This window comes from Sturnus vulgaris, chromosome 1 (assembly GCF_052056855.1).
Source record: "Sturnus vulgaris isolate bStuVul1 chromosome 1, bStuVul1.hap1, whole genome shotgun sequence".
Classification (NCBI taxonomy): domain Eukaryota; kingdom Metazoa; phylum Chordata; class Aves; order Passeriformes; family Sturnidae; genus Sturnus; species Sturnus vulgaris.
The window spans coordinates 134,716,661-135,854,394 of NC_142243.1; the positions used below are offsets into that span (position 1 = coordinate 134,716,661).

A 1,137,734-nucleotide genomic window follows, 5' to 3' on the forward strand; every position below is an offset into this window, starting at 1 on the left:
CTGTGCCATGCAAGCATTCTCTCCTACTCTTGGCTGAGGGCATTGGAGAGCATTAGACAGCATAAAGCTTTGCACCTGGTACACATGCTATTGAAACCCAGGAAAAACTTAATTTTTTTTTTTTTCAAATGGAGAGAAAACTTCTGATCTTGTGCTCATGCTGCTCTGGATTTATGCCCACAAGCTATCAAATGGAAGACAAATGACAGTGCTGTTACTTCAAGCAGTTTAATGATTCTGGCAAAAGACCTGGCAGCAGACTCTAAAGATTTCATCTAGGCAAGGCAATGCCTATTCCAAGAGTGGAAATCTTCAACTGGAGAGCTGGCAAGTCCATGTTTGTGCTGGAGGCTTAAATCAATCATTTCTATTTTTCCCAAAGTGATTTAGCAAAGTACAGAAATTGGCTCCTTCATCAATGGCCACAGGCCACTTTTCATGGTTAAGGTATTAGTGCCATGGACTAGAGTGATATATTGACTTCATGTAAAGCAGTCAGTGTTAGCACCACCTGTTTAATCATTCCTTTACAGTAGCTGTAGTTTGAAAACTGTCAACAAGTGCCTTGTTGACACTATCAAAAAGGAGCCCAGGAGACCACTGTACACTACTGGTCCCCTGGAGTCCTTTCTCTGGGTTCATGCAAAACTTTCCTGCCACCACAATACGTTTCTGAGACTGCTGCCCAACAATGTCCCTCTCATTGCTACCTTGTGAGCTGACACAGAGTCCCCTGGGACTGATGCCTGAGTCCATTAGCAACCAAAATACTGATGGAGATTTGTACTATGAAATGCTCTTTGAAAGTCTTGAACAAGCTTTAGGGGCCTAACTGCAAAACTGGGATTTAGATTAAATAAAAATCCTACTCAGCAGCCACCTAATCCTTTACTTAGGCCTGGAGATTCTTGTGCTAATAATTCTGCTTCTGTGGATACCAAAACTGTCCATGCTTACTCTAGTGGTAATCAGAAAGTAAAGGGAATGTAATCCAAGACTGCAGGTTTACACAACTTCCTTGCTGGGCACTCTATCTATAAACACTTCCCAGGTCATGGGAACATTCTGGTAGTACTGTATCTTCTTATCAGAGCAATTCTGTGCTGCATAGTTATCACACAATCTAATTCCCTATAGGGAAGACCCAGCAAGAGCTCTGCATGAAAGACAGTGCATGCCCAAGAGGCATTGATATGATGCTCAAGGCATCCCATTTAGCATGTCTCAAAAATGTATTTATGTGCAGCCTCAGGGCCCAGATCGGCTACATGTGCTCTGAACAGATTGAACACATGGCAAAAGAACAAGGATCCTTCCTACATGGCCAGGAGTGCTTAATATGTAGTGATGTATTTGCCAGTGCTGCCTCCTTTTATGCTATAACTAAAGGGTTACATCAGTCAGGTGCTTGGGAGGTGCCTCTACAAATTTCCCAGCTTCAAAAGGTTGAAACATCTCCCATCTGCCAAGGAAATGTCGTATTTCCTCTCTAGGCAGAGAATAGTCATCCTTAACTCCCAAACTGGTGGGAAATAAATAAAAAAACAGAACCCAAACTAAAACCACAAGAAAATTACATGAAATCACTATTTATTCACTGATGTCCCTGACTCTATCCCAGAACCCAAAAACATCACAAACTCAGGATTTATCCAACTCCTGAGAATCGAGAGCACTAAACATTTCTGTATCTTTTGCTCCTGAAGTGGCCTTGGTTTGTAAATCTTCCAGCTTGGCTCTCCAATAATAATTATGGTACTTAGCCTCTATCTCCTTTCAGCTATTTGCTAACACAGTCCAGCTGATTTCTGCAGAAGGAATGAACAAACAAATTTGAACAAGGAAAATGTCAAGCCTCGGAGGACAGTAACAAAAGGGCACGCTGACAGACAGCTCAGTCTAATCATCTGCATCCCAGTGTTATAAAAGGAAACATTTTTCTCTGCAAGCAACCATCAGTCCTGTATAAAGAGGGCTAGAAGGAGACCTTGCATGGGTGAGAACAGTTTGAGTATAGAAGACTTTTCAGTCCATTCTTCCAGCACTTTTTATGCACCTTACTGCAAACAGTCACTGAAAATAAAAAAATTAGCCCTTAAAATCATTTACAGTCAGACATGTGTCCAGGCTTTTAGCTGACCTTGGGACACTGCTGGTTGCCACAATCTGCCCATCCCAGTCCCACTTAGGGCCACTCATCACTCTGTATACACAAGCCAGTGAGTGTGGCACTTAAAAGAGCTTCAGGAAGCTCTCAGCTGCATTTGGGCCATGGTGATACAAGAAGAGTGATCTTAGCATAATGCTTGCTATATAGAAAATCTCCTCAGAAGGACAGAAATGTTATTACAGTTCCCTCGAAGCAAGAGAGGTCTCACTCCCTCTCCTCCTTTTCACATCTGTCCCATCATACGTTCCAGGCAGCCAGGCTTGGTCACTTCAGAGAGCTGCCCCAGCAAGGAGAAGGATGCAGATGCTTTTGCAGAAGGGGTGAGCTGAACTGGCCACAGGAAGCCACAGGACCTCACAGCCAGGAAGAAGAGGATGAGCCTTTTGGCAATGCTGATCCACTCAAGCAGCTTGCCAGGTGCATGAAACCACAGCTTCAGAGCACAGAAACTCAAACCCTAATAAAGTTCAGCCTCTTTCCTTTGGTTTTAGGTGACCAGTGCCCTTACACGCAGAATATGAGTCTGCCAAAAGCTGAGCTGGGGCGAGTGGCAGGCAATCATCCTGCCAGGTGAACACCAGGCCCCTCCCAGGGGCAAACAGACACGTCCAGTCCAAACTTTGTTTATTTTTTGCCAGCTGAAACTGTTGGTAAATGCATCCTGATATTTTACGGCAACAATGAAACAGTCTCGCTCCTCTGCAGAGCTCCCATTTCCAGGCCCATGGCCAGTGAACACTTCATCTCTTGCTGCAGCGTGACCAGCAATGGAACAAGCACTAAATGAGTCCTGCTGGTCCTGCTCTGTCAAAAATCCCAAGCTGGAGCCTGAGGAACCATGTGAGACACTGCCTGCCTACCACACTTCTCCTGGTTTGATTTCTGCAGATCCCATGGAGGATCTGTTCAGGAAAATTCAGTCTGAAGCACAAGTTTTGCAGTTTATTATCTGGCCCATATTTTTGATGTCAGGAAAACCACTACAAGAAAATAACTCATTATTAAGGAGAAGGGCTTTTTTTTTTTTTTTTAATTCCAGTGCAAAGGCTTTTCCTTTAGCAGGCGTTTGTCTGTGGTGTTTGCAACCTAAGTATGTCAAGCAGAATCTGAAAATAACATTGATTAGAAACTGATTCTTGAAACAAGTCATGTCGTTTCTTGGCAGAGCAGCAATGAATTTTCATAACTGAGTTTTTCCAATCCTGTAATACACTAATTAGTTGGAATATATTAACATCTCAAAGATCATGTCAAATCACAACTTTTAATTGCACATAATTTCTACTAGTGTTTTGGTCCACAAATTATTTTGAAAAACACTAGAGTTAAAATAAAATATTTTAACCTTATAATTTTTTTAATAAACCCATAGGAAGAAAAAAACAAAACTATTGTTCAAGAAGAAATACAGTAATTTAAAATAAATAACTTTGCCACAGATTTTTACATTTGATTTCTTGCTTTAAAGCGAAAATCCCACACCTGGTAACTTTATTACCTCCTGCAGCCCTCCTGAGCCATGGAAACAAATTTTGGAAAGATGCCCAAGGCCAATCATTTAAAAAAGCAACACCAAATCCTTTCACCCATTCGTTTCCCAGGTCACAGAATGAAAACCTGTAGACCTCTTATTTCCATCTTCAGCATATACTCTCACTTGAGACTTAGAAAGCAGCTTAAATTTGACTTACAAAAGAAAGACAGGCATGTCCTTACTCCCTGGAGAAAGCCTGTAAAAGTCACGTGCTTTTTAAAAAATTTTAATCTTTAAAAACTTGAACTCAAGATGTTAGGTGGGAAAGGAAGGCCAAGCCAAGCAGTTGGTGCAGACACAGAGTCTTGTCCTGTGTCAGCTGGAAAAGACCCATATTGATAAACAGCTACACGAGGCCCTAAATGCCATAGCTCCTGGGACATTGCTGCACACGAAATACTGCAGCTCTATGTGTGCTTTGCAGCATTTGAAATGAAACTGTCTTATGGCTCTTCAACTAAATTAACAATTTAAAATCTAAATAAACAATTATTTGAGAAAAAAAATAGACCTGAAAAGAAATGCACACAGTCTATGGCCCCTTCCCATTACTGCAGATTAATTCAATCCTAAAACAAGACATGAACATTTTTCAAGAGCACTTTCATTTGTTTATGCAGAAGATGTGACCAACCCCCACTGTGCTGCCTGAGGTAGATCAATACTGCCATGCAGGGATAAGTGCATCCATGATTAATGCCTAGAAGAAGCTTCTTTGATGGGGCACTGGGATGGAGAGACACCAAGACGTCCCAAATCTGAACACAAAGCCTGTACTGTCATTGATCCCATCACTGTTGGCTCTTCAAATCAGTGTGGAGACACAGCCATTTAATGAAGGGGAAATTGTACAGTTGCTGTGACTCTTTGTGGTCCTGTTTTTTACAGCCTTTGCTCATGCAGAATTATCAGTGGTAACAGGACTTGTCCTACTTTTTTAGGGGTATTTTTCCAAGACATATCAAGAGAGGGACTTTTGCTACCTCACTTTCTCTGTAGAACTATGCCTTTTCTTCACTAAAACCTTCTTCTGCTGAAAATAAAAGCTAAAACTCAGACCAGACTATGCTAAGAGACTGTAGAGTCCAGCCCAGTCCAGCCCAGTGCACAGGACTCCTCTGGAAGGATGTAAAATGTCAAGTACAGTACCCTAGTCCTGCCTTGCCTGGGCACCTCAAATATGTGCATGTGCCCACGTGCCTGTATTTATGGCAAACACTGTCTTCCCACTCCTCACACAAGCACTGATTTCCTTGGAAGATAAGAGAATTAATCTGATGGTAGGAGATAATCAGGATTGTTCTTCTACAAACAATACAAAAATCTTTTTTGTATTTGTGTCTACCGCATGTATTTGCATCTACTGCATATAAGCTCACAGTTTTGACTCCTGAACAGGAAGGAAAATGTTTAAAAGGATTATATATATATATAGCAGAAAACTTTGAAATCACTTACGAAAATTCTGATTTTTCACCTTTGTCTTTAAACATTTATATAGATCTGAGGGGTTCCAAAGGGGAATTTTTATAATCCTGTTCTGTGCTCATTGCATCTAAAAGCAATTAAAACTCCAAAAATGTCCTCAAGAGGCATTGATGCTAGGAGAATATTCAATTTCATTCATGGTTATTTGTTTTTTGTTAAGGCTTCCTTTATCTTTAGAACACATGCGGTACAATCATGGGATAAATTAATTAGGATTAAATAATTCCATGACTCATCTACATACAGGAGTTCAATGTATACTTGAATACGTTCAATAAAAAGGTGCTACTGATCCTTGTTCCACTGGTGTTCCTCCTGTTACTTGGCATGTAAAGTGCTTTCTTCTTTCAGCTTTGCCTTTTCACCGAGTCATCTTCCTTATTCAGTGTGCCATAGCATGAACTGTGAGAATCTGGTTGTACTTTGCCTGTCAGTTTTTGCCCTAAGAAAATGTGGTGAGAGAAGGAAAAAACAACAACTCCATGAAGAATTTTAATAAATTCCCCACCAATCCATCATTTAAACATTCTTTGCTCCAGTAATCATTGTTTTCATTTGACTGGTTGTAACAATAGCTTGGAAAAACCTTGAAAAATTCTTTGAAAAATCTGTTGGGAACAGGAATAGAAATTAAGGGAACAGTATATTTATTAAATGTGACTAGAGCACTTCTGTGACTCAATTCTCCTAAGTCATCCCATTATCTGATACCTCATTTAAAGAAAGACAGGAAAAAAGTCCTACTTACCAGGAATATGTCCACAGTCAATAAAATGAATTTGTAAATACTCCTCTTTTTTATTTCTTGCAATTATAATCACACCAAGGAAAGATAGGAGACACCTGCAAAATAACAGTGGCATAGTATCATTAGAAACAGTTCACTGCATCTGAGATGAGAATTTCTTTCCCTAATTCTTTTTCAAGACTTCCAAACCCAAGTTGCTGAGTTTATAAAGAAACACTTCTTCCTGGCAGCTCTATAAATTTATTTTGGGCTTCATTCAGTCTAGTTTTTGCCTCCTGAAGCTTTATTATTAGTTCCAAAGGCTCCACAGCCAAAATTACACTTCCAGCAATATATAGCTAATCAGGTGCCTGTGAGTGTGAGACCTCAACATTTGAACCCCTGAGCAAATCTTCACAGGGCAACCAAGCTAGCATTCTAGCATGTGCTATTTCATTAACAACTCAGTCTAGCTGTGGACAGTCGACACCTCTGTTGTTTTTCTCATTTGATTGTGTGTCTCAGGGGCAGGCTGTAAGCCAGGAGCAATGAAAAACTGCTATGGCTGGACACATCTTCTATCTGCTGTGTGTTGGACACACAACCCCCAGTTCCTATCTGCCAAATACATGGCTGCTCATCTCCATTCTTTTGTCTCTTTTCCAGCAGTCAGACAAGATAGTGGCTGTGTGCACCTACTCCAGCCCAGCTGCAGAAGATGAAGATGTCTGTAGCTATCAGCCCCATTTATTTGACAGCACTGTGGCAAGACACATACAGCAGTTCTAGGAGATCATTCAAACATTTCGTGCCCATTATTATAATTGTCACCTCTCCCAGAAGTTGTTGTGGTGCTGATAGCCAGCAGAAGGTTTCTGCTCTCACAACACCTAGGCCATTCTTCAAAAGGCTATTTAGCATGCTCTGAAGTTTTCCATGGCATGCTGTGCCTTTCTTGACACAGGAAGATGGGGGAGAGTTAATACAGTACTGCCTTGTAGGCAAGCAGCTCATATAATTGCCCATGCCTAGGGGCAGAAAAAAACAGCCAGACACACGAGAGGAAGGTATCATCGGAGGAGATGTCTCACAGCTGTAAAAGCACCCCTAGAATTTGCTATTTGGTGGAGAGCAGTGACTTCTCCTCCCTGCTGGAGGAACACATGATGCTGGTTTTTCATTCCATCACGAGATTAGTAGTTCACAAGTGTCTCACATTTTTACATATTTGGATTCAAAACCAGGCCTCCAAACTCCCAAAGCACAGACATCAATCTTTCCTTTAATGTTTTTTTTATCCTACTATAATGGCTATTCCATAATACTTTAATAACAAGGCGGGTTTCTTCTTACTGAGAAAAGAAGAGATTCCACAAGGCAATGCTGTTTCAATACAAACCTTAGTGCAGATTTTAGGCTGATACACTTACCCAAACAGAAACATGAACACGTTCAGTAAAGCTGCACTTTGGAATTCCCGATAAAATATGACCCCTGGAATGTGACAGAAACAAGAATTGCAGATCTTGACTGGCTTCCAAGTGATATGAATTACAGCTGGGAGGGTCAAGAGAAGTGTCATGCTTAAGTGGAACAAAAAAGTCCCAAATAAGGTATTAATACACATTGTGATGTGTTCACTTTATGTCCTATATTCCATAATCTAGGTTTTCTCAAGATACTGCATAGGACTGGAGAAGATTTAGTCAATCAGGGTGGAACATGTGCTGGGTTAGTAATTGCACAGATGCAGGTATCTTTTGCATTGTCAGCAACAATTTCTGTGCAGATCAAACTCAAGGTGTTATCCACAAGCAGAGACATACCAATACAGCTAGGAGGTTCTTCATGGGCTTCGTTAAGCTACTCCAGCAGATCATGTGGACATCTTAACTCCAATTGGGAACAGATTTTCAATAACTAACTGTGTCCCTGATGTTTACATCAAGTGAAAGGCTCCAGCGGCCAAGTTTGCCAAATCTTTCTGGCTGAAGGGATCACTAGCTCTTTCTGGTCACCCCTCTTCCAGGAATTAGCACCTCTGTAGTGGAGGTGACAGAACCAGATGTGTATCTGGATCTCAGCTGCCCCTATTAACAGCCAAGTATATTAGCTTTAAACCACTGATGAGCACAGCTCTGCTTAGAAACACCAGAGTGGGACCCAGTGCAGCTGAAGTGTGACTGTGTCTTCAAAGGCTGTAACTGGGGATGGGGGAATCATGAGAGCAGGTACCTTCTATGAGCACCCCAGCAAGATTCAGCAGAGGCTGTTCTTCTAAGCCCTACACTGGTTTAACTAACCTGGTGCAAATGCATGTGTATCCACTCTCAAAGCTATTAAGCCATTCCTGAATAGGTACTTGATCTTTTAAAGAGGCACCAAGCCAAATTCCCCATATGGTCACAGGAACACAACCCCCTTTTGGCACAAGTTTCCTCTTGGTCACAAAATGTAGGTCTCTTCTAACACAGGTGTTGAGGCAATCTGTGCGTGAAGCTAACTCCCCTTCTCATTAATGGCAGCTCTGCATGAGAAACTCCTGCACAGCAATGACAGGAAAGCCCCCAGTGTGTGTTAAAATGAGTCATAAATGTTCTAACAACATGATCATTTTGGCTCATTGCTGATACAGCATCTTAGTCGTCCTCCCAGCTCATGTTCTTACACTGCACACCATTTCCAAGATTTGCAGTCCCTCTTTAACAATGCTGAGTTCAAAGTTCTCACCCAGAATAAAATGTTAAATGCTTAAAAAGTTTTTGTAGTCATTTTATTTCCTTCACTTAACCCAGAATTCCACCTTCTGAAATGGAATATACGCTAACTACTATGAAGCACAGCTGGTTGTCATTTGAGTAGTTTGCCAGGCTGTTAAAATTACTCCACCAGTTTGCATAGGGAGAGACTGGTGTGCACATGGTAAATGCATTTATTGGATGTCAGTATGAGGGTAGGATAAATGCAGGTACTTCTAGTAAGCTAGGAAGGTACAGTAAATCACACATATCTATTTTGGAAAGGTTAGAATTTGATTATTTTTATAGAATTATAGAATGATTTGCATTGGGATGGACCTTAAAGTGATCCAGTTCTAACATCCTGCCATTTATTTTGTTTAAAAAGTTGTGAACTTATTTGTTTTTTACAACTTAAACACCTATGACTTAGGAAAAACTTCTTTCTGTGAAAACAAATATGACTGGTTTGGGTTCCTGTTCACAGGGTTACTGTTCTTGAAAATCTGATGTTTAAAAAATCTTTCTGTAGAGGAAGAAGGTCAGAAACAAACCTGAAATGATGGCACTGGTGGTGAAGAGCACAAAATTAATGGGGACAACAGCTGTTGCTTCATACAGATGCATTGCTTGATTCAAGAACCTGCAAGATAAGGATTATTGCATCTCATGCCTACAGGAGGTTCCTTGCACTTTAAGTCAGGTTAAGCCATTTCTTGTCAGTTTAACAAAAAGTGTGACCATTTCTTACCACAACAGCAAGTAGCCCCAGGACAGCATACACATATTGAATTTGCTTTCTGGTTTTGACTCTGCAGAGTACAAATGAATAAGTGAAAGCAAGAAGGTTGGCATGGATTCTTCTTGCCATAGGCTCTCAATGGACTTATTTTTGAAGCATTGCTGGAAAACTTTTGTCTGCCACAGATAAGGCAGGAATGCTAGGGTATTATTGCTTATGATCTGCATTGGTTCTTGGAAGCAGTGCTGCCTGCAAGCAGCCAGGGACAAGTTGCTCTAATTCAAACAGGTTGTGTAAGGGTATATTGGCATCAGGGACATGAACATTTGAGTTCTTGTAGGAACTGTTTCACCTTGCTGAAGTCCACAGTGCTGCTTCTGCTCAATCCAGCTTGCCTGAAACACCTATTTGTATGTTTATCTATGTAATCACGCCCCAGAAACACTCTGTCCAGGAAGGTGCTTCAAGCTTGTGCTCCTTGGGTTGGAAACTCTGCCCTGCTCTTCAGAAAGGCAACGTGAACTCTCACCAGAATCATGAGCAAGAGTGTGCAGGACCACAGGAGCATACATTGCACACAGACCTGCAGGAATGAGACACTGGCCATGGAGCAGCCTGCACAATCTGCAAAAAGGCAAAGCAATTAACCCACTTGTACAGAGACTACAGCTATCAACATTCACCCATAGAGTGATGAATCATGAGCTGACATTGTGGATGCACCTGTAGATACTCTGTTATGTGAATGGTCATTTCAGAGAGAAAAATCAGGAGTCTGCAAAGTATATTCAAGCCTGTAAAAAGAACCACACTTGAACATTTCACTGGCGCAATATATGTGCACAGTAAAAATCCAAGCTTGGATCTGTTTTAGCCATTAAAATAATTGCGTGGTTATTTTAGCAACTGTTGAACAGTCTCCATGGTGCTTTAAAAATAAAGAAATCCTACATATCCACAGGATAGTCAGGATTTTGAAGTCATTGAAAACACCTCATTATTTTCTCCCATTTGCAACAAACTTGGTCACAGGGACTAAAACAGTGATAGCAAGGCCCAGTGTTGGATCCAGGAGATTGTTGCAGCACAGGCTGTTCTCAGCTAATGAATGACAGTCAAATAAAGTAAGAGAGAAAACAAAATGAAAAATCTAGACTGACAGCTCTGTCCGTGTTAGAAAATGCATCCAAAAGAGTAGACAGAAAGGGACACTGAGCCCAGGGAATGAAATGGGCACGTTTCACTTCTGCTTTAATTTTGGCTGGCAAAAGAAAGAACGAAAACAATTACAAGTTGGAGAGGCTAATTCAGGAGCTTCTTATTTACCAAGCTCTTATTTCCTATTGCAAATGCCCAGAGCTGTTCTCCCAGCAAAGACAAGCTGGATGTAAATCACTTTATAATCTGTTACAGGGGAGTTCCTGATTCAGCCATGGAGAGTCAGTGCACAATAATGCATGGACTTTCTGATTCCACATGGGAATGGTGTGTTCTGCCATGAAAAAGCTGGGTTGGCTTTTCTACCGGAAAATAATCATGCAAGTAACTACTCAGGCTCACACTGGAGCAGTCTAGATGAGATTAGTGAAGGCTGCTATCAGCACCAGAAGCAGAGGGACAGGCAGAAAGGGAACAGACTCTGTTCAGCTGCAAGACATATTTTACCATGCTGCCACCCCCAGCAATCTGCAAAGGCAGCATAAACCAGTCACTTCACAGACCAGAGGCCTGCAGGGGAAACTTGAAAGGTACAGTCATACAGGACAGCAAAATGCAACACTGCAGATTTAATAGAGGAAGGGAGAAAGTTGGGATAAACTCTCTTCTTCAGTCTGACTGGGGCCATAAAGCAGGGGAACAGACATGAATAACGAGGGTAAACATGGCCATTAGATTATTCAGCAATAAAGACTTTAAAAGTAACACCAAAATGACTACATAAGCATAAATTTCACTTAGTGTGTTAAGACCTGTGCCAAAACTAGGCAACTAAATTTGGGAAGACCTTGCTGAAGGTGATAATGAGAGGAGGTGGTGTCCATAACAATCAATGATAAACTAAGAAATAAAGTTTAAATAAGTAATACAACCAGCTGGAGGCAATTTATGCATCTGTCAAGGCTCTGCCAGAATATGTTGCCTTAAAATGCAACTTGTATCAGAAATCACTATCAGTACCAAATAAAACTGTCAGATAAAACATGTATGAAGGTTAGTAGGTAAGTAGAATCTCACTTACTTGATTTGGAAAGCACAAGAAGTTGCCATTAAAACACTCATGATATAGAAAACAGAGTAAGTGAGCTGCATTTTCCCCTTCACAGAAAGTGCTATCATGCTGGACACAGCCTTAACAGCAATGACAGTCAGTGATGCTGAAAGGGAAAGGAAGAGATTAGCAGGGCAGGACTCAGATTAGCAGTGACCAGCATATCAGTGATGGAGGACAAGGATCCAGGTCAGAGCCACAGGTCTGATCACTTTAAATAAGACTGAGGAAGGACTGGGCACCTAAAACGAGTGTATGGTTTTATAAATGCTTGCTAAGCTGCTGTCTAAGTTCAGTGGCCTTCAATCCAAGTATGCTGTGTGTTTTGCCTTTAAGTCTTTTTAGCACACTGGACTCTCAGTTGAAGGTGGCACAACAGCCTCCACATCTTCCACATGTAACTTTATTCAGCTAATTTGGAGCCCATGTTTCAGTATTCAAGAGACATCTGAGAGGTCTGGTTATCTGTTCAAAGCAGTCAGGATGCCTCTTTATAGCAGCCTGCATGTGTCACTGGCAGCCTCAAATAACTCATCACCCTCAGGATTTCTCTTCTAAAACAGGAGCTGGACAAAGCTGACTTCTGGGATCACATCCCAAAGCACCAAACTCTCCCCATGTGTTATATATACATGAAGAGCAGACAAACAACACAGGAGTCTGCACTTCATTTCAAGGGCCAGGCTCTTGAGACCATTTACTGGATTTATCCCACAGAAAGAGTATTTCAGTAGTGAGTTGTCAATCCATTTAATCAGTATCATTGCATCACCACAAACAAATTTTAGACAGCAGGCAATGGTTTTAATACATGTCACCAGTTCAGAGAGGTTTTGCAAGACAAATCTTTTAGAAGAGGGGCTGAGAGTTTAGCTAAGAGTTACTTTAGATTTCCTTTTGGAGCTCTTGATTTGTGGAAGCTAACCCAAGAAGTCTGTGATTACTGCAAATAAAATGTAACAAATTCAAAAAACCCAAAAATTTCAAGAGTCAGGCTGCAGAGATGACCTTCGAAGAAAGGTAATTAATTGTCAGGAGAACCATCCCCCAGCTGAGATCCTGTTCTACCCTCGTGCAGAGCTGAGGAGTGTTGGATTTCAGTGGTCTGATTCATCCTCCTGTTACATTCAGATTGGCAAGGAGACCTGCACTGTGCAAAAGGTTGGGAGAAAAGGAGGGGGAAGAAGAATGAATGCAGGTCTGTGGGTTTGATTGCAACCATTTTTCTTATAGAAAGCCCAAAAGTTCAGGTGGAGTTTAAGAGTTGCATACATCCCATGATGATCCCGTTCATCACCATGAAATTCAGTTTTCATGACAACCTTTCCACCCAGCACTTCACTTCTTTCTCTGTAATGGAAACAGGTGAAGTGCTTTAACAAACACAGCTGTAAAACTGAACAGAGGTCAAACATTGGCCTGCAGTGCTGCAAAAGTTATGATACAAAGTCAAAAATACACTCAAGCCCCAACAAGACATCCACATAAAATTGAGATTTACACTCTAACATGGGGAAGTTATTATTTTAAAAGAACACTTACAGGTAAAAATTAGTATTTTGAATTGTCCCGCTAAGAGTAAAGGTTGCTAAATATTTTTTTCTGATGAAAGGGCATTTTCCACACCTTATAATTTTAACAAGACAGAAATGAAAGCACTGGGGGCTTTGGTTAGTTGGTTGGTTTATGCTCTTTGAGAAATGAAATTATCTCTTTCATTAAAGTAACTCCAAATCAAGTTTCAAACCTAGGAGTTGTTGTTTTCTCTGTCAGAATGACCTTCGCTCAAAGCCAGTGTGACAATTGATGTCACTTTCCAGCTGTTAGGATAGAAACCTCTAAAATTCCACTATAATCTGAAATATTTCCCCCAAACTTTTGATAACTGAGTATATACATGAGTTAAGATGATTCCCACCAAATGAATTTCCAGAGTTGTACTAACCAAAACTTTATCAGATTTTGTGATCACCACTGTATTTTCTTGATGGTGAAAGTAGCTTGTGTACCCAGTGAAACACAAGGCTGCCCTCTCTGTAAAGAAATCTTTTTACATTTAATTTACATCTGAATGAACACTCCACCAGGACTATATCACCTTCCATGAGCACCCACCCCTTCGACAGGCAGGGCCTTGAAAGGGCAGTGCCTGTGTCACACAGCTGGAAGCAAAGTAATGGAGAATTTTTCAGCCCCTCCATCACTTCACTCAGCAGATGTCAGAGACCAACCAGAGTGCTCTAAATGTAGGTTTGTGGGGACTGCCAGGCTCCAGGACAGCTGCAGGAACCAGAGTCAGATGCAGTTCTGAGTTTCATGCTCAAGGAAAATATCAGTATTTCAGAAGATCCCATGAACCAGGATTTGTTTGTTTGTGTCTTTTTTAACAGAGCAAAAAAACCCTGACACATTTTTCCTCAGGTTGCATAAGCTCACAAAAACCTCAGCAGCCACCAGCTGAAGATGTATTTTTGGTCGATTGCAGCCAGACCACCAGACTGCAATGAGTGCCTGCCAGGGCACAGGGTTGCAGCCCTGCTGCCATTCAGCAGCTTCACATTGTCCCTTTCATACCTGCAGCATCAGGGCTGGCAGGATGCAAGGCAGAGTCAGCAGGGCTGTACAGACCAATGCCCAGGTACAGACCAATGCCCAAGTACAGACTGAGTGCCCAGGTCTCCAAGGTCTTGCCCAGGGCAGCATCATGGTGGGCCTGCCCAGAACAGCAGCAGTGATGTGTAGAAGCACATCTGGAAATCTTCAGGCTCCCAGTTGTGCAGAAGGAGGCTGGACCTTTTCTCAGGAGTGCACAGTGCTTCACATTCCTCACGGCCGGGCTGGAAGCTGCAGAGTAGCTCAGGGGAGCTTGGCCAGAGCTCCAAGGCTCCGTGCTAGGAGCTGGGGGACACCACACTCACACTTCCCTTCTCCTAACCAGGAGCAGTTAGACCTAAGGCTCTGGGGGCTCTTCCATCTCTGCCTCGTGCAGGGAACGTGGAAATCCTTCAATGCTTCTGCAGAGCTACAGATACTAATGTTCCTAGCACCGGGAAACCTACCATCCCAAAAAAGTTGTTCTGAAAGTCTGAGCTTTTCAGCTGAGTAAGAAACCACTCAGGAATCTGAAGGAAGGGAGTTAATAAATCTGTGAGGGTTTTTCACATTCAAATTCAGTTAAATCCAAATTTTGTTCCTGGAAAACTTTAGTGAAATTCTAGTTTATCAAAACCCTCATGGTCATTTCCATTAGAAATTCAAATATTTGCAGACTGATACATGCACCCACTGAACTCAGAGAAAAAATAACCTATGACTTCAATGACACCTTTCAGCCAAAGGCTTGTGTCCTATGAGGGTTTCATGGAGAAATGACAAGACAAGGGCAGGAGAATTTGTCGCAGGGAGTGATGAAAAGTCTTGATGTAACCCTGCAAGCACAGGAGCTTTAGAGATTAACTCCTGACATTTCTCAAAACTGATCCAAATTTAACTTTATTGAAAGATACTGAAAAAATGATCTCTTGTATTTCCCTGGTTATTGATTGTGGTGACAGTGATAGAAAATGAACTTTAGTGGCCCATTGAGTTCTTGTTCTTCAAGAGAGGTGATAAAATATGAAATGTTGCACATGCAAATAGTCATAGATAATTAAAAGTAGCTGTACAGTCACAGCATATCACTGCATTTGTTTACAGAATCCTTACAAGGTCTTCAGCTGCTCTGGTTTAGAGAACTGATTTTCACAGCCTGCTCTCCAAAACGAAGTTTTGAATAGTCCACTTTCCCAGGATCTAAACTTAAAGTGTTATTTAAAAAAAGCTTCAGAATACCATTGCACATAGCATATTAATTTGAGGGTATCTGTCAAAAGAAACAGCCCCAGCAATAAGCATAGAAACTATGTTTAATAATCAGCCTTTCTCTTCAGAAAGACAACACAGTAAAAATCATGTGAAATGTTTCAACGATTCTCCTTCAGCACACTGCTTTATCTAATCTAATCTAATCTAATCTAATCTAAGACATCTGAAGAGATGGAGTGACAAAGAATTACCAAGTAACAGACAGGAACATTAAAGTCAATAATATGTTCTTACCCAGTAGAGCTACCATCATTAACAAAACCATGATGTGTTTCACAGCCTTTTTTTTGTAAAAATAGAGGAGAATGCAGAATATTATAATTTCTAAAATCTGAAAATAAAAGAAAAGAAAGTTAGAGCTGTGAAACTATGTAATAAATGCTTCATTCAAAGTCTTTGAGATGTCACATCCATTTTTGCTGCTCTATCTGTTCCAAGCAAAGAATGCTTTCTGCTAAAAAATAACTATTGACAGTTGACTGAGCTATCAAACAGCTGTTGTTATTTATCTTTCCTGTTATAGCAAAAGTTACACTTTAAGCATTTTTTACATCTTCAGTTTTTCATCTTGCACTTCTATCTAAATTTTGTCACTGGTAATGTTGAGAAGACTTTTTTTAATGTGGCAGCAAAGGTATGAATATTTATCAGTCTCTGATACCTGTCTATAATTCCTATGGAGTAAAGCACTTAGCAAAAGAAAGAGCAACCTCTCCTTTTAGCTATAGTATTCCTTAAGGTCACTCACTCTTTGTGGTGTGCAAGCTTATTTGTGCTACCCTCTTTGCCCTTCTCACCATTCCTACTAAAAATTCCCCTCAAAACTTTGTCCAAATTTTCTGCCATACATCGTAAGGAGGAAAGCACTTATTTCATATGGTAGTTCTCAAACCACAGGTACCTTCCAGGACATTACCTTGAAAAGTTCAATGACACACTAGCAGACCACACTACTGGGCATGTTGAGATGCTGAAGCAGCTCCACCTATGCCATGCATGGTTCAGTTTTGCTCCTTCAATAACATGTGACAGCCAAATGAGTTAAATTTGCTGACTTCCTGTTCATATGTCTCTGAGATTCCCTCAGTAACTCTTGCCATCTCAAAAGCATGGGTATTTTGCCTCCTGCCTGAAGAGATTCTCCAAATATCCCTTTATGCCTAAAGGGCCATAAAACTTCTGTGAAGTCCAGAAGACTTATGGAAGCAGGAGTGATGCACCTCTGCACTAAGGGGTGCTCAGATGCCTGTAACCTTAAAGACAACATGAAGATAGAGAAGTTCATTTGTGCATGTCACAAAGTAACCAAATGGGGCAAATAAGACAGAAAATGAGATTGTCATCATTACTGAATTTCATTATTGTTATTTTTTGCCAACAAAGCAAATCATAGAAACATCTGTTAATCTCCTTGATTTTGTCACCAGCCTACTATTTTATGTTTTATAATGCCACTTCACTCTTAAACCAACAGCCACCATAAGGCAACACTAGACTGAAAAGTACCTGGGTGTTGTGCTGATGAAATTTCCAAAGAGGTGACTGAACAGTTACTAATGATGATTATATAATATAATAGCCCATTTCTCATTTTAGAGAGTAACTGCAGCAGGAAAGCTGTCAGCTCTGCCCAGTGACTAAAATTCTCTGTCACATGTATACCCTCCCCAATTCAGTAGTGTTTAAAAATATTAACAGAACATAATTATACTTTAATTCAATTTTTATTTACCTTCACATGGATTCCTTGTTCCCAAAGGCAACCAAGAGACAATTACATTTCAAAACATGAAGAACACAAATTTGGATTTTATACCACCTTTCTTTTAAAAATGGCAAATATTTATCACAAGATTAGAAAAATCAAAACAACAAAGTTGAGAGGGAGGGGGTGTTTAGTTGGTGCTTGTTTGTTTGTTTCCAAAAGTGTTGAACAGAATAAAGTATTTGGTTGTGAGTTAATAAAAAAGAAACTAAACAAAACCAAAATAACAAAAAAACCTCATTCCTGGATTACCAGGCTAATACTAATTGAATAATCTTTACAGTCTCTTGTGAAGTGCTGGTCTCATCTTCCTCCAGATTGATGTCCCTCCCCACCAGGTTTGCACCCAGAGATGAAAACCTGGCCACCAGCTGGGGAAAAACAGGTTTTTGCCTCAGTCTCACAGTAAGCAACTTGGCCAGCCTCTCCAGCTTTATTCAACAGTGCAACACTGGCTAAGTGTAAATCAGGAACCAAGGCACAAGAAATGCCAAGATTTGTAGACAGGTGAGTTCATCTTGGCCTCCCTGTTGAAAACTAGGACAGGGTTGTGAGAGGACTTGAGAGGAGAAGTAAAAGTGGCAGCTTTGCTTTTTGTGCCACTGCCAAACACATCTTAGGGCCAGAAGGGAATATCATGTTATCAGGCTGCAGCTACAACAGCCACCAGGTTCTGACATGGAGCAACTGGTAACAGAACAGAAGAAATCTGTGCTAAGTAATATTCCCCGCTCAGAAAGGTACCCACATTAAGAAAGAAGTCCCAGAGATGTCCAAGGTATCCTCTTCCACGACACTCCAGTTCAGGACTGGCAGGCAGGGTGGTGTGACTGGGACTGGGTCATGGCACCAGGTAACAGCACAGTGAACTCTGCTTCCCTCACCAGTGCAAACCTGAGCACCAGTCACTCTTCCCAGACCCTTGGTGTGGTTACCACAGATTGTGCAGAAATCCACGAGACAACCCTACTGCAGGCAGCCACACCTACATTGATTCATTTTACATCCTCTAGGCAAACCTAGCAGGGAGAGCATCATCATCTGTCCCGTCACTGAGATTTCAAACTACGCAAGAACAATCATCCAAAAACAAGCCAAGGCAAGTCACTGGCTCAAACTGTTGCATCACAGAAGCTCTGTCATTCTACTCCCTCTTCTACCTCAGTCCAAGCCCCTGAGTGGCAGGTAGTGCCAAGCAGCACCAGCTTTGACTGAACCAGATCATCATAACTGGCTCTGTCCATCAGCCTTCTGTTGGTCCTCATCGTTTCAGCATGTCTTCTCTTGCTAAAGCTACAATAAATCTCTGTGGTGATCTCCTCCTACTTAAAAGCAAACCAACCCACCAAGAAGACACATCTGAAAGAAAACAGCCAAGCAGAATAATCAAAAGGACACTGGAGTCCCTGATGGCAGCTCTGGAAGGGGTGCACAGGTCTGTGTGTGTGGCTGCCTCTACCTCCTGGGGAAACCCCAAGAGCAGCTGTGTGTAGGGCCAGAGATGGCAATCCTGTGGCCACACCTAGGGGAATAAATGATGTTTGCTTTTCAGGGCTGCTGTTTAAGTTTACTCAGCTCTGTCAAGTCTCACATACTAAGCTGGAAATCCAAACAATTAGTTCTCAGTGCTGCCCAGCAGCCTAACTATTTTTCCATGGTTCTCTGTCACTTGGTGACCCACCTACGGGTCATTTTTAATCAGAAGACAAGGGACAGTCTGTGACAATTAAGTTACACTGCTAGCAGAGTCCATGGCTCCTAACAGGGCCTCACGTATCTGGGGTGCTCCAGCTGCTACCTAAAATTGTCTTCTGAGAACTACCCAAAACAGTCCTCAGTCCCATCCCTGACAGCTGTGGTAGTGATAAATATGAAGTCCTGGAATGGGAAGGGCACAGATTGTATCAGCATCACATACTCTGTTTAGGGGAAATGAAGGAATTTCACCTGCTTACAATCATCTTTGCTATTACAACTCATTTCTACTGAGGTCGCCTCAAGCTCACATCTCATCAACATTTTTTAATAATCATGTTTTCTGTGTTTCTAAGCATTACCAGAAGGCACCAAAACAAAATACCACATTGTCTGCCTCAAATGTTTTTCTGGCATATAGAGGATGGTCTTCTAGGCACTTTGAAAGAAAAGCAGAAATGTTTTGAACCTGATTTTGCAGAGATAAAATATTAACAACCCAATTTCTACTAAGCTTCTGTTTAGGGAAACCTAAGAGCTTCATCTATGATTTATGTCTTCTGTAGAGACTCAAAGTGCACATAAGCAAAACAGAAAAAAACAAGCTAGGATAGTCATTCTTGCTCAGACATAATTATGCTACTGCAGAGTCTCAGAAGGTGACTCAAAGTTGTCTTGTGGGAATTAGAGGCTATTTCTGCAGAATATACCAGTGGAGTGCCACATGGGGATGGTTTACCACCCACAGAGAACATTTCGTACCATTGGAGCTTTGTATTTCTCAGCAGACCACACTTTGGGGCTACTTTTAGAAAGATCCAACGTTGGAGTGCTTTATACTTCTGTAGTGTCTCCTCATTGTATATTTATACTGGAAATTCTGCAGCTTCTGCTGCACTTTTTATATCTCAACAGCCAGCCAGTGCTAGGCATTTTACAACCAGTTTTGAAGAGCTTGTTCCCTGCCCAAAGAGAATGTTTACAGCAGGGTTTGCTTCCAGCAGCATACCAGGGTAATCAAGCTGATATCTCAGTCTCTTGTGGAGCCTTTCACTCTTTCCCTTTCTTTGGTCAGAGGAAGCTCAACACAGATGAACCCATGGAACAGAAGGAACACATAAAGTTTGATATATTTTTGAGTCAAGATTTGCTGTGTATTTGCTCCATCCTTCCCTACAAACTATGCTACACATGTACAATTAGATGCCAGCTGAGGTAGGGAAAAGAGAAAAGAAGAGAAATAAAATTCAGAGGTTTCCTACTATCTCCTCACAATGTCTCCTAAGTAGAATACAGCACAGTCTTCCTATGCATTCAATTGTATTCTTGAATACTTTTCCTGAAACTAAGTCCAAAGAGTCCTCAGGTGGGGAAAAGCCCTTTTCCAGGAACCTGTTGTTTTCAATAAAATGTGAATGGTATATCATAGAAATTTCTGGTGTCACTGAGTGTGGATAGGGAGTTTTATCTCTTCTACACAAATGGGTGAATCAACAATTTAAAATCAGTGCATAAAATGTCATGCTGCTTTATCATCTGTAAGTGGAATTGCATGGTAGAGGGTGAAAAAAGAGCATTGGTATCCCTATTTTGAACTCCCTCCTCTTACTCTGCTGATTGCATGGACTTCTTGAAGCTGTTGTAGATGCTGAAGCTACCCTTACTGGCTACCCCAAAACTCTTGGGTATTGCCTTCAAAATCCTCTCTACTGCCTGATTGAAAGTACATGTTGTGAGTTATACAGTGCGAATATTAATTTTTTCTACTGAGCTGTATCACCATCTTTTGGGATCTTTGAAAGGGCACAAAAAATTGAAAGACAGTTTAAAATGCAAAACTAACTGAAAGAGAGGATCAACAGTTTTTATGGTAACACATAATTTCTGTTTAATTAGCAGTTTATGTGTAGTTAGATGCATGTAAAGTCTGCACATCGGCTAAAAGATTAAGGTCTTTAAACTGTCCACTCAGTGGCTTTCTAACTGAGATTCCTATTAAGAAAAGCCTGGGCACTAAGAATCTAACTTGAGTGAGTCCCTTTCCTGGGAAAAAGGAACTGCTTCTGAAGCTCCTACATTGCATCTTTTACATTCAGCTGGAGGAAAACATTTTCAGCTTTCCAGAGGAAAAGAGGGACAGAAATTCATCCTACTCACTCCATCAAAGAAGATGTATGGTGTTTGAAGTTTGTAAACAGATACTTTAATCAAAATGGTATTTTTGTATTGGAATTCTATCTCAGGTTCAGATTAAGCTAAGTGCAGTGAAGTAGGCCACCCCTTCACATCCCAGCTCCACACAAAGCTCCTTTCAGCCAGGCTTAACAACATGGGAATAAAACAGAGTGATATGAAAGACAAAAAGCTGGACAAAGAACATACATAGCCTGATTTCTCAAAGCACAATTCCATCACATTCCAGAAAAGCCCTGAAACTTAGATGTATAGGCAGATAGGTGGCATGAACACACATATAGGAAATTTAAACAGTACCAGTATTTAGGTTTTCCCTCAAAACCTTATAAAAATCTTTCTGCTCTTTTAAACCCTGCACAATTATGACTTTCCCCTGACACGTAGTTAAAAATATCTTTTATTGCTGCACATTTTCAGTTTGGATTCAGTAGGATGATGAGGGACTTTCTCTCCTATGAAAATCACACAATTTATCTTCAGCAGCAGTTTTTCTACCACTAATTCATAATGCTAAAAAAAGCCCAGTAACCCCAGTTTTTCTGCTTAAGGGAGTAGTGTGAATCAGATACTCACTGAATATACCAAAAAAGGCCAGCTCACTAAGTAATTCTGCACTTGTCTTGCTGTGAGCTCTTGAGGTACATTTGGAGTGAATGTCACCAACAAGTATATCCCTGTTATTGTCAGTGTTCCTCCTATAAAGAAAAGGACACGTTACTTTGCAATACAGTATTTGGTAATCATGGTCATAGTTGATCTCCATCTGATTCTGAAATAGTTTCTAGAAGAAAATTTAACTTTCTAGAAGTCCATTTAAACAGATCTATGATTAGGCAATTGGATTGCCTTGCACTTGTGGTCTTATCTAGTCTAATTTTTATTGAAGACTCAAAGAATTTTGGAAACATGAAAAAAGTTGTCAGTAAAGCCATGTGAATTAGGATTCCAACTCAACAATGCATTTTCAAATACTTCCAATTCTAAACTCAAGTGTATGACAAAGGAGAAAATGCTTTGTATTTCTCCCAGGCACAAAGTGCATCACACAAACTCAGCCTAAACTGAAAGGACACATTTCCTACTAGAGCAGTCAGTTAGATCATTAATCAGAGTAAATAAACATAAGTGTCCCAAAGTCAGTGTGGCCATAGAGATCTGTACCCAGAGATCTGCACCCAGAGATCTGTACCCAGAGATCTGCACCAGCGACCAACCTTCCCTGGAAGCATCAGATGCAACACACACGTGCCAGTCCAGTGCTCAAGCGAGGCTGTCATAGGGCCAGCATTCTGACCACTCCCTGTTGTATTGGCAGATCTATGAATTGTTTTATAAAAGGATGATTTGCAATCGTCTGTTCAGCCACTAGGTTGCCAGGGCCCCTTTTCAAGGTCGAACTTGCATTATTATGCTTTTAATAAAAATCTGAAAGTTCTGCCCTGTGGACATCTGCCTGTGACAAACACAGATGTTCACTGAAGTATCAAGATAGAAGTGATATGATCCTAAGATCATAAACTGTATTGGATTAAGGAAGATATTAGCTAATCAATTTTTCTTCAAGTAATCTTTAAAGTTCTTGGTGAACCTATAAATCGGTGTGGAATGCAAGGCTCAGGAATACAAAACAAAGCACATCCGGAGGGCTTTGCTGGCACTGCTATCTCAAACAGTTCCCTTGGAAAAGCAAAACTGTGTTATATTTATGTGCTTGCAAAACCATCACCATATTTCCTATCATACAGCTCATTCTTATGGAATGTAGCAACATTGTTAAATCCATCTTGCAAAGTCAAACTCACAGAAATAAAATAAATCAGCTGAACACTAGTTAAAGCAACACACAGTGTATAAGACCATAAGGGAAACATGATCAGTGAAGGGAGGGGGGTGAATTTAGCAGCTGAGCTGGCAAATTTGGATTCCAAGCCTAAATAAATCGTATATAGTATTCCTGGAACGATGCTGAACAGATCTCTCCAACACATTCATGAGAACAGCTGTCCCCACTACAGTTTGGACAATCAAACCTAGATGTTAGGAACCCACAGAAATATCAAGTGCCCTGCATCAGGTGCACTGTCCCAGTTGAGATGGCTTGGTGTAAAGCCCAAACCCTGAAATGTGCTTTTCTCTCCCTATTACTGCGTTCAAGGTGGGTAGTTTTGATATGCAAAAGAATCTTGGACACAGATAAAAAGTTGTCAGGCTCTTACAGTGAAGACCACATTTCCCAACTGAACACTTGACAATATGATTATTTGTTTTTTAAAGTGATAAAACTAAAACCAAAGGGAAGTTATCACTTTAAATTGAGCTTGAATTTTTTGTGCAATATCTATGCAGTACGAAAACAGAATCAATCCTGTATCTGAAAAAGTAACACTAAAACCTCCCTGTTTTTATTAATTCTGTTTTGTACTCACAAAGATAATACTAAAGACAACCTCAGAGGTAAAAATAGGAAATGAAAATAAATTTGAGCAATAAGGACACATAAGGAATGAGTTATGGTTGTAAGAGTGAGGATTTGGGAATACAGTCTTTTTCTCATGCACTGAAGATTCTCTCTCTTTTTATCACTTTTTTCCAATTTTGAAAGTATCTGCCTTGAAACACTTGCTTGGAAAAGTGGGAGTGTGAAGGTGGGGGGCTGCATGAGAGTTACAGCTTGCTAAGCATATGGCAGCACACATGTCTAAATTAGCAAATGCTTACTTACCCAATATATCAGCAGTCCTCATAGTCCTCTTTAGGAAAAAGACAGAAATAAATGCACTACCTAGAATAGAAATATAAAGACCTTTATATAAATATATATATTTGTTAGAATATCAAGTGCTATAGCAAAAATCTGCCCTGGGACAAATTTAAATATATCTCATGGGTGTTGCTGTTGCACCATACCATGATATAAACAGCCAGCAGTCCATTCCTGCAACTCACCAACACTTTGTTTCTGTAAGATTTCGGATGTATCCAGCAGGCTCTTACGTGGTTGAAAAGATGTGATACCCTTCTTATTTCCCACACAGGGACACTGCTTAAACTTCTCTGATTGTCAGAAATTCTCTGATTGTCCTGAAATGTCAGGAAAACTGGGCACGGATCAACCTTACTGTTTCACTCCCCACTTGGCTACCAAGTCTGTATAGACTTGCTCAAGGCAAATTGTATCACAGAACAATAAAATTCTGCTCCTTTAGTCTTCAATGTATTAGAGGCTTTTAAGCAACGTAACAGCAGTACAACTGAGAAGATGAAAGTCACTGCAAAAACACAGTATTTAGCATGAACTAAGTGGTCATGACATCTGCAGACAAACAGGAAGAAAACCCCACACATACCATACAGAAACACTGTCCATGGTCTTTCAGAGTGACTTGCTCTGAGGAAGGAGAAAACTGGAAGTGAGTCCTAGAAATTATTTCCTGTTTTCTGGGAAACACTTTCTCTTATTCAGCTCTTGCATCTGACCTCTGCCAGCTCCTAGTGCTGCCTCCTCAAGGTGAGCAGCAGCAGTGGCTGGGGTCGGTTTTGTTGCTAGCAGGTCAGTGTGGACATGTGCTAGAGAGGAAAGAAGGGCTTTGAACTCAGGATGGATGAGACTGGGAGACATGGCTCTATTCCAGCACACAACATCTACCTCTGAAAAGAAGGAAAAGAGGCTGGATAGCTCCTATGTAAAAGAGATGAGTGAAGTCCTCTGTGAGAAGTGCATTAATAATGTTAGATTCATTCAGAAACCTCAAAGAAAGACTGCTCAGGAGGGACAGTGAAGGGACACATTGAAATTGAGTCATGGGATGCTATTACAAGAGCTCTCTACTTGTCTACAGCATGATTTATTCTTGAAATAACAGTTCAACATTTTTACAACTATCTTTGCCTCTATTGTTCTCCTGGAAAATTTAATTCATGGTTAGCTAGTAGATGTATGCTAGAAAAATCTAGAGAGGTTCATACCAAGTGGTAAAGAGAGAACTGGAATTCAGCATCAGGCCTCTGTTTTCCAGTCAGTAGAAAATCAGATATAGCAGAAGTCATAAAATTAAACTGTAGCAAGAGTGCTGGGGATCTGTGCAAACGAGTAAGTGCAAAAAAAAGGATCTTCAGCTGAAAATGCCTCATTGAAATTAGGTTGCCTGGTATGGTTTTCTTTATTCAATTTTTCAGTGACGACTTTGCAGAGTGAAGACACTGATGGTATCCAGGCAACACTGGTAATAGCAGAACTACCTAGGTTTAGAAAAAAAAAAAAGGGACAAAAACCAGGAAAGAAGCAGCACCATCCAAGATAGTGCAGGAATTAATTACTGTTCTGTCTCCCTGCTCTCATAGCTTTCACAGATCCCATCTCAACCCACTCACCTAGACAGTCTCTGTCAGAGTAAAGAGCTGCTGCTCAAAGGACTGATATCTCAGTGATTTTTTTGCTGTCCTTTTTGTTTGTTTGAGTACTCCATGTCTGGGCTCTGCATTCAGCAGAGGTCTAGTAAATGCAATTCCACTGCTGGCATCCAATCTGAGGTAAGATGAGTTATGCCCAAGTGTCAGCTTAGGGGGATCACAACCTCTGAGGCTAGCAGTGGGCACAAGGAGGTGCTGGAATGCAGCCAGATAATGAAACTTGTCACTCTGCTTTAATAATGCATTCAGATGCACCAAGCTCTGTCTCCAGAGATAGCTGGTATTGCACCAGAGATCATGAGCTTAACAGAATCTATGTATAATTAATACTTTTTATGATGTAGAGTAATATGTAGAGGAATCTAAAAATAGGAGGAGTTTTAAGAACACACATTAGACCATCTGGGAGTAGAGAAAAAACTGAAGTAGGAGGGGAGGTACAACACCAAGCTGAGGAGAAAGAGACCCAGGAGATACTCTGAACACAAAAGACAGCTGTCTCTGTGGGTAAGCTGCCGATGCTCCAGTGGCATTCAAGTGGAGAAGAAAAGGAAATGGGGTAAATCTAAGAGAATAAGCAGAGAACATTTACACAGACCTGATGAGATGCTAGAAGACAAACATGACTGATCAGAAGCCTTGCAAACTCTGGCTGTTATCTCCAGGACTAAATTTTAAGCAAGTTATGGTAGCATGGCTAAGAGAACATGATATTTTAATTTTAATTTTGTTAGTTTTCTGGGGTTTAAGCTCCCAGGTTGGCTTTGGGATAGTCTTCCATATTCGTCAATTCTCGAGGTAGGCTTGAATCAGATTGAAGCAAAGAAACCAAGAGCTGATTGTCTTGTTGCAGGTGGGTCAGGGAGGAGGGGTATGAAAGGAGCCCTGGGAATGCAGGCTGGTGTTTGCTAGTTTTGCCTTCTGCTGGCTTTGCAGGGTTTTTGGCTGGGGAGACAAATGACAGACACCAAAGTGTTCCCCAGGAGCCCAGCGAGAAATCCAGAGTCCTCCCAGCTGCCCTGCTCCTCTTCCTTAGCTCCTTTGTGCTCCCACTTACAACCTCAGGTGCACTCAGTTGCTAAAGACATTAACTCCTCCCAAAAAGGCCATTTAAGACAATATAAAATAAAGACATTATATAATAAAAGGCCAACACATACTCTCAGCTCTCCTCTCTGCTGGATGGCCTTCAAGCTGATCCTGCTTTGAGCAGGAGGTTGGGTTAGGCACTTTCTGAGGTTCCTTTGAACCTGAGCTATCCCTAGCGCTCGTGAGCTCTTTGCAGGAGAGTAAGTGGGCATCCAGAGGCTAATAACTCAGCCACCAGATATATGAATATAAGCCCTTCCTGTATTCCAGATTAAGTTCTTAAATGCAGACCTGCTGAAACTCCCCAGACTCCCCTCTCCTTTCCCACTCTCCCTCAGATCACATGTGAGGTGTCTCACATCTTCCCACCTCTCCTCCTCTCTACCAGTGATGTTATACCCCCATATTCTACTCAAAGCCCACTTCCCTTGATTTCATCCCATCACCACAGAGGAAGTTAATTACCTACCACTCAGCCCCAATTCTTCCTTTCCCATGCCAGAGTTCTTTTGTTCTCCCTCCACAGAAACTGTGCTTCCTCCTCCTCCACCATTATACTGATGTGAGAAATAAATTATTGAACATGATGTTTGAGTCTGTAAATGAATAGACTGAGGAACTTGGGCAATTGCTATGCTGAAAATTATGAATGTATCTTTGTAATGGGTTTTTTGTTTGCTTTTTAAGAAAAAACATAGTTATAGAGATTGAGATCTGTGTCAGAGTGATAAATAGTTTTCTTCTTGTTTTGTTTTTTGGTTTTTTTCTTTTAATTGGTTAGCAATAGAATACAACAATAGAGAAATGCAGACAAAAATCATGTCAAAGAGTAAGCTGGCAGTAGCTCGGCAATAAAACAAGCAATTTATCATTGTTCTGAAGCCCTGCTGGTTTTGAACCACTGGCTTTGGGAACACAGCACATGGACAACCCTAGGCCTGGATTAACAGCCTTCAAGTGACCAAGGCAAAGACTGCATCCCTGGTCATCTGAGAAGATGCACTTTTGGGTGAATCAGAATAACTTTTAGCTTTTTCATTAATTATTAAGGTGAAACTGTCAAAAGTAGACAGAGATCCAGCTCCCATTCCCAGTGACAATGGCAGCCTGCTAGATGAAGAGAAGGGCAGAAAATCTGAGAGATGATCTGTTAAGGATTAAACATCACAGAACCAACACATCCTAATGTAGTCCTTGTTTGTTGCATGCCTTGATTGCATACTTGTATTAATATCTGTAATTTGAAAAGTAAATATGTAAAATGGCTGTATCAATACAACAGAGCCTTTCTTAATGCTCATGAAACTCAAATGGAAAATATGATTTGACACTACATAAAAATCATGATAAATAAAAAAATCATGATAAACTGTAGGGTGGGAAATGGGAGAAAAGTTTGTTCAGGAGCTTAATTGTTGTCTAAAAATCTTCATCTTTTCATACACCAGCATAAACCAGGCCGGTTTACATTCATTATTGAATGAATATATTCCTTATTTATTGAATGATCACATATTCACATTATTGAATTAATGTGCATTCATTGCAGCATGTGAATTTCAACGTAAATTGAAAAAATGATAAAAAATTTTGAGTTTTTTCATGATACGCAATTAAGTGACTTGATGAGGAGCTGTAATAGTGCTACACATAGCTCATTCTCTTAGGAGAGTGATCGTTTACAATTATCTCCATATGTAGGTTTTCTCCAGCACAAATAGAAATAAAAAGCAGTGTGATGTGTGGGTTCTGCCACTAGCAGACAATGAATGGTGAGAATCCAGCTCACAAAATAACTCCTCTGCTTCCTAGACATGAAGGCTGCAGTTAGGACTGGGTTTTGTTTGTTTCTTTAAGGAAGGGATAATACACAACAGAAGTAATAGATAGAAAATACATACTGATTCATAGCATGTATTCTCTGTATTTTGTCCAATCCAGCCATAAAAACTCGAGTGTGCATGATTTATTTTTCCAATGCAAAACTATTTTACTATATTTCACTATCAAGCTGTTTTTCTGATACTCAAGCCATTTATGAATATGGTTTTTACCTTTTTTTTTACTGTCAAATCTTACACTAAATAGTTTTTGTAACAACTGTTCATAACTTCAAATATTAGTCTATCCTTTCTTTTCCTCTTTTTGATTACTAGATGAGCTTTATGTACTATTTTAAAAGATTAGTGCTCTCCTCATAAATGCATAGACTGCTTGCACTACTTCCATCTTCTCTAACAGTTTAAAAAAAACAAAACAAAACCCACAGAATTTCATATTTTCTTTAAATGTTCATTTTCTTAAGCTTAACAGACTCAGGTAAAGGCATCTAAAATCACCCATCCAGAAGAACACTTCACCAGTGGTCTGGATGAAATACCAAGGCAGGAGAACTCTATAGATATTATTCAAAGACTATTGCACCTCTCTCAGTTTGTGCAACAATATTTCACTCTGAGACCAAGTTTACTGTGTTTTATGCAACTTAAGGGTGTGCTTCCATCTAATCAAGCAGCTTAGTGCACTCAGTTGGTTTTGCCCTGAATGAGTTGAGCAGTGCTCAAATTACAAGGATGCAGTTGCTGCCAGTCACATTCCAAGATGTGACCTCAAAGTCTGCTTTATATGAACAGACCCTCAGCCTATCTTCCAAGCCAAACTGATTCAGGATCCTCCCAGTACTGAAAAACTTGAAGATGCTTCAATCCATCCCCAAACACAAGCTATTGTAGTTGTCACAGAAAAATCAGGAAAATCTGGAAAGATTATGACATGCTGCAGCTCAAATGACACCTGGGAACAAATTCATTACATCTGAATTCTAAAACCTATTCCTAGTTTATACAGTGGATATTAATGCTCCACTGAATACAAAGAAAGACATTACAGATACCCCTTGACAGGTGTCCTGCACACTGAACCTGTAACATTTCTAACATTATCGAAGATTAGTACTGGAAAAGTGGAGAACAAAACATGAAACGTTTTTCTCCTTCTGAGAAATTGCTCAAAAGAGAGACCATTAAGATGACCTTAATTCTGGAACCTGGATTATAGGACATACACACTGCAGGGAGAAGGAAAAACCCTGAAAATCCTTTTGTTGCGTCTTCTAGACAAGTATAAATCAAGTATTTTAAAGAATAGTTTGGTGAATGTTTCCTAGATATCATTAGTAACAGAGTCCTCAGAATTCCAAGTTCTTGGGCCTCAAAGATGTTACATTACAGTGAGTGGGAGAAATCAATTTCTACAAGAGTATCTGAGAACCTTCCTAAAGTACATCAGGAATATATATTTTCAAAGCCTAAGGCCCCCCACTGCTGTTCACAAGGAGCATATAAAAATGCAAAGGGATCCTAACAATGTCAGGCTAAGTGAGGCAAGTGTAAAACAACTCCCCACAGAATGATGAACATTGCAGCAGAAATTTTCTCCAACGCCACTGGCCTGTCTTCACCTTTTCCATCCCCAAGTCATTTCTGCAGGCAAAAGCAAGATGATGAGCTAAAAACCACTGCAACCTAAAATTACCCAAGCTACGTGTAAAACATGAGTTTTATTTTTTAAGTATGGAAAGTTTCTTAATGATCACATCAAACATATATTACTCCTCCACTTTTAAATTAAAAATTTACTAATTTCTTCTCTTGAAGAAAACAACTGCTGTCTTCTCAAACTATTTAAAACCCTGAACAGATGTAGAGCTTGCATCATTGCAACCACACACAGAAATACTTCCACTGTGTAAGAAGCAAAAGATAGTTTTTCTAGCTTAATTCTAAAAATAAAAAAAATTTTACATCTCTTGGCATCATGCCAATTCATGATCTTTGGTGCTGTATTCTTTTTAAAACATGACACTGGAACAATCCAGCTCAGTAGAAAGAAGCCCAAATTTTTCACAACTTAATTGGTACCGGGTTAAGTGCAAAATTCAGTTGGATGTAGTTAAATGTGGTAGCAGAGCATAATAGATGTTGGCTCCATCTATTTTAAGATGCTCCCTGTCTCAGAAGTCTGGAGATATATGACGGGTAAAGCCCAAATCCATTCTGGGCAGAAACTCCAGTTTGCCTTATCCTCCTCCAAACCCTGATTTCCAAGCAAAGGAAACTTTCCCTGCAAACCCTGAGTCACAGAGACCTGCAGAGAATCCCCTCGATGACTGGACACACTGCAAAGCACATTTCTCCTCAGTACACCATATGTACTGCATTTCCAGTGTCAGTGGGAGCCAGCCCTTTCCATATGGGATATGTTGACACTGAATTTGGGAACAAAATGCTTCTCAGGATGTTGGACTTAGGGGTCAGGTATACATTTGGAGTTTGTTATCAAGTACTTAATTTGTTCATTTAAAAAAGTAATTTATGAAAGACACACATTCAACAATACCTCAAAAAAACCTGTCAGCCAGATTCTGCAAAGGCCACCCTCCATCAATTAAAAGAGGTCACAACTTAATGAGAAAAATATTTCTTGATCTTTTAAATTGGAAGACCTGTTGCCTAAACTATCCTTTGCCCAGTTGTTAGCAGATGATGGACATGTGACTTGGGCAGTTTGTCATTGCCCTAAATGATAAACTCTTTTAAAATTAAAAGAATGCTCTCTCTCTGGCTTTAATTTCAGAAGAGAGGAAAGTATCTTGTAGTAGGAAGTGTTACTGGGAAGTTATTGCTGTAATTGGCTGTCTACACAATTTTTACTTGCTCTTTCTTAAGGGAATGTTTGCTAGACTAAATAAAATTTCAGATATTTCTATTGTTTGGGCTATGAAATGGATACTGTCAGTTGATTTATGGGAATGGAATATAAAATATTAAAGTGCTTCCTGGGATCTTCCAGAATAAGAATTCTGGGCCAGTTTAAAAAAAATAAAAGTGGATGAGAATTTTGGTAAGACATAACCATAAGTTAGGAAAATGGTTTCTTGTTATTTGTTGTAAGTAAGGGAAGTAGAGAATGAAGGAATTATCAGATGCAGCATTTCTTCACATTTTGCAAAAGCAAAGAAAGAATCTGCTTGGATAAAAATCAACCCTAAGTGTGATCTCATCTTTTTCACTTTAATAAATATTGGGATTTTTCTTCCTACTCACTGCTTTTTTGCTTTTTCTCTCTAATTTTCTGTATTTGCATTTTATTCAGTTTGGACAACTGAAAAAATGAGATTGGCCAGTATTCTTTGATGTTCAAAGATGTTTAGACAATGCCTACAATTGTTACAGATATAACTACTACCACCAAAATCACACTGGGATATGTCGTATTAATTTACATTTTCATCTCAGGTAATATGCTACTCCTTTCTTTGAGAACTCTTTCCTACTATAATGAACTAACATGGCTTTATATTTGAAATTATGCACTAGTTTAACATTAAAGGTTAAAGTAAATTGCCTGCAGTTTCCTTCCCTCTCTCTCTCTGCTAAATTGCACCCACATATTGTTAGCTGCTTCCTTCCACTACAGCTAGGCAGTTCACCTAGATAGGGGAAGATATTTCATTTTTTCTACCTTCCCTCACTTCAATGTCACTTCCAAGCATGCAACTGGTCTCTGGAGACCATGAAATGTTCCACTTGCCAATCGCAAGTAAATGAGCTCCAACATACTCAGAACTGTTGAGATCTCTCAGTCCTGGGTGTTTCAGCTGTGGATGTGAAGTGACCAGGTTGAGGGATGCAGCTGCACCCTGTATTCCTGTTTTCATGGCTTCCATACAATATTGCCCTGTCTACCCTGCTTTACACTAGCACAACATGAAGACATATTTTTAAATATGTTACTTTGTCAAAGAAATGGATATCTCATACCTGAGCACCTTAATAACAAAAAAACCCATATGAAGTAAAGAGTGAGATCATAATCACTTCAGCTAAAGTCCAATTAATCTGTACATAAAGGAACAATGTTTAATGATGTCCATAAATGTACTAAACATTTCTGGAAATTTCTAGGCCCTTTTTGTCACACATCGTGGAGTGTCAAGCAAGTTTGCCCACATCAACATGAATCATGGTGACAGGCAGGGAACAGGCAGAAACCACTTGGCATGATGGTAACACAGAAATTGTATTGTAGGTACTCAGGATGAGAGCACAGCTCTGTGCATGCAGCAGGATGCCAGTCCCCTCTCTGGGGGCTTGCAGAACTGGCAACACTCTTAGAGCTCTGGGCAGGAGCTAGCAGAGCACAGAGTGACGCAAAACACAAAACCATGGAAAAAGAAATATATTAGAAGAGTCTTTAAGTAGACAGTTTTTGTCAAACAGTCAGCTCATGTAATTATACGAATAATTTCTTTTCAAATCACGACATTAACATTTTCCTCTTGTGCTCCTGCTGCAGTTTCTATGGTATTATTCCTCTAGCCAGAAGCAAGCATTTGATTAAAGCATATGCCCGAGCAAGAAATGGCAAATCGTCTCACCTATAACAGAAACACATCCCAGTGGAGCCACAAGAGTAATGGGGGCGAATCCATAGGCTGTGAAATTGCCCACCTCTCCAAGCCCCAGGAGGGTAATCCCACACCACCACAGCTTGCTCCTGTAGCAGGGCTTCTGCTCTGCTTGGCAAACCAGTCGGAGATGAGCGCATTTCTGGAAAATTAATTATTAAGAACAGGCATGAATAGAAAGACTTCCATCGTGTTCTTATGTCTAACAAAAGTGCAATAATTAAGGGGGCTGTCAATTTCAAGTTCCAGGTGCGTCGAGGTTTTCTTTTTAAACGTGACTTTGAGCTTGTTCTTTCAGAGCTTTGTGTTAACTCAGTGCTGCTTCAGAGGTGCCTTCTTAGCTGTGGTGGAAAGGGCTGAAAAATCAGGTCTCTGAATAGACCTGAAAAATGCTAAGTGAATACTAGCTAGTGCTTCCTAGCTATCACTGCACACATCTGTTCTTGTCTCAAAGCAAAGCTCAGCAGTTGTGCTCTGAATCTGGAAACACTCAAAGGCAGGAGACAGGGCAGAATCAGAACTGTGGCAACAAATTGGGACAGTGGGAGCAGACAACAGGGCGTTCCTGTCTATGAAACCTATCCTCACCAGAAATACACTTTCAAAATTAAAAAGGCAGCATTTAATCACGTCTTCTGTAGGGAGGACTCTAAATTAATGACACAGAATTTATGATTTGGCTACAATCTCCTGTTTGACCTTAGAAGGAGATCATAAGTAAAGCATTATTTTCTAAAGAAAACAGTTGGCACAGGTATAACATATACTCAAGTAATACTTCATCAACACTTCCTGTTACATGAAAAAGGTATCATTGGCAAAGTTGTAATTGTTTTCTCTCTGGCTGTACAGCAAGAACCTGTATATAGCAAGACAATTTGTCTTTGATCACACTGATCTTCTGAAACAGAGTCCAGGCAATTTCCATCAAGAAAGTGTCATAACTGGGAAGAATGCAATGTTTACCAAATTAATTCTGCAGATTATCATTTCCTTTCTCATATTACTCTCCAGCCTTTCTGCACATGGGACAAAAAAAAGGTGGAAATCAAATGATACAGTTATTACAGTACAAATGGTGGTAAAAGAAATTTTTTTCTCCATTACTTGATATTTTTTTTAGAAGTCTGCCTGCAGAGCCTGGGGAGGTTGTAAAGGATTTTCCTCATGCTCTCATCCTTCTCTGTAGGCTACCTGACATGGGACAAAACATGGGACAAAGAGCAATGTCTGCTGTACTTCACAGTCTTTGTCAGTGCCCTTGTTGAGAAGCTGCAGCACATTATTGCAGCTTCGTGCTGTGGCACTTGTTCAGGCGATGAAGTTCTAGGAAGAAGTTTAGCCCTCCAAGGAGAAAAAGAGCAAAAGCAAATCAAACTTGAGCCACAGACCTGGATGCTCATCACAGTAACATCCAGGATTTTCCATTTTTATAAAGAAAGAAACAAAAAAAGCACAATAAATATACAAATTAAATTAATATTTAATATTCAAATTATTATTCATGAATCCATTTTTTCTGCCAAAAAGTTAAATAGCAAAAATTCTTAACTGAATCCTGAGATGTATTTTCACCCGAGATTCTTGTAGGATTAATTTTGAGGGCACAGTGGGTTTGAAAAGATGTGCAGCAAACACAGGAAGGTGAGCTCACCAAGTCCCCTACAGCCTTCTTTCTCCAAGTGTCTGTCCTCTTAGCACAGTAATGTGGGCAAATGGTATTTAGGTGAAGGCTATTCATAATTCAGCCGAAATGCATTGCAAATAATTAGCTGTTCTTTAGTAGACAACCTGCTAAAGGGAAAAGAAGCAGGATAATGGACTGTATGGTCAGAAAGAGAGAGAACAAAAAAATTTGGCCTGTCCAGTTAATAGGAGTGTGAAAATAATTGTTGAGATCTAGGGAAAGTCATTATTCATATTTAGAAGATACTGTTACTAAATGGAGAAAAACCTAATTTAAAGGATAAAAAAAAACCAGTTTAAATTTTCTGTCAAATGGCAATGAGAGCTATTGGTTTTCTCTAATCAGCATTTAAAAAGCTGATAGTTCAAATCAAGTAAGGGCTGTTAGGATTACAAGTCAGTTAAGTTTGCTTGTATGCCTCAGTACATCCCCTTGCAAAGCATCTACTTTGGCACCCAGTACCCTCAAACAAAAGATATGAAATCTGAACAACCTCATTATTACGGCCAGACTGAATTTCCACTTCACATTCACTTTTCTTCACTTCACCTTTACCATTCCACTTCAGAGGTTTTCCTAGAGCCTGTCCTAGCACTGTCACCACCTGCAGGTTGGAACTCATGTTGGAAAGGCAGCAGTCATCTCAACTTGCCTACCACCTCTGGCTAAACAGGTTCCTTTCTTTGGGATTTCTATGGGATTCTCCAGGTAATGATGTTTAAATAGAAGGGAATCACTGAAGAACCTTCTAGCTTTAATAAATTGGGTTACTATGAATGGAAGCTTTCATATGCCACAACCTTCTATTTCATCCTTTACAGAAACCTGTACATTTATATGAAACCTGTACAACTTTTAAAATACTATATAGAAAAAAAGCTTCTGGACAGTTTACACAACAATGTCTTCTGTGCTTTAAGGACTTTTGTTGGAAGACTTAAAAATACAATGAGGTCTACAAGATACAGATTATAACGAAAAATTTAACTTTCTAGTGAGTATGCATTCTAATTACTGAAACAGAAATAATTTTATAATTGATATCCCATAATGCTTTACCACAGTTGTAAGGGCAACACCTCCCTTTAATTTTATTATTTAAAGAGCGTTTACTTGGATTCTTTTATCTTAATTGCAGAAGTAAAACTAGATTGGCCAAAGTTGTTTTGGGGCCCAACATTGTAAAAACCTTTATGTCTTCATGCATTCATGGAACAGGTCCTCAGGGAGCTGACTCAGAACCATGCCCTCCTTGATCTGCTGCTTGTCAGCCCTGGTGAGGGACGCAGTGACTGGCGCCGTCTTGGCCACAGAGACCACGAAATGTTCGAGTTTAAAATCTTTGTTGACAGGAGGAAAAGTGCAGCAAAACCTCAACTCTGGACATGAGGAGAGCAGACTTCAGACTGCTCAGGGAACTAGTAAGAAAAGTCCTCTGGGAAATGTTTCAGTAGTGCTGGGATCTGTCAGTGCTGGTCACATTTTAAACATCACTTCCTAGGGGCACAGGAGTAGCAATTCCCCAGTGTCAGAAGTCAAGAAAATAAGGCAGAAGGCTGTCTTGGAGAACAGGGATCTTCTTTTGGGTCTAAGGCAATAAAAGGAAGGTGTGTGGCCAGTGGAAGCAAGGTCAGGTGATCTGGAAGAATACAGAGATGCAGCTTGCCACTATAGGGAGAAATTTTGTAGGGCCAAAGCTCAACTGGAGTTGAAGATGGACAGAAATGTGGAGGACAATAAAAACAGATTTCTCAGATATATATAGCAAAGGCAGCATAGAGATAACAGCAGCCTGTTACAGGATGAGGATGGGCACCTCACAAACAGGGACATGCACAAGGCAGAGGTGTTAAATGCATTCTTTGCCTCTGTCCTCAACACAGAGGATGAACCAAGGGGGTCTCAGTGCCCTGAGCTGGAGGACCACAGCTGTGAGAATGATCAAATCCCACCCGACCCTCAACTTGTATGAGATCTACTCCTCCTGCTGGACCCCAACAAATTTATAGGGCCTGATGGGATTAATCTAAGAATCCTCAAAGTACTAGCTAATGTACTTGCAAAGCCTCTCTCGATTGCTTTTGAGCAGTCTTGGGAATCTGGAGAGGTCCCAGCTGACTGGAAATGAACATTGTCCTGATTTTCAAGAAGGGCAAGAAGGAGAACCCTCAAAAATACAGACCTATCAGTCCTACTTCTGTGCTGGTAAAATCCTAAGAAGTATTATTCTGGGAGGTATTGAAAAACACTTGGAGGACAACGCAGTCATCAGTTACAGCCAGCACAGCTTCATGAGGAGAAAGTTCTGCTCGTTAAAAGCAAGCAGAATTTCCTTCTGTAACAGGGTAACCCACCTAGCTGATCTAGGAAAGCCAGTTAATGTCATCTTTTTGGACTTCAGCAAAGCTTTTGATACTGTCTCTTATACTATCCTTTCTTACTCCCAGCTTCAGTGGGACCACAAGCGACTCACAGCTGGTATTTCTTTCTGGCACATTAAAAGGAAGAGGAGTTAAGAACATTTCTTCTATTCCTGTATGACAGTCACAGCACAAAACAGCTTGAGAGCTCCCAACAACTCAACTCCTAGCAACTACAGCAGGGCACTGCTAGATTACATTTAATGAAAGAGAAAAAGTTTATTAAATGCAACAAAAATTGCATTTTGAACTTCAGCAAAACCAAACTGCAATGTAACTATTTGCTGAATATAAACTCTGAATAAAGAGAAACCATATCATACCTGTATATTCAAAGAGACACTGATGAGAAAATTTGAAGCAGCAGCAAGTAAAACTCCCAAGAGCTGAGTCTGCAAATCACAAAACGAAGAAATACAAAAATACTTATTAATTCAAGAAGAACAGTATAATGGTGGCTTTCTGATAGCACATTATAACCCAATCAATAATTTGGTTTTGTACTTTTCAGTCAATGAGTTCATGCTGCAGTGAGTAAAGTGATAAGAAATACCTCTGCATAGTTGACTAGGGCTTATTTAGTAAACAAGTGGGAATGGAAAGGGTGTGACACTGGTTTTGCTGTCCTCCAGCAGAAGACCTTCTTAAATCTCATGAAAGACAAAACTGGGCAGGTTTCAGCTGGAAACCACAGACAGGGCTTTTCCCCCTGCAAAAGGACCTAGTTTTTACATCATCCAGAAGGAAAATCATCAGCAATCAAACTGTTCCTATTGAAACACAATCATCTTACACGTTAACATATCTACTATTTCACAGGGAAGCCAGGAACATAGGTCTCCTGACAGTTTCTCTAATGTATTGTGTTATTTCATTAAATAATTTCCTAATCAGACTGACTAACTTTCAATAAGATTTTCAAGCTTTCTATGAAGCCAAGAAATTAAAACATTCAAGCAGGATTCATTATTTTGGAAAAAAAGTCATTTAAAGAGGCTATTTCAGCAAGGTCAAACAACAGGTACTTGATAGAGCTCCCTGTCCACGTTCAGAAAGTTCTAACACATTGCAAGCCATCCTAGGTGTATTAAAAACCCATTCAAGGTCACTTCCATAGTGCTGTGAGGAGCCCCATTAGCTTGTAGAGAAGACAAACATATCATCAGTTTTTATAAACAAGGTCATGGTACTATAACCCAGCATAACAACTGTTTCCAGGCTGTAAAGCAGCATCCAATTGCCTCAGGTTTCATGATACTTATCCAGCAAGGTCCCCGGGCAACTCTGAACAGGCAGTGCCTACCAGTCACGGAGAATGTTACCCCTCAACATTTATAAAGAGCAACATGTTGTCCCAAAAACGCTTGGAGGGGGGATTGTTGTTGAAGTTAGATAGTTCCCAGACTAAGAAAAGTCATCCCCAAAAGTGTGAATAAACAACAGCGTTATTACAAATCAAATATAACATTTAAGGGAAGCAGCAGAATGCAACTGTTTCCAGCCCCTGTGTTTCTGTAGTGGCTTGGAGCCAGCAGAGAAGCAGACAACAGAGCTGCTCTGCCAGGTGTCACCAAGACATGACTGATGGGTCCAAAGGGATTCAGAGACAAGAATGCAGGAAGTGAGAGGGCTCCTTCTAACTCTTACAGCATAAGTGCCACAGCTTGAATGCAAGCAGCATTCAGAGAGAAGCATTACTCACGATCTTAGCCATAGCCTCTGGTGCATGGCCCATGGCCACTGGAGGTCCTTACCCTCTTGCATTCTCTCCCCAGCATCCTCCAGTGGGTGTTCCAGCAGCATGTCCTGGGCTCTCTCTCACACACACACACTGTGTTTTTCATGCTCTGGGAACACACCTCGCTGGAGCCAGTGGGAAGTGTGGGATGTGTCCCTGCTGAGATCAGCACTCACTGTCACAATGACACTGCAGCCTCCTTCCACTCTGGGGAAATGCTGGGACACCACCCACGCCTTGCAGAAGCAGAGGGGATGGGTTTTCCTTCCTTACACCTTAGCATCAAATCCTGAGCACTGATCTTGCCCCAGGTTTGACCACTTCATCCTGCACACACAGCAGTATCAAAAACCATCAACTAAATTAAAACTGTTTTCTTGATCCTGAAGAATTGTACTTTTTAAATGACAACATGCTCCCTTGTGAGGAGGTGGAGAAGTAGCCTTGTCAGCCTCATCATCAGGTGTTTAAGAAAAAGGAGACAGAAGGGAAAACAGAAACTGCCCCCTCATTTACCCCATCATTTTATTGCACTTATATTAATAATGGTAACAAGTCCCCACTACTCCCAGCAGAGAACTCAGTCTCTCTGTGGTTCTTTGTTCCAGAGACTGATCTTATTGTTATGGCTGCATTTCTGGATGCAACCCTTGCAGCTCCTTCCTCCCAGTTTTCAGTTGGAGGTCACAAACCTTGCACAGGACTCAGTAGGCAACCAGCACAGCAGGGAGGAAACACCACTGATCTTAAGCCAGACCACAGGAGGGTCTCCATCCAGCTCTTGAATGCAGCTGGTGAGCAGAGGATGAGGTCATGTGTTCCATTGGTCATCTAAAATAATGTGCTAAATCAGATCCATCTGTGGGTACTGCTGATGACCTGAGAGCATGCCTCTAGAGGCTGTGAATCAAATCTCTAGCAGTGGGTTTTCCAATGCCCTGCATCATGGGTGTCCTCCCCAGAACAGCAACCATTCTATACCACAGTGGTTGCTTCACCAGGTACCTGTGAGCTTGTCTCACGGTGATATCTGAGCCAAGTAAGATTTCTATCACGATGACCAGCCTGTGTCTGAATAGAAACAATCTTACAAAGGTCAGTTCTCCTCTTGGAGAATCACAGAATGGTTTGGGTTGGAAAGGACCTTAAATATAATTTAATTCCAACCTCCCTGCCATGGCAAGAGCACCTACCCAGTTGGTCAAAGCCCCATCCAACTTTGAACATTTCCAGGAATGGGCCATCCACAATTTCTGTGCAAACTGTTCCAGTGCCTCACCACCCTCATTGTGAAAAGCTTCTTCCTTGTATCTAGTCTAAATCTACCATCTTTCAGCTTAAAATCATTATGCTGTAATGCTCCTCTGTGCCTAACTTAAGCAAACTCCTTGTCTGCACACAAGAGAAAACAGTGCATGTGTATGATCAAGGCAAATGTGTCGTGGCAGGCTGGGCTCAAACCTTACCCTCATGGCTCAGGTCACTTTATTGCAATGACCATATGTTTCACCTGACCATTGCTGTTGGCATATATACTGCACTGCCTGCTCCAGGCTGACAGGTGTTCATGAGCTCTGCTGAGCATGGTGATAACACCATGCTTCCAAACCCAGGGCTGGACAGACCCCTAAAGATTAAGAGCAGAGTATGATGCCCTAAGGAGGTCAAATATCACATGGATCCATTCAGGGAGATGAAAGTAGAGTAACACCATGCACCTACAGCATGGCAAAACTGTCTCATGTGGGTTCAAACTCACACATGCTTATATTAAATAAAAAAATGGGGAAAATGCAGTAAAGAGGAAAATTACATTGCAAACAAATCAGAGTGAATCTTAAATCAGCAGGCAATTTCTAATGAATCAGGGTTATCACATACAGCAGCACTCAGAGGAGAAAAATCAGTATAGCATATCTCAGGCTAGGAAAACCATATATGAATGAAAAATGACCTGCAACTGAAGACAGATCACAAAATGGTTGCTGTACTGCCCTGAAGGCCACCAGAGCTCCTCTGTTCCCATCTTATCATGTGAAAGGCTTCACCATTTGTGCAGTGTCTGCCATTTAATATCCTTCAGAGGCTAAAGGACTGCTGGAACAGCCAGTTTAATAAGTAATAAACATGATATTCTCTGAGTTTCCAGTTGTGATATCCAGTTGTGACATCATCCACAGCACTGCAGAGCTTCCCACACATAAGTCTCAAGACAAACCTCAGTTGGGGAATTCAGTTGCAGACACAACTTCAGAGCCATGGTACTACTTCAGTCAACTAAGGACTTCTACAGGAAAGAGCTTTAAATATTCAAAACTGTTGGCATAAAATGCAAGTTTCTTCATCACTGAAACATCTGTCTGAGCATACAGGCCACTTTGTCAGACCCCAGATTTCAAACTGTTGACACATTCTTCCAGTGTTTCCAAATGCATGAGGCTTGTCACAGAAACATCTTGCCCTTAAGTTTTTCAGAAAATAAAAAACAATAAAGAAATTTAATTTACTTCACTTTAATATATTTTGGAACAAACCATGAAAGTCACTTTGAAGTCCTTCCTAGATAACCCCTGAGCACACAATCACAGATCATTGTGGATCTGCCAACATTTTACTTGGTGGCAAAACAGGTTTGAGGAATGCTTTCCTCTGGCCTGCCACTCCCTCAGTGCCTTGCTTAAGTGCCTGAAATAATCCATCCAAAACATATCCCATTACCATTATGTTCTTTATCAGCCACCTGCCAATGTTTAACACTAAGGGGGGCCAAATTCACAATCCACAGCAAGGGTTTTAAACTGGTGACTCTGTGCAGTTTGTCAGGGGTGACACTGAGCTGTACAGGGGGAAATGAGTTCAAGAATGGCAAATTCGCCTCAAGCAAGGCACCCTCAGCACTCCCCTGGCATTCCCATCCCAGCCACATCCACATCCCAGCCACAGTCCTGCACAAGCTGAGGTGTGGGGGAAGGAGGTTTGAACTATCAGTCAGGAGAAATCCATTTATCACATGGAGTGACAGCACACTGCTATTCAAAATAAGTGAGCAGCAGTGTGGCACGTGGCTGGGTACAGTCCTGCTCCCAGAACTCAGGCAAGACCTGGTGCTTGTTTACCAGAGCACCTTTTTACATCAGTCTGACAGTATTTTAAAATTACATTTTACATGCAAAGTCTCTATTTATTGTCAAAGTAAAATAAGGGTTTTTATGGCAAATGTAAGCCAGGCTGAAATCTGTATCTTTGGCAATAATTCTAGTAAGTTTATCACTTGCAGACTAAAATCTGCATTGCAGACTCAGTTATATGGTGAAATGCAATTTATCCATATTACATGTATGTTTTCCTAAAGCACATTAAACTGGTCAGGTCTGTGAAATGAAAACTTAGAAAAAGGAATCTAATTTGCATTGACTAAAAGGTATATACCATTATTTATGGAAACTTGCTATACCTATAAATTGAACTGATGAGCAGAAAAAAACCCCAAACACTTTAAATGTCTGTCGTCAGTTTACTCATCAAGGCTAGGTAAACTGTTGCTCTTATTTTTTCTTGATTTCTCTAATTATTTGTGACCTAAAGGTGTTCCCATCAAATTAATTGGCATGTATTGTTTCAACAGCTATGCACCATTTTCGATAATTAGGATTTTGTCAGACCTCAATGCATCGTATTTAAAAAAAGAGAAAGGGGTGGAACATGTTCTAAACTTCCAATTATGAGTTAACTCAGAAGCAAGATTCAGAGTCCTTAACAAAAAACATATTTTTCAAAGAGCTACCATGTGGAATCGGGAGAGGCTTATCATATAGCTATTATTATTCACAGAGCTCTGGCTGTACTCAGTACTTTACAGATGTATAAATAAAACAAGGCCCTTGTTCCAATGGTTTTCATAGTGCAATTCATATACTCAGAAATGAGTTAAGGTCCATATGAAGTACTGAAGGACAGGTGAAGTAAGAGTAAAAGGACAATTACCAGTGTGGGAACATGAAATTAAAATACATTTGATTTGTTCATTGTGACATAAAAGAAAAAGGACATTGTTCAACATGTGAGAAGGAGAGAATTAAAACATTTGGCCTCATCACTGTTAGGAATAGAGAGACGAGATTTGGTAACTACATTACCTCACAAATTTAAAATACATCTTTTTCTAGAAAAGTGACAAATTGCAAAGGCTGGAATGAGAACCTGGTAAGTTATGAAAAGGGGAGGGAACTTGAGAGGATACAACAACTACAGAAATGGGACTTTTATTTATTTCTGTGTTTTAACCACTTTCATGAGATCCTATTTATATTCATCATTCTGATTATTTTAATGAATAACAGATAACAAACCGAGCTGGAGAATATGAACTGTGAAATAAAATAATTAAACTAACTTTTTATGTGCTTACTATGGCTATATACAAACATATCCACCCACTATATTGTTAACAAGCCTAGAATCATAGAGTTATTTAAGTTGAAAAAGACCTCTCAGATAATTCAGTCCAACCATTAAGCCAGTACTGTCAAGTTCACCACTTAAACCCTCAGCACACATCCATACATCTTTTAAACACCGTCAGGGATGGTGACTCAACCTCCTTCCTGGGCAGCCTGTTCCAATGTTTAAGAACCTTTTCTAGGAAGAAATTTTTCTTACTGTACTATTTAAATCTTCCCTGACACAACCTGAGGCCATTTCTTCTTGTTCTATCACTTGTTACTAGGGAGACAGATTCACTCACCTCACTACAATCTACTTCAGGTAGTTTTAAGAGACCACTATGACTAACAATTTTTTTTTTCCTTTTTAAAGAGCTAAAACCAAACCTCTCAACTTCTACATTTTAATTTCTTATTCTCAGAAATGAAATCTTAAAACTATAAATAAATGGCAGAACAAAGAAGGGGCAGAATGCATTTTTACACTGTTTCCAAGAACAGCCTGTGAAACTTTGGGACACTTTAGTTCCTGGGATATTTTGCTGCATAATCAATGACAATTTCATGTTTTTAATAATGCCTGCTAGATTGCAAATAGAAACCTCTCCCATGACTATATAAAAACATCAATCATAGCTGAAAACATCTTAATAAAAGATTTTCTCAAGTACCATCACATATCGTCTCCATGGCAACTACTGAAATCGCATCCCAGGAAAAGCAAGACTAGGATTATAAACTTTTGCCAGTTTCCAGGTCCCACAGGAGAAACAGGGAAGCCAGCCATCACTGCCTGATCAGTTTGTGCCACAAAATGCCCAGTTGGCTTGAGGATACATTTCTATTGCTGCCCAGGAGCAGGCTTTCTGGATATTTCTGTTTGACCCAGGTTAATTCCTGGTGTACAAGGTAAGGTCCAAGCCAGACCACTCCAAGCCTCGGAATATTAATCCCCAGAAGCCACAGTCTGGCTCACACTGAGAGGCTGTGCTGTTCCTCTCCTTGCCTAATGTGGCTCCCTGGACCCCTAAATTGAGAGCCAAGGAGGTGACACAAGGCTTATGAAAGCTGGAGGCAAGCTCAAAAGGGAGCTATCTGAACAACTGAGTAAATTGTGCTGTTCAGTGTCACATCAGGCAGGGCAAGGCACAAGGAGTACTCCTGGAGAGATGTCTCGCTCTGCATGTATACACAGCCTCTGCATGTACACACAAATGTGCCTCCGAGCCAAGCACAGACAGCTCATTCCTTCTTGTTATTGTAGTACAAGTCTTGCTGAAGTACAAATGAGCTATTTCTGACTCCACCTCAATCAGAAACAGAAAACCCTGACAGAAATGTAACCAGCTTAATACATTATTTAGCAAATCCTCAAAAGAATTTTTATATAAAAATCTCCCTTTACCAGTTGAGAGGAATGGCATGCCTCTTCCGGCATGCACCTCTCCAGCATCACTTTCAAACAAAGGCAAGCTTGTCTAACTCAAATAATCTTCTGTTAGCTATAACTAACTGTTCCTTTGATCTTCACAGAAAATGCTTCTCCACATCACAACCTGAGTGAACATGCTCAGTTGTTGAAACACAGAGTCACCCATGTCAGATAGGGGTAAACACGGGCAGGAAATCACAATGATTCCAAGCCAGTGGCATTTCAGAAATATTCTAACAGGAGTAACAACAGGGCAGGGAAAAAAGAAAAGACCTGACTGCATTTATAATGAAGCTGGATCCATCTGTTAAAAGAATTACTTGATTTTATGGCAGGGGAAGGAGTAGCCCAAAGGCCCTTCCAGTCTGCTGTTCCTGCAGAGGAGGGGTACTCTGCAATAGTTCCTTGCTTTCCTTCCCGCTCCTCTCACACTTGGCTCTCCTAGTTTCATATCCAAAGGGAGTGTTAATAATTTACAGATAGTTCCTAAAGCAAAAAAAATGAGTGAGTGGACTCCAGAAGGCAGAACCTTCTGCTTAGCAGCATTATTAATTTAAATATAAACAACTCTTAGATTATCAGTGGTGATCTAAAACAAGAGGTCCTGCACTCTCTGAAATATTCACACGTATGTAGATGGGTGCATACACACAAACATACAGTTGGATGCTTTTAATTTGCAGATATTTATGTTCAAAACTGTAAGATGCAAATCTTGGAATAAAAAACCCCAAAACTCTAAAGGAATGGCCTTACATGCAAGTTTCTTGCAAGGGCCTGAGATACAGGTAGCTGTTTGTGTTTGCTCAGCTGTGACACATTGCAGTTGTATATTTTACTGCAAACTGTACTTTACCGGTTTAAAGTATGAAAGTATTACTAGCATTATGTAATTCATGGTGAATGCTGACATAAAGAGTAGGTGTTTAGTTCACCAAAATCCAAAGCATCTACTTCATAGCTGCCTTCTGCAAGAGAAAACTAAAATCAGTGTAGCTGAATGATGTACCTTTAACACCTTTCCATATGCTCTGTTGTACTTAGAGATAAAAAGGTGGTCACGTTTTTCCCCCTAGTTTTGAGTATTGTTTGTCTTTCAGCAACTGTATCTTATGTGGATTCTCCAATATAGAACTTGCTGTCTTTTTTTCCTGCTATTTTACATTAGTATATGATATAAGGGTTATAGAGATTTTTCTTGACAGGGATTACTATGGAAATGGGGTAAAGAAGATAAATTCCGTTTCAGGAATTAAAGAGATGAAGGAGAACTGAGTACCCTATTCATGAGCCAGATGCTATTATCTCTCACATGCATGCTTTTTAAACCATGCACTGCTCTTCAGTTTGTCCTGGCAGTCTCTGATGTGTGGTTATCACAGCAGCCAGCAGCTCAGCCTCACATAGCTGGAGCCACTCTTCCAGCAAGATGGGGGAGAAAATTGGAAGGGTAAAAGTGCAAAAACTTGTGGGTTGAGATAGAGACAGTTTAATAGATAAAGCAAATGCTGCATGAGAAGCAAAGCAATATCAGAAATTCATTCACTGCTTCCCATAGGTGTATAAGTGTTCAGCCATTTCTACAAAAGCAGGGATCCATCATGGATAAGGTTACCTAGGAGGTAACCAATGTCTCCTTTTTCCCTCCTTCTTCCTGCTTTATATGCTAGCCATGGCACCACAAGGTATGGAATATTCTTTGGTCAGTTGGGGTCAACTGTCTCAGCCGTGTCCTCTTCTGGCTTTTTGTGCATCCTACACATTGATGGGGCAGCCTGAGAAACAAAACACACCTCAGTGCTGTGCAAGCACTGCTCAGCAGTAACTAAACACCCTGATTGCTAGCAGTATCTTTTTCATCACAAATCCAAAACATAGACCACACAATGAAGAACATTAACTCTGGTGAAAACCAGTACAATAGTCAAGAGATGGAGCTAGAGTCTTGATCAGGTGAAAGCTGCTATTATCTGTTTCACTGAAGGTTCTGCAGACACTACAAGCTTTGCTCTTGGTCATCTTGACATGATGATTGAGTCATTGCTGCATGATAACACAGACATTGAATGAAAATCTTCATGGTGCTTTAGTCACTACTGGGAGAAAAAGACTGTTTCTTAAAGAGAGAGAAATGAAGGAAAGAAAATAATGTGATAAGAAGTCAATGAATACAAGAACCTTGTGACAATTTCAAAGCAGAAAAAATCCCCAAACCCACAACAATACTCCAAATAAAAATGGAAAAGAAACATTAAGAAATAGTTGGTTAGAGTCATAAAGCAAATTAAAAATGGAGTCATGATCTATTTACTCCAAAGCTGGAGGCAAAACATTAAAGTAGGTTTTAATTGGGGGTTAACTGTGTGGGTACAAGTCTGTTACACACACAACCCCCATATTTTTGTTATTTTTCACAGGAACATCTTTACAGTGGAGATATCCTTGGCTGTTGAAGAAAAGGGCTTCAAGTACAATCCCTATCAGCTGGCAAAATTACTTTGCTTCCAGCAGGATGACAGTCAAGCCATCCAACATGCTAGCTAGAACTCTGGTGGAGATTTTAGCTCCCATGAGGCTGATTTGGTTCTGGGAATTAAATGTCAGCAAGAGGTAGACTTGTACACAAAGGGATATGCACTTTTATGTTATCACCCCAGCCACCATGAAGAAGTGCTGTCCAAGGAGCCAGTATTTGTTTTGCTCTGAGTCATTGCTTTTGTGTGTGGCAGGACTTCCTCCAAACCTTGTACTTCACCATAGACCTCCACATTGCAGGGTTGTTTCTGCAAAACACATCAGGATACAAAGGGAAATACAGCCAGATAGTGGCTGTGGGCCTCACCCAAGAGTTAAACTCTAACTATTCTGTGATTTCTCACTGTCATAGTTCCATATCTCTCTTCATTTCCCCATTACAGGCAAAACAGTTAATATCACCAAATGAGGCCAAAGCTTCTAGCCTAGATAATACAAATCAACCATGAAGATCATTGAGGAGAGTGGAGTTATACCACTATAACCTCAGTTTAAGCAGCACACATCTGTTTAGTTTGATATTTACTATTTACTTTTGAGCACACTGCAAATATCCATTTCTGAAGAGCTCTGCTCCAGGCCTGGTGTTGATTCACACACCAACTGGCTGTTCTTTGAAGCTGCTGGCCACATGTTTCAAAGTCCATATTAGTCAAAGCATGGAAAGCATATCTCCCAACTGCTCACATTAGTGAATGCCATTCTTCTGGGACAATCCATGGTGACATTATAAATGCGAGCATAACAGTTTATACATGTCACCAAAACTCCAAATGAAATAATCAGAGTCATCAGTAACCACATTAGTCCACATTAGTCAAAGGTCCTCACCTCCCTTATGACTGAAATGCACAGTCTGCTGTTTGTTCATCTTTCTAAAGCCTTGGTTTTTGAGTTTGGTCTGATTTCTGCTTGAATAATTTGTTTTCTTTTGATTCCTTCAAAGAGGACTTAATCAGATGTGGCAGACTGTTGGAGACAAGCAAGGATAAGATTCAGACATCTTTTTTATCAGTGCCCAGAGCAGATTTCAAGACCATAGTAAAAGTAGGATCACACTTCAGCTCTGAAAAGCAATGCAATCTTTGGATCACAAAATCTTAAGGGGCTGGTGTTCCAGGTGAGATTTTACATGAAAGACAACTTTTATTTTAAAAATTACACCAATGAGTATTTTTCTGTCAATTTACCCAGACAAACTGCCTCATCAAGGAGTCAAATGAGCACTAGGGCAATAAAGCAGCAGAAGCCCAGATTCAAGGTGTGAGCACCATGACTCCTTTGTGTCACAGCAGTGTCCTAGATCCACACAGCAACCTCATGAAATCTCAGGAACAGACAGGTGTTGGTATGAGAGCCAGACTTTCACCCTACATCACTTTGCAACTCACAGACACACTGTGACACCCAAAAAGCAGCACAATGGCCACAGCCAACCTAATTTAAAGTCATTACTTGTAGACTAGCTACACTGAGCCAGGCACCTCAAAGCAGCCTAGGGATTCAGATTCACCCCATATCTGGTCTTTCCCACTCAATGCTGACTAAGGGAAGAGGAGGACTCACCCTGCTCTGCTGGCTCCATAATTTAAGCCCTCTAGTCAGTGGCTAAGCTGGATAATCAGACACAGCCTGCACTATGCACCCCATTTTTCTGTGACATACCATTTGGAAGCAGTCCAACGCAAAACTAAATTCTGCACTAGGTAGGATATATGTAATTAGTGACTCAAGTTTCTTTGCATCTGTCTTCTGCACCCCACTTTCTGAGAAATGACAAGTATTGTAATGTTCCTTACTGCCTAAAAAATTCCTAATTAACATTCTCACGCCTCTTAAAATGGATTAGTGTAATTACAAAGCTCTTGTTTAACTTGCAGTCACCTCAATTATCAGTAAAAAAAAAAAAAAAAATCAAAACGCAAATGTTCTTTAATATCCTCAGAAAAAAATTAAAACTCATTTTACCATAGCATCTGCCGGGAAGTGAAGCATTGAAAACAGTTTGAGATTTGTGAAAAATAGCCCAATGAGAATCAGACAAGAGACACTCAGACAAGCTATAGCTGGTGCTTAGCATGGCCCTAGCTCTGCCAAGAGCACTCATTTCCAATGTCCTGGATGAGGTGTCCAGGAAGGGCTACCAAGACTTCTTCAAAATGAATTGTGAGGTATCAGCCTAAATAAAAGGGGTTTGCTCACCAGCTTCTGTTGTCTGTCAGGCGAGGAAACACTCCTGCAAGCAGCTCTGCCAGAAATGCTGAAGAGACGAAAATGTCCAGAATAGATGGACTGTGAGCTCTCCCACCATCATCATTTGCTTTGAGTCCACGTGCCCCAAGCTCAGGATGCAGAGCTGGGCTGGTTTTCTGCTCTCTGCTGCCCAGCACCATGCTGGGCTTAGCAGGAAAATGCCACAGGCACATGACTCCTTCCAGGCTTTGCAGGGGGAGCCCAAGCAGGGTACTAGAGGCCTGCCAATTACACACACTATAAAATTCTGTTCTGGGACCCAGAAAAGTGCCTGGTGGAAAACAGATAAGCAGGTGACTCCTCAAGCAGGCTTATACAACTGCATATTGCCTCCAGTCCTTGGGCTACTTTCCCACTGTTCCAGACTTCCTGCCCCATGTCCAGCCTCCTCTATATTCAGAGGTATAAACAGCTCCATGGTATACTCTCAGTCTGCTTGCAGTGGTTGATGGAAAAAATCCAATATTTCCCTATGGTATCTGAGAGCTGGGGTGATACAGACATGCTTATAGTATTGTGCAAAGGGACAGGCAAGGGGTAATGCTTTTCTGTACTTATTTCCCTTACCTTTGAGTACTAAGTTCCTAAGCAGCAGCTGATCTCTCCTTAAGCTGGAGGCTGCAGTCTATAAGCTGTGTGCTCATTTCACATCAGAAATGTGATCTTTGCATCTGCAGGGACAGTTGATGTTCATCACAGCAGAATGGATGTATGAGGTTGGAAAAAGATTTGAGCAATATTTTCTAACCAGTGTTCAATTCTGTCTTCTCATATCAGCTTCTTGGTCACACTAAAGCTAATCAGAACAGAACCCTCAGCAGATCAGACCAACAGCTCTGGCACAGACTGAGAGTTTGTGTGCAAGCTGGTCCAGTTGACAGTCCTGCATTTATGAGCCAAAGCCACAAATTGTTTTCTAGAAGAAACTAGTTAAGTGGGCACTAAACCATGGAAAGTTGCTGGAGTCTTGACAGCAGAACAATACCAGAAAATCATGCAATGCTTCTTCTTGCTTCTAGCGGCAATGGGCAAGAAACTGAAATACAGGAGACTCCGTCTGAACACAAGGAAGAATTTTTTACTGTGAGATTGACAGAGCACTGAAACAGGCTGCCTGGAGAGGTTGCAGAGTCTCCTTCTCTGGAATAATTCAAAATAATTTTGGACATAATTCTGAGTAATGTGCTCTAGGGGGCCCTGCTTGAGCAGGGAGGTTGAACTAGATATCTCCAGTGATTCCTTCCAACCTTATCCACTCTGTGATCATGGGCTTCATTATAACATTTAAGTTCTGAATTCCCCTATGAGAGATTTAAAAATGTTGCATTTGAAAGGGTGAACAAAGATCTCTTCCTAAGTTTTGATTTATTAGGGCTGAAAATAATATATGTTTCTCTAATACCTAAGAAATGGTATCCATTTTCTCCCAAATACATTTCCCAAAAAGATAAAGGAAACTGAAACTGCATGAACTCTGAAATCTGACAGGTAAAGGACAACAGGATGAAATATAGTCAGTGTTTTGATACCCTTGTTTGTTTTCAGTGAACAGTTCTAGAATAAAGAGCTGGAGGGATGGTGTTGGACAGGAAAAACTTCACTGCAGTTTTCACAGATGAGTACACCAGCAGAAAGGTGGGTGAGGACGTTTGTCCCTACTTTCCCCATGCTCCGAGACTGGGTTACTGATTAACCTAAAAAAGCTAACATCTGCAGTGCATCAGGGAGCACACTGGAGACTGAGGTATCCTACAAAGACTGAGAAAATAGCATTAAAAACCCCACGAGAGTTTGCCTTCACCTTTAACAGCCTTTCTCTTCCTTCTTGCAGAGGAAAGATATCCTGATTGAAACCCACCTGTGCTGTGGCCATGCTGCACTCTGACTCCCCCCCACTTCCTATGGACACCTTGACTTGCTCTGGAGCTTTTCCTAAGTGAAAGCCAAGGGTGGAAACGTCATTGCTTAAGTGTTTAAAATGTCCTGGTGAAGGTTTGTAGGGATGTACCATGATATTTTTCTCTGGTGATGGTGCTAAAGGGACCCTCATTGTTTCTGGGGTGCTTCCTCAGCCAAGGCACATGGAGAGAAAATCTTTCTCTCCATGGGGACAGCTCCCTGCCTTCCTGCCTTGGATCCCTCACAGCACAGCTGAAGCAGCCCTCATGGCATCAGAAGTACCAGCAGGCACTGTGCTGCCACTGGAAAAAATGGGACCAAATGATGCTCTCACCTTGCTGAGGCTCAGTTGCACTAGACATCAAACCCCAAGTAAAGAGGGGAGTGTTGAAGCATTGAAGATGTTCTTAAAAGAATGAGCTAAAAACCTCAGTTGTGGCACTCCACACAAAATCTAGATTTCATCTATATGATAGAAGGCAGAGTAGAAAGACCTCTACAGGAATCTGCTGAACCTGTGGGATTTCTCATCACACCTGGTAGCAGCCACCACTGCTCGCTGCTGAGACCACACAAGGGGTCAGGCACACATTGACCACCTGACAGGCTGTGACAGACTCTGAGGGGACAAGAGACCACAGATCCATCTGAAGGAACTGCCAGTATTGTCGGCCCCTAAATACAGAGGAGAAATTATGTATTCCTACAACCCACAAAGTAAGACAATCTTTCCAGGTGTCTGTCTGGGCAGTCAGTAATAACTCAGAGTCTGTGAAGTGACAGGCAAAGAGGGAAAAAGAAGTAAAAGTGAAATAAATTTCTATCTCTAGCTCAGCTTCTGCACTTGAACAACTACACACAATAGACATGTGAAATGCTGAATTACACAAGAGTTGTTATGGGGCTCTGAGTAACATGGTCTGTGAGAGTTGTTCCTGCCCATGGCAGGGGGAACTAGCTGGCCTGTGAGGTCCCTTCCAACCCAAACTTTTCTATGATTCTATTACATCTGAGCTCTCAGTGACTGCTCTTACCCAGCTGTTTTCTCCTACTCTGATACAAAGTCAAACCAAGATCAGTACTGTAGATAAGAATCTAAACTAATCCTGTAAATAATTTTTGTCCATAAACAACAATATTGTAAATAAGTAAAAACCTCTGAGAAGTCTTGAGGGAAATAAAAGTGTATTACACTGAGGCAATTACATACACTTTATATTAAGCAGACAAAGCCCACATGTTGTGGCTTCCTACACTCATTATTCCAGCAGACACAAAAATATTACAATATTAGTTTGCAGAAAATACTTCAGGTCACTAAGTACATATTTCATCAGATTTTACTGCACCATTAAACACACATCCGATAACACACCATGCCTACACAGAGAGGGCTGTGGGAGCACAGCTTGGGTGTTGCTGGTTTCAGAGATGCAGCTCCTCAAGCAGTATCAACCAAGCTATATCCATGCTGATGCCAAGGAGAAATCCTACCTCCACCTTTTTTTCTCCATGCCCACGTGTGCCCTCTTCTACCCTTATGCCAACAGCTACCATCCAATCAGCCTGATCAGGGACCTCTCAGGAGAATAATCTCAACTAAATCAAAAGAAAAATAAATGTAATTCCAACACAAAGAGGCATTATACTACACAGCCACTTTAAGTCTTTCCAGGGAGCTGAGTGTTTACAGACATCACTGAAGGCCTACTCGAGTGCCATGGTTCTCCCTAAAGAATGTATCAGATGTGCTGCTCCTGTGTGGATGTGTCTGATGCCCGTGTGCAACTGCAATTGGCAGCTGTGCCAAACCCCTCATGTCCAGGAGCTCTTGAAAGGGGATCTCACTCTTTCAACTCCTGATGGGGTTGAAGGGGCTGAAAAATACTGCCCCAAAAGTAACTCACCTCAGCTGTATTGGGATGTTCCCAGGCAGATCAGAGACAGTGCAGCTATGGTCTCTTGTAGAGGGAGAAAACAAAGAGATCTTTTTCAAACCAAGAGGACAAAATTACCTTAAGAAAAGGAGAAGGGAAAGAGCCCCTGTGTGAAGATCTGAAAATGGGATGATCCACTGAATCACAGCCAGGATAGCCATGAATCGGGGGGGAAATTGTTCCTGAGGCTTCCAAAAATGTGAAAATGGGGGTGGACAGAAGAATTTAACTGTTGAAAAAATTAAGGTTAGCATCAACACACGACCCATAGCTACCCATTACTGCTCCAAAGCTACAACTAAAGTAAATAAAAGAACAGAATATCGGTCTCACCCACAGACACCCAAGCAGCTCTAAAATATCATTAAGGTCTATCCAGAAAATACCATGTTTAAAAACCAGCAATACTCATGCAACAACTCCAAGGAGCACAGGAGCAGGACTGAGGCAATTACATACACTTTCTATTAAGCACACAAAAGCCTCCCACCCTGACATGCAGGTGGGTTTCCCCATGCCAAGGGAATTCCCTGTTGCTGCCATCTTTTTTGGCAGCTGTACAAGCTCACAGCCTTGGGACCCTAATTCACAAAACCATTGGCTCCACATTCTTGTCTCCCAGTAAGAGACACCAGCTGTGGTCCTGGGAACCACTGCCACCAGCCATCAGCCCTGCTGCACCAGGGACCTGTGCACAGCAATTCTCAGTTTTCCTTTACTCTGAGAGCATGGGGCTGAAAAATGCACCCTGCCAAATGGATATCCACCCAGGAACAAATGCAGAATCCAGGGGGAAAGTTTTTGGGACCTTCTTCAGGCTACCACCTGCTACTGGGCTGTTCCTAGAAAAGGAGAGCAGATAGTTGCAAGCCATTTTATGCACAGTTTATACCAATACTTTACATCATGAAAAAGTGGTTTGCCTCTTATGCAGAGAAAATCAAGAATGTTGGGTATCCTTCCATGTCTTCTAGTTTGTGAAACAAAAAGCAGAGAAAAGGTAAAGGGTTTAATCAACCTCCAATTAATTTTTATTGTTAGCAGATGCTTCAAATTGCTAGCTCCCAGGGGCTGCTTCATTCTCTCTTTTGCAGTTGCCTAAATCCATTGTCAGCACTGACAGCAACACAGATGACAAAAACCAGTGATTCTCTAGCACAGAACAGCTCTGCCCAGTTCCTACTCAGAAAGGACTGCTCAGAGGGGGAGCCAGGGCAGTGCTGGCTGAACAATGGGGTAAAGAAGGAGCAGAGCCAGCAGCAAACAGGTGCTGGAATGGGGCTCTTCAGAGGACACAGGAGAGAGGCTGAAATCAGTACCCCCCTCTCTCCCTCTTGCCCCTGGGCCCCACCATGGTGCTGCAGGGTGGGCACTTACCTTGTGCGTGCTGTACCAGGGGCCAGACAGGGACCCACTCCCGGTGCCTGGACCCCCAAAGGATGCATTCCCGGTGCCTGGGATGGTGTCCATGTCCCTGCCCCCAGGCCTCAGCCACTGGCCATGCCATGCACTGTCACACCCGTGGGGAGGGGTGGCTGTGAGAGAGGCGAACAGGACGAGGACGTGGCACTCTCTTCCTGGTGTGGGGAAGGCTCCTCACATGGGTCACTCTGCACACAGGTGTGTGCAGCCTGGGCTGCATCTGCTACTGTGCACCAGCACACCCTTAGCTGGGGAGCAGTTGGAGCATAACAGGGGAAGGGGAGCTTGACAGAAGGTTTTGCTGCTCCTTCCCAGGGCATTCAGGTGCCTTTTTTTCCTGTCTCTGACTTCCCCAATGCCCCACCCTGCTCTGAAGAGGCAGCCTGGGAATTTAACTCCTTCAAAACAGCGCCTAAATCTAATAGTCAAGTATTAATTCCTCATTGCTAGATTGCAAAACTTAGAAGTTGTTGTTCCCAAAGACAGATAGTCACTTACATAAATTCTTACTTATATCCTGATTTTTCTCTTCCAGCTATTTCCTGAATAGTTTCTTTGGAGACACTTCAGGCAATGTGCTTGTTCCCAGTCTGTGGCTTTATTCATTCATTCTTTTAGTTTTGATTTGATCATTTATTTCTTCTGGGGAAAACAACAACTAAACAAGCTTATTAAAGGGAGTATAGAGCAGAATTACAATAGGAGACAGGAACAGGCTTCTAGGGAAGCACAGAAAGGAATATTAAGACACCACATCTTCAGGCTCTGGACAATAGAGCTGCGTGCAATCCAGAGGGCTCATACTGTACCTTGGAGGAACTGACTTGTCAATTCATTCCATTGCTTTAGCTGGGTTTGAATACACCTGAAGCCCTGACAATTATTGCAGCAGACAAGGGTCAGTGGGCAGTTATTCTGCTCCCTGCTACAATGGTTTTCTCCAGTTCATAAGAACTGGCACTGATTGCTAAGTCCCAGTAGGGCCCGTGGCCCTACCATCAGCAAGATGCATCCAGAGAGAGAACAAGTCAGCATGCAGGATAGCAGGCTGGGGATTGAGCTTCCAGCAGGCAAGGAGATACGATCCATAATAGAAATGAGCAGCAGCAAAGCTGACTGCCAGTATGATTTATTTGGTCAAAAATAGAAGAAATACACAATTACAGGAAAGAAACTGTAATTAAATTAATACCTTCCAACTTGGACGCATAATGTCTCAGCCACAAGGATGTTATTTGAATCCAGACAGAAGGTGATATAGAAAACACAGAAATGGCAAGGTAATGCTTCAGTTAGATGATGGTATAACACCCCAAAATACAAAATCTTATAACAATGAATGTTTTGTTCATGTGTGTGGCCTAACTTGAAATACTAGTTTCTGTGATCACAGCTCCAGTGTATCCTTCGTAAATATTGGAATTAGCTGCAGCCATGTCTATATAGGTATGCTGGAAAAAAATAGATCCAGTATTTTATGTCTGTGTAAATTGCTGCAGATATTTTTACAGTGTTGTGTAATTATTCTCTGCAGTCTAAGCTTACATTATAGAAAAAAAATTCTAGGCGATCTGGGTTATGGTTGCAAAAGAACCAGTGCAGTAAAACTGAAGTGTAAACTGCTGCAATGATATTTGCCCCGTCTAGAGAGAGTTGAAACAATAGCCCAGAGGGAAGTGTGAAAGGACCCATTCTTCTAACTGGAGCACTAAACTAGAAGTCTGCTGACAATTTAAGTGTCAACATCAGCTACTTCAAGGCGGATCATCTGAGCAGAAACACCAGGCTAATGTTCTTATTTGTCATCCTCAATTTGCACTTGTTGTATAGCAGATCCTGGGGAGGAGAGGAAAAGCAGCAATGATTGTCAAAGATTGCTTCGCTGAGGGAAGTTCTCCCATTCCTCACCCTTCTTCACACAGTCACCTCTGCCCCAGCTCAAAATAGGGATCAAAGAGGTTGATGCTCCCGCAGGCTGGATAAATTGTCCTTGGTAGCCAAAAGCCACAGTGGTCCCTATCAGCCTGACAACAACCTTTTCAGTATGGTTCTCTGTTGCCAAAAATGCCCAGATTGGTAGAAGATTGAAAAGGAGTGTAAGGGGAGTGGGAGGAGAGGAGAGGAGCAGCCCAAAATATCTCTTGGGGACAGTTGCTGTTGTTTTGCTTCATTCTTGTTGGTTCACTGCCTAAAATACAAATGTGACTGTGGTTTTCTCTTGCATAAGAAAGCTATTGGAACAGGTTTTCTGTAATGCTGTCTACATGGAGCCCTTGTTGAATTGCTTTTGAAGTTGATCTAACAGTGACAGATCGTTTTCCACAGTTGGGTCCAGACTACCAACTCAGTCTAAACATGCCAGGGACCCTTATGGCATCCTTTATTTATTAAAGATCTCTGATTGTCTTGCATTTAAAACTGTTATTCAGTTATTCAGATTAATTTAACTTTTCTTTACATTGTAAGTCAGCCGTATTAAAATATTAAAGAATATTTAAAAGACTATTTCTGCTCAGTTACTACCCCCCATTAGGAAAAACATTTAACTATGTGCCAAAGTCCCTATACTTGTGCTTTTCCATTTTCAGGCCAAAAAAGTCCTTGGAATTGGAACCTGAAGTATCCTGAGGAAATGTCCCTTGAAATGGAAGCAGAAGATGGGATCTGCAGGATGTTTTAACTGAGAACATTACTCTCATTTTACAGGGGTGCACAGCTATGCTGAAAGTTTGTTCCCAAAGTCCAGTTCTGTTTGAGGGTCCTTCAAACCACGGGTGTCCTCTGCCAGCTGGACCAGTAGAATAGACTACAGCCACTTCAAAAACATGGAAATATAAGGCGTTTTCAGTGGGTACTACAGTACATTAGTAAGGTCATATCACTGGGAATATGTGCAGAATGCATAATGAACAAATAAATCTCTGCCTGTGTAATTTTGGTTATTGTCTTTGTTGTACTGTGGGAAAACTGGGGTAGCTCAAAAAATACCACAAGTATCTTCAGAAAGGTGACCTGATTTGCTGTTGTTGGATCTGTTTTTACACCTGGGCAAAGGCAACAGAAGTGCAGATTTGTGTCTCTGTGGTGGCTGAACCACATCAGTATAAGGACAGGACTGTTTCTTCCTCACTCCCATGGAGTAGCACACAGCACAAGGTAGCACCTATGAAGATGGAGTGGATGCTGCTTGAGATGATTGGCTGAAAAATCTCAAGGCTGGTTGAATGGAGTAATCTGCAAGGCAGCAGTATTTGACTCCTCCCATTCTATTGCCTGTCATTTTTGGGAAGAAGAGAAGGGACTTCACAGCCCGGGAGGTTCCATTCACCTTCTCTTATGCATCCCATCAAGTTTTTAACATCTTGGGATACTTCTGAGCAATGGAGATGCAAGAGACTTTTGGGCGTCAATTGCATGGATTCCCTCACTTGGATGCTGCATTTCTATCTGATATTCTTGGTCCAAGCATAGGCTGCTGTTAGCAATAGATAATGTTCCTCTGTTTGGTCACAAGGATTTGGAGGCTGCAATATATGCTTTGTTAGCTTCAGGTTCAGGTGATGTGGGACAGTGCCTGATCTGTGTGTCTCCCTGAACTCTGGCTTGTATGACATTGGGACCTCTTAAACCAACAGAGTCGGCAGTTTCTTACCCCTGGTTGCTTTAGCCTCTGGAAGTCATCCATGAAGAGCTTGACCTGGTGCCCCCTCATTTGGGATACTCAATGCACTTGGGTGTCTGAAGAGGAAACAAGAGGACTTTTCATGTTTGCTTGCCCATGACCCATCACTTCTCTGAGCTTACACTGCCTCTGTAGATGAGCCACACTCTCAGCCGAGAAGAGTCCCTTGACTACTGAGCTCTGGTCACAGTTACTGAGACATCCTAAGACAGAAGTAGGAAAACAGCCCTTTGTCCAGGGTACTTAGGTGTTCCACTGTGAGGATACAGTCCAGGTGATGGGAAGTTCAGTGTTGGGATGGATGGTTCCAGCTGGGTGGTATAGGAGAGAGTTGAAGACCTTGCTTTTACCTGCTCTTCAGAGGACCCTGCTGCTAATGCCAGATGAGTGCCAAAAGATGAGTGCTGATCTTGAGCAGGATGATCAGACGTGTTTTGGAGTTAAATGTCTACAAGCAGACTTTTGCTGGGTCACTCACTATGTGAAAGGCTGCACCTGTGAGCTGAGGATCTACCTGGAGTGGGTTGCAGGCAGGGAATATGTGTAATGGATAGTGCAGGAAAATTTGTGGAAGATGTGTACCAAGAGTCAGTTGATTTTTACAAGCAGCTTTCATCTCCCTTCCCCCAGCAGCTTTACAAGACCATGGTGCAAGTATGTACTACTTCATATGCTAGCAATTACAGTCCTTTGGAAAGTTGCTTTCCATCTTAAAGTCTACAAATGTACAAAAAATAGAAGTTCTGGAATCAAGATGTACGTTACAGACCTTGGAGAAGGCCTTTGTCCTTCCTTTCTGCATAGTGGATCAGCGGGAGATTTGTAGACTTTGGACATTTTCATTTTTGCCTTTTATACCCTACCAATTTAGGCTTAATCCTGAGCCTTTTAAAATCAATGTCAGAGTTCCCACTAACTTCAAAAGAGACAGCCTCAGCTTTCAAATACTTTAAAGAATAATTTTAAGCAAACAAACCCAAAATGGATAAAAACTGCATTTTCTCTCTCTATTAGGCATGCAACTTATTTTCTCCAAATGTAAACTTACCTGGAGAACTAAGCAGTGATGTGGTTTTTATTATTTCTTTAGGAGGCTACAGTACCCAAAGTATATTCCATACATACTTCTTCATTTAGGAGCCAAACACAGCTATGTAAAGTGAGCGGCTTGTTTACAGTAGGCCCTTATGTCTTGCTATCAAATTAGTGGCAAATCAAGACTGCAGTAAACAGAGGTCAAAGATCAAACCCACAATTTCACATAAAATTCCAGACCATGTACACAAAATTTAAAATGCAAAATCTTCAAATCACAAGACCATCAACTGCTCTTAAAACTAATCAAAAGCAGGATAAGGACTGAAGGAAATGAAATTTAAACATGATTTTAATCCAACTTTTAATGGAACAGCTACATCATGGGTATCTTTTAACTATGACAGCTGATTCCATGCTACTTACTACATACCATGAAACAAAGATTTGGTGCATCTCTCTGGATATTCATACATGCTGTTTTGTTTCTTTTTCTCCAATTTGAAATAAAGATAAAATAAATTACAGAAGTGCTATCACCTAAGATTTTACATTGGTTCTGTTCCTGCTAAAACCCATGGTAGTTTTGCATTACTTTTTTTTAGTGCATTGTTTCTCTGTGTTCAGAAAAGGGAATGACAAGATGCCATGTGCTCCATTTTGTGGCTGTGTTTGAACACAGTCAGGTGCCTTGGCTGATGGTCCCTTGGCTGATGGTCCCTTCCTTATCTGGAGGTCAGTGCCCACATATATATCCTACAAGTGTTCCAGGACCATGCCAGTCCCATACTCATGTGTTAGAGTAATCCCCAGTCTGAAGTGATCTAGGAGGAAATATTTTCTGCACCCAGCTAAGGGAAAGTAAGGATGCTGACTCCTTAAAACTGAAACATATTTGTTTAATGAAGATTTTGTTGCTGAATGCCACCAGATGTCAGCATACACTATATGATTAAAAGCAAGTGTCTAAGACCTCTGAGAAGTGAGCAGTAAAAAAATGCCTTCTGTCTCATGGAAACGATGAATCAGATCAGCTTTGCTGGGGGAAGAATTATGGCAGGGATTAGCTGGAAGAAATTGCCTGTGAAGTTTTGCTCAAATATCTGCTTACTTCTTCCATCCTTGGGACATGCCCATCTGCTCTGCCTTCAACCCTTCTCCCCATTCAGAGGTCTGTGAGAGGCCTGGATTGGCCCTGCCCTCAACCTATGGCTCCATGGGGTTTCCGAGCATGGACCCAAAGACCTGCATCTCCCTCAAATCCAGGACAAGAGGGGAGAGGGGAACTTGCTGAGGAACCAGAGCCCTGCTTTTCATTTATGTAGTTAGGGAGGATACACCTCGACCCCAAATATTGCAGCAGCATCTGCTCTGGCTATGAATGAGCATGAGAACTCCCAAGCAGGTAGGCACAGAGAGTGTTTCTTGATGACTTAGGGAAAAAATATGAACAGTGATGCAATTTCTTTATTTCAACGTACTCTTTCCCACTTTGGAAAATGCCAGAAGGCCAAAGCTGTTCCTTGGATGACCCAGTTTAATATCTGCTCAAATGAAGTTTTCTACTTTAATATAGGTATCTGAGGGTTGTATTTTCTCCCACTGAAATCAATGACACAGCTCCTCAGAGTAAGGTAATCTACAGCAAGGCTTCTTCCCTGCTTCTTATTACCTGTCTTATGGTAGGACCTGTACTACAACCAAATATGCCCAATCCACATTCTGATGGCCTGATTATTTAAGTTCTGTACACACATACACACACTCCTGTGTGTATGTTTTCCTCTTCCTCCTGTCATATGCACCATTTAAAACAGCTAAATCAACAAGGCCCCTTCAAAACTGCTTTCTCTAATCAACATGTACAGAGCTGAAACCTTTATTTTGCCACTGTAAGTTCTGACCTAAGTCTGCCATTGTCCACACACATCTCAAGAAGTCACAAAACACTTATCTATCAGAAAGTCCAAATAAGAAAATCAGAACCCAAGGGACAACTGAGCAAAGTGACATTCCTTTGGTGCTGTAAATCAAAAAGCCATACATCTGAGCTTCCCAAAACATGTCCTCTTTTTCTGTCTTGGAGTTTTAATTTAGTTTTGAGGATTTTACTATGTTTGGCTGACTTTCTGGGTGTACAGCAGCCTTAGTTGAAGGTCCAGTACAACAGCCCCAAGTGTGCTGGCACCCCTCCAGATTTCACAGCCGTGACTACTGTGCTGCAGCAGATAAATTCTGCTGGAGGTACGTGCTGCTGTCACCACACACCAGCACAGCAGATCTGATGCTTTGAGGCAACTTCAGAGGTTGCATATTCATAGAGAAGACACAAAAAGCACAGTGCTTCTGGACATTATCAACACCATTGCCTGCATGCTATTCAGCTGCTTTGCTCCAGCTCAGCAAATCTGGTGTTTCCCAGAAGCACCAGATGTCCACACCAGAGGCACGTGTATGCAGATGGTCTGTGCAGCAAGCTCACTGCACGTGTGCATGCAGTAACATCACTGAAACTCATGCAATCCAAGGGCAAAAAATCCAGCAGTGCTTTCAGTTTCATCCATGGCATGAGCTGGATCAACCTGAGGATGGTCCTGCTTGAATAAATTGAGTCTCAAAAGAAGGGCATGTCCTGCCTGTGTCTTATGTAAGTGGCCTAGCAGTAAGGGTAGGGGATGAGTACTTGAGAGATTGTCTGGGCCCGAGTGCCTCCTTAACCTGGCTCTATCTATGGTTTAGGAAATCCACCCTCTTCAGAGGGGATAAGGCAGGCACCTTGTTTCAAATCAGTGGAATATCCTTAAACAGGATTTGGGTGCCTACATGCCTTTGAAGAGCTGACCTGTGCCTCAGAAACTTTATTCCACTGAATAGCCCACTGACTTCAGAGGAAGGAAACTGCATATTATAAAATCTGTATTCCAAAACCACACTGAAACCAGCCCTGGAGCCAGATACTTTATGTATTACAGCCTTGACAACACTTACATATGGTGGCAGTGAACTGAAACAGAGTATGATAAGGTCCGATCTGGATTGAATCTGTTTTAAAAAAATAGTGATTTAAAAATAAAAATTATGGTATTTTGGTAAATCCATAAAATCCCCACAATATTAAACATAAGAAGTAAAATAACCTGAGGCAACCTCCGGGATAACTGGACTGAGAACACACCAGTTTCTTCCCTCCAAGAAATAAATTGTTAACATGAATATCACATATGTCTGTGAGTGTGTGAGTGTGCTGGAAGCAGGGGAAGAGCTGAAATATGTTTAATAACCAGTCCATTGATATCACAAACCTTGTATGTACACTATATTCCTTGTTAAAATATTTGAAGAACTGGAAACAAGCTTTCTTCACATTACGAAGAACAAAACTTTTTTATGCCTTTGCATTTTAAATTAAGATCCAGAAGGAGTTCTGTTTTCATAAATGTACCATTTTGTGTTCTAAGAATGGGTAAGATACCCTGATTATAAACTAGCTTTTATAAATACCAAAGATCAAAGTCCCTTTTTTTTTTTTTTTTTTTTGCTATAACTACAGCAATACTCACTGTAGTGTTTTGGAAATGCTGCTTTCATCCTTGTAAAACCATCCAGGCAAGCAAAGGACATACAGATCTTTTGGGATGGAGATAAGATTTGGAATTATTTGGACAGAACAACAGTAAATAATAATAAATCAAGAACATGGTGATAGAATTCTTTCGCAGGGAACATCTTCAATGAGGTATATTGACACAGATGTTTCCTGAAAGAGCGAGTAGAGATCCCTGAAGCATTTGCTGCAGAACTGCAGATGTTTGCTTTGGTGAGGAATACTATCACCATTAAAGTAAACAGGATTTTGCAAGGGTATGTCCTGGGGGTGTATTACATTTTCTTCAGGCAAATGACGGATTTTAAGTACTTCATTAAAGACAAACTCTAAGTGGAGAAAAATACTTTTGACTGTGATGTGGGTTATTTTTTAGATATAGACCTTTTTGTTAGATATGTATTCAAGAAAATAGAATAGAAATAATGTATGTATAGAAAATACTGCCATTAGGGATGTTTCATGAGTTTTAAACTTTCTTTGAAGTATTTATTTTCTTGCCAGAAATTTGGTTCCTTGTATAGAATGTGCAGAATATTTTTTTCTGTAATTATTATATTTTTTACCATATTATAATAATTTTAAGATTAATATATTATTTTTTTTAACCTCTGGCTGAATGACACTGTCCCTTTTTCAACTTAGACATGAGGAACTGATCTTTCTTTGGAAAATACCTTTTTTATTATTAGAAAGCCACTTATGATGCAGAGTTTACAGACTGTTTATGATAGCTTTGAACATGATGGAAAGGGAAAAAAGAGCAGTTGAAATTGAAATCAAGCTATACCAGGCAAGGAAACATATTATATAAGGGAAAGATTTACAGGATTTCAATCTAGAGTGGCTTAAGAGTGTAGCACATGGAGAGGTTTTGGTGTTGCGGATCCTCCAATTCCTCGTCCAGTCTTTGCACATGTGGAATAAATGGATTCCACCCAAACCTTGAGCCTGCAAGGTTTTCCCTTGCCCTGTAATATAATCTGCTAAGTGGAATAGGTTTTGTGAGTTTCTTCTAAAGGTTGGTGATCAAATCCCAGATGCATGTGTGGGTGGGGAGAGACCATTTTCAGTCCATAGTAGAACAGGCTTTTTCAACTATTAGTAGAGTTCCATGCAGAAACCTACTCATCTCTTTATAAATCAAATGCAGCAATTCCTGTTATTTTAATAAGCACAACATGGAGTGTGCACAGATATCTTCACTTATTGCCATGGTTATATAGACCAGGTTTGTATCCACCAGTTTGCTAGCTCAGGACATGCGTAACAGCAATGCATGACAGAAACCGTGGAGATTGGCTTTATAAATAGCTCAAATCCGCACAGAAACTGTAAGCCAGGGGGAGTTTATGTCTTTGACATTTTGGGAAGGTTTTATTTTTTCCTTTTTTCCTAGAGGGTGATTCTAATTCTCTGAGAAATAGTATTTTGGAGTTTGCAGGGTATAACAGGTTTTCCATAACTTTTTACATTGGATGCAAGCTGTGTTTGTCCTTTCTGCAAAGTCTTGTCTCAGCCCTTTGTCTTTTCTATTTTTATGCTATCTGTCAGGATGAATCTTTTGTATGTATACATCCCCCTTCTCCCCTCTGTCCTGGGATATGGGAATGGCAAAGCAGAGATATGCCCTTAAGCCTGAACATGGCTTCTGAGCCATCCTTTATATATTACAGCATTATATGTAATCCCATCCTTCTGAGATTGCATTTTTTTAGCCTACATAGCTCTTGAGGTTGCTAATTTTGAAAATCTAAGTGTAGACAAAGACTACTGAAGAGAAGAAAAAACAATTCTAGCTGCTAGTGAAAAGTATTGCACGGTTAGACAAGAAAACCCAGTGGCCAGGCAGGCACCAAGTCAGTGTCACAAGCCCTTCCTAGTCAAAATATGGATTTACATCCCTGGTGGCAGGAGGGAAAGGGATTTGGGGGACACAGTCTTTCAGCTGGGATTGCTGCATGGCAGGTTCTGCTGCAGCCTGCTGGGGAGGCTGCCTGGTGTGCTGCAGAGCTGCAGGGTGCAAGAATGGGGGTGAGGGCACATTCTGCTGGGTGAGATCTGATTGGGTTTGTAGCACTGCACAAAACCTTCAAGTCTAAGGTGGTCTAAAATAACCTTGAGCTATTTTTGTCTTGCATGTCCCCAGATGTGGATTTCCTACTGTTAGCACTCATAGCAGTGGTAAAGCTGCTTGTAAAATGAATTTTTTTTTTTTTTGCAATCATGTTTTTTTGTTTGTTTTTAAAATTAAAACTAATAAAAAGCAGAACGCAGTCTCAGGTTTCCAAATGAACATTTAAAAACTGGCCAGGAAAGAACATCTTCCCACAAAAAAAAAAAGAGAAAGAATAATGAAGAAAAAGTAAATCTCTAATTTGAAAAATGCCAATGGAAAACATATTTGCCAGGCATTTTAGTTTCTATAGGTCACCCATCAGCCTCAGCTATGGGTTGCAAATGTTCCCTGTGTCAGTGGTTTTAAATAGCACGTTGCAAGTATCAAGCTTGCAACAAATTAGTTCAGTGCCAGTTGATCAATTATATGTTGTCTGAAGTTGTAATCCCCATATTTTCAAGAAAGAAAGAAAGGGGCACTTAGTGTTTGCTATTGTTAAAAATTTGCATTCTGGCAACACCAATTAAGACTCCACTGTACAAACATGGCAAAATGATAATTCTTTTTCCTAATAATGATTTTCACATGAAGCCCGAGAGCAACTTCTCTTTGCTTTGAGCAGTTTAATTCAATGCTCCAAGGAATTGAAAGCAGCTACTTCAGAATCATGTGAGCTCTCTGTCTGCAGTCTCATTATAAGCAGTTTTTTGTTTAGGATTCCCCATGTGTAGCACGCTGTCTTGTGATGCATGCTTATTTTCCAGCACATGCTGATGCTGCTGAACTGTCAGAGAGAAATTCCTTCCCCTGCAAATGCAATGTTGTCTTTGAAGTGGTTCACTGTGAGCTGCTTCTTAGTAAATTGTGTGATAATCACCACAAGAGAATTGAAAGGGAGGTGTTTTTAAATTAAATAGAGAAAGCTCCCAAAGGGATGGCTCAAGTACTGTAGCCATACAAGACCTAAACTCTTACTCTCGGTTTATGCTTCCTCTTTATCCAGTGGAGAATAATCATAAACAAAAACCTTTTAATTTACTAGAGGTTTCATAGACAAGGTTTTTAGAAGAGGGGTGATTTTGCTTGAGACTGTTAAAAAAGAAAGCATGAACTACTACTTTATAGGCTGTTAAAATCTAAAGCAAAACCACCAACTGAACAAGAATCTTGTTGGCACTTAGAGCCAGCAAGCAGAGCATGCCTGCACCATGTCATTGGAATGATGCTGAGGCTGGGGCTCAGCCCTGTCCTGGCTGCAGTGCCTGTGGCAGCTGAGTCACCCACTGCCCAAGGAGCTCCCAAAGAGAGCAGGACCAGCCCAGCCCATGATGCCTGGCCTCCCCACAGCTGTCTCACAGGCCTTGTTTATGGCAGGAAGTTACACTGTGGTAGTAGTCACCAGGAGTCTCTAGCAACATGTTCTAACATGATGTAATTTCCCAGTGAAAGCTATCCCACAAATGTCTCTTTCCAGTTTCAAGACCAACAAACAACATTTGTGTTGGGCTCAGTTGCAAGTATTGCAAGAGTGTCCAAAGATGCCAGTGCAAGGAAGGTGCAAGCTCTTTTCTCATGTGCTTCAAATTCAATTTGATGCAACTGTAAAATGCCAGGTGAGACATCACATCTGTTCTGCATCTGCATTAATTATGGCAGCTTTAAAGGGACTCCATAACACCAGTGCACTTGTCAGATTCAAGATTTTAGCCTGCCTTTCTGGGGGCAGCTGTGATTGCTGTTCTCCCCTCTGTCAGCACCCAAGGGGATGTAAGCATCCCTGTCCTTCCAAGCAGGCAAGCCTAAATCCTACTGTATGACTTAAGACAGTTAAAATTGCAGGCCTGAGCCAATCCCTGGGTCAGGCTCCAAAGCACATTCACCTGCATCCCCAGGAGCAAGCCACAGTGATGAAGAACAAGTGCTGCATCTTTTCCATCCATCAACACAGCTGATCCTAAATAGGATATCTGTCCCTGCAGAGGATGAGAAACTCACACCAAATACCTCCAAGGGTGAGCAAAGCAAGGGAGAGCAGGGATTTTATCAGTAACCTTCACTTAGGTAGTATAGGCACTTACACAGTCTTGCAGCTCTGAGCTATTTCCTGATTTATAAGGTGTACACCAATAAATACTGACATTCCCCCAGCTCTTTAGCTGACCAGCGTGCTTAGTGACTTCCCACAGCAGATACTTCCCAAAGCAGATACTTCAAAATCACAAGACCTCAGCTTTGCAAAAAAATTGCACATTTACATGTGACAAAGAATCATCTAAGGACAGTGTGGTGAGGGACAGAGAAGCAAAAAGAGAGGAGCATGGAAGGAACATTGAAAATCACTTAGAGATACTCAGCATTTTGCTGTGTGGGTGCATTCTGCAGGAGGAAAAATATATTATGGCAATAACAATAATAATACTTTGCAACCAGTATGGTGCAAGGTTGAAGCAAGAGGTGACCTCACCCTGTCCACAGGGAGACTAAGAGATTATCTGATCTACTTGGTCTCATTTGTGATTTTTTCCCTTACATAAAATTTAATTGACTACAACTGATTTAGACCTGAACAAATAAAAGCCAAAGCTGTTGCAATTACTTACTCCTCAAAAGAAAAAGGAGAATCTAGAGTTAAGATCCTGGTTTAGGATGTTTTTGTCTCTCCTAGGTAATTGATAGGAAGACCACATTTTGTTTCAGAACAATGTCACAGTAGTATAGCAATAAATATTTGTAGATCTGAGCCTTTTCATAAACCCCTTCCAAGCTAGGTGGCTCGCTGAACACATTCTCAACACATAAGAGATTAATTTATCCTTCCTTTTTCTTTTAGAGTTGGCAAGCAAAGGCACCACAGCCTGAAGTCCATACCTCTAGAGACAGCATGGTCTTGGAATACAACCACGATTTCAGCTGAAGAATTTAGGAAACATAAATTCCATAGCATTTGATACCATTTGACTCCTACATTTAGATTTCTCACATTTTGCAGCTAGGAGGGGCAATATATTTGTGTTTATGGTGGAAACACAGAAAACCTGGACCCGGAAAGGGTTGCTGCAAGAAAGGCTGGTGGTTGCATTTCAGCACTGTCCTACCCACTGCTGCAAGTAAAATGTATTCCTTTTATATCTTATATGAATCCAGTGTCTCTTTGCCAGGCTACAAGCATTGCTGCAGCCTTGTGAGCCTTGCTGGATGCCTTGAGCTCACTCCCTGCACTGTTCATTGGCAGTGAGGAAAGCCCAGGTGTCCCCATTACCTGTAATGCTGCTGAGCAGGGCTCTGGGTTTGACAGCCTCAAGTGATGTTTCCCTCTCCAATCCACTTTGATACTTCAGAGCTGACAGCAATGATCTCTCTTCAGCTGGTATCTGCAGGAGAGAAGGTAAACACACACGGAGTGAAAATCACCGGTCTGCAAAACCTTAAGTGCTTGAATTAGATTTAAACACCTCTGCACAGGAAAGAGTTTCCTCTGCAAAGTGTCTCTCTTCAGGCAGCAAATACTGGTTTAACATCACATTGAACAACACAGCCACAGTTCATTTATTTCAGCCTGTCATACTGCGAACCTGGGTCTCTCTAGGGGCAGCTGATAGTCTTTATGGGATTAATAATGTAATCAAACACACAGAAATTAATAGAAGGTAAGATAATGTCTCTAATTTGTCATTAGAGCATAATGACAAGGAAAAACGTGCTACTGCTTGCAATATAGTTGGATTGAATACTAAGATTCTTTGGGGGTTTGATGGAAGCTTTTATTTTAATCAAGTTCCATCCTTGGAAAAGTGGGTGTTATTTGCTGAGTGACTCTAAGTGGCATATTAATATTGAGATCTTTGGCTTGTTTGCAGAATTGCCACCAACTTCTAATAGGTTGCAAAGGAGACAGTATCAACCCATGTGTCCCACTGATCTCAAAATTCATCTGTGTGCCTGTGGAAACATCATCAAAACTGCATGGTGCTGGAGGCTGCAGGGCCCAGGAACAAGCATGCATACCAAAGACAGCAAAAGCTGCCTCTGAGTTAAAACAGTGAATTTGTATTTATTTTCCTTTATTGCTTACTCATTTACTAAGAGAGAGAACATTTGTCACTTGCTCAATTTTTCCAGCATTTCACCGTCTCTCCCGTTCTCTCTGCCGGTCTGTGTAGGACATACACGCTATCTCCTACACCCACTTCACTCCCAAGGTCTCTGAAATGCCTACGCCCTTCATATCCACTAGAATGTTTTGGGTTTTTTTTTTAAACTATAGCAGATGCAGAGCCCCAGCACACAAAGTGGGGGAGGCAGAGGACACCCAGTCCCCAGGGAGCGGAGGAAGCTGCAGGCAGCGCATCCTGCTCTGCAGAGAAAGCCTCCCGTGTCTCCCTCCTGCTGCTCTAAAAGCTGAGTTTGCCTTCATCTATGATATTTAAAATGCTGACACTATAAACAAGCCTGAGGGAGTCAAGGTCATTAACACCACTAAAACAAAGCTTCATCTCTTCACTCTCGCTGGGCTGCAGAGCAGTGAGGGTGAGAGCAGCAGCTCCTTCTCCTCCCTGCACATGCAGAGGGCAGGAGGTTTGTTGGCCTTGAAACCTTTCCCTCTCCGGGAAAAAGCAGCCCCTTCCAGGTTCCCTGCCCCGATTTCCTTCCACACCAGGGTCCCTCATGCCTGCTGCTCTCCTTTTGATCTTATGTTGGGATGAATGCAAAGCTGGTATCCAACAAAGATTTCTTGTGGCCGCCATCGTGCCTCCCCACCAGGAAACAAAATCTCTCTTCAGTGACAAATCTCATGCACACTCAGAGCCATGGAAATGGCTTTTTGTCATGGATCAATTCCCATTGCTTTCTCAGGGAGTCTCGGTGTTCTCCATGATGGGACCTTATATATTTATACTTACTTATGGCCCTACATTGTTTCATTTCCTGCAAGCGTCTCACTAACAGCCTGCTTTGATTTAACTCCATGCAAGCAGGATATTATCAGCCAGGAAAATAGAGAAGATCACTATATTGTTATACTGATATTTATGAAGCAAACAAAAGGCATATATTTTTCCTCATTCTTTCCTCCTAGGGGGTTTCCAAATGCACCTGAACTTATAGCAGTAGCGCAGTAAGGAAGATTCTCAGCATCAGGGAAGAACAAAGCCAGCCTACTGCCCCTTTCCAGTCTTTTAGGAAATGGAAATGTGAGAACTGTGATCTTTCCTGGAGGTGAAAAGTTAAGGCTTAAGTCTTAGACGAGTGCCCATTTATTACCTGATTGTCTCAATGCCCACAGGATTCACAAAAATTGGACTGCAATTTTGATTCCTTTCTGCTTCAAAAATTGCCTTATTTTTGGAAAGAGACATTCCTGCATTTATTTTGTCTTTATGTGATGGATTTTTCCCATCCTGAGTCTAGGACTTTGTGCTTGTCCTTATTGAATTTCACCTAATTGCTTTCAGACCATTCCTTAAATTTATCAAGATCATTTTAAATTCCTCTCTTGGCCCCCCCAAAAGCCTGCCAATGTGGTGGTCATGTGTGAATTTCACAAGTATGTTTGGTCTTCCATCATTCAAGTCATTTATGAAAATGCAGGATGGTACCAAGCTTAGGACAGATTTCTATGAAACCTCATTACTGCAACTATTCCTGTTTGTCCGGAAATTATTAAGAACTAATTTCTGAGTACCTTTTTAATGACATTTTCCAAGTATTTGTGCACCCTTCCCTTCCCTAGTTTCAGCTAGGCCAGACTGCTAAGTTTCTGCATGAGAACATCAGAAAATGTAAAAAATATTACTAAAGTTGAGACATATCACATCTACTTCCCCTTTTCCATGATGTAAATTTCTTTTTAAAGAGGAAAAGTACATTACTTTAACATGATCTGTTCTTGACAATTCCATGCTCCTGTTTCTTATAATATTCTTTCTCTAGGTGCTCCTCAATATGTGCATGTATTTGAATAACTTTAAATCATTGCAAAGCTCTCTAAGTTGTAAATTTCCAGACCCTCTCTCCACCTCTCATCCTTTTTAAGGGCAGGTATTTTTATCTCTCTTAGCTCTGTGATATTGTCATTTGGAGTCAATTGCTTCTGGTTATAGTTTCCTTCTGATAAATCTTTTTGTCTTCCAAGTTTTATTAGACTGTTCTACATTAAATATCTAACTTATCACAATAAAGCTCATAAACATCCACCCTGCCTTGTTCTAACACACTGTCCCCTTGTTACTACTAAAGAACTGTACATCTTCTTAAAATTTTGCATTTTCCAATCTTTTTGGTAGTATTTCTTCACCTTCTACATCAGCTTCATTCACTGAAACCTTTTTGGTTTGGTTGGATATTTTTGCAATGCTTGCAAAGCTGTTGGCAACAGCTTTGGGTCCTACAAGTTTTTCTCATAGTTACCTTATTCTTATGGGTGCAGTCTCTATTCAGCTTAAGAACATGCTCTTGTTTCTTCTTTTTGGATTTCCAGATGAAGAAGAGGTCTTAACACTCCTCCTGAAGGTAAGGTACAGCAGCCTCAATAAAACAATTCAGCTGAAGGGGAGGAGGATGGGGCTGAGCAGAATGGTCTGACACTGCCCAAGAGTGACTCTAGGTGTGTTTGAACAGGGATAGCAAAGGTGTTGGGAGAAAACCAGTTCGTGGGCCCAATAATGTGTTTTAAAAGTAAAGTTGCATTTCAGGGTTCCTCCAGTGACCAGGCAGATGTGCAGAGGTTCCACAGCAATTTCTTTCCCATTGCCCTCATCAGGACAATGTAAAGCTTTGGATGCATCAGGGAACTGATCCAGTAGAAAAAAAAAACGTATTTTAGGAGGGGCTTTGCTTTTTATTTCTTGCTGTTCTGGTCCAGAAGAAAACTACACGAAACACTGAGCCAGTGCCACAGAGGCAGCGGTAGCATAGCTGGAGGCAGAGAACAGCAGGAACCTCTTAAATCTCCTCCCTGGTGGGGCAGGCATTCCTCAGGCCAGCTCACAAGGAGAGACCAACTTGCAGATCCAGAGTAAGCACCACTGAAATGCCATGAAGAGCAGGACTGGACAGGAATTTTTACTTTAATTATTTTTCCCCACAGAAAATTTACATTGCAAACTTTTTGCACGAACAGGGCAATGGCCAGAAACTTTCTTTTTTAAATATTTTGTAACTAATTGAAATAGGATAGTTCAAGGGGTTTTGGTTCAAAGTCAGCTTTTTTCAATTGTAAGTTAATCTATAAATTTAAAAATATGATATCAACATCAGAGCTATTTCTAGATTATTATCCTGGCTGCGTAGATTAACAGGACTTTGTGAATTAATGGCTGCTCCCAGAAAAAGAGAAGTGTGGTGCCGTTAGGATGGAATTACTGTCTTCTTCCTTTCTCAAACACTAAATATTTATGCTTTTTTGAGGAGGAAATGTAGGACAGGCAAGAGTGATTTCTGTGAGCCACAAAATGAGCCAGAGTAAGCTGGATCAGAATTCAGGAGTTGAACTTGACTTTTCTGGGCAGCGCCCTGATGAAGTGGGAAACCTTCTGCTCTTCAGTGACTTTAAGATGAAGAGTAAAAAAAGCTTTAGCTTCAGGCAAGGCTGCCTAAACTTGCCACAGCAAAGAGGGGGACACAAACACAATTGACCAGCGGAGGGGAGTGACCAATCAGTCACTGATTCACCTTTATAAAAAGAGGAATACAGACACACAAGGTAAGTATTCTGCTTAACAGCATGCTAGATAGAGATAGGGAAGCTTTGCATGTGTCCTCAGTAGCATCAGATAGCTCAGTTAACTCCTGAGATATGTGACACAGAAGTAATGGCAGAGTTTGGCCCTGCTGGAATGAGATGACTTTTAAGAAATATACAAGTCAAACAAGTTTGCTGGTAGTTAAGATAACTTCCCAGGATGTAATCATGGAAAATTCCTTTCAAGAGCTGGTGTTTAGACCTCAGAAAATGCACAGCAAATTGCATTGTGATTTATTTGTCGGTGTCTTTATAGGTTGGGCGTTACTTTACCCCACAGCTGGAATCAATTTTTAATATTTAAAAGTGGAAAGAAAGCAAAACCTAAACACATACAGATCTGTCTGTTTTAGATTGTGCTTTTCCCAAACATTACTGTTTAGAATTGAACCCTGAATAGATTTCTGCAGAGGCCAGCTGGCAACACAGAATTAAAATAACTGGGGCTGGGTAGACCATATAGAAAGACCTCCTAAACTGCAGTTAGCTGATCTGGTATTCATAGTCACTGCAGAAATAAATCTAATCTTTCCCTTTTCCTGATAAAGGACATGAGGTTCTATCTTTTTTTTTTTTAACCTTCATCTCTTTCTCACTCTATTTGTCTTTCTCTTTTCCTGTCTCTTTCTTTCCCTCTTTCTTTCCTTCTTTCTCTCACTATTCCAATGCAAAGTGCTGTACCAAGTAGGTGTGGTACAGTGCATTCTTCAAATACAGTAGTTGTTGGTTACCATGAGAGCCTGTTGAAGAAACAGATAAATAGAGGGAGATGATGATTTACATCACTCTTGAACCACACACATGTGAAGGAATTAATGGAGAAATAGATGACAAAGAAATTTTCTGGTGCCCATCAGCTTTTACTCAGCCTGGAAAGGCTAATGAAGAAGCAGCTGGAGTCAGAAACAGATCCTATTTCAAAGCCCATACTGTACCTACACTAGAAAATTTAGTCTCCTGTGGTTCACGCTCAAGCTTTGTTACAAAGTTGTGCCTGGTTTGCTGCAGCATTAAATGAACTGACAGGCCAGTGCTTAAAGCACAGCTCCAAGGACCAGGATTTGGGAATTTTATTGCATGGTCTGCCAACAAAGTGCCAGGTGATTTCAAAGCTTAGCACAAAAGCAAGTTACCATCATATGCAGATAATCATGGAATGACTAAGCCCCAGTAACTGTCTTTACATGTGTTTATAACCTCTAAGGGTGCCACCAAAGGCCAGCTAACAACTCCACTTGGTCCATAGAGAAAGACAGTTAAGCTGGATCTGCTGTGGGCTGAGAGCAGAAGCACAGACACAGCTCAGCTGATGCACAGTGAGTTATTAACTCCTTGTTACCAGCTCCTGTATCTAAGTGCCGGGGAAAATCACTTTGCTTCTTCATCTGTCAACTGCAGACTGCCATGGCATTGCCTGACTCACAGATGTACTGCTGCCATAGGCCTGGGTAACAGCTCAGAGATCAGGGGCATTTGGAAATTTTTTAGTTGCTATATTATTACTGTGGATCTATCTCACAAAGAAACAAAAATCACTAAGACTATTCCCAACTCCCTCGTTTCTTTTAGGGAGAGTTACCTGTGCAAGAAGCATTGTGCCAGCTGCCACAGCTTGCAGCTCCTCAGAGGCTCTCAGTGTTACAGCAGAGTACACATGGAAACAAGACCATCTCTGCATGGCATTTCAGACGTCATGCACAATTTCAGTCTCCAACTTGCTGGTGAGTGGCCCTGGCACCCCTGCAGGGAGCCATGGATATGTTTACCAACAAAAGGGCTCTGTAATATGCAACATATGGAGATAGAAAAAACAAATCTAATTGGGAAAGGCACAATCTCATTTGGTAACATTGTTGTACCTCTTAATAGTATTTTATTTATTCTCTCTTCCCTACTGAGTCATGGTGGATGCCAAAAGCCAGGACCACCAAGCAAATCTGGCTCCTTCCCCAAAATATGCCTTGCCTGAGTGGATTCACTCTGTGAAGGATTGCAGGGAGATGTTCTCCTTCAAAGATTTTTATATGATTGGAAGGGATGTTGTGAGATAGGCAAAGAATGCTTCCAGCTGAGAAAGGTTTTAGTTTCCTGCCTGTCTAGTCCAGAGCAAGAAACTTTTTGGCTGTCTTTGTGAAGCTGATGTCTGCAGACCACAAGGCTTTTAGTTCAAACCTCAGCTGTGAAAATGTGCACAAAAGGAGCGTTTTATTCAGCAGATGGGGGACATCTCTGTTTGAGGACGGCAGCTAATTCAGGGTCTGGCCAGCAGCTGGCAGTCCTGGCAAATGATATATTTTTTAAAATATCAACTCTTGTGGCTTGACATCCCCATCATGAATTTTCACGTCCCTTCTTTGAAGATCACCACAATTACAAAAGGTTTGCATTACAAACCTTTGAGGATCAGAAAGAATCCTTAGAGCAACTCCTTGCTCTTAGAGGCATCTGGTCTGGACTGGTCAGGTTCTATCATGATGGGATTAGGTTATGTCTCAAAAATCTGCGGGAGGTGAGAAAGATAGTACAGATTGCTGTAGTGGCTAATAGGAAACACCAGTGAGGAGAGCTCATTCCTAGATTCTAGGAATATCCTAGATTCTCTGTGCATTCTTTGACAAGAAACACCTTGCTCGCTCTAGAGGCTATCCTAGTCGTAGAAAACATGGCAAGGAGTATTCCTGACAGAACTACTCTTCATGGGAAAATCTTTTGTTTCTACTCCTGCAAAGTTTTTGTTTGAAAAATCTCTTATTCGTTCAAGCTTTCACCAAATTAAATAAGCAAACCCCTGCTTAGATTCTGGGCAGTCTGTGCAAAAGCAGGGCCCTTCTCTCTGGGTCTGTGATGCTGGGCCAGCCCAGCCAGCCAGGTCTGCCACGGGCTCTTGGCAGCTGGGACTTCTGCTTGGAGGCAGGGTCGTAGAGCAGGGAGCTGTGCTGGCAGGCAGCCCCAGCCTGTGGCACTGAGAGGAGGGTGCCAGGCAGCACACCCTGAGCCTGGGCACCCAGAGACTCCAAAAAGTGAGAAGCTTGCAAGTTCTGGCTAGGAGCAGGTCTTGGCTCCCTGTGTCCAGGCAAGGATGCTGGCATCCCACAGAGCCTCAGGTGGAGCTGCCCAGTTCCCAGATGCACAGCCAAGACCTGGGAGGACTGAGACAAGCCCCAGTGATTGTGCCTACACAGGAAGATAGGAAGCTGGGACTATTGCAACTCCTGAATGTAAGTAGGAAAGGCAGGAAAAAGGTTTTCAGACCAATTTGTTCCAAGACAATATTTTACCATTTTTTCCTTGGGTCAGATTTTCTTGGTCTGGATCACCTCTAGTGACACAACAGCATTCACAAGTTAAAATGACTCATAGTACTAAAACAAGGGATCTATTCCAACCTAAAGAGGCCACCTCAGAGAGACCATCCCCTTCCCTGGCATACATACAGACTTCTTATGAATCTGAGTCTTATTTGGATGAATTACATGCTTGACTATGGAAATGAAAATTAATAGATTTGAACTGAAGCTACCTTTATTGTGAGAATGACACAAATATTACCAAATATTCCCAAAATTTTCATGTCTATGCAGTAGTTCTCAAAATTGAAGAAATGAAAGGAAAACAATTTATGGTGTGCAATGAGAGCACAGGAGATGAAAAAGTATATAACAAACAAGGAAAAATCTATTAAAAAATCAATTCAGACATAAATACAAAGGATTCTGTCTCTCTCAGGCCCTAACCCATTCAATTCACAGTGTGTGTGTGCCAGCTCTTTTCATGTTCAACCCTTTTTTCTCTCTGGGGCAAGGGTGACACAGATGTAGAGTCTAAGAATAGAAGGATACTTTTAAACCATGCAGCTGGGTCTTGTGTGACACACAAAATCTCAGGAGCTGATCTCTGCATCATGTCTCGAACTTTTTGTTGAACATGTCCCTGTAGAGACTTGAACAACATAAACACCTCCCTAAATAAATTGCTCCAAAGTTAAATGCTCCCCAGTATCACAAATGTGTCTGCATATGTTTTCCTTGTTAGATCTGTTTTTAAAATGGTGTGCCAAAGGAAAATATTTAAGGTAAGTTATCAAGTTTTGCTCAAGATTCAGATATAGCAATATTCTCACCTCTCTGATGTCTGTGAAGTTTTGACTTGGATATATTTCTGTAGAGAAAATATCAGAGAAATAAATATGGAACAGTTTTGTGCTCTTGATAAAGAGCACAAGCAAAGGAGCTAGAAATGGATTTTTTAAGAACCTAAATGGAGGCTTAGGGTCACTTTCCCTCCAGCTGTAAATACTTGTCATGTGGTATAGGTGAGCCTTCCCAAAAAAGACAAAGACACTTTTATACAAGAGGCAGAGTCCCTGAAAATATGTCCTCATCAACAGAATGATTCAACAATGTGCAGGGACAGGACTTCTAACAGCAGCAAAGAAATCAGCCTTCCCATTCCTGGCCAAATATGACTGAAGTACTTGATGGAGCAACTCCTCCAAGCAGCTTGGTGCTATTGCTGAGTATGAAGGAAAGAGCATGAACCTTTAGAAACAAATCCTTCTGCTTTTCTGCAAAGGTTTTATGGTACAAGTAATGAGATGCCTAAAGGGTCCTAGCAACACTTTTATATTCCCTTTCAACAGTATATTTTTAAATATGGCCAAACAATGGTTGTTGTCCATTGTGGACACACACATTTAGAGAGCTAGGGAATTACAGCTTGGAAATTTTTTTCAGGCCTGAATTTCTCTTGACTCTTAGGTTCATTCCCAGGCTGATAAGCTGACTATAGCTTCAGTTAGGGAGGAAGTCTCTCAAGGTGATAATATAGTGAAAAACAGAGCGAAATTCATAATGAAGATTAACACCGGGTGTCTTTCCTGTAGGACACATCCTGAGGTACTGTCCCAAGGATGTTTTTCCCAAGTGTCCAATGAGCTACTGTCCTGTCCTAGCTCCACATAACACACTTTAAATAAGGGCTGTCCATACAATAAATTTGGTCTTTCTTCCCTAAAGAAGTCCATGTGTGTTGCTGTCCTTTCTCTCTCTTTTTAGCACAGTGACCACAGTCCATGTTTCAGTTTGAGGATGGGAAGTTATAAAGCACTGCAGCACTTAAATTCCTGGATGAAATCTTGGCTGCACTTATTCATTGAGGCTTTTTCTATTTACTTCAACAGGGTGAGAATTGCACAGCTCTTACTTGCCTGAAACCACAGAGAGAGACTATCTGCACAGTTGGCTGCAGGAGCTTTCACTGAGCTGTTTCATGGGATTTGGGGATTGCAGCCTCATGAGAGGGATTCTTCATGGTTTCTCACTTGGTAGATCTGTACTACGTTTAAATTCTGCTATCAGATACACAGGAAAAAACTTCAAAGGATGAGGTGTGAGCATGTACCTCAGGGCAGAAATCGCTTCCTTTGATTAAAAAATTACACATGTTGTGTGGGAGCTCCTGGACTTACTGTCCAGGTACCTGGTGTGAATAACCAGGGGCTGTATCTGAGTCATATCACACAGCCTGGCCACTACTGCCTGTAGAGATGACTAGTGATGCTCCATTGCAGGGTTTTACGTTGTTATTCTTTATTTAATGCTAACACAATCTATGGGACACATATATTCTAGGGATACTGCCTGTGAATGTAAATGGGATCTCCAAAGCCTTCCAAAGGGAGAGATCCACTTTTCTGCATACTGCTACAATTTTTGAATTTATTGTCTTGCTGAATTAATAGTCATTGATAGTGATTAAAAGCACTCAGCTTGTATATCAGATGCTCCAACAATACATCTCAAAATGTTTCACAAAGCAACACAAATCTCTTTTATTTCCATAGCCCCTGGAATTTCCGTATTTCTAATTTTGCTCACTGCTTTACATAATCTGATACAATTCAAGAGGAAAAGACAAAGAGAGAGATCTTTGCTTGCTGCTGTAATCTAAGAGGACATCACTGCTATAACACACAGATGCAGAACCTGCAAGGAAGAGTGTGTGCAGCCAGGTCAGTGAAGAGGAGCCAGCAGCTGTGTGGGCCCAGCCCCACACTCATGCACAGCTGCACTGAAACCGGCCTTCTCTTTTGAGTAGGTGTAGAAAAATCTAAATTTCACCTACCTCCTTATGGCAGTGGGGGAGCCTCAGAGGGTGATTCATAGGACCTAAATAAGGCAGTAAGCAGGCAGCTGCCTGGAGCTAGTCAATAGGAACATCAAGCACAGAAACACAAATGGAATTTAGCCCCAGTTGTCTAATATAAAAGATCTGCCAGGGACCAACTCACTGCTTGGGTGGTTCTTCTGATGGTAGTTTGTGGTTTCAGTTATTACTTTCAACAAAGGAATGAGGATAATAAAGATTTCTGAGTCTAATTTAATCTTGGGAGGCTTGTAAAAGTTATATTCTGTACCAGCTTTGTGTTAGGCACAATCCAGTGGCTTTTATTTGCCTTTATAGCCTTGACTTCTGAAATATGCACAGTACATAGAGATAGCAGATTCTACAAAAATACAAGGATGAAAATCACATTTATTCATTTATTCTGTGCTAAAACACCATGTCCAAGGCCTGTCAGGACAAAGTTTCTTGAAAACAAATCACCTCAGACAGAGCAGGACTAAAATTTTACTTTGCATTTAGAATCAGACACTGAATTAAAAAAAAAAAAAAAGGAAGAAGAAGAAGAAAAAAAAATCTGTACTCACATGACTAGCAAATAGGCCAGAACATTTTTTAGATAAATTATGCTCTTCTGTCAGCTATTGTGAAACTATGAAAACCTACGCATGCTTGTAAATAGATCACACTTAGATGGAAGTAGATCTCTAAATGCACTGTGACTCATACAGCATAAAGATACAAGGATGGATTGTACACTGCACAGGGCTGGAGTTTCTTTCAGCATTATATATTCACAGACATGTAGTATGCAATGCTACAGGGGAGCACTGATAAGAGCCCTGAGGAAGGAGAGTGGCTGTTTACCTGCTGGATTTTGAGGAACAGAGACCAAATCATCATTTTACTTTCCTTCTCAGTAACTACTAATCAATCTAATAATTATTAATAGGATATTTTTAAAGATCAGGAAGGTCTAAATTTACAAAATAAGGAGGGAAAAGATATGGCCATCCTCAGAACACCATACTGCATATGAATCTGTTCACCAATATAATATAGGACAGCTTTTCTTCTTTTGAGTCCTTATAGTTATGAATACTCAAAAAGGAATTGCTTACAGGCTTAAGTACATGCTAAGAGCTTTGCCCAACTGCTGCTTTTCTTAAGTGCTTTCCTCCACCCTCAGTAGACTTTTGGCTCAATTACTCATGTGTCTTCCCCATGATATTGGCATTTAATCTCACAGTCTATGGCTCTGAAGGGTGATGGACTCAGCACCCCTGCATTGTGGATCACCTGGCTGCTATAGTGACCACTGACCAGTCACTTCTGTTGGCTGCTGACCATGTGGCTGTGTTTGGACTTGTATTTCAACATCCCCTGGAGTATATGGGTTGTACCTCTGATCATGTCAAAGGGAGTAGGGGTAAGGGTGGCTGGCACAGCCCTTCTGGATGGCAGTCCTGAGACTGCTGTTGCAAGACAGTGGAAATGTAGTCCAAGACATGCTGATCTTTATTCGAAGCTTGTTTAAGCTGGGACACAGGAATTATTCATGACCTTCTGAACATTTAGAGTATCAAATGAGCTCCACTTGTCAAAAACAAATACTTAAAGACAGCACTGATACGTTTTATACATTTTTCACATTATTCCACAGTAATGAGGACTATAAACATCCTTTTATTTAGAACTGAAATATGAGATTTTTTTGGAACATGAAATTCTGGCAAATTTGGTAAGGACATTGCCTGAAGCACTGAATTTGGCCAGTGAGTATATTTACAGGCTTTTGAACCAGAATGGGGCAGCATCAGCAAATGCTACAGGGAATAACAAAGAACTTTGCACACTTCTATCCTGGGAACCTGCTTTCAGCCCCATCCATCGATCAGCACATTCTTGAATGCTTCCTGTAACTGGGCTCCAAAGCAACACAAACCATTTGCTCCAAGGGAGGAGAGAAACTCCTGAGACCTCTGCAGATTGAATTTTGAGCATCAAATGCTAACATCATTAATTGCTTCCAACCGAGTTAGCAAAGCCAGAGCTATGCAAACCTTTGTGCATGAGCAGCTCACATTGAACTCATTTCAGAATGCTGGGGCAAGTCTACTTGGAAGGCCAGTAGTATTCACTAGGCAAGACAGTCACTGCCAATTATTCCCCATGCTGTGAATCAGAACATGGTCCTTATGTTACAGATTTCTTGATCACAGCCCATGCTCAAAAAGGCTTAGAAATGCAAGGCACTGCTTACAGGCTCTGGCTCTGCACAGGGTTTTGGTGTGTGAAGGACACCTATTTCCTTTGGAATAACTTGCCAGCAGCAACTGACAAATTTTGGCCCCATTAATTTTGTTTCTGTAAAGAAAATTTGAAATCTATTCCTTGACTTAGGAAATAACTGAACATGAGTTTTTAATTCTTCTTGCCCTTCAAGGAGACAAATTAATGAACCCTGGTAATACATTAGTCCAATTGCCTCTTTTCTCTTATTGAAAAAAATTTGCATAGAAAGAGGTTAAAAAATGTTTTCTGCCCACTCAGCTGGTGCTTGCATTTCTTAAGTTACGAGGTGCATACATTGTGAGCCTGGAGGGATGCAGAATTTTGAGTGCATTTCAGTGCCTTCCACTCACTTTGCCATTGAGATATTTGCTGACAACCTAAAAGGGTGGAGGCACCTCTGCAGTTCTCTCTGGGGGCTTTTATGGTTTATTTTCTGTTTGTGTTATATTCCAGGCTCACAGCTGTAATTTTTCTACTGTTCTTTTGATATTATTACTGGCAGTGAGTTCATTTCCTTACCCAAACTGGTTGTGGCCTGTTTGTAGCCATCCCCTATGCTCAACACATTTCAATGCCTGAAGAGGCATCCCACAGTCTGTCTCTGTGCCTCCTGAGTGGAAAAGGGGGAACACTCACCCAGCAGCCCTACTTGCCCCTGTCACAGGCAAGTGTCCTTCTGGCTCCTGCAGGACTGTGCAGCCCAGGGACCATGGAGGTGGGCTGTAGAGATCCCACAGTGTCCCTGCAGGGCAGGACCACCACCAGCTGTCACAGGGACATCCAGTACAGCCACTGGCTGAGGACAAGTGACTTGTGATTCCCACAGGGCAGACATGCCCCTCACAGCCACTGCTGCTGGAAAGGGCTGCTGTCCTCTGCCCAAGCCCATCCAGCAGGAGCAGCTCAGAGGCAGGGACGCTGGCAGGGAGTCTTTGCCCTTTTACACACAAGACTGTGCCACCCCAGCCTGTGTTCTCACACTCCTCTCTGTTTTCAAGCCCAAGGTCTTGCGTGAGCTCCCCGCACATCACTCGTGTGCTGGGGCCAGCCCAAGGAGCAGCTGGGGTTGGCTCCAGCCACGGCCACAGCTGAAGGAGCCGCACCCTGGCCTGCACCCAGCTGGCAAGGAGCTGCTCCCCGAGTGTCCATAAGCACAGATCTGCCTTAAAACAGCACACGGATCCAGCCAGATTGCTCTCTTACCTGGGCTGGTAGGAATGCCCATGACAAGGGAGTTCACTAACTCAGGTTCCACCGTTGCTTGCCATTTGGAGTCTTGCCACAGCATTTGAATCACCCAAAGCTGTAAAACACTCAGGAGATACACTGGAAAAATAGAAATAATTAAATTAGTTTAAGTAGGAGACTTTAAACAGGTCAATCAAGGCCTTCACTGTTGCTTTATTTGTTTTCTGAGGCATTAGGATGTGTGTGCTTCATATTCTGAGTCCTTTCTCTATTGCCCTTACTTTTAAAGAAAACCTAAGTTTCTCACTCTCATACTTTCCCCTGCGGCTTTAAAAAAAACCCAAAACAGTAAACAAACTTCATGAGATTTGTGTTACAATCAGTGTTGGCAGCACTGTCTCATTTGTTGAGTTTTTCCATGACACGAGTAACTTTGCAACTAATCCAGAATATGGAGAAATATGTCGTTTATTCACAGAATCACAGCCTGGTCAGCAACTGCCCTTTATTCCAGGCTTTTATTATATTGTTAGATAAATCCCCTTGGCTGTCATATGGATGAGAAAAATGAATCTTTGCTTCATGGGCACACAACTTTTTTGAGCAGATAAGCCACTAAGACCCATTGACATCATCCTGTCATGACCCCTCCAAACCTCTCCCACAGCCCTCACATCACATTCCCAGTTGAAGAAAAGGTCTCAGCACCAGAGCTCCTCTGCACAGAGCTGAGCTCTCAGAAGAGGTACCACACTGATTTATACATACACATGTACATATATTCTGTATTGTCAACACGAGGGTATCACATCCTCTGAGAAGACAGCATCCAATGCTGAATATTCACTGTCAGCAACAGTACTTTTGAACTTTCTGTGAGGGGGAAATTTTTTTTAATTCCCCAGACTTTTTCTAGAGAAAGATACATGAACATGGTGTAAAATTTCCATATTTTAATAGCATCCATTTTATGTTCAGGCTCAGGACTTAGAATAATCGAGTTAGTTTCATTTCTGTTTATTGCTCATTTCTGCTCAATTTCCTCTCACTGCTTTTCCCACAGTAACCCAGCATGGCAGGGCTCACTCTGGCTGCAGATTCTACAGGAAAATGGTTAAATTGAGTTAAAATTTGTTTCACTAAAAATACACTCACAGTTCATACAAACCTATTTATTGATCTCCTTTTCAAAAAGCTTTACCTGTGACCTAACTGAACTAGACTACAACCCTCTAAGCTTTAGATGATTTAGATTTTCCCAGATATTGCTTACTGTCTGTTTCTAATTCATATGCGTGTTTCTGATCTATGACAACTGGCTGTTTTATTTTTAATATCATGGCTGCACATGAGCAATAAAAGGTGGCACTTCTTCAGAAACCCACAAACTAGCAATAAACTTCAGTTACAAAGGAAAAGAGCAGAGCCTTACCATCAAGGAGAAATCACCAAATCTGGGGGACAAAATTCAAAGTGAAGAAGAGGGTCTTCACATGGTTTGCAACCCCCATGCAAATATTTTTTGGCCACTCAAAAGTTTTTTGCACTTGCCAGCCAAGTGCTACACAGCAAATTCCAGTTCCAGTGGTGCCATCAGAACAGGTCCAGCACTCTGAAGGTGACCTAAAGCTGAATTATGTAGGTGATTGCCTTCTGTGGTTGCATGACTGGCTGGGTAGGTGAGGGCAGAGCAGTGCATGTTGTCCAGCTCCACTTCATCCAGGCTTTTGGCACCGTCTCCCATAAGATCCTCACAGGGAAGCTCAGGAAGCCTCAGGTGTGCTGGGTGAGCAGAGAGGGAGGAGATTTGGCACTGGCTGCACAGCAGAGCTCAGAGGGCTGGGTCAGACACAGAGTCCAGCTGGAGGCTGCAGCTCAGGGTGTTCCAGGGCTCAGAACTGGGCCCAGTCTGTTCACCTGATCCACCAGTGACCTGGACAAAGGGGCAGAGTGTACCCCCAGGGAGTTTGCTGTGGGTCTGTCATGGGAGGAGTGGCTGATGCCCCAGAGCCTTGTGCTGCTGTTCAGTGACACCTGGACAGGCTGGAGACAAGTTCAGCAAAGGCAAGTGCAGAGTCCTGCACCTGGGGAGGGATAAATGGGAAGGGATAACTCCATGCACCAGCACAGACTGGGGATGACTGCTGGAAGCAGCTCTGTGGAGAAGGACCAGCTCCAGTGGAGGGCTGTGAAAATTATGAGAGAGCTTTTCTCTTATGAGGAAAGGCTGAGGGAGCTGGGCCTGTTTAGCCTGGAGAAGAGATGGCTGGGAGGGGATCTTATCAATGCATCCAAATATCTTAAGGGAAGGTATTAAGAGGATGAGAACAGACTCTTTTCAGTGGTGCCCAGTGACAGAATAAGGCAACAAGCACGACATGAAACACCAGTTATCTCATCTAAATATGAGGCAGAATATCATTACTGTGATAATCCACTGTTCTCTGTGAGGGAACACAGAGAATGGGCTGCCCAGAGAGGTTGTGGAGTCACCTTCTCTGGAGATATTCAAAACCTACCTGGAGGCAATCCAGTACAGCCTGCTTTGGGTAAACATGTTTTAGAAAGGAAGTTGGACTAGATGATCTCCAGAGATCTTTCCAACACCAACCATAGGTTCCTTCTGACCTAAACCATTTTGTGATTCTGTGATTGTAGAGGAACAGAGATAGTCACATGGAGGGCTACCACCATCTGGCTAAGTCTCTGGTTCTTAGGGAAGTAGAGGGCATTTCACAGGGGAGACTCATATGGACTTTCACAAAAGGCAACCACAGATGAGAAAATATCATCCTGGGGCTAAACAGGCACTCAGAGGACAATACAAGACTGGCCTAAACTCCTGTTGTGTGATCTTTTCCTAAGTGAAGACAATGTAAATAAAAGCATCCTGCACAGTGGCCCTGTGTCCTGCTGAAGTGGAGGAGACAAGCACAATGGTGGGTGCAGTTGCTCTGGGGTGGGCTCTGGAGGATGAAGCTGAGCCTCAGCAAGTTCTGGGAGCTGCTGGTGGCCATAAGCTCATGGCTAGGACCACACCACCAAGACACACACTGAGCTGTTATTCTCTCTACAGAGTGAGGGGACATTACATCTTAAATTTCTAGATCTGATCAAGGTTTATTCAGCAAGTTCACAACTATATGAGTAAATGAAGAGCAGTTCTTTTCCAACATAATAAACCAACAACCAATGCTTTATTTTTCATCACATCTTGTCTGTAAAGGCAATCGTTATAAATAATACACTTCAACTTCAGCAAGTTATTAGATCTAGTGTTGCACAATGCTCTGATGGTAGTGTTAGAAAATATCAATAAAGTGAACACTAAGCTGCTGAGGAACCAACATATCATAGTGACATCGATTAGCAAATCAGGCTGGCTTTATTAAGGTTCTGTCAGGCCGAGTGCTGAGTCTGGCACTGTTTGATATTTCCACTGGTGATCTGGAAGCATAAAATCATTGCTAATAAGATATTTGGTAACAGAAAAGTAAATAATTGTGTGGGCTGAAAGTTATGCAAGACTGAAACTGTGCTCATTCTGTCTAAACACCCTTTAATACATTGTACACTGCTAAACAAGGAATGGAGACCAAATCTTTGCAGAGAGGAGGTATCCTAGTCTGGGGTGGGTGACTCAGAATGGGTCCCAGTAACAAAACACCTTACCAGAAATTCCCTGTGCAATATTGAAGAGGAATTGATGGCGACCAAAACTAAACTGAAGTCTGACACTGAGTGTGGGCACAAAACCACAATACTGTGTATCATCAACATTCTTTACCTCAAGGTTTTTTTGAAGGCTTCAGGGAAAACTGAAGAGCATGCAAAGGAACATGAAAATATCGAAGGGCCACGGAAAATGCCTCAAGATGGGAGACTTAAAGAGATCAGCCTGATTTAAAAGAAAGAAAGAACTAATTTACAGGCATGTTAATTAAAGAAAATACACAGTCTGAAGGGGCACTCTTCATAGAAAAGAGCATAACGAGAACCATGAAGGGGAGATGGAGCCAAATGAATTCACATTGGAAATAAAGCACAGAGTCTTAGCAGTGAGAACAATTAACCACTGGAAGCAAAAACACTGGGAAGGAAGGATTTTTCATCATTTTCTCCTAATGTCCCCTGTTCAAGTCTGAATTTTCTTTTCTGAAAGCTGGATTTTAGTTTTTTTTAAAAAAGCAGTCAGATTCCAACTCAATGGGAAGCAATTGAAAATCTGGAGACAGACAAGCGGTCAGACTCAACTGGGAGCACCTTCCAGGCTTAGAAATCCCCTGCATCTATGAACTGAGGTGCTAAAAACTTTGTCTCATCTCCTAACAAGTGTAATAAGCAGAGAAGTGCTCTTGGAATGGATAACTTTAAGTTTTTTTGTCAGTGATACATATCACTTAATGAAATCCAAAATGAGGTGACAGATACCATCAAAAACATCACTGACTGAAATTGTTCAGATGTTTGTTATGAGCCTCTGCTGTTATATTTCTTTGTTTGTACATTTGCCAAAGGATTTCTTGGCCTGCAAGAAGAGATTTTGTGCCTTTTTGTAAGAATGGGAAAAAAGCAGTGATTTTATGTAGATGATGCAGACCATATTGATTGCAGTAGTCAATTTACTAGAGAAGCAAGTCCAAAATGCATGCCATGTAGTTGCTTAGGGATTATAGTCAGTTGTAATTTTTCTGCTAATTAAAGTTACTGTAACAATATTTCCATGTTGATTTTATTTCAAGAGCAATGAGATTGCATGTCTAGTGCACAGTTTATTTGACAGAGAAGCTTGCATCTGTATTATATCACTGACAGCCAGAGCATTTGCCTGCAGAATACGAGTGAAAGGTCATGATTATCAAGAGAAACATAAATGTGTATGCACTTACTAGCTTATTTGACTTGGAATCTTGTGCCTAGATACAGATGAGGAGTGTATTGCCATAGGTAGGAATACTTCTCAGAGAGGGGTGTAATCAGTTTGTAATTTTAAAAGAAAAGAATGAATGTATAGGCAATCTACAGTTCTTGCCTTCAACTGGCTTTCTGGTCTGTGCTGCATTATTTTAAGCAGCAGCTGCTTCACAAGATTTGTGAAGGTGCTGCTGATTCTGAAAGAGCAGGTTTCATGTCAACAGATTGAATAATAATATATCAGTGTTCAAGACTCTGCTTCCCACTCAGATCAGCCTAAATTCTTCAGGAAAAGAACATGTTCTTGTGTGTAGGTATCATCTGTGTGTCTCTTCCTTCAGTGGATAATAAAAAACATTTTCCCAAAGGTGGCTTCATCAGAAAATGTAGCAGCAATTGCACTGAAAGTCTCAAGCTCCAGAAAGGGGAAAAGTTCACCTCCCCTGGTAAAGCTCAGCACGCCTCTGAAATCATCCAGGCTCTCAGCTCTAACTGCCTTTCTCTCCCCCACATCACAAAAATAGCCTTTGAGTTCAAAATGATCACATACTCATCTTACATAAAATGTACAGGTTCCCAGAGAAACTTGTGTCCTATTTGCTGAGGTATTTACAGAATGATTTCAATGCCTGCACATGATGGAAAAAATTTAGGGCTCGTGTTAGAACTAATGCATAGGCTGGTAATGACGAGAAACATAATGTTAGAAATAATAATGGGAATTGCACCAATTGGACCATTGAAAATACAACTGAGCAAATGAAACCTAGTTGAAAAAGGAAGCTGGGATTCCAGGTATTATGCCTATATTGCCTGGCAAGCCTGGACTTTCTTTGCTAGCCTGCTTGAGTTTCTGGTGTTGGATGTCCTGCAGATCCTCCTGCTCCCACTTTGCCTTCTGGAGTTAACTGGGTAGTTACCATTACCAACACCAAGGTGCAACTGCTCAGCTGGGGCAGGCAGCCACATGAGCACAGGATTTGTCACTGAATTAGCCTTCCAGCCTAGTGCCTTGCTTTAGGCATGATGGTTTCTGTGGCAAAAAGGTTTCTGGAGAGCACATATGTCTATGGCACTGCTGTTCATTAGGCTGTGGGAGGGTGCAGGAATCCCTTCACTGGAGCAGTTTTCTTCTCTGCCTGGTCTGGGTGGACTGCCAAGCTTAACTCTCAGGAAAACGCTCTGAAGAACCCTCCCCCATCAGAGGATTCCCTGCCTTCTTTCAGACCTTGCTTTTATTCACAACATAGCTGTTCAAAACCAACTGTAAATCAGAAGTCATGTCAGCTTTCTGTCTCAGAAGAACTGGGATGTCCTGGGAGGTGACAGTGTTACTGCACTCACTGCACAGTAAATATCTCAGGGAGAGCCAGGAAATGTGAGCCAGGCTGCCTGGAAATCACATTTTGCCCTCTGACATAGCCAGGACCTGTGTACTCAAGTCTTCTGGAGAGCCCAGCCCCAGAATGAAGTCTCATTGTTGGCTTTTCTGGAGACCAGGTGATTTTCCAGCTTCAACCCAAACCTAATACCTTTGAGAGGCAGTTGATTAGTCACAGAGAGGGACTAAACACAGCTCGAATATATTGAAAAAACATCTTTTCCCCTCATTTCCAAAAGAAAGAGGTTCCCAAGAACCTAATAGGCACTGCAATTTGCATTAAATGCAACATATTAGTGCCCCTTAATTTAACTAGGAGAGACAGTATCCTGCTTTCAGTGTCCTACTGTGGTTCAGATATTTATCCCAGTAAATCATAGCAGGGGACTATTTAATCAGCAGAAACCAAGCTCAAAGTTTGCAAACAGACCTTAAAATAAAAAGCATAGAAGTGGGTTAGACTGAGCAGGCAGCTTGGCATTCCTTAACGCAGAGGCAATTTGTTTTCATAACTTCTGTAGCTACAGCCTCTCACCCCTCAGCAAATAAGCACCAATCAACCTGCAGGGAATCATTAGCTTAAAACAATTGCCAGCAGATTTCTTTCAGGTCTCGGAAGTGCTGAGGATTGCAAAGCTTATCATTTGGCATTCACTGCATCCTTAATCTTTCCAAAGGCAGCAGAAAGCAACAGAGAGCCTTTCAAAAATCTTTTAATAGCTGCTTTCTTTGTATGTGTTTATAGTGACCATAGCTGTTGCAAAAAGCTTTCTAAAGTACTCCAGCCCTCCCTGGAGCAAAGGCTGGCTGGTGCTGGGCATTGTAATAGCAGCACATTGTTTCACAGGTGCAAAGTTGCTCTAAAACCATTCCTTTTCCTCTCTCTGGAGACCAGAGCTGGCTATAATTCTCAGCATCTAGCAGTCCAAGTCTGGTGTCGTTCCTGCAGGTGTGGTTTCAGCACAGTGCGTGGGGCTAGGAATGTGGGGCTGGGAATTGCACTGGCAGCTCACTAATGCTGTGTTTCTGCACTGGGGATTCTTGTTAGAATCACCATGTTGGCTGAAGAGTAGCATTTTAATGACGTTTGCAGATGTCACTCAAACCATGGGTGGCTTTACTTATTTAAACAGGGCATTTTGGCTGCATGGCTTAATGCACTTGATGCTCTGTTCCTTCCAAAGTGTGCTCCTTGAGAACAGTTTTCCCTGTTGAATAGAAAAGTCCAGATCCTCCCTAGCAGCTGAGACTACTTAGTAAAACTGAGTAAGGACAGCAGGGACTAGTGAGTGGCTTCTAATCCTCCATTGTACTCTGGCTTCAAACTGAGTTGGAGAAGTTTAATACTATTTAATGCTTTAACTCCCAAAGGATTCACTAGAAGACAGAGCACTTCACCCACCCCCTTATCTTAATACGCTTATTCATGCTATGTGCTTATGTGGAGAATAAAGCTGAAAATCTGCTCCCAAAAAGTAATGGAAATATGATTTTTATGCACTGTTATTCCCATGTAATTCAAGAACCAGGATCTCTTTGCAACATTTATGTTATCTGTGCCAAAGAACAAAAGTTCCTGATCTCATCATTTGTCAGCTGATAGATCTGCAGATACAGCTTTTTTGGCACATGGTTTTGTTACACAGGACTAACAAAATCACCAGTAACCTTCATTCACAAAAGCAGTACCTTCAGACTGTAGCCCTTATAATTTGAAGCATTCTTACAGAAAGCCTGTGGTTCTACAAAGAGATTTATGTTAAGGCCAAGAGATCCAATTCTCATTTGTGATAATCAGTATCTCCACCATTACAGTTAATGCCTTGAGAAGCTACCTAGAGTAGCCTTGAGATGCCTTGAGAGGCTAGACAGTACTAAAGGAATAAAGTAGGTATTTACTGAAAAGGTTTTCAAAGGACACACCTTGGGCAGTAAAAGAGCCCAGATTTGGCTCCACCAAAGATGGATGACAGGTCACACGTTTTCATGCTTTCATAAGTTTTGGTCCATTTACATATTGGGGTTAATTGTCCAATTACAGCTCCAGGTTATGAAGTCCTATCCTCCCAGTTTACTCTCCTCAATCTGTTGTTTACACTTTTTGGGCCTGAAGCTGCAAGAGACACCGGCTGGAAAAGGATTGTTTTGTCTAACTACACTGTAAAGAGAACTTGCTAACACTTTATATGAAGTTCAGAGTTATGTACTAATGCAGCACAGAATCTGGATAATATGAAAGCTAAAACTTAAGGCATCACAGTGACACCTGTGAACAAAGCAACAGGAGGTCCATGATCTCTCTCCTCAGGCAACAGAAAACAACCCACTCATGCATTCTGTGGTGCAATTCAAGGTATGGAAATGCTCTTTTCATTAATTTCCATGCATATGCATCCCAGCAGCTTCCTTGCCCAGCATTCCCAAACAGTGTTTCACAAGGTGACCAGTCCACTGCCTGTCTTCCTCATGCAGTTGCAGGGAAAGAGACACAGGACTTGTTCACTGCTAACCTGACTTCTCAGCCATAGAACAATTACAGAGGGTGAAAGGGTTAATGTCTGCTTCTGTCTGAGTAACTTTTAAAATTATATCCTGGTCCCAACCATACAGACATGAGGAAACCATGCAATTGTTTGTGGGTTAAGTGGAACACACTGTGCTGGAATTTAGACAGGCCTTCTAGTTTCAGCCAGAAGCACCCAGTCAGTTCCTGTCTTTGTGAAAATACTGCAGAGCTGACTTCTACATCCCAGCCTGTCTTGTCAACATGACTAGTGGACATGGGGAGACCACCCCTTCTGTCTTGGTCACTACAGATCAATCAGTAATCAGATTTTGGCTTTTTTGCAAGTTTTTCATTCATACATTCCTTCACATTTTCCTGCTATTTTTTCTGTATTTTATTTCTAAAATATGACCTTTACCATGGAATTCTGCTTTAGGTTTGTTAAGGCTTTTTACTCAGAGAAACAGAGACATTGACCTACATCTTCTGGGGGACTAGCACTAGGGCACAAGCAGCCCTGTGAGTCAGGGGTATCACCCAGGAAGGTGAATCGATGGAAAGTATCTTCAGAGGACCTTCCAGCTGAGGCTGAGACTTATTATGGGAAGGGAAAGGGGTGGGAAAAGGGATGGACCACGGTTGTTTTGGAGAAATAAGAATGAATAAAGAGAGGTAATGAAATAAAAGGAGCTGTTTGCATGCAAACCTGTATCTGGTCAGCACATTTGTTGGGTCATGCCCTGCACCTGAGGAGCACAGTCTTTCTTGTCTTCCTATTAACCTCCATCTCTGTTTACCTGGGAGGGAGGGACGCTTTTCTGCATACGTGAGTGTGTATTGACATCTAAGTGCCCACAACTAGATTTGAACCACAAGTTACAAAGGGCCATGTGCTAACAACCCCAGCAAGTAAGAGTCCATACAACAATGTGCCACTGCTAGCTGTTGTCCAGCAGGACAAGGCAGCAGAAAGAAGTGGCCTGAGAACCAAGTACCAAAGTGGCCATAAGCCTGGGCTGGGTACATGCAAATCTGTGAGACCTGGAGGAACTGGCAACTGGAGGTACCAAGAGATCCAGGTCAACTCCAAGAGAGACCATGGGCTCTCAGAGTCATATGTGTGCACATATGTGTGTGTGTGCAAGTCTCTGAGCATGAGGCAGCTGGAGACAAGAGGGTGCAAGGGTGAGTTGCTGGGCAGGCTTGGTGTCTGACCTGACCTTACTGGGGACCCATGGTGTGCATAGGGGACTGGGGGGATGTCTGTGAGGGATGGACATGCTCCTGACCTTAGCCTACACTCTGTCTGTGTAAAATGTCTGAGTAAGTAAATTGAAAAGCACCAGAGACTGTTCCGAGGAGCTGAACTCAATCACAGTAACTGTAATGTAAGAACAACCCTCCTTGTGCCCGGAGTCTGTGCCAACAAACACTCCTAAACAGTTTGAAGGCATGCTTTGGGATGTAGCTCAAGTTGAAGTTTGCATGCAGTCATCCTTTTTTGGAAGCTAAGCAAACCTAAGGCCCCTCCTGTGCCAGCTAGTTTAAGTGCCCAAGATTTCGCCCGTGCACATTTAATTTACTGACCAAGCTGTAGGCACAGAACCCTTCCTTGGGTACTGCACCCTTCACCTGGCCACTGAGCATGGTGCCCCTGCACCAGAAACTTTTGGATATCATCCTGCCTGAACTCTGGTCACTGGCCCTTCTCCCTACCCAGCTCAATGCAGGATTATTCAGTTATACTACCCCACTCCAGTACGTGTTGGCTCATACTTCTGCTCCCACTGAATGCCTCCATTGATTCCTCTGGTCTGGAAGGTTACACTTTCTCCTATACTACCTATTAGTTTTTCTTACTCAAGAACCGTAAACATCCATGTACCCTGCTCACCTTGAAAGTCCTCTCTGCAAATCCTCTGTCTTTTCAAATCCTCTACCCAGCAAACACTTGCAGCGAGTAGCCTATTAATGGGCTGAGCTAACACTGATCAGGTTGACCATCACTGTTTTATTAGTTCTTTGAGCTGAAAGGTTTGAACTCTGCCTCAACATAAGGAGCCAGAAGAGAACTAGCAAGAGAGTTGTACTTCTTGTGGAAAGACAAGATATTGTTAACTTGCTTTTCTCAGGTCTGATATACTACATAAAAATGATCAGAAATGCCTAACAGTGGAGTGGAAATGCTAGACAGTGTTTCTCTTTATAATGCCACATCAAGTTTCATTGATGCTCATCCCCATGTGCCCGTTTCTCCTGAAAGATCTTGGTGATTCCCTTCAGTGTATTTTCTGCACCAATGTGTACAGCTGAGCCACAGCTGTGGGGTGCCAACCACAAATGATGGGGTGCAAGTGCTCCTCTTATCCAATCCTGCCTTCAGGTTGCTGCAGCCACATTACAGGTCCTGCAGTAATGAGGGAGGGAAGTAGGCTCTGCTGGAGAGGACATATTCACCACATCAATCTCCCTTCTGCCCCCACCCTTCTAGAACTGTCACAATTTGTTTCTCAGCATTTTTCAATGGCAGTCTCTTTACTCCTGCAATAAATTTGAGACCTTCCTAAGCAGATGGATAAAGTATTTGCTAGTAGGAGGCAGATAAGAGTCAGCATTGAACAACAACCAGCTGGCCATCATGACCCATATTTTACATTGTTAAGAGACTCGATTAATAAAAACAATGGGATTAATAAAATCAGCAAGTGGAGAGTACAGGGAAATTTCACTGCTTGTGCAAAAGGGATCATGTCTCCCATGTGATGGTGCTTTTTCTTAGGACTAGCAGGAATGTCATCCTAGAGAGTCAACAAAAGCTAAATCTTGCCATAAAAACGTGGTCACCCCTCTTTTACTGATTTACAGAACCAGCTGATGATGAGAATGAAGAAGCAGGCTACAGCCAGTCCTGAGAAATCCTCAGCTACAAAATTACTTGAAAAATGAATGCAAGTTGGCTGGGAAATGAGCAGTGTCACAGAGATTGAACACAGGCTGTAAGTCCATAAACAAAGAGGAACAAAAGATAAACATGAACATAAAGAGCTGATGGGAGAATATCTGGGGCATGGATTGGGTATGGGGAGGGGAGGAAAGGAGGGCTAGAAATCTGCCCTAAGTCTGTTTTTATTTAATGTCTATTATGATCTGGAAGGAAGCAATAAACACCACATTCATTCAATTTATATTTGATGTAACAACTCCTATGAGTTAGAGAGGTGTTGTGTAAACCAATAGCGACAGACACAAAACATAAAGAAACTAAGGCTGGAAATAACAAAACAACAGCCAAGTGGATGGGCACAAAGCAATAGTCTGCAGGAGGAGGCTCACCTCAAATGCAGACATGAACTGCAGAAATGTGCTTAAAGAAGGGAGGCAGAAGGTCCTAATAACAACAGAGACCAACAAACTGTGATCTTGTGGAACAGACTCATCCCAAAGGAAGCCACGGGGTAAGTATCTGGACCTATTGATTTATGAGGAATTAAGTCAATGAGACGATTTTGGCTGTACACAGCTGAGCAAAGAGAGCAGAGTGTGCTCAGGCGTTAATGTTGAGACAATCTGCTGGAGGTGAGGAAATACCCTGGGGATGTCTATATATTTTGACAGTGTAAACATCACAAAGGAGGAGAAGGACTGATTTATGGACTGAGGAGGAACAAGGGTCAAAAACAAGGTAAAAGAAATGTAGGCTGACTCACTGACAGGGTGAGCCATACTGCCCTGTGAAACAGCTACCTGAGGAGCAGTCTGACATTTCTTTCTCTGAATCCCTTAAAAGTAGATTGCACACAAACATATGAGAAAACAGTTTCTAGGAAACAGGTTTTTGTCTTTGAGAGGAGAGACTGAATGGATGTAGAGGGCAATGAAAGCCTGGGTTTGTCTGCTAATGGGTCTTGTCTGTTGTAAAATCCTAAGAAATGAGCCTCTCTCCCTCCTAAACTGCCCTCACAGTACAGCTGCCTGTGAAGAATAAAAGCAGCATAAAGCCAGGGGATAGCTGAAGCAAAAACAAGAGAGAGGCCAGAGAACTAAAGTGAATGACCTGTCAGCAGGGAAAAAGTCAGATTCAGATCAGGGTCCTGGATACTTCACATCTTACTGGCTGGATTATTCCACAGGTAAAAGAGAAACCTGAGCTCTCTGCTCCTTTCATCAGACTGAACTTGAGCCCACATCTTCCAGCTGCCCAAAGGCTGCCTTAACCACACGCCTGGGAGAGGGCGACCAAGGTTGCAATCCTCCCATCCATGCATTTACTCTCTTTCTCAGGAGAAGGGAGGATGCTCAGAGAATCCAAAATAACATTCAGCAGAAGAAAAGGGCAGGGTGAGTGTGTGGACTGTGAACTTGAAAGCTGACTGCTCAGCAAATATGGATTTGCATGGCTCTGGAGGCAGGACTAGAAATTGATGATTAAGAGGAACTTGGCTGCTAGACATGCAGATGGCTCAGGAATTGAAGCAACCTGAGGCTGAAGAGGAAAGAGCAAGGAATTTTGAGGTGTAGTTTTAGTTCCAGTGTAAATTAATCTAGCACTAATTTCTTACAGGATCATTGTTTTAAGATGTTACACCTCTCTCCTGTGCCAGATGAATGTCCAGAACATTCTGGAAACTCACTCTTAATTTAGATAATTCTGTTCCCCAGAGAAGTAGCTATAATGCATTATAAAATGATATCTCATGCTTTGGGCTAAAAGGGAGGAAAAAAGAAATCTATTGAAAAACATGTTTTCAAGCATAAGACACCAGGAATTGGCTTCCCAGCTGTCTGAAGAAGATAAGGACAAAAGTGAAAGCGAGGAGTATTTTAATAAATCACTGGTGAGGGAAACATTAGACTTGGCAGTAAGCTGTATTTCTTTACCTAGGTATTAGTCAGTGTTTTTGAAAAACCTCAGAAGGGTATAAATAATTTTTAAAACAAACAAACAAAACCAATTACTCCTTAGTACAGAAAGCTGTGAAGACACCCAACTCCAGATCCTTATGAGAAGGGAGAACTCCCACCATACAGAATCATAAAAGGTATTCAAATATCAGGTATTTCCACTTTGATTCTCCTTAATATAGAGGCAGTCCTTAAGTGAAACAGCCATTTCCAATTTTAATGCAAAGAATGGTTGGACAAGATCTTCAGTAGGCAGGAGGTAAGTGCCAGGGTCATGCTTTTAAAGATAGCTCCTGAAGGCATCGAATCACACAATAGCTGAGGCTGACAAGCACCCCTGGAGATCACCTAGTCAGTCCCCTGCCCAAATCAGGGTCATGTGATGATGATCCTCTACTGGAGACTGAGACCTCACAACCTCTCTGAGCAGCTTGTGCCAGAATTTGACTACCCGTGGAATGAAAAAAAAAGATTTATTATTGTGTTTTAGTGGCATTTCCTGTGTTTCAGTTTGTTCCCATTGCCTCTACTCCTGTCAGCGGGCACTGTAAAGGAAAGTCCAGCCCCATCTTCTTTATACCCCCTCCCTCAGGTATTTATACACATGGATAAGGCTGAGCCACAGCTCTCACAGGCTGGTCTTGTATGTCACATGCTTGAGTCCCTTAGACATCTTACTGGCCCTTCACTGGACCAGCTCCATAATGTCCAAATCTCTCTTGTACTGGGGACCAAGCAGTTCAGACAAGTCTCACCAGTGCTTAGCTGAAGGGAAGGATCACCTTCCTCATCCTCAGCCTGCTGGCAATGCTCTGCCTGGCACACCCTGGTGGCTGCTGGCCTCTCTCTTCTGCAAGGGCATACAGCTGGCCACGGGCACACAGCTGGCCACGGGCACACAGTGGCCACAGGCACTCAGCTGGCACAGCCACCCTTCCATCCACCAGCCCCTCCAGGCCTCCCTTGCCAGCTGCTCTCCAGGCAGTCAGCCCCCAGCCTGCACTGCTGCAGACCATTGGTCTGGCACGATGTTTTCATCTCTTTGGAAATAAAGGGATAATCTCAGTTCTGCACCCTTTATGTGTGCACCATGAGACAGTCCCACAGATGAACATTTCTCTCTCAGCCCTGAGGACTGGGCAAGCAAAGACAAGATTTCAGCTAGCTACTGGGAAAGACTTTTTAATGGTGAGGAAAGTAAAGTGATGGAAAATCATGCAATCATGAAAATTCTGTCACTGGCACTTAGACAAGTACCTATCTAACAGGAAAATATTAGGCCTAGTTGATCCTGCTTTCAGGCAGAGGAGTGAATTTAATGAACTGTCAAGGCCTTTGCCATGATTTTCTGCTGATTCACTACACAAAAATAATGGCATCAATATTTGAAAAATCTTACCCTGTTATTCTAGGAATGGCACCTATCGTCTCACACAGTGTGAAACACAGACACTTATTCCAAAAAAAGGCATTTTATGGTCTTCTCCTCTGCAGGATCATGGTGTTCTACAAACACTGACGAACTATCTTCCCAGTACTCCTGAAGTTGAGAAGAAAGTATTCTTCTATGTTTACTTATGGTCATTGAGTCAAAATTCCCAAAAGAAACCACAGACTTTGGCTTCTCATTTGAGATGCTCAAGAACAGATTTCTTTCAGCATCTAAAGTATATCTTAAAATCAAATTTCCCATAATCGTGAGTGTTCAGCATATCCCATATCAGATTCCAGTTGTCAGGGTTTCCAGAAAATCAGTTACCATCTGTGAAAAGTTGTGAGTTAAGTGACTAGCCCAGCATTACGTTTGGAATGAGGTGAAGTAGAATAACAACAAAATCCATAATAGCAACAAAATCCAATACCAGGACAACACTCAGTTTCCTAAACCACAGTACAATCCTTTCCTATTTTGAAGTCCTCAGCCTCTAAATTCCACAGCTTCTGCAATAAGGTAACCATGATTCATCCCACAGCAGGTCCGTCCTCTGCAGTGAGGGGAAATAAAAGGCAAAGAAACCACTAGTTTGTGGTCATGCGATTAGAAATTGGAAGATAATGTAAAAAATGGACCTGAATTATTGCAGTTTTAGTTCTGGCATTCCTTAGCCTTGCTTGGCAATTATTACAGTCTTTTCTGGGTTTGTTTTTGGGTTTTTTTTACTGTTTCAAGTAATTTCTTAGGCTTTTACAAAAGCAAACTGGAAAGACAAATTCTTCACATGGAACTAGCTGCTCCACAGCTGGGTAAACAGCAGAGCTGGAACTTTCGTATCCTCATCACAGTTCAGCGGGTGAGAGGAGAGGCAGAACTGCTAACACTGATATTTTGTTATCCTCAGATGGTGTTAGCAGATGCATATCTTCAGACATGACTCGTGCATTCCACAGGAAAAAAGTGCATCTCTTCTTGGAAAAGGTAGTCTTCAGACAAATCTGCTCTTACTCCAGCTTTCATCCCTCAGGTTTGGTTCATTTTACAGGTATACCAGCATATTGGCTTTCCTCCACATATAAAAAAACCCCAAAGCCATATTGTTAAAAGAGGATCTGTTGGCTACAGTCATCTCCATAGATGTTAGGGCCAAATCACCCATGGTGGAATTGTAACTGGATAGGAAAGTTAAGTACTTTCTTCCTAAAACTATGCATAGTTCCTGTGCTGCTTTTCTGAATCTAAAATAAGACTGAAAGCATAGGTCTCCATTCTGACCTTCCACAGGTTTTATATAATTCCAATTACCATAAAGAGTTAATTTCAAATAAGTAACACCAGCAAGCAACAGTACTGTTATACAAATATTTTTTGTCATTTAAAGATGGCTGTTTTCCCATGGTAAAAATTCACAAATGTTGTAATACACGTCTGTACATAAAGGCCCAATTAGTTTTTTCTTTTTGGCAGTGTAAATCTCTTACCACAATCAGAGTCAACACAGAAGCATCAATAAAGCAATTAGATCTGAGTACCTCTGGTTGTTTAATAACTTTAGGCCTGTACATTCATGGGTCTCAATCTTCTGTCTCTAAAAATCTAGAATAACCAAAAAAGTCTTATGCATTTCCCTGCAGAAGAAGCTAAGATTTGAAGTATTGCATTTGGAATGTGGAACCAAGAATCACAGGACCAATCATGCAAAATAAATGATATTATTATTAGCATCATTTAGAAGCTGTGTGAAAGATGACAAGCTGAAAGGATGTGTTTAAACATGCCAAATATGTTTGGGATATCTCAGAAGCATTTCACCATGCTCAGATACAAACTGATGGGTTTTTGTTATTTAGGGCTAGCTAACCTAAGGCCAAAAGAAAGTATCAGATGAAAAAAGAACAAGTTTTTGTCTGACTATCCCTACTTTCATCTCCAGTGACATATGTCATAAATCCATGTAACATCAAATTTTGACAATTTCTTTGTTTCTAATGATTAGGCAAAATTCCTAAGCAAGACACTTCTAAGGAAGGCTTTCAGCAAAGGCCAGATGTAAGACAAAAGACAAAAAGACAAAGATGTAGCCCATGAAACAGCAACAACAAGCAAAGGGATCAAAAATCTGATGCCAGCAGTCCAGCTCAGTGCTTTGGCAAAAACACCAGCCCTTGCATGGGAGCTAATAAAGCACATCTAATTGGTATTTGAATCACATCTCTACCTTTTTTACACCCTCAACTGATACTCATGTTACATACCTGTGCACACATTTAGTTCCACATGAGTTAATTTTTACACTAATGGTGCTTGATCTCTAATTTATACCCACCATTTGAGTGCTCACCGAAAGAACATTATGTGCCCAAGAGCCAAGGGGGTTAAAATCTACTTGAGAAACTGAAATGCTCTGCCTGCCACTATAAATCCTCAGGAAAATCTGCACTAATACTTAGGATTTTTTAATTTAATCTGATGGAATGGTTGAGGCTGGTGGGTACCTCTGGGGAGCCTCCAGTCAATCCCCTTCCCAAATCAGGGTCATGCTGCATGTGATCATGTTCAGTCAGGTTTCGAATATCTCCTCAACCTCTCTGGGCAGCCTGTGGCAACACTTGACCACTCTTGAATTGAATATTTTCTTTTCTTATGTTTTAGTAAACTTTCCTGTGTTTCAGTTCGTTCCTACTTTCTCTAGTCCTGTCACTGAGCACCACTGAGACGTGTCTGGCTCCATCTTTTATTCATCTCTTTACCCAATTGGCTGTTTATGCACAATACTGAGATCCCCTGGAGCCTTCTCTTTTCCAGGCTGAACAGCCCAAGTTCTCACAACTTCTCATGTGCCTGATGCTCCAGTCCCCTAAACATCTCAATGGCCCTTCACTGGACACACTTGAGTTACATCCATATCTGTTGCACTGGGAAGCCCAGACCTAGCAGACTGCACTTCTTTGGAAGTCAGAGGATTCTTATTCCGCATCTGCACGTACAGAAAATCAGAACTTCCCACTCTGAGAAATAATTTGCCACTTCCATGTGCTTATTCTTTAACTCTTTCACAGGTAGAGAGTTGGAAGTTTTTCTGAAAAATACCTTTTCCTTGGAAAAGAGAAGGCCAAAGCCACATACCTGCACTGAAGGTAGGCATGCCAGCTGCTCGTAGCTCTCCTGAAGTTAGCTTTAACAAGCAACCACAGCAGCAAGCACAGTTTTGGGAATGTCCATACATTCCCAATTTACGGTGAAGTCCAGCCAGGCCTGTCTCACACTATCATTATCCATGAGAACCAGGGAACTGCTAGTGTGGGACTGTCTCTCTGCACAGTACTTGCATGTTAATTGGGCTATACAAGAAACTTCCCTGTGTCTTCCTTCTCCTTGGGATGACCTATATTGTTGGGCCAGCCTCCAGGAAATCCCAGTGTCCTGCACAGAGAAATCTCACCACTGTCGTCCCTCCATCTTTGCGAGGTTGTGTCTCTGGTACAAATCCATCCAGACTAACAGATTACTTTATTTAGTGGTAATGGGTCTGTAGGTAAGAGCTTTCCTGGCTTAGTTGTTTGGCTATATTGCAACTAGACTACCTATCTTGAGAGAGTCTCTGTTAGTAAAGGCATCACTGAGCAATGTTTAATTCTTAGCAGAACTCCAGTTCTTGTTCTACACAATCCAGATGATATAAATAAATAAACCATGGAATGTTCAGGGAAGGCAAATCACCAGTCCATCAAAATACTTGATAAATTAGTTCAACAGACTGGACTACAGACATGTTCAGTGATTCATCATCACAAAGAGTAAATAAATTCCGATTAAGCAAAACTTGATTGAATCATGCTGAAGTTTGGCACTTAACAAAATAGATCAGTCTGAAGTCTTACTTTAGGAACACATAATCTCTTAAGATTTATGAGTGTTATTGCTGACCACATATGTTTCTATGTTCCTGTTTGCTATGTTGAGAAATGGATACTCTGAGTGTACAAAGGTTTGCCTGCTATTACACATTTTAATCTCCAAGAAACTCTTCTTATTCCCCTTTTTGGGGTATAGAACAAACTTTTGCAATAGTAAACTTCCCAATTTCCTCCTCTGCCCCAGTGGAATTTCTTCCAGGTTGTTTTCGGTTCCATCTGACCATTCAATTCGTTTTGCTAAAACAAATGTTGTGATATAGCCAAAATGCAAAAGCTGAACTAAGGTACTTTGTTTCAGCTATTAGAAAGAATTCTCAGCTTTCTTAATTCAGTGACACTATCTTCACACACTGATCATTGTATTCATCTGTTGGTAGCTGAGGATTAGGAACAACACATGCCTATGGATATCTTTTAAGCAACAAATCAAGGGAAGAAATAACCTACTCACTTTTTAGCAATAATTATGTTTGTTTAATGTTTATAGTATGGCAATATCAAGAGGTCATAGTCAGGGTGGAGATCCAGATGTGCTCACTGCGGAGAGGATGGGAAGGTAAAGTCCTTTACAAAGCAAATTGAAAAGTTATAACCACTTGAATGTCTGATGTCAAGTTCTCTTCTGGTGTAATACTGTAAAGCTCTCAAATATCTTTGCATCTGAGATTTTCTTTGTGCTATAAATATTGGCTGGGGATAGAGTTGGTACTATTAATGTTATTATACTAAGAGGTACAATATGCAGAACAAGTTTCAGACTAACTGTGGTGAGTACTCTGCGTTCAGCCTTGGATGGCAATCATACTTTCCAGAATACTTAAAATAACAAATGGTGATTTTCCAGCCAACACCATGGATTGTGGGTCAACAACTGTCAGAAGCTGATATGTACAATCTGAGTGTTATCATACAAGCAACGAAGTCTCATGTCCTTATCCAAGTAACTGTGTATATTTTCATCTGGAAATACTGATCTTCATCCATACCCTCCATCCAGGTTTTACTAAAGGAAGTAACACTGTTTTTGGAGGGCCCAAATACCAACATCCCAAGAGATCACAATTAGAACTAGAATTTGACTGGATTTTAAGTATGCATAGTGCAAGTCAAAGTATGCTCTATATAAATAGCCTCTACTGCTATAGGAAAAAAAAAAAGAAACAAAAAAGCCCCAAACCAACCAACAAACCACACAAAGATTAATTTGTAGAAAATGAATGTCCTGTCCTAAATTTTGAATATTGGTGGTTACCATATAAATAGTGCCTACACACACACATATATATGGATGCAAACACAAAAATATTATTTTTCATGTTATGACTGGACTCTGAAATAAGCCTGTTCATTGTTTCTTGTGAATTACGAAAGTAATATTCAGTAACTGAAGCAAACCTGTCTTTGGTGATGCCTATGCTCCAGCCCATCTGTAGGTCAGAGAGGAACGCTTTACAAGACAACTTCTCCCGTCTGCTGGGCCTTGTTCAGACAGATGTTCACTGACTACTGATGTGGTCTCTGTAGTGTTAAGTTTAAATTTTAAACCCCTTTAAATTAACCCCAACAATACTGCAAAGGGCGAGCCCTGTTGTATTTCCCCCACTACACCTGAGAAAAGACTGGCTGAAGTACATCTTATCATCATTTTGTCTCAGGAACTGCAGAAAAACAATCTGCAGAGCATGCATCTATGTCAGGCGCTCTCCAGAAAATATTTGCTCAAGATGACTTACAAAAGTGGTGTCACTTGATGGCGGGTACCAGGAAATGAGAATGGGAGAACAAGGGACAGTGAAGCAGACCAGAAGGAAAGAAAAACCTGTGTAACAGTGGCAAAAGTGCTGCTGCCTCTCAAGCAGCTCTTACATCCAGGCACAGCAGCAATACATCTGCTCTACTTGTGGCAGATTGTGTGAGTCACAAATAGGATTTCACAGCCAGCAGCAAACTTGTGAGCCATAAAACCCACTCCCTTCAATTACAGTGATCACCTCCCAGGGATATTGTAAGACTTGATCAACTGATATTTACAGAGTGCTTTGAGATCCTGAGATAAAAGTCACCATAAAAGGCTACAGATTTTTCATAACGTTCATAGACCACCTGCTCAGACCAGAATCATTCACTTCTAACATCTCTTGAGCCAGCTACCAATCTGATATCTCCACAGGAATTTCCTAAAACAGATGTGGCTGTCACATTTAATCTCTCTTTTACTAGGAACTCTAAAAAAAGATACTCCTGGAAAAGGAAATAAAACAAACTGCATTAAAACTGATGGTGAGAAGAAGGCCCATAATTCTGTTCCCACAGCTCATGGATTCTCCATCTGTACCTTTCAGAAAGCTGCCATAGTGACTAACTCTGTGAGCTTCGCAAATTAGACCTGACCTAGATTCAGTGAGGTCTTTGATCTGCAGCTGGTTAGTGTAATATTCCGACTGCAGTGAATTTCAGAATTGTTCCACAAAGCAGCAGCTTCAAAAGAAAAACAAATAAAACAAAATTCAGGTTTTCCTCACAACATGCTGGCCCTCACTTGACTGTATACCAAATGAATCAATCAGCAAACCAAATGGTGAAGTTTAAACTACTGCTGTTTTCTCATAATTCCATAGTATATGCTCTTGAAAAAAATTACTTCATTATTTCCTCTCACTCTTTATTATATGAATAACAAACTCCAGGAGAGCGAAGAAAATCATGATTCTGAAAACCAGAGGGGGTTATAATTAAGCATATTGTTAAGTGCTTTCTTGAATAGAGGTTTAAAATTTTGAAGTTTAAAATCATGTTAGCTAAGGATAAAACAGTTCAGAGGCTTTTTTTATAAACTGATCTGAACCATATGAAACTCTTCAGAGCATGGATCTGGACTGGCATCCCTTCAGAATAAGGTTTCCCATGATGTTTTGGACTTTCTGCATTGTGTATAGAAACTGAGCACAGATGTCCCAACATGTTTCAGAAATTTTAAAACCTTTTGTTCCACGATAGCAATGGGAACAGTGGGAAACATTAATTAGAGTCTTATTTAGTGATCTTTTTTTTTTAATTGGCTTGTTCTTGCTTTAAATATGATCCAAAAATATCATAGTGAATCAAATCCAAAGGAAATAGTTTCTTTATCCTTCATCCAATAGTGAGAGGCCTCTTTATAACCAGAATCTTTTTTGAAGCATATAAGAATGTACATAGTCTCGATCAGATACTTAGGTAGGCAAGTCTGACCTTTAGGATAAAATTACAGACCAAACTGCTTTTGAGGTACATTTCAAGCAAGGTACTGCCATGGCAAAGTTACAGTGAATGACTCAGAGATAGACTGTTACTGCAAATAATTTGAGTATTTCTCAAGGGGGGGAGGGAGCCCATTCTAAAAAATGAGACATAATCATTATGCAGAAAGTTTTTCAATTCCTTTTGCTGTGTAGGCAGTTATTAAAGAATATATGGTTAAGGCTGATTGTTTTTCACTGAACAAAATTTAAAAAACCCAAACCACTATCTCTATCACAGTAGGGCTTGGTGCAGCACAAATCTTTCTCTTTGTGCTGTTACAAAAAAAAAGGGAAAAAAAGAAAAATCAAAAGTTGCTGGAGGCGATAACAGTACAGAAATATGTTTTGTTGGCACTGTGTGATGGCCATGTATCTTCCAGACAGTGTGCTACGAACATCTCAAGAAGAGACTGATTGATCTTTATCTCAGCTGGTAAACTTTGCATGGTGGTTTATGAGGCAGTGGTGAATGGTTCACACAAACTTAGAGAAATTATTCATAGTACCTATTTTGGGAAGCTTCAGGAAGCTGTTTAAGTGTGATGTGCTTTCACTTGCTCCTTTTTGGTGATGCTAGGTTGCATATAAAAGTACAGTACCTGTACTGTCACTTTGGGATCACTCCTTTTCAGACCCATGATGCTATTTCTTTAGTCATCCAGGGCCCTTCAGTTTCTTTGCACTCAGGCTGACTTCAGAGGCAAAATTTGCTTCTCTTGATGAAGCAGCCAGCATGAATAAAGTGGAGGCTGAAGAACTGTGAACACCAGAGCCCTCAGGGCAACAACTCAATCCTTTACAAGTAACACAAAGATAAAACAAAGGATCTGATGTTGGGTGGCTTCATAAAAAACAGACAATGCTAATATTTCACATTTAAGAAGCTGAGACCTTTGTTTAGAAGCCAGGAAACAGTAGCTTCCGAATCTGTGCTGAGCTGCACAAATACTGGGATGCAGGAGGCTAGAGCCCCTGATGTCCTCTGTGGTCGGAGCTGGGTCTTAATAATGAAATCAACCCCCCAAATCTTTCCAGTTAAATCTCTATGGCCTCATCTGAAGATCCAGTAAAGCTTTCTCTCAAGCTAGAATATGGCTATAGAGGCCAGATATTGTATCACTATTGTGTCATTGTTGTGTCCTGCGTGGACAGCAAATAGTGCATCTTCTGCCTTCTCCCTCTAGAGACAATCTTTGGGAGGTGCAGGGAACCCTGCTTTCCATTTCCTTTGCTTCTTTGTTTTATCTCACTCATTGATCTAGCTGGGCATTAAGGTTTTCAGTTGCAAAATAAATGCATTGGACTGATGAAGAGTATGATTCTCTTATGCTCCTCTAAATTTTTTAAGGTTAGTAAAGATGCTTATGATTCCAAGCTCTACCTGGCATACTGCAGACTGGCATCCCACTATGTGGATGTGCTGGCCATGACATGATCAGTCCATCCTTGCCAATATCCCTAGTGATGAGGCTGGGCAACAAGAGGCAAGGGCAGTGTGGCAGGTGTATGGATGAGAAGATTTGGACAACCAGCAGAAACTCATCCAAGGAGTCAGGATGGAGAGTCAACCGATTAAGAATTTGTATTTGGCAGCAGAAGCAGTCTCTTCTGGCTGTTACCAACACAATTTCAATGTTGTTCCTATTTATTTGAAAAACATAGGATTAGCTAAGAATCTCCTAGCACCAAATTCCCCCAAAAACGTCAGGAAGAAGAAAGGAGATAATACTGATCCACATGTAAGGCAATGGTAACAACACTGGAGCTGGCCCAGCATTGCAACACCAAACAACCTGGCTTGGAGGTCACTAACCTGTGTAAAGGGTGGCATGGCCCTTTGCTGCTCCTGACAATAAGGACAGTATGTGAGGCTGGGTCACCCAGCTCAAGAGGCTACTCCTGCCTTTCTGCGTGCTGGCTGCATAACCAAAATAAGTCTTCCTCCCAGACTGAAATAGCTGTAAGCTAGGAGGGACTTTCTCATATTTATGCTTTCTTTGAATACTATGTTTCCAGGTAGGAACTTGGATAAGTTCCAAATAAGTAAATTCAAAATGCAAGTGAAATAACCTTCAAATGCTCCATGTCAGCTGACTGACATAACAGAACTAGGCTTTTTAGTCACATTTTAGAACTAATAGCCATAACCTGCACCCAAGCAAGATCCTCTTTCTCCCCACCTCCATTCAGACAAATAGCAAAGAGGCCATGTCCATTGCTGTCTGCAACACGTGCCACTGTGAAAGTGACCATTGCACTGCATTTGGTCATCTTTACATCCAAAAACGCAGCTCCAAATCCCCCTCCTTCCCGCTGCTCATTGCTACTGGCAAAGCTTACTGCTGCAGCTCAGCTGGAGTCTGGGGGTCTGTAGGTATGGCTCATTTCACACATCTCAGATGTCAATTTTCAGTAGGGAACAGAAGGCTGAAATTCTACAATCTAACTAAAAGAAAGTCACAATTGTCTAATAATCAGAGGGTTTTTGAGAGGTTTTTTGAGTTTTTTGCCTTGCATTCCATGATTCTGGGATGTAGTGATTTAATTAGGGAAGACAATGCTCCCCACTGGGCTTGCAAAGCAAATATTGCCACATGTCCCTCAGAGTCAAGAATCAGGTGGAGCAGGCACAGCAGTGACTAAGGAGGTCAACTCACAACAAAAGGCAGAATACCACAGTCATCACAGTAAAACTTCAATGCTCATGCAACCACTGCACCACAAAAGATCAGTATTTGTCACTCTGTTGAGGTGCTGTCAGACAAAAAGAAATGTTCCATTCGTGTTCAGTACATGGTTCAGTTTCTTTAGCTGCCAGATGGTCTTTCTGTGGTCCGCTGAGTTCCACCGTGTCACAGTGGAGGTCTGTTTTCAGACATGGCTATCACTGCCTTGTAAACTTATAGCTTAGTAAAGTGACTCTCCTCCCTCCCTCGTTTTATACTGCAAATGCCACAGAGCTTGTGCAAAGCCTTTCCCTCCTAAGAAAAGCAGGCATGTCAGTCAGGGCACTTACAGGGCGAGCAGACTCATAAACAAATGGCACTTCTTTTCTGCCTGTGGTTATGGGGGTTTGAGAACAAATGAAAGATGAAAAAAACAGGGACAATCTCAGCTTTCATTAGACATCCAGTTAGAAAATGCCAGCCACAGACTGACAGGAACCAAGCATCATGAGACTGGCTACCTTGCTGACATGGGGGAGGTAAGAGCAAAGTGTGTTTAGAAGGGTCCCTCTTCTGCAATGCTCTCTCTCAGTCAGTGTTTCTGTGAAATTGAGGCTGTACTCAGATCATTTGGATTAATATCCAGAAATGAATGCAGCCTTTATTAATTTGTTTAAATCCATTTTCCATTTAATTCTTAAAAACTCGGTGATGTTCTGCAATAGTCCTTTTCAAGTATTTAGTGAGCATGATGTGCAAAGCTATTTTTACTTACTTTAAAAATGTTTGCTATCTGGCCACAGTCAACAGAAGTGACAGTAGAAATGCCAACACAGAAGGGTCTCAGCCACCTTTGGAAAGAAAAACAGGTCTTATCTATTGACCTTAAACTAACACATTAAGATTCCAGGATTTTCCAATCTGTCTGGAACAAAAGGAAATAGTCAACAAGAATGTACGTTTGAATCTGGCCCCAGGGACAGAGGGAAACCTTTCAGTAAGTATTAAGTTCAGACTAAAGTTCCACCTTCAGTATCATAGATGGTTGTGTCCTCAAGTTCAAAGTGAATCCACCATATCCACCATGCCAATAAAACTACTGACTTTGGTCCCTTAACTTCCTTTAGACCCTATTCAGTATTTCATTAACACTTGTAGATTTAGTAGTTTTGGAGCAGTTCCACTTCTTCCATAGGTGACAATGCATCTCAGATGCAGTGTTGTGCCTGCAGGACAGAGTGCCACATGTCCCCAGCAGTGCTAGCTCACTGCAGTGGCGGTGGGGCAGCCAACAGGGACCAGGCAGGGGATGCTGGCTGAGAACATGGCTTCTTAGGCAGCAGCTTCCTACACTGAGTCAGTCAGGAGGATGGCAATAATTTCCCCATTCCGTCACAGTTCAGGTCACCACAAACCCCAAGCAGGGTGTGTTGTCAAACACTGCAGTTGCCATGCACCTGTACCCACGCTGTGTTTTTACACAGCACCTTCTCATATTCCTTAAATAACGTGGTACCACGTGTACCTATAAAACAAGTCCTGTCTCTCACACAGTCTCAGTCAGAAACTGTAACCACCAAACCCAAGGTTAAGTTTAGCTTTTGAAACATTGCCCTAGGGTAATATGAATCACTCATTCATCTCCCCACTCCAACAGGCAATTCTTTCACGTTTCCTTATGCTCCCAGCCCAGCCCCACCTCAGCACTGGTCTTGTGCTCTCTACAGTCCAAGAAATGTCCATAAGGCAGTGTAAACAAAGTGTTTTGTATTTGTTTGGTGTATTACCAGTGCATCCCAAAATGTGCTCTTATCTGACACATCACAAGCTCATTTTCTGCAAAAATGACATACCTGATTTCTTTTGACGTATCTTTTGCCTCAGATTACACCAGTGATAGTGTGTCCACAGCAATTTTTTCTGTATTTACTGCTGGGAAAGGCAAAAATATTAGGTCAGTAACAGCAACTGCTTATATGTCTGTGGAGCACAGTGTACCCTTAGGAAAAAAAAAAAAAACAGATGGAAGTATTTTAGCCATATTAGCAAAATGCTTGGGCTGAGCCTACTAGCCCTAATTAAAGGAGCAGTTATATGAGACCAGTGAGAGCTGTGTCCTTATGAAGTTATATTGCTTTGCTGTTTATCTCCAGTATCTCTTCATAAACCTTGCTGTGTTTTTTAATGAGAAAATGCAACTTAGAAAAGTGACTAGCAATTTTTCCAAGGTACAGATAAGATCAGAGATTGATAAATGAGTAATGAGACTGCCTATAACCCTTTTTTCTTAGCCAAGTGACTTAGAAGGTGAGAACAATCTATAAAAGCGTGGAAATCCTCTAAATATATCTCCACTTAATTTGTTCCAAAGCAGCATAAGGGAAAAATATTTAATTTAAGAACAAGAAACAAAAGTAATTAATATTTTTACGAATTTGCTGTAGATGTTTCCATATGTTTATAGCCCCCACTAGCTACCCAGGATAGAGCAGAGCTGGTGAAAACATACAGACATCACTTGAATGCACTTCCAGAGCAGCAGCTCAGTATTCCTTGTAATGTTACTGAGGAATATGAGTTACTTTTGTTCTCCTAAGAGTGAGTGGGAAATTAAAATAGAGAAGTTTTGTGGTTTATCCAAGTCCTGGGAAACGTGGTGGGGCATCCAACTCAAAAATTTTAACGTGGTGGTTTCCTAGTCCTGTGTCCTGCCAGCCCTTGCCCCAGACATTAAAAACCAGTCTAATTAGAGCTCCCCAGTGAGTGGTTCGCCAGCAGAGCCCTGAGAGGAGGCGGCTGTCACAAACTAACACAACAGCTACACTGCCACGGGGAAGCAGGAAAGCTGCCTCTCTGGACACGAAACACCGCAGCTACTGGGAAATGGACAGATCGCCACTGCCTTTGCAAAGCCTCCTCCCTGCTGTGTGCAGTCTCTCTCCTGCGTGAGCTGGGAAGAGGGAAGGGGAAGAGCTGGAGGGACCGGGTTGAGAGGAGCAGCATGTCCCCTGGCCAGGAGAGCAGCCTGTTGTCCGTAATTCCGTGTGGATTCAGCGTCCCCTGGGATGTCACCGGACACGCAGTGACGCCTGCTGGGACACAGAGCCCTGACCTAGGGCATCGCAGGAAAGAGGAGCGGGAGGCAGTCACCCAGGAGAGGAAAGCAAGAGCACACACCACCCAAGAAAAGGCGAGCCGGGAAACCATTTGTAGCATCAGTGAAACATGGATCGTCTGAAGCATCTCCGGGGGGCTGAGGGTGCTGTGGGTCCCCGCACACTGCTGTGGGAGTGTCCCCAGAGATGTGGAGTCTTTGGCCACACAATGCACCAGCCTTGGTGGGATATGGTGGGGTGATCACTACACCCCAGGCAGGAAAGCTGAGCTCTTGGAGACCTGGCCAGTGGCACACACAAGGACTTATTCGCCCCAGTCCATATCTGCACTCAGTTTCCGGGGGTCTTAAAGGGCTGATCTTTAATAGTGGGGGCTCCTTGTAAAGAGGGCTCACGTGTGACTGTACGTGGAAGTTATGACCTCTATCCCCTCCCAAGGCTTTGAGGAACAAGCTGGAGGTGATGCATAGTGCTGGAGTGCTCAGGGCTCTGACAGGGCTGAGGGAAGCAAGTGAGGAATCTTCATCTTCCTGCACACCCTAACCCTACAGAGCACTGACAGCAGTCCATTTCCAGGACCTGGGCTTCAGATGCGTGGGACCACGAGTGAGAGCTGGCAGGAGCCGATGTGGGTTATCCCGACATAAAGCACCTGTCTCGCAGCATCTGTGCTCTGCACAGCCGGCCCTGCTCGGGGCCGGGTCAGGTACGCAGGGATTGCCACCATCAGCCTTCTCCCCGAGAAACTCGGCATCGCCCTGGGCTCAGCAACAGAGGGGAGATTTCTCCCCAGCCGCATGCAGCGTGGGCAGAGACACTGCCATTGCTGACCGTGACTATTCCATGTGCTAGCACGGAAAGTCTACCCACCAAGAGCAGCAGCACGGGGAGGTCAGCCCTCCGCCCGCCCTGCTCGAGGTGCAGCCGTTCACAATTATCCCTCCCGAAATGGCTGGCAGGGCTGTGTGCGGGGGTCGGGGGTTCCCAGCCGGCGGCTGACGGGGCGGCGAGCAGCTTCAATACACAGCTCCGCTCCCCTCACGACAAAATGCTCTGACGAGTGTCCCCGTCTTTCCTACTGTCAGTCTCCGCAGGGACCCTGCCCAGGCGCCACAGCGAGGGCCCGCTGGCCATGGGCGGGCGGGGCAGCTCGCCCGGTGCCTTCCCGGCGGGGTGAGGGGAGAACGGCGGGCGGGCCCCTCGGCACCGGGTCCGCGGGTGCTCGGAGCCACTGCGCCCGTGGGTGGGCGTCCCCCGTCCCCCTCAGGAGCTTGTGCCGCTCGGAACCGGCGTGAAGCAGGATCGCGGTGGGGAGGAAACCCGAGTTTGCGGCGCCGCTGCTGCCGATGCGCGGGGGCAAGGGCGAGAGAGCGAGCGGAGGCACCTTCGGCACACCGGCTTCGCCGGGCCGCCCCTCCGCAGCCCCCGGCCGCCACCCACCCGCCCCGATCGCTGCCGGAGGTCGGCCGGGGGGAGGTGGGAGCGGCGGGGGCGGGCGGCAGCCGCGGGGGTCGTCGCCATGACGAGCGGGCGTGCCGCCGCCTCCCGCGGCTGAGCGGGGCGGCCGCTGTCCCTTCAGCACCGCGCGGCCGGCGGGGCCGTGCTACCCTGCCCTGCCCTGCCCTGCCCTGCCCTGCCCTGCCCTGCCCTGCCCTGCCCTGTCCGGCCCGGCATCGGCACCCCTCTGGCACCGGCATCCCCCGGCACCGGCATTCCTCGGCACCCCAGCATCCCCCGGCACCAGCACTGCTCCGGCACTGGTACCCTCCGGCACCGGTACCCTCCAGTACCGGCATCCCCTGGCACCAGCACTGCTCCGATACCCCTCCGACACCGGCATTGCCCGCACCAGCACCCCTCCGGCACCAGCACCCCTCTGGCACCAGCACCCCTCTGGCACCAGCATCACCCCGGCACCAGCAGCCCCCCAGCACCGGCAGCCCCGGGCAGCGAGGCGAGCCCTGGCGGCCCCCGCGGGCGGCGGCGATGGCGGGCGGGGGCCGGGGGCAGCAGCGGGGCCGCGGCCGCTGAGGCAGCAGGTAGGGCGGGCACGGAGAGCGCGGAGAGCCGCGGAGCCGGGCGGGAGGGGCGGGATCCCCGCGGGTCGGAGCGGGGCTCCGGCCCCCGAGGCGCGGAGAGGGACGAGAGCCCGGGCGGCAGCGGGGGCTCCTTGCGCAGCGGGGCCGGGAGGGAATGAAAGGTCCGCGCAAGCCCCGGTGGCACAAAGGCCGTGAGTAACGGGGGGGTGGTGGGAGCAACAGCTGCAGCGCAGGTGAAGGGCGAGGGGAGGGACAGGAGCCTGCAGAGGGAACAAAGGAGCCTCCCTCAAGGTCTTCAGTGGGAGAAAAAAAAAGGGGGGAAAGGAGAAAAACGGGGGCAGAGGAAAAAAAGGGAGGGAAAGTGAGTGAACAGGGGGGAAAGAGAGGAAAGGGGAAAAGGAGGGAGAGGGAATGGAGAGAAAGAAGGGAAGAAGGAGAAAAAGAAAGAGCAAGCACCAGTAGGTGAACATGCTGTAGATTTGTTCATTCTGCCAACTTTCTGTGTAATTTTATCCTAGGTTTTCATTCCCTACCCACATTTGGAAGGAGCTCACTATGACAGGGCAGAGTCTGAGGGCTTTATCTGAACCGAATTTTGAAGACAATGAGATCAGCATCAACGTTGGAGGCTTTAAGAAAAAGATGAGATCCAACACATTATTAAGGTTCCCCGAGACCAGGCTGGGCAAATTGCTGAGCTGCCACTCAAAGGAGTCGATACTGGAGCTTTGTGATGACTATGATGACACCAAGAATGAATTTTATTTTGACAGGAACCCCGAGCTCTTTCCTTACGTGCTACATTTTTATAACACTGGCAAGCTCCATGTGATGGGCGAACTCTGTGTGTTTTCTTTCAGTCAGGAGATTGAATACTGGGGAATCAATGAATTCTTTATAGACTCCTGCTGCAGTTATAGCTATCATGGGAGGAAAATGGAGCCAGACCAAGAGAAATGGGAGGAACAAAGTGACCAGGAAAGTACGACATCTTCTTTTGATGAGATTTTGGCATTCTACAATGATGCCTCTAAATTTGACAAACAGCCCTTTGGAAACATCAGGAGGCAGCTCTGGCTTGCTTTGGATAATCCTGGGTACTCAGTTTTAAGCCGCATCTTCAGTGTCCTTTCAATAGTGGTGGTGCTGGGCTCCATTGTGACCATGTGCCTGAACAGCCTCCCAGACTTCCAGATTGTTGACAGCAACGGGAACCCCGAGGAAGACCCTCGCTTTGAAATCGTGGAACATTTTGGTATTGCATGGTTCACTTTTGAACTGGTGGCAAGATTTGCAGTAGCTCCTGACTTTTTAAAATTTTTCAAGCATGCCCTGAATTTGATTGACCTAATGTCTATCCTTCCATTTTATATTACATTAATTGTCAACTTGGTGGTGGAAAGTAGTCCGACTTTAGCAAATTTAGGCAGAGTTGCACAGGTCCTGAGACTCATGAGGATCTTCCGCATATTAAAGCTTGCTAGACACTCCACAGGTCTCAGGTCTCTCGGAGCCACCCTGAAGTACAGCTACAGAGAGGTGGGGCTTCTTTTACTCTACCTCTCTGTTGGCATCTCCATTTTCTCAGTAGTGGCTTACACCATTGAGAAAGAAGATAATGAGGGGTTAGCCACCATCCCTGCTTGTTGGTGGTGGGCTACTGTTAGCATGACCACAGTTGGCTACGGGGATGTGGTGCCAGGGAGCACTGCTGGCAAGTTGACGGCATCTGCATGCATCCTAGCTGGTATCCTAGTGGTAGTGCTTCCCATTACACTGATCTTTAATAAATTCTCCCACTTCTATAGGCGTCAGAAGCAGTTAGAAAGTGCCATGAGAAGCTGCGATTTTGGTGATGGCATGAAAGAAGTTCCATCTGTCAATTTAAGGGACTACTATGCTTATAAAGTTAAATCCCTTATGGCTAGTCTGACCAATATGAGCAGGAGTACCCCCAGTGAGCTGAGCCTGAATGATTCACTGCATTAGTGTACAAGTCTGACAGCAGTTTGCATGAGAACTATCAAGAGCTATGTTTATAAATGTTTTCCTATTTGTTTTGGGTTTTTTTTCTCCCTAGAAGATAGTGTTGCTGACACTGCACTTTGCACTTGAGAAACTAAAGACATTTCTATTTCAAGTTAACAGTTTGCACATTTTCATCCTGTTGCATTTAGGGTACTAAGTGCTGACTTTTTCATACAAATGTTACCACTTCCATGACTTTAGTGCTAGCGGTATAGTGATGATCTGTTACTTTGTGCATTTTCTCATCTGGGCAGAGAAATGAATGTATCCAAGTGGAATAAAAATTCTCAGCTGTGAGAGGAGTAATGAAAAAATCACATATCACCTATACTGGTATACTAGTATAGGATTTCCCATGCATTTTACAATGGTTTGAAACAGCCACCTGTGAGTCACTGATACAGGAACACTTTTACCTATATTGCTGACCAGTAATTCTGATCATCACTTGCCTGAAAACACCTGTAAGTTTGCTTACTCTTATGTATGTGTGTTAAAATCTGGGTGTTCTTGTTTTGAAATGTTATGTATAGTAATATTTTTCAGAATCTCTTGGGCATAAACCTTCCTCTGTTTCCAATCTTAGACCAATACTGAGTCCTCTGAAGAAGGCCATCTCTCATTTTCAGGTAGCTGTATATTCAGACTACATTTCCACAAGTGACTCTAGGTATGGAGGCCTATATAGAGCTCTCAAGATCCCATTTCCAGAAGGAATCTGCTCACAGCTTGGTCCCAGTGCAGCTGCAAATGTATTGTATCAGTCCATCAAAATGGTTTTGAGATTAGCCACATGAAGATGTGGGCTTTAAACAATTAGAAGCGCCAATGAAAAACTTGGATTTGATTAATGAAGTGAAATATTCCCACATGATCCGTACAGGCAGCATTTTAGGAATTGACATTCATATACTGCAAAAAGACTAATTATAAAGATGCCATATGTGATGCTGAGATATAAAAACTAATTTTATCAGTAAAGCTTGAAAGCAGGTGTTGATGACAGACAATTCCATTAAAATTTCTGCCAAGGAATCTCTAAGCATAAAACCATTTTCACTCTGAAAGAAAATCTCAATTTACAGCTAAGGGAGAGTATAAAGGCCTAAGAAGGGAACAGATAAAGAGCTTAATACTGCACTATCTGTGGGTAGATCCTCCTACCTACTTCTGTGATGTAGTCAATTTAAATCCTTTCAAGGGCTGGCATGTACTTGTTTAAAAAAAACCATGAGAGAACAGATCATATGCGATTTCAGGAGTAATAATGAATCTGCATACAGTTGTTTTTTGAGTGCTCAGTCTCCTCCCTTACACAATTGTACAGAGATCAAACATTTGTAGTCAACAAGTAGAAGCCACTGCTTTGCCCTTTTTACTTCTGTGCTAGAAAACAAACTACTGGCACTCAGAGGGCAGAACAGTATTTCTCTTCAGATCCTACTGCTTTTCCATCCCATTCATTACATATAACGTTCCAATTAATTTTTTTATTAGTTTTACTTGTGAAGACTAGAGAGGTACAGAAATTAAACTCAAGCTAGTTAGAAGAGAAATTAAAATACTAAAGCTGAAATTGTCTTGTTTGGAAGACTATGTTTTTAAACCTTGACAAAGGGTGGCTCAACCAACAAATAAAGCAGATGCAGTACGAATAGGTAATTGCCTCATTTAGGCTACTAGAGGTTGCAGCTTGGTCTGGATCTTTTGATGCTGTATCAGGTCCACCTAAAAAACAGAAAGCTGAGCACCCAGGATCAGATTTCTGTTTGCCCAGTGATCTATGACAGAATACACATTGTGAAATAACTTACCCTCCACCCCACTTCTGTTGAACACTCTCCCCTCACATCAGTTAGCAGCTGATTTAGGCCTTGAAGTGTGAGGGGGAAAGGTCCTTTCCAACCTTTCCAATTTTTAACACAGCCTGCACAAGTTATAAGTCAATTGGCAAGCCATTGCTTGCTGCCCCTGAAATTGAAAGTGCCATATACATGGTCCTGAAGGTAGACCTAAATAACCTGAATTTGGTGTCCAAACTTGAAACATTTTGCTAAGGTTTACACTTCTGGATAGGGCTGGTTCAGTTCCCAGGCATAAATTCAATACTTGTGTCCCTGATTCATACTGCACACGTGTAAATTATGACACACCCACAAACGGCCACCTAACACAGGGAGCAGTGTGAGGTCACCTGTTGAACTGAAATGCCGAGAAAGAAACACAGGGAGGAAGAGGTGGGTGTGAGCACATACCCTCCATCCAGGTTACATGCTGCAAGGGTGGCAAATTCTCTCACTGATGCAAAGGACACTGCAAACTGTGTCTGTGGGTCGGGGCTTTTGAGGAACTCAGCTGCAAGCAGTGATTTTATCTCAGTTTCATAAACCATAGATTTACAGAGCTGAAAACCAGGGACTTTCAGAGCAGTTATTTGGTGAGACCTGTAGACTTGCCAAAGAGCCACAAATTCCCTCAGCTGTTGCTAGTTTAACATTGCAAAGGTTGGATTTAACTTTGCAACACATCATTTCAATAACCTATAGCTTCTCTTATGTTCTAGATTTATTATTATTTGTAGGGCTGATGCTCTGTCATTTCTGCAAATATTGACTGGAACATGTCCAAATTGCGTTTTACTAAAGAAAATGAAATACCCAAGGAATTCCAACTTTTATTGTACTGGTTGAAAGGAATTTTCATTATTGCATTTTTATATAAGTGCTTTTGATCAAAGACACTAAATAAATAAAGTACTGAAATTTAAGATGTTCTTATTATCATGGCAATTACTTCACACAGTGCACAGGAATTCCTTTCATAAACTTAACTAACTCCATGTTAAAAGTAGTCACATTTTTGCTCCCCCTCTCCTCCTGAAGACCATTCCAGAGCTGTGCTGCTCTTCAACTTTTTGCACAACTTTTAGTATAATTTTATTAATGGCTGCTTTATACCAGTATTTTTTTTTCTTTTGCCAACACTGTTCTTTAGCTTAAATATTTCATTTTCCTCTTAGTGTATTTATAGACAGCAACCATATGGCCTTGAATACGTATTTTCACAGGTTTATACCTCTCAACTTCCTTTTAGTTTTCTTTTTACAAGTCCTGTTCCCCTTACCATGCTAGGGGATATAGCCCTTTTTTTTGCATTACTTCTGCTTAGATTTATTACGTTGAGCAATGGACAGTATTGTACAGCAGTTTTAGTACTTGCTTATGACTAACAGAATTTTTCACTGAGCAGAGTAACAATTTAATGATTTAAGTAATGTTGCTGTCTTAGCTGCCCCAAAATATCTAGGTAAGGAAAAACAAGGCACACTTTTCCTGACATTTTATGAAGTAATGTCTATTCTAGGGCTCAGTGCAAGTAAGTGCTGAGAAAACTTATCTCTCATTAAATAAAAGCTACAGGAAAGTGTTTACATTACACTTTGAACAAAAAATGCAATCTCTCCGAAGCCTCACAGGGGAGAAGAGGTGGGGTATTTTTTGCATAGTCAGTATTTAAGCCAGAATTCCTCACTCCCTGTTGTGTGAGAGCAGGGAATCTGCCCTTTCATAACACACTGGGTCAGAACTGAAGGATGAGAGGACTAATTGACCACTTTCTTCAGAAATGGAAAATTTCCATGGTCAGAAATCTCCTTCATATGGATGTGCAGTTTTCTGAAGAACATTGCCTCGGCCTGTGCTCCTCCTGCCTGTCACAGTCACTTTTGTGAGACCAGTGAAAATGCTGTGCCCACTCTCTTCCGTCTGAGAGCTTTGTATTATTTAAATGAGAATTGTGGTAATATTTCAAATGAGGTAATTTGCTTTATTGCCAGGAATAAACTGTTAGAGAATCTGGATTTCTAGTACAAATCTAGGCTATTAGTAGAGTCAGAGATGCCCTTGAGAAGCAATATGTTACATTATGTTCCTGAGATGTAAAATCTATATATAGATTGTGATTAAGCTTTTTATGTATGTTCAGATTTTGTATTATTGCCTGGTTTATTACTCACTTACTTTCATCAGTTGCTAATTCTCTCTTTCCCTGCAGACTTTCCATTTTGAAAACAGACTGGTTTTTCCTCTTCTGTTATATAGAGCATGGGCTACTCCACATTGCAAACTTAAAAAAAAACAACTTTGCATTTAGTTTTCCAAATTTAAACCTCCAGTATTTGTACCTTTTTGTACAGAACTTTACAAGATTGCAGGGAACTACTGTATCTGGGGCTCTTTGTACTGTGTGTCTTGTCCTAGTAGTGTGTAACACACTCAAGAACTCAGTTTTGTGCCCCAAAATGGAAATTAAATGCATTAAAAATTGTCTTTCACCAGGGATGTAGAACTGATTTAAGTTTCAGGACATTCTGAGTATATATTATAATCAAAGAGAAACCTGGGCCTCATTGTGAAGATAAGATTTTTCTAAACATGCACATCAGGCTAGATTTCTATTCTTAGAAATGCTCTTAATTGGTGATTGTGGTGAGGAACCCACATTTTTCAGTTGAACAAACAGTACAAGCTTCTTGTTCTGTACCTGACAGATTAGGGACTAAACAACATACCACCAGCATTTGGAGGCACTAAATCAACTTGACATGACCTTTCATCTCTTCCAAAATAACCCCATCCCTTGAGGCCCCAGCTGTGCACATATAAGCAGCAGAAAGCCCTTGGAGTAACTGCTCCTGCTGTGCTGGTTATCTATTTCCTCCCACAATACTCCTGACTTTAATCTACCTTTGATGGTGCTTTCAAACAACATTCAACTCAAGGCACCACTCATATCCCTTCTTGGAGTGTTGTGCCAGAACTAGTCTTGTCTCATTATGTTATTCTTATTTTCTTTTCCAATTTATGCACCTGGCTTCCCATTAAGTTACACCAGAAATTAATTTGATCTCTTGATCTCCTGTAACTAACTTTCAACTTGCACACTATTCAGACAGGGTAAAAGAATGTTCCCATGTGAACATTCTGAAGCATCTTTTACGGATTCTGCCTTTCTCCTTAAAAAAAAAAAAAAAAAAAAAAAAAAGATTATACTTTTCATCTGAGAATGATTTACAGGGTTAAAAATAGAGCAATGGGTAATACATTATTCAAAGCAAGAGTTCTACAGAGCAATCATTGAAGCTGCTAAGAAACATAACTCTCATTAAAGATTGTGGATTTCTTCACCTCTCAGATATAAAATTATGGGTTGTCAAGTGGAGGAAGCAACCTCCAAACCGTCTAGAAAGTGTTTCCCAAGATCATATGACACTGCTGGCAAAGGTCTGGCTCTGGAATTTATTTGCCCTGCTAGAAATGAGGATGGAGAATCATCTCACAGGTGTTGGGACTCACACTGACCTCCCACTGCAGAAATTTGTTTGCCTGACATTGCCTCACCCTTTACACACAACCCTAAATCATGCAGGTCCTCACTTGGATAAACACATGAATTTGCCTTAAGAGGCAGTGGCACAAATCCAGCATTTCAGCTTCACAGAAGTGCAAAGAAACATCAGCACTTCCTACTCTTTGCTTTTTTTCTTTAAGTGTATTAATGGATTCTGGCTTCTCACAAATCCCTGTTCACATACAAACAGGGCTAGGTTTTTCAGGTATTGGATAAAGACTGCTATAAATCTGACAATTTCTTCTATAGATGTAAAGCATCCTAAGAGCTGCCCACTTTCAGATGCATGGTCCAACATCTGCTTGCTGTCACCCAGTGTGCAGGTGTTCTGTGTGGTGCAAAAGTCTGTGTAGCTTTGAGCAGACTATTCCACTGATGACAGTGTTGATTTTCAAAGAAAACTTTTAATCTTACTTGGAAGATGAGTGGTACTCACACAGCAGCACAGTTTGCTTGCCAGCAGCTGCTGTACTGCCCATGCCAAGTCCTGTACCTCCTGCTTCACCCTCTCTACCTGCCGTGGCCTGCCATGGCTATTCCTTGCAGTCTCCATGACTATGAGGAAAGGTGATGTGGTGGGGTTGTAACACAACAAAATGAGGATTCGGAGTTCTTGACTTAGGAACATCAATCCCACCAATTTCAGTGGAAATTATCCTTTCAAATTACTATGCTGTTTTTGAAATTCATGTTCTGTCTCATTCTGTGAAATGTTCTGAATACTGACACCCTACCACAGCTCCCTTAAGGACCATCCATTTGATTATCATTAGGTAAATTCTAATTTATTTCTATTGTATCAGTGCCTAGGCCTGTCAGACTATGGGCTACCAGCTCTCTATGTTAAGTTTTCCAAGTATGGCAAAAGATAACATGTCAAAATTGTGATTTACTTTTGGGAAAAATCTACTCTATGCTATTTCTTTCTTCTTTCCGTACCAAGGCACACCTTCCTACTGCCACCGTTAGCATGATCATTTTTTAACATTTTGATCCCTTCCTATAGAAGGAAGAAGCTCTGGATGTATTTTTCTTTGGTGAGCTGGTTCTCAGCATTCCCTGTGGGAGCATGCTCTAAAGAAGACAGCTGAAACCAGGGAAGAGGCTGATGTCACTTGCAAGCACTTTCCAGAGGAGTGGCTTATCCCCATCCTACTTTCTTTATGTGTCTCACCCTCTCTTGCACGGTCAGCAGAGAGGCAAGGCAGGCCCCACAACAGGGACATCACAACCGGCCAAAGTTGGGATGCAGCTCCTTCTCCAAACCTTCCTTACTCAGCCTGGCAAGTGAACTACCAGGTCTGGAAGTTGATTTTTGCAAGGGCCAGCTCAGCTGCAGTATTGGAAATGCTTTATAAATACAGGGAAATTTTGCTTAAGCTTTTGATGGCAAAAGTGCTTGGGCCTTTCTTACATGCTGGTGAGTGCAGACTCACTCCTGGCCCTACATTCCCCAAACTGGAACTGTACTGGTGCTCTCCCCAGTGCTACCAGGGCAGTGCTGGAGAGCACAAAGGACTCTGCTTCATGTGCATAGTAACACAGCACTGGCCCATCCACCAGCACACAAAAATACAAATATGCTTCCTCACACTCTGCAGGAGCCCCAGAGCACCAAACCAATTTTAACATGCTAGGAAAGGAACAGAGGTGGCAGGTGTTTCTAGGTGCATTTGATTTCCTTAGGAATCCCCTTAGACTCAAAGAAAGGTCAGTCTAGACGTACCAAGAATACAGAAGAAAAAGGCTTTGCTAGACAGTTAATGATACCTGAAACAAGACACCTGACAATTTTCCATCCTGAGAAAGCAGTATTATAAAAGCAAAGTGCATCTTTTCATCTTGCCAGAGAAGATGGGAAGAAAGCCACGGGGAATGAAAAGTCAGTCTATTTCAGTTCTGGGCTTTTAAAATAAAGTATTAATCCTATGCAGCCCAGAAAAGAAGAACAAACCTGAACAGAAAACAAAGCTGCAACTGAACAGTGTTTCAATCCTTTCCTTGCAAAGTGCACAGGACAGTCATGTCTTGCATGGTTTCATTTAGAGATCTGGACCAAAAATCAGAGACTACTTTCCAAAAGTTTCAAGTTCAAATTTCTAAGCCCAGCCAGGGGTGTTAGACATACCCTTCCCTCACCTGGGTCAGCTGCATGGTGCTCCATGAGACTGACAGCCTGACAATATTTTGGGAAGGTGAAGCCACGCAGGTTCTGTCACTTGCTGTGATGAAGGAACACAGCAGCTGTTTGGCTCTGCTGCACAGTGCCCGTCCAGCCCTAAGCAGCCTCGATCCACTGATCAGGACAGGAGATGGAAGACAGCTCAGAAATGGAGCACTAATCTCTTCTAAAAAAGCCTGAATGGTTGCTCCTTGTTCTAGAGCAAAGAGCTGAACTAAATACTTCAGTTCACATTAGTCAAACACTGTGCAAATAAAAAAAATCTTTCCAGCTGAAAGATAGGACCAAACTGTTGAGCTTTTTGTGGAGGCAGTAACTGAAGACAAGTGCTATGAGATGTATAAGCCGATGTCAGTTGATGGGCTGAATAAATCAACACTAACTACACTTAAAAAGCTTCAAAATTATATCTACTTTTGGAATAAATTTGCATTAATTTTTAGGACACAGGACTACTGTATTGCTGGTCCTGTAATCCTAGAAATTCTCAGTTCCTTACTTATTCTAATGATTACGTATTTGGTGGTTATTTAAACATCTGCTTGTCAACTGAAGTTGTAATTACACTAACTAGGAGAAATAAGTTTCTTGGGTTTGTTGAATCTAATACCACACTATTGCTATTGATTTTACCCACATTACATTGTGGAATGTAAACAGCCTCAAAAACGAATCTATTTTTATAAAAGATGAGCAATCAGTGGTCAATTCAGTGTTTCCTTAGCAGGAGAGATACCCACATACCTATAGTGGGTTACCAAATTGCTTTTGGTTGTTTTAGAGTTTCTAATAGGATGAGAGATCCTTGGAATGAGTCAGAGCAATATTTCAGTTGTATCTATTGAAATACTGAACCAGTACTCGCCACATCAAAGAATTCTGTTCACTTTCTGAGATAAACTGGATTTGGATTAAGCAATTGTATGTGTATATAAATCAGTGCAGTGCTGAACATTATACAGTCACCCCATTATTTTCTGAACAGCCTCAAGGCCATTTTCTGTAAAGATCAACTGTTTTGGTTTAATTTGATTTTCTTTGACTTCACTTTCACAAATAGCAGCCACCCGGGAATTTGCAATCGTGGCACTCTTTTTAATTTCACAGCCTTCTCTGAGCTGTGCTTATGGGCCATGTTAAACTCATGGGGTATTAATTTTGAGACTGAACTGTTCCAAAGCAAAAGTTCTCTTCATCTCTTTTCTTTGTTCATGCTTTATTCTTAGAAAACTGAGATTCCCTTCTTTTCTCAGGGCAAAGATTTTCAACAAAGGTGGTTTTGGTCAAATGATCTATCACATGGAACACTCCAACCCCCCATGTTTTTCTCTACAGTTTATAGCAATTTTCAGTTCATCCCTACGGCTTGTAAAAGGATTTTCAGCTACCTTCACAGCATCTCTTCATTCTTCTTCCATCTAAAAAACTTAGCTCTTGCTTCACTGACTTTGGAGTATTTCCTTTTTTCCCCCCTCATTCAAAGGAGGGTCGGAGGTCTGTAAGTCTTATCCGAGCACTAAAGAGTTAAAGTTTCACACTGAAGTTACAGCAGCTGGGCCAGGCCCAGGCCGTGCTGGATGAGGAATGGCTGAGATCTCCATCAGCCTTTCTGGGGCCTGGCTGCAGCCCCACAGGGCCCATGGCCACCCCTGCTCCCCACAGGGCCCGGCTGCCTCCCCCAGGTCACACTGGGTGAGGAATGGCTGAGATCTCCATCAGCCTTTCTGGGGCTCGGCTGCAGCTCCACACTGCCATGGCCACCCCTGCTCCCCACACAGGCCCGGCTGCCTCCCCCAGGCCGTGCGGGGCTGGGTGGGCTCGGCCCCTCCGAAGCTGCTCGGATCCAGCAGCAGGAGCCGGGCACCCTGAGTGGCGGGGGAGGAAGCCGGGCTGAGGTCTCATCAATGAGCCTTTCCTCCCTCCCGGCCATCGCGTCCCTTGGTTTGTGAACGGGGCCCAGCGGCCTCCTGAGCTGCCCCCGCATGGGAGGGAGCCTGGGCCGGGCCGGTGTTACCTGCTCAGCCACTAGAAATAAAAGAGAGCTTTTTTTCCCAGGTTACCTCCTTCAAAATGTGTTTTCATTGAGTGAACTAACTTTTTTCCAAACCAGCCTTCAATTGGTCCCATCAACTCACAGAGGAAGTTTTCAAAGAGAAAAACTTCTCTGAGTTCTATCCTCCCCCAGGTGAAACTAGCACATCAACTAACAGGAAAATCAACCCAAAATTTCTTCTGGATTTCAGGAGACTCAGAAAGTTGTTTTATTAATTTTATTAATACTTATAAGTGGAGCATTTGACTTGTTTCTGCATTTTTAATACAAAACACTTTGAAAAATTCTAGTCTTCTTTCAGCAGGAAAAACTTGTATATGACAAATAAATATGACTTATCTTGACTGAAATAACACCTGCACTTTTAAAAGAATCTCATGCTTTTGGATATGGTTGCTATGAAAAATGGTACTTCTACTTAATCCTTCCTCAAATAATCTTTGACCTCCATAATCTCTGGACTATGACACCTGTTTTCATGTGTGATGAGAGATCAAAAGGACACCTCTTGCTGTTAAGCCTATATACCCCACTGTACTGCAATAAAAATGAAATATCAATTGATGCATCACACAAAAGGCTTAGCGTCATATAAATCAACTCAAAAGCTTTTGGTGTCCCTCTTTGATGTATTTGCTGTGAGACTTTTTTTAACAGTGGCCATGCAATCCCTGGGAGCCCAAGAGGAGTGCAAAGCAGCAGAAAAATCTGAATAGGGAAAAAAAATAGTGTTAGAAACATTTGAGGGCTACAGCCATATTCTTATGCATCAACCCTTCCAGTGACATGGAGGGAATGAAAGGAGGAATGGGGGGCAGGGTGCTTGTTTCTGGGCACACCTGTATGCAGCAAAGGAACAGCTGAAGAATTACACTGGTCAGCTCCAAATACTGTCCAGAGGAGTGGAACAGGACTAGGAGGGCTGAGCTATTTTCTGGGAGAAGCTAGAGAGAGAAACTGCAATATATAATAACTGTCCTCAGAAGAAATATCCACAGGGAGAATAAACCAGGATTTTAGCAGACAACATGTGGCTTAATTAATTTGCCAATTAGAGGAAAATATATCCAGGTACATTAGCATGTGGCCATGTATATTTACAAATTTAACTTCTGAAACTGTGATACCTCATTTTAAGGTTGCTGGGGTTTGCAGTGCCATGGTAAATGGTGAATACCATTAATGTTCTCCCCCATCGTGACAGGAAACCTGTATTTGAGCCCAGAATCAGATTATAGTTTAATTCCTTCCAAGGTCTTCTTGCTGCCTGGGTCTGGGTAGCTCCCTACTTAGTGCCCAGTTTATCCCCTCTGAATTTTCTGAGGCCTTTAGAAAGGCCTGCTTGCACCAAACAAGTACCAGCACCTGGCAAGAACTCTGGCTGTTTGCCTACAGCACATGAAAACTTCGTGCTCCCAAATCACTTCTGGCAAAGATAAACCCAACACTCACAGTAGGAACTTGGGAGGCTGAGGAATATTGCTAATGCACAAAGAAAGGTCCTGGCACAGGGCATGGGAGATATTGTTAGCTGATGACATTACACAAACTCTTCCACTGCACTGAGGTAATTTCCTAAATATTTTTTTGTTCATCAATTAAAAAATAGACACCAGAAACTTTACTTTTCCAAGGGCTAAATGTGACTCTCAGATTCCTTGGTCTGAACAAGCCTTATTGGGAGGTATGGCCATGCTGCAGTCCAGCCAACAAAGTCAAGTGGCATCAAAAGCTGTTTGCCACCACAGCATGGCTTTCTCCCTGAGATAACAGCTGGCTCCTGCAAGGCTTCCCAGCCCATAGGCATTGACTTGAGCTTAGTGCTACCCTGCTGGGGATCAACAGCTTCCAGGTTCACACTGAGTCTCTTGGCAAAGCAGGACTCCCTGCTGTGTGTTTGTTCCTCACGCTCTGCAGGAGCCTCAGTGCCTGCACCTTGGCCCAGCAGGGAGAGGAGCAGGAGGACAGCAGCAGCTTCTTGCAGGGCACAACACTTACATGATATCCTGAGCCCTCTCAATCAAACCATCTCCATCCATGCTCCAGGGCTGGAGCATGAAAAGTCTCTCCATGGACAGACAAATGTTTGGCATCAGAAGCCTCTGTAACCCCAGAAAGGAGTGGGGAAAGAAAGGAGGAGAAAACACCTCCACGTTGGTGACTTTGGTTAGGTTCTTTTACCATTTTTATTTACTTGCATTGTTATGGTATAATTTCCATTTACAGTTTTAAAAAATTAAAACTTTTATCTTTAAAGTAAACATAGGATAAATAAAGCGTGAACATAGAAGACAATAAACAGGAACGGAAAAAATCAGATGTGAAACATCAACACAGAGCAGTAGGTTGTACCTGATTTGCTTTTGTCAGCCAACACATTTTTTCCTCACATCCACAGCTAGTCTCATAAGCAGCCAGGCCAGGTGCAGATGCCATATTCTTTTTCTTCTCTCCCCAAAGAAAATTTTTAAAAATTATTTCTTTCTTCCTGTTTCTGTGACAAATATCACTCTTCTCCAACCCAGACGACTCTCAGAAGGCCTTGTGAAATGAAGTGTGAATCTATCCTGAGGACTGTTTCCATTAGCATATAATGGAAAAAAGTATAAAGCATCTGTTAGTCTGGGACTATTCTGAAAGATTTGCTTAAAATTTGATCATCCCATCCTTTCAAAGGAAGGAAAACCAGGACACCTGAGACTTCACTTCAGTGATCTCTGAATAGAAGAGAATAAAAGCTGTTGCTGGCATTTTCATGTGCCCACTATGTCCAAAGGACACTTGGCTCAGGGGATGCTCTTAAAAGTAATGTCCACATTCATTTTCCTGAGCAGGAGGAAGAAAAGAAGGAAAATATGAGGAATTTTCACATATGCTTTAAAAATGCTAACAAATTAAACCAAATCAAAATGGATGAGAGCATACCATGTAAAAGATAGGCCCTTTCCAGAATGAATGTACTGAACAAAGAGGAGAGATATATTCTGTGGAAAAGTATTTCACAAATGCAACTTAATGACTTCACTCTAAGCTATCAATGTAATTTGCCTTTCTCCAAAAAGCTTAAGGTATTACTCCATCTGGCACAACACAATTGTGAGAAACAACATGGGCTACCCAGGATGTGTCCTCTCCAAGGCCTTCATTGTCAACAGTGGGCATAATGCTGCTGCCTCAGAGCCTGGCATAGAAATATCCCACAGCTAATTTCCCAGCCAGCTGCATGACACAGCCTCAAGTTGCACCAGGGCAGGTTTTAATTTGGTATTGCGGAAAAAATTATTCACTGAAAAGACTGTCAAGCCCTGGAACAGGCTGCCCAGGGAAGTGGTGGTGTCACTTATCCCTGGAGGTATTGAAGAGACACGTGGATGTGGCACTTGGTGGTTTGGTTTAGTTTAGTTTAACACTAGGCAGTGCTGGGTTATCAGCTGAACTTGATGATGTTAGGTATCTGTTCCATCCTAAACTATTTAACATCCATCATTGCCTTTGGAAACACAGAAAGAAATGCCACTGTAAGTTGGAGTCTTATTTAAGAATTTTCACATATTTAAGAATGTGAAGAAATGAAGAGTTTCTTACTTCATGAGGTCTTTTTGATTAGCTTTATAACCAGGTATACACTTAAGAAAAAATAACCCTCATTATACCACACTGACAGAGCCACATACACACCAAGCTTCACAGAAGTTGTACAGTGCACATTCTGCTCGGAAGGACCAGTGCCCTTCTGTGGTGAGTCAGGCTATGCCATGTATTTGGGCAGGGATTCACTCACCATGAGCCATATTTATATCTCAAAGTTCAACACACTGAATGGAGCCACTGTGCACGCTCATCAGAATACACTGTGCAATGCAGACAAGCTATTATTTACTGCAAATAAACAGTAAATAATTATAATATCCAATAAATGTCAGATTAATTCAGATTAGCAGTAGACTTTTGTGATTTCAAACATACTGTGACTCACTAAGGAGCAGTGGTCATGAGTTCCTTTTCCTAAAATGTATTTGTGGGCAAGTTATTAAGGAAATCATTTTTAAAAATCAGAAAAGAAATGGGCAATGGAATTATATTTGAGACATTAAATGTAGGCACATTTTCTACTTAAGTCTATCCATTGCCTATTGGTTTTCTAGTGTGATGAGAACAACAAAGGAACAACTCAAACCCCTTATGTCCACTAGTAGCTCCAAGTAAAGATGTCTAAAAGGACTGCCAAGATATTTGGGTGATGCTCAGCTGTCTCAGGATTAGGCCTTTAGCAACATCAGAGTACAGAGAGAGGGACTTAAACCCTCCACAGAATACTGAGTATTTCTGGCCTGATCCACTTTCATGAGATCCTCAGATCTTGCAGCACTGTTGTGATCTGGAAAAATCCTTTCCAGAGCTGACTTTAAGAGACGTGGGTTCTGTGCTCACAGTATAACAGAAAGGAAGCAAAACATAAGGGATGACTACAGAAATGAACATTAATGGTTACTATTAAGATAATTTTGCTTCAGTTAGAATGAACAAGTCAACAATTATACAGGAAAAATTAGCTTTTATTAAAAATGTTTAGTAATAAGCAATGATTTTTCAAAAATTTTTTAACTTACTAAACCTACACATACAAAGTTGGAAGCAAACAAGAAATTGCTTGGTTAAAATCTTATTGAAGGTTAACTTGTCAGTAGTTCTTTCAGATTTCCTGCAAGGCTTGCTTTTAAAATATCTTAATAATTGTACTATTAGCTTTCCGTTACAGAGATGCTCATCCTCCAGTAGAGATGTGTAGTCAACAACATGGATGATTTGATTCACTTATATAAACAGAAGAAAGAAAAAAATAAGTTGCATCCATCTCTGAGTACAAAACCTATTTCTCTATGTTAATGCTTGCACAGGATTCAGAGCTCCATATGCTGGCTGCTGAAGCCCAAGGCAGCTCTTACACTGACTGCAGTTTGCACCATACCAGAATGGCAACACACTAATTTCATATTAATTCATGAAAGTATTCTTTGGTCACAAACATCCTGTACCTACCCGGTTTACAGTACATCAGATGCTATTTTTCACCCTTTTAGGTAGCTTGTTTTATTTGTTTTATTCATGGCATTCAGATTTTTCTCATGCATGTATATTCCATTTCTGCGTGCATGCATTTGCACGAAGTCTGAGTGGTTTCTATGCAGATACATCAGGATAGAAAAAAAGGATGTCATTTACCTTCTGATAGCTTTCAGATGTCAGACTGCAACAGCTCTAGTCTAAAATAGCCTTTTACTGGAGTCTCTCAGGATACACAGTTCATCTTTAGGGTACCACATTACTGAAGTTTTCAGAATACACAAAATCAAAATTTGTGATCATTTTATATTATTGTTTATTACACTGTAAAGCCACATTACTCAAAGTATTATTTTTGATGTGAAAAGTTTAAGATTGAATAAGGGAAAATTTAGCTGCTGAGGATGCAGTAAGAGTGTCTAGACAATGACACTTTGTTTAAAAGGCACACCAAGAAAAGGCAAGCTAGGTTCCTCTCCTGATGGTTTAAACCTGTTTTATATTTTCTCTTATATATATATAGATACGAATATATATGTGTTTATATCTACACAAATCAATGTATGCACACATACCTTTGAGTTTTTGAGAACGGAAAGTTCAAGAAGTAGAAATGACTTTAAATAAGTAAGAACCATAGTAATAGGCGGAAGTTGGTACTGTTATTTTTTTCCTGCATACCAATTATAATCTAATGACACAGTGATATGTTTATATCATTTTTTACTTTACATCATTTCATTGTATAAATGTGAGGCATAGGACTACTAGGTGCATTTTATCTTGCCTAAAGTAATTTTTATGGATCTTCTGTGTCCTTGCATTTTCACAAGGAATGGTCATTGCTCTAAGAAGTATGAAGAGAGTTGAGAATAAGGATGTTCTAACAATCACAATTAAGATTTATTTGCCTCTAGGGTTTACATGTCAGAGCGTGGTGTGCATGCAAACACAGAGAGAATGACAAGGACAGCAATGGCTGTGTATGGCTCAAACCCAAGTACTGGTACCAGCATGGCTGTACCATGCTGATCCTGTAAGAAATCTTTGTTTCCACTGGCATAAGCTTTGCGACATAACGCATCATTTCCAAAATCAGCACTGCTCCATCTAAATGGTCCACGTATATTGACAATTAATGTTAAGAGGTATGAGATGATTACTAACTTCCAGAAAACGTTTACAGAAGATGCCCATACAGTAGTCACCATTGAAAGTTTAACAGCTAAAGGCTGAATGTAAAGATCTTTTCAGCTGTATTGTTTAGAGAAGTATGACTATCAGAGTGAAGTTAGTTATATACAAGGCAAAAATAGTAAAGATTTCAATAGAGAACACAGTAGATTGTTCAGAGAGTGGATCACATTTTCTGCTAAGCCTGAAATATTTCTCACAATGTTGTAAATTCTACCAATAGATACTCCACAACATAAACCAGACAAGAACTTGTAAAAAGCTATTAAGAGCTTGGTCCTGCATTTCTGAGTCCCCGAAATCTACCAACAGAAGAGTATAGGAATTTTGAATGTTTAGCAATTGCAGGACAAACCCTTCAGAACACTATTAAATGTTGCTTCTTTTCCATACTTATTAAATATAAGTATTCAATTTATTTTCTTTGGTTTTTAAATTACTATCCCTTTGTAGCTATAATGTGAAAACAAACAAACCCCAAAGTAGTAATAATTCCCCTCTCCCCTCAAAACAGCGATTTAAAAAACCCCAAATGAAACAAAAAATATATCCAGAAAGTGTAGCTGTTACTTCATTATAAAACTATGGTGCAAAACAGAGGTTTATACTGGTCAGAATTGCAATAGCAATTGGAAGTTTACACTTAAGGAGTGACTGTAAGTATTGCTTCTCTTGAATAACAAAAATTAAAACTGATTAGGCACTTGTTTTCTTGTTTAATGACAGCTGACTCAGTGTGCGTACAAATGACAGAAATACCCTCTCAAAGAATGCTCTGTAGTGTAACAACTGTACTACTCAACTACAACAGTCCCTGATTCAGGAGAGCAGAAAAACATGTGCCTATTACTCGCTTTATTCCTAAATTTTACTGCTACGAATGGGCTGGATACATATTCAAGTGCTGTCCCGAATCAGGGTATTTGTTGAAATTGGAGTTTTAAAAGATAATACAGTGGTAAGCAGCTTTTCATTATACTACAATAGCAATTTTATCTAATTTGACTCTGCTCTCCACAATATTATCCTAATACTTCCCAACAGAAAACGGGCATAAAATAAATATGATAACCAAAGATTACATAATAAATATGCTACTAAATGGGAGAAAAATACATTGCAATATAAGGCTCGGTAGTGTTGCACAATCAAGAAATCATTCCAGGTGCTCCAAAACCCAATTCCCAATGTACAACACCAAGTTACCACTACACACCTGAAAAAGACTGGGAAGTAACAGATTAAACTTCTATTACATTAAACATTTGAAAATGCAAACAAGTGGTAAAGTGTTTTGCTGCCTTTGCAGAACACCATATGAATGGTCTTGACTGCTGCAATTGTCACTGCTTGTGAAGGAAAGTTTAACAGACTGGATTTCTGAAAACTTTTATAATCTAATTCCTTCTGATTTACAAAGTTATCAGTGTCCACACTGACTCCTAGTATTATGTTTGAAGGCAAAACAAACTCAGAAATTTTGCTGTCTCCGTTTCTTTGCATCCATGGCATCTAGGATAGGTTGCCTCTTTGCAGTGTACCTCTGACGAAGCTCCTCAATTTCTCGTTCCATCATAGGGTCCAAAGCCTTTAATCTCATCTGTAATTCTTCTAAACTCAGATTCTTCAACTGCAAAACAACCAAACAAAAAACAATCCCACAAAAAATATTAGAAACTGTTTTCAACAAAAATGAAATTCACTGCTTTTCATAAGCCTTTAATTTACAGCTGTAGGGTTTTTACACATTTAGAGTGTATGCATACATATATATATATATAACTGTTGATATAGCCAAAAGCCTTAGTGTGCTCCACATTAAATAACAGCATATGAAAGCAAGCACACATAGTACATTTAGTAACAAAAAAACCAAAAAAACAACTTTGAAAATCTTGCAAATAAATTGCAAATAAATAAAGGACTGAAGTTTAACTCATTAGGCTGAAAAGAGCATGCCACAGAATACAAATATATATATACACACTCATGTTTATAAATTATATTGCATAATAACGTATTTCTTATTGAATTTCTTAGAGAAGCCTGAGAAATAGACTGCTGCTGTAAATGATGCCTTGGGTTTTAGTAATACCCTTGACAGATATTTAGAGGTTCTTTCTGATAAGAATGACAAGGCACCTGTCCTCCTCAACAGACTGCTATCAGGACTACCCAAAACAAATTGCTAACAATGTTTTAAGTAATACATGACATAATTTCCTGAATTCATGGGGAGTTACCTTTGACCAAGTTCTTTCCAAAAATATTTTCTCAGAATGTTTAACAGTTCATTACATTTCGCTCATTAAAAGTGACTGATCATATAACACGTAAATGATTTCACTGCCTTGCTGGCTGCTGCCAGCAAAGGTTGGAGTCTTGTCAGATCCTGGGGCATGTCAGGCATTACTGCTCCACCTGCTACTGCAGAGAATGATCTGCATTTGAAATGTGCTCTGCGTCTGGCCTATGTGATTTTCTCCTGATGTAGTTTAGTGCCTTTCTGCATTTCTCTCGTCAGAATTGCCAATGTGCCATTATTGTTCACCAGTGTGAAAAACAGTAAATTTCAAACAGCATATATAATTTCCTCTTAGGAAACGGATAATCTTTATTTTGTTTGCAAATACTCTGACACTGCAAACAAGCACACTACCTAACTCATGGGTAAAAAATAATGAGTCAATACTTCATTCATGAATCTAGGGCAGGCTTCCATCAACACAATCTGATCTGTTTTCCCTGAGGAATTAACTGCTACTTTTGATCTTTATTTTTGCCAGCAATTGAGGCATATAAATTAGCAACACATACTGCTACATACAGTCCAAACCTCAGCATTATGACTGCACAAGTAAACAAGTAATTTAAAGTCATAATAGAGAGGGCCTATCAGAAATGCACAGTAGAGCATATGGAAAAGATGCACATTTTCATGCAACATCATTTTAACCATAAGATTCCTAATGAAGAAGAGAATTAAACCTCAGATGTCAAAATATCTTTGAGGACCAAAGATCTCAAGACCTGTATGAGACTTCAGATGTGCTCAGCAACATCGGTCTTACAGAATCACAGAATATGTAAGTTGGAAGTGAGCCACAAGGATCATCAGTGTCCAGCTCCTGGCCTTGCACAGTATAGCCCCAAGAGTCACATCATATGCCTGGGAACATTGCTCAAATGGTTCTTGAACTCTTTCAGGCTTGGTGCTGTGATCACTTTCCTGGGGAGCCTGTTCCAGTGCCCAACCACTCTCTGGGTGAAAAACATCCAACATCCAACTTAAACCTCCCCTGACACAACTTCAGGCCATTCCCTCAGGTCCTGTCACTGGGCACAACAAAGAAGAGATCAGTGCTTGCTCCTCCTCTTCCCCTCACAAGGAAGTTGTAGATGGCAACGATATCTCCCCTCAGTGTTCCCCAGGCTGAAAAAACCAAGTGACTTCAAATGTTCTTCATATGGCTTCCCCTCCAGATCCTTCACCATCTTAGTTGCCCTCCTTATGACACTTTGCCCTCCTTTCCTCTCTCCTAAAGACTCTTCTTCTCCTTAGGAAGGAAATAGCTGCCTCCCAAGGCATCAATGATCATCCATTTTACTGTACTCCTCTTATTTGACATACAGAAAAAAGGATAGGGGACAGAAATTCCTCAGTCACCAAGACTTTTGCAGAAAAAGATCTTTTTATTTTCAGAAAAAGATTAAAAGCCTGCACTATTCTATTTAATTTTTAGCCCATTATTATATGTAACTGGCACATGACACACTTTGCAGTGAAGATATTCTCTTAGAGGAGTTAAGTGTCAGAGATTTTAAGTATAATGGGAAGAGATGACAGTGCTGACTCCACTGTTTAACTGATCCCAACACAGCACAGACGAGAGGAGCAATAAACCCACGTGTGACAGGAATAATGTGTTTAGCACGTGTGACAGGAATACTGCATTTAGGGCTCCACACACCAGCAAATGCCTAAGGTAGACACTGAATAATCTTGTGTGTGTGTGTGGTTTGTGAGAACTGCCCATCATGAAGTCCCTAACCACTCTTAGCCAGTCTGGACAGCCACTTATTCTCAATCAATCACCACTATAGACATCAGGGTTAAACTGCACATAATAGACTCCAACTGATGTAATCACATAATTATTCTGCCTTGAAAAACATTTTCTCATAAATTAGCAGAGAAGAACGTGGTGGGTGAGTTTTTATTTAAATTTCAATCAAGAAACAGAGCCAGCAAAGAGAATTAACTACTCTTTAAAAATTACAGAGAGCTGGGATGAATATTAAAATATAAAGAAAATGAATTTTTTAAGCCAGAGATCAAGAATCTTCCAGCATTATCTCAGGCATGTCACCCAGGAGATCCAGATAGCCACAGTACTCATCTAGATGAATGGCTGATGCTCAGGACATTTAAAGGAAGGAAGTGGCAGAAAACAGAACAGTTAGGAAGGTTTCACCTATCTGACATCAGATGAGAAAACTACTTAATCAGCCACAGCTGAATCTGGGAAATGTGTGTGTGTGCCTGTGCATGTATATGCCTTCTTGGCAAATTTAAAATCTACTTCTTTGACTGCTGGCTGTGCTATAGGTATTACCTCACAAACCCTAAAAGCCTTCAATAATCCAAACACTGAATGCAACAGAAAATGTATCAAATAAGACGTGTAGAAATAACTCAAACAAGATATTTCATTACTCCTATGTAATTTATTGCCCTGCATGAATAAATATTTTGGTTCAAATTATTAAAGCAATAGAGTTCAGCATTCATTTACTTCCACTTGCAAACAGTTTGCAATTTAAACTGCCATAAATAATTCACCAAGTAGCTTGTACAGTAATACTGGGAGCTACTGGGATTAATGGGAAGGGAGAGGGGAGCATTCAGTAGCGTAAGCTACAGGAATTCAGAAGGGCTTTCTTTATTTCAGTAGCTTTAAAAAAGCTGTTAACTGTAACAATTAAATTATTACAATTACAATTGTAATCAGGATAGCATTTGTGTGACAGTAATAGATAATTCCATTTCCGCCACTCCACATAATGGACTGAATCATGTCCTTTCAGAGATCAAACACCCACAGCCACACAAGAGACTGTAATTAGTGTCAGGATGGGCCACTTCCAAGACAGAGGTCTTAATGGAGTTTCTGGTTTGCCTTCACTGGGACCCTTTATTTCACCAGGTAATCACATGGATTTGGGAAAGCAATAGTCCAAACTCCAACTTATAATGCCACACACAGACACAGCCTTTTAGAGTGAGTATGCATACCCAGGTTTCCAGAAGAAAGATTAGGTGTACAGACAAAACTTTTCTTCTTAAAGATGTATTTGTAGACCTAATCATTAAAGAGAGCTACAGTGCATAAGGGAAGCAAATCAAACAAGGAAGTCAAACCACTGCCAGAGTCAGATGACATTAAATAATTTCTCCTTGAAGCTCATGTATTCTCAAGACAGTTGCACGCAAAGAAGCCTCATTGAAAATGCTCTGCTTTGCTAGAGCAAGGGAAATCAAGCCTATGAAGAGACCAGACAACAGTCATCCTTATGGAACAAGCTCCCAGTGCTGCAAGCTGAGTGCCAGCAGCTCCTGCCTCCACCTTCTCCTCTCCCTGATCCAAGGGGAAATCTTAGTGGAAGGCAACCTTTCAGAAAGGAGTTCCATCCACCCAAAGTTCCAGTGGCAGAAGTATCTTTCAGCAGCACCAACCTAAGATAGTACAAATAGAATAAAATCATAACTAACCTTCTAACTGAAGTACAATTTTCAGTTATAATCTTTGGAAAAGGCAACTCAGCCACACACTGGGGAGACCAGTAAGTCTGGAAACTTGGTACACTTTATCTCCAACTTTTAGTAAATGGGACACCAATCATTTAACTCCTCCTTGCTCATTTTTCAACTTATTTGTAATAGGTTAGAGGCTTTTCCAGGAAAGGCCACATGTAGATGTTAAAAAGGAGCAGAACAGATAAGGAACTGTTAGCAAGCTTTTTTTTTTAATGTGACTATCCTCATTACGCCGGGATACAATAAAAATCCAGAAGTTGAGGCAGCTCCAGGCATGAAGTGTTCCAGTTGCCATCAGAGCACAGGCCAGAGTTACAAGCGCTGCACAGACAGGCACGCACTGCCCTTGTGTGAAGGTGGTAGGAGCCACTGCTAATCAGCCTAGGGGTTTAAAATAATCCAGCATGATCATGCAAGATTTGTTGAATACAGTGTGAATTAGCATGCAATCAGAAGAGTATTTCCTATTGTAGTAGCCTGACCCTGTCTGGGTGCCAGGCACCCACCAAAGCTGCTCTATCACTCCTGCAACTGGACAGGAGAGAAAAAATATAACAAAGATTCACAAGCTGAGATCTCTGGAGAGATCACTCACCAAATTCTATCATGGGGCAAACAGAACTGAATTGGGGATACTAATTAAATTTACTTATAACAAAATGAGAGCAGATAACGAGAATGAATTTAAAACACCTTCCCTCCACCCCTCCCTCCTTCCCAGCTACACCTCCTTCCCCCACCAACAGAGGGAGACAGGGAATGGGGGTTTTGATCAGTTTATCACATGTTGTTTCTGCTGCTGCTCAGGGACAGTTGTCCTTTTGCTGCTCCAGTGTGGGGTCCCTCCCATGGGAGGCAGTCCCTCATAAACTTCCCCAGTGTGAGTCCATCCATGAGTCTGCACAAACTGCTGCAATGTGGGTCACTCTTCCACGAGGTGTAGGCCTTCCAGGACAGGCTGTCCAGCGTGGGTCACACACAGGATCACAAGTCCTACCTGGAAACCTGCTCCAGCATGGGCTCCTCTTTCCGGTCACCACCACCTGTTCCAGCATGGGCCTCCCACAGATTCACAGATCTCTTTCCAGCATTCACCTGCTCCAGTGTGGGTCTTCATGAGCTGCAGGTGGATCTCTGCATCCCCATTTACCTCCATGAACTGTAGGGGCACAATCGCCTTAACAGAGGACGCAGGGGAACCTCAGCTCCAGCACCTGGAGCTGGAACCTCCTCCCTCACTTCTTCTCCCATGACTTTGGTGTCTGCAGAGTTGTTGCTCCCACAAGGTCTCACTCTACTCTTCTATGGCCCCAGTTACCACAGGCAATACATTTTTTTCCTTTTTAAATACATTATCACCATTCCTGACTGGCTTGGCCTTGGCCAGAGGCAAGTCCAGAGCTGGCTGGCACTGGCTCTGCTGGACATGGAGGAAGCTTCTGGCAGCTTCTCACAGCAGCCACCCCACTACCAAAACCTGGCCACACAAAACCAATACACCTATGCCAAAAACATTCTTACTCTGGTCATTACTGGTTTCAGGTGATTGAGTTTTTTTACGTGTCTTCAAACAGTGATCCACAAGGAACTCTACCCTCACATACTGATGCACTCACCTCCCAGAACAAAACTTCTGCAAGGGAAGTGCAACAAGTTTTACTTTTTTTGCCTTAATGTTTAACTTGTTGCATCCCATATTGACTAGGTTCATTTGGATCACTATTTTCAGCAAACCAAAGAATAGCAGTGAATACTAATGCCTGCAGGAGGGTCCACACTTACATATCTTACATATCTTGTTTACAATCCTTGTCAAACCATACTGATGAAAATTCCAGCCAAAAGGGGCACTTGGAAAATAGGTGTGCATTCCTGTCTACAGACCTGAGTTCCAAGCAATCAGCTCAGAAGGAAGCAGATAAAGTACAATCAAAAATGGACTCTCAGAAGCCATGAAGTCAAGGAGTACAATGTCAGTCCTGACTACTGGATTCCACATGTGTCCAGCACAGGAGCCAGAAGGAGAGACATATATCTAAGATAGTTGGTGGTGCTTGCATGGATTTAGGTGAGGGGATCTGGAACTCAATAGCCACATTTGGCCAGCTCATATTTGTAGCCATCCAAACTTTTCAGGGGGCAGAAGCCAAAGGGATGGTGGATGTGAACTATAATCTTAATTCATTCTGTACAGCAAGAGAGGTAAAAAAACGTCTATGCCAACTATGTTTTCAAAATGATAAAATTAGATTTCATTATTAATTCCATAATGCTTGAGTTACCATTGCAAACCTCCATTCTATCAAAGTAAATTATGAAATACTGCTATTAAGCTGGTGCAACAAAAACAAGCAAATGTATTTTCAGGGTTTAAATTGTTAAGAAAATAGATATTCAATCAAAAAGTAATCTGTATCAAGTTTGTCATGTTTACTTGAAAAAACAAATTCTTCCTAGCAACTGCTTAAATGAATCTTACATGCAACATGTCTATTAGGGGCCTTTGATTAAAAAAATATGGATTGTTAATACTATATTCTGAGTCATTTATTTTCCCATCTGCTAGCAATTCCTACAGTATGAATTACCAACAGAATGGCTAACAACAATTACTGCATCAACGGCAATTGCAAAAGGAGGTTGCCCATAGCACCTTCTAAGACTTCATCAGTGCATATCTTGGATTGTCTTTTGTGTTAGTGGTCTCAGATAACACAAACTTTTCTCTCCAGATGTTCACTTCCCTCTGTTGAGTAGAGTTTTCTCTAGTGGAATGAGCTCCACTTATGGCTTCAGATGCCTTTTTTTTAATGGTATAAAAAGTAAGACTTGAGTCAGAATCCAAAAGGTACAAGGTGGGCCTTTCTGCCCAAATTTTCTCTACTATGAATTCACATCCAAAATCTGTGACTCTCACTAGTGAACAAGTTGTCACACGCTTGTGTGCAAGGAAATACTCCCCAGCTACTGTTGTCTGTTCAGCTGCTGCCATGCAGTAACAGGAGGAGAAGTGCTCCATGTTTGCTCACACAGCCCATCCTGCTGACCCTGCCTAAGCAGTGTCAGGTGAGGACGAGCAGTCTCAGGCACCCACTGGCCACACAGCAGAGCTCTGACTTGCTGCCCTCCCCACCCCACTGTCACTACAGTGAGCAAAGCAGTCACAAGAAAAACCTGGATGGGGAATGGAGTGAGGGCATTTATTTCAGGGTGTCCTAAGAGCAAGAATGCTTGTTACAATGCACAGTTACACAAATACAAAAAGGACCTCGTTTACTGTAACAATTTATAAGAGAGAAGGACTGACAGCTGTCAAAAGCCAAAGTTCATTCCATAGGACTGCAGTCATTTTAAGCATCTTGGGGTGTAAGATAAGCATATAAGAGAAAATTAAAGATGGACAAGTTAATATATTTTTAAAATGTTTTTCTAGGGATAAAATTGTATATAAATTCTCCATGATTAATCCCTATTTTCACTAGTGGAATTCTCTCTGCTCTAACATTAAAACTGAATGAAATTTTAGCAACACAAAGCTAAATCTTAGTCAGTACCATCAATATTTTTCAGCTCTAGGAGAATTTTCTCATCTTCATACAAAGTGACATTTCAATATAAATCACCTCTAAGAACAAAACATAAAATTTTCTGTAGCATTAATTCATACTATCATTTGCATATTTTTTAATAGTGCCCAGAGCTCCCCTTTGAGCACACTAAATACTGCAAGTACTAAAATTCAAAAATAATGAGCTTAGTCATTAACCTTAATTAAATTACCCTTAAAATTAGATTCCTAAAATAAGATGCTTTTAAGAGAAGGGAAGTGTCTTTTTATTTTCCTTTTCATTTCTAAGTCATCAGGAGGCAGCTAGAATCTAAATATTCCTGCAATTAAAAAGGCTAAAAAGCTCAAGGGAAAAAAATCTACTAGTCAAAAACTTTAACGAACAACCCTGGTTACTGGAACTGAAATCTAAGGAAAAGGACAGTTTACCACAAACAGCAGTATAAAATCAGCAAAAAAGTCAACTTTTACCTGTTGCAATTTTACCCAGTTCCTGACAAAACAGTAAGGCAGTGTGCATTGATGCTTTATCACATCCTATGCATTTCAAATATAGTTTACATTGGTTTTACCTACTATAACATCTGGTGTTCTTGTAGCTATTAGGCATATACTTTTCACTAAAATAAATAAAGCTCCATTGAAAGTGTCTAAACATGGGGAAATAAACTGAAGCAATGTATCTCAAAAACTCTGCAGCTCATGAACTTCCATTAATAAGTACCTTTGAGATCAAATCCTTAGTATCTCATAGAAAAGTGTAAAAAATTAAATTTAAGTGTACAGAAGGAAAAAAAACTACCATTCTCTCTTTCTTATGTCATTTACACAGGGTATATTGTTACACTACATGCAAAGGTCTACTGAAGCATGACACTTTAATTTGCTATCACCTTCTCTTTAGAATCTCATCATCCATCACAGACATTTAAAAATTACTTTTGGAGTATCACATGCAAAAATTCAGTTTGAAATTCCTTAGAGAAAATCTTGGTGGCCTTTTATATCCTTTGATTTTCTATATTAGGAATCTCAAGCTTAATTGTACAGTTTGTCTTGAAGAATACTATAAATGTTTACAGAAGTTCCCAACAGAGTAAATAAACTAAAGATTAGGAAAAACACTCCATCTGGATACTCACCATGCTGTTTAAACTTCATTGCAAATATATCCACACAGTGTTGATGGCAAAGTAGCTACTACACCTGATCTAAAAATATGCACGATTTTCCTCCCCAGCCCCTTCTGCATTTGGAGGAAAAAAAGCATGGGAAGAAAAAACAAACAAAATAACCTCCAAACATCCTACCAAGCAAAGATATAAAAGTTTAAAAGGAAAAGGAATTCTTTATCTAAAGCTCTTAGTTTAGCAAGTAAGTAGCATCAAAAAGTCAGCATTTTATCTTTATTATCATAGATCTCCAGGGCAAGTGCATCTGAATTATCCTTCATACAGCTATCAGCAGGTATCTTACAGTGTCCTTGAATTCACTGTATCACATTTCAGCTACTGCAGCTGTCATTCAGCTACATAAACCCAAATGTTACCCCATATCCAAAAGTTTTTGCAAGTGAAGTCACTGCCTCCCTGACATCTGATTCTTCCATGAAAAGAGCATTTAAAAAATATTAAGAAAATAATAGTATTTTATTTTTGCAGAATTCTACTAATCTGCACATAAATACCAGCTGTTTTAAGAAAAAAATATATAGGCTCTTAGGGATGAGAAAAACCCCATTTGGTTAAGACACCGAAAGACTGTAAAGATAAATTTAAAAATGAAAGATGCTCCTAGTTTTGCTGAAATATTTTGTAAATGCAAAAAGACATTGAAAAGTAAAGACATAACTTGAAGTAGAAGCCCTGAGGTTAAAAAAAAGCTGTATTAAAATCTAAAAATTAATTGAATACATAATTACATATTTAAAAGCTATTTTTCTTTAATAGTCCATTTAAGACTGTTCTTTAAATAGAAATAAAAATGGAAACTCAATTAATAGTGAGTTTTGACACACAAAGCACGCATAGCAATAGCCATCAGACTGAGAAAAGCATTTAACCTGAAGAGCAATGCAAGATGCTAAAAGAATTTTAAACATCAAAACTTAGTGTCCTACTGAGGGATAATACAAGTGAATCCCAATCTTCTGAGAAACATAAAAGGTTGATACTCAAAACTAAACCAACAAAACTGAATATTCCTAATGGGAAAAGTCTGTTGGAAGAGACACACAACCCTCAAACCCAAAATGCACACACAAATTTGTATCCTATTTGCTGGGAAACCTTGACTCTAGTTATATTCTCTGTAAGGAAGAAAACTCAGTTTAGTTTAAAACAGCCAATTCAGAAAGGACCTAGGAAAATAACATGTTATCTTTAATAAATGGAAAAATGATAGACATACTGTTTGCTGGGGTTTATTTCATGCAGAAAGCTGTCTGGAAGTCACGTACAAGAGAGGATGGGTTTCAATCACTACTGATATAAGACAGACAGAAAAAATCCTACAGTCCAAAAACTCAGGGCAATTTATGAGCAACAAATGCAAGGTTTATTAATCACTGAGAGAAGGAAGAAAATACAGCAAAGGCAGCAAAAAACTCCTAAGAAAACTGAGACATCAGTTGAACGAGGCCTGCAAAACATCGGAAATTGTGGAATCTGAACTTGCAGCAACTCAATAAAGACTGGGCTAAGCAGAAAGATTTAACTGAGCTGTTAATCGTAGCAGGGAGGAGAATCCTGCCTCAGGAAGGATTGGGGGAGGAGGACAGCCAAGCAAACCCGAGCTTGCTTAAGCACCAACACACAGCCCATGGATGCTACACATAGAGACTGACTGCAGGGAACTGCACGGGGAGAATCAATCCTCCAGCCTGTAGTATCTTTGCCAGACAGCACCAAGTTTTCTTTTTTGTACAACTTTAAAGATCAAGGAGAAGCACTGCTGGCTTTTAAAGAATGCATCTTGGTCCACAGTTCCTCAAAATTTCTTTATTCCTTCCTCAAACATCTTCTGGGAATTCCTTTCCCTCTGCCAGAACTGCTTGACTACTATTCAGTTTGATATGGTTCACAGTTTTCCTAAAAGATCTGGGTGCCCAATAGCAGCATCCTGGCCCATGGTATCCCTAGAAGGGGAAGGGTACTGTTCCAGTGTTGCATGGCATTCAGCAGCTCACTAGCCACAGGGGCTGGAGATTTCATTTGCTGATGAAAGTTCTAATATTATGGAAACTGATAAAAATTGTTTAGGAAACTCTTTTATTGTGCTCAAGAATTGAGCAGATTTTTAAAAATCTCTTGAACACCAAAATGACAGTTTATTAACTGTTCCAAATGCTGCCTTCTCTTGAAGTCCTATCTATAAATCCTATCAATCACTACAGATTTCAGCTGTGAATTTAGTTTTTCTTCTGTCAAAATGTACCAGCCCCACATTTGGAAAACACATCATAAATAAACACTATCAAATAGTATTTAATGAACCTGATGAAATCTACTTTTGATGGGCTAAATGTAGTGGACAAATACTGGTTTGCTTCTAATCCAGACTAAATTAAATCACCACTCAGCTAGCAGCCTTTAAATAATACACAGTTATCTCTTCTTTTACAAACAGGCAGTAGACCACTCTACTGCAAATAATATACTAAAAAATAGCCTGAAAATATAGAACAAGATAATCACTGATAATCTGTCATGTCAAAACACATTAATCAAGAGTTTCACAAACAGACAACTAAGAGCAACACTAAATTAAAAAGAATAGACCACTCATCTTAATAAACAAGAAATTCAGGTAATCTAGACACTGAACAGTACACTTAACCATAATCTAAATCTAGTCTCTAAAACACAATCTACGTTGTGAGACGTGTGATGCTCACTCTATATGGGTTTAGAAACTACACTTATTCATTAAGATACAATGATTCAGCGGCATATTCACTTACTGAGTCCAGAACTGCCAAAATCATGTGCCAAAGAAATATTTTATTATCAAACATTTTGTCTATGACTCAAACATTAGTGCAATCAAGTCAACTATTGGTACAGTTCTTTCTCACCTTCACAGAATTATCACCTAGGAACATCCCCAGTATTTATTTATTTGCTTTCTTACAGAGAACAGAGCAACACTAGTTTAAATAAACTATTATAAAGGTTAGGTTTTCCAGATGATAATCTGCAGATCTAGTTTTGACTCACGACTCAATGCTAATAGGTACTGCACGGTGCCAATGTTGTTCATGAATCCCCATTCAAATTTAGAGTGCTCACTGTTCTCCTTCTGTACCTCTGGAGTAAATGACGACAATGACAGCTCAAACTCAGGAATGGTACGAGCTCTGCAAACCCTCATTATGTGAACCAGTCTTTTTGGCCTCTCTGCTGGTTTTCCAATCCATCTCTGGAATGTTTATCTAGGGTTCAATTAAGGGCTCAGCCTTCTAGACTTAAAAATCCATAAAGAAAAAAACTATAAAATCTTATCCATTGCATAGTATATCAACAACAAAAACGTCACACACACTGCACTTGAACAGTGGTAATGTTCAAGTGCAGAACATTGGTAATCTTCTAGTGTCTGTAGCTTCTAGTCTAGATCCCTCTCAAGAAAAACTGTTGGGAATTCAATCCAGGTTTTAGAATTGATTTTGTGTTTACAGTTTGCAAACCGAAGTAGAACCAAAGGCATCACCTATATTATTTCCAAACTTAACTATCAGGGCAGGAAATAATGTGAACTCCCACCCAGCACATTTCTAGACCACATAAAAAGCATAAAAAAAAGTGAGCCAGACAAATGCATTCCTCCAGTGCAAGGTGTTAGTACTCAAACAAAATCTATGCTTAATGCAGACAGCTGTTATACAGTTCACAGGCTCAGCTTTAAATAAAATTATGATTAAAATCCCCCCAAAATGTATTTCGGATTGCAGTGCCTTGCAAAAGCAGTTCAGTAGCTTTGACCATCTTCATAGCAATGCCTTTCCAAAGTAAAGATGGAAATACAAACACTGAGGTTATTAAATGCACTCAATTTATTTAGAGTATATCACTGGGGTTTCTGCCTACAGAACATCAATTCCTCAGTTTGAATAGTATCCTGCATCCAAAGATACAACACTGAAGAGAGACAATATACAGATTTCTGGGGCTGGTCATTTATTAATTGTCATTGTTCAGTTTGTAAGAAGAAAAGGAGGGTGAGTAACTCCCTTATCACCAACAGATCTGATGGATATGCATGAGCTTAAACAGATGCAGGAAATAAAGGTTTAGTGTCAAAAGACTGCGTATCTGTCCTGGACTTTAAATATTAATTTAACAATGCACATGGGTTGTTTCTTGCTATTGCATATGTCTGGACATGAGCACTAGGATTTACTGTCAAAAAACCCCTACTCTCAGAAAGATATAAATATACAGCATACATTCTGGAATTGATGCAGAAGAAATTCACCTTATGTGACAGAAGAATGCAGGAATGGGAAGGGGAGGAATCATGAGTATCTTGATAACTTCTGCATCTCATCACATGCAGAAAACAACATGACCTCAGATAGTTAAAAAACTGGCATTAACATACAGCAGAAAATCCTAAGAACCTTGAAAATGTAATTATTTAAAGAATCGCCAGTACTAGTATCATCTCCCCTTGTCACCCAAAGAGAGTTTTTTTTATTTGGAACTCAAAGGATTTTCTGGGTAGATTCTATTGGTGACAGAGAAGTCGCTTTTGGCATGAAGCCACTATCTTCTGGAAAGCTGCCACAGTGTGAATACAAACTGCCTTGTTGAACTACGCCACATATTGAGTAGTGGACCCACTAACTAATTGTTTTTGCCTTGAAGAAACAAAATGCCAGCTCAGGTCTGATGGAAATCTATACTTTTTCTGCTTAATGTCTTTGAGACTTGCATTCTTAAAGTCTGAAATCAGAGTGCAATCCAAGTCTCAATGTCCCAACATGCTGTCACCACAGAAATTGCATTACTAATTTAAGAATGCTACAGAAATAAAGAAAGCAGTGTCTTATTGGGTTTTTTGACACCACTGAAAAGGTAAGGTTTTCTTTATAATAGGCCTAACTTCATCTCACACATACACCTTATGTGCACAAAGTTGAAAATACAAATACTGTAAAAACTATGAGAATTCACAATGCTGTAAAATCAAATATATTAGAGAAAATTTTTAAAAATTATTTTGTTACAGTGAATGTCAAATTCACCAAAGGCTCAATTTAAAGACACAAAATGTAAATAATGACTTCTCAGTATTTTAAAAGCCAAAACATAGATAGAGGTATTTTAAAGTAGCAACATTACCATGTTGCATATAAAAAAAATTTGTGGAACTGGTCCATCAGTTAATTTTGTAAAAGAAGTAACTTTGTTTGCATTTTCATTACTGATTCCGACTTGATACTCCATCTGAAGAAGTTTTAGATTCTTGCCCATTTCAGTCTCAAACCACATTCCTCTTTCTTCCATCAGTATTTCTTATTGATTTAAATACAGTCTAAGAGAAATATCTTATTCTGTTGATTTTTGACATTAACATCTCCAAATATCTTCCATTCCAGGAGTTCATATTCATGTCATTTGATGGTCTGTATTGCACAAGGAATCCTAGTAATTATGAACTAAATGCCTACTAATCTGGTTGCTGATGAGTTTGTTGGAATGCCAGTCACGACTATCAGATCCTAGCCATTAGAATAATAATAGCAACAGAGTATTTTCAGCAATTTAACAGTTTCTCCTACTTCAACAAATGTATTCTATTTATACTTCCCTAAGTAGAATCACAGTGCATAAGAAGTTGCCTAGAAGCAGGAATATTGCAAAACTACAAGGTAAATTAAATTAATCACATTAATTTCCTTAATAATGCTGAAAATATTTCACCTCTTTCTCAGCAATATAATATCATACAACATTTTGAAAGCATTATAATTTCAAAATTAATAGATTTGTTATTTAATGTTGCCATAACAACCATAGAAAATTGTGTAAGAAAATACCAAGCAATAAAGGATGAAATGCCATAGAAACAGATAAGAATAGAACAAGTTGTGTCAGTTCTAGCCTTAAGGAAAATTTTAGGCACAGAAAAGCTTATGGACAGAATTATGAAAAGGTGGAGAAACAGAAAAGGGCAGTTAATAATGGAAAATGAAAAATGTAGTTGCATGGCATAGTGCCAGCATCCTCCAACAGAGATTACATGCAGATTAGCTGAAACCTCTAAGAAAACTAAAGCACATTAGATAAAAATTCAGCACAGACTATGAAACTTGTTTTACTTTTTGGGCTTTTTTTTAAATCTTCTGCTTATAACAATACTGCTGTAGTGTTGCACGATATAAATAGTCAAAAGCCCTCAAAACCTGAATGCAGTAACAGCTAAATTGCTGCCAGTTTTACATGGTTTTCTGAAAGTCCCTCCAGCAGAAGGAACTAACAATTGACTTAGGGAGTTATGAAGGAATTCAAAGGTAGGATCTTTTTTCCTGTAGGTCAACCCACTATTGCACTGTATAATGAATGTAAACATGAGATATCATTTCATCTCTGCTCCTCACCTTTCCAACGACCTTTCAGAGAAAACATCCTGGAGCTTGAATTTTGTTTAACATGGAAGTCATACAGGCTGGATAATATGACGTTCCTACCTACGAGCAAAACATCTTTAATGCATTTATTTCTCCTAAAATAAAAATGGTACACAGATATCTCTGTATCACAGCTAGAGTCAACACACAGAGCAGTCAAATGCTAAGTTTTGTGTAGAGCAGAAGAAATAATATATTTACAGCTCTTTGTCTGAAGAATTAACAAAGTAAAAATCAAACCTCTCTCTAGTGAAACTCCATTTTGGATGTTATCTACTATCTTGTATTGAGACCACAGTCAAGGAAAATCACTTTATTATTACATCTCTCTTGTTTCAAAGGACAAAAAAGCAGATGGCACCAAAATGGAGCTCAAAGATGGTATATTTAGATTTGATAAAGCAAACATATCGCAACCGTTATATAAGGAAGAAAACTGCTGCATAAAACGTTCAGGTGAGATGCTTAATGAAAGACAACTTAATGTTTAATGAAAGAGAACTTAATGAAAGACAAGAATCTTGTAAGCAGCATAAAGAAAGATAAGAGACTAAAGAAGAAGCCTCATTGTACACCAAATCTGATCTAAGGACAGGAGGGAGAAAAGGGCGAGTCCTACTGTGTGAAACCCTCAGGCTTCCTTACATGACAATCTACCAATTCTGCAACTGTAGGGTGAGCTGGGAGAGAGAGGAGGACAAGGGGGTGTTGGGCATTTTTGGAGCATGACAAAATGACTCAGCGTGACTGATACATGGAAATAACAGAAATGAGCTGGTGTCCCCTTCTGCCATGCCTCACTCTTTTCATAGCTCTCATCTCCTGGGTACACCACCCATCTGTCCCTGGCTCCAAGCTACTGAGGCCAGGATCAACCTTTCAGCATGGCAAAGACAACAGCTGACTATAGGCTTCAAGCTACAACCCATCCTCCAGCATAGGTGTCGATCTGGATGCCTCTTCTCAAGAGGCAAATTAGTGGTAGTAGTAATATATTGAAACTTGAAGAAAATTAACTTCCTTTATGAAACCTCCACCTTTGCCAAATTTGGACAATATGACTCAAACGTTATCAGGATAAACAGCACACTAATATAAGTCTCATTTCCTAAAGAAACAGATAAAAATAATATACAGCTAGGTAGCACAAAAATAATCTTTGTATGATGATTTAAAATTTGAAACACCAGTATGATTAAATGTTAGCAGAAAGTACGTAGTAAGACTTAAGTATCACATTTTGGATAAGTATAGGTTGGGGGAGATCACAAAAATCTATGAAAGATGATTGTGCTTTTATGACAAAGTGAATAAAATTGATTTTATACAGTACAACTTTTAAATCATATAAAGTATTTCCCCCAGAGCTCTGGAACAGGATTAGTAGTTTCCTCAAATTCAGTCTGTGTGGAAAACTGTAAACAAGTAATTTAAATGCAAGAGTTGGGGATTCTGCAGGGCTGGGGTCAACCAACACAGCACCTTTTCTCTTTCTGGTATTCATAGCACCTTAGAAGAAACACAGAGATGGTGTACCCTCAGCACATTTTAGGATTCACAGTATAATTGACAGCAAAATAACAATACCAATACCTATACCAAAAAATGGCACCACATATGAAAACCCAACAAGTGAAAATGTAATACCAGAAAGCAAAGCTTTTTTACCAGTCATGTCTTGTAGACTTAGAAAATGAAACTGTAAACTTTTTTCTTACTTCACTGTATTTTTAAAATGCTAAATGCCTACAGTAAATGTTATGTTACAGTCATGAGTCATTATCAGCAGGCCACACAATAAATGCTTTTGAAAATATTTTTATAATGTCAAATTACAATGTAACCTCTTCCAATAGCTTCTTTTATTCTTATCTTTCTTCCCTGTTCCAACAGAACAAGAGTCTAGTATCATATTAATTTATTCTCTATATAAATTTGATCTTCTCACACTTATTAGATTAATTAGGCCCAATTGTGGATGTAGATGGGGACCTACTCAAGTGCTGAAGTTATACAACAATGAATTTTAAAACACAACCTAACTTATCCATTTTATTTCTAAAAAGCTCTCAGACCCTTGAAGAGGAAGAAATACCCTCTTTGGAAAAAAAGATTCAGATGTCACCTATTTGAATCTTTATGTTGCCTTATTGTTACTACAGAAGTTCTGACTTGTTCAACTAACTGCTCGGGCAGCCCTGGTTTAAATTTGGAAGCATTCAAAATCTTCAGAAAAGCCTCCAGCAATTTGCTATCACATCTTCTCACCACTGTGCAAAAGCACTGCTTTATCAAAACCAGGATAAATTTAAAAGCAGTGTAGAGTCCACAACTGCTGTGATAGCACTGATGAAAATGTGACAACAATCCTAATGCTTTAAAAAAATGTTTTAATTAAAATGTTTCTGCGAGGCAATCGTTATTTTTACTTTTCACGACAGATTTTCATTATCATTAAAACAACACAACTAATTAAGATAAAAGCTTAAGTAACATTCACAGTTTCATTAGGAGATATTTCACCAGAAAGTGAATGTTTATTAGAAAATTCTCTGTCCTGTGAATTGAAAGGCATCTTTGGGATGGACCTATGGAATACAAAAACACAGGAAAAGAAATCTGCAGGTACTGCAAAGTAAGTTACCATACAGCCTACTAAAACTCTCCAAATCTGAGATTCTACAGCACTGCAAGAAAAACCTACATTACCCCTGAAGTAACTGTCACTTTTTAGTGATGAGGACTACGCCACCTCATTCAGTTTTCACTTCATGTTATCCAACATGCAACACTGAGGCCAAAAGGTGCTACTAAAATGGCTGGCTATTGATTATTCCCAACCTGAACTGGGAACCAAAGGCAGCAGGGAAAGGGAGGTTTTCACTCATTGTCATCCAGCACAGTACATGGCCCAGGCCCACACAATGAGTTATCACAGTATTTATCCTGTAAGGCAGGTGGCTTTTCCAAAAGCAAAGTTTGAAGTGCAGCCCAAATGTATTTAGATTCCCTGTACCACATCCTCATGACATTTGTGCTAATTTAAAAGGATTCAACTAACTTCAGGTGGCTGCTTTGAAAATTTAGAAATTAGACCAAGCCTAATTGCTACTAATGGCTACTGCTAGTCACAAAGTGAACATGGCTCAGTTTAACCTTTAAATAGGTATACTATAAAAGTAAGATATCACTTCTTAACATAAGCCTCCCACATACTTAAGAGTAGAAGCCCTCCTGTATTTTAAATGTGAAGCTGCCTAGTAGAAGTACTCTAGAAGAAATAGAAAGGAAATTCTCCTTTAATGATTCCTATAGGTAACAATTTGTAAAGCACCAGTGTCAGCATCAGAGCCTGACATTTACTAAAATCAGTCTTAAGACATGTAACAAACTCTTGGCATGTCTCCTGCAGATTTCCTCAAATTGATACAAAGTCCTTCTGTCTTTACAGCAAAATTCTATCTCTTGCCTGCTTTACAGATAAACATGGCTGCTATTAACAAAAGTATAAAAATAATAATTTTTACTCTGTACTTTTGTCCTCAAAAATCAACATATGCTTTCTTATGTACAAATGTACCAAACAATCAATAGCAACCACCACAGCAAGGAGAAAAACTCAAAGAATATATCAAACATAAAACACATTACTCATACATGAAAAGAGATACTTCATGCACATGAATGCATAGAACACAACAATTCTACCTAAATTCCACAAAAGTTTAGTTGTGATTATGTATCTGGCAACAGGTACCATGTACTTGGGTGAGTATAAGGTGAAACAAAGCATGAAGTTTGATGCATAATCAGACAACAAAATAAAACTACTAAAAAAGCCCATACAGATAAGACAGGCAGCTTTCACTTAAATACCTGACACTTACTCAATTGTCAACCACCTGCATATAAAGTTCTTAAAAGCTTTTAAATACCTTTTTTCTTTTTTTTTTTTTAAGAATAAAATATAGTTCAGGTTATTTCCCATTATATCAAGCACAAATATGCTTTCGTTTAACTTCCAAAATGGAATGTGTCTTATTTTAATCTTCCACCTTTGCTCAGTTGAAGAAACTTGTACTGTTGATAATAGGAGACAAACCAGATCTTACTTAAATTATGATTTATGCTATATGTTTGTATCTTCTCAGGAACACTGCATTCCAGATTGACAGCTACTTGGGGGTTTTTTGGGGGTGGTGGTAGGGGTGTTTGTTTTCTTTTTGTTTGTTTGCTTTCTTTGGGGTGTTTTTTAATGTTTTCAAAGCAGTCAATCCTGCAAAGGCAGTTGGCAGGATCACCAGATTCCCAACAGTAGGTTTATTCATCAGGCTGATTTTTTTACTCATTTTGATTTTTAGCTGAAAAACTCTAGTCTTCGTTCCACAAATCATGACTTGGGAACAGGGGATTCCCATGGCTGTGACACCAACACCCACACTTACAAACGGGACTGCATATTCCCAGTTCCAGCCGCTGCCGCTGGATGCCAGCACAGCAGTGTGTGTAGGGGATGGACATGTGCAGGGTGGCTCTGAGTGTCACCTGCCCCTGCCCCGGGTGCAGGAGCCTGACAGCAGCTCCTGCATGTGCTGCATGTCACACCAGTACCACATGGCATCCCAACACCTTTGCTTGCTTTTTGGGAAGACTTGACAATTTACAGCTTAGACCATTTGCTTTATTTTCCAAATTAACTGAAGGATTATCACATAATAAGAACGCAGTGCAATTGTTTGGCAGCAGGCACCAAGAAATGAAAACTTTTGTGGATCCAAGGTTGTCAGGACAAACTGCAAAAATAATGATCTCATTTACAGTAGAAAATAAGATTAAGGAACAAAAATACAGACAATAGGAATCAGGATTACTTATGTAAGCACGGAGAATGCAAATCCATGAAAAGAAATAAGGGTATCTTTAGAAAAATAAGCAGCAATCTGACATTAAAGTAATGCCAAACATTATCACATTCCTATAGCTACAACTAAACCAGCCCAGCAACACCACGGTACTCCTTCCTCATCTAAGAACTTAACAAGCCTAGGTTCTAGAAGAGATAATGGAATATAAACAGAAGATTAAGAATTATCCCCTCATGCTAAGTCATTTGTCACAGTTTCCAGGCTTGCTGAAATTCAGGTCCCACCTTTAAAGAAAAACAAATGGCAAAAGGAATTGTCCAGCTATTCTGTGTAAGCATTTTGAATTTCCTCCCTCAGGAAACTAGGCATAAGCTCGAAGCTCAGGAACTTGCTTCTGGTGACTGCATTTATATAGCTGGCTTCTCTTCTAAGGCACTTCTCTTCAGTTCCTAGTCACTTTTAAACAGAGTGAAGATATTGATACTCCCACTGAAAAGCATTTCCAAGTATATTGTAGTCTGAAGAAAAGCTGGAGCAAACAATATAGTTCTTTTAATTTTAACTGCATAGTTATATTCATAGTAATATTCAAGATAGCAAAGTATAGATATTCCTTGTTTCACCTGAATTCAGCAAGGTAAATTTACAGTATTCCAAAGTATGGTATTTATAGCATGAACCTCATTTTCTTAAAAAAAAAAAAAAAAGAACCACCAAAACACAACTGAACAACACAAAACAACAACAGGAAAAAAATCAACCAACCCCCCTAATAACTAGACCAAAACAACAAAAAAAAACAATCCCCAAAAGAAAACAACCCCATAACTCCCCCACAAAATCCCCAAGAGCCAAACAGATATTACTTTTGTAAGAACTAGCCTACATATTATGTACCCTATAGCTTTGGACTATTTTAATTTTTGTATGACAATACTAAGGTATTTCATTTGCATACAGGAAACCAAAGTGACACACATTACATTATTTCTTTTCAACTCTTCCCAAAAATAAACATGGTATGGAAAAAAAGAAAGAATGCTAACCTTGGGAGATGGAAGACCACGGAAGTCTCCCAGTTAAACCAACTTCCATGGACTCTGCCCTGGACTGGTCAGATCCATAGTTCAAATCCACTCAGCCCCATACTAGGAGAATCACAGGGGCCTTAGGGGAGGTCAGAGGGGCAGAAGCAATGAATATCATCATTAATTTTGCCTCCATTGAGATTTGATTACTGTGTACAGTGGAGGAAATCTGCCATCACTGTACTAGACTAAGTATTCACAAAGTAAGAAATTCAACTCACTAGTACAAAAGTAGTCCATTGCCTTTCAGGTATTATTTGTGATGCTTTGAACCAGTTGCTCAGTACCATGGCTGTCAGTGGAAGTTCACCCTAACAACAGTCTGCCCCATAGGCTCTCCTACTATTCCTTTTCTCTTTTTTAAATCTATGCCATAAAATTATACAACATATATATTTTATTTCCATTCAAATTCAACACTAGGCATGGGAATATATTTCTACACTACAGGTACTTTAGTAAAAATCTGTGAGCAGTTTAATTTAAAAGCCATGGACAGCTACCTAAAGGAATTTTTGACCATGCAAAATGTTTTAAAATAGTTCCATGTGCGCTGTTCTTCTGGAGTCTCACTAGAGACGAATAATGACCTTGTATTTCATTCTCATTTACTCTGAATTAGCCAAACCTTCTGGCTTTAATTACATACTTAATACACCTGGCATGGTCTAATTACAGAAAACAAAACATCATTTAAACAAAGAGTGACCTTGAACTTAAGTCTATCAAAATAATGGTTAACTTTAAGTTTTCAGTTTTTAACGAACTGCCAAGACATGCAATAGCAATTTTCCAAATGTGATCATATGCCTTTAGAGCAACAGGCTTATTGCATTAGGAAACATCTGTACACACCCTTTATGGCTTTCCTCATTATTAATGCAAATCCCTCTTAGATTTCAATAGTGCTATAAACAGTTCTAAAGGTAAACACCAAGTCTGCACTACTGATATGTTTAATGTGTTAGGCTACACCAGATCTAGATTTGTCAAGCAGCAGCTTGTTGAGGCTGAAACAACTATTTTTAGTGATTTTGTATGAGTATTGCAACTACAAACAAAGGGAACACAAAGCTATAGCCATGATAACATCCCACAACAGAGGAAACAAAGGGTTCTAATACCAGAAACTTACTTAAATACACTGGGTATTCTACTGCTGCAATGTGGTAATTTATCTGCTTAAAACTGAATATTTGCTTCAATTCCTTCTTCAGTTGTGTTGAAGAATTTCAGTGACAGATTGGTTTTAGAAGAATGTTTCAATATAATAATGAATGGTCTTCACACATCTGATAATATTTTTTAAATCCCACTTGTGATAAGGTAATGCTAAGAAGCCTATTTATTAAAGCATCTGGTATTCAAAGTCAACAGAATGTAATGCCTACACAAAATTCAGTAAGGCCTAAAATTCCTGTAATATAACCAGATCATGTATCATTTTATATTGATTATTGTTACAGCCCTGGAGCTTCCCACCTAAGCATGTTGGAATAGCAAATATTAAGTGCATATAACAATATTAAGGAAGGACAGGAATTAGAAGCTGAGCATGCTTAACTACTGATTATTTCACAAAGAGCTGGCATTTAAAGATGTACTCACAGAATACTGGTCTATGTTCCATATTGCTGACCACAGCATATTTCCAAAACCAAACAGTCCAGCACACATGTGTAGAGAAGTTGGTTTTTAGAGATTTTGACAATGTTTCAGCATGGGAACAGATTACTGTCCCTGCTGACACTGCCAATGTTTTGAACATAGATGACAAGAAAGTTAGTGTTTTGCATGTATGTTAGGTCTGAATAGGTAGTATTTGTTGAAAACAATAATTCTTCACCATTTAATAGTTTCAACGAATTAATATAAAAGTATCCTATATAGATAAGCAAATGTATTCAGGGTTGTCGTGAATGTTGACAAACATCTATCACGTAATTTACTTGGCTGGCAAACCAATAATATTGATTGTCTAAAGGAGAACTCAACTTTTAATACCTCACTGACATAATTCAATAAATCTATTAAGATAAATGACAGAGGAAGAAAAGATTTCACAACATAAACCATATATGTAATAGACTGTGATTAAATAAATACATATATCACTAATTATTTAACTGAACTGCAACACCATCCAAGCCAAGATTCCATTGCCTGACACAGACACATTCCAAACTGCCCAGGAGGGGATATGATCTAAATGACATTTGTCACAAACTAATACATCTTAGAAAATGAAGACAAGATATACGGGAGTGAGCAGAATTTACACCTCACATGAGCCCAGCTAGCAGGACTCCAGTGACTTATTTCAGCTCTGCTATGAAGTCATTGTGAAATCACTCACTTTCTGTTTCTCTGTCATCATTCTCCTGATAACAGCATTTATTAATTTTTTCCATTACAAGACTATAATTAAGGAAGTCCTTGAATAAATATTCAGATCTGAATCCTTCTCACTGTGCTCTCTCAACCAAAAGGTCTCTGTCAGTGCAATTATGTTGGTTTAGTTCTACTAGAAAATCCTGTTTTCACAACATAGGCTATATGCCAAACACACAAACATGGCACCCACTAACATACCACAAAAATAACGTGTTATAGGTTCAGTTAGCATTTCATTCTCTTCAGATCTAGCATGGCTATGCTACTTTGAAATGAAAATAATCTTGTCCATCAAACAATGTTAGTGACACAAACAACCTGGAGCAAACAGGCATGTTACATTAGCACAGAGGAATAAAATCAACACCAGCAGTTAAAAAAGGTAATCTGGAAAAAAGCCTTGAGATTATGCAGGGCAAAATGCTCTACAGCTGAGTTCTCCCAAACTCTGGAATTAATGGGCACAAATAATTAAAATACCATTTAACTGTGAATTGCAAACCATGATCGTTTTTCCTGAAGATTATTTCCCTAAATAGCAAAATAAAGTAAAAATAAAAATCACCATTTCACAAGCATAATACAAGCAAATTAAAATATAATCTTTTTGTTCAATTAAATCTGATAAAATCCCTGACATTATTTTGTCTCTGAACTGTTTGAAGCACATAGTTAATTATATTATAGTTCGAATGACAGCACAATATAGTTGTCAAAAATATTGCAAGACAAATCTATAGTGAAAATAAGAGCACAATCCTAAATAAGAGTGCAAATTCACCCCATTATCTTTTCTTCCTCTGTACTGGAACCAAGAGATTAACTTAAAAGTTTCAAACTCCATTTCCTTAATTTGGCATTCATATTTATAGTAGTGAATTTAATTATCCTATCTCAAGATATGTATAGTAGCAGATACTCTCTCTCTAAAGCCCTTAATACCAGGAGGAAGATCTGACCAAGGCAAAAATCATCCACTATAAAAAAGCATTTCTACAAACTGAATTACATGAATGACACACTGAGACTGAAGATAATGGGTCCATCTCTGCATTCTACAATACAGAAGTATTTTAATAATCCTGGCAGCATCCCTAAGGATAAATTCCTTGCTGTCTGTCAGTGGCTGGCCTCTTCCTTCTGTGAGACCAATAATTTCTTTCCATGGTATCTTAAAACAGCTTACACATGAAACAGAGGGCTTTTGTTTGGTTGGTTTTTCATTTGACAGTATTTCGTCTTTGTGTCCAAAAAATAGACTCAGCTCAGAAACCTTTTTTCTGAGTCTTTTCAGCTGTAGGGAGAGAAAGTAGTTCCTTCAAGAAGATGACACACAGCATAACTAATCTCCCCTGGCTGTTGTCAAGGCATTTATAAGGGTTTTTACAAGGATTTCCAGTGCTACAGGTCCAGAGCCAGGAATGACTTGTCACAATTCAGAATTAGTGTTCTGATGACAGATGTCCTGCTCCTGGAGAACCAGCTATTCCCCCCTGTGAATGCTCAAGATGCAAGTACAGAATCGACACTTGGGGGAACCAATCATATTCTTTACTGCTACTGACAACTTGGTTATGCTTCAAGGATCTTCCAAATAGACATGAATGCCAAATCTTTATAATAATTCCTTGGATGGGTATTTAAACACTCATATATAAATATATATATTGTTCTAGTTGTGCAATATTCTCCCTAAGGCAGACATGTAAGGGAAGATTTAGTAACCTATATAAACTGAGTAAGTTATTCCTCCTTGGAGGAGTAAGAATTGTTGAAGGTTGTTCAAAGAGCTTTAACTATGCATAAGATCATAAAATTTTAAACTGAAGATAAAAAAATATTGTATAGCTGTCAGATCTATTAAACTTTGACACAGCCCCTCCAAGGAAAGTAACGGAAGTACTTTCAATTCAGACATGTTAAACTAACCTGGAAAAAGTATTTGGTAGGACATCTACTTTAGTAGGGATACAGAAAAGATCATTTAGTAAGGAATTTTAATCTCTCATTTTTAAGATTAATAATAGTTTGAACAGGTAACCTTTAATAAATATAATAGTTTTCGTTACCTTACTATATAAAAATAATAGAGTAAAACATAAAAAAAGAAACTACTGGAATCAATATTTAGTTGCTAATTTTCTTTAGGACAACCTCCCACATGTATTCAAATTTCAATCACCATGTGAACACATCTCAAGTACAAGAAGCTCAAAAACCACTGAAAGAATAAAGCATTTTTCTCATTTTGGATATTGTATTGGATATTACTAGTAGACTTGTGTGATTTTGTGCTTAATGTTTTCTTTATGTCTCATTTAAAACATGAAGGTAAAGTGAAACTCAAGTTTATCTGAAATAAAAATTTTGAAAGACCACAAAAAATCACGATAGTCTACATAGGTCATCTTTTATATCCCTTGCAAGAAAACCATCTATTTACGCTATTTTTGGACCTTTCTGCTTTTAATTTGAAGGAGGAAAATAACTTGTACAATTCTTCTCCAACAACTTAAAGAATCAATTTCTTTAGATTGTTTTGGAAAACTCCAAAGAGATAAGGATCCAATGATTGTCAAGCAGTAGTATATTTAGATATGTGTCTTTGAAAAAAATGTGCGTGCCCACAAATTCGCAGCCGGAGCAAGTTTCCCTCAAATGCAAGGTGTTTTCCAGGTAACCCTGTCTACTCACAATTTATTGGCAGGTGCAAACTACTCTTGAGACTGTAGATTTTTCCATATAACTGAAGATAGACTCTTGACTAAAGAAGTGTTATTATAAACACAATTTGTAAATTACTAAATAAGTAACACAGGCAAGCCAACTTAATGCTTTGCTGAATTAGAGGCAGAAACCTAGTACTCACAAAGAAGAGGGATGAGAGAGTCAAGGAGTGTCATTAGGTGTTCTCACAGAGGCAAACTAGAGATAAACCTTAGAAATATAAGAAAACTTAAGTAATTGATAGATGCAAATTACTGGCTAGAAGATCTTCAGAGTCCATACCAAAAAACACAGTTGAGACAGGGATTAATTTCATACAAATTATTTGAACTGTTCATTCTTTAACTGGTACTACACAGTGTTGTGCTTACCATTTCTAGTGAATGAAAAGGTGGAATGAAGAGACAAAGTGAATGTTTGTATACTAGCAAGAAGAAGCAAAAGGCAAGAAAAGACATTTAAAACAAGGGTTGCAAATGCTCTCATTAGTCTTACACAGCAAAGTGCAAAACAGGTTTTGACTCCGTATTTTACTTAGAGTTATCAGGTGACTGGGATTTTACACCAATTCCAACAGAAACATAGCAGCCTCTCAACAGAAACCTCCAACCACCTTCTACTCAAGGGCCATCTTCTTTCTAGTCTTTCTTTTTGCATACTGTATGGCAATCTAAAGAATTTAGTAGTAGCTGCTGAAATAAGGGAATGTGAATGTCTTCTACAGTCCTAACACGTAAATGTATAACTCCACATAGTACACCAACTATATACCTCCACAACTCTGCTTCTCTAATATGGTTACAATTAGCTCCTATTGCCATGGAGAATAACTGCAGACCAAGCTTTTGTCTAATTTTGATTGCTGCTGAAGTTTCTCCTTTCATCTTTGTCCCAGAATGCCTTACTACTGAACAGAAATCCTTGTTCTTCTAAATGCCCAAATAGAAAATCAAAACCATAAACCTAGCAGTAAGAGAATAATCATTACAGTTTCCAATGTTACCAGAAGACTTACAGCCTCATGGTGGTTTTATTATTTTCATTTTCTTGCAATAGTGTGTGAAATTAACAACCCCAAAATTTAACTGAGTGGTTGTTATGCGAAGAACCACATATTTAGATGTAAGATTCTTCAAATGGAAGTTTATTTTGAATTTACATTTTCTTCTCTCTTAATTCCTCTTATTTCATTAAACTAGTGGATGAATGCAGAATTATCCTTCCTGAAATTCACTGTTTAATTCCCAAAGGGCTTTTTCCTTTTTTATATAGAATAATATAAATCACCACCTAAAATAAGCTACTGAGCAGTAACCAGAATGTCCTTAAAATGTGATGCTCTATGCACAACCCTAGAAAGATTGGGGTTTTTGGTCTTTGAAATACTCACAGGTATAGGCATGCTACATCATGCTGTGGAGGTTGCATACGTGAGGTACCAACTGGTAAGTGTGCATCCTTGGTTCCTCACATCCAGAATCCCCAGTAACTTTTAATGGGACCTCATATGGAATTAGGAATATACACATGAATGCAATTTCTTGAAGAAGTTCCATTACAAGCTGAACCCACTGGTTTTGACTGATGAGGATATATAAAACCTTAAGGAAAGCAGTACTTAAAAATCACTTGAGCTGCATCATACACAGAAGCCCCCAGTGACAGTACCATGCTTACAAAAAAGCAAAAGCACATATGGAATTTATAGGGACAAATCTGCAACTCTCAGGGATAGACACATTTCTCACATCTCAAAGCACACTTGTGCTCATATGGATACACATGAATCACACTTCTGGCCCTCTTGCAGTAGCTCCTGACCCAGCATGCTACCAGACTATCTCCTTGTGGGGAAATCACCATGCACACAGGCATTTTTGCCATCTCTTTGAAAAGCTGAACAATGTTTCTAAACCTTCTTGTCTACATTTAAAAAATCTGATAGCTCAGATGTGTGTGACTTTGGAAAGAACACAGGCAGGGTGATTTCCTGGCTTGATTCACACGTTGCAGGAATCACATAAAATGCAAACTTACACAGTTTTTTCCAACATAAAGAAAGCCAAGATGACTCAAGATATATTTTCCTAAGTATATGGCAATCACTAGAAAATATTGTTTGAACTCAGAAAATTTACAAAAGGAGTCACGAGGTTAAAGATAATCTATAAGGGGATGTAAAGGTAACATTAAAGTCTCAATAAAACAATGGTTCATTAGATCAGCCAGAAAACTCGTATTATATATTTTTCTATGGGAAATTTTGCTGAAGATTACAATGAACTCGTTCCAGGAACAAGGTGTACTCCTAAAGACTGCCCAAAGAATAACTGCTTTTTTTGTTTTCAAAAACTTATTCTGACCAAGGGAAAGGAGACATCCCCCTCAAAACATAGAGGATGAGCACAAAGCTAGCCACCCTCCACAGAAACTGCCTCACCTGGCTGTGGGTATACATACAGTGAACTTGTGAGCACTTTTTGATATAGCCGCTCTCAGAGGATTAGTAGGATTAGGAGACTTTCCACAATCTGGAGTAACACTTAAGGCATCAGGCAAGGGAAGACCCATGATAGTAAGCCTGAAAACCCAAAATTAGCTGTAATCACGGAGAAGAGATTGCAGAATTAAAACTGCCTTCACGAAGCTAGGGATAACTTAGGTTTTTTGAATATTATCACTTTCTAAGGATCACTAATAATCAACCCCAAAATTAGCTCAGTTGATCAGAGCATGGTGCTAATAATAAAGGTTGCAACTTTGATCCCCATATGGTCATTAACTTAAGAGTTGGACTCGATGATCCCTGTGAGTTCCTTCCAGCTTAGAATATTTTGTAAATCTGTAAATAAAGTTGCAAAAAAGAGATGAGTAAAATGACTGTGACCAGTGGATTAAAGAAGTATCCAAACAGGACCCTGTGGATAAACCAGTCCATGATAAAAAATATTCTCCAGTCCTTACCACCCAATATTATGAAAGCTAGTCAATATGAGTCTTATACCAGATGCATCAATTCCACACATAATCACCTTTTCTGCAGAGCATAAAGATCTCATGCCTCCTTTTCTCTTCACAGAAATTATTGCCCTGGTATGTTCTTGGCATTCTTGACATACAGAGGCTTAGACTCTTCCTAAGACTCAATTACCACATTGGAGGACACAGTGAGATGGGCTAGGTGGGACCAATGGCTTCAACCACAACTGCCCTTGAAGTGCATCTGAACAAAGCATGTGCCTGCCTCATGAGCATCACCAGCTGTAAGACTGAGACATTCAGCAGTGTACCTACTTGCAGTGTACCTACTTGCCAATCACCTTGCTATTGCAAAATACCACAAAGGCTCTGAGCCAGCTCTGCCAATCACAATTCTGAGGATAGCGAGTCACTCCAGTGAACAGCCAAGAGATGCACTCAGGCCACTCTGTAGCCCTTGTACTGCAGACAAGCCTTCTTCTGAGAAGTTCCAGAGAAAGCTGACGATCTGAACAAGTAGGAATTTGGAAGTAGTACTTTTGTACATGTTTCATGGGGCAATTTGAGGATAGTTCCAAAAAAAGAAATGAAAAAGCAGCTAGACTGATTCTCTGTATCAGGCATGTGTGAGCAGTTATGTAGAAACTCACTGAAGTGATCTTAACTGTAGGACAGATGGTATTTGTGCTTTAGATCACTGAGGGGGAACCAGACCTGGCACTCTTTCCAATAAAGCGAGCATCTGCAGTGGCACTTCTTAGTTACTGAGCTGTGACTGCACAACAGAAGTGCTGTATCAGGAAAAGAGAGGGAAGAGCTGATACAGATCATGAAAACTTATTCTTATGTCAGAGATGAAGATGAGCTTCTAGCTATAGAAGATTGCTCCAATGAGTCTTAGCAGGTAAGGTGGGTTAAGTCTTGCTAACAGACAAATGCTGACCCAGCTGTTCCCTCTGTCCCCTTACTTATCAGCATAGGGGGAGAAAATAGGATGAGAAATCTCATGTCTCAAGACAGGGAAATTGTTTATCATTTACCACCACAGGCAAAACATACTTGACATGGGGCAAATTTAATTTATTGCCAATATAAATACTTGTGCAGTGAGAACCAAACAACAACAACAGAAAACCACTGAAGCAACACCTGGTCTCTTTCCCTTTCCAGGCTTAACTTCACTCCTTCAAAATAATGACTCTGCTACTCACAACCACTACTTCTCCAATAACACAGAGGGATGGAGGGTGAGCAGTTATGGTCAGTCAATAACAGTTGCTTGTTGTCACTCCTTCCTCCTCATAGTTCTCATAGAATCACAGAATGATTTGTGTTAGAAGAGACTTTTAAAGACCATCTGTAATACAACCCCCTTGCCATAGGAAAGGGCATCTTCCACTAGATCAGGCTGCTCAAAGTCCCATCCAATATTTGAACACTTCCATGGATGGAGCATCCACAAGTTGCAATCTGTTCTAGTGTCTCAGCAACCTTATAAAAAAATCCATTTGAAAATGCACTTGCAGCTCACTAAATCAGTTTAAAGTCATTACACCTTATCTTCCACTACAGGCCCTGGTAAAAAGTCTCTCTTCCATCTTTTTTAGAACTCCACCATAGATATTGAAAGGCCACAGTATGGCCTCCCCAGAACTATCTCTTCTCCAGATTGAACAACGCCAACTCTTTCAGCTTTTCCTCCCTCTGATCATCTTCGTATCCATCCTCTGGATCCAGTCCAACAAATCCACATCTTCCTTGCACTGAGGATTCCAAGGCTGGATGCAGTACTTCAGGTGAGGACTCATGTGAGCTGGGTAGAGGGAAAGAATCAGCTCCCTGGACCTGCTGCCTGTGCTTTTTTATGCAGCTGCAAATGCATATTCATAGAATCATTCAATGGTTTGAGTTCCAAGGCACATTTAAAGACCACATAGCCCAACTCCCTTTTAAAAAAGCATTTTAAGATTACTTCCACTTTCATGGAAGCAAAAAATAACTGACATATGATTTACCACATCTTATCTTATCAGTCCCTATTCTCATCTCAGTATGCATAATAACACATCAACTCTGTCACATGTGCACTATTACATGAAGGCCAGGTGGCCAAAGCCACCATTTGTGCCTTGTTCAGAGTAAAGCATCTGCTCATATTAGTTGTACCTCATGACCAGCAGAAAGACTAAGGTGATCTTCCTTGTTTTGTTGTATTCTCTGCTCTCTCCATCCAGGCTCCCAGTAGTCTATTCCTCCTTTTGATTTTCTCCCTCTGCCAGTCAGAATAGGTGATCTGGGTACCAGTAATTAATAATTCAGTGCTTGGACCTAAATGATGTTGTGTAATGAAAGGCTTTTGTGTGTGCATGGAATAAGCGTTGCTTTTCTCCCTCCTTTTCCTTTTTAAATTGATATGAAATCACATTCTGTGATTCTATATATGAAATTGTGAAAGAATGTTAAGTCAAATACTTGAAAGACATTAGGAAAGAATATCTTATGATTCCTTAGGCAACCTTAATTTGGGGTTTTTTTGCTAATTATAGTACTGTAACACATTCTTTAATTACATGACTATGGGTTAAAACTCAGTTAAAAAACGGGCCCATAAGGGGTCAAGTGACCACAAATGTATCACTCCTTAATTTCTGGTCATTTGATTTCAGCATCTGAATACAGTTTTTTACTCATTTTTGCATGTAATGAGATTAGTTGAGAATACTTCATAAATACTACTTCTTCCCACATAACCAACAAACTAAAGATCACAGATGAACTCTCTCCTTCATACTTGGGTCTTATAATCTGCTTGCAAGAGATGAAGGAAGACTTTCAATCCATGGCTCAATAAGAACAAGTCCAAAATAATGCCAATAGATTTGGGGAATAAAAAAAACACCAGATAGCTAGAGTATTCTATTCTGCCATAGCTCTCACTCAGTAAGGCAAAGGCTGCAGTATCACTCTTAACTAAGGTGCTTTGCTGGGGTCCCCAGCTACTCCTGTGAATTCGAGGAGCAGTAAAAACAGGTCTTCCTCTTGAAATCTGTGCTTGGCAAGAATGTACTTTGCTTTTAGATATGGGTCACATTACAACCACTCTTCTAATTTCATAACATGAAAAATGCCTTAAGTTGAAAATTATATGACACCTCTACTAATCAAAACTTTCTGTCATCATACAATACTGCTGTCCACCTTCTAAATGACAGTTGTCACAAGAAGCACAGTACACTCCAGATGCCAGGTGAAACTCACTGCACTACTTTTCAATTTAAAACTGTAAAATAGTGTCTTGAATTGGCCATCTGCAAAATCCTCTCACCACCACATGTTATAACAGCAACAGCCAGCAGTAGAGGAATTTCAGATAACAATTCACTGATTAAAATTGTCACGTAATTTTTAAATGAATGTGTCTCAGCTCTAGAATTAATATCTCCTTAACCTATGGTGTAACAGCTTATATTTGCTGACTCCTATAACACAGGAGATGGAACTGCAGAAGAAAATTACCATTGTATTTGTTGACAGAACAGTATGAGGACCACAGGGTAGTATCATTCTTTGGAAGTGTTCTATTTTGGGAAGCAGCAATGAGATGAGATGTACAAAGGAAGAAATTAACTGAAGTCAAGCTAAATTAATAAACTGCTCGGTAGGATTTGGAAAACATGTTTTCTAACGAATCTATGCTAATTCTAGGGTAGCATAGGAATCTTTTTTAAAAGTGGGTGCAGGGAGCACACTTTGATGCTGGAAGCAATCCAGCCACTCCACACACACAACTGCTGAACCTCTGAAACTTCACAGCACTCATCCTCAGTGAGCTGCTGTTGCTATAGCAACAGCTCTTTAAAATGTGGAAAACAGGTCAGGTAGTTTCAAACTAACCACTGTTTCACATGACACTATTTTCCCCTGCAGTTGAGAACTAGCCCACCTCTGAGAAAATCACTGGGCTGTTGCTGTAGAGTCATCAGCCCGCAGAGAGAAGACAAGGCTCTTCGGTTTCACAGGAATGTGTAAGTAACATTGAGTTTCGCCTCTCTCCATCTACCGCTCTTTCCCCTAAATCCTTTTGAAATGACCTTCAGAAGCATCAGCTCTCTTCCATCTCTTTTTCTCTGCAAATGTTCTTTACTCTGAAAACTGTTTGGGACTTAAGATTTTTTGTTTCATTTTTTTAAATAAAAAGGCACTGCAAGATTTTAGATTTAAATCCTGTTAACCGCTGAGTGTAAGCGAAAGGTGCGTTATTTGGCCATAACATCATTCCTTCAAAATTCCATAACAGCACCATTCAAAACTTCATGTAAGTAAGAACAACTGTTGTAAACTAGGCCTTTAAACACCAGGACAAGAAAGTTAACCAGGTCAAGAGACAACAAATGAAACAGCTGAGCCTGTACACATCAAGCTGCACTATAACCAACACACTCCTGTCAATTCCTTCTCTGTTTCTCCAAAGTAGAACTGAAGGTGGACTGCACACAGTTGTTCACATCTTGCCAAATTTTAAGCCACAGAAAAAAATATAAAAGGACAAGCCTTATTTTCGTTTTTTCATTTAAGGTCTTTGTTACTTGAACCTGCCTGAATGTAGGTGTATTTACACAGGTCTCTTCATCTTGCCTCATAGTTATATTCTAAGAGTTAATGGAAACTCTTTAGACAAAAATAGCGATGAAATGTACAACTCTGCAAAAGCAAAAAAAAAAAAAAAAAAAAAAAAAGCCCATTTCATCCTATTCACACGTATCACAAGCACCATGGAAATACCGTATTTCTACCTCTATGAACATTATCATCTTGAAGTGGTTATCCATCTTTGTAGAATACGTGTTTTTCTTGTGTGGGGATGGCATTTAAAACACGTGACTATAATTAATGGCAATATTAAAGGAACCTAAATGTTTGCACTTTAGAAATAAATTCTCCTCTTCCGTTCACAAACTTCCTCAAGTAAATCTCTGTGCCAAAAAGCACGATCTTTAAAGAGGACACAACAAATACAGGAGGCAGTCATTTCAGGACTGGTCATTTTTACTAATGGAACTTTTTGCATCTAGGTAACTCTTTAGGTAAGTTTGGTCTGTGTATTTGAGGAACAGTTTTCCCACAGTTCTTACTTGAAAGAAAAAATATTCAAATATAAAAACCAACTACATATACTGAACTGTATTGACATCATGAGGGAAAAAAAATTCAAATATGTTTTTAGAAGGTTCCACCTAATTCACATCTACAAGCATTACAGCATGGTCATACAGCATTCACGTGGTGAAGGCTGCACAGGTTGCAAAGTTCCTGCTTCTCAGCTGCAGACCTAACCTTGCCCATGACCCTACAGTCTGCTGCAATGCAAAGTGAGTTAAATTTTTCAAAATGGTTTAAAGTAACTTGTTTCAGTTCTCACTATGGCACACTAAAAATTGTCATGGAAATTAAGTCAGGGTTCTCAGCTGAACATCAAGCAGCTTCTTGAAATAGCTATAACCATGCTACAGTACCTTTAGAGCTGTCCTATTGAACAATTTTGTCCTGGAACATTTATGTCAACAAACTAGATTATCTGATTATTTTTCTATCTGTACAACTTCTAATGCCAAATGCAAATGTAAGTAATACCATGATCATTAGATGTCAGAGAAGTGCTAATTCTTCAAGTGTTTCTTTCTTAGGAATGGGCTGAACTTGCCCTAAACTAAGGAATGTGAAGAGGAACAGTTTAAGTTGTGAAATTTCTAACCCAAAAATCTAAATGCAGTTTCACATTCAGGCACATAAATGAAAGTAGTTCTCTAACAGTCTGAGCAGTGAAACTTAACATTGACATCAGTAGGAGTTTTGCCACTGACTTTAGCATGTGAGATTAAGTCTTTATGGAGAATTTGCCAATAACTGCAGCCTTGCATACTGGGCCTGCATAGCTTTATTTTTAAATTTTTACACTTATAAAAATATAAAGTAGGCATAAAAACTTGTCCGAATAATTTTTTTGCTTTGTTCAGTTTGCTCTGTGTGTGTGCGTACCCTCCAAACACCAAGGGATATCACATAGGGGTTTTTTTTTACCTTTTTTAGTACTGATGCTGTCCATGAGGTACATGTCTACCCAGGCACAAATAACAACATCAATGAATGATGAAAAGTCAAGTCTCCAAACAGTTAGATTACAAATTTACACTGCATACATCTCACCTTTTTCACCAAAAATAAAATGACTAGTTCATAGAAATGCTACAATTCCCAATAAACAAACGTAAATATGGATTATCATGTGTGTTTAGTCACAGATATAACGTAAAAGAATGACATTTGGGTAATTCTAACATATCCTTTTCATACATTACTAAAATACAAGTAAATTAGAATAATAAGTTATTCAGAAACTACAGAAATACAAATTTCACTCTCAAGTTTCACTGGAGTTCTTTTTTGTCTCTGAGTTATGCAAGTTATAAGAAAAGAAATAAAATTTACATGTAAGGCAATGTATTTTGAACAATCCCTGGACTTGGTATATGTGGATTAAGTCAAATCTAATTGAATATCTGAAGATATTAATTCAAAATAACAAATAACTCCAAGTATTTGAGCCCACTCCTTGAAGTCAATGCCTTATTGCAGAAGTGTCTTTCTTCAAATTCTACAAGATATTTGCAAACTAAAACCACACAGATTTTTTTCCATTCCTCATAAAGCTCAATAGTATTAAATGTCAGCCATTTAATTTCCAGCATTTTGTTTACGAAATATTGTTAACATCTATGCTTAATATAGAGTCTACACATGGTACTTATTGGCTGCTGATCAAAACACGAGGCACAGAAATCTAATACAAGCTTTGTGATTATTCAGTCAGCCACAGTCACTAAGCTCATCCAATATTTTTTTCTATTAAATTGCTAGAATCCCATCTGACAAGATCCCATTTGCATAAAAAAAAAAGGGGGGGGGGGTTTGCAAAAAACCCTAAACTGAAAAAACATCCATTCTTTCTTTACCAAACCTCATGATGAGTAAATCCTCCTTGAAACGAAGAAGCTATAAAAATTAACTTAAAACAATCTTCCAGTCACCCACTCTCCTGAGGCAGGTTTTATTTTTACTCCTTTTCATTAGCATTAATTATCATAGCAAAGAGCAGAAGAGTAGATTTTATTTCCTGGTGGTAAATTTGCATGACACTGACATAGAGACGATTTCAAAGAATTCTGCTAAAACCCTGAGCTGGAACAAGCAGCCCTTGGTGTGAACACTCAGTGTGGAGATCAGACATTACGCACAAAGATGTGGTGCACTGTCTTGACACTAACAGTGAATCACAGACCATGAAAACTCCTTGGATTAAATACTCTCCCTGTTTGTTTGGGGTTGTTATTAATTGTAAGGGAAAACAGAATTGAGACCTGAATCTGAATTGGTTTGATGGACAAAAAAAGAACATTTAAAACTTGTCCAGCCACAACTGCTGTTTTATAAGTTTTTCAAAGCTTCTTTTCAACTATGCACATTACTGAGCATGACACAATGATCCTAAAGAGGTACATTAGTACAGACAACTGGTTACTAAGGTAACAAGATATTACTTTAAACCAGCAGCACTGTCCCAGCTCATCAGCTTCACTCATGTCTTTCCTTTGTTCTTTTTAAACTGTGCACAAATTACAGACTTGCTGTATAACCAAATGTACATACTAGAGCTATGCTTCAGTTTCTCAACTCATTTTCTTCATTCAAGCTAATGAGGTAAAAAAAGGCATTAGGATGATGCAAGCATTTGAACTTTCAGTGTGAAGTAACATTCTTAACTCTATAGTAAGAATTCAAAAGCTGGCTGAAAAGTAAGTTTTAAAATGTTTTCTTACTAGAAACTATTTTATAATTAAAAAACACACTGCACATTGAAATTATTTGATGTGATAAAATACGATGGCAGGAATTCCTTAACGTTTTGGGAGGTAAAACCTGGTTAAGTCTTACTAACTGAATCTTTGCTGAAATTTTCCAGAGGCAGACTCGTGCTTGGAAATAACAGTTGATTGCTAATTGCAAAAAAGATTAAGGCTACTCAAGCTCTAGCTCCTCCAAAACACTGATACTCCTAATAAACAAATTATGCATGTCACTATTTTTGAGAGCTCAAGCTTGTAAAACATAAGTGTTCTCAACATCTTTTATGATTACAAACATCAGGCATCAGCAGTAGCTTAAAAAGCCATAGAAAATAAGGCCATTGGAAACATTTACAGGAGTAGGTCACCTATAACAATCCTCTACTCCAAGTGGGATTAACTCCACCAAAACAGTTCCTGATGTGTTTATCTAACCAGGTCTTCAACACTTACAACAATGGCAACTTCTGCAACCCCTCTGGGGCAATCTGCTGTTGTATGTACTTATCCATTTTTACTATCTAACTCCAAATAAAAATTGTTGCAATTCAAGCCTGACCTCTTGTCTTCAGAGCCTATGTCAAAGATAAATAAAATCCTTTTGTTCTGTTTAACAGGTAAAAATAAAAAAAGCTTTTTGTTCTAGAAGGGTGTTTCCTGTGCTCTTTTAAGATATAAAAATTCATATAGTCTTTGTCAGACAGCACTTTCCAAAGCTGATGAATTTTAGCACTGACACTGTTACGCTTGACTCAGTAGTCAGAGTAACAGCCTTATAATAGTCCTACAATTTAAGATAAACAGAAAGTAATGGTTCTGCTTATAGCCTAAAAATTACTAGGGTTGATTCTCAATTATTCACTTATATACTAATAGAAGAAGGAACATATTCAAAGAGAAAGGATGCTGTATTCAATGCCAGTTGGAGAAACACTCTGCTCAGGCACTGTATTTCCCCCTCTCTGCATGAAAAATACTTCTCCTTTTGTGATTAGAATATACAAACAGAATTAAGTTAAATCAGATACTATTTGACTGATAGAGATTTTTAAAAAGTGTAATAAGTTGTTCTCTTACCTTTGCCTATAAAATCTCAGCAACCTATACTACTCTCCTGGTTTACATGTCAGGCTGGCAAAAATTCCCCTCCTGAACGGCTGCATAAGTCAAACAAACCACGAGGTGCATACCATCCACTGTGGACTCCTAATACAAATACCCCTCCCAATGACTTACCCACACACAAACTTTTCATTTTTTGTAAATAATCACCCAAGACACAAGAAGTTTCTCTAACAGCCACCTACTTTAAAAGGTACAGAAAGTCTCCACTGCTGAGGTTCATACTGTCCTCACAAAATGATCTAGATAAAGCATATCATTTTCATTAAATCCATTTTACAGACTCTCCCCTTTTAGCCATGCCTGAACAGAACAGAATGAAATTCTGTGCAGAAACTATCAGCACCAAGAATACCTTTATCTCATATGTGTATGGGCCATGCAAAAGCAGAAACCGAAGTTTCGTATTTGCTTAGTTAAGAAAACATTTTTTCTGTCAGCATCTGGAAATGCTTCATGATATCCAACAACTAATTAAAAGCAAAGCAAAACGAATCTATATTAATACTTCATTTAAAATTTTCAAATCTTAGAAGACAATCAGAAATGACTGAAAAGAGATGAAATACATTAATTCCCATTAATTAAAAAGAGAAGTGTTCCAAACAAACTCATTCGCTGCTTAAATAAAGTCAGCATAAACCCAGCCAAAATTTTGGACGAAGACATATTTCCAATGAAGTTATCTCAGATTAGCTTTATTAGTGAAGTTTTAATTTCATTCTAGATGATCTTCAGTCATTTTATGCTATTTAATTTTTTACAGAATCAATTGCTACATTTTACATTTGTAAATGTTAACTGAAGTCTCAGTATCTGCAGTACTATTATTCCAAAATTATTATATTCTAATGTATTTGTTCCTTTTGAAACCCAGGGAAATATTCTGCCTACAGTAACAGATGGCTTTTTAATTTTTTTGTTGCTATTCCAGAATCTTTAAGTCACTCAAAATGCATCTACTTAAACATGATACTGCAGTTATTATGCAAAGCATGATCTACATATTCACTGTTTAATATTTAACAATCTGGATACCATTCCTGTTTGGAAATAATTCTACTAGAGACAGAAATCATTACCGTAGCATTGCTATAATAAACAGATTTGCCATTTTACATTTTATTGTCTCATAACAAAAGTATATGACTCATTTAAAATAAAATAACCTATTCAATTAGTGTAAATGAAGTTCAGCAACTCATTCTGACTAATGTTAATTCAGAGGTTATCGTCAATTAGATTCATGTAAATCCTCTGTTAATATCATGTCCCACTCTAACAAACATTACTAAGGGGCAGAAGGATTTACAGGGCAATTTTACATCTTAATGAGATCTAAAATGTCATGTCACAATAAAAATGTAAGCAGCAGGTTATCTCACAACATGTACACACTGTACATCAATCTAACAAACTAAGATTTATCTGGGTATCCCCACATAACAATAATGTTGAGCTCTTCTTGCTCAGAACTAAAAGTTCATCTTTTCTTGGTGAAAACTAATTTCTGTTATAAATGTTATACAACGTAAAATCTCTAACTGTGAAAGACAAAAAAATTTAAGCAAGATGCTTTAACAACACTCTGCAGCTATGCTACTCATTTAATACACAACTCTCTCCAGCATGTACCTATTTCATTGGAAACATTTCCCGTGGAAAGAACAAAGTTATCGTAACAGCAACATGGTCATAGGAATACATAATATCTACAAAACTGTTCTTAGAGGGACTGGCCAGTCAGATGGGTGAAACAAACACATCATTTGTTCTCATTCTGATCCAAACTGCTGACTTCTGAGCTAGAAGTAAAAGTCAGCCCATTACACAGTTAAGCTTCCTTATGAAAAGCTGCTTATACCGTGCATTGTTAATACTCCCAGGAATCTCATACCCATGCGTTACAGAGCTTTACTGCATTTTTACATATTCAATGCCATTATGCCACTATTCCTCACAATGAGTAGTATCTTGTTGATTACACTTACTGGCATCAAGGTTTGCCATGCATAAAGCATCACTTAACCCCAAGTAAAACTGACAGAAGTAAGATTAAAAATACTGCTTTAATTATGCCATCCCCCACATGCTTCTTAAAAAGAATTAAAATGTGTAAGAGACTAGCCTGTAGACTGATAGAATTTATTGAAAGCAAAATTCCACAATGATCCTTGAGTGTGAGATACACATTAACAATTTAATATAAAAGCTGAAGTTTGAATAAACATTAGTTTGAGTTTTTTGAAAGAGCTATATATCAAATCAGAGCTTCAACAGCTGTACTTCAAAGGCTGAAGTAGAAAAAACAAAACATTACAAGTACTTCCCCAGAAATAGATTTCTCTAGGATTCACTAATATCAGTGAGCCAGATAGTAGAATAACAGAAACAGACATAGAATAACAGACAGTAGAATAACGGAAAACAAAGATTAAAACCAGCAATTCTATACGAATTCCTAGTCACAGAAAAGAAAACATTCAGGAGTGATTGAGGTTGAATGTTTTTGTTTGGTCATTGTTTCTTTTTAAAAAGCAAGAAGAAATGTAGTATAAAAATTCCAAACACCTCTTTTCGCATAAAAAACAGCACTTCAAATCCAGAAGCAAATATAACAGGGTAATTTGGAATAATGTAATATTCAAGGTGAGTATACAGTAACAGAATTCAGTCCAGTTAAAGTTATTTGCAATATACCTGATTCAATGCAATGTAAAAGTTGAAGGTCTGTGGTGACAATTTTTTCTTATTGATTTCTGGAACATGACATCAATAACCAGCACAGACAAATCACAGAACTGAAGGCTGCAGGACCGAAAGTCAGACACAGACCTTAAATTCCCATATGGCATCAGTGAAAAAGAATTAAGATCAGATTTTGAATTTCAAAACACATGTACTTCAACAGAGAAAAAACCAAACCATAAATACATACTTACAGAACAAATAATGCTGCTAAAACTACTTTTTTAAAGCTCAGATTGATGACTAAAGCGTGTTACTTTCTTGGAAAAGTCTTCTAGTTATATTTGGGTTGGCAAGTGGTTTTTAAAACATTTACATCAGGGCAGAAGACTATGCTCACATCAAAATTTCAAACCAGCCCTAGCACTAAGTTCATTTGCCTTATTTTATATATTTGTTTATCCACATTATGAGAACAGTTTCCTATATCATTTATTTACATTATCTAACAACATCAGCAAGTATGTAAGACTAACTGCTCTATACACATTACATGTATTTGTACATTTCAACAAATAAAATAACTGTGTTTTATCAGACAGTATGATAGGATAAGATAGGATATAAGAACAGGATAAAAACATCACTGTGACCTAAAGCAAATATACTATTTGGCCACAGGATTTAGCTCCCAGTTCCACATGTTTCACCTTATAATATACAGAAATAAGCAAACTAATTAGTTGTAGGGATTTATAAGGTTTGTTTTCACTTTCTTTTTCCTTCTCTTTCCCACCTCAATGGCATTTCTGCTTCCTAGTTAAATTTGTAGGGCTTTCCATCCAATACACTCAAATATTTCTTCTTAGCATTATCCTGTCATTCACCCTGGTTCACAAGTGAAGTGTTCACTGGCTGCCAGAACTGCCACAGTGTGTCTGGCTTACAAGGGTAAGAAATAATGGTATCATTCAGCAAATTAGATTGGTGACTTCTCCAGAAAGCTGGAGTACTATTAGAATATACTACTATTAAGTTGAATTTTGATCATTTATATTTTAGTTCTAGTGTATCAATCCCTTCTTTAAATAAAATTATGACTGACATCATTTACAGTTTGGATACCTTTTTAGATCCCATTAAGGCTAATTCCAAACAAAACAGCATGGAATCATTTAGTTCAAAAAGTTTCCACCATTTATCCCTTTCATTAATCATTTAAAGACTTCATGTCAGCAACTGAAAACATTCATGCTGATCTCACAAAGAGCAGACAATATATTATGCATGCTGCCCACTGATTTATCCTTTGAGAAAGTCTCTTGCAGGCCACTTGCCAATACTGCCACTCACTGTCTAAAATATAAATAGAAGTGCTTCTAGAATATATAACTAAATAATAATTGCCAGTGGTTCAAACCAGCAGGCAGTTAAAATCCCTATCCTGTGCAACATCAGCCGGTACCAGATGCTTTAGAGAAATATATTTTTGAGTGGACTACTCTGAAGCAGTACATCCACTACTGAAGCATCTTCCTAAATTCCCTCTTAGGATGACTTATCTCTTCATGTTTAAAACAAAATACCATCACACACACAGAGTCTATACAGATAGTTGCTCACTTTTGAAAAAATCCTACTTGGTTTTCAATCAGAATAATTTTGTAATTATTATGATTATTATTCAACAAATCCCACAACACTGCCATTTCAGGAGGCCAAGGACAAACTGCACATCACATAAATTCCATGAGATTCAGAAACAAATTGCCCAGAAAAGTTGTGGATCCACACTATTGGAAGTTTTCACGGTTCCAGCTTTAAACAGCTACTGCAAGATGACCCTGTCCACAGCAGGAAAGCTGGACTAGATGACCTCTAAAGGTCCCTTCCTTTAGAGGGAACCATTCTAGGATTCTGAAGTCTGTACTTGCCAGTCTAACACCACTAGAAAGATTTGCCTACAAAACTGAGCAGTTCAGTTTCTGAAGATCAGAACTCCTCAGATTTTCTTCTAGGACAAATTCCTATTTCCAGAAGGCAACTTCATTGTACAAGCAATGTCAACAAATTCCACACGATTATCCATGTATGAATTATTCATGAGTAAGTACTTACAGAATTAGCATCTTAGCAATTACAAAAAGAATAATTTTTGCCTGTATTTCTTTACAAGTAATGGAAAAGATAGGATTAATTTAAAATTGTTCTAAAGGCAGTTTTATTGCCACTAAAATAACCCCATTGAAACAATGGTCAGTTATTTTCCAATGAATAGTGCAACTATTTTGTTAGTCAATCATCACGATGATGATTACTGCATTTGATAGGAAAAAAAAAACAAAACCAAAAGAAAACAAAAAATAAACCAAAACAACAACAACAACAAAAAAACCAAACAAACAAAAAAAACCCACCCTCCACACAAACCAAAATCCAACTAAATCAAAAATTTCCAGCAGCAACAGCTTGTACTATGCTATTTAACTGGCTTTACCTCAGCAGTTTAAATTTAAAGAGTCAGCTTTAAGTAGAAATGCAGTAAATGAAAACTGGAAAGAAAATTCCCCGCCTACAGCTGTTACCTAAAATTAAACACATTTCTCTTGAAATCTCAAGTGTACTTCAAAAAGGCACCATGTGATCATATTTAGTTACTGCACTGTAGTTAAGAACATTTTATCCACAACAGATAAACAAAGATTTCATTGAAACATGTTAAAAAATTAGCCAAGGTGAAAACCAGGTACAATTACTTAAGAGTCTCTAATCGGTAATTACATATTTCATTCTAAGAGCAACCTATAACTTAGGAACATTTTCTTTTTGAGCTTGTTATAACTTGCAACATAGGTAAAATGAAATAAACTACACATATTTCAGAGGGTAAAAACTCCACCCTCAAATAGAAGAACTTGTGTTAGGTAGAATAATTCTATGTAAAGAGATGTGTGCTATTGGAATAGAACTAAGTAGATGACTTGTGCAAAACAGTAGGTGGTCTTAAACATCTCCAAGGAGATTGATTAAATGGCTCCAATCCAGTTAAAAATCCTTATCATTTTACTGAGACAGCCAGCAAACATGACAAAATTCCATGTCTGTAGCAATTTTATTTTTTAACAGAATTGGGTCAAATTTTAAAGTTGTTATAGCACATACATTTTAAGGAACCCAAAAACATTTTTTAAAAACGTCATTACACGGTAGTAATATGTATAATATTATATTATAATATTATACATATATTTTATATATATATATATATATATATATATATATATATAATAAATATTATAATAGTATAATGTCACACACCACTCCTCATTCAAAAGGTCCTGTGTTAACCAGGTGTTCTTACTTCAACCACCAGGATGAAGCACAAAGATTTGATATTTGGACAGTATCCTTAAAAGTTTACTTATTTCATTTATATTAATACAGTTATAGAAAGGGACTTACTGGTTTTGGCACATACAAAATAAACTGCACGCAAGAGATTAAACAATAAAAAAGTACTTACGAAATCAAAGTCTCCATCCTGTGGGACTTTCCAGTTATCAGGGAAAACGTTTTTGGATATGTGGTAAGGTTCATGCATGTTCTGATTACAGTTTTCAGGGCTTTTATTCTTGGACTCTTGTTTATCAAAGTAGTCCATGAAAGAAGGTCTTTGAACTTGTGGTGAAGTAGCATTTCCTTAGTTGAAAGAAAACAGAAAAAAAGGTAAAAAACTATTCAAAGATTAAAGAATTAATGCACTATAAATTAAACTTCACAAATTCATTTTCCTGGAGTTTGCAGAAACTAATACAGTCATCTATGTGTGATGCAAGCCTCTGTTTGTCCCCTGAGCATCTTTGGCATAAAAGCTCATAGTCAAAGTATGATATTTTTGCAGCAAGATACAACGTGGAGAAATGTTCAAGACATTTCAGAGTTGCACACACAAATAATATTAGAAGTTACTTCATGCAGTATCAATTTGTTGTTATAGAGACTGAATAACATGAGATGCTAAGCATCCCTTTGGATGCTGAATGCCCCTAACTTCAAGGCTTGGTCCACAGGCACTTGTAAGGAAGGAACAGAGTTTCAGTAAAGGTGGAATTTAATAATTATTTAGAAAAAGAACTTGCAAAATATAGCTACACAAGTTGTGCCTAGATGCTGCTTAATTTAATTCATTACCAATGAAGATTCCCAGAAAACTACAGGATCACCCTCTACAGATGGTTGCAAAGCACCCTGTCTCCACACTGGGAGATTTTTGTCATCACCAAACAGCTGCAAAAGCTTTATGAAGCAGATTGAGATCAGCTTTAACTCCTGCTCTTTATCCTTTTCACATAACTAAAGGTAAAAAAAAAAATCTAAATTATTAAAATTTGTTTTCATTTGTGGGATTTCAAAGCAAATTCATTACTAAATAGAACAATAAATAAATATAACTAATCTCAGAGATCGTATTCTGCATAGCATTGACACATTAAATGTACTTGCTGGAAGTGCAACACATTTGACATGAAGATATATGAAATGTATTTCCACAAATAAAATACAGAACAGGATAAGAGATAAATAACTAAGATGAGGAGAAAAACCTAACACCAAAAATCAGACAAAACTACACATTTAAATTACAAGCATAACAAAGTAATAGGATTGTACTTGTTTTAAGTGAAAAGGTAAACTGAAAGTACATTTTGGGCTTGTGTTTAACATGATTACTAAGACTTGCTAATTTCCTTATCCGACTTTACAGTTGTTTTTATTCATTCACTAAGTGGGTTCCCCCCTCCTTTCACTTCTTATTTCATTATCTCTTCTCATCTCCTTTGTCTAAAGATTTTCTAATTTCTTCTAGCATTTTTTAATCTGTGCTTCTACTGTCATGCTCTAAGCTTTAGAGAATTTGACTTCAGCTGCTTTCCTTCAACTCTACAGTGATTGCTTCAATCTGCTATTTCCACATGCACCTTCTTTTCCTCACATTTTATAGCTGATTTTTCTCTCAGCTTTTGGCACATTTTTTCATATAGTTTTTCCTAATCCCAGATCTCTACTCACTGTATTTCAATTAATAACAACTGTGACCTAACAATTCAGTGAATTAAACTCCAGGTTGAATTTAACTGACCAGACACCAGACACCCCTTCTCCAGAATCTCTCAAGTTTGCCCCCACTAAACTCAAAATCACTTGAAGGGTGTTTCTTGATTTCTTGAATCTGGGACTGAGAAAGGGATGAGAACTAAACAGCAGGGATGCCAAATAACTACAGAACAGAGCACTAAAGAGCAAAAACCATAGTCATAGAATGGGTTGAGTCAGAAAGGACCTTTAAAAAACATCTAATTCCAGCTCCCCTTCCATAGGCAGGGCTGCCTTCCACCAGACCAAGGTTCTCAAAGTCCCATCCAAATTGACCTTGAACCCGTCCAGGGATGGGGCATCCACAGCTTCTCTGGGTAACTTGTTTCAATATTTTAAAACCCTCATCATAGATAATTGCTTCCCAGTATCTACTCTAAACCTCCTCTCTTTCAGTTTAAAGCCATTATGCCTTGTCCTGTCACTACAGGTCATTGTCAAAAGTCCCCTTCCAGCTCTCCTGCAGGCTCCCCATTAGGTACTGCAAGGTCCTACAAGGTCTCCCCACAACATTCTCTTCCCAACAGTTTCAGTCAGTTTTCATATCAGAGGTGCTCCATCCCTCTGGTCATTTTCAGGGTCCTCCCCTGGATTTTCTGCAACAGCTCCATGTCCTTGTTTTCAGGGTCCTAGGGCTGAACACAGCATTACAAGGTGGGATCTCATGAGAGCTGAGACGAGCAGAAGAAAAATGGAAGAATCTAAATTTTAGAAAAGCACACATTTAGAGAACTGATCCAAGAGAAGAAAGTAGTATGAAGGAGGTAGAATTAAAAACAGAAATACAATGCATTTTTTAAGTACTAACTGTTCATTACTTGGTGATTGCTGCCCAAAACCCCTGAAACTGTTTGTACCAAAAAGATACCACGTTGCTGGCCTTTCACAACCAATTTTTTCTTCTGCTGAGATGGCTGTACTCAAGTTTCATCCCTGAGACATAGCTATAAACAAAAAGATTGCCAGTGTCTCTGTTCAAAACTCTAAGTACCAAAATGTTGGCCAATTACAGGTAAGGCAGTCTCCAGCCTCTCACATATAAGGCAATACTAAAGACTTTCCAAGAATTGCTCGAAAGTTTTAAAACTATTTATAAATATTTTCCTTATACATGCCATAGAAGACTACCGACATACAGAAACCAACCCCTCTGAATTCCTTGCTACCAAATGCATATTATGGAAACTGGGTCAATAGGACAGAAATTACTCCAAGGTAAGCAAAGAACATTTATTTTTTACTTTGAGAATGTCCTTTATTTGTTTTGCTAAATAAGAATTTAGAACTCACTCCTGATTTCAATCGAGCATACAGTCAGTTAACCCAATTAAAAGAGCAAGACCTGCTTACCTTCACTGCAAATATAAAAATGCACACACAAAACCAGAAATGACTGCAAAATGATGGGACGAGAGGTATTTCAACTTTTTGTTATCTCTTCCTCCAATGTAAAAAATCCCAAAGAATTTATTTAGAAATTTATTTCTAAGGTTTTGATTTATTTTTATAAATAAGTAAATGAAAAAAGAGACACTATTTCAGTCTCTAGTTAGCCTAACAGGTTCAGTTAGTGTTTCATAGGAACAGGTTGACATCTACCAGTTTAAAGGGCATGTGAAATTTCCTATCTCTTTTGTATTTACTTTATAAAACACTCAGGACCTTTATGCCAGAGCAAACTGATATAGGTTGAATAGGCATCTTTTTTACTTTTTCTTTCTAAAATGAGATCACTTTGCTCTGAAAGTACTTTTTAAAATTTTCATAAATAACAGGTTGTTATCTTCTCAACCATCTTTCAAGAACCAAGAAAATTAGAAGTATAATACATAAAGATTTCATAAGGACAATTAATTCACTCATCTATTCAGTAAGTTACATTTGCCACAAAAAAATCTACAGCACAGTCTGTATCACTTCACACTTGCACTGAAAACCTATTGTGCAATAGCCTGTTCCATCCTAGAAGGATCTGGATTTTTCAGCTCTTCTAATTATTTGCTTTTCAATAAGCAATGATAATGTTTAAAAATGTTTTCCACAGTTTCAGTGTTTAAGAATATCTGTCTCCTATGATCCCTACAACTTGCCTAATGCAAAGGTAGCTTGGGGAAAAAGGCCATAATAAAATAGTCAGAAATTGCTGGCAAGCCATAAAACACAGAGAGCACCACTGATGCTGACTGAAAACACATTCTACCTCAGCAATACCCCTGACAGGAACACAGCCAATAGGGATGTCCCCAAATAGTTATGTAAACAAAAAGTATGCTGAATAAAATGAAGGAGGCAATGACATAACACCAACTCTGTGACACTGTTTCAAAATCATATCACAAATAAAATAAATAATTCTCACCACACATTTCAAAGTAAAGAGGAATGCACACTCCAGTCTAATGCATGTTTTGGTAAAATTCAACTGATCTCATCTATCATGAAAAATTATTTTGCAGTGAAGCATTTCCAAGAGAAAAGTATTATATTAATATCAAATTAATTTTAAGCCAGTTTAAAAGTTCTGCTATTAGTTAACAAGTAAGGTCAGCAGATGAGGGTAACCATCTCCTACAGAAGGAACAGTCCCACTACAATTTCCAGGGAGGGCATGGGTGCTGGTATTTTTTTTTTTGTATTTTGGAGTAGAGGGTTTACAATGTCCCGTGGAAAATCTATAAGTCTTTCTCTCACTCTGTGACTACCAGGACACTGGACCTCTTATGCAGCTGCATATCTACAGGGGAAAGCTTGCTTTCTTTTGCCAAGAGCTTCCACAGCCTTCCCCATTGTGTGGATCTCCATCTAACACTCAGCTGAGGAACATTTTCAGCTGCTTGGTGAAGTTATGGATCTGGCTCTCCTATCTGAAGTGCTTCTGTGAACATCCTGTCAGTATATTTTATTCCTTCAAAATGCACTGCTTTGTCACTATTAGGAGTCAGAAGCTATTAAGCCATCAGCTTTCAGCCTTCTTTAGACCTGTATCTACCTATGTGCTCTCACCCTTGCTGCAAGGGCTACCAGACATCATACAACATCATACACTACTTAGGCTTTGTATTCCATGCACTCCTACCACTACTCTCTTCCCTCACAAGGTGCCCTGCAACACAGTGACAGTAATTCTGGGAAATGGGAGACAGAAGCCTAGAGTTTTGACCTCAGTCTCCAGGCAAATCTAACAGTGAACTACCACATAAAAAGCTGCCACAGCCACCTCCTTTAGCCATATTTTAAGCAGGAATTATGACTGTATTTTATAAGTGAGAAAGTTCTGCTGCTAACACATGCCTATTAAGCAACCACCTCAGAGAATGAGAGGTCAGGCTACTGGGACCCACAAGGCAGCAGCAGTAGAAGTTAGTTAGTTAGTTAGTATGAGTTACTTAGGCCAGAGCAGACAGGAGTCTACCACAGGACAGATCTAAGAAATGTTTGACTATTGAAAGCTGTGTAACAAAGTGATTACTGAGTTCTTAGCTTTTGTATCACAGTCACTTATACACCCAAGCCTTCAGCTCCAGGCCTCATTCGGCCTTTTGTTTGTTGTATGACACACCTATTTATCAGAAATAATTGCAACTGGCATTTAAATGGAAAATCCACATAATTTTCATCTAGCTGAAGCTTTCAGAGACTTTTTGAAGGATTATGAACCTAAATGATAATTTTTAATGGGGAAAAGTTTCCAGCACAAAACATTCCTTTTCTTCTTGAGAATAAGACTTGTAAAACTGGTTTAATAATTTTTAGGGTTTTTTTCCCTCACTCCCTGGAAAAAAGAAAAAAATATTCAATGATACTACTATTATAATCATGGAATATGCAGAGTTTGACAGGACTCATTAGAATCATCGAGTCCAGCTCCTGGCCCTGTATAGAACACCCCAAAAATCATACCATGTGCCTGACAGCATTATTCAAACACTTCCCATTAGTCCATTCCAGTCAAGTTACACTTTATTTCTGTTTTTAGCCAAACAAAGAAAATCCACATTAAACTAGCATTCTACAACAGCTCTCAAAAGCAGAATTGTCAACAACATTAACACACCTCAATTTTTAAAATCTACTACCAGTGACATAAATGAACAACTTTTTTACCAGTCACAGAAAATGGCTTGAGAAGCAACAGAGACCTATAAACATCTATCACCTCTCTATCTATACATACACAGGAGTAAAGCACTAGTACACCTATATATGGCACCAAGCAAACCATCCTACTGGGGGCACAGTAAACACGCTTGAGCGAAGCTAAATCCGTCAAGTATCAATGCCCAGGCTACAGCACCACTGAAACCAGCCCATAATAAAGTTTCCTTACTAAATTCCTACCAGAATTAGGACGTAAATTGTTATAAAACATGTGTCACTAGCTTTTGCTTGTCAGCTGAAACACCAGCTGTAGGATTTAGGCCTTTCTAAGAGTTTTGAAGCACCACTCCAGAGCTCCCCAAGCATACACCATGTATCACAGAGGAGACTGACTTACAGTATCAAACAATCCCTTATCCTGGATGCTGAAATCCCCTCAAAAAAATCCCTAAAACTTAATAAACCAACTCATGAATTCTTCTATCAACATGTAGGTTCTACAGCATGGTGCATGTCCCACTGTAATCAAAAATACCATTATGTATAATAAGACAAGAAAGTTGAGCAAGTAAGTGCTGAAGCCAAACCTGTTGCCTGACAGCTGAATGATTAAACCATCACTTGCCTCAGGCCACCTCCAGTTTGCCAATTTCGCTGGAGTTACGCTGCTCAGTCATCTGGGGAAGGGGGGAGAACAGGGAAGGAAATCCCAAAGATCATATTCTTATACTCTTATGTTCGATTAGAAGGAAGAATGTGTTTAAGAATTATACTGACTAAACCTAAAACGTTCACGTCTTATAGGGCAAAAAGTAATAAAATAAAACCTGATTACTTTTCTACATTCTAGCTGTCAAATGCCACCTCATGAGTTCTCTTCTTTTAATATATTCATCACCAACCACAAACTATCTAGAAGCTTCACCGAAGACTGAAGCAACAGATAGAAACTCGGAATAAACCCAAACTGCACTAAGAGATAAGTTATTTTCCAGCTCAAAGCAGATGGCCAATATGAATTCAACAGGGCAAAAAAAGAGAAGGAGGGGAAATGTTACTGAAAAGGAGAAAAGAGAACAACCACAAGTACTCTTGGTGCACCAGAAAGCCCTAACACTAAGCCTTGCTGAAAAACCACAAGGGGAATCTGAGGAAGCTAGTCTGAACACTAGTCGCCTCACTGACATATGGAAAGGCTTCTACACAAAAATAAGTAAAACCCAGGCAACCGAACAAAAGAAGTGTTATTTCCATCATTCTCACTCTTTCTTCTACTCCACATTAAACCTCCTAAAGTTAAGTTCCTCCCAATTCTACCATGTTCTTAATTTTCTTTCCTCCTTCCAGGTACATACCACAGAGTCTATGTTCAGAGCATGCACAGGCATACCAAGCAAGACAGGATAAATGTTGTTTATTACTAGACTGTATAATGTATGTTGGGGCAGGAGGACAGGCCTCTTTTTGTTCCAAATCCCAATTTTATCTGGGCACAATTCCCTATTTGTGAAAAAAATATGGTTTTAGTTATTTTCTGTCATGGCTCCCAGAGGCCTCTAAGCATGGGTACTTATAAATAAAAACATATTATTGTTTCTTATTTTGTCCTTGAGCAGGGAAACAAAAGGGAGAAAGAAACAAAACATGAAACTAAACACAACAGCAATTAAATAAGAAGTTTGTAATAAATATTTTGTGTCTCTAGGAAGGAAATTAAATCTCTCTTCCCTAGTTTACGAAGTTTATTTCTCCAAGCTTCTTGCTTGCAATGTTCTATTATTCAGCAGTATCAAAAAGCATTTTTAAGATACTCATTCTGTTCTATTATAATCAAATCACACAAATATCCAGAAAATGCCTACTTTACCTATAAAGGTACTTTGGAAAAAGCAACCAATCTCCAAAATCTAGTGTCTTTGTCGAGTACAAAAAAGCACAAAATCTGTGGCTGTCTTTCAGAGACAGCAAAGATTTTTATGTTCCTTTCTGGTGACATTTATTTAGGAAACTTGCTATTGCTCCTATTTCAGCCAATAGTACAACAAATCACAGAACCAGAGGATCAGCTACAGTGGACACAATTTATATTTATTTTTAGCTACGGGATGGAGAGGTCCCATTCTTGAATTATTTCTAGTTTTTAACGTAAAAAATGCAACTAATGGGTGCCTAATGCAAAATACAAGAAATTTTAGCAAGGAAGTGCTAAACCAAACCTGTGGCCTGACAGCTGAATGATTAAGTCATTACTTGTCATGAGGCAAACTACCTCCAGTTTGCTGGCTTTGCTTTGCTGCAGTTACAGGGCTAAAGAAAGTCACCTACAGGAGAAGAGGGAGGGGAAGGAAACCTGTCACCTTTCCCAAGATTATTCTTGTTTGAGAAGAAAGAAGAATGGGATTAAGACACACACTGACCAAATGTCAAGGTGTAGAAAGTCAACTTCCTAACTACAGATTGTTGCTGGAATCAATTAAAAATTGAAAATAACAGTACATTTTAAAAGCAATGTTCCCAGCAGACAAATAAGACACAGATTAAGAGATTACAATGCAAACCCAATGCCACTCTTCTGATCTGTTTGGCATAGGAACAGGTATTTCCTCTCAGCAGATATAAAAACTACACGGATAGTGTGGTGCAATTTGGTAAACTACCTATACAGAAGTGACTTATGAAGACTGATTTGTCAAGCTGCATAGAAACTGCACTAAACCCTAATTCATAGTACTTCTACCCTAAAAATTTATTCCAAGTTTTTTCATACTATCTTTCCCCTTTCTTTTTTTTTAAAATCACATAACTGAGAATTCTAAAGGAAAAACAAAATAAAGCCCAAGACAAACCACAAAAAAGCCAAACACGCAAAATCTACAAAACCCCTTTTTCCTTCTAACTTCCTGTACACACAAAAAAGTTTCTGCTTTGCACTTCCAACTAATCTTGAGCAAATTACATCAGCTATCTATATGCAAACACAAATGCAGCTCTGTATTTGCTATGAAACACAAAACTACAAGTTATTTATTTGGCACTGATTTCCACCCTTGAGATATTAGCCCTCTATATTACACACACACACACACACACACACACAACTCCCCACACCCCCCGTCCCTGCAACTGCCCGGAGCTAAACGTTACATTGTGCCTCGTGAAACCAGGCAGCTCCAGCCTGAGTTACACTCATCTGTTGATGCTGCCTGTTCAAGTAAATAATTCTATTAAAATTCATGGACCTCAATCTGCAGCAGCCTTCAGTCAAACAACGAGCATATCAGGAAGTAACTATGTAAATTAACTATTTTTAAAATGTGTATTTATGGATATTTCAGTATAAGTTATATTTTTATACACAAAAACATTCACTTTTTTTTCTCTTTGTTATGTACTCCCTCACACGCTGCCAAAATAAATTAGAAGTTTTTAGTTAATTTCAACAATCTTCTGATCATTGCCTTAAATCAACCATTGTTAAATTACATTCCAAAAAATGCCCAAATAATTATTTGCTAAAAAATATAGATCTGCTAAGTGATCATGAATTACAAAACGGTTTTGCAGCAAAATATATTACTGACTGCTGACCCAAAGAGAGTAATTATATATTCCCAGGACCACTGACATTGAAACAGCAGCCTCTCACATAATCACACCAGTTTAGTTTCAAGGAACTGTTCCAAATCTATGTGGGACAGGAGACAAGCAGTACAAGGGACATTTCACAGAAGGACAATATGAGAGTCCTCCAGAGAAACTTAGCAAAGCACGAAAACCAGGCTTCTGTTCTGAATCTCCCACTATAGTCAACCTTTTCTCTACAAATTATAGAGTGCTTAGAGACACAAATACCCCTCTCTCCCTGTTTTAACCACAGAACTTGACACTTAAAAGTCTTTCATGATCCCACATTGTCATGCAGCATGAGAAAACACATTATTAGAAAAAAGCAAATTAACAGCATACGTTTCATGGTCCCATCTTCCTCTTCATCGTCATCACTGTTTATTACCATGGTCCCCAAGTCTGATTCTAACATGGTGCTGTTGTGCTCAATCATTGTCTGAGCACCTTCACTCATCGTGCTGGTGGCTCTCATGGTACCAGCGCTCTCTGAATTGGTCTTCACCATGGTGTGAGAGTCCAACTCATCTTCATCCTACAGGGAAACATTTGCCAGAACACAGAATATCATTAAAACAAAACAAAGGTAAGATGCAATCCCTTATTGATTAGTTTTTTATCTTTATGTGACCCAGTTGTACTGCTGGACTCCCAGGTTTGAAACTTTAAAAGAAATCACAAAATAACAAATCTTCCATATAAAGAAAAATAAAAATTCTTCTTTCTCTTGCAGATGCATAACAGGGTAAGTACAACATGGCCCACACATTCACTTTGCATTAGCATTCAGCTTTGAGTTCTCTGTGATTTTCATGACCCACTTTATCTCTCTGGGTTCCAAAAATCACTAATACAATTTATAGAAAGAGATTTTGCTGTTTTGCAAGGGACTGTCACCAAGGGTGCTGACCACCCTTAACTTAGGCTCATGCCCAGCATCTGACATTACATACAGAACCCAGATGTCAGGCCATGTTCAATTTAGCTAATAAACAATCTTCAACAGAATTTTTAAAGTCCCTCTCAGAAACAAAAAAAATCAACTTGACTTACTTCAAGTGTTTACTTCCATTTTAAAAGCTTCATTACAAACGTAAGTAAATAATTTGTTAATACTACACATAAAAATAGCCCTTGAGTACATACTTACCCACTAAGTGTGGAGGAGATAATATCAAGGAGATAGACAGTAGCATTTTGAATTGGTAACAGTAATGGGCCAGGAATTTGAAACAGAGCACTAATGACAATCCAGTTAATGAAACGTGAAATTCATATGTAATACCAATATTTGAAAACACTAATGGAAATCCCACTGGTTTCCAAAATCTGATTTAGATTGTACACACAACATCACAGCATTTCAGGAGTAATGTGATGAAATGTGACTATTCACATTTTCTATATTAATAAAATATATTACTCAAGGAAAAACAAATTTAGATGTTCTCATTTGTTGATTAAATGTAAGCAGTAATATCCATCATTGTGAAGTTCCTCTGTGTCAAATTGTTATATTTTAAATGTAAATGCTACTTTCACCTGTTTTACAACCTTATATGCATTCATTCCCTCTACTGTGTCAAAACCTCAGAATTCCTTGATAAACAAATTTTATCCCTGATTAGCAAAATATTTCAGCTACATCATTTGGAAGACTATTAGATAACCCCTTGTTTTTTTAAAATCTGCCCTTACAAATAACATATTTTTGCTACATAGAATCACAGAATTCTTTAGTTTGGAAAAGACCCCTAAAATCACCAATCCAACTGTTAATCTGGCACTGCCAAGTCCACCACTAAATCATGCCCCTAAATGCCACATCTAGAAGACTTTTAAGTACATGCAGGGTAATATGTAACATTAAAACAAGTCTTCATCCACTAACAAATTTCCCCTTTTTCCTAAATCTTTGCATTGCTTTATAGATTTTAAATGTTAAACTACGAAGAGACTTGTAAGTGCAGGGGCTTGGAGGGGACAGACACAGAATGGGACCAGAACAAGAAAAGCCCAGACTCAAACCCCTGCAAGGTCTGGCACTTTGTTTCTCACTGAACTCATTCTGTGGCATGGCAGACAATTCACCTCTCACACAGATACACGTCACAACCTTCATGGTCCGAGTGCCTGTATCACTAAGGGCTGGTCTAGGTAGGTACAGAAAATTGAATGTAGCAATACCAGCTCCTGAAAATTATTCTATTACATCTCAACTAAGAGATACAAAAACAGATTTAATTTTGATACAAAAAGTCTGGCTAACAGCGTACCATAATGAAGCCACGATACAGACCTAAACAGATTTAAATTAAAATTCAAGATGTCAAAAGAATCATTATTTTCCAGATTATAGCATGCAAAAAATACTTGAGTTCTTCATTTGCATTCTTTCAGGGGTTTTTTTTAGTCGCATTCTATTTAGCACCCTACCCTTAAAAAAAACTGTGATATTCCCAAAGATACAGACAGCTTACAGTTACAGCACTAGGCAGCTGTGCCAGTAAAAGAATGAGAATATTTTGGTACTGCTCCTCCTGGTGGCAACTTTAATTTTCTTTATGTTCTACTACCAAATGCTACTGTTAACCCCAGTGTTTTCTACAAATTGCATTTTTCCCCTTCTAAAAACAGTACTCAGAATAAAAAAAAGTCGTTTTTGCATCGCATTTTAAAAGTGCCAGAACAGTTAAACTACAGGTGTTTCTTCCAGTACTGCAATACAACATAAAATTGACTTAACATACTGACGATTCGCCTGTTAATCACTACAAATTTGGTATCTCTAAAATACAGACAGACAAATCTCTGAGTTTAAGGCATAGTTACATTTGATTTACCAACTAGGTTGACTAATATTAATATCCACTTGCAGTGCATGTGGCCCTAAATTTACCTAAGCTGAAATAAGAAATTAAACACTTTCCTAGAGCTCAAAACTTTTATTGTAGAAGTTAGTGGAAAAAAAGTGATGGCTAACAATATGAATAAGTATGAAATGGAACCTAAATTACCATTTTCATAACTTCTGCTTCATTGAAAAAATGATCTTTTATTTCTTCAGTCAAATCAACTATATGGACTTGGTTCAAAGAACAGCATTTCATTTTTCAGTCTGAGTGCCAAAAGCCTTTATCTTAGTATTGTCTCTCAACAAAGAGAACAGTTATCTCTTAGCACCTAGGAGACCAAGGATCACAAAATCCCACCTTAGTACTAGAAAAACAGTTGTCCCAAAAAGAGAAGTACACAACAATTTGGATGAATGGTGTTTTCCTTATATCAGGAATGGTGTACTGAGACAGAACAATATACAACTTCTTCATGGCCCATGCATGCCTCAGAATAATTAATTTTGTAGCTAACACAGATTGCTTCCAGAACTGTCATTCCAGTATTTCTCACAAGTATGAAATTTAGCAAATTAGACTACACTGGTTCTTAAAAGGTAACTTCATAAAAATGTGCAGCGGATCCAAGTTATGGAAGTGCACATTTACATGATAGAAGAAAGTCATTCCTTCATACAAATTCTCATTCATGCTTTACACTACATAAATATTGGTGTAGAACTTGTGATCTGTTGTTAGAAAAGGTAAACACACTGATTAAATAAAAACAAACACAATCTCAATTTTAACCTGGAAAAAAAAAGAAGTATTAAAGCTGAAGTGTCATGTTCTCATACTGTTTATGAAAACAGATCCAAGAATCAAACAATAAAAACAACTAACTCTGGAGTTAAACTGTCTGCTGCTCTCCTGTGTACATATAATAGCAACCAAACTTGTATTTGGAAGGGGTTTCAGTTACACCACTACACAGTGACAGAAGGTGTGCACAAGAGAGAACTCTAAAATCTCTTGAAATGCTACAGAAACGACAATAGAACTACAGAAACTCTGAATAACATCACAGTGTAAAGCACACAAAGTACCAGCAATAACCTGTAATCCTGTAAGACACTCTGGATCTCCTTATTTACCAAAATGTTATTATTAACAAAGTCAACCCTTAAAGCATAAAAATGCAATCATAGAGGTTTCATTATCAGGAAAGAAAATACAAAAATACTTCAGCAGAAACCACACACAAGACTTCATGATATACTTGTAAAATGAAAGATCTCATCACACAAGAAGTTTTCTCAGAGAAGTTGGCCTTGCAGACCATACCCGAGTCTATATCATTACAGAAGTGAATGAGCCAAGGTGATACTGATTAATGGATTTTACTGTTGCCTTTTAAACATCAATGGGTATGAAGACTGATTAAAAAAAAACTAAACAAGAGAAGCAAATACGGCAGTAGTTATCTTTAAAATCTCTCCGCCTGTGTTTTGGCATGTAAAAAGAACACTAGAGGGCAGCAAAGACAGCCAACTCGGCTGCAAGGTATTAAATGAAGATTTATTTACACGCTGGCAAAATTTAGTGTCCTGTAAAATAATTTCATTTACTATTAACACCTCATCATCACCTTTGAAACATGTAGCTGTAGTCACAGCTATCTTTTTTAAAGCACTGTAGTAGCTGCATAAACACATAATATAGTTTAGTCAAGCACAAGGATTTTGTAAAAGCTCCTAACATACAAAGCCAAACCTCAACCTGAGTATATGATTAATGCTGAGCACACAAAGCTTAGACCCATCAGTAAAACAGGTAAAAACTTAACTTTCAGCACACTGTCAAATCCCATCACATTCAAGAGACATCTGTCACAGAACAGCAGTTAACTTGTTTTCTACCTCCAGGTAACGACACCTTGCTGTGTGCTCGTACCTCCCCATGTTTATTCTTCCTATAATCAGTTTCTGGCTCCACAGTGCTGTGGATTTTAACAATACGCTATATTTCTAACTTCAGGACACTTTAAGGACTGCAATCGAATTTAATTAACACATATGTCAAGTGTTCTTTGGCATGAAGAAAAAATGGCAGGGAAAGAGAAAGTTTTAACACTTTCATGCAAAATTACATATATATATATAGACAGATACAGCTATAACATATACATGCAAACACATGAAAGAATCATGAAAGCAAATATAAAAACCTTCAGAAAAGTACAGGACAGTGTATCAGATATAAAATACAGAATACCTCATCTGATTCACTTGTTCCTTTACAACACTGTAAATACTGCAAAAATATACAGGAATAATTACAGCAATTATTTCTTAAAATACAGATGCCAACTTCTCATAATTAATATAGGATTAACCAAATAACCTTTTTTGTATGAATGAATAAATAATCCTACATATAGTAACAACTGATTACCAACAGTTGGCTTTGGTGTTGATAGTTGTCAACCACTAAGTGCCCAAGAAAAAAAAAGGATCACTGAAGTAGTAATTTCTTGATTTAATACCCTAAAAGACTTAAACATTTCTCACATCATAGCGATATTAAAATGTAAAAGAAAACATACAGAGAGCTGATCATTAGCTCATTCCTTTAAGGGTCCACAGAAACAAATATTTAGACATGTTTTCTGTAAGCTGCCAGGCAACGAGTTACTTTACATTCCCATAATACAGCTGCCCAGCCTCAGCATCCACTTCACATCACACTTCCAAAAATGCACGAGAAGAGATTGGTCATGTCTCATAATGCTTAAACTAACATTTAAACTTTGATATTGGGATTAACCTTCTGTAGAACACAACACTTGCGATTTTTGCTTAATTAAAAAAACCTGTACAACTACCTCAGCACCTATAAAAACATGTCAGTTTGTCAGAAGGCATTCTCATCACATGAGCAGCTCTCATAACAGGCATAAAATCAATTCTAGGCACATTATTTATAATGATAATTTTCAGGAAGTATACAGGAGAATACATGAAGATTGTATTCAACCTGGACATTTATTTGCAGCTCTACAAAGTTTTGAACAGCAAAAAATATTTACATTACAATTGACAACTTCTCATGCTATAAAATGTTCACAGACAATGGTGAAAAAGAAAAAAAATATTCAATTTTAGGGCTATGACTCTTCCTCACTTGAAGGACAACTACCTGAATTGACCCTGAAAATTAAGCACATAATTGTGATTATTTCTCCAAACACACACAGTCCACTCTACTTCCAGTTATGCAAGTCACTTTTAACCTGAGTGCCCATTACTACACAATATATGACTTTAAGAAGGCATTAAAGGACAAAAACTTACTCAAATATAACTGCTAGGGTTAAAACAGGTTTCCTAACATAAGAAACTTCTCAGTTAGAACATTTTACACCTTCCTTCTTGATGTGTCTCAAATCATGCACTAGTGAGTAATGAGCAGAACTGCTCACAATTTACATAGGAAATTCTTGGGGGGTTAGATCAATAAATTCAAGCCCCTGACAGGTTAACTGAAACCATTCTTTTTCAATAGTATATGGACTCAGTTCACTGCTCATGAGAGACCTTTAACATCAATAGACTATACTTAACATTAACACCAATATTTGCTCTGCCTTTAGATGTTAAATATGCATTTCTCAAAGTTCGAGTCTGTTTCTGCATTTCTATAGTGAGGTCCTTACAGTAGTAGGATTGGGAAAAAAATCTGGTTTTGAGGTGTTATTTTTCAGCACTGAAATGCCAGGTGGCTATTACTTTGCAACTGAACAATGACTCTAATTCTACACGCATCTAAAAACATTTCTAGATATTAAAATATGAAGAAATACATGCACTACTTGCTGTCACTACTACTACATAAGGTAACACAGGGACTGTCATTAGCTTTTTCTAGGACTGCTGCCATCACTGCAGACTTATCAAGACCTGTATTATCATTTGAACTATAAGATTATGTAGTCATGCAGACTATATACAAGCAGCCCTGTATTTCTTATGGGGCTCTGTGAAACTGATCTAGAAGGAAAAGGAATGTACAAGGGTTATTTATCTTTATCCCTGAATGCTGGGCTGCTGACTTCATCCACTACCAAACTGTACACCAACTACACCAAACTGGCACACATATTATCTGCTTTCCCTTTCCAAAAGGGAAACAATAAACACTCAGAAGTACAGAAAGAATCGGTTTACTGTTTTTCTGGCAGTTCCACAAACAAGTACAAATTAAATGAAAGACACAATCTTTGAGCTTATTCTCAAATTATACATTATTTTGAAGTGGAGTGTGGGCTTGAGGGATCGATTATTTCTTTTTCTAAAATGATAAACACAAATATTGTAATGCTTTCATTTTTTTCTTCCAGATTTTTATCCTGGTTTCCTTGAATAACTTGCAGATCCACTGATTAACTTCTGCCTATTATGCTTAAAAAACCAAAATCAGAATACCACTTAGTTCAGGCTTCACTTACACCTAACATGTTCAGCAGTTTTCTATTATGCAGTGTATGAGCAACATGCATTCAAGAAACAATTTACCAGATAATGTCTTTAATTGAAAAGAAAATGGTAACAGTTTGAAAGAACCACAGAATGTTTTGGATTGGAAGGGACCTTAAATACCATCTAGCTCTAACTCTTCTCCACGGATAGGGACATCTTCATCTGTATCAGATTGCTCAAAGTCCCATCCAACCTGACCTACAACACTTTAGGAATAGGGCATCCACAGCTTCACTGGGCAACCTGTTCTAGTGTTACACCTCTTCTCCATAAAGAAATCTTCCTAATATTTAATCTCAATCTACCACCTTCCAGTTAAAAGCCATCATCCCTACACTATATGCCCCTGGAAAAAGTCCTTCTCCAGATTTCTTGTAGCACCCCATAGACATTGTAACAAGTTTACTCTGCTGATTCCTGGTTTGGATGAGTTTGCACTTCTGGTTGATCAGAACCTTTGGTGACAGCAACTGGACAAGATTCTGGTGTTATCTTTCAAATGAATCTGGAATTTCTTACAGTGATGTACTGCACTGAAACTGTTGCAAGACACAGGAAGTCTGTATTATAATCAAAAAATTACTAAAACCAGTCCAGAACAAAATTTGTTCTGCACTGTGACACACAAAAGATATTCACAGGTTACTCCAAAAACTGGTTTTGTCAACAAGGAAATCTCTCCTCACCTCACCATCAATATTCTTCATTTCAATCACTTGTACCCTCGCTTTTTCTATTAAAGCTAAGTATTTCAAAACTATATTTAATGATAGCAAAAGTCACACTTACTACCAAATACCACCAGTTTTAACAACTGTTAAATATTTCATTCTAACTACAAATCTTATCACAGATTATTTTCTTGAATCATAAAACTGTGAAAACTTAAGGAACTAAAAAAATCTCAATAGCATTAAAAAAATACACAAAAGTATTTCTTATAGTAAATACAAAAATCTTCTTTTACTTGATCTTTTTATAATGGGAAACTTTTTAAAATATTTAATTCTTCAATATAAACTTTACAGCAAAAACAGCTGGACATCCTCTCATCCATTACAAGATTTTCTTACATGTCTCTTAACAGGCCCTGTAAAAATCATTTGGTACTATTTATTAATATTAGTTAACAATTACATCCTGGAAGTCAGCATCTGCAGTGAAAAATAAAAAGGACTCCACAACATCATATAACAAAGGATGATAAAAGTATTCTGAAAGAACACATTGCTGAAATTTTTGCCCAGACACTCTCATCCTTCTCTTTTTGTCATCTTAAAGTCTCATCTAGTAATCCCTTCACTCAAAGGAATACTACAAAGCTTCATTTTCCAATTTCTCCTCTTCTGTCTTTCACTGTGCTGAAGTCATGCTCTTCTATTTTTCTACTACCTTTCTTTTCTGAACTGACTAGTCTCATTCACAAGTCCACTTGCATGGTTTTCTCCTATTCTGTTACTCTGTTCAGTACTGAGAAGGCAGCTCTGCCTCAAATTTGCCTCTTCTCTTACTCACCTGTGAAGTTTTCAAACCTTTACTCTTTTCTCACATCCTGTGCAACTACAGGCAGGGCTTGCCCTCTGCAAGGCTGGCCTTTAGAACTCCACTACATTATGATCACAAAGAAAAACTGAGCAAGATATGCAAATGCTGAGCTGCCAACTGCTCTGACCTTCTCCCTTATATTGAAGAGCAATTTCTTCAAGCAGAGGTTGACTTCTGGTTCAGTGTTTGCTGATGGTCATGCACTGATATATGATTTACAGCCCCATAAATTCTATTAGTGTAAGTAAAAAAATGACAGACTTAGCATTTCCATACACTACAATGGCACTCATTTTTAAGAGCAAACCAACCTTTTAACAGAAGTGGCTAATTAGACAAACTAGGCACTGCATTTGACAAAGTTGCCAGGAGGTGCAGGGAGGTGAGCAATCCTTTCCTTCTACTGCTAAAGCCGCACCTGGAGTGCTGGATCCACTTCTGGGCTCTCTCCCGTGAGGAAAGGCTGAGAGCTGGAACTGCTCAACCTCGAGAACACAAAGCTCATAGGGGACCTCACCAGTATGTCTGAGTATCTGAAGGGCAGGTGCAGAGGATGAAGTCAAGCACCTTTCAGTGGTGCCCAGTGACAGGAACAGAGGCAATGGGCATATAATGAAATGAGGAGGTTTCCTGTGAACATCAGGAAATACTTTTTGCACCATCAGAGTCACCAAGCATTGGCACGAGCTACACAGGGAGGTTGTGAAGTTTCCTTCCTTGGAGATATTCAAAACTGTCTGGACATGGTCCCCGGCAGCAAAACCTCAGTGGCCCTGCTTAAGTAGGGGGGTTGGACAAGATGACCTCAGCAGGTACCTGCCAATCTCAACCACTCTGTGATTCTGTTTTTTCAGCCCTGTTAACTAAAGATACTCCTGTTACTTTCAGATTTGAGGCACTTATCTTCTATATGTAGTGACAAGCAGACTCCTGTAGTCTTTTTTACTCATAACTTGCCCCTTACCGCATCACAAGAGCTCATGGGAGAATTCCCAACTGCTACAATGGCAACACAAGTAACAGATTGCTGCCTCAATCCTGGATTTGAGGTTCTCTTATACTGAAATACTAAATGGGGGGAAGTATGGAGGGAAGGAGTGTGGGGGGTGGTGGAGCAGGGAGTGCAGTGCCCTGTTCTAACTTCTGTATCCATGCAAGAACCATGAAGAATTGCTAAATTCTGCCTCAGTTGAGGTGAGCCGAACTTGTGTTACACCCTTCCACACAGCAGTGGGAGAGGGAGGTGAACACCACAACCTTAGCTGGCATGGACTGTGCCTGGCAATGTGATCTGAACCTTAGGCTAAGTAATCAGATGTCATGCCTCATTTTGGGTTAATGCAAAAGACATAAACAGTGCACAAGAATTTAACATCTCCAGTTCAGAAAGCAATAGTATGGATGAAACCAAGCTAGTAAAGATATCCAATTTTTATGTCAGTAATAAATCAGTCTCTTCAAAAAGACTGTTCAGTAAGTCAAGTCACAAACATCAACTCTGCATGTCAAGTCACACAGAGGAAAATTTCCTAACATAAAAAAATAGTCTCAGCCTTCCCTGCCTGTTTATTACTGACTAAGCAAGTACAATTCAGAGTAAACCACCTTTATAAAAACAATCTATCAATATTCTTAGAACAGAAGAAAATGCAGCCAACCACACTGATTGTTGGAGATACAAAAGATTGCACAGAATCTGCTTGAAAAGTATCCCTATATATAGATCATCACATAGCACTCTGCAACAAGGATTCTACAATTTACTATAGGACAACTGCATTTACTGCACTGCTCTTTCCTGTTTGCTCAAAGCTGTAACATTTCAGTCTCCATCTTCTCTATGCTCTTTCTGAATGACCTTGAATGACCACACATTTTATGTGTGGCAACACACTTCTTTGAAGCACATTCTGCTGCATTGCACAAGACTAACCTGAAATAAATTATGTAGGGAAGAGTAATAATGCCAGGAACACAGACTTATTCTTAACACTGCCAAACAATTCTAAATGCAATCTACTTGTCACACAACCTGCTTCTCTTCTCAAACATGCTGACAAAGTCATCTGAAGATGAATGCCATCATCATTTGCATGTTACTTGGTTCAAACCACACTGCAATCACTGCTTACTGAGTGTCGTCATTAACTACTCTGTGTATTAGACTTCACCATAAAAATCCAAACAAACACCAAGCCAAGTGCCCTGAACTAAAAACTAAACCATTTGTCTAGAAGACCACCTGTGAAAGTAGAACCTTAAACATTTTTGGGGGTTTTAATGTTAGTCTGAATAGCTGAAGTTGACATGGCTTCTTTTCCCACTTCCTAGAAAAGCTTTTACTAAGACATTTCATGGAATAGTGCTGAAAGCTGGCTTATACAGCATTACTCACAATTAAAGTGTGAAATACTCAGAATTCGCAGGCTTAAAACCTCACAGAAAACTGGTAAAAAAAGTATTTAAACACAACTACAGGAAGCAGGGGAACATCAGCAACCTATCTGTTAAGTTTAGGTGGTTATAAGAAAAACGGATACACACCGAGTTTTCTTCCTCCTCTTCTAGTTCTCTCTGCTGCTCCTCATGTCGCTTTGCCTTTATCTCCATAGCTTCGGTGATCAGGTCCCTTAAAATTGAAACTGGCTTAGCATTCTTAATAAATGTATGCTAGGGGGAAAAAAAATCATTAAAATATGTAATATCATTACAGCAGTTGTGCTTCAGGTTTAATTACAAATCTTATTCAACACCACAGATTTCAGTGATAAACAGTATCATACATTACTCAATAACCAAAATCTACACCAACACAACATACAGTATCTTTCAGCTGCTTCGTAACTAAAATTTTACTTTAACTATTTTTATTCATTGCAAGCCTTGGGAAATGTAATCACTTAATAACTGTTTTATGATTGAGGATATAATTTTCCAAAGAAATCGTGCAGTAAGTTGTAAATACAGTGGTGATGATCTGACACAGAAAACCAATGTTTTTCAGGAATTAGTTTCATAATTTAACCTATCTTAACAAATTGAGAGTATAAATTAGTGGCTCTAACCAGACCATCTGTGGCAGCTTACTTCAACAAACATATACTTTAAATGTCATAAAACATTCCTTCATCTATGATGCTGAAATGTGGAACCAGTAAAAAAGCAGCCCTTCCTTTCAGCAGGAAGTTTAATTTTTAATTCAAAGTCATTTAAAATATTACTTCTTCATTTAGGACAAGATGCATGATTCTGTTTGCACATTTTGCTGCCTAATAAATACTTGTTAGAAAAAGAAATCTGATATTTGCATCATGATATGCAAGTACAATTCAGGCAAAATCTAACTAAGCACCTCAGAAAAATATTACTAAATATTTAAAAACTGTTCCATGAAGAACAGAACTGATGAAGCCTCATGCCCTACACGTATTATCTATCTTCTCTCTTGATATATTAATTCAATTATTCTCTTTTTCATTCCATGACCTCTCCTCACCAGCAGTACTTTCATTTCTACTCAAACATTTTCACAGCACCTCCAGCTCCATCACATATGCTCCAAATTCCAGCTGGGGAAAAAGACAACACAGATTCCTGATGAACAAACACAGTATTTGGTTTCCTGGTCAGTAAGCATAGGAAAGAAACTGCACACTGAAGCTTTTTGTTTCTTTGTTTCTCCTTACTTGCCCACATTAATGCCAGTCTCTTCTATGTAGCTGTCTGTATTCAGCTAACCATACAAACTTCAAATCTTGGAGGTCTCAAGTACTGGTGCATACATCACACAGACACCTATAACTTTCAATTTTTACTTACCTTGTGGTCTACATTTTGGTATTTTGCAACGTATAAAATTAAATATTCATTGCATGATCTACAAATTTGACGGCTCTATTACCAAAAACTACTTTGCAAAATTTTTGTTCTCCTTGTAGTGGTGTTCACTGGAACTTAGAATTTAACAGCTGCTATTGCTAGCTCAACACAGAATAAATCTAGCAGGAGAGTAATAAAGGAAGTGATAGCCCAGCATACCCTGCCTTGCTCCAAAGGTCCACACTGCCAACTGTGTCTCACTTAGGAAAGTGCCCATCTTGTTGGGCCAACTTGGTTGAACTCAGCCCAAGAACAAACTCATTATAGTGCCCATCTGCATCAGACCTTTCCAGGACACAGAGCCACCTGCCTGCTCAATCTGACCAGAAGGAAATACTGAATATACCCCATGTGTATCCACACAGAGGGGTAACCTGGGCTCAATTCTTTTACTAATCACTTGTCTAAATCCTGAGATCTACTGAAGGCCTCTAACCACAAAGCAAAGATCCAATTTTAATAGCAAGAACCAGCCTTAAAGTATTTAATAAGCAATGAATTTTTTGAAGCCGCAAGAAATAAAATGGGGGCAGAGATACAGGAGCTGACAGAGAACAGACTACGAAGTAAAAAGAAATAAGGCACAATAATAGTTAAAATAAGATTTTTCCCTTACAATTTTTACAACATTTTGGGTTTGAGAGGAAAAAGGAAAAAAGAAGCCCAAATATAAAATGTGCTTTTTCTCAGTAACTCAAATACTGACCTGCAGCAGCTGGGTTGCTGTAGCTCTTTGTTCAGGATTTTTCACTAAGCATTTCTTCACAAAATCTGTGAATTCATCAGACCAGAGCTCTGGCTTCCGGAAGGTTGGAGGGGGATTTGTAGGAATCATAAAAATAGCCTAGATAAAAATCAAACAATAGCAAGTTTAAGCAAAACACATCACCACAGCAGCTGAAGCCAAGGTAAAAAAAAAAAAAAAAAAAAAAAAAAAGAAAATAAATTGCTTTATCCACCTTTCTTATCAGGGTAAGAATCTGGAAGACAAATTTTAAGTATGCAAGGATTTCTACTCAGATCAAGATTCAGAAAGTAAATCCATCTGCTACTAATGTAACTACTTCCCATTAGATTTTCTCTATTTAAACTGTACCCCATTGAGCACAAGACTCCTTATTTTATCTACTGCTGTTCATCAATCTGAAGATATGATTATATTCTTTCAGAAATTCTTAGCAGAAATGACAGCACTGCTTGTTTAAATACACATATAAAGTTGCTGTGAAAAGCCAAGCTCACCTTCTCCTCTCTTAAGTGAATTTAGTTTTATTTGAGAATCGCTTAGGAAATTTGGGAGGATTGCTATTTCCTTTCACACTCATAATTCATCAGATGGAGCTTTAAAACCTGCTTTTCCAAGTAAGATACATATGCTAAAAGACATATGGTAACACTAAAAGATGACATAAATAAAATAATCAAGTAATTAGTCTTACAGTACTGAGAACTTACATGAAATTGAAAATGCACCTTTTACCTATATAACAGAAATTTCTAATTTCTTCTGTTGAGAACCATATGCAGACAGATTTTTCAGCTGGGAAAAAATATTCGTCCTATATGAAAAAAAGTTTGTCCTACTTAAGCTTATATACATTGTGCCATTTTTATATGGTTATTTCCATGTTTTCTTCTAAATAAAAATACACACTTGTACTGGAGGTAAAAAGCCATACAACTTTGATGGACTACCGCAAAATACTGAAAATTTTTGAACTTTTGTATCTAATAAATGCATTCAATATCAAAGCTTAAGATAGCAACACACGATTTAGAACTAGGTCTACTGATAACAACAGGCTATTATTTTCTTCTAAACCCAGGTTCAATTCAATCACATTTTCCAAACTCACAGGGAAGAAAAGTTCTTCATTTCTTTTTCTACAAGCATAGGCAGAAATATAAACTCAGAAAAGGGGAAAAAACTGACTCTGCACACTTTTAACATATTAGAAGCACTAAAAGTTTCAGCCTGTGTCTGAAACATAGGCAGAAGGCAGAGAAAACTTAATGAGATTTTATCCATAGCTTCTGAAGCAGTCTGACTGGCCTTGAAAGTTGGTTGAACTCATTCAAATCGTTATTAGAAAATTCTTCTCATATTCTGAAGGAATGTGCAGTCCACGTTAAATGATGTAAAAACTGTTTACTAACATTTTAATGAAAAACTAATTCAGCACTGAATAGTTGCTTGAATTCAAATACCTAAACATTTACAAAACTTGCCATTTTGTTTAATAAAAATGTATGCTACAACAGCAGCTTTATATTTGCAGTGGGCAGCCACGCCAAACAAGTATATGGACTCAGATAGGAAACATGGCACTCAGTAACTGGCCTTATCTACTTCACTTGTGATGCAAGATTAATTGTCAGTACAAGTGAAGTGCTTCTGGCAAAAAGCAGTGGCTAACAAATTCAGCTGTTTCTGTCCTTGAAATTAATGATCTCTTCTGAACTTTGAACTGATGACTTCTGATCTTATCTGCAGATACTCTTAACAGCCAACTCTGCAGTAGCTATTGAAAACACAGCTGTAACAGAAGACTACCAACTTCTGTTTATGTGGTGTCAAAACAGGTACCTCCTGTTTGATCATAAACATTGACCTCTCTCCCCACAGGTAAGCAAAGGTAAGTTACAGAGTCCTACTCAGCTCCACAGTTCTAGGAAGAATGTTTGCTTTGGCCAATTATTTTCATCAAATACACAGCAGTTAAGAACCACAGCAAAGAAGTGACTTCTTTGTCATTCACAAAGGACAATGAGAAGAAAGAGGGAATTCATGAATCATTCTTTTATGCCAGGCAACAAAAGTCACAAAAGGAGATATTCAAGTGTTAGAGCTCCAAATCCACACTTATGCTTCGTACATTTGTTGGAAATACCTACTTCAGAAATACGTGTATCTATGTAATGCTTAAACTGCAGCCTTTTTAAAATCCTACTACATCACATGAGCTCTATTAGCTGAAAAGAAAAATTAGATGTATTTTTGTAATATATTTTTGTAGTACAAGAAAATATACAGAAACTACTTATTCCAAATGTTTAGTCCAACTTGGTAATTATGCCATGCAATTGCTAGCATGTACCTCTCCCTCCAGTTCTCATCACTCCATTCTAATAACCAACCTAAAATTCTGGTTTTCAATTCCATCTTTCCTCTCTACTACCTAATTTTGGCTTGCATATCTCTCTGCAGAAAAATTAAGCTCCCTTCCTCTTTCAAAACTGTCTATGATTTAGCTTTCAACCACCTTGTTTCCTTCCAAGAGGCTTGCAAAGCAATCACTGGAGAATTATAAAGCTAGTCCCAAATCTCCAGAAATAAAAACAAAACACTTATCTGACAGGAACTTATTCCTCATTTTTGCTTCCACTTCTTGTCAAAAAGGTCATTTCTATCCTAAAATAACTATATATTATTTTAAAACAAAACTCAGCTATTTTAATCACTCTGGGTGCCAGTGGAACCAGGAAATACTTCTTTTTCATGCTTCTTTCATCTTACCTAAGATTTCTCCAGTCTGTATTTTCCCAAACTATTACTTGTAGTATTTTTTTACCTCTTGTAATTTTCTCAGAAATTTCCCACAGCTATTTGTTTTAGTGTAGCTCTCACAGTGGGGCTGAGGATAGTGCTCATACAACCAGTGTTGGGCAAATGCTGCTTAAAAGAAACACCAAATATAAGTTACTATCCACCCAACTGCATGGGCTGAACTGGCAGCTCCAACTGCAGGAAATGTTAGGAGGAAATTGTTCAACAGATGGGGCAGGCTCTGACATACTTATAAAAGAGTTGGGGCTAATTCTTTTCTCTCTCCCACCCTCAACATCACCTTCCACATTGCCTTACATTTCTGAGACAGACTGACAAATCTTACACGAGTAACTCATCAAATATACAACCAAAGAATTTGATTATATGACTCAGTCTTCAGTTTTAACTCTTCAACTATCTTTAAAAGGACAAAGAAATCTCTAAAGATGCAAGAAGGATCAGCTTAATCTGTCACCTGCCTACAATACAGAGGTCATTCCAAACTTGTCCTGAACTGGCCCTTTCCCCTCTAAACCTTGAGCCCAATTCTACTTCGAATCATCTTTCACACATTGGTCTGAGGCAAATCCTCCACTTTGCAGTGAAACCAGAATTCAAGGCAGATCATAATACATGTATGACAAAAGATGAGGGGAAGAGAAAATGATCCAGGGCAGTTTTTGGGACACTGGCAACACAGTTTGTACCATACCTGTTGCCTGGAAGCACTTCCCTGCTCAATCACCAGCAGTTGCAACTAAGTTGAACACCAGACTGAGAACTCGGTCTTAAATGAGAGCAGAACTGCACAAGTCAGCCCAGTATTTTCTTTTTATTATTCTTAAAGGGCACAGTATTTTAAATCAAGTCCAGGCCAAAAGCAGGAGGTTTTTTCCTAAGAAGGTTCTTTTATGGGCAATTTTATTGGCATGAAAATGTAATTATGGTGATGATGATGAATTAGGAAACGCCAAAAGAAAAATGAGATGCTCATATACCACACATGGAAATTCCTAATCAGAAAATCCTTGCAGCTCATTCTTCTTGTCAGTCAGGAAAATATATCTGTATTTCACACAGCCATGAACACATTAAGTGATCACTAGCAATTTCACAGAGGTACCATGTCTTCTGGCTTTTAGTTCCTCGAGTAACCTATCTCTATTACTTAGCTGAAATAAGTTACTTGTAATAAAAAGCAGAAAATCTACCCAGTATCATAAATACTACTGAAGAAGACAACAAAGAACTCTATATTGTGGTGATTTTATAATTTTTATGCTGTGAAGCTCCATTGCTAGAATCTATAGAGAAAAACTTTTTTACAAACAGGGTAAGGATACATGAGATCAGTTTGTGACTTCATAGTTTTTGGAACTACAATTATACTACTTAGTTTAGCAATCTACTGTAGGAAACAAACACCAAAACAAATTTAAACTCAGTAGCACATTTCAGAGCACAAAAACCTATTTAAGTCTGGTGGAGTTATATATTGAGTACTGCAAAATTTTCGTAACTTTAGAAACAAAGAATCACCTGAAAGACATTTTTCTCTTCTTTGTGATACACGCCATAGAACCTCCCTCCTTTCTTGAATACCCTTCAAAAAGACTACTAAGACACCATTGATTAATCAGTTACACAACTCATCAGCTGTCTAAAAAAGAAACATCAGCATGGAGAAGGGTAAAATACTAGCAGGTTCTACACTGGATTTGCTTTGTTAAGCATGTTTTCTTGGTGTGGCTTTTTGGGGGAGGGGTTCTGTTTGTTTTGGTTTTATTAATTCAGAACTACTATATTGCAACACAGTGAAAAATAAAGTTGCTGAACAATACCTCGTGTTTAAAGTCAAGAAAGTTGGTTCATAATCTGCTTCACAGTAGATAATAGATTTGTTAAAAGCACCCTAAAAATCACTGCTTCCTCCTTCCATCTGCAAACACAGACGTTGATGAAAATCTAATGTACTCACACCTTTTGTGCAGAACTACAAACAGGTCTGGGCTCCATCAGACATCTACCACATACCTGATCCAAGCTGATTCTTACTAGAATTATCAATAGAGGATTAAATGCAGGAAGGGATAAGTGAAGTTTTAGTCTAGAGAAGTTCTGGACAAACAACAATTGACATAAAATTGTTCATCCTAAGGAGGGGAAATATGTGCCACATTTAACAAACAATCTACTGTGCTTACTTTTATAGTTTTTAGTAATTGCCACAGATTAAACCATAAACAGTACTATGTAAGTTAAAAATTTAAATTACTTTACTGTAAAATTTCATATATTAACACTAGGAGCACTTGAAAAATTAAAAAAAAAAAACACCATAGGAGGAAAAAACCAAACTAAATAAAACAAACCACAACTCTTACCAGTGGCTTAACAGCCATTTACTGTCATAAGCTTCCCTCTGGAATAATGACCTTTGATGATCAAATCCAAGTATGATTCACTTAACATGTAAAGTAATAAAGTAATAAACACAGAGAAAAGATACATAAAGGAAAGATTAGTCTCATGATTAACAGCAAAGATGGGTTACTGAAAGATAAGCTGTATACATTGACCTGTATATTTATTATTTCTAGTAAGCTCATAACATTCTGACAGCATAACAGGTCAAGAATGTAAAGATACCAATCTCAAACATTTTGCAATAGTAAGTGCAATTGCAAATCTATCAAAAAGAATCAACCCTTGCCTTGTTAGCACTGTCACGTAACAGAACGGTGCCTTGAGATTCACCTCTGAATTTACTCTTCCTACTAAGGGGGAAATTGGACTAATGAACCCTATGGATCCCTTCAAAATTGACATATTCTTTGATTCTAAAAAATTGCTTTAAATTTCAAAGGAATATTACAGATCATTTGTTATGTGACAACAGCTTGAACAAGTTAGTGGTCTAAGGCCACAAGTTCATCCAGTTTGAGGTCTTTCATAACTGGTTTTAAACATGCTTACTTAGAAAACTGATTTTTAAATCTCATCCCACATTTCCTAACTTCTACCATATCTTCCACTGGCATATTTAAAGGACAGAATTTATTGTACTGGCTGCTATGCAATTATCAAGACAAAGAGTAAGTTCCCCCTGCTAACTCAGCTAAAAGGACCACGGTATCTGCATATACGCTTGTTCACTATCAAACCATTTTGTCAGATGAGTAATAAAAATATTTACCACCAATCTTCTCCCAGAACAATCACCTCAGCATGCTGTCTTACTGCCAGTTAATTAATTTACGAGTTTATCCATTTCTTTTTTTCATTTCTCAAAGCATACTGAACTCCTATAACCCATCACTTTTACTATCCAAATATACCTGAAAGCTATCCAACAAGTGACTTCAAGGAGTTGCATGCAAAGAAAGAACTTTATCTGCACTGACCTCCTTTTGTTTGCTTCTTCATTCTCCCTCTCCCTTCAAGTCCAGCAGACCTACCAATATTTCTTCAGGATTTCTCTAACACATTTAAATAACATTTAGGGAACTCTTCATTACTTTTGCCTGTAGTTTTTTACTATTATCTTGTCCCAACTTTCCATCTTCTATCTTGAAATGGAACAGTTTTAGTTTCTCTGTCCAATTCAGTAGGGCTATTTTGATTTCCTGAGCCCAGCTCTTCAACATAAAATGTTCCAGAATTCTGCCATTTGACTGAACATTGTACATTTAGTTTGGGGATGTAACCTTCAAGTTCCCATTTCATCTGCAAGGTGCAAGTCATTGATGTCAAAGACATTTCAACAGAAAGAAGACACAGCTCCTCAAAATTCTTCTCTCCTTCAATTTAGATTTTTGAAAGCAGAGCAAAAAATGCCTTTTCAAAGTCTGTAGAAATGAAAAATAAAGCATGGAAAAAATCTGCAATCTCGCGAAGGTTTTTGAACCCTTCTTTGGCTTCACTGGGGTTTTTTGTCATTTCCTTGGGATTTTTTTTTTTTGAGTGAGGGGGGCAAGTGTTTTAGTTAAGTGAAATTTTTCAAGTGAAAAATAAAAATAATTTCAGGCTACTCAAGAGTCTATGCTTAAACTACTCAGTCAGCTATCAGTTTTGAATTTTAACTGACATATACAGAAATTTTCAGAGGAAAATACCTAATTGCAAACAACCCCTTACAGACACTAAAAAGTGTAAATATTAAACATTTTATTGAAAGGTTATACTGAAAGGTCACATCTACAATAACTACAAGTCCACACATTTTTAGTGTTCTTGGACATAAAAATAATTTAAGATCCCGATGACTTAAAAAATCCAAGCACTAGTGGAAAACAAGACAGTGAAAGTCAACAAGTCTTACAAAATACCAAAAGTTACAAACAGCTGAAAGGAACTGCAGCATTCAGACACCATCTAAGATATTATTTCTAATAATTTCATTCACCAAAAGGAAAACCTAAATAAGCTGAAATTTACTTTATTATTCTTATTCTGAAAAGTATCCTCAATTTCAGCACTGGGTGAGCCAGATTCATTTTATTAGGAGGAGAAAGAAGGGTGCACTGCATGTATGTATATGTGGGGTTTTTAAGGGTTTTTTTTAGGGGAGGAAGTATTTGCAAATAAGGAGATAACACCTCCTCTTTGAGAGGAAATCAAAATCACCCTAACAGAGAGATGGGACCACTTCAGGCCACTGCCCAATTCTATTTAAACCCTCAGAGAACATCAACACTTAAGAGTCTCTCGGACTAAATGATGCATTATGACAGATCCCTGCTCAAGAGCTAGGTAACTCACTGCCTAAAGGATATCTCCAGGCCACACAGGTGGCCAGGAATCAAAAGAGAAGATGCCTCTGTAAACGTTGGTACCTCTCAGACAGAAGCATCCTTCACAGAATACATAAGATCAAGAATATGAACTTGAAACTGAACAACTTCTTTTTTCAGCACTGAACTACTTTCTTATCAGTTACAGAACAAATAAATGGTCCAGAAAGTGCACACTGTATGACAGAAGCCAGAGAATACTCTTGTGATTAATTTAGTCTTCTTTCACCATGGTTTATTTTATTCCTGATTCAGTACTATCTTGAAAATTCATATGCATAATGCCTAGAAGGTTCCAAGATTTTACCAGAATATGAAACTGACTTTCCCTCCAAGAAAACCCCAATAATAGAGCTTACTTTAATAAAAAATATTTTCTCTTCTTCCCACAGTATTTTCTGCCATTTCTGAGAAAATGAGGCAATGATTACATCCAGAGACATACTAACATTTAATGAGACATGAAGTGGAAAAACTGCATTTGCAATTTCATTTACTAGTAGAAGAATCAAGGAGTAACTTATATTTGTGAGAAAAAGCTGCAGTAAACTCACTGGACATTAAATGTGAAATCTCTGACATAACCACAGACAGTAGTAATGAAAGAAGGCATTCAAGAAATACGTGGTAGTTCTCCTTTATTTGGGATATGTTACACCTCCAGCAGAAGTTTTGCATTCAGTTTCAAGCTTCAAACTTTCAGACAGGTGAACTGACTAACGATGGTTTGAAACAGAGTAGCTACAATGCTTAGATATTTAAAAAACACACTGCAAGAAATTAGGACTGTTCAGTCTAAAGTAGGTGACCACAGCGAGAGATATGGTAACTGTCCCCAGCATGTTAAATGCCACTTCAAAGAGGGACAAAGTCTATAAAGAAGCAAAGAGGAGCTAATGAGTTTAAATTTTAACAAGGAGTATTCAGGTTACATTGTAGGAAAGTTGCCAATAAACTACCCAAGAAGTTCCAGAACTTGTTGTTTTATTCTACAAACAAACATAGTTTCAGAACTTCATGATCAAAATTTGGGCACGTGTTTTAAAGATCTTTTCTTCCACCACTACCTTCCCCTTTGCCCTGTGCTCATATAAAATTTATTTTTAAAATGAAGTTAAAAAAAAAAAAAAAAAAAGATTATCATGTTTGGTCAGCCTAAGTACAGAAACAGAATGACCATGTTTAACACAAGAAACATAAAACACAAAGGAACAATGTCTTTCAACAGTGTAACAGTGTTTGCTGCTTCCTACTTCACCTTTTACAATGGCAGCAGATGAACTGGTGACAGCAAAAGCTGACCACCAGCACAAAGCAAAACAATTCATTCACCTGCAGTGTGCAAACTAAGAACTAAAATTAAACTGACAGATCACAAAATTCCAGACATTAAATGCCAACATCCTATTGACATAATGCAAACAACTAATTAATTACAGATTTTGTAGTCTATGAAGGAGTAATTGAGTTCTCCCATCTTAAAGCACTGTCTACCTTCAAGTGAAGAATGAAAACCTCTCCTGTTTCTGCTCCACTGACTCTCAAGGTACTGAGAGAATACAAAACTCAACAGTTCTGCTTTCCCAGCTACTAGGCACACACAAAATGTAGTGCTACTGTCCTTGCCTTGCTAGTGTTTCCAGTATTCTCCCTACTAGTTTCAAATAAATGTCATTTATATTGTGGACTCTTAAATTTCATTATTAGATTAGTGTAATAGCCACATTCTTTCCTGTAAAGAAATATAGTTGCTACAGTAAAACTATTTTTTCTATTCCATAGGCCATGATGCAGCGAGACATTACAAAGCAAAATTTGGACATTTGAATGTCCAAATGAAAAGAGAAGTACAACCAAGGCATAGTATTAGTTATGCAATGACACTAATCTTAAATTTTAAAAAATCAACATTTCCTTTAAACCAAACCGAATAATATAACTACAACGTCATAGTAAAAGTCAAATAAACTGCCTGAACTGACAGTTCAGTTCTTCACTGAAGAAGGCACTGTTTAGCTTGGTAGGTGTAAGCACTACTCTCTGGAATAGGGTGTGAAAAATATTGACTACATCATGGAATTCAAAAGCAATTCTACCAAATGATAGAGTTAAAGCAATATAACAAATTGTGGACGAGCTAGGTAAATCAATTTTTTTAAAAAATCTCGGAAATGGCATCATTTCTGAGGAAACTGTAATTGGCAACAATTGCTCATGATTTAATAACTGATATGACATACATCCCCAGGAAGATTCTTTCAAAACCACAAAATGTTCCAAAGAGAAAATATACACACAAGATTCAGATGCCATGTATTTTTTTAAGAGACAGTAAAAGGTAAAATGAGCTGTGAGCCAAAGTTAACTCTGTATCTTCAGTTTTATTTATCAAACTGAAAAATCTCTCCAACTTTCTCTTTTCCTGTATAAGACCAAAACTATGAGATGTTCTGTTTGTATTACAATTATACTAATTCAATGCAGGTCACTTGCATTTTACTGAATCCAGATGACATTTAGTAAGCTAAACATAGGCAAATTGGCTTTTTTTTTTTTTTAAAGGGGGGGCTGATTGCCGCTGGGTAGGTCATACAGTGGCTACAGAACACAATTGCTTGAATTACATTTTGACTAACATCAAACACAAAACTGAAGCTAAAAACTACCAATCTTTTTCCTGCATGCCTTCTAGATTTCTCATATTGAAATGTACTAATTTAGAAGTCACCTCTTTCCACCCTGAGGTGATGAATGCAAACAGATTCAAAGTTTTTGTTGTTTCTTCTTTCTCTACTTAGTTTTAAAATATACATTTTTAATATTTTAAGTAGTACAAACAATTTCGTTTCCACTTTACTTTTAATATCCCCAGTGGCTAACTAACCTTTTCAAGCCTGCTCATTTGAACATACAACAGTAAAAAAGAAAAACATAGCACCCTAGATTTAGTGAGCACTAAAAATAAGCCTCTTCTATTTCTGCAACAACATTTGTATTCTCAAATCAGCCTGAACTGCCATGGAATTAGCCATACAATAACCTTTACTGATAATGCGGAGAAACTAGTTCCAGAGAAGCAGGAAAATCCTCAAGCTTATCTCCAAGAAATTAACAACATGTCATTCTTAGTGCCTTAGTTGGGATCAAGGGCTGATTCTCTTTTGACAAAAGCACTAGCTATAAAATAGTAGTTAAGACCTATGCTATTAAATAAAACATCAGTTTAGCCTTCGTGCACCTGACTGCAAGTAAGTCAGTGATATTCTTTTCTAATCATGTCTGTCTGGACTTGGCATCCTTTTTTCCCTCAGAAGTTATCCACCTCTCAAGCACTATTATCAATTGCTAAAATAAAAATGTAATGCATATTATAAAGTAGTAGCCTCATTATTTGTTTATTCAATTATACAAGTTAGTTATTATTTGTACCATCTCAGGGTTTTGTATCCACCTCCAATTCCTTCCAATATGATCTGCTATACTTTGAACAAATTTCACCCACCAGAGGAAACAGAAGCACAACACAAGAGATTAATTAAAATGCATTACGCTAATGGCATCCAATGCTAATTAAATGTCCACCAGACTTGGTAATCTTCAAAATATTGCACACCTCATAGGAATTGCACACCCTGCAGATAAACAGCTTAGATGTATGTACAGGATATCAAGGACATAGAAGAGAAAAATTCTTCATATTAAGAAAAAAAATTGTATCATAAGATATTTTAGAGGCCAGTAAGATACACAGACACTGAGAGAAAACATCCATAACAATGTGAACTGGCCTTGAATCTATTTTCCTTTGCTTAAACCAAATTATAAACAAACCTGAAGAGAGAAGATTAAAAAAAAGCAAGCATCTAGAGTCAAGACTCCCACATTTTTTAGCCTGGAATATTTTTTAAAATTCCGTAAGTGTTGGGGTTGGGTCTGTGGTCTGTGTTTTACTGCCCTGTCCAAACACTTACTAATCATATTTTCTACATTTTTCTTAGGATCTGGTTTAACCTACTACATTTTGTTCCATTTTAAGACATGTATCACAGTTTTTCTACAATGAATGAGACACTGCAGAGAAAAAAAAAAAAGTGAAAGCAAAGCCCTCTTACTATAGGTACACACAGAAAGAAAATTCCTTCACAAACTGTTTAGGGAACAAAAATTTATAGCCTATATTGCTGAAAAAATTACAGTTTAGCAATGTGGCTGTTGCAATCACTCAAGTATGCAAACAATACAGCAATAGTTGAAGCAGTGACTAGAAATGCTGATATCATATAAATGGGCCATATCATACCCTTAATTCCTAGCAGCTTGTCCCCAGTTTATACAAAATACCTCAGGGCAGACAGAGGAAAGGATTTCTGAATGCAAAGGATCTTCAAGACATGGCAGCCATATACAGTTACATGTAAATGGCCCTTCCTCTCTCCTCAAATGATATGTTAGCAATCATACTCCTGGCTCCTTCAGCAATATGATAACTATTCACTGAGTAAACTGCATAGTTCACATGAAGCATCCCAAAAAGCATCTTCAAGGCTCAGCTTGCTTGAACAGCCTTTGAATAACAGGATACTTTGCAACATATGTATGGAACTACCAAGTGAAGGTTTTGCAGATCTGAGAAAGGTACACTTTGAAAATGGTGAAGAATTGCATCTCTCTCTCTTGTTCTAATTTTATGTATTCATACCACTCAAGCAGCTTGACAGAAATCCCTCTATCCAGCCTAAGAGTATCTAGAAAGCTTCCTTCAGGCAGAGACAATAGAGGCAAGAAATATTCCTAAGCAAGTAGAAAAATAAAGCATGAATGACATCTATGTTAGCTGAGGGACACATGCAATTTGAAGATAATCAGCTGGCAGATTCCCAGCATAAGAAAATAAGAACCTAATCCCTATAAAACTCTGCACAGAGTCACAAAGTTAATAAAACTCCTCCATTCCTCCTCAGATCCAAGGTCAACGATATGGAAGACTATTAAAAGGCACAGGTTGAAGGAAATGACTACAGATTCAAGAATTTCTGAGGGACACCACAATCACAGAATGGCTGATACTGGAAGGGACTTCTGGAGGTCATCTTGTTCAATCCTCCTGACCAAGCAGGACCACTCAGAGGCAGACGCCAAGGACTATGTCCAGATGGCTTTTGAATACTTCAAGTATGCTCCAGAATACTTCCTAGCTGAACAGGACTCCTAGCACGCAAATAGAGCAGGACTGAGTTAAAAGTTCCTCATGGAAGCCAAAAAATGGAGAAGTAATGCAAGCGATAAAAATCCCAAAGAAAAAGCTTGACATGCAATAGGAAGAATCATTCTTTCCTGTGGATTTCCAAGGCAAAAAGACCTCCTTTGGAGGTCCCCTACCTCAAAGAGTAAGTTTTGAAGCATTGTTCCAGACTCATGTTTTCCTGAAAAGTGTCAGAAACTATTCCTGACAAATATTACACTACTGAACTTAGGGAACAAAGACCTTTACAGGGACTTGAACTTCATTTGACTTCTTTCTTTCTCAGGAGACTGAACCTCACCCGGGAAAAAGCAATCCCTCTCACAGTATCACTCCTCTTGGTCATCTGTACATACAGTGCCCTCAGGCCACAGAAGAGCTCTTATGTATGAAATTTCTGATGTGAATGATGAGAGGTAGATGTCCTCACTGTGTTAGAACAGGACACAGACTGAAGCTGTACCAGGCATCGGGAGTCTCAGACAGATTCGCAAAGCCAGCTATGAACTAGCACAGGGTGAAGGCAAATTCCAGACATACAGTCCACTCACCCAGGCCAAAGCAATATGTTAATATAAATATGCATACAACTTTGCACTGGGAGTGTCATGCATTTCAGGAACACTCTTTCCTCTCTCACTGCATTTAGAGCTTATGTCTTGTCTCTGCAACCCTACATATTTAGCCGAACACCAGACCACAAAGTGCATCCAAACCTATTTCAAATCAGAAATGAGAACCACTGATTTGGAAGACAGCAAGAGCTGGAAAGCTGCTGCAGACTCAAACTTAGAGAAAGGCTGGGCACGCTGCCTGAAGACACAGCACTCAACCTGAAAGCACCGATGCAAGTCAAAAGGCAAAGGTTTCCCTAGAACAAACAGCAACACAGAGGGTGGCACCTTAATGATTCCTCCTGCAGTTTCTCTTGGCTACTTACACGGAACTATGTGGGGTAGTGCACTGAAACAATGACTCGAAAGCAGCACAGCACACTCCAAAGGGCCTTTCCTGTAGCAGGGCCCCAGGCACTGCATAACCAAGACCCTAGTGAATTATCTTCTTTGTCCATAAATGGGTACGTCCAATGAAGAAGGAAATTAGCCTCCATAAGTTAAAGGGAACGTAAAAACATAACTAGGAATGGCATAAAGATGATTAAACAAGCTATCCAAACAGGATAAAGAGCACTCACTTGGAGAAATTATTCACTTATTTTAAACAAGCCCTTATTTTAAGCAGTAGCAAACTCCACAGTCAGGCCTAAATCAGCTGACATACAAAAGGAAAGGGAGATGCGAGGCTGTAATGCCTATGTTAGACTGACACAGGTAATGATTTAGAAGACAATCATGTAAAGAGAAAAGTCAATTGCTTGAGCTGAAATTCAAGCACACATAAAACTAAGAAGTTAACTGTAAAAACAGCAGCAGCTAGGATAAATTCAGGATAAATTCCTTCAGAGATTCGATGTCTGCAATTACATTTTTCATTAAAAAACAGCCAATGACTGAAAGTTTTCATGTGAATCTGCAGTACAGATTTACCAGATGCTCTGCTTAATTCCACTCCAAAGGAAATATATGACACCCAATTGATGAAATGCATAAGAAGACTCATTTTCTACACAGTAGTTAAGCATTACTTGGGCATCCTTTCTTGGCAGTAAAATTGAGTGTCTCAGTTTAGGATCAGATGCAGCTTTAAGTTCACTGGAGCTCTGAGGCATAAACATTTTGTGAAGGGTTATACAGAAACCAACAGTTTGCACTCATAAGGTCACCAAGAAGACATCATTCAAGTTACTGAATAAACTTCCATGTGTTATTAAAAATGGAGATTAAAAACAATTAAACAAACACTCATTTTTTGCCAGACTGAAAACAGCCACTTGTAACAGGGATATATTATTTGCACATATGAATGAGAGCATGAAAAACTCTGTGTGTGTGCCTGTGAATCTATACAGAGCTCTCAGAGATAAATTCATAAATACATATTCCTGCATATAAAAAACTAAGCTCTTTATTTATAGATACTGAAATATGTTTATGGATTTTATATATATGCATATATTCATCTCAAAGAACAAACTCTATAGATATAGGTATTAAAAAAAATTAATAATGAAAACTTGTTGTTTTTTTCACTTTGATTCAATGGATTCAGGTTTCCACATGTCTGGAAGTAGCTTGTAACCATGGGAAACGAATACAAAGAATACAATGCTCATTTTTGTCTCAAAATACTGAGGCTCTTTACCATCTAGATGCAAGTTTTTAAAACTTATTGCTCTGCCTCTGAACAAGATTTTCCTGTATTTCCCTAGCAAGGCTGCTTGTATTGGAGATGAAGCATAACTCTAGGTTACATAAGCACAAGGTACAGCATTTAAGGAATGGTGAATTCTTAAAATATATCTGTCACATCCATTAGCTACTCACATGCACACCCTGAACTCAAAGCCACTGTTTTTTCTCTTTAAGAAGTCGGTGTGCAGAGACAACAAAATACAAGTGAAACTACTACTACTGAAAAATCTGACAGTAGAGGCTCCCCCAATGAAGGGATCACCATGGCTCAGTTCTCATCCTTTGTGTGAAACAGAACTCCAATCTCTCAAGGAGATTTTGCCAAGCTTCACTCCTGTGATTTGACTCACCTTTTCTCTGCTTGTATACTGGAGAGCTCTCCTTTGCCGGACCAAAGCACCAGGGACAAGAAAGGAGGTGGAAGAGATGAAAACTCATGTAGAAGTTGAGAAGGAAAAAAAGCAGTATTCCTGAGCACATCTTGCCTGACCTAAAGAACTCGGACTGTTTCAAAATTTGGCTTCAACTTATGGTAGGAGACCAGTCAACCATTACCCTGGCTCTAAACAGGGCCATGTAAAACCTTCCACTTCTAGAACAGATCCCTTTACCTGATTTTATTTATTAAAAATTAAAAAGTCAAGCATACATATTTAAACTATCTGTAATGAGTAGTCATCTTCATTTTTTTAGAGAATATTCAATAATTTCCTTAGGTAAATTATAAATACACTTAATTATAAATTTAAGAAGAGAACAGATATAACTTAATTCCTAAATTTGCCAGAGAACAGCATCCAAAACCAACACCTTACCTTTGCATATCACCCCACCAGCATTAGCTTTCTCTGTCATTTGGATTTAACACCCCATACATACAAATGACCCTCTCAGTGAAAGCAAAGCAGTCTTTAGTTGACCATCACTGGAATGGTTATTTGAAACTAGCAATCACACAATTCTTTCAATTCTTATCATATTACCAGTATTTTACCAGAAACAGATGTTAGCAGAACAACTTAGTAGGAATTATTGAACAACTTTTCTTCCCATTTCATAACAAATTAGGCAATGCTTAGTTGATGCATCTGAAAAAAGTTACAGAATTGCAAGCCCTAAGGCACAGGGCTGGTGTCATAATTTAAACCATCACCAACTGAAATGCAAAGGCATTAGAAACATAATGTTTTACTCTGTTAAACAAATTTCCCTTACAGATGAATTTGTTAATAAATTCTGAAGCCTCAATAGCAACCAAAAGCTCCCATTTAAACGTCAAAAGCCTAGTAGAATTCTTACAAATATACTACTAACATTCCCCAGATGTTTATAAATAAGTAGTGAAATACAAATAAATAATTAAATAGATTTTTTTTAAATTAAAGCCCATCTTGGCCATAGCAATCATGAAATTATGATAGAGGTTTTGATACCTGTCATGAAAGCAAAACAAAGCTAGAGAAGGGAATAATGCGGAAGTTAAATCATCCTGTGTGTACACTACAGTAGCAGAGCCTAGGTAACAATTCTCAAATTTAAACCAAAAGCAAGGTATTTTCAGTGTCTGTTTTTAGCTCCAGATTTGATGTCTTGGATCCTAGTAATCCAGTCTACTGCTTTTAAAGTCACCGAGAGGCTATTCTTATAACTGTCAGAGGAAACCAATAAAGGTGGAGATTTTTGTCAATTGCTAAAATTCTAGAGTGTGAAAATTATTTATTTTAGCAACATGCATCAGGAGCATCTTTTGATCAAAGTTATGTTACAAAAGACAAAAAAAATTCCTGTATCAATGCCAGGTTTGGCAGTCTCCCTGTACTCACCACGTGTCTTCTGATAACTGTCATTAATTAAATGTGTGACAAACGTAATTATGATGTTAGGATAGACCTTCTTCTATTAACACATAAGGTTAATTTTGTGGGAAAAAAGTTCCCTTCAGGTGTGAAAGAAAGCTGAGCCAATCATGCTTTTATTTTCAGAATACAGGCAAGGAATCAAGGTAACATCCTAACTACACTATTAAAATGCAGTAGGAAAAGAACATGCTCAGTGCATGAAGCAATACCTGGAAGACATATGACTTAATGGCTTAAGAAAATGAACATTATACCCACTGACTTCATCTATATGTACTAAGAGGTCAAGAACAAACTCTTATTTTATGGGCATGTTGGTCCAGTTGATTTTTATCAAAGCTCTTTCCAGACAACACTAAAGCAGCATTAGGAATCATAATGCTAGATCAGAAACACCGCAAAAGAATATACTGTTCTCCTGCAGTAAGTTAATTTAAAAAAAATAAAAATTAATAGGCTAAATTTTGCATCAGCTAACTCAATGCTGAACTGAATCTTAATCTAATCTGAACATGTACAAAGTCAACAAGCCAGCAGCAGAAATCCTGTAGCATATGCTTTAGCCGCTTAGTGAAATGCACTTCTGTGTCCATGCTCAGTCCAGGCATTGTGAATTAATTCCTTATTAAAGGTTACAAATTACAGCCTGAAACAGAAGCTATCTTTCACACAGAGAGAGGTAAACATGGAAACAAGGTCAGAGGCCAGGTAGATTACTCTGGGTACAGAGGCACATCAGGGCAGTGCACTGCTCCTGAGCCGGAGCCACATCACGTCCTGCCCTCAGACAGTACGGCTGTCAGAGGGAGCACACACCAACTTTTCAACACCCATCCAGACAGACGTGTCCTCTGGCTTTTAGCCCGTCCTACTATTCACCCAGGCCTACAGCAGTAAGGCCTTTCTTTAGCCCCATCAGCTTACCATAATATTTCCAGCCTAGAAAGATCCTTCCAGCTACTGCACACTCTACATATTTTCACACCATGCAAGTGGCAATGCAACCAGTGCTCCTCAGTCACGATTTATACATGACAATTCACACAACTGCTAGAAGGATCAAGTTCTAAGAAATTTTGTGCCAATTTCTCTAAATAATTTAATTATTCTGACTGTTTAACAACAGCATGTTTTACAAATTAGGAACTTGCATATGTTTGTTTTCACCACCAAGAATCAAATGCTAGCTACTTCTAAATATCAAAAAATACAGCTTGGACAAATTAGTCATATTAGTCAGAGAAACAAACAAAAAGCAAGACATTTACAGTACACACACAGTTGCTCCAGAGAAACTCCTGGAAAAAACTGAAAGGAGGACAGTAGAAGCAAAGTTCACTTATATCTGGATATACCTGCCAAGTGTAGACAGTGTAATCTCTGTCCTAAGGTTAGGGTTCATGATTATTACATTTATTAAGGAAATACCACTTGAAACAGATGACTGTTTTAACACATGCATGTCCCTTTGCCAATAAATCTTGTGCTGGCTGATGCTACCTGGTTTACGTTTTCATAGCATGAAAGCTGTCAAAGCACCAGGACACTGGGAAGTACTGCACCACAGGTACCCATGAACTCCATCAGAGGTACACTCTTTTCTGGGAACAGATTCCTTCATTGTCTTCCAAAATGATTCTAAATTTCTGGGGGAAAATGGAAATCTTAAACTTCTCAGACTGCCCGCTATTCCTGCAACTAACAATATAAATCTGATTTGCTCCAAAGAACACCAACGTTTTCCTTTTCTTAATTATCAATGGTATAGCATGGAGCTCAGGAATATACATACCAGAGGAGGCTTCTGTCAGTAAAGCAGCAATTTTCAGGGAGGTAGGTAATGATAAGCAGTATTTGCAAGAATTATGTCCATGGTTGTGTTTATGAAACACAACCTGATTTGTGTTAGGAATTTGTGGTGTTTGGAACACCATATATGCAATTTTCATAATGTAAATTCTCAGACATGGTAAAGCATCACAGAAGAAAGTAGAATCTGGAGGTTACATTCACATTGCTTTTATTTCCCATGGGAATGCAAATAATGACAATTTACATTTGAAGGAAAACCCTGGATCCATACAGCTCTAAAAGTAGACAGATTGTATTATCTAAAAATTACTAATTTTTACTATACTTTTCTGCAGGTAGTTATTATAGCTTTCAAACACACTTTTTCAGACAGTGTATCAAAAATACTTCCTGTATCTCAATGCATTTTAAAAACAGCAGAACAATACAAACTGGCATTAATACAGAAAATTCTGATTTGAAAAAAAAAAATCACAAATTGTATACCCAAATCATTTGAGTTAGTTTGCAAAGTACTGAGTATGTGTAAAAGCTTTGTCTAAGTATTTAGTCAGTAAAATCAAAGGCTGAGCCAGGCTGATTTCATTCTTCTCTAAAACCAGGGTGGTCTACAGGCAACTTTTGATACCACTGGTGTTGCCAGGGAAACAAAATGAAAACAGGTGCCATCAAACACAAATTAAAGATTTAGTTCTATTTTAAACCACCTTAAAACTAAGTTTCCATAAACTTAACTGATACTACTACAAATTTGACAATACTTTATAACAAGAAAAGGATTATAAGTTGTCTTTAGACCATCAAGTTTTAACTGAAGCAAATTTAGACTGATTGGCAACCTTTCCTTTTAAATAAATAAATTTCTTCATTAAATATGCATCATCCTCTTTAAAAATTACCTAGTGTACATTTTAAGGCAATATAATACCATGTCAGAAACAGGGTACATGCAGTCTTAATAACCTCTTTCTACATTCCAAATTTTATCCTCCTTCCAATCTAAGCATTTTTTTTAGATTCTTTACAAAGTAAACAACCAGTATATGCTCAAAGCATGTATCTTCTGGTAAGCAGCAACAGAAGCTTAATACTTTTCTCCTGATTTCCTTGCGGTTTTCTCCGACATATTAAAAAAATCAAGTATCACCCAAGTAAATACACTTCTGCTTCTAAAACTTGTAATAATGTGTTAAGAATTTGGCAATACAGAAGTCAAGTCTCTAAAGCACTTCCTCCAGGTCAACTAGGTAAACTGACAGAAAACATACATAAGAAAAAAATGAACATACAATTCACTTCAATAAATAAACATTAATTCAAGTTTCCAAGAACGTCTTAAAACTGTTTACTGAGTTATTTTTTGGCTTAAAAAGACATTAGTTGCATATAAAAATTCAAACAGAGATTTCAATTAAAAGCAATATACAGATTCCCTCCTCTTTAATGAAGCTGCCAGACTCTGAATAAAAATTAACCTTGTATATTTACTTCTAATCCTAAAAGTTGAAAGATAATAAAAATAAGAAGAAATTGAAGTATATTTGTAGCTAATATGTATAGCTCTTCACTTAAAAGTGGTATACTTGACAATATCCTGCAAAGTATTATAGAATTGCTAATAAAATAAATTCTCCAAAATCTGTGCATAAACACCTTGCTGAACTATTTTCTACATCCATAGTGCAGGTTAAATAGAAACTGGATAAATTGAGCATATAATGACACGTACAAATGACAGAAAGTTGGGGGTTTTTAAAAATAACAATGGCTGTAAAGCTCATTAATAAAAAAGTCATGTCATGTTAAGATTGTCATTTTAGATTTAATGAATCTTGGTGATTTACTACAAATTGCCTATTTCAAATAAAATTTTCTTGAGATCTTCAAATTGCAAAATAACTTTGCTTTGCACTCTGATCTATGCTTACAATATTACTAACATCACAAATGAGCAAACCTGTAGCAATTTAAAACTTGTGAATAATCTTTCTGGTGGAAGGTTGTTAGCTTGTTTGCTTTTAACATGAGCCCAGGAGAAAGCAGCCAGCTCAGGCACGGTGGATACTGTTAAGCTGTGCCATGCTAGGTCTGCTGAACACATTCTGGGCTTTACCCTCATTAACAGGTCTATCAAATCATCTTTAACAATAGGCACAGGGCTTGAGCCAGTGCTCACTCAAGTCATCAAGAATATTTCCATTGATTCAATGGCTTCATTCAACCTCTGTTTACTGCTCCAACATATTTGAAAAATAATTTTCCCAGGTCCAACATCTACCACTGAAGCATCTCAGAAATAAATAGGTAGCATTGTGGTATGGGTCCTTTTTTCAGATTAGCACTTCTAAGAATCTGAAGCACTCAAAGAAGATGCACAACATTGCATGAAACTAACCAGGATCAAACTCTCTTTACAGTTATTTTAGTTAAAAGTTTCAATTTAATTCACTTTTGTGTAATTATGAAATTACTGTTCCAATCCTCCACTTACTTTGAAAGTGATTAATCAAAGTCAGAGAAAACCAACCATCAACTGAAGCATGTCTCAAATTTCCTATACAGGGCTATGTCTGAAAAGATGCACTAGTTCAATTTTAATTAAATCCTTATTTAGAAGCATGCAATAAATGTTTTCCATTTAATTCAAATTAAACTCCAGTTCCAGTACAAATTTCAAATATTCTCTGCTTCTGCTACTTTATTACACACAACAGATTAACATTTCCTTTTTGCACACATATGCACCAGCAAACCCAACATAATTTAAAAAGGCAAAGAATTTATACATTTAACAGTAATAAATATTTTTTGTACTTCCAAAACTTCTACTGACATAAAGAAAATTCTGGTGATGTAAAGGAGTGACAATGCATTCTCTTCAGCCAGTCAAGCATGTATGCTAGATTCTGTAACCTTTAATTACACTTTATTTATATTCCAACGGTTTTGTTACATGAACTTTCAAGCCAGCTTTTCACTGAAAAGAAATGATAGAGAGATGCAAGAAAAAAGGAGGGTAAATTTAAAAAGCAATACCTACAGGAAGACAACAATTACATTCATCAGATTGTAGACTTTTTCAAAAGCTTTAATGTGAACAGGAATAGGATGCTGTCATCCTCCAATTTAATCACTGAACACACCTCAAGTAACCTAGTGTTTTCACAGCAAATCAATGCTAATGTCATATCATTAAAGAGTTCAATAAACCAGAGAGGTCTGTCAATCCTTTGTTTGGGAAGCCATGTGGCAAAACCTCTTTGAAAAGCTCCTTGGGCTATTAGGGAGAAACTTTTTATTATCTTTGAAGTTTTGCCAGAGAACAAATGGTATTTTTCCTATCTTGCTTTCATAATGGTATTACAAATCTCTCCTTTCACATAAAATGGGCTGATATTAAACATACTATCCCTTCACATAGCAAGCTGTCCAGTCTTGGAAACTGGATGTTGCCATGCTGGCACATCATTCTCTAGGAGGCTCAATACATGTTACTAAATCTGGTAAAGTCAAGCAATGAACTATTGATTGCAATTTAAGAAAATAAATATCACATGCTATATTTCATATGTTTTGCAACCAGATACCTCTAAACTTGTCTTCAGTGTCTGAAGACAACTCACATATCATTTCTTTTTATTCCATTTATGTATTCTGACGAAGCCATGCCATAGGAATTTTCATGAAAATTCTATGCTAGGCACACTGAAAAACTGAAAGAAATTGTATTTCTATATCACAAGAAACTAGACTATACCCCTTGAGCACTTCCCTGGGTTGACGTCCTCACTCATGAGAATTGTTACCCTTCACGTCTACAGCAAGTCCATAGGTGGGCTGATCACAAACAAACAAGCAAATTAAATCCTTTTGAAATTCACTGCCTGTATTAATCCTGCAGGCATCATATATTAAAAAAGAAATTATGTTCAAAAGATACTATGTGTGTATTTATGACTAGCATTTCCACAAAGAATACGAACTTAGGGAAGAAAGCACTTGAAATCACCTTACATATATAAGTGAACACCAAATATATTTTAACTAAAATCATAGCTTTACATTTGGAGAACCATACACACTTTGAAATGAAAAAGAATTTTAAAAATCTACAGAGTAGGATCTCTGCACTTCTACAAGCAGCGTGCCCAAGAGCCACAAGTGAAACTTTGACAGAAAATAATTTTTCTGCAGGACCACAATTTGCCCTTTATTTAGTTCTCAATTCACTGCTAAAAATAACTCAACCACAATGAAAAGCAATGATTAGCTGACACAGTTAACAAGTACCTAAAAACTCTCTTTTTATCTAAAATGCCATTACTGTAATAGTTAACAGTTGCCTTAATTGTATTCCAGAAAATTTAGAAATTTATCTCCTCACATTAAGGTACATATAACAACCTATAGAAAAGATGCTTTCATATACCCATTAAAGAATAAAAGCTGAGGAAATAAGCTACCAAGTCAAATTGTTGTTACAATTACAGCAATTCTGCTGATCAGTAGATCTCTTACCTAGATATTAAAATTCTAGCAAACTCTATGCAAATATTTCATTTAGGTAGGACCTCAGTTATTTGCTCACCAAAAATGAAGCATGCACAGATATGCAAGTTCAAATGTACACGATCACCCATTTTAATTTGCCAAACATTTATCATCTTATTCCAGAAGCTTTGCTGAAAGGAGTCAAATCATTAACAGGGTGTTAGGACCTGGTCTGCACCTCAGCAATTACTTACCACACCATAAGCAGTTTAGGTAAAGAGGTCTGTTCACACACTACAAAAACTGATTATTCATTTAAAATAAAAAAGTAAATCTACTTATTTTGACAAGTAAAATAGATCTCAAATGAAAAAGCATCTAGCACCTTTTTTTTTTAATGTATTGCCTCATCTGTTTTTGTTTTCGATTCATAGAAAAATCCCCACATGGCAATTATTCACATTTTGATCAGAGCAGGTGGACAAGTTGTTTACTAATTCGAATTAGCAGCATATTCAATTAAAATATAGTTTTCTTTTGTTAAGAACCCATAAGTAAGTCATACTTCTTTAGAGATCAGTCCTGAGAAGTTGAACATAAAATGAAAACTACCAAAGATACAATACTCAGACGAGCACTGGTACTAGCAGAGCTGCAAGTGGTCTGAACCATATAGTACTAATATTGACTTACAGAAAAAACGTTGTATAACCCATTAGAATGTGGACTTGTATTTCTCATGGTGATTTATGTGGAAAGCAATTCCATTGAGACTGATTTTTTTTTTCTCAGTCTGTTAGACAAATACAGTCTGGTATTAACAGTGCATATTTATTTTTTATTATAATAAAGTTGTAACACCTATTTAAAACTTTGGCTATAAATAGTACCAAGAGGCAAATATATTATGAATCAAGACTTGCCTTCAGCTGCATGCAAATTGAAGACCATTGGAAGTTTCCCCCACGAAGTTCTGCTCTATCACAGCAAAAGCATTTAAAGATGGAAGAATAGGCTGAGGTGGAGAAGGAAGAAGGTTTTGTGGGGGAACACTCAGCCAAGAAAGGTCTAGAATCCTGCCTAATTTTATCAATATGCCCAACCAGAAAAAGCCTCAAAGGACAAGTAGGACAGCTACAAAAATGTCAGTTTGTCCTGTAGACAAACAGTAGTTTGTCCTGTAAAAAAAAACATTTTTAAGAGTCAACTTTAGAGAAGCTCCACAGTTTTCTTATATAATTACTAAGTTTTAATCATAACAAATTTACAGATGGCCTGCTGAGACTCTGGTTTTGCAACTACCTAACTCAACTTGGCTGATGCCCAAAAACAGATAATCCATTTCTTCTACCAGTCCCAGCCACACATTTTTGTTGCCACCTACTCAGAGCACCCTGTTAACGATATCATTGAAAGCTACTTCTTATTATTTGGTTATCATGTGACCACCTGAATACTCATTCCAGCAGAAATGGGTATTGAAAATGCATGGAAACAGGTAGGAGGAATACCTCCCTTCTGCACCCATCACCTGCATTTAGGTCTGTATAAAGCAAGTACAAAAATTCCATTTAAAGCCTAGAGAGGGCCAAAGGTCTCACAACAGTTCTTTGAAAATCCTGCAACAGAACACATGCTCCTCCAATTCCTCTGCTGTCACAGCTATATGACATCAATCTTAGGTCCCCACTACAAATACATGTTACTAGCACCTTAAAATATCACAGCTCACAATCATTCTTCCATAAGATTGTGAAGAGTAGTAAAATAATGAACAGTAATATACAATCAAATATCCGTATTTTAAACTCTTTAAATATTAGCTCACTCTATCTTCACACAGCAGGCAAGAAGACCTCAAGTTACAAATTAACAGTGTCTGCTAGAAAGTTCTTAAAAGGTAAAGGACTTTTAGAAGTTAATTCAAAGTCTTTTGTAAAGATAAGTAGAAGCACTAAAATAAGAAAACCATATACTTTTACAAACCTAGTCTAATTTAAAAGCAGTAATGCTGAGATAAGATAGGTGAACTCTTAAAGAAAATAACAGAAACCAGTGAGATAACACCATCTGTTGGAGAGAAGAAATACAAGACTGACTACACAGAAAGAAATGGTTTTTCTTTTTTCCTCTCCTCAATTTCTGGCACAAAAGGCATACAGAAAAGTGTCTTCTCAATGGCTGAAACACTGGTCCCAATCTGACTGCCATGCTCCACATGACATCTTTTTTCTTAGAGCCCTACAGAGCAATAATTCTCGCTTCAATCTCCAGTTTTAATGCAATATGTCAAGAATAAAAAACCGGGAAATTGTAGTTTGTTATAAGATACATCAGGAATAAAAGGTTATTACAAACAGATTAGTCCAGGGTGGAAATGACACAGGCTAAGCAGGAGGCATGGATAATCTGGGTAAGTGCCATGGAAAAATAAATATCATGATTGAACTTAAGGCAAATGGAAGCAGTTCAAATTGGCTTCCTCCAAATCACTGCAGAACATGTGATGCCCACATGTCCATTTCTAACAAACTTCACCATAAACAAAGACCAATACTGTGAAGTGCTGAAAAACACATCTAGCACCAGCTTCTTCCATGCCACAATGTGAATTATTGTAGCTGCCCAATAAGCAAGAAAGAAGAGTTTGGGCTTTTTTTGTCTTTTTTTTTTCCCCTTCTCTTTTGTAAAAGAGCTACCAGCATTTTTTTTTAAGCACACCAACCTGTCAGTAACTGTTGACCTTTCAAAGAAGAGGACATTTTATAAAGCACACGTTGCCTTTCTATAGTTGGTCTAAAAGGCTCAAGAGCAGTAACTCCCCTCAGCCCATTTCCTCCGTCCACTACATGCTCCTACAACTTCTCTGGCCCAGTTCTAGGAGGTTTCTATCACATTAACTTTTCAGAACATCAGTAGCTTTAATCCAGCTACATGTGAGGCCACAAAAATGTTAGTGTTTGCTTAACAGAAAAGTCAGGAACTCCTGGCTACGGACAGCATATCTCTAACAGCAGCAGCCCACACTTAAATTGATCATAAAAATTTCAGCCTTGCAGGAATAACTGATCTCATCATTGCATGAACATGAGGAAAAATTTTAGTAAGGGTAGCCTAAAGAAGGACCTCAAAAGAAGCCATGCATAAGTTTTAAGACTAGTTTTATGGCAAAGTGTTATTAATCTACCTGTTATTAAAGCCAAATACCAGCAGCAGAAGGATCATATGAAAACTATGCAGCTTAAAGAATGTTCAGCCAAAAACAATTCTTACATGACAATTTGAGATCATGGCTTAGTTAGCAAAGACAGAGGATATTTCACAAGCATGTTACCAGTTTTTAGCAATAAAGCAAAATCACAACTGTTACAGTAAAATAGTCCATTCTCCATGCTCTCATTAAAGATTAAAAATAGGGAATTTAGAAATAAGGACAGATATCACAGGCAGAGGAGTGACTGAACAAAATAGCTAATGGTTTGAATGAGGTTTTGTCTGGGGTAGGACCTAATGTTTTATCACTACAGGACAGCATGTATGTTGCAGTCAATGGGGACATGGGAATCCAGCTGTTAAAACATGGCTGCAGCTTCAGAGGAAGAGATTGAGTCTTGATCTAGAACCACAGTGAAGTCTCTTTTAATTAACTCCACTACAAATTGCTAACTGCTCATCACAGCAGAGCAATCAAAGGCAGATGCAGAAACTGCTAGCCACATTAACCCCAGGTGCTGCACAATGCACTGCAATCAACAAGCTTTTAGCCCTGATTTTAGCCCTCTAGGTTTGAATGATTTTTTTAAATCAGAAAATATCTTGTTATTTCTAGTGGCTGTATCACCATGTTTTAGGGCAACCTTGAGGACATCTGTATTTTTCCCTCCTTTAAAACTACCTGAAAATACTCCTCCTTAAAAAAAAAAAACACAGAAAATACAGAAGTTTCACTTTTCATCCTTAGCAAAAGCAGAAAAGGACTCTGACATTGAGTATGCAAGGCAGTCCATAATTCTTAGATGAATAAAGCATTAAAACTACTGAGCTGGCAAGTGTTCTTGACCTTTGAGCCTCAAACCAAGTGTGACAACTACAGCTCCTGTTGAACTCAGGTTTGCAGCAGGAGCAAGTGAAATAGCATGGATGACACTTATAGTCCAATACACTATGACAGGAATACTTAACCAGAAAAAAAAACTGTTTCCTCTTCCCACTCCCACCTGAAATTCCATTTTGCACCCCCCACTTCTTCTTTCCCAGCTGAAACTAGTACAATTCTTTGGAGTAGTCAGTGTGGTTAAGCAGAGGAAGCTATGCTTGTTTGCATGGAATCTGCTATTTCCTCTCTGCCAAAACACTTGTTTAAAGAAGTCATGTACTATTTCTATTAAGCTGTAAATGCAGTTGACAAGGAAATGGCCTACTGGCAGTGCATTACCTTTGTGGCAGTGCCAACCAGCCTACAGCAAAATAGTGTGCATGGTAATTTCACTGTGCATTCCCAGGCAACAAAATTGTGCCTTACATAAATACCACAGAACTCTAGCAACATCTAGAAAAAGCAATGAAAATTTGCCCAAGCTTTCATGCTTGCCTGTATCAATTCTGTGTCATAACTAAAACAAAGCATCTACATATGGCCAAAAGTCCTGTGAAGCTATATCATATGACACCAGAAAAACTATTGCAACTTAAATTTGTGTATTTCTTGTTAACCACTGTAACAACTCACTAATAAAAATTAAGAAAAACTGGAGGTATCAAATATACAAAAGAGTACTAACTACATACAAGCCCTTAAAAACCATAACATAATTTATTAACAAGAACACATGTTGTATGTAATCCAGAATTGTGTTAAATTACGTTGGCCTTTGATAGCATTCACTTGATTGCAAGAATTAAACAGATGCACAAGCATTCAAACTCAGTGACCTTTGATTTATAAGCAGCCATTGTCATGCACATAAAAATCCTCTCTGATAATGCAGTGCTCACCTTTCAACAGCTGGTGCAACCACATACAGTAATGTTATTCAGATGTAATTAAGGCATTTTTGTTAGAAGTATAACCAAAAATCCCAGCATGATCAAGTGTAGCTAATTTGTCATCAATTATGCTTCAAATTATTTTTAGAGGCTCTTCCACGTTAACTTAAATTCCCATCAAAATCCAGCTTCAGAGATACTTATTTTGTTCCCAGTTTTCACCTGAGCATTTTTATTTTGAATTGTAATTTTAAAATAGTTAATTGCAGGGAAAACAAATATGGTGTACAAATATGATTAAACTTTGCTTCTAAAATTATGTAATGTTTCTAAATGAAAATCACTCACTAGCTTTAACAGAAATTTCAGGAAACTTCTCTCCTCCAAAGAGCACACACAACCAAAAATCAAGAACCCCACAAACAAAAATACCACTAAATACACTTGAATTCAGATGTGCATCACCTTACAGTAATCGTATATGAACAGCACCTTCTCTTTCTACAGTGGTGGCTTCTTTATATTAAGATTCTGACACATGAGACACCAGTAAAAGAAAACTGAATAAAATAATTCAGTATATATAACAATTTTGCAGCAAATTGCAAAGATTCTTCTGGGAAAAGGTATGCTTTAAGCAATATAAAATGCCTTCTTAATTCAAAGTGGGTTTTAAACAACTTAAGAGTGGAGTGCTTATTGATGCTCACTGCAATCAACATAGCTGTTCTATAGCTCATTACAAAAATAATAACAGCATGACTAACGGTGTCAAGTTATCCCAAGATAAACATTCTTTCCCATTAACTTCTCCAAGTAATTCCTTTGTAATGGCTACTCTTCATAAAGCAACTAATTCTATCTACATTTTATTTTACAAAAAGTAAACTAATTTAGTAAGAGACCTTAGGAGTCACTAAAAAGATGTCAGGTGTTCCTAATGTTATTGTTATTATTTATGTATTATGTATTATTATTATTATTAGCACTGCTCCCATAGGACAGTTCTGAACTCTTCTTTAGGTCACCTTTATTTCAAAACTGCCTTTCAAAAGCAAACAGACTCTTGCTGATGGAAGTCTCCAAGTGCAGGAACAGTGTGAAACAGATTCTATATATTACCCCAAAGCCAATTAAAAGCTTCCTGCTGTAGCTCCCTCTCAAGTGGAGATAAAGGCATTCTGAAACCTTACAGAAACGTGTTAAAACACAGGCAAACTGGAGTCAAGAGGAAGCAATACAGAGTGTAAAAATTGTTAGTATTAAAGTCTCACAAACATACAGCTTTATGATTCCAGTATTAGGGGGTTTTGAATGTTTTGTGGGTTTGAGGGTTGTTTGTTTTTTTTAATATAACAAACAGAAAACGCCACCAACACACTTACCCTCATTGGGTGAATATCAGCATATGGAGGCTTTCCTTCAGCCATTTCTATTGAAGTTATACCAAGGGACCAGATGTCTGCCACACAGTTATAGCCAATCTCTTGTATGACTTCAGGAGCCATCCAAAACGGAGTTCCTATAACAGTATTACGTTTTGCCATTGTATCCTGCAATTATATTATTTATGCAATTAAACCAGAGATGCTTGTTTTCAGATTATTTTTATATCAATTCTGTATTTAAAGGTGAAATGGTAGTGACTTCCAATTAAAACCAAACAGATTCAGCCCATCAGACTGCAGAGGCCAAAGAGGTGGAAATAGTCATAAATCTCAAACTAACATTTAAAGGGATCATCAGGCATTTAATACACTGGGTTATAAAAACAAACAACTAAAAGCTAAATAGCCCTGCACTACATTAAATACTCACTGTGATAAAGAATCTTAGTTCTGCCACTACCACTAGTGGCAGAGACATTGCTGAGACATAAAATTCAAGGCAGAAGACAAAGGTGAAAGAACAAGGTTGGGAGCACTATACCATTTTTAAATCATCTTTCCACAGTTACTTACTGTTAACTGGCCAGCCACACCAAAATCAGCTAATTTTGCATGTCCCTCGGTGTTAAGAAGGATATTTCCAGCTTTTATATCTCTATGTATTTTTCTCATAAAGTGCAAGTATTCAAGTCCTTTAAGAGTAGATTTCAAAATAGTTGCAATTTCATCCTCTGTTAGCTGCAAGAAAACAAACCCATTTTCAGGTATACACATAAGGTCCATATATTAGATTTATTTAAATCATGATCATTTTATTTGTTATAAAGAGCATAAAATGCTTGACTTTCTTTTTTTTTTTTTTTTTTAGCAGACCATAAAAACTTCAGTTTTAAAGCTAAAAAAATTAATAAATATAAAGTATTAAATGCCAACTGTAGAGAAAAAATGTGTAGACTTGGCAGGCCAAAATGCTTCTGATAAATCTAGTATACTGCAGAGTCACATGTGATCACAAATGCTACAATAAACTGAAAGTCAACTGCCAACAAGCTGACAGACATCTCATTACTAAAGAAAATACAACATAGTGAAAAAAATTGAGACATATTTTCTTTTATTTGCTTCATAAACAACAGACTCTTGAGTAAGTCATCAGTTAGCACTGGTTTATCCTCATCACTTTAGATCAACTCAATAAGAACACATAAGTTCCTGAACAAGTGTTATCAGAGAAACAGCAGGAGTCTCTTCTTCAGGCACCAGACCCCATTGCAAACACTTCTCTGATTTTCATCAGCATTTGTTCTCAAATAAAAGCAAAAACATGCACATATAATTCATTCCATGTGATGCAATTGCTCAAGGAAATACAAAGAAACTATCCATACAACTGAAATGCCAGTTAATTACAGTACCTTGATGCTTCAATATAACAACTAAACACACATTCTCAGAAATGCAAGAAACTGCAAAACTGAAGATGAATACTCTGATTTGACTGCAATGCTGGGTTGCATTTTCCCCCTCTTTCCTCTACTTTTCCAATCCTACAAAGAAATTAAATTAAGCAATAGCAATTCCTTCCAGTTTCAGTTCTGAAAGCGTTGGGAGACATCCACACCTCTCTCCAACAACCACCAAAATCCCATAAGAAACAAAAACCCACTTGCAATCGCTCTAAGCCAAAAGAATGAATCAACAAAAAGGAAAAAAAAAATTATTAGTCAGCAAGATTATCTGCACTTGAGCTGCTCACAACAAGTTTTAATTATTCAACAAACAGAACCACTTCCTTGTTGCAGCTTCTATCTGGTCTCATAAAACCTAGGTGTGGAGCCCAAGGGCACAGTTGCACATGCATTTATTTAAACAGCAGTCCCAAGCTCCAGTCCCTACTTTCCCTGCAACCTACAGCAGTAATTCACACTGTGTTTCAGCCCTTCCACTGAACAACTGTAAGACAGATCTTAGTTGAAAACAAACCTGTCTCCCAAATTATTTTTCCAATGAAACAGTTCCTGAATTCAATTCATGGCATAGTAAAGAAGGACAAAGCAAAGTAGCTGCTGCTCAAACTGGCACTGCTTTCAAAAAAGTGCATGTGTTGATAAACCCCAAGAGTTCCAGAGACTTTTATAAACCTTCTCCAATGCAAGCAGAAAATGAAATTGATGGTTTTATATTAGCTCCAAGGCAAGCAGTTACCGCCTCTGCTGTGCATTATGCATTCCTTGCCCACTATGTATCTCCAAGCTCTTTCAGAGTTTCTATTCAGCAGCATACTGCTCAAAGCCTTTATTTGTGCAACTTTATGCTGACTGCTATGCTGCTTCAAAGGACCGTATGCCAGAAGAACTGAAAACCCTGTTGTACACAGTTCAAATAAGGCAACTTTCCTGGAATTGTGCCATGGGAGTAAAACACCTACATGATCTGGAGTCAAGTAAGAAGGGACTTTAAATCAACTGTAAGATAAACTTAAGTATGGTCAAAAGGGTATTTGGAGAAAGAGACAATCCTCATTATGTAATCTAAAAATTCTACGGTGAATCACTAAAACTGTGATTATTTGCAGACTCACATTTCAGGCAATTTAAACTCCGGCTACTAAACAGTGTATCTTGAAAGGTTTAAGGCATTCTGAGTGTAACACTTTCTGCCCAGGCTTTGCCAAATTCTCACAATTTTAGAAACAATACAATATCCTGAATCTCCAAAGACTTCCATGCAGATAAATCCTGAACATGCAACAGAAAATGATCCTGAGCACTTACAAATATGTAGCAAGATAAGCACACAACTTTCTTCCTACTTTCATCTAGAAAAGAAGTATTATAAACTATGGTGCTTAGCAGACACGGCAGAGATCTCTCTTCAATATGTTGTGCTCCTAAGGAGGTAAACCTCTAGCTTTAGTTCTTGAAAAATTAACCACATGGAGATCTTTGGATCAGCAGCTCTAGATGGAGAAGTGGTTTTGCAGCTGCATGGCAAAATCCAGCTCTCAAAAGGAGAAGCGAACAGAACACTGGAACCAAAAGCTGGCAAAGAAGCTATGGAGTGAGAATCCAGAAAACCAGAAGAGAATTCTGGAGTACTGCAGCCTGATGGACTGTCTGGGGACCCTCAGCAAAGTAAAGCTCCAGCATGGCTAAATATTACAGAAGAACAAAGCATTTACACATCCAAATACACTAAGTGATCAAAAAAGCCCAGAGAAGTGAATACCACCTCTAAGAAGTAGGCAGAGAGCACAAGTCATGTTTATCGTGAACAGCAATAACAGGGAAGCACAGGAAAAAAGGAAGAACAGATTTACGCTGTTCCAAGACATATCAATCCCAGCTCCAGACATCCTAGATTTATCCACTTGTGCTTCATATAATCATCATCTATTTAACATGATACAGTCACTAAAATCACTCCTGCTTATATTGCTGCTAAACATGGCCAACTGTGTGTACAATAATACTCAGACAAAACGTTTGGCTTTAATATCTAGTAATATTTAAAAGGATGTAATGAATTATATCCAGCCTTACTCAAGAAGCCAAGAAAGTCCACTCACCTTTCCTAGACAAAATTACCTTCTCAGAAAATAATGCACAGCAATATTGAACACTACCCTGCAATCACCACAAAAAAAGTATTTAAAAATATTTCAGAATCATTAATTTCATTATTTTTGTGCAATTTAAACTTTTAAAACACATACCATCTATGCATAACAGTGAAAGCACATAAATTACAAAGTTCTTCACATCACAGAATCACTAAGTTGGAAGAGACTGTCAAGATCTAGTCCAACCCATGCCTTAACTCCTGAACTAAACCATGGCACCGAGTGCCACATCCAGTCTGCCAAGAGACATGGCCATAGCAGAGAGAATTAACAAAGGGCCACAAAGATGATCGAGGGATTGGAACATCTCTCCCAGCACGAGAAACTGAGAGAGCTGGGACTGTTCAGACTGGAGAAGATAAAGCTCATGGGGAATTTTTTTAATGTATGCAAATAACTGAAGGGAAGGTGCAAAGGGGATGAAGTCAGGCTCTTTTCAGTGGTGCCCAGTGACAGGAACAGAGGCAATGAACACACTCTGAAACACAGGAGACTCCCTCTAAACAGCAGGAAACCTTTTACTGTGAGTATGACTAAGCACTGGAACAGCTTACCCAGGGAAGTTGTGGAGTCTCCCTCCTTGGAAACCATGCAGAAATGGCCCTGGGCAGCCAACTCTAGATGGTCTTTCTGTAGCAGGCTAGTTGGGCCAGATGACCTCCAGAGGTCCTTTCCAACATCAACCACTCAATGATTCTGTATTAGTATAATTTACAACTCCATACAATAAAATGTGGTGCATTTCACACCCATTTGAATAAATCATGGATGGTTTGTTTTAGCTATTTATTTTGTCTATATTTGAAGTTTGAATATCACCCCAAAATAAACAAATTCCAAAATATATCACTACTAATGAATAAGTAAGTTAGTTAACTGTCTGAACAAAAGGCAAGTATGTGTTCCTAAGGAGATAAAATCACTAGCTTTAGTTCTTGGAAAATAAGTGGCTGAGGTCCCTGCTGATTGAAAGCTAGGCACTGTTATTCCAATTTAAAAAAAGGGCATGAGAGAGGACCCAGGAATCTATGTAACTGTTAGTCTAATCTCAAAAACTACAAAACTAATGGAGAGCATCATACTAGTTACTACTGCAAGGCTTGGAAAGCACAATGAAATCATCAGGCGCTGTCAAGATGCATTCACAAAGGGAAAGTCCTCCTAATACGATCCCTTTCAATAAATAAGGTCAACCACCCACAGTGAATGAAGTGGTGGATACTGGTTTTTAGTTAAGTAAGGCTTATGACAGTGTTCCTCATGGCACCCTTCTGCAAGATGAGTGGATACACAGTGAGCTAGAGGTTGAAGGGTAGGCCTCAAAGGGTTGTAGTGGATGGGGCTACATCTGGCTGGTGACCTGTCACCAGTGATGTACCCTCAATTCTAGGGCCAGTTTTGTCCACTACTTTTATCAGTAATCTGAACGCAGGAATTGAATGCACCATTAGTAAAATTCACTGAAGATACCAAAGTGGGAGATGTTGTTTGAACAAAAAGCCCTGCAGAGGGATTTGGACAGAATGGAGCACTGGGCAATCATGAACAGGATGAAACACAACAGGCCTGAATGACATATTCTACATCTGGGATGGAGTAATGCAGGGAAAAGCATAAATTAGGAGCATAATGCCTCAAGAGCAGCCCTGCAGAAGGGATCTGTGTGTGCTGGTCAGCAGCAGGCTCAGTGGGAGTCAGCAATGCACCCTGGCAGCCCAGTGGACAAACCCCTTCCTGGGGTACATCAAACTCAGCATAAGTTGACCAGAAGGAAATCATGCTAAATTAACCTGGTCACTTTATTATGAGGATGAAGAGAAAGCTGATAATGTCATTTCATTTGACTTTACAAAGGCTGTTGGTAGTCTCCAATATAAGTTTTTAACTAAATCTGGGGAATCATAGAAAAGATGCAGAAGAACAACCAGCTGGACTGCCAGGCCTAGCAGTGGTTCAAAATGTAACCAAGAGCCAGCTATAAGCAATGTTCTGAGAGATTGAACATAGGGTGAATACTCCCAATATCTTGATCAACAGCCTGAACAACGAGCAAGAACACACCCCATCATGGTCTGTGGGTGAAACAGGGTGGAAACAGTCAGTACACTAAAAGACAGGACAGGGCTGCCATGTAGAGGGATCTCAACAAGCTGGAAGAATTAGCTTGACAACAAATACAGTAGTTCAACAACAGCAGAGTCCCACACTAGGAGAGAAGAATCCCATGCCATGACCAGTATGGACTGAGAATCAATGTGCAGGGAACATTCCTGCAGGAAAGGTTCTAGGTGGCTCCAGAAGACAAGCTGAACATCAGTCAGCAACATAAGCAACACACCCTAACCATAGACTGGCCTTCTTTAGAAAAGCACAGTCAGGTCAAGAAAATATTCCCCTCTATTTAGCACTTATGAAGCCAAATCTGGAACACAGTGCCCAGTTCCACACTGCCATAAAAGAAGGGCTGACAAATTGGAGAGTCCAGCTAGAACTGGACTAGAGGGGCTAGAACAAACCAAAAGAATCCTCACTGAGCATACAACAAGAAATAAAAGTTCATTGGGTTGAATAAAGGGACTGTTGAGTCTCCTGCTTTTCAGATTGTTAAAACTGATCTGAACAAGGTCCTCAACACTAACTGGACTTCCTTCCTTGGAAAAATATATTCACCTAGCTGACTTCCAGAGGTCCCTTTCAAACTAAAATTATCACCTCTTCCAAATCAGTGGCACACTGTTCACCTCTTTCTTCACCACCTCTAAAATAAACATCCAAATTCAAAACAGTAGACTTTATTTTACCTGCAGTTTTTCTACATTTCCTCCACTTCCTCATCACAATAATATATAGCAATAAACCCATCTAAACTTTAAAGATTCTCTAATTGAAAAATAAAATATACATGGAAGTCAGTAATGAAACTTGGGTTTAACTCCCTGAATGGAGATAAATTTTATTGCCCAGATTATAACTTTATAGGCAGAGAGGTTGACTCAAACTGGAAATACATTAAAAATTCAGCCAATATTTCTGTCTCTCCAAGGCAAACAATGATGGGGTTCTTTTGAGGGGAAAGAGCAGTGTGGGGAGGCAATAAGGTTGAACTTTCACCCCTTACAATAGGAATAAGATTTTATGTGTTTTGCAATGCAAGCTGCATATGGGGTACAAGCAGATGAGTGACCTGATCAAATATTCATTTAAACCATTAGCTTTTATTGCAAGATTTTATTGTAAATTTCTTTATATTCTACGTTTACATTGTCATTTTATTATTTGAGCAAATTAAAACTGGAATTAACTGAAAATTATTTACAAGAGGGGAAAAAAAGCTGCTGCTTGCATTGAGTAACTAACAATCTTTTATTTGAAAAATCATTAGCTGCTTGGTTTGAAAAATTAGTAACTGACTTCAAACCACAGATGTAACTTCTTCTATTCTCCCAAATGTTCCACAGATTTGTTTTCTGAAACATGGATGAGGAGGCAAAGGAGATTCACTGACTGTGCAACTAGCCAGTTTGTTCAGATCAGAAAAAAAATGTGAAAATTCTATCTCCTCCACAACATATTATAGTCTCTCTCATCTTTTAGCAGTGACCTGACTGCAAAGAGATCAGTAGCGAATATAAATATTGTGAAACTCAGAAGATACACCCATTAGAACTGAAGTAGTATTTTGTAAGCTTTCTTCCAAGAAGTACACTTTTTAAACAGAAAGTGAATTATTTGATGCTGAGTATTTTAATATTACATGGCTAGTTTTAAGACTGCCCACAAAATGAACTCCAACATTCTATGCACCTGTAGGAAACAACAGAAATCATCCAGGAATCAAATTCTTCTTAGAACTGACTTGTAGATGTTCATGGCACAACAACAGTATTTCTTTCAATGGAAACAGGAAGGTCAGATAAAGTCTGGGGAGAAATAATTCTGTATTCAGAGCAATTGTTATAGTATTTTACAAATAAACACTGAACTTCAGAGGATGTATAATTTAATAGCATATTATTCCTCACTGAGTGAGTGTGATCTGCTAACACTGTAGAAAAAGGGGGAAGAGAGGACAGTTAGTGTATCCCAAAGCACATTTACCAGAGGATGCTGCATGATCAATCTTTGTTTTGAAACTTTCTCATTTCTGAATGCTGTTGGTCAACTGTATTTGCATGTAATACATACATAATTATTTTGGAAATGGATGAATATCAATGTAGCTCGAGCTTCCTTTTCTTTCACGAAAATTAGTCAACACAACTTGCATCTTATTTCTGGCATACAAATATTTTTCAGCTCAGGCAAAACAAGTAATTTTCATGAGCAAATTTCCAAGCAGATGAATACAGTTTAATGCAAGGTTGAAAGAAAGGTCTATCATTTTGAGAGTCAGACAGTACAAACCATTTTTTAAGGAACTTACAATGCTAACCTAAAGAACAAAGGAAAAATAATTCCCAGAATTTATGTAACAGTCAATCATTCAGAGCCATAGTAAGGATTTTACTAGACGAGCACTGAAATCTCAGCATTGCATTACAGAAGCTAGTATAAGCTACCCTGCTTTGTAAGGCTAAACACAGAATAAAGCAACCAGGACATTTGTGATCAAGTTCTCTCCTCCTTTTCCTCAACTGGCTGCAGAGAAGAGTAATTTAAGAAAGCTGGACTAAAGATCAATCTCTGAATAGTAACACCGTTGATTAGCCCATTTGAGTCAAGGCCCACTGACAGAAAACACGGTCAGCAGCATAACCAGGATGGACTTGTCCATGGTCACCAGGATCAGATAAGCCAGTGAGTCAGTGCAGAAGGAATTTCAATCTTTGTGTATGGACCGTCTGGATATTAATTAATCCATGTGGGCTCAACTGAGGAAGTTATACTGCAATAGACACTATTTTAAAAATATAAGAGGTACTAGGCCCTAGATAGCTAATAATCACATGTACTTTAGTGAAGCAAAGGCCTACAAATTGGAACTATTTTAACTGTGAAATTACTGAGAAATATGACTGCTTAAAACTGCAAAACAACATCTTTATGAGCAAAATGCCTTTAGCCTGGATAACAAAAGATTTACCCTGGATACCCATGGTAACACAGAGAAAGCAAACCCAGTAAGACATTTAAATACAGCATCCAGAGATTTGGATACACGATTCACTTGAATTAGTGAAGCTTAAACACATGGAAAAACGTAATTAGCTAAGAAAACATGGCAGAAGCTAATCATTAAGAGTACGTGAGGCATTATATATGTAACTGATGAACTGTCATGTAAAGGAAGCAATTTCAGATACAAAATGCACAATGTGGGCCCAATTACACAGTATCTGTGCAGCTATCCATTCCTACACTTATTATTTACATTACTGACCCAAATAAGACAGGGTGGCCTGATAATCCTAAAACACAGCCACTACCTGATATGTTTCAGCCAATTGAATTTGATCCCCAAAGAGTCAGGATTAGAATGACTCAGTTAATCACGATCAGTGGATGAGCAAATGCATCCTTAATTATCATTAGAGAGACAAGGCTGGTTGTGTGTGAATATTCTCCCTTATGTTAAAAGCAGCCAGTAAGACTTAGAGTGTTGCTTCACACTCTAATTATCTAATTCTATTGACACTGAAAGTCAGTCTTGTACATTCTCTTCCTTCCCTTTCCACACGGCTCATTCCTTGCATCAGATCAAGCCAGTGTGCTGCCACAATGAGTCCAGAGTTAGCTCATGAGGGGGTGGGGAGGACAGAACAGAGAGGAAGTTCCCCCACCATATCATATCATTATCAAAGATCACGCTGCAGCCACAGACAATCACTGCATCTGAGGCATGGAAAAGGCAGGAGGAACACATCAGTCAGGTTGGAGGACAGCAGCAGAACTGCCCTTCCTGGCAGCAACCCACGGTTCAAATGTATAAGATACATGTACCTCCCAAACCAGTCTCTCAGAAAAGAAGACAAAACTAGATCTAAGCTTTGTTGCCCAGGACGGATGAACACCACACCCAAGATGAGCTAACAAGCACCACGAATTTGCTGAAGTGCTGCTGATCTGCCTGGCACACTGGAATACTCCAGGCAGAATCGTAGGGGTCCATTTAACTTCAAATTAGTGGCTTAGGCCTCTTAGAACCTACTCTTGCCAAGCTGCAAACTTCTCCATATGAATAGGCTCCGAATAGTCACTAAAAATTGCCCGAACTTTGGATTCTGTTTCCCTTGGTTTTGGTCCACTAGAACAGTGGAACAAAGCCCAGTGTTGTTCACTTTCTAGACAGACAATTTTTGAAGAAGTAGGGAAACCACAAAAACAGAAAAAGACGGTCCATAAATTCTTAGTTTTAGAGACAAGCAACAAGGGCAAAAACATATTAATGTTCCCTCCCCAAACAGGAGGAGAAATTCACCTTTTCCTATGACTTAATAATGATCATAGAATTATTTTGGTTGGAAGAGTCCTTTAAGATCATATCCAAATGATAATCCTAATGGCCACTGCACTAAAGGGTCCTTACTTCAACTTTCTTAATTTCTTTTCCTTAAATTGGAAGAAGCAGGAAATAAACTTTTCCTTGGTCCAACCACAGTCTTCATTTAACAATTTAGGAAAGTTACAGAATACACAACTCTATGTGTCCAACTATATTCAGTAAATATTATGACAAAATAAGAAACAATTCTCTCCTTGTCTGCAAGTGAAGATATTTCTTTTCTAATTACAAAATCATTTCTTATTTCTATTTAATGAATGAATCAATAAATAAATAAATAACATGTAAGGTCATAAACAGAATGCTCAAGTACTTTAAGCAGCCTCATTCCAGTAACAGTCACAAGATTCCCATCACACACAGTCTAAGTGATCAGGCCACTGTTCCCCAAAGAGCAAGAGAATTCAACAAGTCCAGAGCCTCTGCCTAAATCTCCCAAAACTTGCAAGACAGAGGCACAGCAAGGGAGAAATTTGCTTTGCTTATTTTTCTGTTATAGGCCCTAGAACACTCCCTATTCTACAACAGAATGAAAATTCTGTCCAGTCTGGTAGCCTGCCTGAACGTAAGTAAACTGTGATAGTTGTCTGCCTCACCCTCCCAGAGATCTGAAGCACATGGACTTCCTGCTCCAGTCATTATACATTTGAGTGCAGTTACAGTTGTTTTTCCCTGGTCTGATTTAGTTGCCTTTTGAAAATCAACTCTCAGCATCTACAAGAAATTCTAGAACCATACAGTGATCCTCATTATCATGACCAAAGAAAAAGTTTTTGCTTTGCATCTATTGTCACAAGTGATCTCTTGTTTTGTAATAAGCAGCAAGATACCCATATCTTACTTTCTTGGTGCTACACATCGTTTTCAAAACCTTTCACCGTGTCTCTCCCTCCAGGTACCTCTTCTCATCACAGAAATATCCAAATGCTTCTGGTATCTGCTTCTAGAGAAGCAGTCTTTACTTCTGGTCACCCTTGTTACCTTCTTTAACTTCCATAGTTCTGCTGTATTCTTGATACCACTAATCTCTGGCAATCATTTTAATTATTCAACTATTTCTAAAAGTTAAGCTGAAGTGCACATGAACCTTGAATATAAAGACTTTACCTTCGTCACCAAGCCAAATGTATTTCTTGACATTTAGTTGTGTTTATTTTCTCCGTACCACAAAACCTTTCAAGTCTTTGCCAGTTTCCACCACTAATAATAAAATCATTCTCTCACCAGTATTTCTACCCTCTTTCTGAAACAGGATAGCATAGACCCCATGTAGTAGACCAAAGGCCCCTCTTTTTTATATTTAAAACAATTACCCAGCTGCGACAGAATTTCCCATTTACTCCAGATTACAGCTGTATTTGCTTGAAGAGCCTCTGGTGTGGAAGTCTGCCCATAAACATTTCAGTACATCCAGCCAACTTTACATCAGCCAGCATTAATTGTGTCCTTACCAACTCCTTTACAGAACTCTACTAGCCATTCACTCCATGATTTACCTTTACAAAAGCTTTATCATCGGTATCAATGTATTTAGTGATGATGATTATTCTGTTTCTTAAAATAGAATTCATGCTATTTAATCATATCGACCTTAAACACAAACAGCAGTAGAAGAGGTATTTTGTCTGATCATCAGTATGCACTTGCTCCAAGACTCCAATATCCCTTCCTGTCAAATCTTTAATACATCTACTATGTCAATATCCTACAACAGATGTAAGAAAAACTAGATAGCCTGATTTTATGTAAGTACATACACATTCATATACACACTTCTTTTAAAATGAAAATTCAGACGTTTTCCATCAATGCACAAACAAGTTTGCTCCTTTTTTTTTCTAAATTCTGTTTCAAATGGGTTATGGTTTATTTTAGTTTTTTTAACTCTGGACTAGCTTGTGCCATTTCCTACTGGAACTACTGATCCTTCGATAACATATAACAGCAAGAATACCAATTTTGAAGATTGCTGGAGTTCTGCAATCTCACATTGGTTTTGGCTTTTCCCCAGACATCATCACTTCAACATTACAGCAGCCCTGATACAAGCCACCTTTTCCGAAGGGGCTCCCTTGAGTCTCAACATCACCTCTACTGCCTAATAAACCTGATTCCATTTTCCTTTATGTCTTGTTTTCTGGGCCTAAACATTGCTTTTCTCTCCTTTACTTTCCCTCTCTGCTCCTAAGTAAGGTGTAAGGAACATTTCAGGAAGTGTTTACAAAATGTGAAGCCCAGCAATTAGTACCTCGGAGTACTTGTTGATAACAAGAATATCTCATGTTACAGCCCATTACCAAAAACAATGGACTCAACGGAATTCAAGGCTGTTTGATGCCTACAATGAAACACTTTCTGAGAAGCTGTTTCTTAATTAGAACTAACAAAACCTGCTTCCTTCAGGCCTCCTCTATATTACTGCTGTTATAAGTCCATTAAGACACTTTCACACAACCCTCATTTTGGTTCCCTCTCACATTCCTTAGTTGGCATCTCTTTCCCCTCTCATTCCTTGAGTAACGCCAGTTACATCTCATGCTCCCTAATTACCGAGTGACAGCGAGACAATTTTACACCTGCTTCTAAACCGTGCAACTACTAAGTGGCTGTAAGGTAGAAGGGGTAGAGAAAAGAAGCCACAGTTTTGCCTTCTACAAAGCAGTAATTTTCAAGAAATTCCCAAGATTTTTGTATTTCAAAATGCATTTGCTTCTGCTGGTGATCACTCCACAGAGGAATGCACAAAGACATTCAGCAACTGCATGAGCTTGTTTCCTGGGAACTAAGACACAGATAGGCCCCTAGGTATCAGCCATGATCTTGTCTTGTAACTCCAGCTTTTATTCTGCTTTCGAATCTTAATTCACAAGTTGATTTTAAGAAGTGCTATACATACTAAAAAAAAAAAAAACAAACTCACCGTTTTATTACGCAGTCTAATTATGTCTGAAACAGAGCCAGCTCCACAATATTCCATAACAATCCACAGATCTGTATTCTTAAAGTAGCTGCCATAGTACTTGACAACATAAGGACTAGATGGAAAAAAAGTTAGATAAATAGATGAATTCTTAGTAGAAAGAAAAAAAAAAAATCACCAGCACACCTGTTGTTAAGAGCTACAGTTTGACACAGCTAAGAGCAAGTGCAACCAAATACACTTTAAACCTGTAATTAACTTAATCAATGCCTTCTTGGAACAAATTCTGATTACTAAATAAAATAATAAAGTCACTACTATGTATATAAGTTTTCAGCAACCCTCAAATAGACATGGTTTTAATCATCTGATAAAAAGCTTTGTTTTTCCCTCCTCTAAGCGCACTCTTGAAAGTTTCTCTTCTTAAAAAGACTGTCTTGTTTTCTTCTCTCCAGAACAAAATAATATAGAAACTCACCCATGTTTTCCCAGTTCTGCAAGAATGAACTTATTTCAAGCACAGAGCTAGACTTTCATATTAAAGAGAACCTAGTGCTGGTTTGAAGCCTTCTGGATTTGCAAATGCATTTTCATACTAAAGCATCTCATGTGCAGTGTCAGGTATAGTACTGTCACAAACAGAACACACTGCTTTGCTACTCAAGCTTGTCACTTGACATAATGCTTCCCTGGAGTCACTTGCAAAAGAAAGGCAGAAACAGATGTGGTAAACATAAAAAGGATCATTCTTCAGAAGTTATTAGAGGGTGTATTTATGGAAATAAAAGACTGAAGGTTTGGGGCGGGGTTTTTTGGAGGAACTTAAACTAGATTGATTGTCATCTATCTCCCATAAAGTCAGGAAGTGAGATTCTGAGATTTCAGACTGGTTTCTCATCAGAACACCTACATTATGGGGTAGAATCAAACACCATCTTGTTTTGGAGCAAGGAACTGCATTTTAGGATCAGCATTTCTGGCAGCAACATGCTTAATATAGACAACTGATATTAGAATAAGAGAGGGCCTGTGGTTGCCTCCTGCAACATGATACTATCTTTAAGCAAAACCAGGTCAATACTATCAAAAATCTATTTCATTTAAGAGCAACTGTTAGCACTAAGTGAATTTGCCTTTTCAGAAAGAAATGTCCTAACCAGTCCAAATGTCTACCATTTACAAGCACGACACACTGATCTTGCTCCTTATAAATTCATGAGGTTAGGAAGGCTGTATTATTCTAAAGAAAACCCACAGATTTTTGTGACCATCTCCTGCCAGATTTATATTATGCCAGTAATCCCATCAACAACTGGGTGTTATTATCAATCAGGACAGGATGATCTTTTCAAAACATCAACTGCTGTACATTCTCAAAGACTGTTCATATTTGCTTAAAAACTGACACTGACTAAAAGCTGATTTCCAAATTGCAGCCCAAAACTCCATAGACAACAGAAAATGCAAAGTAATTCTTGCATCCAGGCTTCCATTTCTAAGAGACCTGCAATTATAAGATTTGTGAACAAGTGTAAGGTAACAATCCACCAGTATTTTTACAAGATCGTTCACTTTTTAAAAAGTATGCTCCTGCACGAAAAAGGCAGCCAAGACAGAATACTGTTCTGTAAGTTAACTGCTAGCCATTCATCTTCTGCTAGAAACAATCAATCTTCTGAAACAGCTAACTCAGAATTTCACAAAGCCTAAGACATTTAAAGGAAACAGTAACCCTTGGCCTTAACAATGCAATTAAAGTGAAGCAAGCACGGAGAATTCTAAGCAGAGGCCAGTATTTATTTTTTCAACAGTTTTTGTTATGTAAACTATTTGTACTTCCTTCAATCCAAACCAAGGAGAGAAGGAGGTCCATGAAGTGGTTCCTTTAATTAAAAAGTCTATGTTGGACAATTTGCTTTTCATTAAAAAGTTTGCAGCTGCTTATATTTCAGCTATTTTCACAAGTACAAATACATGTTCATACAGACTCTTACAAAGGGAATAGAAATGTCATACCTACCTGTCACATTGTTGCATTATAGAGATTTCTTTAATTATTTCTTGAAGATCTGATTCCACAGGGACCTGTTTAATTGCTACAACTTGTCCAGATTCTTTGTGTATTGCTTTAAACACACTACCATAAGACCTAAAAAAAGAGACAATTTTTTTAAAAAACCGAGACAAACTGCTCCTGATTTCCATCATGCATAAAAAGTCACAGAAGCCATATGCTCATGCAGAAGTTTGAGCGTTTTTCAGGCTGCAAAAAGATCAGTTCTACCAGGACCTCAGGAAAGACTGAAGAATGCTTTGTCAAGACTAAAGAAATCTTTTTCAAGATTTAGAGTTTCTAATTCCACTACAGGTGCAAGTACATTTGCTGTGTTAACAAACAACAGGCATCAAAAATGCATAAACATAAAAGGGAAAGTGTGGAAATCTACTGATACATGCATTTGCTTTAGTAGTAAAACTTGTCTATAGAAACATTCCTTAGGACATTTACAGTCACTCTCTCTGTAACTTAATATTCCAACATATGCTTTATGTATGGTTTCCCTCTGATTCTATGCCTCTGTAAATAGCTGTACTTACCCTTCACCAAGCTTCTCCAGAACATCAAAGACTTCTTCAGGCTGCTTAGTTAAACTATCTTCACTTAGCTTTTTCAGTTTGCTAAAAGAAAGACGAAAGTTATTTATTTGTTTGGGGGACAAAGAACTCAAGCAAATTTTCACACAAGCAAGCAGACAGCAAAAATTATTACAAAGAAAAATACATTCCAATGAAAATACTTAAAGTGCAGCAACAAAATTTTAACCAACTATCATATAAGATGAATAAAGTTATGACAATTTTTGTCATTATCACTTTCTCATTAATGTTTGCTCAATTCAAAGCAGCATGGGACCAATTCACTCTTCAAACCACTTCCTTTGCTAAGTAGAAACAGACAAAGACTACAGGAAAGTTTACCTTCCTTTGAAAAACAGTCAGCATACCAACATATGTCCCTTACTAATTAGGAGTTGCCACGCTGCTCTCTATTTATAAACCAATCCTTCACCCACATGAAGTACTCAGTTTCTAAACTGTACCCCTCATCAGCCAGTGAATGACATCATTAAATGCAGAATTCTGAAGTCAAGATGAGTCTGGGAGCATATGGTAACACTTCCCAGGTAGCAGCAGACGACTGAAATTCCAAAAGCTGAATACTGAATACAAAAGCTGTTGGGGCAGCTTCTCTTGCATCTTCATAAATGCACACAGGGGCAGGATGCAACAAAATCTCTCCTCACATAACACCATATTTTGCCCATAGTTCTCTCTCACACAGTCTCAAATCACTCAGTAACACCCTATGATTTCTTCCAGCACTTTCAAGCTCCTTTTACCATCATTTGTTGTCCTTTACAGGCAGTCCTAGCCTTTCCCTGGTCTCTAGCATTCCCAGCCATCCAGGCCCCCAGACTTCTGGCAAATCTCAAAACACAACTTGGCTGCAAGCTTGCACTAGAGCTAACACAGAACACAGCACAGGAAAATATAACCACACACACATTGCAGCAGGGACAGGTGGCTGCAACATGTAAATCCTTCACCATAAAGTTATAGGGAATTTTGCTGCAAGACTGAAGTAACAAGCTGACTCTACATGACAGCCAAGGGTACTAATAAAGTAGAAGATGAGCTGAAGAATAGCTGGTGCTGTATGTTAAATATAGACAATGTATTCCATATGCAGGAGGAGGAAAAAGGGGGGGAAAAAAGGAAACTTTGAAAGGAAACTTTGAATAACGACAGATCATTGAGAACTTATGGAAAGTAAGTTATCTCACATCACTTTCTAGAAACAAATACAAAATAGAGGAAGGAAGGAAGGCATGGACAGAAAAGACTGACAAATCTTAGCAGTGGAAGAACAATGATCTGAAAAAGAAAACCCTTCATATTAGGAGATGTAATTCTGAGATATACAAAATTTTTAAAAATTAAAATGACTGACCAATGAAGGAAGTCATGAGTCAAAATAGATTTTAATTGCCAACCATCTAAGTAAAAGCAAAGAATTTAAAATAATCATAAAAGCACACAAGTCATATGGACTGGTGTTAAACAAGGGAAGCAAAGCAAGGAAAAAGCACAAGGGTGCACACATTTATACACCAAAGAATTATTTCATAGATGCACAAGAATACAAAAAGCATCTACAATCAGCAAGGAAAGGTGCATTAACTACAATAGAGACCATGCACCTTGCTACAGCAAACAAGAAGCTGGGAAGTCTGTGTGTTTAGGGAAAATAAAAATCTTCACAGCAAAGGAAGGGCACAATGTACAAACATGAAGATAAACAGCAAAAAAACTCAAATGAAAACAGCTAAATAACATCTGCAAAACTGGCCTACAAGAACAAAGCTGTTTTCTTTTTCACTCTCTCTGCTGGCTAGACATTACTTAGTAGAAAGAAAGAACTTATACCTTGCAGAGAAGCACATATTTCATTACTGAACAAGCATATGTTGACACAAATCAAAGAGGAAAAAATATTTTGCAGGTAGGTATTAAAGTAATAAATCATTCATTTTGCTTCTTGTTCCAAATTCTTTTCCTCTCTGAACAGATTATATGCAGCCTTAAAGGTAGCATTCAAGAACAAGTTGCTGCCATCATCCCCTTCTTGCCACTAAAAAACCCCAAGCACAGTATGTTTATAATACAAGCAGAGTCCTGAAAAATAAAAAGCATAACCTTTAGCTGAGTCCCTCAAAGAGCTGCATAACAAACGATGTACTAAATAGAAAAGCAGAGGGACTGAACTTTGTAATAACAGCCAGAAGACAGAAAGCATACAGTACCCCTGACTGCAGATCCCCACAAAGAGAACAGTTCCACCTGCTCATCCAAAGAGTAATGCCTGCTAAAATGAGAAAGGGAAAAAAAAATCCAAACCAAAAGTGTTCCAACAGCACCATTAATGCCAAGGCATAGTGAGTGCTTGAGAAGAGTTAGTGAAATAATCACAAACAGTCATAAACTGATCAAGACCAATGTCATTGTCAAATAACAGATTATCTGGAGTACTTGAGAAGCAACCAGGAGATCAAAGAAATAAGCATTCTGTAGTTTTAAAATTATTTTCATGTTATCCAATACCGATAAACATGTTATGAGACCAAATCACACTTAACACTAAGGTGGCTTAATTCAAAACCTATTTCCAGTAAGAAAGGTACATCAGCCTCAGGAACATCATCACCAAATGCCCTGCTCAAAGCACTCCTTCACAAACACTGTAATAGTACAGATGCTGGGTTTGGTGTTCAAGTGATAATATCACCACCACAGTTCTTTGAACCATAGAAAAATCCTCATGACTCAGACATTCTAATGATTTCTATTTCTAGATGTTTAAATAAAATATTCAGCTCTTGAACTACAGAACATCACGCGATATACCTTGAAGGACTGCAGTTAAGAAAGCATTTATGAAAACTCCATGAGAAACAAGGAAGAAGGTGGCAACTGGTGGAACTGGCTGCAAAGCACTAAGCAGAATACAAGAAGTGACTAGAAATAGGATCTTGTTGGTTAAAAGCAAGCAACAATCTTGGGACAGAGAAACACACCTAAAACTTCAGCATCAGCTTTTAATGGTGGGGGGGAAGGGTTAAGGTGAAAATGAAGAGACAAAGGGCACAAGAACAATAGGAGAGAAAGACAGAATGTGTCTCATTCCTCCCTCCCTCATTCATCTTCTACTTCCATAACAGGCATTTAAAACAGAAGAAATAAATCAGTAAATCCAGGCACTGCTTTACTCTGGCCAAAGGATACAAGTGCCATATGTGTATGTGTGTATACATATAGAAGTTCAGTATAAAACCTGGGTAGAAAGTCACTGTGGGTTATTTTTTTTCTCTAGAATCTAAACTATCAGGGAGTGATTATGAGCTATTTTAGAGGTCTTCCAGAAGGGAATATGTTCCTTAAATCAGAAGGACTAACTAAACCATACTTCTGGGAAAGACCTGTCAAAAGGATTTTCTTGTTCCAAGAAGGTTTGACTTTCCACAGAACATCTAGTCTCTTAAGAAAAATAATTCCTAGTTTGACCAGAATCTTCTTTGCCATTGAGTGTATCAACAAAATTCTAGAAAAGGAAAACCTAGAAAACCTAAGAGGCACCTAATCCCAGCATAAAGATCAGGAAAATTTGAACTGCAACATGAAAGAGCAAGAGACTTCCTCCCAAAAAACAGGGGAAAAAAAAAAAGTATGACTGTAGTATTCTACAGTCATTATATATAGATTTCACAAAATAAATTGATAAAGTGCTACAGAGGTAGGTATAAAATATCCCTGAAAGTTCAAAAATAAAAATAAAGCTGGAATGAATAATAGAAAGCCATCAATTACTGTCGTGAGTTACAAAAAACTGGACAGCCACTCCAAGAAACATGAAGATATGTGATTTATTGTGCAGAAGAACTAGCACACTGAAACATTTAACAAGAATGGCTGGGATGAATTATACTGATATATTAAAAGAGAAAGTAGTAGGAGAAATCACTGCAGTCATCTGAAGTAGAGATGGCAGGTGGAAGCCTCGAGACATTTACTCTGCTTCACAGCACTTGCACAAGTAGAAGCAAGATTAAGACACTTTACACCATTGTACTGTGTACTTACATTTAGCATTCTACCAATAAAGCCCAAACATTTTTGTCCTATCATTTACAGGAGGAACTCGACAAGTGCCAACATGTCCACTGACACAAGCATTAAGAAACACACTTCTTTCACAAACACTTCATATCCTAAGAACAAGTTCTTCATCTTCCCATAAAACCTGAAAAGTTGTGTTTCTCAGTGAATATTAAATTCAAGTTTAAATAAAGGACTGGAAAACCTTCATTACACTTCCCATGCTTGTTAAGCGGCCTTTCATTTGGCAGGAACATGCAGGAGATGGGCAAGATTAAAAACTAAGTTATTGACAGAATTTTCTCAAGTACGATTGTGTTTTTCCCTCGTATGCAACCTGTATCGTCACATGTGAGCTTGCCAAGGATACAGAAAAACACAGCAATAACAACAAAGGGAAATTACAACACTAAGAGGCAAATTTTGTAACTATTTTAAGAGTGAATCTCCTTTCTAGTGAGAGAAAAAAACATAAAGCACATCTAAAGTATAGTTAGAGATTCAGATGCAAGAAAACACTGTGGCAACTACTGCACAACTTGCTCAGCATAAAATCAGAACATCTACTCTAAATTATTTTTAAAGTAAAAAATATTCTGAAAAGGACTCTCCCTTAAAATTCTCGTGTTACTGTTGCAGTACATTAGCCAAAGAAAAAAACTAAATTATTTTGACAGCACCTCCATTGAAAAACCACAATGGCCTAGAAAGTCACTTGGGCATCATCACTGCTACTTTCTGAAGGGTTGTATAACAGATTTATACAATAGGCATTGTGTGCTTCTCTACAAGGAAGTGGAGCTAAAAGTGCCCTATACTTCTAAGGCAACACTGGGATTCTAGGACATCCATGCAGCTTTTTAGTGAACAGATTAAGTTCTTACTACACCCCAGATCTGATGCCAATAGATCCCTCTCAGTGCTCCTGTGGACAACAGGCACCAACAAGAATTCTGGTTTTCACATTTGTTTTGCCAAGTAAACATGGTCTATTTCAAACCACTACTGCATCCAAAGACAGCATCAAAAATTCAGCCCTCAAAAAATAACCTGCACTTCTTCTGGACTTGAAGAAAAAAGGGGTGGCCTAGAATAGTTGAGAATAGCAACAATCGGGAAACGGGACAAAACTATCAATAAAGGAGAAATTATGGACAGCCATGAAAATTTTGCTTCAAATCTTAAGAAATAACCTGAGTTAATATCTTAAGAAAAACTGAGTTCAAATTTTCCCTTCCACTAAAGAAACAAATCCGAGTTCTCATCACAAATTTCCAGAAGTAAGCTTCAAAAAACATGTGGAATATAAAAACAGCCAGAGTTTAGACATTCCCACATCTAGTTCTTTCTGACTTAATCCAAAGATTTAAACACCTCTTAGTTTCAGTTAGGCCAGACACACACCTCCAGATAGGCAATAAATTTACAGCAAATGTCACATCTTCCCTGAAACATCTGGCAGGTTATGCTAACGTCACTGCTTGATTTTCAGTCCTGTGATACCACCGTATCCCAAGGTCTCCACTGCTGGTGGTGACACTGATTACACCTCAGACATTTCTGCTCCTAAATTTTTGCTGATGCCTCTCCTACTTCCTTCATTTGAGATATGCAGCACTGTCAGCCTGAAAGTACAGGGTAGGCTTGCCCCTCCTTATTCCATTGCCTGCTAAAACCACCCTAGATAGCAACGACAAAACTAATTATTTTTCAAAGTTTTCCACAATAGGTACTGTCACTTAATGTGTTATTGGAGAAGAAGTCATCAGATGTTCAAGACTACATTCTTCTCAAGTCCCATCATCCTACAGGAAGCTGCTTTTAAAGAATTTTAAAGCTTCTAAATTGAGAATGTAGAGGTTTTAAAGATGAATGTAGAAACTGATCTAATATCCTTATCACAAATTTTTATATTGTGTAGTCCCTAGATTTTTCATTATCAGGAAGCAAAAGTAAAATCAGAGCTCAAAGACAGTAAATAAATATGCAAACCATGTAACTACATTTTGTACACTACACAACTACAGTCTGTGCATTGTACAGCTATATCCAAGAAAAGTTTGTTCAAATTGAAATACATGATTAAACTTGACACAAAGCAAAATTATTTTATGCACTAAGAAATCAAATGATAAATTATTTTTTAAAACGTGCACAGTAATTAATATGATCTGACAGCTTATATATTTGAGAAAATACACCTACTGTGGGAAAATTCATGGGGTTTGACTCTTCCCACTCTCTGATTTGCAATTGCAACTATGCAACGCCCACCCCCACAAGCATCCATCCCTCCAGCAGCAGAGCACAAGGACACTTTCCAATGTGAAAAGAGAACTGTTCGCGTGTACTCCTGCCACAGACCTGAACTATCGAGTGACAGACCCCACAGGCCAGAGAGGACTCTGCTCGGCGACCAAGTTTCCCTCACTTCATATTAAGAATGTTCTTAACTCAAGCAGTCCCCGAAGGTTCGTCTCCATCGGGGCATTCACTACAAAGTGTATTCCGCGGCATCCACCCTACAAGAGACCCTTCCCCACGTGACAGAGCCCTCCGGTCGCTAAGCAAGGCTCAGCACCGTCCCCATCCCACTGCCCCCGCAGAGACCCCGGGACCGAGGCCTCACCCGGGCCATGCCACCGCTCCCGGGCGGGGAAGGGGCCGCCGGGAAGGGTCATTACCTCTTAGGCGCTGCCTGCTCCATGCCGTCGCCGCCGCGGTCCCCGGGGCCGCTGACCGAGCCCCCGGGCCCCTCCGGACCCGCACAACTCCCGAGCAACCTCACCACCCCTCGACACGAAGCCCACACCCTCCCACGGCCGCGCTCCGGCTGCCGCCACTACCGCTACCTCCGGCCGCGGCGGGGCCCGCCCCCTCGCGCCGCTCATTGGTTACAGCCGCGCTAGAGCCGGCGCTGATAGGGTGCTGTGGACGTCAGTCAGAGCGGCGGCTGCGGGGAAAGCCCCGCCCACCGCGAGACGAGCGGGCGCTGCCGCGCCGGCGGGAGGGGAAGATCATGGAGGCCGCGGTGCTGCCGGGCCCCGGCATGCCTCGCGCGGAGACGGCCCGCGGGGCACGCCGGGAGGTGTAGTCTGCCCGCGGGGCGTCCCTGCGAGTCGGGCCGGGCGAACCGGCAGCCCCGCGGTGCCGTTCACTCCCCGCGCCTCGTCCCGCCGCTCCGGGCGCTGCGCCGCCAGGCAAGAGCGGCCTAGGGCAGCACCGCCGCCTCAGGGCGGCTCTTAACCCGCGGCCACCCCCTGGCTTTGGGGCAGCGCTGCCGGGCGGCCGAGCCTTTCACCCACCTGTTTGTGCCAGGCGAGGCAGCGGCACCCAGCCCCTCCTCAGAAAGTCGAGGTCTTCGTGGGCAAGCGGCTGCAGAGCATTGCTCAGAGCAGTGCTGAGGGGAAGCTTGAGGTCAGTCACGGCAGGACGGGGGAGCTGCTCCCCGCAGCCGCCTCGAGTGACACGGGAAAGCTTTTGAGGTGAATAGTGCCGGAGCTTGGCTCTTCCATGTGCGGTGCCAAAGCACACAAGTTACCCTGCAAGGCAGGGGAAGCTGTCACGTAATTACTCAAGCAGCAGGTTTCAGGCTCCAGAGCACCATGTGACAGATAGCTGCAATTTCAGCACCTTACAACTTCGACTTTCTGCTCTTTATGTACTTGAATCTGATGAATCCAAGTAGATCCAGCCAAGTCAATACAAGAAAAGCTTACATGCTCAAGCCAATTTCTATATTCTTTTCTGACGGTAGGTTTATTTGCCTATCTAATGGAAGTTCAAGGTAGTAAAACACCTAGGCAAGTTCCATAAAAACACTGAGATGCCCACGTTCCACTTCAAACTCATTTTAGATGTGCAAGTACTACAACACTCCCACTACATAAAAAAATCTGCGCTCTGTTCATAATTTCGTCTCTTTGATGTGCATAAGCAAGGGAATTTCAAATTCAAAAGTCCTACTGTTGTGCAAGTCCTCTACTTTGTTTGAGTCAATCCAACCCAGTTGACTCACTGTGGTCGGGCTAAATGTACAATGGCAATACTGAATGAACCCACAAAACAAATCATGCACCACCATATGACCTTTTAGGTTTCTTTGTTTTTCTGAGTCATGGAAAAACTGCAATAGAACATCTTCCTTTGGCACAACAGATTAATGCAGAGCTCTTCCAAGCGTCATCCCACAAGCCACAGTGGCTCACCAGCAGTACTGCCAGATGTGTCCATAGCATGAACAGCAGTTTGTAGGATATGCCAGAAAAACAATCCACCCAGGAAAATGAGCCAGCAGATGCCTGAGATGGAGTATGGTATGAGTGCCTCAGAAAGTGGTGAGGAGGAATCTCAAGATGTCCCATTTTCCCATTCAGGGGACAGGTGAGGTCAGGCAGATAGCAAATGCCATGTGGCTAGTGTCCAGCTTTGTTCTACAGGGGTTTTGGCTATACCTACTGACCAATTATTATTTACAGTTCACCAGTTTCACCTAATGAAGGGAAGTCTGGCATTCCTATTTGGCTTTAATACTCCTGGAATGCAGAGGTTGTCTCCACATCCTTTAACACAAATATTTAAGGCAGTATTTTGTCCGGGTTGTTCCAGAGGAGGCAGGTTTTGTTCCCACATCTCAAGCCAAAGCTGCATCAAGGAAAAGGATTCTTAGAAATAAAATACAAGTACTACATTATAGTTGTAACAGCAATACAAAGAAACAGAGCCAAGAAGTGCTCCCTCTCTGCATTCACACATATATTTCTTTCTCTGGAAAAACTTAGAGTAAACAGTCTAATCTGCTACTCTTACCTCTCCCTTAAACAACAGTTGACAAGAACGAAAGAAACTTTTTCCAAGCAAAAAATAGCATATTTAGATATTTTCTATGTTCATTTGAAATTATTTAATACCAGAATCCCCACTTCAAAAAATACCCTGACTCCTCCTGAGGAAGATGGAGCAAGACTGTCCTCCATCTATGCCACTGAAGAAATAAAAGGATGTAAAAAACTCAGATGTCTGAAACAGAAGTTAGGTAGCCTGGCTTTATTACATAGTGGGGCAGACAGTGCCAAAAAAAATTATGGACTAATTCCATGCCTCTCTCACAGAAATTTAAGTTGTATCTTGTGCAATTGCCAAAAAGCTTTCTAAGTACATTTAAACTGAAAATAAAACATCAGTAGGATAACATATATACCACGGGATTTTTCAAGATCACTTTATTCATCTCTTATAATTTCAAGTAGTATTTTTAGTCAATAACATTGGAATAAATAACACTATCTCACCTTTCCCCTGTGACATGAATTTGAGAACCGTGCTGTGAAATATGACACTGATTTGGTATTCATTACAATACTGTACCTAGCCACTGGCGAAGAAGGAACTTTGAAAGGGAAAACAGATTCCCTCTGTTCTCCTACCTCATTCAGAGTTTCCATTTAAGAGAAGTCTAGATGTTCTGGAGGCATGAATATACTATGAGATTGCTGGTGTCTAGACAAGATGGAGATGAGGAAGTTGCAGACACTCTACATGAGTATTCCCATGATTTCTTCCAACAGCAGGACTAACACTACTAAGAAGGCAGCTGAGTAAGAAAAGGCTTAATGTAGCCCAATCCTTAAAATGTAGGAGCAAATTAACTGAATTACTTTTTTTCTTCTGAAGAATTTTATCCATTTTACAAATTTATCTGCCTGAATTAGGACTCTCTTCTCTGCAGAACTGCCATCGACATCAAATACAACTCCTTAGACCAAAGAATGGAGAAAGACCATACTTAGTTTTTGAGTACTATAATTATTTTATATTATAATACAGTTTTGTAAACAGATAAAATAATTTAAATTATAATTACTTATACTGCAATGAAGTCAGGAGTCATGATGGCATGGGCAACTATTAGGTGCTGTGTAAACACACACAAAGGAAGTCCTCAAGCCCCTAAAAATATGAACAAAAAAAGTCCTAGGATACCAATCCTGTCTCAGTTGTATATAGTTAGGAATAAAACTAAGAAGAATAAAAAATACTTCAGAAGCTCATGTCTGCATTTCTAACAGGTATTACTAATGTTAGGATTTAAATTACAAATATATACTTCAAAGTCATCCATAAACATAATGCAAATAAATTACCTATGGTATAGCAGGGACCTTATCTCGTTCCTTTGATAGCAAATAAAAGCTGCACTTAATTCAGAAGGTATTCGATCAGGCTCATTTTAACAAAGTTCATTGTAATGAATATATGATGCTACTGTAAAACAGCAGAATTAATCAATAGTGCATGTTTTCCAAGAGATACTTGTCATGAACACTCCCCTAAGAAAATACCCCTAGTCCCATGTCTACGGTGCTTTTCACACACCAGCTCTTTTTCCCATGTGCTTTCTACCCTTTTACCATGGTACCCCTCATTTCTTTCACACAGAGAAGGTGCTCAGTGCTCTCTCCCTTGATATGGATTATCATCCCACAGTAGTTCCATTCACCTGCTTGGCACACCAAAACCAACAAAATTCATATAGACCCCCAAGCACACTCCCAGCTCTGTCATCCTTAAAACCCTCCACATCACTGATGTCTCACCATGCCTTGGCCCCCTCTCTGGCATTACCCCACAGAGTTCCAAGGATGCTGTGTCTCTATCACACCTGCAGATTAGCTCACAGGAGGTGTTTGGCTCACAGGAGAAGGCTGCAGGCCAGTCCACAGCGTGGTCCCAAACCCAGGTAAGAACAGAATTTCCCTTACTTTTTCCTTGCCCTGGGGTAGACAAACCCAAAAGCAGGGCATTCTCTCCTCTACCCTTGATTTCTGTAAAAATAGGAACTTATTATAATTACAGACCTCCAACTTTTCATGAAACATGTTTAAGTAAGATAAGTCACAAATGATTGTGAAGGGGAGAAAGGCAGAGGATGGCAGGCAAGCACGAAGATGGAATGAGTGCAGGAACCTGCTTTCCTTGGAATCCAATTCATAAATTCAGTAAATAAATAGTCAACAACAACATGTTTGCATGTCTCTCCCTGTGACTGCCTGATAGCGATCTGGTATGCTGAAAGTTAAGGAAAAGGCCTTGAATGAAATACCAGCTTGTTTATACAAAAGATAAGGAAAACTGACTTCTGCCTGTATTTTCTTCCTACCTATCATGTCTAATGTGAAGTAACCTTGAAGACTTATCTAAGAATTTGTTATATACTTTCCTAACCTTGTCAGTCAAAAAATAGTTATAAATAAAATATAAAGGAACAACGTATTTTCAAGTCTGGAATAAAATTTATAATTTTCTACAGTGAGTTTTTAAGTAAGTTTACGAATAAAGGACAAGGGGAGGGTCTCCTTTCCTGAACTATTCACAATTTAATGGTTAATTAATGTCACTAAAAGGAAAATTAATTTTTGCTGGTCCAACAAAAGAAAGAGACTGAAAAAAAAGTCAGGCAGTATAAACATAGATATAGCAGCAATATAGATTCTGTTATCCATATCCAGTCTATTAAAATCAGCATGATTCATGAAATTCCTACTTAACATTAAAAAGAGCCATAAAAAACACGTAGAATATTAGCTGCACTACTGCAATTCCTCTCACTGCCTAGTATACATTATTTTCATATCCAAAATATTATTACTGGACCTAAAGCCATTTGTTGATTAGGATGGGATTTTACTGTTGACTAACCATTTAGCTCACAGTCTTGGTAACAGGCTATATATAGACTTAACATTTGCTATTTTTCCTATTTTAGCACACTATGGTAAAAATAAACCATGGATACAGAGTTGCTATTTACAGTTGACCATAGCAGATATTCCGGTCTGTACTACAGCTGCATTGATTGTGCTCATGGGATCTACAGATTGGCGTTAATGTGAAAAAAAAGTCTCATTTTGGTTTGTGAAACAATTACTGTTGTTGTGGTAATATTGAGGGTTACTCTGGATTCTCTTCTGCACAAAAATACTCCTCCTCTTTCTGAGAGCAACCATCTGCTCTCCAGTGTGCTAAGAAGTTTGTTCATACCCTGGAGATTAAATAAATAACATTTAGCTAGCAAGCCTTGATGCCTGTACTAGGGGTGGAAACTAGTATCAATAACAAAAGAAAGACTGAATCATCATTACTTGATGAAGCAAGTACTTCATGAAACCAACTTCAAGTATGTGAGTACACACAGCCTTATGGCCAAGGCTTCCACCACCATCGTGGCTGGGTTTTCTCCTATCTTTCTTTAGCTCCTGAGCTCAGAATTTAAATAATATATGGCAGAAATATTTTTTACAATTTTTAGGAATAAACCTTTCAAGAGGCTAACAAGACCCATTCTTTCAGATTTAAAGGAGGGAAGTTTCCTTGCCGTGGTGGGCCTTTCACCTAAGTGCTGGAAGAGAAGTATAAATATGTGTGACGCCAAACAACAGAATAAAAAAAATAAGGAGAATTCAAGAAAACTGGAAAGCACATTGTGAATACTGAGCACTACAAAAGCAATGCCATGAAATGCTTACAGTTTATTCAGTTACAGAGTTTGGGGGTTTTTAATAAAACCCTTCCTATTTATTTCTGAAGTGCATCTCCAGCTTGCTTCATAAATATTAAAAAGCAAGTGTTTTTATGGGGAAGAATCACTCATCTAAATGCTTTACAATCCAGAAACCACATTTCAGTTTCTTACTTTTTTCCAACTTCCCCAACCAAAACATGCCAGAAGATCATAATTCAAGTCCAAATGAGCTACTTGTGTAACATGTACAGTCACACTTAAAAAAAAAAGAAAAAAAAGAAAAAACTAAATACGATTCCAGTCTTAAAACTTCACCCAAAAAAAAAAAAAAGTTGCGGGACATAACGGCCATTTCATGACTGACTGTGAAGTTATGTGTCTGATTACAGGATAAGGTCCCATGGAAAGTGGGACTAAAATCTAAACAAGAAAAATGTTAAGATTTGCATTTACAGATGAGAGAAGGAATAGCAAGAGGAAATGAGAAACCCATTTTGCACTTAAATGCAGTGGGAAGCCTTCCCCGTGGCAGCCTATGTGCTAAAGAAACAGCAAAGCAGCAAATAATGAATTTTAACAGAACTGGCTTTGTACAATGCACTCATTTGAATCTCCTCTAAGCAGGTTTGGTTTGGTTTAATAGGGGAGAGGTTATGGCATTCTCACCACTACCCAGGATGAGTCCTTAAAATGTTGTCACTACTGAGCAGAGGAACTTTCTGCTGAAAACAAGACTGCATAGTGACTAAAGTGTACATAGGTAATGCTATAAAACCACGGCAAAACATAGAGCAAGTTGCTATCTAGAGAGCTAATTAACCCCATTACATCTGAGAACTAAGATTTTTCCACTATTCCTTCCTTTAAAATAATTTTCTTAGTGGATGATTAATGGATTTCTTTAATACCACAAGATAATTTATCAACAGCCATCAAAACAGCCCGTTTTTACCCAGCCTGGAGTTACCAAAAAGAAAAAAAAGTTTTGGTGGCATAATTTTCTTTCAGAGCTGAGGAAAATAAAGCAATTCCATATACTAGGAGTTTCTTCATAGAAACAGTTAATTTACCACATAAGGAATATCACATGCATACCACTTCCACCTAACATGAATCACTCCTTCCAGTTGAGAAAACTAAAGTCTTTTATCTTCCTCAGGGTGGAGTACATCTCCTCCCATAGATTCCCTACAGAATAAAACTGCTAATCGTTTTAAGATTTAAAGGCATTACTTCTTTTACTTTCTTGTGTTCATATATCACATTTCAATGTCTTCTAAACAAGAGAGAGCTTAATGTTTTTGTGTAACCTTGAACAGGCCGGTAAAAAACTTTTGTTGTTTCATCCTTGAGCTCTTCTGTAGTTCCATGATCTAATTTGTTATACTGGTGGTATTAAGCTGCTCTTACCAGATTAACAATATGCAGTATAAATTCCTTAAAGCTAATTTTAAAATGAATGTGCTAATTTGAATGCTAGATTAAACAAGGAAAAGCTGAAACAGAATAAGAAAGCCAAGTTACATTTTTAATTTATGCTGTGTCTCTCCTTCAGTAAGGTTAATAGATAGCAAATCACTGCTCTATGCGGTTCAAACTAGGCAGAATGTCTCTAGGACTTCATCTAAAATCTGTTGACATCAGCAGATTCTTTCTTTCAAATGTACTACTTTGAGGATCAGTCCTTAAAGGAGAGTCTTGTCTAATTTTCTTATGGGAGTGTGAGTATAAAGGCAGATTTCTGCTTGACTAGTGTTTCCATACTTGGCCCATTTCATCTCCCAAGAGGATGGAGAAAAACTCAAGATTGGAGACAGATCATGTCAGACACTACCATTCATTTGAAATAACCTCTTAGTAATGTTTTGTTGGTTCATTAGATCAGAAATTATGCAGTCAGAGAAGATAAACAGTGTAGAAATGGTCCCCTTATTGTGGAATAGATACTAAGCATCTGAAATTTTAGACAGTGGGAAAATCTGCTGTTCCTAGTCACAGGAACATTTATGCCATGTTGTATAATATGCATTGCCTGCTAATGTATTATGCATTACAATATCTATGTATAATATGCATTGCAATGGTATAGTAATTTTAAGTGAGAAAATGTGTAGGAAGATTAAAACCACACAATTGTGTTAGTATACCCACAAATATATGCCTCACTAATTTTACCTAAAGTAACAGGAACAACACATGATAAACACTTGACTCAAATGTTATTGGCATTTTTCTTGACCTTTCACAATGGTCCGTCAAAAACAAGTACCTCATTTTGATGGGTGTGGGATACTCAAAAGATCTAAATGAAATGCCTTAAAAGCAGTCTTCAAAACTGTGTTCTAAAGGATATTGCATTAGGCTACACAAGACCAGTTTTTGGCACCTGTTCTTGAAATTAAGGGGGGGAAATCACAATGAAACAAGATTATTCATTATTTTTCAGGAATTCAGCAATTTCTTAGAGAGATTAGACATAGAACAGCTTTAAAATAACAGTGATAGTGCACATTTTGAATGGTTGCAGGACTGGATAACAGCTAGCACAGGAACCTCAGGAGATTTTATTGTAGTTAACCCATCCTTCTGTTCTGTTCCTACTTTTACATCCAAAAGAAAAAGGTTGTACTTAATACAATACTTATTGCTATAAGTAATAGTCAGTTCCTTTCTGGTTTTACTGTACCAGCATCTATAAGAAATACACAGAACTATATCTTTATTACTGCTACTACTTTGCAAAATGTTGTATATGTTGCAAAGCTGGCTCTCTAATAGAAGGCAGTTAAAGACCTCTGCACTGAAATCTGCCAAAGCTGATACTGCAATCACAAACATGTGTTGTTACACTTCTTGTGGCTCATCTCCACATGGTGCAGCTGTTGTGTTGGCTAAAGAAAATGCAGGCCCAAGGGAAACAAATTTAATTCAGCTGGGGCGACTTCCACTAAAAAAAGTGCTTTAAGGAGAACAGGTGTCTTACAGTAAGAGGGATTGTTTGAGAGGTTTTCCCCAAAGTTGCTTTGCTTCTAGGAAAGCTATTCTAAAGTGGTATGCCTGTGATAATAATCTTCTGCGGTCTAATTTTTAAATAATGCCCTTCAGAAATGCAATGGATTCCAGAAATTCTATTTTTTGTTTGTTTGGCTCAGTCCTAGGACAGGAAAACTAGTACAAGACCTTATGTTGCTCGTTAGGAGCTGGAGGAAACCTCATTGCTGTTACTTAGATTCCTTGGCCCCAAGAAGTTTTGTTTAATCAGCAAATGATTGTAACAGGCAAACCTGCAGCCCATGTAAGTCACCAGCTGACACCCCTAGAACTGTGCCTGTTTAAACCTGTGTAACTATTGTTTTAAGTTTAATTTTTTACTAAATTCACTTAAATGGAGCTCCTTCCTAAATATGTTCCCCTTTAGTCAAAATAAATAAGCTAAGATATACCATGTTCTCTAAGAAAACAGTACTAACTATAAGACCTTTTTTCTTTCCCAGGAAGACATTTACCATATGCACTATGATACCTATTCTAGGTCCGTCATGCATTCCCACCTCTCTCCTTTCTGTGTCTTCTGATTTCTCAGAATGGAAACTGTTTGACTGATGTTCAGCAGCCTTCACACTATGGGCAGTAGCACATCCCACAGCACTGAGGCACTGGGATCCCTGGAAGCTGGGAAAGACTTTTCCCAGCAGGCTCTCAGGATGTCTCTCTGTCAGTGCTGACTGAACCAGCCCTTCAGACAGTAGGTCTTCCTCTTGTCAGCTCTTTTTCCAAAATAAGGTTACTGCAGAGAGCAGTCTCTGCTTGTGTAGATGTCTTCATACTGCACTTTCCTCCTTTGGGCCTGTTTTTTCTATCTCCTACAAGTTCAGATTTCCTTCTCTTTGAGGCAACAGAAGTCCAAACGGGGGATAATTTTTCCACACATATCCCATTCCTATAGTGTTGGTTCTCCTATAGGACGTATAAGAGCTGTTTTTTTTCTCTTTCTCCCATCTTAACTAAATAAAACGTTGTGACAAAATTCTGTCTTTATTTTTGCAATGTTAAGCTTCTTAGCACCTTCTTCAATATTTATTGCCAGATATTGTGTCTTCAGAGTGTCTTATGCAGACCTTGGGCTCTTTTTTAGACTTCTTTTCAAATATCTGAAGACACAGTACTCCTCCTTTTGAATAGCATTCAGAACTCAACAAGGTCTATAGCAAAATTCAAGAGAATTTTGATCTCTATGTCTGCACATAAAGACCTACAACAAATCTTGGATTTTTGCCAACTTCCCTTCATCAAGGGAAAGAAATTTGTTCTGTCCTTGCTACTTTTCTCAACAGGACTTGTGGCAAAAGCCCAAAGTCACACTGATGGAAGGAACTGCCATGGCCATGCCTGAATTCAAAAGTCAGAAGTAGATGGACCATATTCTGCCAGTGAGGGGAAAAAAATATTCCAATTAACAAAATAAGGAGAAACAACAATGTAGTGAAAACTGCTTTTGCAGTGCAATAAACCCTAGAGAGACACTCTTTACTGTGTATATGTACAACCAGTATCCCAAACACTGGGGGAAAAAAAATTATTTGTAGAGTGAGATGAATTCAACAAAGTGTCTGAGTGTCACTAAGGGAAGCTGCTTAAAGTGATATCTGAATTTAAGATTAACCTCTTGCTTTTCATGGTGTTGGACTACATGCTTATCAGGGAAGTTTTATGTTTGAGGTTCAGGGAGAAGGTGATGGCCATGTCCTCTGAGTGCTTTTAGATGACTGATTTTCAGAATGTTGTTGGCATTCTTTCAGCTGGAGGCCTGGCCATTAGATAAGCTTAATGTGGTGGCCATTTGCAAAACAGATGAGAGCAGGAATAGCAAGAGGAAATGAGAAACCCAAGAAACCCGCTGAAATGCCCTGAAAATAAAATCTTAGCATTGGAAGGAAAAATCTTAGGTCCTTCCACTGAGAGAAAAACTATTAAGCATAAATTTTTAGCTGGTAAAAGTATACCCACTACCCCAAGGGAGAAAAAACATTGGCTGAAGCAATACTACCACAAGTGCTGGTTTAAAGAAATCTAGGACATGTTGCACTAGCTTCCTGTGTGAGAGTCTAGACAAAAGTTTTTAGATATTGCAAGGATAGGATAGGATAGGTTTACTTCTGCTTTCAGGTGGGGGGTTTTTGTTTGGTTTGGTTTTTATTTTTAATGGTGAAGCCCATAGCTCTGCTGGCTAAGAACCCTGTTTAACAATCTCTCCTCTGCCAGAATTTAAAGAGTGTTAAATAAAAGTGTGTGGCATCAGAGCATTACACTAGCAGAATATTTGACAGATATCTTTTGGCAGATCCTGTGGTGGCCATTCATATCCCCCTTACAACTGCCTCTTCCCTTTCTCTGCCAGGAATTACTGCTTCTGGAAGTGGCTTGGCAAAAGGATCATACCTATACTTCAGCAATTCTTGTTCAGCCAGATGCTGTAATTCAAACTTGCAAGCAGAGATAGCTGAGGGCCATTCGTTTTTGTTCTACATTTTGTAGCTGAAGTCTCCTTTGCACTGGCATTTGGAAACTTTGTGAGCAGTGATCCTTGGTTACCGCATTTTCACTATCAGGCTTTCACGTGGCAGTGGAACTTGATGTGGTGGAAACAGGAATGGGGCTCTCTCCACTGGTAATTTCCTGGCAGAGAGAAAATATTAAGTCATCTTTTTTTAATCAAAGAGCCTCACCTGAGTAAATATTCTAGAAATTCCAATTTTAAATTTTATTATCATAGTCTGTTGCTCAAGCTGTGTTTTCTGACTGTGCAGCAATAATAGTGCTATGAGCACATGAAGATTTTTCAAACTGGGATTGTATTCAGTTCCTCTTACATTTCCACGCATAATCTGCATAACATTATTAAATCTTTCCTGTACATTATTTAGCCTCTGGGATCAAATGAAATCATACATAACTGGAACTCTTTGGACTTTGACAGATGTCCTCTGGCAGATTTTTTGCAGCGGTTTTTAAGTTGTAACTGCTTTTAGCTTTTTTCTTGGCCTTTTCCTGAAATTGGACGCGTGTCAGCTGCTCTGGTGGAAAACACTAACCTCTTAGCTTTTAAAGATGATAAAAGTGGATGTGAGTTTCTGTACCAGACTTTGAACTGAAGCAACTTGAAGCAAAGGTATGGTCCTTTTCAGCAGCTCACCTGCGGGAAGAGTAGTGCTCCACAGAGGGCTGTCCAAAGGGAAGGTAATGTGGAAGACTTGCTTGGAAGCTCCTGGAGGAATATTTACAGCATCTTGCCTCTGGTCTTTTTTTCGTGGGAGAGCACTGGAAAGCTGGGTATTCTCCTAAAATAGTGAAGGTCATAGAAAAAATACTAAGCTTTTGCAGCCCTCTTTTGAAATAGTACAGATTCTCCTGAAACCGATCTGCTTTGTGGGCTGCCTCCTACTGTGGTGTCATGAAGTTACCCTAAGTAATACCGTACCTAGACAGTACATAGTTTGTTTCTTTTCATTTCTACACCTGCAATAGGCTTTTTATGTGTGAGAGAGCTTTTTCTACCTTGTTCATTTTGTAAGTAACCTCTTTGATAAAGAGAATCCTAGACTTATTATCTCTGCCAAGTTACTATACTTTCCATAGATTTGGAGCAAATAAGAATAGTCGTCCCAAATCTGTCCTTTGCTTTTTAAAACCCCTGTATCAGCCATATAATACAGAAAAAAATCTCACACCATCATGTTTTGACGAGTTCAGGCATTTTTGAACCACTGAGAACTAAATCTGTAAATAAACTGAAGAATGTGTCGCTGCATTCAAGAAGCATACTTTCACTTTAAGAAACCACAGCTGCAACAATAAGATGGAAATTCGACACACACTAGGTTGGAGGTGGCAAGGATTAAAGGTATGGAATTAGAAAAGAAACCCCTTATGCTGTTGAACAGAATATCGGACATAAATCAATGACTAACTTTGGCTAAGCTTTGCCTTATGGAGGTATGCAGCATTGCAGCTTCACAGTTATCAGTATTTGTCATCTTGAGTATCAGTACACATGCCAGATGCAAAAGAGGGGCCCAGAGAGAACCTGGGGGATGAGAAAAAGAAAATTAATAGTTTCAGTGACAATGTACAGTATTTTGATGTGAAACAGAACTTCTGTAATATTTCAAGGAGCTTACATGCATTTATATATATGTGTATATATATATATATATATATATGGACAAAAGCTGTTGGAAATAAGCCTTTGACTTCAAAATGTGCCTGATTAAAAATAATACAGATAAAAATTGAGACGAGAACAGCTGGAACTTTGATTGTAGTTATGCTTTCTTCTGGATGTTTATTTCTAGATCACTTTTGCAGCTGCTTTTATCTACTCCTTAGAAGTTATTTTAGATTTGAGGAACCATTAGCTGTAAAAGTAAACATCAGCTGAAGTCTGGTTTTATAGATCTTGAAACAATTGAGGGTGAGAAAGATAATGTGAGACTAATGCTGAACTAGATCAGACTTAAGTGATGTTTTGAACAGCTTTTTAGCATTTCAGGTTTCACCTGTAATTCTAACAGAACTTTGAGTATTTCCAATGTTGTTCTTTATTAAGCAGTTAGGAATTTCCAAGCTCTAGGAATTTAAATACTCTTTTTTGGAAAACTTAATTTGATGTCTCACTGTTGCTCAAAACACAGAATGCTTTCAAAGTATCCCTCCTCTATCTAGGTAGAAAGATGGTCCCTAAAACTAGTTCTGCTGCCTTTCAGTATCTGTCGTATATAAATATTATGCTTCAAATAAAACAGATCTGCAGTTTTGACTCCATTTCACTCTGTTTTGTTATTGTAGTTGTTTAAGAACTCTTTAATAACTGTGGTTTTTATTTGCTTAAGAGATGCCTCTTCGGAGACTGGAGAAAGGTCAGGGTTAACCCTGCTTAACCTTAGCTAATGACCTATATTGGTGGTCCCTTTTTTAGATCTCAAGAGTGTCAGCAATGATCCTGTAGCCACTGACTGATTTTCATACCAGGTCTCACTGAAGTAAACACACTGTTACACTTACTTTATGCTTCTTCCCAACAGAAATTTTTAGCACACTATATTGGTCAAAGCCCTCTGGTAAAAGTCACTGAGATGTCTCTATTTTCAGATTTAAGATTTTAAGAATGCAAGCACAAGATACATTTTGTTAAAAAATCCTTTCAGATGGCTTTGTAAGTCTTCTAGGACCATTCCTGGGTTTGAAAAATATTTTTTTCGGTTTCTATTCAACTTTCATTTCTCTGTCCCGAGCATTTCTGCTAATGATGGAGATTTTCTCACATTTCTCCATAGGCGTGGCATTCTCTTTAGGCTCCCTCAAAGCCCTGAGTCTTGCAGATGCCGTTGATCCTTGCTCCCATCACAGCCAGGAAGGCTGTCAATCCAAAGCATTCCTTGTCCCAGCATCTCTTCTGCTCCTTTCCACATACCCACAGCTTCCCAAAAGAGCAGGGTGCTGTAGCTTCACAGGCAGGCTCCACCCAGTAGTTCAGAAACACGCAGTCTCATGGCAAGAGTGAGATCCAAAAGCTCCTGGTTGCATTTGAGCAACCAGTAGTCATCAAGACAACTGAGTGGAAAAGGAGAATATATATTGCACTGGAAAGTTTGCAGTGTGGCTGACAGTATCTCTTTCCCCTCTCCTCTGGAGCTGAAAATAAGAGGCCTTGAGCCAGTTCTGTTTCTACTTCAATGTCATGTCCTTGGCTCTCAGCACTCCTCTGGTGCTAAAATGAGTTTTGGTGCTGAAATGAATGGGATTTATGTTTTTCTTGGAGACAATTCCCAAGGGGGAATTTCAAAGAATAGTATAACAACTAATAATTTTCACCAGCCTAGCATGGGTGAGCAAGCCAAATAAATGAAAGAGTTAATGCAAACATAAATCCTGCAATAATCGTTGATACTGCTTATGAGACAGACCATGCCATCTACTCTAGACTAAACAGGGAAAAAGGCCATTTGCAAGCTTCATCCTATCCTTCACTATCCCAGGTGTCTCAAATACTCCTTTGGGGTCTGTGAAAGGGAACCAAGGAGAGCAAGCGAAATGCCAGTACTCTAAGCAGGGACCTGTACCATCATGGGAGCAGAATTTGTCCTGGTTTCACAGTTTCAGTTTGTTGCTGGCTCATGATACCCAGACACCAGAGACTGTCTGCCATGGCACACTGGCTCAGCTCTACAGGAAGGGAAGGAAAATGAAGAGTATTCTTTAAGTATTCTTTGCCAGAAAGTCTTCTGACTGGTCCATGCCCATTTGAGTTCTATTCTTGGACTGATCTGTTCCTTTTCCCATCTGTTGCTTTGACTGCACTCCAGAGTAATCTTGCCCTAAGCTTTCCCCACAGTGGCTGTGGAGAGTTCATGGAGGGAAAGGACTCTTTTTCTCATGCCATAAGCTAAATTCAAACTGCTCTCCACTGCAAAATCTCTATGGTGTATCAATCAGCACTGCATCCACAGACTCTGTGTTGGTGCCACTGTCCTTTCACCCAACAGGATGATGCACACAGTGGTGCTATGAGGTGGCAGCAGAAGCTGAGAACACCAGCACTTAAGGCAAAAACAAGGTAGTCATACAGATATTAGTGCCAACAACTTAACTCATGGAAAAGGACATGAAAGCAGGCATGATGAAAATTCTTGCCTTGAACAGTAACTACTCTTGGGTTTTTTATAAACTTTTGTTCATTTGTTTATTTTCATGAGGGAGTCTGAAAATAATATCCCTGATTAAGTAAATATTTAAAATCAACAGTAAACCACACTTCAGCAGATGACTGGCATATAAAGACATTGAAACACCTGCTTAGATACTTCCCTGGGTAGCAATGATCTTAAGCATGCACTTAAGTACTTTTTGGATCATACCAAGTAGAGATACAGAGTTATGTTCACCTTGGCAGTGTCTTTAGGTGCTCTCTAATGCCTTACCCCAGTAAGCTTTCCCCGATTTCCTTGCATTTCAGCAATCTTCAATAACTTAACCTTCAAAAACCCTGATTTTATTAAGAAGTGCAGGATTTCATCAGTAAGGTTGTCTGGACATTGTAGAAGTGACTCTGCCGGGGAATAACTGTTAGTTTTTTTTAATATCCATTATTGTACTTTTCTTTGAATTAGATGCCACAAACAACTGAAAAAAACCACACAGAGATTACTACAGACATTGTGCACATCTGTAAGTGATGATTTGCATATGCTTGCACCGTGCTTGTAATGCTCTGAAAATATCTGAAATGCTCTGTAGTATCCTGGTTTATAACATATCCTTCACCACAGTTTACACATTGAGAATGCATGCTGAAAACAGGAAACCCGCATATGGAGAGTAGGTAAAAGAGGATTATAGTATACATGCATTCGACAGAATAGTCCCAGTTTAAGAGTATCATGAGCATCAGGCTTGCATAAACAAATCAGTGCTTAACCCACAGATGTATCTAATGACCAGATGGATTCTGCATGTTTACAACTGGAAAAAACTCTCTGAGCTTTTCTATTGTTTGTTGACTTACACTCTATAATATTAATTTTATTTGTGAAACCAAGTTGTTCCCTGGGATATTGCAAGTTCTTAAAAGGAAATGGAGTTACTTAATATATGCCACAGGAGAAGATGTATGGGTCTGATCTCTGCTGCCTTGGAGTTCTTATGTCCTAGGTGAGTTACGAGGCATGCGACCAAATGTACAACTGCATTTCTTAAACCAATTTATTGCTTTTATACAGCATTTCTTTTAGATTTCCCCCCTAGCAGTTGGCTCAGAGATTGCAAACTTCATGATCCCTTCAGCCTGAGGCAGCTTTAACTCAGGAGTGCACTCTGCAAACCCGTGGCCATACAGCAGGCAGTCGGCCCTGAAGCCCTGCCGACCTTCACCTTACAGGTGTCCTTCGACACGTCTGCCAAGAGAGGTAAAATGCCACCATCAGAGAGCAAGCACAGCCTGTCAGCCTGGGGACCCTCTGCAGTCCCGGGGCTCAGCTGTGGGGCGGGATCGGTGGTGAGGTATGGAGAAAGGGGCCCACTCGTGTGCAATGGGTGTCTATGCCTCCACAGCACAGCTCTGCTCGGTGTTTCTGTGCTGACGGCAGGAAAGACTTTTTGGTTGCTTAAATCAAACTATAGCAAGGTACAGCATGTTGTATTTCTTTACGTCTTGACATCTTCTCACTTCGGTCACTTCAGACATCTCATTGCTGATGGTGGGCTAGAAAACATTTTAGGCTAGAAAAGTCCTTTTATCGAGGGCTCGGGGCCCGCCGTCGGGGCAAGGTGGCAGCACCGCAGCTCGCGGCATCCCCTCCTCGGTCCCCGCGGCGCCGGCGGCCGCCTCCGCCCCATCCCTCTCTCCATCGCACCGCGCTATTGCACAGAGGCAATAGCTGCGGCACAGCGGGCAAGTTCCGCGGGATGATCGGCCCCCACCGCTGCACGCACAGCAAACGCGGGCTCTGCCAAAGGCGGATTGACCTTCCCCAGGTGCGCCCGTGAGAGCCGCCGTGTCCGACATGCAGCCAGGAGCTTCGGGGGCGGGGAGCCGGCACTCGGCAGTGGCCGGAGAACAAAAGGCCCCCGGGGCTCTGTGTTCCCTAGAGAGGGGAAGACGAGGAGGAGGCACCCGTCGGGCTGGCTGCGGTGGTGATGCCCGTCGGGGAGGCATCGGGCCGGGTGCGGCGGGTGAGGCGGCTGGGCCCGCTCCCTGCTGCCCAGGGGCAGCCCCGCGGCTGGGACCGCAGGCAGGGGCCGAGGGCCAGGGGCTGGCGGGGCTGGCGCGTCCGGGGGAGACGCGGGCGGTATCCAGCCCACTGAGGTCGTTGCCTGCTTAATTACTTTCTTCTTCCACGCAAATTCATCGCGGTGATAGTCTATGGGGATCTGAGTCTGAGAAGGCAGAAAGGGGGACCGCTGAGCGGGAGTTACAGCGGCGGTGTCGCCCGGAGCCTGCCAAGAGCCGCGTCCCCAGCCGCCTACGCCCGTTTGTCAAATCTTGGCATTTCCTTACTAGTTCATTAAAAACAAAACAGAATATCCCACCCAATAAATCGGAGCGAAGCCGGTGATTATTTAGTCACCAAGAAACACCAGCGGAATCAGATGCCAGATAGACGGGCGGTCACTGTTTTCCTTAAAATAATAATGAATAAAAAAGAGTCCTCGGTGTGTAGCCGAGTCGTTCGCCTCATCGACCTGTGTGTCGGCCGGCGTTAGCCCAGGGCTTTGCTCAGTCCGCAGTTGCCCTTCCTGCCCAGCGGCCTCTGCCCTACGCGCCCCGGCAGCGTTCCCTGAGCCAGCGGCCGTCGGGGGCCCTCGGGTCGCTTCCCAAAGCAAGGTACCCTGCACCGGGAACTGTGCTCCCGGCCCCTTCCCTTGGCGTAGCCCCTGTCATGAGCTGGAGCCGGCCCGAGTGCCTGATGGCCCCTCTCCCTCCGGGCTCGGCTGCAGACGTACCCCTGAGCCCCTCTGAAGACTCTGCCTCGTTCATTTTCGCAGGGGTGAGTTCCCAGCGACCGCGGCCCCCCATTGCCGATAACGCTCCGTGCACACATCAGGCACCGCAGCCGCGCACGGTGCCCCGCGGGACGGACCGGCCAGCGCCACTGCAGGGCCTCGCTGCCGTCTCCCGGGAGCATTTCTGTGCTCATAAAGGGGCGAATGGTCAAGGTTTATCCCAAGCTTCACAGCTCCGGAGGAACTGCTTTAATCTCTTCCTCGCAGCAAGAGCAAATACTCCCTGTCTCCTTGCTCCCCTGGACGGAATCCAGCGCTCTGGATGAATTTTTGGGGAGATGTGGGAAGAGAGAGCGGGGGGAGGCTGAGATAACCGCGGCGATGTCTGCACCTACGGGACGCGCGGATGGGAGGAGGAGGTGCGAGGTGAGCGCTCGGACGCCCGCCGGTAGCGGTGGTGCCTCCGCGCTCCTCGGGGCCGCCGTCTCTCGGGCAGTGGGGGGAGAGCTCGGCTCTGGGTCCGCCGGGACCCCTATCCCAATGTGCTGGGTCGGCCGGGACCCCCATCCCAATGTGCTGGGTCCGCCGGGACACCCGCGGCGGGGTCGGGCCCGCCCCGGGGCGGGAGGATTGCGCAGGGCGCCGTGCTGACCTGCAGGCGGCGCTGCAGCACCGCGGGCCGCCACCGCCGGGCACAGAGCGGCCCCGGGGCTCCCCCCGCGCCGCCCTCCGTGCCCGCGCCCGGCCCGGCACAACAGGGAGGCCACCGCGCCGAGGGAGGGCAGTGCCTTGGGTGCGGGAGGGGCTCGCCCCAGGTGGACGCGAAAAGGTGACCTAGGAGTGCTGGGCTTCTGCGGGACCTGGCGGCCCGCGCCCCGGCTAGTGTCGCCCCTGCTCGACGGGTACCAGTGCCGTGGAGCGTCCCCAGCATCAGAGCGACCCCGGGCTCCGGCTGGTGCGGAGCTGGCGCGGCGCTGGCGGGGCATTACCGGTGGGGCTCGCGGCCGGTTCTCGCCGCGCACCTGCCGGCCGGGCCAGGAGGAGTCGCGCCGGGGTCACCGGGTGGTCCCGGCCAGCGTTAACGTGCGTGGCGGCCGCCGCGCTGGTGGTGGTGGGAGAGCGCGGGGTAGCCGAAAGGTGCCACGAGCGGCCGGGGAGCGAACAGCCCGGGCAGTGACGTCGCATCGCACCGTCCCTCTCCCGAGTTCCCTCCGCTTTGAGACTTTTTCGTTGCCTGTTGGGCTTGTGATTTGAGGAGGTCGTTGTTGTTTGGGGATATTTTTAGATTCTGGTTTTGATTTTGGGTTGGTTGTTAAATCTTTTTTTTTTTTTCCTTCTCCACAAGTGCGACTTATTTCTACTTGCTGTAAAGGGCAAGAAATGGTGGTTCTCCCGAAATAATTTCCCCTTGATCCTTGAGTCTGGGGGTGTTTTTCTTGGTATCCAGAAGGCAGCAGTGCGGGGAAGAAATTGCGATGCTAAAGACCCTTTTCACTTCGTTCTTGAAGCAACTGGGCTCTTTCGAGAAAGCAAAACGAGAGGATGCGGGTGCTGCCCCCGCGTCCCGCCAGAGTCCCGCAGCGCAGCCGTGGCTGACGAGCTCTTGCCCTGTGCAGGCTCCCCGGGGCGGCCCGCACCCACCTCATACCCGGACCGAGGAAATCGCTCCTTCTCCCAGAATTATGAGCTTCCGTATCTTCACTGCCCAGTAGAAGAAATGCTATTTATCTAGGCTGTCTGATTTAAAACAGAACATTTTCGAAGTAGGGATTTGTGGAAAGAAAACGAAAAATAGCCCCGGCGGCCGGCTGCAGCCGAGGGCTGCAGCGTGCGCCATCCTCTGCTTTGCTGTCCTGTGAGGGGACACGGCCAAAACTTCCTCTGCCGACTCTTATTGCCCTCTTTGATTAATTTTTTCTTACTGTACACTAGAAGGAGAAAAAAAATCCCCACACAGCCGTAATTTATGTCCTCTTCTTTACCTCGGGTTTGAATTAACCAGCATAGACGTTACCTTTGAAAATTTTTCAAAGCAGTCCTTTAACTGCCATTTTCCCTGACATACTTTTATTCTTTTCCAATTCTAGTTCCAATTTCCAGTCCAGATTATACCATAAATTCTCCATACATGTGATTGAAATAACGCACATGACAAGATAATATTACAGATAAAAAACGTAACCCAAAGCCGACACACGCAACCAGCCGCATTGCAGCTATCGACGAACATGAATTGAGCTCCCTAATCGAGACATTTGAAGAGGGTCAGGGAGGCCCCTTTTAGCAGTAAATTCCCCGGTAATAAATCGAAACTGCTTTCGAAACTATGTGTCTGTTCCAGGTAGGGATTGTGTGCTTAGTCACCGAGCACGGGGATGCCTCCGCGGAGCCTCTCTTCCCGAATCTGCCCTTAGGCGACTCAGTCACTGTGAAAGGGCAGCGCCGAATCGCTGACGGTCCATCGGGCGACTCGACATGATGACCACAAGCCCATTTGGACATGAGCACTCATTCTTGGCGACATGATCATCCACAAAAACCCACTCTCTGGGTTTGGGGGTGTTATTTTAGATATTTAAGCCAGTCGGGCCGCTTATGTCACCCCAGGATGAGGCACGACGGGCAGCGGCGGGAAGCAAGGAGCTCGTAAATACCCGCGGCCGGCAGCGGGACGGGGGGCGTCGAGCTGTTCTCGGAGGGAAAAGTCACCTTAGGTGACGCGGGGGGAGCGGGGGGCGTCCTGCCACTTTAAAGCCCAGTTGCTACCCAAACACAAGTAAACAGTGGGGCCGGAGCAGCGGGGCGGGCCGGGGCCGAGGCCGCGGCCGGGGGCGGTCCCGTCCCGTCCCGTCGGGGCGGAGCGGAGCGGCCCCGAGCGCGGGGCTGTGCGCGCCGCGGGGTGGGCCGGCGGCGGCGGCGGGCGGGCGGGGACATGCTCCACGCCAGTCACCGCTGAAATGTGATGGACCGGGCAGGGGGCGGCTCAGACTCGCGCCGAGCCTCGCCGGGGTCGAAGGCGGGAGGCTGCGGGCGGGAGGCGGCGGTCTATGCCGGGGCCCCGGGACCGCCGCGGCCAGAGCTCCCAGCCGCCGCCCAGCACTCCGCAACATGCCGGTCGCCGCCGAGCCCCGGCCCCGCTGAGCGCCCCCGCTGTGGATCTAATGTCTCCGTGAAGGTGCCGCGGCCGCCGCCTCAGCTTTGCCCCGGGAGGAGCAGCAGGCTGCGGTAGGTGAGTGGTTCCGCTTGCCCGCCCTGCCCGCTGCCGTCGGCGGGAGCGGGGCGGCCGCCCCGAGACCGGAGCGAGCGCTCCGCCGGGGGCGCAGGGCCGCCGGGTTTACTTTCAGTTCGCAGCTCCGCGGCGGCTTGGGGTGCGGGTGTCCCCCGCTCCACACCGCGGGCGCGTTGGTGCGAGGCCAGGCACGGGCAGCCTCCCGGGATGCGCGAAACTCCTAGCAGGGAGAAGCCCGTTCGTGCATGGGCTGCGAGATAAGCCGCGGGTCGCACTGGAGAAATCTCGGTCGGGGAAAGCACCTGGCTGCGCGGGCAGCGGCGGCCGCGGCTTCGGGTGAAGGGTTCGGGAGCGGAGGCGACCCGGTGCCCACCCATTGCCTGGGTAGGACGGCAGCGCCTCTGGGGCACGGTCCCGGACCCGCCGCGGGAGAACGGGGAGCGCGGGCCGGACCAGCAGGTCGGCGGCAAGCAGGTAGAGAGGGCTGTCCTGGCACCGGGCTTATTTTAATTAAGCTCTCTGAATGGAAAGGGAAAAGGAAGTGCCAAGGTTTAAGTAACATCCGTTTTTGGTTGACTTTCACCCCTCCCGCCCCAACACACCTTTAAATGGCCTTAAAATCACGTACGAAGGCACTTTCTGGTCTTTTTTTTATACGCTTTTCTGAAGTTACCTCCAAATACTAGCAGATGTATCTCCATTCAGATAGAAGCGTAGTTTTAAAAGTTTCTACCTTAAAATTAGGTTTTCGTGTTCAAAATAGTTTTATCATAGCTGGTTCTTGTACACCAAAACGAGCGTGGTGCAATGACACCTCCACACACAGCCACCAAATGCGGCTGTAACAGAGGGAGCTCTGCCCTACAGAAACACTGCCCCTACCTCGGTCTTCTCTCGCAGCCGGTGGCTCCGAAATCCAGCCTCTGGGGTGGAGGCAGGAGGCAGCAGCCAGCGAAAGTGATTTAATTGCTCTGTTTCGGTTCGTAGCGAAAAGCGAATAGGAACTCTCACTAAAACATCTTTAAAAATAAGTCTCTATATATAACCACCCCCCACAATTAAACGAAAAGGTCGCCATAAATAACAGTGTCGATAGCTGTCCCCGGTGGCGATACAGACACAAACGAGGAAAACTGGGCAGCAGCGGAGGAAGCTCCGGAGAGCCAAGACTCGAGGCAAACGAAAACAGGAGTAGGCAGCACTGCACTTCACACCCGACCTTATTGCCACATTTTTTTTCCCCAGTCGGCCAACTGTGCTGTGCCACAAACGCGGAGGAAAGGTATTTTAGGGAAAAAAATTTGAAAAGTACGAAAAGTATCTTTCCAGCCGGTGTGCTCCCGGTGCCGGCGGAACAGCAGGAGCTGGGCGGCAGCGGCCCGGGAGGCAGGGACACCACTCACGGAGCGCGGGCTCTGCACTCGGAGAGTTTCCTTAATTTTTGTTGTTGTTAGGAGGGGGTGGTTTAAGATTTTTGTGGGGGAGGTTCTCTTGTTTATTTTGGAAACTGTGCGTTACCAGACCCTCCGCACAAATCCCTTGAGGTGCTGGGTCACCCTCGGCCCTACCTCTTGTTTACAGGCCCGGAGAGACCCCGGCGTTTGCTTTGGCCGCTTTCCTGGGTCGCGGCAGCCTCTTGGCTGCTGGAAGTGAACCCTCAACGAAAGCAAAAAAAAGGAAATGGCAGGGACTTGCCCCCTGGGCCGATGTCCCCCTACCCTGCGGGAGGGAAGCGTCGCCCAGGGCCCACCGAGGGGACCCCCATGCCACGGGAGCAGCGGGCCCGGCTGTCTCGGTTGAATGGGCTGAGTGAAACCCTCTGACAGTCACACACCGCTCATTAGCTCACGGCCCCGCCGCTCCGGCGGAGTTCCCGGCCGGGGGACGCCCGAGGGGGTGCGGGGGGCTCGGCACACCGCTCCGTCCCACCGGGGCTGCGCTCGCCCTTGTCGGCCCTGCGGCACGGAGGGAGCCGGCTGCGGGGCAGCGCCGGGCCGGGCCGGGCGGCCCTCGGCGGGCCGGGGAGGCCTCCGGGCCGGCCGCTCTTCTCGCCGCCGGTGGGATGGCTGCTGCGCGGGGGGCTGGGTAGGAGGTGTGCGTGCGGGGCAGGGGCTCCTTTTCTCTCCTTCGGTTATCTTGATAAATGAGTTGGTGTTGAAGGAAGAAAAATAAGCAACGGAGCTAGGACGAACGAGGGGTTTATTCCCCCCCGCTCTGCCCCCCGGGCCTGACTCGGCTCTCCGTGAACACCCTGCTCTATCCCGGGGAGGCCCCAGCCAGGAGGGGTCGGGGTCGGGGCCTCCGCGCCCGCAGGAGGCCGGGCGGAGGGTGGGAGCGACGCCGGGGGCCAGGTCGGCGCGGGGGGCCGGAGGGAGGTGGCTCCGGGGTCCCCGCGGTGGGCGCTACGGGGGAAGGTGGCAGGGCGACGGAAAGCGGAGAGTCTTCGTCCCCCACCGCGTCTCGTTTCCGCCTATATTTTTAGACGATTCGTTTAATTTGAATTTGCGGCGCCTTCGGTTGGCTCGGTGCTGGATTTTCTCTTTTTTTTTATTTTAATTTGGTGTGGGTGTTTCGGCAGCTCTATTTTTATTTATTTATTTCCTACGCTTTAGCTTCTGCGGTCGAAGCGATCGCGCCGTGGGTCGGTGTCGGCCGCCGGTCCCGGCGGAGGACGGGAGCCTGGGCTGCGGCTGCGGCAGGGCAGAGCACGGGAGCCGTTCCTGGCCCTCCCTGGCTCCGCTGCTGCGCCCGCCTCGGCTAACGAGTACCAGGAGTACCACGCTGCCCCCAGTAAAAGTCTCTCTCCCCTCCTTTCTCCCTCTTTCTTCCTAGGATTTTCTTCCCGTCTCGGAAGCCCATCAGAGGCACCAGCTGCTCCACCGGCTCGCGCTCACCTCGGGAAGATGGGAAGCAAGGCTCTGCCAGCCCCCATCCCGCTGCACCCGTCCCTGCAACTCACTAACTACTCCTTCCTCCAGGCTGTGAACACCTTCCCCGCAGCTGTGGACCAGTTGCAAGGTCTGTACGGACTCAGCGCCGTGCAAACCATGCACATGAACCACTGGACATTGGGCTACCCCAATGTACATGAAATCACCCGCTCTACCATCACGGAGATGGCGGCCGCGCAGGGCTTGGTGGACTCCCGCTTCCCTTTCCCCGCGCTCCCCTTTGCCACGCACCTCTTCCACCCCAAGCAAGGGGCCATCGCCCACGTCCTCCCAGCACTGCACAAGGACAGGCCCCGCTTTGACTTTGCCAACCTGGCCGTGGCCGCCACGCAGGAGGACCCCCCCAAGGTGGGGGAGCTCGCCAAGCTGAGCCCCGGACTGGCCTCGCCCCTGTCGGGCATCAGCAAGCTGTCCCCGGACAGGAAGCCTTCTCGCGGCCGCCTGCCCTCCAAGACGAAAAAGGAGTTCATCTGCAAGTTCTGCGGCAGGCACTTCACCAAGTCCTATAACCTCCTCATCCACGAGCGAACCCACACAGACGAGCGACCTTACACCTGCGACATCTGCCACAAGGCTTTCCGGAGGCAGGACCACCTGCGGGACCACCGGTGAGGGACCACCACGACCGCGGTCGGGCCGTAGGCAGCCGGGGTGGGGTGAGCCGCTCGAGGGGGATGAGACTCAGCGGCTCCAGGAGCCACCGAAACAGCTCAGGAAAAGCCCCCGGCTCAGATTCCGTGGCCACGGAGGGACCAGGGTAGCCGAAACCTGCGCTTTGTGGGAAGGGCACCCGCCTGAGGGAGAGCCAGAGGGGTTCACAGCCGGAGATGAAGATCCCCTGGCTTTTGTGCTTCTGAGTCATGACCCCGGGGGGGGTGCAGGGAGCAGGATGGGTCGCAGGTGGGCACTTCCCTGCTGACCCCCACCCATCTCCGCACACTGCGGCCGGTGCTGAGAGGAGCCCGCGGCCGCAGAGCTGAGAATCCTCTCCGCCTTGGGAGGAGAGCGGGCTCGGGTCCGGCCGGCAGCTGCAGATGCTGTCCCGATCTGGCACCAGAGAGTGCAGTCACGCTTCGATACGAATTATTGCAAATGTTTTGAACCGGCCGAGAAGTTTAACCATACACAGAATAATGGGGAAAGGAAGGAAGAGAAGGGTGAGGGCGTCTGGGGAGGGCCGAGTAGCGGGGTCTGGGGTCATGTGGCCCACGCGCCTCCGGCAATGCTGCTCACCCCATGGGTTGCCTTCCAGGTACATCCATTCCAAAGAGAAACCCTTCAAGTGCCAGGAGTGCGGGAAGGGCTTCTGCCAGTCCAGGACCCTGGCGGTCCACAAAACCTTACACATGCAGGTGAGCCCGCGCTTCCGCGGCCTCTCAGCGCGTGTGCCGCCGGCGCTGTCCCGGTTCGGCCCGGCTTGGCTGGGCTCGCCGCGGGGCAGGGGCAGTGGCTACCGGGGGAAACAGGGCTCTGGTGCGGAGGGGAGCGAGGGGGCTCCGGCACTGGACGGCCCCGTGGGTCCGCGGGTTAACAGCGGCCCGTGGTTACCTCCGAAATACGGCGCCCTTGGGAGACAGGCTTAAAGCCAGCGGGAGCGCGGTTGGCGGCGGGGAGTGAGCCCCGGGTTCGGATTTCTCCACGCCGCTGCTTCGAGGCGTTTTTCGTTGAGGGCTGCAGCCCTGCTGTGGCGGCGGCGGGCGTGGGGCAGCGGGGCGGCCCGGCCGGCCCGGCCCGGCCCGGCGGGATGCGGAGTGGCCCAGCCTGGCCTGGCTCGGCCCGGCGGGATGCAGAGCGGTACAGAGGGGCCGCCGTGGCGGCCGGGCGGGCAGCGGGGGTCCCGGAGCGGGAGGGCGGCGCGGAGGCTGTTTTCCGTGTGCCCTAGGGGCACGGAACATCACGACTCGAGAACTATAAAATAAGGCTTTTGGGGCAGGATAGGGAGAGGTGGGCGGCCGCCCGGCCGCACGGGGTTCCTCTCTTTCGTTTCCTCCCCCGATATCTCAAGTTGTGCGTTGCGATGGGAAAAAGTGCAGTAATACGTTAAACCAGGTGGTTTGTGAAGGATTAATCCTTTGCTTGCTTCAAATCTGAACAGGAATCTCCACACAAATGCCCCACATGTGGAAGAACATTTAATCAAAGAAGTAACCTGAAAACTCACCTTCTTACCCATACAGACATCAAGCCCTACAACTGTGAGCAGTGCGGCAAAGTGTTCAGGCGAAACTGTGATCTACGGCGGCACAGTCTAACTCACACCCCGCGGCAGGACTTCTAGAGCAGCCAGGGACCCGCGCCCGCTCCGGCAGCTCCAACTTGCCCACTTTACTCAAGGAGTGTATTGTAGGAACTCACAGACGCGCACACACACACACGGAGACACGCACGCAGACTCGGGGCCAAGCTTTCCTACCACATGTCTGCGAAACTCGTTTAGAGAGTGCGGACTGCAGGATCGGGCCCCTCTCCAACCCACACCCAAGCGTAAAGCTCATCTTGTAGATAATCGCGGCTCATTTTAGAGCTCTGTACAGAACGTGTTTTTTTCTTCGTTTGTTTGTTTTGTATCGTGTCAGATGCACATCGATAACAAATCATGGAGACAAAGTATCTCTTTAAAAATGTATTTCAAAATAAATCCTTTCTTTTTTTCCAAATACCTCCTGCCTTCTTGTATTATTCTCTGAGCATTTGGGCTTTTTTTTTCCTGCTGTGTCAATGCAATGGTAAAGCATATTGAATAAATTTCCTAGCCGGGTAATTGTACTGTCACAACAATTTTGGTGATCGCTTTTGTTTGGTCTGTTCCACTGTCGCTGTTGTGTTATCTATTGTTAAGTAAAATGAAAGTGCCTTATTTGAGAGTTTATAGCTCTATTACTTAATAATATGAATGTCTAAATATTAACTTCTGTACTTTTTTTTTTCTAATTTTCCCGAACGATTTTTTTTTAAAGAAGAAAAACAAAGAAATATTTGCAAATAAACAGATCTTAGGAAATAATGCATAGAGCCGTTCTTACGCCAAAGCGGCTTATTAGTAACTTATTTGCAATCAGGACGTATATTGTAAAAGTTATCCCTCTCGCGGGGATTGCAGCAGGCAGACTCCTGCCTGTAGACTTTGGACACGGGCAATTCACCCGCCTAGACAGGGACTTTATCCCGCAGAAGACGATTCTTTCCCGACAGCTCTGGAAGCAAACAGCGAGGCGCCAATTGCGCCCTCCGCCCCGAGCTCATCCGCGGGCCCTGGCAGAGCCGCGGCACCGGGAGCAGGGATCCCCTCGCCCCGTTCCCTCCTCCATCTGCCTGCCGAGCACAAGTCACGCCCAGGGAGTTGGACGGACAGGCGCTGAGGAGAGGGATTTATAGTTCCCCCCTCTCCGGAGACCCTCACCCCTCCGTGGGGACCCCCAAGCACTCCCAGCCGGGGTGGCTTTGGCGACCCAGCATGTGCACCCCACGGGCCACTCGCTCAGTGCAGCTGGCAGGATAGTGCCACTGAACAATGGGCTCTCCTCCCTTGCCATCTTTGCCAGCCCCTCACCGGTGCCTGTGGACTCTTCTGGAACGGTGTAGTGCCCATTGAGGCATTTTCCCTGATATATTGCTGGGTGACTTGGATGTGCACGCCCTCAATACCATTCCACTGATCTTGTCACTTCTGGCACCCTCTCCACAGTGTTTTGAGTAGTTTGGGGCCCCAAAAATTGTTCTTTCTCAGTCTGGGGGAAACTGTCCTGCCCTACTCCTCTGCCGAATTAAGGACCAGGTTAGAATGGCAGAGAGAAACCTTTTCCCCAGGCCCAGGAAGTCCTGTCCAAGGACAGAGCAATCCCCTTGCACCCAGTTCAGCAGGGAGGGCTTCACTCCTCTAGCAGGGTACCAGAACTCTAGGCTGGTCCATCCATGGGAAGGATCACTGATCTAGCATGCCCAAAAGCACAGGTGCTGACAGAGCTTGTGTGGCTACACTGTCCCCATCCCTGATCTTCTTTGGCTCTTCAGCAGGGAACCACACTGCCTGAACACTGTTAATGAGTAGCAAACCAAACCCAGCAGTGCCTGAGCTGCAGTCAGACCATCAGTGCAGAAAGCTCTGCATCACTGCCTGCACTGCCTCCACAGAAGGCTACCACGAGGCGGGCACTACGAGCCAGCCCTGCTCTGCCCCAGTCCAGGCAACAAGGTGAATTTCCACAGGTACAGCAGATTTTACAGTGCCAAACTCAAAATATCTTATGTGGTCAAGGCCTGTCTCTCATCTGCTCCTGTCCAGGAAGATGGGGAAAGAAAGAATGTTTCTGCAGCCAGAAATACTGGTCTGCTGGCTGAACAGCAGCGTCCCTAGTCAAAGTTTATGCAGTGCCATCTGGTCTCTTCCTCCTCACTGCCTGTGAACTTGCACCCCTTCTTTGCCGGGGTGCTGCACCCCTAGAAATATATTTTCTCACACCCTGCCCTGCTGTGTTGGCAGTCCTTGTCCTCCCTCTTCAAAATGTTTCTTTTTCCACAGTGCCCCTCTCCGACCTCTCTTCATGGGCATCTTTTGCTCCTTCTTCATGGACATTTTCCCAATATCTGATGTCTTCCTCTCTGACTGATTCTTCTGCTCCCACTGCATTCCTGTTCTCTCAGTAGGTTATTTCCTCTAAGTTTCTCTATCCTTATTGTTCTCTGAGTTCCTGTCCCCAGGCCGTTTTACGTCCCCAAGTACGCACAGCAAGGCTGGGATAACTCCGTTTGAGTAAACACTCCTGTCAGGATACATATGGGCTTAGTCCGCTCCTCATACGCCAAGTTCTGTGTGGAGTTTGTTTGGAAAGAACTTAATCAGATGAACAATATCAAAGGACGAAATTAAAGTGATTGTATATAGCTAAGGTTTTATTTAATTGTTTGAGGTTGCTTGTTTAATAATTTTCCCCCTGAGCAGACACAGACTGTAAATTTATCTTCTGAGGATTTCTAAAGTTCAGCAGCCAGAAAAAAACCCAAATTACTGAAGAGGGTCAGTGACGAGAATCTCTAACAGTTGGTCCATGGACTGTTATTTTATATTTAAACCAGTAGCTATCATCTTAAAATGTCAGAGAATGATCTAGTATTTCTCTTTACTATCGATACACTTGCCTATAACACTGCCACACCCCATTCACTTTTTAAAAATTCATCCCTCCCTGGAAAATTTCAGAGGCAGCTATAAAGAACATGTTAAAATACACATATGGTTTGTTGGTTTTAGACCTGTTGGGAACAGAAACAAGCTCTGTAAAGCTACTTTTCGGGCAGGGCTAGGGTTTTTATAGCCATAAAGTTCCATCCTGACTTTCACAATGCAAACACTAAATTCAGCAATCTCCCTGTGACTGCTGTTTGTGCCTTTGTGAAGTATCCTCCTTCCCTCTGGAAGTTCTCTGCTCAGTCACAGAACACAGCACACAGCTTCATGCTTCTGCAGTTTCCCAGAGCTTCCCAAACCACCTGCCTCCTGCTGCTCTGTGTTCCTCTCTCCCATTGCCGCTTCTTTTTCGACACTGCTTTTTTTTTTTTTTTTGCCTGCACTGGCATGGCTCATTCTGCACCTTTTGCTGTGTTAGAGGCAGCAGCTGCAGTGCTGGAGCAGGAAAAAGAACTAGCAGTGCTACATACCAGGGAAAAAAAGAACAGCAGATAAGAAGAATGTCACAACAATCTCCGTTTTTTAGGGGCAAATTATAGTCCTTTAAGTTGCATCTGAAAACTGAGCTCTTTGCACATCAGTTGCTGAAACAGATGCTGTCCACAGCTGATGGCAGAGCAGCTCAGCCCAGCTAACTGTGCATTTTCTATGCAGTAAATATTACTTAGCAATGGCATGTTATGCTATTCCAGGCCAGCACCGGCTGTATCCAATGCCAGTGCAAATTGGCTGGCAAAGCCCAGCTTTACACCAGTACCACCTTAGGAATATGCACGGCACAGATCTAAATGTCAAACACCCAGCAGCCCCCCAGGAATGCAGCATGGCCATATCTGCCTGGGTCTAGGGCTGGTGCACAGGGTCCCTTCGAGTAAAATGTGAAAAAACACGATTTATTGAACTCCTCTCTGCCTGCTCTCCCCTTCCTTTTTCCTCTTCCTTCTTCCTCCTCTCTGTTCTACTTTTGGATATTTGCTTCAGGAGTTGCTTCTCCTACCCCAGACATCCTGTACTGCACCCTGCCTCCTTCCTAGTCTCATATCCATCTCTTTCCCTACCTTTTCCCTCCTGTTTCTTTTTTGCTTTCCCATGTCTCATCCCACATTTCAATCTCTTTTCCTGAGCTACTTCCTTCACTTTGGCTTTTTGCTTCCCTCTTTTGAACCACTCCAACTTTCACTTGTTGCCTCATTCTGTCCCTCAGCCACCAGCCCATATGAGCTCCTCTCTCTTTCCTGACCCAGAGCTCGTGTCCCCTGTGTGGTACTTCCCACACAGTGCTGGTCCTTCCTTGATGATCCCGTTAATTGATGTAATGTCCACGTGGCACTCAGAACAGATGCCATAGATGTATTTGGACCATTTTAAGCCTGCTGGCTCTAACACAAAGCCAGCAGCATAGTCCCAGGAGAACCAGGGCTGGTGGCACCTGCAGCTGGTGGCAGCCTGTGCTGCTCAGGGTAGAAGCACTTTTGTCAGCAGAGCTGCAGCCCCAAAAATACTTGGCCCTCATGGAGATCAAGAGGAGCCAGTGATTTCAGGTGCAGTGTTCTGGCCCTAGAATGTCAAAGCTGAGTTTGCAGCCAGTCAGCTAAGCTGCACTGGTGGCTCAGAGCCTCTAATCACTGCATGCACGGAGTACTGTAACTGCAGATAGTCTTCTATACATTAAGTGTAGAAGAGTGACTGGATTTACCAATCTGTATTACACAAGGGTTTAGGCATATGTTCCTTTATTTTAAAATTGTACCGCGTTTCCAGCTTATATTTCCTCATGGCACATTTCTTCCTTCCTACTTATTTAAACTTGTATTAGTTCTTTTTCCAACTTAAAAGTGTAGTTATGACAAAAATAGTGTAACTACCAGCCAAAAAGTTATTTTTATTGAAATTATTAAAAATACTTATTTACATTCAAAATAAAGGCATAATGTCTGTATAAAACATTGATTTTAATATCTATTTTCAAAAATCCAGGTGCAAATGTTTATGAAACCTTTTACTAGAAGCTCCTAGTTTATCAAATGAAATGCAAAAATATCTACACTGGAAACAGTAAACATCTTTCCTAGATCTGCAGAATTAAGACAATGGAAATATAAGCTGCATCCCCTTCTCAGAGCCTTCTTTGCAAGCCTGAACATCCTGTCCCAGGTGCAGCATTCAAACACTGCTTGGGAATTCATGATGAGTGGAGCAGGACCCAAAAGCATTGGGTGAGACCCAAAAGCTGTGGCCTTGCACCTTCACCCCTACACAACCAAGCTGGAGTGATGCATGGTCACCTTTCCCTGGGAAGGTTTCTTCCTCCGTCAGCACTAGGGCAGAACTTTGAAGTACAGACTGACCAAAAAAGCTTGATCTAAAGTTTACAGATACCAGAAATACAACCAAGCTCCATCTGAAGTGAGTGGTATGCATCAGGGCATGGCTGTATCATTGGGGAGAGCACACTGGCTGTGTCCCCAGCTCACAGGCAGGGGGAGAGGCGGCAGGGGACAGCAGGCAGGGGACAGAGGCAGGGAACAGCAGGCAGGGGACAGCAGGCAGGAGGTCATGGCTCCAGCAGAGATCCTGCATGCTGTGATGGGAGATGCAGTGGCCCCAGGGGATGGGCAGATGTTCTCAGACATGGCAATGCTGGCTGAAGGTGGCATCTCTCCTGGCTTCAGGCTATCACCAGCCCCAGCAGCCAGATCTTGCAGCCATCGCAGGGCTGGCTTGGATTTGGGGACATGAGGGACACTCCTACAAGCTGTCCTCCATTGAGACCGTGATGAAAGGGGGTCGGAGAGGGTGCTGGGCAGTCTCTGGGACAATTAGGATTGGCCAAGTGAATCTCCAGGCCTTCAGACTCCATTTGAAATCAGCCTCCTCTCAGTAAGAGAAGGGGAGCAGCAGGACTTTTGCTTTCCTGAAATTCTTGTAGGATCCAGAGAGTGGCTCCATCGCCTCACACGGCTGAGGGCTGCAGCTTGGAGAAGATCGCAAACCCCAGGTCTTTTGACTTTTCCTCTCTGCAGAAATCCCCCAGATTTCTGGCTTTGAAACAAGCTAACTTGAGCTTGCCAGCAGCTCAGGGATGGGATAGGGAAGGAGACCTGCTGGCAGGGAGGGCGGTGCCGGCGGTGCCGCAGGCAGCGCTGCGAGGCTCCCACTGCCCCAGGCAGTGCCTTGACCTGAGTCTCCCTCGCCCTGCGCTTGTGAGGGCTCTCCTACATGCTGGGGCATTTTGGAGACCTATTTGTTCATCTGGGGGAACTAGATTGACTTATTGCTTGCTTTTCTTTTTTTTCAAGTGTAAAAGGAAGCAAAACCTTTATTTCTTTTTTCCCTCAGAGATTATTTATAAGGCATTATCTCTACTACTGCCAGCTGACATCCTTTGGCGTCACCACCACTCAGTGCACTGAAGATGCCTCAAGGTGTGTCAGTCGTGCTTCACGTCAATGCGCCTTGATGTATCTCTTTGGCTGGAATTGAAAGGTACAGTTTCTAAATCTCCCGGTGACCCAATTTGCATGGATCACTGGTGCGCTAGAATGTAGCTACTCCTTCCCATCGTGTTAATGCAAGTTTGCCTGCCTTCAAAGCAGCCTGGCCTCCATGTGCCACGCTGAGCACAAACGGAGAGCTCGCACTTGGGTCTCTGTGAGTTTGAAACGGGCACGGCTGCTTCAGACTCCGTATCTTCCACACAAGTGACATGCTTTAGGTGTTTTCATCGCTATATCACGGTCCCTTTATTTAAACATTGTAAATTCTTTTGCTTGATAAACATAGGCAGACAGCTGGATTATCTTAATCTTGGGGTTTGCAGTCAGCAAGAGCAGTGAGCGTTCCCGGGTTGCGGAGGCACCCTGTCCTGCCCGGCTCCCATGGGTGTCCCCGCAGCCCAGCTGGGCTTAGCGCTCCGTGTGTCACCAGCAAAGGGGCCAAACCACTGCGGGGGAGCAGCCCGACACCACCTCTGGTCACAGGCTGCAGTGTCCCTGGGGACAGCCCTGGGGACAGCCCTAATTAATAGCTCCAGCAGCCCTGTGGCTCGGCGCTGCGCTGGCTGCGCACTGCCCTGTCTGCCGGCACGCCGGCATGGGCAGGAGGGCGGCTGAAGGCGAACCCTCGGGGGCCCTGCTGGAAGGCCCCGAGGCCCAGCTGTGATGGCAGATGGGATCCACGGGCAGCCCCAGCCCCGGGCGTGCTCCGGCTGCCTGCGAGGGCGATGCAGATGCGCTGCACCTGCCCGCAGGGTGCCGTGACCTCCAGAGTCCTTCAAAGGACGCCTGGCTGGGGTGCAGTGTAAACCCAGCGCTGATTTAGTCCAGGAGCTGGTTCTGCTGGGATGAATCATTTAAGCACACAAGCAACCCGTGACTCTGCCTCTCATTTCCATGTTGTGGTCTTCTTTTCCCACTCCGCAGAGGAAATGATGGCCCTATCCTGGGCAGGAACCACAACGGAAAAACGCTAGGAAAACAAGGAAGCATTCGAAGGGATTTCAGTTATATATATAACTGAACATATCTGGGTGGTTGGGTCAGATCCTCACCAACTTCTTTTGTCATGCATCCATTATCCTCTAATTTTATTTCACAAAAACTGGCTCTTGAAATTAATGCTGCCTTAAGAGGTATGTAGCAGCTCACACTATCACATGTAGTGTTCCTGCCAAGCTACAACCATCGTTTTGTCGTGATTCATATTTTCAAACTCCCATAAAAAAGGTTAAAAACAGATTTTCAGTAGTTCAGCTGTGGGCACCTCACATTTTTCTTGGTCTCATTTGGCGAGTTAAAACAAAAACCAAATCTAGACGCACCAAGTTTTTAACGAAAAATCAGTCTGCAATGCAGTCATGTGGTCCTGTCCTTTTCTGGGTGCACAACAGGTTCAGTTCCCTAAAATCACCCAGTAAATTCAAATGAGTTGGGATTACGACACAGGAGTGAGGGCTATAGGTGGGGACCTTGCTGCCTTTGCCTAGGTCTATCCTTACATAGGCAGCACTTGTTTGTCTGCTTCAACAGGGTTTTCCAACTGGGACGTGAGGATGTGGGCAAATGAACAAGTTACTGCAGGCAAAACAGGGGATGTAGAAGTTCAGCCCCTCAGCTACTGCCCAGAAACTGCTCTAATGTACTCTTTAATCCCCTCACAAATGTAAACTCTCTTTTCCTCTCCCACAAGGAATGAGATACCTGGCTTTTGCTAGAAGGTTCTGTATGTAAGAGGCTGCAGGTAGACACTTGCCACCACAGAGCAACCAAACTGTAGATTGGTGACACCTTGTCCTGCAGTTGGTTGTCTCTCCAAACTCTGGGGCACAACAGATTAATTCCCCTAAAACCCCCATGTAAAATCCTGATTCAGGTGAGAGAATGGCATGGCAGCTTCTGTGATGAATTGACCTTTGCCTCAGAGCCACTTGCAGGCAGCAACCTAGTTTGAGTAAAATTCTTCAGGTTTCAGCAACAGGAAATGGTAGATGAGAGAACTCTCCATGAAGTGCATTTGCACAGTTTCAATCACAAGCTGTGAAAAGTAGCAGCTCCCCAAGCCCTCAACTTCAACACTGCTATTAATGCTGTTTGTCTAATAGCATTGAGATTAATGGAGCAGGAGGGTCTTGTTGTAGTACACATCCTCCCAATGATGCTCAAGAAACCTATGCTCTGTCTTCACACAGTTTGCTGTCTAAATGTCCCAACAACTTCCCAAGCACCTTACAGTGTCCCAGTCAAAATACAGATGATTAGCAAGTTGACTCTATTTTAAAACCTATTTTTGAGGTGTTTCCTCTGCCAGGCAGCAGAACAGGCACCCTGAAATTCTCCTCGAGGCAATGATGGGTGCAGTTCAGGGTCCATGAGGGGAGAAATTAGGGTTTTGCCCAGTGCCTTATCCCTTTTCCTTGGAGAGCCCAGGGACTGTTCTCTTACAGTGCTTGAAGTGCTGTGCAGGAGAAAATCCCTGCCTCCAAATTGGATTGCCCCTGAGAACTTAACACCACTCTGATTTCCACATTGCTCTCACTGGCAATGTAGACAGGCTGTGGTAGTATAAAAACTGGTCAAGACGGTCAAATAAACTACCAGGACTCCCTGCAGTGCTGAAACCTGAAAATATATTCCTCCCAAAGCAGGCAGGAGAGGGATGGGTGCATGGCTGATAGGAGCAAGGCTGGCTGCTGTCTGCCCCATCACTTGATAGTGACTCTTCCCACTCCCTGAGGACAAAACCCCCATCCTGGGAGTGGATTGGTTTCAATATGGGACCCTCCATCTTGATCCAGTTTGGATGGGTCAAGACATGTTGAGACATGCCCTTTCAATATGCTGCATTTTATTAAAAACAAAGTAGCTGTGGGCCAGATTGTAAAACTAGGTGGGCCTCATTTGTCTGTCCCTACTGTAAGCCAATGAAACCTTCAACATATTCAAACTCTCACCTTTTTACCCATTTGAATGAAAAAGCATCACTAATAAAAGAAAATGACTCACCTAATGCTAAACCTGAGCTCTGTAGATCAGCTTTGATCAAATTCACTGACATTTGGATAACTGCGTTATTATAACTAAAACATCTTTTAAAGTTTTTTTTTCCAGACGTTCATTCTTTAAAATTTGCTTTGATCACTGTGCATATCCTTTTCAGCAGAAATTTGTCCACAGAGGGTGAATTTTTTTCATTTGTTTTTCATATGGATTCTCTTTCCTTTGTTCATATTTTAAATCAGTGAAGCTACCCTTCAAGCTAGCCCTTACAATAAAAAATGCAGCTACTGTGTGGCTTTTAACAACTCATTTAACCCATCTGTGCTTCAATAGTCTTGTTAGAAATCCAAGGCAACTCACACTCATTTATGCAATGAGGCTGATCATGAGGCTTAATTAGATTTTTTTTTTAGGATAAAGTAAACATTTCAGACGGGCAGAGCAGGGAAGTGACGGTCACTGTTATGGTGGTCTGACAACACCAATTTGTAATATGTTACAACAGCAGTGTTACAAAATGCTGCACAGAAGGATATTTCTTTCAGAAAGTACTTTTGAATTAGTTCAAGTGCTCCAGTTTCCAAATAGGAGTCACAATCCGAGACAATTAAAATAAATGGAAGCAGGAATGTGTCAGGACAATTACAAATTAAAAGACTGAAATCGCTGGAGATGGAAGGGCAAAAATTTGCCTGTGTGTGAGTATGCATCTGTGCATGAAGCTCAACTTTAGATGTCGAGAAGGATAAACTTTGACTTTTCTTTTTCTATGAAAAAAAAATTCACACATCTATGATGCAATAAAATTAAGTTTAGCAATACATAAGTGCATTTGTAACCAATTTTTCCCTTTCAAGCAGGCAGGAAGACTGTTTAAGCTTTAATTTGCTAATTACCATTTATTGTAATTTGACCATACAGCTGGGGAAGGTGGTGCTGATTGTTCATCAAAAAGGCATCTGCTGGGCTCTAGAGTCAAGACAGCCTTATTAGTGGCTTTTTACAGCATGGGCAGAGTTCTTGTTAGAGCTTGTAACAGAGGTGGATTGGCTACAAATAATTTTTAAAACTTTGAAGTCTAAAGCTGTAGCACCTTTTGCCATATTCTAGGAAAAAGCCACGAGCGTGTTCAGGTAAGGTTTGCTGGTGAGTGAGGTTCTGCCCCCGGCTCGTACCAAGGTGCAGCCTTCGCCCTCGCAGCGCTGCCTGCGCAGCCATTTCACAAACACAGATTGCTGTCATCTGACAGAGCCAGCCCTGCGACTCCGCACGGCTTCTGCCTCCTCCTGATAAATCTGTTTATGAGTGCACACGTCTCCAAAGATCGGGCCCTGCGATCCCTAGCTACACACCAAGCTCCTTAGGGATTGCTTGTTTTCCCAAAACACTTTAGGCTGAGAATTCCTATTAAATAAATCTGCTTTAAACAGGAGATAGTAATTTTTTAATGCAGACATCCTCTAATATTTTCATGATGTGGCTCATACCTTAATAGATAGCAGTTGCGGTGCAGATCTGGCTACGCAGTTGCATAACATATTTGCGGTAATGAGAACCTTTGCCGACATGGAAAATTAATATTAAGAAAATTAATGTAAGGAAAATCTTTAATAGGTTTTTGTCTGTGTCTAATGCAATTTTGCAGTTAGCAGAAGGAAGGAATTTAGTACCAGGTGAGCAGCCAGCTCTCAGAAATCATGTTTTGTTGACCGCATTTTAAGACCTGCTGTTTTGATTTAGCGCATCAGGAGCAATATCTGCTTCATAAACAACAGCATGAAACCCCACACTCAGGATCCCGCCTGGCATACTCAGCTGTCAGAACCTTGCCCACAAGAAAGAGTTCCTTGGTACAAATGTTTTTCATGCTGGTGCCCTTTCTGTCTGGGGAAGTGCTTTGAAAACTCAGAAACTTCAGCGGGGCAGGAGAGCAGCTTAGTGCTCAAACCCACCTAGCAGTGACTGGGTGAAAAGACATTATCTTTTCATAAGCAGCATCTGTCAAAGTCCTTTGGCAGAACAGAAGTAGCTGATTTCCCAATGAGGAAGGCTGCCCTTGTTGCATGTCCAAGGACTGCAGTGTTACAGGGATAGGACAGCGGGCAGACACTGCTCTGCACAAAAGGGGAGGAAATCCTGGATGGGAACCAACCTTCTCTGCCTCCAACCCCAGCCTCACAGCTGCCATCCCATCAGAGAACATCAGTGGTGGCATCAGCTTTTGTTCAAGGTGATCCATGGTTTAGATGTTAGAGTATTTTCATCTGCTGCCTGGGTTTCTCTTGAATAAAAGAAGACTGGCATATTTTTCTCCTTTTTGCTGCAAGGAAGGTAGGTACTGACCCCCTTTATTTCCTGGTGATTGTAGATATTAGAGATGATGCAAGCACAAGATATCTGGCATGACATTACAGAAACCAAAGGGAAAAGAATTCTTGGAAGAAACCCCATTTTTTTTTCAATTTAGACAGCTTGAAATTGTTTTGTTTCATTACCTCCTACCTAAATTTCTTGAAAACAATACTTAGCAAGAGGGAGGGATTTCTTAGTAAACACTGTGTATTGTAAGCCATTTTTCAAGGAGTGGGCAGACTCCTAACAGCCTTCTGAGTCCTCCCTGAGAGACATCAATTGTGAGAGGAAGGGTTGTATTTGATCAATAAGAAACGTGTGTGTGTGTGTGTGTGTGTGTGTGTGTGTGTGTGTGCACAAATAAAAGGAGAAGCAAATCCAACCCTCTTATCTCCCTTCCTTCTTGCATGCCAGATCACCTTTAGCATCAGTTCCAGCCCTGCAGCTGCTGCTTTCAAGCAGGGCTCATGGACACCAGCCCTGGCTGCTGACCTGCTCTGGCTGCAGATTCAGGCCCTGTCCTTCCTCACCCATTCCCTTCACAATTTCATTCCCACAACCCATAGGAAATGGAAAATGAAAGTGAACTGTTAACTGCGTTCTTTGAGAATTAGACAGATATCAGAACTTCTCTGGAAGTGAAAGATGACAATTATTTTCTAAAAAACTGCCATTTTTTTTTTTTTAGACAGCCTCTGCTGCTCATTGTTTCATTACTGAGGCTCGTTTTATCACAGAACAGACTTTCCTGGAAACCCCAACAGACACACAGAGAAATGTTGTTAGGTTGAAGGATCTTTCAAGATTTGGATAGCTAGTTTTGCCCAGATAAGAAATAATTTATTCTTCATAACAAATTCAGAAAATCTTTAAACGAGATTGACTAGTGCTAATATTCATCATCTTCTTGAGTACTGACAGTGGCTTGATCACATTATTCAGAAATAACACACGAATAAAACATGCTTATGAAATATAAATATTGGTGTCCATTCTGTGCTGTGCATGCCCATCTAATTTCTTTTTATCCCCGAATATTTAATATAACTTATTAAATATAATACTTAATATAACTCATTTTGCAACATGTGGATGGTTAGTTCATAGTTAGTTCATACACAAAAAGTAACAGAGTATTGAAATAACGCCCTTTTTTCTCCCTGAAGAATGAGATAATTAAATCAATTTTTTTTAGTTGCTTATGGTATTTTTATAGAAGGTAGATAACACATATATATATTTGGAAACACACACCCTCAAAACATATATGATATTTTGTAGCTGAACCAGTTGCGTTTGTCATCACTAACAGCAAAACATGGACCTGATCCAATTGTTTTGCAGTTTCCTGTCGCATTAATGCAGTATAGAAATAGAAAAATAATACATAATTATACTCACCATTTTACAGTAGAAAGTTTTCTGTCTAGATTTTGAACTCTATTCTCATTTCTACTAGAAACAACTATTTTTTTCTTGCTTTACAACGATCCTTTTGCATCAGAAAAATTGCTGCTTATATTTGCATACACCATTCAGCAGACTGAAAAAGATAAAGCCGTGCACAAAGAATAGAAGACAAAAGTTTATATCAAACAATACACATCAAAGAGGAGAGACTTCACTTCCTTTTTGTTACCTCCACCCGTAGTTTTACATTAATCAAATCATTACTACATCATGGCTAGTGGCCCCAAATGGCTCATATTAATTCATTTCTTCTCATTCAAAATTATTTTTTTATAAAATCCTTAACTATCACTATATCAAAATAATATGCCAATAAACATTTAAAATAGTTGATAATGTAGAACATTTGCCCCTTTAATTCTTGTTAGGTGGACCCCAAAACAAAAACACATCAAAAGAGAAGAGAATCTAAAATTTCAATTAATCTTAACCAGAAGTTCAAGCAATGACAATATCGAAGAGACTTTGTAATACCTAATATCCCCTGACAATATTTCAAATCCACATGTGAATATAAGATAACTTCTCGCTTGACTTTGTTGACCCAGAATTGTCAGTGAAACAGAAACTTCAGTAATTCCTAAAGGTATCAAAGTGTGATTTGCTCTGATTTCAGCTTAAATTATCTATTTGTCTATATCTGCATTTTGTCTCTTTCAGAAAGCAGAGGGGATTTGTTCATTCATGGTCTTTAAAAACACTGTCTTATTTTCATTAAGCTAAGCCCACTGCTGATGTAATTCTTGCATTACAAAGGTCTTAATTTAAACCATGACATAAATGCTTTTCATCAGTTGATTTTTTTGTTCTTTGTGCCAAATTTCTTGCATTTTTAAAATAAAGAATATGGTGTATAATAACTGCTGCGGGACAGGCTGCTTTATTCTTCAATATGAAAGACAAATGGGGTGTGACATGCATACGTTTCAACATGCAGCACTTACTTCTTCAGGACCTTTACTTTTTCCACTGTTTTCTCAGTAGACTATTTCACTTCCTTTGAATCAGGCCTAACGATAACACCGGATTTGAAGCACGGTTCTCGGCGTTGAGCACACTGACGGGACCAAGAGGTGAAAAGTGCTTCTAATCTCTCTCCTCTCTCTCTCTCTCCCCCTCCTCTCCCTCTTCCACTCCCTGCCTTCCTCTCCTTCCTTCCCCCCTCCACTCAAGGATTTGGGGTCTGCAGATGATAATTTACAGAGCGTTTTGGATGAAGGGTGGGGATGCATTCCTAACACCCCAAATCCTGGTTTGCATTACACATCAGGGATTTCAAAGCACACCAAGATTTAATCATAATCAGAAAGTAGAGAAATCGTTTCTACAACGTTCTGCAGTACCGAGGTTTTTTTTTTCCCTTTGGTATCCCTGTAACTAATACAGCAAAATTGTATTGCCATCATGTCCTACTATTATTGCAATGATCAGTGAGCTGTGCAAATGCATCTGGGAAAACTGCATAACTTCTATTATTTTGAGTTTAGGAGCTTGGTTAATTTTCAGATGGAGTCAAAAGACACTAGCTGTTTCTCTACTTAAATGTGAAAGTACAGAAGAAATTTTTCTTTATTAGCATTACAGCAAATGAATCAAGATTACAATGGAAAGGATTGTAAATATTTTATTTAAGTGGAATTTTCATGATGATCTACGCTAACACCAAGCTGCAGCATTTGTTCATTGATCTCCACAGGACAATATTGTCAAGTATAGAATACAGATTCAGAAAATCTCAATTGAATTTGTGGAAGGAACAAAAATCTTTAAATTATCTTTCTTAATCCACTGCATTTTAAGGGATGTCGACCTGATACTTCTATGTTTGTCCTGGCTTTATACTTTGTCTTTAAAGCAATGCTCTTAAAATTGCCAAAAATAGGATACAGGGACAGATTAGGTTGACCTTTAGTCTGTCAAATTTCTTATATTATGCAAGACATTAAATGGAATGGAAAAGGTGCCTTTTTTACTCAGATTAAGTATTTGTAATTAATTAATTTTATATTAATAAATAATTAATAGATTAATTCTATTTCTTGAACACTGGGAACCTGAATAAAATTGAAGCTGGGGAAATAAATGCTTTTCCTATGAAATACTTAAGATAACAGTATGTTGAATATTTCTAAATTGCAGATTATATCCCTAAGGTTGGATATTATTTGGTCTGTTATTTTTTTTCCTTTATTCACTTTATTGTTCTATTGCATGAACCTGAGCTGAAGAGAGCGGGACTACTCTGTAAGGGCATGTTCATCTTTACATATTTTAAACCTATTTGATAGATTTATATCAAGGCTGAAGTAATTCACTCTGGGAAAATACTTGGCCTCAAAACTTTTAAATACAAGTAGATTTTTCTTTTAAATTTTTTTAAAGAAAATTTAAAAATAATTCGGCATGTTCTTAAAGGCAAAGGTTTAAGTCCTGATTCATTTAAGTCAATGGGAGTTTTGCCATGACTTCAGTGGAGCCAGGACTTCCTTCAAATGATGGGAAGCAATTATGCTTAGCATTTTCAGATGGAAATTTTGTACTTGTATGAATTAGAATGGTATATTTTTAAAATTTTTTTTCTTCTTTTTTTTCTTATTCTTTTTTTTTTTTTTTCTTTTCTTTATTTTTGAGGTGGGGCTGTGTGTATACATATTGTATAATCCATAGCGTGAACTCATCTCTGCATATCTGGATATCTTTCTGTTAAGTAACTGTCTTTTTTTCATTAAGATAAGTAACAGTTCAACATATGTGGTTACTTAAGAAATTCCTCAGGATCTTTAGTGGAGTCTTTCGGGATAAGATGTGAAATCAGCCGTTGTCATTCATGACAAAGATCCCACACAATTTTTCCAAAGAGTTTGGCATGCCATTGAGAGTGGATCAGCATAAGTGATTGTATTTTGTCCATGCACTTTCTATCTGAGGCTTGGATCTGAGATGGGACTTGTGCCTTTCCTACTCTAAGCTGCCTTCAAGTACCACTTTGCATTTAAGTACCTGATGTTTTTGGCCAGGCCAGGAGGGCTGTGAACTTCATTACCTTGCCTTGCTTCACAGAAAGGCGAGGTTATCATTGGTGAGCTCCTGCTCGCCTTAATCAAAGACAAATCCCCACGCCCGGAGAAGTAGTTCAGGACTGCTTGTGTGAGGTACCTGCAGGATGGGCCTGGCCTGGCCTGGCCTCTCTCTCTCAGGTAAAGCTGTTCCAAAGAGATTTATCATACCTGCCACCTCTGACTGTGTTCAAATAGCAGCAATACTAAAGCTATCCAAGGCAGATGCTACAAATTTTGTACAAAGGATGAGTAGTTCAACTAGACCTGCCCTGAAGTTTCTGCCTTCAACTGTCAGAACCTCAATGTTTCCCTGGGGATTTAACCCCACATGTGGGGTCCTGGGGCCAAGCCAGGCTGCTGTAGGATGGACAGTCCCTTCCTCATGCCAGCAGGGTGGGACAGTGTCCAGCTCTGTGTTTCAGGATGTTAGAAACTGGACAAGCTCCAGTGTCGTAGTCTTAGATGTGAGGCAGCATCTAAGACCTTTTTGAATGCCTCCCGTGGATGTGAGATTGATGGTAATTCTCTGCTGCAATCCTGCTTGTTTACGAAGAATAAACAACTTCCCTGAACCCTGTGAGGGGCCAGCAACACCGTGCAACAACTTTGCCTGGAACTACTGGCCAGCACTTTCAGAGAGCTTTCTGCTGAAAGGGAGCTCTGCTCCTTGCTTTCCTCCCTGGCTCTGCCATCAAGAGTGGCTCACTGCACCCTGGCTGTGGTTTCTCCACAAATTTTGTGGACCTTTCTCTCTGTTGCCTTTACAACTTCACATTGTCTGCAGCAGGGAAGGCTGGGCCCCCACACACTGCAGGTGCATGGGCTGTGCAGCCTGGGGAGATCAGAGCTTCCACGAGTGTCCCTCCTCCACAAAAATGCTGTGAACCTGAACAGATTGGGTCAGCACCACATTATGGCCATGCCCTCCCAACCCAGGCACAGCTATGACAGAGCTGCCCTTGCCGTGTGTACCCTGGCTGCTTGCCCTTCCCAAACTCTGCTCAGAAAGCTGAGTGACAAGTGTCAGCTCATTGTCCAAATAAAGAGTTCTTTCTGCTACATAAGCATGTACCACGGCCTTTTGAGCTCAAGTGTGCATCCTACCGTGCTCCTGATGAACAGGCATCATTGCAAAGTCTTGAAAATGCAAGAGCTGACAATAAGCTCTGAGGTGAGGCTGAACAGTGACTTGGATATGGCTAAAATCAATGATTGCTCTGTCAGCAAACACAGAGCCAAGAGAGTGAAACTCTGGGCCTTTATTCCTTCCTCCACAAATGGAGGAAGGAATAAAAATGGAGTCCCTGTATGTCTTGGCTGTATGGAAATGTACTATTGCAGTGTGTAGCTACCTCCACTCATAAACCTTCGTCATTATATTAATTTCATCCTTCTGTGGGGAATAACTACATTATGTGTTAATACTATCAGTAGTTTGCACTGTTAACATTCTATTATACTCCCATAAAATCCAATGACAATTTCATAGTTAGAATAAATAACTCTACACCCCCAATCTAAATCTATGCATATATGACCAAACAGCATTTTTTTGCTGCTAGGATGAAGCATTTTCTAAGATTTTAGAAGATTTTTTTTTGCAGCAGCATGCAGTCCAAAGCCCAACGTTGATCCCACAGAGCCTGGATGTTGCAGGGACTGCCAGGCAGCTCTATCAAAACTGGATGTTGCCTTGTGCTGGTGTCTTTTGTGATGCAGCTTTTCTTTCCACAGTTATGATCTGTTATGTTGTGTCTGTGACCAAATACACCTGGCTGATGAATGCTTGGTTTTGGTTAAACACGTGAGGGGCTTAACAGTGTGATGAGAACTTGTTATTTCAATTTACATAGCTTTTAGTATAAGCAGAAATAACATGCTTCTGTGCATCTCCGATCTTTTAAGCATTGTTGCCTTTTTATTTTGTTGGTCAGAGTAAACACTGGCCTCCCCTGCTCTCCATCTGGTATTCTGAGATTGCAAGCAGTAGTAAAGGTGGGGCTACAGACTTCAAAGATACTCATACGTCTTGAAACTAAGTATGTACTAAACTCCCTTTAATGCCTCTGTGGGAAAGTGTCTCCATATGTCATCCCATGTATTTTCTTTGCTATTTAAAGTATTGCTTAATAGTACACTAAGCTGGTGGAAAACTATTTGCTTTGTTGGGTTAGTTCTACTTGGGCTTAATGCAGGGCTGGGTAAGCACAGAGCCTGCACACAGGAGTGAGAGGGACCAGGTGGAGCTGGGGTGGGAGGAAGAGAACTGGGGCACGCAGCAGGCAGTGGGGTTTCCATTGCTGGGAAGTGGTTAACAGTCCAGCTGAGTGGAGAAATCCTTGGCTGACCGGGAGGTGTTGAGGCAGGGGTGTAACTGGACTTGCACTTCATCATTGCACAAATGCCCTGTGGGTAAGTGGGATCTGCATCTCTGAAGTATTTTCAGACCTTGTAAATCCCCATCCCCATCTCCTTTGCTTAAGTCCTACTCTTTTTGGACTGTTCTTCCCAACTTCATGTTTTTTCTCTCTTCTCAGCAATTGGAGCACCTTCCTGCAATCCTGTCATCTTATTTCTTGTCTCCTCTGTCTTCTGTGATTCTCTCAACTCTGTAATCACTCTTTGAACAAGTCCTCTGGAAACTCCTTCTTATGTTCCCCTCCTGATTTTTGAAGAGCTCTTTGAGGTTATGACTTCGATTTCTTTCTCTGGTTTCTCTACACTTCATCTCACTTCAGCCTCCTACCAGAAAGAGATATGTAGAACTTGCTGTTGTTCTGGCGAGTCATAAACCTACCATGCATCTCCTGCCATATCCTCTTGCTTTCACTTCAATTGTCTACTTTTAAAAGAAAGCTCATCCCTTCGCATTTCTTAAATTTGAGCCACCACACATTCAGGAATGCAGAAGTCATGAGACCAGAAGGACAATCCCTCCTTTATTCTGATTATTTATCTGGACTTTAAAGTTAACTTCCTTTAGAACTACGATTTTTTTTTAATTTGGGGTTGTTGCTCCCTCCTTGCTTATAACTACAGACCAAATGCCTGTTAAGAATTTGTCTTTCTTAGAGATGTTATTTCTTTTCCTCTCCAGTACATGGTGACATCTTTTGCGTCTTTCTAACTTCTGTAGTTTTGTGTAGGCGCCCACCAACAAATTTCCCTCTGGCCATTCTGTACCACCACTTGGACTACTGTGCTTTCTTGGTTGATGCCCTATTTCTGCAAGATACCCCAAGCAAGAAATCAGGTAAAGAGGTAGGTTCCTGAAAATGGAAATTATAATACTGACAAGGCTATCTTCTAGTCCACAGTCTAGTTATCACTAGCCTAACTGTTTTACTTGTGCCAGTGCAGTGATCAGGAGCCCTACTGTTGCAGCAGGACTTCTCTTGTACAAGAAAGGGTTAGTGAGAGTCTTTGTGGGCAATCTCTTTGATCCAGCCCTAAATGTCTCCTCTATGCTCTCTTCCCTGTCTTCCTGCAAGATGTGATCAGAGTGACCAAGGCTCTTGCATGAACACCCTTGGTACAACCCTGCCTGCTGTTACAGTTTAACCCCTTATATAAGTGACTGCACTCAACCCCATACGTACGTTTTTTGTTGCAGCATCCCAGGAGGAAAAGCTAGAAGACTTTAAATCCAATGTTTTCATTGGAATGAAGGTGATTTTTCACAGGTGACTTTTTAACAGATGGTAGAAAATGTCAAGGCTTCTGCTAGTGTTTAACTGTAATACGGCATTGATGTGGAGGATGAATTGTCAAAAGGTAATAAACTCCAATTCTAAAGAATATATGTGGCCAGCAGTTACACTTATTCCAAGGTCTTTTTTAAAATCTTACTGTTCATGAACCATGCATGACTCAAGCTTGCCATATAGGAGGACTGTTTTATCTCTCCCTCCAGTTGTAGTATTTATAATAAAAATAGACATTACAGTATATATTTAATATAAATATATAAATTGTGTTTTCCAAAACCCTGCACTTACGGAAAACTACTTTTGACCATCAGAAAGGGAGTGCCCACTACATGTTACCCAAAAGACTTCATATCATTTCAGCCTGGAAAAGTCAGGTCCTACACCTCCTCATGAGGCAGCCTGGTACGGTGACATGAGAACTGCTTTTCATTTGGGAAGGCTGAAGAAGAAGGGATTTGAGCAAACTAACTCCATACATTCAGGACTAGAAAAATGCTGGTCCATAAATTAAAACTTTTCAGAGAAATCAAATTCTGCTCACTTTGTTGGAAGCACAACTCTGTTTCCAGCCAAAGGAATGAGCATGGTTGATCCCCCCACATACAGTTTTTTGAGTTTGGAAATTCAAACACGAGAGAAAGTATCTCTCTGACTCTTCTGTAGAGGAACCATTTTCCCTGCACTGATGTGAGCTGGGCTGTACCAGTATAAGTGAGGACAACACTTGACTTGGCCCTGTGTTCATGCTTATAATATTGTCCCTATTCACAGAGTGGAAACTTGCTGGATTTTTTCCATTAGGAGGAGAAATTGATGATAGGAGTCAGGAATGTCTTTGGTTTATTTACAAAGCATGTACTCAGAATCTTGTTTCTCTGAATGCAGCAGAAACAAACAACAGGCACTTTTCTTACTCAGAGTTTCCAAGCCCCAGTCTGTAGCACAGTCTGTGTATTCCATGGGGCCGTGCTGCTCCAGCCTGGCAGGGTCTGCTTCCCTGGCTGCTGCTCCTGAAGGGCACTGAGGTGAGACAGGCACACACACACCTACCCCCTTCTCCCCACATCCATCCAGCTGGCTTCCTGACCCACACATGCCACAAGGATCCTGGTCATGCTCAGCTGCTGGCCCAGCTCTGTCACCATCCACGTCACATCTCCGGTTGTCTCCAGCCTTCTACTCCCAAACGGGCTGGAATGCTCTTTTCATTTAGCTTGAGGCACAGACATGTGCAATATTTTTTTTGAGGTATGAACAGCTTTATGATACCTTTTTTTGAGGTACCAGATCAGCTTCTTGGAGGTGTGTGACTGCAGATTAAAAAACTCCACTGCCAGGAGAAGCCCGTATAGATACCACCACATGTGCATGGCACACACATGCACACTCCTGCATGCACACATGCAGAACCTCCAAGCCTTTAGAAGAGGTGAGTAACGTGTAGTATAATAGAATTATAAAATTGTTTCATAGTTGTCTAAATAATTTACAATTTTCAATTCCTTTGTTGTAAGCTTGGTTTCACACTAGTTTTACAACCAAACAGCTTATCTCAGATCTGTGGCATGAATTTTGTCAAAGTGAAATAGGTAAATGACAGTGAAAAATCTTGACATTTTTGAATGCCTACAACAAGACAATGTTCTCACATTTCAAACAAGTGCTAATTTTTATGATATTGAGCCAGTCACTCTTGAGCTCTGCTGATCACATTTTGATAGGAGGGTGCAATGTATAATGTAAAAAATTTTTCACTCCATGAAAAACATTCCCCAACCATTTCGAAATAAAAAGTTTGAGACGATGGGCAGGCAGAGCTACACTGTGCAGTATTTCTCAGCTCACAGTATTAAGTTTTTTCTATCTTTAGTAATATTTACTTGTAGCAAAGAACATTAGAATGGTTTTAAGTGCAAGTGGATCTAAAAGCAGACTCTCACCAGAACCCACTGCACAAAAAGTGGAAAGCTGAGAGAAGAAAATGCTCTCATGGCACTGTAGCTTTGTAGTATTTCCACCATTTCTTCTCAGGAAAACCTGCTTATAACCTGAAATGCATGAAGGTTCCCTTTTTCTTAACAATTCCCTGATCTCTGTAATTTGTGAATTTTCATATGAAAAATTGATCTGATTAATTTTATTTTAAGTGCATGTTCATTTCTAAAACAACTTTAAAACTATTGCTAGGGTGAGATAAGCATTAAATTTATCACATTTACATCAAATAAGAGAACAGCTAGTAGCTTATGAAACAGATCCTTTGAACCTGATGTTGGACCATTGAGAAAGGGATGTTTTCAATGATTCTTTTCATATGTTTATTGGATGCACACATTGCTTATATCTGTCAATAACACTGAGAGCTACAACTAGATAGGGCAAAATAAACATTTTTAAACATGAACAGACTGCATTGGTAGCAGTGGAATGCATCTAGTTAGCTAAAGACCTTGTCCTCAGGCACTGGAGGGATCATAATTACAGTTGCAACTCCACCTTCTGGCTTATTTTGCTCTAAGGAGTCCAAGATTTTGGATCTTTTATTTGAATAAATGTGGATACTTCCTTCAGGGTTTGAAAAAGGGAAAAATTGACAGCTACATTCCAAAGAAAGCTTAGCTGGATGGAAAATGACTGCTTGCAATACTAACGTGCTCTTTGTTTAGCAGCACAAATCGTTATCATCACTTTTAAAATGTGTAACTAGAATAAATACTGAATATGAAAGCAAAAAACTCGTTTCATGAGTTAAAGGTTTCCATATGAAAATAAATGTATATGTGTGAAATCTTTTTTTGAACAACCTTCAACAAATGTATGGGAAAAATACGGTGGAAAACTATTCTTAACAAAGGCATTTGGGCTCCTTTAAAGGAACACACAAAGGGTAAATGAATCACATGGAGATGGAGATGGAGAGTGCAAAAGCAGCTACATCCTTGACTAACTTTGTTCTATGATAGCAAAGAGTCTGAAGTTTTCCATTGTTGTCTCCATATTTGTAAAGCTAGGGTACTGCCTCAGACACTCTTCTATGCTACAGACAGTATTTTTAACCTTTAGTATTCCTCTTCACCACACCTATCTATAGCAATCCACTTTGTGATTATACTCAGTGGCTTCAGAAAAACATTCAAACTCATATGTTCCTGGTCAGAAGGGTTTTAAACATACAGCTCTCTTTTTAAAAAGAATTATACACAGATTTGGTTATAAACATCTTCTTTCTGCATCCTTAGAAATAAATAGAGACTCGGAGTCATACATGGGATTTAATGGAAAAAGTTATAACCCTGTGTAAAGACAAGCACCAGCAGTGGAGCAGTGATAAATGAAGCTGTTCAGGCTCCCTGGCATGTTGATTCTGTGGAGTACATTTTACTGAAACAGTTTCCATATCATGTTTGGCCTCATGAATGTTCAGTGGTAGAGGCCAAATCCTGTCTTCAATCCAATCTCTGCAATTCCCTTCAACCACGTTGCAGCTTTCATCTGTTTTCTTGCATCAGATTCTTTCACGGGAGCTCAGCCGTGCCAAGCATCTTGAAGTTGTATTACCAGGAATGTTTCAAGCACAAATCTCTTAGCCTCATCACTGAACACAAGTGCCTTTGCCCAAGTGCAGAAAATGTTTCTTTGCCTTGAATTCAAGAAAAAAACCTGGCAGTTTTTGCACCACTTTGAGTCAAGACCTTGGCCTTTAAAGCTGTGGCATAAACATAGGTGTTGAACCAAAGCAGGATTTGGACTGTGGAAGAGGAATCAGTGTCTGTAGGAATCTGTGAAATGTTTCCGTGTGAAGAGAACATTCTCCAGTATGTCCCTAGACTGGCCTGTCTGCAGGGCTTGGGAAAAACAACATCTTGATTTTCTCCACTACAACCCACATTTACAGCTGTGCCTTGGTCTGAACAGTTTTCACCCCCTCTGTCCCTGGGGTGTCAACCCTTTCTCCCTTCTCATGAGCAGAAATTAAGGGGAGAGGAGGGAAACTTCTGTTAGTCTTGGCTCAGGGCTGGCTGGGGCACTAGTAGGCTGACCAAAGTGTCAACATCTCCCCAGAGGAGACTAACCAAAACAAAAACCCCACGATGAGCAAAATCAAAACCAGGCAGGAGTGTGAGATTTGAGGGCTCACATGTAGATCAGGAGGGTATTCGGTGACCACACTGAGCAGAGGACTCCAAAAATGCTCAGTAGGCTGCAAGTATCTGGTGTACCAGTCACTTCTTTACTTTTCCTTAGCTAGCCTTCTGCACCTTGAGAAAAAGCCTTTCCTGTCATCAAGCCCTGCCTCCCCTGCCTCCCTGTGCCAGGCAGCAAACACGTGCTGGAGGGACCTGCCATCTGCTCCTGTCCTGCTCCCTGGCAAAGGGCCTGGCCGGGCTCCAGGGAGAGCTCTCCTCGCCAGCCCCAGACCACTGGTGACATTGCTACCATGTCACCAACCCCAGTGTAGAGCACTGCTCTGCTGGTTCTGGGACATTTAGCAGGTCACAGATTGGTTTCTGGGGTGCTCAAGCACATTCTTAACTGGAGTCACTTTTTTAGGGAAGTTTCAGGCTAGGGATGGAAATGAGTGGAAGATGGAAGGAGAAAGACAACAAGAAAAAGCAGCTGAGGAACAAGGACATGAAGAAGATATTGAGTCTTTCCCAGCTGCAAATGGGACCACTTCACTCAGAGAAGAAACATATGAGAAGTAATTTAAAAATACTGTTTCAAAACAGTTAGGACTAGTAGACATCAGTCAGGGGAAATCTGTCTTTAAGTTTGAGACTCTGGAACTGGATTTCTATTGTGTTTGAACCAGTTCAGTCAACCCCACTTAATTTCTATTGTTGAGGGAGTCTAAAATAGGCAGGGAAATAAGAAAAAAACAAAGTCTACTGGAGAGATATGCTGAGAAAGAAAAGATCATTTCGAGAAGAGGGCAAAAAAGTGAAGAACTGACAGGAAGAGTACAAAATGTACCTAGTAAAGCAATTTTGGGGATTTTTTTTTCTTCTGTAGTGAATTTGTCTTCAGCCTATTGTAACAATCCACCTGTAAAGTAACTGTAAATACACTGGGCATAACAAGCTAATCTTCTGACTTTTCTTTGCGTCACCCTCATGGGGAAAATGCCACAAGAGAAATTTATCTGACATGTTGTCATTTCTCTTTGCATTTCAAACCTGTCCAAAAAGAAAAAGTGAAGCAGTTTGTTTGAGTTACAGAAGGGGTTTTGGCTTACTCCCCATGAAAATATGATTATAAATTCCTCCTGCATTTACTGTTGGCATATTATAAACAATTGAGTCCACTGATTACTGGGTTATATAAGAATTTTCATGTTATTTGAGACCTAATTCATCAGGTGCTCTATGAAAGTGACATAGATATTTTTTAACATCTAAAATTCAAACGAAAAGAAACTTTTTCTGTTCTGTGGGATTTTTATTACTAGCCTGGAGAGAAGGAAAGAAAACTGTGGGAGTCCTTGCCTCATAGGCTCAAGATGATTGCTTTCAGTGCAATTTTTACCCATTTACAGCTGGTCTGTGAGTATTCCTGCTCTGTGACAGTGCTGTCCTCATCCAGATATTCAAACATTTCAGTGTCCTTATTTAAACCTCTGGGGTTCAGCCTCTGCATTTGATTCAAGATTTTGAAAGTCTTGGCATCTATCCCAACGCTTCTTGGTGAATTGTAGGGCGTGAAAGAAGCCGCATTTTGACCACCATATTTTACCTTATTGTGGAACACTGAATTATCTGTCAGAGATGGGGAAAAACCATGGGAATTAATATAATCTATTTCTTAGTTTATAGTCACAAAGTCCTCAAGGGAGTGTTCCAAAACCAGAATGCTGGATTTGGTATTTCTGTGAGTAAGCAGAAAAATGACTTCCCATTAGGTATATGCCCAGCAGTGCTTACATTTTTGATAAAGTCATCAAAGATGCAGAGCAGTCACACGAGTATTCCTGTAAGACATACCACAAAATCTAGTTTTTTAGAAAAGCTTTCTGAGATCTTCAAAACACAATTGTAGAAGAGATTACCTGTATGAGGATGATCCAGCTGAAGAGCATCATTTCAGAAAACATAACTACCCACATTATGGAATACATAGTTCTATGCATTCTATTGTATTCTATGGTATTTGTCATAATCTGACATATTCTTACAAACTATATTTTTGCCTCTTACTACTATACTGAGGCAAACCTGAACCTCAGCTATTTGGATAGGTGAGAGTCAGGGTGTTGTAAATTTCCTTTTTCTACAAGTTTCTCATAGGTTTAAAGGTTTCTTTATAGAGAAAACAAAACGTACATGTTGTAGTTACAGCAAATTTGACTCACGTGGTCCCTTAAGTTCACTTCAGCTTGATGATGAAAGAAACCTTGCTATTAGTGAGAGACATTCTCTGAGTGAACTAGCAGTCTTCACTCTTTCAGTTTGACTTGCAGTTTTGGAACCAGTTTTCTGATATAAGGACATTTTCCTAGTCAGAAAGCTGTGAAGACTATCATGTTCTTTTTCTGGACTCATGGAACACCCAACAGTATTTGAACCTCTTTAGATGACACTGGATTTTCAACATACAGCAAGCACATACTCCAAGATATTTAGAATGGATCATAAATCCTATTTGATAAAAGTGCAAGTGAGAAATAACGTAAAACTTTTAAAATTGACAGTTTAGGAATTGACTAAACATTGATCAGGCTCATACAGCAAAATAAGAACACACTGAAGAAGAACTTTATTAGATCAGTTTCTACAGTGTGATTTGTGGCCCACAACATTTAAAAAAGCAGCAAATCTTGTGTCCCACCTTTGATTCCATTATCAGCCCTTTAATGGCATTGTTTATAAATACAATCGTTATTTGTACAACAGTGCCACTTAGAAGCTTTAAATACGAGACCACAGTTGAGTTGTTTCATCTCCAGGATTCAGTTTCCCAATACTTTAGAGGCATGTTCTTAGGAAGGCTTAGCAATGTTTGCTGAGCCCTTTGAAGAAATAAAACAATGTATTAAGGTATAAGGAGGGTTGTTATTTTTAAAAATCCTAATAATTTTTCCAAAGCAAACAATTTTGGCAACATGATAAAAGGCAGGAAAGAGAGGGAGTGTAGGACTGAAGACAGTATGTTCATTTTTTTCCTCACTAAACAGTAAACTCTTTAAGGAGCACTATATCCTTTTCATTCTTATTGTTCTATCACCCAGACACTTGCACTCAAGAGCAGTCATTTCATATCTGTATTTACACTTCTCAAGCCATAGTCTGTGCTCATGCTTTTCAGCACTTTATGCATTTATTTAAGGATCAACTTGGAGCACTTATTTCTCCTATTGAGAAAACACATCACATTCACATATCAGAGTCTGCAACTGCAGAACTACTATAAATCATAAAACACCACTGACATTCCCCTTTTATCTTCTGATAGATGCTCTTTTTAGGGGTTTTGCCTTTATTTAGGTTGCTTTACTACTTCTTCCTTGGGATTGAAATACATCGTCTTTAATTTCTTTTCTCAGCCAATAGATTTTTTTCCTCCTGATAGAGCACAACAGTTTGATTGTGAGTTATGGGTGTATGCAAGCCCACCCATGCATCTTTGGCAAAAAAAACCTGTACCACAAAGTGAACTCCTTTACCAAAAGGTAGTGCCCATATCAAAACCATTAATCTTACATTATGTCCATCAGTAATATATTTCCTGTAAATTTTGTCTGCCTAAGTACCAGTTTGGAGATCAAAAATATTAAGGAACAACTCAAACTATGACATTTGTGCACTATGAGGACTTTGCTTTCCATGGTTTTAAGCTGAATTCAAGTAGTAAAAATTAGTAAATGTCCAAGTGAGAGGAAAAAGTAATTCAGTCTAAAAGAAAAAGACATAACATGGAAAAGACAGTATCACGAATAGAAGGGAATGTCTAGAGGAGAGGCCAGTGGGAAATTTCACAGGCAGCCAGAAGTGGGATGAGATTTGGAGTGTGTTACTGTAGAGATGCAGTCAGGACCATTACAATTAAAAAAACCAAAGAGGATGTTATTTGTTTTGAGCTCTGCCGGTAATTCTTCAGCATACTTAAACTTCATCCACAAGTTGCTGCTTGTTGGCTCGTTAAGTCGAACCACTGCTTTTTTAATCACCTCTATTGCTGATGATAAGCATGTAAATATTTTGCGGCAATATTTTGTGACAACTACTTCCCATCATTGAAAATATGATCTAGCTCTGACGAAAAGGTGATTAATGAGGCTCCACAGCTCTTTTGAAAGTTCTTTTGTTATGACTATGAAAAATAGAAATATAATTTTTAAAAATATGCTAATTCCTGATGAACTTTAAAAAAAAAATAAGCAACAAATAGTCTGATTGTGACAGTTTGGGTAAATTTAGCTGGTCTGAATCAGTGGCTAACATGAAACAGCTGGATTTATGGTATTCCACCAAACTTCTTTCTGTTTTCTGTTTAAAGTCACCATTAAGTCCATTGCTTGTTTTTAACTACCTAGTTTCTAAAAGTTGTACATTACTTTAAATTATTTGTTCTGTGAATCTGGTCGCAAGATACTGCCTGGACTGTGCATGAAAAATATGCTGGAGATAAACTGTTTGTCAGTCTTTCTGCCTAATAACAAAAGCATCAGCTCTGTAAATAAAGTTAAGGCGGTTTATCTGGAATAGGAATTCAGCTCATTTTAAAGGCCACTTTTTGAAAAGATTCATTTCCTATCTCTAAAGTGAAATGAGCTCTTCTTGGATTAGAAAATACTGTGTTCTTCAGTGTTTGCAGGATTATGTCTCCACTGTGTGAACCCAATATTCACACAGGATTGTGTAATGGTAAAAGTATTTGCCTGGAACAGCCAGCTTTATGATTGACTGATGATGTTCTACTGAAGATTGAAGTGAAGATAACATTTTCAAAAGAAAAATATTGCTGGCACTTGACTACCTGTTCTGTACAGCATTTATTCGCACTTGTCAACTAACCAAAATAAAACCTTTAATACTGCCAATTTGTGACCTTCTTTGCTGTAAAATATTCTGTTACTAAATCAGCACTTCTCTGCTGCCTGTGTTTGTCTTAAACCTTTTTGTGAAACAGTATCTACCTCCTTAGAGCCATTTACTGCTCTTGCTGTGTATGCAATGAGAGTTCTGTGCAAAGATCAAGGGGACATTAGGTGTAGTTACATCCAGGTGATAGTGATGCAGGGTTTACTTTAGGGTTGCTCATTTATTAGGATACATTTTATGTGTTCTTACTGAAGGACAGCTCAGCGGTATTGGAGCCTGAACTCATTGTTCTCAACATTTAAACACTTTTTACACTGAATAGTTGGGATGAGCTGGGTAAATGTTTTGAGGTTTTTTAAGGTAATGAGTGAAAGACACATGAAACTAGAGTTATGTTTTACCAGCCGTAAACTGTACTGCCTGAGTTATAATGAGAAGATGCTACATTTCTTATAATAATCTGTGATGAATAGGATGAGTTTTTGCTATGGCTATGTTGTGTTAGGGTCTGATATCAAAGCTCATAAATGAAAAAGTCAGAAGGGGCCACTGTGATCATCTGGTTTGGCCTCTTTTATAATACAAGCCATGGGACTTCCCTGAATTAATTCCTGTTTGAACTGGAGCAAAAGTTTAGAGAAGCAACGAATCTCAATTAAAATATTTCCAGTTATGAAAAGCTCACAGCAACCCTTAGTGAATTGTTTCAAGGAAAAACTGTCTTTGCCCTTACATTTTTGAGCCTTATTTTTATTTTGAACTTCCCTTAATTCAGCTTCCAGCAATTAAATCTTATTATGCCTTTGTCTGCTGACTAACTCTTATTTATCGAAATCATATTCCTGCCATAGATACTTACAGTCTGTGATCATCTCAACTCTTCACCTCTTCTTTTCTAAAACAACATATGAAACTCTTAGTATGTGCTATAAACTTTTTCTAGTGGTTTAATCAGTCCCATGGCTCTTCTTCATAGTCTGTGTAATGCCTTAGCATCCTCCATGGATTGAAAACATGAAGAATGGACTGTAGGCCACCATGAGCCCTACCAATGCTTAGTGTCTCAGTGACATCATCTTCCTTGCTCTTCATGCATGCTCTTGAATCCCTGGGATCCCTTTTGGCTGCAGTGCTCATTGAGAATTTACATTGAGGAAGTTACTAACCATCAACATTCAGAGGTTAAGTTAAAGTTAGAAATGTACTGAGAAACTTAGAAATAAATAAAAAGAAGAAGTATTTCAGAAGATATTTTAGCATCCTTATGTAGGACCAAATTATACCCAAGCTGAACACAGCTGCACATGGGTGCAGGAAAAAATTCCAATCACTGCCTGCCTCTCTTATATGTCTATGTATGTAGTTGTGTACAATAGCTTTAGTGGATAGAGTAGCAACAGGATTGAGCTTCAGGTGCTCCACTCCAGAGCACAACAACTGGGAAATGAGGAGAGAAAGAGATGGGTGGCCCCACCCACAGCAGAACTTGCTCCCCATCTCTCCACAGTGCTGTGGAGGTGGGCCGGGGGGGAAGTCCTTTGGCATTCCCTTCCTTAACATCTCCAGTCCCAGAAGATTGTAAAGGAGGACATGGAGAGGCAAAGAGGTGCCTGGAGGTGGATTTCTCTAAATCTACTTGACTGCAAAAGCCCAGGTTCTTTCACTTTTTACAGCAAGTCAAGACCATTCAACAGCCTGGCAGTATTCTTTCAGCCTTGCATGCTGTTTTCTCTAACCAGCTTCCTCAAAGTAATTTTACACTTCATCTTGGAGAATGAGTAAGCATCCTCACACCACTTTAGACAATATCACCAGGAGTTTGTGTAACTTGCACAGCTACCTACGTAAAGCAGCCACTCACCCCCAGGAGATTAGTGAAGCTTATGCTAAACCTCCTGTGTATAGTCTCTGTTGTTGCATGAGATATGCAACATGCATGAAATACTTATATAAAATCTCATCTAGGTATTGTTGCTGATGCTTCCTTTGCCTTTATTGTGGCAGCATAGGTGGGCTTTCCTGATATCAACTAACAGTACTGGGTAAAAATGGATGTTTTATACAGTAAATTAACCTGTGACAATGTCCCCACAGGAACTATACTTATAGTAATGTTCCATTTACTGCATTTATTTAAGATACCAAAATTAATTGCAACTACCACAGCCAATTTATGTGCTTAGCATTCTGTTACACATCCTTGAAGTCTGAAATTCATTAACATCATACATATTTTAACGCACTCGTCTGTCTCTTTCTCTTTTCTTAACTGTGTGTAGGATCTAAGATATTTTCCTCAGGGCTTGGAGAGGTGTTGCTCCACACTGTGCTGTAGCACAGGGTCTTGGATATACCCTGTAGGAGTTTAATGAGTGTTTATCTTCTGGTAGTGCCAAGAGGCTGTCTTGCAGTCAATCCTTCCGGTGGCTGTAGTTTCTCAATGCAGTGCTGATCACATCTCTGTGAAGGTGGATCTTTCCTTCAGAGCAATGTCAATGATTCAGTGTTGTAATAATGTCTCAGCGAAACACATGCTTGCCCACTGCCATATTGTATCATCAAGAATTTCCTTTTTCAATGCCCTGAATTTTTTCAAGATCACAGTTTGTTCTGGGGATGTCCGCAGTTACAACAAAGTCTCCTGCTTAGAAAGCAATCAAGGTTTTGGTTGTAGTGAATTCTCATCTTTTCATGTGCACTGTTCCTCCTCGTCCTCTCACCACCACTAGTGACAGTGCTGGTGGGGCTGTGAATGTAGAAATGTGCACACAACATCGTGTGCAGCATCAGGACGTTCTTCAGGCTCTTGGTACATATATTTCCTTATTCAGGAAGAGCTGGCTGTATTTTTTCTTTGCCTTTTGCAGAGATAGGGTCTCACACTCTCTTGAGGTCATTGCATCCACCCAAGCTAGCACACCCCTGGGTTAAGTTATCAGCTCTCAGTTGGGAAACAGTTCAATTCACAACATACAGCTCAAAAATAAAGTAATAGTTGCTAAATTTACACTCACCTGTGACAGTGCTTTGACTTCACATTTACAAGAGACATACAAATACTATCTTCTAGTTCAAAATTGTAACTTCTTAGTGCATTTTCTCAGAACGTCCATTCCTACTATGCTCCAAGGCCTGCTAGGGATGCTGCAGTTTTTCATAGTGTCTTTTGCTGTTTGGACCACATTTCCCCACATGCCTCACATCTGCTTACCAGGTTCCTGGATATCCTTGATATAGTTTGGCCAGTCTGCTGTGCCTCTGGCTCTCCAGATACAGAATTCTCTTCCAAAATGGCTCCGTGTTATTCTTAGGAGTTTCTATTTTCAGTCATCCAACTACCCTTACATACACTATCTTCTGTGCCCAATTCATCTTGATAGCTCAAATATTTTTGAGAAGCAAGCAAAATTCTACCCTGATGTCTGGCTACCCTATCAGAAATCTAGATGCAAGCACTTGTAAATCTTTGCCTTGTGAAGTTTGTTTTCAGATATTTTCCAAACTCCTGCCTTGAAACCATCTGTATAAGAACTAAAAAAAAAAAAAAAAAAAAAAAAGGAAAACTCTCCATACATACATTGGGCAGAAGCTTACTTTTTTAAAATCCCTGGTTAAAAATGGTATATGACTGGATTTTCTATCTGTCAGAGTACTTCTTGCTCATTTTCACTGTTTTCATGCTGCAGGACTTCTATGGCTAAAAATTAATTCTTATTACACAAAAGTACAATTGCTTTGCAGAGTCAGAGGCTTTTGTTAAAAGCTGTCTGTGACTTTCTATACCTAAACTCACACACACAACTCTATGGCCAGACACTCTTCCCAGGGCATGTTTTCATTCTTTTGGAAGAGTGACCTTGACAAAAAAGTTATGGAATATTTCTGTGTTCAGTGCAATGCCCCAGTTGTGTTTCAATTGCATCATATTATTTAATTGCCTATTTATTTTAGTTATTGCATTTAAAGGTGTGAGATATGTGTCCTGATAGATATAACGGCAGAATTATGCTGAAGTTTTCTTTCTATAGTATCTTTCTTCAGTAGCTTTCAAGCGTTTCCCATGCATTCAAGATTATGGGAATAAATACCAATAGATATTTTTATAATCTAATAAGAGAAATGAAAAAAAAAAAAAGTAATGAAATGCATAAATATAAGTAATTAAAATGTATGTAAATAAGATGATAAGAGTATGAAATGAGAATGTAATGGAAAAAGGAGACAGCAGTCAGCCTTTTTCTCTCCTCTGCACGTCCTCCTCCTGGCTGCCACGGCTCCCTGGGAGTCAGATCTCGTTAGCATTGTCTCCACACTGAGCCCAGCAGTGATCCCTCAGCTCGCAGGGAGCCACGTCAGCATCTGGCATGGCACAGATCCCTGCTGTGCAAATGAGCTAGACAGGGGCTGGCAGAGGATGGCGTAAGGCAGAACTCGTTTGTTCAGGCACAGTTCTACCTCTTATCAGCCATGCTAGCTCAGGCACAAGTTTCTTCATCAGCACTGTAGACATGTCCTAGGCTCCTGGTCATTATTTAATGCATGAGACTAAATAATGATCTTGTGGAGCTTTCTGTGAGCTCAGACTTCAGTGACACTGTGCATGCCTGCTTTTTCACACACCTAATACAGGAGGAAGCCATTACTATGAAGATTTTAAACCAAAGCAGTATCCAGTCCAAAATAAAACCCACTGGACAGGCATCTATTCTGTGGCATGACTGGCATACAGGTGAATCAGCCTGGAAACTGCTTACCATAAGAGAAATTAGGTGACTGTAAAAAGAATGTGACATCACTTTATGCAAATAATAACTTGATGCTTAGAATGGGACTGGTATTTCATTAGGAAATGACACAAATACTTAATTGTTAGTTTGGTTCAATTGCTACAAAAGACTGGCCAAAGATGTCTGGAAGACAAGCTCATGCTCTCAGAGTTACTGTCCAAGACTATCTGACTTCTACTCCTGCTTTATTCGTAAGACTGAAATCATAGATTTTCCTGAGGCACAAATAAGGTGCAGGTCTTTCAGCATTGCTTGCTGATGGGCATTGAGAACTTACTTCCCTGGCTGGCATAATGACCTGGAAACATTATTGAGTTTCTGAAATTAAGAAAGCAGCAAATCTGCATAGGAACCTCATATTAAATTGGGTTCTCAGTACATACAACTTTCCTCCTCAGTTCCATTGTTTCCTCTATTGTCCATTATTAGGAATCCTGTCCAGAAGAAAACTGCCTTGAATTTTAACCAGGTGCCCATTTTTGACTTGAGGAATTGAAATCCCTGGGACATACCAAGCACACATGCACCCACTGGCATGCATTACTGCAGTCTGAAGGGTGAAATAGTTCCTTTTTCCTTGTAAAAATTTCCCAGTGAAGCTGAGGAGTAAGACTGATTGACATTAGGTGGAGTGGGGAGCCTGAGAAGAGCTTGAGGGCTGAAGGGACACGTAGGTTGGATCACAGGGTTTAGCTGTGTGCTGCTGGTCTTGAATAGAGAGGACAACGAACAGGTCTGATAAAGAGTAGCCAAGATTCAGGTTTTAAGCAGCTCAGTGATCAACAAATGGAAGTCTCATGGGAGCTGAAAGGGCCTTGGTGAGGGGAACATTGCAGAGGCCAAGAGCCACAATTCTGAAGGGCTGTTGGCAAAGTACACCTTGAAACACTTCTGCTCTGCCTTCACTGGGTAGCTGGTGTGTGCCTTGTGCTGGGGCTCACAAAGGTTCAGAGCCCAGCCAGGCTGAGCCATGACCTCTGTGAGTGCTTGCCTTCCCTCATGGAAGCTGCAACACTGGGAGAGCTGTGCTCACCCACAGCACATCAGGCAGGCTGCAGAAAATGGTTCCAGCACAAAGGCTGGAAGTCAGGTCTCCATGCTGTCGTTAGCTGAGTGGGCAACAGCAGGGCAAATTACGTGGAGAAAAGTTAAAATAATTTTCCCCAAGTCCCGATAAAATCAGATTCTCTATGCATGTCAGCCTTTCTGTGACACTTACCTATCCCAGAAGGAGAGTTGGCAGCATTGTCCTCTATTCACCTCGGTCATAAGTCACATAAGATTCAGTAGTTATGGTTGTCCTTTCCTGCACTGCTTTGAGGAATCTCACTTCTGTCATGAAATTGCTCTTACCTTAGTTGTAAATTTCTTCTCTTACATGCCTGAAGTCAAGGAAAAAAAGCGCCTAAAATGGAGTGTGATAAGGGCATGCTATAAGTATTGTCCTCTGAAAAGTCAAACAAGCTTCCTCCTAAGAGCAAGTAAGGATACTCTTCCAGCCCAGTTGTTCAGCAAGACGCTACCAAGACCTCACTTTTCAAAATAAAAATGCTCCTTTGTTTCTTTCAGGGATAAAAAGTCCTGAGAAAATCTAGAGCTTTTCCAAACTAGAGGAAAAAATCTGTCCCTCACAACATTCACTCAACTACTTTCCCTTTTCAGTCCAGCTGATTCCTTTATCATTTAAAACAGGAACATCTTTATTTAAAAATAGTCTGAGGATGGATTTATCGTGAAAGGAGAAAATACATGAGAAGGAGGTTGTCTGCACATGTTGAAAAATGATCTAGAAGAAAGTGGGGAAGAAAAATTAAACATATTTCAGTAGGAGGTTATATTACAACTCTCCCATAAATTGGGTCTTGCAAAAACCTGTAAAGCAGAGAGTTTGAGCCTACATGACAAGAACATACAGGGATAATCTTCATATATCCACATATTGGGTTTAGTTTTGAAGTGCTGGTGCAATGTGTGTGCATAGGAGAGAACAAGGGCACATGCAAGTGAAAGCAGGAGAGAGTTTCTGTGGCTATGCCAGCAGGGCATGACTATATAATTTGTAGTGTGGGAAGAAGCTAGCAGAGAAGATCTTTGTGATATTGAAAGTGTGATGAAATACGTGGGTGAAAAGATTAATACAAAGAGAACATGTGAAGAGTCAGAGTCATGAACACAGGAAGGTGGAGGATGGATAGGAGTGGTCCAGAAAGACATGATGGGGTGCACACAAAAGGCAGAGGAGAAAAGCAGGTCACCAGCTATTGCCCAGTGTAAGAGGAAACACCTCAAAATAGAGGAAGAGAGTAAACTTAAATGGGAAGAAATAATGTGAAGACATTGAAGAAATACAAGGAACATAAAGCAAATTTTACAAATTTTTGGTAAGTTGGGAGTTTTCTAGCATGAGGACTTTTTGTTTGGGGGTTATTGCTCTTTTGGTATAAAATGCACTGTAGAGACAGAAAAGTTTTACAGTCAATACTGGCTGCTTGTCACCTCTCTTATGTTTTTGGTTTAGGGTTTTTTGGTGTGTTATAGTTTTTTTGATTGGTTAAATGCTTGGTTGGTTGGTTGAGTTTTTTTTGTTTGGTTTGGGAGGGCGGGATTTGATAGGTAGGTTGGTTGGTTGGGTGGGTGGGGTTTTTTTAGTTTGGACAAATTTTTTTTCATCTCCTTGACAAGATCTCTAAAAAAGCAGCTCCTTCTAGCTGTACCTGTTACTGGCTAGTATTCAAACTGTCCCATTTGCTTTCCAAAAAATAATCCAAAAAAGTTTCACCGATTTTTTCACATTAAGGGAAATTCTCAGCTATTCCTTGAGGAGTTTATTCTCTTCACATCATTTGCAAGGAAAGATAAGAATAAGGTGTGAATATCTTTCCTCCTAGTCTTGACTGACCTATGTCCATACTATTCTGTCAGGATTTCCACGTACAGGTGGGATGTAAGCCTAAAGGGGCAGTGAAGGGGAGCATGAGCCAGAAAAGGAAAGAGCTAGGCAGAAAAAAAGATGTGCACATGAATGAAACAAAGCAAAGGCAGTCAGAAGAGAGTCTACAAAACATGGAGCAAAAGTAAAGCAGAATATAGAATAAAAACTTGATAGGTAGAGGAAATGAAGTGACACACAAACTGCAAATAGAGCAAAAATAGAATTGAAAATGAGAAAATTAGTAAGGAAATGAAAACGTAACAAAATTTGGGCAAGAAATCTAGAACAGTGGGAAGAAATTAAAGGAAACTCTAGGGCAAACGAGAGTAAAGTAGAAAGAAAATAAGTAGAATAAAAGCAGAAAAATAAGCCAGTGAATAATTTTTAAAAAATAGGAAATATTGACTGAGGTCAACGTCCTTTTATTTATAGGTGTTGTTATGGAAGAGATGCACTATATATCTGTGAAACACCTGGGAGGTTGGAAACAAATCTTGGAAACAGGCACTCCTGGCTGGAAGACATATTTTTGTTTTCCTTAGGCCTTTCATGACATAGTTAGATCTCTGTAGCTAATCAGGCTGCTGCATTACTGATAGGGTATATTGACATTGAAAAAGAGTGGACATGAGGCACAACAGGTTCAGTGATGTGTATATAAACATTTCTAGCTACATCCTCATGGGAAAAAGCTCCAACTCTCTCCATGCAGAAAACAAGTCATGACCTTTGAGAAAGTATGCAAGAGAGACAGGTCTAAGCTGCCAGATTTTTATTCCTGTCCAACAGAATGGAAAGGGATGCTATGGAATTAGAAATTTGGCTTAGTTTCTTGAACTCCACTTCTATATATACATACTTCTATTTATTTCACCACAATTGTTGAGTATTTGGGCTTTTAATGGATCAATTTCTAACCAGACCCATGTCCAGTTATTCTATACATCTTTTTTCCCCAGTTTTGAAGCATTATCTGCATTAATATACATAGAGCCATTGACTTTGCTCATGTGTGTAAGTGCTTACCTTTGTTACTAAGGCCTTCTAAATGCTTTAATTCACAGAACAGATTGTTCTTTTGGTGTGAAACCATACTCTTTGTTAGTTAAACACCAGCAGCTGGAGGGACTTTAAATGTGTTTTACTAGAGACCATGAAACTGCCCTTTTGCTTTACACTCTCTTGTACTTAAGATTGTGCCCTTATTCCTTATACTTACTATTCACAGTGTTTAATGTAGATAGTTAAAATGCTTATAAGAGAGAGGCAGGGAACAGTTTAACCTCTGACAAGGGCAGCACTTTTAAATTCAACCGTAAGCATTTAGTTTAGGAAAATCTGTTTCCACTTTCCCGATGAATTCTTTAAAAAAAATTCAGCTTAACTACATACAGCAAAGCCATGATATCAGCCCTGCCCCAAAAGGCCAAATCCTGCAGATCCCTATTTGCATGAGAAGTCCTTCAGACTTCGAGTCCTTTTCAAGTGAAAGGAATACACACGTGATTTTAGGATTTGCAGAATTTGGCCTCCAGCTAATCACTTGGCAAAATTGTGTCTCCACAAAATTTGTAGTCTCAAGTAAAACTTCCTAAGTGGTTTTTGATTCCTTTACAGTAGTATTAAGCTCCTTTAGGGAAAAAAAAACAAAAAAACAACAAACTGCCAGGTGATGAACTTTCCTGGGATTCAGAATGTTTGGTAAAATGATATCAAAACAATGCCCTAATAGCTGAGTAATGGAATTTAGAAAACCAAAATTTTACAACCTAGACATTAATGAATAAATCTAATTTCCTCCACGCATTTGAATAAATGTAAAAGACCAATTTGTCTTGGAAAAGCTGATTTCAAATTGAAGAATAATCTAATCATTTTAAATAGGCCAAATTCTGTAGGCTTACTGGAGGAAAATTCCTAGTGTTGTCATTTGACATCAAAGGAGTATTACCTGACTCAGGGCTGTAGCTCTGTAAAATATGATTTTACTAGAGCTGGCACTTTTATTTGCTTCCAGAAGCATTTTCAGAAGTGAAGCAAGGTTTCCCTTTCCTTTGTTGAAAGCACAGAGGAATTCCTCTTTTCCAGCTTCTTTGATAAGAAGTGCTGCACCACACCACTGTTTCTTCTTGCCTGTTACAACAAGAATGTCTCCTGCTGCTTCAGCAGATATTTGAGGGCAATACATGTGTCAGTCTCTCCAGGGATCCTCCTGCAGCCAGTAATGTCACTTCAGATGGCTCCATTGCACTGCAGACAACACGGTGTGGAATGGTATCCAGAATGCTGCCAGAAAGGAGAAGATAAAATCCACAGAGCAGGCATTCCTCAAAGAAGGTTCACACCAAACCAAAAAAACCCCAATAAAACAGAGCTACTGTAGGTCAACAGCAGAACTACAACTGTTCACAACTCCACAGCATCTCTATCCGATTATCCCAAGGGATTTGGCAAATGCCCAAAAGGAATGATATGGTTGTCTACTTTTGTAGGAAGAAACAAACTGGATAAAGTTAATTTCTTTCAATGACAGACATCTGTGATTTTTTTACTGGGTTTACAATTGAAATGTGTTCCAAAAGTCTGGGAGTAGCAATATAGTACTGAAGTCTTTTGTCTGAATGTTAAATATTATTTTATTCTGAGTGTATTTTCACTAAATCAGGCTTCTTATATTGCATGAGTTGAATTAGTCATCTTAATAGAAAACTCTTTGTGTTTAGAGGTACAAGAATACTCTAAAATAATTTGAATATAGATGCTCCATGTTTCGTAATGCCAGAATTTTGCAGGCTGCTATCTCTAATGCTCCCTCTCTTTCACTCTTCTCCCCATTGAATCTATCCCAGATGCAACACTAAATACCACTTTATCGACGACCTATGCTTCTTCCACTTCTGAAGAGGAAAGGAAACCTTTATCTGGAAATATACATTTTTGGTTGGTTCGCTCTTTATGTGTTCCAAGCTGTTTCATATTAGTCTCAGAGGCCTAGGTTGTATACAGAACAGAATGCAGGTGAGACAGTTCATGATAAATGAAAATTATCTCATGAACATCAGCACCTCATTTGTGTACCTGTGTGTTTTCCCCGTTGCCGAGTTAATTATTCTTGGTAATAATATTGAGTCAGACACATGACTATATCATTGCAGACAAACCCATGTTATTAATGCATTTTCACTAAAGTAATCCTTGCCACAGGCAAGATTTTAACCTTCTAAGGGGTTATAAGCTGCTCATGCACGTAGTTGCTCTTCCCAAGGAACAGACTGTGAACAAACTTAAACTTGTAGTCCTGATTTATGCCTTGTTCTCCTTCATCTCTGGGGAGGAATAAGAGACAGGGCAAAAACCATTTTAATATCTCTGAAGATTCTTTGATACAGATGAAATTCTATGTAAAGATCATATAAGAAAAAATCCTGGGTTAAAGAACTCTTTTTTCTTAAAATGTTTGCAATTTCTTTATTATGTACAGGAAGAAAGAAAAACACCAGCTCTTGTTCATGAAGAAGACAATCCCGGCTGTCACGCAGCCGCTCAGGAGAGCTGAGTCCTGTTTGCTGCAGTGACTGATTCCAGATGAACAGAGCCCATCTTGTCTCTGCTGGCATTTCAGTTTGAAGGACCTTACCACCTAAAACTTGGTATCTCTGGTTTTCCTTTCCCTGCCCTGGTGGCTGGCAGTGCAGCTGCCCCAGCACTGAGCACGGGCAGCTTCAGGCAGCAGTGTCATAGCACACGCTCTTACTCAACAGAGCAGTTCCCTGCATACCCTGGAATTAGAGCTGCTTACTTTTCTGACCAAAAGCCTGTTTTTACTATTGCTAGCACTGCAGAGCCAAGGAGCTCTGGGAGGCCGAGCTGGCTTCTATTCTGTTTTGTACATCATCAACCAAATTGTCAGCTAATTTCCTATTGTGGAATCTTTATTACCACCACTGACCTATGAGGCAGAATGAATATTTTAATATTTTTTACTTTCAAATCTCGTGTGCAAGTTGCAGGTTGGCAGCTGGAAAAAAAAATTCTGACCTGTAAATTTAGCAAATATGATAGGAAAGTAATTGAAAATTAAAAAAAAGGATCTTAATTTTGTCCCTATTAAAGAGTAACTGAACTACAAACACATTTTTTAAAAATGTCTTTTCCAGTTTTATGTGTGTGAGTGATGTTTCTTTTTTTTCCCCCTTTTGTGTCTTTTTTATTGCCTAATGTTCTTTAAGACTCTGTTAAGTCCCTTGGTTTCAAACCATGTTGAAGCATATAGTTTTGTTAAACCTAAAACTGGCATCCTAGAGGTGTCAAAAATGAGACTGGCTTAAAAATCTTAAATTCCAGAAAAAATAAGATGTAATTTTAAAACTTCCAATCTTTTATCAAATTTATATTTTCAGATGCTACTAATGTGAGGGGTAGAAATGCACACAAAGAAAAAGCAGCTTAAAACGGTCATGGGTTCATTCACGTCCAGGAATGGCAGTTATAAAGGAAGAAGCAAATATTGAAACTCAAGATAAAATCTTGAGACTTTTCAAAACTGAGCAGCACCATCCCCCCAGTCCAAAGCAGTTCTTGTTCTGGAATTTGGATTGTAAATCTCCACTAAGAAGTTAGATCAAAAATACAGCACAATGGTGTCATTTCTGTAAAGAAAAATTAACTTTAAAAAAACCCTGAAAACAAAGCCACTTAAAGCTCAGCAGCTGGTATGAAAAAAACCTGGAGCACTGGAAGACTTGCAAGTGCAGATTAAGGTATGCTTCTCCTAGCCAATTTTGTCTCCATGTCTCTTTGCTCAGTGCATGTCCTTTCTGAGGTGAAGACAGTTAAATCCAACTATCTCCTTATCCTTTGTTGAGGTCAACAGTAGTTTTAAATGTGAAAGGACTGAAGCACTTAGTCCTTCTCTAGGTAGCCATTATAGCAACACCTGTTGACCCTATAGTTCCTTACCCTATGCTGATATTTTAGGAAGTCCACAGAACAGCTTAAATTATTCTGAGATTACTAAAATCATAAAGAAGAAAAGCATGTAACTGGAAAGCATCAGTCCTAGTAGAGAGTGGATTAAATCAAACTTATGCAGGAAAATAATTCAACTATGCTGTAAAAAAAAAAAAAAAAGGAGACATTTTCACAGTTTGTAATCTACAGAACAAAACTCCATCCCAGGCAAGGATCCCGTGGCAGGAAATATAGTGTAGATAGAATTGGGCAGGAGGAGTAAACAGAGCTGAATTCAATTTGTATTAGAAAGCTCATAGTAGCTCTAATTATAGAGAAATGACAGCCATTCAACATGGTAAACAGCCTACAGGTAGAAATCTTAGTGCAACTTCAAAAACAACAAGAAAAGTCGAGATTATCTGAATGACCTTTCTACCCCTGAACAAAGAAGCACTGAAAATGTCACAGTTGTACTGAGGAGTAAGTGCTCACTCAAAGAAAGCATGAAAAATGCATAGATCTACAGGGTATAAGGTTTTCCTAACTAATGCTTCTCCAAGGTATAAAATACCATTTCAAGACTTACTTATCCTGTTGGTCAAAAATGAGCTACTTTTGCTGATACAGAAGCCCATTTTATCAAAGCTTTGGCTGAAATCCAAATAAATTGTTCTGTGTGAACTTTTGTATTTTTATCAGCTTTGCAAAACCCTAAAAAGATAAAGTCAAGATAGAAGACTAATCAAACAGAGGGATTTTTACCATCCCTAGATGCAGTGAACTAACCCAAAGTTAGTAAAACTAACATGTGTGGAAGCAGTTTGCATGAAATTATTGTCATCAACTTTGCTCAAAACACGGAGTAAAATTTTTCTGAGAGTTCAAATACCTATTACATTTCTGAGAATGATTTTATTCCTTTACTATCCCACTTGCTCCACTTACTTTTGGCTGGAATGTACAGAATGGCTAACTTGTATGCTGAGTGTAATCTTAAGCCAAACCAGTAATAACCTTTTTTGACAGCTGTCCGAGATTTTCCTCCCAGATCTTCATTCTCATAAGAACCAAATAAGTTGGAAAACTTAGATTGCTGGGTGTTCTTTCAGGTTGAATTCCTAAAAATTATTTCAGGGAAAACAAAATCAACATACTGTGTTAATTTCATTTCAGAATATACAGCTTTTCCGAAAAAGGTGAACAGAAAAAAAGTGACAGAACTATCCCACCTTTGAATTTGTGATGCCTTCATTGCATGCTCTACCTTGATGGGAAATTATCTATTTCCTGAGTTAATGGCCATTTTGTTTGCAGTTGCCATTAGGTGAGAAAGGTGCACGCTGTTTCCTCCAAGAACAGAATTACTTTCAGTTCTTGAGTTCTTTTCTTGAAATTAAAAGAAAAACAACTTAAAGAACAAGAGAAAAGTGGAAAGGTTTGTGTACATACATAGTACAAAAAACACAACCCAAAACTATATATATATAGTAAATAAACATAATCTATAACCATAGATGGTGTTATAATTTGGTACTTACCTGCATTTTCGTACATAGTTTTTTGGAGAGAAAATAAGAAGCTTCACTAAGAGATGTTACAGAGCTGCAGCACAGTGTCCACTTCCTTCTCCAGAAGCAGTTGAATACACAGCAATTCCAGGCTTGATCCCTCATTATCACATCAGGTGTTAACATTAGTTTGCACATCATCAACATAAAAAATTTAAGTTTCAATCAAACATCTATCTATTGATTTTATAACAAAATGACTCAGGTTTTGAGTAAAAAATCCAGAATTCAACAGTCAGTGCAAACCTACGTTTTGTGTGGCAGCTGCCAATCTCCACAAGGGCAATAAGGAGAACTCCAAAAGGCAGTGGAAGAGCCCCTTGCTCACTATGCCTATCAAGTAAGTCCATTTTGTCCTTTGGAATAATACATTGCATGGTATTTTCTACCTTGTTTGGTATTCAGAATTGGAATTTATTGCCAGGCTTCCTGGCAGCAAGCTGTGCAGGTTGCAGGCGGAGGCTGATGGAGGTGAGTGAATTAATGTGGTGGCTGTTTGGAATGTCGTCCAGCTGCCAGGGAGAATTATGTTTGTTTGCCTTTGGCACAAGTGTGAAAGGAACAGCCATAGATTTCAGAAGTGTGAGTCTACATTTTTATATCTCACACTAATGAATACATTTTTTTGTATCCTATACATTTGGGGAAATAGAATTTATTTGTAGATTTTATTTACCACTTGTGTGGTAGAGAAAGAATGTTTCCTCAGAGACTGAACTTGTAATTTAGAAAAGAAAAAGAAAAAAAAAAGACCTGACTAAGCCAAAACAATGTCAGTAAAAGTTATCCTAATTTCACTTGTTTTGCAACTATATCTAAAGTCAGATCATATAATGGGGAATTTCAGCAAGATTTGAAAATTTCTTCATGTAAGATTTTTTTTGTGGTGGAGAAATGTCACTGAAAGACTTAATTTTGTATTTGTTTAATGCTGGAAATTTATTTTTTCCAGTCAAAACTTTCCTTTACCTATAACCTGTCAGTTATCCCTACTCCAACCTCCTGTGCTATCGACAGAGGGATGATAATGCTATTTGTAATGTGCTCTGATGTGAAAAGAATCTTATGGAAGATTGAATTGTTGTTGCCGATAGGACCAGAAATTTCCCCAACTAGATCTGTCAATAGCTGACACTAAAACAACAAGGTACAAAGTGCATTTGAAGACTGTCAGACACCATTGCTTTTTGTTTTCTCTAGCAAACTATTCCTTAGATAACTGACTTGACCTAGCATTGCTTAAAAAGATCAAGCGCTCAGAAGATCAAGTGTCTCAGAAAGAAAGAAAAGGCTGGAAAGAATAATATTAGTTACTCCATACTATGTAAAGCCTAGTGATCTCTTGTCCCATTATAGTAAGTAAATAAAACTGTCACTTATACCTCTTCTGTTGGTCTTAATAACATAGGAAGGAAAACAGCTTTCTAGTTCTGGTACAGTAGTGAACCAAAAATAACAATTTGAAAAATTATCTATTTTTAAGAAGTTGCCAAAAGTCACACTACAGGACAGATTTTAAAGAAGACAATAATGAATGTCTATACCTATACACTATATCATAGTTTCTATGTACAGCCATGTAACTTACATATATGATCAGGAAAATTGTAATTTCAAATAAGCTTTGCAATTGAATTTCAATTATTCTAAATCTATTGTCTATTTATTAATTGACTATTGTTAAAACTTTATTATGCTATAACATACTTAAGTGATTATTTAAGGAGAAGCAAATATATTTAAGAGAAAATAATTTGTTGAGTCAATATTCCTCAAATCCTTGTTTAATTCTAACCATTTAAAGAAAAATATTTGCAATCTTAATCAGAGCCCTTCAAGGAAGCAAAGATGTTTTAAGTGGCATATCCAGCAGAAGAAAGAAAAATAGATGTAAGCTTGCAAACAAGACTATTTTCTGGTAGGATGAAGATGTGAGACGTCATTTTGGAGATGAGATTAGGAACGAAGAGGCAGAGACAAGAACAAGGAAGAAGGAAAAGCGGGGGGGACAACAAGAATAAAAAGAACAATAGAAAATAGGGAGTGGAGGGTAAAGAATGTGACAGAGAAGAATGAAAATAAGAGTCAGTGGGGACAGAGAAAAAGCATAAGAAGCCAACGGGTAGGGGGGAGAGAGAACTACCAAAAATTAGTGTAAGGTGAAAAATCTGTAAAGGGAGGAAAAGTATCTCACATGCGTGCTAAACTTAAGAATGGCAAATCCCTCTTGAATGAATCAGTGCTTCCCAATTACCCACACGCAACCCCTCTGAGTCACCCTAGATTCGTGGCTGTGCAGCCTTGATGCCAAGACAACTATTTCGAGCTGTGGTCCAGTGTCAGAGGGAGCAGAAAAGATGGCAGTAAAAGTTCTGTGGCAGGGAAGCCTTACTTCTCCCCAAGCCAAGGTTTCCTGCCGGCAGACCCGGCTGCAGCTGGCTATGGCTGGAGTCTCTTGGTACTCGCTCTGCTTGCAGGGTGAGCGACCCAAGAGCTGCAGGGGTGCCGCAGGCAGCCAGGCTCCACTGCTTCCCCTCTGCTTTGCAAGCCGGTGCCTAGGGAACTGAGGGTAGGATGCTATCTGAAGGACAGAGCAGCAGGAGAAATAAGGGAAAGGAAAAACTAAAAGAGGGCAAATGGAGGAAGAGAGTTAAAGAGGAAAGCAATTAGGTGGTCATGGCCTCTTTACAGCAAGAAATGACTCGTACTACATACATAAGCGATCCCTATATGAACTGTAAGTGGGAGAGGCACAGAAAGGAGCCTGCTGTTGATCTCATGAGCTGAGTAATGTCCATGAAAGCACAAGAGTGACACATTTCTGTCTCAAATCCAGCCATTCTTAAATGAGCTGCTAGGGCAGTTCAATGGCATATATACATATCAGCTCCTTTCTGATCAGTTTTGACCTTTTCCAGAAGTCAAGCACGGATTTATCTTCTTCATTTATTTTGCCAACATGGCTGTATTTGTCAGCATAGCAATTAGTTGGGTCGGTAGAGCTCTGGGAATAGACTTCCAGCTGACATGTGCTCCCTCTTCTGGTTGGCATTTGTCTCTACACACTGAGGTCAAAGAAAGACAAATGCGAGTCCTCTAGCTTCTTAAAAAGAAAGAGCCTTAAAACACTCTGTTTACTCTATTTTGATACTATGAGATACTTTATTTTGACTGTGAGATCTCTGCTGCTCCTCTGTCTCTGCTGCTCACTGTCCTCTTGGACCAAAAGGACATGAACATTGATGCATTTGTGCCTTTCAGACAAACGATTTTACTGCCCATGAAGACCATTCATAGATTTGTTCGCTAAAATAGTGTTTCTACTGTTTTACTGATATGAGCATGCATCAGTGCCCCAGTTTTCTCCCCCACAATGACAAGTCATTCATACTCCCTCACACAGCCACTCCCAGCTGAGCTCTTGAACATAAGGCAACCAAAGTTTCATTTGGGGGGGATCTGATACATGATTAGAGGGGCACCATTGCAGGAAGTCTTGCTGGTCCATTTCATTTGAATACACAGACAGTGGGAAAACACAATGCTAAAATTTCTCCTTGGTGAAAGAGCTCAATCTGAGAATTTCTGTGAAAAGCTTTGGCTCCTCACTTTGACTGTGGCCGGCTGTGGCATAACCCTGTGAGCAAGTACCTACAGCTGGTAATGGAGTGGCTCAGTTGAGAGGGCCAAAACCTGCTGCTGCAGGAATGGGCTTTGTCCGGCTGGCTCGGCACTGGCTACTGAACTAAACTTGACAGCAATCAGCTCTTGAATTCTAATCTCGTCTCTAACACCGACTCCTGGTCAAAATCAGTTATGATTTTTCTGATTTGCTTCCACATCTACAGAGAGGGAATAATCCTTGCTTATAATATTTACCAGGCACACTGAAGCAGATCTTCAGCATTTACACCTCATATCATCTGTTAAACTGCCTCTGCTTTACTGGGGACTAGGTCATGCCTCTTTGGTGCTACCACATAAATGTTAAAACTAAACCATCATCTGGTCTTCAAAAAGGGCAGCTCCAATTCTTTTTTTTTTTTCCTTTGTGGAAAATAACTATTTGAAATATTGTTTTAATAATAAAAAACAGAATAAATGTCTGCTTGGCCAGCTCTTATGTCAAGATCTAGGACAGATTGCTGGATAGTATTTAACATTCAAAGTGGAAGTATTACTTTGGCCCTTTGGCAAAATGTACCAGAAACTTGTCTAGGGTCATGCCAACAACAAATGATGAAGAAAGCAAACATTTAAAAAAAATTAAATATAGTCTTTGTGTTTTTTCAAATAGAGAGACTAAATTTGGCCAATTGTCTTAGAAATAAACTCAGAGAAAAATTAGATTTTTTTCTGCTCATCAACTTTCTAAATATTCAAATTTAAAACAATCTGTCAATTTATATTTCCTCTCCTAGAATTTTGTCTTTACTGTTTTTTAACTGTTTCCTACTGTTTTCACAGTTCAGTGCTTGCAAACACAAAGCAGCTGAACAAAACAGGGACCCATTAATATTTCCAGATCTTTTTCTTTTTCAATGGAATATAGGCAAAGCTATATTCCATTTGTCCATAAGAATTTCACTCAAGCTTTTGGGGATTACTTTTGGGCTTTCATTGTATAAAATAAATATTCAAATACATATTCAGTTGAATTAACTTATCAGCTAGTGCTTGCTAGAGCTTACATCAAATCTGGAAATTTTTTTAAGATTGTTAGTAAAAATTTAATAAATTAAAAAAATTTTTATAGTATAATCCGAATGGAAATGTAATTTGTGTGAGACTTGCTTTACAATCGTTGTCTACTACATTGTTGCAGAACAAAGCACATTGTTAAGACTATATTTTTGGGTCACAAAAGGCTCAAAGTACACAAAAACATTTGTTGATTATGTGATACAGATATACCTCAAATGCATATCTATCTCAAAGCCTTTTTAGCAACACTGCCTTTTTCTAAAGAAACAAATCAGATACTGCTTACCTTCATTTGAGACCAATGAAATAAAACAGAGCTGATGGGGTTCATTCTCATTCAGCATTTCTTTTCAGACCAAAAACCATTCATCTAACTGAATATTTACTCCATTGGATACCCAATTCCTTGTAAACACCAAGAAAAGCTGGTACTTCAGAAGCATACATCTTAGGCAAATTTTATAGCTGTACCACACAAACAACTGCAGTGACAGGAATTCTTGTGTCACATTATAAAAATCTGATATATAAAACCACTACAGCCTGCCCTTTTGCTTAAATCATTGGCCCCAGAACTCTGTGAGCTGAACAGATTGTGGCTCTCAGGGAACACCACTGGGCACAGGTCTGGAGAGTCCTGAGGGGCAGCAGAATAGAGCACCATGGCTGTCACCTGCCTTGTGACCAAACACACCTCATGGGTCCCCTGGCATGCAGTGCAGCTCACAGATGGCTCTGCAGGTGAAATGCTTGGCCAGCAGGGCTGCCTGTCCTGCTGAGAGAGGACCAGGACTGCTTACCTCAGCCTTAAAATGGAATTTCACTCAAAATGAGGAGGAAGGGCTTCGCTCGTTTATGGACAACAAATAATGTGGTAACAAGGAAATTCATCTTGCCCAGGCACATCCAAGTTTAAATCACTGCTCTCAGATTTGAAGCAGTGTCTGAAATGGGGATTCACCATGACAGGTATATACTTAGCCCCAGTTACATGTCTGTTGTCTGTCTCCTTTGTGGATTCTCATGCTTTCAAAACATGCTGCGAAGTCTTGATTTCACCCTGCATCAGAATGAAACCAAATGCCAAAACCTCAGAATCTTTCACGAAACAGAATCCTTGTTTCCTGGCCAGCCTTATTATTGAACCTTAATATGATACAACATGTGTCCATATTTGCACACATGGTCCACAGCCCTTACACATGTGTAAATCCTACTGAAGTCATGTATAAAGGATCAGGCTCTAAGGCTGTTATAGAAAAAGTTCATGTTTCACTGACTTTTTGGTATTCTTTGAAGATATTACATTTAGAGTAAATATAGAGAAGTACATGTTATATGCAAGATTTTCAGAGAACATTTAACTTCCACACCAGAAGGTCACATCTAAGGCAATATGGTCTTGGAACAAGTTCAAAGTTGTCACACTTGATAAAAATAGCTTAAAGGGCACATAACTGTGCTGGAATATGGGAAAACAGTGGAACATGAGAGGGGGGAATGATTGAAGGCCCCATTACTAATTATGTACATACTTTGTTGCTATTGAAAACTAAGTTTCCAAGCATGTACATGGTACTTAAGTTAAATAAAAATGCAAGCAATTAAAAAATAGAAACGCTTTTGCATTACTATATCTAAGGAAAGAACCTTTTACAAATATAGTTTTATAGAATAAAGGAAAATCCTTTAAAAATAAATGAACAGAATGTGTCTAGGTTTTTTTTCTGCTTGTTCTTAGTTTTAAAATTATATTAATATAATTTTATACAAACCTTTTTGCATCACTTATTAGTATTTTTGTAATACTTCACTGAAAACCAAAACATATGTTTATTTTTTAATATAAGAAGCTACATTCACTTTTTTCATATTTCACTTCAAACTGCTGCAATTTTGTTAGTTTCTTCTAACCTCCCAAAAGAGGGACAAATTTATACAACAAAATGAATCTTAGGAAAAGTGGAATCATACTGGAAGATATATATATGTGGTACGTTATAAAAACATGTTTACATTAAATTCCCTCTTGAGATACACCTAGTATTGGCAGTAATTAGCTGTTAAGACTGTGTTCTATGTATTGGATACCTGTCAAACCACAGTCAAATCTCATGATGATGTTTAAGCCACACATTTAAGTGAGCCTAAAATAAGGTCCTACACCCTTCTGCAAACTGATTCACTTGCACCAAAGTCTCACTAAACGGGCAGTTTTCTATTACTGGGACACTCGGTAAGTCATGGGTCATATGTGTCATCCCATGCATCTTCCAGTTCAATGTTTTGATTTATTGTGCTATCATGTTAATTTTTCCCTTGTAAAGAACATGTCATGCAAAGGAATATTTTACTTTGCTTTAAGCTGAGAAATTTGCTATATTTTGCACATATTTTTTCATGATTGATGGCATGGTGTAATCTTTGTGCCAAAACACGAAAAAAGCTGATGCTTAATGATTTTGTAATGCAAGACTCTTGACTTAGTTCTGCCTAGAATTACTACATGCAGGGCTCAGTCACATCCTAATCCTATTTATCTCAGTGAGGCTCTTGATGATGAGAAAATGAAATTGCTACCTTCCATGCTAGGAAGCAAATTTTTTATTCATCTGTATTCTTCCCTGTAGAGAAACAGACACAGGTACTTTTTGACCAGGTTTTATCTCATAGGAGACTTATATACATTACCATGGAATGTAACATATTTTATGGCAACAATCTGCAAAAGGTATGTTCTGGGAGAGCAACACTTTTTTTTTGCCATAGTAATGAAGTGCTTAAGAATTGAAGATATTCCTTCAACCAGAGAAAGACACCTGAAAGCAAGGGTGTCCCATGCCTCCCATGATACAAACAGCTGACAGAAGGATTTTATATCTTGAGGATTAGGAAGTAAATGATCAGAAAAACGGCCTGAAAGCTGAACTCCAGGAGGTGCACTGGATACACAGAACTTTCTATACCTCCCTTTCAAAATGTATAACCATGGGGAAAGGTTATATTATACTGCAGCAGAGAAGCAACAATGTAATTTATGCTGCTCAGCTTAAAAGCATCACATTTTTATACAATAACAAAAAAGTAGAGCGTCTGAGTCATTAGAAAAATACTTGCACAGCTGGTAAATTGTATTTTTAATGGACCTTATACATGTGATTGTAAGCACTAAGTATACACATTATTAGGGTCAATCTAAATCCAGGCTGATGAAAAATCCGAAGTGTTGGAGGATTTAGAATCTTCCTGTGGATTTTGTTGTAGCCTCCACATCTATGCTTTCATTAAAATAATATCTGTTCTAACTTCCCAGGTTTTAAAAGGAGCCTTTACAACATTAACCAGTGCACTGTCTCATAGACTGTACACCCAACAGATTGAAACGATACTACCAGGATATGTGGAATAACAACAATATTTATTCTGTATTTTTGTCTTCCTGGAATGGATTGACCACTGATTCAGAAGCAAAGAACTACTGTGATATGGCCCTAGCTTCTCACTCAATTGAAGATGGCAATGTTTTAGTGATTTTAGTGCTAACCGTCCATGAAAGAGCACAAAAGGTGGCATGGCCCTGGAGAGCAAGAAGATGAAGGTCTGTGTGGCTGTTACAACCCTGCTAAGAGGATTGTACTGCTCTGTTCTTTCATCTTTGTGAAGTGAGAGTGAAACAGTCTATCACAAAGCTGGGGAAAAAATGAATCATCTGCTGTCCATTTTTATTTTGTCTCGGTGTGTGGAAAGAAGTGCTTCATTTCTTACTGCATCTGCACAAAGGCAAACCTCCTGGAGGTGCTCCCAGCTCCCTGAAGATACTAGGATACTCATGCTCTATTCAGGCTTGGGTTCACCTACTTTCTCAGTCATATTTACCCACCACATTTCTTTTGGTTGTAGTTCTCTCTGGTCACTAAATCCCTCTCTTTATGTCGTGTACAATTCTGAGAACTGCAGTGAACAGGAAGGTTTTTAGTCATTTCGACAGTTCACATTATTTGCTGCTGGAAAGCCTTTGAGCTGGTAAAGATTGGAAGGCATGCAATTCTCCATGAGCTAATGCCCACTGCTTTTATCTCACACGGTTTTAAAGGCCATCCAAGTAATGCAAACTGGATTTACATTACTTCAGTCCAATGAATTGGATCTCATTGAAAGGATTTTGCTACCAACATTTTTTGCAGTGCAGCAAAACTAAAAGCTGCATTCAGGAATCGAAGTAATGTTTTACAAGACGCTATACAGACCCAGAACAGAAAGATGATCTTTGCCTGAAAAATATACAATACAAAGGTGTCACTTGGCTTTATGCTTTCCCCAGATGTTGCAGTTGGCATGAGTTCATGCCTCAGCTTTGCTACATGAAAAATGGTTGTACCTAATTTCATCCTCAGGTAACAACATGGAGATATGACTGATGGATGGGGAGCCCAAGGACATAATCATATGCCAGTGATCCATCAGACAGGGAGGGTATCAGTTCCCTTGCTCCTAGCTGTTGTCATATTGATAGACATCCTGGTGACAGTGAATTTTATAGAAAGGAGATGACAAAGTATGGGAGGGTTTTCAGAGGTGTTTAAAACATGTCATCTCCATATATATGAACAACTGCTTAGGTGATAAAATGCAAGGGTAAAAAACTTGGTGTTGGGGTGGTTATTTGCATCTCTGCCAGAGCAGAAGGGACTAAGTACAGAAGGAAGAGTAAGGGTAATGTGCTTGAAAGAAGTGCAAAGCATTGGAAATTAAATCCTTCACCTCTGTTGTGATAAACTCAACTTAATGGAGGGATGCAAAGGAGAGGTTGGTACTTTGCAGGGAAACGGTACGGATTTGCAATTGTGAAGTGTTTTAGAAAGGAGGCTGTTGTACCTCAAGACATGAGCTGATGAGAACATGAACTTTGTCTTGCTAATTAATAGCAGCTGTCCCACTTTCAGAAGTTTGCCATTTAGGAAAGTTTAGGTTACTATGAGAATTTTTTTCCAGCTTCCCTAAAAGACGTATTCATTTCATTTCAAATTTGTGTGTCTGAAAGAAGCAAATACACTTTCCTATGAAGCACCATTATTTCTTCCTTTTCACACAGATTTGTTTCTTGTTGAAAAAGAAACTGTGTGAAGCATGAGAGAAAGCAGAGGTAGGAAGAGAAAATATCCTAATATGACGCAATTTTTCCACGTAATTTGTGACCAGAATTAAAATCAGCAGCTGTGTTCTGTTGCTATGAAAATACCTTAGAACACTAAATCGTTAGGCCTAATTTGCATTTCTAGAAATGTCACGTGTTTGTTTGAAAACACAATAAAGGTTATGACAAACATCTGTATGAAAGAACAAGACCCATTTCTGAAAAGCAGGTGATTCATGTAGGGTCAGCTTTTCAAATAAAATCTAAAATTTAATTTTAATTAATTTTCTTTCCATCTTATAGACTTGCTTGTTCTTAGGCATGAGATATCTATGGAAATCTCAAATAAACTATCAGAAATGCAGTATCTGAATGTATGCAAGCTTTATTTTTGCAGCCCGTGTACCAAATGTAAACTACTGATAGACTGTGTTTATTGTATTTACTTTGTTTTTCATACAGACCTCAAAAATCTCCATTATCAAGCAAGATTCAGAAAAGAGTGAGAGCCATCACTAATAAAAATTTTTGCGGTATCTTATAAAATATTGCAATCATCTCTCACTGAAATCATGCTATAAACATTTACACTCTTTATAAAACAGTCTTTCAAATTTTGGCTACCATTAATAACCTGCAGTAAGTCAATAATCTTCCCATCCTTCCAGGTTTTAGATCATATGGAGAAAATAATAGGTGTGGATCATGTAATTGAAATGGCATCAAGACCACCACGTCCATCAGCCTTGGACAAATGAATGATACTAATCTGAAAAGACCTGTTCTGTGCATTATGACTGGATGATATAAAATGCATAATAAGAAGTATAGCAAGAAGTTCTTTGCATCACCTTAATGCATGTGGGATACAGCACGCCAGAAATCAATATTAATTGATCATGTGTTTTAGAAAAAATGGACTGACAAAAGAAAAAAAGTACGTCCTTGGAATGAAATGCAAGATATGCAATCCTGCCTACTCAGTGAATTTAAGATTGAAGGGAGACTTTCTGCAACTTCCAATTCATACTTAGGTTATTGTTAGCAACACTAAATCTAAAATGTGGGCAGGAAATTACATCAATGAAAATAAAAAAGATGGAAAGCAAGCAATTGATAGTGGTTGCTGAAACAGCAAGAAGCACTTGCTTAAAAGCATAAATAAATCCAGAGAGTCTCAAAATTTGCAACCAAAAAGTCTCAAAAGTCTCAAAACTGCTGTGTGACAAATGGACTACACCTTGTTTTTCAGGGGCAGAGACAATTCCGAGCAGTCATTCTATCAGAAGTGGGATCCTTGCAGAGCTTTTATAGCTATTGATTTTTGGAGGGTGTGAAACAGCTATTTAATTTCCTGACAAAATACATCAGAAAATAATTTAATGCTAATGTCTATAAATTCTTGGAGGGAAAAAGATTAGCCTACCTAAGACCCTCAAGCTAAATGTTAGGATAAAGAGCTAAAAAATTACTAAAAATTCTGGAAAATTTAAAAAGCTTCCCTCTTATAAAAGATTCATGAATCTCAATTATTTGCTTTCCGTATTTTCTCTTTAGTCCTTTGTACCTTTCATAGACTGATTTCATTTTATACACATTAATTTCAATATTAGGACCCATGTTTACTTATCTATAAATACAAGAAACCCAGGAGATCAGTCCTGAAATATTAAAGATTTTATTCACACGGAGCTGTGTCTGCCATTCAGATTCCAAGGGTGACTTTGCAGAGCTGGCACATTTTCTTGGCTTTGCAGTTCTTGTTGCTGTCCAACATGCCTGATATTCATTAATATCACCTCTACAATATATAAATCAATTCTAAGATCATTTTTGTTCACATGATGAAGAAATTTCAGAACAGACTTCAGCTTCCGCAGGAATGTTCCTGGTACAGCTGCAGGACAAGCCAAAGAAAGAGCATCACAGAGTGTCACAGTTTCACTGAAAAACTGACTTTGCCAATAAAAGGAACTGGATTTTAGCATAGTTTCAGCTAGAAGGTTCCTAAACTTTGCCATTTTAATCTTCATCCTCTAAAGGAACAACAGATGACACAGAAAGAAACTGTCAGCTACTCTTAAACTTTTGATAACATATAAAATTTTTTACTGAAGAAAAATCATAATAGCAGAATATGTATAAATATTTATTTGAAATATATTGATAGCATGCTTATGCATTTCATATTTACTGAAAATCATTTATAGGTACAAGTACATATAAAATCATAGACTTGCAATTTTTAAAAAATATAAATATGTAAATACCAGAGAAAAGTGATTGTTTAAGTCCCGAAAAGCAGGACTATTTTAAAAGACTGCATGCTAGAAGTTATCACTGGAAATACACATTTTGCATGAACACTATAGCAACAGTCTAGTAAAACCTGTGTGAAACTTTTAGTACATAAATCTTCTCATACCCAGAGGCGGTAATAAGTTACATGTTTCCCTACATATACAATTTAAAATTGTCAAACATATATTTCATGTACTGGAACCAGAAATAACATCTTCTTGGCTGACTTTTTTGCATGTATTTCATAATTAGGTGTAGAAGTCAAAGATAGCACTTTCTACCCAAAGGACACATAAACCCTTCAAGCATATCATAACAGGTCAAATATCACTATATACCCTAAAACTTCACTACTGCAAGGTGGGGAACTGTTTTCCCGTGTTACCAATTCAACAAAAACTTGAAAAACAGTTTCCAGTTTTAACTTTCCTGGTTAGACAGCCATGCTTGCCTCTCATGATGTACCTGAAAATTATACTCCTAGAAGACTAAAGTGTACATTTCCAGCCTGCTCCATCAGGTTTCTTGTCTTTCATTCATTCTGGCGTGTGAATAAGATTCAGGACAATGCACTCTGGAGTTGTGATGCTGCCTCTTTATTGAGGTTTAATAATTCCCAAAGCAAGCAAATACATGTACAAAGAATTGATGCGTGCAGGCTACATTTTAAAACACCAGTTACTGTAGCTAAATCCTTACATTTTGAGTTCACCATCACTGTCTACACCAAATCAAGTTGGCTGTTAGTCCATTGCTTACCCTTGAGAAGAGGGGATTGGACAAACATTCATCCTGTTAACTTGGAGTGAACACTCATCCACAGAGGAAACATCAGGCAAGACTGGTGAAGCTTGAGCTGGGTTAGCTCCGAATCGACATAAATGTGTCCTGCTCCCCGCTGCCCTGAGCATTCTGCCCTCAGTTGCTGCTCGGATTAGCAGCGTTGGGGAAAGCATTTTCCTAAAAAACCAGATGAGGCAGCAATGAGCTGGGATTATCTATCAAAAGTTTCCAGAACTTCATGACCTTTGATCACTAAATTAATACTTCTCTGTTTTATTTAGAGTGAATGTAACTTTTTCAGACTCTTGCTCATAATCATAGTTAGAAATAATAAATTTATTTTGATCTTTTTAGAATACTAATTTTCCGTTTTAAAGGTGGCACGATTAAATCCATTTTCCTTAACACTGGAAAAAATACTGCTTCAAGACTACAGCTGAGACCTCTTTCACTATGATTTTCAGGTATAATTTAGGGAATAGAAGAACAGATAAAACTTATGATAGACAATTTTTTGCACCTTAAAATTTAGAAAATACCAAAAATTCAGATTACAGTGAAAGCACATGTGCAGGGTTTTTTTGCCTCTTTTTTTTTTTTTTTTTTTTTTTTTTTTTTTTTTTTTTTTTTGTTGTAGTTTTTTTTGGTTGTTGCTTGTTTGTTCGTTTTACTTGCTTTTAATGTTTCCAAATTTCAAATATATGTGCATTTTGGTGAACTTGAAAATAACCCCATAGTAACATGGGGGCTATTATAGTAATAAAAGCGACATGGCAATTTTTGTTTCCCAGTTTCTGATTGCTATATATGACTTAATAATTAGGTAACATGATATTACTAATAATCTATTTACTTGTAATAGTAAAACTGATTGATTAATATTGTTTGTTTTTGTTGATGCAATTTTTTAATGTTTGAAAAATATTAGAAGATACATATTTTTAGTCAATTTAGTTTGAGCTCAGGAAATTCCCAGTAAAGCAGAGAGGGCAAATTTCAATATGTTTATAATACATTATTCTTATATATTACAATATAAACAAACTTATACATATATTTTACATCTATCTATAATATACTACATCATTTACTACAAGTATAATTTGTAGTAAAATCAGAAAGAGGAACCAACAAGAAGTGTTACAAATCAACTAGTCCATGGTGTCTAGGTGCTAACCTAGAAGGGGAGGGAAGAAAGAAGGCTGAGTAATTTTTATTTTCCTCACAGGGAAACGGACTGCACAGGAGAGGCTGTGGAGTCTCTTCCTCTGGACATATAAACCATCCTTGATGCAATCCTGTGCAGCCTGCCCTAGGTGAACCTGCTTTAGCAGGAGGGTTGGACTGGGTGATCTCCAGAGGTGCCTTCCAACCCCAACCAGTCTGTGATTGAGTAATTCTGTAACAGTCACTTAATCATCCTCTACCTTTTCTAGATTTTCCTCATTTTTACATGAACTCTATTTTCCTCCTCCATTTTGTATTTCATTGATCTCACTTCTGTTGCAGAAAACAGGAAACAGCCTATAGCAACAACAACATTGAGACCAGAAACACATTGATAGACTCTTTTATCAAGAAAAAAAAGTACTCTGTTGATAGATTCATTTCCTGAGGACCTCCTTGAACTGCTATTTTTTCATATCTGGCCAAAAGTGACACCGTTTTGTGTACACTTTTTCAGTCTCCAGGTAAACTGTATGTACTTTTGTTAGCTTTTCAGGGATTCACAATTGCTCAAGTTATATGATTGAACAAGATTCGCATGCCACTATATCTGTAATTTTAATTATACCCGTCCTGCATGTTTCACTGAAGTGTTGAAATACTGAATAAATTGGACTAGCTCAAGGGGCTGACATTTCTAGCAGACATGCTCTCGTTGCTGTAGTACGCCCAAATTCATTACTGCACATCACCTGCCTACTGCCCGAAAATTCACCATGTATTCAGCTCACATTCCTCTGTACATCAGGGACCTTTATGACACTCTCAAACTCTTGTTTTATGCCACCTATTTATCTCCTTTCCTTCAAAGATTTATTCCTGTATGATCCCTTCCTTTTTTTTTTTCTATTTTTTTCTTACTGTAGGAAATAAATTATTCAGGGTGTCAACATACTTGAACTAGAACTGAGATGGAGGTAGTTATAATGAAATGCTAATAACTGCCAGGAAAATTACAGAGTTGTTCTCAGCTGCTAGGTCTGCCAGGCAGCTGCCAGGAGCACTATGATTTTCCCCTACTCTTCTCGTTTACTGATTTTTCACCAAAATAGGGCGTTGTCCTTAATTCTGAACTTTCAGAAAACATTCCAGCACTGATTGGATATGTCATTCAAAAGTAATAACATAATGGATAAAGAAACAGAGGAATGTTTTTCTGTTGAAATAAGGGCTTTTGATCCAGGCTTAGGGTGTGCTTCAACATTACACTTATGAGTTGCCACATCCCTCTATTGTGTCAATGCAACTCTATGGGGAGGCTATGCTATAAATGAGATTGTTCCATTAGCATTGATTATGTCTCTGAGCTGGCTTGCAGTGCACACTCCTGGAAAGTATTACCAGTAAAATTCACCACTCCTACCACTCTAGCAGAACAGAAAGGTATAGTGGTTCTGCAAAGGAATTAAAGTTCTTGTTAGTCCTAGAGAAATTGCATAGTCAGAAGCACAACTTTAATTAAAGACCACTGACACTGCTAAAATTTTCCTGTCCCTCACCTGCCTGCTACCACTACTTAGCCACAGGTTAACATGCCACAGGTACTAAAGAATGGCCAAACATAAACTCAAGTATGAGCTGTGGGAGTGCTAACCACTGTAAGAAGAAAAGCAGTCCAAGCTGCTTTGACTCTGTGAGGTGAAATACTGTGTTACAAGCTGTGATTCATGAGTGAAGATAGCACAGCAAGTGAGGCAATGGTGTATGCAAAATGAGGTTTGATTCATGGTTAACTGAGCATATGTATACCAGAGGCAGAACAGACAGGTAATCCAGCAGGATTTGGAGCCTCCAGACCTTGATTAGCTCAGCCAGATTTCAATACATGTACTGCTACAGGGGTAGGCTCCTACCTGAGCACTTGCTGTTCGAGCTTCACACGTACTCTCTCAGATGCTGTATAGTGCTGTCTTTTCTGTTTTCAACCACATAACTACACTGCAGATTAAATTAACAGGATTTCAGCTTTCCAGGAGGAATATGTAACTCAAGAGGCATATCCCAGGCTTTCCTTTAAAACTCAAATCAGAGGCCTTTGTAAAAGGTTATTCATTATCTACATCAAAGCCATGCCCACAGGCACTGCATACTGCACTTCTCCCTTACAAAAATGAGCTCAGCTCCTTCCCAGATCACCCATATGCCAACATGTCAGCCTGCAAGGATTCTATTAATTCACCTTTCCAGGGAATTCTCTGAGTGCCACAGGCAACCCCAAAAAGACTCAGAGCTGCTGGAGATGGCTTTTCTCTATGAACTAGAGAAGGGAGAAGCACTCTGGGCATGCAGAACATAAATGGCATTCCTGGGTGTCAGGAACTCCTCTCATATCTGAAATGGTGAAGTTGAGAACGTAGCAGACCTTTGCTCTAAACCAAGCCAGAAAATGCACACCTTTATTAAGCAGAGTGAGAACAAGCATTTGCCACCACTGGTGTTTGCCCCACACGGCCATTTGTCAATTATAACAACACGAACCAAACCTTGGAGCTGGGGCTGGTTGAGGCAGTGGCACATCTGAGGGGTTCACAGGGCTCGGGGTCAGAGCCCGCCATGCCCAAGCTCCCCACACACCCGGGGATGGCTGGGCCACTCTGCCCTGGGAGGAGAATGTGTCGAGGGCTGTGTGCAGCTCCAGGCCCCTCAATTCAGGGAGGACATTGATGTACTGGAGAGAGTCCAGAGAAAGGCAACGGGGCTGGTGAAGTCTGGAGGACAAGTCCTATGAGGAGCGGCTGAGGGAGCCGGGGTTGTTTAGCCTGGAGAAAAGGACGCTCAAGGACGATCTTACCGCTCCCTACAACTGCCTGAAAGGAAGGCGTAGCCAGACGGGAATTGGCACCTCCTCCCAGAAAAAAAATGGAGAGAACATGAGGATATAGACTCAAGCTGTGACAGAAGATGTTCAGGTTGGACGTTAGCAGGAATTTATTTACCTAAAGGGTGATTTGACACTAGAATGGACTTCCCAGGGAAGCGATGGAATCATCGTCTCAGAGGGTATTTAAGTAAATACTGCACGTGGCACTCAGTGCCACGTATAATTGACACGGTGCTGTTAGGTCAGATCGGACACGATGACCTCGGAGGCATTCCCCTATCTCCCTCACTGCCTGTGACTCTGCCCCACAGCCCGCGCTCTCCCTCCGCCACATGGGCACGCCGGACGGGGAAGCACCGCCCCCACACGGCACACGTGACCTCACCGCCCTCAGAGCCTCCGCTTGGCCCCGCCCCGTGCTCGCGCCGAACGCTTCCGGCCGAGGGCCGGCGGAGGAGCGCGCATGCGCCAGGAAACCCGGAAGCGCCCGAGCGGTGGAGCCGGGGCGGGAGGCGCTGCCCGAGGCGCTGCGTGCGCGGCGCTCCCGCGGCCCGGCCGGCCCGGGGTGGGCGCGGAGCCTCGGGGCGCTGTGCAGGGCCAGGTAAAGGGGCCCTGAGGGGGCATGGGCCCGCGGGAGGGACGTGCGAGGATGTGTCCCGAAGGTACGGGCGCGGGATTCCCGGGTTTGTGGAGGTATCCGAGTGAAGCCGTGGCGGTGACGGGACGGGGAAGGGTCTCCTCAGGACGGCGAGTGTTTGGGAAAGGATGTGGGGAGGGATGGAAGTGATGGCAGACCTTCACATAACATCAGCTCCGTTCATGAGGGATGTTGGTTTCTTGGAGTTCAGGCTGGCACGAAACTGGCGGGGTTGCCTTGTACACGGTGCTGAGACCGGGGAGGTGAATCTAAGGCGATACCTAGTGTGGACTCTTATCATTTAGGAGTTACCCTTTTTTGATGTTATCAAAGTTTATCCTTTTGATGACTCCAAAAAGGAGTTTTCCTGTCACTTAAATGCTATGTGAAAGTATGGTGGGCTGCTCGATCACCTTTTCTGTTTCTTCATTTATTTGGTTGGCTTTTCTTTTGAACAAGCCAGTTTCTAGTTCATATATGTGGATATATATATATATACACACGTATATGTGCATGTGCATACATACTTATATATATGTATGTGTAACCTGAAAATTCGTAAATGAAAATAGGCGTGCTTGCATCTTTCTATACATTTCTATACATTTTATCTTTTTATGCAACTATGTGAAACTCTGACTATAAATGATATTTAGAATTATTTACACACATTCAAAAAATAAGAGTGTTGCATTATTGAAAATTTGACTAACATCTCAATTTCTTGTCCTCTTTTCCTAGTGCTTGACCTGTAATACAGAGATCTTCCAGAATGCTGGAGTCCTATGTAACTCCTATTTTGATGAGTTATGTGAATCGCTACATAAAGAACTTGAAGCCTTCAGATCTGCAGTTATCACTCTGGGGAGGAGATGTTGTGCTTAGTAAACTTGAATTAAAGTTGGATGTACTTGAACAGGTATGTTATGTTTATAGCAGTTACAGTCCATGTCTTTGATTTAAAATAAGTTGGCCGAATTATTTTAGATTGTTCTGCACAGCTGAGTAATAACTTAGTGCTTGTTGGTTTCTTTCTTATGCAAGTATTTTTCTCCCCTGCATTTAGTTATTCTTGCTTTAATTTCTTGCCATTTGTTTCACAATGAATGGTAATTCTTTACACATTCTGTAAGTTATGGAGTGTGAAGAGAGGCTTTTTTGTGGACATATTTCTTTCAGTAACTATTGTTTTACGGTAGGAACGTTAATTTAATTGCTTTTCCAGTATAATTACACATAGTTACTAAGTTGAAAGGTCACAAAGTAAAATGGGATCTCTTTTTGATTATGCATACTAAACCCATTTGTGCTCTTTGTATAGTTTTCTAACTTCAGATTTCATCGTTCCAGTTGTGTCTAAACTTAATAGCAATTGAGGAATAGATTTGAAAATCTGGTTTCTGTGGATTAATCAAAGACTCAGGAAAACTTAGCCTTGAAACAATAAGTTGATCAAGTAAAACACTAGATATGGAATTTGGAGCCTGCTGTCAATATGCAGTAGTAAAGTCTTAGCATAGGGATGGTTTCCTTTTATGCTTATCTGAATTGACAGCTTGAATGTGTGAGACTGATAATGCTGCTTTCTGTTGTGCATGGTGTAGCAGGGCTTAGCTGGAGTCCTGTGGCCAGATGTAGTTCAACCAAGTGAAGGAGCTGAGAGAAATGCAGCAAAGAATAGGAAATTTAGATGATACATCCCTTGAAAGAAGAATAAAATATACAGGGAATGTGTTTTTAATATTGACTAAAATAAGGTGAGACAAGATAGGGCAAGAATTACTTGGATCTGACAAGAAGCAATTGAATAAATTGCATGTTGGGAGACTTAGGTTATACATAAATGGAAATCTCATTTATGTGTCAGATTATGAGGCATTGGAATAGGCTTGGGTGACTGCATGTCTCTATTGGGAACACCTTCTAAATGTGAAAGAAATACACATGGCCAGTTAGGAATCTTGATCCTGTTCTGGAGGAGGAGACAAGAGATCTTGTCCTTTTTCTGCTTTTTAAAGAACCTTACTTGTCTTCCTTCAAGTATTTCATAGTCTGTGTATTTTCTCTCAAGTCTATTAATTGTTAATCTTGTCCATAGAGCTGATGTTCTTTAGGATGTGTTCCCCCGCCAGCCTTTTAAAATGTATACGTACAAAGAAGGGTTGATCAGAAAGGAGTTCTGGAGGTCATCTAGTCCAACCTCCTCTTCTGAGCAGGGCTCTTGCCAGCATTGTCAGACCAGCTTGTGTTTTACTTCAGCTGGGTCTTGAAATCTGTCTTGTGGGAAGCTCCTCTCTGGGTAAGCTGTTTCAGTGCTCTGCTGTGCTGAGAACAAGTTTGTCCTAATAGCAAATCAAATGATGACTTCCGATGGATGTATCAAACTTGCTATGTTACCTGACACTATAAGAATTTTGCTTCTGTCATTGGTGGTGTTCCCTTTCCAGTAGTTGCAGTTTGCTGGTAGGTGATCCTTTGCTTCATCTTTGTCTATGAACTGTGTTTCTAAATAGCCAGTTCAACCTGATAATGTCATGGCTCTTGTGACAAATATTACCATATGTACCCATGTTCATTTGAATGGGATTGTGAATGTGTGATGGATGCAAAATTTAGCTCGTATTCATTGTTTTTAGATTATTTGTTTGTGAAATGTAGTTATCTTCATTTGGCTCTTATTATTCTTCGGAACTTGTCTAAACCCACAGACTGTATTTAGAGTGTCTTCCTCTTTTTTGTGAAGGGGATGCTGTTTATTTCTGCTCAGCAAAACTCTTTGAGTAAGCAGTGTGGGGTAATGCGAAGTCCCCAAGCCCTTGCAGGTGGCAGGAGCTCCCTTGAAAAGCTGTTCTCTAAAATTTACCAGTATATATCATTTTAGTTGGGTTCTCTCCCTGATGGATTCATGATACACAAAGTTAGTCCCCTTAATTGCTCTGCTCTTTTAGCACTGTTCTGTTCTGGGTTGTGATCCCCAGCCTGGTTCCTTGCTCCTTATCTGACATGAACACAGCTTTAATTTCATGCTTCAGGTTCTTAGATACAAATCCGCCTGTCCTGGATGTATTTGTCTAGAACCTTAAATATTTCCAGAGAATTCCATCTTCTGTGGAGTTATACAAGGCTTTTAGGGAGTGTTAGCATAGGTTCCAAACTACCTGGACGAAGCACTTTGTAATAGATTTCGGGACAAGTGTGTGCTTCCTGCTCCATGCACTTTAGTTGATGTTAGTGTTCTCAGGTCATGTTGTGCTGTGATGAGCCACCAAACAGAATCCCAAAGGACAGATGAGAGCAAAACATAAACTGCCTTTTGTCTTACAGAAGATTTTAATTTATTTTTGTGACCAAATTGGAACCAGTATCTCTTGAAATCAGATGAAATACAGTTGTTGATATAGAAAATTTATCAAATGTGAAGAGAATGTTCCAGTACCTGAAAATACTTTGCATGTTTTTTACATTTATTTATGTAAGTGTTATGCTCTCATTAAACTAGGCTGAATGTCATTGTAATAACTCTTAGGGTCTGTCCTTCTCTCTGTCCCCCCTTTTTTTGTACAAACCAGTTCTGTAGTGGAAGTCAAGTACTAGTTTGGACTTGGCTTGAATTTTCTAGGTACAGTGTAATTGTTGTATGTAATTGTGTCACTCTCTGAATAGCCAGTTGATTTAATAATCATTATCTTTAGTTCAAGATTAAATCTAATAAAATTTTGATATTTTTCCTGTCCTGAATGATTCAATTACCAGAAGACTCAACAGTCCAAGAAATTTTCCATCTGTATATAATATGCACATTGCACAAAAACTACTTCAAGAAAGAAATTTGTAATAAAATTTTGAAACTAACACTTTAAATATTTAAAGTGTTTTTTGGAAAAGCGCTTTAAGCACTTTTGTCAAGTTTTGTGTGATGTCTCCTTTGTATCAGAGGTAACAGACCTACTTCTGAACTTGGTAACCAGCTTGTGTGTAGTATATGTGTTGCTATAGTAGTGCCAAAAAGTTAACATACATCGTGATCTCTTCTTGCTGCTTGTGTATAGTCCCATAATTTGTTTTTAGCTGTTTTGCAAATGCAGGAGGGAAACATTAAGTAGTCTTTGGAAGACAAAAGATACCTTGATCTAAAGATTATTGAATTTTATTGTAATGTGGATCTTTCATATCCAAAAGAATTGGTATAGAAAGAAACATGAAAAATTCTAAGGTACTTAAAATAATTTTAAGGAAATGGGAGCATTGAAATATCCTTATTTTAGGTCTCTGTTATGTGCCACTGGTTACTTGTGAAATATAGCCTTGACTGTGAAGAAAAGGTATTTGAGTTAATAGTGATGTGGAGAATAAGTACTTGCTTATCACCCCAACTTTTAGAAGAGTCTTGTGTTATAGAACAAGGGGAGATTTTAGGCAGAGGGGAATTATGATCATCTAGTCTGCAGTCTTATATGTTAGTCAGTTATTTATGGATCAAGCCCAGAAGTTTGGTTTTAATAATATATATTTTTGTGAAGGATTTATATGATTAAATGGAAAATCTAAAATGCGAAGTCTAATCAGTCATGGGTATAAAGGAAATATTAAGAATTTCGAGCACTACTTAATGAAGGGAGAAAGACTGCATAGGAAACAGGGAGGAATAAAAATCGTCTTTGTTGAGTTATGAACAAGTTACTTAATTTGGTACACATTTGTATTGTCTACTGAATAGAACAACAAGGAGTTCTCTACATTGCTTTATTCTAATTGCCCTGGCTGTAACCATGACAGTGGGTTTCCTTAATGTCAGATAACATTTATATATGAATTTCCTTTGAGAAAGAACTGTCTTCTAAATATGTTGTGCATTTGCTTTTATCACCTTTATTTTGAAATAATTTCTTCTTCTGCTTCTTTCAATATCTTACAGTTAACTAGACAAAAGTGAGAATGTGTTAAATCCATCCAGCAAATAGTGGAAAAACAGCTATTCTAGAATGCCTTTTGAAGCAAAGAGAAGTCAGGATCTAAATAGACATTGTGGTATTGATGAGTGACAAAAACTTAGGCATCTACAAGTCCAGAATGGGAATTTTTTTCTATTATTGTTCACAGTGGTAGTTTGCTGTCTTGATCTCTGAAAGCATTGTCTCTTACGTTGTAATGTACTTTTAGATTGCATGTTTTTTTGTAATTTATTTCTGTGTCACACTTCATGTATGTCCTCAATCTTCCCCCCCCAAAAAAACAACAACTCTGGGACAAAAGACATTACTTAATTTATTGTATGATTAATCGTGTAGCAAGATCTGTAGCTAAACAGCCCAGTATTTGCTTTTCAGTGTCTTAACTAAAACTGTCTGGATGAAAATTTTATTTGTGTTGCTTGTGAGCCTAGGGCTGAATTTTTAGGAGAGGCTTTTGGCTGAAATCCTGAAGTGTTGTAGCGAACGAGATGAAGAAAAAAACACTTTGTAAAAACAAATTAACAATTTTCTTTGAACTTTTAATGAGAAAGTCTGAAACTGTCATCTCTTAGAATGGGGACTTGAAATTGGGTGTGACTTTGTGTAAGCATGGCTGAAGAAGGAGTCAAGTGTTTTTTTAGTATGAGATGGGTGTGGTTTTTTTGAACTTAATTAATCAGTACTCATTGAGGCCCAGAAACCAATTTACAAACTGAAGGCTTTGGCAAAAAAATAGAGCTATAATTTTGTGTAGTTTCCTCCTCTGAATTTTGTCATCAGTGAATATACAATACTCTTAGCTCCTGGATACAGGATAAAATTTTCATAGTACCGGTAGAAAGGTTTAGGGGGTGTCAGCTGAAGAATGGGGGAAAGTGTTCCCTAAAATTGTCCTCTTAGCAGCTGTTGTTGCTATGATGGTGTGGGTATTGGTAAGAATAGTTGACTTGCCTCTAGTTATGTCAAAGACTCTCTTTGCAAAGATGCAAACCTGTCACAGATGTAAATGGTGGTCATTTCAACTCTGAACTTACGATATGGTAACCACTTAAGAAAATAAAACTTTTTAGGGGGCTTTCAAAGCATATTACTAAGATTTGATAATATATAAATTATTCATAAATTTATCACTGGTAAATGTATTTATTTCCCTATATTTAGGCAAGAAAATTACATTAGCTAGCTTCACAGAACTATTGTTTAGGCATACTTTAAGACTTTCTAATACGTATCAAGTAGTAAATGCAAAATGCCCTTGTCACTGTTATGAATGATGTTCTATTTTTCCCAATTTATCAAGCAACAAGATTAAATTTAATAGTAAGTTTTTAATAGTAACAAAATGAATACAATCAAAGTATTGGAGATGACAATTAAAGTATTGGAGATGAAACAATCAAAGTGCATATATTTAAGAATATACAAAATTTGGCAGTAAGTAATTTAGTATAATTGAGGTTCGTATAAAGCATAAGCAAAACCGACCGGGGAGGGGCCCCCCTCTGACCGGGGATACGGGGAGTGGCTCGCCATTCCTCACGTATCAAAGCATCCAGGCTAACAATCCCACTTATATACTGTAAGTTACAGAAGTTTCTAGAAAGCTCCTCCTAGTTTCTATTCCTAAAATTTATGTAACTATACTGCACGGCGCATGCTCTACTAATGGGTTAGGGGGTCTCTTATCCTTTTTAGGGTCTTATTTCCGGTGAAGGCTCATCATCTTCATCAGTGACCGAGGTGTGACCTGCAGGTAGCGCAGGCGCCCTGTGTGACTGAGCAGATGTTTTCCATAACATGACTTTAATTAAGTCCCATGCTTGGAATCATTCCATTTTTGACAGCTTCAAGGTTGAAGCTGTATTTCTAGATGCTGCTTATCAGACCTCCGTCCTTCTACTATTCTTATCTGACTTTCTTCTAACCTCCTTCTTCGACTCCCAACCTCTGTAAGATGTCTTTTATCCTGTCTCACCCATCTCCCCCTTCTCACTCTGTAACAATTGTCTTCTATTGATCTAAATACAATTTTGTTAATATAGTTACAACTTAATTAGCACGAATCACATTTATCACATCAACAAATTTTATTAATATAGAAGTTCTGTACAGCAGGAATAGGTCTAGGGTCAAGCAGTGCAGGAAAAGAGGCTGTCTGGATCCACTGGTAGAATGTTTGTCTGAAATTTGCTAGTAACTTGCCTGCTTGATTTCTGAGTTTTGTGGACCTTCTCTGTGTGACATCATTCATAGGAGTTCTGAGTTGAATGAGATGTATGTACCTAAAGTGATCCAAGGGGCAAAGGTGCTTAAGCCCTGGCTTGCCAGGATAGTTCTGGAGTCCTGAACAAAGGTTCATGTTTCTGAGTTTACCAAAATACAGTGAAGACCTTCTGTGTGCTGGTCAGCAGCAGGCTGAGTGGGAGTCAGCAATGCACCCTGGCAGCCCAGAGGACAAACCCCTTCCTGGGGTACATCAAACTCAGCCTCACCAGCCGGTCACAGAGGTGTCTCAGCTGTTCAGCCTTGGTGCAGCCTCACCTCGAGCTCTGTGTGCTGCTCTGGGCCCCACAGCTGCAGGATGAGGGGAAAGGATGAGGATGTGTCCAGAGGAGGCCAACAAAGGTGATGAAAGGACTGGAGGCAATGTCCCGTTTGAAGGGACTGGGGGCTTTGGGCTTGTTTAATTTGGGGAAAAGGAGGCTGAGGGGTGACCTCACGGCTTCCTGAGGAGGAGACATGGAGAGGGAGATGCTGAGTTCTTCCCCCAGTATTCAGGGATAGGACAAGTGGGAATGGTTCAGAGCTGTACCACAGGAGGCTTAGATGGGACATTAGGAGTAATTTCTTTACTGAGGGTGGTCAAACACTGGAGCTGGTTTCCTACAGGGGGTGGATGTTCCAAGCCTGTCAGTGTGTAAGAGGCATTTGGAGAATGCCCTTAATAACATATTTGGACTTGTAGTCAGCCCTGAATTGGTCAGGCAGTTGGACTATATGGTCATTGTATGTTTGCCAAAACTGCTTCCCTGCTTAGATTCACTTATTTCTCGACCTGAGAGCATACTTCACTTGTCGTTCCCAGCATCTAAGATGATGATGAAAACAGCAGGCTATAAGCAACTTGAAGTGAAGATGTGTCATTTTTTCTCCATTAAAACTTGAAAGTAAAAAATATCAGAATATGAAATTAGAAAGGTGAAAAGATGAAGCATCCCTGAAACCTGAGCATTAGAATACTTAGTACTGAGAATGCTGACTTAAAATTCTAACATATCAAATATTGATTCTTTATTTTACAATAAACAATTGTTTTCATTATTCCAAATCTTGGTTGCTAGTCCTGGGACCAGCTCTCTAGCCTGACCCTTCTGTTGGTTAAGTGTTGAACTCATTTTTTGCAGGAAAACACCTGAAGCTACTGGGAAATTGCAACACTTTGTACACTTTGTATTGTATGTACACCAATTTACTTCGTTGGGTACCTCTAATCTAAACTTCAGCTCCTTATTTCCTTCTGAATTGCTGCAAGCAGCAGCTGTTTCCCTGGAGCTGTTCTGCAGAGTTGTGATCTGTGCTGGATGGAGTGTCCAGGCGTTTGTTAGAACCTCTGGACTGACTTGTGCAAGTTTTTAAACCAGTGAGACATCTACGTTAGACCTTGCTATGCAGGAGTCTGATTTTGCCAATGAAAAATTTAATAACTTCATATTTACAATGCAGTTTGATATGAAAGGGGCAACAATGGGCCAGTCTTAAGGGAACTGAGCTCTTAAAACGCTTAAGCACTAAAATGTTTCAAAAGAAATTGCCTTGCTGTGGCATTGTCAATGTTTAATTCTAAATTTCTGCTCTTCGTGATAATACTTGTTGCACATTAATTTCAATTTTTATCTTCACCTTGTTTGTTTCTACTTGTATTTTTAATAGTGAAACATTTTGAAGTAGCTTCATGTGTGAGAGAGAGGTGGTTTTGAACTATCTTTTATTATCAGGGACGTGGTTATCCAAATGTCTCCTTTGAACAGACTGATTTTGACTGATTGCGTGAGTGATGCATGCCAAGGCCTGTGGCACGCTGCTGATTAGGGGAGGGAGAATAATTTTTGACTTGTTTTGTGATAAGACATTACTATTTTGAGTTACAAATATGTCTGGAATTTTGATGTATTTCAGTAGTTAATTCTGCATTCTTTGTTGTTGTTAGGAGCTGAAACTGCCATTTACTTTTTTAAGCGGGCATATTCATGAACTTCGGATTCATGTGCCATGGACAAAATTGGGATCAGAACCAGTTGTCATCACTATCAATACGATGGAATGCATCTTGAAGTTAAAGGATGGGGCTCAGGTAAGAAATGTGATGAATGCTTTTCCAGCATTGTGATGTTCATGAGAATAAGAGCTTCTATAGGTCACTCTCAAGAAAGTCTTCTGAAGAATCTGACATGTGAAGTTGGGATCCCTTTTATTTTCTGAGTGGCTAATATTTTTCTTCTTGTCATGGCTACTATCATCCTTTATGCTTATATTTAAACTCTTTATTAGCTGTAGCTGTGTTCTTGCAGATGTGAAAGCAAGTTAATAGTGCTCTGTCAGATTTTTCCTATGCCTAGAGAAGAAATGGATTTCAAGAGCAGTGTAGCATCCTGTGTGCTCCCGGCTTCTGTCTCCCAAGAGGCAGTGCTGGTTGCATGAGTCAGCTGTATGTAGCACAACTCAGCACTGGGCATTTTTCAAAAGTTGTGTTGCAGTTGTTGAAGGAATGCGTTGAAGATCCTGGAGTCTAGATAATTTTTACTTTCAGAAATTACACTGCTTGCATGAGTGTACTTGGAAGACTTCTTGTATGTAAGGGTCTTCATTAGTTGATCAGAATAATTTGTGCATTAGTTTGTTTTCACAGGCTCAGGTAAGGTTTCCTTCTGACATAATGAAGCTGAACTATGCAGTGCCTCAATTTTTGTCATATGTCTAACTTAGTTAACCAAACGTACTTGGTTATGTTAATGTTGAACTTGTGGGGTTTTTTTTAATCAGCATGGTACTTTTATTCTAGAGAGGCTTACAAGTTTGTTTTGCTTGGTTTTTTTTAAAGCCTTGCTCACATTTTGATTTCAACAGTGCTTCACTTGTATTAAGGATCATGCAAACGAAAATCCTAATTTGTGAAAAACTCAAGTGTTTGGAAGGGTGCTTGGTGAGCTGTTAACATTTAACATCAATAACTAGATACAAGGCAGAAAGAACATTAGAAAACACTTTCCTGTTGTTTGATATTTCTTGATATATTCTTTTACAGTTACAGAACTAGGAGGTTTTTTTGCTGGAGTAGAAATCTCTAGTTGTAGCCACCCACAGAGGATATGCTTGCATTCTGTAGTTACACTTAATCTGTGTGCATATGTGGATGTGCATATATACACACCACCAGCCAAATATTAAGTACTTTTCTAATGTTAAGGTAAGGCTTTGAGACCAGATGTTCCATGAGAAGTGTGTTTTTGGAAGCAGCAAATTGCAACTAATTATGAGTTCCAGAAAAAGATTTGTAGCCCATGACTTTTGTGCAACCCAGAACTAATATTTGATATTGGACCTTGCAGATGGCTACTGCTGAAATGATCAGATTTCCTGCTTGTGTGGTATTTGAAACTCAAATTTTGTGGTGCACACATCAAAAGGTCAAGTGTCATGAACGTAAAGCACTCTCAAAACACAAGTATTTGTTACAGATGTTTAAGATTCAGAGGCAAGAAAAGAGTTTTGAAAATTGCAACTGACATTTGAACAAATTATTCATTGGTATGTATGCTCAGGAGGGTAAAATTTGGGTCTGTGCCATAGAAGGATTATCCTTGACTAACAAGAATGTAGATGAAAACATTTTTATGCTGTTTTCTGAGGATATGGTTTAAAAAGTTGACAGGTTGAGGTTTTTTTTAATTACTCTTTGAAAATGTCTGAAGTATGGCAGTGTACTTGGCTAAAACCAATTGTCATAAAGAATACAAATGAAATAAAGTATTTCTGTGGAAAGTGGTAGTAAAATAACTTTCAGCGACTTTAGCTCCAGTTGGAACTGTTCTGCCACGAACTTCATGTCAGTGAAGAGCATAATTAGCAAGAAGACTTGGTTTAGTTCTCAAATTGATTGGCTTGACCTGTATTTCCTTCCTCAAGTGAGACCTCTAATGAGCACAGGCATAATTTCACCTGAGCAAAAAATAAAGTTCTTGACCTCAACTTAGTGAGATGTGTTTTCTTTGGAAAGGTGCTATTTCAAACAATGTTTCTGTTGAAGATATATGAAGATTAAAATACGTGGACATTGGACAACAGCATTGTTTGAAGCTATTGTCCAGTGGACTCTACAGATTTTGTAAAAAGGAAGAGAGGGTTTGGCTCACTTTTTTTGAAGAATATCAGTTCCCTGGCGTGCTTTTGTATGTATGTCTTGCCGTGTCATTGTTAGTTCAGCTTCAGTGTTAGTTTAGTTAGGTTTTTTTGATGTTTGTACTTATTGCAGCATCTCCTCAGCTAAGTTTGGATTAGACAGTAATGACTCAACTTCTAGTTTTATGCAAAAATTCTCTTTCTAAGCAGAACTGTTGTGTAAGTGGTAAGTTCACTTAATGATGTACAAAATCCAGAATTTTGTAGAATTAGTGGTATTGACATGTTGAACGTCTTTCCCCCTTTTTCTTCTGTGCTTTTCTTAATTTTTACTCCTTTTCTGCATCCGATACTATTACTTCTAAAACCAAAATGTTAAATGTGATACTTCACAAGAAAATTAAACTGAAGTGCATCAACTTTGCAGTGAATAAAGGGGTGTTCTAGTGAACATGCTTTGTATGTGCACTTTTGGTTATGACTTGGTTAGTGTCAGTACTTGAAATTGAATTTGGCTGTGAGGTATTTCACATTGCTTTTTGATGTCTGTCAGCCCACTGCAACTGTGCCTGGCTTCTTTTTTTGCTCTTGACCTAATCTTCTGCAGCACTGAGTTTTAAGTATGTTCTCGAGTATGTTGTTATGATTTTTAAATCTGTTCTTAAACACTTCAATGTGATTCTGAAGTTCGCTTGAATTGTCTTTAGGTTATAGTAATTGACTATCCTGACACTGTTCTCCATGACCGCTATATTTTGTTTTAGAAAGTGCCTAAAGTTCCAGTATTTATCTCTATATGTTAAATCTCTGGGCTTCACATAGAATTGGAAACACTTTTAAAAATCTGTATAGATTGCTCTTTTTCCTCCAAGAGGTTTTTCTCCCTTTGTCCTGTTTGACTTTTCTTAACTCTTTGCTCTAATACACTCTTTTTAAAAATATATTTGAAATTATTTACTCGTTTCTCTTCCCCTCTCAGTGCTAAGATATCTCCATGCCCAAACCAGAGGCTTTAAATTCAGGTAGTGAAGATTGGGAAGGACAAGCCTGTAAATCTGTGTCTGTTTTCTTCATCTTCCTGCCATTATAACTAACCACGAGACTATTCTTCATGTTCAACCTTGAATTCTGTGTTTTTTTGTCTTGGAACTGGTGCAAATGAGGAGATCAAGGAGAAATGTGTAACTTATATTACTTCTTCATATTTGAGTCCTTGCCTTTAAGCAGAACACAATGCACCAGAAATATGCTGATGTGTATGAAGGCTCTCTGTACTCCAAGGATAATTAATTATGGAATTGGGGAAGACTGTTAGGTTGAAGCACTTACAGGGGCACAGGGAAACCAAGCAGTTTAGATCAGCATACAGACAATTGAGCACTGCTCCTTTCATGAGGCAAAGAAAGTTTTGAAGGAATATAATAACTTTGTGGAGGCACTGGAGAGCAGCCCACAAGCACGACTGTCAGAATAGCAGACACATTCCTGCCTGACACGTGGTAGAGACTAACACCAGAGAATGCTGGAAGCAGAAATTGGTCTTGACCGGGAAATGATTGAGATGGGAGATAAGGTATGTTGACAGATTATGAAGGTCTTTGAAGGGGAAGACAGAAGTCTTGTGTTTGATGAGGGTATAGTTATATGAAGTCTTTGCTTAGGTGGTAAAGCTAGCTCCAGATCTGAAGCAGTGCTTTAGTGTATTTTTTTTTCTTCACGTAGGTTGTAGTAGTTCAGTTGAATGTGACTGTATGGACAAGCAGTGCTGGTTTTTTTCCATCTGAGTGTATAAGTCTGTTGTGCTGTGACAGCAGAAATATGGTAAGACTTGAAGTTAGAAGACTTAACAAACAGTCTTTAGTGGCTCACATTTATGCTTTTTATTTGCTCATGTGCAAGCTCAAGGTCTTTATTTTTTAAATAAATATAATTTGATACTTGCTGAACTAAATATACTACTATGAAAGTAAATCTGAGTGAGTTTTAGCAAAATTTAAGATGAAGATTGTATCAAGATTTATTCTGTAGGAAGCAAGCTGTTATCCGCTAGTGTTAAATCATGTCAACTTAAGGATGAATATGAAATTCTTATTAAGCAGTCAGTTCATGATGCTCTTATTTGTGTTTTAATAGAGTAATATAACAAAAAAGAGGATTTAATGTTTCTCTGTGTGCATGCATATACATTAGTGTATATATGAGTAACAAGAAAAAATTTTGCATATTATTGTGAATTAAAACAAATTGCTTCATGCAAATCGGGCTCTAATTTGGTGTTTTCCAAAGGTTTGGAAGGTTTGACAGTCTTTTGTTGGGGTTTGTGCCATTTCTGTCAAGAACTCCTGTCTGAAGAGTTCTTATGTTTTCTATGAATTGTTTTATTTTATAATACATAATATATATATAAAAATATAAATATATTTTATAGAATAATATGATTTAATTGTGAACAAAAGTATTTTAGGTAGGAGGTTCTCTTTCAAGGATATTATCCTTTTAAGGGATGTCACACCCCACAAATGTCTTGCAAAAACATTTAGTAAACTTACTCTTCCCATAGAGGAAGTAGTAGAGGGAGGCTCTAACAGGTGCTAGAAGAGGCTTTGCAGCATTTGGTTCAGACACTTTGTTGTCTTTCTCCAGTGATCTCAAATGAGAGGCTGAGGAGGAGATGAGCAGCTTTGCTTAATGCTGGATAAATACTCACAATGTACTAGCTGGGCACGCAAGAGTGACCGTGTAATTTACCTATTTTTGTTCCTACTAACCACTTTAATAGACTTTAAAAATAAAGTCTCTGATGCTTTAGATTGCAGTAATTCTGCTTATGAAAGAAGAAATTGCATTTGTGAATTTGTTCAAAGACTCCCTCAGGTGTATTTCTTAATACTCTAGCTGTAGGAGTCCTGCCACTGTCCTTGTGTTGCCTCAGTCTGAATACCTCTCTTGTTTACCTGAATGCCTATTAATATGTTCCTAATTTTGGGCAGTTTTCATGTGAATTTGCCCGTGTATTTCTATTTGAGTCCTTTTCAGGGCTAAATAATGGTGATTTCAAATGTCTGAAACTCATTGCTGTGAAAGGTATGAGAGATCTCGCTTGACTCCTTCTGTGCTTATTCCTGGCTCCTAGGAGATTTTTCAGTCTTGGTGTGCTGCCTATAGGCAGAGATAGTGTGGCACTTCTGACCTAATCCTATTGCTTGCTTTGGAGGAATGAACCTTGCTTTTAGGTGTGAGCCTTGCTTTTAGATGTTTCTGGTAAAGAACAAGATTTGTATACTAAGCACTTCTGCTTTCTGGCAGTCCTGGGTGACAGCTGTGCTGTACCTAACTCCTGAGAACACCCACAGGGACAAGGCATAGTGAGCTGTCCCAGTATCTTGAGAACACATGTGACTTTATGTGAGAAGGAACAGACTGGGAAGATGCTTTTCTGAGCAGCCAAACAGTGGGTGACCAAGCAAGAGAGGGGATGTATGAGTGTTCAGTGTCAGGCATATTTACTGTGATAGCAGGTTCAAGGACAGAAAAAGCAGTCATAAATATAGTTGGGACTGTATTCTTGCAAAGAGGTCAGGTTTTGAATGCAGTTCTTGTCAAGAAAATCTTTTGATGTTAACAGTCTTGACGATTTTAAAGGCCTTTTCTAACCTAAATGATTCTACAATTTTAAAATCAGGCTGCTCAGTATTACAGCAGGTGTTAAGACTGTGTAACATCAGTGATTTTCAATAGCTAGTTCAAATGAATGCACTTTGCATGCTGTGAAGAGAGTAAGGTGAGGATGTGGCCCTGTATTGGTATAGGTGTTGCAGGTTAAGGAAGCTGCCAGGAGCTGTGTGTAGTTGCAGTTTTCCCTTCAGTTCCTGTAGCAGCTGGAGCAATCTAGAGAGCAAATGTTGCCTTTTCTCATCTTGTTTTCTGAACAAGATTTCTATGTACCTCTGTGGTGGTGTTCAGACCAAGTTTGTGATTTTGAAGACATCTCCTGGCTGTTCAGGCTTACTGTGGTTTGACCTCTGTTACAGGCTTGTCTCAGAATTAATGGGCTGGATACCTTTTTGGTCAAACTACCATTCTCCTAGAGCACATTAAAAGGAGAATGTGCTACAGCTGTTAATTGAAATGAGAACTGTCTTGTGTGAGTTGGTCTGTATCTAACCTTCGTTTAATGCCTGCTTGTCTGCTTTTCATAGTTAGTGTGTCTGTGGCAGTAGGCATCTCATGAAACATCTAATTATGGACATGTGCAAGCACCACTTTTTCCCTTCCTCTTCACCTTTGTGAAAGCACATCCCTCTAGTGCCCTCTGAAGCTGTAGAAAATTGAATGTGCTTCTAATCCAAGGGTTCAGAAAAGGGTTTATTTGGTAAGAAAGTAGGATCTGAGCTGCTAAAATAATGGATTTCTATCTGTCTGTTAATTTTTATTATGATTTAAGAAGTAGGCTTTCTGCAAACCCTCTGGAATTGCTTTCTCAGAATGTCATCTCACTCAAACTAGAAGAAAAAGGAAAACTGTTTGTTGTAGTCCAGCATGTCCCATATTACAGGCAAAGACCAATGCTTGACATCTATGTATTTTGCATTGACAGGAGACAGCAAATTATTACTCACTCGTATTGTACTTCTAGCAGTGTTTTGAACTCTGTATCAACAGTAGAACATTCTGGTATGAGATTATTTGTCAAGAAGACTTCAGTGTCAATTGAAAAAATTTTAGGCATATGAGGATGCAGTGATACTTAATAAGGAAGGTAATGGACACTGGTAACAACCAAGCAGTGCAGCTGTACTTCAGATTGTCAATGAAATTTCTTTCTTAGGCATTGTGGTGGGTTGACCCTGGATGGCTGTCAGGTGCCCATCAGAGAGCTCTCTCACTCCCCTTCTCAGCTAGACAGGAGAGAAAATATAATGAAAGGCTCATGGGTTGAGCTAAAGATAGGGGCAGATCACTCACCAGTTACTATGAAGGGCCAAACAGACTTGACTTGGGGAAATTAATTAAATTTTTTACCAATCATATCAGAGTAGGGTAATGAAAAGTAAGCCCAGATCTTAAAAATACCTTCTCCCACCATTCTGATCTGCCCTGGCTTTACTCTATTCCTGATTCTCTGCCTCCTCTTGCCAGTGGCACAGGGAATAGTGAATGGGGTTGTGGTTAGTTTATCACACTGCTGCCTCTTGCTCCTTAGTGGAAGGACTTCTCCCCCTGCACCAGAGTGGGGTCCCTCCCACAGGGGACAGTCCTCCACAAACCTCTCCAATGTGAGTCCTTCCAATGGGCTGCAGTTCTTCATGATCTGCTCCAGTGTGGGTCTCTTCCATGGGGTGCAGTCCTTCAGGAACAGCCCAAGGGATCACAAGGCCTGTCAGCAAATGTGCTTCATTGTGGGCTCCTCTCCCCATGAGTCTACAGGTGATGCCAGGAGCCTGCTCCAGTGTGGGCTTTGCATGGCATCACAGCTTCCTTCAGGCCTCCTCCTGCTCTCCTGGTGTGGGCTCCTTCACAGGCTGCAGGTGGATCTCTGCTCCACCATGGGCTGTAGGGGCATAGCTCCTTCACCATGAGCTGCAAGGGGATCCCTGCTCCATGCCTGGAGCACCTCTTCCCTATCTTTCTCTGGCCTTGGTGTCCTCAGGGTTCTTGAACTCCCATGCCTTTATTTCTCTCTGCTTTGGCTGTAATCGCTTCTGTCCGATAGTTTTGGTTTTTTTTTTAATCTTAAATCTATTCTCTGATATTTATCACTGATGGCCTTGGCTGGTGCCAGGTTTGTCTTGGAGCTGGCATTACCTCCATAAGGGAAGCTTCTAGCAGCTTCTCACAAAGCCACCCCTGTAGATCCCTGCTACCAAAACTTTGCCCTGCAAACTCAGTCCAGGCATGAGCCAATGAAACCCTTTTGTCCTTCGTACTAATACACCTCAAGGTTATAGTCTCATTATCATGCATAGACACCTCATACTTTTGCTGGTGTTCATTTTGTGCTCCTATGTACTGTAGAATCAATTGCAGTACTGGTAGAGAGCAAGAACTTTCTGTTTTTCACATTTTGGAGGTAAAGCTCAAATTCCTGTTGTCTTGTTCTTTATCTTGCCTGAACTATCTCTTTCTAAACTGGTGGTTTTCTTTGGTTTTCAAAAAATGGTTGAAAGACAGCCCCCATAATGCAGTGCTGGTAGCTGAAAAGCTAACTTGGAATGGCTGCATTCTTATAGCTGCTATCTCAATGGAGAATTGCTGTTTAAAAACAACTCTTTTTCAGCATTAGTAATGTCTGCCAGCTATTGGGGTTGGATTCAGGTTCAGGGCCTCAGGTTCCCTAGCTGCCTTGTCATAATTGCTAGTACTTCAATCTTTTAGTATGCTCATACAGTTGGTTTGTCTTATGCATGTGGACTAGGCATCTTGCCATCTATCCCAAGATCCCTTTTTGCTTTTCTAAAATTTAGGTATTTAGAATTAAGAATTGTTTGGGGTTTTTTATTACTATTTGGGTATATTGGCTTAGGCTGGCTCTTTGCCTTTTTAAGATGTCAGTTGTGTGTAGGGAAACTTGCCCTTGCCAAAAAGGAAATAACACTTTTCAAGTTTTAAATAACTTATTGCCCTCCAAAAAAACAGCTTAATTGTCCTTTAAATCCAGGAAGGACAGAAATATATTTACTTATGTGTAAATGTGGATTATATAAATTAATGTCTCAATTCTTTATACACAGTGTACATGAACTTCCTTTTAACGGCCAAATCAATGCCCCAGGTTTGGGGTCTGATGTCTTTTTTAAGTGCTTGTGTGGTGCTGGTACTGTACCTTAATTTATGACCTTTCTATAGGCTGTTGAGAAGCCTTGCAGCTGCAGAGACTGCAGCTTTAATTTTCTCCTTCATCTGTAAAGTTTGAGGCAGCCAGATTGAAATGTGCATATCCTGCAATCAAGAGAGCTCTTTTGGAGTCCACTCTGACCTGCTATAGTGTCCCAAGTATATTTGCAAAAGTAGGCACTAAATTTGTATCAGATTTATGGTGTTGTTAGCTTAGTACACAATGCTTGTTTGGAGCATGAGTTTTGAAGTTGGTTGGTCTTGTGTGGAACATCAATTGGAATTCTGTCTTTCTCGAGTAGCAAGAGGAAAGGATAATGGGGATGAGTGTAGGAGGTGAAGGATTGCTGAGGCATCTAAATGGACAAGTGAGTTAGGTGAGAAGAGATTAAAGAAAACTGGTGGATGTGAAGTCACACCAAGACAGGAAGGGTAGGTTTTTTTTGGTGTAGTGCTGGTGATTCTTTTAGCTTTCATATATTCACAGGTAATTCTAAGCATATTGTTTAATCAGGTGAGGGTAGCACACGTACATGAAGAGTTCCACTTGCCTTGGAACACCTGACTAGCTGAGAAATAGCTCACTTATTTTGGTGGAACTTTTTTGGATGCCGTATTTTGGAAAAAAGTAATCCTAATTTTAGATGTGTTGGAGTAGTTTTCCATGTATGTATATTTTTTTGGGAATCTTGCATAGGGCTGAATTTATTGAATCTGTTATAATATTTCAGACCTAGTAGTTTAATATATTATTATTTTCTCCTGTGCTTTGAAGAAAATATTTTCAGAGCTGATTACTAAAACACAGTTATTGCATAGGTTTGTTCCAGAATAGATATGGATATGGGGCTTGCTGTTTTCTGGATCAACATGTATTTCAACAGAAATCAGTGCTTTATGTGACATGTGTTTTGGATTTGTACTGTTTAAAAGCCTTGTTCTTTTGGGCAGACACTTAAATCAATCTGTGGTTCTCGCTACTTTTATTTTTTTAATTCCCCTATTTTTTTCTTATCCTGTTCTTTTATGTGTGTTGGGTTTTTAAAAAATAAACTATCCTTTAACTATGGGTACTGACTTCCTAGCTAGTTTTTTCCTTTCTACTTAGAATTCCAGTTTAACTAGAATTGTGCTTTGACTCTTGGTTGTAGAAGTTGATTCCTCTTCTTTCTGGAATCTCTTCACTTATCCAAGTGTTGTCTAAGTGTACCCTTGTCTGATCAGTCTCATTCCACTAAATTATATACCAAGTAGCTATCAGCTGACCTAATAAACTGATCTTTCTGAACTATAGCCAGTGCTTTATTTTTTTTTCCAAGAATTGTGTTTTGGGCCAAGAGAGTGTCCAAGAGCCAATGTCTATATCACGATGCCATGTCAATGCACTTGGCAGTTTTAACATTTGCTACTCAACACAGAGAGTGAAGCAGCAGAACGGGTTCATTTTCAAAACTGAGTTGTTTGGGAAATAGCATGATGAGAATTCAGAATCTCAAAATTCAGTTTTAAATCAATGAATGTTTATAAACATGTTCCTTTTTTTTTTCAATACTATCTTTGTTGATGGAAAATATTTATTTTCATTTGCTGAAAGTTGAAGTGTTATGAGCTTGTTGCACATGGGCTACTGCTTCTGAAAACAAGAGCTAGATTGCAACCTATGAGACTTTTCCTGGAACTGGAATGTATTAGGATTAGAGATTTGTTGGCATAGAAGGTGCAAGCTATGCTTGGGAGTATGTTCTGACTGAAGCATTTTCCCATACCTTAGTTGTGGAAACTTGTATAGGGCACAAGTAACAGTCAACCCATTTAGCTCTATCTGTCTCCACCCCCCATCCCCCTGTTTCTATTTTTGCTTCCATAGCATTCTCTAAAACTGATTACTGAATTTGACTGTAACTTGCCACTGGTAAGTCATGTTGCATTACAAAAAGAAAAGAAAAATTGGAAATCAAATTATGTAAGCCAAGAGCGTTTTGACCTGCAGATAGGCACACTTCTCTTTATTCATGCGCATGAAAACTAATAAACCTATGCCAAATACCTGTGTTAACAAAGTAAGTGTTATTTGTTTTAACCAAAAGCACGTGCTTCTCTGCTGAGCGTGAGGCATCTTGTTTCTGTGCTCATCTCTGTATAAGGTCAGGCCTGCAATACAATTCCACTCTAGTCAGTTGCCTCTTACACCTTTTGACACTTATAAAATCTGTACATATCCCACTTTGCTTGTGAAGTAGTTTGAATGTTGACAATTTCAAGTACTTTTCCTACGTGGAGAGGAAAAGTGTTTGTCTTGGAGGAAGCCCATGTTCCTCCTTTTACTCTTTTAAAACTGTAGTTCCTTATTTTCTACTTTGTAGTTCTAGATTCCTTTGCTTGGGGGATTGTGATGTTACTTAACAAGTGAGGAAGCAGCACGCCCACTTACCTGTTGTACTGCACTGCTATAGGAGCTTGTTCTTGAGATATATTTGTGTGGGTGTATATATGTGCATATGTATTTATGCCTATCAAAGACAGCTTTCCATCTGAATTTTTTATTTTGTTATTGCTTGATGGTAAGAAGGAACAGTAGGACAGGAAATATGGATTACACTCAGTACACAGGTAAACAGTTGTTTTGTATTGGTTATAATTTCATGTTAATCCAGTTAATAAGGCAGAGAGAGCAGGCAAGAGCCATTTTCTGATTGCTTTGTGGGCAAGCACTGTCACACATATCCAGCTGAATGGCAGTCAATGTATATTCAACTTGCTTCCCTCCCACAAAACTTTTTTTTTTATTGGACTTCTTTAATGGACCCATCTTCACATGTTTTGTGATCACTAGAAAACTGCAGACCCCAGACTATGTTACACTACATGGTACAGCTATATTCTGGAAGGTTCAAGAGTGTGAATGTTACGGTTGTTTATAAAGCAAATCACCTTAATATGCTGTGTGGAGAGAGGACAATGATATGTAAGAGCTTTCTAGGCTGCAAAATGAACTTGGAAGCTGAATGTCAGGTTGAACTCCTGGCAAAGCACCAATTAGAAAGTGCATTGTTGAAATGTAAATAATAGTTTTGTTCTGTACCAGCTATGATAGTAGCCAGTAATTCTTTTTGTGGAGTGGCTGTGCTGCTAGGAAATTGAAGGAATTGCAGGCAGCAAACCAACATTATAGCAAGGAAGTGGACGGTGTAATTTAAATATTAGAGCTAATGCAGCATTGACTGATTTAACTTATATTTTAGAACTGTGGAATATGTTGTAGGTCTCAGAGTCATGGATTTGAATGTGAATGCCATAGAATTGCTTTTAGGACAGGAAGCTAACTGAATTGGTCTGTGCTAGCCAGCCAGCAGATCTGTTTCTCCCTGCCACAGTTCCTTTACTTCCCTTTGGTGTGTACTAAGCATTTGGAGAGCAGAAGCTGGCATATCACTGATGAGACTGAATTTGCATTTGCTGTTAGGTAGCTCAGGGTTTAAATCTATACCAGCTGCTTTAGAACAAGGTTGCCACAGGATGTCTTCACAGTTCATGGTGGTGCACCAGGTAGAAAGGATTGTTTGGTTTCTTTTTTGCTGTGGTTAATTCAGTAAATTAGTATTTGGAAGTGAACTCATGGTATGTACTCCTGAATTTTGGAAGGGAACCCCTTTGCACAGGAATGGAGACTGACAGTGATTTCTGCAATTTAAGAGTTGAAACTCAGATAACAGCATTGCTGATGTATGTTCCAGAAAATAGGTTTACTAAGACAAATAAAAGTACTAACATGTGAATGGTGTATTTGTCTGTATAAAGTACAGAGGACCTGTTCTGATGTGTGGATACAGTTGTATAAAGATTAAAAGTAATCCCTGTCCATTTACTGATCTTTACTCAACTTTTTCCCTGGCCTACTTACAGCAAGAAAATGTAATGCCGATAGTCAGTGTCTTTGTTCCCAGGTACAGGGAGAAAGGATTTATAGATCATCTTTGGCATAATTCCTAGCAGCTTAGGGTCATATTCTGATTCAGCTTTCCCGGTGTAGGTCTGGGCTACTTCAGTTGGTTTACTTTGGAGTAATTCCAAATTTGTCTCAATCCAGCTGACATCAAATCAGGACCCTACAATCCAGCTTTGTTTCATGTAGTTGGGTGAAGAGTTTGGATTTGTGTAGTTTAATGGGGAATGAAGTGAGGTAATGCATTAAAAAATATTTCCTTGGAGAGGAAGTAGTTTTTCCTCATTTGTTGATAGATTAAAGCATAGATAAATTTGTTGGAATGTGTTTTAGCTCCTCATTACAGCAGAACCTACTATTTGAGAATGGGCATGATTACAGATTTTCTAGTGGAAAAATCCTGCAATTTATTCACCTTTGGTAAAAGGATTTCAAAATTCTAAAAGACAAAATACTCTTAATTCTTTCACTGTAAAGCATACTTTGGAATTATAGCTTGTTCTTTTTGGAAGGAGTAGTATTTTCTCTAAAAGTGTATAATTGAATTATAAATTCTTAGGTACAACTTAAGCAAAAGAATTCTCTTTACTCGTATATTGCTTGTGACTTACCTTGTAATACCTGCCCTTGAGAAGTGGTTCCTGCTAAATTTTGATGTGCAACTGATGTAGATTGTGTTTTATTTTGAACACTTATGGATAAAAATAAATTCGATCCCAGTGAGCTTCACTTCTTCCAAAAGAATGGGTAAATGTTCAGGTTTAAATGTATTCTTTCTTTTCTAAGGACAAGTCATTGTCTTCCTTTTTTACATGCCACAGAAGCTGAGGAAGGTTGTACTATGTTACTGGCAATACTCTGGGCCATCCAACTGTTATAAAAGCATGAACTTCAAATGTAAATATTTATTTCTTTGCCTCTGGAGAAGATTGAACAAACTCAATTCCTCTATTGAGAAATATGACTTTTTTTTCTTCCCTCTCCTCTGGCATGTTTGCTTAGTGGTTCTACCACTGACTTGCTAAGAAACCATGTTCTGAGGCATTCACCTTGGCTTCAAGAGATCCACTTGGTTTCCTTTACACGTACAAAGGTCTACAGAGCTCAGAATGCTATGAGGTTATCCTTCATTTTCAGTTAAAGTCCTTATGTATTACACCTAATTGGAGGATGAGCAATGCGAAGCTGCTTTTCCTTTCTGATTTTATATGCGTGAATCATTCTTCTGAAGGGTTTTGTCATGTAAAGGGTTCTATTGAGTTATTTAATTTGCAGGTATTTTCATTTAAAGCTGAAAATGTCTTTCATTAGATATCAAAGCCTGTTAGGCCTGTTAACCTCAGCATTATTCAGTAGTTCAAATTAGTTTAGGTTTTCTGGAAATTAATTAACAGCTGCTGTAGCAGCAGTAATATGTGATTACTTAGAATTTAACCCAAAGATCATTGGTCCTAGAAGTGTATTGGTAGCGTGGGACTACTTTTCCAAGAACCACAGTGGTTTTCCATGCAGTTCTAGGAGGTGAGAGGCCTCCTGATCAATACAATCAGTGTTGCTCTGCTGTTGGCTGTGGGGAGCACAGTGGACAGCAATGTTTCAGTCCTTGGGTGGGTGGGCTGCTCTCAGCTTTGCTTTTTATTCCCAGTGGTAGGAGAGTATCATATTTCACAGCTTCTGGAACACTTTCTATAGGTGAGCATCATCTGGATTGTGTTGTATATGTGTGTAGTTCTGCTGCCTTCTGGAAGTTGTTGCCTTCCTGTATCTCTACTGGATTCCAGGTGTTTAAGCTTTCTACCCTGCAGTTTTTACCCAGCAGGGCCTGGTGAAGACCAGAGAAAGAGGGCAGACAGGAGTGCTGCTGACTCCATACAACTCATTCAGCCTGGTGTTGATGGTCTTCTTCCCATATGTTCCTCAGATGCGGACAGTGATGATGTTGTGAGATAAATGCATTGTTCTGGCAGTGGGAAGTGGACATCTTTTCTGGAAGCTCTTCAACCCTTTTCCCAGCATGCATTTAAAGATGGGCTTATTATATGATGGGGGAGAGGCTACAAGCCCCCTAGATAAAATGGTTGTGGGGAACAGACTGCCTGCTTCACTGCAGTCATCTGGTATGCAGCTGAGGTTTTTAGGAGAGGCGGCCAAAGGGAACAAGCTAGATGAATTGTCCTGCCACACTGCATATGGCCTGTGGGTTATAAGTTGTTCATCGTAGATATTTGCTTATGATCCTTAAGAACATTAAGATTTTGCAGTAAAACTTTAGAAAAATACTTAACAGCATGAAAAAAATCTGCTTAAGCCACAATGAACTCTCTAATTCTTTTTACCAGCCTTTCACAAAGAGAGAGCATCTGGTGGACAGAATAGATCAGAGTCCTGAGTGCATATGCTAGTGGTTTCATTGTCATCAACAGACATAACATTTTTGTTGATTTATTTTGTGCAACGACTAAAACTTCATTTCCTGCTCTGTTAAGGATGTTCTACTTTGCTTGACTTGTACAAAAATGAAGTATGGTTGTTGTATCCATATAAAAGTTGAAAGCAATTGTGTGGCATGGAGTTAATGGTGGACATATCTTTTATCTACTTATGTGCATGCACCAGTTCTTTTCATCTGAAATCCTCTAGTTGTTGATGATGCTAAATCTTCTGCAGTTAACTTTCCCTTCTCAGGACTGTAATCTAAAGGTCAAGATACAATAATCTATTCTTCATTTATTGCATATCAAAGAGTATTCCTCTCATAAATGTGACTTATAAAACTGTAGTTTATTACCCATATACCAATTGTTTAAGCACTTCTGTTCTCAGTCAAGTAAAACCAAGTGAACTATGCATATAGTTGGAAGAAAGTCAGAGATTCTCTTCTACTGGTGTCTGCATAATCAATCAACTTGAAAAAAGAGTGTGCTGTAGATGCTCAGTCATTTTACTTGTGGCATTTTGAGTGCAACATAATTTCTGCAAAATGGTGTTTTTAGTTCCTCTTTTGTCTTGAGGAAAAAAAGCACAAACAGGACACTGTGTTTGGAGCAGCACAGGGCGGTATTTTTCTGCTTGTCAAAGCAGGGCCCTCACGTTTTTTGTCTTTTTCAGTATTGAGCTGAATCTAATTGAACTGCTCCTCTGTTGCGTGTGAAGTGTTGTTTGGATGCCTGATTCTCTACTCTGGACTGTGTTCCTGGCTGTGTTTCCTTAGCAGCATTGCTGTCCTTTTCTCTGAAGTGCCTAAAAAGGTACATGAATCCTCTGGTTAGAGGGCATCACCAGGGAAATGTTCTTTAAGAGGAGAGAACTGGCTACACTCAGAGCTTGAGTGTCTTGTGGCCACATATTTTTTCAGGTGGGTTCTTTCTTGTGTGTGGAACAGCAGAGTACTTTCATCAGACAAAATAAAGTTGTGCTACTTTCAGGAACTTTGGAAAACTTTATTTGAAACAAAAATTAAAAAATACAGTTTTTCAGAAATCTGAAAGTGAACTTCAATGTTTCTGATTAAATGTTTCTTTTTCCACCACTTTTTATCTTGATCTTGTACTGAAAGCAAGTATCAAGGTTACAAGACCTCAAGAGTGTGACTCAGTGAATTGGTCTGTATGTTGGTATCCAGTGAGGGACAGACTTGCTTCAGAATTGGCAGCTCATGAGTGCTCATCTTCCCTCTGGCTGTGCTGGACCTGGCTAGAGGCTGATGATTCTGGCCCACAGATTCTTAGTTTAGGATGCAGTTATGAGATTCTGACTCAGGGGTAAACTGCAGCTGATTTGAAACTAATGCTGAATGCCTTTATGCATTGTTAAACCAATCTGATGATTATACTAATACCAGGATCCTATCCTGTCCTTGGCACCGGTGGGACTGGTATGAGTTCTGTGGGTGCTGCTTAATAGAAGACGGATCTGGCTCTTGAAGTATTTTTTATGATCTGCTGACACTGATATTTCATGATTTTAGATTTAATAGGCTTCTCAGTTCTCCTGAGCAGTGAACAATCTGATGTGCTTCTTTCTCATCTTTTGTGGGAAACAACTTTTTGGCAGTTTGCTGGTTAATGCTGGCTGATGCTGCAAGGAGAGAGAAAGCTGAGGGAATTGCAGCTAGCAGTTATGAAGAGATCCCCTGCTTCTGAGATTCCAGTCTGACAGAAACATTAAGGATGCATGGGGTGGTGGGATTGAGCTTTTGTCCTGTCCTGCTCTGCTTCATAACAGTCAAAACAGCAGCACACGCATACCTATTCCATTCTTGCCACTTCCTTCTGCCTCATTTTAAAATTATCTTAATGCTTAAGTTATTTTCTTTTCCTGTCCTAGTGTTTTTGATGCCTGACCTGTGAGCTTTGCCCATCTAAAGGGTCTGGTGTATGCCATTTTACATTTTATGCCTGTAATGTTCTTGGCTATCTTTACCCAATTAAAACTCCTAATAGTGATACTTGTGTCTTCAACATGTCACACACTAGGATTTTATATTTCTACTTTTTCATTTGAAAAAAATATTTCTTGGATTTGTGCCAAAGGCTTGTGTATAACAATCTTACATAGGCAGAAAGCAAGGACATGTTTAATTTTTTTGTTCTCTTCTCAGTTTTCATGTTCATTCCTGTCTCTAAGGAGACATGTAATGCTTTAAGTGATTTACAAAGTAGCCTTGTAAACACATTCAGGTCATAATAGCATCGAGGCTTCCTTTGTACATGATTTTTTTCATCATTGAACGCTCTTGTAATGAATTCAAGTGTGGTATGATTCTGTCATTTGTGCTGGCTTGATGTAACTTCTTGCACTTGATACTTATTTCTGTTCTTGAAAAATAAGTTCATGTCAGTTTTACTGCTGTTACTGAGTAAGAAATGATTTTGTTCCTGCAAAGTTATCTTCTTTTTTCCTGCAATTTAAGAAACACAAGTCTATTCCCAAACACATAATTTGCCTTTGCTCTGGTTTTGCTTCACTGCAATGTGCAGCCTGTTCAAAAAAACAGGGACTTAATCCGATACTGAAAGGCACTGTGTATGTAAAAGCAAATACTCAAGTGTGGTGTGCTTGGTTTTGACTATATACTGATTAATCAGTAAAGATTCTAGATGAGCAGCAGATCAGTCTTGCATGGTGTGGAGATTTTTTTTATTTAAAAAAAATTTGGTCTTGCAGTACTGTTTCAGATCTTGTTTGAGCAGTGGTAGGGGGACAGGCAGGAAGATGTGGAAGGCAGGAGAGCAGGAATGCTTACTCACATGCAGCTCAGCTCACGTGTGTAGCAGTTTGGCAGGCTACAACATTATCAAAATTATTCTCAGGAGATCTCTCACACTTAAACCTATTTTCAGCTGTCTCTTCACCATGTACTCCACATCATCACTTGCTGTCATACTTGCTGCTTTGTATGGTGCTGTTCTGCCTGAGATTATTGTTTGCCTTTCCAAGCTCCCCTTCCCTGCTTCAACCACCTCTTTCATTTAACAAACCCGTAGTGCTTCAATTGCTACTTCATTTGGAATGTTAATAGAGATTTATTGGAGCTATTGCATAATTGATTTTATTTTAATTAAAGGAATGCGAGACACAAGTAGTGTGAACATGCTTCCCATCAGAAAGCTAGCCCTTAGAAACTTCTGCAGTCTTGAACTAGTTTCTATATTTGCTGTATTCAGAATCCTGATCTAAACTAGGCTGAAAATTAGCATTGCATTGATTAGAAGACAAAGGTAACATTTCCCTAGTCTTACAGTAGTTGGAAATGTTTATTTCTTTAAGATTAATGAGTTTCAAGGATTGAGAAGTATTTATCTGAAAAGATAAGTCATAAAGTATTGTCTCTTAGAGTTTGTGTGATCAAAATTCAAATTTGGGTTCTATTTGGATGAATCTCATACCTTAAAAAAATTGAACACTTGCACAATTTCCTGTGGGATTTTCAAAGTACTTTCATTTGGTTTGGTAGCAGAGGTAGTATGCATGGCTTTTTTGATGTTGGTATCTTTTTCTGGCAGTAAAAATGCAAATAACAGTAGTCTTTATCATACTCATGTTTATAAATGAAATTGTTTATAAACTCTCACACTAAAAAGTTTTTAATGAGCACCAGTTTATTTTAGGAAAAATTGCCTTTTCTTTAGCCTCTCAAGAAAGCTGTTTTTGTCATATTTTTCTGTTTATTCTTTTGGGAGCTTTAATTTCTGAAAGTTATTTCATGTACTGTTTAAATACTTGATGTTTTATCCAAAGCTTCTCATATATATCTATAAAACCACTTTATATTCTCACTAGAACGTTAAATATTTAAGACTGAGGTCAACACATCACTGGAATGTCATGCCATTTATGATCCATTTTATTATGCCATTGCTTTCCTAGTCTCTTAATTAAAATCACCCCTTTCATGAGAACAAAGCTATATATGCCATTTAACGTAGAGAATGGTAATTTGTAATATGAATTAAAATAGAAAATTAAATGACAATAGCAATGTAAAATGCAAATATTTTTCTTCATTATCTTTTTGCTGTAGTCTAAGACTTGGAGAAAAAAGACTTAGCAGAAATGTACCTTGGAATTCGGTTGAAGAGAGGGTTCACAGTGTGGTTTTGGGTGATTTGTTTGTTTATTTAATTATTCTGTGTGTGAGGCTGCAGATACTATTTCCCCACACACTGAATTATGTTATCAGTAATCAGTTACTCCTGTGTAACAGCGGCTGAGACAATTTTCTAGCTACATGTAAGTTGCTGGAAAAAGTCCCTAATAAAACTCATGAGCTTATCAAATGTTGAAACTAGTCTCTAGTGCATATAGAAATTCAGAGACAATGCTCTGGGGCTTAGGGTCTGCTCTGTTGAAACGAACTTCCTGTGGGTGTTTGCTGTGTGGACACCTCATTTTCACTCTTGCTCGGGCTAGGCACTGCCTTTGGTAGGCTGTGCAGAAGGCTGGCTGCTTGTCACTGTAGGAGATCAGCTGGGGACAGCAGTGTTGCTGCTTCACTGCCCTTCCTGCAGCTGCTGAGAAGTCTGCCATGTCCTTGTGTCCAAGGCTGGCCATCACAGCTGGCCTGCTGTCTGTGGCCCTTCCCTCACCTGCTGTGGTGCAGTGGCTTCTCCAGTTGTCAGAACTTGTGCAGTTCAATAGCTTTACCCAGTGTGTTTTGTTGCTGTGATATGTGTTGCTCTTAATGAAATTCTGAAACCAATTGTTTTGCTTGGCCAAAGATTAATTTGAAAGTACTTAACCATTTAAATTCTGTACTTAGTGGCATTTACACAGAATACCGTGTTGCTAGCAGGTAGTTTCATTATTCTCTGGGGGACATGGTTTGCTGTAGCTGGTTTTGTTGTACTCTTATTCAATAAAATGTTTTGCTGAATGTCTCATAACAAGCTGCTGTTATACACTCATGGTGGTATTTTTTTTTGTAATATTGCTACAATAATCCACCTGTATGGATTTCAGCAGAAGGCTTATTGAATGTAGTTTCCCCCCGCTGCTGACCTGCCACCACAAGTTGGAGAATGTCCTATACTCTGCTTGAGAGGTAATACTGGGGCAGAGTAACTTGGAAACTCCAGCTCCTTTTGCCTGAGAAACAAAGCTCCTTCCTCCAGAAATAAAGGGTGGGAGGGAGAAAAGGAAAACCCAAACCTTGCTCTTTATGTAGAGGTAACAAAGATACCTTTCATTGCTTATCTGGAATGCTCTAACATAGCATCTTCATTCTATTTTTATTGTCTCATGTGGTTCTGTTACATCCAGTTATTCCTAATGTATCTGAGGTGCACACTGGCACCTGGTTTCTGAACATTGTGCTGTGGGATATAAAGATGGTTTAAAAGGTAGTCATCTAAATTACTGTACATTAGTGTGGGGAAAAACCTGTTTCCAATAACTTTTATGGGTCTTGCAGTATTTAATACATATCTAGTAATAGCTGCGTATGTAATTGTCTTTATATGATCAAAATATATTATTGGACATACTTTTACATTCAGATGCCAAATTAAAATTTACTGTCAAATGTGAGTGAGGTTTCTTTTTCCATTTAATAATGCTGGAACTAAGATCTACCACTGTGTACAGTTCCACTTAGTATTTTGTAGTTGATTGAAGTATTGCTGCAAGATGTTAATGGGAATTTTCTCATGCTCCTTGGTTTGGCTGTTGTTCAGAGACCAGTTTTCTTAACTTCTTCCAAACTATTTCAGTAAACTGACATATTGTATGTATCATAAACCACTTGGTAAATTCTGATCCCTCTAAAACCTTATAGAGAGACAACCACACATTTGAGTTTTACATAGTAAAAGAGATATATCAGAGAATATGGGCAATGTCTACTGATTTTTTTCCTTTCTTAGATTAAGCCAAGGGATTGGCCATGCTATAGCTTGCACTCTTTGAAGGCTGTATTTTTTTTTGTATTAAAGATGCTGTTTTAAAAAAAAAACTTTGCTTTTTGTTTCTACCATTTTGTGTTCATTTTCCTTTGTATTTTGTCATCCTTGTGCTATCTTACTTCTATTTCTGATCATCTGCTAGTTTTGGCACTATTCAGTAGTCAATATTGGGATAAATAATTGTTGAAAAAGCTTCCTAACCTCCTTGATGAATAGGATTTTAACACCAACAGGAGCTTTTTGATCATCTCATCTGATTTTCTTATGAGAAGCTATCTATAAATTGAGCTAATTTTCCCTGATCTTTAGAGTTACCTAAGTCACGTTTCTTCTGTGGGCTAAAATATGGCAACGAAAAAAAATTAGTCTGGTGGCCTAAAAGCATTTCTTGGGTAGACTTACGAAGCATTTTTTAAAAACTTGTTCAGGATGTCTGTGGGCTAAGCAGCCCTAGGAAACTGAACATCTCCTTGCATATTTGCAAGTATAAGAGAACTTCCTCATGTTGATTTTGTGATTCTCTTTGATGTATATATTGCCACAGGGCTGGTGCTCTGGGCTAGTGGCACTTGCAGCAAGAGAACAACATGAGACTATAATGTGGAAGGCAAAAATAGTGTACTTCTCACTTTTCCATCCTGACTTTAGGAAAGGGAGGAAAGTTTTGTGTTCCAAACTTAGTGCAGAGGTTGGAACACCTTAATTTGACAATTTTAACAGGGACAGAATAAAGGGAGTGGAGACCAGAAAAGAAGTGACGAGTATGTTGATGCTGCTCAATAGATGATGATGTACTCCATCTATTTCAGTGCTGTGTGGAGCATGCCCAATATTTAGACTCAAAAAGCAGCTCTTGTAGTTTTTGTTCAATTCAACTGAAAAACCCTGCTACTTTTCAGTGCTTTATCTTCCTTTCCTGCAGTTTTGTCCTCTATGCTGCTGATGCAGCAGTCAGCAAAAATTCCTTTTGGAGGCCCTCAGTTTTTGGGACTTTTGAAGTTGAGTTTAGAGGTGGTTAAAATATTTTTGTGAGGATTAATTCTTGTTCAAAAAACTTAAAACGTGCAGGTGTTCTGTGTAAGAGAAATGTTCCCTTTATCTTGGGTAATTTTTCCCGTGGGAGAGACCCCCAAGCTGCCAGGATTGACTCTCTGCGGTTGCTTTCTGCAGCTGTATATCAGAATTGATAAGGAAAGAGTGATAAGGTGCAGTACCTTGAAACTTGGTGATTCCCAGTCTTCTATGTGTCTGCTTTAGCCTTCAAGATCTTTTCTGATTTTAGGAATGTGTAAATAATCAAAATGCTTGCTGTCTGTAAATGTCTTGATGTGACCCCTTGAAAATTAGTGCTGTGCATCTTATTTCAACATACCAATCAGAGGTAACTAATGTGATGTTATCAGGGATTTACATTGGTCAAAACTCTCTGAAAGCAGACAGCTATCTGCTGTCTATGTCTATGTTCTTTAGCACCTAATTGCAGTGCAAAACTTTTATTCTAGAAAAAACCCGCCTTGACCCTATCATGGAGAAACTGAGAAATGTGTTTAGTCTTCTGCTATGTCACATCATGCCTGTTAGGTTTGGAGGGATTTTGTGCTTGGAGCATAAGAAGTCTTCAGTCTGATACAAGAAGAATGTATTATTGAAAATCCAAACATTGTGTTCTGATTGACCTGAAATGATGTAGTGGTGAAGATGGCTTGCATTTTAAAAGAAAAATCCAAGCTCTGCTTCTTTTTCTAAATCAAGCAATTCTTACTTAATAAATGTGTTTTTAATTGTATGTTTTATCACTTGTTTACTAGACCAGAAAAACTCTAAAATATCTGTATAATTTAAAAACCTGATCAGCAGGAAAATGTTTTTTGTTGAAGGGTAAGTTTGAGTGGGGGAAAAAACAACCCAGGTAAAGATCTTTAATTTACAGGGTTAATTATCAAAAGTTGTGCATGTTGGTTGCAGCAGTAGCAGACAAAATTTTTATTCTTGACCTAAAACATATAACGTGCAAAGTTTTTGATGAAATACAGAGTTTTTTCTCTAGCTAAGTAGAGCACTGTGAAGACCATGGACAATATACTTGTCACCAAAAACATTCATACAGTATTTTGCAAAGTTGATTGCAGGATCACAGATTACTTGTGAAAAATGTGTTGTTTTTTGGGATCTCTGTGTTTCCTCTCTTAAACCTCTTTTGCATACTGGGTCTAGGGGAAAAACTGTAGTATGAATTTTGTCCATGATAGTTATGGGACATTTTGTTCGTGGAAGAAGTTGTAAACACTGTGTTAATAGAGAATGATATTAGATATCTGACACTTTAAGCAAAAGTTTATAAATATGTAAATATACATACAGAAACTCATATGTGACTACATTGGTTTAGCTGTAAGTGTATCTACATATACTGTGTGTATATTAATCTCGTATTTATAGACTACACTGATGAGCATTGCCAAAATACCTTAATGAAATAATATTTTTTGCAAAGTATTTAAGGACATTAATATAGTGCATTTACAAATAGGAGCAGAGGTTTATGATAAGCAAGTGTGCACATAATGTGATATCAATTCTGCCACAAAAGAAGAGTAGAAATGGAAGTATCCTTGGGTTTTATGTGACATTTTTAGTTGGAAAAGACACTTTGGTAAGCCTGCATGTGTATATCTGTATGAAGTACTCATAACTTAAATTTGTAGATAAGTTTGGCTTTGACATTTATGGTGTAAAGATTTATAAGGAGTTAAATGATAATACTGTGACTAAGGTCTTTTTTTTTTTGTCATCTAGAGTTTTTATGAAATTGTAAAATTATACATACAATTGATAGCTTTAAAATATCCTGTATCATGATTTGGCATGAACCTTTGGCTTCATAATATAATTACTCTTTTTTCTTAATCTACATTGCTACTAATTTATTTTCTCAAAGAGCTACTGGACCCCACAGGTTGTCTATCTCCAGTATTGCATCTCTTATTTTTTAGCCACCACATTGAAATTGCAATTTTTAAATTGTATTTTAAATTAATTTTAATGTATTTTTTTTTTTTTTTTACTTAAAGTGTATTTTTTATTCTAATGCTTGTTGGAGTAGAGGATAGCTTAAAAAAAGACTACCTGTGGATAAAGAACTGCTTTTCATCATTTGGTACAAGTATTTATGTAATTTATGCCTGTGTGCTTCCACAGAGGAAGCAGGATTAGGATGAAATTCAAACTGCCACGTGGTGTTTCCAGAAACACAGTAAGTCACAATGTAGGGAGCACAGTTAGTATATTTAAAAACATTTAGAAATCCTTTTGTGACCGTGTTAAGACTCATATCACTAAGATGCACTGCCCCAATCATGTCCTGTGGTAACTTCCTTTATATGCAGTGTATTGTTTCTTTGAACCTTTTGTTACGGCTTACAACCTGATTTTGAGACTCACACACATGAAAAGGACCACTTAGGCACTCAGTGCTTCAAATGTTTGTTCAGTGTGAAGTGGAGGTTTGTGGTTTGTTGCATCCTGCGTTCTTTGCCAGGAAATTTGGACATAAAAATGTGTAGGCCTCTTGTTAACTATATGAAAGCTAGGTGCATTTTTTCTCATAAAATATAAAACAAATAATCACTTTGTTCAATGAATCACAAACTTGTGTTCTCTCACAGCAGTAAGTCTTGAGAATTGACTGTGCTTATATGGCAAGATTTCAGAATAAAGCATGACTCAACATGATGTATTTTAGAGCCATATTTTTCCAGAGCACTTTAGAAATCTGTATGTGTCAATACTTTCTGTTGAACAAACATAGTTTTTAAAACTCTTATTTGGATATTTATTTTAATGGTATGTAAGACACGTTCAGAAGTGATAGTTGCAGTTTCCAACTTTGTTCAGTTTACTCTATGAGTTACAGAGTAAAGATTTGGTCTGCAGGCTGTCTAAGGGAGATGGAGAAAGAAGAGACTAGTGAGGAGACCTGCCTGGATAGAATAAATGGAGGGTGTCTGTCTGTGAAAGGACCATGGTCTGTGCCCCAGGAGGGTGCTAAAGCATGAACGTGACCCTGGGTGATTGCCATGGGTGGACGATCCTCGATCGTCCTTGTCCTTAAATTATTGGTATTATCTAAAGTTTACAGAAAGACTTTTTTGACTAATGAAGTTATCTGTTGCTCTTCAGGACTGCAGATAAAAAGCATCAGTCAAGAAAAGCTCTCTTTTAGTTTGGGATGAATGCAGTTGCACTTAGATGAATTCATAGTATTTTGAATAGTACCTTAGTTTAGTTTTGAAGGTGCTACGACTATCCACCACTGTAACCAGTATATTCCTTGGAAAATAAGTTAGTTAAACTTGAATGAGTTGATGACTTAATGGTATGTTACTTGTGATTACTTTTGTCAAATTTAAATTTGTAAAACAGATCTCACAAAGTAAACTAATAGAAAAATAATGAAGAATTAATGATTTAAGAGAATACTTCTGTGAGTTTAATTTCTTTTTTAACTTTTTATTGCTTGGCTGATGTTATTCGGTAATTTTGTTACAGATGTTGTTCCATGTTTTGATTTGAAATAAGATACAGTATTTTCTTCTTCCTCACTAAATGCTCCCTGAGCTTTCCTTCTTGGCATTATGTGAGATTAGAGGATTTTTTCCTTTCCCACATACATATTTTTTCCCCCAAGTTGTTTTCAATCTTATTTCTCCATCCTGTTGTCCAGTTTTTAATTTCTTCCTGTTGCACGTGGCTGGAGTGGCAGCTGAGCACAAACAGTAACGGTCTTGTCTCCTTAGCTCCTTTCAGAATGTTTATATTTTGTTCCCTTGGGCACTCAACTTCATTTCTTTCTGACACTCACTTTCCTACCTTGTCTTAAACCTCTCCTTAGTCTTTCGTTGCAACTTTGACCAAGAATAAAAAATATTTTTAATTCAAAATGATTGGCACAGATTTGGAAGATTTTTTTATTTGATGTTAGAAGTCATCCCTTTAGTTAGGATTAAGAAAAGTACATTTGAACTCTGAACATTAAAATTTGTGTAAGGAAGTGACATGAGCATGGTGTTCACTGGAAAGAATAACAACTGTTGAATCCTGGTATAGAATCCATGCTGCCTGAGAGGAGGCACACTCTATTTTAAATTAAGCAATGTGATAAAAAATTGCATGTTATGTTATAATATAGACATCTTTTGTAAGACTTTGCAGCATTTGCAATGCAGTGTTGACATCTGCACTTGACTTAATATATAGTGTTCTGGTGGTTTGGTATGATAGACTGCTAGCTGTTTTAGAAGATAAATTACTGTTTATTTAGGTTTAAGTTAATGTTTCAAAAGCTTTCTTACTTAAAAGCAGAGCATTATAAATAGCAATAAGTTCTCTGAAATACTCTACACATCACAGACTGACAATTGCAAAAGAAAAGAATGATTATAAATAGAAAACCTGTAACTATGAGTTTTGAGAAAGTTGCTCTTATGTGTACTTTTTAACATTGATTAACTAGAAAGTTTTTGCAGCCATTCAGTTCAGCTTTGTAGTTTAGTCCTATAGTTTTAAATAATGTTATTTAAATAATGTTATTTAAATAAGATGTAATTGATAAATTACATTTGGTGAAAATCTCTTCATCATGGTGTCTGAAGTTCAGCTTAAAAGAAAGGATAAAAATAAAGTACAAATTTGCAGGTGAGTTGTTAGAAATATAGCAAAGCTATTACTGTGTACTTGAAAGTTTAAAGACAAGCATTTTGGGAAATAAAATGGAAGTTTTGCTAGAGACAACTAAATAATGAAGCTCTCAGACTTCTGTGTTCAGAATGTGATCAGCTGGGAAGTAAGAAAACTAGGTAAGCTAAGAGAAATTATATATCTAAAATTTAATGGACAGTTATACTCAGTAGACTTTAGTATCTTGAAGCTGTTTGAATATTCATGCATGGCATTTATACAATGACATAGTTTTACATGTATGGTCATAAAATACATGAAAAGCATACATGAGAAGGACTACTGGAAATGTTAGAAAATGAAGTTTTGTCTTACCATAGCACTAAAAAGGCCATTACTATTATTTTTGGAAAGATTGTGCTTAGTTTTTGAAAAGGAAAAGAGTTTTTTATTACTGTTATGTTGGTGTTCCAGTTTCCTTCTGTAGATTGTATTGTATGCTGAGTTCTCACTTTTTCTTCAGTGAAATTCCCTTACTTCTGAATTTGCAGAATGCAGTGAAAGCTGCAGTGTTTCAGTCTTTCTGTGCCTGTGGCTGAGAAATCTTCCTACTTGAACCTTCCTGTACTAGCAAAAATGACCTGAAGTGTACTACCTTGGGAAAAAGTCCATGTTATGGGTTCTTGGACAGTAACTGAGGAAGAAAGGACTTTTAGGTTAAAATCTCTGACCCAAATGCTTTTCAGTTGCATTGGGTGTTAAGACTGAAATCTTAAGGAAACCAGATGTGCATGGCTTTGTCATTCAGTCTTCTCTGCTTCTTCTTTTACACTGCCCCTTGAAATTTTGAACTTACGGACTAGTTTCAACAATTTTGATGGAGAATTAAGTCACAATAAACATAACCTAAACACTTGTGAAAATCAATAGCAGCTGGAGGGACCCTAGTAGGTATACTCTTCCTTCTGACATTGGCATTTCATTACCTCTTTGCTCTCTTTCCCTCCCCAGCACCTGCCAAAAACCAAGCTCTAGCCAAATGATGCTCAGCACTGAAAAGAGCTTGCTTGGATAGCAAGTTCTCCAGGCAAAGCTTTGTGCCTCAGGCCTTTCACTGTTATATATCAGAGGTTTATTGTGATGATGGAAATTTGAGAGCTGAGGATTACTCAATTTGCTGGGACCCTGCTGTAGGTCTGCTGTTCAGTAGTGTTTGGGATTAGGAGAAAATTTGGTCTGGACAGTATTCTACCTTTCTCTGGAGGAAGTGGGTGGCAATGTTATGTTGTAATAAAAATTATTACTACATCCTTGGCAGGTGCTTGGTCGAGAGAATTCTTGCACATGGGATCTGGCTTTCTAATAAAATCCAGTAGGAAATGTGTTAAGGGAAAGTACCCTCTAAAGAAAGTGTGAAATGGAGCTGAACTACAACCCACCAGAGCCATGCAGAGAAACAAATACCATCAATCATCTACCACCACAAAGGAAAGTGATGTCTTGGTGAAGTCTGGGGCCAGTTGAAATACTGCTGGAGACCAGTGCTAGCCCTCAGGAAGGTGGAAGAGAGTATGAGAGAGTGACTTGAATAGATCAAACTTTTGCTAATGGTTCCCAGGTGTTGTTTAATGAATCGGTGATGTGACTGAGCCATGCTTACAATGATATTTTGATGTTGTAGTGAACACTGCAGGAACAGATTTGATGAATGCTAGAGAAGTACTGTTTCAAGGTACCTGCAACAAGGTGAGAGTATGTCCAGTCTTTGGTACAGTGTCTTCCAAAGTAGCACACACAAAAATGAAAGCAAGTGATGTAAGGGAAATGTATGCTTGTTACAGTGCTGACCAGTTCAGTAGCTGGACCTGGAAGAGGGTGAGATGCTCCTCTAAAAGGCCCCAGATTGTGTGTTAGGCTGGATGACAGTGGAAGTCAGACTGGTCTCGAGTTTTCATATATGGAGATAAATAATTTAAGCTTGAAATGTATATCCTATTTTGTTCTGACTTAATTTTCAAGAGATTTTTGAAATAGGGATCCATTCTTTTATCATTCTTAATTTTATTATATTTGCTTGTTTCTGAACACAAGTTTGAAAGAAGAATGGAAATGCAGGCCACTTCTCTTAGGTTTCAGTCTGTTTCCTTGAGTGCATTTTCTGTCATTTTTTTCTCCCAGTCCTTCAGGGTTAAACTATTTCAGTCACTCTTCTTTCTCATTTTCAGTCACAGAGGATATATGGGCCAGAATGACCCATCTCAGCCCACATTACCAGTTTTGCTGAAGGAGCTCACCTTTCTGCCATGTCTTTCCTCTTGACTTTTCCTTTCAGTCAACCTGGTGTGAGAGTTACTGAGTTAAAATTCCATGCACTGTGACTTTTGTGGAACAAACATTTCAGAATTGACTTTTTTATCCCTTTCATCTTTGCTTCTACAGTGATGCCAAATCTCGAGTATAGCTGCCAGTTGCTACTGTAATATTTCTTACTTTGGGGTTTTTTTTTTGTTTTTTTTTTTGTAGCTTTGAGACTTCACTTTGTTTGATATTAAATGCAGAATAATATTACAGAATTAACACACTCCACCCATGTTCCCCCAAGCAAAGCACTGCACAAACTTCCTGTAACATGAGAGAATGAAATCTTGAAAAAGCTTATCCTAGGAGAAATTGCAGAAAAGTAATTTTGAGATGTAAGTGCTTTTTAATAGAAACAAACATCGTGGTAGGTGGCCTCATAATTTTTTAAAACTACAGTAAATGTATCAGAAACTTCACTAGATGATCAGTTAACAGTTTATAATATAACTTTCTTTACACAATAGAAAGAAGATATTTGTACAACTACCCTCAGAAAGAACTTGCAAAGTCATTTTATTTGTTACTCTGTCTTGAGTGTTGAGAAATTGGAGTATATTTCTGAGAACCACTTAGTGAGAACAGCCTGTTCTATTTATCTTTGGCTGTATGACCTTATCACCATAGGCATTCAGACGCTTGACAGCTTGTTTTCTTGTAAACAAAGGAATGTTCCTTTCAAATACTCTGGATAATCAGCTAATCAAAACAGTAGCAACCTCACAGGGAGATGTTGTTATCCAGAAATCAATAGGAAGATGACATGTGTTTTGTGGTATCAGTGCAACAGATTCCTTACAAAGTCTCATGGGGCTGCTGTGGCAGCTTTTTAGCCTGTCCACAGCATTTGTGTGGATTTTTAACTTGTACCTGTATTTTGAAGCACATTGTGCCGTGCTAACAGAATTAACACAACAAGGCTTATGGGCTTGTATCTATTGGGAGGTGGATGTAATGCCCTCATCTAATGCAGGTATCTTAAATATGCCTTGTTGGTCATTGCTGCTGGTTGTTTCTGTTAATTTAACATCAGCCAAGATCATATGCAACAAGAGGCAAATAGCGGCTGACACCTTGTTTAAATTGTTTCCTGATTGCTCCAGTTTCTGTTCTGCTTAAGCAGACTTAAACCTTGTTTATTTGCCTCACTCCCTGCATCTCTGCCTCAAGTTTCTTGGTATTTCTCTTTTGTAGTCTGGGACGTAATATTAAGAGTTTTATTTTTGACATGGTTCTACATGAAATAGTACTGAAAAAAACTCTGGTAGAAAAAAAAGACTTTCCAGCATATTCTTGTCTGCCATAGAGAAGGACAGAGCTCAGTCTCTGAGTACTCACTCTGAGGTATGTGATCTGAAAAGATTTAAAATTTACTTTTGTTACAGTGAAAAAAATGGGTAGTCTCAAATAGTCTTCTGGAATAATTAGAAGTATATCTATAGAACCTATAATTTCTATATGTAATACAGAATTTCTTAATTATTCTGCAAAACTGGAACAGCCTGATTTGGCTAAATTGTCTTCAATATTTTACACTGTCATAGTTTTGAAATATACCTATATTTACATAATTTTTAGGTAAATGTGCATTAGACTATTAAGTCACACCTTAGAAAAGATGTACAGATGTCATATGTGGGTCACTGGATTTTCTCTGTTTCAATGTTATGTTTCTAGTCTGCTGTTCGATAAAGAATAATAAAATTAATTTTCTGTACTTATTTCTAAGCAGTGCTTAACCTGTTTTAGCCAGCAGAAGTGTTGTGAGGATAGAAGTGTAATATGAATCTGTTTATGTGTAATGCATACTAGCAATTGTGTAGCGGTAGGAATCAGTTTGGATTTTAAAATTTTAATTCATAATATTCACTGGTTTTAAACAGTTTCTTGGTTTTTTTTTGTTTCTATAGAACCCAATTTTCATTGTCTGACTTGGTTTTATGGAAGCAGAGGGACAGTATTTGCATAAAAAAACAAGTGATCTCCAAGAGAACATTATTTTCCCATAAAGTGTGCTTATGAGGCATTTTGGAGATCTTGCGCCTCGAATAGGATTTGTATGTTTTAAAGAAAGAGACTGTATTTTTTAAGAAGAAAACTATTTTAAATTTGGAAAGCATAGTAAACAAAGGCAAGAATAGTGAACAAAGACTATAAACTCCACTAATTAGGAAACATCAAAATAAACCTCATCTGTTACATGTTCAGTTATTGTCAGTTGTAATTTGCTCTAAACCTTGCAATAATGGTTTTAAATTGCACTAGAAAATTGACTGATGAATATAATTTTACTAGCCTAGGTGTCTAGCATGTTACTTATGACTTGCATAGTTCTAGGACTAACCATAGTGCTTCATAAAAACATTTCAGCTGGCTATTGGAGCTGACATATGTGTCAAAAATGAAAGAGGAGCCTGGGTGTGCAAAACAGTATTTGCAGAACAACACCCCAGAACAGGACCTGTTATGCAGATTTAAGTTTTCTAGGCTTTACTTATGATACAAGACAATGGGAATAGGTACTTTTGTAAATGAGTTATATTATTTAAAAATCACCTCTAGATATATCAGGAGTATTTTTAGTTTTCCACTGCTATTGTTTGGCTATCACTATCATTAATATTTGGAATCACTATCGTTAATGATAAAATGAATGGACATTTATCAAATCTCATACCATAACTAGTCATTAGCACTTGTAGAGTGTAACTCCCTTCCCACCACCATTACGATTTTGACTTCAACTTTTAAATGTTTGTCATCTGGTGTGAGGTGGATTTATGGGAGCACAGTAATTTTAGTCCTTTTTGGCTGGGTGTTTCTGATGACATCACTGTGATCTAGACACAGCGTGTGACTCTACTTGGTTCCAGTTTTAAATAGTTTCATAATTATGCTAGTTTTGGCAGTTTCCTTGGAACTTTCCCCATCTCTTTAATGAACATGTTTTACTTCTGGGCTTATGAGACAACCACATGTTTGAGAAATTAATAGTGTGCTCTTAAAGTTAACATTGAGCAGAAGTGTGCAGATACAGAAACCTTCTGGATATATGTGTACTTAGGAGTGTAGTTTTTTTTTAAGTTCATGGCCACTCTTATCATCTCCTAGTAATTAAAGAATACATTTGGTTTATAGAATATCAGTAACTGTTGTGAAAAATGGTGTGTATGTTCATGCTCAAAAAACTTGAACCCAACCCCTGCAGCTCCCAAAAATATTTTTGATAATTGTGTATTGTAAGGAAATGAATGGATGTTATCCCAGATTAAATAAAAACAAACCTCACCCTTTTTTCAACTGTCAGTCAGGTTGAATTCTTTTAAGTGTAGGAGTACTCTGTTACTTGATATAGATTAAGTCACACAGGCATATTTCTGAGATAAATTTGTATTGTGTTTTGGCACCATTTTGGAACATGTACATTTTTGCTTGTGTTTAGGTCCCACTTGCTGTAAGTTATTTACAACCATTTTCCATCACAACAGACTTGTAGCTCAGGGAAGTATAAAAAGCTTGTTGTATATAATGTGTTAATAGGTTGAGATTTGAGACTTTGTTTCAAAATTAAGGATTCTTCTCCCCTTTCCTTCAAAAACCCAATGCCCCTCAAAAGCCAAAGTGCTAGTGTTTATTCCTAGCTCTCTGAAAGTGGTAAAAGCTTAAACCACTCTTACTTAATCTTTGCTCGTAATACTTAAATATATTGCATAGATTTTGTGAAGTTTTGAGAACATGTATTGACCGTAATTGTAATTGTAGCAATATATAGATAGAAAAGTTAGACTTGAATGTAATCAGGCTTGATGGAGTTAACACTTCAGAAAAAGAACTTGCCCATTCCCTTCTCCCCACTTCTCTTTATTTTGTAGCTGACATAATATTAAAAGTCAAGTGTAATGTGATCCTATCAGACCAAGTCATTAAATAGTTGCAGCACAGCATTCTGTGCAATCCATGAGTGAGTTTGGGAAAGAAGGAAGTGTGGTAATTGAGCTTGGGCTTTTCTGCAAGTTCAAAACATAAATAGTTGTGTAGTGACTTACCTGAAAAAATATTTCTCTGCTACATGTGAACTAGTTTCCAAGAAAAAGCATAGCTAAAAGTTATTTCAAAAATTTTATATTAAGAGTGTATGATCTAGGTTTTCTCAGTAAACTGGAGAGGAAGGAGAGCTGAGCTCTGCTGATTACAAAATATATATTGGTGAAGAGGCTTCCATCATGCTGGGCTTAATGAAAGCTTGAAGCTCTTGCTTCTCTGTCAGGTGGGCCAAACAGAGAGAGGTGGTTTTCTAGTGAAATTGCTCCATAGTTCGAAGTCTAGAGTGAGTCTTCAGGAGACTTGCATTCCTCGATTAAAGTGTCAGAAATTTGTCAGAGATGAGAAAACAAATGCCCTCTAAACAGAGCTGATTCTCAGCACCCATAATGGGGTTTTTATGCACTGGAATGAGACTTTCCTGTATGACTGAAATGGCTAAATAACCATAAATTAAAAAACATCTAACAGCTTGCTTTTCAATACTATATTAGTAACTGGAAAATCTCAAATCCTTTGTGATAACTTAGAAGCTATTATCTAGTCTTGTAATATATGAATATGTCTGTCTTATGCGATTGTCCCAAATGAGTTAAAGCTTCTCTCTTAATGTTATTTTTCTCTGGCTAAGATTACATTGCTCTTCTTTTTTTATTCTTAGTGAAATGGTATTTTCATTTTATCATAGAATTTCCCTGTTTTGTTGTTCTAAGTACAAAGTGGAAGGAAAAAAATTTCTTCAGTTCTTTTTGAAGTTGTAGACGTGCATTTGAAGGGAAATGTATGTATGTATTAATTTTTTTTTTAATGGAAAAAATCCACATAAAAAAGCAAGTAATGTGAAGATTCCCCTTTGTAATTTCTCTGAGATTATTAGAAATACCAGGCAGCACGTGGGGAAACACATGATCTGTCCTGTACAAAAACCTAGCACAGTTAAGCTGCTTGCTTTTGGTGTTAAGAGGACTTAAGAATTATAATTCATACTGTTACATGACGTTTGTTCCCCAAAGCTTCTTTTTGTGAACAAATTGTGTGATACCATCAATGGCATGACCCAGAAAACATTTTTCACTTTTTCTCTAAGTGGCTATGTCTATCAAAGTAATTTGGCTTAGGTCAAAAGCTGTGTTTGCATTCTCTTTAACCTGTTCTTTTAATACATTTACAAGAATATTTGCATGACTTCTCTTGGCTTGCTTGCACTTGAGCCTTGTAGTTAAACTGTCATTCTGGAATGTAATGAGGATACTATTGGTGTATTTAAAATCCTAGATTCAGCTAATTAAGGTTTTCTTGTGTCTGCGTATCTCAACTTGAAAGGCTTATATCACATTCTGGAATTATGAGCCATGTTCCTGCTTCAGAGTTCCTTATGTTGAATGAACTATATAGAAGCTCAAGAGGAGCAGGTGCCATGAGTTCATTTATCTTTTCTGGGGTCATGTATTACTGTTATAGAAGTCTGCAAAAATATTTTGCTTTATGAATCAGCTTCAATTAGCAGTGTTAGGAAGGATGTGAGTCTGACATCTTGGAACCATCTGAGGTGGTTTCATGAGTAGGCATATAAGCTCATACAGTTAGGTAGTTTCTCAAACTTGTTTTGGTAATCTGCAGGGCTCTGTCTCTGAAGGAATGTTTTAGCAGAAATGGAGCTAAAAGAAATATGTTCGGTTGAAATAAATATTTAAATTACAGGTTTCTTTTTTAAGCTAAAGTTAGTGAAAGTATTAATTTTATGTTGTCCAACTAGTTTTGTGTCAACTTCTGTAGTACAGGATTGAATTGGTGGAAAAATAGTAACAGAAATTACAGAACCTTTACCGAGTTCTCCCCAGATTTATTTTTTTTCTGTTTGCTTGACTTCATTGCTTTCTTTTCCTCTAGCAGGAAGACCACGAAAGTTGTGGTTCCAGTTCAACAAACCGCAGTACCACAGAAAGCATGAAATCAGCAGTAAAATCACGACGAGTTCAGCAGTCGGCTTCTCCTGACCCTGATTTGCCTCCAGGTAATCCATAATTTCAGAAACTGGTTAGGTATTTTTCTCTAACTCAAATACAGAAGTTTATTCAGATGGCCACAGTGTTTGTTAGATTATTATTTTTTTGTCTACCTATGAATCACAAAGGTTAGTGAAATACTTGTATGTTAGAAAACAGAACTAAATCACAATAAAATGTAGTTTAATGCTGATAACCTTTTTTTCAGTTTAATCAAATTCTTAAATTCACATAACTAATTTATAGTTCAAGGTAGCATCATAGAATCATAGAATGACTTGAATTGGAAGAGACCTTAAAATCTTCTAGTTCCAGCCCCCAGCTATGGGAAGGGACACCTTCCACTTAACTTGGTTGCTCAAAGCCCCATCCAGCCTGGCCTTGAACAAAACTTCTCTGGGCAATCTGTTCCAGTGCCTCAAAGCAAGGAATTTCTTTCTAGTACAAATCTAAACCTGCCCTCTTTCTTAATAGCTTAAAACTATTATCCCTTGTCCTATCTGTACATGCCCTTGTGAAAAGTCCCTCCCCAGCTTTCTGTAGACTCTCTTTAGGTACTGGAAGGCTGCTATAAGGTTTTTCTGGAGACTTCTCTTTCTCAGACTGAAAAACCCAAACTCTCTGATGTTTTGTTAATGTTTTTAATTGCGATTCTGCACCTACTACCTGTATCTATTGATGGAGATTTTCACCAATTTTTTTTCCTGGTATAGAATTTGAATGTGAATGTGGAATTTGGTTGCTGAACTTAGAGATATTTTATGATGCGTAAGGAACGATCTCTCTGATTACGATTGCCTCTTAGTTTGTATATGAGATGTTTCATGCACAAAAGTAAAATTGGAGAGTACTGGAATGAATTGCAGTTTGCCTTCTTGGGTCATGTGATTTTAGATAAATTTAAAAAATGTAGTTTTGTGTGAGGCTTTCCTGCTGTTTCCTTAACAGAAACTTTATACTTGACTTGAATCTAAGGACAACATGGTCATTTAGGGTGTGTAATATGATGTGCTACAGGGTATCATCTTGCTTTGAAATGGTTACTTGAGGAGCCAGGGCTGGAGTGTCTCTTAGAGCTTAGCTATCCAATAAACTCCAAGGACTTGGAATTGTGGGAAACCATTTCCTACCATGGACAGCGCCTCAGCTGTGGCAGCGCTGTGGAATTCAGTTCTTTGGGTCATGTCTGCCAACAACAAAAGTCAAAGGCTACCCAAAAATTGTATCAGTATATTTCCTTCTGTGCCATTTCCAGGATTTTTGTAAGTTACGTACTGGTGGTGAAATTGGATCAATATACTTACATTAATTGTTGTAAATTATGAAGTTTTAAATAAAAGTGGCTTTGGTTTTGGTTTTGAGTGGACAAATAGCACGGTTTAGTATAGCAGTCCTATGTGGTAAAATGCCCTAAGATATAATTTGCACATACTGAATTTTAGTAAAATGTAGAATCCTCTGCTTAGTAGGTTGTTTTGGTTTTTTTTTTTTAAGTCTTTGGAGGATGTGTGTATCATATTTGTGCTGTATTTTTTTTTAAAGTTTTATCTGTCCTTTTGTTTTAGTGCCTTTGGAAATTAGTCTCTATAGACAAAGTTTAGATAAAAATGTAGCTTTGGCAACAAAAGACTCCTGCTAAACTTCTTTAGATGTGTCTAGTCTGATGATATTGATTCTATGACTATAGAGGTTCAAAATTTTTGTAGTGTTGGATTTGCAATTGCATTTGTAGCACTTAAGGCACAGTGCAGCCTCCTGGGTTCTGGACAATTTGAAAAAAAACATACTTGTGGAATTTGTGTTGCACCTCAGGAAAGAATTTAGCCCTACAGCTTATGTGGTAGTTTTATTCACTTACCATAGAAAATCTATATTTCAGTGGCAAAGATTTTCATAGTGTTATCCTTAGAAATCACAGGAGTATAAGTAACCTTTACCTGCTTTTTCCCTCTGGCATTTAAAGCAAAACTCTTTAAAAAAAAACCCCAAACACGAAAAAACAACAAACCCTTTATTATACATGAACTTGCTGATGTTTTTATTATTTTGTTTTGAATAGTAGGAATTACAATTTCTTAAAAAAACTGTTTCTCACATGTAAACATCTGCTTCTAGTATATTTGAAGCTAAACTTAATCAGGAAGTTGTTTTTGTATGATACTTCCAACAATATACTGTACCACTAGCTTGGAAATATCTTCAGAGTTTTTAGAAAATCCATGACCCCTGGTTTATTTGGAAGATAGGACTCTGCTTCCTCTCTTTATGCCCTCAGCCAAAAAGACATACAGATGAAAATGATGTTGCTCTTTTCCTGAATATCTGTGGAAACTGTCAGTACAACTTGCCTTTCTTTTTCTTCTATGAGGTAATGTTTTTGTCATTGACAGCAGGAAAATGTATATTTGACTGACTTTGAAAGACCCTTGAAAGCAAAACACTGAATAAACTTTGGACCTGTGGAGAGACAGCTTCACTTTCTTCAATGAAATTAGTAGCTTGCTTTAAAATCATAATTAAATAACTGGTTATAATTTTAGAGTTGCTAGTTAAATAGTCTGCAAAAATATTTCTATGCTGAAATTAGGAAAAGGAGCTAAATGCGTTGTGCTGCCTTCTATTTATGTACAGGTTGGTTTACATCACTCTAGTGATGAATATGGGTCTCTTATTCCCCTTAATTATTGAAATAATCCATCTGGTTTTCTGAGGTCATATAAACCAAAAATGTAACCATCTGAAGGAGTCAGAGAGAAAATCCTTAGAAACAAGTTATTCCACATATTTTTCAGTAGTTTTAGGTTGGTATGCAAAAAAAAGCCAATCCAGATTATGTTAGAAATCTGAAAACATTGAATTTGACTGTATTTCTGGATTTTTTCTTTCTGGTCATTGAGGACTTTGAATTGTGAAAAAAGGAAAAATGTCATATGTCAGCTGGGTAAATTTTTAATTGTGGAACTCAAGAAAATCACTTAAGGCAATGGTAAGACTTCCCATGTACACTAAAGTGAAACGTTACATGTGACTGAGAAAAAGATGAATACCTAGAAAGAGCAGAGTAGGATATAAGTAGCAACTTAAGTATTTTCCTAGTTATCTGACAGGGTTTTGATGTTCATTTTAATTTTTAAGTTGAATTGAAATTGTTGATATAAAGGAGTTTTATTTAATGCAAGTTTCAGAAAACTGCTCTTGAAGCCTGTGGATTTAAGCCTGTATCATTAGCTTGGTTTTTTCAGCATAACTTGGTACTGTCTATTGAATGTATTTTTAGATGTGTATAATGTCATAAATTTGGAAACAGAGAAATTTTAAGGCTTGCTTAAAACAAGTGAGTTGGGTGCATAGTTTGGTTCAGTGTACATGAAAGACATGAATATGGGTAGTATTTAATTTCTTTATGATACTGTTAAAAATATGAATGATTGTCACATGCTGAGAATTCCCAGATGAGATGATTTTTCCGATAATATTACATCCAAAAAGCTGTAAATGGATTTGTTCTCAACAGGCTTCAGTGCAGGTGCTTACTGTTTGGGTTGTTGACAGAAATTGGTTTTGATACACCTCACAGGGGTCTTAGTGAACAAGATGTGGATATATTAGGTTTTAGAATGAGAAACTACCAGGTGTGTTAATGCTTAGTTAACTTATTAAAAATTGGAGCGAGCACCTAGGCATAATATATGCACACTTGAAAAGTAACCTAGCAGCTGGCATTCACTTTTCCAAACCTATTTCTAAATATCTCTCAAGTAAAAAACTAATTGTTAAAGCTCTTTGTCTACAGTAACACATAATGTTCTGTTTTCTTAATTAGTTTGAAAGTTAATTAGTTTCATATGCTCTATTGTATTAATAGTTTTCAACAACTTTATTTATGGTATGTTGGATTTCTAGGATGCTGATTGACTTAACTACATAGAATGTTAAAGAGTTTTACGTTGTTATTTTTTGGGTAAAGAAAGTACAGTGATACATAGTTTGTTTAAATTTTTGCACTCTCTTTTTAGAAGAGAGTGCAAGTTGAAAATAATATATTGAAATAATGATTTTTTTTTTTACTGCATAAATGAATTTATCATGTATTCCTTATAATTCCCAAGAATTTGTTTTATTTTATAGGTTATGTTCAGAGTTTGATTAGGCGTGTTGTAAACAATGTCAACATTGTGATCAACAATCTCATATTAAAGTATGTGGAGGATGATATTGTTCTCTCAGTCAATATCACTTCTGCAGAATGCTATACAGTGGATGAGTTTTGGGATCGAGCATTTATGGACATCTCTGGTGAGTAGTTATTTTTTGGTTTTACATATTACTGTGGAAGCACTCTTAAATTCATACAGAAATTTGTAAGTCTCATAAAAATGGTTCTTTTTATCAGAAGTATGACAGTTTCTGCCTATTTTGATTTCCAAAATTAATTTTTGATTTTCTCTTGTCCTTACCATAATTCTGATGAGCCACCTGTAATAATATAGATTGATTGCTGCTACATCCTTGTATGATCACAGATAATCATACAAGATGAGTTTTCCTCTGCTCACACTTGCCATCCTGTGATAGCATTTGAATTAGTGCTTGCTGCTGGCAGTGAGTGCTTAGGCAAGTTTTGTGAGTGAGCAGTAGCACATTAAGGCATTCCATTGCACTTGCTTGTGATGATCTTAAAACTCTGAACAGGCTGGCAAGAGAGGCAGTAAAATGTGCTCACAGTAGTGAGCACAGCATACCACTTGCAAGACATGATTCATTTATTTCACTTCATATTTTCAGGGAAAAAAGGCCCCCAACTTCTGACTCTTTGTCTTGGTCCTCAGTATTTGAATGTTTCAGTCCTTGAATTGCCAGTGTTCACCTTTAAGTTTAGGTGTTCTTACTGACATTGACTAGAGGTGTAACTGGGCCACAGTAACTGTGCTAAAATCACACAGAGGATTTCAGGTAGAGTGATGAATTCATTTAATGTTTTCCTGAACCTGTTTTTTGTTCTGGCTGAAATAATTGCAAACTAATTTGACAAAATCACAAAATATATTTCATATTAAGATCACTATAGTAGCTCTTGCTTCTTTTGGAAGGTTCGAAAGAGAACTTTGGGGGATAATATGCAAAATTATTTCCATGAGAACGATAGTTATTGTATGCTTCCACATGATACAATACTCTTGTATAAAAAGAGCTAAGGTACAGCAGACAGAGTGAAAATTTTAATTGGGTGTAACTAATTTTTCCTCACTTCTTAGGCATTCAGCAGAAAAAGACTGACACAGGAAATTATTCTCTTTAGTCACATAATCAAGTACTTTGCTGCTGATTTAAATAGTGGCTAAAAATCTCTATTGTATTGCTTTCTTCTAGTTAAGAACCTGTATGCACAACTTACTTTTTGTACGCAATATATTTTTTTTAATCTATGCACTTCTTTTAAAAGCCACTGATCTTGTACTGAGGAAGATGATCAACTTTTCTGACTGCACAGTATGTCTTGATAAGAGAAATGCTAGTGGTAAAATTGAATTTTACCAGGAACCTCTGCTGTACAAATGTTCCTTCAGGACTCGTCTGCATTTCACATATGATAACCTCAACTCCAAAATGCCATCAGTTATTAAAGTAGGTATCCAAAATAATTATTTTTGCTGCTCACTTTTGAAGTTTTGAGGCTTTTTAAAATATCCTTTAAAATTTTAAAGAAAATAAAATCTTGTACTTGTTGTGTTCTGCTAAAGGAATTTTTAAATTGTATTTTGTTCATATGATGCAGTTAGTTTATGTACAGAAACAGCATGTAAGTAAGCAAGTTATGCTCTCTAATATTTTCATTTTTTCCTGGGGTTTAAAAAAACCCCATAATTAAAGGAGAGGAAAGAAACTCTGCAAATAATCTATTAAAAAAAGACCCAGTAGTGTACTTTAGGGTGTCTGCAATAAGATGGAAAGGATGTTTTTTTGGACTTAAGTTATTGTTTCAAATGTAGCTCCAACTGTCATGAATAACAAGAAATATCAGTGTATTAACACTCTGCAGTGAGCCACGTGAGATGGATTAGCAAGCCAAACTCAGCTCCTAGTGAGTAGGAGTGCAATATTATTATTATTCATTTATTATTTATTTATTAATATTATTTATTATTTATTATTGTGCTCTGTGGGTCATCAGGATGCAGTTTTTTAGACTGCCTAAAATATTTAGCTGATGATTGGAAATAACTGTTTTTTCATAGGGTTGAAGCAAAAAGAACTGTTATCAGTAAATAGAACAACTTCATTAATGGAATTAAATCTAATTTTCAGATGCCAAAAACTTTTTAAAAGCCTCTGCTGCAAATTATATTACTGTAGCTTCAGCACTTTGAAGGGTTGGTTACTGACAGATTTTCCAGCTCAAAACAAAAGCCAGAAGTACTCTATCTTTCTCTCCAAATCTCTGAAGTTCTTGCTAATATGAACTTTAATACTATGTGTCATTAACTTGCTGATTTTTAAGTCTTGAAAGAAAGTTTCCAAGACATGTGCCCTTTTGGTTTCTTTGAAAGGGCTAGAATACTTTAATAACCTTCATAGTTTTGATAACTGTGTCCATTGCTAAGTTTTGGCTAAACTAATCTTAGCGAGTTTTAATGGGGTTAAAACTTCTCAAAGGAGAACGGTTCTTAAGTGCTTGGATGTGTTTTTGAACTGGGAACGCTAAACTCCTACTTTTAGTTCTAGCATGAAAATAATATACGTGGGTGGAGGTGACAAAACACACATAAAATGAATAGATTGTAAGCTTTTTGTTGCTGTTCTTGTAAAATTCGTTATGGAATGAGGCAGCCGCGAGGCAGGTGAGCTGATGTGGACTGGGGATGTGAGTCCTGCCTCCACCTGTTTGTAGCAACACTGACATTTGTCTGACCTGTCAATCATCTAAATCCACTCACTGTGTTGACACTATATTGGAAGGTAACTCAAGAAGACAATAGTTCTCCTCCAGTCTTAGGGAGTTGAGTCAGTTCTCTGAGGGGCACCTGAGTTCCACTGCCAGTGTAAGAACAGGATCATGATGGGAGGATAGTATAATCCCAGAAGTCCTGGAGTGTAGCATAATTTCAGTGAATTTACTGTAAAATTATCTTCATTGTCTACAATGCTACCTAGTGTTCCTGGTTGCTCCACTAGGACATATGCTCTTTGTGTGCCTTTGAAAATGCTTCTGGCAAAGTAATCTTTTTTTTTTTTTCTCCCCTTCCACATCTTAAGAGATTATTTACTCCTTATCCATCCTGTTGTTCTTCTGCACAGAAGAGGTTTGCTACTAACAATTTGAAAATAAATGGCCTTGGAAAATTAGTGTGCAAGGATTAATTTTTAATTTCCGAAATGTATCTTTGGATTTACATGCTTTTTTCTTTCAGAGATATAAAAAAAAAGCATAATTCTGACACCTGACATATTTCATATTGTCTGTGTAAACAGCTGATATAATGTTATTACTCATTCTCTATAACTCAGGCTAGGACTTTATTAATTTACACATATGAAAGTATTAGCATACATTTATACAAATACTGATTTTACCACTATAATATTATTTACCCATGGATGTGCTATACTGTTTACAAAGTAGCTTTTTATGGGTCTTGAATTGAATTACATTAAGACCAACACTGATATGCAACTACTTTTAATTTCCATTATTTTCACCTGTAATATTTAGAAACTGGACATGGAGTTGAAAATATATCTAATGTTAGACAGTAGTTTTGGTACAATAATTTTATGCAGCTCTTACTTAATGAAAGGTAGCTTTCTTACCTTATATGGCTTTGCCTTTATAGAATGGTCACATACTCAAAATATTTAGAAGTATTTGCCTATTTTACAGCTAAAATTTTTAAAGAAGGCTAAGTTTTCATCCCAACAATTTTAGTCTTTGATATCTTTCTTTCATTTAAGGAAAAGTGCCTCAACTGCATGTTTGAAATGGAATATTCAGAGGAGTCAGTTTTCTGCACTTCACTTGGCATTAATTCTTCCCCTCATTACTTGGCCACTTGGAACAATGTTTGGAGTGGGAAAGAATCAAAATGAAGGATCTTGTATTTTAAAACCAATATATCTGGAGTTTATCTAGATTTACTATCTAAATATCTAGGTTATCTAGAGCATGCAGAGATTTTGAAGAAACTATAATGAAAATAAAAATTTAATTAGATGCTCTTACATCACTTATATTTGAGAAAGTTCTTCAGCAATAACTTCAAAAAACAAACACATAAATGTTTCTGTATGTGTAAAATGTGTTACACTTAACTTTTCAACTGAAGATCTCTTGTGTGACAACCCAAGTGGATGTTTTTGGTAGTCATTGTTTGCATCCCTTTGCTTTCTGTTATATTGCAAACATCGTTTTTGGAAATAAAATGCCCATACCAAGAGAATATAGAATTGTGTGATTTAAAAGTGGGCTTTACTGATGACAGAGCTTTGTTATTATTTGTTTTTATTCTCTTTTCACGTTGTAGATTCACACATTAGTTGAAAGTTTGAAACTTTCAATCTCTGATCAGCAGCTTCCTATGTTTATACGTATAATGCAGCTTGGGATTGCTCTGTATTATGGAGAAATAGGTAGCTTCAAAGATGGGGAAGGTGAAGATTTGATTTGCCACACTAAAGATATGTTGGGGAATATCACAGGTAAGTACAGCTTTTAATTTTTAAGAAGAAATGTTAAAAACATTAATTTCTTTGCTTTTTGCAAATGTAAATATCCAGGTCTAGTTTTTGCCAAGTATCTTGTCAGTCTGCAGTTTGCTAGAGGCAGTTCATTGTGCTGAGTAAAGATGCAGTGCTTTAAAATGTTTAATGTTATGTTCTGTAAGGAATTCTGATGGTTTTAACTAAACTGTGGTTAAATATTATCTAAGAAGACCATTTTGGGAGGTGTGACACCGTAAGGTACTTTGGATTTATCTGGATATATCATGCAACAAGGCATCTTTCCATAAGCAAATTTGAAAATGGCAGCAGCTACATTTGAAATAAATAAGAGAAAAGCCAAAGTGTGCTTCTTAATTTCTTTGAAAATGGTAATTGAGAATAGATTTATCAGAACTTGTTCTAAGCAAGAAAGTATTACTTTGCACTGTTTCCCATAGTTCTGTGCTTTTACCTTGTCTGGTTTCAGCTGTTTTTTATTTTCATAAAATATGTATTCCTCCTTCTGTATGATCTTTTGTGTTAACTTGCTTCAACAAGATCTTTTCAGGAGCATTCCACTGATGAGGGGTGAATTTTCTTTACATTTGTGTGATTGCCCAGGCATGTGGGGTAACTCTTGGTTGATTCTATGCAGGGCCTGGAGTTGGACTCAATGATCCTTGTGGATCCCTTCCAACTAAGCATATTCCATGATTCTGTGAATTCATTGAAGAGATTTGTATTTTAATTTTATTCTCTTCAAGACAGAAGTTTTTGTTATCTTTCCAAGATTGGATTTGGATCTGGGGGAATGGGAAGAGTCTCTTTTGCATCGAGAATTAAATTTGAGATTCTTACATCCATATATGTGTAAAATTTTTGGCAGTCCATCTTGTCGTCCCTATTTTTAATTTATGTTTTCAGGAAGGTTGAATTGCATTTGCTGTTGGTTCGTCCCATTTGCATTCTTTTGAACAACTGTGAATACGACTTCCTAGCTTTTCATAAAACAACCATCTAAAAAAGCAATAATATAATGTAACTTCAAAGTGTTATACACAGGATTTTTCAGAAGGGTCCTCAATTAGACTAGGATTGCAAAAGGAATCTGTAAGTTTCCTACATAACTATGCTGTGTTCTAACATTATCATTGTACTTAATTATGTAACCATATGTATTTGATGGAACTATCTCCTTCAGAGCACAAGACAGATGGCAGTTGTTGGATGGCCAAGGCAGAGATGTAGAGGCAGTTTTAGAATCCCATTTATATCTTTACTGCAAGATATTTTGCCACACACAGGCTAAAATGGTTGAGCCATTTATGCTTTTTTCCAGTGTCTTAGTTGTGGGTTTGTAGTAGCTTCTTTGGTTTATAGCAGACAAATTGTGAATAAGAAAATTGATTTTAATGTCTGTGTTATTTAGTGACACAAGAATGAGCATCTACATCTCTGTCCTTGAATTATATGCTAAATTTCACTCATACAGTTTCATGGCTGATTCAATGAGATGAAATTCATGCTATTGCCAGCTGGGATGCATTCCTTCCTTCTTCCTCCCGTAGCCACAGGCTAGGCTGGATCACCCATACCTGGCTGAGAACGAGCACAGACAGAGAAATAAATAAATAAATACCAAGAGAGTAATTTTCTACTGAGTTAATTCCAGATTTATGTTGAGAGATGCCAGTTTCCAGACTCCTATTACAGATAAATATCTCAAACCCTTTAAAAGAAAGTGAATTTCTGAAAGTCAAACTTGATTTGAACATACAAGCAGTGAGATGCACTCACACTGCAATCTTGTAGTATATATAAAATGTATTTCTTAACTGAATTGCTGCCATGCATTATGGAATAAGACTGTTCCCCTGTGAACTCACTATGAATGACTAGACAAAAATGGCTTTAGAAACCTGATGCAGGTTTTGTCCTTTAACAAACTCATGTATGTAAAAACAGGGGTTTTGTCAGTGTTTCACTATCTTACATGTTTCCAGGCAATGATATGGTTAGTGTATGAGTTCAAGGCAAAGAGACTTGGTGTTTCCTGAGTATGTACTCCCTTCATTTATTCCTTGTTATCAATGAATTTACATTGTGCTTAAGTTTGTAGTGTTTAGAGGATGTTGTGTGTTGTTTATCAGGCTGATACGCATTTCTTCTGAAGTTTGGAGATTATATAGTGGCTGTAGTAGTTTTAATTTAGTGATAGAAAATAGATGCATCTTCCTCTGTCAATTTTCTGTCTCACAGTATATAGATGGAGGAGCTAGGGTAAAATGGTGTGTATTTTAATGTTGTCAAAAATATTAAAAAATATGATAATCCAAACTATTATTTGGCATATTTTACTGTTGTCTCTGTATACTTCAAAAAGGGATATGCTAAATGATGGCTGAATTTTATGAGCATGTAGACTTTAATGTATGATCCAGATTCTGCAGCTCCACCTATTTTCAGTTTTTGCCAGACCTTCCAACATTTCTTTTGTGCTTGCTAAATTACTTGAGTCATGCTCTGTATCAGTTTTTTCCCTTCTGTAGCTGACAGTTCCTCCTCTTGGCTTTTTCCAAGATTTTATGGGCACCTTTTCTGTATTTGCTGTGTTTCAAGATTTGCTTCTGGATTTAAATCTGATCCTTGAGACCTGTGTGAAGAGAGCAGAAAGGAAGCTTGTGCTGCCTTTGTGGGAAGAGGTGCCCTTGCCTCTTAAGCATGTGCAGAGAATTCTCATGAGTGTTTTTTTATTCCTCTTTCTTCTGTTATGCAAGTATAAATAGAGTAAAAGGCTAAAACTAATTGCAATTAGACTAAAGAGTAAGAAGTCTAAAACTTGTAAGAATGACATCTCTGAGTTTCAAAATAGGTAAATAGAATTGGAATATGCCTATTTCTGTTCTCAGTTAAATGATTCATTAAACATAATGTTCACCTTCAGGAAAAGTACTGCATCCTGTACTACTTATAGTAATTCTGCAGTATTTAATAGCCCTCCTGAGTCCCATCAGAGTGATGATGAAACCAGATAAAAGCTATTTGTGCTCTTTGTACCTGTAGTACATTACGTACCTGTTTGGATTGTGAGTCTTAGACTTGAGTCTTTGGGGAAGTTCTTGCTTTGCCCTGTGTGTTATCTCTAATGATTTTCACAGACGACCAATATTTTGACTTTTGACTAACAGATGGATACCAACTTTTTGGGCATAGATGAACTTGTATTTTTGAATATTTGAAAAGCTTAGTTTTAAAAAAGGATATCTGAAACCTTAAGTTTTGGATCTCTGCCATATTTACAAATTTTGCATTAGACTGTTGCAACTGAAGTACTTTTTAATTTTATTTTAATTTAAAAATTGGAAACTACAAGATGATCATAGTATCATTATTTTGTAAGGTTTAATTTTACAGCTTTAGAAGATCTTTCCTGGAAGCAGTCTTGGAAGCTTGTGGTATAGATGGCAAATTCTGGTCTCACTGCAGATGTTTGATACTAAAGCTGTGGCAAAGACACTTGATATTTTTTGGAGGAAAATGTTGATGAATTGAAGAAGTGTTCAAAAACTCATATTCAGTAATTTAAAATTTGTATTGACTTTCTATGATTATAAACCAAGTATCAGTGAATGTTGTGTGGAATACTATTCAAGCTGAATAAATATCACATACCATAAATTTGAGTTTAATAAATGCATGTGTAAGTATGGTTTATCTGAAATTTAACTCTGCTTTTGTTTCAAAAGGGACAGAAGATGAAACAAGCTCAGTAATGCAATATCCTACACAGTACATTAGTCAAGATCCTTATTTGCATCAAGATGATGACCAGCAACAAGGATGGGTTTCATGGGCTTGGTCTTTTGTTCCTGCTATTGTGAGTTATGATGATGAGGAGAATGATTCTGGTGGAACTGATGCTGGAACAGCAGAACAGCAGAAGTCTCAGTCCCTCAAGGATCCTATTGTTTCAGTTGGGTTTTACTGTACAAAGGCAACAGTGACTTTTAAGGTAAATATTTCTCTGTGTTGTAAAGGATTCATTTGACTTATTGAGGAAGTGCATAAAGGTTTTCTGAGCATTCATATGTTTCATTGAAGACAAATGTTTGTTTGATTCAAGACAAATACTGTAGTTACTATGAGGGGAGTATTAAATTAATGAGTAACAAGAAATGTGAGTGCTGAAAATTCATCTTCTATCATACTGGACTGATAATGGCAACGTGAGTTGATTTTGTTATTTGAGCTAAAATTTGAGTGTGAACTTTATGTTCAAAGGAAACCACTTAATTTACTTAGATTAATACTTTTGATGGGGAAAAAAGCCTAATGGCTTTCTGTGAAAGTTCATTGCAGTATTCTATCCATCTAATGTTTATACAAATATATATTTCGTTATAAAAAACCCTTTAGATTAGAGCTAGGATTGGAGGAATTTTTACAGACTTTTTTTTGGCCATTGTATATGAAATATACAATGTATATTGATGCTGTTGAATTAATTTTCCATAGGTTGAAACTGTATTGAAGGAAAAAAGGATAAATAGTACATACAGACTGAGCTATAAACTGTATATGTAGAGAAATATTTAAGTATTAGCTCTAAGCAAAGCTGAAAATCGTTGCTGGCCTTCTCTCTAATATTTTGTAAGCTTGCAGAAGGGAATATAAAAATTCTAAGATATTGAGATTTACTGACAGAATTAGAAATTAAGGTATGGAATTAGCAGAATACTTCTAACATGTCTAACTGTTTGCCAGCAATTCCATCTGCATAACTACACAAAGTGTTCTTGGCTGTACAATTAAGCATGTATTAAATCAAGGTCAGAACTTTGCCACAGAGTAATTTAGGGTGATTTTTATGACTTTGAGCCTTTCAGATGAACTGCAAGACTTTTGTTACTCTCATACAAAAATTATGTGCCTGATTATACCCAGTACCATCAGGAGCACCCTGTCCCTTTCTTGCCTGTTTGGCTCAATATCTGTACATGAGGATGTTCCATGGAGCTTTTTGCTTCATTTTGTTATTTTTGTTTGGTGGTGTAGAAGGGCATTTAGCTGCTCAGCAACTGTCAGGCTGAGACAAGTGACTTTGGAAGCTGTACATGTTCTGTGGGGATGTTGATGTTTTAAGCCTTCAGCCTTCTGAAAAATTTGGTTGAAAATCTGAGGATACCAACCGCATTCAAGCATTCAATCGTGTTCTTTTGTGTCAATCTTCTTCAGCCCTCATTATAAGAGGCTAAAAATAAATAATACAATTTTTTTGCTCTCCATTAATTATATCCCTGGGACACCACTTGAAAGATGAACAAGCCACCAAAGCTCAAATTTCTCATTTATCATGGCTCAGCATCTTCTTTTACACTGTCATACAGTAGTAATTTTGTGCTCTTGTTCCTCATGCAAGAAAACTCATTAAAAATAATATGACCTTCTTTTTTGAACATGTGTTTTGCTAGAGAGAGTTTTCCTAATGCTTCATTTGCAAGTTCACGCATTTTATATTAGGAAGTGATTAAAAACTACTCAATATGTAACATTTTGCATTCTAGAAATTTTACATGTGAAGTGATGTATGATGCTAATATGGTGACAGGAGGAAAACAGAATTCATTGTTCTGCTTGCATGCAAAGAGTGAATGGAATTAATTTGTGGTTCATATTTTGGTTAAAAAATAAGGTCAAGTTTCTGCATTAACATTTTGAAGAGTTGATATCATTCCAGCTGAAAATCATGCCAAATTAAATGTACCCTTTTCTAATAATGGTGAAAACTATTCTTGTAATTTCTGAGTTCTTTTAATCAATTAATTGCTTTTCCTCTGCAATAATTGCACACAGGTGAAGGGTGATCAGTGATTTTTTTCATCCAATTTTCTTGGACATTCAGATTACAAAATTTTAAATTGAAACAACATCCATGTGTATCCAGTCTTGAAAAGAAAGGGAGTGTATAGATATTTTTTTGTAAAAATTAGAATTTGAGGTATTTAAGCTGTTTGCCATAAACTAACTTGTGTTTTTTCACACCAAATGTAATATATTCAATATAGTGTAGCTCTTTTCTTGTTTTTCTTAGCTGTGGGTTGCGTGCTTTTTAACCTGTGCATGTTTTCCTATTTTGAATTTTTATATCAAAATTATGCACGAAATATAAATGCATGTTGCTCTTGATTGCCATGACATAAAACAAGAATGTGTATGGTTGTAATCAAAATATGTCTGTAATATTATAACGATGTTTAATTATTTTCTAGGAAGAATAAATAAAGTGTTAATGGATTTTTACAGCAGTTTATAAACTCATTTGATATTAATAATGCAGCTGTGTATCTGTTTCATCTTTTCACACAGTTTCTCTTTAGATAAGCAAACTGAAAATACTATAGTGGATTTTAAACATTCTGTTATAGCAGATTTCAAACAGAAGTTGAATATGAGACATTCTGATATGGATAATGTGCTACAGCTGTTTAATTGCACCTGTTTCCTGACAGTTAATGTATTTTTGCCCATAGTTTACTTTGTCTTTATCAGCTCTGTGTATTAATGACCATAGTGTTGTTTAATACTAATATTGACTTTTATAAGATGTTTATCCTATTGTTCTGTAGCTCACTGAAATGCAAGCTGAAAGTAGCTATTACAGTCCTCAGAAAGTAAAATCCAAAGAAGTTATATGCTGGGAGCAAGAAGGAACAACAGTTGAGGTAATTTTACATTGACAGGGCTTTTTGATACATTTTAAGTAATGTACCAAATAGTTGCCAGTGAAATACTTTAAAATTGTGTAATTGCTGATATTTCATTCTGTCATATTGGATGTGTTTATTGTAATAATCATATAGATATTAACTCTGTAAACTTCTGTGCTGTAGTGGCCAAACATTATAGTAATCCCTTCCTTTCAAGTGCCCTGTATGATTGCTATTTATTAAAACTCTAAATATATAAACTAAGTATATTTTGCTTCATCTTTTGTCCATCTTCTCTATTTCTTGTGGAGAAGGTGGCTTAAAAATTTATCACGTTTTTTCTTTTTCTTCACTAGGTCCTTATGAAAGGTGAACTTTTTTTTGATTGCCAAATTGGTTTTGTTGGTTGCCAAGCAATGTGCCTTAAAGGAATTATGGGAATTAAAGATTTTGAAGAGAATATGAATAGGAGTGATGAAGTGAGTATGTTGAATTGTCAGTTGGTTTGCTGAATAAGCAATTCTGTTATCCTTTATTAAAATATCTGATTGCAAAAATTGAAAAGACTGCTGTTACCAGTTGTGATTTTTGGATGTTACTGTGATATAGAACTCAGTGTTCATTCCTTAGACTTGAAAAGGCAAATGTCTCAGATTGAGAAGAGGCAGAACATAATACTTTTTAATCCTTTTTGGACAATAACCCATTGTTGTCTTTGTTGACACGCTTTGATTTTGTATAACAAAATGCATTTGAAAATCTTTGAAAGTACTTAAATCAACTAAAGATTGGAAGAGAAAAATGAGAACAGTGTATGCTGAAGATACTAGAAATGTGGTGCAAATGCTGAATGTCTTACCTCACTTTTCAGTAAGATTGAAAGCAGTATGAAGTGAAGGAGTTGGACAGTATTAATTTTTGTATTTCAAATAGATGCAAATCTTCAATTGCTTAAGACGAGATTGGGTATCATTATGAACCACTTTAAAAATATTTAATGAAGTGTTGCATTAAATTTTAAATTCAATAATGATGATTTTTACTTTAAGTGTAAATAGACCAGTGCCATAAAGTATTGGAGAACAGCAACTGTTATCTATGTTTAAATAAAAAAAAAAAATACAGCCAAGAAGAGACCTGTTAACTTGATGTCAGTGTTCTGTGAAGCCTTGGAAAGTATTTTAAAGAGAAAAACTATGAATATGAAAGAAAATACCAAGTGCCTGTATTTATGTCAAATATCTCTTAATCTGGGAAATTGTATACTGTATTATGATAGATCTGATGGGGCAGCTTCTTATCTTTCTCCTATGAGAGCATCATGGCTTGACATCAATCTCAGGTGTTTGTGTGTGCAGAGCAGAAAACAGGAAAATATCCTTGCACAACTGTTGAGTATGACATTGTTGAGATTTTAGGGATGCAGTGGGACACACTGTATCACTGGTCTGCTGCAATGGATACACAGAGGCTTTTCCAGCAGGAGAGGCTGGGGAGGCAAGGATGAGCCAACTATAAAAATTCTGTGCTGGCCTTGTTAAGGACAAGGCAGATGTGGTTGGGGATTTCAGGGTGGACAGCCACCTTGCCTGTGACAACTGAGATTGGTATAAAATCTTGAGAGAATAGATTATTTTTTTTTTTAGACTGAGGTGGGTGGGTGAGCAAGAGAATTTCACAGGTTCGTATATAGTGAATAGCCCATATAGGGATTGATCCCACAACTGTGGCATTATTAGCACTATGCTCTGACCAACTGAGAATTTCCTTTAGGTTAGTTAAAAAGGGACATTTGGGATTTTATTCTTACTCATTCTTCTGCCACTCTCTAGTCCAGGAATTTAGGAAAGTATCTGCTTTTTGACAGTGGTGATGATATCACTTGCATGTTGTGTGTGTACTACTGTGGTTGTGGGATTGGTCGTTTCATAAAGGTTCTGGCTCTGTCTGTGATTGAGAATAGAGAGTTGGAAAAAAATAAATAAATAACAATTTTGGATTAATAACTGTTGTTAGGAAACTTGATTTCAGAAGGATAGAGGTCTGGGAGAAGGCATGTTAAAATCTAGATGAATAAAGAATGATAATGTAGCAATGAGGTCATACGTGGAAATAACTGCTTGTCTTGGAAGAGGATGGATACAGCATCTGAAAGGATTGGGCAGCCAGAAATGACAAGCTGTGTACTTGTGACAAGTGGCAAGTGTGACAAGTTTGTGTATACTGGATAGGACGGGGGCAGGGTTTAGAGTGATGATGATGTGAGGTTATTTGCTGTTAAAATGCAACTAATATGTTCTTATAATGAGTTGTATTCATTAGTTCAAGCAATTTTTATTGATTTGAAAATGAGGAAGGAGTGGACAGGAACTTGTGTTATACAAATTAAATTAATTTCATTGTTTCATCTTCATTCATAATGAAATATGCTTTTGAGGGTTACTACTACTAATATGTGTCATATTTGTGTTATGACATAATTGAAACTGCTCTGTTAACATGACTGTATTTTTTTTCCTTCTCCTGCTTCACTTTCTCCTTCCTCATGAAGGAGGCATGCTTCTTTAATTGTGGAGAAAACTTGAGCGTGAAAGGAATGACATACCTCACCAATTCACTGTTTGATTATAGAAGTCCAGAAAATAATAACATTCGTGCAGAATTTATATTGGATGCAGCTCATCATAAGGTCAGAGAATTACATTTTTCTTATTAAAAAATTTCCAATGCTCTCTAATGGATTTCTTGTATTTATTTGGATCTGTGTACTATTAGAGGACTGAATTCTCTTTACTATTACACATTTAACTGAATCTTACTTTGCAGCTGGCCCAAAAAAAAAAGTAAATCTTTGTGTTAAAAAAAAGACACCCACAAAAACCGAGCCAAAAAAAGACCCAAACAGAAAAAACATGTCCAAAAGAAACCTCAAACTCCCCTCCTGCCCCAAAAACTGAATTAATGTCATAGTTTCCAAAAGCAGTAACCACAGAACATTTTAAGAGGAAAAGAGACATATGAGAGAATGCTAGCAAAAATCAAGCTTTACCAGCATGTATTTTAAACCCAAACAGTAAGTAGTCTATGGTCTTCAAACTAAGAAATTCTGTCAGATTTGGACAGTATTCATTTTATTGTTTACATTCTCTGTTTGTCTACTTAGAGAAAATTTTGCTAATTCTGCCTTTTGTGGAGACAAATTTTCAGTCACCTCTAGTCTCTCTTGTTGTAAATTGTGCAGTAAAACTTTATTCCCTGGTTGTCTGCCATTATTAAAGATTGGTTGCAATGACCAAGGTGGTCCTTTCCAGGTGTGTTCATAAGTGGAGATCTGTGCTGTTTATTGTACAGGTAAGCCGTTTGTAATTTTGGAATGTGTCCAATTTCCTTTTAATTTAAGTTTTACTATTTTCACCTTTTTACTGATGAAGTGTAACCCTGAAAAATCACATGAAAAAATGAAATCAGTAAAATCACAAGTACTTATATTCAAACTTTTCCCATGGTGTATTTTAAGCTTTACTCTATCCTTGGTCTGTCTTTGATGCCTTTGCAATTTGCCCATTTTTTTTTTTTACAAGAGGGGACACAAATTTACTGTATGATGTATTATATTATGTATAAATCCCAATGCTGGCATGAAGTCTTGAAAAGTTTCCTACTGTTGAAAGATAAACCCACAATATTCCATGAATAGCAAAGCCAAATTGAATGAGCTGAAGTTTTCAGCGAATTTAATTAGGTTGATGTGCTGCATGCAAGAGGTCAAATGAAGAATATTTGCTTCATTAAAGGTACTAATTGACTAGATGTTATTGATTAATTGATCAGCATGTCCACAGGAATTATGGATGTGCATTTGTGTGGCCTCAAATGGAAGTTACATTACCTATCAGAAAGGTGAATTCTTTGTGATAACCTCTGTCCTTTGCTTTGATAAACCTTTCCCTGTGTTGATGCACAAATCCAAACGTAAATATATCTCTGTAATACCATCTATCAGATGGTAATCTCAAGATTCTTTCCTTATACAACATTTTCTTTGTTTGCTTTGCTTTGTTGGTAGGAGACATACACAGAGATAGCTGGAATGCAGAGGTTTGGGGCTTTCTACATGGATTACTTGTACACAATGGAAAGCTCCAGTGGCAAAGGTACCTTTTTTCTGTTGTTTACCCTGATAAATAATAGAAACAAAGACTGGCATGCCCAGATGGTCCTTGACCAACTGTCCTCTAACTTACCTTAGATTTACCATCAGGATCATCATTAAAATGCTTTCATCTTCCTTGATGTCTTTCAGAGGTTAGTTGTTTTGGTTAGCTGTTGACTGTTAGTATTCTTCCTTTTTATTTTTCTTTTCCTGTATAAGTAATCATAATGATATTTTTTATTAACAGTTGCTAAACTAAAAGTAATTATCTTGTGGCAGTTGTGGAGTTAATGAATTACAATGTCTTTTTTTAAAAGTTGTTGTTTTTGACTTTGCTTATTAAAAAATATATCTTGGGAGACCCTGATTGAAGAATGAGATTGATCATATACTTGGCACAGAAGATGAAAAGGACTAATGTTTTTCTTCTATGAATAAAAATGCAAAGATGCAAGATAGTGTGAAGAATTATCTTTAAATATATGTATCTAAACAATTTCATGAGCAAAAATTAGCCTAAACCATATGCATATAGATATTGGCTAATTCTAAATAGCTTTTGTGATTCCTATAAATTCTTTTCTAAGTCTGAGAAGTGGATTTAATGAAGTAAGTGTATCTACTTTTGTGAGTGTCACAAAAGCTGGGACAAAGGAGTTAATCTATCAGCAAGTAATATGTTTATATTTTTTTACAGATATTCTTATCACTAATTGTGATATAACTTCCCCCTCACTCCTCAGAACACTCTCTTCTACAGCTACTTTTCTGCTATTTTATTGTCAAATTGATATTACTTTCTTTCCCATCTGTGTATTTATTATTGTGAATCCTGTTTCTTGGGACATCTGTTGGGAACTTTTTGCTATTTTGTGACTGAACATTTACCTGTCCTTGCTACATAGTCCAACTCATCTGAGGTTTTGGTTTTTTTTTGCATTTCTATTTCTATGTGAGAGAAATCGTAACTCCTAATGATTGGCTTTGTTTTCTGGATCTGCTGGACTTTAAAAGGAGTAGGAAAGAAACTTCCAGCTTCCTTAGAGTTAGACCATGAAACATTTACAAAAATAAGTAAATGATGCTTTTGCCCTCAGCAGTAGAGGCATAAACCAGGAAATTTAACAGTTTTTTACTGACTCTGAGACTTTCCTCTGTACCATGAATGTAGTGTGAAGCTCTGAAAATGTACAATTAAGTCAAACTTCTACTGCAGACTTCTTCTGGTTTTAATAATGACATAAATGTTAAATTGCACATTGAACTCCTTGTGTAGATAAGTTGAAAATCTCGGGTAAGCCTTATCTCCTTTTCGAATTTTAGTATAGAAATTTAAATATGCACACACTATGTACACTATGAAGAAAAAATTAATTTTGTGGAGTATTTTGTCTTGTTTCTCTGAATGCATAAGGAATATTATAATCATATCTCTTCCTGATTTTTAACTAACCCTTTTCAGAAATTACTGAACTCAGGGACACTTTTTACTTTTTCTCAGTAACAGCAGGCTGTTGCATTTTCTGACTGCATTTTTCCCTCCTTAGCTTTTTTTTTTTTTTTTTTTTTTTTTTTTTTTTTTTTTTTTTCCTTCCAGGATGCTTTCTCAAGCCCTGGCTTCAATTTTCTCCATCAGTCACTAGGAAAACACCTCACAAAATGTAGCTTGGCTTCCTATCAAGTCTTACTGTGTGCTTTTATTTCAGTATTACTCCTTTAATTTCAGTAACCTGGCTATGTAAAAGAATGGAATAATTAATTTTTAAATTGTTTGAATGGTTGTTATTTCTCTAGAGCTAAGAACTTAAAATCTGAAATTTTCAAATGGTTTTGTTCCTCAGAAAAGCAAATGTGATGCTTTCTGCTAGTTATTTTCTAGCTAATTCTTGCATATTGTGGGTTAAATGTATAGTTGTTAAATAGAATGTAAACAAATAGGTGTAAAATATTTATTTAAGATGAAGGTATAAATACCTTAAGATTTTGAAAACAATAAAAATGTGCTGCATTTTCAATGTGTCAATTATATGAAAGTTTGCATTTTACTATTTCTTATTTTGGTATAGCTGTTTTTAGTTACAATTACTGCATGCCACATACCATAAAAAAACGAACCCAACTTAAGTTATAGGAGGCAGTTACTGTGATTGTAAGATTTTTATCTGTCAAGGCAATTTTGGTTTGACACATTCTTTGCACCTTTAACCTTTCCTGAAGCATAGAATTACTGATTAAACCACAAGTGCCTCCTGGATAACATTAACCCTCAGGAGTTTCATCTGTCACTTACAGAAGTGCATTAATCAATTTCAGTATTTTGGATGAAAGCAAGATAGCCATGCACAGTAGTCTTATTTAGACGTTTTGTCTATCTTCCCCTTCCTTTATTTTTCTGGTTTTTTCCTTCATATTTTAGTGCAGAGCAATTTCTCTGAAACATTATGTAGCCTGTCAGTTCCCTGATCACTGATTTGCACGGCCTACAGATCTAGTAGGGTGTGCTGTTGAAGTTACCTTTTGTTTGTAGTGTGTACCTCTCTACTTTGCTGGCAAGTTTATTATGCAGCACTCATTTTGATATTTTTGATCGGTTAGAATTGGACATAGAATTTACAGAGAGCTTGAAAACTCAGTGCTTGAAAATTGGTTTTCTTTATGCATCCAGGAGGTTTCAAGTTACCTGTGATCACCTACTTTTGTAGAACCCTATTCCCTTTGCACTTAGGTGGAATTAACTGGAACTGTTTCAGAAAGTGGTTTGTATAAATTCTGTCACTTAGATATATTGTTCATATACATACAAAATATACAAGCAAGTCTGATTTTTTCCTCTTTGAAAAGGCAGGCTGTTACTGCTTCTGGCCTTATTATTTTTGGCCTTATTATTTTTTTATGTGGTGGTATGGTTTTTTACACTTTTTGGTAGTGTTCATCTGAACTGAATACTGTGTAGAATTGGAAGGATAAAAGTACGTATGTTAACTGCCTATAAAATAAATGCAGAAGTCAGTATGCTGGGTTTCAAAAAAATCTCTTTCAGGATTCATTCAAAAGATCATAACTCAGTTCCAGCTGAAGATTTGAGTAGGTTTTATTAGGTAGTATCCTTCTTTCCTTTTATCTTACTTTTATTGTTCTTTTTCTTCTCAGAAAAACAACAAACCAAGGGAAGCAGAGGCTGTAAATGCTCTCACCGTCAACTTCTGTTAGGCTTTTAAGGATAAAGTTAATTCTTCTGCTGAGTGTATAAGCCTGTAAAGGCCTGCAGAGCATTAGGCCAGCTGTGCATCAAATTCAACATAGTCTCAGTTTATTTGAGGACCTTTTTCTGCACCAGTGCTTAGAAGTAACAGTGTTTTATGGAGTATGATTTGAACATAAGGGGAAAAAACCCCTATCCTTGCTTCCTTTTCCACCAAGCTCAGCTGCCTTCATTATAAAGACTGTATTGAATGAGTGCAGTTAAAAGAGTGTAGTAAAGGAGAGAGACAAAAGGGTGAATGACTGGGTTCTTCTTGGGCAACCAGAAATCATAGAATTATTAAGGTTGGAAGAGAACTCTTTAAGTTATTGAGTCCAACCATTTACCTAGCAGTGCCATGTTCACCACTAAGCTGTGTCCCCAAGAGCCATATTCATACATTTTTCTAACATTTCCATGGTTGTGGTTACAATGCTTCCCTTGACAGGTTGTGCCAGTGCCTGTAGCCAATTTCAGTGAAGAAATTTTTCCCAATATCCAGTCTAAACCTCCCCTGGTACAGCTTGAGCCCTCTCATCCTCTAGCTTCTTGCTTAGGAGAGGAGACTGAACTCCTGCCTTTGCTACACCCTCCTTGCAGGTAGATCTAGTGAGCAATAAGGTCTTCCCTCAGCTCCTTTCCTCCAGGCTAAACAGCCCCATCACTCTCACTTGTTCCTCAGATGTATTGTGCTCCAGGTGCTTCACCAGCTCCATTGCCCTTCTGTAGTCTCTGAAACCATTTAATCTTGATGCCTGTTTTATCAGACTGTTCATTTATGTAATGGCCAGCAAGATATTTAATGTTTAGTACTTGTGTCAAAGACGCTGTCAAAGTGATGATCTTAGGAAAAAAAATCAGAGTGAAGTTCTGCAAGCTAAATATGTTAGAGAGATAGGGCTATATTTTTACAGGTCATATGTGACAGGAAAACTTGAGCTTCTAAAATCTGCATGATTTAACTGAAGCATTTCCATGAAGTATGTTTAGAAAAATAGTCATACTGTTTGGTAGTAGATGAGTATACACCTGTATACACTGGAAGTGTGATTTTGGTCTACCTTATTACCCTACTTTACTAATCTACTCCTTTATCTCTGTTGGCTCTTAAAAAAAACCAGCCTGAGACATTAAAGAAATTTTCTTTCTTGCTGCCCATACATCAGTGAATGGCAGTAAATGTGAATGGAAGGAAGGGTTTATCTTAGTTTTCAGTCTGGTTCTTCCAGCCTTGTCATGGCAGCTAACCTTTCAAAGGTGCAGATCTGTAATGTCTTTGCAGCACACCTTTTCCTTGATTTTTGGGGAGGGATATCTTTGTGACAGACTGTAGAAAGTTTTGAATGCCGTGGCTGTCATTGATACATGGGGTTAAGCTGCCATAGAAATTTAGGCACCTCCAAAGAGTCCCAAATTTGAGAAATATAAAGTTCATGGAAGGGTTCCTAAGTTGTACTCTGCTTGCTAGCAAGGCAGAAATTTGCCCTGTTTGCTCTGCATTTACCAGGAATAATTTTGTTAAAACCTGTTAAACTACGCATTGTATATTTGTGTGTTCTATTTGCATTGTGATTTTTTTGGTATTTTTATTAAATCTTCGATTAAAGGATTTGAAACAGAAGTAGCTGATAAAATATGTTATGATATCCAATTGTTTTGTGTAACTTCTTGTAAAACTTGTTGTAGTTTCTGGGAATCAGCAAGACCTTTCTTCAGTAAAGAGTGAAGATTTTGGAAATGTTCAGGAGATGTCTACAAAAAGCCTCATTGTGGGTCCACTCAATCTTCGATTGGATAGCAGCGCAGTACACCGGATCATGAAAATGATAGTTTGTGCTCTGGAACATGAGTATGAACCATACAGCAGAACTAAGCCAGGTTTGCTCCTATTGCATGTACACAAATATACAGAATTAAACCAGACCACATTTGGTGCAGCTTTCAAATAGTTTTAGTGAGTCTGAAGAGCAAAATGTAAAATAAAGGTAAATTAATCAGAATATCCCCATCAGTGTTGGATGTACTTCTGAGATAATTTCAGACACTTTGAAAGCCATTTGTTTTAATCATAAGCCTCATGTTGAGTAAGAATAGCTTACTTCATTGCAATTCTAGCTTAATTTTGGAGTCTTAGAGAAGAAAGTATTCCTATTGGTATTTATTAGTTCAAAATAATAGTCATACAGGATGAAAATGCATGGAAACAAGTTATGGTAGACTGTTAAGATGAATTTTTGAGAGCAAGGAAAGGATTTCAAGTAAGGAAAATCAACTTAGTATTGCATTTAGCTTTAGGTAGAAGCAGTGTAAAATAACACTATTAACTATGAAGGAGCAGAGGGGGAGCTTTGCATTTTTTGCTAGTCTCTAGGCATTTCTGAAACATCAGCTGTAGGGCACATTTTATATATTTTAGTGAAACATATGTAATCTTAATTTATTGTAGATATTATGGATGGAAGTAGAACTATGCCAAGCTCAGAAGAAGTAGCATCACTGGAGGAATACATTCCCACTAGACTTACAACATTCACTGTTCTTAAGTGTACAGTTATAATCCCTGTGGCAGAATTCAATTTACTAGACCACTTGCTGCCCATAATCATGGGTGAGAAGGTATGTATGCACAATTACTGATTCAGTTCTTTATATTACCATGTGCTATTTGATATAAATTTTCTTACTGGCCTGTTATTCCATGTGCTGGATGTATCACTGAGTTCTGGATTAGTTTGGTGCCCGTGAGCCTTAACTTCAGATACCTAAAGTAAGCCACGTCTGACTAGTTAGATTTGGAAACTGAAGGTGTTGTGTATGGATGAGAAAAATACTTTTGAATGAAAAAATGTTCTAAAGCATCAAGCAAATGAAAAAGCATTAGCTCTGATTTTTGATCAGAAGAGTACCTGTTCTGCAGGTCTTCATAAGTTTGATAAAGTATGAAATCTTTTAATACACAGGCTCAAGAGCTGTGTGTGCTAGTTCCAGATAGAATGTCAGCAGGACTTGGACATTTAACTGCTGAATGACTAGGTCAGAGAGGCAGAAATTTCCTGATAGTCTTCATTTGTTTTTTCTTTTGGATAATGTGTAGTATAATGCCAGCTAAAGAAATCTATACTGGTTTTATTCTTACAGGTCTCCTTCTTCAATGTACAAATTGAGGTACTGTAGAGATACATCTGTGGCTTGTAGTGAAGGCTTGCATTAGGTTTATCTCTTGTGCCAGAGACTGGAAGGTGTTTTATGGGTAGGGGAAGGAGTGAGAAGAAGAGCAAACATCATCAATTCTTGAGTTAAATTTCTAGAAATTTTTGTCCAGTATTTCATCTGATAGGCTGAGAGAGCTCATCCTGAAGAAGGAGATGCTTTGAGGAGACCTCATTATGCCTTTCAGTACTTGAAGAGGACTTCTAAAAAGGAGGGAGAGGGTTTTGTACAGGTAGATAGTGACAGAGACAAGGGACGATGGTTTTAAACTGAAGAAATCAGAATTAGTTTAGAAGTTAAGAAGAAATTCTTTATTCAGAGGGTGGTGAAGCACTAGAACAGGTTTCTCAGTGAGGTTTTTTTCCTTTTTAGCACTTTTTAATCCACTGCACTGAGTAGTTCAATGGGTTGTGGTGCTTTTCACCTTATGGGCATAGGCAGATGGTATTTCTATAATGAGAGAACAGTCCCATGTTTGTTGTAAGTTTGAGGTAAAGAAGTCGAAATCCAGTGAATTTTTTGGTTGATGTAGTCATTACTTGGACTGTCAATTTATATTTCTTGAATGAAGCCAAGTGTATTTAAAACAATGATTTTGAATTTTAGATTGAAAATCATATATAAATCAACTTATTGTCATATTTTGATGCATATTTAATAAAATTTTTAGATTTGTAGTGTAATTTGGGTTGGAAGAGATGTTTGGAGGTGTTCTCCAGGAGTTCAGCATCCTGGTCAAAGGAAGAGTGGGTTGCTCCAGGGCTTGTTCTGTCAAGTGCTGAATTAGCACCTCTTCTGTCTTGCTCTTGTCTGTACTCTCACAGTAGGTTGCAGTAGACAGCAGTAAGATTCTTCTCTGGCCTTCTCCAGACTGAAAGGCAACTGAAGTCTTTTTCCCTTAAAACAGAGCTCATGTACTCCAACTCCATAACCACTTTGTTTCCAGCAAACTTATTCTGGTATGCCCATGTCCAACCTGTGCTGGATGCAGTACTCCATTTTAATGGATGCTATGAAAAATAGACCTGGATGTCTAAAGTTGTGGTATTTCTTTTCCTTGGAATGGCATCTTCTTTTGCTGAGATACCTGGCATGACTGTGAATACATAAAAGATGACAGTGTAAAGGCTAGATCAGTATGAGATTATTATGGTGATAGTGCTTTGAAGTGATAAAAAGGAAAACAAAGATTATATAGGATGAAATATTTTGACTTTGCATATTCTTGTACTGGGTTGACCTCTATCAGCTGCCAGATGCTTACCCAGCTGTTCTCGCTCCTCCTCCTCAACAGAGCAGTGGGGCAGAGAATGGGATGGGTCAGGGTAGAGGGGAGATCACTTACCAATTACCAGTATGAGCAAAACTAACTTGGGGAAATTAATTTCACTTATTGCTAAGAATCCAAACAACATATATTCCGTATTCCCCTTTTTCCCTCAGACTCAATTTCCTTTCTTCGTTCTCTCTCTGACTCTTCTACCTCCCACCCCTTAACAGGGGGGGATGGAGAATGGAAGATGGGGATCAGTCTGTAACAGCTGATCTCTGCCACTCCCTCATTCTCCCACTGTTCTGCCTTAGTGCAAGTCCTGTTGGCAGGCTGCATCTTTGAGGGAAAATCTGCTCCAGCACGGGCTCCCCTCAAGGCTGCAGTGCCCTTCAGGGCATATCCATTTGCTCCAGCATGGAGACCTCCATGGGCTGCAGTGTTGATGTCTGCTTTTGTGTTGTCGCTCATGTACTGCAAGAGAATGTCTGATCTGGTGCCTGGAGCACCACTGCCTTTCCCCTCCTTCTGTGATCTTGCTTTTCATGTTGCATTTCTCACTTATTCTCTGAGTCTTTGCAGCCTGTGTGGTGTTTTTGCCCATTCTTAAATCTGTTTGCACAGAGGTGCCCCCAGTTTGGCTGAGGAACTCAGCTCTGTGGTGGTGCTGTTGCAGCACGGGCTGGAGTGAGCTGAACCTGGCCTAGAAGAGCCCCTGGTGTCCCTCACAGAGGCTGCCCCTGCACCACCAGCAGCTGGACATCTGCACCCGAGACAATTCCAGTTAAAACACTGGTTATTTTAAACTGCAAAGAAAATAATTTGGAAGGATTTGAGAATTTATAGTATAATGCCATGGTATCTCTAAACAGTTTATTCCATGTAGTTTTTTTGCATGTTCAGCTAAGACCATAGAGATATGATAAATAATACATCTGCAGTATAATTATCACATAAATTTTTTTCCTCCCTGCCCTAGAACTTAAGTGGACTGTTAAATGCTGCAAGTTTCCAGCCCCTGCGGCCTTTACCTTGCATCCGAATTTTGGTGGATAAGGTTAACCTGGAGCACTCAGTGCCCATGTATGCTGAGCAATTGGTGCATGTGGTCAGCAGCCTTGGGCAGCCATCAGACAACCTGCTTCATTACTGTTACTCACACTGCTATCTGAAGGTAAATGAGAGCTTGAGATGTGTGCTGAGAACAAGTTCAGAACGTTGTTGTTTGGGATTGCTGCTTGTGTCTCAAGCCAAGTGTTTTATAATATGCACTGAGCACTTCATATGAGGAAAGTGCAGACTGAAGCTCCAAGGTCCTTGTGACAAGATCAAATTAAAATTATCCAGAAAGAAACCTTTTTCCTCATCTGAGATACTGCTCCTATGATTTGTAGATTGCTGCAAAATACACTTACAAACTTGATGGGAAGTTAGGAGGAAAAACTATCTCTACTAGTAGTATTGATAGAGTAAATCCATCACCGTGAAGATATGCAAATAAAGGTTTTATTTGGTAGCTTTAATAGTGGCTGAATTGTTCTGTTCTTGTGAATACTGGTACAGCATGTTAAAAGACAACTCTACAGCAGTTTGCCATATTGAAGGTGGAAAAATCATCAAGAATTCTTGTGATGAATCTTTCTTTAGCCAGGCTATTATTAAGAAACAAAGTTTTGAAAGGAAGCTTCTGATTTGCTTAAATACTACTCTTATATACTAGTGTTGTTTTAATTACTCAGTATGATTTAACTTTTTATGAAAGGCAGTACGTAATCTGCAAGTTTGAAGGATATATACTGAAGTATTTGAATTGAAAAATTGTAATTCAACATTCTTATGAATTCAGCAGACTGTAGTTAATACTATTGAGTGAAGAAAATATTTTTACATGCATTTCTAGGGCATTATTTGAGGTAGATTTTTGTAGCTATATTTATGTTTGGGGAAAAGGAATTATCTAAAAATAATACACAATTTATTTAATGTTTACTGAGTATATTTACAAATTCATATATTGTGTTCTAAAATATCTTGAAAGTAATCTAATCATGTGATGATATACCATTTGATCAACTGAATTTCTTCCAGATATTTGGTTTTCAAGCAGCACTGACTTCGTTGGACAGTAAAGGATTATACTGCATCCCCGTTCCAGTTATCCCCTCATTCAGTACTGCTGTTTATGGCAAGCTGATCAAGTTCCCCAAATATTGGTGAGCATTAAGCCTGTACAGTGTGTTTAAGTCATGTGCACAATTACTTTCGCATTTTTCATGAGGGATTTAAAAATGCCAAGCTTCATATATATCCCTAAACTTCTCTGTCTGCTCTGTCATATTCTGCTACAAATTCTGTTATCGTTCATAGGTTTCTTTGTAAGGATGGCTGTCAATAAACATTTTAGACCCTTGTTTGGCTGAGAAAACTGGAGTGTGGTGCTAATGACACCAGGGTCACAGGTTCAATCCCTGTATGGGTCAGTCACTTAAGATCAATGATCCTTGTGGGTCCCTTCCAACTCTGCTTATTCTGTGATACAGAAGCCCCGTGGTAAATGGCTTTCTTCTAGACCTTCTAGGTTTCTGGAACCAGTTGCCATTCTTTCTTGAGCTGATACAAGAGCTGAAGTTACATACTGAGGGCAGGCTCGATGTTTTAACTGAATAGATCAGCTTTTTCTTTTTTAAACTCAACCAAATAAAAAGCAACAGATTTGGGAGTAAAACCCCCAGTGTTTCTACTACACTTTTATTTGTTTCTCATTACAATTGGAAGTGTTTCAACATTGTGATGAGCTATTTAAACTGTTTGTAGTAATTCAGATGTTAAATACAAATATTTTTCTTCTGAAAACAGTTCTGTACCTTTTTATGAAATGTGCTATATAAATTTTTTTAGTCTTAAATGCAATGGAAATTCAGTATTTAAATTAATCTCTACAGTTCATGTCTTGTGATCATAAATGTCAGTGTGTAATAGTTTATACTGATAGGTTACATTTATGTAAACTAATTTCAGGAAAGTCCATATTGACAATATTTTGGAAAAGGTATTAGTTTTCTTTATCACTCATTTTGAGCAGCAGCTGTCTCTAATACTACTTTATGACTAATCCATGCAAAACAAATTTACATAAAGTGACAAGATAATATAAAAACATGTTAATGCTTTAATACTTTGTCTTCAAACATTGTGTTGATTAGCTGATTTGGAAGATACATTTGTTTGTGAAACCTGACTGGATTATACAAAAAAGGCAGCTTCTATGATTGTTCTTAGTGTCATGTAAAGAATATAGTAATTTTTGTTTCACAAGCTGTGATACCATGTTAAGTGTAAATGCATTATCAGCACACCACCAGGTGGTAGCAGTCTAACTGACTTTGTCATATTTTCTATCAATAGTTTACAAAAGTATTAATGACTTTGAAGTAGTTGCTGTTGTGTTGTACCATTTTGTTAAAAAAGAAAAACGTTTCCAGGATACCCTAGAATCAGCACTAATCAGAGTACTGCAGGACTTTACAACTGACAGCCTTTCCTTACGTTATCTGACATTTGAATCCTGGTTAGCAAACTGCATGAATAAATCAGTATTGAATGGCAAACTTAAATTTCTTTACTATACTGTAAACCTCATGTTTAGTTGTGCAAAATCAAAACAATTGTTTTAGGGATGAATTTTTAAATAATTCTGTCATCTCACAGGTTGATGGTATTCAAGTGCTGCTGCTTTCTCCTGAGTGTGCTTGTGCTCTTCTGTGTGTGCTTGCTGTGCTCCATCTCTTGCTCCCACTTGGTTTCTTGTGCTTTTCCTTGTGCACTGTTCTACACTTGCTCTCACATTCTCTCTCTCACTCTCGTGCATTCTTGGATTCTCTCATGTAATCTGCCCCTCTCACATTCTTTGTTTCTCTCTTTTAAAAATGAATTGCATTACCATGCATGCCCAGCTGGAAAGAGCTGTAGTTTTGGGGAGTGGAGGCAGGGGAATGGTCCTGCCTTAAAACAGCATTATCTATTGGCATTTATTAAAAGATATTGTTAGACCAACACTTACTGTAGTACTGTGTTCTAGTGTGTTTTGATGGTTTTCTCACTTTTTTCCTGTGATATATCTTTTTCTATGGCTTATTTATTTATTAATGAAATTTAAAAACTTTATAAAATGAACTTGGTCCAACAATTTATCTAAACTAAGCAACACCAATTTGTGAGTAATAAAGTAGAAAAACAAATGAGTACAGCAGCAGCCTGGTTAAATGAAGTGTAGTTTGAAGTGAATAAAACTCCAGATGAAACGCATCAAATAGCACTTCAACTAAATCGAAATCAGCATGAGGACTGAGAGCTTCATTGAAGTCATGCAGTGAGTGAGAATTAGTCTGGTAGGATAACCTGGTAATGTCATTAAACTTAAATTCAGTCCTCCCTCCCAAATTATACCACCTGCTTTATTTGGATTTGTGGATTTCACATTCCAGAGTTTCTTAAAGTACACACATCTGATACTACATGTGTTCTTCTATTTCTTCGTAGAAAATACATACCACAGACCATACCTTTTAAAAACAAAGACATTTTATGAACTGTTACGGAATCCCTTAGGTAGTATGTTTTGAGTTAGCAGTGAAAATCTCAACTTTATTTCTGACATAAATCAGTAGAATAGGTTTCTTTTCTAGTTTCAGTACAATAATCTCAAAATTACTGTTATATACAGTGTATAAAATACTATAGTAATATTAATTTTTAAAAACTAGTTGATAAACATTGGCAGGATGTTTTAACAGATAAAATTTCAGTGATTTCAGCCCAGTAAATTCCAGTAAATAACCATAAACAGTCATAAAGTGCTGTTTACCTATTAGATTGATGTCTCTTTTAATTTCAGCTAGTACACTTTCTTTGTATAAAAGAAATGTGCTCAAACTCACTAGTTAAGTAAGTCTTGGACATCTTTTAAATTGCATAGCTAATCTGTTTTTATTGGAAAGTACAAACCATCTGGTCTTTTGTTTTTGTCAAGCGTAACAAGATGCAAAATACAATGTTAATGTCAATATTTTACAACTGCTTTATGTAGTGTTGCATGCCAGATTGTAAAGCAGCTTTCAGGAGGATGTCTAAAACCAACTGAGAATTAACAGAATATGGTTGAAAGCCTAGAGTGAATGACAAGAATGTTTATTATCAAACAGAAATATTGAGAGGAATTAGCTGATTTTCTTTTCTTCTTTTGGCTTCTATGTCTGTGGTAACAAATGAGGTAATCTGGTGTGAGATACTAAAGTGTTATAACCTTCTATCACTTCTAAAATACCACTTCATTGTACTTCTGAAGAATGTTAAATTAACAGTACAGAATATGGATTTGTAATAGCCTTGGTTTTATTTTTCTGGTATCTGATTGATAGTGAAGTGTCCTCTCTACATTTTGAGCTAGGTATCACTCTATTGTATTATTTTATTGCTTTTCTTAACTTGTCTTCTTAAACAAGTGTTCCACACTTGTGTTTTTTGTTTTCCTTTATTGTCTGTAGGAAATTTTTCACTTACTGTCTCTACCTGTGACAGATTTTGAGACTGAGCTCTGGTAGAATGAGGTTATAAATGAGGGTTGCATCATAATCCTTGATTCCCTTCTGTTCAGCTTCTGGGTCCTGTAGTCTACTTTCAAGAGATATGTTTTCTTGATAGTGAGTCCCCTCTTTATTATTTGGATACCAGAGCAATAGCTGCTGGTTTGCTACTTTCAATGAAGCATCAGTACAGGGTTGACTAATAGCTAGTCATGCTAAGTTTGAATGTGTGAATTAAGCTTTTATAAAGGGGTTCAGGACCTACTGGGTAAATTTTTATCTAGGACTTCATAGTCTGCACTTGAATGATGAGAGTACAGAGCATTTAATTGATTGTTCTTGAGTTTTTACTATGTCAGAACAAAATTCTTAGAATAGAAACCTGCAATTAGATCTCAATAATTATTAGTAAAAAACAGTCTTTGAGATACTTAATAGATACAGTTTCTGCAAAGATTTTTCCTTAGAGCTGTTCTCTGCAGACTGTCTTAAATAAATTTCAGCTTAAATACATGCAGTGTGCTAATCTCCCTCAAGATTAATCTTTCTGATGAAGAAGGATTTTTGGTAACAGGAGATTTGATTTGTGTTGGCACTGTAGTTTCTTCAATGTTTCTATTGAAGTGCTAATCATTATTGACAAAAGCTGACAAAAGTTCACGTGTCATATGCTGAGCACCTCAACTGTCCAGAGATCTGTCACTTGTTTCACTTGTGAAAGTTGTGAATTGCAGACCTGATATAGTTATTTTATTAATATGTGCACTTACAGTTCTGAAAGATCACTTAGGAAATTTAGATGGAGTGCTCTTCCCATTGAATTAATATGTATGTTTTCTGTAGGCTCTTTTTATGAACTCTAAGGAACATTTATATAGCATAGCTGCCCTTAGATTTAACTGTAAAGGTAAACATTTACTGTGTCCTTAGAATCTGCTTCATTTAGAGTAGATTGGCACATAAGGTTCTAACTGCCTTTTGGCTAACTATTATGAAAAGATTTTGAGAAATATACTTTGCCACCAAACTGAACATCAGCATTTTGTTTTCTTACCTGACTTCCTCACTTTTATTTTGATTTTGTCACGGTGTAGTTGTGAAATGATTGCTTTGTACACACAATTTCGTTTATCTTTTCTTTTCTAGCTTTAATATTAACATTACAAAACCTGAGGACTCAAACTCCCTCATTACTACTGTATAGGTTTTTGCTCAAACTTTTGTTAATGTAAAGGTGTTTGTATTTTTATATAGCTTTACTTCCATTTTCTTCCATCATGTGTCCCCTTACAATAAGCAAACATCCCTCTCTTAGTCAAAGCTATGTACCTGATATGCCATACGATATTGTGTTCTTATTTATAGAATTAATTCTTAGACTTGTTACACAATTGAGTAAGGTCATTATAGGTTCTAGCCAAGATGTGCACCTGCTCATGTCTGCATCAGGGGTCGTCTTGTAAATATCATGTACATTTAATGGTATCCCCATGAATTGACAACAGTGAGAGCAATTAGTGTTGATCTGCAAGCAGAGTGGTAGATGAAGATCTGGCTTCATACACAGTGAGAAGTTATTTAGCAAGGAAATTCGGTTCTGCTGGCATGGCCTTTACCAACAAGGTACTACTGTGATGACAGTAGAAGATTTTAGAATTTTCTTCTCACCAAAGAGAGGATTAAAAGTGTATAATGGGGAATCAGGTGAACTATCTGCTTTTGCTACTTTTTTGGTTAAAAAAATCTTTGCAGGGCATGTCCAGTAGAATAATCTGCTTAGGACTAGAAATCATAATAGATTTGTGATCTTGAGAGTCGTGAGATTTAGCTGTCACGACATTCAGTGCAGCTGTGCCAGTAAGAGTCAAGCAGATCCTACTGGCAGGTAACACAGAGCCAACTATCCACAAACTGTGAGCATTAGATCATAAATCTAGGAAGTTTTCCCACAAATTGACACTTAGGTCTTAATTTTGGCAGCCTATTTTATTGGCTAGTCACAGTAGATCAAGAGCAATGTCAGTTTAGATTGGGTGTGGATTGCATTTCACATGGGCGTTTGAGGGGCATGCTCATTTCTTGGGTCAGAAGCAGAAACAGGTTGAAAACACATGAAACTCATTTTGTAGCATTCAGTTGTGACTATTAGTTATGTCAGTAATTGAACTTAACTGCCAGATGAAAATTCGGGGTGTTGTTCAAAACAGAAAAGATCTGGGGTTGAATGCCTGAGCAGATGCATTCAGTGTACGAGGCAGGGGAGTTTCAGCATTGTTCCAGTTAGATCTGGCACATGTTAAGACCCGTTTGAACTATTGAGATATGCTGTGATAGGGGCTGTGCAAAAGCAAAACACAACCTTAATTCTCTTGGGTTATGCAGAAGTGGTAGTGTAGTACTCACATGTGAACAGTCAGAAGAGCACAGTAAGGAGTGTGCTGGATTGCTTCAGCGTTGTCCACTTCTCTGCTATTGCCTAGAAAATGCATCAAAGAACATAATACTAAATCAGATTTTTAAAAATTAATTTATTGGTAGCTGGTTTTGGTAGGACATTAGGTGAGCAGTGGTTGACATGCTCAGAAGTTTGATTTACTGTGCATCTTAGTGTTTGAGGAGTAGGTATGTCAATATAGTATAGCATATTGTGAACATAATGTAGGGTAATATAGCAGCTTTTCATTGATTTTAACATGTCTTGCTTTATAAAACACACAAGCATGATCCCCTTGAACTAAGGATGAAAATGTTTAAAGAACTTTTGTGGCACATTTCTGATCTGCAGTGATACAAACATTGTTAATTTCAACAAGAACATTTTGGGGCCCTTTCCAACTGTACTATTCTGGAAGGAGCTGTTAATGGTTACCAAGAAAAGCACATGGAACAGGAGAGGTTTTGCATTCTGAGTACATGACTTGCAGCTTGATTAGTGTAACAAATTAACTTCAGTTGCAAACCTCAAGTTTAATTTTTTTAAAAAATCAAGTCCAGATCAAATGTTACTGTTTCTCTGCAGATGTGGCAGGCAACATTCAGCAAATCTGTTGAAAGTGCACTTATAATCAATGTAAATTGGAAGCAGTTGTATTTTTCAGCATTGTCCATGAGGAGGAAATTCAGCAGAGTTGATGCTAAAGGGTAGTCATTGGGAGTGTTTCCAGTGTAGTTATTTAGACTAATTAATTGTCAAGTCTCTTCAGTGAAAGTAAATTAAGCTTATTAGGTAATATCTGCCCAGGCAAAGTGATTGCACATGGTGAATAGTTAATCCTGGTTTTTGTAAGAGTTGCCATTAGGATTTACTGGCATTTGTACTGGAAACAAGCAAGTGGTATTTAAAAATACGAAGGATTTTCAGGGTTGAAGCTGCATTTTGATTAGAGACTAGTGAAAGATATTAAAAACCCAGTCTTAAAGCTGAAGTGCTGTTATATAGCATAGATCCTAAAGAAAAACTGAATCCCTGATATATATTTCTTTTCCACTGGATATATTTAGAAATTCTGTTTCTCTTAGTGATAACATTATCTGTATAAAAGGACCTGTTAGGATTTTCAGTGATATTCTCCACTATGAGGCTTTACCCATGTAGAATCTGGCTTGAAAGATGCACTGGTGGCGATTCTTTGCACAAAGTTTGTCCTTTGTTTCTCCAGAATTTTATCTGCAGTTTGGTGCCCTTGTTTCTGCCTCTAAGTGAATCTGTGAATTATGAAGAGAAATACAGTCTGTGCTAGCATCTCTGCTGCTAAATAACACATTGCTAGAAACCCGTCTGTGACCCTTGAGGCTTGGTGTTTTCTCATGTCTCTGTTCATATACACATATCTACCTGTAGTTTTCCTTTCCACTCCCAAAAGGCAGGAAAAAAATAAAATTAGATCTAAGAAGGACATATATTGAGACTTCAGGCCAAGGACAACTTCTGACATGCTTGGTCCCTTCAGCATTGTTTGAGAAAGTGCCAGCTGCCCTGGCCTGAGGCTGGTGCAGAGCAAGTGAACAGGTCAACAGTATGTGCAGCCCAGACCATTACTGGAGCCAGCACTCAGCCATAGCTGGAAAACAGGGATACTTCAAACTTGCACCCTGAAACTGGTTGTGGTGTCATCCTGCCAGCCAGCCCCAATCAAATGTTGGTTATTACATGGAATTCTGAAGACCTGTACTTCAGTGTTGCAGTTGCTCTCTTACCTTTCACCTTTTTCTTTGTGTCTTCTTTTTAAGGTGATGCCAGGGGAGGTGATAGGATTCAAAGCACTGTTTTAAAAATTTGTAGTAATTTAATATAATACCTTGAAAAAAAAAAGGCCTTTAATTCATTAGAACTTATAAGAATTCTACAGGGAACTATATTGGATTATTCACCTTGTGTACAAAATAATCCACCTTCACCGAAACTGTGTGTTTACTTCTTGAATAAGCTGTATGCTTAGCGATTAAGCTGTATAGAATTGCTGATTTTGTTTACCTTTTATGTTTGTCATCATTATGCTCATGGAGCATTTTCATCTTGCTGGCCAAACTGTAGCATGTCTTTTTTTAACTCTACAGAGCTTCACTCTCAAGTTGTAGGCATCAATTCCACCTGAAGTGAGGTACCAGAAACCAGAGCTAAATTATGCACCTACTCATACACGCACATTAATATGACTCGCAGTGAAGCTGATAACCATAATAAATGGTGACTGCAAACATTTTATTAAAAAACAGATTGTATTTATCTTGACTCAAATAACCCAAATATAAAGGCTCATGTGGATGTTCAGCTGTCCATAATACCTTAGGATCTTTACTGCATCTGTGTTCATCTCTAGGAGGAAGAAACATACTGTCCTGTGCCCAATATCATTTGTTTGCTGTATTTTCATGCTTGTTCCCTCTGTGACCCAGCGGTGCTTTTTCTTTTTCATGGGAATCGTCTTCCTCATAGATCAGGGTCTCTGATTCTAAGCTGAGTGTTTGTCTCCTTACACACAAACAATATGCATTTTCAGCATTTTTCCTCAATCACTTCTATCCTAGTTGTTTATAGGTCAGGATTTTTTATTACTATTTCTTTAGCAATGCCTTTTAAAGGAAGTTAAAGTAACCTGTCAGGTGTATATAGTGAGGAACAGCATTGAATGATTACTGAGGCACAGTGTTGAATGCATGTGAACATTTGGATCTCCATTTGGACCTGTATGTTTGGTAAATATTGTCTGGTTTTCATTATGTTTTAATCTTCTAAAGAACACAAGTTCACAGTTTCTGAACTAGATTTTTTAGCATGCTGTGTTTTGGACAGGGGTGTTAGAGGGCCGTTTAAACAAACAACAAAAAAGAAAAAAGTAAAGGCATGCTCAGGTGGAATATGAAGCTCTTAAATAAACCATGAGAATAAAACCTGTTTATCAGATTTGAACATCATTATAGTTGTTGTAGATACGTCTGACATCAGTGCAAGAAATGGAAAAGATTATGTTAGTTCAGACACCAGTGCAAAAATTGTGGATTGAATTTCAATTGCTCAGATTTTTTTTCTCATTATAATTTTTTAAACAAAAGCCAATATGATTCTTTTCTTTGCTGATGTTTACTAGTTTTTTTATTTTAATGGTTGATTCCAAAATGAACAATTGAATGGAAGGAAATATTTGGTAAACATGATTACAATATTTATTTGATAATGAGGAAATATCCAGGGAGAAAGAGAGGATTAAGAACCTGACTTTGATATTTTAAATGAACAAATGGAAATGGGACTTCTATAATGTAACTGATTTAGTCTGTTGCTCCAAAAGTACTTGCATATATTTGATTTTGCATACATGTTGGATTTGACTGTGTATATATATAATACAAGAAAATATCTTTTTGATGTGTTTTACTGACAATATCTTCATTATGTGTGTATATGATAATTTTGATAGTCTTGAAGACTCACTAGGGCTTGTGGAGTTTTTAATTGATTGAATAGATGCTATGAGACAGTGAATAGATCAAAACTGAACACAGGAAAACTATATCCATAGAATCTGCTTCAAAGCTTATATTATTTTTGCAGAATGAATGGTGTAAAGTAATGCCCGAGTCAATGCTTAAAGATGGTAAATTTAGATTTAACAATAATTGTAGTCTTTCAAGTATAAAGTATTACGCATTTACTGAGATTTCATGTTTTGCTTTAAATAACATTTGATAGCCTTTAAAATTCTTTTGAGGTTGATTCTTAATGAAGCCAGAAAATACTAATTTTAAAGTCTTTGTACTCTTTCTGCAGTTATGCAGTGTGTACATGTGAACCATTAGCACACCTTGTCCATTCATGTCCTTGCTGTTGAATACAACCTTGATCCATCCTTTGCTATATTAAAGGCTTTTCTGGTAATCCGAAAAGCAAAACATGCTTCCCTGTTTCCAGCAACTCCTTTTTTATACTATAACTTCTTTCTTAAAGGATAGTGGAATTGGCTTTTGAGATACTGTAAGGCAAAAAGTCCTTTTATTTAGTAGTGAGGTTGGATTTAAAGAGTTGCTCCTCGAACCCCAACTATTGTGATTTACCTTTCTGGATTTGCCAGAATTCAGATACAGAAGTACAGCTTTGTTTTTTAGCCTTATATATTTTGTTTGTGACATCTCTATTTATGACAATAATATTTGTGCAAATACTAATTTTATTTTGCTAATGCAGACATACACCTCCTTACTGCTCTGACTAGCTATAAAAAATTTGTCAGAATTTCAAGTAACCTTTTTAATCTCACCTTTTTATCTCGCCTTTTTTTCCACCGAAATATTTTACCTATTTATGAAGGAAAAAAAAAATGCAGAAGTTTTTAGTAGAAGAAATTCACAGAAGGCCCCAAATCACAACCCACTCACCTTTTTGGACAATTTTTTTTTACTGAGATCAGTTGTTAGTGTTTACTTCAAGTTGGGGTTGTGTTCAGCTCTTAAATCTTTAGCAAGGAATTTGAAACTGTGTTATTTCCCAAGAAGACCTTTGAACTGGGTTTGTCACTGCAGTTTTCTTCACTGAGCACCAGCATGTTTGAGCCCTTCTGGCTCCCTGTTTTACCTGCTAATGGCAACCAAATGGTTCTGTGTGGCAGCTTTAGAGGATTGATTTAATGGCTGTTTCTGCCACTTCTGGGATTGTGTGAAGGGGGAAGGAGGAGAGGGAAAGGGAGAGGATGGGGTTACTTCCCTGGACAGTAAAGCAGGCTGCACTGTGGGAAGCCAGTTCCCCAAACCCTGAACCACCCCGGTGGCTCCTGAGATTGGATACTCTGTAGTATCCAAAGAAATGGTGCTGGATTTATAAAAGCTATAAAAAAGAGTAATGCTTGCTTTGTTTTAATAAACACAGATCTTTGTGGTTTGGAGGTTTATGGCCACTGGCAATTTTTACCTGGCCACCTCTGGTGATTTTGGTCATCTGCAGCTGTTTAGTTACAGCATCAGCAAGTTTCAGCTGATTCCTTCTTGTTTCCCACCAAAAATTAACATTTACCTACAAGATAAATTATAATGATGGCTGGCATAATTTAGTTTGGCATTGCTACTTTTTCACTTAGGATTTCTTTCTCAGGAAAAGATACAAGGCACAATTAAAATGTAGGTGAAAATTCTCTGCTTTTCACATGATTGATTCCCTTTGTGCTACCTCCATTAAGTCAGTGATTCCCTATTGAATGTCCCTGCTTCTCTCCAGACTTGCTTCTGGCTTTTTTTTGTTTGTAATACGTTTTGATTTTTGGCCACTGTAATGAATACTGATTTTTCTTATGGTCTTTATCTTTGGATCTTGTGGAACATAATACAGCTGTCATATTAGCTTCCCTTGTTCTCACTAATACCACCATCAACAACAGGAGGATTTCTAGATCCAAGTGAAAAACTTAGACCTTCTTGTAGAAGTAAAGAAACACTGGATGTTTAAAGTCTGAGTAATTAAAAAAGTCCTGAATTCACATTGAGGGCATTCCATGAGGAAAGTTTCTTACCCCTTTTATTTCAACTCTCCAACCCCACACCTTGTGGAGTTCTGAAAATGCAGTTCTTTGAAGATCTAAGTCTATGCTTAATATATATAGTTTACAAACATCAAAAACTTCAATACATAAAGAAGACTGAGGTCTGCTTGTTATCCCCTCAGAGCAGGGAACTTGTAATTCATTATTTTATATATTAAAAGATATATCATATCACTTTGATTATTTCTGGAAGCAAGTATTAACTAGTGCTTAAAAAAAGTTTTTTGCAAAGAAAGAAATAGCAATTAGTCACTGATGTCCACTTGTGGTTTGATGGCAGTTCAGATCCCTAGCATCTGTCCTTTTGATTAGTCAGTAAGCTGAACTTGATCCAAACATCCTAAATATGTCTCTCTGATGCAGCTGCAGGTTTAAGATGTTCCTGCATTGCAATTTCAACAGCCACCTTAATTTATCATGTGTCCAAAAATAAGACTGAAAATCCCCAGTCCCTTGGTGGTATCAACAAATTTTTAGTTCAAATCTGTTGCATTTTGAGGAACATAGGCAATGACCAAGTTAGAAGTGATCATAAACTGCTTTCTTGTCTGCTTTCTGAAACATTTAATCCACAGGTGAAAAGACTCATCTGATGATCAGTAAAGCTCAAATCATGTCTAGGGAAATTACAGCTTTCCTACCTTCACATTCCAGGTGTTTGTTTTTTCTTGCATGCTTTCTTCTCATGCTGTTTCATAGCACAGGTCACTGTTTGTCACTTCTTACTGGTTCACAAACCAGTATTATTATTTGCATGTAGCAATCATAATTTTTAATCTAATGGTCATAACTTTAATGTCCAGATGGGACAAAATAAATAAAATTATTTTAAAAACAACCTAAGTTTAGAACTTCTAACATGTTGTTAGAGTTGTGTTCTTTTCTTTAAATGGGATTAATTTTTCCAAGGTTTCTTCCTTTTAGATATATTTTGATTTCATGATTTTTTTTCTTGTAATAGGCATTCATTTTTGCTGTGCTGTATAAAACTGAATTTTATTGTTCCATTAAAACACACACTACTGAGAATTAAGAATGGACAGCCTCTGTTCATTTTCGAAGCCATATTAAAATTTGTACTCTGTCTATATTGTTTTGTTTTCACAATTGTTTCAAGAAAATCTGTGATTTTTTTGACGTTTGCATGTGACTGAACACTTTGCAAAAGCGTTTTCATCACTGACAATTTATAGTTCAGAATTGATGTTAAAAAAATCTATACAGAAGTCCATTTTAAAATGATAGCATTTTTCTAATCTCATATCTAAAATTTTTGGAAATATCAAGTTTATGTTTTGATTTACTGAAAAAGAAAGAAAAAATTGGTGAACCTTTAAGTTCATTGTTTCTCCCTTGTAATAAATTGTATGATTAACAGTGTTTCCTACAATAAGAGGCCAAGGCAGCTGCAGCTCCTGAAAATTCACCTGTGTCAGTGATGATGTAAGATACCAGGCAGCCTTTAGTGAATTCTATAGAAGAGCAGAAGTTGCAGACATCAGTCTTGGAGGTGTTTTTGGAATTAAGTGTTCTAAAGCAAGTTTAATTGTTTGGGATTTTTTTTTAATAGTAGCTAACTTGATCCTCTAGCATGAATAATTACATTTTTTGTAAATAGCAGTGACTTCATTTTGGCATTCAAACAATTCTTCCATTTTCCTTCCTACATGTTCCCTTCAGAGGTTTGATATTTGTCTTTAAGGAGTTCGACATTGTTTCCTTTACAGTAATAATAGTTACTTAAATGTTAAGACAAAGGATCAAACTTTTTATTTTTTAAAAATTAGATATGAAACATCAGATTAAGTAGAAATACAGGTTTGTTGTAGGTGTATAGATGAAGCCTTTGCTCATGTCTTATAAAACCAGCATACACTTTCTGGTTGCCTAAGAGGAAAGGTGTACAAATACTGACTGAAATTATTTGGCCATTTAAATAACATTCAGGTTCTTGAAAGGCACAGTTACTAGGTTCTAGTTCCAGGTTCCTGGTTTTGTTATTTTGGAAAAAATGAACTAATCGTATTTTACTGTACAGGATATGAGTAATAACAAAAATCAAATTTTTTCAAGCATTTTGCAGGTTCCAGCTTTGCAGTTGGGGACTCTGTATAAACCTCTGGACCCAGCTGTTCACCACTATATTCTTTCAATCACTCTGAGGTGTTGATTTTACAAGAATGAGTTGCTGTTCCTAAAGTCTACAAACTGAAAATATTTCATAACAGGCCTGTGAACTTACATGGATTGGTTATATTGGTGCCTATGTATGCTGTATAATAAGGACCAATTAATGTTTTTGTTCAAAAATAGCAAAGAAAACTATTTTCTTTAATGGTATGCCAGATTTATTCAAATATTTCAGCAAGTCTGTATTACAGTTTGTCAGCAAACTGGGTACAACCAAAGTGTATTTAAAAATCATTTAATTAGGACAGATTCATTTTCACTCCATGCCACTACACAGCAAGACTTGCTTGTTCATATTTCCTTAAATTTATTCTGGAACTTGTCCAAGTTCAGCTTTAATGAGTAGCCTATCCTGCTAGTTAGGATTTATTTTCCCCTAGAGAAGAGTGTTTGAATTGGTAGTTTTTTAACCTGTTCAGTTAAATGAACATATGTTCAAAACTGCATCTTAACTCTTTGAGTGTAAAGACTTGGAAATAATTATTCCTACTGTTGTTGCAGTTCTAAAATGCAGTTTAAGTAGTGTTTTTAGGCCCAAACTATGTGCCACAACTCTTCTAATAAGGTGAAGAGTTTTGATATGAAGTTGCTTAATGTAAATTTCATGATACAGTGTAGAACCACAGATCTGATTTGGTTTACTGAAAAAAATTATTTATACTTGTATTTTCACTTATTACTTGAATGTATCTCTGGGGTCATAAAACTTGGTTAAATATAGCTCAATACCTTATTAATGATGTATTTTCCATATTAGCAGGTGCAGGTTGGTGGCAGACTTACGTTTTAAGATCTTTTAAATACATTATTTGTGTTTCAAAACTATTATAATAAATCCTGAATTATAATTGTACTTTCATCACTCGCTGCGTTAAAATTTCGTTTAAGCAACATTTGCTGCACACATGGTACAATGCTTCCCCCACCTTGATATTTTTTTTTCTATAGAAAAAGATTTATTATCAGCTTTCCATTCCTCCAAACTTATCTGAAAAGGACCAGAAGACTTTATTCCTATGGGATTGTTAAAGTACAGTAAGTGTAGAATTTGCATATTGTAAAAAAAAAAAATTATATGCTGTTACTACTCCTAAGGGACAAATTTATGTGAAACTTTTAAGTTTTGAATGTAGCATAGGTCAGTACAGTAGCAGTAATATCTATTAGTAAAATAGTCAGACTTTAAAAGCAAAGTCTTTTGCACTGTTATATTGTATGTTGCGATTGTCACATCTCTTCAGATTCCCTCTGAAATACATTAATTTGTTAATAAAAATGCATTTAGATGGACATATTGCAGTCATGTTCATTCTGAAGTTTGCTGAAAAATGTTTTTTACCTTCTTTGTTCCTTCCCAATTTTACATTGTGAAACCCATCTTTTGGGATATTTAAACACTTTGTTCTGAGATACGTAGTTTTAATCCTGCAAATTAGTATTCAGAAATAAGGGGGAAAATAGAGAAAATGTTGTGTGAAAAGGTAACAAAAGGAAAAAATACCAGAAAAAGAAAATGTAACAGTGCACTTTCATACTGAGGTAAATAATAAAGGATTACAGACCTGGCTTAAAAAAAAAATACCAGGAAACAATCTGATGTCACTATACATTACATTTCTTTCCAGGTAATGCCTGCAAAAGCTTTCTTAATATGCATAGCTAGTTTTCTAACTTCAGTTCTGTGTATAAGAAATGGGTTGTGCTGTCTGTCTAATCTCAAGTTTTAAAATAAATTATATTACATATACCATTTTGTTTCACGGAATGGATTTTCCAAAGTATAAAATTGCCTTTTATACTCTTTTACTCATGCACACCTATTTTGCTTAAATTGGTAGGTTAATAAAGTTGGTTTTAAACTCTAGGAAATTTTAGGAAAACAAGTTCAAATTCTAACTTGGGATGAACATCAGAAAAGGTCTCAGAATTGTAGTCTCCACCTGAGCTTTTCATGGTACCCAGAACTTTTCTTTGAGTGGCTACAGGCATATGTGCACATTTGCTCAGGGCATTTCTTGTGTATCTGAGGAGCTGAAATGGGACATGTGTTTTATGTAATTGTATCCACAAGACAGCGGTCATGTGTCCTTTTGAGCATTTGTGTGGTAGAAATGGTCAGAATATGTTCCAGGCTCTTTATTCCTTTTGGGTGTCTGAGTCAAAGTGTTTTTCTTTAGTGGTGTTTTTTTGTCTTGTTTTGTTTTTGTTTTTTTTTAAACCAAGCAGCATCTGTCTCTATTTGCCTGACTTAATACTGGTATTATTTTTTGTTTCATCTCTGCTTAAAGTAGTTCTAATTTTCAGATTAGGTATTTTTCTGATGTTTAGAAAAATGCTTTTTTAAAATGAATTTTTTACACCAGCTAAATTCAAACGTGTTTGGGTACATTCTTTTCTATTATTTTTACTTCTTTGTGCGAAGACCATTTTCTGGAAAGGTTTACAGTGTGTTTAAATTTCAAGCTGAAACAGGAAGAGCTTCAGGAGTTTTTTCAGATATTTCTCACCCTTTTGGTGCCCTACTGTGCTACAGTTGATAGAAGTGAGCCTGGAATGGGGTGTGGTCATGTACTGCAGAAGGATGTGAACCTGGCTGTCAGCAGATGAGGCAGGTGGGAGATGCACAGTTCAAACCATCCATATGTAACTTCTTTGTTCTAGCTCGCTGTTTGGTGTTTGTGATTCCTATTAAAACAAACAAAATCCAGCAAAACCAACCAAACAAGGCTTAATACAAGATCTCTTTTTCAAAGGCTTCTAATGAGTTTCAATTTTTTTAGCAACAAAGGCTGTACCTATAGGTAGGTTCAGACTTCAAAGACAGATTTATTTGAACAGGAGACTGCTCATTTTGTGGGGGTGTTGTGGACCATGGTGTGTGTTCATATGAAAGAAATTTCTACTACCAGACATAAGGCTGAGTTCTTCCATATAAACATGAAATGTTTTTCCTTCAGCCATGTTTTTTTCTGCAAATGGCATTTGAAGCTGGCAGCATAATTGTGTCATTAGTTTCAAATGAGTTGCAAATCAGAGGCAGTCTTGTTTCTGGTTCCCTCCCCCTTCTCAGCATTTTTGAGACAGGTAATCCTGATTCCAAGCTTTATGAGGTTGGAAAACCTCATTCTGAAGAATGCTGATTACTATTACAGAAGGTTACAACATCTGTTTTTGTTTGTTCTTTGTCCTTCATCTGTATTTACATCCATTTCTGAAAATCTTTAATCAGTATCTTCTTTCATAAGAATCAGTTTTGCTTTTTATTTTCATATTAAAATAGTGAGGAGCAATGACTATTGTGGGTGGGCTTTATCTGTCACGTTGATCTGTGGTAGACATCTACAGCTGAGAAGTGTTGTAATGTCCCTTGATAAGCAGCAGGCAGAAACAGTGACCTGCAGAGACATTAAATTTATAATCCTCAGATCTTGAATGAATGGATCTCTGTTATGTCTACAAGTGCTGTTGTCTTTTGATTTACCTTAAAAGGTTCTCGACCACGGTGTAAGGTGTGGATATTTGTTTTTACTGTAGGTACCTAACACTGAGCTTAATTCCTCTTGAGCCAGAGTAAATGATTTTCACTTAAAAGCTGCTAGTATTGACAAGGAATTAAAGGAAGGAACTCTTTTTAGGCCTTGAGGTGATTGCTTGTATGGCCAAGTCTAAATTCAAATTGATGACATTATGTTTAGCTGTACAACTGCATAAACACAGTGGTTGAGAGATGTCTTCAGACATTCAGCGTGCTTACTTCCAACCATGCTTCCCAAGTCACATCTGCAGCTTTCAGGCCAAAACTATTAGAAGCAGAATATTTTATTACTCTGCTGCTTCATGGAGAGCATAGTGATCCTGGGTCTGAGAAGTGCTGTAGTATTTTTCTGTTCACATATTTCTTGTTGAATGCTCACTCTTACAATCAGATGCAGAGTATTCAGGAAGTCTACTCCTTATTACCAGAATTTTGTCTCTACATGCTGCTAAAGGTTTTAGGATTTGAGCATCACAAATGGGCTGCTTCTGAATTCATGGAGCCTCCTGCAGAGTCTCTATTGCCAGTACTATCTCACATGTGTTAGGTCATACAGCTGCTAGCATTTTCTTTTGGGCCTAAATAGAAGATGTGGTGTATTATGGCTGCTTCTGAGACTTCCTTGCAAGGTTTTGATTTTGCTGATCTGAAGAGTCATTGAATGTCCTCATGTCTTGACATTTTCAGTTCCTGAGCATTTTGGTAAAGTATGCTTTTTTTCCCAGGACCAGTGAATTTTGTGTGCAGCTTTAGCAGCTTTGCCTCATTTGAGGTTCTGATTCTCAGTGGAACATTAACCTACTGTTTATTTTTAAGGGACTTTAAACATGTCCCTAAAATTTTCTAATGGAGGAGATTCTCCAGAATGTGAATAAGCTAATACATGCATCAGTCATGTCATATTTCATGGAGTCATAGAATCATAGAAAGGTTAAGATTTGGTGCAACCTTAAAGATCATCTAGTTCCAACCCTCCTGCCATGTAGGACATTAGAGAAAATAATGCTAAATAGCAGAAAAAGTACATTTCAGTGATGGAGTAGGAGGTGATTAGGGCAAGAATGATAATGTTAAAAACATGATATAGGAAAGGGCTCCAAACTGAGAAGGGCTAAAGAACCTTTGTAATTTTTGTTGAGTGTAGCAAATCAGTCTGTTGCTTTATTTCAGATAACAATGTGTGAGTTAGGAAGAAAATGTAAGCTACTGACTTTGCTATAGTTTTTGTAAAGTGTTCTTGTTGATGATGGTGGATTATATTGTCATAGAGGAATTTATTTCCCAAACAAATATCCTTTACTTTGCCCTATTGAATGCCTGTCTCCTCCTGTTGCTCCTCCCCAGTTAAAAGGTAAGGCATTGAAAAATAGTAGAATCACTTAATGAGCTCGTTCAGCAAAATACAGAATGTGGGCTTGTTTGTATTTTGGTGTATGAATATTGTCTGTGTGTTTTTTGGGTCACTAGTTGCATGTCATTTAGTGATGCATTGTAAGCTTTGTAAATAAAAATAATTGGAACATTCAGTTTCTGAACAGATGTTTTCTGTGTTTTTGGTATCTGCATAATTTTGAGTAGTTCTTATTTTGGTGGGAGCACATGGAATTGCTTTTATTAAATATTTTAAAACTAAGAAATAATTAGATAAAAAATACATGATTTTTTACTGTCACGTTCTGTAGGGAGATATAAAGTTAAATCATGTAACAAGTTTGATTTCAGTGTAAGTAAAACCAGCTCTTAGAAGAAGAAATTAATAAGCACACAGTTCCAACCTTACAGCCTAACTGCTTGTACTCTAATATTCTGTGACTATGTTTTAAAATTGTTATTTTTATGTACCAACGTAATGATTTTCCTCTTTTATTTTAAACAGGACCAAGCGAGCTCAAGTCCCACTAACAGAATGCATTTTTGAACTCCCTAATTTGACTGTTCAAGCAACTAGAGCTCAAACCCTTCTGCTTCAAACTATTTATCAGAGCTGGTGTCATCCTGTTGGAAATGTCAGTTCAGTGGTGGTAAATGAAGCTTTACTGAATGAGATTTTCCAAACTTCAGGTAAATATGTGATACTTTTGGTTAAGTATTTATTGTTGTACAGAGCACTGCTAGTTAGTGTCCATACAACTATATCCTTTCAATCTAGGTTTTTACTTGTAGTAGCTAACAGACAGAATGTTTTTTTGTGAGTATATGGGTATTTATAGCTTATATTTGAAATCCAGGATGTAAGCTAAGCCACCCAGCTTCACTCCTTGGCACCAATTTCTGGATGCATTTAATTTTCCCATACAGGATAATTTTTCCATGCTTCCCTCATCTGAAACATCCACTTTTGCTACCTTATATGGTACAATGTTATTACTTCAGGATCATTCAGAGGTGAAACTGGATTATTAAGGGCTTTATTAATCAATGGCATACATAGAATTCTTTGAAGGGCTGCAGATGTTTCTCATTATTTTGTAAATAAATGTTACTTAACTGTTGTGAAATTGCTGAAGATATGCAAGTGTTGGTGATGATTACATAAATAATGAAACTTGTTATCTGTCATGCTTTTGTGAAACACCCATAGATTTTGGGAATAAATTAGGGATTTTTGACCAGTTTACAGAGGAAACCAGAGTTTTCAAGTGTATAAAGGTCATCCAGAAAATGACTTTTAAAATTTTTTTTTTTTTTTTTAATTTTTTTTTTAGATTTCTATGCAGCCTAGAATAATTTAGCGCTGTTATTTTTTACTTGTTGTGAATGAATCCATGACAAGAATACCAGATATTTTGGAATATCCAGCATTGCCAGTCTCAGAGAATGTGTTAGGAGAATGATTTAGGTGCAGAAAGTCATGATTTGGAGCAGAGTGGTGGATTAGACCACTGGAAGTCTTTCAGCTCTGCTTTTCTTGATCCTTTCTATTTTTTTTTTTGCTCCTCTTGTTTATTGGAGTTAAATCTGTCTTGATCTAATGTTGCAAAAGAACTGTTGTATTTTTGTGTAACCCTTGGGATAACTGTTGAAAGTGCTTAGGTTTTCCTTCTTTCATGAAAATCACTTTTGTCTTTATTCCTTCATTCTGTGTGGGTCACCTAAGGATGTGATTGTGACATTTTATTTTCAAGTCCTGGTACTTGTGCTGGTAGCAGGTTTACAATCCACATCATGGAGAAATCTGAAAATAAAGTTGTTTGATCACTTCAGTTGCTCTTAGGGTTTGCAGAGTTTCAAACTAGCCTGTTCCATTATTTAACATGTTTCAATCAATTCGATGAACTGTGAAACAACTTTGCTAACAGTATCTTTGCAGAATTGAAATCTTGAGCACACATTTTAAGTCCTTCAAATAAAGTAAATGAACAATATAATGCACTTAATTCTGATCTTCTGTTTTTCATGGCTTAACGCTTCACCTGGTAAATTTTACACGTCTGTAGTTGTGCTTGGTGTTAACTAGACTGAAGGCAGCTTTGTATTCAAGGTTATGAAATGATTGCTGTCAATCCTTTTTGTCCAAATTTTTGGCTTGGTTGATTCTGTAAGCCTGCTACATTTTCTTGGTTCTGTAAGCCTGCTACTTTTTGTTTGAATACTGTTGTGTAAATTTTAATATCGTGCCTTGTTGAAAGTCTTCCTCGTAATGAAGGTCAGCTTCAACATACTTTAACAGTAACATATATGTGTGTAAGCCTCTAAAAATACTTGACTGTATTTGCACAGCGAAGTTGAAATTTCAGTTTTTCTTTTGTCGTTTTTCTTTCGTTATTGTTCTTTCTTTTTTCCTTTTTTTAAATAAATGAAGTGACTATGAGGATAATGCAGTCAATAAGGAACTTGTCAGTAAACAAGGCACATCTGCTCAACACTTCTACTTACATTCAACTTCGTTTCTCCAACATAAAACAAAAGCTGATTAATGTTTCTTGGGAGTCCTTGTTTTGAATTCCTGCCTGCCACTGCATGGCCCAGTGCTCCTTTAGGCTTGTACAGAGTGGCCTTACATGGCTCATATGTTGGGCCTGGCACAAGCCTGGCAAGGTATTTGGGCTCCTCCTTCTGCCACTGTGTTTGTGAGAATCTTTGTGAGTGAACAGATGAGCTTTTCTTGTGTAACCTAAACTCTCAAGGAAAAAAATTGCCTTTTTCCCATGGTATTGTGTTTTCCATCTGAGCACAACTTGGTTTTGGCTATGCACAGAAATAATACTTCAAGAAATTAGCTTTCCATCTCCATGGTTTTGCAGATTGAAATTTCTTTGATTGATTTACTACAAATAATGAAAGTATAAACACTTGTTTTTAAACTGCTATTAACTGTCCTTCCTTTTCTTTTTCTGAGTATGTTTATATTAAGTTGTAGTGGTCTTGCAGGAAAAAACAACAATATACTCAAAGATTCCCTTTCTTTCATTTTATCCCATTTTTCAGGGAATTTTTTCTTGAAATTAATTACTTACATGCTGCTGTTTCAAAGAATCATAAACTGTGTTTCATGAATACAAGGCCCAAATTTTTTTCTATGTTTACATTTTCAAACTTCTAAAAGCCATCTTTGTAACTAATTAGAAATATAGCAGGACAAACAGCTATGTCTCTATTCAGATTTTTTTCCCTGTTAAAAGTAAATAAAAAAGCCCTCCCTATAAATGACATTATTCTGAAAATAAAGAAAGGGCTTATGTATTTTATCTTCTTTTTGTAATAGTTGGCTGTAATCCTGAGGTTTCCAGCAAATCTGACTGCTATAGGCAGATCACAGGATTTTATACTCAATGTAACATCATGCTTGTTTTATAATTTGTGAATGAAATGTGTCCTCCTATGGGAATGGTCTAGTTGTTAGCTACCTGCCCAGTTCTGTTCTACCAATTTTGAAATATACTGTGACTTGAAATTTTTCTTCTCTAGGTAGCTCCTCATACATAACTAGTCTCAAATGTATTTGCCATTTGTTTACATAGCCTACAGCTTTCTCAACTGCTTATGTCTGTATTGCCACTTTTTGTGTGTGATTGAAGAGTATTATTGGACTGAAACAGTTGTTGCTGAACTTTTTATGTCTTTGTTGGGGCTTTGTGCCAGGTGCTGTTCAGAATGTTGGGCACTACACTCTCAATACAGTTCAGTGTTATTTGAATTCAAAAGTGATAATGCAAACCTTTGTAACCTCTCAGCCAAGATCTTTTTAGCAGCCATTAATGCTAAAAGCAGAGTTGTATGCTTTTTCCAACACAGTCATCTCTTCCAGTTTTAGAACTTTATCACTGAAACTTATAATATGGGCCTGCAATATGGGTTAAGATGCTCTACAGGAGAGGAACAGATGAATTAGGGGAAAATAGAAATAAAAAATGGAAAGGAAGAAAAACAGGAGAAAGAGGATCACCTAATAAAAAGGGAAGAGAGTTGCAGAGAAATATAGAACAAGAAGCAAGTAGAAAGAATAAAGCAGAAAAGCAGTAGAAGTTAAGAAAATCAAAAATTAATAGGAAGACAAGTACAGATAGATGAGTTGCAGGAGGGGGAAACCTCAGACAGGAGCACATCACTATTGGTCCTTTCACCTGCTGTGGAGAGGCTCACAAGGTACAAAGGCCCCTTTGGGATCCTGTTTGCCAGGTAACGGCTGAAAGACCTGCTATGGATCTAGTTTAAAAAGAGAGCTCTGCACTGTGTTTCCACAAACATATGAACAGAGTTTATTGCTGGTATCTGGGGTTCTGTCCTAAATTTTCACCTGGAGCAGAAATGTTATCCTGCTCCAAAACTTCTTTCAAAGGTTATTGAGACTGAAGTAGGGATTCAAAACAACCTCTCTATCCTCTACAAATTCTTTTTGATAATAGATTAATGGAATACAAGAAAGGGAAGAGTGCTTGAAGCTTAACACTCTTCTGTCGCCCATCTACTTTGCTCCCATTGTTCTTCCTCTTCCTACTAGAGAAAGACACTTTACTCAAATATTCCCTGGTTTGTTATTAGATTGCTATCTTCTTTAGATCATCTGAGAGTTTAATTTTTAATTAACTTGCCCAAAGGCAAGCTGTCTGGAAAAAAAATTGAAGTCTCAAAAGCAAGTTTGTGTGTATTTGGTTTCTGTCTTTCTGACAGAATTTAAAAACGAAGTGCATGTACTATGTAAAATTTGTATTTGTGCTACATATTAGTAAGGTTTCTTATCTTAAAACTTCCAGTAAAAGATGCGTGCAGTACTGTGACTGATTGAGCTGAGAACTTGTGGAGGACAGATAAAATGAGTATGTCAAGAAAGATCTATAATTTTTACTCTAGATTTTTTTACAAACATGTTTAAATATTATGTCTGTTTTAGCTTGTTGAGGTGATTTAAGTCTGCTAAGAGCAGGTTTTTAATTATAAATTATATGAAATTTAATGAAACTTCTGAAAGCACTTAACTCCATTGCAATTGCACCTTTTGTAATCCATATGTTTAAATATCTAGTTGGGAAAAGTTCTTTTTAGGGTTCTTAGATGTCAAGATAGATTAAAAAAAGAGATAATATGAACAGTTAAACTTAGTACTTGAAGGAGTAGGCATCATCATTTAAGTATAAGATTGATGCATGTTGCTTGAAATAGTTGTGCAAGAACAAAAATAGATGGGAATACAAGTGACAAAATGGAGCATAACAGAAAGTAAAACAGCTGCAAACAGCTTTTTGCTCTTTTTCATGGGTCAAGGAGAAGCATTACTAACTTTTTAATGCGTTACATCTAAAATAAAAAAAAACAGCACAAAAGCAGTCTTCAATCCACATGTAACTCTTTGGAAATTTATGTTTTGGTTTAATTTTATAATCCTTTCGGTATACAAGTACAACAGCATGGTACATGTCAGTTAAATAACGTGAATTCTTATGCTTGTGAAACATCCTCATTCTGCATTTCAATCACTATAAATGTGGAAACAAATAGGAATTAGAAATACATCATGCTTTCTACTTTATTGTTTTTATAGATGTTAATATTATTACAATTATTATTATACAATTTTAAAAAGTGTACAAAATAGTAAAATATTAGGAAAATGTCATTAGTTAAGATCTTTTAAAGGTTGAGCATGATTAATCCTATAGAGTAATTTTACTGTGTATTTTTTCCATTATTTGTTAGTAAGTACCTGAAGCACTCTGTTTCTAACTGTTTCAGCCTGCCAAAAAAATACGTACACAGTCACACATGGCTTTAGTTTACTCTGGAAAACTGGAACTTGCTACCACTTTTTCCTTGTCCTGTTCAGGTAGTTCATTATTTTGTTGACAGTTCGGTTCCATTAATCTGGTATTTTTGGGAAAATTGCTTGCAGACCTTACATTTCTCTACTGAAGGTGATCAAATAGGCATTGAATCCCTCATGTAAATGATGTCTTAAAGTTAAAATAAAATCTATTTTCCAGAAAGTAACTGTAAAACTATTTTATGCAAGATTTCATGTGGGATACCTTAATGGTTGAATAATAAATTTTACCTCATAAAAATGAAATTCAATAATACAGTAGCTTTCTCAGCGCAGTAGCATCTGGTTGAATCTCATGAGAGCCAATATTTTCCAACTCATTAGGATCATGTCGTTCTGTATGTCGTCAACATTGACTTAGCCAAGCTACCTTTACTTACATAACCGCCAAACTATTAAATAGGTCTCTTGTGGAGTGAAGTCAAATATTCCTCTTATTTTGCTTTTGCCTTGGAAGAAGAGAAGAAAATGTACATACTGTAACATTTAAACATCTGGTCTAAACCACATCAGGGTAACAGTGAGGAAAGTAACAGAATTCAGTATTCTTCCCAGGTGTACATATAAAAAGGGGTTGTGGAGCTGCTGCATAGTTCTTTTAACCACTTAGGAAAAAGACTAAAATAAGTGACCTGCCATTCTAAAACCCCTGTTTTTAAAACTACTTTTTTCCTCTTGCCTGCTCCCTTGCCACCAAACTCCAAAACACAAAAGCCAGCAAAAACCCAACATTTCAGGGTTTAGAAGTAATGCAGGTTGCACAGCTCTAACTTCCTTGCAACATACTGACATTTAATCTGTTCCATATAAAATGGACAATTTTGCATTGATTTGGAGGGGTTTGAATTCAAATTTCTGTCTAAAATCGAAGTGTAAGCATGTATTCTCTTAATTGCTTGGGAGTGGCAGGACACAGCTATATGAAACTTGCACAGTATAAACAGTTTACTGTCTTGTGTGGGTGATTACCTGCATGTCTCCTCATCCTTCATGTAGGCCCAGAATACAGTGTGTAAATAGTATTATTTTTATGTTTTGTATTTTTGTGAAACTCTGCTGGATTATGAGCCCTAATTACAGATGGAAAACCAGCATGGATAAGCAACCTAAGAATGATTTCTTCTTTAGCTTAATTTTTTAGGCTTTATGTAGTTGTGTATGAGGTTTTATTTCCTCTTGTAGTAAACATTTTCAGTGATATTCTTAAGTCATGAACTGACTTGCACTGAAAGGAGATAGGTTGTATGTTTTATTATTTCAATATGTAATCAGTGAGATTTATCTTGCTGAGTATCTGAATAAATCCTCTGCAAAAGCAATGGCTCTGTTGTGTCCTGAAATGAGGAACTGTTAGGGAAAATAAGCATTGAAACAATGCATACATGAAAAGTATGCATAATTATGATTGTCTTTTAATTTTCTTTCTAGTCTGATTAATATATACTAATAAACTTTGAAATTGAAACATACAGCATTCTGATGGAAGAATAGTAGTAAGCATACTTAAGCCACTCATATGAGCTTAACTTTGATATGTAATGTGCTAAAGAATCTAATGTACTACAAAATCCACGAGACTTTTAAAATGTCTTTTGTGTTGAAAGTGCATGTATACATACTGTCAACAGAACAGCGAAGGAGAAAAAGATAAAAACATCATTGGTTGTGAAAGGAATACATACATGCATGAAATCCATAGCTTGCATAAATGTATACAAGTTTTTTAAGCTGAATTGTTTCAGAATTGCAGGAGAGCTCAGTTCAGTGTCTATGCTGAAAATAACAGCAAACTCTTGAGTATGTTGGTGCGCTACCAAAAAATCAAGACACCTAAGCTTAGAGCAATAAATGGTGCCTTCACTCCAGAGTCTATAGTTTAGTTGCACAAATAGCAATGAAAGCTGTGACTGAGAGCACCTGTTTTGTTTGTTCAGCTGCTAGTTTGATGTTATTGCTTGTTCTTGTACTTGGACAGCAGAGTAGTAGGCTGCCTTTTTGCCTTGTTCTAGCAGCCAGGTACTGCATCCGGTGAAAAACTCTGCTGGGAGGTTGAGATGGTGGCTTCTGAGAACAATAGAGCATGTTGAGCTTACACTACTGAAATTCAGAGTTATGACAAGAAGGCTAGGAGGAGAATAAGTCTTGAATCTGCTGCATAGTGGGAACTGGGAATTTTCTCAGAAGCGTTCAGAGCACACACAAAAGAAAACTCAGAGATAACAGAAGGAAAGGTTGGGGGTGTTTTTTTGTGCAAAGGCCCAGAGTGAACCTGGAAACCATCAGTGCTTGCTGATATAAGAATAAATCATGAATGAGGTGGCCACAGTGTTTTCTTGACATCTGTGTTTTTTAGGGAAAAGGTGCCTGCAGAGGTGTTGCAGTAGAAGAATTGATGCCAGTCACTGCTATTTCCTGAACACTGCTCTTCAGAAGAGCAGAAGAAACCGGTTTCTTTGTACCTGGCAAAAAAGAATAGGATTATCAGAAAATCCAAGTTGGAAGGGTCTAAAGGAAGTCTCTGCAGTTCAATCTTCTGCTAAAATCTGAGTCAGTTATGGGATCAGACCAAGTTTTTTAGGGCTATACCCAGTTAGACCTGAAAATCTCCAAGGGTAAGAACACCCTGTCTCTCTGTGCAGCCTGTGCCACTGCTTGACTGTTCTCACGGTGAGAAAGCTTTTCCACCATTCCAGGCAGAACCTTTCATATTTCAGTGTATGATGATTCTTTCTTCCTACTACTGTTCACCTCTGTTTAGAGCCTTCATCACAACTTTCTCATAAATACAGGAAGGCTGCTAATATGTCAAATGTGTTACTGCTGATTTTGACCTTATTAAACATTACAACAAAACTACAACTGAGAAATTCTGACTAGTCTGAATATACTGCGATGGTGACTCTGGAACCCTTTTCCTGTTCTAATTCTCATGCCAACTAGATTTAACTTGAGTGTCGATACATCAGTATGTACAAATCAAATCATGCTATTTTCTGATTGGTAAATATACTGATGTATTACATTAATTAATTCCAGCTTAGAATATCACTTCCTGTTTGTTTGACATTTGTGGAAATTCCCAAAGTCAGTATCTCTCCTTTTGCCCTTCCGAGTAAAGAATCCTATTTTGTGGGATACTAGTTTATGTAGTGAGATATTCTGAGAGGAAATGAAAATGCATATAGGTGCTACAGCATAAAGAAATTATCATAGTGTATGGTCATAATGGTATGATGTTTTCTTTTTATAGTTTAATTGGACATTTTTTATTATGTTTACTTATTTCTTTTTATTTATTGAAACAACTTGAATCACTTTAAAAGAATCTGGAATGCCTTATAACACATATCTTTCTCCTTTATATTCAGAATGAGACATTTCAGTTTGGAAAGGAACAGACTAATTAGAGGTTTTGATCTTAACGAGGCAAGAAATATCAGGGAATTTTTTTACTGGAGTGGATTATTAAGGAATGTGAATGAAATGAGAAAATAGTAGAGATAAAATTGAAATATTCCTGTGAGGAACTTATTGTAGTAAAAATGTATTTATTGTAGTAGTAGTAGTTTTTAGGAAAAAAACCGCCCAAGGCATAATCAAAAGTGGGTAGGTTTAAGAATAAACAAATAGAGGAAGCATGTTTTCTGTTTGCAAATATGTAACATTGACTGCTGACCTTGAGTAGTAAGTTTACATAGTATGTATAGTCTTGATCAGATAAAAGTTGTACTGAGTTGAACGTACATGGGACCAATCCCAAGTATTGGACTGCTGCTTAAAACTTATTAGTATATACAATACTAAGAGTTAAAAAATACTCGTGTTCTCTGGAGTTACTTTTATGGAATAAACTCTAGTGAATGGAATGGAAAACTACTTTCCATTTGTGAGAGTATTTTGGTTCTTGTGGCCGTTAAAATGATAAATACCAATGCTATTCTTGCCATAGAGGTATCAGATCATTATGTACTGCAATAGCAATCTTTAGTTTGATGTCTCATGTGAGTTCTTATTATATTAAATCAAGCTTTTTAAAAAGATACATACCTTGTAATTATTTTAAACCTCGCTATTATAGATCCAAATGCCATTTTTTAATTGCATGGATATTCAAGAAAAATACATTCTTGTCCAGGAATATATCATGTTGGAGAGTTGTTAGGCTGTTAAAATTGCAGACTGTATGAGGAGTAATTATTGTATTTCTTGCAGTCAAGAATAATGTTTTTCCTATGTGTCTAGTCCGCCTCATAGTCACAGAAGATAATTAATATAAGGTATATGTAATAAGGTAATGGTAAGGAGAGAAAGTGTATTTTTAATGGAAAATCCTGAGCTTCAATTATAGCAGCTCTATTATGCATTAGCTTTTCACTTAGTCTTATGTGTCTAAAGGCAAGCAGTTCTTTTGGAGAAATATTCCACCAAAGTAGAAATACACAGTAACATAAAAAGGTAGTAATGATAAGGGTGACAAAGTCAGTGAAACATTAGGTTCTCAGAAAACTATAGTAAGCAAGAAAACTCTCAAATTAACATTTTACGTTTTTGATTTTGCTGTTGGAAGGTAATGATTAAGGAGCTAATATAGAAAGGGATGTGTTCTGTTACAGTGTTATTTAATGGTATCCAGTGAATGTCCTTCTGTTTTTGTGAAGCATAATAGGAAAATTACAAATGGCACAAGCAGATGTAGCTGCTTTGATATTGCTTTGAAGTATTGTACTGCTGTAGGCAAGTATTCCTTATTTCATGGTATTATAAAGGTATGTATCACACTATGGGAAACACTAATCAAAATCTTGGATTCTAAGGAGATGTCAGAGGTCTCTGTATAACCACAGCTCCTGGATTCTGGGATCTTTGTCTTATGTGAAATAAGAACTTTTATACCTGCTTAACATTCTCCAAAACTTACTTTGTAACAGGGCTGCTGGCTATTTGAGGAAAGTAATTAGAACTATTTCCAGAAACACCTTTGTTTTAGTAGGAAATCATCTAAATAAGCAAAGTCCCTAGGCTGAGCTTAGTTTCTTTCTTTTATGACTATATCAAGTTCAAACCAAATGTATTTTGCCTTTTTTTTTTTTTTTTTTGCATTGTTTTGAGCATGCTGAATAAATCCAGATATTACACTGTCTTATGCTGATTTCTCCCAGTTTGATGCTGTGGTTTTGTTGCTGCATCTTGCTCATGCTCTTTTCCTACTTCTACTACATCTTTGTCAAACCCTGTGTCAGTCAACCCTTTTCTTTACTGAACTTCTTGGTTCTAGTCTTTATCCATTCTCCTTTTGATTAGCATCTTTTTTCTTCTTGAATACACAACAGAGGACCTGAACAGTTAGTTCAGGTATGGATATATATGGATAGGTAGAATTGTCTCTGGCATGGTAGTTTCAAATGTTTTTCTCATTAAAGATGCTTTCTCTGAACTGGGGTTTATGGTAACTGGGGTTTATGGAAGGGGTGTTCCCCTTCCCCCATCAGTTATTGCAGGGCAGGGGAGTGACTAGAAAATACAGAAATTAAGAAGAAATGTAAATCTTGTGTAGTGTTATAGAAATGTTTTAAGTCTTGTCTTCTGGGGTGTTCCTGTTACTATTCCAGTAATGATTCAAATTTTCCAATTTGAAGACATGGACTTTCTTTTTCTCAACTTGCTGTTGGAAGAAGAAAAGCTTAATTGCTCTACAGGGTGTGATCTTGTTGAGAAGCCACCTTTAATTCTTCAAATGAATTGTCCACATAGTGGAGTTGTATTTTAGACTGTTTCTGTTTTCTGAGCTAAGTGAATACTGGATGATTTAGAGTGAAATGCAAGAATTCCACCATTATAGAAACCAGCCATCTTTACACCTCTGATGAGACTTGGAGTTCCCTTCATATGATTGCTTGGGTTTTACCTGGCTTGTGTGACATAGCACAGCTGGATATAGCACTTCTGTCAACTGCTTTATTCTTGAATTAGTTATAATTTTTCATTCTTCTATATGTAAACTCAGATTTGCGATGTAGCTGAATACCAAGTAGTTTAGTAGTTGGAATTACTGGAGAAAGTTTTCAAAGTAATAATGATTAAAAATACTAGTAAATTAATCACTTGCTTTACTACAAGCCAAGAAGAGTTTTCAAACTGACTGATAGCTTTCCTAACTATTTTAGAAAGTCAAGGAATCCATAAGATTTCAATTTTCTTCTATCTCCCAGGATATTTTCCTTACCTTTTTGCTATCTTTTTAAAGAAAATCTTTTAGGAAAAATCTACTTTTTGCTTTCTCAGTATCAGCCTATTTAGTGTTAACTCAGTGGCTTGTACTCAGAAATTATCTGGTGTCTTTTGGTTTCAGTTTGAATAGCAAAAAATACATTCTCCAGTTGTGGTTGTGCATGTTGTCTGTTCAGCTTACTTATTTTGTGTTTTCTGGTATTTTGGCTTTCAGTGGACTACACTAAATTCTGTTCCTCTCCTTGAACAATTGTGTCATCTCAGAAACACAGACTTCAATTAAATTTTGAGATGCAGAATGACACTTTTTTAGTACCTGCAAATTTGTGAAGAATTAATGTCAACCATCTACAGTTACTTCAGCAAAAGAAGTTAAATAAGAACTTAGTTTAATTGTTTGCTTGATAAAAGGGAAATTTTCAAACTTCTGCACTTCCAAGGATGACTAGAGTTAGAGAATAAAATAGGGCTTTTGTCAGAGGAACTTGGGATACTACAAGAGTCTGTTGTGATTTGTGATCAGATGTGAGTCCATTTTTACCCTGTAGAACAGAGACGAGTAGCAGCCCTGTCTTCCAGACGGGCACTTCCCTTGAATCAAAAATGAACAAAAGCAAAACAGTTTCTTCTGTTCTGGTCTGTTACAAGCGAAGGAATTGGGAAGAGGGAGGATGATTTATTTATGTATTTAATTTCTAAATTAGTCATACTGTTATTCATGCTTCCCAGGATTAAAATGCAGTTTTTACTGAGTGCTTGACAATAAATATTACTGTTGTAAGTAGTTATGACTGTGCTTGTTATGCTCTGTCGGTAAACATCTGACTGGCAGGTTTAGAATTGTGTCTACAGTGTAAAACACCTGTTAGGTATCTGTTATACTTAATCGTTTTGCAGATTCTTTTAGAGTCGCTCTTGGCTTTTGAAGAACATAGTTTCTGTGTGTGTTCAAGAGCTTTTCGAATGCTGTGGAATTGTGTTACAACAAAGATAACGTACAGTTCAGAGGGGTGAACTGCACTATTCTGGGCAGTCTTAGGAAATTGTATCTAAAAATATACTGTTTGTGCCAGCAAACCAGATCACTTTAGAGACATTAGAAATCCATAGATATTTATGTCTACTCATTTTAAACTGAGCATGAGCTTTAAAGCAAAGCTTTGAGGCACTGACATAACAGCATTTGCAGTTCTGTTGAAAGCTGGTATGATTGTGTCTTGCTGTAGCTCTCATAGCTCTTAGTTTCATCAGTTAACTCTGTATTCCATTCACTGGGCTTAGATGAGGTGGTTGTGATCACCAAAGTGCTAAGCACTTGATCTTCTGTCTTTCAAGAGAGCTTTTTATAAAACTTGCTTTGATGTGTACTTCATGTCCAGGCTACTTTCCCAGTGGGATCGCTTTTATGCCGCTGTCTATTCGTATGTTGCAGTATCCCATATGTTATCAATGAAACACAGCTTGCCAGCAGATTTTGAGCTTATCACCAAGGTCGTACCTCTACTATATTCAGCAATAAGATCAACCTACTTCTTTAATTCATAAAATTTGCCTTCTGTAAATTTGCACAAAGTCTTGAAAAATTCTCTTCACACGTACAGAATATTTCCTGAATGTAAGGGAAAAACTGTCTAGAAAAGGGAATAGTACTGGACCAAACTATTGTCATGACCTCAGCCTTCACATCTCATGCCCTCCCACTTCCTTTGCTGCCTTCATTTGAATGATTTGCTGAGTTTGAATGTAAGCCTTTAGGCAAGTTTCTGTCTAACAATGTCAGTAGAAAGCTGTTCTGACTTAAAAACTGAATGGGAAAATGATCAACAGAAAAGAGATGGTGATTTTTACAGTATTGCAGTTTGCACTAAAAAGTCCACATGCATGATTTTGAGATGAAATAAAGAAATACAGTTCAGAACATTCACTGAAAACACTTTTTTTCAATATTTGTCTGTTAAGCATTCAATCTATCAGGCCATCAGTCAGACACTGCATTTGCTATAGTAGCTCTTGATGAGAAAATTGAGCTGCAGCAAAAGAAGCTGCAGGCTATTTTAACAGAATACCTTGAAGCATGCGTGCAAATAAATAAAATGGATGATTTTCTAGAGAACTGAATTTGTACATTTCCCTCCATCTTACATTCTGAAACTGATCTGAGTTATGAAGGTTGTCATTTAGGTTTTTCTAATACTGTCCAATCTTTTCTGAAGCCCATCGAACTGTACGCATTCTTCCAGGGTGACCATGAGACTGTTTTATTGTACCAGATGGCTTTGTTCTTAGGCTTACAAAATGCCATGAGTATCTGCAGGTTAATTAGATGAACATTGTTAGATTTTCTTCAATTCTTCCTTTGGAATTCTTGTTTGCTGTAATGCAATAAGATTTATCTGCTTGTAGAATAAAAATGTCTCTATGTGTATGTGTCATGTTCCTTAATCCCCTTTGCAGTTTGAAAGACTACTTTTACTCTGCCAGTTGTATATAATTGCACATATTGAATGTAATTGAACATATTCTTATGTTTATTTCCCATGCATTTATAGTACTTTAGAAGTTTCTATTGCAAGAATGGAGAATCTTGCAGCTTTAATGTACCAGTCTATGTTCAAATGGCTGTGAACCACAATGTAAATTTTGTAACAAACTCTGATTTTGCTTTACTGCTGTTTTGAAACTGTTTTCATTAATAAGATGTAGTCAGTTAAGTTGTCTTATAATGTAAAGGGAAAAGATACGCCCTTCATTTCTGTAAAATCCACTTCAGTTTTCTTCTATACCTAATAGTCATGCTTTATTTCTTTGAGGTAGGACAGAGCTTTCTTGTTTTAGCAATATGAAAGGTACTTAGTGCACTTGCACTTGAAATTGCAGTTGAGAGCTGAAGGACCCTTATGGGTGCTTCCCTGTTTGGATACTGTTTACCAGGTGGAGCTCAGGTACCTGCTGACCAAAGTGTCAGGATGCTTCCTTTTTTTTATAAGCCAAAATATCTGTCACTCTTTCTTTCACCTATGTTAAAAACCAATATTACCTCTCAGTCTTTATATTCAGATGTTGAATTATTTTGTTTGTTGCTATTTTTTCTTAGCTTTCCCCAAATTTAAGCATATAAACAAAAAGTACATCAAGTTGAGAAATGACTCCATGGTGATTCTACTTCAGATTAACACTCTATGTTGTCTTGTCCTCTCAGAAGTCTCAAAAATCAACTTGACTTCCAAATCCTTCTCAGGTCATTCTTTTGAAAGGCTACCCATCATCTTAAGGCTTATGTGGATTTTGGAGTGGGAGATGAGACTCATAACAGAAATTACATGCAAACCTTAGAAAATTTCTTTGAAAGAGGCAAATCTACTTGTATTTCAGTCAACTGCATTTTCTATTCAAAACGTAACTTTTCTGTCTAGCGTCATGAGGTACAAGAAGCTCTGTTATCCAAACCAAATTCCAGTTCAAAAGGTGCTTTTTATGTTGACAATAGTTCATGACTGTTACAACTTTGTGAGGCTGCAGGGGTTTTTTGATAGATTCATGCTGGTGTTTAAGTACAGGAGGAAAATCCTGCTGCCTGTATTTTAAAAGAAGCAAGGATGATCACAAGGCTTCCTTCTTTTCCTCTTCATTTTGTGTTACTTGATGGTTCACAAATTTTCTATTGAAAATATTGGCTCTCCCAGTTTTCTAATGGAGGCCAGCTGATTTCTCAACTATCCTCTTGTTCAGGCTGTGTCTCTTTAGTGCAGTTGACCCTTTCTAGGTGCTAGCTGAAGTATATTTCGCTGTTTCGTTATTTTCTTTCTTTTCTTTACTAGCTCTTTGAAATGCAAGATATTAAATCTTGATAGTCTAAACACTAGGAAACTGATTTGAAATTAAAAAAGAGTAATACAATTTTCTGATTATTGTAATGGCATTCATCAGTATAATCTTTAAAAAAAAAACAAATGACACAAAAAAACAAAAAAAATTCAAAAATTCTAGTGACTCACCTGTTTCATGGGCTAGTGGAAACATAATCTTCTTAGGAACTTACCAAGTAGCAGCTATTGAATAATCATCTTTATATATAGCCAGTAATTCAGAGATATGTTGTGATTTTAGACATTGGCAAGAACAAAACTCTCTTTTTAATTGAAGATAAGTGGTTTTTGTTGTAAGACATTTATACATAGCTGACTAGCTCGGATATATTTTGTTTTTCACAAATTCTTCTGGCAAGGCAATCTTCTTTATTATAAGGGGAAAACCCCCTAAGTATAGACATGTTTCAGCAGCATTCTGCTTAGTTGAGGTGTTCTGTGGAGGAGATGGCTTGGGTTTGTATGATTTCATTATTTCTAACATAGCTGTTCATACTGTTTCCCTGCTACAAAAGTTGATGGTTTATGGACTACCGTGTAATGTGGATAGAAGCCTTTTGACTGCTCAACTATCCTTGCTGTTGGATTTGAAATGAGATTTTCTGCATCTGAAGCCTTTGATGTCAGGAAGGTTAGGTAACTTCTTTGTTTTCTGTCCTTGATGTGGACCATCAGCTTTATTAGCCTTGGAATTTGTCAGATGAATTCCTTCAGCCTACTGTGAGTTCCTCATGTTTTATCCTGCCTTTCCCAGTACCACATAATGTTGTGCAGTGCTACTTTAAAGTTTTTAGTTCCACACCTGTTTCTTTGTTGGAAAAAAAGGTTTCCAGAATATATGGGTACAGTAGAGTTCTCCTTTATATCATTCTCATCTGTGTTAAGAACTTTTTGATATTTCAGTTGTAGGACTCGGTTTCCCAACAAAAGTCATGTGACATCAGCAGTGAGGTGCAATAAGAGCTCTCTTAGGATTACTTAAAATAGAATGGAAGACTTTGAGTATATAAGGTTGTGTGGCCTTGAATGTGATTTTTATTTGATATATGAGCTGTGACATAGCTATTGCATGACTGAGATGTGCCTGTAAGCGATGTAGTGTACAGATGGGGTTTCTCTGAAACAAAGCCAGCGACTAAATCTGAATGTGCTCATTTAAACGGTAAAGAATACTTCATAAAACATATGGAAACATTTCTATGATTTTTCATTAAGAAGCCTTCTTAATCCTTGCACATTTTTTCTGATTGTCCATGCTAATGTGTCATTTACCTGAATCAGGACGACCTATGCATCAGTTCAGTTTAGTGACATTTGTATAGTGGTATGAGTATTTTATTTTAAAACCCACTAAATATACTTTACTATTATTCTAGAGCTTTTCATCATTTCAAAGGTGAAATAATCCTTTTCTCAGAACTGTTGGAAAAACCTCACCATTATATATTGCAAAACACTTTGTTTAGGAAGAATATAAAACAATAGTAATAGGGCTGTTGCACAGTAGGGTTTGAATTAAATGGTTGTTGAGATCCACTGGTAAAAAAATCCAGAATTACCTAAATTTGAACAAGAAATGTACACCAAAATTATAAAAGAGGATCTTACTACTCAAAAGTATGGATGCTGAAAATGTGCAGGAACCATTATAGCCCACAGGTCAGCAAGGGTTTTCTATGTTGTGCTGTGTCAATAGGAGAATTGAGCATCCAAAGCATCTGAGCTGCTGTGGTTTGTAATTACTTACCAGAACCCTTTGGAAGAAATACATGTTACTGAATTTTTTCATTTTATGGGAAAAAATAAAATACAAAATTTCTAAGCACTAATTGGTAAATTTTTCTACTGAATTTATTTGCAGGAATGCGAGTGGAAATTGCAAATCCTAAGTTTTTCAGTTCTGCCCACATATTTGCCACCTGATTTCCCTGATTAAGCTGTGCTTTAAATTCAAAACATCCTTTAGCAGTATTTATACCATCTAATATATTATGAAATGAGGTTTTTTTCTACTATGATGCTAAATCCATAGTAGGTCTTAACATTAAAAAGTATTAAAATAATGTAGTGATGGCATTCATAGCTGCTCTTCAGAATTACTAATTTCCTTGAGAGCAGGTCAAAACAAAACAAAAAAAACCTTAGAAAAGAAGGATATTAAGTACATTACAAAGCAATGGTTTGTGTTTTCTTTGCAATTGTGATGTCTCATCAACAATGGATCAAGAGTTTTGCTTTGTGCCCCCCCCTCAGACCCATGATTACAATGAGTTTGAGCCAGATTTTTTTTAAACTATTTTTTCAGTCTGAATGTACCCCTAATGGAAGGCATTAGGGTTCAAGAAACAAACAATAACACTTGGATCTAAGTCTTACAAAGTCATAGATAGTCTTTTAGAAACTTCTGGCACCTTTTATTCTTGTACACCCTCTTGAAGTGTTTTGGTGCTAGATTTTGATTTGTAGGCATGTTTATAAGGTTAGGGGGATTTTAAAACCTCATCTGTCCTGTCTTATAAAGGATGTGATTTCCTTTTATTTTTAGGATGTAGGACCATACTACTGTGTATAGGGGCACTATACAGCTTTCCCACATGTATAGACAAGCGTATATGTGAGCATTTCGTTCAGCTTGTAGATCCAGATGGAAGTTTTTCTTTCTGAAGGTTATTTTTCAGTCATTTTAGCTGTTTTTCTGGCTTATAATGTGCCCACATGAGCATGAGAGGCAATTGAAGGCAGAGAGGATGATGGCATTGCCCCAAGTGGAGAACACCTCAAAGGTGAATGAATTTATAAGCTGATCTTGGTACCACTCTGCAGCAGTCTCAAGCTCCTATTTTAATCCATCAGGTTCTTTTACTTTCTGAAAGATGTACAGTCTTGCAGGTTAAGATCATTTACATTATTTGTGTGTTTAATATAATTATTAATACTAGCTTATTATTGTTTGCACTTGACTTAGGTAAATGGCAGAGGATTATTTATACTTTGTCTATTAATGCTGAAATCCATATTGTCCCATTGAAAAGGTTGTCAAGGTTGATGAAATTTTACATTCTGCTGTGCTGTAATGTAGTATTGTGCCAAAAATACTTTGTGTATTACTGAGAGGTAAAACAGCTGAATTTTTTCTTATTAACATCCCTACATGGAAAATTCACAAAGCAGAGATCTGCAGTCAGCATGTAGGTGGGATTTAGTGTCTCGATTTTGGAAGAGGAACTTTCTGTAATGCAGTTTTCTATACTACTACTATTTGGTGGTCATTTCAGAAAATATTGCTACTTAGCTACTCTTGTGTGATGAAATTTCTGCACATATACTGTTGTAAAAAATTCATCTGTCTTTTTTTACCTTGAAGAGAGGGGAAAATATCAACCCTGAAGGGTTGTCATCTACTTTAGAGATGTAAGAGGAGAAATTGGAAATGGGAGTGAAGAAAAAGAAATTGATTATAGGAAGGCACATATGGAGATTGTGTTTCCAAAGGGATCTTTCAATTGTGAGGAGTTGTGAAGCAAGCCTCTGTACAGCTGCAGGGATATGCAATGCAAAGAAAACTGCTTTTCATATCCAAAACTATTCTAAGCATTAATATCCTCAGTATAAAACCAGTTTAAATATTTTTAGTAAGACCTGCCATGGTTGGCAGTTTGGTTAAGAAGATGATTTTTGGTTAACAAGACCAGTCCTTCTTGTATTTTATTACTGGAACAAATATGAATTTCTTGTACTTACTTTTGGGGGGATGGTAGTGGGGTTAATTTGGTTTCTCCTGTGTTTTTACAAATAGGCAAGATGCATCTCCTTCAAGTCTCTCAGGCATTTATTTCCTTCTAATTAATTGATTTCAGTGTACAAAAATCTTCTGTACATCAGGCTGTATGGCTGTATTTTGTACAGTTTCTTACTAAAATAAGTAAATACATTACCTCATATCTTAATTGCCCAGTTATGCCACTGATGACCCAATCCTTACAGTGTAAAGCTGTCACTGTTGAAGCTCAGCCAAACTCCAGGGACGTCTCTGTAACATGCTGCAGTAGGCAATTCTTAGTGTGTAGAGCCAAATACCTTTTTCCCTTTGTTTCATTTCCACTTTCATTTGCTCTAGGATTTTTTTTTTGAGAAAGATTGACATTTCAGTTGCTTGAATATGTAAATTATCTATGTGTTTTGTCATCATTGGGTGCAATTAAAATCTTAGTTTTCATCTTTGTTTCTTTCTATTTCTCTTGAATATGTAATATATTTGTGAGCAAAGTAACTGATCAGCAATGCTGCTGAGATTGTTTGGGTGGTGTTCTAAGATCCTTATCATTGATTTCTTTTTGTTTGCTTTCTTATTTCTCAGTTTATGCATTGCAGCAGAAATGTTGTAGACTTCTGCTGCAAATCTTTAGGAATTGTAACAGAAGTGTTAGCTTATATGCAGCTGGAAAACAGCTTAATGAGTTGTAAAACTGTGGTATTCATTTGAAATAGACCAAAGAAAACCCAAAACATTATCTGTACAGAAGTTGGAGTAATTCTAAAGTAGTAGGTTTCTAAAACTGCCAGCAGTCTCGATTTTTAACATTAACAACTGTCTTCTGGAGAAACAAAATTTGATAATCAGCAAGATTATTCTTAATGTTTCTTTAGCCTTACCCTGAAATGATGATGTACTTAGAAGAAGAAATAATTTGTTGTGTAAGGAATTGATTTTTTTTAAAATCTATGTCTTGTCTCTTTTTTTATGCATTGCATTTATGTATGTCCTTATCAGTATGGACTTATTAAGATTCAAATGCCTTTTAAAGAAGTGTTAGGGTAGTATGTGTACTATTAAGTTAGCCTTACTTTGTTAAAAACTTTTAAATTACTTTTTATTTGAATCACTGTATGGGGTAAGTTGTCTTTCACAAATCATATTAACTTCTCTTTCCTTGATTTCCTGTTGTAAATATTTTATGTCTTTTGTGTATTTTCTCTGATTGAAATGATTGCAGTTATTTTGCATTGGCAAGATGATCGAAATCTTTCCACCTGTGAATGTAATGGCAGATGTGTAGTTTCCTGTGACAGAATGAAGCCATTTCATCTAGCTAATCTACACATCGCTTCTGTGTACTCTGTGAGAAGTTTATTAGTTACTATTTCCTCTAGGAATTAACTTGAACCATATGTCTGATTATTAATTATCCATTCTGGCTTGTGTGTTGAAAAAATTTATTTCCTGTATTTATTGACATTGTCTAAGTCCTGGGATCTACACTATAAAATGTTACGTAATCACTCCAAGTGATTACTAATCATATGCACGTAATGAATATCTAATGCACTATGATGTAAATGGAGAGCTACACATTAGAATTTTTTATTTATTCTGTGGTATAACTGAACTTAAAGAGGATTTTTCCCTTACCTCCTTGCTTATATGCATGCCATTTGAAGTTTCATTACTGTGGTTCATTATGTGTTTGCCAAGTAGGGGCTTCTTAGCACTGCAAAGGTAATTTCTGTTCCCATGTGCTGTAGTAGCATAGTGGAGAGCCCTGAATGAAGATGGAAATTAAAGCTTAATATAACATGTCTTGTTTAATTGTTGGGTGGAATGTCACTTAGCTCAACTTACCATTAATTCTCTGGTGACTTCTTATAAGACATCTTGTTGATCCAGAAGAAATAATTGAGTTCTTCACAGTGTAGGGTTTATTAGTTGAGCTGCATTTGCCATCCTGAGAAGAAACACAGGCTTGCCTCTGGAAGTAATAAATACAAATAAAAAAGAATAGTGCTGTTACAAATGCAGTGATTTTAGTTGTGTTCCGTAAGCAATCGTCCTCAGAGCAGCATCAGCTTAAATGTGGATAACCCAGATACAGACTGGGGAAAGATTTGATCCTCTCCAAAAGTCAGTGCTCTTGCATGGACCCCCTAGCTCTAACTGCTGTGATGAATTTATGAATTGAAGATATGTATATCCATTAAATGTAGGCTTACATTTTTGTTTGTGTGGAAAGAACCTCATAAGGGGAAACATTATGTGGTGTGTGTTTCTTTCTGGCGAGTGGCTGGAGACTATTGAGCAGGAATAGTTAATGTGAGGTCTGTGAAAAATGTGTGGTGAAGAAGATTCCATGTTAGAATACAGTGTTCTAGACATGAATGTAATCTTTCTGCAATTGTAGTAGAGTATGCTTGTGCCTATAGGACAAAATTAAGGCAAAGGGAATAGCAAACATCCTTGTACTATTTATTATGTTCCAGTTTTTCTGCACCGTGAAAAGAGGAGATATTTTCTGTGATGTGCTAAATATTGAATTAATTTCCAAAGGAATGCCTGCTTTTTATTTTTAAGATGGTATTGTATTTAATGCATTCTAGGCATGTGAAAATGATTATGGAAATGAGAATGTGTGATCTGAACTTCCCTGCCACTTGAGTGTGCAGCGTAACTTGTGTTAAAGGCCAATGTTATTCAACACTTCTGCTAATAAGGACAGTTCTTTGTTAAGCACAATAATCCCATTTGATTTGTCTTTAGAATATTTCTTTTTCAATAGATACAGAAATTATATTCTCAGTATTGGAAGTTGAATAAAGAGTTTCATTGTTGACTTTTTAATGGTTTTATGTGGGAAAAGTGATTTGTCTGAAAAGAAGTTCCATTAATGGAAGGCCCATATCTTTTATTTCCTCATGCCACCACCCCCCCTCCCAGTATCAGAGTTCCAATTTTTATAATAGTGTTTTTCCAACTATGTAGTAAAGTGTTTCTAAGGAGCAAGCAGAAGACAGTAGCTCTTCTGATCTGGATTAGTAAAAAGGCTGTTGCCACTTGTCTTTTCTCTTACATACTGGTTTTGATGCCATTTAATTACTAATCTCTCACATATAGATCTTCTCATTCTGCTGATGACTACAACTAGCAAAATCATGGCATGATAATCCCTCTGGAAGAATAGTAGTGGCTCCTCATGATGGGGCAATGTAAAGGTGACCTGGACTATTGACCATCCCTCAGTTTACTGTTAACTGATTATGCTAATTGGAAAAGTTTGTTCATTAACATTGCTCAGTCATAAATTAACTTGCTAAAATGCAGTGTGTGAAGAGCTGCGTTTGCACCATTTGAAGGGCTTAAGAGAATTGAGTTCTTGGCTTAAGACAACAGCTGGTTGGACTGCTAGAAAGAAATTTATTTTCTCCTGTGAGCTCTCTGTCAAAGTCCAAGGGAAAAATACTAGTTTTCGTAGTTTTATTGATGCAAATAAGAGAATATGCAATGTGTTGCTATATAATTGAGAAATGTAGTTGTCTTTAAGGATTTAATTTAGCTGGACTTTAACCACAGATTTATAATTAATATGTAAATAGTTAGCAGTGCTAGAGGAGTAAATGGGTTTCTAAGATTAATTATCTGTTTGGTTCTTTGAGACTTCAGGATAATAGAGGACAAATAGTGTTTTATTTTGGTAAATAAACATCTTCATTTGTTTGTTGAAAAAAATATACTTGACTGGAGTTAAAGCTTTAGAAATATATTTCACTAAAATATTTGCCAGGAGAATTTTTTTTCCTCTCAAGAAAGCATTAAATGAAATCCACATTTTATGTAAGGCATGTTATGAAAGGAAACTATTTATCAATGCACATCTTATACAAGTAGGTAGTATGTAAATACTTTATCCTCTGTTTCTTACAGAAATCTTTCCCTTGGATCTTTGAGTAAGGAACATGAAGTTAGAAACTTCATTTAGTGTGGAAAAAAAGAATATGTAGCTTTTTTTATCAAGTTATTTTGCCTTAAATAGTATTATAAAATACAAAACAGTGGTTGTTGCTTACTGATTCAATTAACAGTAGATGTAAGAGATACAATTTACTACCAAAAAAAGAGTAAAATCTCAAAGATGAAGCAGTTGTGTAGTTTCCAAGCAAGTAATACAGGACACATTTAAAAAACATAAGAAATGGTTTAATTTCATTAACTGTGGTCTAATATGATGTGCATCCCACTCTTGGTAAACCACAGCGGCATTTACTGGCTATTGCTTCAAAGCACTACTGGTTTTCATCCCTTTCATTGGCCAAATGTGTCATAAGAGCATTAACTGAAGTCTGGAAAACAGTTCTCATGGATTTTGCTTTAATGATAAATCTAGCATATAGTACACTTGCTGATACAATCAAGTGAATGGAATTTCCAAAATCTTGACTTAATGTCTTTTAAGTATGAAGCAATAATGTTTTTATGAAGTAGCTTTTAAATGGCATTTGTTGAAGTGGAGAGCAGCTGGATTAGAAGGGTCTGTTTCTAACTGCAATCAGCAATGATCATAGTATCATATTACAGTCACCCTATAAAATAGCTTGTATTTTAAGAAGAATGGGAGGGAAAAAAAGGAAGGTAGGAATAGACAGAAAAGTAAGCATGGTCTGTGTGATGCCCAAAGGGGTCTGGAATTGGTTACAATTGGGTAATGTTGCTTCAGCTGTTTGGGCAACAGTAGTATAGTTCTCAATATAGGAAGTTCTTTATTAATTATTAGGTTTTTAAAATGTTTTGGAGATACAGGAAAGACGCATTTCTCAAGCATTTTAATATGTAGGGTTGCTTTTCAATTCTAATGTTTACCAAGATAAAGTTCAACTAAGATAATGACCATAATAGTAGAACTTTTTGCACTTCTTTCCTGTGTTTCTCTGTAATACAAAGTCTTTTTAACCACTTCTGCATTTATATCCATTTATCTAAATGGAATGTATCTCTGCACAGTCCATCTTTTTCAATTGGTAGGCTTTGCAAACAGGGAAAATTCTTTTGTTTCTTACAGAACACTAAATATGTTAGTGATGATGTGGTCTAAAATTTGTCACTGCTGAGTCTCAAACTTTAATTTAAGAAACCATTGTGTCCTTCCAGTAATTGCTTATCATTCTCTTCTTTAATGTGTAGCAGCAGTGGATTAACTGCAAGAATTTTCTTTTATTGCTATTTTAGTAGTAGCTTGTCATGTTCCTGCAGTAGACAATGTATATCTACTTCACTAAATCATCAAGGTCTGCTGGCTTAACATTGCACAGGAATGCATAAAAATTTTGGAGACATGAAATGTTCTTACTAGGTAGTGCTGTTGATCAGTATTCTCAAATACTTCCCAAGTGAGGCTCTTCTATACTTCAGATTTTAATAATTTAATTTTTTTAATGGCATGCTATCTGCAGCAAAAAATGAATTTCAAAAATGATGCAATTTCTTTAGATTTTTGGTTTTTATTTGTTTCTAAAGGGTTTGATACAGCCTTAGGCAGGATCTGATTAAGACATGCATAATACAACTGTACCTAAAATGCCAGCCAGCTAAGGCAGGCAAATTTTTGAATATGAGTTCTAAATTAAAAGAAAAAAAGTATAAATGACTTGATAGTGAACAAAGTCTAAATGTGGTTTGACTTGTGCAAGCAAAAATAATATAGTCATCCCTGCCATGTAGCTGTATAGACACATTCTTCATCATAAGAACTGTATTTCCCTGTCCATTACTTCAAGTAAGTTAATTTTTCTTCCTGGAAAACAGCTTTTGTTGCAAGTGCTTCGCTTCTCTGAGGTCTCTAGACAAAGAAGAGAGAATTTTTTTAAATTGGAGCAGGTTTTCTTGGAGCTCAGACCACATTCAAATCCATACACACAAAAAGGCTAAGCCAAGTTGCACATTTAGTCTGCTCAGGGAAGTAGGTCCTGGTGTTCTGCTGGCTTTTATGGACTCCCTGTTTTGCAGAGCCATGCTACTATGAGAGTGTTCAGGGCTCTCCTTCCTTGTCTTCTGTCTCTTACTGGGACATTCCACCCCTCACCAATCCCCTTGTCCTTCTTGCTCTCTTTCCCTCTTAAATTTATATTCTCTTATAATTCAGTGTATAATATTATTACTTAAAACCACTAATTCCTCTTTAATGTTTTTGTAACTTTCACAAAAGTTTTCTTTAAGATGTCCTGAGAAGTTGCATTTCTGAAAAGGCACAGTTTTGCTTTATGGGTATCACAATATTTTTCTCTATAATATTGTTGGTCATCTTTAGCTGTTTTTCAAGATAGATGCTTTAAGTTTTTATCTGAAGTAGGGCTAATTTATTTATTGTAAACACTAAGGTTATAGGTCATTTTAATAAAGCAATTGTTCTTTTAAATGTAGCTTTTTCATCAGTGGTGCAGTTTGCCATTAAACCTTGAAAACTTTGCCTTCAAGCCATCAGTCAATTTCTGCCATATTCCATTTATTACTATATCTTTGATATGGACTCTGCATTCTGTTTACCAGATTAGTAATTCAATTTTTAAAGCTTTGTACATGTGTTTTGTAGGCTGTAGATCCACGATGGGCACAAAATATGTATCCCTGAAGTTATACATTTTCTGCTTTGATTTGGAAAGAGTTGTTTCAATGAAGAGGAATAATTAACTTTGCCTTTTACATTTACCCTATGTTGGAAGAAGAGGGTTAAAAGTGGGAGAATGGTGAGGAGGATAATAAATTTGCTCAAGTGACCTTGCTGATGGGAATGCTAAGAATACCAGGGTGGGAAAACTCCATTTCTTATGTCTAGTGCTGTTCATCCTCTGCCTGTTTTGAGAAGTGGAATTCCTATGTAGAGATAACACACTCTAACAGACATGCCCAAGCCTCCTGCTGGGACAGGGTGAGAAAACAAAAAAACCTCAGCCTTATGACAAGCTACACATGCATGAAGCCCTTTGGTATTGGGACAGGAAGTGGCCCCTCCTGCCGGGCTGAGTTGAGCCTAACAGAGCCCGTGTCCCCGTGTGCCTCTGTCTGCTCGGATGAGCCGAGCCTAACAGAGCCCGTGTCCGTGCCCACCCAGCATTGCTAGTGAGGGAATGAAATAAATCTTCTCTTTACATTTCAGCTGTGGTTTGGTGGTTGCCCTGGCTACCTGTATGTGTTGATTCATACCCCTGTATTGTAAATAACCATTTTTTGTTTCGAAGTGTTTATTTTTTATTTTGTTATGACATGTTTTAGTGGCTTTTTACACTGAATATGGCTGAGTACTGTTCATCTGAGTCTGGTGCTTTTTCAGCATTTACTACAACCTGTTTGCCTTTAAAAAACACCTCCCTTTACACACATGAGGAAATGACTATGTTGTTATTAGTTACGTATCAGTAATTATAATGATTAGATCTTATGTTACCATAATATTAACATAACCTTCATGTACATTTCTGAGCCCCCAGTAGTGATATTCCTGATGGATGACACATACGTGGTCTTGAAATGTCATTAGGTCATGTTTAGGAAAGTGACCTTTAGGAAGCCCCTTCTCTTCTTTCTTGAAATGATGCAATTACCTTAATGAAGCAGGGGCAGTTGGGAATGGATTCCTGCTCATAGTGTTCCCAGGTGCTGCCAAAGTCGTGGTCTATGCAAGGAAAACCAGTTATATTCTCAGTGCTGGTCAGTGTCTGCTGTACCAAGGTGTCGAATTGACATCTTACCCTCAGCACATGAAATTTGAAAGAGCTATTGTGAGTGTGTAAACATGTCACCATCAGAAAAGAGAGCAGTATGCAAGGTCTGGTAAATGTTTGTGTTTCCAAACAAACACCAAAGAGAAGCAAGCACGGATGCCTGCATATTTGAACTCAGAAGTTTAAGGGATGAAATTAATCTGGGATTAGTCCTGATAGCATTCATAGTTTCTCATATTTTCTGAGGCAATTTTAAAATGCTAAAATACATAACATACAGTGACCATTCTGAATAAATAGGTGGCAAATGCTTTTAAAAATTTTGTTCGTTTTCTTACTGATTCTTTTTATTGTTGATTTTGACATATGAAGTTTCTTAAAGGAAACTTGGATAAAATTAAGTTTGCTGCTTTTTCTGGTTGATTAAAATATTTGTAACATCTGTATGACCACCGTGAAATTCTCTGGATGCTGATGTCTTCCAAATAGTACTGAGAGAAAGTAATTTTGGTTGAGTTTTAAAATTCGTTAAAATCAGTTTAAATAAGCAAGTTAATCACAGTAGTGTTCATTCTGCACTTGTCTTTATCAAGTGTTTTTAGGAATTCACCTGTGATCTAGGCAGTTACAGCAAAAACGAAATAGAAAAATCCTATGTGGCTATAGTAAATGTGACAAAGCATAATATATAACTAGTAAGAAACTTTGATATACTAACTATAATTGATTCCAGCGATTTGTCTGTTAAAGCCAATGCAAATAATTGTAACATCTGTCAAAAACCAACCACTAGCATGAAAACCTTTTAACATTTTGCACTTAATAAACTATTTTATACATAAACTACCTTATTGTTTATATTAAAAACTAAAAAATATTCGGTCTGTTCCAGCCATTCTAACAAAAACTTTAATAAGTAGACATTGCATAAAAATGACACAATCCAGCAGTTATTTGGTAAGGCCAGCATAATCATAAATTTACCATCCATGCTTTTCCAAAAATACTAACCCATATTGTTCTCTCTGGACCTGTTGCAGGGATGACTAATCCAGCTGCTGAGGTCTCCCTTTATGTGTTTGATGGAACACTTGGCTTGCTAGACTACAGCTGTGTGTTTATGTGCAGTGCACACCTGCAGGGGCCTGACAAATAGCTGTAGTATGCAGAGTATACAAAATTACCCTGGCAGTGCTGCAAATAAGGAAGTTTCTGTTTTGAAGTCCATATGTGTGTGAGCTTGAGATGCCAGCTGGGGTATTTATGTTGCATTGCACAGATGTAAAACTGCCAACTGATTTTATACCAAATAAAGGCTAATCTTTTTATACATACTTGGTGTCAGAGTTATGAAGTGGTACATAAGAATGTTCTCACGACTTAGCTCTTTTAAAATAAAAGCTGACATTAAAAACGCTCGAACGCACAATATGCATAGATGCTAAAGATAAAAACGTGCTGTATTTACTTAGATATCTGCTGTAGCATGGTATTTTAAAGGTTTTATTGTTGCTGATGTATAGATTTTAGCTGCACATAATCAGGACTTGATTTATTGTATACATATACACTATGCTATATATTCTTTTTTCCAGGAAGTCACTTCAGCTCTGTGGTGAATCCAGTTTATGAGTTCTGAAATGTGAAAGCCCAATTTATATAGCTACTTAACTTGAAAGCTTTGCTTTCCTATTTTCAAATGTTCTTGAGCACAGTGATAATTTTTCATGAAATGTATATATATTTTGAAAATTGTTATCATTGTTAGTAAACCTTGTTTGTGAAGATACTTTTAAAGGTAATACCTGTTTCCAAATACTAAAGAAATTAAAATGGAACACTAATTTGATTTGCTAAAGCCAGCCAATAGCACAGATACGAGTTCTGATAGTTTGATGATTTTAGTCAGTAGCTTGGCTTTTGGTATGAAGTGGTTGTAAATACAACAAGGTGAAATTAATAGTTTGTTTTGGGTACTTAAGTACTGCATGCTTAATCCTTTTTAAATGCCTAAAATGAAGACTTAGTGGGGGAGAGAGGGTTAATGTGCAGATGTGAAAGTGGACAACTTTTGTGCTTTTGACTACTCACTGGAAGTTCTCTAAGCACTTAGCTACTTTTTTAGGCTTAACACACTTTTTCTTCAATTAATTTTTTTCGCATTACTGTGTGGAGAAATTTTAGTTATGTTTTTAATTTTTTGTTTATTCTGGGCTACTAAAACATTTGAAGATGTGCAGAATTCTGCTTTGGCTTGCTCTATCACAATGCATACTTGAAATGCATTTTTGCTACGTGTGTAAGAACAAAGGAAATGGGAGCAATGTTGAATTATATCACTATAGAATGTGTCCCAAAGGACTTAGGAATTTATTTTGCTCAATGTAGTGCACAGCTTAGAACTGGCTAGCCATCACACGCAGCTCACCAGGCTGGTGGAGTTTTTTTAAAGCAAAAGAATTTCATACATATGCACATATGCATGCACATGCTCACCCTGAGAACGTGGTCTTGGGCTTCTTGTGCTCAAAATGAACATCTGCAAAGATGCTCAAACATTATCCAGGTTCACATGGTTTAGAAGTAGAGTTTTTTGATGACTGAATTTTAGAGCAGAAACCTCGGGCATTACTATTAGTTAGCTGAAGAGGTGAGCTGTACCCCCATAATACTGCCAAGGCATGTCCTCCTGGCTGACATAATAAGGGTGCCTGTGAGATGCTCAAACTACCATTAACTGCTGAGAACTGGTCTGTGAGCAGAGGGCTGGGAAACAACACAGAATGCCAGATCTCAGTGGAAAAAGGAAACACTTCAAAAGAAGTTACTTCTGCTAGATGAGTATAGGAAGTCTTAATTGTTGTTATATCCTCTGTTTAGGAGGTATATTCAAGACCAAAAGAGTAGAATTCTGTTGCTGGGGGAAGAAATACGTTGCAAAGATGGTTCAGTTATTTTGTGGCAGGACCAGCTCTGTTACAGAAGGATATCACTTCAAACAGATTGCCGCCACTGCAGGTTGCAAACACACAACTGAAGGCTTCTAGTTCTCAGCTCATGCACAGATGTCTTTCAATAAATTTAGCCAGTAATTTCTTCAAATTGCTCAGTTTATCAGCAGCACATGTCATCAATCCTAGAGTGGTTGCTCAAGTCAAACTACAGAATCCTTAGCTTACAGACACAGCTGCAAACAGGTGAACAGGCAGAAAGTAATTTGTGCAGCTTGGTGGCTGTCAGACAAAAGACAGACAATCTGTGTTTAAAACAGATTGCAGGCCTTGCATGAGCCAGACAAAAGGGATTTCTACAACTGCAAATAATTCCAAGGTTAACATATTTTCCTTTCTGCCATTAGGTGATTTGTTAAAATTGGAAACAATGAGCATTATAAATCTACACAGAAACTAGAGATAAGATGAAAGAGAAAAACAGATCGCTAAATAAGTTTACATCCTTCTGTTGAAAAGCATACAACTGGTATTCATATAGCACTCCTTTTTATAAACTAAGCTGAGTTACAGTACCGATAAGGACATTTAATACGGATTTTTAGTTATGCTAAGGAAGTCTAATTGGGAAAAGAAACAGCATTGTTAAAACAGTAAGTTCATAGTATTGCTCCTCTGACTTAAAAGTCTGACTGTTTTTTCTTTTCAAAATTTCTTTTGGTTATAACTCAAAGATAATGTGAAGATTTAGCAGGATTTAATTTTAACTTTGACGTCCTCTCTTAGATATTTTCATATTGGGTAGATTTATCAATATTTACTGTACGAAGTATATCAGAGTGAGAAGTTTGTAGCAATCAAGCTTACTGTAGTGCTAACCTAATTACAATAAATTAGAAAACATGCAATTGCCCAATCACAGATATTACCTCAGATGTGTGACTATAGAATATCTATTCCTTCCACTTTTCATGGGCTCAGTAAACTTGCCTTGACCTCAAAACTTCTGCAGCCTTCCATGAGGTACTAATCAAGCTAATGTAATATAGCCCTTCTTCCTGTTTAGTTCACTGAGTAAGTACTTATGTGCAATAATATTGATGGGTAATTCTATGCCTAGTTTAAGTTCTGGCAAATTTATTTTCCGTGTTACTTAAAACTTAGCAGCAGAGAGAGATTGTGGGTGGAAGAAGATGCAAAGAGTAACTGTCTACTCTAATGTAGCATCTGCTTTCATGATGATATGATTCTATGCATAGGGAATAAATAATTTTGCTTTGAAATACATGGAAATCAATGTACTTTGTAATATAGTGATATGTATTATGATGAATTCATGAATACCATTGATAATCATGTAAGTGTGTTTACAAAACTTATTTTTGTCCCATTGAAAGCCACTGTTGGTTTCTTAATTAAAACATTAAAATATGTTCTTTTTATTACAATCATTCCTATATTACTGGAATTCAGCATAAGTGTTGTCATAATTGTACTGTTGTACAACTATTTCAAGTTCATGGTATTATTGAAATCGAGTGCTCAGTTCTGAAGGGAAACCTGATGCTGAGGCTGAATTGAAAAATTCTTTAGATTTCTCAACTATGAAGATATCACAAGCATGTGCTTTGATAAGCTACAGCACGCAAATACTGTTTTTCGTGTTTTCTGACAAAATGCAAATTCCAAGATAAAATTGTGTCTTTAATATGTGCTGTGTTACAGCATTTGTATTTTCTTTTATTTTTTGTATCTTAATAGACATCAAGGTTTTTAACATTTCAAAAATTAATCACACTAAATGCAGATTTTCTATTCTTTAGCCAGGAAAGATTATATACTAGGTTCTTTCTTTGTAATGCTGACAGCACGTGTATAGCTTGTTGATTGTGCAGGGTGTATGCTGCAGATTGCAGCCTGACATTGCTATGGTGTTCTGTGCATGGGCTTCATGTATTCACTGTAAAGGTGAGATCATCATCTTTAAAGGATGGTTTTAATTTGTGTTGGTGAATCAAGTGGATACTGTATTTAAGGAAGGGGAAAAAAGTGTATTCATGCAGGTTGCTGTCTGCAGTCCAAATTGCTGATCAGAGGGTCTTTATACACATCGGTAATGTGCTGTGCAATATAAGCTGAAATATATTCCACAAGGGAGGAAAACGGAATAGGTTACATACGCTGTTCCTAAGTGCAATGAATATAAAACTCCATTACTCACTTTAAGCAGGTGCTTTTTATATGAGGCTTTAAAGAAATATAAAACTGCTGGTGAAATGATTGGTTTGTACAGACACGACTTAACTTCCAATACTTTGACCAGATAAAGAGGCTAAAAATATTTCTACAAACATTTCTTTAATGATTTCAAGGATTAAAGGTTAATATCCTTCTAGTGTAAGAAACTGCCATTCCAGACACTAAATGTATTGTTTTCTTTAAGTCCTCAGGAGTTGCATAGACCATTTAAAAGAAAATAAAAACATGTTTGTTAAAATTAGAGCACTGTGTTTTTAAGTTGATATCCTGAACAGTGTATATTAAATTGTTGGAAGGAGTACAGCAATATAAAGAAATGCAGTGTGATAATAGAAAATTGTGAATAAGAATGATAGTCCAGTTAGAAAAAACTCTCATCTTTAATGAAAGTGAAATATTGTCATCTATGTGCATGGAAAACCACATATTAAGGGGAAAACTCAGACCTTTTATTTAAAGCAGCTTAAAGTCTCTGAGAAGGACAATCATGGGAAGATTGTTCATGATAATTCTGATATACTGTATTTTAATATTTCAGTTTAATTTCTATCATATTTTACTTACCCACTCTGTCTGAATTACTGTTTTCCTGCCATTTCCTATTCATTTACAGTCAGTGATTGTAGCAGCAATCTCTGTAATCCATCTTTTTAAATCACGTGTCTCTGAGCTTTCTTCACTTCACAACTGAGGGATGTTAACATTCTCTTTTGCTTCTCCCCCATGCCTAGCAACTCAGGAAATTAACTGTTAATGATTACACTTTAGATGTTCTTTATTTTTGATAATACTGTTACTGAAAGCATCTGACCTTCTTTTGAATTTTTATGAACCTTTGCAGTTTCTTTACTGCTTAAAGGATTACTATGTCCATTCTCTAGAATCCTCATCTTGTTTACCTTTTTACTGGTCTGTAACTGTGATGTCTTATATTCAGTAAGCTCCAACTGAGCCTGTGAGACATTTCAGCCGTTGGACATTGTGTTTGACAGCAAGCAGGTGACCAGGTGTCACATGTGTTACAGGGAAGCTCAGTCATGGGTCGGTCCAGGTGATACCTGGCACTTCTTGTCTTTAGCATTGTAAGTATGTTACATAGCACTGTAAGGTTTGAATCTGTTCTGCTGAAGGAGGCTTTTTAAAGGCAATGCAAACTCATAGGAAATGTTCATTAGTTTTATAGTTGCCAAATAGCTTACTTGAGTAAATGTGCCTTAGAGAAAAGAGCTGTGCAGGTGCAACAGAAGATGATAAGGTCTAAGATGAGCTCTGATTTGTCTGAGAATTTGTTCTTTCATCCTACAGTTTGCTGTCCTAGAAAGTTTCTCTTTAGTTGCTACCCAGCTTTTTACTAAAAGAAGAGTTTTAAAATGCAGACTTTAATCCAGAATCTAAAATAAATTGCACTTTTTGCTTAATATGTTTGAAGATAAGCCCTTCGAGCTAGTATTAGATTGAACTTGAACTAGACTAGATCGCAAATGCATTTCAGATTTTTGAGATCCTATTGGCATTTGTTAATGAGTGAAAGTGTTTTCGTATATTTTACATGTTGACATTTGGCATGAGCTATTATTATCCTCAGATACAGCAAAACTACTGTATTTGACATGGATAGAAGGGTTGTATGACCTAGATGGAAGCAACCAATTGCAATTGCATGGCTTCCAACCAAAGGGTGTCTTACTAAGGATGTGAATTGTGAGCTTTTTCCTCCATCTATCTGTCTGCCTTCATCTTTTTCAGGATCTTGCCTCAAATACTTAACTGTGCAGGTTTCTCAAGTTCTTATTTATCTGTATCCTGGAAGCATTTGTATCCGTGCCACTTTAGCATTTGTCTACTGACAACACATAGGTATGAGGATTGACAGGACATACTTTTCTAGAGTTACAATCCAGATTTTGATAGGTTTTTTTGCATTCTCTTGGAAGACAAAAGTTATTTTAATGCATCAACTCTGACTTCTATCAATTGTCTCAAATGATACAGAGTATCTGAAATGCAGCTGTTGAATTGCTCAGAGAAATCAGTCCTTTTCTTTTTGAACCTATGTTTACAACAGCAGGAAGAGTAGCATTAAACCTACTTTAATCCTGTGTCCTGACCAATGTCATATTGCCAAATCTAAAATAATGGCTTCAGTTAAATATGCTTATAATTGGTGATGCCTAAATAGCCAGAATGTTTAGCAACAATGAGGTTAACAATAATAAATTGCCCCAAACTGCACTTTTCACAGCAACGTTCTAGAGTTATTTACAATACTATCTACTAAAGATGGAAAATGGTATTCCTTTTCTAAGTGTTGTTGGCTGTTTAGATCAACAAGATCCACAGTCCAGCAGGGAGTAGAAGTCTAGTGGTGTGGGATGAGGTCAAGGCTGCTGATGGCAGAGGGGTTGGTGATTGTGCCAGGGGACAGCTGCTTCCCACTCCATAGCCCCACCTTTGCTTGCAAGTCTCCAACCCATTGCCTGAGCTGCCCTGGTTTTTCCCTACAGCAGCTGAGGTAGAGCTGTTCCCACCTTGTTCCCCTGCTCTCACAGCACTCAAGCCCAGCTTTGTGCCTCTGCCAACTCCAGTGCAATTTTTGTGGCAGATTTCTCTCACAGAGTGATTGCTATTAGTGAGATTGGGATCTTCACCCCCCACGTTTTCTGTCCTGAAAAAACTTAGCAAATACTACATACTAATAGTTTAAATAAATATTTCTAATCACACGAGAAGCTTAGAGTCAATATGCAACACTTGCAAATTGTTGTCCAGCTGGGCTCCAATGTTAGGTACCATTGCAAGTGGAAACAGCACACTTGGAGTTATGGTAGGTCCATAAGGGAATGTTTCTATTACCAGAAGAGAGGCATAGTTAAAATTTTCGCCCATATCTTCCCTAATATCACCTCCAGCTGCACTGTAAAAAGTACCTGGAGGAGGGTGTTTGGTCATCTGATTACTTCTTTTGCTGAACTTGGCAATATTAATTTGCAGTTGGACTTGATGATGTTAAAGGTCTTTTCCAGTATAAATGATTCAGAGATTCTGTGCATTTCAGTGGTAGCTGTTCAGCACTTACTTGTATGAGCATTCCAAATTAAAACCACATTTTACTTTACTGGATAATCACTTAAAACAGATCATCAATAAGGAATATTTAAAGTTTCTTCTTACCTAGAATGCCTTAAGCATATTATTCCAAATGTTCTATGTTTTCTTCAATATTGGTTTTTAGTTTTTGAACCACAGGTTTCTTATTTACCTCTCCATTTGAAACAGAATTTTAGAAAAATCAAGAGTTAGGGCAAATGTGAACCTGTATGAAGGCCATAGTGTGGGATATCTTGAAGCAGGAATGTTGAAAAAGGATATTGTCTTTTTTGACTCCCCCTTATAGTTGAAATGCTGCTGTTCTTTAGGAAGCTGTTAAGTATTTTGCAATATATAAATCTCTGTTTATAATGATGAATCCTGCATCTTGTTTAGTATTTAGGCAATGGAGAAACCTTAATTAGTTTACAGGCAGTTTAAGGATATAAGTGATTAGATAGAGAGATTGTAACATGTGCTTTTAGCAGCTTATGTTCTGATAAAGAGAATGATACATACTTATATTGATAAATATTTTATCATTGTTGCCCAAGAGCAAAGGAGTTTGACCTTCTTTAAGGAGTATTTCAGTCTGTCACTAAATTTCACCCTTTCATGCATTTACTTTTTCATTTAGTACCGTGGTTGAAGAGAAAATAAAATCAGAGCTATTTTTTAGGGCAGAGTTGTCTTAAATGTGGAGCTCTGGCACAGAAGCTCAAGTCAGTAGAAAATCTGTCCAGTTCACAATATGTTAAATGCAAGACAAGTCTACCAGAATCTTCTTGCCCTGTTAAGTCTTGGGAGCGGGTGGGGATTAAGCAATAATTTCTTAGAATAGTGATATGTAGACTAAAAACTGGTTGACACAGTTATATTAAAAAAACCCTGATAATCAAAATAGAAACTGTGATGTTAAATCATGTTGAGTTAGAAAAAACACCCAATTTTACCTTGACAGTTCCTTAAAATAAGCTTCCTGAATTACTGTTTTGAAGAAGAAAGAAAATAGTACCCTGTGAGTATGTGCATTAGGGTTGCAAAATATGGTCTGTAGGCTATGTTGACAGATTGAAAACATGCAATTGTGAACACACTAAATATGCTTGAGGTACTTCAGTGCAAAGATTGAATTTTACTATGGAAAAACTGCAGAAAATACTTATACACCAGCTTTTACATTTTAGGAAAATCTCTCTTTTTTTCTTTTTTTCCAGTTAAAAAAAGGAAGTGGGGGGTGTGGGAATGGAGGAGGGAACCTTGGACACAACACTCCTGTGTTTTCAGGTCGTTTGTGTGAGAAAGCAGAATGACTGAAAGAGATGTTGAAGTTCCTATGTTGCTGCTGTTTTATTGCAAATGAGAATGTGAAAGCTTTATGCTCTCCCAATGCTTTGAACGTGAGAAATAGGACTGGTGCCAGTTAGAGCTGGTCTTTGTGGCTTCTATTATGTTCTTTCTGAAAGGAGGAAGGAATTAAGTTTGGTTTTAGCTTGGAGTTCCTCAGAAGCGCCATCTCTCTAACCAAGTCCAATACAGACTTCCAGAAGTTCTCACTGAGCACTGCCTAAGCAGAGACTGAACACAGATGAGTATCTCTCGGGAAAGAAATGAGGTTTCTCTTATGGTTCAATTTGTTTACTAGATTTTCTGTGTTAGTCATGTAAAACCTAAATATATGTTTCTGTGAAAATGATTTGACATTTTTTGTCATGATTCCAGTGAAACTTATGCTTCAATGCTATTTCATTTAGTTAATAGCTCCTCACTTTTATTCATGGATTTATCTTTTTATTGTTTAAAATAATTTTGACAAGTATGTGACAGTCTTTTACTATATCATGTTGCCAAACCGTAGTTTATTGGTACTTAATGCTTTAAATATTGAATTTTTTCCTTCTGAAGCCACAAAATAAATGTGGAGACAATTCATGTGGAGTTACTTCTAGAAGTTTGTCATGCCTTACTTGTTTCCTATTTCACATTTTGCAGTTCTTTTATGATGTTTCTAAAGAATTATTGTATTTCAGGGATTTGGCGGCACACAGTCCTGACTCTTGTCCTCAGAATCAGTAACATAACTCTTTTCTGGTTTTCTGTGCTTGTTATGATCAGTTTGGATTTTGTTTCTTGGTTTGCTAGTAATCATTGCAAATTTCCCCTATCACAAATGGATTGGTAAAAGATGTTCATTGGCAAAATCATTAATTAGGTAATGTTTTTAAACAGGCCTTAAATTAAATGAGCGCTTAGATTTCTAGGCTTGCTAGAAGAAATCCTGAGCTGATCTATAAAGACATGGTTGTGACCTGCCTTTAGCTATTTGTTTCCCCCCTGCTTGCTCATGGAATGACACTGAATGCAGCAACTTGGGGCAAGCTGTGTAGTTGCATTATGTACATGGAACAGACCAAAGCTATACCTGGGAAGCTGGAGGGAGGATGTGAATACCTGTTTCAAAGTGTGGGAAGATCTTTCTTGACAGCACAGTATTTCTGTACATGTACCTGGAACACAATAGCTCTTCAGGCTTGGAGTTAATGTTAGTGTTTGCAAGGTATAAATTGTCAAAGTGTAGTAGATTTTAAGTTAGAAAACCTTTCTACCTATTTTTGGGTTCTACTATATGGAGAGAACAGATTTTAAATCTTTGGTGATGTGATGTATCCTATGTGTCTGAATCAAGTGAAATATACTTGATCACCAAGTGTACCCATGTCTGTGTATTGGGAAGGAAACACTGGATTTTTAGTTCAAGTCATTCTACAATGGGCAAGATGTTTCCAGGAAAAAAAAAAAAAGCCAGATATCTAGAAAATGTATCTGGAAGGAGCCATAAGTTACATTTGATGGTGACTGGCATATGTATCTCTTTCTCCATAAAGTGTTTGATTCCCCTGTTCCTGGTGAAAATGATAAATTAACTGAAGAAAAAATGATTTAAATTAAAAAAATACATGTTGCCCTAATTTTACTCCACTGAGCAACAAAGTCCAGTAAATCCAAATTGTGCTTTTGCATGTGAGATTCCAGAAGAATGAGCACAGCACAAGTTCTACTCTCTTGTTTAGCACCTTGGAAATAAGCCTTTCTCATACTTCATTTGCAGGATGTTGAATTTGCATAATGTTTGCTGTTTGCAATGGTAGATTTGGTTTTCCTAGTGTCTGTTCAAATTCATGTTCAATGTCTTAATTAAAATGTTGTGGTCTGTTTGTCTCCATACAAAATTTCAGTTAGCACATGGAGGCATGGAGCATTTCTTATCTAGGAGTTTGAACATCTTCATGCTCAATCAGTCCCTTAAAACACTACTTAAAAAAAGTTCATAAACATTGAGGAGAGGGAAGGAAGCTCTAGTCTTTGCTTGCTTGAGCATTTATTTGCTGAAATAGGTATTTAAGGGAGTGTTTTATTTACGTGAACAACCGTTGAGACTTTCATTTTATAATAATATCACGATGAAAGAAATAAGGGAGACCATTTGGGAGGAACTAAAGTTACAGGGATGGAAACTACAGGTAGTGACATATGAAGGAAACAAAGTTTCTTCTCTGTAGAGCAGAGAATTTGAGCTTGCCAATTTAGCATGTTTATGAGAGATGGTTAATAATTTCCAAAAATTTTCAGAGACTGAAGAAAATGGCCTCCTATTTTAAACCAATTCATTAGAAATGGTTCACTAAAAGTCTCTGAACTTTTTGTGCCTTGAAAAAGATTTATAACTTGGCAAGGGCAATCACCTTAAGCTTAGGTGATTTTTGTCTTTGTGATGAAAGTCTGGTTAGACATTCTAAGTTTCTTATTGTGTTCTCTGTATAGGAGTTCAGTAATTAATAAATGGGATTTTTGAATATCCATCTGCTGTGAAGTCTGAGTGGAATGTTCTGGCAACTTCTCCTGGGTTACTGTGGTGTGCTGTAGTTATCAGGTGTTAAAGCTGTGAAAGCAGGTTGCTGTTTGACATCAAAGCAACATAGACAAGGAAGGGCATGAGTACACTAAGCTTTCCCAGTACTTTTCTATTTTCTGTTCAAATAGTTGAAAACAATGGATGAAGTGTGTACCTTAACCCTGTAACACACAAAACCCAGCTTTTTACTGCTACCAGTTACTTCTTCATATGCATTAAAATGTGATTGTTAATTATCTAGGGCCACGTGTTAAGGGTTTGGGAGTTTCTTTAAGGCCAAGCCATTAAGCTTGCCTGGCTTCCCATCATGGTCCTAAGTGCTGGCTGGGTGAAAAGCAGTTCATTGGCTCCTTTGAGCAACACTTTGCTGACTGTCATGAACATGATGACTGGTGAGTTAAGGAGGGCAGATGCACTCATGTTTTCCTGAAGGTTGTAGAAAATAAATGTCTTGGATAATGCTGTCATATCTTGCTGAAATTCAATAAGTCCAGAAGTTACTTGGTGAGGGACTAGGAGTGAACAGAAACAAACAGCGATCATGATCACACTAAACTTGGTTCCTTTTTTTTCAAATAGGACACTAAACTAAAATGTAAGTTATGCATGTAAGTAACACGGACAGTTTTAGTCTCAATGCAAAGTTGTCCAGGATAAAGCATCTAAAAGTGAACTTCATTATGGAAATTACTTAGTTTTAAAACTACTTAGTCTTCCATAGTGAAGTGAGAGAAATGTGTTGGACATCGCACCTTTATTTTGATTTTTAAAAGAATTTCTGAAAAACGAAAACAGCACGAAACTGACAGTTTTAAGAGGACTTAAAAGATGGTCAAATTGTGATGTCAGTTTGATTTGCTTTAATTGTAATATTGGCTGCTACTAACAGTTTAATAGTGTTTGTTTTGGAATTGGCAGAAGATGGAGAAAACTATTTTTTCTTTTTTCTATTTTTCTTTAATTTTATTTTTATTTGAATGCAATGGCATCTATTTTGCACATATTTATAGGAACTATGAGGAGGAAGAAATGCCTACAGATATCCTAGTTTCTTTTGACAAATTCATGCATTGGGTCAGATACCATGCCTTAGATCAAAGGGGATTTTCATCTTTAAAAGAGGCTTACCCTGGACAAAAATGGGAATGAGAGTCTGTTCACAAGAGAAATTGGTAGTTGGTCTTTCAGACTGAGAACTGATGGGGTGTTGTAATGGACAGCACACAAATTAGTTTCAATGTGTATTCTTTGAGCCTGAAGCCTTCCTGAGTCACAAATTAGGAAAAGTCTGGACATGCCTCAAAGACAGAAGACAGGTTAAATTTTGATAAGAAATTATACCTAGAGTGTGGAACCTACTTTCAGATGGCAGTCTGCTTTACCATATGTTGTATGTCCCTTCATGTGTTTCTTCTTTCTTTCATCTTGGAAAGTACTTTTTATTCAAAAATAATTTTAATATCTTACCAGAAAACACTTGAATATATATCAAGAAGACTACTTGCTAAATGACTTTATATGCACTATGAAATCATCTTTAATCTTTAGGAACTGGAATAGGCACAATGAACTGAGCATAATTATCAAGTTTAATCTGAAATCTTCTGTTCCCCATATTCTTTTAGGATTTTTTTTTCCTTACTAGTTAATATATATTAAAAGTTGTTCTTTGAGTTAGTCTTTGAGAGATTTTGCAAAAAACCTAATTAATTGATTCAGTAGATAATTACATTTCTTTAAAGTGTGTAATCATCTTGAAATATGTATAAAAATTATTTTTTACCTGATATTCCAAAATACTTTCCTTGCATAATTATGGATTTTGGAACAAGTTCTATGTTACATACACGAGGAAATGATTCCATAATTACACTAATGTTTGCATAATTAACAAGCTGCTTGCCAATTTTAACTGACGAATTCCTAGTCGCTTCTGCATGAGGGGAAAAAAAAAGCCATAAAAAAAGGCAACTTCTGTTAGTTTTTCCTTTCATGCTTCTTACAGGTGTTGAAACTATTTATTTCTAATTTGCAAGTGAATTTATGGGTTTTTTTTCTGATAGGCAGTGCTGTGCAGATTTGGAGGGCTGGCTTCTTCCACCTATACTCTGGGGCTGTTTTGGGGGGCTGCCCTCAAGCTCTGCCAACATATCTCAGTCCTGGCTTGTACAATCCCCTGCTGCTTCTGCCACAATTCTGGGCAGCTCTTTAGAAGTGACTGCCAGTAGCACTGACTTCTTCCAAGTGGTGCAGTAATTTTCTGGTGCTCACAGATGGGGGCTGAGGAAAGACCACCAAAACTTATTTCCACTTGTGACCCAAGGCAAGGTTTGAACTCCAGTTTCCGCTGAAAATGGCAAGTGTGCTGTTGGCCTTCTGTGCTGCTCAGCTGCATGGATTTAATGCTTCACATAGCTACTGAGTAAAATGTTGTCTAAATAAAAGCTGAAAACACTTAGTCATTTTAAGATCCTGAAATTAAAAGGTTGTAATAAAAACATGAAGGAGAGTAGTTGACGTGGCACTTATGAATTAAAACCAGAAGTGTATCTATGTGTATATATGCATATTTGTTATTTCGATTTCTAAGTGTTCTTGTGTGTTTTCCTCACAGTATCTGTATATATTTCCTGCATAACTGTTTGTATTAGAAAACCCACATTCAGAATTCTTTCACTTTCATTTAAAACCTGTGAATCACAACAAAAATGCTGTAAGAACATCTAAGGTAGATAATTAAAATATAATTAAGTTTAAATGCCTTGGTGAAGGAATATAAAAATATTTAAATTCAACAGGCTAGTACATTTGCAGTTTTCTTTTATTAGGTGTGAAATCTAAGAATCCCCTGCCAACTCTTGAGGGCTCAATCCAGAATGTTGAATTGAAGTACTGCGGCACATCATTGGTCAAATGTGCCTCTGGGACCGTGGGATCAATAAAAATTTGTGCCAAAGCCCCAGGTATGTGCAGCTGGACCATGTAAAACTTTATTGCCTGTATAGGAGAATTGGCCTTGCTTTTTACAAGGGGAGTTACTGAAACAAGAATTTACTCATTGTTCCTATGAATCAGAGAGGGGTTTTTGTATTCTGTTTTGGGGGGGGTTTGTTGTTATTAAGTATGTCATGATGATCCAGTCTTGCCTCAGTATAGTCAGATTTTACAGTGAATTAAAAAAATAGATTTTTATTTCTGCTGAGACAAATATTAATCTAGAAATAAGAAAAATTAGAGAATACGTTCACCTAGCTTTATCATTAGCATAATTTTAACGTATTCGCTTGATTCTTTAATGCCTCATTTTCCATTAATGCTACAGCTATGTATTTTGCTTGTAAAGTTTTTGAGGACTCTGGGATTTTTTTTTTTATTTTTTTTTCACTGCTTTAATACAATTTTTCCTGAGGAGCATGCAGGAACTTATTGATGTCTATGATGACTTTATGGATAAAAGCAGCTAAGGTCAAGAACATTAAAAATTGAGTGTCCTTGAATTAAGTTCATGGTTATGGTTAAATAGATTATTTTATAAAATTGGGAAGGAAACTACTGTCTTAAAGATAATCGATTAATTTATTTCAACTCCTCCTGGATGTTGAGGCATTTACAGGGTAAACATTAATTGGTTGTTCTAAAGTTTTTCTGATGCTGCTCTTTTAATTCTGTATTAACAATGTTAATTAATAGATGTTCTCTTTGGACTAGTGAATGTTTGTCTTGAAAATTTATCTTGTTACACTAAAAGTGGTAAGGAATCTAATTTTTATCTTAGGTGATGGTGGAAAAGAGAAGCTGATTCCTTTAATTCAAGGCCCTTCTGACACCAGAGACTTACACAGCAGTAAATGGCTCAATGAGAGTAGAAAGCCAGAATCTCTTTTAGCTCCAGATTTGGTGGCCTTTACAATCCAAATTCCACAGTATATGGACTACTGCCACAATTCTGGTAAGTACAAAACTCTTGTTAAGCTGATATCACATTACATTTTTCCTATCCAATTTTCAAAAGAGGGGTTTGATATAAAATGTGCCAAATGTCAAAGTATCTTCTACACACACTCTCCACAATTATAACTGTAGCTCACTGTGAGACGAAAGAGCTAAAAGCTGCATTTTGATGTATGTCTCCTTCAATAAGGAGTGCTTCATTAATTTTGGTTGCCTTTTAAAATAATTGTATGAAACTTCTGTAAACTTTTGGTGGGGGAGGGAGGAGAGGCGGGATCCATGTTGAAAATATTAGTTCTATTCCTCTTCCTGGTACTGGGTTGGCATTCTTATACAGAAGCTGACATACTGAATTCTAAATGGTTCATATAAATTTGCAGCATGATTTATTATTAAGAATTTGTTTATCATAAAATTTGTTAACAATAAATAATAATATAAAAAATACTGCAGGGCACACATTTGACCTCATCAAATTTGGTGTTGTGGTGGCCTTAAACGAGAAGTTAATAATTTTTGAGAGTTGTTTGGCTAAATTTAAGAGTGTTGTTGACTTTTAGGGCATAAATACTTTTACCTGACATTCTTATTGTTTCTGTGGTCTTTAAATGAAAACACTGGTCTGTTTTAAGCAACAGTGACAATTTTGAAATGTGTCTAGTTTAAAATAACTCATGTAGTTTGTGAAATACACCTGGAACTAGATTTTCCTGTCAGTGTGGTGCTTCTTAAAAACCATGCTTTCATGTTTTTCAAAGCTTATTCTATTGCCTTGCAAGGCGTGGAATGAAATGTGGGAAAAAAAACAATCCAAAAACCTATCTAGGTTTAGGAAAGCAAAAGAATTACTTGACCCCAATATTATGAAACAGAAGTAACTTGAACACTTCAAGTGTGCTTTTTTTCTGTATTTTTTCTTGTGTAATTTTTCATGAATGTCATTAGTCTCAAAAGTAACAGTGAACTTATTCCTAGCATTGCAATTTTTATGTGCATATGTAAGCAACATTTGATTCTTATGCAGAGTAAATATTTGTAAGCACTGTGCAATCCAGCTGTTGTTAGGTTATTTTCTCAGTAATTGTACTTCTATGTTTCTTGGAGAGCATCATGTTGAAAATGTTTACAGCCGTGTTTTTATAACAACCATCTTCAGTTCCCGCTCCTGCTCCTAAAGCATTGCCAAAAAGCAGTTCATGATTCATTAATACCTGAATTACTCAGATCCATTTTTAAACAGAAGCTAAAATCTGTTGCACCTGTTAACTCACTTAAATACCTTCTAAATGTTCATTACAATATTTATTACTATGATTAATTGCCACATTTCTTGCCTTTTTTGAGTTTTTTTTAGTTTAATTTTCTGACTTTTTTGTCTTAGTCTATTGTATTTTAAAGGCTCTGTGGATAGCTATACTGTACACTTACTGCTTTTTTTGCAGGTCATAAGGATCACATACATTTTTGCTCATCAGTGTTGCAGATGGCTTAGTTAGATGGTTGTGAGTCCTTGATGGGTTGTGACAAGAGGTGCTTATGAGAATTAAGGCACTGACAAATGAAGTGCTGGCCAGACTCACATTCAGGGATTTTGAGATACAAAACTCTTTTTTGTAAAAGACAGTTGTCTGTGGTACCTGCTTTGTAGATGAATGGACATACATTAAAAAATGTTAAGATTTTAGAGTTGAAAATGTACTGGACACTTCACCTATGCCATCAGTGTCTGAGGAAAGCTGTAGTGATTCCATGTACACAATGGCAGTCACTAAGCCGTGCATATTCAGGCTCTAGCTTTGCTCCTCTAGATCTGTAAGGTGGCACCTGTGAGAAGTGAAAAATGAGAAGAAAAAGCTGATTGATTTGCTAAAGCTTTGGTCTCAGTCAACAGGAAGAATGGCATACTATTTTTTTAAACATAAATTAAACCAGGAGTAATTAACATTTCAGTTGTCTCAGGTTCTATACAAAAGATCAGCAAAGTAAAAGCCTTTGCTTTCAAATACTTGCTGAAGAAACTGGGGCAATTTAATACAGGAGATATGGCTATCATTTTCATTATGACTGTGAAAATTACATGTAGGGAAAACGTAAAGTGCTTTGAGAGCATAAAAATGCATTTGCCATCAGTTGCAGTCTCTTCTGGGAGTTAAAAAAGCTATACTGGATAATTTCACAGAAAAAACTCATCCCTTGGGAGTAAAAGGGTTTTTTAAAGCTGTTCTACTGGAGGTGATTGTGCAGTACTGAAGTTGTGCTGTTTGTGAAATTTTTCCTAATAATGTTGCATATAGTGTTCTATAGGAGGAATTTGCACTAATTCATTAAATAGAATGGAAAACAACTTGATCAAAAATCAAAGCAGCTGTTTGCTAAGGAGGAAGTTGTGCAAATGGCATGTGATTCTTGACTAAACCAGGGCATATTTACCCAGGAAACAGAGAGGGGACTGTTCCTCCTCCTCTCCTTGTTTCATCAGCAACTGTCTGCAGTCCTCTATCACTTGAATCATATGATCCAGGGTGATCAGGATGGTTATGCAACTTCCTTTTCCTGCTTGTCTGTATGTGGTCCTGGGAAGCTTGAGGATGTATTTACAATCTGAGCGATGAAGCATTTGACACTAATATCTTCCTTTATGCTATTTCACTTGTGCTGTTGAGAGGAAGAGGAGAAAGAATATGGTTCTAGCAGTACCATCAAAGGAAAAGGCTCTAAACTGTACTTTCAAAAAGGGCAGCATTTAGAGCATGTGATGTATAACAAGTGTAAAACAAGTGCATATACTTATGATTAGTGTTCTATTATTTGATGCATAAAGTGTCATTATCACATGGAAAACGGATCCACTTACGACAAAGGAAGTATTTAGGAACAAAGAATGTAAATATGATACTGTTTAGTCTTTAAATACAAGCCTGTATGCTGTGATTTTAATTTTGGATACTTTGGTTGTATGAAAAACTGCCCCAGGTATCTCTATGCATAGTTGTCAAAATCAGTGAATATGTCTTCAGTCTTTAAATTGCAGCATATAAAATAAGTACAAGAGAGGAGATTATTCCATTACCCCAGGGCTTGGGAAGGTCTTCTTACACTTTCTCTGAAATAACCCTGGCTTTATTAACCCTGGGAGCAAGCTGCAGACCTTGTTTGTTTCACCTGGCCTTTGAGAGAAGAGGGAGATTTTGAAATGAATGCTGGTGTTAGTGGTTAATTATGAACAGCTGTTGAATAGATGAGGTGAGCTGATTACGCTCTGTTTGGTTTGCCATGTTGAATAATTGGCAGTGCGTGCACAGCCAGTGTATGGACAGCTTTATTACGAATAAATCAAGAGGAACAAAAATAAAAAATACAATTCATAAAGTTTTCTCTGAGATCAGCTTAAATGGTCAATAATGCAGCAGTGAAATAAGGGAGTAAACAAAAGTACTTGTATTAGTATCATGCTCATATGTGTTAAATTTATAAACTCAGTGGAGCAAAGCAGGAGTGAAAAGGTTTCTTTAATTTGTCGTAGCTGCATAAAAGCTGAAGAGCAAACATTCAGCCTTATAAAAGTTGGTATTTCTTGTTTCAATGATATGTTTCTCAAACTTCTGAAATGTTTAGAATTTTTTTCCTCTATCAGTATTTTGATTTAGATAAGATCACTCCATTCCCCCCCTTCCCATGCCAAAAGGAGAAAATAACTGAGGAAATAATACCTTCAAGTACAAAAAAATAGAAATTGTACCAGCAGGAACATAAACTATCTCATTTTAATCCGTTAGAACCTAATAGAAAGGAGGTGAGAGATTAGAGGTATGTTTGGTTTTATGCATATATACCTACATATGCCCCCCAACTTCCCCTTTTTTGCCATTAAGAAAGCATGTCATTGACATATTTTTAAATTTCATTCTGACTGCTTGCACTAGGGATATTAGTCTGAATTTTGAAGCTGGAACAATAATATTTTTCAAGTTCTGATCTAATTTAACTGAGTCCTTGTGGTAGTAAGTAAATAACTAAAAAAATCCTAGTAAAAGAGAATTCATACTCTAATTTGAAGTATTTTGGATAGATTTAACACAATGAATGAATAAAAATGGTTTGTATATTGGAGTAATTAAAGACAATTCACATTTGTGGTTTGGACATAAATGTGTAAAAATTATACCCATCTATCTTATTACATTTCCTTTTCTCTCCCTGAGGATTTCACTATGTACTTTATCTGTAATTGTTGCCAGTTTTCTATCAAGTTCCCACTGGGCTTCTGGTGCAAAAAATCTTATCCTCTCGATGACAGAGCTTGCCTGAATGATTTCATGCTCTTAGCATTTTTGTTCACGGGAATTAGGGGGAGAATGTAACTGCAGCTGAACATAGCATCTATTTTTGTAATTTTGAAGTTTAGAATCTGTTATTGGAACTAAATGAAGAGATGCAGGTGTTCTCCAGTTCAAGTCCTTTGGGATTTTTTGATGGTAGATGCTTGAAAAGAAAATGCATGTGTTTCCAGAGTCAAACAGCAGCTGTGGACAAGGATTTATGTTTTTCTCAGAACTTTGGGATTTCAAAATGTTACATTTAATCACATGCACAGAAAGGAGAGCAAATGTTAAAGATGTTACATATAAAACTAGGAGACTGATCTTTTTACCATACCAACTAGCTGTGGGAATAGAGGAACAAAGTGATCTTTAATCTTAATATGCACAATTTCAAAAGGATTATGATAGTTGCCAGGACTCTGGTCTTTTGAGAACTGTGCTCAGGCAGTGCACAGCATTTATATCTTCTTAATTGCTTTTAAAATCTGGTTTATTCTTATATTTTTACTTGGAAAAATATGCATGTTAATAGTATGGGTTACTGAAAACACAATATTCATGTAGGCTTATTTTGGAGGGTGGATTTAAATTCGATAAGTCTACAGTTTTTGGAAAAAATTTCTGGCAACGTCCTGTAGTTTTCAAAATTTGATTTAAAATAGCAGTTCAACTGCCTGAACTGCAAGGCTATATTTGGAAGTTTTCTTTCTGTCGTTATTTGTGGGCAAAACTATTTTGTGGTAATGCAATTTCTCCCTCCCTTTCTTTCAATTTTTGCAATTAGTTGATTGTAGCAAACAAAATATCTGACATCTTAAGTTTAGTTGAACTTTGGGCAAGGGCAGCAGATGGTGGTACTGCTGAGCAATTCAGGAAAGGAGAATGATGTGGGGAGGAGCAGGTTGGTAACAGTGGTAAATGCCAATTAATTAATACCAAGGAAGAGAAAGTAAAAGCCTCTTTTAACATTCCCCAGTTGGTGTGTGCTCCATCCTCTGCCATTACCCTCACAACCTCAGCATGTTGTGCACTACAACCTTGTTAAATGTCAAATATTTTTCCAGGCTCGAATCACCATTGCATCTACAGTCTTACAAAGATCCAGCACTCAGTACTTTCTCTAGGAAAGAAGCAAACTTGTCCTCAAGTGCAGTCTGTTCCTCTACTGGCTGCAATTGTAGATCTCATGTACATAGAAATAGCAGCAGAGAGGGACATACTATATACTATGCTAACTAGATTAAGATTACGCTTCCAGTGAGTTGCAGAAATCTGGCAACTGCCAGTAAATTCTGGTTATAGAAAGGTAATTGCTTAATGCAGGAATAAGACAGCTTGTTCAACTTTCCTGCAAGTAATTCTGCAAATCCTCGTGGGGAAGAGGAGTTTTCATCTCTCTGCTTATGTTGTGGTCAGTTTCTCTCAATATGCCATAAATCCTTCAGCAATACATGTGTTCTAGGATTCTGAGATTGTGACTAAACAGGATTCTGAGTTTTGTAAAATCTTACTTTAAAAAATGATATTTCCAAAAAGAAAAAAAGAAAAAAGCCTACACTGTCATGCAAGGTGTTAGCTATAGCTGAGTTCCCTGAACTCTTTCAATCCTGACTGCATTTGAGATTTACTGTTCAGCTGCGCTGTGGAAGTTGGGTAATACCTTTAGTCAAAGAAGCGCTTTTGCCTTTTTTCCAGATTTTTTTTTTTTCTTAATACAGTCACTTAAGATTAAGAGTTTGGGCAAAATAAGAACAAAGCACTGTGAAAATGGGGTCTCAACTCCAAATGTTAGGAGCCACTGGGAAATATATGACTGAGGGAACTGGAAAGCCTGCATCTCATCTGGATTTGTAACTTTTTTTGTAAAAACTCGTTGTCTGACTCTTTCTTTTCTTTTAACTTGGGGTAGCACTGTTCTGCCTGTAGATAATGTAGTTCATCTTGTAGTTCTTGGGATAGGACTTTGAGCTTCAGTATTGGCAATTAAAGATTTGAGCTCTTGAATGGTGGTAGTTAAGAGGTATGCAGGCTTTAAAGTACATAAAGGAAATCTCTCCACCTTCTCTTTAAACAGCTCATAACCTAGAAAATTCTGTAAAAGTAACTAAAAGAAAGTTATTGAAAAGCCTTTTCTTTTTTAGACTTTTAGCTCATTAAATATGTAGAAGTTAGGGAATAGCAGATATGAGATTATTTCTGCTACCTTTATTTTGTGTGTGTGTGTGCATGTGTGTTCCATTGGATTTCTGTTCACTTTAAAATCTGGCAGTATCAAAGTGTTCCATATGGCCACCAAAGTCATATTTAACACTTCTGTTATTGAAAAAACAATCTACATGTGGGTTCAAATGATAATTTCTATTTTCATAATGGTAGAGGCTGATGTATCTGTGCTTACTTTATTTCTGAAAATGCATTTACCTTTCCCACTTATGGCATCTGGAAAAGCATTATTCAGCAAGGTGACTAGATACTTATTGTTGGTTTGGAGTGTTTTGAAAACGTGACAGGTATAGGCTCTCAGCAATTGCTGACACATAGCTTTGGACATTGAAATCTGTTTTTAATTGAGAAAATATATGTTGGCCAGCATATTGGGATAGTTCCCTCCCATTTTGAAAAAATGCCATGGGATCCTTAACTCCCATTTGGACACTTCCCAGACATGGGCATAAGGGACTGTAACTGTTTATTTTCAAATAGTGTTTAAACTATTTCCAGGTTTTATAATTGAATTGTAGTGCTCTCACTGCTTCTTTAGTGATGTAGATGATTCATATAAGGTGGCTACTTTTTTTGTAATGAAATGCTAAATAGATTTAGTGACTGAAAATCAGTAGACTCTTGGTGGTAAATTGTAAATTCATTTTGACTAGGTCACCTTCTGATTTTTAAAAATTTTAATAACAAATAATTAAATAACATTATACCACATTTTATAAAAACTGCAGTAAATGAAGTATTTTATTTTTAATGCATAGATTATTATATATATATAAGTATATTTATTCCTAATCTAAATTTTTTTCAGTTATTTTCAGGATTCAACTCTGTAGCAGTTTAAAATAAGCTAAAGGTCACTCCCAAGATTCCAATGTTCTGGTTATAATACAAATGTATCAATAGTCTCATTTTTCTTATTAAGGATGCAGTCAGAGTGAATATTCAACCATATTGTCCCTTTCTACCTAAGCATTACTATTTAGAAGTTCCCACAGAAATTTCTTCCTATGGTGTTATGAATGGCCAGTTATGGTCAGCAATTAAAGTTGGGCCATTACCAAGTGACTGAAGAGCTGGTTTTATGTAGAAAGCAATAGTTCACAGTCAGGATTAGGCAAAGCAGGCTAGAATTTTAATAATATTTTTTTTAAATTCAGCTAGATAACCTCTGTGATGACTCCCAATCTAGGACAGACTCCTATAGCTGACCAAACGAAAGAAATTTTGAACAGGTGATCTTAAAGGTGTACAACTTTGGAAACATTTAAATTAGTTCTATTTTTTTCATGTACTGTGAAGCTTCTCAAGGTCATTCCCTATTGTTATCAGAAATCTGTGAACTGTATAAAAATTAATAGTATTAATTAATTAATACTATATTAAAACTATTTAACTTGTAACCTTTAGACCATTTAATCACTTGAGTGTATGAGCCGATTTCGTTTCACCTGTGCACTCAAATAGAACTAATATGTTCAAGATACATAATATGGACTTGTGCAAGGTGGCAGAAGTACTTAAAATTGGTGTCAGGAAAAAAGTGCACTGTGTAACTTTTCAGTTCTAGTTAACAGCTAAAATTAGCTTACCTAAATTATGTGAGCCATTAATGTTGAGTATCTCTATATAACAGCCTTTAAGTACAGCAAATTAAAACACAATCGTGGTATATTTGAGGTTATCCTGACATTCGCAGTATCACATGGAATGCTAAATCTATTTGAGAAATGCAGTGATAGGATTAGAGTGGGTATATTGTTTAATTAAATAGCTAAATATTTTTAATTCTTAATTTTAATCTGATTTACACTCTTCAGTAGAGGAAAAGGCATTTTTAAAAGGGAAAAATACCCTTTTTTTTTTTAGAAGTCATGTCTGAAAGGGAAGATTCTAGCTGTTAGGTTAAGACAAACACATGCTGAAGCAAAGTAATTTGCTGACCTGACTTCTGAGTTTCCATCCAAACTCATTTGTTCTGCAAATTGTTGATACCATTTGCAGCAGAGCATATCAGTGCATGCTCTGGCTTTCATAAGTGTTTTCCTAATTTCTGATGTATTTTCAAGGTGAAGTAGACAGATCTGGGGGAAAAAAAAAAAAAAAAGTAATTTTCCCCCCAGGAGATTTAGAAAACTGTGTATTTGCAGAATAGAAATGGTTTTGGGGTTTCTACTTTCTGAACTGATGAGAACATTTAATGGCTATGCAATGACTGGGTACTCTGACAATGTGAATGGAAGGGATGAAGAGTTCCAAACATTTCAGCTCTTATGGTAAGGGTTGGCCTGCATCTACCAACTCTTACACATTTAGCCTGGGTTCACCACCTGTCTCTGCAGAGCTTCTGGGGCTGCTTGTCTGGGGTTTGTGCCAACCTGAAGAAATATCTTTGGCTGTGCTGCCTCCTGACCAGGAATCTTGAAAAAATAGACCCTGCCTTTGGGAAGGTGGACTTGAAAGGAGTCAGACTGACCAGAGTCTGAGCCGTGTGTTTTTGAATTTCAGTGTTTATAACTGTCATGCCAGTGGAAAAAAGACCAATAATAATAGGATGAAAACAATAAATGAAAAAAAAATTTATTCAGATGTCTTATGTTAATCTTCAAATTAATAATCTGAATAAAAAAGTGGCTGACTGCCTCTTCTCATCTCCTGCTGCCCTCAAAAGAAACAAATACTGTGTAAATACAATATAAAGTATAATATTAGAACTGGCTTGGCTATCATAGGAATTTTCCCCCTTGAAGTGGGAAAAATAATGGAAATTTTGTAAATAGAGACAATACTTCAAAAAGTAAGAGAAGATATGATTGAATATAATAGTTATTAAATACAGTATCTGGCTCAACTCAGCATTAGTGAGCAGGGTTATGGAGCACATATGATGATGGATCATCACTTTTAGATAGTATTATTTTCGATTCTGTATGTCCATGGCATAGATGTGATAATTCAGATGTCCATTTAATGTAAAAGTTAATAAAGCACATCTTTTATGCTTTGAGCTTTCCATGAATTATGTGTACAGCATATTTCTTATTTTTAAGAGTTTTTTTTCTTATTTTTAAGTGTGACTATGTTGATGTTTGGTCATGTATTTGATAGAAATAAATTAATGAAATGAGAATATTAATTCTCTTCTGTACTTTTGAGCTCCCTTATGTCCCTGCTGTCATAAGAGAAAAAGAATTCAGTACTGAGAAAATATTTTCAGGTTATGACCTGAACATTTGTACAAGAAAATTAAATGTGTTCAAACTATCTTTATAGTATTTGAAAGATGTATTAGCCCAAGCCCTGGATTAATATTTTTCAGACAGTAAAATCATTGCAAAACGCTTCTTTCATACATGTTTCATAATAAATTCGTTATTCAATGATAAGCTTAAAATTAACCTTTTATGTTAAAAGTGTGTTTTTAAACCAACTTTTAGAAAATATTGCAGATAGAATGTAATTTTCTGAAAACAGATGTCTATTTTCAAGGGCACGTATCAGTCCTTTAAGCAGTTGCATGTATAAACTAATAAAATGAAACTTTAATGCAAGTTGCAGTCAGTTGATTAAATTCTTTTTAATTACAAAATGAAATCATTAAGGCATATTTATATTTTTCAAAACAAGATTAATAAAATATAATAATCATAATACTAATTATGTTTAGTGTAAAGTCTTCTATAATAATTTGAAGCAAATAATACTTTTTTTTCTTCACTGGTAGCATAAGCAAAGTATAAGCCTGTGAAAAGGATGACTTAACACAACTGTTGATGCACTTCAACTGAAACATCTTTATCAAGTTAATACAAGAAGCAGTCATGCCCTACTTGAATTACTCATTTATAATGGCTGAGCAGCAGCCTGGATGTGGACTTTGAAATCCTGGGAAAATAAGATGCATGCATGCATCCAAATGTCTAGAGTCTTTAAAGCAGCTGTAAAATGTTTAAGTGAGATGTCAGTTACTAGCTGTTGTCTACATTTTTAGTTCTAAGGGAGGTGTGATCATTTAATTGCTAACCAAGTTTAATATTATTATAGTCATTGCATCCTCAGTTCAAAACTTTTTTTTCTAGAGCCATTGGAACTGGAGAATCAGAATATTTGTCTGCTTTTTTGCACGCTCTATTGCACAGATTATGCCAAGATTTTTTTAAAGCTCTTATGTGCTTTGTTAAAATACATACATTTTTCTCTAACTTTTATTGTGCTTGAAATGAGGAAATAATAATCCCAAAGATGTGAAAAATATCAAAATAAAGCACATGTCTGGGTAGCAATTCCAAAAATGCTACCTTTGTGCTCAGTAAGGGCATAAGAGTCTAATAGCTGGTAAAGGCGATATATTAAAAGGATTTCTGTCTCTTTGCACTGTTGGGATGTTGCTGTTTGCACAGGCTTTTGCAGATGATGGCATTGCCAGGTTCCTTGTGTTCACAGCTTGATTTCATGTTTTCTTTGAAAAGACAGACATATAGGAAATTAACTGTTCAACTTTAATTGTTCTGCAAATTCTTGCACAATTCCAAAGGGTGTGCATCCCATTATACTTGAAACAGAAATTTTTCATTAGAAGTGCCAGATGTTTCTCTAGTATCCTCACACTTCCCAAGTAACCAGTATAGAAGCAAACACTCTTTTTACTGCAGGAATTGTATAAGTTCCTATGACAAGAAGTGAGTGAGAGCATGAACATCCACTTTTACATGTTGGAACATCTGCAAGGCAGTGTGAACTTTGTGTTGCACTTTGGAGACAGACAATAAAGTCCATGTTGTATCTATCCAGGGATATTTGTAATCTTCTCATAGCAGCTGGTGAGACTGCAAGGGTGCTTAATTAAGGATCATTCAGGAATTGGTCATGTAATTTTTCCTTCTTTCTGTTACAAGTAAATTGGGATGACTTGTGCTTTGTTTACTGGAAAAATCACTATCTCAAAATCACGATGGAAGGAGAATCTGTTTTCTACACAATGGCAGCAAATGAGGCCCCCAGCTCAGAGATTGTACCTTCCTTCCTGGTACTGGGAGAATGGAGAGGTGAGAATAATCCTCCTTAGGAATAGAAATAGGATGGTTAAAAGTCTTCACTTGTATTTTTTTCCAGGACAGCCCCTGTAGAGTTATTTGGTATAGCTCTTATGAAAGAACTTTAAACTAGATTTGAAAGAAGAAAGAAATAAAACCAGGCTTTTCATAGATAAACCTGGGGGCAGTATGCCCCTGTCTGAGGGATGCTGTGGTAGCAAGGTCCTTTGGTCTGCCTCCTCAGTGGAGGTCGAGGGTGGAAATCCATGTGGCAGCAAAGACACAAGGGTTATTGAATTTTTAGGAATCATGGAAGCACCTGAGAATGGTTACATAGGAATTAGGGCTTGTTTTTCCCAAAAGGCAGAAATGAATAGTCCAACTGAAGTGCATTTACACCAATGCATTCAGCATGGGCATCAAGCAGGAGGAGCTGGAAGCCGTTGTGCAGCAGGAAAACGATGCCATACTTGCCATCATGGAAACATGGTGGAATGACTGGCGCAGCTGGAGTGCTGCAATGGATTGCCATAAACCCCTCACAAAGGATGGGCAAGGAAGGAGAAATGTTGGAGTAGTTCTGGATATTGGGGAGTGTTTTGATTGTCTAGAGCTCAGTACTGTTGACAGTAGGGTGAGTGTTTATTTTGAGAGTCAGAGAGAAGGACAAGAAGGCTTTGGTGGGAGTCTGCTGTACACCTCCCAAGCAGAATGAAGAGACTGATGAAATATTCTGTTAGCTGCTGGGAGAAATCACACAATTGCTGGCCTTTGTTCTCATGGGAGACTTCAATTTACCAGATGCCTGCTGGAAATGCAATACATTGGAGAGGAAACAGCCTAAGAGTGTGGAAGTTAACTTCTTGACACAGCTAATGAGCAAGTGAACTATGAAAGGCACAGGCTGGACCTGTTGTTTGTGAGCCAGGGATGGGCTGGTGGGTGATGTGGTGGTTGAAGGCCTCGGGCCCAGTAATTACAAAATGACAGAATTTTTGGTTCTTGAAGAAGTAAGGGGGGTGAGGGAGCAGCAGATCTGCTACATTGGACTTCCAAGGGCATACTTTGGTCTGCTTAGGAGACTGGTTGAAAGATTTCCTTGGGAGGCAATCCTGAAGTACAAAGGAGTTCAGGAAGGCTGATCATAATTTAAAAAGGAAGTCTTAAATGTATAGCAGGCTGTACCATGTGCTGAGAAAGATGAGCTGATGGAGAAGTGTCTGACATGGCTGAGCAGAAAGCTTTGGGCAGAAATCAGGTAAAAAAGAGGAGCTCATGACCTTTGGAAGAAGGGTTGGAAAACTCACAAGGACTGCAAGGATGTTGTGAGGTAATGAAGGGAGAAAATTAGAAGGGGCAAGTCCCAGTTCGAACTTAATCTGGCTACTGCTGTGAAAGACAATGAAAAATGTTTCTGTAAATACATCAGCAACAAAATCATTTATTGAAGGCAGGGGCAAGCATGATGGCAAAAGATGAGGAAAAAACTGGGGTACTTAATGTCTTAATGCCTCAGTCTTTAAGGACAGACCAGTTGTTCTTTGGGTACTCAGCCCCCGACCTGGAAGACAGGGTTGGGAGCAGAATGAAGGCCCCATAGTCCAAGGGGGAATGGTCAATGATATCCCATACAATTTAGACATACCCAAGTCTGTGGAACTAGATCAGGTCCTTCCAAGGGTGCTGGGGGAGCTGGCAGAAGAGCTCACTGAGCCATCTTCAATCATTTCCCAGTGGTCCTGGCTAACTGGAGAGGTCCCAAGTGCCTGGGAATTGGCAGTAATGACCTCCATCTCTAAGAAGGACCAGAAGGAGGATTTGGGGAACTATGGGCCTGTCAGCCTGGCCATCGTGCTGGGCAATGTTACACACCAGATCATCTTCAGTGTCATCAAATGGCACATGCAGGATAACCAGAGGGATCAGGTCCAGCCAGTGGGAGATTAGGATAGGCAGGTCCTGCTTGTCCAACCCTGATCTTCAATGATAGGATGACCTGCCTAATGGATGAGAGAAAAGCTCTGAATGTTGTCTATCTGTGCATTAGGAAAGCCCTTGGTACCATTTCTCACAGCACACTTTTGGAGAAACTGGTTTTCCATGGTTTGGATGGGTGTATTCTTTAGTAGGTGGGAAATTGGCTGGAGTTTCTAGCCAGTGAAACTAAATCCATTTGGTAACCAGTCACTAATGGGGTTCCCCAGGGCTTAGTGTTGGGGTCAGTCCTGCTTCATATCTTTATCCATGATCTGGACAAGGGAATTGAGTGCACCTTCAGTCAATTTGCAGAGGACATCAAGTCAGGTGGAAGTGCTGATCTGCTGGATGGCGGGAAGGGTGCAGAGGCATGTGGACAGGCTGGATTGATGGGCTGAAACCAACAGTATGAGGTCAAGGCAAAATGGCAGGTCCTGTGCTTGTGTCATAACACCTCCATGCAGTGCTACAGACTTGGGCAGAGTGGCTGGAAAGCAGCCCTGTGGAAAAGGACCTGGGGGTGCTGGTTAACAGTGGCTGGATGTGAGCCTGTGTCTGCCCAGGTTGCCAAGAAGGCCAGTGGCATCCTGACCTGTGTTAGGAATAGAGTGGCCAGCCAGGACCGGGGCAGTGACTGTCCCCCTGTACTGGGCACTGGTGAGGGCACACCTCAAGTGCTGCATCCAGTTCTGGGCCCCTTAATTCAGGAAGGACTTAGAGGTGCTGGAACAAGTCCAGAGAAGGGCAGTGAAGCTGGTGAAGGGTCTAGAGGGAAAGTAAGAGTAGGAGTGGATGAAGCAGCTGGGATTGTTAAGCCTGGAGGAGACTCAGGAGAGACCTTAATTTTCTTGACAACTGTCTGAAAGGAGTTTGTAGCCAGTTGGGGCTGGTCTCTTCTCACAATTAACAAGTGATAGGACAAGAGGAAGTGGCTTCAAGCTGTGCTAGAGGGCATTTCAATTGGTTATTAGGAAAACATTTATTCAGTGGAAAGGTGGTCAGGCATTGGAATAGGCTGCCCAGGGAAGTGGTTGTGTCACTGTCCCTGACAGCATTTAAAAGACATCTAGATGTGGTATTTAGGGACATGGTTTAGTGGTGGACTTGGCAGTGCCAGGTTGATGGTTGGACCCTGACCTTGAAAGCCTTTTCCAATATAAGCAATTCTATGATTCTATGTAACCAGAGAGGACAATATTTTATCTTACACTTTGGGTGAAGTGGAGCATTTTGGATGGGTTTGCATTGCTGTTTTCCGCTGAGGTTCTCTGTTGGGCTGCTGCAAGAGTATGATGGAGGGATGTTTGCAGTAAGAATGCACCAACCCTTGTAGCCTTCACTGTGGTTTGGCTCTGTTTGGATTTAGCTGCCACAGTTTTTCACCCCTTTGCAAATGGGAGCTGCTCAGCTAGCTCCAGTAAAAGGTTTCTCTATTTTGAGATGTGAATTAAGTAAGTTACTCCAGAATACTTGTTCTTAAGAGTAAAGAAATTGGTAATTAAGAAGCATAGTTGTACAAAGGTAGCATGAGGTAATGCTAAGGGAACAAGATGTGTTCCATTCATTTTCTGTGAGGTCCCTCTGTAGTGAAACACTTGCAAATGAATGCTGCTATATTGGGAGCCAGTACAACTCAGACTCAGTTACAGCAGCATTTTGGACCCGGATTTGAGGAAATAAAGCAACATCTGCTGTGTGTACCAATGTGGGGCAAAGCAAAGTTCTTCCACTTCTGTGTAGTAGAGGTGCCTCTGCATGTTCCTTTTCTTTAAGTCTCTGCTAGGGGTGGCTCCTGGCTCATATATAGCAGCCAGCATGGAGGATTGCTGTTTGTGTATTCCTGAGCCTCGGACCCAGTTTCTGGGGGTGGTTGGTTGGGGTTCACAGCTCACAGGGCTGTGATTCTGACCAGCACTGGGACATTAGAAACCTTTCTAGGATTGCTACTTCAGAGAAATAGAAACAGTATAGTAAATAATAATAATAATATAAAAAGCAAACTAGTAAAAATGTGAAACTAACTCAGCTTGCAGTCCTACTTATTTCCACTTGTTTCAGAGAATTTTATTTGTTTTCTTAAGAGACAAAGCCCTCTTCTTACCAAACTGGAACGCCACAATAAAAAATTGGGAAGGGCCAGGATCAATTTCTTGATTAGAGTTGGGAAGAGTGGGAATATATATGTACCAGACATCTGGTATAATTCTCCTAAATGTTTTCATGTTTAGCTATACATGTATATACGGATAAGGAGAGAACAAAATATCTATTCTCGTCGTATCTGTGAAGAAGATAATCTAAGTATTGTTGAGATTTTGGAGGATAGCTTAGAAAAATGATGGTATAGTCCGTGGGGCACTGTGTGATGTAGCCCTATAAATATATTGTAGAGCTGAAACTTAAGAGAAAATATAAATCTTTTTAGCTCTAGGTGTTCTTGTTTCCCAGAGGATAACTAGTGGAACATGAGGACAATTTCTTTAATTTCTTTATTCATAAGTCAGTCCCTTTGGAAAAATCTCCAGTTGGTTCTTCATACCCCAGGAAGAATGCTAGCCAAACACTTGTTTTTTGACAAATTCTACCTATTTGGTGTCAGGGCAATGTGACTCACATTTTTTTTGGGAAATGCCGACAGACTCTCCTTAATATATGTGGGATAGAAAATATAGTGTGTGTGTCTGTATATATATATGTGTATGTATATAAATATCTATATATCTATATGTGTGTATATATATATATATATATATTAGTATATGTGTATAGTGAATTTTTCCTGTTACTTTCCAGTAATTTTCCTACATAAGATAATATCTTACAATCTCATACCTTTTCCTTACTTCTTTTAAGAACTCTACCTGGCCTTGTCCTGTCATGACTATTTGACATGTGCAGCACTTTTAAATGAACTCTGTATGCCAAATTATCTTTTACATAATAGATCTCTTAGTTTATATTAACCAGTATCAATACTACCAACACAAATCTAGAGAAAGCCAGTATTTTTAGCATTATATGGCTTCTTTAGTAAATTCTTCCTGTGCTTTTATAAATTAAATTATCTTACAAACAAATAGGCTGTACCTAATAAAGTACGTTATCCCACTAGAAATTCTTAACAAAAGCTATTGTATGGCAACTGGAAATATGTCCAAGGCAGCTAGCATTGCTGCTTTTAGTAATTTCAGAATAACATTACACCTACTTAGAACAGCAGAATGTGCCTTGAATGTCAGTGTGCCAATGCAAATAATATTCAGAATTTCTACTGTGTTTCTTCTGTGAAGAGCAGTTTAATATTTAGTTGCTGATAGTGTCCATTATTATTGTTATGCTTTGGATCAAGGAAAAGATAAAATAGTCTAAATTACAAAGCATCCAATACCTTGAATTTTCTGCCCTAGGAATAACAAAAAGTAGCAGACTGAAGTTCAAATTTATATGGTGAATAAGTTTGAGTAGTTTTCTGTGCCATTAGTGGAACAAATTAAACTTTTGCTGCTTGAGTGCATATACCTAAACAGTGTAGTGTGGGAGGATTATCAGCCAGTTAGTCTTATTGGTTTATTGGCAGTAGAGCAGATTTAAACGAAATTTTCCCATGGCAGAGGTACTGTATCAGCGATCCCAGAAGTTTTCCTAAGAAATTTATGAAGTGGTATGAAAGTAAATTACTGAAGAGCCATCAAAGCAAGTATGTTATTAATTGACAATTTATTGACTTCATCCTTAGTGCTAGTTAAAAGAAAAAAAAAAGGATTAGGATTCCCAGTACACTTTGAAAGCTGCGTGAGGTCTTTTGTACGACATTTCAGTTAACCTGTAATTAATTAACTTAATTAAACAAATATTAGTAAAAGAGTAAAAGCACACTTATTCTGATGGATCTATAAAAATAGTCATAAGATCAATGTAAATAAGTAAAGGAAAGTGTGAATCTGGGTCTGGTTAGGGCAGAGTGCAACACCGATTATCTTTGATCTTCTGAGAAACTTAGTCCTTACTCAAGTAAATCTCTCATAAACATCACTGTCTAATTGCTAAAGTACTGCTGGGTCTTTACCCTTTAGCTTATGGTCAAAAATGTATTGCTGTTTATTATACTGGACCATTTTTCTGTGCCTAGCTTCAATACACTTAATTCTAACAGATTGCAACTTGATTTTGTTGTTTATTATTTTACCTATATTAAAAGAGTAGGATAGAGATTACAATAGAAAGAATCTTCTGTTTATTCCAATTTCTTCTATTAACTTGCTGCTTCTGGCTAATTATTTAACTTCTTTTCATAATGCATAATTTCATCTGCAAAAGTGTGTATTACTGTCCATGTGAAATGCTACGGGAAATTCCGTAAGAATATTTTCAGACTTTTAGTTGGAAGGTATTATGTGAAGACTGAAATTTTGTAGTGATAGTAGTTAGGTATTAGTGAGCATGCTGTAGGTCTTGTAAACATCTGATATTTGAAATATGAATTTAATTCCTACTAATATTATGTGGAAGTGGAGGTCTCTTTAAACTTAAAAAAAAATAAAAACCTAAAGCTGTTCTTTCCAGATCATTCATGCACAGTTTAAATTGATAGCTTTTAAAATGTCTCTCTTAATTAAGACATGCAGATTTAATGACAGGAATATTTTTCCTATTACTAATAATCCCTAAAGCCTCCTGCACGTAAAACACATGAATTCTCTCCTTTTCTGCCTCTTTCTGACACCTGTGAACTTTTTCTGTTGCTTTCAGTGGCTGATAAATTGTTTGCCAGGTAGAAGGGAGAATGCTCGACTTTGAATCAGTTTAATTTCTTGAGAAAATACCATTCTGTGCAGTGTGTCCACAATAGAAGCTATTACAGAATATTTTTCTTCACTATCAGATATTTTGGTCTATTTACCCATGAAAGCAGTCTCCTGGAAATCTGCTTAATCAGTAATACTGTTTTGAAAACAAACATTTTGTAAAGATCTGTCCTTTTTCATTAACAGCTGCAGACATTATAAATAAATCTAAGTCTTTTTTTTTTTTTTTCACTCACTCATGATATGCTTCCCTTCTTTAATATTGTCAGTTTTACCTACTTTGTTCATGGTACTTCAACTTTGATCTGGGCTAATTGCCATTAAATTCACACCGCTCACTGACTTGGCAAGCCAGAGCAAGTTAATGCTATTCATCATCAGGAGACCAGTTACTTTCTTCTGTCCCCTCTAGGCATGTGCTTGTTTGTTTAACTGCAAAATGATTTGAGCAGCTTTACATATGCTGCTCATACATTTTCCATATGAAAGTCAATAGCACAGCAGAATTCTACAACTGAAAGTTTTTAAATATGTTTATTGCTTAAGACATAGGTATATTTAAAGTTTGGGGTTTTTTTATCTTGCTGCTTCAGATGCTGTTTCTATCCCGCAGCAAGATTTCACAGGAGGCATTTGGAGCTTGTCCTTAGGTCAAGGAAGGATTTTTTTCTGTTTGGTGCTTCTTTGCTTTTCAGGATACAGATTACTTTTGCCTGCTAAAACTATTTAAATGAGACAAATACGGGCTTTTTTTCTAGGGCTGTTTTACCATTTATCTTGGGAGAGGAAAAGACAGAATCTCCCAAGTCAATGTCTGTCTTGGACTTGCTCGTTGTCTTTGCTGGGCTAGTGTGGTAAATTCTGGGTAAAGCATAATTTACCAGTGTTAATGCTGATAGGAAGGAATTAAGTTTATTAATATGCATATTTATTAATTTCAAGCATTTAAAATATTAAAATGATATTTTAAATAGCAAACAGTTCTGGTGAAGCAAGTATATTATATAAATTTAGTATCTGTGAATTTGGACTTTTTCTCCAAAAGACAGAGAATTTAATTCAGTGTAAAATAGGACAGTGGTTATTTTTAAACCTGTAGTCCTATACTACCCTGAAGAATCATCTATTGACCAATAGTAGTTCCTCTTCCCAGTGAATGTAATGAATTGAGGTGAGGTGTAACATCTAACACATTAATAAAAAGATAAGAACAAATAAAAAGCATAAAGTAGGCTTTTATAATATGTGGTGTTAAATTGACTCAATTTAAAACATGTTCAGCAGCATTATTACTGAATCCTCCTGAAGGCAGGTTGGGAGATAATAACAGTGGTAGTTCAAGCCTTTGCTGGTGTGTTTCTTGAATCTTTCATAACTTTTTGACCTTCATTAATAATAAGTTTTCTTCACCATGTAAAGAATCATTTTGATTCTTTAAAAGAGGGGGAAGTACATTTGAAAATTCAGAACATATTTTTGATTGTAGGAAAAAATGTGGCAATGTTGCTTACTGATCCCTTCCCTTTTAAATTGAAATTTCTGATTCGATCAAAATTATTTAGTTTCTTTTTTAAATAAGCATCTATTCTTTGAGTTATTTTAATTTTGTTTTGGTTGCTTTTTGTTCATTATTTCCGGTTACTGGTACCATCTAGTGTTTCTAGTGTTTTTCAGTGTCTGCCTTGAGTCTGCAAAATTATTCTTATTGGAATATTCTTTGATTTTTAATCTGCTTGGACTGGAATGAATGCTTACATCATTGTGTGAAACAATTGAAATGTCTACTGAAAGTTTTATGAATTTTTATAATGAAGATAATTACATTATCTTTATTTCTTCATGTCAAATACAAATAATGAATAAAATGGAAAGGGAAAATATGTAACCACTGGTGTGATAGGAAAAATGAAGTATAAAACTGAATTTGCCATAGGGCCAAACAAAAGCAATTGGATAACAATTCTCAATTTGCAAGTATTGAAAAGCAACAGGGATCTGCATCCAGCTGCAGTGCCATCATTCTCTGTTTGTGGGATAAATGTGAGGGTTTGGTACCTGGTCCACTTTTGTTTTCTGGATAGCAACAATCTCAAGAATCAGTTTTAAGAGAAATGTTTCATGGTGCCACCATTGTTCAGACAAGTTCACACTGGAACAGATTGCCTGTCAAGTGCAGGGTGACACCGAGAGCAGGGCGCAGGTGCCAGAAGCAAGGCAGCCACCTGTGGGAATATCGACCTCACCTGCACTGACTCGCCCTCTTCCTTCTTACATCTCACACTTACAGGAAAAGAATGATGTTCACAACAGTTCTGTCAGGTGCATACACTGGACACTGTGGTGTGAGAGCATGAATAGTAGCTTTAATGTTTAAACATTTCAAACTACTGTGCAGATGTTGTGTTCAGGATTGTTTTGGGTCCTTAGGGTCCTTCATCTCATTTTGGAATCATGTAGTATAAAAGCTTGTTTGTTTGGTTTGGTTTTGTGATACAGTTTTCCCATAAGACTCATACTAATGTTCAGGAAGCAAGATTTAAATAAGAGACTGTTTCTTGTTTTAGTAAATTTTGAATTCTTTCTCCTGAAGGATAAAATGTGAGACAGTTAAATACAGTAAAAAACTGAAATCTGTCCAGGCTGAACTCACTGGACCACCCAGATCTTGGACCACCCAAGGGACCAACAACATGCAATTGCCTGAAGGAGGTGGCCTTTTACTGGAGGTCGAACAAGTTGTATTGCAGACCTTGGATATATTTGGTAGTGACTTCTTAATGCAGTTGGCTGCCTACTGGAGATGGTCCTTATTCTAAGTTTCCACTGTATCAGTAATGTCCCTATAAAAATGGCATTTCTTATTTTACTTCTGATCTTAACATTTTTTTTTTGTCTTTTTAGGGCAAAAGTAAAATTAACAGCTTAGCAATGTGTTGCTACTAAGTAGAGATTTTGAGTTACTATGCAGTTGTGTGGTGTCACATTTAAATAAGATTTTTGAATAGGGGAATATTTGGTGTCACTTGTAGGATTTGCAATGAGAATTAAATTCGATGCACTCATGTAAAAATTCTTACTTGAACAACGTTCACTGTGCTTCTATTAATGAGAAATGGTACAATATGAAACCAGCTAATTCAGCACTAGAATTGCTGTGTTCTTAAGCTTAAATGACCTTTGGAAAATATAGAAAATCTTAGTTGGAAGTTTCTGCGAGTGGCAGGTTTTGTCCTTAAATCCACAGTGAAATGGCGTATATGAGTGTGTAAATATTTTCTGTTAATAAAAATAGACATTGAATTGAAATCTCCTGTGGCAGTCATAATTTCAAGATGGTTTCCCATTCTGTTATTTTTAAAATTTGTTAGATAAAGTGTAAGTTATCTAACTTAACCACCCAAAATCAACATTTTTATGTACCTGCTTTTGCAGCAATAGTTTTATTCTAGTGATGGTAACTTAAATATAGAAAGGATACAAGGAGGGTTTACTGAGATGTAATTAACTGTTATGTGAGTTAAAAATCCTTCCATCGTGTCTGAGTAAAATCTTATATTCCTATAATCACGTTTTAGTAGATAGAGAAAATATTTAAAAGTAAAGGGCTGTATCTTGTGCAAATCTTCTCTGAAGTATATGGCTTTATTTCTTTAGCATTCTTTTCCATTGTAAGTTTTATTTAACATCTAATTTTCTGATTTTTTTCATTCTTTCTTAAAACCAAAATAAAGGTAGCATCTAATTTTTCACTTTTTGCAAGTTGAGTGAAGTACTGGCTAATTAACTAAACTCCTATTAGAGCTGTGAAATTTATTTTATAGCCATAAATCCATGTACTTTTGTCACATTTTTTAAATCTAAAATGAATACAAATATTGTTATGGCCTGTTGAAAGACACAAAGATCTCCTGTATCTTTGCAAGATAGGAAGAAACTTGAATAAAGAATACTTCAATTAAAGCCCTGTAGGCAGGAGTAAGTGTTGTACTTTTATGTTATTGTGAGTGTATATACATTTTTACACTAATTTTAATCTGTGCATTAATAATACTTTAATTATCAAATTAATATTATTCATAAATAAGTTTCACAGTTGCTACACATTTGTTTCATAGCATGGTTTGGGTTGGAAGGGACATTAGAGATCATCAAGTTCCACCTTCCATTAAACCAGTTTGCTCAAAGCCCCTCAGTCTGCCCCCTCATCTATGTGGAGTATGAGGATATAGGTAGACTTGAGCCATCCACTTAATGAAATTAATTACAGGTGCCAATGTAACAATAATTAATAATTTAGGTCAAAACAGTTGACAAAACATCAGTTCACATGTCCTACAAGCTGTAAGGCCCTTTCCTTTTACCAGCTTATAGCCAGCTGAGTAAAGCAAACAAGTTCTGAGATAAAATAGTACATTGTTTTAAATTTCATTTAATAAGCAATATGATGAAATAATGATGAAGAAAATGGTCAGTATTATTTATAGGTATAGAGACAAGTCTTATATTCTTATTACTGGCCGTTCTAATTTTCCTTAATGCTATTAAGTCATTGCAAATCCATGTAAACAGAGTCCTGATGAGCAGTTTTACTGAGGGGAATGTTCTCTGCAGGGCTTTGTTAACCTGATGTTCTGTGGTTTCGCCTCGTAAAACTAGCAAAGGGCTCTCTGCATGGAATGTTAATGGGCTGGAGTAATGAATGCAGGATGGGATATAAGATTCAAACATGCATAAAGTTGAGGGTTTGGAGGAGATCCTTGCAGACAGTAGTGAAGATAAAAGCATTGGAATTTTTTTTGCTGTTTGTTTTAAACCAATGGTTGGATCTCTGCTGGAAATCTGGCTTTGAAGTAAGAACGTAAGAAAGGAATTAGAAGTTAAGCTACATAAATTTCTTTTAATTTGGTCTTGGTGAAAGAAACGAAGTTGAGGGTCATCCCTGTGGTTTTAACACAGTTTTAACAATTATTCCTATTTCTAAACATTCTTACAAATCATGTACTTTTTAGTTCTGCATCAAGAAATTTTCTCCTGAAAGGAAGGTTGGTTGTGCCATACCTTTGCATTCTTTTCAAAAGTATACTTTGAGAAACATGCAACTGAGCTAATTTCAGTTTCTGGAATTTGTAATTGCTTTTGTGGGGAAAATGTATTCAATATTTTATAGTTCCTGAGGAATTAAGCAAATAAAAATTTTATACAAGTGCAATGCTAATTACATACATTGTTCAGGCATGATCAGATCTTGAAGTTGTTGTCCAGGGAACAGATACATCTATGGATCAGCTGTTTCTTGCTCTGTGTGAGGGATGTTTGTTGGTTGAGGGCCCAGATCAGGCCTGATGAGGCAGGTGTATTTATTTTTGTTACAGTAAAGCCCACCCATAACTGTCAATCTGAGGATGTTGATCAGATCACCTGTCCTTATTGACTTGGTCACTTCATGCTCTCACTACTCAGTGTGCCAGTTCTGCTGCATCAGAATGGCTAACCTGAAGGGCTTTAACCTTGCCCTGTAAATTTATTAGAAATGTAACAGCAAGGAAAGATGTGTAACTGTGATTTGAAACAGATCATCCCTTTTTTTAGGGAGGGGGTGTGTACTTTTTTTCCATGAGACAATTTTTGTATTTCTTATTTAAATACACACAGGCCAGAGATAAGATTTCACAATACAGAATAACAAGTAGTGATGCTGCAGAGAATGGATGCAACAACTACTGCTCCAGATTTGAGGGAATAGAAATGTCTGCTAAACATTGACAGTGAGGGGGCATGATAAACTAAGCACTGTGAAAACTGCTTGCCAGGTAATTTTAAAAGTAGATCATCTTCACTGTTTAATAGCAGACAAGACCTGGTCAAACTCAAATTTGCCTATTTGCTGGTATTTGCATTCACACATTTGCATCTAAGCTAAATGAAAGAGTGGGGGTGGATCAAGCTGGATTATTATTCTGAATTTTTACCAAGTTTTGAGAAAACAATTTTGTAGCACAGGAAAAAATAGAGGTGTTGAGTTTTACTGGAGATAAGGGCTAAAAAAGAAGGGTTGAAGAGAAACAGTATAGTCTAGCATTGCTGATTGATACCAGTTACAGATAAGTTATGGAATATGTGTATGGAAGACAGTAAAAATGGTCATGAGAGAAAATGGAATGTGAGATGCTTACCTCTATCAGTAAATGTTGTTAGATGAACAGCAGCACAATAAATAAGATGTTGTAATGATTATATGGACTTGTGTAATTTACCTGTTTTAAATAATGAAGTCTTAGCTTATTCTTAAAAAGGTAGTTAAGAGATAGTTTTATAAACTATGTTGGTAAAGGAACAACCTTTTTAAGCTTTTTGAAATCAAAGTAGATTGAATGGTAATTACAGAATAATTCAAACTTAAGAGATGTATATTGTAATTATCAGAACAATTTATGAAGGGTGATCAGTGTATTCTCCAGTACTGGTAATGATAAAACGAAATGGGGGCTTTTTCAGAAGTTGTGTTCAAGTACAGCCATGTTTGAAGTCTAATTCAGGGAAGTTCTGCCACCTGCTTTTCAGTAGAATTGATTAAGTGGATGGATCTTGACTCATTTCTATCTCTCACTTAGTACGTGGATAGATTTCTGTGGTAGAAATCCTATCTGGTAAGTTAGCAAATATAGAGCTATTACTACTGTTCCTCAGAGTTTTTTATCTGTAGAATTCTGTAGTACTTGCTGCAAAGAAAAGACTTTAAAATAGTAACATGCAACTACTTAATGCTGATGATTGTTTTGGACATTGTTTGACATATTAAGTACAAGCAAGATATGTAGTGAAGACTGAAATTGCAACTGGCCCTACTCTCGTAGGCATTCCATTGTGCTCTCAGTAGGATGCACAATGCTTTTTTCTGGTCATTTGGGTTACTTCAAAAGGATGGGGCTTTTTTCTTCTGTTTGATAGCAGTAGTCAGAAGAGTTATTTTTAAATTGAGGATTGAAATATTTGAATTTTAACCATCTGTTGACTATGTTATGTATTGGTTCATGGAACGATGATCGCGTTGCAGTGATGGCACCCAGCTGCATGTGTCTCCTTTGATAAGTGCCTTTGTCAGTGCCTAAAGGAAATACAGAATTTGGATGAGAAGTTGACTGAAAGCCAGACAAGATGAGTTGGTGGCAGTGGTTTAAGAGAAACAGCCTGGATGGACCCTCTGAGGCTGTGTTATTTTTTGATGGAATGCAAGCAATATTGCTGCTTGGAGCACAGGAAGTTCATTGCCTAGGTGCTGATTAGGCCAAAGTAGTTTAGTCTTTTTTATTTCCTCCACCAAAAAAAGGGAAAACCAGTTTAACAGGACAACTTTTGCTGACAATTATGCAAGAGCATTATAGTTTTGGAAATTAAAAGCATGTAGTGGCAACTCCAAGTATTGTACAGCCAGGTCTTAGAATCACTAAGCTAAAAACCAGAGTATTCTTATGGTTGTTCAGTTTTTCTTTAGTTAATTTTCATTTTCATACTTGTGTATTTTAAAAATAAACGAATTCTCAGTTATTGAAATGTAGAATGAGTCTTTAATCAAGTTCACTTTTACTTTATGATTTAAAAATGTGGGACACTGAACCTCTTTTTTACTTCCAATATAGTCATGCATCAATTGTCTGTTGAGGGTCTTAGTTCACATGGTTGCTTAATTAGAATATTTTTATCACTGATGTTAATTTATCGGTGTAATTCTCTTTTAATGTAATTTTAAAGTAAAACTTTAGTTGCTCTTAAATGACATTTAAGAATGGAATCAGCAGATATGCATTTTGACATCTCTTTTAAAAATTACTCCATGCGCTGCTTGAAGACAAGCAAAAAGCAAAGAATAATGATTACAGGTGAAACTTTTGAGAGGTTGTGCTTCACTTTTTTTTAGAAAAGTTTATTTATTGTTTGAATTATGCCAAAACATAAGGAAAATATAAGTTCCATAATGTAAATCTTGTATCAGAGGGTCAATGATATTCCAGTTTTTCAAAACAGAATCACAGAATATAAGTTGCTGCATGAATAAGACACAAACAGACAATATTTGTATATTAACTTCTACCTCACTGGAATGAAAGATGTTGCTTTTGACTGGTGAAACATATAAACTTCCAGTTAATATGACTTTTTAATGTCTGTCTCCTCCACACTGTCAAGTTTAGGGTTCCTGATTCACAATCTCCATTGGCATCAGCACATGTGTTTGACCCTCAACAAAGTCGTGGGAAGCTTTTAGAAGTCTTAGACTCTCCTGAGTACTGGGACTTGGAGAAGACCCAGAGAGCCCCTACATATGCATCCAAGACTCAGGAATTAATTATTTTCCTATAAACTAAACATTGGTTCTTCAGCTGTTCATAGCAAGAGCCTTTCTTTAATATTTTTAAACTTTTCAACAGGGTTATTTTATGCCAATACTAGTAAAATTTATATTTGTTTGCTGAAAAGGTCATGAACCCAGTAGGATTTGGGGTTAGAAGAGAGCATAGGAAGTCTAATGATAGTAGGGGTTGGATGGTTAGCTCAACAAAAGCCAGATTTTTCTGCATGTGATGCCAGAAACCTCGTAAAAGGAATGTTTTCAGTATTTTACCTTTTTCTACTGTGTTGTCCCTTCTGCTCCTTTAAGCCCAAAGATCACGATATTTTTACCTGATGGGTATCACATATACCTTTTAAAAAGAACATAAATGCATTAGAAGGTCTTAGAAGGAGTTTGGGCTAGCAAGAAACTTGCAGAAACTGTCAAATTATATTAGCTCTGAAATGTAGGAAGCAAACACTGAAAATTAATCATCTGAATCTTCTTTATTCTAACTTGGAGAGTTAGAATAAAGTTGTGACAAATATTTTATATTGTGACTGACATTTGAAGAACTTAATGTATTTGTATTACTTACAAAGATCTGCTCCAATGTTTTGTTTAAAAGAGCATGAGTGTCTGGAAGGCATTTATTGTTTAATCACATGAACTATGACTGTGGTATCATAGGAGCAAAATTATCATTCTTCCATAAATATTTAATCTGAAAATGTGGATTAAAAAATTGATCAGCTGCTTTTCTTTATCCTTTTAGTGAAGTGGGGATTCCATGAAATGTCTTAAAATTTTGGTTTATTTTTGCTTGTTTTGTTTTTAGTTAACTGCGAAGGAAAAGAGGCAAGGAAGTAGAACAGAAACAATTGTTTTTTAGATTGTTAGAATACAAGGACTCTTCTCACATACTTCGTGTTTGATAGAGAATGTAAGTTAAAGCTTAGTCCTAATGCACTCATTTGTAGGTTGATTTTCCCATTTATTTATTGGAAAAATCCTAAATGTTTCTTAAGATAGAGAATACTTCTCTACCATAATCCCATAGTTCAAGTATTAAATAAGAGGTATTTGGGTTTTATGAAGCTGTTATCACTCTTAATACGATGTGGCTGCTGCTGAAAAGGTCAGCTAGCTGCTGGCTGGTTTGCTCTTTTTGGTTTCTTCATTTGATAACCTAAATAAGACTAATTCTACTTCCTTAAAATGTCAAAGACTTAGATCTATCTTCACGTGATAAAGAACAGGCATTAGGGCTTTAGAACTGTCACTACAGTCTCATTGGGCATGCTGCTAATTTATAGATCTGTCTGTGGCACAGCTCCTTGACAGCTATGTCCTTTATTAACACCTTTCTTGCCAAGCTTTGCTTTCTCTGCTGCTTATTTATTTGTTTCTTCTTCTGTGAGGTCTGGCAAGGAGAAAGTACTTGGCTTTTGGTTGCAGTGTGGAGGAGTGCAATCAGTAGCTGCAGTGATAGCAATAGCAGGGTTGGGGCAGTGCTTTAAATTGGTGACAGGAGAGCGAGTTTTGGATAGAGTGAAAAGTTTATCATACTTTGCCAAAATTAGAAAGTGACCACATTCCTCCTGAGCCCAGCATTGGACATTATTGTCTTGAGAGGTCTCCTCAGGAGTTGTTTAGTTGGTTAGTTTGAATAGCTTGCTACTTTAGGCTGCTTGTGCTCTTGCAGGACTGTGATGGAGAGAATCCTAAGTACATGTGGTAAAGAAGATAGAGAGTGAAAAGAAAATGATCTAAAAATAAATGAACTTCTCTAGGGACAGTCTTACTGTCCTACTGTCCTTACTTACATAAGGAGAAATGTTTTATGTAATTGAAATACTCTTTTTTTGAAAAGGGGGGAAACAATGTTGTATTTAGCTGGTTGGGAATCCACTGATGAAACTGTGTGTAATAGGAATGCAGACTGCAGGTCAGGCTCCTTTCAGTGTCCTTGCAGTACTGGAAAATAATAATCATAGAATGGTTTGAGTTGGAAGGGACCTTAGAGATCATCTCATTCCAACATCCCTGCCATGGCCAGAGACACCTTCCACTAGACCAAGTTGCTCAGAGTCCCATCCAGCCTGGCCTTGAATGCTTCCAGGGATGTGCTATCCACAGCTTCTCTGGGCAACCTGTTCCAGTGCCTCACCACACTCAGAGCAAAGAATTCCCTTCTTATACCTAATCTGAACCTACCTTTTTGTAATTTCAATCCATTCCCTCTTATCCTGTCATTATATGCTCTTGTAAAAAGCGCTGCTGCATGTTTCCTGTAGGTTCCCTTCAGGAACTGGAAGGCTACAATTTGGTTACCTCAAAGCCTTCTCTTCTCCAGGCTGAACAAACCCCATTCTCTCAGCATTTCCTCATGTGAGAAGTGCTGCATCCCTCTGATCAACCTGATGCCCTCCTCTGGACTCATTCCAACAGGTCCATGTCCTTCCTGTGCTGGGACCCCAGAGCTGGATGCAGCAGAATCCCCTCCCTCACCTGCTGCCCACACTGCTCTGGATGCAGCCCAGGATACTTGTGGCTTTCTGGACTACAAGTGCATGGCTGGGTCATGTCCATTCTCTTGTCCACCAACACCCCTAAGTCCTTCTTGGCAGAGCTGCTCTAGATGTGTTTATCCTCAGGCTGTTGATATTGGGGGTTGCCCTGAGCCAGGTGCAGCACTAGATCTTAGTAAACCTCATGAGATTCCCATGGACCCACTTCCCAAGCTTGTCCAGGTCCCTCCGGATGGATCCTGTTCTTCAGGTGTGTCAACAGCACCACTCAGTTTAGTGTCATCTGCAGATTTTCTGGGGGTGCACTCAATCCCTTCATCTACATCATTAGAGTAACACTGGTCCCAATGCCACTGATATCCACTGGGACTCAGAGCCATTGACCACACCTCTCAATGCAGCTATCAATCCACCTTCTTACCCATCTAACAGTTCACTCATCAAATCCTTCTCTCTAGTTTAGAGAGCAAGATGTCAAAGGCTTTACAGAAGTCCAGATAAATGACACCTGTAGCCCTTCCCATGTCCATTGAGGTATTCACTCCATCATAGAAGACCACTGAGTTGGTCAGGCAGGACTTGCCCTTGGTGCAGCCATGCTGGGTGTCCTGAATCACCTCATTGTTCTCTGTGTGCCTCAGCACAGCTTCCAGAAGGATCTGTCCCGTTATCTTCCCAGGCACAGAGGCAAGTTTGACGGATCTGCAGTTCACAGGGGGTCCTCCTTTCTGCCCCTGGTAATGATGGGTACAATGTTTCCCTTTTTCTGGTCAACTGGGACTTCACTTGACTGCTGTGACTTCTTGAATATGAGAGTGGCTTGGCAGCCAATTCCCTCAAGACTCTGGGATGCATCTCATCCGGTCCCATAGATTTATGTACATTCAGGTTATACTTACTTATATGATTTTGTTTATTAGATTTATAGGAAAATATGCAAAACTTGATTACATTAATGCAGTAGGCCATTTTCCCTGACCACAGCTCTTATTGGAAAAGAATGGAGATGCTGAACATAACTTCCTGTAAAATCTTAATTTGATTGCTGGAAGTATAAACCTTCATCCTGCTTTGTCTTAAGCAGCAATGAAAACAGATTTTTAATTATAGTAGTATAATTAGAATGCACTGTTAAAAGGATTTTAAACTTCCCATCTATTATTTTGCTGAATTGCTCTGAAAGTTAGTTCATTGTGACAATGGAAAATTCAACAATTACTAACTCGCTATATGTATAAACCTAGACATGTTTTTCAGTCGACAAGTATTTAATGAGATTGCAACTAGTAAATATTTTTTTTTTACAGTAATGGCATTTGAAGGATGTATTTTGGTTTATCTGCTGCCAACAAGATGTTTGAATGGCAAAAAGAGATAGTTTTCTGGCCAATCTCCTAAGTGTCTTTTGTTTTCAATCGTTTCTTTATTCTTCTTATCTTGTCACTGTGCCATTTCCTCATCTCCATTGAAACTCTTCCTCAAAGACTCTTCTTTTGTGAGCCTATCAGCTATCACAAAAGCAAGAATTGAAAAAGGATTTGTTAGGTCACTCTGGCTTGCTGCTTGTAGTGAGGAGAAATCAACAGAGGTGGTTTAGTCTCTTCTGATATGTTTTCAAGTAACTCCTGGCATATTCAGAGTAAAGCCCAGCAGTCATTTGTGTTTTCTGCTAAGTACTAATGGACTTGGTCCACATAACCGTGGTATTTCAAACAACACATTATGAAAAAGTTTTGGTTTTTATTACTGAATCTGAGACCTTTGAAAGAAATTAAATGTTGATAGTAAGAAGCCAGTATCTGTGTTTGAAGATGTAGATAATGTATATATAGAGTGTATGCATGTGTTCCTATTGCTAAGGCAGGGAAGCCTCTTGTCCATATGTGGTATTTGAAGAGCCAGGAGTAGTGTCTTACAGCTGCTTGATGCCTAAGATGAGAGCCACCCTGACCGCAAAAAAAATTTAAATAAATAAAGCAATCTGGGGTGCCCAGAAAGAAAATCAAGCCTAAATAAATAAATTATATGATACATAATTATCTGACGTGAGTAATGGATTTCATCTGTAAAACTGAAGCCTGTAAAAGCTGTGCTTTACAGAGCTCTGCTCTACAGATAAAAGGTAATTCAATCTGAACTGGTAGTTTGATGCAAGTGAAATCTTTTCATGTCTTTTGGTATATATGTAATTGTTCAACTATGTAATAAAAAACAGGTGGATACTAGACTGATTTAATGGGGGATGATGAAGAAGTAGAGACAAAAAGTTTGACCAAGGAAATATATGCCCATATGTATGCATGCATATAAATATGTATATATGGATGCTATTTTCTGTCTATTATGAACTTTGTATTGGATATTTCATTTGAAGAGACTAGTCAGGTCAATATCCCATATCACAGCTTTGTTGTTGGGCTTAGCTGATCTAATTAGTTGTCAGTGAGAAGGTGATGCTCTCGTTACTCTGAATATGTAGCTACTGTGGTTGTGAGCACACAGGTTGCTTACATCCATTGCCAGTGTCAGACCAGTTTTAAACTGATTTATATGCATATGTGACCTGATTGGATAATTAGCAAAATTAAAGATAGTTTGATCCTATCCCTTTCAGAGAGTGGAAACCCATCATGTCTTCTAAAATAAATAGAAATGTCTGACAAGGATCAGAGGCAAAAAAATCACGCTATGTTCCACTCTGTTTAGGCTGTAAATTTTATGATAGCCTGATTTACAGCCTGTGGAGTTCAGGATTGATTTATTTCCTGCAGTGTGCTTACAATTGTTGTTAAACTCTGACTATGCTGTCATTTAGGTAACAGCAAGCTTTTCAACCCAGTAGGGAAAAATGGATAATGTGTGTTAGTTTCTTGTAGTCAAGGAATTAGATTCAATGACTTAAAAAGTAAATGTGCTAAAGTATTTTATTTTACCTTTTTTTTTCCTCTCCATTTTTCTTTTTTCTTTTTCTTTCTTAGTCCTGGCAACAGTTTCTAGCAGAAACAAGAGAAGAATATATGGTAACTGCTTTTATGTTGCTCTATTACTTAAGGAGAACACAATATCTTCTTCATTTAGGTGGAGAACTTTGTGCCTCTGAGGTTTTACCACGAATTTCATACACATGCAAGGATTATTATATATTGAGATTTCTTTCTTTCAGGATGAACTTGTGCACCAGGAATGTTTCATGCTTGCTTTTCAAAACCAAAAGCTTTCAGCATGTCTTTTCATAAGTAGAATTAGAATTACTAGTCAAATCCAAAATGTTTATCTGAGAAATCCTGATTGAATAGGACAAACAAATGTCTGGGGAAAGATTTTATCTAATACAGTAGCTCTGTAGTCTAGATCTCTGTGGGTATTTTGGTCAGAAGTGCAATTAAGACAGTTGTTAGCATTCTCTCTCTTTGTAAAGGTTCTTAGCCTTAACAACCAAGATCTTTCTCAAATGGCCAGAAAAATCCATCTGCCTTAAGAGGAAACTCCCTGTTAGTTCCAAATTATGAAGAAAGCTGATATCTTTGCAGCCATAAAGTCAGCTTCATGTGTAATGCACCCCACAATTCCCCCAGCTGTCGGCTGGCATGATAGCTATCAACATAATCACTAGACATGCTCTGTGGCTCTGACCCTTTCCTGCCCTTTATATAGGAAAGTGTCTGTTCCATGAGCTAATGATCAGACACAGATAATAAGGCTTTCCTTACCCCAGAAAACTACTTCAAGGCTGTCATGCTCTCCTAAGTAAGGGTCTCTTTAGTCCTAATACAGCCCTTGCTTCCCTCAAAACTAACAGAGCTTTGAAGCTTCGCTGCTGCTTTAAAAACCACAAGTCAGGCGTTGTTTGACCACTCCAGTTACTCCAGAAGTGACACCAGGCTACTGAATCTTCAAAATGACTAGCTGGCTCCAGTATACCTGTAGTAATGTTCAAAGCCTTCTCTCATCCTATTAGCCATTTTCATTTCTCCTAACTTTGGGAAGGGTTATGCGTTATAGTCATTGGATAACATGGACAGTTGTAGTTATTTCCATAGTACAGTAAGAACCTGTAATTTTCTGCTGATTTTCCTTTTAATTTATTACAGAAGTCACAGACATTCTGATAAGGCCTTAAAAAAAAAAAAAAAGCAAATATAAGCTATCACTATCATCAAATATGAATTCACTTTCTGTGGGGATTGAATTACATCTAAGAAGTTGTGGTACTTCGTGTCGTTTTACTGACCTCATTAGAATTTTTCAAGTCTGGGTTTCAAACTTTGGCTTCGGAATTCTTTCATAGGGGAGTAAATTATTCTCATTTTCAAATTTGCTGGGAGCTCAGCAGGCACATCTTGTTGATACCAAAATGTTTTCAGCAATTGCTTCAAATTTGTATTAACTACTATATTGCTTTGGAGAATACGTCTGCATGTTTCCCAGTGTAGTGAGACTTCGGTGGTGTTTGCGATTTTGAGTCCTGGTATGAAATTAATATTTACAAATAACTGTGATTTTCTTTCACGGAATCATCCTTTAACTCAAACTTTTACTTTTTTTATTTTACAGTTCAAAGTACTCTAATTTTCAGTAACTTTCCTTTTTCCTTCTGCTCTATTGATTTTGTGAGAATAAACAGAAGTAAAATCTGTGGATAAATGTTTGTAAGATGTTTATGAATAGCGGCTGGATGAGCTGCAGGAGAGGATGGAGTAGGTTGTGAAGTGATGAGAAAGTTGGCCTTGGGAAATTCAGAGTGAGGGAGAAATTTGCCTTCATTGAAGGGTCGTGGGAATGGCTGTTTTCATCCTGAAATGTATATGCACAGTTGGAGGCAAGGAGGCCTCCAGTGAGTTTTGCAGAATTAGATGCAAACGCCGTAGCCTTTGCACCTTAAGTGATGGTGTTTAGGATATGTTGGGGTTTGTGGTAATCATATGGTTCTTGTTGAATAGACTCAAAATGTTGCATCACCTTGGATGATAGCATTTAGAACCAACTAAATTCATTGTTACCATTTTATAGCTTGGTTATGTAATCTCCATCTCCAAGTAGCTGTCACAGTGGTTTGGAGTTCTGTTGATATGATTAACTTAATTTCTGATTTTATTTTTTTTCTGTTACTAAGTAGTTGTCGTTGAATCTTCAACACAAAAGAAACTTCATGTTTATTTCTTTTAATTGGTCTGTGACATTACAGTGCATTGCAACTTGTGTTAAATTCTGGATTTTCAAACTAGTGAATGGTTTGAAGCCTGCTGCATTGGATAGGGTCTGTTTTCACACAGGTGCACCCCCAACCCTTTTACCACAAAAGATTGAAAGCTCTTGTGTTGGGAAAGTCAGATGGCTCTTTGGGGTACTGTAATGAGAAGTTTTATTGGGGGGAATAGGGTAATGATCATGTTTGGCAGATTTTCTGGATTTTGATTTTTGTTGGACAATTTTCCATGGAACATTGTAAACATTTATGCTACCATAGCTCATTCCTGCTCTTTCTCTTCTAATAAATTATGGAGCTGTTTGCTGTGTTCCTACAGACTTTCACCTAACACGAGATGACTTCTTCCCTGTAAATTACCAGTGTATTCAGGAAGGCGTTGAATAATTGGTAGTGATTTAATCTAGTTTTGTGAAAAGATTGGGGAAGAACTGGCTTTTTGCAGAGGCACTGATGATGGTGGGTTTTTGTAGCTAATTTAGGAAAGTCTGCCTGAGGGGTACAGAATGAAACTTGAAAGGACATTTATCTGTGAGTCTGACATGGCTCCTGATTCAAGCCAAGTTCAATTCAAGTCAGGAGCTGCTGCTCTGAATGTCCAGGCAGAGGTTATCCCACCAAGATTCCAGCTGCTCCATGGAGGCAGGTGGAAGCTGTCCTGATAGAATGGTTTACATGGAGGTAAAAGTCTAATTCAGGAAGTGTTACTCTGGTGAGAATGCATAATAACTGTTTTAGCATTTTGTGTCTTCAAATATCATGGACAAATGAGTTCCCATCTGCTGCTTATCTTGGGCCAATGCTGCACTGTAGATATTGCTTCAGATTGGGTAACCACAATGCAAAAATAGTAGCAGATTATTGATAATATGGGTGATTAAAAACATCAGCAGTTGTTTGAAGGTTTGGATGAGATTTTTAGTATCATATTGAAAACCTAATGTTTAAGGAGTTGTCTGTGAGCAAATTAATTAAGGTGAATGCTCGAAGGTGTTTTATTTTCTTTAACATTACTGCCCCCATATGGATATAGTCTGAACACACAGTGGAGGCAGGGAAGGCATTTTGTATAATAAAGCAGTTTTAATTTTTGTTTTTGTCAACTCTGAGCTCTTAGAGTTCAAGGTGCTTTTACTTGCTTGGTACTCAAGGAAAACAATTTATAGCAAGGTAAGTGCTGATGCCCTTAAATTGATGATTTTAAAAGAAATGCTCTTTTGGAGTAATTATAACTCGTAATTTTGCAAATGCACCTGTAGTCAGCAGGTTTTCTGGAAATTCATCTTACTGCCAAATAGAGATTCAACACTTAAACTTTATTTGTAAGCTAATTCTTATGTAAGTTTAGCAGCAAACTTTTAAAATACATTTGCATATTTTAAAAATCAAGTTTGATGTGTTGCCTTTTGAATAAAGTCATGTAGCTGGTACACACAAGTGAATTAAAGGTGATTTTTGTTAAAGCTCAGCGTGGTAATCTGGAAGAAATACATGTTCTCATTTAGTTTATGTAACTGTCATTTAAGTTAACTAGAGTATTGCTAGAGATCACTGGTTTCTGTGAGCAAGTACTTAAAAAAAAAAAGGAACTAATCTTTTTTTCCATAATTTTGTGTGGCTCACCGTCAAGTACTAAATTCTCAGTCCTGAGCTGGTTGAATTGAAAGCTTATTTTTAACAAGCCCCACACAGTAAAATCCAAAAATAAGGAATTAATAAAGGTTTGCTATTGCCACAGCAGCATTTTTTTAAATGACCATTTCCAGGCAACTAGGGGAACAGTTAAAACTTTTTTTAATCAGCTAAAGTGTTATAGTGTTGAGTGTTCTTTATTTATTCCAAGTAGCTCATTCAGTAAATTCTTTGAATGTCCCAAAGGGCTCTGTGTGGAAAGGATGTTTACAAGTACAAAGTCAGTGTTGTAGTTACACTATATGCTTGCTTAATGCCAGGTTGTTTTAAACACGCTGATACAGGTTAGCATCTGCAACATTAACTTTGTTAAGCACTATGACAACACTTTGTAATCTTTAAAATACAGCCAGCAGTGGTTTGATTTCTTTTGTTTTGATGAAAAAATATTTTCTGATTTCTTCTGCATTTTGAGATCATTAAAATGGTACTGAACAACAGTTTTTGCTGCATACAGTATTATCTTCTCCATTTGACATGAAGAAAATCTTTCGTTCTCTTCAGCTGTATGTGTGTAATCTGATAAAACTCATTTTTTGAATGAAAAAAACATGATTTTGCCTCTGAAGTCTGAATTTATTTTAGACAGTATTTGTTCATTGTCTGTAGGAGAAGGATTTGGGATATGTAGGCATTTACATACTTCTATATCTACAGTAAATACTTTGTAAATACTACTGAATTATCATTTCAGTAACTTCTTAATTTTTCAGCTCTATCCTAAGATTGAAGCTTTCACTTGCGGTATTGAAATCAGATTAACCCAAGATGACATAAAGGACCAAATGAAAAAAGGAATTACAGATGTCCCCTTATTGTAAGAAAAGCAAGCTCTGCATGATCATCTGTTAGGCACAGAAGTGTTCATTCTGTGGGGTTGTTTAGCAGTTTGTCTTTCAAGCAGGCTGTGCTGCAAAGCGGCGCAGAGATCAGCAAATCGTGTGCGTGACAGCGTGCGCTGCTGTTCACTGTGAGGAACAGAAGAAGAATGGAAACTTTTTAAGCTATGGGAAATGAAACAGAAGCTCAGCAACATATCATTCATGCCCTAATAACCTATTGATAATTAGGATATAGTATGGTTTAGCAGGAGTGATGGTATTTTAGGAAAGAAATTAGGTCGAAGAATGTTTGCTTCTGACCCCACTTTGCAGCCAGATAAGAATTAAAGTCATGCTCAGTGGTAATGCATCTGCTGCTCTTCTGTGCCATTTTAGGGCAGATGTAAAAGCCAATTGCACAGAAGATAGTAGTAAAATGACCACAGAGAAAAATTAGCTGACATAGAATGGAGTGGAAGAACAGCTGTTGAAGTGGAGCTGAGTGACACACTCCTTGTCTTGTGCCTTATTTTCCTTAAGGGAAAAAGCAAGATCCACATGGTCTGACTTAACTGATTGTTTTGCAACACCATTCCAGTGAATTTCTGAAGTGAGAATAGAAAATATGTAGCATATTCTTGTTCTGTTACATTAACATTTATTGAAATTAAAAAAAAAATCAGAAGAAACCCCAGAACAACAAAATACTGTCTTAAAGTTTAGTTCAATTTCCCTTTGCTGCTTCTGAATTCCTTTTAATTTATATTTTAGTTAAATCTGTTCAACCGAAGAATTAATTTGAAAGGTTATTTTCACATTTGGCTTACAGCATCAAAATGTATGCAAGACCTCGAATCTGCTTTATTGATATTTTTTGTATAAATTGGAAATAGAAATAATGCTGACCTAGTGGGAACTTTATAGATGAAAATTATTTGCTATATGAGACCTATGTTTAAGAATTGCCATAAAACTTCTGTTACCAAAATGGAGTTGCAAATCAGATTACTCTCAAGTATTTGTCACACTGTAAAAGTAAATGGTACCTTCAAAAAATAAGTTGTACTACAGGTTCCGAAAACTCAGCATAGTCAAGAAACAAAACCAAAAGGGTTAAGTGTAGGACAAATGTCTGTAAGAGTATGGAGTATGTTGAGGACAATGAGAATAGAGATACTTGGTGTGTTGGGAATAATATGGACTTGGAAAAGAACATGAGACATGGAAGGAAGCTATTGGATAACAGAATGGATGGAAGGAAGATTAAAACTCAGAGTAACTTTGGTTAGAATTAAAAAGATATGAAACACAAGTGATTTTATCAGTTTATAAAGAATATAAATTAGTTATGCCATAAGAATATATTTTAAAGCTTTGATTTGGGGAATCTAACCTGTAGATGTTGCCATATGGTTAAATATTTTGGGTGGGTTTTGAATAATTGATTTCCACTATGACTAGCAGTGTTGCCAGAGTTTCTCATGCAATAATTTTTTCCATTGATTCTCCCAAACTTATCAAAGGATCAAAAGATAGTGCCAGGCTGCTCCATTTACTTCATTTCAATCTTACTACTCTACCACGCTCTTGTGGGGAATCTCTTACAAATTTTAAGAGAAAAAAAGAGGCCCCCAAGCAAGCAAGAAAACTCATGCCTCTTCTGTTGTCTTGTCCTCTAAAACTGCTGTATTTACCAGTGTCTTCTTTAGTGTCACCAAAGGACCGACAACCTACAACAAGACACAATGTGTATTGGTGCTTTTCATCTCCAAAAACAGATAAAGTTTTTATTCACTCCATCAAAGTAAATGTTGTAGCAGAAATTCTGCAGCAGAGCTGCAAATCTATGGAGATTGAATGTGCTCCTTTGTAATTCCTAAGCAGAGGTGACAGAGTCCTCCTCCTTTATCTGGAGCTTTGGTAGGGCACCATAGGGTCCATTGTTCTGCCCCTGTAGCATCCCTAAATTTGTCCTGAATCACCAGAGGGCACTGCTGGGTCTCTTTAGGGGCCCATAGTGTCTGTTTGTGCCTGACAGAGAATTGATGGTTATAGAGGAAGCTATGTTTTTTCAGAACTTATTCTCTGATAATACCTTTTTTCCTTCTTGACCCAATAAAAGATTTAGAGAGAAAATTATAGAAGATGCATCTACTGAGTTTTGGTGTGAGCTTGTTTCTTTCTCCTCTCCCTTCCATTTTACCATGGCAGCATGTCTCATGCATTCCTTCTTCAGGCACCTAGAGTATAATTCATGGGCTGTCACTTAGGGTCCACAGTATCCACATTAATCCTACATGATTAACCAGTAATCATGGGATTCTTTCTGTCAGCTCAGTGCTTCCATTGGACAATATGAAAACTGTGATGCCTGTAAAAATTAGTATTTGTAAAGGGAGACTATACCTTCTGTCAGTATTTGAAATCTAATTTATCAGTTTGCACTATATGCTCACTTCGTAATGACAGAATAATGAGGGAAAAGTTCTTCAAAAAGCACCATCTGTTTGAGTCTCCAGCTTAGAGAACATTTACATACATTTTACAGTAATGGAAAATACTTTAAAGACATTCAGAACTGTAGGCTGCTTCTGCATGTGGCAGTAGTGACAGGAAAATAAACTTTGATGTAATACTGATATACATTACATTTGAAGTTTATTATTTGACTCTGCTCTACTGAAGCTTGAATATCATGAAGTTTCTTCCCTTCAAACAGTTCTCTGGAGGTAGGGTTGATTTGAGGTAATGTCTTTGCTAAGGCTCTTTGCATATCCTGTCAGAATGGGGATATATATGTAATTTTGGAGGAATGCTTTAAATAGAGTTATCTCTTCAGTTATATAAGACAAAGAATCAAAAAGAAGTCTGTATCTCAACATTTCTAGATATTACAGCAATACTGGTATCTGCTGCATTAAAAACCTGTCTGTAGAATATATGAGGAGTCAATGCTAAGTGTTTTTGTGATATTGGGAAGAAACTATTGTCCTTCTATAGGGTAATACAAGACTGAATTAATTTGCAAATTTTTATTAGTAAATGATTATTTATCTGTAAACAGGGTATAGATTATTCCCATAGTGTTATTATAATAGTCACAACTTTTATTGTACAAAATGTACTGCACATGAAATACCTGTTATTCAAAACATCAGCTTTAAAATACTGTCTTTTTTCAGTGTCTGTAACCACTTCACTAGGCACTACAGCTGGAGAATGTAAGATATGGGCACAGCTACAAAAAGTCAGATTAGAGCCACATATGATCTATTCATTAATTTGCTTTATTCTGCTTAAGTGAAAAAGTCATATCAAATAAAGCAGTGTACAGTATATTCTTTGATGTTAAAAATGCTCATCTTCCATGTTTGAGAACCTTTTTTTACCTTGATTTTTAAGCACAACTAGTATTAATTACATTGAGGTTTGACAAAAAATATATGTTTAAAACAGATTATTTTTAGGTGGTGCATTACCTTTCTACCATACTTCTGAGGCAGGAGACTTATGACTTTAATACACTATCTGTTTTATATTTAGAAGTATTTGACTTGATTGTAGCTTATGAATACACACGTAGGACAAATACAGAAAAGTCACAGTTTAAGTGATATTGTAACATCTAGCCATCCACATTTACTTTAAATTTTCATCTTTTGAAATTGGATACATTTGCTTTCTCTCAACTCGGTTCCATTCACATTTAAATACTGCTTATATGTTTTCTTTCATTCTGTGCTTTTGTGATTGAATTACAACTATCATAGTATTTCTCTTTTGTAATTTTTAGAGTTATTTCAGATACGGAGTATCTTTTTCTTAGTGTGTGAGAGTTTTAGTAAAATTCAGGTTTAGCCTATTTTAATCATAAGTATCCACTGAAATCTGTTATCCTGCCCTTCGTAGCTGAATGTATTGGCAGATGAAAAGAACTAGACTATTCAAAAATACAAATCCTTTTAACTGTTAAATAATCTTTCTCGTAAGACACTACAAAATGTTAAAACAAGATGATAATTCAGCTTGTGATAAAGATCTGGTGCTGTGCAGGAAGATGTTCTGTATTGTGAGGTTGTGTGAAAAGGGTTAATGTAGAATTTGGCATAAAATCATCTGCATTAGAAAATGGGAAGGTGCTAGGAACAGGTGCTTTTAACGAAATAACTGAGGATGCTGTCAGGTCTTCTGAGGTTTGACAGATACAGACACAAATGTAAACATGGCCACTAAGCAGCATGATAAGGTGCTTGCTTACTGAGTGTTCTTTGCTTATTTCATGGCAATCCAGATAGGAGCATTCCAGCTGACAGCACAAGAATTTAGAGCAAATTCTGTTAAATAATGTGCTTCCAATAGGTCTGTAACAGTAGCAGATTGCTGTTGTGAGTCTCCCTAAAGGCATACTGCAAACACAACTGGACTGATATGAATAGAAATTATTTTCCATAAATTAAGGAGGTCCTCAAGTTAGTGTGTAAGAACAACTTGAATATTCCTAGCTATCAAGGGCATGTAATTATTTTTCAACAAATTCTCTGTATCATAAGAAAAGATGAAAATACTTTTCTTTACATATATCTGTAAAATAAGAACATTAAATAAAAAACCTCCAAGATTGTCTATTCACTATTCATGTGTTTTTCTCTTGGAGTGGAAAGAGCTAAGTAAACAGAATTATTCTGAGCTATCTTGTCATGTTCTTCAGTCAGATACTGTTTAGCATGTAGCTTGTCATTCTGGAGATAGCTGAGCATGGACTAATATTCACTGAAAATTTGTGTGTTTTTAATAGCCTTTGGATTTAGTGTAAATTTACATAAAAGGAGAAAGCAGCTACACAACAGCAGTATCGAAGCAAATAAAGTTTATTCTACGTTAAATTCATGGTGTGGTAAGGAGGAAGAAGCAACTGAAACACAGCAGGTATGGTATTGCTGTTTTTGTTAGCTGTGTTTATCAACTGCTGGTCTCCTAAACCCACGAATTAACGAAGCTTTAAAATTACTTAGTGCATGAACTAAGAGTTTTATTTGAATGACAACTGCATGCTTGAAATGCATATACTTAAGTCACACTTTTTAAATGGCCTTTAAATGTCCTCACAATTCTCCCCAGCTCGAAATCCCAACCCAAATGCCAAGTATCCACTTAGTATCACAAAATATAAAGCTGTAAACAGGCACAGGACTTTATAAACATCTGTATTTTATTCCAGAATTCTGGTTTTTGCATGCAGTGTTATAATCGTAATAAAGGTCTATGAGGTTAATGAGCCAGGGAAGAAGCAGATGGTCAGAATTATTTACCTTAATAACTTAAATAGAAAAGATGAGGCAAAATCCTCTGGCTTTCTTTTCTCTTCCAGGTACAGAAACACCATAGTTTGCTCACTGGTACGTTCACCTCAGGTTTTAGAACTGGCACGTCTCCAGCCCCAGCATAGAGATACAGCTCTGACATCTCGGGATTAGCAAATGGTTTGTTTAGACAGTGCTATGGTTACATGGTCGGGACCCCATAGGGCCCCACATGTGGTGTCAGGCAGAAAATTTAAAATTGCAGGGCGTATCTAAAGCACGGCTATAAGCGTTCCTTTTAATGTTTCATTGCTTAGAACTCTCTTCACTTATTTTCTTACTGTTTTTACCTGATTGAATTTATGTTTTATTAGTTTTACTAGTCTGACTTGTGCACTAAAAAATGCAGGAAAACTTGATTTAAATAGTTTCTACAGGTATGTTTTTTGCTGATCTGTAAAATATGACGCAAGAGCACATACCACTCTTTTGGAGCACATCCCCAAAAGATCTGCTTAGAAAATCAGTATTCTGAAGACAACATGATATATTGTCAGCCATCTGCAGTAATATTTGCTTTGTAAATAAACTCAATGTTCTTATAATGCCTGTGCAGATGTTTTATACAGTTTACTTAACAATTTTTTTGCTAAAAATCTTAAGTGAGATTTGCAAAATCATAAAGCTGCAGTGTTCAGCTTACTGCCAAAATTATCCAAAAGGTTACATGTTTCTGTTTATTTGTAACATCTCTTGCAGAAGACACTGTAAAAATGTGAAAGCTGGTTTCACTTAAAAATCAGTTTTTCAAGACAACATATTTAAAAACTCCCACTGTGACCTTAATGTATGACAGCAGCTTTCTACACTTCTACTAGTTAAGAGATGCAGTTTTGTAATTTTCCTTACCTATGAGTTTCCAGTGCCCATATTGAGAAGTTTGCAATTTTTAAACACAATAATAATTTTTTTGAAATAATAAACATCTAGACAATGCTATTGATATTTTGAGTGAAGAGAGCCATTCACATAAGCCCCAAAGTGAAAGTAAAAAAATTGAAAGTAAAATTCCTATTCTCCATCTAGTTAAGCATGGATTTAAAACACTGACTTAATTAAACAATACTTTGGATTTATTAATCAAAATGTAAGCGATTAGAATTTAACTTCAATTTTTTAAAAAAGCTTAGCAGAGGTGGAAGAGGTTAAAAATGAATTTGAAAAGAAGTGTGTTTTTATAATACAATGAATGCTTTAATATATATAAAGCATAGTTAATAAAATGCAGATTTTCTATAATTCAGAAATATTAGTTAGCCTCTCTTAGATCCACATGAGTGGGAAGATACCATTCATCATCTCAACACATGTAAGAAAGTGTATTTCGGCTTAAAGGAAAATGAGGTTATTGTACTAGGTGTTTCAGTTTTTTGGATGCATCATGGTTAGCACTTCAGAGTCTTTATAAGCACTTATCTTAACAGCTGACTTTAATTGTATGTTCCAAATTCACAAACATAATGGTATTGAGAAGAAAAGCTTCTATGTCAACTAAATGATGATTTTGTAAAAGTAGTAAATGTTAAATAACCATCTCCCTGTTCACTGCTGGTAGAAATGAGCTACACATACTCTGGCTTTGCAGTTTTGTGCGTTAATTTCTGATGTGAAAAAACAAAGTTACTTTTTCTGCTGGCTGTGTTGGAGGCTCACAGCATTCTTTGAAAAGAAAAAAAAGCAATGTTTATAATAAACTACTTAGGCAATCTGGATATCTCTTAGGATGTTCTGAACGTTGTCTTTAATTGATTTTTTTAAATGGTACTTAATAAAATTTATACTGTACTGAGCTGTGAAGATTTAAACATCACCTTTAACTTAATTCCTTGATTTTTTGCCCTTTGTATGAACTGTAAAGACATGTTTATTATTTGTCTGTTCGTGATCATGGTGACATTCATTTTATTATTCAGAAAATGACTTCAATAATTCAGAAATTTTACTACATTTGCCTGGAAACCTTAAGGAATTGAAGGATTATTTCAATTCATAAAAATACTTTAAAATACTCCAAAAAACCCTCAGTCATAAAGACAGGATGATCAACAGCCTCCTCCAATATTACTTTTGTTGGTGCTCTGTGTTGGTTCCTTGCTTTTCTGACATTTTTAATATTAATTGTTTAATCTCTGTAAAAGAGCTGTGTAAGTTTTCTTCTGCTCAGCTGAGATTCTTCTTTAATCTGTATTTGCAGCATTCATAGTGACCATCACCGTTGTCTATAAAGTCTGAATTACTGTACATTTCTAGTAACATAAATACTAGTTAAGGAAATTACCAAATAATTAGAAAATATCTGATATAAATTCTTATTTTAAATGAATATGATGGTATTCTAGAAAGGGATAAAATTTATACCAGTAAAGGCATGATTTTGTATTTAATGTAGACATGACTGAACCTGGGATTAATAAATAATTGTCTATTTTTAGTTTTTGTGTATTTGCCAGAAGATTATACAAAGAAAAGCTATTTATTCTAATGTGTTTACTAGCATCCCAGATGAGCATTAGAGAATTACCAGAAAGTCTGCAAATGAGGAATCCAGATTTTGCTCTGTGCATTGAATATGCTCATAGGTCAATTCAATCAGAATTTAGACAATTTCACAATAGCAGTAACACGGCAGTTTTTTCTTGCTATTTATGCTGTTTGAGCATTTTTCAGTTAGTAATACCCTGTATATCTTGAAAAGAACCTCCAATATGTCATGTAGTCACCTTGAAATCTTCTTTCTAAAATGTCTTTACTACAACACATTCCCAAGACTTTCTAGAGATGGCTTCCCTGTTGTAGGTGTGAATAGAATTATTTACACATTTGAGATGTTAGTTGCCTGTTTGTGTCTTAGTATAACCATTTCAGTGTATGTGGAGATGCTCATCTGTCCTCTCTCTTATATGTAGGTTTCATAAGTTGATTTAGGCTTTTTAGTTTTACATGACAGGTGTAAGTCTATCAAAGTGGTACTGTAAATCTCAAATTATCTTTAATGGACTTGTGGCATTTCATTAAATTTGGAATTAAGTTAATATGATATTAGCAAGTGTACCTCTAAAATTATTTATGTAAACTTATTTATGTAATCTTATTTATGTAAACTGTGTACACATTTGATGAAACAGCTTTTTGATATGTGTCTATTGGAATTCACAAATGCTTTTGAAAGCATTGCCTAATGCAGATAGCAACTGCAAAAAGAACAAGGACTGACTGTCTTTCAGAAAATTTGCCCATTTTATGTTCATAGTACCTAAGACTTGCATATCTTTCCCACCTAGTACCCAAGCACCACAAATTTCATATTTTTCAAAGTTGTTAGTTTTAAAGAAGACATTTGCTTTCAACTTGAGCCCTGTGTATCAAGTTTCTGTTGAAGTGCACATCCTAAAAAAAGGAAAAAAAGAAGTTAATGGCTGAGCTGCCTGTGTAACTTTACCTACCTTGCAGTGTCATGACTTCAGCACTATAACACACTGTGGCTATTTTTATTCAGGCTCATTGTTTGGCGTGTATATGCTATTTATTTCAGCCTTGAATCGCTAGCATAGAGCATGAAGTCTTAAGCAATAGAAAGGAATACATGAATTAATTAGGACTTCTTATTTAGAAGATAAATAGTTTTTTGTTCTTCCTTTACTTCCACTACTGCTACAGAAAAGCATAACCTTATGTGGAATTTCTACTGTAAATCTTGCACGCCTTTCTAAGTTACTTTCATTTTCCTCAGCCTCTCTGCCTGTGGGTGCTTTGTTCTAATTGAGCATCTCGGAAATTTTGTGAAATCATCTATGTGTTTTCTGTTGCCTCTGAGAAGCTGTAATGTTTAAGAAGAAAGAAAACAGAAACCACAGCTGTATATTATTCAAATTACTTTTAAAAGAAGCTACATGAGGCATCTACTGCTGAAAAGATTTCAGCTTTATAACTTAAAGCACAAGACGAGTTAGTATCCATAGTCACAACACTACAAATGTTCAACTGTTAAAGAAGGAATGAAAATAGCTCCCTTGGTGCCCTGTTGCCATAGGGGAAGAATCCTGTTGCAATTCTCAACAGCATAATGCAGTAGGAAATTGCAAAATACGGTTTTGGCAGATGATAGTCAGGTGTTTGTAAATACAGAAGCTGAACTGTACTAAGAAACTTCTTTGCAGTTTTCAGACAATTTGCTAGTTTTAGTTTAAAATCCATATTTTAAAAATATGTAACTGAATGTTCTATTGAAAATTACTTAGAAGGAGATATTAGCACCCAGTCCTCTTAAAATGTAGTGTCACAGTTGAAGAAAAGGTGTGGTAGCACCCTACCAATCATAGAGAGAGGAAAGATGCAATTCTGTTACCAATGTGGTACTGTATATTGTCATGCACAGTTAACTGCCTAAAGACCATAGAAATAATAATTCATTAATTTAGTAATCTTTGCTATTTTTCATAGTAGAAAGCTTGAGCGGGATTATTAGGCATTATTCTCACAGCTTGGTTAGGAGTAATGCATTGTTGACTGATGTTATTCTCTGCATTAATAGAGGTGATGGTATGTGGTCCTCTCTTTCCTGCTGGCTCATGGGTGATATCAAGTGTTTCAGCAAATATCCATTTCCCATGATTTCAGAGCCTTGGAGCATACCTCAGCTCTTTTCTGCCTATTATATCTTATACAGATATATGGTCTATATATAGAATGGTTCTGTATGACTAATTCTTTCAAATCCAGCCTATTTAAGATAGCTTTGAGACTTCTGCTCTGTCAAAATATTATTCCCCTCACTGACTTGCAAAAGGTCTTTTTCCATTGACATGTGTTTTCTCAGTGGATTGCCTCTCCATGGCCTTTTAGCCTTCAGCTGAAGGCTCTGTGCAGAAGTTTGCATGGACTTTGGAGGGTTTTTTAATCAACTGTTCTGCAGAATTGTCTACAGTGATTATAACTTGTTTGTTTCATATGTGGAGACTCTGATATCTTCACCAGTAAAACCTATGTAAATAGCCTGTAAAGTGCAGCTTCTGGTGGTACTTAGAGAGTTGCATTCACACTTACCTGGAATAATGCAGTGATAAAAACCTACAAATAACATTGCCTGTAGAAGAGGTTCTGACGTTGCAGCTTCTCTCTGAGGTTCACATGCAGGTGGTTTGGACCTGGAGGTTTTCAAACCCGTTTGCTTTGGAGTTGACTAGAATAACTAGGCAATCATTTAAAAATGATGAAAAGAAAATCGTTTAACCAGTACACGTGCATACTTTTTTATTTCTGTTCTTTCTGCTGTGGGATTTGGAGAATGTATAATGCATTTGGCATGGAGCATAGAGTGAATCAGGGAGGATAAATACTGAATAAATGGTCTTGTGAAACAGAAGTTTTCAGGTTTGAATGCTTAAAACTGACCCTTCTGGCTGACAGGAACTGGATGCCTTGTTCCGAGTATCTGTGTACACAATGCATTTATGCAGTTGATATTTTCTGTTTTATTGCTTGTTCCTTCCTACTGAACCTTGATCTAACGCTTTTCTAGAATAAACAGAAATGTTTTCTTAGGCAAAGTAGTCAGGTCAGTTACCATTTACATGTGAAATTAAAATATGAGGTAACAATACCAGTAGAAGTGTATTTATCTGTATTGAATCAGATGGGATATTTGAGAGTTCTGGGTCAGCTCTGTTCAGGGTTACTCTGGATAACTCAGCAGAATTGGTCACCACATCGATGTCCTGTAATGGCTTGGGCAGCTCAGGTCCCTGCAGGGTTCTGCCTTCTCGCACAGTGAAAATTACCATGTCTGCATGTGACTGTTTGTTTTCTCCTAAATAATTTACCCTATCTCAGACCAGTGACAGGACTTGAAGAAACAGATGAAGCTGAGGCAGGAGAGGTTTAGGTTGGATATCAGGAAAATATGGGCATGGAACAGGCTTCCAAGGGAAATGGCCACAGCACCAAGCCTGACACAGTTCAAGAAGTGTCTGGACAATATTCTCACACACATGATGTGGTTCTTGGGGTGTCCTGTGCCAGGTCAGGAGTTGGATTTGAGGCTCCTTGTGCGTCCCTTGCAATTCAGTATATTCTGTGATCTATTTAATTTTCTCTCTTATCCCTTCTAGGTAGCCTAGTTTCTTTAAAAACATGAGATTAAACAACTTGTAGAATTTGTGTACGGAATTCCTGTGGACTGCATAAATGAATCTGCTTTGTACTTGTTGAGTCTCTAGGAGAGCACCAGTATTGAGCCATAGTATTTCTTCCTTTATCACTAAATTTTCCACCTTTTGTTTTTTTTTGCAGAATAGAATATGACCCAAAAGTAAGACTAGAGGTTAAATGGAAGTAAGGATTTGTTGCCCAACTCTTCTGATTTCTAATTTCAATCCATTAAATAAAGGAATTAACAAAATTCTTGATAAATAAAAACGATCCATATTAAGATTTTGTTTCTAGTCTGCTTGAGAGTGTCTGTTTTCAGTAGTTCATCCATTCCTTGGAATTACTGTGTTTTAAAAGTGACACTACAAATCTTTGTAACATGAAAAAATAGCTACAACAGCCTTTCAAATGGGACTGAGGAGATCTCGGATAGAGCAAACAAAAAATTAGGAAATTGACTCATAATTTCTTCAGGGTTCCAAACACTTCTTGCTTTAATGGAATCTCTTAATCCATAAGAGTAACTGCAAGTGATTCTGCTTCTTTACAGAAAATGGAAAGAAATAGCCTTGACTTTGCAACGTGTATCAAATTCATTTTTTAGAGAGCTAAACAAGCTAAAATTCTCAAGCCTTTGTTAGCATTTTGAAAACCTGGTCAGGAATGATCCAAGTCTAAGGACTGAGAGTCAGATTGATGATTAGATTTATAATAGTGACTATTAAATAGTTTTCTAGTGGGACTTCAGGAGGAAAAGACAAAGGAACCAGATTTTGGTAGAAACCTTTGTAAACTGCTAGCTTGTGTTACTGAGTTTCTGAGTACCTGCTTTTGTAGCTATGTGTGCATTAACAGCCTCTGCCTCGAGTCAGTTTGGGCCACCCTGCAGTGTCTGACTGGAAGCAGCTCTCAAACTGAAAACAGTGTCTCAAATGTTGGATTTCCCCATATTCTTTTATGAATAAAACAAACTGTTCTAAACACTTCATATTTTTGAAAGCATTCAAATTTTCTTTACTTGCTGACAATATGGTTTTGAAGTCTTTATAGTATATCCTTCCTTTCTGTCTGTTTAGTCCTTCTGTCAGCTGAATTTACAGTTCCTCATTTTCCTTTTATTTACAGAATAGTAAGTATGATGGTAAAATATATAAACAACCTAAAAGCAAACAGGAGGAAACAATACTTGAGTGAGATATTCTTGCAATAAAAACATAGAATTAAGGAAGAGGTGCTATGCAGCTCAGCTTAGGATTATTGCCATTACCTTTTGATAGAGATGATATAGTAATCATTTAAATAAAGCTGACATTTCTGTATATTACCGCTGCCTACACATTTTCTTTTTGCTTGGACATTGCTGCCTATTACACTGTTTCCCTGAATCCACATCACCATATTCTTTAAAGGAAATTAACGTTTTGATCAAATGATTTTGGGAAAAAAGTAGCCTTTCAAGATAACTTTTTTTTTTTTGTTTCAAAAACATGCAGCACACAAGTTAAACATGAATATTCTAGCATTTTTGTGAAAACTTCCAACTCGGCGTATCACAAAGTTTTCAGTAAGAAAGACAAGATGCTAAATGGATTAAGTTCCATTCTTAACATCAGAGATGATGTGAAATAACTGAAGATTGTTGTCCATACCTTGATTTGATATGGCTTGCTGCAGATTGATTTGCAGAAATGTGACTTCTTGTACATTGCAAAATGATGCCTTACATAGAGCACTTCATGTTAAACAGTGTATACAGCAGTTTTGGTTTGCCTCATTATGTAACATCTTTAAGAATACTTCTATGTCATAATTCTGTAATTCAGCATTTGTGAGCATTTGGGTATGTATGTTGATAAAGTCAAGATATTTTTTCTTTAAAAAGATAATGATGGCTTATCAGAACATTCAATTGAAATTAGACCCGTCTGATTTAGTTATGATTAAACAGGATGGACTCGTACACTGCGTTTTTTCTATTAATTACAGTAGGCTAATATATATGCCACTTAGCTGTGGCATATAACTTTAACATCTGAATTCTATCTGTGGATCCTGCTGTGTGATTTAATAACTTCAGTTCTCTGCCTCACTTTCTCAATTTTTAAAATAAAAATAATGATGTTGACCTCCCCCCTTATTTTTTTAATGATTTTCTGCTATAAACCTCAGTAGGAATTAGAAGGTCATGAGAGCAGTATGGGTATGTTCTTAGTGAATGTTTCTGAATATCAAAAAGCTTTTTTAATTAGAAAAAAAGTGGTGTTAAAATATTGTGGGGTATGTATTCTTGGGCAAAGAAAAACTTGTATGTGGAAGCTGTGTTTAATATTGCAGACCAAAGTGCCTTAGTTAATGGGAAAGTGTTACCCCACTACTTCTGTTTTAGTGAAATATTCTAATACTGGCTAAGCAACTAAACCAATTGATCTCAGAGTTATTTTAAGCACTTGATGAATGTAAAACTCTATGCAAGTACAGTAGACTTGGAAGCTTTTTATGAGATAAAATTCAGATGCAATATTTGCATCTCTATGCATTCAAGTCAACCTTGAATAGAGAAACATGCAGACATATACTTCAGTAATTAGACAGAATTTATTAAATAATTTTTCACAGTCACATAAACTTTGATGTGGCTTGAAGTGTCTGTTTCCCTTCTCTGACTTAGCAGTTCAGGATGAAATGCCAGGACAGTGTCTCTTAGATAAGCTGATTATTTTGCAAGACAGTCATATTGGCTTTGTCCTTGATGTTCCAAAGTTGTATGATTAATTTTTATGTGGTGTAACTGCAATTTCTAAATCTTCAGCTCTCATTCTTCATTCTGGGATGTTACTGAAAATGGCTGTGGTGCCACAGGACGACTAATTGGTAAAGCCTGTTTGACTGTGGGTAAACGAGCCATACTGGCAGTAAGCAGAGTAGTAAAAAGGAGTCTTTTTCCCTTAGTTGACTCCCAGGCTAAAATTAAACAGACTTAGATATTTCCACACTTAGGGATTTACAATGCATCTGCTTTGAGTCAGCCAGCAGAAATATACTTTAATATACTTCTATTATATAGAACTCTTCACTTGGGTGTAATATGCAGATCTGCATTTTTATAGTATGCCTTAGTGAAAATGCCCTTCAGAACAGTAAGGAAAAAAACGTAAAAATATATATTTCTTCTCTCAGGTATCATTTAAAATAATTAGATACTAAATTAATGTTTCTAACTCAACCTGTAAGCATCTATGCATGATTCATGTGTTCTGAGACTTCTAGGAGTCACGAATGTCCAATGCTAAAGTAATTCATGAAGCAGTTTATATAGCAAGATGGTGTAGTATTTTTTAAGTTAGTTACTGAAAATATACAAAGCTTGTCAGAATTAGGCTTTATTGTAAGCCATTCCATTTGTTCATATTTGTTATCCCTTCCTTAATAGAAAATGTACATCAACTCAAATTTCAGTTTACTGTAGAGGTTTTTGAGTTAATTTTACTGGAAATAACATTAAGTTGTGTTTGGATACTGCATACACAGAGCAGAATTTCGAAAAAACTTTGCTAAGCTGGTCCTTTACTATTGCAAAAATTCATTTTCAGGTGCATAAATTGCAAGATTGTTTATTGTCTGTTCTTCCTAGTACTTTTTTCCCTCCAGATTGTTGGGAGAAATAGTAATGCAGTTTACTCATTCACGAGATTTGTGCGTCTCCAAAAGGAGATTTTTGCCAAGGGTTGCCATTTCCCTTCTCCTTCCCGAAGTGCTCATTCACTTCCAGATTCCTCTTTAACTGTCGTGCTTCCTTCATCCTTTTCTTGTGTGTCTTTGATATTTGAGGCCCTTTCCTGTTCTTATGTGATGACTGAACATTCCTCAGCTCCACAACTCTACTGCTGGACTCTGCTTTATTTCACCCACCCTGCCTTTCCCTCTGGCCTCTGTTCTTTGCAGCTGTGTCCCTGTGCAGGGTGGGTGTCCTCTTCCACCTCACCAGAAGTGTACCACGTTCCCTTTTACCCCACTTTTTTCCCCGAGTCTCCATGGAGGGAGCCCCAGGCTAGGGACCCCTCTCCTCCCTGCTTCTCCTCTGCTCAGCACTCCAAGAGGGAGGAGGTGGCAGCGTGGCCAACCCAAGCAGGAGGCCCCAGTTGTCTTTTGCATGCCCCCATCCCTTGGGAAGAAAAGTGCTGTTGTTGCAGCTGTCATCATCCAAGGAGATTTGTCAGGAAGCTCATCCAAAGGATGAGAGTGCCAGGCATCCCTGTGCTCCACTGCCTTCTGTTCATCATCCTCCTCTGCCTGACTGCAGCCTCCCCGGCTTCTATTCCTTCAGGGGAGAGTGGGAATTTGTAAAGGAAGGAAATTATTGCCCAAGCTGAGCCTGGCAAATGACACCATGACTCAGGGAATTCTCAAACATTAAAGATTACACGCTGTTGGGTCCAATACTTATTTTTCAAATCTGTTACTAGATATATGTAATAGATAACTCTGGCAGGAACTGAGATCTGGAAAGGAAACCCTAGTACGCTATGGGACTAAGTTCTGCTTTTTTTCTGAAATGTAAATTTAATTAAAAAGAGAAAATGGGAGGGGAAGAAAAGAAAGTTCTCTACAATCTTAATGAAATCCAGGGAACTTGAGCATTGCTTTTTGATGGAGACAGAATAGCAATTAATTGGGGTTTTTTTAGGCATGTGAGGAGTCTGCTGCCAGCTTCAGGCTTGATCCTCCAATCAGTGAGAGCTTCCTTAAAAATTGGGGAGGATTCTTATTTCTTAACATGAAAACAGGAAGCACATCTGAGAAACATTTTTTACTAGATATTGATTTTGAAGAAAGGTGTTACACAGAAAACAACTTCACATGAGTGATTAAACTGCCCTTAAATATAGTGGCTAAGTAGCAAACACAGCAGTAAATTTCAGTAACTTAGTGTGACAGAAGTGGCTTAGTAGGAAGCCGAAGTTACCTGACAGTCAAATTGAAAGGCAAATAATGTAACTGCTTATCTGAGTACTTCTACCAGGGTTTTTTTGTTTGCTTGTTTTGTTTTATTTTTTGAATATCCCAGGAACAAGCTATCAAAAGACAACTGGAAAAATATTTGCTATTTGTGCTGCCTTATTGTAGAGTTTTATCAGATTGTGCTAGTGTTGACTTCACTGCGGGGAAAGGAGAGCTTCAGTTCAAAACTTGACTTAATTGTATTGAACTTTTTAGTTGTAGCTATTTTTTTCAGTAATCAAGAAACTATGCTAAGTTACTAGAATGATGTGCTACAGTAACACCGTATTTTTCTTTTCTGGAGTCTGATAGAAACGTGGGATTTTCTGTTGACTTTGCCTGTAGGCTGCCTTTATGCTGCACTCATTGGGAGGTCTGTCTCCCACTTTTCATATCACATGTATATTAAACCTTTCATTAAGTATTGCTGACAACAGGCAGTGTCTCTTAAAGATGCAGGATTCTTTTACACTGGCATTTAAATATCTTATAAAGATAATGATTGTAGCATATATTTTATCAATCTTCTGTTACCTTTTGCTTCCTTTTTCTCATTTCCTGCACATCCTGCCACCAGGCACATTCACTGCTCTTACTTACATGTTACCCCTTAATGCTTGACGTTGGCTTTTCCTTTAACTGCAGATTTATTTCTTCGGTTTATTACTGACATTTAAAACCTTCAGTTCACATGGACTAGTCTGTGTATAGGAGTTCCTCACAGTGTGTGTTCCAACTCCAAGCCTGGGCTGGGCAGATGATTTATCTTCATGTATTTCTTGACTGCCATTTTCCCATTGTGCTCATCAGGGTTTGCTTGTGTCACCCCAGGTTGGTGGGTCTTCTGCCATTTGGAATTCAGCTGGTTTTAAAATTTTGTTATATACAATAAACTCATAACTCGTATTTTTTAAATTAATTTTCCATTTACAGTTTTGCTGATGTGTCTTTTGAGGCACATGTTTTTACTGTTTTTTGGAAAGTACATTGAATTGTGTGTCAAGCTTTCTGAATGTATTTGAATTTATTATTAAATTCAGATTGCTGCATAATTACATTGTATACCACAGAGTAAATGTAGTATATATTGCTTTAGGAATTATGATTCTTGGTATTATAGAACTACTGTAATTCTGTGGAATTTGGTGCTGGGCTCTTCCAGTAACCAGGATTTCTGTTTTAAATCTATTTTGTTACTTTTTTCATTATTTTTTGTATTAATTTGTAATAAAATTGCAAAGCTTATGTGAAAAGATAACTACCTACTACTACTTGCTACACTTTTTTAGTATAGTTGATACTTTTGTATACCATTAACCCATTTGCTTCTGATTTGTACAATTCTGTAATTATGTTCTACTGCAATGGATACGTTATCTGTACTATTAGAAAAAAAAAAGCCTCACCAAGGTATAATATAATATTTTTCATACAAGTTTAATGGAGATAGTGCTGCATAAATGGGGTTTCAGTGTGCATGGTTTGATGTATATGCTAACATTTCTGGGTACTGACATAATTTTTCTCCTATTTTGAGCCTTAGCATTTTCCCTGTAAGGTTTTCTTCGCCAACAACACAAAACTAGAAGCTTACTTTTAAGAAATAAAGTAGCCCTGTCTTGTAATCCTATGTCCTAGAAAGTGAGATTTAAAGAAAATAAGATATATTGTAAAGCTTAGGAAAATTCTAAGAGCTCACAGTATGGAGGCTGCCAGTGTTGTCAGTTAAAAAATTTGCCTTATTTTGCCTAACTCATCCTCTAAAGAATATTCATAACCATATTTATATAAAAAATGTTTGTCCTCAGCTTTGGGCACAGCTAGTGTAAAGTAAGTCTGTCTTTATTGAAAGAACTCACTGTCCTAGACCATGGAGTGTTTTTAATTGAGGATGTGGGGAGTCATGCATTATATTCTTCCCTTTCTGTCAAGGGTCTTATTGACTCATTTTTTGCAGAGTGTTAATGTTGGCTGAGAATTTGAGGAAAGGTGTTGTGTGTATTCAGTTACACAAGTAATTTTGTGAAAATGAGCATTTTTCTTGACGAAAAGTTGTAATAAGCAAAATCAAAATGCAAGTTGCTACATTTTTTTAACGTGTGCATATCCCTAACACTGGTAGTGCTGGTAAGTTTCTCACTTTGAATATGTTATTGAAGTTTATGCTGTAAGTATTATTATTTATTATACATGTAGTCCAAGCCAAACAAAAGTGTGCATTAAAGATGATTTGTGTGCAAGAAAACTGAATACATATAAGGAGATTCTTGAGCAGGTGATTCACATTTTTTTCCCTTTTCTATGATGTGCAGGTGCTGTTCTCTTGTCCAGTGTACAAGGATTAGCAATTAATGTTGATCCAGTCCTGTATACGTGGCTTATCTACCAGCCTCAGAAACGAGTTAGTAGACACATTCAGCAGGTATGTATTTTTGGAAGAAAAGAGATGGGGAGAGGGGAAGCTTTCACTTCTATATATGCCAGTAGTGCATTTTTCCAAGTATTTGTAGTTTGTTACTGCTTCCTTGGAGTTTGTTGCATGTACTGTTGATCTTATTTTGAATTATTTCGAATCCTAAGTTGGCGTATTAAAATTTTAATTTCACAACTTTTTCCTTTTTAATTGAAAGAACAAAGAAGGTGGGTTTGTGATCACGTTCTAGGATCATTATTTTGCAACTGATTTTAACTACTGAGACCTCATAAGCCTTGAATCTGAATAGTACATAATATTAAAAAATTTGGAGTGGTCTATCAAATAATTGCATAGCTGGTTATAAAGTCAGCACTCTTATTAAATCCCACTTTAATAGGAGATGAACCATGCAATTCATAATCTGACAGAAGTGAACGCTGTAGCAGATTCTGTAGATCATGTCAAAATACATATTTTCATATGATGTGCTTGCAAAAGAAAGAAGAAGCTAAGGCTGTGTGGTCCAGTGGTTTCCTTGACACATTCCTGACCCTAATTTTCATGCCACATATTCCTGACCTGAAAAGAACACTGGTTTTGCCTTATACTAAACTTACTTATAGCTGTTGTTTGGCAGAATTTCACAGAACTTAAATTTGCTATAACTGATCAAACTGGTGGTTTATCCAATTATCAGTGGTCACCAGTGATGTTCTTACTTATATGTGGTCAGTCATTAAGTGACAAATGTAAAAAAATTTAAATATTTGTCTCATAAGTGTAGAACACTGTGCACATCAGAGAAGTTTCATTCTGGGCCCCTGAAGTGGGAGGATAAACGTGACTTGTAGCCATTTGTTTCTTGTATCCAAATTACCTTGTTAGGTGGTAATTGTCAAACATTAGTTTGAGTCCCATTAAGCTCATTCTGTACCGGCAGAATGAAAAACTGAAAAACTTCACTGTGACAGTGAAGCTTTATTATTGCTTTAATTAATTTACTCTGTTTTTAAATGTACTGAGGTATTCTTCATTCCTGCATCATAACTGGAGCAGCACAGCATTTCCTGGTGTATGTCTTTTGCAAAACAAACCATTTATCTACTTTTTACTGTTACATAGCCTTCCAAAATGTAATCAATCCTGCTTATCCTGCTCATTTCAAATTTTTGTATAAAAGTCTGTCTTTAACATCAATGTATTTAATCAACTGTTAGCCAGTGCTTTCTCTTTTGATACTGGGTGACTAGATAGGTTAAGTTACTACATTAGGAGACTTCTTTGTCCCTGGTTTTGATCATTAGTGGCAAAACTTTTAGTAAAATTTTAAGCATTTGTTTTGTAACTTGTGTCATTACCTCATACAGCCTTCAAAATGTTTTCATAATCCATTTCAGATTAAAATTAGTGTATCACAATTCTAATGTTATTAGCAATTTGAAATTATTTTAAATATGAGTTTATGAACTCAACTGTCAGTGTTATACCATTTTCATTGTTAACATGACTGTGGTAATGGACTGCATGTAATAATACAAATTAAAGTGTCTGTAGAAGTCATGAAGAAACTTTATTTGAAAAGAAAACTATGCATACCTATAATAAATTACGCTTAACCACAGACTTTTTTATTTATGTAATGCTGTAATTATCCTAGAATAAGGATTCTAGTCAAAGTTAGGCTTTTTGGCTTATTTTTTTGGAAAAATTCAGCTTGTTACCGTAGTCTAGCTAGTATAAACAAACAAAAATACTCTATAAAACCTTCCTAATTTTTGAACGTTTTAACAGCCATAAGATACAATGCTTTCAAGCAAGAGTTATGGTCAAGATGTTATTGATTGGTAAAGCTCTTATCTTCCTCTATTCTAACTCTCAGTCTTATACAATTGCAACAGAAAAAACAAGAAAATACTTTCTTTAGAATTTCTTTGTATGATTCAGAGATCTTAAATATTAAGATATTTTAAGTTTTAAGGTCTACTTAATACAGTACTATTCCTCTGTCATTTTGAGTAAGTCAAAGTTGTGACTTCTACCTGAAAACAGAGTTAGAAAACCTTTCAGTACATTTTGCTCTGTGTACACGTTAAACTCATAATGTTAGTACTTGATAAAATAAGTTAAATGAAAGTATTAATTTACTTCAGTACAACTATAGTCATGTAAACTTCTGCTTGCATACAGGATGGGACTGGGATTGTCTGGCTCCCCATAGGGATGGGACACCTTTACATATGGACTTCTTCATTCTTGTTTGCCTTTTGACTATTTTTCTGGGATTTTAGGTTTAGGTTTAAAATGGCAATTTGGTAGTACATAGATTTTATCTCTGCTGAAATATTCACCATGCCGTGGTTTTAACTGAACGCATGACAAGTTAGAAATACAGAACATAATAAGCTGCGTTTTTACAAAACTCACAACATTTCAGTGTCTCTGGCCTCACTGACTTTGATTCAGCTGGAACAGAGCAATGACTGAGTGCCATGCTGGCATGTGGGTTCATGCAGCCCAGTGAGGATCTCCCCTCTTCATTTATTACTGTTGGACTATTGCTAGACAAAGCTCTCTTTGCATCCTGCTGCCCAGCAGCTAATAAGTGTAGGACTGGTGTGATAACCAGGGCTGTTACATTGCTATTAATTTCTAAGAATACTTTAGTGTGTATGGATTGTTTTTGTAAAATGAGCTGTAAGTGTAGTGACACTCAATGTGGGAGTAGTTTATGTACCAATTGATTATCTGCCTGAACTCCTTGTGTATCTTTAGTCTGAATGCCTTGTTGAGAAGGTAAATTATTTATAAATGCCTTATGAAAGGTTAATTTGACCAGAATTTGGCAAACATACTTCTATGGAGTACTTCTTGTACTCATACTGTTTATAGATTGTTAGCAATGACTCCCAAATAAAAAACAAAACAAAACTAAGTTTAGAGGCCTTATTTCCAGTAATTTAAGATTTTATTTTGACATTTTTTTGAAGATTTTTTCAGGTGAGTCTTGTGGCAGCAAGGTCTTGTTTCTAGTAATTTTTAGGTATACTTTAGTGTTTTATTATGACTTTTTTTAAAGACTTTTTCAGCTCTGGCTTGTTTTATTTTTGTAAACCGGCGTTGGTTTACAAAATTTTTCATATATTTGCTCTCTTTTAAAACCCATACTTAGCTTTGCAAGATAAAAATTTGAAGATTTTATTTTCCTTGATAAGAAGGAAATAGCTATACTTTGATATGGGACAGTCAGTATAAGTGATACTTTTTGCAATACATTTATAAATGAGTGTGTGTCACCTTTCTGAAATGCACATTAATGTAAAGCCTTTGTAACTTCCATTGCTTTTTGGAAAGTTCATCCTGAACTGAGGGTAAAAACAATCTTGACAGCGTATGTCAGGTGGTACTTTGTTCAGAAGTCTGCATCACAGATCTCCCTGGAATTTTTGACTAAGATAAAACAATTTTATCATTCTGACTTGATCAGTAGACTCTTGTAGATCCTTTAAATTGTTCTGTCTTAGGATGACTTTTGGAATATTGCACATCCTTGATGCTTTAAGAGCCAAATGCTTCTGATAATGAGTGGCAATGAATGAATGACAGAATGTAAGAGGAAGTTTCAGTACCCAAATTTAGGATTATTCCATGTTGAAGCAAAGTTGGCTGTTGAAGTGAGAGCTGTGTTGCCTTTTTTTTCTCTTTTACCTTGAAAAAAATAGCTGGAAATGTTTTGATAAAACAAGAGTGTTTCTATAGTAAACATAATTGTCTTTTCGGTGTGCAGAGACTTTTCAAATTATAATGGATTTTGATTTCTGATACTGCTTGCAGAAGCACAGTTTTTATCCCTGTCAGGATCTCTCATCTTTTACCCCATGGAAGACATTTAAGTTTCTGAAGGATACAGAGTTGAAGTTTCTTCTTGCTTAAGGAACTAAAGCTACAGGGAACTCAATCCTTGTATCTTCTGCTTTCAGAGGCCCTTTGAAACTGCTGATGAAAGGTTTTATCAGTTGGTGAAAATGAGGGGTTTCTTGGCTGACATAAGTTTGGAAACATCACAGTTAATCAGTTATCAGTCTTCTATCTCAGTAGAACACTTTTCCAATACCTGAAGTACCTACCTGAAGCAGTCATAGAATTTCATCTGAATTAGCAAGTTCACCTGTCAGGAAAGAAGGTGTTTTTGTGCATCTCAGGGGTTAAGCAAGTCTTTTTATTTAGCAGTTAATTTTAATTAATGCAATTTTATTAAGTCATTTAATTTAATTGGGAACTAGGCCCAATGCCTTGCTTTGTTTGAACTCTCTGAAACAATTTAAGTGTATTAATAATTTTAGAAATCAAAACAATTAAATGGAACTCATTAGTCAAGCAGTGATTGCATTTTCATGTGATTAGAACTTGTTGCAAGGTAGACAGGGTGGATCCTCCTTGCTGTCACAGCTCATTCTGGTACGGTTGGGGCAGTCTTGTAAGCAAAAGTAAATTTTCTTCTCTGAGCTAGATAGTGATTGCATGCCAGTGATCTTAGATGTTCAATAAAAACCATGTCTTGAGCAGAGTTGCTATCTGTCCCCACTCCCATGATTTTGTTGATTTTTCTTCCTGCTTGCTGGTTGCCAGCTACTGCACATTTAACATCAGTCTGTGTGCATGCAGCATCCATCATGTGGGATAACTGGGTTTAGTACCATTGCAAGGACAGCAACACCTCTGGGCTCACACTTTTGAATTTCACATTTCACAAGCCAGTGATGATATTTAGGTTCCTATCTCAGAATATTATTTTGCCTATGGTTTGTTATCAGGGAGGTGACTGTATTGGCATCCCTTGAATGAAAGTTGTTCGTCTGCTCAGTTGTTCAAGTTTTCTGTAAAACTCATTTCTCATGCTCCCAGATCTGCCTACAGTCTCTTCAGCCTCACATTTGTGGGAAATTATAATTCAGAAATAAAACATTTATTTACAAAAAATCCCAAGGAAAATACAATATTAATTCACCTAAGGCAAATTAGTCCTCTTTATAGGTATTTTGGCTTCAGTTAGTTGGCATGTCTCCACATAAATCAGGAAATACTTGGGCCGTTGTGTTTTTGGCCAGCTGTTTTTAGCAATTACTTTTCTGAGCCTTTCTCTGATTTTAGATCTTTATCATTTCCAAAGTCATGTTGACCATGTAGTATGAAGTAAAAAAAAAAATTAAAATTGGTATCTGTTGATCTATTTGCATGCTTAAATGGCATGTATGTGTGTGTTTTGTGTACACATACTCAACATGGTATGTAATGTGTCAGATTATTTGTGCCAATAAAAATTAAATTTAGAAAAGGATTGTTTTTCAGCCGCTGCTAAAAAAAAACCTAACTGTAATAATTACATTTGAAAAGTAGTAACCGTTTTTTATTTTGAATCCTGTGAATTGTTACTGTTTTAATATTCTATATATAATTGCCACAAAACATTATGGCATTGATAAAATGGTCAGTATTCTCGAATAGAATCTGATTTTGACTTTGTGTCAACAAAACAGTCTCATATAAATGCTGCTGTAGTTCCAGAACTTTGTTACATGTTCTTTATCTTCTGTGGCACTACCAATTAGTAACCATAAAGCTTAATCCCAAGTAGGTGTATTTAAGCTTGACTACATCCTACTTCATAGCTGGCTTTTTGGATTCTTGTGATGAAATGCTTGTGATAATGCTCGCCACAATGTCTCCTTTCCCATCAGATTCATCTTCTCCTACAGCTGTGGGGCTCTTGTCATCTGCTATTTCCCAAGCCACAATTTCCTCATCAGTCTGTGGCTAAACCCCAAATCTTGATGATCCTTTTCCATATAGTTCAACACTGATCTTTCATCTTCTGGATTCTTTTAACCAGAAATCTTTTGCCAAAAACCTGACAAGATTGTACTGGGCGTCATCAGCAGCAACATCAGGCTTGATTTCAGTGAGCAAAGATGAAACAGCTGTTTCATTGTCCAGATCAGCACTCAATATTTGGTCATAATTTTTTCCAGCTTTATCTGGCTGTGATAGCCCTGATGTTTTTCACTCTTTGACTAGTAGTGTAACTTATTATATTTTGCTGATCCATTTCTTCAGTGGTTCAGAAATAGATACAGCTTCTTCAGGCAGTATTTCCATCCTATTGTCTTTTGTACTGTCCTATGTTGTTGCATTCATTTTTCAGAAATTATTGCTTCACTTTGGCAAGTCAATGTTCTTGTAGTGTTACATCCAGAATTGCCAAATCATGGCAATCATCAGTTGCTGTCATGAGAAAGCTGCAGATGGCTATGCCTTATGAAAGCTGTATCAGAGAAATTGCAAGATTTTGAAAATAAGTGATGTAAAATGTCCGATGAAAGTCTACAAAACTTCAGATCATCTCCCTGTATGCAAGTGGAAAGTATTTCTGTGGTGTAAAGCTTGTCTGTTCAAAAGTGATGGAGATTTTTGTTGTTGTTGTTGTAACTAGAGAGTATGCCAAGGTGGCATGTTACTGTATTCCAGAAAAACTTTCTAGTGCTTTTGGAGACAAAGCTAATGACTGTACATTCAGAGGGAGGAGGAGAGATGAGAGTTCTGTTTGTCATTGAAATTAGTATTTTTTTATTAACTTTGCATACCACTGTATATATAAATTGATTGTTTTCACTGGAGTAGGATTAAATAGTTGATTGTCTTATTTTAATTTACTTTTATAGTGGAAAATGGTGAAGGCATTTGGAAGCCATTCTCCTTCAATTAAGTGATTTTTCTGTTTGTTTTGGGGTTTTGTATGTGTGCACATATTGCACACTGCTTGATTCAGTGATGTGTTTTCTATTGGAGAAAATTTACAAGCGCATTGCCCGCCTCACACGAATTTGTTTCCCACAGAGATTCCTAATGCAATGTGTGAGGTTTCTCATTACACAGTTATATGGATTACATTTTCACTCCAATACGAACAAAATTAAATTACACAAAAATTAAGATGCGTGTAATCCTAATGTCTGATCTTTAGAAAAAAACTTTGTCATCTTTAAATGATAACCGTCTGCAAAATCAGTGGTAGAAATGCTCTGCTTTTGTTGACTGGCTTGCATCTGCATTTTACAGAGCAGCTGATGTTAGAGCAAAATGTTAAGTGCCAACAGTATAGCAACATTGAGGATCAAATTGTTTTTAATAATTTTGTCTTTTCTTGCTTGCATTAATAAAAAAGTAACAACAAAGCCAATAGACTATTCATTTGTTCCAGAATCCATGTGGATTAATACACATCTCTCTTTTCTAATCTTAAAATAAGGATACAGTCCTTCAAACTTTGTTTTAATGCCTACAGTTTTGTATTTCTGTATATGTCAGTGGTTTCACATTTTGAGCAGTTTCTCATTTATTGATATGCTTGAAAGTCATAACAGTTCAAAATCAGTAGCAGTCAGTTAAATCTTATATTTAAAATGTTAGGAAGAAGCACAATAATGTAGAAATGTCAATACATCCTATCTTTTGTATTTAATGAAGGCTAGTAAGTGTCTTTGGGTCTTCATATTTGGCAAAAATTTTCCAGTTTTCATTAAACATTTAGGTAATTATTTTCCTTTGATCAGCCAGATTTATTCCTATGGTTTTTGGTTGAATAACAACAATGGTACTCTAAGATAGCTTTATTTCACTTTTTTGTTTTCATAGAGCTTTTCCTCAGACTAACAGGACTGAAATAAAGAATTACAAGGTCAAATATGAATGTAGCATTTAATTTCTATTTGTTTATATATATATTTGTGCTCCAATCAGTGTTTCAAGCTGTCTTCTGTACATTTCCAAATATGTGGTTCAAAACAGGTTTCTCATGATAATACCATACTTCTGTGTTAATGTGTTTTGAGTTTTAGTGATTCACAAGGTACTTCTTTCTCTAGCAGTCTGTAGGAGCTGTTCCGCTTGGTGTGTCAGTAACTCGAAAGAAAGAGGATGAAGCATCAGTTGGAAGTGCCCCTTTGCCAAGGCAGCAGTCAAATCAAGCCTCTGAGTATGCCAGCAGTCCTGTCAAAACAAAAACAATAACAGGTATATCACTTAATTGAAACTATCCATTCTGCATTTGTAGTCTCCCTCACTAATATGCTGCCACAACTGAACAGCATCAGCCATGCAAGTACAAGGGAACAACTTTCAGCTTTAGAGAAATTAAAACTTCTAAAATTAAAAATAATCAAATGTATAATTTTCAAATACATGTTTATTTTTATTCTCATTTTTGTTTAGTGCTGCCTTTGGGGTCCTGATAATCTAATGTAACATATTTTGTAAAATGAGATAAAGAAGATCTCCTTTCAGTAGAATATCTGCTATTCACCTTCATATTTAGTCCATGATTTTGTCAGACTTCACACTGTGATTAATCTCTAATTTCAGTCAGTCTCTTTACATTACTTAAAGTCTGGCATCTGTGTAAGTCAAGATCTGTGCATAAACAGTTAAAATTTACTGTTTTAAGAATCACTCAACCATAGAAAGTGCATTTGTTGGCACTTCTGCTTATGGAGTTCAAGAAATTATTTATTTTAGGAGTATTTTTTGGCTACTTAAGAATTTAAAGTGAAACTTCATTACCAATCGTCAAGATAATATGGTTTTCTTGGAATTTCTAGTGTATTTATTCATATGGTACTGTCTGCAAGTAGTAAAGTAGGTGATCATCCAAAAAAAATTACTCTCCAGATGAGACTTTTAGTGATCCTTCTGAAATACACTGAACAAAGTCTCTTTTCCTTTGCATTGATGTTTATTTCCAGATTATCCTGAAGCACTTTGAGATGTTGTCTGCTGAAACTTAAGATTACAGTCTTGTTCGTTAATGATAGTTAAATGCTCTTTTGTGATTAGAAGTGCCTAACCCAGAAAATCTGTTTGCTGAATATTAGTGGGTTGTCACATTATCACTGGTAGTAAAACAGCAGATTAATTTTGAGGACTTCCATTTCATTCATGAATATTCTTAATTTTTACCATTTATCCATTTATTTTTACAATTCATTTATGCATTTCCTTTATTTTTGCCTGTGATGAAATGACTGTACCAAGCATATTATTCTTTTAACTGTATTTGTCATCTGTTCTGCTTTATCAACATCATAAATGGTATGATTTGTTTCTTCTTGATGTTAATTCTTCCTGTGCCTGCAAAGCGCAAAGGTGTACTTCACTAGAAAAACTTCCATTATTTTGAATATTTGACATTCAAATCCAGCTATTTGCATGAATAGATCCTAGGTTAGTTTTTTAAAATTTATTTAACCAGTGTATAAAAAATAGGCTTATAGTTTGCTGAAATATCTTTGTACTTGGATTTTGAAAACTAGTGTCCCAGTCTGGTGCCTGCTCAGTATAGTAGCCCTTTTAGTTCTTCAGTGTTTGTTATTCTTCAGTTTGACTATTATCTTTTTGATCACACCAGAATATTCTACTAGAAGAAAACATTATTGTTCGAAATCTAGAAATGCCATGGATGCCAGATTTGCTTTTTTGGGGTATTTTTTGTGTGTGAGGAAGAATAAAATGAAATTATAAAGTATAAAAAATGTCATGAAAGCAAAAGTGAGGTTTCAGTGAACTTCATGTGATGTTGGAATCTTTTCCTATAGAGTTTGCTTATGCCAGGTTTGTCAAAATTGGCTTAGTAGAGGAAAATTCAGGGGACAGTAGAAGCTAACACATATTTTGTGTCACCAAAATAAAAAGTCTCTGATTACAAAGCCATAAATTGCAGAGGTTAGAAAAGGTTGGATAAATGCTAATTTGAAAGGTGAAATCTCATTCTCAGAGAAGTTTCAGTGGATTCTTTCTTTGAAAATTTGTTTCTTTGCAGCTGTATATTGTGTTGGAACATAATGAATGAGTGACTGAAGTTTATTTAACTAAAAATAGAGTGCCTGTGATTCTTCTTCTTTCTAATTCTTCTGGGTCACTCACTCCCACCATCTTTCACTGTATTTCCTCTCTTTTAATTTCACCTATTTTATCTGAGTTTTCTTTTGTTATTTCCTGTCACCTTTTTAGAGTGGGAATACCACACTGATCATAGATCTAGGACATCTAATGTTACCAATTCTACAAAAGCATTCTATGTAAGAGGCAATGAGCCTTGTGTATCTCATATTTATTAATTATCAAGGCTATAGGTACATGTGTTCTAGGTTGTCAGAAAACTGAGATCTTGCATTGATAATATGCACATATGCATGGTATTTGTGCATTGAAAGAGAGTTTATCTCAAAATCAAGCTGTTCAGGTGGTGATTTTGAATTAATTCTCTTCAAGCCTAGCATGATCTCAGCAATCACTGCCTTGAGAACTGCTAGAGACCAACCCTATGTACTAAATCAATTCAGTTTGCAATAAAAGCTGTAAAATTATTTCAAATATTGATCTTGAGTTCAGTTTATTAGATAATGGCTGCTGACACCTTGCCAAAAATAAAGCATGAGAAAAGAGCAAAACTATTATCTGTATGGTATCTGTCTCTGAAAATACAGGGTTTCTGTTCTGAAGTCTCAACTTGTAGTTTTTTATAAAACTCCTTAACCACAGAGGCTTCACAACCAGAATAAGGTAATAGAATATATGGTTTATGATATGATGTGGCTGTGAAAAAGGAAGGGAGCAAAGAATATAGAAAAAAAGGTTATGTCTGTTTTTCTGTCCACCCACTTCTCCCATTCTCAGCAATTCAGCAGTTCCATGTTTGTTCAGTAATTCACAGACCTGTAGCTGTGCACAGAGGCAGAGCTCTCATGTCTGGATAGAGGCAAAATGATTTCTATATTTGTGTGTAATTCTGTAATATCTGTTACATACTTATGCAGGAATATAGTATGAACTGCAGTAGATGAACAGAACAATTTTTGAAAGCTGTGTTGGGCACACTATTGGTAATGATTTAGTCCCAAGTGTCAGTTTTCACACGTTCAAGATGTGTGCTTGTTCATTACTAAAATAATCAGTAATTTTATTTCATATTTATAAAATTATTATAATTATTTTCACTGTGTTTGAAAAATACAGCATTTTCCATGATCAAAGATGAAATTGGGTGTGGAGGTTTGGCTTTTTTGCTGCCTCCTAATGAGTTGTTTTTTTAGCCATGACAGTGTAATTGTACTAGCATCTACCATGATCCAATATTTGTCAGTTTGGAAGCAACCATGATATTACAGACACAATTCAACACTCTCTTATGAGGTGTAACCCAGTGACTATGGCATTTAATTTTTCAGTAACAGTGAGAAAGTGGCCTTACACATACTCTTAGTATGAAGAAGGCCTTTAATGAAAGAAGCTGCTTTAGAGGCTGAAAAGTTTATTAATTTTTTGTCACTCAGAAAGCTAACTTTCCTTATAGCCAGAGAACAGGTAGGAAAATGGAATTTAATGTATCTTCTAGGAAGACATGATATGACATTTCTGGTTGGAGTAAGCTCCATAACCTGTTATGAAAGCTGAAAACTGAGTGCCTTGTCCCATGATTGAACATGCACTTGTAAAATAAAATTTTGCTGATCCCTGTTATGCAAGATGTTTGCTCGTGGTACAGGTGGTGACTGCATTTCAGCCCTGTCATGAGTGTACATCAGGCCTGCAAAAGCTGGCATTGCTATGTCTAGCACCTGACTTCTCCATTTTATTGTCTGGGGTACAGACTGGAAGAGCATTTGCAAGAGAGAATTAAATAGTGATGGATTTGGGGCAGCATTTTTCCTAGACCAGGTCTGCATCTCACATAGCAACTGGTCTTCAAATTCCACTACAAATCCAGTTACTTCAAAGTTCAAAGCTGAGAAGAGAATCCAGCCTTGTTTCATTCTGCAGGAAGTGTTGGTGTATTATGTAAGAGTATGTGCATATGGAGAGAAATAAAGTATATAAAAGCATTGCATTTTGGAAAAATCTCTTATGTTTTGAAAGACTGATATTTTGTTCTTTGGAATGATATTCTTAAAGAGAACTAATTAAAGAGTTTGAAAGCTTTATAAATGCTGCTACACCTAGTTTACTGTTTGTATTTCAAGTAGATGGAGGATGGTGTATAACAAGAAAATTGAGAACTCTTGTCTTAGATAGACTTTATGTTTTCTGTTCTATATAAATCCCCTAAATTCTAATAAGGACAGAACTTCTTTTGCCAATTTATTGCTGATTTACCCTGCTTACTTATTTTCCCAGAACTTGTAGAAACATAGTAACTTTGAAATATTTACCCTTTTGAATTTGACCAGCAAATAAATAACTAAGGAGTTACAAGATAAGCAACTGAATTGTATGTATATGCAGGGAATATAGGATTGCCTAACCCTTCTTTCCGTAGGAAACCAGGCAAAGAAAGATCCCCATCTTTCCTTTCAGTCACTTCTTAACATTTCATAGGGTAGAAATAATAAAACTTGAATTGCTTGTTAGATATTTACTATAATTGGAATTTCTTGGGGTTTATGGGAACTGTTAGTAATTCAATTTTGAAAGCTTTACTGAAGGAATTCTTAAAATTCCTTCAAAGTATACATGAGATATTTCTGAACCACTATTATATACTTCTACATAAAACTGAACAAAGGACAAAGCTTTAAATTTAGACACATCTCTCTTTTATTTGGACCAGCTGATGCCAGACAAACTGATGTTTTTATTTGAAGTTTTATTTTAAGTTAATAAAATTTCTACCAAAAAGTTCCAGTGTAGCAGAATAGGACCTGTACTTAGCAAAACTGGATGCAGTTACTGATTTTTGTTTTTCTTAAAGTCTGACTAGAATGCATAGTTAGATTCCTGCTAAAATGAGCTGTTGGAATGCAAAAACCTGGCAAATGTGAGAGAAGTCTGACTGGTGAGAAATCAATGGATTATCTGAAGTATTTGAATTAGTAGGTCACTATTTCTGCTCAATGAACTGAATGATTATCGTTTATTCATGCCTACTATGAAATGTATGACTGATGGTTAATTTGGGAAGATGAATGAAATTAAATAGATGCTAAATAGGTTAAGTAAAATACTTAAAGGAATAAAAAAATTAGGAATTTAAATCTGATGCACATTTACTTAGGGTGCCTGAGAATACTAAGATTTTTATAAATGGACTTTGTTCTTGGATTATTTAAAAGGAAGGTGTCCAGGCACAGGTGATTTATAGAAAGTTTTAAATGTCTAGACATTCACATATCTATATCAAAAATGAATTTTTCTGAGTTTTGTCAGCTAGTAAAATGTTTAACATTTTTGTTATGGTGGCATGATTTCTTTAGTACACTGTGTGGATTTCAGAAACATTAGTAACTCAAAGCCTATGAGTATATCAAACATTCTTTATGCATGAAGAAATTCGGTGTTGAGAGAGAACAAATGGTTGTTCATTTTTAGATTATAGTTATAAGCCTAAGGAACTGTCTGTGTATTTTTAAAAAGGCAGAATACTAGGCAGAATTCCACATTTATTAGAACTTACTGCAGATCCAAAAGCTGGAATTCTTACTTCATAGTATAAATTGTATTTGGAATGGTAAGTGATACTAAGATAAATTCGGGTGTGGACTTTAGATATGAGCACACAAATATCACATTTTTGTATTTACTAATCTAGTAGCTCAGTTTGGCCTCTGAATGGCTGGTTTTGATTTATACAAAAGCATCAGTCCTCTTTTATTTTTGTTTCCAGAACTAAATAGGTATTTTTTGCCAGAAGTAGTGCAGCAATCATTAGGAATTTGGTGGGAGAAAATGCTGACCATAGGCATTCCCTAGCCAATATACACTTTCACACAGAAAGATCCTTTCTTGTTGCACAACATTAATATCACATTTGTCTTTGTTTATTGACATATGTTAAAAGGATCTGTGTTTTAACACTTACTCTGCTGTTAGCTCATTGGGTGAGCACACAAACTTAGTCACTAAACCTCTCTGCTGCCATTTCCCTGCATATGAGGGACCCACTCCCATAAGGGACTGTCTCTCAATTATTATCTTGATAAAAATAATGTACTATCTGCACTGTTAATAAAGTAGAAGGAAAAAAATGCTCAAAGGCCAGTAAAGAAATTATTTATGCAAAGACCATTCAGTATGCTGGCAAACATATTGCATATTTTTGTAAGCTTAAAAGGACTTCCTGCTGTCATTTAAGTACTGCTTTTATTCTCAAACATTCTGATGGAAAGTGTAAACTTCAAAAAGTAATTAACATCGTTTGTTCTTAGAAAATTAACAATTCAAGTATCATTCAGCCAGGAATAGGGGTGTGGAGAATAATTGTCTTACGACATCCCAAAAATAAAACTTGAATATTAGTGAAAGGCTTCTAAAGAATACTGATGGTTCATAAAATATTGATAAATGCAGGCTTGAACTTCTCTGCATAGTTAGAGTGAGCTGCTGCTTTGATTAACTTTGAATGAGAGGTAAAATAGTGCATTAAGATAGGAAGTATTTTAAAAAGAATTCCTTTTATGCTTTTGCAATTCCTTGTATTTGTAAAATGTTTTAATATTAAATCACAAACAAAAATTTTTAAGGGATGTGCATTATATTGGGAACAGAATTTGTCTGTCATGCATTTACACAAAAGTGTGGATGATTTGTAATGCCTTCAAATATCTTTATAAACACATATGCTTAGTTCTGTTGTGTTGCAAATGTAAAAATATAGAGACTTGTGAGGAAAATTGGAAGGCAAACCTATGGACAAACAAGGTTTTATAAGTTTCACTGAATTTTTACTTCTATATAGTATTATACACAAAACCAAAAACCTGCTGATTTAAAGAAAATTGCAGGTTTTTAGAAGGTAGTGGCTGTTTGAAGTTTAATTGGGGGGGTAATTTTGGGGATTTTTTTACATATGAAGAAAACAATTCATTTTCTATAAAAAAAAAGAAAAAATAAAAATGTAGGCCATTTTGATTTTTGGGGGGTTGTTTAAAGTTTGAATTTTCTCCTCCAAGGCATTTTCATCTCATATCTAATCCTTTAGACCCCTTGATCAGTTCCTTAAGGTGTTGCATTTGTTGCAAACACCTTAATATTTTTGGGTTTATTTTTTCATGGAAAGACATATCTAACTCATGAAAATGAGTACTTGTTAAAGAAATCCCATTGAGTATTTTGACTCCATGCCGACCACTTCCAATTTTTATAGAGGAAAGACCTTCCTAGAAAAAGAGGGATGTAGCAGGACAACACTTTCCTCTGATTGCTTTTTTCCTTCAATGTGTTTTGCTGTCATGGCCTCTTGGTGACTGTGGTCAGTGTGTAACAGCATTTTCCTCAGCTTAGCTCCCTATTGTTCTATAACAGATGATGTGGTGTTGGAAGGAAAGCTGACCCAGCCTTTTGTTGAGGTCATGGGGCAGACACATGTTGGGTAGGGTCATGAGATGTGATGGAGGAGGGTCCTGCTGCCTGCCTGGCTGGCTCTGCACCTGTCCTGGAGGAGGAGCACACTGAGCTTTTGGGCATCAGTGAAAGTGTGGATTTGCCTGCAGCAGGAAAACCTTTTCCAGCCAGAAAGAAGCTGCTGCCTTCTGAATGCCTGAGGGATCTGAGGCATACAGTGGGACAGGAATCTTGTCCATCTTGTGCCAGAGAGATTGAGACCTGGTAGGTCTGTACCACACAGAAATCAGGAATAAGGTACCTCCCTTTTATTTAATTACAAGTTGTAAGGAGAGAGGAAAGCTTGAAGCCATCAATGCCTACAGATTATCAACAGTCTTCAACCCAGTAGTGGAAGTCTCTGATGTGTGGGTTTTTTCTGCATTGAATTATTTGAGGAAATGTCCGTTTGTCCCAAATTGCACCTCAGAAGTTTTCTTTTCCCTTTTCTGTTTCTTAAGTCACTGAATATTAATAGCACAGAGTAGTGTCATTTTCACAAAAATTTTTTTTAGTCTCAAAATTGGATCAAGGTGCTAAAAAACCCCCTCATTTCCAGTAGGCTAAAAAACACAATGAAGGAGACATATGTCTGTATAAGAAAGACACCTTTAATTGGAATTTATACCTATAAGTCTTGCATGATGGCATCTCCTACATAGTGAATACTATAATGATTAATTTTGCAGGAATGCCACTTCAAACTCCTTCTGTACTTTAATCAGAAATTGCAAAATGAGTTATGAAAAATGCTCCTTTGATGAGTCCCTTTTTTTTCTGAAAAAGTCTGTTCATTACCAATATATTCTGAACTTGTTAAGTGTGGCAGCTTCTGTGGGATTGATGGGGTGTATATGTTTGCAAAATCACCAGTTAAACAATAAGGGACTAAAAGATAAAAGTGGGGGCATTTTACATTCCTTTACACTGTTTCTTTTTAAAATTCAACTGGCATAATCTGAAGCAGTCCCCTCTCTGGTGGTTTGGGGTTTTTTTCCCCCATCAATTTGGAAGTGTTTCATACAAACCGTATTTTCTATCTAGTTATTTCTAACTGGTACCAGGGTTGAACACAAGACTGATTACATTGCCAGGAAATATTCTGAGGTTTTCAGTTCAGTAGTAGCTAAGTAGCATGATTATTTTATAGGAATTTATAATTTATTTATAATTAATTTATAGGAAATTGCCTTCATACTGAAACACAGATGAGGCTGATCCAGTCTACGTGTCTACTGAAAACTAGCCAAACACACATGGACAGTGTCTTAGCAAATGTCATGTCCTGATCTCCTTGTCTGATAGGGAATTAAGACACTTCTTTCCCAGCATCCCTTCAGGCAAAATTCTGGGATTTACAGTACAGGGAGGGGAAAAAAAAAAAGTTCTACTTTCTCCTTTTCAGGAGTTACTTTGTTGCGTGTTTCTTCTTTCTAATCTGATATACTTTTCATTCCTTTTCTATTTCCCACGGTTTATGGTTGAATGGTTCCTATCTCTCTGTTGGGTTTTGAGACTTCCTTTTTTTTGGTCTCTTGGTTGAACTGGAGGGGTTATAACAAAGCTAGTTTTTCTCATAGATATTCTTGGAATTTTGCAAGTTTTATTTACACATAAATGAAGAAAAACAGGAGATACTTCAGTCAGTTAATTTTATTTTTAATTCACAGCTTGTTATTTCTGGCTATTCTGCTAATTGAGAGAGAATCAGCATTGTTTGTTTTCCTGCAAATAATATATGGGAGATTGGAACAAAACCTAGCTTTAAATCCCACCCATGAGGGATGCACGTGTTAAGTGATGTAGGATGTTGATAGTCCCTGCTGAATGCATTGTAGAATATGTAGGTTTACATTGGATTTATCTACTCATCCTGAAGTGAAGCATCTTACCTGTGAAATTCCTGGAGTCTTACAGTGACTTTGTATGCCATTCACACCCTTACCCACACTTGAGTTCTAGAGTTCTTGGTACTCAGCTGTTCCTGGTTCTTACCCTGTAGTGTGTGTGTAATGTAGGGCCTGACTGCACAGAAGATGGTATGAGTTGAGGTGGGGTAATAAGTTAAAGGAGAGCAGCTATTCCTTGACTAATCCCTTTCTTTTAACTTAATCCATTTGTAATGTGCATGGAAGACATACTTCATGGCATAAAGCTGTCCATGTGAGATGTTATAAAACAGCTATTGCATGCTGCTTCTCCAGATGGACAATTTACATGTTTGTCTCTCCAGAACAGCTGACAACAAACAGTCCTGAAATGTCACGCTTTTTACACTCTCATGAGCCAGTTTTCGTTCCATATCCTTCTAATGTATCCATAATTGGAGCCAGGAGTCTCTGAGAGGACTAATTATACTGCAGCCATAAAAATCCTCTTTCACTCTTTTGACCACCTCTCTTTCTGAATCTTTGGATTCTCCATCTGTTTAATTAATTGAACATTTCTCTTTAAGATGATTACAAATCCTATTTGTTGAGGGATTTTTTTCTGATAATGTTATTGAGCTCTAGCCTTGATAGGGAAAATGTTACACATGAATTCATCCAGTGACATTAACATTGCATTCTCTTGGCCAAAGTTCACCACTTAGATGTTTCAGTTTTAAATCTTTGCATGTTTTATTGCATTACTGAGGAACCAGTGATACATATCAAGGACCATATTTTTTTGCTTTCCTTAGTTCAATTGATAGCATAATTTTTTCCTAAGAACTTTTCTGTAATTTTCATGCCACAGTTTTCTCCGAGCTGCAAAATTGGTAGACATAAATTGTCACAAGTTGATTTCAATTTAGTTTAAATTTAAGTCATGAAGTCTTCATAATTTATTCCTGCAGTTTTGTTAGCTCAACAACATTTAGGCCAAAACTAGAAATGTTAAATAATCTGACAATAGTTCTGTGCATATCCCAAAACACAAGGTGGAGGATGTTCTGTAAAACATGCCAGAAGGAACTATGTGCCACTCACAGTCCTCTTTTGAAGTTCTAGTGTGCTTATATTTAATTTAACATTTCTAAAATCTTTTCATGTTATTGAATAACTAACGGTTTAAGGAAACGTCTCTTTTTATTAGAAAACACTGAATTTTGCTGAAATATTTCATACTTTATTACCTTAAAATTTGACAAAGTAAGAAGATAGTTTAATTTTTATGCCTTTTTTTGGAAGCATGCTCAAATTTTTAAGGGAATTTTTCAAAGAAAACAAATTAAAGGCTGTTATTTAACGTGGTCTGTCATTCCTTACAATTTTCTAAAGGTGAGACCTTTAGATGACACTGGCACCAGTGTGTGTGAAAACCACTTGGATTTCAATTGCATCGTCAAATAGGTTATCACACTTTGAAAACTGTCTTAATTTGTTTAAGTGAAACATTCTTCATAATATTTTCTTAGCAGTTCATGTTGAAAAAGTTGGAACATTTAATTTTATTGTGTTGTAATTCTCACAAGGCTTAACTGGTTGTATTGACAAGTTTAAAACTAGCAGAGACATGTTATTACTATGTGCATAGTGAGATATACACGGTGAGAGAAAGACTTTCAGAAGGTAAAGTAAGTGTTTTTCTTTGCTATCAGTAAGTATATTACTATTGTATTACTTAGATATTCTTTTTGTAACTGAGATTTTTTGTTTGGCTTAGAATCTCGTCCTTTGTCACTCCCTGTGAAAACCATGCTGAACTCATCTGAAAGCTGCAGAAGTCCTGAGGAAAGAATGAAAGAATTTATTGGAATAGTGTGGAATGCAGTTAAGTGCCTTACACTTCAGGTAAGATGAAAAGGAAGTGAAAAAACCCCCTATGTGTTTCCAAACTTTATGATACTTTTTATGCATCCTAGTGCTTTTTATTAAAGAGGTTTTAAAGGAGCTCCCAAGTTTTATTGTCTTATTTCAGTAGTTTTAAACTCTGAGAGAATGAAAAATTAAGTAAGATTTTTTTTGTAAATTAAGCAAAGAATACTTTGGTTTTAAAATATTAGGTTTTGAAATACTGTTTTGTATTTAAAGGGAAAGGTCCTTCAAAAATTATATTATTAAAAATTGCTTGTCACACTTTTCTGTATTATAAACACTGCAGTTAGATTTGCAGAATGCTTTCTTTTCTAAAACTATTTGAGGGAAGTGTGTATGATAAATACTTTCCTGAGATGTGTGATACAGTTGCTGTTGTTACACAGTGAAGGCTCAGCAGCTTACTTGCCAACTTTTTCATGAAGGACAAGGAGATGATTGCTGGGATTAAAGCATTTTGGTTTATACTGCTCTGGGTTGTAGCTGCTGATCAGTAAAAACAGAGTTTTCATGTAGCAGTATAGATGCCATATTAAGAATCCAATGTTAAGATTGCAGGAACAAATATTAGATGGCTTAAAAGTACTAGAATTAGGACTATGTTATTCTCAGTACTTATCAAGTGCTTATTGAGAAATTATCCTAATTTAGAATTATTCTAATCTGTGTCTTATTCTCTGAGATCAGTATTTTATGATACACCAAGAGTAGCAAATTTTTTAATTAAAAAAAACACACAAAAAACTGCTAAAAATGCCTTAATTATAACTTCTGGCAAATTTTTTGTTGTTATTACAGAAAGTAATTGTTGAGTGCTTGTTCCCTCTTCATATCAAGAAATATATTTAATAATATACAGGCTCATCCCAGAATATGTGGCTGTTTCACTCCTCTTTCATGTAAAAAGTACTTAAAATTCACACTTTTAGAAAGTTTAACAGTTCGGGTTTTGCCAGAGCAAGAACTTGAGACTTGTCACCTGATTGCAGAACATAGTGGAGTTGAGGAGATGCTGCATCTATTTTGTTTTCAGCCTCTCTTTCATCTTTGTTTTATAAGTATTTTGCTTGTTTTCTTTTCTTCCTTGATGTTCTCACCACTGTAGATTAAAATGTCTAGATAAGAAGAGAGATTTTGTAATCTATTTGAAGGAAGCAGTGTATTTTTGTTATGTGTCTGGGTGGTACTTAGCACAGTGAGACTCCCTATATAATTGTGGCTTACAGTTTGAATCATAATAAAAGTAAAAATATAATAATGACAACGAAGAAGAGCTGGGTCCTTTATAAATGGAAAGGCTGAATCAGGACTAGGATACTCTGGTCAGACATTTTTCATGGTATGCTTTTTTGTGAGCAACCAACAAATTGAATTTGTTTTGAGGAATGAGTAAAATACCAACCATGAAGTTTGTGTGTTACTAGGTAGAAAAGAAAGGTAGTGATGACAGTGATAGGCAGGGCTTGTCTCAAAGAGTAATTCCTAAATACCTTGCTGCTCTGACCTAACATACAGTGTAGGGCTTATACTGACAGATGATTTTTTGTATTGGGTAGTTTCTCTGGTGCTTGAGGTTCTAGGTTTATTTACTTTTTACAGTTTTGGTTTTTATGGTACTCATGCTTTCTATTTTCATCATTATGACAATGAAATGATATTTTTAGTTTTTATCAATGTTGAAATTAAACACCCCTGTGAATTCATACAGTAGCTTACACACTTTATTGCATCCTTATACTTCAACTGTACTTTGTGTTTGCCAGTATCTTCCCAGAGGTTTATTCCATGTTATCAGAGAAACATTTCAACAGAATCCAAGGAAGCACTGCAGGAAAGTTTGAGAATGTGCTTCCACACAAATGTGCAATAGTTATTCCTCATGAAATATGAAGAATTTATAGATATGTTTGCTGTTCTTTTTATTACTATTGGTAGTGCCTACGTCTAATTTATTTAAATATGGTTTTCAAGAAACAAATGCCATATATATATATGTATATAGCTTGTTACTTTCAATACCAGCCCAAAAAATTGGGAAGAAATGGGAAATTTGTGCAAGGAATGTATAGAGGGTAAGAAAATGACTCTGTATTGCAATTCAAGTACATTATATTTATTTTATTATACATAATGTGCATTTTATTAAAAATATATAACTATATTTAAATCATAACTTCATGCAGATTTTCAGTATTATTATTTGGCATGAAAAGGGAAATTTCTAGGATAATTTGTCTGGTTAAATGATGGAGCATTTAGACTGTGGCTTTTTTTCTAAAGCTGATTTTCATGTTCCTGGATCTTTTAATTGCATGATTGTAGAACAGAAAAGTCTGTAGTTGTCGTCAGATAAAACTGAACTTCATAACTTAAAATCATCAAAGGATTATTCTTTTAGTGGAAGTTAGAGTAAGTAATTGTGTTTGGAACCAAAGTAACTGGAAAGTTTATTTTGGATCCAAAGCTGGTACTTGCTTAGCCCTAGCCCTGGCTTGCTTCTGATTGAGTATTGCATGAAGGTTTTATGCATTGGAGTTGTGGTACACTTTTAGTATTTAGGTGAAAAGACTTTCGTATTTAATTATAAAAAGTTGGTTTATTATTTAGTTGTTGTAGGATTTTATATGCAGCCTTGAAGTCTTTTTGGCAGTTACACTGTGTAGGAGGGTAATACTCATTTTTCGCATGTTCTTCATACTAATAGTTGCTAAAATTGTGAAGTAGTGTAAGCACAATTATTTTTAATTGGCTGTTAATGCTGAATTCCATTGAGAACAATGAAGGATCTGTATTAAAAGTAAATTAATTAATGCTTAATGTTGTAACAAGTGCCAACTATGTAAGAATGTAATTGTTTCATATAAAACTTAGGTATGTCACATGCCTTTAAATATCCCTGAATTTATTTGAAAAAAAAACCTTTTTCTGAAACTACTGAAAAATTTGTTTTTCTTAATGCATATAACTTGTAAAAATTTTTGACAAAGTGAAACATTGAAAGGCAAGAAATTGAAGGACAGATTTGATAAGAGTTCCTGTTCTTTGAACTGTGTTGTTTTCCAGGGGTCAGGAAGAGATTCTGTGCTTTGTAATTTAGCAGTTACAGCTCCCAGCAGTTATTTGGCAATTATGAGACAGGATTATTTCTTAAGTTGGTTACTTACCACAAACCAACAAAAATCTGTGTTTCCGGTAACTAAATAAAACCTTTTAAAAAAAATGTTTAGAAGCTCTCTTAGAAAAGAACAGGAATACTGTGAAGCACAATGACACTGTGTTTCAAGTGGTCAAAGAAAATGTATCTGATCCTTATTATGGTCATTTTAATGTACAGGTATCCTGCTCTCTTAGTTCTTTTACTTATGTGTTCTGCTTTCCATTTATAACATTTTTACTTTTGTCTACCTTCAAAACAAGAATTTCTCTTCTGCCTTTTAAAATGGTAACAAACACTGCATGTCTGGCTCAGCTGCAGATGGTGTAAATGATAGAACAAATTTGGGTGTTGGAGGCTGGGCTATGGTCTTACAATACTGAGAGCACCAGAACCCGCACATGAGGTGTGTAAGCAGTGGTTCTTTGCAGCTTGGGAGTCATTGCAAGATGATATTCTGTACCCAGAAAAACACATTGCCTTTCTGCTGAGAGTGTATGAGGGTTGCTGACCAATTCAGAGAGAGGCAACTTCCCTGGAGAGACACCCTTACACAAGTGTCACCTTGTAGAAAATCTTCAGTGACTCCAACTGATTTATGTAGCTGTAAAATGTGGGTTATGAAAGGGAATCTTCTTAAGTTATCACTATCATGAAAGGCTGTAAAGACTTGATCAACTTGTCCCTCTTCATTGCACTTTTGGGGAGTCATTGGCTTTGTTTTCTTCCCTCCAACCCACCCTCCTCAGTTAGGAAGACAATTTTTCGGCAGTGTTTATTTCACTCTTCTCTCTAGTGAACAACATTCCTTTTTGTAAAATAAGAATTAAAAATATTCCAGTAACTTAATGCTTTCCTTTTTATACAAGAATCATTGGACATTTTGAGGCTTATATGTTTGTAAAAGTGTAGAGTGTAGAGTTATGCTTTACTTAACGTTGCAGAATTAGAAGGGAAAATACTGCTTGCTTCATTGGTTTATCATTAGTGTACATTATTTAGCATGTATAGGCCTTGACATAATAGAAATGAAAATAGGGGGTGATCCTGTTTCAAGAATGTAATAATTCGTTCTCTTTAACACATGAATGTGTTCAGTATTGGCAAACGAACATGTTGCTACCAAAACTGAAATCAGATCCTTGAAACAGAAAGGATGTTGCCATGGAAAAATGAAGTAACACTCAGTGCAGCTGCGAAGCATTAATGAATAGGATATTTTTTTAAAAGATCATTTGTGTTTGGTGTGGCTTGGAGGGTCCCAACCAGATGGTTTCCATGAACAGGATCTGACCCCCAGCTTGAGGACTTCTTACTGGCAGATTACTTCATTTTCTTTCCCTTGGATTGTCAGATCCTTACATTAATGCAAGATTTACTGCTGCAGATTTATATTCAGTTACATAAATCAGTCACATCTTACATTAAATTCACAATTTTAGGCACACAGTTTAACAGTTATTTAAAAAGTGTAAAAAGATTTATATGATAGCTTTAATATATGCTATTGATGTAGTTTAATTTTAAGAATTTGGATTACATATATTTTGAAACACTTTCCGATTGGTGAAGCACACATTCTCACTTTTGTCCAGCATATAATTCCATCATTGTAGGTGCACTCTTCCATTCCTTCACTGGAACTTGTGAAAAGTTGAAAGGGTTAGGCAAATTTCTGGATTCTGTGAGTTAAATGTACACAAATTCCATTGAAGTTCATAGTTGTGAATCTGCCTCTGAGAAGTTCAACAGGTGCAACTCAGTTTTGCACATATTGGGCCCTTGTGCATTCAAGTTGGTAATTTCTTGTGTGATTATAATCGTTGCATAATTTGCTCTAAAATGTGGACTTTTGCCATACATTCATTGTGTTGGCCTTTGAAATCCTGAAGTAATGTTTTGCAAAATTTGTTAATCATATAAAACTTTAAATGAAACAGAGGTAAGCCAAGCATATCTGTAAAAAATTCTGTAGTATTACATATTGTCAATTTTTAGCAAATCCAGATTTAGGATTCTGACTGCACCAATTTGTCATGAATGAGTGATTTAGAGTAACTTAAATAATCATCATCAAAGGCATTAGCAAAGGTGATTATAATATGAATACATAAAGGTGTAAGTTGGTGAAGTTCAATAACAAGATTCACTCTCTCATTTACTACATGGCTGAAAAATACAAGAGAAAATTGAATTGGAATAAATCTGGCATTGTTTACATGGAAGCCAAAGATGGAAAAGGGTAAGGTAACCCAAATGCTGAGTCATGAAATTCAGACCGGACCTTCTTGCTTGCCAAATCTCTGATGTGGCTTAGGTGCAGCTGGATCTGATCTGGACAAGTTTATATCTAAAAGAAATACAAAGAGTAAGGAAATTCTTCCATTGAGTCATGAGTTTCAGAGTAGATCCCCTTGGTTTCTAAACTCCTGATGGAGTTTAGGTCCAATTTTAGTCTCAGACTTTGACAACAGTCTGTCTAAAGGAATCACCTACATGGATTTAATTAGTATTAATTCAGCATGCTATCAGCAGCTTACTGAGGATCTATTGCAGTTAAGGGATCTCTCTTCCTCGGGCTGCAGAAGGAACACTCAGTCTCAGATAAGGAATCCCAAACACTGGGAGGCATCCCAGCTCAAGGGGAGATCACTTGTCTGCAGCCATCCTGCCTGGCAGGGAGAGCTCAAAGGCAGTTCACTTAGGCTGTCATTGGCTTGTAGTTAAATTGCATGCAATGGGAAGGGTCTGCAAGAAACTCCTTGTACCCACAGCTTTCTTTGTTCCTTGATAACTAAGCCTTGGAAAAAACACATTCAAGTGTAATTCACGTGATCAGGCATTGGGTCACTCAGCTCCTTGTGGGGTTTCCTGGAGTTCTTGACCTGGCTGCAGCTCAGGCCTTTACCTCATTTGGAGCTTGTACTGAGCTCCTGCTGGTCTGGTTAAGGGGGCTGAGTGTATCCATCACACACATGGAGGCCTGATGCTACCATTTAAAGCCCACCAAATTTCATGGTCCAATTCCTGTTCAGTTGTTTGAAAATGAATAACAAAGAGCTGCTTGTGTAAAAAAGAAGTTTCCATCAGGAATTTAAAAGGGTGGAACTGTTGTGATTCTACTTCAGTATTCTTGATACAGCAAAGTAAAATAAACCAAATGTGATTGGAAGAACTTTTCTTCAGTACAAAGCTGTACTAAACTGTAAATGAAGTGCAAAAACTCTACTGAGTATTGAGATCTCTTCATGAGAGTGCTGTGTAAAACATGTCCTATAGATCCTGCTGCTGGCAATGTGATGAAGTATAGTATCTCTTCAAGTTGGTGGAATTTTGGGATTATTATTACCACATGGTTTGTATATCCAGGGAGCATTTGATGTTAATCGTCATAGATGTGTATATATATACATATATATATGTGTGTGTATGAAAAATGGGTGATTTTTTATAAACTGTTTACTCAGCAAATGCATGGATAAAACAATAGTTATACTGATCATAAGTTCTTTTGTCGACTATTTATCATTATCCCACAATGGCTTGACCTGCAACCTATTATTAATAGACCAGAAAACGATCTAATGTGTCACTGTAAAAATCTTCGCAAATTGACACAAAGACTAATTTGCCATTAAAAAAAAATCCAAATCTGTTACATCTGTAACAATACACCCTAGCTTTTCATCCAGTATAAATAAAGTATATTCTGCAACCTTGGATCAATAAACTACTTATCAAAGATGTAATTAGCTTCATTTTACAACTCAAACAGTTCTAAGTCCAGAAACAAACACAGACTTCATGAACCAATGTATTTATTTTTGCAAAATTCTACTTATATTTTTCTGCAGTGAATTCTTGTCAGTTTGTCTAAGCAAAAGGGTACAAAAATGCTGAAATAAAGATGAATATCTGTGTACTCATTAGGCTGGCAAAGTACTTACATTGCTGTGGAATTCCAGCTCTATTACAAATCACTATTGAGGTCTTGGAGGCCTAGTCCCCTTCAGGGGAGAGCATGAAGTACAAGTCTTGGTTACTGCTTTTAAGCTGTGCTGTCTTTAATGATGTCAAATCGAAACAGTGTTATGTAAGTTTGCAGCAAACAAATATTTTTATCACAGGTACAAATAATATCTTGTCCAACAATTTGTATGCTAGGCTTTTCCAAGCAATGTGAAGGAATTAACTGAATCATAGCTTGTGTTTGCTTAACAAAGCATTCAAGTGTGCAGGCTGTTGGAGCCTTTTGATATCCAGGTGCCAGAATGGTATTTGTTGTAAGAGCTAAGGAAGACAAACAGTCCACAGCTTACATCACCTCTGAGTTAACACGTTGTGATGAGTTGAATTCTTGGTTTGGGCTCTCTCAGTCTCTCTAGAAGCTCCTAAGAAGATGGCAAAATGGTCAGACATGTTCCAGAGTAACAGCACTGAAAATAAAGAACAAAAAATGTTGTTTCTTATGAAACCATATGAACTGCTTCTGATTTGTGTTGAGAAGTGGATAAAAGCTGTATAAACTTTGTCAACTTTATTACTATCTCCTTCTCTTTGTTTATGTATACACCTCTCCATTTGTTTAAAAGTCAGCCAGTTTTTTCTCTAAAGTTTGTTTTTTCATAGTTTTTTTAATAATAACCTTTTTTGTACGTGCTCATTACGTTGCTTATTAAGTAAAGGCAGAAATTTCCCTGAAACAGTTCTTTATAAAAAGTAGCAGCATATAAAATGTTGGCTAGTTCTAGAGACTTAGCTATTGCTAACAAAAGCTAATAAATGGCAAAAAGTGGAGGGCTTTCTCATTCAGAACATTTTCTTACTCAATTGCACTTGTAAAAAGCTGTTGAAATGTAGATATATGAATGTTCACTTTACATGGCAACACCTTTCTCATGAATTTACACAGCAAAAACATCCTTCTTCTTTCTTCCTTCCCATAATCATAATTTACGAGCATATATTATTTTCCAGCATTTTGCATCATCTTTTCTCTTAATTCAACTGAAAGTTAAGAGTATTTTCAGTCAACTGTGATGGATGAATAAATTCAGATTTTGTACCAATATGAATACTCCACGCTGAGGGGGAAAATAATCTGAGAATCTTTCTTTGCTTTGTTTTTTCAGCTTGAAGTGCAGTCTTGCTGTGTATTCCTTCCCAATGACAGCCTGCCTTCTCCAAGTACTATTGTGTCAGGGGACATTCCTGGGACTGTACGGAACTGGTACCATGGGCAGGCCAGTATGCCTGGCACACTTGTTGTCTGCTTGCCCCAGATAAAGATTATGAGTGCTGGACACAAACACATGGAACCATTGCAAGAAATCCCATTTGTTGTGCTGAGACCCATTCTGGAAGAAGGTAATGTGATAAACTCAAAAACTCTTACTCTTTAGTTTCCATTTCCAACTGTCAGGAAAATTATCTTCATTTTATTTTGAAAACTTCTGACTATACTGCTTTTTTAGCAGAATGTTGTTATATATTATTGATGTCTAGAAATACTACTTAAAAGATTGACCCCGTGGAAGTCACCAGGGAACTCATCATCAAAGAGCTAGTTCTGTGATGTTTTGTATATTTGAAATTAAAATAATTTTACCTTCATTGGTTTTGTTATTCACGTCATTTGGTAGCTGATGATTTTGACACAACAAGAAGTGACAGTCAATTGGAAATTCCAAGACAGAATGGAGGTAGGTTAGGAAAACTTCTCATCCCACCAAGGTCTTGGATGTAACATTGAGACTGGACATTAGTTAAACATTCTTCACTGACAGGGTGGTGGGTCACTGAAAGAAGCTTCACAGGAAAGTGATCATGGCACTAAGCCTGTCAGAGATCTGGATGCATCTGTACAATGCTTTTAGTCATATGATTTAATCTTAGGTAGTCCTGCAAGGAGCAGAGAGTTGCACTCAGTGATCCTTATGGGTCCCTCCCAACTTGAGATATTATACGATTCAATGTAAAATAAGAAAATAAATTCATAAGTATAGCAAACTGTCAAAAGAAAAGAATGAGCCTTTAATGGCCATCTGTGTTGTGACTTAGGAATTGTAGAAAGGATTTTGTAGAGACTTGAAGGAAAACATTGTAAAGATTGAGGAAAAGTACAGTAGTTGTTATTTGAAAAGCTAATATGTGATAGGGGTTTGAGTTATAGACCAGCTTGAGGGAAGAATCAGCTTTTAATATTCTGCAACTGATCGAGAAATGAAAGAAGGTGGTAAGCTGAAAAGGACCTAGCAAGTGAAAACAAGTTGCTCATGTTCAATATTTTTTATTGTGTTTTGGGTTTAGAAATGATCAGAATAAATGGTAAATGGACTTGCAGCAGTGTTCTGGAGAAATACTGATGTAAAAATCGTGTTCCATATATATATATATATATATATATATTTATTTATTTATTTATTTATTTATATCTGAAAATTGTTTACTGGAAATAGGTGAGACAAATATTCTGAACCATCTTGAGCCTTGAGTTCCAGGTTTATTTTAATGACTTCCATGACAGCTAGGCTCACAACCAAGTTTTGGATTCCATGGAAATGTCAGTATTTGTGGTTTAACCCCAGCCAGCAGCTCTGGCTGCACACAGCCCCTCACTCCTCCAGCCTGAAGGAATGGAGAAGAGAATCTGGAGGTCAAAAGTGAGAAAGCTTAGGGGTTGAGATAAAGACAGCTTAAAAGATAAAGTAAAAGCTGCAGGTGCAAGCAAAGCAAAATAACAAATTGATTTGCTACTTCCTGACAGTAGGCAGGTGTTCCAGCCTTTCTGTTTGGCTGTTTCTTTGGTTATTTGGGGTCAGCTGTCCAAGCTGTCTCCCTTCCCAGCTCCTCGTGTGCTCCCAGTTTACTTGCTGGTGGAGCAGTGTGAGAAGCACAAAACACTTTAAGCACTGCTCAACACTGATTAGAACATACCCATATTATCCACAGTTTTCAGCACAAATCTAGAACAGCACCGTACCAACTACTATAAAGGAAATTAAGTCTATCCCAAACAAAACCGGGCCATTGGTGTACAGTTAGTTCACTGTTGTATTCTCAAACTATATTATTTAGAAATAGTTTTTGCTGTTTTGTGTATTCATTCTAAGATGAAGGGAGGGAGATGAAGCAATTGTTCCATTGCTTTTGTGACAGCATTTTCTGAGAAAATTATTCAGTTTTCTATGTACTTACTTCTGAAATACAAACAATCTAAAGGGTATGAAAAATTAAGTCAAAATCACATTCAAGAGCTAGTCCTGCTCCTTGCCATCTGAAATTTGTTTGGATTTATAACTTGGTGTTTCTTCACCCTTTAATCTGCCACTTATATTGGACTCTTCTCCTTTCTGTATTTTACCTTTACTCGTGGCAACGGAAATTAAATTGTAGTTTATTAAATTGCAGTTTTTATTATTGAAAGTCACATGCTGCCAAATGAAAAAAAAAAGGTTTAAAAGAAAGAGAGAAAGGTATTTTTTTTTCCCTCATAACTTTCAGTAGGAATGATCTTATTTGCTAATGATAGTGACAGATACAAGATAAATTTAACGGAAGTCTTTTGTTTGTTTTAAACTGATGATGTAATTTAAACCATTTATGAAAGTAAGAAGTCATTTGAGTATTGTCAGACCCAGATTTGAAGGAAAGAGCCTAGTGAGAGAAAAGAATCCCCCTGGTTGGGATAAAGCCTATGGTAAGGAATTTATTTGTGTGTGGCTTTCTGCTCTGGGAATAATGCCAAACAGAAGTTCTCACAGTCTTGATATTTTTGATTCTCTAATGGGGCCATTGCCGTCTCCCATGCCAAGATTCCCTCTTAGAGATTATTTCAAAGTTTTTTCACAGCTTTAAAGTCACCTTCTTTGTTTCTTCCCCTGTAGAGGTAAATAATTTTTTTGGACTTGTATTGTGAAAGTTTCTTAATTTGCTTCTGTCTTTGAACAAGATTTCAGAGACAGTCTGTCAGTCTTCAGACATGTTGCCGTCTCTCAGAAATTATATTTCGTCAACCATGCTTTTCCTGGTAACCATTTTTTGGATCATTGGTTTATAAAGAAGATATAAGTAAAAGGCTTTTCCACAAGGATGTGTTGTCACTTTTAAGTAAGCTGTGTGCTCATTGATATATTTTTCTTATTACATGAAAGACTGAAAGAGGGGGGAAAAGAGAACATTTTCCTACCGTCTTTTGGGAATATTTCAGCCTACTCAGATACTTACTGACCTCAAGATGTCAACATACTGTAAAAATAGCTTCTACACTATCCCACAATCAGGTCTTTCCATTTGTTTACATTTGCTACATCTCAGAGGTAATTTCAGTTGGTAGGAATGCTTAAAAGAACATTTTAAGTACTTTTACAGTACTTTTATTCAGAAACGTAATTTACCTCATTCATACTAAATAACTAAGTAATCCATAGATGGATTTATCTATGTAAAGAATGAAATATTGCTTTGAACTTCTGTTGAATAACAAACATAATTAAGTAAGGTATTATCTTAAGAATACAAATTAATCAGACAGAGATCCGTGAGTTAATATTTATTGAAGATGTTACAGTAGAATCACAGGTTCATAGAGCCTGGAAGGCCAGCTTAGAAGTGACCTTGAATGATCATCTGGTCCAAACTTGCTTGGCAAAGGGACCCAGGATGACATTATGCAACTCTCTGCTCGTTTGCTCCTGAAAGCCTGCACATCTCAAAGGGGCTGTTCTGCTAAATGATTGTTCTTCCTGTAAAAACTTGCTTATATCATCCTTTTATCTTCCTTACTAAATCTATCCCAGTGCAACTTGTACCTGTTGCCCCTTGTCTTCTTTGTTTTGACACCTTCTGAAGAGGAGGACATCTGTCCTAATTGTAGCTGCCCTTTATGTAAAATTGTTACTAAGAAGAAAGTAAATAGAAACTCAGTTTGAGCAAAACTGAAATGTTTAGAGAAGGGCTTAGAGTGAGTTGTGACTTTCCGTGTACATCTAACTTGAAATATTTGATAATTCATCTGTATAATCTCCAAGTTTCAGCCTATAGTGATAGGCTAAAATGTGGTAAATATAGCTGGACAACATATGTTGGTATGGTCAGAACTTCTGGACTCCTGAGTGGTCTTCCAAAAATCTAAACTCTTATAGCAGGAAAACAAGTTGAAGACATGAAGGGAACTTTTGCATAAGTAAAGCAGTGTTTTAGAATAATAATGAAAATTTTTAGTACTGAAATTTAGATTAAATCCTCCTGGTTTTAGAAGCTTACATTTTGAATTATTTTAGTTACTGATTTTTAAGTAATATTAACTAATTAGTAATATAATTATGTTCCCCTTCAGGTTCATAATAGTAAGTTTTATGAATTCATCTTCTTAAAAATGTTTGCTTTATGTCAGATACAGTAAGATACAGATCCTTAGGTAAGACACAGTAAAATACTTTTAGAAAGCATTGTTCAAAATATCTTAAAATTGTTGTTGATATTGCTGCTAATCATATTCACATTTTCAGGTGGATAGCCATGACAGTCATGTGCATCACTGTATTCCAAGTATTTAAGTTCGAATGATGGTTTTTGTTTCGGAAGTAAGATTATATATCTTCACAGAATTTTGTAGCATATGTTGAACAATAATCTGTCAATAATGACTTGCAGGGAAATAGGAAACTAGTGCCATAGAGATTTCAACCTGAAAACAGCAGTTCAATGTTTAAAGTAGAACAGCAGTATATTGGCCTTCTTACAAGTTATCATCTTGCATTCGATTTTAAAAAATGTTTACCTTTAAATTTACAGAAATTATTTTTTCAGTTATTATATTTAAGATAAATATTTGACATTAAAATATTGTGCTGTTTCCTAGAGGGGTTTGTGTGCAACCTTAAAGATATCTATTTCCAGCCCCCCTGCCAAGGGCAGGGACCCTTTTCACTAGTCCGGGTTGCTCAGAGCCCATTCCAACCTGGATGGGAGCACTTTCAGGGATGGGGCATCCACAACTTCTCTTTGCAGCCTGTTCCACTGTCTTTCTACTCTTATCGTGAATAATTATTTCTTTGGATCTAATCTAAATCTACCTTATTTGGGTTTATTTGAGTTTATATTCAATGTCACCATCTTTAATAGTAATTGCTCTATTTAATTTAATTTACCTGTTATGACAATGCCTTGTAAAATCAGTTGTCACATTTGAGAAGCTGGGATTCTGCAGTCATAGAACTATTTTTGTGTTGCATGACTGGGAGGAAGTACAAGTGACCTAACATGTAATGACTGCAGTGTCTTTTTTTCAAACATTTCATGTCCCATGAGAATGAGGGCTTCAGAAATCCATGTAAAGACCCTGCAGTGTGGGTACAGAAAGGGAAATGAAGACAGAGTAGTCAGGTTGCTTTTTAAATACTGCAAGGGATACTACCAGTAAATCCCAGAGCACATGCATGATAAAGTTTTCATGAGCTCTCTCCTACCATTACTATTTTTAAAAAACCCAAAATTTTCTCTTTTGTAGAACTGTCTGTATTGCATACACAACATTGTGTACAAATGCCACAATTGAAATCTGTTTTTAAAATGAAGATATGTACTTCATAAAAATGAGAGTAAACGTAAGAGTTATTAGTACATTTATCAATATTGTATGCCATGCATGTGGGAAGTCTTATTATGAGCACCAGTGATTAACTCTAGCAAACAAGCAAAGTGCATCAATAAGTAGCAGAGAAAGAGCTTCCACATACCGAATTTTTTATTTATACATTGGAAAAAATGATTCAAAAATGATGTTGGAAATTAGTCTTTCTAAACTATTGCAAGTAGCAGATAAATGATAAATCCCAGTAATTTTTAAATTGTCTGATGGTTGGATTGGTCAACTGATAAATACCTGAAAGTGCTATTTATAAATTTAAGAAGTTATCAAAGCAGTTGAAATTGTTTAATTAATAAATTTTCAAATACAAATCAGTGATGGTACTCTATAAAATTTAAAATAAAGATTTGTGATAGTAGTTGATCAGGAATTAACCAGAATCTTCAACCATAGTAAGGGTCTTTCAATGTGTATATTTTATAATTTTGCCATAATAGATGTTGGGTGTGCTGCAGTTCCACTGAAGGCAATTCCAGTTTTCCCAGTTTTTTACTTAAAATACTTCAGAACTTCATCAGTTAGGTGGCAAAATAATAGTATATATTAATAGGAAGGTTAGATGTAGAGAAAAATTCTGCTAAATGTGGCACTGACTTTTGCTTTTTACCAAAAAATCATTCCTTAAATTATGGGGAAATCCTATAAGCAATGTTGCTTTTCATGTTTAGACACTTTGAATTAATTTTTTGAATAGTTTCATAAAATAAATTTGCAAATGAATGAAGGTACTTTAAAAAAAAAAACAAATAAAACAATAACAAAACAAGGATTTATCAGGTGCACAGTTCCAGTAAAATGTTAGAACAGGCACATAGTGTGTATGGACTTGAAGAAGAATTAATTGATGACATTAGGGGGAATTTTACAGCTGTAAATTCACTGTATCTTTACTGCAGTGTTGTTTCAACATACTGTGGTTTCTGTAAATTGTTAAAATTTTATTGTTTTCCTTTTAAGGTAGATATTTTGTGCAGTCTAGTAGAGCTACTACTGATTTTTTTCCTTAGATATTCTTTATTTCTAATCCATGAAATACAAACTATGTTAATTTACTGTAGTGGTCACAGAGAGAAACCAAGTTCATATGTAATAATTAGAAACATGTCATAGGAGTTGACTTTGAATTTGAATTTTTTCCATCTATTTCAATTATTTTTTTGTATTTCTTGGCTGACTGAACTTGGAAAAAAGGACAAACTAACTGCTTCAAAACTTTTAATCTGCAAACCTTTTGAAAATATTTTCAAGTTACTTTGAACTGAATTATTCAGTATGTAATAGCTTCAAAATAAACTATCGAAGTTTTCAGTTTGTTCTTAGGGTGAGACAGTTTTCTGATACATACTTCTGACCATATAAATGTATTGCTGAAGCCACTTGTGGAAGAAAAAATAGAAGTCTTACTAAAATAATATGGTAAAAAGATGCTGGAATGGAGATTTCTTTTAATTTCAAAACATTTCTAATTTCTTTAAATTATCACAGTTTACAGTTGGTCCTATTTCTTAGTGTTGTGATTTCTCAGCAGGACATTATTGACTGTAGGTCATGCCAGGCAGCAAACACACTCTTCATATATTGTTTAAAAACACTGGTTTGAATTTTTATTGTCCCATGAGACCCCAATGGGCCCATCCCAGTGTACCTTTGTTTATCATTTTCTCCTCTGATTCTCAAGACTGAGTCCCATGCTTCTGGACTATTCAATTAATTTGGACTCTTTTTATCCATGACAGGCCAAAATTTTGAAAAATAAAACCTCATAGCAAATAAGTTTCTGAATTTCCCTATGGGAAGCAGAACTCTCCTCCTTCTCTTTCTCCTTCTCTGTTCTCCCTGCAAAGATGAAGTCTGTTTCAGCCTGCTGAGGTTTGTGGATGCTCACCAGCCTGCTGTGTCTGATCTGGCACCACATCCAGCTGCTTTTACATTACTTCCTATTGGGACAGGCAGATTCTCTTGGTGGGTGGAAAATTCACATTCTGGACACAGACTCTGTGTTGTTCAAGTTGGGACAAAAAGGCCCAACTTCGTCAGTAAGAAATCTGACAAATGGGATGAGGACATTCTTAAAAGAAAACAAAACTAAACAAAAGAAACCCCAAAGCCCCCCTGAAATATTGTTAAGTTCTTGTACCTCTGAAGAGCAAAAAGCTGTATCTGTTTCAGGTAAAATTAGAATTATCCACATATCTTTCATTGCCTTATTTTCCTCACTTCTTTTGACCGTTCTTTGAGTTTTGGTTCAGCGTTTCTCCCAGAGCCTAATTTTCTTTTTCTCTGAGCCCTAGCTATCATATATGAGATTGTATCTGGTTTGCATAGCAAGGGTTTGGTAGTGGGGTGGACTGCAGGGCTGACATCTGTGAGAACATTCCAGAAGTTTTCCTCATGTCCAACAAAGCCAGTTCCACCTGGCTCCAGATGGACTTTCCCAAGTTGAGTCTGTTTTACCCATGAACAGTAAGAGGTGAATTATTTCTCGCTGTCTTCCAGCCTTTTGTTATATTTTCTCTCCTAGCCTAGCTGAGTAAGGGGAGTGATAGCAGCTGTAGTGGTTTCCTGACACTCAGCCAGGGTCAACCCACCACAGGGATTCTGTTTCAAGTCCTGTAATCTGTGTGCTCAGTTCCTCTCAACTCTAGCTGGGTAGAGTTGTTGAAAATTTTCCTTCACCAAAAGGAGCTCGTGTTAGCCCCTTAAAGAACTACCTGAATAGTTCTGTGATCATTCTTTGGAAACTTTTATGTTTCATCTAAAGAAAATTGTATGGAAGCTGTAGGCATTTTCAGCTGTGCACTGCCAATTCCTGATTCCTCACTGATTATTCCTGATAACGATTCCTGGTAGGATGCCAGGAACTTCTCTGGGTAGGCTTCTTCCTAAATATAAGAAATGAAGTGCTAAGTGTATGTCCATAATAATTTCTTTTTAGAAAATCCATCACCATTCTGTTCCTAGAAAGTTTAAGTGAAGCAGTGGAAAGAGCTGCATTGTGAGCACTGCAATAGGCTTCACTCTGCAGCACCAGTGGGTTGAGATGCAACCTGTAGACTTTTAAAGGAAATCATTCACTTCTTTAGTATTACAACCTGTAAATAGATACAAGCATAAGATAGAAGGAGCTGCCTCTGAACTGCATCCATACACTAAAAAAAATGGAGAGTGTTTTCTGGATATTCCTCAATTTGAGGAAAATTATATGAAGCAGAAAGATTTCTTTAAAGACTATGTTGTACTTGTTTGTTCACAGTTTGGAGTTAAAATTCCTAATGGATTTCAGTTTTTAGAAGTTGTAAAAAATTTATTGCTATTATTTAGATTTTGAAGTATAGCATGGAAATGATGGTTGAATTATATTTATGAGAGTTTGGGATCAATTTAATGGTTTTTGATTGCACTTGCTGACTTCTAAGGTGTTTTAGAATAAGGCCTTTTTCTAGTTTTGTGAAATTATTACTCACTTTTTATTAAGAAATTGTTTAACTGTTTCCCCTTCTTTTTAATCTCTAGGTGATGCTTTTCCATGGACAATTAGTCTGCATCATTTCAGTATATATACTCTTCTTGGACAACAAATGACACTTAATTTGGTAGAACCAATGGGCTGTACTTCTACTTTAGCAGTGACTTCACAGAAACTGCTTGCTTCAGGGCCAGAATCCAGACACTCGTTTGTTGTCTGCCTCCATGTTGACCTTGAATCCCTTGAAATAAAATGCTCCAACCCCCAGGTTGGTACCTTTAATTGATTTATGAAAGGAAATTAAAAATAACTTGATTTAAGTACGATTGATCTGTATTTTCATGAAGAGAGTCTCTATCTTAATTTTTTTTTAACTGGGCCATCAAGATCAAGGTGCTTAGATTGAGATTTACTTTGAAGCTCTCTCAACTTCTGTAATTTAAACTCTTCTCCAAATGTAATAGCTGTAGTATAAGTGCATCTTTTGGCTGATGGAGTGAAATGAATTGCAGATGTACCATTAAATGCTATGATGCTGTTTTGCTGTCACTGTGGATTTTTATATTGAAGTGGTTTAATGTAATTTTTTTGCTACATTTTCATGGAACGAACATTTCTTTCAACATAAAGTGTTTTTTAGGCAAGCAATGGTATCCTACAGTAAAGGGAAGAAAAAACAGATGAATGCATGTAAACAAATGTTACCACCTCATTTGTGTTGATTAAAAAGAAAAGGTGTTTTTAGATTTTTTCAGAAAGTATACCTTGTATTTTAATGACTTGGACCTAGTTTTCTGTAGTTTCAAATACAGTAAGTGTTTAATAATACTGAAAGTGGAATGGCATTGTTATAAGTGCAAGTCTTACCTAAATGTGAGTTGAGAACTAAAAAGAAAATAGAAAAATACAGTATTTTTCAAGCATTCATATTAAAGCAATTGAGTAATTTGTTTTGCAAGCTGTAAGAAAATATTTCCACTAAAAAACTGAAACTCTAAGCTCCATATAAATCATATTATGAGCATAGTGAAATGTTAAAATGAAGTTGTAGTATGGAATATTAGATCAAATGTTGTTGTCTTAAAGGGTTTCCTTCTACACTGTGATGTTACTAATTTACTGAAGTATTCTAATGACTGGAAGGATGCAGACAAATTATTTGAATTTACTAAATTTTCTTGAACTGTGTTTTCTCCTTTACAAGTGCCTTACTTGTCCTTTCTGCTTTACTTAAGTAAAAGGGAAGAAAAAAGGCAATTAGTCTTCTTTAACCAGATGTCAAAGGGTAGAAGATGAAAAATGCAGTTCCATAAAGAGTATTTGATAGTTTTAAATTCACAGTATGAAATTTGATTCCTTACAATGACAGGCTGTATTTTTTCTATAGATGACAGCCTTAAACTAGGTGAAATTTGGTGAATTTGTTAAATGGTAGCAAAGGTGAAGTATTATATTTATATGACTATCATGATTTAATATGAAACCATGTTCTGATGGTTGTAAAGTCAATGCATACTTCCAGTGTGCAAAATTGCCAGGATATTGTCTTTGGTTGTAGTTTTCAGTTTTGTAGTAATGTATTATTTTTAAAGTATAAAATACTGTAACGTATTGAGCTTTACAGATTTTGCCAAGTAGTCAGTGGGGTCTTATTGAGTTATGTGGTTTTGCTGAAGAGGGAGTGGAAACAGTGAGAGGGGGAAGCCTTTTTTAACAAAGACTGACAGTTACCCTTTTTGTCCTACCATTTTTCTTCTCTCAAACAGTGTGTTCTAAAAATAATTCTTATATATGCTCAAAAACACCTAGAAAGGAGGGAGACCTTACACTAGCTCTTCTCATATAATCAGAAATGTATTTGTAAAATATTGATTACATATTTGCATTTGAAAACATGCAACCAAGAAGACAAAAAGGAATTCTTCCATTTTAATCAGTAACAGCCAATGGAATGCAATAAAGTGCATTAAAAATAACCAAATATGTGACTTTATCTGAAGTTCTGAAATTTTATTTACATGTAGACACATGCCATCTTTTTTGTTTTAATGAGGCTTTATTGTGAAGCTTTTTGATACTTTTTACATTTAACGTAACTCTGTGAAAATCATCTCCCTCTAATGAAAGTGTGCCTTTTTATTTGCTGAACTTATTCTGTCCCTAGTGTCATAGGCAGATAGTGTCACATCCCTAGCAGGATAGAGTATTTTGATGATACTGCTTGGTTGGCTGGCTGCTGGTTATGTTCAGAGACATGGTTACTGCTGAAATAGCCACTGTTTCAGAGTGGCTGGAAAGATTCTAGCCTGAGCAATTTTAAAAAGTCTCCCTGACAAAATAAGTCATTATTTGCTTTAATGATTATGGGTACTGCAACCCCAGTAAGATTTAAACCTTTCAGTGTTGGATTAACTGATGACAAACCTCTTCACCTTGTACATGAGCATATATGTAAACACAAGTTCCATCTTTTGCATTACTTTGTGCCTTTAGAAACAGTAGCATAAATGATTTTATGAATGCCCTGCTTCATTAAAACAAATATAGCTTAAGTTGTCCTTTGGTTTCTTGGAAAAAGATTGGGTCATGGGGAAATTGCAAGCATGTATGATTTGGATATCTGCCTGTATCCTTTTAAATTTCTAGGGATACCTTAGCCAGCAAAGTGTCAACACCAGTTAATGTTATATTAGTCAATCAATTGGGTGGACGTCACATTATTAGTTACATTAGGACATTAGTTGAGCTTCCTGCATTACATGGAAAAGACTTTGGAAAACTTAAAAATCTGGATTTGGTAATTTAAAGGTTACCAGTGCCTACCAGAGTGCTACAGACACAAAATACTTCAGAGCATAACTGAAGGGGCTCTTCATCACAGCCAGAGTTGTTTGGCTGTAGATAGCTCTGTGTATGAAGGAAAAAAATGTGAAGGACTGTGAAGTTTACCTCCTCTGAGGAAAATTCTGTCAAAAGATTATATGACCTGCTTTGTGTAAACCTTGAAACTTCAAAAGAAAATCCAAGATGAATTAAGAAGGTTTTTATAAAATTCCAGCATTTCACCTCTTAAGAAAGAACTGCACCGTGTACTCTGAGACTTCATCACACATTCTCACGCACAAAATCAAGTACTGTTTTATATCAAATATAGATTGACAGCAGTGTTTTCCTGCATCTGTTCTGCCCACATAAGAAGCCAGCTTCGTAGAGCAGAAGTGTCCTGAGGCTTAAAGTTCTTATAAATATGAGAATTTAAATTTTTTAAAATGGCAAGTTGGGTATGGTATCCAGCTGTGAATCTGCTTATATATTATTTTCAGTTTTCACTGACCTTTTTCTTATACAGTATATTCCAATATGTTGTCACACAAATTCCATGATTAATGCCTATTTACAAAAACTTGTGTAAATATCTTAGATCTGAGTCAAACAATGTGCAAGTTAAACAGTGTGTTTCTGAATATTGGAATGACATATGCCAGGAGACTATTGAGTTTGGTAGTGAATATTCTTACAAAGCCAGATCAGTTTCACATGCTGCATGGGATCATTATTTTAATACAATTTGGGTGACTAGTTTTTCATTGTTAATATTTTATAAAGTTTACATTTGCTTTTTCCTGAGACAGTATCTATAAATATGAAATATATGATAAATTACCTTTGCTTAATTGTTAAAATTTATGTTAGTAAAACTTTTACAAGACCATGTTATTGGTTATGTTTTTGAGCTATGTACCATATGTTTACACAAAGCACAGATTATTTTTATCAAAGTCACCATACTGTAAATGATGTTAATTATTTTATTTGCAATGTAGTTGCTTATCAGAACATTTTAGATGGTGAGAAGTTGAGTTCTGCTATTCTATAAATCTCAGAGGAGGACTTGGATGATTCTTCCTTCACCTCATTAGGAAAACCTTCATCCTAAAATTTACTTTTATTTTTTCCTTTAGGTCCAGCTTCTGTATGAACTGGCTGAGATCACAAGTAAAGTTTGGAATAAAATTCAGAGGAAAGGAGTTCTATATCAATCTGTATCTTCTGTCTATACTGAAACCATGACAGGACCTGCTCCTCCTAGTTCTCCAGTTAAAAGTAGTGTTGGTACCATTCCACCAGATACCAGCACATACAGTCCATCTGCAGACATTGGAACCACTACAGAGGTATTTTTATTTCTTAAAAAAATAATGTTTGTGTGAGTTCTGACCTACAAAATGTAGTGGTGTGAAGTCAAGGAAGAATCAGAAAAAAACAGAAAAAGTAGTAGAGTCCGGGTAAAAGTAACTGCCCCAATAAACTAGTGAAGAATACTTTATTACTCATTTTGGTGGAACAAGAGAGCAAAAAGAAACATTTGCTGTATTGCGCCTATATTTATTATTTGTTTGTATTGTTTCTCTTTGAAATGAGTGTGTATTATCTTGTGTCAGAAAGCTGTGGTTAGTGTGTTCAGGTCAAGAAGCATAGGCCATTTTTCACCTCCAGAATTAGTAGAATAGTGAGTGTGGTTTTGAAAATAGCTGTGATACCTGTGTCGCTTGTGAGCCGTTTGAAGTAGTCAGCCAGTCACTGATGCCTGGGTGAGTCGAGAGCTGCTGTGTGTAAATGGCATTGGCAACCAGGAGAGGTACTGGGCTGTGGAGGCTGCTAAGGTTGGCATTGCACCCAGCTGTGTGCTCACCCCATTTCCATCAAGCCACTCTTGAACCACTGTGCCATCTGAGAGCTACTCCTGAAGCTCAGTCCATTCCTGTGTCTCAGCTGTCCATGTCCCAGCAGTGCTTTTGTAGCTCTGTCACGTGAGCATTTGGGTATGCATCTTCAGATGCATTGGCCACTTGGTTTTATCTATTTCTGCTTCCTTGATTTATAACACCTTGGAACTGCCTGGAGCAATCTGGTACCTGATCATAAAGTCTGTGTGTGCCTATAACTGTGAAATATTTGATGCAGGAGAGGAGTCCTGCACCATACTGAGGAAAGCAGGCTAATTCTTTTACCAGTGTGAATGCCATGTTAAACTTCACCCATTGAGTATCATTAGACACAAGTCACCAGGTAGCTGGCATAGGTCACAGGAAGCTGTGCAACTGCACAGGCTTTGTGGATTTTTTAGTGGCCCTGTCAGGTTTATTAGTTAAAACAGTGAGTTTGACCATATTTGTGCCCCAGGAGAGAGTAAAAAATGCATTAGATGAGTTGAAGGTATAGCAATGTATCACATGTATGCAATGCTTTGTTTTTAGCTTAAATCTATTAGAATGTAGGGAGACTTTTCTGAATGACTGGCTTTCAGTCATGGGATAACCCCATCAATTTTAGGGACACCTCATAGAACAGTTCTGGAACACAGGCAGATATACAATAATTTGAATTCAGAGTGCAATAGGTATTCAACATTTGGCCAGGATTGGTTTAACCCTCTGTATAGTTTATATTAATTCCCAGGTTTGGAGAAAATGAAATGGTGATTGCTAGTGCCTATTTTTATATGCATCATACATACACACCCACCCCCCAAAGAGGCAGCTGACATTAAAAGATGTTTGAGCTGGAGTTTCAGTTCTTAAGTTGTTTCACTAAAATGTTTCTAGATTATTTGAATAGCGTTGGATTTGCTGTATATCTATGTGTGCATGATTTCAATTGTGAAAAATATTGCCATGGACTCGGAATTGAAGGTAAGCAAGAATAGCAAGAAAACAGTATGGTCACAAAACTGGTGGTTTTCCCCCTACTCCCATCAAATTAATTTCTCATTACAATCAGAAACCACCGACTTCATAAACAACAATTTGTTTTTGATCATCTATATAGACAGCAGTATTTGGAGTACATGCTGTACTTGGGGCATTGATTTAAACTATTCAGTAATTATTTTCATCCATATGTTACCAAGATAATTTTGGTAATATGGGTCCAAGTCCAGTGTTCATATCCTACCCTTTCACAAATTGTCTTCGTAATTTATTTCATTTTCTTTATATTCTCAACAAATGTTATACACCAGCTAGAAAATTTATTCTCCTAAAAATTCTAAATTATCTAAAGTAAATTTGATGAATTAATGGTCAAGGGACAATATTAGAATAGAGTAATTAAATAATAATATATATTTATACAGGTTTGAAATTTTCCAGATGTTTGTATTTTTATCAGACTCTGTATTTTGCTTATATATTTCTATAGTTTTGAGCCTTGAGATCATGAAATCTGTCAAACAAAAACAGCTTTGCTGCCATAGCTATGGGATTTTTTAAGTTTAGAGATTTTATAGTTACTGTGTTTTGCTCTGTGGGAGACACATGATTATTTTTAAAGCTTCTTTCAGCTGCAACAGACTTGCTATAAAAGAAGAAAGCAAACTTGCATAACTGTTTATATCAAATAGCAAAAAAAAAAGGTAATTTGTTTATGTGATTTGTGAATGATTTATATTTTAAGCTGTGTTTAATTCTTTTCTTGCTGACAACTTGATGTGAACACCACGGTCTGATGTGGATAAAGCTACCTAGGCTTGCTGACTATTAGCCTGGGTGGTGGTAGGACAGGGCAGCATGAGTGAGAGGCTTAAATACTAGAGGCTGGAAACAGTTAATCACTTTTACCATCCCTGCCTTGGAAAAGGTAAGGTAGTACAGACTACAACAGGCCACTTGTTACTGTTTACTTAAGTACAAACAGTGGTAGAAGTGTTTAGTCCTTGGGGAAACTCAGTGATTGAGCAAGAACGCAGAAGTTATTTTGATAAGGCATAGCATTAGTGTGGCCAAACTGTGATCATCCCTGAGCTTTAGGCAGGCCAAGGATGAAGGCCTCATATGTTTGGATCTTCCTGATGAACAACGATAAATTCTGGTAAGAAAATAAACTCAGTATATTGGTCAATTTGCAACAATTGGTAAAAGAATTAAATTGTATATTTTAGGACTTGGCATGAGAAGTTGTGGGAAAATAGTTCAGGGTTTCTGACTCTGGCTTGATGTTTCAGTAGATCTGGAAACAGAACAGAAAAGTAATGCATAAACATATTTAACAATAGCATGCTGGGTGCTGAAAATCCAAAATGAAAATTGAAACTCCATGAGAAACAAGAGCACAGTCTTTCTTCTCATTTTGGTTTCTTAGTTTTTCACTGCAAAAAAATTCTGTGAATTTGAGCTTATTTGGGGGAAAACCAACTCTAAAAATATGTCAGCTACTGCAGACCATCAGTTTTTCAGGCCCTTTGACTCTGCCTAATGGTTGTGGTTACAGTCCCATGAACAGAAGGCTAAGAAGAAATACAGTCTCTTCCATTTTTTTGCCTCCCAAAGGACAGTTATACAACATGTTGTATCTGTCTTCAGAGGAGCATCTGCCATTGACAAAGAGAATGGGCCAATCCAGCTGTTTACACGTGTTTTAATGGCAGAAAAAATGCAGGTAGTATGTTGAGGTTAAACTGTTGGAGGAGGCAGAGGCAGCACCATGTCACCTCTGACAGGACAGGCTGTTGGGCAGCTGGGATGTCTCTTGACAAGCTCTGCAGCTGCCATGGCTGCCATCAAGAGATCACTGCTGATCATTGCTGCAGCCAAACCCAGTTTTAGCTACACTGACCTGATGCCAGTGCAAGGGAGAGTATGGGCCAGGGACCTGGAATACTGGCTGGGAATGCAGTAGCCCAGGTAAAGAATTGTAGGGTGAGGTAAAGCCCAAGTGAGCTGAGGCCGTTGTTAGGATTCTCAGGCTCTGTGGTAGAATGAATTCCAAACCCTGGCTATTGCAGGTCCAGTTTCTAATGATACATCTGGGTCAGTATCTGTAACTCTAAGGTAAATGCATTCTTCAAAAATCTCACAAACACTCTTTTAGGTAACCTTGTGCCAAAATGATCAAATGATTCTCTGAGAGCCATGGTCCATAATTTAATATCTTCAGAAAAATAATCCTAAAGAAGTGTGGGAAAATTATAGCATAATTTTCTTCAGAGTAAAGTTATCTTTGTACTCAAACCACTAAACAAAAATAGCTCTCTATGGGGAAAAAACCTAACAAAATCCATGAAACAGCTGAAAACACTAAATTACAGAAATAAAAGAACTCAATTATAAAATTTAAAAATTACCATGGTGGCAATATATATTTGCTGTTAAGGGTACCCCTTTAAGTTTAATCAGCTATTGTTTTTTCTTCTTTTTCAACTATCAGAAAAATAGAGACCTGCCAAAATTTTAGAACAAAGTTGATTTTCATTCAAAATCCATTTTGGAACATGTTCAATGAGAGAGTGAGGGGTGTGTAGAAGACGAGAAAGAGACTGTCTCTCATTCCCACCCATTCCAACACAGTTTGTAAGTTGCAGTTTGGCAAAATGAGTTGTGTTTATAGTACAAACAGAACTTGAAAAATTCTTCAGATTAAAAAAAAAAAAAAAAAAAGAAAAGACATAAATTACTTTTTATAGAATGCAAGGAATAGAGAACCACAAATGCGTCCACAGAACATCAGCCTTGTCAAGAGCATTGGCTTGAACTGTAAATAAACATGTAAGTATTGTTCTTCCCTTTCCTTACCTTAACTGGCTTTTATTTCCTAGTATTTTGTGAAATCCATCTGAAGACCTCAGCACAGGGAAATTCTCTTTGACTGGCTCCTTCCTTCAGATCTGCCCTGCTGAAGGGGTCTGCCCAAAGTACTGTTGACTCCACCATGTTCTTGGAGCATGTGAGGTTTGATGAGAAAAGTCATGTCAGACACAGTCAAACTCCAACACTGAAGCATCCTCTTTAAGGCAATCATTCAAAGGCAAATTACAAAGGTGTGGGAAGTTTTGAAAGGCAGTGTCAAAGGAGCTGTGTGGATGTTATACAAATGAAACAAATAGAAAAGAATTTGTCAGAAATTGAAAGGATCAGAAGTAATGCCATTCTCATGGCATGAAATCTCAGTCATGAAATAGGTTGAGGCTTCTCTGATATCCTCAGAGAACGAGAACTTTGCAAATAAAGACTCATTAAAACAGAAGATAGGATTCCCAAAGCATTGTGGTTTTGCAAGGATACATTTTTCACTCCTACCTTTCATTGCTTTACAAGTGAGCAGAGTAGTTGAAGGGAGGCAGGCTCGTTTTTGCAGAGGGTTGACAGGGATAGTCGGGGACAGCAAAATGGCTGGGTTATGTCACTACTCTCTTGTTACTGGAGCCTGCCATTTCGGGAGAAGCAATAAGGACTAATACTGGTTAGCACTGGAGAAGTGACTGCTCTGCCTACATCCTTTTAGATGCTGGGGAACTTGCAGGCCTGACACTCTCCAAGGCTGCTTTCCCCATACTTTTTTTTCCAAGGACAGGTGCTGGCATCCTTGAAGAAAACAGAATTTTGCTTACAGTGTTGAAAAGATATTTACTCTCATGTCACTGTCAATTAGTGCTGCCTTGTAGGATAATTAAGTGGCACTGGAGAGAGTAGAACTCTTTGTGGAGACAGTAGGAAATAATTTTGCAAGGACACGGTTAGCAAATAGTATTAAGAGATGGGAATCTGGACAAAAAAGGCAAGAGGCTGGAAGGATTTTGCTGGAGAAGCAAATAGGAAATGCAAGTCAGTTTGTGAGAAAGGAGTTAACCTCTGCCCTGAATATGTTATTTAGCAGGCTCTACCATACCTTTTTTTAAAGTCTTTTTGTTGGGTGCCATATGTTTAATGTGCCATTCTGATTTGGGAGCTAGATGCATCATAGTGAAATGAGCTATCTGAGGTTTCTCCAGTGGGATGTCCTGCTGTGGTAGGCCTTAAATATTATTAAACACGCAGCAGGAGGCAGGACCTGCCATATTTAATAATTAAATTTGAAGACATTGTAAGAGTAAAACAGAAGAGGAAGAGTAAACAAACAGTAAAAGAAAGAGGGTCATGCTAAGTCCTTGATGTGGAGAGAGATTTCAGGTGAAATTGTGTGAGGAAGTTAGCTCACTTAGAACGTGATAGGAAGCAAATGCTTTTAGGACCTCAGGAGTCTTAACAGTTTTTCAAAAGATGATCACCTATGGCTCTTCAGGTGGTCTGCTCAGAGCTATAAGCAATAATGCCTTATATAAGAAATATAAAAATAAATAGAAATATGCTTGTGTTCTTTCATGCATTTTGATTAATGTAAAGCCACTGTCACTACGTATGATTGAAGGTGAACTGGATCTTAATTTTCATTGCATCACTTCATATTATATCTGTTGAGCTGATCCAGTTATTATAGTCACATGTTTAGGTGTTATTTTCTAGAAACATACATTAGTTAGTTGAACAAGCATTCCCTTCCTCATACAAATGAGTATCTGGAATGCAAAGTTCTCTGTGACAAGGTTGATGGTTTCTTCCCAACTGTAGTATCACTGAGCTTCTAAAGGGTAAAGGTTACTGCACTCAGATAAAGTACCTTTGCTGTTTCTCCCTGTGTCCTCTTATAGCTTAGAAAACCTATAATTAAATTGTAGGCCTGAGTTGAATGAAAATGTGATTTGTCAACATAAATGCTTCCATATGAGCTGTGTCATTAGGTTTGGGCTAGGTCCTACCCATCCAGAAAATAGATTGCTAACAGAACTTCCATACTTGCATTTTCCAGCCTTGGACTGCAGAATGAGGCAAGTACTGTCAGATTTTAATTTTGCTACTGAAAGCAAGCTTTCCTGGGATGTCTGATGTTGAAATGAATGTACTCTGAATCTTGCCTGATAGGTTAAAATGGGTTCATCCAACTGTAGTGCTTACTGTGTAGATCTGCCTTCTGGGGTGTCTTCCATAGAAATAATCTTGGCTTTTAATTAGATAAATCTCAAATAATGTTTCTCGTCATAATTTACAATGCCTAATACAACAAACCTTCAATGAAAGACAGGACTTTGGGTGTTTATTGGTCTGTTAATCTTAGAAACAACTTGGTCTTAGTGGATCAAAGTGATAAACCTTTTTCCTTTCTTTATGCTTGAATGAAGAAAACTTGCAGCACATGGTGGAGTTGAAAGTGGAGATGCTCCTGGAAATTCAGTAGCTTCTGGATGCCATTAGTGACTTATGTATCCCTTGCATTGAGTTTAATAGGCTGTAAACACTGGGGGCTGATGAGCAGTTATATGTTTGCATCTTTCTTTCCCTATCTGGAAGATCCAACAAAGGAGCAGGATGAGGTCCTTTGGCTGGTAGATATTATCAGAACATGCCTGCATTGCTCTAATAAGGCCACATAACAAAATTTTCAGTATAGTTTTCATTTGTCATCGTCTGCTCCTAAAAACATTAATTTTTGTGTCTTCTTTGTTGAGCCCTTAAAATTTGAGGGAAGGAACAGAGATTATTGATGGCACAGAAGCTTCTACAAGCTCATTTGTCAACATGTCATACATTTAAGAATATTGTGACAATCATTTTTTAAACAACAGAAGTATTTAGAAAGTGGCAAATAAAAGATTTCTAATTCTTACAAAAAGCTATTATCTTCTGAAATCTTTTTTCCAAGAAATTACAGGGAAGCACATAAAAGGGTTTAAAAAATGACCCAAACACAGTGTGTACATAGTGTAGGTGTTATGGCCTTACTGAGTGGCTTCCAATGACTCCTCCTTCCTTTGCCTTTCAGATATGTGCAAGCCTCCATATCCCTTTTCTTATTGCATCTCCAAATATTCCTATTAGCCTTTGTTTTAAATTGATGATAGTGTTTCCATAGTGTAGAGTTAATAGGGAAAGTATGTTATGCCCAGGAGACCTGTCATAAAACCTTACAGTTTTACAATTTAGTCTTTGCCATAGTCTGTTATCTCTACCAAATAAAAGGGAAAAATACTCTGTTTTTTATTTTCCTGGTGTTACAAATGACTTAATTCAAATATACTATTTGGAAATCTGTATTTCTATAGTTTGTGCATCCATATCAGTTGAGATAGAAAAACCTCACAAGTGGTGAAAAGCAATACTCGTTTTTTCCTCAGCTATTGCTTTTGTTTTGTAGGGTGATTCTCTTCAGGGTGGTGATGATTCTCCATTCTCAGACTCCATTACGTTGGAACAAACAACAAGCAATATCGGAGTCTCAAGTGGACGTGTCAGCCTATGGATGCAGTGGATGTTGCCAAAAATTACTGTAAAATTGTTTGCTCCTGATCCTAGAAATAATGGCACAGGTATTCTGCATTTTTCTGCCTAATGTACCATTTTAAATTCCAACCAGCACAGCCTACTTTACAGCACAGTAAAGAGCTTGTATCAACATTAATGAACACTGTAATGCAGAAATAAAGGGTTGGAGATGTATTTTAAATAACAGCAACAAACTGTAGTTAGGTTATTGCATGCAAATTTAGAATTCAGTGTTGTTCTTTGGCATAACCTTTCCCCTTCATGTGGACAGATTATTAGGTTAAATTGGAAATAAGTTGGTTAATTTACATAGAATGCTGCATTTATTTTCTTAGAAACAATCATGTTTCATTTTGATATGATTTAGTGATATATTTTGTGTATGTCCATACATAGTCCACTGTAGTTTAATACAGATACTTTCAAATTTCAATCTAATCTAATATAATATTATATAATGATATAATCATTAAAGTCAAAGGAAGTTTAATACAGGGTTCAATGGAGAAGTTTCAACTTCTGTATTGAAAAGAAAAATTTGTGTTGTACACAGCTGATCTTTTTTCTCTTTGAGATTTAGTTGAATTATCGTCCAACAGTAATTGTTTGAAAGAAACTCAGATTCCATAAACTGCAGGACTTCCATTTTTTTTTCTAGGAAATACTAGTGCTTAGCTGTTAACATTGTTGCCCATAGAAATGTGAAAAAATAAATGGACTAATTTTTAAGGCTAATTTTCAAGAAATGTACTTGAATCTTTGTTTTTAAAAAACTAATTACACAAAAGAAAGAAAACTCTAATATAATTAAATATCTTGGCAAATATTTTATTTAATTTTTCCCCCCACCTAAGAATTATGCTATAAATACCTAAACTGGAAACCTCATATATTTGTTTCCCGATAGATTTGTATTAAAAGGTCTGGATTCTAGTGTGACATTTGAAACAAAAAAGTTTTTTATGAGAAAATTCTGAGTAGAAGTAGCATCATCCTATTTACAAAATGTATTGTCTCAGATATATTTATTTCTTAAAATCCTTCAAAATTTCAGATTAATAACTAATAATTTTTGTTTTCTTTGATTGTTGCAGAAGTCTGTATTGTCAGTGAATTAGAAGACCTTAGTGCCTCAGTGGATATGCAGGATGTCTATACCAAAATCAAATGTAAAATAGAAAGCTTCAATATTGACCATTACAGAAACAGGTAATTCCTGTGAGTTATGATGCTTTAATTTCAGACTGAAAGATAAAGGCAGGTGGTGTTTAGGGTTTTTTGCCTTCTTAATTCTTAACTTAATTTAACGTAGATATTCCATTTCAGTTAAATTATTTTAACCTTTTAAGTAATAAAAATCACAATTATATTTCTTCGGAATTAGATCTAATTCCGAAGAAATACATATAAATAATTGCAAATTTAGGCGAATGGGTTTTTTCCACACTTACTACTCTCTTGATCCTTTAGACCAAAATAATTCATTTAAGCTTAACTTTAGGATGGGAAATTCCTGAAATATTGGTTCATGGTGTGTAGGCAAGTGCCATTATTTAATGAATTACACCATGTTACTCTTAGGTGCTAAAGAGAAACAACTCAGGTTTTCATAAACATCTGTTGCTTTGGCAAAGCAGTAGTTAATGCAATGCAGAGAGCTAAGCTGATGATTGTCTAGGTAGTTTGCTACACCAACGTGACTGTGTCACTTAACCCAGGCACATGGTTCTGTAGACAGATTTCATGTGCCATCTTCTAGTTTGTACTGGCCAGAAACACACCAGTCCTGACACAGAGAGAGCCTGTGTCATCTTTGATCAGCTAGGGCAGTATTTGCCATTACAGAACAACAAAATCGATTATGAATTAAGAGAAAATAGAAGAGTTGTGTTACTCCTTGAGAGGAGAAAACATAGTTAAAAGCTTCAGCGTGGCTGTTGGCATTGAAAATAACGAAAATATTTAGGAGCACAAATCATTTTGTCTTGGGAACCAATGTCTGCAAAGTCTAGTTGAATGCTTATTGTTGCCTACATACATTAGGAAGGAGATTTAGTATCAGTTTAGCAACGTTACCATCGTTTCTTTATGATTTTATTCCTGATGAGCTGTCTTTAAAATTATTTCAATTCTTGTCTTTTTGCCTATGTTACAAATGCTTTTGTATATAATATAATACGATATAATATTTGCTAATTAAAAATTGTACTTAAAAAAAAATCTTTTAAAATCGTGTCATAGTGCAGGAGTGCTGAGTGTGTCCTGGGATGCATCAGGCACAGCATCACCAGCCAGGCAAGGGAGGAGATTGTCCTGCTCTGCTCTGCACTGGGATGGCCTCACCTTGAATATTGTGTGAAGTTTTGAGCACCACAATGTGAAAATGTTATTAAACTACTAGAGAGCATCCAAAGGCAGGCAGCAAAGAGGGTCAAGGGCCTTGAAGAGGAGCCATGTGAGCGGTTCTGAGGTCACTTGGTGTGTTCAGCCTGGGGACGATACTGAGGAGAGACCTCACTGCTGTCTGACAACTTCCTCATGAGGGAAAGAGCAGGGGCAGACACTGATCTCTTCTCTCTGGTCACCAGTGACAGGACCTGGGGGAATGGCCTGGAGTTGTGTCAGGAGAGGTTTAGGTTGGTTATTATAAAAAGGTTCTTCACCCAGAGGATGGTTGGGCACTGGAACAGCTCCCCAGGGAAGTGGTCACAGCATCAGCCTGACAGAGTTCAGGAAGTGTTTGGACAATGCTCTTGGGCACAGGGTGTGACTCCTGGGGATGGTGCTGAGCAGGGCCAGGAGCTGGACTCAATGATCCTTGGGAGTCCCTTCCAACACCAGATACTCCATGATGCTGTGAAATCCCAGTAGCCACCTCCTGTTAACAAGCTTTGGGGGGAAAAACAAACAAACAAACAAAAGCCTAAAAGAGCCCAACAAACTCAAAACTTACTCCACCTGACAAAATTGTTACTGTTCTCATTTCTATCTTCTAATCTATTTGGAGTACCTTTCCTATGTGTAAATCTCTGTGGGCTAAAACCAGAAGCAGAGAATAGACAAAGTGAACTTTCTGTCTTCCAGGCCAGGGGGAGATTGGCAGTCAGGACATTTTGAAGGAATTTTTCTACAATGCAGAGAAAAACTTTTGGTGAGATTTCTGTAGTAAACTAAGGTGCTTACCTGAATAACTCTTCTTAAGCAAATTATTTCACTTTGTTCACCTCTATGTTAAAAAGAATGGTTACAAGAACTGTAGTACAAGGCACATTTTAACACTTAAAAGCTAACTGTTTCTAAATAATACTGACTTTGTAACATATGAATGCAGCTTTACATTCACAGTGCCTTTGTTCTTGTAATCCTTCTTCTCCTTGTTCTGTTAAAGCTGTCTGGTGAAAATCCAGGGTAAGTCTCTTTTCCACATGCAGAATTTTACTATACTTTTCTTCTCACGTGTCTTGACCTCTTGCTGTAGGTTGTCCTTTCACATAAAATTTTACAGTTACCTTTTTAAATTTTTTTTTTACTTGATCTGATCGAATTCAGCTTTTTAGGAAAAGGTATGGCATAGGTTTATCTTGCAGTTACATCGAAACATGCAAGCTAAATGTAAACAATTTTTTTTGCTTATAGCAACTTTTTTTGTTTCTTTTTTTTTTCTTCCTATCTTCCATGCCTGGTTCATTACCTCAAGCCTTGGGGAAGATTCTTGGTCTCTGGGGCAATATGGAGGTGTGTTCCTTTCCTGTACTGACAAGCTGAACAGACGTACCTTGTTGGTCCGACCTATCAGCAAGCAGGATCCTTTCAGTAACTTCTCTGGCTTCTTTCCCTCTGTAAGAATCTTTTTAAAATTTTTGATTACAGAACTTTCACTAATAAATGACAGGAAAAAAAGAAAAAAAAACCCTTAAATTAATTTCTTGCCATGTAATTTTTTTTTTGCACCGAATGTATTTCATGCTTATACTGACTATGGAACTTGTGTTATTTCCATCTTATCCTTTAGTTGTCATGTATTAGTAGATAAGGGAACGAGGGTTGATGGTTCACAACCTTGTACATAACAACAGACCACTGAAGTCAGTGAGATTCATTTATATTAGAAGTGAACACACACAATACATTTGAAGGCCAAATATATAAAAGCCAGTACCAAATGCTGCATTTTTGAGCGTAATTCTGGTATCTACTTAGGGATTTAAGTACTTGGTGTTACTGCAGTATACCTTTATGCAGCCTTATAAAATTTTTCTCTAATTATGATAATACAACCATTAATAATTCCATATTTGAGTCTTTCTTTTAAATGCTTGGAAGATTACTTGATGGTTCAAAATATCTCAATGTGAGATATTTAAGATGCTTTCTTTTTGCCTCTTTATCCTTGAATAACTTTATGTGTTATGAGATTGGCCTCTTTATTTGTGGATCTATGGAATTATTTTATGTTAGTGAAAGTTCTGAATGGTCTGATTTATTTTCATCATGAAAATTGATTTGGAATACTTTCTCTTATTCTGTTTGATTCAGTTCTTATAGTAAATTAATTTACCAGTTTGTTCTAATTCATTTAATTTTAAAAGCTTCCAGTTTTCCATCATTTAAATTATATATCCTGTTTATTTAAGAAAGAGATGGTTTTCTTCTGCTAACAATGTTTAAATTATACTAAATTGATTTCTATCAAATTTAACATTCTGAAAGAAGCAACTACTTGCAGAATATAGTTGCTTTCATTTGTGTTTACACGATTAAAACTAATGTTTAAATAATCTTAAAGAATTCTGTCAATATGTTTCTTACATTGTTAAAATAATGTTTTTTATATTTTTCCATTATTAACAATGGCTAAAAAAACTTTCGATGGTAATATGGAAACTGTCCTATACATCTTGTAGGAGCTAAGCATTTAATTGTCATCTTTAGCAAGACAAACCTTAAGTAAAGGCATTTGCTATTTTTAAAGTACAGTGCAATGTATATTGAAATTATGTGCTTTGGCATGTGGCACAGCTATTTTCATTAAATACTTGGAGGTGATGAGGCAAAACCAGTTCATTACTTATTTAGATGACCATGGGTGGTTTATACACCCATGTTGAGATGGGGTGAAGCTATCTTAGCACCCCAGTGATACTTCAACTGCTATTGTGTCTGCACATACAGAAGGAACAATGCAAAGGGAGGGACATCTACAAATGTTTTAAGTGAAGGAAGAATCAAAATATATAACTGTGTTAAAAAATATCAGAAAGATTTGGTAAATTTAGTTTCTTGAAAAAATGGGGGTTTTTGCTGATTAGATGTGAGTTTCATGAAACAGAAGTAATTAGAAAAGAAAAATATGTTCAGAAATTCATAGATCTAGAAGAAAACTGTGGACAAGATGTGGACTTCACTCAAAAGTGCATTCAAAAAAATGAAAGGTGTTTTGCTTTTTTTTACTGTTAAATGGCTGTAGAAAGCTACTAAAAATTAAAGAATCCTAAATAACCAAAAATATGGTAATTGATTAATGTCACATGTCGATTTTTGCAGCAGTTTATTAATTTTTTTTTTTTCCTTGAAACAGACAACTGCAAAACTTTTAGATGGTTCACACCAGCAACATGGCTTTCTTTCTCTCACTTATACCAAAGCTGTGACAAAAAATGTCCGGCACAAACTGATATCAAGAAATGAACGAAGAACATTCCATAAGCTGTCAGAAGGTCACACTGATGGATCTCCTCATTTTCTGCATGAGATCCTTCTCTCTGCTCAGGCCTTTGATGTGGTCCTCTCTTTTCCTTTGCTAAATGCAATTGCAAGCATTTTTCAAGCCAGGTTGCCAAGGAGTCAGAAGGAGAAGAGGAAGTCACCAGGCCAACCAATGAGGACTCATGCTCTGACTTCCCGCAACTTGCCTCTGATTTATATCAACACTGGTGTGATAAGAGTCTTCTTTCCCAAAAATGAGGAGCATCATCATATTGCAGAAGGTACAGTATTTTATGTTAGAGACTTTTTGCTGTTCAGTATTGTAGACAAATACTTCTAGTTAAATCACTGACCCTTGCTTCAGTTTTAAAGGTCAGAGTTAGAAAACATATAACATTCATGCTACTTCTCTGCATATTTGCTCAAAATTTTCTTTAGCTATTTATTTGATCCTTACTTTGGTACTTACTGAGTTTGCATTTAAAATGCGATTATAAAGAATGGTGGAAAATATTGTGGAAAGAGAACTTAACCTAGTTCTGCAGTGGTGGTTCTGTGTCATCTCTCATTACACTGGTATCATTGCAGTGTTCCATAGACACTTGTTCCAGCAGTGGAGTGTAAGCAGGGAGCCTGAGCTCTTATGAACATTGACACCTGGAAAACCATGTGGTAGTAAAGAAGTAGATAGTTTAATTTGGAAAATACTATTAAAATGTAGCTTATGGATGATGCCCAACAGTTTAGCATTTTAGTTGACGCTATTCCAGCTGTCTTGTGCAAGAGGCTTTCAGGTATTTACAGAGTTTGGGTAGTATAAGATGTTCATAAACAGCTATTTGATCGATGGATAATACTTATTCTGTAAGATATTGTTTTCCCTTTATATGTAAAAATATATTTCCATCCCTACTACAATCTTTATATATAGAGAGAGATGCTGATAGTAAAATTGGACCATGTAACAGCTCATAGGAGTACATTCACTTTTCACAACTCTTCTAGAGATTAAAAAAAGTAGTATTTTACTAATATCATGATACATTTACATAAGTTCTGTAGGTATGGAGCCTTTTTTTACCATTATGTACAACACACAATATAATCCTAAGAGTATAGTCTTTAGATTTTTCTCATAACCTAATTGCAAGAAGTGCAAGCATTGAGAATTTACATAGATCACTCTTTGCCAGCATCCTCTGCAATTTTCCTACTGGGATTGCTGAAAACACAGGAAGATAAAATTAGACTAGCTGTCTTGGCAAGAAAGAATTATGATTCTAGTTGGAAGGGAGTTCTAGGGCATGCTGTCAAGGAAATCTTCTGTAAAAGTATGTTTTTGTAGCTCTGTAGCTGTATACTTCATTAGAAAGAAATTATTAAAAAAAACTTCGTCTTTCTGCTGTTTCTTGCTTAAGAATGCCTGCAAAGAACAGAATTGCCATGGTTAAGAAGTCAATGTAGGAAAAAAACCAGTGCTTTTAAACCAAAGTGCTAAAGATTGTCTTAATTAATAAGAAAGCCAGCTGCACTTTTCCATTGGAAAACTCGGAAACAGCATCACTGGAAATTGGTAGTTCTTTCATTTCTTCTTTCTCCCCAGATTTTCCCAAAGTTTCTTTTGTTTATGAAGATGGAAAAAATGGCTTCTCTCTTCTCCTGTTTATTGTCTTCAAGAGCAATAGAATTAGAAACAATAAGGAGCAAGAGTTGCATAAGACCCACATCTCTGTTGTGTTAGGTCAGAAGAATGTTATATCTTCTGGAGATATGCCTCCATAAGATCCTTATTCATTGTTTATTGAACAGGAGAGATTTTCAGTCCAATAAGACCTGTGTGTTTCAATTTGTGATCACTGCAGTAAAAGTAGAGAAATTATTTTAGTTTATCTTCTAGTCAGTTGTCTGCTGTTCATACCCTGTGCATTCTGATAGCTACAAAAACTATCATTCTCCCAAACTCCACAAGTAATTGTTACTTTACATGTATAGTTAATAAAAATAAAAAGAAAATATGTTGTTTACTCGCAACTTCCACAATGAACTGTGGTAGACAAACACTGAAATAATCAAAATCATGTTTCTTCTTCTGAGGAATTTGCATACATGCATGCATGACTACGCCCACCCAATTTTATAATATTTTAGTTTCATGGTTTTTGCAGCAGCACCAACTAGGTTTTTTTTTGTGATACATTTGAGGGCAGCATTCTATCCTTGGCAATAGGCAATGCTGCTTTCTCTGAGTTTGATTTGTTAATACATCAGGTGGTGTTTCAAGCTCTGGCCAACAGCCCACACTTACTCAGCAATGAAGTAGAGGTAACTAAATATATGAAAGCAATATATGACAAGTAGGAACAAGAATTACTGCATAGCAGAAGACTATAAGTAGAAACTGTAAATTGCAAAGAACTGATAAGAAGTTGTCAAGACAGAAAAAATCCACATCTGGCTGGTTTGAGGACAATAGCAACTCCTTTTTTGTACGTACTAGGAGCAAAATACCAGGAATCACTATAAAGGACATGATAAATTTGTTGATAGTGAAAAAGAAAAGGCAGCACACTGAATAAATGTATGTCCTGCATTTGTAGAAGTGATATATTCTTGTCACATGAGCATGATTCTCTACTTTGAAGTCTGTCATAACATATGGTCTGTAACATCCTCCTCAGTTACTATTAAAGTTTCAGATCAGTCAGGCTGAGTAAGTTGTGCTCAGGGGTCTTGGTCTTCTGAGGCTAATTTTTAACACACCTTGGAAGAACAGGTTTTAGACAGCTGAAGGTTTATCTAGTAAAACGAAAAGTGTAATGTTCAAATAAAATTAAGACAGGTAGTTTTATTGTTCTCCCTCAGAGAACATAAAGGAAAAAATATTACAGGATTCAGTTAATAAAGAATTACATATTTGTTACATGATAATAAATATGGTTTTATGGAAAATTATACTTCTAAAATACATATGATTTCCATTACTCATTGTGGTTTCAATTCGTAGTTGATAAAATGTTTGCAAAGATTTGATATGCTTAGACTTTTCTAGGGAGTTAGACATTTTCTCTCACGGTATTTAATTTAATTACATCCCCATACTATCTCTGTGGAAATGTTAAATGAATTAAAAATGGCTAACCAGGAATCTAAAAAAAAAGAAAAATCCCACAAAAAATTATCAATTGGGAATAATAAATGAAATTGGTGTTTAGTAGTCTGAAAGCAAATATAAAACCTTGCTGCTATCATCAGCTAATGTTGCAAAGAATTTCCTGAGGCCATGCATCTGGGTTACTGTGCTTACATCACTGCTTGTAGCAAATACAGTAAATCTTCTAAAGCTGAAGTTATAAATCAAGGGAAGAGTTTACACACACTGGGTCTTCAGGACTGGAGAGGATATCCTGGGAAAGAGAGGCTGGAACAGCTTGAGGGTCACAGTGGATTGAGGGAAAAGAAATAAGGGAGGTAGCTGTACTTCTGCATATGGCAGATGCTGGAATATCATGTCCAATTTGCTTTCTGTTGTAAAACTGGGTATTGATAAAAGCAGAGAGGGTGCTGAAAAGTGTCAAAAATGTTAAGTGCTAGACGAAGAGGCTTAAAAGGAAGGATTAAAAGAGCATAATATATTTAGCTCAGCAAAAAGATGACTGAGATGAGTGGACAAAACCAAATGAGATTGTGAACAACATCTTAACACTTGAGTCTGTAAGATTTTCCTAGATTGTACTTATATTGTAAGGATAAAGTAATGTATGTACAGTATTATATTGTAAGTATACTTGAATTGTAAGTATGTTTTAAAAATGTAGCATAGATGGTTTTCCCCTCAAATTTTTTAATATCTGCAAGGACTGTGATTGTTTACTACATTATTCCCATATTTTGAAAAGCATGGATTGATGAATGGAGATATTAATTAATTTTATGAATTCATGTGACTCTTTAGAAACCAGCTGATTATATTAATGTATGTGATTTTTCTTATTTAAAATTGGACTTACAATGCCTTACTAATTTTTGAAAGTATGAGTTCAGATATAGTAAAAAAATGGAGTTTTTCATCAGCTTAACTCTTGTATCTTATTTCTAGCAACCAAACCATCTGTAGATACTTTTGTTTTGCTTGGGGGGGGGGGGGGGGGGCTAAAGGATTTGTCTTTACTTTGTAAGTACATGAGGTTCTTTTAAATACATTTTGCTTGTGTGCTAATACACTTGTGTATCAGAACTTGTGTTCCCACTTTACCACATATTTACTGGGGTATTCCCCACAATAGTTTGAAAATATCATATTAGAATTTCTGTGATTTCTTAGATCTGTTGAGAAATATAAATGTCTTTATATGTTTGTAGCTGCAAAGCATGATATCTTTTTCACCAAGACATTACTGAGTCTGAAGAAACCACTTTTTAAACTTACAGATTTTGCTGGTTCCTACCACACCAAGCATTTCACACTTCAGTAAAATATTTAAACCATCTTCTACTGCAATCTTGTTTTCAAAACTCATATATGAGAGTCTTGCACAACTTCCTTGGATGTGGGAGCAGGTGTTCAATCCTTGTTACATCTCACGGGTGTTGCAGTGAACAGTTTCACTTCAGGTGATGAACTCTTTGAACTTGCATCACACGTGCTGCAGAGTTTCCTAGTTAATTTGGAGTCTTCTGAGCACAACCTTATCCAAGTGCATTGTCTGTGCCTGCTGACAGAGTTAGCTTTCTACAAAAAATATGGTGCTATTTTATTTCTGGGCAGAACTTTGGTTTTCTGTCTAATACGACCACTGCTTTTAAAACTAAGAAACTTTAGATGTGGCTGAAATTTGAAAATTATGGAGATAAGTGGAAAGGAAAGGCTTTTCTTCTTGGAATAATTTTGTTACTGATGTAAAATTTACTGTCCAGTATTACATCTTGTTCTTTGTATATGTGTCATATTTCAGATTCTCTTGTTTCAGTCCTTGTGTTTGAACTTTTCATGTGTGTTGCAGGCAATTCCAAATGCTACCAGGATGGTTATACTGTGATATCCTGTAATGTTTTACATCTAAAGATATAGGCCCATAATAAAAAGGATGCACAATTTAGAGTGGTTTACATGCTGATATTTCAGCAAATAGTTATTGGAGAAATAAACAGATCACAAAGAATCTGTGATAAAATGTCTGAAGTAATTTTGGAATAAACCGAACTCCCCCCGGCCAAAAAAAAAAGTGTCAGAGAATATGAGAAGTCACAGACCAGGATTCAGTGGTGTGATAAAACTCTGGGGAAATGAAATTACAATAGTTTTGTCTTTATGTCTCACAGCAGGACTATTGATTTTATGTTGCTCCTGTGCAAAATTGAATCCTTAGCAAATATTCTTATGTACATTTTTTGAAATAGTTTTTCAGTGTTCCTGCTATGTGCATTTGACTTTTAATCAAACACATATTTTCTCTTCTCCTAACTACAGCTAATCCATCAATTAAAGAAGACACATTGGTTCTCAAGATTGGATCTGTCTCTATGGCTCCTCAGGCTGACAACCCTCTTAGTAGAGCTGTGCTCAGAAAAGACATTTATCAGTAAGTGTCAGGGGAGGGGTTTGGCTTTTCATATATGGTCTCAGAAAAATTCATTCTGGGAGAAGTTAATTGATCAATAAAACGGGTACGTGCAGCCTGTAAAAATACTTTTCACATACAATCTTTTGATATTCAAAACCAGGTTTTTCTGATTTTCTTCACTTGTGGGCTTTCAAATCCATTTAGACAAATCAAGTTCTGCTGTGAAGTGCTGATGAATAACAGAATTTAAATGTCAAATCACTATGAAGTTTAAACTCTCAGATGAGAACATTTTAAGAGGTTTTCTTTTATTCAGCTACTATGAAGTTCACCTTAGAGAAAAGGAAATTTTTTGTGACTTCCAAAGTGTTCAGTAGCCATATAGTTAGAAGGAGATAGATCTTAATAATATAAATGGTAAACATATATTCAAACTGTAGGATTCTTGATGTCATGTAGATCAAAGCTTAAAGGAATGCAAACTTCTAAGGAGCTCTTTCCCAGTAAACACATTTTCTGTGAAAATGTCATGCTCTGGATTGTGTCACTAAGTATGTGCAAACCACACTAATCGTATATAGGCAGCAAAACTGGTGAACATATGTAATCAACATGATAAAAGTAATATATGATCCTTAGTAGAGTTGGCACTGTTGCCAGACATGAAAGTAGGGTTGCAAATAATACCAAGTGAGAAAAGTCACAGAAATACAGATGAACAAGTGTCTTATACTTCCCGTTGGTCTGTTTTTCAGATGTGGCAATATTTTTAACTACTTCATAGTGCTCTTCAATAGAAATTACAAACATCAAAATCTTTTCCCAGCAGTAAAGCATTTACTGCCTAGAAAATGACAGCAAGTTTTACTTTTGTCAAGACTAGGATTTTTAGGAGACCATGAAATATCTCCAATTTCACTTCTGATCACTTAGAAGTTGTAAGAGAGTCTTTTTCTTCATATTTCCATGTGGAAACATTTAAATTAATGGGTTTGCTTGTATGTTTGGTTATAGTAGTTTATTCTTTTTTTTTCCCTTTTATTTTTAAATGTGCATTGTATCTTTTGTATCATGGAGCTTTCATGGAAGAAGTCTTACAGCCTGGCACTAGCAGTGGCTTTGGGTGGCAGGGCCTGATCCAGCTCTCCATGTGCTCATAGATGAAAGAGATCTTCCAGACATTTGTACAGGCTTTTCCTGCTTCTACTCTTTCTGTCTGAGGAGACTGCTTTGAGAGTCAGAGACCTAAATGTACATTCCTCTCTCCTCATAGCAGCAAAATCTTTAAAAGAAAAATGCCTGATGATAAATTGGAATCTGCAATTAGCAGACTTCTGTAAGGTCGTTTCAGTCACTGTGGGGAACTGTGTGATGTTCCTTGTATGCACATTACAAACCAGTGAGTAAGCAACTCATTTACATCTAAAATCAGTGACATCAATGACACTATGCTAGTTAACATTTTTGAGTCTCTGTCATTGCCTGTGTTCAGGCTTGACCTGAAATGCTGAAATCCAGTGCTTTTCAAATCACTCCTTTACCTAAAGGTTCTGATGTTATTTTGCATTATGGTCCTGTGGGTCTATACATAAATGTTCCAGACAAGATTTGTGTAGTGTCTATTTGGTTTTCATAGTTTTAATGCAGTTACAATATGCTCCACACCTCCTTTAGAAATGAAACCACCAAGTGAGTAAGGTAGAAATAAGAACTGGGCCAGAGACATCTCTCATCTGACTGCTACTGGCATTTTGTGACCAGTCTCCCAACATCATGCTTCCTATGTCTTTGTCTGAGTTTTCTGACATTTTAAGTGATTTCTTCAGCTTTGATGAGGAAAACTCCCCTAATTTCTAGTCCTCTGTCAAATGATTTGGTCTTCTCTTTCCATCTTTAGTCATCCAGTTATACTGGCTTTACTGTTTCTAAGATGTATCAGAGCAGAGCATCAAGTTCCTTTGTAGTATTCTATAGGACAATACTGAAGGTGATAGTGGGTGGCCGTTTGGTATTGAGAAGAAGGTGACTATGTTAATCTAAGCAAGTTTCAACATTTTCAGAAAATAAAAATTAAAGCTTTATAAATTAAAAATATTAAGATTCCTGTTTGGGGTTGAAATTGATCAATTTTCTAATTTCAAATTCTTTGATCTAGAACTTGAAGTGTGGTTGAAGCTATCTCTTCATTGTCTTACATGGCAGTCACTGCTGTTAGACTGCTGGAGTTCTAAGTGAAGTTAATTTCACCATTTTTCAGGGTTTTTTAAAATAAAACAATACAAAGGGTTTGGGCAGGACATACAGTCTGTGTACAAGGAAAGAAAAAGTGGGACATTATTAACACATGATGTTGGGTCTAATGTTAGTATTTGTTTCTCCAAATATGAGTGTTCTTCTTACAAAGTATTTGCCCTTTTTAACATGCCTGTGGTACATGGTACTAGATAAAAAACCTGGAGCTAATATAGAATGCTTAAAAATTGAATAGTAAAATGAGCAAACCCACAAAATGTGTAGCTTATCTATATAGATGAAAGATTTCATAGTAAATATTAACAGAGGTACTAGTAGTACAATATCCAGTGCAAGAGACTCTAAAAAAATAAATTACAGAAGACTGTTGGTTACTGAAGAATTAGCTTCTACAGTATTGTAATAATCCCAACATGTCAACTTCTGTCTTTTTCCAATCTCTCTTCTCTAATTTGATGCTGCTGCTTTTAATAGAATAAAAGAAAATGAATTGTTGTCTGAACCACTGTCTTTACAGTGTTTCTTAAGTGGGAATACAAACTTAATTTGTGGTGTCACTTTGCTTCAAACAGTCTTCTGTTTAGGCCTGAGCTATAACCACATGCAATTAGTGTCACTTTTGTAGTACTTCATGAGAAAGAAGAATTTTTGCTTCTCATTTAGAAACTGTTCTTTTAGGAAAGGCTGAGAAACATTTTCATGGCTAGAAGCTGAATAGTATTTTCAAACATCTTTTGAATTTGTCCCATACATTTATACATGAAAAGCTGAATGTGCTCATATATCATTAGTAGAATGCCAGTGCATGAAAGGTAAGTTTGGTGTGGCTGCAGGTCATACTAAATAAACCAGACCACTTTTGGCTTGTAGGCTGAAGTGACTCCATCTATTATGTCTTAGGAAAAGGAGCTTACATGCTAACTTGGAGAGAGAACTAAACTGAAATGGGAATGTTGGAAAAACAATGTGCCTCAAACATTTGGGCACAAATGTAGTTTCATGTGATTATTGGAAGTTGGAAAGAAATGTATTGAGATTGTAACTTCAATTTTCTGCTAAATCGTAGGAGTTGGTTTGTTGGTTTCAGTGATTTTTCATGATTCTCTGATTCTTAAACTTCAGCTCCAGCTGTATTTGTGTTCCAGAAATATTACCAGAATTGTATATTACCATCAAGAAATTGCCAGTTCTGTTGATTGGAAGATTATCAGATTATCAGAAGGCCTTGGGATGGGGTCACAGAGCAGAATAAAGGAGGTTTTGGATAAGGGTGCAAGTAAGGCAGTTGCCTAGCCTGACTAAAGGGAGGAAAGAGCAGTTAAATGAAACAGTGAAGCAGTCAGATTAAATGAAGTTTTTAAGCAACGAAGGAGAGAACTACATTTGTTTGGGCTTTAGCTATTAATGAATTTTTAATGAATTTTTTAAAAGTGTGTATCTTGGGAGTGTGAACAGTGAATAGCACTAGTTGTGCTAAGCTGCCAGCAGAACTGGGCACTATCAGTAGGGAAATGGTTGAGGAAACTTCATCACAAGACCCAGAAATTCTGGTTCTCTGACTGAAAAAATAAGAGGAAGTAGATGCATGGATTTGCTTAAGTATGAAACTGAAATTGAGATGACATTTGGTTCTACTTCTGTATTGGTATAAGGGCCCTATTACACCAAATACTGTGCAAATGCTCTGATTGATTTTATAGGTAACTGCTGATCATCCCCAACAGGGTTGTATTTAGCAAACTGTCATGAAATAATAATTAATGGAGTTTTAGGGAGTATCCATGAACAGATAGAGTAAAATAATGTTGAGTTACAATACTGCTAATGCAGAAATGAAACTGCTGAAAAAGAGTTCAGAGACTAGAGGCTGTTTGGAGCCTGTTGTGTAAATGTCTTACTTATACTTGTCAGGAATAACACTGCCAAAACATCAAGGTTTGGGAGTTTGGTAAACAGAATCCCAGGCTTTCCTCAGCTTGGACAATAAAGAACCTAATTGTTGTCCACGCTCTGGATTCATCATTTTTGAGATCCAAGGATTTCATTCATGTCATATATCAAAGCTTAATAGTCCAGGTCTGAGTGTTCTATGGTCATTTTCATGTGTAGCTCTTTCATAGATCAAAGCATAAAGCTGCCCCTAGACTGTTTCCAATTTGTGAATGTAAATGGAAATTCTTCAGACATGCCCCTCCCCAGAAAAACAATACATGTCAAGAGTTGACTAATGAAAAGGTAGCTATAGATTTTATTATTTTTTTCATTGAACTTTTTATTAATACAAGCCTTTTCTTTTTGTAATTTTTCCTTTTTTGTAGTTTATTTTTTTCACTGTTTAACTCTCAAACATTTACAAATAGCAAAACAAAGCTATTTTCCTTACAGAATAGCTGTTATTTATCTTTATTTCAAGGAATTCCATCTAGAACATCCTTGTAATAATCATGTAATGCCCATAATTGGTTAACAAAAATCCATCAGTGAAATAAGGAGTAATAAACAATTTTCTATGTCTGTACTGATAGTGCTGGAGTGAAAGGAAGGAAAAAATGATTCAAGGAATTTATGAAAGAAGCACATACATAGCCAGCAGTCTGTGTGGAAATCTGTTTTTTCTTTCAAATGTGGTTTGGAAAATCAAACGCTTTTCAAAACTTTTCAACAGCACCCACATCTGTAAGCATCTTCTCTTCAGAAATATTTTGACGTGTTTATATTTGAAAAACTATACCTTGAAATTATTGTTCAAAAAGCCTGCATTTTCTATAACTTCATTATGCATAAAAAGTTTGATTTTTTTATATTTTTCTTTTCAAAGTAAATAACAGTTTTAAAACTGTTCTGTTTTTGCATAGAAGTTAGCATTAAGATAACTAAATGTTTCCCAGAATATTGACCTAAAATGCATAATTTCCGTATGAGAGTTGATTATTTACAAAGATTCTATTAAGAATTATTTTCCATTTTACACATTTTAGTTTTTAATACTTCATTGAGGTTTGTCTGGTAGGCAAACAAGGAATTAGCTAATGCTGACCAGAGTTTGTTCTCTGAATAAAGGCAACAAAGATAATCAGTGGAAAAAAAAGTATGCACATAGTTTTTGAGGGAAATATGAGCTGCTCATTAAATTGTCCATATGTACCTTAGGGATTTAGGGAAACTGTCAGCCTTAGTATATTGTAAAATCTCTACTGCAGTTTTTTGCAAATTTCAAAATTATTAAAACTGCAGGGCGATGTTCTATAGGAAAAAAAATAAGAGAAGAAATTCTTAGTTTTTTAATAAGTATGTCTTTTATTCCATATAAGTTATGAAATGGGATTACATTAGCTTCCTTTTAAGTTCTCATCTATCGGTGTTAAGGAAAAAGATTTTGAGAGCAAAGATTTTGAAACTGCTCCCATAATTTATTTACTAATTGTTCTTCAGATTTCAAACCAGGATGATTTTATTTCTGAAGATTTTTTTTAACAGATTTCTCCCTGCATATAATTTGAATATACAGTCTTGTTTCTTTTTTGCATTTAATAACCTTTAGAATTAATAATTGTTGAATTGTGGTGTAAATCAATATATTCATACTAAATTGCAAGTTCTAAATATTGTTCTTTGCTATGGTACTTGAACATATATTTTTTAACAGAAAGTTGTCTAAAGACTTAGGAAAATCATCTTTATCTTCCATAAGAATCCTATACTAATCTCTAGAGTAGGGCTTGGAAGTATTTTCCTGCTTTACGTTTCTCTCTTCTTCTGTGTTTAGCAGAGAGGCCAAAAAAAAGTCTCTTTAGACCTTTTGCCCAGTAAAATATTCATATATATGGATAGCATTACATGCAAACACCACTCCTAATTAGCATTGGCATGTTTGAGGCTATTGCAGCAGTTATTAATTTAAAACTCTCAGTGGAAACTAATTGTAAAATAACAGCTGGAACTGCCCATTTAGTTTCAGAAATGTAGCTTGCTAATTATCTAATACCAAAAGCTATTCAAATCTAAATTTATATTTGGAATTCGGGTTTAAAAACGTTCAGCTTTAGCTATGAAACTTGTTTTTACTTGAAATTTCTTTGTAAGTTCTGCAGGAATCTTCAACATAACTAATTTTCCTAAATACATATATTTGAAATACATTTCCTTATAATGTAAGAGTAAAAATAAAATAAATTTTATAAGAAAATAATTTTTGCAACTCTACTTTTCTCTTTAATTGATGAATTTAATTACTATGTTCTCAGTACACATAGCTACTCCATATTTTTATTTCATTTAGCACAGAACCTGATTCATACAATAAGTTCTAATTTCTTTGTGCAGTTCCTCAGAGAAAGGAAATTGAAATATTCTTCATAAAAACATTCCTATCAAAGAGCAGTGGCATTATGTCATTTAAGCATCCATTTGTTTTTTATCAGGGCTGCATTTTTGGAAACCTTATTAAATATGTTAGGGGAGAAAGAAAAACAAGTACATATCAATAAAGAATGAATTCAAAGGAATAACCAATTAATTTAAACAGATCAAAGTTGAAAAACAGAATTGATAAAGGTATTTTTGAAGTCTAGTAATTCTTAAACAATGCATATATTAAAAATATTTTAATTGAAAAAACAGCGACTTTTCTTAATGATTTATTGTTATTTTCAACTTTGTTTTGAGGACTTAATATGCATTTTACCTGCAAAGCTCTTCCTTTCTACTTCTGGCTTGCCTGAGGTGTTTGCACAACTGGGTTCTTGTCACTAGCTGCATCCCAGTCCTTGTGGAGGGCTGGGGAGGAGGAATGAACTTGCAAGAAGATCACAGAGATGAGTTTGTATGGACAAAAGGCCTGGTTAAAGGCAGATGGAGATTTCAAAGAGCAACTTCATAAATCTCTCAGAGCTGTTCAAATTTGATCTGAAGACCATGGGCACTTGCTCACACGTTTGGGAGGGGCTCCAGTGCTGAGATGTGTGAGGGGAACCACTGACATTGGGCTCGTTGTGGGGGTGCCCATTCTTCAGCAGTGCAGGACACTGCAGTGGTCTCCCCTGGCACTGGGGACCAGTTCAGTGGCAAATGTGATGTGTGTGTGCAAGCCAGTCATGGTTAGTGCTTCACTGCCCTAGGTAATGCACAAAGCATTGCAATTTAGTGTCGTTAAGATGGTTTCATTGTTCAGGTATCATTCGTTCTATCACCTCTGTGTAATTTAGGACTAAATTGGGAGTGGGTTTCCAGACTCCTTTAAACTGGATTGATTGTGTGTTCAGATCAGGAATTTCTCAGGCTGGACAGTTTAGCTGTGAACTTAAGAGTCAAGCAATCGGGATGCATCTCTTCAAAATGGAGTCTACAAAGTCTACATGCTTTATATTGCATGTACTCCATTTCTTTCACTTATTATGATGCCATCATTAAACAGCTTAAGGTCAGAAGTAAATAGCAGTTTTAAAGTAAAACTTCCACAAGGGCATTGCTGTCTCTGCTTTGCTCATGTGCTATACTGTGCTCTATAAAAAGATTTCTCAGCTGTGTGTGATCTTAACTACTATATCTTCTGCAAAGTCAAGGTTAAGTTAGAGCAACACAGCAGCATGAACTTAGAGTTTCCTGGTCTTCTGATACTCCTTGCTGTCTCAAATAATGTTTTATTTTCTGTGTGGTATATTCAGAGCTTGCCATGTGAAATTCATACAACCTCAGTTTTGAAATCTATAATATATTTAGGGTGACTGAGTGGAGGAGAGATTTGGATTTCTGTCATTTGTGCCGGTTTGAGATGCTGTTTAACACGGCTTTTTTCCATTTCCTTTTTTTTCCAGAAAACTGCAGTGCAATGAAGCCAATCAAAATAAAATCAAAGAAATTGTTTGGGGTTTTTTTGGCTAGTTTTAATCCTTTTAAACTTTTAATTGTATTCTATATACATGAATGCTCTGTTTCTTGAACTTCTTGCCTTGATATTTCCTAGTCCTAAGATTCTAAATACTTGTTATGCATATGGGTGTTTTTTTCATGAGACCTGAGGTTATTGCAGTTGTTCTCATCTTCTCCCTAGGATTTCTTTACCTTTTTTTTCTCCCTCTCTATGTTTTCACATTTCAAATTAACCCCTCAGAAATCTCATGTGTCTTTCTCTTTAACCAGCACTGAAATCTACCTCCTTCATTGAGATCAAGTCTGTAACTATTTGCTTCCCTTAACTATAATACTGGCCCTTTCTCCCATTTGAATATGTTTTCCTAACTGTTAAGTCCTCCCTAAAGCAATTCTTGTTTTACCACAGGTGAGAGAAAACATGTCAGATATATGAAGAGTTCTTTGAGTAGAGAAATCTCTCACCCTGCCATCCAAGCAAGTGATATGCAGAGCAGCCATGCCCAGTGAAGGGACTAAAGGAGTAAAGTGTGGTCCCGGGCTTCCTTGGGGCAGCCCGGAGAAGGGTGGATGCAATGTCAGTTTTTTAACATTACTTCATCCACGGTTATTGGGAAATAAGTTTTGTGCCCATTTGAATTGTAAATCTAAATTTGACCTCTCTTAAGATCTAATTCTTCATGGTGTTGCTGTTTATACTTGTGTATAAGGAACTGGCTGAGGGACCTGAAACAAACTAAAATATATTGGGGCCAGCAGGCAGTTGTTTTCAGTAAGATTACTATCCTGAACCTATTTGTTGTATAGGCGCAGAAGGATTAGCCCTTGCAAAAAGGTGTATTTTATCAGCCTGGGCTTGGATCAGCTTGATCTGCCATCATGATTTGGGCTTTTGAAACAGCACAGAATTTGATGCTGTGTACTAAGAATGTTTAAATAGTTCTCAGATTCAGCATTAATACTATTAAATAGATCATAACAGTTTAAAAAGGTAAACAAGAAGGGGCACAAAGAAAAAACACATTAAATGCCATCTAAAAATCCCAGAAAACCTTTCACAGTTTATGTACTCAGCAACTTTAATGCAATGAAATTTTTTTTAGATAAAACTGGGAAATAAAGGGTAATTTGAAAGATGGAGGGGCTTTTTTAACATGAGCTGTGTTTCATGTTTTATGTTATAAAGCAATGTTATTGAAGGTTTTACATTTCTTCAAGTTACATCCCTTTAATCTTTCTTTTTCCTGAACAAGGGGCTTTATATTGCGCCTGTTATTGTAAAATACTGGGGGGAATGAGTGGAGGTGTTTGGGTTTCTGTTCACATGGGAGAAAATAATTAGCTGGTTCTTAGAAATTAATGCCACGTTAAGAGCTGGAGTGGTTCCTCTGTATGAATTACTTAAGTAATGTTCCTTTGCTATACACAAACTCCTTACAGTTTCTTCCCAGACCCGACTTCGCTGATTCTTAAAATATATGATTAAATTAATATATCAAGGTTGGTTTTCTGTCTTATATACTGAAAATTAACATCTAAGGTCTTGGCTGCAGTAAATAATTTATTCTAAAAGAACTGAGGAAAACTTTAAAAACTCATTATTCTATACAGTTTTCTTCTTAACTGTTTGGGAGTAAATATAATTTTCATCAGATCTGGTTTCAACAAATTTTAGTTGAAAAGTATTTTCCAATATCATATAAAGCAGATTTCTTTTCTTCGTTGCATTTTTAATTCTAGCAGGATCTCAAGGTAACTATAATGCAAGTTGTGTGCTTCTGTTACTGAGAAAAGCGTATCCCGTTTGTAATGAAACATTTGTTAACTTCTGTATACAGCTTGCGGTTCATTCCATAAATATTTGTGGGTTCTCTGATGTCCCTCACAGGGTTTTATCTATGACAAATTCATACCACAGTTCTTAAACTACATTTTGGATAGAAGATTTCTTTCTTTTGCAAAACTATTTGCCAGTGTCTTTCATTTAATGCTTGTAAGTATTTCAACTTTGGTTTTCAATTATTTAACAAAAAGGATTATCAGAAATATACAGAATGGTAACATGTTATTTTAGCGTATTTCTCTATGGGAAACTCTTCCAAACTCCCATGGCAAAATTAAATCCATGTTACTGTTATCCTGAGCAACTCAAATTTTCCTGTTTAAGTGAGCGTGGTTCCTAGCTCTTCACTGATGTTTCCAATGCAGTTTCACTTAGCTCAACCACCTTAAATACGGTCAAAAGTCATGCTTAACATTTATGTTTAGGGTCTTACTGTGCTATTAAACCTGATTATGCTGCAATAAAGGGAAAAAAAGAGACTAAAAAGGCATGTACAGTGGGTTTGTGTTGAATTTTCAGAAGCTATTATTTTTTTTTCTTTTTTCCTTTTTTTTCTTTTTTTTTTCTTTTTCTTCTTTTTTTGCTTAAGAACAAAAAAAATCAATAACTTTTTTAAAGGGTTGGTTTGTAATCTTATGGGCTTTATTAGTTGTTGGACACAAAGATAAATGTACCATTCTTCAGCTTCTCAAAACATTTTTCATGCCCACTGATGTTTTTGTTGCTAGGGTTTTGGGGTTTTTTTCTGTGAGAAGGCAATGGCCAGCACTGGTATGTTAATGGCTAACACAAGTGCACTTTGAGAGTAATAAAATACAGAGATAGTATCAGGCATTTCTGTTAACTTCAATGTAAATGATTGGCATAAATCACAGCTACTCCAGTTTTCTGGCTTGGTATTGTGTGTTCTTGAGCACTAAAATATAAATGGGTGTGGAGGTGGTACAAATAGAACATAGGAGTATCTACAAATAGATATGCTCTGTCCTTGCAGCATAGGAACAGAGGAGGTTTGAACTCTTTCTGAAAACTGAAATTATTTAACTATTCAATAGTATAATTTAATCTTTGTATGTGACAGTTTTTCAAGAACCAGGAAGAAACTTGTAGATGAGCAAATCTAGCTGCAAAGCAAATTTGAAACCTTTAAGGTTGGAAGTGTATATATTTGTCCATATATGTATACAAGAAAATTACGGAGGAATGCAATTCTCTGGCATATCTTTTTTGACCCACTGTATTCAGACAGCTTCATTGGTTGATTTTTCCCTTTTTTTGGCATAGTAAAAAAATGCCTCACATATTATGTAACTGCAAATGTTATTGAAGTTGTTTTCTAAAAATAATTTTTAATATCCACATGTTGTATTTTTCACACATTGCAGCTCATAAGAGTGTGTCCAATTACATTGACTAAACTGGACTCAAACTACAGATGATGGAATTTGCTGTTTCCAAAATGGGCACTATATTTGTTTCTGTGTTTGTATCTACACAGTGTCCTTGCGATTTTTTTTTGGTTCAGCTCCAGACAGAAAAATAAAACTCTTAAGTTTTCTTTATAACCACCACTATTTAAATATTTGGACTGCATCATGGAGTCACTGAACTACCTGACTGGAATTTATAGTCTTTATGGTCACTATTGTGAGTACACAGGGATATTTTGAGTAGATTTGCATCTTTTTTCTCTTTGCCCTCCTTCAAATGCATATTTACAAGTAAAACTCACCTTCACTATATTTTGTTAGGCGTAGATTCATACTGACTTAGGAAGTGCCAATAGTCAATTAACAATAGTCTAATGGGGTTTTAAAGAAGAAAAATACTGGCTTTAATATGGCAGGTAATATATTTCATAATTACTATAGAGTGAATTTTTATATCAGAAGAGTTTTCAAGGGATATTGAAATAGACAAAGTAGTGCCAGGACTTCAGGAAAAAAGAATTGAAGGAAGACTATTTTTAATACTGTATTATTGACATATTTTACAATATCATATACAGTATTTAAAAAATAATTCCAGCTTGTCATTATGAATATGATGATTCTATAAGACAAGAAGAACATAGAAGTGTTATCTTGAGAAACTAATGTAAGCAGTGCCAAAAAAAAAATGTGAATTTACTTGGAAAGTTAAGTAGTCATGTTTTAGAGTAGTTTCTTATATTATCCATGCTATAAGTAATACCTATTGCAATGGGCATGCAGAAAGTATGCATTAATACACATTGTTTAATGTAAAGGAAAAGCTGGTATTTATTTATTTGTAATGTTCTTTTCTGCTTCAGATACAATTTGATTGATGTCCAGGTATGATTTTGATATACTGTCACAGCTGCAAAAAGAAATCCTGTCCCACATCAGCTTATGAAACACACTGAGGACAGTTTGCCTTCCAGCCTGTTCCTTATACCAGGTTGTACTGCACCATTTAGAGAAATTCCATGCATCAAATATGAAGGCTGTGTTCAGTGAAACTTCACCTAGGTATTTCCACGTGAATTTATATTGAACATCTGGAAAGACGAGATATTGTACCACTTAATTAGGTTAATCAATTAAACCAAAGTGAAATGCAGTCTAACAACAATGGGGAAATCACAAGATTATTTATCTTAGTCATATGGTAAAGCAAGTAGATGCAAAATATTTAAAAATTTGAAATGAAAGATACTTTGACAGACAACATTGAATTTTAAGATAAAATTGTTTCTACCACAAAACAAAAGCATAAAAGTCTTTGAGTTATATTTTATTTTGCCTTTTTTGCTGGTCTCCTCTTCAAACTTCCACTGTTTAGAGAAACTATATTCCAATTGGTTTTTTTCAAGGAACATTTGGCATCCAAAAATATCATACAGACCTTCCATTGGAATTGTACATACTTATCATTTATACAGTCTGTCAAGTGTATATTTATACAATGCTCCCTGAATTTGGGTGAATGTTTCAAAAGTATAAAGAGATTCCTCAAACTGTCTAAACATTAAACAGTATAAAAAAGTAAAAAATGGTTTTTAAAAGTTCAGACTTGCTCATGGTGTTATTTTTGCTGAGGAATTTAAACAATAAAATTATAGAAGTAATTAAACAGATGACATCTAATGCACAGCTGCAAACTTCAGCTTTGTTTCATTTTGCACTTTTTTTGAGAGAGACCAAAATTACTTCATAGTTTACTAATACTGTGCCTTGTGGTCATAGGGCCATTGATACTGTGTTCCAGAGACAACTCTAGAAGACAAGTGTGGTGCAGTTCTTCAGCTCCTTTGCAGGCAATTACTTTACCACAGCTCTTGTAGCAAGGGACTACTTTTAAATGTCTGATCACCTCACAGGAGATACAGAGAATTTCTTGCCCATAGGATTGATAAAGGAAGCAAAGGGCCAATTTTTTTGATGTGTGATCTACTGTAATTGCTTTCGTGTGTTTAGTAGCTTTTATATGATTAGTGCACTGCTACCAATCCTGACCTTGGTGTGGCCCAGTTCACTAAAATCTGGCCTCCCTAAATGGATAACAAATGGAATTATAGTAGCCCCCACCTGCACCACTATTGTAATTAATGAACATGAGGGAGTGTTGTTTTGGGTTTTTTCTCTGTATAGGAACCTATTGGGTTTCAAAATAAAAATATTAAAGTAGTCACATAAATAGAATAAATAAAGTGTATCAATAAAAAAATTGCAGTTGTTAATTTTTGTCCGTCTTTTATAGCTTTGCATTCTCAGAATACTCTCAAAATGTTTTCTATATAATTAGTTAAATTCACAAAATCATTTTGGTTTTATGCCCACAGTATAAATTAGTAGACCGTTGAAGAGTTTGATTTTGTTCTTTAGAGATATGTACTTAGCAAGTTTAGAGAGAAGAGAAATGAAGCCTGCCTCTCCTGTTTTCCATTGGCATGTCCTAGCCTTGCAAAGAGGGAAGCACATCCTACAGGCCCATGGCAGGCCAGCCAAAGGGCTCTGCCTAGCCCCAAACATTCTTGTGTACAACATATGGACACCTGGCAGTCTCTGCTCTTCTGCACATCCATGCATCCAGTTAGACTTGTCACCCCAAGTTCTGACCAAGACACTGTTTTCTGCTCCTTTTGACAGGGTGTCAACCACACATGCAAAAGAGGCACAAACCATTGACTTTCATTTGGCAGATTTCTTCTTTTGTGTTCAAAACCAAATCTCTCTTTTCTTGCATTATGATGGCTCAATGAATGTCAGTCCTTTTATAAAATGGTTTGGGATTAAATAAATACCTATATGACTCAGTAGTTGCAGTTGATGAAACTGGTCAAATAGAGGACACACAGTAGTTAGAGAAATGTGATTATACTTCTGCAGTTTTTCTACAATTCTACAAATTGTAATTCTACAATTTGTATAAGAACTGAGAGTTTTTTTCTGTGTTGTCCATTTTAAAGAAAAAGCTACAAAGTAATTGTAAGGGAAGACCTGTCTGCTTCAGCTTGGCAAGAAAAAGCGGTGCTGAAAAATATTGGTAAAAGAAAATGGTATATTTGGATATTTTAGAAAAAGTTTGGTTATTACTATCATTATTTTCTATAGAAGAGTTATTGCTGCACAACTAGGAAAGTCTAGAAGCAGGGAGGAGATAACTGTGTTTCTAACTATCCCATCTAAATGTCTCAAGTGTGACTATTTAATACCTAGCTTGGACCTATTTAAGGGAAACACTTGTAGGTAGAGAACTGTGATGGCTTAGTTGAAGATCCTGAATGCCTTCTCTTAATGTCATTCTCTGTTAAGGAGCCACAATTGTCATAGTAGTAGATTCTGTACTGTGCTTGAAGTATCTAGAAGCTCAGAGTAAATTCAAGTAGCAGAATTCAAACACCTTTTATGAGGTTGAATTTTCTAAACATGTATGTAACACATCCTTATTCCAGACTCTGACATTAGAGGAGACTAAAAGACATGTTAACAACAATTAACTAAAAACTTAGTCCTCTTTTATATGATTAACTGTTCTAGATGATAATGAATGTAGATGACTTGTTCTATACATCCAGTTGGTTTTTCTCACCAGACACTCTGGCATTCAGGTATTGACTCCTGTTTTAGGGCATGCTTATCCATAATTGAATCTGGGGTTTTTTCTGTTCTCTTTTTTGGTTTTTTTTTTTTGTGATTTGGAAGTACTGAGTTCCCACATGGAATTCATTGTGTTACCTAATGATTTTGATAGCTGTTTCTTATCTTGTCTTCTGCTTTAGCTTTTTTAACACTTGTACCAGTTACTCTTCTCAGTGGTATTTCTCTCTGTAGGTATGCAGAGCAAAAAAGGGGCCAGTGCCCAAGAGATAGAAGTCAGATATTTATCCAACATTAATATGAAAAAGAGGAAAGTTACTTTTTACACTTGTATTTTTGCATCCCTGTAGTAATTGTTTGAAGTAGTCTAGTGCAATCAGAAGAAAATTTTGCATATGTTGCAGTTACTGGCCTTTTTTCAACATACTAAACGTACAAGTAATTTACCTCTCAGCTGATTTTTGCCTATGTAGAAAAATGATAAACACTACAAGTCATTATAAAGCTAGAACTTATGATTGTTGTTGACTACAAAACATATTCAGTTAGAATGCAATTTATAACTTTTTCCTTTGCATTAGGATGTGATATATTTGTCCACTATGTAAATGTTACAAAGTGGTCAGTCATTTTTATTTTGCTCATGGAGCTGTCACTGGTGTTTTCTTTTTACATGAGTTCTGCACACATGAAGATTAACCCAGGTACCTCAGCCACTCTGACTTACAGGACATCTGCCATGTATTACCTTCCATAGATAGTGTTGATGTATCTGGCTGTGCAGGTCACAACACTAGGGCTAATCAGAAAGATTGCAGTTTTCACCCTTACACAGATTCCTGTAGTCAATAGTATCACTTGGTAATCAGAAAAGCATTGAGAAAAATAGCCTTACTGTACTCAGTTTATATTTTTATTTAATAAAGCATTGCTGGTACCCAATCCAGAGTATGCTGCCAGCAGTTATGGAGATGGAATAGTAGTTGTGTTATTCTGAGGCTGAGCTGGAGAGGGGAGAAGGAGCAACTGCCAACAAAGCCAGTCATTTGTGGCATAGTTCCTGGGGAAAAGAGACAGAAACAGTGAGAATTGGAGTTTACTGCTGATGGCATTTGAAAGCCTGCTCTGCTGATCCCCACTAAAATTAATCATTTCCAACATCCTGGCAGTCATAAAACACTGTTTGTTACACCACAAGGAAGTCTCCCTCTGGACAGATTGCAGGGTGGAAAAGCAAAGGTGAGGTTACTCTTGTCCTGGAAGACATATGTATCACTCAGAATATGTACCCAGGATCATGTGAGGGCTTCTCTTCTTGCCTAGAGATGTCTCCTCTCTTCTTGCTAAGAGCATTAGAATGTTCTTAGCTGCTTCTTTTCTGTAATTTCAACCATAGTGTCCTGATTCCATAATTCTTCCTCTTGCCCAGTGTTGTGCTCTCCTTTTCTTTCTGCTTAACTTCTCATTCTTCTTTCCATCTTCCTCACAAATAAGTGTTTTTAATATTTCTAAATTTAGGCACATCCAGGACTTCCATCATGAGAAGCCATGCTGTAGGAATTTTGTTTATCCTAGTACTACGATCATGTCTCTATATGTTGTGTGATGGTGGGAAGTTCTGTTTCTCACCCAAGGGCTCAAGTGTTAACTTGTCTATGACAAAAAGACATCAATTATACCGTCTATTTGCTGTAATAAAAATATAAATATATATTTTTAAAAAAAAGTAGTTGCCTTTGTTTGAAAAGCTGATTTCTGTATGAGGTTTTACTTAGAGAAGCTTTGCATTGTCAAGGGCCAGTGGCATTGTCACAGATTCTCTCTGTTTGCCACGTTTTTCTTCTGTGCCCATCTTAAAATCTGTAGCATCTCATTCCAGACGGAGTCAATTGTGTCCCTAAGAAAAACTTGCTTCAATTTCCCTGTTTGGTACAATACATTCAATGGCTTTGTCAAGGAGGAAGCTTTACTGAATTTAATTGGGGAAAAGGCAATGAAGGTGCATTAGGTCAGTGATAAATACTACTGTGATTTCTACAGTATTCAGTCTCATATCATGCACAGGTAAGGGGCTTTCAGACTGCATCTAGTCTGGGATTTCACAAGCTTAAGCAGAAAAGGAAGGGGGTCCTTTTACATATGTGCCATAAGTTTTACCCCTATGAAATAGAGACATATATTTATCCAAGCTTTCTCTCTGTTTCATTTTTAAATTAGGATAGTAAGGATCTTTTTCCACCAGGCAAAACCTTTAATAATTGAAATTTGGGTATATAGGTTTATCTTGTACCTGGAAGCAGAAAGCAGTGCATGCAGAGATCCAATAAGTACTAATAGAAATTAGTTGTTGTGCGTAAAGTCTGCAAATATTTCTTAATTATTACATAATGTATAGCCTTTAACTGCCATTTTCCTGGCTTGTTTAGCTTTTTGTAGGTTTCAGATAAGCTGTAAGTGAATAAATTTAGCTTCTTTACTTTGGGTCTCAGAATTAAGCTTATTCAGCAGCATGTAGTAAGTGGTTCAACATGAACTGTTTCTTAAATAAGCATACAAAAAGCCTGACCCAGACGAAATCAATTTTTTTAAAAAAAACAGCTTTAAACCTGTGTTTCCTGTTACATACTTATGGTTATCTTTGGTTGCTTGTGATCTTACTGTATTATTGACCAACTGTTGTATTCTGCACCACCTGCTGAAAGATTCAGATGAGATAGTGAAGTTGTTTTCAGAAGAGGGAAGCAATTAAAATGGTAACCCCTACAGTACATTTCAGCTGATAAAACATCAGTTGTACTGGAGATAGAGAAGTCATGAATTTGGCTTACTGTTTTCCTGAATTTATTTGCTGCAAGGACTTTAAAGAGTTCAGAGTTCATACAAAGCATGTGTATTTGAGATTAGGCCAGGTTTGCTATGGTTTAACATACCTTCATCCTTTTAGGAAGTACACAGCTAACAAATTGGAGGCATACTTAGGAAAATTGTTGATATGGGAAACTAGAAATGAGTGCTGATGTAAATCCCTGTATGTAAATTGTTGATATGGGAAACTAGAAATGAGGGCTTATGTAAATGCCTGTATATACATTACTTATTTGGGAAAAGGCTGTGTTTTGATCCTTGTATAAAACTGGCATGATGCATTTTCTGAAAGCCATAATGAGCTTTGTCAAAACATCAAGGCATTAATTACTAATCCTTCTATTTTACATGTATGTGTAAAATGTGTTTCTTGAGTTGGGTTATCTATAGAAACACAGTTTGCTTGGATTTCAAAAGTGTGTCTGCAGGATCAGAAGAATATTGTATTATACATAGGAAATTGTTAATAGTAGGAACAGAATGCAAAAGTGAACTTTTATATCAGCATATTGAATCAGAAAATGTTGAAGAATTAGGCTGAAATATCCCAAAGTACATTGAAAAAAAGATGCAGTGGACAAATGTTATACCAGCAGCACAATACACAAGTGCCTTGTGTTTAAATAATACCCTTGTATATTTTGCTGCACCTAAAGATTTTTGCCAAAGAGTGATTTTGTTGTGTTCATGTTTAAATAACTAAATTTGTGAGTGTAAGAAAGCCATTGTCACATTGGGGAGTTTCAGATTAGTGCATGTAGACACATTGTCCTCAAGGAATTTGGTCCACGAGGTCATGATTATGCTGAATGAGTCTAAGGAATACCTAGGTGAGCCTATTGCAAGTTATCAAGCTGCTCATAAAAGAAGAAATAAAAAATGCTCACTGTGAAGTACAAGGGAGAAGAATCCAGTATGCATGTGAAATTAGTATCATATTCTGTTTTATATACATGAGCAGATTTCCAAAAATATGTAATTTGGTGCTTTATTTTAAGTAATATTTCACAAAACAAATATTCCAGTACTAATACTTGTATTAGACAAAGTATGAAAATAGACATTGGATCATACAATAATCTACTGTGGTGGGTCTTTTTTTTTAAACTGCATTCATATTGATGAAATAATGCCTTAGAAAGAATAATAAAAGGCACAGTGGTTGTGGTTAGGTCTCTCTGTGTGGAAAGTTGACAAACACATTCTTAAGTTTTAATAAACCACATTTAATTTTGAAATGTCACTACTGACATAACAGATTTTCAGTGTGTTTCTACTAAGCACTTAAGAAAGTTATAGGGACTACTGAACAATGCCATCACACAGCCTCACCAGGAATGTCTTGATCAAAATGGCTTTTCTGTCATCCACATGACTCTGTGGGTGCATATGATTAATTACTTAATTTTCTTAATTGCTAATTGCTAGCATACTCCATTGGTGACAATAGTAGTGTATTAGGAGCTTCAAGTGTTACTTGGATTTGGGCAGCATTGGGATTGCACTTTGAAACAGATTGCATACCTATAGTTTGCATACCTGTACTCTGAGTTTGCAATTTGGGGTGTGCTACTTTAATAGTTATTTATGTTTAGATTATTAGTATCAAATTCACACAAATTGCAGAATTATTAATTTCTTGGTGAAGCTCTGTACTAAATCATTTTGGCCCAGGACAACAACCTTGAACAGAACAGTAGATTGGATGTCATATGCAAATAAGAATGTATGAAATCAATAAAAATAGACTACAATTTGTGATCATAGATTGAAGGAAAAAAAAATCCCCTTGCTCCCTTATTTTGAAAAACAACAATAATATAATGGTGAATTTTTATTACATTAAATGAGCAGTGTACAGAAGGCCGTATTGCTCCCATTATAGAAAGGGCAAGATAATTTTTTTTTTTTAGTATTTCCCAGTGCTTATTAGCAGAAGAAGAATGGCAGTATGAGACTCCTCTGTTACTGGTCACAGGTAAAATGGAATGGTCTCATCAGCCTCTACTCATTTAATAGCTCTTGAATGTTTTGTTGAAGTTGAGTCTGTTTCCAAAACTCAGCTCAAGACTGAAATACTTTGTAAAATCTATTGTAGTAGGCTTTAAAGGAATCCACAAGGAATGTGGCTCACTCAAAAATGCTTTTTTCTCACTTGTTAGAAGAATTTTATTTAAAAAACTCTGTGATTAAATACAGTAGTAAAAGGATTGAATTGTTTTTCCATCAGCTTGGAATATTCTTTTTAATTTTTATTCTTTGATTAATTTGAACAGTGGAACAATTGGTTATACTTCTTGGTTATACTGATGAGTAGCTTCTCTTTTTGAGGACTTGAATGTGGCATCCTTTATCCATTCAGTAGATATGAACCAGTCCTACTTCCCCACAAGGCTGCTCTTATGGATCTGATTGGAAGTGCAATGAAGTCGATGCATTGATCTCATGTCAACTTTGGTACATCTGGTTAAATTCAGGAGTAGATTCATTTGCAGGTCTCCCATTGAATTCCATAGGAAAGAGGCAGATGGGTGTTACTGAAGATTTGAAATGAGAACAATGTTTTGTGTAGACAAAAATGGCAAAAATTGATACCTTCATTCTTTAAATTTCGATCTTAATGAATATCTGATTGGTCTGATTTTGACCTTTGGTGATTTCTTTTCCTTTTTTTGACATTACAGGAGAGCACTAAATCTAGGAATTCTTCGAGACCCTGGATCAGAGGTTGAAGACAGGCAGTATCAAATAGATCTTCAATCTATCAACATTGGCACTGCTTATTGGAATCAGTTGAAACCAGAGAAGGAAAATGGAAAAGGAGGGGTTTTGACAGAGACTGAGAGGAATTCTCAAAATCCAGCACTTGAATGGAACATGGCCAGTAGGTAGGGATTTTTTTGAAAAATCTCCTCTTCTCTGAATTACATAGCACAAACACTGCAGAGAGCATGCACAGTATACCTGAATTAAATAATTCAATACTGGTTTTTCTTTACATTACAAGCACATTTCCCTTGAGTTTTAGATTACACGTTTGAAATGCATATTACTGTTGTTGTTGCAGTTTACTGCAGTTGCTGTCTAGTTACTGTGTGCCTTTGCTTCCACTTTTCTCCAAGTGACTTACATAAAGTAATGTCTGTACATAAAAATAACTCCGGGGCTGAGACTTCAGCTTGTCAGTCTCTGTAAGGAATAGGAGTTTCTGTTTTGGGATTTTTTTTCAGTGTGGGGTGTGTTTTTTGGTGGTGGTAGTGTGGTTTTTTTTCTTTTTTTCTGAACTTCTTTTGTTTGTATTTTTACAAAGCTTGAGTTAAACCAGCTTAGACATTTCTAAATTAGAGAAGGATAAAGTAGAACATTTCCTATTGATTCTGAACCAGTTTTTGCACTTCCATAACTAAAACCAGATGAATTTTGAGAATGAGATATTTCATCTAAGTCTCCTTTATTGGGTATTGTATATGTGCACACAAAGCCCCACCCTCTGGTTAAACATGGTTGAAAGACAAAGTATGCATACACTTGCCTGCTATTTTAAATGTTGAAGTTTTCTAATATAAAATTGGGGGAGTAATTGGTAATTCGTGAAGATTTAAAATTTTTATTTTGGTTTTAATATACTTTTTTATACTTAAAAATTCATACAAATAGTTTAAATTTTTACAGACTATATAGCAGATTTTAGTTTTCAAACTTGCAAGAATAAGATCTGATGGCCAAGAGCAAGCTTTCAAAAGTAATTTTGTGGATTTAGAAGTATTTCTGCTAGTAAATGCCTCTTTGCCTATACATTTCACTATTTATTTTCATATAAAAGTCCTTTCTATCTAATCTATGCAGAAACGATCTTATTTTTATGAAATGTGTGTATAATTTTATGATTCATAAGATATGATTCCTATCAGCATTTAGAGATTAGTTCCTGAAACTGATACAGAAAAACAGGCAGAATCATCTGGAAATAACTACTTTTGGTTTAATTTTCAGAAAAATGGGAGATGAGTCAGATTTTCCTGAAAGTAAGGCAAGTTGTAGCAAAGGCTACATGAGGATGGCACACAGACTGAGCTTTTAAATGATGTATTGAGGCAAGGCCAAGAGGGCAGATAAGCTTACTCTGGAGGACATGCAGGAAAAAGATGTGATCAATAATAAATTCCAGTTTATCATTGAAAAACAGAGGGCAGGAAAAACAGTTGTAACCAAAGAAACGATAAAATGACAAGGAGTCACAAGAGTGCAGATAAAAATTTTAACAAAGAAATAGACACTGGTCTTCATTTATAAGATCGTGTGGTTCTTTCCTGTATTCTAACAATTTATTTTTTTAACTCATATAATTCTATAGAGGTTTTTTATTTTAAATTCCTAGCCTTAAAAAATGTGTATGACTTTCTAGTTGGGCCTTGATGTTGGACAAGTTCCCCATGAGGTTCTTCGTCACAAAATTCTACATCCACTGGAATATCTTGCAAAATAAGATTACATTAATCTCCAAAGGACTTGCAGCCAATTTGCAACTTAAACTAACATAGCAAAAGCAGCCACTGAGAGATTGACTTTCCTTTTCCTTGCCATTGGTGACTGAAATCTACTGCCAACATACTGTGGGTCTGAGCTTTATGGTTATAGATTCAGATAGGAAATTTGGTGGGATTTCTGAAAAGCTAAAAGGACAAGGGAAGCAGCTGTTACAGACAATCTTGAATTCTCTTTTTTGTTTTTTTTTCCCTATAACGCTTGGAGTGCTTCCTCAGCAGACTTCCAAAATGAAGTTTTATTGGAATACAAATAAGTATGTTGGTTTAAAATTGCTTTTGAATGAATCTTCTACTTGGGCTTTAATTTAGAGCAGTTGTAATTAAATACATTAGGTTTTCCTTTCTGGTGTGCAATTACTGAATTTTCATTCCAGCTTGTTGTCAAGAAAAAGTGTGAATGCTTTCTTACTCTTTCGGTTTTAAATTTTACATATTTACTACATTTTTTTCAGGATCTTTGCATTTTTCCTTTTTTAGTTAGCAGTCAGTTTTGCTGTATCTGTATTATTTTATCACCTGTGGCAGTGATGTGCTGAGAACTGGAAGAACCTGCACTGAACTCTGCCATCCATGGCACTATTTCCAGCATGTGCCAAGAAAGTGGCTGCGCGATGTTTTACGTGGTGCTTACTGTTTCCAGGGTTAAGTTTATCTTAATATTTACTGCAAATACCACAAAAGTTTTGTGCTTTAATCTAATCTACATACCTTTTTAAAGAATTCTTTAAGTTTCTTAGACAAATTTAACCTGGAACGTAATGAATTATTTTTGCCAAGTCATTTTAGGGTTAATTTCTTTGTTTGGTTTTAATATACTTCTGGTTGTTCTTACCCAGTGTTATGGTATATTAGGATCACTGGGTTTAAAGATTCTTCTTTGAAATCTGTTTCCCTCATTTTTGTAATACTTTAATGCTATGTGGGGCACTGTAGAATCCAACCTACATACAGATTTTTCATAGTTACTTTACAGAAAACTTCAACATAGAGACCAGCCATTCTTTTCCATTCCCATTTGTAAAAGCGTTACTGGATTATTTCAAAATAAAACTGCAAAAATTTTGAAATAAATTATATTTTATCTGCAATTGAAAATTGTTTTAAAAATTTGCATGAAAACCAAACCGTTATAAGTAGGAGATCTTTGGATATCACACAAACAAGTATCTGAAGACTTTTGACATAATTTATCATTTCAATGCTTTAACAGTCTTTGCTCTGAAAGTAAATCCTTCGAATTTTCACACCACTTTTTCTGGAGTTCAGTTCTTCTGGTACTTAATATGTTAAGGGGTTGATTTTTCCCCCCCAACCTTTACATTACAGTTTGGGAAGCAAGCTGTCATACTCTAAGTTGTTGAATACTTGCAGGTGTTCAGTGTAAGATTCTTCAAGAGGGGCTACAGTGAAATGCTGGTGTGATGCCTCCTGTGTCTCTGCAGGTCTCCCCAAGGAGAAAGGGGGAACTGGAACACTCTGGTAGGGTGGATGCAGCCTTGCAGAAAAACCTGTCTAGATGCTGTGCTTTACTGAGGATCAGGGATCATAACTCTTTCCACTATGAAATGTTTATACTTCACCATAGATGTTATAAAAAGCTCCCTAATGGTGTAATATATAAAAAGAATACTGGAAACAGTCAGACAGTTCTAATAAGGTTATGTACAAATGAAACCTGTCCACATTTATTCCCTTTACCAAACAGCATGTGGGGAACTGGGAGTACTTAACCGAAAGAAGTTTTCTTGATTGAAAACTGCTTTTTCAGCTTGCAGATCTCCTCCTCCCTCTCCCTCCACTCAATGGAAAAAACAACAGCCCTGAAGGAAATAAAGAAATATATCCTCTCTTGAGGCCTCGCCCCCATCCCCGTGCAATCCTTCTACAGCTCCCAGCAGCAACTTCTGCTTCCTGCAGCCTGAATAAACTTCGTTTAAAAAAAAAATAATTGAGCTTAAAAGCATTACTTCTCTGTGTGGTAATGAATTGAGTGTGGCAATATACTGTGTTACAGTTTTGTCCTTGGCATACCACCATCTGGAACAGCTCTCATGGAGTACATCAGGGAGCCAATGATCTGTTGTACAAAACTGAACAAAATACCACTGCAAGGATCCTCAGAAAGGTTTCCTGCAGATTTTTCTTTGAATAGTTTTCATTTTCATGCTTTTTTGGAAAGTTCTTGGCAGCTTGCCAAGTTCTAATGAGAAAGACCAGAAGAAAACCATTCTGTGGATCTTTGTGTAAGGAAGTAGGGGCATTCCCCTTGAATCTTTTGGAGTAAAATGCTATGCATTTTTTTCAATAATTTATTTTAATTGCTGGATTTTGTGGTACCTGAAGTTGTGCTTCGTATGTGTGTATTCATACTGTACAAAGCCTTTCTCAATAAGATGGGGTGTTTTATTTTTTATAGTAATCCACAGTAAATAAATGCAGCACAGCATTCTTCATAAGATAAAAGTTCACTTTACTGAGGTCTTAGGATACAAAAATAGTAATTCTTTACAGCCAGGTAGCATACACTTGTTCATTTTCTAATTTTGGTTATTAGATGGTCCTCAAAATATTGCTATGCTATTTTACTGCCATGTGACATGTGACATGCCACACCTCAGAGAGCTGAAAGTAAGTGATTTAGTCATTAGTAGTTAGATATCCTAATACATTCCTAATACATTTGTATATCAGGGATTAGCTGATTTAAACAGCTACATGGGAAGTCTGCAAGAGAAAATTCTTTCATAAGTCTCAAGTTAGCATGCTGTCTTAAATAACATCTTTTGGCATTTTGCATGCTTCAATACTACTAGAGAGTGCTTTGACTGTGTGGCCTATTTCATGCTAATATGTTTTTGTCTTTTTCACATCACAAAATTCTCCATGAGGACTCATCTTTCTGTAGCTAGTAAAATTACATGGTGCAAATGTGCTTTTGATTGTTACTCGTATATTGAATGTGTACAAGTTTCTCCCTGACTTACGAAATTTTAAGTGTATAAGGGCTGAAAGTCCAGATTCAATAAGGCATTATCAAGAAAAAAATATGATTAATAATATATAATATGTTTAGCTATTACTGGCCATATTTTCTGTTTGTTTTGATTAGTGTTTTCCATGTAAGAGTCATAGTAGTAGGACTTAGTCCTACTTGTGCATTTTCTCAGCTTTTCCAGTCTCACATCATCACATCTCCTTAATTAGGGCAGCATTATCTCTTTGGCATTCCTTCCTCTTCGTGTAAATTCAATGTGCTTCTGACTGGATATAATCAAATACTGATGATTTGATTTGATGTAATCAAATGTTGTTGCTTCCACTGCAAAATTATGTTCTTCACATTTTTTTCTCTCTACTTCCCACAACATTTTTTGTCATATTAATCATTAGATGTCTTTGCTTTTGTGATACTTCCAGACCCCCTGTCTATCCATTTCCCTCTTTGTGTCTTCTTTCATTTTCTTTGACACATCTGCACTCCTTGCTCATCTGACCCTATCATGCCAGTTACCAAGACTGACTCATTCAATGTTTTGAAGAGGCACTTCCTTGCTCACTCCTGTGTGTTATAAAGGTGTTTGCTGTGAGCATTCATGTTGTTATTGCAATGTTTTATTCAAAATCCTTCCAAAAAATTAATTTCTATTATACTGTCATATAAAAGCATAAGACAGGTTGCCACTGTATGGATACTGTTACCTATGCTGCTGTTAGTGGTTTGCTTTTACTTCCCTGTCTGTGGGTGTGTTTTTTCTTATACTTAAATTGTAAGCCTTTGAGGACAGAGACCATTTTTGACCTGTGCTTTTGCAGTGTGGATCTGTGGTCCATAACCAGGGTTTATGTATTGTGCAGATAAAGCCCAAATTCTGCACTAAGGCACCTCCAAACCTTATCACAGTTGCTTAACTGCCTTGTTCCTTTGCGTTAGCATATGGTCTTTCAAATGCACTTACTTTTAAGTGTAGATGATCAACTGCTTTAACATCTCTAAAAATACTAGCTTTTCCTTTTTTTTCCAAGACAAATATATAACAGATGCATAAATGAACCACGGAATGAATGTGCTGCAGACATAGAGCCATCATTACACTCTTCACAATCAAGTTTTTTCATAAGCTCATGTGGCGTACACCTGTGTTAACTTAACGTTGCACTTAGGTGCAGTGTGGAAGACTCAATAATTCAAAGTGGAATTTGTTTCTTTGTTCCTTTTGTGCTCTTTCTCATATCCTCTCCCTTCATTATTTACTGTGCTCTGTTTGCCTTCTGTTTGTACTTACAATTATTTTCCTAATACTTGATTTGGCTGAGGTTCAAATTCGCCCACAAGAAATTCTGAAAGTAGTAAGTAGAGCTGGACAGGGATAGCACATAAGGATGATTTTTAAAATAAAGTAAAATAAAGCAGTAATCAATGTATATTACCAAAAAATGTCCTTTAAGATACAGTGTACTGGATATCTACTAGTATAAAGTGTGAAAATTAAGAAATGGGAATATGCGTAAGCTGAAAAATAATTTGATCAGTGATTGAAGAGAGCCAATTGAGGGTTTGAGGTTTTGCTTTTACAGCTCTGTTTCATATATAAAAATCATTCTTCCTAGTATTTCAAGAAACTTCAAGTAGAAGTTTTTAGTGTAGCTAGAAAGTATAGGTGCATGTTCTTTCATAGAATTGTTCTGAAAAAAAAAGACATTTCTTTCTCATCCGTTTGAGAAGGGGAATTAGGAACTGGGTAGAAAATCACTTGGTTTAAATCTAAAATCTAAATGGCAGGGAGAGAAACAATTGTAGAACTCCAAAATCTAAGACCATTTTCTCAAGTTGAAGATGTTCACTAGCCACTAACAAGTCTGATTTCTAATTTGGGGATCTAATGAAACTAACCTTGCTCTAAAAGTCATCATTAGAGATCAACAGAGATAGCTGACCAACATGTTAAAGCTTTTAAGGTTAGATGGTAGTTTTCTCTACTCACTAATTGGCTTACTCTTAAAAAACTGCACACTTGTTATGGTAGCCTCCTCAGCAGTGAGGGTCATTTCAGGCAAAAGTTTATTAAGTTGTGCTCTGCCATACTAGCTCTGTGGCATCTGCTCTTAACTTCTGTGTACTGTTGTCCTAAATAAATTTAAAAGCTTTAAGGCCTACCTCCACCTCCTACCTCCTTATATTCCCTTATAGATCGCCCTCCTTTCTACATCTTTTGATGACACTTTAAAAAATTATTAGTAGAATTTGAAGCATTAAAATTGAAATAGCCTGAACAGTAAAATGAATTCTTTATCTTTTGCAGTAGACTGAATTCCACCTCCGGTTATGATATCTATTTAATTTATTTCCAGTGAACTCTTGGCTTACAAACCATCAGCATTTGAGATAGTTTGCTTTTCTACAGAACCCATTACAGAACCATTACTAGACTATGCATCTCAATACCCCTTCTTAATCAAAAGATTTCAATACCTATTCTGCATGCAGTCAAGAATTTCTGCATAGACAGGCATATAAGCATATTGGTTAATAACACTAACATGGGTAACTCTAGCTGATGGTAGGGACTAATTCTTTAGTGCATAGCTCATGTCTGGCTCACTCATGTGATTTACACTGAAGCCTGAACTGCCACGTCTCCATTAGAGGTGGCAAAATTAAAGGTAATACAGGGAAATGTAACTAACAGGCTGATGAAGAGTTCTACATGGATCTATTTATTTCTTATCTAAGGCTGTGTAGTTTGTTTTTTAAATTTGCATAATTTCATAGTTGACAATTTTCTATTTTGTAAGCATCGTAAAATTTGCATCAGACATATAACTTTATGATGATTTTTAGAATTATCCTTTAGAATTATCCTTATTATCTGAAATGCAGATATTTGATGTTGCTACAAACTATAATAGGTAAAAAGAATTATCAAAAACTGTCTTGATGAAAAAAGTCTCCCTGGAATTTGAAGTGTATCTTCTTTTAGAGGCTGAACACAATCTTGATCTCATTACATTTTTTTCCCCTCATCTGAGGCTCTCAGATGGCGTTTTGTGGCAATAGTTTATTTGACCTGACCCAGAAGATTCTGGCCATTTGGAATGTGTTGTCATAAGCTATTAGTGGTCCATCTATAACAGTTGTGCTTCTAGGCTTACTGTTTGGTTAAAGGGGGGGAAAACCAACAAACCCCCCAAAACTAAACACCTGGCTAGAAAATAAATGCAATTATCAAGCTTAATGACACAAATATTCTTGGTAAGAAAATGTTGATATTTAGCTGAAAAAACACCAAGAACAAGCAGTGACAGAAGGAGTGGAGGAAGACTGATATCCCCGTTTTTGAAATAGTTCTGAGCATCTTGAACAATAGTTACTAATTTCATGTGGGAGTCCTAGTGTTGCATGGGATTTGCTAGTTTAATTTTTCATATATTTAATTTTTGTGTCAGTTTTGTGCATATTCCTTCAACACAGGCGTTTAATGCACAAATTCATATATTCTGTTAGGCTTCAGAACAGTTGTTTATAAAGTGAAGAGCATCTACAGGCAAGTTTTAAAAATACTGATAGTGAAGTTCACATCTTTTTTAAACTTACTGTGTATCATGCATGAAACAGAAGAAGCAATGTCAAGTGTCGAACATGTCTACCTGGAGATAGGTTGAAGAGTCAAATATTTAGACATACTTTTCCTGTGAAGTGAAGATAGAAATCTGCCTTCAGAACTGGAGTTAATATGATTTACAATAATGATATTTAATGGTTATTAAGATAGCAATCAAATGCCAAACTAGTAATGAAGCTATATGCTGGATATAAAGAATAATATGGAGAGTGGAGAGTTTTTGCCTCTCAACAATTTATAATGTAATTATAAATTAATTATAATTATGAATAATATATTATTAATTTATAATGTAATTTAATCTTTCCTTTTTTCTTTGTTCTCTAGCATAAGGCGACATCAGGAAAGAAGAGCTATTTTAACTCCAATTTTAACAGATTTCACCGTTCGAATAACTGCAGCTCCTGCCATTATTTTTACCAAAATTGATGCTGCAGAGAATTTACACCCAGAGGTTAGTACAAAGTGTCCACAGAAATAGCCTAACTTTTAATATGTCCATAATCTTAATATTTTACCACTTCCCTGCCTTTGCTATGGGTACTTCCAGATACTCAGATTTAACAGTCACTTTTGCTGGTGTGTTGTTCAGCTAGTTAACAATAAGTCCATGAAGCAAGATACACACAAAAGGTATTGGCTGACTTTCTGGCCTTTGTAGCTCGAGAACATTTTATATAGGGAAAATATAATAACATTTTTTAGCTCATAAGGATAATTTCCCTTAAAAGCTACCTTCTGGGAAGGGCAGAATTGGTACAGGCATGTAAAGGGTACTAGATGTGTATTGCAAAATGCAGTGGATGTACATTGCTGGAAAATAATAGTGGGCATAGAGAGAAGAAATGAACGGCTTCACATTTTGTGCAAAGGGTTATCAGAAGGGCAGATGGAAAATTATTTAATGTAAAAAAGAAATGGAAAGCCCCAGTACAGCTAGGATGCATAGAAGTTATTTAAGTTAAAAAAAAAAAAAAATCTGAGCTTTGCTAATGCTCATGGTCAAGAATTTCAGTGTTTTCTGTACATACATTCTTCTTGTTATCTATTCCCTGGATGACATTCCATCATGAAGGGAGAGGTCTAGTTTAGATTAGAGCTTGAGCACTGTGCAAACTTCTCATGAGACAGAGCAGTTCTTCTCCTCTTCTACATTGGTTCTGTTTTTCATCTCTTTATTGCTTGCCAGCAGTGAAGATCTTTATTTGTGCTAGACAACACCAATAAAACAGTGGCTATTCAGCTAGTGTTGCCAAGATATTAGGAATAGCTTACAGGCAAAGAGAAATCAATTAGATTGGCTATCAGTGAGTTCCAGCACATGATTTCATTATAAATCATGTGTTGGAATCAGAGTTTGTGTTTAAATAAAAAAAAGTACATCTTTTTCTTGGAAGGAAAGGAGAATTGGAATCATTGCCAAGGACACTCTGACAGCCCACTGATACTAGCAAGAGATGGAAACAAGGCCTTGTGCATGAGATGCTTTTCTTGCAAAGTTTGCCTTAACAGTTCTGCTGCTGAAAGCCATGCAAAGAATAAGCCACATCTTTTAGAAGTATGTCACACCAGTTTCTCCTAAAAAGACTACATTTGTACTATTTGTAATGTTACATATAATGTTAAGTATTGACTATAGCAGGGAACCACAATACAGTTGTATAGAAGCTGAAAATTATTTTCCCAATATCTGTTACCTAGTATTTTCCCTTAATTTTGCAGGAAATTTTGGTCTGTGGTCATTCTTTAGAAGTGAATATGACAACAAATTTGGACTTCTTCCTCAATGTGGCTCAAGTGCAGCTTCTTCAGCAGCTGGTACAAGCTAATATGGTTGGACTGGAACCTTCCAGTAGCACCACTGAGGTAGGTTTTTCCCTGGTTTGCAACTGGATTTTTAAGCAGTCCATCTCAAAATACTGTAGCTCTGAGCAGGTGTTTGAACCATCTAGAAAAAATTATGTAGGTAAAGGAAATACATGTTTTTTGTCGTTTGAATGGTGAGTTTCAGAATGCATTCTGACATTGAAGTAAGAATAGAACGAGTTTTAACAAGAATATTATTCAGTAAATGCTATTATTCATTTTAGTCGTTCTGCAACATCTTATGTACAAGGAGAGTTATCTTATGTAATGTACAAGGAAATTTATGTAAATGATGAAGGAAACAAATTTTTGAGAAGTAGATTTTTGAGATTATTTGGTGTTAAACTTTTATCAAAACTTTGGTATTTTCTTGTGAGTTCACATGCTGCACTGTCCTTCACTAAAGCTATTAAACTATAAAATTTTCTCTGTGCCTAGTAACCCCTACTCATATTAATTGTCTTAAGGATTCAAGTCCCTGAGACTCAATCCACCTCTGAATATTTTCGTACTTCTTTAGCAAGGATGTTGATGGGTACATCATGAGGGATCATTCATCTCAACAGTTAATCTCCTTTTTGTCTGGAGTATTAGTGACCAGGAGCCATCTCTTGAATTTTGTCATTCTTTATTACTGGGACCTGATACCTCAGTTTGTGTTGAAAGCTAATCATTGTGACAGATTGGTAAGTTTAAGTTTCACACTTCTGGGCTGATTAAAAAATAAAAATAAAAAAAGAAGAAAAAGGAAAAGAAAATATAGGGAAAACTTTTGCCCTAAGGAAAAAATATGTATTTCTTATCTTCAAAACCTGGAATCTGGTCAGGCTGACAGCATCTTTAAGATAGCAGGAGTTAATACATAACAAAGCACTAATTCCACTGGAATGGCTGTTGGACCCGTGGAGAAAAAGATCAAGAGTTAGGGAGTTACTGAGCAAGACATAGTCAATTATTCCAAGAATCTGGCTAATGGGAGACCTGGAGAAGATTTTCTCCTTCCTTTCCTGAATCTAACAGTTTCAGCATTGCACATGAGTCTGGGTAGAAATGAGGAATGCTCTAGAGCAGCCAAACTATTTACATTCCTCTTTCTTCACCTTGTCAAAACCCCAGAAGTTGTTTGTGCTAATTTAGGCATCACATCACCCCCCATTCCTTTATCACTTCCCAAGGACAGAGAGAAATAAAGGGCATTGTTTCATTAACATTTGGAAACGTGAAAGATGCAGAAAAGAAATGCTGTGTATTTTTCTTTTCCTTGGATACTTTACAGACACAGGGCCTCTTTTGGAGATGAATACTGTAAATTATATATAGAAATATCTTCAATAAATTATTTGTAGTGCACTGTTTTCCCATTGTCAGTGGAATGGACAGAATCAGAGGATTTGAATAGATGCCAAGAGCTTAAATTTTGAGTTGGCTTTGTGCAGAAGGGTTGCATGACTTACTTGGACTGTAAAAACTTAAAAGGAATTTGCTACAAAATTTCAGAAAGCCTTTTGTTGACCGCATCCTGAGATACTTATTTGCTCTTCATTGATAACTCCCTTGCATCACTGCTACCTTGCATCACTGAGTATTCATCTCCTGTAATGAATAATGGGGATATTTCTGGCTCAAGGTGTTTGCCTTGTCTTTAGTAAGTCATAGAATTACATGTGGATTTACTGTACTAGAAATATAAATCCATTGGTTGGTTACTTTTTGTCCAGTTCTTCTTCAGTATTGTGTATCTCTATGTACCTAAGCGAAGCCACCCTCTAATATATGCACATTTATTATTATTCTACTGGTTCTTCTTTTGTCAGCAGAAAGAAACAATACACTGATTGTGTGCTGCTGTTTTTATCTTAGTGAATGAAATCAGGAATCTGCACATAGCTTTTCATACTTCACACCTGCAAGAATCAAAGCATAATTTATGTTGAAGACACTTCTTGAAACAATTCCTTTGTTCAAAAGAATACTAATATCCAAGCTAGATTAGGCTTTTCAGGATGTTGTTCAGTCAAATCTTTCTTTACCTCAGAGGAATGACCATCTGGATAATTGTCCTGTGTTTAATTCCTCTTACTTTGGCATATTTTTGTCTTTACATCCATTCAGAATTTTGCTTGATAAACCTTTCAGTCATTGCCTCTCAACATTTCCCAATACCTTTCCAAGAACAGTCTGACTTAATCTTCTTCATAGCCCTGCTTTAAGTAAATGGAAGCAGTAATTAGATGCCCCACCATCATCTTTATCCTCTTTTTTGTCTGAAAAACCTAGCTCTCTCACCCTCTCCTTATAAATTCTGTGCTTTAACCTTTTCATCCTCTAGATGATTCCCTGCCCATCCAGGTTTGTAAATCTTTTTCTTCAGCTATTGAGCTCAAATCTAAGGATAGTACTGCAGATGTTGACCTGCAAGTATCTCATTATCTCACCTCTGATCCAGTGGCTGTGCTGCTGCTAGTGCTTCCCAGTAAATGCTCAGCTCCCACACTACAGGGACAGTCTCTATCACATGTTCAAGTTTTTGGCCACCAGGACTCTTGGGTTTGTTTCTGCAAAGCTATGCTGTAGCATTGGCCTCCAGCCAGATTTTGATTTGGGATTTTACCATCTTGCAGATTCACAGAATCATTTAGGTTGGAGAAGACCTCTGAGATCATAGAGACCAAACTTTGACTGACCATTGCCTTGTCAGCTAGACCATGGCAAGTGCCACATCCAGGTCCAGGACTCTGTGTTTACCTGTGTCCTTCATGAGGTTTCTGTTAAATCATTTCTCCATTTTGGCAATGTCCATCTGAATGACAGACCCTACCCCCCAGTTTGGTGTCATCTTTCTTTGGGTATGTTTAGTGTCATTGCCAAGGTCTTTAATAAAGACATTAAACATGATCAAACCTTGAGCAATGTCCATCAGTAACTGGAGTTTTGCTATACTTTGGAACATTGACTGTTACTTTCTGGTTTTAGTGGCCCAGTGTGGTTTTTGCCCACATTGTAGTCCATCCATTCAGTTCACACTTGAGTGATTGAATAAAAATCAGCTGTGGAAAGCTGCCTAAACTTGGTCAACTTCGCTAATGGCAAAGCATGTGTTATCTAGTACTCTGTTCTCAGAATCAATCATCTCATCACAGGAGGCAATCAGATTGGGGTAAGGCATGACAGTCATCAAAGTAGCAACCCCTTGTTTAAACTTTAAAGGTGTGATTTCCAAGTGGACTGTATTTGGTGGTTTACAGGGCAATGCTGTAAAGATTAGTGTAGATAAAAAAACCCAAAAAGTGATGATTTATGGGTAAATCTCTTTTTTCTTCAAGTGTTTTAATATTCTGTAAAAAGTTTCATGCCAGGTCTCTAGTGCTGTGTTTTTACTTATAATAAGCCCTAGCTTTATACTGTTTTATAAATCTTTGATGTACAGTGGGCCTATTGTACTGACTTCTTCATAAGGTATAGTCTATTATTGCAAAGAATATTGCTTTGATCTACTTGACAGCTTTAGAGTAAGGACACATATGTGGTGTTTGATAGATTACCTGAGGGGCAAAGAATGTTGCTGCCTTTTTGTAATTATTCACTTTTTCAAAATTAATATATGCCAAATTCTTAGAAGAAGAACGTATAATACCTACACGTGGAGAACAGAAACAGAAGTGCTGGGAAATGAAATACAAATATAAGAGTAAAGTGCCATTAATGTCCTGATTTTGTTCAGTGATACATCTAATATTACAGGTGAAATATCAATAAAAGGGCCACATTTCCTCCTTCTTAGAAGAATTTTTAATATTCTGGTAAAAGTATTTCCAGTGTAAACGATAACTAGTTTTACTGCTGATCAGTGATAAAACAGGTGAATTTTCAAGGAGTATATTTCTTCATGTGGCAAATCTGTTTCCTGGTGTCCATCACTTACCACCTGGAGATTTTTGGCAAGACTTATTTGTCATACTATCATTTAGAAGCAGAAAACGCAAGAACTCCTCTTTGAAAGAGAAATTAAATACAAACCAACACACATCTTGGTCTGCTGCTGACCACGTAGGAATGCATGGGTCACATATCTTACTGCAAGTCAGTGAATGTTACACTCCTCAAAATGTTTACTGAGGTCATTGGATTCAAAGAACAGTTACTTTGTATCTTCCATGAAAACCAAAAACTGTACTTAGAAATGCTTACTTTTTCTTCACAATATCTTTGTGAGGATTATGGCTCTAGATCAAGAGAAGATTATTGCTTTTCAAATTCAAAGCAACTCAAAACATCTGAAATATTTTCCAGAGGATGTCCACTGAAAGCATTCACTCACATTTTGTTCCCTATGGCATATTTCTCCTTACCTCCTCCATCATAGAATCACAGAATGGGTGAGGTTGGAATGAACCACAGTGGATTTTCTGGTCCAACCTCCCTGCTCAAGCAGGATCATCCCAGAGCACATGGCACAGGACTGTGACCAGATAGTTCTTGAATATCCAGTGAGGGAGACCCCACACCCTCTCTGGGCAGCCTGTTCCAGTGCACAGTAATGTTCTTCTTCGTGTTCAGGTGGAACTTTCTGTGCATCAGTTTCTGCACATTGCCTCTTGTCCTATTGCCCAGCAGCACCAGGAAAAGCCTGGGTCCATCCTCTTGAAACCCTCCCTTTAGATACACATTTAGAAAGACATTGGTAAACTCCTGTCTCCATCATCTCCTCTTAAGTCATTCTTAAATATGCCCAGCTCTTCAGCTTTTCCTCATAACTGAGTTCCTCCTCATCATCTTCATAGCATTCCATTGGTCTCACTCCAGGAGCTCCACATCTCTCATGTACTGAGCAGCCCAGCACTCCAAGGGAGGCCTCACCAGAGCTGAGTAGAGGGGCAGTATCACATCCCTCATCCTGCTGTTACTCTTTCTAATGCACTACAGGATACCTTTGGCAGTTTTGGCCACAAGGGCCATTTCATTGTCCAGCAGGACCCCCAGATCCTTCCCCACAGAGCTGCCTTCCCAGCAGGTCAGCCCCATCCTGTACTGGTCCCTGGGGTTATTCCTCCCCAGGTGCAGGACCTGCATTTGCCTTTGAGTTTCAGATGGTTCTTCTCTGCCCATGTCTCCAGCCTGCTGAGGTCCTTCTGAAGGGCTGCACAGCCCTCTGGGGTATCAGCTGCTCCTCCCAGCTTTGTGCCATCAGTGAGCTTGCCGAGGTGGCATTTGCTGCTTTCATCCAAGAAAGAGATGAAAAGTTAAAGACTGGATCCAGTACCAACCCTTGGAACACAGCACTAGTTAAAGGCCTCCAACTAGACCCTGTGCCACTGATCACAACCCTCTGAGACCTGCCATTCAGCCAGTGCTCACTTTGCCTCATCCCTATTTCTCAGGTTATGTAGTCTTGTTTATTTTCTGCTAGCCCAAATGCATGTTTCCCTATGCTACAAATCCATAGCCATCCTATACAGTCTGAAATTCAGATAGGTATCTAAAATACTAATAAAAATAGCATAAGCTCTTTTTTGAAAGAATAGCCAAACTCATCATCTTTTCCTTCAATCATGCTTATTTGCAAGTTTTTAATTACAGTGAGCACTCAACAGTCATTTTTTAAAAATACAGAAATATTTTCTCACTGTTTGAATAGAAATGAAAAAACTGTCCCTGTTTTGGATCCCTCTCAGACCTCCCTTGCCCCTGGCTGGCATTCTTTTATTTTTGCCTAAGCAATGAACAAACCTTCTGAAGTTCTTCAGTGGACTTGCTATTTAATTTATGTGTTGCTAGCCATTAGAATAGAGAAGGTCCTGCACAAATTTGATGCTTAAGAAGTTACTTTCCCCCACAAAATACTTGAAAAAAAATCTTGTTAATATGTAGGAGCAGCTGCATTTAACTGAGCTGATGAAGAGTGGACTCAGATGTGCTGGCAAAAGAGTCTCACAGAGAATGATCTGGGACTTGAGATGTCTGATTGGAATTTTTCTTCATAGCTGATGTCAAGCATAATTTGCAGTCAGAACCAATAGGCAATGGGAACAAGCTGTCATTCACCTGGGGGAAGTGCTGAGCAAAACAGGGGAAACCGGGTGCAGAGACATCTTTGTTTTCTTTCGGAAATTCTGGGCATGACCTGCTGGCTGATGTTTTCTGCTTTGTTATAGCCTGCTTTGAGGTATTTGACCTTTCAGCATTCATCCTAAATACTAGCTGCAGCAGTGTTTGTACCTTGGCAGATGATATTCTGCTTCTAGACCTGGCTCATGGCCAATCACTGAGTAAACCCACCAGCAGGTATGACATATTCCATAGGGCAAACCCCTGTGTTCTGATAAATTGCAACCCACCAGCTTCCTGAATAAATGATATTAATACTAGGGGGGAGCAAAAGTTGTTTCAACTTTGATGTTTTGTTATTTTACCACAAAAATTATATTTGGAGTCTAACTGCTATAAATATTAGGTATTTCAAAGTGAGCAGCATGTTACTTGTATTCCTCCCAATAATGGAGAAGGCTGGGGGAAGTACAGCTCCTATCTGCTCAAATAACCCAAACAAGTTAAGCAAATGCTTGAGTAATAAAAAAGATATCATTAAATTGAGCCCATTAATAGCTAAGAAGCATCCAAAAGGGAGAAGGCATAGAAAACTCATATCTATGGCAGCTGATTCCTTCCTAGCCTGGCTAAATCTGACTGTGTACTGATTTGTCACATTAGACATACTGCAGTAATATTTGCAGAAGGTCAGTCATTTCCTGTTGCTGCAGATAAGGCTTAAAAAAGATTTTCTGATAAGTTTTAAAGCCCTGTAATATGTTGGCTCAGAAGTCTGGAAGAGTATGCTGAAGAAGTATTTCTCTGTGCTTTCTTTAATTACGTTTTTTTTTTTTTTCTCAAAGCATGCAGTTATATCTGCTTTTAGAGAACAGGAGTCTAAACAGATCTTTGTTCTGACTCAATAGGACTGTTATGTTCTTAATTTCTGTTCATGGCAATCTCATCAACCTGTTCTTGCTATAACTTCACTGTAAGATACAGAACATGGTCAGCAGGATATATGTATAAAAGTGCTGTTACAGTTGCATCACACATAAAATTTGAAAGAATGATAGCTAATGGAGTGTATAGCATTTTTTCTTGCTGATGATACTTTAGCAGAGCAAACTTCTGAGTGATGAGCAATTTAATTACACTTTAGTCAAGGCTATTAATTACTTGTGTAAAAAATTAAAAAGAAATGTTGTTGAAAACAAGCATACATTTGTTTTCCATTTTTATTTTGCTTAGAAAAAAATAACAGTCAGAAAACCAGTAAAACAAGTTCCAGATAATACTACTTGAGAAGCCAGACAGTCAAAGTGTGAAATGGCAGATCCACATGTTGCACAGATGTTGTATTGACTGGATAGTATTCTTATGGAAAGCTTGTATAATTGGAAGTATTTTTAGTATGTTGAAACTCTGAGAAGTTGGTATTTCCATTTGCCAGTTTCTTTTGAAGAAGCTTTTTTACTTTTGTCTTTTAATTACTGAAATGTAAGGGAATCAGTGTTGAAGAGCCAAAATGGTCTTGGTTTTTGTATTTTAGATAAATCAGTTGAATTTAGGTATGTCTTGAAATCCTGAAATGTCTAGGCACATTAAAAAAGCTAATGCTGCATAAAGATAACTTCCTGAGGGTTTCAAAACCTTTTTCATTATGCATTTGATATTTGTTGTAGTGAGTGAAAACACAGCAGACTTAGTCTATGGTATTAGTAATGCCCCACAAACAGTATTGAAACGTGAATCAATAAAATATTTCTCAGAAAATTTTGTTTTTCTTGTAGCTTGCACAATTACCGATCAAGTCTTGTGTACCTGCTCAGTTCTGCCCATGTTTTAGAGCTTTGAATTTCCATTCCAGTGAATAACAGGTCACACAGCATGTAGTACCATAACTTTGATACTTGGGCTATGAGCTTTCTGGTGGATCTTCACCACCTTAATTGAAGAATCACAAATTTATTGCAGCTGGAATTAGTATGTTCAATTCATTGATAAAATTGTTAGTAACTGTAGCTTCCTTTTTTTAATGATTATACATTTCAAAGAGTAAGCTATTATAAAACTTCTGACTAGGTTACAAAATGTAAAGTTTCAGATACCAGAAATGAAGTAAAAAAGTAAAGAGAAAATTAAAAATTTAGATTATTTAGATTTGAAATATTTAGATTCTCAAGCAACTTGGCAAGGGTTGGCTTAAAATTAGGCTTGGTTATTCTCACTGTTGGTTTTATGGATTTGGAAACAATGGAATATATCCAGAGAAGTGTTTTCACGGTTGAGAAGGATTGCAGAAAGCTGTAGTTTCTAAGTACATACCACAGCTAGATGACCAAAGTAGCTCTAATTTGTGTCATTGAAGTTAGGAAATGTCTTATCCTTTCATTCCTGCACTGTGAGGCCACTTCTGTGTGCTTCAAATTGAGGTTATGCCTTGTACATCCCAGATGGATTTGTAAAAGACAACAGCTTCCATTACCTTAAAGCTCACAAGGTTTTGATAAGGAAGAATTACATTTCATTCTGTGTAATGTCCTTAGAATGTGAAAAAGGAAAATTAAGAAGTAAGAGACAAAGGAAAATCTGTTTTGCTATAAAGATGTGACCTTTAGTTTCTCTCCTAGAATTACAAGGGAAAAAAAGTGTTTCGAACTGATTGTTGCAATGAAAATGGCTCTTTGAAAAGATTTTCATGCTTAGATTCTGCAAATACAAAATTAAAGGGGGAAAAAAGTGTTCGTAGTCTCTCTTTGATATACATAGGAAGATTTTTATCTTACAATGAAATATCTCTTCAATAAGCATTTGGACTTACATAGTTGAGAAAGATGAACAAACATATTAGATAAGGTACGTAATAAACTGACAAGGTAAAGAATTCTTAGTGTAGTAAAACCAGACTTGAAATTACAGATTCAAAGTGAATTTACTTTTTCCTAGGAAGAAACTGTTTTTTCCTGCTGATTTTTGATGTCCACAAGCACACAAACTATGTGGGGGAAAAGAATGGAAAGTTGTATTACAATAGCTGTTTAAGCACTTCATGATTCAAGACCAGCTTCTATGACATTTTCCTTAATGTTGTCTGTGACCACTTAAATTAAGGTGATAAGATGTTCTTGCATATCAAGATTTCACATAAAATATAGCTGGGGAGGAATTTACCCAATACAATAATCTATAAAGAAATTCATAAATAGCATTATTCAAAATATTCCTTGCTTCAACACAAAAGGATATTTTGTATTGTTAATGAAAGGAAAAATACAAATATTTCACTAGAGTACTGTGAAGCCTCATATCAATAGTGTTTAAAGGCTCCCATGCTGGAACAAATCTAATAGGGAAAACATCTCATAGGGGTTGTCGTTATTTTCTGGAAAAAATAAATTATAACAGCAAAATAAAAAAGTTACAGTGAGACAGGAAAAAAGCAAACAAAACCTTAAAGTGTTGGTTTTCCTCTATGTTCTCATCAATATTAGTTGAAGACTCAAGGTTTAGGGATTTTTCTGTTTTGCTGTTTTTCCAAATGTTTTAATATAAAGCATAATGGGATAGAATAATTTTTACATAAATTTGAAGTGCAAGTGGGGGTTCAGTCCACTTTTTTTCTTTTTAGCCTACAGTTCTTGATTATCTGAACCAGACATTCTCATGTCTGCTCAATGAATTGCATTTATTGTCTCATACTATTCCTAGTTAAATAGTCCAAAAGACATAAACGTTCTTTCCAATCTCTGTTTCATACCCTGCTTAGCAATATTTTGAAGATAACTTGTGAATTATTTGTATTACAATTATCTTCAATATCATTGTGCTTTCTTATCCAAGTAAAATAATAACAAAATGGTATGTAAAGTTAATTTAAAACTTCACCATTTCTGATCATCTATTGTATTGACCAAAATAATCTGAAGTAGTCATTACAGAGATAATAAAAATATTGCTATTAAAAAGATCCAAAATTCAAACTTTTCTTTAGATTAGAACATATGCAAGAAATCATATTGGTTCATTTTCAGAGGAAAACAATATTTGAAAACCATGAACTGTGTAAGAATTGCTATAGGCTTGCCATGAATGGCAAGTACAGTTGGTTGTTGGCATATATGCAGGACAAAATCACTGAAGGCAAGACAGTGGCTCAAGCTCACCCTGAGGAGAAGTGTGAGAGAACACGTGCTTGGACTTTCTCACAGTGTGGACACTGGATGTGTCACAGTGATGATTTGCTAAAGCCTCTGACGAGGAGAGGAAAGTTGCAGTGTTGGGTCACACGGTGTGAGACTGAGGGTTCTGCATCCTTTGATCTCCACTAATCTTCTCCTTTGAGCCATCTAATGCTGGTATACAGAAGAGTTTGATGCTGTGGCAGCATTACCTTTAGACAGCACCAGTTACGGCTCCTTCCCTGCATGGGACGTCACCTGCTAGGTAGTGTGGAAAACTTGATCCTTGACAGGAGTTATAAACACATGACTTCTGTAATTTCCTTCATTTTAAAACAAAATAAGATTTTTTTTTTCTTTAATAGAAAGACGAGAAATATAAAGGGAAAGGCTAGAAGCCAGTAAACGATTAATTGAAGGTATAGTCAGAGGGCGCTGAGCAATTTAGATTTGAAATTCCCTGTTTTCTTTATGAGAAGAATCAAAAAATTCAAAAAAGGTGAATGCCTCACTTTTTTTCCCTGGCATTCTCTCACAAGAAACTATTTTTTTCATGCATTTTAACCTATTTTTAGAAGTAAATAAATCTATTATAGTCACCCTGTATGTCAGTCTTCCTCAAACAGAATGTAATATTTTGTGTTCTCAGCCAAATTAGAAAGCAGAATAGAAGTCTCAACATTAATTAATTTTTAAATCTGTTTTGTAAAAATACAGGAAATGTGTGGTGGCAAACCAAAATAGGTATTGCCACTGAGGGAAAGCCATTATTTGGTAATAGGCAGTATTCACTGTTCAGTCACTTGTGTGGCTTGTGATGGACTGGCTGATCACCCAGGGATAAATATGCTGCTTAGTTTCATATTGACTTTCTTTAGGACAGAATTCCACTTTAGTACTATGCTGTTAAGCAAGGAAGCATAATTTTCTGAGTGTACTGCTGGTGATTATATTGGCTGAATTTTTCAATTTTTCTGGTGATCTATAGTCTGTTTTCAGATTCAGGTAAAGTTGTATTGTATGCGACTGTCTAGTAGAATGATACATTCTGTTACTCGTGCCTGAGATTTTGTCAGGAAACAAATATGTCTATTTTTTCACAAATTCTTTCTTCTGTCAGAAACTCATGAGCTTTTCATGCTGTTTGAAAAGTGACAAAAATACCTGCTTGAATAAGTTTTCTTTTAATTAGTAGTGAGTTTAAACATAAAAGAGCATAGCCTTTTATATATATAACATCAAATGGATCAAAGTTGTCGAGGGGATCCAGGTTGTGTTATTGACAGAGTTATGTGGTTCCTGTTTCCTGTGAAATTAATTTGCATGAGTTGGAACTGCTACAGTATCCTCATACCATTTACAAGCACTTGTATGCTGAGCAGAATTAGGTATGTTTTATAGTTTAGTAATTTTATAACTAAATTTTATAAATATAATTTTAAAACAAAAAAAAAGAAAAAAGAAGAAGTAAATCTATAATCAGAAGTTTTTATTCATTATACAGTAGTGAAAATATGGCATCTGAATCAGTTTCATATAAATCTATAAATCTATGTTCTGGAGCAGCAGCTTTGTAGGATGGAGAGGGTTTAATTGTAAGGTGGCATACATTTTCTATTTCTGCTAATGTTAAAGACCTGAAACCTTGCCATGTCAAAGGAAGCTGTACAAATTAATTTGTGTGATTTTTTCAAATACATAGTAACATGAAGACGTGTAAAAAAAGTTAGCACATTTAAGACATACATGTGCAAAGGGTTGATGGAGAAAATTTGCACCATGCATAACTTCATTTTCTTAGTAAAGATTGTTCCACAGATTAATCTAATCCACTTAGATAGTAAGTAGGCTCACTAGATTTAATTGCTTTATGGAGTTGTTAAAATTTGTAGAATGGCTAAATCTTTTGAAATGTATATGACATGATGATATTTACCACTGAGCTGGTTCATATGTTTTAAACATAATCTTGTAGCTCCATAGTGTTAGAGAGAGTGCCAAAAAATATAACTTTCTGAGAATGCCAATAAAAACCCTTAGCTGGAATAACTGAATAATACTTGCATCATTTTCCTGGTAGCTTTACCAGTACTTCACTTGGGTTCCCACATAGCCACTTGTCGGATGTTTTCCTGAAAATAACAGATATTTTGGTTAGTTCAGGGACACTATCAAAATAAAGTCCTTGCCAGTATCTTGAGTCATTGCCATACCCTGTTTCCGTTCTTTGGAAGCTTTGTCTCATCATTTGATTTTGTTGCCAAAACCAGTGGGGAGGTATCTTTCTGAAGGACTGTGCAGTACTTCTTGATACTCCATATGAGCAAACATTGGCATTCCAGTGGAAACCTAGATGCTGTTCTTATATTGGGAAAATGGATGTGTTTTTTCTAAGAATCTTCAAAGCAGAAATCTTACTTTTCAATTAAAACAAAAAAGAGATTCAGGGATGAAGTAAACTCACATTAAAGTAGGAAACCTTATGAGGAAGGATCCATTTTGCAGACATGAATCAAAATGTGAGGATTACTCAAAAGGACATAAGCATGTATGTGGATACACACATGCACAGAGGTTTCACACAGCAAAAACCTTTCATGACAGAAGATCTGAGTTCTTTGTTAGCCTGGAATTTTTAGAAATGCACAATTTAGTTTTTACATTTCAAATCTAAGCAAGTGGTGTGTTTTAATATTTTGAATTGCTTTGCAGTTGCATTCGTCCCCTTGCAATGCTGCACAGGTTGCATCCATAGTCTTGCTATGAGAATTTTGATACACCCTGAATTAAAACTACGTATTTTGAATGGAAGAGTATAATTTGAATTTACACTTCAGTTGAGGATTTCATAGGTATACAATAGTTTCTGAATGTTAATATCCTTCTCCTGGTCATCAACATTAATTTCTAGCATTGTGTGGGCTTCTGAGCTTCTCTGAATCCCAAGAATTCATTTTATTCTGTGTCTTGCTTGCAGGGAAGTTCACTTCAGTAATAATAATTTTTGTGTCAGTAATAATAATTTTCCAATTGTTTTGAACATTTGAATATTTTACTGAATTTTGGTTGCATAGGGCAGAGAAAGTAGTAGTGTTTCTTCATGGACACACTGTTCAGAGTAGAAGGATAATAAAGAGCCTAGCTGTATTTAATTTCTTTCTAATATGTTCATTATATTCTGCCAACTATCACAAAAGCTGATCTAGTAAAATTACAGTGAACTAATTTTTAGTGTAGTGTCATGCTTTGGTGGCAGGGCTACAGCATACATGCATGGGGTCTGTGGCTTTGATAAGTATGATACAATCTGGTACTGTTGGTATTCCCATTTAGATAAAAGAGATGGTTGTCACACTGACTTATATTGCAGAGTGTTCCTCATGAGTATGGAGGAGATTAAAGAGCAGGACAATACTTCCATTTTTACAGCTAGCTTCCTTCTGATTGATGTATCAAATGGTATATATATCAAATGATATATATATCAAATATATATATCAGAATGATATATATATCAAATAGTGAAATCAAAGATTATGATTGTGATAAAAGATTAGTATGAGTCATGCATATGATGCTAGTAACATGTACTGAATCAAATTCATATTTGTAGCTATTTCTAATTTCTCCGAATTTGTATCTGCAGATAATTGTCTGTACCTTTTTAGAGAGAAGACATTTTAAAGGTGTCAGTTGTTTATACATTGTATGCAGCTTTGGTGTTTCTGCTGTGCTTAATGGGTTTGCTTCATAATCTTGCATATTAGCACTCTTTTTCCTACGTGCGTGCTCCTAGGCAATATTTCCAGCTCTTCATTTCACTGGGACTGTACCTTCCCCCCCAGATCACCTGTGACTCATTGTATGAATCAAGACTGGAAGCTTCATTCTTGACTCATCCTAAGTAAAGGTTTCCACTAATTTTAACTTTCTCCATCAAAACACTGGAGGAATAATGACTTAGTAAAGTATTCTCAGAAATTAGGAGTGACCATTATTTCAGACAATTGGAGAGTTGTTTGAATTAGAGAATCCTTAAAACTGAAAATCTGTTACCTTTTCTGAGTAGGGATCCTGTCTACATGTTTCATAAAACTGATATTTGTCTGAAGACCAGTGATTTAAGGCATTATTTTAGAAAGTTGGACACTTTTTTCTTCCCAGAGCTACAGGGATAATTACGTATGTGTGTTTGCATTAGTTCACCTGTTTTGTTGCAGTAGTTTGTAGGTTTTTTTGCTTTTCTGCTAGGATAGGCTATCTGCTCTCTACAGATCATCCTTTTTGGCTGATTCTTTGCCTTCCAAAACAGGAACAGAAGAAGAAAGATTCAGAATCACAGATAAATTATCTGCCAAACTATTATTTTTTCAGTGGGAGATGGGCACATAACTGTTCTACATTCTCTTGATAAAGTTGATTATAACGGCAGTGTGCCTTCTCCACACAAGAAATACACAAGATGTACACAAGTTTTCATTACACATTGAACATCTGGAAGTTTTACCCACTGTATTTCTATTAAATCATTGTTTTACAATGTAATTTTTAAGTAGACTGGTCTTGTTTGAGTGGTTCATTGGGTCATTTCCCAGGTATGTCTGTGAGCAAGTTCAGCCCAGCAAATGAATTTATGGCCAGTTAAAAAATTAGGCTTAGAAAATAATGCTTAGGAAAGTATTTTAATAACTCTGAACAACAACAACAAAAACAGAAACAACAACAAAAAAGCAGCAGTTGTTAGTGAGTCAAAAGGAACTTAATGGCCCAAAACTGGAAAATATTTTTATGGAAAACAGTATATGTAAGCAATAGTCAGTAGTATGTGCAGTCTTTTTGCATCTTTATTATAGTACATTGTAGTAATATCATATAGAAGATGTAAAGGTCAGAAGTGTTTTTCTCTAAGAAATAAACTTTGTAAACTGTTTGTATCTGGGTCTGCTAATGGCATTCAATGTTGTTACCATCCCACAATTTGAATGGTTCCAATGGAATCATAGCACAGCAGATAAAAACTTTGAAAATGTCAGACTGCTGCAGGATGTGTTTCACAATAGTTCTCCACTGATTTTCCAGGGAGGTACAAAATCAAATCTCAGCATGATTTGAGTGCTGGGTGCTTTGGAGCAGTGTCTGAGCACCGAGAGACTGAGGCAGCTGCAGAACTGCCAGGTCTGATGGGTTGGAGAAGCCTGAAGATGCAGCTCCATGTGTCACCCACCCTGGAGGTGGCTTCCAGAGGTCCTCCTTTGGACCTTTCATTCCTGCTCCAATTCCATAATTCTTTTCTTTCTTTTAATTGTTTTAAACAAATCCAGCAAGCACAATCTAAGATGAAATTTTGAGGGTTAAATTAATCCAAGATGAGCTCCCATGGTCTGTCCTTTTCCTTCCCTGCTTTGTATTGTACAATGAACCAGTGAAGGAAACAGAACAGGCCAAAATAACAAGTACATTTTTTCTCAGGTTTTTTGGTTGTTTGGCTTGTTGGTTTTTCTTTCTGGGATTATTTTTTTTGGATGCTTCAAGACCCTAAACTGGCTGTTTTACTGTCATATAAGGCACAAATGAGGAGACACAAATTCATTCTGACATGGAATTGTACACCAAGGCTGAGACAAACAACTCGCTGAAAATGGGGTATTTTGTCATGGCCTTGTTACCAAAAAAACATATTCTGGAATTCCTAATTTTGTAGGTTTTAGTTCACGTGTTGTGCTTTACTTCCTCAGGTAGTCTTTAAAATATTTCAACAAATTGAAACATGGTTTAATCAAAGATCAGTTTAGGTACAAGTTGATACAGGTGAGATGTAGTAACCTATGAAAAAAAGGGCAGTAAGTACAGATAGATAATTTTACAGACATCTAGCAGCTTTAAAACCTGAGGCACTCAAGATCCTAGCACATGTTTCAAGCAACAGTGAGCAGCAGTGTGCCAGCAGTTGGATATTTCTCACTGGAGACTCCTGCACTGTGGATTTTTTTGTTCATGGCATGTAGTCTGACTCACTCTGACTTATATTACTGGAAATAATGTAGAATGAAGTTTGTTTAGTTAGGCAGCATCTGTACATGAAATCTTTTAATCAGCTGTGGATTTACTTATTTTAATTGCCTTTAAAATGTTCAATATGGTTAAAGTATCTAATATATATTAAGAAAAAGATTGTACCATTTGACTCTGGGAATAGTTAATTTAACTGTACAGTTACTCAGTATAGTTTAAGAGGCTGAAGATAGAGTCTGTATTATGGAAATCAAGTACTAAGTTACTTTACCACATTACAATAATGACTTTTGATTGTTCATACATTCATTCGTCCCCTCATTGAAAATGATGCCTAAATTTGTCTTTTGAGGCTTTGTTGAATGCCACTTTGAATTATTGCCAGGTATCTGGCATTTTCCTGCTGCATCTTTTAATTTATTTTACAGAATGCTAAATATTAGTCAGTGGGAGCATATTCAAGTTTACTCCAGTGGGAGTAAATAACTGTTAAATTTCTCATGTTTGGAAGTCATAACAGTGAATGATATTTCTAATATTTCCATATTTAATATAATTAAATTATTTAAACTGCATGGATATGTGACCCAAAACTGAGACTGGTCAAATTAGTCTGATACTGAAATCTTAGAGAATGTCATAGAATTGTAGAGTCAATAAGGTAGGAAAAGACCTCTGAGGTCAAGGTTATTGAGTCCAACCTTTGACCAAGCACCTCCATGGCAATTAACCCATAGTGCTAAGTGCCATGTGCAGTTGTTCTTGAACACCTTCAGGGATGGTGACTCCACCATTTCCCTAGGCAGCACATTCCAATGCTTAAGCACAGTTGCAGTGGAGAAATTCCTCCTGATGTCCAAACTGAACCTCCTCTGGCACAGTCTGAGACTGTGTTTTCTTGCACTTTCAGTATTTGCTTGGGAGAAGAGGCTGACCCTGACCTTGGTACAATCCCTTTAGGCATTTGTAGAGAGCAGTAAGGTCTCCCCTGAGCCCTCTGTTCTCCAGACTAAACAAACCCACCTCTCTCAGTCACTCCATGTAGGATTTACTCTCTAGACCCTTCCCCAGCTCTGTTGCCCTTATCTGGACAAGCTCCAGCACCTCAATGTGTTCTTGCAGAAGTCTGGTTGGATTACACCAGCAGTCATCCCTGGGCAGGTCACCTGGTCATAAAAGGAGATCAGCTTGGTTCAGACCTTTCCTAAACCTCTGCTGGTTTGGCCTGATCCTGTCATGGTCCTGTATGTGCCATATGTACCTGTCAAAAATCAAGGTGAAATTTCAACTAGTGCTTTTGAAAATGCCCAAATGAAAAATGCAAGAAGACTCTCATGGAAAAAATGCTATTTCTTGGCTTTAAACAGAAAAAACCCAAAGCAATGCCCCCCTCCAAAACCCCCCACACAAAACAAAAACAAAAATAAACCAAACATTTTTAAAAATCAGAAAAAAAATGTGTGAAATTGAGCAAACCCTCACCGTGTCTAAAATAAATGTGTGTTTTATGCCAATATTTTTTGTATTAAACCAAAGATATGTACTTAAGATTTGAATTTAAATTTGAAAACTAACACAAAAAAAACCTAATGCTTTTAGTAAAAATATTAATGAAAAAATGCTGTGGAAAAAAAAAGAACTCTGCCAAAATTCAGCCTGGTCTTTTTAAATTGAAAGCCTTTATTTGGAAAGAAAAAAAATTGAACACAAGTTTCTTACTGGCCTTCATAGGGTAGCAAAATAAACATGCTGTTTGTGTTAAGATGAAAAAAATAATTTTGTTTGCATTAGAAAGGATTTAGCACTTGGATATCCATATTACAATTGGAACATTTAACACAGCTTTGATTTATGAATATTTGCATCAGTGTTTAACAGAATGTAGCCTCTTACTTTACTTTTGAAGAGCTGGGAAAACATTGCACAAAGAAGCTGAGTTTCTGTTTCTCCTTGCCATCACAATTTGCCTCTAATTCCTGCAGTATTGTGAAAACTACAATTCCCATCTGAAGTAATTCTGTAGGTCCAGAAGCTCATATACACAATTATACTTCAAATTGGCATCATTTGTTTTGCAACAAATTCTACTTAGAAAGAAAACTCCTTAGAGGAAAAAAAAAGTTGACTTTTATGAAATAAACTACTTCAGACATCTCTGCTATTTCTGTTGCCTCATTTTGGCTTGATTTAATAGTTCCCTTTTGGAGGACAGCTTTAGGTTCATGTTATAAAGGACTCTTTCTGCAATTGGACTGATACAAGTAGAAACAATCTGTCTAGATTTAATAGGAGTACTGAAGTTTTAATTTGGAACTTTATTAGACTGGAGGACAAAGTTGAATAGTCAAATATGTTTGTATGTGTGTCTTTCATTATATTTTCCATGTGAAATTAATATGTCAATTTGAAAAATAATTTTGATAATGGTCAGAATTAAACTCAATCATATCACTCCTATGCAAAACATAATAAAATTGTTTTATTTGGAGTGTTCAGTAGAGCAATGTGGCAAACAAAGGTCCATTAGATAACAATGATTAAGTAGATTTCTAAACTAAATTTTGAAACTTCTCAATGCAGTAGACTAAGTACTTAGTACAAAGGAAGAAATTATCCAGTGTTATCTTTGTAATTCCAGTTTAAACATAACAGAAAACAAAAACGGAGCATATTCCTTTTCTGTAACTTACTCTGTCTAGTGGGCAAGATTTTTATTTCCATGTAAATATTAATACTTTTTAGCAAAAGGAATAAAACTAGGTCACATACAACAGTGATGGAGCAGATGTGATTGGCACTTTGATTTTGTGGTTTCACACTTGTGAGTCTTTCCATAACTTATGTAATGTGAAGCATGAGCTCATGATTGGCTGAAGGGTTTTGATCAGAGTTAAGAAATGACTGGAAATTTTACTTCAGTAGTGTCATTATATGACCATAATTAATATGAGAAGCTGGAAAAAATATGCAGATGTAGATGCTTTTCCTCTAGAGCGGCTGCACTTCCAAAGATTATATTGCTTACAGTTATTCTATTAATTAAAGACTTATTCTGTGAAGTACCAGAAAAAGAACATAAAAATGTTTATAGTGAAATTTTCACATGCTTACATTGTTATTGTTGAAAATTCTTGAAAGATTAAGAACTATAGCATGGCAATTCTGCCAATTGTTGTAAAATGCTTCTCTTTGATTTGGAAAACATGTTAATTATTGGTCTAAGGAATTAGGTTGTGTGTTTACCTTGATGATTTTTTTCCTGCTCTTTATGGAGTGAAAACTTCAAAGACATCACTACCATCTAAGGAGTGTGATCAGAAATGGAAAATAAATAAGACTTACTTGGTTAAAATTGCAGTGACATTAGACTAGGGACTACTTGCAAATGTTGAAAATAAAATCTATTTATTGATCCTTAATTTTATGATGTACTTATCTGTGTGTGTTCTACAGGACATGCCATTTCCATGCCCTTTTTCTTGATAGATATATGTGCCATATGCCCTAGTGAACTCAAGAGGTTAAGCTAGTCAAGTTACCTATCTCAACACATGAAAAGGAAGAATTAACCACAGTTCCCCAGCTACCAGTGTAGCTTTCAACACCTTTTCTATGGTGTGTAGTATTGATAGGATATATAACTGTGAAAGAAAATGCACTGAAGTGATCTAAGAAGTAAACTATCATCTTGATGTGTTTTTTCTAGCTATTGAAAACCTTTCCATATTGCAACTTATTCTGACAGTGAAACTGTAGAATACCTCTGATTTAAGTGCCATCTGGTTATGCTCAAAGCTTTAAAGCTATTATCTCAGCTTAAAATTTCAACGTCCTATACTTTTTTCTTCACCAAACTATCCGTTTTTAAACCACAAATATTTTTCCAGTCCTTTCAGATTTTATCTAAAAGTATATTTTAACAGTATTTAAACAGTTCTTAAACAATAACAATTTATCTTGATAGATGACATGCTGTGTTTTTTCATTTTATTTTAATTAGCTATTGTGGAACCAAATTCCCTTTTGTTTTATTCCTTTGAATACTGTTTAATTATAGTTATCATGCCAAATATCTTAAAGGTTATTTTACCAATACAGTTTCATTTAACATAAGCCATGTGGAATCAATAGTCCTGTTTCCTAAAGTGAATGCTTGGAAAATCTTACATTCATATGTTAAGAGTACACATCCTTTCCTCATTAGCTGGAAAGTACAGGGATTTTGGCACAGGTTCTGTGTGGAAGCATTGTGCAGCTTTTATATGGATTTTGTTTTTAGCCTTTGATGACACTGTTTAGAATAGGAAGTATCTAATAAGTAAAGCATTTTGTCTAATGTGCTGCCAGTGTGTTTAATATATGCCTGGAGGTCTGAAACATTATCTTCTCCACTATAGTAATATGCATTTAATTCTCTGAAAGCAGAAGGTCGAACTTTTAAAAGGGACTCAAAGTACATTTTCAACTAAAATAATTTAAAACACATGGGATAGGGGACCAGAGTAATGTACGGTTGGTTTTTATGGTTTAATCATGATCATGTTAATGCACACCAGTAGCTAATTAAAGAAAACTTTTATTGTTCATTTTAAATGGGTTATGTAAAGAGTAAGAGAATTGATATTATACAGCCCAATGATAAATGTTACTATTACATTTGCTAACAGCAAGATGATATTGCTGTTGTTGACATCTTTAAAGCATTGGTCCATTTATTCCATAGTACAGCAAAGAATCTTTTTGGAGTTGTTATACTGAGACTCGTTCTCTCTCATCTTCTTATCCCATTGGAGGAATACCCAAATGCTTCCCAAGTTTATTACTAAGCACATCTTCAGGTTAACTTGGAAACATGGTTGGGAGGCTTGATGCTCTACTGAGCTGACATTGATGCAAGAAGTTTCAGTGATACTTCTACACCTTTATTTTGTTCCCAGCTGTGTTATGTACAGCTGTCTTGCAAATCATTATTCACGTGTTTCAACCTTTATAATATATGTGGTAAGACCATATATGAGTCAAAGTTTCATTGTGGAACCGGGTGGCATGGAAAACCGTAATAGGATATGGTGTCTTTCACCTTTTGGGCACTGGTTCATATTCCATACTACTTAATGCTGAGCAGAAATTGCCTTCTGAGTGCTGTTCAGTGACCTGCTGTTCAGTGACCTGCATGAATTGATTTGGGGTCTCAGTAAAGTTTCTGTAGTTGAATGTCCGCATAACAGGAAACTCAGCAGTTGGGAGCGATTAGCACCCTTGCAGCAGTCTGCACAGAAAACCCATAGTCTGACTGGGCATGAAGGCACAGCTACTTTCTTACTTTCCCAGAGGTGTTTTGCATAGACCAGAACATTTAATAAATACTTAATGATAAAAAGAGAGAGAGAGAAAGAGTGAGAAAAGAACTGGGCTTCAATTCAGATCTGTTTAGGTGTGAGAAGAGAGGATCTATTCAGAAACCAGAAGTAATGTGATTTCTTCCTCCATTCTGTCATATATGCTTTTCTCTCTGGAAAGTTGTCTCTTAGTGGATGACGCCATATTTTCATTTCCTCTGCCCAAGTCATGCATAACCTAAATGTCAGGTAGATGCAGAAATTTCTGCTGCATAGAAGAGAACAAGAGAATATCATGTAGTAACCATAAGACTGTCATTCACCACTGAATCATGCTTTCTGAAAACATTTTTCATCAGACTCAACTGATATCTGTATTGCAGTTAAAAATTGCTGGGTTTAGCAGCATATGCCCTCGACTTAATTACAGGCAGCAATTCCATGAAATTATACAGCAAGATCTTTTCACAGCTCCATCCTTTCTTTCTGCTTGCCCTCGATACATGAGCAGTGAAACCATCTGTACCAATTTTGAAAGTGCCATCAGTGCAGGATATGGGTGAAGCACTTTATAGTTTACCAGGCAGAGAGTCTGAGGTGTAAATAGCCTAACTTTGCTGGGATATCAGGAAGAATGAAGATTTTTTGGCTCACAGTGTAGTGATTCATTAAAATGGTCTCTAGTTATTTTTACAGAGGCAGCATTAAAAGTGATATCACATTTACAAGTCAGTGATATGAGTCTGCCATAGAAAACAGCCGCAAAGAATTTTATTGGTTATTTGAAAAATATGTACATGAGTGAATCTGAAAAGATTGTAACCAGAGCTGGCAAAAACCTTTTCAAAGAAAATCTCAGCTAGTTAATGGTTCTGTTTTAGGATTTCCTCTGTAATACTTTTTCTAGTGTGTTCATTCTTTTAAAGAAAAGGAGAGGGGATTGCTCCCTTTGTTCCATAAAGCACAATAAAAAGGAAGGTTTATAAAGCCTGCTTTTCTTTACCTCCCTCATAACCCAACTTCTGCAGTGTATGTAGAATCTAATACATTACACTGCTGTATGAAGACCACAGGAATTTGAAGAAATTGAGAAATTCACTGCCCTTCATTCCTATAGTTAAGTTGCTGATAAACTATTTATTTTAAATTCATTTTTCTCTTTTGAAGAGGAAGTAAGGTACTGTTTGCCCTAGTTCATATTTCACTTTTTGAAGATTAATTTGGGTGGAGAAGATAATAAATTATTGAAATAGGTCCTGCAATGAAGAAATTAAATCATTGAGTCAATGTTCAGTGTCAGCCAAAAAAACCCCAACAAAATACTGGATATCTGGATGAAGATGGAGAACAAGACAGAAGGCAACATTTCACTTTTATAGAGAATTGTAGTGGTTCCACTTCTTGGGTGCTTTGTAGAGTACCCAAGAAGGCCATAGTGGAGTTACAGAAGCAGAGAAGAGAGGCTAAAAAGATTGAGGGTGCTGGAACACCTTCTTTGTGAGGAGAGACTAAAAAGGCTGGGATTTCCATGTCTGAAGAGGAGAAGCCTGAGGGGGGCTGTGATCATAGTTTACAAAGTCAGTAACAACACTAATAAAGCTGAATGTGGGCCTGAACAATTCATATGCTGTAAAAGATTTGGGGGAAAGCAGTGTCACTTAGGAGGAAATGATTTAAAGCAAATTTTTTTTTAATTGGAACTTGTTGAAGGTTGTAGTGAGCAGGCACTGTCAGTGTGTTCAGTAACAAAGTGCATGAATTCATGGACAAGAAGTGAAGAAATGGTTACTAAAACAACCACACAAACATGTACCCCTGGCATCCTACATGCAGCAGCTGTGGATGCCTGGGGAGGAGGAGAGGAGCAATTGCAGGAAGTGGACAGAGTTTCTTGTATTTCTTAAGAGAGTTTCCTCCTGGTGCTATTGAAAACAGTGTACTGGGCTGGATGGGTTACGAACCAGACTGAGTTTGGATTTCTTATGTTAGCTCCTGTAGAGAGCAGAGCAGAAACTACTGCAGCAGCAAAGGTGGAAGTTGTAGTTGTGCTGTGGAAGCTATGCAGGGTGAATGTATGACTCTAACCTTCATATGAATCTGAGGAATTAGTGATACATCAATTATTAAATTTTTGCAGAATGTTATTTTGCCACATATTTTAGTATATGCTCCCCACCTTATCCTCAAGCTTTTGATAGAATTTCTACTTATTTAATGAGCAGCGTTGAAAGTGGTTTTTCCTGAAAACCTACTTTCCACCTTTGTCTTGGGATATCTCTGTCTCTTGAGCTGATACTGTAAGGTCTCTGGACACAGCCTTGCAACTTTTTATTTCACTCTTGCACTCTTTTTGTTTGTCAGTGGTGTACGTTTTCTTTTTGAAATATTTCTATATGCAGTGATTTCTCATGTGAAACCCTATGAGTTTCATGGTCAATACCCAGTATGTGGCCTCAGTCAGCTAAGAGCTCATACCCACCACTGAGATACTCTTTACATAATTCTGGTGTTTCCTTTAACTTTGGTGGTTTAGATAAGGCAGCTGCCTTCCGTGACTCTTAAGAAATTATTTTTTTTTCCTACATTTTTTTATACATTTCAGTTTATAATTTCCATTTAGTCTTTCTATGATTGTGTAGTGGATTATGTTCTACTTAATCTAATCACAGTACAAAATTTTAGTGACAAAGGTGACTTTTTGAGCATCAGTGCTCAAAATTGGAAAACAATTCTAACTAGGCTTTTATTCACAGTACATTATTTCATAGATATATGGGTTTATATTAATCCATAAATTTCTTATAAATTCTTTAGAGTATGAACGTAAATGAAAAGTTTAATTTTTAAAAAAATGTTTTCAAAGCCTAGAAATCCTTACTGCTTGCTATTTTTTCCTCTTCCACGTATTTTTTTGGCTCTTCAGCTATTGTGAGTCATCATTTCACTGAAACAGACACCTGCTGTGTTTTTATGAGTGATTACTGCATTAAAGTTAACTTGGCAGATTTTTTTTTATATTTCTCTTTTTTGACATCGTGTTTATGTAGTGATTTTTTGCTATGACTGAAGTGGAAATAGTTGGGATATGGATATCAGAAGTTAATATAACATTTTCCTTTGCAGGTTTCCAAGCAAGAACAGAAGAAGATGGATGTGGCCGATGGAGGAACAGTTGAGACTTCTTCCCGTTGTAGTGGGGCACAGGACAGTGGGATTGGCAGTGACAGTGTTAAGATCAGAATCATTCAGATCGAGCAGCACAGTGGCACCAGCCAGCACCGCATTGCCCGTCCTTCCCGCCAGTCTTCCATCGTGAAGAATCTCAACTTCATTCCCTTTGACGTTTTTGTTACAGCAAGTCGAATCTCACTGATGACGTACTCGTGCACCTCCTCACCTAAATCAAAGGCAGTGCAGGATCAGAAGGATGGTGAGAAGATAGGTAAAAGCTCCTTGAACCTTCCAGAAACGGTCTCAGGCAGCAGCCAGGATACCAAGAAGCCCAGTCAGCCAGGCATCTCTTCTGTCACAGCAGATGATCTTTTGAACAGTAACCCTCCCCTGTCTGCTGGCAGAAAAGCAGGTCTTTTGTCACTGGAAAGTCTGCACGCTTCCACGAGATCGTCTGCTCGACAAGCCCTGGGCATCACTATTGTCCGGCAGCCTGGGCGCCGGGGAACGGGGGACATCGAGCTGCAGCCATTTCTCTACCTGGTTGTGTCACAGCCCTCTGTGCTCCTCAGCTGCCACCACAGAAAGCAAAAAGTAGAAATATCAGTGTTTGATGCTGGCCTTAAAGGAGTCGCTTCAGACTACAAGTGTACAGGTAAGAGCATTAAACATCCTATCCTGGTTAGAGCTGTGAAAACAATTGCACGTCTCAAAGTTACAGAGGTGGTGGAAAACAGCTGAGAGAACTTCAGGACATCTTTAATATCAATTGCTGAATATACATATTTTTAGGATTATATCTCACAGCTGAATCAAGTTAAGTGTGTAAAATGTTTGAAATTAATTAAGATCTAACCTTTTAGCAACCAGTTCTTCCTGTTTCTTAGTATTGCTTTCTCATTACCAGATTGTGACAGGGATTGTTGCATTGCTGTAACTTCTCAAGTTGTAAGCTAAGGTAATTTCATAAAAGAGCTTTCTTTATGACTGAATGTCACAATATTTTCCTATGCTAGCCTACCAATAAAATGTAAATATAAGCACTGTAGAAGCACCTGGTGTTTTGAACATAAGCTGTAAAAAAAATGAAGTGGTCTTTCAAAGAGCATCAAGTGATGTCATGTATTTTAAGTTTTTATTCAATTGAGCAATAGTGTTTTGCAGCAAATTCCATCTCTTAAAAAGGGTTTTTTTTTTTTTAATTCCATATGCAAAGTTTATAATGAGAGATGTCAAAAAAACTGTTCAGTAGAAAGTATTCTGAAAGATTCTTTTTCTGCCTTAACTGTAGTGCTGAAGAGAGAAATCAAGTGACTGCAATTCATTTGTCTAGCAGTCAGTACAGGGTATAATGATTTCATGAGAAATATCATTGTGGAGTGTTACCCCAAAAAGTGTAAATGAGTATGCAGAGTTACAGGTGAGCATACAGCCAGAATGATACACGGTTTTGAATTGTTTTCTGAGTTGTTTCTGAGAACTACAGGTATTGCTAGTTTTTCCTTGACAGTATTCTCAGCCAGAAGTTGTGAAAAGTAGTATACTTTTCTGTGCAGCTTTACCAAATCTTTACTGAATGAGATGGTATCTTTTGAAAATTAGCATTAAAACAATGTGCTTATGCAAAAGACTAAAAATGCAATCTTAACTGTTCTCAGAAATCTGAATTGTAGTGGAACTTTTAAGAGGGATTAAACAGTGAGAAAGATTAGGCAGTGGAAGAGAAGATACTTAAAACAGGGAGATTTGTTCTCTGATACATTTTATTAATCCTTATGTTTCCATCTTTCTCTGCTGTTCCTCCTCTGCCCTGCCTTGAACGAAACACATCTGTGTCATAAATTTGCTTTACTCCAGATTCTCATGGGTATTTCTTAAAAATCGTGTAAAATGTGGTCATTTCAGCAATTAGTGTGAAGAGAATTCACAAAGCAAAGCTTGAAGGAAGCTTGGAGTAGGTCTAAGATCACATCTTCATTAAGTCAGTGCTTTGGAAAGATGCAATAGGGCTTCTTCATTTCTCATTCATTTCTCATTGTCGGTCATAGGTACAAGCTGCCACCAGCAATGAACTGGGCAAAGTTCTGTCCATTCTGCTTCTACAATTAACTCCTGAAATCTTTCACCATCTTCATGTCTATGGTAGCAATTCTACAAAACACAAGCTATAATAAAGTGTTCTTGTAAATTGAAAGTGCATCAGAGAGCACAGAAGCATGGCAAGAAGTCTAAATAACATGGATAGTAGGAACATACAGCCTGAGAGCTCCTCAGTCACCATATTCCAGCTCAATTGGAGGACCAAAGATTAGCCATAAATGGTTCTTACTCTTTTCTTTGGACTTATGTCTCCATGTCAGGCAAATGTAAAAAAGTGTGGAGGTAGGATTCAGACAGTATGTGAAGGTGGAAGTCCTGGTCTCATCCTGCTGCCTTTGTGAGCAGTAAATAATTACCTTGTTTGTGCATCACACAGAATGCTGTGCTTGCTGCCAAAGCAGTAGTGCTCTTTTCAAAAGAGTTTGAGAGGTGGGTGCCAAAGTGCTAGTACCGAAAAGCACCATCCTAAATATATTCATAAATTGATAAAATTAGGGCAGACTTCATGTTACACACTAATTCATTCAGCAAAAGAGGTAGTATCAAGTTTTTATTGCCTCTTCTTCAGGAAGACCTGCTATGTTGGTAATTGTATAATTTAGGATTAATATTGTCATATTGCTATAGTAACATGTCAGTTTTGGAAATTTCTGTTTCTCCTTTCTAACATGTATTTGAGGGAAAATAGCCATGAACTATATGTGTTATATATATATATATGTGTTTGGGTGTGTATGTGTGTACATATTACACACTCTATATATTGCATATCATATAATACAGAATAAGCAGCTCTTTGTAGCATTTTTTGGTGCTGCTGTGGTTGATTTCATCAATTACACCAACTTTTCTTGATATGGTGACTATTTGCTGACAGTTTTGTTTGAAAGAGATGTATTGTCCATATGAAGAAAAATATAAAGTTTATTGGAAAGAACCAAGTTAGTTTCTCTCCTTCTGTGCAATACATATGCACTATATTCCTATATTTCTCTGTGTATCAAGGACTGGAGAGTGGAAAAAAGGCATAAATGATGTTTAAATTGCAGTGAATGTTGCTCAACTAGATTTCCAGTTAGCCTCTCTAGAAGACTGCTCTTGTGTGTACACATATGCATGCAACTAACTCCATTATCTAACACAGAATAGGGAAGAGAACTTAAGCTTTATTTCAAAGATATATTTTCACTGGACTGTAAGAACGGAGGGAGCATATTCCCCCTTGAAAACAAAACAAAAAAACAACCAACCAAATCATAGACCTAGTGAAAATATCCATCCTGTGATGGAGATAGGCAACAACATAGTAGCAGCTCAAAAATTCAGGCCTATAACGCAGCAAATTTTGATCACAGCCTAAAATTTGAGATTTGTGTGAGTAAAATTACACTGTTATAAAGTTTTATTGGTAATCCTATGGGGGTGTTTTCTCATTACTTAAACTAATACGGTTAAACTTCTGTAGTTAAGCTATATATGAAATTTTTACATTCAAAACATGCTAATAAAATATCTCCCGTTTAAAATCATTCTGTGTATTCCATGCATTCTGCAGCATATACACTGTATAAGAGTATTTTAGGAATGTTTTAAAACATTTGGAAAAATTGTTTCTGTCAATTTTGGTGTGAAATTCTGAAGACTTGAATACTGTTCCTTCAACAGCCATAGATTTGGGTCTTGTGAAATTTCTTGCATGCAATTTCTTACAGCTTTTATAAAAAAACCCCACAGTTCTGGAACAACCCTCAAATTTTTGCAAAGCAGAAGCAAATATAAAATTCTGTTGAGAAATTAGGAAGGTCTTACTTTTTGGTTGACATTAGTTCCACAAAAAACAGGTAAATATCACAGGTAAATAAAACCTGTGATAGTCTGGATCTAGTTGTGCTATTCATCCCTCACCTCCCAACAGTGCACTTCTGAGAAATATGTTGTTTAGCTGTAAGTCAACAAAGATTTTCTAGACTTTAGAAATGCTTCTAATAGGTAATTTGATGGCAGTCTATTTTATGAACCTTTGAATAAAATGGGGAAATTAACCTTTAAATTGTATCAACATGAATTTTAAAGAGAATAATAGTTAGTCCTGAGCTGGTGACAGAATTAAGGGTTACTGCTTCATGATGGTTTACTGCTTTGAACATTGTGTAGAAATGAAGATTTTATACTGTTGTGAAGCCATATGTATTTTATTTGGGACAAGAGTTTTGTTATTAGTTTTGAATAGAGCATAAAATTCACAATCTTGCACATTAAACTATTGCTGTCTTTGTGAGACAGAGTACAGTGGCTGAAGCACCAAATTTCATCCAAAGAACTTGGCACCTCTGACACTAGCTGTGCTGTTTATTTTTAGCTTAATTTCTAAAACATGAAATAAATAAGAACTTAAGAATGAAATAGGAGGAAATAGGAAACATTTAAAAGTTCAGTATTCTTGGTTTATTAATTATCAGTCAGTAGGAGCACATTTGCATCAGACCAGTCTCTGTATGTGGGAGCATTTGCCTTCTCCCTGGCAGCTGAAGACCCAATGGTTGTGCTTCCTCAGTCTTTTCGACAACCAAGTCCACTGGCAGGTCAATTTGTAGAAGCAGGAGACTTATTAGGTTGTTGAAATGTTAACTCAGTTTTATTATGCTTGTGCTAAACTGCTTTATTTGTGTTTTGTAATTGTGCAGCTTGATTGCAATGATGCTACTGCAAGGTACAGGAGCTTGAAATCAAACTAAATAAATTAATGGAATAAAGTTTAACTCCTTAATAAGTGGCACTAAAAAGACTAATTGGTCCTTGAGTTTACTTGTGAGATTCTGTAAAAATAGACTGAAAGATACTGTAAAGTGACCCTTTTTTGTTAAATACTCATCCTATATTTAACAAAAAGGCATCTGCTAACTGTTAGTTTTTGCTAACAGAGTTTTGGCCATTTTTATTTAAATAAAAGTGAGTGCAATTGTTTTTAATGTAATCTCATAAGCTGCTTTTATAAATATTTTTTTAAAATCTTTATTTGCTTTGTTTCAGGTAATGTAATCCAGATACAAAATTGCCTCATTTCCTGACCACTGTGCTCTGGGCATTCTTGAAAAATCTTTTTTCTATTTGTTTGTTTGTTTACTTTCAAAGAGGAGGTTGTGGTGCTTGGTTGTTTCAAGGGAGAGAAAATTCTCAGTAAATATCTGTTATGCATGGAATTTCTTCAACTTCCGCCAACAACTTATTTGCAAAAAACAGTCATTGTGTGGCCATCCAGAATTATTCTTGATTTTTATTTTATTTTATTTTATTTGACACCCACGCCTTTGATGGCAGGGGGTCCATGAAGAGCAGATGCAGTAGCTAAGACCACATGTAACCTCTGATCTAATGGAAAGACTTTTCCAGGCTTTTGCATGAAAAGCAGCCCAGGCTGGCTCTGGCATGGAGCCTGATTCACTGCCTGTCTGTCAGCCTGTGCTTCCTACATGGCAGAGAGAGGATTTAAGGCTGTTTCCAGCATAGCATTGAGGGAGTTCTGCTGGAGTGTCACCTGTTCCCCTCTGGGTGTATTTATTGTCCAGTACATCTGCAGTCATGGATGAGGGGGGAGCAGTGCAGCACCCACCCATAAAGCCAAATTGGCCAGGGAATGTGCATTCCTCAGGTTACTGTAAGTGCTCATTTTTGAGCTTCCTGACACAGCACTTGTGAGTACGCTAGCAGAAATGTTTTTTTACTTGTGTTCTTTAAATTCCAGTGGAAACCGTTTGGAAAACAAGACCAAACGTTCCACTTCAGAGTTTCAAATGCAGAGATGATTGCAGCATCATACTGGCTTTTAAAATTGACTGCAGACCAAAATATGATTCATCCATTGAAATAAAAGCACATTGCAGTGCTCGTTTGGGCTGGGTAGCGTTCCAGCAGAGCAGGCCAAGCTGCTGTCCCACACATGCACTCGGTAGCACTGTCCCCTGTCCCCTGTCCCCTGTCCCCTGCCTGGGGCTGAGGGGGACTCTGGGTCCCTGAGCTACCCCCATTACACCTCCCACACACTCTGGCCCCTTAGCTGGCCTGGCTGTCAGCTACAAAGAGGGACAAACGTTGGAGCCCTGGTCACTGAGAATTTGGGACTTTTTGTGCTGACAGGCACTGACCTCTAGGAGAACACTGCATTTGAGCTGAGGCTGTGGAGAAGGCTTCTAAAACTGAATGACAGAACTGGGATTATGGGTGTGTAGTTTGAATAGAAGTGCGTAATGTCACATGGTGGAAAACTTAAGAGTTTAAGGTTTTAGAATATAGTAATATATATAAAGCAAGATGGAAGTTTTAGGGCAGAAGCAAGTCCTTCTTTACCTTCTTCATGACTCTAGGTGCTATGGTGTAATTGGATAGAAAAATCTGCATTGTGAGCCATGGGTGGTTGGTTATTGGATTAAAAGTAAAATTAATTTAGGTGGCATTTCTTAATTGGACAGTTTACACTCAAAAGGTCTTGTAGAGATAGAGAGCTCCATTTTTAAGTTTGTTAGCTTGAAGTGCTGTAGAACTCACAGTTTGTGAGAATGCAATATAGATAAGAACTAACAAACATCTGAGTCCAGACAAGAAAGATTGTCTCTTTAATTTGCCCCTGGCAAAAAGAAGATAAGGCGCAACAGACAAAGACAAATTTTAGAGAATGAAAATCAAGATGTGAATTTTCTCCTCCCTTCCTTGTTTCCTTTCCCCTTACTCTCTGTTCTTTTCAGAATTTTGGGGTTTGCTGTCTGCTGTTAACAGAAGACCAAGGGGATAGCAGTGAAATCAAAAGCTTGCAAACTCAAATCAAGTGAAGGAAGATATTTCATAAAGTGAAGCTTGGAGCTGAGGTCTGAATCTCAGCAAGGCTAAAAGTAGCTTTGGATGCTTGGGTGAATTCAAAAATAGCCAGAGATTTATTTTTTAATTTTTTTTAATTTTAGACTGGAGGGAGGAAGGTAAATGTGAATCTATTGAAGGCTTCACCTTCTCAGTCTAACAGATTTTAAATTACAGTCTTGTAATTTAAAGTCTTGTCAATCTGTGATAGTTGTCTCACCATTTTTATTTTGCTGCCACAGACAAATTTTTCACATGGTGTAGAGGATAAAATTTCTGGCTGTCTTCACTGCTCCTCGCTTCTCAATCCTTTCTTTTCTCTCTCTTGGCTTGCTGTGGAGTAATTCTAGCCTCTCCTTTTACTTATATATGCATCCCTTGGGTTTTCTCCAGCATTTTCTTTATACAAATAACTGCAAATTTAAGTGTTGATTTTTGGGAGAATCATAGAAAATGGAAATGGAAATGACCTATTATAATACATTATTCAGAACCAGTTCCCTGCTGATGCATAATTGTTCCCAATTGTATATTTTATAGTGTTCTGTCAAGTGTATTTTTAAACATTCTGAATGCTTCCATCATTTTCTTGAGAGACAAGAATCCTTTTTCTAATAGCTCTTCTCATCATAAATTCCTCCCTTTTCATTCTAAAATTCCTTTTTTTCATTCAATTGCTTCTCTATTTCCTGTGCTTTTGGCATAAGGATTGATTGACTGATATTGCTTTATTCCTTTACTGATTCTTGATCCTATGAAAATGCTTGTGCTGTTTTCTACCTTAGAAGATATTTTAATAGGATACACATCTTGGTTGTTTGACCCTTGAGATATATATTTGTTTTACCCGCATACATTTTATTTTGAACTCCCTTCAACTTTTAGATATACACAGGCATAGTCAATTTTGAAACCTCTGGATTTTAGCTTTCTTATCATTACATAAAAACTTAAAACTCCATATTTGGCTAGACAGCCAAGTCTCTTACCCAGGTTCCAAATTAACTCTATGCCGTAGGCTTGGAAGCACTCAAGCTGGGTCTTTGCATGGCCCTTTGATATTATGACCTCTGATGCAAAATTGTGAATGCAATACTCCTGCTTCCAAAATTAGCTCAGTTTCACTTGAACTTAAAAATACTTGAATTCAGTAAGACCAATGCTGGGTTAAAAGTAATTTATTTTGTTAGACTTGCACTAATTTTGTACACTGAAGGTTTGGTTTTTTTTAGTGTTCCTAATATGTAAATTTTGGAGTCCTTATTATTCACATATCCCAGTCCTGCAGTGCTCCAGGTTATGAAGAGATGACAGTGCTGCACTTCTTGGAGACATGACAGAGCAAAACCATCTCCTGAGAATCCCATGGTTGCTTTATTTTTTGGTTCTGTGCTTAAGTGCTGCAGTTCCCAGTGGCCTGAGGCAGTTTGTATAGTTAATGAAATATGTCATGCAGGGATTATCTGCTATGTAAATTCTTTTCATCAGAGATACTTTCAGCTTGGAAGAGCTACAACTTTGAAATAATTATTAAGTAATAAATAACATAAACACATATTAGGATAATGACTACCTGTAAGTGTATTTTACAAAAGACATGGTCAGCTAAATGTAGTAGGTTTTCTGAAAAGTTGGTGGATGATACAGGTTGCTATGTACAGTAAGTGATGATATCTTCCAGAAATGAGACAAAATAATGGCATATTGCAATGTTTTGTGCCATGTTGGTACACTTAAATGTTTATATTAATACTTACAGAGGAACAGTAACTTAGAGATTAATTTAATCAATTCAGTGATGTTCATTAAGCAATATTCAGTCATTTTTACAATGCTTTACACTACATATTCTGAAAAACATTAGGATGTTAGCTGTTTATGATGATCCAACAGCACAAAATAAGGTATTATTTTATAGATCCAAGTCAGAGATAACATCTTTGTTCAGAACAACTACAAATCTGTGTTTTGGAAAAAATGCATACCGTGGTGGCCAAAGAGATGATGATGATGATGATGATGATGATAAATGACAGCAGCAGCAGCAGTAGTAGTAGTAGTTGTAGTTTCAGTATACTAGAAAAATGCCAGACACAACAAGATATTCCCTAAAACAGTTACTATAGAAAAGGGAGTGTGCCACACCACTCTGGTTATTGTAATTAGAATAAAAGGGTTGAGAATGGTAAAAAATAGAGAAATTCTCATGGAAAATATACAAGTCTGTTGTATGCAGTGACAGCTCTTAAAAAACTGTTGAGAGCTGACTTTATAAATGTGTAGCAGGAAGAGAGGGAAGAAAAGGCTGTAATGTATATGCCATACAGTACAAATACTGCTGTAAAGTCATTGCCTGAAAATTGATCAAATAAAAACAAAAGAATGTGCTAACTTTTGATCTTTTCCATATAGATCTAAAGTCATGATCAATTGGTTTCAGTAGGTTCTTTGAAATCACATAAGGGCTCATATGTGCCAAGTTTTATATGAATCACATGATAAGGTCAAGAAACACAAATTCCAAAGCTGACTTTATATACCCAGTCCACATATGACTGTGATACCACAATACCATATGTTGACTGTAACAGTGAGTATGTAAATCCTGTTCCTGAAAGGAACTAATTCAATAAAACTCAGAGCAATTATAGCAGTTTTTAATTGACTGAAAAGGAGAGAATAGCTTCAAGAAAATCTCCTTAAGCTGAGGACGAGAATGACATTCAATAATTAACATAGCAGACTTGATAACAAACAATGACTGATTGTTTATAATTTAAGACCATAATGCCAGAATTGAGAATGCTCCTAATGAAGGTCAGGAGTCCCTAAAGATTAAAAAGCCTTTTTACCCAACTGTTTTTGCTATGTGTGATACATGGAAAATGAAGACAAGAATAGCCCTTGGATGGGTTTAATTTTAATGTTCTTTTTTAGTATTACAGACTGATCAAAGGAACACCATTCAAGGTGATGCCCAAGAATAGCTACTGATTAACTATTGAGTGAAGCTGTGAAGGGAATGATGTAACTGCACTGTTGACATTCTCTGTTCCTGAGCTCTCATAGCATTCTGAGTTTTCTGCCTTTATAATTTACCTTTCTATTATTATTTTCTCTACTGAACAATGACAACATAATCTAGCAGCAAGTTTTGAGCACAGATTCTCTCGTAAGGAGTCCTTAAGTGCCATTACGTAATAATTAATTAATTAATTAATTAACTGTGTGCTACTTACAGTCAACTTGTTTTATTGATGTATTTTACTCATATTTTACTTGATATTTTTGCGAGTTTCCTAAATTTTTTGTAATTAGAACTTTGTCCTCTTGCCCATGAGTGTATGCATTATTCTACACATGCATCTGTCTGTAGGTGTACATGCTAAGTAAACCCATTATATTAGGTATAATATTTATATATTATTCATATTGCATTTCAAACTCTTTGTCTAGTCAATTTTGTATGTAGCATTTTGTAATTTATCATATTCCTGGAATATAATTCATGACTATGATGATTATCATCTGTAGATCCTGGGAAGACTCTACCAGAAGCTCTGGATTATTGCAAGATTTGGTTGCAGACAGCAGCAGGAGAGGTCGATGCTAAAAGTGGTATTCCACCTCCTCTTATCACTGTGCAAATTAAAGACTTCCTTAATGGACCAGGTAAGTGCTGCACTTTAATCTTTCTTTTCTAATGTAATCTGTTTGTAGATGTGCACAAATAGACACAGGATGAGCCCTGAGCAACCTGATCTAGTGGAAGGTGTCCCTTCCCATGGCAGGGGAGTTTGAAGGTCAACAGCATTAAGGTCCCTTTCAACCCTGATTATTCTATGACTCAGTGATATCAGATAATCAGAAATGTATTGTATTCCTTATGCTCACGAATATGAAATTTTCCTCCAGCAATTACCCTGAAAGTGAAAACTGGGGAATGGACAGTCCTGGACCAGTCATTGGTTTAAGGTCTAATTATTAATAATTTTCTTCCCACAGTAAGTTTAGAAAGGCTGAATTTGTCAAATTTCCAGCAGAATGAAGCCTACCTGCCTTTAGTTCTAGAAAACTGAAACTTGATTGGAGTTGTGTTTAGAAAAGATCTTTTATAATGTTTCAGAAGATTTTTCTAAGCTATCTCTTCTTGATTCTTTGAAATCTGGATACCTGGCACTGGAAATTTCAATCACCCAAAGTGCTGATACTGTAAAATTTAAAAATTAGTGATTTTTTGTTTCTTCAATTAGTGTAAGTGGTGTAGTGTAGAGGTTTGTTAGCATTTATGTAACATAGTGTGACTTGAAGTTCCACTACTAGAGCATCAGAAATTCCTGCAAATTGCATTCCCTATTTTTTGATGTATTTATATCTACATTACAATGTAGAATAGTTGAGGTTATAGTGAAAGTTAGAAAATACATCATAACTTTTTTCTCATATACATATTTTTTATAGTTTGTTGAATTGTTTAACTTTTTTTTTATCCTGAATATCCTTACTTCACACATCACAGAGTGAGCTGTTACCAGTCATTAAGTGAGAAGCTCTTCAGTACTTCAGAACAGGATTTTCCTGTTCATTCAGTTACCTGTTCATGCAGTCTTACAGCACACTCTCTAATCCTGGATCTGCAGCAGAATTACCTTTGCATGCCTTACAGCTATAGCATCTGAGCAGTACAGAAATACTGATTTACCTGCACAACCCTCACATGGATGGTGGAATACTGTGCCCTTGCCATTTCACAGAAGACAACTGAGGCACAGGGACATTAAAGGTTTTCTCATTTTATTAAGGTTATCAATTTAAAACACAATTTAGTTTTCCAAAGTGCTTGAAATATAGGACTTTGTGTTGGAAACACAGCCCATACTGTCTGTGGGTGAAGTAGTAATCACTTCTGAATATCAGAGCCCAAGACATCAAACTGAGGAACCAGTGAATGAAACACGCATATTTGACCTCGACTATGAATATTGTGGTTAAGTAGCTTCAAAAAACGTTTCTTGCACACAGGCAAAACTTAACTTCCTTTAGTTTAAAGGAAACAATAAAGTACATGAACAACCTCATCATTGCCCTTTTTGTTTGTTTGTTTGTTTGTTTGTTTTTTGTTTTCCAGGCTATCTAAAGACATCATTTTAGGGAAGACTTTTAAAACCACTTGAACCACTTGACAATGCAGGGCTTTTGTAATATTGATCCATATTTGGATTATTATTATTAGGCCTTTGACTCTTCAGGCCTACTGGATGTTCTGCTGTCACTTGAGAAAAAAGATGGCTAATTGATTGTAATGATGGCTTTTCATTCTAACCAGGAACAGCACAAGAGGGGTTAAGATACCTGCTATCAGGGACCTTTTGGTCACTGCTGCCAGAATGGTTTTCTTTTGTCCTCTGTCCCTACGTTTGTCAGATTTCCATATTCCCAGACCCTTCATTTATGCATTCCATTTCTCTCAAGGTTCTCACTGTAGTTTCCTGGCATAGCCTAATATTTAATTTATTTAATTTTAATTATTAAAGTTAATTATTTCATTTATTGCACACCTGAGGGTGTTCCCTTGATGCTGTCCTGTCAGTAGGACAGATTCTTAGCTAAACTAGCAAACATGGAAGTTGGCACCAGCTTGCAAAGTATATATTCACCAATAGTGTGTCCACCCCAATCTCACCAGTTCAGTTGTATCTTGCATTAGTGTTGAATCTCTCCCCTCCATAGTGTTTTGCTGAATAGGGAACTGGAAAACCATAAATTAATGCATCATAATCTTCAATCTATTTATTCTTGCAAAGCATTTAAAACTTCAGAGATTTCTTCCAGGATCTATTCTTAGCCAAAAGGCTTTTTTTCATCATCTTTTTGCTGCTAATTGGAACTATCATTACACATGACTCAACGGCAATTTCTCTGAATTTTAACGAAGTATTTGCCAGTGTAGTATAACAAAACAGCTCCCTCATCCCTTGCAGATTTTTCTAACCTCAGCTGTTACCACTGTGAGATCCTCTTCAAATAAACTAACCTTTACCAAGAAGCCTTCCTTGGGGGATGGAAGTTTCATTGGATGAGTAATGGAAGGCTCATTCTGCATGTGATTGCGTCAGAACAGCACATGCAAAGAGTTACAAGAGCCTGACAGCTCCTCAGCAGGCTACTGGAAAATGAGTTACTAACTCCCCTGCGGGACAAGAAGTCCCCTAACCACAGCTTCTTCCAGGGTGAGGTAGCTTGGCTGTCAGCAGCCCTGGAGAAAGTGTTACACCACCAGATCCTAGCTCAGCTGGCAGTTGTTCTTTGAGGAGAAGAACCTCAGCACAACTCCCAAGAGCTCTTGCAAGGTCAACAAACAGTATGTGTGATGGGAGACAGCTTAGCTAATAAATTGGATAAATAAAGGCACTGCTGGAGTAGAGTTATGTTGCAGGCCTTGAAGGCTGTTCTTTTTTGCTGAATATCTGGCAAAGAATGCTGCTAGTAAGTGACCTATTTTCTAATGACATAGTGTGTGTTTAATAGTAATTTATGTATATGTGGTTTATAACTCTAGTAAGTAAATTGATGAAATGCATTGAATGTACTGGTAGGTGCTGCCTGTTGGTTACAGATGATCATCTGTTCTGAAAAGTCAGCACATTTTTAAAAGCTGTACCTATGCAGACAAAAATATATAGCAGTTGGGATAACTATACAGTTTTCTGTTGATTTTAAGTGTTCAGAGTTCAGTGGTTTAATTGTAATGCCATTTTTCTTTCAAAATACATTGGTGTGCTGAGGTTAAATTTCAAATATAAGAATCAAACATGCCTATATTTTATAATTCAAAGTACTATCAGGCAGTTAACAGAAAAAAATCTGCAAGTGGTTCCCAGTGTTTGCTGTGTTAGATAAAACCAGTACTTCTTGCAAATACTTTGTCAGCTGAAGTAGATAAGTAGATGGTGCTCCACAGAAAAATCTTATGGTTTCACCACACAGGAAACCAGGTTGTCAGTGTGTATTAGCTCGGAGATCAAAAAACTACAGCAAGTAGCTAAACTTGGAAACCACTAATTAAATGAGAATAACAGGATACATTAATGCACTTCTCGCCACATGAGTTGATTATTTTGTACATTTTTGGCAACTAAAGAAAAACTATATTTCTTCCAGATTTAAGGTAATAGGATCCTAGGAGAAATAAGCATTCATCATCAGGCCTGTGGGAACAGACCTCAACTTTAACCCCACAACGTATTAAAGGACTATTCTTTCTCTTTTTACAGAAACTAATTATTTAAAATTTTTTAAATTCCATTTACATCACTTTCCGTGACCCTCTATCTTTAATATTCAGTCTGTTACTGGATTGTACATCTAATTTTTGTCTAATACATAGAAGTGAGCTATTTATTGCTTTGGCATTGGATATAATTCATTATGTGAGGAACAAATATGACCATCTTGTTTTAATAGGTTTTGAAAAATGACTGTCTTTACCTTCTAGTCCTCCTTCTGGAATTTTTAATCACCTTTCTTACCTATAAAAGCTGTCTTTGATGTAGTCTTTCTGGATGCAAATGATACAAGGACATATTTATTAAGTAAAACTTCATACAAATTGCCTTAAAATAGTTACACACACAAATCATGGATGCTTTATACTGAAGTCCTCTTTCCACAGTAGTTTCTTGGGAAGGCATTGGGTTAGATGTGAAATAGTGGAGGTCCTTGATCATTCACCTTTATAAATAAGTTCTGCAGAGGACAATATCCAAATAAACTAAGAAATGTTGTGTCCCACTGAAAGATAAAGTGAGAAACTGGTGGGTTTCTCTTTCATGCCTGTCCCTCCACACATGATTTGGGGACCACGAGGAGCACAGCAGGGGATCGAGGCTTAGGTATAAAAAACAATAATCAGAACTGCACCATGGCACTCTCTCCGGCCTTTTTTCCCCATTGTTTGCAGAGGCAACAATTGTATCCATTACCAAGGTCAGTGGTTTGGAGAAACCTGGAAAATAGCAGCTACCAGAAACCCACTAGAATAATATCTCCAGCAGGTGATAGATTAGTTGGAACAAATTGGAACCATTGCACTTCAGCAATCCTGGTTTCTTTCAAGCTGTTTTAAAAATGTCGTCATTTTAATACACAATATCAGCCCTGCGGAACAGTCCACAGCAGGTTAATTTGAATCATATGATGTATCACTGCCCTCAGCTGACATGAGCTCCGTTCCATGTGTGAAGCCATAATAAATCCATTCCCAACCGAGGCAAATTCCCTGTGAGAAGGTGAACTAATCCAGGCCTCACACTGGCATGTTAGCCCTCCGTAATTGAAAGCAGGGCCACCTGTTCCCAGCACAGTTAGCCTATAGAGAGAAAATTAGCATTAGATCAGATACTTAATATATTGAAAAATCATTCATACTACTTGCAAGTTCAGCTGTGGGCTGCTTAGCATGACATCATATATAAACCTAGGAATGTGCCCACTTGATCCCAGTTTAACAGTTTTGTTAACCATGGTGTTTGTTAACTTTGAAAGGAGAATTTTTTGATTTAATGAGAGCTGACACGTGAGAAGGGGAACTAGCCAGGGTGCAGACTTTTCTAATTAACTCTGGGTCATTTGCAAAACTTTTGAGCTTTCTAGTAGGTTTTTTTTTCCCTTTGCTCTTTTACAAACAAGTTTTTAAAGCACTGACACTGTAGCCATGAAATTATATTTATTTGATTAAGAGGGCAAAGAGAAATATTCCAAACAGGTGTACCAGCCTGTAGGTATTGCTTTGGACTTGACATATCTATTGTCTGTAATATCAGTGTAGTAATGAGTAAAATTATCAAAGTACATTTCTAAAAACAGTGTGCAACACTTACTTTAAATTTAGTTTCTTATATGCCTAAGTACAGAAAATGAAAACTGCACGCTGGAGCCACATGGATAAGTTGCAAAATATTTTCTTACAATCTTTTTTAGTGTACTGGCATTCTTTTAACACTTATTTCAAGCGTTTGCTCCATTTTCTGAAACCTCCTTTTTTTTTTCCCATGTGTGTCTTAATATAGATGTATTATTCAGCAGCTAAGCAGAAAATAGAGAGTTAGTATTTATGGGTTCTTTTCTTTTCCACAAACGTGCTCCATGACCTGGAACAATTTATTTCATCTCACTGTATTGTGCTTCATCTTCCCTGACTCTCTGTTGAGAGAGTTAATGCTTCCCTTAGCCAAGGTTTTTCTTTCATGATAGTGCCTCTCGATGCCCCCATTATAATTTTTGGCCTCACCACCCAGCCCTTGACACTTCTGAGCTGTATTTGGTAGCTGCACAGTTACTTAATTTCAGTCAGCATCTACTGAATAGCAGTAACCCTCCACTGTTTATTAATGGTATCTTTGGGCTTCTTGACCTACAACAATTTATCTTGGTTTACTTGTGACAGTTTTTAAAAAATTAATAGAATTGCATCACTCTGAGCCTTGTCTGAGATCTCAGAGCTGGTCAGTGGCTAGCTGGAGCTGTTAATGTCTGTGTGTCACCTTCCTGTAAGGTCAGGGACACACTTGGTGATGGCAGTAGGTGTTGTTCCCTGGGGAGCACCTGGCACAGCTCAGGGTGAGTGAGCTCCATGAAGGCTCAAGTTTGCCATATTGGCCTTGAGAGCTGCATCTGTGGGGCTGCAGCACACAGACAGCAGTGACTACCAGTCTCTCCTAGACTTAACTGGCATCTGTCTCACAGAAGCAGAATTCAAGATGGACTGCAGATGGCCTCTGAAGCCTTGTCTCAAGTTTCTTCCTCGTTTTGCCTTGATCCAAATTGAGAATGATAAATTAGAGGATAAAAACAATTCGTTTGGATCCTTCTTGCTTTTCAATTTCCCTTAATTTGTGTCTCTTTTGATGCTTGACCAGACAATTGAGAACAGTACAACTGGTCTTTTCTTTACATGTCTCTTTCCTATTTTTATAAATTTAATTTTTGCAATTCAGCCATTACCCTTTTGCTGAAGGGCCACCCTGACTCCAAATCAGAATCAGGGCTCAAGATTACCTTTACCTTCCTCATATTTCCTCTGTTTAAAGTCCCTACATCAGAATGGGTGGCTGAGGGAGAAAGAATATCAGTGTTGGTAAAGTGTTTCATGCCATCATCTGCTCCTCTGCTGTCTAGGACTAGGAAATTAAATCATCTCAAGAGTTTAGCATAAATAGTAGTTTTTTCTATAGAAGTACTGTATATTAAGAAGTTTAATATTTTATAGCCTTCTTTGGGAAGGGGAGAATGAGATCCATGTCCAACCTCAAGGTGAAAGACCTGGCCTTTTTTGTATTAGCTGTGAGATGTAAAAGATCCACTGCTGAATGAAGTTTACAAAAAATGAACTGATTCTTAGAAAATGGCATATTCTTCTCTCTCACATTTCAACATTTCTCAGTCTTTGAAAAGACCCCACTCTTATAAATGATAGAATCATTAAGGTTGGCAAAGACCTCCGAGATCCTCAAGTCCAGCCTTTGACGTAGCCCTACCATGGCAACTGAACCATAGCACTGAGTGCCATGTCCAGTCAGTTCTTGAATACTTCAAGGGATGGTGACTCTACCTCCTCTCTGGGCAGCCCGTTCCAATATCTGACCACCCTTTCAGTGAAAAAATTCTTCCCCTGGTACAGTTTGAGGCCATTTCCTCTTGTCCTGTTGCTGGTTGCCTGGTAGAAGAGGCCACTCCCCACCTGGCTCCACTCTCCTTTTGGAGAGACCAGTAAGGTTCCCCCTGAGCCTCCTTTTCTCCAGGCTAAACAACCTCAGCTCCCTCAGCTGGTGTTCATAAGATTTACTCTCCAGACACTTCACCAGCTCCATTGCCCTTCTCTGGACACTCTCCAGCACCTCCATGTCCTTTGTCTGGTGAGGGGCCCAGAAAGGGACACAGCACTCAAGGTGTGGCCTCACCAGTGCCCAGAACTGGGGACAATCCCTGCCCTGGTCCTGCTGGCTATTGCTGATAGAGGCCAGGATGCCACTGGCCTTCTTGGCTGCCTGGGCACACACTGGCTCATGTTTTGCTCCTGTCAGCCAGCACCCTTGGGTCCTTTTCCAAGCAGCAGCTTTCCAGACAGCTTCCCCCCAGCCTGTCGCGCTGTATGGGATCGTTGTGACACAAGTGCAGGACTCACGTTTCGCCTTCTTGAACCTCATAGACTTGGCCCATTGGTCCAGCCTGTCCATATTCAGCTTATGACTTATTTTCATGGCATTTACTTTCTGGTATTTAAGATTAAGAAAATACTATCGTAGTTTTTAAGTAGTAGATGTGGTAACATTGTGTACATTAACTTATGGCATATATTAGAATAAGCCCACTGAAGCGTCCAGCTCCAGTAAGAGCTGGAATTTATATGGAGCAACATGCTAGGAGCTTTTGTTATTTTTGTGTTGCTTATTCATCCTCAGCCATCTGAATAAAAAGTCCTTTTGAGTAATATCATTATCCCAAGTTCACAGATGAAAATTATATCTTCCCAATACAAATTTGAATGTTAAGAGAACAAGGATAAAATACTTATAACCCTGCAATTTTTTATCTGAAGCTCTAAGTAATAAAATGACAAAGAAAGAAATTGTTTCAGACAGAAATTTCAGAATGCTGCTCATAGGTTTTCTTTTATAGTTGTTATGATTTAGTTCAAACAGGCCATATTGAATCCATTGGGTTTTTTGTAATAGATTTCAAAATACATAATAAATGTAAGTAATATGATGACTAATGGGTCAAGTGAAGTTGGAACTTTTAAAATGAGAAAATAGCTGGAAACGGTTTTCAGGAAACTATTCCAGTTGATTTTGGTCCCCCACAAGGTGTACATTAACATAAAACTCCGTAGAAACGCCTCTGGGACTTGAATTCCCTCTCTGATTTCATTATTGCAAAGTGTTTCTTTTTCCTCCACTGTTAAGTCATCTGCTGGTGTGGTGGGAGCATATAATAAGAGTAATTTATTTATATTTATCTAATCTCCTTTTAACTCACTAGTTATTTCATCATTCTGTTTCCTAGTTGCTGTTCAGAAAGTTGTGAAGGCTAATTAGAAACTAATAATTGAAATACATGGATTTAGTGGGTAATCTGAAGAGAAGTAGTGAAGAAATTGAGGAAGAGAAAGAGCAATTAAAATTCAACACTCAAATGCTATACTGTAATCAGAAATTGCTTTGATACCATCTAGTTCAGTTTGCTTTAAGCATAACAGAATAACTCACTTGATGCAGTCTATTTGCAAGCACAGTAATTTTTTCTTTTTTTTTTTTTTTCCTGGAAATAGATAACACCTGGCAAAATAAGTTATTGCTAATGTGTCATAAATCTAAAGAATGCATTGGGTTATAATTTTGGTAGCCAGTCACTAATAGGCAAAGGAGAAGCTGATGCAATTGAGGAGTTAAAGGTGACTTTGAGCTACCTTTTGCTCTGTCTTGATTCTGATGTAATTTTGGGCAATTCAAAGAGTTAGCTGAGTTACAGGAAGATTGTGTTTTCCTACAAGTATAGAATCTGCACAGTGTTATGTGCATTTCTTCCAAGGTGTTTAAAATAATCTAAAAAACTGTTAGAGTTGGATTTTGCACCCCAAAAATTTTATTCCAGTTGAATCTGTGTGACTCATAGATTTTAAAGGTCTTTTTAGCCCATTTTGACTGAAGCTGCTGAATATCTGTCTTAATCAAGTCGTATAAATAGCTTTTCATATTTCATCAGTTTTCATTGTTCTGTCCATCACCTAAATATATTTTCCTTAGAAGGAATGTTAAAGTTTCTTTTACATTGCTAAGCATAAGGTATAAAATAGGTCAAAGACTAAAGATTGCTCAATTGTGTGTTTTTTCTTTCTTTTTGAATGTTCTACTTAAAATACCAAAGAATCTCTTTTCATGATCTTTAACCCATTGTAAAAATAGCCTATATCATTATGAGATAGTTAAAATATTTGCAGTGCAGGTTCCAAAGTTGCTTTTTCTCCAGTTGTGCTTCTGGCTGCCACCACATTATCTTAGGACTGATTTACTGGCTAATAATTACTTCATACAAAACTTCGTTAAGTTATCAGTCATGACAAGATCTTTCTGTGTGATGTGCACAATTTCCAGACAGAAAAGAGGGAAGTCATTTGCATTTCTCTGGTGTCCTGCTGGCCCTTTTTTTATTTCTTTCTTGGATGAGTGGCCAAGAGCAGTGATACAGCACAGGCCCACCACTGAGCTGCCCTGGCCAAAGGAAGCCCCCCAAAAAACTTCTGCCTTTGTGTTCATCTCCTTTTCCATCTTTCACACTCAGTTTGGGTGTGTTAAGCTTCGGGTTAAGCCCTTGGCACCTGTTAAGTCAACTTCTAAGAAATTTTTAGGTGTCAGAGAGGTTTCTTGTGTTTTTCCCCTCTTCTGGGCTTCTCTTCATTTCCTATTACCGTAGAAAAGTGCTGGCAGTTAGATGTGTATTAGATAAAGCAATTAGATGTGAAAGTTGCTGTACCCAGGAGTGAGGGTCTTCCTTTACCAATTTGGAAACTTAATTATTTAGCAGAAAGCAATAAATAACATCTATTCTATTTTACTCCTTTATTACTGCATTACTAAGGGAGAAATTTAAATTGATAAGGCAGTTGTTTGTTTGGTATTTTAACATTTCAATTTAAATCACTCCATTTGAGTATTGTAAATTAATTAATGTCATAATGTCACATGGGTCTCTACTTTCTTCCTAACTCCTTTCTCTATTCAAAGGAAGGAGAGGTCCAGTGATGTCTGCATAAAAGGCAGGCAAATCTTGGGGTATTCCAAGTGCCAAGAGTATGGGGAGTTTTGCCAAAGTGTTAAGATATTTTTCTTCCCATGGTTTTGATTAAAATGTCAGTACATAAGGATTTTGAAAAATCTTCTGAGTTGATCTTGTGTGGTTTTGGATGCCTGAAAGTCTTCACAGAATCACTGAGGTTGGAAAAGACCTCTGAGATCATTGAGTCCAGCCTTTGATCAGCACTGTGTCAATCAGCCCCTGGCACTAAGTGCCATGTCCAGTTGCATCTTGAACACTTCTAGGGATGGTGACTCCATCACCTTCCTGGGCAGCCAATTCCAGTGTTTAACAACCCTTTCCAATCCTGTTTTCTTCTAATGCCCAGCTTCCTAGCTTTGGAACTTGCCTTCCTGCTAGGCTCACATATTAACTAGTGTTTTGCCCGTTCCTAGTTTAGTGTGGAAGACTTTCAGTGCAAGAGAAAGCATTTTCAGAAAACCAGTAATTAAAGCTCTAAGTTAAAAATCGCTTTTCAGTCTTAAATTTCAGTTAGCTGTAGCTTGTGGAGTATACAGACATTTTTCTAACATTGTTTTGGTTTTTTAATTCAGCTATGACAGATTTTACACAGCCATTATTAAATTTCTCTTATCTTTGTGGAAAATGTGCCAGATATTTTTGGGAGGAGAGGATCAGAAAAGTACTTTATCATGTGCCTTTGAGTCTCTGAAGTCAGTATAAATCTGTGCTTAAAAGCAGCTCTGAAACTCTGCCCCTACATCCCTTTACCATTGGTGTAAAAAATTACCTAAAGAATGGTAGAATTGAGCTCATTCGTTTGCATCAATGTTGAGTAAGATGTGATCTTGGAGACCTTGAAACTAGTTTTGATGAAATATTCATTTATCTGTGTAAAACCTTCAATAGATAGTATTTCCTGTATATATTTATAATGAAACTCGAAACTAAGTGGTGCTGTTTGAACATTTAATCTAGTTTAGATATATACACAGAATTTTAATCACTTTTGTTTCATGAGGTTGGGGCAGTGGCAGTCAAACAGCAAAGGGAAAAACGCTTTTCCCCCTAACCAGAATAGCTGTCTCATTACTAGTTAAAAACTGAATTTGAAATGAAAATTCCTAAAAACTAAGTTAAAAGCTGGATTTCTGTAAGGAATTGTTACGTACTGATACTGCAGAACAGAAATAAGTTTCAGCCTTCATAAAATCCTACTTCCTGTCTGTGAAATAATTCCTACATCTCAGCTACCAAGGTGTCACTATTAACAGTGTTGTTCATATTGTGATTCCTAAAACTTCTGTGAGTCTTTTAGTAGACTGAGAAACACCAAAATCCTTTTGGGTGAGGAGATTAAAAACATTTTAAAACTAAAAATAATGTTAAAAAACATTTAAAAGCAATACATTATTCCAATCTCCCTGGAAAATGAAGAAATCTAAACCTGCCTCAGTTTTTGTATTAGCTTTTTATTTCACATTTCATCCTGAAAATGCCTTGAAGACTGCTGCATATGAGCTATGTAGGAAACAACACAATACACATGTTATTCACTCATTAAAATGTGTTGAAAATGTTCGCTGTTGGCTTTGGAGTTTAGTCAAATAGTTCTTCTGGATATAAAACTCAAGAGAATGTGAAGTATATTTTTATTCTGACACAAAGGAACTAATATATCTACCCTCCTACACACTCAAATAAAGTGTGTGTCTTTCAGATAGCTGTGGTGATCCCTGGGAAGAAAAGAGAGAAAATCTACATTGTGCCGTGTTTCTTTCTGTAAAACTGTATATAGTGACAGCTGCTTATAGTATTTTTCATTATATTTTAATTCAGATTTATTGCTAAAAATATTGTTTCGTTATGTTTTAACATTGATTCAGTCCTTGTAATGAAACATGGTAGAAATATGATGGAAAGCTATTTCCATTCAATGCCTGATATTTGCACACAGCTTGAATAATTGCACTGTAGCTTATCACATTTCTTTCTCCTATTCTCCCCTACAGCTGATGTAAATGTGGACATATCAAAACCTTTAAAGGCAAACCTCAGTTTTGCCAGACTTGACCAAATAAACCAGTTCTTGAAGAAAATCATAACCACAAATGAAGATGTGCCCAGGACGGAGGCTGCTTCATCAGCTGGCATTATTCCAGATGAGGATGTCACTTCGATATCCAGACACCCCAGTACAAAGGACTTTCTACCTGCAGTGCACACTAACACTGTGCAAAAGGCTTCAATGCAAGAAAACCTGTGGCAAGCCCTTTCCTGCTTCCAGAAAATTTCTATTCACACCGTTCAGCTGGTTGTTTTGATGGAAACCATCCCACACCCCAGTAAACCTTGTTTGTTAGTCTCTTTCTCAAACCTCAGTGGGAGCCTGAATATTAAAAGTGGACATAAAAGTGCAGGTAAGAGGGTTTTTTTAAAGTTGGAAGAGCTGCTGGTTTGTGTAAGGGGTGTTCTAGTGACCATTTCGAAGTGTGGGGCATTGCAGGGAGCTGCTCCAGCCAACATCATAAATCCACAGCAGAAAATAGCAAATCCCTGATAGACTCTATTACCTGAGTTTTCCTTGCTGCATGGGAGCACCCAAGAATGATTAATTCTGTAGTTATTATCCCCTAGCTTGTAATTACTAATTTATTGGTGGAATTCTGGCTGAAATTGTGGTTATGAGAACCTCTCCTCTGGTATTCTGATAATTTAACACATAATTCAAAGGGCAAAATTTTGACAGTTTTCACTCTGTAACTAGATTTTCTTGTTAGGACCTTTGTTTCTGTCTTAAAAAAATATAAAAATAATTGTTCGGAGCCCTGACAGGTGCTAGTATGTAAATATTGGGTCATGCTGTTATTCTCCTCCAGATTTATGAACTTTTCAATTTTTACATGTTTCTTCTGCACACCTGAGAGTCACACTGGGAAAACAGGCACTCTGGCCTCATTACTGAAGCACTGCAAGGAAACTTTACACCTCGGGTACGATTAACCAGATACCGGAGACTCATTTAAAATGGAGATATTTTGAGTGTCATTGTAAATTGTTTTATTAGTATTTCAATAAAATTAATAAGATGGTATATTTCCATGGTGTGGAGATGAGCCAGATGTAGGTAGTTGGAAGAGTAGCTTGTGAGGTAAAACAGTCTCTAGCTGAGAGGAACAAGTTGTTGGCCAGTTGAGGTCATGATTTATTTCTTTTTAATCAGAAATATTTTTTCTCAGGCCAGAAAGTTTCACTTCTTCTTTATTGTTTTAAAAGTTAAAAATGAAAAATTTAAGGTTCATAGGACATGAAAACCCGTGAACGTGCCAAGGCCTGAAACTTTTGATTTATCCATTAATAAACAGCAGTGCAGGCAGGAAGAGTGCCTGTGTTCCCACGCTTTTCCATTCGGATCACAAGTCTAGCATAGAAGGCACTGCAACTGAGTAAAAGCCTTTAGAATGTACTTTAAATAGTTTTAGTTTTGTTTCTGTGTAATAATCCTCTTCCCTTCCATCAGTTCCCCTCTATCATTTATGCATTATCTGTCCCATGGTACATAATGGTGTCCACATCATGCTCCATACATCAAAGCTGGGCTGCTCTGTCTGTTCTATAAAGCAATTTGGCAAAGTCACACTGTATTTCACTTACCCTGGAGGTTTTCATCCTCCCAGAAGGAGGACGTACCTTGCCTTGCACGCTAAGCCTCAGAAACATTTTCAGCTATGAAGTTCTGTTTCTTAATTCTTCTGGCAGTCTGAGGAAATCAATCTTTATTTTACTCATTATAAGCCATACATGAATCTTCAGTATGGTCATAGTCTGGCAGACATTGTGAAATGGAGCAATACTGATGTCCAATCTAATGAAAATGGACATTAGTTATTCTATATAAAGAACTTCCATAACCAGATAATTAATAGACATCAATAGATGCTTTTCATGTTTTTTTCTGGTTAAAAATGCTTTATCTCTGCTTTATAAAAAGAAGGTTTTGCATACTGTTGTGATGGTGCAATAAATTAAGTTTTAATTAGAGCAAAAGACACACTTCCACAAAGCTGATTGAAATTGTCAAAAAATCTTTTAAGAAAATGCTTGGATTTTTATTTTTTTTTACAATTGTTAATCTGAATTTAAAGTGCTGGTAGAAACCAAAGTGGAAATTACAACTTTAGGAGAGAAGATACAATACTCAGTGCGGGGGAAATGGTATTATAATCTTATGCTAAAAATCCTTTAGCATACCATGGTTGCTAACTAGATTTGTTTTATTATTACAAAGAAATTATGCAAACTAACTCGATTTTTAAAAGTTTGTAGCTGCGTCTTGAGAGGAAGGAGCATTTAAATATCTCAGTTCTTCACTACTGTTCTTTTTATATAAAGTTTTATAGATACACCTTTTGAGCTGAACAGGGTTAATGTCAGAGGTTTTTTCATAGAATGAAACTAATATGTGAATACTTCACTGTGTCTTTGATTTTACAGTCGAATAACTATTGTGACCATCTGCAGCAGCTGCATTTTACGAATTATTTGCTGAACCAAGCTAAGCGCAATGACAAAAGTAGTCATCTCAGATGTACTGTTAAAACAGAGAAAGAAAAAGGAGCATTGCTTGCCTTTTGTACAGTATGGCCATCTGCTGTACAGATGTTATTATATAGAATGACTTCAGATACAATAATTGTAGAAAATTTTCATTAAAACCTCAACAATTTGCACTTGTTTACTTGAATCTGCATAACTCCCCAGTGAGACAACACAATACGCTTGGGGTTTCTTTGGTTCTCACTAGCTTACTCTTTGATCCTTTTTGATGTGCTGACTTTAATAAACATAGTTAAAAACACTGTTCAAAAACATCATGGAAAAAACTACAAAGGAACAATTATAGCAGTAGAAACTACTCTAATCCCTTACTTACACAAGCTATTTTTAGTGAAATATGGTTTTTTACACGTTTTATGTGGCAGTGTTTTATAAACAGTGTAAACGACCCCTTTTCCAGATGAGTTTTAATGCAGGAGATGAAGTTGTTTTGTACGGAATCATAATTGCTAGGAATTATTGAGCAGAAAAAACCTCGCAAGAATATATATTGTCTGCATTTTTCCTCCCTTATAGGGTGAAAATAAGAGTGCATGACCTTGTGTATTGCTTTCATTTCTTTTCAGCTGAAATTAAGAAGAAAGTTTGGTATCCAATTTTTTTTTCATTATCAGTTTTCCCTCTAGAGTTTACTGGTTTAATCATGGAAACTAAAGGCATTCTGGTTTCGTTTTTCTTCTGAATTTCTTACAAAACTAAAAAGTTTTAGCTTCTGAAAAACAGAGGGGCTAATTAGTTGAATGATTTCACTTCTAACAAAATAAATTTTAAGTGTTGAACACTCATATTGCAGTTGGATCAAACTAAAACACCTCTATTTCTATATATCCTGCTGCGCTGTTGTACAACTCCAAACCTTTAGTGTGTCAAGGGACTTCATTTTTTGGACATTTTTCAGGTTTTAGTGCAACAGTTACTTATAACAACATGGTTACTATTTCTGTTAGAATACTTATGTTCCCCTCTGTAGTCATGGTTAAATACTCAGTATTTTGGTTTTAGTAAAGTAATACTCTTGTAGGCTGTGTTGCAGTGTATTGGCACAAAAAGAAAAAATAATAAAACAAAACAAAATTCCTTTTAAAAAAACATATTAATTTTACTTTAAAATAGGTTACCAGTTTTCCTGATGCCCTTAAGAGTAGGGCTTTGTCAATAAAATTATTATCTCTAGTCATTTTATATTTTGTGGCTTGGAGTTACAAGTTAAAACTTGTACCCATTTTTAAAATACCAAACACTTAACTTAGCAGCTTATTTGTACTGTTGATGAAAACTCCAACTCCAAGAAGCGTTGTTAAACCTGGTTCAGTGATTTTTGTCCTCTGAAGCACGTGGCATCTTCCACGAAAGCTTAGAGCTCTAGTCCCATGTACCCAGTCAGATCTGAGATGGTTGGTACAGTGCTTGAGGTGTGTGACTCACACCTTAACAGTCACAGGGCATTAAAATTGAAATAAGTTTTAGCAAGAAATACTAGAAAATAGAATGCAATTCTAAACTTATGGCTTTCAGTCAGTTTAGGTTTGTAGTTGAAATTAGCACTACCTACCTGCCAAAGGAGCAGATAAATTAAGAGAAGTTGAGGACCATTCTTTCCCCAAAGTGAAAGACAGCAAGAAGCCTGTAGCCTCTCAGTGGAGCTTTATTTTACTCTAGCTGGACACGGGAGGGAAGTCGTGCTGCTCAGTGCCTGAACTGAGAGAGTTACGGACATAAAATATTCCAAAGATCATACACACAATTCCCCAGCCCTTTGTCCCATATGTAGAGATGATTACTTTAGCATATAAATAAGGGGGGGAAAAATAAACACTAGTTGAGCTTATGATCATTGCAAGTATTTTTACTAAACCTGAGAATAATTACATACTTGAGATACTTTACAGAATTTTTAGAAATGAAGTACAGATATGAATTGGTATAGCACAAAGACCAAACTTCATTTTGGAGTTAACTAACTCCCTCGAGAAGACTCTGCTAAGGCGTTGTCATAGCCTTTGGATGCTGCAGATATACAAGTTAGCCCATGGGGAAATAAAACTTTAAATTAGATATGACTACCTAAAATAATATGCAGCAGTAACAAGCCATTTACAACACCCAGAAGGCGTTTGTTACTTTTAGAAAGAAATATAAACTCTTTCCAACACTTGAACAATAGGAAATTAATTCTCTGTCAGTAAAAGCCAGAGGACAAACTAAATATTTAAATGGCCACTGAGGAACTGAGGTGGAAGTGCAGCTTGTAGACAGCTATACAAATCACTAACAAACCTTAATGAATATTGGGTGTGGGCATCAGGGTCCTGTCAGATTTGACACTGTGTCCCAAGTAGCTTAAACCCAACACTCAAGTAAAGGTGGAGACCTCATCAGGTCTCCAACATCTGGGATTTTATTTGTCATTTTGGCATATCCTGCAAGCGCAAAAGAAAGAGTAAAAGGGGATTATCCTGACAATGAAATGAGTTACTGAATCTTGTGATAATGAAAAGCAGAAGAATTCTAATTCCTTTCTATAGTCCCTGAGGTGGAGGTGCGTTTATAGTTCTGCAGGAGTATAATGTAGGAGGGAAGAACAGATGGCCTAAAATCCATGAAACAAGACACCATCTAATCCCAGGACTGAGTGCCACTATTAATCCTGGTCAGATTCCCTACTGATACTTTGTAATAGGCTTCAGAATTGCTACTGATGAACTAGCGCCTTAACTTCAGAGAGTGGAAAAAAAAGAATAAAAAGTTCCTGGTAGGTTGTTTATTCAAGACAGTGTGCACTAATTTTGTAGAATTGCATTTGCTGTCTGAGTAACTCAGCTTGAAAAGTATTTCAGATGAAATTTAATTCAGAACAAATATGGTTGCGTTTTTAATCTCTTTAGTTTTTATTGTGAAATTAATTACATGTTTTTTGAGACTGGAATTTCTTTTGGTAGTGGGATCCCAGTGCTGTATGTGGCAGTAGTAGGTGATACAGTATTTACATGGAAGTCAATTTGATAAACTGTATAAATTCATGAGAAAATAGATGTAACAGTGAAAGCTGGATGTTTTCTTCTTACATTTTATGTTTTCTGTGATGTTATTCCAGTTCCGTCTTCACTTTTCAGTGTGAGATATAGGACACAGAGAGTATTTCCATTCTTAGGGACCAGTTCCTTAAGCTGTTTCAATTATTGATATTCTGACATGTTTCTTCTTTTTCCATGTCAAGAATATTTTTATGGAATGGAATCACCAGCTTGCTGCCCAGACAAAAGGTGCAGTTTCATAGGAGATTCAGGTTATCGTAGCCACATATTTGCACACGCTGCCTTGTGCTAGCTCAGTTACTCAGGTAGCTGATCTTTGGGTTGAGTCAGGGCACTCATTTCTCTGAAAACTAACCCAATATAAAAGAAGAGTTTGCAGCAAGATTGACTCCTTTAGCTGACTCACTGGACAGGTACACTTTAATGACCATGGTGGCACAAATGAGAATACAGAGAAGTATACAAAGGAGGAAGGATTGAAGGGAGAAGACTGGAATAAGCCTAGACCTGGACTGTCCTTGATCCTCAGGAGCACATCCCAAGAGTGCAGGGAAACCTGTTTGGTTTGTGTGGCCTGAGTGGATCTGTCGAGCCTTGGACTTCCACAAGCATAATTGACTGGGTTATAGAGGCCCTTATAGAGCTCAGCTGCTGCCAGGCACTATCTTCAGGATGGTTTATTTGTAAAGATAAGTTACCCTCTAGTTCATGGACAATTTAGTTTACTAAAGCAGTTAAAATTCACTAAATCAAGTGTAGAGCCAGAGGAGCAAGACATCAAAGCTGTAACTCTAAATCAACTTTGTGGTGATTATATTGGGATACATTTTGAGTGGCATCCACTCTTTTGTAGTGCTTCATTTGCTGGGCAACCATTCAGTGTCTGATTTTTCAGTTGTGCTAAGTATCTACAACTTTAAAGATCGGTGGCATTTGTAGGTACCATCTATCTCCTGAAAATAAGCCAAAGTTTTCAACCAGCCACCTAAAATTAAGATGTGAAAATGCATACATATTTTTCTAAAGAGCATCCCCATGTCCATCTCTAGAGCTGGAGTAAGAATGTTTAGCTGCTTTTCTCAAACCTGATGGTATCTAAAAATAAAATGTTTATGGTAAAAGAACCAAGTACTACTCATATCAATATAGCACGCGCTTTTGAAAGCTGGACTCACAGATGTAAAATGAACACTATTTTTGTTGGTTTGTATTATGCATTTTTCTTCCCTAACTGGAACAACATAACGCAATATAGAGCTTTACAAATATATTCTAAATTTTTGTACTCCAAAGACAGCCTTGACCAATATTAATATGCCCTCTGTGATCAGGCATCACAAAATCCAAAACTACCAAATCACCAAGTGAATTGAGATTTTCAGTTATTTAGTATGCAATAGTGTAATGAACATGATGTACCTGCCCAGTTATTCTTTAAGGGAGATGAGCTCATTTCAAATAGATAACCATCTTTGACTTCTCTTCTGATTCATCACTGACCTGAACTCCATTTGAACCTTGTTAGACACAAAACAAGCAGGATTCCTGGCCTGAGCTATAAAATATAATTAAGCCCTTTTGAAATGATGTGTAAAAGAACATAGCTTTACCCCTACTATAACTACTACCACCACCACAACCAATAAAGTTAAATCAACCACTGCCTGTAATGGATTAAAATAATAAATGTTCCTGGATTTTAGTGTTTGAAGTACTTGAAGAAAACAGGCTCCCAGCAGCCAGTACTGCTGAATGCATGGGGACATTTATTAGTGATGAATTCAAGGGTTTTGCCTGTTTAAGATCATTACTTTCTGTTTACCGTGTGTTACACATCTCATGTTTTTACAGAGCCCATATGTGTCCCAATGTAATGCTGAAAAACTCTCACTAAAGAATAGCTAATTGGTAACATGTAAGCATTGTTCTCGTGGGGAGAATGAACCATCATAAGATTCAGCTCCATACTAATGAGAAATCCAGTGCGGTCAGTGGATTGTTAACTAAAGCTCTCCTGGAAAATTGTTCTTAAAATGGTTCTTTACTATGCCTCACCATTTGTTTGCTACTGCTGTTTCCAGACTTGAGTAAATTGGCTGGCTCTTAAATTAACTGCAGTATTTCCCCTGTAATTATTTTTACAGCTTTGTTACCCTTTCTTCTCAGAAGATGGTTTGTCAAGGATACTTGTCAACAGAGCATTGTAAATTGTAGTATAACTACTCAGTATGTGATGTAGCTACAGTTTCCTTAAGAGGAAAGAATTGTCTAGATAGTTGTACCAATATATTAAATATAACAGCATATTTACACTTTAATAGCTGTTTTAATGTCACTGACAATCTGAAAATAGCTACTGACGTTACAAATGTGAAGAGTGAATATTCAGAACCAAATACCACAGATTATTACTTTATTAGAAAGTAGTAAGGAAAACCACTTGCCAATTGATCTTCAGCAGCAAGATTGTATCTCTGCCACCCAGGCATGGAGGACCCATGGGAGAGCCTGGATTTCTTCCTTCAGGGGGTACCATGATCCCTTGGGTGGGAATACATTTGACAGGCTGCTGCTGGCAGTGAGACCACATCACTCAAATGCCTCTGACCCAGCATGGCTGGATCTGTGCTCTGGGACACACTCTTGCTTCTGAACTACCCCAAACTCAGAAAAGCAGTTTTCTTCATAGGGCTATTGTTTGTAGCAAAGCTACTGGCTTTTCAAAAGAGAACTAAGTGCCAGTTCAGTGCCATTTGCTACCTTTGTTAAAATACATGTGTTTTCATTTTTCTTAATTCTGTTGTCCCCTATTTGAAGTTTGCCAATTAAAATCATGTTCTGTGTTGCATTAGGTGGCAGTGCAGTGAACCAAACATTTGCAGCTAAGGAAGAGCAAATGCTCTTAACAGGGAATAATAGAAGGGAAAAAGCTCCTTCTATATTTCTACTCATTTCATTTGGAGTTGATTCAAGTATCAGCACTGAAATGTTTTTGAAAACAGAAAGTCCATAGTTTATGTCAAAACTTTGTCTTTCCCTTTGTTAACTAGGAAAAACAAACAGAGCTCTTTCTTAATACCAGTGTTGCTCAAACCCTAAATTACCATTACTCCAAGACAAAGATTGTTTTTATATATTTGCTGCATCTATTAAAATAGGCCAGCTCTTTCTTTTTCTATTCACACAAATGGATTTATGCACACACAGTAGTTTAGCAAGGGTGAAGCCTCCTATTATTGACAAATGCTAATGCAACTCTACTATAATTATATATGAACCCTAATCTAACTATGTGTAAAACTGTATTAGGGTACTCAAATTCTATGATATATCTTTGTAAATCTTAGCATAAATCAAGTATGCACTGACTAAAAAAAAGTTAGAATATCAAATTAAATGTCTTTTGGTAAATTTTTTTAACTGCTCTGTTGTAATTATCTCCACCTTTAATTTTGGAGCAAGGTAATTTCTTGAACATGACAAACTAGCTATTTTTAAACCCTCCAGCGTTATATCCAACCATATAAAAATACCTGGATATTCCTTTTGAGCATATGTCATCATAAAGGTAATCCTTCCAATAGCACACAGAAGCCTGGTCTGAGGTCTCTTTTGCTCTGTTAGTGTATAGATGCATTTTGTGCTTCTATTGTGTTTCTGGCTGGAGTCTGACAGGGGAGGGCTGGCAGCATTTTTTAAACACTGTCCAAAGCAAGTGCTTCATATTTATTAGTCTCTTGGAGGAGTATTTTAAAAGTCATGAAACTATTTGTTCCTAAAAGTAAATTATTGCACGTACTGAAAAGTGCATTGGTGTTCATGAGCCATAATCCAAACAGCACAAGTTAACTTCTACATGTCACAGCAATCATTTATGAAGATATATTGCTTCTTTGTGCTGCCATCTCAAGTTCACTTCAAATGGAGACCTTGATTTAATCTATTTAAACTGAAGGTAGACTTCTACAATGGAGGTTTATGAGACATGCATTGAAGGACTGACGGAAAATAGCGTGTGGGAAGGCAAAAACAAGGGAAAATTATTTCACGACTTTACTTTTCTGAGGTGATTGCTTTAGTCATGGGAAAGCACTTCACTGACTGAATGTATACTTTCAGGATTTCCATAGATATAGTACCTTATTGAAACTTCTCTCAGACACAGAGATCTCTTTACTTACTATTGCTTTTTAAGGTTTGTGCATACTTGTTCTTCATTTGTTTTCTTTAAGCTTCCTCAAAACATCACTTCATGCAAGTTTGTCTAAATGCTCTCTGTGTTGCATTTTTTTTTTACAATGAACAGTGGTTTTTTTATACTGAATCACTTCATCCCTGAAAGAACACGTAGATTCAACTCCTAGAAGGGACAAGGACCCTAGAAGGGTGTGATTCTTGTCTACACAAGAGCAATCTGGGTCACACCAAGAAAAATTAAAATCTCTGAGTTCCTGAGCTTTTCCTGGTATTTGTAGGACACAATCCATGCATGTGTCTCGTAATATTTCATGTACTGAAAACTAACCAACACTTCCTTATTCTTAATTGTTTCTTCATTTCTTATTGTTTGCTTAGCATTTGAGAAAGGCACTGCTGATTTTGAACCAGCAGTATTATGTGCTGAATGCTCAGTTCTGCTTCTAAGCTGTTGGATATTGTGTTTTCTTTGTACTTTGTGGAGCTGAGATGACAACACAAAGAAACTGGAAAACATAATCCTTCCAAGTGTAATCCCAGTGAAAGAAAACATAAATAAAACCACTTGTATTCTGGCATTCCTTTCCCCCTTTTGTTATTTCTGCAACTTGGCACATATTCCAATAAAATTATAGGAAGAACATTTCTCTATATTGAAGAATTGTGCAAGTTACCAAGAATTTCTTCTCTTTAAAATCAAAAGTCCATATAGAATATGAAAAAATGAACTTCCAAATATTATAGTGCCTCTTAAAATAACTAACCATAGCAGGATGTTAGTGTGTGTTGATGCTAGTTTTCTTGATTATCACTGAAATTCAGTGTCAAAAACCACCGTGAACAGATCTGTCCCATAAGCCTATTGCTCATGAGAGCAGATGCAGTATTTCAGAAGCCAGCCTAAATAAAAAACCCGAAGCTAGAACTCCTTTCCCAGTCGGTAACAGCAGTCCTGTTGATTGGCATGGGATGATGGTTTGTCTGAGCCCTTGGTCATTTTTACTAAACTCCAGCTGCTCAAGGGAGAGATGGTTTAGGTTTGTGGATCCTACTCAGGTTGGACACAATTCAATGCTATTATTACTGTGGGCATTGTTGGACCACCTTCCTAGTGTTTGCTGGTTTAAAAAAATAAAAAAAATCTGTGTATTTCCTTCCATTACAAAAAATAGTGCTTAGTGTTATGAAACTGTGAGGCCGAGGATGCAGACAGACTTCTTCCTTAGATACTGGGAGAGGTTCATAGGAGAAGTTTTACTGCCTGGATTCAAAACAGTGAGTTGTGTTTTGGGGGGCTTTTTCTACTAGCAAGGTTATTAAAATATAAAATGAAACTGTATCTTGAAACACCTGTGTGTAAGTCTTAGGTGGTTTTTTTTTAATCTTTTGCCTTTTGTAAATGTCTTGTTTCCTTAGAAAAATAAGCTGTGTGCATTATAAAGTAGGGTGACATTTAACATTCGGGGTGTTGAGTCCAAGTATTAGCACCAAAGGAGATAAAAGTTAAGCCAACCTCATATGTAGTATTTTCCATGTAAATATACAAAAGAAATAGAGATATTAGGCATGGTTTATTTTATTAAACAGTAATTTGCAGTAAGTTAAGTTCACAAGAGCTGGGATATTTCTAGATGATGTTTCTATCCTCAAAATGTTTGTGTCTTTAATGAGAGTATGTAAGTTCTGTCATAAATCTAATCTGCCATTATCATTTTTAGGTTTCATGACGCTATGTAGAGTTCAAAAGGTTATGATATGAAAACTTTAAACTCTTTTCTGAGGAAATGTGCATTATATATTTTGAGATAAGCATTTGTTTTGAATTACTTGAATTCAAACATTACCCTTCTGCTAAGTTCTCCCTAAGTCTAGGAAGGTTCTATGTTATAGTAATTAACTGGACGAAAGCAGAGAGAACTGTTCAAAATCACTATTTCCTATCAATTTGAAATATAATCAAGTGAAGCAGCTGTTCTTGTTCTTAATAGACTTTTTGGAAAAAAATTTCATAGTTTAATGAAAAATGTCTCTTCTCATAAACCTTAAAATAGTCATAATGCAAGAAGTCATGTTTTGGCAAATGGTTCTTTGTAAGGAATGTGGATGAGACATACCTGCTCTGTAACTGCAACATGGTATAAGATAGTGTGGGAAGAGCAAGCTAAATAAAAAAATAGGAAATTTTTTACGAATTACAGATCTTTTTGCCCAGCTGTGATGCCCTTGCTTGGAGAGGACAGTGATTATCCACAGCAGTATTTCCATGAAAGTCAGTGGGACTACTTGTTTGAGTAATGGCTTGCAGGCAGGGATCCCCAGGCTCATGGTAAAGTGAACTCAGGAAATAAGCACAAAATTGTTGGGAGAATAACTGCCAGTGGGATTAAATTTCTCTCTCTCCTTTTAGGAATCCATGGATCATCTTTAGTCCTTGACATAAAAGATTTCTTACTTAAAACAAGTCTCAAAGAAAGAGCCAAATCTTTGATAGGCCCTTTTTGCTGCTCTGTTAATGTGGAAGCCAAGTGGTGTAAGCACAGTGGTGATCCTGGCCCGGAGCAATCTGTTCCAAAAATCTACATTGATTTGAGAGGAGGACTGCTGCAGGTCTGTATAAGATGCTTATGGTTGTGCTGTTGAGCTGAACTGGCTTTGGATGATTGAGTTTTCATAAATAAATGGCATGAAAGCCTTTGCATCCTACAGCAGGCTGCTAGGTCGGGGCTTTTTGTATGTTTGATTTGGGTGGTTTTTATTTTACCTTATAAAATAAGTATCTAATCTTTCATGTAAACTGTTGATTGAAAAATTGTGTATAGTGTTTTGGGTTTGATTTATTTTTTTAAAATACTGCATGAGCCCTGTATTTTAGCTGTATGTGTGTGTTCCTTAAAACTACTGGATCAAATTACTAACACTTACTATCTAGGGTCCTGTTCTGATGGGTGTGTGTTTGTCTGTCCATGATCTATGTGTCTGTAATGCCTAGGGGTAGCCTTAAGAAGTACATAGCCTTTCTTTTTAAACTTACACGAATTTCTCATGGGAGTAATTGCAAACTGTTGTTTGTAGCAATTAATAATCAGTTTTCCGTGCTATCCTCTCCGTTTTGGAAGTGCCCACAACTTGAAATCAGTCCAGGAAACATGGGAGTTCTTGAAATGAAAAATAGATTCTGTGGAGCTTAAACAAGTGGGCTTTAAGATATATCTTGTTTTAATTATTTTTATTATAGTAACTATACACACCAAATGTTTTAAAATAAATACATAAATCGAGTATATAAAACATGGAAAGGAAATTTTGACATTTAATTGTGTCATTACGTTTTTTCCCAGAATTGGCATTAGAAGGTCTTAGGAAAACAGCGCTGGAAATAGGGTTAATCAGATAATCCAAATTTAGAAAAAAATATATCTTGATGAATAAATAAAGTCAGTTGGTTTCTTTGCTGCTTTTTTTATTTGTTTTTCACAGGTACTTGGCTGACTACCTCTATATAAATGCTTATTTTCAAAAAAAAATCCATAAATCTCAGACAGCCATTTATTATTAGTATATAATTAGGGAAAATTAGCTTTTGCAGAAGATAATTAAGTGTTTGGTCTGGCAGAATAGATTTGAGAATGCTGACAAAATCATTAGCAGTTCTGTTTCAAATTAATTTATTTATGACTAATGATTTTACCAGCTCTAAACATGACCTCATCTATCACTGCTAATTTGTATTGTAGCAGAACCCTGAGAGCTTATGTGAAATCAGTGCCTCGTCTCTGAATATTGTAGTAGGAGTTCCATGCCCTGGAGTCCCCAGCTGCATACAAATGAAATGAATAAAAGTGTGAAGGAGAAAAATGTTCATCCCTCCCCTATCAGTGGGGAACTGGGGCCTCTGAGATTGGTTTAGGGTGGCAGAGAGCTCCTTGGAGGTGGTGCTAGAGCAGATGTAGTGTTGGAACCCTGGAAATAGGGAGTTTTGAACTTTCTGTGCTGTCAGGCACTGACCCCTAAAAGAGCACTCTTTTCACCTGAGGCCTTGGAGAGGGCTTCCAAAATTAAATGATAGAACTAGAATCACTGGTGTGTAGTTCGAATAGAAGTGTGTGATTTCACGTGGTGAAGGGTTTGGAATTTGGGGTTTTCGAGCATAGTAATAGGTGTAAGGCAAGATGGAGGTTTTAGGGTGGAATTTTCTTTCTTTCTTCATCATCTTCATGGATTTACGTGGCATTTTTTAATTGGATAGAAAATGCCACACTGCAGATCACGAGTATCTGGTTGTTGGGTCGAAAGTAAAAATAATTTAGGTGTTAGTTCTTAGTTGGACAATTAAGCCTTAAAAGACCTTGTAACGAGAGAGCTGCATCACCATTTCTTTATTTTTAGCTTGTTATCTAGAAGTGCTGTAGCACTCACTGTAACATAGATAAGAATTAATAAACAGCTGAGTCTGAACGCAAAATTCCATCTCTTGTGCTTTTAATCCTGACTCTGATTGAAGAGAAAAAGAAGATAAAAAGCAATAGTGTAGGACCTTGAGACCAGAAGTACTCCAGAAACCATCATGGAGATGCACTAAATTTGGGATATGACCTGCCTAGCCTGGGAGTATTTAGCTCAGGACTGTCTGTGACTGTGTTTCAAGAGTGTCTTGGTTTATTCAGTGGGCTTACTTGTAGATGCAGGGCAGGAAAAAAATCTGCCTTCTTGGCAGCTATACTACACTCCCTTTAGGCATATTTTGATTATTTTTTTCACATTTGAAAATTGGTATTTCCCCATTGAAAAACTGCACTACTCTTTATGTGCATACCTGACTTGTTTACTTTATTCACACCCTTTCCATGGATTTTTCAGTTACTGTCTGGAAATTCTGATTCCATCCTACACTGGTTCCAAGTCTAATTTCTGTATCCATTACTAGTTGCCTCCTTGTCTTCCATGTTGCTTCAAGGGCTGCTTCTGCACATGATGTCTAAAGGACTTGTCCCTATTAATACAATTCTCTCCAACAGGAGCTTAATTTGAAAAAAACAGTAATGCTTGTCAAAGCTGGGAGAAAGGAATGCCTTCTTGCCTTTTCTTTTGCTGCAAAGTGTGTGAATCTTCTGCACTTTGCATGCCCAATTTTATTAGATATTTTTCTCTATTTCTTTTTTAAACTTCAGAAAACTTTGACCTTTTTAACCTCACTTGGAAGACTTAGGGAATACCCAATTCATATGTTTTTTGTACTTAAGATGATCTTTCATAAGTCTTCTGTGCCACATTCTTTGCTTTGTCACTTAGTTCTAAATGTATTCCAGACTTCCAGTTTTGAGCAACAAGCTCTTTGGAGAGTTTAAACTTTGTATCTTTAAAGGGTTTTTGTCATGTCATGAACTGAGAAACCTGTGACCAGTTCTAGCATTACATACTATTCTTGAATATAACTTTTTAGATCTGTGGTCTTCCAGGCAGCATCACTTTGAATGTTACATGGTAGGAATTAATGTTTTCCTTCAGATAATGAAAAGAACAAATTTGACAAATGGTTTTGTAAAGATATTTTGTTGCTTCTGTTCTTTATTTTAACATTAAGAGTGCTTGCAAGCAATTAAGGTGTAAGTAGAGCAGACTCAAAGCTGTATGAAGTTCCTGTTGTTTTGGGGAGGTGTTTTTCCCTTCAAAAATGGCTGAATATTTGTATGTAATTTTTAAATCTTTTCTCTCTCTCTTTTTTTTTTCTCTTTTAAAGGTTTTCTGGGGTCAAGAGCATTTGAACTGTTTAGTTCTTCTCCAGGAGCTTCTGTCGCAGTACCTTACAAAAAAGGGCAGTGTAGAGACATTGATACCTGAACGTACATACCCCACTTGTTTTTCTACAGAAAGGAATCAGGCCTCAAAAACTGAACATACCTCAGATGATCTGAGAACAGGCCTGTTCCAGTATATACAAGATGCAGGTAAGAAGGATATAATCTTAGCTCTCTTTCTTTCTTTTTTCTGGATTATAAAGTAAAAACAGTAGTAACCTATTAGACATCACATGCCTCTTAGAATGAACAACTTTATATTTTTTGGAAAAGCAGTTGAAAAGACATCTGCTAGAATTAAAAAAAAAAACTTTAAAAGACTTTTATTTCTTTCCATTAAGCTGTAATGTTTTAAAAGTCAGGGAAATTTCTTTTTTATTTTCTCTCCTTTTGATCCCAAGGGATTTCTTTTTAATCACTTTGGTTTCATAAACCAGCATGTTTCTTTCTAGAAATTGTGTATCAGATTATAGCTTTCTTTCATTTGACAGAAGCACAAAAGCTGCCCAGTGCCTATGAAGTTGTGTTTTACAATGAAACTGAGGATAGTCCAGGAATGATGCTATGGAGATACCCAGAACCCAGAGTGCTCACTCTTGTAAGAATTAACCCTGTTCCTTTTAATACCACTGAAGATCCAGATATTAGCACTGCTGACCTTGGAGATGTTCTTCAGGTGGGTAATGAGTTTTCTACTTTCAGTAACAAATGAAAATGTTACTGCTGTAAAGTGAAAGTTTTCAAACTCAGATTTATTAAAAACAAGCACAAAACAAATGTCGGGAGCTCTATAAAACCACTATGGGGTACACTGCACAGCTTGAGCATATCATTAGTTTCAATACTACTTGTATAAACCTTTTACCCACTTACCTCTAAAGTTTTTATGTTGCATAATAAGCTATAGCCTTAGCTTATAGCTATAGCCAAGTTTATCAGTTTGTGTTTGTGAGCATACAGTTTTTATTCATTCTTTTTATGGTTTCATCCATCAGTCTTTGCTTAAAGACTTCATTTGGTTTGAAACTGAAACATGCAAGGAAAGACCTGGTCTAAAACTTCCAAGATCTAGTGGAGTCATTGAAGTAAAATCTCCAATCTGGCTGTACTCTCCTGTTTCTGTGATGGCAGATGGCTGCAGTGCTTCCAGTAAGATCCACAGGGTAGAGGGAAAGGGTCTGTTTTCTCTCTTTTCTCTCATTTTACCTTGAGAGGGTTGAAGTGGACAGTGCAGTTTGACTGTGTGAGATCATGGAACTTCTCTTTGAAGGAAGGCTGAGTGCTGCAGTCTCTGTGCCCTAAAAACAGACCATACCTCAAAATTACACTGATCCTTAATGTGCTGGAATTTCTGCTTTCTAATGTATGCAGTCGGGTCATTACATTTTTTCCTGTCTAGTGTAATTCTTTCTAAATTCACATATTCCTTGCATACATATTTTGATTTTAGCTCAGTTTTAATTCTGGTAATCTCCATTTCCTTTTTGTATTACAAATTGAACCTGTCATTATTTTCTTAAATTTCAGTCTGGTTGTTAATCAGAATAGTGTTGTGAGTCAAGGAAAATAAATATTTCCCAGTTCTTCCTATTTGTTCAAAACCGTTGAATTTTATTTCATTATTGCTGTGTTGTTAAAAATTGCTTTTAAAATTGAATTATTCACCAATATGCTTTGAGTTAGGAATAAGTAGGATAATCTTCCTCAGATAAATGGTATAATGTTATTACCGTGCACGTACTGTTGGTGAGATCATGGAAGTGTCCTGCCAATTTCTTTGCCCTCTAGACAGCCAAATGTCAGCTCCTTTCAGTTATATTAAAATTAAATAGAAAAAAATCAGCTCCATTTGGCATGAGGTTTGAATCAAAGATCAAAATTGTGTTATTGTAGGCTGTCTTGATGACCCTATTAGGTTGCTATGAAAGCCAGCATTTTGCCTTCTTTCAGGCTGGTATTTCTGGAGCACGGCACACCAAGGTTTTGGTTTAATTACATTACACTCCCATTATAGATAACAGACATCATCAACCATTATGTATGTGCTTGTGGATAATATGACCCTGTCCAAGGGGAATATCAGTTCTTCTTCAAGTGGGCATACACAGCTGGACTTTTAGTAGCACACAAGTTCTGCTTTGTGATTCCGTATGATGGTCTAGAGAAGAGAAGGTCCAATTCACTATGGTTGCCTCAGGGTGAGAGCTTCCAGGTTCTGTCAGCTTCTACTGGTGTTCATGTAATTCTTCAGATTTCTACCACAAGAGAAAATATAAAGACATCAGCCAAATTAGAGAACATCTAGTCAAAAATTCTGCTTTGGGCATGTGATATGCAGAAATGACTACAAGAAGATCCACGCTTTGGTTGTCTGCCATTAATTATGGCAGTAATTGTTGCCTGGCTCAAGGTGGTGATTTATCACATTTTCCAGGAGTGGTCATGCACCTGATGAACAGCCATGTTAAATATGCACAGTGTGCATTTTTTTATTAATATAACAGAGGTACGTGGGTGTAATAAGTAATACAGAGTCAATTTTTAATTTCTTTAGGTAAATTGCATTTACTAAGTACTCATATCAAACTTCAGATTCTAATTTAAGTTAATCATGAGGCCTTTCATCAGCTCTACTTTTTCCCTGTATGGATACATGTTAATTAATATACTGTGGATTTAGTGCATATGGAAAATTCATTAAATACAAAGAGAAAAAAGATAAAACAGCATTTATTTTATTCAGTTCTTGAAATGAAACATTAGAGAAACATCTGCAAGCCAAAGACTTCAACTCTTTGGAAAAAAAAAGATCTAAACTTAAAGACAATAATGATATCAAGCTATATTAAAATATACTTTAGAAACTTTCCCAGGATTGTGTATATTGTATGTGTATTCAAATGCAAGGAGGACCCATAATGTACCCAGCTGCATTACCAGTCTCCCTTAATCCTCTACTTCACAAAGATACAGTCAAAGGTGCCCTTCTGTAGTTTGTCTTGAATTTTTCCTTTTCTTTTCTTGAAGTTTTCCAGTTGCATGTTCTTTCTTTCTGAGTAAATTGCTGTGACATTTCATCTAGCTTTCTGTCTTTGTTAAACTTCTAGCATAACGTTTTAATCATGGCTAGGTTTTAGAACTCTCTGGTTTTATAGCTATTATTGAATTCCTGGAACTTGCGAAAGCTTTACCATAAAGAGAATTTTTCTAAATATCGAAGGTGCATGTTATCTGGTACAGCCAAAGGGTAGAAAACAGCTTCAGATAATAAGAGTTGATATGAACTATGTTGAACCTGTGTTGAACCTTATCTTACTGCTATTTCTAAATTGCCCCAAGAGCTGTTTTCTTGTGTTTTACCTTGTATTGTTGCAAAGGTAAACAGTTTCACTTGTCAAGTTCCTAATACTTTGTTTTTACTGTCCAAACGTTGTTGCATGTATTTATGGAGGGAACAGGAAGAACTGATGTCTCTGCCATGGCATACCACATGGAATTTCTTTAGCAATTTGAAATAGAACTTTTATCTAATTGTTTGAAGGAAGTGAGAATCCTAGATCTGAATGAAATCAAGAAATTGCATGAGAATTGTATTTCTTTCTATCTGAATTTGTTCTTCCTGTTTAACAGACATGGCAAATGCTTTCTGTTTAATCTTTAAGCCCTTATTGTCCCATTTTCACATGTTGCAAATGTCCTTTGGCTCTGAGTGATTTACCATTCTTTCAGATAACTAGTATTTCAGGAAACACCTTTCAGAGGTGTAGAATGGTATTGATGTGAGAATCATATGCCCACCTCAGGACTAGAGGGAAGTCCAAACTTGGAGAATTTTCACAAAATCTATTCAAAAGGTACAAAGCAAGATGAAGTAGCAATTCCATTATTTTTAAAATATTGAAGATTGATATATTGATAAGTCAAAAAAAGAAATGTTCTCGGAGACTATTTCCATTACAATAGATGAAACTTAAGTCATTCAAGTAGATTGCTGATAAGAAGAAATCTTTCAGTTAAAGATATGTGAATGAGTGCTTCAAAAGCCTATATTATTATGTGCTTAAAGAAAGACATTTATGTCTTTTGTTTATGTACACGAAAACAGAGAAAAAAACTACTGATCTTGCTCCAGAAATTTAGTTACTGCTACATTTAGGTCACTCATGTGCAGATAATTTCTGTAATAAAAACTGTGCAGGTGTTAATAAATTTGTCTCAGCAAGTATTCACATGTGAAGACTTAAGACAGCCCTTAAGTTAAACTGGGAAACGTAAACATCCCAGTTTAACATGAAACTGTATCCTATAAGGCAACCAGCTCATCATTATGGGTCAAAGGTCTTCTATTTGCTCTGTGATGGTCTTGTGGTGTGGCAGTTAAAGTTGGAATCTGTGGACAGTGATGATTCTCATTCCTATGAAATCTGACAATGAAATGTCTTTCACCAAGAATTTTGAAGCATGGTAATAGCCTTCAAGCAGATATTGGTTTAGAATTAAAATTATATTTGGTTTAGAATTGTTGAAATGTCTCCTGCAGAGATATCAGAATTGTAGAAGATACATGAGCATCTTTAGGAACAAGAATGGGCTGGACAGTCTAAATTTCAGAGTAAGGGCTTCATAGTGACTCCCTTCATCTCGTAAATGATGAGGACATTGGCTTGATCTGGCTACTAGGATGGTTGAAAGAGAGTTTGTGGCCATTTCCTCCATGCTGATTCTTCTGGTTGCCTTGAAAGTCTGGCATTAGGATGAAAGGAGTAAGAACAATTTCTGATTTCAGACAATAGTTTATTATTATGCAGATAATTCCAGTGTCCCAGAACATAAAGAATAGTTGAAGAATATATTCTACATCATAACAAAGGGCTTTATTTCAGAACTGTGGTGTGATGCTAAATTCAACTGTGCTTGTATAGTTCCTTGGATCTGGCAGGTCCATATCTGAGAAAAGGACAAGTCATTTTTGTTTCTGTGATATTTTTAAAATTCAAAAGTGGTAAAGCAGGAAAATAAAAAGTGGGGAAAAAAATCTGTTATTGATTCAGTAGTGACATTCATATTGTGCAGATACAATATGAAGCTAGCTACATTTAGATATTTAACCTCAAAGAAAGTTCTGTTGAATATTTGTGGCTTGGGGCTTAGAACTGTAATTGCACTGTGTATCTAGTTTGCTCAGAGTCTTCCTGTGTCTTCCTGCAGTCTTAAGAATCTCAGATTTATGTTTATCTTTGCCTGTGATGTTGTTACACTTTTCTGATGTAATCTGGGTTATATTTTTATATCATTTATCTTTACCAAGAACAAGGTTGACAGGTTTAGGTTGGCAGGGGAGAGAGCAAAGATTGGGAGGGGCTCAGCAAGGTAGGAAAACAGTTCATATGCCATCAGGGAAATATTCTGCTTTTCTATGCAGGCAGGTGAACAGGACAGACAAATTATCTCCTGTACAGCTGGAGGCCTGTTTTATCATGTTAACCTTTTGCAGAGATTCTCATTTATTGTCATTCCATTGTAGAGTTATCTTTCCAATGAGGGATGTTGTTGGCACTGCCCCATATCTCAAACAAAAGCTATGTATTGTCACAAGAGCATTTACCCAAGTGGCATAGATTTAAAAGCAGGAGATAAACAGATTTATCTAATCAAAGTAATCATACAATGTGTAATGTTCCAAATTCTGAGTTATCTGATTTATTTAAGATGCATCACTAACACTTAAAATCCTTTCTCCTGGATTGTCATCCAGTGGGAGATGCAAGCTAAACTACAGCATTTGCTCATTTCTCCATAAGAAATTAAAATAAAATATCTGCTGAACTATAACCCTGTCAGGTTTTTGTATTTGGGGATGTTTCCCTTGTGTACCTGCCAGGATTCCTATTGCAAGCAAGTGTAGTCAGCATTATAACAGCTGATGAAAAGATGAATGTGTGCTGAGGTCTCCTTTTTTGGCCTTTCTTCTTTATATAGTGTCCTAAGATACAGAGCACAGTTTAGAAAAGTGGTGATTAAATTAACCAAATCTCAAGGTCTACTGAAGAATATTTTGGGGCAGTGAGTAAAATTCTGAGGTTGCAAGGGCTTAACTGGGATTTAATAAGGAAAGAGTGCATAAATAAAAATGCTGTGGTAAAATTCACACAGAGCATTTCCAAAGGTGGTGAAATCTCTTTTAGGAGAACATAAATATTTCCAACTTCAAAAGGCAGGGATTCAAAAAATTGTCTGTTGCATTGCCTTACATGCATGTGGTGTTTAAATAAAGCATTTGTAAACTTGCTAGTCTGGAATCTGATTTTTTCAACACTGTCAGCCAATAAATAGTCATTTTCTAACACCTTGTGGCTGTTTAAACAGTGGCTTAAGGAAGCATGAGCTTAAGAATGACTGACATTAGACCTACTGTAAGTCATTATTCCAGGAAGGATTTGACATGACAGTCAACAGGAAAAGAATTATGATCAGTGTCAAAGACATTAATTTTTCCTTTTAACAGAGAATACCTCAGTTTTGGCTGACTCTGCTTCCTTTTTACTTTTCATTCCCTGTTGGGGCTACAATATTCAGCTGGGCATTTGAGAGTCTGGGAAAAGTGCTTTCTGGGAAACCACAAATTTTTGATTTATTTCTTATATTCCCAAAGCAACAACTATTTTGGAAATCCAGATGATTTGTGTGTGACAGGTTAGTGATTTAACTTCATGGTGTTACTAGATAATAAGCTGTAAAGTTCAACCATGCTTCTTGATAAACCTGTTGGTTTGCAAGTTATTGAATCTACTGCCGTGCAGTTCAGTACTGAGTTCAAAGAATGAGACTTTTTAGATGGATGGATAAATAATTTGGCTGTTGTGAATTGCTCAGAAGGCAAATTCGGTGCTTTTTCTGCTTTTTCAAGCTTACATTTCTTGTTAATTCTACCTTTGGATGTTGTTCAAAATTACTAAGAGAGTCATACTACTACTATATAAAGATTCTATACAGTGTTTTTATTATTTCTCTACTTTGTGAAGAGTTGCAGCAAGCTTGAAAAGAAGCAATTATTACTGAACATACCTGATCATAAACTAGAAGTGTAACAAATGCCATTTATTCTAATGTAGGGAACCTCTTTCTCAGCAGTAGACACAGTGTTTCTGTTTGTGCATGTGTACAGAAATGGGTGCAGGTCATCATATAAACAGCTGGTCTGTGTAAGAGCCTGTAGGTTTGCTTGGAGCTTGAGCCACTTACATTTCAGATGATCTGCAGGCGAGCACATTTTCTGATCTGAGTTTTGCACATGTTTTCCAGAGTTAAGACTCTGGTTATTAATTATGATACTGTCTTCGTTTTCTTGCAAGGAAGGAAATAGGGACTAAAGAAGTTGAGAGTCTTAAGCAGATGTTGAAACAGAGCCTGTTCTCTCAGGGAATTCCAGCTTTAAATATTGTTAGTGAACTTCCTTGCCTGAGAGTAGGATTATCTCAGACTTTACTATTTTGTTGCTGTTTGTGTGTGTATAATCTTAATTATTTTGCTGTGTGATCTTAGTGTTCCCTGCATCAGGATGAGACTGTATCGTTTGTCCTAGAGTTTCTGTGCAGTCTGCAGGGAGTTAAGCGTAACTCGTTGGGAATGTTAATGGAAGTTGTGCATAATTTGCCTGTGCATCACAGTGAAATTTACCCTTAGGGGTTACTGAGCCAGTGAAAATTCTACCGGGTGCCAGAGGACTGACGAAACCATCAGATTATCTTAATGACAGATTTACACTCTCCTCGTGTTCTGTACTCTTCAGATTTTGTGACTCTGATTTATGAAACTTTGCAAATCCGAGTCCTTTTGGCTGTACCTTGAATTTATCATACTAGGAGTCAGGCTTTACTGTGATGAGAATATGTGGTCAAAATAGCTCATATACTTAAAATTATAAGGTACTTTATGTATTAATGGACTGCTAACCTCAGTGGTCAGAGGTGACTACATTTCAACATCATAGTGCTTATATTATTAATAAATACTGAAGCCTAGAAAATTAAAAACTTTAAATGAAATGTGGAAGATAGTTCCTTTATCAGAATGAGAAAATGAAGGGTGTTGGAAGAAGTGGGTGAGTTCAGAATGTAAGATCTACAATCTGTATATTTTTGTTTCTCAATACTCAAACCAATACATTAAAATGGAATAAATTAAAGAAATATTATTACTTTTGCTGTTCAAAATGCAAGTGGTCATCACATAACCTCAGTCTCAAGGTGAATGACAATTAGCAGCAAAGTTTGACACTTAGCAGTACATAATTTTCCTGTTTAAAGTTGTGCAGAAATCTCAGTTATAGCCCAGCGCTATTCTGTGCTTTCTTAAAAAAAGCTGTTAGTGTGTTTAGAGTAATTTTTCCATAATGAAAAAAAACAGTATCTGTGACAGATTGCATTACTCCACACACCTGCATTTGCTCTGAACCTGCTAGCTTGATAAATTGATAAGTTGGTCATATGTTGTTTTAAAAAGGCAAAGAACATAGTTCCTAATAAAAGAATGCTACATATTTCTTCTAAAAGGTTAAAAAGCATTTCTCAGGGCTCTTAAATTACCATATTCTGATACCAGGGGAAAATAAAACCTGGGCTTAGAGTCGTGTTTGTACTTAGAGGGCTTTCCGGACAGGAAGGCAATCTTGATGCAATTCAGTAAGCCACAATACCAGAGGGGCATTACAGGTGAAAAAATTGCAGCTGTACCCCTCACCACAATGTATTACAACTGTACAGTGGAATATTTCCTGTACAGAAATAGGGCTTGGTTAACTTTGTTTCCCAAGAGTAGATCACATTAAAATGTTATAAAATCATGATTTCCTGCATTTGAATACTTGTGGTTTCTCAACTGGTTCCAATATTACAAAAGGTTTTTTATAGCTTCTATTAGTTGAAGATGTATAGAAGCTTTTTTTCCAAAGTCAGCTAAAAGGAAGTTATGTATTTTTAAAGAACAACTTTTCTCAGAAGACAAGAGTTTTCTTTCACATCTGTTTATTGCAACTCTGCTAGATATTTATTTTATAAACTGCAGGACATATGTAAATTTAAATAAGTGAAATAAATAGGACTATTAGTATATATGTTAAATGGAATTGAAAGAGCCATGTTATATGTTATTACTCAGATAGCCAAATAGTAGTTATTTTCATTAGTCAGCCAAAGACCTCACTATAGATAAAGGAAAAAAATTGCATTAAGCAGATATTGCATATTAAATTTTAGAGTGAGTATTTGTAATTTAAATGTCCTAGCTTTAGGATTAAATTTATTAAAAAAAAATTCGAAGAGAAATAAAACAATTCTGTGAAGAAATTGTATGACATAATTTTGAAAAACATCTCCAGCTGAGGTGTCCGATTATTCTGGAGTGTTGAAAACTGAGAGTGTACCATAGTGGGATAAATTTTACTGCCTGAAATATACTGGTATGTAACACTTGAAACTGCTGTCAAAGTACAGAAAACTATAATGAAAATACAAAAGAGTCTGAGGTGAGTGGGGCAGCAAATACTTTGTACAGCTAAATGGTTTTAATCCTAGTACTACTGCTAATCCTAAAACTACTTATATGAGGCCATATTTTTTACCTCACTGTAAACCATCACTTTTTTTTTTGTGGTTTGGTTGTTTGGTTATTTTCTTCATGAAATGGGGATATTGGTGGTCTGTAGCTGTGCCAGGAGAGTCTGTTTTCTACACAGATACGATACTGTCTTAACTCTGAGGGAGGTTAAAAAATACTGTCTAACAGGCAAGTGGTTTGTAGCATGATTTCACACTCTCAATCACACAGAATACACAAGAATGTGGATGTTGAATCTGTTCTACATTTGCCTAAATGTAGGTGTTCCACTGGTCAGATTGAATTGTGTATGTTGTGTGAACAGGCATATTACAAAGTTCTATTCTATTTAATATTGTTTTTCTTTTGGGCATATTTTCTACATATTACATTTTTCTGCAGAGTTCTTTTGCTAGTTTTATATAAGTAATACTTCAAATTTAAAAGTTATGCTGCTGGTTCAAAATCAAATTTAAAAGTAATGTTGCTGGTAGTTATTGCCAAGACTTTTTTCCTTATAAAAATCTGGATAAAACTTTTTATTTCCTGCTACTGCAACTTCTATTCAGCTAATGAGAGAATTGTATTTTTAAGACAGTTGGCCCTAAACCAGTAAAATATCTTAATAAAAGAATAGCTTTATTACAGAGCAATCAGTTTATTCATGCTCAGGAAGCTGAAGTCAAAATCACAGTATGGGTTGGTGTCTGACTCAGAGTGCAAGTTTATGTTGTGTTCTGCCTCATTCACTGAGGTGGCCCTGCTTGGAGGAGATAAAACACACACACACACACTTCCTGTCTTCTGTGTGCATTTTTTGTACAGTAGTTGTTTCTGGACCAAGAATAGCTTAATTTCCAAGAGGAAGCGCCCACGATCTGAGGGACTGAGATTCAAGAAATGAATATATCTTCTGTAAAAGCTTCTTTTCTAGCAAATACATCAATCAAAAGGAAGCATCACTGAAGGGAACATTAGGCACATCCTGTAACCCAGCTGTTAATATCTATCTTTCTTTCTCAACTGGACAAAATGTATTTTGCAGCCTAAGAAATCTGCGTGTATATAGTTTTAAACTTAATTTTTTCATACTGAGTTTTCAAATCATATGCTTCAGTATTTAAGTAATAGAGCTTTTGTACAGTCTTCATTCAACAACCTCAAAGAAGTAGATTGATGCCTGTAGCTTTTTCCTGCAGACAAAAAAGGTGTTTATGAAAAACATGGGATTAGTTAAGAAATTGAGATATTTTAATTATTTCTCTCCTCGTTGAAAATTATGTCCATGTCTGAAACCTGTTAGCATTCTGACAAAATGTATATTGAATAATGGGTATGATCATTTATGGTAACATGGCAGGTTGTGGAAGTCCACTGATGTTGGCTCTCTGCTCAGCTGTAGATGTACCTATAGACAGATAAGTCGTGTGCTCCCAGCACTTTTCAAATCCAGATTAGCCAAGTAGTCTGAAGCTGGGAGGATAACATCAGCTCACAGGAAAATAGAGAAGCATGATGTGATCTTGAAATTCTTTAAAAAGCACTTATGGGTCAATACTCATCTCTCTGTCAAGTCTTAATATTACACATAACCACAAGTGGGAATAAGGAGTACCTGTAAAACACAAGGATGCAATTAATAACAGAGCATTAACAGACTGTACAGCATTTCTTGACCCCCTTGTTTCCAAGTAGAAATTAAATTATTCTGGTACTGATAATGTGTGACACAATATATGATGAATAAGAAAAAACACAATCACATTGTAGGGCTTTAGTGGGAGTACTTCATGTTGGTTACTAACATTATACTATCTTGCTGATAGGTTAGCAAGTGTGAAGGAAATTACTTGAAGGATGCAGGGTTTAAAAGGATTTTCAGGTTTCTCATTGTTGCCTTTTTTTTTCCTTGAGAGAGATCTGTGTGTTGGAGGTTTCAGCTCTGCTCAAATCAGAGATTTTTCATATGTGTTACTGTAATAGACATGAAATTTTCCTCCCAAAATAGGGTGAAATGAGATTCTGAGAAAACAGGAATCTATTTTCTTCTAATTAAAAAGATTTTAGCTCCAAGGCAACTATTTCTGAACAGCTGTTTGTGTCACATACTTAGCCAATACATCATTTTCCTTCTTCTTCCAAACACTGCCATGCCATTTTCAGATCTCCAGTGTCTATAGTGCACAGCAGTAAAGAGAAAAAGGAGCAGCCTTCAATTTCTCTGCTTAGACTTTAGGCTGTTTCATACAGCTTTTCATTTCTGCTTCTAATCTCTGTTGTTAAATGGAGATGCTGCTGAAAAATAAAGCATTTGACTGTGGTTTTGTTCCCTATTGCCATAATCATCCTTCTAAATAAGTGTGTTTGCCACAGGGTGTGATTTTCTACCAAAACAGAGTTTGGAGATTATTGGTTAAATCTGAGTTCATGGTTAAATAATACTTCTATGCACACTTAAACAGGTGACAGGTGGATACAATAATTGTATTTAAAACTATCTTTGAGAGCTATGAAAGAAGACAAAAAGACTGTAGGGAAGTGTCTGCTGGAAAGGCAACTTTGTTGTTTAGCAAAAAAATTAAATATGCTTTGTTTGTTTTTGCTTTTATAGAGGCAGCCCTAGTGGTCACATTTTCTAAGAGGTAACAATTATATGAATTATAGCCTAAGTTTTATTCAAATATTTTAAGGTAAAAGCACCATACTTAATTCGACATATGGGTAATTTTTTTGTTGCAGCAGCTAGTTCACTTATTCCCACTGCTAATGACTCAGTTCTGGCATTATAACCCCTTTCCAGGCTTTCACAACTATTATTTTTGGCAGCTGATATTGCCCAGAGCTACCATCTTTCCTTAAACTTATCCAGATCAGGCATTAGTAATAAACCCCCTAGAAAAAATAAAGCTAGATATGTAGAAATCAAAGATTCTAAGTCGACTAAGTCTTTTGCAAACTTCAAACTAGAAAGCTAATAGTTTGTGTAGTTCCAAAGCATGAGCTGTATTTTGTATAGGCAATCACATAATGTGTGTCCTTGATTTCTTATCTCTGATGTGCAGATGACACTTTGAAACATACTGTCTCTTGCTCTGGAAGATTTCTTAACATATTACAACATAGTTAGAAAAAATTGTAAACAAAATAAAGAGGAATAATCTTTTCTACTTGCTGACCAGTATGCATTAACCATTCAGTGATGTTTTTCCTGGCTACTCATGCTGCTGAGTTCAGCGATCATTCCTGTGCCTTTCCAAATTTTTCATCATTTACTTTAGAGGTTGTTCATGCAGTGTACAGAATCACAGAATGGGTAAGGCTGGAAGGGTCCACAGTGGATCCTCTGCTCCAACCTCCCTATTGAAGAAGGGTCATCCCAGAGCACGTGGCACAGGATTGCATCCAGGTGGTTCTTGCATATCTCCAGGGGGACTCTACAATCTCTCTGAGTCACCCACACAGTAAAGTTCTTCCTCATACTCAGATGAAACTCCCACTGTGTTAGTTTATACCACAGACCACAGTCTGAAGACGAGTTATGAAGTTATTACTTCTTTTGGCATAATTGTTTTCATCATTTTACTTTGCCATCTTTTCCTCAAGAAGAGTTTCAATAGATCTACCACTTACTGAGTGGGTGGAAATACTGAAGTACCTTTTTATTTTTTTTAAACAAGATGTGTGAAATCCAGTTTACTTTTTTCAAGTTTTGCTCTGCCTTTATTTTGAATATTTCTATATTATTTTCCTGTATCCTTATGGATAGTGTTATGGTTTTTGTATTGTAGTGGCACTTAAAAAATATCTTACTGTACTCTTGAACTCGTTCTTCTGGCTCATTAATCTTGGAGGGAATAGAATTCATCATCTTGCTTAACCTCTTAAAACACCCATTACTTTCTATTCTAATCCTAATTTGTGAGATTCTCATTAAGGAAAGGGTTTTGTTTTGAGATACAATCTAAGAGAAATAACTATGCTATATATGAGAGCTTTGTGAGACTTCTGTTGCACACGTTACTCAATAACATTCATAACAAAAGGTAATTTAGATTTTCATAGACATTAGGAAGCACAAGACCAAACCAAGTATTCAAATATATTTAATCAGGTTCCTAAAATAATATCAAGGTTTTAGGGACTGGGATTTAAAAGTATGCAGAAATAAATATTGCTGTATGTGAAGTATCCATGCAACCATGAAATGATGCAGCCTTTTGTCAGAAATTATCAGATCCTTTTATAAGTATGCAATTCCAGGACTTCATGCTATAGGAAATATGCCAAGTATTACAATATTTTACTAAACTGAAATGTTTTATCACCAGAGGAGATTGTGAAGGTTTAAAAAAAATAAGTATGTGAGTGTGAATGGCTACACAATGTAGTATAAAAGACAGCAGATGATGGGAGATGCTCTTCATGTGTTCCTAGTTAACATAGGGGAGTTCTTTGGATGTATCCAATATATCCATAATTGGAGGGTAGGAACATTGCTGTGGTAGTGTAGCAGTCTTGAGTGTTTGTCTGCAGGTGTTAAACACTCAATTTAACACTGGGAAGTTCTGGAAAAAATCTAAAAGTCTAGTGGCACTGAGAGCAAAAAGAATCACTTTAGTGTGACTTTGAAACATGGCCAGAAATTTAACGTGGTATTTCTTATTGCTGCTGTTGTACACAGCACTATTGTACAGTTAGCGAGGGAAAACTGAGAAAGATGTTTACTGGGTCATCAAGCCCAGCCTTCTCCATTGGGGCAATGTTTGCTATTTTCTCCATCTAATTAACAAATCAGGCTTTTTAAAGCAGCTCTCATGAGCACCAAGTCTGTCATTGCACATCCCCATCTTTTTCTGTACAGTTTCTAGCCTTACACTTTATTCATAGGGCAACTCAATTTTGACACAAAATTTCTGTAAATTTTTCTTCTATTAAATGTTTCTCTCCTGAGGTGTCTGGATGGAACAATTATGTTCCTGTTGTTTAATTTCATTTAGTCTTCAACTCTCCACAGCAAGAGTAAATGCAGTTTTAAGATGAAGAATTGGAAGTGTGACATACTCCAGATGAGTCCCCGCTGATGTCTTATACAAATCGATTACTTTTATCCCACACTTTTGGAAATATCTCACCTGATGTCTCTCAAGATGGTATTTGCTTTTTCCAGGCTTCATCATCCTGCCTCACACTTTGCCAGCTGACATTTACAGATCTTCACCCTTTCCAATTTAATATGCAGCTTATAAACAAATGTGTTGTTACCTTTACCTGTATGACATGTGAGTTTTGATGTTAAATCGATCCCTTTTTCTCAACTCTAGTCTTCAAAATTAAATCAGCTCTCCTGATTGATACTGCTGTGGTACTGTGTTACATACATTACTGGCATCAGAGGTTTATGGACAGTTATCAGATAATTATTTTGTCCAACATCTTGAACTAAAAAAATTTTAGTGACTGTGATTGCATTTTTTTGGTCTTCACATATCATTGTACCCTGACAGATGTAGTTAAAATCTACCTTTCAGGCTCTGTGGTTCCACATGTTAATTCCTCCAGAATTCTTTGGTGATTATTTATGTTCCTTTGCCCTCCCCAGCTTGAACCATTGAGCTCCCTGAATTTTCCTTCTTAACCTTCATTCCTGTTAATTAATCAGCTTACTGTCATCTCCATCTGCACTATAATCTTTACTGAATAACAAGGAAGAATGCTTACAAAAGTTTTTCTGAATTTTCTTGCATCTCTTCCACATTCTTACTTTTTTCCTCATTATTTATGTATGCATGCCTAAAAACGGGGATAAAGCAGGTAATAACACATACATATGCAATTTTTTTCTTACTATTTGCTTTATGTCAGCTTAACTTTTAGTAATAGCTGAGCATGCACAACTGCCATACCTGTGGATTTCTGTATCTTAATTCTAAAATCTTCATAGCCGACTGAGTTTGCATTTGTTTTAAATTCATATTCTCATTCACTTTCTTGCTATTACCACAAAAAAAACCAAAACAGAAAAACATCAAAAAGAAAGGATATAACCCTTTAAGATCCATACTTTTATTATAATTGGTTTTCTATTGCCTATAGAAATGTCTATAATAACTTTCTCTCCAGTTCAGTGATAGATCCTGAAATAATCCAAGTGGATTATTCACAGACTTAAATTAAACAGAAGCCACTATGTATTTATTTGGTTTCATTTGCATTTATTTGTCTAAATAGTGCTTGAAAGAAAAGATCATGTGCTTACAAGTGTTTCATTATTCCACCCAGGATTTTTAGCAATGTGTTGGCCCACCACAAAGCATTGTGTTGTCTATTATAATTTTTTCTCTGGATCATTGATTATTTTAATAAACTTATCTTTTGTTAAGTAATAAAACTAAAACAATGAATTTTTAAAAAATTAATGATGACTAGAATGTCTTTGATACCATGATGTGTAGACATCTGATGGATTTTTTTGGCTGCATAATACAAATAACATTTAGATTAATTGTCTTTGTTAGTCATGGTTTCCTGTGGAACCAGCAGCTATTTTTGTACACAGGAAGAGAAAGTTGGAAGCGTTTGTCTGCAATGATGTTCTGAAAACATTTTCATTTAGGTCAGGACAGCACAAGATCTGAGTAATGGTTACAGTTAAGATTTCCTATATGACCATTCACTTTTATTTGGTTTAATTAGTTTTACACTTTTAGCATATAGATTTAAATGCATTATATTTGCAATCAAGCATAAAATAATTTTGCCTTTTTATCACAGGTTCCTTGCAGCTTGGAGTATTGGGATGAGCTTCAGAAATCATTTGTTGCATTCCGGGAATTCAGTCTGTCAGAAAGCAAAGTGTGTGAACTGCAGCTGCCCAGCATCAGCCTTGTGAGTGACCAGAAGGAGCTCATAGCCTCTGATCTGTGGAGGATTGTCCTCAACAGCAGCCAGAACGTGGCTGATGACCAAAGGTAATCTTAAAGGAGGAGTGAAAAGGACATCTAATGCTACACTCCTGAGAAATCTGTTTCAAGAGACCTAGAAATGAAGATGCTTGTTTTATATGTGATAAGAGTAGTTAGTCCTGCAAGCTTCAGACTGTGACTCACCTTCACACAAGGGCATGGAGTGTGCACAAAAAGAGCTTTGCTTCAGATTTATAGGCAGCCTCATAAGCATCATTTTTGAATATAAGGCTTACTGAAAAGTGCAGACAAACAGGTTCTGAGACCTCTTGGCTGCATGAGGCAGTAAAATCAGCTAATTAACAAAAGAAGGCTTAAGTGCAGTCCATTCTATAATGTAGACGTAAACATTCTTCTTCCATGCAATACTTACACATCACCTTGATTCTCTCCTCAGTGCAAGTCAATGACTATTTTAAAGATATTGAAAAAAAGTTATTATTTCAATAGTATTGCATTGCTTACTATGCTAACAGGAAAAAAAATTAATCAGTGTTTTTAAACACTGGTAATCCATTTTTCATTATGTTTACAGCTAGATGCACTGTGCAATGACAGATATTCACTCTGTTTGCATTCATTCAATTTTGTTTAATACGTAAAAGAAATGAGTACAAGCTCTGTCCAGAAACAGCAGTGGAATTGCTTTCAAAGACGTACTTAACATTTTATATTTAGAGCAGAAAACCCAAAATTACTCCCTTGGATCATTGGTATTTGCTGATTCTTGCTATTTGTTTATGAACCCAAGCTTCAGTGAGTGTGTAGTATCCACGTATGTGTTGAACAAAGCTACAGAATTCAGAGAAATCAGGGAATATGAGCATGGCTAACAAAATCAATGAAAAAAATTAAACATCTGGTTTCCATTAATAGTATCAGGTTGGAAATGATTTCTTGATGTTAATTGTGGAAGAATGCATTTTCATCATTGAGAAGTTAAGTGTTTTAGACAAGGTTAATTCCTCTGAATGTGGGACCCTGGCAGAATTGCCTTCCTGGTCAGTTTAACACCACAGAAATGTGAACTTGGTGGGAACTGAAAATGATGTAGTGAAATTTAGTAGATTTTTTTTCATCAAAGCGTTTAGCACTGTAGTCATGTTTATTGTATTCTCCTCTAATAGGGTTTATCACTATATGCAATGTTTCATTCAGGGAGCTCTGATAAGCTAATGAGCTGTAATTGTTCAGAAACAACAGGAATTAAACTGAGGCATTTTCAGTTCACTGCACAAGGATAGCAGGAGAGGAATGAAGGGAGCAAAAAATGTTTACCTCACTACTGAAGCATTTGAAGGTAAATAAACAGAAGAGAAAGAGAGAAGTCAAAGGAAAGGTCCTTGAACTGACACCTACGTGTCCAGAGGCTGCAGTCACTAGTCCTGATACTTTTGTTGGCCTGGGGAATTCATAATAGCTTTAAGAAGTGTAGTTTATACCTACATGCACTAACAGTAGACTGGAAATTTAAAGATTTGTATAGGTCAGGGTGAGCTCCAGAAGCCAGAAACCTGTGGGATATACAAGGAAACCCTCTGATTTCAATCAGAGAGAAAAAGTTATATTCCCTGCCTTAGCAGTGTTTCTAATTTGAAGGCATGGATTTGCTCTCAGGAGACCACACCTGGAGTACTGTGTCCAGTTCTTGGGGCCCCAAACTTAAGGATGTGGACCTGCTGGAGTGATTCCAGAGAATCACAAAGATGATGAGCTGGAGCATCTCTCCTGTGAAAACAGACTGAGAGACTTGGAATCTTTTAGTCCAAGGGAAAGGAGGCTCCAAGGAGACCCGTAGAGCAGCATTTCAGAACCTAAAGAAAGCTGGAGAGAGACTTTTTACAAGGACATGTAGTGATAAGGGGGGATGGATTTAAGCTGAAAGAGGGCAGGTTTAGATCAGTTATTAGGAAGAAATTCTTCACTGTGAGGTGGTGAGGCACTGGAATAGGTTGTCCAGAGAAGCTGTGGATGCCCCATCCCTGGAAGTGTTCAAGGCCAGACTGGATGGGGCTTTGACCATCCTGGTTTAGAGTAAGTTGTCATTGCCCTTGGCAGGGATGTTGGAACTCTGATCTTTAAAGTTCCTTCCAACCCAACCCAATCTCTGGTTCTATGATAAAAATTCCAACTGATCTCTCTAACTTCAAACAAAGCTGCACTGCAAGCTTTCTTAAGGATGGCTGCAGGAAGGACAGATGTAGAACAAGTAGTCCTGAGCAGTCTGGAGTGATCCTTCTCAGAAAAACTTAATGGGTCAAAACAAGAGCAGCTGTTCCTCAGATATGAGGCTTTCACCTACGGTGTGTGAGGCACAGTGGCTTTTTCTTGGAGACAGAGCAAACATGTCAGCTACATATCACTGACCTGGAGGTTTTAAGACAGTGCCCAAGACCTGTCCATGTGTATGGTTACAGCTACAGAACAAATGGAAGGTAATGGTTAAGCCCTAAGGGTTCGTGTTCTGTTAAAGGGAAGCCTTGGGTCAGAGGAGGTGGCAGAAACTGTGGACCTGCAGAGAAGATGAATCTTTCTGGATGTCTAGTGGCTTATAGGAAGTCCATGTTGGCAATAACTTGGCTGAAACTGTGGCTTCTGCTTCTGATATGGATAATTTCTTCTCACCGAGCACTCTGAAATGTGTTCTAGATTCTACTTGACCAAAAAATGCCAATTTCTTGGTTTTGAGAAAGAGACAGTGCCCATGTTGTGGTAAATGTCAAAGTCTTGCTCCTAAAGCAAGCATGTAACATGGGATTTTGCAGACTTGTGGGAAGAGCCTCAAGGCTTAATGCCAGTGCTGAGTGTTAAACTTGGGAATTCTAACGCTGGGGGTCTGTGAGAGTAAGAAGCAAAGGCTGTGTAAAAGTTGAACCTGTTTTTCTTTACACATGATGACTTGACATTAATTACATGCTGCAGCTGTATGATTGATTAGCAATTATAATACACTATTAATTGTGAAGTATAAAAATGCTTAGTCTTGTTGAAGTTTATCTTCTAAGTTTGATGTTGCATTTTGGGACAGACTTTAACCACTGCCATATGCATGCAGCTGCTGCTCAATGATAATACTTTTTTTCTTGAAATTCTACAGGGTTCTTTTTTTTTTTTTTTTTGTAACCTCTATGATATGCTAATTATTAATAGCAGAGAGCTGATCCGTTGTGGCTTAGTACTTTATTACTGATTCCTGACATTGGTTATAAGGTATGAAATTTAGGTGTCTCATGTGACAGGAAAAAAACAAGGTTTGTGAGAAGATGTGGATTCAGCTGATGTGATAAGCAGTAGCTGGCAGGGTGAAATAGAGCAACCAGTAATGAAAATGGGAATATGCAAAGATGTCCTGATTCAAATCCTGTGGTTTGCAAGCTCTTCTGAGATTGACCAGGAACTAACTGGAAGTATAAAAATCAAGGAGCCATTTGGTGAAGGGCGTAATATATACATGTATGTTGTTTAATTTTGAGAATTTTGTATCCCATTCGTTATTTCTATGTATGCATAAGGTTTTAATGACCATTTATGACAGTTTATTCATTGAATGAACACATTTGAAGTACTAAGTGAAATAATTTAGCATCTCTTTGGGGATGTAGTGCAGTGTTTATGAAAGAAATCATATATGGCATAAATGACTGTTTATGGAAGACCTTAAAAAGGGGGATTACAAGGAAATTATCACAGAATAAATTATTTTTATGGGTTGCATTTGCCTGTTGCAGGACTAACAAATCATAATTGAAATGGCTTTTTAAGCTCTGTTTGGTTGGTGAGACACTAAAACCCCTTCCCGGTTTGGTTGGCAATGATTTCTGTTTTTTTTTTGTTTAAATGGGTTACATTACAGTATGTTTTGTATATTTATGCATCTTCTGTGTAATTTAAAGAGTATTTTTATAATTACTGACATACTAATGAAAAATAGTAATTGAAAGTGCCTTAAGATACAAACCATGAAACAAGTACAAAAACTTTTAAATAAGCCTTAAATTGCTACTTTTTAAAAATTCAAGTGAGGAATCACGATCATGTTTCTTGCTAATTGTTTCAGCTTTTATTCAAAGTAAATGATGTACTGGATTTTGACCTCTAACAATTTGGGTTCAGACCAGCAGTTGAGTCATAAATTAAATGAGTTAAGTGGTCTCTTTCTTCTTCCCAGTGGATATTTTCCCATGTTGTAGTTTCATCACAAATGGCAGTTTTGGTTTAAATATTCCTCTCTTAAAATAACAAGAATAATGCAGGTCATTGCTAAGTCATTGTTCTCAGTTGCCATATATTTAACTTGAGTTGCTTTGCATGATGTGAAATATCATAATTTATATGACTTCAAATGTAGATATTTTCCATTTTAAATATTCTGATATTTCCCAGCACTTAAAAAAAATCTGGTAATAAAGTCAGGCCACTTTTATTTTTCATTTCCTCTGTTGTTGCCACATTTCTACTTAAGCATGATGTGCCAAACACAAAGCAGTAGAAGCTGGTTCTTCCTCTTATTTCACAGCTGAAAAATTTGGGACACACTTCATTTTGTAGCTCCAAGGCAGCCAAGAAATGTGGGGGTGTTTTTATATTGTATTCACTTGATGAACAAATCTTGATTTCACAATCACATCTTCTTCTGATATTAGTGCTCCTACTGTCATTCACCAAGACTTAATTGAAATGTTCCTGTATTTTCAGTTAACACTGCTTTATTTGCTGTTTGTGTAGGCATGTGATAGAGGGCTATTTTTTTATTTTTGTGCTCTCTGCAATGTCAAAGGAGAAGGTGGCAGTGCTACAGGTCTAATGGAAGTCTATCTAGACAAAAAGTTTAAATGGGGTTCAATTCAAAATCACAGGGACATGGCAGTGACTACAGTTCCTCTTCAAAAACTGTTCATTTGTATTATGACTTCTTATTACAGTTGGGTTTTTTAAAGAAAATACTACAATAATTTGATTGCTGCTTTTAGTGTATTTTGTACTGTAGCAGGTTTATACTGTTACTGTATTCTTGTTTTCATAATGACATGGGGGCTATAATTCTGAATATTATTTCTGGTTGAATAAAAATCAAATTGACCCCCTCACAGATAAAACAATGGCATTTCAGAAAAAGTCTGGGCAGATGGGAAAACAGTGATAAAAGATCCTTACTGCATTTCTTTTCAGACAGTTCATAGAAGGCGATTTTCTCTCTGTGGAGACTTTACCTTCTAAACCATGGTTTAGGATGCACTGTCCTGCTCCTCTCAGTCCTCCACTGCCAGCACTTGTCCCTCCCTAGCAGGAGAGAGGATGCACAGCCAGTTCTGTCCCATGGGGCAGCATTGTCCCACCTTCATTTACTGTTTCTCCCTGGTTAAGTTTTTAAGCATCTGGTTGGGCTCTGCATTGTGCAAGGTTTCAGTGTTGGGCCTTTTTGGTTTCTAAGGCGACTCCATCAGGAAACAAAAAGCAGCTTTGGATCATTTTGTTCCCAACATTTTAAATTGCTGAGTATTACTTCTGTGTGGTCTGTTGCTTGTGGGGCAGAAAAGATGGAGAAAAATATGGCCTTCCATTATCTCCCTGGTGTGAAGCTCCTGCCACATTTCCTTCTGCATCAGGCATGTCCTGTTGCTCTGTCATCATGGTGTTTATGAGTGAAAAGTTACAAAAATGCTCAATGAATAAAAAGCAGATATATAAAATTTGACCAAATAAGAAATTGGAAGGTTTTGTTTGGTTGTTATTCTATGAAAATATGCATCTCCAAAATATATGAAAGAAATAAAAATGCTTAGTCACTGATAGGTGAGTCAAGAAATAGGTTTCTGGGGAAAAGAAATGTATATTTTCAGAATAAATTTCAAATATCAGAAATACGTATCAGAAATAAATGTCCTTCCTCTTTACTGCAATCAGTGTTACAGCTGTTCATGAAATTAAGTCTTAATTCAAAATATCAAGGTGCAATTAGGTTTTTTTAAAGTTCTTCCCGGTTTAGTTAACATTTGTTTGCACTCATCTACCCCAACAGAAAACTGTTATCATTTTGTATGTTCCTGAATATCTGTTTCTAATCAAAATGCAACAAGCAAAAAATCCTAAAATATTAATAGCTACTTTGAGAGAACTAGCCAATCTTGTAGATTCAAAAGTATTTAGTTGTCTAAATCAGCATAGGAATTTTTGTCCTTTTGGATTTGCTTCTTTTCTTTGTTCCAGAAATCTAAGAAATATCCATGGCAGAGAAAAGTAAAGCATCCTATTACTCTGTTATCCAGTCCCATAGATATTTTATCATGTGAACATAATGAATAATTTTATTTCCAATGGTGCCACTTCTCAAAAGGCCTACAACACTGTTTTTGGAATGTAAACAAACAATTTAAGCAGGTAAAGAAGCACAGGAAAGCAGGTAGAATTTGGATTATGTCATTTATCTTTGATACTTTCCTGACCCAATCCATTCTTAATATCCTGTCATGATTCTTTGATAATTAGCTAATCTTAGTTGGGTTTTACTGCTGCATAAGTATTTTATGTCCACAAATATTGAGTTGGATTTAAATTCTATAAATAAATACTATACTAGATAGTTACTGCAACACTAAATAAAGCTGATAAATTTACCTATTCATGGAATTCTAAGCATTTGCAGTTGAACATTTTGAGTCCCTACTATATTTGTGCATAATTTTGAATTAAAACACATTGCGTGATGAAAAATCAGTCCTAAAAGATTCAGGTATTTGCTTGGAAAGCCATTGTTCAAGTCTAAGCTCATGATTGAATTTAAAATATCTTTTAAATGTTAATGGAAGTGGATTTATGATGCTTTATAAAAACGAATTACTTTCTGACAAAAATATTAAGTTGACCTTAGTCCATCTTTCATTACATTTTATTTTAAAAATAAAGACAATATTTGGCTGAGGATGTGGTTGTAATTCCCTTGAAGCAAGTCTAAACTTTTAAACTAAAACTCTTGAGAGCCAAACTTCAAAGGGTGTGAGAATAAGGAACATTAAGGACAGTTTTGGCTAAATTAGAAAGTTTATTTGTACTTCTGTGGTGTCTTAGCAGCTTATAGAATTGTGATGTAGTGTTAGTTTCTCTCAAGGGACTGAAAGATAATGCTTGGAAATTCATGGTGTTAGGAGCACAGCTATGAAAAAATCAGGGGTTTGGCATTTAAATGTATAGTTAATATGTTGTAATAAATGCTTGTAAAGGGCTCCAGACTGAGCTTATAATACTTGGAGATTATTTTTTAATTATGATTTTTGAGTGAGAAGGGCAAAGGAAATAAAGCTTACAAAGACTAGGAGTTCATACACAGAAGTAGTTTGATGGTTGCAAGTGGTTTCCTTAAAATCAAGTGGAAAAAACCAAATCATTCTCTTGACGAGGGTTTCATCTCATTCTTACAGCTTTAATAACAATAATGCACTCTGTTCAGTTATTTCAACAATTAAAGATACCTGGCAAATTTTGATTTTATTTTCTGCAAATAGGCTTTAGGTTTGTGGTTCAAATATTTGTAAATTGAAAGTGTAGTTTGATAAAAGCATGGGTGGATTGCAATCCTGTCTGTTACGGTCTCCTTTGGAAAATACAGATGCTGGCATTAGCAGTTAAAACATGATGTTGTCTGTGTCAGAAAATGCTCATGGAACATGGTCAGTTCCTGCTGTAAAGCTGCAGAATCCTGGACGTGCTGAATATTCCTTTGTTGTCTTCCTTCTGCAGCTCAGAAAGTGAATCTGGCTCCCAAAGCGCGTGTGATCAGCTTGTGACCCCCACGGCATTAGCAGCTTGTACCAGGGTTGACTCCTGTTTTACTCCTTGGTTTGTGCCATCACTGAGTGTGTTGATCCAATTTACCTGTTTGGAAATCCACCTATGCCATCATCTTGATCAACTCGGCACAGGTATGTACGGCTTTATGTAGAATAATAAAAACATACAGCTCTCAGATGCTGCTGAATCACTCTCCTGCTCTGTGTAGTCCCCATTTCCTCATTCAAACAGGCATTCTTGAAACAAGCCATCATAAAGAGCCACCAGTGCACAGGCTGCAGGGTGGAACTGAGGCACTGAGCCTGTCCATGGGGCTGGCAGTGAGGCTGGAGGAGCAGCCCCTTCCTGCCCCCAGCACGGGTAACTGTAGAAGCCGTCTGTTGGCCGTGGTCTGATTAGGGACAGCAGGTGCCACTTTGCTTTTGAGCTATCTTAGTGAATGAATTTGATCTTTTACATTTTCCAGTGTATTAACAGTACTGTTAAAATACTTGAAGATTTTGCAACCCACTTAGTAAAAATTCCTTGGAAGAGCTCTGAGAACTGCAGATTTAAGTTATTTCAGTTATGATCGCTTTTAGAGCTACATCTGGTTTTGTTCAGTGCTCTCTGTCATTGCATTAATGGCAAATACATTCCAAGAGATCTTTAGATTATTGTCTGATTTTCAAATGCCAGGAATGCTTTCTATGGAAGATGGGCAAACTTCTTGGATAATTTTGACACGGACAGCTTTCTTTGTGCGTAGTTTTTGTGTTTCTGCAAGTATTACAATATATTCATTATCAAATCATACCAAGACTGACATTCAATGACTAGCAAATAATTTCTTCTCTATCAGCTACCTCTATCAGTACATAATCTTCCTCACTATTACAGTCCAATTCCAGATGCTCAGTCTTTAAGATTACATATACTGGAAAAGGCAAAAATCAGATTAAAATCAAACACAGCTGTTTTATTTCTCAACAATGACTGAGTTTATGCTGTTGTTACTGTTGTTATAGCATCTAAAGGCCTTAAGTTTTGGGGCTCCTTTGTGCTATGTTATACACAAAGGGAGCACAAAATTTGTTGTATCCATTACAGTTTGTAGAATAACAGGGCTTGATCCTGGATAGGGATGAGTGTTTTGGTTCCAAATCTGTAGAGCACTAGAGCATATGCTAATTTTAAGCATGTGAGTAGTTCCAGCAACATAAATTATAACATCAATGGAAATATTCACATGCTTAATGTTACACAAGGGGTGTACGTGCCTTGCAGTGTCTGCTGCCTCAGTGCTCAGCACTTTGCACAACTGAGACTTCAGTGAATGTGATAAAATCTTTTTTGTGATACATTTCTCATGCTTTAGTCTCAGGATACTGCTTTGTTTCATTTCTAGTATTATAGGGTACTATGTTGCATTTCAGTGGGTTTGTGGTCTTCAACTATTCATAATTGCAGCAAACACAACTTCCAATGTGGAGCCTGCTGGCCTGCACAGTCACATGTCAGCAAATACTGGATTGCTAATTTTTATTGTGTTTGTAATGTGCTACGTGTGGAGTATCGTATACACCTACTGTAGCAAAAATTGTCACAGAAATATGGTCCCTCTTCCAAATAGATGGCAATCTGAAGAATTGAGCAGTGTGTAGATAAAGCTGTTTTGCTGGCTGGTTTATTTACCACGAAAAGAATTTGGTTTGCAGATACTTTTTGTTTGCAGCTGCTATTAATTATGATACTGTTTTACATCTAACAAACAGTGTGAACAGCATTCATTTCAGATTTCAGAAATGTCAACTCTTTGATAAATTTACTTGTTTTCGTCTTATATACAAGCAGTAAAAACACAATTTGCAGAAACATAAAGAATGCAGCAATGGTGATGTTCTAGTCTTGTTTGTTCTTTTACTTTTCAGCACCACCAAAGTTTCTTCAGCCATTTTTATCTGATAAGAACATGCCATCTGAACTAGAATACATGATAATTTCCTTTGATGAGCCTCATGTATATCTTCGTCAGTGGAACGATGAGTCAGTGTTCCAGGAGATCCAGTTTTCAACTCAAGCTGACTGTAAACTTCTGGAGTGTCGAAATGTGACCATGCAGAGTGTTGTGAAACCTTTCAAAATCTGGGGGCAGATTGCTGTTTCCAGCAGCACAGCAGGAAGGCTGTTCGACTGCACGATAATGGTTGACCCTATTTTCATCAGCTTTGGCCAATATGCACTTCATTCTCTAAATACAGCAATTCAAGCTTGGCAACAGGTATGCAAACACAATACCAAGAAAAAAATGTAGCTACTGTGATTAATTTAATAGCAAATTAGAATATCAACTGCTTTCATTAAAAATATTTCAAGATATAAAAGCCCTAACTTATACTGAAATTGGTTTTTCCTAATAAACATTAATTCTGCGATAGCAATGAAAATTAGGAAAGAAGTTATGTAAAGGTAAATGTAGCCAGAATGGCCCGAGTTTCAGGGAAAGTACATGGATTTATATCAGAATAATCAAAACCCTGGTCTTGAAATGCAAAATATTCCATTAATTTATGAAAAGGTGAGTGCTGTGTGATACATCAGCTCGGCTCAGTCTGAGCAGCAGCACATATTGTTTCCAGCTACTGCTTCCATCCTTATTGAAGTTCAACACCAGTTTCAGGTTACATTCTGTGCAAGCAGCATTAATGGCTGAAGCCAGTCCCACTATAAGAAACTTGCTTCTGCAATGACCCCTCAAAGGCCTGTAATTCCCTTACTCCACTATAGCCTTGAAATCAAATCATTCTCTTCATCTGCTTGAAGACCTATGTGGAGCCTGGGAATTAATTACCTATCATGGCACTACAATAACAAAGCCCCCAAAAAAGGATAAAACATCTGTTTTATATCAAAAAATTCTTTTTTAAGGGCATTCCATGGTTTTCTTGTTGCAAAAGGACATTCATAAAACAAGATCTAGTGTGATTTAAATCTTCACAGCTGGCTCAAATATCAATGTGAACAAAAATCTTTGTAGCTCCAATTTCTGTTTTTTGTCATATTTTGAACAATGCTTTTAATAAAAAACAAACATAGAAAGTATAAGAGTCCTCGGTAGGCTTGGTAGGCTGTTTAAACCCAAAATATTTCTGACTTAGTACTAGTCCCTCATCTAAGACATGTGTGGCAACTACTGCAAAATGGCCTTCAGAAAGGTCAGTTTCCTCTTAGGATGGGGGAAAAAAGATCCCTCAGACACAGCTATACATATAAATAAAATATGGTGCATAAATATTTAAATGTTTTAAACCACATCACAGTGTGAATGACTGACTGACTACTCTGTGCCTTGAAGGAATATTCTCAGTTGAAAAAAATGGAATTGTATATTTGATTAAGTAGAGCCATATGTCGCATGGTATATTGCTGACAGGTACGTTCTATGAATAGTTGGTACTGATTTATACATGGATTTGGCAATGTTAACATGAGCCACAGGAGGATATAATTCTGTAATTGTTGCTGTAATTTTCTCGTTTCCTCTCATGTCAAGGGTACTTGCCACCATGTTCTGATGTGGTGGGTATCTAGTCCAGAGTATTTGAGATTAAAAACTTGCATCGCTTTGAAATTAGGGAACAGTTAACATGCAAGTGGGTTCAAAATGCCTTATTAAATTAATTGTTGCCAAGATGTTTCTTATGTGACTTTACCTCCAGTTTGAGGGAGTTGGCATGCCCTGAATGGGGGGGGAATACATTTCCCAATAATAAGCACTATTTGATGTTTGCTGTTCACACTAAATGCAATATAAATGCTACAACTAGAAGCATGAATTTAATAACCAGGAGGGGTTATTTGAATTCTCCACATATTTTTTGCTGGATTAAAATCTGCAACAGTGATGTTGGAGTCAATAGACAGACAGATGAAGCATGAAACAATTTGGCCATGCACCTTTAGGTCAGGAGTTCAGAATTAACAGAAGCCTCTGTCAGTGTCTTTGTTTCCTAGATATGGACTGATTTTTGTTGTTGTGGTTATTTTTTGGCTGCTTTTGTTTGGTTGTTTTCTTTTTAATTAAGTAGTGGTGAATATTTTGAAGGTACATTAAGCCTAAAAAATACCAGGCTTTATACTTCTAAGTCACATGCTGAAAATCTGAGAGGATTAGCACTTTTTAAAAATAGTTTCCCCTTTTGACACATTTCACTGTCTAATCTGAAATCCCTGCCTAACTACAAGCAGTAACTGGCTAATGGACATCTAAATACAAAGCTAGAGTAATGGGCTTAATAATTAAAGACCTGGGTAAGAAACTTCAATATTGTTATTAATTTAGTTTTTTTATTTAACAATAATAACACAGAGACTGTCAAGTGAGATAGAAAATGCCTGTCTCCTGTGAATATACATTGGTGGAGTGGTGAAGTGTGTGGTGGTTTTTTCCCTTTATTTGGGCATTTAAGCCTTCATGAATTGTTTTACAGCCTTAGTGCTTTGAGATATGTAGAGACAGAGGGCCAGCTGAGAAAACAGCTCCCCAGGTATGGTACAAAGTGTTATTTCTGGGAAAAAGCTTTTCCTTTGTGGTCTCGCATTGCAACAGTTTTCCCAAACTCCTCAGAAGTTAGAAAAGCTCCTGTTTTAAACCTGTTTTAGTCCACTAGAACTTCTTTTCCTCAAGGTCTGCATGGTGCTTAACCTTTCTGTTGGCAGTTGTGTAAGTTTTCTTAATGAGCTGGGATCAGTCAAAATGACATCTGTGATCACAGTGGTTTCCCCATCTTTCTACAGTAAGCACAAAGAACAAAGGGAAAAAGATACAGAAAGTTTCTAGCTGATAATGCCAGGACATTGCTATGAGAGTGAAGCTTAAAGAATCCTAAGGAAATTTTCGGTTAGAGGGGCTTCAAGGGAGATAAATTGCTGAGGACTTTCTGTGAAAAAAGACATTACTAGGTGATAGAGTGTGTGTGTGTGTGTACATGAGAGGGAGAAAAAAAGCTTGCATAAGTCTTCGGTAGCTTGTGAAGCACAAAGAAAATAACTTTGTGCACATAAAGAGGCCTAGGTTTTTATGGTGTGGGTTTTTTCCAGATCCAGAAATGCTTTGAAATAGCTGTGAGCTAAGACACAAGCAAAAAGTCCTGAGACAGGGAAAGCCTGGTAACTAGTATTATGTGGGATGGTTTTCCCCCTCTCTGAATAGAATTCAAAAAATATTTGAAAGACCAATAAAGGAGAGACACTTTCCAGGCCTCTCTGAGAGAAAAGAACAGCTGAAAAATGATCTAAAGAGGGGCAGGAAATTGTCCCCCAGGAACTGACCCTGATCTGTATTTGATTCAGGCTGTTAATCTTTTGCTGATTCTTTTGATTTGCTGTTTTAATTCAGAAAGGGATTTTTTTCTAATCCACACTTAGGTGTTTTCAGCTCCTGGAGTCATTCAGCCCTTCAGCATCATTGCCACACAAACAGCCTGGTTCTACTTGGCTTCATTGTGCCTGGTTTCTCTAGACATTCTTTTCTCAATCAAGATTTCTTCACTCCATCCTTTTGCTGACTTTTTTTTCCTCCTTTTCTTCTTACTCTAGAAGCTTTTACTGTCAGACTTCAGCAGCAATGTGGGGTCCAGTTCCCTGTGTTGGGTACAGGGTGCTGCTGCAGATCCCCAAGGACAAAGAAGCATGGGTGTCCAGTGCACAGTTGCCACTCTGAGCTGAAGCATCCTCAAGCTTCCTTGATGTTCCTTTAGTCATCTCTTGTTGTCAAGACTGGAGCCATCAGTAGCTTTCTCTTAATCCTGGCAGCACAGAGCAATGCCCTGTTCTTCAAATCTCCATTATAAAATGGAGCCTAAAATACTTCTTTCACTTAGATTTGAGAACTGTTGTTGTTAAAAACATTGGATTCTAGTAGCAAATCTAGCTTTCAAGACTAATGATTAATGGCAGTCATTCATCAGCGCCAAAATGTGTGCAAGTGTATTCATAATTCCTGATAGGATAACATTCCCCAAGCAGAATTTAGAAGTTCTATGCATGCCAAAAACTCTCTGGGTTCTCTTTTCCCTCTGGGAAATGCAAAAACATACAGTTTGTGTTTACTTAATTGAAACTAAGTTAGCTAGTAAGGTAAAAAAGGAAGTTCATCATCTTATGGCATTGTTCTTTCAATCTCAGTATAATCAGCAAGAAAATGTATTGGAGTGAAAAGCTTTTCTTAAATTCTCCTGGGGTTGTGTATAGGTTTGACTCTAACAACATGCTGAGCTCTGTGGATAGTAAATCCTCCCTTTTAAAAAGAACATTTTGCAAAGCTGTAACAGGAAAATATATATATTTGTGGTAGACTTATGGGTATGTGGGTATGGCAGCTTGACAGTAAAAAGTCATAGATCCTCCACTAGAAAATGCCAAAATAAACTCTGCACTCTGAAGGGGCACTGTAAATGTCAGCCTTTAGCACTCTCAGATCTGCTACTGAATGTGATACAGACATACTGCTCTGTAATAAGTTTTGCTGCTTGGAAGAAGTAGAGTTTTGGTTGTGCTCACCTGACACATGTTTCACAAAGGATACCTGATCTTAACCAGAAGAAGTAATGAGATTTGGGAAGAAGTTTTAATCTAATTCTCATGCTAAAATATTCCTAGGGTGAATAGTATTTGCACAAACACTCAGGCAATCATTCTGACATTCAGTTACAAAAGGAATTACAACCTGCCTTGGTTAAGGACAAGGAGGCAACAGAGACAAACTGAAACTGAAGTTCCATCTGAGCATCATGAAAAACATCTTTACTGTGAGGGTGACCAGTCACTGGGAACAGATTGCCCAGAGAGGTTGTGGAGTCTCCTTCTTTGGAGATATTTAAAAGCTGCCTGTATGGGATCCTGTGCAGCTTGCTCCAGGTGAACCAGCTTTAGCAGGGACATTGGACTAGGTGACCTTCAGAGGTCCCTTCTAGCCCCAGACATCCTGTGATTCTGTCTGTAGATTCACCTTTGGTTCTTCTGGAGTAACCAGTGGTGAACATGCATTCAAGGATGCTAAACTGGACATACCTTTCACACTCCACTTCTCAGAAAAATTTCCATGTGCCTCACCCAGTAATGTGCTACAAGCAATGTACCAAACTGGTTTTCAAGGATAACTGGGGCTGCATAGAGATCTGTGAGGAAATACTTCTCTCCCTCTTGTTTGTTCTCTGAATTTCTGCAGGCTTCCAGGCACATTGTTATCAAAGAGCTAAGGGATCCATATGATTAGAGGCAGGGAAGGTGCTAGCTTTGTAATGTCTGTTTGAAAGGTCCACTGAGAGAGTAAGGAGGGGAAGCAGAATCAGCTCTCAAAAAACATGGAGGTTCCATAAGTTAGAGAAAACATCATGGGAAGAAAGGATGAGAAATGAGTAGCTGAGCTGTGTTGTGAAGAGGGAAACCAACCAACAGGAAAATATTGTCATAACAGTGTGCTAGGAAAGATGGGTCAGTAAGAGGTAACAAAAAACACAAGAAGATGAATATTTTGTGTTAGAACCATTAAATTGCATAAAGACTATCCAAGTGTTGGTTTCTTTGAGTAATTCTTGCAGTTGCTAGATAGTTGCTTGTAAGTGGAAGGTGCCAGCCCACTAGTGACTAGGCCAGAAATGTATGAGAGATGATCTCCAAATCAAATTGTCAGTCACACTTTGACCTCTCCCATACAGGGGATTATAGTTCTTGCCTTCAGGGATGGAACACCTGTAGCTGTGGCAATTTTTATGACTATCATATAGTCTTATTGTGTCAACAGAGTGACAAGCAGGCAGACAAAAAGCAGAAAGAGAGGGATGGAAAGACGCTGGAGAAAAAATATTGTAAAATCTAAAATATTTTTTAAACCTGTGATTTTTCTGTTTTTTTTCCTATTAAATGGCATGATACATTTTCAAACCAGCCTCATGGAGCTGAGAAAATACTATACTCTTGTCTCATTTTTTTTTTCTTTAGTTGTCTTTCCAAGTGATGTGGTATCAGGAAAGAGGGAATCTTCAGCTGATCCACAGCAATATTTCAAAGTAGAAGTAGAAGCTAGGGAGGAGGAACTGTAAACCTGTTGGCCTCAGAGCTCAATTGTCAAACACTGAGAAACCTCTACATGCCCCTCTGCTCAGCCTGTTGTACCCTGTGTGCCCTATGTAACATCATTTCCCACAGAATTTAATGGTGTTGAAGTTTTTTACCCAAATTAGAAAATCTAGTTTCATTATAGTTTTAAATCTTTAAGATTTGCTTTACAGAAACATAAAGCAAAATATTTTTAAGTCTTAGGATATATTTTGTCAATCCAGAAACTAGATTTTGCAGAGATTACTGTGAGGCCAAAGCTAAGGGAAGAGATCTTGCATTTCTGTGTTGTAACAGTCGCCACTGGGCAGGCAGCTGCCAAATGTCCTGCAACTGACATTGATTCTTGCTGGCTTTCTTATCCCTTTCCTTTCAGAACCAATGCCCTGAGGCAGAGGAGTTTGTCTTCAGCCATTTCGTGATCTGTAATGACACCCAGGAGACGCTGAGGTTTGGCCAGGTGGATACTGATGAGAATATTTTGCTGGCTACTCTGCACAGTCACCAGTACAGCTGGCGCTCACACAAGTCCCCACAGGTATGTCAGCCCTTGCTGGGCAGCACTTGCTAAAGCTGATGGTGGCTTTATGCTCTGAGTCTTTGGTTTTCTCTGTGGTCTCAACTCTCTAAAGTTCCAGTTCCTTCAGGAGTCACACACTGGGGCTGCAACACAGAGAAAAGGTGAACAAAGTGTGAGGAAAGCCAGAAGTCTTTAAAACTTACTCAAGGGTAGAACTGGATGTGCGCTTTTTGTAAAACAAAGCAGTTGTGTGATGCTTCTGAAAAAAGGAAAGACAGCTTGCCAGGTTTCTATAACTAAGCGATCCGTGTTTTCTGAGATGTACATTAGAGGTTTGGAGAATTTTTTTAACCAATTGTTTTTACCAGAAGTATCTGTTCAGTGAAATTGTTTGCAGAACAGGGTCAAACTGGACAAAGCTCTCAACTTAGTGCTTGCTTTAGAAAAGATCTGAAATTATCAGAAATACCCCACTTATATAGTTTAAATAATAGTTTTTGTGTTACTGGATTTTTTCTTTTAAGGATAAACACTGCAACTGAAATCAAATATTTTTGAACTATCAACAGGAATCATTTAAGTTGGAAAGACCTTTAAAATCATTGAGTCCAACCCAGTACTGCCAAGTCTACCACTAAACCATGTCCCTAAGTGCCACATCCACGCATCTTTTAAAGACTTTCAGGGATGGTGACTCAGCCATTCCCTGGGCAGCCTGTTCCAATGCTTGACAGCCCTTACTGTGAAGTAACTTTTCCTAATATCCAATCTAAACCTTCCTGGCACAACTTGAGGCCATTTCCTCTTATGCTGTTACTTGTTACTTGGGAGAGGAGACCAACGCTTGGGTGATGGTGATAAATAGAGTTCTCATCTTAATTCAAGACAGGACAAGAACTTACATCTAATTTTAAGTGTTTGTGAAACAGCAAACCCATTTCTTCTCTTTTCTCAGTATATACCCAGCTCCTGCTGAGTAGGAAACTACAGAACTGTGCCACCCCATTTGCTGAGCAGTAGTCCTGTCCTGAAAAATTACTAAAATTTTGACAGAGCCTAGGAGGAATGTACTGAATAGGAGTTCCTAACTCCTCTAGAGCCCTAGGAAGTATCAGTCTTAGCATGTGAGAAAGAAGACGAATTTGGAATGGTAATTCTAAACAGGAGTTGTGCCCACTTTCACTGCTGACAAGTTTCAAGTTACACTGTGAGGCAGAGATGGCAAATTTACTGTGGTTTTCATTCCCATGTCAGCTGATGGATATGCAGAACTACTGAATTTTACATGAATGTGGTAATCAGTGCAGAGCAAAATCTGCCAGAGTAAACAATTGCAGTTGACACTGAAGTCAGGGTGTAAGTTAAGAGGAAGCCAAGCTAATAAAGGACCATCTTAGCCCAGCAACAGAGGAGCTGTTATAAAAGAATGTGTGCTGGTGTAAAAGTGACAGAGAGAGGCCTCTGAAGACTTTGAGACGCTGGAGTACTGTATGTCCCTTCCCATGTTTTAAAAAATACATGTTTTCTCATGCACACAAAATGCCTGTGATGCCCCATTCCCTAGGCAAGAAAAACAAGTGGTGGCTGTGCCCTGGGCAACTGGGCACTGTCAGAGTGTGAGACAGGATCCCCACTCATCAGGTGACACAGGATTACAGTTGTTGTAATTCCCTTTGGTTGTGTAAGGAGGAAAGAAAGCTAACTAAGTGTAACCTGTATTTCATAACCAATTATCACTTGCATTTGTAGCAACCACCCAAAATTACATTTAAGCCTTTTCATAAATACAAGGAAGAAGAAGGAAATATTTAAAGCAATGCAAATAAAGTCAGAACTAAGGCTTTCCTCTTAAAAATTTGTTACATCCATTTTCTAGTTACTTACATAAAATTACTCAGTTGTGAGAATCCTCATTTTAGATAGACCTACTAAAGGTGTAGTTCTGAGTATATTCAGTAATGATGTCAACTGGAAAGAGTTTTAAAAATTAAGATTATCTCAAGCAAGTGAAAAGTTGAAGAGTTAAAATGACAGCTCATTACCGATACTGTCACTTAGTTGCAACTGAACTCCTAAAAGCCACCATCAGAATATATGGCATTATACATCTAACACCTGGAAAATTTAAACTGTGCTTTCAGTCACAGACTTGAGCATGCAAAACATTCCATTTTCATGACTGCTATGTAAATTTCTTATTAAATGAAAAACAAAAGTGCAGGATGAAAGATGGAAATGTCCATCAGAAAACCAAATCACACATAAGGGAGTGGGTGAGGGGACAGTAGGAGCTTCAGACTCATTTTTCAGAAATTCATTCTTCAGCTGACAGTTGGTGATGTCAAAGGGTTTCCCCGTTCTGTTTTGCTCTGATCAGATTTAGATTCACTGAAGAATTGGGCTGATAAAAAGTCAGGAGTGTCAGGATGGATTCCCATGTCCCAGGAGGTAGCAAAGCTAACAGCTGACTCCTGACTCAGCCACACTGCTGGCCAGCAGGCTCTTCTAGTAGGGTGGTTATATTTCCCTTGTCCCAACCTTTGGAATAATTTCAAGACGATTTCTGCTCTCTTAACATTTTTAAACAGCCATGTCTTGCTGGGAAATTTAGAGAGTGAAAAACAGCCCTGAAGTAATTTCACTGAACTATATGGAAGCACAGGCTTTCTACACACAGGTGAGATAGAAAGAAATTTTCTTTACAAAGGTCTTGTAAATGGAGAACTTTGGCATTCCCCTATAAGCCTGTTCATTTGGTTATTGCCAATACAAGTCATGGTAAATATAGCATTCAGAATGGCAATTCATTAGCCAGTACAATCCTTTGTCATTTTAAATCATACAAAACAAGTTTGTTTAAATGTTATTACAAATGTTGTCATGTACCTTTTTTAAATGATTAATACAAATCCTTGGAAATGAAAACAACATCTCAATCAAGACATCAGGTTGTCCCTGTTACATTATGGCACTTTTCTAATTGTTTCCATGCAAAACTATCTAGCAGCTTGTTATCCAAAGGTCAGAATAATGCCCAAGCAAGGACAAACCCTCTGAGTGTCATATTCATGGAATGCTAGATGACTTCATAGTTATGAAATTATTTCATTTCTCATGATAATTCCTGACTTGCCAAGTTAGTGAATTTTAAGAACTCTGAGAGCAGATTGTAAGATAAATGTGAAATAATCCATACTTCTGGAGTCAGGGACTTCCCTCCAGGCATTAGTTCATACTTGACTTACTTGACTTACTCTTGGGGATAAAATGAGTTAGGACAAGGTCTTAGATACCACATTCTCTTACTGGGAAAGAAAACCAACTTGCACAACTTTGGCTGGCTCATGTTTCTTGTTACACAGGCACTAAGAAGCAGCGGTTGCCATGAAATACTTTATTTAACCTCTGCAAAATGTTTTTTTAGTATGGCAAGGCAGTTCAGTTAAATGAAAATAAATAGTTTTAAAAGGATTGTATTTCTTTTACATTCACATCAATAAAATTCTCCATTTTACTTTTGCTAATTAAGCATAGAGATGCAGTAATTGCCCATTTAAATTATTTAACACAATTAAATATATATACACCTAAAATATTTATTTTAGTAGACAGTTTTATAATTCTTTATTTACATTTAGAATTAATTTCATTATTAATGAAACTATAGGCTAAAATTTAAATAAATGCAACTTTTTTATGCTACGGAAACAACTATAACACACCAAGGATTTGGATTTATCAGCTCTTGATGGTGTCCCTCCAACTGTTTGGCTTAACTTAAAGCTCCTTGCTTCCTTCATTTTTTCCCTGCCCGGATCCTTTACATTTCAGGGAACCTAACCTTTTCCTTTTAACTTTCACTCTGATTCCTGCAAGTCTCGCTAGTTTGGCTAATATTTCAGCAGTAAGTCTGAGGTCTGATGCTCACTCTTCTACGCCACTCCATCCCCCACATTTTCCTCACATTTCATGAGGTTTTGTCCCCCCTTAGGGATAAGACACCCCCAACTATATAGTCCCTTTCCGAGTTGGGGTAGGTCCAAAACTGATGGTATTTGAGGCTTTAAGCACTTCTATCTAAAGCTGCCAGATTTTGAGAGCTCCTTTTGCAGTTTTTAATGAAAGCTAGAGGTCTGTTAGATATCATGAAAAGGGAAGAGAAGATACATCATTCCTGTGCTCTACAGACAACACTGGCTCCTGCGTTATTATTGGATCCAGTCTGCACTCCTTATCTTGATCTTCACATTGTTTTGTGGGATGGGCCCCAGTTACATCAAAAGTCATGTTTGTCTCCAAGGCAGCTGTGTTTTTGAGATGAACTGGAGCATATGATGCATAGGGTGAAACTCTGAAGTTAGAAGAGATCAGATCTTCCTTGTAATTTACTCAGAGTTAAGGAATTCTGTCTTGCAAGACAGTAGGCAATTGAAGGGACCCACTAGGGATCACAGCAAATGTAAAAACCAGATATCCATGTGAGAGTCCCCTGAGTGTATTCTGGAGAGATTGTTTGCTTATGAACAGACAGCAGAAATTGTCTATAGTATGCTAGGTATTACTAGTTGTTCTGCCCCACACCCAAACTTCAGCAGACTCCTCTGAGGAAGCACAGAGTGATGGATTTAAGTTTATTTGTGTTTATTGCTTTCTATGCAAAATATAATGTTGCATAGTAGAAGTTTTTAGAAGTAGCAGCTCTCAAACCGTTCTGCAGTTACCCATTTTCACTTTTCATCATCTTTAACTTGAAACAACAGATATCATGGATAAAAATCAGTTCCTTTGTTTAACTGGGTAGTGACTTCAATGAGAACGTGGTTATAAATAAAATACATTTCTTTCTTATCAAATTAAGTAAATATGCCTGAAACTCTGTCATTTTATTCCTACTTATATAGAATTTGAGGGAGAATATGTCTATCGCTTTTTTGATCATACACTCACATGGTCTTGAGTAGATATTACTACTTGTTAGTACATTATTAATATTTTCACTGGAACACATTTTAAATCTTTCTTATTTCAAATAGTGTCTGTGAAAACAAATTCTAAATTTTGGAAACTTACTTTTTAAAGGCTACTGTAGATTTACAAAGAGTGAATTTGCTATTTAAGAACCTCCTCATTCTCCTACCAAAAAAAATAGACTGAAGCCCAATTTTGATTCATGTTGCTGCAGGATCACGATTTATTGTTATTTACTTCCAAGTTGCAGTTCTTTCAGATATTGATTTATATAATGTGTAAAATTATATGCAATACTCTGTGGGTTCAAACTTAGAAACTGTACCTTCTGTAATCAGTTGTTATTGGGATATTTTCCTAATTTACTCTTTAGGAATGTTACGGGTTCTCTGAACAATCTCTTGTACTTTACCTAATCCTCCCCAGGTCGTTAGAGAGCAACATCAGGCAAAAAAAAAAAGGTTGTATGTTAATTTTTACTGTTCAAATAGTGAGAAGAGTACTATTGCTTTTTTGGAGGATCCTGCATTCTAAATAAATGTTTATATATATTACATGTAATTTAATTTCCAGATAATATCTGGGGCAGATAAGGATTAATATTTTCCACGAATGCTCATAATTTGGTTACTGTTCCTTAACCAAAAGACTCTTCTGCAGTGTGTAGGGTGAGTTGGTACCTGTGAGGTTCAGGTCTGCATTGCAGGTAATGTTGAGGTTAACAACATCTCCAGGAGCTCCCAGGGTCAGAGTTTGTCTGCCAAGTGTGACCTTTTTTTCTACTAGCCATTGTGGGGGTGATGGAAATTGCTTTTTTCCATGCTCTGTACTGGCTTTCTGGCCTACAAGGGCCAAGGGCATAGAATTGGACAGATCTCCCTGGTCACATCAGATAATGAAGCCAAAGTGAAGTTCAAGCTGGTTTGGTGGCAACTGCAGCTGATTATGTACAGAATAAATATTTCATTTGCTTTTTTCCAAATACTAGTTGATTTTATTGTTGAAAATCCTAATCCTAGTCAAGAGCCACCTTGTATTGTGAAAACACAGTAAAAAAATATAAATCAAGCTTCTCCTTTAATTTTTCAATAAAAAATTTCTTTAGCTTCAAGTCTTATAATTCAGCTCCAATCTCCAGAGCTACATTTCCTCCATGCTGCTGCATTATCACAGCTTTTATTTTACTATCTTCTATCTTTTAAAATAACTGCTGCTCCCACACCATTAACTAGGTCTTCACTGATTCTTCCCAAACTCTCAGAGTTCATAGCTATTACCCTTGTTCCCCTCGAGAAAACATTTTCTAGTTTCACTTAGAAGACAAGTACAATCTAAAGAACCTTGGTGAAACCAAGTCAGATCTGGTGAATCTACAAGCAAAGTAGAAATCAAATTTGCATCACTAAGTATTTTGAGGGCTCAGGCTTTAAATTACTTATACAGCTGGAAATCTCTGCCTTTTCTGGACAGGCTAAATTCGTAGTCTCACTTTTAATCTCCCGTTTTAGTCCTCATGCTTTGTCATATGACACACAGCTTTATTTGCTCAGATCATGTCCTTCACTCACACATCTAGCTGAAAAACCTAAGTAAATTTGGAGGAGCACATAGAAACATTCTGTGAAGAGGCATGATAAAAATATTCTTTATTTTAAAGCTTTTCTAGCCATTTGCTCCAGTAAGAGCAGCTTCATCTTAATCTACCTCCCTTGAAGTAATTTCTATTCCTCTCAAAACATAAATCCATAATGGCTAAGAATTACAAATCCAAACCCCAGCCAAGACTAGTCAAAACAAAACTCTGGGTTATCTGCCAGTATATTTCCCTGACAGAAAATGCAGAAATCAAATATTTACACGAATGAGTGCCTATCTTCACGTATACAATAGATAGTCTGTTTAATTTCTCTCTAAGCTACAAATTTTTGCTTATCACTGGATTGTATTCCTTAGAATGCTTTGAAGTCCATTTTTTTGTACCTTAATGAAATGACTTCTCTTTTCTCCTAATGTATGTCCCATACCTAGCTGTATTTGTTGAACTTTTTTGTTGAGCGTCTAATAAATTCTTTGAATTAGCTTAAAGCTTGATAAATAAGAGTTAACAGCAATTATTTTAAATCTTTAGTATCAGGACACTTTGATACCTGTTTAGTCAGAGCAAAGTGCAGATAACACCAAGGTTCTGGTTCAATCCCTGAATAGGCCATTTACATAGGAGCTGGACTTGATGATCCTTGTGAGTCCCTTCCAATTTAGAAAATTCTGTAAATCTGTTTTCTGCTAAAATAATGCTAATGTCTGATTACTTAGTTCTCTAAAATCACAGCCATTTTTATTTCTTGCTATATATCTCTACATCACTTAGTGTCATTTGCTGATTATTTCTAGCTTTCTTTTCCAGAAATCTCACATTTAAATAACTTACTCATCCAGAGATCCTTTTTTGTTTTCATGGAATGCAGTTTCTTGGCTCAAAAGTAAACTTGTACGGCACCCAATTCTTACACTGTTAGGTCATTAATACAAATATATTAGATATCTTTAAAGTAAATTACGAAGGCAGTATCCTTCACATTTACCAGTATGCAAATTGTAGTTTGTAAAATAAGAAAATGCCAATATATGATCATAGCTCTTCTTTATTTTTCTTTCTGAACCTTGAAGTTAAATGCAGACTAATCACTACAAAGAACATTAGTAAGGCAGCATTTGGGAGCTAATGACTGCTCAGGGAAAGCTGACAGCATGTTCCTTGGGAACATTCAACTTGTGAGCAAAGCTGTTTATACAGGGTGGGAGACATCCTAATGTTGTAGCTACATGTAATTACTAATCGTCAATTAAGGCATTTACATGACATCTATCTTTGGAGCACACAGTATTTTGTGGGCCTGCTAGCTGAGACTGACCACTTAAGTACCTTTTCTCATTATTTGGCTGTCACTTCCAGCTACCATTCTTTCCAAAGTAAACAGTTTTCTTATTTCTCCTAATTTTCGTATGTGATGAGATTTATTCCCAGCTGCCTCTGTAAGAAACTGAACAGATTCCAACCACTGCAATTGGATTTTTTTGATGTTCTCTTTCTCCTTCTCAGTAACTAATACTTCAGAATCGAAGTGACATGTTTGTTTATGAGTTTGACTATCCTAGTGTGCAGCCTCCCTCAACATAACCTTGACTATAAAGCTGTGCCCACACGTGTGCACATCCAGATGCCTGTCCTTGCACACACGGGCACGTATCAGCCTTTGTGCTTCCAGCATAAAACTCGTTTGAATCTGAATGCAACAGTCATCACTCTTGCAGATTCAAAAGCCACCCACTGAATGGATGTTATTGTTCTGTGTGTAACTTGTGCTGAGGATACCACAAATTGCAAACAGGCTACTGAGTTGTAATATCTTTGAAAGTTATTGCTGTGGTTGTTTCTTAAAACAATGAAGGAAACCCCAACATCCAGTCCTTCACTAAGGCCAACTGACCAGACCCATGGTGAACATTATCTCTTTCTGGAAACAAATAATGGAAGAGCACAGTATTTACAAGTTTCACTTTTTGCTAGTGTAAATAATCAATCTTTGGGCCTGATCCTGTTCTCAATTACTTAAATTAATTAATGACAGATGTCCAAAATCAGAGTGAAATTCAACCCTCAAGAGAGGACTCCCACAAGGCCTTCATATGACTGTTTTAAAGAACTTAAGTGATGCTTAGGCTCTGTGCTGGCCCTCTGCAAAGAATAAATTTTACCCAGAATGCTTATTGCTTTGATCCCTTATATATAACTCACATCCTTAAGTTTGCACAGCCACAAAGGATCTATACAGAGCTAAATAGCCAGATCTTCAGCTGGTGTAAATTTATGTAACTTCATTGACCTACATGGAACAGTACCAATTTTCACTACTCTGGCTTAAAGAATCTCCATGGGACAGAGGTAAGTGCGTATGGTGGGTAAATGGATGAAAGGCTCTTCAAATGATGAAAGACTATATTGCTCTGGAAGTGATTTAAGTTAAACTGGAAAAAAGCCACTCCTTTTCCGGAATAAATCACATAGGGAGTATAATTACGCAGTTAAATTTCTTCTCATGCAGTCAAGCTTGAACTTACCACCACATTTGTGTAAGAAATGAAATGTTTCCCATCTCTCAGCAATATACCACATTCTGCATTTAACAGACTTATATGCAAGCTATACAAGTCCTTCTTTATTTTTGAAGGGAAGGGTATTTGTAATTTTCTACCTTATTCTGAAGGCAAAAAAATCTGGCATGGACCTGTGTTCTGTATCACCTTGCTGGTAATAGAATGGGGTTCTAGAACAATTTCAAAGGCAGTGAAGAAAATCTCTTATTTCCTGTTTTAGGCTCTCTAGCCTACTTGCCCTTTTTTTTTGTGAACAGTTGTGTGCCTGGATGTTAAATATACTGTTTAAGCAGGTAATCTATAGAAATGCATAATTCAAGCCACTTTATGGTATTGTTGCTTCTTCTGATTGTGTCTGAAATCACAGAAGTACAGACTGAATGCATCATTCAGACAACTGGTGTGCTTAGCATTGCTGAGATTTCAAACCAAGAACATTTCTCTGTCATGGGAATTTATATCCTACTGCAAGGCATTTTTTTCCCTGGTTATGTATTGAAGTAGTAATTTCTTTCTTTCCAGCTGTTACACATCTGTATCGAAGGCTGGGGAAACTGGCGGTGGTCGGAGCCATTCAGTGTGGACAATGCAGGCACCTTTATTCGCACCATTCAGTACAAGGGCCGCACAGCATCGCTTATTATCAAGGTTCAGCAGCTCAGTGGAGTGCAGAAGCAAGTAAGGATTTGATCCAGTTAGGAAAAAAAAAACTACAAGTAATTTAAACTGTTGCCTATTCATGAATTAGTCACTTTGTTATTTATTTTCTCCTACTGGGATCTGCAAAAAACAAGTATAGCAGTCTTTTGGGGCTATTTTGGAGAATTTTTACAACTTTTTTCTTCTCTTTGCTGTTGATCTTAGCATTTAAAAGCTCAGTTACCAACATGTATTTTATTGCTCCAGTAAGCATCCCTTTGCATGGTTCCTAAATTCTGACAGTGCTAAGTTACACAGTATTTCCCATGTTTTAAACTCTTGAAAAACAGATTTTTCTCTTAATTTTTTTTTAAGAAACTTTTCATAATATACTCTGGGTTGTAATTCAGGCCTACATATTTTTTAAAGTGAAAGAATTACCAAATTAACTTTTGAAAATGAGCTGCTGTGCAGTAATTTTCCCTTTAATATCTTTGTAAAGAGATGTGTAATAACACTTGCAGCCGTTCTGCCTGCATTGGCAGAAGCCAGAGCATGTGGTGGACAGAACATGCTCAGCTCGTGGATGTGGCAGAGCTGTTCTGGACAACAACAGTACAGCTGACCAGACAGGAGCAGTACCTGTTGTCACTGAAAGCCCTGCTGAGATTTCACGTGGTGGGCTGTGGTGTGTGCCCTCATTCATGAAAAAAGAAATGATGATGGTTGTACAGGGATGCACGTGGAATAGTGTTCCCTGGTATAGCTATATATATATAGAAAGTCAGATACATCTCTACAATAACCAATTGATGCATGATGGACAGCAACAATGCCGAGTCTAATCTGGTCATTTTCTAGGTGGGTGCACTTAAATACAGAAACATGTTACAGTCATTTAATGAAATTATAAGCTTTAGAACAGCAGGCGTATGGTGAAGGGTCTGGATCACTGGCTTGTGATGGGAATGTGAGGTATCAGTAGAAACCTTTCTGAAGTACATCCCTGTGACTGCTCAGAAATGTCTCAACGTTCAGAGACCATCACAGAACTCTTAAAATCCAAGCCAGGAGTGTCAGCTGTGGGCAGTACTGCTGAGTTCAGTGGGAAGGAAAGTGGATACATTATGTATTTCTTTCAAGCGTGGATACTGCCTTAGCGATGTTCCAAGCATTGTAATGCCTAGGTTTCTATGAAATTGCACATACATGCAGCCAATAAAAATAACGTTTTACCAGTCAGTGCCTTCAGCAGTGTTTGGGAAAGCCTAAAACAGAGAGATTGTTCTTCTACAGGTCTTCACTCTCTAATTCAATTTTGACTTTTTTTCCACAATTGTTTACATAAGAGCTGTATTTTTTAATGTGTTTTAGATCCTAATCTGTGGAAGACAGACAGTCTGTAGTTACCTTTCTGAAAGTATTGAACTGAAAGTGGTTCAGCATTACATTAGTCAAGATGGACAGGCTGTTGTTAAAGAACACATCAACTGCCTTGCAGCCAAGCAGAAATTGCCTTCATACATCCTTGAAAACAATGAGCTCACTGAACTGAGCGTGAAATCTACAGGAGATGAAGACTGGTCCCAAGATGTATGTCTGAGTTCTAAACACACAGAACACAGCACTGTCATTCAGGTATGACTAGAAATGGATATATGGAATAATGCATTAAAAATGTCTGAGAGAACTGAATACTTAGCATTTAGACTTCTGTTTGATATAATGAAATAGTGAATGTTATCATCCTGAAATAGTGTAATGCTGATCTTTCTACAAACAGGTACCATCTTCCAAGAGTTCAATTACATATGTGTGGTGCACAATTTTGACTTTAGAGCCCAATTCGCATGTGCAACAGCGATTAGTAAGTACATTTAATGTCTCTGAAATCTAAATGTTTATGCCTTATATGTCATATAATAAATTAAGGTCAGAATGACCCACTGTAAAGATGTATCAATAGTTTGTTTAAACAGTTGTAATACTGAAAAGAAATGGCTTCAAATTGGTGTACATTTTTCTTTTTGTAGATTGTTTTCAGCCCTCTTTTCATTGTAAGGAGCCATCTTCCAGACCCTATTATCATACATATAGAGAAAAGAAGCCTGGGACTGAATGAAATGCAAGTGATTCCAGGGAAAGGACAAGAGAAAGCACTGCAAAATATCGAACCTGATCTTACACACCACCTGACTTTTCAAGCCAGGTAAAATACTCATTTTCCTTTAAAATAGTTCATTTGGATGGAAAAGAAAGAATGATTTGCACTTCAGCTTCTTCTGCATTTTTTCCAAAAGTGTGCCATGTCCAGAGGGGATATGACAGAACAAGCATATATAGCTGAAATTATATCAGAGGGAATATTAAATTTGGTATAACTGCCCTAAACACAGTGGCATTTGTTTAATTAAGCAGTCCATATTCTTGTGTTCTAAAAATTGAATTCCTGAATTGTCTTGAAATGTTTTTTGAGAATAGTGAAGTGTTTTTAGGTCATAACAGTGTCATTACAAATCCATGCACAGCAGTAAATTCTCAGGAACTTGGACATCATAACTTAATTCATCCACGATTACCATCAGAGTGTTCTTGCTGCAGAGTACACTTGGGAAGCCTCATTAGATAAAATGTTAATGCTAATGCTTGATCTTGTTGTGTAAGTGACTGAGTCTCTTTTCAATGGCAGGGAAGAAGATGATCCATCAGAGTGTGCAGTCCCTATCTCAACCAGTCTGATTAAACAGATAGCAACTAAATCCCATCCAGGTGGCAATGTCAGCCAAGTGCTCTCCGAGTTCTATGGCACTGCTGGGCCTCCCCAGCCTGCATGGCCTTATAATAGGAAGGATTCAGACAGGTAATTCCTTGATAAACCTTCTTCATGACTGTTGCATTGCCTTTCCAAATAAACTGAAATCACATTCTGGAAGACTATATGTGATGAACATTGAATATATTTTCAGCAATTGCATAATTCCTGCATGTAAACTGCAGAATCTGTGGCAGGTGGGGAAAAAAATAGGTCAGCCTCAGGGCTGCCCTTGTTTACACTGAGAAGATTGCATCAGTATGGATTTTTTAAAAATGGAAACATTTTTTGTGAATGCACTTTCTTTACTGCAGCTCTAGAGGCTGTTGTTTATTCAGCTGCTCTTTGTTTCAGTAGAGAAACAGGGAGTTGCTGTAGAAGTAATTGTTGGGGAAACAAAAAGGAAATGTGGTTTGACGACTGCAAAAGTCACAGATTTAGCTCTGAAGGACAGTGGTAACTCTGTTAAGGCATTTATTAATTGACTAAATTTAAGTTGAGCTTGTGGAGTTAAAAATTTGCCTTTATACTCTACACTTTTCTAGATCTTTCTGACAGCACCTCAGTGCGTTCCAGAATGATAAGGTAAAGAAGAGTTGTATTTCTATTTCACAACCAGAAAAGTCTAGCAAATTTCTGAAAGTGGCACCTTTCATTTGCAATCTTGAATTCATTATTCCTTTGACTTTATGTTTTTGCTTATTTATTTTTGACAGCAATGAACAGCTCTCCCAATGGGATAGTCCAATGCGGGTAAAGCTGTCAGTGTGGAAACCGTGTGTTAAAACTCTGCTGATTGAACTCCTGCCCTGGGCACTGCTTATCAATCAGTCCAAGTGGGACCTCTGGCTGTTTGAAGGAGAGACGATTCTTCTTCAAGTACCTAGTGGGAAAGTAATTATACCTCCCAACTTCGAGGTAACTTTGCCCTCCACCTCAGCAGGCACAGTTCTGCTAAACACACTGATCCACAAGAATGGTTATTGCTCAGATGACTCCCACTTTCCAGTCACTCTGTTTGTCTGTTAGTCATACTAAGGATGAGGACTAGCAATAACAATAGGAATTCACCACACTGACTGAGTCACCGAGTGGATAGCACAACATTGGTAGCAGTGTTTGAAAAACAACATCCTAAAGGTGCGTGGTTAAAAATCATCTGCAAGACACTGTAGGAAGAAGGCCTTCATTCCATCAGCAGCCTTCTCCCCTTCCTCTCAGTTCAGCCAGAGAATCTGTGAAATGGGTGTGAGGTAGCAAGCCACAAAAATTGCTATAAAGGCCAAGTAAAGACTTTGCCCCCTGCTGTGCCAACATGTCACTTAGGAAATTGTTGACCACAGTAGCAAAATTGACAGCCTGAAAGGAATGTTTGGTTTGAGAGCTCTTTATTTTATTTCATTGCTTTTAATGTTACCAAGAAAAGCTGATAATGACACAGAATTAATTACAATAGAGGAAGATTTTTTTTTTTAGAATGCCAGCTTCCTAAATTCAGTGTAACAGATCTTCCCACATCTCTTGGCCATGTACATTCTTTTTTATTATAACTCCAATATTCTTTAGTTTTAAGATAATTAAGGTGATTTGACACAGCAGCTTGTTAATTCCAGTTGAGCAATCTGATACTTCCTGTTTATTCTGCCATCTTTTTTCGCCCCATATATGTCTGTTACTAAACAAAAGGCCTGCCTAATAAAACATCTCAGTGTAAACTACAGCCTTGATCCCCTGTGAGGGTCAGTTCCTAATCCACCTTGTGGTTTCATCTATCCTTGTACCACTTAGAAAGAATCAGAGGGAGAAAGGCAGGAAATTATATTCACTGCCTACTGGAAACTGCATTTAGAAGTGTAGTAGAAATGTATCAAATTGTGAACAACTGATCAGTCATTTTTTTCACTTGCAGGAAGCTTTTCAGGTTGGAATATACTGGGCAAACACTAATACTGTGCACAAATCAGTGGCAATTAAACTGGTTCATAATGTGACCTCCCCAAAATGGAAGGATGCCGATAATGGGGAAGTAGTAACGTTGGATGAAGAAGGTTTTGTTGAAGCTGAAATTAAACTTGGTGCTTTTCCAGGTCATCAAAAGGTTAGAAGAAAATTATAATGATTTGTAACTTTATCATGTAAAAACAAAGTCATATAGCAGATAAAACAATCAAATGTATGCAGTGTGAAAGCTTCTCCCTAATTATGTTAATATATGTCCAACATAAAGAGAGTATAAACAATGTGTGAAATATAATTTAAAGAATTAGATTGCCAAAAACATACTGTGCAACCCATAAAGATAATACAGTATCTCCTGGAAAAAGAATTAATGAATTCTCAATTATGTTTTGATAACACTGACAGATGCAACTTCAAAAGTACGTGATGTGGCTCCAGTTACGAAGTGCATGAATATAGGGAGGATTTCTTTGATTAGAAAGAAAACAGCACTTCTATTGCTACATTTCACTACCTTTTGTGGTTTTGTGTGTCTTCATCACAATTTTCATTATCTTACAGTTGTGTGAATTCTGCATTTCTTCCATGGTTCGACAAGGTATACAAATTCTACAGATAGAAGATAAGACAACAATAATCAATGATACATCGTATCAAATCTATTACAGGCCACAGCTTTTTATTTCCAAACCCCATTCAGGAGAAGAGGTAAAACACTGTAGATACTGTTTTTGTTTGTCATCTGTGGAAAATGGTTGTTTACTTCTGCATCTGTATTTAGGTGAGCTGCATATAGCAGAGCTTGGAACAGAAATCTTTAGACTTAATAATCATAAAGTAATTTATGTCATTTAGAATACTGAATCCTGGATAAATTCAACTCCAGTAATTAACTGTGTTCAGAAATCTGTGCAAGCAGCAAATTCTTGCACATTGCAGAATTAGTTCTGCCTGTTGTCCATCTGTTCAGGCACTAATGGCCATTTCTGTAAAATAGGCAGTGTAATCCGTAGTAGCTGTTGAAAACGTTCTCAGAATTTTTACTGAGTTTGCTTGTAGAAGGGGTATATTGGCCTGGCAGGCTGAAAACTTTTTGTTATCCTTTTGGGAAGATTCCAGTTATCTAAACAAAGCTGCAGAACTAGAGATGTGACCAAAGTTTATGTATTTCATTAACTGCATCAAATTGTGAATATCAGTTTTCTAATAATCTCACAGAATAGTTAAGGACTAGCTTGCAGGAACCAAAATGTATGCATGGTCGATATATTTTAATCAACCATTTATACATATTTATTGAAGATTACATTTATAGTAAAATATATGGAAAGAATTCTGGGGATCAAACTTACTAAAAGAGCCAGCAGATTTTTAAAGTTCCTGTTTCTGTATTGTTTTCCTTCTTCAGTTTTCTTCACATCAGTATCTACAGTTGTGCATCACACATTTTGTGGCAGTCTCATGGGATGGGGAATTGGGAGAATGTCGAGGCTAAAATCCATTCTTAGTTTCGTAACTCTAAATGGATTTTGTTCACACAGTCGTGTTACAGGAACATAATTTGATTTTGGTAGAGCTGTGTTGTGCTACTGAGAGCCGACTGTAGATCACAGAATCAGAGGCTATCACAGAAAGGCTTGGGTTGAAAGGGACATTAAAAATCATCTTGTTCCAAACCCTTCAGCATGGGCAGAGACATCTCCCACTAGACCCGGTTGCTCAACACCTCCAGATAGCTGTGCTGCAAATCTTGCAAATCTATACCCGAAGACAGAATTTGGCCAAATAGCCTTTAATGCAATGCACTCTAGTGCAACCTTTAGTTAGTTGTGGTCATTGGCTACTTGAGAGCGTTCTGTGCAAGATGCACGTGAATAAAGCTCTTTGAGGAGCCAGCGTGCCGTGCTACCCCCCCTTTTCTGTTCCCAGGACTTCCACTCAGCTGACAGCGCCGTGTTCAGCGTCGGCCCGGCCGGGGCAGGCTCTGGCGAGGCGCTGGGCGCTGTGCCCTGCTGGGACCTGCTGTCAGAGGCGGCTCCCTCGGCCGCAGGGACATCCCTCGGGGACCGGCGCCTGGTGCTGAGCTTCAGCGCCGGGAGCCGCGAGCTCTGGAGCCTCCCGGCCATGGTGAGCGCGGAGCTGGCGCGGCAGAGCGTGGCGGTGCCCACGGGCACCTGTGCCGAGAGTGGATTCTCTACCAGGTACTGTCATGGGCACTCACCAGCAGCCAGCTTGGCTGTAAGGCCTCGGCTAGTCAGAAACCATAAGAGATTAATGTAAAAGTCAAAGTAGCACATGCCCTCCGTATGTAAAGGCAAGTCTTACTTTAATTTAAAAATTATCTTCTGATGGTTTCGATGCTTTTATTGTAAATGGTTTAATGGTATGACAAGTTGTACACTTTTTAGAATGTACGGCCTGCTCTTTTATTCTGTGCAGGCAAATAAGAGCATGAAAAGCTTATATTGGGGAATTAAGGTGTTTTTTTAATTTGTGAACAGTCAAGGACAGTGCGTAGTAATGCAATACAAACATTTGTGGTTTGTTTATGAAAGGTAGACATATTTTTGTAAGCATAATAAGAGGATTAAGAAGAAAGGACAAAAGGGATGAAACTATTTTGAGATTACAGCAAAGAAAGATTTCAAGTTTCAAAGCTTGAACTGTGCAGTTGTGCATTCTACTTACAAACTTATGGAGCCAGCTAGTTAAAAACAGCAGTCCAGTGACTTGTCAGATGAGCAGCTTCATTTCTTGAACCTGATATCTGAATCTATTCGTGCTTCTACTGGTATGAACAAGAAACAATCTGCTGAAATTAGAGAAGCTACATCAGTATATATTACCAGGGATGTGATCTTTCTCTTGCCTGAAGTGCTTGATATTATTCCAGCCCTCATACAGTTCCTCTGCAGAGTCCAAGAGGTGTCATTTTGGATACTAAAGATTCTCACACAGACTTCAGATTTTAAAAATTTCAGTGGAAAAAAATAAGGGAAGGATTCCTTATCATTCTGCCACAGGCACAGAGAATCTCATGTTCTTAATCAGATTTTCAGACTTTGGACTTCTTAAAATCACCATGAGGTTAAAGGTTTTAGGAATAGCCAATAAATTTGCACGAGAGAAAAAAGAAGAATTTATGTTTATGCATTAAGATATTTTATGCAGCTAATGAGTAGAACTAAATTCTTTTAATCTCATTTTGAAAACTGATATCGTGATGATCCATAACATTAACATGTAAAAGAGCAATAGCATTGTGGATCATGCCAGGGGAGCAGTCAGTTAGATTTACATATTTGTTCAAATATCTTTAATGTGTACCAGAGAAGTATGCATTCAAATTCTTCTGGAAAATTTTAAAGATTTATATTGAAAATTTGGGCCTACAATCTCATGCTTTTAATTTAACATAAATCTCTGTTGGCTAGGATTCTCATCTTGTAGGCACACATTCAATTTAACTCATGAGTACTCTCCATGAAGCAATTTCTCCTCTCATGATTTTTAGGCTATTTCCATGTGTTCTTCTGTTGAAGTAGAGATGTGTACTTGCCTAAATGTAGATAAATATCTGTGGACTTGGAACTTGATCATAAAGAATCTTACAGATGCTAGTTTTGAATGTTTTTAATTGTTCAGGATAAGAATATGTAAAGATTCCATCCAAAACAGGCATAATCCAATATCTCTGCTTCTGTTTTAGAGCCATAGCACTGACTTACCAAGAGCATCTTGGCGTGACATACCTAACACTTACAGAAGATCCTAGTCCTCGTATCATTATCCACAATAGATGCTCCATTCCATTGCTTGTAAAAGAGAATTTCAAAGGTAGGTACAATGCAATAATTAGAAACAGTGCACTGTAGTAGTATAACTTCTTTTACTGTATCTCCAGTCCAAAATTGAGTTCAATGTGTGCTTTGGTTATAGCAAGAACTTGATGTTCTTGTGAAGATCTCTCTTAAAGTGAGAGATTCTGGAAGCTATTGGAGCTAATTGTGAGGTCAGGAGTATGAACTTAAATATTTGTCTCTGGGCTTTTGGCTCTCCCTGGTTCCAGCTGTCAAGGTGACTAAGCTGTAGGAAATACATAGGCGGTGGGAGTTTGCTGACATCAATTCAATCCCATGGAACATTTATATTTCCTCAGAATTGCAAATGTAACACAAAATGTATTGACAAAAGTCTGGAAACAGTAAGTTACTGTAATGATCAGTAGAACATTATTTCTGTCAAACTTTATAAAATAGAAAGAGCAAAGGAAAAAACCCAAACATACAATATTCTAACTAATAGAAAAGTAATGTTTTTATTTATTAGGAATATATCAGACCAAAACTTTATTTGTGCAAGCATAGATGAGTTTTGATTTCATAGCGGTTTTAGAAAGTTCTGATCTTGTATATTTTATAAAATTTCAGATACACCAAAGTTTGAAGTTTACTGTAGAAAGATTCCAGCTGAATGTTCAGTTCATCATGAACTTTACCATCAAATCTCCAACTATCCAGATTGCAAAACAAGAGATTTATTGCCCAGTATTCTCCTGAAAGTGGTGTCATCTGATGAAATAGTAAATGAATGGAGTGATTTTGTGGACATCAACAACCAAGGAACACAAGTAAGTCATAATAACCTACTTCCCAGTTCACTGACCTGCACAGTGCATTGTTCCTCTGCAATAAGTGTATCCTCTCTGTTGGTTTAAGGGGTTTTATTTAACTCCTGGAAACTCTCCTGCCTAATTAAGCTCATTCCTGTGGAAGTTTTAGAACACAAACGATCTTCTTTACTGTCTCCTTTTAGAAATAGCTAGATTGAAAGTAGAGGCTTTATAACACTGATCTTTTTTCATTTTTTAATCAATCTGGTGTTACCTGGAAAAATTAGTCTTGAAAATTTCTGAGCCCTGTAAGCAAAGAATGCCACAGGATCCAGGAAAATTTGGTCACTTAATTATCACGGGATTTTTATCTTTATATCTTGTAGGAATCATCACGGTCACTCTCCCTCTGTGTCGTTACAGAAGCTGCTCGTGTCTTTCTAAAACAAAACAACCCCTCCCTTTTCTTTCCCTCTGTTATTTTTCTCTGGGTCTTGAGGTAAATGAAAGTTTCCTTGACTGGAGTAATTCTTTTTGATGGGAATTTTTTCCATCTTTGAAGTCATTAGTTTACATGGAATCAACATAAACTGCTTGGCTCTTTGAAAGAAATACTAGTTTCAGATGTTTTCCCTGGGCACAAATCACAAAATGCTCTTGATTATTGAGTGTTATGTTATATAGCAAGTAGTTCAGTTCCATTCAGCAAGCCAGTCAAGCAATGCAGGGTTTCAAATTTCAGTCATTAATGTTATGCCAGACCAGGGTTCTTTATAAGTATCTGGCTCCTAGAAGGAATTAGATGCTAAGACAACATTTGGGGATCATTGTCTACTTGAACAGCTCTGCAAAAAAATGTATAGCCTTCTGTTATTGAAGTTTTGGGATGTACATGTTGAAAATTTTCCCAGGATTTCTGCCTTTCTCTTAGAAAACTGTGAATATAAGGGAATAAGGAATATACTAGTAGTGTGACATACAATTCAGTTCGGGTTGTGAAATAACTGATATTTGAAGGATCTTGGGTAATTTGTATTTCTTCTGTGTAGTCACAGATAGGTCCTTCTTTTTCTATTAGAAAGTAAATTTAAAACTACTTAAAACTAACACCTTTATGAATATTGAAGTATTTATTAGCAGAATCATCTGAAATTGGAATTAAAAATTACCAATATTCAAGATCAGTGGAGGTTTATTTAGAATAATTAGAGTTTTGAAAATTCTGTAAATATTCTTTTTTCTCCAATTCCATGTAGGATTGTGAATCTCTTCCAGACAAGCAAAGGATTCAAACTGACATGTCAAAATTAGAAATTCTCTTATATGTAATTTTCAGAAGAATAAGAAAATTGGTTAATGAAATTTAATTATCTGTACAATTATTTGTATTATGAATAGCCTAACAAGAATCAGTTTAAGTGCTGATCCTACTAAACTTCCAATTGTTTTTGCTTCTGGTGACTTCTTAACAGCAGTGAAGATTCTTTACTTTGTCTAAAGACAGCTGTTTATTTTACCTGTGCTAGTCCAATATCTTTGTTATTTCTCAAGTTTGCATTCCTTTATGTTATAGCTTCTGTCATTGCAATCTAGTAAACAATTGTGTTGATAGTAACCTTACAGGAAAAGAGAAACCAGCTTCCTCTAAAAAGGAGTGCTGTGAATTTTCCAAAACTTTAAAAGATCTTAATCTTTTATATTCTGGAGAAACATAAAACTTGCATGGAAATACTACAGAATTAAGCTCCAAAATCAGTACATCTCTTCTTTAAGTAAGATATTCCTAAAGACATGAAAGTTTGTACACCTGCAAGCAAGAAACAAACCTGTTGTTGAATTCCCATTTTTCCTGCCTTTTTATATGTTTTATGCTTTCCAATAGATTTTTGCCATTTCCTTGTGGTGGCACCTTGCCTGTGTAGGTGTTCTCACAAACCTGTTTAAATGGCTTAATAATGTGTTCAGTCTTGAGTTGCTAATGCAAGTTTTCATGGATCCAAAATGTTACCTACTTTTCAGTCTTCATGTGGTTTACATCATGCTATCAGCTATTCATCAGCCCTCTGAGGTAGGGCATGGCAACATAATGTTAGTTTAGGGTTTGTTTTCTGGAGGAGAAAGTAGGATTTTTTAGAGCTCCAGGAAAATGCCTTTCTTCTTAATCCAAAATCACAAATTAAAATTTCCTATTTATTCTTTTCATATTATCTCCACCCTCCCCAGCACATTTTTCTTTTTCCTGGAGAAGTTTCTTAATAAAATGTATTCAGTTATGAAATTGAACGATGAGATGCAAATTTCGTCTCCCTGTATAACTGAAATACTTAAAGTATCAGAGCAGTTATTTTCTGAATTACTGAAATCTGTTTTTTTTCCTGGATAGTATCCTGATTTGAGTAAAACATCTTAACCAGAAGGCACTGATAGCATTAATTTAATTTATGACATTAAAAATAGTGATTTCAGTTACATTCCATGTGTTTTTAACCCTCTCCTCTAGATTGTGTTCTTAACTGGCTTTGGCTGTGTTTATGTGGACATCACCCATCACTGTGGAACAATAGTCATAACCTTGGCCCCAGAAGGAAAAGCAGGATCTGTTGGTATCAACCTCAAAAGGTACATAAAGCACATAAAAGATGATTAAAAGCATTGCAGAGAGCTCAGTCAGCTTTCTAAGTGTTAACTGACTTAGAAACTTTGGCTTAACTGTTTGTTTTGTTTAATACTGCTGCGTACTCTGTAGCATATGTTCAGACCATATGGCTTTGTATATCACAGTTAAAAAGGACAGTCTAACATCAAAAGTCATGTCACTTTAGGGTAAACATTTGATGACTGGTACAAAAAGAGGACCTGAGTTGTTCATTTTTAAAAAAGACATTTTCCATAATAATTGATTTTGAGTGTGTTCATCAGTTTTATTTAGCCAGGTCCTGCCATCTGGAATCTTACAAGCTCCCAAAGATTTAATATGCAAGAGTTGTAGAAATAGCCTTACAGTTAGTAATTAATCACGCTTGATTATAACACCCTTCTTTAGAAGATTTCCCCACTTCCATAATACACCACAATCTGGTCCTCAGCTTCATTCAAGTGCAATTATAATACTACTTATTACTAAGCTGCAGAATGCTTGGCCTCCAGCAATCCTGTTACAATTAGAGTGGAATTTGTTGTACTGTTTTTATTTGCATTGTAATTAAGTATTAATCCCCAAGCAACTGGTCATCAGCAGTACCTAATAGTCCATTTGCTAGTTCAACTTGGGCAGTTTGTGTTGCAGAGGGGAGGGCCTCAATGCCATCAATTTTAAAAATATTGCAGTGGCTTCATTGGAGGGCACTCACTGCATGTGATGCAAAATGATTTCCTATAATAGCAACCTTCAGTGAAACATCTGAGGCTGTACATGAATTGTCAGAAAATTGTATTTGTGGTGTGTTTTAATATCTGTCTCTGTAGCAAGTGTAATAAGGAATTGCTGTGTACATAGAGATGTTCCTGTCCAAACTATCCTGCTGATGGATAAAAAAAGACACATAACCCTGGTATAGATGTATACTGTCCCATTTCTTAGAAGACCTCCTGGGTGGTACTCACTGTGGTGATTAGTGTTGCCAAACCCCAGTAACATTAGCAGGACTTGCACAATGAGTTTCCCACGTATTACAGAGAATGTCTCCTCTGATAGCTCTTTGAGCAAGCGAGAAGCCAGGTGAACTGAAAAGATAGGAAGTAATAAAACTTCTCTTCCCTCCTGTCTAGAAGTCAAGAGCAGACCGTGTCACTGAAGATGTTCATCAGTCAGTTAAGTCTTGCTGCATTTGATGATATTACAAACCACAAAGTGTCATCTGAGCTCCTGCGTCTCACAGCAGACAATGTTTTCCTCCACATGGCCCCAGCCACCAGCTCCCTGTCACAGGAGTTCCAGCAGGACTCTGTGGAAGACCTCCCACAGTTTCACAGTCTCCACGTGTATTGTGAAGACTTGCAACTGGACAATCAGTTGTACAGCAAATCTAATTTCCATTTTGCAGTCCTGCTGTGCCAAGAAGAGAAAAATGAAACCGCGCAGTGGTCAAGAATGAACAATCTCATTGTTTGTAACAAAGATTTGGAAACCTATAAGGAAAACTGCTTTATAAAACTCTGTATTGCTTTTTCCGAGGAAGAGAATTTCATGTTTCATGTGAATGATCTCAGCTTTGAGCTCAAACCAGCTAGACTGTATGTGGAAGACACCTTTGTTTACTACATTAAGACTTTGTTTGATACATATCTTCCAGAAAACAAAACTACTTGTAAATCTGTGAATGCTTCAGATACTACCCTGATAGTGCCTGAACAAGTGAGAGAGCATGCAAGAGCGTTAGTCAAGCCAGTGAAGCTAAGAAAATTAAAAATACAACCTGTTAATCTCCTTGTCAGTATTCACGCTTCATTGAAATTGTATATAGCCTCAGATCACACCCCTCTCTCCTTCTCTGTGTTTGAGCGAGGACCCATCTTCACCACAGCCAGGCAACTTGTCCATGCCTTGGCCATGCACTACGCTGCTGGAGCCCTTTTCAGAGCAGGTCAGTACTTTTCCTGAACAAATTACATTTTCATTGGGTACCAGGATTCTGTGACTGTTGCTCAAGATGAGTACCCTAAATGTTAGCAGTACAATTTTTGTTCTCCTTAGACACTGCTTGATAATGATACTTTCAGACACCTTTCAGGTCCTGTCATACAACAGAAGGGAAATAAAATAGCTGAGCAGACAGCAGTGAAGATTTGCAATGTTGTGCTAAACATTAGCCAACCACCTGAAGGCTTTAGCCACCTGAAACCCTGAATACAGCATAAAAATGTGTTCTAGCTGGCTTAGGTTTTGTCATTTTATATTATAGTACTAGTCAGAATCAACCCACATTACTTACATAAACTCCCCAAACAGTGTTTAATCAAATTATTCAGCATGTTGCTCTGCATTCAGAAGTAAATTATAGACCTGAATGTTGTTTTGTTGTTAAAACTCCTTTTGGCTGCAGTTTATGATTAGGAATCTGTCTTGCTGCATACAGCCTTCAATCTTAACTGGCACACAGATGTTTGTTGTCCTTTGATCCAAGAACTATGAAGTATGCTGTTAGTAAATTTTTCCCATATAGAATCTATAGCAAGCAATTAGTCTTTTTAAGTTACCAGGTATATTTTGTTTTCCATAAATTCTAATGTAAAAATAATGAAATCTGGTCTCTGATGTGTCTTGGTGCAGCACAGAATTTGTGCCTGAGACAGAAGGAAGCTCCTCCATGATCACACACAAGTAACATACTCTACACTGAAATGTGGGATTTATTTTCCTGCAATACTGCAACCTGACTTCTGTGCATACTTGCCAGAACTGTACACGTGTATTTCATCTATTTATAGATGCTGACCTTGTCTTTCACTGTGTGCATACCTGACTTGCACTGCTGATTGACAACGGTGCTCCAGACAGTTGTGCTCCAGAGCAATGTACCAGTTCATTATTTTCTTGCAATATCATGCTTACAGAGTTTGCAGGTTTTTCTTTTTGCTACTTGTTTGGATTTTTTTTTGTAATTAAATCTCGTAGTACAGAAGGGCAGATCTAGTTTCTTGTTAATTAAGAGTGAAACTGTAGCCAAATATGGTCCACAGTGTAAATGCTTCTCCCCCATCCCTTGCTCTGGGATCAGTGATGTATCTGAAATCAAGCAGATTTAAGTATTGAGAATTGAAGTTTGCTTTGGTAGAAGTTCTCTTCAGGAAAATACATGTGCATATATACTTAACTGTCATGAAAATCAAAAAACTAAAAATTTATTATTTGAAATGTGTCACCATGATTAAAATGGTGGATTTTACTGATTAATGCTTGCTTTAGCAAAGAAAATAGTTTATGTTGAAGACTTTGTGACACTTGTCAAAAAAGCTGACTGTGTCAGCAAAGTAAAAAAGGAAGGAAAAAATGAAGCAAAAAGCTTAATATGAGCTGCAGACCCTGAGGTTTCTTCTCACCATTAGCACAATTGGTCTCTTATGGAAGAGCACCTCACACTCCTGCATTTTAACTACATTAATCTGCAATATGGGTTGTTTGACCCCCTTCTGCTCACCACTGCCTGATGCATAAATCATTGGTAGCATCTGCACAGCCAGCCTTCCCATACAGCCATACCTTATACTCAGAGATAGACACTCTTTTGCCCTTAGCTGTGTGCAGGACCACTGCTGACCTGTGGGAGGGAGCAGGATTTGCCCCAAAAGTCATGAATGGGGCAGGAGACCTCTGTTCAAATATGCTGATTAGCATTGCTTATCTCAAATCAGCCAAATTTGCAACGGAAATCTCATATTCTTTTCTAATTAAGTTGTCCCCTATATAAAAGTTAATAAAATTCTATTAAAAAATATCACTGGTACCACATCTGACCCAGTAGTTGCCTATAAAGAAAATTCAGTGGCTCTCTGCTAATACAGTCATATTTATTTCATGTCAGTGGGTAGAATTCCTATACATAAGTGGGAAATAGTAACCTGACATGGTACTATATTTCTGCAAAGTAAAATGCCACACAGAGCTTGTGAATTGAGGGGCTATTCCTGGTTCCTCATTCTCCTATTCCTGACTTACTCCCACACCTTCCTCCTTGGATTGGGTGGTCCAAGCTGGCAGTGAGGAGCCACTGGGTTTGCTCTGAGCATTGGCCAAGGAGGGTCACCCATGCTGCAGGTTGCACACCATTCCCATACACTCTCCAAGGGCAAGTACGATCCATCCAGAGATTCCCAAACCTGTCAGGCAGGGATAGATTACAAGAAACCATCCCTGGCATACCAGGCAACCCCTCAGGTTTGTGTTTTAACTGTTTTCATTCCTGGTTTTCATCTGTTTTACATTCCCGAAATGCTGGCTGGCCCAGCAGGCCAGTGGAGTTGGAGTCCCCCAAGTCCCAGGCTGGTGGTGCCTGCTGGGAGTGTTGAGGGCACCAAGGCACTAAGCTGCAGTGGCCTGTAGCCACTTTGCATCACACCACCATGCAGGACAAGGAATGTCAAGAATGTTTAGGGAAGAAAAAGGCTCTAAGAAATTACTGCAATAATATTGATCAGAAAAAGCAGAAAGAACATCTTTCCCATCTGTGCACACCTCCCACACCCCTCCAGCTTTTCAGCGCTTCACACAGTGGCAAAGATAATTTATTAAAAATCCTACAGCAAGGGAATTGCAGGCCCAGCCTGGAGCTCTGGCTTCCCCTGGTCCTGGCAGGAAAGGACTGCCAGGGGATGCTCTTTTCCAGGACAGCGGGGCCACAATGTGTGTTGCTGCTCTGTTCATTGCATTGCCAGTAGCACTTGAGTTCTGTTTTTGTAGTCCATCCCACCCTCTCTCTTATGTCCACTCCAGTTCCCGCTTTTTATATTACAAGTACCGGAGTTCTCAACCTGCCAGAACTGAAATGTGGGACAGATTCAACAAGAATAATAGATTTTCCGGGAGCTTAAAATGATAGTATGAGATTAATTCAATTCATATGAGTAACATTTTCTCTTCTGTTCAGTTTCATGATTCAGCCTTCCACAGGAATGACTGGGAGGGGTTAAAAGAAAACAAGAGAAGCATCTGGATAACAGGAGTTTTTAATGATGAGATGGGAATGAGGAGGGCAGAGCGCAGATCAAGGGCCCTCATGGGAGAGAGGAGGCAGTCTGTCCATCCTTCAGTCTCCTGGCCCTGTCACACCTTGTGCTGCTCTGACAGTGCCAGCTGAAATTCGTGGTGCCAGGGCTCAAAGACCAAACAGTTCCTGTTTCACATTTATTGCCATTTCTGAATTGCTCTCTCTGGGCTGCCAAAAAAAGAGTTATGCAGCACTGTTTCCCTAATAAATCTGCTGCCTACCAGCCTGAGAAAGACAAGACCTGCAAATAGCTTTCCAGCAACAGATTGCTGCGTGCTCAGCCATCCAGCAAGCTGCTGGCAACACTGCGTTTATATAGGAAACCAGATCTGCAGATTCTTCTCCTGGGATATGCATAAGGAATACTCCCCTATGAGTAACCTAATCAGCATGTAGATGTCATTGCTGTTTACACAACTGTACTGAGCAGAAGACATTTGTCTGGCTTTCACTGCACTCTGAAAGAAAATGATCAGCTTAGAAGGGTTGGGGTGGATTTAAAATAACTTCTTAAGCACTTGTCAAAAATCTGCATCCCTTTTCCTAACACTCCATCAAGCAATTGACCTGCACACTCCTGTAAAGCAGTACATTGTATCAGTGTAAACTCCTTGTCACAATTCTATCACGTAAGGATGTGAAATCACAGCGCTGCCTTATAGTGTCTAAACCCAACCCAACCATCTGAGCTTGCAGTCCCATTCCTCTGTAGCTGTGAGGCTCTCGCATCCGCCTCCCTCACACACTTTTAGCAGAAATACGGGAAGCTCCTGGAAGGAAGTAATTCTAAAGCTATTTGTGAGTTTGCCAAAAGGATTTCTTTGATTTACGAAGTATGAAAGATTGCCATTTCTGAATTCATAGTGGATGAGTTATTTCCTGTGTTTTGCTCAAAGGAAGTTCATAATGCAATGAATTCTAGTGTGAAAAAGATAATTAAGGAATAACCTTTTCACAACTGCTGCTTCTGCAGTTTTTGCAGCTGTAACATATGTCTTGTTTCTCCACACAGGCTGGGTTGTTGGATCATTGGAAATTCTTGGAAGCCCAGCTAGTCTGGTGAGAAGCATAGGGAATGGCATAGCTGATTTCTTTAGACTCCCCTATGAAGGGCTGACCAGAGGCCCAGGAGCATTTGTCAGTGGAGTTTCCAGAGGAACAACATCGTTTGTAAAACACATTTCCAAAGGTAGAGCTTTCGCTTTGTTACTTAACTACTGCTTTGTTGTCATGCATTGTTAAAGTTTTAAGCATTAAAATCTCTCCATCCTTCAGTCTCTTGGCCCTGCCATGTCTTGTGCTGCTCTGACAGTGCCAGTTGAAATTCCTGGTGCCAGGGCTCAAAAACCAAACAGTTCCATTCAACAAAGCTAAGAGGGTAACAAGCTCACATGCAATGTCTCATGTATTAAACAGATCACCACTTAACTGCAGTACATGAGAATGTTTCAGAAACTTCAGAATTTTAAACCTCCCTGTGGGAAATAGATATTCACTCAGCAAGTATTTCATGTGATAACTGCAGAAGTATTAAAGGTGTTCTGCACTTCTGCTAGCCATCAGAAATTCTACACTCGATCGCCTCCTCATATTTATGATTAAAAAAAAAAAAAAGAAGAAGCGGTAGATACAGTTGTCATAACTGTGTGAGTACATGGATGGGATTTGCCGGTGGGGCTGGCCTGCCATGGGAGCAGGAGGAGCTCCTCTTTCCTTGCAAAGCCTGTACAAACAGTGCCATCGCGTGGCTCCCGCCGCCGTGGCTGCCCCGCCGCTGGCTGCTGCTCCGAGCCTCCCTCTGCTCCAGCCTCCCGCAGGACACGGCCTCACGGCTCCTTCTGTAAATATTTGTTTACCTTTCCATCACCCCCCTCTCCATTTAGATTAGCCTTACACAAGTCAGGGAACTGGAGAAGGATGTTCAGATGAGTTTCTATTCCCACCAACCGAGCAGACCTGGAGCAGGCTAATGTAAAAGGCGTGACACGGACCATAGCAGCAGCGTGGTGATGCTTAACAAATAGTAAAGCTTGTTACACATGGGCCACTGTTCACTTGACTTGCTGTTCTGCTCCTATGCTCAGTATTGCAGTGAGGCATACAACGTCTCCGTGGTTTAAATTAAAGCATTTTGATCCAGACCCAAATGTGTATCTCCATGCATTTAGGTACACTGACGTCAATTACCAATCTGGCAACAAGTCTTGCTCGGAATATGGATAGGCTGTCACTGGATGAGGAGCATTACAACAGACAAGAAGAATGGAGAAGGCAGCTTCCAGAGAGCCTGGGAGAAGGACTGAGACAGGGGCTCTCTCGTTTAGGCATTAGCCTTCTAGGTAATGTACTATTAAATATCAAGTGATAATACTGTTTTCTGATCTGCTCACTAGCCTTTTCTAACTGTGACTTATAATTTCAAATTCTGGAGGGGTTGGTGTCTTCTTGTGTAAAAGCCTCACAGTATGTATATTAGATAACTGTTTATCAGGATTTAGTGACTTGTGTATGATTTTTGCTGATAAAAAAAATTGCAGATATAGAACGGGTTTACACTTTCTTTATGAAATATTTTTACTTGTACATGATGTAGATCTGAGTGGGGAAAAGAGAATAATTCTGCATTGGGCAGCGTGACTTGTAACAAATTCAACACGAAGACGTCATCATGCTGATGTTTACTTTCCGATTAATTATAGGAATGCCTTCTGAACCTGCTTGTTTTTGCAGCACTGTAGATATCAGAGATTCTTGGGTTTGTTTGAAAACCACTTCAACTTAGTGCAGATGTTAAGTTAGCTTTGATGAGGAATTCTGCTTTTACAAAGAGACTCAGATCGTCCTGATTCAGTATAATTTTATTCATCAAGCAGCCAAGTGGTTTGGTTAGAAGTAAAGATTACTCTATCCATTTCAAAATAGTACCTAAAAATTTGAAAACTAACCCACAGTGGAAAAAGTCTCTGCAAGAAGTTTTGCAGTAAGGGGCTGGATTTTCTAGGTTACTTCGACTTGTCACACAGCAAAGGAATGCAGAACTGTATTGTTTGGCAGAGTTCCTCAGTGTGTATTAAACAGTATGAATCTCTTAGAGATCAAAGTGACCAAAAGCAGTCCAGTGCAAAAGGTTAGAAGAGCTGAAGCTTGAAAGGATTTGTCCTGTTTCCTAATCTTCAGTAGTGTACACAACTCCTAAATTTGCGACCGCAACCCTGAAAGCCCCAAAGAGGAAGTGGTAAAAATGTTACAAGTTTGGGTTAAGTTGCTGGGAATTATTTTAAGCAATAACATTAGATGATGTGAAGCACTGTCATTTGATAATGCCTGTAAACGGGCAAGCGAGTGTCCTGGGAGAAATGTGCATAAAGGAGAAATTCCATGTATTAGTAGCCACTGTCCCAATAGTAAGCTGTTACTGGTGTTGCAAATCAAAGGCATTTTGGAGGAGGTTTTATTTTTCCCTCTTGTTTTATTGTGCTAAGGGCAGTCAGATTGAGTTGCTGGATGGAAGATTATGCTTTTTTCTAAAAAAAAAATATTTCTGGTGTGTGTGCTGGTGAAACGGTTTGGTGATCTTGGCTCAGTTATTAATAAAATATGGAGGTAACACAGTGTTTCTGTCCCCTTCACTGACACGCCAGAGCCCTTCAGAGCTAAAAACATCAGCTGTACAGCCTGAAGTAAAGAGTAAAACTTTGTAGCTTTGGGTGTAACAAGGCAAAGTTTCTGCTGTTCAGGAAAGCTGGGGACTCCTCACATCCATGCACAAATGCACCATTCCTGCCCCTCCCTGCACACAAGGATTCCGTGGATCGCGGCAGTACACCCGAGCTAAAAGCAAAACAAAAAAATAGAGCTAGAATTCCAGTGTCTCTGATTTCCTAAGAAATCAGACTTCATATTAGAAGCTTAGAGCTTCATATTAGTATTTAAACATTGCTCCTCCACAAGCTTCGGTCTTGTTTTTATTCCCGCTGTTATTATTTAGAGATCGCTCCCTGTTAAATTCCTCTTTTCTTAGCAGTGGAGTCAGTGAAGCACCCAAATAAATCGCTACAGTAACTGTATGACTGGATGTGACAAGTATGGAACTCTCACTAAGGGAGAAATCAGAAATATTCCACTTACTTTGTATAAATTTTTAAATTAAACCTGATTTTTTAAAAGCATGTTTCCTCTGTATAGGCAGCAGCATTCATATAAATTATGTCAAGACCTAAATTATGAAGAGACCTATGTTTCAATTTCTACAAACACGTCAGAAAGCTGCTACTCTCCTGACCATTTAGTTTAAAGAATATTGTGGCTTCCCAAAAAAAAAAGAAAAACAGTCGTAGATGAACGGATGGTATGACTTTGCTGCTTTTTTTCCCCAGCATGTTCAGAATAAATATGAAAGTGCTTACTCTGAAAACACTTAAGGTTCTTCATACGTAACAAAGTGAAGTGAAGCTGCAGTTATTTTACTTCACAAGGATGAAAAGTTTGATGAGCACAGAAATGCAGAGAGCACAACTATTTGAAGCTGTAATTTCTATGACTTTCTAATTGTAAAATTGAAAAGTGTGAAGGAGATTTCTACGATGGTCACAGTACTCACGTTTGTAAAAACCATCTGACTTGTGCAGGCAGCTAAGACAATGGCAAATGTAGATTTTGTGCCTAGGTGAAGTCATGTAAGAGCCCTCAGTTCACTGATACGTTGTGGTATCTACCCAGAAAGTAGAATTGCCTTTCTGATTTTTCTGAAGATCTGGCTCATGGTGGCCCTGATTCAGCAGAGCACTTAAGCATGTGCTTAAGAGCTTTGCTGAATCTGGGCCAAAATCATGTACTCTCGTCTCCTCCTCAGTGCAAGTTGTTCCCTGTGGTACATTCTTAAGTGCTTTGTCCTGTCTCATTTTAAATGACTCAAGCACTGTCAGGGTGTTGTTTGATTTGATTGTTATCTTTGGCCAGCTGTTGTCTTCTTTTCTAGTTTGGGGGAGATTTCTGGGTCATTTTAGTAACACTTGTGCGTGAAAAGAAGCAACAGCTTATGATAGGTATTTTTTTTCTTTTATATATTTAGGCAAAAATGCAATGAAATTGTTTGTAAAATATTTAGATTATTGACTCCCCACTGAGGAACTATCTTTTGCATTTTATGTGACAGAGTCAAACTTAAAATAATAACTTATAAGCATGTAAAAGAGACTATTGAAACTACAGGCTGTATTTTCAACTGCTGATCCTAGTGAAAAATATTATATTGAAGTGGCTGCCTTCAGGAAGTTGAGCATATCCGAACAACCAAAAAGCTGACAGCTATTTAAAAAGCTATTTTTTACAGTGGCTTACACTTACAGAAGTGCTCAACATTTCAGTTACTCCTTCTTGCTTTTGGGGAAGTGAATTGAGCCATATTGCCTGGCAGTGTAACTGTCCTGGTGGAGAAGGCAAAGCCTGGGTTTCAGAAGCTCAGATTTTTGTTATTACAGGTGGTGGTGGCTGTTCTTGCTGTACACCATCACTGAGTCAGGGTCACTCTATGTTTGCCTATCTACAACACAAGATACCACAAGCTAGTGCTAATCCTGAAATTGTGTGCTATTCCACACACCAATTGTGCAACTACATTAATGCATGGCAACAGGTGCTCTTTTCTTTGAGCTGTATCTTTATGTGATGTTTACTGTGATGAGATTATGCCTCAGCCCTGTTCGTGGTGTAAAACACTTGCAGCAGTCCTGAAAGACAACAGAGAAAAGGAAGCAAAATGGCTTCAGCTTGGCCAGCTTCCAGCCTCATGGCAAAGCATGGCCAGTTTCTCTTAGCGGGGGATTTTTTCCAATTATGTCTTGCTCTGAAAGAGTTTGTCACAAGCAGTCGGGGCTTTGCGAAGTCTGTAAGCTATGCTACATTCACCAAACTTTGTTAGTCTGCACACAAACCAGTTGCTGCCCATAATCAAATTCTTCTTGAAGTAATCCAGTGATATACTCCGAACTATCTGAATTTTGTAGCTATCAAAGTAACTTTTTTATTGTTACTGAGCAACATGTATTAACCAGAGTGCACCCCATCTGATGTTTAGCAGATGTTATGTTGTTGCTGGAACTTCTTTGGTCCAGTAATGGAAGAATATGTTTTTGTTTTGTTGCTTTGGTGTTTAATTTTATTGAGGTTTTCTTTATACATGCATAATCTGTGTGTACATATGTGGACATGCATATAAAATCAAATGCCATGGGTAAGAAAAAAAAAAGAAAAAATGTAGAATGGTTTTATTTAATTTAAAAAATACTGGTCAAGGGACATTACAGGGAAAGGACAGGGACAGCAGTAGGGCACCGTGTGAGAGAGAATGAGAGTGGGAAGGGAGGAGCCACTACATGTGGTTCCATGCTCTGCTTTCCTGATGCCCTATTGAAATCTGTTGGGGGGAAACTTTCTGTGCTGAGTCCATCCCTCATGGTGCTCCTGCCAAGAACTCTGTTAGAATGCAAGAAGCCACAGGGGCACAGGGCAGATGTGCTTTGAAAAGTTTCTGGTGTGAGGAGTGCCCTGAACCTCACATGTGTGTCACCCTCTCTTGCTGTTGCTGGATTTTGAGGTTGCTCAGGCTTTGGCCTATGGTTTTTTCCCTTTGCTCACAAATGTTGCACACAGGAAAGAAACTGCACAGATCTGGATTCCCCACACAAGGCTGGTAGGACCAGCCACTCCCCAATGAAAGGAGGAAGGTTATGGTTTATATTGTGATTTGTGGGCATGGCTACGGCACATAAATGAATTAGGGCAGTGAGTTGCAATTCAAGATAAGGAATTACAGAGGAAGAGAAGATCATTGGTTATATTTTTTGCAGGTAGAACAACAAGACTTGCAAAAGGATTTGAGGTACAAAAGGGCAATGTCTTTACAGACAAGTTCAGAGCATGCATAAAATGCTAGAGTAACAGCGTGGAATTATTAAAACTGGCTAATTAAGCTATAGATTATTTGGGGCACTATATAAATATTCTTATATAACACAGTCACAGCAGTTTCCATTCTGTTTCCTTGTCCTCGGAGCCTAATTCCAGCTGAGCAGTGCCTGGAGCATACCACAGGTCCTTTGGAGTGGGCTCTTATTTATTATTACCTTATAACTTTGTTCAAGTGTATTGCAGTAAATAATTTACTAGTGCTAGGACTTAGGTGGATTACATTTTATAAGGCAATAACTTCTGTTCTGAAAGTGCAGTTGTTGTGGATGACCTCAATAGACAGGGTGAAGGAGGTGACAGGATAGTATAATATTGTAACTTAGCAGAACTCCCAAGTATTTTTTATGCCTTCAAATGCATCCCAATTGCACAAAAGATTGGACAAACAATCCCAATTGTGTAATATGGTGTTGGGATATGATTTTAGTCAAGCAGCAGGAGCAGCTGGTAAGTACTAATGAATTGAAAAATGTCTCGTTTCAATGGCATGGCATTAAGAAAAAAGCTTCATGGCCTTTGTGGTACAAAAGGTGAATGTTCAGCTGCACACTCAGCTTCAGTGAGTGACCTCAATTAAAACCAGGCATCACTTCAAAGATAGACCAGCATTTTCTGTGGAAATACTATACATTTGTCAAAAGGCTAGTCCTGCAGAATTTAGAATTCTCTCTAAGAGGAGAGGAAGGCGTTTATGGGGGATGCAAGTTTCTTGAATTCCTGATAGATAGTATCCCAGGGACAAGGATCTGGAGAAATGTGGGCTGCTTCTCATCCTTGTCTTTTCTTTGGACAGTGACTGTGCACAATTACAATATTAGTTCTTGTTGTTCAAAGTCAGCAATTTCTTCATTTATCCAGTGACAGTAACTAAAACCATCTGAAAACCAGTTAGCAGCTCACTGCCTAGTGCACGTCAGGCTGGTAAACACATGGGCCGAATACCTCGGTTGTGATTGTCTGAATCTGTGGAATTATGCCTGGATTTCCTTCCACATACAAAGCAGAACTTTCAAAGATGTCTAGGTTGCAGTGAAAATGCCTAGAAACCAGGGTGACACTCAGTTCTACTCCTTAAATAATTGTTTTATCTTGGTATTTGCAGCTGCAGGTGCAAAGTGAGAGCTGAGCAAGAAGTCTGCAGACTTGCTTTTCACTGAGCAAAGCACCTCAGGTTGGGCAGACTGGTGTCCCTTTGTCCAGTCCTTATACCCTTAGTAATATCCAAAGAGCTTATCTATCAAAATTACAACAACTAGAGACATGTCTGTGGTTAAGTGGCTAGCATAAACTCAAGATCAAAGAAATGTACCACCTCACATACCTGTTTACATTTAGGAAGATTTAAGTTGAAGTTCTCTGTTGATACTAAAAGCTGGGAAGGTCACTGTGTCACTTGTAAAAGTTTGACCCATGCGCATTAAAGTAAAATATGATGGTTTTCACAAAAAAAAGTAACAAAAAGTCTCAAAGTCTAATTCTGCTAATCTTACTAATATATCAAAAGTTGCATTAGCTTATGAACATTTCTGGCAGTGGAAGAGGATATAAAAATGATCTATTGAATACAAGAAGGTTTTATTCTCATGAAGTCAATCTCTCACTTACGTGAAAATCTCATTTCCATAGCAGCTCAAGTCATCTAAAACTGGAGGATTTTATTCCTAACCCAGCATTTTCAGAATTGTGACACAGAATGAGCCAAATTAAATTAACTCAGCAAAAGCATTTAGCATAAATAGTTGAAAGAGGAAAACATACTGTAAGGTTAGGTGATCTAAATGTTTAAAAGAAAAAGGTTAAGATCTAACTTAACTAAAACTAAGAAAGTGTTTAGCTAATTGGTCAAATGCTGTATAAGAATGGGGTACAGTCTCTAATCCAAACAATACTCAGGTCCAGTAGTAAGATTTCCTCTTATTCCGGAATATTTATCTTCACGACTTACTGGAGACTCTTGTTTTTTCAGGTGCAATTGCTGGGATTGTGGATCAGCCGATGCAGAATTTTCAGCGAGTATCTGAGGCCCAAGCTTCTGCTGGGCATAAAGCCAGAGGGGTCATCTCAGGTGTGGGGAAGGGAATCATGGGGGTCTTCACAAAGCCCATTGGAGGGGCAGCTGAGCTTGTCTCCCAGACAGGTTATGGTGAGTGTCATATTTCCAACACCTCCATTTAAATTGTAAAATGCTGTTCAGATACAACTTGCTATGTCTTACTTATGCAGCTCAGTATTGTGTGACTTAGAGAAAGGTTTAGAAATGCCACTGCTAAATACTTACAAATGCTCTGCAGCTTTTCTGAAACGCCATCGTGTTGTGCTTCTCTCTTGTGTTACTGATCAGCGATGTACAGCCACAGAAACACGGAATGCAGAAAGCATGAAGTAATTCTTGGAATACAGTAGAATTAGTTACAGAAACATATGTGCTTGCAAAATAGTTTTTGACATAAAAGGATTAGAACAACACCATGTCCAATTAGAGTGTTATTTTGAGATTGCTTTGTTATGGCAGGGAAAGAGTTGGGCTGTCTCTACACAAAGAGTGAGGTACATTCCTGGGAGAAAGAAGTGACTCATGTAGTAGGAGCATCTCCTTTAAAGTAGAACTTCACGAGAAGACAGTCCTGTTTTCACATACATGGCTAGCCTTAGAGCAACCACAGGTGGGGTTTCCAGCTAGACTTAGCACTTACTGGCACTGGGGCTAAATCCTTTCAAATTGATGGGAACAATTCTGGACAAAGAAAAAGCGTAAAAGATAAAATAAAATATCAAAATACACTAATTTATTTGTTTCCAGTATCAATAAATCACTTTCAGTTTGAATATTTAAGAAGAAATGGTGGACGGAGAGAGTCAGGGAAGAGAAGCAGGAAATTGATAGACGGACAATGTGTCAATAATTCCACCTCACTAATTATACCAGAAAAACCTTGAATATTTAAGCCTTTAATCACTAGCAATATTTATGCTTGCGCTGTGTTGACTAGAATATGACCAGTTGTTGTAGAGCTTAAGTTTAGGATGCTTCCCACAACATTCACAGCTCATTCCATCTAGTAAAATAAATAATGAAACTATTATTAGAATTTTTTCAAATCAGTTTTATCTTGTTTATATGAGCATAAATAACAACTGTTCTCCTGAATTATACACCTCATAGGTATAAAATCCATATCAGCAAAATCAGAAGGGTTTTTTTTGTCGGCTGTCTCTGTGTTGGCTTTGCTGCCCAGGACATTATTATTTCTAGATTTAATTCTGCTGCTGTCTTTACCAAGAAACTCATGGTAGTAGAGGGACATTTTCATTGCAGATATGGTATATAAGACATCATGTTTTCCATGACCATGTGACAAAAAGAGTTAGCCAGGAAAAAACATAAAACTATATCAATAATAGCTGACAGTGCGTGAGAGGAAAATACACAAGAGTTCAAGTAACTCTTACCCACAACTGGATTGGAAGTGGGACTGTGCCTCTTGGGGGGGACCAAGGGGTGGAGGACCACACAGAAATAAACACATGTTCTCTCTGTCTCCATCTGTAAATAACATTTTCACTCACATAATGCTGAGAACCTCGGTAAGCCAACTGTTACAACTGGGATGCTGCTTTTAAGTATTACCATCAACATGTGTGCTAAAAATTAAAGGGTTTTTTTCATTGCTGATGTTTTGTTTAAATTATTATCCATTGTGTAAGAGGGAATCTAAGTTATTGACACCCTTATGCAAAAATTCCTTTGGAATGCTTAGACAAAAGAAAGTATCTTCATTTATTTGTAAAGAAGTATATTTGTAAAAGAGTAACTTTGCACCAAACCATATAACACTAGTGCTTGCTGCATAATCTTCTCCATAATCTTCTCTTCTGTCGTGTCAAAATTTTTAAAACTACTTAATTTGTGAATTTTTTTGCAACCCACTCATTCTTTCTGGTGACCATAGCTCATCACTGAATGTTTACGGGCCATCTGAAATCATACTTACGGTATCATCTTCAGCTTTGGAGAGTCTCTTTAGAAACCTGCTTAACTGCTGCTTGTAGTCTCCATTCTGTGCTGGCACTAAGAAGAATTCACAATAAACCAGATGCCCCAGGAGATCTCATAAATGTACATGGATCTGTGTTTAACAGCTGGATTAAGTAACTGAACATTTAAATGCAGTATCTAGGCAAAGTTGCCTTCTAATTTGTACCAATTGTGACACGTATATGAAAGTATTTTAATATTAAGCAAGAAAGTTAACAATGGTCTTGATTTTTTTCTACATAAATCCTAAGTGATGTGTCTGATCCTGCTCTGAAGTGATGGCTCTCAGGAGTGTTATGTTTCTCTTGATTGCAAGCGTACAGCTGATTCATAGAACACACAGTGGAGTTTTTTTTTTGTTTCTTGCTAAATCAATATCACGAGGGTTAAGTGCACAACTCTTGCATTGTAATATTTAATGAATTATCTTGCCTACAGCTTCCAGAGATGTGACATCATTTTAGATCTGCACTATTTTATGAACTGCTTTAAAGAAATGACATCATTGCAACACATAACTGCGTTGTAGAGAACAGCTACTAAAAAACCTGAATTCTCTTACCACAGGTATTTTGCATGGAGCTGGACTTTCACAGCTTCCCAAGCAGCGCTCTCATCCAAACGATCAACATGTTGAGCAGGCTCCAAACAGCCACGTCAAATACGTCTGGTAACATTTTTTAGACAATTGCTCATTTTTACATGCACATTGTTTATTAATAGGTTCTGGCCTCTGGTCAAGTTAACAGGAAAGGCTTCCCTAGGAAAGGCTGAGTTATGGCAGTTTGTTTAGGAGCCTTAAACACAAAGGTAGTACATAGAAACTCAAGCTGCAAATGATGGGCTGCTGATCTGCATCCAGCTTTGAAACTACAGAGCTGATCTTTATTTAATGGTATTCAGTGAGTTCTTACTTATTTATCATTGCACTGAGCCCAAGAAAAATACTGTACATCTCCAGAAACAGCTGTTAGTGAAGATAGCTTTATTTTCTGCACTGAATTTCTAAGCCACTTCTCGGGGTAATTTTTCTATTATCAAGGAAATAGGATAGGAAACAGGATAACCTAGGACAGATATTAGGCCAGTTTTGCAGTGAGTGATTGAGGGGTTTTGATAAGTAACAATTTCACATTCATTCTTTAAATCTGAAGTCTTACATCTTCCAGTAATGGAGTTTTGGAGTACATTCCCTGGTTTATTTTACATCTGTAGGTGATAGCTAGAGGATTAAGTAAAAACATAGTGATCAAAATAAGCCCTGAAGGATCCAAAGCACTACACTGACTAGTTCTTTTTTTGTATTTTTTGTCTTTTTTTAACTTGATAATGCAGGAAAATGCTGCAGTCTCTGGGAAGGCCAGAGGTTCACATGGCCTTAGATGTCATGATTGTGAGTGGATCAGGCCAGCAGCATGAAGGCTGCTTGCTGCTCACCTCAGAGGTGCTCTTTGTCGTGAGCATCAGTGAGGACACACAGCAGCAGGCATTCCCCGTGACTGAAATCGATTGTCTGGAAGATGATCAGCAAAAAGATCTGCTGAAGGTGCAGCTAAAACAACAGAGAGTGCCTTCTGACTTGGAGGTAAAGACTTGAGTACCTTTTCCATTCAAAGGTGAAGTTACACTGATGCTGATGCTTTTGGCAGTGGGAATACTCATCTTTGGGCTGGGAGGCCAGAGGTTGAAGTGCCAAACCAGGAGATCTACACCTCATAGTTGGCTGTGTTGCCCTTTGGATGAAAGGAATGTGTGTCCTCCCTTCTATCCTCTTACTGATCATGATATACCATATCTATGACAGGAATTTTCTGAGGGAAAAAGTAGAGGAAATTTGAGTTCTTGGTAAGCACCACATCTTTTCTGAAAAGGTTCTCATGGCTACATATGCACGAGGTGTCCATTGTTTGGCAAGCCAGCCTTGCTCCCTGTGCCTACAAAGTCCCAGCAAAAGCAGTTGCTTTTGTTCTTCTGAGAATTCCATGAACAGTTCAGTGATGCTGATGGTCCTTTCAGTGTGCTTTTATCTTGTCTCCTCTAGCACAGTGGTCTTGTTTGGCTCTGTTTACTTCCTTAGATCTTCCTTCTTCTGCAAATGCTAGCTTTAAGCTGGATTAGTCCTCTGAGATTGCATGCACCAAGTGTTTGCCAGTAAGAGCACAAACCCTTCATCTTCATGTTGAAAGATGTCTAAGCCATTTGAATACTGAGGTTTTTTGGATTAATTATCTTCTTCTAATGGCAGAAGAATGTTATATTTTTACACTTTCGGGAAACAATGTTTATTGTATTAAATTCTCAAGTAGAATCATATGAGAGACCATTTCAAAAACAAACATGCATGTCCCAGTTTTTATAAAAGTGTGCCAGGTAGTTTATAGACTGCTATACCAGAAATTTCTGTTTCAAATATAAGAAAATAACATATAAAAGCCGTGAAGTATGAGGTGTGACAAAAAGTAGGAGCACCTTCTGTCAAACCTTAACTTTGCTGAAGTCACTGAAGAGTTTTGCTGTCGATTTCAGCAAGGACTTAATCTGTATCGTGACAGCACTTGAATACTTTTGTGAAAGCTTTCTTTAGTGCTGAATTCTCTATTTATATTTATTGTCTTTCCACTAACCTCAGTCTCACAGAGAACTGTTGACTGAAGTTGCCTTCTCTCACCACAAAGCTACATGAGGGATTACTTAAATTGTGAAGCAAGTGGGCAAAGCTCAGCTCTTTTTGTCCCTGAGTGCTGAGTGGTTGGTGGAGGCACACATCAGATTATCAGAGTCCAAACTGTCCTGCTCAGTCCAGAGCTACTGTCCTGGAGGGAAGAAGAAGATAAGTTGTTCTCACTAAGGCACTGGATGCACTCAACCTATCCTAACCCAAACTTTAGCACCAGCCCAGATTTTTTTTTTATTGGATTGGAGTGTTGCCTTTGTTGTCTGGTTTTCCAAGAGGTGAGGAGTAGGCTGATGCTGTGGGGGAAGGGCAGCTTGCCCAAAGGTTGCTGTAGGTGGGTGATGAAGGGTGCTGAGGGTCTGCCTGTTTGGGAGAAGGGAAGGCAAGGGACAGGGAGCCTAATTCTAGTCCCCACAAGTGCTACAACTGGGAATGTGTAGGATTTATGGGCAAGCGGGGCTCCTGAATGCATAGAGCAACCCTGTATGGCATGAGCAGAGTCCAATGTTACCCCACTCACAAGCTCATACCCTCCTTTGGAGGTACTGGAACAAATACATCATTTTTTCTGAAGTTCTGGATGGAAATGTGAGTCCTACTCAAGTGGTGCAGCAAGGGAGCTCTAGGAGCTGTAAGCCTTGAGCCCCCCAGCCTGAGTACAGCATCTCTTTTGCTGATACAGGCTCTTGAGAATGCAGTGAAAATGTATGGCATGGGAAAAGTGGGAAAAGTGCCTGTGTCCCAGGTGGAGCCAAGTCAGTGATGGCAAGACAGCAAAAGCTGAGTGATGCTGTACAAAACAGACCTGGCAAAATAATCCTTCAGAATGCAGACACTGACACTGAAATTCCTGTTAAAAATGAAAGAAATATGCTGTGAGGAGGAGCAGTTGAAAGAAACAGAATAAAAAAATTTGAATTTTTTAATGTTAAGGCAACTAAGGCAGCTATGCAATAAAAAATTCCAAAAAGCTTCATATGCAGTTTTAGTAATTACTTAGAGTGTTTTGTAATTAATATTTACTATGTTTTGTTAATTGATTGGGAGATCTCATACGTGGTGATTTCCTTCCTGCAGCTGAATCTGTGGTCTGGGTGTCACGTGCAGCACTGGTGCTGATGGGAGCCAGGGCTTCCCTTCAGCTTCCTGACAAGAGCTCCTACAAAGTCTGCAGATGTGATTAGGAAAAGGAACCTTAGGAGGAACAAGTTGTGACTTGCAGATAAGCAGCCTCGATGCTGCAGTGATGCCTCGATAGGCACAACTCCTCAGTATTCACAGTAGGCCATTGTGTGGCAGTGAAGGTGTCCTCAGCAGAGGTGCAGACATGTCTGTGCACGATGACATTTGCAAAGATGGCCTCACTTTTAGCTGGAAAATGCCCAGTCAGGTCAACCAAAATGTTATTTTGAGTTTTGCAAAACAGAGCTAATGTTACCAAATGTAAGTTATCTCTATTTTTCTGATTAATTTAGTCAAAGATGCTAGAAATAATACAACAAATTGAAACATTTCATTTCAAGGCTATAAAAATCCACTTTTTTTGCATTACTGCTCACAAAAATAATTGCCAAGAGTTTTGTTTCAGCTCTGCCCAAAACAGTTTCTCTCATTCCCTCTCCTCAACTTCTTGGAACAGTTAAGAAACAAAACATGAGTTATTCTACAGCTGTAATCACCAGAGATGTTATAGAGCATATTTTGACTCCTTCAGCAATAGGTTTGCCTGATGCCTTGTTCGCCTCCACAATATATAACTTAATCCATCTGGATAGGAATAGCCTGGATGGATTCTTAAAAACTCTGGCACTGACAAGTTTGTTATTGAAAGGGAAGCATTAATTGTATTTGGATTATCTTCCAAAGTAATTGAGACACTGCTTGTTTCCAGACAGATGTCAAACTCAAAAGGCCTGCTCTTCCAGCTGCTCTTGGTATAGCTCATAACATCAAGAAGTCAACAAAAAATTGAAGGGCCCTGGAATTTCAGATATTCCAGATTTTTTTTGTGAGTCCTACATGTTATCATCTTTGGAGCTGAAAACCAATCTTTGGATTTCTCAAAGCAATGGAAAAAAAATCCTAAAGAGCTGGATCTCCTTACAGAGGAGTAAATCATTGCTACACCCATCTGGACTGCACAGCACAGGTGCTGTAGCTGTTGTGGACTTAGAATTGCTGAAGGCTTATTCATTATAAATCATAATGGGAGGAATTTTTTAAAAATACTGGAGTTCTTAACCCAAAAGTATAGCCTTGTAATATGAAGGGACATGATATCTGTAATACTCCTCTAGGAGGTGCATTAAGCAAGCCTTGATCAAGTTTTAAATCCTTAAGTGATCTGGATATCAATATGATAAATGTTCAAAGCAGCAAGTGAGGGCACTTAGTGACAATCTTAGGTCCCATTTAGGAAAAAATATAGAATAACATCAATTCCAAATCTTTCTTGTCTTGAAAATATAAGCCAAACTGAAACTGGCTGCAGAAGCAGACAGTTACAGATGAAGTCATCTAAAAGCAAGTAGGGTCCCAGTTACTTTGGAAGACCATTCAACCATAGTTAATATTTCCTCCAGAATAATTATGCTGTATCTGTGGAAAATAACTTGGGGCTGAATGAAGAATGGGTTCACAGAAGTAGGTGAGTAGGATGCCAGCACCATTTCTGTCCCCTTTGGTGAGCAAGATCTTCTGGTCAATGTGGAGGCAGAACCCAGCTGTCCCTGGGCTTACCTCCCTAGGAGAAATCAGGGAAAAGTGTGAAGCCACCTACATGCAAGATTTACTCTGTAACTTAAAATCCAGTTTACATAGGTGGTACTTCAGCATATTTCTCTCCTTTCAACTGCTGAAACAGACTGATTGCTGAGATACTTTTACTGAGCCACCAGACCAAAGACGTGGTTCAAACACCATTCTCCACTGTTAGCTGTGAGTCTGCTGCAGCAGTCTGCCTTCTGATTTTTCCTTCCCTTAAGGTCGTTCATGGAAACAGCCCTTTCCTCTGCCCATTTCATCATTTCCGCTGTTTTTAGGCACAGGCTTCAACCTTAAACTTCTGAGCTTGTTCATGAGCCTGCTTCCTTTAGCAATTTTGTGATGATGATTGAAAACAGGAGTGTTTCTACTTGCTGAGCAGCAAATCCATCTCCAAAGGCATAGTAAAAAAAACCAGAGGGGACTTTTTTCATGTGAATGTGACACCTGTCACTATCAGTCATATTTATTCTTTCTTCAGAAAAGCAGCAGAGTATTTAAATTAGTCTTCTTGCAGTCCAGAGACATGATAAGATATTGATTGTGGATGTTAAATTGAATGACAGTTTGAAAATATCATTCTGTCTAACAAGACCTGTAAAACTCCCTGAAAGACAGGCAGAAGATAACAGTCTTTAAATCCTTAGCATGATGTCCAGCAAGGAAATTTTAAATCCTACAAAAATGGAACTGGTCAGCAATTCTCCAAGTGTAAAATAAGGAAGCATCACACCCTAGCTGTATTATAGCTGCTACCTTTTTCTTCATTGTCATATTTTGGAAATAACTTCTATTTTGAATGAATTATCTTTTCATACTACTGTAGTATCCATGGTGGGAATTCCAAAATACAGGTTTTTTAAACCATGCAACCAGCTTACGCCTGCTTGTTTGCCTTCCCTTCTCAAGCTAGTCATAGTCATCTTCAACTTCTTCAAAAATAAGGGCACAGCAGATTGATCTTCCAAAGCCAGGTTTGCTCATAGCTTTTCTGGATAATAGTTTATCTGGTTGGAACCATATGATGACAGTACTTGATTTACTGTATTTTTTCCCACTAGGGTAGGTCGCTTGCATTCCTCTTCCTAAGACATTAAACAACTTCTACCTATTTTAGCCTGCAAGACACAGATCCCTTAATGCCTTCTTCAGAAACAAAATGCCTAAATCATCTTTAGTAGAACTCTTTTGTTTAGAAAAATGTCCTTGTGTGAATGGAGGTTTTTTTGCCAGAAGCAGATGGCTATATCCTGCCATAGAAAATTCACTTGGAAGGTAGCTTCTAGTTTTTATTTTAAATGAAGTAAGTTAAAGACTAAAGTATTTTAGTTAAATAGAATTTCTGTATGATAAGCCTTGCCAAGAGCTACTGACATTTTTCTAAAAGGGATTTCAATGCCTTTGCTGTATACAAGGAGTTGATCTGTTGTAAAGTTCTACTCTTAACCAATTCTCAAAAGATACTGCTAAAATTTTCTGTGGCAGAGTTAGAGCTTCTCAGAAGTCCAAAAGAGCAGAGGAGAGGACTAATTCACTAGGGACTCAGCTATGGGAGAACATTCATGATTAAAAAAATCCCTTAAACTATTGTAAGATTTCAGGCAGGAAGATTTTTATCAGTGAAATGTGGAAGTTATTGTCCTTGCTACTTAGTTCAGTTACTGTCAGATACTCAGTAAGTATTGTTTCTTATCTGATTTCAGGCCGAGGGAGCCAGAGAGAGGCTGTCAGAGCAGCAGTACAACCGCCTCGTGGAGTACATCACAAAGACATCGTGTCACCTCGCTCCCAGCACCGCCACAGCGACAGCCCCGCAGACCGTGGCCACTGAACAGCCCCTGACTATAACAAAAACCTATCACTATGTAGTTGACCCAAATTTTGCCCAAGTATTCATTAGCAAATTCACCATGGTGAAAAATAAAGCCTTGAGGAAAGGATTTAATTAATAGTTATTTCTGGTTCGTGTAGTAATACCTTATCAGTTTGAAAGCAATGCTTTCTCTGCAGTAACCAACATCAAGTAGGGATACATATAATTTTTGAGGAGGTAGAAATTGATAACAAAGCCCAATAGCTTTTCTAATCTTGACAACATTCCTGTTACCTAGCCAAAATACTAGTGCTGGAAGGAAAGTGTTCTGGCAAACGAATAAAGTGAGAAGGAACAGCCTAGGACTACAGCTTAATCAAAATCCTTTTTCTTTTTGATAACCAAAAATTAGAGAATAGGGAAAAATTATGTGCATACGGACATTTTTACCACACACAGAAATGTGTATCAATACCTCTAGATCATATTTTAGGGTCTGCCAGTTTCTGTTATAAACCAGGTTTATAACTCAGCTGTAAAAACTTGCTCAAGGCTGAGCCTTTCCCCCCACACCCACACTCTCGCAACATGTGCGTCCTGAGGCAAAACATTTTCCCCCACTAAATCTGAAAAACCCAGTGTGGCTGGTTTAAGTTACTAGTGACAGCTGGGTTTTAGCACCACTTTAACCTTAAAATAGCTTCCTTTATTTGACTGAAGTTTTGCAGGACATTAGTCCATAATGTAAACTAGTGCCTTTGTGTGGTTTGGAGAACAAAACATGAACTACAACATGACTTTATTTTTAAAACTGTCTGTATACAGAAACTTTATTTTATCCACCATCAAATTTTCAGAAGTACTTTCAATGTATGTATGACTGTGCATTGTCTGTTCATTAGATGGAAGCCAGTAACATGCAGTTCAAAAATTTAAGAAACAGAGCTGTCTCCTTAAAATCTCCAAACTCAGTGTAACCCAGATGTGCAGGTGCTAAGTACACCTTGTGGGGTCTTGCATATTTCTGATCTGCCACCACTACATTGTATGTGCTCCCTTCAGCCCTAATTCATTTTATGCTTATCATCTTCGAACTGATAAAAACTGGATATTAAGAAATGTGACCTTTCAAGTATGTACAAAGCAAAGTGAGATTTCTTTAAAGCTGATTTAAAACTATGGACCTACAGGCACCAATTACGTTAACAGTTAATGATGCCATCACAATACACTTACAGATATATGTTAAACACCTGTATTTATTGTAGAAGACAAGAAATCAGGCTCTGGGCACAGTTAGATTACTTTATAAACCAAATCTGGCTATGGCGATTTCATTTTAAAACCAAAAACTTACTTGGTTTCCAACTATGCATGTTTACTTTTCTATACGCTTACCAAAATTAATTTTGTCTGGAGATTCCTGAACGTGGCTGGAATTGGAGTTAAAAACTGGAATAAATTCTGATCACCATTTGGAGCATATGCTTTATAGTTAATAACTTCTATGCATACTTGATATGACCAAATGCACAGTAAATAAGAATGTAGTAACTGCAATGTTTTTCTCTTGAGTTCTGTTTTGTTAAAAGATATTTCTAAAAGCTGTGTCACTCATCTACTGAGAATAAAGGAGGCTGGGTTCTGCATTGTCCTTTTCTGACTGTGAAATAAGCCCATCCATTATCAACATTTCATACAATTATTTAATAACTTAGTCATTGTTTAAATAACACTGTTTAAAAAAGTATATGTATATATACACACACACATGTGCTTCATTCTTGAATATTTTATGGAAGTTGTTTAATACTTCTAATTTTGCATATTGATGGATAAATTGTAATATAATTAAATTGTTTAAAGATAATAAAGCTATTCCTGTAATACTTGTTCTTGTGAGCTGTGTATTCATTCAGTTACAAGGTGTAGAACAATGACAGGACTGATGTACAAGCTTCACAAGGACCCCATTAGGTCCCAGTTGGTCACTGGACTTTGTAGTGTACCAGAAAATGCAATAGATCATGACAATACTTTGGAAGTAAAAACTGGTGACTAGCCTGCCAAAAACGTGTGCTGAAAAGTTTTATGCTTTTGTGACTAACTGAATGAAAACAGCACTGTAGTCACCGTTTCAATTAGGCTAATCTGTTCCTTATTTATGGAGTACACAGACAAGCCAAGGGGATGCAAACACACCTGTAAAAAATGAGGAACAGCAGTTTCATTTCTAAAAGTTTGTAGATTTCAGCCATTGTTTTAAAATACATTTGTGTTTTTCCTGAATTACATTCTCCTGGAATAAACACTTGCTTAAATTACACTTTTCTTCAGTGAATTGAGCTGCATCTTTACTGCATTATGCAGGTTCTTTCTCCCCCTTCTGACCACATGGATGGAAACGAGTGGGGAAGGCACATAAATCAACCTCTCCTACATATGAGCTGTGTGAACTATGAAAACAAAGTTGTCCAAAGAGCAGCTGCCTGTACTTAGCTGCTAAAGCAGTGCAATGTGTACTCTTAAAACATGCCTACTCTCATAACACTCTTTAGACCTGGAGAGCTCACAACTTCAAATCTATCTTTTTAGTTTGTTTCCAGAACAATCAATCACTCCTCAAACACTCCTCGAGAATAAAGTAAGCTAGCCAAAAAATTTGAAGGCATAGTCAGGCAAAACCTTTCCCAAAGCAGTTTGGGTCAAATAATTCCTTTTTATATATCATTTAATACATAAATATAGCAAAAACCTTCAGACACTTGGGATAGTCTCCAAGAACAGCCAAGCATGTTTTTCAGCTCTGTATCTCCTAGAAACAGAATGCCAGACCCTGTGACAAGCAACTGATTAGGGTCTAACTCACAGGTCTTGTACTTTTATGTCCCACTCCAATTGTATGACAGAATTAGCTGAACTCTTGCTGACATAGGAAAAAAAAAAAAAAAAAAAAAAAAAAGGAAGTAAGGAAAACTGGTGGGTTGGTGCTGTTTTCAGAAAAGCAGGTAAGGTATCCAGCTTTGCACTCTTCCTACTCCAGAGGAAAGCAAGCTGTGGATTGGCTGGCATTGCCTGCTTAAGGGAAGTCCCTGCCTTGCATCCAGTGTGAAACCAGACTGCATCCAGAAAGCAGCCTGCAGACTCTCAAAGCACAGCCACAGAAGTTAGAACTCACCTTTCTTTGTTAAATACATTTAGCCAGAGACATCCCTGAGCTCCCTGTATCTGTCAAAAATTGCCTTCAGTCACAAAACTCTCCTATCTTTAAATCACAAGCTGGTAGCTGAAGGAACACAGACTAAATTGTTGCTGGCTACAAGAATTTAGAAGAAACAAAGAATTTAACAGTAAATTAATTCATAGCAAGAATACAGGGCCTAGACTGACAAGGGAAGTAATGTCTTAGCCTGCACACCTGGCAGTAGCAAGTTTCTTTGCCTCTGAAGCTGTCAGTAAGACTGAAGATCTCTGGCTATTTAAACCTGCAGACAGGCCTGAGAAAATGTTAGTCAGTACTTAATGGCCTACACTGTTTATACCGCACATTGGGAAGATGGATGGGTATCATTTGCTATTGTTAAGCTCTGGTTTACATTTATAGGAGCTGGGGTATTTTGATTACTAGATGGTTTCCCCTGCATCACTAATGTCAAATTCTTTCTTTGGTTAAAGGAAGCAGTGTCTGCATGGGAAGTTTAAAGAAAATCCCATGTTGCTCTATAAAATGTTCTGGATCACATACATTACTTATGTGCTTTCATTAGTCCAAATGTTGTTCAAGGATACCTATTAAGTGTTAAGTAGTTAATGATCCATGTAAAATAATAAGTTACTCCAAACAGGATTTGAACCGAAGACCTTCAAATACAACACAGATGGCCTAATTTGTCATGCTGCTTCATACAAAGACTTCCTCCCTTTCATGCAGTCAGCTTTTGCCTGCTCTCCTAAGCATCCACATTCAGCAAGCAAAAGCTGCAGCCCTAGTACCTTCTTCATCCTGAGCAACAGGCAATGACAAAGCCTGTTCTCACTGACAGGTTATCATGGCCCAAGACACAGCATCATGTCTCAGACTGCACAGAACGTAGCAGAGATCCAAACTATGCTTAGCTACTTCAGATATTAAAAAGATGATATATGACTAAAGCAGCATGCCAAGATTTTATTACCATAATACAGTATTTACTTGGTCTGCCTGTACCCCTTTTCCTCTTCTACATCAATTATATGGGAACATGCCTGCAGTTTGGAGTCATTTTCCAATTAGAGTAACTAATACACCATGTGTAAGAATGAGCAGTTGCAGAGTCTGTAAGTCTTGCTGTAACAGTTTGCTGATTTAAGGAAGACAATACAGTGATGACAGCAGAAAAAGACAAAAAGGTTGGCTGGTGTATTTCTAGAATTTCTAGCCAAATTCTTTCCTCTCAAGGTCAGCTCACCTTGTGAAGCCAGAGGTAACAGAGACCCCTCCAGACATCATCCTCTCCCTTCCTGCAACATCTCTCCTCTTGCACATTCCCATAAGCAGCTGGGACAAACTAGCTCTCACTGCTTAGGGATATATTGTGCTATCAAATGTGAAATTTGGCCAAACAGAGATGCAAATAACTCCTGGAGGAAAGACTGACTTAGTCATCCTGGGCAAGTTCTGAAGACTCTCCACCACTCTTTCTCCACCCAGCACCTGGCCCTTTAAGTATTTCTACATTAAAAAAGACAATTAAATGTCACTGACATAAGTATTTTATTTATTGAGCTGCATTAGAGCGTGCCATGCACTGAACTGCATTTCACTTTACACTTCAGTGAACAAATAAGGTTCAGTCATCAAGTCTCCTTGAACTGAAGGGAATCTGCAAGATAAAAAAAGCCCATTAAGTTATGATGGACAAAGTAAACATATTAGTATGTATGAATGCAAAGCAGCAGAGAGAAATGTTTATGCAGTAGTTTAGTCTAGAGGAATTCCCCGTTATTTCCTGATGCTTGAAGCTTCACACACCCTTCATGTGGCTAACAGAAGTGAAACATGGAACAAATCAAGAGCTGGAACACTGCACAGCACATCAGATTCACTATATATGCTGCACTGGTAACTGAATCAGTCTTGCTGAGGGCCTGAAGGAGAAAGGAATGCAGCTTTCAGATAGGAGCCAGAGAGGAAACAAGTGGTGCAGGCATCCTACCAAGGAAGGAAGAAAACCAAACTCAGATTGCTTCTCCCCATTATACTGAACACAATCCAAGACCAGCTGTGCTCCATGACAAGAGTCATGAAATTGGTTAGCACCAAACTCTGAGCTTCCCCCTTTATTCCATGGCTGAGCACACAGCAGATACCAGATACTCCTCACATTTATACCTGCACTTAATTTCCACTGTCAAGTATCACCACCAGAGTCCACACCAAGCAAATGAAACTGTGTGAATTCACAGGGAGGTGCCAAAGTGCCTCCATGCCCAACAGGAACAAACTTGGTGTAGAGTGCCATGCTACCACTATTAACTAATGAACCCTTTCCTGCCCACCCGATCCCTTCCTCAATTCTGGGACTGTTTCCACAGACAGTATTTAGTGAGGTTAAGCCACTGTATGTACTGCCACATACAGCACATGCTCCAGTAAACTGGGAGATGTAGAGTGTGCATGATCACTGTATCCTTTAGGTAACTACACCAAAAGCAGGCTTAAAATTCTTAACAGCCAAGATTTCAATTTCTGAGGCAAATGAAAATGTCTTCCATCTGTTCTGGGTACTTGTCCTTTTTTTTACAGCCTTTACAAAACATTTGAAACACTGGCATTGTTTTCTCCTTCTACTTTTGTATTCATGTGCAGGCGCAACAAAAACAACCTCTACTACGAAGGAGGGAAAAAATACCGGTTCTTACATAAGCAGGCTAAGCAGTAAGAATCATCAGCAATTCAAGCAAAATCACAAAAGACAATTTGTCTTCCACTTTTTCTTTTGAGCTGGTACAATTAAGAAATTGAAAAATTGTTCAGGAAACATTTAATTTTAACAGGTGCACACAATGTGCAATTTTTTTGAAGCTGCCAATGTGAACACAGACTGAGAATGGAGCTCTATTTGTAGTGAAATAAATCCTGCTCATGATTTGAATTAAATATTCAACATGCATCCTTGTTGACAGTGTTTGTTTCAAATGATTTTACCACCAGATGGCCCTTCAGAATACACTGATGAAGGCCACCTGACTAAAGAATGCAATTTCAGTGTCTAAAGAAGTTTAAAAGTGACTATATATTAGCCAGAGGACTGAACTAGAGGCAGAATTACCAAGATTTAAACCAGGTAAATTTATCTTTGTTGCAGCCATAGCTGAAGAACTGCAGTATCCCACTCTCACAAAATAAAAAAAAACCCAAAACACTACCAAAAGCTGGGACTGATACAAGGGTTTTTTACCTTTTTTTCTAATATTTTAGAAAAGATGGAGCTCTGAGTTTTTTTATGTGATTGTGTTAAGCAGAAACCAGATAGTTGCAGGTTGTCATGGAAGAAAATTCAGTATTCACAGTGTTAAGTACAAATCTTTCATTCAATCTTGTTGCTTCATGCAAACAAGCTGAGAAAATCCAGCTGGCCAGGATAATTAAAGCCACAGATTATCACGTAATGATCCCAATATGAAAACATTCCAAAAGAATGAAAAACTATCTTTCTAGATTAGTATGAAGTCATTTCAGGAGAAGCAGAGAACTCAATGTAAAAAATTTGCACCAAGAAAGGGGGAGGAACTCTTAATATTGAGTTGTCACATCAGCTTGTGCAGCTTAGTGAGTGTAGTTATTAATAACTACAACACAGTTGAAATAAAGACTTTTTTCCTAGTGTTACTAGCAAGGGAGAACAAAGTTGGGTAGTTTTCCTAGGAAAGATAGTGTCAAGTGCTAAAAAAAGTTCTATTCAAGCTTCATACAATATGGCAAAAATGTGATTATTAGTACACAGAGCTGTATGCCACCGTGATTTTTTAACATATATATGTGTTTATATAGATGTATTTCCCCTCATGACTAGTTATCTTCCCCCTCTCACCAACTTCAAAATACAAAATGATATGCAGAAGCTGTCTCTGTTTCTTACATTAAGATGCATGCTATGAGAGAGAATCAGCCTCTCCATTTTCTCACTCACTGTACCACCACAAGTATGCAAGCAGAAGATACAGACAGCCCCAAGCTAACCAGTTCAAGATGTGACAGTATCAACATAAGTGTGGAATCAGGCAAGTCTTGGAGTTTAACATTAGAGCTTTGTCTCCTCTCCATGGTTATGTGAGGAGGGCAAAGGCCTGGCATCATCACTGTCTCCTGTACCACAAAAGTTAACCAAATTACCCAAAAGGTATTCAGGAGCTTCTATCCTGCCTTTACTCCCCAGTCCCCCGTTTCTTCACCTTTTTATTACCCAGAGGTCTCTTGAGTGCAATTTGTATCCCTTCTCTTTGGAAACCCCTTTTGATCTGAAAAAAAAGGAAGACCCCTCCCCCAAGCAGAAGCACAACATCTTGGTGACATCATCTTACTGCTGTTCTAACGCAGTGCAGTTCACTACCTGCAGATGCAGCTTACCATCACTTGGCTGGTGCACTCTCAAGCACACCAGCTGCCTTCATGGCTTCAAAGTCCTTCACGGGATCATAGTGTCTATAGAACTGTGCATAAGCTCGTTTTCTGGGTTCAGCAACTCCAAACTGGAAAGTAACACACAGAAAATTAAAGTTTACAAAGCTTTATGAACATGTTTTTTTCCTGTTAGTTCCATAACTTCTATCAGCTGATATTCATCTAAAAGACCTTTAGCTCAAATTATAAACATTCCTTTGTTCCTGTTAAAACTCACAGGTCAGGCTGCCTGATCATTGGTCAGAATAAATGTCTGCAGTAAAACCTTAAAAAGAAAGTCTGTTACAATGTAGCACATCACAATTTCAAGATCCAAAACCACTCCATCTGCATCCAACACTCTCACTGCTAATAGTTTTATACACAAAACATATCGTTATGGCAAGTTTGGTGCCTATGGGCAGCTGTAAAACTCTAACTCTGGATAAAATGGCACCCTACACTGAAGGACTACATTTGAGCTACACTGTAAGTCAACTACATCTGGTAAAATTTTACAAGATTGCCAAGCCATTCTTCCAAGTCACCAACATAAAATCTTCACAGTTTTCATTTCTTGGACATCCATTCACCTGAAGCACAGGGATATACTCAAAAAGCTCCCAGAAATTTTTTAAAAATTCCAAGGTGTGTTTGTACAACAGCATCTAACACGGAACAAAGTAAAACACTGCTGAGATCCATGTTACCTGTTCTAAATTTCGTCTTCCACTTTACCACTGTATTAATGTGGGGCTGTCAAATGACTATTAAAAAATTATATTCTAAGTCTGACCACAAACAAGCTTGTCTACTTCTCAACAGATGTGTTAAGCACATGTGTGAGCTTATTGTTTCTGACAGACATTTGCGGCTCTGAGAAGTTGTGGAAAACCTGAAATTAACTTAATTTCTTGTCACTTTTATCAACAGCTTCCTGAGCACTTGAATGCTGCTAATAGTATATGCATGAGTTCAGTGGGAAAACCAAGACCTAGTTCTTCCACAAGAACTCACACTGTGTTGTTTGTTTTGTGTATGAGATCCAAGAATTATTTAATAAGAGCACTCAAGAACTTCTCTTATCTTTATGAGAAGTCAAACCCATAAGGGTTTTTTCTGGAAACATAATGCTCCCTTTCCACACAATACCTCATAAGCAAGGACAGAAAGCAGTGTGGGAAAACCTGATGTGGTCTATTTTCAGTGTGAAGGATGAGTTTTCCAAATTGCTTAAGAACAAGTTCTCTGAAATCAGTCACGAGATAAAGTAAGAATTGGACAACTCTTCCAAGCCTGAGAAACTGTGGCAGACCAAAACACAAGCTATCTAGAGTTAACGTGCACCAACTGTGAATGGTCAAGTGCATTTTGGGACTAGGAGACTCAAGGTTGTCACGAATTGCGTGATCTTGAACACATAGCATGAAACATCAGATTATTCATATCATTCCTTCAAATGAAGATTAGGAAGATTATTTGTGCTTTGGAAACATGCTTACAAAAATACATTACTAAACCATTCTTATGAACAGCTCAACCCAATCTCAACAGAAAAATATTATGAATTCTTTAAACATTACAGTGAGCCTAGTTTCCAACTGAATGACTACAGTGCCCACCTTGTACAAAGTTGCACATCCCACAGACACCAAAAATGCCCCAAGGAGGTGAAACTTCATCCGCCTCGCCAAAAGGCCCCGCATTTGCGGCTTTGGCAACAGTGCAGCCGGCATGGTGACTGGATTTCCTGAAAGAAAAAGGAAATAAGAGAATGGTGGGAGAAGCTCTACTTAGAACAATTTTCTGTATTACAGAAAGATCACTCTTTTCGTATTGTGCAATAATCTTCTTCACGATATAAGCAACAGTGGTCCTGTGTGTTTGACCTTCCAATAAGAATATTTAAGGGACAAAATTCAAGAACAACCTATTTATGACACAATTCTAGTTTAAGTTCTTACACTCCTTACACCCAGTACTTGTGGAATTAAGGCTAGCCTTCGTTGTTCCCACTAAATCCTGCGCTCCCCGCAAGGTCTTCCCTCCCAGGCCTGCTGTCCTAGTGTTTATGTCAGAAGACATTCTAAGTAGCACCGGGGACAGGCCCCGCGCCGTTCCCCGTACCCAGGGCGCCCAAGCCCCGCGCTGCAGCCGCCGCCGCCGCCGCCGGGCCCGGCTTCGCCACCCTCAGGGACGCGCAGAGGTCATGGGACTGTTGCGGGGCCGCGGCCGAGCCAGGAGCGGCAGCTAGCGGCCCTAAGGGTGGGGAATGATAAGGGAAGTTAGATGGAATGAGGGCAGGAAGAGGGAAGAGCGGGAACCGCGGCAGGAGCGGGCAGCAGCCTCACCTCAGCGCCCACCAAGGTCCTTCCGCGCCGCCGGCCGCGCTCCTGCTGCAGCCCCGCTACTCCGCATGCGCGGCGGGCAGGCGGCGTACGGCGGGCGGCGTGGGTCAAAGCCCGCCGGGCGCAGTGGCGGGCGCGTGCGGGAGCAAACTGCAGAATTGGAAAAAGCGTCTGATATCATCGAGTCGAGGCTAGGACCGAACAGCACCGTATAAAACAGGCCCTGGCACTGAGTGCCAAGTGCAGTCTTTTCTTAAACAGCCCCAGGGACGACGACAACACCACCTCCCTAGGCAGCACATTCTAATGTTTGTTTTATCGTCTTTGCTGTCAAGAAATTCCTCCTAATGTCCAACCCCAACTACCCCTGGCACAGCTTGGGGCGATGTCTTCTTGTGCTGTCACCTGTTGGCTGTGAGAAGAGCCCGACCCCCCCGGGTTCAGCCTCCTTTCAGCGCTGTCCGGAGCGCTCAGGTCACCCCCGAGCCTCCTTTGCTCCAGGCTGAGCGCCCCCAGCTCCCTCCGCTGCCCCGCACGGCGCTTGTGCTCCGGACCTTCCCAGCCCCGCTCTCCTGCTCCGGACACGCTCCAGCTCCTCACTGTCCTTCCTCAACTGAGGGCCCAGAACTGAGCCCACAGCTCAAGGGATGGAGTCACCAGAGCTGAATATGGGGGGACAATCCCTGCCTTGGTCCTGCTGGCCGTACAATTTCTGATGCCGGCCAGGATGCCACTTGTCTTCTTGGCCACCTCGACACACACTGGCTCATGTTCACGTCCTTTCTTCTGTCTTAAAGGTCCCTTCCTACCAAAACCGTTTTGTGATTCTATTAAGACTGGGAGAACACCAAGTCACCCACTTGAAGAATGCCCAGGGTGACATTGCTGGGTGAAGCGACTCAGGCGTTTATAAAGAGAGTTTGCCAGGAATTATTGGCCAAGCCTAGGAAGAAATGAAGCCATTTGTAATCCTTTCTAGATGTCTCTTAGACAGTTTTTGTACCTTCTTGGAAATTAGGAACATGTGCTTTGCTCACGATTTCCATTTAATTGCCACCTGCACATGGAATTGTCATTTGTATTCCTGGGGAGTCTCTGTGGGATTTACACTGAATGCTATAAATTCCTGGCTTAAAAAAACAAGTCTCTCCTGTGCAGTGAAGTATTCATTCAAGCCTTTTGGTCCCTTGCCAAAGCCAGCAGATCCTGACATCAAATGAGAGAGATGGACCTCTAAAACTGAAGAGGAGTTTCTTTTCCTATGATAGAATTAAGAAGAAATAAGTGTCAGGAGAAAATTTCGGAGGGAAATCATACAGCTGTGGCTACAAGCTGGAAGAATGTTATTTGCAACAGCAGTTTGAATAGATGCAATTTGAAAAACATTCTCTCAAACTGAAGAAAAGTTTGTTACAATAGTTGAGACCAAAATGAAGAATGTCTGTCTAAGAGTTTTTCCCATGTGGATTAACACAAAAACCTCAAATGTTAACGATGTCATGCAGAAAGAATGGCAAGATATATCACCAAGGGTAAATCGTGCCTGACGAATTTGTTGGATTTGTTGGCCTCCTATAACAGGGTCACAGCATTGGTGGATGAGGGATGAGCCTACTTGGTCTTGTGTAAAGTATTTGACAGGGTCCTGCATGATCTCCATGTCTCTAAACTAGAGAGGTATGGATTTGATGGATGAACCACTTGGTGAATCAGGAACTAAGGAATTGGCTGGATGATTGCACTCAGAGTTGTGGTCAAGAGCTCAATGTTCCAGTGTAGACCAGAGATAAGTGGTGTTCCTCAGGGGTCAGTCTTGGGACCAGCATTGTTTAATGTCTTTGTTGGTGGCATGGACAGTGGGATCAAGTGCACTCTCAGCACTGTCCACTCTGAGCAGTGTGGTGTGTGTGGTGTGTGGTGTGTGGTGTGTGGTGTGTGGTGTGTGGTGTGCTGTGGTGTGGTGTGGTCAGCATGCTGGAGGGAAGGGATGCCATCCAGAGGGACCACAGGCTGGAGAGGTGTAAACCTCATGAAGTTCAGCAAGGCCAAGTGTCAGATTCTGCACCTGGGCTGGAGCAATCCCAAACACAAATACAGGCTGGGCAGGGAATAGAAGGGACACTTGTAGTTGTTGATGGACAAGAAGCTCCTCATGAGGCAGCAATGTGTGCTCACAGCCCAGAAAACCAACCACATCCCAGGCTGCATCGAAAGCAGAATGGCCAGCGGGTCAAGGGAGATGATTTTGCCCTTCTACTGTGCTCTGGTGAAGCCCCTCCTGGAGTGCTGTGTCCATCTCTGGAGCACTGCATCCAGCCCTGGAGCCTCAGCACAAGAAAGACATGGACCTGTTGGAGAGAAGTTGGGGTTGTTCAGCCTAGAGAAGAGTCTGAGAGGATCTTAGAGCAACCTTACAGTGCTTAAAGGGGGCTTACAAGAAATCTGGAGAGGGACTTTTTACATGGGACGTAGAGTGACAGGATGGGGTAATGGTTTTAAACTGAAATATGGCAGGTTTAGATTAGATATAAGAAAGAAATTCTTTACTGAACTTGCCCTCATGTATAAGACAATAGAAAAGTAATTGGAATAAAAGCATGGCAGGTTTCAGGGCTACTGTCATCATAGATAAGATATGAGTAATTTTCCTGTAAACATCAGTCTTGTAGAGACAGAATATTTTGGTGGATGGAACTAGGTCTGTAAGTAAAAAAAATCTTGATTGCTGTTTTCAATAGCTTCCTTCATGGCTGGCCAGGTCATTAAATTCTTTTCTGTGTGGCCAGTTTCCCCATGTGCCTGAGATACTGCTGGCTAGGCATCTTTGTGTTATAGTTAAGATGCTAAATGAAGTGCTAATTGTTATCATCCTTTGATGTCATTACTGTGGGATATACAGCCAACTCCTTATTGTTCTGTGTAAAGGGCAGATCAGGACTGTGCAAATAAGAGATTAAAAAAAGGATGGAGAATACATTAGAGCAAGAGCCGTGGAAGGAGAGCAGAGACAAACAGGTCAGAGCACAGAGTGGCTTCCTGTCACACCAGTTTCTGAATGGATTATAGGGCTAAGTGTGGTTTGGACCTGAGTGGACCCTGTGCATCCAAATGCAGGAAAGTAAAAAACCTTCTGAAAACAAGAAGGCATATACAGAGATACAGAGAAAACAGCAGCTGTTTCCTTTCCAGTCCACCCCCTCCCTGGGGGTTCTGACACCTACTCCAGTTGTCTTTGGGACACAAATATTAGGATTGTTCACTCAGAAGGTGTCACAGCTATCAAAGTCATCTTCAGTCCTTTTTTTTCTCTCCAAAATACTGTAGAGCCAGCAACAGTTTACACTTCTCCATTGTGTCCTTGAAAGGGATCATCTTTTGAAGCGTGAAGGAAGGCATTAATGCTAAATCATTTATTGCTTGTGCTCCACCGGAATTGAAAGTAAAATTTACTTCTGACTTCAGTGAGAGAAAATTTAGTCAGTGAATCCTTGTCTTTCCCACGGAGTACCAGCTGTGATACTCAGGACTGTACTTTCTGTGATGTGGACTGATGCCAACTAGGAACAGGACTGTGACAATCAAGTGATTTTGCCTATGCCATGAAAAGTCTTCAGATAATCATAATTTGGACCAAATTAGAACCAAAAATCTACTGGAAAAAGATCACATGGGGCATCAGCAATCCCCTGAGCCAGATGCAGTCCCAAATAGTTTAATATAAAATCTACCTATCACAAAAGAAACAGAAGGTAAACAATGCTAGTGCCACATATGAAAATGCATACATTTGGGCTCATCCTCCCCTTTCTGTGTCAGAAATTAACTGATCAAATACTCTCTTGTCACAGCTATGTCTACATCAACCAGTGGTGCTGTGGAACAAAGATATGGTGGCACAAAACGTTTTTTTAACTGAATTGTAATGGCAGCTGTACAAAAAAATTAGGGTGAATCAGTGATTCCTAAATGGAAAAAGTCAAAATTAGTAGGGGGAAGAAAAATATCTTTGTCCTTCCAAAAGAGCAGTATAAACAAAGGAGAAAAAGAGAAAATTTCAAATCACAATAAATGGAGCAGACAGGGATTTCACAAGCCTTTGTTGATTTTATGCAAGTTTCTGAAATAGAAGAATCTTAAAAAAAAAAAGATTTCTTAAGTTTTATTCCACTTGTAAGGAGACAGATTTTGGTATATTGAATGCACATGAAATAGCAAAAGAATTATGCAAATGATCCCGTGTTTGGTACCATCATGAGTTATACTGTTAAAAAAGCCATTTCCCAAGTTCCCAACTTGCAGTCACCACATGGCTAATGTGTGTATTCAGGCCCAAGAAGCAGAAAACACACCAGGTTTCAGAGCTGGGACATTAACATTCATGTGACACTTTGTTTTCTGGATTTTGGTTCTGCATTAATTGTCACCACTCCAAAGTCCTCCAGACTTGGGGTATCTACCTGAAACAAATATACTGTTTATTTTAGCCACAGGAGACCCTTGGTAAGGTAAATTGGGTTTTTAAACAAGGAGAACTCTATATGTGTCATTCTTACCTAGAAGTTTAACTTAGGCAAGTGTAACTTCATTATTCATTGCTATTATGTTCTACATTACCATCTGATTTCTTACGAAAAAAACAAAACCACACCCACAAGAAACACCTCCTTCCAGTCCCTGTTCCTTGCTCAAAGCCCTTTAAACGATGCCAAGATTCTTCTGACTTTTGTGGTTTTAAATGTTATGTAGCTTGTCTGCAATGGAAATAAAGTCATCAAAGAAACATTTTTATACTGTTCCTTTACTCCTCTGTATTTGAGTAGAGGTGCCTTATTCTGAGAAAGTTTTCTCATTCCACATCTTCGTTTTTCCAGTAACATGTTGAACCACCTTTACAGACAAGAACTCCAATCTAAAATTTAACCAGTCAACACATAAAATTGTTACATGTAATTTAGTCTCTACAGGCCCATCTCAGCAAGTGACAGCCCACCCAACCTAGGCCACAAGCATTCCTAGTCTGCATTCAGCTCCAGAAAGTGTCCATGGTAAGAACAGCACAGGAGCAGTTACTCCTTTAAAAAATGAAAGCAGGGACCACAACATGAGGACAAAAGACCAAGTTTTCACACTCCTGTTCAAAGCACGCTTTGGTTCATGTTCTGTGACATGGTTTAGTTTCACACAAGGCAAAATTCTCTAGCTGCAAACATCATCTACCATACAGAAACTATTACATGGCAGACAACGCTTGCATGACATGCCCAACAATCCTGGTGAGTCCCTATGTGCACCTGGTACATTTGCCAGTGCTCCCCTCCTTGATTATGGATGTGTTACTCCGAGCAGAAGATTCACATGGGTACCCTTCTGTAGTCCAAAGCCATTGAAACAAAGAGTGTTCTTCATACATTAACAGAGTTTAGGCCAGACCCTTTGCTAGCTTCTGTTTTTCCCAGATGTGACCAGTGAACATCAAATCTCCAGGAAAGCTGGAGGTGACTAACTGCTGCTGTTGACACAGCTATCATTTTGCACAAGGAATTAATTCTCACAGAAAATGACAGACCAACTGCCCTGTGGATATAAAACAGTGGCTGTGAAGAGGGAAAGCCTCCTTCAAACAGAAGATCAGACTCACTCTCCACAAGGCATTACATTTGCACCTTCTTTGGTTATGGTCAAGGTCCTTGCTTGGGCAGTGCTTGGCTCAGCGTGCTCCTCTTGGAGGAGCGAGCACAGAGAGAAGGGGCCTTGCTCAGGTTGGGGCCAGCACCCTCCAACGGTGACATCTAAAAATTTGCAGCAGTAGGATTTAACCTAAGGACATCTTTGTTGTTTATTCAATTTACCCTAGTACAATACAGAGGTCATTCTGACAGAAAAAGATTGGTCCAGCTTATATATGAAGATCACTTTGCAATTGTTTCCTGTGGCAATTTTTAGACTTTTTACTCATAGATATCTGAACATCTCATTTTAGTCTGTTTTAATTCACAATGAGGTGATGACATGGTAAGTGTTACGAGATGTTGGCAAGTTTTCATTTCTGTGCCTGAAATTAGAGTCTAGAAGGAGTAAAGGGTGTCTCAGATTTGTTGTGGCTTGTATCAATCAAATTATGTCCATTTGTGAAAAGAGAGTTCATGAACACAATTAAAAACCAAAAGTAAAATAAAAAGTACCCCAGATATTTTGTATTTCTTGACCTCTTTATGATCTGGTGAATTAACTGTGAGCCCAAAAACTTATTCATTATTTCCAATTACATTGCCTGATCTAGTTAAATATTCTTCCTAAAGAAAAGCCATTGCTTTTTATTTTATTATTGGAAGAATCTACCAGGATTGCTATGTTTTTCAAAGGCTTCATAATTTCTATTTGATATTTGGTGGCATTGCAAATATAATAGATTTTCTTTATAATCATAACTTTGGGAACATTTTAAGTCCCCAGAGGCAGGGAGTTTCTGACTATTTTATCCCCAGACAAGCTAAAATCCATCTCAGATTATGGTCCCAGGTTTGAAAGGTGAGGCACAGTCAGACCTGTGAGGCTTCTAGAAAGTAGTCAAATCATCTGTTCATGTTTTTTTAACTTGTTATTGGCATAAACTTTAAAAAATATCTATACTTAAATCAGCCTGTTTTAACTTTACTGTTTTGTTTGAAATAATCTAATTAGGAAATTATGGGTCTCAGTTTTCTACTGCATTGAAACTTTTGAGCTTCGTGATTAACAAAACTGGCAATAGATAACAGTATAAGCAACCTTAAATATATTTTGGTTAAATGAGTTCAGGATACATTTTCCTGAAACAAATTTGGCCATGTTCAATACGGCATTACATGTAAACGTCTGGAAAAATTGCAGTGTTTTTCCAAGCAGGAGGCATGAGATTACTATAATCCATAGCCCCCACCACAGTATTAATTAGCGTGGCTCACTAACCAGGGACATAATATTTGTAAATGAAACTCTAGAAGGGCATCAGTAAGGAACAGGATGTTGAAGCCAAATGGAAAACATGAACCAATAAAAAGGCTGAACTAGCTAGAAGTGCAAGCTCAGCCTTTGAAGTTAGTTCAAGTACTGCATGCTTTAATTTTGGTGTAATCTTATGATGGAGGTACAAACAAGAACTCAGAAACAGATTTTGTAACATTTGGCCCAATTGTAGATGAATCAGTTTGTTGATGGTTACCAACAATTGCACAGCCAGAGAAGCTGTGGTCTTTGTTAAATTAGATTGAATAATTGGCTTCAGTGGGAGTTTCGGGTGCAGAGCAAATGAAGTGTCACGGCCCTTGACTCTCGTAAGATTCCTTAGCAGAGGCTAAGCTTTTGCCTCCAGAACAACCTGAATATGGGTTCAGAGAACATGAGTCCCTCAAGGGTTCATCTACTCACTCCCCTGCCCCAGCATGGGCTCAGTCATTCCTGGCAGATGTGCATACCTTATCTGTTTTTAGAGCTCCTCTGATGACAATAAGGATACCAAAAGCTCTCTGGGCAGTTTGTTTCCAATGTTTAATTGTTGTTTCAGAGTACAATCTTTGATTAGAACTACGTTGCCTTGGCAAGCCCAACTAAACCTATGTGTTTTGATTTTGTTTTGGTTTGTTATTTTTTTAATATATTTTCATGTGGAACTCCAGTGACAAATCTGTGGTTTTCTGGTGTTTCACTCAAAAAAAAAAAAAAAAAGAGAATTCACTGGTTTTATCCTTTGGACAGCTTTCTGAAGGCCTACTATTGCCAGGTGCTCAGCATCTCTGGAGACATGAATTAAGAAAACGAGTTTCAATACATTCAGCAAATTACAGGGTCAGGCAGCCAGGAGTTAAGATGATCTTTGAACTGGAAAGTCATAACTGGAAAATTAACATAATCATACATACTCTCCTTTTTTAGATCAAGCATTCACTTCATTAGCTTGAAAATAGTAAATAATTTATTGTAGTCTTTAGTGAATAGCCCAACACATGCTGTTAATTACTTTCTCATTTGGGACAAAAACACAGCAAAAGTTAATTTTTTTCCTGCATATGCTTTCTAGAACAAAAAGGACTCCCCAAAAATGCGTTTATTTCTCTTTTCAGCAGCCATGCAGACCTCTGGAAGGAGCCATATTCCTCAACAAAGTGAGTGTTTCTCAAATGCAAGTGAGTACAGACACAAACATTGTCATGAAACAAAGGCTTTAATTTCAAAAAAATAACACAGAGGAAAATGGTTGAAATGTTGTTTTAGAAAAAAAAAATACATACACCAAACTTAAACCCTATGTGATTATGACAGTAAAACAGTTTACCACAGAAGGTAATTTTATGCATTTGTTGGATTGTGTGTGTATATATATGCATGTATACATGCATGTAAATGCATATGCACATATAAAATTTTAAGGGTGTAAATTATTCTAGAGATGTGATAGATTCAGTTCCCAAAGTACCATTTTCAGGAATGAGTGGTATCCAAGTCAGTCAGAGTCTGGGGTTTACAAGCCTGGTGCTGGGTTGGGTTTTGTAGCTGGGATGAAATCCACTGAGTTGCCTATGGATGAAAACTACTAAGAATGCTACAACCTTGTTATTTGCATTTACTGAGCTATAGTCACCATGGCCTATTGTAGTGACTAATTCCAAGGAAATCTCTGTATTTACTGACTTAGAGGGGAAATATTGCATAAGCTATTGAGTGCCTGTGCATTCCTTGAGTGTGATGCTGTGGTCTTTTTCTTGCTTGCCGTGTCATTTGTTTCATTTAACTGTCTCATTAATGGCAAAACTGCTTTGCTTTGTTGAAAAATCTATTCTGAGAAGCAAGTATTACTTTCTTCTTTAACTTCTTGCCAGCAAAAGATTTTCAAATGCATGGGTTACAGAGGAATCATACAGGATTGTTTGAGAGCAAAAAGAAATATCTAAAATTAAAAGCACAAATCCATTCACTACATCCCCATTTTTCCTTTTACATGAAATGAAATCTTCACGTGAGAAATGCACACAGTTCATCAGCATACTCTGAGCACATACATAATTAACATGTGGAATAAGCAAAGCTGTTGTCAACGCTTTCACATATGTTACCACGAAACTAAAATATTTTAATTAATAGAGAAATAGAGGAAAATCCAAGTAAATACAGCCCATGCTTGACATAAAAATTAGCTTGACTCTATGAGTATTAAGAGAATCTCATTTCTACCTTAACTACTCTTACCATACTAGGACAGCTTAGTGGGTCCTGCATAATTCAAATATGCTCCAGTGCTCTGATAAATAATTATTTGGCAGAGGAGTCTCCACTGTGGCCATTCTGAAAATGCTTTACTAAATTATTGGTAGAAATAAAACTGTGTGAGTTCAATAGCAGGTAAGTAGAAAGTGTAGACTTTGGTGTTTTGTAATAATTCAATTTGCTGGACTGACAGGACCTATTTATTTAGGCTACGTTATAAAAGGAGAAAAGAAAACTATATAGCAGTACCATGTGACTTCTGATCTGGAAACTACAATTTAGCCTATTAGACATGGACCTGTTCCAAAAGTGCACATTCAGACAACCATGCATGAAGGAGTTAGAAACACAGATGTGAATTATAACTCTGAAATCCTGGGAGTGCACAAAATTAGGTGGGTTTGTAAGTACAGATCCAGATATAAAATTTTTGTTCAAATCAGTCTTTCCCTAACATTTTTTCAGCAACTACTGAATGCATTAAAACCAACAATGTTCCATAAGCTTAAAAAAATATCAGTTAACCCCTCTTAGCTGTATTCAGACATGATTCAAAATGGCTGGCTAAAAACATTTCTATAAAACGGTAGTAATGAAAATCACCAGTTGAATGTAATGGGACAGTTTCAATAGGTCAAATTTAAGCCAGATTGCTGCAGCTCCACTGGCCACATACAGCTTCACAGTGATCAGTTTGACTGGGCATTTAACATTAGAAACATAAATAATTTAAGGATTTTCTTTTCCAAGTTTGGGACAGAACTTTGAAACATCCATTCTCTCTTCAGTCCTTTTTGCACACACGTGCTAAAGTCAACATTTTTGACTGGAGCAATGATGTTGGTTGGGACAGGGGCTGGCCATTCCACAAGCATAAAAGAGGTAGAGGATGGAAAATGTTCCTGTAACACTGTATTGGGCTAAAGGCACAGAAAGCAGTGAAGGAGCACCTGCCATTTTTCAGTGCCCTCAACAGTAGGAAACTGACAGTCACAAATTTATGTGAATATCCAGTTCATTGATGCTTTTATCTGTAGATTTAATTACTGCAGGTTTCTCTTTTTTTAAGTCAAACATATTTGCAAAGTGAATCTCAGTTATTCTTCTCATGTAAATGATGTATAAGGTGTGGCCTTGGCCACCACATACTGTATAGTAAGAGAAACTGGGTCTGCTCCACCAAGTCTACTACTGTATCTGCAAAACCTCTCCCCACTGCTGATCTCAATATCTGATGACTAAAAACTACAATTTTCACACCTTAAAGAAGTCAAATGAACCCACAGTCCATGGTCTAAGACAGTCCCCCATTAACAGGACTTTAAGAAACAGCCATTAAAAGGGGATCATGAGGAGTACAGGGGCAATGGCAAAGCAGCATTGCACAGACTCAAAGGAAAAAGCATTCTGCCCCTTTTAAATTGCCTGGTCATGGCTACTACCACTTTTGTAAACTGACAGAAGTGTGTACCTTAGTAGCATAGTGCAGCACTGTGTAGTTTCAGGAATTCATCTCATGGTCTGGTATTTTGTGTCATGCAGCAGCAGAAGAGAAGTCAAAGCAAAATATATAAAGCCCCTTCTGAAGCACTTAATCACAGCTTGTGTTGATATCAAAAGTATTTGAATGAGCAATTTTGGGACTGCACTCTTAAAAATTATAAATTGTTTTAATAAACTTGTCAGATCTGATGAAAAAAAAGTGAAATATACATATCATCTTAGTGTAAATATTTATGAATTTAAATTATATATTAAAAAAAATAATAATCCTTCTGCTATTATAGTCCGTTAAGTGAGAGTAAACATCAAAAGTAAGCCTGAATGAGTATGATTGCATTGTGTATTTTAACACCACTAGAGCATAAATCTATCCCGAAGTTTTCTAGATTTGCAAGTTTCTGACAAAGAGAATTGGTTTTATTGTCTGTAACAGCAAACTTCCCAGAGAACTGTTGTTCTGCTGTAGACTTCTGAATGTCACAAAATATAAGTACTTAAACAAGGAATAAATTTTAATTGTCTGAAGGGAGAGGTGTTAGAGTTGTTGAGAAAAACTTTTCTAGCTCTTTAAAACTACTGAGCTCACACAGGTGGTAAATCAGCAACCTGAGAGAGAACAGAATTCAAGAGCAAGACTAAAAGACAATAGCAGTACAAGTGTTCTGAAGTTATATAGAATCACCAGTCAGAGCACTAATATTTAGTCAGTTTTCAGACTCTCTGCTGAAATGAGTCCCTTGGGATGAGGCTTAAATCACTATTCCATTTCTGGTGTATCTGCAAATAGCAATTCTAGGATATCTCCCATTGCATTAGATTAGATCCAGTAACCCAGAAATTTAAGGGTCTCTGTCTCTTAATGTATTCTCTGTTCAATTGCCCAATATTTCTTTAAAATTGACACATAAAATGAAAATAATGATATGACATGTAGTTCTAGCCTTACTAATACATGGGATCCTTCTCAGTTGCATACTGAAGACATGGTCTTGGCACTAAAACAGTGCCTGTGTGTGTACATACACCCACATGTTTCAGATCCCACAGAGAAAGAACAGCAAACTAGATTGAGAGTGAGCTTCAGTTTGCAGCACTTTGAGTGAATAGGGCCAGTTTGAAAAATTATATTCACTAATTAAGTACATGAAGTACTTTTTTAAAAGTTTCATAAACATGTATGGTATTAATGATCATAACTGTCTGGGACAGTAGTTTTTTGCATGAGGTGAATTTGCTGGTAAATTTTTGTTAACTATTTGGCAAGGCTGGAACATACACAAGGAGTTTTATAATTTGTACCAAATATCTGGATAATACTTTTAATTTTTTAAGTAATCCAAGTGTTAATCATGTCAGAATTGCAAGAATAATTGCAACATCTACATGTAATATAACTGCCTCAAAATTCCATGAAGTCAAGAATAAAGCAACATATAAAGAGCCTACCATGCTCCAGCATTTGGTTGTGTGCACTGTACTGACCACAGCAGTAGAAGGTGGCCTCCCATGTACTTTTTAGGGTGACATACATCACTGCATTTATGGCACTTCATGATTCTTCTCTGCCTTTCACATTAATGAGTGGTAGGCCACACAGGCACCACATGTGCTTTGCTCACTACTAGATGTTGCATTCCAATCTCCTCAGATATATTGAATATTAAAGTTTACTGCATTTGTGAAATTTGGGAAAACATAAAAAGCAGGGAAAGTATTTTGTGTTTTCCTCCTTTGTAGCTTCCACCAAAAACATATTTTTCAGATAACTCAAACACAGAATGAGTGCAGAAAGCATGAAGCAAACTCTGAATCATAGGCAAAGCAGGAACTGAACCAATGATCTCCCTTGCTCATTCTGTGAGAATATATGAACAGGGCAACTACATCCATAAAAGAAAGTGTATTTCTTCTCTGCCAGCCTGTCTGAAGCAACTCCCAATGGAAATCCCTTACAATTCTTGGTCACTCTTGTGTCAAGAGTGAAGAGGATTATTAATTGTCCTTAGCCTCCACTCCACACTGAGGAGAAAACTGCTCTGGGATGGTCCTTAGCAGCATGATCTGGGAGCTCCAACTGAAGAACCTGTACTTCTGACAAAGGAGACAGGGCTACATGGCTCATGCTCCTTGTCCAAGGGGTCAGGATGTGATTTGAGCCTCAAAGTGTATTATTAAATTATTAACACAAGAGCCAGTATCACAATCAGGTCATACACTGGAAGATGTTTATTTTCTACCATTCATCTCATGGTTCTTAGTAATATTCCAAGTCATCATCTTTGCTCTAGAATTGTAAGAACAAACCTTGCATGCACATTACATTTATGTCTCCTGGCCACCTCCATTGAATGTCTCTGCATTCCCTTCCTCAGAGAGATTTTAATGTGTCTGAAAAGGTAACAAAATGTCATTGCTGTGTTCAGCCAGTTGAAATAATCAAAACAGTTCTTCAATAAATGCATCAACTCAAATTGGGGAAATAAATTTATTGCCAATTAGAATAAATCATTACTGATTCAGGTAGTGGGGAAGAGAGAGAAAGAAAATAAGAACATCTACACATTTAGAGAAAACAGTTTTCCACCATGTTTCCCAGGTTCAAGTTTGCTCCAAGCACCTCTCTTTTCCTCCTCTTTACCACCACTGGTTGCACTCTGTCCCTTTGGTGAGGCACTGGGAAGCCCCTTCTTCCTTCTCACTATTTTCCTCTGCTGCAGCATCGATTCTCCACAAGCTGCAGGGAATATCTGTTGCACCATAGAGCACTTCCTCTTCCTCAACTTCCTCCTTAACCTCTCCTCTGACACCACCTCCTCTGCCCTTGGTGTTCCCTCTCTTGTTTATCATTCCTTTTATTTCTGCCTCCACTCTCTGGCTTTCTTTGCTCTTTCTGAAATGTGTTTCCCCATAGTGCCACGATCTTGGCTGAGGGATCAAGCCATGTCCTGTGATGGGTCCATTAAATCACAGAATCACAGAATCACTAGGTTGGAAGAGACCTTCAAGACTGAGTCCAACCCATGCCCTAACACCTCAACTGAGCCATGGCACTGAGTGCCACATCCAGCCTTTTTTTAAACACATCCAGGGATGGTGACTCCACCAGCTCCCCAGGCAGACCATTCCAGTACTTTATCAGTCTTTCTGTAAAAACTTTTTCCTAATATCCAACCGATATCTCCCTTGGCACAGCTTAAGACTGTGTCCTCTGGAGGAAACCAGGACTGGCTGTGCCCAGCCCATGACAGCCCTGGCCTCTGTCACAGGCCTCCTGCTGCCAGCCTTGTCATTTATCCCCAATAAACAAGGTGTGACTGCCCTCTTACAAAGTGGAGCATTCATGGTCTTGTGTAGCTATCTCACCCTACCAGCAGAGTGGTCAGATCACTCACTATAGGATAGTGGCAGGCAAATTTCCAGTGGCATTAGAGAGTGGGCTGCAACTGAAGCTGGTTGGAGAGACCTCTCAAATCACGTGGGACCTCAACTTTCATTGCATTAATCTGCATCCCAGCCTGGTGCCTGGCAGGAATGCAATCCTCTGGTCTGGAATAGCCAGGGCAGGCAGAGATGGCTGGGCTGGGCTGGGCTGGGCTGGGCTGGGCTGGGCTGGGCTGGGCTGGGCTGGGCTGGGCTGGGCTGGGCTGGGCTGCAGAAAGGAGTGCAGGTGCCTTGTGGAGGTTTCTCAGCCACAGAGCAGGAGCAGAGGCCCTGTGCCAGGACTGCCCATGATGATCCAGCTCCATGGGGAGCAGAACAGTGGTGGTGCAGAAGGCAAAGAGGTGTAGAATACAGTCACACCTGCCAGGTGCATGAGGCCCCAGTTGGATTACTGGATTACTTTAACTGCAACTGTAGAACATGGTAAGAGGGTAGAAAGAGAATAAGAGAGAAGACCAAGGAATGCTGCAGTTTTCTCTGAAGTAATTTCTAGAAAATGCTGCCACAGGAAGATGATGTTCAGACACTTGGAATTTTAGGAGGACTAGTGAGGGCAGGACACCAAGTTGACTAAAATAGCAGTGCTAAGTACAGAATTAGAAGAGGAAGGAGGAGCAGAGAAGGAAGGCAGCAATATTCCAAGTTCTATTAATTTTTTTTAAGTTCACCTAATTTCAATGTAGGCTAAAAATAATTTTAAAAAACCTCTAGAGGATTCTTCCTTCTAGAAATTCAAGCTTTGAAGCAAAATCTGATTTTCTGTCTTTATCAGGTTTTTTTTTGCTGTCCCACTTCTTTCATTCAGTCTAATACTTAATTGGCTTTGGCAGAGGTGATCTATTGCTAATTCTGTGTCAGGTTCTTGACAGCAACTTCATAGGATCTGAGATTTCTCCAGTCATCTCATGTTCCTATTTAAAATATCTTAACTGGAAAGCTTAGATAACCTAATTTCAGAGACTGCCATTTTGCAACAGAATTCCATCTGGTCAACATTAGATCTGCTAACCATGGCTGGCGTGAAAAATAAGCTTGTTTTCATATGGAGGCTGTACAGCTTCAGTTAAACATGATTTGGAGTAGGATAACTTGCTACAAATGAGCATCAGGACCGGCAACAGGAAAACTAGCTTTTAAGAATTCATATTGCAAAGCACACTTATTGTCAGTCTGGTACTCACTTCCTGCATCTTGGGAAGATTCAGGGCTTCTGCTTCATAGGGATGGTGGCTTTCACAGAACTTTCAGGCTTCAAGGAGGGCATAGACAAGGATCCTGCATAGGAAAAAAAAATAAAATTCTGTGAAACTGAAGGAACTGAATATTACATAGTGCTATTGCTAGCCCTACTACTAAATTGATATTTTTGGTAAATAAACAAACGGGTCATAATATCCTTGGCAAAGAGCTACGAGGATATTCACAGCTGAAACAAGGATGAAGCAATGCCTCTCACATCACAAAGAGGTTTCAGTATCTGCCTGAATGTAAGCTGATGAAGCACAAGAAGACAGGTAGATGAAATTTGTATGTGATTGCCATGTCACTGCAGAAGGAAAAAATGGCTTTATTCCTCTCTGCAGCAGGACCTGTGCAGTAAAGGCAGTGCAAAGATACCCTGCAACTTTTACTTTTCCTTTCTTAGAAAATATACCACTTGTGAGTATAGTGCAGAGAGCAACTCCTCTACAGACAGCAAAAGAGAGGCAGAGGTTTCTGTATACAACTCAGAAGGAGAGCAAGCAAAGTCCTTGTACTGTGAGAATTTCACCTAAGCTCTAAGCTTGTCCTGCTAAACTACAGAGCTTGGTTAATAACCTGCAGGGAATGATGATGAGGTGTTCTCCAGATCTTCTTGCCTTTTAATGAGTATTCTTTCCTGCTCCAAGGCTTCTATGTACTGGGAATAGGACCAGGAAGCCTGCAAGAACCATCAAAACCCATCATCCTTCAAGTCATACCACTGTAGTTTCTGATCCATTTCAACAGTAAGATAAAAAACTTGTCTATGTTATATTCCTATTACTGGATAATTACAAATATTAGGAAGATTTTTTTTCATTACAATATTGGAATAATGGGGAAAAGAATATTGTTGTAAATAAGTAAATCTCAAAACACCATGATTTAAGCACATTTGACAGATACAAAGTTTATATTTATTCTCCATGTCTGGTCTGAGTGTTATTCTCTCTCCTTTCTTCTTCAAAAACAAAGCAGCAGATCTTTACCCTCCCAAAATAAAATTTGTGCTATCAAGGACTTAGTTTTATCTCTGTGCTATACCCTTACTCCTCCCCTAGGACTATGATTGTTCTGTTTGACATAAACTCAAATTAGCAACTGATTTGTGGGGTGGAGAGGAAATATATAGAAGAAAAGCTGTTTCTAGCATATGTCCTTTCACTAAGTGTCTCATTAGTCCCACAGCTCCTTCTGCCTGCCCTCTCCAGCAGAATGCTGCTACCACTAGAGGTGGATCAACTGGAGATGTCATCTTTTCCTTTTCTAAGAATAAAATACTGCTTTGAAAGAAAACAATCACAGTTCAGATTTGTCTTATTGCATGTAAATAATAGGTTGCTCTTCCAAAACAGGATGGGAACTGCACTTTTATTTGGCCTAGTTTTTATCTTACAGCATGAGAAGTTTGGAACCAATTTGTCATATCATGATTCACTAAGAACTTCTAGCACCTTCCTATAGTAGAAAGGGGCTTGCAGAAGGATGAAGAAACTGCCCTTTAAAAGATTATTGTTTATTCTACTTCTTCTTGAGGACTTAAGTGTATGCCAGGGATATACTGGCTTGCTCAACTCACTTTTTTTAAAATAGGTATGACCAAATTAAAAAGGTCCACTTAAGGGTAAGAGTGTAAGCTTAATTATGCAATTCACACTGTGGTTTCATATTTTGGGGGTATTTCATGGTACCTTTTTCTATATTCTGCTCTTCACTACCATAATGCCATGGGAAGAGCTCTATGGAATACAAGCAGTGGCCAAAGAGTGATTTACTCCTGATTCACGGGACATATCTGGGCTTATGTGGTTGCACAGGTACCCTGTTATATTCTGGCAGTGCCAACTCAGTCATGAATGATCCCTTGATATGCCCAATGTAGCAGGTCTGTTTTCCCCATTTCCCAATAAAATAACTGTTACTTTTTCACTACAGATTTGATGCATAGTCAGAGTTGTCATGGACGAAGCCTTGAAGTGGTATTTGCTGTCAGATTTTCAAATACCTAGATTTCCCACAGGAGCTCAGCTTCAGTTTTTGACATATGACCAGAACGGGACTCTCTAGCCTAAACCAAATTCTTTCAGGATATGAATTTCACAAATAATGAAAAGCTTCTTATTCCAGAACTAAACTACCTTTTATTCAATTTATCTTTAAAAACAGATTCTTTTTTAATCTATACACCATAAGACCTTAACATTAGACCTTAACATGTTAGCTGTTAATACTACTCAGAAAAAAAAAATAATAAAGAACGAAAACAAAAAATCCAAACCAAAAAAAAAAACCAAAAACAAAACCAAAAACAAACCACAAAAAAACCCCAAGAAAACAAACACGGGTAAGGTAGGTAAACTTACAACAGTAAAGCTAATTGTAGAAGAATGAACAGTTATAGAAGAAACATCTAACAGCAGTCTTCAAAACCAAACTCCCCCTTCCCCTTTTACCAAGATCATTTTATCTCTCTTGAAAAATATCTGTAAAAGCATGTAGTATTTACCTTCCTCCCATGTCCATCTTTAGGTGCTAAAGATGCTATTGATCTTCTCTTCACATCAAGCTCATCTAGCAAAACACTCTTTGGCAGTTGAGTCAAGGGCTTAAGCTGAGTCAAGGGTTCAGGCTGAGTCAAGGACTTAGGTTGAGTCGAGGTCTTAAGTTGAGTCAAAGACTTAAGTTGAGCCAAGTTTGTGAGTTTTCTCTCTGCTTCTTTACCCTGCGAATGCTAAAAACTCATAATTAGATGTGAACAATAGTTGCAGAGCTAAAGTGAAAAACAAAGTCTGAGGAACCAAAAATTGCCATCAGAAATGAGATAGTATCATTTGCAGTAAAGTTTTGTAATGTTTAGTTTCATCAATCATCATGTTGAGCATATTTTAAAATAGTAGCTGCTTTTTAAAAGCATTTCTTTGTTCTAGTTCACATTTCCTGTCCTCTACACTCCTGCAGACCATCTTTCTTTCAGATTCAATACCTGCTCCAAAATATAGCCAGGTGACAGGGCAGATCTGCAACAGAATATATTTAAGGACAGAGGGGACATTATGAGCCTCTAATTTGGCCTCAGGTATAAATGTAGAATGTAGGATTTGTCCTGATTAATTCCAGCTTGGTCCAGTAGCTGTGTGTGAACTATAGTATACAAGCTAGGAAAGCAGGCAATGTACAATCTACAGTGAAGAACAAGGCATTGTAACCCTTGGCAAACTGCTCTGGGGATTAACTGTTTGTCATTTTCATGTTGGTTTGTTTCACCTTTGCACATTCTGTCTGATGATCCCAAAACTCTTTATAAACATTAATTGATGTTCATATTTGACCTCACAAAGAGCTCTCTCTAAGAGCTGAGTTATATAACCCTCCTATGTTCCAAGTGAGATAGTGAGGGAAAAAAAGGGGATCAAATGGTTCCCAAAGTCACTTAGTAAGTCCCTGAAAGATCTGGAAAAGAATCACACTAACTTGTTTCCTTGCTCCCAAAAGTGCCTTTTCCTTCCTCATCATTCCCACTGTCCTATGAGCCCATCAACTGTAACAGTGACTTTTGGGTACAGAACTGCCCAGGAAGTGTGATGCTGATCTTCTGTACAGAAACAAGCTCAGTAACTTCTGTGGCACACTCAGTTGATGGAATAGGGATGCCAATGCAAACACAGAGGTGGTGTGAATACTGCTGCACTGCACTTTATGTTTGCTGGCTCTCTCAATGAGAATGGTGAATTAAGCAAGGTCTTTAAAAATGACTTCACATAATAAATTTAACAATGTTGTAGCAAATTTAGATCCCATGCCATTACACCACTTACTAACAAATAAGCTTATTGCTAAGAGACATGGCAGAAACACAGAAAATGAAAAGAATGTTGATAGCTTTCTTTGCTAAGAACATGGAAAGAGCATGTAAAAATCTACAATGTAAGTCAAAGCTAAAAATTTCAACCTATTTTGTGCACTTGAAATCAAAAAAATCCAAAATCTACTTTGGAGATAAAATGCAATGATGTATACAACAAATTACTAGTACTGGTATGAAGGCAGGCTGCAAAAAGGGACTTGGCATGTGCACCTAGCAGCTAACAAATGAACAAGTCCATTGCCAGGATGCCTTTGATAGAATTTTCCCCTTAAATAACAAATAGGCACACAAAAAAAATTGAGATAGTCAAATAATACCAAGTTATGCATCATTGCTTAGTGAAAAACTCCTTGTCTGCCCATTTTTTCCACTATACTACATGAAAGTCTAACTCTTATCTGTTCAGTTCTAAAACTGAGGTGAGCACAGGTAGATTCAGTGCCCTGAGGACACGTGTAAAGGAAGAAGACAGCAAATTCCTCCCCTAGGACTACGATTGCTCAGTTTGACATAAACCCAAAATAGCAACTGATCTGTGGAGTGGAGAGAAGATATATATAAGAAAAGTTGTTTCTAACCCTTGCCAGAGCTTTGCTCTCATGCAGTGAGCTTGGTGGGGCAGAGGAACATAGTCCTTATTTTCATTGCCAAGAAATCATCACCTTCCACAAGCCAACAAGTGAACCTGCTATTACTCATTTTAGATGAACCTTATCAGGATCCTTCAGGGATACTGAATCATTTGAATTATGTTGTCACCAGGAAGACAGAAATCTCAGTCAAGAGAACAGTAAATGGCAAATTCTTTAAACAATAACAGAAAAGGATTTTTAAAATTAAAAAATATATATTTTAAAACACTATTAAAAAATTATCTGTTGCATTCATTCTTTTAAGAGATTTTAAAAGGTAACTGATTTACTGTTTGGGGGTTTTTTTTGTTTGAGAAGAATAGTTTACAAACTGTTTACTGAGCTGCATTCTCTACCTGTCACTGTCTAAAATTTCTTACTCTATTTCCCAGTTTAGAAGCAAATTGTTCCCGTTTGTTCTCCATAAAAGCTAGGCTTTTGCCCTCCTGCCTAAGATTTGCTCTTTATTCCTTGATCTTGATCAGAAATCTTGTAGACAGGCAACAAGCAGATGGAAAAGAAGTCTGTGAAAATGCAAAAGTGCATTACTTAGAAATATTGCATTATTGCACTACAAGTATTGCCAATGGCCTTGGCAGATGTATGTATATGGAGACAATGTGCTTGGGAGAAAGGAGGATGAATTCTTGGATTTTGGACTTCCCTTGACATTGGTGTGTAGCCTTGAGTAATGCTTCACTGGTCCTCAGATTTCATGTGCCTAAAAGAGGATGACAATATTTACATGTTCTTATGGGCCTATGTCTTTATCTGTCCAGATACCTGTGTGGTTTTTGTTACGTGGAACATCTCAACACATGTACATGGCATTTAGATTACGTAAAGGTCTCTGTAATGCTACTTATTATAGTTTGCAAGTCCAGTACTTTCTCTGCCCTTAAAAGAATGTTCTCTCCTCAAAGCTTGCCAAACAATTGTATTTAATAAAAAATAAACTTTTCCAAAGCCTATAATCAATAGAAAAAGAAGTCCATTATATTTTAATTTTAAAAATCCAAGAAAAACATTTTTACAAACAAGCATTCCATTGTAGAGGTCACAGTTCTATTAGTGCACTGGAACTGTCTGGAAACTTGATGTGAACAGTCTAACAATTTCACTTTCAAAGCTGAGAAATATTCAAAAAAGGCAAAGATTATGAAAAGCAATTACCACTTTTTTTTTTTTTTAATAATGTGCAGGATTCTCAAATGGTCCTTTTGGAAAACAGATATGAAATCAATTATGGTTTGAGTTTGGTTTGATTTCAGTTATGATACAGAATGTAAATTCTAATATAAGACAATACATCATGAAAATGCAAACAGGTCTGCAGTAGCCCACAGTATACATGGACTGTACACAGATTTATTATTCTTAATTCAGCCTTCTTTTTTGCTCTTCTCTTGACACAAAAGGTGACTAAAATACATTTTTTCCTCTGGTTAATGAAAGGAGTATTCTATTGACTCATCTGCTTCAAGTTACCCATATTTATATGTATTGGCAGAATAGGGAACTAATCACCTTAGGACTGGGTTGCATGTAAAGCTTGAAATCTAACAAGATTTGGTAACTTTGGATCAGGCTGAGAAAGGAATATTTTATTTCATGTATCTTTGCTCATGTTATTCAGCTCATCAACAGTCACCTGAAACTTTACGAGCCTTACCTTTGCTGTTATCCCTTCCTTCTTTCGCATCTCTTTTTCCTTTTTTTTCTCCAAGGCAACTAGAATTTTCTCACTATCTGGATTGCTTTGCAACTTACAAAATTCTGGCCAAAATTTAAACAGAAGAGCAAAAATACTCATCTGCACAGGAAGAAAATAAAGTCAATCTTGACTGTATTAAGGAAACAGTTGATTGTAAAATAAAATGCAGAATGAGATAACTATTTTTTTTGAACACACAGCCTTGTTCCTCCCACGTACTCTGTCCTGACATTTCAGCCCAGCTTTGCTCGGCACATGCTTTTCATCAGTGTGTTTATTACTGGTGAAAAATCTTCCTAAAACACAGTTAAAAGGCACTTTCTTTTTTTATATTTCCCTAAACAATTGTTTGCATTAATGAAAACATCCATCACTTTTTACAAGTATTCTTGATAAAATATACACCAGTAGAATTGCTTTTGCACCACTGTTCTGCTCAAGTATTTCAAATATTCAGTTCATGAGGGAGAGGGCTTTTTTTCCCTCCTTAAGAGAAAGGAAATACTTTTTTGCCTCTGGAAAGGCTCTTAAACCACATTACAGATCTATGAGCAAATCTTGGATAATTTTTAAATGATATAATCTCTCACAGGGTCGTTTTTGAACTAGAATAAGAAAAACAATTTTAGAAAAGCAAACAGAGGGGCTCAGTGAATTCTGTTGCTGCACGTACTAAGGCTCACATTCTTCAATTTATTTAGATGTTTAATTTGCATTGAGAAACTTGGCTTCAAAGGAGCCAAGCATGCTCACTGCTTCTGGCTCAACAGGCTTGAAAGTGACATGTGAGCCACTGTCGGGTTCCAGTCCCAGCTTTTTGGCCTAGTTCTTCCTTTGGGTTTGTGCCACATTTCTGGAGTTCACTGGGTTTTACACAGGCTGAAATGAGACTTCTCTTTCTCTTAAGACTTATATGAACCCTTTTCTCTGACAAATCATTCATCTATTGTCATCCAAACACTTTATGGACTCTCAGTTGATGTCTAAAGGTGTTGGTGGCAATTTTATAGGAAAAGAAAAACAACTACTTTACTTGGACTTAGAAGATAAGACAAGGCAGTATCAAGGGATAAGAAAATAGTAAGTCTGTAAAGATTCCAAAATTGCTATTCAACCTGATTAATAGAAAGATCAGAGAGAAAATTGTCTACAGCCATTTAATACACACTTTCTGTAATAAAGAAGGGGAAGACATTCAGCAAGTTAAGCTGTCTTTGTGCTTTACTCACATCTGCATTTTTCATAAAACATGAAACCCACAAACTTTCTAACTACAAATTACTTCTGTGACATTAACCAAGTGGTAAAGAACAAGCAATTAAGAACATAGACAGAATTCATTTCTACTGCCAGAATTCCCAACAGAGACCTGGATAACACCCTTCCAGGAACAGCTAGCTGTCAGAGATTTTCTTTACTGAGCAGTATATGTCTGAAGACTCTCTTCCATCTCCACCTTGCAGTCATTGAAATATATGACTACAGTTTTCTCCTTCAAGCTCAGGCTTATGTGTGGAGTCACATAAGCAATGAAGACTGTTCTTAAAATCAGGTACTCAGTCTCTAGCCAGATCTATTATAGATTTGACTGGCTTCTTACCTGTGCCTCTCTAAATATGTAAGGTCCTAGTTCTTTCCTGTGCTCCACAATCTTCTTTGCTTGTTCAGGTGGGATGTCAATCTGCAAAGCTGGGGGTATGGCAGAATTAATAAAGCAGTCAATAATAGCTGTGATCTTTTTCTGAACTATGGCATCAGCACAATGAGAATGGCACAAGTCCTGAAAGATGAAAAATAGCATTTTCAGTCAATGGAGAGAGACTCACACAAGAACCTTTACAGGGCACCAGTGATCAAAAAGCAATAGTCATACAAAAATAATTATACAATAAATTCCTTCAGTATGCAGAGCAAAATTCTTTTGGTAAATGGGCATGGTCAAACTTAAGACATGCATGGGACTTCTGGTTTGCAAATGCAGATACATAGCAATCATTGTTTTTAGGTGATAATCTCTGCCTGCATGTTCAGATGGAACAGCATAGATATTAAGTGCATTACTGGCAAATAGGAGACACAAAAGAGAAACACATCGGCAAGTGTGAAATGCACTGATTTTCACAATGAGCCTGCTATGACTGGCATAGCAATGGGAACTAAAAGATAAAGAAATACTTTAAGTGCTCCAACAAAAGAGGGGAAATATTTAGAGGGTACAAGATATTCAAAGCAGGAATGTTTTCACAAGAGGGGATAATGTCAGCTACCAGTACAATCTTCCATTTATTGACATCTTCTACTTTTACCATTCATTAAGATTTTCTAGTTTCCCAAAATCTCAGGGTTTGAAATAACTCTGTACACTATAGAATACAAAACAAACCTGAACTTACAGGAGTGAAATGTCAAAGGAAGACTGGGGTTTTCTACTTTTTTAGTGTGATCCTATTGCTCTTGTAAAACCTGTTATTACTGCATTTTAACACCCTGACTACGCCACCATTGGACTTTGACATGAAGGAAAAATAATTCAGTGTCCTTCCAACACTTTGAAACATGAACTTTCCTTCTATCCATATATTTCAAGGAATTTATGACACTAGACAACTATCATGTATATCTTAGAGACACAATGAGCACTCTAGGGTTTTCAGGGAGAGATCTCTAAATTAAGAATCTGAATTTAGTTTTGGTGTAGAAGGCTTTATATTTACTTTGCAAAGAAATTAAAACCATGGCTTTTAACCAGAAATGTGGTATGTGAAAGAGTTGGCTTGCTTTGTTATGAATACTTTTTGTTTTGGGAAGGAAAAAAAAAGAATGATAACAACTACAAAAAGAGAGTAAGACAATGCAAAAACATATTCAGTATATCCTAAGAATATATATTACGGCTTTCTTTGCTCATCTAGCAGAGAAGGCAGAGAGCTGTATTAAGAGGGAAGACAAACAAGCCATATGATATGAAGAGAGATGAGACCGAGCATAGATGAACAGATGGAAATGATCCACGGAGTTATGTTTCTTCATATTTGTTTTTAAAAAAAAAATCTTGGTTTTGGATTGTCCCAAGATGTGCCGCCAGCCTAATGGGTTATGGAGAGCAATGCAGTCATTGACTCCTAAAGGGAGTTCTGTCTAAACTGATGGCATGATAGGGCTCAGACAATACAAGTATGCACTGTGCAAAGTGCTGCCCACGCCTTTGGCAATATTCCTGCAGTTCAGCCTGACCCACAACACTCCTACTACTCCAGCCCCTTGCTTCTACAAAGAGCATCAACTGCCAACCATGACAATTTGCATGCATGGAGAAATATGGTCAGATTGTACTTTTTCTTGATAACAAGACAAATAAAATTAACATAAATGCAGAAAAGGGGGTGGGACAAAAAACAATGAAGGCTTTCTTCAGTGAGCAGTTCTACAAAGAAAAGAGTTCAGACTATACTCCACATTAATTTGTAGAAAGTTTTCATGTCCTCCATGATGTAGCAATGAGGAGTCACAAGTCTCAAAAAAACTTCAAATATCTAGAAAAGGATTTATGTCATGGAACACCAGGTGCCTTCAGACCAAAGTTTTAATCTAAACTAGTCACTCTGTAACCACGAGAGAAACAGCAGCACCCTCAGAGAGCATTTCAGCCAGTAATTCCTTGCCTGGGATCAAAGTATTTGTGAGGAAAAGAGATTGTCCCCTGGAAACAGAGGAGCTTCACCCTCTAAAGCAGACACCAAATTCAAATTCATAAAATTAAACAGTGAAAATACACCCCCATGCCTGCACCGGATCTCCAAGTGCTACTGCAACATCAGCTGTGTTTACAGCCCAATTTCTGAGCACGTTAGCTAATTTCATGCTCCCTGCCTGCCAGGTGCACATCAGCCATGTTCAGCAGCCCAGGAGAGGTTCTGCACTCTTGTAGCACTTTTGCATCAGGAATATCCCAGAGGCAAAAGGAATGAGGAACAGATGAAAGATCTGTGGTGCCCTTGCATTCAGTCCCGGGTATTCCTAGGAGGCTGCAGTGGGATTTAAAGTTTCACCCCAGAGGTTTGCCATTGTGTTTCAACCCACACAGGAGCAATTTCACAAAACTACATGTATTTGGGAGAGACATAATCCCTGACCTTTCCCATCACATTTCATTTTGGTCCCAAGCTCAGCTCAAGTCCAATTTGATTCTACAAAGTGCATTGTACATATGTACATATAGGTTTTTTTGGTAGATACCATGTTTACATCTGTAGATTTGATTGAACTTTAAAGTTATTTCTCATTTTTTGAGAAATTACCAAATTCAGATAGTAGCTATAAAGACAGAATGAACATTTCAATGCTTGCATATTTCTACTGCTCAACAGATATCTACCAAATTCTGGGAATTAGTGAGATAGCAGTGTTCCTTTAGAGACTCAAAGAATGTTAAGAGATACAGATACAGATAAAGAGATACAGGGATAATGCATTTGAGTCAAGAATAGCTACCCTTAAGAAGTGAGGATTTTCACTGAAGAAAAAACCAGTTTAAACAGTTGAGGCTTTACTGTGAACAACAGAATGCCTATAGATATTTTTGTTAAAATTCTCCTAATATGCAGGAATGGATTGTTTGCTTACAAATTGAATGCTATTCCCTTTGCTCTGCTTTACCACCATACCTTATACTTTTGCACCTCTTGCCAAAAGAGCACTCCATTCCCCAGCAGTTCTCCCTTCAGTGCCACAAAGCGCTGAAACAGATTTGTCGTCACTGGATCCAACAGCGCTTTGCGGAAAGCAATTATTTCACTAGATGAAGAAACACTCTTATTGTCCACATGCTGTCAAAAGAAGAAATAGATGCACCAAATAAACTTTGTTTCAAAAAGCAATAACAAAGGCATTAGTTAGTGTAAACTGGCAGATTCTTATCTTTGCACTGACCCTAACTTTCAGTAGTTTATGAGTTTATTACATGGATACAATAAAACGTGGCAAGGTTTCATTTCTTCCTTTCCTTTTTTTTTCAGTTTGGTTTGGGGAACATTTTTTGGAAGATGTGACGAGAGAGGAAATGACTGACAATGATTTAGACCATATGACTGCATCCTACAAAGTATAGGAACAGCTATTGTTATTGATTATGGTAATGGGCTACTTTTTGAGTTTTAGGCAAACAAACAACAAAGGAAAAGGAACACACAAACCACATAGCTTAAAGTTGTAAAACACTTCTGACAGGGATCTCACCAACAAAATGAGGTTTGAAATGTGTTGCTATGATCACCCACAGAAGCCAGAGTGTTTGCTTTCTGTGAAATAAAGCTACCAATAATGAAATAGAATTTAAAATCATTGAGATATTTTGGAAATCCTCATGCTGCCAAGCACAGAAGAGTAGGCAGCCAGGAAAGGGTGGAGAAAGAAAGATGGCTTGTGCAGGGACAGTTTGTTTGAACTGAAGTTCATGCTGGCCTGCCTTCCTGAACAAACAGTTCTTGTGCTGTTGCTGAGGAGCAAGCCAAACAACCCCCTTTTGTTATCAGATGGATGAATGAAAACCATCTTCTAAAAGTGGTTTAAAACTCTTGAAGTCCTGGAGGGGTGGAGTGCTGTTCAATGGTGAGCATCGGTCAGAAGCATTTTTAATTGTTGACAATAGTCCTGGAAATCTAACCTGATCCTAAGCTGAAAGGGTTTCTGCAACTTATCTTAAAAGCAGGGGTTATGTTCAGTGTCCTGTCACAAAGCCTGCCAGGGGTGACAGCCTACCCTGGGAAGAAGGAGGGTGGTGGCTGTCCAGAGGGTCCTTTGATGAAAATAGAGTCAGCTCAGTTTAGGCAGTAGCGTTGGATCTTCTCAGCCCCTTCTCCAATTCTCCAAACATGTTCTATTCCCTGTGACCAGGATTTAGGGAACTTTTGAAAAAAAAAATTTCTAGGGCATATTCATGAAGGGAAGAACAAAATGTTGCTTCTATCCCTATACCAGTATATAAACACTGCTTATTTTATGGGTCAACAACCTTGAAGCAGGACATGGAGAATAACCATCTTCCCGACAAACAAAGGGAAAACTCAGTTAACAGAACCCACATGCACTTTGGATCCATTTTGTGCTGATGGTTTGCATGGATAATCGGTGACCGGGTCTCTAGTTTGATTTCAACAGACAATAAAAGTTCAACTGAACAAATGTACACAACTTGTATGTTGGCAATCACAAAAAGTTCACTGCTCTTCAAGAGGAAAAAACTGGCAAACATCTGATGAAATGTATTATTACAAAGGTTTAAAAAGTTTAAATTTGATATTATCTCAATGCTGTGAGATTAAAATACAATTCTAAATGAAACGGATACTGTGAGATATGATTAAACCTGCCCACTCTACTGCATACTTCACATTCCCTTTTGTGTCTGCACGTAATCCACTTGCAATAATAAATAAACTACCAGATGCTGGAATGAACAGCTTGTCCAAATAAGTCCACTACATGCAAAATACAGATAAATGTGAATTAGACTACAATATTAGTTTGAGGAGTGTTAATAGTGCTCCAAAGCCCAGGACAAGAGACCTTTATTTTCAAGTATGACCTCTCCAGACAGAAAAGGAGAGAAATTTACCATGAACATCCAACAGGGAGCTAAATTCAGGAGTAATGTGAGCAATCAGTCCACTGCAATCAATACAGTCATGATTGCTTTTAACAGCATTTACATTTGGGCCTCACACTGTCAACAGGGGCATTGTGAAGAATGTGCAGGGTCCAAATGAAAAAGACTGTGAAACTGCAGATAAAAGAGACACAGTAAATTTCACTTGCCTTCCACATACTGGTTGTCTTTTGCTGGTCTTTGTGTGAAAGATCTTCAGTTATGTCCCTTACCTATGGTTGAACAAAAGATTATTATTTTATTTTTTTAATATTCTTGTTTTCTGGTCTGTCTTTTATCAATTAAGACCACAGTGGTAGAATAGTTCATTTGTCTTCTTATGGATTTTATGTCTGAAACTTGTCGTGGACCCGCACAGAATGCTGTCCCTTCTTCAGCTGTAAATGAGCACCTGCTCATTAAGACTGGGAATTAGAGAAGACAAGAGGCAATAGCAGTCAAACCGTGCATTGGTGGTAGAGTTTACTTTACCCATAATGTTCTGAGGGCCACTTATGTGAGGAATAAATTTTGGGTTTAATTTTCTTTTAGTATGAAATGGTTTTAGTTCCTTTGTACAGCTGTATCAGAAATACAGACTTGATCCTGCAACTGCTTTGTAGTTAAATTACACCTCAAACAAAGGGCAGGTTTCCTGAATAAGGACTATATAGCATGCCCACACTGTTTTGTCACAGTGAAATATGAAGCCAGTGGAGAATGTCATCTGGTTTCACTTCTTCTAAAATACTTTCTTCAAAGAACCTTTTCATCCTCTGAATTTTAAACAAGAAAGAGAAAAGAGCAATTGGACATAAATGGAGTTAGGAAAAGACTAAAAGCTCATTAGAAGTATGTATTTCCTGTAAACTGTTTATTTGAGTTGAATACAGCATTTTCTAAACTACTTGGGCTAATCTCCCTGCCAGCACAGTGCAGCAGGTGCAAAAAGAGGCATGAGTTAGCTTCCAGACCTGGAAGCAGCTTAGCCTTACTGCTTGGTCTTCTGCCAGGGCTTGTAAAGCAGGAAGAGTTCAGCTAAAAATGGCAGAGGGTTAGGATTTTAAAAAATTTAATTAACATAATCATTGTTAAAATTACAGTTTCTCATATTAAAGCCTATACTTTTCAGATTGCTTAGTGTTCTGAATCAATGGAAACGATTCAGTTTATATGTACTTCTGACAACACTTCTGACAATCTTCATGATGTTAAAGATGATAGAAAACAAGTTTTATGAATCAATGCAGCTGCATGTGTCTGCTTGGTGGAACTGTGAAGTTTCCTTCGGCTGTGACATTCACATGTCAGAGCTGTTGTGGAAGTGCAAAACACCAAGCCTTTGCATCTGTCACCAGCAGGATGATCCCCTTGCATGACTCACAGCCACAGAGGCAATCATGAAAGGCAGATGTTAGCCCTGCCCATTCCTCAGTCTTTCTAATGAACCAGCAGGAGTGAAAGGCTCCTCACTCCCAGCCTTTTGGCAACTTTCTGAAGTAACCGATTGGAGCAAGGCTTGTAGCAATTAACCTCCCCACTCAGAAGAACTTCACAAGTCCTGAATTCAATTCTACAGGCACTGAAGCTCCAGATGGGAGAATGTGGACAGCATAAGAGAAAGAATTATGGCATGGGAAGCTCACTCATTTGCTTGTGTTCTGGTCCCCTTGGGCAAATCCTTTACACAAAGCAGTTGTTTCTTCAGCGTGCAGCTGTATGGCTAAGGCAAAATGGCATAGGGAGAGTGTAGCATTATAGCAAAAATTAGGTCACTCTTCTGGCAGCCCACGTGGCAGTAGAGCTAATACCAGCTCCTTCAGATTTAGGATCTAACAATAATATTGTCAGCTAAACTAAACCTTCAGATGAACTTCCTTCACACTTACTAAGATAAATGTTTCAACCTGTACATGCTACAAAATCTCTTTCAATGTAAACTGAAAGTAAGTTGTGAGCTGCTTGTCCTCTGAATATTTTTATCCCAAAGGTAAATTATGAGCCAAACAAAAAACAATGCCTCTATGTGTTGCCATTGTTAAAAAATTACCTTTGCTTGTCCCTCCGCCCCCTGGTGTTCATCTGCCAGGAACAATGGCAGCCATTGTTTTTCTAATCTCTTCTGGACGCATTGCTGAACTTCTAGCAGAATTGCTGCCGAAAGTTGATCACGAAGGCTTTGTCTCCTTCCTCCACCTGAATGCATTAGCTAAGCAATCCAAATACAATAACACATGACATAAACTTTTGTGTATACCAAAAGTCCTTTATCTCTCTACACCCTTGATTTAGCAAAGCATGAGCTTAACTGTAAGCAAAGCACTTAATGCATGCTTACCCAAGGCTCACATGTACTTTTCATAAAAGGGAACAGATTACATTTGTCCCTACCTATAATAGGATACAGACTCTGGCAAATAATACCCCAGCTTGACCAAGTAAATTGCCTAAGTATCAAGATATATCAGAGTACCACAGCTCAGACTTGCTGTCTGTGGCTTTACTGGCATACTGAAATAGAAAGCTGGAACAAGTCACTGTGCCTGAAAGTAATTTTTACACTTTTTCTGAGCTGTCTTGTGCATGCTCTGGCTGTGGCCTCAGATCACCGTTTGAGAGAGATGTTCTGTAAGAGGTAAGGAGGAAAAGCCTGAACAGGAAGGAAGGGACCTGTCCAACCAGAACAGGACCAGATTTCTGGCCAAAAATATAGGTAAGATTTGAGGAGAGAGCTTGGGGAAAAGCTGGAGCAAACCCACTTGTGGATTTTTTATCTCAGTCACAGTCACAGTGATTGTTCCTCATGAATGGCTCTGTAACTGCTACCTTTTCTTGTTGTTCTCTGGTAGCTGGGCTGTTGGGTCCAAAGAAGTACTTTTTGTTTAAGTACTTGGTTTTAATGTCTTTAGATTTTTCATCACTTTTTTCTTTATCTTTGTGAAGTGTCTTTTTGAATTCTTCAATATCTAGCCAGCACATGAGATCCATGCTACAAACAAATTTAAACAGAATGTTATTTCAATATTGAGTTAATTTCATCAACATTCTAGGGAGTTATTAGTTTAACCACAACCCACCAAAGTATTCAAGACCTAAATATCAGGTCAGATTGGCCTGAAATTTTATGTCATTTTTTTCTCTGCTAGTACCATCTGCTGAGACCATGATACTTGCTGAACAGGCAGAGCAAGCTTACAAACTTACAAACCTACAAACTTCATCTTACATCTCACTTAGGGTGCCATCTGGAGGTACCCCGAAAGGAGTAACCTCCTCAATATGCCCCTGCTAAATCCAGCAGGGACTGTGAACCAGAACCATAGTGCAGAGCTCACAGACAGAATGAAAAATGGAACAGATGAGAGTTTGAATCGGTACCGAGGCCGCAAGCCACTGAGAGACGAGTTGACGCCTCCTGCTCTGCCCCCTTGTTATATTGCCTGAGAAAGGAGCAGGGATGACAGCTGGGAACATCAGCCCAAGAAATCACCCCCTTCCTGCCCCCTGTGAAGTGCTAGAGTTTAAGTCAGTCTGCAGTTAAGCAGATAAATACAGTTAATGGCAAAATTTGTTTCTAGGGCTTTTTTTTGTGGGCTGCTTTCTCATAAATTACCAATTCTACTACTTATTTCATTAGTCATAGTCAGTGACAAATCTTTTCAAATATGCAATTCTCAATCTATATATTGTTCATAATATTTGAGTGTACACTATATAAATTTGTTTTCATAGAATCATAGAATGGTTTTGTTCGTTTAACCAGACAACAGAATAAAGTACATATCTATAATTTCAGTTTAATTTATTTGACTGTTTTCTGACAGTATCTTATTAACTGAAGTTCTATGAGCATTTTAGTTAGTACATTCACTGTATTTGCAGCAGGAAATATGAAATTGAATTCAGACAAATCTGTTTCAGTTTTCCATTTGGTTAATAACTGGCTTTTTCAAAACACTAATCTATGAGTAAAACATTCAAAAGCATCTGACTGATTTAAGAACAGATGTTCTCCTTTCAAAAGTCTTTTGAGACCCTTACAGAACCCTAAGTTCTACTGAGACTGAAATTCTTTCATTTGCTAGTTCATCACGACATGAGTAAGTTCACCCAAATACAAGTGATCCAAATTACTGTGGTTTATGGAGTAACTCCTTGGCATCTACCTATGACAACTGACCAAATATGTGCATCTTTTTAAAAAATCTGAAAGTGTGAAGATTAACCATTTAGTGGTGGCTTATCCTGACATCCTGGATCAGGAGCACATCCATAGTCAATTAGCCTGGTGAGACTAACAAGTGGCAATTCACTAACCACTAATACTAAATTGTCCTGCAATTGTGTGAATATATCCTATATATTTAACAAAGCATTAATTAATGGAGCTTTGTTTAGTTTCTTACCAGAATTTGTGAGCAGGTACTCAGCACCTGTCCTTCCTGAAACTTGGATCACTTACAATTGGACATAATCAGAACCATAAGTTTTGATGAAAAGGCAAATGACGTGTTTGTTGTTTTTTTTCTGAAATTTTCCAGACTGCATTAGTTCTAGGATCACTTCAGCTTATAGTATCATTAAGCACCTTTACTGTAGCTTGCCAGCTGGACTCCAGAGTAACTAGTCTGGACCCAACCCTAAAACTCTTCTGTGAGACTTTTTCAAATGTTTTTCTTCATCATGAAGGTTTACAAAAAGGGGAAAAAAATGCTCCATAAATTAAACATTTCTCTGTCTGGCTCTACCACTCAAGATGGGACTTGTCTGTGATTAACAAAGAATCAGGAAATACTGGAGGAAATTCAGTATACCTGTCCATGACCACAGACATGACCATGTCCATGTTATCTGCTGATTCCCACCATTTCCCCAGTTAGAGAGGAGCTCAAGACTAGTGGTCTCTGAAATGCAATGTGTGAAGGGGGTGTGCAAGACCATTTGTTGAGGAGCAGGAAAAAAATATTAAAACTTTAGTAGCACATGTAATGTCTATAATGTATTTTATATATATATTTATACACACAGGGTTCCATGATGAAAAAGTTTTTACTGATGAGATGCATGAGCAAAGAGTTTGGAGACCACTGATCTAGACAATTAACTCAGAAGTCACCTGACTATAGGCAGTACACTATAAGAATTTCCATCTGAACTCATTATCTGCAGTCCTTTTGTAGTCAGTAATCTCAGGAAAGATCCATCCAAACTGTTTTTAGATGTTACCATCAGAATTAGGAATATTGCATGCAGAAGTGTATATTTCTCTCTCTGACTACAAAGGGAACCGATGTGATGATAAGCAGAAGTGATGACATTGAGTCTTGGCCAGAGGAGTTTTGTGCCAGATTCCCCTTTCTGGGCACTTTTGAAAAAGCTGAGCAATAGCCAATGTAAAGCTATAGTGCTTGACTAGTAGCAACAGCCAATATGCAAAGCATCAACTCATGGGAAGTCGGATTAAAGGAAGGAAGTGACAATTTAAAGACAAAAGAAAAAGTGTCAGCTTCTGTTTAGATCTTACTTTTAAAACAAACAGGCTCACTTTTTCAAAGACCCTGCCTAAGATTGTATCTGCTACAAGCTAGTACTTAAATCTGTACAGCACATACAAAATTGTGGTTGCTGTCACACTGTGAGAATAATATGCCTGTTTTCTATTTGTACATTTTTATAATAACCAGCTTTAATTTTAAAAATGTACTAAATTGAATCTGTTACTAAAAGAGAGAAAATTTTACTAATTATAGGCTAATTGTTCTACTCAGGGGTTTGCCACTAATCAAAGCAGAAACTGAAAGCAGAACTGTAATACAAATATGTTTTGACAGGAGAATTTTTACCCCAAACATGTTAAGACAATTCAGTTGTCTGAACAATGTGTCTGTGTGTTTCATAAATATGAAAAAACGAGTTTTAAAAGACTAAAATCTGTCAACATTTAGATAACCAAGATCATTAGCAAATATTTCTTCTGAATTTAGAAACAAGTAAAATAATAATAATAATAATAATAATAATAATAATAATAATAATAATAATAATAATAATAATAATAATAATAATAATAATAATAATAATAATAATAATAATAATGAAGAAACGTACCTAGCAGAATGCTTATTAAGAAAAGCCCGGAACTGTTCTAACTTCTTTTTGTCATGAATCAGGTGAGATAGATTAGGACCTGCCAATTCTTTGGGAGCTTGATGCAAGTGCTGATTTTCTTTGAGAGCCCCCATGTCAGCAACAGTACTCTGAGGGAAGAAGTTATTTTGCTTGCATAAGTGTTTTTTTCACCTCTGCATTTTGCTTAGTCTAATAATCCTTGCATTAGATAACCTGTCTCTGTAAAATAGCTTTCTAATCACTGAGAAAATAAATTAAGGCTCCAGCTCCTAGTAAGCATTACTTTTATGTTTGCTTTAAACATATCAGTGTCTGCAGGTTCCATAATCAAATAATCCAATAATCCAATACCTGTAATTCACTGGAAATGGAGGCATATATACAAGAGTAAGGGCCCGAAATACATTCCACAGATTTTAGGTCTGATGTTGATGGAACTGACAGAAGATCTGTGTATCTAATTAACACAATGGCTGTCAATCAGTCCCCAAAATGAATGGTAGAAATCAGACTATTTGCTTCTCCAAACTAGCATCTGGTCAGCCTTTCATTGCTGATACTCAAAGTGTGAACCCTCTCTGACAGAGAAAGGGTTTGTTTTTGTTAGTAGGTACTTGTCTTACCTCATCCTTCTTGGAACTACTCACTTGATGCAAAGCCTGGAGCTCTCTAAAGTACACGGAGTCCAGCTGTTGAGTTTCTTCCACCAACTCCACCTAATAAAAATAATATCTTGTATCACCCCTACAGTACACATTATAGAAAGATGGAGAACTACATGGGCACTTTTCCAGTGACAGTGGATAGAAAAGAGCACGTTTGCCAGTAATGAGACTGATGTTTAGAAGAGACAAGAAGTCACATTCTTGTGACAAACAATTCTATCAATAACTCTGGTAGAACAAACTTTGCCCATCTGTGTAGGATCAGATGCAGATTTCTGTAGCATACTACTAAACAACTTAACTATAACTTTAAGCAAATAACTTTGATTCAAAAAATTGCTAAATTCTAATGTGTACATAATATATTGTATATACCGTGCATATATTATATTGCGTATATTGGGTCAGACATACCTGATTGCCTATATCAGCAAATTGTATGTCAAACTGCCACTGAGAAGCAGAAAAAACAGTTCTTAAAATTAGGACTCTCAATGGGAAATGTCAAAAATACAGAGTGCCACAGATTTTGAGAAGCAGAAATTTAAGATGAGAAAGATGATAAAATATTTAAACAATAAAGATGAAAGCTTTCTGACTTTCAGTCTTGTCCCCTTTCTTAAATTATTAACTGTGTGTGATTTGAATTCATGGAATTGGCATTTTTAACTTAATTGGAAGCTGTTTGTAACTAGAGCAGTTCTTCCTGTTATGTGCAAACAATCAGTAACTGTGAGAGAGATATTTGGTGACCCTCCTGGCTGACTAAACCATTTGAATGCAGATTTTAGGATATTTAGCAAAATCGAGCCAATGCCTTACACTGATCTGCATGGCCATTACAAAGGTTAGAAAGCTGTGATTCTCTTATATGTGTTTATGTGCCAGAGAGAGAAGAAAATGTTTAGATTAATATTCATGATACTTTCATCTAAATATGAATACCACGCTAATCACTGTGTTATCTGAATATCTTCAAGCTCAATTTAACTTTATTCCATTGTTATAAAGTGCTTTGGGATATTCTTTCCCTTAAAAAAAAATATAGTTAAAAATTAAATAGTAAAATAATTCAAAACATTTTTCATAAAGTTTAAAGAGAAAGCAGATAGAAGCAGAATGAGAATCAACACTAAAAAGAAACTCTTCTGATTTCATGTTTCATTTAAAGAAAAAACATATATGTGTACATACATATATATATACATATATATATATATATAACGTGTCCCAAGTAAACAATTTTGGACTCACCTAATTCTTGATAAAATATCTTGTTTCATTATGGGCCAAACATATCCTGCTATAGAGTAGAACAAAGGGGAAGAGTCGAGCCAGGGATTGAACAAAATACAAAGCAGACGTTGTCTTTGTGCTTGGGAAGGAGTGTGCCTAACTATCAGCCTGCACCTAGTACAAAGAGACTCTAGTGCCTCCTAGAACAGGTCATTTTATGCCTGTGTATTATAACTCTTCACAAACACTTGTATTGTGCAGTCAAAAGGATTTAGCTATTTTTTCGTGCTCGGATTAAGATCTTTGTGTTATTAGAGCACTGAGAAGTCTGCACGTAACTTCACTTGCAAAGTAACATATCCTCCAAACTGAAAGGGCGATAGATTATCCTGTGGTTAACTCAAGGAGATATAAACTCACACACATATTAACTGAAAGGAAAAGTATATCTCTTCAATTCTTACTTTTCATTAGAAGCAGTGAAAATAGAGAGCTCAAATACAGACTCATTTTTATGCAGAAACGATGTATAAGAACCCTCGGCTGTGCTGATGACTTAGTGAGGACCGGCAATAGACACTAGACAATTCTTATAAAAAGTACGCACAGAAAACAACGCAGTTACAAAAGACTAAAGCTAGTCTGATAGAAAGCACATAAAATTTCAGATTCATGAAAAGTATCAATCAATTCCAAGGTGCACTGCAGGTCATAAAGAATTATAGCTGAAATAGTTTAGAAAAAATAATTTATCTGAAAGGTTAGAAAAGAAGTTGAAAAGCAAAGAAAATATTTTACAGATGTGTTTGGATTACTGTATTTCATTTCACTAAGTTTCTCAAAGTTTCTAAAGAATATTTTGTTATCACAGGATGAGAGGGAAAGTCCCCTCGTGAATTAATTAGAAGGTAGAAAATCAAACCCAAAGAAATAAATAACTTTCATTATGGGTGGGGTTCCTATTGGAGTCTCACAGGGACCTGCACTGAGGTTGTTTTTTAAACATTCAGAAACTATCTGGAAAAGGAGGTGAGTGAGGAGACAACAAAGTTTGCAAAATGATTCCACAGAGCAAAAAATTAAATTGACTGTGAAAAGCTGCAGGATAGCAGGACACTTTAGCATCTGCGTGATAAAAGGCCAGCTGAATTCAACGATAATAAACATTAAGTCATTCCAGTGAGCTCCAAATTAGGGCTTTCCATTAGTAGTTATTACTTGGGAAGAAAATCTTGGAATCATTGCAGATGGCTATTAGCTTACATTTTGCACATCCACTCAAAGTTCACCAGGAGTCAAAAGGCAATTAGAATTATAGGAACAATTAGGAACAGACAAAGAGCTCAACAGAAAACATGGTTCTGCCACTGGATAATCCTTACTGCATCCAGATTTTGAGTATTGCTTGCATCTCATTAAAAGAACATAAAATAACACATACAGATGGGGCAGTAAGTGCAACAAAGATATGGAACATCTTCTGTAGGAGGAGAGGTCAAAGTGTCTAGGATTCTTGAGTTTCAAGGAGATCTAATTGAATTGGGAAATAATGGAAACTTGTAAAAGCACAACAACACTGAGAATAGGAAACGATAACAATTGTTCACTTGTTCCTTATGACATACAGAACTAGGGCACCAGGTGAAATTATCAGGGAGGAGTTTGCAAATAAATCAACATATGCATTTTCTCCTCTTATTGCTTGACTAAACCATGAAACCCACTTCTACAGTGAAGCTGAAGATATATCACTCAAGATACATTTTACAGAAACCCATAGGGGGAAAAAAATCTTCATCAAAGACTATTAAAATCAAAAATGTGGGTAAGACCTCTCTTCCATTAACTTCCTTGGTTGCAAAATGCCAAATGTGGTTGTATGTTTCTTTTCTGTCCTTATACTCCGTTCTTAAATGTTTAATACTGGCTACCACCTAACAGGCTTAGAAGACCATTCTCAACTTTGATTTTAGGTATCTATTCATCTGCTTGTTCTTACATGCACATATGAGATAGAACCAAAAATATACTATACTACAAAATTTCTGCAAAAGGATTTCAACATTTTTGCAAGGGGCAATGTGCGAATGTTATTAAAGCCGACAGAAATATCAGCAATAAGTGATGATAATTTCCTATAGATTGGTGAAGCTTCATCTAAGGTCAAGTGAAGAAAAACAGGACCAAGAACTAACTTCCTGCCCTCTATCTCCTGATTTCCCACTGTGAGTTTCTCCTATATTCAAGAGAGAGATGCTAAAGACTGAAATTAGAATCATAGAATCATAGAGTATCCTGAGTGAGAAGGGACCTACAAGGATTGAGTCAGCTCCTGATCCTACACAGCACTATCCCCAAGAGTCACACCATGTGCCTGAGAGCATTGTCCAAGCACTTCTTGAACTCTGTCAAGCTTGGTGTGTGGCCTGGGGAGCTGTTCCAGTGCCCAGTCACCCTCTGGGTGAAGGAACTTTTCCTACTATCCAGCCTAAGCCTCCCCTGACACAACTTCAGGCCATTCCCTTGGGTGTCCCTGGGCACAACAGAAAAGAGTTTAGTGCCTGTAGACCAACTCAGTCTCTTCCTCCCCAGCCCAAACAAGTGACCTCAAGCATCGTAGGCTTCCCCTCAAGGCTCTGCACCATCTTCATAGCCCTCCTTTGGACACTTTCCAATAGCTTTGTATCTTTTTCGTATTGTGGCACCCAGAAGGAGTTTGACCTACAGCTAGCAACTTGTAGGTAAGTTTACAAGGAACTGAGAGCCACAGCGTCCACCTCTGTCATCAGCATTTCTTGTTGTTATTTGTCAAAGGCACAGTCAGGATTGCAACCGTCTCCTCTGACCTCCACGAGCATGCTCAATTCAAGCTTTCAGAACATTTTGGGATTAAAACTGAGTACACCTCTGAGCCACTTTTTTTAAAGTAGCAATCTAAAAAGTGTTTGGGGAAAATACAGCTGAATCACCATATCACATTTCCTCTATGCTAAGCAGTAGCTGCACTTAAATTCTAAACACCAGAAATACCTACTATCACTGCACTGACACTCTAAAAAAACACCTTACTATGTGCTTATCATTAAAAATATAGAAGGCTTGTGACCAATCCATCATAAAAAAATTGCTTCTGACCAATGGTATGATTGCAGAAACATGAAACTTCCTGAGTGCTAAGATAAGTTTTACCATAGCAAGATGTGTTCCTCTCCAATTCACAGGCCAAGGAGTCTATGAAGCCCACACCTTCCTTTCAGATAAGTCTGCTCTCCACAAGAAGCTGAGCCTATTTCCACATATCAGAATATAAAGGAGCAAGTAAAACATCTTGTCATACTTCTCCCTTCCTGAGTATAAATACAACAGGGTTGCATATGAATGCTCTTGTGATTTTCTTCCCTGAAATAAGAATTTTTCATGGTGTCATCCAGATATTACCTTTCTATAAGTGTATTTGTCTGCTTCCACCATCTTCATCCACGGTTCCAGCAGAATAGTGAGGATATGTTCCTCTGCTGGGTCAAAAAGGTCCTCAAAAGCTGGATCAATTTTGTTATAAATCATATTTTTCTTATTCTGATGAAGTCCAGTGTCCATGCTGGCAGATGGAGCAATGTAAGTTGCATAAAGGAACTACAGTAAAACAGAAGAAAACTGTATCTTAGCCATCATCCATTTCAATGGTTACTGATCCTTGAAGAAGAGAATTAATGCATATTTGTCCCCTACTGCCCTGCTGTATGTTTGGAACTAGTATTAGTCCAAAATTCAGTTACTGACATAATGGATCTCCCTGCCATTTTTATTCTTATTTGTTATAATGGTTAATGCAATTTTCACTTGGGTATATTTGGCTGATACTTATATTCAGATAATCACAATTATTACAGCAACTGCACTCTTCATGAAGTCACACTGTTGTTTTACAGAATATGTTCTGGGCCAATTAGTGAAGGCATCTTCTAAGAGATATAATTTGTAAATTTGATGTTAAAATTAATGAAAAATTATGCAATTTCATTCTGTGTAGAGGTTGTCTTAGATAGTTTTTTGGCAATGGTGAGACTCTTATTATAGTACAGGATCTGTGCAGGAGATACCACTGCACAGCTAAGGTCTAAGCCCTCACAAAAACAAATTTCACAACATGCTTCCTATCTGAAGCACAGAGTTTGTCATTCAATATGTACAAGGAGCAGAGCACCGAACCTGGAGGATATTTCCTTCTGCCTAACAGCACATCCTTGAAGCACAGAGTAATGTTTCAATTCTTTTTATACAGTCCACTATGTAAAACTCTTATTTTCTAAATGTTTTGTCTAAATTATGTTATGAAAATGAACATTGAAATCTCAGAGTAAAACACTTTATACCCAGGAATATCTTGGAAGAGGATATTCCAGAATAGCTTTCTAAAACTTCATGATTCTGACTTCAGCTAGGAACTCAAGTGAAAAAATATGCTGCCAAAATATATTTCATATCCTTATATTTTCTCCTTTTCATATTGTGAAAGTCTAACTATATTTCAAACATACAGTCAGGGACCAGATTAGTAGCACAAATCAGAATTTCTCTCTAGCAGAGCACTGACAAGTCCATTTTCACTATTAATTATCACACAGGTTTGACAATGAAGAATTCAGGATTCTGATAATTCTCATTTTCCCTATGTTGCTAAAATCCAGCTGTAACTAGCAGATGAACAAAGCAATAGAAGAGAGGACAATAATATGTTTACTCTGTTTTCAAGCAGTAATAAAACACTGGTATGCTTAAATTTCAAGTACAAGGGGAGAATGTTTGAGTACGTTAAATAACTATGTTTCTGTTTGTTTTAAATTAAATGTTGATTTATTAGACCCTCTCTTTCAAACAGCAACAGTAATAGAGTATATCCCCATTATCTTGGACCTTAACAATTTGAAGCAAACCCTTTAGATTCTCCTGCTATTAGGTCACTGAGGAGTTTAGGGCTACAATAGCTGACATTCATCCCCCAGTTAGCTCTTGCTATGATTACTGTATTTATCGTGTATGCAGGATTATACACTCTTTCCACATTTGTACATTTTCAGTACAAACAAAGATGGTTTGTGCCTATTGTTATCAGTGCAATAATAATACACAGGTGCAAGGTGTAAGAGAAATAGAACATCCATAGGAAGAGTCTTACCTGAAAACAAGACCACATTTATCCTAAATTAAACCCTTCTCAGTAAATCCCTAAGTACATTCAAATTTAAATTTAACAGCTCTAATTAGATTCAGTGATTTCAAAAGCTGAAAGTTACTTTGAAGAGTCCAAACGCTAGGAAACTTTCAGTTAAATCATGTTAATTCTGGTCCAAAACATTTAATGTATAAAATTAGCCAAATTAGAAGGGACAAGTCCAGTGATATCAAGATGTGGTATCTTTAAAAATAGTCTTTTTAAAAAAGGGCTAACTACTTCAGTTGTCATTAGGACTACGTTGCTCCACCTGTTATGACTTACCACACAAGAGATCTGTAAATTAGTAAAAAGCACAAATTAACCTAGTTCCTTAAATGAGTGATCATTTGAGCATAGTTTTAAGAATAAAATAAAAACAAACACATTACTAGTTTCTTGGCTGAAATTCCCTTCCCCTATGATTTTGTGTTAAATATGTTGAGTATATTTGCTACTCTTCTTTAGAGCTGGCAAAAAATATCAGCCCACTAAGTCAGAAATTGCCCAGACTAAGAAATGTTGACCAAAAGCTGTTGACAATCTGCTCACATGAACACTGTTGTAATATATTTCCACATTAGGGACTGCCTTTGTAGACTGCAGAGCTTCTTTCTTTCTTTTCTTTCTTTATAATTTCACATGCAAAACCAGAACATAATAAAGACAGATATTTTTCTCCTGAACCAATAGTTAGGGCTGGCAATACTGAAGCAAAAATTTAGAGTTAAGCTAGCCAGACGAATGCACTTTTCCAAACTCAAAGAACTGGGCCCTCAGTGGTGCAATCATTATGGCCTCTTCATTTGAAGGCTGCACATTTACAGTGTCAGAGGATTTGGCATCTTTTTCGTTGAATTCTCATAAGAATCCATTGCAATGGGATTAGACCAAGTTAGTGAATACATGCACTTGCAGATAGGAGAGAAATGAGAGGTAGCTTTCATCCCTGTGTCCCTTGCACAGAGTTGAGATGCATCTGTAGATCTGCACAGATTCAATTGCAAGGACTGCAGGAAAAACAACTGAGAAGAGTTCTAGACATGTCAAAAAAGAGGAAAAGTATCTGTTCACAGCCTTCAACACTGGGCAATGCAGTTTGTAAGTCACATTTTATAAAAAGTAATAATCATATCCTCTTTTTATTCCTGTATGATGGAATTCCTGAGGTTTTCTCATTCACAGTGGAATATCGAAACTGTTATATTGGTCAATCTCCTAAGGGATCAACAGGAAAAATTATATTAAATGAACTTACAGGTTAACAAATACATACAAAAATCTGAAGCATATGACATCAAGTGCATATCAATCTTTGTTGATTCATTGTTTTGTTCCTGTTGAAAAACACAAGAATTTTTTCTACCTGCCAGTTATAAATTCTCCTAAAAATATAAATATGTGGTGGATTGAACCCAAAACCTTATCTGGAAATTTGGTTCAGTTTGCATATTGGAATTACTCACAATTGCACAAACCTGATTATACAAAATCCTTAGAAAATTCAGATTAAGACTTTGGCCTCATTTATGACTTTCCAAAACAGGGATTGTACAGGCCTTGGGTTCTGGTGTGAATTCATCCCCAGATGAGAAGGCTTTGATAAGCAATTTCAGAATTACTGGAGTGAAGCAAGAAATTAGAGAAAGATTTAAGTCCAAGTGTGCTGTACTGCTGCCCAAAGAAATGGATATTGCTCTGATCTAAACGAGGGGCTTGTGCAGCTGCTTGGCAGAATCATATGATGGAAGAATGCAATGCACTGGCTGGTGTTAAACAGAGAGGCTAAACTGCCTTAACCGCCATCATCACTTCCCACTAACATAAATCTTGTATTTGACCCCAAAAGTCCACAGTAATGAGGACTCCCTTTATCTAAATTGATTCTAGCATTAAAATATTGTATTTCTTACAACTGTTTTAAATTTTCTCATTCTAAATAACTTTTTTTAAAATTAAAATTCAACATTATATTTTTTTATTGGTTTTATTTTCAATTTTTTTTACATTCCTGTGCATATGTTTACAGTGAATAACTATGTATGTTCCTGGATGATTACCAGACCTTGTCATTATTCTTATCTATCAGATTTCATTTTCACTGTAGTTTCTTTCCTCAGGTGAATGCATATATACCTTGGAAAGCATTTTATTACTTTATCATAAAGCTGAGATAGCAATGCCTAACAAAGGAAACAATGAGTAGCAGATACACAACAATCAAGGTTTGTTCTTGTTTCTGACAGGAAGCAGGCAGCACACATATGGAACACTCTGTTAGTCTCTACGTGTCTCTTTCTGTAATAAAGAGTAAAATATATATGACAATGTGTCATGTGAATCAGATTCACATTCTCTTAGGAGTATTTGCAATGACTGCCTTCTTGTGCCAAAGGTGAGTGCAGAATTTGGGAAGGCATCCCTTCTGTAAGCAGACTCTGTAGATTGGTTGCAGCTTGACTCTTTACGGTGTTCCAATGAAAACAAGTGTAATTTTTCTGCAGCCTTAAAAGGCAAGTTTGAGAATGATACCAAATGTTGCAGCACATGTGTTGATTTGTTATGTTACATTTCAGCTGTTAGTTATGCTAATGGAACAGTTTCACATATTTCGTTGTGATGTATTTACTTTCATGGCTATGTGTGTGTACTGTCTGCAATTGCCTGGTAACACTGATTGCACGATGTTCTGCTGTCACCACCAGGCCAGCACTGGAAATAAGATTAGTACAAAAAACCTGGGCCTTACATTTTCAGCCATTCAAACACTGCAAAAGAATGGAAACTGGTGTGAAATGAAACCAAAATAAAAACCATCAGGGTTTATAAGCTAAGCTTTGGCCTCCAATAAAACACATAGGAAAATGGTGATGCAGAATAGATATGGTCACCTTGCATATCTGCTGTGAGGAGGTGCCCAGCCACACACAGGAATGGACAGATGCAGGAGACAGTCAGACTTAAGGGGACATTCAGTTGCCCACAGCCTCAGGCCACAAGGAGAGCTGGAGGGGAAAACAACTAAATAGGCTAGCAGTTCAGTTCATCCAGTATGAGACAAGAGAGGGAGGAATCCATGCCTTGGCCTCTGCCTGGAGTTTCTGTACAAATAACACTGATTCAGAAGAGAATTCTGGACAAATATGCAAAATTCTGTCATTTTCCCAGTAAAACCTCCAAGAAGGAAAAGAAGACAAATTCAAGGATGTCCAGAATGTCCAGACATTCAGGAACATGCCATATAAAGAGATTACTCTCACCTGCTCTCTACAGATACTTTTTCCAATGATATGTGAAGTAGCTTTGCTCTATTACAGTAAAAATTGAAATATGCAGATAGGATATACTCCTACACAAGGTTTATAGAGGAAAATCAGACTGAAGTTTCACAAAGTGATTTTAAAAGTTCCTTGTAGTTCTTCTAATAATATCACACTGTTGCAGTTTCTTTCCCTGATGGACTCATGCTACTCTGCCTTCAGCACCATTGTGGGCTAAGTGCATGTTCAATTAAAATACTCTTTTATAGGAAATATCAGTTCCACTTAACATTAAATGAGAGTGTAAGGATCTATTTAGGGGGATGACAACCATGGTAAAGATAATAATGATGCCCTGAAAATCATAAAATTTAACAGGGCTAGCAAAGATCAATTTTCATTATTGAGGTCATTGGCTGAGGTCTGTACTATGAGATCTGCAATTCTAACCCACACAGGAGATGGAAGGAAACGTACAGCACAATTAGATAGTTCAGAAAAAATACTCTGATGTCAACACTAAGCAGACGATTTCCAAATATAATGTAGTGTAGCAAAAGGGAGTTTAGGTAAACTGAGTATAATAGATAAAACTGGGAACAGGCTGCAGAGCCTGGAAATCAAACTATGCATGTTTAATGTTTGAATCAAGAAATTCCATGGAAACAATCCAAAGAGCTTCTTTTATTGTCCACAACACAGATTTACTTTGGTGTGGGTTGTCAAGATTTGGAAAATTTTCTATCTTCTTTTTAGTCTTTACGCTGTACAAATGCATTTGTGAAGGGAATGAATAAATGTATTTTTGAAAGAAAAACTCATTATTTACAACTTACTTGGGCTTGCTGGCATATTTGAAAAGGTTGAAGTGTTTCTTGGTAAAAAAGCTGATGATAAGCCTGTAGGTCGAACCAAAAGTACACGCAGTTCTTCCACAACTAGAGGTGAAAAATATTGTAAGTTATTGCTACCCAAATATCACAATTTTATAAAAAAAAATATTTTTGCAATGCAAGTAATTATTTAGCTCCTTGGGGTCATCATAAATCAAGCTCAATTTAAGATGCATTTAGTCTGCTCTTACTTCTGTATACTGGCAGAAGGACAACGTATTTTACAGCATCCTCACAGTGATACTCTTTTATTGTATCCTTTATGCATAATTGGCCATTTAAAATCGTTAACACTGTAGTTAACATTTGAAGAGTAACCACATTTCAGTGGCATAAAGCCAGTGCTAAAGAAGTGATGCTAATAATGGACTTGCAGAGTTTGTGCCATGGTAAAATAGCATTTTGCAGCAATAACCAAAATAATTAAACACTGTGTACTTGACATAATTGGATTATCATTACATTTTTATTACATGCATTTCTGAGACCAGAGACTTGGTGTCATTTCATAAATTCAAACAAACAGCAAAAGATCTTTCAGAAGTCTAGATCTTTCCCCTAGTCCTCCATTTTCATCCTGTTTAGGGGGTTTAGAGCTTAAAAATACCCTGAAACCCCCATCACTAACCAATAAAGAATGTGTTCCAAAAAGGTAGGAGTAGGAAACTTTGTTCCACAAACTGTAGCCTTCCAGACCTGGAATATGAATGAAATAGGCCTCACAGCTGAAGAAAGAACCTAAAGCAAATAACTTTGAAAGCAGTCTGGCACCTGGAAAGGCTAGAGACACATGGGTGGTTGCCTATCTCCAATGAAAAAATAAGTTTATTTCATTTAGATTTCTGTCCATACACATCTAATATTTTTAGCTGAAGGTGTTCAGCTTTGGAAACATTGTGTTCTGCCTTCTAGAAGCCAGAGGCATTTCTAGCTACTGCTGCTGGATTCTGGGTTGTGCTAGTGGTGAAACAGATGTCCATCTTGATTGCATTCAAACCTCCCCTAAAGACTCAATTTTTCTGCAAAGCCACTTAACACTAACTCAATATTCATAACTTGCTTCAATTCAATCCTCAATTTACACCCAGCAATGAATGACAGATCTGCTGACTACATAGAAGAAATAGTGTTATGTGTCTCAGAAATCCAAGGAGATTCATGGAAGCATAAGAACGTTTAAAAAATATTGGAGGTTTTGCACATCAACCAAAAAGTAAGAAGAAATCAGGTTATCGTGAGTAGTAGCACAGCAGATTTCCCATCTTTTTTAAAAATGGTTTTTGTGGGTTAAGACCTCTTTTTTTTCCCCTGCCAAGTTAAAGGTTAATTTTTTTAAATTGTTAGTCTTTTTTTAAATCCCTGATGGTACAATAAGAATTCCAATAGGTTTGAGACAGTAAGAATCTGACAGCTTGGTTAAGACCTGTCATTAGTTTGCATATATACGTGAACAGTTTATTGTTGTTGAGGGATTGAAGTCTCACAAGTAATAATTCATCCAGTCATCAATCTTTCTTTCTCCATTTCTTTTTTTTTCAGTCTGGCTGCCCTCTATAACTTGGCATTCAGTCAACTGTGGACTAAATTATTACAGAGCAGGAAAATATTCATACCTTATTGCCTGAGTTCTCACAGAATTGTGTGAAGTAGTAGCCTGCTCTGTTCTCCAAATAAAGAGACTGCAGCATGCTTTCAATTCCTGGTCCCCTGAAGACAACACTGCCAGCAGCAGTTTTTGCCTGGACAAATAAAACATAGTTACACAGCAAGGAATAACAGGCTTTCTTTATTTTCAAATGTCACTACATTGCAATGGAGGGCCATGAAGTGTGTTCAATTAGTATCTTCCTCCAAAGGAAGTAGACTCCATTTTCTACTACATATCCACACCATTTTCCCACTAAATATTCACATCCAATGGAATAAATCTGATGATTGAAGACATGCAGAATAGCTAAGTGATCATAGCATCCCTTAGGTGGTTCCTCAATACTTAAAACAGAAAAACAAACCTGGCCTTAATTCTGTCATTAAGTCTTTAGCTCTGAGAAATTCCAGTGATACTCAACAACATCAGTTAGCTGTCGAGGGCTGTCTCAGCTCAGGCTACTGTGTTTTGAATTAAGAGTTAAGAGGTGGCTATTTGGTCAAGATTCAAAACATTTAACTATCATGGAACAAAAGATACATCTTCTGGGGTTACACCACTGACATGAGCAACAAAATCACAAGCAATTTAGGGAGCCAGAAATCTATGCTCCTTACTATGGCTAGCTCCTACACCATTTGAGGAAGAATATATCCATTTTATCAATGCTCCCAGAGAAGCCAGAAGAGGCTTCTGTAAGTAAATTAGCTTCTGATGATCACAAGAGAGAATTTATGGCAATTTTCTGTCTCTGATAGCAGAAGTGGAAGCAGATGAGTGTGGTGGCTGGCAATTTGCTTCTTTCCAAATAGTGACAAGGATGGAGAAGGGCAGGAGGAAACCAGACTTCTGAAGCAGAGTAGGAAGATCTTCTTCCCCAGTATGACCTTAAACTACGAATCCCTGCATTCCCCTTTGCATCATATTTGTGATGGCTAATTGTGAGGTCCTGACTGTAGGTTCCAGTCTAACCAGTGTAAATGCATAATATTCTCTTCTGTCAGTAAGAGGGAAACTGCATATGATGTATAAAAACTAATAGTTCATGGTGTGAATTTTTGCTGAATATACATTCCTAACTACAAATGTCCCCTAATTGCAAAGACTAACCTTTTATTCTGTCAAAAACAACGAAGTAAAATGATAGCAGTGAAGTAATAAATAAAGTGTGATTATGAAGTGCAAAACAAACAAGCATGTGCTCAAGTGCTCAGCAAACCCCATGCACATGTGAGTAGGGTTTCTTATGTTTTTTTCCTTTTAGTTGTAAGGCTTTGGGTATCAATACTTCCTTGAAAGAGCAGACTGTTTTGAGACCATTCCACAAATGAGGAAGGTTTTGGATATATTTTAGATTGCCGGATGTTGGCATCTCATGTTTCATTTTATCAGTATTTTAACAGTTATCGAGAAAAAGTTCATCTGTGCATGAACTCCTGAGTCTCTCCTGAGGTTTGCTCAACTGAAGACTTGCTTAGCAGGCAATAATTCAACAAAGGAAAGAATGAAGTACACAAGCAATAGAGGGATTGTACAAATGAACCATTTTCCTTTTATGAATGTTACAATTTTAATGACTTTCTAAGGCAGATTCAGTTTTCACTGTAAGTCTGATATAATTTCCTAGTCAATGATTCCACTGAAGCATTTATCCAGAGAGTTTTCCATAACAGCCTACTGAACACATGGTCACTATGGAGAAGATCAACACTTCCTAGTGAAAATAAACCTCTGTGTGTGCCATGATTTCCTATCCAATAGGTGACAGATACAACAGAGAAAATGCTGACATTCTAATGATACCTCTGCATAAAGAATTGACATACATAAAATGAAACCAATTTCTACCCATTATTGTCTAATTCATACGGCAGAATAAAGTGTTTTAACTCATGATTCAAGACAACTTATATTTTCAAGTCATACTTACATGGAGCAGCTCAGCATAGGTGTATTTTCTAAGACCCTGGTATTTTGAGTCTTTGGACCCATCCAGAGCTAAGCTATGAATCATATCTGTGCTCACTGAAATTGGCCTGGATCACAAACAAAAAAATTTTCAATACATATTTAAGAAAAATCTAGGGCTGCTTATAGAATAAATAAGTAAGAAGGGGCAGAAAAGTGATGTAATGACACAGTGAATAGTAGAGGAAAAAGTACATGGAGTCCAAATGTATAATGAAAAAATGTAGAATACCTTTTTCATATTACCCTGTGGAAATCATTGGCATAGCACGACTCTGAGGGTTAGCATTTGAGATGGGTTAAAAGAATATTAATGTAGAGAATATAAATTATTATATAAGAGAAAACACTTGTATTTAGGGTAATAAACCTTTTGTGTTGTGGTATAAACAAGCAAGAAACTAATCAGACAGGGAGGAATTCTCCATATAAACAATCTGTACCATAACTGTGCTTCACTAAGCAGATACTTGTATTTTTAAAAGTATTAATGAAAACAGTAGAATCTAAAATACTGTCATAAATACTTGAGGTATATTGCTGTGCAGAAAGATACACAAGGGACTTTAGTACTTACCACATTCTACTGCTAGAAATAGCATCTCTTTGGAGAATCTGACTTCTTGTGAGAGTAGGTGGTAATCGTGATGATATCTTCAAAGAGAAATTTGGTTTGGCTAGTTTTAATAAAGTTGTTGGTGAGTTTGTTCTACTTTTGTAAAAGACATTACAGAAAAATAAGGCAATTCTAATTATTTTTCCACCTTTGTGGTTTCTTAACATGTTCTCATTAACTGGTCAAAAACAGTCAAGGGTTTTCAGGAGTATTCTTCCTTGTCAATCACAATATGGAACATGGCAAGTTGCAAAAATTTCTGAATATTTTTCAAGATTTTTCAGCATACCTTAATTACCACTACAGCTTAGAAAATGCATTTTTAACAGGCAGAAATATGCTACAAGCACATTGTACAGAACTGCAGAGGATGTCAGGTGAAGGGCATGTGAACATGTTTTGTGGAACTTTAGGAAGATTATCTTAAGTCAGCTCACTGTAAGAGAGATACAATCACTCAGACTGGGAGAGAAAAGGATCATTCTGCTGCATCATCACTTATTATTTTGAACAAAATCACGCTCTGACGTTTTGGAGATGCCAATTGCATTCAGAGATTCACCCAGAGCTGCTGCTTTTTCTAAGCTCTTGCAGGAACATGGTAGCTAGAAGATTCAAAAGTCAAAATTTCTCATGGGAAAAAAATAAGAGCAAGAAATGGGCCATCAGCTGACTCTGTGATGTTCGTGGTACCAGGTCCTAATTTTTGTCAAATTCAACAGGGACTGGAAAACCTGCAGGTTCCTGTCTGCCTGACCTACAGCTAGTCCTGGCTTGTTAGCACACCTTGTGTACTGGTCACTCTAAGACACAGGTGCTTCTTGCTCCCATTTCTGCCATGATCAACAGGAACCTGGCTTCTGAATGCAGTTTCTTCTAAAGAGGAAATCTATACTACTCTTTTCCTCCATTATCTCCACGAAACAGATTTCAAAGAAAATAACTGTAGTCCCAAACTATCCAACCTAAAGTAACAGAGGTGAGTGCTGACAAATCTGTGGCATAGCCTATACAGTTCTTGATACTGGAATCAGTTTCAATCCACATTCTCCAAGTACCACATATCCTGAGGCTTAACACTGTATTGCTGAAAACCTGTAGTTCTTAGTGCAGTTACCTCTCCCACTCAGGCTTACAAGGAAGAAAGAGACAAAAGTGAACTGAAAGCCACCTGAAAGCTACAAACTGTGAAAAGGTCTGTAGAGTGGCTCATAGCCCTCTGTGGAAAGCAAAATCCACAAGTAGCTGACTGAACGGCTGTAGTGATAGCAAATGAGCAGAATTCTGCCTTTTTTACAGACATGAGGAATAGATCCAGGTTAACTGCAGTGAAGTTGTAAGAATTACTCTGGATTAAGACAAGGTTGAGTGATGAAGCTGCATTGCTAAAGACTTTATTTTGCAGTTCTGAGAACTTCAAGCTAAAATATCTATCCAAAGGACTTAGGAAATAGCCAGGGTGCAACTAAGAAGAAAGTTTGCCTCAATTTATAAAACTTGTTGCATGAAATATAATCAAATTCTATTGCATTTTTCTATATAACTGTCTTCAATATACCAGCTTGCTAAATCTTTCCTATAAAGTCAAGTACCTTGTTCTTGTTCCATTGAATTCAAGGAGTTTTGTCATTATTTTTGATGGGACAAAACTTTGTTTTCCAATGTTGCGATCCTACTTACCTGAAGAAGGGAAGGTGGTATGTCAGACTTCTGGGACAATGGTAACAATGATACTATTTGTGGGAAAGGATCAATGTCCACTCTCGGTCTCTCTTGACATGTGTGCCAGAACTTCAGTTTTGCACTGGCAGCATCTATTGCTGTTGAATGAGTGACACAAAATCTGGGACCCCTAGGGAGAAAAATGGTAATAAGTAGAACTTTCCAAAATAACGAAACACTGGGCTATTTGGCTGCTTTTTTTCTTACTGTACCAAGATATGGTGCTATATGCATCTAAGATTAAAAATCAGCTAGTGTTAAAGGTATGTTTAGATATTGCATGCTTCCAAATCTAAAATCAAACTACACATAAGTAAACTTAGGTTGCAAATTCTGCACCATTACAAACAGTTGCCTTTCTATCAGTCTGCAAGAAGGTATGCCCCATCCATCCTACAGCAAAGCATAGGAAAGGACTGTAGCCAGAACAGAGACCATAAGTCATGTGAAGATCCATAATTGCAGGTATTTTTTTGTGCCTGGAATTTGTTTAACCCCCCTGGGGAGGAGAGAACACCTTCAAAAATTTAGCCCATATTTTGGAAATAGGTTAGATTTTATATCCTCACTAAAGCAGTAATATGTAAAAGACATTTTATATGACAGGCATTGAACAGTAAAGTCTCAGGCTCAAATCCCATGAAGATATATACACAGAGCATCCTCAGAATTTGGGGAAGGCAGTATGGGGAACAGGTTAGAATAGAATTAACTTTCTGTGCCTGGAGGGGTTTCCCTGTCCTGCAGACTAAACTTTAATTGAACATTACCCAAGGCAGAGATCCACAAAGCAGTTCAGATTCTCTGGTAGAAAAATAGCAAGGGCTCATAAAGGCAGATCTGCCTGGCTTCTCAGCAGATTGCAGTGTAGTTTAGGTCTGCCAAAAATTCATATGCTAGTACTTACAATGACATTGCTTCTAATAATTGCACTAGGATAAATGACATGAAATAATAGGCTTATCAAAGAAAATGGATGTTTATTACACAATAGAATTCTATTTCACATCCATTTTTGCATACCAGTAAAGAAGTAGTGGTTTCAGTACTTCAGGCTGAATCTGTCTTAAATGCATTATATTCCACTGATCTCCATGTAGTAGTTCAAGTCTGAGCAACACTTCTGAACTGAGGAAATAGTCTCCACTACTCAGTAGGTACAGTTTTTTCATCTTACTGAGTTGCCTGCAGTCAACAAAAATAGTCACATAAGCATGTATCAAATGCTGTACAGAACTGACTACAGTTCATCCTACTGCTTAGACTGCTGCCATGCAACATGTCTTTAATTGCAAGCGGCAGAAGCCAAAATATTTTTTCCACAAATTAGAGACAGGTTGTGCATAAGACAAAACATCTAGTGCTGTAGAATAGGCTATCTGAATCCAGTAGGATCTTTCATTAAAGCAGTTTGTCATACTGAGGTCCTACTTATGAATTTGACTTATTTTATTCTTTAGTTTCTTTGTGTTGCTGTCTGTTTTCCAAACCTCTTTCTAACACAGCCTTAATATGATGATAATTCTGACTTCATGTAAGCTTTGCAAACATGACTCTGCAAAAAGAGTTTTATCAGCTTCAGCAGAGGCATTCCAAACCTTGTCAGGACTCACATTTAGTTGTGTCTGTTTATTCAAACATTACAACGTATCTCAAATTTCAAAACTTGCATTGATCTATCCAGGTTACAAGTATTAAAGCAATGGGAGTAACTGTTAAATAATGGGAAGTACCTTTGTTGCCTTGTAGTGTTCTTAAGAGCCTTTAGTCTTTCAATATCCATCCAGAGCCACCAGTACCTCTCCCCAAGTGTTCCTTTAATGAACTTCTTGAATCTTTCAAACTCATGTCTGTTGCCAGTGTCGTAAGTCCCATGACTAACACACCAGGCAGCCCTGCTGTCTGGCCCAACACTTTCAGAACTTAAGCTTACTTGATCAGGACCTTGTTTTCTTACATCTTCCTTGAAGCCCAAGGCTGTAAGTGGAGAAGAACTTTGGTTAAATAGTGACTCTGCAGTACCATGAGCAAATACATTATTTGCTATCTTGTGTGTAAACACTTGAGGATGTTCTGCAGAACTTCACATTACCTTCAATGTCAGCAGCTGCCTTGTGGGTCAGTTCTGAAATGGGTTCCTTCACTGCAATTTGAGAGGATGCTGGTATGAGTTCTTCTGCTGTCTGAAAAGTTGTGCTTCCCTGTTCATTTTCTTTTCTTGCTGCACTGTGCCATTTTGGGTCTAGATAAACTCTTGACCTCGTGTGGGAAGGAGGTGCAGCAATGGCCACAGAGCAGCCTTCCTCAGCCTCTCTGGATCTCTCACTGGTAACATCAGCTTTTGCAGATGCCATCCCTGAAGGGGAAAGGAAACTCTGTTTGTGGCATTCCTTAGATAGGTAACCCGCTTCTTTGTCTAACTAGTTAGACATTCCTTTCAACTTCCTCTGAAAATAAGCCACATCTAACCTGTGCTGGCCACTGTCACAGACAGACACTGGGATTAGGAACATGGCAGAGAGATTCCCTGCTCTGCAATTACATAATTTCCTAACTATATATGGCAAAATGTGTTGATATTAAAAAAAAATCAGTGTGATTTAAAATATCTTTTCTTAATTCTAAACTATTTCACTTGTTTTCACTTGACAAATAAAAACTATAGCCTCTTGACACAGTTCCAAGAAATGAAACTTGGAGAATCATTTCTCAGGACCTGAAGCAATTAGAGAGAGAGATACATTTCTGAGAATGGAGAGTTCCTAACATATGAGCTGAGGCTTCTTTTCCTCTTCCTACTGAGTAAAAAGCTCAAAAAAAGCAAGACTGTGCAATAAAGTATATGTCCATATGTGCTTCTGTATTTTCTTTCCCAGAACCTCTGGAACTTGCCAAACAATTTCAAATAAATTTGAAGATACACAGGATTCCAAATTATTACAAGATTCATAAAAATTGGCAGCCAAAAGACCTTTAAGTGCCCAGCATAAATACCCTAAGAAGATGGCTGAAACAGGTCATATGCTATCAAATACCCAAAGAATCCAGACAAGAAAGTCTTTCAAAACATATGAATGCCTCTCCCCCCAAAAAAGCCAGAACAACTGAACTGAAATTTACAGATTTCTATGAGACAAAGATCTGTTAAGAAAAGAAACTACTACTATCACAAAATTACTTGGCTACTAGCTCAAACTTTCACTTAATGCTGTAGCTATGGAAAGAAACAACTGCCTGTCTGAAGCCTCAGCTACCATGTGATAATCAGAAGGCAACAAGGGGAGTTAGCAACAATTCCTTAGAAGGCCTTTTATAAATCACAGGGTTGAGCCCTTGTTACTTACCCAGAAGGGGACTTTTTTCAGGTAATGATTCATCTCTTTTATGCTGAGTATCTTGAATTTTACTAGAAACTACAGGATGCAAAGATGAAGCTGTAGTTTTCACAGAATCACCTTGTTTTGCCAATGTAAACCAATCCTGTACCTGAGAAACTGTAGCCTAGGAAAAGAAGTTTCATAGAACAATTAAAATTTCTCTGTTTATTGCAGTATTTCAGAGAGCTACAGCTTACTGCCCATAGGAATTTTGTGCAGTCTGTTTGTGTAGATTTTTGTAAGGATAGTTCCCAATGCAGAGAGCTGCATGACAGTAGCTGAGCATACTTGTATGAGCTGAGCTTCTGTTTAAGCCGTATTACAACTCATCAACCTTCTTCTATATTACAAAAAACTTAGAATATAGAACCTATTTAGACAATCAGAGAATCAGAAAGTTATTTAAGTTGAACAGGATCTTGAAGACCATCTATTTCCAACTCCCCTGCACTAGACTAGGTTACTCAAGAGTCAGTTGTCCCATTAGGTTGTGACCTCAGTTACAATAATTTTTCCCAATTCACTCAATCTATCTTGATGTTACACCCACTAAACATATTTATTTTACCTCGCCAAGTGATACATAGAGCTTCTTCATAGTCAATGAAGAGTCATCCTCCTCAGAAGAGTCATCCTCCTCAGGAGGGGGAGAACTTGGGATTTGCTTCCTTATCCACGGAGAGTAGTCACTATCTATAATGAAATTAATGCCAGTCTTGCTCCATTCTACCTGTGATATCAATTTAGCTAGTCTGAAATTAAATGTTGAGACAAGAAAATAATTATTTTTAGGTTTTAATCAGAGAAGCAGTTGATTTCTCCACAGATTGGCAATTTTTAAAAAATCATCTATCTAAAAAAATGTCTAGAGAGAATTTCATTATCTGCTTTTTTTCACAGAATAATGGAATTATAGAATATCATTATTTGGAAGGGACCCACAAGGATCACTGAGTCCAGCTAAGTATTATTTCAGCCTTCACCTGCTGTCACATCTGCAAATGCCAGTACTGCCACTGCACAGCTCACCAGCATACTTCTTTCAGGATGCTTTTGCATTTATCTCTGCATTCCCAAGCCCTGCCAAGAATCCCTTGGATGTTTTATTCACCAAAATTGAACTATTGTCCCAGATTGCAGATACTATCAGATACTACATCTCTGGTTCCTGACAGAAGCAATCTTCCAGCAGGAATGCCACAGCACTGATCACACTGATTGAACTTGCAGAGGATAACAAGACAGCTGGCACTCTCATGTTCAGCTGGCTGCTCTGTGAGGATTTCATAATACTGAACAGTTCTCCAGTGCTGCTTTGTGTTAGTGTGAACCTCACAATGCTCAGGAAAGGCAATCTTAGAATCACATCACGACAGTAAGGATGCTCTGGCCTCAAGAACTGGGCAGAACTTAGTTAAGTTAGAAAGAAGTACAAAGCCAACCAAGTCACATGTGAAGGGAAGATGAAGTCTATGCTAAAGCCTATAACCAAGTGAATGGTCAGTTTTATTTGTGCCCACTATTGGAGATCAAATAGGATTTAATTCTAGGGTTAGGGTGTCTTCATCTTTAAAAGCAAGTTCCCCTTTTAGCATCTGAACTTATCTTGATTCTGATTAAGGAAAGCAGCTTGAACTACTGATGTCAATTGTAATTAGGTACATGCTTAAAGTTGGTTTTATGCAATTCTTCTGGTAACTCTGCTTGGTCAAAGAGTTTGCTACAGAAGAAGATCAAAGTTATTGTTTCATGAGGCCCAGATATGTGTAAGGCAGGCTGGTAACAAAGGTATAATTCAGCACTCTCACAGTTTGCTTGTTCTTTGCACAAGTAAACTTATTTCCCCTTGAACTTAAGTGCAGTCTCCAGGTTATTGAAAATAAAAAACATTTTAAAATTTTTTACTGTAGCAGTCTGCACCTCAGTAACCACTCTGCCATTACAATCAGCAAACATGGGTTTTGTGAACCATACTTCCAGGCTGCCTCTCCTTTTAGACCCCTAAAACATGCTACAGTCATCTGCATCTAGACGAAGCCTTAAGGGATATAGAGGTAGGTCCTTCCAAAAAAGCACACTAGGTCTCCTGTACTGTACATCTGCTGAATGGACATCTGGGAAAACGCTGCAAGTTTCTAACAGTAAATCATCCCACAGAGAACTTAGCTAAACTCTGACAGAGGGCTCAAAGACACAAAACTAGTAATTGAAATAAAAAAGACTTGCAGTTTTTTTTCCAGATTCATTTCATAGACTTGTAACTTCTACTTATATGGCTTACATATTGATTAGCAAAAGATGCATTGCTACCATGATATCTCTGAGGAACAGAGATTTAGAAATCAGTAAATCTCATTCTTACTCTGTTTGTAATGATGTAGTACAGGATGTAATTCATAGTCAAGGAAAATTCCAGCATGATGATAAAAAAAACCACTACTTTATCCAGGTCACTAAAATGTTACAATAAAGAAAATGGGAAAAGAAGAGGGCCAAACCACTTTAAGAATACTACCAAGATGAATTATACAAAAGAGGAAAACATACAAATTTAAAACTGAAAGACAGCAATAAAATATTGCAATACCTGTATTCAAAGTAACAGTCACTTTCTAGAAATGCTGGAAGCCGTTCTTTCTTAATCCACTCAATTGCTTGTTCTTGATCAAGTTGCTATAAAAAAAGAAATGCCAAAGATTTGCAGTATTCTGGACTTTCTTGACTTATTTTCCACGTAACTGATTCTCTACATCCCCCTTCTACAGAAGCATTGTCTCAGGAAAACAAATACAGAGTGAACATCACCTTTATGCTGGAACAATTACTTTCCTATTAAAAGCTAAAAATATCTAAATCCGATTTCACCTATTAGAGTTCAACTTTTGTACCAAATCATGAGTGTTTTTTCTTCAGAAATAGTGTGTGTATGGATCATTCTTTTACTGTACAATTTCAAATGCAAATTAGATGTACAAAACATTTCTGCAATAGGAAACTGCTATTTTCTGACTTTAACACATTTTATAAATAATAGCTATTATTTTTCCTCAAGAATTTGAAAGTAAGGAACCCTTAAATTAAGTTGTACTTTCAGAAAGAGAAAGCTGTGGATATTAAAAGCAAAATCAAACAAATAGAAATCAAATTAGTCATCACCTCTCATGCTTTTATGTTGGAATCACGGCATAACTGCATTGTACACAGTAATTCTCATAATGGAAACCTACATGTGTTATGACCTGGGGCCACAAGAAATTTCTGCTCAGGCAGTCTAAGCCTTAGTGCCTCATTGGAACAGAAAGAGAAGTGCCTCAAATGAGTGGTTTGGGGGTGAAAGGGAAATGTTGAGCAGCAAGATCCACAGAGACTAGTTCCAATGAAATAAGAGTAAGATCTCTGACTATGGGCCACAACGATTCACAGTTGCTTCCCTTAGAAATTACATACAGCCCTTCCTAGTATTTTTTTTTATAGTGTACTTTTTCCATTCTTAGGGGATGATCTATTTTATTCATCTGAGACACATTTTTCCTTTTAGTGAAGGTGAGACTAATTACTTTGAAGAATGCAGTAGCTACCCTTGTCCATAAAAACAGGTGAAGTTTGGGCAAGGATGGACACTACTTGTTATATCAGGTAATCAGTTTACGTAGATCACAGGTAGAACTTTCTTTCCATGAGCTAATATTCCATTCGGGGCAAGGGTTATTTCTGCCTCATACGCATCTCTAGGGGATTGAAAAAAATCTGAATTACTCAGAAAGTGGGTGGTTTCATTTAGAGAGAAGAAAATATTTCAAAAATATGGAAAGCTTATGTTGGCAGTGGCTCATACAATGTAATTTCTGGAGATGGAGACTAATTACTCCCAACCACACAGTGTATGCTTCTTCTTAGCAATTGACAAGGTTTTTTGAAATACAGAAGATAGTTTCTTTATTTTGGCATTTAATATTTATGCATTTACTGACTTACAGCCCAGTTTTTTATCTGAATGATTCATAACATGCTCTGTACATGGCTGGTACACAAAATTATATGTCATATCAGAAGGAAAAAAAATTCTATTCTTTCCCCATCCCCAGAGAAAGATGCCACATTTAATCTGATGGGGTTTGTTACCTTGATTAGTTTCCTTACCCAATCAGCCTTAGGCCTTGCTAGGACCCAATCCAGCAAAGCTTTTAGCACATGTTTAAGTTTAAGCATGTGTTTAACTTCCTTTGATTAAAGTTAAAAACATACTTAAGTGCTTTGCTGAACTGGGGTTTCTCTGAAGTAAGGTATGTGGGAAGCCAGCCAGTTTCCTTCCATAGTCATTGATTCTACACAAGCCCACAGATCATTTTTTCTCACTGTATTTCACACCATTGATATTGACTATCGATGAGAAGATACTTCCATATCAATGATTTGCAAATGTGCAAACACACATGAAGAGAACTTTTGCTTATCTGTAAATTTGTAACAACTTGAGAGGGAAGTAAAATACAGAGAAAAATACCACTGTGTGTATTTCTTAGTCAAGATGTGTTTAAATTCAGGACATAGCCTGAAAGGCCTACTAGGATTTCCTAGTCATAACTCCTTTTCATAAATGATGTCCACTCAAGGTGACTTTTTGTAAGCAATGTAATGTTCAAAACAATTGTCAATCTCTTTAGTTTGTGTGAAGGCAGTCAAAGCAAAGCAGACAGCATCACCTGAAAACTGAAAGATCAAATCCTATTTGATTTGAACAGAGCTACTTGATAGAGTTGATTTGGTGTGGCTTCTCCTGGTTCAGTCACTGTAGTGCAATGAATGGAGCTGACTTCTTTCACCTTGTGTAGTTGCAGTAACCATTTGGGGCAAGCTGTTTCACAGGCCATTTTGTTCCAACTCAGACTTGAGATGCCAAGTTGAACTGGATGAGGCATCTGTGTTACCCATCAAGTAGAGGAGGAATCAAAAACAAGAAGAAATATCATCCTTTCGCCCCAAAAGGAGAAGAAAGGGTACTGAACCATATTGTTCCTCAAAAGGTTATAATGCTTCCCATCTATGGAAAATATCCCAGGGAAAGAAATGGTATCTTAAATAATACTGAGGCCCTGTTTCTCCAGACCACATGAAAGAAGAAAGTGATAGTGAAATAGCTTTGAATTGCTCAAGAAAGGCCATCCACAGTGATGGGAGGTTAGCCCAGAGAGCAATGTTAGCCACACTTGCACAAATACACAGCATTTCCTCAGTTTAATACTGAGAGCAAATAAGAAATCAGGAATAACTCTTCTGCTTTTGTGGTCTCAAGCAAAGTATTTGTGAAAATTATTAGTTAACATGGTAGGGATGTCTGTGGGCCTTGTCCTTCTGTATCATTTGTCCAGTTTAAATGCAGATAATTGCAATATCACATTACTACCACTTTGTTAAACATCATTGCCTTTTGACCTCTCTCAGCACTGCTTTCTTTTCTGAAAATCATTAATCTTATACTGGGAAAAGCAGCAGTCTGTTACAACTCCCTGCTTTGCTCTCAGCTTTCCAGCTATGACATAATTTTGAGCAGTCACTGCAAAAAATGGACCAAGACCTTAGACTGGCCTTGAATAAAATGAAGTCACATCAGTCACATCCATGCAAAATAAACAAGAAAGGAATAAACCAAGCATCCCAGTGAAATACTTTTTTCATCCTTGAAACCTGTTGTTTAAAAATCCCACATCCAACAGTACTGACTTGTAGTCTCTGAGGTGCTTCAGCTCCTGATTTGAACCTGCCTAATTTGGTGCTGAACATGGCCCTGGAAGTAGGCAGGTAAGAATACCAAAACTGATACTGTCTAAGCAAGTCTGAAACCAGATTTTTTTCTAAATTCCAACCCATCTTTCCATTAATTTAGCTTTCTTCTTGCCAAAGATTATTTTTTCTGGCCATTTCAATTGATGCTAACCATGTAAATCCTTTAGGAATTAATGTAAGAGAGACTTATGTGTTGCCAGACCACAGATGAGCTCATAGCCACACAAGGAAATTAATTAATAAGGAAAGACTGAGCTGCATTAGTTTCAGTCAATTTGCACATTCCAGGGATCACTAGTAAAGTAACTGTTGTCATAATATTTTTTCTTTTAATATTAAAAAGTATTCAGACCACACAGCTGAACCCTGCCCTACAGAATCTTCAAAATTCTGTGCTACAGGATGTGCATCTGTAATTCCATTCACTTGTCTGCTAGACACATGTGCATTACAGGGCATAATTTGGCCCATCATTATGTTTTCCTAACATAAATTAACATTTTTCCCAAGCTACCAAGCCAAACACAACAATAACTATTGCCAGTATCTCTACAGTAAGATCTAAATATAAACTCGGGGTCTATAAGATGCTTACCATAGTGTTGTAATTTGGATCAATACTGAAGAATGAAGAAACACTGTGCATTTTGGAGAGCTGCCCATCCTTCTTTTCTTTGCTTAGAACATCATAAATGGGGCTTGGAGGTTTTTGATCATGTAGAATTTTCTTCGGCTGGCTTTCCAGGCGTTGTGGGGCATAATTAACTACTTCAAAAGCCCCAGCGTCAGAGTTAAACTTGACTGGCTGGGCAAAAGTCTACAAAAGAAGTTAGGAAAGTTTATGGTGCTGTAATAGGGCAACTGTCATTTAACAAGTTATTTTTTATCATATAGAGGCATCCTACAGAATAAAAAATTGCATTATGAGGCTTCTTTCTCTTGGGGCCTGAAAGAGTTATTTTTCTTCATGCTTGTTTTTGCTGTATAGCTTTCCAAAGCATTCCTATTTTTTTATCTCAGCAATACTTAATTGTCAAGAATTGAATTAATTCTAGATCACACACCATTCTTTTTCACATGTAAATAACTGATTGAGTACATTGACGTCTAGAATATATAATTCACTGTGACTTCAGTAACTGTCCTACAGAGAAGTACTCACTTACAGGATCAGATCTCCAGTATTATTCTCCCCTTCGTTATTATCAACAATCAAGGCATGAAAATGCTAGCAATGAAACTCACCTCTTAAATGTGAGATGCATTTGAGAAGGATGAACCTGAGGATTTTCATATACAGGAAAGGTTTTTCACCATACTGTTACCTGTAGGTCAAACAACGACCAAAACCCATGTCCTGTAGTAAATTTTATTATACATCGCTAGTTCAGTCAAATACGGTAAAATAGATGAGATAGACTAAACTTCAATTTTGGCCATGCAATTGTGACTTTTGTCAACTCACAAAACCCCACTGCATGTGTGCACACTAAAACAGAGCCATCTTTCATCTTTTAAGCTCTGGTATCGGGTGTTCCCCTAAAAGACTACCTTTCAAATTCAAATTCTCTTACTTGAAATGAAGAGGAAAAATATGGATGGACTTTACAGAAGTCATAGAGGATGCACATGACAGTTATACATAGGAGATTATATAGAATTTATGTGCATTATATACTCTACATCATATAGAGTATAAAAGCATCTCTGCACTCAGCTGGACAACAAGGCATGCTGTATTTAAGAACTCAGGAAACTATGGCCACACCTAAACCCAGTGCCAAAACTCTTTTTGGCTTCATTCCAGACAGGATCCCACCTGGTGTTTGTACAGTTGTCGTTCCCCTGCATTTAATAGGAATATTTTATTTGTTCAAGTACTGTATTTTTTTAATTTCCTTGAATTTTTTTCATATATCACATATATGCACACATAGACATAACTCATATACATTCTAAATATGTTAAATACATGCTACATATAACATAGAAATACATTACAGAACAATTTGATTCTTTTTCACATCTGTGTAAGCCCAAAGTAATGATGTTAGTGTCATCTATTTTGTTGCTTCTGTTTGAAGCCCCCTTGTTGATCAGTGTCTTGCAGACCAATGCCCAGAATTGAACCATGTGGCTGCAACATGTTTTTTCAACATTCCCTACTTATCCCATAATGTCTCACTGTGGAGGCTCGGCCTGGCAAAGCACACAGCATGTGAGAGCTTTCAGTGTACGATTAGTGCCGATGACATCAGACCGTCACTGCTCAGGGCCATGCATTGAATTGCATGAGTCTGCTCAGTTACCTAACTTCAGCTGAAATCATGGATTGGTTTTTGTTCTCTGACACCTTCTGCCTCTTTTGGCATTAATTTTCTCCAGAGCACTCTGCAGGTTTTAGTGCTTTTTTTTCCAGATGTACTGAAAAGCATCTAACAAACCTTTTATGTGTAGTAGATTTCCCAATATTCAGAACTCCTCCCAGTTTGCTATGTGCACATTTCATTTACTTTCAAATCTAATTTGAACTTCTACCAGCTTTTAAGTGACTAACTGTGCAACCTTAATAGCCTTTAAATGTTTTCTTCCTTATATATTCCTCCATGTTTTAAATAAAGAAACAGAAAAAAGTACACTAGGAAACAAAGTACTTCAGTCACTCAGGATTTGAAATGCCCTCACTTGTGGAAAAAAAGCAAACAAAATGCAAATTTCATAATAAAGGGCTTTGTGACTATGTATGATGTGATTGTATTAGATTCGTGTTTTTCAAATTGAAAACTAAGCAAATACAGTATTATTTTAGCACATACATCTACTTTTATTTAATCATTTGTAACTTCCTTAGATTTAGGGTTTTTCAATACATATTCTATTTAGCTGAAGAGAAAACCATGGCAACTTTAATGTAGTGAAATGGATGCTAGTTACAATTTTTAAAATGTTACATGTATTGCTGTTTTGGGAGTCTGACTACCTATCATTTATAAGAGAAATATATTAATGGAGCAAAAGAAGTGTATTCCATACACTGATGGAATAGGAAAATTCAGACTTCATACACTACATACTTGACTGAAAAAGGGAGTTCTAGTCCAGACTTTTGGGGTTTGGATGTAGTTATCATCCTCAGGGACATCAAAAGGCATGCATACTTCTTCTATCAGTCAGAGAGTAGCCAGCAGACTTGACACTAGTAAGGATGCATCTGGAATACTGCATCCAGTTTTGGGTTCCCTGTACAAGAAGGATACTCACATGTTTGATCAAGTCCATCAGAAGACCACCCAGATGGTCAGAGGCTGGATCACTCACCCTAGAGGGAGAAGCTCTAGGAGGACCAGCAGCAGCCTTAGCATATTTACAAGGAGATTTCTGAACAGATAAAGCCAAGCTTTTTACAGAGGTGATGGTGGGAGGACAGGAAACCACTTGTCATACACTGAAACAATGGAGGTCTCATTTGGATTATAAGAAAAAAGAGATGATTAACACTGGAACAGGTTTTCAAGAGGTTTTCAAGACCAGATGCAGAAAGTGCCAAGCAACCTGGAGTCAGTACTAAAGCACTGACCCTGCTTTGAGAAGGAAGCCACACTACAGACCTCCTCAAAGCCCCTTCAGACAGTAATCTATGATTCTTAACAGATCCCAAATTCCCAACAGAGCATCTTGCTATCTCTCGAACTATCATACAAAAGCATTTTAGAATAATTCAAACCTTTCTGGAGAAGCTTGTTTACTTAAAAATCTACAATGATAAATCAGAATGTTTTTATAAGCATAACAAAAGAAGAGATAATTCCTAATCTTAACTCATCACCGCCACAAAAATAAGTGATAATATTATGAGAAAAATCAAACGGAAGCACACAACAAACCATCCCCAAAACATGATTTCTTGTAGGAGACATTTTCCCAGTTACCATACAGGAGAGAGGATCAGTCAATCCACTTTCCTTTCAGTATCTGAAGAACTTTGGGGCAAAACACACAATCTAACCATTCTAGCACATTACAAGCCACAAAAAAAATGCACCAAGAAACTGTTCAGTATCCTTTAGCAAACTTAAAACCTTTCCAGTGGAAGTCAAGTACTGTAAAATCCTGTAACACTTCACAGGACGATAACGAGAGAGGTTTGCAGCACCACCAATATTCCATCATTGCAATAATGAGGAATCTCTTCAGTGAAGATGCCTGTGTTAAGGAGTGGATGATAGTCTACACTATAAAGGAAAGGAAAAAATATAGTAAGAATTATCTTTCTTACCCCACATTTGGCAAGTGCTTTTGGCTTTTTACAGACAAGTAAAATACACTAACCAAAGACTAAGTGTATCATTCTCTACTTTGAGCCAATTTTTGATGCTTTGAAGATAGAAAGGGAAATCGCCAGAGAAATTATACCTCAAGATGTTAAGAAAAAATAAATCAGGTTTGGCAGAAGCCTTGAAGCTTGGGGTTCATACATTGTCAACATAGTACAATAAATAAGATCAAGAACTTGAGAATACCAATAAATAAGAAGTCAACAAATTTTGCAAACTATTTCACTCGCAGGCAATTCTCCCCCCAATGCCAGTATGACCAATGTAACTCATTATACTAATCTCAGCGTCAGAAAAAAATCTCTGAGCAAATAACAAAAAGCTTTTTTCAGACTGTGGTACAGCAATACTGTTAAATAAGCAATTGCATGTACTTTTTTGACAGCATAAAAAAGTTCTTAGCTGTCAAATGCACATTGAATATGGTTTTCAGCTGAAAAATAAACAGAATACATAATTCTGAAATTTGAAGTTATACACTTAACTGAAGGGAAGACAAATTTCTCTCAGTCCTCCCATAACAGAAACCAAAACAGCATCCATCACCATGTTGCCAGGATATCAGACATATAAATCTCACTGTTCTCTGTCTTAACAGTTTTCAGATACACTCAACTTCGGATACAATTAACAAATGTGTAAATATGCTCACATCCCAGACCAAAATAATGTAGTTTGATCCCAAGACAAACAGAATGACCACAGCTTGGCTGTTTCTTAGGTTAAGGGTGGGAGTGAATAGAGATCTCATCCAGGAGCATTGCCAAAACTTCCTTAAGAAGGGTATATGTATATCATAAATAAATGTCAGTGAGAGTCCACACCAGAAAAGAATTTGAGCAGCTCTATGGAGTGTCTGGAAAAATTCACACTACACATAGTCAGTGCAAAATCTCCCATTGACTTTAATGAGTCCAGGATTTCCCTTCTGTTGATGAGTAAGACAAGTCACAATCTAATTAAGAGAGAAGAACATTTAGAGTAAATACACTATCAATAAGGAATGTAGCCAGGAATGCTTTGTTTGTTTCCTTCAATGTCAAAGACATGATGCAAGTTTTAGTCCTGGGTAAGTCTCAATGTAACATGCATGTAGGGCCTTACTTGTGTCAAAGCTTTTCTAGGGGAGGTTATATTGGCAACTGCAGCCTCCCACCACACCTGGAAAAAACAACAGGAAACTAACGAGCATGCACTGATGCCTTGAATCAATGATTTGATGCATAGAATTGTTCAAAATCATCTTCAAAGCAGTGAAGGGCCTGAACTGTGCAGCAGAGTGATTGATTTTTTGCTTTCTGCTGTTTCTGTAATATTCTACTCAGATCAAGCAAGATTTTATTTGTGACAGCACTAGGTTTTCAGGACCATTCTGTCTTCAGAAAGATTGATCGGCCTGAGCTTTGTTACTAGGGCTTTAATTGTTTCCAGAATCATCACCTGCATCAACTGCTGGATCCCATACCACTTGGAGGAGAGCTTTTACAGTGAGAACAATGTTTTGAAGAAATAATCTTCAAATATAAAGTTGATAAAATTATGGTCACTTAGTAGCTTTCTGCTGCAAGGGAAACCAACAATCAGGGACTTGCCAACAAGTTGTCATCTCCTGAATGTGCTTCAGTTGAGGCACAAGGTAGCACTTTTGTCTCTAGGCCAACTCCTTGAGGTTGCAAAGAGGAGGAGTGCCTTCCTCAGGATCACTGGTAACTGGAAAATGACAGGTAAGACCCAGCATGGACATGGGATGGAATGAGTAGCAAGAAGCTTGTAGAGTGCAGGAAAAACAAGTTGATATTACTGTGCTTGTCTTCAACACTGACCTGGATGGCAATTTCTGACTTCTGAATTTTCATTCCTGACTAAACATATACTTGGATATTTTAAATACATGGATGAGAGATTCAAATTCTAGCCTGAGCTCCTAGAAATGGAAATGTATCCAGGCCAATGTTTCTCTTAAATCATTCATTTTACATTAGTTACTAAGGAAGGTGTAAGTCTATGTGTCATGTAATTGGTTTCTGCTACTGTGAAATCACTGTACTACTGGCAACAAGTGCCCTCCTGAGGTTTCTTGTATGATGTATTTCAGAAATACTTTCTGTAAATTACACTTTATTACAGTATATACCTCTTTGGAGTACCTAGATATTTATGTCAGATTACATTGAATGTCATTGTAACAAGAGAATCACTTAAGGGATACACTGTAAATCAAAGGAAAAAAAAAACACATGAAAAACCTGCTGCTGTTATAGCAAGTCCCCAGTGACACGATTTTCCATCTGCTAATGGGGCATTATAAATCAATGCAGAAGCAGTCCCTTAAAATAAGCATTTGCTCCCCCTGATTTCTTGTATCAAGTCTCACAATATTTTCAGTTTAACTTGTTGCCTAACTACTAGCACACCTGGGTAATACTGTTCCCAGGCAACAGTGTATAAGCACAACAAGAATAAAGCAATGGAAATTTCAATGCACTGTTTTAGTAGAAGCCTTCTGAGAAGGAGAGGGAAATCAGGAATGTAAGGTATTCAAACCACAGAACTCAAGGCATTAATAGAACTTGATTCTGAAGAGGATAAATCCTTACGAAAAGATCAAAGAGAAAATGAAATCAATTATGAGAACATTACAGTGAAAAATAGCTAATAGAGCATCTGTTTTCATGAAGATATATAAATATGTAGAAGAAAGACCACGTGTCATCTTAGAAACCTACAAAGATTACCAGCATAAAAGAGTGTTTACTCAGGAGTGACTGTGAACTCTTTTCCGTGGGCTTCCAGAGCCATCAGGAGTGCCTGGACAATTGCTGCAGTTCAGAGCTGCGCCAGGACTGTGGGCTGAGGAGTCCTCTGAGGCCAAGGAGAATTTTGGCCTCTAACAGATGTCCTAAAATTTGTGTATGTGCAAGGAGATCAAGAGACGAAAAAGGCTGAACTTCTTACCCACTCTATCCTCTGCAATTTGGGGAAAGCTTGAAGTATAGTTTCCAAATAAGCAGCAAAGGCATGGAGGATGGTATTCCTGTGCTAAGAACAATCTGGCACATGGAAGAAGGCCTGGGTTTAAAACCTAAGTAGTTAGGCTTGGATTTAGGCAGATATCCTAAGGCATCTGTGGGGCAGGGGCTGGGGGAGTGCAGGTGCTGGAGGAATTAAAAAACACAGCCCTCTTACCATACATTTTGTTCCATCTGTGTCTCTCTAGCTTTGTATGCTCTTTGGAATCTTGCAGTGTGGTGAAAGTACATAAAGACTGAGCTCCTGAAAGAAGTCAGTATCGATGCTGTGCACAAAACTCACACTGACAAAGAGCTGATACCTCCAGATTCTATTTTAGGATTAAAAATTGGAATGAGGAGCCTTTCTGCCTTCCTTAGTAGTGCAATTTCCATGCTGTGTACATTTACACAAATCTATGCTGTGGCTTAGACAGACAGCTGTGTCTGATTCAATTAAGTAAGACAAATCATTCAGTTATGAATCACAACTGAACTTGATTCATTAGTAGCTTCACCAAGCCATTTTGTAGCTCATTTGAGGTCCAAGGAGCATCAAGAAATATTCTGCTCTCTCCTAATGCTGTCAGTGGTTCCTACTAAGCAAGCTGTCTGTTCTTGTAGAGTAGCCTGTTGGACTGCAGTGCCTTAGGAGGGGAACAGGCTGTGGAGCAACTCTGTGGTACATTGGGTGGGAGCCACAGTGACGCTGTGGAAAGGCCTGTGCCACCTGGCAAGGGATTTTGAGTCTAAGGTGTCAGGGCCAAGACTACTAAGATGAAGATGGATGAGGTTACAACATTGAGGGAGCAGGACTGTACATATGACTCTCAATAGAGTGTGGGGAGGCAGGCTAGTTGATAGGGAAAAGGAGTAAAATACAGGAGAACTGGTTAAATACAAGGTACTGGGTATGATTGTCTAACTGTGACTGGATCAGTACACAGAATACAGTGTAAGGCTCCATCCTTCTAGCCGCAAATGGGAGAGAAGAGGAGGGAAGTGCCAGCTTTGAAACCTTCCAAGCCATGAAGAGAGAGACATGTTTCTTGAGCTTAAATGTTAATTAATCACTGAATACATTGCCAGAAAACTGTAAAAGGACAAACATTTGTTGCGTCATCATGTTGTAACCCTATAATAGAAGTGGACACATTTCAAGTAAGTAAGTATTTATGTGTCTTTTTCATTTCCTATTCATATTATTTTAGTTCACTGTGATTTAAATACATAAATGATTTATTACATAAGTTTAAATACATAAATAACCTAGGGATCTAGGTGGACAGCTATAACAGCAGTGGGAGTTTTGCACCACTTAATTAAAGGTTTGTCTCAGTCTCTTCTGACTTCACTCAGAGCCAGGATTAACAGTTTTTCCTCGTGTTCGGGCTAGGTTGTTTATTAAATCTTATCAGAAAGTACAGAGTTTTTGACAGCACTTCTAGCTACCTGCTAGAAGCGAGGAAAATGAAGGAAGATGCAGCTGCTACAAAGTCTCTTAAAGGTAAACAGTCCAATAGAGAATTAACACCTATATTATTTATACTTTTAACCCAATAACTAGATTCCCATGAGCCTTAGTGTGACATTCACTGGCCAACTAGAAACTACTGCCTGAAACCCATGGATAAGAAGGAAGATGAACACTGAAAAAGACAATGCCCAAAATCTTCTGTATTTTCCCATACCTATTACTATACTACAAAAACCTCAAATTTAAAACCCTTTACCATATGAAAGCACACACTTCTAATTAACTACACACCCATGATTTTTACTTCACCACTCATATTTAGAAGCTGTCTCCAAGTCCTCAGGTCAAAAGCAGTGTTCTCCAGGGGGTCAGTGCCAGACAGCACAGAAAGCTCAAAAACCCCGGGTTTCTGGAATCCAACAGACAGCAAGCTGTCCATGAGCCAGCAGCGTGTCCCTGCGGCCAAGAAGGCCTGGTGTACATTGGGAAGAGGACTATCAGCACGTCAAGGGCTCTTCAGTACATGAGGGACATGGAGCTACTTGAGCGGTCCAGCCGAGGGCTACAAACATCATTAAGGGACTGGAGCAACTCTTATGAGGAAAGGCTAAGGCAGCTGGGCACATTCAGCTTCAAGAAGAGACAAATTAGAGGGGGTTTTATCAATTTCTATCAGTATCTGAAGGGAGGATGATGCCAGGCTCTGCTCAGTGGTGCCAAGCAAAAGGACAAGAGACAAGCAGAAACTGATGCACAGTAAGTTCCACTTGAACATGAGAAAGAACTTCTTTACTGTGTGGGTGACTGAGCACTGGAACAGGCTGCCCAGAGAAGTGGTGTAATCCCCCCCCCATTGGAGATATTCAAGAACCATCTGGATGCAATCCTGTGCCGTGTGCTCTGGAAAGACCCTGCTTGAGCAGGGAGGTTGGACCAGGTGACCCACTGTGCTCCCCTCCAACCTTGTCCATTCTGAGATTCTGTAAACTAGCAAGAGAACATCTGTCCCCAGAAGTCCAGATACTGGGTTATTCTTACTGATGATAACACTGAGCAGTAAGGGTTGCTACCATTAAAATACAGTTATATGGCAAAACATAAAATTTTCCAAGATGGGTTAGGTTACTCTTAATCTTAGTTTCTTGTATTTTGCAAGGGACTTCTGTAAGGTACTTACCGGAAGACTCAAAAATTCATTAAAGTAATCCACAAGCATATCATCTGTAGCTAAGCATTCTTCCTGTAGAGAGATAAAACCACAAAGCATGGCTTGTAATAATCTGCATTAATATTTGAATGCACTATTGCCTCAATATTTTTTCATGAGATATGGCATGGAAGCTTTTGCAAAATATTATTTCCTATTTTTTGAGAATATAATAATTGCATCACTGTTATATTCTAGCCATTGCATACTGCTAAGGTCCTTAGCAATTTAAAACGCACACATGAAGGTAAATCCTTTGCCAATGAATTAATAGATAAAGCCTTCACAAACCAAACAGCTTCTAGATGCTGAAAGTCTGCATGTTAACTTTTGAAAAAATGTGCATAAGCTAACAGTCTAGAAATTCTCCACATTGTACCTTACTCTCTTGAACTTGGGAGGAAGGAGAGTATAATATTTCACCAGGGCCACCTTCTACTCTCACACTGCTGCTTGGGGATATCTGGGGACTAAAAGGGAGTACACTAACCTATAATTTGGCTCAGCAAGCAAGCAGTGTATGCCATACTATGAATCTGATAGAACTGGGAGGCTTCCTGTTGACCTCATCAGAAGAGAGGACTGCATCTGCAGGTGCATCCTTTTTTATATCCTTTCTGACCCCTGCATTTTAAATCCTGCTAACATGACTCAAAAACTATAGATTAAAAGTTGAATTTTTTTGCTATTGGCAGATCTGAAAGTATGGCTCCAAGTCTTACTTTTACTGACTCAGTATCTCCACCATCCCCATTTCAATGCAACAGAGGGTAAAACTGGAACACTTCCACTGGTCTTCAGTATAATGAAGACATTTAAATAATTTTTAATATTTTCATTTTCCTGAATATTCTATAATTTCAGCCTTGCAAGGCAAGGAGAATGCACTTAAATTTGATGTATTTGCCAACAGCAGCAAAGGTGTTGCAATACAAATCTTTTTTCTCTTTCTTAAATTGATAGCATTGAACTGTGCTAGTAAGGAATAGCATAAAAGAGAGGTTATGCACAGTGTACAGGCAGGCAGTATCTAGAACCAAACCCCAGTGGTCTAACCTAAATACAGATAGTTTGTGCTCAGATAAGGAACAAATCTGAGATAACATGCATGATAAGTCAGGATTAGACCCGATGGTGTTTGTCTGGTCCTGGTCTGCCAGCATTTTTTCCTTAGCACTTGCAGTTGCTGTGGTGACTGATTCAGCACAGGCAAGGTAGCCCAAGCTCATTCTTGGAAAATGCTGCCAGTGCTGAAAGCAAGGCTTTCATTCCTTATTTGGATCACAGGCCCATGGTCCAATGCAATTGCAGTGCCATGGATCCAGAGATGTTTGGGCAGTAATTAAAGAGGGGAATTTACCAAAGTGTCTAACGCATTTTGAAATTAACAGAGAATCCTCTCACTAATGTCAATAGGCAATCAGATCCAGAAATATCAATTCTGCAAGTGTTAACACAGTTAGGAAAATAAATTAATTAGAAAGGTATAGTCAGCCTCATGTTTGGTTTGGCACTGACAAGAATGAATCTCGAGATAGGACTAGATATGAAAATAAATGATGAAAATATTTTATTGTTTCAAAGGACTTATTAAAACCAGTTAATTTATTACTGGCTGAAGTATAAGCTCTTTAGAAATATGCAGGTACCATGTTTTTAATTTCCCAAGGATATAATTCTCTGTAGTCCCATATAACAGCAAGAAATGTAAACACAGTGGTTGATTAATAGATAAAATGCTTATGATCTTATTAATGTGTGCTTTATTACTTACTGCATCTACACATTATATACTTTCCACTGGTTTTTTGGCAAGTTTTTTGTAGACAGTCTTATTTTCATTTGAAATCAGTTGCACTTTCTTATGTGCACATTATAGGTTAGTACAATACTGTAGCTTAGATTTTTGTGTCAGAAAGCATTTGGTTTCATTTCTTTCCATGCCATTTCTCCTGCAGCACAGACTCAATTATGACGAGAAAAATATGCCTTAGAATTGCAATCAGAGGTTAAGGTGTGCTAAATATTTAAACTTGTGCTTATGTTGGTCCTCTTTATGGTAATAAACACTATAAATAAAGCAGTACCTAGAAATTCCTAAAAGCAATATCAACACATGTATACTTTAAAATACACAGTTACAAAGGCATCCAAAACAGGGAATAGGCGAACATTTCCTGAGCTGCAACAGTAAATGTGTAATTTCTTATGAGGCAACAAACATATATACCTTTCAAACAAGAAGATAAACATCAGGGAACTCCTACAATGAAATATGAGCAAAGGGCAAAAAAGGCAAAGTAAGGAGATTGTTAAACCTGTCATGTTGAATCTTCCAATTGTTTGTTTCCTTCCTTCATCTTAATTAACTTTCATTTCTATCTTTATTCTCCATAGTCTCCTGTTACTTTTTTTCTAATTATTTTTAAGCTAAGTATTTTGTCTGACAAAATTTTAAGAAATTGCTCAGTAATCTATACATACAAAAAATAAATGAGAAAACAAAGGTTTCCAAAGTGGTTCTTTGCTTTTTTTGCTCCATAGCTGTATGATGAAAATGACCAAGGCTTATAAGCATACTTACTAACATTTCTTCTGTTATACATGGAGGTTCTGAAAAGAAGATATTAAATATCATACGTTATCCAAGCAATACAGTCAATTCAACTACAATACAACAAAAAGTAGCGAGGCATGACAACTGTCCTGGGTATTCTGAAATAAAATAACTTAGTCTGAAGAAATAAAATAAACTAAGAATATGCTGTAATGTTGACCTGTGCATGAAAAGATTAACTATTGCAAGAATTATTTAAACAAAAAACAAGTATTATTTAAATATATTACTTCTTATACATATCAGTTAACTTCATGTCAGCTTTCTTCTGCAAAATTGATAACTAGAAGCTTGGTGGTTTAATGAAAATACAGATTAATATGGGACTCTCAAAGCTTTGAATACCAAATATTACAAAGCATGTGATAAAATTGAAAAGATACAATTGTGTTCTGGAATAATCAACGCTCATTCATTCTAGGAGAATATCCTGTCTTTACTAATGCCATTAAAGGCACTCTTCGGAGTGATGGGTTCTGCCGGGAAAGTTTAGACCCGTCAGTTCAGAATGCCCCTCTTTTGTGCCACCGCCTCTGTACCTGAGGCCGCACCGTGGGGCCCGAGCCCCGTGCGACAGGAGCCAGCCCGGCCTGCGGGGACAGCGCCACGTACCTGTGGTGAGCCTTTTGCAGCGCATCCCGGCCCCGGCACCCGCGGCCGCCGCCGGCCGCGCCTGCACAGCTGGGATCGCAGGGAGCAGCAGGAGCAGAGCCTGCACAGGTGGGATCGCGGGGAGTGGGACCTGCACAGGTGGGATCGCAGGAAGCAGCGGGAGCAGCTCCTGCACAGGTGGGATCGCAGGGAGCAGCAGGAGCAGAGCCTGCACAGGTGGGATCGCGGGAAGCAGCGGGAGCAGTTCCTGCACAGGTGGGATAGCGGGGAGCAGCGAGCAGCTCCTGCACAGGTGGGATCGCGGGGAGCAGCGAGCAGCTCCTGCACAGGTGGGATAGCGGGGAGCAGCGAGCAGCTCCTGCACAGGTGGGATAGCGGGGAGCAGCGGGAGCGGGGCCTGCACAGGTGGGATCGCAGGGAGCAGCGGGAGCAGCGGGAGCAGCGCCGGGGCCGCCGGCCCGGCCGGGCCCTGTGGCCGCCGCGCCGTTGCCATGGCGCTGCAAACACGGCCCGGGCAGCGCCCGGCCCGGCCCCGCGCTCCCTCAGGGACGACAGTCCCAAAGGAGATCCCTGAGAAGCAGAAATCTGAGGATACTTGTAGCCAGAAATGAAAACAAACACTCTCAGAATGTTAGTTTCTGCCTTGGCTCTAGCATGTAAGAAAAAGTTATATTTGTGGTGGGATCAGCAAAAGCTGTGTGCAAAGAAGGCGTTCAGGGTCCTATACGAGGATTTCAAAGGGATTTAGGTGTTTCACAACCGGGATCTGAAAACCATCCTATCTAGCAAGCACCTTATCCTAGAACTGCATAAATCCTTCAAGATTTTTTGTCATGAAAGTTCCCTCAAAAGTTCTCTGCTTCTGCTTGTGTCCAGACCAGAACTGCTTTTAGTAACTTGGCAAAAACCCACTGGGATCAGTTGTACAAGCTGTCATGGGAGCAAGGTACATGAAGGGCTCCTTTGAGAAGCCTAATCCATCAGCTGGACTCAGGAAGTGCCCAAAAGGCACTAAGACCTTGTCATTCCCAGAAAATGATCATTTGTGTCCCCTTTCCCAGAGCAGAGTAATATGTCCCGTTGTAATGCTCAACTGTGAAAAAATGTTTTATTTTAACTCCTGCATGACTTTGGTAGGATCCAAGGTTAAGTAAAAACAGAACAAATGCACATGCTTGGGGACTGCAGCTTAAAGTCCAGAAGCTGATGAGTGTTAATAATGAACAAGCAGCAAATCTGTTACCATAGAGGCAGGGAAAATGGCTTTATCTCCTAGAAACACATGGTATTTTGCACCCTCTGCTCCAGATGTGCATTCCTACTCCGGGGAATGCCTGCCCAAATACAATCACTGGTCTAGTTGCTGAATGCCAGAATAATACTTCTTCTAATTGTCTTAATGGAATATTGTTAGCTGTGTGATTTGCTTTTAAGGGTGGTTTGGGTCAGGGAGTGGGGGTTGCAAGTGTCCCTTAAAGGGACAATAGTATTCCCAAAGACCTAAAGGATAAGCTGAATAATGTGTTATTCAAGATACACATTTCAGGCAAATGTTTTATATATATATATATATATCTGAAGAGCATACTCAACAGAAGTAAAATCTAAAATAAAAGATTCAGACATGTTAGCTATGGACAATTTAAATATCGGTATTCTGATGAAGTATTGACTGTTCCTACATTCGCTGTATGCAGATTCTATTCAATAAGACATGACAAACACTAAGTTAACATTCAATTTCCTTGTGCTATGTATCAGGACATATTCTATTGTCACTATGAAATATTTCAGATAGGTGCACTTCATGTAAGAGAACAGCCCATAAAATGCAAAGTTAAACCTTTCCAACAGGTAGAAGAATTGCACTCTGTTGTATTATGAGCCTGGATTGTCTCATAACCAAATTACTTATGATTTTACATGTTTAAGCTAATGTTCATTCCACTCATTTCTCCCTGCCCCTCTTTCTTTCTGATGTAGGTATAAACATAGTCTGCAGTGTACAATTTCTCCTGAACTTCCCTAATTGCTTGCAATTTTTGAAGAGAAAACAACAGAAGCATGGTGAATGAGCCTTTTTTTAATTAGAAGTGGAAGCTACAAGACAGCTCAGAAACAACTGAAATCTGGAAATGAGTCAATTAAGAAAAATAAAATTTAAAAAGGTCCTTTTCCTATCCTTCTGCCATAAGGTATATTTTGACATAAAACTCCTAGATCTTTGTGCTGTTTCAATGTGCTCCAAAGATTACATTTAGGATTAAGCTCATCAGAAAATACACATTGTACTCTGTCGTGGAGAATCTATTAGCAGTTATCATCACTTTTTCATTATCTTAGTTAACAACACACATTTAGATCAAATACCTTGTGTGTGTGCATTTCAGTCCTGATTTTATACTGCCAGTTAAAAGTTCACCAGCTAGTGAAGCTCAGATATAAAGATCAAGCTCATTTTCCTCCTTTTTCACATTTCTCTCTTTCCCTGCTCTTATTTTATTTAAGTTTTTAAATATTATTTAGCTTAGCAGACCTGCAGGCCTACAGGATATTTCATAAATATAGTTAAAGCTGTGATCTATCCCAAAAAGCATCTTACCCTGTAGTGAAGATGAATGGCTAGACAGGGGAATAAGTTCTAAAAAAGGATATACCCATAAAACATTAGACAAAAGAAAGAAAAAACACTATAAGTAGGCTTAAAATTGATAGAAATTTTAGAAAATGGTAATCTATCAGAAGGCATCACAGGAAGAGGCTGCACTGGAGGACAAATGGAAGGAAAATGTTGATTGGTCCACTTCACACCTGCTGGTATTTCCCCCCTCTGCTTATTTATGAAGAACCATTTGAAGAGGTGAACTTTCAGTAAACACTTTAATCTGTCCTCCACAAATCTCTGGAATTTATGCTTTCAGCCATTTGTCAGGGTAAGGATTTCAAAGTATTATCCAGGCAAAACAGATCAAAACTGCCCTCAGAGAACCACACATACAAACTGTGCCAGCTTGCTGGATGAACAAGTTTCCTTGGGACTCAGGTACAGACAAAATATAAACTGGATTTCTTTACTAAATCCAAATGCACACTTGTGTTTGTAGGTGCTAACCTGTGCTTGATTCCTGGCAATGGTCATAGTGAAGTCATGAATTTTCACATAATTAATTATGCGTTCAAAAGGTAGCAAATACTCATAACAAAAATGCAGATACAGCTCTAGAGAGATACTCAGGGACAGCTATTGACTTTCCACAGAAACACCCCATCTCAGAAATAAGTGGGCAATTCTTGCTGTGATACCTTCAATACCTAATACCTTTTTTTACAGAAATCTGACTTCAGTTGAATATAACTACAGTTTCTTTTTCAGGTGATTACCGAAGAGATTTTAGTTTTGCACCTAGTAGCTGCAATCACATACACTGAAAACAGGTGCTAGGAAACCGATTTAAATATTGACTGCAGAAGTGCCAAAGTGGGAGTCAGATCACAAGAGGGAAGCACAACTCCAGTGTCAGATAGCTGGCCCTTAAATGCCTTAAATTATTCTGTTGGCAGAAACACAGAGGCTGCCTGTGGTGATGGTATGGCCTGTGTGTTGAATCTGATAGTCCCAGTTTACAGGCACAGTTTAATGCAATTCTGTGCCTGTCAGAAAAAATTAGTGCAAACACCTGAGGGAAGTGTTATTGGGAATATGAGCAGTCAAAATAGTTTGAAAAGGAGAGAAATAATATTCGTGAAGATAGTCTAGATTAAAAGCAAAAAAGGAAGTGCTTAAAAATAAAATAGGAGGGGTCAATAGCATCCTGGCCTATATCAGTGATAGTGTGGCCAGCAGGACAACAGCAGTGATTGTCCCTCGGTACTCGGCTCTGGTGAGGCTGCACTCAAGTGCTGTGTCCAGCTCTGGGCCCCTCAGTACAAGGACACTGAAGTGCTGGAGAGTGTCCAGAGAAGGGCAGTGGAGTGGGGGAATGGTTTAGAGCACAAGTCCTGTGAGGAGCAGCTGAGGGTGCTGGAGTTGTTTAGCCTGGAGCAAAGGAGGCTCAATAGGACAAGAGGAAGTGGTCTTAAGTTATACCAGAGGAGTTTTAGATTGGCTGTTAGGAAAAAATTCTTCACCAAAAGGATTGTCAAGCACTACAACAGGCTACACAGAGTAGTTGAGTAGCTATCCCTGAAGGTATTTAAGGGACTTGTGGATGTGGCACTTAGGGAGATGGTTCAGTGGTGGACTTTGCAGTGCCAGGTTAGTGGCTGGACTCAATGATCTTAGTGGGCTTTTTCAACCTTAACAATTCTATGATTCCAGGAACAGTAGAGGAAGAAATGAGACTTAGCTTTGGGCTATCAACATCATAAGCCTTTAACTATAGGAGACTTTCAGAGGGAAGTCTAAAGAGCTTTACCTCTACAGAAGTCTTTATTCAGATTGTCACTGGAGAATACTTCTTGACTTGTCCATGTTGCCAATGGCCCTAGGATTCCTATAACAATTCTATTCTGTCAGGACAAGGTGGAGGTGTCTTATCAAATTTAAAGGCTTTAAATAAGGTTTTATTTCCATTTGCTTAATATGGGTCTTGAAAAACATTAGGGGAATACAGAGACATACCTGGAAGATGAAGCAGAATTTGGAAGGACCACTAAGCAATTTGTGATATACATTTGTACTCTTACTACTTCCTACATGCCAAGTAGTGTGTATGCCTCCTGCATACACACCTGCAGTCATCTGTTTCCTTCATAAATTTTTGTTAGTGTCTTCAGGCATTACTCCTAGAGCTTTAGGAGAATTTCACACTACCTTTCCTAATTTTGGAAAGGAGCATTAACGCTTAATTGAAAAAACTGTTTAGCAAGATTATGAAATGAAATTATTAGAAATAATGATAGAAATAGAGAAATTATTTAGGAATTATTATTAGAAATAAAGCAATTCTGCAAAGACAGAATGAAAATCAGGAAAGAATTACTGGAGCCGCAGCTATCAAACCACATAAAAGATAAAAACATTGGCACAGTGCATAAGTCTATAGCAAGACAGAGAGAACTTTTTGTTAGTGGCCCTACTACAGTTAATGTAGCATACCTTTCAGCTGAAACATAGATACAGATCAGAAGGTGGCAGTTATTTCTCACAGAGATTTCACTGTCACTGGATATATCCAAAGTTTTGGCACTACATACAAAGGATTGCATTGTTATTGTCTGTTATCTATTTTCCATGTAGATAAACTGGAGTCATGGTTTGTAATACGTTGTGGCTGTCCTAACTTCTTAAGCTTTTCAAATGTACTTCCTACTTCTAGTCGTGCACGTAGATTTCATGACTTTTTTTCCTGGGGTTACTCACAGCTTATTTTATGTCAGGTCAGTTTCTTGATCATGGCTTCACAGCTGTTCCAGTCCACCAAAGGTCCAATGCAAGAGGCATAATGAAGCTCCAGCACATAGCAATAGCATATGCCAAATGTCCTTTAGCAGATCGTCTCCTGGCAGTAGGTGTCAAATACCAACCAGAAACACTAAAAGCACGAATGTCCTTCCTTTCTTGCAATCAAGCATCTGTCAACATCAGATCCCAAACCCAGGATTGCCCAGCTGAGTTATCCAAGTGAAATATTATTGATGTATCAAATCTGCATAGCAGCAGTGCTGTTTGAGACAAAACATCTCACTGACCACATTTTTGTTACACTGCTGTGGCTGCTGCAGAGTTCTATAATGAAATAGAGTGGGAGACTGATCAAGCAGAAAAAAAGAAATCAGGAGGAAAAAATATTTGATGTTCCTCCACTGCAAGAACACAGTAGTGTCTACTCAATGGGCACTGAGAATTATATGAGAATCCATAACTAAAAGGTGCTCCTTAAGATTTTGATAATGCTTCAGAAAAGCAGCCAAAAATTACAGTCCTCTTATTGTGTAGGTATTTTACTTTCCTAACTACCTATTTTTCTCCTAGACTCCAGGAGTACCTAGTGAAAAAATAAAGAACACTTTAAGTCACCAAATTCTCACCCAGTCTTCATTAAACAGACGGGGAAAAAAAAGCCATCATTCTGACATTGTTTCAAATATGTTACATGGGAATACTTAGATTTTTCCAATTTGAGTTTTAAAAAGTTAATGTTTTCCCTTTCTTGTTTACTAAAGCCTTCAGAGCATCAATTAAGTGTTAATAAAATGCATGCAATGATTTTCCTGTGGTCATTCAAAAATCATGATAGAGGAGAGGAGGCACTTGTACAGTATTCATACTTCATAAAACTATATTGGATTTTATTATCAAATATATTTTCTGTACTTGGGGAATAAAGTCCAGAGCTTGCAGCTCCTGAAACTACAAATTCTCAAATGCTTCAACTGCAACACTTGTGTGAAAGAGTTATGTTTTGTGCTCTAGACTGGCATGGAGACTGCTGGATAATCCAAGTCTCTGGCTGCAAGAGGAACTGAGCCAGGAGGCACTGTTCAGTCTATAATTCTACAATCTTGCTTGGCTGTAGGACCTGGCTGTAGGCCCAGCACAGCTTCACCTTGTAAAGGAGGCCCCAGAGAAGCAATACCATCGGAATTGCTTCCCAGGATGCCCACTCCTCTTGTAGGTTTCAGTATGCAGCACCCGGAGGCAGGAATTATGGCCACCACTGCTTTAAGCCATTCAAAATATTTTGCATTTGTAACGTTGAGTTAATGTGTATGAGTTAAGGAGGGAAGGAAAACTAGAGCTCTGTTCTGTAAGAAAAACCTTTGGTGCCCCCTTGTGATATTTTATTATCTGCATTTGAAATTAAGGGTTATTTTCAGGGAGGAAAGCAGTTCAACATTAAGATAATTTCATATTTAAGTAAGTTAATTGAGCAAAGCATTTTAATAATTAGTTTGTTTTATTAGTAACCATTCCGTGTTGTATGAAATTCCCCCTGGACTACTTTATGAGCATTATCTAAGCCAAGCAGAAAGTACAGAAGAGGAACTTAAACAGTGTCTCAGTGACCATTTTTTTTTTAGAGCAGAAAACAGAGCCCATTGTACTTTCTCATATTATGCCTATTTGTGTTACAGAGTCTTGAACATTTTCTTAACAGAAACACTTACAGCAGAAATGCTGAAAGGTAACTGCATCCCAGTAATAGTTTTTGTACATCACAACAGAATATACAAGGGCAAAAGGATAAAGGAAAATGAAGACTAAAATTGCAATCGTCATGACAGTGTTGCTTTTGTACAAATCTTTTCAAAAGAGGAGAGAATGTTTGCAACACAAGCAGAACTCATTTTTAGAAGCCAAAAATGTTGCTACGGCCACCATCTCCAGAGCATCCAGTCTACCAAAATGTGCACCAGGAACATGTGATATATTCAAACCTGAGGAAAATTTAATTTTTTAGCCCAGTCTAAATATAGGCTGGGTACTGTGGTACTGAGTCCTGGCAGAAAAAGCACTTGTAGCAGATGTGTTCTTCAGGTCCCTAATAATGTATTACATCAGTTCAGGACTTTAGGAAGTTCAGTGTCTGCTCAGTGAACATGAGATAGGAGTCCTCCATTTAGGCACCAGCAGCACTTTAGGATGAAAATCAACATTTTTGCTAAAGTATAAGACTACTGCACAACTGCTGAGTAACTCAGCAATAATCTTGCAGCTCCAACAACTTTTACCAAGCATTACTATGTTTATCTAGGATACTACTGCTTCTCAACTACCTGTCCCTCTTTTCCTAGTTATTATCCTTCTACCACTTCAGCTGGTTCTAGACATGACACAGTATCTAAATTTAAGTAGTTTATGGAAACAGGTTTTTCACTATGAGTCTGGAGTGAAAAGCAGCAGCTGAATTACGTGCACGGTTTCCACATCCCATTTGACAAGAGAGATTAAATGTGCCTACTGAATTAAGACACAAGCACTGTTGCAGAATTGCTTTCAGGATGAGTGTTAAAGCACAGAGGGGGAAAATTAGAGGGGCTTTTAATACTTGAACTCCAGCCCTCAAGTCAGACATCTATCTACTTTTATATGAAACTTTCAGTGTTTGACAGTGCTTATAAGTTCATTAAAATGTCATGCCATCAATATTTCCAGCTGAAGAGTTGGTTTCATTACTACTCATCCATTAGCACCCAGCTCAATAAGGTCTTACTAGCATTTAGGCTTCTGACAAGTTTGGGTAAGTTCTAACACTGTCCAGAAGCTTGTCAAAGAGAAAAAAATGTGTTAAGTCTTTTTGTAATGGATATTTCAACTAATCAGAGCCCAGAAAGTAAGAAAATGAAAACAAACTTTGTTTTTGTTTAACTAAAAATAAACACATCATTCCCAAAAAGCAGTCAGGTTCTGCTGTGGCATCTGACAAGTGATAACAGAACCTGCTAGATATTTTGCATCAAAAAATCCCATAAGATTCAGTACAGACAAAAAAATTTGCACCTGTAAAAATATAATATAATCACATCGAACACTAAATCATCACAAGACTCAAGCAGGGAAACAAAGTCTGAAGCTTAGAAGAACAAAGTATGAGATTATGCACTTAAGGTTCAGCAGAAATTAATGGAAAAAATTTGGATATTTTCAAAATTTTTGCGAAGAATGTAGGAGTACTACACCAAGTGACTGAACTGTGACTGTGCAGAAGACCTATATGAGAAATGCTGATCTTAGTATGAATTGGTCAGAGTATTTCTTGTAGAGAAAAGAAAGCCATAATGTTATTCCAATTCTTGAGGAGGTTTCACTTGGACAACTGGCTGGTTGAATTGAATCAAAGAATAGATTCCAGTGGAAACAGTGAGGAGTTGTTAGACACATCTGTTGTTGGATTGTATTAAGAGATGAGACTAAATTCAGAGGATTTTTGTCAGGGAAAGAACAATCATAATATTGAGGAAGAAAAGTCTAGGAGAAGGATCACATATACAGAATAGCTATTTTAATAGCAATGCTAAAAAAAAGGCAACAGGCTAAGTGACTAGCAGAGCAATCTGGAGCAGGTCACCAATACTGTAATGGGACAGTATTCTAACCAGTTTTAAGACAGAACTTAATGAGTTGACATGAGTAGACTGCAGGAGTCCCTCCTTTCTAATCTGGCACTAATGTATTTCTTCATGTGCCTATGAAAACAGAAATAAAAAAAATTGCTTCTTGTATTAAAATCAATCAGCATGGCCTCAATTGCCTAAAGTGTTTCAAAGAATAACCAATCTATGGAATAGGAAAATGACCTGACATATGGTATTGAGCTACTTAATTTAATGACCAAAATTTTTTACCATTTTTTGGCTAGTTAATGATAAAACATACTAACATTCCCTAGCCTATAAACAATTCCAAAGATTTATAACCTTTTTTTGACTAAGCTCTTCCATACTTGTCACCAAGGAAAGAATGATCAGAGAATTAAGTAATTTCAATTTCCTTCTCACACACCACTTGAGGTTTATGGTTGCTGCTCAAAAAAAAAAGATTTATGAAGCAAAATTCTTGCATCAACAGCTGTCAGCAACAAAAAGTTACTTCCAATAATTCTATTTTAGAATTTAAACCCACAGCTCTGGCTCAAACCATCATGATCAGAAAACTGAATTAATTCCCTGGACAGTTGTAGGCAACATCACTCCTCCCACTATAGATCATGTCTGTCTGAAGGGAAATGAGGATTGCAAAAATAAAATTTTCAGCAGCCCAATACTAACCCAAATATTATCTTGAACATTATCCCAATGGTCCAGAGGGAAAGACAATTCACTCCTTCCTTTCCAACAATCTGTTGTCAGTTGTAAAGAGGAATACTGAGCTAGAGAATAACTGTGGGCAGGACATTTTAGAATACTCTTGATCATTGTCATTTCTTCTCCAGGAGTACTTTTGTATCCTTCTCGTGTGTGCTAGCACCTGACCTCAGGTCTCCAAGAATTAATTCAACCCAGTAGAAAAAGAAACACAAATCCCTAGATTCCATTATACTTGTAAACTGTTTTCTGTTTTTAAGTTTTTTCTTTTGTTGGAAGTGGGGGGAGGGGTCATTTTGGGGTTTAAGGGTGATGTTTGTGTGCTGGTGTGTGGTGTTTGTTTTTTTTATGAAGAACTTAGGTTCTCATTTGCTGTTTTATTGAAGTCCAGACTCCTAGCTTTGTGATATATGATGGAGACTAATTGAGAGATAAAATATAGAGAAAGAAAGCATACTAGCATACTTTACTGCCAGTCTCCTACTCCAAATACTTAATTTCTATCAATAAAGCAATCATATACTGAAAGTATTTTGATTCCTTTCACCCAAATTATTAGAGACTATTAGATAACTATAATATACTTTGTGTTCTATTAATGTGTAGGAAAAGAATAACGTATCACTACTTCATTTTTCTCTTGTGTCAAGGAATAAAGATAATTTTATTTTAGAAGAAATTTAAAAAAAAAATCATTACTGTCATAGAGAATACATTTACCCAGAGATGAGAAGCCTGGCTTCCCACTTCCTCCACCTCTGGTATAGCAGTGACAATCACAGACAACACATTTCATTCAGACAGCTTTTGTAATCACCAGATTACATTTGTGATAGACCCAACTGAGCAAGAGACTTGATTCAAAAAGACATTTTTATGAGATGGATTTAAAAGGAAAAAAACCAAGAAACTTCTAAATATGCCAAAGGAAGAGAAAGATGTTCAAAACTGTGAAATAGGACTTAAGTATTTTTTCCTTTCAAATTACTCTTTGTTAAATGGCTACTGTAGGCATCAAAAGATACCACCTTTAAAAACAAACAATGCCTGAACCAGAACCAATTTACTTTATCCTCTATATTCCTTGGAAAAGCTAACACAACTCTTTACCAAATTTTCTCAAATGGAAAAAGATACTCAATAACTGATTCTTAAACTGAGAACAGAGATCCTATATGTTTTTTCACTCAAAGGTACCTATTCCAGTAATATTTTCAGAACTACTAAACCCCATGAATTTCTGGATTGTGCAGCAATACTCCACAGCAAAGGTGAGCTAAACATTCTCACTGCCTATCATAACTTTCTCATAAGTTCACAGAACTCATTTAAAGCTTTTTTTTAAATTGAGACATTTTAGAAATATTGTTATTTAGCAAAGGTAACACACAGTAATGACAATAGTTGTCTGAAGTGTTATGACATGCAGTACTTACTCTGCATTGCATTTACTACCATCCCTTACTTTATTTGGTAATTCAATAGCAAGAAACAAAACTAAATTTTGATAAAGATAAATGACACATATTCAGATTCTTATGTAATATAACTTCCCATCTAAAAAGCTGTTCATTTTAACCTTTAATAAAAGTATCAAGCATTTCTAAAAAAAGTATAATTACTTTCTATATACCTAAAGGAAAAAGAACAAATCCAACGGCTCTGTGAACTTAATTAACTTTTAAGTATACCTTGAACACCTAAAGCTCTAAATAATTAGAGAAATACAAGTATTAAACAAATCAAGTTATTTAACCACTGTCCCATTTGCAGTCTTCTCCTCTGTAATGAATGCTGTTCTTCCCAAACCAAACCTATATGCATATACCTTTATATTCCCTACCTTGCCCCCAAATCCTTTGCCTCAATTGTTTGCTTAGAATAAACTAAGCAGACTTCAGGTTGCTAGCAGTCTAACCTAAGAACAGGGCAAAGACTCAGCAAACACATAAAAGTATGGAATTTAAATGTTGATACTTCTATTCAGGCAATAAACATGACCATCTGGCAGATATATTGGGTTGATTTCTTCTTTAATGATAATGTTTGGTTAATAGAGTTAGTGATAAAATTTCCATACTATTTTATTAACCATGTTGTCTTTCCTCCTTCCAAATGCTATGTGGAACTGCTATGCCAAAAATCAAGAATGGTGCTAACCATGTTACAGATCACAACAGTTAGAGAAATAAGAAGCAATGTTTCTAGAACATCCTGGAGTGAAGTATCCTGGTCCATTTGGCTTAAACATCCACAGATTGTGCAAAAAGAAAAAAAAAATCTAGGAGGCTATTTGCAATTTTTAGACACTAAAAATAAGGGGAATGTGTGAATAAATATTAAAAGAGGCAAATATGAAGCTTATGGTTTACTTGAAAGCTCTTCTTTCAGTTTGTATTTGTTTTGGGTTTTGTTTAATAGCTCAGTGTTAAGGCTTACCTACAAATAAACACAGTAAAATATCATTGAAATTAAACACAAAAGACAACATCAGAGGGAGAGCGTGGAATAAACACCACTGACAAGTGTTCTTCGAGATGCTTGTGACAAAAGAACTCTTTGAAAGAACAAGTAGGACAATATCAATTGTAGAAGTCAATAGATATTATATCTTCATAGAAGTACTGTGTCACTTCTGTGTACTTCTGTCACCTGCATTTCAAGGTGTTTGTAATTGCTAGGATACAAACCAAAATCACACAAAAATTGTTTGAGGTTCAAGAGGTAGATTGAATTTGTTTTCTAGAAGGGACCAGCATATTTAGTTCAAGAGCAAAATATGTTAATTTCCTTTATTAAATCTAGAGATAAAGAGTGATTTCCAGCTCTAGATAATCCTTTAGCTCAAGTAGAAGTGTGAAGGTGATCTGGTATCTGGGAACTGAAGTCAAGTCAGATTAAGCATAAAGGTAAGTTCACAAAAGCAAAGGTGATGCCACAACATTTTTAGATACATGAATATATATGGCATCACCTGAAGTTTTCAGGACAAAACTTTTGTAACACTGAGTGCAACAGAATATGCACACAGCATCAGTTTAGTTTATAAACTACTACTCTATTGACTTCCATTACAGAGGCTAAGAGAACAACTAATTAATTATTCCAATAAACAATTCAGACAAGTAATATACTGGTTTTGACATACCACCATTCATATTAATAGAAGCACTTTTTGCAAATGTACATAGTGCCCCCCTTTGAGACATTTTTCAAACAGTTACTGTCATTTAAAGTAAATAAATAAAGCTGATTTCAAATACTTTTTTTAGAAATAATTTTCTTTAATTTGTCTTTAAGACAACAATAACATTTTTAAACATCTATGAGGTGCTGTAAGCTAAATATTGAAGACTACATTTAAGACACTTTATTTAAAAATTAAGATGTTAGTAAGTTCCTACCTACTACACAACAGGTAAAACAAGACATAAAATATTTTTAAATGTTCATTTTTTAAAAACAAAAATATATTATGTTAATTAAGATATGTACACGGACGGTTATCTTGGTAAGTCAGCAAGAACAAATGGGATGATACTTTCAAAATGCATCCTTTTAGGAAGAACAGGAACAAGATTAGGAATTTAGGGGGAGGATAAAAGGGATTAAATGTCAGGATGCCTTACAAATTTAGAGTCTTTTTAAATTTCTTTTGCTTTGGGCACTTCCTGGTGGAGCATCTTTTTTATTCTTCCGTTTTGCAGATAAACTATTACATTCTTTTGACCCATGGAACGCATGCAGACATAAAATACAGAATTCAAATGCACATGCTTGTCTGCTACATAGTCCCCGTTTCTTTACCAATTGATATTTAGCAGGATATTGACATCTTGGACAAGGTTTTAGAGCCTCATCAGTGAACAGAGTTTTAGCAACCTGTAGCAAGAGGAGAGAGAAAAGAGCTATTTAGTCTTGTAAATAAAAATGTTCTAAAAACTGAAAATTAAGCATTTCTTAGATACCTACTTTCATGTATTCTTCCTGCCTACTAGCTGAATGGGGAAGAGAACTGCATCTCCTAGGTGTAAGTTCAGTGTGTGAAGGTGGTGTCTGTAAAATAGGAGTTCTGGCTTGAGCTTGAACAGGCCTTAGAGCAGATCTATTAAGAATATTAAGTCTTGTAGCAGCATCTTCAGCCTTCAATAAATATTCCTGTTAGTTTACAATTATTAAAAAAAAAAAAAGGGAGAAAAAAAAGAAGATTTTATTTAATCTGGGATTTGCAGCTGGATTTTACTTGTTTGTGGTTTTTTTCCCCTGCAACAACACATAAGAAAATAAAATTATAGATATATTGCAAGTATTTACCATTAAATGTTTATATTTAGCAAGGGATCAAGAGAGGTCATGAAAAACCAAGTCCCATGAGCAGGGTAAAAAGCCAACTGTCTTTTAGCGCACTCTACCGGTGCTCATGTTTGTGAATCAGGACGTCTCAATAGCAGGTGTGCATGTGGAAGAGCTGAAAAAATATACTGCTATCAATATGCTTACTTCTCTAGATGCCCCTTAAAAAACCTTCTACGTATCCTTCTGATGTTCACAAATACACAGTGACACAAGCAGTCCTGAAAATAATCAGGAAGCAATCTAGAGCGGGTCCTACAGCACTGCAGACTAGAGTGAAATGGCACAATGGTATGAGCAGAGGTTAAAATCTAAAGTTAGAATTAGTCAAGGAAGAGATCCTACAGGATTCTCGAGAAAGGGCAGAAGGGGTAAATAAGAGTCTTACATGGTTGACCAATACTCAAACTGCAGACCTGCAGACTACTGAAAAGCAGTGAGAGCCATTACACTCTCCTGTTAGAATCCATCACCTACTCATTTTGGAACTGCCTCTGTCAGTTATCTTTCTGTAGCTTTACAAGATGTTTCCTCTTTCCTTCTATCTTCTTTCACACTTGAAAAAAATCACCTTTGAGAACTATCTTACCCGAGCTGCTTCTTTCAGCTGTTTAGTGTGCAACTTTCTCCTCTTATCTGCACTTCTGTCTTGTACAATGATTTCACGCCAGCTTTTACTTACTTTCCAAATGCTGGAACAAATAAAAAAAATTATCCCTTTTCAAATTTTTTCAAGTAGTGCAGAAGTCGTGATAGTAAGACTACCTAGCAAAGTTTTTTTTCATGGTTTCATATGCTCTTGGTCATTTTACAGACTGCTGCTCTAGACTAGCTCATTATTTTGTCATGAAACACGGATCTCATACTTTACATATCACTGTATAACAGAAGAGTCTAGAGAACAACAGTAACATTAATAGCACAGCACATCTTTGACTTAAATTAATTTCTTCCTCCATACAAGCCACTTACCAAGGTTGTTTCTAGTCACATTTGCATTAAGAATTCTGAAAACCTCTGTGCCCTTACACACTTTCATCTACTTGCCCATTCCTTTTGTTACGAACAACAAAGAAATGGAGAATGTCGTGTGAAATGTAACAGGTCCTATTGATTAGAAATTAATCTGGATTATTCATGAATCAAAATTCCTTGAGCACCTTTGTGCTTCAGAATAACTCGGGGAATAAAATACACAAGAAAAATTATAGAAAATGTGTTTTTGAGTGCTATGCACTACTGAGAACTTGTAATGAGAATAAATTACTTTCTAGGCTTAAAGGAATTAAATATATTTTAAAATGTACAAGTATTGGGATTTAGTTTTGAGTTTACTAATTTTCCATATTTATTTAGCTTTTAGTGCCCCTATTTGTTTTTAGATCAACACAGAAAGACCTACTTAACTAATGGTGAGAAATCTTCTTTTCAGAAAAAAACCAAATTTTATTGACAACACCTAGTATTCCAGAAGTTACTGTAATTCATTTGCAGAGGCACATCTTTTTCCCTTTATTGTGTGTGTGAAGCAACAGTACTTACCTGCATAGACTTTCCACTGTCAAAGCATCTAAAACTATAGCAAGAACATGTTTTAAATTTCTATCTTTCAATTCTGTTAAAATATCTAATTTTTCAAGGCCCATTTTTTTGCCAATAAGTCCAGGAAGAACATGATCTAATGCAAATATTTCTGTTCCATCAATATTCTCTGAGATTTGCTTTTGGTGCGATCTTTGTCTTTGCAAACAAATTTCATGAACTATTTTCAGAGCTGGAGTTCTTGAGAGATCTCCATGACTTACAACCAGGTCTCCACTAGGGTGTTCTTTTAGAACTAACTCATGATCTTCACTGACAAAGTTTCTTTCTTTTGTTAATATATGCACTGAAGTAGGACTGCCATGATTATCTTCTGTCTCTGACTGGGAGCCTAGTTCCCGAAGAGTGGATAACCTTCGGACTCGCTCAAGTTTTCTTGTCTTTCTTTTACTGTCTAAAGTTTTGGAATCTTCTTTGTGCTTTTGGAAGAGCTCTTGGAAAGATCCCTCATAATCAGACAATGAGTCTCCTGATTTGTCCAAAGGAAGTGAATTATATCCACTATCCTCAGGTGTTGAAAGATCTGGGTAATTTGCTACCTTAACAGGGGGAGAGTTTATATCACATAGTCCAAAATTCAAGGTGTCTACAAGACTGGTGATAGAAGTCAGAAATTTACCCTCACTGGCCTCAGGTAACACATTGTATGTAGGAGTCTTAAGCACCCCGTCTCTAACACTCATAAGAACATTTTCATTAAATTCGTTAGTGTTACTAGCAGTGACATCTTTCCACTGAATTGGAGATAGACTTTCTGATTCTAACAACAAGGGGTCCTTACAGTGGGACTCATCTAATGTAGAAGTCCTTTGTTGTGAAAAGGAAAGCCTGCGTCTTGGAGAATCGGGATTAGAGTCCTCAGGTTCTGAAACGCTAGTTGTCAGAGGTTTGTAACCTTTATCTCTTGGATAATCTGCAGCAGTTTGTGAAAGCTTTTCTTCAGAGCTCAAAACACAAGAGAATATTTTTTTCCTGATGCTTCCTGAAGAATTAGGTTGTCTTTCACAGCATCCTATGGTTGTGCCAGCTTCACTAGTCTTGGGTAAAAGAAGCCTCCTGCGTAGTGAAGAGCCTTTCCTACTTGATTTAGGAGTTTCAAAAAAATCTGCACTTCTATTTGCTTCTCTTTCTTCTGATAAGGAGATAGAATTCAATTCTCTTTCAATAGATGGTGACCTGGGAAAGAAGGCACTTGGATGGATGTGTTCAGAATGATCCTGTAGCAATGATACACTTGTTACACTTGGCTCTTCTTCACGTTCTGCATCAGGATCTTTTACTGACTCCTTGCATCTGCTGTCCAGAAATGCTGAAGTGCAGCATGTGTCTTTAAAATTAGAGTATTTAAAGTTGCTCCTGGGAGGTGTTAATCTACTTCTGTTAAGAATATTGAACCTCGCTGGATGACTGTCTGACATGTTCTGCTTGACACTTTGACTTTGTAAATGAAGATACCACTGTTGTTCCTGGAACAAACAACAAAAGCAGTCACCAAAACCCCCTCAGATTAGAGGGAAAGTCTTGTTTAAGTCTATCAAGATAACAGTCATAACAAAAACATTGTCATTCGTCTCAGTAGAAACAGAGCTTATACATAAACACAACAGTAGATGGTTAGAATGAGTGATTAAAATGCATATTATACTGTGGGGAAAAAAAAATAAAATAATCAAACATATATCCAGTTAGCTAATTGACCTGGCAGTCCTCATCTGTGGAAAAGCACTTCAAATAACCAACACAGCAATTATAGAGGCTCACTGGTGCTAAAATGGGCAACAAAACTCCCCATCATTCCAGTAGAGCCAAGATTTTTACTAGCACTGTTACTGCTTCATCCAGCAACTAACAGTGAAGTACTCAAGAAGGAGCAGAAGCTCTGGTAATAGGCGAGTTTAGGCAAAAGGCATTTTCTCCTTAAGTAAAATAAGGGGATTTATCATGAAGCTACAAGTCTACAAGCCTCCCTATTATTTAGATCCCTAGAGTCCCCAGAAGGAAAGGATTTGACCTTTAGTTACGAAGTGAAAAGTGCTTTTTTTATCGGCCTTAACATTTAAATGTTATTTTGTAAAGAAGCTCTCTGCTTTTGGTCATCTCTGCAGGTAAACTGAGTGCTCTGAAGGCTTACATTTTGAAGAAAATGACTGACTATACACACACTCACCAGGTACATAGAATTTAAGAGCTACTATATATTTTCCTAGAAAGGTTAAAAGTGGCTGATGCACACGCTAAAATAAGAGATGTGTGGAAACAGGCTTATTTTTGCCACTCATATACTGCAGTTTCTCCACCCTAGTGGCATTAGGTCTCTGTTTTATAAGCACAACAACTGTACAAAAGATGTTACAACTAATGCAGTGAGAGGGGCTGTTCTCATAGACACCAAAGTAGTTCACATCTGTATTGCAAGACTCAAGAGTTTGAATTAGCACCTTTCACTGTGGTATGTTACTGACCTCTAGAACTGATACTCTGGAACATAAAGCCTAGAATTGGCAACTGAACTTTCAAAACAGAAGTAGGAATCTTTAAAGGTGGCTTTAACACCAAATACTAAGTCATTGCTAATATCCCAGTAGTCCTATCCTAGTCTAGCCCTAAGCCACCAAATAAAGCACTGAGAACCCAAACTGCCTGAGAGAGGTGAGGCAGAACTATTCTTTGATGACATTGGGCCATTAATTAGCATTTTTTGACCCATACAGAAAGCACTTTTTAAGATGACTGCAATATTAAAAAAATGCTTTGTTTTGTTTTCTACTGTAACAAGACACCAACAAGAGAAGTTCAAAAGGAAAAGGATGTTAAAGAGCAGAATGACACCTTGGCATAAAGACGTACGCAATCTTGCTAATATCAGCATGAAATCAAACAGACTTAGACAAAATCCACATACATAACTGAGAAAAACTCTTTCATCAAAGACATGTATGTGAAAATAATTCCAAGACAACAACAAACTGAGGTATGGCTTGCTTCCTTCCCTTCTCCCATTTACCTCTATAAGTATCTTACTTGCCCGTTTGTTTTCTGTTTTTACCTTGTTCCCTGTTTCAGACAATTAAATAAGTGACAGCACTAAGAGGAAACACAAGAGCATAACTTTAAGCTAGTGTTTAGTGAATTAGAGATCGCTTCTTTGCTACTGCAGGACCAATCCAAGTAGCATTTAGTGTTTCACCTGCATCACTTCTCCATGTTTTAGTAGATTTGTAAGTACTGGTGTCCTACCTTCTCCATTTCAAGGGAGGGCCCTGCTTCCCCTAGCAGACACCTGTCTTTCAAACCAAGATATCCCCAACAGTTGATCCCACTATAGTTCAATTATTCATCGGTGACTTGGATGAAAGGGACAGATGCATTCTCAGCAAGCTCACTGATGGCACAAAGCTGGGAGGAGCAGCTGATATCCCAGAGGGCTGTGCAGCCCTTCAGAAGGACCTCAGCAGGCTGTAGACATGGGCAGAGAAGAACCATCTGAAACTCAAAGGCAAAAGCAGGTCCTGCACCTGGGGAGGAATAACCCCAGGGACCAATACAGGATGGGGCTGACCTGCTGGGAAGCAGCTCTGCAGAAAACGTCCTGGTGGACAACAAAACGTCCATGAGCCAGCAGTGTGCCCAAGAAGGCCAAGGGTACCCTGTGTTGCATTAAGAAAAGCATTGCCAACTGGTTAAGGGAGGTGATCCTGACCCTCTTCTCAGCCCTGTTGAGGCCTCACTTGAACTGTGTCCAGTTCAGAGCTTTCCAGTTCAAGAAAGACAAAGAAATACTGCAGAGAGTCCAGTAGAACTATGGAGATGATGAGGGGACTGGAACATCTCAGTTATGAGGAAAGGCTGAAGGGGCTGGGCCTGTATAACCTGGAGAAAGGAAGACTGAGAAGGGACCTTATCAATGTCTACCAGTATCTGAAGGGAGGGTATCAAATGGATGCAGCCAGGCTCTTCCCAGGGGTGCCAAGTGATAGTACAAGAGGCAATGGGCAGAAACTGGTGCATAGAAAGCTCCACCTGAACGTAAGAAAAAAGTTCTCTTTACTGTGAGGATAACAAAACACTGGAAGAGGATGCCCAGAGAGTTCATGGGGTCTCATTCTCTGAAGATATTCAAAAGCCATTTGGACACAATCCTGAGTAATGTGCTCTGAGGACCCTGGTCAAGCAGAAAAGTTGGACTAGATTATCTCCAGATCTCTTTCCAATCTTACACATTCTGTGATTCCATGGTTTTAGGTAACAGGCTGAAAAGGTTTTGTCATGAACCAGAAAAAAGAAAAAACCTTTTTCCTATATTTTTAAAGGTATGAAATCTCTGTGCAGCACACTGCTGCACTTCAGTCAATTATTCGTGCTATGAGCAAAGCTCTTCTTTCTGTAAGGAGATGAAGACCTATAAGAAATCTGTCATAACAAGAGGGCTTTATCTTCACTAGTCTACACAAAGAATAGAGGCTTCATTTTTATGCTGAATTTTGGAAAACTACAGTTAGTTAACAAATGTTGCCAGTAGATATTACTTCCAAAAATGTTCACAGAGATTTAAACTGAATTCTAGAGATTGCTGTTTGAAATCTCAGTCCCCCACCAAAAAACCACAAACTCATACTTGCACTTATCTTTAAAAATATTACTATTTCCCTTAAATACAGGCAAACTAACCACACATTTGACAAAATCCCAAAGGCTTCCAGGCTAAGAAAATTAATTTTCAGGCAGCATGCTGAAGAAACAACAAAAGGAAAACCTCATATTTCGCAGTTTCATTCTCAGACATTATATGGGACATCAGAGAATAGAAAAAATGTCAAATACTACAGCATAAAAGAACTTAAGCAAATTTGTCTTTCAAGTACCATAAAAATCACAGCAAAACAAGATTTTGCAGCTATAAAGGAAGTCAGAAGAGCAGAATGAAAGAAATGTTGGTGACTCAAGAAGCGAATATAATGCTGCACAGAAGACAGCGGCCAGCAGGGCGAGCTTGTGAGCTCACTACATTGATTCGGATATGCTAGAAAACAATATAGAATAATATAAATAAAATTGCCAATTGACACTGAGAGAACAACGGCCATTCATTAAGCTTCATTTCACCTCTCATCTATACTTAATTCTATACCCTCCACTCATACATATATTTTTATACTTATTTTTACTTCTTTCTCCCTGACTCCACAACTTTGAGACCTCACGCGGAATATCACCTTCAGCCCTGAGGCCCTCAAAATAAGAAGGACATGGACATGTTGGAGCAAGTCCAGAAGAGGAACACAAAAATAATCAGAAGGCTAGAACACCTCTGCTCTGAAGACAGTCTGAGACAGTGGGGGTTGGAGAAGAGAAGCCTTCAGGGAAAAATAATTGTAGCCTTTCAGTACCCAATGGGGCCATCAAGAAAGCCAGGGAGGGACGTTTTACCAGCGCATTTGGTGATAAAACAAGGCAGTAAGGGATCTAAACTGAAAGAAGGAAAGTTAGGTTAGATGTTAGGAAGAAATTCTTCACTGTGAGGGCAACAAGACTCTGGAACAGGTTGCCCAGAAAAGTTGTAGAAGCTCCATCGCTAGTAGTGTTCAAGGTCACATTGGATGTGGCTCAAAACAACCTGATACTGTAGAAGGCCATGCAAGGGGCTCAGACCTCGGCGATTTTTAACATCCCTTACAACCTGAACCATTCTATGATTTACAGCAAACCCCAGTATACACCTCAAGCTTGTATATGACTTTTTTCCAAAATGTATTACCTGTACAAATTAAGCTTTCATTTAACACAAGGTCTCATTTTACAAATACAAAAGGAAAAGCCTTTCAAAGGTGCTGAACATTTCTCATAACAGAACAAGAGTCTATTTCTATTCATAAGAGATGCCTAACAAAACCTCCTACAACACTACTTTTTATAAGCACTTCTTTTGTATCATGAGAATTTCATCCACTAAATTTGAGCCATAACACCCCACCTTTTTCATTTGGGGATCTTTAACCAGTTCCTGAAAGTCTTCTTAACTTTGTCTTAGATGCCATCAAACAGATGCACAGAAAAGAAAAGGCTGGTCACACCACTAGTCAGTTACAGAGGAAGTAACAAAATCCATATCTACTAAGGATAGATTTATGTGCTCTGTGCATTCCTCATATCTATTATTAATTTTGCAGTTCTCAAATCAATTTACAAATCAACTGCAAAGTTTCTGGGAGTTTACTGGACAAAATAATTCCTATTCAGAGACCCAAACTAAATTTAGGATTCAGAGATTTAGACAAGGAATAATTCCTAACAAGTTTAGTCTTATCAAGTATCCTAAAGAGGTAAGAATGTTGGTTACTGGAAGGCAATGTAAATGGTGCCCTCCAACTTAGACATAAGTTCTAGGATGGTGTCGTCTGTTCCTAGGGATTTATATTCCTCAGTAATACACAGAGAACACTTATGCATTGAACAGGACATTTTCTGCCTTTTTAAAAATGATTGTTCACCACTTCTAACAAAAGAAACAAAGTCCTGGTGACACAGAAATATATTCTCTGTTATTTAAACAGATATGGTATGTGCACTAAAACACTCTGCTCTTTAACCCCAAAGTCACTGATACCTTCAGAGGTAACAATACTGAAGATGACACAGCCAAGTCCTATCTGCATTATGTGGGTCACTTACCCTAATTTGTGAAGCAATTCAAGATCCTCCAATGCAAAGGCGCTGTATTCAAAGTATTGCTTACCCCTAGTGATAACCTGAAGTGAGAAATGATGTAGACAGGAAGGAGAGAGGTGCAAGAGAAACATTAGCCAGCTGAGACAGCTTTCAGTCCACGTATATATGTGTTAACTGCAATGCCCAATTACCCAGCGATGGTGATAATGAGATTAGCTGAAGGCCAGCACCCGAGGGTCTCTCAGACACCTGGGACGCCGGACACGAGCAAAGCACCCGCTTCGCCCTCTCGTCTGGCAAACCGGCGGGCACAGGAGCAGAGCCCGGAGGCCGCCCTACCACGGGGAGCGGCTGAGGCGGCGGCGGGGCACCCCGAGCAGGGCTGAAGGCGAGGAGCAGGAGTGAAGGCGGGCTAGAGGAGCTTCAGCAGCTCTCGCCGCCCGGCCCCGGGCCCGTTGCCCTTGGCGAGGAGCCGCTTCGCCTGTCCCCACCCACACCGGCCCCTCGCGTGCGGCCGCTGCCGCTTTCCCTCGCTCGGGTTTGAACTACCCGCCCTCACCAACCGCTGCCTCCCCGCCCCCTCCGCGCTCGGCCCTGGCCGGGAGCCTGAGGAGACCGGGAGTGCCCAGCCCGCTCCTCGGGGACGTGAGGGAACACCGGCGGGGCTTGTCCCACTCCTCACGCTTTATACTTCAGCCCCGCGGCCCCCGCCGCACCCAGCCCACTGTTAAAGCGCCCCTGAATCGTTCCTGCTCTGCCTCTCCTCAGGCACCCGGCGAGGGTGAGGTGTTCCCGCCTCTGCCAGAGCCCGCTCCGCTCGCTACGGCGGAGGGGAACGGGGGGCGGAGGCGCAGGGGCAGCTCAGGGGTGTTTGAGGCATTTACAGCTAATGATCCTTATCTGTACCGCAACCTGTAAGCTTGGGTTATAAAGGTGCTGGTTAATTTGAGTTAATTAGTACCTTTCTACCCGGCATCCCAGGACTAAAACAGTCACAGAGCGTTCGTTAAGTACATTGCCTTCAAAGCGGTGGGGTGGAGGATCCCCGACTCCAGCACCGCACAGGTTTTCTTCTCCCCAGGTACTTTTAGCCAGAGCCCAGGAAGGACCACTCTCCCTGGCTACAGTGTAGAGCATATTTTTCACACCTTATCCTGTCATGAATGGCCTAAAGGTTACTCCTGTTTAATCAGTTTAAAAGCTTGCAGTTATTCAGAACCTGCCGCCTGGGTTTTGCTGTGGTTTTAGTTTTTCTGTATATTAAAAAAACCCCAAAAAACCAAAACAAACCAACAAAAAAATAAACCAAAAAACCGAACAACCCTCCCCCCCCAAAAAAAACCCCGACACACACCCGCTAAAACTATGGCTACGTAGATGCCTGTTTTTCCTGGGTTCTGTAGGGATAGCGTGAGGCTTCACACCGGCGGGATAGACAATGTCAGAGCTGAACGAGAGACCTGGAACCGACTCTAAAAGCAGCACCTACATTTTAAGAAGCGAACTCCCGGCTTAAGTAACGTAACCCCTGTTCGTGTGGGGTCTGGCAATTGCTCAGCCTTCCCCTTTGGCAACTTCGTTCCTCCGGCTTCTCGCATCCCTCCTGGCGTGAGGCAGCCTGAGAGGCGCCCGAGGAAACAAGGATTTAAAAGTTCCCGACCCAGAGCCGGCGAAAACGGACGCTTTTAGGGAAAGAATATCGGTTTATTTGATAACAAGGTAACAGTTACGGCTGAAAAGGGAAAGGCTCTTGGAGTATCTCTCCCTTCCTTTTTAAAAGGCGAAAACATTAGAAACTTCCTTTAAGGTAATAGAAGTTTTCTGAAAGTGCTTTCTGTAGTACCGTCTGTTTCGCAGGAACTGAATAAAATTGTTTTTCATATATTTGTATTTTTTAATTAAATACCTTCTCAGCAAAATTGGAAGCTTACTAGTGGGACACAGCAACTGCCAGCTCTGTCTCTGTCACTCAAACCTGAATTTATGCGAGCTGGATCAAAAAGATCCAAGAAATTTAACAAGTCGTAATTGCGACATTTTATGCAATACACGGAAGTGTCACACTAGAAAGTGTGTTTTACCGAAAAAAAAGTCCCTCTCCCAAAACCCCACCCCAACAAAAACCGAGTAAGCAAACAAAAAAAACCCCCAAAACAAAAAGAAACAAAACCCCAGACAAACAAAAGAAAAACAACAACAAAAAAATACCCAACCAGAACCTGAGAACGCAACTTCTAACAAGTGAAACGAGGTAAGATATTCTGCAACACTCGCACTGCGCTCGGTTAGAGCTGCATTTCCTTCCCCTGTCAAAAGTACCTGTACCCCTATGCCTTCCCCATCTCGACACACAAGCCTTTCCTCTCATTTGCCTACCAATTCCTCAAGAACTGTTTCACTTCACGGGATGGTGGGAGTCTCCCACACTGTATCAACACTCTCTGCTACTCTAAATCCAAAGGAGCATCTCTAAGACTAGAATTTACCAGCACACGGGAATGGGACTTACCAAAGCGCTCCTCTCGTAAGGGGAGGAGCCTATTTTTCAAAGAAAATGTTTAAAGGATGCTAATTATCAAACAATTACATGATTTATTTATTAATAATGGAGACATTGTTTTCATAGGATTAACTGAATTTTTCATGTAGATATTTTTAGTAAGTCCTTTTAAATTTGTTGGCTTGACAAACGCGCCTTTAAAATATTAACGAGCCTAGAGAAATAATATCGGGGGGGAGTTGCATTTGCTTTTTTAGGAGTTGGTAATTTCTTACCATTCATTTACCAATAAAGATAGAGCTCAGGCTGTTTTTCACCTCTGTTTCAAGTTCTTGGTACCCACCCACACCCGCGGCTCCATAGCGGAAGAGAGGATGCAAGTAGTAACCTCTAACAAAACCTCTGCCTTTTACAAACCAGTCTTCTTGCCCGTGCTTTATTCTGGCACTCCAAAAGTTATATTTAGCTTTATTTTTACAGAGCAGTGTGAAGAAGCAAGTATAAAGTCATTACTGTGATTTCATTGCGTTTGATTTAAACACAGAATTATGAAAACTATAAATATTTATTATTATCCGAGTTATTTTAGGTAAGTTACAAGTCATATATCTAGGTGATTTGCTGGTAGGAGAATATAAATGAATTACAACTGATAGAACCTTATCCGTATTAATTTGGATGCTTAGGAAACAATTTTTATTCAATATTCGGAAACAGAAAACCTTTCTTTAAATTAGAGGACCTCTGAATGATCTAGTAGTTTAAATTGGCACATTCAGAAAACAGAGTATTCGTTAAACATTGGGGCGGGGGGGGGGGGGGGCGAAATAAAGGGAAGACACCTAATTCTACAAACTGTCAGCACAAGATTCAAAATTCCTACCGCCAGGGAGGTGGAGCCAGTGACAAAGGGCAACTGTTGTCGTTTCAAATATTGCCTGCACTATTTTATTTCAGTACATCGGGAAACGCGGAGATACGAACTTCTTTCATAATAGAACCTTACACTTAAAATGTGCAAAATATATGTTTATCGTATGTAAGTTTGGCTTCATGTCGGTACGTATGATACGTACCAAAATACCAGAATGCCGGGTTTATCCACGAATTTTAGGTAAAACGCTTCTGAAAACACAGAGGATCTTGAGGTAGAACACTTTGGTGGTTTAAAACTCCGCAGCCGTATAACCAGACCTGGCGCGGGGCATTGTCTAGCCTTAGGGTGTTGGGTACAGCTAAATAAAAGAATGAAAACACCGGGTACCTTGGGGCAGATTTTACTTAACCATGCAGCTGCTAATTTTCTTCATTGACAACTGGCACTGCTATTCATATGGAAGCTTGCTTCTTAAAATAATCCGTGTGCCTCTTTTTTTTTTTTTTTTTTTTTTTCTTTTTTTTTTTTTTTTTTTTTTTTCTTTTTCCCAGGAGGTTAACACCCAGAACTGAATATTTATTAGTTTCTCAAGCCTCATTACTATTGCCGGCGCGGAGGCCGGAGCTGGCGGCGGGGCGAAGCGCGGCCCGCCCCCGCCGGGCGCTCGGAGCTCGTCATCGGCGTGCGCCGGGGAGGCGGCGAGGCCGGCGGAGCTGCGGCAGCGGCGCGGAGCTGCTCCGGGCTTTCGGCTGTTCCCTTCGCTGCTGGGCGCTGGTGCTGTGGCCGTGGTGGGCAGGGAAAGGCCGGGACCAGCCTCGTCGGCTTCGCTTCTGCGTGCCAGACCCGCGGGACGGTGCGGGAGGTCGGAATTGGGGCGGGATGGGGAGCCTGAGGCCCGTGGGATGTGAGAAGGGCTCACTGCCCTTCTCCTTCGTGGGCTCTGCGGGACGTGAAGGAGCGGGTTGGCCTTTCTTAGGGGTGCATAAGGGATGCTCGGAGAGGGGGCCTCATTAATATGTAAAAATATCTGAAGTGGGGGGTGCCAAGAAGATGAAGCCAGGCTCCTCTTGGTGGTGCCAAGCACTAAGACAATAGGCAGCAGGCAGAAACTGAGGCACTGGAAGTTCCACCTGAATAGAAGGAAGAACTTTACTGTGCAGGTGACTGCACACTGGAACAGATTGTTCAGAGAGGTTGCAGAGTCCCGCTCACTGGAGATACTCGGGAACCATCTGGGTGCACTCCTGTGCCATGTGCTCTGGGTTGATCCCACTTAGGCAGGAAGGTTGGACCAGGTGACCCGCTGTGGTCCCTTCCAGCCTTTCCCATTCTGTCATTTGGTGAGGTGCTTTTGGCACATGGTACCCCTACATCTCTGCAATGGATTCTGGCAGCACCCCAGTACATGTTGCTGCATCGCTGGGCCCTGTGGGCTCTGTCAGCTTGGTGGCACTTAGGGCTGCAGGGTGTGTGAAGGCCAGCTAAACTATGGCACCTCCCTGCAAAACACAGAACCGTAGTTCACTGGTGCCCTTAGCAGCAGTATAATTTTGCTGCACAAACAGCACTAACCCAAGTTATTTAGTTACAACTAAGGTGGTCCATCTTGGTTCAGCTCTGTGTTTTAGAAGAGTCTGCTATTTTCCCGTACTAATGGGTGACTGCTTATATCTTACTGCAATGTGCTGACACAAAAAAACTGTAGCATGTGTGAGTTAAGATGCCACTATGATTATGGTGTGGCATACTTTAAAACTGTATACTTTAATGGATTCTAATTCTCTTAAATGGAGTGATATAGTGGGAGTTTAAACAGATGGTTCGTCATGTGTTGATCAGACAAAGTATGAAATGTCCCTGTCCTGTTTTCAGTATCATAGTTTTCCTAGCTGAATTTATGCTGAAACAGACTCTGAAGATGAGGGAAATAATCTTTGCTGTAATATTAAGCAAAAAGCATCTGAGAGCCATTCTCATAAGGAATGAAAGAAGGTTACTTACTGGCATAAGGGTTAGGAATTATTAGGAATTATTGTCTTTTGTGTCAGACAGAACATCAATACAGAAAACAGCAGCCTCAAAAAACCTAATAGGAAATATTCATGTTCTTGTCTAGACTTGCATTGGGTGGGAAAAAAAGTGTTTCTCCATGTACAGTAACCACCTTAAAATTAATGGTTGCAAGTACATTTACATGTTAGGATAGGATTACTTAAAGCTTGGTAGAGTCTTTGTGGAGTATATGTAACTGTTTAGTCTGATGCCATGAAGAAATACTTAGAAATACTTTGAATAAGTCTGAACAATCAAAAACATTACAGGGCATTAAGAGGTGTTTGAAGAATAGCGTTGAGTTATCACTCTTGATTTGGTAGGATTTGAAGGGTCGAATTTCATCTCTATGGCCCCTCATTGTTCGGGGGGGTGGTTTGTTTCGTTTTGCATTTTAATTCCTGCTACTCTTCTACCCATAGTCCATTCCCAGTATTTCTAATACCCTAGAACACGAAAAGTGTATTGAGTGAACTAGTGTGTCAGAGGGGGAGGAAAGATGACAAGGCTTACCTTTGTTAGCACCATTGCTACATCAGTGATATATAAGAAATTATTGAATTTTGTATTTCCAGCAAGGAAATTCTTAACATTGGCAGGAAGGAGGAAAGAAAATATTACTCATTGGGCTTTAATGTTTAAAACATTGTTTAATTGAAAATGTCATGCTGTCTTCATCATTGGAGTTTTTCTATACCAGAATAGTAAAGCTCTGTGAAAGCTGATGTTACTTTGCTTTTAAGAAGTTGAACTAAATGAGGTCTCTTTCAACCTGAATTAACCCATGTCCTGTGTATCAAATATAAATGGAATTTGTTTGTGTTTACTTTTAAGGAAGTGATTTCATCTTCTTGCGATATTAAAATTATTGTATATGCCTTGGAAAAAAACCCAAAACCTGAAACAAACCAAAAACCCCAAACCCAAACTAACATGCATATTGTGTGTTTTTTGTTTTAGAGCATGGATTCACAGAAGGACGTTCAGCCTCCAAAGCAGCAGCCAATGATTTACATTTGTGGAGGTAAAGAAAAGACAGTGATTTCTTTATTACTTGTTACTGGAGATTTGATGTTTGAATAATGAATAGTGCTTAGTCATTACACTGAAGGGTACATGGATACAAATAATTGCAGTGTATATCCTGATTATGTTTAAAGTTTTATTCATTGATGGTAACACATGTATGGGGTACATATGCAGTGTTGTGGAGGTAGTTCCCTAGAGCTTATGTTGCTGTGTGGAGCTCCTCAATCTCTGTGTGTTTTATTTTCAGTGCTGTAAGGGCACTCAGCTTTCCCTCAAGTATAGTAGTCAAATTCTATCTTATCTATAGATAAATCAACAACTTAAAAATCGATGGTTTTCAGGAATCCCTGGGATATTTTAAGAAAACAGACTCTGGGCTTTGGAGGGATGAGCTGAAATTTCAATTAGTAAATGGTCTAGTATCAAGTATGGAGTGTGTTCTGTGCAGTAATATTTGGGTGATATTTAGCAAGATTCTCTTTTATCTTAATGTAAGTGAAGCTTGCTTTTTATGTTTTCTTTTTCTTTTTTTCACGGTATCTTGTTATCATTGACCTCTTGATACAGATTGATTACACTTGCTATATTTGTTTGCCACAAATAGGAATTTGACTATCACAACTTTTCAAAGTTATCTGTGCATTAACAATCCCGTTTTTCTTTGCCCACTTTTTTCTTCCTCCATAACATCAGAATGCCATACAGAAAATGAAATAAAGGCAAGAGATCCTATCAGGTGCAGAGAATGTGGCTACAGAATAATGTACAAGAAAAGGACAAAAAGATGTATCCTTTTAAAAATGCACTTGAATGCATTTAGGAAGCTGTGGATGGAGACAAGGGGAAACAGAATGTAAGGGGAACAGAATAGAAGATTCAAATAATTATGTAACAATTCTTCAGGGTCAAAAATCAATACAATAGAGCAAACTACTACAGCACAGTCTCTGCAGTGTGATTTAGCACCTTGATTTATTTCCTAGCACTTTCTCTTTTTTTTCCTATTTTCTATGCACAATATATTAAGTTACTATAATCTGCTGGGTAATGTATTGTGAATTGTTGATAATATTCAGCCAGCATCTTATTAAAGATGGCTTTTGAAATACTTCATGTAGATAGCTATGACTAGATTTAGACAGTCTCTTTTCCTCTGCCCCATATTTTTTTGAACCACAACGTATTTTTTTCCTTAACTACATTATTCCAGTGGTAGTTTTTGATGCTCGATGATGTCTGCTGAAGATAATGACTTCATGACGTAATATTTCTGATAATTTTGTTCTGTAAAACTGTTTGTGTGTAAATGCACTCTCTTATTTGTGTTTTAAGAGATTGAAATATTAAAGTTTACTGTAATACTAAATCTTGTCTATATTGTCTTCCAGCAATAGATTTCTAAAGCTGTTGTTTAAAATATAGTCAAAGTATGCAGTATTTTTAAAATTCAGTGATAATTGCATTCTTTTTTGAGTTATCTTTGTTTTCATTACTCTTATGTAAACTTTATTTGCATTTTAACTTTGCTAAATGTCCTTTGGACTCCTGTGAACTGCATAAAATAGCTGTAGTTTGAATAAATTCCACTGAAAATATATAGAAGGCTACAGAAGGCTAGGTTTGAAACAGATCTGGATTTCAAAGAAGAAAATCTCCAAGGACTTCAGACCACCCAATTCTGGCACCCAGTTGTGGACATGCCAAAAGTATCGATGTCTGCAAGTGTGAAAAAATAATTTCTCCTTAAAGAAGAGGGAGAGGGAGACAAGTTAAACATTAAGAAGCAATGTGGAAACAGAAATTTCTAAAGTGCTGTTTGACTTGTTTGTGTTCAAGGAAAAAAATTAGATCTGTGTTACAAAGATTATTTGGGTAGCACCCCAAAACTAAAGTGGGATCTTGTTTTGCTTTTCAAATGACTTTTCAGGGGTCTTGAATAAATGGTGGGTTTGTGATGATGAGGCAAAACTTTTTTGCATCTGTCCATTTGGAATTACGTTATAACCCTAAAGAGTACTACAACATACTGCTGGATTGTGTGCTGGATTGTGTCTGATCTCCGTTTTGATGGTGCTTATTGGTGCTGTCGAGATAACATGCTTAACTCATCACTGTAATAATATTTTTTAAGGTCTGCATTGACTGTGTGCTGGCTTATAAATGAACTGCAGTGGCTTGTTATAGGGGATAAAAAAAGCATTCTGAGATGCTGTTTTAAAGCTGATTGGTTAAGATTTTCTTAGGTACCTTATGTATGCTATTAAGGCTGGATTTTTTCCTGGAAACCAGATACACTCGGGTATAAATGATAACCTTTTTTACTACACGGTTGCTGTCAGTTCACCAGCCTGGCCTGCACAGCGTGCACCTTCATAGCAGAACGAAGGGGTCGCTACTGACTCGGCTGCTCAGAAGGGAGAGGGGGAGAGGGGGAGAGGGGCTGCCGAAGGTCGCTGGCAAAGGGAGGCGGGCTTGGCCTCTCTGCGGGCACGCCAAGGCTGCCGAGAGCCCCGCTGGCCTCGGGAAGGGGCACGGACCTGCTTTGGAGAGCAACGCCGGGGGAGTGCAGGGCTGGCGGGCAACACTGCTGTGGGCGCCTGGGGACACGGGCGTCGGGAAAGGGCCCGGTTGCTCTCCGCTGAGTGAAATACTGCACTGAAACCATAAACATGACGCTTACTAGAGCTGCACCGCTGGGCGCTGCATTTCTGCCCGCCCTCGGCAGGCGCTGCCCTCAGCCCCGATCCCGACCCAGCCGCGCCTGCGCCGCCCAAGCGAGGGACGGGCGGCCCTCGGCCCGGAGAGGGCCGGGCCCGTGTCCCGGAGACAGCGCGGCACCGTGCAGGTGGGTGCCGAAGAATGACAGCCCAGGCCAGTGTCGCTGCCGGAGGGCGGCGGGGCTCTGCGGGAGCCTCGGCAGGGCTCTGCGGGAGCCTCGGCAGGGCATCCCTGGGCCGGCAGCGCCGTGTCCCTGGCGCCATGTTGTACATAGCAACAGTTGCTACACGCGGGCCGGGCGCGCTGCCCCGGCTCCGGCGCTGCGTGAGGGCAGCCTGGGGGCCGGCGTGGAGGTAAATCCCTGATCCCGGCCGCGGATAAAACAGTCGCGGGGAGGCCGTATGGGAGAGGGCTGTGCCCCCGAGCAGCCGCCCAGCCCTGGTCACCCGAGAGCCACGCTGGGCAGCTCCCTCACGGCCAGGGGAATAAACGCGAGAAACCGCTGGTGGTGATGAGCTTTTAGTTCTTCTATTCTTCTTTAATTATTTCCTGCGTTTGTCCCTCTTTCCATGTGTGTTCTTCCTTTTCTAGTACTGAAACCGTAAAGTCTTGGGCAGAATCTCTATGCGGCACCTAATTATGACCAGTTAAGTGATACTGTATTGTAAACATTTTTCTGTAACTACAAATTAATGTGTATAATTGTGCAAGACATTAGAACGTAATTATTTTAATTTAGTTTATAACTATACATAATTGTTTTCACATACTCACTAGTTGCCCTTATTTCTTAAAAGTTAGCTGATTGCTTCATGCACTATAAAAAGGGGGGGGGGGGAGGAAAGAATTTCAGCTCCATAGAGCTTGTGATCAAAACAGAAAAATATGCAGATAAGCAAATCAAAGATACAGGGAGACAGAAATGTCCCATTTGAATCCCTCATCAATTACAGACTTACTGGAAGAGATTCAGATTAGTGCTGTAATATAATCAGAGACCCAGAAAATGCAGCTAGTGAGGAAAGAAAATTGAATTAATTTTGCCTACAGAGAAGCCAAAGATTTTAATTCCTTTAGATACACTGCATTGGTTAATGTCTTCCCTCTGAAAAAAGGAGTGTCCTTCACTATCTTCTCATTCATGCTTTTCCCACTTGGTTAAAACAGGTATGTGTTAAGTAAAACAGAGAATGTGGTAGACAAAAGTTGGCAATATTTCTTTAAATGGTCTTTCAGAATTGTTCTGACTTGAAGAAGCAGTAGAGTTGCATGCTCTTACAAAGCACATTTCATACTTCTGTCAGTAAGCCTTTTGTCAAGGACAGTTCATGTGATCAGGCCTTCAAATCTGACATTTTTTCTTTTATAGGTCTGCTTGCATGAGAGTTGAATGTGAACAGGCTTATTCCTTAAATTGTCATTACTTCAAAATGTAACTAGAAGCTTACAGAATCACTTTTTTTTTTCTTTTAATATTTAGTTATGGGTGATGAGTCAGTACCATATTTGTTGGGTGAAGGAACCACCAAAACATATCAAATACCTATTAGTCATCTGGACTACAAGTTTATTGAAAAATGCACAGATGTTAAGCACCTGGAAAAGATTCTCAGGGTATTAAGGTAAATTTATTTTTTTACCTTCATTAATAATTATATTCCTGTTCTGTAAAATTTGAGGGAATCCTTTTCTATTTGTCTGAACCTGTCTGTGACTTTCCATTTTAAAATTAAAATACAAAGTTAATGTAATCATGCTAAACGTGTCCCAATAACACTAGAAATTCAAGTCCTTTTTTAACCATTCAAAAGGTGTGTGTAACTGAATGCTAGGTTTTTTTTAAATGCTGCCACTCTGTTTTGGTTCTCTCATGATTCATGTTGCCTGACTAGCAATTTCAATGCCACACCTGTTTAACTTTCTCTGGAAGTGACACAAGTTTCTTTTTTATGAGCACTGTTGTGATAATTTTGAACTGTGTATGTGGGCACTGGAAAATGCCCACAAAAAGTTGAAGGTTAACTGGAGTTTTCTAATAAAAATGTTCCTAGATGATAGCAAAATTGGGTTGTACCAGGAAAACAGTCCTCTGCAGTCACTGTACTGACTACACAAAGAGGGAAACGTGGAGGATGTGGTGCAGTTTAGGTTTTTTTTTGTTACCATTTTTATCTTTGCATTTTAAAGGTCTGGTGAGGAGGGGTGTTACCCTGAGCTTACATTGGTTTGTGAAAAGCGTATTGAGCATTTGGATCCAAGGAGCAGAGCTCTGAGAAAAGAGAAGCCTCCAGCCACAGCTTCTGATTTCACAGCTGAAGAATGGGAAGCAATTAATAATGAACTGATGGTACAGGATCTAATTTATAATGGTCCATAATATAATCACTGTGATGTATCAGTCTTCTTCTTGTGACTAAGTAGAATGTAATTATTTGATTAAAAGAAGAAATTATCAAAGGATTATGCTTTTAAATTTATTTTCTTGCGTAACTGCCCATTTTAGCTCAACAGATTTTTTAAATCATTTTTATTTATATTTTTATTTATATTATTTTTATTTTATATTGGTTATTAAAAAAGCACTATTGCTCTTTGTCTTAACCGCTTTTCCTCATTAAGAGTCTTTTAAAGGATAATTGCTCTACTGCCTTAAGGTAAAAATATATTATTTATTTATTTTCAGAGCTGGCTGACAGAAATGAATGAAGATGATAAGAAATCACAGCTCTTGAGACCAGACACACTGAATGAAAGACAAGATAACTTGCCTCCCATTCGTTGTTCCAGCAGCTGCCTTCCTACTAATCAGGTATCTCCAGTTTTTGTGTTCATTGTAAGTGTTAATTACAGGTTTTTCTAAAACTGGGATATTTGATATGTATGAACTTCTAATCATTGTGCCTTTCTTACTAAATTTATTTTATTAACCAGAAAATAAAAACTTTAAAGCTCCCTTGCAAGAGGCCAACGCTTAAACAAAAATGCTTTCTTAGTACTAGCATGTGTATTGTAATAATATTTTAATTCTGATCAAGAATTCACTGCCAAAGCAGTTCTCCTTTAACACCCTTTTATGTTCTTCGATTCATATTTCAAAGTACTGTTTAAGCATGTGAACTAGGTTCCTTCTGGATGAATTTATGCCAGAAGGTTTTCTCCAGCTGCCAGCAGGCTTTTGTTCCGTGAGGCCAGTCAGAAGCCAGTCCAAAATAAACACCCTGGAACTCATACAGTGTGGATGGTAGAGCCTCTGCAGCAATTGTTTCACTCTATAGCCACTCCTGTATTGCTGATACAGGGTAGTGCTGATGTATATATCACCTTTGATTGTGTTTATTTTATACCTTGTGTTGGTATTCCCACTGCACAGCATACTTCCTAATTTAGTCCTTAAGCAGACTTAACAAATCTCCATGACTACAGGACAAACATTTACATTTTTTTCCAGGTATTTGTTTCCTTACATTTTGGTGGGTTTTTCTTTTTTTCATTTATTTATCTGCCTGAAATCAGATTTTTTTTTCTGGTCAGCTTTTCTTGCCAATACTAAATATAGTGCTATTGAAGGGATTGGCAGACAAGTAGCTGTGGATGGGATTTTTCTGAATTGTCAGGTACTGTCACAGAGCAGTTCAGTCTGATTCTCAAAATTTTCTTTGAAATTCTGAGGCACTACTATAGGAAATTCATTAAGCATTATTCTTTCTGGAGGTTTGTGAGTCAGAAATGTTATGAAGAGATCCTTACAGGTCATGTGATCTTTCTAATTCCTATTTTTCTTGAGTAATTATGTATTAAAAAATGCTTGATTTTTGTTCTTATGTTGTCAGAAACAACTTCTTACTGTCAGCTGTTACATAGATGTTGGACCAAGATATTTGGGATAGCTAGGTAGTCTATGTGGTATACAAAGAGGCTGGGGATTCCAGTGCATGTTTTATAAGTCGTTAGTATTGAGACTAAGGCGTGCTTTTGTTTGTTTTGGTTTGTGGCTTGTTTGGTTTTTTTTTTTAATTATGTGTACTCTTTCATATTTTGAAATGTATGTTCCTTTTGACTGTCCTATTTTGCTGAGATGGATTGTGCCACTATAGCTTTATCCTTGATTCATGTCCTGTGTAACTGCCAGAACAGAAAATGGTTTAATACCATGTGAACTCAGTAAATCCAGTTCAGAATGTTAGCATAAAATTATGAAAAGTGTCTTGAAGTCTAGGATACACCATGTTACTAAAGAGGATGTGTTCTCCATTCAAAGACAAAATATTCACCTTTTTTTCCTCCTCCTTTTACCCATGCAACAGTCTTCAGAACAAATTTTGTTCTTTTGTTCTTCAGCTTTTGTTCTCCCTTCAAGGTTTTGGTGTTAGTATTATTATCCATGAAAGCTAGATATAGCTTTATGCTTTACCTGTGGTATGTGATTTCCATTCTTTTTGTCTAAGCAGACGGCCTCGGAAGGAATTGTAACCTGTCCTGGAGGAGAGAAGGGAAGCCTGAAACATTTTATGCAGCAGTACAGTTGCATCACTACTAGATCCTACTGAATAAAAAGAAGCTGCTTGTATAGCTTACACTTAATTTATATCTGTAACATGAAATCTCAAAAAAATTGAATAATATACATAATCAGCTTTTCTTTTTTTTTCTTTCTTTCTGATAAAGATACATGTCATCTTACAGTTTTTAAAAATGTTTGGCTAATCAGTTGGGACTATAATTATTTTTCAGACTCGCGTCATATAATTTTGTAAGCGGGTTCAAGTTTAGATTCATTGTGATAAATTTATGCTCTCTGTTAGAAAGAAATGCACAAAGCCTTCCATAATTTTATGTTATTACTTGGTTGGAGACTATTCATCTGATCTGATGCATAAAAAGTTCATCATTTTCTAAGAATCCAGTTCTGGAAATCATTATTGACCCTAAACCAGGGATTGCACTAATGGGTACAAATTTGGTAAATGAAAGCATCTTGTTTTTTCTGTAATCAGATTTTCTTGCTGATACTATATGTAGGTGTAATTTCAATTCATTACTGATAGTTTGTAACTCTATATAGTGTTTTCTTTTTATTAGTATGAATCCATGGGTGGGGGGGATTTTCCAAAAATGGACTGTAAAAGGGTAAAATTTATGCAATATCCCCTTTTATAACACAATGTGAAAGTTTCTGTCTTACACCCCTGTTTTCCTATCACACTTCCCAGAACTGTCTTAATTGTCCATGCTGCATAATTATTATTTTTGCTGCCTCATTTTGTCCAGGAGAGAACTAAAGCATGTGTATAAAGATATTCATATTAAAAAGACTATATTGATGGGATTTCATCTTAGGCTCTTTTGCCAAACGTTTCAAATACTGTTCCAGAATGATTTGCATCCTCAGATACCTCTTCATGCTACAGCCCAGGGCATGCAAAATGCATATAAGTTTTATGTTAGAAAAATCACTCTAATAGGATCTAACAGTCCTTGTGCTGTTTTGGATATTCTGAATTAAAAACTAACACTGGTTAGCTGCCGTAGAATAGTAATGCTTTAGGCGAGCATACAGGGCCCATAGGAGCCTTGGCAAAGTTCTGTCATCTGTACTGAAGGTAATTTGTGTGTTCATCTTTGTCCCAGAAAATGTTCAGTGGGCTTCAAACCCTGTGGGATTCATACATTATGAATTATGACAGGAAACATGACAAGCACAAAGATTTTTCTTTTTAGTTCCATGACATGCAAGTGTACATTTTTCATCAAAGCCTCTTGGATGAGATCCTGTGAAATAATTACTGATCGAGAAATTCCTAACTCTGTTGGAACCACGGCTTGATTACAATTATTTCAAAGACTTGAAACTTAGAATTTTTTCAGTAATGGATTTTTGAGTCAATGTTTCTTCCTCATTCCTTAAGTGTACATGCTATAGTTTTCTCCCTAAGCTGGAGTTACATTAATGTAATGAGTGAGAGTTTCTTCTGAGAGTTGCAGTATTTTTGCTCATTTAAATTAAGGGCTTCTGCTGAAAAAAACCCCAACTTGATATTAATTAAATGAATACATTTGTAATATACACCGGGATGGATATATAATGATAACTCATGTTTCAGGAAGGCATACTTAGGAGTTCCCTCTTCTAAACATGTGCTGATCACTAATCATATCTGTCATTTTGTCTCGCTTCCTGAAAGAGGTAACATTAAAAGTAATTCTGGAGTTATACACTACAAAAATGTGTAACCTAACATTATAGATAGAAGTGTTTACAGGAAGAGTCACATTTGCATTATGTAAATTGACGTGTTTACATCCAGCTGCAGAAGTATGTCCTTGTTACAGTGTCACCACTGGTAAAATGAGTTTAGGAAGCTTTTGGTCATTTCATTGGTCCAGTTTATCACATGCTGAATTGAACTGGTACAGATATTTGGGGATTGTACTGTGATCTCTGTGAGATTGATTGTTTAAATGCAGAAAATTGTACATACGTAACTACAAAGAATTACACTGGTCTAACTCAGTGAATGCTGGATTGCAAGGTGAGAGGAGGACTGAATGGGCAGGACAGGATAGATGGGAATATTTTGAACTGGCTGTTCCACTGTGAAATACCTGCTTGGGACCACACCTTGCTATTAAGCATTTTGAAGTCAACAAGCAGGGAGGGGCATAGAAGTATAGTTTCATGATAGAGGTAGAAGAGATGCCAAAGGTGACAGCTAGGGAAATAGAGTCCATTAGTGTAGGAGATGGGTTGAGATGCAAGGCAGTCAAATCTGGTTGTCAGAAGTGATTGTTGAAGGAAGGTCCTCAAGATAAATTTTAGGTAAGGCAAGCTTCAATGATGGAGCTTGTCTAAAATCTAAAATTAATGTAAATAATCTTGGAATTGACTTCAGTGAAGTGATAAATGGTGAAAAGAAGTCCAGACACTACTTTGAAGTAATTTATTTGCAAATTTGTTATGAGTGTTCTAGAGACTACCAAAATCTGTGCATTGAATTCTCTTGGGAAAGGGAAGCGTAAAACCTGACTGATTACTGATTCAATCTCAGTGTCAAACACCTCATCACAAGGCTGAGTTTTCCGAAGACTGAGTTCTCCCTTGCTATGTTGAAAGGGTGGTTGGGAAGATGGCATCACAAGATACTAATTAGAAAGTTTCACTCAGTGCCTCCGTGATGTGACAGGACAGCAGACAAAAAGTGTGAGACCCAGGAGCTCCTTAAATTGAAGTGATGCATTAAATGCATCAAGATTTTCTTTAAACCAAGATTAATTACATTTTCAAGACTGAGCTGAGGTTAGTCACAAGTAGTGTTGGTTGCTAGGAAAATACGTGCTGCAGAAACAAAACCAAAAAGTGAATTCCACTGCAACAATTTGTCTTATAAGATGGCTGTTTGTTTCTATTTTAGAACAAAAAATTGCAAAACAAGCAAAGAAGCAAGAAAAACATACCACGGGATTACAGTGAATGGGACAAGTACGTTAAATCCCTTATATTTCAGTTTTTTAATAAACCTTACTTATTTGTTTAACTAGGGAACACAGTTGATGTATTTTGCAGAAACATAGTATTAAGGTCAGCATTTTAAGGAACTGTAACACTGATGAAACTTTGGTTTTTCTTAATAAATATTCTGTTAAAATGCAAATGACACATTGTGTTGCTAACAGCTGAGAAGTTAATCTATACTTTTGTACAAGCTGTTTGAAATATAGTAAATCAGCAGAAAAATAAATAAAAATTAATTACTTAATTGATGAGATTTTTGAAAACCGTTTTAGGGTTATTTAACATGTACTTCTCTATATCTAAAGCCACAGTTCTACATTGAAAACAAAATTGATGAATACTTACTCCTGCACTGAACTCCACTAACCTCAAGGAATGAGCTTCAGGCAGTGCATCAGTTTACTTGGATGCAATTACACTTAATAGAAGTTTAGACAGTAACTATTTTAGAATGGATGGAGCTCTTATACAAAGACATTCTGCATCATGTAATAGTGGCACATGTCCCTCCCATGTTACGTGACAGGTGGCTGTAGAATCAGAGTGAGGAAGCAGAAGTTTCCAGTGCAGTAGATGGGGATATTGTGGGATTTGGGTAATGAAACTATACCGCAAAGCACCTACAAAAACCCTGCTCTGCATAAGTTTTGCATATCAGTAATTTTCATGCATGTATCCTTCAGAAATTAGTGCCTTCCTGCTCAAATGTGGACAAAGAAAATAGGTTATAAAAATAACTTTTGCAACAATTTATTCTTTAATTAATTTATTCTTTACTCTTGCTACTGTATTTTTCCGAAGTAATTGTACAGATTTTGTTTACACGTTTATGTACACTGTCTTTAAGTCCTTTAGCATGCTGATAATAGCACAGGGTGTGAATTTTCCCATAGAATGTATTTATTTTGGATCATGAGTACACTGAAACAGAGTTGTTTGTAAGATATTTTCCAATTTAAAGCATATCATGGTATTAAAATATTTTGAGGATAACTTCAAAACTTTCAAATAATTGTTTAGGCAATTTCTAAACAAAATGTTTCACTTATTATTTTAAAAACATTTATTTGAAATGTGACTAATTTATAATAAATAGGTAAAAGTAAGCTAGCAAAAGATTGGATTCAAAATAGAGAACAATTAGCCTCACGTGAAAAGGTTTTGAGTTGGATAAATTTTCAAAATAATATCTTGATTTCAAAAAGAAATTATTAATATTGTCAAGATTATTGTGAAAAGGCTATTTTTCATTATACTCTACACAGAAAAATAGTAAGAATAATGTTTCTGTATAGCATAGAAGTTGATTATTACTATATTTATTTTACAGTACTATGGTAGTACTGTACAATATTTCTCTGACATACATTCCAACACTGTTTTCAAAAGCTGCTTCAGTGTAGCTTTCAAAGTGTCTGAGACTACTTATCTCAAGTTTACTGGCTAAATTGCTTTGAAGCTGTTTCTTAGTTATTTCGGCAAAGGTTAATAGGGATGTTTGATAGGGCTGGGATGGAGCCTGGTGATACTGTTTCTTAAATTTTACCTGTCTTTTTTGGGGAAGATGGTGAGGAGGTGAGGCAGAGGTTTTTCCTGGTCACCAATAATTGAGCACAGCCTGTATCTCTTTTCCTTTGGTTTGTAATGAAAATACAAATATGCCTTTATATCAGCTGAGGAGTCTTGCTATGCAGCATTATTGAATTTGTCATTTTATTAATTAAAGGTTTGATGTGGAAAAGGAATGCTCTAAAATTGATGAAGACTGTGAAGAAAGTAGTTCAAAAGCAAGACTCTTCAGTAGGCCAAGTCTACCTGTAATTGAAAAGAAAATTGACACAAGTGGTAATGTCTTAGAAACATAATTTTTCTTCAGCTGTAATACTGTGTTGTAGAGTATGAATACTAATTAAAGAAGTGTATCATAACGTGCCTTTGTTTTTCAGCCCCGAGAGATGCTAAAAGTTGTTAGATCATCAAGTGAGCTTGAAGCCATGTTTGAAAAAAATCTAGTCTTGGTTAATAAACAGTAAGAATGTTTATGTTTAGCTGAGAGCACTAGGTGAAGAAGTAAAGCATACATCTGGTATATAAATTAATGATGGAGGTTAGCCAACTGCTTTTTTCTTGCACATTGAATGGTATACTTATCAGAAGAATTTAGTGTTTTATTAGAGAAAATAAAATACAAATTCGTCTTTTAGTAAGCCATGTGCTTTTACAAAAAATGCAGACTATGAGATTCAAAGTATTTTATCTGACTGTTTTGGTTACATCTGTGCAAGTTGCTAGTTGATGTTGTGTAGAAATATTTTTTTGCTAGGAATGACAAAGAGAGAGAAAATGTTTATTGCTACCCGTGAAAAAGAAAAGGGCAATGAAGCCTTTGCCACTGGCGATTATGTGGAAGCAGTGACATACTACACTCGGTGAGTAAATCCTATTGTGTTCTTTTATTTTAATGACTCTTACTTGTGAATGTTGTTTTTAGACCAATGTAATGGAAACGACTTCTTACTGAAGCAACTAGTGCCAACTAGATTATTTTCAAAAGTGCAGAAAGAATTGAGAGAATAATATTTTAAGCACTGATCTGTCCTGATACTGATTTTTATTTATCAGAAGAGAAGGGGCTAGTGTGGAGGTGTCACAAACTTCCTCAGAGTTTTTAAACCGTTGAAATTCAAGGGCATGTTTATAAAAATAAAAGGCTAATCAGAGTGTTGAGAAACAAAATAATTACACATGTAATTTAACTCTGTGCTTTGAAATGGTGAAGACTTTAAAAAAAACAGAAATCAGAAGTGTCAAAGTTATAATTTAGAAATTTAAAGTACATGGGAATCTTGGGGTATTCATTACCAGTGTAAACAGAGGGTAATGATATGACACTACAGTGAGATGAAATGTGAAGATAATTAATGAGCTATGATATTGTAGTGGGACAACCTTGAAAAAAAGTATGAGAATGTTAATGCATTTGTGGTCAGTGCAGATAAGTATGGAGAAAATAATAAATAGAAATAGTGTGGAACAGCAATAAAATAAATATTTAACAGATTTATGTTTAGGAAGTATCATTCACATTGACACTGAAGGAGGCAGGGTTTTGTAGAGCAGCTTATGAAAATTTATCAGGAGATTGCTGATATAAATACATATGTATGTGTGGTGTGTGTGCACACTTCTAATAATATTCATAGAGCACAAGCTGCTTAAGTGAGGCATTTGATGTGTGGTGAGGTTGGGGTTTTTTTGGTCTTGACCTGTAGCCTTAAGATCTTTCTTGCTTTGTTTGGGTTTTTACACAAACATTAAAAAAGTCTATAGCTGTATTTCATATGCAATAAATAAAATACAAATATATAATATACAAATATATAATATAAAAATAAGTAAAAACATCTGGTTTTGGAACAAAAATAAGGTACTAATTACTAAGGATTGCAGAATCCTTTCTAATGGAGAGTTTTTCCATTTTTGACCCCCATGGGACATTGTATGCCTTCTAAAATGTACGATAGTGACACCACACTCACTTTTCTAACTCTATCTGTAATCTATTTTCTTAGAGTTACAAATATTTAAGTAAAATATTTTGGAGTGAATTGTAGAATGGAAGCTGTGGAGTCTGACCTCTTATTCTTACCCATTGGCTTTCTTGACTGGCACTTGCCTGTTTGTCTTGTTATCCCACTGGGATCATAGCTGCAGAGAGCTTTTATTTTTTTTTGTTTCCATGCATTGAGCATTTGTGGACAATCATTGGAGATTGTTCTTCAACTATGTTTTTTTTCACAAGGAAAGTGTGAGTCTATTGCAGTGTGCTGTCCCCCTGGCACTTCTATTGCTACTCTTTCCAACGAACACAGTTTAGGATCTTCCTTCCAACATTAGTAAAGGTTCCCTTATACCATTTTGTTACGTGCATCCTAGCTGTCCTTATTCCTCAGAGATGATCCTGTTGTTACAGAAGCTAAAGCCCTACCTACAATACCAGCCCTTAGCCAGGCATTGACCTGGGCAATTCATCCACTGCTACCTAAGTCTTTCCATTTTACAAGCAAGATCAAAAAGAATCCCATGTGTTCTTCCCCACCACCATGCTTTTCATAATCCCCAGAGTTGTGTGGTTACTCTTCATCTCTCAGAGGTTCCATTTGGCAGTTTTGTTGGACTGGGAGGAGGTAGCAGTCTTAAGTGACAGACGAGCCACAGCATCTCCTCTGCAACATCTCAGGTCTAAGTCTTGGCAAGCAAGAGGCCTCTGAAGACAGTAAATCTAGTTGGTGGTAGTACTGTTTTCAGCTTCCAGTAGTGAAGTGTTTCTAGATTCAGGTTTTCTAACTGTGACTCTAACATGATCAATATTCCCTTTCTTTTAGGAGTATATCAGTAATACCGACTGCAGCTGTGTATAATAACAAAGCTCTAGCAGAAATCAAACTTCAGGACTGGGACAGTGCTTTGCAGGATTGTGAGAAGGTACTAGATATAGAACCTGGCAACATAAAAGGTAAAGTAGAAAACAAAATTTCAATGCATTATTTTACCTCTAGCAAATAAAATGGTACATGCTGTTATTTGATTTAACTGAGCTTTAGATCAGGTCTAAGTATAAAAAAGGAAACAATGTAGCTCCCCAAAGTAATTCTAATGGTTCTTTGGGGCTTAGTGAAGCTTTATGCTATTCATCCTGTTGATCTGTAATGGGAATTCTTACATGGCAGCATGTTTTTCACATGATCACTATGAACCCTCTTGTATTTGTGCTGTGTTTTCATAACACCCACACTGAATTATAAGTTAATTTAAAAGTGACATGAAAACAATCAAAGTTGTTGGTTTATTTCTTTCTGAAGTCAAGGACTTGAATGCAGCTAACTGTATTTGCATGGGTGGAGGGGTAAAATTTGAAAACTATGAAAAGGTACTTCACAATTCATGATTGCTGCCTCAAAAGATGTCATATGAAATTGCATCAGTAAAAATCATCAAGAAAACAGTTAATATAGAAGTAAGTGCAGAATTTTTAAAACTGCAATATATCTAAAAAAAAATAGTGTATTTCTACTCACTTTATACTTTAAATACATAGATAATATACTTTGTTCTTTCGTAGCTTTGATGCGTCGTGCCACTGTACATAGTCATCTGCAGAATTACCAGGCAGCCATAGAGGATCTGAATAAAGTGTTGTCTGTTGAACCAGAAAACTCCAGGGCTAAGGTAAAGATCAGTGAGTTGAATATGGCTAGAAAGAGGTTGTATGCAGTTGTAGCATAAAGTGAGTACAGTTCATGTTGTCTTATGAGTTTTGAGGACACGCTTGATCTGCTGTGCTGTTGATCAACTTCCCAAGGCCACATGTGGTGGAAATTGAATGTGGCCAGATCTTCTGTTCAGGACTTGATTATGAGGAAAAGTCTTCTCTATTAATGTAATCTAGGTACCTAAAACGTTTTCTGCTGAATATGCTTGCAGCATTACTGTCTTGCTGATCAAAGCTATTTGGAAATTTCTCTTGAAAAGATCCGTTGAGATAGGTGCATTTAAGTATGAATACATAATGAGAAGAAAAATTCAACAGGGATGCCAAGCTTTTTTTGTTACAGTGGTAAAGTTAACCCAAAAGGAGAAGAGCTGGATTCTGTCTTTGGTTCAGTGTGATCCTCGTTTCTCATCTCCAAGGTAGGATGAAAAATCTTTCATACCTTCCGATAAATCTGGACCCTTCATAAACAATTTTGGATCAAAGAAAAACAGATGATTTCTTTGAAAATCAAGGTCAGGATGGGGTCCTTGTGCTATTATTACTTCAGCTGTTTTAGGAGAGGATTGGTTTGTGTCCTTTCATTGGTACCTTAGGGATGTTTTGCAGGTTAGAACAGTCCTTGCATTTGGACCCTACATGTCCTGAGAATCTTCAGTAATGGGCAGTTCTGATAGTACATTTCTCGTTGTGTGTTAATTATGAGTCCATCATAGTACTACTCTCCCAATGTTTTTACATATGACTTCTGGATGCTGTGCAATTGTCCCAACTTATGACTTCTGTCCAGCTCTTGTTGGTGGCATATCATAAGCTGCTACCAGCTGGCTCATTGCTGCTTCTTTCCATGGAGTTATTTATTACTATTGCTTGAACCAGAGAAAGTGGTACAAGCCTCTTGTATCAAATTCACCACATCAGCATTTATCCCTTTTAGGGTGTTCCTGGAGCTGAGTTCCTGTGCAGAATAGTTCCTGAATTTCGTATCAACCAAGGAATTACATGTCTCTAGATTTGAGTTCTAGAAGAGATTTTGGTCTTTTTCTTTTATGTTTACAAGACTGAATAACTAAATAGCTTGTGAGTCTGTGATGACAAACTCTACAACAGTCTTTGTGAAAAGATGTGTCAAATAGGCTGTGCTTAGACTTCTCATAATACCAGACATAGGTAGTCATTCATTTTGATTACTCTTCCATTACTTGCTTTGCTGAGTAGTGCTTTTGTAGCTGAAAGCAGACATTTGTACTTTGTCCTTATCCATGCCAACTATTATGGCTTGGCTGGCACATCTGGAAGTGACAAGTGCTTGGCAGGGCATTTTTTCAATTTTCTCATTGCTTGGAGGAGCCTCCAAACCTTACTGAGCTAAATATGAATGTATGGAACATATGCAGAGTGCATGTTTATATGCAGAATCATTAATACAAAAGTGAATTGGTTGTCAGTAGCTGGAATTCTTCAAGATCGTTTGTCCATGTGAATCTTTGCTTGATCCTGTTCTTACCTTTTTCTTGAGACAGGGAGTACTGAGATGACACTTTCTTGCCCAGCATTGAATTACATTCAGAATACCACATAATGCTGGGTGTGTCTTACTCTGCTCTGACGGTGTAAAGTGATGTAGTGGTTTATGGGTTATGGTGATACCGTGCTGGTTTTACAGTTGGACTTGAGCTTAAAGGTCTCTTCTAACCGTGATGATTCCAAGTGCAGTTAAAGGGTTTTTTTTGCATAATGGAAAAATGTTACGGAATGAGAAGCTGTTTGATCATCTAATTGCAATTCTTATAAGAGGAGCAAAGCTTATCATTATTCAACAGTGTTCTTCTGCTACACTGTTAAGAGACTGTTGTCTCTGGGTTCTCAGTTATATTTCTCCATCAGATATCCATCTGACATCAGATTCTCCATAGCATCAATTTTGATTCTGATTTTAGGCTTTTTTTGGAGCTTCTCTAGAGAACCTGTTTTCCACATCTCTTCTTAGTAGGCCATGCCAGATTTCACAATCATAAATCTACTTATATTCCTTTGAATTTAGTTTGTTTGTTTGTTTGTTTTTCGATAAGCAGTGCATTCAAGAAAAGTATTTATTTATTTATGTGATATCTTCACACAAAGATGTGAAGATATCTTGTGTCTGTCTCTTGTGAGAGAGACAGAAACTGACTGTTGATCTCGGTTTGATGCTGACTCTTGGAAAGTTCCCATTTATTTACCATCTTTTTATATTGGCAACATTTATCTTGGTTATTCTTCAGGCTCTTACATGGATTATTTAACAGAATGTATTTTCTGTACATAAACTGTAATTTATATACGTAATAAAAAAGACTTCTGCTATTGCTGGTTTTTTTCTCTATTGTAGAAAAGTCTGCTAGAGATTGAAGGGAAACTGGAAGGTTTAAAACCTGTATCTGAGCCTCAAGGCAAAGGAAAAAAAATACTTATTGAAGAGATAGAGGATTCAGAAAGTGGTGAAGGAAGAGGGGAAAATACAGAAGAATGTGAAAGACGTGATGGAGATAAAAGTAATGTCTTATCATTTCCTATTTTATTTTAACCCAAGGAAAAAGTAATTGTCTTTAAGATTGTAATGTTTATTCACACAATTCACCTGTATTTTCTTGCAAAGAATTTTGCCTGTTCAGAGACTAAACTACCACTGATTACTTAAAGGAGGTCTGAGTGTGAAATCTGGAATCCAGTTTTATTACACATCTTTGCAATTCTTTCTGGAATGGGCGTAACAGAGACAAATGGAAAATATTGCTATAAATCACCTACTTCCCTGTGCCCTGTGTAATTTTACACCTGTCCTTTGATGTGGACCCAGTTAAGAATTTCTTCTGGTGAGAGAACGTTTTGTGTTCCTGAGATCTTTCTCTCACACAAATTTCCTGCCTTCCCAGCGGCACATTTTTCTTCTGCATTTTTCTTCCCATGCTTGCATCAAAGGGTGTAAAAGTGATCAAGTATAATTTGTCAACATCTGTAATTTTTGTTGTTGTTTGTTTTGGAAACTATCTTTTTCTTTTTTTTTTTTTGGTAACAGCTCATCTCTGTGCTCTGGAAGTTTATATTTGAGGTAAACAACATGTAATTCTTGTACTGGATGTAGTTTACAAGCAGTTGAAGTGTATGTCCCGTTCCTGGATTAGTGTGTGATTAATTGCAAGGCTCTTGGGATGAGGCCAGTGGCATAATGAGAATCCATGGCTTGCAGGAGGAGGTGAGGCAGCAGAGGCTGCATTGGCAGGTTGCTTTTAGATTCAGCTGCATGGCTGGCCTCCAGCCTGCAACAGAATAACATCCCTAGGCTGATATCACCCTTCTCCTTTCTGTTAGTTATGTTGGTTCTTTAAGGCATTGTGGCATGACAGCTGTGACTTTTATGTTTTCTGTATTTTATCTTGAAACTAAATCAGTCTGTGGGTTTTGCAGCTTAATCATGAATGTTGGACTGTATATGTATGATATAATAATGTATTATTGGCACACAAGATTAGGGAAAGTATGTTTTTCCACATCACTTGGTGTCTACCAAATCTCCTGAGCTAAAACCTTGGAAGAAAGGGCACATCATGTCCCTGACCTTAAATGTCTGTTCATTTGGGGTTGTTTTTTATTGTGAGCATTCAGATGACTATGTGCCTTCCAGCTCCATAGGAAGAGTTCCATTCTGTTGATGAAAGGTTAGGCCTTTAAACATAGGGAAGATGTCAACTGACGCCAATGGCATATGTGTTCCTGTGATATACAGGAGTATTTCTGAGATTTAAGTGGCAAGCATTTTCATAGATTACTCTGTATTTTTTTTTGTACAGCTGGAAACAAATACCAACTCAGTTCAGTTAATGAATAAAAATGTTCTGTGAACCTAACAGCAATAATTACAGCAATAGTCCTGTAATCATAGGCAGTCCTGTAGTCCATGTAGTCCAGTCATGCAGTCACATTTATTTGACATTCTAGTTGATAAGCCTAATGCATTGCCACTAAACTTAAAATTTAGAGATTGAGAAAAAAAGTCAAAATATTTTTTGTTTTCTTGAGGGCTGAAGAGTTAATTTCTGAACTTTGAACAAAACAGTCTAAATAGAGTGCAGTCTAAATAGAGTGCAGTCTCTCTTCATCCTCTGTTTAACTGAAAGCAAAAGTAAATAGAGCCTTTTCTGTACAATGGAAATGGAAAATTGCTTGCATCCTAGAGACTATAAAAAACAGTTTTCAGGCACTGCAAAACCTAAAACCCGTGTATGTGCTTGGCAAAGCATCTGGTATTTTGACATGTTTCTAGAAGTTATAACCTCAAGTGATAAATACAGCTTAAAGATAAATTGATACATTTTAAATAGCCCCTTTTAATTATGACAAATTTGTTGAGCTGTGTGGTATTTACTTGATCTATTAGAATATTAACTAATATTCTATGTATTATATAATATTAAACACTCCCCAAACTTCAAAAATTCCTGTTAAAGTATTCAATGGATTTTTTTTTTTAGTTTTATGATGGTCCTTCCATTTTAAGTTTGTTATTTTAGTAATAATAAAAATCAAAATTCCTTCTAGTGTGTATTTGTTGTCGTGCTGGTCAAAATTCTGTCTAGACTTTTCAGTACCTTTCTTCAAATTCTCCTTGGAATTTATAATGTATCGTGAATTTTTTTTCTTAAGAAAAGTTCAGAAGTATTGGAATTTTTTTTTTAGCCCAGAATACTGCTTTCATTAATACATTTCTCTGTAGAGACCAGTACATGAACATTGTTTTTAAAGACTGAAACGAAAAGACAGTGAGAATTACATTTGAGAAGTATAGCTGTACATTTTTTTGCATGCTGTTTACTCAGACCTGAAATATTTAACCAATAAGTGTTACCTAGCAGCTAAACAAGGTAACTATCAGCATTCATATTGTCAGGGGGACTCCAGAGTCCAAATGCTATAAATGATTCCTGTTTAATTCAGGATTGGTTCTGTGCACTTCATCTTTAGGAAATTTCCTCCTGTATTCAGGAATTATGCATTATTCACATTAATAACATGCACATCACATACTATGTGCCTGCCTTGCTTTTTCTTTGTCTCTAGAAGCTGGGATGGCCTTTGACAGTGTTTAGCTGTGTTTTGTAAAAGCTTATCCTATCACCTGTTCATCTGTGACATTTAAATTTTTTTCTGCTTTGGTGTATATAAAATGAAGGTATTTTAGCATGTATGTTCAGGAAGTTGTTAATACACTGGTGTCTTCATTCATCTGCCCAGCAAGCTTTTAGCATCATTCTCCCTAGCATATAGACTTTAAACCTTTTGGTATATTTGGCACCATCAATTGGATGGGTGGGTGGATGTCTCAAATATAAATAACTTAAGTTTTACAAAAATGTCTGTGTGGGTAGATTTAGCCTATCATTGTTTCCACTGTGGAGCATGAACTCACAATTAAACATGGTATTTCAATACAGGTACCTCAGCTAGGTAGGAGAAAATAGCGGATCCATTGTTTCTACAAATCTTGTGCTTTGCCAGCCTGTTCAGTTTGATTTCAGTAACATTTCATGTGTTTAAAAAATGTATTTATTTCTTTTTGGATCATCTGGAGTTCATCTGTATTGAGTCAGTGTCAGATGTTTCGTTAAAATCAATTGAAACTATCATTCCAATATGTGAAAAAATTCTGTTGGACAGGTAAATACATCAGGTTAAGGGAAGGGGAAGATAGCATTTTCATAGTACCAAAAGGCAGAGTTGTTCTGTGCTTAGTAGTATCGAGAGTCAGGCTCTGCAGGAATCTGTCTTTGAATACTGTGGTGGTAATTTGGTAGGGATTCAGCTGAATATGGGAGATAGAGGTTTTATTATCTAATACCCTTATTCTATGATTTTTCCTAAATAAATTTATAATACATATCAGTGGAAATTTAATGATCACAAGCACGCATGAAAGGGTTTTTGAGATGTTTAAATTAAATCTTCTTGAGAAAGATTTATAAGCTTTTATCCTGCCTATTCTATGGTATATTTGAGGAGAGTTTTGTATAACGTTACTGCTTTGATAGCTTGTGATCTAATTTTAATATGCAAGCATTTGATTTGGTCATGGAAGATCAAAGTGTCAGTGTTGTAACAGGCGGTATTTAAAAAGTTAATTTCAAGGTGAGTCCTGTACCATTGTGTCACCTCAGGACAGGGGTTCCCATGTGCCCAGCAAGGGGAAATGAGGCTTCGTATTGATCCCTTCTCAATAGCACTGCAGGTTCCTTGTAAGTGGGAGTTTCTGTGTGTGCCGAGCAGTGTTTCGGAGGCAGATAAGCCCGGCTGGCGTTGGGATGCTGCGGGCTGTGGTCGGTGTCGCTGCGCGGCTCCCCCGTGGCGGCGGGCCGATGGTTCGCGCTGATGACGCGGCTCTAAGCCGGCTCCTTAACGCCCTTGCAGGCTCCGGCGCGGCAGCGGCAGCGCAGGCGGCGGGCGGGGAGCCCGCGATGGGCAACGCGCACAGAAAGTCCCACGGCAAAGGCAAAGCGCGGGACAGAGATGCGCACAAACAGAAAGACTCCGCTGAGAGCCGATCAAAGAAAGGCGCGTCCGAGAAGAAGTCAAAAAAGCGTTTGTCAGACCATGAAGGCGAAGTTAATGGCTATGTACGCAGTGATGAAACGAGTGAAAGCTCCGAAGCTGAGGAGATCTCCAAATCGCATAGAGAAGGGTCTCAGGCGGCTGGTGGTGGCAGTTCCACTTCACTTCCTTCTACTGCAGCAAAACTAAAAAGTGAAGGAAACGAGTTATTTAAGAGTGGACAGTTTGGAGAAGCTGTGCTCAAATACTCGGAAGCAATTGAATATGTCACTGGTCTAGGTGAGTGTAATACCTTATGTTTTAGACGAACTACAAGTGAGCGAATTTAGCCTGCCCTTGGATTTTTGACAGGAGTTGCCATGCAGTAAATCTTACATCATTTCTGTAGACAGTAATTCACGTGACAGAAAATATAGGACGATGAGTAAAAGAATGTTTTAATTTTCGTGGGGTAGTGCTGTTGGCATTTATTTATGTTTGAATACTTACATATTCTAGTCAACATGATAAAAGAAAGCTCTTTACTGTTTTGCGGTGTCAGCAAACTGCATCACTGCAGTGCAGCTTAGAGTATGCAAATTCTTAATTCTTTAATACTGTTTGATTTTAATTGTAATTTCTTGTAGGAGAACAAAGTCCAGACGAATTAAGTATCTTGTACTCAAACAGAGCAGCATGTTACCTCAAAGAAGGGAACTGCAGTGACTGCATTCAAGACTGTAGCAGGTAAATTGAAACCTCCCATGTAGGACAGCAACATTCCTGGTGATGATTAAACATTTTAACTGGTATATTGCTAGTGCTGTTTGACTCAGAACAGTATCAGTAGGGTCTGATTCTCTGTCTGAATGACAAATACCTTTGTTATGTAAACAATCACATGGAAACTAGGAAAGGAATAACTTCTAACTTACTGTCTTACTGTGTAAGGGCAGTTTTTAAACTTACTGTGTTCACAGAAATGTGTAGTGGGATTAAAATTTTAATATAAAAGCAGGTTTATGGTGGAGTTCTGCAATAACTTATATGTAATATAATATATGTATATATATGTATATATGCAATATATGTAAATGCATATACATATATGCAATAACTTATATGTTGTTAAGCCAGATGCTTATCACAGTATTGCAAATTGCTTTTGAGCACATATATGGTGTGTGTGTGTTCTCTCTTGGTTTATTGTTTGGGTTTGGGGTTTTTTAATATGTACTTGACATAGTTATAAACAGTAATTACAGCCGTTAAGGAATTGAGCTTAAATCCTTTCTGCTTATTGTGGCTTTTAAGGATACAGGAGTTACAGAAGATCAGACATCTTCTTCAATAACTTCCAAACACTGTGTCCCACTAAATTATTTCTGTATTTTTGATGTTTTGGGGTTTTTTTAATATTTCCATAGATTGAGTTTATAATGCTGAGGCTTAAGGTGCAAAAACATATGTTAAAAGAATTAGAAATCATATTAATTAATCAGTGGAGTTTTTTGTACAGCAGAACTCTACTGTTAGAAAAAGCCTTCCAAAACTAAAAATAAAATATGCATGTACCTTTGTAGTTTAACTTACAGTATATATTCTACCTGACAGAGTAAGTTCTCTGAAAAAAATTCCTCATTAGCAGTATTTTGTTAATATAGATAGAGGATCACAGACAGCTGGCCAAGATGGTGTATTTAAGAGCCATCACATTTTTCTATTCAGGAAGTTTGAAGTATGCAAGCCTCTACTGGAATCAGTCATACAGAGGTTTTAGGTTTTGTATTCTTACTAATTAGAGGTGCTTTTTTTCTTACTACTTAATGATAGTGTCCTTAATGTCATGCATATTTCCTGGATGCACAAGGACTCATGATGCTTAGGGGTAGAAATAATACAGAGGTAGAAATAATTTAGAGACTAGGAAGCAGAACTGCAAACCTGCAAACTCATATAAATTAGGCAATTTCAAATAAATCTTCAGTAGGCAACACAATACAATGAATGAATTACAGATAGGTTACTTGATTTCAAAGTGAAAAAATTATGTAGGGTTATTTTAGGAGAAACCTTCTCCCCGTGAAGAGTGCTTGGCATTGCAGCAGGTTGCCCAGAGATGCTGGGCAGAGATTCCCTTGGAGGGTTTTCAGGCCCAGCTGTACCAAGCCCTGAGCAGCCTGGTCTGATCTGGGAGCTGACCGTATCTGTAGCAGAAAGCTGGGATATCTCAGTCTGGATTGCTTTATGACTTCATGAAATCAAATTGTCTAGACTCATCTTAAACTCACTGTTTCAAAAGTTTATCTCTCTTCAGCAAGAATCATTGAAAATAATGTAGTCTTTGAGAAATAGAGCCTTTGTGGACTGCTTCATATTGCTGGAAAAGTGCATGGTATTGGGAAGAAGTTCTAATTGCACAATGTTGAGCTTGGTGTTGACCAGGCAGACAATCACAAATGTAAACAGACAAAAGATAGGCAAAAACCTCAAGTCCAAAGAAAGACAAGTGTATATTCCTGTCCTAGTCAATGGGTTTTTAAAGTGCATAATTTCATTTAAAGAAGAAGAGCTGAAAGTCATGTAAGCAAAAGCACCATATGTACAAAATTTTTGTAGATCTAGACATGACTTAAAAAAATAGCCTTTGCTCTTAAGCAGGTGCCATTACATTAATCATATCTTGGTGAAATATGATGAGAGCAGTTTTCCAGATGAAAGATAGAGCTTTGAGTAGAGAAAGCTGTAGTAAAAGCACTAACAATTTCTAAACTGGGTATAATTGAGGGTGTTGGTATGATCCACTCAGACCCATTTTCCTTAGTTACATTACTCTAAGTGCCATCTGAAATCACAGAGTTACATATAGTTGTGTATCATAAAATAGTTCTGTTATTCTTATTTCAGTTACTCTTTTTCATTCCTGCATTTTTCTTACTGTTTTCCCAGAGCTCTGGAGCTTCAGCCATTTTCCCTTAAGCCTCTTCTACGGCGAGCAATGGCAAATGAGTCGATGGAGCGCTATCGACAGGCGTACATTGATTATAAAACAGTCCTGCAGATAGACAGCACCATCCAGGCAGCACATGATAGTGCTAACAGGTAACTCCACACCGAAATTCTCTGCTAACAGTCCAATTATACAAATAGAATTCAAATCTGTCTTACATGCTCCCTCTATTCTGTACCCTCAGAGTTGTTGCACAACTAGCTCATTATAGAGGATTGGCAGTTCTTTTAGTTGTTTTCCCATGATTCCAGTTTTCCTCTCCTAGCAGTAGGTCCCTTTCCTGTTTTTCAAAAATGTAATATTTTAAATATTTTAAGATTGTTTGTTTTTAATAGTGCTTCCACTTGTTCTCTTTCCTAACTTCTATTTTATACTATATAAAGTAATACTTAAGGTCCATGCCATTTCTCTGACATCCTGTTTCCTTTGCATATTAACAGTCCTTCTGTGGCAGTTGGAGATTTATGTTAAATGTGAATCCTATATGCTGCAGTTGTGAAAGTACTGAAGTAGCTTGATAGAGTGGTTGGCTACAAAGCTTAGAGGTGTAAAAGATATAATTGAATATTATTTTCAAGTATTAATACTTTCAACCTTAATTCTTGTTGCTAAGAGAGAGGTCTGAATTTCTCTAATGACGCTTCAATACTATAAAGTTGAAAACAGAGGAGCCATTAATCACTGAGCAGGAGCCCACATGCATGTGACTTTTACAATGGAATCTAGTATCATTTTTATCCTTCCTGAGGCAAGGTCATAAGCACTTGCACTCATTAAAAAGTACATAATATCTTTCTTTAAATTCTGTTTATTTAACCAGAGGAAATTGTGACACTTTATAATCTCTTAGAAGTCCTATTTTTTTTAACACAAAAATTGTTAGTGATCTTCTCTGGGGAATAATAGAGTACTTGGACTGGTGGAATAACTGTTTATCCTGGTACTTATGTAATTATTACACTTTTTAAAAACCTTGTTGCCTTATTTTATCTGCAGATGATCTTTTCCTATTTCTCCTTGACTTGGAACTTGCTTAGTAGCAAGCTTATTTCCCTTTTCCCCTTAACACTCTTCCTTTTCTCCTCTCTAGGCCTTCCTTATGTTTTTAGCTTCACTGCTCATTACTCTTTTCCTCCCTGGCAACCCATCACCTTATTTCAGCTGCTTCTTCCTTCTTCTCTTCTGCTGGTAATTCATTTTTGCTTGCGAATTATTAATTTCTAAACCACAGACCTCCTGCGTTACTGAACTTTAACTATATTTTTTAAAAAATGTTTTATCATTTGAAACTTCAACTGAAACTATACTAAAGCTTTCGTTTTCATTTCCAAAGTAAGAGACCTTTCTAAAAACGAATTTTAGCAAAACATTACTCTACTGCCTTTTAACTTAAAGACACTACCTCAAATGTAATATTTTTTGGTTTTTTTTCTTATATTAGGAAGATCAGATCTCAATAACCTTTTATTGGAGAATTTCTTGTTTTTTAGTTTTCTGTGGGAAATTGGAAGTGATTCTGTAGGATGCTGACAGGAAAAATTCATCATCGTACTTGTGTGTGAGGGTGGGTTTGATAAACCACATTGAAACTTGACCCTCTGTGCTTACATAGCTAAGCAGACTTTCCAAAAACCTTAGAATCAATTGCATATTTTTAATACTCATATAAAAGACAAGAATTTTTAATATCAAGCCTTTACCTGATCATTTCGCAATCAAAAGGAAATATTTAAGAGTTATATTCATAATGGAGACAAGTATAAACAATTATTTGACTGTTTATTATGTTGATTAGATGATGTTAAATTGTGTCTTTTATTGGCTCCTGAGGTGATTTTTTTTTTTTTTTTTTTAGGTAAACTGGAAGGACTAGGTCTTGTAATGGTGTGTGCCAAATAACTGGAAATTGCATTTCAAGCAGGCTTTTGATTAGTGGCATCTTCCTAGCTTTGTAAACATCAGTGGATTTCCTACTTTGTGTATTTTAATTTCCTCTCAAGTGTTTATTTGCTCTTCTCTGTTAGAAATACAGAAGCTCTAATATGTGGGAATATATTTTTGCATTTCCTCCTACTGAATTGACGTTTCATTCCAGTTGTCCCAATTCCTTTAGTATCAGCTAAAATAGCTTGGAAGCTGTTTTACAAAGTCCCATATGAGTACTGTACTGCAGAAAGAAATTTGTGATCAGCTCCAGAACTGCAGGATTGTTGGGTCAAGTTAGGGTTTTTGTGGTGGGGAATGAGTGTATTTGTCCCAGCTTTTTCCTGAGACACCTGTGCTTTTTAAACTAAGCATGGCACACAGGTGTGCATTTTTGCAAAAGATTCTGCTTTCATTATGATATTACAAGAAATCAGTTGATCATCAGATAGTGCAGGATTCTTCCTGTGGATTTTGATGAATTAGAGATTTTTTTCTCCAACTTTTAAAGCCCATTATGATAAATGAAAAAACAAATTAAATAGTAAGTTAATATGACTCCGATTTCCTGTAGAATTACTCTATTACTTTTAGTGGGAAATATCTAAATTAATTGACGTGTTAATATGAAGTGTACTGTTTTGTTGCCTAAAAAACCCAACCTGAGTAAATCTTGGGGTTGTTCAATTTATGATGGTGTGCCACATTTTTTTTCTTAGCAATTGAGTTCAGGCTATGATTAAAATCCAGAAGTTTTAGTAAAATTAGAGCAAAGCAGTACTTGGACAGGCCACATTATTGGTATGTCCTCTGAGATACTTAGGAATGGTATAGGCCCCTGCAAGGGCATGTGCAGTTAACACACATTAAAATAGTCTTTTTGATCACTTAGAAAACAAATAAAGCAACTACATTATACTATGGAATATGATATTATGTGAATGAAGACATTTGCTTTCAAGTCAAAACCACATGATTTTTATGCAGCATAGTGTAAGACATAAACTCGCTCATTATGTAGCTCTACAAACAGACTTTAGTCTCTATAATTCTTTAAAATATTTTGGTAATTTCTGTTTTACACGAAGGAGATTAGAACTGGTGCTGCTTCTTGTATTATTTTTTTTTGTCAGACCACAATGGAAAAGAATATGGTCTTGAGTGCTCTGATTCTATTGCCAGAATATTACACTGACACTTCTTTTTTAATAGCTGTTATTCAAATACTTTAAAAGAACAAAAGTAAATAAGAAAACTCCATTGGGTAATTTATGTTCACTCTATGGTGTTCTTCATGTCACTTTCAAGGTTCTTAATATTTTTTTGGATGTATGTTCATGTAGTATGTTTTTCACACCTGTGTTAGTTGGAGATGCACCTAATACAAAAATTTTTGTTTTATTTCCTATAGTATCCATGTGACTTGCTTTGCTACTCAATTCAGAATTTTCCTGTGTTAAATTACAAATTAGACTTTTTATCAGTTGAACTTGATTCTTAAGCCCATTTTAGAGATTAGGAGATGTTTATCACACTGTTACTCTCATAATTGGCTTTTTTTTAATAACACTACAAAATTTCTAATGGAACCGTGAAATCTTAAATGGCTTCACTTACTTTTTCTCCAAAAGAGAAAAGGGCAATGGGAAAATCCCAGTTAAATAGTTTTTGGATTGAACTGCACATATGTGGAAATAGTTGACATACAGACATGTGTTGGTTTAAGAAAGACTAAACAGTTTTTATATGCAATTAAATGCATTTAAATGGGGATTGATTAATACTTTTCTGACTATATAACTATAAAATGCAACTTAATTCAGACTAATTTGTGACCTGCATTGCCTTTTTCAGACAGTTGTTGTGGAAAAGGTTTCACTTGACAGTTACAAATTTAAGTATCACATTTTGCCTGAGAATATTGTAGTCTAGACTTACCACAAATAATACCTATGAAGAGCTGAGAAAAGTAACCAAAATAAATACATGGATTTTTTTTTTTTTCATATTTCTTTACTGGATGTGGTAGGCAGCATTTAGAGCTTAGTTGCAGAATCAGTCATTGGTTTAAATATTTACAGGTCATGCTGAAGTCAACTTGTCTTCTAAATGCCAGCATAATACTCTAAAGTGGAAAAAGTCTAAATCTTGAATGAATGTGATACTGTTGACTGCTGTGATGATATTTTCAAATTAGCCTTAACGATAATTGTTCAGGTTTTCTTTTTAAATTTGAACATTGCAGTATTGAACTGATTTTAAGTTATTAAAATGTGAGTTAAATATATGAAAAGTCATGTTGGTGGGGCTGTTCTTTTTCAGAATAACAAAGACTTTAATAGATCAGGATGGTCCCAGTTGGAGGGAGAAGCTGCCACCAATTCCAGTTGTTCCAGTTGCTGCTCAGCTGCACAGGTGGGATGGAGGAGCCGTCACTTCAGAGAATATTCCAAGTACTACAGACATCAGCACAGAAGAGCAACTGCAGATGAATCGTATGTATAGCTAATGCAAATACACATTCAGAAAATAAACTTAATTAGAAAATGGAATACATTTTAAGAGACCTTTGTGAAAAGCCAAAGTAAAATTACTGATGAAGTTTAATGTGCTTTGTGGAGCAGTTACGGTAATTTTTTTAAATCAAGTGATGTAGTTTGCAGCATGTAATTTCTGAAGTTACATAAAATCAGCAGAAATACTCATCAGCACAATATCAGGATCACCAAAGCCTAACTGCTGGCCCTACCCAGGACACCCCAAAAGTCGCACCATGTGCCTGAGCTGGGCAAGCCCTTCCTGAGCTCTGTCAGCCTTGGTGCAGTGCCCACTTCACTGGGGAGCTGTTCCAGTGCCCAACCACCCTCTGCATGAAAAACCTGATATCCAACCTGTACCTCCCCTAGCTGTGCTTCCTTGAGTCCTGTCACTGGTCACGAGAGTGAAGAGATCAGTGCCTGCCCCTCTGCTTTCCCTTGTGGGGATGTTGAAGACCTCAGTGAGGTCTCCTTTCAGTTTCCTCCAGGCTGAACAGACCAAGTGACCTCAGCCACTCCTCATACTGCTTCCCCTCCAGACCCTTCACCATGCTCCTGGCCCTCCTTTGGATGCTGTCTGATATTTTAGTGGCTTTCTTACATTGTGGTGCCCAAAACTGCCCCCAGCACTCGCTGTGAGCTCACCCCAGTGCAGAGCAGAGCAGGACAATCCCTTCCCTTGCCTGGCTAGCAATGCTGTGCCTGATGTCCCCCAGGACACGAGCATCAGTGGTTTCCCTGACATCTCTAATACAGTTATAACAGAGTTTTCCCCCAGAAAAACCACCACTCAAACAAATACCCAACTTTGGCAGAAGACATTCAGGAGACATCTTTCAAAGATGTTCTGGACTTATCCATACATAATCACTGGGTGCTGAACTCTAGGAAATTAACTTCCTTCCTGATTTTTTTTTTTTTTCCTTCATTGCAGGTTCCATTTTTCTCCTTCAGTAAATAAGATGAAGGAAGCTCTCTGATTCAGTCATTACTGACATTAAACACTCCTTTTGCATAGGGTTAAAACCTTATGTTTCCATATTCGAGTATTAATTGGTTTCCCTTTGAGTTTATTTCAATATAAAGTAGTATTGAAGATAATCTCTCGATTAACAGCAAGGGTGACTGCAATTTGTAACTGGGCTGTTGACCGAAGATGACCCCTACCACTGGTACATATGTCTGTAATGCATTACTGCAATACTGAGTGTCCTCCAAGTGCTTGGCAGCATTGTGATAGAAAACATGTCTCAGTCTATTTCAAATAGATCAGGCTTTGATTAAGCTTTGTTTTTAGAAATATTAAACAATGATTGTGTAACTGTTTTCTTCACTGAAGGCTGACTGTTAATGCTCTGGTTGCCTTCTCAGGCCTCTGCTGCATCAGTGAGACCTGACAGTGATAGGTGGTACTGAAAGGCTGCCAGCAATAATGTTCAGTCAGTAGTTAAAACTTACTGTTGGCTGACACTTTTTTGCAAAAATTGTATGTTTTTCTTTGTGTCTTACAACTTGAGTTATAATTTAGTTGTGTATTTCATGTAGCTTATTTTTCCCCAAGTCCACATGTAGTTTTCTGGCATAGGAAACTGCCATGTTTTTATAGCATAACTCAATGAGTTCAATTATTGGTTAAAATTATTGGTTATATACAGTGTAGAAAATCTGAAGCTTGGCAGAGGGCTCATAGTCTTTAGCACAGCGCAAAAAGTAGATTATTTCACAGTGAATTATTTAGAATTATGTTGCTGATTACTGTTTGCTCACAACAGAGTCAATGAAGCTGCAGTTGGAATCAGTTTTTCATTACAAACACAGCTAAAACTGTAGCCTAACCCAAAAGCATCTGCAGCAAATGATATGGAATTAAGAAGGAAAGGCAATTATGGAATAATACAGTATTAATTTTAAAAAAAAGTGTAGTTAGGTGTTTCCAGGTTCCTCACTGCATCTTCTAGAAGTAGTTCTTAACAGAATATTACTGATGTATCCCTAACTCCAGCTGATACGATGATTTGTTTGTCATTGTCAGTTTAGCATAGTAATTGTGGTAGTTGATTGCAAAGAGAATATTAGATCAAACGATGGCCACCTTGGTGTGATGGTGCAGATCTGGAAGGCTTTTAATCCTGCTGATTAAATCTCCACCATTGTAAGTAAAAGCAGGGTCTCAGTGGACACAGGTAAGCCCTCTCTACCATACAGAAACTGGGAAAGCTTAGAGCTGTCTATTGCTTTCCCGTTATTTTCAGCAGAGCAAGTGGATGGAGAAGTATTTGTTGAGCCAGTGTAGGTCTGGTCATGCCTTTGGAGCAGCAGAGGAGGCTGGGGACAGGAGTGGCCGAGTGCAGGGTGACAGGGTGACTCCCCTGCCAGGCGTTAATCCTTAGTCTGCACAGATCATTCAGCCACCCTTAATGAACTGACCTTATGTGCCACTGTGATCCTTTCGTGCTGTAGGTGAGGAAGCTATGGAGAAGTTCAAGAGGTTGAAAAATGAAGGGAATGATTTTGTAAAAGCTGGGGACTATGAAGAAGCTGCAAATAAATACAGTGAGTGCATGAAGTTAAATACTGAGGAATGTACTGTCTACACTAACAGGTAAAGATCCAAGAGCTAATGCTGCTTTGGGGAATAACAGTAGTTATATTTTCTCATTTAAATAAAGATTCTGCATCCCTTCACTCATTGTTGTGAAAAGGGGAATTTTTTTTCCTACTCGGTGAATGTTTTTAAGAACAAAATGGATTTCTTGTAAAAACATTTTTAAGGGGAACAAGTATTAATGTCACTGATATATGTCTTAAAATATTCTATATAAATAGAATAAGCAATAGTAGAAGTTATAATTAGCATAGCATTTTCCAACATTTTGAAATGTTTTTTGAGAATACTGGTATGAATTGAATTACAAACTTAACATGCAGTAACAATATCTCAGATATGAGGACTAATAATTCAGAGAAAATGTACATTCTGAGAAAATAAAAGTAAGAACACAGTCATACATCAGCATTATTTTAAAGGCTGACCTAATTCAGCAGTATAATTCTTTATGCTGTAATCTTATCAGCTTCTACAAACTAAGAAGGATTTGATTAGACCAGTACTTGAGTAGGAGAGTTCCAAGTAATAATTAGGTACAGAGAGCAGTGTTGTTTATTTAGTACAGAGCACTTTTTTACCCTGAATGGTTGCATAAAATCTGTATTACATTAACCACTATACTATCATATTGTACTAACATAGGCTCTGCTTTTAAAATACTTGCTTGAAGTTGAGCAAGTATGCATTAGTCACAGTTGAATTTTGACTTTTATTGCAAGAATTGCCTTCTCTAAATCCATCCAGTGATGTTCTTGGTATTTAATGGTTTTATGTACTTTTAAAAATATCACATTGAGACTGAATCGTTTGAAGTATTGTAATTAACATTTGTGAGTCAAAAGATCTTGGCACTACAGCACAGCAGAATTTACTTATATTGCAGTATATTCTGTTTTTCTGTGTCAGAGCTCTCTGTTACTTGAAACTGTATAAATATGAAGAGGCTAAGCGGGATTGTGATCATGTTCTTCAGATAGAAGATTCTAATATTAAAGCTTTTTATAGAAGAGCACTAGCGTACAAAGGATTACAGGTGAGGAAAAGGAACATGGCAGGTATTCTTAAGCACATCTAAACTTGCTTATCCTCTTCAAAGGCAATGAGGTAGTTGCTGTCAATGGGTGAATACAAGCTCCGTGTGATGATTTATTAGTTTGTAGACCATTAGGCATGTACATAAAATATTTTATAAATATTTTTGCTACATAAAAACCTGCATGTTGATGTAATAATTTGAGAAAATACAAGAATATTGCAATAAGTAAGGTTTGACTAGGGATTGGTTAAACAAATTTCAAATCTGTTCTAATGTTCTAGTATTCTCCTTCTGGGTATCCCAGTCTGTTTTATCTGTCAAGGAATTTACTATAACTTTGCTGATGACAAATGGATTCTCTCCAAGTCTCTCTTCATCTGTCCAAACTAAAATCTCAAGCTGTCTTGGCATCTGCTCATGTAAGTGTCCTATTAAACCAGGATTTTAATTATCGTTGTTTTCTCTCTCTTTCTTCCCCAAATGCAATACAACTCTTTGTCAGTACTGTACTTTGTCACTCTGCAGCAGTGTCAGTACTCAGCCTTTTGCTTTCCATCTGCATGGTGCTGGTGTCTCTGTAGTGTTCATCTTACGTACAGTTTTTAGAGTATCCTTTTACCTGATCATCATAAACGCAGACACATTGTTCACATCCATCCTGAATGGGACTCCAAATCTCGTGTTCCATCACTTAAGCCATGTCGTTCTGTTTGTCTATCCCTCTGGTGGTTCCCCATCTTCAGTGATGTTGAATTAGCCTTTACACTCCATAATTCTCCCACAGCAATCCTTGCTCTAGCCATCAGCTCTTACTTGATACTGAATTATCAGCTTCTTGATTTTGTAGGCTTGTGATGGCAGCTCTCCTCACCTGCTTTGTATTCAATTTACCAGTGTCTTTAAACAAGCATCTGAAGTGCTGTCTGCCCTGTTGCGGGAATGGACTGGAGGTCCACCAGGTTTCATCATTGTCCTTCAAATGAAGGACAGTTAGGCAGACCATCATTATGTTTGATGCCTTAAAAAAAAATACTGAATGGTGTCTCAGCTTACAAATCACCTGTGAACCTGTTTGTGCTTAAACAGCATACCAGCCTATGCTCATCCCATGTTATAATTCCAAATGCAAGTCCTAGGAACGTGATACATTTGTTCCTCTGTTGCAGTAGCTATGAAATTTTAAAAGTGTGAAAAGTCCTAATTTTGTGTAGTGTTTTTTCTGTAACTGTGCTAAGCTACCTGGTAGCAATCATCTCTAACCTTATGTCGTTAAATGTGATAAAACGTCCGTATAAATATGAGTTACATGGTGATTCTACCAGACAGAAAAAAAGGGTATTACACACCCGTGAAGAAGGTCAAGAATTGGTGATATAACTTCTGCTTTTTTGCCTATCCTAAAAAAAAAAAATTTGTATTACTGAAGACAACCTGAAACATAGTGTTGGTGAACTCCTTCAGAACAGTCTCAGCTGGGGACTCCCAAAATGCTTTGTTGTGGTTGGATTTAATGCCTTCATTATTGATAATTTCAGGGATGAAAGTGATGGGTAAAATCAGAGAAAATGACAAAATTTGAAGTTGACAAATGACTGTAACAAAGAATTGTATGAGCTAAAGGCATGCAGTTTGGTGAAGACCTAGCTAAGGTGGGAAGTGTTATTTGTATGTAATTAGACACACATCTAACTACAAAAGCTGCAGTGGAATTTAATGTTGTAAATGAGGGGGGTTTTTTACAGATTTACCAGGATGTAGTTAAGGGACGATCAGGAAAAAATATTAGTGCAATGCATTAGGCCTGTGGCACAGGACACAGACCCCAAACAGCATCTCCTGCAGCTGGTAGTCCACTCCCTTGCTTTGAGTAGTCATCTTGTCTGATTTTTGTTGGGCAGTCAGGCAGGCTGCAGTTTTAAATTCAGTAGAGTTGGTTGCTGACCCTTGTTACTGTTTCCAGAAGTCTGTTCCAGATACAGTTGTGATTCCTCACATCTGTAATTCAAATGACTTAGCTTAATTTGTAGTGGATTTCTGATGAAAGCAACTTGGCCCCTTTGTGCATTCCTTTGTTGGGGAACATAATTCTCATTCTCTCACTCTTCCTTTATGGCCTAGCTGGCTTCAGTTCATTACTGATATCCTGCAGCCGTGAATACCGGCCACCAGTATGGAGCAAATGTGGGAAAGAGTTGGAGTGACTTGGACACTGGCTCCTCTGTTATGGTTGAGGTGCTGAGGAAGTACCTCAGGTAGTACACGAGGATTTTTTTTTCCATGATAATACAAGTGATTTAATAGTAACCTTAGGAAGTTGCTTGAGAACAGAAGAAATACTAGATCACTCACACAATAAATTACGTTGGTCTTTTACTGTCTGCATGATCTTTTACTGTTTACTGCTGCATTTCATCTTTATTTTTGATACTCCAGGCCTTGAGATGTCTCGATTTTTCTATATAATTCCAGTCTTCCTCAGTTGATGCTATTGTCTCTCCAGAAAATTTAGTCTAAAAAATAGTAATTATGCAGAAAAAATGTGAAATAAAAGCATTAAACAAATTACAAGACTGATTATTGAGGAACTGTGTCGTAATGTCACTCTGTCACTGTGTTTGTCCTAATCTTGTTTAGCACAGAGGTCATAACATAATCCCAGTCTTCTCAAGTATTAGCAAAATTTCACTGTAAGAGATGGTCTATAGGATTGAAGCCCAGGAAAATTAGATACATCTTTAATCAAAGCTCAGTTTAACTCTCTTATTGGCAAAGCAAATATGCAAACTTGCTGGACTCATATTAATTGTGAAGCAGTGTTACCCTGTAAACAATTAACTTAAAAGCAGCAAACTTCAGTAATTTGCTCTCTTATACAGGGAATAGGTTTCTGAGAATAAATTATTTCATATTACATATTTAATTGGAAGTATTTAGTCACAGAGTATTAACTCATTCTCATTTCTTTTTTCCCTCTAATGAAATCACACTATCAGTATTTAGATTATTTTTGTCTACTTCGTGTCCAGATCCTGGGATTTTTACCTTTCTTACTTGTAAAGGACAGTATGGTGCTTCAGATTTATTTTCCTAGTGGTGTGCTTATGAGAAAAATATTTTCTTCTACCTACAGAATTATCAAGCCAGTGCTGATGATTTCAACAAGGTACTTCTAATAGATCCAAATATTCTTGAAGCACAAAAGGAATTAGAGGAGGTAACCCAACTGCTTCATCTTGACAGCAGTGCTGGAGCTGGCAGTCAGCAAACACAGGGGAAGAAGATAACCATACAAGAGGTAGTATGCCTGTTCATTTTTTAAAAGCAAACATAACAGAAGCCACACATACGAAGACATAATACTAAAGCTTTGTTTGCCTATCTTGAATCTGTATCGTTGAGGGGATGGTGTTGCATTTTTCACATCATGTTGAGGGCATATTGGAGGATTTTTACATACAATAAAGCTTGGACTGCTAACAAGCATATTCAGAACTTCAGCAGGAAGGGAAATAGTCCATTTAGATGGCACTAAACTTGAGGATATGCTCCTTGGAAACAAAAGCTGCCTAAACTTTGAAATACATGTTTTACAGAGTGCAGCTGGAAATAGCAGTTTTGTTTTTGAAGTGTGTGCTCCTTGGGCAGCCTCTGGGGCTGTGCTGGCAGAGGTCTGTGGTCAGCAGATGTGCTGGCTGCTCCTGTGCTGGTCGTAAAATTACAAGTCTGAAAAGTTAAATCCTACCCTAAATAGCAAGAATAAAACATCTGTAGGATCCTACAAAAGAAACACAGGATGCAGTGTTATGTGCAGGATCAAAACGTTAGCTTTGCACAGTTCTGGGAGAAATTAGGTGATGAAAGGATTTTCTCAGTCATTGATATTTTTGGATTGTAGCTTTGCTGGTCGTTTAAGAATTCTTTTTCCCCTTTTCATGTTGCCAGTCTGTATAGGGATGCTGTAATTTGATAATGTAATTTCAGAATGTGGTATAATGGAAGCTGCAGTTATTAATATATAGGAAAAAAATACATTCTTGAAGTACTTCAGGTAGTCACGAGCTCATGGGATTTTATGTAACCGGCATAAGCTGGTATAGTGTTAGTTAAGCTCTGAGTTGTGACAAACAAAGGGACCTGGAAAGTGTTTAGAGGAGGTTTGGGAAGTGACCACATTGCTAACTATGGTGCTGGCACTGGTAATTTTTCTAGGGGTGATGCAGGAAGCATTTATGTTTGCTGTCATAATTACAACTGCCCCTGTGGAGAGGTTCCACTCTTTTACCTGCTGTAGTACAAGGTAGTTCCATGAAAACAGACTGCAAAGAAAAATAAATCTTTTAAAAATTTATCGTAATTATTCCATGCTAATCAAGCTCTAATTTTATAAAAGACAGTCAAGGTTTCTCCCTTGATTGTAAGGATTGTTGAAAAATAGAACAAAATGTTTCTAAACCAAATGCAGTATTTTCCAAAAATTACTAATCCACTATTCTATGCAATACAGTGTCTTCACACTTTACAAAATACTTGGCATTGAGAGACCCTGTTCAGTAAGTTTCAGGTTATACTGATTTCACAACTCTTGATGGCTTGAACGATATTTTAGCAAATTCAGTTGTCCCCATAGTTCCATAGTTAATTTTTAGTGACTGATTCATGAAACTTGTTAGAGGCTGCAGTCTCAGGAGAACTTAAGTGGATAGTGAGGCAGTTTATCCATGCTGAGCTTTCTCTTTCCAAAGCAAGACTCCAAACAACACTCTGATCCAGCTGCCATGTGCCTGTACTGCCCTGGAGGCACAGCAGAGAAACGAAACACGAGTGCCTGCTGCCTTGACTCCAGTTGTCCCTGTCTTCTGGAACCTCACATTTAATACATGTGTAGAGTCCTCCTTTTTCCTGGTGCTCTCCAGGGGTGATTCCACAGTGCAGTGCCAAGCAGTGAAAAGAAGGTGTAAAAAACACACTTTTGACTGTGAGCCTTTAAAGAGGAATTAGAGAGCTCCTGTTCTGGGGGCAGTAGGACATGTAAGAACATGGGTGCCTTTCTTTAGCAGACTGCCAGCTTCAACCCAGTGATAGGATGGATAAATGCAGTTTATGAAGCTTCAGGTTATCTCTGTGTCCAGGTTAAGTGATCTGTTGCCACTTTGTTTGTGAAGGTGACTGAGCCTGAAGGACAGGAAGAGAGGACATCAGAAGACGCTGGGACTCACCACGTTGCTGCTGAGGACGCTGTTCCAAAGCCAGTGCCACGGAGGGCCCCTGAGCAGCTCCGTGTTTCTGCACCATCCAACGCTTATGACTTCGGTCAGATCGTAAATGCAGTGAATGCCACTAAGGATAAAGCTGCTTGTGCAGATCTTTTAACAATTACTGATCCAAAAATATTGCCAGTGCTGCTAAGTAACAAACTTGAAGGAGAAATCCTTCTGATTTTTGTCCAGTCATTGGAACATTATGTAGCTGGAAAAGACCCTGGCCTTGTATATCAGCACCTTTTCTACTTAAGCAAAGCAGAAAGATTTAAGGTAAGAACCTAGACTGATTGAATGTGAACTTAAATTCCACAGAAATCTAAAGAAAATTTTCATATATTAAAAGTAAAAACCACACTTTTGTATGTCTGTCAGATATTACGATTTTCAGCAACCTGTGCTGTTTATAAAATTTGTTGGTTTTTTTTCCTTTTTCAGGTGGTGGTGGCCCTTCTTAGCAAAAATGAAAAAGAAGAGGTACAGCAACTGTTTGATTTACTTTCAGAAAGCCAGAGTGATCAGTACTCATTGGAAGATCTTGAGAGCCTTAAAAAGGTTTATGAACTTTAGGAAGTTGAAGTTCATTGGCTGCATGCATACAGTTCGTGTTAGAAGCTGAATGAATGAACTCTGCAGACTTGCCTGGATTCAAGTGGGTCTTTACCTGGACTGCTGGACTTCTATTTTGTTTTGACAGCATATGCACATTTAAAATTTGCTGCTCTTTTCTTCTTGTAGTTGTATACATCTCTAGAATTTAATGCCTGTCTGTGTTCAGTAACAGAGTTCATTTCATTTGGCATACTGATTTTATTTAGACTCAGAAAAATATATTTTATGTTATATATGCAATGTGAAATATCTCGATAGTACAATAGGTAAATACACTCTTAGTCATCACTTGTTAACATCATTTTGTGAGTTCTGTGTTCAGGTGATAAAGAACCATCTTCAAGACAAATGGGTCTGTTAGCAGTAACTTTGCTAAAATGAGTTTACAAAAGGTATTAACATTTTTTCAGAAAACTCCTGTGGGCCATCTGTTTGTTCACTATTCCTGGTCTGTACAAAACAGATTTCAGTATTTTGGCTCAATACATCTTAACAAAAAAGGTGACTGAATTACATATTAGCTTGTCATGGAAACAATTACTAAATGGATAGGTATGTTTTTAACAAGTGAGTAATTTTTAGTGCACAGAGAACTTTTTTCCTGTGTGTGCAGGAGGATGGCTGGTGTTCTGACTTTTTTTGGGCAGTGACAAGACAAAGTGGCTGCACTTTGCAGTAGAAATATTTAACTCTGAGTTTTGTATTCAGGTTGTTTAAACTACCAGCTATTTCTGTTTACAGATATATTTATAAAACTAAAAACAATTTTTTGGACCAGTATGAATTTATTTTTAATTTTAGACATTACTTATGTTTTATATTTGATTCTGACAAAGTTCCTTCAAAGGTGAAGCTTTTAAATTTTTCAGATACCCTGATGCCTTCTTTGCACAGGTGATATGAATGTATATCAGACTCTCTTAGCACTGCAGAAATATCATTAAGAATGTTGTCCTAATGAAAATTTTTCTCAGGTATATATAAACTAATAAAGATTTTTTTCTTGAAAAGTATAATTCTGGCTTCTTTTCAGTAGTACACTTTAGGCTTATAATTCTGAGGTGTATTATTAGTTCCAGCTTGGAGTGCCAAGAATGAGGGTTTTACTTCCTAAGGCATCATCAATACAACTGATGATATTTAGCAATTAATGGGTTTTCACTTTGTGTGCTTGTGACCTCCTCAGATTAAGGCAGACCCTAAACTTTGGCTGGTTGAGGATGTAAAACACCTGCATTGCCTGCAGTCATTTTGGTGATGGTACTGCCTCATTCAGGTTTCAGTGAGATTGGCTGCTTTTTTAGCCAGCATGTGGGAGGGCCTGACAGGCAGAACAATTTCTAAAGACACAGACCTTGTAAAAAAACTGAATCAAACACGTTTGGGACTGTACTGCTGATTTGGCCAGAACCACTTCAGCCAAGGGCACCAGTCTTCAAAACTGAAGGGGCAGAGTTAGACCACTGGAAGGCATTTTGGGGGCAGGGGGTGCAGAATGAAGTATCTTTGGGTGTGGATTTCGCCATTTATTTGACAGGTAAGGGCTGTCTAAGTCTGTTCCTCTTGCCTTAGTCTTGAAGACTGTAGGAGCAGTCTCTACAGCCCCCAAAAGCTGCAGCTGAACAGCAAGCAAATGTGGGATTACCTGTCAAAGACAAGGTCCTTGGCCAGGTGAGGCTGCAGCCACAGCATCCCACGTCTGGCACTGGAGCAGCTGCAGACCAAAAGTAGCTCCTTGCTCACCACACATTTTGTGTCCTGTCTATGTAATGGTCAGCAGAATTACTGCTGGGCCAGGAGCTCATCTCTCCCTCTGCAGTCCCCATGGTCTAATTTCCCCTCCGATTTTTGAACACTCCTATATTTTAAATCTTGGTTCTGCCTTGTGCTTGGCCTTTATTTATGCTGCTTTTTTGTTTCCCTCTGCCCTCCATAATCATAATCTCTTCTGCAGCTTTGGCTGCTCTCCCACGCAAAGATGGGGCTGTAGCTGCCACCTCAGCCCTGCAGTGCATGGCCTCAGTGGAGACACAGCACCCAGAAACAACAGAGTGGGCAAAAGGGGAGAGGGAGCCAGAGCACCCCAAATGTCTTATCTGGCTTTGTGGCAGGGACACCCCAATCCCTGAATGGTGTTACACACTTGGCTTGTCACTCACCCCCTCAGTGTCAACATCCACCTCAGTAAAAACAAACCAACCAAACCCAACAGCAGGACAAAAGCAGGAAGAGACCACTGGTTCTGCAGGTGATGGGAGCAGGGCAGTGAATGTGACCGTGCAGTGGCAATAATGCAGCCAGTCACACACACACAGGACGTGGCCTGCAGAGACCCCAGCTGCGCCTGGACACACATCCCTGTTTTCACACAGGCGATGACAGCAAGATTCTTTCTGCAGCCACTAAAAATGCAGTCAGTAGTCAGGGACTAGCACAAGAACAAGGGGTCACACTGTTGCTGTTTTGGTCCTTTCAAAGTATTTTTGATGTTTTTTTGAGAAGGCAGCTCCAGGCTGACAGGCGCTCCCAGGGCTGAGTGACACAATGCCAGGGTTGCTTCCCTGGCCAAAAAGCCAGTGTACCACAGGGCCACCACTCTTCCCACTCTCCCGGCACAGTGGGGAGAGCCCAGTTACTGGCAAACCACTCCTTACCCTTACGTGGGATGTATTTCCACTCATCAGAACCTGCTCTGCTCTTCACAATCCAGTTGCACAAATAAAGGGCTACTCCTGTGGCAGTCGGGCCTTTCAGAAGACTTAGATTTGTTCATTACAATAAACAAAATAACATAGTTTTGAACAGCAGGGAACAAAGCTTCTTCCCTGCTGTAAATCAGGATTTATGACCCAAGTCAGTGTAACGGCTCAGCAATTGTGAGCTGCGGCGACCCAAAGGACAGCGGGCAGCGGCTGCAGCAGGGGCTGGCCCCGGCCGGCTGAGGGGGATGAATTAACACCAACCCCGAGTCCTCGCTCCTCCCCGGGCCCGGCCCTAGGGGCTGTAACACATTTCAGGGCGGACGCAACCTCCAGCTGGGGCAGTGCCTTTTTTTTTGCAACCGCGTGCGACTTCGCGGTTGCTCCTTGCTAAATGCCACCCTCGTAAACACAGGCAGTGACAGGAGACTGGTTTTCCTTGTAAGCAAGAGGGATTATAAGGGGATAAAGTGCCCCTCATACAACCACTACAGTTTAGGCTGTTGGGAATTCTAATGTCCTTACTGTTGAGATGGAATCAAAATCAGTCCTTTCATAAAGCCAGCGCACCAGGATCGGTGCAGGGAGAGCTGTACCTGGCAGCTTGCTGAGTTTGTTGCCCAAAACGCTTCCTGCGTTCCCTGTGTGCAGGCAGGTGCCGAGACAGTCACATCTCACAGATACTCAGTGACCTGGCCTGGAACACGAGCGAGGTGCCACAGCAGAGTCATCTCCAGAGCCACCTGCCGAGACCTGGGGCTGTGCTCGGCACAGTTCAGAGTCACCCGAGGCTGGGCATCCAACTCCTTTTCCTCCACACCAGCTTCAATTACCAAGAACCTCACAGCCACTTTTCTCTGTTTCTCTTACCCTTTGAGACCAAAGGTAACAAAGACATTGTCACCAATCTGGGATTGTGCTTCTCACCATAACCAGGCCTGGGGCTTCTCCAATCCTCCCAAGGAAACCATTTTGATCCCACAGCAACACCAGCTTATTCCATCTGGGAAGACACCTTTGGGACTGGCAGGAGCAGTCAAAGTGGTAACTGTGCTCTTCAGATCTTTGTCATTTCAGAAAGCGATTCTAAATAAATCTCAACATTTTCATTCCAAAGTTTCTGTTCAAGACTGCCCCAATTTCACCTGAATTAGAATATTAAAGGTTTTAAGTTCATTAATTCTAGCATTTTTCAACTGTCTGCTTGATCATTCTTTAAATGCATTATTATCCATGAGAGTGGTGGTATTACTAAGTAGGCAACTATTTAAAAATCAATCTGAATGACTGAAAGAGATGCAAGTCAGTCAAAAAATCTTTATGCAACAGTAAAAAGTAATTACCTCATATATGCAAAACTTTGTGACACTGATTGAATGAAAGGATGGATGTACAAGCCTGGATGCTTCACTACAAAAAAGACATAATGAAGAAAAACATAATGAAGAAAGCTTTTATAATGCTTTTATCTAATGTTGTAACTATCTCAAATAGTCTCAGATACAGCAGATATTAAAATAAATTTCCACAAGATCCACAACCCAACTTGAATTAGTCAAATTGGCCAGGAATCATGAAAAAAAACTTATTAAATTATTACAGTAGATCTGTAAATAAGAGAAGCATCTTCTGCATTAGTGTATTAATGGAAGCATGTATTTTACTTTTTTATAGACTCAAAATTCAGTGCTGCATTAAATTTATTGGTACTGTTAAGACTGCCTCTCATATGAAATATTACTTCTGAATTTAAAAATGTTACAAAATTAATCAGCAAATCCATTTTGTGCTAAAAACTTACCTCCAGAAAAAACTTACCTGCATTTTAACATTACTTCTTAAAGTGATGCATAAAATGATCAGATGATTTCGGAGTGACTGAAAATAATAGTATTATTTGATAAAATTTATTTACAAGAGTAAACCGTATTTCCAATTACCTGCACAGCAAAACTGAGGTCCCAAGAAATTAAGAGGTAGGTTTAAACTTGTTGAAATAGCTCTTCTATCTGACAGAAGTATAACTTGCACATGGGTTTGGGATGAGGCAATCCAGATTGAGCTTCTGCAATGCATCCCTGTTGCTTTTAATTTCTCACTTCCCTGGCCTCTCATGATGCAGGTGAGAAAATGAGCCTAAGGAACAGGCACTTCAGTTGAGCAAAAACCACCAGGTATTACCCAGAAACTCTGGCCAATCTGTGGTGCTTCAGAAAGAACTCTGTGCAGGCCATGTGAACAGAGAAGAGCATCACTTTAGATGGAGAAAACAGAGTTTGAGTTTAGCCAGCAATCTGACTTACACCAAGATGGTGCAGATTTGTTTAAAGAGCTCATGCCAGAACTGCATCCCTCTCACAAAACCATTTACTGTCCTGTCTGCCAGAGAGGCAGCTCAGGTTTCTTTTATCTTAGAGAAGGCTGAAATCTTGTACAAATGCAACTGACTCTAGATCTTACATTTCCAAGAATCAGAGAATTCAACTTCCAAAGCACAGCTGATCTAATAAAAATATTTAAAAGCAGCAAGAGGTAAGAGCAGTCAGGAAAAAAGGCTCCCTAGAAAAATACACATTTTCATAAGGCTGATCAGCACATTAAAAAACAGACCACTAGAAGTCAGTATTTCGACATTTATTTCAGATATGCAGTTTACACGCATATTATTGAGCAAAACCGAATTGCAAATATACAAATACTGTAACAAGCATTACCAAATAACGTAACTGGCACTAGTGTTATAAGCTATTACTTAAACTGGTGAGGATAAGTCATGGAAGAGGACTGTAGGTCATGGCATTCTTTTCATCCAATCAAACTTCCAGTAGCACCATAATGGCAATACATGAAACACAAGACAGAACATTGTTAACTGTTATTCTGAGATTCACAACTTTTTTTTCATTTTAGTGAATTACTTAGCAAAAAAATGTTAACAGTGCAGGCGCTTTGGCCAACTTCAGCTTGTGTTCAGCTGTACATCTTCCATACGCAAAAGAAAAAAAAAAGCCAGCATATTTGGAACCCATCTTTGCATTTGGGCAGTCAGAGCACTGCACTTAAGATTCTGGGACCGAAGACAGGCATGTCTTGCAAAGAGATGTCATGTCCACTAAAGCCTGAGTGAGTCTTTGGTAGGCCAATACCTCATTATTGTATCTACGACAGTCATTTTATTCACTAGGATTTTCTTTTGTGATCCAAGGTGGCCAGAGAGGACATTCTGGAAAACATTACAGTAAATCCTCAAACGACCAGGCACTTCAAACCCAGTCTTTTCCAAAGGCACCAAGAATGGATGGGGCACCAATTTTCCCCCTAATGAAAGGTGACTGCATCTGCTTTTCTACAATGCTTAGAAATCACTGTATTGTTGACAGTTTTTATACACTATATAGTAGCCTTATCTGCTGCATGATTGGTTGCATGAATAAATAGGTAACCCCACTGTTCTACACAGGTGATGTCTCCATTCCACCATATATTAAGTACCAATTTCTTATGTTTTGAAATTATGTAAAAGCCATAACCCTGCTCAAAGTGTACACACATACAAACACTTCTGACACAGGCTACATCCATCTGAAGATATGCAGTTCATTCTACATGCATTCTAAATACAGTGTGTCCAGTTATGAAACAAAATTATCATTCTGAATATTCACTGTTGAAGTATGTTTGTATAGGTCTCTGCAGGTCTCCGCTTCCCTTAAATTTAAGAGTTCACACAAGAATGGTTTTAAGTCACTAATGCTCAGCTAACACCCTTTATCCCAAACCCCATATTTTCCAAGTGAACAGTGCAGGACATATTATTCATTTCAGCATTTAACATATTAAGAATTTACCAATTTTTATCTAAATACACCAAGTATATGCTTTCAAGCAAAGTTGTGGCAAAAATACAAAACATGGACGTATTTGTACTGCTGTAATGCACTTGGTTAAAGCCTTCATGTCTCTTCACGCAGGTGGGAGGTCCATAGGAAGTATTTTGCCTTATCAGACAAGTATATAGAAAATGCAGTTGTATCAAAACCTTGCTTCTGCTGGTTACCTGAAACTTATGGAAGTCACATGTGATTCAACCAGCTTTGACATGGTTCTTTAGTGGCAAATATATTTTTGCAGCACTTACAGATTTACATTTCAGTCTGAACAGCAGTGCTTAATTCCACAGCCTGTTGTGAATGGTTGTTGTTTGTTTCTTTCAGTTTTTCACCAACACCTAAATCTACGTCTGTGGAAGATCCATTATTAATGCTTTCCTCAGCAATGTAACTCAGCTGTGGAACATCAGTGCTTGGGGCTGTTGGAACAGGCACAGGGATTCCACTTGGCTGTGGAGAGTTTTCCAAGCGATCATTTTCCACCTCTGGGAGAACACTGACTGTGGTAAAGCGAGTGTGATAGTCGCTGGAACCATGGCTACAGGAAGTTTTCATACTTTCCATATCTGAGCAACTGAACTCAGAGAAGTGGCTGGAGTGCGAATCTGCTACAGATGGAATACTATCGCTCAGGGAGGGAGAGTCAAATTCACTGGAGTTTGTGCTTTGCTGTTCCAACAGCTGAGCATCCATGTCCTCTCTCGTCTCATTAATCTTCATGCTGCTCTTCTTTCTCAGCTTGCCTTTGCACTTCTTCCCCGCCGTGCTGTCCTTGGACCACTTGGCGGCGCCGGCTTTGCCTTCGGGCGGGCCGGAGCAGCCGCCGGAGCCGCGCCCGGCAGCGCCGCCGTCCTCCACGCTGCTGCTCCCGCTGTGGTGCCGGAACTTGGCCGGCTTGGATTCGATATCCACCTGCACTTCCAGGCTGTTGCCTTCCCTAGAACAAGGGAGAATCCGTGAGTGTAAATGGTCATCGGAGGGTGGAACAAACTCTTGCTGCTGTCCAACTTACATCCCTCTCACTTTCACTGTGTATCTTGCAAGGAGAAATGTTTAACCAAATAAACAACCCAAAGGAAAAATGCAAAGTCTGAACGAGCGAACGCTTTACTGAGCTACAGCAGTGGCGTTCCTCTTTGGAAATAACCCTGGCAAAATGCAGTAAGCAGTCACATGTAATTCCATTTGTAACAAAATCTACAGTTTCAAAGTGTAATCCTACATGTAGAGGCATGCTTAAAATATCCTTTAATAAGCAAGGCTTATGAATATTCTATTTTCATAACATTTCTCTTACCTGTCCAAAGGGATGTAGGAGTTCAGAATGGATCCTGCCATTGCTTTGGTACTGGCATTGTCACTAACTGTTCCCAAGCTAACTGTGCCAGATTCTCCACTCAGACTGTATCGTTCTTTCTGCACATCTGCTTGTACTTCCAGTCTTGAAGAGAAACAGAGAGAGTTGCATATACTACCACAATAGTTAAAGCACACTAGCTGAAAATTAGTGTCACTTTGTAGAGGACAGTAAGTCAGTCAGTAATAATCAGAATTCCTGAGTCACTCCAGGACAGATGGGCTTATTTACCCTATTGTCACATGTTCTACATTTCCACTGTCAAAAATTACTACTTTTTGATTAAAACCAAGCAAACAAAAACACCTCAAAGCAAAACCAGATGAATTTCCTAAAGGTGTTAACCAAAAATTCTGGATTCTTTCCCTCTTGATATTTACAAGGACAACTTTCCAGTTCAGCTACAGTTCTTCTGCAGATAGCACACTATACTCTACAATCAATCAGAAGGGTACATAAATTCAAGACATGACAATTCCCATGTATTCCCTGCTGCAAATTACTACTAATCAAATAAGAGGCAGAGAACTGTGTTCTGTACTCTGCTTTACATTGTATTGCTATCAATTGCAACAGGAATAACAGAAACGTGACCAATTTTAAGTTGGGCTCAGCAGATAAGCCAGAAATCAAATTACAAGCTTTTTTCCAAATGTCTTGTTTATCTGTGTTCTGATAGTGAAACTGAAGTGGTTATTTTTTTGCTCTTAACTCTCAGCTCTTTAAAGCAGAGGGTATATATACCTCACTCAGCAGTCACAGCCTGGTACACCTGTCCCAGCAGAGGGGAACTCCTGATACTATCCCACTCTCTTTAGTCTATATAGCTTGGATTGCCAAATCACTCAAAATGAGCAGTGTTGGCAGCTGATTTAAGGAGAAAATTCCATGCTGAATCCCACATGCTAACAATCCTTTCTACACACTCCCTTTCTCTTCAGGGTGCAGGAGAGCCAACTACCAGAACGGCCAAAATTCACAGGAGGCATCGAGCATGTGACAAGAAGCTGTCACCCTGGCAAGGCCAGGTGTTCATCTGCCTCCCCTCCTGCCTGAAGTCCACGTGGAATCCACACTCCACCCAGGTGTTCTGAAGGCACAGCTTGGTGCCTGCAGACTGAACGAGTCAGCAGTTCTGACGTTTGAGTGAAGTGCACCAGAGAACAAAACTGTGTTAGAGATGAGCTGCCTCCCTCTGACTCCTGCTACAGGCTGCTCTCCTGGGTAAGCAGGACAACAGGATCTCAGGCCCCACTTAGCCTAAACAAAATCGAAGTCTTGAGGATTATGGTCAGTAAAAAATTGAAAATCAGTAAGTTTGTCAGGGAAAACTGTTTATCTCCCAGAGACAGCTCCTTTAAATAGGACCTGATATCAAAAAGCAAAAATGGGAAAACCGAGGAGGTGCACTGCCCGTGCCTGCACGTGGCTGGAGCAGGTGCTCACCTGTTGAAGCAGTTGACCATGGCACTGCCCGAGAGGCTGCCCGTGATGCTGGCCCCGGCCAGGGCCATGGTGCTGGCGGTCTCGCTCAGGTTGTCCCGGATGGCTCCGATCCGGTCCATGTGGCTGCCGCTGGCGCTCAGGCTGCCCGTCAGGCCCCCCACGCTCCCCTCCCCTATGCTGGGGTTGTGCCGCGCCTCTGCCACCGACGTGGTATCTGCACAGAAACACACAACGCCCTCAGCTACGGGAGCAGCACTCGGCTCTGTCTACAACGTGGCCGTGAAAGCTGCTTCGGAAATTACGCTGAGAAGAAGGGTTTATAAAACATATGGTCACAAAAGGAGAACTTTGTCAAAAAAATAAACCCCAAGAAAAAAGAAATAATTTTAAAAGACGCCTTTCTTGGAGCTGCTATAACGGCTATGCCCGACATCACATACTTAAGATAGCAAAAACTTAACCATGGATAGGACAGGAAACATGATAAAAGGAATGCAGAGAGGCCCCATCACACAGGATAGTGCCATGTAATAAAAAAATTGAAAGACCAGTCTTTAGTTGGCCCTATTAAAAATAAAAATTCTAACCCGTTTCCACAAATCAGGATTCTGAAAGAGCAACATTTAATGCTATGTTAAAACTTTTACCTATGAAGACCTGAATCTGGCTTTGATTAAAATGGGCAAGAAAAGCTTTAATAACTGTAATACAGCCCAGCACAAAATGACACAGAGAAGCGATTATCAGCTGAGAGGTGCAATTTCAGCAATAAGCAGAAGCAGCCCAAATGCAAGTAACTACTCTAGTATCTAAGATAAAAAATACCAGTCACAAAGCCCGTATTTATAGAAAACAGAATTTTCTTACCTACAGCTGCATTTGTTCCACCAACATTTATATCATTTTCATCATCAAATTCTATCCTGACACCTTTTCCATTGCCAGCTGACACACCACAGCCTCCACTTCGACAGAGGGAAATTGGAACAACTCCATACACATAAGCCAGCATAATAGGAACACCAATACCTAGAGAGGGAAGTACAGTCTTTCATTAAAAGTAACTTTTATTTTAGAGCCTTTCATAAAAGCAATTTCATTTTCCAAGATTACTTAATATTTGATTAAAATTACACTTGAAAGAGATTGGGAAGGAGCAAAATTAAGAAATATTGGTAAATCATTAAGGTGAAATGACAGGAAGGTGCTTTCAGCAAGCAGAATGTCCTCTGTCAGCATTAGTAGGAAGAGAAACTTAATGACTAATGAATTAATACTTTCTGTATGTCCATAACTTACTTTACAAACAAAATTAAAATACTTTAAAGATTCACAAAAGCTCCACTGGGGACTCCACTGTTCCACCTAAGAGGCAGAAATAGCAGAGACCTGCTTCAAATGTTACTCAACTAAAAATGCAAGTACCTCTACTACTTTAATAAGGCACTTCAATTTACATCCACTGAAGGATGCCATCAAGCTTTGCTATCAATTTAATAGGACTTCACATTATTATTACTCTGGGATTTTTCAATATACGTTTTCCTTAGAAGTAAACAATTCTGTGGAGTACAGTGGCAGGAATTAAGGGAAACCAGCTAAAGGAACTGTAGACTAAAACACAGATACACACACATCCATCCCATCACTTTGAGTGAACAATGGACATTAGTCCTTTGGCATATAAATTAAATCATCCTATGGCTTTGCTGATGGAAATAAAAAACAGCAGATTGAAAAAATATCGAGTTGGCACATTCTGAAAACAACAGGAGAGAAGCAGACCTAATAGAAAGGCTACTCAGTCTAATCTAAAAGAAGGGTTCCAATTATACAAAGTTTGCTTCACTAGAATTGCTCACATTCAAGGAGAAACTCCATATTCTTAGAGTCATTATTTTGGAAAGCACACAATGCCCCGAGACTCGAGGCCATGTGTTAATGGCAACAGGGCATGAGCAAAACTCCACAAAATAAAACCCAACTGCTTTCCCTGAAAAGCCATGTTTCATCTCTATTCAGGAACAAAAAACAGCTTGAGAGAAATGAAGTAAGGCAGACCTATAAATACAACTATGAGACTTTGTGTCCCACCACCTGTTCAGCAGGGATCTGACACCACAGCCACATGAGAACAATGCAATGCAGACTGACACCAGTTTCATGGCTGGCATATCCTCATTTGCACAGTGGTCCACCATTGATAACAAGCAGTTTAAAGCCACAGCTTCCTGGTGAGTTTGAACCATCACTGGCTAAAAGCAGCCTTGTCTTCTGGAGATAACTCATTACTCTCTGAGCATTGCTTTTGGCACAAGGGGAACACTGCAGACAAAACTGTATGTACAGGGGACAGATCCAGCTTAAAACTAAATGGTGGGTCTTAGTGTGAGTCAGCTATCCACAGCAGCTTACTGTGCAACTGAAGATGCCTGTGCTGCAACAAAGAGGCAAGGCAGTGCAAGGCAAGTCCCCTCCTTTCAAAAAAAATCTGGGTTTACAGTGATCTTGAAATTACTTGGGAAGATGAGACAACTATTTTGTAAGGAACAGCAAGAGTCTCCTTAAATGCCATCCTCAACAATTATCATGATAAAGAGTGATGCAATTTGTACTGACTCCCAGAGCAAAACAAGTGGTTTGGTTTGTCAGCTACTGCAATGTTAGGTGTAAGAGACCACTTTTGGTCTGCATGGAGAAAAGTTTGATATGAAGTTATTAAAATATGAATCGACCCTGAGGCAACAGTTTTTTCTTGGTCATTTAAAAACCTTTAAATACTTCAGTCTTAAAAGCCAGATGTGACAATGTGGAAACATTACTTTTCAAGATAAAAATTAGTTTTAATTCTTCAGGAAATGCTACATTAAAATCAAGTACTGTATTCTTGATTCTGCCCCAATGAAAGTACAACCTCAGACTCCTCCTTGTCTCGGTTCCTTCACCTATGAAAGGAAACTACAGCACTTAGCTGTGTTATTCATGAGTGTTTCTAGAGTTCTGGTTGCAAGGTGCTACCAAGACACAAAATAATAGTATTTACTTACCTACAGTTACTGCAGCTACAACTGGAGAAACAATTACAGATAAAGTTACACCGCCTGCTATAGCCAAGTTTCGCTTGTGCTTTGAAATGTCTTTGCCTTCATATCGATTGTGAATCTTGAAAGAAGAAAAGAAAAGGGGTTTAGAGTATTATCAACATCAAAAATACATTTCTGCAAGGATGGAAGAAGTGATAGTTTGAAGCTATATCCTGTTGTCTTCCAGAGAGACCACATTATATGCAATGATTCATTTCTTATCTCAAAGAAAATAAAATTTATACATATCCTAATTTTAGGCAATCTCTTACAAATAAGAAGCCCTCCCATCCAGCATTAGGCATTTATTCTCAGCCTCAAGTTTGAAGAGCTAAGTAATTCAAGAGCTTTGTTTAATCATTACTCCAGCTTAGATGCCTGGGAAAAGTAGACAAACTTTCAGGCTAAAAAAATCGCCACATACGATCAAATTGACACGTCTTATTCCCAGCTGTCTTCTCCCTGAACGGTATGGAGTTAAAGCTTTCACACATTACTAGATCTAGAGAAACAGGTTGACAGCAGAGTCATAAGAGAGCCTTCACCAAACATAGCCTGGAAGGAGGGGAAAACAAGAACTCCATTGCTCCAGCCTCTCCTCATGACAAGCTGTTGAGACAGGAAATGTTTTTGCAAACCTGAGTCTTAGCTGTGTTCCTGTAAAGGCAGGTCATACTTTCTAAATTATCATGTTATTGAATGTTGTGTTTTCTAAAATATAATTTCAATTAGAGATTTGGTGGGGTTGTTTTCATTTTGGAATAAACAAAGTCTTTGTATTTGTTCAGGCAAGGAAAGGGCAGAGGAGGCACTCTGCTTTGTGCAAAAAGAATGCATTTACTTGCTCTGACATACATTACACAGAGAGGAATACAGAGTGAGGGAGAACTTCAATATTGAACATGCCTATGGATTAAAAAGGAAAAATTGAACATGAACTCTCACAGTGTGAGTGGGTAAGAATTATAAACCCAGAAAGATTAGGTTTCATGGGGCTCTGAGCAATTAGCAGGATCACTTAAGGTGCTGAATTTTACTGTTATGGACAATTATAACTCCTGAAACAAAAGGCATAATACAACAGACATGCATTAAAAAAAAGGAATGGAAGGAAGAGGTTACAGAGTAGAAATTGATTTAAAACATAAAGATAGAAGGTTGCACTGGTAGAAACTACTATGAAGTAAGAAACTTCTGGATATTGGCTAAATAATAAAGAACAACCAAACAAAAATACTAGGCCCGAAGAGAAATTTTAATAAACAAAGAAACCTATTAGGTTACAAGACTCACATCTATAAAACCAGAACACTAGCACTTCCTCCAGGAAACTCTATCAAAGCACAACCACAAACTCTTCCAATGCAAAGGACAGACAATGTTGATAAAGAACAATGAAGCTTCCTTTACCAAGGCAGGAGCAGCATTAAGAAAATAGAAAGTAGGTCAGATTACTATGAATGGATATAGAAGAACAGCACGAGGGTGTTAGGCCAAAATCAGAAAGGTTAAACTAGAGGAGGCAAAAAGCAAGGGATATCAAAGTCAAGGAGAAATTATTCGACAAGTGCAGTGCTAGTAAGAGGAAGACCAAATTGGATCAATTTGCTGTTCAACAAAAATGAAAGACAGCCAGCAGATGAAACTGGAGACCTGATCCTATTCTCTTTTCCCTTCAGTTGTCACTGAAGGTCAACTGTGAGCCAGACAACTGGTCACAAAGAAGTAAGATCTGTACAAATACAGCAGATCGGAGCATACTTACATGAGCTGATCTGAAAAATCTCAGCAGGCCAAGTTTCAGAGTCACTAATAATAATTTTTGAAAATTATTATTAGTAGATGTGTGAAAAGAAATCCAGGAAAAATGGAAATAGCTAAATGGCAATGATAATCTTAAAAAGGGTACAAACCAAGAAGCTGAGGAAGTAAAAGACCCCTGAACTAAACTTTAATTTCCTGAAAATTGGGACCTTGTAAACATCAAAGCAAAGGTAGGAAACAAAAAGGTCACGCTGATATTTTTTTCAAGTACAAATCATGTCAATTTAATTTTCTCCTGTAACAAGATAACTCAGCCTTGAAGATGGGGAGAAACAGATGTCACACACTGACTAATTAAATTCTTACATTCTTGTATGACACTCAAGCAGTTATAAGGGTCCAGATTGAAAAAAAAGGATGAGAGAAATCTACTAAGCTTCATGTGAAACTACAGAAAACATGCAAATAGTCTTTTTTTTTAACTACCCAAATTGAGACTCTTCACTCCTTTCTTCTTCTGAGAGATGTGCCTTGGATCCAAGAGTATTGAACATTTTCATTAATGTGGAAGGAAAAGAATGTGTGTGTTGAAATTCAGACCAATACAATCTGACATGGCTGCAAGAATGCCAAAATTCACTCCAGTCCTGAGAAGCTGAAAAAATGGTCTGAAATGGCCAGATGCAGCTGAAATGGCCATGAGTTCAAGACTACCTGTAGGAAGAGGCCAATTGCCTGAATTACCAGTACATGGGAAAGGGTTTGTGTTTTAGAGTACACAAAATGGAAAGAACACATTGTCAAAGAAGAGGTAACTGGTAGTTACTGGCAAAGAATCACCCTTTCATTTAACTCAGCAGTAGTAATGCTTCACTGCTGGATTCAAACTGGACAAAAAGGTGGCATGAATAACTACAAGGAAATCCAGAAGAGGAGAATCAGAAACCTAAACCAGTATTTTCTTGACAGTTCATCAAGAAAAGCTGGAAATGCTAGGTTTGTTAAGAATGTATCTAAAGTACCATTAAATATGTAATGGCATATTGCAAAACAAAAGGATTCTCTGCATCAGCTGAAGAATAGGGCAGTGGGAATCTAATGTAAATTCTTTTCCTATACCAATGTTAAAACCACTAAGTTTTTCTAAGAAAACCAAGCTTGAAGGGCCTGTGGGATCTCCACTGTCAAATGTTTTGAAGTGTAAATATTTGACAGGGGTCACAGAGAAATGACCAATAAGTACTGGGGTACAACACAAATCCTCATGAGGCTGCCCACACAGAATAATGCTCTGAGACTTTAATACATGAAAGGTGCTGTGATGCAGTCCTATTCCAAAATATAATGAGAAAAGCTAATCAGGCAAATGTAATTGGAAACAGGTAACTGCTGCCTTCTTTCTCTCCTCACTTAGAAGGTTCCAACGACTGTATGGAGGGACTAAGCAATAACACAATAAAAGGGTCAAAACCCAACTGTAGCAGAAAATAGGATACTTGCTATAAAGGAAAAGATTAAATAAATACAATGGAAAAGCTGCACTCCTGAACATTTTGTCTAGCAGACACACTCCTCCTTCCCTCCCCAATAAATGCAAAATTGAGTCTGTGCCAGTCACTGTGAGAATCAATGCCGATAAAAGCAGAAAAACAAATCTTCCAAGCCATCATTTTAAAAAGCCCATTTCCAAAAGATCTAGATAACTTATTACTACATCCTAAATTACACATAAGAGTTTGTTGATTACTTTATAGTAAAAGTTACTATATTTTTAAAGAGGAAATATATCAACTGCCTTCTGATTAATATGATAATTTCTAGTTCCTTCCCAGAAGAAGTAAAATGAAGACAGGCTTGCTAGCAATGAACACTGCTCCACATTGGTGGACTGGCCCAAAGCCACCAACAAGCTGCTGAGTATAAATGCTTAAATATGTGTATGCACAAACCTGAACTAGAGTAACTTTATACTACAATTCTGGTAACTATCTGCTTTTAAGGAAAAAAAAATAAATTTCCTCTTTGTCTTCCTTGTGCTCTAAAGATTGTTTAATTCTAAGGGCCAGAAGGTGAACCAGAGATTAAAACCAGAGAAATTTCGAAAAAGCATGCAGGAGCTTTCATGGCAGGATTTAGAAACTGGAGATTGTCCAGTGCTTTGCTCTGCAAGTTTTAAGAGAATCTAGATTCTTAAAAACACTGCTTTTAGTTCCTGTACAGCTGACCTTAATATCCTTAGCAAAGCAGGGGTTGGTTGATTTGGTTTTTTGCCGACTGTTTGGTTTTCTGTTTTGTTTTTTTTTTAGAGGCCAGTTAAGATACCCAACTGAACACAGCATCACCCAAGCCATACAACAGAAGGTAAAGCCTGAAGCACGTTGGGAGTTGAAGCACTTTTTACCTTACGTCCCACATAGACAGGAATTCCAATAATCATAGCAGGAATAGCAATGCCAGCTATTAAGGCAATTCCTACAGGAGCTCCAACAAGTGTCCCTAGTTGCCACAGGATTTTCTTCTTACGGCTCCATGGTTTCTTTCCCCAAAATGTGCAACCTGATGGGCTAATAGAGAGAAAAGAGAAAGCTGTGAAGAAACTGTAAATAAATCAAAGTAGCTATACAGTACTGAACATTTCTCTAGTTACAAAATTGTTGTCCTTAAGTTCAAGTTACAGATGTAACACATCATCAGTTATTTCTACAGACTTTTTTTGCCTTGAGAGCGTATTTTGCAACAAGAAGCATATTGCTACACACCAATCTATGGTTCACAGTAACATGTATAATCAGAAGTTCTGTATTGCCTAATACAAAGACAATACAGCTGTATTAAGACATCAGTAAAAAGAGGGTGTGTTAATCCAAAATACTTGATTTGTACTAAGAATATGTTGCTTGCACAAAATTTACAAAATATTTTAAAACAAAAATAATAAAGCACTAATTTAAATAAATATGTTGAAAACTGAATTCTCTGATAAGAATATTTCACTGTGATTCTCCATTCCAAGAGGAAGAAAGCAAGACTTACATCACTTGGGAATCTCCTTCCAAATACTTTAGAAAACAAATTACCAACCACATAGAATGTTTTTTTCTTAAATGTACCTTAAATAATGTAAATCTGAGATCTCTTTCATACATAGCCAACAGAATTCACAGCCACAGACAGCACAAGTCATATGATTGCAGCTTCCATCATTCATTTTTATTATATAAGCAGCACAGCGTGGGCATGGCTTTATGTCATCAGCTGTTAAAAAATAAAGTTGTATCAGTTTCTTAGACAAGCAAATATAATTACAATACAGACACATATTTGAAAACTGATTGAACCATTATCTGAAAAACTGAAGAAGTTTTTTATAAGGCTGTTTTACAGATCTTCATTTGGCCACGACTTGGTATCAAATTCATTTTTACAAAACTTGGACCGAGCAAAACTGATGAAAACAAGGTGTCTTAACCCACATTCAAGTAATTGAATAGTTAATACATACTCTGTTCAAGGATTTTCTAAGCTTAATGAAATTTATATTGGAGTCTGACATTAAATATGTATGCTAACACAGGACTGATAACATGGTCTCTTTAAATATAATCTTCTTTTACATTTCATGCTGTTATGAATCTTATACTTGAATATTCAGTCTCCACTCTGTTAACATATCTTAAATCCATCTCCCCATTCACATTAATGTACTTCTTTGATATTGCCAACCTCCTCTTGACTCCTTTTCACAGCCCTACTTTACACTTACTTACTCCCTAAAATAAATACAGAAGCAGAAGAAAACTCTGGAGAATCTCCACATTCCCAAGTCAAATGTGGAAAAATAAGATTAAGTGACCAGCTCTGTCAAATAAGGGGTCATTGAGCAACAGTGAAATACACACACACCACAGTTGTGATCTTCACTCCTGTTCAGCACCTGCACTTTAGGACAACCTATTTATTCCCAGCAGCAGAAACACCTTGCAGCTCCTAGTGCAGAACTCTAAGTTTACTACCTCAGTTCTACTAGGTAGGACAAAGGGAAAGGAGAGCTCATACTTGATAGAAAGAATATCCAAAGAGGTGCAGAAGCAGCAGAAAAACAGTACCTCTACCAACCCCAGTGCACAAGGAGTAAGCAGCTGAAAGGATTAATTAGCTATTCCCACTTGGGAGCACATGCACAGCCTACAGGGCAGAAAGTAAACAGAGCAAGTTCTTCAGCACAGGAAAGGCAGAGCTACTGCTCTTCAGGCTCAGAGAAATTGAAAGGATAAGGAAAGGAGCTGGTGTGCTAATTTATTTAACTTACTTTCAAATTTATTTGAAAGTTAGAGCAAGATGCCAATTTCTAGGTCAAAATGGGATGCCTGGTTAAAATAAGTCAGTGCAAACTACAAATTACAGACTCTCCAGTCTGGGGCTGGATTGGAGAAAAACAGCTCTAACTACAAGGTGTGAGTGAGACTCTTTACTTCAAACATCAACCTTGCTTGCTCAGGCAGAGACCAAAGCTGCCAAGTAAATCAGAGTCTGGTGTAATTCAGAGCCAGTTCTTATCAACAGCAAACTGGAATCTTGATGTGCTAAACATTACTCTGAATACGTTATCCTTTTTTTTTTTTTTTTTGAGAGTTACAAACAAGCTCAGCTTTAAGAGATGGAATTGTTTGCCTTGTGGTAGACAAAACAGATGAGCATTTCCTAGAAAACCAAAAATTTGTAGTAACAAAGACGTAAAACATCAGAGCAATAGTCTTTTTGAAAACAAAATCAGTGGTTATGAGTTTTAATTTTAACAGCTGGGGAATTACACCTAAAGTGGCGTAAACAAGTGCACTAAGTGATAAAACTAAGAAAGTCAACATGCTAAACGTGGGATGCCTTGCAGCAAGTTCATTTGATTTCACGTTTTTCAACTACAAAGAACTTAAAATGACAAGCTTTTAAGACTTAAATCAGATATTCTGATCACAGAGTACTTCAAAGCATAACATTTAAAATTTTAATTTAAATTTAGAATTGTTATTCTACGTTTCTGAAAGACAAAGCATCCAGTTTCTATCTACCATATCACTATCCCGTTCTTTCCTTATCTAGGGTTAATTGTGCAAATGTACAGAAGAGATGCTTTACAGACACAGCACCCTAATGATAAACAAATACCTGCTGCTCCAGATTCCTGGCTGTAGCTGATAGATGAAGAACGAATTGTTCTCAGGCGCAGGCTCTGGGCTCTCTCCTGGCGAGCAGCATCGCAGGTCTGGTTGGGATGCCAGATTTGCTTACAGTGGTAGCAGAACTCGGTTCCACAGCCCTCCCGTCCACACGTCAGTTTGGGGCAGCTGGCACATCCAAATGCGATCACAGCGTATCTGTACCAATCAACAGGGGAAACACAGAGTTTTGTTAATAAAAGCAGTGCTAAGTATAGACCAAAGCTGACTAGACAGCTGTCAGGGCAGCTGAAGCAGGTACAAAGGCAGTGGACATCAGGAGCTGACTACTTCCTTCAAGGACATGGCCAGCACCAGCTCCTGAACACCTCTTTGCACAGCTCTATTGCTATAGCATTAGATTAAGATTGTACAAAAATACTGCAATCACTGCAACACTCACTCGCCTTTATTCCATGCAGTATTCAAATATACTGAATTTAAAGCTGAATGCAATACTGTAAGGTTTACAAGAAACCGCAGTTTAGAAGAGTGGGACAATAAACCCAAAAAAGGTGTTTAAGCAATTAGGAAAAATTACAGTTTCAAAAGTGTACCAGTCACTATGGGCAGGTCTTAGGTTGACCCTGTCCATGAGGGAGGATTCCTGCTAGGTGATCTGCACTGTAACCTACAAACATCTGATTTGGCACTGCAATATATTTTAGGATTTTACTAGTTGCCTTTTATCATGAATACCACCATTTACTTTAAATAGATGTTTGTTAACTCTTTGTATTTTAAAATGACAAAACAACAAACCAAATATTTTATAAATAGGATTTTAGTTTCTCAATAATTAAGGCATTTTAAAAAATACATTTCAAACATAAATGCAAAAATTGGTAAGAGTTCAGGCCTCAATGTCACCTTTACTCTGACAATACTAAAAAACCTCCAAGAATGTTGAGACTTACAAAACTGTGTTACTCTACTTTGTAATCACACACTACATGAACGATTCCATGCAATGAGAGTTGAAGTGACAAAACTATTCCTTCATTAGACCTGCACTTCAAAGTTCACATGATAAAAACACGTGCTCATATTAACAGTAAATACAAACATATGTATTAATTCATACCCATTGTAGCTTTTTTCAATGATTTTATGCAACAGCTTTCTTTTAAATATATAATACTAAGTCCATTGGTATGAACATTTAAAACAGATGTATGGTTTTAGTCACATTAATAAACAGATTTATAAATGCAATCAGACTGAGTTTCTGACTGTTCAAATGAAGATAATTTTATTTTAAAAGACTGTTTATTTTTACCCCATCCATTTTATAGCAGTTGCATAAATTAACTCAATTTTCTTTACTGTAATGATACTTAAAAAATATTAGTAATGATACTATAAAAAATATTTTTTAAAAATTTAAAGTATTAAAAAATATCACAAGCCTATCTTAAAATGTATCTATTTTTATTTAAGTAGCTAGATCTGAAACTCTACAAAGTTAATCCAAATCTTATCCCTTCCATTATTGTTTTAAAACAGCATATTTGATGTTCCTTCCCTGGAAAATCTTGCAAACAAATAGGACTTCAACGTTTAACATACATATTATGCAGTTACAAATGAGATACATGTTTGTCTGTTTACAAATATTTCTTGCTTTCCAAGTAGAGATCTATTTCAATAATTGCCAGACTCTTCTATATTGCTGCCAAGTTAATCAGCTTCATTTTCCCCACTTTCTGCAAACTGAAGAGATAATTGCTTTGCATGTACACAAAGAGACACTGATCCAAACGCTTCTTCAACATACAGGGATGCATTCAAGGCCAGCTAATGTTAGACCAAAAAAATCTCATATCTAAAACACAGAATAAAGTATCAATTTATATCCTGCTGCCTTCCTATCACTAATAAAGCATGGGCACATCCCTGAAAGCACTCCCTAATTGGGTCTGATGCATTTGGCACAACTTCAGAAAGTAACTTTTTAGACCAGAGCAAATCTCAGTTCAGGATTTACAGGATTACAGGTTTAGTTTTAACATTTGCATTCTTTTTAAAGGAGATGTGAAAGCCTAAAATCCTTGTTTAGGCTGAGAGAAAGGACAACCAACCAAACTCAAAGTAATACCCAGTAAAACAAAAACCAGAGGCAGTGAGTGATTCATTGAAGGCTGCACAGTGAAAAGATTGATGAAGAATCTGTACTCTTTTACATGAGCTGCTTTTTGCCTGAAAAAGGTGTAAAAATTTAGGAATCACTGCTCTCTGCTAATGATGCCAGCAATACAATCTCAGAGCAAAACCATTAAATAATTCAAACAGGAGAAAAGACTGAACACATTTGGAATACTGATTCAGTAATCCTTGTTAAAATTACACTGAAGAACTAGTATGAAAAACGGAATATAGATCTGGGAGAAGGCTGATGAGGTTTCCTATTGGTGCTCCTTCCCCAGGGAAGGATCACCTGTGTGACAGTGTCTCCTACCAAGCCACTGCTGGTAGGTTACAGCTGGTCCAGACTTTTACACTGTTTCAGGTAACAACCACGATCAGGATGCATTTGAGCTTGCAATAAAAGCTGTGGATGAAGCAGCCCAGGGAGTGGTGTGGAAAGTAATAATGGGGATTTTGATCTTGTGGTGGAGCTTAGCAGGAAGATCAAGGAGGAAACTGTACAGGTGTAAGGTTTAGGGAAGCAAACTACTCAGACTTCCACAGAAGAGCCTTTGCTCACAAACACTGTTCAGAGATGAGGCATGATATTCAGTACACACAAACTTCAGATCAGCAGACATTTGCTTTAGTAATTATGTGGTGCAACAGTAGTCACAGTTTCTAATTGCTTTGGCAGTTAATCCAGTTGTACAATACACAATTAAAGCTGAGGGGGTTTTTCTTTTTCTTCCTACCTCCCTCTGTGTGCTTTCCCTCAGCTGGGCACATACAGACTTGTCAGACAGTGCTGTGGCAGCTGCCTGAAAGCCAAATTTAAATTTTTAACTGGAGGATTCATACACAGGTATTACTCTTGCTGGAGGCAATACTGATGGTCTTTCTGTGGTTCAAGTAGTACGCCCTTTCCCCTAAACTACTTAGATTAACTTCTGCTGAACTCTCAGTCCCTGCTGCCCAACATACAAAGGGTTCTGAAGGTTTCGAAACAATCAGGAGAAGGATGAGAAAAAGACAAAACATAATTGCAAGAACTCTTGTTTGTTTAGGATGACAGCCAGAAACAGTGATCCTCCTGAGAAGTACCCAAGTAGCCAACTTTATACCACTTTAAACTAGTAATGAGAGTTCATTGAGGAGGCACTATCCGTGCATTAAAAGCAGAATTCTATCTATCACTGTGAAGCGCTTCCCTGCCACTTTATTAGTATATTAAATACTTGCTGCACAATAATGCATTGCTGTGGACTGCATGGACTTTTAACTTTGCTCTGAAGACCCACTTTTTATTTTTATAATGGTGTTATCCATAGCAATTATCATCACAGTTTCTGACCACTGAAAGACACTTAGGAGTTCAGTTTTTTTAAACAGATAAGAAATTGAAGCATTAAAACCAAAACAGCTTAAACAAATCTGCCTTAGCCTACTTAATTAAGTACTAAAAAAGTATCTGAACCACTGAAACATGGTTTAATAGAAAATGGTTTAACAGGTCTTAAATGCTTCTTCTCAGTTTGAGTAATAACTGTTTGCAACACAAAAACTCAGGGCAAAGCATACTGCTATCTATCAAATAATACCTTCTAGTGGTTGTTTTATTTTGCAGTATCATAATACTAAGAGTAAACTGTACTGGCTTTGTCCATGTGACTTTTTTACAAGCTCATGCAACCAAAACATCCTTCAAGTTATTTTTTCTTCTGTCCTCAAACTATGCCACAGGAATGCCATCCACTTTGGACCAGATATGAAACTATCACCTTTCTAGTCCCTGCTTTTGACTTGTGTTAGCAAATTCTGTTTCTTTCAAAGTATGAAAGGAAAAATGTATTTCAGGTAAGTCCTAAACATGAAGCACCTGGTTATTAATACTGGAGTAGTTAATCTACCTAACAGTCAGTTCTATCTTGCTTATTCTCCTGCAACATTCTTCATTTTCTTCATTCTACTTACTGTTTGGCTGTGAGGCTTTGAAACAGAGCAGTCAGTCTGCACTGCACATCTGGATTACAGTCATGCCTATACTTTTTAAGCAGCATGATAACACAAACAATCTCTAAAAAAGCAGCTTGCTGAAAAATGGCATTATGAGACACTAGCAGCACAAAAGCACGATGAGCTGCTGCTCAGCAGTATTCAGCCTACCTAGAATTCAGCATGGTTTCAGAACTGTTTAAAGTATTAAAGTTAAAACATTACATTCCCCAGATAATAAGCAGGAACAAGCTGATTATCTTACATCAGAATCCTGCTGACAGGCAACAAGTGCTGTCTCAACCAGCCACAAGATGGAAGATATGTGAAGCAGGAGAGGTCTTTTAATTCAAAGAAAAGCTTAAATCATTTGTCATAGTTAAAAAGCCAAATCACCCATTGTACCTTAACAAATTAAGTTAAATTACAGTCACCAAATTTTGAATTCTCTTTAGTCTGAGCTTTGTACCATTGTCTTGGCAGCGTAACATCTAAATTTCTTTTGCCTGCTGTAAAAAATGGCAGGCATCAACCAAAAAAGTTGCTTGACATTGCTAAAATTCCCTCTGTGCAGAAAAAAAGAGAAAAATCTACTCGAGAAAGCATTTTATTTCGGAAGATGGTTGTGGCTTGGGGCAGTTCTTATTGTTGTTTTCATTTTCATTTGTTTTGATTTCTTGTCTTTTTATTAAAGAGAATTCTGCCTGCTACCTACTCATACAACTGTAACAACACCTTATTTAAAGCAAGCGACTTTTCAAAAATCATAATTCTATGAAAATTATGTATTTACACTGTCACTTTTTTTGCAAATATAGGAAAAATACATACCCACAATCTGGAGCTGGGCACCACCTACAATCAGGATCTGCAACCAGCCATCGCCTAAGCATAAACTCTTCATATTTTTCCATCAAGATGTCATCATTTAATATCAAACGAATATCATGAGGATTAAAACGTTCTGAGCATTCTGGGCAGCTAATATTAACTCTGCTCTCAGAGATTTCTATCCGGAGATACTGACGCAAGCAATCCACACAAGATCTATGGTGACAAGTCATTATCTCCGGGAACCTGTCCTTGGAGTGCCGCAGAAGGCACAAGGGGCATTCCATGAAGTCTCCACTTGGTTTGCTGCTAGAGGTTGTTCCGTTATCAGAAGAGGTACACGTGGAGAAAATAGAGTTCTTGTCTGTACACATTTCTGAATGAATACTTTCAATGCTCGCAATTCCATCAACACCTCCATTTAAATCCCTAGACTTGCGTTTCGTGTCTTTTTTTCTCCGAAAAAGTGAGCCCAATGAAATTCTTCTTTTCTTTGGTGCTTTCTTAACTGATGGCAAGCTCACAGAGGAAGCAGAAGACTGGAGGTCCCGATCAGAGCCCATTTGCCGATGTAAACTCATGTCTAGGTCACTCATCAGAAAGAGGTTAAATTTCATATACAATCCTAATCATTTTTAAAGATCAAATAGAGGCAGAGGATACAGGCATATTATTATGTAATCCAGTTTCAGAGTTCTCATGCAGAAAATTCGTATGTATCCGCTTCCAGCAAATTCTTCAGAAGAATTCCCTGTATTAGGAGGAGAGATGAAAAAAAAAGCAGCATTAGAATCACAACTATCACTATTGGTTCTGAAAGGTCACAGCACTCTGGTGACCTGTTATTCCTATTACTACCATCTTTTCCTCACCATCTGACCCAATACCTCTTTCTGTCAGCTTTTTCTAGCCTTTACATCCTTCTTATCTTAACAAGCCTGGAATTTCCTTCTGGCCAAGGACTATCTTTGTTACACTTAATCAGTGCAGAGAACGGCCTCTGCACTCTCCTGCTCCCCTAAGGGAAGTAGGATATATGTGCATGTGTAGAAACTACCGAAACTCAAGGTAACAAATAAGTAAATATGCAAATTCTTCTATAAAGCTTAGCAATAGGCTTACAACATTGGAAACTTTTCTGTTTTCTCTACCTTACATTTTCTGCACATGTAATAAGTACAAATCCAATGCAGTTAATTAAAAGAAAGATCTCTCAGTGTTTTTGAACCATTCAGACTGACAGCATAAATGAAATCATTGTGGCTAAACAACTCAAGATAGTCTCAAAATCTAAGGGTTCTCACAGAAGTATGCATATTTATAGCATAAGGCATCTGAATATTTCAGGGAACAGAACTGCAGAGTGAGTGACAGCCAACACTGATTATATAGAAGTTGAAGGGCATGGCAAAGACTACAGTTAAGGTGACAACATTTGAATTTTTCATCAGATGCATTTCTGTAAGAAAAAAACCCCAAAAAACGAAGCCTCTGAAACAGATTCCCATCACATATGAAGCTTCAGTTATTACCTATGTACAAGAAGACACCAAGGATTTCCTTCCGTTCTCTGCTGCTTAAGTAACTGCACAGTGAGAGAGAAAGAAAGAACTCCCTATTTTCCTCTGACAGAGGAAAAAGCAGTAGATCATCTCCAACCAGAACCACTAAGTTCTCCCCAAACATGCAACTATTCCCACTTCTTGGAAGCTTGACTGTAAAAGAGGAATTTTAACTTTTGGTGAACTGCATCTGTAACAAAAGAATGAGAAGGCATTGCCTATGTGACACCAGTGCTGCAAATCTGCATACAAAACTACTGCCAGCACCCTTTCTTTCCTCAGTGTTTCCCAATTGAGCCCCCAGAAAGGTGAGAATGGGTCTCTATGACCTTACCAAACGATAAAATCAGAAACTGGATACTAAAACTAAGTCCAAAGGTAGAAACAAAGGCATGTAGAGATCAATGCCTGTGTTTATGAGAGCTAAGCAGTCTGCACACCCTTAGAGACTGGCACAAATCCAAACACGTGCTGTAGTCTCCGGAAGGGGGTCACTGAGCTGCTTGGGAAGTGTCAGGGGACGCTGAGCAGGAAACAGGAATCCCTCTCCAAAGAGGAAGCACAGAAATAGGCACAGGCTGTCCATGTCACCAGAGCCGTGCATGCAGCAGTCCCCTGCAGACCACCATAGGTAGCTGTTACCTATGCACTACCAGCAGCCAAGACAACACTACCAGTTTGGACAGTACTCACCCAGGATGGCAATACTTCACAAGAATACTACCTTCTTCAAGTGTAAAAATTAAAAACGAGAAAAAAGGAAAAAAAAACCAAAACCAACCCCACACAAAAAACCTATACATCTGCTTTTGATACAAAGAGGTCTTACATTTTGTGTCCCTAGAGTTTTTTTAGAATTAAAAAGCCACCATATTCTATTTTTCAAATGCTGAATTATTGCTGCTTTCTTGTTTCTTCTTTTTTTTTTTCTAATAAAGGAAAATCTTACCACTGTGAACATATTAAAAAAAATAATCTCAGCTTACTCTCAGTCTAAAATAAAGAGTCTAAACACTTCAAGAACATAACATACTCTTCCTTCCCTCCTAAGGGAACATTTTTAGTCAAAAAATCCATCTTGGATGCCTTACCTGCTCCTGTTCCCAAAACAAATTTAATAATTTTGCAGCTGCTGTTTCTCATTAAATGAACCAAAACATTCCTTGATTAAAAAAAAAAAAAAAAAAAAAAAAGTGAAAATGAAAAAAAAAAACTGCTCCGTAATTTTGATAGAAGAAGACATCCTTCTCTCCAGGATCTTGGTATTATGTTATATCATAGATAGACACAACTGGTAGTAGACCATGTCTGAAATATACTATAGATATATATAGTCCATTGCTGACAAATTTATATGTTTAGAAGTGCAAGAATAACATTAAAAGCATTTTTATAACTGGGTAATTACTAACATGGGTATGTTCACACAGATGCTACCAAGACACTGGAAAGTGCCAACCTCCTAAATCAGGAGAGTTCATGAACAAAATGAACAGCAAGTGAAGCATTAATTTCAGGGGAAAAGTCTGTTCTGGCTTGTTTTGGTGGGGGGTGTTGTGCTTTTGTTTGGTTTTAAAAATAAAACAGAAAAAGGTAGGAAGTAAACACAGTAACACAGCCAAGTCTATGACTACAAGCCTTCCCCTCCTCCCTTTCTCTGGAGAGGAAAGAATGTGTTATTACAGCATTTCTGCCAGTTCCAACAGATGTACAAAATCAAGAAATAGCAGTTCTGGTGATGAACCAGTTGTACTTTTTTTCTTTTTAAATAAACAAAGATTCTCCCATGCTTTAAAAAAGGAGACCAGTACATCCCATAGTTCTCTCTGCATAATGGGATCTGATAAGCAGTCTCTCTAAAATAGCAGATTGCTCTTCTAAGGAAAATAGTTAAACTTTGATAGGATTTTTGAAAAGATAAGTTGCCAGTTATTTCAGACAATTATCACTTATGCTCTTCAGATTTAAATGCATAAAACTAGTTTTTAAAGCTAAGCTCTTCCTTATATAGTAATTCTGAGCTGACATTCTAGCGATGTTTCAAGATGACTTTGCCGAAGTGAAAAGATTCAGCAGATGATTTAACAGAGGAAAAAATGAAGACAAATGTTACAATGCTAATAATGATCAGAGCTGTACAAAAACCATAAAAGCTTTACTAGCACAATCTGGAGCACTGGCCAGTTCTCATGTTGCCCAACCCAAGACAGCATCTGCATGTTTCTGCTGACAAAAACAAGTAAAAAAGACTTGATTCTGTACAGCCAGAGAACAAAATGCCCGTATTATTCCAGTAACAATGTGTCCACATGAAGGGGATATGCTGTGTGCAAACTGAAGCTCTGAAATTCAACTGCTTGAAATGAGCTGAGACACACAAACTATGGTAGTAATAAACAAACTGATTTTGAGGCAACATACATTGCAAGTTTTACATTACTCTCACTGACCAGTATGAACTCTGTCACCACACAGAAGAAACTAAGATGGGCACAGCAAACAGACAGAAAAACCAGAGAGTGCAAATCCTAAAACTTTTAAGTTCACCACTGCTCTCAACATTTCCTCAAAAGCACTTACCCACGACAGAAAAACTGTATTTCTGGCTTCCCGCCATGCCCAAAGCCCTACCACAAAACTGAATTCCAGCCGTGCTTTGAATTCTGCTCGTGCCACAGACTTACCACAAAACACCAGTTGCCACAGCACAAACACACCTTGTCATCGAAGATGCATAAATGACATTTACAGTTGCAACTCACCTAAAGCTCAGTATTAAGCTGGTATCTGTTCCTTCTGCAACCCTGCCTAAACTATTTGCTGTAACTCCTAATATGACTCTCCATGGCACAATCTTTGCTCTTCTCATCCATTTCAAAACACTCTGGAAATGCCCTAAAGTGCAGCTGAGAATAACCCTGCTGATTTTGCAAGAAAAGAGTGATGAACGCCTACCTCCACAAGCCAGCTGCTGGGGGAGATTAGCTCCCTCATGCTCCTAGGTGTCCTCCAAACACACCAGAGGCACAAGCTCAGCATGCTGCCTGCTCAATCTGGTGCACAGGGGCCAAAAATCAGTCCGCCATCAGGACAAACAAGTTCACACATGTTTGCAAAACAAAGGCAGGCTTAAACATCAGTGTAGGAAAGGAGAAAACCCACCATAAACACAGATGTAACTACATCCTCACTAAAATATCTTAAATATTCCCTCATGTAATTGGTACTTAAATGCAAATCTAGATTTCTGTTCCAAACTCTCTTCATCTTAGGCATGTGCTCCTCCAACGATTTAGCCAAGCGCCAACTCTGTTAGCATACTGAAAGCTACTTCTTGATTAAAACTGACTCTTAATAGCTTCCTTTCTGACATCTGCAATTCCCAGCATCTACTCTCTAGCTGCTTTCTGAAATGCACTGATCCAGCTTAAAGAGAGCTGTAAAAAAAAAAAAACCAAAAAACCTTCAGAGCTTGAATTTCAACCACCATTACAGATAATTTCTGCTTCCCTCTTCCAATGAGCATCTCCTGTCAATCACACAGCACTCTAAAATTTTTAAGCTGTGATGTTCTTAACATAAAGGTATATCTAATCATCTAAAAGAGGCAACAAAATTTTCCTTTTCATTTAGTGCATGGTCTAAGAACTATAAACTTAGGGGAATAAAACATAAAACAAAATTACGCTAAAGCTGAAGCTTCTAAATGAAATACCAACGCACGGGATTTTGAAATGGCAAACAAGCACCTCATCTCAATGGCCATTCTTTAAATGTCAGCTCATTCCACAACAGTTTTTAAAACTGGGGGGAAAATACAAACGTTTTTGCCTGAGGATTTCTAAAAGAATATACCCCTACTCACTTTACACATGCTTCAGGTTCAAGTATACATCTGGCATTGCTGAGTTAAAAGAGTGATGAACAGCCTGGAAAAGTTTAACGTCTTAGACAAGTTTGAATTTTGACATCTATGTGCTTCTGCAATACTCTGTCCCATTAAAAACATCTCACCATAGTCATGCCAATGCACATGGTGTCAGGGCATGTTAGGACTATTACTCAGTTTTATTATAGATGATTTAGTACAAGCAGAACCAACACTTTGCAACTTGGAAGAAAACAGTTGGAAATTGTGTTGAAACAACAAAGGTTCTGGCAGAACCTTTATATGCACTAAGATGAAAAATAAAATCCTTTAATAGTAACATCATGCAGCATATTGTGTTAGGCAAATGCATATTGTGCAGGTGAAATGCTTAACTGCAACAATTAGCAGAATACCTTTATGACTCCTTCAGTATATTTCCCTTCATAGTCTAAGATCAAGAATAGCAACATTTTCCAAATAGTGTTTCAAAGATTGTAAAGACACTTCAACCTAATTTGTGTGGCATTTTTTATTGTCTTCTAACTTTGATTTCTAACAAAAGGTGAAATAAAGGGTTGATAGTATTTGGATTCAACCGAACAGTTAATTCTATAAATGAAAGTTAACAAATTTGTATCAGAAGATTTCTCAAGCTTTTAACACAAACTCAGACATACAGATACTTATTAAACATTTGCAGTGATTTCTTACAGTATGAAGTACAGGATGCAAAAAAAGTCAAAGCCTCTTAAATAATTCACTTAAATGAAACCAAACTGTGTAAAACTACTTGAAATATATGCTTATATAAATTTTACTTCATTATAACTTTTCTCCTTCGAAAAAGGCCACCAATATGGTAATTTACATGTTATGGAAGTAAGTATTACTTTTCAGACACACTTTCAGGAAGGTATCTTTTACTTCCTATCCTGCTTTGTTCTAAGAGCCAATTATGTGAATGATTTTCTAAAAGCATGAAGAACATTTATTACAGAAGTTACTGGAGTTGCTCCTACTAGTAATAAATCCTTTCCAGAGTGAAAATCAGTTGATAATTTAGTTAATTACACCTCATTTCTTTATGCTTACAATGGACTATTGATAACTGCAGAGGCCATTATTCCAAAAACAGAATTTCCAAATCCACAACTAACTCAAGTTTTTCAAAACCTTTAAAAATCTGCTATATATCAAGACTTAAACTTCACGTATCTTTAAATGACAGAAAAAGAGCTGCAGTGAAATAATATCACTTCTTTAATTTATGTAAGTCCAAAAGACTGGGAGTAGAGTTCCCAGCAAGTACTACACCAAGCATTCACTCACTGATTTCACACTGGAGCTCACAATGGGCTCGGTGAAGGTGCTGACAAGATCTGGGACATGCCCATATCAGCACAGTAAGCAGAACAGGGTAGGGCCCTTATCCCCAGTTTGAGAGGAAGTCAAACGCTCTGGAATAAGCCAGCTTGGCACATGCAGACCATTAGACCAGTGCCAGGTGAGGAACAAGGGGTCTTCCAGGAGCAACAGGAGTTGCTTCGACATGTGGAAGTTTCTACAGTGCAGTCAGTTTACTTTAGGGAAAGTGTAATTAGTCTCTCCTGCTTTCTTATGGGGAGATATAGGTTAGATGTTAGGAAGAAATTCTTTACTCAGAGCATAGTGAGGCACTGGCACAGGTTGTCCAGAGAAGCTATGGATGCCCCACCCCTGGAAGTGCTCTAGGCCAGGTTGGATGGACCCTGATCAGCCTCATCTAGCGGGTGGTATCCCTGCCCATGCAGGGCAGGGGGGTTGGAACAAGATTATCTTTAATGTCCCTTTCAGCCCACATAATTCCGTGGTTCAATGTTATTAAAAACCCCTGATATTCATGGATACTATTATACAAGAATTAAGAGAAAAGCATTTCTCTTTGAGGAAGAGATTAAATTATCTCTACTGCACTGTTACCATGTCTCAGTTTGTTCTGACTGTGCTTTATTTTTCCTGAAGGTCCTGTGTCAATTATCTGGAAATTCTATTTTCACTTACAGAACAAAGCAATATTGTTTGTAAAACAATGACACAAACAGACTGACTATGAACCCACTTGGGCTCAAGGACTGAGAGAGTCAGACTGACCGGGCATGAAAATCAAAAGATTGACAGTATTTAAAATACAGAGAAGCCTACAGAACTGTCAGAAGTGAACTGATATACAATGTTCTGTTTTAAAATTCACAATGGTATGTAGCACAAGACAAACCAACCCTGACAGCTAGAAAAATCTTCAACAGCTTATTAAAAAAAAAAGTTATGCTTCTTCCTTAGAAATGTATGAGCAATACATCCTGTATCATGTGTCCATGACAGCTGCTATTAGGAAAGGAAGTCTAGCAAGCTGCTCAACTCATTCTGAAAGTCTCTGAACAAATAACTGGCAAAACTATTTCTCTTGCAGATAATGCCTGTAAAGAAGAGAGTATACTCATCATGCCTCCCTTGCTATGGTGGCAAAAGGGAAAAAATTCCTTAAATTTAAAAACATTAATTTTCCAAACCAGCAGCATTAAATCCGGGTATATTGTATCCAGTGGTCAACCAAAGCTAAGAACTCAGTGGAGAGATGTTTTCTATTTGTTTATCTGCAGGCCTGTGTCTGTTGCAAATGAGACTATTTGCAATTTTCCCTTATCTAACTCAGCCGAGCAATCTTAGTTCAACCACACGCTTGCTTGCATGTCAAAAGCTTCTCCTGTGCACTGTAGTGCCTTCTGCAAACAAATGTACACAAATCTCTGCCAAGAGGAAACCAAGTCTTGGAAACACTAAAGGGGAAAAAAATAAAACACAACAAAACCAAGAAGGAAGCAAAACAAAAATCACCAAAACGTTTAACTATTTTAATCCTTTAATGATTAAAGTCCTCGCCCTAGGAAAATGCTTTTCTTGCAGAGGTCACTGGAATGTATTCTCTTAGTGCAATGATGGGCATGTATTTTCACTTCTGAATATTGTTGAGAGATTTATTTTTATGTATCCGTATCTATATATAGATATATAAGTAATGTTCTAAAATATTTGACTAGCTTGTGGTCTTGAAAAGTGAAAGCAGCACTAAGGGATTTAAAAACTGCACAAGCTGCCTCTGCTATATACCAAAAAAATGTTTAATCTGTTTAATCTAACTAATCCTGAGATTGCTTTTTATTCTACACTGTACATTGCAAAATAATCAGAGTAAAGACATATATCAGTGAAATAACATTTTTTTCCTGCAGTGTCACCAATCCTGCAAGTGGAAAACATTGCAACATTCCTGAATGCTGAGATCATTCCTACAGAAAATTGTTCCAAAATGAAAATAACCAACACCAACAAATTTCCAGAATAAGCAGATTTAATTTCAGGTCTATAATTCTGCCTGGTCAAACAGTAATGGCTACATACTGAATTTGGACAAGCTTTTGTTTTCAAGTAGGCTTACAAGTTTGCCCCACTATAAAAACAAATCAAATAAAGTGCACCAAGATATAAGGGATCTGGAACCATGAGCAGGAGTTCCAGAGAGAGCACACAGAATTTGAACAGCATACCGGAGACAGCAGCTTGAGGGGACATATAAGAGGTTACAGATTGCAGTTCCTGGCTCCGAATGACTTAAATTCAGCAAGAGCCAGAATTTCTATCTTGTGCTGAGGGAAGATATTATTGACTGTCTGACTGGCAGCATCTTCCAGCTCTGTTTTATCTCTGGCATAATCAACCTCTATTTTGGAGGCAGGGGAGACAAAAAAAATATAGAAAAAACAATCCACAAACACCAACATCTCCCCCCACCACTGATGTTGAAATAGCTTTGCCTCCAACTAAAAAATGCTGGAAGCTATTAATGGATTACTTTTTAAAACATTTGGTGCTATTCTGCCATTTTAAAAAACCCATATATACAGATATAGTTTACATAAAACTTTTAAAGTGAACTACTAAAAGGGAGTTAGAGTTATTAAAAAGTCAGAAAGAGTTTTGAATTCTTCCAGTAACATCAGGTTAGGCTGAGTAACGAAACCTTACCGTGGGGTAAAAACTTGGTCACAGTTTCTGAAAGTCACTGTGACAACTCACAGTAACTTACTTTGCCAGTATCTCAGCCCTCGAGAACTGAACAACTGACCTGCATTGGTCTCCTCTGAGATATCTTTACAGAGAATTAATAATTCTAGTAAATAGTGAGTGAATAATCCATGCCTGTCTGTTCTAGCAGCAGCAAGTCAAAGATACACACAGAAACTATGACAGAGTTTTCTCAACCCTGTTATGGCTAATGCCACAACTTCTGAAACTGCCCTCAGGTCAGAGGTACAAAGTTGCACCAGCCTAACCAACTGCTCCTGTTCACTCGAGAGGTGAGATTAGGTCAAAACCTAGCAAAACACATTCAGTTCTCCTGCAGCCTGACCTATTAATTTATTCTGCCACGTACATTAACGGAAAAATCTGCATGGATATATTTCAAATCTCCAAGTCAGTTTTTTTATAATGATAGTTCTAAACTAACAAAAGAAAAAAAAAAAAAAAACAACTGAGAGAAAAAGAGACAAAAACAAAGACAGGGAAAGGTCTAGCCAGGGAGCCAGGGAAACAAAAATACTCCATCCTGCCAGAAACACTGCCTGTAGCTTCCAGACAGGAAACTCACTGCCTCCAGAAAAACCATTGGCGTCAGGAAATGGCAGGAGTACCATGAAACTTATCTATCTCACAGCTGAACTTAATGTAAAATGAAGGGAGAACATTAGAAAAGGAAGGCAAAGACAAAGGGACTAGCCAAAGATGCTTATGAATACACTAGGTGAAAATGTAAATCTTACTGATGTGTCTTTGAAAGAAGGAATTAATGGAAAGGATTATTCTAGTCCTGCTGAAAGTAAATAAATAAAAAACACTAGGTTGAAAAGATAGAGCCCATTCAGCACAAGAGAAGAGGAATGATCCAGCAGCACTTACAGGCAGACTGCACTAGCACTGTAAATAGTGTCAACACTAGTTAAAAAGCACAAAGCAAGAAAAAGCAGAATGCCAGTCATTTAAAGTACATCTGATGCTGTACCTATGCTGGAAATATATGTCAATAGGAGGAGTTATTATGCCAGCACAATTATCCCATCTACAACAACATCATACTATGCCAAAAGATATGCTATGTCAGCACACAGCAGGATTTAGTCAGGTTGATGAGAGTTTTTCCAAACATTTTTCACTGACATCAACACAGACTGAGAAGCAAGCAGAGTTTCTCTATGCAAAACGACTGCTGCATAAAATGGGTAGAAGAGTCATCACAAACACACCCATTCAGGCTTTAAAGACTTAATCTTGTGAAACTTTCTTAAGCTTTATTGCCTTGTTAATGGTGTCCAAGCATGAATCAACACAGGGGAGTTTGTGAATCCCCTGCAAGCTGTAGCCAGAGGCCAGCGCGTCAGGTGACACAGTGGGTCACAAAGTGCTGACGAGACCCTGGCAGTGCTGCCACATTCTGGATGGTCAGAAAGCTTCACATCAAATTTTAAAGAATAAATACTCAAAGGTTTCCTGCTATATTTCACACATATATCAACAGAATACAAAGTAGAAAAAAACCCTGTATGATGTTTTCTCTGTCAGCTGAGGATGCTGCAACAGTTCTTAGTGCTTAGTGACACAAATAAGTGTGTGTCAAGATGTACCTGCACTATTCCACTAATTCTGTTACTTTTGAATTAGTGAATTATACCTCCAGGTGTATTGCCAGGCCTCACAACCACAGTAATTCTGAAATACAACTCCCTCACCCTCATGCTTTTGAGGAGGGATTGCCAAGCCTTTTCCCCTCCACTCACCCCCTCACATTCAAAGAAACATACCCTTTCTGTGTTGGATGTTACTTTTTTCCTCCAAAGCATCATCTTAAATAGCTCTGTCTACATAATTATAGAAACGTCATTAGTTGGGTCCCTTCGTGCAACAGACTGACACATCATCTATTTCCAACAATTACGGGTACAAAATACGAAGCAAGCATAATGCAATTCCTAGAAAACCTATCGCACTTATTTTCTCCATTATTTAGAACAGCTAAACACATCCTAATTATAGTCTACAAACAAACCTGTATTATTTCAGGTTCTGAGGTAAAACCATACTTTGTGGTTTTTAAACTGTAACACTGGTAATATGCCTTGAACTGTACCCTTTTTAGTAAATCTTTAAAAAAAACCCAACACCTTAAGCAGATTTTAAAGTGTCCTAGACCACAGAAATATCGGATTTGGTAAACTGAATGAGTACAGAAGATGCTGCCTCTAGCCATGAGTATGTGTTAGCCTAAACCTGAGATCCAGCCCTCAAGTGTTGAAATGATTTCTTCCTTTAAAAAGCAGCACAAATAATTTGCAAACACAAAAGCTTCTTGTTTATTTTTAAAATCAGCTGCAACCCTACAGCTTGACTCTGAATCCTGTGACAGCAGCATCCACAGTTCTGCTCTGGTGGCCTTAAATATAGCTTTCCTGAGCTGTCTGCATCCAGATACATTTTAGATGAAACAAGTACCTTAAACTGAATATAACACACAGGCTTTCACATTTATTTTCAAGTCATAGATATTTGTTTCATCAGCAATAACAGAAGTCAAATCTCTGTTCATCTTAAATCTAAAATACCAGTTTCTCTGGTGGCTCATCAATTCAGTGTCTTGGAGACATTGCTTTCTTTCTACTTGCAAGTTAATAATTAAGAACTTCAAATTGTAGTAGATGGCTGATTTATTTTCTTTTTGCTTATCTAAACCTAGTGTTAACATCGGGTGGGAAAAGTCCTTGAGCAATACATTTAGTTTGCCTCTAAAAAATATCTTCACTTGAAACACCTGCAAAGAACTGCTACTGTAACCACAGTTTAAAGAGCTAAAAGCAATATCCTGGCAGCCAATAGCGTCAGGCACAAATATTTACAGAATATTCTGAAATGCCTGTAATAAACAAATGAGACAAAACATAGTTTATCAAGTACATTTTCTACCCACAAAAGACATACAGCGAGTAGCAGGCTCCAAGGACGACTGCCAGTGATAGCCCCTGAACAATGTTTCCATTCCAGCATGCCATTATTCCAGAGCAGAGCCACTGAATGTGCGCAAAGCAAAACCTCACCCTAACTCTGCTGACGTCAGAGTATTCCTGCCAGCAGACGCTTTAGAAATAGTTACATTAAGTCTCCATTGTGCTATGCAACTCTGAGCTTGCATTCCTGAATCGGGAAACGAATGCAAAAGAGCAGGAAGAGGGGGAGGACAAATTCAATTTTTCAGCCCGAGATTACAGCCGTATCTGGCACAGTCCGTCCATGTGACTGGCTTGCTTTGCAGGCTTCAGGTACATTGCCCATGTCAGGCAGAGGCAGGAAGGGAAGAAAGCAGCGGCAGGAAGGGCCGGAGGGGTCAGCGGCGGCCGCAGAGCCGGCGGGGCAGGGGCGCAGCCCGGCCCCGTTCGAGCGCCCCGCTCCGGCCCCGCTGCGGCCGGGCTGGCACACGGCAGCTCCAGCCCCACCGGGCACACCCTGGGCCTTCGGGCCGCACGGCACAGCACCTGCCGCCTTTTCCACCTTCCGAAAACAAACCGGATGCCTCAAATAAGAAACATTTCAATTATTCTAGAAGCAGAAACCAGAGCCAAAGCTAACAGTACACTCTGGATTGCTGAAACTGCCTGCAGACACTGGTGCGTGGTGGTGGCAGAATACCTCACACTGGCTGCCTGGGGAATGAACAATAATACTAAAAAGATCTAAAAATAACTCAGTAGTCTCCCCTATTCACTCTTTTTTTTTTTTTCCAGCGACCAGGGCTCGCCTTTGCACCAATCCAACACCAGTAACATTCTGAATTTTTACTCAGAAACGTAGCGTTCACTCTCAGCAAGCTACACAAAATCACGAAGGCATATTCACAAGTGTGATGGCTCATGTCACAGATCCTCACATTCGAGTCTGTAAGCAAAATGACCCTGCAAACACCTTCATGCCTTACCCCCAGCTATCCCGTACATTTAGAATAAAAGGCTCCTCGCTTCAGTCAGAGCTTCTACCTGACATCCAACAAGTGCCAGATGAAACAGAAGAACCGTCACCGAGGACAGCATTCAGCAACAGATTTATAACATGGATTTTATAAACCTGCATTAAACACTCAAAGATAATGACACTTAACTTCCACGACTCCTGACATGAGTCTGCTTATTAATGAAAATCACCATGGGGAGAAAACTGAGCATCTGACAGAGACACCAGACAAACCAGAGATGATGCTGGCATTTAAATGAAAACACAAAGCGCTTAGAGTTTCATATTCACAAAGGGCCTTATCTGTCTCTAGATAACCTGGTGATACTATCAAACATTACTGAGTTAACTGTAGCTTATTATCCCGTTCCAACTCAGTGCGTTGTGATCTGGACAAATCTGTATTTGTATTTGCTATCTCACAGCAAGACCAGATAAGCACAAAATACCTGGACATGATGCCAGCTGCTCTTTAGAAAATCTGCATATTGCAGCTTTCTTCCCCTCAGTTTTAAGGGTTACTATACAGGTGTAACTCCTAAGCTCTAGTCTGAACCCAGATCTTTCTTTAGGCTATTGAAACAAATTTTTAAAATGTGGTGTGCTTTCTCAGAGTGGGTGGGAAGGAAGAAACAGCCAGAATAAACAAACTCTGAAAGTATTTAAGATTTCAGAATAGAGTGTTACCACCAGCTCCATTCTTCAGGCAGCACAGAAGTGTCTACAGCAAACATGAAACACATCTATGTGAGAGCTTTTTTCTTTTCTGCAAGTCTGCTTTCTAATGCAGGGTGAAACTTCAACAGAATGAATAAATATTCTTGATGATTGTTTCATATTCAGTCTGAAATGTACTTCTCTGGCCTTGTTACATTGCAATGTGTGTGTGGTTTCCTTGCTAAAACTAGCATGAGACAAAAATGAATCATGCACTGTACCAGTGCCAGAACAGAGAATAAAACAGGCGCAATCACTGTTATTGAGGAACGAAAGTCCCCTACAAAAATGCTGGTTGCACATCTGTTTCCATTGCAGGATTAACTTTTTCAGTGACTTTATCTGAGAAACAAGGCATATAAAACGTCAAAAGAGTTCTAGTGGTCTACAAGTAAGACATTTTAATCAGATCACTTTAACATAGGTAAGTTGATAAAACAGGAGCTTTAATGATTTTACAGTTATTTAGAAGCTTCAAAGCTTATGATTGAACACAGTAGATAAATTCTATTCTGAAAAAAATGTAGTTTCTTTAACACTTCTGGTATATTATGTTTTCAGTAAGGGGAGCTTATTCTGTTTTCTAAACAATTACTCAACATTGCACAAAAAAAAAAAAGCTGTAACAAAAAAGCTACTCAGAAATTAATTCTAAAGTTCTTTTAGCTGTTCTTCATTCACTTCTTTCATGCTCATATCTTTCAGGATTATGAACAAAGGTATTTGTAACAATCCACTTTCTGTCCTTATTTCTGACCTTTTTGCAATCTGACTGGTCACCACTCATCCTCAAATAATTCCAGGGACAGAAAATCACCAAATACTGTATGAAAGAACATAAATGATTCCTCACTCTCTTCAAATTGTGTGCAACTACAGAAGTAGTCTACAGCCGGTATTATTAAAGAACCCTCCTCTGAAGAGCAAATCTATTGTTACCTTGCAGTTATCACAGTGAGGTAACTGTGAGAGCTGTGTGATGGAACTTAAGGAAGCTGAAAGGCCAAGGCACATTTGAAAGGATTCCAACATCAGTACAGGTAGAGATTATAAATGCAAATAAAGTAGAAGAACAATCTGCCAGGTCAACTCACAAGGCACAACACTATGTCTGAAAAGGGATTGTTATAGCTCACAAGACTTACATTATTTACTTACACTAGCAAGCCTTAACCTAAAATTAAATGTATGCTGAGTGCAGCCTTTTTAAATACCCGCTGGTCAGGTTGACTGTTCCTTTCTGGGAAGACAACAGCTACATTAAAAAACATACCATTTTGTTTTAACTTTCAGTTTTGATATAACTGAGGTAGTTTATATCTACTCACACTTCCCCCTAAGAAGTTTCAGCACCTTCGGCTGTATTTGCAGCTTTTCAATGAAAGAAAGCACTACTAAAACTTAACACGTTTCCCTGTCTTGTCCATCTCCTTTCTCTCCAAATGTCCAGTCACATAGTAACCTCAGAAGCGAGACTGTTCTGCTGAGACAGAAGGGGAGAGAAGAAAAATGAGAAAGAGAAAAGAAATATGAAATGTGTGGAGTGAAAGCTAACCTACTATAGAAGGTACAATCCTGTACAATTGACACATAGATGCAGTACTGCTTGTTCATTAATCTGACCTCAGATAAATTTCTGAGAGAAGGGAAAGAGGGGGAGGATATGTCCTCTGTTCTCAGGACAGTAAGAAAAACCCCCACGAGTGTCTAGAAACTGCCCTCTCCTTATTAGATACTCACTGGTATAGAATAATTGTGTAAGTGACATCTACTCCTTCCTTAAGTTTGGCCTGATAACAAAGAAGGAAATGAATATAAAAGTTTGGATCATGTCTATGTTTCAGCATTTCCGATAACTCTGGTTTCTACTTTGACTTTCTACCTTACTAGAAACACTTTTTCTAATCCTTTCATGTTTGTCTACAGTATCAAGATTCACCAAAAAACCTGAGTCTTTTTCTAGCAACAAGGACAATAAAACCATTGTGTTAAACAACTTTTTCATGTAGAACTATTTCCTATAGTATACTTAATTCTAGTACATAAAAGTTCTACATAGCCATGCCATACCTGGCAAAAACAAGTGAAAGCCACTGTCATCACACCACTGCTAATGTGATTATAGAAGACAAAAATCTGACCCTCCTTCTGCCCCCTACAAAGTCCCTTCCCCAATAAATAAATAATTTGCCTGTGACATGCAATATTATCAAATACTCTTCAGGTAACAAGAGGCACACAAAGCTACACTAAGAACTATGAGGACATTAAATATTGCACATTTGACTGCTCAAAAAATTAAGGATTCCAGAAAGCAAGCTGTCCATAAAAACTAAATTCAGCATCCCCCCATCCAGCCAACTGACAGCATAGCTGGTACACTGGAAGGCAATGCAAATTTTGGTCCAGCTTCAGCACCTATGATGGCTGGCTGTGATAACTGATCCTTGTCACCATTTCCAGGGACAGCAGGACATCTCTTCAAACTCTTTGGACAACAAAGGTCCAAAGACCAGGACAGGCAGATCCAGATTAAGTGGGGCCAGCTGCTTCTCACCCAAGCAGTGGTGAGTATAGCATCAGGTAGGTGAGCTGCAGTAAGAGAAGCTGGAAGACCTCTGCTGGATACCACTTAGTGCTCTAGCAATAATTTCCAGGTCTTGGGGAGATCTTGAAGGCTATGTCCAGCTTCTGAACTTCCTGTAGAACCACACAGACATACTGATTTTTCTGGAGTGGCCTCATTCCAACAACAGCTTTTTCTCATTTCCATACTAAATGAGGATCCATATCTACGTGTTGTATATTTTTTGCTTTGTAACAACATTATACAATACTGAATTCACAAATACCCCACAAATCCTTATGGTATTTTTACCAGACTAAAGGCTTCAAAATCATTAGCAAATCAATCTTCAAAGCAGTTCCTGTGAAATCTTCATTGAAATTCTGCAATGGAAGATTATTTTCCAAATTTGCAAAATGGGAAACAGACACCAAAGCTAATGCTGTCACCTGAAATGAGATTATGATATTGTGGGCTGCCAAAGTCCTAAGGCATGAATATAGGGCTGTATAGGTTCAAAATTTAGGCTGAGCACTGATAGCACTGACCTGCTGATGAACACTTGAAAGTCTGAAGATGGACATATAGGAAAATACCTAACTATTCTATAAGGGCCTTGCCCTACACTACAAACACTGTACAAATGAGATGCCACAGACTCCTTGTTCTAGCATTCCCTATCTTAAGTTTATATCCCAGTACACTCCAAATAATGTGGCTGTTGTCCAATGATTTAAATACCAAAAGCGTTTTTTCTGTTGTCAGAGCATGAGAATGTTCTCTTTCACAAATTTTCTGCAATTTAATAATTTACAGACACCAAGTGCCAAGACTTAGCTAGAGTTAACTAGAATTAGTTTCTCTTTGAAACTTCTATCCCCGTGACAGATTTGATTAACACTGGCCAATGGGTTTCTAAAGAGGACAACAAACCTAGAAGAATGCCTTCTCTCAAGGACAGTACAGTCTGCTACAAGCATGTTTTGAACTAGGGGTTGTGGAATACATTACAAAGAAGGAATCTTGTGAAATAAACTCATACTCCTGCAACAGCAGACACAGGTGGTAGCTGAGAAGGCCATGTATGGCAAAGCTTTGTTTAAACCTTTCCATCCCTCCTCTCCAGATGTTGGTCAATAATTAAGCAAGGGTTAAGGACCTGTGAACAGTCTCTTCTTTATTTTTACAATTTTCTTTTGCAGCTGCTCTAGTTTGAATGCAAAAATATGAAATAGGGAAAGCTGTCATAAAAAGGGAAATTTGGTTTAAAACCAGCTGTTTCAGTCTACATAACCCTCAGTTCCTTCATGCAACATTTTCTTCCTGTTCTTCCTCACTTATCCCTTTTCCTTCTACCTCTTCTGTTGCCTCTACCCAGCACGTTTTTCTATACCTACTTTGAACTGAAGGCAGACATACCAACACAGATTCAAGAGCAGAAGGAAGCATTCCCTCTTCTCACCTGGGTCTCTTATCATTGACTTGATGGCCAGCAGCCGTGATACAAAATTTAAAGGCCCTCACCACTTGCTACAATGGCTGAAAAAGCGTGGCTGTATGTGAAATGTTCAGAATTTTGGTGTCACAGCAATCAGTCTTTAAAGAAAATGCTCAAAACAACTTTCAAAAGATTTTCCATTCCTTGCAAGTTTCCACAGAGATAGAATAAAGATGGAGCAAAGCTTCTCTAAGAAAATGAAAAAATCCCCGACCTCTGATCCAAAACACCGACATTATAATGTTCTCAGAGCAGTTGCACTGCACTATATTTTTAAACATTAAGAAACCTTTCCTCTACGTTCTCATGAACAATATTTGGTGGTTTTTGGTTTTTTGGGTTTTTTTTGTTTCAGACCAACTACCTTGTGATTGAAATATAGCCAAAAACCTGAATGCCTGGTTTCACAATGTGAAGTATTAATCTTATTTATATAAAATACTGTCAGTTCTAAGTATTGCATACACAGTTGTATACACAATACTTGTAGCTCCTAACAAACTCCTAAAATGAGGAATTCTTTAATTATTACTTGATGTAGCAGCCCCAGTCAAAATGAATACCTACTAAGACCACTTTTATTATATCTTACACTTAAAGCACATGTGTAAGTGCATTTTTTCATATCTAGTATAAATACTAAAAACAAAGCATGAAGAGAAAGGATGCATCACTCATTTTACAGACAGGTATTTGAAGCAGCCAGATAATGTGACTTGCCAAACTCTCACAGAGACAATGCAAAGAAGAGCTGACAATGGACAGAGGAGGACACGTTCTCACAGCCAGACTGGGATGGCAGCAATGATCAGCCTCCTCTGGCTGAGCTGCGAAGCATTAAGCCACAATTACTCCACAATTTGTTCTCATTTGCTTGTACTCTAAGATAAGTATCACACCAGTCCACTCATCACTATGGGCTGTCCTCAAAAAACATTTAAAAATCCCACCACCACTTGAAACAGAAATAAAGAATGTTTTTTACTCCTTCATATATAACTCCACAGTCCATCCCAGATATCCACAGACTATGGCAGCACAAACAACTGTTTCTCCCTTTTATCTCTTGCTCATTTTACAGTGCAATATCCTCCTCCACAGAACTGATATCACTGGAGGAAGACCCCTTACATTTTCTTTTTTTGGCAAAATATACAGCCTGTAATGGCAGCCTAGAGGTATTTAATGCCACTCAACAGTACATCTTTCTCATCCTTGAAGGAAAGACACATATCTAGAAGGAAAGACAAACACTTGATAAAAACAATTTCAAAGAATTTAACGTACTGACTCTGTAAATTATAACAGAGAAGTGTTGATATCTTTAGAATGGAAGGTCATGATAAAATGATTTGAAAAGCTTGAAGGCCTTGGTTTGTTTCTCCCAACAGAAGCAATCCTCCCTAACCAAGAAATAAATACGTAAAAGGCAAAGCCAGCTATATTATCACGCCAACTAATTCAGAAATGTAAGTTCTAAAAGGATTTCAATAATATACTACTGTGATCTCCAATTTTATTTTAAAAAAATATTTAAGCAATAACTTAATTTGATTATGTTTTGTAAAAGAAACTGCAAACTTCCAACTGTCTACTAATTCATAAATTTGCAAATTACAGCATAAACTACAAGATCATGCCAAAAAAGCCCTTGTTGGAAGTGCTCAGGCACTTGATTAAAAGTGAGGGGATGTAGCTTTTGTGTAAGATATATTCTTTCAATACACCCTTAAAGGCCAATCTATATTTTACTCAAATATAGATCATATAAGAATGTATTAAAATGTTAAATTTTTATACATTTCAAGAGATCAGCAGCCATGAGAGAACACATGCTGTTATTTAAATCAATCAATGTTCCCGACTACTACTGCAACTAATTTTCTATTGGTCCCAGGCCCTAAACACGAACTTTTAACTTGTCAGAGTGGTTTCAGATTCAAAAAGTACATTTATCTCCCAGCCAGTATGTTCTAGCACCTTCCATACTGCCATTCATATAAATACCAAATCTCTCTCTCAGCACTGTGAATACCCAAGAAAATCTATGGCAATGAGCCCAACAGCCTAATGAAATACAGCTCAAAAAACTGCTCCTTCAAAAATCAGTATTTAATTTGCTGCTAATCCGACTGAATATATTCTTGTTCTCACACTGTAATATGAGGAGAGAAGTTCTAACTTATCCTCATCTTTCTCATATCAAAACTGAATTTCCACCTAGAAAGATGTGAAGCCTTGGAACAGCAGTGTTAGGCAGGGAAACAAATGCATGACCAGAGACTGACAGAAGGAAAGTACTGCATAAACCTCTGCATCATTTACAGCCACACACAGCCACCTGTAATACAGTGAATTACATATTTTCTAGATTTACAAACAGTTGGAGAATACTTGTTTCTCCATTTGTCAGTGGTTAGCAGAAAAACAGGAAATGAATCAGGCTGAAATAATAAATCTTGAGCAGAAACACCATGAAATTTCTTGATCTTACATAAGATTTGTTATTTTTTAAAGTGATAGGAATGTCAACAGACAAATTGATCTAAAAATCATAGTTTTAACAGATAGTAGAGCAACTATGGATTGTTCAGAAAAGGAAAACAGATTTGGATCTTCTTTTTCTTTATGTCATATCACAGGTGTCTTTCTGATGCATCATGAGCCATATACAAGTTCACTGACTGATGGAACACCAGCCAAGATAAGAAAGATGGGAGGGCTGCCAAACAAGCATCAGTGCCAAATTACAGTGAACCCTTCGTTTTCTTTCCAGCTTTGCCACACAAGAGGCTTTATTTCCAACAACTCTGAGCCTCCTTTTTACAGATATGTTGTTGATAATGCATTTATATTTCACTAGGACTTCCTTCAATGAACTGTGAGAAGTAACATAAAATGACACCAACAAGCTCTGAAATCACTTTCCCACACAAGTGCAAAATTCTGTCATCTTTGAGCACCATTTCTTCTGGTCTGTCCCATCTGTTATTTAAGGAGGAGCGAAAAATAACCATGTTTAAAAAAATAAAAGAGAAGCTAGCTGTTCAGGAGAAAGCCTTTCCACAAAAACATTAAAATGGCAGTCAATAGCCAGATTATTTTGATTCATGATGTCACATGATATTTTAAGACAGCTGTATAATTACATATACAAAAGAACAACAGAATAAGGCTATAACCCCAACTAGAGACCACACTAATCACTTCAATTTCAACTTGGCACCAAAATATTCTCCCTAGCCACCCCAATCAAAACTAATCTATGGGGGAAGGAAATTAACAAAATTGAATCCTGAGCAGGCACAGTTTTTGTCTTAATAGTAAATTTTATGGAGAATTGACAGCACATTCTTTTCTCATTTGTGAAACATTATTAAAGGTGGGATAGAATTGTCCTGGAGCACGCTGGATGTCTTTCAGCTGACACTGATTTAATCTCAGGCTGCCGAATTTTCACCAGCCACCCAGAGGGTCAGAAATGAACTTGTCTTTCCAAACCAACATACAATTTATGTCCTTACTCAGTCTGGGCTGAGGAAGGAACTTGGATTCAGATTGGTTTCATTTTAAAAGTGGAGGGGAAATTTGAACTCCTGTCAATCACTACATCAGCTACCGAAAAAAAAAGGAATACAGCAGGAGCATTCTGATCCTCTGCATATCACTAAACTTGGTTTTTCCTCTACACAACAGGATGAAATAACTCCCTCCTATTTCCATATTCCTTTCTCATTACATATAACATATATAATAGTCCACACATTTTATCAAATTAATCGAATTTTTTAAAAACCTAATATTGTAACACCAATCCAGTTATTCAAAGGAATTATTTTTAATCCAAATCTTGTTTTTCCTCACTATTTTAAACACCTCAAAAATATAATATTTAGCTGTAGAATAGTCTGCAATCACAAGTGGCAAGAATGAGATTTTTTAAACTGATGCCTTGGATTTCAGATGTTCTAGTAACTCAATGTCTGCCTTTTAAAACGAGTATTAGCATACAATTTTTGCTGAGAAACAAGCTAGTTAAAAGTGTTAAACCACACAGATAACCTTGAAGTTAAAATTTTATGGCCATAAAAATGTGATTAGTATTGCAGTTTTCCAACAAATGTATTGGTTTTTATTTTTAATCTTTCCCAAAATACCAAATACATGATGGAAAGCAATATACTATATCACAATGTAAGTGTACTAACTTATTCTAACCAATAAACAAGCTTGTGAAAAAGAAGAATGAAGTAACTTTATTTTAATGAATCAAAGTACAATCTCACCTAGCTGTGACAGAGATTTCTTATGCCCAATAAATTTCACAACTTTGATACAAATATTTAGTATTATGCCCTGAATAAAGGTAAGAGGAAGTCAGCCTAATTACTGAGCCAGGGAGAGGAGAAGGTTTATAAAACATAGTCCTTGTATTTGTATGTAGTTCACACCTGATCTGGCTTGTCAACAAAAATAAAATATTTCACTAATCATGGACTTGATAAATGTTTCTCCAAAGCTACCAAAAAGCTGCTGTGAAATAGAGCTGAACTAGTAAAAATCCTGGAAATTACATTATTTCCAAGAGATTGCTGAAAGCACTTCACTACAGAGCATAATATAAAAGGAGCAAACTTTAATAAAAAGTTTTGGTAACAGACCAAAGCAAACAAAAAGCATCATGTCTTTTAAAATGTGAACTATACACTTATACAGACACAGCAAGAATATTAAACACATGGCATCCCAAGAGAATGAGAAGAAGCAGTCCTCACAGGTCAGATCTGCAGAAGAAATTAACTGGCAGTGAAATCTAAACATGACAGAATTTCAGGAGCATTCAATACTGTAGCTGTAGTAAGAAAAATGAACAAAAGGGCTTCCAACAATTTTGTATATTTGTGTGCATGTATGAGCTTATTTGAAAATCAAGTATTTGCAGACATCCTAATTAAGCAACCTTTGCCAGTAAAACTATTCTATTTTAATTATATTCCTTAAGTAATCTCCTAGTTAAGTAAAGCATGAGATAGATGCTACCTAGTCTGTTTTTGGGATACTCTAGGTAAGGAGTCACTAAAGAAGAAATGACACTTCCCTGCAGTACCACTACAAAAAAAATTTATCTGTATTGCCTCTTTGAACCAGGGAGCTCATCTCCATGGAAAAGTTTTCTTTTTACACCACTATAATAAAGATATGCAAAATTAGAGTAAGTCCAGGAAACCTTTTCCAACACAAATTCACAGAATCAGTTACGTTGGAAAAGACACCCGAAATAATTGATTTCCAAGTGTTAACCTAACACCACTAAACCATGTCCCTAATATAATCTGAGGTATTCAACAGTAATAGTTCTTTTGCTATGAATGATTCAAGATGAAAATCCCTTCAGATTTACACATACGAATAAAAAAATCTAAGATGAGAAGGTATGTTTGGTTTTTATTTATTTAAGAAAGGAAAGTTGTTTCACTTTTGAAATAAATACTTTGAAGTCAGGAGCTTCACTGTTTACTTGAAACCATTTATTTCCTCCTACAGTTCCAAAGAAAACCGTTACACAAATACATTGGAGGAAGCAGGTGTATAATTTCATTGAAAAGCTATTTAAACTTCTGAAAAACAAACTTTATGTCAGCCCGGGAGATCTTTCAAGCATTTCCTTACGTTACCTGCTAGAACATATAATTTAGTATTTATTATTAAAACAAAACAATCACATGGTACTATTTCAAAGTACTAGCAAGCCATGCATGCTCTGTGGCCCTAAGCACAAAATAAAATTATCACAGTGACAAGAAAACACCACTGTCACTTCAAGCTGTAAATACATTAAGAAAATCCTCAGCATTACCAGAGTAATGCAGTAAAATACCTAGGGACATGACAGTTAAAACAAATAACACAAACCCTCCCTTTAAGCTAGACTGCATCATTCCATGAGATACTACATCACTTGTTTTCAATGTGCCCTCAGTTTTAGTTCAAACATACTTCTTGTTTTATAAATCAGTTATCACTGAAATTACAGTAATATCTGGACTTGTTTAAGTCTAATTAAGCTACATATAGCTTTAAGAAATGTATTTCAGCAGGAAAAAATACATTTACAAAATTATATTAATGTGCAATTAGGCAACTTGAAAGTTTTTTGTATTTTAATATAATTGCTTCCAACAATGCACAAAGCAACTCAGTGTAGACAGAGACATGGCAGATCTACATGAATGTAGGTAGATAGATAGACATGGATGCATTTTAAAATATTAAAATATTTAAATACTAAAGAGTACAACTTATCTAATGTACAAAGCAAGAGGTTGTGATATAGAGGAACGGTGTGCTCAGTAAGCTTCACGACACAGTTTCAGAATCCTGCAGAAGCAGCCCCCACTGAACTGCCTTCAGAGGGTTAAATTAGTACAAGCAGTGGCCCATGCTCTCTCTTGTTGCAGGTTAACCCACCCTGAAGCACAAATTCAGAACAGGACCACCTTTCACTCTTCAAAGTGAGATCAGGCATTTGGCTTAAACTGCCTGTAACAGAGGTTTAAGCTAAATCTTCAGGTCTGAATAGGAGCAGGGACACTCATTGCATTATATGAATGGCTGTAGGTTAGCAAATTCCAAGAGAAAGGCATTAATAAATAGAAGGTGGTAACAAGTATAACATTTTAAAATCACTGTGGCTATTTGCTAAATTATCCATGTCCTTCTGCTAGCAGCCAAGTTTCCAAAGTAGCTTGTACACTATTCTGTGGGACTAACTCCCCAAAGGCAATCATTTACCAGAACTCACTCTAGAGATGCCAGATACCAGCAGCACACAGAAGAGTACAGCAGTCCTACAAAAAGCAGCAGCAGGTTTTTAAAGCAAAGATGGATATAGCACCTCATGGTTAAACAGCAGATGTTATGGGGGAGGAGAATGTAAGCACACAGTCAGATTAAGTCCAATTGGAAAAATATAACCATGCTATTGAAAACAGAAGATAAAGTAGTAACTTAAATACACTATGATTCACCTCATTTTTACAGTTTAGCAAGTCATTTACTTCAAAAGACAGTATTTTCTTGTTTAAAGAAAGGCTAGCTATTATTATGACTGCCTGACACTTCCCACTCTAATATCCTATTTTCCAATCTGCTTAGAATCTTCTCAAGCAAACTGGGCTGAAAGTTACACACCAGAGTCTTCTTCAGAACTCTTATTTCAACCAAAGTTAAGACAATAACAAAAAACCACCACAGCTCAAAAAACCGCAACAATCTAATGGAGAAAATTATCTTAGAAGAGAAAATAAATAAAAAACTCGCAGTATTTTCTCTGGAAATGTTTAGCACTAGCATACTTTGAAGCTGGAATTTGGATTCTGGCCTGTGTAACTTGGATGTACATTTTATCACCCTTCCACTAATGTGAATATACCTATGCTCTCAAGTTTTTGGGAATGTGAGAAAAAGATACCCAGTCTTCAGCAAAGAGCATATATTTTATCTGCTAGTATCTCTACTAAATTTGATTCAGCCTGGAACTGAATAGAATCTTCCTTCCACTTCCAGGTGAGCAATATGCCTCGATCAAAGTACCAGAAAATAAAGGTAGGAACCTGACTTATCCATTCCAACATCCAACTAACAAATGGCAGCAGTGCAGAAAAAACTTCAACCAAATGTGGAGGAGGTGGGATTTCAACCTTAGCTGTGCTGCAATTCTAACAATAGTCAAAGTGGTGGCTGCCAGAAAGGCGACTGAAACCTGCACTGAAACTGGATGGTTAAACAGCAACGCCATCAGAGCATGCTAGTGGGGATTGCAGAGTGAGGAAACCAAGAGCTGCTGTTTGTGGGAGTAATCTGTGAACTTTAGCACAAGTAATAACAGATTATATATGAGAGACAGAATGGACTGGCTGATCACAAACACCAGAGGAAAGCAAGCCAACAAAGGCAAGGAAGATTCTACAGAGTAGTTGAACAGGAAACTGACAGGGAAACTATCTCCAAGTCACAGGAGAGAAAAAGTAAAGACATCAGAGTAGGTATTGAAAAGGATATGATTTTAGATCAGCTAAGGTATCATCCTAACAAAAATCTTAACTGGCTAAATATGAACAAGATTTGCATAAAGCACTGTTAATGATGCAGAAAGTAAAAATTACATTGCCAGTGACAAAAAAAAAAAAGCAGCAAAAGCATCTTGTACTGTCAAAGCAAGTTTTCCTCTACAATCCAAAGACAGACATGAAACACTCTACACAAGCACATGGATCATACTCTCAGGTCAATCCCTATAAAGCATGACACAGTATTATCAGATACTACTAGCTCAAACAGCAGCAGTCTGCTTGGTGAGTAGCTTCCAAACCTCCTGATATGACTACAATTATTATTTTTAATGGACAGAAAACAACACACGAACGACATTAAAAATAATTCTCTTCACTTGATGAAGTTGCATTTGGAAATGATTGCTGAAGTACATTATGACAGTTTCACTGCATGGCTGTTATCCCTTTCCCCCAGTAGTATCTTTGCCTGGTACACACCAGGTCACTGGGCAGGATTTCATTCTTATTCAATGTGCCCTCCACATAAAAAAAATAAATAAATACTGCATAATTCTACATTGAAAGCAGAAATTTATTTCTTCATAAGTCATTACAGAGCACCAATATGTTAGATTAATATTGCTGAAACAGTCAAAACCATACTCATTCCACTGAAGTAGCATGGTTATTATCCCTGTTAACAGATACAATATTAGAACGTGATTAATGATTAATTTATTTACCACCTCAGGTGCCTTACCTGAGATAACCTAAATGAAACTAAATTCTTGGGCATGTTACACAGTAAATATGTTTGAAGATACCTGCAGTATCAATAATGTTCACACATCCCCACCCCCACCAAACTCAGCCAAGATTCACACACATATTTCAGACAAGATTAAAAATTTTCTTTTGCTCTATTTGCATTATATCTCTTATTCAATGGAAATAACTGCCCTAGAGACTAGGGTTTTTTCTGCCCAAAGTAGATGGACACCCCAGTAGAGAGAGCAACTGTATTCTGAATAATGCTTCTGCAGGGGGAAAAAAAAACTCAAAAAACCACAGATGTATAATTAAGAACAGGAACTTAATAAAGGTCGGCACAAATGATAATCCAGCTGTAGTTGCTTCTTCAACTTTAATTCTGGCCTTTACTAACATTTGAGAATTTTACTTGAAACCTTAAAATTACAATTAATTGCATGCAGTGGGCAGAATCAGTTTCACTTTTCATTTACATGTGCATTCCTTCACATTTTAAAGTTTGGGCAAACCAGTCACGTAATTGCTGCAGAAGCCATACCTTGCTCTTTCTGATATTTCTGGTGCACTCAGTATCATGGTTTCTGAGAAACAGTTAAACTACCTGCATCCTAAAGCTATTTCCCCTGTTTTTACAATAGACAAGAGTTCTTGCATTCTATACAAAATTAAAACTTGAGCCATTCTTCACCAACAAAATGCACTGTTTTGCAGAATGCTCACTCTGCAAAAGGTAAAGTTACTGCAAGTAGGTACTGACTTCAATAATACATAATCAAAGCCATACTCCCAACTGTTCTTGTGACCTGACACTCGTGATAATGAAGTTAAATCTAATAAACCCCTCTTTTTTGAGGGAAAATCAGATCACCAAAACAAGACTTCATCACCTAATTCTCCAAAATCACCCATATCCAGGTACTAACCTACAGTAACACCATACAAAGCACTCTGTCTCAGGGACGAACTTTAAAGGGGAAGAGTTCTAACTTCAAAAGGACTCTATTTAACAGAGAGCTTCACTACCCACACTGTGTTCTTGCAGATAAAAGCACCAATCTACCCAAGGTTTCCCATGAAGTGTTGCATTTCTGTTCACTGTATTGCCCACTGGAATCCTTTCAGGATTCTAATTTATTCTCTCACTGAATAATTTTTAGCACAATAAAACTATTCACCTGCATACTTAGAGGTGCATTTTCACCATTTAATGAGAAATACTACCCATATCAAATATTCATTACGAATTTTTTGTTATTTTTATTTTTATCCACCAGAGAGAAACAAAATCAAACTTACAGATAGTTTAAGAGAATTCATCCTACAAATGCAGCATATTGTGGCTTTTCATCAATTGTGCATATGCAATTTTCCATAAAGTGGCTTTAAAAAGCATACAGTGCAGATCCCCACAGCTTGTGGAAGATAATTTAGGTTGCAACTGTGACTTAAAAATTATTTGTTACCCTTGAAACAGAAAGGTAATATTTTATGACCTCAGAGATAAGAAAAAGGATATGACTGTATAGCCCTAATAAAAAACCAGCAATATTTCACACCCGAGAAACAAAACAGAAAAAAGGAACAATGAAAACAAAACCATGTCACTGTCTTCGTATTTTATCCAATCAACAGTTCTTGGTCGAGATCCAGCCAAGATATTATGCTGATTAGGAGACAGTGTAGGAGGTAGGAAGAAACCATTTTCACTGCTTACTGTTTTAAAGAAAAAGCTGTAGCATTGCTGGGCAGGACTAAACAGGATGCTTCTATTTCTTAATCCATTCCCCAGTAAAAACACCTCCTGCAAAGCTTAAACTTATCTTTTGCTGTTGAATTAATCTGGCACATCATATACCTTATCTACTAACTAAATTAAACACTGAAAACAGGGAAGTTTGTTCTTCCTTTCCCAGACATGCAGGCAGCATGTAATCCTAATAATCTAAATTCTTGCAAAGCAGGATATTTCTCTTTGTTTATCCTTGTTCTCTTTTCATGAGTTAGTTAATCCATTACCTAATTTATCTTGGAATCATCTTTAATTGTTAATAATGGAAAGACTCAGGACTCCTGTGCTGAGTTTACAGGCTCTCTTCTATTCTTGCCCTGGCTGAATTACTGCCTGGTATCAGGTCACAGGAGGCGAAGTCTACTTTTCTGCAGCTTTGCACAACCACCACAGACAAAGTCCAAACAAAGCATAATGACACATAAAGGGAAGAAAATGCAATAGCAAACAGGAACAAGAATGTGAAGAAAGAGTGGATTAAAAAACTCCCAAACTAGTCACATATGAACTTTAGGAAGAAAATACTTCTGGTCATTAGGTACTAAAACCTCTCAATCAAAATGCAGATGGGTTAAAACTATGGCAGTGAAATGAAGAGCAGTGTGCACAACAGCTTTTCAGGTTTCTCCTCTGTGTTGTCCAACAGATAAAACTTAAACTGGCTGTAAAATCTTAGACTTCAGTAAAGCAACAGCCTGGCTTCACAGACTATAAGCACTATCATTCCCTTTGCTTAAAAAAGAGCTAGAAGTTTGATACCTCCATCTCTGACCCTGAGTAAAAGGGCTCCTGGTCTCCCAAGATGTTTTTAGCAGTATCATATAAAGGAAAGCTTAACTTCTTCTTTTGAAAAAGCAAAGTCAAACAAAAAATAAGTATCAGACACAGCTTCACAGGTAAAATGGAAGTGAAAAGCTAGCTGCTTGTCTCAGTAAACTGAAGCAAGGTCTTCAACTCAGGAAAAAAAAAGGTAATGTAAAAGGCTCTATTCTGTTTCTATTTGACTTAATAGTATAGTAGAACACCAAATCAGAGCACCTCCATCAGGACACACAGTGAAGAACACTTTGATTAAAGTTATTTTTCCAGTACACAATCTAAAAATAAACTAACCTTGAACACATTCTACCTTCCGGACACATTTCTTTGCATTGATCAATGTATTCGATTGCTTATTATGGACATGTGAAAGGCAGACTCAGAGTAAGATACTTCCCAATGCCTGACCAGAAGAAAATGCTTCTTATCAGGCTTCATCTTTGCCAGTAGGATGATGTTACTACAATCATTATTTATTCCCATCTAAATGTTCTTCCACTATCAGAAGTCTGAGGGACACCTGGAAATTCCCTACATAATGCACTTTGATATGAAGGAGAAAAGCCAAACATTATGTTGCAACAATCACTGTCTGTCAGCATCATCACTTATTATATACAGTTCCTGTACAGATGTTAATTAATACTCACTAAAACGTTTACTGGGAAAGTCCTATTAAATCTTGATACAAGGAAGAGCTGCAACACTGAATATGGGCTTGGCATACGGCCCCAATTTTCAGCCTAAAGCACTCCTCAGCTATCTAATTTATGAAGTCTTCTATTTCCTAAAAGAAAGTATAAATGTTTCGTTCTGAGATTGAGTTCTAAATGATGATACTGCAGAAGATCTGTCAAAACATCCCTCCCTTTGTCCAGTTTCACAGAAATATACAGTAAGTTCTGAGCACCATGTACTTTTACCAAAGGAAAACAATAAATTACACATTTAGGCATGACAACACCTATAGTCTTTACCTCCAGAATGCAACTGTTACAGTGCTAAGAAAGACTCTTATTTGTCTAAAGCAGTTAACAAGGTTACTTTGTTCAAATACTTAAAAATAAAAACAAGGCACGACAGCACTAGTGCTGTGGTGCCATCACTTCCAGAACACCAGCCAGGCAACACTGCCAAAGTCTCATGCCTCCACTAAAATCTTCAATCCTACCTGAACCTCCACTGTTCAGAAGATCCCCCGGGTGCAGGACCACTTTGAACTCCCTAAAAAGCATTTCTTGAAAATACATGCAAGGTAAATTTGTCTCACCAGAAGTCGTACACAACACACTAAATACTACAGCTGGAATGGTCAGACATATGATGTATTTTAGGATAAAAATAGAAGTTGATTACTTGATGTGGCTCACAGAGTTTGGTTTTATGTGAAAAATCTGATCATTAACCAAGAAACTTAAAAGTGGTGATTTTATTTATTAAGGATCTGCAGCATCAGTGAAACATAATGAGAACAAAACAACATGATTCTTACTGCATACAATTTCCCCAGAGTTAGTCCTTTTGCTGAAGCAGTTCTTCATCCACTAAATGGAACAACAGAAGGGGACAGCCAGAGGCTCCAATTTAGAGTAAGCTCTAATCTGCCTTATGGGAGCAACTAAAGGACCTATGGAAAAATGTTTGTTTAACAGTAATTTGTCTCAACTATAAATGGAAGCAGAACAGAACTGACATAGTCCCACAATGACAGTTTGTGCTGAACAATAACAGGATACTTGCATTAACAGACTTGTGCTCCATTTAGGAAGCAAAAACAAGTGACTATACCAAACTCAGTTGGTACAAACATTTATTTCTGCAAGATGCCCTTTAAATGTCTTGCTGAAGACATCATTAGGGGATATGCTGGCCTCTAAAGAGAGGAAGTTTTAATGCCTGAGGAAACACCTGTATATATGAAACTTTAAGCTCATTTCATTAAATCATTTTGCTAAGTTGCTTTAGGTTAAAATAACTATTCTATCAGCTTTCCAGACTGGTGCAGTATAGGTGCAAAGTCAATCTTTGGAAACCCGCCCTTCAAAAAAAAAAAAAAAAAAAGAAAGGCAATAACTATTCTCCTGTAAATGGTAATTACAGTGCTTGGCTACACATCCAATAGGAGGCTACCAGTTGTGCAGCAGATGCTGATTTCAATCCACAGTTTAAGAGTAGAAAAGCCTACAGTAATCTTTCCATTACAAAAAAAATGAAAGTACTTCTACTTTTTCTTGTTCCATGGATAAGCTCCAAGGTATGGTTAATTCTTCTAAGAAGTATGCTACAACATCAATGAAGGTAAAGCAAAAGAGACACTCAAAGCCCTTCTCACTTGCCTGAATAATGGAAGACCTAAGGTGGTACCACAAATGATCTCACAGCTCACCTGTGGGGCTTTTCTTCCTTGTACAAATTCTACTTTGAAGAACCCAAAGACCATTTTAAAGCTAGCATAAGATGTGCTCACAATAGGAAGAATTGTAGAGCCCTGTAATATTCTAGTCCCACACAACATTTATGGCTCTTTCTAGATACCCATTGATTTGGTCTGGATCCTTGAGTCAGTACTTGCACTAAAAGGAAGAAAAACAGAAAAAACAAGCAACCCATGCCAGAGAAGGACCAGCAAACAAAACCAAGGTAAAACACAGTTATGAAGTGCTTGAGAACTGCCAGAAATGTACATGAAAAAAATCAAGATTACTGAATGAAAGACTAAGCCACCTTGTGACTCAAATGAGTGAAATCTCTTCCACAAAGTCTCTTTCCATCAACTAAAAAATAAACTTGCAAACAGGTGAACATTAGTTTACCGAACTTTGGAAGAAATCTGTCAATCCATAAATATCAGCAAAAGACTAAATACCTATTAATTATTACAATGCACCAATAAATAAAATAAATTTTAAGAAGTGTCAGAAGAAATCTGCTGAAGTAATCCCTCAAGTGAATACTTAAGGGAGAAGAGTGTTATTCTACTTTGAATTCTACTTATAAGTTTCTTTCTGGGTTAAAGTAGAGCACAACAGTATCTGAAGCATAATCTATATATAACACACAAAGATATACATTTTTACTTAAATATTATCTCATTGATAATTTAAAATACAAACTACTTGAAATTAACTAAAATTAGAATAAAACTTCCACTTCAGAGACTCAGAAATAAAAGAAAATCTCCTCTTGTGAAAAATAGGAGCATTAAAAAAACCCCAAACAACTATTTTAAGAGGTACTGATACAGCCTCTTCCATATTCTTCCTACTGGGGGAAAAAAATGGTACACTGCAACACTAATAAAACCAATCAGTTCTCTAAGACTCAATGTAACTTTTTACCTTCTTGGTAGAAGTTTCCGTCCAGGTGCAATTACTTCATATGCTTTTAGCAGTAAGATCCAACACCAGTCCCAGTGTCTTGAAGTTGTATTAGGTACACCGACTCATTCAGCTACACATCTTCCATCAGTTAACACAGAAGGCACAATGGAAACAGGCTAAGATAAACAGAAGACAAAAATCTGAAATCACTTCTTTATGGAAAAGCCAGCGTTAAAATGAATACTTTTACTATTAATTCAAAAAGCTTTTGCTGACCCTCAGAAAGAACCAGACTGACTCACATCTCAGCTACAAACCAGAAATCACACCAAGAGTAGAACCCAAAACATGTATCCATCAACTCATTTAATTCAGGTATTACAATTTATTTTGCTAGGCCGGTACATGATGTTTACGTACAATTCAGAAAACAAATCACAAAGCTAATATGGATGTCTGCCCATGGGCCAGAGTAAACTGCCCCATAATAGAGACCACAAGTTTGGCTAAAGGCCACCAGGGGACAGTGGTCCAGAGCACTGCAGTTGTACTTCAGAGCTCAAAGAGCTTTCTTAGTGCTTCCAAACCAGGATTCAGAAGTCCTATGAAAAGATTTAGGCATCCTGTATTTCCATCCTGGAAGGAAGGGGGATGGTGTGTGTGTTGGATCTTTGTAAGGAATACTTTAATAAGACAAAGCACGGCCCAGTAAACAGGGGGAAAAACACTACACACTGTACATAGCTAGGAAGAATCACCTACTCACTGAACAAATTCAATCTGAAGTTTTTCTCGTGGGGAATAGTAGCTAAATGCTGTTAATTAAGAATATGGGGGGGAAAGCATATATCACATATTTTCCACCACAAAAGACTCTACTTAACTGCCAAGAATATTCAACGGCTTGTGTTCTTTCACAGGCTGATAATATTTACGTAAAATAGGTTTTCCTAACGCATTTATTAATGGTAACTGGGAATCCCATAGCTAAGGGAGTTTTAATGATTCTAATGGAGAGATCAGAATTTGTACACACTACAAAGGTAAACAAATACATCTGTCAAGCATCTTCTTTCCTCCTGAGCCTCAGCTAGTACAATTAATCAAAATCTGATGATTGCTCTGCATAAGGAATGTGTCATTTGTCTTACAGATTTAAGTTGAAGAAAACCACACTTAAACATTTCAACTCCTTCTTTTAAAAATTACTCAAAAATAGCTGACAACATAAACATAACATCTTGAATTCAGCATTTAATAAATGCTGAATTGTTTAAAACACAGTTGAAACTAGAATACTTGAACAAATATGCACACAGAAGAGTTACACATATGCAAGCCTTCTACTGAACTAGTTTTTAAGATCAGCATTATTATCATTGTGCAAAAGTGAAACTTTCATTTTCTGGACAAACAAGCTGAGTTCACATGCAATTAACAATAAAAAAGTGCTTTCTCAGCTTTCTGAAAGCTTGAAGTACAAGCATTTAAATGTTTACAGTTAAGTAAGCACCAGATTTTGTAAACTGCTAAGTAATGTTACACAGCCATCATTTCTAAGCATTCAAGTGAATTCTGCTAGGTGGGCAGTTCAGAATTTTACTTCAGTCTGACCTGGATATTATACCAGAAAATTTATTTTCCAATGAATTTAGTAAGAAACATTTAACAGGATACTGAAATATGGGTTTTTGACTGGTAAAAAGATCAATTATTAAAAAAACACTGAGGGAAGAAATTAATTTTAAAAGTAAATTTATGTTTAGTTTTGCCTCCAGAATTAAACCCTGCAAGATGAGTTTCCCCAAACTGCGCTTAATAAAATAATGCTGTCCTTGATGACAGGAGAGATAAAGCACTAATCAGCTCCAATGCCAACTACAGTATTTTAACAGAAATAAGATTTGTTGTGCTCCTCCTAGAGAAACACAGGCACACATCCAATAAGCAATCACAAGGGCATGAAGGCTTCAAATTTTGATTTCTCTGCTCAGCACTAACAGCATTCTACTACTGTCCCTTTGGTATATCCCCATAAAGCCATTCTACTACCACCCCTCTGGCAAAGCCCCATTTCTTTCTGTCAAGAGGCAGTACTGGAGCAGAAGGAGAAGGGCAGAAGGACGCCTTCCCTTTGCCAGCCATCACCTCCTCAGCTCACTTACATGCACGCTGGCTTTCACAGTTTGTTACTAATTCTTTCCTATCTTTCGAACGTAGCTGCAGTGTGTGTCCATAAGCAAACTGCCAGGTGGAAAACTCCCAGCTTTGCAGAAGGACTTGTGCAAGGAAAACACTGGGCAGGACGCGGGCTATTCCCACTGCCTTTTCCCCACCGCCTTCGCAGCCGAGATGCAATATCCCTGCAAACTCCTCCACTCCGACCCACCGGACCCGGCGTGGGCAACGACTACTGAGAGGTCAACCAGAAACTCCCAGGGGGGAGGGTGCGAACGGTGCCTCCGGGGTGCGCTGGAGGCCCGGGAGCTGCTCGCGCTGCTCTCCCTGAGCCAGGTGTCCCGGTGCCCCACAAGTTCAAGAGCCGGAGCTCGCAGGCCCCCGGCCCGATGCCGCTGCCGGGTGGCGGGAGCGCGGCGCCGGCCGAGGGGCCCCCGCGGCCCACCCAGGCGGGCGGAGGGCGGCAGCTCCTCCCTGCACACCGCGTCCGCCGCGCCGGGGCCGAGCGGGACCCACCCGGGGCTCCCCGAGCCCTGGGGGCCGGCCGTGCCCCCCTCCTCCGCCACGGGCCGCTCGCTCCGCCCGGGGGGGAGACAATGGGCACGATGACTTCACCTTCCAGCAATGTGAGGAACAGCGGGGGACGCCGCCGACTTCCCCCCGGGCCCTCTCTCCCCCAGGCTCGGGCTCCCGCCCAGAGGCGGCTCCGGCTCGGAGGTTCCGCTCCACCCCTCACCCGCCGCCACGCTCAGGGCGGCGGCCGCCGGCGGAGGCCCGAGCCGGGGGACGCCGCCACCTCCGGGCCCCTCGGCGCCCCCGCCCCGCCGCGGACCCACCCCCGGTACCTGTGAGTCGGCGGGAGGAAGCGGCGCTGCTCCGCTCGCCCGAGCCCGGCGCCGCGCAGGAAGAGCCTCCGTGCGTGTGTGTGTGCCTATGTGTGTGTGTATGTGAGTGTGTGTGAGTGAGTGAGGAACGGAGGGGGCGGCACCGCCCGGCCGGGCCGGGGAGGGGCGACGCGGGGCCGGGGCCGGGGCCGGGGCTGCCCGGCAGGGAGGCGGCGCCCGGGCCGTCGGTTTCCGCGACGCGCTGAGCTCAACGCGCACGGCGGTGCCGCCCCTCGCCCGCCCCCGGCAGGGCGGCCCCGGCCGCGGGAGCGCTGAGGACCCTGCGGTGGGGCCGGGGGCCGCTCCCGGTGCCCCCGCTCGTGGTGCGGAGCGTGCTCGGAGCCCGCGAGGCGGGCGCGGTGTCTCTGCCCCCGGGGCGGGGGACGCCGCAGCAGCACTAGGTACAACGTTATATGCATGCACGATTCCGTGGGCTTCACACCCGTGGAAATGGAAAGTGCGAGGCGAAGAGTGAATTATCGGGGCGTTTCAAGAGGGTCGTGCTGCTGAGCGCTGATTCACTTCCCAAAATGACAAAACGCTGTTTCTGTGCTGTAAGATACAGGTTTACCTTCTTTTCGCCCCACCTTGCCATTTGAACAAGAATCGACTCGGAATCTGCCCACAAGCCCCCAGCTTTTCCTTCGTGGCACGGCCCTGTTCTGCCTTTAGCTGCGGTCAGCCCCGGCCTCCTTGGGCACCGGCGTCCAGCGGCCCCAGCCCCGGGCTGCCTCCGGCCCGCCTCTATCGCTCACCCGTCCGTGAGTTCGGGTTCTCTTTCCTTTTACTACCGAGCTTCATGCCATGTTCTGCATGATTCCCTCCCTCTGCAACCCTACCGTAGCTGCCCCCTCTCCCACAGCTTGCTTACTGCTCCTGATCTCCACTTCTGGCCCAATTCCGAATCTCCTCTGGCATGTTTCAGAATTTTCTGCCTACATTATTAATACATTGGGTTTAAATCGTCTGCTTTTTTTTTTTTTTTTTCCCCTAGTTAATCATTCATACCGTCTCATATCATCTCAGAATTCTGTGGAACTGGAGCTAATCCTGTGGTTATGACTGGTGGTTCTTCCATTAAACTGGTATGAAACCTGAAAAGTTACTCTGGAAAAAGTTATTAATCACCCAGCCCGTATTTAAAACTGAATAAAATGTACCGTGCTTTCCTGTGGGATTTGCAGTGTACCATCAGTTAGAGGCTTGCACGTATACTTACCTTTATTTATGTGCATAGTTCCATTTAAGTCAATAGGACTACTTCCAGTGCATCAAATTCAAAGTAAATACAAGTCATCCCATGGTGAGATACTTAATCTGAAATGACAGAATAGACAATTACAACAAACAGGGAGGGGAAGTGGAAAATAAGGGTAACACCAATGAGATTATACTGGAATTTTGGCATGTTGTGTAGAAATCACGGCAGTTCCCTATTTGCTTATAAAAAGCCTGTGGCTAGGTGAGTTGTTCAGGCTACAGTACTGCAAACATATACATGTCACTTAGGGCGTGGAAGTGGTGCCATTGGGTTCAGCTGGATAAGATACGCAGAAGTTTATTACATCTAATAACGTGCAGAGTAAAATCTTGGACACTTTGTTATCTATGAGATTTGATACAGGAAAAGGAAATTAGAGAAAGGGAATTAGCTCATAAAATGAGAAAAAGACAAGAATGGAGGTGCATGAGGGAAAGAAAATGAAGAGAGAAACAAAAAGATTAGCATATAGAATACCATGGTATGATAGTGAATAAAGTTTGGAATAGCAACAGCAAACCATTTTACCAGCTCAAATTTGCAGCTACCAATAAAACAAAAACCAGCAAGCAAAGCAGTGCAGTAATGTATTACTTTCTAAATATCCAAAGGGATTCAGCAAATCAGTACAAATGTTCTGAAATCTCTTGGCTAGTGCTGGAGAGTAGGAGGGAAACAGAGCCCAGGTGTTTAAAATTCTGCACTGGGACATTGAGCAGTCACTGTGGTGATGAGATGGTTTCTCCTTGAAGCTGATGAGGGACAAAGCAAACCTCCAGCCAGCCACCTTCCTGAGAGCTTGGCAGTAGAGAGCCTGCAGCCAAGTAGGTGCCTTTCATCAGAAGTATTAAAAATAGTCAATTAACAAAATACACTAAGCATAGGGAAGAAAGTAACTCTTTTCTGCACAAGCTGTACACCAAAACTGGCAGTTGTTTATTTTGGTATGTAAGGAAGATACTTTTGTTTGCTTGCTTGCTAGTTTATTATTATAGAACAGGATGACAAAGAGGTATTAAGGAAAAGTAGGGCTGCTCAAACTCTTGAGTACAGAGGAAATACCTTATGCACACTGCATTTAGTGAGGCATGTAAGATTTAAGAATGCAAACTAGCCTGTCTTTCAAAACACTTTCTGAAGAACATCTAGAATTTAACCTTTGTGGGTATTTAATTCAGAAAAATACAAAGTATTATATCACAATACAAAAATACTGCCCTCAGAGCAAAACATCTGGTGTGTTCTAAGGAGGCACAAGCACACACAACATGCTGTCAAACATGGAAGGGTAAAAATTGTATCAGCATGAAGAGATGTGAGCAGAGAGGGCTGAGGAAGGAAAAAGTGCTTTTTATTGGTGATAAGGAATTGAGAAAAGGGTATGAGAAAGACAACCTCATCTCAATTTTCTATATCCTTCTCATAATCTCTGCTTATCTGGACTGCTTGCCTCAGTGTAATTTCAATATTTAAATATAAAGCACTGTTTTCTCATATGGTAGTGTAAAATCAGCACCTTGGGCCAGAATTTCATGTGTTGGTGGTCTTTTCTTTAAACTTGTATTGGAAGAGTATCAAATATGATGGGTAAACGTTTCCATGACTCTGATCTCACATCTGAGTCTCCCTTTGAAATCTTTTATCTGAATATTCAACCATCACCTTCAACATAAATTTGGCAAAGTGAAACTCTATTTTTGTATAGGTAATTTCATGTTTCCTGCAGGCTCTGTCATCATCTGGTCTGCAGCCCATCATTTCTAGGGAAAAACCTGTCCTCAACCCTTCCCCTTTTGACACACACATTTGTGTCCTTGATCTGTCTTTCATCTTGTTCTGAAGAACACCCTTTGTTGGAAAATTCACTCTCCTATATTTTCCAGCTCAACTGTCTTGCCAATTTATTTTTTTTCCTGGAGACTTTATTTTTAGCACCCCTGAATTTACTGATCTGTTTTACAGTGTTGCCCCACAGATGGCTGCATTTGCACAAAAAGCATTGCAGAAGATTGATGTGGCAGCAGGAACAAGTGGCATAGGGAAGGAAGAGAACTGTCTAGATCAATTTTGCCGCTGGAAAAAATGTAGTATGGAAATGCATTCTGACTTGCAACTAAAGAAGAAAGGATAAAAGCCTTTGATGAATTAAAATATCTGCAGTATGCATGGGTAGCAAAACAGAAATCAGGCATGCAAAAATAGGAAATATTAATAAATACCACTATAAAACTGATAAATATTATATAAATACAGCTAAGAGAAAAATTTCACAGGACAGGAATAAGTGTTGAATACAATCAGGTTTCTGTTTGCCCATTGTGAAAGATTATTTGCCGTGCACTGATTGTCATAAATTGTATTATGTGCCACAGATTAAAAAAAATAATAATAATACCTGTGTACCATGATGACAAGGCTAGGATAATGGATCAGTGACAAATAGAGCTATCTAATATAGATGCAATCTCACTGATCCAAGTTAGAAAGTGGCAAGATACCAGTAAATAATGTGCAAGCTGAGAACCTTCCAAATTTTTGGCATGTCATAAAACATTAAAGATGAAGGCTTCCACAGCCATTTCAAACATCTCAGATATCTTAGAATTACATCATCTGATCTAATCCGTTTCTGTAGTAGTCAATAAAGAAAAAGTAGAAAATTTATAATAAATAGAACTGCAGTCCCTAGAACATGCCTATTGCAGGAAAGAAAATTTGTTGAAATAGATAAAATTTATTTAGGTTTATTTCCAGACACTATGACAGAGAATAAAAATAGGTTGAGAAATCTGAGGGCCTGAATCCAAAAAGTGCTCCTAAACACGTATAAGGTGTCATTCAATTTACAAGACTACTATATGAGCTTAAAATTTCTCAAATGCATAAATCTGCTCCTAGATGTAGTATTTAAGCTCTGGAGGTAAGGAGTTGCAGGATGCAAAAGTGATACCTGTGTATTATCTTGGAGTTAGCTATTTTTAAAGACCAGTTTGCTATCACTGTCAATATCCTCAGGGAACCTCAATTTGTTAGAAAAATAAATGAAAGTCAAGTAAGAGTTATACTGCAAAAAAGCAGCAGACTGTAATTTCTGTTGCACAACACTATTTCCATTCTAGTCTCTTGAGCTTTCCTCCTCTTTTAGTCAGAACAGCCTGAAATTTCTGTTTTTCTGGGTTCAGACGTTATGTGCTTATTCTCTGCCCAAAGGTGAAATTGTTTCTGGAAATCTTGAGCAAGAATGTTTTTGCTGGTTTCAGTGTGAGAACAGTGGGATAAGGGAGGAAATGTTGCATAAAGGTAAAAGTGCTTTAGGGTTTTCTAAATAACTTTTTCATCATGATGAAGAGATGTGAAGAGATGAAAGTCGTGGTGGAAATAACCCTGCTCCGGGAAAACCTATACTTTCTCTAAAATTGGTCTCAAACGGGTCCTTCAAGCAGCATATACACTCCGTCTTTGTCAGAGCCAGGGAGCATTTACACTTGATCTTCCCTGAGAGGAAGGGCAACTATCTGCTCAGATTTAGCTGTCCTTTGAGTCACAAACAGCTCCTCCGTGTTTTCATGGTGACACACTGACTGACTGTACCCCGAAGTCCTGCCCTGTTACTGCCTAATTCTTCTTCGGGTTGGCTCATCTGCAGTGTTTAAAAATCTAAACCACATCTATGGGCCAATGAGGGGCTCTGTCAACTGTCTGTGATACGTGCAGAAGCAGAGTGTTTCTCCTCAAGAGCACCTTCCAATGTCTGCTGACCTGCCTCGAGTCCATGGCCAGGAGGTCAGTGGAGCTGAAGACAGCATGTGTTTGCAGCCAGGGTACCAGCTGCTAGCCGGGACATCAGAAGGGAGGGATTCTGGCCAGGCATGGCATGGCACAGCCCATAGTCACATGCTGTCACAGGTGATCATGCCAGGTGTTACATGTCCCTCATGAGCACACAATGGACAAAGACAGTGAGCAAAGTGTCCTTCTCAGCTGAATAGGGAGTGCTCACAGAAACAGGGGCATTGCTATGAGCACTGGATTAGTGGATGAAAAGGACAGAGGTGGTGAGGAGTGGTTGCCTTTAGCCCCTACTTAGGAAACACATTTTCTCATGCAATAGCTCTGAGAGCCAACAGCAAGCAGCAGTAGGACACAGGAGCTCTGTGCAGAGAGCTTTTTAGAAGTTTGTCATCCCTCCTGGCCTCACCAGGGCAGATGAGCCATAGGAGAGAATCACTTGCTGTACGTGGGGAGCTGCAAGCACAGCTCTGCCAGATTGTCTGGCAGTTCCCACTTAGGGTAAAACATTCTGTAGCCCCAGCCACTGCCAAGGGCAGATGACACGAGCAGAGCACTCTGATGCAGCCTGATTCTCCCCAGCATCAGCAGGGGAATCCTACAACTACAGTGATCTCCTGCATGCACTAAGGCAGGCGCTGGGATGGCCATTTCACCATGAGCATTGTGCTCATGCCTTCCTTCCTGCCAGCATCACTGGCAAGTTTGCTGTTTACTGTGACTGCTCTCAGCATGACCCTCATAACGCAGCAATTCTGGCCTTTACCTCTTGCCCAGAAGTCTCTTCTGTTGTCTCTGTTTCCTCAGGCTAGCCAGAACCAGGCCTTCCAGAAGTGTAAAACTCTTTCTTCCTTGCATGAATCTGACCCCAGATATAAGTTAACAACAGCAATTTCCTGTGGCCAGGAGCACGCAATTCCAATGCTCTCTCCAACAGTTTCCAAGACTTCAAGCCTCTTTTGCATCACACAGAGAGGCCAATGACTGCAATGATATGAGTTTACCTAGGAATGCTACTTTGACAGAGAGCTCTAAATACTGTTTTTGATTCATGGTAGGCATCATAGCAGTCCATGCCTAGTTTGACCATGATGCAATGTACCCAGAAGAGAACTGCTGGTCTCAAATGTCCTTTCCTCATGCAAGAGAAGTACCTGAAGCATTGAAAGAAGAGTCCATGTGCCTAAGGCTATTGTCCAAACACTTCTTGGACTCTGTCAGGCTCGGTGCTGTGACCATTTCCCTGGGGAGCCTGCTCCAGTGCCCAACCACCCTCTGGGTGAAGAACCTTTTTATAATATCCAACCTAAACCTCCCCTGAGACAACTTCAGGCCATTCCTTTGGGTCTTGTCACTGGGACCACAGAGAAGAGATCAGTGTCTGCTCCTCCTCTTCTCCTCATGAGGAAGTTGAAACTGCAATGAGGTTGTCCTCAGTGTCCTCTTCTCCAGCCTGACCAGAATAAGTGACCTCAGCTGCTCCTCATACGGTTTCTCCTCAAAGCCCTACATGGGGGTCTTCACGTGCATTTTCACTGATGTCAAAGTGAGGAAAATGTTCTGATGTGTTTTCTTCTCCCTGCTGTCCAACAAAGTCCCCAAGGGCTGGTACTCCATCCAGCTTTACCTGTGCCATGTTACAAGTGGAGTGCTACAGCTTTTGGAAGGTGTACCGACTGTGCCTCTCCTCAAAAAGAAATTAGAATTTATTTAAAATATATATAACATATGTTTGAGGCCATACTTGCTAATTTCTGGAACTGGAACTAATCTTTTTATTTTCATTCTAGAATTTGCCTATTGTCCCAAAGTAATCAAGTCAGGAATCAGAGGATTTGGCTTCTCTGAGGACTGTGTCTGCCTCAAGTTCTACAGAAGATACTGTGTATGTTGATGGTGCTTCCTTTTTTCCCTTATTCTCTCCCTTGGTTTGTCTTCACAGAGCTTTTTCCCTTGATTCCTTTCTATTTTTGTATTAGATCAACTAAACACACGACACCTAAGACTATACTCACTGTGCCCCCTGCTCCACCCCTTGCACTCAATTCTGGCCAAGATACATGGACAGAGATTTCCTCTCACCCAAGGGTAATGAGTCACAAAGTCTGGATGATTAGAAGTAAAGGTTAGGGTTTCACCTGCCTTTTGGGAGATCATTTTCTCCCTCAGATACCATTCCTAATCCTACACTTACTGCAGATGCACTCTTCTACAAGACCTGCAGAAGCAAGTCCTCCCTGGAGACTGCAGTGCTATTCATTGCTTTATGGAAGGTGTTTCTGCCCCACATTTACCTCTAAAGAGTTAGAATTAGCATTTGGCACTGAAAGTTGTATAGTTTTTTATTTTTGTTTGTTTCAAGTTTTGATAAAGTTTAACCACTGAGATTGTCCAGGTTCCTGCTTGAAGCAACAAAAGGGAAGCCCTAATGCTCAGTGGGCAGACTTTCTGATGCTGCTGGGGGGTTTATCTATAATGTGGAGGGTGTAGATGCATTTAAGCCAGTTCTACTTACATTCAACTGGCTGTGCAAGCGTGGAGCTCAGTGAAGAACAGCAGCTCACCATCCTTCCAGGCTGTGACATGCTCTGTGTTGTTGCAGCATTAGTGCTGACACGGAGTTGGTCAAGATCTTGTGATCCTAGTCTTTCCACTGCTGCTTGATTTTTTTTTTTTTTTTGCCTTCACTTCCCTAGGGAATACTGAGGTTATGAGATTCTGTACAAAATTATTTTCTGCAACAGTAACTGGCAGCATACATCTCTGCTTATGTGGAGGTCTCTGCAATGCCCAGGCTGTGTGTTTTAGGCTTTAGGTCATCCCAGTTCACCACTTACTTATCTGTCAGGTCTGGGCCATGAAATATAGAAGCTGAAGTTATTGGCGACTAGACACTTAGCCAGATACTTAGCTGACATATCCAAAAGGTTGGATAAGTTTATGATCAATAAGAAATCCATGCATCTACAGAGCTGAAGAAGGCAACAAGCAAATGATGCAAACCACTGACCAGGGAAGACTATGCACCTCCACAGGTGTATTCAGTCTTCATAGGAGAGTGGTTCCTCTGAAGCCTCTGGTATTGCCTGTACTGGAGACAGGGCTCAGTGGAGTAATTACTTTAGTCATGACGACAGATACTCCAAGGACATCAGTGGAAATCCTTTTCATGGTGCTGAATTACAGCTTGACAGCAGCCATCTCATGACACACTCCTTCTGATTCCACACCTGCGTCGTGACAACTGTATTGCTTGGTTACATGTAAACAATATCACTGCCTAAGGGGAAGACAAAAGGACAATAAATTTATTTTTATGAGATCTTTGGTTTCTTTGCCATCTCCTGTTTGCTTTCTGTATTACTTTGATTTTCCTTTTTGCAGGATTGTACATTTATTTGGACAATCTTTTCACTGCTTGCAATTTTCCAATTGCTCTGATGCAATTGCTTTCCCATTTATAATTTCTTTTTGTGTGCTGCTAGAATTTAGAAATTAGTGTCACCATCAGATTTTTCTAGTGTGCAATTGACAGAAGTGAAAGACCTCCCCATCCCAAAAGTGAGTTTCATGTAGTTATCAAAGATTTGGAGGGATGATGCTTATTTAAATTTTGCTGACAAGAAAGGACAAAGATATGTCACAAACTGGATTCATATCATCTGTTATGTGTGAAGACTAATTTTTAAATGGTTTTTAACTTACCATAGTAAGACAAAACTTGGAGCCTGACCACCTGCAGTTAGGACATGAAGGATGTACCATAGTGTTCTGAAGACTGGAGAGCCTTAAATGGTTTATAATCTGACACTGAAGACATAGGTCAGTGTAAACATTTTAGACAGATCATTTTTGTGTGACATACTGTGGCCTCATGTGAGCTAGTCTCTGAAGAAGCTGTATGAATCACCTTCTGGCTTCATCTGCCTTTCTTCTTTCAGTGTAGAGAAAGCACAGATGATCTTAGCTTCAACCTTACCATTTGAATAGTTAAGGTTAAGTAATATAAATTCTGTCCTCAAACTAGCCAAATATCAGAAAATATATCAAATGTTCCTTTTTTCCTTACTCCATAGCACTACTAAAAATCTAAGTGGTGATTCTCGCAGAATTATTTGATATAATAAATGCTCATAATTCAAAGTGTTATGATTAATCAGTGACGATAGTTTACATAGTTTAATTTGCAAATAGAGTCTTATCCCATTTCTCAGACCCCTAAACCAGTTTTTCCACAGCTGAAGGATTCTGTCAGCCAAATCACAACAGACTACTGGTGAGAAACAGTGAGGGAACCTCCTTGCAAGGATATTTTTTTGTTGTTGTTTTTTGGTTTTTTGTTGTGCAGACATGTCAGGTAGCTAGTTGGTGGTTTTTATTCCTCTTTATTCCATATGAAACCTTGATTTAGTGCTTCTACAGTACCAGGGTGTCCTGGGGTACAATGCAAAAAATGTGTATTCTATCCCATCTGTTGAAATGTGGGAGGGGTGGTGATCCTTATCTCTGTGGGAGATATCCTCTGCTGATGTGCCATCTGATAAGATCAGGGGGATGATCATCGTTATCTTTTCACAACCCATCCATCCTCCAGAAGATATATTCTGTTAATGGGCCATTCAGTCTATTGTGTGACTGATAAGATTACATCATCCCATTGGGAGATGCTCCAGCCAGGGGCAGAAGCCAAGCCTTTCCTACCTAGATAAAAAAACTGGGGTTTAGGATGCGAAGGCAGCCCTTTCCACTGGATCCCAGAGGAAAGTTTGACCTTTTCCACATCATCGCTGGACCTTCGGAGGAAAACTGCACCTTCTACAGGAGCACTGCTTCACCTGAACCACATCTGTCATCCAGGAGGATGCAGCCACCATTTATAGGGACTGCTACCAACACCCTGACTGACAGGGTGTCAGGCTGTATTCTGACTCTGTCGGTGGTTTTTCTTTTGTATTATTGCATGTATTTTATTTTTTCCCTTTCTTCCTATTAAATTGTATTACTGACTTGGAGTCTTTCACTGGTTTTGCTTTCGAACCAACACACAGGGATGTGTAAAGGTCAAGCCACAGGACTTGTACAGCCAGGTCCCTCAGCCATTGAGAGTGTTTCATGTGGGCCTAAAGTATGTCAGGACTAAGGGAGGGTTAGAATAAGTAGAATGAGAAAGTACAAGATCATAGGTTTTTGCACCACACTGAACTGTCATTTTCATGCTTTTCATAGAATCACCCCCAATACTGATAGGTTAGGGAGAGTCCAGAGGGGAGAGAGTTAACATCCTCTCAGTGCTGTGTCCATGATGGCCTGCTTTTTTTTTTGTCTAACTGCTAAGCAAAATACAAGTTGCATAAATAGAAACACTGAATATAGACTGCAGGAGATTATTTTAGCACTGTATGAAGACATGATGCCAGTGAATCTGTAATTTGAATATATATTTTTGTTGCAAGATCTAGTATTTTACACATAGATACATAACAAGAGCAGTAGGGCTGTCAGTTCTGGCCATCTCAATAGTGTTGCAGATTTTTGAAGAAGATGGCAAAACACTGCATTCAGTTGAGAAATCAATTTAAGCAGAACGCTTAGAGAAAATAGATTGTTATCTATAGAAAAGGGAAGTTAAGGGCAAGTGAAACTTCGCTAAAGTATGCTCTGTGTTGGAGAAAAAAGAGAAGTTCTATGCCACAAATGGAGTTGAGCTTAATCAAGATGAGCAATTAAACTTGTTGAGCTAGTTTAATTGCAAGAAAAATAATCCCATATATCTAAATATTAAGTTTCCTGAAACTGAAATGGATAGTGGCAGAATATAAGGTAATTAGGTACCAATGTCAAAGAAATAGTCACATTAGTTTGCATTTAGAATTAAGTAGCAAGGCAACAAGAAAATCATGTGTAATGCTTTAACAGGAATTAGGCAAATCTTTTGGTGTCCAAACTGACTAGTGCTCATATTACTAAAGATAAGCACCTTGAGGTATCTTCTGGGCATTTTCCATATCAAGGTTTCTTCATCCCTATTGTCTATAGAGCTCTTCACATTATAATGTTTCAATTGGCAATTTTTTTTGATCAATAAATAGAACTGGTCATTGGTATATATCTAATCTTAGTGCCATTCTCTATAGCCAGGTAAATGAAAGGCAGTTAAAAAATTGTTGCATGGAAGAAAACTCTTTCCTTCCCTTCTTTCATACACACAGATAGGCTTGGAGGAGAGTGTTGATGACTTTTACTTCCCTTTGGGAAATATGGCAAGTTTTTCCAACTGACTTGGCCAGAGTTTGCTGGAGCACAGCCCTGCCATGCACTCCTAGTTTTCTGCAGCTTGCTCACTTCCCCAACTCTTATGTACCTTCCAATTTAATGAGATTATTTTTCCCTTGGTGTTTTGCAGGTTTTTCCTGTCCCTTCTTGTTTTTCAGTGGAGTAATCATGCTTACTAATATCTTATCCAAAAGGCTGAGACTTCAGTACAGCTTTGGAAATACTGTATGCTGTTGACTTTCATTTGCCTCTTGTTTGTGCCTGCCTTTAAGCTGTTGATAGGAAAAATTCAGAAAAACCCCACCATAACTTAGCACATACAATACTCTATTAAATATTTTTCCTGCCAAAACTAAAGATGATGTCTCAGTGTCAGTGCACAATAGTGAGACCAATTATTTTCAAACTGTCTAGAAAGTTCCTACTGTGACCTATGGAGAGCTGCTTGGTGGTCCCCACAGACTTGGCTTCTCATCTTTTCCAGTTTCTAGCTTCTACTAAAAGCAAGGGAAAAATGGTATTTCACAGAAATAATGAATACAGATGCCCCAGGGGCATTATGTGAATGTGTACCACAGGAAAGATGATCTCCACAATGCTGGAAGCAGGGGAGACAGAATTTGCAAGACTTTGCAAGACTCTCTGTTGACCTTTGATCTACCATATGGAAAAGTTGGACATTTGAGTGGACTTTTATATCCTAGTTTGATTAACCTCTTTCTAGTCATTCTTTACTGTCATATTCCTCCCTACAGTTACAATACACTATTCTAAAGTACTTCTCCAAATCTAGATCCCTGGAATGTACATCTAGGATAAGAACCTTAGCTCCTGAGGCTAAGGATCTTATCCCATTGCTCTGCCAATGCAGGCTTTTTTAAATAGTCCTACTCTTAATCTAATTACTTCTCCAGTCCAGTTTGAAATTTTCTCAGTCAATGTAGAATTCAAACAGAACTGTAGGCTGTATGAATAAGCCTAGTCAGATGGGAATTTGTTCTGACTAAAGGTCAGGTTTGGCCTCTGAAGGACTGTGTAATAATAAGCGTTTGGTTCCCTTGAAAATTACAATTGTATGGAAATGTCACAAGAATATATGTATCTTTATTTAAAGAACTGGGTTTTTTTCCCCTCTGGATTGTTTAAAGACATGGAAACTGAGGTATTTTACAGTGCAGCTGTTACAGATGGCTCTGCCAATCTCCTTTAGAATGAAGGGGAGGCATGGGAAATAAGAGATCTTTAGGTAAGAGAAAAATCTATTGAAACTGTGCTTGGGGCTTGTGATTTACTTTTTCCAGAAGACGACTTTGGTCAAGCCTGCCTTAGCACCCAAGTGACTGTGCTGCAGGCTGGAGAGCTGAGAGGTTCAGCCTGCCTCCACACACAGACCTCTGAGAGGCTGCCTGGGCTCTGCCTCCTGATACTCCCCTCACCTCTGAGCACTGAAGCCGGGGAGAGCCCCTTTCATGCTACAGCTTCTTTCCCACTACTCAGTTGGTGTCCCATACCAAATTCAAGGTCCTATTTAGTGAAATTCTCTCTATATCTGTGTTCCTCTCTGGAACAAATAGTGACCTCAGTATGTCCTTAGGGTTACAAGAAATTTGTTTGAGCTAAAGTAAAAGAGAAGGGAGATTCAAATACCTACTACTGATAAACAAATAGCTTTTCTTCCAAAAGAAAACATGATGTGAAAAAGTATGCTTCAGACAGAGGATTGTGGAGGCATACCAGTGGCTGTTCACACTCAGCATGGCATTTACTGTACCCTTTTGACAGTTACCACCTCTGGTGTGACCCAGGGCTGATAAGCTGACACAGAACTGGCTTTCCCACCACAGAGGATGCCAGTGAGGTTAAATGTACCACTGAAGGGGCAACATCCTTCTGCTGCATCACTGGAGCAGTGCTGTCGGCAGCCTCAGCCTCCTGTCAGTGCTGCTCTTCCCTTGCACCCCAGCACCTTTCTCTCTCCAGAGCACAAGCCCGACTTCTCACTGTTCCTGAGCAGCAGATGCTTATGATGCCAGTCCAAATGCTTGCTAACAGCACGAGGAGGTCCTATGAAACAGTCCTAGCTGCAGTGAAGGACACGGAGGGCACCTTACTGCAGTTACAGCTTCCTCTTGTGAATGGCTGAGTAAAGAGGAACCATTTGGAAAGGAAATGAAAGAGCAGGCGGATTGCCAGGGAGAGATGTGGGGTCAGAGAGGGAGACGTGGTGGTGTATTATATCCTCGACAGAATGCAATTGAAACTGCTGGGAGGGAGCATGCTTCTGGCACATCGCTCTCTTCCTCCAAAGCGTGGTTGTGTGGGTGCAGCAGGAGTCAGTGAACAGCTCTGCTTGTTGTGTGAGTATTTGTTATTTCAGCCCACCACAGACTCGGGGTAGAATTACCTAAACACTTAATATTCACATTTTGACATATTCTTTTAATTCCAGAACCATAAAGACTACAGATCTTATGGTTTTGAAAATGAAAGAGAACCATACAATAATTTGCAGACATACATAATAGCATTTTACAAGACGTTATAGTCAATTTTCTTACTACAGTTGATCTGTAATGACTGTAAAAAAATCTCATGCCAATATGCAAGAAAGGGAGAAGGAAGACAAAATAAACCTATTTACTTTTAAAGGCCTATTGACAACTAATACATGATCAAAATGTAGTTTTTGTAAAACAGTACATTATACCAGGCAAAATCTAATGAAGCTGATTTTTAAACAACTTAGCACAATTACATTGATTGCAAGAGCAATTTGGGTAATTACTTGTGGAAATGACCATAATTAGCCAGAAATGAGCAAGAACCTTGCAAGTGTTCCCATATACAAGATTTTCATCTTTCTATGAGATGTTCAGTGCTCAGTACAATCTCCTTTATTTAAGCAAATTAAAAGATGTGGTGCCATATGTTCATAAATGATGTGTCATAACCAAACCCCCCAAACTTTGGGACAGTTCTGAATTGTTACAAGTGAGGGTTGAGATTTTTTAGGAAAGACCACTGTCCATTGTTACAGTAGCAGTGCCCAGTGACACATTCAACTGCATTTTATTATGCAGATGTGGAGGGGGAATAATTGTGCCTTCTCTATAGAAGTTTTGCCAGGGATCATGTCAAAAAGTTAATTTCAGTATGGTAGGAAGAACAAAGAACAAAGAAGAGTTTGATATTTTATTCATATTTAGATTAGGTCCAGAGAGATGATGAGAATGTTAATTGGTCTCCTTGAAGAGACAGACGTTCCCACCAAGCAGAAAAATCATCTTAAGCAATTGGGTCTTTTTTCTTCATTATTCTTCTTTAGCCTTTTAATCTCCACTATGCAAAACTAAAGGGCAGTTGAAGAAAGCCAGAACAAATGGCAAGAAAATGAGCACATGAACAGAAGAGACTTCAGCTGATGAAGGGATTTGTAAATAGCAGGGACAATAGTCAAAGCAGGTCCTATCCTTCTGAATAGAAATGAGTTTGCTAGGACCTTTCATAATTGTTTATGACCTATTATTGTTGTTATCATCATAGATCTCTGGTGAAAGAGGAAAGTAGCTTATGGAAATTTATGGCAGCTTTAGAGATAAAATGGTTATTCTGTAAAAACTTTTGCTGTTAAAAAGCAACATTGAATAGTTGTAAGAATCTTCTCTGCTTAAGCAAGTGGTCCTGGCGATATAGACTTCCCAGCAGAATGCTCAAAATAACACTCTGAAGTGACTATCAACAAAACTTAACTCAATACTGCCAGAAGAGTTGTGTTTTTGACAAAACTCACCTCATTGTTGATCAACACAGTGAACTTTCTCTGTAAAACTCCATCCAGCTGGACAAGGTACGTGAAACTAGTAAAACGAAATAGATTACTCTAAAGCTCAAGTCAAGAGGTGGCAAACCCTGTGCCAAAACCCTGTTTTCCAGCTCTGACAGGCTATCTCCTAGATTGATAGCAGTTTTCCAACATTCAGTGTTATTTCACTTGGCTACATTACTCTTGTTTCCTCATGTTGTTCCATCTCTGTTAATGTTTCTATCTGTCTTTGGATGGTTTTTTCCACTGAGCTCTCCTGCTTCATTAGCACTGCTGCTAAACATGATGCAGGAGCCTAACCTTTTGGGGAATGTTGACTTTGCCAGGATCTGATGCCCAGCTCTGTCCCACCATGTCTGACTTGTCCTAGTCCTGCTAGTGCGAGGAAGAAGAGGAGCCATGCCATCAGCTGATGTGAAATACACCCATTTGTTATGATACCAGGTGGCAAACCAACCCCACATGAGTAGGGTGAGTAACAACATTAACTGTTTTTTTCATCTTGAGGTAAAGAAATTATGGATAAGGGAAGGGACCAGGCAGGGCACTTGCTGCCCTCCCTGCTCACTGCTGAGTTGGTGCAGAAAGGAGTCAGTCGAAGCAGAGCAGTTTGCAGGGGCTAAGGAGGAGGGCAGCTCTGGCTAGCCCAGCCTAAGCAGTGGGGGGTAGTGGCTATCTGGGCAAACAGGCTCTTGTTCATCTGGGACTGTGGAATGACTGTTTGTTTTGGGGAGCTTTTCCTGCTCTTCAACTTTCCTGCCCAATAAATTCCTGTCTGGTCAACACCGTCTGTTTAATTTTCCTTTGAAAATAGGACATGCTGGACATTTGAGTGGGAAGAGGATGGTTTCCCTCAGAGGCTGACTGGAGGCTTGAGCTGATGTTTCCTTGATCAGTCCGGAGAGTGAGCCTGGCAGATGGGCAGCATGATGGTAGTCTCTGAGATGGAACATTTCCAAAAGAATTATGTGTGGCAGAAGACTGAGTCTGATGGCATTACAAGCTCAAGCCAGTAATGTCTCTTTGTCCAGTCCTGTCCTCTCCTTTCCTATCCCACCCTGCTTCTTATGATGTAGCTAACAGTACAGTTTCTGAAGAGGCAGAAAATTGTTGCTAGTGAGGAAGCAGTAAATTCCCTTGCGAATGTCTTGGGCTGTGATGATCCACAGACCAGCATAAATTTGGGCTTAATTTGGTTCTGGCTTTTGCTGTCAGAGGAGTGAATTCAACTAAATTTTTCCATCTCAGCAGGATATGATACCAGATGAGAATTTTCTGGCTATGGATACTACTTAAATGTATAGTAAGCTGGAATATAATAGTCTGATCTAAGTTTTTTAAAAATGTTAATTTAAAAGATAATACTTAGTTTGTAATTTCAGGGAGTGGATCAGAGCTTCACCTGACCCATGACTGCATGACTCCCATCAAAGAGCTATTATGGTACATACCAACAGAGGGGCTGGCTTCAGGGCTGCGATTAGTTTGGGCCCATATTATCTATTCTTACTTTGCAAATGAAATGAACCTGCTCGTAAACATCCATGATGCTCCATGAAAGACTTGGGAAGCAACGATTCCTATCTGAAGTGAGCTCCCTTGTAGCTCAGTTTCATACCTAGCTGTCAATAGCACTTTTATGGGCTGCTTGGGATACATCAGATGTGTATCAGATACAATTATCTTCTTTTGTGTGTGCCACTGAGTCCGGCTCAGCTCTTTAAAACTCTACCCCTGCTCAGTCTACAGTGATCCTTTTCATCACTTTCTTTAGCAAACTTTCATAACCTGGAGAGGATCAACTGCAGTTAGCAGCAGTAGTGTAAAATTAATTATTTTTGTATATTCCTGTGCTGTGAGCACTGGGTGCAGCTACTGTGCTGTAATATTAGATTAAACTGAGTACATTATTAGCTTTATCAATGATTCATTACAATCTTAATGCCAACTAAAAGGACACAGAGTACCCGTTTGCCACTGTGCCTCTAGCAAACACTGCAACACATACAGGCCCTTTTTTTGGAAGAGCTTTTATCAAGGAATATAAAGTAGCAGAAATTTCCTGAGTTCAGTACGTGTGTTTCAAGTATATTATATCAGAAATAGGGGAAAAAAAACCCTGCTTTTATCTTCAGACTTAAGGCAAGGTGCTCAAGATGAGACTCTGAGCCATGTGTTCCAGGCAGCCAGGATTAATACAAAACCTGTGTGACAGCAGACGACTGTAGAGTAACAGCTGGACCATTTGTAACCCTGATGGACAACTTTGCTCCTGTCAGTCTGTGCAAAAGCTGGAGCAACTGAATGCAACTGTGAAATAAGATTGCATGAAAAAAGCAGACTCAAAAAGGTTCTCAGAGGCATGTGAGTGATTGCCTCCTCTCAGCCATCCCTTCTTGTCTTTCCCCATGCTTTGGAAGGTATTGTCTCCTTAATTCATTGGTCCATTCATTTCCTCCACTGAAAAGTCATTCCTCTTACACTCTTCCCTTCACAGCAGGCCCTGAAGGAAGGGTGAGCATTTGGAGTGCTATTGGTATGTAGAAAAATGCTAACTAATAACAGAATAAGGAGAACAAGGGAATTTTTCTTTTTCTCTTCCTTTACCTTTTGGGCCAGGATGAGAAGGGTCATTCCAAAGAACAGACTTTAGCTGGTACAGATGTAATACACAATGTCAAGGCTTCCCAGTCTTTTTGAAAGCTGAGTGGTTGGCCTGTGATATGCACACTTGTCAACAACTGTATATTCACCACCATGGGTACATTTGACTTGAACCAAATCCTTCTACACCCCAGTTTGCCACTGGTATAACCACTGATTTCAGTAAAACTAGTCTTTATTTACACTGGTGAGAATGAAGAAAGGCAGGTTTGCTAAGTGCAGCAGATCACAGAAACCAGTCTTTTTCTTCAAGGGAAGCATTAGTCACCACTGCAGGCACTTTGATTTGTTAGTATGCACACAGCACAAGCAGGTTTTTAAGAAGGCAAAAGAGTATTTGCGTGGATTTCCTGGGATGTTTGGCGCTCTTGTAAGAGCTGTGTTCATTTTGGTAAGGTTGATTAAAATAGGTAATTACCTGCTTCAAAACTGAAATCAATGGAACTCCAGAAACAGAACCTACCAGAGGATAGAAGCCAGGGTTGCTGTGGGTGAGACTGACAGGTATTTCATTTACCTGTGTCCCAAGAACAGCCCACAGATGTTTACAGGGCATCTCTATTAGTACCTGAAGGATGGGAGCGGTGCCATGTGTCTCAATACACGTGTATGATTATTATTACTCACTGCTAGGTATTTGAATGTGCCTTAGAGAGCTCAAAGTCCTTCCAAGAAAATAAATAGTTATTAATGATAACAATTAGATTACTGGAGCCTTTGGAGTCCTGCTGGGATTCTCTGACCCAGGACCAGGAGACTCAGTAAACCATGAGTAAGAAAATTAAACTCCCAATGATTAGGTTTCATTTTACTGGAGATAAATCCGCATTTCTACTGGAAAGCATTTAGGGTTAAATGACTCAAAAATAACTGAAAACTACTGAGTACCACTTTTGCCATTTGCAGATAGATGACAGTAAATAATATAATAAAAATGAGAAATGTAAATCATCAGATTCACATATTTAGCCCAAATGAACAGAATCACAGAGTGGTGAGGCTGGCAGGGACCTCTGGAGGCCAGCTGGTCCAACCCCTGCTCAGACTCATTTTGAGTTGCCCAGGACTGTGTCCACATGGCCTTTGAATGTCTGCAAGGATGGGGACTGTACAACCTCCATGTACCAATACTCAGTCACCCTCACAGTGAAAAAGTGTTTTCTTATGTTAAAACTCATACATTAAATCTCAATTTTCATGTGATGCACATAAAAATAATTTTGGAAAATAAAAATATGAGGTTTTGCACTCTCTCCTTCAAACTGACTAAGTAAAATGGGCAATATCTACAAAAGACAAGCAATTAGAAGAAATTGAAAAATAATTTCCCATTAAAATGCTTCTTCTTTCAGCCAAATCTAGCTAGAAAGGTAATTTCCTAGAAACTTTCAGAATTTTTCCCATTCCTTTCACAAAGATTCTTGCAGTATCACTGCAGGTTATGCATGGAACATGTCCATGAAGAAATCTGGAAGGCCTTGTCATTGATATGCCTCTCACAGCTTACTGATGCTATGACACCAGCAGGAAAACCAGCCACTGTATGTGATCCAGGCTAGAAGGCAGCTGGAAAGGCAGTGCTCCCTTATATACACAAGACATATGTAAATAAATAAATAAACACACATATATGTACATATATATACATATGCATATATAGTTCTGCAAATACTCTGTGGATATACATATATTACACATGCTGAGTATTTAAATCAGTACATATGTAAGATAAATATAGAGATGCACTCCTATGTATGTGTGTGTGTATATATATATATATATATATATATATATATATATATATATATATACACGCACAACCATATGTGTTTAAGCTTTATTTCTCCTTTATTCCCTTCCTCCTATACCAGTCTCCTTACATTATAAGCTTTGTGGATCAGATGCTATGCCTGTAATGGTGCATCTTGTCTTCAGGGGGAAATGAGGGTAATCTTGTAATATAAACCACAGAATCACACACAAATTTTAATCTATAACTAAAAATCTGTGTTCAAAGAACATTAAGGGTCCAAACTCAAGCAGACAGAGATTGGAAAGACCAGGGCCAGAGAGTCCTTTGCCACTTTAATTCAGTCCCTTTACATACTGCTAATTACCTGATCATATATTCTGTTTTTAGCTTTTTCATCACCTCATTCAGTGTTTGAAATGTGTGGTTCTAACTTATTGAGCAGTGATGCAAAATTGGTTTTCCCCTGACTGTTCCATGGGTGAATTTACCTAGTTGCTGCATGCTGTTCAAAAACTGCTGCTGGAAGGAAATGGTTGTTTCCGCTCTTTTCTGGCTGTGATGTCCAGAGCTAATGGCAAACTGAGCTAGACTAAGGCAGGGTAGTTTTGATAAGGCAAAACTGAGATAGATTAAAGTGAAAAATTAAAAAACTTGGGGGACACAATTTGATATGTACCTAATTTTTCACAGTATCCATCACCAAATAGTAGTTATCATTTCAAAGCTTAGCTCCTGAAGCTGTATTTGATGCTCAGAAGTTCTGAAAAATGAACTCAGAGAGCAGCAAGCCACCTTTAACTGCAGATCACAGCCCAAGCCACTGAGCCATCTGAATCCATCTATGAACTTCTGTAGTTATGTTCAAGACACCCAAGAAATAGAAGAGAGCTCTCCAAGATGTGGAGTGTGTCCCCATATAGTCTGTGGTGAGAAACACTGATTCTGTGCTGCTTCGGGCCGGCACACATCAACAAGATCCACAAATGGAGTTTTGGAATGAATTAAATATGAAAATGAATAATGCACCTTGTGCACCACTCATGAGGAGACCTAGTTTGAGGCCACATTTAATTTCATGCACCTCTTAAATATTACATTGTCATTGCACTAGAGAATGATAAAACAAAAATCCCAGTCTGTATCCTGAGACAAGCAATGGAGGTTTTGGTAGCCAGGCAGGGAGAATCAGGAGCACAAGCCCTTTGGAAGGTAGCAGGAGCACTGAGAGCTGCAGAACAGGTAAGCTGGATGGATATTTCATTAATGTCATCCCCTTTGACACCATTCCTTGCCATCATTAAGTTTCAAAGTCAGTCTTGGATGTATTTCTTTGGGGCTGCCATTTCCCATTAAGATTTTCCAGTTTTTCACAGTCTTTGACATACTCACATCTGCTTGCATTCACTTTGGGCTTGGAAAAATTTCTCAAGAGAAGGAGCAAGTCAGGTGAATTTTTCTAAAAGAAAAGGTATGTTTCTTGAGGACAGTTTGTTGGTATTGCAGGAAAAGTATGGTTTGTAAGAAATTTGTCTCCTTGCATGCCTTTGGGCTGATTTTTTTCCACAGGCTATGTGACTCTGGTGTCTGCTCTCTGCAAGGTGTTCCCAGCTCATCTGGCACAGCCAGCTCTTGTGTGTGACTCCAAGAGCCTCTGCATTTCCTGTGACCTTTGAATTCATGGCCATGCACAGAGCAGTCCCCAAGCTGTTGTGTGCTGCCTCAGTGTCCTAGGTTACAATGTAAAGACCTGCCCAAAAGTATATATTCTATCACCACCTGTTGAAATCAGGTGGGGCAGTGATCCTTACCTCTGTGGGAGATATCCTCTGCTAATGGGCCATCTGTTACAATCAGGTGGGGGAGTCATGTTTATCTTTTCCACAACCCATCCTTCCTCCAGGAAGATATCTTCTGTTAATGGGCCATTGAGTCCCACTGCATGACTGATAAAATTACATCATCCCATTGGGAGATGCTCCACCCAGGGGCAGGAGTCAAACATCTACTAGATAAAAACTGAGATTTGGAACACCAAAGCAGCCCTTTCAACTGGTTTCCAGAGGATAAGAGCTACCAGACCTTTCTACAGGATCACTACTTCAACAAGATCACTTCATCTGGACTGCTACCACCACCCTAACTGGCAGGGTGTCAGGTTGTATTCTGACTCTGTCAGTGGTTTTCTTTTGTACTATTGCAAGTATTTTATTTTTCTCTTTTTTCCTATTAAATTATATTTCTGACTAGGAGTCTCTCACTTGTTTTGCTTTCAAACCACTACATTTGGCTCCAGCCCTGAAGGACTACCTGAGGCACAGTGCCAACTGAAGAAAAACACTGAGGCTGGTTTTGGGAACTGCCCACAACCACCCCATAAGTTTTCCTGCTTGTTATTCACAGATGAGATGTGAGCTGTATCTCGATGATATCCCATGCCTGCACCTTTCTGATACCTTTGAGTCCCATTTGACAGTAAAAGCAAAGAGAGGGAAGTGTAGGTATCAGTGTCACAAGTTATGTGGCATAACCTCTTGCCTGTTTTGGATCACCTGTGGGATATGGAGCTGATGCTACGGCCAAATGCTCATCAGGGATGGGGAAGGCAGAAGTCTGCAAGTGTAGGAGATTTCTGGGGAAGGAGTGTGCAGGTGACCATGTGAGTGACCAGGGATGGGAAGGACTGAAAGGCTCAGATATGTGGCAGAGGTGAGATGTGGTCACTGCACTGCAAAGTGAGAGAAAAGACAGCAACACACACGGACCTCTTTGGGGAAAAAAGGCCAACTTTATTGTATGGGCAGCCCGTATTTAAAGTGTGTTACATGCAGCTAGGACAGGACAGTAGTTCATTGGACAATTGGAAAAAACATCCTTGGGACAGTACCTCAGGATATATCCCATGGGAAAGACACCAGGTGTTAATCTTTATTATGAATTCCACTCTGTTTTTCACCATATTATCACCCTGGGAGACTTCCTCCCTAACTGAAGCTGTAGTCAGCTTGGCAGTCTGGGAATGGAGCTGAGAGTCAGGAGAAATCCAGGCCTGAAAGGAATTTCCAAGCTGTAGTTCCCTAGCTCTCTAAATGTGTGTGTCCAGAGTGAGATGAGGGAGGACAGAGTCCTTGGCATGGGACAGGCTGTGAAGGATGTGAAGCAGGGGATCTAATGCAGGAAACTGGCAACTGAGGTGTTTTGGAAAGGGTCAGCAACCAAGACAAACAGATGTAGCTGCAGGAGCAATAAGGTGTGTGGCCTTGCCTTCTATAGCTCCATGCTTAAGGCTGGGAAACAAGACTGCCAGGCCATTCAAAGGCTTTTCAGGGACACATGATCACCTCAGAGGCTCTGACAAGCAGATACACAGTGAGAAAGCAGCTCTCACTCACAGGCAGGGGGGCTGAACAGCATGGCCTCCATGTGGTATGCAGTGTCATGGGGCTGGGGTGCAAGGGGAAGGTGAGAATATCTCGTCCTGTCTGAAAATTCATACTGGGAATTAAGATGCAGTGTTTGTGGCAGTCAGGAGCCCAGCTTGACGATCCAAGGAGCCCCATCTAGCCTTTTTTCTGTACCCTGGGCATATATATTGCTGTACAACACATTATCTGAGGGCATTTGGTTCATACAGCAAGCACAGAATCCCTGCCAAACCCAGACACAGGACTGCCCTCTAAATATGCCCCTTCTGTGCCTTTTGCTAAAGCACATGTGTGGAGGGAGGTACACGGCTTTCCCATGTACATGCCTTCACCCTTCTGATGCCTGTACACTGGTTCTCATAACTAGGGTCTACACTGGAGCTAGTTCTCCTGACTATCAACAAAACTTCTGTTGGCTTTAAGAAGAGCAGGAGGGGATGGAAGAATCTGTAAAAATCTGATTTCAGGTAAGAGGGATTTATATATCATAACACTGATTAAAAATAATTCAGCTAAATATGAAAATTAAATTAACAATAGGAGGGAAGCAACTGACTTGAAACTGGACTTTTCTTCTATACTTTTAATTTGTCTGTGGTTTAGAGAAAACAACCCCTCTTATTTGAGTTATATGACTCCACAGCCACTGCAGTACATCACTGCACATTTTTTTCTACCATGTCTGGCAAGGAACTGGAAATCTGTTACCTGGGTTTCAGGTACAAGCCAGAAGCATGACATTTAGTCATCTGCTCCTCCGTTTGTGTGTGTTAGATCAATGGTGTGGACCACGGTGAATTAAATGCTATTCCCTTTTATGTATTCTAGCTGGCTACAGCTGCTTGAGATACTTTTAAATATCCCAACAACTCCAGTATTGTTTGCTGACACGTTCTAAATTCTCTGCTTGGCACTGGTTGTCATGATAGCATCAAATGCCCTGTTTCACTTGGAGGCAGCCAGGGGCTTTGGTTAAGGGCCTGTGCAGGTGCTGCGGAAACAATCCAGGGCAATTTGAGTGGCATCTAAAAGCCATACTGTTTATTTTTCTGTTCACATGGGCTGCTTATCAAACCACCTGGAAAATTCCACACATGCAGTTACCCCAAAATGGGGCTTTGTGACAGTGCAAGAAAAATGGTTATTTTGTCTGATTCCCTAGCAGTAAGTCACCAGTAGGCAAAGCATGTTTGGTGTGGAGTAGGAAGGCAGAAAGATGAGTGGGAGTTTTACATTTAAAGAGAAGATTTGTTGATATGAAAGATTAACCCAAATTTCTGCTCTTGGTGGCCAGAAACCTGCTCCCTTGCCATGGCCTCAGCTCCCACCATCAGCTTAGGCTTGTCTGGAGTTTTGTTGTGTGAAGGTTGCAGCTGGGTGTGTTGGTGCCAGGGTTGTGTGTCAGTATTAGTTGGTTACACAGAAACATCCTCTCATAGGGGCAGAGCATTTGCTTTCTCTGCTGCATTTCCTTCAGCTCGGCCAAGGTGGGAGCTCTGGCTCGGTGGAGCCCCATGGGTGTGCTGGGACAAGGAGGGTGCCTGTGTGGCTGGGAAGGGAAAGGCAGAGCACAACGAGAGTGCCCCAGGGCAGTGTACCTGTGGACTGCCACAGTATCCAAGGGGCCCAAGGGTGTGCCAGGCTGAGTGCCACGGTCTGCCTGCTCCAACCTTTCCCGAATAACAAACTGGAACACAAGGTAATAAATGAGACTGAGATTAGGTGAAGTGGCCTGTTGTGTGCCTGAAGTTTCCTGTGGGGTCACTATCTCAGAAACAGCATAAGCAAGAAACCATGAGCCATGAACATAAGAGCTCTTCCCTGTGCCTTGCTTTCTTCTGAGCTACAGGCAAGGTACCACATCACCTCTTGGTTCTGCTGAGGTGCTTTGGGGTGGCTGAAAGGGCACTGTGACACCTGTCCTGTCCTTCACCAGCTCTCTACCGAGCTTTTTGCTTCCTGCTCCACCTCAGTCTCCAGCCTTTTCTTGTGCAAATATGTGTATGGTCGTAATCTGAGAGGCAGGAGTTGTATGGCCATTCCTGGTGACCTGGAGCATATATGCCACAGCAGCTGATGTAGTAAGGAATAGGGAAGTCGTTCTTGTGATCCTGCTAATGGGGTGTGCGTGGGGAGTTCCTCTCCTTGCTATAGCCCTGGTGCTGCACAGGCATTGCTAAAGAACTAATTTCTTTAAGGACACACACCACCACCACCCAGAGACAGTTCAGGTAGATAGACGTCCAGGCTGAAAATTAGTGTACCAGGGAATCTGAAGCAACACATTAATGTAATGAAATCACAGGCATCTCTGGAAGTCAAAACCATTTGGATATCATAAGAGGGTGATTTCCCTGATATTCCAAACCTCCCACAGTGACTGGTGTGCTCATAGTAAAGCTTTCTGCACTAGAAGCCAGATTTTACTTTTGTTGTGCAGTGTAAACCTTTTCACTCTGCTTGGGCTCTGCTGCTTCCTTTAACATATTGTCCATTTTTACAACTGATTCAGTAGTCTCCTCCCCATGAGCTATCACATCACTATTATCTTCCTTTTTAGTCATATCTGACATTCAGTTGTTATATTTTACAACCTTATCAGTGAGATTTGTGTTCTCATTTGACCTCAGTCTGCCAGAGATTGGAGGGCAGGCAATCCTTGAAAGAGCCTTATCCCTAATGATAAATACTGAAGAGGAGAGGCATCTTTCTTTGTGACTTCTTGCTGTGCTCTTTGAGAAACAATGGCCCCAGCCTACTACAGGCTGACTGTACCCAGTGCCACAGAACCCTTTGCCTTCACTGGGTTCAGAACATACACAGTGTGTAGTATTTAATCACCTGTTTCAATGCAAGGACTCAGATGTCTGTTCTTTTCCAGCTCTCTCTCCATTTTCCTGGTAGGGCTGAGAAATGTACCCCTGGTCAGTGCCTGCCATAATGTTATGAACAAGCAAAAACTCCTCTGAAGCTGCCCAGCCACTACTCTTGTCAAGTCTCACTGGAAAACATGCAAGAGTGGTCTGCTACTTTAGGTTTCTAAAGAGATTCACAACAACATTGGAATTGTTTGTTTGTTTCAAATATAGCAAAAATCTGAAAAACCTAAAGGTTAAGGGAGACTAATCCACTGCAAGACTGAGAGACTGCCCATCCTTATATTGACATCTCCTATACTGTGGATTCCTGAGGGCAGAGAATCCCTTTTCTGTGCTTTGTAAAGCAAAGCAGGCTTCTGTGGTGCTAGATGTCTGCTGAGGGAAAGCAGGGCTCCTTGTCTCAAAGCATTTAGCCAGGAAAGGCTTCTGCACAGCCTTCACAAATGCTACAATTCCAGAAAAATACTGAGCAAGGCCTTCAGGATTTAGCCCATGAGTTGTGATTCTCATAGCACACAGGATTCCTAAGATGATCTGGACTAAAACTGTGGCAGGGAGGTTTCTGCTCCTGCTTACATTCCTGGTGGAGCAATAGTCTTAATGTCTGTAGCTCTCATATGATTGCAACTTGTTGCACAAGAAGCAATTACAGATGAAGTCTGAGCTGCCTGGCCTGTGGCTCCCTTCCTGGGTCTCATTAGACATCTGTGGATAACTGGATGGAAGGAATGTGCCAATAAACGTATTCCCCACACCAGGCTGGTCCTACTGCTTGCTTACATCAGTCCCATGGAGTGATTTGCTTTTACACTGGGGTAAGGGTAGATCAGACGAGTTAGATAAAGGTCTCAAGTGCAGGATTGTCTCCAAATAGCAAATGCTGACGTGCATCTGTACCTCACCCCTGCACAGAAGGGCTTGGGAAGGGAGGGAGGGCTGGAATATAAAGAGTTTTTCTATAGCTGTCCTGTGCAAGGCTGTCTTGGTAGGGAAGCTTCTGGAAAGATTAAGTGATGTCTCCTTACATTTTCCCAAATCACCATGAAAGACAAGAGAAGATGTAAGACCAGTCAAAATTGCCCAGGTGCCCTGGAAGGGGAAAGCAGGCTGAACTGGCTTCAGTGTGGCTACAAACTGAGCCCATGCACATGAGCTTGTCCTTGGTCTGGGACTGCTGTACACTTTTCTCAAGCACACTGGCAGTTTCCTAGGATGTCTGCGAGGGCTATACAAATCTCACACAAGGTGTTTGTACCAAGTAGGCACTACTAGGCTGTCTTGGAGGAGATTGCCATTAATATTTTTTTCACTGCCTCTGATGACACGTTTTGTGAACCACAAAGCTGCTTTGATCTGGACAACATTAGGAGTCCTGCTGTGCTGTGGCTTTTCCCTTTAAACTTCTTGGCAATTCTGCACACTGGCAGCTATGCCTCCCCTGGGGGCACTGCCCAGAGGTCCTCCAAATGGGCCATACCCTTTCATACAGCTCTGGACCTTTTTTCTTCCTGTGGCCTTCGCACACAGAGGTTTTGCTTGTTGTTGAGCCTTGGCTGCCTTGAGTGGCTGCAGCTGGTAACATGCTTGAGTTTAAACCCTCCATGTATACAGGAACTTGACCTGACATGAGCCTTGCACTGCTGACTTCTTCCTCACGTTCCTCTTCTGCAGCCAGGCCAGCACACAGAGATTTTGCAGTCTTGTGCTACTGTTTTATGACCCATGTGGACCATTGTGAAGAATTGTCTCTGATTTGGAGTTCAGAGCAGGAAAAAGCCTAATTTCATCTTACGTGTGAGGACCCAGCATGGTGTTTCTGTGTGTATCAGAAAAGTTATACTTGGAGGTCTGCTTATTCAAATGGAGAATTTGGTTTCAGCTGATCTGGGTATAGTCATGTTACTGCCTGAAGGACTGCATTGGGGTTGGATTCCAGTTTTTAGAGCAGATTGCATATGGGAGGCTGTGTGCTAGCTTCCTCTCTGCTTCTGCCTGCAGCTGCATGTGGTCCTGAAATATACTTCTGTTAACAACAATGTGACAGCAGTAGAGCCAAACCATTCTGCCTGGCAGCCTGTCTGGAAGTTTTCCCTTCTGTCCAGCAAGGAATTTGGAGCATTTACGTAGACAGCAGAGGTAATTTGGTCCAGGGTGCCTATGGGACAGCATGAAGGAGACAAAATGGTTTTCAGATACAGAAAACACAGCTTTTCATGGTTTCGTTCTAGAACTCACTGGAAAGGATGCAAAGCTTTCAGCTGCCACCAGCTGTCAAGTGCTCTGCAGAAGTGTAATTGGTGGAGTCCATCCATCTCCCCATGGGCTGTCATATAAAAGCTGTCACCAATCACCTCCATAACCAGGCTACATGGCAGCAGCCCTGGCATTCCTGATGGCAGGAGACTGCCTGGCCACCACAGGGTGTTGTGCCTCACCACCTCTTTTAGGGGAGTCCCTTTGTGCCTTATTAGACATCTCCGAGCCAGGAAGCAGCTCCCTGCCTGGGTCAGTGGCCAAGAAACCTGCCTGACCCCTTGGCTTTAGCACAGTCCATCCAGTGCCAACCAAAGGGCACTACTAACAAGGACTTCAGCTCATTCTCCGAGGCATGCTGGTGCTCCATGCATTGCTAATTCTCTCCACTCATGCCTCTCCTCACTTCAACTGCTCTTTGCTGCACCTCTGGATAGAGACAAAGTGAGCAAGTTTTCTTTCTTTCTCCCATCCACTGAGCATCTGTTCTTTCTCCCATCCAAAACAGATTTCCTCTTCCCTTTTATCTGATTTCTAAGGAGCTCCAGTTCCTCTGAGCTCACTTGCTTTTCTGCCTTCTCTGCCCCTGCCTTTCTGGGCCACAAGTATGAGCTATACAAAATGCATGTCTCCCATCAGGTGTAACAGATATTCCCATCATTTCTGTTCAACTCCACTGCCAGTAATAAGGATGTAAATAATGCATGAACTGATGCTAGATGGGGATCAAATATGCACAGCTGTGAGTTATAATGCAGTACCCTGCTTTAAGGTTGATGAAAAGAACCACTTTCAGCTACTTACGATTTTTGTATTCTCTTCCCAGGAACTTTCATCTGAATGTAAACTTAACTTGTTAGACAAGTTAACATCTTAATTAGTCACAGTCCTTGTTTCAGTTTATGCTTTTCTTGACTTTGTTGGTTAAACACCTGAGCTTCCCAGACCAGTGTCATAGGAAAGTGGAGATTTTTCACTGTAGGAGGGCAAGCAGCAAGGTAAAAGGGGAGGATTGTTCTCATATCCGTATCTTTCACATCACTTAGAGTACCTCTAAATAACACAGCCTAAATCATCCCCATCTGGAGGCCTATGGACACCTCCCACCTTACACTGTGGAATGGAGAAAGTTCACCTGAGGCAGGATGTTAGCCTAGGAAATGAAGCAGCCATTATCTCCCCAGAACATTTTGACTGTGTCTTATTTTCAAGTTTTCGTGTTATGTGAAATGACAGCAAATCAGGCACAACACAAGGCAAGTTGTCTCTGAAGCTATCAAAATTGTTACTTTTGGACAGTTTTGTATTCAGCTATTACAATTATGCTTTTCCAAATCTTTTCCTGTCTTTGTTGGTGTTGCTGCTTGCTCACAGAGACACATCAAAAGACTTGCTGAGTTCCTTTTCTCTCCTGCTCAAAAGGCACCTGTGCCTCTCGCTGCCTCACACTGATCCATTTCTAGCACACTTGACACACAAAGGTCAAACACTTTTTCTGATGCTTCTGAGCCTGTGCATTGTGAACCAGCTGACGCCTTTGAGTGTTCCTTTCACAGCCCTGGCAGGACAGGCAGTTTGGCAAGGCAGCACCCAGGGCTCAGTGAGCTCAGGTTGGGAAGCTTTGCTTTGCAAATCATCTCACCAGGGATGACTCAACCCCAAGGCAGGCACCTGCTTAAATGGAGGGGGACTATCATGAAATTTCCATCCTTCCCAGGCTGGAAACTGCAGGCAGCCAGAGTAGATGTCAGAGGATAACAGACAGTGGAGATGCCAAATGTCCGGGCTGTTTAAGGTTATAAATAAGGTATTTTAGGAACAGAGGAGGGTGAAAGGCCCATCCTTCTGGCTGGTCCTCATTCTCCCCAGAATTGGGATGCCATAAGGGGGACAAAGCAGGGGGCTTTGCCTCAGTGCAGTGCTTCTCATGTGGGAGCAGACACAAGGCTGGGGCTGCCCCTTGGGCAGGAAACCAGGCCTTGAACAGTGGGGTAAAGCTTGGGCACAGCACCTGTGTCATTCATGGCCCATCACAGCATACCTGGCCTTGCTGAAGGCATCATGTGCAAATACTGTGTATTGCAGTACACAGATCTTGCAGTACACACAATTAATCTGTGGCTCTTCAGCACTTCAGTTTTTTAGGTTACATCACTTTGCAGTTTCCAACAAGCTTCATCTCATCTTCTTGTATGTGGAACTTTTGTCTCCCACTAAGTCATTGCTTTATTCCTGGTGGTAGCTGTAGGGTGCTGTCTCTCAAGAACTGTAAATACAGTGTCTCCCTTTAAGTTAACATTCCTTTTTGGTGAGCCATTTTTGGTGAAGGAGGTGAATCGTTTATGCTCATTCTTGTGCTGCTCTTGGTGAGCCTGAGAGCAGGCTGACACAGGCATCAGCTCTGGGCCCACCAAAGAGAAGGAGAAGGACATTCTCCTCCAGGAAGGGCAGAGGGAATAGCCCAGCCATGCCTCCCTCCCCAAACATGGGCACCACTGCCAGCCAAGGTGAGGACAGCAGTGTGCAGAGGGGAGCTGTGTGTCTCTTGTGATGAGTCTGCCAAGGAATCCACATTTGCTTTGTCTTTGATAGGGGGAGAGGCTTCTGGCCTGAACATCTGCATCCAGGCTGCCTCTCAACACTTTGGAGGGCACTGTCTGGGGAAAAAATTCAAAATCCAGACCAATAAAATAAAAACAGTTGGAAAAATTATGACTTGTCTAAAGCCCAGGCATGAGCAGCAAGCAGAACTCTGATAGTCACTCAAGGAGGCAAAATCTCTCAAGGAGATACCCCTGTGGCTCAGAGCTGGGCATGTGAGAGCAAGAGAGAGATTTCAGAAAGAAATATGTAAGAACTACAAGATGTGCTGCTGGCCATTTTTTGGGTCTGATTTTCCTCTGTGTCCCTTAGGAAATACCTTGTTATGACATCTCAGCAGCAAGAGGCATTACCTTGGTGCTCTTTATCTGTGGTCATTTAAAATCCCTTTTTAACTTTGTTGAAAAAAACAGTTTAGCACCTGCAGTTGTGCTTCACTTAGTGGCATGCTTCTTTTGGCTGAAGAATTTTCAGAGGTGTTCAAAATTGTCAAACACCCAGCACCCACACAGATTTTCTGGATGATGTGCACCAGAATATTACATTGGGAATAGCTGGAAATCCTGTCCAGGATCCTTTGTAGTTTCCTCTGCTCTGTGGTGCTGCAGTAAACATTCCCAGCTGCAGCCCTGGATGTGGTCACACACATCCCTCTCCTGTTTGCTGACATATGGAATGGATAGCTAACAGCTTTATTGACATTTCTGTACAGGGTGCAACTGTCATAACAAAAAGATACTACAAATTTACCTCTGTCATACTGACCCTCGACCTGCAATTCTGAAATGTACTGCCATAATCAATACCAGATTTTTCCAGTATGGATTATTAACAACTTCACATATTCCCACACATTTCTTTGTCATCCTTTTTGGATCTTCCTTTCTGGTATAGCACATTTTCACTATGAAGTGATACAGCCAATCAGTAATAAAGCACTTGGATGGCTTCTGTATTGGTGATCAAGAAAACAGTGTCAGAACTAGGGAATAAGGAGGGGAGCTAAAGAGAGGAGGCTTTAAATTTCATTTAACGATGTCTACTAATACATTGTCAGAAAATGAAGCAACATCATCTGCATCTGGATGAGAAAAGGAAATTGTCGTAGTTCCATTTTCACATCCAAAAGCTTATGAAGTGACAAATGGTGTTTATCCTATCTGGAAAAAATGTTATTCTTAATTGTAATACTGTCACTGCTGCCAGCTCTCACAGATTCAGTGTGCGTGGCTCATGACAAATGGTGTCTTTTCAAGCCCCGGGTTGATTATATAGGAATCTCAACAATGCTTTTCTTTTAAGCTTGAAAGTATCTCCTAGAGCAAAACCTGAAGACTGAAAAGCAGAGAATTCACTATATATTGATATTTTAAAATCTCATCATTTTTAAGGAAGTGTGATAATTTCTTCTTATTTTTCAGTTTTCCAAGTTAGTAATACCACACTCTGGAAAAGGAAGGCATGATATACACAGGTAGACAAACACGTATTTGTTGCCACAGTGTGTATCTGCAGAGAATCACATTTATCCATGCAAGCCTTGTATTTTTATACACATATCAAATGCTTACATATATAGAAGGTGCAGGAATATGTAATTATACCTCTGTTTGTTCACGTGATTACATTTCCTAGACTCATCTGGGAAGACACATGCCATAATACCCTGAAGATTATCCGTACCATACGACCAGGAGAAAATTTCTGGGAGAAATCTAATAATGTGGTTAAAAAAACCCAAAACAACCTACACCAAATCAAAACTGAAAAAAAACAGCTCATACATCATTAGATACTAGATTTTTCACATTCTAGGGAAACTAGAAATGAAGTAAATTTCTATGACATAATTTTCTGCAGTTGAAGACCGGTGGGAATATGAAGGTAAATCCAATGCTTAACTGAAGGCAGGCAGTCGGTGCACATATTTTGACATACGTATTTTTATTGGACATCAGAGCATTAAGAAGGGGAACTGCCCATCTCACAGTTTCCTGAAAGTGCTGGGCACTCATTCACATGCAGAGCAGCTTCTTACCTAGTGAGCCATCACTTACTGTGACTGTGTACTGCACTTTTCAGAAACAAAGGGACAATGCGTGAGCAGGAGAGAATCTTTCCCAGACAGCAACAGGCAGCTTTGTCCTGTCACAGTCAGCTTGAGGGAATGCTACTGTAGAATGCAGGAATGTCTGACTATGGGGTTTTGACTTGAAATAGATCTTGGTCCAGTCTGAATAAACATTTTCATGCTTAGCCACAGAAAGATGTTGTCAAGAGGATGGTTTCACACACCGAATTAGAATATTTCTTGTAAACATTAGCACAGCTTAGTTCCTTTGAACGTGGAGGTGCCTGGCCACGGGGAACACAGAGTTCGTGGTCATGCTGGCACCCTTCCTCTGGCAAACAGAACAGCAAAAGGAATAAACATGGGAAAATTAAGCAAGGCAGAGGGGACGTGAACTATGGGAGCAGCTGGGAGTACTGTGGCTTCCAGGCTGGGGCTGGAAGGTCACTGATGAGATGGTGCTAATTTACATCTGTGTAGAGCTTTGAGATCCCTGCTTGGACCACGCTGTGGAAGCATGACAACTTGTAGATAACAGTGCCCTGAGTGAAAATTCAGCAGGAGCCTGCTCAGAAGAAGCCTTTGGAGTCACTGAAGGAATCCCTCAAACATGCTGCCAGGTGCTCAGCAGCAGGGAGTGTGAGTGAGCACTCAATGGCTCAGCCCCTGTGTGCTGGCAGACTGACAGGGAAGGTGTTCATTTGTGCCATCCCAAATCTTCTGGGGTTAAAAGGACCCAAATTACCAAGATGATAGATTATTTAAAGTGAGTCATTTCACCCAGTTGATTCCAACAGGAGGACATTTGGGAGCAGTGTCACCTGTCTCGGCCAGAGATGAGCAGCAGGACCTATCATTTGGTTTGAGAATAGCAGGGTACCACAAACACCCTTCTAGAAAAAATTAAGGGATATGCAGAGGACAGGACAACTAATTTCCTTCAAGGATTTCAAGCAAAGGCTTGATGGTGGCTATATTTAGCAAGCAGATATTTACTGTGAATTAGATAACATGGTTTTACAAAGGCTGTGGGGCTACTGTTGAAATATGAAGGTGCTGAGACACTGCTTTGTGGGATTTAGACCAACACCCTTTGTGGCATTTCCAATCCCCCAAATCACACAAAGAAAAAGTAGAAAAAAGTCCATGCATCCACCTATCAAGTCAACTAGCTCCTGCTAGTCCCCTTTCCTGCCAGCCCTGGCAGCTGTGGGAGGTGTAGCTGAGTGAATGCACAACTGGTCAGACAGAGTGTGGAAGGAAGGCTCTGCATGATGGCAATGTGAGGGCAAGGAATGGTTCTGCTGTGGGAGGCACTGTGCTCCCAGCCTCTGCCCAAAATGAGTAGATTCTTTTCTTTAACTTTTGGAATATCTCAGTGGAAGAGGCTGAGGCGATGGTCCTGTAATGTCTCTGGGTGTATTTTTGTCCCTCCTCAGCCCTGGGCCTTTGTTCTGAAGTGATGCCTTCCTACTCAGATCTGCAGCAGGTGAAAACCAGCTGAATTGAAGGACAGAATGGGTGTAAGAACTTGGGCTGTACCTCTTGTTTCCAGCAGAACCCATCCTTATCTAGAGCAATTCATAGAAAATAGGAGATTCCCTTTGGGTTTACACCAGAATAGAAAAGCAGAAGCTCCTGAGAAGTCCATGTTCCCAGAAGAGCTATGTACTTTAGTACAAAACACACCCACCCTTTTCTCTGGCCTCTTCTCTAGGATGACTCATGCAGATTTCTGGTTGCTGTTGCCTTCGATCACTCCAGTGAGTCTGCTGTGATTCAGCTGTTCTCATTTTGAACTCCCTCAGAGCATTTAGACAATCCCAGCTTACCAAGATTGGAGAGTAATGAAAACAGCACGATACAATTTCCAGAGATGCCTGGTATGCTTGATGCTCAGCCACCTTTCTCTGCTGAATTGTCACGCAGCTTCTCTGCAGGAACACAATCAGCTTTAACTCCAGTTGGGACAGCAGGCATGGGGATGTTTGCCACCATCTCCATTGAACAGCTCACATTCCTACCAAGTATTTTTTAATCACATGTTATGAAGAAAATATGATGTTACACACACTAGAAATAGCTGGGAATAATATTTTACAGGGCCAGATGGTACAGGGCTGTCACTGTGGGCCTCAAGAGTCATGTCTTCCCTCTAAGAAGAGGATGTCCTGTCTTAAACAGAAAGATGCAAAATTAGGAAGAGTCCATCTCCAAGGATGTGCAGCACATGGAGCAGATGAGTTGGAAACTTCTCTGTTTAGACCTGGAGGGTTGAGAGGGGGTCACGTCTATGAGCTCAAGTACATGTTTGAGTGGGAAAATAGATATAAATGGGATCTTGAAATAAACAGCTGATAGGGAGAACCAGACAAATGTGTCCAGAGATCAGCCTGGCTTTTTGCAGTAAATAATATAAATAGATACTTGAACAGGACAACAAGCTGCTTTAAGTGGGAAGAGATGAAGGAAAAGAAAAAACAGCCTTGTTGATTAAAAAGTTCCATTACATTTAACAAAGGCCTGAAGGAACTATGGGATGAGGAAAGACTTGTTTTGGGGAAGGCTGCCAATTGAGCTGTGATGTTATTATAAAAAAAAACTATTTTGGTTCTTGTGCAAGTCTTGGGAGACAGTTTTTTAAAATTCCAGGGAAAGGAGAAACCAAAGCAGCCAGATCAAGTGGAATCTCTTTTCTGTCTTCTGTTGTGAGCAATAACAGCTCGAGTTACAATTGAAGATTATTTATGTTCAGGATTCAGCATGCTACCTTTTAATTTCCAGTGCACATCTGTGAACCATCTAAGAAGTTCTACAGCAAAAACAGGAAAGATGAATGATGACATTACCCAGTGAAGCAAGTTAAGGCAAAAAAAATCCCAAGACTACCAAAAAATGCTGTTTGGAAGGAAACTGAAAACAAAGAGTTTCCCCCCCTTTTTTAATATATTACAAAGAGCATAAAGGGCATACATATACATATACATACACATACATTCCTTTGGGACACGACTGCAAACCACATAATGGGAAAGGACACTCAAAACAAGTTGGCAGAAGAATGGAGCAAATGTGTGGCTCATGTGGAAATACCTCAGCGTGGTTTCAGGTTGCTGATCTCAGGACCTCTGCTTCTTCTCAAGTAAAAGCTCCAGCAGCACTGCACACCCAGATTGGATCAGCCTTTGGCTCATGAGTGACAGAGCAAAAATTTGACTTCTGTGGAACACAGGACATTGCCTAGCCATCTGCAGAGCCTTCTGGGCACAGGGTGTGAGGAGATCAGAGGAACAATCCTGGTTGCTCTGGGGTACTACCAACACCATCCACAAGGCCTTTGGTTTTCTGGAAACAAATGCTTTTCTTTTAAGCAAGTTACTCCCTCGCTTCTAGGTGACCAGATTTCACACCCACTTCTGTTCTCTGAAAGATAAGTTCATTAAAAAGTCGTGATCACACCACACCCATCTCTCTAATGTGAGCAATCCTGGCTTTCCAGGCTTTCCTCTTGAGGAAGCTGATCCCTTTGTCCTTTTTGGTTCCCTTTCTCTAACCCACTCTATTCCAGCTATGCAGAGACCAGAACCACACACACCACCCCAAACGTGGGTGCACCACAGAAGGGCTTCCCTGAGGATGCTCAGCATTTTCCTGGCTTTCTGACTGCCATGGCACACTCAGCTGAGGTTTTAAGGGAATAGTCCATGGTGACTCCAACAGCATTTTCCTGAGTGGTGGCTGCCAGTTGTGACTTCAGAACCATGTAAACACAATTCAGATTATTCCACAGATTATTCTACCAAGACATCACCTTGATGAACTGAAGCTCATGTGTCACCCTTCTTCCCCCTCCTTTGGCTTTATTAAGTACTTTTGGAATTCTTCACCTACAGCTTAGCACTTCACCACACAAACGAGCTTGCCATTGACAGCAAACCTGGGCATGCCAGACACTCCAGGCTGCTGCTGAGGATGCTAAATTACACCAGAGTGACTTCTAGGGCTTCTGTTGCTGCTGCTTTTCCATCCTAAAAAAAGTCGCAGTTGAGCCCTTAGCTTTCCTTTCCATTTTCAAATCACAAAAGGATTTTCCATTCATTCCATGATGACTTAGTATCTTCATAGCGTTTGTTGAGAAATTGTCAAAAGCTACCTGAAAATCTAAATAAGTCCAGTATCTCTACATTCCTGTTACCACCCCTATGGACTTCCAGCAGCCTGGTTGCAAGGTTGTCCCTTCCAGAAATCATGTTGACTGCTTCCCTTGACATCACACTTCCCTGTGTGTATTTGTTTTTTTGGCTCTGCTGTTGTAGGAGGGATAGAAGTCAAATTCTCTGGCCTGTTGTTTCTCAAGACCCCTCTAGCTGAGGGGCTGCAGTGGCAATTCTGCCCTCCTCCTTCTCTGGCACATTGGCCACTTGTAATGGCAGTCTGCACACCTTGGGCCACCAGTTCTGCAGCTTCACACATGAAACATTCTGTAAATGGTGCCTGGTCCTACTGGTTTATTGATCTCCAGCTTACCTGTTTGGTCTGTTATTTCCTGTGAATTCAATTCAGGTTGCACTAACTCCTCTGAAGAGCTGCTATCAAGAATATGCTGGGTTTGGGGCTCTCTCCCACATCTTCAGCAGGAAAGACTGGAATATTAAACCCAGTGAGCATTTCTGCTGTTTTCTTGTCTTCCCCAAGTGCCCTTTTACATATTTGTCCTCAAACTAGTTGGCTTCCTGCCTTTGCTATACAAAGAACTATTTACTACCAGTCTCTGCAAGGTTCAATTCACCTTATTTTTTAGCCCTTTTAATTTCTGGTATATGGTTGACTTGCCTTATTTTATGGGCTTTCCTGTACTCCTAATTTGGGTAAGCTTCCCATTTTTAAAACATTAACTTATTGCTTGTGATAGCATCCTTAATGTACTTATTGAGCTGTGAAATGGCCCTTCTGGATCACATTGTTTTCTTTGCAAATTATGTCAAAATTTTTACCTGAGATTTTAATGTAGTATTTTTTAACAGCACCCAAGTTGCCTGTTGCCTTCTGGCTTTTGCATTGCTCTGTTTAAGACTTGATTCCTTTCTTTCTTTTTTCTTTTTCTTTTCTATTTTTTTTTAATCTCATTTTGATGAACCTCTCTTGAAAATGAACATCCATATACTGAATCTGCTTGGGTTGTTCTCTCCTGCAACACTGCCCTAACAGCGATTACTGACACAGAATTGCTCTCCCAGTATCATCTGAAGCAGGTTCTGTGTGCCACCCAACACCAACTCCAGAATAACATATTTTTGTGGGTTCTGTGGCTAGATTTGGTTTATTTTCTTTTTTAAACAATCTTTTATTTGTGTCTCTGCATGTTGATAAAGATTCAACCGTGGATCATCGTAGAACCTGCCTTAAACATGTAGCTTTAATCTCACTTAGCAGTTCACAGAATCAGAGAATAGTTGAGGATGGAAGATACCTCATCAACCCACCCCTGCTCAAAGGAAGATCAGGCATAGCAGGTTGCTCAGGGCTGTGTTCAGTTGTGTTTTGGGTATCTCCAAGGATGCAAGCTTAACAACCTCTCTAGCAAACTCTTCCAGTGTTAGACCTCACTCACAGTGAGAGATTTTTTTTCCTTACATTTAAATGGAATTTTCCTGTATTTCAGTTTCTGCCCATTGTCTTTTGTTCTTTCTTTAAATATCTTTGAGAAACCCCCTTTAAGTAATTGCAGTGACAGAGTTCTGAGAGATCTCAGCACAGCCTGGCCAGGTTTTTAGTTCATTACTGTCTTTTTCTTTGTTAGGATCCATGTAAAGATCCCCACTGTTTAGTACTCATGAGACTGCATTTGGACTGCTGTGTCCAGTTTGGGGCTCCTAGAAGAACACTGACAAACTGGAGAGAGTCCAGTAGAGAGTCACCAAGATGGTCGTGGTGATGCAGCACTCACTGGGAGCAGGGACTGAAAACTGGATTTGTCCTGGAGAAGAGAAGGTTGAGGGTAGGTCTTTGTGGTGCACACACCTTCCTTATGGGCAGCTACAGCAGAGATTGGGTTACATGTTCATTGGATGTGCAGAGCAAAAGGAGAGAAATTCCAGCTGGACATATGGAAAACAATTTCATGGGAGTACTTAGCCAGGGGAACAGGTTGCTCAGAAAGGTGATGGGATCTCCATACCTAGAGACACTCAACACCTGGGCTGAGCTAGACCCTGAGAAACATGAAGTAACTTAGAAATTAGTTATGCTTTGAGCAGTAATTCTTCCTCCACCCTTGCTTCTGGCATATCTTTTCCTTAAAGCTCACCTGTAACTTATGGCAAGATAATTGCCTTCTCTGGGCATAAGCATTTGTGAAAGCCAGGCTGCATTCCTAGCCAGAGCAGAGAGCACCCTTAATGACACAGTAATGACACAGCTCTCTGGTAACAGAACACGTTTGGCATCTCCCACTGCCTCACAGTGCCTGGAACCACAAAGCTGAGTGCCCTCCAGGGCAGTGAGAGCAAGCCCAAGATGAAGAACTCTTCCACTACAAGGCAAGATGGAAAAGACTCAGAACAGTCGTGAAAATATTGCTCCTTTGCAGGCAGAGTTATCCCTGCTTTTCCATCCTTTCATGCAATCCACCCACCACAGAAAGTTGCTAACTAGGACTTGGAAAGTAAAATGTGCATTAAATGAATGGGTTTGGCAAAGGGAACATCTGTTTATGAGTAACTTCTTGTTCTCTACATATGATAATGGTTATGGATTAGTGTGCAGAATACTGAACTTGTTTACAGCTCCTAGGAACTGTATGTTTTGAATCATTAATAAGGAGCGTTTTCAAATGCAGAATTTCTCATCAACTCAAGTGTTGCTGCTTTTCCCCTCCCTCAATAAGTGCAATTCAATTTGCAAATTAAATATCAGCGAGAGTCACTTAATGTCACTCTTTCAGCAGCCACAGAGATCAACATTTTTATTGTCACAGTCTGTTCTATTTAGTATATTGATATTCATGACACTTACCCAGCAAAAATAGAACCATTTTCACATGATCTCTGAAAGATATTCCAGTTTTAATCTGTCATGACACCAAAGAAAGTAGGAAATATTTACTGGGAGGGGAGCGTGGAGGAGGAGGCGGGGGGTGTCTGTTTAAAATAAATCTGGAAAACAGAGAATCTAAAATGAAATTATCTCCAGCTCAGACTAAATATATTTCTTTCTCCTTTTGGAAAGGTAGTCCCTTCTAGGGGAGATGGGCTAACTACAAGACTAATGGGGAGGATTCTGCATCTAGTGCTTGTCTTTAAAGAGTTTTCTATGATCTGACTCTCACGTTTTTCAGTTCAGATGCTTCCTTTTCCTCTTGCTTTTCACTCTACTCTTTAGGCAGCTCATTCTCTCGTGGAGACACTTCCTTTAAAAGCGATAAAATAACTTTTTAGTAGAAGTGCATGTTTGTAAATCCCATCTAGCTGTTATGCTGACTTAAGCTCTGGCCGGAGTTAAACGCAGGTTTGGAGGGCTGGGATTTGCTGAGCTCCCTACAGACAGCCCATGTCTTCTGCTTGTTTCTCCCTGTCATTTTCATGTGGTATTGCCTCTGCCTCGATGCTTATTTTCTCTAGATTGCAACGTGAGCCTCCCGAATGCCACCACTGGTGTGTGACTGGGAGGTCTGCATTCCAGTTCCCCATCTGAGCTGGGAGCAGAGAATAATCCATGACATATTCCGGTAGGAATGCCTCTTTAAAAAGAGCTTTTTGGCAGCACTCCAAACACAGCAAGTGCGGGATGAGGATCTGATTTCACCTCTAATGCAAGAGATATTCATGTGAAAACTCCTCTTCCACAGAAGAGATTTCAACAACAGTTAAAAATTGTAATTAGTGTCTCTTCGTTATCTGATTTTGATGAGCCTGCACCACACCCTCCACAACCACGCTCACGCCCTCTCTTAGCTAAATTAATCTGAAGGGAATCACTTGTCTGTTTTTTCCTGTGTCCAAAGAGATACACAAAATTACTTGGGGATGGCTGGACAATTTTATCAGACAAGACAACACTAAAAATAATTAAATCATACAAAAATTCACATGACTCTGTTTTGGACTTCCTATTACTGCTTTGCCCAGTGCAGAACCTGAGGGGGGAAGACTCGAGCTGGGATGTACAATGGTCTCCAAGCAAGCGAGCCCACCATCAATGCCCAGACAACCTTTAAACCAGCTATCCACAAGAGAGCATTTTTCATAAAACAACTAACCCATTCTCCACTCAGCAGTTTTCAACAAGGACCTACTAAAAATAAACCTAGGGAATAGTATTCACCTCTACTAGCTACTAAAAATCAGCAGAGCAGCAGAGATGTTGCTTCATGTCATCCTGCAAGGTTTCACACATCCTTCACCTGCTAATCCCCTTGCTGTGTATCACCTCTCCCCTTACCAGACACTCTGTAGTCCATGGGTGTCTTACCTTAGGCTGTTAAAATTATTGCATAAAAAATAAACTGATTTCAAAGCAAATCTTCCTAACCAGTACCATGAAAATTGCAGCTTGTCTCAGACCTGTAATACAAGCTGAGATTCACAAAGATTTATGTACGGTTTTTGAGTGCATAGACAGGTTGGTCTCATGTAAAATTCACCTACAGTACTGTCCTCGTTTGTGTCCTTGGACCTTCAGAGCTGTAATGATGATATGTAATGTCAGGGACTGGACACAGACACTTCCCATAATTACAGGGAGGCTTAGGCTCCCTTCTGGAATCAAATCATTTAAACAACAAAGATTTTGACTCACAACAAAGGCAGAGTGGCTCCTTTGCTATCTCTGATGGTTTCTGTGAATGTTTAAGACATGCAGACACAGCAGATAAAAAAAACATTAGCAACTATATGGAGACAAACATAGAAGTCTTCACAGCAGGAAAAATCCCCCACCCTTGTAGAGACTTTTGGCTGAATGATAATATCTTTGTTCCCAGCTCCAAGATGCTGTAGCTACTATTTGATTTCTTCTGCTCTAAAAGAAACAGACTTCTGCACATGCTTTGTAAATGAAAGGGATTGCACAGAAAAAATGTTTACTGTTATCTTTTTCTTCTTAACAAAAAGTGTCTGTGGGGTCCCTCCTTTCAATCAAGGGCTTGTCAGAAAGCATCAACAGTGACACTGAAGGAGTTTGATGTGTTACTTTCATCCCTATTAGCTATAATTGATCCAGAGGAAGGAGAAGCAAGTTGCATTGGATGGATGCTGGAGTCCCTGAGCACGGACTGTCTGTATTGGAATTGATCACATATTTGAGCTTTGATAACTTTGTTCATAAATGTTCCAACACTGTTAAAGAGAGGATACAGCCTGTGGCAGATATATCCTCTCATGATGAGCCTTAGAGTTCCTCTTGAAAAAATTAAATCTACCATCTCTTCCAGGAAGTTTAGCACAGTAAGGAAAATTACGAACTTAAAATAATTCTAACTCATTTTCTGAAAACAAGAAGACCACATATCAAAATTATATAATCTACTAATTTTTATATTTAAAAGTGTATTTTTAAAAGCTCAAGATTATTTCCATCCAAAAGGTCAAGAAGAATAAACCATCCATCTGGGTCTTGAATTGTTATATAGGTATATCTATTTACAGGTACAAAATTTATAATCATATAATAGATTGTTTTGCAAGTCTGAAATTTCCAAAATTAAACACCTTTTATAAGTGTTTATAAACTTATTTACAAGTTTAATAAACCATCTTCTTCAGTGCTGAACACTGAATAATCTAAAAGTACAATTAAGAAATCCAAATATCTTGAACTGTGCCTTACTCCTCACTGTATCACATTGATTTTTTTCCTCCTGTGAAGTCCCCGGGATAACAGAGATGTGACAAGAGGCCATGGGGGACAGCTGTGTGGGACATTAGCTCCTGATGACAATTACCACGGTGGCAGAGCTGACTGTGGAAATGTAAGGTGCCATGGCAGCCGGGTGCCTGACCCTTTCCCTTGTCTCTGAGCTGTAAAAAATCCCTTTATTTAATTCTGGGGATCAGACTTCTTGTTGTCACAAGCTATCAGAAATACTCGTCTTATTACCATGACATAGAACTATTTATTAAGGCTAATAGTCTAAAAACTAACAGCCCCCTGCCAAATAGTGCATAACCTCTCACACAATGTCTTTCTAAATCTGAAGATTTATTAACAGAAAAAGAAAAAGTGAAAATATCAGAGTTATGGAAGAAAACTGAAACCCCTTTGACTCAGTCACCCCTCTGAATGCGTCAGGCAGTGCATTTTCTGTCTCCAGCCATAGCAGGCAGATCTGGGCAGAGTTTTTTGTGACCATGAACTGTACTCTGAGAACATAAACAAGATAAGAACCTCTCCAAGCCCAGAGGGCTGCAGCATCTGTCACTTGCAGCAGGCAGTGGAGAGCAGAGGGGTAAAGGATGGGAGCCCATTGGGAAGTGGGACTGTGCAGATGGGACAGGGGGCTGTGTTGGACTCTTGAAGACAAAAAGCTCTCCTGTACATGAAGAGCATTTTAAAAGCTTCCTCTCGTGGCCTGAGAGTTCACAGGCTTGGTAGACAGACTCTTCTAGAGCTATTTTAAAACTTTTCTTGCCTCAATTTAACACAGTGGCTCCATTGAGGAAAGTGACATTTTTCTCTGGAGATAAATCCTGGTTAGGATGTGGTAAAGCATTTTTTGGGAAACACTTCGCTAGCAGTCTAGCAGGGACATCCTCCCCTTCCACAGCCCCCCCCCAAAAAAAGAGGGGTGGGAGTGGCACTGAGCAAAATGTGCAAATGGCTGGGGCAGGTAATGAAGAAACAGGAAGGGGAGTGGGATAGAGGGATCAAAGCAAGGATGCAGGATCAATATTTGAGCAGAACCAGAATGAAGCCAGCAAATACGTTGTAACAAAAGACTCCCTGGGATTCCCAATTGGTGTCTTGGGAAGCCAAGTTCTCTTGAATTCCTTGGGAATTCCCAATTGTGCCTGTGGTGTCCAAAGGCAGTTTTAAGCATCCTTGAGCCTCACCCAGGTACAAGCCAGTTAAAAGTCAGGATGGTCAATTTTTGACCATCAAATCCATCAAGCATAATCTTCCCTGTATTCACCAACCAATTCAGGAATTGGATGAAGAGTCTCTGTAACATTCAAGACAATGTAGTTTAACAGTAATAGCTAACACACAGATGGCAGCATGGCTTTTGCTGCTCCATATATTCTCCCCAAATGCCCTGTGGCTACCAAGAGCATAAAAATAAATTCCTCCTGCTTCTCATTTTGCTGTCACCATTATCACAGTACGAGTGTGCCCACATCTGGATGGCTGGGGATAGGTGTTACCCTATTGCAGCAGTGAGCAGGGGCCAGGAACTTGCTGTGGTAGGCACTGGTTACCCAGGCACAGGCAATGCCTACTTGGAAGAACTCACAACTGCAGTGGAAGATGAAAATGGAAAGATGAAATATTGAATGTTCATCTGAATGCAGTCTGGATTCAGCTGAAGGAGAATGATGAGGGCCAAATTTTCCCTAAATTCACCTCTTCAGACTTGGCTGGCAGGATGGTGTCTAGGACACTGTCAGGCAGATGGGAGCATTTTCCATCCATTATTAACCATCTTTGGCAAAAGAGATGATGAAGAAGCAGGCAACAAAGATTTTATGTGATACTTAGGACAGATTTACATCTCTTTGGGCTGTCTGATGCAAGGAAGATAAAGGCCACTATCACTGAAAGCATTTTAATCTTGTAGTTGGTCATGAAGTCTGTTCCACAACTGGTTACCACCATCCCTCTTGCCACACAAAAAACCATCACAGTCACAAGATGCTGACAACCATATGTGCTCAAAGTCTGAAGTTTCATTCTTGCTTTTTTTTTTTTTCTGTGGGAAGTTCCTGTTTAGATCAAATGCATTATTACTGTGGGAGACACAAAAGCAGAGTTCTATCATTTATGATTATAATCTATTTTGGGACATACTTTGCATTTCAGAGGTGTTAATCTCAAAATACTGGCCAAGTTCTTTGTGTTCACAATGTCCTTCTATTTCAGAAATTACAGTGCTTGCAGTGTGAGGAAGCTCTTTCTTTACTTTTTGTTTTAAAGTTGCTGGATGGTCCTGCCCTGTGGGGGTCATGTAGACCTGGTCAAAAATTTCTAAGTGAATTATTTTCTCTGCAAAAATGCCTCACTTAGCCTTTTCAGAGTTACTTTTCCAGATAAAATATATGCTGTGCCAGGGAAAGAGGAGGGAGGTTAACACTTTCTGCCTGAAGGCCAGGGCACCCTTTCTTGATGAAAGAGCTTGAGGCTTAGTTACTATTTGATTACCTGAGAAACATCTGATCTTTTCTCATGTCCTTCTAGAGGAACAAAAAACAAAATAAAACTTTAAAAATCCCTTGGTGTTAGCCAACTAAAATACTTTGAAAATTCTAAAATCTACACTGTTCTTGTGGGATGGCATGAGCTATTCATTTCACAACCCCATCAACCAGCAAGTTTCATAATTTTTCACATGGAAGCAATAGATTTTAGTGGGACTGGACTTCCCCTCAGCAGCTCTTCCCTCTAGAACTGAGGTCATTTAGATGGGAAGAGACCTTAGAAATTGTCTTGTCCCTCCTCCCATTAAACATTAGTCCAGCAAGATCAGAATGGCCCAATACCACACAAGTCAAGTTTTGAAGGTCTGGAAATGGCACAGATTCTCTGGGCAGCCTGTTCTGGAGGGAAATCCCTTCATGGTGAAAATGATCTTCCTAACACCTGGATGAATTTCCTGTGCTGCAGCTGGTGCCCATTGTTTTATCCTCTCAGTGTGCACGACACAGAAGAGTCTGACCCTCGTTACTGAGCTGGGGAAAGCAAAACCATCTCCCTTGGCCTTCATGGGGCTGGACAAAACCAGCTCTGACTGCTTCTCTTCGAACACCCTGTGCTCCTGCCCCCTCGCTGTCCTGGTGACTCTCTGCTGGTCTTGCTCCAATCTGTCAGTGAACTTCCTGAACTGGGGAACTTCCAGAGCAGACACAGTACCCCAGCTGTGGAATTCACAAGTATGGAATATGAGAGAGGAACAACTACTCTTGACCTGCTGGCTATATTCCTGCTAACAGCCCAACATATGGTTGATCTTTGCCAGCATATTACAGATCACAGAATATTCTGAGTTGGAAGGGACCCAGCAGGATCATCAAGTCGAAGCCTTAAATGAATGGCCCATACAGGGATTGAACCACAACCTTGGTGTTATTGGCACCATGCTCTGACCAACTGAACTAATCTCACACCCTGCTTGAAGCACACAGAGACTCCCAGACCCCTTTCTATAAAGCTGCTCCCTAGACAATTAGCCAGACTGAGATGTTGCACAAATTTATTCCATCCCATGAACAGAACTTGGCATTTGCCTTTGCTGATTGTCATGAGGCTCCTGTCAGTCCACTCCTCCCACTGTCAGGGTCCCTGTAAATAGCAGCCTTGCCCTCCAGAATGTTAACCACATCCCTGCAATTTGGTACTACCCACAGGTTCCAGTTGATAATACACATATTAAAAAGCGTTGGCCCCAGTCCCAGGGGAACACCACCAGTTGTAACCTGCCAACAGATGGATGTTGTACTGCTGATCCCAAGCTTTTGGGTCAGGCAGTCCAGTCAATTTTCCATCCGCCTAATTGTCACTTATACACTCCATATCTGACAGAGATATCTTACAGAGACATAATGAAAATTTTTTGTTCTGTAAGATGTTTTGAGAGCTGCAGCCTCTGTGTGAAAAGAAAACCACAAAAAATTTGGATGAAAATATATTTGTTACATTTTCTGAGTGCTTGACTTTGCAAATAAACTGAGTTTTTGTTTATACAATTGAATTTATATTTATACCAAGTGGGAATTGTTAATATGGGACTCAAACCCTTTTAAATATTGGGGGATGTGCATGTGGATATGCTAGTGTGTTGTTTTTTGTTTTGGTTTGGTTTTGGCTTTTTTTCTGCTAGATGCTTTGAAATCCTGTGAGTGAAAGATGCAGTAGGAGCAACTGAGTGATTTTTCCAGATGAATCTCACTCACTGCAGCTACAGTGACCAATACCACTAATGTTCTACTTTTCCACAAATATTCCACCTCCAGTAAAGGATTATATGGTTATTCAGGTTTCTCTCTGTTTGCCTGTTGTTCCTCTCTGTGCTACCTGTGATTCATGAAGACATCCCTCCAGCTGCAGCAGTCACCACCTTCCCATGGCACTGGCAATGGCAGAAGTACCTCTGACTTCAGGACCACCCCAATCTTCCTTCTGTCCCTTCCCTTCTTACATTAGAGCAGGGCATCCTTGCAACACAAAAATCAGTTGCACTTACAGTGCTGAGAAACTTTGAATTCCATTTGAACAGAATTTACTTCACAACCAAGAGTAAATGGAACAGTGGGCGGTGGGGCAGGGGGATGGAAAAATTGCATTTGAGAAGGGAAAGTTTTATTGGCAAAGAAACTGAAGAAAACTTATTGAGAAAGCTCAGGACTCTTTACTGTACCAAAAGGCAGACAGGGCTTTTGGTGACAGTGCCAGTTGTCTTCCACAGATAGAACATCCACTTCTGAAGAAGAGCTGCAGGCTCTTCTTCTGGACTAGCTGCAGGCACTTTGGGTGGTGGAAAGCCCTGCATGTCACAACAGACACTCATAAAAATGTTCATTGCTGGATGGGTCACACATTCGGGGGGGGTGCAGCCTGAGCACTGTCACTGCCCACCAGGAACGAGTGTCACTGTCAGAGGAGCCATCCCAGAATCCCAGAATCGTGTGCTTATGGCATGTATGGCTGGGAGATGGTCATGCACACAGAAATTTCTGGTTTGCTTCTGCTTAGGCAATGAGAAGAGGTTAGTGACAGCTTTCCAACAACCAAAATTAGGGAACTGTTCAAAGTTTTAGAGAGAGGGAAAAGGAAATAATACACAAGTTCATAAAAAAGCTATTTTGAGAAAAAAAGTCCCTGTCTTCCCACAGCAACTGCAACTGCTGAAGCTATTCATTAGCCTGCTGAGTTGTTTTGGATATCTGGATGAAGATGGATGTTATCTGAGGAAGGGAATCTTGACCAAAAATAGCAGGAAGCAGAGCCTAGAGAGACCGATGCTTTCTTGGAGAAAAGTTCAAGTGGAAAGCATGAACACAAGGCAACAGTGAGAGAACAAACCCCACTGGACACATGCTGGGCACAGTGCTTAAGGCAGTACTGGAATGCACTCAGAGGTGATGGGGATGTGGCTAGTCATAAGAGCCAATGCAGACTGAAAGCTTTGTAAAATCTGGCGTTGCTGTAAGTTCAAATGGTTGTATCTCAGGGTGGAAAATTGTTTCTTGCTTTTGTCATTGAGTTTTCAGCATACATTGGGACACAGACACCCAGGAGAGCAATGGCTTACCACGTTCTTACTCTGTGAGGACTGTCCTCACAGCAAGCCAGGTACTTCATAGATGGACAGTATGAGTGATGGGTGCTATTTAATTCTAATGCAAATATTTTGTTGGTATTTTAAAGATACAAATTAAAAAGTAATGGTATGCTTTAGAAGAAATCTGAAAGCTGATTGCAAATTAGTGCCATAGACACAAAACAGAATGAAGTAACTTTTGGGGAGGAAAATGACAGTTTTTCTCCATGTAGCATAATGATGTATGCTCAAGCTTGTCAGAGAATGAGGAATACTAAGGTCAGCTCAAATGGTCTGTGCTTTTCATTCTGTTTAGCATGAAAAGTGACAACTCTGTTCAGAAACAGAGTTGCTGCTGTCTACAGAAAATGTTTTGCTGACTTCTGCAGGTATGGCTCAAACTCTTGTAATGTCAGCTGGTATCTCCCCAGAAGTAATTTATTTCTTGAAGTAGCCTTGAAGATATAAAAACTCCATTATTATTACCAAGCTTTGCCATCAGCAGTCTCAGCTTAAGGGTACTGTGGTGATTAATACTCGGGGAATGTCTGAACAGGGTTTGAATGCTGTGGAGGAACAGGATGCTTGTGCCATGCCTGACACAAACTGCTCTGCTCTGAGCTGCAGAACACAAGGTTAGACATGGTAAAGAACACAGGTACTCTTGGCAACATGGTGAATCATGTTATACTGACACAAAGAGGTTATTTCAGGGCAAGAACTAGAAGGCTGTGGAGAAGCACGAAGTCAGTGCTTAAGGCCATGTACAGCTTTCAGGTAAACAGGTATTTACCTGAGTTACTCCATCAAGAGAGAATCTACTTATTTCACATTTGCCTAATTAGTTTGGTAGAATCGGTCTCTGATTTTCCATGCTGTACTTTCTTTCTCTTTTTTTCACTGCTTTCTTTTTTGCATCCTTTCTCACCACCAACTACCAGACTCCCACTGGTTTAGTCCATTCCATTCACACCCACGTTTACACTCTCTCTACTTGCCCTGTTTTACTTGAACATAACATACTTATGAACGTTATAAAGTTTCATGCCCTTTGTTCCCAAAGTAATGACGATGGTCAAAAAAAACCCCAAAAACCAACAAAAAAGAGGCATGCCACTTCAAACAAATAACACAAAGAATTGATGGGCTGAATCTAATCTGTTGCCCTTCAAGTCATCAATAGTCTTTCTGATAAATGCCAGCTCCTCTCAAGAATCCAGTACTTGCAAGAACTCTGGAAATCTTTCATGATGGTAATCTTATACACATCAGCCTTTTTAGAACTACACTGCCTATGACTTAGAAAGGCTGTGCTGGACTCTGTCCTTCATTGTTAGAACAGGGAGAAAAGATACTGGGTACATTAATTAAAAAAACCCACGAAACAGAGAATTTATTATTTCCATTTTTAATACCCATGGCAAGATAATATTGCTTTCTCACAAAAAGGCCTTCAGTGTAATGTAAATGATGAATAAACATAGAAAGTAAAGACAAAGCCACTGAAAACTCATGAGGCGGGGTGCCATTTCAATGCAGTGAGTGAACTACAGAACTGAACCCTAATTTTATTTTAAAAATAATTATAACTCATTATTCCCAGTGAGAGTAGTTTCCCTTGCCTGAATCATATAGCCTTTTATTTGGTGTAAGTCACTCTCTACACAGAAAGACAGTTCCAGTCCCATTCGTTTATTCTTTTTGTTTTCTACTTGGCTGAGATGTCTAACCAACTCTCCTTTCCTTATGGAGAGCTGGCTTCATCTTCATTTGCTTTCCAATATGCTATTCAGAATTATTTTCTTGCTTTCAGAACTTGGTCTTCAAAGCACCTCATTATTAAAACTGCAATTATCTATTTTTATTATTTTTTTCCTAATACAGAGAAAATACATTCAGAGTTTTAAGCTAAAGATGGTGCAAGCAGAGCCTAAGCATCTTAATAAATATTTAATTTAGTTAGATTTGCTACTTAATTCTAAGTAGCCAAGTTCCATGAATTAATAGTTGCACCTCTTGGTTTTACAAGCAGTCTTTACCAATACAAGCATTGCTGCATCTGCAAGGACTGAGAGAACAAGCTAGAGGCTCACACTTTGCACTCATAGCTATTTATCTTGATATTCCTTAGGAAATGATTGAGATCACTTGGCTGTAAAACTACCTTGTCCAAGCCTTAAGATTATATTGGTGTCACAGAAAGCTGTATGGACCTAAACTGAAAGAACTTTCAGAAAGCCTCAGATATCTGCACAGTGCAACCAAAAGTTTGACGCTGGCATCTTCACTCACAAAGGCAGGCAAGCATCTCATCTTAGAGCTGGCTCATTAAAAAAACCCAAAAAAAACCAGCAATCTGCCCAGTCTGGTGATTTGCAATAGCTAAGATATTTGTTTATAAATTGTAACAACTCCTTGAAGAGTATTTGGCAATATAAAACTGTTTATCTTGTCTTTAGAAGTTTATCTTGCCTTTAGAAAAGGAATCTACACTCTGCACAGGGTTTTAATGATGCTTAGAGTGTGTCAGTTGCAGCACTCAAGCAATGTCACTGCCTTACCCATCTCGTCCCCCATTCCCAGAGTAACTGTCAATCAATATTCCCAGCCTTTTGTGTTTCTAAATAAACTAGAATCAGATATTTACATGCCACTGAACTGCTAAGACAAAGTCCTCTGCATAGCTACTTGTCCTAAGTTATGCCCTGCTGAGGCATACCAGTGTCTCTGGTGAATGGATGAGCTGCCCATATCCAAAAAAATATTTCTGGGCTTTGAATGGTTGGAAATTTGCCTGCAATTCACACAGCTGGAAAGAGACATTATTGTTTTTTAGACATCTTTGTCAATCTCCACTGGATACCTCTATGTACAATGAGCTTCAAGACAATAAGACAGGCAATTACACAGTGGAAAGCTGGAGCAATACCATTGCTTCAGTGGAGTTAGTCTGGATTTACAGTGTGGAAAGTCAGATTAGAATCTGGACAACTAATAATGGGTCAGTAAATCCTTTTCTCCTCTTTCCACTTCCCAAGAAAGACAGTGAAGCTAACAAAAATGAAACTAGACCAAAAATAAAGTGAAGTGGCTGTTGCACACACTTACTGCTGCACCCAGTGTTCTCATAAAGAACAGGGAGTTTCCACATGGGAAATTCCCTTAAACTCTGTGTTTATCCTCATGGGAGATGAGCAAGCAGCCAAGTAAGAGAATGCAAAGGATTCAGCTGCTCCAAAGGAAGATTGGTGTTAGATTGCAGAGGGAGAATCAGAATTGCTATTATTCTTCTATTTAATAATCACTGTAAGCAACAGATCTCCTAGTGGTCAATGAGGCCAACACAGGCTTCAACATGAACACCTAATGAGAGAGGTTCACACTTGATCTTGCCTCAGCCTAGTGCAATAAAATATGTGGTAAAGGATGCTTTCTCAAGTACAACACAACCGAAAATAGAAACAACACAGCTTACACAGGAGGTCTAAGACTGCTTAACTCAAACATCTTGCAGCACTAAGAATATTTCTTAGTCTGACTCTTTTCATACCAGATATCTCTGATGTTAGCTATGTTGCACCGAGAGCCTCATCAAAGTCTGGGGGACACTTCAAGGCATCTTTCCACAATGCAGCACCCTGAACACTGGTGGTTTGTTCCCAAAGTCCAACACTGTGCACAGGGGTGGTGAAAGCAATGAGTTTCACAGTCAAAATAAAGCCTCACAAGCCTGCTATCAGTACCTTGAGGTCCTTTTACTTTTCCTTCCTCCTGTCTCTCAGTAGATTCTTGATTGCATTTACTTTTCTTTTTCCCTTGAAATTTCCCAAAATTCTTCTTTCTGGATACCAGCAGGCAAGTTGGGCTCCAGCTCTGAGAACAGAGACAAGACTGCTTATTTCCTCATATGCTGTGAGGAGTTCTGGCCCTGACCTCCACTGCACAGGACCAGGTGCAGCCAAGGGCTGTGCAAGAAGTGAGTAAGACCTTGAAGATACGATCCTGTGTGATTGCCTGGACTGGAAACCCAGTAAGCAGAATGGAGGAGACTTGGAAATGCTACAGGAAATAAAGCAGCTCCTTTTTAGAAACTCATCTTCACCCTGTGGGACTGGAGCAGTCTGAGCAAAGTAGCTCCACAGCTAGTCCAAGACACGGCTGGAGAGCACTCCTCAGCTTCTTGCATTCAAGCATGCAGTGTCTGGCCTGGCTTCTGAGCCTGGATGCTAGATTTAGGACCTGGCCATCAAGTGCTGTCATTAAATGATGTGCTAAGAATGGAGAAATGTCACTGAAGACCTTCCAAAGCTCCGATTCCATAGCTCATACATCCTCTTGCTGCCAGAGTTGTTTCCAGAATGAAAACTGATCCCCTGCTCAACAGGGAAATGTGAGACCCCCTACATTCACCAGAAAGAAGAAAGGGAAGTGTCTTGTTCACAATCCTTCCTTCTCTGCTTACACTGAACCTCAGCCAGAGGCAGTGACACAGGGAGTGAATTTCTTAGAAACTGTAGGAAATGGCAAACACCTGGCTCAGCTTCCCTGTTTTAATCTTCTTTCATTTCCATTATGTCTAGCTGAAAACAGGCAGGTCTTCCATCCTTGGCCATGGTTCTGGACCTAAATCTTCTCTGGACAATTGCTTTTGCCCACAGCCACTGAAATCAATGGGACTTCACACACTGGTGCAGAAGTCTCAGCTGGAGAGTGATGATGTAAGATCAGAGCTTTTGTCTGCAATTCATGCATGCCTAAGAGTGCCAAAGAAATAAGTTAACAATGAGATTTTTAATTGACATATCAAGGAATTTGTATTCTTTTGTCATGACTATATTGGTTAAAGTGAATATATATATATCTGTTGAGTAAAAAAACATACAGGCTATCACTACCAATAGTTAATTTGAAAGACTTTTAATGCATGTTAATGACAACATCCCTCTAAGATTAAGGTATTCTGGTTTTACTGGCAGGGAAGCAGAGGTTAAGTAAGTTTTTTAAGGCCACACAGCAAGTCCTTGGATTTATAACTCCCAAATCTGCCTTCTGCTCAGTCCAGCAGGTCATGCTGACTAACTGTGGAATGCATATTTCCAAAGAACTCTTAAGGGACAAGAGGAATCAGAAGGAACAAAAGGTACAGATAAAGTAAGCATTAATTCTAAAAAAACCCCATGTTTTCCACCATCCAAAACACACAAGTCAACTTCTGTTTAAGTTGTTGTACCTCACCAGCGTGTTGGCCAGGAACAGGAGCACCAGAAGAACACGAGGGAAATTGTTCTGACATTTTTAACAAAGCTGAAATAGACACAACAGCTTTACGTCATGAGATTTCCAACACAAACAAAATCTAGTATGTGTCTAAGATTTCAAATAAAGTTTATGGGGGTTAATCCCAATGTAGCTGAAAAGTTCAGAGAAGCTAGAACTGTTCCCTTCCATGCAGATCATGACAGCCACAAGACTGTAGGAAACAAGCAGTGATGCTGTTATTTCAGCTTCTTGAAGACTATTTCTATGCTACTGCTCTATATTATATAAGTCAGCTCCTCAGAGTTGGACCAATCTGTATGTACTGGAATATTAATAAAAACAAAACCTGTTTTAAGCAAATTAAGAAATTAAATACTCATTTACTCATCTTAAAGATGAAACATTTTCAGAAAACTAAGAAAATTAAATGGAACTCACCCTGCAATTTCAAAGACCTTTTGTCAGACATGAACCAAGACAAGTGTGAAAGGAAGTGCTGATTATGTGACAATACTATAACCAGACCATCTGGAATCCAACTCTGGAGCAGGAATAAAGAATTCATTTCCATTCCATCAAGAGTCTCCATCCATAAAAAGTTAATTTCCTTTTACAGGTAAACAAAAGAGCTTGCTCATCCTGACATAGCTTCCTGAATAATCAGACAGGACTTCCAGAGGCACACAGGGGTTCAGGATGCAGACTGCCTTTTTCTCCCTGTACCCTTTTTTGACTGCACCTCATTTATGCTTGCACACTTTATGACATGGGACAAATCCCAACCTGTCACCGGCAGATTAAAAGTAAGTACCTGCAACAGTCTTTCTCACAAACTGAAAGAGAAGTAGGTATTGGATTCCAGTGACAAAGTATCAACAAAAAACCCTCAGAGATTAAAGAACTGAATGGCCCTGTTTGAACTTGGCTTTGGTTAAAGTCAAGCAGCTGGAAAGGCTCCTGATCACATATTCACATGTAAAAAATAGACGGAGAAATCACATATTCTGATACTTAATTTAGAACCTGACATTCTAAACTTACTCTGTGGGTAGTTAAGTCACAACCAGACTACACATTACCATTTCAGAAACAGACTTCTGAGACCTTGTATACAGAAACATCTTAAATAATATTACAAATAAAATTCACATTAAGAATCTTAGTAGTTTTGGTCTAGAGGAAAAACTCCAACTCTGCTAATATTTCTTGTTACAAAACTAGGAATATTTTGCTCACTTTGAGAGCTCTGGTAAAATTACACTTAGGTATCTGTACCTGGAAGAATGCAAAGATTTTCCCCAAACCCTTTTGCCAGGAGCATGTGAGCATGTCTGCGTCTGCCCAGTCTTCCTCAGAAACATCTGCAATTTCTATGGAAGTTGCTGATCTCTCTCTCAATCTTTCTCCTTACTCTTTTTGATCCATTTCTTTCAGCATTCTTCCTTCATGCACCAAAAAGTCACACTGAAACTCGGATCCTAATACTTACCTACCTAAACCAGGGGAAGTAACCGAAATGAAGTATTTTTAAGAAGAAAATAAGATCTGTTCTGTGCACCAGTGGCTCTGACACATGGTTTGTGGCCTCCAAGCTGGCCATGCAGAGAGAGCAGACTACACATCAATGACTCCACTTCCTCTCCTCCCCACGCTGGCACCGGGTGCACATCCTTGTCTCATCTGTGAAGTGACAGGGCACAGCCAGAAATGCCATGGTGTGTTCACAAAGCAGGGCAGATGTGCAGCTGGTTCTGCCAGCTCACAGGCATTGTGGTGACTGGAACCACAGCGTTCTCAGCTCTTGGCATCTGGTTTGGCCTCAGCATGCTGTGTCCTGGGCCACTTGCAGCAGAAGGGGAGCACCTGCAGTGCTGTGTGTCCACTCCAGACGCTATTTCAGCATCCTCCATTTGTCTATTACGAAGCCATAGCCAAAAGATTGGTGGCAAACCTGGGCCACCCCAGTATGCTGATCTGTGCTGCTGCACGTGTCCAGAGCCTGCAACACCCTGCTCCATGGAGAAGAGTGGTCTCCATCCAGTCCCACTATCCTGTCTCACAAGCTGTGCAAAGACTCCTTACATCCACTCTGACCTAAACCAAGTTCAGCTTGCTCACAGTTCACATTTGGATGTTTTCTGTTGACAACTGAAGCAATCCACACACTCAGTGATTTAATAAAAGTAATGAAAGAATTAACTACAGCATTGAAGAAGGGAAGTAAAACTGAACACAAGGCTTTCACAACAAGGTTAGCTTCTTGTATCTTTATTACAGGAAAGTCTAAATTAAAAAGATGATTACTGCTGACAGCAGTGAACTAGTGAACTGGAGCCAACTGATAACCCTCTCTTCAAATACGGTCTCTTCCATCCCATAAAGCACCTTCACTCCAGACAAAGCTAGGCAAATAAAGATTCCTTGGGAATGACAATGGCTCAAGTAAGATAGGGGATAGTGTGCTGCAAGCAATAAAGATAAAAAAATGGAAAGAAGTTCCAGGGAAGACATGTGCTTTCTGAGCAGAATCCTCAGTGCATATGAAATGGGGTAAATCTCAAGCCCAGGTGAAGTGTAACAGAGGCATGAAGGGGAGGGCAGGAGATGACAAGGAGGGGCAGAGATAGGAAGAGTGCAGTGGGAGTGAGAGTAACTTTCTGTTAGGGCTACCTGGCACAGCTTCCCAGTTCAGACCCCTGGGGTCAGACAGCACTAGTGCCAGGGCAGGGGCAAGGAAGCACATTGGGAATAAAGCAACAAGGGCCTGGCTGCCTGCAGGAGGTGAAGTCTGTGGCCTCGCATCCTTAAGTTACTTAAGATTTAAAATCTGATTTGCAGTTACGATTACTTTCTTGGCTTAAAAATACATATAAAGTATTACTAATTGCTCTACTGGAGAATAGCTTGTTTCTTGGAAGAAGACACAAATTTTCAAAATATACCTTTGAATTTCAGGACATACATAATGGCCTGAAGTTTCTGCAAACCTACTGTCCTTTGGGTAGAATGACTCAGAATGGCCAATATGAAATCCCCAGGGTCCTGGAAAGCCTGAAAATGCTGTGAATAGACATCTTCCCAGCTTTATTACTAGACCATCTTTCAATTCTCCCAAGAAACTTTCTGGAGCACCAAGTTAAGCCAAGGCCAATAGTTCCTCTAATTAGTGTTAAATTTCACATGCAAAATTGGACAAAATGACAAAGTCTTTAACTGAACAAACTGTACTACACTAGAAATTGAGTTTCTCACTTTGAAAAGCAGAGAGCATAACTGTAAAAACCAAAGAGAATTGACATTTTTAAACTGACAAATTCACTTACTATCAAAGTAATGGTGCTCAGTGGGGAAGCACATCTCTGAGAGGTGATGTGATCTACCCTTCTTCTACCACCAGGACCAAGAAAATATGTCACTAAGTCAGTGCAATAAATAAAAACAGAACTGGTGGTATATTAAAAACAAATCTGACGACAATTTACAAACACCAGAATTCCTTAAATCAGACTTATTTCAAACTGATCTCACTGGAGGCCTTGTTTGCTATTCCTAAACATCCTTTTGGCATAGGAATGCATAGAGTAAGGACACCCACATACTCATTATCTGTGCACATTTGCAGGCTGTAGCTCTAGTAAACACTAGACTAAAAAAAAAAGTTCCTTGAACTTTGAAATAAAGAATAAAGCTTTGACTTCTATTATAATTAAAAACTTTGAGATTGGCCTTCAGTTCAAGTCCTGTGTTCACCACTGGTGTTCACTGACTGACACAAGGGTTCAAACCAACACCATAAATGGGAAAACCACCAGATCTGTAAGGAATACATCTGGCAGGATTGTACAGTCCACATACAAGCTGTCATGACAGGATACTTCATTATTCTGCATGTTGTCTACAGAAATTGGTCTTGCCAGCTGAAACCTATTGATATCTACACACTTCATTTTTGTCTGAAAATATCTGCAGCCAAACAAACCAAGCCAGATGTTCAGCTTGCAATGAGACAACAATATGAGGATGAACATATGGCATTTCAATCTTACATCCTAGCAAAAATCTACTCTATTACCTAGTTTGCACTATGCACACTTCATTAAGCCAGACAGCTTTAAACATTACTACCTTAACACCCCTGCAAGGCTGTGTCAGCTTTTCTTTTAGAAAACTTACCTGCCAGAGTATTTATTTGAAAAACCCCTCATACTAAGAAATTTGGCTCATTAAGGAATTCATATTCTACAGATCAAAACAAATTTACTGTGATCTTCTTGCTTTGCATTACGAGAATGTTATCTGTTCTTTATTCTTTGGCAAAGGAAAATGAGACATTATTGCATATACTTGATCCTTCATCTGGATTACTCCTTCTGGTATTTAGATAAACGTAACTTAATACACCAGAAATATTTAATGTTTTACAAAGAGCTTCTGTTCATATTTGGTAAAGCTTCTTTTGCTAACCTATGTGCAGAGGGATCCTTGTATAAGAGGAACCAGTTCAGCTTCCACATGAGCAGCTGTTACTGCAGGCACACATTCAAACACGCAGTTGTCTGAAATAGCAGCGCTGCAGACGTTGAAAGTCAAGAAGGGCCAGCTCAGGTTGCAGGGCTGCATGGCCACCCCTGTGGCATGGTGTAATCACAAGCCAGTGAAATCCTTCTCCTGCTAGGAAGCTATTACTGGTCACTCCTTGCACTGCTTACACACGTTGGGATTGGCCTTTAAGCAGTGATTCATGAAGGTATCACACTGTTCTGCCTGCTGTGCTGCTGTCTTGGCTCACTGCAGGAACTTCCCTCCCAGTTTCTGCAAACCATACATAGCATACAACAAATTCTGTTCCAAATGTCTCTCTCCCCATTTTTTCCTTATCCAGAAGGTAGTTTAAAATCACAAATGGAAAGTATGTGTCTATTTGAAGCCGTGGTTATGACTGGTTCACACTTTGTCTTCATAAGACATTCTAATTTCTTGCTGTTTAGTTATGGCAATTTTCAGCAGATTTCCCATTCCTTTGGCATTAATGAAGAACAACAGTTTTGTCTCATCTCAGCCATTAGGAAATACTAGTTGCTCAATGCTTAGTTACAAGAGTGAATTATAAACTGTAAATGCCTACAGCAGAGACACATTTTTCAGGGTTCTGCACACGCAGACTGCTCAGCTGCAACACCAGAGCACTCACCCTGCTTTGCGTAAGAGAGAGCACAGACACTCCAGATCACTGTCAGTCGGGGACTTCTAGTGTGCATCTCAGATTTCTCTGGCAGCATGACCCTGGGAACACTTCACTTCCCAGCAATAAATAGCAAAGAACTACCAATTAGTTGCATTTGTTTCCTAATACTGTATGTTTTAAAAGCGTTCTCTCCTTGAAGCGTTTGTTAAGTGCAGTACAAAAATGCCAGGCAACACAGAATTCAGCTGAAGTACTTAAATATGATTAAGATAACAGGCACACCATAATACTCTGCAAGTTCATGTCCAGAATTATCTCTGTTGTCACCAGAAATGAATTTAATAATATTGATACAGGTTCAGGATTCATGATTCAACAGTATTTCACCACTTAGAGTTCAAAGAGAACCGCAGGTTATGCAACTGTGCAATGACATTTGAATTCTAGAAATCTGCAACCCCATAGATGAAAAGTGCAGGAACAAGTGACAACGTTTTTTGTAACACTTTGGATCACCGAGGAAATTTTACAAAGTGTATCACAAGTAATCAACATCAATCTACAATGATTAATGTTGAAATGTAGGAAAAAAAGAACAATGAACAAAGGAAAAGCATTCTGACCTAATTCTTCATCATTGGAGACTTATTTTAACCACCAATTCCAGTATGAATTAACTAAAGAGCTGACTTCAGAAACAAGAACAACTTCAGAAACCAGTTAATTTGTGTGCCAGCTGAGGAAGCTATCTGTTCTGTTAAACATTAGCTTGGATTAACATTCAAATATGTGCTAGACTTTTGAAAATCCTGAGTATGACACCAGCCAATATTCCCCTTTTTCTGAGTTTTCAGGGAAGTCATCATTTGCAATTTGTACTTCTGAATAAAATACTTAATTTGCCTTTCTCTAAGTAATTATGACCAAATATATTTTGACTAGAAAAAGAACTACCTAAAGCTGATGATTTTTACTTATTTAAGTTATTAAAACAGCCTTAGGTATCCATTGATTCATGAACTCTCAATCAGCTGCAGACCCAGAAACTATCAAGACCTTATGTTTCAGTATTTCAAACTGAAACCATGTTCTTTCTCCCACAGGAGCTTTTCATGATGAAAAGCCTCACAGTGCCAGATCACATGCAGTAATTAGCTACCTGTTATACTGTGGCAGCCAGAAACAATATTTACTTATGACAGTCACCCAACAGAAAACCCCTTCTACAAAGCAAATTACCAAAATGAGTGAAAACAGAGCCCTTGAAAATACAGATATGGTTTGTGAACAAGTTACAGTGAGGTAACACAGGTGTGATCTTGCCATGGGATAAATGTGAGCACCAGGACAGGCCACTGCAGAGGAGCCTGTGTCCATCCTTTTTATACTCCACTTTACCTTGCACTATCTTGTCCACCAAGAAATCTCTTCATAGCTGTTTGTTTTCCCTCTCAATTCCTTATTCCATTTGAGCTCATTAGTCTAGGAACAGCTTGAGACAACAATCCGTTTTGGATTTGAATAGTGACTAATCTTGAATCTGTATTAACATTAGGAAATTAATTTCTGGTGACAGCAGGAATAATTCTGTACCTGCACTTGCAGGAGAGTATGATGTACCTGTTATCTTAATCATATTTAAGCACTTCAGCTGAATTTTGTGTTGCCTGGCACAAAAGAGAGTACCTAGATCAAGGTACTGAGACATCACTGCAATAATAAATAAATCTTATTTACCTACAGACAATCCAAGACCTATAAAAGTCTTCATACTGAAATACTAAAACCCCCTATGACAAATAAGCTAAAGTTACAGAGGTAAATTCATTCTTTAGAAGCAGCCTTTGAAAAGGTAGACATTAGTGTTTGTAGATATGTTGAAAGGCACAGGAGACCTTTTTCAGTAACAAAGGTATACACAAAAAAAACCTCCACTTTTATCAGACATTTATCATGTCCTTATTTCAAGGAGCAGCATTCACTACACAGTGAAGTTCAAACAGTGCTTTGGAGTTCTTTCTGGTCTAAACCATGAAATATCTTAATTTCAAACACAATTTTTCAAACCTTTTCAATGTGTAGTTCCTGCATGTTTGCTTATGCGTGCAGCAAAATAGGAAAGGCTACTAAAGGCTCAAGCTTTGTTTTCTTGGTTATGTTTTGTACCCCCTCATAAGTCATCTTAAATTTTGAGAGGCTTCAAGACCACATGGTCAATACCTGAAGTCTCAGAGAAGAGAGATAGCCAGACAGCAATTTTAATTCACTAAATAATGAAAACAAAACAGACAAATCTAAAGAACCTGTGCTCTAAAATCTCATTTATAGAAGCTGCATAGTTGCCATTTTTTTGTGTAGGGAAGTTCCTCACTTCTGAAATATTCACCAATGCACAACAAACTTAGTAAAATGGGGTAGCATCCTTACTGCTGCACTAATGTAATAATAAACCAAAACATATTTACTACATGTATTTATTTGTGGCATTCACCCTTACTGAGAATACAATTACAAATTATGCAGATAATACATACTGAGAGACAACGTCAGTAATCAAGATGCATGGTATTATTAACAGAAATGTACTTATTTAGACAAGTAAATGTAATTTAGGTATATGATGAGTTTATATTTATCTGTTTGTGAACAATGGTACCATAAGTGAAATACTCAGAAGAGGAATATGTTCTCATTTTTTGTTTTTTTAAGATGTTTTCTTTTCTGCAGCATTGTGCTGCTAAAAACCTATTGTGTCATTAAAGTCTAACTTAAGAATTGAGATCAAGATTTATTCATATGCAATTTAGAATGGGGCCCAGCTCCAGTGAAACCCATGTCACACATCAAAACAAAGACAACAACTCCCTTCATTCAAACCAATAAACAAGACAGAAAAATACACATGGTACCAGAACAGAACCATGCAGGTTACATTTAAATATACAATAAACGTTTTATGTTATTGACAACTGAGCAGTGGCTAATTTAAAAAATAAAAATCGATTCCTTAAGCTCACAGAATTCATTTTGTTTGAGATTTCAAGGGAATGGCCAAAGAGAATTAGACGTCTAATCAGCATGGGGAGAGAGAATCCACTTTCTTTGAAAACCTCCAACTTACTATGCAATACCATTCTAGCCTTCATAAAGGAATATCAAATGGATTCATATCCCTAGGTTATTTACAACAAAGGGTTTCACAGCAAAATACAAAATGGATCAAGATTTAATTTCATACAATGTTCCTAAATATTAGTATTTTAAATACCTTTATTCTGCATACTCAGAAAATAATTCATAAGCCTGTAGGTTCTGTCTGAAAGGAAGTGAAATGGAAAACAATTCTAGAAAGAGATTCTATTCAATCAAGTTCTCTCCACAAACATGAAAATGCAATTACATGGTTCAGTCTGATCCTTATGGGAGGAAGAAAAAGTTATCCTTCATGATATATTTCACAATGACCTTACAGAATTACTATATACATGGCAGAACATCTAAATCACTTTTTAATTACCCTTACAAAGAAAGGTTTGCTTAGCAACATTTCAACAAAAATGCAAAATTTTCAGCCCAAGGCTTCTTCCAAAGCACAACAAACAGTTTTATTCTACAAAATTTACTTCAGGCAGGTATTAACAACATTAAATTCATCTGGGAAAGACACACTATATTAACCTAATAAATAAAGGAGTGACCTATACATCACAGACATAGTAAAACTTGAACTATTTCTCATTGTTTTGAAAAACGAGCAGATAGGAAACTATGGAGAGGCATTAAAATAACTATGGAGTTGCAGCTTATCACCATCTATATATCAGAATGTGTTATTATGTTATTGAGATTTCTTTAGAAGGACTTTTAAGAGTATTTTGCTTTCAACCGAAGCACTTACAAAAAATCCAACAACAGATTTACCTCTCTTCATAGGAAAAATGAATCAAATTTGGTTCTGTACTAGGATATATTTTTCATATGCAGGAATTTAATATTCATAATGAAAGCCTTTCCTAATCAGAATATTTTATCATAGAGGACTATTGTCACATCTTGTTTGCAAGTCAAGGTAAGTCAGAGGTAGCTTAGGAATGCTTTAGAATTTAGTGTTTTACTTGAAATTAATTAATTCCTCTTTCAAAGGGGTTAATAGTAAGCACAAAAGGCAAACAGTATATACAGCTGCCACTGTCTGCACCAAAAGAATAATTCCAAGCTCAAAATAAGATTAGATTAGAACAGGAAAAAGGACACTGTACTTCTTTGCATTTGTTTCAGTGCACCAGTTCAGGTTGGTTTTCTACAAAAGGAAGCACCCCACTAACATAATATGCTATTCCAAGGGACAGAAGAGCAATGACAATGATGAGGAGCAGCACCCTCCAGAAGCCCAGGTCTTCCACAAACTCTTGCCATGTTGTGCGGAAACTGGAAAGAACTCCTTCACCTTGCTGTAGGTTTGGATTAAGAAGGGAATGGCTTTCCATTGCACTACAAAGGATTAAAGTTAAAAATACATCAGAGAAAAAGAATGCACCTGTAATTATAACAGTAATCCTACTATGGGCATCTGAAACATTCCAGATTAAAAATTAAACCCCCCTACTGATTTATAGTATAGCATTGCTTCTGCTAAATCAAGACAAATCAGATCAGGAAAACACTCCTAATTATAAACTTATTTTAGCTGAAAGGACATTTTATTAACCCGTGCAAAGAGAATGATATTTGTGTATGTATAACTGCACTGAATTTTCAGGCCTGCTACCCAGAAGCCTTCAAAGGTCAGTCCCTGTAATTCCTACTTAAATATGGCTTAGTAAAATATAACGAAGCATAAGTTAAGACCTCAAGAGGCACACATTATTTGTTAATAGAACAAATCATGACTAAAAATAAACTCTGATTAATAAAGTGGAAACTTTAACCAATATTAATTGAGATACTGAATTCTGCAGTGACCTGTACTACTCTCCTGGATGCCTTTGTTACATGCCTCTTCTCTAGCATAAAAAAAATCACAGAAAACAGTAACTTTGGATACAAAGAAATTCAGAAACTTTCTAAACAAGCTGGCATTGCTGTGTTTTCTGCCATATGGTGTTCAGTGACTGCTTTGATGTTTTAGCATTCCACTACCAATCCATCAGGCCCCCTTAAATTGTCAGACTATAAATTAGGGAGTGGAATTCTCACTTCTAATGAAAAACAAATATAAAATCTGAGAGAGGCAATCTTCTTTATAACTGATCATCTTTAGAAAAAGATGTAAATTGTCTCAAAATCCTGCATGGCTTCTTGCAGAAATCTCCCAATTTTGCTGGTTTCACAACTGTAATAGGAAACTATCTGTTGCTTATGAAAAATCTCATGAAGAATAGGAAAGCGTTTGCATAGCTTGACTTCACTTAAAATTTTGGCCATCTGCACAGTCTTACTACTCCTCACTTAAGTGAAATTACATACATAGGTGTTTACAGGATCAGGCACTACAACCACAGAAAGGAAATGGTGGAATCAACCACATATTTGATGTCAATAGCAGAATGTAAACAAAAAAAAATTTTTTTCCTCCCTTTTAAATGCTTTTTGTTACCATATTGCTAGATATGTCTTATAGGACTAGTAATAAAAGTTTTAAAAATCAAGGAAAAGTAATTTCCAAGTCAAAATTAATTGTAGAAATGCTGCTGTTCTTCACGACAGAAATAAATTGATGGTTATCAGAAAAAAGTGTCATTCAGGAAGCTCTCTTCTAAGATTACACCATGGGAAAACTTCACACTATTCATATGGTATTTTTTCTCAGGAAGTACAACCACTGAAGAACAATTAGCCTAAACTCCCACAGCTTGCTCAAGTATTGCAGCATCATGTGCACAAGATTTCAGGAACTGCCTACTAAACAGCCTGTATTTTGGTTTTTAAAATATTTACCATGCTGTAAAGCTATTTTAGCTTACCCATAGCTTCAGGATTTAGTAATCTTCCTTGCTTATTATGATTTCCCAAGCAAAACAAAGGGTTTAGTAAAAGACAGCCCTTTGTGCAAAACAACTTCTTACTCAGTAAGTACTAACTAGTTAATACATAACCACAGAGAGGTTAAATAAAGGTGCAATGCAATTTAAGTGGAAAGGTCACATGCTTGCTCATTAAAAAGGGTACACAGAAAACATTTTTACTATTTTATATTATGACCCAATTAAAATCAATGTTATTCAAGATATTGAATTACAGCTGCATAACAAATGGCAATGCAGCAACATGTCCTCAGAAGGGTTTGAGCCACACAGCCCAGACAGATGTTGGGTGTCCAACAGCAGGTGGGAGTTCACATTTGGACACGCTTGTGGCACAGCCACAGGTCCAGCTGGGCTGTGCAGAAGGACAGATGTCTGTGGGAGAGAGGGACAGAGGGAGCTCTGCCTCCTGGCAGAGCAGGAGGGTGAAGCAAGCAAAACCAAACTTGACTTGGGAACAGAGCTCTGGCCTCTGCCTCTCGAGCAGCAGCAACTGCACGTTACAAGGAGCAGAAAAATGAACTCAGAGACTGTTTTTAGAAAGAGTGTTATTTCTCCATAGGTTCATACAAAATGTAAGAGTTCAGAGGGCAGAGGACAGAAGACATTAATCCAAGGGTCTCTAAAATGTGAAAATAATACAAAGAGGGATAAGTGAAACTGTGGAGGTCTGAACAGCCAACTGGTAAAAAGATATTATTTATTTACAAAACAAACAGCACACAAGCTCATTTGCTTTGGCTCCTGTAGGCATCTGCTATTTGTTACTTTAAAAATAATGTATTTCAGACATTTTAAACACGTTCCCAAACAAGCTGGGTAGTACACTGCTTATGTCTCTGCGCCTGTCCCCAAGGAGAGCTGCTGACTTCCTGGCCAAAGCAAACAATACAACATTTATGAAGGTCAAATAACAGAAAAGGAACTATGTTTGTTAAAGGGACACCATCAAATCAAAAATGAAAATTTAAATGGGGTTGAGCTGTTCGTCCATATGTTTAAACAAAATCAGCCTAAGTGCATTTCTGTGTGTCAAGAAACTTTCAATAAAAGTTACCAAAATCAGAAAGGTAATATGCATTAATTCTTACAATGTATGACCAGGTAATTTTAAAAATAAAATTAATTTTATTTTTCAGGACTTAAAACAGTCTCTCTGACAGGTGAGGTCACCTGACATACAAGAAAAATCTTCATGCCTGCTCACTGGAAGTATTGGATATTATTTTTGCAGTTTTGTTGGTTGCACCTTTTCTGTTTATTCAGATTTAACTCCATCTATACAGCTTCTTTTCTGTTTACAGTACAGCCTGTCTACATTTCCACATAAACCAAGCAACAGTTACATGACAAAACTGCCTGTCTTTTCTAATATAATGTTCCAGCAGTCATAGTTCATGGTCATCATAAGACAATATTAAAAAGGCCACATTTTTTTGAATGGGGGTAAACAGCATAATAAGGTATACTAGAGAGCAGAAGTCACCATTGCTTTATACAACAGGACTGATAGTTTTCTTGTTTTGTGCTTTGTAGGACTGTGCTGCATTTTTCAGGATAGCAGTAACTCCTGGAACTGGCTAATGCAGCTAGCCTGTTCTCCTTATACGTTTCTTTTCCACTGAGAAACTTTTATTTTATGGCATACAGCTTCCAGTAATTACAGTTGCATTTTGTGCTATAGAATCACAATTTATTACTAGTGATTACCTCTCCCTTGTAACCCCAGGTTTTTTGTCTATGTCATCCCAAACTTCCTCAAGGTTGCCTGTATCTCACTTCTTGGTACCAGTAACATGTTTCTACTTCTCATGCTTTTGCTTTATCATTTAAGAAAATTCTAAGTAAGCACAGTCCCAGAACCAGACTTTTAGGAATTCATTAGTAACTTCCCTCTTAACCCAACACTTTCCCTGAAATGGCCAGCAATTTTCTCAACATCTTCAGTTCTGCATTAACTATCTCTTTCGCCACCATAAAATTCTTATTCTCCATCTTTTCCGGGACTACTTACAATAGAAATTTTAGACACGACACCATATAAAATCCTTTATTCAAGTTGAGATGGATCAAAAGTCTGCTATCCATTTTTAGCATAGAAAATTGTCAAAAGGATGTCAGGCTAGCCTGTGATACCAGCATTTTGCATTTCACACTATTTCCTGCTTGGCTTTGTGGTAGGTGGTAGAGTATTTATGTTTGGGACTCTGTAGTGGAAAATTAGTAATTATTTTTTTAATTTTCTACCATAAAATTAAAATCTAAATAGAAGCTCTTTTTTTTCTTACATTGTATCTGTTTAAAGAGATTTCTCCAAAATCTAACACTCAATTTTGATTCTGTCTGATAATGTCATGCCAAATTTGATATTATCTGTTTTGAGGAATAAACAATCAAGTCAATCCCAAAAACCTAAAAGCCATAAACATTATTTCTCCTGGTAATTATTTTTGTTTGGTAAATACCTTTCACTTTCAGCTGTCTGCATTGTCTCCAGCTTTGAGTGAGCTCCTCTGTTAAATCCTTTCACCTCTTGCTCCTCTAAAGATTCCAGCAGTCTAATCACATCTTTATTCACACCCCTTCGTTTGGCAAGAACCAGTGGTGTCGCACCTTGGTGGTTGCTAAAACAAGCCCATAAAAAGACACAAGAAAATTTTAACATAGAAATTTTGTAACAAGTCAACTCAGCACAACATATTTCTTAAGTTCTCACAACTATTTTCTGTTTTATCAGACAGTAATAAATTCCAATCTATCCAAGTTACAGCACAATTGGCTATAGAAGAAAATCAGTGTATTTAGATTTGAAATTGCACAACTCTTTTCCCCCTCTAATAAAATCAAAATTCCTAGGACTCTAATCTAATTGGAATCTCTGGGTGTTACAGCAAAATAAAAAACCCACAATAGATTTATGGCAATGTTCAAGTTTAAGCTTAATTTCAAGAAAGAATTGTGCAATCTGGCTCCTAATAGTTTCTTTTCCATGAGGGTATTAGGACATGAGGCAGAAATGAAATAAAATACAGATGGTCCCTCTGCTGCTATTAAAATAATACTGAATAGGTCCAGAGCTGCCTTTAGACCAGGAATTTCCACCAGAGCTCTTTGAAACGAGGGGAAAAAATCCCAACCTACAACCCATAAATAATCTGGTCAACCAGTAACTAGTTTTGCTGAGTTGAAAACATTAATGAGGGACAGGTGAAAAAGGGACAGATTTAAAAACTCAAAGGTTTTGACATTACTCCTGGTTTTTACACACGTTGTGAATATGCAGAAAGTTCCACAAAGTAATTCAGCACAGGAATGAAACAGCTAGTTATTTTGCAGCTTGAGAGCTTCCATCTGAGCACTGGCATCTGACAGCTGCTGGAAGCCAGAAGGAAAGAATATACAATATTCTGAGTCACAGACTTTGAGGGAGGGCAAAAACACTGAAAGGAAGCATTGTTACCAGAGAAGTACGGGAATGAACTGACACACACATATACTGTATTCTCTTTGTCTTGAATAGTACAACAATAGAAAATGGGCTGGAGAAATTCTTTTAAAGTAGTCAATGTGATTTTTTCTTTGGTGCCAACCACCCACACCTGTCTGGCCAAACCAGGGCAGCAATGTCATCAATGAGGCAGAATTAGACACAGTAGGCTCACACCAGCAGCAGCTATTTTCATCTGCTTTGCTTGTTGCAAAGATTAGCAGAAGTAGCCTCTTACTCTCCTCCTGCCTTTTTGTTTTTTTTTAATTAAGTGGTATCTTTGCAAAGTAGAAGTGCACCAAATACAGCATTTCAGCAACAGCACATTTATATGCAAGGCTCTGGTGATAGAAAACTAATGTATTATAAAGTATGTACTGTAAAAAGTGACTTACCAAATATCAATTTTAAGTCCATTAGAAACTAGGAACTGGATGGTATCGACATGCCCACACAGGTGAAGGGCTGTGTTACCCTGGTAATCAGTGGCCAGTAGATCAGCACCAAATTTATGCAAAAGTTGACAGATGTCTACATTTCCTCTGGCTGCAGCCAGGTGAAGGCCAGTTCGGCCTCGGCCATCACGAATATTTGGGTCAAAACCACTCTCTAAGAGTCGCTTGGAATAGTTAAAATCTCCATCAATACAAGCCTGCAGCAGAGGCACATTTGTCTGGGAGGAGTCGTTCACAAAAACGTAGGACATTGCTCTGATTCTCTCAGGAGGAGGTGGCCAACCTGCAAGTAAAAGAGTGAAGAAATGATGGTGAAACCAGACAAAATAAACACAATGCTAACATTCACTAGACTGTTCTGGTTCCCAAACAAGAATGCGAATGAGCTTATAGGTCAACTCTGAAATCTTCCTGTCAATACACATTAGCTTTGTGTGCTGCATTCCCTTCTGGTAAAAAAGAAAGAGCTCACACCTCTGGAAAGAGCAGCAAAGCTTTGTTATGAGAGAAAACTGGTAAGATGTCTGCCACAGATGCCAGACAGGTGATTAGTTTTCAACCTAGTAAGCAATCATATGTAGTAGTATTGAAGGGCAAGACACCACAGATTGGGACAGAAAGGAAGAACCTTTCATGAATGGGGAAACTCTAAACAATTCAGGCCACTGGTACAGTCACACTAACTGCAAATCCTCTGGATTTGAACTTCAATGCACAAACTACAGTACAGCTGAAAATGTTTGATTAATAAAAAACCTGAAAATGCTTGATTAATAAAAATATTAATTTCTTCATTCTGCAAGAAATGTACTTTTCAATAGTCTTTGCAGAACATTATTTTTGCAGTGCCAGAGATATATAAACTACTGAACAAACAAGAACAGCAATACAGAACACAGAAAACTGAATGTATTAGGTGAAATTGCCCACCAAAAACTGGAACTGGGTGCAAAGAAGACAATGGTAAAAATCAAGCACAGAGCTATTGTGGGTGTGACTGCAACCTCAACACAGAGAAACAAAAATGTAGTTTTCTCTGGCGTAATATTAAATAAAGGATTAAGTCCTTTCCTGTATCAGGACATAAAAGAGGAAGATAAATGTTTCACCATGGATTACTTGGTATAGAATATTTGATGAACTATGATTTCAGTTTTGCAGAAGAATATTTTAAGTGTGAGTCAAATCATAAGAGTATGATGACACTGTGTGCTTACGGGACACAGAAAATATTATTTGAAAACAATAAGGAAAAAGAGAATGATTTAGCAAGAGAATGGTAGAATGTTCATGACACAATTTTTAGAAGCAATGAAAACATCTAGAAGGCTGGACAACAGTCCTCTTTTTGTACTCCCTCAGAGAGGAGGTAAAAAAGAAAAAAAATTCACACAGACAAGTAAAATTCCTCTAGAAGAAATCTCGACAGACACATGACAAAGTTCAAGAGACAGGAGGGAAAAGTGATTTTACTAGATAAGCTTTGAATATAAAGTGAACTGAAATGTCACTTGAAACAATATTTTTAACTTGTCCAGGGTTTCTATTCTGGGCTCATGGTGTAGCAGTGTTCTGATTTACTATCTGAACCTCTTATTAAAACTGCTATACACAGATTTAAATTTTCTCATCTATATAAGGTATCCTTCCACACCAGTGCACTCATTCAGCCAGGAGAATGGAAACATGGCCAGTAGCCAAAGAATTCAATTTAAAACCTCTCCTTTTTTGAGAGTTCATAATGTCTATATCTTATAGCTCTTCCCCCATGTTTTAGATCAAATTCAAGACCAAAGTACCTACAGAAGTAATTTCAAAATGTTTACATTGGTCTGAATAATAGCTCTAGCACTGGGGGCTGTTGAGATTAATAAATCATATTTAAACTTCACTCAGCTGTGTTTCCTATCTGGACAAATTCTGCTACATACATCAACACTGTCCAGTTTTTCAGTGCAGGAATGCACGACCTTTTTTTCTTTATTGGATGCTGAAGAGATAGAAATGAATTCTATGTCTTGGTATCTGTAGAAGGTATGATTTTAAGCAGAGTACATTCCTCTAGGTTGCAAGTATGTTTTTAAGCACGTGATAGTACATCACTGGCTCAAGACCTCTTTTCCATATCCATCTCCAATAGCAAGTGGCCAGTTCACTGATACACCATAAAACTTAATGCAAGACTGGTGTCATGTAAGGCACTGACAGCTTCCTTATAACCCTATACAAAAAGAAAGGAAAATGTAATTACTCCAATTTTCAGTGAATGTGTTACAACCCCCTGGATGCTACAAAGCTATGATTCCAGCTGACAGCAATTTCAACTTTCTTGCCCATTTTCCACCCAAATCATGAATGATATTGAGAACTCTTCTTCCACTCAGCTCATCCAATCTTCAGTGAGAAAAATAATGGGCCCAGTTTCTCTGCAATGTGATTGTGACCTCTACACTCTGCAATAAATCTTCCCTAAAGCAAGATCATAAATCATTTTAAAGCCTCCAATTATCAGCCATAGTAGCAGCATATCAATACCACAAACCCCTACTTACACTTGATAAAAAGATCATGGTTTGCTTGTAAAATTGTGTTTCAGTGTTTAAATCTGCTTAATAAAACAAGGCCTAACATAAATCAACATGACAATATTATACTGGAAGAAACTTAGGCTATCTGAGAAACAGCATGGCATGCTCTGTTAAATGTAAGCTAATTGCTTGCATTTTCATACCAGACATGTATGGCTGGTAAAGCCTTACAGAATTCCCCAACTGTGAAGAAGTATTAGCTAATAATACCAAAAAAAAAAAAAAAAAAGTCACCTCCTTATTTTCTCAGAAAAGAAAGCACAAAGACTAGCAGTTAACGGATAGTGTAACTGGAAGCCATTCTGATTCAGAATTTAGTGTCACTAGAATCTTTTAGAACTGATCATTGATGTGTAGAAGACTAAATTAAAACCTTAGTATTTCACAGTAAGAAAGACAAAAAGATGAAGCAAATCCTTGTTCCCAATACTTGAAGATTGTGGACTAAGCAAATGCATTCACAAAAAAAAAAAAAAAATCTGGACCATCTGGTTTGATTTATCTTTGTGATTAAAAAGATTTTTTCTACTGACACAATTGTATTTCACATATGGCTAGCTAACCTACGCCAAATACAAGCTGCATACAAAGCTGAACTGTGCACCATCTTTAAAATGTCAGTCCCCAAATGACATGTTCTTGCCTCAAAATTAACCCAACCTAGCAAATTTTCCTGTGTAAGAAAACTCATTAAAAAATCACAAGTCAACTAATTAGGTATTCTTGATTAAACAAATGGTGGTTACATTTCTGCCCACAGTATCAAAAAGCTTATTATTGCAATGACTATCTAATACAACAGATTTAGGAGCAAAATTTAGAAGCAAAACAGCATTAGCCATTCAATGTAAATCACTTCTGAAATGTGAATCAGGTAATGACTCTGAAGCTGTCCATAAGCTGATACACTACAGTAAGGACTGATTCCATAGGCACCAGTTAGGAGAAATGGACTTGCATTAGTAACAAGACACAAAATATTGCAAAATGACCATCCTGAACATCCCAAAAAATTACTATTACTAGTTAAATAAATCTAATTTTTATAGACAGAAGTAAATGACTGCTTGTAAAAATGTATCACTATCTACTGAAAATGTTTCTGTTAAATAATATTTTTGTTTAAAAAAAAAAGGTTTGCTTTTAATAGCTTGGTACTTTGACAGAAAATTCATTTTGTGAAAAAAAGTAAATTCAAATGCATCCTTCCAAGCTAGAAGGATTCCCATCAGAAAGACATAATATAAGAATACATTTTCCCTAAATTTATATATTTATTTAGCCTCAACACAGTGCACTTCTTAATTAATTACCTTAGAAATCATGCTGTAAACCTCTTTAACGACACATGTGGGCTAGTCCAGGATAAGAAAATTTAACCAACCTGTTTGTTTTGTTTTTTTTCAAAAGGAATGCTTATATTAAGTGATTCTGTAAAAATAATTTATTTAATAGGAGTCAGTTGTCTCTCACTATACTGAGTATAATGGTAACTCATTGTCACACACTGATCTGTTGCAGGACACGTTCTCACCTGCAGAAGCTAGGCCTGATCTTGAAAAATATGAACCACGGACCTAAATATAAGTTCTGTCACTTCTTAAACTAGTCCTAAAATTTGTGTTAACTGTGCACAGTTTCATTTTACAGTAAATATGTTGTCTCTGCTTTCTCATTAAATTCAACAGCTACCACATAGCCCCAGGAACAGGAGAGAACAGCTCCACATGAGAGAGAGAAGCACTCATGGGACTCATCCCTCCACTACAAAAGTAATAATGAACCTGCCAAATTGGGACTAATCACCCAATCACTGCTCCACAGCACATACCAGTCCTGCAAAACAACAGAATTTCCCACTACATTCAGGAAAACTGAACTAATTGCCCCTATTTTAAAACAACACATCATCAATACCACAGAACAGTATCAGATTGCTCCATCCTTCAGACTTCTCAGTATTAATACACACCCTGACACCTAGAACCTAGGCATCAGTAAGATTACCACTAGGGAAACTGCCACCACCAAAAAATGGAATCTAAAACAAATCCAGGAAATAGTAACCTCCTATGCCAGCAAACACACAATACGTGTTACTTGCAAAATTTGCATTTGTCAACTCCCTTGTGGTAAACAGCATCCTCTTTCTGTAATGCACTTTGAGAGCACTTCAGGGGCAGTGGCTTGCCCAGCTCTTCCTCTTCATTATTTAAGTGAATGAAAAACACTCCAGTACTTTGCTTAAAGTGCTGAGGGAGAAATTCCTTGCTAAGTTTTCATGCACACATGTATTTATGTTAAGTTACTGAGAAATCACTTAACTGCATAAATATTATATTTAGTAAAAAATTATGTGATCAACTCATTTCCATTTAGGAAAGAAACTCAGTATGTACATCGAAATCCACTTAAGTTCTGTATTTTCTATTAGAAAACTTTATCTTTCCATTACAACTGGAACAGGTTTATGGCTCCACTAACATAAACTGCTGCTAAAAGTAGCACCTCAGATGAAGTACAGCATGATGCCTATTTTACATACTGCTATATTTTGCAGATTTTTTTCTTTCTAACTTTAGTTATTTTTTCAACAATTCCTGGATTTGAGGTATCACAGCAGGTTCATAACACCTACATCCCCTCTCATGTAACTAGTCATCCACATGGGTAGGTGCAAGCAGAATAAAATTATTTATGCCATTTCCTTCCAATAATTGCCATTCCCTTAAGCAGACAGAGACATACAGGTAATGATCTCTCGATGTCAGGACCACCCTGTAAGAAGAAACTCTGGTGCACTGCATATACAAAGGGCTTTACAAGTACAGATTACAAAGTGTTTTATGAAAAAGTTTTAACGACTATGGCTGCTGTTATGAATCAGCAGATGATGGTATTGGGAAACAGGGAGCTTCGTTCATTATTTCCCAGTATGTCAACACTATAAGATAAAAGATACACAAGATCTCAAATGCCAATCCAGGGTTGCAGAATGCTTCCTCAGATAAAATAGTACAAGCTTTGTGTATTTAAGTACACAAAACAAGGGAAAATTAAGAAAGAGATCATTCTTTTAAAATGCCTTTATAAACAAGGAGATTCACAAACATTTTATCTTTAACTGGTAATTCAGTTGCATTACATGTTTCAGCACATTTAACTTCTATCAAATATACAGCTAAGTATTTTTGAACATTGCTCATCTTTCATCTTCTGCACAAGAACTATTTAGGAAAAAAGGCAATTTACAGATTTCTTCAAATAATCTCTAATGTTAATTCCCCATAATTGGCTCAATTAAACCAGTATATAGCTGCAGTACTTCTCTAATCATTGTGGCCAGTATGAATACACCTGTTTTTATATAAGGTTATTGAATCATATCGGTCATAATTATCAAACTTTTCACAAAGCCGTACCCGAATTCCTTTTTTGTTTCTGCTGGGAACATGCAGGGTGTATGCCGATGAAGAAAATATTAAAAGTTACTTCATATTGTTTTGTTGCTGGCTTAATTGTCTGGTTTTTAGGAAAGTATAGAAAATTTGTCCCACTCTTAATGAAGTGTTTGTGTTTAAATTTGCTGCAGAGGCGGAACAGTGCTCTGGAAAAGCCATGGACAGAGGAACGAGGGTATCTGTGGCCGCAGGCTGCCGAGGCAGGACCAGCGCTGGAGTCTGGATGGACACTGCCACCACGTGGAATGAAGAATTCCTGTCCCACTGCAGGGACGCACACAACCACACCATGGTTTGAGCCGGGAGGGATCTTAAAAGGTCACCTGGTCCAACCTCCTGGCCATGGACTGGGACATCTTAGACACCTCTAGTCCAGGCTGTTCAAAGCCACATCCAGCTTGGCCTTGAACACTTCCAGGGATGGGGCATCCATGGCTTCTCTGGGCAACTTGTTCCAGTTTTTCTTCATCCTCACAAGAAAGAATTTCATCCTTTTATCCAATCTAAACCTTCCCTCTATCAGTTTAAAGCCATTCCCACTTGTCCTATCATTTCATGTCCTTGCAAAAAGCCCCCCTCCAGCTTTCTTGTAGGTTCCCTTTAGATACTGGTGTAATGTGTAAGCCTGGACAAACAGACCCCCTTTTCCTACATTTGTGCTGTTTTCTATTTTCCTGGGAAGGAAATTATGAAAGGCCTGAAAATAAGATTTTATAAAACTTTATTAAAAGGATTCTGAAATACAAACTGCTACTTCTTTGCAGTATAAACAACATTCTCATTTAAGCTTTGACCCTTTATTAGTGAAATGAGGACTTTAGGCATGTTGCTTGAGTTCTGAAACCAAAGGTATTTAATTTTAGAAAGTATGTATCTATGCCTTTTTCTTAAAAAACACCCAAAACTAAATCCAAAACACCTCCCACACCCCTACACAAAAAGCCCAGTCCTTAAGTAGACAATCAGTAAGTCTGAGATGACACATTTACTAAATGGGGAAAAAATTTTCTGTGTCTAGCAGGAATCATCAGAAATCAGAACTTAATAAAACCAATAAAACAAACTAAGAACGTGTCACAAAATGACTTGCTATATAGTTCATATTTCATTACTTTCCCCCCCAAAATATATATAATAGCTTATCTATCCTTAGTCATACATAACCTTGATGACATGGCCTTAGTGTGCTACATCAAATCTGGTTTAGTGGCTAATGAACAGAAGTAAGTCACTTTTAAAAGCAGATGTCTCCTAAATTTGTGACTTATTTATATATAACTGTATGCTTAACTACCTTTGAAAAAATATCTTGCTCTGCTTGTTCATTGAAGTTCATTATTTTATACCAACGATGTATTTATATTAATGTATCAATGAAAAGACAACACTGTTAAACAAGCAACTCTTATTACACATATTACACTCTTATTACACATATTTCTGCTCAGAATTTTCATGCTTGCACAGTAAATCACTAAAGCAGTTTATCAAAAACAAACAGTAAATTGATACATTTACTCTTTCTATTATTCTAAATATCTATCAACACAGCATGACTTTAAAAACTTAACTGTATCATGGTGGATCACGTTATGTGATATAGTAAGATGAAATGGTAACACTATTAAGGTTGCATATCTAAGTAGTACTTACATAGTGATACTACTTTTGCATAAATAGTTGCTTCACCATGCTTAGGCTTAAAAAATTTCTCCATGTAGGCAAACATGTAGTACTAGTGTCTGCCCAACTTCAGTCTTAAGGGACTGAAGGGAGTAAACCAGCAGCCTAAGCATTCCCAGGACAACAGACAAGTCCTGGGAATAATTAAAAAAAGGAAAATTAGGGAGGCAAATCCCAAGCTCCTGATCTGCACAGGGCTGGAATTGACCAAAAATGCAATGAAAGATGATTGAAAAGAACCTGAGAGTGAAGTAGATGAATTGATGTTTACCAATTGCATGAATTTATCTTGCTGAGCCTGAAAACAAAAGACATCACATATACAGGGGAAACCTCTACCTTTAGATAACTTGGCAAATACCAGTAACTCATCTGTAAAAAACTGGATATTCAGCATGAAACCCAGTGTCTAGTCAATGAACAGCAACACCCATGTTTCTTTAAAGAGGTTTCACAAGTTCTATTTGAGGAAAGATGAAGAGAAACTGTGAAAAAAGTGCTCATCAGTTCTTACTTTTATGAATAAAGAGCCAACATAAAGGTAGCCACAGCAGATCACAACAAAGGTCTATTTAGGCCTAGTATAATTTTTCAAATGGTGGCAAAAAGCAAAGGCCAGAAAGAACATAGAATAGGACAAGCATATATAATACTTCATCACAGCCTCCTCAGACATCTCTTTCCAGGAAAAATTTCACAGTCCAGCTTTCTTGGTCATTCCTCATTTGGAAGAGGGTCAGTGTCTATGATCATTCTTGTTTTGCTTCTCCAAACCTCACTCATTTTTACTCTGTTTTGAGCTGGGAGACAGAGCAGGGGTGACTCAATCAGGATGTTCAGGGCGAATCATGGATTAACAAGTGTCACGACAAAATTCTTTGCTTTGTTCTTTACTTGTTTCTCTGTAATATTCACTGTTTGTTTTACCTTTTTCACTGCTGCTTAACACTGTTACATTTTACATTTTAATGCTTTACATTTGTTACATTGCCATGGAACCATTCATCAAAACTACAAGATGTTGCTCACTACTGAGAGCCCAATGTTTCATACAGGAAGTCAGGATTCTCTTTATGTTATCTGAATCCCTCTACTTACACTGACCTCATGTGCCTGTACATTGCATTATCCAGTTATCAGTTTTACAGGGTTCTTCTGCAGCTTTTCATAGCTGACCCTATCTTTACAACCCATGTCCTGGCAAACACTATCACCTTGTTGCTTACTGCTTTTTCTAGGCTGTACATGCAAATTCTAACAGTTCAGAAACCAGAACTGAACCATGCAGAACTAGAATTATTCCACTCTTACTGATCATAAATTGACTAAAACTGGTGTCGTGGATGAGACTGATCCAGCTCACCCAGCGCTCTGCTTTCAACAGCAGCTGTCAGAGATACCCCTTTGGGAGAGCACATGAGCCTGGCTGCTCCCTGCAGTCCACACATACCCAGCACTCACTTTATTCACTGCCTTCATTGCATAACTCTTGGTCATGCCCCAGCAATATCCTCTGTGAACAATTCTGACTTTTCAGTCTTTTCTCTTAAGGATGCTGATCCCCTTGTCCCTTTCAGTTGCTCTTCCCTATCCCATTGTATCCTTCTTCCAGTGCCAGAGACTGGAACCACACACACTTCCCTAGATGGGGGTGCACCAGCTACAACAGCAAAATGGTGCCCTCTCTTCTTCTAACTACCTCTCTGAGGACAGTCACCATTTTTTGGCTCTCTGGCTGCCATGGCACACTGAGCTTAGATTTCCAGGGAACATTCAATGGTAACTCCAAGCACTTTCAATTGATTGGTGGCTGCCAGCTGTGAGTTCACCACCATGTGAGCATGGTTTAGATTACTCTACCCAAGACATCATCTTTCTTTGTGCACACTGAAGCTCATTTGCCACCTTTCTGCCTCCTTTCTTTTTTTTGCCAATTTCTTTTAGCCTTCTTTATAATTTTTTTTCACTTCTGCATGTAAGAAATGTCTTTAATGCTATATGCATTCTCCTCAAAAGCCTCTGGTATGGTACTTTGCTTTTATGCTTCCTGAAGATCTACATCACCTGTATCTACAACCCTACTCAGTAACCCTGAGTAAAAGCTGATGGGCCTTGGATGTAGCAGAATTCTGAAGATGTACCCAGTTTCAGAGAGAACCAGCCCCTAAGGTACCAACACATAACAGGGACAGGCATATTCTTCTGTGGTTTAAAAACTCCGAGGTGAAGAAGACAGACAAGCATTTTACACCATTCACGGGAAGCCCACACACCCTAAGCCTTTTCTGAAATGTGCTGCTTCTTCTTTCACCATCCACTAGTGCTGGTCAGACACTGTAAGAGGGCTTGAGCATGCTGAAGAATATCATCATTAAGCATTACAGGATTTGTGCCTTTGAGTTTATATTATAAAATTCAGCTGATGTAGCTGCATTACTTGAATGTCAGAAATTTGCTGACTGACAAAACTGGTGTTTAAGCAGCTCTGCTCCACTCAGACAATTGAAATTTTATTGATGAAGTAAAAGAAAAAATGCCACTTGGAAAAGTGATGTTGATACATGAAAGAAAGCCAGAATCTAAGTCCTGTAAGTACAGACAAGGCTGCAGTGGGGCACTGCACAAGATAAAGCCTTTTTCCCCACGTATGCAGCATCATCTTTAAATAGCAAAGCAAACCACAACAAAACTGACCATTTCAGTATCTGTGCTCTTGACTTACAAACACCATAAATACTCACAATGGAAATTTGGTGGAACAAGCCCATGCACCCAAGCCAGACCTGTTGCCTGCTCTAACAGCATTCTATGGATGGTCTCTCCAGAAAGCCCAATGCTTCAGGGATCATGTATTTCACATAACTTGTATAAATCAATGCCTTTTAAAACATCATGTGCTTATTAACTGATCTATCTGCAAGTGGAACATCCACAACTTGAGATCATGTGGGGAGAGATGAACTGACAGACTGACCAAAAGAAAAGAGTGGCATCCCTCAAAATTCCAGCATACCCAAATCCCTAAAAGAACCTCTAGCAGTAGTTTATTCCTTGGACAACCAAGTACCTCAGGTCCTGAGCTGAAGATGAGGACTTCAAGGCCACAGGTGCTCAAATATTAAGTTCAAAAGAATGTGAGGTGAGATAACACAACTAACTTAAGGCACTGCTTTAAATCAATCCCTCACTCTTGCTGATGAGACAAATTTAACTAAAGGACACCAAAACCTGAAGAGAGGAAACACGTCACTGATTACAGATCAGAACTGAATTTTAGAGTCCCCTCTTGCAGAGGCAAACTCACACTGCTCTGGTAAGAAAACAGCAGATGCACATACTACACTTCAACTCAGCCTACTCATCAAACTTTTTCTTCCACACAAAAACCACAGCAATTAGCCATTGTCATTTCCTGACTGTCATCAACTCTACTATTCAGACTGCAAACATTACTATAAATACTTTTCTTCAAAAAAGCAATTTAACAATTTAATAATTTAAGTTCTTGTTAACAACCCATTTCACAAACAAAAAAGAAAAACTGATCTATAGTCTACAGGTAACACTAAGCTTAGGCTTCTGCTGCAGCAAAGAAAAATATTATTTTTACAAACCAGTCACATTCTATCTAGTAAGTGTTCAGTTTTTGCTCTTCCTTGACCGTTTGGAAGGCTGGTCCTGAATATCAGTGCTCTGTGATGGTTAGAAATTTTCATATATTATTAATCTTAAAATCTATGTTAAATTATTCATGTATTAACATCATCCTTTAGCTCAATTTACTTCCCTCACATTGTTTACCTCGATGGTTAAACAAAAAACAAAACTACAATTATTCTGCAAAATTTAAAAAAGACAAATGCCTCTTCGATCAGACTCTTAATTTCCCTACTTGACCTCTGCATATCTTCCTGTTTCTGTTCCAGTTTTTCCGCTGAGAATGATTAACATTATACAAAGAATTCTAGAGTTCTGTTCATGGATAACAGTACCTCCTTTAACTGGATCACTGTAGTCAGCATTTACTTTTTCTTCAATTCAATATTTTGTAGCTACTTAACAGTTAACATTAACATTCTTTGGTTAACCTTCTTAACATTAATGTTAATTAACATTCACGTTAATTAACATTCTTAATTAACATTCTTTTATGTTGCTTTCAACTGGTAAGAATTTCTCCTACAAATTTTTTGCTTGCAAGGTTACAATTCTAAACCCTTATACTTTACGTTGTTATTGAACTTAGTTCATACTCTAGTTTCTCAGGATCACCCAATTCTTTCTGTGTAGTACTATAACCCTCTTTCATTCTGTCAGTGCCTCCCAACTCTTCATCACAACCAAATTAAGACAGTAAAGTTTTAATTGCTACATCAAGACCTATTAAATATTTAATAAGATTGGTCTCAAGACTGATCTTCAAAGAACTAATTATATACCCTCTGATAATCAGATTTGATGGATTTTCGATTCAATATTACTCACCAAGTTTGTTCTCTAGTTACTTCCCTATCCTGTCTACAAGTCAGGTGTTATCCCTACCTTTCACCACAATAACAACGTGCAGCAGCTTTAGTGTGGTCTAGAAAATAAAAAAGGGAACTACTCCATTTCCCTTAAAAACAGGAATTGTTTCATCAAAGACAGTTATGACAGCAGGTTAAAACAAGTATTTCAGTTTCACTTCTCTTGTTTTCTCCTAGAAAGCACGTTCAAAGCCGCACACTTACCAATGTCCTGTCAGCAGGGCGGCCGTGTCCCCGTTTCCCTCCCTCCCCTCCCGTGAAGGCTGGCACCGCTCCCGCTGCTCTCCCACCACAGCGCTCCACCTCTCCGGCTGCCGGGCCGGGCTCTGCGCAGGGCCCGTCCCCAGGTCCCTCTCCGGGCCTGGCCCAGGCCTATCCGGGATGACAGTGCCCCGCCGTGCCCCGCCGTGCCCCCCGGGCCTCCCGCCGCCGCCGCCGCCCGGCCCCGCGGCTCCCGGCCCCGCTCCCGCCGTACCTGCGTGCGGCTCTCGGGGGCGCGCGGGGCGGGCGGAGCGGGCGGCGGGGTGGGCGCGCGCGCCCCCTGCTGGGCGGAGGCCGCCGGGCGCTCCGTGCCCGTCCGGCCCTGACGGCGCCTTGGCCCGGGCTCCCGGACGGGCAGAGCCGCGGGGCGGAGCGGTGCGGGCCCGCCGAGAGGCAGGAAATCAGGAACAGCGTGGCCAGCAGGACCAGGGCAGGGATTGTCCCCCCATATTCGGCTCTGGTGACTCCATCCCTCGAGTTGTGGGCTCAGTTCTGGGCCCTCAGTTCAGGAAGGACAGTGAGGAGCTGGAGCGTGTCCGGAGCAGGAGAGCGGGGCTGGGAAGGTCCGGAGCACAAGCGCCGTGCGGGGCAGCGGAGGGAGCTGGGGGCGCTCAGCCTGGAGCAAAGGAGGCTCGGGGGTGACCTGAGCGCTCCGGACAGCGCTGAAAGGAGGCTGAACCCGGGGGGGTCGGGCTCTTCTCACAGCCAACAGGTGACAGCACAAGAAGACGTCGCCCCAAGCTGTGCCAGGGGAGGTTTAGGTTGGATATTAGGAGGAATTTCTTCATAGAAAGGGTGATTAGACACTGCCCAGGGAGGTGGGGGAGTCTCCAGCCCTGGAGGTGTTTAAAGACTTGAAGACTGGACCATGGTGGGGTTGATGGGGTGGTGTTCCAGCAGAGGTTGGACTCGATCTCAAGAGATTTTTTCCAATCTAACTGATTCTGTGATTCTGCGATTTTGACGCTGCTGTGTGTGCTATCCCTATAAAACCCACAACAATCAGCAACCTAAAAATTCAGGCCAAAGTACAGTGCCTCTGTCTCCACCTCGCCTCAGCACCAAGCTTCTGAGTAAAAGTGAATGGGAGCGGGGGTGAGGAGGGAGAAAGGGTGCGGGATGAAGTTATTTGACTTCACCCAAAATATTGGTGTAGCTTTATTTTTTTTGGATGGATGATACCTCAGCAGGTCAGTAAGTGAACCAAAACAGTCTGGTCTGCTTGGAAGGGTCAGAGGAAATGCATGCCTTTCCCAGACAATGCCGAGGTGGCAAGAGCCTTCTCAACCATCACACTAAGCACAGACACTCACAGAAACATTACAAACTGATGTGTAAGTAATTTTTCCTTGCTAATAGAGTAGCACCTTTTCCAGTCATATCCCTCTCCTTTCTGCTCGAACAGTGTTTGGAGAAAGGAAAAACAAAACAAAAAAGCAGAGTCTCCGCACCCGTTCTCACTGGTAACTATATTCGTAAAAACTGTAAAGGACAGTACACAGGCAATGAATTACAGTGAAGGTTTTTGGTTTGGTTTTTCTGTTTTGTGCTTTTTTTGTTTTTTGGGGGAGCTTTGGGAGCTTTTGTTTGTTTTGTTTTTTGGTTTTTGCTTTATAATTCAAGACTTCAGCAATGGGTTTATTATTTTCAGACAATTCATTTTGAAAGACAGTATCTAAAGTAAATTATTAAGGTCTTCTATGATTTTCTCAAATACACAGTAATCTTCATTTGGCCTAACTAAAAGTCTTTTACTTGAGATACAACCCAAATGAACTACATGCAGGGGAACAAATAAACAGTTAGAAGGGCATATGCATTTCAATAATTATAGGTAGATACAAACAAGCTAGAAAATTTCACATAATACAGTTCAGATTGATCTCTTTGGGATATTTCAGAGAGAACAGAATTATTTTTTTCCTGCTGGAATAGAACACAAGAGCAGTTGTTTCTGCTCTAAGCCTTATTACAGTGTACTGTATGTGTAGATTAACAGCAGTTCCAAATGTGCCAACATCGATGCCAACAAGGACATATATGCAGGTACTTTAACTGCCTAATAGGCCTTCTGAATTAGATTGACTTCTGTTAATCACACATTCTTTAACCATAACAACTGCATAAAAGCTACCTTTCAATTCTACTTTTCCTGAAGGGTACCAAGTACTGTCTGGAGCTTCTGAATACCATATCATCTGGCAGGTATAAGCAGGCAAATTATATTATTCCATTGCCTGTATATGCAGTTTTCTGTTGTGTTAGGAAAATTTATGGCACTGATTTATCATCTTGATACATATTTGTAAAGTAAATGTCCTGAAAATCTAATAAGAGTGTCTATCATGAAGCTATGGTAACCATGCTGCAATAACTAACATCAAGGCATTAGGAATCTGGAACCAGGTTTTGCTTAAATTATCCCTGCAGAACTTATTTCATGCCTGTTTCAAGATTTCTAAAAGACATAACAGCAGAATTGCCTAGGTGCAGGCACTTCTACATCACAGCCTCACTATCTGCAAAGTCCACCTATGCTTCTTCATTTTCCCACTAAATCTTACTGCTGCTGTTGTGTATTCAGACAAGACTTTCCAGGCTGTTATGCTAAGCTAAGTATCATGTACCCTACAGGGTCAGAAACAGAATAAAAGTTATGTTTTTCTTCTCATGAGTCAGCAATAAGTCTTTAGTCTTTCAGCATCAGTTAAACTTTTCTCCAACTCAGAGCAAAGATTTATAAGACCCTTGGGGATGCTAATGCCAAAATTATAAAGACCCAACTCAATCAACGCTTTTTCAAATGAGAATGTACAAAAGATAAGCTTACTACATTTTTCAATCATCTCACAAAAACAATAGAGAAATAGCAGAGGAAATCCTTTCAGAACATTGTGATCACAGCATTTAGAAACTAGCTAAGCATGGTTTAAGATTTGATATTAATTCTCTAAAAACACCACGTGGTGTATGAAGATGTAAACCACTTCAAGTTTGCTGTATAAAATGACATATACCATTCCATACCATCACTGTTTAACACAAGAGCACGCTGTGACTTGCTTTAACAGCTCTATTCTAATTATCAGCTTTAATTTTTTTTAGCTCACCGAGTTTTGTGTCAGCAGCCAGACACAGCTGATAAGCTCAGTGATTTTCTGTTGCCCTGTCCAAGGTTGTTCTTCTCACAAAAAAAATATTTTGAATATGTTCAGGTCAGACCAATGGCCTCAAGCCCAGAGTGCCACAGAACTTAGTCCTTGCTAAAGCTTTGCCACAGCAAAGCCACTAAACCATATCCTTCAGTCTCCAACATAGGTGCAATTCTAGTCAGAAAATGTTGTCTCTCTTAATATAATTTGCAAGTTATTTGTGAATGCTGAAGGCAACACCTGACCTAGAATCTCATCTCCAGCCATAACAAGTACAGAGCACTTCAAAGAAAGGGGCAAGAGAACCCACCACACAATTTAATCAATTTGCTTATTAAAGAGCAGTTGGTGATTGGTTTTATGGTTTCTGAAGGTACAGCAACATCACTTTTTTTCTGAATTCAGATTGAGTTTTTAGAAATATTTTTCTTTTAGAAATATTTTTCTTCAGCCAATCACACACTGTAATAGAGGTATTTATTTTAATGCACTTTATATTATTCCCTTTCATTCAACAAATAATTTGAAAGAGCAACATCATTTAGCTGTTCAGGAGCTATCAGCAATGGATACTGATTCCTGCAAATGAACTTGGAATTGCATCTTTTTATGAGATGGGAATGTCCTGCGTATGGATATGTAACATGTCAGATTTTCCAAATGTGTATGATTCCCAACCAGAAGGAAAAACAAATGCACAAACAATCCTAGTGTGGAATCACAGTACAAGTCTGTAAAATATATCAGCAGGTGCATGCAGACATACATAACTGATCTCCATATACATTCTGTCTTTCTGTAAATTTCAAATGTGTCATTCAGAAACACTTGCAATAAGCAAACAAAATTAAACAAGTTGTTTAACTATCAAGCTAAAATAAAATATTTTATTCGACATGTTTTTGCCTTCTTCATCCTCACAAAAATTCGGGTTTTCGTCCTTTTCCTACCCAAAGAAGTTCTTACTAAATTTTTTAGAAGTTTACCTAACCAGGAAACAGAGGTTGGACTGAACAACACAAGCAAGAATACACTGTATTTACATTTTGGACACAATTTCTCACTCACTAACCTGTTTTTGTTGAATGCTGGATTTCTTACTATTCTTCATCTATTCAGGCATCTTGATCTCCAGAACAGATTGACAAATGCAAATTGAGAATAAGCTGAAATGTTCTTTTAAGTACTGTAACAAATTATGCTGAGAAAATCAGCATTCAGTTACACCCAGCAGCAACAGTGTAAGAAATGAACTGGCAGAGTGGCCCTTCTCTCATAATTCTGTGTTTTAGTACAAGCTACTATCCACAGCTGACTAGTTACATAGTGAATGCTAATCTTCATAATTAAAAGCTTACTTCTATTAGAAATAAATTTAGAAATAAAGAGATCCAGTCTTTCCCAAGATTAAAATTGGCCTTTTCTTCTGAATCAGTTATAGTTTAAAGCTATGAAATAACATGCTGTTCATTTCCTCACTGCTTGCTCTAATCAGCATGTGCCTAGAAGATTACACATTGTCCTATCTTTTTTCTCTTCAGACATTTTCAGTCGGCAGACAAAGTTTTAGATATCACAAGGTTAAATAAAGACAATAATGCTGTAAATTATTTTTTTAAAATATCAAATATCTAAACATCCTTCCATCCTGAAAGGCCCACACAAAAGATAGAAATATTTTAGTTACAAATTAGACTTTTACTTTATTAACACTTTTATTTAAAATAAAAAATTTTCTCTGTGTGAATGCCACAGATCTTAATTTGGTCTAACATTGCAGCAGATGGAGCAAGCAACCAAAGTGGGGAAAATTTGAAAGGCAGAAATGGATACAACAGGGTAGTGCAGAACATACAAAAAATTATACCATCTATATCCTTTATCATACTCAGAAAAAGTCAAAGTCAAGGAGAGAGAATGTAAAACTTATTATTAAAGCTGAGATGATAAACCTTCTAACATTCAGAAAATTATTTCAGTAAAACTGAAATAGTCAATTAATTCTGGACTGAAATTTTGGAATGTGCAAGATACTTTTCCTCAATGGTACTTCTTTCAGCACGGTTGTAAGAGTGATAGAGTAGCAGCCTTGTCTCATATTAAATACAAATTCCTATACCAACACACATGCTCACCATTTCTTGGCCTTTGGCTGCCTCCATCATCTGTTCTGATAGTATTTTCCTCAAGCAGCTACTGAACACAAAGGTATAAAGAACATAAACCAGAGAATGTTCTGATTTTTTCAAAATGATGTAGTTGACTCTTCCATTCCTTCTCCAGGAGGAAATTGCAGTCCCTAACTACTGAACTATAATTTTCCTGACTCAGTTAATTTTACCCTGTTCTTAACATCCTTACAGTGCAACAAACGAGTTCCTTATGGCCCAGCCTAAGCATGACTAACCCTGTAAGATTATATTTTACTCTGATCCTTTCCTAAAAGGATTGAGAAATAACCTGTTTTGTGTACAGAATTATCCAGTTTCATGTGCCTGAGTCATTGTACTCAAATCTGAACTCCAGCGTGTCTTCTTTGGCTTCCTTTGTATACTCTGGAAAAACAAAAACCAGAAAAACAAAACAAAAACCCTCCAGCCAATGAACAGAAGGAGCAGCTAAAAACGTCATTAATATGTTCAGCCTTAAATCAGAATCAGTCAATTAGGTTCATTTTATACAGTATACAAATAAAACAGCTGAAATCTCTACCAGAACACTTGCCCTGTGGGAGGGAGCAAGTGGGAGATAGGAAGGGGCAGTCTTTGCAAGCATAAAGCTGGCTAAAGCAGTTATTTTGCTCCCACACAAAACTCTGACTACCTCCAAAAGAAAAGGAAAGGGGCAGGTAAAGCATGACATGGAATGCTAGGAAAGAAAGAAAACAGCAGAGTAAAGAGAGATGTTTCACTGCTGTAAAGGCTGCCAAGGGAATATGTTTCAGGATAGGTTTGGAGGGGAATATGGACAAGTGGATAAGATTTAAAACACATCACCCCCTTCTCTCCAGACCTTCCAACCTTATTTTTCATGAAGAGGAAGTGAATGTAAATACAAAGTTGTCGAGTTATTCGCGGCTCTGGGTCTTCAAAGAGACAAGAGCAGTTGTTTGTTGTTGTAAAGTTGTTTATTGCAGAAGTACATCAGTCTTGAAGGCAAAGAGTTCAGAATATTAAAGTCCATGCTGAAAGCTTTTTGGCATAGAGTCGCGAGCAGAAGCAGCAGCAGCAGCTTCCTGGCATTTCCTCTTCTTCTTCTGAGTGGTGATGATGGTGGTGGTGGTGATGGTGTTGTCTCACCGCAATACAGGAGTTTTTATTCAGAAATCATCCAATGAGCTAAAAACATGAACGTAAAACATTCCTTCTACACCTATTAGAATCTTAATTTTAGAGTATGAAAGTAGTGGCATAATTTACACATATAGCTCTATCTATTCACGTAAATGGTTCTATCTGTTCTATCTAGAAAATGTAAGCAATGTTCTTATTATGTTTTCATTATGTCTGGGGCTAAGTTTCTGAACTTTTAACTAGGCTTTAGGCTGCTTGAACTTTAGGTTTTAGGACTTTTTACTCTCTTAAGGCACTTATAATATATTCTTACTTACTTAAAACTAAAATTTACACTTCTACTTCATATCTATGTGACTTACTAATATTTCTTACTTACTTAAAACTAAAACTTACCATTCCTAGACTCCTACTTCATGTCTGTGTGGCTAAATATATTTTAATTTCTCTAAAGGCTTTAATTCAATCCCTGCATTCTTCTCTCTCTCCGAGGGACTCAGAGAGGCTTCTATTTACACACTCCAACAAAAAGTCAGTGAAGTACTTACAAGAAAAGTAACCTGCCAAATTCTTAACCTGTTGATTTTAAAGCTGACCTCTAATTCGGTTAGTAGGCAGCATCATGCAACAGCTAATCTATCTCATCATTGCCAATATGGATGTCAGCTGAGCAGCTTTCTTCTGGATAATCACAAATAAAAGGATCAAGCATCAAGCTGTATGTACCACAGAACTGTATTTCTCAAATCTGCATTGGGAACTGCACCAAAAAGACAGAACTAACACAATTTGCTGTAAAGGCAAGTAGGTCTCGTGATTTGGAGAGAAATAAAATGAAAAAAATAAACTAAAAGGGCTATAAGACAGATGTTTCAACTTCCTAATACTGTTTCTTCTGCCAAGACACAGATTCACACAATAAGTCAGTGCTTAATTCAGAGTATAGTGCTCATAGTCCAGAGTAAGAAACTTGATTTTTAATTTTTTTTTAACAGGATATGATGAGATGGATCTTCTGGATGATTAGCAGATATGATAATAGTAAGAGAAAACTAAAGCAAGAAGTATTGTGAACAATAACCCAGCAGTCTGAATTTTCATCTAGTTGCCTAAACTGAATGACAAACTTTTGCCTCTGAGTTTTGCAGAGAAGAATAGCATTCAATCAAATACTTCTTGCCAGCCCTTGAGATCCAGCTTATTCTGTTGGGATTTTTGAAAAATATTAACAGAGATAGGAATCTCCTTTTCTATTCCATTGTTCAGTATCTGACCAGGAGATGGGAGACCTGGGTCTCTAGTTCAAGTGATTCCACAAAACCATGGTCTGTTTTTTAAGTCACAGCCCCTAGTACCATTTCTTTAAAAAACCCACTTCTTTGATCTGTTTTGATTGGGTTTTTAAAATACTGTTTTACCTTTGCTTTATTTACATTTTTTGTAGAAATTGGAGTTCCTGCATCTGCTCATCTGTTGGTTTAACCCAATTCCTCTTAACTTCCTGGACTGCCTTGAAAGAATTTTTAAAAATAGCAGAAAAAGTCAGCAAAAATTTATTTCTTTTCACATAAACATTCAGAAACGCATAGAAATAAAAAGCTTGCAGTTTATTTTGGGTTTTAAACAAAGCCTTTGATTTTAGGACAAAGTCACTCCACACTGTTCTTTCCTCATGAATTGATAATTTCCAAAGCTGCATGTAGGTGTACAACTCAATAAACCTTCAGTTCACCTACATGCTCTCATATGATGGCAGAGTGCCTACATGTTAGGAACATTAGGATACACATATCACCTTGAAAATACAGTGGATAGATACTGAAATATGTCCTTTTTGTGTAATAATTTTGCCATGCATAAGCCATAGGTGAGTTAGAATCTCTAATACGAGAGTTTGAAGCAGAAAAAAACCCAAAACACCTACATGCCCCCTATCAACAACAGCTATATCCAGCACTTAGAAAACATGGCACAAATCAGTGCCAAGAAGAATAATTTATAAATATGTCAAGAATTTGTATAAAAGATTAAATTAATGTGGGAAAGGTAATCTTTAAGATTATAAAGTCCTTTCAGTTTTACCTGGGTACGTAGCAAGTTCAGTGAAATTCTACAATCCATCAGCAGTGTATTGAGAGAAGGATCCATACAACTTTCCCAGGCCAAGTGAAAGTAGTACTAAAACATGAAGAAATTCTTCTGTTGAACGGTTGTTTCAATTTTTCAGCTAAATAAAATGGAAGCACAATCCAGAAAGATTTCATTACTTACGAGATTAAAAAAACCACCAAACCAAACAACAGATGTGATCTTGAAGTGTGTCTTATACTCATTCTTTACACGTTGTAGCAGAATGGAAATAAACTGGCGTCAGGTTATCCAATCTCTCCACTGATTTTGATGGTACTAAACATGTAAGTTACAATATAGAACTTTTTCCTCCTTTTCTCAAACAGCTCTGGGTTTCTTTACACAGTAGTTGGTAAGGCTCCTAGAGCAGCCACTGCAATAGATTTAAACCAGTCAAGTTACCAGCATCGAAAAATAGGTTTCTGTGTACCTTTCCTTGCTGCCACCACGTCTTTACATGGTCTGTTCTTCCTCTTCCACTCCATTCATGCATCTGCTGCAATCAATACAACTCACTAAGCGAGAAAACACAGATTTCCTTTTTTTTTTCATTGTAGGGAGAAGTAGACCTGAGCACAACTGCAGCAGGGAACCATTAGACTGGCCCTGCTCTGCTGCCCTAACTGCCTCCTCGGAGCACTCTGACAAGTGAGACCTTGGCACCAGGCTCCCCATCCCCAGGGTTTATCCTCACCCATAAATCAGCATTACCATTTGCTGCACAGAAACAGGGGCTGATTCAGGCCAAAAACAAATCAAAAATAAAGAGCTAGTATTTTTAGACCAGGTTAGCTCCCCAGTCCAGTTCACCACTGTTTGCCCACACAATCCCACCAGCATAATGGAGGAGTAGCCTAAGGAACAAGCAAATGAAAAGAGAAGAGTGCTCTGCTGTTTAAGCCAGGCTATTTACTAAAAGAAATGCTCAAGCTATGGCCTCAACTATTATGGATGTTAGTGTATAGAAATGAGCACTTCAGATAAAAAGTAATCCACCTCTGCCCAGAGGGGCAGCTTGCAACTCAGAACTCAAAGTTCTCTTCTGTATTGTTTACAGGCATATTTTTATTTGTGGTCACTGCATTGTGCAAGTATAAATATTAGGAGGCAAGAAACCACAAAACACCTCTCTATAGATTCTGAAAGAGAGAGGGAATAAATAGCTAACTACAATAAAGAACTCTTCAGGGATACTACAGTGCTAAAATTTAAACATGCAACACCACAGAAAACAGTTAATTCCAATTAAAAATTGGCCTCAGGGAAAAAAAAGTCAAGCTGCTGAGCTTGAAGGCTTCATAACTAAGTTATTCAAGGGATTTCTTTTTCTGCTTATAGTAGTTTTCACACATCTTAGTGGTTTCACATAAGCATCTCGCTCACCACTTTCGGATCCCAAGCTTACAGTGCAACTCCTTCATGCTCTGAAATTTCACATAAGGAAGTTCAAGTTCTGCCACTTTTTTCACCACTGAGAAAAGAAAAACCACAGAGACACTTGGTGAAATCTAGTGAAATAGCTCAACTACTTTCATGTATCAGTTATTGTTGGCTAGCAATAACTTTTAGAGAAGAAAAACAATACAGATTCTGGGGTAATGTAAAGTGACAAGTTAGTTATCTTCTCTGAGCCTAATCTTGCAAAACAGTCTAGGCTCTGCTACTGACAGAACATCTCTACTCCCTGAGACTATGGTCTTATAGGATAACCTTCACTCAAAACACAGCTAAGCATGATAGATGTTACAGGACACATGGATGGAAACTTCCAGGATTGGCGCTTTCTGGAACAGATCACCAGACAAGGTATGTAAAATGCCAGTGTACAGCAGGAAAAGCATGTCACTATTCAGACATCACTAGTTTTCTGCTTACTTAAAAAAAAAAAAAACAAAGTCTAAAGGTCTAAATTTGTAAACATTTAATTGCAATCCTATAGCACGATTCAGCAGAACATTTAAGCATACCTTTTAAATCCTGTGAGCATCTAAACATTTTTTGGCAGTGGAATGTGGGTTACATTTGGACTTGATGTATTTGTGAGGATTATCAAGGATATATAGAAATGTAATCAGCTGAAAAACTTTTCTATTCTCCTGTGTATCTGATCATATCATAATACTAGGCAACAATAATTCCATCTGGAACTGCACTGGAAGATATATTTGAGATGTAGTAGCTGCCAACTGTGTACTCAGAGATATCTTTCACAGCAGAATGAAGAGGGCAAGGGAATAGTAAATAAAATAGACACAGGCTGTAAAGTTTCTACCTTACTAAGTAAGCCTGAGTTCCTTGGTAAGGCCAGTAGTAACTGGTCCTTCATTTTAAAACATTCAGAAGAGCACTTACATTTCTATGACAATCAAATACTGAAAAAAGCTAAATAAGTGCAATGCCTAATTTAACTCCAGTCAAAGCAAAGACTGTACACTGTCCTGATGTGGCCTGAATCTATCTCCCAGTCACAGGCCTGGAATCTGCCTCATCCATGTGCCCACCCACATGGGAACCACGACATCAGCTGACCAACGATTTTATGATTGTAAAGGCACCCACAACCCTGATTTACAGCTTGCTTAATAACACTGTGGTCAAACTTCAGCTACGAGCAGTTAAGAAACATACAATGATATAAAGGAAAGTAAACTAGAGGCATTGTTTGTAAGTATAACAAAAGAGCTTCCTGTCCTATTGTTAAACTCAGCATGTGATCTGTTTCATGTAGGTATGGCCATCCCATTAAATGCCTACCTAGAATACACACTCAGTAGTTCCCATGTGGTAAAGTTGCTACATGACTTGTAAACTCAAAGCGATGATATTCATACGTGAAGGTCTTACCCCTACACCACCCTCTCTCTTGCCATACTTTTTTCCCCACTACCAAACTTTCCAAGAAGTAGGGAGAGAGAGGTTGAGGGAATTTATTAGACCAGATGGGTCTTTTCACCTTAGCAGGATCATGCAAGCCTTGTTCAGATTTCAGTCAGTCACTGCAGCCAACAGCAACAACAACAAAAATCCAAGGCAGAGCAAAGTTAAGCACGATGTAAAACCTACCAGAGAGAGCTTCATCATCACAACCTTGAAAGAAAAATAGGCTAAAGTATTTTATTTATTCTCTCAACAGACCCACCTCACACAGTGTAACCTTCAAAAACAAAGGTCAGAAGCTTCACTATACATTACCACGAATAAGGGAGAAGTGTTCAATACCGATTAATGTAACTTAATTGTTTTAAAATTTTCCCTTATGTACCATTTAAAAGTAAATATAACCACTCCCATATTCCAGCATGTGAATTTGTGATGAGTTTCCAAAGTTTTAAAGTCATGTAAAAATGTAATAAAATAGACTGTTTACTACTGTCATGCATTTATTTTCTAATGCAAGGCATCTGCCATGTTATTCCAGATCTTGGCTACTAAATCCTCAAATCCTGTTGTACAGCGAGCACTGCTCTGAGTTAACATTACTCTTGAGCATCACAAATACATATTTTTACAGGATTTGTGTGTTTTCCAGGCTGATAGAGTTCTCTTGTTTTTCTAGGAAATATCTACACATCCTGCCCCTTTAGTGAAAACACCAGTCTTCTAGGGCTCTCTGTGAAGGCTTCTGACAAGAGCAGACTTGAGCTCTGTTGAACTTTCATTATCAATAGTGCATAAGGACGAAAAACCCTATCTGGCTTGACATTTGGGCTGCTTTTAGTTTGCTGTGGCCTCTCTACATCTCTGAAAGTGGGCAAAAGCAGCACCAACAGAAAATGAAAACAATATTTGCAGGACCAGCTGCACAATGGGATAGTGGGGACAGAAAAGTCAGGGAGAGGTGAGCCCACTAACCACTGAATTTGATTGGGATATTTATCTTATTCTGGCTTAGATTCTGAAAAATCAAAGCATAAGTTTAAACAGCCATAACCTAAAAGAATGCTGTACCATCGAAGCATTCCTAAATTTCATGGTGACCATAATCTCCTGAGTTTGCTCAGGAAAGTGGTGTGGCAATTATAAGAAATCTCTTCGGTCCTGAGAATACTACTGTCATAGCTACTCTGGCAGAATGTGCAAACTCATGCTTTGGTCAGAGAGGATCGACTTTGTCTGAGCATAAGGTAGAAGTGTCAGGTTTCTCTTTTTCCAAGGCATGCCAGTCTCAAAACAGTTCAAACTCTGTGTCACAGTGACAGCATTGTAAGTTCATCTTCACAGTTCAGAAGTGTTTTCTCCAGCTGTATCAGTGGGTTCAAAAAGCAGACATGTAGGAATGGCAAACATATCTCAGATTTAGAAGAATTTTGACTGGTTTTATTTCTTGGATCAAAGCACAAACTGGTATATGCTGCCTGAGCACCAGAATATCAGGGAGTAAGTGTTGTAAAATCTACCTCCATCACAAAATAACAGTGAATGTAGTAGCAATTTACAGTGACAAAAGCTAAATAGTTCCCAAAAGTCCTATTTCATCTTTAAGACTACAAGAGAAGAAATGGTGTCTGCAGTGTTTTAACAAGTGTCATTGCTTCTTTATAGTGTCACATAAACCTTAAACATACATAAAAGTAACATACAAAGCAATATACAGCACCACTGTCTGGCTTGGAAATTACCATAACCCACTGCAAACTGACACGTTTATCAAGCACAAATTACTAATGTTTTTTAAAGTGTATTAGAAAATCCTTTCCTTACTCAAGGCCCTTTGGACAAGTTTCTTGTCTAAGAATGTCTCCTTACTTTTTCCACCGTATTAGCACCTACTTCTCTCTCCCCAAATCAGAATTCCTGTCTCCCTTCCACCCCCAACGCATTTTGCCTTCGGCATGTCCCAACTCACAAGTCTCTGTTGCAGGGTCTAAGGCCGACTCTGACACTTCCCCTGGAAGAACCGGTCCCAGCATTGCCTCAGGCGGTACAAACCCCACGGCAGAACAAAGACAGCAAGGAGTCACCTTGTGTTATCCAGTTTATGGCTCCTGTGCACAGATAGTGTAAATTCTGAGGCCGGACTAACACATATCAGCTCAACAGAGTACAGCAAACACGTGTCCAGCTCCCTTATACCCATGGCCAGTTGAGAACCTCCTTCACAATCTTAGATTGCAAAGGCACAGCAGAAACATGTGCATGCTTTTCTGTACGGTGAGAGGGAATTTCAGAATCCCATGACAAAGAGCATCACCCATGGGTAGATGTATGCTCTGTTATTGCTGTTAGGACTAGGAAATGAGGGCAACCAAAAATGCCTTGCTTGTGCACACAGAAAAATGTGCAAATACACAAAATAGGCAGAGCCATTGCTGCTCCTCCTCTCCTGGCACAAGAAGAGAACTCCAGCTGAAAGTTTCAAACACAAACCAGCCAGTTGTGTAAACAATATTTGGTTGCTACTGGTTACAAATTGTAACTAGCAATTGTTTACTGTGTGTATTGCAACAGCTGCTACAGATATCCCAGAGCCAATGCTAGAAGGCACCAGCACTGCAAACACACAGTTCCACAGAAAGCACCAAGGGACACAAAACAAGTAAAGAGAAGCATGCAGAAAAAAAAGATGCATCAGTTGTACCCTCAATTTTAACACCAGCTGCCTGCCAAGACATAAGTGAAGACTTGATAATTTCTGACTTGAGTGTTCAAGAACTTTTACCCACGTTATGCTAAACCAAAGGCAGCTTAATTATGAATGTGTCTCTATGTATTTTCTGATTCTATCATATGTGAAGGAAACCTGGACTTGACAGCTAAATGTCACAGAAGCAGAAGTCATGTAACATTAAGAAGTTAATTGTGGACAACTCTAAGGACCCAAAAATCTCATCTGGAAAACCAGCAATGCCCCCCCACCTCTCTGGTACAATAAAATCCTCAAAGCCCACAGAAAATATTCTTGTATGTCTTCATATCCTTTCCTAATTAAAATTATATTAATTTTTGTCCACTTCTCACAAATGGAAACTTTCAACACAATTCTAGAAAGTCATTACCTGTAATATACTTTCTGCAGTGTCTGATGTCTGGGTATAAAGTCTAATATTGCTGCCATCAGAGAGGCAAACATCCAAAAAGGCTCTCTGGGTTTGGCTCCTAAACGTATCCTGGCAGGTAGAAATGCAACACTGTTTTACTGCTTTCAATATTGCTGAAGTTCTTCTGAAGATGCTGATGCTCTGTTCCCTATTTATTCAGGTAAAATAAACTATTTGGATTATCATTTAATACACATAAAGTTACTAAAACTACTATTAAAGCTTGCAGATGACAAAAAATAAATACGCAGAACACCAAATGGGAAGATACTGAAGAATTAGAGGAGAGTCTTTTTGGTGTTAAGTCCCACAGGCTTCCTGGTGTCGCAGTGTTTGTAGGCATGATGCAGTCACTTCCAAGGAAGTAGAGACTCCAAGAAGAGGAGGTGGATACACAACTGCAGGTGAATGTTCAAAGCCATAATCTTGTCAAAAGGAAAACGTGCATCCCTATACCTACTATACCTGGGAAAACATCTGGTGAAATAATCTGAAGAATCTGAATAAACCAGAGCCATTGCTACAGGAATACTGTGCAGTGCCAGTGCCCAAAGGTCCCAACTGATGCACAGTGAGCAGGGGTGTCAAAAAGAAACCTGAAAGCATTTAGGTGATGAGAAAACAGGTCTCAAATAAGTGACCTCAGAGAACTGTCTTATGTGTAGACATAATAAAGGGGTGATTTACAGTCTGGAAAACTAAAGCACAGAAGCCAGATCCATTGGGTGTCAGCTGATGATAGACAGAGTCAGACTAGAGGCAAAGCTTACAGTTCTAACAGTGAGGTAGTGTACAGGAATGGGGTATTCTCCACCGGTTTTGTATTAAGACTTCATATGTCCCTAAAAGTTTTTCCTGAGCTCATATTTACAAAGTGCATGAAAAGTCAGTTACTCATTTCAGGAAGATGGGGTCTAGTTTGAGAACACCCTTGGGATTCCATCTGGAACAGGTTTCTGGATCAGAAACTCATCACTGCAGCTCTTCCTCCTGTTGACTGCCCTGTATCAGAAGACAGCAGTGGTTCTTCTGGCATTGGTGTTAATTGAGAAGAGGTACTTCCCTTGACAATCACAGCAGAGGAAAATGCTGGAATTGTACATAACTTCATGCAACATGAAATTTTAGTTTCTTGTATCCACCTTTGCTAGCCTGGCAGAAAACATGGGAGGGTTCCTGGGAACCCTTAGGTTTCAAGTACTCCTGGCATCTTTCTGCAGAGTCTTCATGGTGTCTGTATATAGGACCATCTCCCAACTCCTGCAAGGGCAGCAAAAGTGGGGTGACAGAGCTGACACTTATGCTGTGTGCTCTATTACCACTTTTTGGGTACCCTGGAGAACATCCAAGACTCCAATCAACTGACTCAGTTCAGATTGGTAACTTATTTTTTCAGTCAGAAAGACTATACAAGTACAAACAAGTGTTGGTTTGGGAGTTTTTGCCAAAAAAACTGAAAATTAAGAACCTGTTATAAAAGTTTGCAGAATGATACGTGGAGGAAAAGTTGAGGAAAGCCAAAGTAAAACAATCTTTCTTATTTAAACAGAATTCTCACAGATTTTCCTGTATTTATACATAGATACCCAGTATTTCACCAATCTGCATACTCACACACCTGTTTGCATGTATTAAGGAATAAAAGAATCCCTTCTCAAGGCATTGTGTCCTTCTAAGATTTAATCTTTATTCCCAAATCTATTTATTTCTTATCTAGGAGACAGGTCTAGTTGTTCCTTTTCATTAAAGTAAGTACTGCTTTGCTTCTGTGAAGATACAAAAGCCCCTCTGTCTCTTCCATAGAGGATCATCTGCTGTGCTTTCCTCACTACTTTACAATTTTCCTCACATGGGAAGGAGCCATTGCTTCCTCACAAATACCCGTGGTGCACATATTTTGGTATGAAACATTTCACATGTGATAAAAATGTATGTGAAGTGTGGAACAAACATGGGATGCAAACATCAGAATGAGATAAAGACCCACCCCTCATTACTGACTCTCAACGAGGAGCAAGCAGGTCACTACTGAGCCAGTTTCCTACCTGGGGCTCAGCAGTGCTGAGGGCTTAAAAAGGCTCAAGTACCAGAGTAAGTGCTGCTGGGTGTGTGCTGGTCATGATGAAACCTCCACAGGGAAAGAACATGGAAGACTTTATGCGTCTACTTATCCCAGGTCCCCACTGCCACCCCTGCAGCTTTTACAACCTGGATACAGGGCACCTCATCCATTGTAGCAGCCCAAGGCTGCCAGCACAGAGGTCATGTTAACCTTCTGCCACTCCAAGGGCATCCCATCTGGCAGCACACCACCTTCCTTGCCACCTCTCTATTCAGCAATCATGAGGGGGAAAAAGACAAGTATGATTCAAGGTTTCAAGATACTTCCAAGCAGTTTGAGTTCTCCAAGAACACTCTGCAGCATATTTGTAGGTGGTTTCAGTAGCTGTCTTTTTAAAATGGCATTATTTTATCTGATTTGATTTTACTGGACTACAAGCACAGCTTCACATCATGGCACTGGGGACAAATTCACTACTTATGTCCAGCTTTTGATTACTGTTATTTTTAAAAGGGCATGTAGTAATAGAAAAAGGGACAATGGATTTAAATTGGGGGTGTATTTAGATTAGATATTAGGCTGAAAATCTTTACTGTGGGGGTGTTGAGACACTGGTACAGGTTGCCCAGAGAAGCTGTGGATGCCCCATTCCTGGAAATATTTAAGAACAGGTGGGCAGGGCTCTCAGCAATCTGGTCTAGCAGAAGGTGTCGTCACTCATGGCAGGGGGATGGGAACTAGATGATATTTAAGGTCCCTTCCAACCCAAACCATTCTATAATTCTGTGATTCCCTTTGTAAGGTTATGACACAGCAAACCAAAAATAAGAATCATCTAAAACTGTTGTGTTTGGGGATTCCCCTCCCCCCTTCCTTTTATCACCTGCTTTTAACCTAGAAGACAGAACTATCCATGCCAGAAACTCCATGCATTGTTCAATGTTACAAATATTTGTGTTTAGCCTCTTATCAGTGAAGTATTGTTGAGACCAAAGAAAATTACTTACATGAAACAAAAGGAGGAAACAGTGCAGTCTGTAAGGCAGGAGAAGACAGAGTTAAGTGAAGAAATACAAATACAGACATGTCCCTAAAATAGCACAATAGAATCTAGCATAAGTTTAATACAAATACAATAGAAAAAACATTTACCAGTGTCAGCAACGATCCATTCAGTAAGTGAACATGGCAGTCCTAACCACTTCCAAAATGGATGGAAATTTCTTTTTCAATAAATTTGCAGCAAAAGCTCAGATTTTGTCCCAAGTAACTATTTTACTTTCGGAAAGAGCACTAGAGTCTTATCTACTCAAAACAGGCACCAACATAAAAAAGCCTTGTGTTTTGGCAACAGAAGATATTCAGTAGAACTATTCGTGTTTCTTACATTTTTTCTCCTGTAATTCAGGAAACATGCTATGTAACTTGAACAGGACACTTCTTTGTATCCCTTAATATTGTTTGAATATCCCCTTAACAGTGTTACTATTACCTATAGTAAAATCTCCTGAAACATCTAGAACTGCTGTCTACTACTCCCTAGTCTATCCCAGTAGCTTGAAGCACAGCTCAATAATTAACATAGGAATACAGAATAATACAGGGCTGTTAAGGCATTTTCTTTGGGTTCTGGTTTTGATGAAAACAAGAAAAGTTTTCATAAAGAAAGAAAAACAGAAACAATAAATAAACAAAAATGGAAAGGAATGGAAGCAAACAGAAATATCTCAAAAATACATATGTTATATAGTAAGAAAGATATCTAGATATCTTTTTATTCCTCCCTTTTTTCCTTTAGAGAACTTAAAGTTAAGTGATTTTGTTTTAGGAGTCAACCAACCTGAACCCTCAGCAAGCTCTCAGTGAATCTGTTGCTCAGCTAAGAAGCATGGACCATACAAGGAAAAAGGATGAGAATGAGGTCCTTATTACAGCATATTTGAAAAGAACAGCAGGTCAGGAGACTGAACCATATCTTAACATTTAAACAAAACCAAAACAGATATCCTTGACTTAAAATGCTTCAGAGCTTTCTATGCCAGAAACCTTCCTCCTTGGCCAGCACACAACACAAGTCTGAAAGTATAGGAATTTCCCATATGAAAGTCAGATGAAATTCAGTTGTGTGTCCAGCTGCACTTTTGAAATAGAAGTTAAATAAATAAGAAGCACAACCTAGTTTGATATGAACAAATAACGTTTTTAGAGCAGTGCTGAAATCTTAGATATTCAGTCTTCTATTTGTGTACATACACATCCAAACACATTTGTGAATTACTGAGCGAGAAGAATGACACAAATGTGCATTCCTCCATTGCTTGCACAAATGGTGTGTTGCAAGGTCAGGGAAGCAGAGATTGCATGGTCAGAGAAGGGCTCTAGTGAAGAAAATGCAGCCTGTGATCAGAACAGCTTTGATTCTGGTTACACCTGCAGATTTCTGGGTCACATTTTACTTACATTTTCAATACCATACACACCACAACTCTCTTATAGTATTCAATCCTTGTCCTCATGCTTGCTTTTCAGAAAGAAAACTACCTTATATCAGAGTCCTTTGGTGAAGAACCATGTAAGAATTCTACTTTTTACCTGTTATCAGGCTCTGCTCTGTTCTATTTGCTCAAGTACTCAACTTTTCATCTGTCCTTTCTTCAACACACAAATCCTTTTCCTCATGTTATAGGCTGCTGTTCCACACAGACTGGAAAAGGTCAGCCTCCTAGTTTCCCAACTCCAAACCTCTGCTGCTTCAAGGAAACGTGTCTCAATTCTATTCATAAATGCATAATGGCTGGCTGTCCTCACAGCTGCACCCTGAATACACCACATTATTGTATGGACTCCCAGCACAGGCAGACCATAATCTCAGGTTACATTCAAGGATATGATGAGTTGCATGAAAATGAGACTGATAGGGATATATGTACCTGCTCATATTGTCTTTCTCCTGATGAGAAAGGAGAAAATACAACACAGTCACAGGGTCTCCTCTTGTTAGTGGCTTCTTGGAAGAACCACAGTATTTGTGTTTAGGAGCTGAAGGTAAGGGATATACTGAATCAGTCTCTCCAGCTTGGTCATTGTTCAAATTTGCAGAGTCTGAAAGAAGGGAGGGGTGTTAGGTCGTTCAACTCTACTATGTTATAGTGTTTGTAAATAATTTAGCAGTGTTTGTTCTGAGCAGAACATCCATTCTGTCAAGCTGTGTCCCATTGTGCTGGGTGTCCTGCTGTCCCCTGACAACTCCTCCCGTGAGATAAGTTACTGGGGCAACAGCCAGAGTATGCCTACTATAACCTCTGCAGCAGGCAAAGATGGTGCCAGGCAAAAATAGGCACCTGGAAAGCTATGTTAACCTGCATGGGCTTATTCCAAACTTGGAAAGTTGGCCCTGTTAGATATGGTTGGAGGATGCAGCTGCTTGGTGTAATGCTGAATGCAGGCACACATGAGTCATGTTCAATACTGTTAAGCAACTGCAGTAAAGCCATGGTCCTTGCACTGCACTCCCACTCCAGCACACACTTCACAGTCCCCTACAGAAGAAACACAGGACAAGGACCAAAAAAATCTTAAATTTAGTTTGAGTTTTCCCTTTGCATATTGTATTTTAGTCAGTGATACATACAAATCCCTTCACATAGAAGCTTAAGTACTGATGTTTAAGACAAGCCAAGAAAATTAGGTAAGTACTAACTTACTCTCTCTCAAGTAAGTATTAACTTCTCTCTCATAATGAAAAATAGATATGAAGGTGAAAAAAAGTCAGCAATAGAATTTTTAGGGAAAAAAGTATCCCAATCCTAGCAAGCTCATTCACCTGGTTTCCCATGTTTTCATTCTATTAAAAATGAAGGTTTCTATTATAAAAGCTGCACTGATTTGATGTGCAGACATATCTGTGCTCAATAAATTGCTGTGGTGGCAGAAGTGTGACTGCTTCCCATTCATCAGCACCTGCAGTGCAGTCCCTCTGCCTCTTCTCCCACATCAGCTGCCAAGTTGCTTGCACAGGTGTGTGCTAACTTGTTTCAGATTGCTAAGAGTGACTACTCAAGGCCAGTCCATGCCATTGCCAGAAAAGGAAGATACTTTTCATAATTTTAGTGATTTTTTAAATTCACTGGTCATCCCTCTTGCAATATGAGATGAGCAAGTGTGGGGTAATGCTTGGTTTTAACATTAAGTATCAGTAACACAGAAACATTAACTATGTTTTCCCTCCCGAGAAACATGTAGGACACTAAGTGCTGCCTACACATCTTCAGCAACGGGGAAGAAAAGAACAGCACAGAGGTACTTTAAGAATGAATTTCACTCTGTGTCTTTCAATGCTGTTAGAGAAATTTTCTTACTCTGCCATAAAACATTTCTCAAGTCACAGTATGCTAATAAATACTAGAACATGTACAACTTTGCTGAGTGGGATTTTAATAGCCAAAATGAATATTTATTCAACTGCCAGTCGCACCAATAAAAGGCACTGTGCACATATAATGACAATTAATGCACTCTTGTCTTTCACAGAGTTATTTGATCTCTATTTGGAGATTGTTCTTTATCATAATGAAAGAACACACAAAGAACTACTGCTGTTTGTATTATGAAGCAGCATTTATATAAGCACAACCATTTTAAGATTTAATTGTAAGTAAATAAAGCTGTAGAACTACTGTCTTTGCCAACCAGGAAGCCTAAACGTAGCTTATTAAAATCCATTGTATTATGGAACTGAAATTTGGGTTCATTTTATGTCTTGAGAACGTACTGACCTTGCACCAACATTTAAGAAATAATTCTATGCCTATCTTGACCTCTACAAAATTATTGACTGCTTTTGGTAGCACAGTCATCACATGCCTTTATAAACACACATAGCTGTACATAATCTGTAAAATTAGCACATGCACTTATCAAGTCACCCCCCCCCTCACCAAAAGGGCCTGGTGCAGAGGAAAAACCCAAATATACATTATTTCTGCTGTTGTGCTAAGAGAAATCCACAATGTTGTCATGTCAAAAGACGTCTTTAAACCCTGGAAACTGATATTTTGAAGAATTATTTCCTGCCAGAACTTTGTAGAAGAAAAGTCAGTTGGCAATGTTCAACAACATATTGCAGGCATTCCTGTCAGCTTTTACTTTCTTCAGGAGCCCTGTTATCAGTATCATCAAGATTAATTAAGGCTCAGCAGTAATTACTGGGAGTCATCTGTAGGGCTATAGCAGGCATTGGATCAGAACTAGAGACGGCTTCTCACAACAGAAATCAGAAGTCATTCACTGTCTTTAGCACTCCAGTAGGTCAGAATTTAAGAGACTGTAATTAAACAGTATCTTTTTATTTACAAAGTATGCACGAAAAATCTTTCTAGAATTTCTTAGGAATACTTATTCATACCATTTTCTACAGCCCTCCTGAACTCCCCTTACATACCTTAATCACACATAGCAAGTGAAGACCTCTTGAGACAAACTTGTTATTTGGTCTTTCAAAACACACCCACTTCAAGCGTGAACTGTTCACTTCAAGCAAGGTCACCACAGCACACCAAGCACTTCTCAGCAAACCAAAACAGCATCCCCTCCCCAAAAATGATATGGAGTCATACTGCACCCACCTGCTCCAAAACACCACCATTCTCATTAGAACCACAGCAACGTGAAAGGAGGAATGGAAAAGGGACGTATGGCAATTTGCAATAGTCAGACACAAGCACAAGTTATCAAGGCTCCAAGCCTGCCAAAGAAAGATCACACATGCAATGGAGCACATTTAAATGGATTTGAAAAGTCATCTAGACTACAACAACCCAAATATAAGCCAGATTGTGCCCATTGCTACAACTGCAAGATAAGAGAACATGTTTTCCCAGCAGTCATCAATACACTCATCAGTGCAAACCACTGACACTATCAAAAGCACTTACAATTGCAAAATCCAAGAATGTGTGTAATCCTTCTATTGAGCTCTCACAAAGACTTCCCTGTGAACTGTTTAGAGGCAAAAGATTCATCAGATATGCCACAGAATATAATAACAAAGCATGCATGTGAGAAACAAGTTACATGGAGAAAAAACAATAGCAATATTATTATTATTGCTACCCGGGCTTCATAGAGGGCACTCTGTCATTGGAACTCATTACTTTACAAGGCAGAGAACACAATGCTAAGAACACAAGGAAAGGAAGATAGCAAAGGAAGTCTTGAACCTGGGAGGTAGGATAATATTTCAACTCTTTCATATAACAATCTATTTGGCTGTAAAATCCAAAACTTACCTGCTGTAGCTTTCAAAAAGAATTATGAAGACATCACTATTTGTAATAGTTGAATCCAAAGTAAATGAAAAATACGTGGAAACTGGGGAGGGAGGAAACCAAATGTAGCCAGCAGACGAAAAATATGGCCAGTGTCTAAAAATACGACAGTTGTTTAAATAGTCAGTGTTACTTTACTCATCCTTTGGTTTCTGCCCAACTGCCTTTATCAGTCTGTTAAATTACTGAAGCTATGAGCAGGGCAAAATATACGGAATGCTGCTCTTCTCCCAAAGCAAGACCTCAGTAACCATGTAACTCCGTGGTCACTCAAGGCTGGTAACTTTGAAAGAAATGAATACTCAAATGAAAAAAATAGAATAACCACTAAGTAAAATTTTAAAGACTAACCTTGTGTTTCTGTTTTGTAAGTCTTGCTACAGAATATCCGAGGCCAGAGGCTACAAAACCTCTTTAAGCTCATCCCTCTGCACATCTATCCTTTCCGGTAGTTGAAATGGATTTTTCTTTTTTCTTGGCTTATATGAAACTCACAAGACCCATTCTAGAGATCCCGCAGACATGCCCTACAACACAGCACGCTGCACTGAGACTTAATTTTCCTACAAACTCTTCCTATAACTCTCACAAGTCTTCTTGGAAACTCTTGGAGGGAGGAGGTCCATGTTACACTTCTACCTGCCCAAGTGCCTGTCCTTTTTGTCTCTGTCTTTTACCCACTGGGTCTCACCTCAGCTCTGGCAGTTGTGGAGCAGCAGGGGTGGGTGGCTCCACTCATTGATCCAGCGGATGGAGACTGGACAGGCTATAGGCTGTTCAGTGTAGAATTGCACTCTTACATTTTGGGAAACCTGCAGAAAGACAGCAGCTTCAGAAATTAGAGAAATATGATACCCTGGTATTCTAAACCCGGTGAACCAACAGCCAGCACAGGGCTGCAATGTTTAGCCCAAGCATTTTAGATACACCCTGACTCATATCAGTAAGAAAGATTGAGCACTCTGCAATCACAGCTGTAGACATATCCTTGAAGGTTTAAGCCCTACATATGAAAGTTGATCAGGTTGTTATAGCGAGGTTTAGCATTCTGAATATACTGCTCCAGCTGTGACTGCCTCTCTCTCATCTGCCATTGATTTGGTCATTGTCAGGTAAAACTTTGGATGGAAAGCAGGCACAGCGCTCCTAAAACGCTCCTCAGCTGCAAGACAGACAAAGGAAAGCTAAACAAAAATTAGGAAGTATTCATGGTTTCCAAGGAGATTTCAGTGCTCTCTTGTTCTGACAGTAAGACATGATGTCCTGCAAAAGGCACAGGGCACCCATCCAGAACCTCCTTGATGGACCTCAGGGCCCACAGCAAGGGCAGAGCCTTTTTCAGGGCAGCCACCAGAAGACAGCCCAAGTGAGCAGCTTCTTTTGATGTGGGGTCCCCATTTTTTACTATCTCATCACTTTTGAGCTCCTGCTCCAAACCACAGAAGTTAATATTATATTAACCTTATCAGTTAGATCTTATACACAAACAAATTCTGATTAAAGATGTCTTCTCTTTCTAGTATGTCCATACAGGATTTCTTTGTTCTGTACCCACAGAACTTTTTTTTTATGAGGTGGTAACTTCTGTCCTTGACTTGTGCTACATCAGAGGCTTTTACTCTTTTGTCTGTGAGAGGTGATAAAAGTTATTGGATCATCTAATATTGAAAAGGGGAAAAAACCCACAAAGCCCAGTCAAACCAAACCAACAACAAAAAAACAAAAACAAAACAAAAACCCAAACCCAAAAATCTTTAATGAACGCAAAATATCTGAAAGTTTGATTGTTCCTCCAGCTATTACAGCTGGCTAATATGGGCATAATACCTTTGTACACTACATCGTCTATAAACAGATCTGGAAGTCCTAGAAAACCACAATCACACTATTTTACAATTGACATAAGATGGGTCCAATAGATTTGAACAGTATTTGATCACATGAAAGGATAAAAACTCTCTACTATACACTCTCAAGAGAAGGATAAGATATGTTTACTTTCTCAAAATGCACATTACTAAATACAGCAAAATACAGCAAGTTTGCCTTTGAAGAAACATTTTTTAACCTAAATCAAAACAATATGTCATCTGATCAGTAAAATGAGACTCCCTACAGGATGCTGAGACATTACTACTTATTAAATTTATGCACCAGTATTCAATTCAGCAATTAGTGTCATTTAAATCATGCGAAAAATGACATTTCCCCCTCTGGTCCTTGCTGCCTGGGTCTTTCACATGACTCCAGCAACTGAAGTATGAAGGAAAAAAAGTTTATTACTGCAAGAATTAGCAATACTTTTCCTTTTTGTTAGCTAAAACCAGGAGTGAAGCATAGAATCACAACTCCATTTTCCCTATGCTGGCAACACACCATCATTTCCAAGGTCTTGATTTTTAGATATGATGTGTGAATTGCTCAGAAACACAGCATAAAGGAATTAGATAACACACATTCTTTGGTTTAATGCAAAGCTAACTGCAATAGTGAGTGTAGAGTGGTTTTATCTTCAAAGCCCTTCACATACATGATTTTCCTCCAGGGAAAACTTATCTCTGCTCTACAGGCAGGCAAACTGAGGAGATAGAGCAAGAAAATCTGCCAGGAGCCTGACAACCAGGTGGTCCTCTCTCTTCCCACTGTGTTCAGGCCATGCCTCACCTACAGAAAGTGGTGCTGTCTGTTATCATCACTTCACACAAACTGAGACTCTGGCCTACTTAAAAAATTAATTAATTAATTTCAGCACTGGCTTCTGGGTAAGTTTCTTGAAATGCAATTGTGTGTCCACAGGATCTGGGCTACAGGGAAGAGAAACTTCTTGCAACCAATTACATTTTTTCACATCCCAAAGAATTAAAGGAAAATGCCTATAAACTTTAAGTGTGTATTTGTGTATGGTGCTGAAAATCCAGATAGGATGTTCCAACCTGGTGGAAGTGGTACTTAGTCTTCATCCAAGATTTCCACCTAAAATCGAGTAGCTTCCCTAAATATGACAGTGTTAAGCTCTAAGAGCTATTATCTTCAAAAAGAGGAGTAAAGACACAGGCCATACTTGGTGCTGTTTCTTTTTAATTTTTCTGCATTGAACATTCTTGTTGTCAGCAGGAAATATCAGTTTCAAAGTGTAGTCGACCAAAATTAATTATCTCCTACTTAGTCTAGTCCCATAGGTTTGGATTTTGGTGTTAGTCCTGCCTATACTTTCTAGACCAGCTGTTTCACTCAGGGCCATGCTGGAGATGTGCAGATCTCGAAGTCAGGCAGAATAACAGAAACAAAAGTACTAAATTGTTAAGCAGCTGCAAAACTGAAAAGCCAAATGCAAACATCACAACATCACAAAGGCAAAACCAGGAAGGGCCTGGATCTTCAGCAACTGATTTCAAAGGAAATCCAGTGACATTTTTAAAGAACAAACCATTGTCCAGACGATCTTGATCCCACTCTAGAAGCTTCTGTAACTTAGTCTTGCAAGAGAGCCTTACCTGTCCATAAGCAGAACAAATCCCCAGAGTTTTACGAGAGGTGCTCTGGTCTGTGTGCAATCCCCAGAGAACATGACTACAGCACAGATCACTGCCTGGCTGTCCTTGGGTAAATCTAGGGCCAAAGCTTAGATTCTTCAAATACATCTGCCATCGACACTCCAGCTGAAGTGACTCCACTGTCATTTGCAGAGAATGGCTGCATAAATCTCGGTTCAGCAAGTGCAAACAGCCTGACATGTGTGGGATTCATCCCAAGAAAACAGAAACCACTCCTTTAACTCTCCTTCATATTGCAAATACTTAATGAAATATCAAGACAGAAGAGGAAAAGAAAACTGGATTGCTAAGGCAATCGAATGCTCTAGCTCCTAAAAGAAGAGGCAAACGTGAGAACACAGAGCCACCTCTGGACTCTAAGAGTCTATACAAAGCCCCATCTCCCAGAGGAAGGTGAAGGCTGTAAATCCTCATACCAAGAGAGGTACCTTCTGTCAATCCACAGCCAAGAGCCTGAGGAAGAGAAGGGCTAAAGTTGCACCACTCTCCTCAGCATTTTTGCCAGCCCTACCTAAGCAACTCACTTTAAGCAAGATCTCTTTTAATATATCATTATTGGTTGATCACAATTCCCTCTACATGATTTTCCTTTCTCAGCTTAAAGCTGAGAAATCCCTTAGGAGGCGAGGCACCAAGGGGTAAGTTGCTCACAGTCATTATATCTGCACTTCCCCATCCAACAATGTATCCAAACCATCCTATGCTCCATCACCACATGGTGCCTCTGAACAGCTGCTCCCTTCAGACTGTCCTTTCTAAAACAACAACTGCCCTGGGAGACAGCAAGGAAGCAGAGTCTGGGAGTGCCAAACAACAGGAGCACTCTCAGACTAAAAAGTGATGGGAAGCAGGAAAATGCATAGCAAAAGAAAAGAGGCAGATAAGGCACAGACACAAACAAGAATTAAGCTTTGCATCATAAGTTAGGAGAGGAGCTTTTATGAATAGGAGAGCTTTGAAAATTGCTACCCTGAAAAGGGCACATCCAACACAGCAGCTCATCCAACAGATGCCAGAGACAGATCCTCCAGAGCAGTACTCAAGGAATATCCTTAAATACAGAATTGTTGCATCTGTGGGGTGCTGTGGGCATGGCGTGATCTGGTCACATGTGGTGAAAATTATTTATCCTGGAGTAAGACTTCTCATACATGTGCATTTTTCTACATTAACAGTGTATTTCAAGCAAAATAAGCAGAACAGGATATACTAATTATAGACAAACAACCTCACAGAAGAATAGGGAAGGCAATTAAGAGACAGCAGTGTAGTTGTAAATTTCAAGACCAAGTGTGGGAGCTACCAGTAGCAGGAATGAAGGAATTGAAAACAAAAATCAGCTAACAAGTTCTAAAGACCAGCAGGAGGCAAACTCTCAATTATCAGGGATGCAGAGAAGTGAACAATTTTGCTGAGAGCACTAATGATGTTAAAACCTGTTGAGCAAGAAACAGCAAGTCTTTTAAAAATGGGAGCAAATGCATAAGCTGATTTATTAGTTCAGATAGGTTATCCAAAATGCTCACCAGAAACAAAGTACTACTGTGAGAGGTCCCACAGGGAACAGAATTGCAGAGCTGCAACTCCAAGGGCACACCTCAGCAAACATTGCTTCTCATGGCAGCCCTGCTGTGACTCCATCTACCTTTTAGCAGGGCTTCTCCAACTGTTTGTGCAGTCACACAGAGTTGGGAAGGATGGAATTATACCCATCCCGGTTTACTGGCTTAGAAACTGCTTCAGAGTGGCCTACCACTGCAACTGAGAGCACAGCAAGGAAGCTGCCAAGAGAAGCATCTACCTAGCTCACCAGCAAAAAGGACCCTAAAATAGGGCTTGGTGAGGTAAAAAGGTGCTGATCAGAAAGGATAACAGTGTGCACCCAGACTTACAGAAAAGCCAGAAATATTTTGCTTGGAGCCAAGGATTGGCAAAGGCCAGCCAGAGAGCAAAGAGAAGGCTGACAGACACTCTGCTTTCACAGGAAAGCTCACCCTTTACTTTCCTAAGAAATCCAGAGGAAGGATAGAGGACAAAAGGACAGATTCAACCCAACAAAGAACAAAGCAAAAGTAGAGATAAACTGGCAGATTCACCCTGAAATCATCCACTTCTGTTGCCTGGGGCCATACATTATTCTCTGAGGCTCACTATTCCTTGGAATACTTCAAGCCTGTGTTCCAGCTGTTTTGTAACTGTGGAAAGGGTCATTCCTGAGGTATCGACTTAGGCAATTCAAGATCCAACACTTGGTTAACCTCTGGCTTGTAAAAAAAAAACCCTGCAATCGACTCTGCAATTTTCCTGGACTGACCTCCATGAACTTTCTAGAGCTGTTTATGGGATTAACGACCAAAATTGAGCAACTGCACCTCTCTCCCAGAGGCCAAGGAAAAGAAGCACTGGGAGCCAACAGGTGCTGCTGCTTGGCCAGTGTTTCCCATTTAACCAGTTTACCATACCCTTCTGCCACAAGCCTTGGCATTTTTTTTTTAGATTTGCCTCTCAGTCGCTGCTCGATTTCACCCTGCAAACGTGCGCTCCACAAGCAGCGCTCTTCCCCTCCGACAGGACAGCATGAGGAGAACCAGGCGGGTGTGAGGCCTGGGTGGGAGGGCAGGGCTGGGGATGGCGCACCCTCCCCTACCCGGAGCTGCGGCCGTGTCATGCCCTGTGGAGCAAGAGCCCCTCCGTGCAAGAGCCCCCCTGTCCGGTAGGGCCCAGCAGCAGCACCGAGCCCTCAGACTGCGCCCAGCCCCCAGACCACACCCTTAGACCGTGCCCTTAGACCGCGCCTTTAGACAGCGCCCTTAGATCCCGCCCTCAGACCGTGCCTGGCTCTCAGACCAGGCCCTCAGGTCGCACCCTCAGACTTCGCCCTCAGGCCGTACCCTTAGACCTCGCCCTTAGACCATGCCTGACCCTCAGGCCATGCCCTCAAACTTTGCTCTTAGGCCGCGCCCTTAGACCATGCCTGGCCCTCAGGCCATGCCCTCAAACTGTGCCCTTAGACCGCACCCTTAGACTGCGCCTGACCCTCAGACCACCCCCTTAGACCAAGCCCTTAGACCCTTCCCTCAGGCTGCGCCCTTGGACTCCACCCAACCCTCACACGGCGCCCTCAGAGCCCTCTCTCAGACCGTGCCCTTAGACCGTGCCCGTGGGGTGACACGGGCGCTGAAGTGCCGGGGCCGGGCAGGGAGGGAGCTCAGAATAGCTCGAGGAAGGAGCCTGCAAAGCGGTAATTCATTATGAAGTGATAGTAATTCACTGTTTCTCAAGGAACATGAACTAGTGACCATCTGGCGAAAGGGGTACATTGCAGGTTTGTAAGAAAACTAAATCATTTTTTCACAAAGTACCTCATTGCAGGTCAAATGTAGTTAAAATGCTACATCCTTCTCTGGCCTGGGACTTTTCGTTTATCGCTAATTCCCAGACAACACGGGTGATTTATTCTTGCTGTTTTTCACAGCTTCCTTTCGCATGTTTCTGGTACCCTTGGGGGAAAGGCATTGCAGGACTGGGTCTTCTCATGTGAAAGCCTTGTAGACTTACACAAGTGGCACTGCTGGAGATGTGGAATGAGCTCATTAACGAGGAAATGATGCCACTGCAACATCTGCCCTGCAACTGAGGGCTTGATGTGAGCATGTTATGCTGATGACCCAAAGTTCCTTTTTCAGAGGAAGAAAATTGCTTTGTGAAGGCTGTGATTGACTAGACGACTTGGGGGAAAAACCCTTCCCAATAAAATAAGGCGTATACATATTTCTCAAGAAACAGGATTAACTGTGAATGAAATGGAGAAGAGTAAGTAAAATAAAATTGTATAAAGTGTTTGATAACTTGATTTTTTTTTTTTTTCATCTGTGCAGCCAGATGTAACCAGTCTGGTGTCTTCAGGAGCACCCCAACAATAATCCTCTTACAAAGCCAACTTTGTAGCCTCGGTGTCACAGTTGCTCTGGTGTACCTAGGAGATGAGGCTCCCCACATCCTGAGGAGGTCTGGAAGAGCTTTTCTTCCACTCCTGAGCAAGGCTGCTGTGTGCATCTTTGTATCCCAAGACATTTTGTCAATGTATACCTCCACTTTTGTAACCTGGGAGGTTAAACACCTGCAGAAGGAGTTTAATGGAAAAATGTGAGGAATAGGAAGACACAGGAAAGATCTACGTTCCAGGTCACAGGAATTTTCTACTGTTTTCTAGGTTGCTAGTCTCGTCATCTGGTAAATCATCATAAATTTGGTTCCTGAAAATTATAGGAGGGGAAGCTGAGCTAATTTTGGTGGTGTGGGGCAGCAGGGTGGGCTCTGTTGTTGTTCTATACCACCTACATGCTGGGGACACAGTTCTGGGGGGAAAAAAAGGTGTGTCACCGAAACTGCAGGAAAAACAAACTCTCCAACATCTTTTCAGCGTTAGAGAATTAGCATTACATTATTCTGTTCAGGAAGTTATTTTGGCCTGGATGTGCAATAGAAATAATTTCATCCACACATGCCTGGGTTCTGCACTGAAAATCACTCCATCACACATAGTTCTCTACCAGACTTTTCACGTATTTATACATAAAATCCCAAAGAAATTCTTCTTCATTAGACCTAAATTACACAGTTTTAGCATTCAGTCTCCTATTGGTTATTGATCCCTTTGCCTTTGATGCTGATAGAATGATGGTCCTCATTCAATGGTTCTCATCAATCTCTTTCCAGACCAGGTGTCTCCGACCACACCACGGGTGATGTTTGTTAATGTTTATCTCCTGTGTATCTTGTGGCTACTCTCAAACTGTAGATGTTAAGCTCATCAGGCCTCACCTCACCCAGCACTGGTGAACAGAGTCCTTTGAAGAGAAATTTCAGTTCTCCTTTTACTGGGGTGAAGGTGAACGATCCCCTGACTAAAGTTACATTAAAAATTTTAGAAGTCGTATCATTCTTAACAAGTGCACTATTTTGCCTCCCTCTCCCCAGTGGCAAGGCTGTCAGCATCAGCCCTGAGGACCCCATCCTCTACCATTGCTGTCCATCCTCTCCTTTTTTCTCAGAGACACAGCCCCAGGACATGGTGCTAAAGAAAAAGCATTGAAACACAGAATCCATGTGGTGCTGAAGGACGGAGCTAGGGAAATAGAGGAGTGGGGATGAGTCCCAGTCCAGCGGATCTGGGGGAAGCTGAGCTGAAAGGAGCTGAGCTGAGTTGGGTGGAGTGGGTCAGAGTGATCAAAATCGGTGGTGCCAGCAGCAGCTGCACAGAATTGAGTCCAGCATCCCAAACAGAAGAGCAGAGCCAGAACCCCAGCACGCCCCGAGCCCCCGCACAACGCGGATGATGTTGTTTCATTGTTTTTTTCTGTTGCCATGGGCCCAGGGACAGGAGGAAGCTGGCAGCGTGGGAACAATCACCACCATGGCCACTCGTGGCTGTTCTGGGGCCACATGGAACTAAGTTGAGGTGGCAAACATCTTTTTGTGGGTAAAGCACCTTCTTTTTTTTATACTCTTGTTACTAATATCACTGCTCTTACTGTGTGTTTCTTATTCCACAGCTTGTTGCTTTTAGTAAATTGTTATACCAACCCATAGTTTCTGCCTTTGTCCCACCCTGAAGGGGTGGGGGGGAAGTAGGTGGCTTATTTACAGTTAAATCTTTGGTGTTAAAGATTTGCCACAGGGGGAAAATCTCTAGCAGTGGTAAGAGACAGGATTAAGTAAGCTTCCATTTACAGATGTGACAACATAATATGCTTGGGGCTCACTTTTTGAAGTGTAACCTCTGTTTTATATCATGTGGTGACTTCAGGTTTAACGTAGAACACATGTAATCCAAGGTCCCAGTTACTGAAATGTGACACAGCCATTTAGCCTGGACAGGGCATAATTTTTGGTTTTTGAATGCTCAGATATCATGTAGTATATTTTAATATGTGCTCAGAGCTATAAAAATGTACAGATGTCTGGCCAGCTACAGCCAGTTGGAATATGACAGAATTAGGAATGTTTCGTTAGCAGGTGACATGGGAAATAGGAGACCATTTGGCAGATGTACTGCTCCTAGTACTTATTGTACAAAAGGGCCATTACGTTGGCCTATCTTGTAAATTCTTTTTTCCTTATGATTACTTTCAATCCCAATAAAAGGGAGAAATCTAAATTTCAAATTACTTTTTTTGAAAATATTCTTCCTTTGTTCTTGCTGTCCAAGTTGCAACTACACGTGCACCTTGTGTTCTTAGTGTAGCTTCTAAATTTGTATTTACTTCAAATGCAATATCCTAAGGATTTCTAACCTCACCAGCTGCATTCATTTCCATACAGGTACTCTTTCCCATTGACCATGTCCTGTAGAAGAAAAGTGAGACTAAAAGCTTTCTTTCAGTGAGGCAGTCACACCACACGGACTCACATATAACCACAAAAGTCTAGGGAGAATTGTAGTCCCAAGGATTGCAGCTCTCTCTAGCATATTAGTTTGGACCACAACTCCTAAACCTATTGAAAATAAGTACAAATCCTTGTTGTTTTGTTTTTGGTTTTTTTTTTTTTTCAGTTATCCCAAGCAGAAATATGTCTACTAGATGTAGATTTAAGAAATCTTTTTTCCAAGAATCCTAACTCAAAATATTAAGTGGCTACCTTTCAGCTGTCCATCATTAAGAATGCTACCAAGAAGGACACTCAAGATGCAAGGACTGAAGACACCATTTATTCAAGAGTAGACACCAAATTAGGCGGTAGAGAATGCCAAATTAGCACAAACAGGCAATAAGACATTGCCAGGCTCTAGAACATCCTCATTTTCATCCTAATCCACCTTGCCCCCTCCTCCTCTAGACTCAGTGAACTCTGAATCCCCTAGACTTCAGCAGAGCAGCAAAGAGAACGCGCACAATGCAGATTTCCTCTGCACCAAACCTTTGATTTAGTTGCTCATAAAGTCACGTCTGCTTGGGAGAGCGGATGGCAAATATACCATTCATTCACTCGTTCATTCATTTATTCATTCATTCAAATCACCACCCATTTCACGAACAAGCTTTTGGCTGCTGCTAAACTCTGAAGTGTTTGCTGTGGTTTAGGACGGAAAACATAGAAGGACTAAAGGAATGAAATGCCAGAAGATCCAGCAAAATCAGCGTAGCATCGGCTGGCTGCAGGGTGCAGAGGATCAGCGTAAGCCTCTGACACATACTAGAGGGAACGTGTGGCAGCAGGAAATGCCTGCCAGTCAGGCTGCCTATTAAGTCCAAGAAACAGTTCTCTACTATCGAAAAAATCAATTTTTTTGCATGCTGCATTGTTTTACAGTAGTACTCCAAAGATGCATTGGTAGAGGCACTAAGAATGCCTTGTTTGCTATATTTAAGATTTAAAAATAAAATAGAAGACATTTATTGAATAGGCATCTGTGGTATACAGCAGGAAGTTATCATGTAAGCAAGACTGTGAAGAAATAAACCAAATCATCCCATGGCTTTGTTTTCTTAGGCTGTCATGATCACCTCAGCAGAATTGCCTCACTGTTTCCTTCCATCACAGAAGTTATACAGTATTTCATGATGGTACAGATACTAGTGCATGACACACCTACACAACACACTACCTTAAGTCTTGCACAAACTGAAAGACTTGCTGTTCTCCCCCTTTTTCAGTTTTCCCATCAGCAAGATGTTAAATAACTTGCTCATTCTTACAAAACAAAAATTAGTTTGGTTAACTCCAGCAGACTCACAGAACACACAATCTATCTAGGAAAACAAGTAGAAGTGTGGTGGCCTCTTACTTTCCTGTTAGTGCCCTGAGAATCCTGAAAACAGGTTTTTGTAATATCCTTCAGACCTTCCATTAAACCTTTAATATCATCAGATTCTTCAGCATTCCCATTATGGCACTAAATATTTTTAGGTCATTAAAACTGTCTCCAAAGTTTAAATGTCTTTATAGTTGACATTACATAAAATCAAGATTATACATTCAGCCTCTTAACACACACATATCTTGCTTCAACTGCTTTTGTAGGATTTACCACCCAATTTCTAAAATTCTTAATTCTAGTCACACACTTCAGCAAGACAGCAAATTAAAGGCTATCCCAGTCTGCCGCCATCAGGACAGGACTGAGTGCAAGAATTACACAAGTTTAACCTAATGCTTTTACAGCTAAGGATTTAAATTAGATTCCATTTATACCAGACAAATTTCACCTCATTATGCTAGGCTTATTTCTTAAATTCCACGATAGAAAACCTGAAGATTTCCCCCTTTGCAAGAGGGAAAAAATAACTGTCTTTTGGGGGACTTCAGAAACGATACTAAGGGGCTTTGACTGCAACAACAGATCAGAGAACACTGGCATTCCCATCACACAACACAAATTTCAGAGACTTCCAAAACAAACTAATCCCTTCATGTGAATTCCATAGGATCTGTATTCTATACATAAAGCAACTGAAACCCAGCAGATTCTGGTGGCTACCAGTCATGCCTTCCTCCATGAGTAACAGATCTTTGTGCCTCTTCCCCAGCCCAGCCTGCCAGGTTTTACCCTCTTCTTTGTAAAAGCAGGACATGCCATTTTCACTGCTTCATTTCTCCCTTTGCATTATCAATTTTGAAAGAGCAACTTATAGAGCCAATTATGGGCTAAACTAGGTAGAAAATAACTTTTTATTCCACAGGTCTGCGGAAAGAGGCAAACAAAAAAGCAAGGCAGCAACTGTAGGATAATCCATCTGTGGATGGACAAACTTCAGTGCATCTGCTAAGTCACACAGTGAAAGTTTGTTTTACAACAAAGGTCCTTTTACTGTCCCTCTTGTTTATGCATTTAACACTTAGCTTCATTACATGTTTAAGGGTTAACCCTCCAAAACTCCCAACCTCAGTACGCTCCTGTAGCAAATGAAACAGCTCATGTGTTAGTGCTGCCTCTTCTCACTTTAGTGCCATTGGCCACTCCACTGAAAAGCCCCTTTAGGGACACAAACTGACCTGAAGACCCCCATTAACCTGGAGTGAAGACAGAGTTATTTCTGTGCTATTGTACATTAGACCAGATTCAGATCAAGCAGCAGTTTGTTAAAAAAACCCAAACATTTCCCTCCTCCCTTCACTTCTATTATTTAGAAGACAGACTACAGGTGTAGGCTTATCTTCTCTACAATCCACTAAAACATATTATAGAGTGGAATTCTAAACTGTACAAAAGAAACCACCACAAGTAAGTCAGTGTTTAAGGAATTTTTATTAAACCAAGAATTTTATAATCCAAATTACGTTTCTTTGCTCAGCTATCAATTCTCACTGTCAACTAAAACAGTGGTGATAATCTGAGCTTTTCCACAGTAAAGAATTACAAAATTAAAGAAAGGAATGCTTTAAATTTTTGTACTGTGCTGAAAATTCTTTTCCCCTGGGTTTATAAAACATTAATTTGTCTTTTTTAATTTTACTATTTTTTTTTAAATTTTAAATCAATAAGTAATCTAGGACTAGCATTTGTTTTGCTAGCCCCGGCGTTGCTCTGTACGTAAGCTTCAAAGTTTCCTTTCCTTTTTTTATTTATTTTATATTTTGCAATGTTTTTCTCAATATTTAATAGTTTTTCCATGTTTAGATTTTTTTTTTCTTCGGTGAAGCGAAGTTCTAGATTGTAGTCCCGGATAGTTCTGCAAAGAAAAACAATGCTGTTATGTTTTAAAATAAAGCAGCACCTTGTATGTTTTCTGATAGGTTTTCCAATACTGTACGCCATGCATCATTCTGGGCTTTCACTGTTTCAGTGATACCACAATTCTTTAGAAGCAGAATATAAGAGGTCTTCCCACTTTTTAGGGACACAAAAGTATTCCGAAGTCTGCGATCCTTGGCAAGACAACACTAACTCTAGAAATGGACAGTCCCTCAGACAGCACCACTTTAAGCACAATGTCACTGTGATTGACTGCAAGCCACCTCTACTCATGAGGCCAGCAGACTGAGGCTCATCAAATAACTACCCTAGCAGTATTTTCAATTTCCAGTTACTAAAACATCATGGAGCAGATGGAGTAACGGTCTCAAAGTATGGGCATCTTGGTTTAGGAGAGACAACCTATTAAGCACTTATCTCCATTGTGAAAGTGCCACTAGCAAAAAAAAACCAAACCAAACAAAGAAACAAAAAAAACCCACAAAAAACGAAACCAAACAAACAAATAAAACAAAAAACCCAGAAATGTGTAGAAGTCATGACTCAAATTCTGCCTCCAAAAGGAAAATTGCAGAAATTAAAATATCAAGAAGAAAGGAAAATTTTATGCGATCGAGTGTTAAAAGCAGGCACCTTCAAGTGGTAGCTACAGAAGTGGAAAAAGCAAGTTCACAGGCAAAACCTAACTAGACAGAAGAGATAACATTCTTTTTAATCCTCAGTTTCACATTTTCTCCCTGTCAAAATTCTTAAGGTACCACTTGCCTCTGTCATGCATAATTAAGATACCAACCCCACAGAAGGCAACGAAGAAAAATCACTATATTAACTGACATTAAAATCACCCAAATGTAAAGTCAAGACAATATATAGTTTAGTTTTCACTTACTGTACAATTTTAGAATTTGTTAAGCATATACAAATTACAGTGTAAATAAGCTCTTGAATTTCTAAGGAAAAATGGGGTTGGAGTACCATTTTAAGCTTATTTCAATTCCACATGTCGTTCTCAATAGTAGCATCTGACAGAACTGCCCATTTCTGCACACATGCCTAGAGCTAATTCCAGCTAAATGTGCTGTTTGAAACAATGACACGTCAGTAGCTTTTGCTAATCAAGTGAGCACAGACGTTTGTTTACCATAGCTGCTACCTCCTCTGGCTGCACATGACACAGAGTCTGACACATGCTGCTTACAAGGCCATGGACCAAAGACTTGCTCCAGTCAACCTATGGAACTACAGTAGCCAAACTTACTTATTAAACACTTGGAACCCCAGTGGGATTATTAACTGCCTTTTGAGCAGCCTCTTTAGCTTGGTGGGCTTGTAGTACGGCTACAGCTTCATCAACCTGTTAAGTAGAAATGAAAAATTAATTAAGGGAAGCTTAGCAATTTCTGTATATTTAAGTTAATAGGACAGTAGAAAATAGACATATAAACAATGCCTGCATTGTTGAAAGATAAAAGGAGAACATTCCAATTCCAGTTCATGCAGTGTAAGTCACTGTCACCCTTTGTAAGAGGATACTCTTGCCCTGAGCCACCACTGCATTGCTGTCACTCCACTGTGCCAGCACGAACAGCTGTTGGATCAGAGTAGACTTAACCACCTACGGAACCCGTGCAAGGCAAAAGTCCACCTGCCTTCGAACGAAGAGACTCAGGAGACTCGAGCATGTGGAGGAGTTCAGAGTTGTCAATCTCCAGCAACATACCAGTGATCTTACCCGCCAGAGTAGGGTGCATGCTTTGAATAAGGGGGAATAGACGTTCACCTAGAGAGAAAAAAGTTAATCAGGGACAAATCCAGCCTAAAGGGATATGAGAAACAAAGTTGTCCTACTGCTAAAACCATTTACTCTGCATTTTAAGATTGAAAGTGTACTTTAACTGTCCTTCTGCTACAGTGCATAAAGAAAGGTTATGTACATACCTAACATCTGCTTTTGTTCTTGTGGAGGGGCAGAAGCCAACATGGAAGCAGTCAAGGGTTCCTGACCTTGCACATGGACAGCAGGCTGCAAATTAATTTAACAACATTTGAAAATTAAGCCCTGGCATATAATTAGGTGCAGCTTCAAACAGTCAGTATTTCACAACTCAGCATACACATGCCTACAGTGTCAGAAACATCAAAGAAATTAACCTCTGTCTATTTAATCAACTACTACTGGTTAGAGCTGAGTGATGATGCTGAAGATTATTAGAAACTACCCCACTAAGGAACAAACACAAGAATTTAGGCTAAGGTATAAGGGAACTGAAAAGTACGAAGCAACATGAGATCACATCCTGTCTCAGGTGAAACTTCAAATCTACTTAACTCCCCAGTGCTTTTACTCTACTGGCATGATGCAGAGCCTGGGTTGCCCTCCCATCACCCTCACCACCTTGCTCTGCACAGAACACCAGTAAAAGCAGAGCGCAGTTCCCCAGATCACACACCTGCTGCATAGCAACCTGCGGCTGCGTGTTGAGGTGCTGCTGAGGATTGCGAACACCCGCAGCGTATTTGTACTGTGGTACCGTGCGCACAGCAGGAGTGGCTGCAGTAGCTGCTGCTGCAGGACGTGGACCCATCGTTTGTGTTGATGTATTGGCTGAAAAAACAGTAACAGAATTCCATATGTGAATAATTATTATTGTCATTATTTTGCCCAACAAGGCAACTTGAATCAAATACCTAATTTAGGTATTGTGTTATAGATTCATCTTAGTAGTATTGTCATCTGTCACATACAACGGTTCAAATCTTGAAATTTACTGGATGCTACTTCCCAGTCACTTCATTCATGAACTGCCCTTTTACTTGCTATTGAAAAAAGATGTGTGATAAAATATCCACTTTGAGTATTAATATAATTGCATTATAAGCTGAAGGACATTTGATTTCCTGAGCACATTATGTCAGTCATTCTAAAAAATATACTTTTAGGAAGTAAATGGCTGCCTGATACATTCTGGGAGAATTATGCCTTCAGAGAGGTTATGGACTCCCCATCCCTGGGGATGCTCAAGAGCAGTCTGGATAGGGCTCTGAGTACCTTAGCCTAGTGGAAGGTTCCCTGCCTCTGGCAGGGGCGTTGAACTACATGATCTTTAAGGTTCCTTCCAAGCCAAACCGTTCAATGATTACAGTCAATTCTGGTTCATTCACTGATATGTAGATTTTGCATTCATGATACTGGCTCACAATAATAAAATATATATATATGAAAAATAAAAAAAGTTAATAAGAGCTAAAATAGTATCATCTTAATATTTCTACATGTAATCTATTATTACAATTGCTGCAACTGCTTAGAAATGACAGAAGCCATCATACAGTATTACTGAAGTGCACACAAGAGTAAGTGCTTCATTCTGAAGAGATGGGATTGCAGCTGGAGTCTTTGCTGGGACAGTATTTAAAGCAACTACTAGAAGGTGATATTAGCTTATTCATTAGGAATATCACAAGTGATATTAAACTTGCAAATGTTTATTTTGCAAGATCACACTGAACCAGCAAAATTGGAACAGAAGTCTAATACTTAAAGTTTGCATAAATCCAACTCACCAACACGCTGCGTTGACATGACTCGTGGAACTTGGGAAGAAGCTGGTCTCATGGTACTGAACGGTGGTCTGGGTGCTGCTGGGCGGATAGCACCAGGCATGTTTTGGAATGCTACAGTTTAGAAAAAATACAGTGTTACATGCTGAAACACTGAGTGGTGACAACATGACAAACAGAAGACTGGTACTGCAATGCCATGAAAATGTATTTGCAAGTGCTAAGGTAAATGCTACTGAGTTTACAGCAATCACTGGAAAGACGAAAAGAAGTGACTTACGATGAGGTCTGGCACCCTGAGCAGTCCAGCGAGGACTAGGTCTAGCAAGCTGAGCGAGCTGATTAGTAGGATAGTACGCAGCACGGTTCTGAGTCTGCCAAACACAACAACCTCACTTAACTTTGTTGTCTGTGAAGGGCATGCTGAACAGCCCAGCACCCTCCCACTGTGAGATTAAAATGCTGAAATCATGGACATACATTAACAGTTATATTTACTGTTAAATCTAAGCAGATTTTCTAGGCAATACAAAATATTCAATCACTCATCTCTACACATACCTGAGGAATAGCTGCCATGAAGTATCCTGAAGGAGGTGCTGGCTGGTAGGGGTTGATTACAGGATTAGGTACTGCTCTTACACTTGCCATCCTCTGCATGTACTGGTTGGTGAGATGAGCTTGGCGCTCCTCTTTACGTTGGGCTAGAGCTACATATAATGGTTTAGTAGCCACAATTCTACCATTCATTTCTGTGACTGCTTTGGTGGCTTCTTCTGGTGATGAAAAGCATACAAATCCAAATCCTTTGCTGCGGCCACCTTCCATCATCACCTGTCAGTACAAAATTTAGTTTAAAAACCTAAACGTTCTGTGCCATACCTATTCAAATTCTACAAGTTTCTTGTTTCAGCTTATTAGAAGTGAGGCCACAGATCTTACTGATGTTTTATAAAAATTAATATTATTGTGTAATTAATAGCTAACCGTTACCTGAATAGAGATGAAAATCTCACTGAAATAACAATGAGCACAATATTGCACTGGAAGGATGTAATTTTTTCCCACATTATTCTCCCTATTTCAAGAAAGGATGATCATATAGTGTTTAACCTGACATGTACAATGATCAAGAAAGCTGATGCCCACATTTACACTGGGTCACACCTGTTACTGAATGAAATTAACTTTTCTTTGGTGACAGATTCCTACTCAATTCAGAGAACATGTGAGCACAATCTATGAACTTTACCTTTGCACTAGTGATTGTACCAAATGGGGAGAACTCTTTTCGGAGACGCTCATCATCGATCCCATCATCAAGATTTTTCACATAAAGGTTTACACCCTAAGAAAACAGGCAAGTTATTTTTAAAAGCAAGTGTTCTGTTTAAATCTGAAAATATCATATAATAGAGTTAGTCCTCCTGATTTAAAACTGAACCTGGTATCTGGTGATCCTGTCCTGCTTCATTTGTTCAAACTTGCGCTTCAGCTCCGTCTGTCTTTCCACCTTTTTCTGAGCCCGGCCGACATAGATTTGTTTCCCATTGAGCTCTTTCCCATTCATCTCATCTACAGCCTTCATTAACAAACAACAAGTTAGCAGTGCTTTGCACTCCACCATTTTTTACACACAAGAAAAGCAATTCAAATATAAAAAGCCACATAAGGATTCTAGAAAAAGAGCTAATCCATCTTAAAATACCATTTAATTGAAACAAAATACCCCAAGACTTCCCCACTTATGGTAACATGAAAACTGCTTTCCAAGTATGCTTCTGTCTTGAAGACAAGTCACAAGGGATGCAAACTACCTTTTTTTAATACAAAGCTAGAGGAAAAAACCCAAGTTGCAAGAACTATTTCTCCAGCCTTATCTTGCTAATGGCAGAGAAAAGCAAATAAAGTTGAAAAGCTTTAACTTACTTCTGTCTTTAAAAGTAACACCTGAAACTGTAGTATCTATCAGATCTTTCTATACTAAATGTTAAACTACATGTGCAGCTTTTTTCTGTTCAGTTTCAGTCTTTCATTAAGGAAATACTACTTAGAAGGATGAAAATGTGAACTCTTCCCCTTCATACTGTTTTGAGTTGCAACTCTTCAGATGTAAAAACCCTGGCACATATTTACTCATTAAATTTAAAGCCAGAAGTCACCAGTTTATTGTATATGTTTATGATCAAAGCCATTAGACATTTTTACAGAGATACTGGAATTTTATGTTATTCAAAACACCCAACATATGATTCTGACTACTCTAAGAGAAACTATTCATCAATGTATGCAAGACTGAAAAATGTAGATGTTAAGACAGACAGGATTTGTTCTAATCTCTCATTTGCACACTTGCAGTACTGACAAATCACCAAAATGCCTTTTGAAAAGCCAACTTTGTTTGTTCTGTACATGATTTGTTCTGTACATGATTTGTTCTGTACTGAATTTTTTCCCTGATGCTATGTCCCTACTGTCACAGTAAACTGACATATCAAAGCAACTAGCTGACAAAGAATTAAGTTATACAGCATACTGGCATGTCAGACATACACATGAATAAAAAGGACCCTTCTTCCAAAGTTATCCCTCGGAGTAAAAGCGACATCACAGGGCTCTATGACTATTTTCTCACAGCTATGCCAAACATGCTTTATAAAACTAATAGCCTTCCTGCTGACTTTGCAGAACTACAGTTTGAAAACACAATTCTTTCTGCCTTGCACAAACATTTTGTGCAACCAAACTGGATCCAATGATTCAGAGACGTAGTAATTTACTATGCTGTATATTGCTCAGCATGCGAGAGTCCAAGTATCATCGAGACCTTTAAGCCCAACTACAATAGGTTTTTAATTATTCAAGATTCCCCGTTTCTACACTAGTTACAGCTGAACCAGAGTATCTCGACTTAATAGGTTTCTCAGACGACCTGACACTTGCTCATAGGAAAGCATTCTAAATGACAAAAACTGTGCTAAGTCATTTATGGACTGGGCACTTCTTTTTGCAGTGTCCTTGACCAATTAAAAAAACTTAATCGCTCAATGAAACATAGTGTTTGGGTCTCAGTTACAGGATTCCTAAAATTAAGTCCAAAAGCTTACTTTTTGGGCATCTTCATGTCTTTCAAAACTAACGAAGCCAAAGCCTTTGGATTTTCCACTCTCATCGGTCATAACTTTTACACTTAGAGCAGGACCTAAAGAGAAAATGAAATACTTATGCTTCATACACAGTGTAGTCTTCTCACTTTTTGAACATTCTCTTTACAAGATAATATTTAGTTTATTTCACTTGTATTACAAAAGACTCGTGCACCAGTAATAGTATCAAGTAAATGTCACTCATTAATATGAAATTACTAATTTGCCCCAATGAACTTCAGCCATTATTGCTGAAGTCTGCCATGCTGAGTTTCTTTTCTACTATATTTTCAAACGAAATTTCACCTCAAAGCAAAAGAAAATTTCACCACACAGTGAATAAAATTTGTTTTATCATTAAAAATTATGACACTTGAAAAGTATTAGTGCTTCCTTCCTTTGAAGCAGGTACTGAAAAAGCCAGAGGGAGGCCTTGCAATTAGGTATACATTTCACTATTTATCCTGGTGAAAAGCCATCCCAGTTCAGCAATTTCATAACCTCTGAAAAACTGCAGTTCACAGAGTCAATTGGAAGTAGCTAATTTAGCTGTAGCAGCTAAATTCGCTACTGTTTCAACCACAGATTCTTGAAGAGCAGAAAGGAATTTCCTGTACATTCTATTTAAAGCTGTTACAGGGTATCTCTTTTACAAGGCTTTCCCTTGCTTTACATAATATCCACTGGAGAATAGCCAAAGCATACAGGAAAAGAAAATAAATTTTACAAAAGAGGTGAGATTGAAAATAAAACGTGAAGAACCTGTAATGGCATTAAGGGATTTGCCATGTCCTATTTTGATGGTAACACAACATATACGTTACTACATCATGGTCATATGTCCACCATAATTTTGCCCTGTGCACAACTGAGGATCAAGGCAGAATCTCATAGCTTGGTGCTGGTTTGTTTCTTATAATTTTGTATTAGGTCAACCACCACAATGCAACTGAGTAACAGAGGTAAGTCTGCAGGTCAATGAAAGCAATAGTAAATTCATTTGTCACACATCCTGTAGGTGATGATTTTATAAAATCAATCTGTACTAAACCAGAGAACACATTAATTTGCAACTTTCAAAAACATGCAGAACCCATAGACACACTATTTACAGATTACTGAAAACAGTTCTGATGGCAGGACTAAATATGATATTGTCTATTTAAAGTTCAGATATTACTGCACTTTGGAATCTGAAACTGGAATTAAGTACCAGCTTTTTAGTAACCTTTATTACATTTTTACATCAACAGCAGACAGCCCTGATTCCTTGTATTTCAAGGCACTGTACAGATAAGATACATGTAGTAAATTGAAGTTAATTTGTGTTTATATAAATATTAAGACATTACCAAACTTGCCAAAGAGTTCCTTAAGTCTCTCATCATCCATGTCTTCTCCAAAATTTTTGATGTAAACATTGGTGAATTCTTTTGCTCTGGCTCCAAGCTCTGCCTCACGTTCCTTGCGGGATTTAAACCTTCCAACAAATCTAGTTGCAGGAAGAACAGAGTAATACAGATTAAAACAAGTGTCTCAATCCCCTGGAACTATTTTACTCTTAATCAGTCTTGTTCATTTACAGGCATGAAATTCTTCAGAAACACAATTCCACTGTCCTTTGCTACATCAGCATGTTTATCTCAGTTACAAGGCATGAAAACGCTTTCAAGCCATTGGTGAGATTGTTCACTCTTATAAAACAGCCTTTGACAAGAGGAGCTCAACAATGGAAAGAGTACTAAGTAAATAAAGAGGCTGAACAGAAATTCTAGATAACAGCATAATCCCTCTGCCATACTGAAAACATGGCAGCCTTAAAGCAGTTACTGCTCTCTCTGATCCAGTTTTTGAGCAAGGGATATTTAACTGTCCCCCCTCCCTAACACACCTTTCCAGTATCAAAGACTTCACTTTTAGGCATAGTGAAACAAATAGTTCAACTTGCTCTTGAGTCAAATACCATTGCAAATTGGGAACACCAACGGTTAGTTCATACTGGCAGAAAAAGGGCAGAACCTGAACATAACATTCTGCAGCCCAAGGACATGGCCTAGCACAAACTGTACATGGCTGACACTGATTTCTGGCTGTAGCAGACTCCTACTTTCAAATTTTATTGTAGGCTCGAACTTCACAGTCGCAGATTTGGCAAATACAACAGCATTCAGTACCTCAGTAATTTTTAATCTTTGACAATTTCACCTAATTTATAGCAATCAAGTATAGTAAGAATGGAAGTGCAATGTGTTCAGCAGATTTTGATAGTGAGAAAAATGTTTAAATTGATTTCTAAAAGACTACCCTGAATAGAAATTCAAAGCAAAATTAACTTTCATGATACATTTTACTCCTGTGCTCTTGTAACTGCACGCTGACAATTTTTAATAATTTAAGGCTGTGTAACAATGACCACTGAATAAAAACATCCACAGTATGTCAGTCAAGAACAGAATAAGCAGGAAAACTAATATTTTAAAATGTGTTTTTTCCCCTGTATGTGTCATGATCTAGCCGTCTCTTCATATAAAAATAATCCATGTTGGTAACCTGATGCTGATTTCTGTTATCCTTTTTCCAAACCCTCCTAAGTATTTAGAAAGCTGTTCTTTTGCAAATACACCAAACACCATAATGATCCCTTCGGCATAGCTATGAGGCACACTCACTCTCCCAGACTAAATATTATTAAAGAAGTTGCCAAATAACATTTTTTCCTACAATGCAGAACAGTGATAACATTTGAAACATTACACTTCTCTAAGTTTTATTGTCTACTCCCTAGATATGCCAATTAACAGACATTCATACAAAATCTGACCACTCTTTAGTGCCAAGTAACTGTAACTAAGTATCAGCTGACTCCAAAATATGGATAACACACTTATCTCACAACTCTTATAAAGGAAGTATTATTCAGAATACTTAATGGGTTGTATTTTATCTCGGAGGAGTAAGATCAGAACACCAGGGAAGATCCCAAATCCTCATTAGAGTATTGGCTTGTAAGACAATTAATACAATGACTTTTTCCTCTGGAGTCCATTATTGTCTTTTTGACCTTAGACTGCCTCTAGAATAGGCAGGTGATATAATTCTTAAAATCCCTAGCACTAAAACTCTACATATGCTTAAAATTAAAAATTTTAGAACAACCTTCCTTTCCTAGGTAAGCTTTTAAATCTTTGTCTGCTGTAAAATGAATTTCAGTTTGCTGATCCCCAAATACTTATTTATGTACTTACACTTTGCGGTCATTAAGCAGCATACCATTCATTTTTTCAATAGCTCTTTCTGCAGCTTCTTGTGTCTCAAAATGTACAAATCCATAACCCTTGGATCCATTTTCATCACACACCACCTATTAATGAAAAACCTTGTTGTAACACTCATGGAACGTTTCCAGCATAAACTGAGGATTTTTTGTGTCAATATATCTTATTTTCCACTAACCTTACAAGACAGGATGTTCCCAAAAGCAGAGAATGTGTCATACAAAGCTTTGTTATCAATTGATTTGTCCAAGTTTTTGATGAAGATGTTTCCTACACCGCTTTTGCGTAGAGATGGATCGCGCTGAGACCACATGATGCGCACTGGTTTGCCTTTAATGACATCAAAGTTCATGGTGTCCAAAGCTCGTTCAGCTGGAAAAACATTATGGAATTAACAGAAAATGCTAGTTATCTTAATAAGTATACAAATAGCAGCTGAAGTACAATTCTTAATAATATTTTTACTATTTCAAGTCAAGCACCATCAAGCTGCAAACCCAAGCCTCCAGTGTACACTGTTGTATGCAAGGAAGAACTGGCAAAAACTCATCAGCAAAAGCAGCACTTCGGATGGAGCACAAGTCAACTGAGCAAGCTGTATAAATCTCATTAGCCCATAGGACTAGATCTATGAAAAGATGACATGGTGACAGGAGAAAATGCAGCAAGTGGCAGCTGCTATGAAGTTTTAACATCTGTGAAAATCAGCTGGCATCTCCCATATCACATAGATATATATTGTGTCAATAAAAATGCTTTTAGGGGTACTGCTTGTGCCTATACAAAGCCTTTTGCAAATATTAACATAAGAACACCTAAAACACCAATGCCCCTAAACCAACAAAATTTCTTTGCTAGGTGGACATTCAAGCCTCATTTAGGCAGCTATTCCACACAACTTCCTCAGTGACCAAAAAGATCTGTGATGGAATTCTGGGCAAGAGACAGTTCAAAGAGATTCAAAACTAGCACTTACTTAGTTTAGAGAATCTGAAATGATACATATTTTAAAAGCTCACAATGAAATACATATGAGCTCAAAGAAGGAGTAAGCATTAAAACAGCAAACTAGGGTAATGTAAACCAGGTTTTGTTACTCCACTGGAGTAGTTTTTCCAGTAGAAGCCCAAAGCAACTTTTCAAATTCTGTATGTAAAATCTTTTGTGTATTTAGACGGGGAAGTATCAAGACTTGCTCCATTTTCACATGTCCCTTCAAAGCCACAAGACGTGTCTGCGATGTTGTAACTCAGCTTGTGTATCTAAGCACAAAAGAGCAATAGTTCTCGAGTACAGCAGGTCCTTTTCATCTCTGTTCCTGTAAGTCTGTAAGAACACTGAAAAAAAAGTCCCAATAAATACCTGAAGTAACACCCATGGGTACTAACTCACTTCACTGTAATTTGCAAATATCAGAACAGTATGATGTTAACGAGACTGGAATCAGCTTAGTGATTGTTTAAAAACAGCAACAGTGTCAGTTAAAATTCTTTGGGAGGAACCAGGGCCAACCCTTATTTAATGTTTTTGTTCTTTAAGTGCTGCTTTTGTCTTGAGCTATATTGTTGCAAGTCATGGCCAAAGACAATTTGGAGTGAGCCTGGGATTCAGCTGATATACCATGTTTTATAGCCTTTCTTGCGACATTTTCAGATTAGAAATAAATTTGAAGATTATATTCTCTGAAAGACATCCGTTGGTATTAAAGAAATGGACATTTAACATTTTCATGAGGAAAAATTGATACTATTACCATATTCACATGACAGTAGCAATTTAGCAACTTATTTAAAGTGAAGCCACAAAAATTACATGCCAGTCTTCTAAATAAGTCAATAAAGCTTTCAAAAACTTTAATATAAATGAAGCAGGAGAGAAAAGGTAACCTAGATAGTGTTAATGAGAAATTAAAATCATTGGAATGCTCTATACTACAAAAGTGGGGGAGAGGAGATGAAAAAAAATGGAAAAAAGAAAAAAAACCTGTGGATATCAGCCACAGCAGAAACTTCTAAGACTTCGCTACTGCCCTGGAAGTCATTAGAATTATTACTGCCAACACCAATAGATGTGCCAGCAACAAACAGTTCATTATTTCCAGAAGTAGTAACAGGGCTTCCTTTACTAGAAAAGAGGCTTTTCTAATTCATGCTAATTGCTTCTAGAATAATCCTGACACTCCTCAAAAAAGTGCGTTCCTAGACGCATCTCCCAGCCATTTGACTGAAAGTGGGTCCATGGATCCTTTGCAAACATTACCACTCTTAAGAAACAGTGAGCCTGTGTCTTAGACCAGCGCAATTTCTCCACAAGGACAGCACGGAAACTCCAACAGCTCTCTTCATCTCTCCTTTGGAGCAGAAGTACAAGAAATTTAAGTTTTTCTGCCTAATCAACACCACATTGTCATTCCACGGTAGATTTTTAAAACATTACTAGACTCCATCTACAACCAGGTACAAGCTACTCTCATTAAAATTCCCAACGAGTGAAACTGGCTCACTTTCATTACATTTCAGTCATAAAAGGCTGTGCCGGTTGCAGGAGGCAGCTCCATTCGGCAGCGGAACTTGTTACCAATGGACACACCTACCCGGGCTGTACTTCTGCTGATTCTGCTGGAGCTCTCACTGAATGACTCACCAGCTCCCATTTTAGTCGTGAGCAACTGGACAGTCCACTTTAACAATTTCAAAATCACTCAGAATATACACTTAATGCCAACCTGTGCTAAAGGTAAACAGCAATAGCTATGAAATAAAAAAAACCTCTAGAAATAACCATTCTAAAAATCCAAAGGATTATGATGCAGTTTCAGATTACTCAAGAATATTTCTGTTTAGTGACTGAACAAGATTGCCCGAGTTTTTCTCCAGACTATGACTCAAATTCAGAAAAGTCACAACTCTGAAACGTGTGCATACCTCACACATGTGTCATCAGGTCTAATTAGTTTTTAGAAGAGCTTTGAGATCCCTCATTTACAGACAGCTGGTGATGTCAAGCACACCTTCAAAGCTATTTTTTAAAACCCAAGGTAGTTGTTACCAGCTGTTTAATAGGCATAGCCTAAGACGCAGCTAAAAATTTGGCTAAACCAATAAAAAATCCAGTTTGAAATCAAAACAAAAACACGGATGATTTTAAGAATAACCATTCATCCTCAAAACTTCTATTTAAAGGTTTCTGTAAATGAACATAATGACCTATAAAAATCCCCCAGCAAATACTTTCTAGGTATTTGCCAAGAATATAAAATTCTGAAAAATCTTAAAGTATAAACGTGCAATACCACTGAAGTGTATTTTAAACTGCTTCCAGATATGTGCCAGATGCAGGTTTGATAAGGATGAGAAATACTTTTAGCTGAACTGGAGTAGTCATAGAATAAAATATGTGTGTCTCCCAAAGCCTGAAAAACACAACATTTGGAGTAACAGCACCTTTCTAAGAAGCATATTCAAAAACTGCTCAGGTGAAAAAATTCTATTTGTTCTAACATTTGACAAATCACAAACCAAGTCACAACTGGTTGCTCAACTAATGGCAAAGACAAAGTCGGTCTTTATGGAACTCTGTCAGTACTAAGGAGAAGCAGCATTTGAATTACCTTCACCTTATGCCCTGACATTATTATATCACAGTACTGACCTGTGCTAACCCCTTATTTTTCTGAGAAACTGTACCAGACATTTTTATTTAATGAAAGCAAAGTATGTCAAAACAAGCATTCAAATGGTGTCATCCTAAAGAATGGCTGAATAAATCAAAAGCTCTCTGAACTGAGAGAGCTGATAACAGGTGGAGTATCTGCCTATTAAGATGAGGCACTAACTTTTGTACTGCTTATATACAGATACCATCGGTACACCAAAGTCTGATCTGATAATGGCTGTATGCTAAAGCTAATCCTAAAAGCCTGTTAAATCTAATTGCTTGAAAAGTTTGTAATTTAAGTATCTCACTTTCATATGCTTGAAAATAAAACCATTATAATAGAAAACTGTTTACTTAACTGTACTTGAAATCACGAATCTTCTAGTTGGCCAATTACGTTTTTTTTTAATTGGACTCCACAAAACTTAGAACAAGTCACATTCGGTTCTTAGTGAAACACCCTCCAAATGGATCACACTGTGTTTCCCAACATGATTAGAACTAGAGAGAAAGTTTCTTGACCGATATAACTTTAGAGAAGTAGCAACACTTCGTGAAAAAACAAGTTTCACCAAAACGCGACTTGGAGGAACAATGTCAGAGAATTTACTGCGAAGAGACACGAATGAGAGCACAGCTCGAGCTCCAGCCACAAGAGAAAGAAGCACAAGAAGGCCCGAGTAGTTTCATGCCCTCCCTGCACGTGACAGATCTGCCATGGTGTTTTAACAAACGCTTCGGCCTGGACGCCTCTGAAACTACCCAGCCACGCCGGTGCGTCCTACTTCCTTTTCCCGGCCTCTTAACCACGCACTCACACACACCCAGCTCCTGCGCGGTTATTAAAAGGTGCTAATGCCTGCGATGTTTTCCTCCAGCTACCCTTCATCTCGGACGGACGTGAAGAGCCACCCGCACGCTCGTCCACAATCCCCTCCCCGGGAGCGGGGGCAGCCCCACCGGGCCCCCGGGACTCCCCCGCCCATCGCCGGGGCCCCGCGGCCGCTCTCGATCCGCCGAAGCGCCTCCCCCCCCGCTTCTCCGGCCGCCACGAGGCGCGGGCGGCCCGGGCCGCGTGTGAGCGGCGACCCCGCCGCCAACTTCCCCCCGCGCCCCGCCGGGTCCGCCCCGTCCCGGGCGGCAAAATGGATGCGGGGCGGCGGCCGGGGCGGGGGGCAGGGGACAAACATGGCTCCGCCGGCGCCCGCGGCCCGGCACTCACCGTCGGCGGGCTGCTGGAAGTTGACATAGGCGTATCCGAGCGAGCGGCGGGTGATCATGTCCCTGCAGACGCGGATGGAGAGGATGGGCCCGGCGGGGCTGAACTTCTCATAGAGCATGGCCTCGGTCACGTCGGGGTGCAGGTCCCCCACGTAGAGCGAGGCCATGGGGTAGCTGGGGGCGCTGGGGTTCATCCTGCCGCCGTCTCCCGGCGCGGGGGGGGCGCTGACGAGGCGGAGGCCGCGGCGGTCGGTGCGAGCGGGGCCGGCGTTGGCGGCGCGGGGCCGCTCGGACTCAACGGCTGCGGCGGGTGCGGCGGATGGGCGGTCGTGGGTCGGGTCGCTCCGTGCGGGCCGGGTGGAGCTGGCGGCGGCGGGTGCTGCGCTCGGCGGGGTCGGGTTCGCTGTGTGTCTCCTCTCGGCTGCGCCGGGTCCGGGGACTTCGCTTCACCGGGTTATTTTATATCAAACCGGCCGTTTGCAGAAAGGTTGTTGGGAAGGTTGGATGAGGAAAGAGGATTATTTTTTTAAAAGGTTTTTTAAGATTTTTGGATTTTTTTTGGCTTTTTTAAATATTTTTTTAGTAATAAATGGTGCTGCGGGGCCGGGCCGGCGTGTCCGGATGGTCCGGAGCACACGCACTGCGCACACAGCTCCGACGGCGGCCGGGGGACAAGGGGGCGGCCGCCGCCCCGGCCGCGCTCTATATATACCCGCCCCGCCCCCCCGCCCCCGCCGCGCCGCGCGCCACGCACCGCGCCGCGAGCACAGCGCACGCGCACTGCGAGCGGGGGTGGGGACACGCGCGGCAGCCGGAGCTGGGCGGCGGTTCCGGCGCGTGCGCGAGGGCGGGGCGGGGCGGGGGGGCGGCCGCGCGGGGAGTGCGCCTGCGCCCGTCTGGCGTCACGGGGGGCGGTGCGAGTGTGGGGGCGGCTCGGCGGCAGAGCGCATGCGCGGGAGGGAGCGCACATGTGCGCCGTTGGGGCCGAGCGGGCGGGTGGAAGGGCGCGTGCGCGCCGGGCGGACCAACGGCCGGGCACGGGGCGGGGGTTAGCGGTTCGCTCGCGAGCTCCGCGAGCCACACCCGCCGCTGGCCGCGCCGCGCGGGCGGGGCCGGAAGGGGGCGGGGCTCGCGCGGCCGCTCGGCGCGTGCGCGGGGACGGGTCGGTGGGGGGAGGGGCGGCGGAGGAAAGTTTGGCGCTGCTGTGGCTCCCGGAGGAATATTGTCACTAGGCCGGGAATGAACAGGGGATGGCGTTTAGGCTCTGTTCTGGTCGTCCCTTAGGTTAGGCGTGTTTTATCGCTGTGTTTTGTGCCAAAGACGCTCGGGCTGTAGGTTGGAAGAGCGTTGGGAGTTGACGGGGCAGCTTCTCGCAGCTCTGTGGGTGGGTGAGGTGAGGTGGCCACCGTCACGCGGGGCACTAAGGGGAGGTGGTGCAAGGCCGCATTCCAAACGTGCCTTTGGAAAATTGCCAACTGAGTGTCATGGTTTGTGCTATATACATGGTTTTCTCAGGGAGAATCACACGCAGAATCACAGAACGAATTAGGTTGGAAAGGCCTGTGAGGTCGTCGAGTCCAGCCTTTGACTGAACACCACCATGTCAATTACACCGTGGCACAAAGTGCTGCTTCTAGTACTTCCTTAAACACCAGAGCAATTCTGCGGAGTTTGGAAAACTTTATTTTTAGCTGGCTTCTCTGGTCCAAAAAAAACCCATTAATCATTTTGTGAGAAAGAAAAATATTTTTCTATCAATTAGAATTCTATGGGGCTTTTTATTATCAGCTAGTTAAATGTGTTTCAGATTCTCAAGAAGTAGTAGAATCAAATAAAATGTGCTTCATTCCTGCTAAACAAACGTACAAGTACTTGCACTTGTACTAAACATTAAACATTAGTGCAAGTGTAAGGCAGAAAGCCAGATCATGGATTTGCAGAAGTTTTGGAGGTAACTGCTCTTTTATATTTCATGCAGTTTTTCTTACTGTTTTCTTACTGTTCCTTGCACAGTTTCAACATAAAGAAAAAGAGTAGTTTGCAGTTTTGCATCTTGTTTTGTTTTCTTGTTTTCTGTTTTGTATGATGTTTTATTTTTCTTTGACTAGCATTTGCCATTATGGGTTTAAGTAGAGCCGTAGGGGAGAGTACTTGTGGAATTTTGCTGTCAAGTGTGAAGATTCCACTTGACTCAGCAGCTGCTGCAGTTTCACTGCGTCTTCTTGTGGGTGACCAAGCCTAGGGCAGAGCTGGCATCTCCCCATGTGTTCCATGGCAAAGGGTGACGTCTGTGTTCAGCCTCTGCCCTGCCCTGGCTTTAAACTGAGGTACCGACTGGAATCTGAAGCAGCTGACAAATGAACACGTCCTGAGGTGGTAGTGGTGGCTTCTGTCAGCTGAGTACAGCAGATGGCCAGCATCAGCAGTGTCTTATAGTGAGGTTTGATGTGTTTGTTAAAATGTAGACGGTGATTTTTAAAGACAAATAAAATTTCTCTCGTTTAAATACTGGTTTATAATGCCCTCCCTAGGATGTACTATGTACTGTTTCTGGTCTCTCCTTTCCTTACATGGTTCTGCTCTTCACTTTGTCTCCTTTCCCCAAACTGTCATTTTTCATACTTGATTCTTCTTTCACACTTTCCTGTCATTGGCAGTTGATCATAGTATTACATGTTTTTTCTTCCCCCCTTGGTACGTTCCTACTCTTTCTTGTGAGTTGAGTCGTTCTGTTTCTACCCTTGGCACTCCTGGACAATGGCAAGATAGAGCCCAGAGCATGGTAAGGCATTTGTCTTTTACCCAATTTAAGGAATAAAATTTGCAAATTTTGTTCAGCACAGAGAGGGACTTTTTGGAGATCTTGTCTCTTAACACAGTATGATCTCAGAGTTTTCTAACACTAAATATGAGTAAGGCAGTAAAAATGCACTCTCAGCCTTATATGGATATCCAGAAGAGTTCAAATCATTGTTTAAAAGCACTGTAGCTTTCTAGGTAAACTTACTAGTGTTTGTTCTTTCAGCAAAATAATATATTCTTGAGTATTATCCTCATAGATTGCACTCTTTTGGCTTTGACCTGAAACAAAGATGTGACTTAATAAAAATTTTACTGTCTATTCTCTCCCACCACCCTCCTCAAAGTAGCAAATGGGACTTCAGATAAAAGCCTTGTCACAGTAGGAGGTAGGTATAGCCCCTCTGATGGTGCCCAAAACCAGTACCTTGTCCTCCTCCTGTAACAAACTGACTTTTCAAGATGCAGCTTTTTTAAGGCAACAGGAAAGAATACTTTCATGCTTGAGACACACAGTTTGCATTAAACTTTAGATGCTGGTGCTGCAAAATTCTCGTAGTGATTTAGGATTAAACCTTGCAAAGGACCTGGTTTGTGTGCTTGCTTCTGCTGATTGCCCACCAGACCTGCAGTCCAGAGCCCTGAGTGAGATTTGAGGTCTGGGAGGGCTTCTAGCAGGAGAGCACTTATCGAGTACTACCTGATAGTCTCATCTGGGTCTCTCCAAGATCCATTTTAGCTCTGCTGCTCTCAAGTTCTACCCAGTGTCTGATAAAAGTTGCTGTAGAGAGCCTGTGTCATCAGCTGGGCTTATTGCCCAGACCTGGTGTGTATCCTGTCCTTGCAGGTGTTATGTGTGGGTGGCTGGGCCTGGAAGTTGGCCTTCTTAGCACAAACTATTTCTTTGAAACCCCAGGTTTGAGATTTAGCTAGAATATATAACTCAGTGTTTCCTTGTCAGCTTCAGGGAATTGCAGTCAAACAGGAATTGAATGAAGGGCATATTTGTAATTCTTTAATTATAAATATTTTAATTATTTTTGCAATCCACATAAGTTACCTCGATGTGTTGCCTCCTTTCAGCTCAATGTTCATAGAATTAACAAATAGAAAAAAAGTAAGGTGTACACAGTGTTTTTCACTGACAGCAATTGAGAAATATTTCAGAGTTCACAGATACGTTATTTCTAAGCATAAGCTCTATCAAAGTTAAATACAGATCCTTTGTAAAATAAAGTTCTAAGCAGATAAAATATTTTTCTTTTGTTCTAGTGGTATTATGATTTATGAATGCAATTGTTTTCTATTCTACACTATCATGGAAATAGGGAAGTTATTGAAATTCATTCAGACTTCAATTAATTTTCTCTCTTGCCTAGGAATTATGACTTTTTGATACATGATGGATTGCACTAAACTGTTGGATTTTGTTGTTTACCCAGCTTTATAGTTAGCCACAGGAAGCATTTTAGAATAGTATCTGTAAAGTGCCAGTACTGAAGATTTTCTTTTAATTAACACAGCCTGATAGTAAAAACGATTTTATTGTTTACCCAGCTTTATAGTTAGCCACAGGAAGCATTTTAAATAGTATCTGTAAAGTGCTAATATTCAAGATTTTTTTTTTAATTAACACAGCTGATAGTTAAGGTCTTATTGTTTAGAACACACACGCTGTTTCTGAGCTCAGGAACTGCTCGATCATTTTCACATCTCAGCGTTTTCTTTTTCTGTCCAGCTACAGGGCACTGCCATGCGCTAAAATGGCACTGTGAAAGCTAAAACCTTGATGGTCTGTGTTAAAAAGATAAGGAAGAACACGTACCTTTTGAAGGGGAGTGCCAGTTTCTTTAAACTAAGTGCCTGACTGATAGCACTGTTTGCTTTTGGTAGCCTACTTAGTCCAGATAGTCTTTTCAGTGCTAGATAATATTTTGAGCTCAGCCAAACCCAAGTTCTGAGTAATTTCTTTAATAAAAAATGTGGGAATAAAGATATGTCAAGACCTCAGAGCTCTGTATTTTGAGTCTCCTTGAATGTGGGGAGAAACAATTTTGCTCTCTTGTTTTTCTGACTGTTCTTCATTTGTACAAAGAACTGTATGTTTGCTTACTGAACTTTTGAAGGAGAAATCATTTTGGCAAGAGAACAGGGAAAGAAGTGTCATTCTCAGGCAGTCATGACATGGGAAAGATAATAGTTAATTACTTTGTAATGTGCCTAAAGCAAACAAAGCAACAGGTTTGTCAAGTGGGATTGTTTTACCAATGCCAAGTGCATCTGAGGAAATAGGAATGTACTGAACCGAGTTTGGCCAGGAATATTGCCTGAAGTATACTTTGTCTCCCCCTCCTCACTCTAAGAACTGGTTAATTATTGAGCCTTGGGAGGTACTATCAGGGTTGGAAAGATGGATGGGCAGAGGGAGAGGTACTAAAGCTGAGGTGGTGCAAGGAAGGCTCTGTCTGGAGGAGAGGGACAGTGAGATGCAGGAGCAGGCCAAGTGCATGCCCAGCAGTCACTGACTGCACTGAGGACAGGCTCTGCTGCTCTGGGTCTTCTGACAATTCTCTCTCACCTCTTCTTCCTTCCAAGAGTGAGCTTCATGCTGCTCCATCCCTGTCCCTAACACACCCACCTCCTGTCAGCCACATCCTCCACTCCATTTCACTCTGATACAATCCGACACCCTAAGAAACCACCAAATCAAGGTCTTGTGAAAAACAAATTGGTGTTTCTCTCTGCTCTCTGTTAGCTACACTCAGAGTTGGTTAACTCTGAGGCTTGCTCCCTTCACCAATAGCTGCAGCATTTCTTCCTGAAGACCTGAAGTACTCAAAAACTTTTGAGTATAGTGCTGCTGTTCTTGAGTGTCCTTGAAGTGCCACACAGTGACTGTTAAATGTTGTGTACTTGAGAAAACAAAGATATTGCCATACGTCTATGCAAGCACCAGACCGTAGACTGTTAAAGATGCAGAATTTTGGGGAGGGAGGAGGAATGGTGTAGGGAAGAGACAGGAAGAAAGAGTGGTAAGTATCTGACTCTATTCTCTCCTCAAGTGAGAACATGGTATCATCTCAACTGAGATTTTTCAAGCTTTTTCATATGAATCCTATGAGGATGGCAGTTCAGTCTTCTCTAAGGCATTCTGTTCTGGGGCCTTACTCTCCTTAACTTGGAAATTATTTTTCTAATGTCTGACCCATCCATTTTTGCAGTTTCTTCTCATTCTATCCCCAGTGGAAGTGCAGAATACTTTTTTCTTTTCTTTGGTTGTTTTTCTTTCTTTTTTTCTTTTCTTTCTAAAGTACTCTTTTTTATAACAGATCTATACTGCTCTTCCACAATATGCACTAGAAAGTATTCTGGTCTGTGCTGCTGGCCCAGGGAGTGGGTTAGACTGGAGTGACTTCTGGCATGAACAGATAATGTGCTTCAGATGGGCATTGCTGTATTAGCATGTGTATGGGATAGTGATTCCTGTGCCAACATGTGCCAATCTGTGATTCCCTATTCCAAAGGAAGCTGCTATTGCTGTGCTATGTGCACACCTTGTGCATGATGAAGTGCCAGACCTTTCGTGTTGGGGGGATTTTGTGTGGATATTCCCTTTACAAAAGGCTGATGTAGAACCATAAAAGTGTGTTGTTTGAGAGAAAACATGGACTTTCGCTGGACCAGCTGCAGGTCATTCAATTGCAAGGAGAACTAGAAGGACCAAATAGCAAAGGATGCTTTGGTCAGTTTCAACAGATAAATCCTTTAACTGTTCACTGTGACTTGAGATTACCCATATACAGGACAAACTTCTGTCTTCTATGGATAATGCTTTGCCCTGACATTTTCTCACAGGTTTCAGTCCAGGCTCTTTGACCATTTTATTATGGTCCTGCCACCTTTGAATCAGTAGCCTGTAATCTCCTAACCCAGTGCTGCAATCCTGCTGGTCTGAGATGCCAGCCTCTAGTGCAGCCCTGCAGGCCCCACCAGCCTGTGATCAATTATCTCAGTTCACACAATGAGCCATAGAAAACTGCAGGGACCATCTGAAAACCAAGTGCAGAGAGGAAAAATCAAAATGAAACAAGTAGAATGTGATTCACAGACCTGTGTGAAACTGAGGGAGGGCAGAGTGGGTGGCATGGCTGGACTGTGTCTCCTGCAGCTGATGATGAGCACTGGAGTGGATCTGCAGGGGCAGCGTGGCATGGGAAGGATACTTGCTGAGGAAGGAGGGTTCAGGGCATGGAGACATGTACTTGAACGAGATTTTGTTGGCTCTCTGCTGGCTTGATTGAGCTCTCACACCTCATGTTGGTCAATATGTATCAGCTCCACAATGCTGCACTCAACCAAGGATCTTGTGGAGCTCTTTGCCAGGCTCCCTTCTCCCACTATCAGCACAGTATCTGTGCTGTGTTCCCATTTCCAGTGTGACTTTGTATCAGTGTCTGGAGGGTCTGGGCAAGCATATTATGGACCTACACACAAGACCTGAGATCTGAGGCAGGAAGAGACCTGCAAATAGCAGAGAGAAAGGGCAAACTGGATTGAAAGGATCTGTGATTGAAGGGAGCTGGTGACACGGAGAATAAAGGGGCAGATGGAGAACAGACAATAAAACCTCCAAGGTCCTGTGCAGGGCTAGGGATTGTACTCATTGATTCTCGTGGGTCCCTTCCAGTTCAGGATAATCTAAGATTCTGTATAGGAAGGGCCATGAAAGTCTGACCCAGACACAGATGACAGAAGCTGCATAAAGCCCCTGCTCATGTAAGTTAAACAAACACAATTGTTTGGACAAATGTCTTCCACCATGAGGAGTTTATTTCAGTAAATGCTTCTGCCTTTAACTCAATTTTAGGACATTGCAGCTCAATTTATTGTGTTGCCAGACTGCTTGCCCGTAGCATGACATGAGCTTTGTGGCTAAAACTGACCCTGTTCCCCTCTCCCCTTCTGACACCACAGCAAAGATCTTCTCTTGGTTCAAAGGGATGGGACTGGCTGTCAGCCACTGCCCTGCAATATGGCTCTTACCTGTGTGAGGTGGGGAGCAGGGTGATGTCATTGTTACATACTGTGGTAACTGTTCTGTTAAGATATGTTTTGTGGTGTGTCTGGCTTCTGAAGCCCTTTGGGTTACAGTTGGAACCCATTGTGGCCAGACCTGGTGTTTTCACAGACTGTGAGCATGGCCCTGCCTGGCCATCCTTTAGAGGGCAGTGACTGACTGTTTGTGGTTCCATCATCTGCTGAACGTACCCAGGGACTTGTTGCCACTAAGAGAAGGACCATTCTCCTTTCCTGCTCCCTTTTCCCCTTGTCCTCAGGGCTTTCTTCCATTCTCCAGCTCATGCTGTCCTGACCATTTCCCTTTTAAGGGCTGGTTGGTTGTAACTTTGGTTTTTATTTTTTGCACTGAGTTAATCTGGGATGTTTTAGTGATTTAGATCTGCTCCCAGTCAGAGCTGACACAAGATAGCTGCAGGGTGTGTGGCCCGGAGACAAAGGAAAACTGTTCCAGTGCTGATAAAATGCTAAATGGCCTTATGGCCTCCTGTGGAATTATGTCATTTGCAGCACAGTTCTGGAGAAATAGTTAACACTAATTTCGGTCACCCTGTTTTGCCTAAAAAAGGGGGAAGAGCAGAAGGGAATGAGACAGCTTTAAAGGATGAGTATTGGTGGAAGGACTGAAGAGAGAGATGATATGTCACAAGGGGCTTCAGTCCTGGGGCTGAGAAGAGGATTTTGATAACTGTCCAGAGCAAGGGGGATTGCACTAAGAACTATAAGAGGTGCCTAGAGCAGGATTAAATGTCTAACATGTTTGGTTTGTCCTCACAGAAGGCCAGGGCCCTACTGGTGTGGAAAATAGCTGATGGTCTCTGGCTAAGCACCTGGGTCTCTCTGAATTCCTCTCCTACTGCTGCCACATTATTGGTGTTAGATAAAACACACTTAGTTTTTTTTGTCAGGTAAGGTCATCAATTTTGTCTCCTAGAACTGCCTCCATCCCTCTTGCCAGGTTTTCCACCTTTCCCCTTGGGCTTTGTATGAGTCTGAAAAGAAAGTCAGCGAGCAGAGGAAGAGGAGCACTGGGTTGGAAGTGGAGCAGGAGCTCTCCTGCCAAAGAAGATAACCACAAAGCGAAGGCACCCATCTGGAGGTGGTCCTTGGCCCCTCAGCAGCTGGGGCTGTTCTCCCAGCTGAGAGTGACTGTTTCCCCTGGTGCAAGGGAGTCAAACTTGTCCAGTTACCTGCAGACCCAAGGGACAGGTAGCAAAACGCCAGGTAAAGCAAAAATTAGCATAAGATGTAACAATATACAAATTCCCACCCTTCCTGGGAAAGAAGACAATTCACTGCCTTTGACTGGGGAGCTGAAGCATGTGTTGAACTGGGACTGCTTGAGTCTCACCCATCCCTGCAGAGGAGCAGAGGAAAAGCGCTGGCTGCTGGAGCCTACAGCACATGCTGCCTGCTTGTGGGTGGCTTAGAGGCATCTGAACATTTTGGTGCTTTTCTGCTTTTAAGAAAAGTTCATCCTGCTCTAAGCATCCATACCTCCATGTCCATCCATACACTGCATGCACCTGCCCAGCTTATGGGTGTTCTAGTGAGAAATCCCAAATCCTTAGTTATGATGATGTGTTGTTCCCATGCAAGCTCACTGGAGATTCTCATTATGAATGCCTGGTGAGGGCTTCCTCCCCCAGGCTGGGGCATTTGGTGGATGTAATAAGAGAGCCAGACACTGGTGACTGGGCCCAGAGAAGTGAGTTACAGTGGTTCATTGGAACAACAGCCTTGCTCCACCTTGGCCAGGACTGGGTGCCAAGGGTGTTGTACAGTTCAGCACTAGTTCTGCTCCACAACGAGCTGATGACTGGGAGGAGAAGGGGAGGGCAAAGCATGGCACGTGGGCTGTGTATAACCCATCCAAAGAGGGGCTGGAAGAAAGGGAGCGTGGAGGGAATTACATTTAGGCCAGCACTACAGACTTCACTCAAAACAAGAGCTTCAGAAACATCTCTGATACTCTTTTTGGTTGGCCTGCATAATCTGGGCAGCATCCTGAGTTGTTCTGAGGCAGACCCTTCCATCTTGGTTCCTGCTACACTCACATGCAGCCTTTCCCCCAGACCTGTGCTTGCTCTGCTGTACAAGTGACAAGACCCTCTGAATAAGCACAGGATGTTAGCTGTCATCCACTGAGGATGTGGCAAATGCCTATGGACAAGCAATGCTCGAAACATTGCTTATTGTTTCATCTTAATACTGCTTAAGATGAAAGATGAACCATTAAAAGGCCAGGAATTCTTAACTACAGTAGAATGAGCACAGTGAAACCCAAAATGAGAGGAAAATGAAATAGAAACAGCTACTAAAAATGTCATTGCAAAAGAAATCCAAAGAAATATATAAATGTAGAAAAAAGAATGGTCTTTTCATATACTGCAAGCTGCCAGTTTTTGAAAGCATCAGGAAACAAGCTGTTGAGCAGTGGAATGGATAAAACTAGGCTCCCAAAATGCAGCTCTGCTGAGCTACCTGGCCCATGAAATCTCACTGCCAGTGATGCTGCTGCTGGGCCAGAGGCAGGCGGGGCATGGCCACCCCAGCTGTGCCCCTGTGCTGAGTGGCACATCATTTGCTACCAGACCAAGCTCCTACCAGGTGAGCTCAGCCTCCCTTCCATGGGCAGAGCTGCTGATATCTCTTTCTTCTATGGCCAGCTACCAATTTTCAGTAAATTTATCAGAACTCCACTGTATTTGAGGCATCTTGGCCAAATTTGATCAAGGTTTCCTAGGGATACTGGGGAAGAAAACAGGCAGTCAGACATTGGGATTATACAAGTCTCTTGCCTTTATGAAATGCACACTGAAAATAACTCCAGAGCTCAGAAAAGTTGCTAATGCCTCTGGCTGTTGCAGGGTGCCAGAGACTGAGACGAGCAATGTGCTTTGTGACACAGAGACACCCTGTACTCTTGCCAAACATGACACTGAGCTGGGCATGCAGCACCAGAGGGAATGTCCAGTCAGCACAGGGATGGGCATCCCAGTGCAGGTCTTCACCTGATGGGAATCTGCTGCTGCCACTTTCTGCTGCTCTCAGCCTGGATTGTGCCTAATGTGTGTGAGTCAGATGCCCCAGTGCTGAGAGCAGGGATGTTCAGGTACTTCAGTGATCTTGGGTGTGAAAGTCTTCATGAACATGCACTTGGATTTGGAGAGGCAGAAATGCAAAGTCAAACAACAGGTTTTTGATTGTCACGAGGATCTGACTTACTCATGAATATAGACTGGTTTCTTCTAGTTGGCTAGGGTTTTTTTCCCAGGTATTTTTCTCTGTAAGAACAAGTCTGTTTCATCCAGCTACACCTTTCAGCTCTGCTGCTGCTGTTTTCGTGCTCTCTGCCTGTGGTACATGCTGCATGGGCATGAATAAGCAGGTATCAATACAGCACATTGGCAGGCTCCCAAGGGATCTGCAGCAAACAGTGAGCACAGTGATCCAAAATCATCTTCCATCTCATGTTGGCAAAGAACAAAGCCCAAGGGCACTGATGCCAGCTAGCATAGCTGGGCAGGGAGGGATGGGGGAGTTCTAACTCCTCCATATCTTTTCTGACATCACTGCCCCATGGGGTTCACGCTGGGTGTTTTTCAGCAGTCCCTGTGCTAGTGTTGCAGCCAGCTTCACATGGCAGCAGCATATCTTCCCTAGAGTGAAAAGGAGATTAACAAGAGCCTCTGCTTCCTGCAATAGTGCCACTGCAGCCAGGTTACTAGTCTTCAAAAACAAGTTGTCACTTGTTCAGCCATTTTGCATAAAAGCAATTCCCCCTCCATCTTCATAAGAGCTGGCCGGGCAGCTCAGACTTAACAGCTTCAATTTCTTCCCCAGGGCACAACCAAGATATGGCCAGATTATTATCCAAAAGTTTCCCAGATCCAGGAGAAAGTCTTTGCACTGGGGGGTCCTGGTGGACAACAAGCTCTCCATGAGCCAGGAGTGCCCTTGTGGGCAAGAAGACCAAAGTTATCCTGGAGTGCACTAGGATAGGGTGCCAGGAAGTCAAGGGAGGTGATCCTATCCCTCTGCTCAGCCCCTCTCTTCACCTGGAGTTCTGTGTCCAGTTCTGAGATTTCCAGTTCTAGAAAGACAAGGAAATATTGGAGAGGGTCCAGCAGAGGGTAATGGAGGTGATTCACAGAATCTCAGGGCTGGTTAGAGTTGGAAGTGGCCTCTGGAGATATCTAGCCCAATTGGTTAGGGGTTTGGAGCACCTCAGTTGTGAGGAAGGGCTGAAGGAGCTGGGCCTGTATAACCTGGAGAAGGAAAGACTGAGAGGGATCTTATCAATGTCCGTAAGTATCTGAAGAGAGGGTGTCAAGAGGATGGAGCCAGGCTCTTCCTGGTGGTGCCAAGAAATAGCACAAGAGGCAGCAGGAAGAAACTCGTGCACAGCAAGTTCTGTCTGAACATGACGAAGAACTTCTTTACTGTGAAGGTGACAAAGCACTGGAACAGGCTGCCCAGAGGAGCTGTGGAATCTCCTTCTGGAATGATTCAAAAGCTACTTGGACACAGTCCTGAGTAATGTGCTCTGGAGACCCAGCTCATGCAGGGAGGTGGAACTAGATGATCAGTGGTCCCTTCCAACCTTACCCATTCTGTGAGTCTATGAAGAATCCACAGCTACCCTTGGGCTACAGGAATATGGAACAGAAAAACAGGGCTGGCTTCCCATGGCTCTTCATTCTCACTTTCTGAGTAATTCTGTCATTTTGAGAGTGGAAACAATCCTGTATTCTGCTCCAGAGGGATCAACCCCAGGAAGGCATGAGTGTCTCAAAACAGACCACTCCGCAGGAAATTCTGCTGCTAATTAGCTTCGGCTTTCCTGATTTTCTGTATAATTTTACATTTGCCCCACCTTCATAGAAGCTTTCTGCCACCAAATAGCGGCTGTTTGGGACTGGAGCACCAAAATGAAAGGCTTTCTTTTCTGCGTTTTGTTCCCTTGGAAAGGGATTTGCCTCCATGCTTTACCCGATGTCCAGTTACCTGTGCCTGGCACTCATCTCTTCTCTTCAATTTTCCTGCCTATCCCTTTTCCGTCTTTGTTCTTATTGCTGGGTCCACATAAAAGCCAGTATTTTTTATAGCCAGAATGTACCACTAATTCCCAGTGCCAGGGAGTGAACAGGAGCCCTGCCATGTATAGCTTGGCTTATCAGAAAACAGGGTTGTGTGGTGAGAAACTGTAGCAGGTAGGAATACACAACAGCCTGTGCAATTCCCTTCCCTGGAGGAAGGAGTTTGCTGTTACTTAAACAGAGCAAGTCCAAGCAGCCAACAACACCATGTGCTCCTTCCACACTGCTGTCCCCTGGCCGCACCATCCGGGAAGGAGATGGAAATGCTGAGTCCTGGCTAAAACAACACATTGTGCAGGCAGGGCACAGACTTGGGCCATCTCTAAGCAACCTGCAGGAAGTAGCTGATGCCAGCTGAAGAGCCGTGGGGAGAAGTGAACCCAGCTGAACCCAGCTGAACCCAGCTGAACCCAGCTGCCTGTGTGGGTGAACCCCCTCTGCCTGCACTGCCAGGCTGCTGCAGGTGCTGAGGAACTCTGCAGCTCCCCGTTCCCCCTTTGCACAGCTCACACCACACACATCTGCAAATTGCTTCTCTTCATCCCCCCTTTCTCCCCTTGCAAGATGGTCAGAACAAGAGTCCCATCCAAGAGTTCTCTGTTCTCTGAGTTACTTTTTAATTTTTTTTAAAATTATTGTATTGTTTCTTGCTCAGCCTCTTGACAGATCCCTAGCTGTTTGCTTGGACCATTTGAAGCCCAGGGGTTGCTGCCCCACTCTCTGCTGGTACAGAAGTTTGTGGGCAGGTTGTGGTTGCAGAACATGAATCACCAGCTCTCAAGAGCCCAGCACAGTTTCCCATGTCCCAGTCCTTCTCCTGCAAGCAGCTACCAGACAGGTTGTTTTAAGCCACAGCCTATTTTTTAAGCATTTCCTATTATTATTGTGGAGATCCTGCAAGATTTTTTTTTTTCCAGTCACTGAGGAAATCAGCCTGAAAGACACACTGGGAGCAGAGGGGTCCCAGCTTAGTCTTATTTGGTGCAGAATGTCCCATGCCTTGTCAGGGTGCTGGAGCACATGAACTGGATTGTGCTTTGAATCTCAACCTGGGGGTAATTCCCAGGCTTACAACCAGTAGGTATCACACCTACCTCCTCATGACCTTCAGATAGGAGGTGGAGATGAAGTTTGGCTTGGCTGTGGGGCCAGGAGGGAGTATCTTGACTAAATACAGATCTTAGGCTAGGCACACAGGATTTGAAGCAGTCAAGTTAGCAAGTCAGAATCATAGAATAGAATCAGAGTAGGTTGTGTTAGAAGGAACCTCTTATAATCATCTTGTACAACCCTGCTGCCACGGACAGGGACATCTTCAAGTATATGAGGTTTCTCAGAACTCCAAGCTGACCTTGAATGTTTCCAATATGGGATATCCATTACTTCTCTGCACAACTGTTCTAGTGTTTTGCTATCCTCATCATAAAAAAATTCTTCATTATATCTTAAGTTCCATCCTATATGCTATGCTTGGCCTGACCCTACACAAGATAACACATTTCAGAATACCAAAGCTCCCAAATTGCTGTCCATCAGCTGAACCATCAATTGTGACTGTTGTGCTCTTCATGCTGCCAGTGAAGTGTGCTAGTCTAAAACCCAAAAGAAAGTGAGAATCACTCAAGAATACTGGGCTGGGTCTGGATCTGTGTCTGTCCCTTATTTTGAGGGTTTTGCAATTAAGTGCTTATGTATATCCACGTCTCCCAATATCTTTGAAAAAATGAGCAAGCAATAGAATGGTGCTCAGGCTGTTTCCTTCACTGTTCTCCATGAACATAGTTGCTTAACAAAGCTGTCCCAAAATAAATGAATAGTTGGTACGCTCTATTCCCAGCTTTGGTGTGAGAGCCAGCCCACAGAGGCTCTGCTGGCTCCCCTCCTACCATTCCTTAGTCCACTATCATAGTGGTGGCACAAAGGCTTTTCTCCCTGCTGTGAACAGGGATGATCACAGCAAGGCTACATTTGTATACCATTATCTCAAGTGTCAGGTGAAACAATTAAAAACAGTTACCTTCTCCATCTCTTCCTCTGTGCTTTTCAGCTATTTCACCAGGAAAATCTGTGTTTCTCAGAAGAGCCTTGTTCTCCACTGCTGTTTTGACCAGGATCAGGTTGGTGGTAGCCTGCCTGCTGCATCCCCCATGAGTGCTCAGCCTGGGGCCTGCCCTGCCTGAGCAGGGGACAGAGGGCTGACAGGGAATTTCTAGCTGTGCCCTGCCCTCTATGTCACCGTCAACCACTGGGAGCCTGAAGGAGGTGACCAGAGGCACTGGTGCCAAGATGCAACTCCCAGGCACTACTGCTGCTGCTATTTATAATTTTCCCTGCCTGTGCCATGTGGATGAGATAATAGGATAGCTGTTCTGCTAGGCAAGCTGTATTTGTTTTTACCACTGATATATCTTGCTTTGTCATGGTATCCTTACTTTAATAAAAAGCTTTTTTTAAAAAAATTAAATGCCTCACTAATTTCTGTAAACAAGGAGGGTGAGGCATATATTGGAGAAACTTCAAATGAATTCAGTGAAATCCAGTGTCACAGAGCAGAAGTGTAGAGACTGGGAACTGACCATGACTCACCACTTCATCACTCTGAAGAACCATATCCAGAGATGGCAGTATTTGCCACTTCATAGCTCCTCCTTTGTGCATTGTTGGTGGCCCAATCCAGAGGTCCTGGCTCCTTACACCGACTTCTGTGGGAATCTCCATGTGCTTTTTTGTGCCTTTGCTTGACCAAGGTTGGGGTGCTTCATGTGCTATTTGACAGAGCCTGCCAGGTAGACCCATCTAGTCATTAGTTTCTCTGACAGCAACAAGGTTTGGAACATTTCTCTGAAATCCAGTAACAATTCAGAAGGGAATGAGATCCTATCTGCAAGAGCTTGCTTGGAGAGCTGAATGGAAAATTATAGCCCTATAAAAGACTGGTGCAAGAACTTTTTGGCTAATTGATACTCCCTATCTTGTCTTTTGAAGAGCAAGGGGGGCTTGATCCAGAAGCTGCAGTCTCAAAAATCGCTTCTGTTTCTGTAAACATCTGATTCATGTCCAAAATTTGCTGCTAGTTTCCACTTCACTGTATCTCAGGACTGAATGTGGGAGGATGGGCTCTGCTTCCCCTCAAGGTCAAGCTGTGAGGGTCTGGACACCTCTCTTAATCCACCTGTACAATTATTACTCCAGCTTGAATCCAACCTATGTTTATTTGACAGGCTGAATTCAAGCTGATGGTACAAGCCTGTATCCTGACAGGACCTTTCTCCCAGCAGTGGCAGAATCCTCCCTGCAGATCTGGGCAGCTTCTCACCCCAAAAGAGCATGGGGTGGAAAGCCACATTTAGGGCGTGTAACAAAAAAGGGAATTTAAGAAAGGTGTCTCTCCTAACTTGTTGCCCTGTGATGTCTCACATGCAGGTGACCACAGCAATCCAGAGGAGCTTGTGTTTTTGTGAAAAAAGCTGATTCCTCCTTTCTTGAGTTCTCCTTCAGCCTCCACTTTTTTAGCAGTTGATTGTGATCCCTGTTCTGTGAGTAATGAATCAATGGCGCACAGATCCCACTGCCTTTACTGCTCCTCTGGCTTCCTTCCTGTTGCTTCACACCCTTTAGAGGTTTTAGAAAGAAGGTAACAGCAGAACAGGAAAGGTTGTCCTCAAATGCTGATCTCCTTTTGCTGATCTCCAAATGGCCACGTCCTGCAACCTTCATGGATAAAGGAAGGATGTCACCAGGCTTTTAAACTCACTTCATTTTCCTGGCAGCACTGCTCCTCTGCCCGGGGAAGCTTACATCTCTTTTGTCTCCTGCCATTCACTTTCTTGTGACGGGGGAGGCTTTTCTTTCTGTGTTAAGATGTGCAAAATTATTACTCTTGAGGATAGCTTATCCTCTAAACCATGTGGTGCACTCAAGAAATGTCCAAGATTGCTCCCGGTTGGATAGGAATAACCAGCCCACAGTCCATCCTCTCAGATGTGTTCCCCAGGCATTTCCCCAGCCCCTCTCTCTGCAGGCTGCCAGTGCTTACAGGGCACCCATGCTCCTGGGCTGGAGTTGGGCTGGGTGCAGCCAGAGGAGAGGCTGACATTACCCCTGCCCTGGTCAGAGAAGCTCAGCACAGGGCTCCTGGCTGGCTAGAAATGCCTTTCAGAGGCCACCAACTGCACGTCCCCTGTACCACCACACTGCTGGGCATGAGAGGGAATGAGATGTGTGGGAGCAAAGACAGCCTGTCCTCCAGGCACTGTGCTGTGAGTGCTGGGGATCACCGTATTCGTGATTGTAACTCCACCACCAGCTTGTGGCCAGTGACCAGATAATCCCGGAGTCAATTTTTTACTATTCCAGCACATGAGCTCCTTTTTTAGCAGGAGGATGTGGCCCCTGGGAGGCTCCAGCACTGATGAAGCAGCTGTCTTGCTGGATTTCCCCTCCTGCTGCTGATGAAAACCACTGCTTCCTTCCACAACCCCCTCTGGCCTCACCCTGTCCTGTTCCCTGGGATAGCTGGATGCCTGCTGATCTTCCCAGTGCTACCTCCAGCCCCTGGCAGAAATACCAAGTCCCCACACCATTTTTGTGCCCCAGGTGAAGGACAATGGAAAAAGCTGGTTCAGATGGTACGTGCTAAATGTGCTGAGAGAAGTCTTGGGATGGCACGAGAGGAAGAGAGTTTCAGGGCTCCTGACAGTACTTGGGCACATTGCTGTTGGTCCTGCTCCAAGCAGAGGTGCTGGAGTGATGGGTAAGCATATGGCAACTCCCCATCTCTCTTACATGATGATTTCTTTTTATGCTGGGTAACACACCTGGCTATGTTCAAAAGGATGCTGGTGACTTTCTGAAAGCAAATACGTGTGCTCCATCAAGAGTGATGCTGCCTCTCTTCTTCCAAATTGGGGGGTGGGGTGTGGGGTGGCATGTGTGTGTGAGGCCAAATCAATCAATTAGCACTGATGAACGACGAAGAAAAGGAAAGCTGGCTCAGGTAAGTATCTGTGCATTCTGAGTATGAGAGCACAGAGTGTTTCTCAGTCATGGCCTGACACACATGGAGGAAACTGTTCCTGGCTGCTTCTAAGGAGACAATAAGCACAAAAGCATGAGGGTTGGGCAGGGTTGGCCTTGGGCAGGGTTGGCCTTGGGCAGGAAGGTGCAGAGGGCCAAGGTTAGTGGAGCACAGTCACCCCATAGGGTGCTGGCTTGCAGGCCTGCCTTGGGAACGTACCTTATCTTAGCTCTCCCTGGTTCTCAGACATTTACACTTCATCACTTTGGCTCCTCTTTTTCAGCATTCCAGCCTGCACACTGGCAAAGGCAGTGCTGCAGCAGCTTCAGGTTTGCTTGGTTGTTTTCAGTGCCACATGGCAAACAGATCCCAGAGTGGATGGTTGCAGTGTGAAACCAAAACCATGGGGCTTCTCTAAGCTCAGGTGCTCAGCCCAGCACCCAGGAAGCAGAGTTGCCTCTGCAGGTCTGGCCCCATCTGTTGAGATGGCATTGAGGATGGTATTGGACTGAGGGCTGGGATACACTTCTCTTCAGCAGGGAGCTCTGGTGTGTTTTGCCCAGTTGAAATTGAAGGCATTGCTGGTGGGAAGTGCTGCCTGCTTGGGTGAATGCGATGTGTAAGCACACCTGAAGAGGCTCATTAAGGAATTGGGAAAATCCACTGCCCAGACTAAGAGGCCTCTGAGAGACAAATTTTTGTCCTTCACACCCCGAGCTCTGACTGCAGCAGCACCCCCTCAGCTCAGAGCTTACATCTGAAACCTTCAGGTCTTTGGCTAGAGTCACGTCTTGCAAGGGAAAGGCAGAAACAGAGCTTGTGAAAGTGTCTTTCCTGTAATGGGAGCATCTTAATGTGAATTCAGCATTTGCTGAATAGGAATAACATGGTATCTTCTATGCTGCCTTACAAACAGCACCCAAGTGCTAACTTTTTCTTAACACAATATTTTGTGACTTCATTATTAGTGGGAACAAGACTTACTACTGTTAGGCTTGTAAGCCTTCCTACCTCCAGAGAAGTTGTCTGTACCTGGTATTTGGCAGAGGCAGCCTGAGACAACCCTGCACAGCTTTTCCTTCCCAGCACACTGGGGTAAGGCTGCTCAGGAAAGCTGGGAAGAGCTCTGTGTGTTTGCTGCAGTATTTTAATCACAAATCACCACACTATGATTATTTTCCATGTGGATATGAAGACATGAAACATGGTGTGCTTTATGGTTATATTAAAACTGCAGTGCATGAGCTGCTAAGGTGGCCAACGATTGAGCATCAGCAGCAGGCTGCAGGTCAGATTGCAGCAGGCAGTGGAGTTTGAGGAATGCTCAAGTGCACGTTCCTCTTGATCCTCCAATCCATGTGGCATTTGGCAAGGTCTACATGGAGATTCATTACTCACTCTCTGCTTTCAGTGGGAGAAATTGCTCTGGGCTTCCCCCAGGGTAGGAGTGGGTTGGGACTGAGAGCAGGTCACAAGAACAGGCCTTGCAGTGCTGTATATGCCTCTGTCAGCCTAATGAAAGCCTAATAATTAGCATTGACATTCTCTTTATTTTTAATTATGAGGTAGCACTTTATTGTAGTGGGCAAAAGTAACCCTGTAATTAGTTTGTATGATAACTCAGTTATTAGCCAGTCTCTGAGGCTGCAGACACTCAGGAGAACCCTTGGCAGGCTGTCACAGGGCTACGTGTGTTGGATGGGACCCCAGCAAAACTTCCCCATCCTGCTACTCAGACCATGCACAAACCTGGCAGGGATGAGGATAGCACGAGGCTCCAAGCACCAGGGGATGACCTCCAGCAGTGAGGAATTACCATCCTGAAGACTAGCTCAGCTTCTCTGGGCTGCTGAGGGCTCGCCATCCTGCATCCCCAGTGCCCCCAGTCTGATTTCTTTCACCTGCACAGGTACAGGCTGGATTTCCCAGCTCCAAGGCTCCACCATGCTGACACCCCATGCTCACTGAGAGCAGCCTCCTGCCAGAGGGCATCGCTTAGCACTGCAGTGCACAGCAATATCAAACTGCTGGGGGCATGGGCTGAGAAACTAATGTGTTTATAAAACAAATTACTTATGAAAGAAAGAATTAAGGGGTGCAGATGGCTGCTGTGAGCAGCCCTGTGCTTCTCAGCCATCTGACCCCAGCTCATGCTGATGCCTTGGGTTGTTCCTTCCCAGGGGCAGGAGGTGGCATCACCTCTGCCCAGGCAGGTTGCAGCCTGCTTACCTTGCTTGGATCTGAAGGACTGAGAAGTTCAGGTGGTCACTGCAGTGAGAACCAAAGAAGCTTTACTGGGCATCAGGGAGGAGAGTGATGCCCTGGTGCAGAGAGCAGCTTGGCATCCACCCAGCTGCCCAGTGCATGCAGGCTCACAGCTGTGCTGAAAATATGCTGGAAGGGTTAATTTTTCCTTTTGCTGGGCAGGTGCAAACCCTGTTCTCAGCTTAGCTGCCATCACTGCTTGCATCCCACGCTCTGCTGGGCTTGTGGGGGGTTTCTTGTCCCCTCCTCTCACCCCCGCCAGGTTTGCTTCTTTAGCTGAGCCATTCCGGGGGCCGGCTGGTATTTCAGTCACTGAAGAAATTAGTAACTGCTTTATGTAACATCTCGTGTGACTGACTGCACGGTCTTCACAGAGAGACAACTGCCAACAAGTCTGCTGTCAGCAGAATAAGAAAAATGGGCTCAGAAAATACCCCAGAGTGCACTGTGGAATCACACTGCCAGGCCAGGTGGCACTCTGCTGCTGTGCAGTGGCACCTGTACCTGTGTGCCACGGCCATGTCCTGTTTTGCTGCAGTTCAACTCTGCAGCCACATTACCATGCTCTTCCCAAGGCCCACCAGAGCTGGTTCTCACTTTGAAAAGGAGTTTCTGGTCTCCTCTGTTTCTCCAGATGTCAGGCCAGGCCCTGTCCCAGCAGCACAGCACTCAGCACCGAGGTGCTGTGTCTCCCAGGGCTGCTCAGGCTGGCATCACCCCCCAGGAGCATCTCTCCTGCTGCCCCTGCCCATCTGCATCAGTGCCCGGCAGATGCAAAAGCTGTGGTTCAGCAGGGGCTGCGTGCTGTAGGCTCTTACTTCTCCTCCTGCTCCCTGCTGAGACTTTGGTGTCCATTTCTCACCTCTGGTCATCGAGGCTCACGGTAGGGCAGGAGGGATGGTCACCCCACACATGCACACCTGGGCAGAACAATTCTGGGACATCAAATCCTGCAGCTCTCCCTGACTCTCCTTTCAGCTTGGATGGCCCAGGGGTTATTCTGAGCATGCCCATGTCCCTGGGCCACTGGTGGTGGATCTGACATCCCTGTGCAGGAATGGAAACCCCACTGGTTCAGCAGCGGTGGGCGGGAACGCTGAACAACACGCCAGCATCCCTCTCTGCAGCTGTGATTCAGTAGCAAAGGAAATAACAAAGAAATGCTTGCAAAATAAAAATGCTTTTGATGTGAATAGAAATGTTTATAATAATCTGGATTTTTTTCATGTAAATAAGCCTCAGAAAATGTGTTTTGTCAAAGTAACACACAGCGAGCTCTAGTAGGTGTACCCAGCTCAGGATAAAAGGAACAGAAGCCACTCACTTGATGAACCTGAAAGCTTTCTTAGAATTACAAAAGGAATAAATGATCTTAATCATATTAACTCCTGGGTGGTCGCCTGAGTCTTTGTGAGCAGTATTCATCACATCCCAGACAGTGCAGTTTTAAACTCTCACAAAAGACAACTTCAGATGACGTCATGGTCTCCTTTCCAGCAGCGTAAATTCCTGCTAATTCCCAAAATGCTGGGATGTAACTCCAACATGAGTGTCTCCATTTCAGCAGCCCTCAGCATGGGAAGACAAGTGCAGCTCTCGCGGGTGAAGGAGGCTCTGCCACAGTGTCAGAGAGGCTCTGGGGGTTGATGGGGGGAGCAGAGGGGCTGCAGGAGCTGGGGCATTCACAGCTGCCAGGCAAGCAGCTGCACGGGGGATGTGGCCCCTGCTCGTGCCTCCCACAGGTACGGCTCAGGACAGTGACTCTTGCCCAAGGCCACGGGGGCTCAGCACAGCATCGGCCAAGCAGCTGCAATCCAGCATCGACTGCTGGAGCTGCTATATCACCGTGTTTATAAAGCACTAAAACAACGTCTGCATTGTACCTTTCCCTCCAGCAGTGTGTTTTTAAAGGCAATTTCTCAGACTGTCACCTCTCAGGTGAGAGGTGCCACTAAATTTTTGCCACACTGACATCGATTCAGCAGCTGTTGCCAGTCTTCTTGATCATGAAATTAAAGTTCTTCACCAAAGGACTTATTCAAATGCAAAATGAATTATGCTTTTTTTATCCTACTGCACATGTACTTCAGGAATTTAGGAATATTAAGAACCCCTAGAGACTACCTTCTTTCCAGTTACCATGGCTCATCTCGACAAGCAGCAACCCCCTCACTTGCAGGCAATGCCAGAGTTTTGGGTTTTGATGAGGGCAGGTGGGAACAATCCTGTGTTGTTTCTGGGAGAGGTGCTGGAGTCTGGGCACCTCAGTGTGGTGGGTGAAGTGTTGTGAAGGGCAATGGAAACCAAATTAATCCCCCACTCTCCCTTTCCCATCCCCTTTCCTGCAACTGAGCTGGTAGGAGATGGCAAACACTGTAAAATTCAGTTTATTCACTCAGGATCCTGGCTATGTGTTGTGGAGAGATTATCAAGTGAAAATGCACCACGAGATGCTGTGCCCAACATTTACAATCTAAACTTGGTCTGATACAATGTACAGGTTGTTTCCCTACAAACCTTTTCATGGCTTCTGTCTCCAGCTCACCCTGGTTACTGCAGCATGCCCCCAAAATCATAATCCTGCAGCAAATGCTAAGAGATCTCACCAGCATGTTGTTTCCATTAAGTAAAAACACGAGGATGAGATAAACGCTTTTATGAAAACCTTTCATATGTATTGTTTATAAACAGAAAGTTCACTTTCCCCTTTTCTTTTGGGAAAAAATGATAAAGCAAAGTGCTTTTTCATTGCCTAACCTAGTTTCTTTTTCAGGAATAGAAAAAACTGTAAACATTTTTAGCCTTGGTTTATACCTTACACAGGAGTAGAGTGTGTGCAGGACAGGATCCAGCAGTGAGTGACCCCTGCTTCACACAGGAGTGGCTCATGGATGAATCAGTCTGGTTTAGATCATAAATGCTCACACAAAATACAGCTTTGCTCCACGGGATGGAGCAGCCGAGTACTGCATGAGGCTGCTGCAAGTTTGCAGGATCAGGCTCTGCATGCAGGCTATCACAGGTGGTCACCCAGTCCTGGTGCTGATGCTGTGCCTCATGCCCTTGCAGTCAGGGATCTCACCATAGAAAATACAGCTTGGCTTTCAGCTGCATCGGTTTTCTGATTGTGAAACCACACTAAGAGATGTGCAGGATAGCCCAGTCCTCCTGGGAAAGAAACAGCAGGACGGTAAATCTTACCCTGCAGTGTAAACGACAACTTTTGCCATGATGCTTTTGCTCTCCATTTGCAGCTTGTGCTTTCTGCCTTGTCAAGCTTCCAATACAGTTTCTCTGAAAGACAACAGATTTCAGAAACAGCCAATTCCCTGCCGGGGATTCAGTGCAAGGACCAGACCCATGCAGCCCTGGCTGTACCTGCTCCCCCCTGCTGCCTGGGGGCTGCGTGGGGCAGAAGGGCTCCTTTCCTTCATTTTGCAGGGGAGAGGAGGTCAGTGCCCTGGCAAGCATCACTCCATGCAGGTAGCACCAACATGCTGCAGACAGCTTTGAAGTAATAGGAAAAATGTATCCAGGTCCCATTTGCAGGTTTCCCAAATGTCTTTTCTGTTTAAATACCTACTCTCAGCAGCATTTGGATTTGCATGTGTGACAGGCTGAATCAAAGGTTTATTGTCTGCACAGGTCCTCTGTTTATCTAGAGATTATGATATTGGCATGAAACAGCTTCTTGAGGCCCTGGGGTGTCTGTAGGCACAAGGGTCACTGCAGGCACCAGCCCTGTCAAGGGGGGCTCTGCTGCCCTCCTGCTTCAGCCACATGAGTACAGAATTGAAAGAAACCTGGAGGATTTTGCAGGAGTTGCTTTCCCACTGCTTGGAAATGAGGGAATTTGTTATAAAAACAGCAAGGTTAAGAATCTTCCTGCTCCCCAGATTGTTGTCTCCATCAATGCAGAGGGTGCCCTCCTGGAGCACCTCATGCCACCAGCTCTGGAGCACTGCCACAGCTGCTCCCTGGACAGGGACCTTTAAACACACAGAGCTGGCCCTGGTGTGGGGCAAAGGGCAGTGGGCAAGGCTGTGCACACAAAACAGAGCAGGCACCAGCAAGATGCAGAGGGGCAGCTCCTCTGGCTTCAGCCACCAGAACAGTGGCTTCACCTGCCCATCACAGGAGGGAAGGGCGTCTCCAGGAGATCCCTGTGCCTGTTACACACAGCATTAGCCACCCATGTGGAGGGACCCATTCGTTTCTGTTGGCTTTACAGGGGGTCACAGGGATTACCTCTACCCTGCATGTTGAAGCCTGCTCCTGGAGACAGGAGGGGACACTCCCACTCTGCCTTCTCCATCTGCAGTAGCAGGTCCAAAGGCTAGATGCTTTACAGCTCAGCACCTTGGCCTCTTCTATGGCTCAGTGCTGAGGAATACTGTCCAGGGGTCGTGGGGCTCAAAACTGCTGCATTAGGCTGGATGTGGTGTTGAAATGTGCAGCCTGACATCTTTCTAGTCCATGTCTTACCACATCAGACACTTGCTGTCATGAGACAGATAATGATGCTGTCCTACAAGCAAGGCAAAAAGAAATATTTTGGGTGTTCTGGACAGAAAACATGTTGCTGCCCTACCAGAAGAGCTAGAATTCATTACTGAATACGGAAAATGAAGTTTCAGTTTGAACTGCCAACAGTGCTCATTTGCAGGCACCAAGGCTTTAGTACTTAGGTCTGGACATTTCTCCACTGAGGTTACACATAGCAGATGGAGCTGCCAGGCAGTTATGGACAGAGAAATGAATTTCAGCATCGTGTTCAGCCTCTGGAGGAATTCTGCAGATGCACTGAACAACAGCTGAGAGCATAAACCCCCAGGCTATATGTTTGCTATGCCCTGAAGAGCCCAGCACATCCTTTACTACCACTATCAACAGCAGAAGCATTTCTTGAGAGGTTTCCCTCTTCTCTCAGATAATTCTGCATCTTCTGAGAATTCTGAGAAACAACACACCCTTCTCTCAGTGCTCCTTCCAGAGCTACAGAGTAGTCAGACCTCTGCACAGCATCCTCAGGCTCTCCTCAGAGACGCAGCTGAAGGTGGGTGTCAAATACTTTCAACAGTAGCTCTTAAGTAACTACAAAAATACTTGGTTTTCACCAACAATATAAGCGACATTTTAACTTTTTGAAACGTAGATTTTATTTCTTGCTGTAACATGCCACTGAAACTGCATTAGAGAGTCTCACATCTAAGCCTTAGCACATGCCACATGATAGAAAAGACATAATTAAAAAGGATCTTGTCACAAAAAACCCAGTATCAGAGTCAATCCTGCAGGACTTGCAAGTAAAAGAAAAATGTATCATCAGAGTGTAGCAGACATTTCTTAAATCAAGAGAAGGTCATCTGGCTCATCTCTCATGGACATTTTATTTCATCATGAAGGATTCTAAACTGATTGTTTAATTTGTTCCAGGAACCTTGTTTGGGAGAGTGTGATGTAGCTTTTGCTCCATATGTGACATGGAGTCTGTTTCAAATTCAGCTTACACAGTCTCAAAAATATCTGTGATTTTGTATAAGGTTTTAATTACATCTTGAAGTTCCTTGTTTGAATAATAAATGCTTTAATTGAATATTTCAATTAAAAGATCTCTTACATGAGCTTAAGTCAAACCTGGCAGCCCTGCAGACTGAATTCCATTCTTTAGAAAGGGAATAGGAGCAGGAGCAAGGCAATCTTGAATTTCTCTGCCAGTGTCTTAAGTGTGTCCTTTAAGGACAGTTTTTCAGGGCAGAGAGAGTTTAGGCTTCCTCATTATCATTCCAAGAAAATATAATTTCCTATTATCATCCCACAAAGCACAGGGAGCACCAGTGAGGATGGGTGTGACTGCAGCACCTCTCTCTGACTGGCCTTCCATGGGTGAGCTGTGTCACCTGCAGGAAATCCACCAGCTTCCTGTGGGTTTATCCCCCATCGTGCCTTCCCCAGTGGAGGAGGAGCTGGCAGGCAGGGGAAGGAGATTGGTTTACACAATCAATCACAAAAAATTGGTTTACACAATTTTCACATTATTACTCCAGGTTTAAAGGGACTGAATTCCTGGGGGACCAGTCTGGAATACTGCATCAGTGATGACAGTGATGACCATACACTGATGCTCTCCTGGCAGCCCAGGACTGGCTCTTTTTCCCTGGCTGACTTGTCATTCACACTGTCAGGCTCAGACAGGATGTTCACATCCCAAACTTTAATGGCCATAATGCAATAACTGGCTAATCTACAAAACTGCCTCAGGCATCACTGAGCTGGCCTCCTGGGAGGGGAACTTCATGGCTTTGCTGGAATTTGCTCTGTGTTTCAGAGAAGTGAGGCACAGCTGGGGGTGCAGCCCTTGGGGCTCTCCTGTGGTCAGCAGCAGGTGCTCAACACCCACTCCATCATCACCCACTCCAGGTGCTCATGGAGACAGAGAAGCAGCACAATTTAAGGAGAACAAAGAAAATGAGTTCTTGAACTTCTTTGGGGAAGAATATTCCATCCTTTTGCAACAAAATACCATACATATAGCATTACCAGTGAACAGGCAATTCAGTAATTGACTACCTTGTTTCATCCATTTGATAAAGAGGAAAAAAAAGAAAAATATTGAAATTCAGAGATAGAAAATCCAGATCTTTTTCAGTCTAAGGTTTTTGCAGTAAAGCTTCTTTTAAAGTCAACTACTAGGTTAAAACCAGCCCAGCAACTTCTTTTTCTCTTCCCTTTGTTATCAATCTCAAGGTATTAATAGGATAAAGGAGAAGGTGACTCATGAACCAGTGTGGCTCTTTAGAGGTATGAAGCACAGTCCCAGGGGGCTGTGAACACGTCACAGACTTCCTCTGGGTGATCATTGGAATCCACCCTTCCCCTCCACAGACACATTTTCTGCCACCACCAAATGGCCATCCAGGCGTGAATTTTAGCTTTTCATCTGACTTCCAGGAGCTTCCCTAATTAAGTGCAGTTTGACTAGACAGTATCTTGAGTCCATCCTTTATATCTCCATGGGTTTAGAACACGAAGTACCACAAAAATGTTTAACAAGGGGCTTTGGAGACTTTTTCCCAGCTATTATTGTTTATCCCACTGTCGGAAGACTGTCCAGTGGACCCCAAACATTGGAACTATTTCCTTCCCCCTCTTGACAATCCATCACCTTCTGTTTTCCTTGCCCCACACCTCTCTCCCAATCTGCTGAACACTGCTGAGAAGCCCCAGGGCTTCCTTAGGTGTCTTGTCCTGACCACAGGAGCCAGGGAAGGCAGCTGAGTGGGCAGCATGCAGGCAGCTCCCTCTTGATGGCTGGAGATTGTCCTTGGCTTGAGCAGGGTGCAATTTGGGAATGTCAAGCCCAATTTTCATTTTACTTTGCAAGCTTATTCAAAACCTTGGGCCTTGTGTATAAAGCAGGTTCCAGAGTAGGGAAGAAGGGCTCCTGGTAGGTATTGTACCACTGAAACAGTCACTGAAGCAGAACTCCCCTAGCTGACCAACCCCTCAGGGTAATAATTTTGAGCTGCTGCAGTAATGGAAAAGGAGAAAATGTTGAGGAGAAAATGTGATGACATACCCCAGCACTCACCAGGCACTGGCAGTTTTTTAGCTAAGAAAACTCCAAATCAATTAGGCACTCCCTTTAAAACTCTTATCTGTGCAGCATTTGGTGTCTTCACTCCAATGATGATGTCATTTTACTGGTTCCCCTAGGATCTTAATTGTGACCTAAATTTCTACTGTGGATAGCAGTACAACCAAAACCAGATTTTCAGCAATATCTCATCAGTTTTGTCAGTAACACAGGCCTGACATACGCTTAACAGTTAAATTCTTAATTTAGAAAATGGTGGGGAAAAAAAGAAAAAAAGGTACAAATCTAATTGTGCTTTTGAAGGTCACATTTAACAAACCTTATCCTGTTTTGCATTAAGTCCAGCCCATTTTTCTAGGTTGCTTTGTGCCTAAAAATTCTCATGTGTCAAATCCATGTGTGAGCAGCTTGTGAAACACCTCCCAGTTCTACATCATGGAAGGTTTCTCATGGCCTGTGCTACTCGAATGGTCCCAGCTCTGAGGGCTGGCTCAGAGGTTGGGTTGTGTAATCTCTTATGTGCTTTGAGGTTGAATTTTTGCTGCCTCACTTCCCTATCTCTCTCAGCACGTCTTCTTACTTCCTTTTGTTTTAGTCTTGCCATCAGCATTTTCTTTTCTCACCTCACCAAAGTGCCTGTTTGCATTCTTTGGAAAATAGCTATTTATCTTTTGGAATACTTAACATCACAGACTTATCTTCCTTAAAACTTAAACTGTTTCTATAGCCCAGCTGTGCAACCTGCTGTTTTGTTGGGGCTATAGCACACAATGAATTTCAAGCATGACAAAGATAGACTGGGAAAAGATGGATAGTCTACAAAATTTGCTGTGGAAATGTTAGACTTCTTTAACACTACTGATGGGCAGCAGGAAGTAAAATCCATCCTCTTGCCTTGGCAGGTCAAGCTATGCTGGACTTGCAGAATGATCATCAACCTGCTTCATCCTGGAGGAGGAAATTGCTCATTGCTGATGTTCACAGACCTACACTTCTGTTTCCCTGTTACAGGGTGGGCACCTTGCTTCAGTGAATTTCTGCTCTCATGCAAGAGCCTGTCACCCCTCCATGGTCACTGCTCCTCCACTCATGGCATGGTGGAGGTGAATGGTCTGGAGTCACTGCAATGCACTGAGGAGTTAACCTTCCCCTACTTTGAATGGAACTGTGAAGCCACATAAAGAAAAACTGCCAGGTCTCAAAGCACTCACAGATTGCTGAAGTTCCATGTTTTCTTTACAAACCTTACTGGAATCCCCTTTGGTCACCCCAGG

General features: G+C 38.6%; 14 protein-coding genes and 3 long non-coding RNA genes across 44 annotated transcripts; 8 read left to right on the plus strand and 9 right to left on the minus strand.

The window, feature by feature from the left end:
- Positions 1-3,415: 3,415 nt before the first annotated feature.
- Positions 3,416-69,526, minus strand: NIPAL2 (NIPA like domain containing 2). The gene is made up of 12 exons (XM_088163609.1): positions 69,489-69,526; positions 68,621-68,693; positions 37,587-37,655; positions 33,127-33,298; positions 23,911-23,970; positions 21,762-21,883; positions 15,767-15,863; positions 11,639-11,774; positions 9,212-9,300; positions 7,350-7,413; positions 5,941-6,035; positions 3,416-5,634 (listed from the first exon to the last, which is right to left on the minus strand). The coding sequence occupies exons 1-12, from the start codon at positions 69,524-69,526 to the stop codon at positions 5,540-5,542; spliced, it is 1,110 nt and encodes a 369-aa protein (XP_088019735.1). The 3' UTR covers positions 3,416-5,539.
- A 43,041-nt stretch (positions 69,527-112,567) lies between these two features.
- Positions 112,568-115,190, plus strand: KCNS2 (potassium voltage-gated channel modifier subfamily S member 2). Of its 2 annotated transcripts, none has more exons than XM_014879764.2 (2): positions 112,568-112,865; positions 113,384-115,190. In XM_014879764.2, exon 2 carries the CDS (start codon positions 113,421-113,423, stop codon positions 114,852-114,854), a length of 1,434 nt encoding a protein of 477 aa, XP_014735250.1. In that variant the 5' UTR covers positions 112,568-112,865; positions 113,384-113,420; the 3' UTR covers positions 114,855-115,190. The 2 variants fall into 2 exon arrangements, with proteins under 2 accessions (XP_014735250.1, XP_088033783.1); XM_088177657.1 differs by lacking the exon at positions 112,568-112,865 and adding an exon at positions 112,954-113,056.
- Positions 115,191-131,353: 16,163 nt separating this feature from the next.
- STK3 (serine/threonine kinase 3) lies at positions 131,354-252,981 on the minus strand. Of its 2 annotated transcripts, none has more exons than XM_088177643.1 (11): positions 252,747-252,981; positions 245,326-245,406; positions 244,748-244,876; positions 242,728-242,842; positions 230,257-230,421; positions 229,681-229,848; positions 199,957-200,094; positions 197,916-198,041; positions 186,797-186,989; positions 177,102-177,277; positions 131,354-132,425 (listed from the first exon to the last, which is right to left on the minus strand). In XM_088177643.1, the coding sequence occupies exons 3-11, from the start codon at positions 244,762-244,764 to the stop codon at positions 132,267-132,269; spliced, it is 1,257 nt and encodes a 418-aa protein (XP_088033769.1). In that variant the 5' UTR covers positions 244,765-244,876; positions 245,326-245,406; positions 252,747-252,981; the 3' UTR covers positions 131,354-132,266. The 2 variants fall into 2 exon arrangements, with proteins under 2 accessions (XP_088033769.1, XP_014735262.1); XM_014879776.2 differs by lacking the exon at positions 252,747-252,981 and adding an exon at positions 252,126-252,471.
- LOC148225543 (uncharacterized) lies at positions 163,436-170,416 on the plus strand. Its single transcript, XR_015808092.1, has 2 exons — positions 163,436-163,663; positions 165,795-170,416. It is a non-coding gene; the product is annotated as an uncharacterized LOC148225543 (long non-coding RNA).
- A 20,502-nt stretch (positions 252,982-273,483) lies between the features above and the next one.
- OSR2 (odd-skipped related transciption factor 2) lies at positions 273,484-279,622 on the plus strand. 2 transcript variants are annotated; one of them, XM_014879830.2, is made up of 4 exons: positions 273,484-273,689; positions 276,522-277,248; positions 277,893-277,992; positions 278,818-279,622. In XM_014879830.2, exons 2-4 carry the CDS (start codon positions 276,593-276,595, stop codon positions 278,890-278,892), a joined length of 831 nt encoding a protein of 276 aa, XP_014735316.1. In that variant the 5' UTR covers positions 273,484-273,689; positions 276,522-276,592; the 3' UTR covers positions 278,893-279,622. The 2 variants fall into 2 exon arrangements, with proteins under 2 accessions (XP_014735316.1, XP_014735314.1); XM_014879828.2 differs by having other exon boundaries at positions 273,489-273,689; positions 278,736-279,622.
- A 35,250-nt stretch (positions 279,623-314,872) lies between these two features.
- Positions 314,873-321,512, plus strand: LOC148225544 (uncharacterized). Its single transcript, XR_015798686.1, has 3 exons — positions 314,873-315,116; positions 318,517-318,685; positions 319,149-321,512. It is a non-coding gene; the product is annotated as an uncharacterized LOC148225544 (long non-coding RNA).
- An 18,107-nt stretch (positions 321,513-339,619) lies between these two features.
- VPS13B (vacuolar protein sorting 13 homolog B) lies at positions 339,620-765,767 on the plus strand. 9 transcript variants are annotated; one of them, XM_014879767.2, is made up of 62 exons: positions 339,620-339,759; positions 340,537-340,714; positions 348,955-349,098; positions 384,288-384,411; positions 388,532-388,699; positions 389,847-390,028; positions 392,923-393,097; positions 396,847-397,112; positions 399,727-399,822; positions 400,164-400,286; positions 402,359-402,496; positions 403,874-403,961; positions 408,888-409,079; positions 409,648-409,817; positions 412,661-412,855; positions 413,770-413,894; positions 432,892-433,076; positions 474,887-475,021; positions 475,834-476,007; positions 531,763-531,872; positions 539,786-539,933; positions 550,938-551,065; positions 559,376-559,610; positions 568,408-568,628; positions 572,323-572,535; positions 580,364-580,535; positions 581,586-581,700; positions 584,189-584,330; positions 586,070-586,478; positions 591,665-591,776; positions 612,335-612,538; positions 621,145-621,271; positions 622,540-622,683; positions 647,366-648,068; positions 657,896-658,033; positions 670,186-670,593; positions 682,430-682,629; positions 685,760-685,967; positions 686,309-686,493; positions 702,183-702,379; positions 710,108-710,289; positions 712,069-712,418; positions 718,632-718,793; positions 728,421-728,576; positions 729,912-730,175; positions 730,321-730,404; positions 730,571-730,746; positions 731,227-731,397; positions 732,066-732,267; positions 733,259-733,447; positions 733,870-734,016; positions 735,238-735,509; positions 737,018-737,145; positions 737,739-737,938; positions 740,421-740,539; positions 741,689-742,503; positions 746,636-746,812; positions 747,792-747,962; positions 754,559-754,735; positions 757,196-757,298; positions 757,964-758,213; positions 763,769-765,767. In XM_014879767.2, the coding sequence occupies exons 2-62, from the start codon at positions 340,568-340,570 to the stop codon at positions 764,012-764,014; spliced, it is 12,087 nt and encodes a 4,028-aa protein (XP_014735253.2). In that variant the 5' UTR covers positions 339,620-339,759; positions 340,537-340,567; the 3' UTR covers positions 764,015-765,767. The 9 variants fall into 9 exon arrangements, with proteins under 9 accessions (XP_014735253.2, XP_088011046.1, XP_014735257.2 ...); XM_088154920.1 differs by having other exon boundaries at positions 339,647-339,851; XM_014879771.2 differs by lacking the exon at positions 584,189-584,330 and adding an exon at positions 583,576-583,642 and having other exon boundaries at positions 339,647-339,820.
- A 2,847-nt stretch (positions 765,768-768,614) lies between these two features.
- Positions 768,615-773,973, minus strand: COX6C (cytochrome c oxidase subunit 6C). The gene is made up of 4 exons (XM_014879765.2): positions 773,872-773,973; positions 773,143-773,270; positions 771,488-771,609; positions 768,615-768,740 (listed from the first exon to the last, which is right to left on the minus strand). The coding sequence occupies exons 2-3, from the start codon at positions 773,254-773,256 to the stop codon at positions 771,490-771,492; spliced, it is 234 nt and encodes a 77-aa protein (XP_014735251.1). The 5' UTR covers positions 773,257-773,270; positions 773,872-773,973; the 3' UTR covers positions 768,615-768,740; positions 771,488-771,489.
- An 8,076-nt stretch (positions 773,974-782,049) lies between these two features.
- On the minus strand, positions 782,050-847,965 carry RGS22 (regulator of G protein signaling 22). 7 transcript variants are annotated; one of them, XM_088154991.1, is made up of 28 exons: positions 847,914-847,965; positions 847,269-847,297; positions 844,655-844,717; positions 835,254-835,475; positions 831,462-831,547; positions 829,443-829,626; positions 828,842-828,998; positions 827,590-827,853; positions 827,231-827,474; positions 826,521-826,682; positions 825,456-825,627; positions 823,737-823,813; positions 823,122-823,227; positions 821,157-821,282; positions 819,487-819,588; positions 813,617-813,811; positions 808,925-808,993; positions 808,257-808,405; positions 804,975-805,137; positions 804,199-804,357; positions 802,319-802,381; positions 800,170-800,331; positions 797,106-797,285; positions 795,464-795,604; positions 791,801-792,025; positions 789,871-789,973; positions 789,234-789,327; positions 782,050-786,999 (listed from the first exon to the last, which is right to left on the minus strand). In XM_088154991.1, exons 1-27 carry the CDS (start codon positions 847,936-847,938, stop codon positions 789,254-789,256), a joined length of 3,702 nt encoding a protein of 1,233 aa, XP_088011117.1. In that variant the 5' UTR covers positions 847,939-847,965; the 3' UTR covers positions 782,050-786,999; positions 789,234-789,253. The 7 variants fall into 7 exon arrangements, with proteins under 7 accessions (XP_088011117.1, XP_014735312.1, XP_088011130.1 ...); XM_014879826.2 differs by having other exon boundaries at positions 808,901-808,993; XM_088154985.1 differs by lacking the exon at positions 782,050-786,999 and adding an exon at positions 787,083-788,463 and having other exon boundaries at positions 808,901-808,993.
- A 13,165-nt stretch (positions 847,966-861,130) lies between these two features.
- On the minus strand, positions 861,131-865,033 carry FBXO43 (F-box protein 43). Its single transcript, XM_014879775.2, has 4 exons — positions 863,556-865,033; positions 862,603-862,705; positions 861,633-861,818; positions 861,131-861,542 (listed from the first exon to the last, which is right to left on the minus strand). Exons 1-4 carry the CDS (start codon positions 865,031-865,033, stop codon positions 861,294-861,296), a joined length of 2,016 nt encoding a protein of 671 aa, XP_014735261.2. The 3' UTR covers positions 861,131-861,293.
- Positions 865,034-874,339: 9,306 nt separating this feature from the next.
- POLR2K (RNA polymerase II, I and III subunit K) lies at positions 874,340-878,707 on the plus strand. Of its 3 annotated transcripts, none has more exons than XM_014879832.2 (4): positions 874,340-874,520; positions 876,671-876,734; positions 877,433-877,525; positions 877,950-878,707. In XM_014879832.2, exons 2-4 carry the CDS (start codon positions 876,674-876,676, stop codon positions 877,970-877,972), a joined length of 177 nt encoding a protein of 58 aa, XP_014735318.1. In that variant the 5' UTR covers positions 874,340-874,520; positions 876,671-876,673; the 3' UTR covers positions 877,973-878,707. The 3 variants fall into 3 exon arrangements, with proteins under 3 accessions (XP_014735318.1, XP_014735317.1, XP_014735319.1); XM_014879831.2 differs by having other exon boundaries at positions 874,344-874,446; XM_014879833.2 differs by having other exon boundaries at positions 874,353-874,511.
- Positions 878,708-879,512: 805 nt separating this feature from the next.
- Positions 879,513-916,797, plus strand: SPAG1 (sperm associated antigen 1). 5 transcript variants are annotated; one of them, XR_015798712.1, is made up of 20 exons: positions 879,513-879,584; positions 880,049-880,103; positions 880,938-881,079; positions 881,645-881,804; positions 882,141-882,266; positions 886,867-886,934; positions 888,694-888,812; positions 889,291-889,396; positions 891,353-891,483; positions 892,090-892,196; positions 894,611-894,773; positions 898,681-899,100; positions 899,448-899,547; positions 901,750-901,902; positions 906,056-906,228; positions 908,731-908,872; positions 909,785-909,911; positions 910,219-910,333; positions 912,033-912,166; positions 913,045-913,183. XR_015798712.1 is itself a non-coding variant. In XM_088155031.1 (20 exons), exons 2-20 carry the CDS (start codon positions 880,082-880,084, stop codon positions 915,740-915,742), a joined length of 2,925 nt encoding a protein of 974 aa, XP_088011157.1. In that variant the 5' UTR covers positions 879,529-879,584; positions 880,049-880,081; the 3' UTR covers positions 915,743-916,797. The 5 variants fall into 5 exon arrangements, 4 of the variants coding, with proteins under 4 accessions (XP_088011181.1, XP_014735310.2, XP_088011157.1 ...); XM_088155031.1 differs by lacking the exons at positions 910,219-910,333; positions 912,033-912,166 and adding exons at positions 915,077-915,445; positions 915,611-916,797 and having other exon boundaries at positions 879,529-879,584; positions 913,045-913,209; XM_088155055.1 differs by lacking the exon at positions 912,033-912,166 and having other exon boundaries at positions 913,045-913,185.
- Positions 916,798-921,102: 4,305 nt separating this feature from the next.
- Positions 921,103-977,606, minus strand: RNF19A (ring finger protein 19A, RBR E3 ubiquitin protein ligase). 3 transcript variants are annotated; one of them, XM_088177693.1, is made up of 11 exons: positions 977,526-977,606; positions 973,263-973,420; positions 940,190-940,940; positions 935,187-935,395; positions 933,134-933,278; positions 932,425-932,587; positions 928,224-928,338; positions 926,044-926,205; positions 925,177-925,390; positions 923,671-923,814; positions 921,103-923,310 (listed from the first exon to the last, which is right to left on the minus strand). In XM_088177693.1, the coding sequence occupies exons 3-11, from the start codon at positions 940,804-940,806 to the stop codon at positions 922,626-922,628; spliced, it is 2,454 nt and encodes an 817-aa protein (XP_088033819.1). In that variant the 5' UTR covers positions 940,807-940,940; positions 973,263-973,420; positions 977,526-977,606; the 3' UTR covers positions 921,103-922,625. The 3 variants fall into 3 exon arrangements, with proteins under 3 accessions (XP_088033819.1, XP_014735268.1, XP_088033826.1); XM_014879782.2 differs by lacking the exon at positions 977,526-977,606 and adding an exon at positions 976,268-976,411; XM_088177700.1 differs by lacking the exon at positions 977,526-977,606 and adding an exon at positions 976,038-976,061.
- Positions 976,594-986,363, plus strand: LOC106855267 (uncharacterized). The gene is made up of 2 exons (XR_015808109.1): positions 976,594-977,067; positions 977,301-986,363. It is a non-coding gene; the product is annotated as an uncharacterized LOC106855267 (long non-coding RNA).
- A 51,103-nt stretch (positions 986,364-1,037,466) lies between these two features.
- Positions 1,037,467-1,057,778, minus strand: ANKRD46 (ankyrin repeat domain 46). Of its 2 annotated transcripts, none has more exons than XM_088177715.1 (4): positions 1,057,707-1,057,778; positions 1,044,914-1,045,256; positions 1,043,497-1,043,655; positions 1,037,467-1,039,499 (listed from the first exon to the last, which is right to left on the minus strand). In XM_088177715.1, exons 2-4 carry the CDS (start codon positions 1,045,222-1,045,224, stop codon positions 1,039,283-1,039,285), a joined length of 687 nt encoding a protein of 228 aa, XP_088033841.1. In that variant the 5' UTR covers positions 1,045,225-1,045,256; positions 1,057,707-1,057,778; the 3' UTR covers positions 1,037,467-1,039,282. The 2 variants fall into 2 exon arrangements, with proteins under 2 accessions (XP_088033841.1, XP_014735294.1); XM_014879808.2 differs by lacking the exon at positions 1,057,707-1,057,778 and adding an exon at positions 1,057,436-1,057,570.
- A 1,389-nt stretch (positions 1,057,779-1,059,167) lies between these two features.
- Positions 1,059,168-1,085,760, minus strand: SNX31 (sorting nexin 31). Its single transcript, XM_088163685.1, is given in 19 exon segments — positions 1,059,168-1,059,268; positions 1,061,713-1,061,773; positions 1,062,780-1,062,853; positions 1,063,104-1,063,197; positions 1,063,641-1,063,643; positions 1,064,486-1,064,537; positions 1,064,539-1,064,573; positions 1,064,575-1,064,697; positions 1,065,356-1,065,378; positions 1,065,381-1,065,447; positions 1,066,020-1,066,089; positions 1,067,451-1,067,538; positions 1,069,131-1,069,221; positions 1,072,064-1,072,174; positions 1,076,930-1,076,940; positions 1,080,465-1,080,518; positions 1,081,538-1,081,574; positions 1,081,576-1,081,655; positions 1,085,757-1,085,760. Coding segments are annotated over 19 exon segments (1,179 nt in total).
- Positions 1,085,761-1,093,278: 7,518 nt separating this feature from the next.
- Positions 1,093,279-1,108,961, minus strand: PABPC1 (poly(A) binding protein cytoplasmic 1). Of its 2 annotated transcripts, none has more exons than XM_014879799.2 (15): positions 1,108,606-1,108,961; positions 1,103,905-1,104,098; positions 1,103,697-1,103,812; positions 1,101,804-1,101,943; positions 1,100,413-1,100,507; positions 1,098,750-1,098,887; positions 1,098,558-1,098,653; positions 1,097,867-1,098,139; positions 1,097,586-1,097,679; positions 1,097,309-1,097,419; positions 1,096,195-1,096,349; positions 1,095,683-1,095,767; positions 1,095,394-1,095,524; positions 1,095,003-1,095,098; positions 1,093,279-1,093,721 (listed from the first exon to the last, which is right to left on the minus strand). In XM_014879799.2, exons 1-14 carry the CDS (start codon positions 1,108,796-1,108,798, stop codon positions 1,095,006-1,095,008), a joined length of 1,914 nt encoding a protein of 637 aa, XP_014735285.1. In that variant the 5' UTR covers positions 1,108,799-1,108,961; the 3' UTR covers positions 1,093,279-1,093,721; positions 1,095,003-1,095,005. The 2 variants fall into 2 exon arrangements, with proteins under 2 accessions (XP_014735285.1, XP_088011197.1); XM_088155071.1 differs by having other exon boundaries at positions 1,093,279-1,093,739.
- Between the last annotated feature and the right edge of the window lie 28,773 nt (positions 1,108,962-1,137,734).

Excerpts from the sequence above, each read along its gene's own strand:
- SPAG1 (XM_088155031.1), top strand. The coding sequence starts at position 880,082 with ATGCGGCACCTAATTATGACCA. Across the intron at positions 888,813-889,290 it reads AAAGAAAATTGACACAAGTG|GAATGACAAAGAGAGAGAAA; the intron begins GTAATGTCTTAG and ends TTTTTTTGCTAG. Across the intron at positions 906,229-908,730 it reads AGAGCAACTGCAGATGAATC|GTGAGGAAGCTATGGAGAAG; the intron begins GTATGTATAGCT and ends TTCGTGCTGTAG.
- ANKRD46 (XM_088177715.1), bottom strand. The coding sequence starts at position 1,045,224 with ATGTCCTACGTTTTTGTGAACGACTCCTCCCAGACAAATGTGCCTCTG. Across the intron at positions 1,043,656-1,044,913 it reads GGACTTAAAATTGATATTTG|CAACCACCAAGGTGCGACAC; the intron begins GTAAGTCACTTT and ends GGCTTGTTTTAG. Across the intron at positions 1,039,500-1,043,496 it reads CAGACAGCTGAAAGTGAAAG|TGCAATGGAAAGCCATTCCC; the intron begins GTATTTACCAAA and ends AATCCTTTGTAG.
- NIPAL2 (XM_088163609.1), bottom strand. The coding sequence starts at position 69,526 with ATGTCCTACACAGACCGGCAGAGAGAACGGGAGAGACG. Across the intron at positions 37,656-68,620 it reads CCTGCTCAGCAGCATTACAG|ACTCAGCTCTTGGGAGTTTT; the intron begins GTAATGGGGACA and ends TGTGATTTGCAG. Across the intron at positions 5,635-5,940 it reads TGACTGTGGACATATTCCTG|GGCAAAAACTGACAGGCAAA; the intron begins GTAAGTAGGACT and ends ACATTTTCTTAG.
- KCNS2 (XM_014879764.2), top strand. The coding sequence starts at position 113,421 with ATGACAGGGCAGAGTCTGAGGGCTTTATCTGAACCGAATTTTGAAGAC.
- COX6C (XM_014879765.2), bottom strand. The coding sequence starts at position 773,256 with ATGCCGGCTGCACTGTTGCCAAAGCCGCAAATGCGGGGCCTTTTGGCG. Across the intron at positions 771,610-773,142 it reads GATGTGCAACTTTGTACAAG|TTTGGAGTTGCTGAACCCAG; the intron begins GTGGGCACTGTA and ends GTTACTTTCCAG.
- FBXO43 (XM_014879775.2), bottom strand. The coding sequence starts at position 865,033 with ATGTCAGACAGTCATCCAGCGAGGTTCAATATTCTTAACAGAAGTAGA. Across the intron at positions 861,819-862,602 it reads AGCTGAAAGAAGCAGCTCGG|GAATATTTATTGAAGGCTGA; the intron begins GTAAGATAGTTC and ends GTAAACTAACAG. Across the intron at positions 861,543-861,632 it reads GGCAGGAAGAATACATGAAA|GTTGCTAAAACTCTGTTCAC; the intron begins GTAGGTATCTAA and ends CTCTTGCTACAG.
- PABPC1 (XM_014879799.2), bottom strand. The coding sequence starts at position 1,108,798 with ATGAACCCCAGCGCCCCCAGCTACCCCATGGCCTCGCTCTACGTGGGG. Across the intron at positions 1,103,813-1,103,904 it reads GGAACATCCTGTCTTGTAAG|GTGGTGTGTGATGAAAATGG; the intron begins GTTAGTGGAAAA and ends TTTCATTAATAG. Across the intron at positions 1,095,099-1,095,393 it reads CTGAGTCTCTTCGTTCGAAG|GTTGATGAAGCTGTAGCCGT; the intron begins GCAGGTGGACTT and ends TCTACTTAACAG.
- POLR2K (XM_014879832.2), top strand. The coding sequence starts at position 876,674 with ATGGATTCACAGAAGGACGTTCAGCCTCCAAAGCAGCAGCCAATGATT. Across the intron at positions 876,735-877,432 it reads AATGATTTACATTTGTGGAG|AATGCCATACAGAAAATGAA; the intron begins GTAAAGAAAAGA and ends CCATAACATCAG. Across the intron at positions 877,526-877,949 it reads CAAGAAAAGGACAAAAAGAT|TGGTAGTTTTTGATGCTCGA; the intron begins GTATCCTTTTAA and ends ACATTATTCCAG.
- RNF19A (XM_088177693.1), bottom strand. The coding sequence starts at position 940,806 with ATGAAATTTAACCTCTTTCTGATGAGTGACCTAGACATGAGTTTACAT. Across the intron at positions 935,396-940,189 it reads TGCCCAGCTCCAGATTGTGG|ATACGCTGTGATCGCATTTG; the intron begins GTATGTATTTTT and ends TGATTGGTACAG. Across the intron at positions 925,391-926,043 it reads TGGAACAAATGCAGCTGTAG|ATACCACGTCGGTGGCAGAG; the intron begins GTAAGAAAATTC and ends GTTTCTGTGCAG.
- STK3 (XM_014879776.2), bottom strand. The coding sequence starts at position 252,148 with ATGGAGCAGGCAGCGCCTAAGAG. Across the intron at positions 186,990-197,915 it reads AAGAGGAGGAAGAAAACTCG|GATGAAGATGAGTTGGACTC; the intron begins GTGTGTATCCGT and ends GTTTCCCTGTAG. Across the intron at positions 132,426-177,101 it reads AGGATGGAGACTTTGATTTC|TTGAAGAATCTGAGTTTAGA; the intron begins GTAAGTACTTTT and ends GTTGTTTTGCAG.
- RGS22 (XM_014879826.2), bottom strand. The coding sequence starts at position 847,938 with ATGCGCTGCAAAAGGCTCACCACAG. Across the intron at positions 847,298-847,913 it reads CTGCAAAAGGCTCACCACAG|AACCTCCATGTATAACAGAA; the intron begins GTACGTGGCGCT and ends TCTTCTTTTCAG. Across the intron at positions 800,332-802,318 it reads AGACAACCAGTATGTGGAAG|CATGTGGACAATAAGAGTGT; the intron begins GCAAGTGAAATT and ends TTCTTTTGACAG.
- OSR2 (XM_014879828.2), top strand. The coding sequence starts at position 276,593 with ATGGGAAGCAAGGCTCTGCCAGCCCCCATCCCGCTGCACCCGTCCCTG. Across the intron at positions 277,249-277,892 it reads GACCACCTGCGGGACCACCG|GTACATCCATTCCAAAGAGA; the intron begins GTGAGGGACCAC and ends GTTGCCTTCCAG. Across the intron at positions 277,993-278,735 it reads ACAAAACCTTACACATGCAG|GAATCTCCACACAAATGCCC; the intron begins GTGAGCCCGCGC and ends AAATCTGAACAG.
- VPS13B (XM_014879767.2), top strand. The coding sequence starts at position 340,568 with ATGCTGGAGTCCTATGTAACTCCTATTTTGATGAGTTATGTGAATCGC. Across the intron at positions 412,856-413,769 it reads ACTCACACTGCTATCTGAAG|ATATTTGGTTTTCAAGCAGC; the intron begins GTAAATGAGAGC and ends AATTTCTTCCAG. Across the intron at positions 740,540-741,688 it reads GTTGGTATCAACCTCAAAAG|AAGTCAAGAGCAGACCGTGT; the intron begins GTACATAAAGCA and ends CCTCCTGTCTAG.